General features: G+C 51.4%; 3 protein-coding genes, 7 long non-coding RNA genes, 2 other non-coding genes and 2 pseudogenes across 21 annotated transcripts in view; 9 read left to right on the top strand and 5 right to left on the bottom strand.

Annotated features, from left to right (window-relative positions):
- Positions 1–800, bottom strand: part of LOC118353478 (uncharacterized) — a 2,760-nt gene extending 1,960 nt beyond the window's left edge. The window contains exon 1 of the long non-coding RNA XR_004812528.2: positions 667–800. This is a non-coding gene — a long non-coding RNA (uncharacterized LOC118353478). The remainder of the gene's footprint in view (positions 1–666) is intronic.
- Positions 801–40,695: 39,895 nt separating this feature from the next.
- Positions 40,696–62,896, top strand: LOC112656520 (uncharacterized). 3 transcript variants are annotated; one of them, XR_007408890.1, is made up of 6 exons: positions 40,792–41,212; positions 42,422–42,558; positions 43,374–43,441; positions 60,366–60,432; positions 60,569–60,674; positions 62,642–62,896. It is a non-coding gene; the product is annotated as an uncharacterized LOC112656520 (long non-coding RNA). The 3 variants fall into 3 exon arrangements; XR_003134370.3 differs by lacking the exons at positions 40,792–41,212; positions 60,366–60,432; positions 60,569–60,674; positions 62,642–62,896 and adding exons at positions 40,696–40,785; positions 45,692–45,955; XR_003134369.3 differs by lacking the exons at positions 60,366–60,432; positions 60,569–60,674; positions 62,642–62,896 and adding an exon at positions 45,692–45,955.
- Positions 62,897–98,528: 35,632 nt separating this feature from the next.
- Positions 98,529–98,601, top strand: TRNAF-GAA (transfer RNA phenylalanine (anticodon GAA)). The gene has a single exon. It is a non-coding gene; the product is annotated as a tRNA-Phe (tRNA).
- A 16,792-nt stretch (positions 98,602–115,393) lies between these two features.
- On the bottom strand, positions 115,394–115,540 carry LOC112656840 (U12 minor spliceosomal RNA). The gene has a single exon (XR_003134703.1). It is a non-coding gene; the product is annotated as a U12 minor spliceosomal RNA (small nuclear RNA).
- Positions 115,541–227,211: 111,671 nt separating this feature from the next.
- On the bottom strand, positions 227,212–269,859 carry ERICH1 (glutamate rich 1). Of its 4 annotated transcripts, none has more exons than XM_035710855.2 (6): positions 269,734–269,859; positions 257,536–257,679; positions 244,269–244,421; positions 232,841–233,529; positions 230,509–230,738; positions 227,212–227,725 (listed from the first exon to the last, which is right to left on the bottom strand). In XM_035710855.2, the coding sequence occupies exons 1-6, from the start codon at positions 269,759–269,761 to the stop codon at positions 227,695–227,697; spliced, it is 1,275 nt and encodes a 424-aa protein (XP_035566748.2). In that variant the 5' UTR covers positions 269,762–269,859; the 3' UTR covers positions 227,212–227,694. The 4 variants fall into 4 exon arrangements, 3 of the variants coding, with proteins under 3 accessions (XP_035566748.2, XP_025297390.3, XP_048962654.1); XM_025441605.3 differs by having other exon boundaries at positions 230,509–230,703; positions 232,891–233,529; positions 269,734–269,857; XR_004812527.2 differs by lacking the exon at positions 227,212–227,725 and adding an exon at positions 231,948–232,766 and having other exon boundaries at positions 230,564–230,703; positions 269,734–269,857.
- A 98-nt stretch (positions 269,860–269,957) lies between these two features.
- On the top strand, positions 269,958–271,536 carry LOC112656579 (uncharacterized). Its single transcript, XR_003134472.3, has 2 exons — positions 269,958–270,644; positions 270,930–271,536. It is a non-coding gene; the product is annotated as an uncharacterized LOC112656579 (long non-coding RNA).
- A 3,014-nt stretch (positions 271,537–274,550) lies between these two features.
- On the top strand, positions 274,551–968,227 carry DLGAP2 (DLG associated protein 2). Its single transcript, XM_049106698.1, is given in 17 exon segments — positions 274,551–274,676; positions 363,689–363,796; positions 430,985–431,039; positions 646,675–646,707; positions 804,299–804,364; positions 852,202–853,103; positions 853,105–853,272; positions 860,794–861,005; positions 896,672–896,819; positions 902,560–902,779; positions 934,329–934,678; positions 935,733–935,774; positions 942,420–942,505; positions 944,037–944,446; positions 953,468–953,559; positions 958,061–958,213; positions 961,608–968,227. Coding segments are annotated over 16 exon segments (3,171 nt in total). The 5' UTR covers positions 274,551–274,676; positions 363,689–363,781; the 3' UTR covers positions 961,827–968,227.
- On the bottom strand, positions 645,588–651,538 carry LOC118353526 (uncharacterized). The gene is made up of 3 exons (XR_004812659.2): positions 648,382–651,538; positions 646,152–646,335; positions 645,588–645,949 (listed from the first exon to the last, which is right to left on the bottom strand). It is a non-coding gene; the product is annotated as an uncharacterized LOC118353526 (long non-coding RNA).
- LOC125754512 (uncharacterized) lies at positions 650,541–697,621 on the top strand. The gene is made up of 5 exons (XR_007408930.1): positions 650,541–650,959; positions 651,509–653,730; positions 657,934–658,038; positions 667,260–667,430; positions 695,347–697,621. It is a non-coding gene; the product is annotated as an uncharacterized LOC125754512 (long non-coding RNA).
- LOC112656555 (uncharacterized) lies at positions 855,537–861,142 on the bottom strand. Of its 2 annotated transcripts, XR_003134453.3 has the most exons (5): positions 861,067–861,142; positions 860,470–860,849; positions 857,880–858,594; positions 857,712–857,801; positions 855,537–857,558 (listed from the first exon to the last, which is right to left on the bottom strand). It is a non-coding gene; the product is annotated as an uncharacterized LOC112656555 (long non-coding RNA). The 2 variants fall into 2 exon arrangements; XR_003134454.3 differs by lacking the exon at positions 860,470–860,849 and having other exon boundaries at positions 861,067–861,128.
- On the top strand, positions 862,335–871,370 carry LOC125754513 (uncharacterized). Its single transcript, XR_007408931.1, has 2 exons — positions 862,335–864,704; positions 865,280–871,370. It is a non-coding gene; the product is annotated as an uncharacterized LOC125754513 (long non-coding RNA).
- A 4,653-nt stretch (positions 968,228–972,880) lies between the features above and the next one.
- Positions 972,881–974,366, top strand: LOC125754503 (elongation factor 1-alpha 1-like; annotated as a pseudogene).
- A 3,270-nt stretch (positions 974,367–977,636) lies between these two features.
- LOC112656488 (E3 ubiquitin-protein ligase RING2-like) lies at positions 977,637–979,603 on the top strand (annotated as a pseudogene).
- A 9,723-nt stretch (positions 979,604–989,326) lies between these two features.
- CLN8 (CLN8 transmembrane ER and ERGIC protein) lies at positions 989,327–1,012,241 on the top strand. Of its 4 annotated transcripts, XM_049106553.1 has the most exons (5): positions 994,442–994,580; positions 995,075–995,166; positions 995,919–996,096; positions 1,000,508–1,001,177; positions 1,010,315–1,012,241. In XM_049106553.1, exons 4-5 carry the CDS (start codon positions 1,000,635–1,000,637, stop codon positions 1,010,636–1,010,638), a joined length of 867 nt encoding a protein of 288 aa, XP_048962510.1. In that variant the 5' UTR covers positions 994,442–994,580; positions 995,075–995,166; positions 995,919–996,096; positions 1,000,508–1,000,634; the 3' UTR covers positions 1,010,639–1,012,241. The 4 variants fall into 4 exon arrangements, with proteins under 4 accessions (XP_048962509.1, XP_025297581.1, XP_048962510.1 ...); XM_049106552.1 differs by lacking the exons at positions 994,442–994,580; positions 995,075–995,166; positions 995,919–996,096 and adding an exon at positions 989,327–989,727; XM_025441796.3 differs by lacking the exons at positions 994,442–994,580; positions 995,075–995,166; positions 995,919–996,096 and adding an exon at positions 993,782–993,892.
- The last annotated feature ends 33,203 nt before the right edge of the window (positions 1,012,242–1,045,444 follow it).

The following is a 1,045,444-nucleotide window of genomic DNA, read 5'->3' on the forward strand; positions in this document are numbered from 1 at the left end:
TCCCCACACTTGGTTTAATTCTCTCCTGTCTCCATCTCAAAATTCTTAATAAGTTTTCACACAAGGAGTCCCACATTTTAATTTTGCACTGAGTCCTGCAAATTATGTAGCTGGTCCTCCCCCACATTTTGGAATTAATTCAAGAGTCCAGCCACCCAAGAGGCCACTATCATGCCAACTCATATAGGTAGTTGGCATTGACTTTGGGACATGCTTAATGTCTGAGCTTCTGTAACAGAAATTATAAGCATATTTCTATATATTGAGCTTTGTCCCCATGGTCAGCGTAATGGAGCAGGGGTTCAGCTGTGTTTTATTCCAGTCTCATGCTTCTTCTCAGACCCACAGGTATAACATGGAAATGAAATGTTCACAAGGTTATGGGAAATCTACACTTCTCACACTGTGCTAAAGAGGTAAAATGTTTCAGACACACACTCACTATTATGTAGGACTATTACATACAAGCCATTGCGTTAATTTAAAAAATGCATTAAAGTATTCCTGAATGTATAATAGCTCCTCGTCATTACATAGTTCCTCAATGAATGACTATTAAATGTACTCAAGTGTTATTAGGCAGGAAATTGAGAATTTTTTATGGTCATAGAGGCCTGCATACTTGAAACAATCGGGAAACTCTATATTGGGCTGTCAGTTCCTGACCTGCCAGGTCCATTTCAACTCCCATTTGAGCCTTTTGGTTCTTTGTTCAGAACCGTGCGCATAGCAATTGCACAGTACACGTGTGTCCTGTGAACGGTACGTGTCTGCCAGCTTGATCAGACGTCTGTTTTAAGGTCCTGAACACGGAAAATGCATTCTGTAACCAGAAATGAAAAAGGACAGTGAATTCAGAGGAGATACTGGGAAATGTGAGAGATTAAGAAGGGGACACTACAGAATGTTTCCGTTCCTGGAAACATAAGAAATGATGCATCGAGGTGACGCAAAGGCACAGCTGGAGCCCAGCTCCCCCAGAACGGCGGTCAGTCTGACATGGACGCAGATAGACACCAAGTCCAGGGCTCCGGGATGGCACACGTCGCTCTAGAGTTATATTCCTGTCACTCCCCTGCCCAGAATGTTCCAGTGACTTCCCTGCCTACAAAGTCCTACATAATCTGGCTCCCAATCCGCCTCCAGCCTGCTCCCCACCTTGCTCTGTTCCATTCACATTGTTTTCCAAGCTGCTCCTGGTACATGCCTTACACATCCTTTCCTAGTTGATGTTCCCTTTAATTGGAGCACCTTTCTACCATTTTCTTCATTCCTTGCTTTATTCAGATCTTTGCTCAAAGGTAGTATCCTCTGAGCTAACTCTCCCAGATGCCGTAGGTGAGATATATAGCATTCCGGTCATTCTCAAGCCCTTTATCTTGCTTTATCTTTTTAAAACATCACCTGCATTACCCTTTGTATTTCTGTGGTGTCAGTTGTTATTTCTCCTCTTTCATTTCTGCATTATGTATGTATTTGTCCAACTGCCTATTGGTTTCTTTCCACCCTCCACTAGAATGTAAATGCCATGATAGAACAGACACGTTTTCCTGTTCTGTTCACTACACTTCATCGATCTTAAAGTATTGCCTGGAAGATTCAATGCTCACTCCATATTAGTTGAATGAATAAGTGAATGGGTGAATAAATGATTTAAAAATCCTCTGCAGGGGCACCGGGGTGGCTCAGTTGGTTAAGTGTCTGCCTTCAGTTCAGGTCATGATCCTAGGGTCGTGGGATAGAGCATGCATTGGGCTCCCCGCTCAGCGGCGAGCCTGCTTCTCCCTCTGACTCTGCCCTTTCCCCCTGCTCATGATTTCTCTTGCTATCTCTCCCTCTGCTCTCAAATAAATAAACAAAATCCTTAAAAGAATACCCTCTGCACACCAAGGAAACAGTAATTAGAAGAGGTGCAATGCATGGCCTACAAGTTCTGCCTTGGGAGAAAGTCTGAGGAGGGGCTGGGGTGTTGACAAACAAGGAGATGACAAGAGGCTGAAGTTGGCTTTGAAGTTGTCAAGATTGCCTTGAGCCTGCAAGCATCTCAATATCTAGGTATCTAGAATACCACAAGCCCGCATTTCTTCTCCCTCTTTGGTCGTAGGTAGTGTCACTAAACTGGGACTTTTGGCAAACCCACAGTGACTCCCCTGCTCTCTATGATGCTCATTGCTGTAGGGAAGTAGATCCTGGGTTTCTGCGGGCTTGTTCTCCTGTAGAGTGCCTTTGTGATTTGGTCTGGGTTACTAGAAACTGAAGCAACTTGATCCCATGGGTGCTCTGTCTTCCATGCTGTTACCAAGGAGAGTTGATTCCACTTGAGAAAGTTAGGATAGGTAGGAAGAGGAAGGAGAATAGACCAACTGAAGAAAAAGACTCACTCCCCAAGAAAATATGACCCTAACCAAATCCATAGAGTTCTAAGTATTTGTGATAGACGTAATTGTTCCAAGCTCTTCACTCCCTCCCAGTAACAAATTACATATGCACAGTCTTTGCCATGTGATTTTACAGTGTCTCTGTGTTGGGATGATAGAGTGGAAAGGGAGGAAGAGAGGAAGCAGAAAAAAGATGAATACTAAAATCCCCTTTTACCTTCAGTTTAGACATAAATAATATTTATAAACTATCACCTGATATGTTAATTTTTTTCATTTTGCTGAGTCTTCTAGACACTCACAGTGCAGCACTAACATTTATCAATAAGTGGATATAAGTGTGTGGTTTTTCCAGAGTGTCTCTCAACAGAACAACTATATTTCAGTTCATCTCCCAAATGTGAGGCATGTGTCAATCCAGATACTTGTAAATTCATGACCTACTACCCCTCCAGAACAAAGAAAACAAAAGAATGGCAGAAACATCCACCAAGAGAGCACATTTGGTGTGAAGTTTGCCATCCTGGCCCCGTTTAGTCACACTAATGGTGGGCACTATATTTGTCTCTGCAAGATTCCTGAAGCTGTACTGGCAAAGACTCAGCAAACAGAAGGTAACAGAGCATAGGCTAAATCAACAATTTATCTGAGGCCAGATACCAAGAAATAAAGTGAGATTCATTATGTAAGCCAGCTACAGGTGTATTAGTTCCATTTCACAGACTCCCAACAGGTTCTCATTTATTTCTACATTTAGTGGCACCAGCAACCTTAATATAAGAAACACAGCAGTCTTTTTTTTTTTTTAACAGTACTTGGGAAAGAAAATTCTCAAGAGGAACTCTTCAAAGGATTTTTCAGATCAGTTTGTCTCCTAGGGAAGTTTTACATTTGAAGTAATACAATCTGTTCTCAAAATAGAGTGAAAAGTCTCCGTGTCTGGTCATTGAGGCCAATCCCTTGATTTGTTATAGTCAGGCTTCCCTCATTAGCCAAAGTCCCTGGACTCTGCCATCCCCCATAGCAGCCCTACACAATGCCCACAACTTTTCACCCAACACCTTTCACCCTTCTAAACTATTGTCCCTCAATCTTTTGAGGGTTGGATTGTTCTAGACTTTCTAGAACTTCTACCGCAACATAGAGACCACCAACCCAGGGACCTCAGCACTTTCTTGTATTTTATCTTCTATTCTTAGTGTCTGTGTCCTGATCCATTATTATAATTACTACCTTCCAAACGCTCTTACGTTCCATGCCTCTCTCTCTGATGCACCCTCTGAGGGAAACTCTGAACAACCGGGTTTTACCTAGTTACTAGCTTTTTCTACACTGCTGACTGAATGGGTGAGTAGATCAACTTCACTGAACACTAAACACTGTCCACCATTTCTACTTTTTCTGCTTTCTAAGGTAATTCCAACTCCTCCCATCTCTCTCCAAATCACCTCTCTGCCCCCTTCAAACTCCAGTGATGACTTTGCTTCTTTGCTCATTCAGACAATAGAAACTCCTGGCTGGAAACTCTCATCTTCCCATCATACATCTGCAAACCTACCTCCAGGCATGCTCATCTTCCATTTCTTCTCTCTTAGCATCGAGGAAATTCACTCTCACAACTGCTTTCTACAATGTCTCAAGGACTCTGCTCTTTTGGTCTATCCATCTTTGGTCTTATAAATGAGTATTTATCTCTCTGCAAAATTATTCTCAGCATCCTGTGAACATGCCCTAATATCTTCCATCTTAGAAGAAAAGAAGCTTATAGCCACATCTTCCTTGTGCTACCACCCCCTCTCTCTCTTTGCTTTCCCAGCTCAGCCTCTTGAAGCCTCTGTCTGTACCTTGTTTCTATCTTTTCATCTCCCATTCACTCCTCCACCACTGCAACTCTTACCAAACACTGCATCTCCCTGGTAACTCCTCTGTTGTGGTTATCTAAGATTGCATAACCAAGCACCCCATGCAGAGGCTGAAAACCATAACAGCTCACTAATCTAATAAGGTCTTTGGGTAGACTCAGAGGGGATAGTTGTCTCTGCTCCCCTCTAGGTCAGCTGGGTGGCTTGAAGCTGGAAACTAGAATCATCTGGAGGCTCACTGATTCACAGGTCTGGTGGTAGGTGCTGGGAAGATGGGACATTCTCAAAACATTGTGGCTTCCAAGGGCAAGCATCAAGAGAGAAAGAGAAAGAAAGAGGCTGAGACAGATGCAGGCTAAAGCATTTTATGACTGAGCTTTGGAAGATTGTACATGAAGGCTCTATCTTGGGATTTCTCTCCCACATTAGGCTCCCTTACAGGATAAATCTGTCCATTAATAGAGCTAAAATGTTATATTGATGCTGATGGCTCCGAGACTTATTCCAGTTCCAAAGCATTTTCTAAAGCTTTGACATTTCCACAAAGGTGTCTGATAAGCTTTTCAAATTTAGCAAGTTCAAAAACATGACTTTTGATTTCCCCCATCTTCCTCTAGCCTTCCCCATTTTAGTCAATAATTTCATCAAGCTAAAATCCTAAGTATCATCCTTATATTTTCCATCTTCCTCAGTTCACCTCCCTCAATCCTTTAGCAAGTCCTGTTGGTTCCACCTGCAAGTTACACTTCAAGTTCATCTACTTCTCATCTGTTCATTCACTTTAATCCAAAACTCTAACATCATTTCCCTGAGCCAGGGTGTAGCCACCTAAGTTGTAGACAGCAACAGGAACTATGACTTCTGCGGACATTTGACTGTTTCATACCATTTAACCACTATCCCTGCAAATGTCACCTAAGAAAACTCATGGGACTATGTTGAGGTGAAGCTGCTGGCCGTGTAGGCCCACTGGCTGCTTCTATCTCGCAATGACTCTCTGATGACAGGTGCCCAAAGAAATGGCTCCCTATTACATTTGTCTCAAAGGAATTGTATTGTACTATCAGTAAAGCACATTAACCTTGTCTAGAAAAATGTGATGGGATGGAAGCTGCTTTTTCTCTGTTGAGCTAACAACTGTCTTCAAGATGCTCAGGTCTTCTTAATGAGGTATTAAGAAGATGTGATTTAATAATTTACTAAAAATGTATGTTGAATGTCTATCCTGTGCCAGGCTTTGTTCTAGTTGCTGAGGAAACAGGTAAATAAAATGGAGCTTCTGATGAAGAAAGTTGAACAAGAGAAAGCAAACATAAAATACATCAGGAGATGATACAAGCTGTGGAGGGGGAGGAAGCAGGGTGAGGAATGTGGAAAGGATGGGCAAGTCGCGGGGCCCCTGTGCTGTTTTCTACCTGCTGGCCAAGGAAGGCATCCCTTTGAGCCAATGTTTGAGCAGAGAACTGAAGGATGGAGAGGAGCAGCCACGTCGGTATCTGAGTAAAAGTGTTCTTGGCAAAGGGAATAGCAAAGTTCAAGGGCTTTGGAGCTTTTGTGTGTTTGGCACATTCAAGGATCTGAAAGGAGGCCAGTATAGGGAGGGGGTAGGAGATGAGGCTGGAGAGGTAGCTAGAGCATGTCATCGACGGCTTATCAGGCAGCTCGTGTGATAAGGCTGTGAGAATTTGGATGGAAAGGACAGTCTCGGGAGAAGTCTATGCCAGAAGTAGAGAGGGCGTGTTATCAGAAACACCGAAAGCTCTGGGAGAGTGAGTGTGTGATGTGGTTTCCCTGAAAAAAAAAAAAAAAAAAAAACCCAACATCTATTCAGTATATGCAAAGCACCTCGCACAGTGCCTGCACATAGCAGGTCCCCAATAAATGCACGTTGTCACCACTTCTATCAGATTTGACGTTAATCAAAAAGGTTCAAGTCCTAAGTCTAGCACTTCCTGGGTTGTCTGTGTGGCACTTGAACAATCACCTAACCTCTCTGGGCCTCCCTTATGCTGTGTTCTTGTGCTGATGAATGGATTGATTGAGGAGATGCAGGAGAAATGCTTAGCAGAATGCTTATCGCATATTAAGGGCTTAATAAATGTTGCTTATTATCCTCACAAGGGAATTCCTAAGGCCCTGCATTTCTTGTAACAGCCCGTGAGAGATGCAGTTACTTTTACGTGGTGCATGTCTCTAGCCTCTCTTCCCAGCGGCTGTCCAGGCTCTGCTCCCCCGACCCCCACTGGTCTTCAGCCCGTTTCCCTGCCTCATTCACCCTCCATCACAGTGACCCTGTGACCTGCTCCGTGTTTACTTTATCACCGTCTTTCTCCCCCAGCTGAAACGTAAGCTCCATGAGGGCAGGGGTTTTTTGCTTTAGTTCCTTGATGTCTCTCTATTCCCGAGAACAGCGCCGGGCCCACCGTGAAGTCACAGTTAGCATCCGTTCATTAAAGGAATGAAAAGGCAATTTCCGGGGCGCGCCTCAGCGGTCGGCAAGAATGGGCACGGCCCCAAGGGGCCCGCCTGCCTTGGGACCTAGAGCCCCGGCCCGGGACAGGAGCGGCCCTGCCTTCCCAGCATGAGCCTTCGGAGCGCCCACCTGCGTCCCAAGGCCGCCCCTTCGCGCCCCAGGCCTAGGCCGCTGACCTCCAGGCCGCGAGCGCAGGCCGGCCTCGCCCCCGGGACCGCGCCCCCCGGACCTCGCCCCCGCGCCCCCCGGACCTCGCCCCCCGGGACCTCGCCATGACCCCCCCGGACCTCGCCCCCCGGGACCTCGCCATGACCCCCCCGGACCTTGCCTCCGGGACCCCGCCACCCCCCTGGACCTCGCCCCTCGGGACCTCGCCCCCTGGGACCCCGCCACCCCCCCGGACCTCGCCCCCCGGGACCTCGCCCCCTGGGACCCCGCCACCCCCCCGGACCTCGCCCCCCGGGACCTCGCCCCCTGGGACCCCGCCACCCCCCCGGACCTCGCCCCCCGGGACCTCGCCATGACCCCCCCGGACCTTGCCTCCCGGGACCCCGCCACCCCCCTGGACCTCGCCCCTCGGGACCTCGCCCCCCGGGACCTCGGCCCCCGGGACCTCGCCATGACCCCCCCGGACCTCGCCCCCCGGGACCTCGCTACCCCCCGGACCTCGACCCCCGGGACCTCGCCCCCCGGGACCCGCACCCCCCCGGACCTCGCCCCCCGGGACCTCGCCCCCCGGGACCTCGCCCCCCGGGACCCCGCACCCCCCCGGACCTCGCCCCCCCCCCCCCCGGACCTCGCCCCCCGGACCGCGGCCAGGGACAGCAGGTCGCGGATCAGGAGCCGCCCAGGGGCCTTGCCTGGGCTGCCGCGCTTCTCGCCTGTTCCGACCCGTGACCTCTCCGAAGGGCCCTTGCAGACACTTCACTGCCTGAAATTAGAGCGATTGTGTGCTTTAGGCCGCCTGCAGCCCCGTCTTATCCAGGGGGGTCGGGGGGGTGGAAGACAGGACCCGGGAGGCCCTCGGGCCACAGTGGGTTTCCTCGGGGTGAGCCCCGGAGCCCCTGGCGGACAGGGAGGCCTTCTGCCCAGCAGCCCGGCCCTTCCCGGGAAAGCGTGTCCTGCTTGGATTTGCCCTGCGCTGCAGGTGTGACTTAGAGCCCCACGGGCCCCCGGCGGCGAGGACCTCACGCGGCGCAGCTGAGCAGGGAGCGCGAGCGTCTCTACCACCTGTCGCCGCAAAGACTCTCCCGGGATGGAGATGGCGGGGCTTGGGGTTATCCTGGTTTAAGGGAGCTACGCAGCGCGCCCAGCTGCTCGGCTCTGTTTCCTCTCTCTCAGGCTTAAAAGTCGACCATCGAGAGTCAAATACGAAGTCGTCACTGCTCACAAAACGTCGCCGTGAAAGAAATCTTACCCTTTAATTCCCCCCGAAATTAAAAGAATGACCTCATTTCCACTCGCACCTCGCAGGGGATGAGAACCCCGCGGGGCAGAACGCGCGGCTTCACCGGGTGGGATCAGTTGTGCCAGGGGCCGCCCCAGGAGAGCTGTGTCGGGGGACTCACGCTGGCAGGTGTTGGAGAGCACCAGAAGGTTCTGCTCCCTTCCTCCAGGCAGGCAGGGGCTTGGGGGATGAGATCAGCTTTCTGAATAGGGATCTAATTTAAATAATGGCAGGTTGAAATAATGGTGAATTCATTAGCCCCTCTGGGGTGAGGCTTGCATTTATAAGAAGGCTGGGGGTGGGGAGGGGGTGCTAGGGGTCCTTTCCACTGAAAGAGATGTCACTCATCCTGGGCTAGGCCATGTGGGCATCCCTCCGGATGAGGAAGGAGTGGGACTTGCTGGGCTCTCTCACTGGCTCAGGGAAAGAGGTCATGGGATGGGGTACCGGCCTTGGTCATCCAGGGGCATGGGAGCCCTACCTTGGGGGCAGTGAACGGGTGTGTCCACGTTAACAAGTTATGTCCCTAAAACACTACAGCGCTGGCCCGGCCTGGGCTGGTGGGAAGCCAGCACGAAGCAGCCCAGCGATGGGGGGGAGATGGGGTCGGCGAGGGGACCCCCGAGTGTCAGAGAGGACCGGAGACAGGAGAGAACATCCTGGAGCTACTGCCACCTCCGGGGGTGTTTCCTTCTTGGTTCAGCACAGTGTTCGGGATAAATAGCTCCTGTAGGGGTTGGCCGGCAGGACATAATAAAAGGATTCAATTAGCCATGAAGTCGCGGGCACGCGCGCGTGTGTGTGTGTGTGTGTGTGTGTGTGTGATAGAGAGAAGGTGACCAAGACACAGCCGTGGGGCAGCTGAGATCTCCTGGCTTTCCTGTGGGGCAGCTGAGATCTCCTGGCTTTCCTGACACCAGGAAGGTGCGATCACCTGCGGAGCACCCCAGACGCTGATGAGGCTCCTGCGGGGGTGCAGTGGGCCTGCAGCTGCCCTAGTTCTCGGAGCAGATGCCGCCCCCAAGCTGAGGCCGAGGTTAGTACCCTGCAGCTGATACTGGATCTTTTATGTTCTAAATTAAATTCAGAGCAATTCAGCCCATGCCACAAGCACTATTATGTGGGCTTCCTTGCACTAAATCTGTGTTTATGGGAACATAAAATACATGTTGTTCCTGTCGTCAGATTTTATTATCGACGATGATTTCTAATACGTGCCCATCAGCCACCCTTTTAATCACTGTCAATCTTTCTTTCCTAGTGCAGTCAGATTTAAAACAGCGATGATGGTTTTAAAATAAGGCCCTTCCTCTGCTCAACTGTATTTAGGGCTAATTAAGAGTAAATAACTATTCCCAGCAAGGAAGGCAGAAGCCAAGCAAATCTTTGACAAATGCAGCCTCCCCTTAGAGAAACATATTCTTGTCGGCTGCCAGTAAGTATTTCCATTACAACCATAAGAAAGTCCATTCCTCCCTGCCCACCCCCCAGCGCCTACACCACCCACCCCCACCGCATTGAGAACTTTGAGCTGCTCTGATATAAGATGAGAAAAATAAATACCAGTCACGGCCAGGAAGGAAAACACAAGAAACATTTAATTAAGAAAAAACTATATAATTCCCTGTTTCTTTCAGCGGATCTCCAGCTCCATTTGGTTGCTGTCTTCAGCTGTGTGAAGCAAATGAATGCAATCACTGGCTCAGCTCCCACTCGGGCCTGACATTTCCCCTAAATCCTCCACCCCCCACTCCCACACCCTCTGTGATGCAACACAATTCATTCACTATAATTTGAAGGTTACAGTCAAATTGCTCCAAGACAAGAATGCGGACTGGATCAGGTCATACTTCCTGCCTTCTGAAGGCTCATCTTGGTTTCACATCCAGAGGCCCTCCTGCAGCGTGTTGCCTCAAGGACTTCTCTCTTCCATGTTGCTTTGACTGGGCCTTTTAATTTCCCCTTTCATTTAAAGATGAGAGTTACTATCCCTTGGCAGATTGTAGAGTTTAATATTTCTTATATTTTCACTTCCCACTAGAACCTGACAGTTGTTTTTGCGAGTGTCTTCGAACTGGAGAAAGTTAAAATGAAATGTCTTCCCCACCCAGGGAAGGAGAAAGAAGTGCACTGAAAGGTCCATAAGCAGGGCTGGGTGTGCAAAGCAGACTTTGAGCTATTCATACGGAAATACAAGAAATGGATTTTTTATATTTATCCCAGTCTATTACAAAATGTAGAATTGAAACAAGTTATCATAATGAAGAAACAAAGATATAGTTTTTTTAATATAAACACACTTAAATAAGAAACTCTTATATGCAAAGGTCAGTTGAATATTGGCAACGTCAGTCCTTCTTACTAATTTTCCCTAGCTACTGTTTCTGAACTCCAGTTTTTGTGAATTCTCCAAAGTCCTCAAAATTATTTTTATTTTATTTTATTTAATCCACTTAAGCATTGTAAGCAGACCCCAGCTTACTGATTGCTAGTGCACACCAAAGTACTAAGTTTTGCTCAGTATTGACCATAACAACTGAGTTCATTTATTTCTATTCCCCATAAGTACTTGTTGAGCACCTATGATATGTCAGTATAGTTCTAGGGGTTGAGGGGCTCCTTGTATTCTGTAAAAAAGATGAACACATCCCCTGGGTCTGCAGGAATTACATTCTAATAAGCTAGATATTAAAAAAACAAATGAATACATCGTATTTCAGGAGTGATAGGTGTTGTGACTAAGGGGATGGAAGTTATCGGATGGCGCCAGTTATTTTGGAGCGAGCCATCAGGGAAGGCCTCTCTGAGGAGGTGCTTCTTAAATAGACTATAATGTGCAAGATGGAGGGTTAGGAGGAGGTTGGAAGGCTGAGCAGAGACTGGCCTCGGAGGCCGTGGCAAGGGCTTAGAATTCTAGTTTGGGGTGGACTGGAAGCGTTAGCTCAAAGAAGTAGTATGAGCTGGTTTATATTTTACAAAGGTCTCTCTGGCTAAATGGAGAATTGGCTTTTGGATAAAGTTGCCAGATGAAACACAGGATGCCCAGTTAACTTTTTTTTTTTTTTTTTAAGTAAGCTCCAGCTGAACATGGGGCTCAAACTCACAACCTCGAGATCAAGAATCACATTTCTAATGACTGAACCATCCAGGCACCCCATGCTCAGTTAAATTTAAATCTCAGATAAACAACAAAAAAATTTGGTATAAATCTGTCTCAAATACTGCATGGGGCATACTTATACTAAAACGATTAGTAGGAGACCAGAATCCATGACATAAAATGCTGTCACTAATCTTTCTGAGAGTATTTCTCACCTAGGTCATTTTTTTTCCTTGTCTCTTTGTCTTCCACCTTCCAAGGAAACTCCTCAGACCTGTCGCTCCTGGGTTTCTAGCCTGGCTCAGAAGCCAAGAGCAGTGGGTGAGGAGCAGGGAGGAAAAAGTGATGATGGGCCTCTGGCCAATGGTTTCTTTCCTGTCTGTCTCTGACTAGCCCCGGCCCACCTTTTCTTTCCACAGCTCACCAATGACAGTCCTCCCTGAACCCACTTCAGAACATGCTAAAATCTTAATGCTTTGAGACTATCCTCTTATTCCTAAGGCAATGCCACTGGGAGTTTGTAAGGAGACACACACACACACACACACACACACACACACACAATGGTTAGACAGCCAGTCGTTATTTCCTAAATACCTTGCTAAGTGTGCTAGGGTTTACCTAAGCCTTGACTCTCTCTCCCTATCATTAGGAACTCTGAGAACAAGGTGATCCTCTACCCAAGAGAGGTACACATTGATCAATGAGATGATCACAAACACTTGCCAACAGTGGGTCATCCTGGAGATTACAAAAATAAATGGAGACCTAAGAAAAGGTTTCCAATGAAGAAAAAAGAATACTTTTCTGTTTCTTAACACTCAAGAAAGCCAAAAACTATAGACAGCTGAGGAACTAGAGTTTATTTTCTAGAGTGATATGCTCATTTGCTAGGGCTGCCATAATAAAATACCGCAGACTAAATGGCTTAAACAATAGAAATTCATTTTCTGAATGAATTTCTGAAGGCCAAAAGTCCAAGATCAAGGTGTCTGCAGGGCTGCTTTCTCCTGAGGCCTCTCTCCTGGACTTGTGGATGGCTGCCTTCTTGCCATGTCCTCATGTGGTCTATCCTCAGTGCACACATCCCTGGCACTTCTCTATGTGTCCAAATGTCCTCTTCTTATAAAGACTCCAGTCAGATTGGCTTAGGGACCATCCTATAGGACTCTTTTTAACTTAATCACCTCTTTAAAGATCCCATCTCCAAATAGAGTCACATTCTGAGGTACTGGGGTTTCAATGTACAAGTTTTGGAGAGACACAGCTAAGCCAGTAGCAAGTGAGGGGACATTTGTGATAGCAGTTGAAGTCATCATTGGCTGAAGGACTGAAGGAACAATCTGGGTTTCCAGAACAGTGTAGAATGCTGGTGATGGAGGGAGAGAAACACATGAATGGAATGCAGGTCCAGACCATTAACTGGGTCCAGCCTCCCTCCTTCCTGGAATGTGAAATACCAATCTTCTCATTAGAAAGGCTGTGTTTTCTAACTGGGAGTAGATTTGACCATAAGGAATATAGAAGGATTATGAAAGCATGTCTAATGCTTTATTAAAATTTTAATGCCAGGGGCGCCTGGGTGGCTCAGTTGGTTAAGCATTCAACACTTGATTTCAGTTCAGGTCATGATCTCAGGATCTTGAGATTCAGTTCCACATTGTGCTCCATGCTCAGTGTGGAGTCTAATTGAGATTCTCTCTCCTTCTCCCCCTGCCGTTGCCCTTGCTCATGTTCTCTCTCTCTCTCTCTCTCTCTCAAATAAATAAATTTTTTAAAAATTTAATGCTAAATAACCTCTGGTCTGTAACGTTTGATAATCATCAAACACAGATTATGTTTAAAAGGTTTAAAATGTCTTTTTGACATGACAAAGGCAATAAACCATTGATGATGGCCAAATAATAAACACAGAAGAAAAATTTGGGAACCACTTCCCAGAGTAATGCTCTTCAAACTTTTCAAAAACTATGAATTTTATGTCAAAGGAGAGTGAACCCCTGGCTGGAAGAAGAGAGAGAAATGGATTTGTGTTTTATCACAAAAATATATTGGAAACTTACACTCTGTTCTATGATAGATTTCTTTATTTTTTCTTTCAAGATTCTATTTAAATCAAAGTTGGTTAATATAGTGTAGTGTTAATATCAGGGGTAGAATTTTGTGATTCATCACTTTCATACAACACCCAGTGCTCATCACAACAAGCGTCTTTCTTAATGCTCTCTCCCCACCTAGACAATCTCCCCCCAACCCTTTGATTCTAAAAGTAGATTGTGTTTGTCCCTCAAGTCCTCAAGACAATTCACATTCCATTAAGATACATGATGTGCAGTGGGCAGCTTTGTCTGACCCCTAGCGTCACAGTTCCGTGCTTGGATTATTTGTGCCCCTGTTTGAGGAGCTAGGGCTCCAAGTCTGACTGCCCTCTCACAGAGCAGAGTTGCCCTCTAGACAAAAAGGTTGACATACATCCTCATTAAGCCTCAGCCACAGGACTTACTGCAGGCATTCTAGCAGGAAATGAAGGTCTATCATCTAGTTTAGATTAACCAGAATCTCTCCTTTTCTACCACAAGCAGCAAATCTGCAAATCTTGGCCAGTCCAGGAACTCCCACCATTTCTTTGGAGGTTACTGTATCAGTTTGCTATTGTTACACTTATGCCACTAAAAAGACATGCAAAACTTCAGTGGCATAAAATTATAAACATTCATTTTCACTCATGGCTCTACGAGTTGGCTGAGTAGTTCTGCTGATCATGACTAGGCTTCGCTAAGCAGATCTTGCATTGGCCAGGGGTCACTGATATAACTGGCAGTCAACTGACTGTTCATTAATATAGGATGGTCTTGGCTGAGATGACTGGCTTTGCTCCGTATGGCCTCTCAGTCTCCAGGAAGCTAGCTCATTCTCCCTCTCATGATGTAGGCATGTGAGAGTAGAAGAGTGCAGAACCTCATGAGGCCAGGAGTCAGAGATGAGGCCCCATTCTACTGACCAAAGTATATAAAAGGACAGCTTAGATTCAAGAGACAGGAAAATTAATCATACTTTTGATGGGAAAAGTGGGAAAGTCACATTGCAAAGGGTAGAGATTCAGGGAAGATTGGAGAACTGAGGCATTTTCTTAATTACCACAGGAGATATTCCAAGTCACCTTTATGTAAGCAGCATTCTGGATCCATATTATCCTTTTCCATATTGCTTCCTTGGAGAACTCAAGAAATGTTATGAGAACCCAGATCCAATGTTATTGGAACCCAGATGGAACACTTGGCTGTGACAGATTTTAAGCCCTCCTTGGACGTCAGTTTTGGCTATTTACACATACTCTTTGTCAGAAGAAGAAGGGAGAATGCTAATTTTCCCTAATAATGACTTTCCTGAAGTCCAGCAGTTGACAGGTGATAGGATTGCTCTATTAGATTGAGCCAAGTCCTTGATCAAAGTGAAGTATATTAATGGGGTATTTATTTAGACTTGTGGCAGTCTGGCATCTGCTTGAGCAAAGATTTCAATCATCTGGAGAAAGAAAAGTCTGTCAAAATCTGAAGGAGAAAAATTATGTAAGTCAGTAATGCTTCGATGTATATAGAGGAAAAATAAATTTATATTTTTGAAGCTAGTTCAAAAACTTCAGTAATTACCCGCCAGATGTATATCACATAAAACATAGCTTTTCCATGGAAGCACGTCTCATAATTCAAAGAGAATATACAAAAGAAGCTTAGCTCTTCATTTTTAAAGTGTATCATTATCCTTATATTCACTTCCCTTTTATCCATGACTCAGGATGAATATTAGGGGAAGGAGAAGCAGGACTCATGTAGTTTAGGGAAGCGCCATGCAAAGTGAATTTTAGATTGCAGAATGAGGGGATCTAGAGACCTACACTGATTAGGCCCTCTGACAGGCACATTATCTCATTTGATCTCCACCATGACACTGTTGCATTGGCATTCACAGCCCCTGACTTTATAGGTGAGGAAGCTGAGGCTCAGAGAGATCAAGTAATTTGCCCAAATTCACACAACCAGTGAGAGTGAAAGCCAAAACTGAACCCAAATCTGGTTTCCATTTTTATTCTGGCTGTGATTGTTCCACTACAACAGATCACTGCCAACTTGGGTAACCTCATCTTTGTATTTGAAAATAAAAAAGTACTGACCTGATTTTTGTTCTTCAGGATTTGGCCGTGGTGGCTTTTTTCCCCCTCAAAGGCAGAGCAAGAAAGCCTCCATATTGCTACATGCATGCCTCACTCTTTGTTCATGGTCTTCCTTGGAATGATCTTTGTCAAACTGAAGACAGAGAGACTAGTACCAAGGGGGTAAAAAACAGCTGAAATGGTAAACGGAAAGAATGGATCGACAAAGTTGACAAATTTGAGGAAGAGCTTTGCCCCAGGTCAAGCTTGAGGGAGAGAGGAGACAGCCGTCCATACTACACACATGCTCAGGCACTTTGCCACTGTGGGCACCCGTGCCAGCATCCACAGTGAGGTAATTCTAGAGAACAGCAGGACTCCTTCATTCCCCAGGCCTTCTCAGACAGTTACGGTAAACAACTTTCAGATGCATTTCCTGTTAGCTTAAAAAATTTTTCCATAGTTGTATTAGTCAAATTGTATTTGAAAATTCCCTTTTTGTGTTTCCTCTACAAGTACTTTCTTTTGCAAGAGGCTTGCCGGATATGATATCATCCTAATTATTCCTTGACCAATTTTATCACCAACTATTTCAAATCTAGACAGTTTACCCAGCTTTACAAGGTGGTTAGTGTCACTCTGAGAATGCCCAAAATAGTGATGACGGGAACATTTCAATTCCATGGCCAGATCCATCAGTTGAGGTAACGTGCGACCTGTCTGCCTGATGAACATTTACTATGGAGCTTGGAGACAGAACTAATTGGTTGGGGAGTCATGAGAAACGTTTATAAAATGGCTTCAAAAATCTGCAATATGAAACATGAAAGAAAATAATGAATCGACAGCTAGTTCTTACCCTGAGCTCTTCGGAGCAAACTGTTCGACATTGTTGCAAATGGTGACACCTCCAAAATTATCCCTTGAGTTCCTAAATAGAGTTCAGAGTTCAGTGCTTCCCATTTCCCTGTCCTGGGCTTTTCTTAATGATTTTCAACCAGAGGCAGCAATCCTTCTGGGCTCCCCAGAGGTAGGTTAGACAGAGAAAAAGTTGCATCAAGGTTTACAGAGATCTGCCCTACTGTAAGATCCTTGCCTCGAAGATGAGAGAAAAGAAGAGAGAAATGTTGGCATCTTGTTAATAAGTAAATCACTTGAGATGTTGCTAAGTCATTCTGAGCAAAGGATAAGGAAATAGACCTTTAATATTGAGGTTCAAGGTAGAGACCGTTCTACAACTTAGCTGGAAAATGACATTCTTCATAGATAAAGTCTATTGAGAGAGAGTAGTTTCCTATCATGAGAATTTTCTCATGAAATTTGGCAGCTGCCATCTAAAGAAGTGAGGTAGAGGCCAGCACCCCTGGCTGGAGGGGCTAGTTAACAAGGTTTGAGAATCTCACTTTGTTTAAAGCAAATTCAGGCTGGCTCTGCTCACTCATGGGACTTGAGAGCCCTCAAGGGTCCATAACCCTAAGAGCATGAGGAGGAGCAGGGCATACCACAGTATCTGGAGATAGTTAGAGAATGGCCTGCTGGAGCCTTTGGGACCCCTCAGCCCAGAAACTGGGAATCACCCCCCGCCTGACCTAATTGGGGCAACATGCTAGACAACATGTGGCAAGATTCCAAGGAGCAATGTCATCTCACTGATGCAGGGAAACAAGACGGGAGATCTCGGCCTTCTGGAGGATGAAATCAGGGCCAGCCTCTGACCACCAAATGAATGTGACTGTTTGAAGCAGAAGACTTCCCTTTGGGATATGAGGTTGATGTGGCTCCAACACTCATTTCTTCCGAGATTGTCAGGGTTGATGGGGTTGTGAGGTTGATCATGTGACTCACCTGGCTGGCTAAGAAGAAGCTCTTCCCTTCCCAAGCCAACATCCTCTCTTGCAACTTCAGGGGAGAGGATACCTACAGATACCACTTCTCTACTAAACCTTCCAGCTTATGAGACTCCTCCTCCCCTCCTTCCCACTCTCACTTCTACAGCAAAGGCATCAAGATCAACTAGGGCCTTAGAGCCTCATTTCAACTCTAAACGGCTGCGGTTTGTTTCTTCAATAAGGAGGAGTGAGTGGGCACAAACTCCTTTGGAATTTGAAAATAATTTCCTTGTCTAGAGGGCTGATGACTTGCACTTCACTTCTCCCATTCTTTCTAAATGTGCTTCTTAAGAAATAATCCAGAAAAACCAACCTTAGTCATCAGCAATCAAACATGTGAAAATTGTGAATTCATCTGAATCACCTTTCTAGTAAGGGCAGAACCAACGAGAAGTCAGTTTGAGGCACTTGTTGAAAAATAGTAAGTCTTGCCTTCAGATGATCTCAGAGAACTCGTTTTAATTAGCATCAGAGCAGAAGAGTATAGATCTTCCTTGATTTGCAATGAGTTTACATTCTGATAAACCCATAGCGAGTTGAAAATGCCATTTCGTCAAAAATTCATTTGATACATCTAACATATATCATAGCTCAGCATAGCCTACCTTAAAAGTTCTCAGAATATTTACACTGGGGTCCAGTTGAGCAAAATAATCTAACACAGAAACCACTTTATAATAAAGAATTGAATATTTCATGTAATTTACTGAATACTGTACTGAAAGTGAAAAGCAGGATGGTTGTATGCGGACAGAATGATTGTTAATTGTATCAGTTGTTTGTCCTTGTCATCAGGAGGCTGACTAGGAGCTGCGGGCCACTACCACTGCATAGCCTTACAGGAGTATCATCTGGCATATCACTAGCCTGCAAAAAGATCGAAATCCAAATTTTGAAATATGGTTTCTGCCAAATGCATGTTGCTTCTGCACCATCACAACGTTGAAAAATCCTAAGTCGAACAATCGTAAGTCAGGGACCATCTGTATTAATAATCAAGGTGAACCCTACAGGAAACCAAAGAAAAAAATAACAGTACAGATATAGGAAAAAATCAGAAGACAAGTAAAAAATTAATGAGGCTTTGAAAGCCTGATGTTAGAGCTCAGTTTTGAAAAATTTCTTATTTTTATATGAAATTCTGTTCACCAAAGATTTTCTGGGGGGTTTATTGTGTGCTAGACAATCTGCTAAGTTCAGGAAATAGAAAGATGAGTAAGACCAAATCTCTCTCCTAGAAAAACTATGTTAAGCACACAGTAAACATTCAATAAATGTCAGTTCTCTTTTTTTCTGCTAGTGAGAGAAATTTTGAACTAATGAATATTTATTGTGGATGGCTAAGGGTTTCTAAAAATAATGTGCTGTGGGAAAGAAGGCTAGCTCTTCCCCAAACACATCCTCATCTCCTCTGACCAGGCACATAGATGGACTACATTTCCCAGCCCCGTTTGCAGATAAGTGTGGTCACGTGATTAGGTTCTAGCCAATGGCATGTGATCAGAAATGATAAGCTGTTTCTGGGCTGAGGGTTTTTAGTAAGTGTTGGTACCTTCTCTCTGACCAATTTCTTGACCACCTCAGCATGTACAACGGACTGGATTTATCACGGTGAGTGAAGGTAGACAATGAGACCGATCCCTAAGAAGTCTTCAATAGGGGGCTGGACATGATCAAATTTGTTACAAGTAAAATTCTCCTGATAACAGGCAGGAGATGGTTTGCCCCAGGGCAAGACCACAGGCCAGGAAGACTAGCTATCAGGCTATTGCAAAAATTCAGGCGAGAAATGATGAGGGTCTGAATTAAACAATGCCTCTGGGTGTGAAGCAAAGGAGGCTGATTAAAAATTAGATCTTCAGGCCTCAGTTGCTAGATGTTATCGGAAGCCAGATGGGATCAGGGACCATGCCCCGAACTCAGAGACACATCCAGGAAGAAAGGCTCCTACCACTTTTTCCAATTCTTCTTCTTCCTCTTGCCTCATTCACCCCACGCCTGATTATTCCCCATTTTTCTAACATAAGGATACAGCCCTGAGTGCACAAACAAGGGAGTCAATGTTAGTGAAAATCCCAAATTCTATGATTGTACTCCACATCCAAACTGTAGTCAAATACCACTAAAAAAAAATTATTTATAAAAATGACCGGGGATCCCTGGGTGGCTCAGCAGTTTAGCACCTGCCTTCAGCCTAGGGCGTGATCCTAGAGACCCAGGATCAAGTCCCACCTCAGGCTCCCCTCGGGGAGCCTGCTTCTCCCTCGGCCTGTGTCTCTGCCTCTCTCTCTCTGTGTCTCTCATGAATAAATAAATAAAATCTTTAAAAAAAAATGACTAAAGTCAGCAACTCCTTAACTAGCCCTTGGAAGGAATCTCACTAGAGAAAAATACTAATAAATAGAAAGCACACAAAGGGAACAAGCATAAGGAAGTTTTACTGTAGGATTGGGAAAAGCTGAGTAGAAAAATATAAGGAGGAAAATATTTAAACACAGCACTTATAATATTTTTTTTCAATGAAAGGAAGATGGGTGAAAAACAAATTTCACACTTGCAAACTGAGTGAGGCACCAGGAGACTGCAAAGGGCTTCACGCCCTAAATCACTGCCAGGATACACCCTTGGTCTCAATTAGGCAACTGAAATCTTTGCAATAATCCAATGTGGCAAAGCACACTAGTGTTGCCAGTCCGAACCTCAGAAATTGAAATGGTATCCCTTGACCTTGATTTTACAAATGTGTTTTTCCTAGATGATATTAAGGAGTGTCTTTGCAAAAGTTCAGAAATATCATGTTTCCTGATAAGCAGATTTCGCATCTTTCCTCAGACCTCACATTCAGCTAGTCAACTGTGGTACTGTTTAGGTATCTATTAATAGCATTTACTATATGACTGATCTGTGATTCCTAAATTGGCTATTCAAACTTTTAAGAAAGACTACAGGCCCGATGTATAACTCTTTAACAACATCGATTTAGGAAAAAGACAAATTATTTTGGCAGTCCAAGAGGTTCTAGCTTTGATTATGGGGAAAGGAAAATTTTTTAAAAATGCCTTTTTGTCTCACAGTGTTCTTAGTAGACAGAAAAATAGTCCGTTCTTTGAAGATAAAATGTAGAGTCAGATTCAGAAGGGGAATATCTGCCAATAGAAACAGCAATGAGAATTAGTTACATATCCTGGAAAAATAAGATTTTAGCCCAACTCTGTTGATATTACTTAGTAAGATTGGACACCAGAATTGGCAAAAATATTTCTTATTCAACTATTTTATGGAAATCCTATGAAAATAATTGGAAACAGAAATATTCAATTGCTTCACCAGAGAGAATGTGCATTCCTTCTCTTCTACCCTCAACACTCCGTAAATCTATAGAAAAGTTTTGGAAGGCGAATATGTTTTAAAAATCCTCAATATGTGAAACAGATATGAAAGTTAACTGTGAAGCAAGGTTTTATATAGCAAACTTTTTTCCACTGACTTTCTTCTTAAAATGGAATCAATATATTCTACTGCTCCAAAACACAAATGTCGTCCAAAAGGAAATAAAAATTGAACCCAAGAATGCCACCCATCTCCTCTATAGCATGAATTTAAAGTAAATTAAATTGGCTCTGTTACCCATATTAACACAAAAATAAAAATGCCACAAGTGAAAGTTACAGAAATGTGGAGCCGCTTTGTGAGGAGGGTGTGGCATTTGCAAGCATCCCAGGCTTACCAATATGGTCCCAATTCCCATGGATACGGGTCTGTCCCAATTCAAGTTTCTAGTTCACAGCTTGTTTTAAGGCTTGTTGCCACTTACTAACTTCTATCAGCTGAGTTTGCATGAATTTAATGCTCTGCAATCATTACATTGTTTAGGACCAGTTATTCACCCTACGTGGATGAGCCACTGCACAGTGATGACTGTTTACAGCAGTGCTACTTTAGGGTGTGGTCTCAAACCTTTGGACACCAGTCTTAGTGGAGAAACTAACCATCAAGGAGCATTTTGTTCAACTACAAATAGACCAAAACAATCAAAGATGGATCAGAGGGCAGCCCGGGTGGCTCAGCGGTTTAGCGCCGCCTTCAGCCCAGGGCGTGATCCTGGGGACCCGGGATCTAGTCCCACCTCAGGCTCCCTGCATGGAGCCTGCTTCCCCCTCTGCCTGTGTCTCTGCCTCTCTCTCTCTGTGTGTGTCTCTCATGAATAAATAAATAAAATCTTTAAAAAAATTGCTTTTTAAAAGTCTCTCATCACAAGTAATTGAGAAGCACCGGTTTACATTTAATTAGGAGATATAATCCTAGTCCATATGTCCATGTGTGGGGACAAGAAGATGCCAGATGAACAGGAAAGAAATAGTTTGATCATCTCAAAGGGTATTTTTTTTTAACTTTTAGTTTCCAAAGGGTAAGGGGGAACCTATAAAACCATGATGCAAATCAATCAATCAATCCACGATGTGCCTCCTATATTTGGACCTTGGGGTCTAGTCAGAGGAAAGATAGTCTGTCAGTTTGGCAGCTAATTTTCAAAATTGGTTATGAGTAGGGAGTCGCACATAACACAAAGCCAATAATTCACCCAAAATCGTATCATTGGCAGATAATCAGGCTAATATTTTGGGGAAAGCTTTTCCAAGTTGTTTCCCGTATCACACAGTTTTGCTGAATACATTATGGTTATGTCTCAATGTCAATATATATATTTCTCCATCAACATAGTTAATAACTGCAGAATATTGCATTTTATGAATATCCTATAATTTAACCAATCTGCAACTATCGAGTATTTTAGATTATTTATATATATCATATCTTTCCATCTTTTTACTTTTAATCTCTTTATGTCTTTATAAAGTGTGGGGTTTTTTTGTAGGCATATACATTTGATCTTACTTTTTAACCCAATCTATAATCTCTGCCTTTTAACTGGAGTACTAGACATTCATGTTTAACATTATTATTGACATGGTTGGGGTTTATTTTTTTTAAGATGTTATTTATGTATTCATGAGAGACAGAGAGAGAGAGAGAGAGGCAGAGACACAGGCAGTGGGAGGAGCAGGCTCCTTGCAGGGAGCCTGACGTGGGACTCGATCCCGGGTCTCCAGGATCTCGCCCTGGGCCAAAGGCAGGTGCTAAACTGATGAGCCATCCAGGGATCCCCATGGTTGGGGTTTAAATCTACCATCTTGCCGTTGTTGTCTATTTGTCCCTCTGTGTTTTGTTTTCTCTCTTATTTTTCTCCCCTTTATTGTATTGAATATTTTCATGATTCCATCCAATCTCCTTTGTTGGCTCACTACTTCTGTCTGTTGTGCTATTATAGTAGGTGTTTAATGTTTATAGTTTATGTATTTTACTGCTCAGAGTGAACTTTCGAGTGTTACTATGCCATTTCACATATAGTACAAGAATCTCACATTTCTCTCCTCCTGGCCTTTGTGCCATTTTTGTCTATACTTTTTGCTTCTATGTGTGTCATAAACCCACATAGTCATGATTTTTGCTTTGCACAATTATATTTTAAGGAAACTTCAATGATAAAAAAAAAGTTTTGTATGTTTATCCACATATACATGTTTCAGTGTTATTTTGTTACCCTTTCTATTGTTTTTCGTTTAGATTCCTTTGTTTAAATGAAGATTTCCATCTGGTATCATTTTCCTTCTGCCTAAGGGACCTGCTTCAACATCTCTCATAGTGATTGTCTCATAGTGATTGTCTCACCCCTTTCTGTTTTTGTCCATCTCAAAATGTCTTTGTTTGGTCTTGGTTTTTGAAAGACCATTTCACTGGGTATAGAAAACGAGGTTGAAAGATTTTTTTTCTTTCAGTACATTAAATACACTATGTTTTGGATTGAATTGCTTCTGGTAAGAAATCTTCCATCATCCTCTTCCCTGTTTCTTTGTATGTTACGTGTTTCTTTTCCCCTGACTACTTTTAAGATTTATCTTTATTACTGTTTTTCAATAATATGGTTATGACATAGCTTGTATTTTTCTCTATGTTATTGTGCTGGAGGTTTGTTTGGCTTCTTGAATATATGAGCTACCAGTTTTGTTTTTTTATGATTTTTATTTATTTACTCATGAAAGACACACAGAGAGAGAGGCAGAGACATAGGCAGAGGAGCCTGATGTGGGACTTGATCCCAGGACCCTGGGATCATGACCTGAGCCAAAGGCAGACTCTCAACCTCTGAGCCACCTAGGTGCCCTGAGATTCCAGTTTTCTCAGAGTTTCATCTATTACTTCTCAAATATGTTTCCTGTGTTCCCTCATTCCCTTTTGCAGACTCCAGTTCTATGCAGATATAGTGCCACCTAATCATGTCCCACAGTTCCCTGATGCTCTCTTTTTATTCTTAAGGAATTCTTTTTTTCTCTGTGTGTTTCCAGGAGTTTCCTTGATATGTTTTCAAGTTTACCAGTTGTCTTAGTTCAGGCTGCCATGACAAAATGCCATAGATTGATTGGCTTAAATGACAAACACTTGTCTCTCACAATTTGGCAGTTGAGAAGTTGATTTGATTCCTGCAGAGAGCCCCTCTTCCTGGTATACAGAGGCCACCTTCTCACTGTGTCCTCACTTAGTGGAGAGGAAATGATCCTTCTCTTATCCTTTTCTTAGAAAGCCACAAATCCCATCATGGGGGCTCCTCCCTATGATCTCACTTAACCCTAATTACCTCCCAAAGGACCCATCTCCAAGAACCCTCATATCAGAGCTTAGAGCGTCAGTATACAAGTTGGGTGGTGGTGGGTCATGGTGGGAGGACACAATTCAGTCCATGACACTAATCATATTTTGGGGGGCAATTTCTAATCTGCTATCAATCCCATCTAGTATGTTTTTAATCTCAGACATTATAGTTTTCATTAGAAATTAGAGAAAAGTTTGATTTGCATCTTTTTTTTTTGTATTTTATGTCTTTGTGTCTTTATATCTTCTAAGTGCAAATTTTTCTCTAGCTTCTTGAATACATAGAATAGTCCTAACAGTGCTATCATCTGGTCATTTCTGGCTTGAGGGACTGTTTTTTTTTTTCATCATCAGGGGTTATATTTTCCTGCTTCTTAGCATACCTTCATTAAATGCCAAACATTGTGGTTTTTAACTTGTTGGGTCCTGGATATTTTTCTATTCCTATAAGAATTCCTGAGCTTTGGTCTGGAAAAAAGTTAAGGTACTTGGAGAGTTTTAATCCTTTCAGATCTTACTTTTAAGGTTTGTTGAGCAAGTCCAGAACAGAGTTTAGTGTGGCCCTAACTTTTTTCTACTACCGAGGGCACATGCTACTCCAATAATTTCACTGAGGCAAAGGCCTTCTGAGCACTCTACTGAATTTTCCATGAATTATGAGGTGTCCTACTTTGGCTTGTTGGAACGTGACTGAGAACAGGCCAGCATTTCCTCAGTATCTTGTCAGTAGTTCTTTTCTGGGTCTCAGGTAATTTCTTCATGCACATGCCCTAATCAGAACTCAGTTGAAGACTTATGGTGGAATACTCGACAGAGCTCCCCTTCTCTGTTTCTCTCTCGTCTCTGAGACTTTCCCCAGCAAGCTCTAGCCACTTTGGCCTTCCCAGGCCTTCCCAGGTTCCTATTGCCAGTTCCCAACTCAGGTAGACCTCTGGGCTCTGCCTCATTTCCCCTTCCTGCTTCCTGACACCTCTGTGCATGCAGTAAGCTGGAGTGACTGTAGGCCTCACATCCCTCCTTCCTGTTTCTCAAGGATCTCTCTACTTTGTAGAGTCTTAGAAAGCTTTGTTTCTTATATGGTTTTCCAGTGTTTTGGTTGTTTCAGGCCAGAGGGTAAATCTAGTTGCTGTCACTCCATTTTGACTGGAGGTGCCCTTTTTATTGATTTTTAAATTACTTTATATATTAGGAATCTCAACCTTTCATCTCTCTTGTATATTGTGGACTGGAAGCTGTGTTTGACTGTCTCTGCAGAGTCAGTCCCAGAGTCCAGGTCAAAAGGAAGAAAACCAAGAAAGTTTTTATAAAACTCATATGGGTCCAAATTCTGAGCTAGATATAAGCTACATTGGTTCTCTGATTTAGAAAGTTGTATAACAGTGATATGTCATGTACTCAATTGGATTGCTTTGTTATAGGAGACTTTGATAAATATACACCTAGGAATAAACTCTCCTGGAGATAGGTGATGTCTGTATGTTCAAGCAAATTAAGAACAAAATAAAAGCAGCTAAATATGAAATCATTGAATTTAATTATTTAATTCATTTCTTCATCTAATAAACATATTAAGCATTTACTGTGTGCCTAGGTCTTTTTTTTTCTAAAGATTTTATTTATATGAGAGACACAGAGAAAGGCAGAGAAACCGAGGGCATAGGGAGAAGCAGGCTCCCTGCAGGGAGCCCAATGTGGGACTTGATCTCAGGATCCCGGGATCGTGACCTGAGCCAAAGGCAGATGCTCAACTGCTAAGCCACCCAGATGTCCCTGTGCCTAGGTCTTTTTAAAACACAATTAATATCATTTGATATTAGGTATGAATTACATACACTTCACTTGACATGTCTAGAGGAATGTATATCACTGACACTTCCTAAATTTCTCTAAAAATTTAGGTGGTAAGTAAGCATCAGATCTTTCAACCTTTGAGGCACAGACTTGTTTTCAGTTGCTATTTGCCCTGAAAGGTTGAAGAAAAATAAAAGCAGATTGTTTTCAAATGAGGGCAAATAAGAGTTTACTGCAAATGTGTCACCCAAATATCAAAAGAAGGTGGGAAGGGGGAAGGGTTAACTGGGTGATGGGCATTAAGGAGGGCACTTGGTGGAATGAGCACTGGGTGTTCTATGCAACTGGTAAATTATTGAACTCTACCTCTGAAACTAAAAATACTCTATATGGTAATTAATTGATCTTTAAATAAATAAATATAAAAAGAAATTAGCCTAATAAAAGAAAATATGGAAATATTTGGCCCCTAGTAAACCATGTACAATATTAGTGTATCTGATATCTATATTAAGAAATTCAGCACTTCAAGGATGATTAATTCTGCTGTTTAAATCTCCATAGTACTTTGTTCAGAATGAAAGTTGGGGCAATTCCAAAGCTATAGATGATCCATCCGAGAGTAAAAACAGCCCAAAAATTGTAGGTTTGGATTATTCATTAGAATACACTTAAATTTCAGTATGAAATCCCAAAGTACAGGCAAATTCCTCAAACTTCACCTAATTATTTTCATTGCCAACCCAACACAATCAACACAACACATATCAGCATCCACTAAAATTAAGTCATTTACTATAATTAAAGATCACAAATTGCTTGTTAATAGACTCTCTATTTTGGAATAATTTGAAGTTTACAGAAAAATTGCAGACAATACAGAGAGTTCCCATATACCACTCCCCACCCCAAATAATTTCCCCTAATGTTAACCTTTTACCTAAACTACTATGGCACATGAGCCAAAACTAAGAAACAAACATTGGTACATAACTACTAACTAAATATCAATTGTGTAGAATAACTCAAAAATTATTCAGAGGGGTGTAAACATATGCTTTAAGGAAAAATTACTACCATGTTGGCTAAAAATACTACCTTTGAGTTAAATTCTAGAGATGCACCTCCTCATTGGTTTCTTTTTAGAAATAAACTGATTTAGATAGAATCTATAATGAAATCTTGGATGAGAGTTGTTGTGCCTCCCATGTGGGCTAACCTTTAATTTAAAAGGCACAGCAGAAAGGCGCCTGGGTGGCTCAGTCAATTAAAGCATCCAGTTCTTAGTTTCGGTTCAGGTCATGATCTCAGGGTTGTGGGATTGGGCCCTACATTGAGTTCCACGCCCAGCTTGGAGTCTGCTTGTCCCTCTCTGTCTGCTCCTTCCCCAGCTTTCTCTCTCTCAAATAAATAAAGTCTTTGGGGTGGGAGGGGAGAATGCACAGCAGCTCCATTAGGTGCCAGAGGACTCCAGCAAAGTTGGTTTTCCAGTTTTTCCAACAGGATTTTGAAATGCTTTGGATTTACTTTTTTTTATGGAATAAAAATTTGAGTACATTATAATTTGCTCAAATTGTATTTGTACTTACATTTTCTTAACAAAGAGTTTGTTACTTGGCAAAATATTTTCTTCTGTTTGTGTATTAATGCACACATAAAAGTAATCAAACTACACTTATATTTGCATTTTTGTGAAGGGCCTTTATTGAAAAGAATAAGACTTCATGAAATAGAGACCATCATGGAAAATCTGGGATGTATGGCTTTTGTCTCCATGGCAACCAACTAACTGGTTGCACCTGGTCCTCCAGGGTAATTAATTTCTTGTGTGCTGGGATGGTCTGCTGCTTCTCAAGGCTTGCAAAAAGAGAAACAAGATGACCTTTCTTTAAAACAAAACAAACTTAAATCTCACATAGAGAAATTAGACTTTGGGGTATGCTCTAATTTCACTCTTGCAGTGGGTTTTACACTTGAGTGATAAAATGAGAGGCCAGATTTTGAGTTCTATTGAGCTTGTTTTTAAGAGAGATCTATTATGTCAGCCATATTTGTAGCATCTAAAGGATTTTTTTTCCTGCTTGAATTAGTTCAGCTAAATCAATACCTATTTATGAATATATATCTGCACAATGTGCTTCATCTAAAAAGAGGGAAATGTCAGAGATCTATTCACCAAATATCCAAAAACTGGTCATGTTTAACCATGATGGCATGTTAGGATCACCTCCAACTCTTTTAAAACAAACCTTGTCTGAGCCCCATCTTTCAGAAATTCTGACTTATTTCATTTGGGGTGGAGCCCAGGTGCCAGTAGTTTTCAAAAGCTGATTCAAATGTGTAACCAGGGCAGCCCGGGTGGCTCAGCGGTTTACTGACACCTTCAGCCCAGGGTGTGATCCTGGAGACCCAGGATCGAGTCCCACGTCAGGCTCCCTGCATGGAGCCTGCTTCTCCCTCTGCCTGTCTCTCTCTCTCTCTCTCTCTCTCACATGAATAATTAAATAAAAATCTTAAAAAAAGAATGTGTAACCATAGTTAAGAATGAGGATTAGACAGTATGTATACTAACCTAGTTAGCTTTGACCCAATGAAGTAAATTCCTTGTCAATAAAGACTGGGTAAATATATGATACTTATTAAAGTGAGTTACTGTTTGTTACTTAATATTCCTTCTGTGCTACAAACTATGAAAGCTTCAGGGAATGCTTCAGGTAGTCCATTTAAAAGATTATGTTCTTTCCAGTTTGGGGATTTTTTTTTCAATCCAAGTGTGATACAGTCCAAGTGTGATATAATGTAAGTTTTGGGGATATACCTTCCATCTGAGGAAGTTATATGTTTGAATCTCAGTGAGCCTCATTTTAGAAAGTTTTCTCAGTTGTATGCTGGACCCAGACTATACTGGTTCCAAGATCCGATTACAGAATTTTCCAAAATTTTGCAATCTGGCTGATAAATTGTTAGGAGCTTGAAATTAGCCCTGGTGGGAATATTTACACCATAGTAATTAGCAAATGTTTACTAAGCAGGGCTTTATGTCTCCTGGAGAGTTGTTAAATATCTACCTGCATATTTTTTTTTATGAACACATGATGGTATCCAATTAGGAAGGAGAACTGAAAATTTTCAGGGATTTATTAGCATAGGACAGCCTGAATGGTTCCTGAATCCCTGTCCACATTGGGAGAGATGGGAAGCGGCAATTATACTTGGATAGCCTTTCTCGAAACATCATTTATTTTACCTAGTTCCTCAGCTCCCTGGGCCTCCTTTGCTGGGTCCTGAAGATGAAGAGTGCTATGTGTTCCACTTTGGTGGAGGGATGGTTTTCAGTTATGAGGGTAAGATCAAAGGGGCAAAATTTGATGAGGCTTCAAATATTTGTCAACTCCTTTTTGCAGATATGGAAACTGAGGGTCAGAGAGTTTAAGTGCCTTGTCAAGATAATTGTTGGTAGACCCAAGAATAGAAGCCAGTTCACTAGCCTGTCACATCTGTCTTGATTCCAATCTATATAGCAAATGCCTTGAAACATAAGCTCAGAATTTTACAAATAAACATCTATCCACATGACATTATTTTAGAAGCACGAGGTATTTGTTGTTAAGATGCCAAAATTCTAGAAGAACTATAATACATCTAGGTGATGAAATACTATGCAACCATAAAAAAGAATGAGTCTTCTCTGTACTGCTATCAGATCTCCTGTGTACATTGATAAAAGAAGCAAGCAAGGTATAGAACAGTGTAATAATGTGGTATCTTTTGTTGACAAAGAGAAAAATAAGAATATACATGATTGTATTTGCAAAAAAAAAAAAAAAGAAAGAAAGAAATACTGAGGATAAATAAGAACCCAATAAAAATGGCTCCTTAATAGGATGCTAAGGAAAGAGGACAGCAGAGACAAGATGTTACCGTGTTGAAAACCAAATGAAGGCTTTGATAACTAACAGCTGGTAACAACCCACAGTGTTCCCTGTAAGCATAAACAATTGCACAGAATTTCAACATTAGATGAGGTCACACACCACGATCTTGATAGAACCAAGCCCAAACAAGACCATTCTGTATCATATCTGAACAAGGACACCATGCAACCACAAAAGCAACAAAATATTCATCTCTCCCTGCTACCATGAGTAACTAGTCTTTCTCTACCATGACAACTGTAGCTTCATTTCATACCTTCTGCCTCCTAGCTAAAAATTCTCAATCATTGAATGGTCCCATTGCCTTCTAGCACCTAACTTAGCCAGTGGTTAAGTTTGAACATCCCAAAGCATAATAATTCTAGAATGTACAGAACTTATGAATAGTGATGAATACATAATAAATTCATAGAAGAGAAGGTGGGGTGATACCAACTTGATTTGATTATTACTAATATAATGAGGCATATCTCTGTATTTTCTTTTTTGGAAAAGACTTTACTTATATATTTGACAGAGAGAGAGAGCGTGAGCACAAGCAGGAGGAGCAGCAGGCAGAGGGAGAGGGAGAAGCAGGCTCCCTGCCAAGCAAGGACCCTGATGTGGGACTTGATCCCAGGACCCTGGGATCGTGGCCTGAACCGAGGACAAGACTTAATCGATTGAGCCATCCAGGCACCCATCACTGTGTTTTCAATGAGTACAAAGAAACTAAGTGAACAACATACCAACAACATACCAATCAGAAATGGTGTAAGAGATGATGAAATGGAGATAAAGAGAGAAAGACATATTTCTTATCATAGCTTGAGGGCAGCCCCGGTGGCTCAGTGGTTTAGCGCCGCCTATAGCTCAGGGCGTGATCCTGCAGACCCAGGATCGAGTCTCACATCAGGCTCCCTGCATGGAGCCTGCTTCTCCCTCTGCCTGTGTCTCTGCCTCTCTCTCTCTCTCCTCTCTGTGTATTCTCATGAATAAATAAATAAAAAATCTTTTAAAAAAATTTAGCTTGAAATCTAAGCTTGAAATCTTCTCTAGTTACAAACAAGTGGTATTTTCTTTGGCCAATAGGAATAATCTCAAAATAAGTATTTGACATTCTTGCCAGGCCCGTTTGACTTCTGCAATGAGATGAGTAGTATTTTTCATTCAGCACCCAGTCTCTGAACATCAACCATGTACCAAGCATGAAGGATTCAGAGATGAATAGGATCTGGTCCTGGCCTTTGCTTCCTAAAAGGTGAGCCTTCTTTCTCTTTCCTCCTCCTCCTCAATTCTTTGCAGACATCTACTACCCAGGAAAGCTTCTCTGCAGTTGCTTGATCAGTGTCTCCCTTCTGTCTCCAAGCATGGCTAGTGGCTCCTAGAAGACAGGGACCACATGTGTCTCATTCACTATTACATTCCCAGTGCCCAACAAAGCATCTGATACAAGTTGACTCTTGTACTGGGTTGAATAATGCCAACCCCCCCACCCTCGCCAGGGTTCACGTCCACCCAAAACCTCAGGATATGATCTTATTTGGAAATAGGGTCTTTACAGTTATAGTTAGTTAAGATAAGGTCATACTGAATTAGGTGAGCCTTAAATCCAGCATGACTGATATCCTTAAAAGAAGAGGAGAAGATATACAGAGGCACACACACAGAAGGAAGAAGTTCATGTGATGACAGGGGCAGAAGAGTGGGGTGAAGTTGCTGCAAGACAAAGAAAGCCAAGAATTACCAGAAGCCATCAGAAGTCAGAAAGATGCAAAGAAGAAAAGGGAAGGCAACATTTGTAATGGTCTTCTCAGGTTTTCAAGATCTTTTTGGAAGCATTAAGAACCTAGATCTCTAAGCAACATGGAAGGCATGTGGCACAGTAGTTAAGGAACTGGACCTCCAATCAGACTCCTGGGCTTGAGTCCTGGTCCTACCACTTGCTAACCTTTGGAGCCTTAGACTAGTTACTTAACCTCTGTGTGCTCAGTTTTCGCATCTGTAAAATATGGATAATCGGTAACCTTAACTGTGAAGAGGATTTAATGAGAATAGACATGTAAAGTACAAACCCGCAGTCGTGAGTATACAGCCATGAGCCATTCGTGGCTATGGAACACTGAAATAATGGCTCATCCAAACTGAGATGTGCTTTAAGTAAAATTCACACCAGATTTTGAATGCTTAGTATGAAGAAAAGAGCACAAACATCTTGTTAGTATTCCTTTTATATGAATCACATGTTGAAATGAGAATATTTTTAATGTATTGGAGATCTAAGAAAATATATTATTAAAGTCAACTTCATCTTGTGTGTGAATGAGTGTGTGTGTGTGTGTGTCTACTAGAGAATTTAAAATCACCTATGTGATATAAATGCACAGCTCATATTATACTTTTATTGGACAACCCTGGAATAAATGGTGTTTGAACACAAAATTATTTCCACTTAAAAATATGAAGGATCATTATAAAATTTTGGTGTTGGTTACCGATTCAAGAGCAGGATATAAAAGATTAGCATGGGGGCAGTGAAATAATTCTGTGCATAAGACAGAGTCTGTAGTGTTACTGGCCCACTAGAGGTGCCTCTCTCAAGTTACCTGTCTTCTCCGGCAGTCACCAGTATGTGAGCACTTATATGTCAGGCTCTATACTAAGTATTTTGCACTCATCGTCTTGTTGAATAATATAGTCCTGTGATTTGCAAATCACATATGTAGCATATAATACATAAGTGTAATTTAGAGCTGATGTCAAGTTCCCTATTAAGTGAATATACATCAGTTGCTCTTGAACAATAATGATCCTTCTGGAGTAGGAAAGAAATGGTAGTCATGGCAAGTGTGTCCCCATCGCAGCCCATAGTGAACACCTCTGATCTCGGTACGTCCTTGGGAGTGTGATTCATCTGATCCGTCTTTGTGGGAAAAGGGCAAAAATCCCTTCTGGATAAAGAGCAAAAGAGTAGAAAACCTTCTAAAGTCTGACATTTCCTGGAAGCATCACTGACCCTTAAATCTTAAAGCTCTGTGCCCTCCAGACCTGAAATAGAAATCGACTTGGAGAGTACTTCTCTTTTGAGTTGAGGTGCTGAAAAACAAATGCTCCCCACCCAGTTTCTTTTAAATTCCAATTGAATTAATCCCTGAAGGAATTGTAATCTCCCATCAGTAGGTGATATAAAGCCATGGCATCTACACAGAGGGAAGAACAAAGTGTCAGTCTTGTCTCTGTTGGGGTGACATCTGAGCTGTGTACTCTTTGCTTCTGCAAGATGGGGCATGAGATTTTCTTGGCATTGAATTTGCAGTCTCTGAGCCAAAAGGAGCAAAACCACTGTGAGTTTTGGATTAGGCTTTTTACGTTATTCTCTGAAAGACACCAGAGTGACGGTGCCTCTTCGTCTTCATGGGGCACCAGAACAACCTCCTCTTTCCCATTTCAAGATAGAATGAGAGTGAAAGAATTGGCTGGGGCCGCTGGAATGAGAGCAGATGAGGGATACTGGTTAGATGCCTTTTTGCAGTGTCCCTGGAGAGGGTCCAGTTAAGTCAAGACCTGGGTAGTAGGAATTTGAGAGTGTTTTTCATTTGGGTCGGATGTTTTTAAGAATGAGAATATCTTACCAGGAAACTTTCTCAGACTCTGGTGACCAAGTCTATAGACATGCTGCCTTTTCTTTCATCCTCAACATCTCTTCTGTAGAATAGAGATGTCCCTTCACCTCTGAAGGCCAGTCCTGCATGTTCAGATTGGCTTTGTTTTCTTCCAGTCTTCTCTTTATACTGTGGTTCATCTGGAACCCCACTTCCTTCCCCAGGAGCTGTTCTTCCTTTCGGCAACCCTTCATGGCTGAGTTGTCTCTGCTTGCTATCTCTGCTTCCCCACCTGCTCTGTCTCTGTGTAATATCACTTTTACTGACTCCACCTGAATAGTTCTTAGTGAGAGACACCCAGGTGGCCAAATCCAATGGCTGTTTTGCTACTTTCATATTGCTTGGAATCCCAGTAATATTCCGACTGACTCATACCATCCTGAAATATTTCTTCCCCAGTGACACAACACTCTTTTGGCTTTCCAGTAACCTCCCTGCCCCACCTCAGACTTTTTGACTGAACTTTTAATATTGTAATAACACAGGGTTCACCACTAGGCCGGTGAGTCTTTTCCCTTGATTTTTTTCCAAAGCTATCTTACCTATGCCTGGGGCTCCAACTGTCCAATTATGCACTCTGAATTTTGTCTCCAGCTCAGATCTCTCTTCCAAGACCCAGTAGGTGGTATATCCAACTACCTGCTCAGCTTTTCCACTTGAATATCTCAGAGTCCCCACAAATCCCCAATCTCTCTCAATGCCCTTCTCTCCATCCACTTACTCCTGATCCTTCTGAGATGGCATACACTGGTTCTCCTCCATCACATGTCACCAAAGGGATGGTTCCACCATCCACCCAAAACACAAATAGAAACCCAAGCCTCATATTTTGTATTTCTTTCTTCCTAACCCCTTCTATCCAATCAATCACCAATTTCTAAATATCACTTTATCTCAACAACCCCACTGGGCTCATGCAAAAAGCCTTTCTACTGCTGTCCCACACCCACACTCGTCCAACTAAGATTCCACAGTATAGCCAGAATGAATCTCAACATTCACACACATTAATTCATTCCCTTACTTAAAATGCTAAAATTGCCTCTTATTTCTGTCTGGAAATATCCTCAATCCTTAAAAGGGCCCCAAAGCCCCTACATTATCTGGCCCACTGTCTACTGGCCTCCCTTGTGCCCATCTCGCCCTCCCTCCTCTCTCTCCCACCACACTCATTTGTGGGCTCCTCCACAAAGCCAAGCTCATTTCTGCTCAGAATCGTCACACATTTAACTCTTTCTTCCCACTCCCTTGCCTATGCCTGTGGATCCTTCAGATCGCAGCTGAATTTGTGTGTGTGTGTGTGTGTGTGTGTGTGAAGTGGATTCCTATCCCCCAACAAGATCAGTTCCCTATAAGACACGCTCTCTCATGCTCTCTCTCAGTATGCGAGTCTGCACTCTGATCTTCTAAGCCTTATAAGAATTGTAGTTAAATTACTAATGATACATGTGCTGCCAAAGCAAACACATTAAATTACTAATTATAAAATTACTATCTCAATGCTCATTTCTCCTCTCCGTGAAGACGGAAGACTGTTTGCTTGTTGTACTTCTGACTCTCTGTACGCAGTACATAGAAGTCATCTAATAAATACCTGTTCAGGGAACAACATCTAGATGGCATGGGGAGAAGACAAGAATTTTCATAAATATATGTCTAAAGTATTGCATCCTTTATCTTTTATTTTTAAGCGAATTTTAAATGAAGTGACCGGTATTTAAGTAAAAATTTGAGTGATTAAAGAGACCAAGTTAGTAGAATAGGAAACAAAGGAAGAATTTTAAAAATCAATAACAATGATACTTGCAGTACTTACTACACCATTATTGACAACTTTCCAACTATGTATCTTCCTGAGAAGTACAAATACAGATATCTTTATTTAATGCCTTTGAATGCAACTTTCTTTTTTTTTTCTCATTATTGCTCTATTAGGAGCCACTGTAGATAGCTTTTTTCTACTCATCTCCCCCATCCCAAGACATTTTAATACCACAGATATACTGTTTATCTATGCACTGCATGTATATCTATTTCTTTGTGCATTAAAAGTAAAAGTTTTTCATTCCCTGGGAACAGATTTTGGTTCCCTTAAGGGTGAGATTACCCCTGTTGAGAATGTATGAGGTAGAGTGATTGTTTAAAGATAACAAGGAACATGAACACATTAATAAGCACCCTTAAATTCATTGTCAGAGGGCTGAAAAAATGTAAACTATGTCATTGCTATCTTCCCACCTCTAGGAAGTTGTCTCCAGTTAGCTAGCTTGATATATAGAGCAAATTATCTGCTCCATGTGGGCACCATGGCTCAATCAATGCTGTCTTTCAGGATAGGAGGGTATTTCATCCAGAACTAATTGTCTGATATAGGACTCTATAATTACTGCAAACTTTGACAGCCTAGGATATTACTGAACTGAAAGCAAGCTTGAAAATATAATAATAATAATAATAATAATAATAATAATAATAATAATGAAAATATAATAATAACACAAAGCAAAGAATTTCTGGGTAGAAAGTGTAAGGTTTTTACTCAACTGACTGTTGATTATCATAAAATATAGAATAATGGAGAAAGTATCAAATAGAACATTATTTTGAACAAATATGCTTTTCTGGATAAAACACCCTATTGCTCACCAATGATCATATTACTAAACATCTAGGAGTCAATCATAGTTATCATTTGAATCTCTTTCGGTGATTGATACATTTGCTACATTACCAGTGTCAAAAATGTCTTTCCCTGGACCTTTTTTCATTTTTTAAGAAAGCTTTTTTAAAAATTAAGAGTTGCATGTGTATAAGTCCAACTTTTTATTGAGCAGGTCTTAAGGCTTTTAGGGACTTTGGGCCAGAAACCATGGGAATGGCTTTTGTAAATATCACATTAGCATAATAAGCAGCAGATTTTGATTTTGCAATGGGAATACACATGTTATCCAGTACTAAAAATAGATTATTGAGATTATCTTGAAACGAACTTCAGTAATCCCAGCACACAAAATGGATCATATGGAAAAATCTTGTGTTCCAAGGGAGTTTCTCACTCTGAGAACTATCCAGGTGTGCCATTGGACACATAGTTTACCTAGCTTTCAGAGCTCTCACACAAAATAATTTCTTTTAATTTGTAATAAGATCTACAAAAGAAAAGGACCTCATCTTACTCGATTATCTGAAACTACATAATCTTCTTGAAAGAAAAGCAAGGACAGCAGTAAGCAAATGATTCATTTTTTAATTCATTATTTAATTTATTTTTTAAAAAGATTTTCTTCATTTTAGAGAGAGAAATTGTGAGCAGGGGGAGGGACAGAGTGGGAGGGAAAGAGACAAGTAGACTCCGCATTGAGTGCTGAGTGGGGAGCTGGACATCCCAACCCTGAGATCATGACCTGAGCCAAAGTCAAGAGTCTGACAATGGATTGAGCCACTCAGGCACTCCACAAATGGTTCGTTTTATATGCACTGAGGTGTTAACACTATATCCCCAATAAGCCTACAGAATATAGGGGAGACAAAAACTCTGGTCCATATATCCTGATAATTATGTAGAAGGGATTATCAGCAGTCACTGAGCATCAGAGTCGGGAGAGGGAATCTTAAAACATACAGATTTGCAGACGCTATTTCCAGACAGTCCAGTTCAGTCTCAGGATGACTTCAGGCATCGTTTTCAAAAAAAAAAAAAAATCTCTAGATCATTCTAGGGTACAGCCAAGTTTGAGAACTGCTCTACACAGAAATTGAGATGGGGAGAAGAATTATCTCAGCATGAGTGATGCTTGATTGATGTTGAAAGGTACTAAGTGGGGGGATCTTTCTTTATTCTGCTCTTGGACCCCTGAGCATCTGATATTTCTGCATCTCTTATTAAACTGATTTGATTTTATGGCCAGGGCCTTGACTCATCCACTTTCTCTGCTTGCCTGTCATAGACAGAATGTTTGTGTCTTCCCAGAATTCCTAGGTTGAAGCTCTAATTCCCAATGTGATAGTATTTGGAGCCTATGAGAAGTTATTAGATTTAGATAATGTCCAGAGGGTTGAGCCTCCGTGGTGGGATTAAGGTCCTGAACAGAAGAGCCTGAGAACTCCCCTCTCTCCCTGCCCTGCACTGCAAGAAAGTGTCTGTCTACAAACCAGAAGGCAGGTCCTCACCAGGAGCTGAATCTGCAGGCACCTTGATCTGAGACCTCCTCAACTCCACAACTGTGAGAAATAACTGTCTACTAAGTTACCCAGTCTATGGGATTTGTTACAGCTGCCCAAGCTGGCGAAGATAGCCCCCTTGGGTAAGCCCTTCTCTCGGGGTCTTTGTCTCTCATCGTGGTGTTTGATATGACCTAACAATTTGAGATTGACTAATGGATGTTGGTTCTCTAGATTTCTCAGCCCAAAAGGAAAACTTCAATTTTTTTTATTTTTTTATTTTTTGCCAGGTGCCATTTTACCTGCTCCCAAATTTTGCTGATCCCAGGATTCAGATGGGAATTCCACGGATAGATTGTAACTTATAGAAAGGCAAGACACGTGATCCACTTAGATCTCTATGCTTATAATTGCTGTGAATCTGTAACAAGTGAACCCTGTGTGGTGTTATCCACTCTATAAAGAAGATCGATGTCCACCTCAGACCTCAGCATTGCTTGTGTAAACCCAGACTCCACGTATCCTCTAAAAATATACATTGAATAGCTTTGGGCTGTGAGTTGGATTTAGCTCCAAAATTTTTTTTTAAGATTTATATATTTATTCATGAGAGATATAGAGAGAGAGAGAGAGACAGACAGACAGACAGACAGAGGCAGGGGGAGAAGCAGGCTCCTCACGGGGAGCTCGATGCAGAACTTGATACTGGATCCCAGGATCAAGACCTGAGCCGAAGACAGGCACCCAACAGCTGAGCCACCTAGGAGTCCCCCAAAATTATTTTAAATGCTTAACATGATTGCGTTTATCAAAGTAAGGTGCAGATATTTTTTACTGTCCTGCCTGGAGATCAATGCATGAATACAATTAACTTGCCTGAATGGGTTGAGAGTCTACTAGAAGCAAGGCGTAGCTCTTGTGCATGCACGGAGCTCATAAGAATGCTTGTTTTAGCCAGGACTTTTTGGCATTCAGGTTGGTATTTGGTTTTGAAGGGTTTACAAATAAGAAATCTTTAATTGAGCACTTACTGTATTGCTGGGATAGTGTGAGAGCCTTTGGGAAAAGCAGAACATATGAGCTTGGTCAAAGGATAGACACACACAATATGAAAACAGCAGTGAACCACATGAGGATTTTTTTTTTTTTTAAGAGAGAGAGAGAGGGAGTAGGGACGGGCAGAGGGAAAGAGAATCTTAATTAAGGAGGCTCCATGCCCACCATGCAGAGCGGGACGTGGGGCTCAGTCTCACAACCCCAAGATCATAACCTGAGCTGAAATCAAGAGTCAGATGCTTAGCCAACTGAGCCACCCAGGCGCCCCAAAGCCACCTGGGGGTTCTGAGGAGAGGAAAGTCAGTGAGAGGTAGTCAGGAAAGGTTTCTTGAAGGAGACAGGAGTTGCGGTGAGCACAGAAAGCTGTGTAAGATTTAAATAGAGATAAAAAGAGTATATTTCAGGAAAGAGGAACTACCTGTCTGAAAGACTCGAGGCAAGACGTGCAGTATTCAAGACCATCAGGCAGACCTGGATGTGTGACCTTGAGCCGGTTCCCTAACCATTCTGAGCCTAATGTTGCTCATGTCTTCCCTGGAGGCAATGAGAATCAGCTAATCAGTATAATTCTCAAGGTGGTTGGGAGGATTATGTGAAATCGGCCCTTAAAGGAGCATCTAGAACAAAGGGCATCCATTAAAAGGTAAATTGTCATCATACTTATGATTAATTAGTACCATTATAATTTAATCAAGAAAAGTTTCCAACAAGAAAAAGGTGGGGCTGTCTATTGACCATCGAATGTGTCTTGATTACGGAATACCATAAATTTGAAAAGAAGGAATAATAAGAAATCAGTTCTTGAACAGCTGAATAACTATGAAAAAGAGAGTTAAGGAGGATCTAGGAGGTGGGTTTCAGCTGTATTTATGGGAGTGTGAGAACCACTCTTAGGCTCTCTTGGTAACCCAGGTATTGGCTTAAAGACGTCCTTTCATGAGAGAATAACCGTATGAAATGCCATTGTTCACGTGGAAAGAGATTTGGGCAGAAATGTGTGACTTTTCTCACCTCACTTGTTAAAAGTCATAAAAGCCCCTTCTCAGTTATTATTAGAAAGAAAAATATGTTTTTCCAGCGACATACTATTCAGGGACTGGGAATGTTTGTCCTGAACACCCCTTTTAGCAAGGGCATTATGCTATTATGCCAGGCTGAGATATTTATTTCTGGAGGTCTGGTGGTGTGGGGGGGTTGTTTGGGTTTGGCTGGGGTTGGGTTTTTTGAGGAGGAAAAGAGGAAGTGACTTGAGAGTAAAACATTCCTTCCTCAAAGAGGCAGATCCCATGATTTTAATTAGGAAGCCGTGTAGTGTGTTCAGCTGGGCAGTCTGTCAGCACTTGTGGGTCTGGCAGGCTCCGACAACTGGAGCTCAGCTGCTCCATACTCTGGAGAAGCTGACCACTAAGTCCTCACATTAACTGCAGATGGCACTGCAGGGCATGGCGTGGGTTTCCCACCACCATCCCTTCCACTCCCACCAGCGAATGCAGCCAAGCAGGGCTGGCTCCACCCTGTGGAGGGTCTGGATCGCTTGCAGGCTTAATCATTCTCTGTCCCCTCATCGTTGGACTCATGCAGCAGGAAAGTGCTCAGGTCAACACCTGTTGTCTCCAGGGGGAAGAGTCTCAGAAACTACAAAGCGCCCCAAACCAATCTCCTGTAGTTTCATATAGAAAAAAAAAAAAAAAAGAAGAAGAAGAAGAAGAAACTACCCTGGACAGAGAAATGTAGACTGAGGTCCTGCCCAATTACCCCCAATGCCGTCCGTTCCCACCTGGAGCCACTGAGACAGGATGCGGACCATGCATAAAGATTCCTCAGCTTTTTCTTTCTCAACCCAATTTCTACATTTTACACGTTTGTTGATAGTCAGCATCAGAAGAATAAAGGGCTTTGGTAGGAGTGTTGTGAAAAGGGTGATAAAACACTACTTCAAATTCGCTACTTATTAAAACTGTAGAAGTTTTCGTGCGGATGAAGGTCAAAAGTGTTGGCTGAATTATACTGTTTGCATTATACTTGCTGGCTTGCCTGTGGATTTAGGCATTCTTGTGCCACCTTTCCAGAGAAAATCAGAAGCTGCCTAGATAAAGGGTTGCTAGAGAAACGGAATGCGGTGACAGGAAGTGTAATCGCCCTCTACAAATCTGTGCTCTTGCAGGCCAAACGACTTTCCTTTGGCGGCATTACGGTGAGGGGTAAGGACGGACACGCGTGGGAACTACAGAATATGAGGCCTTAACACTCCTCTGGGCATAAAAATCTCCGGAGGAATGAGAGGCCAAGGAATCTGCATTTTAATGTTCCAGCTGATTGTGATGCAATCGTCCTCCATCCACAGTTTCAGGAATGCTAGCGGAGTCGAACCGCTGGAGCGCTGGTGTTGAAAGACACAACCACTTCCCACCACATGGCCTCTATGCTGATGTTTCAGGGGATCTGATTTCCATTTGGTATCGTGCAAGCCCCATCACTGCAAAGCCTGGGTTAGCAGTGTTGGCTTGAGTGAGGGAAGAAGGCTAAATATCCGGGATTTGCCAAATTCAGGATGTGTCTATGACATGACATTAGGTGTCAGAGAATTAACAAATATTTCTACCAGTGTCTTCAAAGGGCAGGTATTAATTTTCACACTAAATCATGCATTAGTTCAGGAAAAAGAGAGCCACATGAATTTCAAATTTAGGGTGCACAAAAATCCCCCCTTATCTACTTTTTGTCTCCTCTCAGAATAAAAGTTAGATTTTTTACCTAAGAAAATTTCACACTGTACAGATTTTAAATCTGTAGTTACCAACCCACATATTTCTAAGAATGTTATGCAATTTTAGTCATAAAGCAAAAAGGTATAATAAAGCCTCTTACAAATAACAATAATCTTAGGAACTTAAAAATAAGAATAGACCTCAATGAGAAACACCTATCCTTGACCACATTCCCTAACTCCAAAGCACGTCCCAAGAAATTACTGGAGATGATTTATTAAAATCACCAAGCCAATAGGTGCTGAGAAAAAAAAAATCTGGACGGTGAAGAGTATGATTTGGATTTTAGTGACCACATGGGCTCCCTTTAAAGATTCTTCTAGGAAGATACGACTGTGCTGTTTTCTGCAGAAAGAGCTCACGTCTTGGCTCTGCCTCACATCGGCTGTGTAACCCCCGGCAGGTTACTTGGCCTCCCTGAGCATCAGCCTCCGTATCTACAGTCGTGGAGAGAACAATGTCCACCTACAAGTGTGATTATTAGAAGTCAGTGAGATAAACTATATACTTAGTAAATCTGACATTTTCTCCATGGCAATATGAATATCTAATTGAGAAAGCAAGAAAAGCAAGTAAGGATGAAATAAATAATTTAGAGTCTTCTTTCTAAACAGTTAAGAAAATGTAACAGAGGAGATCACAACGGCCAAGACGAGCCTTTAAGAGAAACTCGGGTTTAAATCCCGACTCGGCCATTGAGTAACCTCGCGGCTGAGGGCATCTACTGAAAGCTTCTAAGCTTTAGGCTCCTCGTTCGTGAAAAGGAGCCCAAGGGAGAGAGACCGTGAGAATTTCCAGGAGAGAAAAAAATATGAGCTACTTAGCATAGGGCCTGGAATAAGGTAAGTCCTTGCTCCACGGTGGTCGTTCTCCACGCCGTTATCTCATTATGATCATTATTATTAACAATGCAGAACGGATCAAGATGCTCGAATGTTCCTCTCCAGACAACCTTATTTGGTTCAAGTCCAGTAAGTTTGCAAAAGGTTAAATGATATGATCTTGGCTTTCTGGCAGAACAACTTTATCAGCCTTAAAAGCAACCTCTAAACTGTTTTCCAGATCACTGGAGGTTGGCCACGTGGTCCTCGGCTTCCAAGTCCTGGAGCGACTGTCATCTGTGCAGGCAGCTGCGGCCAGCCGAGTGGAGACCTCGCGCGCCTCGCGGAGAAGCCAGGCCCCAGCCCTTGAATAAAGAGGTGGGCAAGACGTTCAGCAATGTGGTGCACAACACGGGAAGTGTCTGTGCCCCCGGAAATCCATTCCATTCTGGTAAAATGTGGGCCTTGTAGACCCTTAAAGAGATAAAAATGTATATAGAGTCAACTCAGTTGTTCAGGTGGGTAATAAAAGATGAATTTAGACACGAATTTCATATTAGGTAACAGGTACACAAGTCATAAGCCAAGTCTTTGCTTGCTGTAGAAGCAGGTAGGGATGGGCTCCACCGGTGACTTCCAGAGAGGCCGGGGACGAAGGTGTGACTGCCGTTTGAGCCCGTGCAGTAGTGACCCAAGGTGGGGACAGTGGGTACGCAAGACTCTGCTCCTTTGGATCTTTAGAAAGAAGGTGTGGGGAGAGAAGCCTAACCTTGACCCGTGACTCCCGCCACCTGCTGCCAGAGATCAGCGGCAGCTCTCCTCTGAGTGGCTCTGACTTTCCGGGGAATCTGCACTCAGCCCCGGTTTTAGGGGTTTTCACATGACCGCTAACCCAGGAACCTCTCATTCACTGGAAGACAGTGACATCCATAAAATCTATTTTCTCGTTCTCAGAAAGATCATTTTCTACCCATTTTCTTTGATAAGTATTTCCCACGCGCCTGTGTGAGGCACTTGTGACGTGTCCGCACTGAATGCCCCATAACTAGGCCCATCAGCCCCAAGAGACCTGGAGCCCCTGACGTCTGCCCTGGCAGGTGTCCAGCTACAGGTCCTAAAGATGGCAAATCCGAAGCTGGGCGGATGGGGGCGTGAGGATCTGTCTTGACTGTAAATCGGTGTTCCTCTTCCAGATGTGAAGGAAAGACAGTGATGCAGAGCCTGTGTCCTAGAGGCTGAGGACAGACCCAGTGGCAGGAAGGTACCCACAGGACCCCTGGCGGGAGGTGGGGGATGACAGAGCCTGAAGGAAAGGAGAAACTGCACCTGCTGGGAGCAATCGGGAGAGCTTCCTGGAGGAGGCGCATTCCGGAGGGCTGGACTGGCAGGGGTACAAACAGGCGGGGGCGTCCAGAGCGCTCCTCGTGGAATCTGCGGGAGGGGAGGCTGCGGGGAGCCTGCGGGGAGGCTGCGGGGAGCCTGCGGGGGCCCCGAGTCCCGGCCGGTCCAGTCTGTGGGTGAAGGGGTCTCTGAGAACTGCTTTGGCAAGAGCGGCGGCGGCCGAGCTGTGTCTTCGGGACGCGGATCTGGAGCCGGGACAGGAGCGGCGGCCGAGCGCCCCGGGGGCAGGACCCCCTCGGCCGGGAGAGGCGGGTCTGCACGGTCCGGGCCAGCTTCCCCGCTGCTCCTAAATGGGTTCTCGGGTGGGAGGACGGAAGCCGCAAGCCGGAGAGGGGAGGCCAGGGAGAGCCGGGGAAGGAGGAAGGGGGGTGCGTGGGGGTGCTGGGGGTGCGGGGCGGTGCTGGGGGTGCGGGGCGGTGCTGGGGGTCCGTGGGGGTGCGGGGCGGGGTGCGTTGGGGTGCGGGGCGGGGTGCCTGGGGGTGTGGGGGGTTCGGGGCGGGGTGCGTGGCGGTGCTGGGGGTGCGTGGGGGTGCGGGGCGGGGTGCGTGGGGGTGCTGGGGGTGCGTGGGGGTGCGGGGCGGGGTGCGTGTCGGTGCTTGGGGTCCGTGGGGGTGCGGGGCGGGGTGCTCGGGGTGCGTGGGGGTGCGGGGCGGGGTGCGTGGGGGTGCTGGGGGTGCGTGGGGTGCGGGGCGGGGTGCGTGTCGGTGCTTGGGGTCCGTGGGGGTGCGGGGCGGGGTGCGTGTCGGTGCTGGGGGTGCATGGGGGTGCGGGGCGGGGTCCGTGGGGTGCGGGGCGGGGTGCGTGTCGGTGCTTGGGGTCCGTGGGGGTGCGGGGCGGGGTGCGTGGCGGTGCTGGGGGTGCATGGGGGTGCGGGGCGGGGTCCGTGGGGGTGCGGGGCGGGGTGCGTGTCGGTGCTTGGGGTCCGTGGGGGTGCGGGGCGGGGTGCGTGTCGGTGCTGGGGGTGCGTGGGGGTGCGGGGCGGGGTCCGTGGGGGTGCGGGGCGGGGTGCGTGTCGGTGCTGGGGGTCCGTGGGGGTGCGGGGCGGGGTGCGTGGCGGTGCTGGGGGTGCATGGGGGTGTGGGGCGGGGTGCGTGGGGGTGCTGGGGGTGCGTGGGGAGTCCGGGGGGTGCGTGGGGGTGCGGGGCGGGGTGCGTGGGGGGTGGTATTAGATCCACTGCCCATTAGGACTTGGGAACTTGCAGTGAACATCTCCAACTCGCAAACGCCAGCCCCGGGCGCGCGCAGGGAAGGCCTGAGTCTCGCGCCCCGCGTTCTGCCGCGGTCCGTTCCGGGTTTCGACGATGTGCCCCAGCCCGTGGGATGCCAACGTGGGGGCTGCACAAAGGGACGTGGGACTGCGCCGTACACTTTTTGCAAACTTCTTGCAAGCCTATGATTAGTTCAGAATAAAAGGGTTTTGTGGGGTTTTTTTGTTTTTTATTTTGCAGAAGTGAGCACACGTCGTGCGCCGCCCCAAGGCCGCCCCTGGCCTTGCTGCGTCTGCGGCTGCCCAGGCCCGGCAGCCCAGGGCGACCCGGCGGGGCACTGCCCTGGGGACCTGTCCCAGTCTCAGGGACGTGCCCCTTTAATCTTTGACCTTCCTCAAAACCCTGTACTACCCTAATCTCCCAAAAAGAGTTGTTATTTTTTTCTAGATGTATCAAAGTTCACAAGTTTTCCATTTCAAAGCCTTTCTTATTCTGTGACCTGGTGCAACAAAAGAGCAAAGAAAAAAAAGTTTTCTATTCACATTTTCTTTTAAATTTTCTGCATCTCAGATTTGTTCAAATCATTATACATTATTCTCGAAAAGCTCTACAGGTCCTTATTCTTTCTTGATTCTCTTTTATATCACTGCGATAATTTCAGCCCCCTACTTTGCCACACAAAACCCATTTTTCTGCAAAACTCTTAGTATGCTATAAATTCCTACTTGCCATCTCCTCTATTTTTAAGACTCCCTGATTATATGATGAAACAAGCATATTCATTTAAGATGCTTAGAACAGTCTGTGTCACATTAGTATTTAATAAATTAGAAATGTTTTATTTGCTACCTCCCCTTAATGCCTTTTAGAAGCATGATTTTTTTTTTTTTTTTTAATTAAAGGCAGGCTGCAACCGGCAGCGCCTCATTTGGATGTATCTGGAGTCTTGGAAGCTTGACACCCTACCTTCTCATACAAATGGACCGTGAGAGCTTGCGAGGGACACCCACATAACCAGCCAGATGAGCTGGATCAACCCTGCTGATCAATGTGATGACAGATGTCACAGCCGTCTTGCCCTCACATCCTAGAAGTGTGATTTTTAAAAATTCTTTAGCTTCCAATTTTTATTTTTGATGTTAATAAATATTTTGCTTTATTTTAAATCTAAGGAAAATATGCAAAGATAGAAAATATCAAAACCAGAAAATACCAGAGCAATCTCTCATACTTAAAACTAGTTTTCAGATAAGAGGATTTTTTAAAATTCTCTGATTTTTAGTGCCTACTGCCTCTAAACAAGGTCCCAAAAGATTTGATGTACATCCGTTAGTCTCCAGTCTCTTAGTCTATGGCGAATAATTATTCTAACTTAGAGCAAATTAGCTTAAACAGATAAACAAAAATCTAAGTCATCCCCTCTGAAAACCAGGCCTTCCACTTTTTTTTTTTTTTTTTGGCATTCAAGCCTTGCAGCCTAGAGATTATGTTTACTGTAGAGGTAACAGATTCTCATTTTCTTGGACCATTTTGAAGGATGGGCCACTCCTTGGAAGGGTGAGGTCCTTTCCAAAGTTAACTGGGAGGGAGAGAAGTCTCTCATAACCAAAGCAAGAACTTCGAGCCCACGTGAACTTCAGGGAGGGGATCCTTCTTGGATTCGTCATGTAGATATCACCATGTAGGCAGCAGGTCTTAAGTGAGGGGTGTTAAGGTGGCGCCTCCACATGGAGAGAGACTGGGAAATTGTGCCAATTCTTTGGAGCTGAAGAGGATACATCTATAGTAGTCTTCTCGGGCTGCCATAACATGATTCCACATGTCTTGTGGTGCAAACAATGTTTATTTTCTCACAATTCTGGAGACCAGAAATTTAAGATCATGGTGCCAGCAGATTCAGTTCTGGTGAAAGCTCTCTTCCTAGCTTGTAGATAGTCACCTGGAAGTCCTTCTAATGGGCATGCACTTGGGGTGGGGGGGGGGGAGAGACAGAGACAGAGACAGAGAAAAGGAGGGGGGGAGAGAGGGAGAGAGAGAGAGATGGTTCTCTAGTGTCTCTTCCTATAAGGCCACTAGACATATGGAATCAGGGCCTATCCTTATGACCTCATTTAACCTTAATTACTTCATTAGAGACCTTATCTCCAAATGTAGCCACACTGAGTTAGAGCTTTCAACATCTGAGTCTGAAGTAGGACACACAGTCAGTTTCATAACAACATCCTAGGATGGTGTTTGGAGCAAGTCACCTGGAAGCCACCACTAGACATCATGACAGCTTCGTGATCATGCCCAAGTAAGAAATCCTCCTTCTTTGCAGTCCCTCAGGGCTCTAAGTTCTTGTTCTGTTGTGAGAGGCACATAGGGGCAGGATCTGAAAGTTACTCTTTAAAAAACATGCTGCATTTAACCTTTATCTGTAAAGCCTCTGGATTTATTTCTCTTCTGCTCTCCCTTGGCATATGTAACGTCTGCTCTGAGTTCCCCTTGTCTGCATTCAGATAAACCAAGGGAAGGGGACTGTGGCTGCACTTGGGCTAGAGATCCGGGCCATGGAGCACTGACTTCCCAGAGTTACCACATACAGTCATCACTGGGGGTGACAACTAGGAGCCCAAGTGAGCCCCAGCTGGAGCCTCTCTTCTCAGGTCAAATTCTGAAGGTTCAGAGATTATTAATTTAATAAATTAGGAAGTGTTTTCCATAATCCTTCACTTCTTTTTCTACTGTTATTTCTCCATTATTTCCCTTGGTCTTAGAATCTCAAAATGTGAGCTTTTTTGGAGATACAGTCTTTACAGAGGTAGTTAAGTACAACTGAGTTCATGTAAGTGGGCTCCAATCCAATATGACTCTAATCCAATATGACTGGTGTCCTTATAAAAAGGGGAAATTTGGATACAGAGACACACACACACAGGGAAGATGACGTAAAGGTGTGCACCTAGGGTGGCACCATGTGAAGACTGGCTTATGGTACCTGAATCCAAGGAATTACCAGAAGCTGGGCAAAAGCATGAAGCAGATCCCTCCCTAGCACCAGAGAACATAGTCCAAGGCCAACAACGCCTTGACCTCAGACTTCTAGCCTGCAGAACTGTCAGACAATACATTTCTGTTGTCTAAGCCAGCGGCTTGTGGAACTCTGTTACAACAGCTCCAGAAATACTTCGGTGAAACAGGTTGAGGCTGGTTCTCATTGGCATTAGATTATACAGACCTTATTTGTTCGTTGCATTATTAGCCACTGATCATCTGGGACATTTATGGTTGATTGAAGAGTTCATCTTCAAAAGAAGAAAGACTGAACAGGGCCAGATGGGCATTTCAAGAGAACTGCTTTGAAAATATCAATTGCAAGGTAGTGAGGGAGAGTCTAGAGACAAAATTTTAAAGATGACAAAAATGATAGGAATGGAGACTAAGTCAGGGTTGCCAGGATTTAGAGAGGGAGAGAAGGGAGTGACTATAAAGAGGTCTAGGGAGTTCCCTGGTGGTGGCAGAGCAGTCCTGTGTCTTGATGGCTCTGGTGGTTGTACAAATCTGTACGTGGAATCAAATGTAATAGAACCATGCACACACTTGCCCAAAAAATAATAAATGCACTCAAATGCTGGTGAAATCCAACTAACATCTACAATCTAGTGAGTAGCATTGTTCTAACATCAATTTCCTGGAGTTACTTAAGTTGTTGGTTACCATTGGAGGAAGCTGGCTGGTGGATACACAGGTCCTCTCTGTCACATTTTTGCAATTTTTATGTGACTCTGTAATAATTTCAAAATAATACATGTTTTACCAAAAAGAGAACTTGGCTGGGAGACAGGGGAGAGAGATTTTCTTTCTTTCAATTTCTACTACATACGTGGCTTCAGCCTGTGACCTCAGTGGCCCCAGTTTAACCAGCTGTTAAATTATTATCACAGGATGGGAATATTTGTATAATCCCAACCAGTTTTGAAGGACAGACTTCAAGGGCAGAGAGAGCAAAATATTGGGCATGTATCTTGGAACTTGTTAGAATTTCAGATCTTCATACAATATCGATTTAACCCTCTCTAGTAATTTCTGCTGTAGCTTGAACCCTGTGAAATAGTTGAAAATAATATAAAAAATGGAGCTCTCATGGAGCTGACACGGATGCACTCCAAAGTGACATCGTGTTTAATCAGCTGGCAGCTGGCAGTGGCTGCAATTATCAAGTGCAGATTATCTCTGATCCAGTACTGGCATTATTTTTAATTTTTAAAAAATGAAATAATTGATTCTGATAAGTGGTTCCAGACTTAGTCATTAGTATCTTTTAGATTTATCCCTGGTGTTTCTTTAGAGATCTGAGATCTAGTGCCCCTCAGTACAATTTTCAGGCAATATTCATATATTCCGTTTTCAAGATTTATTTTTAAAATGATGGTACTTAGGATACTTGGTAACTGAATAAACAAGGTAGAGAACAGGATTATGGATGGTCACATTTCTGTATGAAATATAAGTGCGTGGGTACATGCACATTGCATTTATTTTAATATATGCATGGAAAGAATCTTAGAGAACAGACTCCATGCTGCTAACTGTGTTTATCTCTGAAGAACCGATATTGCAGGAGACTCATTTTCTGAGGAATATGTTTCTATAGTATTTAATCAATAAGGATTAAATTGTATTTGATGCCCCTTCCCAATCATACTGGCCAACAATATGCATATATTGATCCCATTCCTACATCACTACACGTGCGCATGCACACACACACACACAGAATATATATTAGCACATCACTAACCCTGCAATAATGATGCACAGGGCAGTCTAGATTATAAGGGAAATCATGGGCATTTTACCTCTGACATTTTAATCCAGCCTAACCTAGCCATACAGCTCAAGGCTGCTGGTCCTGTTCCTAATACTTTGACCTCTTTGTCTGCCTCAGTACCTTTGGGATCGTCACACTGACCTCCAGCTCTCCTCTAGTCCTAGGAACTTGGTGTTGACAAGTAGTTTGTTGTGTTCAAACTGTAGCTTGTTTTATTCCTATGGCACAGAGATCCTTTGGGAATTCTTTCCCGGGGCACCATTCTTGCCAATCCCTGAGCCCTTCTGTTCTGCTAGCAATGGCCAGGGCGAAAGATGCCTAGCAGCATGGATAAGTTGTGAGGAAAAAGAGGGAGCTAAGTGTCGCACAGCCTGGCAAACACGCAGAGAGACGGAAGATGCTTGTTTTGGGTAAAGCATAACCGCAGCACCGTGACATCATTTACGTGAAGAAATTAAGGACATTATGAAAGAACAGAAGGTCACTGCCTGATGTGGCTTTTGTGCTTTTGTGTTTTTAAGTCTGAGAATTAAAGGGAGACCTGGAGCTCTCCATGAGGTGAGGAAAGCTAAAGACGACAAACACAATGTGTCACCAAGCTCTCAAAGAGCAGAAATGTGGAAAAGGAGCAGGTGGGAGGGGAGGGACCTCCTGAGAAAGGGCCTCAGAGTAGCAGGCAAGCCTTCAAGGACTGTTGTCATGCTGAGAAGTTGGCCTTTTGGGGTCACCGACCCAGGACAGAGTATGAACTTACTGACAGCCTGAGTTCCCTTCTACTGAACCCCACTCCCCAGCCTGCATATAGAATTGAGTCAAAAGTTAAGACGTAGTCATGAAGAAAAGCCACAGGCCTTACCGTCTCTGGGAGAAGCTGGAGATGACAGCAACTAAGTACCAGCAATATTGTGGTGAGGGGACCCCAGCTCTGAAACGTTCATGAATCATATACTTGAACTCTTGATGAGAACCACTGCCCTGTCCCCCAGGAAACACGTCTATGCAGACTCACACAGATGTTTGCTAGTCTCAGGGATTTCAAGAACCCTGTTTAAGAACATTCAAATCAGTAAATTTCCTGGGAAAAGGTTAAAACTCAGTGGAAAAATAGAAAGTGGAATTTAGAATATGTAAGAAAAATACCGGGGGTGGGGGGAAAGAGAGGAAAATTAATAACAAAATAGAAGCCAAGATTAATAGGCTTAGCATAATAGCAAAAGCTCTTTGGACCAGAATTTGAACAGAAAAGTCATTTAGTAAAGCTGAATTTTTCTTCAAAGGAACAATAGAAAGACCCCATGGGTCAGTGATGGGAATGGGAAGCTATCTTCTATGAAACAAACAGGAATGAGAAGCCTGGTAGCCTATGCGAACACTTACATAATTTAAAATGACAAAAAGAAACTTGGTCAGCTTACCCAAGAGAACACAAGGGAGATTGTGGGTAATTGAGCTAAAATCAGAAAAAATAAAAGCTGGAAATGAGATGCAAATTGTAAGACACAAACAAAGAACTGTGCAAAGTTCTTTAAATACAGAAGGCATGAGAGACTGTTACAAGGATGTAGGCTTTTCAAATTGCTTTTTAATAAATGCCAATTTAAAAAATCTCTTAACAAAACTTAAAACTGTACAGGAATTGGGTTTGCAGAGTTCCTAGCCATCAATAATAACAAAATGGTGAAAAAAAAAAAAAAACAGTAATAGGCATGACACAAACCCTAAGCATAAAACTTTGTTCTCTTAGTTTTGTTGACTGTATCCTTTGCTGTGCAGAAGCTTCTTATCTTGATGAAGTCCCAATAGTTCACTTTTGCTTTTGTTTCTCTTGCCTTCGTGGATGTATCTTGCAAGAAGTTGCTGTGGCCGAGTTCAAAAAGGGTGTTCCTGTGTTCTCCTCTAGGATTTTGATGGAATCTTGTCTCACATTGAGATCTTTCATCCATTTTGAGTTTATCTTTGTGTCTGGTGAAAGAGAGTGGTCTAGTTTCATTCTTCTGCATGTGGATGTCCAATTTTTCCAGCACCATTTATTGAAGAGACTGTCCTTTTTCCAGTAGGTAGTCTTTCCTGCTCTGTCGAATATGAGTTGACCATAGAGTTGAGGGTCCACTTCTGGATTCTCTATTCTGTTCCATTGATCTATGTGTCTGTTTTTGTGCCAGTAACACACTGTCTTGATGACCACAGCTTTGTAGTACAACCTGAAATCTGGCATTGTGGTGCCCCCAGATATGGTTTTCTTTTTCAATATTTCCCTGGCTATTCGGGGTCTTTTCTGATTCCACACAAGTCTTAAGATGATTTGTTCCAACTCTCTGAAGAAAGTCCATGGTATTTTGATAGGGATTGCATTAAACATGTACATTGCCCTGGGTAACATTGACATTTTCATGATATTATTTCTTCCAATCCATGAGCATGGAATATTTTTCCATCTCTTTGTGTCTTCCTCAATTTCTTTCAGAAGCATTCTGTAGTTTTTAGGGTATAGACCCTTTACATTTTTGGTGAGGTTTATTCCTAGGTATCTTATGCTATTGGGTGCAATTGTAAATGGGATTGACTCCTTAATTTCTCTTTCTTCAGTCTCATTGTTCGTGTAGAGAAATGCCACTGACTTCTGGGCATTGATTTTGTATCCTGCCGCACTGCTGAACTGCTGTATGAGTTCTAGCAATTTTGGGGTAGAGTCTTTTGGGTTTTCTATGTACAGTATAATGTCCTCTGTGAAGAGGGAGAGTTTGACTTCTTCTTTGCCAATTTGAATGTCTTTTATTTCTTTTTGCTGCCTGATTGCTGAGGCGAGCACTTCTATACTATGTTGAATAGCACTGGCGAGAGTGGACATCCCTGTATTGTTCCTGATCTTAGGGGAAAGGCCCCCAGTGCTTCCCCATTGAGAATTATATTTGCTGTGGGCTTTTTGTAGACGGCTTTTAAGATGCTGAGGAATGTTCCCTCTATCCCTACACTCTGAAGAGTTTTGATCAGGAATGGATGCTGTATTTTGTCAAATGCTTTCTCTGCATCTATTGAGAGGATCATATGGTTCTTGTTTTTTCTCTTGCTGATATGATCAATCACATTGATTGTGTTACGAGTGTTGAACCAGCTTTGCATCCCGGGGATAAATCCCACTTGGGCATGGTGAAAGACAACCTAGAGAATGGGAGAAGATATTTGCAAATGACCTCTCAGATAAAGGGCTAGTATCCAAGATCTATAAAGAACTTATTAAACTCAACACCCAAGAAACAAACAATCCAATCATGAAATGGGCAAAAGACATGAAGGGAAATCTCACAGAGGAAGACACAGACATGGCCAACATGCACATGAGACAATGCTCCGCATTACTGACCATCAGGGAAATACAAATCAAAACCACAATGAGATCCCGCCTCACACCAGTGAGAATGGGGAAAATTAACAAGACGGAAAACAACAAATGTTGGAGAGGATGTGGAGAAAGGGGAGCCCTCCTGCACTGTTGGTGGGAATGTGAACTGCTGCGGCCACTCTGGAAAACTGTGTGGAGGTTCCTCAAGAAGTTAAAAATCGATCTGCCCTGACCCAGCAATTGCCCTGCTGGGGATTTACCCCAAAGATACAGATGCAGTGAAACGCCGGGACACCTGCACCCCGATGTTTCTAGCAGCAATGTCTACAATAGCCAAACTGTGGAAGGAGCCTTGGTGTCCATCGACAGATGAATGGATAAAGAAGCTGTGGTCTATGTATACAGTGGGATATTCCTCAGTCATTAGAAATGACAAATATCCACCATTCGCTTTGACGTGGAGGCAACTGGAGGGTATTATGCTGAGTGAAGTAAGTCAGTCGGAGAAGGACAAACATATGGTCTCATTCATTTGGGGAATACAAAAATTAGTGAAAGAGAATAAAGAGCAAAGGAGAGAAAATGAGTAAAAATATCAGTGAGGGTGACAAAACATGAGAGACTCCTAACTCTGGGAAACGAACAAGGGGTAGTGGAAAGGGAGGTGGGCGGGGGGTTGGGGTGACTGGGTGATGGACACTGAGGGGGGCACTTGGGATGAACACTGGGTGTTATGCTATATGTTGGCAAATTGAACTCCAATAAAAAATTTAAAAAAAACTTTATTCTCACTCATTGGTTCATTCCATCAACGACCAATTATCAGAGCATTTTAATGGACATCTGAAATTAATAAATCCACATAAAGCACTCATTAGTTATTGGCTATTAGCATTGTTATCGATGTTTCTGCTTGCCAAGCATGCATTTCTCCTGTTGTGGTACATGAGTCCCTTTTCTCCCTTTGGAAATCATTCTCAGTCCATGTGGATGGGATGCGGCTGATCTCTGCTGCTAGTTTCTGGAAGATCCCCTACTAAGAGACTAAGGCACCCAAGGTAGCACATTCCTCAGCCATGATGGTGAACTCACGGATGGACCTATGACCCATGCAGACCAATGAAAATCTTCCTTGAGATATTTGCTGATACATCCTCTAAGGGACAGGGTTCTGAAGGTCAGATAAGCCTGGACCACCCAGGGCCACCACAGTCCCTACAAAGGCAGAACCTGTCTAAGAATAAAAGAAAAAAATCACCCAAAGAACAAAGTTTGAGTCCAGGAACACAGCTAGGATGAAATCACCCACTTCTATCTCCAGCTTTTTCAGTTACATGACCCAGAGATTCCTTTTTCTTGCATGAATTGGTATGAATTGCATTTCCATAGCTCACAAACCAGAGTCCTAGCCTGAAGAGCTTGCTATGTGCATACGTGCTGGGGAAGTATCAAGGTCTAAGGCAGATGAGGACTCTGTCCTATGCAGCCCAGAGTCCACCAAGGCAGTCTGCAATGAATGACTCATTACAGTGTATTAGGAGTCATTAGAGAGGAGCTCAGGAGTTCAGGGCTCAAGTTTACTAACAGGTACATCTCACCTGGTCTTCGAGACGAAGGAAGACTTCCTCAGTGAAGAGACACTAAGTCTGAGACATGAAGGAGCGAAAGGAGTTCCTCTGGTTGAAACAGTCAAGGATACACATTACATGGAAATGAAAGCATCTACAGATTTTTTAAAATGTGAGATATATTAATTTCTGTAACAATAAGAAATTCTATATAAAGGAGACAGTGAAAGAAATATAGACATGTTCATGAACATACAATGTCAAAGATTATTCCTGTAATGAGCCTCTGGGGACCTGACACTGTCCAGGCAGTTTAAATGGCAGATCGGCATTCTACTGAGGAGGTGACACTTTAGGTGTCCTAAGAACTAAAAATTATGTTAGTGGCCTTAGAAAAGTCATGTAAGCTTTTAGGCATTAATTTTTTAAACTCTAAGAGCTCTTGCACTAATTAAATCCCATGATGCGTCTCCAAGTCTAGCTTACCACAGCTTAAATTGGACATACTGAGGTATCATTCAGATACTGACCAAGGGCTCACTTTCTCCAGTCCCTACTTCACGAGGGCCTTTTCACTGCATATCCTTTAACTGTAGGACTGTAACTTATCTAGAGGTCTTGACTTTTAAAGAAAGTTAGAAGCTCAAGTCCAGGTTTCACATTATAGAACGTAGAATGCTGGCTTTTGAAAATCAAACAGCCCTCCCAGAGCTATTCACAGAAATGTGTCTGGATTGAGAAATGATAGGAAATTAAGTACGTGAGGTACAAGTATAAAATAATGTGTCTGGCTTCAAAACAAACATACCAGGTAGGATGGGGTCGTCCAAAGAAGTCCTGTGGGACATGACACCTCATCGCAGACACTCAGCTATACACAAGGTATTTTTGGAAACCACCTTTTTTGAGTTGCCTTTAGAGGCATTGCTTGTTCTTTTAACTACCATGATAGTGATTCAATGTGTCTTTCGGACGACTTTTTTTTTTAAAGATTTTATTTATTTATTCATGAGAGACACAGAGAGAGGCAGAGACAGAGGCAGAGGGAGAAGCAGGCTCCATGCAGGAAGCCTGATGCGGAACTCCATCCCAGAACTCGGGATCACACCCTGGGCTGAAGGCAGATGCTCAACCCCTGATCCACCCAGATGCCCCCTTTGGATGACTTTTGAAAACAATGTAAAGGTACTTGGCTCCAAGTTAGATGAATAAAGTGGATAATCAAGCTGTAGAATTCCACTTTGACGTGAAACATGAAGCAGTGAGTTCGTCCCCCCAAACTGACTCTAGGGTGATTCCCTCTAAGATCTAAAAAGAGCAAAGTTTTGAATGATGGCCTCTTTTGAGAGTGTGTCTCCCACTAGGATGACTCCTCAAGAAACATTCCGTGTCTACTGACACATAGAACATTTCCCAATCCCCTGTTACACAAAGTTGAAGACATGTAAAATTAAGGTTGGGGACGCCTCTGATAATTCTGCGAATTCGTCATTCCAAAATATTTCAGAGCCTGCAACATGAGCCATGCCCTGTACACAACAAGCATCTAAAGAATAAGCACTATTGCTAACTTCAAAACAAGGCAAAAGCAAATGAGACCTAGAGCTCACCCCTAGTTTACATTCCTCTCACGGGACCCCTCACAGAGAGTGTCTGGCAATAGACAGTGACAACAGCCTGAAAATTCAAGACTAGAGTGATGGGACTTTCAAGAAATTAAACTTAATTTCTGAACAACATTGTGAAAAATAAATAGAATCCAACCAACTATATTATATATATAATACTATATTATATTATCAGAGACAAGAAAAGTTTCGTAAATTGTATTTGGAGTAACATCTTTAAGTAAATCCACAACTTCATATTACCTCTAAACGTCAAACCAAAGTACTGTAAGTACTTGAGAAATCTAGACTATGGTCTTTCCTGCATGTTTTCCTCTTTGTCAATGTAAATCATTGTAAAAATTCAAAGAAAATTACTTGTTAATTTTTCTAACTCTAATAAAAAAATCATGTATTTTAGGGGTGCCTGTGTGGCTTGGTCAATCAAGCCTCAGTCTCTTGATTTCAGCTCAGGTCATGATCTCAGGATTGTGAGATTGATCCCCACCTCAGGCTCTGCGCTCAGTGCAGAATTCGCTTGAGATTCTCTCCCTCTTCCCTTCCTCCCACTTGCATGTGCTCCCACATTCTTTCTCTAAATAAATAAATAAATAAATAAATAAATAAATAAATAAAATCTTTTAAATAATGATCTATTTTAGTATTCTAGCTTTCCCACTTTACTGAGAAATACTCAAAAGGGCAGTGGGAACAAAAATTTCCTCAATAATTTTAAATGCTTAAGATGCTTGAGGAAAAAGATGGATAATTTACATTACTCTTTTTTTTCTGAATCTATGTGTATACAGAGGTAAATTTTTTTAAATACTAAAAAATGAGAGAAGACCAAAGAACAGTGGGATGGTCATCTTTTACCAATAGCATACCCAATAAAACATTACACATTTACTCTGGCAACCATCTTTAATTTCCACTTGAGAGAACTTAAATGCCCTCAAATAGAATTTACTTCAGGTCAGAAGCCATCTAGAAGCATTTCTCTAAATTTAACCTTAGTTACTCATATTGAAGCCAACATTACTCTTAAAGCAAATACAGTAAGCACCGATACATGATTTTTCCCCCTAAGACAAAGGAAAGCACACTTTACTTCATCCATTTAATAAAATAACCTGACTCAAAATTGTGACTGCATCAGCAGATCCATCTGCCCAATTCTCTGTTAAAAGATTAGGGATATGTCATTTCAGGGTGTAAATTCTGCAAGAGAGCTTGTACTGCTCTGCTCATATGGAATTGATTTGAGCCAAAAGTGATTTTACAAGACCAACATTTTCATGTTTTCCAGGTCAGCACAATCCCACAGAGTAGAGTGGTCCCAGAGGCATGGACCAACATCTCCAAGAACCTAAATACGGCCCCTGGGAAATGGGTCTCTTTCAGTTGACATGGTCAGCATTTCATCATTCTAGCTCCTTCTCATCCTTAAATTCACATAGAAAAAAATGTATTTCTAGAACACAGATCGAAGCTCTTCTCACCTCACTTGATATTCTTCTACAGTTAAACACTAAAATCATCTTGCACGTTTTCATGATTCACATGTTTTCTCCATCTCTAATCAATTGACAGGTACTAGTTGAGGCTGCTGTGGGGACCTAGGGGACATGGCCTTTGCCTCAGCTGGATTTCAAATTGTTGGGTAGATAGTTGGCATGTGGGAAAGAATAGCAACAGCTGTGGGTGAGTGTTCATTTGTGGGGGTTACACTGTGCGTTTAGGGGGAATTAAGAGACAGGGACCTGCTTGGGAGCTGTACTGTGCCATGAGCAGGGAAAGGGGTATTGGTACAGGGTGACAGATGAATGTCATGCTGGTAACATGGCATGTTCAGGACCCCATGACTGTTGCTTGCTTGCAGAGTGCTGGTTAGGCGAGCTAGCTCACTGCGAAAAGCGTCCATGTCCTTGGCTGTATAAAGAAGATAAGAACATTAGCATCTTCATGGGTAATAATGAGGATTGTTGGAAATGATGCTTAGCTATGACACTACTGAGTAGTCAGGGCTTCAACAAGGCTTTGACTGATGGATAGGATTTTGTTAAATAAAGAGAGAGAAAATTTCACAACAGGGAATGTTATGTGAACAAATTCAGTGGCAGAAATGATGCCGTTTAGGCATAAACACTCCTGAGATTTTCAAGCTTTGTACCAACTTACATGAGGAAGATCTAGGCTCATAAAATGAATATTTCACATATTTAACCAGAGGAAGAATACAGATTCCTGCTCCCATTTCCCTGCAAATTCTGATTCAGTAGGTCTCTGGAGATATCCAGAAATCCGCCTGTTAAAACACATTCATGTATTTTGATCAATTTTGGAGACACACTAAGCCGATGGGTTGATGTCGTGCCCAGTTTTTCTATCACTCTGACACTCTGGCTGTTTCGTGATTCTCTGAAAGTACATTTTAAAAAATTATTATTGAAGTATACTGGATGAAAGTGTATTTTAGCATAATCATTAGATGCTAATTTAAAGAAAGATTAATAACTCATGGCTGTACATTCTAGAGACAGAGTGTGGAGTAGCTAAGAGGGAGCTGGAAAGTACAGAGAGAATCCCGGAATGGTGGGGTGACGGTAGTCGCACACACCCCTGTGTTCTACAGACGAAAAACCTGAGACCCAAAGGAATGAAATGACTTGGAGGAGCTGGACTATCAGAGACCTTGGATGAGAAAAAGCCTGCTCTGTCACTTTGCATAAGCCCTTTAAAGACTCCAGTATTGTGCAGCGTGCAAGTTAGTGGCTGGACAGTAGAAGGCCCGGGACCTGCCGACTTGCTCAAAAGCGGCACTTCAGCAGGTGCAGAGGCAAGGTCCTGAAAGGTACTAAAGAAAACAGTAGTGATTGCCCTTGGATGCCATCAAAGGTGTACGGAAGGTGTCCGTGGACAGACAGGTGGCCGTGTAACGTCGCTGCCAGGCATGGAAATCCGCAACCCCGGTCCGCCGTATGAAAGCAGTGGCATCCCAGCAATCCCTCCCCGCTTCAATTTGGAATCGGACAGACTCTTAGTAAGTGGCGCTAATCACACCTAACTCCAGCCCTCCCAGTGACACAGGACGGGACTTGAGCCATTCTGCACACCTAGATAAAAACAAACTTTCGTAATACTGAGCACTCCATCCCATGCGTCGGGTTTGCCTTGGGCATGTGTAGTTGGTCTGTGATTTTGCCTGGAACATTGACTCACCCAAGTTCAGAATCTGGTGACAGATGTGTGTCTTCACCTCTATCCTAAAATGTAACTTTTCCTCTACTCATTTTTGGTTTATGACTACCCTGAATTGGGATGTTCTATTAACTGCTTAATTCCTAGAATATGTCCAGGCAAGGAGGATACTTACTAGAGTCTCCCAACTGTTGTCATTTTTAAGATAAGGTGACCTCACTAGGCGTGGGTCATGGTCTCACTCATCTTCTAACCTCTGTGGTGCTATGTGTCTTTTTAAATTGCACTCTTCTCTGAAACGTGGACCAGTCGGTGCCAGTCACATCGGCCGGAGACCCCGAGTTATTCCTGATACCTGCCCGTTTCTCACACCGTAGACCCAGCTCATCACCGATTCTCTCCAACATCTACTCCTCTCACCATCTCCGGGGTGGCACTGCTCTAACTGAATTAAACACACTAACACTGAGGGACATTTGTGCACAGCACACCCCTGGGACCTCCTAGATGGCAAAGATCATGCTTAACCAACTGTTAAAGATCAAGATTCTTCCATCTGGGCAGAAATTAATCCTTGGCGAGGAAGTTTTTCTTTGGAAAGCACAAGGACAATGGAATTGCTCTGGAAAGAGGGGACTTTAGGAAAGGGCAGATTTTGAAGGTGAAAGATTTTGGAAGACCTGGAAGAGTGAAAGTGCCCAGGGCCCTGCACACCCCTCCTGTGCCACCTGCGGGGGGCTGGTGACCAACCAGGAGGTCGGGGCTCGCACTGCCTGCAGTCCTCAGCTTCCCATTTGCATTGGCCTCTCCAGCCCTTTCTAGCCCAGTGTCCTCCAACCTGATGTTTATCCCATCCCTTCCTCTCCATCTACAACAAGGAAGAGGAAAGAAAAAAAGGAAAAACAGCAAAGGGAAAAGTATCAAAGAAAAAGATATATCTGTACTGGTTTTTATCAGTGGGGAGAAGAGGTTTAATTCACTCTGTCACCAGCTTTGCTTTCTTCCTTTAGTACCTTTATTGAATACTTAAGCCTCCTTTTCCCACAGACGACAGTCCTCGTGAACCTCTGCTCACTTCAGTGGTTCTCCACCCTGCTGGGCGCTGGATGGGCTGGTAAGCTTTCTGGAAATGCTGATGTCTAATCCAGTGAGTGGGAGGTGGGGAGCGTAAAGCTCTCTCTCTATTTTTTAAAGTATCCTAGAGTCTCACCTCTGTGTAGGGCTGAGAAGCACTGTTTTTGTATGTCAAGGGTCTCTTGTAGCCAAAATGGAGGAAAAGCTGACAAAACAGAAGGAAGTAAATGGAGAAAGCAGCCCTGACATTGGGGGGGAAACAGGAAATGGGAACGAGAAAAGGTAAGAAAGCTTCATTTAGACTCCTTGGGAGATTCGGTCACGTGCAGGGCTCCAGCAGGAGTGAGGCCTGGGGTGGCAAGCCTTGTTTCCACCAGGCAAGGATCCTCTGGGCTGGGGCCTGGCACTGCTGAACCTCAGTCCATTGCTTTTTGACCTAGTGGGTTTTGTAGGGTGAACCAAGTTTGAATCAATGCCAGCTCTGGTGGAGTTGGGGGAAGTAGGTATTGGGAGGCAGGCGGGTCTACATTGGAGCTTGGGTTCATGGACGCCCAGAAAGATCTAGTCCCTCTTGTTCTGCCCTTGGAGCTGGGGTCACAGCCTGACCAGCTGGGTCAGGAAGATCCGAGGACCTGCAGGGTTGTGAGGAGGTGCCTAGGCAGGGAGGCAAATGTGGAAGCAGTCACGCGGAGCGAGGTCCTGTAGGTCTTGGCTCACACCAGCACTGCTGCCTGGACCAGCCTGGACCAGCCTGACCTGGCTGGGTCTCCCCGGCGAGCTCCACTGGGGACGGATGCACTAGAAGAACATCAGCAGGAATATGAAGCAGATGAGCACAAACAGGTAATGTGAAGCAAACCGAAAAGGTCTGCAAAAATGTAACTGCTAATAAGTTAACCAAATATTAGGATATAGTCTGAAGATAAAATGTGATTGATGAGTTCACATTGAAAGATCTTCTTTATAAACAGCATTTAAAATATATAAACATAATAGAAAGCTAAGTGATTTTGATTGAAAGGAAACAAATGTCTTGACTTTCCATTGGCTTCTGTTGAGATGGTTTTCCATTAAAGGTGCTGGCGGCCTCTTCACCCATTCCCATGATCTTCTCCTGGGGCCAACAGGGGACATTTGAGCCCTGATGGCCTGGGGTAAGACCTTCATGGCATAAAATAGAGCAGGTAGGGATGAAAGCTAGGGCTCCCTTCTCATTAGGATAGTACCCAGTCCAGACAGAGCCATGCCCAAGACACCTCAGTTATTTGATGAACTTAGTCTTCTCTTCTCTGCAAAAACGTCAAGCCTGGAGATGACCTTTAGCGTCCAGGAAAGGAAATTTGAGGAGATAGCATCCCCTGCTGGTAGATTTTATTATCACCAGAATTTGAGGTCTGAGCGTCAAAGGAAGGGTGGATGTGAGATGCTCAGCAGATGAAGCGTGGTTAGTGTGAAACCTTCTTGCAAAAGTGTGATTCCTTCCAACAGGTCCCCTGACAGCTCCAGAGCTTCACCTCGCCCTGCTTTCACATTTGGCCTGGTGCCTCGTTCATGTTTAGGCAGTCACCACCTCTTTTCTTTTCTCTAACCCAAGTACCAGGAAGAGTAAAGCCACGGGATGCCTTTGGATGCCAGTCTCCTGCTACCCCTAGCCTTTTGTTCTTTGAAGTAAAGATAAATGCCCTAATTTCTTATCCTTCAGTTGTAGATTATCTTTTTTTCCTCCAAATTCACTTTTCAGAGAATTTCCCTCCTTTCAAAAAAAGAGCTTTTCAACCCACATCGCAGAAATCTGCAGCCTAGCTCTAGAAAAACAAATCCCTTCTTATTCAAGGAGAGGGGAAAAAATCTAAATACAAATACACTGTAGTTCAGTTCTTGACATGCCCCAACACCACATCATGTCTTGGTTGGCCAAATTCTATGGAAAACCTCACCATTGTTTGGTTCATGGCCATGGCCAGCTTCATCCTCAAGACCTCCTCCCCTTTGGTTGACACTCCTTCTCCAGGGTGGGTGTTTCATGATGTCTCTTGGCTGCCTGAGACCCCCAGTGGTGGCTCCCACTCTCTCTTGTTCCTTTTGAGAGCTATCTGTTGTGCTCAGACTTTGTTCCTCCAATATCACTCTCCCTAGACTTAGAAACATTCATCATGGTCCCAATCCCCTTTCTTATGCGATAGAAAAAAACTCACCATAAACAACATCCCAAAGGAAACAACCTGTTCGAAGTCCTCTTTTCTTTCCAGATAAAGTCACCTTCACGTAAGGAAAAGACATTAATAATGTAAATGCAAGTAAAGCAAGACCGTCACGGCACAGATCCTCCCACACGCTCACAGTGCACTTACGGGAGAGCAGCTGGAAGCTTTGGAAAGTTTGCTGGGTAGGTCAGCATCTCCAGAATGGTGTCCAAAGTCTCTTCCAGTATCGGGTATTTGCTGTTGTGAGTGGCCATGGGTCTCTGAACTTGTTCAGTTCTTCTTCTCTAAATAAAATAAAATAATAACAGTAATAATAGGTCCATGCATTTAGTATGGTTTAATTGCATCCATTTATAGAATATAATTCTTTTAAGTTTGTAATTTTCTCTTTTCTAAAAATACAGCAAATCAAAGGAACTGCGAATTACAGCATTTTGCCAGGATGCCAAGAAATCAGTAGCAACAGAGACTTATTGACCACATTCTGTGATTCTTGATCTGTTAATCAACTGAGACATGGCTTTACTCTTTAAAAGAGGCAGGGAGAGAAATACCTCAATTTCTAGCTATGTTCCATCTCTGTGTCATCGGGCCAGATGAGATTATACCAAAGTTACAGAAACAAGACCTGGAACGCTGGCTGATTACTAAGTCACCTGTGAAAAATTCAAATATTCAAGCAAATTTTACCCAGAGCATATCTTTGAGGTTTTTTTTTTGGGGGGGGGTGTTATGTTTTTGTTTGGCAGGAAAATTTAATTGAGTCATTTTAATCCTTTCTTCATTTTAATAGGAACATGTAGGCAGAGGCCAAAATTGCCAATCAAGAGTCTTTATCCACATGGGAAAATACTAAGGACATTACTTATAAATGGTTTAGCAACATGTCAGATATTTGAAAGGCATGGGGTGGGAAATTTTGCTCCTCAAAAAACAAGAGCTTTTTCCTTCACTCCTTCGGAAACACCTAAATCATGGGTTCCTTCACTATCAACTCAGCAGCTGGGACTTACCTTACCGTTGCCCTATTAAGCAGCTATCACTAATCATATATCTGCAAGTACGGATGTCAACTAGGTCAGGATTCTCTCCTGGAAAGTCTCGTGTGGGGGATGGACATGGACCCAACTCCAGGTGGGGTGACCCTGTGTATTACGGTTCCACTTGTCAAGGTCATTCACTCGCTGACAGAAACTTCTTTCCTTACTAAGTGCATACTCACCATAAAAACCAGCTTTCACTTGGAGCGGTGCACTGCCACCCAAGGTTCGTGAAGAGGCTGGGGCATCTTATTGTCAACCGCACTACAGGGGATCCTCGTGAGAACGGGCAAATGCCCCCCACCCGTCATGGGTGAGCTTCCTGCTCTTGCCATTGCCACTCGGATGTTGGTGCTGCTGGCCCAGGTCTGCCTGTGGCTGAGGTAAAGGCTACAAATGCTCAGATTTCTCCAAACAAGACACAACACACTCTTAGGAAAACAAAACAGAGCAATAAGCTGCCTGACAAAGGCTCAACTCCAATATAAAAATGTGCATTTTTGAGGAGCATGTTGATACCAGGCCCCAGGTGAAAGTTTAATTCAGATAATCGGGATGACGGTGAGAGGTAAATGCAGGGACTGGCAATAATCTTTGTCATTTTCCGAAGTCTCATCTTGATCGTCTCTGTCCTCATCACTGCTGTGAAGGAGGTTCAAATGCCTGCCTTGTCCATTTCCTCATACACTGAACGGAACCATGACCACCAAATTATCACCCTGACTCAGAACATAACCCTTTTCTGAAAGGGCTAAGTCCTCAGTGATTTAACTCTTTCCAAGGAGTCAAGAAAACTCACAGGTAATTGTACCTGTGCTCTTCTCCAGTCTTTATGGTTTACATGCTGTCAGACAAAGTCATATTGAAATCTGAGTTTCCTCAGTCAAAAAAAAAAAAACCCTCTAAATAAAAATGTACTATTTAGTTACTTGTCAGTGCTATTCCTTCCAAAAGAAGATTTCCTATAAACCTAGGATTTTCTTTTTTTAAATCCCAATTTTTGAAAGGAAAAAATCTCTCATCCTTGACCTACTCAATTCAAGCCGTATAATGCTATTTATTCTACGAGGAACTGAATACGAATTTAAAAGTAGACAAAGGACTTATGACATTCACAAATAAAGAAATACAAATGACCAGCTAGGATATGAGAAAGTTTCACTCTTTTGATTACCAAAGTAATGCAAATGTAATTGAGATAGTTTTTCTTCTCATCAAGCTGGCAAAGATTCTTACTTCAGATGATCGTACTCAGTGTTGGCGTGGAGGGAACGAGGCAGGCTTTCGCGTGCGCCACTCGTGGAAGCATTGAGTGTAGAACCTATCTGGAGGCAATCTGTCTTCATATAACAAGGGTTTCAAAAGACAAAAAATAGAGCTTGGCTCAGGAATTCCACTGCTGAGAAACCATAGCCGACTTGCAAATTCTCCCCTAATAATCCATTCTCTCCGTCATCCTCAGGTGATTAAATCCCTGAATTTTAGCTGGGTCCGCAGCTGCCCAGAATAAACACTGCAGCTTCAGCCACCCTTACTGCCGGACAGGGACCGGCTGGTGAAGTTCAAGCCAATAGGGAGTACTGGAAATACTGTGTGCAAGCTTCCAAAAAATGTCCTTAAGAGACAACTGAGGTGTAAGTACATTCTCCCTCCTTTTGTGCTCCCTGGAATGTGGATCCTGAACCAGGAGATGAGGTCTTTGTTCTATTAGTATCAGATCAGAAAACTGGAAGTAGCCTGGGTCCTAGACAACTGTGGAGTCACTGTGCCATTCTAGGAACTTAAAGTGCTTTTCCTTTGGTCTTGTCAGCCTCTCTGAAACATCACTGCTTTTCATTTAGATGATGTGTAAGCCCAAGTTCTACCATCCCTTTGAGTTCCTCATGTCTGGGTGCTGCCATGCGTGTGTGCAACATACATGCTAAGAAACTTCTCTTTGTTTTCTTTTTTGCTGACCTATCTGTCGCTGGTCTAATTTTCCAGGGCCCCAGCTGAAGAATCCAGAAGAACAGAAAGAAAAAAGATTTTTTCCCCCTCTCTTACACTGAAACAGTTACCTTACCACCAAAAGTGAAGCCACTTAGAATCCAAAATCACTTTTGTTGAGTCACAGCTAGAAAGAGGCTGGTGGAACCTGTAGTAATTATTGGTCTGTCATAATAAGCAGTCCCAAGAATTATGCCTCATATAATAAATGTATCATTTCACTGACACTAATCACATTCTCAAGGTTGTAAGGAGCAATCTTTACTTCTTATTTAAATGAGAATAAAAGACTTTGACATTACATGGGGGTTTTTTTCATAACCTTCAGAGACACTTTTTAAACTCCATTCTATTTGCTTGACTTCATGCAATGAACAGTTTATAATTATAAGCAAGTAAGCTAAAGATATATCTTTCAACTGACAAAAACAAAATGTAGGAAGCAAGAATAAGCTATTGAGGCAAAAATAGACCTCATATTCTTGCTTCTCGCTCTGCCACTGCAGGCTGAAACTATAAGATACTGGTTACCACTGATGAACTATTTTTTTAAGATTGTATTTATTTATTCATGACACACACACACACATACACAGAGTGAGAGAGAGAGAGAGAGAATGAGAGAGAGACAGGCAGAGACACAGGCAGAGGGAGAAGCAGGCTCCATGCAAGGAGCCCGATGCGGGACTCGATCCCAGGTCTCCAGGATCACGCCACGGGCCAAAGGCAGGCGCTAAACCGCTGAACCACCCAGGGATCCCCCTAATAAACTATTTTAACAAAAGGGTCATCCCTGCTTCCACGGGGAGACTAATTTTCATGTAAGTTCCACTGGAATACAAAAAAATTAACAGGCATATCATTTTGCTCAACTATGTCCAGGAGAATCTAAAATTTCAACATGAAATTATAGTACAAGAAGAGTACAGTTTATTCAAAAGAAACTTCACGTAAATCTTTGTATCAAGCAAGTCACTCCATCTCCATCATCTACCTAGAGTTCCTCTTTTTTATCATTTGCATTTTCAAATATTCAGCTTCTGAAAAAGGAATGCAGTTAGAGTTAAACTGCCTAAAAAAAGGAAGAATAACAGCAGCAACAAGAACAGCTACAAAAAAAGGAACCCTGAGACTGACCCCACTGTTTGGCCATGTCTACAAAATCTGTGTTCCAGAAGTCAGCAGGAGGCTCCCAGTCTCTTGGCATTGGTAACCAGGTAACGGTCGGTAACATGAGTTTCCACTGGCAGCTATCTCCCTTCCAATCACTAGAAACCTGGGCCTCCAGGTTTATAGAAGTCATGATAAATGAAATAGCTCTGTAAGAAGAAAGCATTCTTATAGGTCACTAACTCCCCAAGCCTTGCAGCTTGATAAGTGGTATTTGATAAGTGAATGGCACACAATTTAGTTTGTCAGAAGAAAGATCTGTGTTATGGGTTCTGAGATCCCATCTAAATCAATGATCTTGCACAAGTCTACACATTGGACAAACGTATTTTTTCTTTTTAATTAGAAAATTTTCCAAACTATGCCTCAGTACAGGGAATAAGATAATGAATTACCATGTGCCCATCACCCAGTATAACAAGCTGAATAGTAGCCCCCCAAGATACCTGAGTCCTTAATCTATAGAATCTGGAAAATCTTTAAAATAAGGGCACCTGGCTGGCTCAGTCAGAGGAGCATGTATTTCTTGGTCTCAAGGGTCCTGAGTTCAAGCCCTATGTTGGGTGTTGAGATTACTTAAAAATAAAGCCTTTAAAATGTGTGTGTGTGTGTTTGTAGACACATACACACACACACACACATATATATACACACATAGAGATATACACACATACATATTTATATATGTTTATAGAATCCAGGAATATTTCTTTATATGAAAAAAGGGTCTTTTCAGATGTGTTTAAGTTAAGAATTTTGATATAAAGTGATTGATTATTTTGGATAATCCAGGCAGGTCCTATCACATAATCACAGGTAACCTTATAAGAGGGAGGAGGCAGAGAGAAATTTGACTTCAGACAAAAGAGAAGAAGGCCATATGATGGAAGCAGAGGGAAGTAGATGTTGTGCTGCTGGCTTTGAAGACAGAGGGAGGGGACCTGAGCCAGAGAACATAAGGGGTGTGCTCACAATGCTGTGAAAAGCAAGAAATGGATTCTCACCTTGAGTATCCACAGGGAGTGTGGACCTGCAGACACCTTGATTTCAGCCCAGTTAAAGTGATTTTGGACTTTCTGCCTCAGAACTAACTGTAGAACAATAAACATGTATTATCAATGGAACAGAATAAAGAATCCAGAAATGGACCCTCAACTCTATGGTCAACTCAACAAAGCAGGAAAGAATATCCAATGGAAAAAAGACAGTCTCTTCAACAAATGGTGTTGGGAAAATTGGACAGCCACATGCAGAAGAATGAAACTGGACCATTTCTTCACACTATACACAAAAATAGACCCAAAATGGATGAAAGACCTAAATGTGAGACAGGAATCCATCAAAATCCTAGAGGAGAACACAGGCAACAACCTCTGCGACCTTAGCCACAGAAATTTCTTGCTAGACACGTCTCCGAAGGCAAGGGAAACAAAGGCAAAAATGAACTAGTGATACTTCACCAAAATAAAAAGCTTCTGCACAGCAAAGAAAACAGTTGACAAAACGACCTACAGAATATTTGCAAATGATGCATCAGATAAAGGGCTAGTATCCAAAATCTATAAAGAACTTATCAAACTCAACACCCAAAGAACAAATGATCCAATGAAGAAATGGGCAGAAGAAGACATGAACAGACATTTCTCCAAAGAAGACATACAAACGGCCAACAGACACATGAAAAATGCTTCACATCACTCAGCATCGGGGAAATATAAATCAAAATCACAATGAGATACCACCTCACACCAGTGAGAATGGCTAAAATGAACAATTCAGGAAATGAGAGATGTTGGCAAAGACGTGGAGAAGGGGAAGCCCTCTTGTACTGTTGGTAGGAATGCAGACTGGTGCAGCCACTCTGGAGAACAGAGTGGAGGGTCCTCAAAAGTTGAAAATAGAGCTGCCCCATGATCCAGCAATTGCACTACTGGGTATTTATCTCAAAGATACAAATGTAGTGATCCAAAGGGGCACCTGTACCCCAGTGTTCATAGCAGCAATGTCCACAGTAGACAAAGTATGGAAAAAGCCTAGATGTCCATCAACAGATGAATGGATTAAGAAGATGTGCTCTATATATACAATGGAATATTACTCAGTCATCAGAAAAATGAAATATTGCCATTTGCAATGACCTGGATGGAACTAGAGGGTATTAAGCTAGGTGAATAAGTCACAGAAAGACAATTATCATATAATCTCATTCATATGTGGAATTTTAGAAACAAAACAAGATCATAGGGGAAGAGAGGAAAAAATAAAACAAGACAAAATCAGAGAGGGAGACAAACCATAAAAGATTCTTAAGTATAGGAAACAAACTGAGGGTTGCTGGAGGGGAGAGAGGTGGGAGGATGTCACTGGGTGACAGACATGAAGGAGGGGATGTGATGGCATGAGCACTGACTGGGTGGTATTATGTAAGAATGATAAATTACTGACCTCTATCTCTGAAACCAATAATACATTATATGTTAATTCATTGAATTTAAATTTTAAAAAAAGAAAAAAATGAGGTTAAATCGGCAGTAGCCAAAAAAAAAAAAAAAAAAAAAAAAACGAACCAGAAAAATATGAACTGTAAAGAAAAAAAAATTTCTCTAGAAACAGTTAAGTCTAGATAACTCAGATACACACAAGGAGGAGGACACTCACACACACTGGGAGAGAAGTCTCTAAACGGCTGAGGACAGCATATCCAGATGTTCATAGTAACCAGACCATTTTCTACATCTAAAAAACCCAATCAATTAGTAAAAATAACAACAATAAACATCTTTTGTAAAATGGTATATGGGCAGCTCTATTGTACTAGTGGTAAGTAGTTCTGGAATAAAGTCTAATAAGAGCTGAAAAATATTAATTGCAAAACATAAACCTGATTTCAGAGGCTCAAATACTTATCTTCAGTATCTCTATAGAAGAGTATTTCTTATTCCTCCGTTTTAGGCCTAGGTGAGAAAATATTGATCCAGTTTCCAGAGTAACAAAGAAACTCAACTAAGCTTGGTAGACTTCTAAGATCATGTAGGATTTTAAGTTAAGCTCTAACCTATAGGAGTTTTGTCTAAAATTTATTCTGTAAAATAATAGTATATTTTTACTTATAATCTTCTTTCAAACATTTAATAATAAAGAACTTAACCCCCCCAAAAAAAGAATAAATGTGTGTTGTTTTAATCCAAGCTTGTAGTAACTTATTACAGCCACCATTCGTTGAAATGAATACTACCAGTTTCATTGATCACCAACATAAATCAAATGTTGGCCACATATACTCCCTCTTCCTATATTCACTTGCTCTATCCCAATAATATATACAACATATACATATTGGAATACAAATTTGGTATATTATTAAGATATCATTGAAATGAATAATATGATTATTGGGAACTTCTTTCTGCACAGTTGTGTATGTGTCCTTAGGATTTATCCCATGTAAGCTATAAAGTCAATGTACTGTACTTTCAATTCATTTGAAATAATCCTTTCTGGTCAAGTCACAGACCTAGTAGACAATTAACTGTGTTTGTTTCATTTTATTTTCAATTTTCAATGGTTTTAAAACTATGTAAAAGCATGACATGGTTTCATAGGTAAAAAAAGAAGCACATTTAGAAAAGGCTGATACCATTACTGTTTCCTCAAGTTTACCTCTCTCCCCTTATATAGAACCAGTTGTACTGATTTTATCTCTCATTATTTTTTGTTAAAAACATAAATGTTTCATTTTTCTGTCTTTCCTTAGAAAAGGTGCCATTCTGCACTTTGCAAATTTTCATATAACAATGTTTCCTGGAAATCCCTATGCAGAAATACTTAAAGATGCAATATTGTTCCTCATTCCTTTTTTTACAGATGTCTAGCATTTTCTATTGTCAATTAATCCATTAAACCCATAGTCTAGGGATCCCTGGGTGGCGCAGCGGTTTGGCGCCTGCCTTTGGCCCAGGGCACAATCCTGGAGACCCGGGATCGAATCCCACATCGGGTTCCCAGTGCATGGAGCCTGCTTCTCCCTCTGCCTGTGTCTCTGCGCCTCTCTCTCTCTGTGACTATCATAAATAAATAAAAATTAAAAAAAATAAAATAAAATAAACCCATAGTCTATTGAAGAACATGTGGTTCATTTTTCACCTTTTCTTATTCTAATCGGTGCTTCAATGGGTAATTTGTGCACAGAATCATTTCATGTATTTGTTAGTGTATCCTTAGGGTAGATTCCTAGAAGTGGTTATAATTTTGACAAATATCAATAAATTGTCCTCCAAAAGGGTTGTGCCGTTTTTCATTTCTACCTGCCATGTATAAAAGTGACCATTGGGATCCCTGGGTAGCGCAGTGGTTTGGCGCCTGCCTTTGGCCCAGGGCGCGATCCTGGAGACCCGGGATCGAATCCCACATCGGGCTCCCGGTGCATGGAGCCTGCTTCTCCCTCTGCCTGCGTCTCTGCCTCTCTCTCTCTCCTCTCTGTGCATTCTCATAAATAAATAAAAAAAATCTTTAAAAAAAATAAATAAAAAATAAAAGTGACCGTTGACCAGCAAGGTGTGTTGAACTAGAGCAACAGTACTGGCCAGCACTTGATAACTGCATCCGCAGATTTCCCCCAGGAATTAGAAGAACTTAATGACAAATCATTTCTATAAAAAAATAAATCAGAGCACAGATGAAAATCTTCCAAAAGAAATGAAAAAATGACATATAGAGATGAAAACCACAATGAACATGCTCAGAAGACAAGCAGAACAAAACCCAATTTGCTTATCATAGAAATAAAGGTTATTCACAAAAGTGAAGACTCGAGAAGACAAACCAGAGGAAAATCAGCAAAATCAATGAAAAGGTGCTTAAAAGAAGTCAAATAAGTGAAAGCTATGGGAAATAGACAAAGGACATTCAACACATGCATAATTGATGACTTTGAAGAAGAAAACCTCACACACAGAACAGAAAAAAATATATAATTCAGCAAAGTTTCTGTAAAAGGAAGATTTTAATCTACTGATTGAAAAGACAGACCACATCTCAGGAAAAACTGATTCCAATGCCTCAACACCGAGAATGTGTTCCAGGAAATGTTATTTACTTCAAAGAAAAAGAAAGGATGTGTCAGGCATTAAGACAGGAAGTCCCTATCGGGCAGGACTCCACTTGCTGAGCTCAGTACTGGAAGAAAGTCCAACGGCGCATTTGAGCTCAAGGAAGAGAAACCAACACATCTGAACTTCACCCTAACCAGACAACAGACAAATGTTAAAATTCACGAAATAGACAAATTCTTTTTTAAGAAGGTTAGTGAAACAAATCTCTTTATATATGACAAAGTCCAAAACAATCCTGAGATTCTAGTTATCAAACGAATGTCAACGCCATAAAATCTGAAGATGAGAAACAGAACGATCACAAACAAAAATAGGGAAGCAAAGGCAGGGGGTAAGAGGAAAGCTAATGTGCAAAGAAACAAAGGGCTTCATATTTTATAAAGTCTTTAAAATTGGCACTGCGAAAAATGATAGAACCAGCCAAAATTGGGTTATAAATTGTCTTGCTTTAGAGATTTGACCTATGACCATGAAAATACTCTAGATAATTATAAAACAAAATTAAATCTTATGAAACTAATACTTTGAGAACTGAAGCCGGGAGCTGAGAGCTGATAGATTAAAAGAGACTTAAAATATAGTAATCCATCAAAATCCATGGGTCTTATTTGAATCTTTATTTAAATAAGGTTGTTATATCATTTATGTTATAATTGCAAAAACAGAATAGAGGGAAGGAAGGAAAAAAAGGGAGGGAGGAAAGGAAGAAAGGCAGGAGAATGTGGAAAAATCTAATTTCATCATAATGAGAAGTTGGTCAAAATTAAAGATTTAAAGACTGAAGTGTATTACACAAAATTATAAAGTAATCCCTAGAACTAAAAACTGAGGTATGAACATTGCAAATTACTAGAAGCAAATTACTAGAAGCTCACACACACACAGGATAAAATATTTCACTTAGTGAAATACAAAAAATAAAGGAAAATAAATGTTTTAAAACCAAATAACAACATGACTGAGACAAATGTTGTCATATCAAAGTTACAACAGGATAAACTCATCTATGAAAAGCTCTCGGATGGGATTTGAAGCGGAGCCCAACAGAGTGATGCACATAAGTGAAGACTCAAACTCAGAACTGCTGAAAATCAAAAGCACATACATGCAAATGCAGGAAGAGGAAGCTAGGGTCATGGTCATGGCGGCAGATGGGGTGGGATTCAGGCACTAGATTGTTAAATGAACCAAGAAAAATGCTTTATAAAGCAGATCTTAAAGTGACGCCTATCTGTGTGCCATGTGACATTGGGTCAAAATACACAGAGAAAAATCTACAGGAAACACACAAAGAAATAAAGGAACATCAGCAAAAGGAGAGACCTATATACATCTTTTGGATCATGACACATTGGGCGAGAAAAAAAAAATCCAAGTCACATATTAACAATGTAGATGTGATTTATAGATATCAAACTTTAGACACTAAAAACTAAGAATTCACCTTCTTTTCAAAGCCTGTGAATACTGGGCATTCCATTTATAGGAATTTACCCTGAATGTCACAGGGGAAAAAAAACCACATTCACAAGAGCATTCGTTGTGTTGTTATTGGTAATAACAAAATGATAGAAAGAACCTAAATCCCATATATTGGGGATTGAATAAGTAATTATGGTAATCCACTCAGTGAAAAAGGATGTTGATGTAAAAAAAGAAAAGAAGAGAAAAGAAAAAAATCTGTATAAATTGAAATGGACTAATTTCAGTAATGTATTGTTAAGGCTGAAAAAGAAAAATCCAAGATACAAAAGAAACACCATTTGCATAGGGAGAAAAGGGGAAATAAGAATCTACTACAGGGACGCCCGGGTGGCTCAGGGTGTGATCCTGGAGTCCCGGGATCGAGTCCCACATCGGGCTCTGCATGGAGCCTGCTTCTCCCTCTGCCTGTGTGTGTGACTCTCATGAATAAATAAATAAAATCTTAAAAAAAAAAAGAATCTACTACATATATGTTTATTTTTGCATACAGATAAATCAGAAGCTAATACCACATGTTACCTTCTGCATTTGGGTGAGAAGAGGTAGCCATGAGGCTCCTGAGAATATACCTTTTATTTTTTAATTAATTAAATTTAATTTAATTTTTTAGAATATACCGTTTAAAATAGTTTTCACTGGGGCACCTGGGGGCTCAGTCTGTTAAGTGTCTGCCTTCAGCTGAGGTCATGATCCCAGGGTCATGGGATCGAGCGCCGCATCAGGCTCCCTGCTCAGTGGAGAGCCTGCTTCTCCGTCTGCCTCTGCCTCTGCCTCTGCCTCTGCCTCTGCCTCTGCCTCTGCCTCTGCCTCTTTGTGTGCTCTCTCATTTTCGCTCTCTCTCTCTCTCTCTCTCAAATAAATAAATCTTTTTTAAAAAGTTTTGACTTTTAACCTATGTTAATGTTATGCATCTTCAGAAAGCAAAATTAAATTAATACAAGTGGGGAAAAAATCCTAAAACTTTTTTTTTTTTAAATGAACCTGTCTATGGGATCACCAGGATAATTTTACAGCTAAATTCTATCAAAATATTAAGCAACACTAACTTCAATGCTATTTCAACTACTCCAGGGCATGGCAAGAATAAGAAGTAAGAATCTTCCAAATTGTTTTCATAGAGTGTAACACTAACATCTGACAGAGGGAACACACAAAAAAGAAAGTTAGCTTTTCAATTATGATTCTTAAAGCAAAATTTGTAAATCATTCATATTTGAAAACAGGTTTTAGCAGCTCATTAAAATAACATTACCTGATGAGCAGGTGGGATTCAGAGCAGGAATGCCAGGAAATATCATTATAGGAAATAAAATAATGTATTTCAGCATTTTTATAAATCTAAGTAGAAATAGAAATAAGATGATCATCTCCAAAGATGCCAAAAGGCATTGGATAAAATTCAATATATATTTATTTAACAGGAAAGGAGAGATGGGTAATGCCTTAATATTGGAATAGAATATATACTTTTTTTTTTTTTTAAGAAAAGGAGAGAGAGAGAATCCTAAGCAGGCTCCACACAGACTATGGAGCTCCATCTCATGATCCTGAGATCATGACCTGAGCCAAAACCAAGAGACCCATGCTTAACCCACTGAGCCACCCAGGCACCCCTAGAATATACACATCCTAATGATATAAATGTACTTATTTATTTATGTGTCTCTGCAGAATTGTATCCTCTATAAAAAGGAAGCATCTGATGACATGCCAAAGGGGAGCCTCTTTCAAGACCTGGTCAACCAGAATGTTCCATATTCCTGAGCAGGATGGTCAGAAAAGGTTTAGGACACAGCGCAAGCCAATGAGATCTTGGCCCCAGATTTTTGCTGGGGATCCCGAGAAAAAGGTTTTCCTACCCTGAGGAGTCAGACCTTCCAGTTGTGCTTATAGAGACAGATCAAGCCTTGAAAGTTTCACAGGATCCATTCAGACTTCTCAAAGAGAACTGATGCTCTGGGATTTATATCTAATACATATGTTGACATATCTCAGCATAGACTAATCATGATCTAATTAGCCTGTCTCTCTACTAGGACTAGAAAGGAATTAAGCAAGATTCAGCACTTCTAGATTATGCAAAAAAAAAAAAAAAAATCCTGTAAGTCAGCAAGAAAGAGAGGAAATGCAATCTTAAAAAAAGATAAAGATTAATTCACATAAAAACGAGCCAGGGTGATGTCCCACCCTTCCAGTCAGGGAAGAACAAATGAAAACACTATTGCACTGTCTTGAGCTTATCAACAATTCAATCATTAGAAACTTAGCAAATGCTAAACTCTGGTGAGGCTGTTGGATGATAAGAGTCCTCAGACACAGCTGGTGGGACAGCAGTGAGCTCAGCCTTGGAGAGCAGGACTGGAGCTGCCCTGGGGCCTGACAATCCCAAGTCTGCGTGCAAGGACACCCCACAAAAATTACTTTGCAAATGCAAAGGATAATGTAAACTGGTGAGTGGGCAACTGATTGCTTCCAGTAGCAATGGGCCAGACATCCAGGTGTCAGTCCAAATGAGAGCTGTCGATAAGATGGAACACTGCGCGGTGGTCCAAAGGATTAACTAGCTTCATGGATAGATATTTAAAATACTCTGTTGAATGAAAAAGGAAGAAAGTGTGAATTATGCTATTGAAGTAGGTTTTTCAAGACAAAACACTATGCATTTGAGGCAATGTGCATCCATGTAAATAAAATGATGGAAGAGTAGTTGGATGTGTGTACATGGCAAGAAGAGGAGGAGGAGGAAGAAGGAGAAGAGGAGGAAGGTGAGGAGGGGGAAGAAAGAGAAGGGGAAGAAGAAGAAATGAGGCTCAGTATCATAAATGGAGGGAGAAGTAAAATTTTTAAAAACTTAAAAGCCTCAGACAAGCCAATGTTATGCCATAAATTGAGCGTAGCCAACTAGATTCATATGAGGTCAAACAAAAATAATTTTAGGTTATGATTTTTAGGTCGTAAACCCATTCCTTTTTTAAAATTTTAATTAAAACACATATGAAGTGATGATAGTCATGATTTAGAATTACAAACACACACACACACACACACATAAGAAAAAAAAAGTAATACTAAGAATAAGTCTCCAAAAATAAATGAATCTACAGAGGATGGCATACTGGCTGAATGAAATGTTCTCAGGCCATCAAAACTTACTGTTAAGGTCATAAAGCATAAATAAAATTTGCAAATCAATCTATGGAGAGCTAGTTTTGGAAAGACAGTGCAAAGTATCGTTTTTCAACTAGTAAAGTCAAACAAAAGATAAAAATGCACACAATACAAAATCTACAGAAAAATTCAAAAACTGTGGGCTTTATGGATGTGCATGGGATTATGGATGAACGTACCTTTAGTGACAAAAGTTCTTAAAATTAATAATGCAAATATAAGAACGAATAGGAACAAAACACGGACTAAAAATAAACTGAGAAATGGTTTCCATCGCAAGGTTCTCTGGGTTTCAGCCGGATTGCTCATCTGCTTGTTTTCTTAATTGTGGCAAAACATACACACCATAAAATTTACCATCTTAACCATTATTAAACATATCTTTCATTAGCATTAAGTACATTCATATAGTTGTGCAACCATCACCACCCTCCAGCTCCAGAACTCCTCAGCTTTGTATCTGTTGAACAGTAATTCCCATTGCCCCCACCCCCCAGCCTCTGGCCACCACCATCTACTTTCTGTTCCTGCGAACCTTTGTCCTTTGATGTTTGGCTGATTGCACTCAGCACAATAACCTCAAGCTTCATCCATGTGGTAGCCTGTGCCAGAATTTCCTCTTTTTCTTTTAAAAGATTTTTATTTATGTACTTATTTATTTGAGAGAGACACACACAGCAGTGGTGGTGGGGTCGGGGGGAGGTTTAGCAGGAGAGGGAGAAGCAGACTCCCCGCTGAGTGAGGAGCCCGACCCGGGGCCCTATCCCAGGGCCCAAAGATCATGACCTGAGCTGAAATCAAGGGTCATTTAACCATCTGAGCCACCCAGGCGCCCCAAAAGTTTATATTACTTTCAGGTGAATGAGCTATTATTCCTGTGAATGGCATATGTGCATGTGTGGTTCACTTGCAGTCGATGCGGAATGTTGCTTCCGATGGCCACTGCCTGGGAAGAGCTGGGTTTGGCATAAACCTACCTCACGGAAGAACTGATGTGCTGGGTTCTTGATTTCCTTGCTCATGAGAAAGATGCAAGCTGCAAATGGAATGCTGGTGATTTCCGATGAGGAAATTTGAAAGCTTTGCTTGTAAATGAATTTAAAAGTTGAATCTATTTTAATATCTTGAGGGCTCGGCTGTTTGCCCTGAAGCTATCAAACGAGAGGTGGTGTGCAGAGGTGTAGAGATGGGGGTGAACGGGTGCCGGGCGATCTGTGAGGAGGCCTGGGTGGACAGGAACACCACGAACTCACTATTCTCTAAATATCCGGCCCACACCCAAGGTTTGTCGTCTTATTGTTGGACCCTTTAAGGGAATAAAGTCCTTGAGTTCTTAAGGTAAAGGCTTGCAAATTATTCTAAGACTAAAGCAAGAAAACGAAGAAAAGAAACCTAAGGAGACAGGATAATGTGCATTTTGGCAGGTATTACCCAATGACCTCTCATAATGATTGTGGCTGCTCTCCGTCTCTCTCTCTCTCTCTCTCTCTCTCGGCCGATGAACTCAATTCAAAGGGAATTTGCAAAGGTCAAATACTACAAAAATGAACTGAGAGCGCTTATTATAATAGGAAGAGTTATTATAAATATGTGACGTCTTTTTCTTGTTGAAGCTTATGGTTTTCAATGTAATCAAATAGTGGAATGAATTTTGACTGGAAGGCTGGGGAGACTCAGGGATGTGGTCCTTCCACGCTTCCCCTCAACTCTATCCACACAGGATGGTGGCTTCTAGAACAACGCAGATCTGCAGAAGGCGCCTGGGAGAATTAGCAGCTGAAGCGCTTAGACTCGACACCTGCGGGACCCGGGGACTTCCCTGATGCGCCCGCCCAGGAGTGACTGCTCCTGTATGGCGAGCTACCCCTCCTGCAGGCTGCAGGCTGGCGGGATCTCCAGGGACAAGTCCGGCCTCCCACCCCGCAGGTGCAGAGGCCCGGGCCTCATTCCTCCCGCAGCGCCGTGGCTGCTGAGGGCTGCAAACACGGCCAGGGCCCAGGGCCCCGTGGACCCCCCAGCCGGACTTGGGGGGCTTTGTGGGGGACAGAAGCGTGAAAGGTCTCGGTGTGTCGATTCCCCGTCGGATGACCCTTTTTGAAATACAGTAGGTTAAATTAAATAGATTTCTAAATTTAATGTCACCTGTTTCTCTTTTTTATCTTTTTTAAACGATTTTATTTATTCATTTGAGAGAGAGAGAGCATGAGTGAGGGGGAGACAGGGAGGCGGAGCAGCAGGCTCCCCGCTGGGCAGGGAGGGGCACGCCAGCCCCAGTCCCAGGACCTCAGCTGGAGGCAGACGCTTCGCCGACGGAGCCCTCCGGCGCCCCCCTTTTATATCTTTTATTGCAGATATTAGAGAATTTTAAATTACGGGCGCCTTGGATTCTGTGGCATCGGGCGGCGCTGCCCCAAGGGGCGGGGGCTGCTTTGCGGGTCGCAGCGCGGCCGTTTCCTGGCGGCTCCGCAGACTGGGGGGTGTGCCGCGGCGGCGCTGGCTGCTCCACTCCGGGCCCTGGGGATCTGGGGTGCGCCTGCCTCGCCCCGGGACCTGGGGATCTGGGGTGCACCTGCCCCCCTCCGGGATCTGGGGACCTGGGGTGGGCCTGCCCCTGCTCCGGGATCTGGGGTGCGCCTGCCCCCGCCCCAGGCCCTAGGGATCTGGGGTGCGCCTGCCCCCGCCCCGGGATCTGGGGATCTGCGGTGCATCTGCCCCCCGCCCCGGGCCCTGGGCGCGCCTGCCCCTTCCACCCAGTCCGTCCTTAGAGCCACGGCCGGCGCCCGCACGCCCGCATCTTCCGGTCTCGGATCAGAGTCGGGCCCGGCGGGCTTGGGAAGCTGCCGCGTGGCCGCAGCGGACGCCTGCCCGTCCGCCTGTCGGTCCGCCTGTCGGTCCGCCTGCCCGTCCACCTGCCCGTCTGCCTGTCCGTCTGCCCGTAGGTCCGCCTGTCCATCCGCCCGTCGGTCTGCCTGTCCGTCCGCCCGTCCGTCCGCCCGTCGGTCCGCCCGTCGGTCTGCCCGTCCGTCCGCCTGTCCGTCCGCCCGTCGGTCCGCCCGTCCGTCCGCCCGTCGGTCCGCCCGTCGGTCTGCCCGTCCGTCCGCCTGTCCGTCCGCCCGTCGGTCCGCCCGTCCGTCCGCCCGTAGGTCCGCCCGTCGGTCCGCCCGTCCGTCCGCCCGGCCGTCCGCCTGTCCGTCCGCCCGTCGGTCCGCCCGTCCGTCCGCCCGTAGGTCCGCCCGTCGGTCCGCCCGTCCGTCCGCCCGGCCGTCCGCCTGTCCATCCGCCCAGGGCCGAGCCTCGGACATTGGCGGGCGCCTACGGGGGCCGGCAGCGCGGGCGGGCGGCGGGCCTCCAGGGGGGCAGCCCGAGCTCCCGACTCCCGCAGCGCTCCCCGCTCGGGGACCGAGGCCAGGAAGGAGCCGCAGACGGGAACTAAGGGGGACCCACCCTGCGCCACGGTACCCTCGAGGGCCCTTCGCAAACAGAGCGCTGCCCGAGGACGCACACCCACAAGCCCGAAGCCACGGGGGCTTGGCACCTGCTGTGACTGTCTTTGCTGCTGTAAAAGTCCAAAAGGAAACTACCCCTTTAATATGAATTCTCGGCCAGCATTCTAAATGAGTGAGGCACCAGCACCTTGCAGATTCCTAGCCGTGTGTGAATTATTAATTTTTTTCCCACCTCTTAGATTTCAGGGGGTTAGGGAAAAAAATTTTAGCTTCCCATTTTTCTGTTTAATTAAAATCAGTTTCACAGTTATCTGGAATTTCCTTTTCACACCTCACCTGTTCAGAGTTAAATTAAGAAAATAAAAATAAATTCAGGATGATGCGTGGCCTGAAGGGAGAGCTAAATCAGACCACGGGTTCTCAGCTAATGATCTCGCATCCAACTTTACTGAAAAACAGTTAAGGAATCAAAAGAAAACGTCTCCCACCTGCAGCAGGCCCTGTCTATGCACCTACCCCATCCTTCTTAACAATGAATATCCGACATCAGGTTATAAAAGCCTCTGTGGCTTATATTTAATGTGATTACTGATGTAGTTGAAAGCTACCGTCTTGTCTGTCTTCTATTTGTTCCATCCATGTCCTCGTTTTATTCTTTCACTGTCTGCCTTTGGATCTCTCGCTGGGGTGTTAGCTATAATTCTCTGTACATTGTTATTGAGCGGCTCCTTGTGGCTTTATACCATCCTCTTTAACGTATTTATCATCTACCTTCTAGCAGATTTCCTGGATTGGATAAGAATTTTAAAACCATGTACTTCCATTTCTATCCTGGCTTTCAGGCTCTATACTGTTGCCATAAATTTTACTTCTACTTATGTGTTAAATACCGTACTACATTGTTATTATTCTTGTCTTAAACAAGAAATTTAAAAACAACCAAAAAAATACCTTCACTCACAGAGTTACCATTTCCAGAGCTCCTGTTTTCCTGTGTAGAACTTCAAGCCATCACTTGATGAGATGAGCACTGGGTGTTATACTATATGTTGGCAAATTGAATTTTTTAAAAGTAAAATAAATTAAAAAATAGGGAAAAGAAAAGAACTTCAAGCCATGACTTAGACTATACATGACAGCTAAATTCAAAATGGATCATAGACCTAAATGCAAAACCTAACTGTAAAACTTCTAGAAGAAACATTAAAAGAAAATCTTTATGACCTTGGTTATGGAAAGATTTCTCAGAGATGACCAAAGCCATGAGTCATAAAAGAAAAAATTGGACTTCATCAAAATGAAGAACTTCTGTTCTTTGTTTGAAAGATACTTTTAATAAAATGAGCAAGCCACAATCTGAGAAAAAGTACTATGAGAAAGTATATATTACATATACTTTACATACATTTAATCATATAATATGATATATAATATATAAAACTATTATATAAGTTATGTGTATAATTATACATATGTGTATTATAGTTAACATATTATAAATAGCAATTATAAGTCTATAATTATAAATATTTAATACATAATATGCTATAAATAGAAATTTTATGTAAAACAAATATCAATAGTTATATATAAAATGTATAAATATAAGAAAAATTAAAATGAAATTTGAATGTAGAACATATAAAAACTGTTATAAACTCTACTATGAAAACAAACCTAATAAAACAAATGGGCATAAGATTTTTTTGGGGGGGGCCATAAGATTTGAGCAGACACTTATTAAAGAGGATATACGGATGGCAAATGAGTGCCTTGAGAGATGTTCAGCATCACTAGTCATTAGGGTTGTACAAATTAAAACCACCGCTGCATACAAACTAGAATGTCACCTATGTGGGAAACAAAGGCAGAAAAATAATTATTAAATTTCCTTACTACTTACAGTCCACTGACAAGTCCTTGAAACAGGCAGACTGACCTTCCCCTAGGGACTCGATTGCCTGGCTTTTGACACTTTGCTAAGGCCAAAAGGCCATCTTAGCCCAACCCCCAGGATCCTGTAAGTCTATTTAAACACAAAAAAATTCCTTTGGAGACTTCTTTTATCTCTACCCACCCAGTACAAGATACATGTTGGCGATCATGCCCCACAAGTATGACCCACTGATACACACGTGAAGGGTAAGGGTCGCATTGAGCAAGGGACAGGCGGGGCTAGGTAGGGAGAGAGAGGTAGGGGGCAACATGATCAGTCTCACAGAAATCCCAGAAACACTGAGGCATAAGGAAACCAGATCCCTGCCCTGGTGTCAGAGGTGGGGTCTTTTTACAGCTGTCATATGTGACCAAGAAAGAATAAAGACCCCAAAGAAGAAGCAAGACATTAAAGATGTTATTACCAGTCCTCATTCAAACCAAGACGTCACTGGGATGCCTGGGGGCTCAGTGGTTGAGCATAGGCCTTCGCCTCAGGGCAAGAACCCAGGGCCGGGGATCAAGTCCCACACCAGGGTTCCTGCATGGAGCCTGCTTCTCCCTCTGTCTGTGTCTCTGCCTCTCTCTCTGTGTCTCTCATGGATAAATAAATAAATAAATCTTTAATTTTTTTTTTTTAAATAACCTATCTGTTGATTCACTCCCCTTTGCAAGATTCATTCTTCGGCTCTGTGAGACAAGAATCTTGCTCTCCTGCTTCGTCACGGCTTACAAAACAAACTGGCCCTATCCAGTGTGGGCAAAAATATGGAGCAACTGGAACCCTCACTCACCACTGCTGAGACTGCAGAATGGTTCAACGGTGATGGAAAAAACCAGTTTGGTGATTTCTTAAAAAGTTAACACCTGCCTGCCACATGCTCCAGCCGGTCAATGTCTAGGTGTTTTCCCTGAGACAGACAAAAGCGTATATCACTATGAAGACTTTTCCCTGAATGTTCATAGCAGCTTTATCTGCAACAGGCGAAAACTAGAAGCAATGCCAACACCCATCAATGAGGAGGTGGGTGGACCAACCAGTGTGTCCCAGTAATAGACCACTACTCCACGGTGAAAAACAGTGAGCTGCTGGTTCACGAAAAGACAGGAATGAGTCTCAAAATAATTCCGTTGAGTTAAAAAAGAGAGACTAAAGTGTGCATACTAAGTGAGTCCATTTATATAAAATTTTAGAACCTGTAAGATCTGTAGTGGCAGAAAGCACATTAGTGGCTGCCTGGGGGCAGGAGGGGATCCTAGTTTGGGGACAGACAGGAAGGGGGAAAACAGAAGAGCACGAGAAAACCCTCCAGGGTAATAGCGTGTTTGTTGTCTTGAATATGACGATGGTCTCCTGTGACAGAACTTGTCCAATTATACCTTTTAAATAGATATAGTTTGTGGCACCAATTATACCTCAATACAGTTGTGAAAATAGGCAGAGCTTCTCTGCTTTTCTGCAGCTTATATGTCACTGGGTACCAACAAAGATAAGTGTATTTTATTAAGTTGAACCATATGATGTTGCTGATTTCGTAGGCAAAACCCAAAAACGTTGCCAGTTTCCTGTGATCCGACCTCATGGATGTAAATGCCGCAGAAGAAACTGGTAAGGCCTTCGGGCAAATGAGAAGGAAAGCAGGGTGAAGCAATCAGAATTTCCAGGCAGAGACACAGTTTGCAAATTTTAAAGAAGTTGTAGTGTGCCCAGGGCAGATTTCTTTGAGACAGTGGCGTGCAGCAAATTCAGAGGAGAGACGGAGAGGGGTCACGTGGATCTGAGGGGGATGGGACAGGAACCTTGCATGCAAAGCAAAGAGCGAGTTAGGGAGCCAGCATGCCTCACCTGTTGAAGGAGTAAGAAGTCCAGGGTGGACTTTCAGAAGCTGAAAATGATTTTTTTTAAAGATTTTATTTGTGAGACAGAAAAAGACCCTCCATTGAGCAGAGAGCCTGATGTGGGGCTGGATCCCAGGACCCCCAGATCATGACTTGAGCCAAAGGCAGATGCGTGACTGATTGAGCCCCCTGGGCGCTCCTGAAAATAATTTTTTAAAGAGATATTGAGGAGTTCTCAGAACACAAGGCAGAAAACAAGCCTTTGAAGAGACAGAGAAACAAGCAAAGAAAAACAGCAGGAGCCACAGACAAAGCCGGGCTGGAGAGACCCCCCCACCCCGACCCTAGCTGCACTGGGGTCTTACCTGGGCCCGCTTCCCTCCGTGCCCTGCGCCCTGGCAGGGGTGTCCACACCACTGTGGCCAGCTTCGGGGAGACCTCTGCCGTGATCCGGAGTCTTCCACTGTCAGCTCCACATTCACACTCCGGTGGGTACATCTGTCCCACCAAGGTTGGGAGGTGTCCCCAGTACTCCGTGCCAGGACGGGAGGGACAAGCATCTGAAATCTTCAGCTTTTGCAACAGGAAGGAGGCCCTGCCTTCCTTTCGCGCCTGCTCTTTTGGGGCATCCACCCTCCGCGGTGGAGGCAGGGGAATGAAGTCGTCTTGAGTTTACCCACCAATGCGCCGCCCACAACGCCCACCAGGAGAGCTCTGCGAGAGAGGGCACCATTAGTCTTGAATCCGATGTGCCATTAAGCTCAAGGAGGGGACAGAGGGGACCAGAAAAGGATGGAGGAGCCTCGGTAGCTGCACTAAGGATAGCAGCTGGGGGCCAGCTAGGGGACGGGGGGCTCCATGCCCTGAGCCTGGGGCGTGATGCCCCGCAGTGCCTCCCTTGAAATGCTCGATGACCTTATCTTTGGGTTCATGTGAGGTTGGACAGGAGCATCCACGAGGGTCAGGGCCTCCACTTAGGCACCTCCCGCCTCCCAGGAACAGGTGTTGGGGACCTGTCTCTGCTGCTCTGGCCCTTTGGGGGCCTGAGCTCCAGCTGACCTCGGGGCATCAGAGGGTCAGGGGTGGGCTTGCGCCCCGGGATCCGAGGGGGCCACTCTCACCCCTCAAGTCTCCTGGTACCAAGAGATCACAACAGTCACTAGCAAATAAAAGCCACCACAGCCAGCGGAGGAAGGGAGACCACGGGAGAAAGGGAGAAGCTCTCTTCCCCACTTTCGGAGCAGGACCCCCACGCTTCCACTTTGCACAGGGCCAGGCTGGTTGGGTACCCAGCTGCATTTAGCAGGGGCGGGAAGGCTGGAGCTCCAGCGCCCAGACAGCCGGGAAGTGGTTCGCGGCTTGCCTTTGGCATCCAGGGTGCGGAAGCCTCTTCCTTTTCCCCTCCCTTGGCTGTGCACTAATTACACAAAATGTCAAAAAGCAATTACAGTGTGCCACATGCTGGGTTGGGGACTGCAGCTGCTGTATGGTGTCGAGGGTCAGTGTCCCCAAAAAAGTGATATTTGATCTGAGCGCAGAGTAGCCCCTGACTGGAGGCCAGCCCGAGGGATCTGGGGCGGGGCGGTGGGGGGAGTGGGCACTGCAGACCGAGGAACAAAGCTTCCGGGGAGAAGCCGCCTACAGAACAGCAGTGGAACAGGGACTGTGCACAGAAGTCGTTTCACAAAGCAATGACCACGACTCATGATACTTAACTGAGGAAATGCTTCTTCTCTTTGACCTTTAAGTAGGAGCTGTTTAATCTACTAAGTTACAGGCTTCATCAACTCCTGAAGGGTATTTTCTTTCTTTCCTTCCTTTCTTTCTTCCTTTCTTCCTTCCTTCCTTCTTTTCTTTCTTTCTTTCTTTCTTTCTTTCTTTCTTTCTTTCTTTCTTTCTTTCTTTCTTTCTTTCTTCTTTCTATTTAAGATTTTCTTTATTTATTTGAGAGTGAGAGAGAGCGAGCTAGAGGAAGGGCAGAGGGAGACACAGGCTCCCCGCTGAGCAGGGAGCCCGACTGGGGACTCAGTCCCAGGACCCTGAGATCATGACTTGAACTGAAGGCAGGTGCTTCACGGACGGAGCCCCCCCAGGCGCCCCCCTTGGGTATTTTCATTGACTTTGCCCCCTGGAGAGTGCTGACAGGCTGTTGCACGCTGGCTGTGATCTGTATTAACTACCATGAGCTGAGATCAAGTGCCTTCTGGTGACCTCCAGCTTTCCCTAAAATACCATTTGGGATAAATGTGCTCATTCAGCAAATCTTGCTTAAGCGCCTCTTGTGTTCAAAGTCTGTAGGAGAAACTGAGGAATAAAACCTCCAGGTTCTTTGACATCTACCAGTGGGCAACAAACAAGTACCTCACCCTGAGAATTTGATGAATACCGCAAGAGATACAAACTGTAGCCTTGCAGTCCCTCTTATTTATGGGTTAGTGGTGAGAGGTTCTGTGAGCTGATCAAGAATCCTTGTATATCAAAAACCAGTTATAATCAGGTTAAAAATATATCTTAATAGAAAACTCAGGGGATCCCTGGGTGGCGCAGAGGCTTAGCGCCTGCCTTTGGCCCAGGGCGCGATCCTGGAGACCCGGGATCGAATCCCACATCGGGCTCCCGGTGCATGGAGCCTGCTTCTCCCTCTGCCTGTGTCTCTGCCTCTCTCTCTCTCTCTCTGTGACTATCGTAAATAAATAAATAAAAGTTTAAAAAAAAAAAAAAAAGAAAACTCAGAATTTTGTCTATCCTAAGTTTTCCAAATTCTTCCTTAATTTAGAAGCTTATCTAAGCATGTTTTAAAAATTAGATTCCAGGAGTGCCTGGGTGGCTCAGTCAGTTAAGCATCCGACTCTTGATTTTGGCTCAGGTCATGACCTCAGGGTCCTGGGATCAAGCCCCACGAGAGGCTCCCTGCTCAGCAGAGTTTACCTGAGATTCTCTCCCCCTGCTCCACCCTTCCACTTGCGCACATGCTCTCTCTGTCTCTAAAATAAATCTATAAAAATTAGATTCCGAGTATGCTCCTTTCTTTTACCAAAATTTTCCATGAATCAATTTGCAAAATGGGTAAGATAAAAACAGAAGTCCAAGAGACATTTAGCATTTTCAAGTTGCCAGTTCTCAGGAACAATGCAATGTAAAACTCTCAAGATGACTAACTCACAGTCCTGGTAAATCTTGTTGCTACACCATGTTTGGAGATGCCTAGGATTTAGACCTCAGTGTACTTTATAGAACACCTTATTCCATCCTTACATTCAGAAATAATAAAAATTGAGGTCCGAAGAGTCACCTGGCTTAGGCACAGCTATGCCCTCCTCTTTCATTGTCTATCTAAGAGTTGCTTCTCAGAATCCATGTTTTCATATAACAAATTGCACAGACTTGTAAGTAGTCCTGTTACCCAACCTGGCAATAAAGTGAAAGACTCAGAAATAGACATGAAAATAGCTCATCTCCAGGAGAACCTCTGCGAGCAGGGGCCCACTTTACACTAGGAACCCGTGATAGATGAGCAAAATTATGAGCCTTGAAGATGTCCATACCCTAATTCCCAGAACCCATGAATATATAAGGTCACTTGCAAAAGAGAATTAAGGTTGTTGGAAGAATTAGGGATGCTACAGTACCTGAGTGGTGATGACATTTAGTGAGGTTACTCAGGTGAGGCTTCCCTGAGCAAGACATGTTTGAGCTGAGATCTCACGGTCAGTAGGAGTGAAATGAGGCCACAAAGGCCAGGAGAAACCATCCAGGTGGAATAACAGTGTAGGCAGAAGTCCTGTGGCCCGACTAGCTTGGAGGGTACGAGGGACATACCCACAGTGTGACCAGAAGGGAGAAAGAAAGGGAAACTGGTATAAAGCGAGGGTGGAAAGGCCAGTAGAGACACAAGTGTTCAGATTTCTGTAAACCAGATGAGCAAAGTCCACCCTCGTCCTGGAAACAATAGCAAGCCATGGAATGAGGGCCTCCGCTCAAATGGAGGTCAGAGACCATTTATTTTCAGGATACAAATTAACTTGGATACTACATCTTCAAGGAAAGATGCAAAGTAATCCAATAACGTGTTCAAACATTATGTTTTAGAAGGATGGCTCTTAAGTCTTGAATTCTGAATAAGTGTAACTTAACAATAAGTATTGCTCTTTGTAGAAGACTACGTGTCATGATAACTCAACTTTTTTTACAAATTGAAAAATTCATACCCTTTTGGTTAACTGAGTGTGTTTTCAGAAGAACTGAAAATAAGCTGGTCTGAACGGAATGTTAATCAAGTGTTCCTGCTGGTGTCATTGAGAGTGTGTGACAGACGTGCGTGCCATGCATTCTCCAAGCTCCTAGCGGACTGGGATCCAGTGCTTCTCAGAGATTCTGGTATGCTTTATGCATTATTTTCTGAACAGCTGATGTGATCACAGGACAGGTACGGCAAAAACCCCTGGTGTAAGGAATATAGGAAGGAGCCCCTAGGCCCAAAGTGTAATCCTACCCAGACACACATACACACACACATGCACGCGCGCGTGTAGACAGCTAACGAGTTAATCGAATCACGCGTGTACATTTCATGAATGGACTTTACTAAAAACAATAAAACTACATGAAATTGATACCATCCTAGGAAATCCAAGTCTACATACTGTCGTTTCTATGGCAACCAACCAGTAGGCCATGGCCCTGATTCTCCAGCATAATGAATTTCTTACATGTTGGAATGATCCAATGTTTCTAAACATCCCAAAGAACTTGAGGAAGTCTCTTTAAAGAGACTTAAACACATAAACTGAAAAAAAAAATACATATAAAATACATGCACACACTCTATCTAAATCTAACACAATTGTCCTTCCATTTGTTCTCACTTCATCCTTGCAGTTCTGTGTCTTAGCGGAAAATGAGAGGGCAGATCGCACATGTAGTGGAGCTTTTCTTTCTCAAAAGTCTCCTATGTTTATTAGCGTGAGTTAGTTCAGTCGAATCATTATTTTGGTCTGGATACATTTTTGCACAGTGAATTGCACCTAAAATGTGAAAAGGAAAGATCAGGATACCTATACAATAAGTATTCTTAACCCTGCCTGCATAATAACATATTGTAAAATTATTTATGCCCAGGCTGATTCCTAGAAATTCTCATTTAATTGTCTGATAGTTATTAAAAATACTTATTATTCTTTATTAATTACTAAGTGGTACAAATAAATGTAAAGCTATAGAAAAATACCTAAGCTTGTCAATTTAGAGATTAATGTTTTTAATTAATCTCATTCTTTAACTCAGGATTGTAATATGATTTAAGCCCCCAGGCTATGAGTTTATTCCCTGGAAGTTACAGGCAGAAAGTTATCAGCTACGAGGAATAAGAACAAAAGAATGGTTTATAGTTTTGTAGAATTTTAAAATATTTCTTTTTTTAAAGATTTGTATTTATTTGAGATAGAGTGGGGGAGGTGGAGAGAGTGGAGGGGGTGGAGAGAGCACGAGTATGAGTAGGGAAAGAGGCAGAGGGAGAAGGAGAAGCAGGCTCTCCACTGAGCAAGGAGCCTGACATGGGGCTCGATCCCAGGACCCTGGGATCATGACCTGAGCCAAAGGCAGACACTTAAGTGACTGAGCCACCCAGGTGCCCAAAGATATATCATTTTAATTAAGTAGGGCATATCTAGTCCCTCTATTTTACAGACTTAAAAAAGAAACAAAGGAAACTCGAATAGTTTTCTTGCAGTTACTGATGAATCCTGAACTAGAGCCCAGTTCATCAGGCCCCAATGTCTTATCTGTCTTGACTTGACAGTGAGCTAGAGATATAGGGGCCACACCCCCACCCCCAAATATTGAATACCTGACTCTTCTTTGATTGATCTGCAGGCACTGTAGGTTGGGGAGGGATCTTTGAGCTTGAAATCACCATGACAGCTTTGCAAATACCACATTCACATAACAAGCAACAAAATTTGATTTTGCAAGAGGATATAACTTGAACATCTCATCAAATACTACAATTGGATTATTTGGGTCATTATAAAGCTCACCAGTAATCTCCAACAAGTGAAAGTTAATTTTTGGTCGATGGATCCTTGCATCCCCCATGAATTACTGATCTAAGAACTAAGCAGACATGGTCATCGATCATTGGACACATGGTTTGCCTTTTGCCTAGCATCCAAACTTATTTAAACAAAGCAGCTCATTTTAATAAGTAATAAGATTCCTGAAAGAACGTAACCTCATGTTACTTGATTACTGAAAGGACTTGTAGGAAAACTTTCAAGTCTAATAGTTAACCAGATGGTTCGTCTTGTCACTCTTTGGATATTCATGACTGTGTCCCCTTCAATGTAAAGAGCTAGCAGACCTTCCCTCACATCTTTTATGACTCCCGGGATCAAGGGAATCATAGGGAAGGACAGGCTTGCATCCTGTCTCATTTAGGCCACCACAGAACTCACTTGTGTCAGGAATAATCTGAGCTATTGAAACTCGGAGCCAAAATACCTGAACATTGCTGACATCAAAAACCACAAGGAAAAAAAAAGGTATAGGGGTTGGGGAAAGATTGAATTTTAGATCCCAGGGAGCAGAAATGAGGAAGTATAAAGAGAAAGATTGTAGGGACTGATCTTTTTTTTTTTTTTTTTTTTTTTTGCTTTGTTTTCTTCTGCAAATCTGGATTTCTTGAAATGGCTAAAGCAATCCCTGCTTAACCTCTTAAGAAAGAAATTCCTAAAAACCCAATGACCTCAAGGCACCTGGATGGCACAGTCAGTTAAGCGTCCAACTCTTGGTTGCAGCTCAAGTCATGATCTCAGGGCAGTCTTGGAGAGAACTCCACGGTGGGCTCCTCACGAACACTCTCTCCCTCTCTGTCTGCCCCTCCCCCTGCCTCTCTCTCTCTCTCTCTCTCTCATAAATAAATAAATCTTAAAAAAAAAAAAAAGAAAGAAAAGAAAACCCAGTGACCTCAGTACAGTTATTTCTCATGGAGAAATCTCTTCAATATGCTAACTTATAACTTCTTTGCCACATACCTAAAGATAGCATGATACATTAAAACAGCTTTTCACTTGGCTGGTGCCTATATTTACACAAGAATGTTTATATACATAATATTCTTTCTTTGTCAGCTGAAAGCATGCCCTGAGCCCCTGTTCTCTGGACTTTCAACTGCCTGTGTATATATCAGAGGTTGGATCCAGACTAAGCAGAGAAAATTAAACATTTCTTAACCTAAGAAATCACAGTCAAGCTGAAATAAATTCCTAATATCGAACAAGTCAGCATTTAGGAAATGCTAAACTTCCTAGATGAGGTCGCAATAGTGACGTTGAATAATCAAATGCAGACTCCTCGGTAGGGTGTAAAGGCCTTTAATGGTCTGACCCCACCCACGGGTCCGACCTTATCTCCCGCCACTGGGATATCACCCCCGCTCTGCTCACCTCTCAAGCTGAGCCCCAGGGTGGCACCACAGCCCCGTGCCTCTCCACTTCTGTCCTCATCTACATAGAACAATACGCCTCTCCCCCTCTGATGTGCAAATTTCTGCTCCTCTTGCTGCCTGAACTCAGTGCTTCTTGTGAACTTTTCCTTCAGCTTTCACTATTGTTTCCCATTCCATTTTCAGAGCTACCTTCACACCCCTGCACACTCATTCTGGGCATCCACGATTGTACCTGGCTGGCAACTACACCAAATAATCAGAATTATGAATAACGGTTATAAGTTGGACACATCCAAAGTCTAGCTGCTGTATCAAGAATCTAGGCATCATCATAATAGTTTCCAGCTCTTGGGAGATAGAGACAAAATACAGGAAAAGTGATCTTGAGGGCTGGAATGGAGTGACAGACAGGTGATAATTTCAACGGGGAGGATGGAGTGGGCATCCCTGAGAAGGTCGCCTAGGCAGAGACATGAAGGAGATGAGGAAGTGAGGAAGAGCTCGTCCCCGACTATCTCAGTGTGCCTTTCCCAGAGTGAGGGGGATGAAAATAGTGGGAGTGACGTCCGACAGGAATGGGGGGACCCTGCCTGCCTGCTGTTGTAGGGACAATGGCTTTCCTCTAAGGGAAGAGACAATCATTGCACAGTTTTGAGCAAAGGAGTGGTCCTGAGGGATCGCTCTTGCTGCTGGGGATAGGATAAATGTAGAGGCCAGGGCAGGGACACAGACGCGGGGTGGGAGGCTGTTCTAACAACCCACCTAACAGCAGGTGCAGCCACAGAGGCTGAGCAGAGAAGAGCTGGAGTCTGAGAAATCATGGCTCCAAAAAGATTTAAAAAGTCTTGCAAATAGATTTTATTTTTAAAGATTTTATTTATTTATTCATGAGAGACACACAGAGAGGCAGAGACACAGGCAGAGGGAGAAGCAGGCTCCATGCAGAGAGACTGATGCGGGACTCGATCCCCAGATTGGGATCACACCCTGAGCCAAAGGCAGATGCTCAACTGCTGAGCCACCTAGGAATCCCTTGCAAATAGATTTGAGGTTTTCCAAGCACATACATCCTTGGAACATGGTCTTGAAAAGGTTTCTAGCTCTAACTTAGACAAGATATTTGGAAACTGTGATGTGTGGCAAGTATATTAAGAACACAAAAGCATCTCTGGTTTTCCTGTCAACGTCCTCTACATAGTTATCTTTTTATGTTTACATTTGCACAATTTGACAGGGGTGTGCAGTCAAATATAGTAATGCAGACTTTAAAAAAGACTATTCTCATCCCCACAGGCATACAAGGATTAGTTAATGCACAGCACAGTGACCCAGGCCCACATTTCTCAACTCCCAAACGTAAAAGCCTAGTGTCAACAGGCAACACATTACTCCCTTCCTGCACCCCGGCCTTCCCAAGAAGGATCGATCGGCTGGTGTCTCCATGGATTTCTTGTAACTTGGATCCTGGCACGGATGGCTGGACTAGTTAAACATAATACACACAGCTGTTGCCTACCTCTCATACACCAGGTGAACCAAGGGAGGCGTCGGGCATGGTTGTATACAGGTCATCAGTAGTGATCTCAGATCCCCGCGCTCACTATAAAACCAAGATCCCCCAAATCCATAAAAGAATATGCATGCTTAGCAATAGAAAGGAGTAAACCTTCCATACAAAAAACTACATGGATGAATCTCAAACGCACTATGCTAAGTGAAAGAAGGCAAATTTAAAAGGCTACAAGGCTGCCTGATTCCATTTAGAACATTTTGGAAGAGGCAACACCATGGGGACAGAAAACTGTACACTAAAAGGAGTGAGGTTACCATATGTAAATTGTACCTCCACTTTAAAACATTTTTTAAAAATATGCTTAGGACTCATCTCCTGTCTAAATCAAATTTAAATTTGAAACTTACTTGTGAGTGTCTAAGTGATTTCTCTCATTCAAGGAAGATACAAATGTAAAAAACACAGTCTCTAGGATGGGATTTCCGGTCCCTAGAAGGTGACCAGGTCACTGGCCTGGGAGATGACTGTGCACGACTATTATTTATTTGGTTTTTCCTTTGTGAAAGATGCCCTCCAAAAAGTCTCAACTCATCTAAGTGGGTTGCAAAGGGTCTTAAAAAGCAAGTTGAAAATCCCCTTGTGTGATTCTTGTACAACCGCTAATTTGCTTTGGCAGTGGTTCAGGATCCCTGGGCTTTTTGGCCCGTGAATAAATGATGGATCTGCAAGAGATTCTAAAGTTCCAAGACTTGGACTGTCATTTGCCATGTCCTCAAGACAGCGGCACACAACAGACGTGTAAGGCAGCACGCTCGTCTCAGGGAAAGCCAGTCTAGAGGAAATGACAGGTGTAATATAACGGATAACACACAAAAATTAGCTGCCGATGGAACTTTGCAGACAGGAGATCAATGTGAGGTTGAATAATTATTGGAGGCTTCAAGCAGGGACTGAGCTAAATCTGGGAATTTGTGCAAAGACCAAAAATGAGTGCATTTCTGGCAGCAGAAACGACCAGCGTCTAAAGACGGTCAATAGGAAGGAAGGGAGGAAACAACCTGGCACCAAACTTGCCTTTCATCTCAGCAGTAGGGTCATGTCTTTTCAGCTAAGGGGTGAATCTGTTTTTTCATGGCTCTGGCACACCCTGAAGCCTAAGCTTGGCTTTGCTTACATCCAGGAGGGTTTAGCTGCCAAACCTCATTCCAGCCAAGTTCACACCTACCACAGAGCTTACATATCCAGGGGTCTCCAGAGCTGGTTCACAGACTCTAACCAATGCCCCATTATTACAAGGCACAGGATAAGATAGTTTTGATTAAACAGGGGGAAGAAGTCTCAATAACATGTTTGCTGAGTATACAACATGTAAATGATGCCATATGAGGTGTCCTGGGATGAGTAGAATTTCCTTAGTTCTCTGGGGCTCTCCAAACACACATGTCCATTCTTACAGTAGAAATACACGTTGGGGTCAGGATAAAGAAAACCATAAGATGGGCAAACTACTTTCTATCTATAATGCTAGAGGGACTTTCATATTTAACTTTAGTGCATTCTCAGGTGAAAGATTAATTTTTTTAATGGAAAGCTTGAAATTTGCAGCTACCAACCCACTCATGTTCAAGACAGATTAGAGTTCTAGGACCTAAAGCAGAAGGTAAAGTTCTGAAGAAGAAGGAGAAGAAGAAGGAGGAGGAGGAGAAGGAGAAGGAGAAGGAGAAGAAGTGGGAAGAAGAAGAAGGAGGAGGAGGGGGAGGAGGAGAAGAAGAGGAAGAGAAGTATATTTGGCAAATCAGAAAAAAAAAAATCAAAGAGAAAATTCCAGTCCTTCAAAATGTCGCTTTCAGTTGCTTTCCATAAGACGCCACCCAGAGACTTCAGGTGTAGTTTGTTAAAAGAACCAAGCTAGCATGTGCTGGTTGGTTGGTCAAGGGCAAGGTGTCATGTGAATGAGAACATTGGTTGTCATCAAACGACACTATCAGCTCCAGGAAAACTTTATTCTGGCATCAGCAGGGATGGACTGAATCCTGCCCTGTCCCTAGTTCGCTGTGTGACCACGGATGGATTACCTGTCCGCACACCAACGTCCTTACCCTAGAGTTGAGAATAATACTGCTCGCCTCCAGAGCTGTCATTACAAGTAAAGGAAAGTATGTGGAGCTGTCCAGCTGAGGGCCCCGCACATAATCAGTACCGGTAAATCAATGCTGTCCCCACGACACTGTGAACGTTTAATTTACGAAAAGGAGGTAAGGATGAAAGTATGCGATTAATACAAACCCTTTCATTTAAACCAATGATACGTGGAATTGATCACCAGACCACTCATCCAGGAAGGGACATCGCAGAGCAAGTGAGCCAGGGTTTGGGAGGTCAGACAAGTTTAAGTGCTGACCTGATCCATCGTCAATGAGATGTTGGGCAAGCCACCGACACTCCTTACATCTGGGTTCCTTCTCTGTAAAATGGGGCCAACACGGGGATGTTGTTGGGGATTACATAGGAGAAAGAACGGAAACTACTGAGAATGGGGCTGAGGCCAGCTGAGCCCTGGTTTATGGAAGGCATTATTTGTAAACCACATGGAACATAAATGTTCGTTTCTGGGCAAAGTTACTTTTTTTTACAAGGCCGAAACATTGGCAAGAGATCAAAGTGTGTATTCTTGGTCTTCTGGTTGAACAATTTTATCAGCTCTGTAAAATAACCTCTGAAGGCTTTCCCAGGTCACTGTAGGCTAGTCAGTAGGTCCTGGATTGGTTGTCATCTCTGCAGAGAATTCCTGCCAAGTGAACGGGAGAGGCAATGTCCCAGAAATAAAGTAAGTGATCCCTCCTTCCTTTTCATCAGAAGGCAGGATTGATAGGCATAAAATTAGTGATACGTGGGTAAGAGAAGCTAAGAATCCCCCCCAACGGGGAAAGGCACTGATGGTAGAGATGGATCTTACATGCCTATAAACAGGCATATTCAGTCAACTCAGATCTTTAACCTGATAGGAAAACTCAGACCAAGCATACAAACGAAGTGAAAACATGCAAATTATGTAGCATTTCTCAAATCTACCCTTCGTTATCCTAGCAGAAAGATATCAAGGCTGCTTCTAAAAGAGAAAAGAGGATAATTGTGATCGTCATCAGTTACACAAAATTATCCAGGTGTATTTCATTCAGAATGAAAATAAATAGAGATAATTTCACACATCTTGGAGCTTTCACACTGTATTTTTGGAGTGAGGTTCTTGAGAGGGTTGGGTACATGGCTCTAGTCTCTCTGTGACCATTCTTTTCCACTGGCTGTATAGGATTACTCCTATGAACTTTCTTCTGAAACGAACTGAAAAAAAAAAAAGGGAATTGTTTAAGACAGAATAAGAGGCAACTTATGGAAAGAAAAAAGAGAGAGAGAGAGTTTGTGCTTTCACGTTCAGTCAGGACCATTTTCTAAATTTTTTAAACCAAGATGTGACTGCATTTTGGCCTATAGTAATCACTGTTGTATGTTTCGAAATGGCTTTTACAGTTTTTAAATTTTTAAAAAAGATTTTATTTTTTTAAGTAATCTCTATATCCAACATGGGGCTCAAACTCACAACCTCAAGATCAAGAGATGCATGCTCTACCAACTGAACCAACCAGGCATCCCCCTGGCTTTTACAGCTTTTTAATGTAAAAGATGATTAAAAGGTGGAAATGTAGAATTTTAAAATAATGTCCTGAAAGATGTGCTCGTCCTTGAACATGTGCCAATTCTACACTAAGCCATCAGAGGTTCTCAAGACTGGAGATCCGTGTTCCTCAGTTTCCTTTCTAAGGAGAAGCCCACCCCCTGTGTACCTGGAAAAGTAGACACTGCAGCCTAATTTTTTCTAATCTACTCCTAATTTCTGAGCCCTTTCCTAAGAGGATACCCACATGTTCATGGGATGTCTGGGTGGCTCAGCAGGTTGAGCATCCGACTCTTGGTTGGAGCTCAGGCTGTGTCCTCGGAGTCGTGAGATTGAGCCCCCTTCAGGCTCCCTGCTCAGTGCAGAGTCGGCGTGAAGATTCTTTCCCTTTGCCCCTCCCCTGGCTTGCTCTCTCTCCTTTCTGTCTTTCTGTCTGGAATAAATAAATTCTTTTTATTTTTTATTATTTATTTTAAAAATATTTTTATTTATTTATTCACAAGAGATGAGAGAGAGAGAGAGAGAGAGAGAGAGAGAGGCAGAGGGAGAAGCAGGCTTCATGCAGGGATCCTGTTGTGGGACTCGATCCCAGGACTCTGGGATCGCACCCTGAGCTGAAGGCAGACGCTCAACCACTGAGCCACCCAGGTGTCCCTAAATCTTTAAAAAAATAAAATAAAAGAGGATACTCACTTTTTCTTCCCTGTTCTTTCTCTATCTCAGTCCTTCTCCTCCTCCATTAGTTTACCTGAAAAGCTCTGTTTTCTCTGTGACACTGAACAACCTCCATAAAATTATCCACCAGACTTTTCAGGAAATAGGTTGAATGCATTTTGGAGTTAATTTGGAGAGCATCACAGACCCTGAGGGAAAGAAAAGCGTGAACACAATTTTAATTTCCATTCCGCTGATTACAGATCCCAAATGTAGAAACAAAATGAACTCATGCTGGAAGAAATACTAGGCTTTAAACCATTGATACTGTTTCTAACAGGTTTAGATGGGCCACGTTATCAGTTCTAGCTGACGTTTTACGTTCTCAAAGAGAATGATTTACAAATGTAATTCCAGAGTACTCTGGGTGCCACTGGAGTTTTTAAAGGGATTTCATGCAAATTATAACAATTAATAATAATAAAGATTATAAATGTGTTTTTTTTTATTTATTTATGACAGTCACACAGAGAAAGAGAGAGGCAGAGACACAGGAGGAGGGAGAAGCAGGCTCCACGCACCGGGAGCCCGACGTGGGACTCGATCCCAGGTCTCCAGGATCGCGCCTTGGGCCAAAGGCAGGCGCTAAACCGCTGCACCACCCAGGGTTCCCTATAAATGTGTTTTATATCGTGAATTAAACACCATACTAAGAATGAGAAATTAAAGGAAGAAGTTTAGTATTTTTGTGATCAGTATGAGTTCGATGATAAATATGTAAGCTATCACCACTTATTTAATTTTCTATATATTATTGAATAGATTGTACTCGACCATTTATGATCTCTGGCCTTAAAAAGATAATGGCAGCGTTTTCTCTAGATGCTCTGCACACTGCCAGTGCCCACCTGTTCTTGCTTGGACCCTGTGACATTGGTAACTTCCTACTCCTTTATAGAACCCCATCAAAGGTACACTGCTCCCTCCACCATCACTCAGATGCTTATCAATGCCTATTCGCTGCTTGCTTTTTAGATTTCTTCATCACTAATTCCTATAAATTACTCAAAACAGAGTCTGACACAGAGCAAAAATCCAGAGCAAATTATTCATTCATTATGTTTCATTTACTGTTATAATCATTGCTACTAATGGGATTCATTTGCCCCTCTCACTTTAAGATTTTGTAGAAGTGGGGACGCCCAGGTGGCTCAGTGGTTGAGCGTCTGCCTTCGGCTCAGGGCGGGAGCCTGCTTCTCCCTCTGCCTGTGTCTCTGCCTCTCTTGTGAATAAATAAATAACATCTTTTAAAAAAGAAACAAACAGGAAACTTGCCTCATCATCTCTGTACTGTTTGTTAAATGTCTACCCCCAGCTGAACCTGAATATTGACTTTTTCTTTTTTTTTTTACTGTTGTAAGACAAATATTATTCCATTATAGTTCTACAGGAAAAGCTGCCTGAACAAGCTGAAATAGCTCAGTTGGGAGAGCATTAGACTGAAGATCTAAAGGTCCCTGGTTCAATCCCGGGTTTCAGCAGTGTTTTTGATGTTTATGCTAAATATACCTTCTGACAGTCTTAACCCACATATAAGCTGTAAGGCTTATATGTAAGGCTCCCACACGTATCTCTGGGGCGCATCACTGGCTTTTCAGGGAGGGGGTGGTGTCAGGTGTCTTGGGAGCCCCTTCTATATAAGCCCAGTAGCTCTGTTGTACCTCCTGACTGTAATAATAATAGCAGACTTGTCTAGAATACTTGCTAAGTGTCGAGTTCTCTTCTTGGCTCTATGTATTAACTTATTTTAATTTTTTTTTTTTTTTTAGATTTATTTATTTATTTATTTTTTTTTTTTATTGGTGTTCAATTTACTAACATACAGAATAACACCCAGTGCCCGTCACCCATTCACTCCCACCCCCCGCCCTCCTCCCCTTCTACCACCCCTAGTTCGTTTCCCAGAGTTAGCAGTCTTTATGTTCTGTCTCCCTTTCTGATATTTCCCACACATTTCTTCTCCCTTCCCTTATTTTCCCTTTCACTATTATTTATATTCCCCAAATGAATGAGAACATATAATGTTTGTCCTTCTCCGACTGACTTACTTCACTCAGCATAATACCCTCCAGTTCCATCCACGTTGAAGCAAATGGTGGGTATTTGTCATTTCTAATAGCTGAGTAATATTCCATTGTATACATAAACCACATCTTCTTTATCCATTCATCTTTCGTTGGACACCGAGGCTCCTTCCACAGTTTGGCTATCGTGGCCATTGCTGCTAGAAACATCGGGGTGCAGGTGTCCCGGCGTTTCATTGCATTTGTATCTTTGGGGTAAATCCCCAACAGTGCAATTGCTGGGTCGTAGGGCAGGTATATTTTTAACTGTTTGAGGAACCTCCACACAGTTTTCCACAGTGGCTGCACCAGTTCACATTCCCACCAACAGTGTAAGAGGGTTCCCTTTTCTCCACATCCTCTCCAACATTTGTTGTTTCCTGCCTTGTTAATTTTTCCCATTCTCACTGGTGTGAGGTGGTATCTCATTGTGGTTTTGATTTGTATTTCCCTGATGGCAAGTGATGCAGAGCATTTTCTCATGTGCATGTTGGCCATGTCTATGTCTTCTTCTGTGAGATTTCTGTTCATGTCTTTTGCCCATTTCATGATTGGATTGTTTGTTTCTTTGGTGTTGAGTTTAATAAGTTCTTTATAGATCTTGGAAACTAGCCCTTTATCTGATATGTCATTTGCAAATATCTTCTCCCATTCTGTAGGTTGTCTTTGAGTTTTGTTGACTGTATCCTTTGCTGTGCAAAAGCTTCTTATCTTGATGAAGTCCCAATAGTTCATTTTTGCTTTTGTTTCTTTTGCCTTCGTGGATGTATCTTGCAAGAAGTTACTATGGCCGAGTTCAAAAAGGGTGTTGCCTGTGTTCTTCTCTAGGATTTTGATGGAATCTTGTCTCACATTTAGACCTTTCATCCATTTTGAGTTTATCTTTGTGTATGGTGAAAGAGAGTGGTCTAGTTTCATTCTTCTGCATGTGGATGTCCAATTTTCCCAGCACCATTTATTGAAGAGACTGTCTTTCTTCCAATGGATAGTCTTTCCTCCTTTATCGAATATTAGTTGCCCATAAAGTTCAGGGTCCACTTCTGGATTCTCTATTCTGTTCCACTGATCTATGTGTCTGTTTTTGTGCCAGTACCACACTGTCTTGATGACCACAGCTTTGTAGTACAACCTGAAATCTGGCATTGTGATGCCCCCAGATATGGTTTTCTTTTTTAAAATTCCCCTGGCTATTCGGGGTCTTTTCTGATTCCACACAAATCTTAAAATAATTTGTTCTAACTCTCTGAAGAAAGTCCATGGTATTTTGATAGGGATTGCATTAAACGTGTATATTGCCCTGGGTAACATTGACATTTTCACAATATTAATTCTGCCAATCCATGAGCATGGAATATTTTTCCATCTCTTTGTGTCTTCCTCAATTTCTTTCAGAAGTGTTCTATAGTTTTGAGGGTATAGATCCTTTACATCTTTGGTGAGGTTTATTCCTAGGTATCTTATGCTTTTGGGTGCAATTGTAAATGGGATTGACTCCTTAATTTCTCTTTCTTCAGTCTCATTATTAACTTATTTTAAATGGCCACTAAGGGCCCCTGGGTGGCTCAGTCGGTTGAGGTCGTGATCTCAGGGTTGTGGTCGAGCCCCATGTCAGGCTCTGTTGGGGTGTGAGGCTGCGTAACATTCCTGCTCTTCCCTCTGCCCCTGCCCCTGCTCTCTAAAACTAAATGGCCACTAAAATTCTCAGTAACTACCTGTTAAATAAACGAAGTTTGTGCCTGGGGTCTGGAATGTGGGAGGTATATGGTCAATGGTTTTTACCTTGACCACCATTATTGTTCCTATTGGCTGGAACTTCCCAAGCTGTAACTATGAGATGTGGGTTAGTTCTTCTTATTTGGAGGGTAGGGGTGAGGCTTACCTGTCACTTCCAATTGATGGGAGTCGTTTCTAAGGACCTTTGCCCCGCCATCTGCCACCTGATAAGGTAGACCATCGTTTCCCTCCTGATTATTTTTAAGTTCTGTATTACAATTCCTTGCCTTCATATGGTCAGTGGAAAAGGATATTTTCCCACCGGCCTTTAACTTTGCAGAATAGGATTTACCTTCTTTTTTTTTCCCCCAAAGATTTTATTTATTTATTTACTTATTCATGAGAGACACAGAGAGAGAAAGAAAGAGAGAGAGGCAGAGGGAGAAGCAGGCTCCCTGCAGGGAGCCTGATGCGGGACTCGATCCCAGGACCCCGGGATCACGCCCCGAGCGGAAGACAGACGCTCGACCCCTCAGCCCCCCAGGTGCCCCAAGCTCCCCATTTCTAAACCGGAAGTGATAAATGATTTTACTTTTCTCGGTTGTGCTTGTAACTGTCCTGAAATCTGTGTTTCCCATTTAAAAATATATCATGGGCTCTTCTTGTGTCAAAAAAATGTCTCTAGTTGGCATGGCCCTCCAATAGATGCTGGATTTCTAGAGAAGTGGCAGCACAGCCACTTAATGAAATGGCAGTGTCCACCGAAGCCCAGTTCCGCCGCCCCGCACAGCCGGCCTGGAAGCCAGCGGGGGCCTGTGGCTCCCAGGACACCGCGAAGGGGAAGGCGACACAAAGGCCGCGAGGCCCATGAAGCCAGCTGAAAAGCTGCGGCCTCAGTCACGGCTCCCCGAGTCCCCCGTGTTCTAGGCGACCCCAGAAACAGCCGTGAGGAGCCCGCGAGGGACTCGGAAGGTCACCGGGGCCCGGGGTGGCTCGTCGGCCGGACTGGCACGAGGAGGGGACCCTGGGTGACCCAGGTGGGCTCACGGTGACCGAGCGCAACCTCGAGGCCGGCCACGCAGAAGGCAGCATGAGCGGGCGGCCACCGGGCACTGGTGGCTGCGGGGGGACGGGCCACCGGGAGCGGGACCGCCTGGGTGCTGGCTGGCTGGCTGCTGGGCGCTCCCGGGCCTCTGCCGGCGAAGGCAGCCCCGCTGTCACCATGGCCCCGGCCCCGATGGCACATGGTCCCGGCCCCGAAGACATGGCAGTCCCGGCCCCGATGCCGCGGTGGTCCTGGCCCCGATGACTTGGTGGCCCCAGTCCCCCTAGACTCGGCGGTCCCAGCCCCAGTGACACGGCAGTCCCGGGCCTGATGACACGGCAGTCCTGGCCCCAGTGACTTGGCGGTCCCAGCCCCCCTAGACTCAGAGGTCCCAGTCCCGATGACTCGGTGTCCCAGCCCCGATGGCACGCAGTCCCGAGCCCCCTGACTCAGGGGTCCCAGCCGGCCCCACTGTCACAGTGATAGCGGCCCGTGGACGCTGACCGGGCCCGGTCAGATACCACACTGGCGGGGTGGCCGGTCACAGAGTGTGTGCTACTTTGTTACGGCAGCAGCGAGAAAGTAGTGTAAGCTCACAAAAGGTGTATTTATTTGTGCCAAGGAGCAGAGGTGAGACTCCCATCACCAGCCCGCCGCCGAGGGGACCCGGAACTGTCTGCTCCGGCTGGTGGCACACATGGTCCCGGGGTAGCCACGGACCAGAGCTGGTCTGCATCGGGAGTGGGCGGCTGGCCACTGGGGCGCCCTCCCAGAGCCCGAGAGGAAGCCCCAGTGGCCCTTCTGCAAGCCCCTGGCAGCTGTGCTTGTCCTTTTTTTTTTTTTTTTTCCAAGTTTTTATTTACATTCCAGTCAGTCAACATGCAGCTTTCGATTAATTTCAGGTGTAGAATTTAGTGACTTGGCTCCTCCAGACAGTGCTCGGCGCTCGCCACCAGTGCCCTCTTGACGGCCCGTCAGCCCACCCCCGGCCCCCCCTTCAGTAACCGTCGGCTTGTTCTCTAGAGTTAAGAGTTTGTTTCTCTATTTACCCCAAAGATACAGATGCAGTGAAGCGCCGGGACACCTGCATCCAATGTTTCTAGCAGCAGCATCCACAGTAGCCAAACTGTGGGAGGAGCCTCGGGGTCCATCGACAGATGAGGGATAAGGAAGCTGTGGCCTCTGTGTACAGTGGGATAGTCCTCAGCCATTAGAAACGACAGATCCCACCATTTGCTTCCACGTGGAGGGACCTGGAGGGTATGATGCTGAGTGAAGTCAGTCCGTCGGAGAAGGACAAACATCACATGGTTTCACTCATCTGGAATATAAGAAATAGTGAAAGGGATTAAAGGGGAAAGGAGGGAGAATGAGTGGGAAAAACTAGAGAGGAAGACAAATCCTGAGAGACTCCTAACTCTGGGAAACCAACAAGGGGTTGTGGAAGGGGAGGTGGGCGGGGGGTGGGGGTGACTGGGTGACGGGCACTGAGGGGGGCACTTGGCGGGATGTTATGCTATATGCTGGCAAATTGAACTCCAATAAAAAAAAGTTTGTTTCTCAGCTTGCCTCTCCTTTTTCTCCCTGTGTTTATTCGTTTTGTTTCTTAAATTCCACACACGAGTGAGATCATATGGGATTACCCTCTAGCTCCATCCACGTTGTTGTGAATGGCGAGAGTTAATTCCTATTTTTGCTAATACTCCACCTCTTCTTTATCCAATCATCGGTCAATGGACACTGGGGCTGTTTCCACAATCTGGCTACTGCGGACGATGCTGCTATGAACACTGGGCTGCGTGTGTCCCTTCAAATTAGTATCTTCGTATTGTTTGGGTAAATCCCCAGCAGTGCAGTTGCTGGGTCACAGGGCAGCTCTGTTTCTAACTTCTTGACGACCCTGCACCCTGTTCTCCACCGTGGCTGCACCAGCCTGCGTTCCCACCAACAGTGTAAGAGGCTCCCCTTTCCCCACATCCTTGCCAACACCTGTTGTTTCCTGATTTGTTCATTTTACCCGTTCCGACAGGTGCGAGGGGGTGTCTCATTGTGGTTCCATCTGTGTTTCCCTGATGCGGGGTGATGAGCATCTTCCCATGTGCCTGTTGGCCATGTGGGTGTCTTCTTTGGAGAAACGTCTGTTCATGTCTTCGGCCCATTTTTTACCCGGATTATTTTGTTTTTGCTGTGCTTTTCAATGAAAGAGAAATCGCTTCCTCTGCTAGCAAAGCCTAAAACCGCGCCACTTGGCAAAGGAGATATTGTTCGAGGGGAGCTATGGTATCACCGAGCAGGACGCAGGAGACTGGAAAACAAGGCACTGACCGACACCGGTAGAGTGTACTGATCCTGCTTTCGTAAACAAAACTGGGTACGTGATATATGTGCATAGATATTATAATAATATTTGTTCACACTTATTATGTATTTACTCTGCACACCAGGAGCAACTTTAAGTATTCTGCATGCATTAACTCAGTTGCTTTTTATAATGACCCTGAATTGCAGAAATTGCTGTTCTATGAATGAAGAAGCTGACACACCACAATATTAAATAACTTGCCACAGGTTACATGACTGGTAAGTGGCACAACAAGAGTCGTGATGGCTTCATAAGAATGGAAAAAAGAAACAAGAAAAAATATATATAAATATATTAAAAAACCAACTGAATCTTAGAATGTATGATATTAGAAATTCTGATGCCTTAAATGCTTTATTTTATGCCTCCAAGGAATTCTATAGTTTGAAGGTAAGTTATCTTTGGTGAGTTAAAGTTTCAGATTCTTTTATCCTAAATAATTTAAAGATCTATAAACTCAATAAATAAGGTAGGTAAGATTGTAGCTAAATTCCAGTGTTGGTTTAAAATAGATTCTATGTGATTTGACATAGGAGACTGAATCTAGCATCACTTTATCATGGCCATACAAATTTCCACATTTCTTACATATTTAGGTAGAATCAGTGTGGTAAGAATCTGGTGACGAGCCTCAGTTTCCTCATCTGTAAAATGGAAATGACATCTGTTAGGGCTGAATTTTCCTCGCCCCCAAAATTTCGATATTGAAATCTCGACTCCTAGGACCTCGACATGCTACTGACATGTTACCGTATTTAGAGAGAACATCCGAAGAGGTGATTAAGTTAAAACGAGGCTGTTGGGGTGGAACCCCAATCCACTCTGACTGGTGCCCTTATCAGAGACACCAGGGTGCTCCTGGGGAAGGAGCAGCATGTGAAGACACAGCCACAAGAGCGCAGCCACTGGCAAGCCAAGGAGAGTCTCCCTCGGAGGGAGCCAACCCTGCCGCACCCCGACTAGGACTTGTAGCTTCCAGAACTGTGAGAAAATCCATTTCTGTCACCGAAGGCACAGATCCTGAGCTATTTTGCTGTGGCAGCCCCAGAAAACAAATACAACACCCAATGCACAGAGTGAGGAAGACTGAGCAAGGTCATCGATGGCAAAGGTACTAGATAACTACCCAGCGGTAATGGTATTGGGAGTAATATACAGATGTGAAACCAAAGACAGAATGCCAACTCTATTTTTTTTTTTTTACAGATTTTGCTTTTAATTTCAAGGATTGACTCTCTGTTAATCCCTTTGTTTTGTGCAGTAAATGTTTATAGAATAAAAGCACACTGCTGTCCCAAATGTAAACCTCCTAATAAATATGCCAGGTACTCTGGGGATATAAAACATTTTCCAGTTACACAGTCTTCTGTCCAAAACTGGGGCTCTGATAATCAGATGATCAATGTAGTTATACTTCCTTTCTACAACAATTTGGTAGAAAAATATATATACTTTTTAATAACAGAACATTGCTTCAGCTTCTGGTAAGGCACAGGTTCATTTCTCATGTTTCTTTGGAATATAAAACTAAATCATTCTATGGCAGGGTACTTTCAAGCTGTGGATACCAGACATTAGAGTTTGAGAGGCTTAACCGTTTGAACGAAAAATAAAATGACATTTTTTTTAGCAAACCTCTGAATGTTGTGGAAAAACAGCTTTTACCAAAATGAAACCCAAAAAATGTCAGAACGAAGGACTAAGAGTCTTTAACACCAATCTTCTCCTCAAGTCTATGACATTTCTCTTGACAGTTTTGCTCATATAGGCCTATTTCCCAAAAGTGGTTTCCCTCAGGATAAACCCTGGTGGTGGTAGACTTATAACAGCCATGTCTTGGATTTCTTTTCCAACCGGTTTTTTTTTTTTTTTTTTTTTTTTTTTACGAACGCATCCACAGAGGCTTCCTCCTCCTGTGTGGCTCGTCATTCCATTTATCCCAACACAAGGGAAACATTGGCTCTAGGAGCCAAAAACCTGAGACTCTAAGTTATTAATTATGACACACGCTCAGTTTAGGGAATTAATTCATGGCATGTCAAGTATTAGAAATTCTTTTTAAGATTTTATTTATTCATGAGAGACAGAGAGAGAGAGAGAGAGGCAGAGACACATGCAGAGGGAGAAGCAGGCTCCATGCAGGGAGCCTGATGTGGGACTCGATCCCGGGACTCTAATCATGCCCTGGGCTGAAGGCAGGCCCCCAACCACTGAGCCTCTCAGGCGTCCCCAAGTATTAGAAATTCTGACGTTCACATATTAACAGGTGCTCTTCACAAAGCTGGCTTCCAACTGCTTCCAACTGCTTCATATGAAGCAGTTCCTGTTTATGCTCTTCTAGTGCATCGGTCCACAGTAGGGATCACCTGGGAGACCCGGCTAGGCAGCTCCAGGCCAGTCGAGGCAGCGGTGCTGGTGTGACCTACCTACAGGACAGGGCCTGCCTGCTGCAGTCTTGAGCCTCCCTCCATGTGACTGCTCACACTGGGGACACAGCTGTCATGCTCCATTTGCCTCCCTGCCAAGGCACGGCCTCATAATCCCACGAACTCCCGGATCCTCCTGACCCAGGTGGTCAGGCTGTGACCCCAGCTCCAAGGGCAGAACAGTGGGATGGACCAGGACCATCTGGGCTTCCAAGGCCCAAGCTTCCAAGTTTGAACCACATGACCAGTCCGCAACCTGAGCTGGAATCTGACTCAAGGTCCATATAGCCAGATTTCCCCAGAATATAATTTACTCCTAGAAAGCGGATGAAGTACCTTTTAGGAGCTGTGTTGACTGTTAGGCATGTCTCTATTCATTGTGGCTTCACCATACCGAATGCAGGTTTGGTTGTGGTGAGCATGACCTAGTTGTGGCCTTGATGTCACATCTTTTACACAGTGGAACAAATGGTCCCTTGGCCTCCGATTACATTCTTAACTTCCAACTGGCCATATTGAAATCTTATAGTCAAACATCTCTGGGCCTCAGTTTCCTTAGTTCTGAACTAGGCCATTTAGACCCTGGCCAGGTCCGACTTCTAGGATTCCCGGGTCATTAGCCAGGGGTGGGACAGAAGAGACCAGGGGGCGGAGGCGTGGTTACCACCTTCAGAATACAACCCCCAGGACTCAGGATGATACCCCTGTGCCTGAAAGCCTTGTAGCTTCTACCCTGTATGCCGTGTTCTCCTGGTATGTCTCTCCGCTGCTGCTGACTGACTCACCGTTGACAGGCTGCATATTTTAAGCTAACTTCTCATTAGAGGCGCTAGATTTACACCACCACATTTACAGTTGATGCAGCTAGAAGCTCTTTTGTGGCACAAAACAGAGCATCTCTCACGCTCTGAATCACAGTAGAATGAGCCTCTAATAGGCTCCATAGGACCCTGGTTTCCAGTACATCAAGTCAAATGTTACGGAATTCCAAAGAAAGTAACTAGGAGCTATGGTTTAAATACCAACTTAAGTTGAAAATTGCTTCCACCTAGGGAGTTTTAATTGGTTATGATATTGTTTTAAAGTTTACGAAAATTTTAAAACAAAATAATAAGGAACTTCATCTGATTAAAAGAAAAGGCTGTCCATCATGGTTCTACCATGTTAGGTGCCAGAGTGATTGGTGAGGTGAGAACAACTGTGAAGTGCCTTGAGATGATCTTCTAAACTGGGATTTCCTGCCCTGCCACCTCCCCTCTAGACTTTCTTACCCAAACTTTGTGAATTTTTAAGTCACCCTTAACTTGGATGACACAGTTGGTCACAGCAGCCAGGTTATTTCATAAGCCTCAAAAAAACCCAGCAATTCACTTCCCACTTTTCTGCCAAGATCTAGAACCTTTGGTTTGGTCCTTGGTTAACTGTCAGGTGACCTTTGCCACCTAGAAAGCAATATTTAAGGAAATGATCTCCCCTGACTCTACTTCCTTCCCGTCCACACCAGTGAATTTGATTATGAAAATTAATCCTTGGGAAGCCAAGGGAGGGACAAAACTGTGTGTAATGGTTGATTAAGTCCGAACACAAGGTTTCTGTGTCTCATGAGGGTCCCTCTCTCTAGCAAACTCCCCATTTTCCAAAGTAGATCATCGGACAGTTTTGGATGTGCCCCTTGACCTTTCTTTAGCATTTGAAATAACAAACGGCTTCTTAGGCCCTCCCCTTTATTCTTAACCCTACAACCTATTAACATACACAACTACATGTAGCCTTTGAGGGGCTGACTCCCAAGACAGCTGAGATCACTCTTCAAAAACACATTGAGAATCATTACTTTCTATCCTGTGATTATATCTTATTTTCTTCTTCCACACTCTTCTCTTCAATAGAATTCTCTTATTTTCTGAGGAAAAGTTCTTTTACTCTCATTTAAAGCCACACTCAAGGGGCGCCTGGGTGGCTTAGTGTGTTAAGCATCTGCCTTCGCCTCAGATCTCAGGGTCCTGGGATGGAGCCCCATGTCAGGCTCTCCACTCAGCGGGGAGTCTTCTTCTCTTTCTCTCTCTCTTGCTCTCTCTTTGTCTCAAATAAATAAAATCTTTAAAAAAAATAAAAAAATATGGGATCCCTGGGTGGCGCAGTGGTTTGGCGCCTGCCTTTGGCCCAGGGTGCGATCCTGGAGACCCAGGATCGAATCCCACATCGGGCTCCCGGTGCATGGAGCCTGCTTCTCCCTCTGCCCGTGTCTCTGCCTCTCTCTCTCTCTCTCTCTATGTGTGTGTGTGACTATCATAAATTTAAAAAAATAAAAAAATAAAAATAAATTAAAAAATAAAGCCACACTCAAAGCAGCCCACCATCTACAAGACTTTCATTATGCAAGAGGAAGAACCATCCCCAGTGGAAAAGATACTTGTGCTCAGCCCCCGGTTAATGTAAGAGAAATACTGTGTGGGCTGGTGACCAGTGTTATTCCCTTCCCTCTTGGTGCCTGCTCCTTCTCTAGGGGACTTTCTGGTACCCCTCTGCACCTACTCTCCCCTGTCCTCCTTGAGCTTTTTGCTGCGGAATCCAACATCTTTTTCTCTGATCTTTATTCTCCTCCCCATCCCCACCTCCACACCTGAAAAGTACTATTAAGGTTGGGACCTTACACGATGGTGATAAACTATCAAAATTATTTGGTAGTGCTACAACTAGGTAAGTTTCCTCAAAACAATAAGTCCTAACTAAGGGAAATGTTGGTAATGGTGGAAAATTCAAGTCCCTGTCAAGTTTTCAGGACTGAGACTGTATTATCACATATAAACCTTGACTTATTTGAAAACTTTAACTTGATTAAACTTTAATCAGTTTAATCAGATTCTGGGCTTTCCAGCATCTCCACCATGACCTTGAAGCCAGTCTCACCATTTCTTGCTGGTCCCTATTATGTGAAGGCGGAGAATTTTGAATGGCCTCAAGGTATTCTAAGATGTAGAAAAAAAATTACACAAAGTCATTTAATATGATTTAATTTTGATAATTCAAGCACCAGAACACTAGAATAATGCAATTCTTCTAAGTGCTCTGTGACCTCTTTTTTATATAGAGATATAGAGATTGAAAAATTAAATGGCTTACGTCAGGAGGGAACAAAAAAGTCAATAATAGAGCAGAGAAATGCAGCCATATTCTGCAAGTCTTAATCTATTAATCAACTAGGACACAGCTCTGCTGCCTAAAAGAGGCAGGAGAATAAAGATTAGGTTTGGGGACATTACAGGCCTAGTGTGTAGTAAGATTGCAGAAATTGAAAATACTCTGATATTCAAAACTTGTTCACCATTGAAACATTTCAGTGCTATAGCAAATACTGCCTAAAGTGCAATCTGAGATTATTTGCTTCAGAAGTATTTATCTGATTAGAAGAAGTGTAATGCCTTTCTCAGTTTAATGAGAATGATGGGTGTTTAGTCATGTGCACCCCAAATCCCAAGACAATAATTCTATATAATTTACCATCAAATAGTTAATTCTTGTAAATTATTGAAGAGAGAAGAATTAAAAGGCATCTCTGAAATTAGAAAGTTACACCCATCAAAAATAAAAGCTTTTCTTTCACTTCTTTGCAAATTCCAGGTGATGATTTACTATTCAAATCACAGTTGAGATCACCCATTTTTTTAAATGATTTTATTTATTTATTCATGAGAGATACAGAGAAAGAGATAGGCAGAGACACAGGCGGAGAGAGAAGTAGGCTCCATGCAGGGAGCCTGACATGGGACTCCATCCTGGGTCTCCAGGATGGCACCCTCACCTGAAGGCGGCGCTAAACCGCTGGGCCACCAGGGCTGCCCAAGAGATCACCCATTTTAAAGCCAACTCAGCCAGCTGCCTTTAGAAATGGATAAACAACTATCAACTGTGTGTAGCCCAGGCATCTCTCATGGAGTTGTATCACATGGTGGGTTGGGGTAGACACAGCTTAAATTGGATGACCCTGTGAGTGATCAACCAATGTATCAAGTGATCCACCCCACTTCCAGAAATATTCTTCTATATTAAATGCATATTCCCCAGAAAAGTCAATGTTTGCTTGGATTGGTGCACTATCGCCCACAGCAAACAGAACAGTGTACTTTATTCTCAACCATACTATGAGGGATCCTGCCTGGGAACCACCAAACGAGACCCAGTTATGGTTGGTGAGCCCCATTTTCCTGCCACAAAGCTTGGGAAGTTGGTAGGGCTTGCCTGCTGCTGAGGTAGTAGGGTGCGGGTACTTAGGTCTCTAAAATTAAGACACAACCACACTTCCTTATGACAACCATTAGAACACAGTGACGTGTCACTTAATACATGCTTGACCTTGTGGCCAAAGAGCATATGTTGAAAGCCCACTGAGATTTTTATTCCCTTGGAACATTTGACTACAAAGGGGCAGAAGGACGTCTGGTTAACAGTGATGCAGAAATGCAAGCAGCAGAAGGAGGAAGAGCTTTCATTTCTCAAGTCTCATTTGTGTTTGTCCTTCCCATCCTGGGCACTTGATGGGAGCTCTGGACACCCTCCCATCGCAAAACAGCCTTCCCTTGAGCGCTGGGCCCACTGACCACGCTGGACGATCAGCTGTCAGCCTGACTCCAAGGGTAGCTCTTATTGGAAAGATAAGCTGGCATTGCTCCACTACTTTTCTGAGAATTTAGAGGATCCATGGTTAATCATGTGGAGGGTATGATTTCCAGTCTTTTTGGTTTGCCTGCTGCATCCTGATAAAACCAATATAGGCTTGAGTTTCCCAAGTTATAAAGGAGCCAAATAACACTTTACCATTTTGTTGTTTCTCAGTAAGGTTTTCTACAACCCTAAGGAAGTCTGTTGTTTGTGTTAAAGTCATTTTTAATCCTTAACACACACGTACACAGAATACCCTCTCTCTCCTTGCTAGAGATACTCATTTCAACCAGCATAATGCCCCAAATGACTGAATACAGACATCAAAAACGGGCTAAATACATAAAAGGGCACTTCACAAAGAGGAAATGAAATGCACATGGCCAATGAACACATGAAAAAAATTTAGTCCTACTAATAAGCATGAAAATGCAAATAGTGATGACTTGTTTTTTTCTCCTATCAAACTGTCAAACAAGTCATTTCAATGATAGTACTAAATGTCGGCAAAAGCCAGATGAGCTAGGCGGTCTTGTGCATTAGTGGAGAGAACTAAGTAAGAGGTCATTTCTGAGGAGCACACTGGCCACCTATACTAGGGCCTTCTAGAAGGCAAAGGAGCTTTTGTCTCCGTATTTCACTGCTAGAAGCCTGTGTGACAGAGAATGCTAGCTGGCCCCAAATATCCAGGCTCCCTTTCTTCTCTTAGAAAAAAAAAAATTCAGCTAGGTTCATAGAATTAAAACTAGATTTCCCAGCCTCAACAACATTAGTAGAGAAAAACAAATAGGATATAAAACCTTAAATGCAGTTTGTTTTGAAAAAAAGTTCTACATATTTAGCCATATGAAAAGAATACACAAATGTAAGCCAAGAGTTTAGCAACAAGTACCTCTAATAAGTCAGATTATGAGTAACATTTCTTTCTTTTTTTATATCTTCTATACTTTCCCCCCAAATGCCAATTTTAAAACCAGAAAAAATTATCAAAAAATACCACTGAAAACCAGAGGCTTCTATGATTCAGAAATGTTATACAAGTGTCAGTACAGTAAGAATCCCTATCATATTATATGATAATCATAGACCACAGCAGCATGACAAATAGCAGTCCAGGGCAAAGTAATGCATGCTAAATATTTTGCTCTTTAAGTATTTATTTAAAAAATTGTTGTTTCAAAAGGAAATAGTGGTTTCTTAATCACTGCCATCTTAAAATTTCCATTCTAGATCCATAGAGAGCCACCTTGGATAATGATGACGGGGGTGGGGGTGGGGTTTCACAGTGTTTAGGGTCCACTCTAGGAGGTCAGGTGTTTTTCTTTTTAAGATTTTATTTATTTATTCCAGAGAGACACACAGAGAGAGGCAGAGACACAGGCAGAAGGGCTCCCCATGGGGAGCCCAATGTGGGACTCAATCCCAGGACCCCAGGATGACTACCTAAGTCGAAGGCAGACACTCAACTGCTGAGCCACCCAGGGGTGCCTAGGAGGTCATGTTTAAAGAAGAAGAGGGGGCCTGGGTGGCTCAGTCAGTTAAGCATAGGACTTCAGCTCAGGTCAGGATCTCAGGGCCCTGAGACTGAGCCCTAGGTCGGGCTCTATGCTTCTCCCTCTCCCTCTGCTCCTCCCCTGCTCATTCTTTCTCTCTCTCAAATAAATAAAATCCTTAACATTCATTTTTAAAAAATAAAAAACGAATAAAGAAGCACCATCCAACAACCAACAGCAATGAAAAGGGAAGTCTATTATTAGCTGGTGTATCTCCAAGTACATCAAAAGGACTAAAAGTCATAACTCAGCTGAGTCCCTCCTTCTGCTTCCTAATTCTGCTGAGGAAACTCTCATACACCAAACACTTTCTCTCTTCTTAGCACCAATCCAAGCACCATTTTCTCCCTCTGGTCAGAATCTTTTCTTCATGTGGCTTAATCTAACGTGCTTCCTGGCCTGCGTGGCCTTCTCCTCCTTCGTGATTAGAATGTAGAGAAGGCGATGGGGAGAAAGGGACCTGGCTAATAGAGGATTCTACGTAGCAAGTGGGGAAAGGAGGAGTACATGTAGGGCTAATAATATTTGTCCCAGCAAGTAAGGAGCAATTCTACCCCAAAACAAGTGATTGGATCCCTTTGATGGGTTATAAATTAATTACGTGGAGAGTATTAGTCAATCACTGTTCCTGACTTCATCAATACAAGCTGTGAATTTGGTCAATACAAGTACTTCCATTTCTGAAAAATGTCTCACGACAATGTAGGAAACCTATTCTTGAAACTTTTGGTGGAATGACAAAACTCTGACAACACCCACACACAAATCACAGTGTCTACTGAAGAAAGGTAGAGCTAGTGGAATTACTGGACTGTCACCACATCATGAAATAGTCAGTAACTTAGAATTCCAAAATCACTTTTTTGAAGCTAAGAAGAGACCTATGCTATTAACCTAAAGTTATTAATAGTTTTCCACTGTTAAACAGTACCAAGAATTATGACTCATATAATAAAAATATCATTTCACTGACATTAATGGCATTCTCGGGGTTGTAAAAAGCACTGCATGTTCCTTTGAAAATGAGAGTAAAGTTCTTTGCACCAAATTTCCGATATTCTTAAAACTTTTAGAAGCACCTTGTAATTCATTTTGTCTGATGGCGTATATATTAATTATAAGTAGGTCAAAAAAATCACATTTTTGTATCACACAAAAAAATATAACAATACTAAATGGGAAGAATGAGATCTTGAAAAACAGCTAGGTCTCCTTACTCTGCCCCTGTGTTGCCACTGCAAGCCAAAATTTGACATTTCACTTAACAATGACAAACTGTTTTTAATAAAATGGTCACTACTACCTCCGAGTGGTGGGTCATTCTCAGAGCTTAAATTTCATTAATTTCAAGTCCTCTCAGCCTAATGGGAGAGAATTTTGAGACTGAGGAGGTATATATTGTCTCAAGTTTAAATTCTGAACATGATATTGTAGTTTAAGGGACACAAAGAGTATATTTTAGTTAGAAAAGTGTACGAACAACTCATAAGTCTGTGAGGTTGGCCGGCTTTGCCCATAAAATCTGTGTTCCACAGAGAAGCAAAGGGCTCTCATTTCGTTTTCCAGGTGATGCTCATTGACGTCCATGTTTTGCTGGTGGCACTTCCATCTCCAATCATCAGAAACACTGAGCCACCAGGAATATAGAACTCTTCACTCAGGAAATGCTCTGTGGAGACAAAAGCATTGTTTTAAATCATTAATGCAATAGACTGGGATTGTCTGTTTGCTATTTCTAATAGTTTGTCAAAAATAAAAATTTGGATGATGGTTCTGAGGACTGGTCTGAGCTAGTGATGTGGCAAGTAGCTGATCCCACAAATTGCATAAATTTGTTAAAAATTAGCAGCTAACAATATAGTTGCCCAAATCAAACCCTGTATAATTAGTACATTAGATTTGGGATGACATAGTAGATCAAAGGCGCCTCTTTTCTTCCACTTTGAAGTGAACCGAACACACGAGGGAAAATAAACAATAATGGCAACTCAGTCTTTGAGGAGAATAGAAAACACTAAATAAACAAATCATGGAGAGAGCTGGGAACTTTGGGAAAAGCTGGCAAAGCACAGACTTCTTCAAAGCAATGAAGCATCCATGGGACAAGCCAATGACTTCTAGTATGGAACAAAAAGATCTATGTGCTTGGGCTGGGCTAGGGGATACAGAACCCCCCTGCAGCCCACTGGACTCCACGGAGTGGCAGGGAACAGGTAAGAATGTCATCAGTAAATGAAGCAGCCAACCCAGTTAGACAAACAAACAAAATGAATCCAAAGAAAGCATAAAAGAAATAAAGACTTTTCAGAACTAAATGACAGAACTAAAAGGATGAATTCAATGGTTCTCCGTTCCTTCCTCCTTTCCTTCCTTCTCTCTTTCTTTCTTTTTTCCCCATTCACCCTCGTGTATTACCTTCATACCAGTCTACTCCTCCAGCGTCAGAGGCCTATGGGCAGACGGCGACTCCCAGGCATCCCACGAAGTAGGCAGGGCACCTCAGAGGCAACCTTTACCCCCTCAAAACTGTCTCACGTTAGCAGTGAGGATTCTGGCATCACTCCAAATTGTCGTTTTCCTTACTCGTAGTTTAAGGCATCCAACAGTGGTTTCTTTAAATACAAAATGAGTTCTAGCAATCTTGGGGTGGAGTCCTTTGGGTTTTCTTCGTACAGTATCATGTCATTTGCGAAGAGGGAGAGTTTGACTTCTTTTTTGCCAATTTGAATGCCCTTTGTTTCCTTCTGTTGTCTGATTGCTGAGGCGAGCACTTCTGTACTGCGTTGGACAACAGTGGTGGAGGGGGCATCCTTGTGCTCCTGATCTAGGGGGAAAGCTCTCAGATTTTCCACATTGAGAGTCATATTCACTGTGGGCTTTTTGTAGATCGCTTTTATGATTTTGAGATATGCTCCCTCTATCCCTACACTGTGAAGAGTTTTAATCAGGATTGGATGCTGCATTTTGTCAAATGCTTTCTCTGCATCTATTGAGAGGATGATACAGTTCTTGGCCGACAAGCACATGAAAAATGTCCCACATCACTTGCCATCAGGGAAATACAAATCCAAACCACAATGAAATACCACTTGACACTGGTGTGAGTGGCTAAAATTAACAAGACAGGAAGCAACAAATGTTGGAGAGGATGTGGAGAAAGGGGAACCCTCTTGCACCATTGGTGGGAATGTGAACCGGTGCAGCCGCTCTGGAAAACTGTGTGGAGGTCTTCAAAGAGTTAAAAATAGCACTACCCTATGACCCAGCAATTGCACTGCTGGGGATTTACCCCAAAGATACAGATGCGGTCAAATGGCTGGACACCTGCACCCAATGTTCATAGCAGCAATATTCACAATAGCCCAACTGTGGAAGGAGCTTTGGTGTACATTGAAAGATGACAGATAAAGAAGCTGTGGTTTGGGGATCCCTGGGTGGCTCAGCGGTTTGGCGCCTGCCTTTGGCCCAGGGCACGATCCTGGAGTCCCGGGATCAAGTCCCGCATCAGGCTTCCCACATGGAGCCTGCTTCTCCCTCCTCCTGTGTCTCTGCCTCTCTGTCTGTCTGTCTGTCTCTCTCTCTATATATATATGTATATATGTGTGTGTGCTTATATATATATATGTATATATATATATCATAAGTAAATACATAAATACATACATACATACATACATAAATCATAAAAAAAAAGATGTGGTCTATGTATACAACAGGATATCACTCAGCTAGCAGGAAGGACGAATGTCCACCATTTGCTTTGACATGGATAGAATTGGAGGGCATTATGCTGAGTGAACTAAGTCAATCAGAGAAGGACAATCATCATATGGTTTTACTCATACGTGGAATATAAGAAATAGTGAAAGGGATTATAAGGGAAGGAGGGGAACTGAGTGGGAAAAATTAGAGAAGGAGACAAACCATGAGAGACTCCTAACTGGGAAACAAACAAAGGGTTTCAGAAGGGGAGGTGGGCGGGGGTTTGGGATAACTGGGTGATGGGCACTGAAGGGGGCACTTGATGAGATGAGCACTGGGTGTTATACTACATGTTGGCAAATTGAATTTAAATAAGATTATTAAAAATACAAAATGAAAATTTAAGAATCTAAAAAAATTAATCTGGTCATTCTCTAACATGGGTGATTTTGCCTACCACTTTCCAGATTGTTCCAGTGTAATTTGGATTATTCCAGAGCATATAGCAAGGAGAAAAACTCTCCTTTTTAAAAAAAGATCAGAGTTAACAATACCAAAACCTGACAAAGAAAACTCATGGAAAATAAAACTATAGGGGAATCTCAATTATAATTATCAATATATTAAAATAAAATATTAGCCAAAAGATTCTATTAATATTTTAAAGCAATAACACATGATTCCAGGTCAGATTCATATTAGTGATGACAGTTTGAATATTAGGGGAGCTAATACAATTTACCATTTTTAAATATAATTTACTTTAATAAATCACATAAAAATAATATGATCGTCTTCATGATTTCTGAAAGGCAATTGTTAAAATTCAACATCTGAAAAAAATTCTATGTCTGTCCTTTAAAAAAAGAATATATAGATATTTTCACATCATGATTTTATGTACCATAAAACTTTCTATGAGATGCACATACATACATTTTCATGTTTTTGTTTAGTTGATTATAAATATAGATATTAAGTATTAAACGTATGTTTTCCCCTATGGTGAATATAAGGAAAAGAAAGCCTCTTTCCCAAAATAGGCTATTCCAAATATCTCATAGTCGGATACAGAAATGATTTCAGAAGTGCCCACATGACTCAAACAGAACCAAGTAAGTGCTCACCTAGAACTGTAGGTTATACTTGGAAAGAGGCTTTTTCTGCTGTGGAATGTCATGAGTATGACCAGATTTGTGACTGCAGAGCCTGACCGAACCTTTAGAGGTGTGCAGCATCCAATGGGATGTACTCACAAAGTTGTTAGAGTTTCGGTCCTGCAAAATAAGAAGGATATGAAAGAGGCGGCTGGTGGCTCAGTTGGTAAGTGTTTGACTCCTGATTTCAGCTCAGATCATGATCTCTGGGTTGTGAGATTGAGCCCCACACTGGGTGGAGCCTGCTTAAGATTCTCCCACTCTCTCTTCCCTCTACCCTTCCCCTCTACTTCCTCTCTTAAAGAAAAAAAGAAAGAAAGAAAAGAAGAAAGAAAGAAACACATGAAAAAATTTCAGAATATAATCAAAATTAAGAGTTCACCAAATCCAATCAAAGGTTGAAAGGAGCACTGGGTGTTATACTATATGTTGGCAAATCGAACTCCAATAAAATAAATAAATAAATAAATAAATAAATAAATAAATAAATAAATAAAATTAAAATAAAAAAAAAACCTAATCTGATGTCAGAATTAAATAATGTGTAGTTTGAAAAGGGCTACCAGGCCATCCCATTTGACATGCATGGACTTGAAGTCTCTCTTGGTTTAATGGCCATGAAGGAGGGTTCTGTTTGTCTGTCTGGATGGTGAGAAACCGACCATCTCAGCAGGCTACTCCAGATCTTATGTCCTGGCTGAGACCTCAGGCTGCATGCAACCTCATTAAATATGGAAAGAAAAAGAATCTGTACACAGTGGATATTTTTAGCATTGGTAATGCTTAAGAGCATCTGAATACTTAACAGATTAACAGTCACCCCAAAGTAAAAAGGCTTTGGGGTAATTGATTTAGACTTGCGTTTTTTTTAGGATGAAAGGAACAAGAGAAGTCGACTAATGTTGTAAACAGTAAAGACCATTTCGGAGAATGTATGATTCTCCATATGTTCAGTTTTAATGTACTTGATTTATCAGAATAGTATCTAAGAACCTGGGAAGGTTTGTTAGACAGTTGAAGGACTTCAAAGGAAATTAAATCTATTAAATTTATAAATGGAGTTTAAATATGTAAGGGAATTTTACTAGGTTATACAAGCACTCTTAAGAGCCACTGTTGAAATTTGCTAGGTTTAAAAATAGATGATAAGATGTATAATTTAGTTTGTGAAGCATCAGGAAGAATTAGGCTTCTACATTTGTAACTTATTACGGTCCCTAATGTGACTAGAAAGGAATTTATAAGTTATTAAGGTTACAAATTTCTCTAAAGTCACATTTTAATTTTGTGTGTGCTGATTAGTCTCTGAGTAATCTTGTTTAAGTACAAACTACCCCCTTGATGGCATCAAAACGCTTGCCCTCCTGTGGAGATCACAAGCACCAAAGATCCACCAGCCTGGACGGCCCGGGGCCGTTTGCCACTGGAGAGGAGGCCTGCCCGGGAGCAAGGCCAATCCATGCAAAGGGCATCAGGAGAGGCAAAGATGATCTCTTTAAACCTCAGGGTCCCACCGTGCCTGAAGTCTGACTGCCCTGATTTGTTGTGAGTCAATACAGTCCTCCCTTATGCTTAAATTAATTTGAATTCACTTTTTTCTCACTTGCAAATAAAAGCTCAAGTGTTGGCAGCTCAGAGCATGTCCCCTCTTGTGACCTTCTCTTCTCTCCCAGCTTCGAAATCGACAGGTGACTGGAGGGCAACAAATGTTTGACCTTACGGGTCAGTCATCTGGACAGAAGTAGATTGGGACTAGAATCAGGCATGTTAAGCACTTCCATTATGTCAGTGGAACTCTTAGGATTGAGAGGGGGAAAAAAAGACAGCAAACCCAACAGGAGAGCAGACAAGAAGGAAATGGGCACATGAACAAATGGAAAAATGGAAAATGGACACGAATTCTATGTAATTCACAGAAGAAAGCTGAACTGGCATCAGAGAGGCAAATGTAAACAACCCTGAGATATTATTTCAATCCATCAGATGGTCAGAAATTCACAATGTTGATAAAATCATTAGTTGGTGGGGATGTGGGAAAACAAGAACTCTTTTTTTTATTTTTATTTATTTATGAGTCATAGAGAGAGAGAGAGAGAGAGAGAGAGAGAGAGAGGCAGAGACATAGGCAGAGGGAGAAGCAGGCTCCATGCACTGGGAGCCTGACGTGGGATTCGATCCCGGGTCTCCAGGATCACGCCCTGGGCCAAAGGCAGGCGCTAAACCGCTGCGCCACCCAGGGGTCCCGAAAACAAGAACTCTTGCACACTGCTGGTGGCACCGTAGCTGGCGTGTTCATTTGGAGAGCAATCTGGCAGGATTTTGTGAAATGGAGCACACCTTCATCCTCAGACACGGGTCGTCTACTCCTGAGTCTGTATCTCCTCAAATTCTCTCTCAGATGCCCAAGAGACCATGTACTTGTGGTTTGGCTACAGCGTTGGGGGTTCCAGGGGTTAGAGACCACAAAGATGTCCGTTTAAAAATGTGAGAGTAAAGATAAGTGAAATGTCCACCGTATTACATTAGTCTCTGTGTAGAAGGAAGGAGAGGGGAAGGAAGGAATTGGCTCTGCAGATGGCAACATGGACAGAGCTCAAACCCGGGGGTTAGCTGAAAACGAGTACAAGCAGAAATGATGTGGGGCATGATATCCTTTAAGTACTTTTTCTAAAACAAAAAGCAATACTCTATGTTTCTCATGGACACACATATAAAGAAACTTACCAAAAGTCATTTGGGAAAGCATAAACACACCAGACACACGGAAGGGGAATGAGACTGGGGACCAGGAGGGCAAAGAGAGGAAAATAAAATAAACTAAAATAATAGAAGAGGGACCGCAACAGAGAGTAATGGTGATTATATCCCATGAAATTAGGAGCACGATCGGCTCAATTCTATGCATCTAATAGATCTTCATGATCATAATTTGAAATTGAAAGAGGAACAGACTGAAAGCCAATGGAAGTAATATTTCCCCCAAAGGAAATCTGGGCATATAAGCTCAACGGAATGGCCAGCAAGCACTACAATTTACCGTGGATGTTAACCGTGGAGTAAAATGGAAGTTTATGAAATAATATTTTGTGGCCATGACAGAGAGGAAATAGAACTCAGACTTACATAGAAACTAAGATTGCAACCACATAAAAAGGAGGAAAATGCATGAGAGCATGAGGAAACAGAAACAGTTGTGTAAGGAAGGGGATAAGGAGTAAAATTTCCTAGAATAAAAACTCATTCAAATATTTTTGAAAATAAGACCTAACACAACATATGAACAAAAATCATGAATATTTACCATTTACATTGACATGGATGGAACTGGAGGGTGTTATGCTGAGTGAAGTAAGTCAGTTGAAGAAGGACAATCATCAGATGGTCTCACCTATACAGGGAATGGAAGAAATAGTGGAAGGGATTATAGGGGAAAGGAGGGGACCTGAGTGGGGAAAAGTTAGAGAGGGAGAGAGAACATGAGAGACTCCTAACTCTGGGAAACACACAGTGTTGAGGAAGGGGAGGTGGGCGGGGGGATGGGGTGACTGGGTGACAGGCACTGAGGAGGGCACGTGATGGAATGAGCACTGGGTGTTATACTGTATGTTGGCAAGTTGAATCTAAACAAGATTTTAAAAAATCTTCACACAAAAAAAAAAGAACAAAAATCAGGGGCGCCTGGCTGCCTCAGTCCAGAGGGCATGCAACTCTTGATCTCAGGGTCATGAGTTCAAGCCCCACACTGAGCATAGAGATCACTTAAGCAAATTAAAACTTAAAAAAAAAAAACTACATAAAAAAGAAAACAAGAACCATATCACAATCAGCCTTCTTAGAAGCCAGATATTTGTTTTGGCCTCCTTGTCCTCAAAGTTGTAGTCGCTGGTCTTGTACCACATGCCCCCAGCAACCCCTCCAAGTGCTGAAGGCCCAGGTGCTGAGAGAGACCTCGAGGGATGAGAAGAAATTCGGCCAGGTGCTGACACCTCTTCTAGTCAGGTGCACTTATGTGAGTATCCATGATGTTAATTTTCTGTGCCCTTTTGCATCTTGGAAATATTTCATGATTAAAAGTGAAAATAAGTCAGTGTGGTAAGACAAAACATGCTGAGCTCGGAACCTGGCCTGGAGCAGCCATGCAGAAAACTTTGATTCTTGTTACCATCCATGGTATCACTCCTCCTGGATTCCTGGGGACCTTCCAGGAGGTCTCAGGCATACGTCATCCCTCTTCTGTCAACACTTGTCACTCCTTGCCCTGCTACTCCAGACTTGCCTACTGCCATTGTTACAAAGGTCAAGCTCTTGCCACAATTATTGGTCATTTCTGTTCTCAGTGGATGGTGGAAGAGACCTATCCACCTGGGGCTGAAACTATAGGAGAGAAGCAGCCCCAAGGGCACAACCACCCAGGAGCTTGTTCCCCAGGAACAGCAATGCCCCCATTGCTGCAGCCACCACTGAGGGCCCTGATGCAGGTCCCCCAGGCATCAGCAGTTTGTTCTCAGCCCATGGGGCTTCTTGATGTCAGCAGTCTGAGAAGCCTCTGAGCACCTCCTGTGACTTTGGGATATTCTAGTAAAAAAGGTCAAATGTGGGAGGGAAAATCTGGAACTTTACCCCCAGCAACTGGCTGACAGCCGCCTCTCTCCTAATGCTGCCTGGAGGAGACTCAGTGTGTGCTTCCAGCAGAGCCCGTAGAGTTCTTGGGGGTGTGGGAGTCAGGATGAGAGAGGAAGACAGGGAGAAGCTCCTCTGCTGCCCTCTACTGAACAATCCTTCCCTAGCCTATGAACAATCTGGTCGCACTTTTTGTTGCCCACTGGTGGATACCCCAAGACTCCAAAACAGAAAATGACAGGATACAAATGCAGGCATCATTAGCCCAGGATATAATAGATGCCATGCCCTGCTGGAAGCCACGGCTCTTGAACCTTGGGTCTTTGTGTCACTCTTCAGATTCCTTTAGTTCTATGATATCCTTCTCTCTCTAACTTCTCCTCCTCCACTTGTTCTTCATTATCTATCTGATTGTTGACCACACACACATGCTGAGTTCATAGAAATTTCCAAAGCTTCCCTGAAGATACAGTTAACAGGTTCCCTGCTTCTGAAAGAGCTTCCAATTTAGTTGGGAGAATAAGAAACCCCATGAGACGTTACGAAGCAACCAGTGCCCCTGTGTTGAGCATCAAGTGAAGGTCGCTCAAACTTTACAAACCCTGATGATACCCAGGTCTTAGGGCATTTATGGCCTCCTTGGACAGTGATGAAGAGATTGGTCCATCTCCTGACCAGGTGGAAACTCAGTCCAGGGCTTCAGGAAAGGTGAAAGGTCATTGAGGAGGCTCCAAGGTCAAGGTGGTCATGCAAGCTCCAAATGGCGCTAGAGTTTCTTCCTTTTGACCACTCAATTGCTAGCATTTTTCCAGAACTGAAAACGAGGAGGAATGCTATAATTACACAGAATACGAGGGGGCCTTTCAGAGAGGGCCTCCAACTAACCCAGCACTAACGCAGAAATCATCATCACAGAGTAACTGAAGGATTCCCACCTTCCCAGTCTTGTTCCCACACAGATTCTTACAAGCGATGTTAAAACAAGAGGTCGTCATTTTAACATTAGTCTCAGGATGTACTTTCTGGACAGAGTCCCTAAAGTTTCCCCACAGGAGAGGAGGGTTAGTGCAGAGCTGCTGAGGATGCCCTCCAGACTGACAGTTCAGATGCCCTGAGGGATGATCCTGAGGGTCATCAGGATTTTCCTCCTTTCAAATGCCAGGTAGCTTATATATTTTAGGATCCTGGCTTCTTCCTTACCTATCAAGTTATTGCTGAGACTATCTGAATAAGGCCCAGATTCATCCTTCTAACCAATGAAAACAAAAAGACCTGGATTTGCCCCCCATATACACACTCCTTCCATGCTTGGCAAAGAACGTTTCTGCTCAACGTTAGTTCATAACGTGAGAAGTCATGGGTGTTGGAGCTGAAGGATGGAGGGCAATCAGGGCTCCTAAAGGACCAGGAGGAGCCGTTATAAGGACAGCAGGCTTTCATGGAAGCAGCGTCACGGCCACCCATGGACGGCCTTCAACGAAGCACACAAACTACAGAGGTGACCGATGAGAAAGAAATGAGCAAAAAGTGCACAGGAGGTAGATGGCATCTCAGTCCATGATCTTCCTATTTGGGTGAGAAAGCTAGTTTCTGAAGCATAAAACATGGTTCATGTTCATTTTGAGTCCATGTGAAATTTTTCCTGCTAGTAATATTTTGCTTATTCTAATTTCTGGTGGTTGGGAATGTTCTCTGTGGGTTAGATTTATAAAATATTTAGCCTGATTCTATAACAATCCTCTCCTCCAAAAAATAAAAATGTGCTTAAATCAAACCAGGAGGCGGCTCCAATCATCTCTGACAATTAAACTCAGAGTGATTTTTTAGTATTTCCCTTGAAGGCGTGTCTAGAATAATTTGGAGTCCCTGCAGTTTAATCTAACAGGTGTCCTGATTATTTTTGGTCTCTGGTCCCAAAGCTGCCAGATTCAGTTTATCTAAGAATAGGTGTGGCTAGAGACTCTAGGGACACTGGTCCCTTCCTTGCCTCTAATGGTTTTGGATGGATTTTCCTGCCCATTTTAGGTTATTGCAGATGTTTTTTTTTTTAATTTTAGTACAAGCTTTTGTAAATACATGTAAAGCAGCAAAGGAAAATGAAAGAATTGATCAGAAGCAGATGAGGGAAGCTAATCCATATTTCAATGAGGCGTTACATAATCAGCTCCCAGAATGAAAACGCTTCTGTCTCTGATCACAAGGTGGCAATAGTACCCCACTCATGTAATATAGATGAAGCCGATCCCCAGGAATTTGCCACCACTCACCAGAAAGGTGAGTGTATACAGCAGGTGCATGACACCCTTTCCTTGTTCCGGCCAAGATTTTTTGAATGAAATTGAATTAACTGATGAATATTCACGGCGTGTGACTCTAAAGGAAGCCCAGGGACTCCGGGCATCGATGCAGACCTCTCAGGATTACTCCAACACACAGTCGAGGCTTCCGGAACAAGATGGAATCTTGAGTGTGGCCCTGACACGTCTGGGGTTATGCTGGCTTGGAGAGCTCCAATAAGCCATGGCTCTGGAAGCTTCCCAGATAAGAATAGTCTAAAATGCGCTCTTTTATTCTTTTTTTTTAATATTTTTTTTATTTATTTATGACAGTCACACAGAGAGAGAGAGAGAGAGGCAGAGACACAGGCAGAGGGAGAAGCAGGCTCCATGCACCGGGAACCTGACGTGGGATTCGATCCCGGGTCTCCAGGATCGCGCCCTGGGCCAAAGGCAGGCGCCAAACCGCTGCGCCACCCAGGGATCCCTTTTTTGTTTTTAATATTTTATTTATTTATTCATGAGAGACACAGAGAGAGAGAGAGAGAGGCAGAGACACCGGCAGAGGGAGAAGCAGGCTCCCTGCAGGAGGCCCGATGTGGGACTCGGTCCCAGGACCCCTCCGGCCCTGAGCCGGAGGCAGATGCTCAACCCCTAAGCCCCCTGGGCATCCCTAAAATGGGCTGTTTGTGGCCAGTTAACCACAGTGGCAGGGGTTCCTCAAGCCAGCCTCATTCTCTGCTGTTCTTGAAGACAGTGAAGCAACAGAACTCCCGCTGGCCTGAGTGAACCCTACCTCCCGCCAATCATACTGCCTCCCTGAGGCCCCTACTCTGACCCCTCAGACTCCACATCCTCCCTGACTTGCAAGTGGCTGTCATACTTTGAGAAATAGTTTGGGACTGCGGCCCCATCCTCTCTGGGTGGCAGCTCCTTACCCGTTTCCCTTGAAGTCACTGATGCCCTCTCCCTGGGCTGGGTCTTTCTGCTCCCAGCCTGCTTGTTGGGTCGGGACACTGGCATAGCTCACCCCCGGAAGCCCCCTACCCCCGGACTTACTGAAGCCGTTTTAATTCTTAAATTTTTTAAAAAGTGCATTTCAATGTGAGGCAATTAACTCGAGTTCTTTTCAACAACTGCGGGACTAGAGTATCGTTGCGAGCGCGTGCTTCTTCCTCTCACCTGGCCTAGTGATAACCCAGCATCCGCAATGTCGGTTTAGCTCAGTGAGATTCGGTGCGTAGGTGTTTTTCATTCATTCAAAACATAATCTCTCATTTTTCTCTCCGATGAGAATATATAGACCACTGTGCATCCACCTCCCTTCTCACCAAGCTCCTTCTCTGCAGCATGGCTTTGTTCTTTAACGGCTCGATGCACCACCCCTTGAAGAGGTCGCAGGCCCCTCTGTGGTTCTCAGGACCCAGGCTCGTTCGTCACCCTAATTCAGAAATTTCCCGGCAGAGTGTTCTCAGGCCAGTGGCCCAGCCTAGCTGAAAAGGAGCCGGGCTCATCCGTGCAGAGCCTGTGGCGGGGCCAAGCACAAACAGGCGTTCACTGTTCCGCTCTTACTGTTCCATGACGTCTGGCAGTAGTTTTTCCATGAGTTGAGCATCTGTCTCTATCCCAATGGTTTGAGAGCCATGATGTTGCTGGCCCTGGAAGGCCGCCCCTCTCAGGCCTGGCCGACTCCTAGACAGTGAAAGACTCACCTGAGAGCACGCCGTGCACGTGCAAACCCACCAGTCCAGAGCTCTCATCCCCTACTGCCTTTCCTGGCTCGCACAGGGCTCCCACACGGTGCCCCTATGCCCCCCTCCTGATTACCCCAAGACAGGTGCGGGCAACTGGCTACAGCCCCAACACTCAGAGCTTGCCCAAGTCAGTCAACCTAGCCAACCCTAAATCTGCGCTCCCTGCCTTGCATGTTCCTTCCTACAGAAACCACAATAAGGGCTCTTGCCCCTGTTCTCTCCACCCCCTTGCCCCCCACTCCGCCTCTAGACCAAGTCTGGTGCTTCCCCCTCTGGCCTTGTGTCAAGTGGTGAGTCCCGTCCCCTTGGGGACTGTGAGTAACAAACTCTCTGTTCAACGGCAGTCATCTCCTGGTCTGCTGGCCTCATCACCCCTGAGCAATAATAAAACCTACGTTTCAAAATATTTTAAAGTTCAAGGCAGCCTTGAAATATTGATATTTTCCATGGTGTTAGAATAAAACTCCATATACAGACATGACTGCCGATATAATGTGTGGAACTATTATTTAATATCTGTTGCAAAATAAACACAATTTGGGGAATAACAATAATTTAGGGTGACCTTTCATTTTTCCTGACTTCATCACCTCTCAGAGGAGTCCGATCCACGTGCAACCATAAAAACCAGAAATCACAGGGGGATGGTGATCAGGGCAGTGACAAAGGTGGCAGGAATCACCGGGCCGTACAGGGGGAGGTTGACCCGAGGGTGAGGCTGCCATTGCTGAGGGACTCCAACATTTTTATTTTCTGTGTGGGGTCTGCATGTCTTCACCTCTACGCCCGCGTAGATGGAGAGACTGAAAGATCACTCTTCATGGCCGACTAGCATTTCCTCGCTGAATTCGAGCAGGCCAAGGCCAGCCGGAGGCACACGGTCTGCGGGGCACACAGTCCCTCTGGGTCGCCTGCCGTGCCAGGGCTGTGGGCACCCAAGGTCGCGGTTCTGCGGCCCACGGCGCAGGCTGCGGGACCGCGGGGCACAGCGCCCACCTGGCGATGAAAACCACGAGCCTTTGGAGATCTTTCAAAGGCCCTGCTATCTGGCCGTGCGGGCGCCGGCGCCGCCGAGGGTGGTTTCCAGCCCGCACACTGGGCTGCGCTACCCCCCCCGCCAAGCGCTGCACCTGCGCAGCCCCTGCTCCCCGGGCCCACCCGCTCCCCCGGCCCACGCGCTGCACCTGCGCGGCCCCCGCTCCCCCAGCCCACCCGCTGCACCTGCGCGGCCCCCCTCCCCCAGCCCACCCGCTGCACCTGCGCGGCCCCCGCTCCCCCAGCCCACCCGCTGCACCTGCGCGGCCCCCCTCCCCCAGCCCACCCGCTGCACCTGCGCGGTCCCCGCTCCCCCAGCCCACCCGCTGCACCTGCGCGGCCCCCGCTCCACCAGCCCACCCGCTGCACCTGCGCGGCCCCCCTCCCCCAGCCCACCCGCTGCACCTGCGCGGCCCCCGCTCCCCCAGCCCACCCGCTGCACCTGCGCGGCCCCCCTCCCCCAGCCCACCCGCTGCACCTGCGCGGCCCCCGCTCCCCCAGCCCACCCGCTGCACCTGCGCGGCCCCCGCTCCCCCAGCCCACCCGCTGCACCTGCGCGGCCCCCCTCCCCCAGCCCACCCGCTGCACCTGCGCGGCCCCCGCTCCCCCAGCCCACCTGCTGCCCCACCTGCTGCACCCGCACGGCCCGGGTTCGGGGCACTCGCCCCCACGCGCGGCCACAGCACAGTGCGGGGTCAGGCTCCAGGAGGACGCACGGCGCCCCGCTCACCCCAGAGGGCAATCGCGCCTCCCTGCCGACCGGCCGCGTGGGCGCATGTCCAGGACCGTCCCGCGGGTGCCGCGCCTCCGTGACTGGGTCGCGGGACCCCAGCTTGCGAAGGGTCCACATTCTTTTTATTACGGAAGAGGTTTCAGGTTGTTGCGATCACAGCGTCTCCGTCCCCTACATCCTGAGCAGCTGGAGCAGGAGCAGGAAGGACGCCCCGCGGGGGGTGGGGGGACCCCAGCCGAGCGCAGGCTGAGGTGCGCACCCGCAGGTCGTTGGCTTCTACATCTACTTCCTTATCCTTTGAACCATGGATGTATCTATGAAGAAAGGGACAAGGGAGGGTGAAAAGGCAGGAGTGGGGGCTCCTCCACCTTCTGGCGGGCGCAGGACACCGCCGTGCCCATCCTGCGGGTGCCAGTTAACAATCCCAAACCAAAGGCATGAGGCAGAGGACAGCTGAACCATCACCAGGAACAAATAAGCTCTAGTAGGTTCATTCTTCCGCACTACCACCTGCTCCTGTTCTGCGTGCAGCCGCAGTCCTAAGATTTAAAACCATGTCTCAGATTTATAATATTAACGTTTTAACAATGGATTTTGCGATCGTTTTTACTTTCTGAATCACATGATTATAACGTGTGTGTTATGCCTCGCCTTCACCAAACATGCGCACACACACGCATGGTTCAGGCACTGTTTTAGGCCTTGTGGATACAGATATGAAGATGACAGGCAGGTCCTAACTCTGATGGAGGTCATCAGAGTGTGTGTGTATGTGTGTGTGTGTGTGTGAGAGAGAGAGAGAGAGAGAAAGTAGAGAAGGCTAAGGAGGGGTGACAGACAATACAAATAATAAGTGTGACCTGATGTGGAAAAACAGTCTTGAACATGTAGTTAAGGATCTAGAGGGACCCCCTCCCCCCCACCTGGCAGTTAAGTGTCTTCCTTCAGCTCAGGTCATGACCCTGGGGTCCTTGGATGGAGTCCCACGTTGGGCTCCCTGCATGAAGCCTGCTTCTCTCTCTGCCTGGGTCTCTGCCTCTCTCTGTGTCTCTCATGAGGAAATTAATACAATCATAAAGAAAAAAAGGAAGGAAGGAATGAGGGAAGGAATGAGGGAAGGAAGGAAGGAAGGAAGGAAGGAAGGAAGGAAGGAAGGAAGGAAGGAAGGAGGGAAGGAGGGAGGGAGGGAGGGAGGGAGGAGGAAGGAAGGAAGGAAGGAAGGAAGGAAGGAAGGAAGGAGGAAGGAAGGAAGGAAGAAGGAAGGAAGGAAGGAAGGAAGGAAGGAAGGAAGGAAGGAGGAAGGAAGAAGGAAGGAAGGAAGGAAGGAAGAAGGAAGGAAGAAGGAAGGAAGGAAGGAAGGAAGGAAGGAAGGAAGGAAGGAAGAAGGAAGGAAGGAAGGAAGGAAGGAAGGAAGAAGGAAGGAAGGAAGGAAGGAAGGAAGGAAGGAAGGAAGGAAGGAAGGAAGGAAGGAAGGAAGGAAGGAAGGAAGGAAGGAAGGAAGGAAGGAAGAAGGAAGGAAGGAAGGAAGAAGGAAGGAAGGAAGGAAGAAGGAAGGAAGGAAGGAAGGAAGAAGGAAGAAGGAAGGAAGGAAGGAAGGAAGGAAGGAAGGAAGGAAGGAAGGAAGGAAGGAAGTCCACCCATGTCGTTCAGTGGGCTGGCCCTTCCCCCCACAACCCTGTCCCACAGCAGACGCCCACCCGGCCCCACGGGGCAGCGGCCGCCCTCGGGGTGATGGCTCAGGGTGAGCAGGAGACTCAGGCCCGCGATGGGAGGCCTGCGCGATGCGCCCCCGCCGGAGGCTCCCTGACCGCCTGCTACTGACGTGACCCCACAGCTTTCCTTTTCTCCCCTTTTTGTTTAAATGGGCTCAGCGCGGGCTGGGGCTGACGGCCCGAAGGGAGGCCCTGCCCGCGCCCGCGCCAGGCCTCACGCGGCCCCCGCGCCCCACCCCCCCGCCCCGCCCCTGCTTCCGCGGATCCCATCCCGCGTCCCTCTGGCTGGGAAGGACGTGGCCCGACTGCCTCCGCCGCCAGGGACACGCAACCCAGGAGGGAAAGAGGGGAAACAGTCAAAGCTAAGAAAATGGCGAGGAGACCCCGAACCCCAAGTGAATGCTGTCACCATCCTTGCTTCTGCGTCTGAAGATGCACGTCGCCAGCGCGGTGCCCAGGCCCCCTCGCGCTCCTGACCCCGCCGGTGCCCCGGCGTGTGGACCGAAGACTCCTGCTGCCTTAGGCTGGGACTTCATCAGAAGCCCGGGAACTGGGCGGAAAACACACAGGAAGAGCAGGAAGGTGAGCAGACTGACGACCGAAGTCCCGCCCGCGCCCCTCGGGGAAGGGGCAGGGCCCTGCGCACGGACCCCGCTGCCCGCCCCCCGTCGGGACCCCGCGCACGGAACCCCCTGCCCCCCCGTCGGGACCCCGCGCACCGAACCCCCTGCCCCCCCCATCGGGACCCCGCGCACGGAACCCCCTGCCCCCCCCCCGTCGGGACCCCGCGCACCGAACCCCCTGCCCCCCCGTCGGGACCCCGCGCACCGAACCCCCTGCCCCCCCGTCGGGACCCCGCGCACCGAACCCCCTGCCCCCCCATCGGGACCCCGCGCACGGAACCCCCTGCCCCCCCCGTCGGGACCCCGCGCACCGAACCCCCTGCCCCCCCCGTCGGGACCCCGCGCACGGAACCCCCTGCACCCCCCGTCGGGACCCCGCGCACGGAACCCCCTGCTCCCCCGTCGGGACCCCGCGCACCGAACCCCCTGCCCCCCCATCGGGACCCCGCGCACGGAACCCCCTGCTCCCCCATCGGGACCCCGCGCACCGAACCCCCTGCCCCCCCCGTCGGGACCCCGCGCACCGAACCCCCTGCCCCCCCATCGGGACCCGCGCACGGAACCCCTGCCCCCCCCCGTCGGGACCCCGCGCACGGAACCCCCTGCTCCCCCATCGGGACCCCGCGCACCGAACCCCCTGCCCCCCCCCGTCGGGACCCCGCGCACCGAACCCCCTGCCCCCCCATCGGGACCCCGCGCACCGAACCCCCTGCCCCCCCCGTCGGGACCCCGCGCACCGAACCCCCTGCCCCCCCATCGGGACCCCGCGCACGGAACCCCCTGCCCCCCCCGTCGGGACCCCGCGCACGGAACCCCCTGCCCCCCCGTCGGGACCCCGCGCACCGAACCCCCTGCCCCCCCATCGGGACCCCGCGCACGGAACCCCCTGCCCCCCCCGTCGGGACCCCGCGCACCGAACCCCCTGCCCCCCCCGTCGGGACCCCGCGCACGGAACCCCCTGCCCCCCCCGTCGGGACCCCGCGCACCGAACCCCCTGCCCCCCCATCGGGACCCCGCGCACGGAACCCCCTGCTCCCCCATCGGGACCCCGCGCACCGAACCCCCTGCCCCCCTCGTCGGGACCCCGCGCACCGAACCCCCTGCCCCCCCATCGGGACCCCGCGCACGGAACCCCCTGCCCCCCCCCGTCGGGACCCCGCGCACGGAACCCCCTGCTCCCCCATCGGGACCCCGCGCACCGAACCCCCTGCCCCCCCCGTCGGGACCCCGCGCACCGAACCCCCTGCCCCCCCATCGGGACCCCGCGCACGGAACCCCCTGCCCCCCCGCCGTCGGGACCCCGCGCACGGAACCCCCTGCCCCCCCGCCGTCGGGACCCCGCGCACCGAACCCCCTGCCCCCCCCGTCGGGACCCCGCGCACCGAACCCCCTGCCCCCCCGTCGGGACCCCGCGCACCGAACCCCCTGCCCCCCCGTCGGGACCCCGCGCACCGAACCCCCTGCCCCCCCATCGGGACCCCGCGCACGGAACCCCCTGCCCCCCCCGTCGGGACCCCGCGCACCGAACCCCCTGCCCCCCCATCGGGACCCCGCGCACGGAACCCCCTGCTCCCCCATCGGGACCCCGCGCACCGAACCCCCTGCCCCCCCCGTTGGGACCCCGCGCACCGAACCCCCTGCCCCCCCGTCGGGACCCCGCGCACCGAACCCCCCGCCACCTCCCGCCCCCACCCCCACCCCCACCCCCACCCCCCCAGTCGCCCAGGAGCCCGGAGTGCGGATCCCAGGAGGCCCGGGGGGGCGGCGCCTGTGCTGCGTCTCCGCCCTGGGCCGCGGGAGGGACCTGCTCGGCGAGGCGCCGCCTGCTCTGCACCTGCGGGCTCCCCCGCCGGCTCCGACGGTGACCGCCCGACCACATGCCACCGGCCCCAAGGCGCCCCGGCCGCCCCGTCAGGCTTTGAGCTACCGCCGTGCAGTTCAACGTCTATTTCCTTTAGCAGAAGGAGACGAAAAATGAAAAACAAAACTCCCCGCAACATGGGCCGTGTTCCTGGTGGTTTGGCCTCCTGCCCAGACACCTGTGGGGAAATGTCCAGGACGTAAATTAATATAAAACTATCTGCTTGCCCTCCCTTGGGGTGAAGTAGAGGGAAACAGGAGGTTGGAGCTGGTCCCCACAGCGATCGGACTGTCACGATTGTGGCCTCTGGTGACAGACACGGTGACACGGTAGAACAAGGCCAGTACCCACACACCTCACTAAAAGGGCCTGCTGAAATTCAGTCACACTTCGGTTCTGTGGATCGGACCAGTGTGCAAAGCAAGAGAAAATTCAGAGGCGCACATGCTGTCCTGTGAGAAGACACAGAAAAGGGACCAGAGTGTGGCGCAGGGTGGCCTGAGTCCGCCAGCTGGGCCTGTGGGAACTCCGACCGCCGGCGAGAGCCAGGGCGCCCTCGGTGCTGCAGGCCCAGGGCAGCGGGGCTCAGCTCCTCCACGCAAAGCTGCCCCGGGAGTGGGCGGCGGTGGCTGTCGTGTTTGCGGGGTGAAAGGAGGCCGAGCCTTGGGAGGAGTCCCAGAGGGAGCAGAGCACACAGAGGAGGGGAGCACCCCCTCGACAGGGCCGGGCCCAGGAGCCGCAGCTGCCGCCCGCTACCGACCCGCGCCAACAGGCAAAGAGGAAAATCTCTCCACCTGGGGATGGAGAAAACAGGAAAAGAGGGGCTGTCAGACCGGCATGGGGACACCGCCGGGGTGAGACGTTCATCTCGGAGACGGACTAAAGCTTCGCGTCCCCGACACTCCTACATGAAGCCCTAGGCCCCACTGCGGTGGTGGCTGGAGACTGGTCACTAGGTCTGAGGGCAGAGGCCTCATGGACACCATCAGTGTCCTTGGAAGAGGCACACGGGGCACCTGGTGGCTCAGGGGTTGAGCGGCTGCCTTGGGCCTAGGGCGTGACCCCAGGGTCCCGGGATCAAGTCCCGCATCGGGCTCCCCACAGGGAGCCTGCTTCTCCCTCTGCCTGTGTCTCTGCCTCTCTCTGTGTCTCTCATGAATAAATACATAAAATCTTTATTAAAAAAGAGAGAGAGAGAGAGAAAAGAGGCACCAGAGACCTCCAGCTGGTCCACATGTGAGCTCACAGCAGGAAGGCGGCCTCCCAGACAGGAAGGGGCCTCTCACTGAGTGCAACTCTGTTAGCATCTTGGTCTTGGACTTCAGCCTCCAGAGCTGGGAGACACCGAGTTGTGTGGGTTAGGCTCCCGGCGTGGGGTGTGCTGCCACAGCAGCCCCGGCTCCCTAGGACGATCTCTGTCCTCCTCCCGCGTCTAGAGAGTGGAGGTCTCATCTGTGGTCCCGCCCCTTGCTGCGTATTCATTGAGCAAAATATTTGCAAAAGCACCTGCTCGGCCCTGGCCCTGGGCAGCGGCTGGGCTCCAGAACGGCTTCAACAGACTGCAGGTCGGGTGCCCTGCAGTGGGGATTTCAGCCTGAACCCTAAGTGGTGAGAAGGAGCCCCGCAGGGCAGGTGTGGGCAGACTGCACAAGTGGGGCACGCTTGAGGAGCAGAAAGGAAACTGAGGGACCTGCCACTGGCCAGACGGCGTGGAGGCAGGCTGGGTGCCACAGAAACTGGGGTCTCCCCTTCCTGCACCCCACTGCGAGGGGCGGGCTGCTGCAGTGGTCATGGGCACAGACTCCAGCCAGACAGCCAGTCTTGTGAGCCCAGCCATGCCTCTGAGTCGTTGTGCAGTTCTGGATAAGGCTCCTGACCTCTCTGTGCCTTGGTTTACTCACCGGTAGAAGGAGGATACTTAGAGCATCAATCTCGAGGGTTGGTGTAAAGACTTAGGAGAGCACCTGCAGGCAGCAGGCAGGAAGGGCTGCACAGGCCAGCCATCATCCTCACGCATTAACCCTCTTCAGAAGTATTTACTGATTGTCCTTAAAAGAAACACCTCAGCAACATCTCTGGCAGACATGGGGTTTGTAAAAACAACACATTTCCTTCCACACTAAGCAGAGACCTTGGCCTGTCTTCAGTAGCCCAGCTAGATTCTCTGGGACGACTCAACTTTTATTTTTTTATATATTTTTTTATTTTTTTACGACTCAACTTTTAAATGATATATTTGAAAATGAAGTTTGTGAGGCCTGAGCTCTTGATGACGTAAGCCCTAGTTCCCTGCTCTCTGGACCCATCAGCATCTGCTGTTTTCCTGTCACATGCTCCTGCCAACTTTTCAAACTGCCCATTGTGAGAAGAGCCCCAGAAACATCTCGGCCTCAGAGAAGGATCCAGCAGGTGTCAGAGGAGAGAGTCTTGGGTGGAGAGACCAACTGTCCTCTGAGTGATGTGGGCCTCGGAGTCCCAGAGCAGAGTCTGGAGCGTGGGTTGGAAAGTGGGGAGCGTTTCCTCGGAGCAGGGGTGGCCTCTTCCTCTCTTTCCCAGAGCTGAGCCAACAGGCCCAGGAAGGGCCTCCTCAGGAATCCTGAGCAAAGAATGAGGAGAGGATCTTAGGAGTGCAGGGGGCAGGGGGCAGGGGGCAGGGGCAGAGGCAGGAGAGAGATGAGAAGGGGGGAGGAGGACAGAAAGGAAGGATAGAGAAGGAACAGAAGGGGAGGGGGAGAGGGACGGAAGGAAAAGGAGAGAAGCCCACGCTTGAGGGCGTAGGAAGAGTCCAGAGAGGCACAGTACCAGGTCACCTCAGGAAGTTCTGAACAGCCTTTGTAACACGGAGAGGACCCCCAGGCGTTCCTAACCAACAGAAAACGGGCTCCATTGCTCTTCTCTTTGGCTTCCCCTCCCCTTTCCCTGGCTTTCTCTGGAAGGAAGGACAAGTGGTGAGCAGAGTTTGGGGGCCATGGGGGGACGGCGGCGCCTCCACAAAGTCCCATCAGAGCAGAGGGTGGGTTGGGGAGCAGCCCAGGCTCCTGCCCCGCCTTCCTTTGGGAATCAAGGGGTGCCTGCCCTTCCCCGACCCCACCGCCAAGTCCCCCCAGCTCTACTTTCCCTGGTGGACACACACATTCCAAAATCTCCAAACGCTGCCACTTCTATTCGTGTTTAGCAACGTCCAAATAACACTAGCAAAGAAGCAGGATAGACTGTTCGTAGGGTTAAAATAGCTGAAAAATGGCAGTGCAACTGATTTTTAGAGTACCTGTAAAGAAATATAAAGTAACTTGATTATTGAGAGTCCCTCTGATTTGAAAAGTGATACATTTTGCATTTTAAAAGATGCAGCATAAGTAAGTCAAGAGTCTGGCTAATTGGATAAATTGGGTTAAACTGGTTCGTAGTTTATTCCTGTTACAGACAATCTCTTTTGAACTTTAGGATATATTTGATTCTTTCCCCCCAGATGCGGGAATAAATAAACGGCACAAGTAGCAAAAATTCTTAGAGACCTGAGGGTCTTTTTTTTTTTTTTTTTTTTTTTTTGAATTGAATCATTGATTTTACCGGAACTTTTTTTCAAAAAGAAAAAACTCTTGTTTCCATGACATTAAAAAAAACCCATGGGTCTGAAGGGTCCTTTGTGATAATAATGCCATCGTACATGTTTATACGCGCTTAACAATATCCAAGTGCTTTCACGTGAGTCATCTTGATTCTCTTAACAACCTTCTGTAACAGTAGGAAAGGCAACGAGGATCAAAGAGGCTGACAGTTCAAGGTGCCGTAAATAGTAAATTTAAAAGCCGAGGCTTCAAGCGGGGCCTTGGGCACCCTAGCCACTGGAATGTCGTCCATCCTACCACATTGTAAATTGGATTCCTGTGTTGAAGAACAGAGTCGGTGCCATTTTAAGAGTGTATTATTTTACAAGTCAATTTTGTAAGGTACTCCTTCACATGCTCCAGTGTTCTTCATGATTTCCAAGTACTTATAGTCTCACCCACATATTATGTTAAAGAATTCAGGCAACCTCAAAAAAAGTGCCAAAGAAATTTCGGAACTGCTCCCCTGCTGTGCTTTTCAAGGCAGCTCAATAGTTCAATTTAAATAAGACTTTCACTTTTTAAAACCCTCATTCTAGAAAGTCAGGCCAAAACTAAGTTCTTCATTCCACTTTCTAAAATCTAACTTTAGTCTTGCTTGGGGGTGGGGGAGGCAGGGAGAAAGAAAATGAGAATGGGAATATACTGATGTCGTGAGCCCGGGGAAAATAAAGTCAACATAGAAATCTTGTCTTTGTCTATTTGCAACTCTCCTTCCTTTCTATTCTTGAAGCTCCGCAGAGCTCCCAAACTCAGCGGGTGTCCCTGAGGACTCATCTTTGGGCCCGAACTCATCGTCTCCCCAGATGGGTACGAAGTATCAAGATCACCAGAAGATCCAGCTAAATCAGCATTTATAAACTTCTGTAACGTCCGTCCTGGAGACTAAAGTTCGTGGAGTCAAATACCCTTATAAATTAATCACAACACACAGACCTCAGATTTTCAAAAAATGTGCATATAGACCCAACCCAAAAATACAGCACGTGAGCAACGAGAGTTTGTCCATTACGGTTATAACTACAATTCATAATACACCCAGTCTCCGCCTGCTGACCACAGCCCCGTGCAGCACGTGTGAAAATCATCTGTGGGAAAGGGTCCCGGAGGAATTAAGACTTCAACATATTCTCAAGTGTTGATAGAATGGACTAATACAGGTGAGACCATATGTACCTTTTGGGTTCACAGCCACAGAACATATGTGACCCACACGTCAATGTCTTATTCAAAGGTAGGTGCTCAATAAATACTTGCTGAATGAATGAATGAATGAATGAATGTGTAAATGGATGAATGCATATTGCAAAGAAATTTAGGAATTTGAACATGGCCAGAAGAACACAAGTCCTGCTCCAACAACCCATCCAATCCAATCCTCCTGCTATGTCGAGTGGAGATCCATTCATGCCATGTTACTCTCTGGTTAGAAACAGGGACCACTGGGCCCTTTGGAGCAGTGCAGAAACAGATGAGAAGGGCAGCCCCGGTGGCTCAGAGGTTTAGTGCCGCCTTCAGCCCGGGGGCGATCGTGGAGACCGGGATCGAGTCCCACGTCGGGCTCCTGGCATGGAGCCTGCTTCTCTCTCTGCCTGTGTCTCTGCCTCTCTCTCTCTCTGTCTGTCATGAATAAATAAATAAATCTTTTAAAAATTAAAAAAAAAAAAGAAACAGATGAGAATTGTAGGAGCAAGGAAGTCCTAGAGCCTTGCTTCCATTTTTCACCTAATTTCTTGACTTCCAGTGTTTCTGCTTATTAAGCAGGAGAGAAATTAATTGTAATTTTCAAAACACTTGCATGTTACCTCATTCCAGATGCAGACAACTTTAAAGGCAAAATCACCGAGGATAAGTGGTGTACGGGGGCTTGTGACCGAAGGAGGTCACATAAAAATTAAAAACCACTAAAGAAGAAATAGTCCATGTTTTCCAGGGGGATGATCGATGCAACTGAAGTAAGATCAAATTACACACACTCACCAGCACAGCATAACACACCCGACGCATCTGCAAACGATGCAGTCCTTCCTGACGGGCGCTGAACTCCATGCACCCAGCCCCGTTAGTGTGTCTCCAGGGACCCCGGCCTCCGGCTTTCTCCCTAGGCACTGGCTGTGCTCCCACACGACCTGAAGGCAAACAAACAACCCTTCACAGCACCTTTAGACTACGCACATTTGAAATAAAGACAATATAGATCTGTGCGTGGCTGACATTCAGGGCCCTCACGCAAACAAGAAACCATCTGATCCCAGTCAGTGCTCCATTTCTAGAACAATGTATCTGATCCTGTATTTTAGGAAACCGTGTTTGTTTTATGCTATGTAAAGAACTCTTCTTCTTCACCAGGACTGGCAGGTGAAGGGGATGTTTTGAGATTATCTTCCTTGCCCCAAGATCCTTTTGGCCAGCAAGTGACAAAGAGTAGATCCTTTCCTTAAGGGTTCTATTGTTCGTGGAGGCGGCTGCCCCTACGGAGGAGTCTGGCAAGCAGGATGGTGGCTGGCTGGTCCCGAGATCCCTTGAAATTCTGCTCAGAAAAGACTGCCAGGGTTCAGAATTGACCACAGTGCGCCCTGTGTCAACATTCATTTCTGCCTCTAGCTTCTCAAAGCCATTTTGAGGGCTGAGGATCTTTCCCCTGGCCCCAGGCTGGAGGTGGGGAGAAGGCAGATGCATCGGGGCGCCCATGGCTGAGCTCCTGTCCTGGGATGGGCAGCCAGGGCTTGTCCACAAAGAGCCACTAAAGCTGTGTGACATCGGGCTCCCAGAAGCCACCTGGAGCTTCCTTACAAACCCTACTCAGCAGAACTGCCACCCTAGAGTTACCTGCTCTTTCCTTCCACAGAATAGAATTCACTGGCTCATCTTCCATCCTTGGCCTCTTGGGAGCCTCATCCCCTGCTCCTGACACAACACTCTTGCCCAGAAGATTTCTGGAAAAGACAATGTTCTCTATCTTGTCAGTACCCCTTAGAAAGTGGTGTCCAGGATCCAGCCCTGCCTGGCCCAGTCCTTAATCAAATATCGAAAAGAATGGTACAAAAGAACCTTAAATGCATTTACTAAGTGAAAGAAGCCCATCTGAAAAATCTACATACTGTATGATTCCTACTATCTGACATCTGGAAAAGGCAAAACTATGAAGACCATAAACAGGTTAGTGGTTGCCAGAGACTGAGGGGAGGGATAACAGGCAGCACATCAGTGAAACTACTCTGTATGATACTACAGGGGGGATACCTGTCATTCCACACCTGTCAAAACTGTTAAAATGTGCAACACCAGAGTGAACCCTAATAGGAACTGTCGACTCTGAGTGATAATGACACGTCTATGCAGGTTCATCGACTGAAGCAAAGGAACCACCCTGGTGGGATGTCGACAGTGGGGGAGGCTGTGCCTGTGAGGGGCAGGGGTATATATGGGACTCTCTGTTCCTTCTGCTCCATTTTGCTGTGAACTTAACACCGCTCTAAGAATTTTTTTAATTTATTGCAAGAAAATAAAAAGAATGGTACACATTTATCTCACCAGGCAAGAAGGAAGAAATCAGAATAAGAAAGCAGGTCTAGAAACGAGTAAATCCCCACACGCATGCATATGGTATGTGACACATTTATATGGGCTTCCCTCAATTTTCTCTCTGATAGAAATGATGGAGTGATTATTACCAAACTGCAGAAAGCAAAAAAACTGTTTCCATCAATTCCTTTATAGCATAGAAGTTGACAAATATTTTCTGTAAAGGGCCACACAATCCGTATCTGAGGCCCCGTGGACCTATGACCTTTCTCGCCACGACTCGACTCTGGCCCGGAGCAGCCATGGACAAGGTGGTAAGTGCGTGTGGCTGAGTTTCAGTCTTGTGTAATTTTCATGTGTCATGACATGTTTCCCCCAAGCATTTAAAAATGTTAAAACTATTCTTAGCTCCCAGGGGCCTTTCACCTCTGAGGGACTCAGATTAAACTGAGTGCTCTTTTCTGCTCCAACACTCAGTTCTCTTACTTCAGCTCCTCAACATCAACATCTCCCTCTATGTCAACTGGAGTCCAGAGACTATCACTTCAACCATTTCCTCGCCAATACTTCCGATTCCCCTCTACCACTCCCTCTCTGGCAAAGCCTCCCTCCAGACCTCTCAGCTCCAAGTCCATCTGCATGCCCACGTTCTCTGAACTTGTGTTGTGAACTTCAGGCTGTCCAAGAAGCGCCCTTGGCTGTTCAGAGCGACATCCCTGTGAAGGTGTGGCTTCCAGCTTTGGCCCGCCTCCCTGCCAGTCCTGGTTCCTTAGCTACCCATCCTCCACAGGCTGTTGTTTCAAACCTTAAGAACTGTGAAGGTCCTCAGACCTTCAATGGCACAACCTCCCCACAACCCCCCAGCAGAAGGTCTCCCCATCTAGAGTAGACAGAAAACAAAAGCCACCATCAGCTAGCAACTCTCCGTTGCCTGCCACCCAATACACCTGCAACGTCACCATCCTCTCCACAAGGATGTCTGCACTGTGACTTCCATCACCCGCTGCCTTCCTGGCCACCCCAGCTTATCAAGGATTCATTTTTTTCCCACTTTGTTATCTCACTTTTCCAATCTTTTCTCTTCCTGGTGCTCTGCCCACTCCTTTGCAAGAGCAGTTAAGCCTGCCCAAGTCTACCTTGAATAATGCATTCCTTCCCCGTCTATCCCCTCCAGCTCGCTCTCTCCTCTCCTTCACAGCCAAGCCTCTCTATAAAATTCATCCACACTCATTGATCCTATTAACCACCCCCCCCCATTTCCCCTGCCCACAGCAATACTCTCCCTCCTACCAATCCACTGCCAAGATCATCCACAATCAACTTCTTGTCATTCATTGTTACCGGAGCTTTGGTTGAATTTTGCAAGGCTGACCATTCTCCTTTACATTTGAAGTCTTCTTCTTTTTAAGCTTCTATGTCAACACATTCTTCTAAATTTTCTGCTTCTTTTCCATCTACCCATTCTTGGTTTCCGTTGCAAGAGCCTCTTCCCTTGTCAGTTCATTATATGTTGTGTTTCTTCAGTGCTGACCTGGGGTCCTCTCCTCTTTATACACCCTCCCAGGGCAATCTCATTGGCACCCATGCCTTCAGTTTCATCATCTAAATGATGAAAGCTCCCCAAAGCATAACTACAGTTCATATCTGTCTTTTAAGCTTCCTATTTATCTGTTCTACGGTCTTCCAGGAACCAGCTGCTCAAACACAACATGTCCCAAATTGATCTCCCCTCTTGTGCTAATTCTGTTCTGTTTAGTCTTTTCCATTTCTTCAAACACATTAGCCCCATGTTAGTCAAGCAAGAGCACCATTTTTCCTTCTCCATCCCCATGTTATCCATTCCCATGCACTCTGCCTCCCAGAGAGTTCTTAGATATTTCTGTCTCTCCAAGTACAATGCCATTAACCCTAGGTCAGGCTCTCGCATCTCTCATCTGAATTATTGCAATGGTCATATGAGGCTCCCACGGATGCTCTTACCTCCCTCCAATCCCTTCTTCACTCCACTACAAGAGGAGCTTCAAAAACAGTTTTCATCATGTCACCTTCCTGCTTCAGATGGCTCCTTACTCTTCTTGAAATAAAAATCTAAGCCCTTTAAATGTCCTATCACCCTTGACAGTCTGCCCCTGCTTCCTCCTGCCTGATCATTTACCACGTCCTTCATTTCAGCATCTACTTGCCAAAATTGAACTCCTTGGATATTATTTGCTCTTTCCTAGTGCCGGTGTTTGTGTATATTATTTCCTCTGTCTGGTATATGTCTCCTCTCACCCTTTTTTCCCAAAAACCCATGGCCAATACCAGCTTCTACATAATTTCCTCTTGGAAGCTTTCTTGATATCACTAAATGTGGGGTCAGTCCCCTAAATATTGGCTCTGACACTTATTAGTTGTTGGGACGTTAGACAAGTTACCTAATCTTCCTAGGCCTCAGTTTCTAAGGAGATAATCCTAAGTACCAGTATCATAGAGTGGTTGAAAGGATTAAATGATAACAGTGCCTAGGACATAGCAGTGCAAAATATGAGTTTGGTCATTATCATAGTAATTAGTATTATTACTAGATTTTCTAGCAGGCTGTATTACCCTATCATAGTAGTTACCACACTGTTATGCACCTGCCCACTTACTTCTCTGTATCTTCCTCTAAACTTGCCATCTGGAGGAAGACTGTATGCATCTTCTTCATCGTTGTATCTGCAGTACCTATAAATAAAGCTTAGTACCTAAGAAAATATATACATTTTTACATGTAGAAATGTATATGGAAATGTAGAAGCTATGAATTAGGCCCCTAATTATTTGACACTAGGTAGATATAAAGTCTTATCAAGAAAATTCAAAAAGACTTTCATCATTTGGTTGGCCATTTCTGCAAACTTTTAAAGAGAAGGAAATGTCAACTTTCCTTTCTTATAGAAAGGTCTAAGATCCTTAGACCACATAGCACAACTGAGTGTAACATTAATGTAGAAATGCAGATGTATGCAGTTCAAGTGAATAATTTCTAGGAGAAACATAATGCTGAGTGATTGAGAGACATCCCTTAAGGGAGAAGAAGGCTCCTCTTGCCAAAAAATAAATTGAAACGCACTTGTAGGAATTCTAATCATTTAGAGCTCATCTTTCCAAGAAATATTTTTAAAATGTTATAAATTGAGAGCTAGCTTTTTCAAGTTTCAGGGAATGCTAGCAGTTATCTTGAATAGAAAGGTCATTTGTCACTCATTTGACTCTCAACACTTGAGAAACAAGAGAATATACATTACTGAAAAATGATGAAGCTGTTTAAGAACAGATTCACATCATGAAGGGAAAATAATATTGTCTCTTACTGGAAGTGACTGTAAGAGATAGCAAAAGAGAATTTTTCCTACACTGAGAAAAAATTAAATGAAAACAAATTATACAGATAAGAAACCCAAAAACAATACCAAACTTGGTTACCAAAGAGTTGAAACCAGTGCCTTCCAACTAACTGATCTTAAAGTCACTTAATCTAACTGATTAACCAAAACCACCGGTGTTAACCTGCTTTTCAATGAGAGTGAAAACCTTCTAAGCAATAGCCTCCGGGTGTTCTTTCAGGGAGTATTGAGTGAGAAGAAGAGCAGGGATAGGAGAGAGAGACAGAGAGAGAGAGAGCATGTGTGTGTGTGTGCGCACGCACGTGTTGCTGTCTGGGGTACATTATGGATGTGGATGGAGGATGGAAAAGAAATAAGAGATAAGGAACAAAGAGGGAGGACTAGAGTCTGAGTGTGTACTGCTGAGAGATTTGGAAATGAGAAAGGACCCTCAAGAAATGTTTCAGAAGAAAATGAATTACTTTCTTCATGAGAGGCTATGTTCTTTCATTTTTCACTGGCTAATGAAGAACATAAGGACAACTTAGCTAAATGTCTGTTGATAAAATGAAAAGAATCACATGCTTCCTTCCACCAATCTAGCTTCTGGAATATACACCTTTTTCTGAAGAGACAGACTTATTTCCTGAAAACAAGCAGTCAATCAACCCATGTTTCAGAAACAGCTGTCTACCTACTAGTCTACTGGAAATAGATATTTACAACAAAAATACCAAAAAGATGCAGAGAGTCATAAACTCCCAAATTATATGGTGCAAGAATACAAAAATATGTAACCAGTTGTGTATTACAAAAATTTCCATGTAAAATGTACACCAAATGGGAGTGAATGTGCACTTGAGCTTCATGGCAGATTCCATAGAGAAATTGCTATTTGAGCTGAACCTTAAAGGATGGATAAGTAAAAAAGAAGAGGAAGACACCTCTGGACAAAGGACAGCTTAGGCAATACATAGATGCAGGATATCCATAAAATGAAATATTTTCAACCTAAACAGGACACATGCTACACGGATGAACCTTGAAAATACTATATTCAGTGAGCCAAGCCAGACATAAGGATGAATATTAAATCATTCCACATATGGAAGGTGCCTAGGGTAGGCAAATTCATAGGGACACAAAGAAGAATAATACAGGTTACCAGGGACTGAGGGAGGAGAGAATAGTGGGTTATGGTGTAATAGGTACAGTTTCTATTTGGTGTGATAAAAAAAAAAAAGGTCCTGGAAACAGACTGTGGCAATGGTTGTGCAACGTTGTAAATGTACTTAATGGCACTGAACCAAACACTTAAAAATGGTTCAAGTGATAAATTTTATGCTCTGTGTATTTTATGACAATAAAATAAAAATACCTGGGTGTAGGAGTGAGCCTAGAGTTCTGGAAAGAAAGTTGGGATAGCCATAAACTTAGCAGTCATTTAAAAATATATTCAACTGTGATGTGCTGGATCAAAGAGGATGCCTAGAGCCAGAGTGAAGAGTCAGAATGTTGTAATAATGCACATTTAAAGCTATGTGGGCTAAACGAAGGGAGAAAAGGAATGCCCCTGAAGGAAAACTACAACAGTTGGGTGTGACTGAATGTGGGGCTTCTGGAAAAAGGGGCTTTAATAGTGATGATGTTTCAAAGCCAGAGCAAATGAAGAGAGAGTGACCAGAGCTGGAAAAGATGGAAGAGATGGTGACTTAGGTTTTGCTTGGACTGAATGAAGATGAGGATTAGACATTATGCTCAAATCATCTTACAGGGGGCTGGAAATAGGCTAAATAAACAAATCAATAAGCTAAAGCTCAAGAGCTAGAGATGCAAACACAGGAGTAAGGAGGACAAAGATGATACTAAATCCATAGGATGCTCTGTATTTCTTTTTTTTTTTAATATTTTTTTTTAATTTTTATTTATTTATGATAGTCACAGAGAGAGAGAGAGAGGCAGAGACACAGGCAGAGGGAGAAGCAGGCTCCATGCACCGGGAGCCCGACGTGGGATTCGATCCCGGGTCTCCAGGATCGCGCCCTGGGCCAAAGGCAGGCGCCAAACCGCTGCGCCACCCAGGGATCCCTGTATTTCTTAATCTTAGGGAAATCTTTGGTCAAGGACAGCAGTTCTCAACTTCTCAAACTTCTCAGCAGTTCTCAAACTTCACTCCCCAGAGGCATTTGACAAGGTTTGGAGACACATTGGTTGTCAAAACTGGGGTGGGGGGGAGGGGTTGTTGTTACTGGCATCTAGTGGCAGAGCCAACAATGCTGCTAACATCAGCAATGCACAGGACAATCCTCCACAACAAAGAATCATCTAGTCCAAAATGTCAACACCACCACAGATGAGAAAACCTGATTCAGGGTCAGGAAGAAAAAGGTGAGCGCTTGGGAAGAAATAGCAAAGGGACAGCCAGACAGAGAAGATAAACTGCTGAGTTAAAGAGCTGGGTTATTGGAGCCTACAGAGGAGAGACTTTTGAGGTAGGAGTGGTCAACATTTACTGATGCTGGTGGACTTAGAGCAAAAACTCTTCCAGCATCTGTGTGAGAGGTGAGCATGCAGGGCAAACAGCAGCCCCCATGATAGGAGAGACAGACAGACAAATACAGAGAATCACAGCTTCTCAGAGCAGAGCCTCACAAGTGGAAGCCACAGCAGGAACCAGTACCAGGCGAGAAAAATCTCAACCATCACTGAGGAATGCTAGAAGGCTCAGTGTAGACAACTCTGTGAGTTAAAAACTCCAGGGGGACCCAGTCACAGAGGAGCCCTGCAAGCTTGTGAAAATTTCTTCCAGGAGTTTAACCAGATGCTCACAATAAATATCAGAGAAAATCTCTGTGCTTCTGGAATGGAAGGAGAAAAAGTACCACTCTTAAACACATCAGAAAACTGTGTTTTTAAAAGGTCTGTTCTCAGAGAAAACTAGTTAAGCAGAACCTAACCCTGATAGGTACAACCAGAGCCTAACTGACCTAGGGGAAGGGAAATACTCAATTCCAGCGGATTCTAGCCATCCTCTCCTGCCAAAGGAGGGAGAAAAAAAATAAAAATAAAAATACTGGTGAATTCACAGCCCCAGGCAAAGACTGCATGCAGTGTAATCATAGAAAGCTTCCCCTCCCCCAATTCCTCACCACATTACATAAGGCCTGTTTTCAGCAGTTCTTTTACCTGCTGCAATACGTCTGGATAGTAAAAACAAAATATAAAAGCAAACCAAAAAACCAGGCATAATAAAAGGTAAAAAACACAATTTGGAGAGGGAGAGTAAGCATCAGAACCAGGCATGGCAGAGTTGTGGGGATTATCAGGCCAGGAATTTCAAACAGCAATGATTAATGTACTAAGGGCTCTCATGGATAAAGTAGATAGCGCACAAGAACAGACGGGCAATATTGACAGAGATAGAAACCTGAAGAAAGAACGGAAAGAAACCCTGAAGATAAAAAATGACAACAATAACACTGTAACAGAAATGAAGAATGCCTTTAATGGGCTTACTAGTAGAGTGGACATGGCCGAGGAAAGAATCCTGAGCTTGAGGGAACCTCAGAAGAACTTTCAAAACTAAAAATCAAAGAGAACAAAGACAAAAAGCCAGAACAGAATATCCAAGGACTGTGAGACAGCTACCAAAAGTGTAATAGACGGATAGTAGGAAGACCAGAAGGCGGGAAAGAGAGAAAGGAACAGAAGAAATATTTGAAATAACAATGATTGAAAATGTTCCCCAAATTAATGTCAGAAACCAAACCACAAATCCAGGAAGCTCAGAGAACACCAAGCACAAAAATTCCACAAAAGCTACACCTTGACACATTGTTTTCCAAACTACAAAAATCAAAGATAAAGAAAAAAATCCTAAATGACACCAGTAAAAAAAAAAAAAAAAAAAGACAAGAGTGGGGCACCTGCGTGACTCAGTCAGTTGAGCATCTGACTCTTGTTTCCTGCTCAGGCCATGATCTCTTGGGTCCTGAGACCAAGCCCTGCATCTGGCTCTGTGCTCAGCAGGGAGTCTGCTGGAAGCTACTCCCCCTTTGCCCCTCCTCCCACTCACGTGCTCTCCCTCTGTCAAACAAATTTTTAGAATCTTAAAAGAGAGGTGAATCACATCTCGCTTTTCAACAACTATGCAAGCAAGAAAAGAATGGAGTGAAATCCCAACCTCGAGATTCATATACTATCAATTCTCCTTCAAAAGTGGAGGAGAGGGATCCCTGGGTGGCGCAGCAGTTTGGCGCCTGCCTTTGGCCCGAGGCGCGATCCTGGAGACCCGGGATCGAATCCCACGTCGGGCTCCCGGTGCATGGAGCCTGCTTCTCCCTCTGCCTGTGTCTCTGCCTCTCTCTCTCTCTCTGTGTGACTATCATAAAAAAAATAAAAAATAAATAAAAAATAAAAAAAGTGGAGGAGATTAAAAGGCCTCAAACAAAGAGAAATTGAAGGGATTTGCTTGCTGGTAGGCCTGCCCTGCAAGAAACATCACAGGTCCTTTGGAGAGAAGCAAAATAATAAGGTCAGAAACTTGAAAAGAAGAGCACTGAAGAAGAAATAAGTGAAGGTAAAGGAAAAACTTCTATTTTTCTCATTCTTTGTTAATCTAATGAAAAAGTTTATTTAAAATAGTAGCACCAACAATGCGTTTAACTATGTTGCTTATGTATAGATCATAGATAGCACTGGATGCACATGGAAAAGAAGAGAGACCTCAGGTCAATAATCTGAAGGTACCACCCTAGGAAACTAGAAAAAGAAAAGCATATTAAATCCAAAGTCAGCGGGGACTGGGTGGCACCCAGTCGGCTGAGCATCTGACTCTTGATTTCGGTTCAGGTCATGATCTCAGGGTTGTGAGATCGAGCCCCGTGCCATGCTTCACGCTCAGCACAGAGTCTGCTTGTCCCTCTCTCTCTGCACGCTCTCTCATTCTCTTTCAAATAAATAAAGAAATAAAATCTGCCTCAAAAAGCCTAAAGTAAGCAGAAGAAAGGATAATTAGACCAGAAACCAGTGAGATTTAAAGCAGGAAATAGTAGAGAAAAATCAATGAAATCAAAAGCTGGTCCTTGGAGAGCTGTGTGGATTCTAACTCGGGTACCAGGTGCAGAGGATTCAGAGGTGAGCCCCAGGACTGGAGGAAGGCAAGCCAGGCACGAGTTCCAGCTCATTCAGCAGAATACACTGGGAAGAGCCACCAGGAAGGATGGCTGATGACTGGGGTCTGTGTTGAGACTCAGTATCTTGGGTTGTACTGCGTCGGGTTCATGTACTGGTGTAACTGGGCCCTGCCGCCAGGTCCATGAACAAGACGCCACCACATGGGACAGGCGGTGAGGTGCATGTGAACTTCCCCATGTCATTCATCTTGGGAGGCAGTCAACCCTTGTCAAGAAGGACCTGGAAGGTGGGCCCTCCAGGGGCTAAGAGGGCACCTCCCTTCTCTGGCTGTGCTTGGCCTGACGCAGCTCCTGGTGACGGGTGTGGAGAACACACAGAGGAGACCTGGGAAAGGATCTCAAGGTCACATCTTGGCCAACGAGCTCTGAACGGTGACACCCAGAGGTGCTTGGGATTTACCATCCCTCACAGAATCCTGTGTTGTTTCCCCCTTTTATCCTAAAATTTTCAGAAAGACCTTATGGAAAATTACAGTTGGTTTCAGTAGCGTTGTGGAGACACTGGCAAGGGCCTGCCCACAAGTGCAGAGTGGCCGTGGCAGCAGTTACAGTGGAGGAGAGCCAGCCTGCAGCCTGTGCCAATCATCTAGGACTTATTGGCAACACAACCAGAGACCAACGGTCTGGTGAGGAGAGCAGGGTGAAAGGACTGAGGCTCCTCCAGTGCACCCGAGAACGTGCATCTTAGGGACTATGGCACACCACCAAGTGACACACTGGCTTCTGTGACATCACGATCTTTACCTCCTTTCTGGCTGTTCCTTCTCCCATTCCTTCACTCACTCTTCTTCTTTTCCCACTCCTGGAGTGTGGACATTTTGTAGGTTTGGCCTCCATCTCTTCTTATCCTGCCTCTGTTCCTTGATACTAGCACTTCTTCCCAGGGCTTCTTCAGCCCAGCTTATGTCCCTGGTCCAAGCTCCAGCTCTCAGAGGCCACCTGACTGGATATATGTTCCTGAATGACCTACAAGCATCCTAAACTCAGTGTGTCCAGATTCATCACCACCTCCTTCTTTTCTACCCCTACATCGCATTCATTTCCAAATCTGTTAAGTCTAACCCTGAAATATAGTTCATATTTAACCTCACATTTCAACTGTGGGTCCCCTTACTCAAAACTTTGCTGGCTCCTACTGGATGACTGAAGTCACTGGATGGGTCAGTCTAGTGTTCATCCAATCTACCCTATGTGATGGTACCAGGGTTATCATCCTAAACTGTATACTATTATGTCTGCCCCTTCTTGAAAAACATTAATGAATGCCTCTCTAACGCCTGTCCTATATCCTCCTGTACTCATACTCAGTGGGCCAACAGTCATTCTCCTAAACTCATTTGAACTCTCCAGCCCTACACCCTGCTACCCTCTAGTTCGGTCATCCTCCAAGTCAACTTTTCCAAACTTGGTCAAATTAACCCTTTCAGTCCCTACACTCAAGGTGAGGACAGAGAATTTACCATAGGCCACTTGCCATTCCAGGCACTTATGGGAAATCGGGCATCCCATGAGCAGCGTGATGTCACACAGAACCCCTAACCAAAGGGCAACTGCAGGAAAAGCACAGGGACAAAGGAGAACTGCTAGAGAGGGAAGGGAAGAATCAACCCACCATGCACTTGCAGCCGTGAAGAACAGACTGAAACAGGGCCTAGGACAGGGCCTGGCCCAGGACAGGCACTCAGGAAGAGTGTTTGGTGAATGAAGAAGCATGGACATACTTAATCATATATTGACATATTCATCCATTTACTGAGCATCCACTAGGTCCCCTAACATCACTCTCATCAAAAATGAACATCCTAGACCGTGAGAAGGATCAGACCGACCATCTGTACCGGCAGGAGGTCACGTGCATCTGGCGAAACAGCTAGTGGCCTTCTTACACACGCAGTCATCGCATTGCTTCTGCACAATCTCCTACAGCTCCTACTTTGCAGAGCACCTCCATTTATATTCTCTTTTTTGATACAACAAATTCCTACTGTCAGTGCCACTCACAGCCCCCATCAGTGATTGCTGATTGCAGTAAGGATAAAATAGAAGCTAGTTGGCAAGGCTCTGGTTCATTCACACAAGAATGTAGCTGCCTGCCACGTGCCAGATACTGTTCTGGGTCCTGGGAACACAAAAGTGGGTGAAGAGCCTCCTGCCCTCATGTGCTTACCTTCCGACGGCTGACCGTAGTCCTGACGGTGTGGTCTCCAGCCACCTGCTCATCTGCCCCGAGCTCCTCTTTTCACCCCAGCCACAGAGAACCTCAGGCAGCCTTCTGCACGCGCCCTGCTCAGGAAAGGCCACACCACACACTGCTCTTCGGAAGAGACAGTGGGTGACCCTTCTCCATCTGGCTACTGGGCTGTCCAGCCTCAGCAGGCCCAGGAATCACTCCTCAGGAAGCTTTGCCCATCACCCGCCCTCCGCGGGGCTAGCACGCCCACACGCATCTGTTCTGCCTTCAGGAAAGGTTATTCGTGGAGAGGCTAAGTAGTGGTTCTCCCCTGAATGGTCATTATTTCCTTCCTTCTGGTCAACATCAGTCATCTGGGCCACCCTGCATTTGTTCCCCTACTGATCTTCACTGGGGGCTCCCACCTCCCCTGGGAGTCCCAAGACTGTCTGACTCCACAGCAACCCAGGTGTGGAGAGCAGAGCCTCTGCCTCAGAACTGCACTACCCCCACGGGGTCCCAGGCTCTCGGAGGCAGTAACTGGTTCAAAGGAGAGAATCTGATCCAAGCTGGTCGGATTGATCTGAGAAACAGGAACAGTTAAAAATGTGCCCCCTGCTGTACATACATATGACATGTTTGTTTGTCACTGAGGTTGATTTTATTTTATTATTTTTAAGATTTTATTTATTTATTCATGAGAGACCCAGAGAGAAAGGCAGAGACACAGGCAGAGGGAGAAGCAGGCTCCCTTCGGGGAGCCCCATGTGGGACTCGATCCCAGGACCTGGGGTCATGCCCTGAGCCAGAGGCAGAGGCTCCACCGCTGAGCCACTCAGGCGTCCCAGTGAGGTTGATTTTAAATGCTGGAGATGAGCCAGAGCTGAAGGAGAAAGTTTAGATGCCTTGGAAATTGCTGCGTTAAATCAGAGACAACTAACAGAAACAGTGCCCGTCCACCTTAGGTGAACAGGAAAGCAAACAAGTGAGAAATCTTTTCATATAGAATCAGTGTGATTCAAACTCAAAGCAGATAACAAAATTAATCAAAGGGAAAGACTATTCGTCTTCTATCCCGTTATTACTTGACCCAATGGGCCTTAAAGGGGTTTCTGACCTTTTCTCAAGGACAGAAGCCACAGAACATTTTACTGTGGGTGTCATGTGCACCCACTCACACATGCATGTACACGCACCGAGCACCTGATGATAATGGGTAACTGCCTGGGTTCTGGAGCTAAGTAGACACTTCCCTAGGGTCTTGTGTTTTAGGCAATTAACGGAGTGCCCCAGTTTTCTAATCTGCAAAATGGGAGAAATAGTGCCTCCCTAGGTTTTTATAAGAATTAAAGTAATCCAGGTAATAACACTTAGTCTAGGCCAGGACAGATAACAATAGCTAAAACTGCATCCTGGACACCATCTTAAGCACTTGAAGCATTATGTCATTCGTGTGCCTGAGTGGCCACTCACACTCTGGGAAGATGCTACTACTCCCTCCATCGTGCTAATGAAGGAACCAAGGCTTAGCCAGGCAGCTACTAGGTGCCAGGCCCAGCTGCCACAGAACACCAGGCAAGAGATGACACATGGTAGCGATCATGATTGTGCCTGGCTTAGATGGGATGCTTACACACGAAGGCTTTAATATCACGAATTTCTTTTTAAATTAAGGAGTTCTAACCATCTAATTTGATTAGGAATAAAACTGACTGTGATACAAGCTGCTTAAACATTAAGTCACCGGGGAAAAAAAATGAAGTCGACAGGACTGCAAACTTCACATCCCCAACTGTAATTAACAGCTTCAGCTTCCTTAGGTCAGACAGAAAAGCCTACACTACTCCTGAACCCAAAGCGTGGGCAAAGTATTTGCACACAGATTCAAAGGACAGGCTGAGAAATGGGATGTCCTCTGATTCTCCTGCGAACCACCTGTGTGACCTGCAAACTCACAGAGGGTGAACATTATCTGACAGATGAGGGGGGTTTATTAGATCAGTGACTCTCGGCCCCGACACGACATCTGAGCCATCCTAGGCGTCCCCAGACGTGCTGATCTAACTGGCCTGGGGTGCAGACCCATGGGAATTTTTGCAGTCCCTCCCCAGGGATTCTGGTGGGCGACCGAAGCTGAGAACCACTGCATTAAATCATCACTAGGCCCACCTCAACTGTCAAACCACACAGTCCCATGTGCGTCTATAAAGATCTGAGGCAAACAGGAATGAACACCTGAAGCAGAACCTCGTGCCATCAGAGTCCTGTGTTGCCACCTGGTGCGGCTGATGGGGACACATGGACACAGTAGAAGAGGCACCAGCTGGCCGATCTCTTGAACCTTGAACTGCAGCACCGAAGACTCTTTGGGTCCGCTGACACTCTGGGGGGCAGCTGCTTGAGTGACAACTGCAGAGCAAAGCTCTCGGTGGCACAGAGCACAAAGAAACGGAAGTTGCTCTTCCGCAAGTGGCTTCCTCCTGCAGGATCAGCCCACAGGCTGAGGGCATCCTCGTTGTTACCAAACTGCCGTCGAGGGTGACTCTCAGGATCTCGGTGCCACAGTGCACCTGCCTCGCACCCCAGAGGGGCGTCCGGCCGTCCAGACTGTAGAACTCCCGACCGGCAAGAATGTGGGGACAGGCGGTCCTGGGCGCTCACGGCGGGCAGCAGGGCCACGGCCACGGCCACGGCCAGCGCCACAGGGAGTCAGGGACCCAGAAGAGCCGCTCCCCCCGGAGGTTCTGGTGCAGGAGGAGCAAAACAGAAACCCCGGGAACGGTGACGCTGGGAGCGGCCCTTGTCGCACCTACCGGACCGGCCCACTCTACACGGAAGAGCTGGAGCTCTGGGCCAAGGCCACGCCGGGGCTGCTGCAGGGTGAGCTGTGGAAGTGGGCCTGTGGCCAGCAAGTGGGTGACAGTGGCGGCCAGGGGTCCCGATGCTGTCACTCTGACCCCCTGAGCGCACGGACGGCCAGGGGCTCCCGACGCCCTCACTCTGGACCCCTGAGCCACGGATGGCGTGCCCGTCTAGCTCTGCCTCTAACCAAGGAGCAGGGGGTTCCACGCGAGCCCGGAGCCCCACTGCACCCGCAGCCCCCCGAGAACGCTCCTACCCCACCCTTGCCGGGGCCACACGGCCGGACGAGGCTCAGGGAGGGGGCCGCCAGCCGCGGCCGAGGTCACCCCCCCCCCCGCCCCAGCAGAACTGCGCGTCGGCCGCCCCCCAGCTCTGTTTCACCTAAAAACCTGTAAGCCTGAGAGCCCCCCAAGTGGGTGGTAGGAGGGAGGAAGGAAGTGACCCCGCAGAAGGGAAGAGTCCAGCCGGCTCGCTGCTCGCTGGCCACCAGCACCTGCTGCGTTGAGACGACGCCCAGTCTACGGCCGGCCCGGCTCTGACCGCCTCCTGCATCTCTGCTTGCAGTAGCCTGCCAGCCACCTGAGTATAATGACTGCTTCAAAACAATTCTCGAAACTGGCCCCCTTGCCAGGATTTCCCCCTCTTTGTCTTTTTTTGTTACCGGACAACTGAAGCTACAGCACTGAGAAGAAGACACTCCATCTAAATGATGCGAGGTGTTCCCTGAAAACAATCTGCTGTGACGTGGAGTCTGAGTGCATATAGTGAAATGTTGCAAGAAAAAAGATGTTGCATAAAAAATATCCACCTTCATTCACGCTGATCCTTCAGGAAGAGTGAGAGCTTCCTAATACCGAAGTACAGCATGATTGCTCAGATCTATTGAGGATCTTAGGCACCAGTCACATTGAGGACATGTATTTATCCCAGAGACTTAGTGCGCTGTTGACTCTTAAAATGAATAATCTTCAATAAGAATATTCAGGTTCTAAACACAACACCCATCCTAATGTGTTCTGGAAATCCATTTGAAATAATTTGCTATTCAGATAGCTCCTAAAAAGGTGTGGACACGCACATTTTTCTAAACAGAATTTTTAAGATAAGCTACTTATTAGTACTTATCAATGGAACTTGTTGTGACAATCTTATAATTTAAAAAGCACATATGTGGGCAGCCTGGGTGGCTCAGAGGTTTAGCGTCTGCCTTCAGCCCAGGGCGTGATCCTGGAGTCCTGGGATCGAGTCCCACATCAGCTCTCTGCACAGAGCCTGCTTCTCCCTCTACCTGTATCTCTGCCTTTCTCTGTGCATCTCTCATGAAGAAATAATTAAAATCTTTGAAAAATTAAAAAATTTACTTTTTAAAAGTAAAAATCACTTTGTGATTTTAAATATGACTTAACTTATACTTCATATAGGCCGATTCCTTTAATAGTTTTTTTTTTTAATCTTATGTACTTTTTTTTTTTAAGATTTTATTTATTCACTGATGTGGGACTCGATGAGCCCGATGTGGGACTCGATCCCTGGTCTCCAGGATCATGCCCTGGGCTGAAGACAGTGCCAGACCACTGAGCCACCGGGCCTGCCCTCTTTAATAGTTTAATAACCAAATTTAAAGTCAAATATTGTATCTATGGAAAGGAATCATTTCTATTCAGGTTTCTTTTCTGAATCAAACCTACACTTCCAATCATTTGAGTTTCATAAATCCTATAGTTTTTGCACTGGAAAAATATAGAAATATAGTTGAAAATAAATGAACTGTTCTTTAATTATCACAGTAATTCAATTCATTTTGCTTCAACTTTCCAGAAATCATTAGTTTTTTTTTAAAGCCATTATAGTTCTCAGTCTTTAAAACAACTCCATTCACATCCCACATTAGCATTTGCAGGTGATAACTCCCTCATCTCTCAATAGGACACTCTCCCCTTTTCTCTGTCCTTCCACCCAGAGCTGGCTGTACTTGGGCACTTTCAACTTCAGACATGGTTTTTGAAATATCCTTTGCAACTCTGGAAATAACTCTGAAGATTTAAGGAGAAAAAAATATCCCCCTGAGACAAAGGTATTAACTCACAACATTTTGCACAAAGCAAGTACTGAAGCCCTTATGCAGGAACGGGTTTGCTTCTTTGTGTTGTTTTAATCTTTTATCCAGTGCGGAAACATACTTTTTTCCTCTTGAGGTTGTCACTTCTGTCAGGACTGGGAAGATTTCATCAATCTGATGGCAGCCAAAGTGCCAAGAACCACAGAGGGCAGGGGCTGGGGAGCCACCCATCTCCTCTCTGGCTGGTTGCCTTTGCAACTATTTTTCGGGAACAACCTGAAATGTTGACCCTGAGGGTAACCGCCTCCCTCATCCTCCCTCCCTGCCTGCCACCCACCACAACGGCCAGGTTCTCAGCTGGGGCTCCGTCCCTACTGTGCTCTTTATTTTTGCAAGCTGCTTCCACTGAAGGCACAGATGAATATACGAGGAGAAATCATGAGCTTTGACTCCTAGAACCTGGACAGCTGGCACCCCGCTAACTACCTTATTTTTCTTAAACTTGGCAAAGATCCCGGGTCTGTCAGTCACGGGCTCCTGGATGGCAGCCTAGGGGTCAGCTCCTCCCGGCAAAGTGGAGGGGCCGGTGACAGGTACTACAAGGATAGGCAAGAAATGAGCTAGTTACGAGGACTTGGAACCGTGGACAGTCACCGGGCTCTGTCCCTGGGGCAAATCACATACACAGAGCAGGATACGTTAAAACTCTGACATCCCGCTGCCACTGCAAGACAACTTGGACAAAGTTTCTTTCTCTAACTTATAAAATGTGTTTATGCGTCCCACATACAGAGAGCCAGACACTGTGCCGGGGCAGAGAAGAGATAATCACCACGACCCACTTTGGAGGAGCACCCAGAGAGAGGTCATCAGTGCCGCAGTAAGGTCACCGCGGGGTGCCATGGAAACCCCTAGCAGGAGCCCCGAATCTAGGGGAGAGGGCCAAGGAAGCCTCCAGGGGGAGGAGGAGACGCTACTGGAAGGAAGGGGCCAGGCAGGCGAGGAGACTGGGTTGGGGAGGAGGAGGAGTTCCCAGGGGAGGAAGCTGATGGGGACCAGCTAAACCTGGAGCAGAGGGTGGGGGTCCTGACCCACTGGCCAAACTGCAAGCAGTTCAACATGGCTGGAGGGTGGGGACAGCAGAGGGGGAAGGTGGCAAGAGGCTGGAAAGGCAGCCAGGCCTCACAGGTCACCCCGAAGGCTTTGGGGGTTTTTGGATGGGAACAGAACCATGGACAAGTTGGCTTGGAAAAGGAGGTTGTGCTTTGGCGAAAACGTGGACAGGAGCAACAGATGGAAAGTCAACGGACGGTGGTCGGTGGGACGTGGCCGAGAGCCGCAGGCAGCTCCAGGGGCCTCCCAGGGGGCGTCGGCGGGCTACCGGCCCAGGTAGGGAGCCCCAGGGGAGAGCAGCCGGGTGGGGATGGGCGGGCAGGTGGGACGCAGCGGGGGGCGGGGTGCAGCCCGTGGACCTCAGGTGAGATGTGTGCAGGGCAGCGGCCCACGGTCTCCGGGTCACGGGGCAGGCAGGCAGGCGGTGACCCCGGCTCCCGTGGTGGCATCAGGGAGGCGGGGAGCGAGCACGCTAGGCCCTGCGTGTCTAAGCTTAGGGGCTCGGGGAGCGCGCCAGCCAGCCCTCCGCCAGAACCGCTCCCTTCCCGCCTAAGCAAACGCCCAGGAAGCACCAAGCAGACCTCAGAGCCATTCAAACCCCCGCCCCCGGCTCCCCCAGACGCCCTGAAGTGTGACTCTTTGTGTGATGCTCAGCTGCCGTGAGGCTGGCGGGCAGAGCCGGGCAGCAGCGGAGACAGGAGACAGACGCTGGGAGGGCCGTGCCCTGTTCACCCAGTCCCCATCCCTGTCCCCACAGAGGGCGCCGCACAGATCTGAGTGAAGAGGAATCGGGGCCTCTGAAGGGAGGGGATCCTGGGCAGGTTAGGGGATCGTCCTGCGGCTTAGCCGCAGAGCCCAGACTTCTGGTTCTTAAGCGATGCTCCCCCCACCAAGAGGGGCCACGCATGCAGCATGTGTACCTGCGGCTCCTCGGGTAGGGGCTGCGGGTTCACGATGGAATATCACTCAGCTATAAAAAGGGGATGGAATCTTGTCATTTCCAACAATATGGATGGACCTACAGCATATGATACTAAGTGGAATAAGTCAGAGAAAGACCGTATAATTTTACTTCTATCTGGAATCTAAAGGAAGGAAGGAAGGAAGGAAGGAAGGAAGGAAGGAAGGAAGGAAGGAGAAAGAAAGGAAAAAAGAAAGAAAGAAAAGAAAAGAAAAAAAGAAAAGGAAAGGAAAGGAAAGGAAAGGAAAGGAAAGAAAGAAAAGAAAAGAAAGAAAGAAAAGAAAAGAAAAGAAAAGAAAAGAAAAGAAAAGAAAAGAAAAGAAAGAAAAGAAAAAGAAAAGAAAAGAAAAGAAAAAAGAAAAGAAAAGAAAGAAAAAGAATGAGCAAACAGAAACAAACTCACAGATACAAAGAACAATCTGTCGGTTGCCAGGGGCAGATGGGGAGGGAGGAAGAGGCATAAACTTCGAGTTATAAAGTATTAAGACAAGGGGGTGTGATGTACAGCCCAGCACAGGGCACACAGCCGGTTCCACTGTACGACTTGGTACGGTGACACGTGGTGGCTGGATTTAGAGCGGTGATCACGCCTCAATATACAGAAATGCTGAATCAGTAGGCTGCACACCTGAAGCTAATATAATATTTTATGTCAAGTACACATCAATAAAATAAAAATAAAATAGAGATTAGCAAATAATGGCCTGCAGACTGGCCCCATTGCTTTTGTAAATAGTTTGATTGGAACGCCCGAGCTCATTCATTCACATGTTGTCTATGGCCGTTTGTCGGCGACACCTGCAAAGCTGCAGCGACAGAGACCACGCGGCCCACAGAAAAGCTTCACCTGTTTTCTCTCTGGCCCTTAATGGTCACGTAAGGTCTAGGACGCAGACTAGCTGCTGGCCTCACGTCACAAGCTTGGTGACACGCTGAGGCCCGGGTCTGACAGGGCCTTCGTCAGCACACCGCGCTGCCCACTGCTTTTCCCTGCATCCGGGGGACTTATCGATCGAATTGAGTTCGGAGTGGGGGGCGGTCCCTGCGGATTCCCGATCGTGCTGCAAGCGGTGAGCGTCTCGGCGTGTCCAGCCTCCGTGCGTCCCCACTAGGCACTTCAGCGGGACGTCAGAGGTGTCATCCTACTGCTCCTAAAGCCACGGTCCCCCGACATCTTTGTGGCGGTCCCTCCAGCCACCCACCCCTCAGGCCTCGACCCTCACCTCCGCAGGCACAGACCCCGACCCGCCTGGGCAAGCTCTTCCTGCAGCCTCAGTCCTCGGACTCCCCATCACGGGTGGGCGGCCACGCCAGAATGCGACTCGTTTTACCTGCATTTGCCTCTAGTCCCTCCTCCTTAGACAAGTATTCCTTGCACAAGATCATGAATCTTGAATATTTACATAAAAGGCGAAGCCTGAACTCCCCAAGGGCCTTTCCCAGGTCTCCTCCGCACACACGTCTGCACCAGCTACGCGGCGTTGCTGTGCCTCGCGCTGTGCTTCCTCAAGGGCTGCTCCAAACTCCACGTGCTCCTCCTCAAACAAGTAAGAAGAAAGAGGTGTACACAGACGGGGAGCCGTGTCCCTGCCAGCCCTTCCTCCCCAGGGCCTTGCTTCTCACCGCCAGCTCCCCAGAGGAGCCGCAAACTGCTGTGCAAGGGGCGGGGGCCGGGCCGGTGCCGTCACTGCTTCCTGAAGGCTTGCATCACTGAGACCCCAGAGTGTTTCTTTATGTGAAGTATCGACATTTGGAAAATGAAAAAAAAATGATATTACAAGTTCATGATCCCCAAGTAAGAGACGCAGTGTAGTAAAAACATGCTCAGAGCACCTGGCGGCTCTGTCACAAGAGGCATGAACTCCTGCCCCAGGCTGGGTGTGGGGCCTACTCAGAAGACAGTACATACACGTCTGTGCACGTGCACACAGACACACACACACACACCTACGTATATATAGATACACCCAGAGAAACCTGGGTTCAAATTCCTGTTAGTGGCTACACGACGTGACACGGGTTGTGAACTTCCCTGAACTCCTGAACGTCAAACACCGTCAAGTGTCATTGTCGGAGGTAGCGCTGGGTAACAGTGGCCATGCGCACTCTACCACAATACCGAGTCACTGTTCTCAGGGGACAGACAGGGTCAGGCTTCTGTGAGCCTCTGGCCACGTTTCCATCAATCCACCAACACATAACCTTGCTTGTGTGTGTTCTGTAAACAGCTTGCTTCATGCACACTCATTCGTTAGCACTGGACTCGCACCTGAACAAAGCTTGCTTCACGACTGTCCTCTCCGTAAGGTCCATGCAGCCTTCCCCCTAAGGAACACCAGCCAGCATGGCCACGCTCCGCAAGGGGACCATTTACAACCACAAATTCCCCAACACAAGGTACAAAACGCCCACAAACGGGCGCCAGCGAGGCTGCAGGACAGGGCTTGGCGAGCGGTGGGCGAGCGGGGCTGAGACAGCGGGGCCTCCCAGGGCAGCCTGGGCCGGGAGCAGGTGCACGGGCCACCGTCAAGGCCAGGCGGCTCACGCACGGGTCCCCGGACAGGTGAGGGAGTCCCGAATCGGCGCGGCGTGAGGACCGAGTGTGCCCACGTCGCAGGGCGAGCACAGTCACCTATTTCTAGAGACTTCTCTATCGAGCATTCCACTTCCTGCACATCACAGCAAGCAGCCACAGGAGGATCCAAAACAGCTCCCAGACACGAGGAGCAATGGCTATCAGCCGCTGAGGTTCGGTGGTAAGGAATTCATCCAGAATGCTCTACTCCCACCTACAACACTAGAAGTGAACCCAGTTTTCTTTCCTTACGGAACACCCACTAGCGTCCTGGGACGTGTGTGCTCACCCTGCCTCTGCACCACCACCCCCACCCCCCCACCCCCCGCCCTCGGCATCTGGATAAGCCCAGGTGACAAAACTCTGTCTTCCCTCACAGCAGCTCCCCCTAGACTTTCGGGGCCAAAACTTGGGTTTCTGAGTTTCCCCACACCTCTAAGGCCAAGGAGAGCTCGCTCACGGTGTGATGATGCACCTGCTGCGGACAGACAGGAAATCAGCAAAGTCCACAAAGTTCTGTGGCTGCCCCTGGTCCAAAGCAGGATTCGTTCTTAAGTAACAGGTGAGAGGCCTCCGGAGCTTCAGTCTTGGGTCTTTATTCCTAAAACTGGGGCTGATTAGCCCCTACAGCACACCTTAACCCCAAACCCAGACACAAGGCAAAGGAGGCCGTGCTCCCCACCAGGTGGTTCTCCCTCCGACTCAGCTGTGGGGCCCCCTATCTGAGGAAGAGCTGGGCGTGGGGAGATGCAGCCTGCAGGCACTCTGCTCCGTCACTCCCCGTCCCATCTCACGCCGAAACCCACAAGCCAATGCCAATGGGACACGGAGAGGGGGTTATTCAGGAATATTCTAAGTCATGCTACCTCACACTCTAGTAAAAACGAGTGGGTGTAAAATTTATCCATTAGGACTTTAACCTCTTAGAGGAGTAGCAGTTTTCACCTAAATGCTTAACGGGAGCCTTTCCCGATGAACATCACACACAGCAGCAGGCCAGGGCCTGGGGACCAACGTCAGGCCCGAATTGTTTGTCCTCACAACACTCACCGTGCTAGGGACAGGGCCATGGCCTGGGGACCTGCCCAAGTACTGGAGGCCTCGGAACTCGCAGACCCGTCCACTGGGCTCGTCTGAACGAGGGCGAACTCAGGAGCCATGCTGTCCGCTAGGAACCCCACAGCTGCACAGGCTGGCACAGCTGGGAAGCTGTATTTCTAGTGATCTAAACGTCATTGTAAAAGTGTCCTCAACTCAGCTACTGGAAAACGTTTAAGTGTGTTTCGAACAAACTGGATAAAACAATCCACTTTTTTAACTGCAAATTTCATAAAATCCAAATATTTATCAAGTATTTTTGATGACAAGCTAACATCCAAATTGAGACATGCTGGTCAATGCACCGTATACACCAGATTTCAAAGATTTATTTAGTATGGGAAAAAATGCCTCGTTCACAAACTTTTTAAAAAGATTTATTTATTTGACAGAGCACACGTGTGAGAGAGTGAGCATGTAGGCGAGTGGGGAGGGCAGAGGGGGAGAGAGCCTCAAGCAGACTCCCTGCTGAGCACGGAGTGGGCTCGATCCCATGACCCTGAGGACATGACCTGAGCTGAAATCAAGAGCCGGTCGCTTCACCGACTGAGCACCCAGGCGCCCCACACAAATTTTTCTATTGCTTACATATGGATATAATTAATATTGTGGTTTACAAAATTGCACTGAAATTAATTTCACCTTTTAAAAAAAATGTTAATGTGGCTACTAGAAAATTTTTGCACCCAAGTAAGAGTATCCTCCAACCCTGAGATGAGTTAGCTGAATCTGGGGGGGCCTGCTCCACCTTTCCCTGCTCTGCCTCCTGTTCCCCTCCCCACAGATAACCCTCCCCTACCCACATCCGACAGAAGCAGTGCTGCTGACTAAACCCGACTTGGCTCCTGTCGGTGTCCAACAAGACTAACCCTACGGAGACATACTTGCTTCCCCCAAATGAATCCGCATCCAGACATGAGTCAGATCTCCGGAGGCTGGAGAACTCCTATTCATCCTTCCAGACCCAGTGAAAATGAGTCGTGTTCGAGGACTCCCCAGTGCCTCACTCACCACAACAACGCAGCAGTTACCAGAGCGCAGGTGCTCCCTGAAAACCCTTGTCTCACAGGTGTGGACCGATGCACACCAGCCAGGTGCCCGGCGCTCTTCCTGGGGTAGGGATGGTGGGGACGGCAGTGAACCCGACGTCCTTTCTCTGTGGGGCTGTCTGTGCATCTAGAGCCGAGTGACTCTGAAGAAGACCAATATCGATAGTACGTGTTCTCTGAACACCTATCAAGGGACTAAAATCACAGAGCCAGCTGTCCTGATGTGTAGGGTCCCCCCTTCACTCCTGTCATCTGCACCCCACCAGCTGAACTAACACGGACAACAAGTCCATCCCAGCATGCTAAGGAGGATTCTCAGAACCAGAAAGAGCACCCAGGAGCCTGACTCACATCTGATCACCACCCACCAGCCCTGGGCCCCTTCCAGGTCACCGTCCTGCTTTTGACTGGTTTCCCCATCTGGCAAGTGGTGGCCCTAACCCATGTCAGGGGCTACTAACAGGGCCCTAACACAGCAGGTGAGAAGCATTAGTGTGAGCTTATCCTTAACCCACTTCTGCAGTTCAAAGACAAAACTGAAGCTTCGCTAGGCCTAGGGCTTGCACGGGGTTGCCTGGCTGACAAGTGACAGCGGTACGACTCAGTTGAGGTACATCAGAATCTGAAATACCAGGCTGTATGTCATGGAAATGCAATTATTCTGCATATAGTTTAATGCACCTGATGATGGGGTAGCAGGACTGGCGAGGACGTTCTCAGAAGTCTTCGCTTAGGCTCGTAAACATACGAAAAGCTGTTTCATATTTTCCATGAGAAACATATAAATTAGAACCATGTTAAAATACCACTTTTCACTCAACAGACCTAAAATTTTAGAAACACAGTGCATGATATCATATTGGCAGCCCTGCTGTGAAAGACACCCCATCCACTCACTGCCAAAGTTTGCGCTCACGCAACCTCTCTGGGACGGCAATTGAGAGGATCTATCAAAACTACAAAAGCATATGCCCTTGGACTCAGTAGCTCCACTTCTAGAAATTTATCCTCAGACACATGAAGCGACTTTCACCGCATGTTGTAACAGAAACGGACTAGAAGTAACCTTTAAAGGTCATCAACAAAAAAATAATAAATAAATAAATAAAAATAAATAAAGGTCATCAACAGGGGATTGCTTCCTAAAAAGTCAATCTACCCACACAAGCCAATTCCATATACGACCCCGAAACACACACCAGCAAGCAGCTCTTCAGGGATCAGCGAGACTGCAGGTGTAAAGGCTGGTACAGCCCCCACTGTGTACTAAAAGCCCACCTCTCCCCAATATGCCATCCATGCCCCAGAGAGAACGCGAGGCCTCACAGCTCGTACCTTCTGAACGAGGAGCTCAGATAACCCATAACTACCTAGTTTACCTTCTTCCCAAACAAGTTTCAAAGAGCCTTCATACCATCACAAAAGAGGACTTCAGCGCAACCAAAACTGAGGTTTGCCAGCCCTTGGTTCTTCCTACCTTCAAAACAGTTTAAAAAACACCTAGAATGTTCTCTGATTTAGGGGCAGGGAGAGGGGAATAGTTGCATGTAGAATATGTGTAAGCCTCTTAAAAATTATTTTTAAGATTTTATTTATTTCTATGAGAAAGAGAAGGAGCATGAGCAGTGGGGAGGGGCAGAGGGAGAGGGAGAAGCAGACCCCGCGCGGAGCAGGGAGCCCAATGCGGGCTCCATCCCAGGACCCGGGGACCATGACCTGAGCCCAATGCAGATGCTTTAACAACTGAGCTCCCCAGGTTCCCCCCCTCCTAAAATTATTAATATGAAAATATTGCAAACATTCTCTGAGGTTTGTTTTTATTTTTTTTATTTTTTTTTGAGGTTTGTTTTTAAAGGCATTAATATTAATTTAGGGGCACCTGGGTGGCTCGGTTGGTGGAGCGTGTGACTCTTGATCTCAGGGTTGTGAGTTCAAGACCCACGTTGGATGTAGAGATGACTTAAAAATAAAATACAGGCATCCATTTAAAGCTAGCTATGGCCCTTTGCAGTCCAGCTCAAGGCAGCTGAGGAACCGTACCATCTGCCTTTAGTAGAGCCTCTGAACCTCCCTCTCTGCTATGCGGCAACCTGACAGGTAGACGTTTAAAAAAAGGCTCAGCAACCTCAGCCTCCATCAGAAGAGGCCCCATTAAATTCTGACATTTCATATTATGCAGCCTTAAAACTGAAATTCTTCTCAGCCACACAATTCTCTCCTGTTCCTAAGACAGGAAGTGGTCCACAAACACACATTATTAGGGGACAATTTAGGATGCAGAGAGGCTTGTAGTCAATGTATGATCTTGAACATACGTTTACATATGTGCATAAGTATTTCTCACGGATCGCTACTCAACACAGCAGCAAGACTTCCTATAGGAAAGTGGGAAGGAGTTTAAATTCTTCTTTTTTTTTAATTTTTATTTATTTATGATAGTCACAGAGAGAGAGAGAGAGAGGGGGGCAGAGACATAGGCAGAGGGAGGAGCAGGCTCCATGCACCGGGAGCCCGACGTGGGATTCGATCCCGGGTCTCCAGGATCGCGCCCTGGGCCAAAGGCAGGCGCCAAACCGCTGCGCCACCCAGGGATCCCTGGGAAGGAGTTTAGAGCTAACATTTAATGTCCAAAAATCTACTACCATGTGCATAACATGTCTTTTTCAATAAACATGGGACTCATAAAAACTTGTCTCTTAAATGACTGTCATGAATGACGCGCTTTACAAACCTTACTGTTAGATTTTAATATAAACCAGTGCCCGTTCACGACAACAGGGCCAACAGCAGAGGAGCAGCTGAGGTTGCCTTCTACGGTGTTAAAACCGTGGTGGTCACAGCTCAGTGCTCCCCCATCCCAGCACCGACTTTGTACACCTCACATCTCAAACTTATTAAAACTTAGCATTGGCGCAGCCCAGGTGGCTCGGAGGTTTAGCGCCGCCTGCAGCCTGGGGCGTGATCCTGGAGACCTGGGATCGAGTCCTACGTCGGTCTCCCTTCGAGGAGCCTGCTTCTCCCTCTGCCTGTGTCTCTCATGAATAAATAAAATCTTTAAAAAAAAACAAAAGCAACTTAGCATTAAGCTATTTTTTCTTTTTAAATAAAACACAGATTATAGCCATGTGACCTGATTTCCAGGGAAGCAGACCCATAGCCAGCAGTGCCAACCTAACGGGGTCCCAGAGCAGGGCAGGGCCCCCACCAGCCGCTGACTCTCTGGAGACACAGCTAATGAATGAGACGCTGGCCTGAACAGATCCACCAATCCCTCCCCACTGTTAACTCCTACCTCTTTTAACTTTAAAATAAAATTTTGTAGGTAGAAGTTTTACAGTAGACTTGTCATAAATTTTAAAATTTATCTCTAAGAAGAACAGGCTTTGGGGTAAGGAGGACCTCCAGCAGGATTAGCTCCATGTGGGCTATGACTCGCCCATCCCAGTTGCCAGCGCGAGGCGGTTCCACACCACACCACACACACCCTTAACAAGGTAACACAAAAGGCACGGTCCCATCTCACTCCCAGGAGAGCACACAGGACAAAACCCCAATGGCTCTGGGCTCAGCCACGACTTCGGAGATACTACACAAAAGACAAAATCCATGAGAAAAACAATTGACAGCCCGGACTATATATATATAAAAAAGTTCCAAAATGCAGTGATAAAATAAAATACAACTTTAAAACTTCTGTGTGGAAGACACTGGCAGGAGAAGGCAGACCACGGACTAGGAGAAAGTATCTGCAGAGCCATCTCGGATAAAGGGCGGTTTTCCAAAACACACAAAAGAACTCTTCAAAATCAACAATAAGTAAACAAACAGGGACACCCCGGGGGCTCAGCAGCTGAGCATCTGCCTTCGGCCCAGGGCGCGACCCCGGGGTCCTGGGATCGAGTCCTGCATCGGGCTCCCCGCATGGAGCCTGCTTCTCCCTCTGCCTGTGTCTCTGCCTCTCTCTCTGCGTCTTATGAATAAATAAATAAGATCTTTAAAAAAAATAAAAAGAAAAAAGAAAACAAGCAACCCGGTCAGAAAATGGGGCAGAAGATCTGGAGCGTCCCCGAAGACAGCAAACAGAGCCCCGAGGAGTGCCCACCCCCGCCGCACCAGGGCAAGGCGGGCAGAAGGCCCCGGGCCCCCCAGCCCACCGAGCACCCAGCAGAGGCCGCCGCCCAGGGCGCTGAGCACAGGAGCAAGGAGGTGGCGGGACTCGCGCTCCCTGGGGCCCCACGCAGAGGCTGGCGGTCTGTCCCAGAACCCCACCACCTGTTGCCCCGGGCAGCGGTCACTCCTGACCAGTTAACTGAGTTAGAACCTGACGTCCATGCAAATACCTGCACGGAGGTATTCACAGCAAGCAGCTTCGTTCCTGATGGCCCGACCTGGAAAGGACCACGACAACTCTGCAGGGACTGGGCATGTGGTACAACCAGGCTGAGCGATGTCCATTAGGGCTAAAAAGAAGAGCTGTCAACCACGAAGAGGCAGAGGAGCCGCGAACACGTATCGCTAAGTAAGAGAAGCCAGTCCGGGGATCCCTGGGTGGCGCAGCGGTTTGGCGCCTGCCTTTGGCCCAGGGTGCGATCCTGGAGACCCGGGATCGAATCCCACGTCAGGATCCCTGCATGGAGCCTGCTTCTCCCTCTGCCTGCGTCTCTGCTTCAATCTCTCTCTCTCTCTCTCTCTCTCTCTCTGTGGGACTATCATAAATAAATAAAAATTAAAAAAAAAATAAAAAGAAGCCAGTCCGAGAAGGCCATCCAGCAGGATCCTAAGTCTCTGACCTTCTGGAAAAGACGACACCATGCACACAAGGTGGGGATGAGTCAGGAGAACAAGGAGGTCTCTAGGGCAGGGGAACTATCCTGTAGGTACTCTAATGGGGAGTACATCTCCTATTACATCTGTCAAAATCCACGGGAAGAGCCACAAGGGTAGACGCCTGTGTGTATCAGGGGGACCCTGGGACAATGGCCCGCCCGGGATTACAGCAAACGGGGGGCTGACTGCGGCTGGGGGCTGTGCATGTGGGGGGACAGGGGTGTCGGGGAGCTCTGTCTCATCTGCTCAATTTTGCAGGGTACCTAAACCATAAAGTCTACTAGAATGACAGTCCGCACAGCCCCAGGACTTCCCAAACCTTTAACAACGACAAAAAAGACATTTTATGACGTTATTAAAAAAAAAAAAAAAAGAGTGAACTGGGTTTTGACCTAAGTGTCACAGGGCAAGGGGGACGGCGGGAGGGGCGCTGGGCGGGAGGGGCTGCAGCGGGACCCACCTGCACCAGAGCGTTGGGGCGCCCGGGAGTCCCGCAGACAGAGCCCAGGGGACGCGGAGTGCTCCCGTGCCAGGCCTGCAGGCTGGTCCACGGGCAGGCCCGGCCCCCCGGCGGCAGCGCCCCTGCGGCAGGAAGGCAGGAGGCCCGCCAGCACCGCGGCCGCAGGTGTGCGCGGGAGCGCAGGGATGCAGAGACAGGTGTGCGTGGCTGCACGTGTGCCCGGGGGCACGTTGCGCCGCGGCGGGTGTGCCCGTGTGCGTGGAGACGTGTGCGCGGCTGCAAGTGTTCACGGGGCAGGTGTGCCCCCGGGGGTGGGGGGGCGGGAGCCCGGCCCTGGGGCTGTGGCCTGGCCCACAGAGGGCGGCGGGGTCCAGAGGCTGGGGCAGGCCAGTGCAGCTTTAGGAGGATGCAGGGGGTAGGGGGCCCAGGAAGGCAGCAGGGTGGCCAACCTGAGCCCTGTGTGCCTTGGACCGCGCACCGCCTTGGAGGACCGCTGTGGGCCCCTCCGAAGGGAGAGCCCCTCGGGAGCCCCACAAGGCACAGCTGCGGCTCTGGGGCCAGAACCGGGTAGAGGATCTTCTGGCTCTTTTGACCATGACAGACAAGATGTGTGGGTGTGCACACGTGCGGTAGGGTACAGGCCACTGATCCAAGATCAGATGGGACTGGGCCCCAACCTGGCTGGTCAGGGGACCCCGGGGGGAGAGGAGTCTGCCTCTCACCAATAGTCAGAAGTGGGGGAACCCGTCACACATTCCAGAGACAAAATGACCTGCACTTCCTGACTCTGAGCAGAGCCAGACGGTAAGATACAGGAAGCTCTTGATGAGGGAAGGCCAAACTACGATATCCACCCAGCAGAGGATGCCAAGTGAAATCAGTCCGAGAAAGACAACTACCATATGACCTCACTCACATGTGGAATTCAAGAGAAAAGGAAAAATGGCAACACATAAAACCGTCATGAGCTCTAGAGAACGATTAGATGGTCACCCGAGGGAGGTGGGTGGGGATGAGGGACGCAGGGGAAGGGGATGAGGAGCACAGAATTGCTGAGCACCGTATTGTGCCCTTGAAACTAGCATAATGCTGTGTTAACCATACGGGAATTAACATTTAAAACTTCGTAAAAGATACTCACCTACCAAAGTGAGAAAACAAACACAAAGACATACCTAGTGTTGGGAAGAGTGTAGGGAAGACTTCGTCAGCTACTGGCAGCAGAGTAAACAGTACAGACTTTATTTTATTTTAAAGATTTTATTTATTAATCATGAGAGACACAGAGAGGCAGAGACCCAGGCAGAGGGAGAAGCAGGCTCCACACAGGGAGCCCGATGCCGGGACTCGATCCCGGGACGCCGGGGGGTCATGCCCTGGGCTGAAGGCAGGTACTCAACCCCGAAGCCACCCAGGCGCCCCTGGTACAAACTTTCAGAGGCAAATTTGATCTCTTTGTGAAGAGCTATCAAAAGTCTAATGGGCACTCCCTCCTACCCAGCAAATTAATTTGTATAGGGAAACTTTTTACTGTATGCACTTTAATATTGCCTGTATTTTCACAGCAGATATATATTCATATATTACTTGAGTAGTTTAGAAATATATTTTATAAAAGGGATCCAGAATCCTAGGCTTCTGTAAACACGTTAAGCTTTGTAACTTTAATTCTCTAATAATAATAGTAATCAAGGGTACCTTTGGGGTTTTTCCAGAAGTGATTAGCTGCAGAACATTTAAAATGAAAAGCAGCAGGGATCCCTGGGTGGCTCAGTGGTTTAGCGTCTGCCTTCGGCCCAGGGTGTGATCCTGGAGTCCCGGGATCGAGTCCTGCGTTGGACTTCCTGCGTGGAGCCTGCTTCTCCCTCTGCCTGTGTCTCTGCCTCTCTCTGTGTGTCTCTCATGAATAAATAAAATCTTTTAAAAAAATGAAAAGCAGGTCTGAGTCTGTCTTTGGGAAAGGTCTATAGGAGGCCTGAGAACAGACCCACTGGAGGCAGGCACGGGGCCCTTACAGGGTTAGTGGCTGCGGTCTGGACGAGGCCGACGTGCTGAGCAGGATAAGCCAAATTTTAAATAGCAGCCCACAACCTGGAAAGCAAGACCCTGTGGCAACAAACCCACAGACCCTCATTCTCAGTAGGTCACCAGGATCGTGAGATAAGCAGGCACATCCCTCCTCCACCCACTCCCAAGTATCTGGGGGCTCACCAGGCACAAATATTACAAAATCACATGAAACCGCACAACACTCATTAAAGACTAACCAGTAGGGGTTATATTTAAGAACTCCTTCTTCCTGAGAACCCATAAGAGTGTTAAAAATTTATATGTACACACGCCTTTTTAAACCAGGCCAAACAGGCTCGGCCTTCGAGCTGGAAAGTCTTGAGAAACAGCCGAGCGGAGACAACAAGGCAGTGCCGACGCGTGTACGACGGATCCGCTGCGGGTTTGCGCCCGCGGCCCCACGGGGGCCTGTCAAAATAAACACGGTGCAAACACCACGCCGGGGAAAGTCAAACACCATGAAGCAGAGGTTACAAAACAAAGCCAGGATTCAAACCCCGCGCTTTCAAGGACACGACAAGCACAACATGGAAAACCAACGGGGATCACTTGAGCAAGTAACACGGGTCCGTTTATTCCTGCGCTCAGACCGCCGGCTTCCTTTCAGTCTGCAAGATACCCACGTTTCAGTGCTTTTAAAAATCACTGTGAGTGACACTGTAACCCCCTGCATACCCAGGAAGGTCTCAAGGAGGCCACACTTATGAGCTGAAAAGGCTAAGCGGCACCTGCGTCGTTTCCGGGGGAGCACGCAGGGCAGGCTCTCCAGGGTGGCAGGAGCCGCAAGGCCGGGAGCCCCGAGCAGCAGGCCGGAGGAGCGCCGTCTTCTGCGCGGCTCACTCGCAGGTGGCCACCCTCCGTGGTTGTCGCAGGCGGCCATCGTCCGTGTGGAGCCGCGGGCATCCTGGCACTTGGGGCAGCACGCCCGCCTGCTCTGGCTATCTGACCCCTGGGCCATCGCTCCTTCACGGTGCTTATCCAGTTATGAGCAGTGCACTGGACACGACCCCGGGGCGCGAGGAGCCAGCCTCACGCACAGGAGTTCATTTCTGTATCCAGAGAGACGTGGTTAGGAACCTTCCTCGCGCTGAGCCCCCCTTAGGAGGAAACTGCTGTTGCTGAGAGAGCCGCTGAAAACCCGCCAGCCGTCTGGCCTGCCACCCTTGTCTGAAGGCTCAATTTGGTGAGATGTTATTCTGGCAAAATTAATCTTAAATGACAGCATGGTCTGGGCTACTGCATAGAACTTTCTAGCAACCAAAACTCTTTTGCGACTAAAGTTGCTGCCTCGGGGGGACGGAGTTCCAGGCCAGGCCGGGGCTGGTAGCCGACTGCCAGTCTTCTCGGCCTGGAGACCGTTCTCCAGCCAGGTGGGCCGTGTTTCCCGTCTTGGCCGCAGCCCTCAAAGGCCCGGGAGCCCCGAGGCAGGCGTGCATGGCAGCCGGCGCCCCCAGCTCCCTCACTGCGGGGCTGTCCCCATCACACCGTCTCTAGCTCCCGGGCGTCCGTTCCCAGCACAGGGCTGAGGACCAAGTCCGTGCCAAACAAATACTCCCTGCTTGGCGCACTAATTCTCTGTGCTCACGGCGTGCGTGGGAATAAAGCTGGGAACTGGCGGCCGCACCGAGCCTTCTCGCTGTCACGTTGGGGGGCCGAGCGAGGAGACCCCACTTCCATAGTTAGGGCAGTTATCACAATCACATATGTACACTGTACTGTCGTGTACTGTAGATCTACTGTCAGTTACGTATGCGATACGTTCACAAAGGGTTTGCTGTTTTGAATTTTTAAGAAATCTCTATAAAGAATTTCCACGTAGGCAATTTACAACAAATGCAAATGATTGATTTGTTCTAATGTATTTCTTATCTTTCATGTAAAAAAGCCTCCAGTGACCTCAGCGACTATCTCCAAATATATAGTGATGACAAATATATAAAACCTCATATTCCTGCAATTAAACATGATGAACACCATAAATATCACAGTCACATATGTGTTTATGTGAAATTTGTTTTCTGCTTTGGCACCATTCTATGTTTTTCAGATTAAAAAAAAAAATCCCTTGGCAAATTGAAATAACTTTGCCCTTGACTTACTAAGCCTGTGCCTTGGGCAAGCACGGGAGCATTCGGAGCTATGCCTGCGCCCAGGTTAGGAGCCCAGAAGAGGCCGGAAGGCTTGCGGCGGCACAGACAGGACACGCATGTGCTGTGAGGCTTCGGGACAGTCACTTGCCTGCAGAGTCTTGGGTTTGGTCTGTCACCTGAGCGGGATTCCTGGACGCCTTGCTGGTGAAGCTCCCAGCAGCAGGCGTCCACGCTCCCACGCAGGTGGCTAAGTGCACGTTGCAAAGCACCTGCTCCTGCTGACCCGAGTCAGACCTGCTGCTCGCGTAACAAGCCCCGCGCAGCGAGGCCCCTCCCAGCTCTCACCCTTCGGCGTTGGCCCTGTGGGCTCTCCGGGGGCCCCCACCCTGTGTCCCAGCAGGTGCCTCACCACTCCCAGGTGAGTCTGATCACCCGGCTCGCCCTCAGCGCAACACCGGTGGGGCTGGTCTGGCCAAGCCGTCAGGCCCCGATGCTTCCTCCTCGTGTCCTCCTTTCCCTGCCGCCACTGCTCCTGGGGTGCACACCCCACTTCTCCACTCCCGGCGCGCGGGGAGGCAGCTTCAGCAGCTGCCGGCTCTGTGAGAGGGTCCCTCCTGCTATGGACGGCTGGAGTCCTGGGGTGCTACCCCTCGGGGCCGGGAGACCCCGCAGTCGTGCCGGGTGCACAGGTGGTGCTGGGCCCCTAGTGCCCGCATCCAAGGGCCTGTGGACAGTCACCCTGAGCGGCCACAGCCACGCCCAGATCAGGACAGGCAGGAGACGGAGCTGCGAGGGCCTGCGGGGAGCGGGGTGGTCAGGCCACAGGGTGGGGGTTCCTGCGGGGGGGTCCATCCTCAGGTGGAGGAGGGGTGTCCAGGGTGGCCGCTCAGGGCTTTCTGCACCAAGCCGTCAGCGCCCCAGGCAGCAGGTTGCGGGGTGTGTGTCCTGAGCTCCTTCAAGCTGACAGGGACACAGTTACTTTCTGCGGGGACTCACCAGGGCAGGGCGCACACGTACCGGCCTTCTGCCCACCTTGACTTACACGCACACCACACACACCCCTGAGCGCACACAGGCACACACACCCTGAACGCATGTGCACATACACACACCCCTGAGCACACGCACACACGCACCCCCCGCCCCCGAGCACACACACACACACACACACACACACACACACACACCCTGCAGTGCAGGAAGCGCCCCTCTGCGCTGTGCTCACGACATCCTGTGTTGAAGAACCAGGATGACCTGAGGGTCCACAGCGCAGGCTTCCCGGCCCCGGGACTGAATCCCATCTCACCAGTGAATGTCATTTTTTAAGATGTTAAATGTTTAAAAATTTTTGTTTTAAGGAGAAAGACAGCAGGACAATAATGGGAGCCGCCAACAGGGGCTGCTGAGCCTCCCACTCTGTGCGAATCCCCAATCAGGGAGAAAGCCTGAGCCAGCGAAGCAGGCGCTCAGAGAGCTCAGGCGGAAGCGGGGCTCCAAGGGAAGCCGTCCACGCGGCCCCTCCGCTCCTTCCCGCCGCATTTCCCCGCTCGGCCCAGGGAGGGCAGCCTTCTTCCTTGCTTCCCCGCTTTCTTCCTTCTCTTTTTACAACCGTACTTTTAAGTCTTCTACAATTTCCTGTTCCTTCTCATTCGGCTTACGAGCAACACATTTACTGTATTGCTGTTAAAGTACCCAACATCTTTCTAACAACATTTATTTTTTTCCTGCTTCCCAGAATACCACACATTCACAGTAGGCCGCTGGGTAGATTCCGAAGAGCGCAAAGCAAGTAGACATCATCCAATTTGCAATAACTTAATAACCGAGCCGAAGGCCTTGGCGCTTCGAATGCAAGAGACACAGTGCCCTGGTTCCAGAGGGTTCTGTGGTCTGAAACCGTGGGGCGGCCAAGGCCCCGTGGGGTCCGCTCCTCCCCCTGGAGCCCACCTGCGCCTGTGCCTCCAGCAGGGCCGCAAGCTCACGACCTGGGGCCTCAGGGGCTCCCCCTCCCTCCAGCCTCCCACAGGTAGACCCCCAGCCCACAGCCTGGCCCTGGGGAGCCCAAGGGGCCCCCTCGTTCCCGCGGCAGGTGTTCCCATGACTCATGGTTGCCCAGCACTGTGGGCCGCGCTGGCCCCTCCCAGGGCCTCCTGAGAGGTCTCCCTGCACCTAGGTCGTCGGGGTGCACCTGCCACGCACAGTCTTGCTCACTGCTCGCGGTCCCTGCGGGTCGCTCACCTCAACTTAGCGGCCCCGCTCCCTGTCTCCCCCGTATCTCCACCTCACTCAGTCCTGCACACACTTTCCCAGCATGTTCTGGAGGTAAATCGGTCCCTTAGGTGAAAGTACGAGGGGGTCCGCGTGAGAGGGAAGGACCGGGGCCACACGGGCACCTTCGGGGCACTGATCCTTGGCAGGATTAGCCAGGAATCCCACCCGAGGACTCGGGGACTAACCACAGGAAAACTGCTGCCCACAGGTCTGAAAACAGGCAGGATCGGTGGAGAAGAAGGAAGAGCAGAGGCCACCGTGGTCACACCCGTCTCTGACCACGGTCTGCGGAAGGCCTGTGTCACAGAGCACCACCGGGGCTTTCCAACACCTCCGTGCTGGCGACAGGGCTCGATCCCCAGGAGGACAGGAAGGTAGACACATCCCGCCGTTCGGAGGCAAAATTCACCCACTGAGATAAAGAGACCGGCCGGGGTGTGGCACAGAAGTTTCCGTTTGAAAACAAGCCCCTGGTCCGCTGCGGCGCCGCCTGCGCTGGACTCGTCTTCGCGGTCCTCGGGCCGTCCTTCCCGAGACGAGGTCGCCGGGCCTGGCTTCCCTCCCCGCTGACCAGTCGCCAGACCTTAGAAACAGGCTTGAAGGCCAAGCAGCATTTCGTTACGTGGGAACGAAGTCACGAGTCCCGGAAGCCACGAGTCCCGGAAGCCACTGGACGGCAAAGCCTGAACACACGCACAAACCCGGCGGGTCGGAGACTTCACCGACGCTGCTGTCTCTTTGAAAACACAGCCCACGGCACCAACGGACACACCACGTAGCGGGTCGTGAGGGAGGCTCTCCCGAGCGCCGCGCCGGTGGTGCAAAGGCACCTTGCAAACCCCCGCCTGCCCTTCTCTGAGCGTGGGCTTTCCTGAACGTTATCCCAGGTCCTGGGCGTGGGCACTGGAAGGTCCTGGTCCCCGAGGGCCACGGGACTTGCCGGCGGCTGGGCTACCCGCGTGCGACTTAGTGTCTTACCAGGAGGAGGCGGCCCGCGGGCCGGGCGGTGCTGCCCAGGCTGGCGGGCGTCAGAACCACGTGCGGGCCGGTGAGCTCCCGCCCGGCACGGGGCGGCCGGAGGGCCGGGGTCGCGACTCCCAGGGGCCGCTGCCTCTGCTCTACGGCCCGGGCCATGGTCCAGGAGCCTTATGCGGAAGGATGACGACCGAGGACCTTTCGTGACTGTGATGGGCCCTGAGTTTAATAAGCCATTTATTTATTTATTTATTTATTTTTAATGAGGGAATTGTCTAATCCATTACCTTTGTATAAGGCCTCTGGATTTAAATTTTTTTTTTTTATTTGTGATAGTCATACAGAGAGAGAGAGAGAGAGAGAGAGAGAGAGGCAGAGACACAGGCAGAGGGAGAAGCAGGCTCCATGCACCGGGAGCCCGACGTGGGATTCGATCCCGGGTCTCCAGGATCACGCCCTGGGCCAAAGGCAGGTGCCAAACGGCTGCGCCACCCAGGGATCCCTAATAAGCCAATTAAAAACCTGCAAGCCATTTTGCCAGAAATAGAAGTAGAACATTTTCACTTGCCTTACCGGGTCGCCGAGTAACAGGTGAGCAATGGCAAAGTTTTACTGAGATTTTTTTGAGCTTATGGAAGAGACTGGAATCTTTCTGAAGACCTGCCCTCCTGCACACCGCAGGGCTTTGGAAATGGCCTTTTGCTGAAGCCCTGACAGTGTTTCTAAATCAGTTCAACCTAAAATTAAAAGAAAAAAACTTGCGTGCAAAGCAGCCCCAGACACAGACGTGCTGCCGTGGGTGTGCGTGGGACTCCGGCGCACTCGGAGACAGGCAGGGCGTCTGGCCCTGGGAGGCAGCGAGCTCGGCTTCACGGAGCATCCTCCCACTCAGGTTCCCGGGCTGGCAGGAGAGGCCGAGCCGCACAAACGGAATGACACGTCCCGTGGTCCCTGCGTGGAGCTCAGAAGCGGCCGGTGCGGCCCGGGGCAGCGCACACGCAGGGTGGCCGCGAGGGCTTCTGCAGGACAGAAGGCTCCCCTACGTCCGGGTTCTGCGCCCATTAGCGAGGAGCTGAAAGCCCCGGGGGCCTGTGTCCGCGTGTCTACGGCCTTCCTCTGCGTCCTGCGGAGGCGCTCGGCTCAAGCCGGCCACCAGGGTCTCCCGGGTGCGGGCTGCCGCGGACGCAGCCTTCTGATCGCAGTCCCAATCCTCCTTCTGGTTTGTGTCTGGGGCCTCAAAACACCTGGCAAACACCTTTCTCTAGAATGTGCCTCTTACAGAGTCACCGGCGCGCCGTGCTCTTGCGCGCCGCGGGACACAGGTTGGGATGGAGGCCGGTTCTCCTCTCTGCCCGGCTCCGGCTGGACGAGCTGTCCCCTGGGGACCGTCCCCAGCAGGCCCTGCCCTCGGCCTGCATGCCCCTGCCACCGCCAGTGGCCTCCTTGGGAACAGCTGCCCATCTGTGCCTGTCAGAGCCGGACTCTTCCGGGCCGGCACGGTTGGCGACCCCATGACCCGGCGAGCTCGGAGCTGTCGGGAAACACACTGTGTCCTCAGAGTGAGTATAAGATCCACAGGCGTATTCCTGGGAGCTTCTTAAATTACCATTTGAAATACTAATTTTGTGTGAAAACATGACTTTTTTTCATTCAGAAAGGCCCCGGTTGGCAAGTGAGCAAGACGCCTGTCTAGGAGGAAGACCCAGAATGCTGCGTGTCAGGCCTGTCGGCGGCAGGGGCGAGCTCTGGGACCGGGTTCCCTGGCCTCGGCTCACCTGCCGCTCCCCCTCTGGCTTGGGGAAAGCTCCTGGAATGCTCGGACGGCTGTTTCATGTGTCAGAGGATTTGGGTTACTTTATAAAGGTTTGGGTAAACCCTTACTCACAAATGTGGTGTTGAGGACGCTGGCCGTAAACTCCAAATAGGCCTGATTTTCATGTTGCCTCAAGTGCGGTCACATCTGCGTGTTAGACCCCGGCCATTGTGTCACTGACATCAAAGCCAGGGCCTGACCCTGGGACCCGACCCCACGCTAGCCCTCGCACCTGCCAGGCACAGGGCGCAGGGGGGCACACGGGGGGCCACACCGGACACGCCCCATCACACCGTCGTCGGGGCCGCCCCAGCGTTTCCCTGGAGAACACCCCCCGCCCCGTCATGTGCTGCGGAGTCACCTGGAGCATGTCCCCAAGGTTGGCACCAGGCATGAAATCGCCTCGGGAAGTCCGTGCTACGAAGTTGTGAGGACAACACTGGTCAGTCAGGGCCTCCAGCCTCGCCTCAAAGTGCGGATCGTTGCCGTGCTCGTATCCTGACATCCGAGGACGGTGCCATCGGGGGGACAGCCGTGGCTTTCCCAGGCCGCTGAGCGACGGCCGTGGCCTGGCCTCTCGGCTTTCCCCCCGGGGCTTGGAAATGCAGATGTGCTCACAGCAGCAGTGTCCACCAGCCAGACTGTGGGAGGAGCCGCGACGACCTCGACAGGTGAAGGATGGAGATGCCGTCTAGACACACTGGGGTATCACTCAGCCACCGGAGAGGACAAATCCCCACCACGCACATCGACGTGCACGGAACTGGAGGGTAGGACGCGGAGTGGAGTGAGTCCGTCAGAGAAGGACAATCTCAGGTGGTGTCCCTCACACGGGGAATGCAAGAAGCCGCGCACAGGTCACAGCGGAGGGAGGGGAACTGGGTGGGACGTCATCACAGAGGGGGACAAACCACGAGAGACTCAACTCTAGGAAACAAACAGGCTCAACGGAGGGGAGGTGGGGGGACGGGTCGGGGGGGCGCATGAAGGAGGCACGTGATGGGAGGAGCGCGGGGTGTTAGATTATATGTTGGAGAATTGAAATTAAACACACACACACACACACACAACTGCAGACGTGTGAGCAGAGCGCTGGGGCTCCACAGGCCCATCCCCCCAGTTTGCCTGGAGGCGCTGCCCACGAGCTCGCAGAGGGGGCGGGGATGAAGGACAGGCCAAGGTCACTCAGGCTACGGAGAGCCCCTGCCCCTCAGTCCTGGGGGCCCAGACCCGTCCCCCACGTCCCCTGTGGTAACCATCCCTGGGGAACCAGCCTGCTCCACCCGGGCCTGCCCCCACCTGGGCCTGCTCCACCCGGGCCTGCCCCCACCCGGGCCTGCTCCACCCAGGCCTGCCCCCACCAGGGCCTGCTCCACCCGGGTCTGCCCCCACCTGGGCCTGCTCCACCCGGGCCTGCCCCCACCCGGGTCTGCTCCACCCGGGCCTGCCCCCACCAGGGCCTGCTCCACCCGGGTCTGCCCCCACCTGGGCCTGCTCCACCCGGGCCTGCCCCCACCAGGGCCTGCTCCACCCGGGTCTGCCCCCACCTGGGCCTGCTCCACCCAGGCCTGCCCCCACCAGGGCCTGCTCCACCCGGGTCTGCCCCCACCTGGGCCTGCTCCACCTGGGCCTGCCCCCACCCGGGCCTGCTCCACCCGGGCCTGCCCCCACCCGGGCCTGCTCCACCCGGGTCTGCCCCCACCTGGGCCTGCTCCACCCGGGCCTGCCCCCACCCGGGCCTGCTCCACCCGGGTCTGCCCCCACCAGGGCCTGCCCCCACGGGTTCCTGCCCCGTGTGCCCACTCCACGTGACCTCGCTCCACGCTGTCTCCATCCGAAGGTGGTGCCCTCCGCAGTCCCTGCTGTGGCCCGAGCAGCTGTGCACACGCTCCGTGTGCCTCCTGAGACCCTCTGACCCTGGGACCCTCGGCGCGGGGCGGGGACAGCCCAGAGGTGCAGGTACCCAGTGAACCTGCAGCGCACGTGCCGGGGTGACAGGCCATTAGGGAACCCCAAGGGGCCTCACCGCGACCGTGGCCCGCCTGGAGGTCCAAGCATCAGCCACACCCTGGGCAGGGCCTTGGGAGCCACGGCCTGTTTGCGCGCACGCAGCAGTGGTCCTGCACACACGGGAGCACAGACACACTCATGGGGCACAAGTGCTGTGAATCCAAAGGCCAAACACGTCTCTTCAGAAACCGCTCTCAAAATCTCAGGAGGAAATTATATTTACCATGTGCAGGAAAAATTAACGAACTCTCCGCCTCCTCCACCTGTCCTGCCGGCCTCCCCCGGCACATGGGCACTTGTGCACACAGCAACACACCCACGCACGGACACACACAGATGCAGACACACATGTGCGCACACACTATGACAGACATGCACACGCACAGATGCAGACACGTGCACACAGGCACACACACTCGTGCACAGGCATGCACACACACAGATGCAGAAACGTGTGTGATATGGGCTCACACACTTGTGTGCAGACACACACAGATGCAGACACACATGTGCACATGGGCTCACACACGTGTGCACAAATACACACATGCACAGATGCAGACACACGTGTACACATGGGCTCACACAAGTGTGTGCAGACACATGCACACACGTACACAGAGGCGCACACAGACACACATGCACACACAGTTGTGCACAGACACGCACATGCACACACATGCACACACGCCCTGCATCCCCTGCACGTGTCCCTCTCCCCTTCAAGTCCATATGTCTTGAACCAGCCAGCCGGTCGGAGGTCTCCAGGCTCCCTCACCTTTGTTCCTCGCATGTTGCTGCCGCCAGTGGGACGCGTGCACAAGTGGTCCTAACAAGTTCCGGGTCATGGTCTGCACTAAACACTGCTGGACTCGATTGTCTCTCAAGTGTCTTTTGCTCTGATATCTTTGGGGGAAGGCAAGACTTCCTGCAGGAGGACAGGCTGGAATGACCGGGGTCTGGAGGGCAGGGGTGGACACGTGAAGCAGCACACGCGGAGGGCTTCCTGACAGGCCCAGGAACGGCTCGGAGGCTGCTGTTTCTTCACTCCATGAGCTGGAGAGCGTGGTCCTGGCCCTCCTGTTCTGTCCCTGCAGGGTCCGACCCCTCCACCCTCTTGCTCCGTACCTGCAGGGTCTGACCTCCCCCCCTCCTGTTCCATCCCTGCAGGGTGCGACCCCCCGACCCCCTGACCCCCCTGTTCCGTCCCCGCAGGGTCCAACCCCCCACCCTCCTGCTCCATCCCCACAGGGTCTGACCCCCCCGCCCCGACCCTCCTGTTCCGTCCCTGCAGTGTCTGACCCCCTGACCCTCCTGTTCCATCCCCGAAGGGTCTGTGCCCCTGGCTTGTAGCCCGTTTCTAGAAAGTGCAAGCTGCACTCATGTGGATTATGCCCACAGACTAAACCCACAGGGCAGGTGTTTGTGCCTTCCCTGGGGTGGCGGCAGGGAAGTGGGGGAGAGCGGGGAGAGACAAAGAGGGACAGAGAGACAGAAAGAAAGAGAGGAAGAGAGAGACAGGGAGAGACAAGGAGAGACAGAGAGAAGGAGAGAGATACAGAGACAGAGAGACAGGCCCAGAGACAGGGCTGGGCAGGGGAAGGTGCAGGAAGGTGGGGAGGGAGCCCTCCATGCAGAGGTGAATAATCTGTGACTGTGCAGAGACCCCCAGAGAGAGTTTTTGCTGACAGTGTGACCACATCACCCCACAAGCACTTTGTCCTGGGGGCCCCCCTCCAGGCGCATCACGAGGCACCAGAGCAGGGGTTTCTAGTGAGGGGTGTCCATCAGGAGCCCGGGCGGCCTTTCCATCCCCGTGGACGAGGAAGAGGGCTGTCACCTGGAGCTCTGGAACGAGCATCCCTGGAGACCAGGCCCAGCAGGACGATTGTGAAAATCAAGGGGCTTTGGACATGGGCCTGGTTGAGACCTGGGTGGTGGGGAGCCCTGCGACCTTGACAGCTGTCACAGCTCCGAGGGTCCGGTGGCTGTGCACAGGCCCGGGGATCGGCAGCCAGCTTCCCGACGCTGGGAACGGGCACACAACTGACGTCCCTTTACATACATAGCCTCTTGGAAAAGGAACAGCCTAAAGCAGGGGCCTCAAATTCCTGTGACCACGAGGCGCCGAGAAAACCCTTTATGTAAGACCCAGTAGAACCACAGCAATGCAGTGCTTGTGCTTTTATATGATCTGTTCTATTTTATCATCTACGAGATGCCGGTGCAGACCCATGAGGTCACTTCCCAGCCTCGAGGGGCTCGGTTTGGTGGCCTTCCACTCCAGGTGCTCAGCGAGGCTCCTGCTGAAGCCTGTGGTGGGACCTGAGAGCCCCCTCGGCTGGATGAACTCCACCCTGGATAGAGCAGGCAAAGCACAGTAACCAGAGCCTTCTGGAAACCTGTCCTTGACACGGGACACCCAGCAGCCGTTGTCATTCATATCGCTGCCCTGGCCGAGCTGGGCCCGGCAGCTGCACAGCCCCGCTTCTCTGGCCCTGATCTGTGGGGCCCGGGCCCTAGTCCCCACCTGGACCCGCCAGCCCTTGTGCAGGCGCCCCTCCGAGCACGGCGCAGGGGCTCCAGGGTGGCCTGTGCTTACTCCTGTGCCCGGTCACCCCCAGAGCCCACCGCGGAGGGGGAGGCTGCGGGGTGCTCTCTGCCCACGGACTCCTCCAGGCTGTTGCGCAAAAGCCATGACCTGCATTGGTTTGTTTGACTCCCCCCAACCCTGCAAGGAACGTGGGGCATCATCCCCGGTGACGAGAGCCCGGCATGCGCTCCAAAACACCGCGGCCACACTGCTGAGCCAGATCTGCAGCCGGCTGTGTCCCTGCCGCACCAGCCCAGCACCCCACCGTCCTGACTGCTCCCTGGCCTCCGGGAGCACCACGACAGAGGGGCCTGCGCGCACCCCCAGGCTTGCCGGCTACACGATGCGCACCCCCAGGCGCTGCTGGGCGAGAGCGCCGGGGAAACAGAGAAGGACAAACCCCCCAGACTAGCTGCATGGGCTCCCCTCAGAGCCCAAGGGTGCGGAGGGCTCAGCCATTCGGGCATGCAGAGCTGTGCTCGCCAGGCCGGCCACCTCCAGGTCTGCACAGGACTCTTCAGCCCCGTCCACATGCCTACTGTGCCCAGGACCCCGTGTCAGATGGGGAGGGCTGCAGAGACAGCGACATCACCCCAGTCTTGCTGGCCGTGAGTGACCTCAGTGTCCCTGCTCCTGGCTTCACAAACCTTTCTTATTTGGAGAAGAAAACACCTCCAATTCCTGTTGACTCCCTCTCTGCCCTGTGCAGCAGGGAGAGATGGCTTGGCCTTCTGGCACATTCCAGGTGGAGATGCCATGTGGGCTTTAAGGGTCTTCGATCCTTCGCAGTTCACTGTGACCTCCATGACACTGCACGAGAAATGACATGCCGTATCTTCTAGCTGCTTCCATGCGAGTGGGGGTCGGACTTTCCTGTTTACATGAATTCTGAAGTACCTGGAAGCTCCAAAGTTTATTATGATTATTAATTATTATTTTTAAAATGGTATCTGAGTCAATGTTTCCAGTGGTGACTCCGAAAGCGCGTTAGGGTCTTCAGGGTAAAGAAGTACAACATGCTTGAGAGGAAGCCTATGTGCTCTCTCCATTACATCTAATTGCTTTCAAAATTAGCTGAGAGAAGGTTACATAGAGATTTGGCGATTCGTTGTCTTAATTAACTTTTAATCTTTGAGGCAATTGTAGGTTTGCACACAGTTGGAAGACGTGATGCAGAGAGTCTGGTGTGCCCTGCACGCGGGGTCCTCCAGCCCCAGCAAGGGTGCAAGGCCTGGCCACAGAGCGTCTGCCACGATGGGTCCTCCCTGGGGCCCCCAGGTCCCTGCGTCCTTTTCAACTCTGACGATGACCCTTCTGCAATTTCCCCATTTCAGGAATGTCGTAGGGGTAGAAATCGGGTAGTCTGTAACCTCTGGGGACTTCTCTGGGGTGCCATGTGGATCGTGTCTGATCCCCTCACTGCGAGCAGAATTCCGCGGGGTGCATGTGTCTGTTCCCCCGCTTCCTGCTGCAGGACACCTGCCTGGTTTCCAACACCGGCCCTCTGAACAACACGGCTGGCAACACGCGTGTGCAGGTGTGCGAGGACGCGAGCCCTCGTCTCCTGGGAAGAGTGCCCAGGTGTGTCCGCGCCACACGCAGAGTCCCCCACCTGCGCCCCAGGTGGGCTGCAGCACTCACCTGCCCGCTGGCCACGAAGCACCAGGCCACTTACCCGAGTCCTCCCAGCCTTTGCGGTTGGCGTTGTCTCGTATTTGCGCTGTTCTGAGAGGTAACCTCTCACTGTGACTTTAATTTGTGTTTTGCTCACGACTAACGAGGCAGAACATCTTCTCCTGCGCTTATTTGCCATCTGGAGATCCTCTTTAGTGACCTCTTTGGTTCGTCTGTTCATTTGTCCTGTTGAATTTTGAGCTTCCTGTTGATATTCCGGACACCGGTCTTCTGTTGGATATATGATTTGGGAATGTTTCTCTCCTGCTCTGTAGCTCAGTCTTCCCATCTTCTTGGCAAGACCTTTCACAGAGCAGAAGTTTAAAAATTTTGATGAAGTCCAATTTGGAAATCATTTCCTTTGTGCTTTTGGCGTCAAACACAAAGGCTCTGCTTAACTCTAAATCCCAAAGTTTCTCCTATATTCTTCCCAACCTTTTTATAGTTTTCTGTTTTGCATTTAAGTCGGGATCCATTCTGAGTTCACTTTTGTCGGAGGTGACACACTGAGGCTCATTTATTATTTCACACCGGGTGCTTGAAGTCCACATTTTGTCGATGTGCAACCAGACACTCCACGCAAGTTGGGGCAAAGGCCATCTTTTCCCTACTGAGTTGCTTTGTACCTTCATCAAACATCGATTGGGCCTATTCTTGTGGGTTTACATCTGGGTTCTCTGTTCTGATGCCCTGACTTATGGGCCCACCGCTCAGTGAGTATTACATATTGTTGATTACTACAGTTATAAAATAAGTCTTGAAATTGGATAGGATGATTCCTCCCATTTTATTCTTTCTAAAATCATTTTAGCTATTGTATTTCCTTTGCCTTTCTATATAAATTTTAGAATCTTGTCTATATCTCCAAAAATCTTGTTGTAATTTTGATAGGAATTTTGTTAATCCTGTACATCAGCTGGGGACAACCTCCATGAATAAGGTGTCTCTCTACTTGTTTGGATTCTCTTTGATATTTCTTTGCCATTGTATAGTTTTCAGCACACATGCTTCATAGGTAATGTGTTATGTTTACACATATTTTTTAATGATTATGAATGATATTGTGTTTTCAGTTTTGGTATCCATATGTTCATTGCTAGCATACAGAAATATAATTTATTTTTGCATGCTTACTCTGGAATGAAGGTTACTTGGTCATTGGTGTATAATTATTTCTATATGTCGCTGTCTTCTAGTTGCTAAAATTTTGTGAACCATTTCCTGATAAATGAATTCAGTAAAGTTGTAGGATACAAAATCAATGTGTAGAAATCTGCTGCACTCCTATACACTTATAATGAAGCAGCAGAAACAGAAATTAAGGGAACAATCTCATTTACAATTGCATCAAAAATAATAAGCTACCCAGGAATAAACCTAACCAAAGGGGTAAAAGACTTATAATCTGAAAAGTATAAAATATTGGTGGAAGAAATTAAAAATGACACAAAGAAATGGAAAGGCATTCCATGCTCAGGGGTTGGGAGAACAAATATTATGTAATCTCTGTAATAACCAAAGCAATCTACAGAATTAATGCAGCCCTATCAAAATGCCACCAGCATTTTTCACAGAGCTAGAACAAACAATGCCAAAATTTGTATGGAACCACAAAAGGCCTCAAATAGTCAAAGCAATCCTGAAAAAGGAAACCAAAGCTGGAGACATCACAATTCTGGACTTAAAGCTCTATTATAAAACTGTAGTGATCAAGACAGTATGGCACTGGCACAAAAACAGACACAGAGGTCAATGGAATAGAATAGAAAACCCAGAAATGGACCCTCAACTCTATAGTCAACTAATCTTCAACAAAGAGGAAAGAATATCCAATGGAAAAAAGACAATCTCTAGAACAAATGGTGCTGGGAAAACTGGACAGCCAGTTCATGCAGAAGAATGAAACTGGACCACTTTCTTACATCACACACAAAAATAAACTCAAAATGGGTTAGAGACTTAAATATGAGACAAGAAACCACCCAAATCCTGGAGGAGAACACAGGCAGCAACCTCTGTGACCCCGGCCACATCAACTTCCTACTAGACACGTCTCCACAGGCAAGGGAAACAACAGCAAAAATGAACTATTGGGACTTCATCATGATAAAAAGCTTCTGCACAGCAAAGGAAACAGTCGGCAAAACTAAAAGGCAATGTACAGAATGGGAAAAGATATTTACTATGACACATCAGATAAAGAGCTAGCATCCAAAATATATAAAGAACTTATGATACTAAATCCCCAAAAGTAAATAATCCAATTTAAAAATGGGCAGAAGGGCAGCCCCGGTGGCTCAGCGGTTTAGCGCCGCCTGCAGCCCAGGGCATGATCTGGAGACCCTGGATCGAGTCCCGCTTCAGGCTCTCTGCATGGAGCCTGCTTGTGTCTCTGCCTCTCTCTCTCTCTCTCTCCCTGCATCTCTATGAATAAATAAATAAAATCTTAAAAAAAAATAAAATAAAAATGGGCAGAAAACAGGAATAGACATTTTCCAAACAAGACATACAGTTGGCCAACAAACACATGAAAAGATGACATCAGGAAAATACAAATCAAAACCACAATGAGATACCACCTCAGACCTGTCAAAATGGCTAAAATTAATATGGAAAACGGTCAGTGTTCGCGAGGATGTTGCCAAGAAAAAGGAACCCTCTTGCATCGTTGGGAATATGGAGGTTCCCTAAAAAATTAAAATAGAACTACCCTATGATCTAGTAATCACACTATGTATTTACCCAAAAGATACAAAAACACTAATTGAAAAGGATACATACGTGCCTATGTTGTAGCAGCAATGTCCACAGTGGCCAAACTATGGAAAGAGCCCAAGTGCCCATCGACAGATGATGGATAGAGAGGTGGTATAGCTCTGTACACGCTGGAATATCACTCAGCTATGGAATGAATGACATCTTGCCATTTGCGACAACAGGACGGAGCTGGAGTACAATGCTAAGAGAAATCAGTCAGTCGGAGGAAGGCAACAGATAGTTTCACTTATATGTGGGATTTATGAAACAAAACAAATGAGCAAATAAGAAACAGACTCTTAACTACAGAGAACACATTGGTGGTCACCAGAGGGAGCTGGGTGGGGGGTGGGTGAAGTAGGTGATGGGGAGGAAGGAGGGCACCCGTTGTGACGAGCACCTGCTGCATGCAAGCGTTGAATCACTGTATTGCACACCTGACACAATATGACACTGTGTATTAACTAATTGGAATGTTAATAATCTAAGGTAATAATTAAAGAATTTTTCATCTATATCCGTGAAGAATGTTGGCCTGTACTTTGTTTTTATGCACTATTTGTCTGATTTTTGCAACAGAGTAATACCATCTTCAAAAATGAATTAGGAAGTATTCCCTCTTCTCTTCTCTGAAGTACCGTGTGGGATTGACGTGGGATTGATGTTAAGTCCTCTATAAACATTTGGTAGAATTCTCCAGTGAATCCATCTGAGCCTGGAGACTCCTTCTGGGGGAGCTTTAAAATTATGAATTCAATTTCCTTAATAGTTTGTAGGGCTGCTCAAATTGTTCATATCATACTGCCATGTACTCTGTTTCTTGGACAATTGGTCCATTTCTCTCAGCGCTCACATGTCTATGTCTAGGGTTGCTCAGCATGTTGCCTTGCTGGGCCCCGGTCGTCTGCAGGGTCTCCAGCAGAACCCCCGCTCCATCCTCAGATCCCTCACTGGAGGCTTCTCTGTTTGGCTGAGGCCTGGTCGAGGCTCGTTGACTCTGTCACCTGCAGGAGGTGTCAGGGCACCGAGCTGTGGATTTCGCAGGGTCCCTGCCGTCCTCCGCTGCTGGCGGCGGGGCTGTCGTGTGCGGGGCTTTCTGTCTCAAGTTCTGTCTTTCTGGGCTCCCCCGCCCTGGTCCTCTGGCCAAGAGAGTGGCTTTCTTGGGGCCTCTACCGTGCAGGTGCGTCCAGGCTTCTGGCTTCCTCAGCTCCAAGTCTGAGATCCAGGAGACCACAGCAAAGCCAGTGTCATCGCCCTCTTTGGTCCTTATCTCTCTGTCTTTCGGGGCCTTTGTTTCCTTTATACACGGTATGTGCATCTAACTGTACTTGGTGCCAACAACAGAGAAAAGTATAACAACTGCGTCTTCCCATGAGCAGAAGTCCTAGTCTGTCATTCTGAGGAAAGGAATCAGGGAACTGTTTCCCTCTCAGGGAAGGGAACTTCACAAATACGTCGTAAAGGACATTACCTTTCAGGAAAGGTAAATATTTTATTTTTGGCTTTTGTGCCACAAATAATCTTTATCTCAGATAGAATCCTTTCCAGGAAGCAGCTTTACAAACGTTCTCTTCTGTGCTCAGTAAGGGTTGTGTAAGCCCATGTGATCGAGGTCCTTGAGCGGTGTACAGAGTGTGAAGACAGCAGCTTACATTTACCCCAAAGCTCCGATGGCCATATCAGACCTGAGACCATCCTTCAGTGGTTTCCCCTCTTTCCTGTTGTACCCAGCACGTGATTCGACTCCTAACAGATGCCCCGTAGATGCTGCTGGGCTGAGTTCACACACACGGCCTCCTTGCTCTGTCTTCTATGTGTGTCCCCCCCAGCCACCCCTCCGCCAGGTTAAGAGCTGCGGTGTCATTCTCTCTTCATAGACCGAGAGAGCGCTGAAGTTCTTTGTCCAACAGCAGAGCCATCACTGGCTGGTTGGCCCCAGGCCCCCCTGCTGTGGTCCTAGGCTATCGGTGTCTCTCCAGTTCTCCCTGTGACTCTTAATATCTAGTAAGTATGAAGAGAGCTTAACTCTTTAGAGTTGAGTGTGGCTCGACAGAGGACAGGGCATGTTGCAGCTTAGGAGATGGAGACTTTGCATGACAAGAACATGCTCAAATTTTGTTCTCTGTTTGCCCTTCAGGGGCTGTGGGTGCCGGGAACGCCACTCCTGCCCAAAACACCCCTCTTCTATCTCGTTTCTAGGTTGCTTTTATGTGTGATTAAATTTCACTTAAACATAGGGCCGGATGGCCAAAAAACATCAGAAAATCCCTGGGCTGATCCAAACTCCCTATTTTTCCTTGAGGTGCCAAAAGGAAAAGTAATTAACCCAGTATCCCAGGTCTAGGGTTTTGGTGGAGCCAGGACAACTCAGGGAATTGGGTAATCTTATAATCCAGACGTCGCAACCCTTCTCAGCAGCTGTTTCCTCGTACTGGTGACCTGGGTGACCCAGCCTTCTGAACTGTGCATGGATTCTTCCTGAGTCAGCCATCACCTGCTCCACCTAACACGGTCTATACCTAAAATGGATCAGACTTGACTGCTGTGGAGCCCTGCTAGCTACCCAAAGTCATTCTGAACTCCAGCTATCCTGAAGTCGACGGATGCCCTCCCACGCAGCATGATCATCCAGCAGTGCCAGGACATCATAGAGTGTTGGTAGCGTAGCGCAGCATCCACAGTCTGCCCAATGTTAGGCTTCTGAAGACATGCGACTGACTTGGGAAAATCAAAGAACATAATAAACCCCAAAGCAAAAAAACAAAGACCCTCTGATGTCACTTAAAACAGTTCACAAAAAATCACATAGCTCTTGCAAGACACTGATAGCAAATACACAGAGGACTGCTCTTTGCAGAGAGAGAATCAGTGAAACTGCCAGCGGGTAGGCAGGAGGCAATGATGCAGCATTCATTCCCTAGCCCCTGAAACACACCGCAACGGTCCCCAGAGGCTAAGGGAGTCAAAGTGTGTCCTTGTCACTGATTTCAGTGGGAGCTGATTCTAAGAGTGGAGTTTAAACACCTGCAGAGCTCTTGCTCAGATCCTTTTCTTAATGCTACGCCATTACCTATATGCCGTCTACTGCCTAGGACTAGCTAAAGGTACACATGAATTTGTTCAACATTTGTTCTCTTTTTGTGTCAGTTCCTTAAGGGATGAGTCTTGGTGTTCTGTGTAATAACAGAAAACATGGTCCCTGGATTTTCTGGGACAGTAACAGTTTCAAACATTCCTCTCCACTATCCCCAAAGAATAGTTATACTTGGGAGACTCTGTATCCTATTGAAACGAAACAAAATGAACTACTTTAATTGTTTTTTAATGATTAAAAAATCATATTCTCATTGCATAAAATAAGAAAATTTGTAAAGTATAAAGAAGAAAATCAAAGCAATCCAACATTCAGAGGCAACCATAATTACATTTTAGTGTATCTTTTTCAATGTTTAAACATATAATTTGGATCAGCCTCTATGTTTGCAGTAGTTTTGTATATTGCATTTAGAAACTTTATTTTCAAGGCAGCTTCAGGGTTTCAGAAAAATTTGTCCAGAAGTTCCCACATGCTTCCTTTTTTCCCTTAACAGTTTTCTATTATTTACATATTTATTCGTGTGGAGATTTGTTACAGTGGATGAACCGACATTAATACATATTATTGACTCAAGTCCAGGGTTCCCTCCTGGTGTGCATTCTAAGGGTTCGGGCAAATGCATAATGACATGTATCGAGCATTATAGTATCATGTAGAGCAGTTTCACTGCCTTAAACTCCTCTGTGCTTCACCTACTCATCTCCCCAACCCCCTGACAAACCACGGATTCCATAATTTTGCCTTTTCCAGAATGTCATATAGTTGACATTGGACAGCGTATGGCCTTTTCATTTTTTTTTTTTTTTTTTTTTTTTTTTTTAATTTTATTTATTTATGATAGTCACAGAGAGAGAGAGAGAGAGAGAGAGAGAGAGAGGCAGAGACACAGGCAGAGGGAGAAGCAGGCTCCATACCGGGAGCCTGACGTGGGATTCGATCCCGGGTCTCCAGGATCGCGCCCTGGGCCAAAGGCAGGCGCCAGACCGCTGCGCCACCCAGGGATGCGTATGGCCTTTTCAGACCGGCTTCTTTCCCTTAGTGATATGCAGGTAAGCTTTCTCCACGTCCTTTTGTGACTTAATAGCACATTTCTTTTTAGAGCTAAATAATATTCCATTGCCTGGATAGACCACAGTTTATCTACTCACCTACTAAAGGACAATTTGGTGGCTTCCAGGTTTTGGCAGTTTTGAATAATGCTGCTATTAACATTCATGTGCAGATTTTGTGGGGACACAAGGTTTCTTTTTTTATAATAAAATAATTTTTATTGGTGTTCAATTTACCAACATACAGAATAACACCCAGTGCTCATCCTGTCAAGTGTCCCCCTCAGTGCCAGTCACCAGTCACCCCCACCCCCCGCCCTCCTCCCCTTCCACCACCCCCAGTTCGTTTCCCAGAGTTAGGAGTCTTCATGTTCTGTCTCCCTTTCTGATATTTCCCACTCCTTTTTTCTCCTTTCCCCTTTATTCCCTTTCACTATTATTTATATTCCCCAAATGAATGAGAACATACACTGTTTGTCCTTCTCCGATTGACTTACTTCACTCAGCATAATACCCTCCAGTTCCATCCACGTTGAAGCAAATGGTGGGTATTTGTCGTTTCTAATGGCTGAGGAATATTCCAGTGTATACATAGACCACAGCTTCTTTATCCATCACCTTTCGATGGACACCGAGGCTCCTTCCACAGTGTGGCTATTGTGGACATTGCTGCTAGAAACATCGGGGTGCAGGGGACACAAGGTTTCAGTTCTCTTCAGTAAACACCAAGAAACAGAATGCTTGTCATAAGGTTAAGAGAGTGTTTAGTTTTGTTAGAAATAGCTAAACTTTCTTCCAAAGTGTCTGCACCATTTTGCATTCCCACCAGCAACAAGTGAGAGTTTCTGCTGCTCCACATCCTCACCAACATTCAGTATTTTCAATGTTTTGCATTTTAGCCATTTTAATAGGTACACAGTGGTGGCTCACTTTTTCAATTTGCAATTTCCTAGTGACATATGACGTGGATATGTTTATTTCCTACCTGTCTAGCTTCTTTGGTGAGGTTTCTGTTCAAATCTTTTGTCTGTTTTTAATTGGTTGTTTGATTTCCTTATGGTTGAGTTTTAAAAGGGTTGGTATCCAAGATCTATAAAGAACTTATCAAACTCAACAGCAAAGAAACAAACAATCCAATCATGAAATGGGCAAAAGACATGAAGAGAAATCTCACAGAGGAAGACATAGACATGGCCAACACACACATGAGAAAATGCTCTGCATCACTTGCCATCAGGGAAACACAAATCAAAACCACAGTGAGATACCACCTCACACCAGTGAGAATGGGGAAAATTAACAAGGCAGGAAACCACAAATGTTGGAGAGGATGTGGAGAAAGGGGAACCCTCCTGCACTGTTGGTGGGAATGTGAACTGGTGCAGCCACTCTGGAAAACTGTGTGGAGGTTCCTCAAAGAGTTAAAAATAGACCTGCCCTACGACCCAGCAATTGCACTGCTGGGGATTTACCCCAAAGATACAGATGCAGTGAAACGCCGGGATACCTGCACCCCGATGTTTATAGCAGCAATGTCCACAATAGCCAAACTGTGGAAGGAGCCTCGGTGTCCATCGAAAGATGATGGATAAAGAAGCTGTGGTCTATGTATACACTGGAATATTCCTCAGCCATTAGAAACGACAAATACCCACCATTTGCTTCGATGTGGATGGAACTGGAGGGTATTATGCTGAGTGAAGTAAGTCAATCGGAGAAGGACATTTTATGGTCTCATTCATTTGGGGAATATAAAAAATAGTGAAAGGGAATAAAGGGGAAAGGAGAAAAAATAAGTGGGAAATATCAGAAAGGGAGACAGAACATGAGAGACTCCTAACTCTGGGAAATGAACTAGGGGTGGTGGAAGGGGAGGTGGGCAGGGGGTGGGGGTGACTGGGTGATGGGTACAAGGGGGGCACTTGACGGGATGAGCACTGGGTGTTATTCTATATGTTGGCAAATTGAACACCAATAAAAAAAATAAATTCAAAAAAATAAAAAAATAAAAGTTCTTTGTATGTGTGTTTTGCAAAGATGTTCTCCCAGTCTGGAGCTTTTCTTTTCAATCTTTTAATACTATCTTTCAAAGAGTGAAGTTCTTAATTTCAATGAACTTGTTGATTTTCGTTTCATGAATTATGCTTTGTTTTGTATTTTAAAAATGACTGCCAAACCCAAGGTCAGTTAAGTGTCTCCTACGTTCTCTTCTGGGAGTTTTATAGTTTTACATTTTACATTTAGGTCTCTGATCCATTTTGAGTTAATTTTTGTAAAGGGTGTAAGGTCTGTGTCCAGATTACTTTGCACATGGATGTCCACTTCTCCCGGCACCATTTGTTGTTGACCATCCTTTCTCCGTTGGATTGTGTTTGCTTCTTTGTCAAAGATCAGTGGGCTATATTTGCATAGGTCTGTTCCAGGACTCTTACTGTGTCCCATTAGTATATTTATCTACTCTTTTGTCAGTACCACGCAGTCTTGATTACTCTGGTGTTCTGGTTGGTCTTAAAGTCAGGCAGTGTCATTGTTTAATTATGTCTTTCTCCTTCGATATTGCGTTGGGTATTCTGGATCCTTTGCTTACTTATATAAACTTTAAAATTAGTTCACTGATATCCAAATAACAGGATTTTGACTGGGAATGCATTGACTCTATAGATCAAGTTGTGAGGAACTGACGTTGTGGCTATAGTGAGTCTTTCCCACCATGTGATGAATTCTCTCTCCACTTACTTTTCTTTGATTTATTACATCAGAATTTTGTCATTTTCCTCACATAGATCTTGCATATATTTCATTAATGTATACCTAAGTATTAAATTTAAGGGGTAAATGTAAGTGAATGGTACTGTGTTTTTACTTTCAGTTTCTACTTGTTCATTGCTGGCACAGAAGAAAGCAATTGACTTTTGTATATTAACTTTGCATCGTTCAGTCTTACTATCATCATTTCACAGTTCCAGGATTCTTTTTTTAATTGAGTCTTCGGGATTTCCTATACAGACAATCCCCCATCCTCCTTCCTGCATCTGGGCAGTTCCACACCAGGAGTCCAGGGGAGGGAGCTGTGCCCCTCAGACAGGTGCCAACCCTGAGCAAGGTCTGTGCCATGACGTCCATGTGCCCTAGCCCTGCAGGGGTGGCACAGGACACAGCAGCCCCCTCTGGGGACTGTGTCCAGGGGGCACAGGAGGTCATGGGGTACTCCCCAATGCCCCCATTGGCTTTGCTGGGCTGTGGTTGTGGTTCAAGCCCCCATGAGCCACCTCTCAGTGTCATTTCACTAAGTCCCTTTTGCCTTTGTATCGGCCAGAAATGCTTCTGTTGTTTGTTTAGTCAGAATCCACTAGGAAAGCAGATTCTCTTTAAAATCAGTAAAATATTAACTTCATTCAACTTGCTGGGGGAAATACTGCGGCATTAAGGCACACGTGGAAGGTGTCTGAAGAGCTGGTATGGAGGTTGGCCTTGATCCTCCCCTAAGGACATGGAAGCTCTCTGGAAAAGCTCAGGGGAAGGACGTGGCGGGTGCAGGGGGTGAGAGGCCAGCACAGATCAGAAGGCCAGACTCGGCCCTGGCCTCCACGGCTCACCTGCACCTCGTCTTCGGTGTCGCTCAAACCACCTGCCAGTGGGGACAACAGTGCTGTCTTCACAGGCTCTTGCAAAGATTCGCTGTGGCCCCTTGAGTAAAGAACCCAGCACAGTGCCTGTGTCTCACGTGACACCCATCGGGGCGGCAGCGGCCGCGGGCGTGAGCAGAAGGGGTGTCTTCTGAGTGACGTTCTGTGAGCCCTTCGGCCGTAGAGCTGCACGGTCTCGAGGGCACGTAAAGCACCAGCAGGTGAACGAGGGTCTACCAAGGAGACAATCTTATTGAAACTCATTTGTGCTTGTTTAGTTTAACTGATGATTTGATAGCTAAGGGAATGTAATAAATATTTAGCATCACCTTTGTCTACAGATGGCAAATTAATAGGCCAGTTCTTTGTCAACAAAACAGAAAGTGATTGTCTAATTTATTGAACTTTCTAGTTGATTTGCATTTTTGTAGAACTAGCATCTGTTTGAAAAATGCTTTAAAAATAATATAAACCCTTACTCCAGAAATTATCCACTTAGCAAACTACCACAGCATCTCTTTTATCCCCAGCAGACAAAGTGCTAAGTAAGCCTGGCTTTCACCTCCTGAATAAAAGGCCTTGCGGTTCCGTACACGTTGGGCTGCTGTGGCCCTTTTCCTGACCATCAGGACGCACAGGCTGCAGGTCACTGACTGTTGTGAAAACAATGGCATTTATCTTATCTTCCAACAAATTTTTAAAAGGAAGTTGATGGGCTACTTCAGCTCGGAACAATCAGCATCATTGTGCCCACACTTCAGGTTCTGTCCCTGAGTGTTCCCAACCTTTTGGGTGCTCTAATCTGAAGAGCTGTCTCCCTCCTGATTCAGAGACGTTTCTGCTTGACTCTCTAATTTTGTGACGGTTGAGTGTTATCTAAATACAAAATTTCTAGACATTGCCGATTATTGTTCCAAAAGACATTTGGGTTTAGTTCAAAAAGATATGAGAAAATTAACCTCAAGATGGAGACAGAAAGGAGGTGTCCCAAGGTGATTCTTGAGAAAACGGAGGTCTGACAGGGTGACGTTTGTAGACCTACGTTGACTCAGGAGACAAATTATTTCTTTGCTTGTTTTCTGTGGACCAAGCTAAACTGTGTGTTTTGTTTTGTTTTTAAGATTTTATTTATTCACAAGAGACACACAGAGAGAGGCAGAGATCCAGGCAGAGGGAGAAGCAGGCTCCTGCGGGGAGCCCGACATGGGACTCGATCCGGGGACTCCGGGGTCACGCCCTGAGCCGAAGGCAGACACTCAACCACTGAGCCCCCCGGGCATCCCTAAACTGTGCTTTAACTGCTATTTATTTTCTGTGAATTTGTTTTCCTCCAACTCCGACCTGAGATGCCTCGAGAGTAGCCCAGGAGCTCCCACGAACACGCGATTCCCGGGCGCCGCTTTCTCAGCTGGAGTGCCGGGAACGTGACCTCGAGTGAGGCCCCCCTCGGCCAGGCCGGGGCGCAGCACGGGGGTCGCCACTCAGTCACCGACGCCGTGTCACACAGTCCTGGGCCGTGAAGGCGTCTACGGACGGCTGGTTTTATTAACCTCATTAAGGTGTAACCGTGTGTTACCGTGTGGACAGCTCACGGGCTCAACTTCTAGAAGCCGTGGGGGCCGGGACTCCTGGCTTCCGCCGCTCTTGGGGACACTAAGTAAGAAGGGCAGGAAGGAGAGACCAGCACCCTCCCACACACCCTCCAGTCCGGTGTCCTCCTGCCAGTTGTGGGAAGTCAGGTGGGCAACCCGCGGGGGCTGCTGGCGCCTGAGAACCACCCCCCTCCCCCCCACCCCCCCGCCCCGTGTGCTGCGCGGCAGGGCGCCTCAGGGGCCATGAGGTCGGGAGGGTGGGCCGGCGGCGGGATGAGCGTTTATCAGGGCCCCCAGGGAGCCCCGGCCCCTCCACGCGGGGACACAGGGCCGGTCCTCAGCAGCACCGCAGCTGCCGGCGCCTGACCCCAGTGCTCGGGCCTCCAGACGGCGAGGCCCAGCTCCTGCTGTGCTTGGCCCCCAGGCCGCGGTTCGCTGTCCAGCAGCCCCGTCGGAGACCTGGAAGCCAGGCCGGGAGCGGAGGCCGGGTGCAGAGGCTGGGTGCGGAGGCCGGGTGCGCATCCCTCCTGGGCTAGACACGTGCCATCCAGGGCGCGAAGGATTCCAGCCGCAGCCGCAGTCGCAGCCACAGCCAGGTGTCAGGCCCGTCTACACCCACGAACTTCCACAGAATGAAGGAAAGGCACAGGAGTGGAACTTTCGGATTCACCTCCATCGTTAATCCAACCGGATGCGCAAAATGGATAATTTCCCCACAGCACAAAGACATTCACTCTTAAAAATAGGGAAGAGAAGCTGTGTTTCATCATTACTTTTCCTCTTTCAGCTCAATTTCTTATGCTCAGTAGAGGAAAGAACTAAAGCATGAAGTTCAGTGGAGATCAGTTAGCAAAGCCAGACTGGGTCTTTCCAGTCAATGTCAAGTATGAGCTTTTTGGTTTAAGCAGAAAGGCTCAAAGGCAATTGAGAATAGAATTATTAATACAAAAGTTGCACAATTTAATGCTTCCTTTGAAGATGTAGGATGAGTGCTGAAAGGACATCATGCTTGCACGTGAATGAATGGTTTCCTGAGAGTGGAGCAGTTAAACCTGAGTAAGCAATGGAAGGAAATCTGGAAAATTCACAAATGTGGACACTAAACAATACATCCTAAGTAACCAATGGGTCAAACAATAAACCCAGGGAAATTAGAATCTGCTCTCGTTCCTTTGCTGGATTTGGCCCTGGTCTTCTTTTTTTAGTATCTTAAGGTAAAAAGTAATTGATATAAGGTCTTTCTTTAGAATTAGGCATTTATAGCTACAGTTTTCCCTTTGAGTGCTACTTTAACCACATTCTGTAAATGCTAGCATGCTCGATCAGCTCAAGAGATTTCTAATTTCCTTTGGGAAAAGAGGATTAGAATTGAGTCCTATCCATAATCACCTGCCAGCGAAGTTAAAGGAAATGGATAAATCCCTAGAGAAACAAAAAATACCAAAACTGATTCAGGAGGAAAGAGAAAATCTGAATAGATATAAAACAATAGGGACACCCCGGGGGGCTCAGCGGTTGAGCATCTGCCTTTGGCTCAGAGCATGACCCTGGGGTCCTGGGATCGAGTCCTGCATCAGGTTCCCCGCAGGAGCCTGCCTCTCCCTCTGCCTGTATCTCTGCCTCTCTCTCTGTGTCTCTCATGAATAAATAAAATCCTTTAAAAAAGATATAAAACAAGTAGAAATATTAAAACATAGAGACTTTCTATGAGCACCTGGGCCAGAGAGCTGCACCAGTGACATACCGCAGACAGTTGAAGTATTGACGCCAACTCTTCACAAACCAGAGCAAAGAGACGAAGAGGAGTGAACACTCCCCAGCTCGTCGCCAGCCTGACGCCCAAGCCAGGCACAGATGCTGTGAGAACACAACCGAGGACCAGGGCCGTTATGAACACGGCTGCAGAAATCCCCCTTGCACACGGTGTTGGGCGTCTTCCTCATGCTGCGCACAAAACTAACTAAACATGGGCCCCAGACCTAAGGGTGAGGACCGAAGTACAGAAGTTTCTCTTAGGAGACAACAGGTGTACATCTCCATGAGCTCTGGTCGGATCATGGCTTCTTAGATTTGACACCCAAAGCACAGTGACAGGAGGGAAAACTGGATGTTAAAATTAAAACTTTGTTGCAAATGAGATCAACAACGTAAGATAATCCAAGAACAATGGGAGAAAATATTTGCAAATCATGAACCTAATGTGGGATTCGTATCCAAAATACATAAAGCATTCTTTATTAGGTAAGAATGCAAAGACCCAAAAGGCCCCTATTATAAATTAGAAAAGGATTTGAATGAACATGTCCCCAAGAAGACATACAAATGGCCAATAAGCCACAAAAAGACGCTGGGCTTCGTCAGCCAGGCAGACAGCCCTCCTCCGCGCCAGGACGGCTTTGACCAAGGAGCTGACAACCACGTGGAGAGACGTGAGCTGAAAAACCAACGAAGCCACTCATGTCGCTGACCAGGTCGTGACACGGTGCCGCCACGTGGGGGGACATCCGGCAGTTCCCCAAGGGCAACGCAGAGTGGCCGCGGGACCCATGGGCCCCCCCCACTTGTGCGCCGGAGAAACGCACGTGTGCGCATACTGGCCCGTGGGCAAAGCTCCCGGCGCCCTGTCCCTCCCAGCCCCGGGGACACGAGGAAGCGGCCGGCGGGCCACAAGATGAGGAGGCCGTGCCCGGGGCCCTGCGGCGTCACCGGCCCGGGAACGAGCTGGACACAGGCCCGGCGGGCGGTGGGGGCGCCCGCGCGTCCCTGACCCACGAGCCCGCAGCCGCCGCTGCCCTGGGGCCGCCGCCGCGGTTCGGGGCTCTGTGGGCAACCTGGGCCCTTGGATGACTTTCCGTGAGCAAACAGGTGGGACCACACAGGATCAAAGTCTCCCACACAGAGGAGACCATCAGCGCCACGGAAGGCCAACCTGCTCTGTCTGGTGAAGGGTTAATTTCCAAAATGTATAAGGAGCTAATACAACTCAATAGCAAAACTAAAATTTTTTAAAATTAAAAAATAGGCAGAGGCTCTACAGTAAGTCAGCCCTGGGACGTGATGTCCAGCATGCTGGCCCAGCCTACAATGCCTTGCGCTCCATGTGAAAGCTCGTAAGAGAGCAAGTCCTAAGGTTCTCACCACAAGGAAAAACGTGGTCTGTAACCATATGAGGTGACGGATGTTAACTCTGTGCGGTGATTTTGTGGCGCACATGCGGGTCGGGTCCTGATGCTGCAGGTCTTAAGCTTATACAGGGTTGAACGTCAATCATACCTCAATTAAATGGGGGAGAAACAATAAAAAACAAGAACAAAACAAAAAACAAAAATGAAATAGGCAGAGGACCTGAATAGACTCCCCCTCCCCCCAGATTCCATACAAATAACCAATATGTAGATTCTTAACATCATTGATCACGAGGGAAACGCAAATCTAAACCACAAGACGCTGCCTCACACCTGGCAGCATGTCAGGAAACAACAGGTGTTGGGGAGGACGCGGAGGAAGGGGAGCCTCTTACACCGTTGGCGGGGACACAGCCGGTGCAGCCGCTCCGGAGAACAGGGGGACGGTCCTCAGGAAGTTGAAAGCAGAGCTGCCCCACGACCCAGCGGCCCCACTCCTGGGACTATGTACGGAAGAAATGAATTCTGGACCTCTAAGGAATACCGGTACCACCGTGCCCAGCGCAGCGTCATTCACAACAGTCAAGACTCGACAGCGACCACTGCACCGCCCGCCGCGGGATGAGAGACTGAGAAGTCGCAGCCTGCGTGCATACGGTGCAACGTGGTTCTGCTACAGAAAGAAGGAAATGCTGCCGTTTGTAGCAACAGGGATGGCCCCGAGGTAGAGATCAACCAGGTAAAGACAGACGCCCGGGTTCTCACTGGCACGTGAAATCTAGAAAAGCCGAAGGCACAGAAGGAGAGCGCGGGCGGGGCTGCAGGGGGAGGCGACGGGGAGGAGCTGGTCAGGGGTGCGGATCACAGTTCAAGTGCAGGCACGTCCTGGGGATCCGTGTGCAGCACGGCCCCTGCAGACTTGGTGCTCCCCCCACACAGGCACAGTCGTCACCTGACGACACAGGTGCTGGCTGACCCCATCCCACACCTGAGGTTCATGCGGGCTTCGTCTCAATGAAGCTGAAAGGAACAAGTAACCCCCCAGCAGGCCGGGCGAAGCAGGGCTACTTCGTGGGCGTCTTCTGGCAGACGAGGAAGGCGCAGGTGGGAGACGGCGGCGGGGCGGGAGGTGTCCCACGGAAGGCCCTGGTCTCTGCGGTGGCCTCGAGGACCCCCGGATGTGGAGGAGCCTGAGGAGCAGCCCATCCGTCCCAAGGAAGGAGCCAGAAAGCCGAGTCCCCAGCAGCTGGGTGGATGATGCTCCCCACACTGAGCCCGGGAGCCACAAAGCAGAGTCGGCCTCTGGCCCATCTGGGCGCTGGATGACCAGGTGCCGGTGTGGCCGGGGCAGACCCGGGCAGTGACAGGGGCCCAGGGCAGCTGGCTCGCGGGGGCCCTCCAGGGACACAGAAGCGCCTCCCTCCCGGCGCATCAGCCCCCGCGCCCACCTGCTCACACCGGCGCCCGGTCTGGCTTCCGTGTGCACGGCGGGTGGGCAGGCGGGCAGGTGGTTACCAGGGTGCCCGCACGGCCCAGGGCTCCCCGCAGAAAGAACCCCGTCTGTGCCCACCACGTGCCCCCACCACCTGCGAGGCCTCCTGGGGCCCCAGGGAAGCACACTGAGCAGGACACACCGAGCTGACCTGGGCGGCCCTGCAGATGTCACTGCGCGGCCCCGACCACACGGTGCTGTCACCCGGCCTTCCAGGGCCTCCCTCGGTGTCCCCACCTGCCCTCACGGCACACGGGGGTGAGCTGGACCCTCCGCTGCTCGCCCTGCTTCCCGGAGCTAACCGGTCACTCGATGGCACTTCCACCGCAGCCGTGGCCGCAGAGCACGTGCTCCCTGTGCAGTCCGTGGGTTCCTGTCCCGGGACAGCCTGGTCCTCAGAGGGTCCCACCTGGGCCCGTGTCCTCAGCTCCGCTTGTCACGGCAGGGCTCCTGTTTTACACGGGCGCTACGGGGACGGCCAGCACTCGGCTCTGCGGCGCTTCCAGCAGGGCCCGGGAGGTGGGAGCAGCGGCTCCCTGGGAGCAAACCTCCAGCTCCTCAGGGCAAGTGCTGGGAGGGGTCACATCACAATCACACCAAGTGTGTTCAGGCTGGTGTGTGTGTGTGTCCAGTGCTCTGCACAGTGTGCCTGTGTCTGTGTATGTCATGTGTCAGTGGAAGGGGGTGACTGTGGCCTGATGACAAGGCCAGGGGTTCCCTTGGCCACAAGGATGTCAGGATCTGTGGGAGAAGCAGCCCCCAGGAAAAAACGGCCCCCAAGGGGCCTCCCGGGAGCCACGGGGTGAAGTGATGGCGTGGAGCAGCCCCGTGTGGAGACCTGTGAGGCCCCCACCAGCCTCCATGCGAGGCCCAGTCCCCATGGACTGTGCAAACTCGGGGCCCGTCTGCTCACCCAGGACACTCCGTGGGCTTCCACACACCCACCGGTCCCTGCAGCAGCAGGCGTGCAGCCCAGGGTCATCCACCTGGGGTCCCTGCAGCCCTGGGCCGAGGGCTCCGTGCCTCAGGCAGCCCCCCACGCCAGCTGCCCCCCCCCGTGCTGCTGACCTGGCGGCCCCGTGTTGGGGTCAGGAACTTGCTGTAGCTCATGGAGCTCAGGGAACCCTCACATGTGCCAGCAATGCCCGGTCACCCGATTCCACAAGCGTGCTCCCTCCACCCCGGGGATTTCCAGGGATTTCCGGGCTCTGGCCAGGATCAGGGGCCAAGACTAGAACGTGATTTTCCATACGTGACAGGTCAGGTGGGTCAGAAGGCCCAGCGGCTGGGGGGAGCCTGGTGCAGCAGAGCCCGGGGGTGTGCCGCGAGCTCCTTCTGCAACGGCTCTTCCCTGCCGGGACACGGCAACGCCCTACCTCACGCCCACCCCAAACCTACCGCCAAGCACCCCCACTCGGGCTCACCCACCACCTTGTGTAACTAAAGCTTCCGCAGGACGAGCGGTGGCTTTGTACGTCATTCTGCTGAAACATCTCCTTTTGCATTAGTGGATTTTAGCCATGGAGGTTGGCACATAGGCAAGAGAAGGGCACTGACCGAGCCTGACTCAAAGGTACAAAAACAAGACACTGTCGTCGCAGAGTCACTTTCCACAAGCATCACAAAATAATAAAATAGGCTGTGTTTACACTTTGAAAACCCATCGTGGGGCAGCCCGGGTGGCCCAGCAGTTAGCACCGGCCACAGCCCGGGGCGTGATCCTGGAGACCCGGCATCGAGTCCCGTGTCAGGCTCCCTGTCTGGAGCCTGCTTCTCCCTCCTCCTGTGTCTCTGCCTCTCTGTCTCTCTCTCTCTGTCTCTCATAAATAAATAAATAAAATCTTAAAAAAAAATAAATTAAAAAGAAGAAAAAAAAAGAAAACCCAGTGTGTGCAGACTCGTTAGCCGCTCGCACAGATGAGAGCAAAGCACATGCCCAAATGGACCGGAAGCTTCTATAAGAATAATTCCCGAACATCGACCATGTGGACTCAGCCTGAAGGCGTTGGCGCTGGGCTCCCCTGTGCCGTCAGACGGGCCGCAGCTGGCCCGCCTGTGTCCCCAAGACGCGCCCGCAGGTGCACCTGGTCCCGACGCAGCCGGAGGGAGGACAGGGCAAGAAGACCCCGCCTCAGCCCCCGGCGGGGGGCAAACCCAGGGGCACCCTGGCGCTGACGCCGGCCTCCAGAACTGCAAGATGGTGACCTTCTGTCGCGGACGCCACCTGGTGACGGCAGCCCAGGCAAAGCAATGCTCAGGGACGCAGGTGTGCGCGGGCGCCGCGTGGGCGGCAATGGGGTCCGGAGCCAGGCCACGCAGCACCGCCGCCCTGGCCACCCTGCTCCTTACTGACGGTCGCCGAGCACACTCTCGATTTCTCCTCCGTGGAAACACACCTCACCTGTCCCCAGAAGGGACAGCTCCTTGCTGTCTGCACCCAGGTGGACATTGGTGACACCTGCCCGGGGAGCTGCCCCGTCGCTGCCTCGTCGCTGCCCCGTCACAGCCCCGGCAGGCACCCGCTCACCCAGGGACCCCGACAACCTCTGAGGAACGCGGGGCAACACCCTCCTGGGGGCCACCTGCGGCCGTCAGGCTGCCCCCAGCGCTGCCCGGCTGGCCTCCCCCGCGGCTTCCGCACACCCAGCGCCTCCCTGCAAGGGGCTCGCAGCGCTCCCTGCCCCGGTCACTCCCGAGGGCAAGGCCCATGGGCGACCTTGGCCAGGGCTGTGTCCCCCGGGGCAGCAAGGGCCCGGCGGGCGGGGGCGTCGGGGCTGCTCGGGCCGCGGTTCCCTGCCGCCTGCCACCGGCCGCCTGTCGCCTCGAGTACGGCTGTTCCTGAAGTTCTGGAGAGGCTCAGGGAGCACCGGTGCGCAGCTGCTGTCTGCCGGCGGCCGGTGTTCCGGGTCCGGGGGTGGGGGCAGGCGGTGCGGTGTTCCGGGGACAGGGGGACGCTCCAGGTAGCCGGGGCGGGCTGGTCTGGGTCTGGGGGTCACCCCCGAGCCCGCCCTATGGTGAGGACTGACCCGCTCCACAAAGGAGCCAAACCACCGATTCTTGCACAAAATGTCCCTCCCACAGAGAGCCTGTGGGGGGGGAAGCTCGAGAAACTGCAGCACCTGCTGCGGTTTTGGTTTTTACACCAAAATTAGGAATTCTTTATTTTGGCAAACTTTTCACCTTCCAGTCCCCCGGCCTCCCCCAGCAACTGACACATGAGCCCAGCCGGCAGGGCTCCCCCAGGCCCGGCAACTCGCACCCCCACACACCGACACACCACATGCACCCCGTCCACACCTGCACCCCCAGCCCTACACCTCCCGCACCTCCTGCACCCCCACACCCTGCACACCCTGTGCACCCTGACCCGAGCACCTCACACTCGTGCACCCTGCACCCCTCACACCCTGTGCACCCTAACCCGCACACCCAACACCCTAGTACCCCCCATACCTGCACACACCCTACAGAAGCACACCAGGGGCCAGCACCCCCTTCTGGCCCTCACGGCCTGTCTCTGTTGCCGCTCACCTCCTCTGAAAGAATGTGTGCAAACGCCCTGGATGCGTGAGTGGGGGTCCCCCACTTCTATGCCCCTCCAGCATATGCTTCAGGTACTTCCTGCCCACTTTGTTCAGGGTGGAGATGAAATGCCATAAAGCTGATGGAGAAGGAGGAAGGTCAGCAGAGGACTTGGCTCTGCAGCCCCTTCCAGGGCAGCACCCCCTGAGCTCTGTGCCTGGTGGGTGGCCCCTGGCTCAGAAACCCTTCACCGACCGCCATGCTCCGCCTACTGGTGCCGCTGGAGTATAACTGGATTTTTTTTCCAGTCCGGGTGCAGGGGCGATTGAAGTTGTTCCAATCTGATTTTACAGAAGCCACTAAAAGCTTATAAAACAGTTCACATCTTAAAGTATCAACAATTACGTTATTTTTCTTAAAAATCCTGGCTTCGTTTCAACCAAGACTTCAAAACAAGTGCTTCCAGGGTCCGTGAATTTGGAGTGAAGATGTGAAATCCAACAAGGCACTCCAGGATGGCTCGGTTTGCTCTCCCCACCTGGCTGGAGAGCCCCTCCCAGCCCCTCACCCCAGGACAGGGGGTGTTCCCTCATGTCCCCTGGACCAGCAGGTGCACAGAACCAACAGTCACTGAGGTCCACATGTTACGTGTATGTAGATAGACCTGCGGGAAATGATGGGGCAGTTTGTCGCAATCTGACCAAGAGCTTATTTTTCAAATTTCCCTGAATTAATTCTTGTGCAGAAAAAGTCTTCAAGATGGTATCAGCCTATAATTAATAATCTTGAAAGAAACAGTCTTTATTAAAATAATCACCCTGTTTAGGATGTCCCTTCGCGGCTACATGTAAATAGTGTTGGCAAGGCATCGTTTTCAAAATGAAAAATTAAAGAAGAAAAGAAATCCCCAAGACCCCCTAAAACCATCAGGGAGGAAGCTGATGCAACAGTTCATTTACATACAATTACAACTCTGGGTGGCTTTAATTGGCTTGGTAAAGGTTAATAGCTTATGCCCCCAGGCGGCTCTTGAAAGGTCCCTCTCCTACATCTGCAAGACCTTTTTTTCAAAGATCATTCAAATTATAGTTCAGTAATGTTGTCAGACTAATTGTACGGGGAGCAGGGTGCGGTGTCTGAGCTTGTAATTCCCTGACCAGGGAAGTGCCTTCTGCGGCAGAGCCTGCGGACGATCTCACGCTTGGAGGGTGCCCACGGGGAAGGGGTGTGTGAACGTGTGCGTGTGCGCGGGGGTGCAGAAATCGCCTCTTTACCACGCATCTTGATTATTTGCAGGCAGCCTGTCCTGGGAGGGGACAGAACGCCGGTGATGCCTTTCTGAAGCCCGGAGCACCTTGAGTCTCAACTCTGGTCCATGTTGATGTGTGTTTCCCTAATTCACCTCCATGTTACTAAGAATGTGTCAGGTTTAGTCACAAGTACCCCCAGGGAGCCATTGAGCCTGGAGCTGAGAAGAGAGAGGCTCCCCACCAGCGTGGGGCCTCGATCTCCTCCCGGGTTTCTGCACCAAGTGTCAGGTTTAATCCGATCCCCTGCGGGCCAGAGAAGTCGCGCCCGGGCGAAACTGCAAACTGCAAACTCTATAAAGAGTTTTTGGTGGGAAGATGGGGGCAGGGTGGCATTCCAGTTAGGGCAAGGGTAGGTGGCAAAGCGGCATTACTGGGAGGTTGCTGGCCTGGGGTCGGCCGTTTTGAGGTCCCCAGTCTCGTCAGCCCAACATTCCTCTTGCCCGATTCTCAGACGGCTCAGCTCTAAGTAATCAGGACTCCCCAGTCGGGTGCTGTGGGGGCGGGGCTCTGCACCCCGTCAGCAGGTAGTAACAGCCGGGCGTGGCCGCCCCCTCCGAAGGCCAGGGGCCAGGGAACGGGGCACAGGTCCGTGCCTGGCCCCCGCAGGTCCAGACGGATCATCCGGGGCATGTTGGGAACGAGACAGGGTGTCAGGACAGCTGGGAGGCTCTGGGCACTCAGGCCGGGTCCTGGGGCCACTGCGCCGGCCTGGTCCCAGCAGCCAGGACCGCTGCCGCCCTCTCACGCAGCGCCAGCTGACTGCCCGGGATGCTCTGCTGCCGCGGCCCCGGGAGACGGGGGGCGCACCGATGGGCAGGCGCTCGGGGCTGGGCACCCACCGCCAGCTCTGAGCTCCCGCCGCCCGCCGCCCTCCTGCCCCCGCTCACTGCAGTTCAGGCATCACCTTAGGGCTTTGGGCAGGTCGCTCACAGCGGCCGTGACTCGGGGCGGCGGCGGACCCAGCGGGCAGCCCTTGGCTCCGGGCCAGCCGACCCGTCACAGGGCCCCGCCTGCCCTGCGTCCGTCCATCCATCCGGAGCCTGTCCTGCGGTCGCCGTCGCATCCAGTGCGCATGGACCTGGCGCGGCCGGCGGGGGACCCGGCGCGGCTAATGGTCCACAGGGCCCAGGACCTCGTGGCGCTCGGAGCTCCTGCAGGCGCCGCTCAAGGGCACGTGTGCCTGCGGCCCCAAGTGGGAGTGGCCCGGGTGGGGGCAGCGCGGCGGTCAGCCCCCCAGGTTCCCGCGGGCACCGGGCATCGCCACCACCGGCATTTCCACACTGCGTTTGAGGGGCTCTTCTCACGGACGGACGGTAGGACGGGGCGCACGGGCCCGGCCGCTTCTGCTGTGGGCGGGACACAGACGCGGCGTCCACACCTGCCCCGAGACACAGGCGCGGCGTCCACACCTACCAACACAGATGCGGCGTCCACACCTGTCCCGAGACACAGGTGCGGCATCCACACCTGCCCTGAGACACAGGTGCGGTGTCCACACCTGTCCCAAGACACAGATGCGGCGTCCACACCTGCCCCGAGCCCCGCGAGACATCACGCAGGCCGGAGGCGGGGCCAGGCCACAGCCCCGAGGGGAGGGAACTAGGGGCGCAGAGACCCAGAGGCGGGGGACTCAGGTCCCTGACTCCTCTGTGGGAGGCCTGGGCCTGGGCTCCCCCACACGCCCGTGGGCGAGGCTGCCTCAGTACCCCCACCGCTCCCAGGACGGCTCCTGGGCAGACGGCGGGACAGCTCAGGGCCGAGCCCTGTCATTTCCAGCCTGGCCTGCTGCTGCATGCGCAGGGTCACCTCCAGGCACCCCAGTTCCCACCTGCCCGAGGACCCTCTGGAAGGGAATTCAAACCATGCGTCTGTGCGGAGCTGGTACTGCAGATCACCCCTAGGGCCCTGGAGGGCACGGCCCTCGGTTCAGGAGCACGACCACGGGGACACAGGCTCCGGCCTGGGTCCCTGGGAGAGCAGGATCTGTGCTGGGTGAGGGGGGCCACTGGGCACCGAGGGCTGGGAGCTGGGAGCAGGCTGGGCCAAGGTGCCTGGCGGCGTCTGTGCGGGAGGTATCTCCGCCCCCCACCCCCACGGCCCCAGACACAGGTCAGGGGCCAGGCGCTCCTCCTCGGGGACCGAGCTCCCGGCTGATGTGGGGGGGCAGGCGCACATGCTGGGCTGGGAGACCGTCAAGGCGTCAATCCTTGGCCTTGCTGCTGCGGACACAGACCAGGGTGCCCGGGGCCGGACAGGTGGGGCGGCTCACTCAGCGCCGCTGCAGCCGGGGAGGCGGGGGAGGCGACTGGCAGGGCAGAGGCCTGGGGGTCCGGGGGGGAAAGGGCAGGGCGGGGGATGCGGGGCGCCCTGACGGGGGCCGCGAGTACCAGAAAGCCATTCCCCGGGCCAGCAAGGACAGGCGTCCTCACAACTGGTTCCAGCGGCACCTGTGGCTTCCAATGGTGGGGCCTAAGGTGGCAGTGGGGACAAACTAGAGATGCTGCCAGTTATTGATCAGTGAGGCCAACAGTTACAGGGTTTGTGTGGGGCTTCTTGGGTGGATCCCTAGGGACATAGGTCTGACTTCCAGCCTGCTGGGTCCTAGGGACTGTGACCGAGGGGGATGGGAACAGGTCCCCAGGGATGGTGACCGTGGGGGACAGGGACGGGTCCCAGGGATGGCAACCAAGGGGGACAGGTCCGAGTCCCAGGGCTGGTGACCGTGGAGATGGCTCTGGGTCCCCAGGGACGGTGACTGTAGGGGACAAGTGCTGGGTCCCAAGGGACAGTGACTGTAGGGGACAGGGACGGGTCTCGGGGACAGTGACTATGGGGATTGGGGCTGGGTCCCAGGGACAGTGACCGTGGGGGATGGGTGCTGGGTCCCCAGGCACGGTGACCATGGGGGACAGGAACGGGTCCCAGGGACAGTGACCATGGGGAACGGGGCTGGGTCCCAGGGATGGTGACCGTAGGGGGCGCCGGGTCCCCAGGGACGGTGACCAAGGGGGATGGGGCTGGGTCCCCAGGGATGGTGCCGGGGGGGAATGGTGACTGTGAGGGACAGGGCTGGGTCCCCAGGGATGGTGACCGTGAGGGAGGTGGCCGGGGCCCCAGGGACGGTGACCATGGGGGACGGGGATGGGTCCCCAGGGACTGTGACCGTAAGGGAGGTGGCTGGAGCCCCAGGGATGGTGACCATGGGGGATAGGTTGGTTTCCAGCTGGTGGCTGCAGGGTTGAGTGTGAGTTGTGTTCTGCTACACACATCACCAACATCACATTTTTGTCCTCTGTGTGTGTGTGTGTGTGTGCGTGTGTATTAATTTTGGCAAGGCTGCTCTCAGCTAAAAATGGTTTGTTACACATTCACGTTACAGGTTTTGGACTCAGTCCTGCGCCCACTTCCAGCCTACTGAACAAGAGCCACACGCTTGCCTGAGGCTGGGATGCCACACGTGGCTCCTGTCACGGCAAGGCCCTACGTCTCCCCTTCCTGTTGCCTGGCTCTCCGCCACACCTTCCCCGCCTGGGGCCTGCGCTGGGCACAGAGATTGGGAGGCAGACAGCAGCTGGGGGCCCCCCACTTGCTTGTGGAGAGGTGGGCGCTGGCCTCAGACGAGGCGTCCATGTCCACACCTCTGTGGGACCTGCGTGCACGCTTCACTGTGACCAGGACATGTCCCCTGCCACCTGGGGCACCCACCTGCTCTCGCCGGCGCCTCCAGGGAGGGTCTCCGGGACCTTGGGGCATTTTCTTGTCCGTGATGTCCTGTGTCGTCTGCCCCAGGGACCTGGTGGCACATGGACATAGGAATGGGTGGGAAATCCAAATATTTTGAATATTCACTCATGGTGTGTCCTACTGCAGCTCTGTCCCTAATTCTGGTCCAAGTGAAGGTTGGCTTACCCTGGCTTTTTGTTTTTAGTGAAATGCAGCACTGTGCTTGTTTGAATTACAGCATGGCCTGGGTGGACGGCACGTGCCAGGCCACATGCTGGTGACTTGGCACAGGGCTGCCGTCAGGTGTAAATATCCCCACTGCCTCCAACGGGCGATGACTTCCGTACAAAGTCTAATGGAGAAATGTTTATCATTTAATTAAAGCAGGAGCTATTATAACTCTTTCTCCAAATGTTTGGCATTAGTTATTCCAAAGTGATAGGCATTACCAAAATTATCATAACTCATTTACTTTTTAGCAGATGCTTAATTAAGGCTTTCATGAACCATTATGAGACTTAACTGGGAGAAGTCTGTGTTCACTTGAATAGGTTTTACTAAATTACAAGCTAGAAGGACTGAGCAAAATCGATATGGCACTTAAAGCTCTAATTAAAAGGAGAAAAATTAGAATTTTTTTCCCTACCTGCAGCAGCCTTATATATTCAGAGTAATCCTTCACAGACTAAAAAAAATCATCAGGAGTGATAAGGAAAGTGCCAGAAAGATCTTCAGATCTCATAAAGACTAAAATTGGGACATTTATGTAAACTGACATTTAATGAAATACAGAATCAGCTTGGTTTTGCAGAGTGCTTTCTATTCCGAGGTAAGAAACAGCATCAGAGGGACTCCTGTCTGATGCAGTGGAGCAGGTGCACCACCCGCCGGCTCGCTCTGCCCCTGAGCCCCAGCCACCCGCGAGCCGAGAGGCGAGACACCGCCGCGCCCACCGGCTCCTGCTCGGGCCGCTCCAGCAGCCTCCCATCACCGCGTCCTCGCCGCCTGCCGCAGGAGAAGCGCCAGGGAGAGCCTGGGCCGCGCTACTCGCGGCTCGACTTGGGCCCCGTGGAGCTTGTCTCCTTCCTCCTGACCACACACCTGTCAGTGCAGCTGTCACCCCATCCCAGAGGAGGAAGCAGAGGCCTTGTGCCCAGGCAGCCATGCACACACACCGCCACCCACACCAGGTATCCACGTGTGCAGGGACAGCTGCACCCCTCTGGGTCACGCGTGTTCCAGGTGAGAAGGGCCTACCTGTAAGGGCGCTGCCGTGTCTGCCCAGACAACCCCTAATGGCCATGGCACAGGCCACCACTGTGATGGGCAGGTACCACTGAGGGCTGCACTGTGGTCTTCACGAAGCCTGGAGTCCCGCGGGCACCCAGGGCTCTGGCTTACCTGCCCTGACCTTGACCCTAGCCAGCTCACACATTTGGACGCAGCGCACCTACAGGAGGACTGGAAAGCCGTCCAGACGGATCCCTGCGGGAGATGAATTGGAAAACCCAGGACTTACGGAGGACTCCTCGGGGACGATGAGGTCACGACCTACACGTTTCCCAGCGGCAGGAAATACCCCCTGCTGGCAGCCGACACCAGCACAAAAGCCAGGAACCCACTCAAAGAAACCTTTAACTTGCCTGCTGAAATAGGACCATAAACAGGATTTATTCCAACATATTTAACGTGAAAACTTGGTTTCATCTTTTATCAAACACTGAACACTTTAACATTTTACCCAAGACGTTGACTACCTTTAACAATTAGCTGAAAGTGAACTCTTCCTACATCCTAGTGCATCCCTAACCCCAGTGTAGGTGTCCTTGCACACCGGCCACCAGAGGGGATTCTACAAACTCACGAGTATGCCTCTATCAGTCTCTTCTTTTTCTTTTTTTTAGATTTTATTTATCCATGACAGACATAGAAAGAGAGTCAGAGACACAGGCAGAGGGAGAAGCAAGCTCCCTGCAGGGAGCCCGATGTGGGACTTGATCCTGGATCCGGGGTCACGACCTCAGCCAAAGGCAGACAGACGCTCAACCGCTGAGCCCCCCAGGCATCCCAGGCAACAACCTTTTTGAACTTGGCCATAGTAAATTCTTGCAAAACATGTCTCAAAGGCAGGGCAAACAAAAGCAAAAATGAACTGTTGGGACTTCATCAAGATAAAAAACTTCTGCACAGCAAAGGAAACAGTTGACAAAACCAAAAGTCAACCAACAGAACGGGAGAAGATATTTGCTAATGACAATTCAGATAAAGGGCTAGTATCCAGGATCTATAAAGAACTTATCCAACACAACACCCCAAAAAATCCAGTCAAGAAATGAGCAGAATCCTCATATCAGATAAATTAAAGTTTATCCCAACGCCTGTAGTAAGAGATGAAGAGGGACACTATATCATACTTAAAGGATCTATCCGACAAGAGGACCTAACAATCATGAATATTTATGCCCCTTATGTGGGAGCTGCCAAGTATATCAATGAGTTAATAACTAAAGTTAAGACATACTTAGATAATAATACACTTATACTTGGTGACTTGAATGTAGCGTTTTCTACAATTGACAGGTCTTCTAAGCACAACATCTCCGAAGAAACAAAAGCTTTAAATGATACACTGGACCAGATGGATTTCACAGATATTTACAGAACTTTACATCCAAACGCAACTGAATACACATTCTTCTCAAGGGCACATGGAACTTTCTCCAGAATAGACCACATACTGGGTCACAAATCAGGTCTTAACCGATACCAAAAGATTGGGATTGTGCCCTGCGTATTTTCAGACCATAATGCTTTGAAACTAGAACTAAATCACAAGAGAAGTTTGGAAAGATTTCAAACACATGGAGGTTAAGGACCATCCTGCTAAAAGATGAAAGGGTCAACCAGGAAATTAGGGAAGAATTAAAAAGATTCATGGAAACTAATGAGAATGAAGATACAACCGTTCAAAATCTTTGGGATGCAGCAAAAGCAGTCCTCAGGGGGAAATACATCGCAATACAAGCATCCATTCAAAATCTGGAAAGAACTCAAATACAAAGGCTAACCTTACACATAAAGGAGCTAGAGAAAAAACAGCAAATAGATCCTACACCCAGGAGAAGAAGAGAGTTAGTAAAGATTCGAGCAGAACTCAACGAAATCGAGACCAGAAGAACTGTGGAACAGATCAACAGAACCAGGAGTTGGTTCTTTGAAGGAATTAATAAGATAGATAAACCATTAGCCAGCCTTATTAAAAAGAAGAGAGAAAAGACTCAAATTAATAATCAAAATCCTAGAGGAGAACACAGGCAACACCCTTTTTGAACTCGGCCACAGCAACTTCTTGCAAGATACATCCATGAAGGCAAGAGAAACAAAAGCAAAAATGAACTATTGGGACTTCATCAAGATAAAAAGCTTCTGCACAGAAAAGAAACAGTCAACAAAACTAAAAGACAACCTGCAGAATGGGAGAAGGTATTTGCAAATGAAATATCAGATAAAGGGCTAGTATCCAAGATCTAGAAAGAACTTATTAGACTCAACAGCAAAGAAACAAACAATCCAATCATGAAATGGGCAAAAGACATGAAGGGAAATCTCACAGAGGAAGACATAGACATGGCCAACATGCACATGAGAACATGCTCTGCATCACTGGCCATCAGGGAAATACAAATCAAAACCACAATGAGATCCCGCCTCACACCAGTGAGAATGGGGGAACATTAACAAGGCAGGAAACCACAAATGTTGGAGAGGATGTGGAGAAAAGGGAACCCTCCTGCACTGTGGGTGGGAATGTGAACTGGTGCAGCCACTCTGGAGAACTGTGTGGAGGTTCCTCAAAGAGTTAAAAATAGACCTGCCCTACGACCCAGCAATTGCACTGCTGGGGATTTACCCCAAAGATGCAGATGCAGTGAAACGCCAGGACACCTGCACCCCGATGTTTATAGCAGCGATGGCCACAATAGCCACACTGTGGAAGGAGCCTCGGTGTCCATCGAAAGGTGATGGATAAAGAAGCTGTGGTCTATGTATACACTGGAATATTCCTCAGCCATTAGAAACGACAAATACCCACCATTTGCTTCAGCGTGGATGGACCTAGAGGGTATGATGCTGAGTGAAGTCAGTCCATTGGAGAAAGGACAATCATCACATGGTTTCACTCATCTGGAATATAAGAAATAGTGAAAGGGATTAAAGGGGAAAGGAAGGAGAATGAGTGGGAAAAATTAGAGAGGGAGACAAATCCTGAGAGACTCCTAACTCTGGGAAACCAACAAGGGGTCGTAGAAGGAGAGGTGGGCGGGGGCGGGGGGTGACTGGGTGATGGGCACTGAGGGGGGCACTTGATGGGATGAGCACTGGGTGTTATACCATATGTTGGCAAGTTGAATTTAAAGAAAATATTTTAAATATTTTAAAAATTAAAAGTGTCATAAAAAAGAATAAACTACAAGCGCTAGAAAATACCTTTAAATTCTATACCATTATGTACTAAGGTACCATCCACATATAGCTGTAGAATATGCCTTCTATTCCATATATTCCTAGGGAATCTTACTCCCAATAGGGCTGGGCCTGGCTTGTTTTCTTCACCACGGCCCTGAGTGCTATGGCCTGCCCGGGAAAGTACTCAGTGAGTATGGTTTTTTTTTTTTTTTTTTTAGAGATTTATTTGTTCATGAGAAACACAGAGGCAGAGACACAGGCAGAGGGAGAAGCAGGCTCCCTGTAGGGAGCCTAATGGGGACTAGATCTTGGGACCCTGGGGTCACGACCTGAGCTGAAGACAGAGGTTCAACTGCTGAGCCACCCAGGCTCTCAGTGAGTACGTATTAAAGGGATGACTGTCTAATGGATGAATAACCAAGAATCGACCTAACAGAGAATGCACCGGACTTTTATGGAGTCTGTTAAACTCTACTGAACGACAACAGAGAGGAGGACAAATGGGGAGATACATATTTTTGGATGTGATGTAACACCGTAAACACGTCAGCAGTAGTCAAGTGTGTTCTTTGCAATCCAGATAAAATCCCCAGCTAGAATTTTAGGTACTCAAAAATACCATGTGAAATTTATATGAAAAATGAACATTTATGAATAGGAAAATCAGTTTTAAAATGCAAAGCAAAAGAGGGAATCTCCTTACCTCACAGTGGAATGTTGTACAAAGCCGGACCGACCAGGGCTGTGAGGATGAGTGCAGAACACATCAGCACAAGGCAGGCGCACCGAGACTCCATCCTCCTAAGACGACCTGCCACAATCTCCCCAAAGGGCAGATTTTTTTTTTTTAAAAGGTCGAGATTGAGAAACTCGCTCATTATATGGAGAAAACTCTGAAGCCAGATCCTCAGTCTCATCAGCAGACCTGGGTTTTCACGAGACTGAACACTCCATGTGCAGGTGAAACCGAAAAGTAAGAGAAGAGCGTGCAAGCTCTGAGCTCCGGGAATGGACGCGCGCTAACTGGCCGTGACCCGGGCACAAGGGCGAGCGCGTGCCCCCGTGGGCCCCCGGGGCAGGGCTCCAGGCCGGCGCAGATGCACCCAGATGTCTCCGGACCGGCTTCCCTGGGCCTGCGGGCACAAGCCACACCGCCTGCCGCCCAGCCCGGAGCCGGAGGCCGCGTCCCCTGGAGCCTCCCCCAGCAGCTCTGCCCACAGGGGCCAGGCCGCCTAGTCCGCCTGCGAAGGCCCCTGCACCCGCGGGCCCCTGGGGCTGGGAGCACCTGCAGGATCCCCAGCCCTGGGGAGACGCCGAGGCCCGAGGCTCTGACGCCCGAGCTCAGGTGGCCCCTCGTGGCCACCGGGACCCAGCTCCCAGGTCCCCAGAGTCCTTCGGAGGCGCGCACGCAGCCCTGCAGACCTTGCCCTGGGAGACAGGCTGGGCACCACCGCCCCCCAGTCACTTGCGTGGAGCGGGTGCCCGGGGACCCGGCAGCTCCAGGCTGCAGCCACCAAGAGGCCCCCGTCGGGTGGGGGGTGAGGAATGGGGGCGAGAGGGGGCGGGGGTGGGGTGGGGGAGGGGGAGGCCTGGTGCCCCGTCTGCGGTGCCCCGTCTGCGGTGTCCGGTCCGCGGTACCCGGTGCGCGGTGCCCGGTGCGTGGTGCCCCGTCTGCGGTGTCCGGTCCGTGGTGCCCGGTGCACGGTGCCCCGTCTGCGGTGCCCAGTGCGTGGTGCCCGGTCTGCGGTGTCCGGTCTGCGGTGCCCGGTCTGCGGTGCCCGGTGCGCGGTGCCCCGTCTGCGGTGCCCAGTGCGTGGTGCCCGGTCTGCGGTGTCCGGTCTGCGGTGCCCGGTCTGCGGTGCCCGGTGCGCGGTGCCCCGTCTGCGGTGCCCAGTGCGTGGTGCCCGGTCTGCGGTGTCCGGTCTGCGGTGTCCGGTGTGCGGTGCCCCGTCTGCAGCGCCCTGGTCCGCGGTGCCCTGGGACGCCGCCCGCCTCCTGCGCCCCGAGGCCGGTGCCCGCGTGGCCGCTCCGTCCCCCCAGCTCAGCCGTGGCGGGCGCGGCCCGAGCAGACTCCGAGCGGACCCGGCGCGGCCGCGGAGCTGGGGCAGGAGCGGGGCGACCGCGGGCCGCGGCCCGGTGCTGTCGGGCGGACCCAGGGCGCCGCGGGCTCGGGATGCGGCTGCGGAGGGCGCGGGGTCCCTGGCCTCCTGTGTCCGCCCGTCCATGGCCGCAGGTGCTGCGACGCCCTAAGGGCGGGTTATGGCCGCGCTGACCGCCCTCGCGGGGGGGGGGGGTCGCCCCCAGGGCCCCGGGGCATGGCCTGGGCGGCAGGACGAGGCTGCGCTGGGCCCCGGGGCTGCGCTCGCGGGAGGATACGGCCCCGCTGGAGGACGCAGCTGCCTGCGGAGGGAGGGATGCGCTGCCCGCGGCGCCCACGCTGGGCCCGGCACCGGGGACTGTGGCCTCGCGACCCGCAGACGCGCTGTGGCGGTGCGGACCCCGCGGGCCGGGCGGGACCGTGAGCCCGAGAACCGAGAACCGCGGCAGTGGGCCGCGGGGGCGGCTGCCGCCTGGCCTGGTGGAGCCAGAGGCGGTGGCTGGAGTTGCAGAGACTTAAAACATGCTTATTCGTGATGAGAAGATCCCGAATTAAAACACTGGGGTGCATTGTGCAAGCTGACAGTGGACTCTCCCTCGGTGTGATTTAGAAATAGGTCTGGGGGGATCCCTGGGTGGCACAGCGGTTTGGCGCCTGCCTTTGGCCCGGGGCGCGATCCTGGAGACCCGGGATCGAATCCCATGTTGGGCTCCCGGTGCATGGAGCCCGCTTCTCCCTCTGCCAGTCTCTCTCTCTCTCTCTCTCTCTCTGTGACTATCATAAATAAAAATTAAAAGAAAAAAAAAGAATTAGGTCTGGGGTTCCATCTTTGGGGTGGTTTGGAAAAGGCAGAAAAATGCAGTGAAGTAATGTTAGCCAAATGAAACATCTGCGAGTTCGAGACCCTGGGTGCTCTGGCCCCACGGCGCTCAGCGGTCTTCAAGAAGTGCGCGGCTGGGTCATCGCCCCCTGGCTCGGACCAGACAGGCCTCCTTCCGATGGGTAGAGTCAACACAAAAGTGGTGTTTCAATTGCGTTGAATTGGATGCTGCAAGTCAGCGTGGGCTATTTGGGGCGGAAATCCACACTCTGGTCCAGTTCGGGTGTCCATCTAGGGCAGGAAGAAACCTGACATTCTGGTTTTGTATTCAGCACCTTATGTGCGGGCAGATCAGCGCAGGTTTGGTGGGGTGAAGGCCCCCCACACCTGCCCAATGCTACGAACCACATTGTGTCCCCACAATTTTTTTTTTCCCTGTGGCAAAGAGGGATTCTCAAAGATGCTGATTCTGCTTCTGAGATGTACATTTTAAGAAATCACCCGTGCGCTCCTTGGAGAAATGGCCGATCCCAGCTCTGGGGCATAGAAAGGATGAGATTCACTTGCATGTGGAGCTTGCAGAGAGCGAGGAGGCACCAAAGACGCTGCCGAGGGACCCAGGGGCCAGCTGGAAGGGGTGCCTGTTGGCCCAAGGAAAGTGCACGAGTCCATAAGGAGGCAAGAGAGATGGGAGGGAGAGACAGAGAGCACTTGCCTACCCCCGTGGAGGTGACCATCAAACCCAGTCCCTCCTGGAAAGCTGGTGACTACCAGGAATGTTGGAAGCATCACCTCCTTCTTAGGAGGAGCTGTGGTCGCCCTCAGGTGACGGGGACAGGAAGGCCTGGCAGGTACTGTGGGAGGGGGGTGGAGGAGGAAAAGGAGCGAGTGTGGCACCCACCCCTGGTGTCCACGCACCCCAGTTCCGGAGAGCATCACCAACGGTGGGAGCAATCCGCAGAGTGCTCTAGGGACAGAATGCCTGCAGGCGCCAAGCGTCACCAGAGTCACATGCTGACCCCAGAGACGGGGCCTTCCTCTGGCCCCAGGAAGGCGGGCTCAAAAGAGAGCAAACAGCGGCCTCCCAGGGAACGCAGGCCACTCCCGGGACAACTGACCCATTTCTCCAGAGTGGATGCGGAAGAGACACGGCCTAATGCAGGTGTAACCGCCAATGGGATGCTGGTTGGAAGGGCGTCTCTGGGGCAGCTGGGGGGCGCGCCTGTGGGTGGGGCAGCAGGTGGACAGCTGCTCCTCATGGCCACTCCTGCCCACGCCCACATCCCTCGGGTCATGGCGTGGGAGACAGTCTGTGTGGTCACTCCAGGTCAAGGAATTCCTCCCGGTACGGGGCTGAGGAAGACAGTGACTTTATCCCCCGAGGATGCCCAGGTTTGGAGAACTCAAGTGGCCTAAACAGACCCGGGTCACAAGGCTCGTGTGACATTGAAGTGATTCATAAAAATGTGTGCTAAACACACGCACAAACAAAACCAGCTGAGATAGCAGATGGGCAAAGGACTCGCGTAGCTGTTTGTCCAAAGGAGGCACAGAGATCGGGCTCCACTCCAGCAGGGGCCTGACCTGCCGCCCCCTGGGCTGCAGCTCTCCCGCAGCGGGAAGAACACGGGCGCTTCTGTTCTCCATCAGCTGGAACCGAGGAAAGGACTCCTTGGTGCACAAGGACCCCTCTCTTCCAGGACGCAGCCCTGGGCTCTGAGGAGACAGAATGTTTCTGTCTGTGGCCCAGAGTCTGCTGGGCTTCTCCAGACATTTGCAGAGACTTCCAGGAGTACCACTGCTAACCACACGCGGGGTGTCCCCCACCTGCTCCAGTGGTTCCTCCCTCGAGCCCTGGCCTGCTCCTTCCTGACCGCTCCTGGCAGGCCCCTGGCACTCTGCACCCCAGCTGGATGGCCCTATGAGGAGCCAGAGGGCCCCTCACAGGGGCCACAGCACCAACCCCCCAACACAAGCCACTCTGCATATCAGTGATTTTGAGCTGAAGACAAATGAGAAGGAGCAGCTCTCTACACCAGCCCCTCCCATTTGCCTAAAACCAGGGCATCAATCCCATCTGTAAAGGCATCCCCCTCCGTCCCCGACCAGCAAGAGGAGGGCAGGTGCTAGACCCTCACTCACATGAGCAGACACACTGGTCCTGAATAACCATACCCTCACTAGTTCCCCAATGTCTACCATCCCTGGTTTGCTGCCCCTAAAAGCCTAACCCCCTTCCTCTGGGTTGTGACCTCACTACAAGATATTTGTTCTTTGTTCAGATGTGTGTGAGCCCAGATTCCAACACCCCTAGCTGCACCTGGGAGCCTCTCCTGTCAGGGTTGCCATCTACCTGCTAATGGTCTCTGCTGTTTTTGGGTGTCACTCTGTTTTCCTTGGGTGAACCTCCAGGTCCCCACCCAGAACCCAGGGGGCCAAGGAGAAGCTTCCCAACCTCCCCTACATCCTCAGCAAGCACCTTATAAATGCCTGGGATCCCCCTGTGCAGTGTTGGGGAAGTATGAGCATGCAAGACCAAGTCTGTCCCACAGGGTCCTCAACCTGGTCTAGGCTCAACCTGTGCACGGCTAGCCCCATATGGCATATTTGGCATAGTTCCATCCTCCACCGTTGGGCTGTGGTCTCTCTGAGGTCTCACAGGAGGTCTCTGAGACCTCCTTCCCAGACTCCCATGTATCACCAGACCGACAGAGTGGGAATGGGAGAGCTGATGAACACAAAGGCAACTCTCAGCAAGCTGAGAGAGGGAAAACATACGGCAAATGCAGGACTGAATCCCACCTGCTCCAGCCATGCTCCCAAGGATCTCCAACATGTTGGGAGCTCCAACATGGCTCAGCTGCAGATGGTCTGCCTTGTGTGGGATCCTTGGGAGCATCTCATGGCTTCCCTCTCGTTCTGTCACTGAAACAGAACTGCCTCCCTGAACTCCTTTTCAATGTTGATTAGTAATTTTGTTACTAAATGCACAATTTGCCCTAATTGAAAATGGTATGTGCATAGGTAAAATCTCTCTATCCACAAGAAAAGAGAGAATACATACTAAAAACATGAATATCTGAAAGAGTTTTTTTTTGTTTTTGTTTTTTTGGAAGTAAACGATTTTCCAGTTTGGCAACTTGGGCACTTTATTTGCCGTTAGAAATTCCGTTTAGCCACACTCACAACAGAAGGCTGCTGAGAGCTTTGTAGACTAGAAAACCAGAAGCCGTCCTCTTGCTGAGTCCTCAGAAGTGTCTCTTCAGAGCCTGGGTCCACAGCTAGACCCAGCGTCAGCCCAAGTCCTTGAGAAGAGCAGCAGTGTTTGGATCTGCTCTTCATCTTGGCTGAGCATCTTCCAAAAGTCAAGGCCTCTGTCATCTCTAGACTGGAGGCTGTAGCTGTGACTTACCTTTTCCTAAATTCTACTTTACCCTTGTACTCAGACACCCTAGAGCTACAGTTGGCTGTAAGTGAATCAAACACAGCAAATAATAATTAAACCTGCAGAGAATTTTGTGTGTGCCTATTAGCATATCCAGGACTCCCTTGGAATCTTTTGACATTTAAAAAATCTAAAATGAATTTCATTAGTTTCTTTTGCCCTTCTCTCAGAGACTTCCAATTTTTACAGAAGAACAGGTTTTCATGTTTCAAATTATAAGTGCTCTGGTAAACCACACACCCGTCATGTTGGATAGATTGCTCTGTTGTGGTTTGGTTTTGTGCTTGTTTATTTGGTATGTTAGTTGTATAGTTGATTAGTTAAGGGGCAGGTTGGTTGGTTGGTTGTATGGTTGTTCATGTGTTTGGTTATTTGTGTGAATGGTTGGTTGGTTGTGGATCCTTGTGTGGTTGATTGGTTGGCTCTGTGATTGGTTGGTTGGTTTGTGGTTGCTTGGTTGGTTGGTTGGCTGGTTAGTGTGTGGTCATTTGGTTGGTGTGTTGTTCGTTTGGTTGTATAGTTGTTTGGTTGTATGTTTGTGTGGTTGGTTGTGTGGTTGGATGGCTGTTCCTCTGTGTCTTGGACCCCAGTTTCCGAGTTAATCAGCGGCTCATTTTATCCCTCGTGATCACTCTTGATCCACACACAGCCTTTTCTCTCACTCTCTTTTGTGCCAATGGATGAGGACTTGATTTTCTAGATCTGCTAAGGCCATTGGCTTCCAAAGGTGTGAAGCCTTAGCTTCCTCTCCCTTCTCCTCATCATCATGAATTGTGAGCTTATGCCTTTAAAAAAGCCCCCTTACAGGGCGGTCACTCAGCCTGAGGGCCGCGGTGGCGGCTCCCAAGCAGCAGGTTCAGGGAGAGCTGTGAAGGTGGGAAACTCCTCCTACTGTATAGCACTAAGGGCTGCTGACCTACGGCAGGTGGTGGGAGCCACTGGCAGACTGGAGCAGGCTCCAGCGGCCCCCCACCCAGGGCTTCGCCCAGGGACCTGGAGTGCCAGGGAGCATCTCTCTGGTCCAGGACATAGGGGGCCGCCACCCGCTGCCCTGAGTCAAGGCAGGAGTGACCCAGGCAGTGGCTTCTCTGCACTGGGTGGAAGGCAGGCCCTGAACGTTTCAGCCCAAATACCCACACTCTTGAGCGCCAGGCAAGGGAGAGGCCTGCGGGCGACCCTCCCAGTGGGCGGCAGTCTCTGCACCTACCCTTCCTAGCGAGGCTTGTTCAAGCCCATCGTGACAAGCCCTGACGCCCGTAAAGCCAACCAGAGCAGTTTCCGTGTGCCCCTGGGTGAGCTAACCCTTTACCCCCAGCTTCCTGCCTGAACATGTCCTATCCCACGGCGAAGCAGAAATAACAGCCCACCTTGACAACCCCCCTCACTGGGCACCCTTGCCTGTGTTTGCTTTCTTTCTGTCCTGAGAAGACACATGCTTTCTCTCTTCCCAGATTATATGGAAAACCACAGACACCACGGGGGCATCAGGCTGAAACCCTGAGAGGGCAGACACCCTCCTCCAACACTCGGGAAAGTTTCAGGGACTTGGCAAGGGGACCTCAGTGGGGTCTGCTCCATCCCCTCAATGTTGACTGTCGTGGGAGCGCCTCGTGATGGCTGCTGTCCTCTCCTGATGAGGGTCAAGTCTGTGGGGGCGGGGGCCGCCTGTTTCCTTCCCCATTTCAGCTCCAGGGTGATGCAGAGATATTCTGACCACTGGGCACCTCCAGCCCACCCAGGGCCCTGCACCCCTTACTCCCTGGGGAGGGGAGCGGCCTTTGTCATCTCACGGGTTCTCCCAATGGATTAGCTGCCATTTCTCTGCAAGCAGAAGGCTTCTCCTTACTCCGCACATTTTTTACTGTCACTGCTTATTAGGACTCTTCATCCACTAGCATCCTTGCTGCCTCGGATGCCTCTGCCACCCCCAGTTGGGCCAGCAGGAGGCTGCTGGCTCCGCTGTCATTCCAGTGAGTCCCCTTTAACCTTGGAGCACTCGGTGCTTCCTGCAAAAGCAAGACCTTCCCGCTCGCCTTGTGCCTCCCGGCGCCGCCTGGAACGGGCCCATCTCCGTCTCGGACCGGCGGGGCCCACGCTGCGGCGGGGACCACAGGGGCCCTCAACGTGGGCCCGAGCCAGCAACTGCGGCCGCGTGGAAAGCCTGTTCTGGGTCATTTGAAAGAATAACAAGCCCCTCCTATGAGAGCACGAATAACTCACTTAGGAAAAGTGACCCATTCCAGCAAATTCACGATAGAATGGGAAGAGAGGAGTGTGTTCCGAGTGTTCCCGATCGTTCTGCATCGTCTCGGACAACAGCAGAACTCGGCGAGCTGCAGGTTCTTAAAGATTGGCCAAATCCAGAAAACGAAGCCATGTCAATAATGGCGACGGACCCAAGTTCTCCAAATGTCAAGCTTTCCGGCTAAAATTTGGATGTGATCACTGGCAACAAGTACTGCGGGCGAGCGTGAGCTCACGCCCTCCTACGTGTCTGCGAAGCGCACCGCGTGCAAGGGCCGGGGCTCTTACCCGCCGCTGGGTGGGGGTCGAGCAGGGCCCGAGGGTGGCCGGGAGGCCTCGCTGCACGCGCTCCGGTCCGCGCGGGTGGGTCGGGCCCCGCCTCGGAGCAGCCTCGTCCGGAAGCGGTGTCTGTCCCGAAGCTTTCGACTCGTCCTGCTCTGACCCGCCCTGACCCCAGAGACAGCATCCTGCTCTCGGCTCCCCCCGCCCCGCCCCTCCTCCTGCACCCGCCCCGCTCAGCAGGGCTCGCCCGGCCTCCCTGGACTGCCCCCTCGCGCCACGCGCCCAGGCCTCCTGGGGGCTGCCGCTGTCGGTGCTCCCGGGAGCAGGGGGAGGCGCCGGGCCAGGACGGTCCCGGGCGGGGAGAGCGGGCGGGAGGCCCCGCCGTCCTGGGGCTTTGCAAGCGCGCTTGAGCCGCTCGACGAGGCCCGCGGAAGCCTGTGGCGCCACGAGAGCCCGCGCGGGGGCCCGCCCCGTGGACGCCGAGCACCGACCGCCCCGCAGCATCCCGTCCCCGGAGCGCGGCCCGCCCGTGGGGGCACCTGCTCGCCCTGCCGGCGTGACACGGGCGCCCCGCGGGTGGCTGCGGCCCAGGGAGCTGCTCCTGGGCGGCCTCCTTCCGGGGACGCACCGCGGGGGGTTCCCGCAGGGGCCTCAGACGCCCCCCTCCCTCCCTCCCTGCGGCGCGGTCCCAGATGTCCTCCCGGCCCGGTGTTCGCTCTCCCCCAGGGCCCCAGCGGTTTCTCGGCGCCGATGCCAGGTGCCCGCAGCGCCTTCCCGTCCCACCACCGGCGTCGTACCTTGATGTGCCCCAGGGTTGTACATCCGGAAACATAGCCAAAGGGAGAAAAAGAAGGGGGTCTACCACTTGGAGTGCACCTTAATAGCCTAAAAGGAAGATAAAATCAAGAGGTGAGACATGGGCTCATGGTGGGGGTGGGGAGACCTTTAGAAATCTGGGCTGAAGGAATTGCTGAATCTATTGTACTTTCCCCAAATAAAAGGCATGATCTGCAGGGGCCAAGTTACTCAGTGCCCATTTTCTGCAACCAGGTTCCCACCTCCCCTCTGCACCAGGCCCCATGACTGGGGCACTTCTTTGAGGTAATCATTTATTTACAACAATCCCAGACACCAGCGTGTGCTGACACATGGGTATGTGTGTGTGTGTGTGTATGGGACACCTGCGTGTGCCAACTCCGCATGTGTGCACGGGACCCCCGCGTGTGCCGACTCTGCATGTGTGCACGGGACATCTGCGTGTGCCGACTCGTGTGCATGCACCAGGCATCCCCCCTGTGGCGGACAGTGAAGTGGCAGCATGCCCTGTGAGCAGTGTGAACACAATGACAGCTTGTCCTGAAGGTCACCAATCATCAGTTTTAAACTAACCAAAGGGGAAACCACCGTGGGTGGGCCCCCTCCGGGAGGGACAGCCCTTGAGAAGGCTCAGCTTTTCCCAGCTGCTTCCACTGGCCTTGAAGGGATTACTGCCAGTTTAGTAATCCTCAGAAGGTCCTGCAGCTGGGACATGGGGGTCCTAGGGAGCTGAGACATGTCCTGGCCATGCAAGAACACCAGGACCTCAGTCCTAAACCATCAGAACAGGGCTGTGCCCAAGATCGCGAATCCGAGAAACCACCGAGGAGCCGACACCGATGCAAACACAGGAGGGTTTATTACAAGCTCGAGCTTGGGTCCAAGTGTACAGGACACAGCGGAGCAGGGACTAAGAGGCGGAGCAGCTTTATAGGGGCCAGTGGCCAATGGGATACGCAGAAAGTTGCACAGTCCTGCTGGTCTGGACACTCGCAGGTGGCTGATTGAGTTACATTTTACCCTAAAGTATCCATTTGAACTGGCCTATCACTGAGCTGATTTCCGATTAGGGTGTGCCCGGGCTTGGCTAGGGTGGGGCAGTGCCCTAAGCAGGTCGGCACAAGGCGGGGGCAGCACGAAGCGGAGTCAGTCCTGCTCTGCTTGTCCAGGGGTAGGGGATTTTTGTTAAATTTCCTGGGTCCCACACTGAGCACACGATCCAGGTGCATGGCCTGCGCCCCTGACCCCCACACACCGGGAGGGAATAAACAGGTGCTGTTTCAAACCACTGGTGTGTGGTAATCTGTTGTGCAGAAGTAGAATATTAACACACTGGTGACTGGGTTTTGGGGAATATGCAACCTCTTCAAAGTTGTGCACAATATTTGTTGTACGGGGTGGCGTGGACATGTGCATCTGTTCTTCATTTTGGAGAGGGTCCAATGTTTTCATCCAATTCTCTGAAGAGTATACTCCCCAAATGAGAAGACAAGCCCCAAGCAGAAAACTCTGGGGCTCAAGCAAGTGCTGGACACAGAAGAAAAATCCAGAATCGGCCACGTGGTGCAGGTGAACTCAGGACAGCTGTTCTCTAGAAACACTACAGCAGTGGTGTGTGGGCCAGAAATGCGTGAGCGTGCATGCGGCCTCCTCTGGGGCCTCAGGGTCTCAGGGTGGCAGGAAGGTGTGGACAGGCCTGTCCCTGAGGCACCACTGCCTCACTCAGCAAGCTGATAAACATTCCTCATGTTTCCCGAGAGCTTCCCTCTCTGTCGTGACTGGTGCGGTTCACAGAAAACAAGTCACGTGGACTCCACGAAGACTCTGCACTATTATAAACGATAAATTGATCTCGTTATTACCCGACTTCAACCCCCGTGGTGGTAAACAGATTACCACATTTATGCCGACACATTAGAGACAGGATTATTTGCTTTTGTTCTCTACAAGAGGCCTTCTTTTCTTCTTGGAATTAGAATGGCACACAAAACCCACTGACCCTGGCAGCCTGCCTGTGGGATTACATCCTGCTCCTATGTATTTGCAGAGTCTGGTCTGGGAAACAAAGAAGGTCAGACCCAAGTAGGTGGGGCGGGGGCGGGGGTGGAGGTTGACAGGGATTCCATGCTGAGAGGAGAGACTGAATGCAGGGCCCATCTGTCTGCCAACGGGAGGGTTTTCCTCTCTATCAATAGTGTATTAACTTGTTCTGCACAGAAAAAATGTTAATTGTTCATAATTAAAAGACACACATTGAACACTGAGAATTAATAGGAAAAACAGGAATTTGTTAACACTTATTTTCATACTGGCAGACACGGCTTATTAATTCACAGGCCCTGTGGGGAGGGTTATAACCAGGAAGTCCGGTTTCCGGAGGCCAACCAGGGGGTCCCTGAGGGCAAGCAGTGGCTGACATGGTCTCAGCGGGAAGAGGCATGACCCCTCTTACCCACATTCTATGCTGACTTACCATGAGGGGAGAGGAAGAGGCAGTGGGTGAGGAGGCTGCTCATGTAGGCGTGGGGAGGAAGATGTTGTCAAAAGAGTGAACGGTGATGAACCATGATGCTGTCCCCTCTCCCACAGCAAGGTCTGGCTTCCCCGAAACACCCCCTTTAGGACGTGTGCCCACTCTGTGCACGGGCACTCGTTCTCACAGTCACAGCCCAGGTCTGGCTGGTGGCTCCACTTACGGACTTTTATGAAGCTCAAGGTGCCTCACAGCACCTAGCTGCAACGCTGATGGATCCTCAGAACCTGGCTGTCCCCATCTGCCTCCAGAAGGTTCTACTTAGTGGAATAGGCATCTCTTCAGGACATGGACGGATGATGAGGTGAGAGGACCTCTTGAGAATGGGGCTTCCAAATTGGAAGGAAGGAGACAGAATGAGGTCTTTCACAGATGATATGATCTTATACACAGAAAACTAAGGGATACACACACACTCCCCACTTTACAGCTAACATACAAAGTCAGCAAAGTTGCAGGACACAAAACCAATATACAAAAATCAGTTGCATTTCTGTACTAGTGACGAACAATCTGAAAAGGAAGAAAACACTTTCATTCATGATCACATCAGAAAGAACAAACTGCTTAGGAATAAACTTAACGATGGAGAGAAAGACTAGTACACACAATACTACAAAACACTGTAGTATTTTGTAGGGAATTCGGAAGGAGACATATGTACATGGAAAGACATCCCATGTTCATGGAGTGAAAGACTTAATGATAGTGTTAAGATGCGCACCCCACCCAAAGTGATGGCCAGGTCCAATGCAGTCCCTATAAAAATACCGAACGTATTTTTTCCAGAGATAGAAATCTCTAGCCTAAAATTCACATGGACTCTCAAAGGGTCCCAAATAGCCAAAACAATCTTAAAAAAGAACAAAGTTGGGGGACACACACTTCCCCATCTCATACCTTCTATGAAGCTATAGTAATGAAAACAGTGTTGTTCTGGCATAAGGACAGACATACAGACCAATGGAATATAACAGACAGCCTTGAATAAACCCTCATGTATTTGGTCAAATGAATGTCAACAAGGGTGCCAAGACTGGTCGATGGGGAAAGCACAGTCTTCTCAGCATACGATCCTGGGAAACTGAATATCCATGCACAAAAGAATGAAATCAGATTCTGATCTTACACCATATACAAAAATTAACTCAAAATGGGTCAAAGACCTAAATGGAAGAGTTATAAAGAACTATGAAACTCTTGGGAGAAAGCATTAGGGAAAAATCTTATGATCCTGGTTTGGCAGTTATTTTCTGGATAGGATACCAGAAACACCAGTGACAAAGAAAAACATAAATAAGTTGGACTCCATCAAGAGGTAAACAATTTGTGCATCAAACAACAGTAGTGAGAGAGAGAGAAAAAGATAGGCCACAGAATGGGAGAAAACACGATAAAATCATTTCTCTCATAAAGTGTTAATATCCAGAATTTATTACTTTTTTAATATATAGAATTTATGTATTACTCTTATAATCCAATGACAAAAACCAAATAATCCAATTCACTAAAGGACAAAGACTTTTTTTTTTAAAGATTTTATTTATTTGAGAGATACAGAGATACCAACAGAGATAGAGAACAAGAGCAGGGAGGAGAAGGGGAAGCAGTCTCCCCGTGGAGCAGGGAGCCCGAAATGGGGCTTGATCCCATGACCCTGAGATTACAACACCGATGCTTAACCGACTGAGCCACCCAGGTGCCCCAGGACAAAGACTTAAACAGGCATTTCCCTGAAAGAAAGGATAGCTAACAAGTAGATGAAAAGATGCTCAAAAACATTCAACATCAGGGGGACGTAAACAGAAACCATGAGACACCACTTGGTGGCCGTCAGGACAGTAATCAAGGCCATAGGAGATGATGGTGTCGGTGTGGACGTGGGGCCGCGGCACCTCTGTGCGGGGCTGGCGGGATGTGGGACGGGGTGGCCGCTGACAGCAGACCAGCATTTCCTCGAGAAGTCACACACAGAGTTACCGTGGGACCTGGCGATTCTACCCCAGAGAGGTGGGAAAACACGTGTGCACGCAGAATGCCGTGCGTGATGCCCAGGGAGGCACGGTTCACAACAGGAACAGAGGAAACAGCCCCGTGTGCGCCGACAGGAAGTGGCGTATCCATACAACGGATGTTGTTCAGCCTTAACAGTGTGGTCGCCTGATACGGTGAGCTACTCAGCGCCACTGAATTGTATGCTTAAAAACGGCTAACATGGTGAATTTTATGTAGGTTTCACCACAAGAAAAAATATTTTTTTTCATGGACAGAGCCAATGGCCTCCTAAAATGTACACCAGCTGACAGGTGTTTCTAAACCGCAGTAATCCTGAGAGCAGGTGACTGTTGCCATGACAAATGGAAAGAACGGGAAAATGTTGTTATCAGTATCATCAAAGCAGAGAAGAGAAAATAAGGAAGAAAATAATAACTTCAACCAGAATCAAACAACTTAAACCATAACATTTAATGTCTATAACGCATTCTTAAAACAGAGACTTTCAAATACAGGGTTATTTAACTTTATAAAAATATATAACAGCTTCAAACTATACAGTTTGTTAAATTTAACAGGATGTCCACTTTCAACTTTTACAAGAATGAAAGAAACAGGATCATGGTGAGTAATATGGGACATAAGCACTTTCTGATATTTGAAGACTTTCTATTTTACCCCGATTTCTCATTCCATGTCTCCAATTGTGTCTTGCCCACTGTGTACAACACACGGTAAATACGGCGGCAGAGATGTTTTCAAAGTTCCTGGGGTTTAGGCCACAAAGAAGATTTAGGGAATTCCATCTTCTTTATATGTAGGAATCCTGTCTCTGCTAATTTCACATTTGCCTTTTATATTCTTGCTGAATGTTAGCTCTTCTTAGATGCCCGGATTTAGTCAGTGTGGTTCTCAGGAAGGATGTGGGTGATCCAGTAATTAAAGAAAGCTGAGAGCACTGAGGCATGGTCTGGAAAGCAAACAGAACACCAAACAAAAATAAAATAGAACAAGAGAGCCCCAAAACAAAAATTATAAACTATCGTTTTATAGACAGTAGCCTGGAGATTCAAAGTAGAACCTACAAAAACCCTAATAAAGCACAACTCTAGTGTGAAGTGATGTCGATGGCAGTGCGCGGCGCCCATGGGTCCTCCAGCACAGATTCTGGAAGTCTGCATGTCATTTGGGGGAGAGCCCTGCAGTCTACACGTGTGGTCAGATCTTTAGGACACGGGCCACGGCACCGCATGTACCGCCCGAGCACACGGACACCACATGCAGGCAGATGTGTGGTCATGGGTGACCTAACGCCAGACTCAGGAGTCCCTAAGCAGGGGCGCCTGGGTGCAGGCAGCCGGGTCATGGGGAGGTCCCGAGCCACTGCCGGCTCTGAATGGACCCACACAGCTAAGGCCGTTCCGAGGTGCCCCCTGCCCGGGCCAGCGGCCTGGCCACCGAGGCCTCATTCCCTTGCGAGGGGTAAAGGAGGCTCGCGTGACAGGGACCCTGGATGGCAGCATTACTTGTGCTAACGCAGGCGCCAGGGTGCGGGGAATGTAAGGCGTCTGTGAGCCGGGCCCTGGTTCTTGCCACCAGCTTCTGTCCTAACTCCAGAAACAGGGGGCTTGTCTACGGCCTGGCCAGGGAGCCCACATGCGTCAGGAGTCTTGGTGACAGAGCTGTGCGAGGACCCTCTGCGGCTCACAAAATGTAGCCAATAGCGCCCACCCACCTGCACCCAGCCCATGCCCAGCCTGCACCCACCCTGCACCCAGCCACCTGCACCTGGCACCCGTACCCAGCCACCTGCACCTGGCACCGGCACCCAGCCACCTGTGCCTGGCACCTACACCCGGCACCTGTACCCAGCCACCTGCACCCAGCCCACGCCCAGCACCTGTGCCCACCTTGCACCCAGCCACCCGTACCCAGCCAGCGCCCAGCCACCTGTGCCCACCTTGTGCCCAGCCCCTCGCACCTATCACCTGTGCCCAGCCAGCCGCACTCAGCCTCCTGAACCCAGCCAGTGCCCAGCACCTGTCCTGCAGGCTTCCTGCACCACTGCCAGGAGCAGCTCTGTGTCACACGTGCTGGTCTCTGAAGACAAGGCTTCGCCGTTCATTGCACGTTTTGTTTGCAAAATTGCTTTAAATAGAAAAACTCCGACTGTGTATCCTACATGTGCTGACAGATAATCCACTTTTACGAAAAGTGCTTCAATTAAGTTTTAGTTCTACCAACTGCTTAAGTGTGCCCGTAGACGAGCTTGTCCTGTGATTTTCACATAAGAAACAGAGGGAAACATTTCTGCTAAGTCCCCAACTGCTGCTGAAAACCCTGCTGACACATTTCAGAACAACGTGTGACAAAGGCTGCAGCCTGAGGAACACAACAAAAACTTTAAAAATTCTAAATGACTTTGTTTTTATCTCAAATACCTTTGTATGTGTTTAACTTAATAAAACTGGCTTTCTGCAATTTGAGCTAGAACTTTATTATGGAAATTTGAGTTTGTTAAATGTTCCACGTAGGACAGCCAAGGTTGACACTGGGTTAGCTGGGCTTCCCACAGAAGGCCCCCGGGGTCGGTCAGTGGCTCTTCCGCTGCAGCTTATCCACGCTCCCCTCCACCCTCCCGTCGCCTCCTTGCAGTGGCTCCCAGATGGGGTCTCTGGGCTCCTGCACCCTCTCTGCTCTGTAACGTGGCCCCTGGTGACCTTCCCCATCCTAGGTCCCCACCCGGGGTGCCCAGGCAGCATCCAGACTGGCCCCATCCGACCTGGCTCCTGATCCTCCAGCCCTTCCGAGCTCACAGCTCATGACTGGCTGCCAGGCTCCTCAGGCACAACTGCACTCAGGCCGACACCACTCTCAGGTCACCCTCCATCCTGCGTGTCCGCACCCATGACCCCCTCCCCACCATGGGACACCCGTCATACTCCAGCCCAGTGCTGCATGAATATCCCCTCCCTGTGGGATTTCCTTCCCTGTGGTGTCCAGTCTAGCATGTACATGGAATGTCACCTCCTGGTCTCCTTAACTCTGACCCTGACCTGATATGATGCCGTGTTAGTCTTGACTGTTGAGCCGGACCGTGAGATTTCCGGGTGGAAACAGTCATCATGGTCACATTCCCTTGCAGCAGTCAGCAGAGCCCATCCCACTCAGCTGGACAGGTGTCCTGTGCCCGGTGTGGGTCGGCATGGGGCTCTGCATGGTGCTTCTCTAGAAAAAGGCCAATTTTCTGGCACTCCACGTCTGCACATTCCCATGGCCTGGTATCTCCCCCACAGCCCACTGCAAGTTGCGGCCGTGAGTCCCCCTGGCCGAATGGACCTGAGCACAGCTGGCCCCAGGTCCTACCATCTCTGGGGAGCGGGCAGCCGGGCAAGGCCGACGCACAAGCGAAAGGTCATCTTGTGACTCACCTTTGTCCCGGACACTCAGAGGGCGGGGTTCCCTCCCACCCGTGCAGCAGAGTGGGAAAGGGGGACAGGGTGCTTTCACTGCCGTTTAAACACAGGGAACTTGGCCCCAACAGTTGGTAGCTCCCAGTCTGGGAGACGAGAGGCCCGGCTTCTGCGTCTCTCCCCAGGATCACTTACCGCCAGCAGAGACGCTGGAAGCCACCCCTGCACGCCTGTGTGTTCTGACACCTGACCTCCGACCCCTGACCACTCCGGTGCAGTGTGAGGTTTTCCCAGGCAAACCCCGAAGAAGCAGCACAGCGCCCACTGGCGCGGTACGTACCGGGCGGCAGGGTGCAGAGCGCCGGCAGCCTGTCCAGGGCAAGCTGCAGGCTCTCGGTGTCTCGCAGGAGCAACAGTGTCTTCATGTGATGCATCAGGAGCACATCTGCGCGGGACACGCTGTGGTCGCCAAGACGTCGGAACAGCTCCTGCGCGGCTTCCACGAAGACGGCGGAGGCCGCAGCCTGGGACATGCCTAAGCGAAGCGAGGCCACTTAGAAACGCACGTTCCTGCCCAGAAGGAACCATTTAGGATACGAGAGGCCACCCTTGGAGCAGAAGGTTGAACCTCAGCCTCATATGCCCCACCTGCGGGAGGCTGCGGGACACCTGCCTTCCAAATAGGCCATGGCGGGGGCGAGTGGCCCAGCCCTGCAGACCAGCCTCAGGCCCCTCCCACTGAGCCACAAGTCCCCGCAAGTCCCCGCGCTCCCTGCTCCCGGAGGCGCCTGTCTCTATCCTTCATCCTCGCTCCTCGACAGAACGTGCTTCGGCTGTGCTGGTGTCGCCTTCGTGCTGCTGGGCTGCACACGGCCCTACCTTGTGACCTGATGGCCGTTCCCAACTGCTGCCTCTGCACACGGGCCCTATGCCTCGGCCCCATGCCCCTGTCTGGCCCCCACGTGCAGGTCAATCTTGTCCCCCATCCCCGTACCCCCTCCCAGTCCCCACAGGCATGTCAGACCCGTTCCCCACCCTGGCGTGCACCTGTGTCAGACCTGTCTCCCTCCCCTGGTGCGTGTCAGTCCCACCCCCATCTACCCCAAGCCCCCTTGGCCCCAAGGTGTGTATGTTAGACCTGTCCGCCCATGTGCCCTTGTCTGCAGGTTCTATCCCACCTGCTTTCCAGCCACTGATTCTCATGCTGACCCTGACCTGCTGCTTAGACTCTGCGTTGAGTTATATTTCTCAGAATTTCCATTGGACTATCTAAATAGACTAAAGCTATCTGGTGAATATGGGAGAAAAATGTTGCACCATTTTCTCCGTTTTTTGAGCACTTAATCACCTCTTAAACGCCCCTTGATGACCCCAGTGCCTCCACAGCACGTCTCCTTGTGGTTTTGCTGCCCAGTGTGAGTGTATAAGCATGGAGGCTGTGGTGCCTGAGCGCCCTGCCTGCCCCTGCTCTGAGCGCGTGGCCCTCTGTGCTGCCCGACGGGCCCAGCATGTTGTTGAAGGTCCTGGGTGTCCGACCCTCGCACCCGGGGCTGGGCACCTGGCCATTCCCAGCAGTGTGCCTGCTTTACCCCGCAGCCCCGAGGCCTGCCTTTCCCTGCATGGCCTGCTCTGCTGCTGACGCTGTGCTGCCAGCCTGTGTGCTCCCAGGGGCTGGCTGGCCCTTCCATCACCCTCCTGCATGGCCCACGGCCAGCCGACAGCCTCCCCGGGGCACAAGGGTGGCCGTGCGGTCCCCACTCGGCCCTGGCGTGCTGTCACCTCCTCCGAGGTCTGCCCTCTCAGGCAGTTCCTGCACAACCTCCTGGATCCAGCGAGTGGAGCCCGTCCCGAAGCAGTTCTGAGGCTCCTCGGCTCTGCCGTGCACCAGCTGTCTTCCTCCTTTGTTTGCACGTGTATTACGCTTGTTTTCACTCTGTCAGTACAAAGTGCTGACACATGTGCTGAAGGTTAAAAGTGCTATTTTCTCTGCCTTGCTCAGATCAGTCTTATCTCCTAAATGACTACACAGCCAACATTCCTCAACCCTGTCCATAGGGTCATGTTCTCACTTGCATCGGGATCCGCTAAGCCCAGCCCGGCCTGCATCCACTGGGGGTGTGGTGGGAATGGGAACATCCATGTTGGGCGCCTCCATCCGTGCTGCTTGAGGACCTGCTGCTTCCTGATCCTGAGGTCAGCTGTCAGTAAGCTCAAGGCAAACCTGAGGAACCACCACCCAAGAGGACCAATCTGCTCTCCTCTTCCACCTCCTGCATCCACAGACAGCTGCCCAGGACGCTCACTGGAAACCTGAAGCCCGCAGGTTACATGTGGGAAGCAGAGTATGTCCCAGAGGAGACAGTCATGCTTGCACTTTTCCTTCCCTGTGAGCTGAGGACAAGGCACGTGAGTCCACCACACCTGCCACCTGGACTTACCTTTCCTGAGGCAACAGAGCCGAGAACACCGCCAGCCTCTGAGGCAGGTTCACGGGAGTCAGGTGCAGTGGCCGGCTACGTGAGGAGTGCAACGCCTCCAGCACAGGGACACTCTCCAACCCGGGTGAAGAGTCCACATATTCTGGTCTTTGCCTCAAAACTAAAGACTTATGTTCACCACTGAGTATTTTCACATTTCATATTTTAAATATTTACGTATTTTACTATACTTACTTTTCCAAATAAGTGGATGCCATTATTTGAAAGAACAGTGAGGAACGTACCATCATAAAAATAAATTTCTTGTGTTGACTTCAAAAAGTTTAGGATATCGTCTGCCTTCTCGTTGGTGTTTTTAACATCTTCCCCACTGGTGTCTTCATCGTCCTCCCCGTGATCCTCCCTGTGGTCCTCCTCGTGGGTGTCAGTGCGGTCCTCCCAGAGGACACAGGTGCCATCCTCCCCATAATCCTCCCCAAGGACATGGCCACCGTCCTCCCTGTCGTCTTCCCTGAAGACACGGGCACCGTCCTCCTCGTAACCCTCCCCGAGGACACGGATGCCGTCTTCCGTGTGGTCCTCCGTGTGGTCCTCCGTGTGATCCTCCCCATCACTCTCCAACCCGGCCGCCCACTCGCTGTCGCCCTCCTCTGGCTGGTATGTGAAGTTGCCGCCAGAGGCTGCTGTCAGGAGGCCAGCCGCTTTCTTCCTCTTCATCTGCTGCTGCTTCTTCAGCTTCCTCCTTTTATTTTTGCTGATTGTGGGGCCATCTGCGTGCCGTGGCTGCAGGTTTTCTGGTAAAAGACTCTGCTGTTTCTCTACTTCTGCTCGTTCTGCACCATCGTTGTTGGGATTTTTAAGGCTTTTCCTTGATTTATGCTTTCTTGCTCTTCTTCTCTTTGACCGAGCATGAAGATCCTCATCTACAAAAACAAAAATTCATATTTTCTGTACATGGAAACAGAGCAAACATATTGGGCTTCATTTTCCATTAGAATCTTGCAAATTCAGTGGACAAGGAATTTCAAATATTTACTGAACTGTCAACTTTAACTCAGGTCCCGGGACTTACCCTGAAATACACGAGCAGCAATGTGTCCTTGCACGAGGCCACAGGGAGACGTACACCCTCACGGCTGCTACAATCCTGACAAGCGGTGAGAGGTCAGGGACATAAGAGCTGCTGCAATTTTTGGGGGTAGTAAAATTTCAGTCCTGTGGCCTTGGGATGAAAACATTAATTCCTATTTTTAAAAACATTACTTTGGTGCCTTCTAGGAGTTACTTGGATGTGAGAATAAGTCATAAATAGCGGCGCCTTGCCCCTGTGAATCAGCATGAAGTTGCATTTTGAAATGAAGATTGAGTGTGCGCTCCCAGTGGGGGGCAGTGGTTGGCGGTGTGTATGCCCTGACCGCCTGGGCGAGAGGGCCGCACCAGGCAGGCCTCGCCGACGGTGGTGGGCGCAGCACAGAGCAGAAAATTCTACCTGTGACACAGGACAGCTGCAGCAGACCCACAGAGAACACGGCCTGCGGGGGGGATGGCCTGGGAGCCTCTCCTGAGGTCAGAGAAGGCGCAGGACGCCCACCTGCTGGAGGTCCTGGCGGCCGGGCAGGCGAGACATGGTGCCGGGGCGGGGACAGAAGGCCTAGTTGGACAGGCAGGGGCCAGCGACAGCTGTGCAAACACAGCACCCGCGGGATCGTGCACAGGGGAAGCATAGCGCTCCGCAGCTGGGGAGCCCCGGGCCCACGCAGCACAACACGGAGGGTGGGTGGTGGAATAACAGCAGCGAGTGACCAAACACCGGCCACGGTCTGGGGACACGACGGAGCTGGAGGGTCCCCCGATGCCACACGGCTCCGCTCCCTGAGCAAAGACGCGGAGCAGGGGCACCCGCTCGGGGTGCAGGGGGCCACGGCCAGGCAGTGCTCCAGACATCCCCAGGTGGCAGAGAGCTCCTGACGCCTCGGGAGATGAGTGCGTCGTGTATGCAGACCCTACGGACGGAGAGGCCTGTGGCAAACCTGCCAGGCGCGAAGCTGGTGGAGCTGCCCCGCCAGGCGCACGCACGAGACCACTGAAAAGAAAAGATGCTGCTGAATAACTTTCACAGCAGACAAAGAAGGAAGGATCCTTGGGGTTGGGGGTAAAACCAACAAACCCCCGCGGGGACAGCAGCCGTCAGAGGCTGGGCACGGCAGTCTCGGGCGGCGGCCCCAGGCGAGCCACTCCTGCCCCCGAGCCGCCAGGCGCACGAGCCTCAGACAAACCCTGTCGCCGCGGCGGATGCTGGCCCAGCACGCACCTCGCCACCGGCTGGTTCCGCCAAGGCTCCCGGAGGCACTGCGCTCCCGTCCTCACGGTCACGGTCAGCAAGCGATTACTTGGCAAGAGGACACGGAGCCGGTGGTGCAGCTGAACTCTCCGTCAGCGTGCAGGGGCTGCTGTCCCCTCGGCTACGAGCGTCCTCAAGAAAGAATCGACAAAGTGCGTACGGAATCCTAACAGCATCTAGCTTGGGATTTATATTTTTGATGCAAAAATCCAAGTAGAAAAGTATTTCTTTGTGGGAAAAGAAACTGATTAACCACAATGCATTGATCTGGTTCTTTCTTCTTATCTTTTGGTCAGAAGAGAATTAATTTTTTTTTTAACTCATGATCTTTAGATATTTTTTCCTCATTTTGACTGCTGTCCATGTTTCACTATAACCTCGGCTGGTCCATTTCTGTCAGCCCCGGAGGTTGGCCCAGCCCGTGGGAAAGCAGCTGCTCCACGGCTGGTGTGCAGAGGCAGGTCCCGGGCCCTCGGGGCAGCAGCAGCCCTCGGGGCAGCAGCAGGGGACACAGGGGGGGACAGGCCACGGCTGAGGACACCAGGTCCCGGGAGACGGCAGGCCAGTGTGCTCACGGCGACGGACGACATCCCCTGTGCTGGGCTGTGTCTGCAGCTGAGTGCCCCGTGGCCCTGCACTGGCCTTGGTGACCAGGCCTTTCTGCGGCAGCCTCCCTGACTCCTGGGACCAGGCCGGGCCCTTGTCTGCCCTCTCGATGTCACGGGACCCCTGGACTCTGGCAAGGGGAATGTCCACGGCGGTGGCTGCGGAGCACTAGTGTATGGCCAGCATCACAGCATCATTTATTTTGCTTCGTGAGCTCCCATCTCCAGCAGAAGCCACTCTGGGCACCTCAGATGTGCTCACCCTGAAGCCCTGGGTCCAACGCTGGGCAGAAGTGAAGGCTCTGAGGCAGCTGCTGTCCCAATTTGGGTGAGCGGCTGCCTCTATGTCTCTCCATCTGTCTGAGTCTCTCTTTGTCTCTCCGTCTCAGGACACCCCCGCAGCACCCAACTCCTGAGGGCTGTGTGTCTGGTGGTATAAACCTGTGAGCAGCATCCTGTCCGCAGGCACCTGCTGGGAGGGCTGGAAGGACAGAGGGATGGAGGGACAGGGGGATGGAGGGATGGAGGGATGGGGTAGACCAATGGCCAGGGGCAAACAGGGGGTGCAGAGAGAACACAGGTCCGATGACCCCCAGTTTCCTGTTTTTTCCTGGCCTCTCTCCTGGCTTCCTGTAGCATCACGGACAAGTGAACTGTGTAATTTTGGGTGTGTGCAGACCCGGCACACGGGCAGCACACCTGCATGGATCAGCACAGCCATCCTGGCACAGGGAGTGCTGAGTGCCAGCCGCCCACTGCCCACCCCCACCCAGGCCTCTCTCCTGGTCCACAGCCCTGTGTCTACCCCACTCCACCCCACCCCATCCCGAGGCCTCCCTCCTGGTCTACAGCCCACTGCCCCCCCACAGGCCTCCCTCCTGGTCCGCAGCCCCTTGCCCACCCCACCCCCTCCCGAGGCCTCCCTCCTGGTCTGCAGCCCACTGCCTGACCCCCCCTCGCAGGTCTCCCTCCTGGTCTGCAGCCCACTGCCCCCCATGGCCTCCCTCCTGGTCTGCAGCCCCCTGCCCACCCCATCCCCTCCCGAGGCCTCCCTCCTGGTCTGCAGCCCACTGCCCGCCCCCCCCCAGGCCTCCCTCCTGGTCCGCAGCCCCCTGCCCACCCCACCCCCTCCCGAGGCCTCCCTCCTGGTCTGCAGCCCACTGCCTCCCCCAAGGCCTCCCTCCTGGTCTGCAGCCCCCTGCCCACCCCACCCCCTCCCGAGGCCTCCCTCCTGGTCTGCAGCCCACTGCCCCCCCCCAAGGCCTCCCTCCTGGTCTGCAGCCCACTGCCTCCCCCAAGGCCTCCCTCCTGGTCTGCAGCCCCCTGCCCACCCCACCCCCTCCCGAGGCCTCCCTCCTGGTCTGCAGCCCACTGCCCCCCCCCAAGGCCTCCCTCCTGGTCCGCAGCCCCCTGCCCACCCCACCCCCTCCCGAGGCCTCCCTCCATCTGGAGGTCCTGGCGGGACCTGGGAGCCTGTGCGCCTCCCTCCTGGTTCACGGCCCCTACCCCCGCACCCCGACAGAGGCCTCGTGCCTTGTCTGCAGCCCACTCTGGGTGGGGCCACACCACCGCCTAGCCCATGAGGGCTGCCCCCACCCTCCCACTCGCTCAGTGCCATCATGGGGGTGGGAACAGTCCGGCAGGGACAGAGGCCACATCTGGGAGAGCTGTGCGGAGCCCTCCCTGCCCCCCAGGGTCGGAGGGCATCTGGGGGCAGCCTTGCCCACAAGGGTGTAGCTCCCGCTCACTCAGGCGGGCTCAGCCCAGGGAGCCCAAGGGACCAGCCCACACACTGTGGAATCTGAGGCCGTGACCCTTCCATTCTGCAAGCTCCCTGCCCTTGGGAAGCCCCACATGTCAGGGTTCTGTGGCTTCCACTCTCCTGACCTCACGCCTCATAAAAGTCTGAGCTGCAGCTCTGCCAGGGGCTCCTGTCCAGACACAAGGTCCTCCATCGACTCTAGAACGTTCCGTCCTCACGGCCCCTACACACCTACAATCTTGCCTCCTTCGAACCCTCATGCACAAGAGAAGCTGGAGGAACATTTATATTAGGGAACCAGAGGCCTGACTATTTATAATCTGAGAGGCACACTGGTTCTGAAAACCTGCCATCCCCAAAACACACCTTTCAGGCATGCTAATTTTAAAAATGATCACAATTTGTCAAAGTTTTCTCCACGACTATTTGGCACCTACATTTTGATGAACTGCGGTAGTAGAAATAGTTAGACGCCAAAAATAGCCAGTCTCCAGCTTATTCCAATTCTCACAGCTGAACAGTGTTGCATTAAAAAAAAAAAAAAAAAAAGGATAAGTATTTTAAAGGAAATTGGAGTTTTATTCAAGACTCAAAGCCCAGGCTACTAATGCATGTGATAATCACTGTCCGGCTCCACTGTCCTCTGGATGCTCAGAGCAGAGTAGTAAGTTCCCAGTTGGTGCGGGTCTACACCACACCCGTGACAGTCCTTGCTGAAACATGAAGACAGCCTGCTGGGACGCCTGGGTGGCTCACCGGTTGGGCACCTGCCTTCGGCTCAGGTTGTGATCCCAGGATCCGGATCGAGTCCTGCATCGGGTTCCCTGTGGGGAGCCTGCTTCTCCCTCTGCCTGTGTCTCTGCCTCTCCCTCAGTCGGTGTCTCTCATGAATAAGTAAATAAATCTTAAAAGAAATAAAGTTCTTTAAAGACAGCCCGCTGCCAAAATAAGGAGGCCGTGCAGAGAGCAGAGCTCCAGGTGCTCTGGGAGTCAGCGGCAGAAGTTGCTTATTTTTCTTCTCCACAAATGGGCATCTACCGTCTTTCGGAGCTGGAGGTACAGCAACGTGTGGTCCACTGGGATCTCGGGACCCAGAGTTGCTCCTGGGTCGGCACTCCCCTATGCAGGGTTTCTTGCTCTCTATCAGATTGCCTGGGGTGAATCTAGGGAGATTTGGGTCTCCCTGACTGCTTCCTCACGGGGGCTTCTTGGGCCCCCAGCAGGTTCGTCTAGGGGTCCCAGGAGCAGGGACCCTGGTGGCCATGGGAAGCTCTCAGAGAAGCCATCAGAGGTGAGGGTGGCCTGGAGGCCGCAGGGCACAAGGCTGCCCTTGCAAGGTCTGCCGGCTGGAAGTAGAGACCCACCACTGGCACATTCAGGGCCACCTGTGACTTCACAATGACTGGGGTTGGGCAAACTTGTGTTTTCTCAGAGGCTCTGACAACACTGAGGTGGAGAATGGGGCTGAGCATGGGGATGCAGTAGGGTTTATGTGCAGAATTCACGGGGTTCTAGTTCTCATTATTCCAGTGTATGGCGCAGGCCTAGTAAAACCCTTAACTCCACGTTACCATTTTTATACTGAGTCTGTAGCCGACAGCAGGGACCACACATACCTGTCCCGCGTTTATAGTGTCTTTCATTCCCTATTTCACGGATAATTTACAGGAAGGTGTAAACTGCCCTTGAGAAGATGTGTGAAATCCTACGTGAAACCAGGGGTCACCAGTAACCAAGTCTGTGTCCGTGTGACGATGGGAGACTGGGTAGCCTGGAGTCAGCGTGCCTTTTGGGAGCGAGCGGCTCGCGGGGGCTCCTGGAAGGTCCGGCCAGCCACACTCGGGAGAACGTGTCTGTGCGCCTCTCACATCCCTGAGGCTTCAGAAAACCCTCAACAGTGCTTGGCACCGCAAGATGCTCCTGGTTGGCCACCGTCCTGGGTGCACGGTAGGGGCAGGCCACGAGGATGCGATGGAAAAAGCGGGCTCGGCCATGGCGGGTCACCTGCTGCCTGTCTGCAGTGACCGGTGCCAAGGGAAGGGCAGCCCTCAGAGAGCTCAGGCTGGGTCCCGCCACCTCCCCGCTCTCCTCTCCTGGGGACTCGACTGCTATGCAGGCCTGTGTGCCTGATTGCGGGACAGAGGGCAGGTCACAGATAGTGCTTCAGAAGGACAACTCTTCCCATCGACCCTCAGTCTTCATCACGTTCCAGGACAACTAGTTCAGGGACATCTGAAGGCACGAGCCCTGAACGCTGGAAGAGGATCCAGAGAACCGTCTGTTTACACCCCTGACGATGCAGATGGGAGGAACAGGGCCTCGCACGGGTCGGGAGCCTGGCGGCCACGAGGAGAACACGGAACGGAATAAGCACCCAGGCTCAGACTCCCCAGTCCTCATCCGCCTCACCTTGTACCGCCCCCGCTCGCCACCAAGCCATCTCCCTTCTTGCCTGGAGACGCAGGTGGAGCCCCCCACTGAACTCTAAGCACCCACGGGCCCAGGGTCACAGAGTCAGGTGAGACTGCGCAGAGTCCGTGAGGACCCACACCTGTGACCTTGTGTGACGAGAGCCTGCTCAGCCTGCTCAGCCCCGCGTGCCTGCCCCCGGTGGAGTCGTCACCGTCCTCCTCTGGACGCTGCGGCGTGGACGCCGGAGCTGCTACCGTGTGCTCCCTGGGAATACCGTCCACCCCCACACCTGACCCCTCGTGGAGCTGAAGAACCGGGCCCTCCACCCGCCTCCCCCTGGTTCTCCCAGCCACTAGCAACCACCTTCTTGTGCTCTGCTTCTAGGGCTTGGCCTTTTGCTTTAGGTTCCACGTGTAAGGGATACCATGTGGGATTATTTCCTGTAGGATACTCTCCAAGCCCACCCACGTTGTTGCAAATGGCAGGACTTCTCTTCCTTGTGGCTGGACAATGTTCTGTTGTACATATACTCGGTATGGCCTTTATCCGTTCATCCTGTGACACACTTGGGGTTGCTGCCACATTTTGGCTACTGTCAACAACACCGCGACGAGCACGGGAGGCAGGCATCTGATTTCCCTTCCCTGAGGGTCTATGCCCAGAAGTGGAAGAGCTGGGTCGTAGGTAGTGGTTTTTGATTGAGGACCCTCTCCCCTGTTCTCCACAGTGGCTGCACCAGCCTGCGTTCCCTCCAACAGAATAAGAGGCTCCCCTTTCCCCACAGCCTCACCAACACCTGTTGTTTCCTGTGTTTATTAATTTTAGCCACTCTGACAGGTGTGAGGGGGTGTCTCATTGTGGTTCCATCTGTGTTTCCCTGATGCGGGGTGATGTGGAGCATCTTTCCATGTGCCTGTTGGCCATGTGGGTGTCTTCTTTGGAGAAATGCCTGTTCATGTCTTCTGCCCATTTTTTGATCAGACTCTTTTTGGCTATTGTCATATGAATTATTTTTATATTTGGGGCATTAACCCCTTATTGGATATATAATTTCCATTCAGTAGGTTGCCCTTTTGTTCTGTTGTTTCCTTTGCTGTGTAAAACCTTTTAGTTTGATACAGTCCCAATAGGTTATTTTATTCTTTGCTTTTATGGACTCTGCTTTTGGTATCAAATCCAAAAAAATCACTAATAAGAAGTACGTCACCTCCTTGGTTAAGTTTTCCCAGATATCTTATTCTTTTTGATGCAGCTGTAAACGGGGTTGTTTTCCTGACTTTTCCTTCTAATACTTTGTCATCAGTGTACAGAATTGGAACTGATTTTGGCATACTGATTACGTGTCGTACATCCTTCCTGAACTTATCAGTTGCTGCAGTCTTTTGGTAGAGTCTTAAGGGTTTTACTTTATGCACTATCATGTCATCTGCAATAGTGAACTTTGCTTTTTCCATGCCAATTTGTACGACTTCCTTCCTTCCTTCCTTCCTCCTCCTGACTGATCTGGCCAGGACGCCAGTGCTGTGTTGCATACATGTGGTGAGAGTGGAGGTCCTCTCCTTCTGGAACGTGTATTAGTTGAATAATTATTAATCAATATCCACAAAAAATATCTACAGTACCATCTATTATTGTAAGGTATTCATGCAAAGCTGAAGTAGTGTAAGTTTACCAAAATCCAAATATTTCTCGAATCCAAGTTTCTCATGAACATATACCAGTGATGGTTTGAAAAGTATGTAACTGGATTTTAAGAAAATACAGGCGATCAGCACAAATGGGGCTCCTTTCCTTTTTTAAAGGCAGGCTGAAGTGTTGTGCTGATTGCACTGGCACAGTACTTCAAAATTAATAATCTGACAATCTCGAGCCACATCGTCCTCCATCAAACATTGATCAAAGTTGGCAGCTAGCTCACTTCACCGAGATGGGGAAGGGCCCAGAGTGTCAGGTGTGTGTGTCAGTAAGATGCCAAAAAACAAAATGTGAGCATGTGCATAAGCTCAAGCCTCTGAGAACACCACCAGGCTACTGGGAGGCCCCAGAATGTGCGGAACCCCTCCTGGGGTACCTGCTCCCTTCACCTCCAAGGCCCCTCATGGTTTCTCCTGTGAGGAACTCAGGAGAAAGCCAATGTGCTCCCATAACTCTGTGAATCTCACTGCAGTAAATCAGCAGAACAAGGATGGAAGCTGCTGAGCCCTGGGCAAGTGTGACACGTATGGGACGTGGCCCCTGGTCAGCAGATTTTGGCCAAGCACCCTCCTCGGTCTCCACCTAGACTCCAGGTGTTAACCATGGCACCGTGTCGGTCAAACACGCAAAGGCACGGAGCTACATGCTCCAGTGAGGACCTGAGAGGCCAGGGGCCCCAGCTCCTCAGCACAGACGTGGACAGCAAGGTTTGAGGCCTCCGGCCTTCGACATGGGGCCTGGCCAGTCCCAACACACCTGATGGATGGCCGTCTGGCTCCCAGGGAGTCTGCAGGGAGCCACACCATCAGCTCGGGCTCCCAAAAGCCACCACGTCAATAAGTGCTTCATTAGTGCCTGATATCAGAATGTAATCTTAAGGTGTGATTTTAATGACTTTGCAGATCATCTGCTCAAAGCCAGTAGACACGGTCGAAGCCAACAGTGATTATGAATTCGGACAGCAAACTGGCTCTCTCCTCACGGGCTCCTGTGTGAGTAATGGGTCTAGTCACTTCCCAGCCTTGGCTGAAGACCCGACCCCACTGCACTGGTGCTTCAGGAATGGAGAAGGGCCATGCTCACATGGGTACAAGGCTTGCAATAAACCTAACTGAACCGGCCCAAGTCCGGGCCCTGACCCCTACTAGGAGGACTAGGAAAGTGAGCCTGGAGGAGAGAGATGTCACACATAGACCACGGCCTGCAGATGCTGGTGGGCAGAAGGCAGAGGTGAGGATGGAAGCCCGGGAGCACGTCCCAGGAGATACTGTGGGCTGTCAAGGTCACCGTGAGGAAGTCAAAGGGATGCCCAGCAAGCCTTCGCCGCCAGGTTGGAAGCAGGGCTAGCGAGAGGACCTCTCAGGTGCACAGTTGCAGATGGTGGGGGTGCGGAGCCCTCAGGAGGGATGTGTGAGAGCGGGACAGGGAGGGAGGAGCCAGGGACCTGCAGGGGTGCAGTGGAAGGCGTGTGGGTGGCGGGAGCCCCTGGGAATGGCAGGGCAGAGGCCGGTGGGCACAGTTGTGTCAGGCGGGGATCACAACAGAAGCCACCCTGCCCCACGTCCTGAGCTGGATCCACCTGCTGAAAGCCAGGCTGATGGGGGTCCTGCTCTCGTGCTTCACCTGCCTGGGCGCAGGAAGGGCAAAGTTACCAGGCAGATGGGCCAGGCCCCTCGAGGGCGAGGAGCCTCTGTCATGCAACGGGAAACGTGTGCGGGATCTGGAGATGGACGTGGACCAAGCCGGGAGCTGGCCTTCCCAGGAAGTGTAAGAAGGAAGGGCTTGCGCAGGGGGCCTCTCACACCAACATTCTTGCGAGCTCCCTAGAAGCCAGCAGTGCAACAGGTCGCAGGGAACACAGCGGGACACGCCTGAGAACCCCGGGGGCCTTTTCAATTGCCCAAGCGAGAGACCGGAAAACCTAAAGTGCAGTACGCTGGCACGGGGCAGACTGTAACTGCTCTAATGACCTCTGTTAGCTCGGGTGTTGTATCAATGTCGTCATAACCTAAAACGGGCCGGCACCACTGACGCACAGACCTGTTCTGGGAGACTTGGAGAGACATCCGCACTTACGGGTGTACGCCTTCTCCACGTAGGTGTTGGGCCGACTTTACCGGCGTAAGGACGATGCATGAGCTGGGGTGGCAGCAGGGATGGAGCCCAGGGCAGAGGGAGGGCAACGGTGCGTACACGGGCAGCAGGGGTGCTGCCCATGGTGGAGTGCTTGAGCCATGTGGCCTGGGGTGTCCCGGTCCCACCCTGGGCACGGCTTATGCTCAACAGCCTGAGCGGGCGCGGCCACAGCCAGCGCTCAGAAGCCGGGCCAGCGCCCGCAGCCCTCCAGGGACAGGCTGTCTGTCTGGGCAGCACTGCATGGCACGCAGCCCTCCACGCAGGGCCAAGCTAGGGAAGCCGGGGGCAGGCCGCGGACGAGCAGCAGGTCCACGCGGGGAGGAGAAGCATTCATACCGGCCATTCGGGGAAGACAGGCCTGCGTGCAAGGCTCTGCCCAACGGCCACCATTCAGGGGGCGGGCGCCAGCGTGGGACACATGTCAAGAGACAAGGCCGCAGGGACGACTTCACTGCAGGGCTTTGTGTGCTCGTTACCGTAATTACAGGGAGGGCCTACCAGCGATTACGGCCACGGCTCCGTGCCAGCTGAATGTCTGCCCACCCTGAGTCTGTTCGCCCGTTGTTACCAGTTCCCTACGGTCCTTTCCAGTGACTGCGAGACACATAGCAGTGCACCGTGTGGCCGCACAGTGGCGTGCTCCCCTGACCCTCTCCCTGTGGGGGCTCCAGTGCGTCAGAACAAGTAGGACACCGTGCAATCACGCCTCACCTGAGACCTGGCACGCTCCTCCCACGTCATCACTGCCGGAGGTGTCCTCGGAGGCCGGGCTGCCCTGCGGCTCTGGCGGAGCTGGGATGTACCCCTCGGGAGGCAGGCTCGCCGTGTAGAACCGCCTTCGAGGTGAGACCTTGGTGTCCCCATCTGCAGGAGACAAGGGGACTGTGAGCATGGCATACTGTGGCCAGAGGTGCAGTCACCAGTCCGTCCCCACGCGACAGGATGGCACATCCCCGACTCTGCTCCCCAGGCTGCACCTCCAGGGCCATACACAGGAATAAAGTCTAAGCGGATTAAAGACTCAGTGTGACACCTGAGGCCATAAAACTAGAAAGAGCACAAGCATGTGCTCATGCTTGTGACACTGGTCTCAGCAATCAATGTCTTTCTGGATCTATCTTCTCAGGAAAACAAAGAAAACAGAATCATATTTCCATTGAAAATATGGCAGGTGGACAAGGGAACCGTCCAGACAATGATGAGACAGTCTAAGGAAGGGGAGATAATCCCCGATGACCTACCCATCTTCTTAATCATATTTCCATTGAAACTACGGCAAAGCAATCTTGTGACAAACGCAAGTGGATATCCCCATTCATCTTTCGCAGAAAAATTGACATTTTAAAAACAACAAAACAAGGTTTGAAAGAAATCACTAATACATATGACAGAATGTGGCTTTCAGACATTTCAATGTAAAAACCCAAAACACTCTCAAAATCTTCCACCATCAATGTATTCCACTTTCTTGAAGCTACAATGAAGAATTCAGCTCCTAGGCTACTTTACTTCACAGTCCATGATTCCCATCAATCTGGTGGGATCAGGGGCAGCTTCCAAGCAGACCACCCTGGCCACATATCAACTTCGATCCTTTCCACACATTATTTCTGGAAGCTTCTAGATGGTTCAAGTGAGCCAGTTCCAGTGGAGGTCACAGTACGTGCTTGGCTGTCCACTGCACCACACAGGGCACCAGACACCGTGACAGCAGGCAGCTCATCTCCCGCCAGGCAGGGAGCCGGCCCATGCGGGGCCCGCGGCCACACAGCAGGCTGGGAAGGCGGGGAGCGCAGGACACGGGAGCAGCTGGCGGGAGGAGAGGTCCAGGCCCCGGCCCACGGGAGCTCACCGGGACTGTGTCCAGGGCCCAAGGGGCAGTGCAGACGCTCGCAGCCAGAGGAGGACAACCTGGCTGGGAGCGGAGCGCGGATGCCCGGGCATCCTTCTGCGCCTTGCCTGTCCCCTCGGCCTGTCCCCCACGGAGAGGTCCTCCACAGAGCCCACCGCTTGTCATCCCTGCTCCCGATGATGCTCACAGCAGCCGCGCAAGCCGACTTTAACAAAACCACCATAAGCACATGGGCCCTCCCGATGTTCAGGCAGATGCTGTCACTGATGGGGGAGGGGGAGAGGCTGCTCGTGGCGCCACCATTCACAGCTCCTTCCTTCCGCGACAGACGCCGCGTGTTCACCGAACCTACTTCCACGGCTAGCTGACCGACGTTGGACTTTCAGCTCTGACCTTGTCACGGTCCTGGCCTCTGCTCCGGAGGCAGCTCTGCCTTCCTGCCTTTTGGAGAACGAATGAAACTCGGCACAGACGCCCAGACACCTGGAGCCCTGCCACCCGCCCTGCCAGTCCCGGAGGTGACCCCCATGTCCCTGCTCTGGGGAAGGCCGGTGCTGAGTCGGGGCTCCTCCTCTGCCCTTTGTCTTTCCAGATGCAACATTCAGCACCTTCTTTTTCTACAAATTGTCCACTCACCCCAAGCACCTCAAAAGCTCAGTAATTTTTAAAAAAATGTAAAGTCTTTTTTCTTAAAAAAGATTTTACATTTTTAGAGCAGTTTTAGGTTCAGAGCAAACTAAGGAAAAGGTACAGAGATTTTCCTCACCCCCTGCCCCAGCCTCCCGAGATGGGTGCTTCCGTCAGAGGGTACGTGTGTTACGCTGAAAGGTCCCCCACCGACACATCCTCATCACCAGAGCCCACGGCCTTCATTGGATCACAGGGTGTCACACGCTCTGTGGTCTGCACACATGTGTGATGACCTGTACCCACCAGGACAGGGCCACTAAGAGCTGTCCCACTGCCCTAAGTACCCTCTGTGCTCACCTGCTCGTCCCCTGTCCTCAGCCCTTGGCAGCCCCTCACCTCATTACTGTGCCCGTGTCTGCCTTTTCCAGAAGGTCATGATTCCAGAGTGGGAATTGTGCAGTGCGTAGACTTCTCGGAGAGGCTTCTCTCACTTACTGGTCTACACTTGTGCCTCTTCCACATTTTCTTGGGGCTTCCTGACTCCTGTCTTTTTTACACTGAACACCACCCCCTGCCTGGATGGACCAGAGGTCACGGATCCATCGCCCACCCCAGGGCATCTTGGTGGCTTCCAGGGTTGGCAGTCGGGAATAAAGCTGCTGGATGCACCTGCTGTGGGTTTCATGCAGACAACAGCTGCGTCATTCTTGGGGGTTGGAAGGTGAAGGGGGTCAGGCCACTCCATGCACAATCTCTGCCATCTTGGCCCCCTGGCCCCCACTCTTGTACCTCACACAAGAGTTCTCTCATCGCTGTGGAAGTCTCGGGGCCACCATGATTCCATACAACTCAGCACACTTTCCCGTTAAGAGGGAAGGAGAACACATCAGCCAGGTGAATGGAACTTCCTCTGAGAGGGGTCCGACCCAGGATGTGCTGGTGGTCGGTCCGTGTACGGAGAGGACACGGGGGACAAGCTGCAGGCTTCCACGTTTACTGAGATGGGGGAGAGGGCACCTGGCAGGCAGCTGCGTAGACAGGGCTGTGTGAGCCGCAGAGGCTGAGCCTGGAGTCTGGGAAGTGGCCCAGACGGAGAAGTCAGCCTGGGAGCCTGACCTGCCCACACACAGAAGCTGTGGGACTGGGGGAAATCATCTGGGCTGCGGACAAGAGCGAAGTCAGAGTGACTGCGGGGCCCTCCAGTATCCAGAGGTGGTGCAGTCCCTTTGACGTGCAGAGTGGAGTCGCGACATGGGAGGGAGGAGGAGCTTAATCCGCATCCTGAAGGGCTGTGCTATGTGACATTCGTCCCAGGGTGTATGGGCACCCGGTCTGCTGAATCCTCAACGACCACGTGGCATGTGTACTTTGAAAATGCTGTCAAGAGCGGCACCTCCTGCTCATGTGATCGCAGGCCCTCACCAGGGTCCCGTGCCTGGGGCTCAAGCTCCCAACACGACAGACAGACTGCCTCCTGTAGTCCTAAATGTCAGCTCAGAAGCTCCGGGCAATAGACACAGTTACCAGGAAGGAGGCCACTCTCAGGAAAAACACAAAGTATCTCCTGCCTGCCTGGGGTAAGTGGCAAAACGCTGTGAGGACGCAGGGCTGGTTGGACAGGGGACACCAGGCACCCATTCCCGTCCTGCCAGCGAATCTTCTCGAACCTCGACATTTCAAGAGGTTGGATCTACGTTGTAGAGGAAAACATGCCCCCCACATGCACTCACCAGGCACCGACACTACACACACGCAGCCACACTGCACAGGCTGGCACATGCCCCACATTGTGAGCTCACCCACACACCCACAGCGTGCACACCCATGCAACCCACTCCGAGTGCATGCACACGCCCCACACACCCACTGCCAAGTGAACCCATGCATCCCACACACCCCCACACTGCAGCGCACCCACGTGCCCCGCACCCCCATGCACTGCGAGCACACCCATGTGCCCCACACCCCCACACTGCAAGCACACCCACGCACCCCATACTGAGAGTGCACCCACATGCCCTGCACACCCACACACCCGGCACACCTACACACTGCATGTGTACCCATGAACCCTGCACACCCACGCACCCTGTATACCCACACCCCCACACTGCAAGCACACCCATGCACCCCACACACCCATGCACCCCATAGAGAGCGCACCCACATGCCCCGCACCCCCATGTACCCCCATACTGCAAGCATCCCCACGGACCCTGCAGACTCACAGCAAGTGAACCCATGCATCCCACACACCCCCACACAGCAGCGCACCCATGCGCCCGCACACCCACACACCCCACACTGAGCACGCATCCATGCGTCTGGTGCACCCCCACACTGTGTGCACCCATGCATCCGGTGCACCCCCACACTGCGTGCACACCCATGCACCCTGCACACCCACACGCCGTGCACACTCATGCACTCCACACTGAAAGCACACCCATGCGTCCGGCGCACCCCCACTTGTGTGCGCACAAACCACATCCTACGACCCCCACCATCAGTCTTGTTACCCAGCGTCCAAGCTGCAATGTCACGGCAGCTACTTCATGTGCAATGAAAAGTCTCACTGCCTCGTCACTGGATGGTGCTTAGCTCTGGATAACACCTGCCAGTGGGGTGGGTCTGTGGGCTACTCTTTGTTCTGATGGTGAGCAGTTAGCCCGTCTGCCACATCCTGTCCCAAAAGCCGTCCCGCACCCTGTGCTTCCAGCTCCGGGTCCCGGCTTGGCCGCATCACCTTGGACATGCATCAGCAGGGCAGTTAGCTTTCAGAGGCACTTCCTTTTTCATGACGGTATTAACGTAAAAGCACAAATATCTGAGTGCTGAACGTGGTGGGTTTTTAAGACCAACAGTGAACTCTTGCCACTCCCCTGAGCATGATGTACATGCACCTTCCACCCTGGGCCCATCCTCGCCATCACGGGCCTGGTGAAATGTCCTGTCAGAGACTTCTGCAAAGCAGCACTTTTTCAATGATATTTTTTGTGCACTCCTTGACAATCTGATCAAAATAAACATGGAGGAGCAAGGGGCCGAGAAAAGCTGAGAAAACTCTGAAGAAGAACAGCTGAATGGATTTTCCCCCCTGGGTATTAATGTGCATCATAAGCCAGAGTAATTAAGTCAGCTTGGGCCAAGGGTACTGCAGGAGCCAGAAACCCACTGGGGACGCTCTCTCCTGCGAACAAGGCTGAGGCAAACCTGCCGGAGGTGAGGTGAGACCACCTCCCCAGCACCTGACACTGCACGGGGTACTTACCCCGGAGAGCTCTCTCTTAGGAGACAGAGAGTACCTACTATTAAGGTAGGAAAGACTTCTTTATTTGTCAACATACAGAATAACACCCAGTGCTCATCCCGTCAAGCGCCCACCCCAGTGCCCGCCACCTACTCACCTCCACCCCCCGCCCACCTCCCCTTCCACCACCCCTAGTTGGTTTCCCAGAGTTAGGAAAAGACTTCTTGAGCCACAAACAAACACCATGAAACACAAGCTTAAAGATAGTAACTTCTAGGGATCCCTGGGTGGCGCAGCGGTTTGGCGCCTGCCTTTGGCCCAGGGCGCGATCCTGGAGACCCGGGATCGAATCCCACGTCGGGCTCCCGGTGCATGGAGCCTGCTTCTCCCTCTGCCTGTCTCTGCCTCTCTCTCTCTCACTGTGTGCCTATCATAAATAAATTTAAAAAAATTAAAAAAAATAAATAAAACATTATTAAAAAAAATAGTAACTTCTACACAGTAGAACACATTGTTGTTTTTAAAACTGCAGACAATCCATGGAGAGAAGGTACTTGCAACATATATAGTTGGTCATGAGTTTAGATTTGGAATACAAAAAGAACTGAAATCTGAAGATACATAACCAAAAACCCAAGAGAAAAATACCCTCCAATATGGTCTACAGAGGAGTGTATACTGTGTAGCGTCTGTCACTAGTAATCAATAGTGCATATTAAATTGAGATGCAGGTTCCCTGCATTTGATTAGCTGGCCCTTGAACAACATGGGTTTGAATGGCTGCGGTCCATGGATATACAGATTTTGATAAATACAGTATATATCGTAAATATATTTTCTCTTCCTCATGATTTTTAAAAAAATTTTTTTTTTAATTTGAGAAAGCAAGCGAGTGAGCGAGAGAGGACACAAGTGGGGGGAAGGCAGAGGGAGAAAGAGACTCCCTCACGGAGCAGGGAGCCCCACACAGGGCTCGACCCCAGGACAAAGGCCTGAGCTGAAGGCAGGCCTTTCACAGACTGAGCCCTCCAGGCGCCCCTTGCTTATAATTCTCTCCTCTCTAGCTGACTTTGCAGTGGGAGTGCCGTGTACAGCACAGACAGCGTACGAACTGTTTGTGTGGTTGCTGAGGCTTCTGTCAACAGTGACCAGCAGCGGGTACGTTCTGGGGAGTCACAGGTTACAGATGGATTTCTGACTGCCCAGAGGTCAGCACCCCAAGTCCTGGCTCAGTCAGGGGTCACGGTGCTACTGACTCAGTAGGACCTGGAGAAACAGGAACTGGCATGTGGGTCACCGGAGTGCATGTACAGCTACCTCTCTGGGACGTGCCTTGTGCAAAGGAGAGGTCACTGCTAACCCCACACACCTCCACTCATAGAAAGAACCAGGAGGAAAAGCCAGAAGAACATACAATGTACTTCCAGCCAAGACGGAATCACAGGCAGCGTGCGCCATCCATCCTGGGGGCGCCGCAGACAGGCCAACCCAGTGAAACGGGGCAGGGCAAGCTTGAGGGCCATGGAGCGGCACCTGACAGGTGGGGTTCTCCCGAGGTGAGGAGGGGACAGAGGTCCAGGGAGGCAGGCTGTGAGGCCAGGGATCTGAGGGCACCCCTGAGGGTTCTGCTGAGCCTGGTATGGGCACCCCAGTGAGGGGCTCCCGGGAGGGAGAGGGCTTCATATCTCCACACCAGGCAAGGCGCTCAGTGGAGGGTGCCTGGAGGCCAGCGACCTCAGGGAAGGGTCAGGCCACTTCCGGGCAGCATCCCTGCATCCAGAGAGAGCTGGGAGGGTGAGCAGGAGCATGGGGGAGGCGGCCCCTCCCGTGAGCACCGCTGGGTGAGGGACAGCAGCTTCCGGGGCCAGGTGGACTTCTCCTGGCCACTCGTACCTGCTGGCTGGGATGTAAGAACACGCAAGCGGCCCCATGGAGGTCAAACAAGCCCACAGGAGAGGAGACGGCCTGGCACCAACATGTCCTCTGGGCTGAGGCACAAAGTCAGATGGTCTCATACGTGAACTTGAAGCCCTCCAAGGAGTAGTTCCTGAACATTCTCCATGTGATGAAAATCACAATTGCAGAGATCCAGGGAGCTGCACAAACCTGAAGCCCTGACAGGCAAAGTCAGACTGCTGGAGACCACCAGCAGGGGGTGCATTCTGAAACAGCCCCCCACAGTGCACCATGGCAGCTAACATGGACAGCAGTGAGATCAGTAACAGTCTCACAAACCTCCAAGCACAACACCTGTATAGGGTAGAGCATACACTCTACAGAACCAAGTGGGAAGGGAATGGAAGCGGGGTTTCTGAATTCTAGGGAGGCGGCAGGGAAACAGCCTGGAGGCGTTTGAGGGCTTCGCTTCCACTGGTGTCATCTTGCTCCTCCATCCCTCCTGAGATACAACAGAAATACTGTGCAACTTCAATGTATACAGCGTATGGATCTGACACACATGTCGCCAAACCATCGCCACGGGGCTTCCTGACGGCTCCCTCCCCGCAGGTAATGACCACTCCGCCGCAGTGAGGACGTTTTGGATCTGGTCTCAGGAATGGTCTGAACGGTAGAGCCCGCAGCTCGCCTCCCTGAGAACCGGCGGTCGTGTCTGTGACCGGCGTGCCCCACATCACCCGGGGCACCCTCCGTCCATCCCCTGTGAATGCCGTGTCTTCAGCATCCACCCAGAAGTGGGATCACGCCGTGCGGGGACTTCTCTGCCTGACCCACCTCGCTCAGCATAATGCCCTGGGGTCCGCGTGCTGTATTCCTCAGGCAACAGGAGGTTTCCCAGCGGTGGCAGAAGGTTAAGAGTTGAAAGACCTGGGATCCCTGGGTGGCGCAGCGGTTTAGCGCCTGCCTTTGGCCCAGGGCGCGATCCTGGAGACCCGGGATCGAATCCCACGTCGGGCTCCCGGTGCATGGAGCCTGCTTCTCCCTCTGCCTATGTCTCTGCCTCTCTCTCTCTCTATGTGACTATCATAAATAAATAAAAATTAAAAAAAAAAAAAAAAAGAGTTGAAAGACCTGAGTGCAGTGAGATTGTATTAGAAAATACTCACATCTGAATGGGAAACTGCACTTTTTACCAAAAAGAGCTTTGCAACTCTTTGCCCATTTTCATGGGCAACTCCAGGCCTTCATAGATGTTTCTGCACAGACCGCTCTTCACAGACCCCTGCAAGTCCAGATGAATGGCACAAACCTACCTGACCGCTATCCACCCACCTGCCCAGGGTGTGCACTTGCTCCCGCACACGTATTCCCTAAAATGATGCATTTAAACTGCCTGCCTCATATACACACATTTTAGAGCTGCTGTATCAAGGACCTGCTTGTGCTGTGCGTGGAACATCCCTCTTTATGTGGAGCACACAATGAGGGGCACCTGCATCTGCTGAACTAGCACTGACTCATTATCCTTTTCTCCTCTAGGGGTCCAACTCCCCTACAACTCTGTCCTGAAATAATAATTACACCATATCACACTTCTCAAACTGTATTCTTTAAAAAATTTCAATGATGCTAAATGTAAATATTTTTCTAAGTTATTACAACTGATGGAAGGCAATGGATCAAAGTAACAGTTACTGCTTTTCATGATTTCCCAACACAGAGGCAAGTCCTTTTGGCAACGATTTTCCTGCTGAGAGGGAAGGAGTGTGGAAGGACGCATGTCCCTGCTAAAACCAGACAGGGCTTTGTTGGAATGCTATTACTATTTTGCATTTTTACAGAGGTAGCTGGTCAGAAAGTTTGAACACAAAAATAGGTAGATGACAGTGGTTTTTTAAAAATAGCAGTATTACCTGATTCACTAAATTTTTTCTAAATCATGTGCCAAAAGTCACAGAGAAATCCATTATCAAACAAATTTACTTTTAATGATCTTTTGGCTGACAACTCAATTATTTCCCTCAGTTTTGCTAAAAGCAAAGGAATGTCAAATATCTGACTTGCAAAGAGATGTGTTACCCGTCCTTAGAATAATTCACTCTCTTTCCAGGAGACCAGTATTCCCAGTCACCCTTGGTGGGTACACCGAAGTGGTGTCTACCCCCACTGGGCCCTCCTTTACAAACAGGAGAAGAGCGGCTGAGTCAAGACGTCCCACAGGGCACCTGGGCAGTTCCTCAGAGCAGCGATCACGGAGCTCAGACCCTGAGCACAGGGGCAGATCCCACTCACGCAGCCCACGACCTGCTCATCTGCATCAGAGGCCTGAAACGCAGGACTCCACAGAGGCCTCCGTGGCCCCTGCCCTCCCTGAACCTCACCTGGAGGAGGGTGGACAGAGCAGTGCCATTCTGGAAGCTAGGAGCAGACCCGAGGGTGTCCAGGAGGCTGAGCCTGAAATCACAGCAAGGCCCATCACACAGAGTGTAGCTCCAGAGCTGGAGCCCCTGGCAAGCGGCTGCTGGCTGAGCACGCAGGCAGGAGGGCTAGCCCTGGGTGTGTGGGGAGACCGAGTCAGAGAGGGCCCACCTGCCAATGAGTGGAGTCCTCTGACTCCCCCAAAGGCTGAGACAGCAGAACAGAATGAGAAGTAAGCACAGAATGTGACAATAAAGTTGAGAAACTTCCCAGAAAGCAGACCAAAATGATAAAGACAGAAAAATAAGAGGAGAGGAAATGAGGTAATCTCTCAGGAGCCCCAAAGCCCAGCAACAGGGATTCCAGGGCAGCATGAGCAGGGACACGGTGCTGCACCGTGTTTCCAGCCTATCTGCCATGGGCCACCCAGTGCAGTGGACAGAAACAGATCCTTACTGTAAAACGTCTGTGCTCTGTCTCTTTTTCTGGGGTCAGAAGGGAAAAGCCAGAGTGGTCCAGGGGGTGGGGGGTGTGTGACAATGGGCTATCTCCAAAGGGATGGAGGATCAGAGTGGCATCGACACCAGAGCTCTTTCATAATCAAAAAAAAAAAAAAAAAAAACAAAAAAACAAAACACTGAACACCCTAGATTAGGAGGGAGTGTCATCTTGTCAAACAGCATGTGTGCAAAGCCCCCTGAGGACACCTGTGCAGAGGGAGAGCTTGGGTCCTCCCCCAAGACCACAAGGACACCAGCATTTCCACCCTTGCTACCTCCCCTCAATGGTACACTGACCTTCTAGGAAGTAAAAAAGGAAAAAAGAAAGAAAGAAAAGGCATTCAGATTGAATGGGAAGAAGCAAACCATCTGCAGCCACAGGCGACATGATCTTGTGTAACGGCACATGCGTGCGCACACAGAACTGTCACAGCAGCGCATTCGGCAACACTGTAGGATACAAGACTAGGACAGAGAAATCTGAATTCCTGTATTTAGGAAATAATTGCTGAATCCAAGGTCAGAGGACTCATGTGCCTGTCCACACACCAGTGATGAGCATTCCAAAAAGAAACCAAAGAAAGAGAGTAATTCCATTTAACGACAGTATTAAAAAGAATAAAATACTTCAAAATAAACCTTTTTTTAAGTGTAAAATTTATAGTAAAATCTACAAAATATTGTTGAAAGAAACTAAAGATGGAATTGCAAGGTACCTTGACAACTAAAATGGTCTTAAAAAAGAACAACGTAACACTCTTGCCTCCTCACTTCCACGCTTACTATCAAGGTGTAATTAATACCGTGTGATCCTGGCACAGGACAGACAAACAGACCAACAGACTAGAACTGAAAGCCCGGAAATAAACCAGAAGTGTACAGTCAACTGATGTCTAACAGGGGTGACAGGGTGATTCAGCGGGAAATGCAATCTCCTCCGTGAACACTGCAGGGCCGAGGCTGGAGCTGAACCCCTGCCTCACACCACACACTGTTTAGCCTATTGGCGTCTATGACTTAAATGTCAGAGGTAAAACTGTAAAATTCCCAGAAAACCTGGATGTAAAATCTGGGACCTTAGATTTGACGATGGTTTGTTTGTTTCTTTGTTTTTTTCTTTTTTTTTTTTTTTAAGATTTTAATTATTTATTCATGAGACACACCGAGAGAGAGGCAGAGACACAGGCAGAGGGAGAAGCAGGCTCCATGCAGGGAGCCCAACACAGGACTCGATCCCGGGACCCCAGGGTCACGTCCTGGGCCAAAGGCAGGCGCCCAACTGCTGAGCCACCCAGGCTTTCCTTGACGATGGTTTCTTAATGATGACACCCAAACCACAGGCAACAGAAGAAAAACTAGATATACTGGACGCGATCAATCTTGAAAGCTTTTGTGCTTCCAGACGCATCAAGGAAGTAGAGAGACAACCCATGATGGAAGAAAGTATCTGCAGATCACATATGTATGTGATCGGGTCTAACCTCCAGAGATGCTCGCACACATTTCTCTGCACACACACAGGAGAAGATGCTCCACATGCTCAGTCTCAGGAAAATGAAAACCAGGGCTACAATGAGGTACAGCCGCACACCCTCCAGGACCACTGCCAACAAGAAAACAGAGTAGCACATGAGGGAAGGTATGGGGGGCTGGAGCCCCGGAACCACTGCAGGAGTGTCATGGGGGGTGGTCCCTCAGAACTACCATGGGGCCCAGGAGGCGCACTCCCCGAAGTGAGAACACATGTCCACACACTTGCACGTGCATTCTCTCGGGTTACAGCCGAAAAGGAGAAACCCGCCAAACGTCCATCCATTGAGCAATGAATACACAAACAAGCTCCATGCATCCAATGGAGTGGTATTGGGCGGTAAGGAGGAAGGGGGTCCAGATACGATGTGCAGGACCCACGTGAGGGCAGCCACTCACAAAGGCCACGTAGCGTAGGTGTCCACATGTGGGCTGTGCAGAAGACGCAAACCCCCAGGACAGCAGGTAGGGACGGGGATGGGAGTGGCTGCCCACGAGCACCAGGTTGTTTCTGGAATGATAACTATATTCTGGAATTAGTGGTGCTGTTTGCACAGTGTTGTGAATATACTAAAAATCACTGCTTTGAAAGGGCTAAAACCGTAAATTTGAGGGTAAGCGAATTTTATCGAAAAAAAAAATTAGGGGCGTCTGGGTAGCTTAGTTGGTGAAGCATCCGACTCCTGATTTCAGCTCAGGTCATGATCTCAGGGTCGTGGGATTGAGCCCCGTGTGGGGTTACGTGCTCGTTCGGGAGTCTGCTTGGGATTCTCTTTCCCCCTCTGCCCCGCAAGCTCGCTGTTCTCTCTCAGAAAACAAGTTGCTGTACATTATATGGATTTTTCACACAAAAGCACAGAAGTTAGGTTCGTTCACCAGCATCTGTGAAATAACCAAACGGACAGAGAAAGCCATCCTCTGTTCCCTGCCTCATGGGACACAGCCCCTGGTCCCACTGGTCCTCGCCACTCCACCACGCCATGCCTACCCTTGTAACTCCTCACAGGTACTAAGAATTCCCTGCTCCAAGCCAGGGCCAAGCAGGGACTCAGAACCAGCGTCTACACGGCCTGGCATTCAGGGACGTGCCTGCTGTGACAACCTGGGCCGCAGGCATTCGAGGGCCAGTGTGGGTCTGAGAACTGTACATGTGGGACAAAGCCCCCAAAGAAAGCGAGCGGTGGCTGCCCGGTGTGCCCCAGCTCTGGTGAGGGGTGGTCGCTGTGTCCTGACCCTGCACTGGGAGGACGGCAGGGGAAAGGCCAGCGCCTGGGAATAGTGGCGTGGGAACAAAGTCCAGAGCAGACTCATGCCAGAAGAGCCAGAAACAAGCCCAAGGACGGGACTCAGGCATTGCCCATACGTGTCCTACGCTCACTGGTGCCCCAACCCTGCAGAGTGGTCCCTTGCCAGCGGGAGACCCCATGCTGCCGGGGAGCCAGCTGATGAGGCTTCCACAGCCACCACCCTCCTGTCTGAGGAGCTTGGGAAGACCTCTGCCATACACCAGTGCATTAGGGACCAAAGTAGGACAGTTGTCAGGAGCCTGTGCTGTGTGGACAGAGCCAAGGCAGGGCCAGCGGCTGGGCCAGGGTGGCCACGGCATGGGAAGCCGAGGCCGGCAGGGTCAGCGGTGGTCTCCGGGGCCAGAGAGCGGCGTGCTGGTGAACCCAAGCACCCAGCAGAGTCCTGAGCTGGTCTGGGACAGAGGCTGCACTGCTGCCTTCTCTGCCCCCTGCGCACCCTGGGCTGGAGCACAGGTCAAGGACCCCTGTCCTGCCGGTTGCGAGAGCCAGGGAGCTTGGCACCCGCCGCGGCCAGGCCAGAGCCGCCTGCTCCAGGGCAATGTGACGGTCGCCAGGAATCTGTCGCTGCCCCCCACATCTGCAAGCCCCTCACCTGGCACCGTGGGGACACTGCTGCCCGTGACCTCCGCAGCGGCCGCTCGCTCAGCTGGTTGCTCCGAAGCTGCAGTCACGGGCCCACTCTTCTCTTGGCCACAGGGACTAGGGAAAAGCCTCTTCAGCACTTTTTCCACAAACACTACAACCAAGTGACAAAGAAAGAGGAATTCTTCTTAGTAGTTCATTTAAATCACAAATGGATTTTATATAAAATAAAGATATAGCCTGATATTTACCATCAGAGAGAAAAGGGAATGTATGTGACAACAACCTAGCATTGTCCCCCCAAGAGCCCCCAGGACCGTCCCTTGGAGGACCCCAAGCACCACCTTTCACGGGTCCCTGTACTTTCTATCAGGGGCCCCCCAGCTTGGTCCATGAGAGGACCCCCTCCCTACAGGAGCAGCAGCCTGGGATGCCCACAGGTGTGGACACAGGGGACAGGAGCCAGGCTGGGTTGAGCGGGCGGCAGGCCTGGGTTGTGGTGAATATGAACTCGGTGTGTACTCAAGGGGGCTGCTGCATCCACCGCAACTGCACGTGCTCACGGCTGTAGCTAGGAAGCGACCCGCCTCTTCACGCTCATGCACATTTTTCACTGGGTTTAGGTTTAGTGGGCATTCTGCTCTAACTGGAAGGAAAGCTATCATAATGGATAAATATTTCTGTCCTGAAGTGTGGATAAGGAACAGGCATAAACCTCAAAGCAGCGTCCTGGAAAAGGTGAGGGGAAAGGTTAATAAAATGAATTTGTTTTAACCTTGGTAAATATAGACACAACAAAACAGGAGAGAGCTGCCCTGGGGTCAGGACGCTGGGCGCCAGCGCACGGGGACGCTGCCAGGCAGCCGCCTACAGGAGGGACTCCCACTGACCTGCTCCAGTTGGAAAAACACAGCTTGGGTTTAAAGATTCGAAAAGGCTCCCTCCTCCGTGAAGACCCCTGAGAGAATCCGTGACAACCCACCGGCCCAGGGCCGGCTCCTCCGGGCAGGGCGCTCCCCTGCTCCAAGCAAGCTGTCCCTGCTAATGACGTTGGCGTCGAAGACTGCCCGTCCTAGCACTGAGAGATTCCCCACGCGCTTTGACTTTGCTGAATGTTCTACAAAATCTGCGGGAGCACGGGCCCGACACAAAGTGTGCTTCCGATACGATCTGCTGAGGCGCAATGTTCCCAAAGCCTTCTGCACAGCGGGTTCACAGGCACGTGCCTTGGAGTGTCACCCAAACAGGACTGTGGGGACAAACAGCCTGTTCTGCACGATGTTCACAAGAAACGTTCCGTGGTCGTCAGCAGTGTACAGAAGGGAAGGCGGCAGGCTTTCGGCTACGGGTGTCAGCTGGGTGACTCCTTCCGTGGCGGAGAGCGGTGTTCCACCCCCCCCCGCTAGGGAGGCCCCTGGGTGAAGGGGCGCTGACCCCGGCATCTCCCACCGCCACACGGACGGAAATGCCCCGGCCACAGCGGCACCGACACAGACGTGACTATGCCCACCGCGCCTGGCCGTCCACGCGCTCCCGCCCCACCTGCGAGCACGCTTTCTGCGGCACCTCTCTTCCTTACACACTGCCGAACACAGACACACCCGTCCTGGTACCTGACACACACTGCACCTGGTATCTTAATTAAGCATGCAGCACGGAGCTCCCCTTTCCTACCCTGCACCTGTGCCCCCGCGGCCACTTCCCAACACCACGAGCTGCTCCAGGAGCCGGGGTCACAGGCAGGGCCTGGGGTGCAGGGAGCTCACGGGTACAACAGTCCTCCCACAGACGCGTTTGGTCGCACGTGCACGGTACTGCATCCGTCCAGGATGCACACCTGGCATGCACAGCAACCACAGAGTTACTGCAAACAACCTCCCAACAACGTAAGAATGCAGGAAAGCAGGCTGTATGTTCAGGATTTGAAAACAAAAGCAAATACAAACCTAAAAGTTCTATAAGTTTACATCTTATGCTATTCTGTGAGGGGAAGAGTGGGAGAGGGCAGGTTCAAAGAGGTCAAGAGGATCTGTTCAGGTTACTTTTTAATAAATGGCAAAGGTGATTCTAATTTTAAAATTTAAAACTGAACACTGTAGTCCAAAAACTGAGAAAGAAACTTCTAGCATCCTAAGCTGAGCTGGGTTAAGAATCTTATAACTCCAGGGGCCACCGTGATTTTTGTCCTACAGCAACAGATGTTAAAACCTCACAAGCAAAAACCCACCCTTTCCTGTGGAACCACAGGACCTCCAGGACAACCCTGGTATCCAGCTACTTGGTGGCAGCATGCTTGTGCTCTGGCAGCGGTAAGGTTGGAGAGATTTGTTCCCACCCCGACTCCTGGTCATGACATCATCACGGGGAACAAGTGCCTGATGTACAATTCCTGACACTTGTTCAGACTGCCTTGGATACCAGACACTGGCAAATACTGGTTTTACCTTCTATTATCCGTGATCCACAGCTGACTCACAAACTGCACCATCTCCAGGCACGAGAAGAGGTGATCTAAGACGTGTCACAATGTGTATCTCAGTATCAAGGGGGAGTTTTTTCTCTTCAAGGAGAATTTAACTTTTATTTATTTATTTACTCGTTTTTATTTATTTATTTATTTACTTATAACAAGGAGAATTTTAACTAATAAATCTTAACCCAATCCGAACATCCAGGTATCTCAGAATGAAATCATTTGCTAAGCATGATGACGGAATGCTTTCAATTGCCACAACTTAAGACATAACGTCTTCTTAAAAATATTATGTTTAAAAAAAAAAAAAAGCACTTTAAAGAGCAGTGTGTAACAAACAAAGTAACTTTCTGGCAACTACTATTGCTGGAAGACATGGTGACAGTGACACACTTCGCTCTACCCCAGGCTTTGAGACTCAGTGGTGGATGTTAATGTCAGGAGTCAGATGCTGTGGGGGACCGGAAGGAACAGCTGTGCCCCAAGACCAGCAGACATCCCGAGCATCTGTTCCTGCCCACTGCACGACGGCACACGGCAGTGCCTGGTTTCCAGGGACACCGTGGCGCATGGAGCAGTCATCTGGAGTTTCCTATTACTAAAAGAGCTCAGTTTATTTAAACAGAAATAGTCGGCTAGCTTAGGCCTGAAAACACGTCTCAGAGCCACTTAAGCTCTCACTGCTACTTGGAGCCTCCAGCTATGAATAAAACACGTACCCTCTGAACTGCTGGATGATTTCCCACAGATAGGGACTTAATTCTGTAAACAAAGCATGTCTTCCTACTGGCCAGATCTCTATAGTGATTCATGTTAAAAAAAAAAAAGCAGAACATAGAAGAAGGTACCAGTATTTTTTTCAGGATACTGGTACATAGTAAATCATCATTTTTATTTATTTTTTAATTTTTAAAAAAGATTTTATTTATTTATTCATGAGAGACGCGGGGGGGGGGGGTGGCGGGCAGAGACACAGGCAGAGGGAGAAGCAGGCTCCATGCAGGGAGCCCGACGTGGGACTTGATCCAGGGTCTCCAGGATCAGGCCCTGGGCTGAAGGCGGCACTAAACCGCTGAGCCACCCGGGCTGCCCGTAAAGCATTATTTTTTAAAAGCATCTGTCACTTCTGGTTTGTTGAAATTGTGTGTTCACTCACTACAAACATTAACTCTTTTTCAGCGTAATTACTGGTTTTAAAATCTAACATCCAAAAAAAAAAAAAAAATCTAACATCTGAGTATACAAAAGGGAAGACCGTGTTCCATTTTTAACAAAGGTGTAAATGGCTGCATTTCAAGGAAATCGCTCTCCTGTGTGCTGTGCCTCAAGAGCAGAGCCTGAGGACACCTGCGGCAGGTGAGCTGGCTCCCGCTAGGGAATGGGTTGCACGTCAGCTGTGCTTCCTGGCCCGCAGGCTCCCAAAGGGAGCAAACAAGCAGTGTGTTCCATTCGAAAAGACTCGTATGAGAAAAGAAATGGAAATAGGAACTTTTTCTTGTGTAATACCCCATCCTGAGAAAAGCAAAAGAAGATTACATATATGTGGTACAAAAGACGCACCCCATAATATCAAGGAGTGAGCTTTCAAAAAGCTCACTCTGGTCGCAAAGTAGCACATATTCTCTCAATATTTGCGTACACGGCACACGTCACTTCAAATGGGGGTAAAGCTACGTTCTACTAGACACACATTGTACATCGGGAGAGCCTGGGATGGTTGAGAGCAGAAATGATGTTTCCTCATTTGTGATTCTCCAGACAAGTATATCAAAACCTCCGTTAGCATCCCTACAGGCCAGTGTGTCTGGAAAAGCCCGACTCGGAGAGGACAAACAAAATATGTGTAGAGCTCATCTGAGGACACGAGGAAGGAAGTCAGCTCCAAAGCCAGAGTTTCAAGGCTGGATGTTATGGGGAAGGGATGGACCACATACTCCTGGGAATCACACAAAAGTAGAAGGGACCCCAAACAGTGACGCTAACCTTTAAAAGTTTTGAGAGGAAAACATAGAACGAATAGGTTTACAGCGCACCTTTATAGAATTTCCAGTGGACAGACTGACAAGTGGGAAGTGATGACACAGAATCGAGAGTCACCAAGCTTTTTGAAACCATATTTAAATGAAAAACTGCTGTCGGAAACCAGACTAGAAAAGGACACTGATAGAAGCTTAGTGGCTTAGCGATTGTGCCCCCTCCTCACCAAAGCCTGGTGCAAGGGGCACACCCTCCAGGGCACACCAGCCACAGACATGCACGTACACTCACGGTGTTAGCAACAACAAATCCTGGGTCGCGTCACCCCCGCTTCCATCCTGGCTCAGTGTACCAGGGTGCAACAGACACTCTAAGTTGAAATTTGACAGGGTTACTGTATTTCTTGGAACTAGATAGTTTGAGTTTTATCTTTTCAAGAAAGACTATATTTAAATGCCTGTTGAGTACCTGCCAGCCTATCCACAGCTTTCTCAACAATATTCAATGTTTTATTTTTTCCATTTTATCCCAATAATGAGGCAAGGTATTTAACCATTGTCTATAATCTAGGAATAAATTCATAATAGCACTATGTCACTTCACATGAAAGTTCAGGATAATATGCTAATTTAATGAATGAGTTTCTTAATGAGCTTCATAATAGAATCATAAATGAAAGAATAATTAGCTAAGATTTAAGCAAGAGTTGGCAAGCTTTCTGAAGTACTAATTAAAAGGGAAACAGTGCTCAAAATAAAACCACAAATGGCACTCAAAGGGGAGATAATCAGAACATACACCGTGACCAATCTGATGCGCTCATCCCATCTAAGGATTAGATTTACTGAATATTCTTTTTTCTCCCCAAACTTTCACTTAAAAAAAAAAAATTCCCAACTTTGTCCTAAATTTTTCCTTGTAGAGTGTCTAACATGACTTACTGCACCAGCCGTCAGCAGGTCTGTCCCAGCGGGGACACGGCAGGGATGCAGGGCCGGGTGGCTCCCGGCCTCACCGAGCATGCTAAGGGAGCAGCACGGTCCCACGAGGCTCACGTGCCCCTCGGACACTGGCTTTCATGTCCTGGGCACACACAGGATGCTTTCCTGACTACGCCAAAAGTTTCATTTTTCCCAATTTCATGAATTTTGGCTTTTTCATCTACTAGATCTTGAATTCCACCCAAAGCACACATGGCGAGGCTGGCAGCCGGTCACTAGCACCAGTAGTTAGGTTAACCACCTGCTTTGGGAGGGCTGCAGGGGTGGGGAGAGCAACACAGACTGGGAGGGGCCCACGACTCAGGGTCCTTAAACCCACCTCCACTTAGGGATGGGGCCTGCTGCTGTGTCTTCAGGGTGGGCACCTGGTGTCCGGGTGATAGAACTCACTCTGTCCACGTGCCCCACCCGACTTACATCTGATCCACAAGACAGCAGTCTGCAACCGCCCACATGTCACTGGACTTACAAGGTCAGTCCCCATGCCCTCTTTTTTCAGGAAACTTCTGTTCCCCAGGGCTGCTGCCTTACTCCTGGCTGTCCCCACCTACCGGTGAAACCCCAACCACAGGCTGGCTGGCCCTCCTGCTGCTGGCCCTGCCCCTTCCCATAATTACCCTGTCCACTCTCAGATCTGTCCCTTACGGAAGCAAACACCAGCCCCGCTATGCTCGAAACCTCTGGTAGCTCACAATTCCTACCCCAACGCAGCTGCTTCTGGGTAGCCAGGGCCCAGGATTCGTGGTCTGTACAGTGCCATCTGTTTGTCTCTTACCCAAGTCATTCATTTCAGGAAATGCTTGCTGAGCACAGGAAGCCTGCCTGGTAGCAGAATTCAGACAGGAATCTGATCTGATGCCCCAGAGGGCAGCCGTGTGTGAGAGGGCACATACCTTCATGGGGGCTGACAGGCTGGGGTAGGGGTGCTGATCCAGCCCTGCTGGCTCTGCCCTGAGGACTCACATGAGTAAGTAAAGCCGGGCTATTTCTACCGAGGAAGCTTCACAGGCCCAAGGATGAAGCTGCACCCCCACAGCCACGAGGCACACAGCTCAGCAGACGAACAGAGGTCTCTTTCCATTACAGGTGCATCCCAACCAGAGCCTGTGGTTCTGAGGCTCCAGAGGGGGCGGATGGCAGAGTGTGTAAGTCTGAGGGTGTGATGGGAGACAATGCATGCACAGACATGCAAACACACATGTGCATGCACACACAGAGATACACACAGACATGCATGTGCACACATGAACAGACACACATGCATATGCACATACTTGTGCACACATGAACAGAGATGCACATGCATGCAGACACACGTGAACGTAGGAACAGACACATATGCATGCACATATGTATGTGCATGCACATACACACATAGATACACACCTGCACGCACAGACACACAGACACCCTATCCCAGCCCCACTGCTCCAGGGTCGCTGTCATTAGCACCTGAACCACACATAGCCCCACAGTGAGGGGTGGGTTATGCTGAACACAGAGGCAAGGACACAGGGAAGGGGATGAGGCCAGCTGGAACTAAGACCACTCACAGTGCAGGTTGCACCCAGCCAGGGTCCCTGGAGGACAAGGACCTTGTAGCTCCAGTGGTTCAGCTGGCCACACACTCCCGGCTCCCAGGAGAGGCTCATCCCCTGAAGGTCAGGCAGGGCAGGAGCAAGGTCTCATTAAGAAGCAATGGGACTATGTGCACTACACACATTCCCCCACCTGGCCATCTGCCTCATGGGCCTGGCAGGCAGGTGTAGGTGGAGATAGGTCAGGGCTGGATGTGGTATCCTGGGGAACATGCAAGTGTGCAGAGGTGGGAGGCCAGAGCCACAGACACTCACTCACTTAATCCTGATCATGCGAGAGGAGGAGATGACCGTTTCATCGTGATGAGAGATCTTAGGGTCAACAAGTGGCTGGCCCGCGGTGGGGGTGCCAGATGAGAAAGAGGTGCACTGCTGGGGCACGGGCACTCTGCCATGCTCTTGACTTGAACCCGTTCATTCTACGCTTTCCACCCAGTGCTCATCTCATCGGCACAGGAGCAGGGAGGGAGGGCCAGTGGCGTCTACAGTGCAGACGGCGGACCAGAGGCGAGCGTGTCCCTCCTGGCTAGGGATGGAGCCCACGTTCTCAGCAGGCTGGCCTGCCTGCAGTTAGGTATCCTCTGTTTTGGAAGCCAGCTGGAGCATGCCTCCCAGGAGAGGCATTCCAGAGCGTGCAGAGCATCCCGTAGCAGGGGCTGGGAAGCAGGGAGGACGAGGTACTGAGGTACTGCCTCTGAGGAGGCAGAGGAGACATTGTTGGACAAGCTACAAGACTCCCCTTACGTGCTCCAGCAAAACCACACCCAAGGAGAAGTAGGGCGGGCAGCATTCCTCAAAATGGATGGGTTACTTCAAGAAGTACTATGCTCCCACTACAGGAGGATAGGCCTGGGCAGGTGGCCTGGGGAGGCGCCTGGGAGGAAGGTGGCTGGACACTATACCTGGGCACTCGTTTGAAGACTTAACTGTGCAGCTACTGAGGCCAGCAGCCTGTGAGATGGGGACCAGACCCTCCTGCAGCCTGACTCTTCCCTGGGAGTGCCCCTCCCCAAAGAGCTGGTCCTGGGGCCGACCCAGGCCACCTGGCCATCCTTCTCCTTCCGGATGCTGTCCTGCTGCTGCAGGCTGTCCCCACCTCTGCTCCCGTGAGCATGAGCACAGCCAGTCCCCACCTGAGTCAGCACTCCAGTAAGTGCTGGATATTCGCCCACCTCCCCACCACTTAGGACATGGGGGCCTTCCTGTGAGTCGCTTCAGTCCTGGAGGGCTGTTCACTTCATTGCCTGCCTGCTAACTCACAGGCTTGTCCAGGAGACATCTGCTAGTACCGTTCATACATTTCTCCACGTAAAATACAGCACATTAAAAAAAAAATTTTTGCTTCTTACTCAAGTAGTATTGCTGCAAAGGCAAAACATCCTCCCCATGAATCCTACAAATTGTCTCAGAGGAGATGGATGCATCAGAAAGATACACGACCTAGGGGGAGCACTCTGCTCCCAGGGAAGCCGGCTGCTGTCACAGCTTCAGATGGAATGCCAGCCTGCCCTTGTCATGCTTACTCGGTCTGTGCCAGAGCGGAGTATCTTTTTCCTGGGATGTGTCTCAGCCACAGCAGTGACTCTAGCCTGAAGGAATAGCCTGGAACCTGCCTAGCTAGAGCCAAAGCGTCCAAGTCCCTGCTCTGTTCCCAGGGCATGAAGATGTCACACACGCTCAGCAGACTCCGTGACCGTTTGCTGTGGGAGCGAGTGTTAAGTGCGAGTTCTGCATGCGACCCGGTGTCTTTGAAGAGGCACTGGGCGGCAAGAGGGCAGAGCTGTGAGGGCAAGTCTGCACCAGCCACGGCCCTCTCAGCCACACGGTTCCCAAACCATGGGCTTCAATAAGTTACGAATGCTCAGACTTTTCCAACTGCAATCTCCCAGTGTTTCTGGAAGCAGAATGTTGTCCCAGAGACATGCTCTTCAGTGATCTTGTTAAAAAGACTCACAAAACTAGTATTTTGCTTCCCACTTAAATTTTACACTTCCAAGGCTTTCTAATCCATCCTTCTGACTGCAGTGTCTTAAAACCTCACTCTGACAATTTTATCACCTATCCCCCAGGGGAAGGAGGACTTTTTTAGAGAAGGCTCCTAAATGAGTAAAACAATGCAGGGTTTCATCCATCTTAATTTGGTGAGCAGAGAAAGCTTTTTACAAGTTCACTAGGTGCACTAAGATGACCCCGACATCTTGCAGGGGGAAGAGCCCTCAGTGTGAGGCTTAGAAGGGTCATGACAACGTGTGGGATGTGCACTACAGGAAGGGCCCCGGTGTGACGGAGAAGAAACACTGGGGGCTCGACAGCCATCCCACAGAGTCTTCACTCCTTCTGGCGTGTGTGCGTGTACGTAAAAACAGTGGTGTGAGCACTCATTAAGATGTTTTAATGTTCATTTTGGAGACTAACATCTGACTGGTTAGAAATTAAGCCATTTTAACCTATGATGATCTGTGTTTAAAGCTCACTAAGTGAAGTCAAGACTCAGTGGGATGAGAGCAAGAGGGAGGCACCCACAGTGCTTTCCTATAAAGGAAGCCACAGAGATGGGGACTCTATTTACTGATTCCATATTCTGCCTGGTTGAGAAATTACTTTTTCATATTTTATGCAAGTGCTTATTAACTAAAATGGATATTTGACTTCTCATTTCAAAGGGCAAAACCACAATCATCCATTTTAAAAGAAAGAAAAAAGAAAACCACAGCCTGAACCAATCCAAATAACATAAGAAATGTATCAAAACCTTCACTTTTACCCGAAACCATAAAACTCCTAGAAGACAACACAGGGAAAGAGCTTCTCGATATGGGTCCTGGTGATGATTTTTGGACAGGACACCTAAAGCATAAGGAAGAAAAGTGGAAATCCACAATTGGGACACATCAAGCCACAGGCTTCCACACAGCAGACAAACCCATCAACAGGACGAGGAAGCCTGGGGACCGGGAGTAGACATCTGCCAGTCACACACCTAGAAGGCATTCACACCCAATATAGATGAAAAATGTACACAACTCAACAACAAAATACCAAGCTAATTAAAAAACGGGCAGAGGATCTGAATAGAAATTCTTTTAGAGAAGACATCCAGATGGCCAATAGACACATAAAAAGATGTTCAACACCACTAGTCACCAGGGAAATGCAAATCCAAACCACAGTGAGAAATAACCTCACACCTGTTAGAATGGCAATAATCAAAAAGGCAAAAAATGACAAATGTTGGCAAGGACGTGCAGAAAGGAGAGCCCTTTTACACTGTAGGTGGGAATGCAAGCTGGTGCAGCCACTCTGGAGAACAGTGTGGAGGGTGCTCAAGAAGTTGAACATAGAGCTTCTCTACAACCCAGCAACTGCACTTTTGAATATTTATTCAGAGGAAATGAAATCTGGAGCTCAAAGAGGTATCTGCACCCTCATGTTCACTGGTGCACTATTACAATAGCTAAGGCATGGAACAGCCTAGGGGTCCATCCAGGATGGATGAATAAAGATGTTGCAGTGTATATACACAATGGTATATTGAACCATTAAGAAGGGTGATCTTGCCATTTGCAACCACATAGGTGGACCTTGAGAGCCTCATGCTAGATGAAATACGTCAAACAAAGACAAATACCATATGACCCCACTTATATGTGGCATCTAAAAACCCCTGGATGCGTGGATACGGAAAATAGATTCATGGTTTACAGAAGTGAGAGGGCTCTATAGGGCTCTATAGGGACTTCCTATAGTCTGTACCTATAGGAAGGTGGCCTATAGGTACAGACTCCCAGCTACAGGATTAATGAGTCCTGGGACGTGCTGACCCAGTCTACAATGCCTTGCGCTCCATGTGAAAGTTCGTAAGAGAGCAAGTCCTAAGGTTCTCACCACAAGGAAAAACGTAACCATATGAGGTGATGGATGTTAACTCTGTGTGGTGATTTTGTGGCGCACATGCGTGTCAGGTCCTGATGCTGCAGGTCTTAAGCTTATACAGGGTTGAACGTCAATCATACCTCAATTAAACAGCAAACATAAAACCTTCTCACTTTTCACTTGAGTGCCGATGATTGAGTGGGAACAAGATTTAGTTGCACCTTATGTGAGATGGGAGTCCCCTGCATCTTCTGACGTTCGATTCTAAGGCACCAAAATGTTAACCAATGAAATGCATTCCACCCCTCTGGTGCTGGTTAAAAAGCAGACTATCATATCCATTGTACAGATGAAGACAATGAGGCTCAGAGAGGCCTCCGACCTGTTCCAAGGGGGAACACCAGTCACAAAGTGTACTGCTCCAGTACAAGCTGCAGGTCCCTGCACTGGTTTGGGGGACCGTCCTGGCCCCACAAATCCCATATTCACTCATGGAAAGGGGTTCCTGCTCCTTCAGGGTCTCGCAGGCCTTGTCACCTCCGCCTAGGGCCCCTGGACACCCAGGGCTGGGATGCAGGTCCCAGAGATACCCGGGGCCCTGGAGGTCCTCCTGCCCTAAGTGCCAACACCTGCCTGGGTCTGGGGTCCAGGTGGAAGGTGGGCTGGAGTCCTAGTGGGAGATGGGACAGAGTTCTGGGGTCCTGGTAGGAGGTGAGTTGGGGTCCAGGGTCCTGGTGGAGATGGGCAGGGCTCTGGGGTCCTGGGGGGAGGGAGTAAACAGGGTCCTGGGGTCCTGGCAGGGGGAGGACAGGGCCCTGGGTCCCGGCAGGGGCGCAGGGAGAGGACAGGGCCCTGAGTGGGAGTGGGGGCAGGGGGAGGACATTGCCCTGGGTCCAGGGGGGAGGGGGGCAGGACAGCGCCCTGGGTCCCGGGGGTGGGGGTGGGGATGGGGGAGGACATTGCCCTGGGTCGGGGGGTGGGGGGAGCAGGACAGCGCCCTGGGTCCCGGGGGTGGGGGTGGGGATGGGGGAGGACATTGCCCTGGGTCCCGGCGGGGGGTGGGGGGGAGGACAGCGCCCTGGGTCCCGGGGGTGGGGGTGGGGGTGGGGGTGGGGATGGGGGAGGACATTGCCCTGGGTCCCGGCGGGGGGTTGGGGGGAGGACGGTGGCCCAGGGGTCCCGGGTGCGGGCCGGGTCCGAGAGCAGGGCCCGGGGGCTCCGCTGCCCCTGCCCCCGCCGCCCCCGCCGCCCCCGCCGCCCCGCCCGCAGGCCGCCTCCCAGCGTACCGTGCCGCCGCAGCGCCGCCATGGCCATCCCGGGGCCCCGCTCTCTCCCGCAGGACCCGCTCCAGGGCCGGAGCAGCGCGGCCACGCTTCCGGATTCCGGCCCTGTGGGCCCGCCCACAACGGGGCGTGTCCAATCGGGATCCGGGGTCTTTCCCGCTGACTGCCAATCAACCGCTCCTCGGCTGCGGATTGGCTCGTACGGGGCTGTGGGCGTGGCCGGTGGAGCTCCGCGCGTGCTCAGAGGGAAGAGGAGGAGTCCCGAGCGAGGCTTCCTTAGGAGACCGGGGCGCGGGACCTGCAGCCTCGCGTTCTCGGGCGCCTGTTAAACCCTCGCCTCCGCGTTGCCGTTTAATCATGGATATTCAAATGAAAAAAGGGAAGGCCTTATTTTTTCCCAGTTTCGAGATATAATTGAAGTTGGACACTCAAAAAGTGTGGGGGTCAAGGCACGGGGTCAGCGGAGGGGTCGCGGGGGAGGGTCCCGGGCCTGGAGGCCCGCGGGAGGGGCGGCCTGGCGGGCGGGCTGGGGACCACCGTGGCATCGCGAGGGCCGCAGGGCCACAGCGGCTGCAGCGCCCGCCCTGCACGCGGAGCCCCAGGGGACCCCAGAACCAGGGGCGTGGGGGCCAAGGGAGGAAGAGAGCCTGCCGGCGGCCACCGCGAGGACCACCGCCCTCCCCTGTCCCCCTTCCTTCCCCGGGGTGCGATTCTTCCCTGCGCACCCCAGCCAACCCCACCGCACCTCTGGGGCCTTGACTGATCCCTCACTCCCTTTCTTGAATTGCCTTCTCAGGAACTCCATTTGCCCAGAGCCCCGTCTGTCCGTGTCAGCGTCCAGGACGCTGCGGATGTGTCTGAAGTCTGATGATGGGAGACGGGCAGGGACTGCAGCGAGACACAGGGCATGTCAGGTGTGCAGGAGCCGGGGACGGGGGTGGTCCGGGAGGTGCCGCAGGAAGGTCACATGGGCCAAACTGGCAGCAGAGGGAGCAAGGCTCGGTGGCAGCCAGGCAAAGGGCACTCAGCAGAGGGGAGGCGATGCCCCGTGAGGGTCCTGGGTGGACAGTGTCTGCAGCAGGACCAAGGAGGCCCGAGGGACCGATGCCATCAGGCACGAAACAGGCCTCATTGTTGGGACAAGGGCCCCCAGGGGATTATGGCAACCCAGCGAGCCCCGGAAAATCATCTGCCTGCAGGAGCGGAGGGCTGAACTTCTGTGAACTACCTCTTGAAGAAGTCCCTTGAGGAAGCCGGGAGACCAGTGTGCGTCCGGCACCCACAGAGACCTGGGTGGCCAGCATCAGAGTGAGAGCATCTGAGGTTGTAGGACACAGTTCTCGGATTTCTGATATATTGGTCGACAAGGCAAGGGATTCTCATGTTGACTCGTATGGGCTCTGAAGCAGAGAAGTGCGGCACGTGTCCACAGTGTTTTTCCGGAAACTGGAAGGATGGAGTCGCAGAGAGGAGACGGGAAGCCTCCGAGAGGCTCATCCTTGGGCCCGCCATGTGAAGTTTGAGAGGCTCGCTAGACACATCATCATAGGCATCCCTTAAACAGCTGACTAGGACTTTAGAGTTCAGGGACTGGTGAGTCCAGGCAACCATTCACTTGTCCAAACCCACAGAACATCCGACACCAAGAGTGAACCCTAACGGGGTTGCCTGTAGACTCCAGATGACGATGGGTCAGTGTGGGCTACTGTTGTAACAAAGGTACCGAATGGCAAGGATGTGGGAGATGGGGGCATTGTGGGGGGAGGCAGTATTTGTTAAATACTGAATAAATAAGGTTATTTAGAACACGTTGGTACAGGAGAAGGAGGGGATACTTGCTGGAATAATGTCCTCGATGAGGCCTTGTTGTGAACTTTCCTTCTCTTCTGCAACATCCCACCAGAGTTCAAGCCCACTCTGGACCTGGTGGCTTTATCACAAAATCTTCCCAGAAACCACAGGTTTTCCCGCCGCCCTAAATCCTTAATCTCCTTCACACCCAAATTTGAAAGAACCTGAGAACTGAGGACAAAGTCAGCCTCCACTTTGTCATCTGCAGCGTGTGTCCTACATCCACACTCTCTGTACCTGCTCCTAAGTCACAGGACATCATGTCCTGGGGTCCGGGACAGGCTTATCTGTGTGCACCTGCCCCTCGGTGACCTCCCAGAGGTTCCATCAGCCCAGGCGCAGAGCCTGACATGGGACCGCTGTGCTTCCTCTCCTGCTTCTCTCTCCCCTCATAACCTGCCTAGAAAACCCGCAACAAGGGTGTTTTCCCGGCAGCGTTCCTTTTGTCCATGGCCTTTGTCATCCCCCTAGAATTCCTCCAGGCATTTTAAGGTGAGATCCCCACCTCCACTCTCATTTCCTCACTCCTACTCCACTCTATTCTTCTCCTCATTGCAGCCAAAATGTCCTAAAAATCTCACTGCCATTCAGAATTAGCAAAGGTAATCCATCACTGTTACAAGCTAAGTACAGAATTGCATGAGCATATCAATAGTTGCAGAAGAGGCATTTGACAGAACCCAACCTGTGTTCATGATAAAAACTTCCATCGGACTAGGAACAGAGGGGGAATTCATCAGCTTGATAAAGAGCACCCACAAAATCCCTACAGCTAACATCACATTAACCCTGTGTTAATGGTGTCCCCCCCCCCCCCACCGCTCCTTCCCACAATGCACCAGAAGTCCTGGCCCAAGTAATAAGACAAGGAAATGAAAAGTATGGAGCTTGGGAAGGGAGAAGAAAACAGTCTTTGTCCACAAATGTCATGATTGTCTATGTAGGACATCTGACTTCTGTGCTCAAAGCCTACATCGAATTGTATTGAATTCAAGATACACCTTGGGGTCCTTAAAATGTCATGTAAGCCCCAGGCTTGTTCTGCAGGCACGTTTGTGCTGTGCTGTCCCTTGCTCGCTATGTTCCACTTACTCTGACCATCTAGAGCACTGAGGGTGGGTCTTCCACCCGCCCTTCCTTCCATCTCCCTGGAGCTTCATGACTGCTCTTCCTTCTTCCTAGATCCCCTTCCCCAAACCCCAGTGCATCTCCAGGGCTCTGACGGAAGTGCCCTGTGCTGCACTCACTGGCTGGCACCCCAAACGCTGCTGGTCAGCCTCTCTAGGAGGTACCGGCATTGCTCAGCCAGAGGAACCTGCTGTGGGCATGTGGGAAAACACCTGTGGGGTTGGGAGATGAAGTCAGATGAACAGATTGTCCTGCCTTCCAAACCTCAAACAATGCTGAGGTGCAGTCCACAGGGTTCCTTCAGGGACTCCAGCCAGGTGGAGCCCCCGTGTCTATAGGGGTGGCCAGCTTGGTAATGCGTCTGATAAACTTTCCCTGTCTCCCTGGTGGACTCCTCCTCCACTTGGACTCACCTCCCAATAAACCACTGAGCTCCCTGTCTCGTGTGATATTTTTAAAATGACCCCCCTCTGTGGACTGAAAATCCCCTGGTCCTGTGGTTCTTTCTGTTTTGCTCATATGTTGAGGGAAAGAGCACGTTTTTGTCATTTTTTTGTGGTTGCTGTTGTGTGAATGAACAAATGAGTCTCAAAAGGATGAACATGAGGACAAATATGAAGAGGAGGGAAGTACATTTTTAAGTGAACTTGATCTAGAATCTGGATTTCTGGTTGAGGGTTGGCACATAGGATTTGTCATTTTTTGACCACGGAGACAAATTGGAAGATGCTAGAAACGCTGCAGAAAAATCCAGTTGTGGACAGGTTTCTTTGATTCAGTTTGTATCCACTCCCCCTCAGCATTTAGAATTGGGCGGAAAAATAAAGAGCAATGGACGCACGAGCCTGACCCATTCTACGAAGCAGAAGTATCGTTGAGGCAGCGGTGTCGTTTAAAGGTTTTGGAATTTCTGGGGAAGCCCGGCTTGTCCACCTCGAGTATTTTTGGTCACCTGATTCCTATCCTGATCCCTATCATTTCCCTAGAAGCATCCTGCGGGCTTCAGGTTTCCTAGCAGCTGTTTAGGCTTTTCTGCCCTTAGGCTTCCCAGCAGCCGGGGTGAGCCTCGCAGCCGGTTCCGGGGACGCCGGCCCGCCCCAGGCCCAGGCGCGCAGGCGAGCGCAGCGGGAGCGCCCAGCGCAGCAGGTGGCCCCGGGGGGGATCCTGCTCTCGTGCGGTCTCGGAAGGCCGTTCCCCGGGTTGCCAGACGGGCCGTGGGAGCTTGGCCCGTGGGTCTGGGCTGCGCAGGTCGCTGGGACGGCGCGGCGCTTCCAGTCCTTCCCCGCGCTGGGGTCCTGTGCGCGGCGGAGAGCGGACCCGGCGGCGGCGGAGGCGGAGGCGGCGGAGGCGGGGCGGGGGGGGCGCCCTGTCTCCGGCCGGGCACCTGGAGGAGGCTGGTCCGCGGCTCCAGCGCGCTCCTTCCTTCTTCCCCGCGGCCCGCGTGCGCTGCAGGAGGCGCGCCCGGAGGGAGCGGGCGGCCCGGGTCTAGGGCAGCGGCAGGGCGCGCGGCGCCGGCGCTGGGGGCCTCGGGCCGGCGTCCTCGGGTGCGGGCGGCCCCGGCGCTGGGGCACGAGCGGGGCCGCGCGCTAACTTCGGGGCTGGGCCCGCCGCCGCCGAGCGACGTGCGCCCCGGTGCCTGCGCCTCGGGCGCCCCGCGGGCCGCGCCACAGGTGGCGTCGGGGCGGGGCCCGGGCGGCGGGGGGCGGGGCGGGGGCGCGGCCTGGGCTCCCCGCCGGGCCTGGCCCCTCCCCAGATGCCGCCGCGCCGCGCCCCCCGCCGCGCCGGGCCTCCCGGGCGCCCAGTGCGCAGGCGCCGGCGGGGAGCTCGGACCGTGCGCGGGGCTGGAGCGCGGTCGGGGCGCGGGCGGCCCCGCGGGCTGACGGCCGGGGACGGACGGACGGACGGACCGCGCCACGCCGCCCTGCGCCCGCCGAACTCCGAGGCCGAGGATGTCCGCGCTGAGGAAGGTGCGGGCGGGGCTCGGGACCCTGCGCTCCGGGCGCGGGCGTGGGCGCGGGCGTGGGCGCGGCGGGCGGGCGGGGAGGGGGCGGCGTCGGGCTCCCGCGGGGGGCCGGGGCCGGGGCCGGCGGGGCCGCTCGTGCGGGGTCGCGGCGGCCGCAGCGCGGGAGGGGGCGGCCTCCGCCCGCTCTTCAAGTGGGAGCGCGAGCGCCGGGCTTTTTCGGGCGGTTGCTAAGCGCGGAGCTCCCGGCGCAGGGTTTTGTAACCAAGCCTCCCCCGGCAGCGGCTGTTGCTGTTCTCGGCTCGCTCGCTAACGATCGCAGAGAAATAATGAGGATGTAATTACTGCAGCCTGCGCTGCCAGGGCTGGGGGCGGCAGGCACGGGCTCTGCGTGCGCAGGCAGGTGAGGGTGAGGCCGGGCTGGAGGGAGCCCCAGCCCACCTGGCCGCCCGCCCCGCGCGCACGGCGCCCTGAGGTCGCCGCCAGCCGGACGGGAGACCCGGGGGGAAGGTGAGGGGGAAGAGTTAGGAGAGGTCGGGAGGGGGCGACAGGGCGGAGTGCCTCAGAGGTCACGGAGGTCTGCAGGTGGACGGGGGAGAGGGCCCACGTGCCAACGGGGGAGGGTGCAGGTGGAGACGGGGTAGGGCCCAGGTGGAGGCAGGAGAGGTCTACGGGTGGAGAGAGCGGAGTCCGTTGAGGGGAGAGGGCGCAGGTGCAGGCGGAGAGGGCGCAGGTGCAGGCGGAGAGGGCGCAGGTGCAGGTGGGAGGGGGCGCAGGTGGCTAGAGGACGGAGGCCGCCGGGGGTTGGAGATTTGCACGGGAAACTCAAGGCAGCCTCTTCTCTGACTCTTCCACACTTCTCAGCTGCTGCGATTCCAGCCGCCTGCCTTCTCTTCTGCCAAACGCATGGCGATTCCGGCCGGGGCTTGGAATTGGGAATTCGTGACTTCTCAGCCTCCGCTGCCTTGTATCGATTACAAATTAAGCGATGGGTAGCGGATTCTTCCTCGGGGGTGTAGATGCTGCCGGCAAGGGCTGGCGTGGTTTCCGAAGCTGGGAATGTTAAGCGCACAGCTTTGTCTGCCACCTCGGAGGCAGGAGAGCTCAGAGGAGGACTTCAGACAAGGGCTTTCCTGGGGGCTTCATCTCCTCCCCGGGGGCCTGGGCCCATGCTGGCTGTGTGTCCGTGGGGTGCTCGGATGGGATAGGAACTGGCCGCCCTGGCACTTCTTGCAGATGGTGAATTAGCTCTGGTGACTAGTGAATCCCCAGGCTCTCAGCACAGGCTTGGGGAGGCCATGTAGCACCTCCAGGGGGACGCTCCTTCTCCTGTCTCAAGGCTGACGTCACCCCCACCCTCTCCCCCACAACTTGCAAGAAGCAACATTTACATTTGAGCTTCATGTGCCTACAACACCATTCTCATTTTTCTTCTTTCACAGTCTCTGGGTAAGGTAGTGGGTAACCAAGGCAAAAAAAAAAAAAAAAATGGCGAATGGATGAAAAAAAAATTGTGATTTTTTTTGGCAGGTCAGGTTGTTACTCTGGTGTTCAAAAAAAAGTCATTAATCAGGATTTTCCAGTAGCCAAATTGTCTTGTGCAGGCACTGAGTGACTCACAGATTGGCTCCAACTGTAATTGTGGAGCATGTGTACCATTTCCTTTTAGATGATATGACTTTTTCATTGCTTGGAAGGGAACAGATTGGAATATTTTATGCCTCACATCTGGCAACACGACTAGCAGACTCGTCTCTGCTGAGGCACATCTGGGCAAAGTAGGGACCTGATGGACAAAAGCACAGGAGCACGTCCTGTTCTACAGCACACTGCCTTTTGCTGCATCGATGCAGATGTCCTGTCCGGCATGGGGGGTCCATACATCTGGGGGAACTCCCACTGATTTCCCCTACAAGTGCATCCTACTGTGTGTCTGAGAACCACTGTGCCTCATCATGAACTCTCCCCCAGAAATCCTCTGTTCTGGGTGAGGACATCGGTAAGCCTTGGGTGACTTACTGCGGTGACCTGTCTGGTCCCGTCTGCAGGATCATTGTGGGCTACAGGGCAAGCTTAGTGAATGAAGGGAATACCACCTCAAATATTCCAAAGGGATGAAGTGCTTAAAATGAGAGTTTTCTCACCACAGAGATGTTTTCTCAGTTGAGCGTTCTAAGCCAACTTTTCATTCCGTTAATCCGTTCCCTTTCCTTCCAAGAAACTTTGCATTTGCAGTAGAGTTGCCCAAAGTGGTCCTGCTTGAGACAGAAATAAACATCTATTCTTTTACCACTATTTTTGTATGGCTTAGGTTACTGGTGATTTAGATGAATTAATAAGGATTTATTTTTTATGGAACTCAGGTTCCTTTTGCATTTTCTTCAGGGTGACGCAAATACATCCCCCTATGGAAACCTATTGCTTCTCTTATAGTTGTGTACTTTGTTTTTGAAATTGGGAGAAATCCCAAATTAAATATTAAAAGCAAAACTATGCTCTGCTACATTTGGGTCACATTGGATTCCAGATGCCAGAATCCAAGCACTTGTGAAACTAAAGGGTTCAAATGGTTTAGTATTGTTCGAGGATTCCTTATGTCTCTCTTAAGCAGAGTATCTTTCATCTTGTGCCTACATGATGAAATCGAAGAAATGCTGTCATTCTTTTGTGACTGCATTTTGGGAAAACTTCATGATTACCCAAGGAGTTGAAGGATGTATACTTTGAGTATAGATTTTAAAGGGAAATTAATTAAATGTATCATTTATTGACCCCCTGGAAAGGATATTCTACGGTCATTCATTGGATACAATAAAAATAACTATGATTCATCCTGTGGGACAGATGGGAGTCCTCTTTAGAGCATCGCCAGCATGTTGGTTCTAAAAGAATCATAGGCTACCATACAGGAAGTTAGTAGGCAAGACATCTTGTGAAGTTAAAAAATCATTCTTCATCCACTCTGGTTCTGAGTCCAGGGTCCCAGCCGAACACCAGCTTTTCAGCTGTGTTTTGTCACTTTGCCTGGTACTTGTGAACACAGAAATTAAGCTCGGTGCTCCGTGCTTATTTATGACAAACACACTTGTTTGTAGGGAGCGGGGACTGTGGGCTTTGGGTCAGCAGGGTGGGGCTGTAGGGGGTGCAGATTCCAGTTTACATCCTGCATCTGCTTGTGGGAGGGCATGCACCCTTCCAGCCCCTCTCCCTCCCAGGGACTGATCCAGTTGTCATCAGCATCCGGCTCTTTGCACGGGTACCTGGGCACCGTATGTGGGCACCATATGCAGACCCCGATTCTTTGTTACGGCCCTCATTCTGTGCTCTGGCTTCGCCTGCTTCTGAAAGAGCTGCCCCACTGAGCCTCTCATGGAGCACCCCCCCGCCCCCGTATGCCCTGACACTGCCTGGAGGGGTGCCTGCCCATGTCTCCGGCTGTTCTCACAACTCCCACCAGGCACATCAGAGAAGATGCCTCCCCCCGGCTGGTTGCCAGCGGTCTTCCTCTCTGGGTGTCCAATGCTCTCCGTGTTTCTGGGCAGGTCTTTGAGATGAACTCTCTAGATCAGCTTGATAGGCTTCTGTTGGACTTCCCATGCAGTGTGAATTCACTTTCCCAGGTGACTGCTTGTTTCCCGTGGAGGGTCCCCTGTGCCCCCTCTAGACTCTGCCCTGTGCATAGAGACGGGCTTCTTTCGGGGTGAAGGAAGTCACAGTGCCATCCCTGTCCCAGGAGGAGGAGCTTTCCTGTGGACCTTGACATTTCCTAAGGTTGGGAACTGCATATGTATTGTCAGAAAGTCCAGCTAAAGACATGCAGGGCCTGGAGTCCTTGCCCTCAACTCAGGAGGGGATGGCCTCTGTGAAAAGGAAGCCACATCGTGGGGACCACCTGTCTGTGGGAGACCGAGGGGCTCTGGCTGTGCCCGAAGACACCTTGGTCCTGAGACCTAGTTGCGCTTGGAGCATCATTACTGCTTGACTTTTCAGTTTTGTGAACCAGAAAATCTCCTCAAATTTGATTTGGGTTTTCTATCCCTGAGGACCAGGTGGTATGTAGGGGGTTTAGTTTCTCCACATTAAAGCTCTCATCATGGTGTTAGGTTATGTATCTTCAGGTGATACTTTTGTCTGATAAATCTTTTTATGTGTGTATCCACAGGAAAAAAAATTATTCCAAAGAGGAATAAGCATTGTGAGCCTATTCATAAGAACGCAGTAAATATTTAAAGTAACTTTGTAGATGTAATTGGTCATTGTCTTTAAAATGATGTACCATACTCTGCATAAAAGTAAAAATATTGAAATGATTCCCTTAGGGCCCATGGAGTCTATATTATAAGCCGGGCAAAATAAAATTATCCTCTTGTACTAAATGAAAATCTGTCCTACTGGTTTCACACAGCCTTGAGCAGCAGGATCCGTGTTGGCAGCGTAGGTGGTGATGAAGAGTGCAGGCTCTGGAGTCAGACCTGCTGGGCAGCCCAGGGGCCTTGGACAGTTTATTTGACCTTCATTTGCTTCAGTCCCTTGTCACTGAGAGAGGGACACATACAAATTAGCTTTATAGGATAGCTTTAAGGAACGGGGTTTAAAGGAACTGATGACTGTGAAGCACTTAGAATGGTGTGTGCAGTAAATACTCAGGAAGTGTTGACTGTTTTGGATCATGAAGTGAGATGCACCCAGTTTGAGCCATCGTGCGTTGGGCATAATGAGGTGATGCTCTGAGTTCCCATAACACCTGGGTATTCATTATTTCTGCTCTTAGTTGTCTATTTTGCTGTTTCCCAGAAGTTTTGACCCAGCCTCATCACAGAGGACAAGGTTAAAATGTTCATCAAATAGACATAAACGATCAGAACAAACAAATATGACAACCAGGGGGGTTAACATAATTCTTTTTTTTTTTTTGGTTAACATAATTCTTGATTGAGTTTCCTTTTCACCCGGTTCCCCGCAAAACTCTGAAAATACATGTCCTCCCTTGATCACCTCTTGGGATGGACTGTGCATACTTGTTTTTCAGTGATGAAGAGATTTTCCTCGGTGCTAAATCAGAAATGACGTTCTCATGGCAGACTTTGCATAAAGGGTTTGAGGCTATGTGGGACACACCAGAGTGTTTTCATGGTTGTGTCTTGCCACGGACTTCAAAATACGTGATAAACAAAACATGCAGACCCAATTGGCACAAGGGCACGATGATTTTTCCCAAGTATTCCCCGTATTGTCTCTGGGACCAGAGTGGAGCTCTGGGGTCAGGAGCCGGGTCCTTCTCTGCGTCCTGCCTTAATCTGCTACCATTTAGTGCTTGGGGGTTGCATAGCCTGTGGACAGCTCAGGTTTCTTAGCTCTGATGTACCTTCCTATTTCCACATGCTTCCGTGGACGTGCCCAGTATACCTGTCTTAGCCAAAGACGCATAGCTGTGTGGTCTGAATGTGACCCCAGGTGAGGGGGTCATCGTGGCCGCGGTCTCCGTCTCCCATCTCACTCCGGGGAGTGGTGCTCAGTCTCCAAGTTAGAGCTTAGGAGCCGCGACAGTAACGTCCCTCAGCCCACAAGATCAGCGAGGCAAGGCTCCCCGTGCTAGTAAACCTCAGCTTACCCTGTGGTGCACCTTTGACTTCTCTTCCCCTTGCAGAGTGACAGCTTTTGAGGGAAGGTCGTTGCCTGATGCATCCTGAGATCCCTGTCAGTCTTGCTATCTGTGAACAAGAGCACTGAGCCGACGGCCTGGCTCCCTGCGTGGTGGCCTAGGCTCTGCTCTCAGGTCCCGTCATGACTCGGCCACAGGCAGAATGACGCCCTTCCCCTGCCCACACTTCCCCGTCGCAACTCCTCTGTGCGGTCCTCAGGGGACCCCCTCAGACCTCGTGTAACTGCGATGTTCCCACTGACAGGTTCTCCAGTCCTTCCCCGTGGTGGTTCGTGCCTTGGGGAATGGTCCACGGGAGCTCCCTGTGCCAGCTCCCGAGTTGGGTCCTGGGCGTTGAGGAGAAGCCGTGGGGGGCAGACCTGGCGATCCCCCAGGCCTCCTGCACGTGCTACGTCCTGTTTCCCAGGAGGTATTTGAGTAAGTGACTCCCCAGCCAGTTCCCTCGCTGGTGCCCTGAGGGAGAGGCTCCACACGCCCCTGTTTTACCCATCGTCTCTCTCGATTCTGTGTGAGGATGTTGGAGATACAGGACACGAGGGGCATGCCGGTGCGTTTGTTCACTGTTTTTATGTTGCTAGGATATGAAACTTTTGGCTCTTTAAAAGTGACATCCATTATTCTGATGTTCTTTGGAATTTGACAGCTTCTGAACAAATTTCTGAGCATCTTTTACTCTTAGAAACAGTATAGGATATATTTTTAACGTAGAAATAATCTTAAACAGTTGAATGTTATTTTTTCAAACTTCCATTGTGGCCATTTTGGGATATAACATCCTGGGTCTACACTAAAATGTTCTAGATGGTATCTCTAATTAGATGAAAAATTTTATTTTTGTTGTGAAGGATGGGTTACATAGCTCACTAAAGCCACCAAACAGTATTAAGTGGTTCTCAATTTATCCACTTGCTTGTTTCTCTGATGATATTTTCTTAAAAGTCACAGCACTTATTTGAAATAAAACTTCTGTGTATAACTAGTCCCATCAATTTCACTTCTGGGAACTTAGCCTAAGAAGATAATCACGAATTTATAGGGAATTATCTAAGTACTATCCAGTCCAGCTTTGTTTTACAGTAAAATATTGGAAAATACGAAAAATGAGAGGTTAGATAAATTCACTGTTACAGCCACGTTACAAAAAGTGCACATTCATTAAGAAGATGAAAGTTGGGTACTTAATACCACAAAAAGGGGTTCATGTCACATTAGGGGACAAGAGGAGATTACAGACAGCGCCTTCTCACCCCGTGTCTCGGAAGCTTCTCTGTGTGGAGCCCCCGGGAGAGACGGAAAAGATAGGCCAGAGTGGGGGCACCCGGCTCGGGTGCTTGGAGTGAGGGGTGGCTTCTCACAGCGGCCTCCACGCAACCCCACCCGGCCACTCCCAGCCCACGCTGCCCACACTGGGCTCCCTCCAGGCTGCCCCCGGAGCTGGGGCCTGTCGGGGCACCGGGGCCCTCACGGCCCTTGGCCCCGCCTCTGAACGCCGGGCCACCGCAGTCACCCCTCCTGCGTGGAGCCTCCGCGTGGGCCTGTTGTGAGGGGTCCAGCCATCCCTCCTGCCCCCGCGAGCTCCGGTCTGACCCGTCGGGGGATTTACTTCATCGTTGGATATTTGTCTCCTGTCTATGATCGCCAGCATGCGCTGAGCACTTACGGGGGGGGGGGGGGGGGGCAGGCCCTCCGCTGAGCGTGTCACACACCCCTTTGTGTTCCTCCCTTGCACCAGCCCCGGGAGCTCGGGACTGGAGGCTTCTGCACGTCACAGATTCGGACGTCAAGGGACAGAGGTTAGGGAATGTGTCCGGGGTCACATGTATGGCCTGCCAGAGCCGGCCAGTGCCTTGGGGGGCTCGTAGGCTCTGGGAGGAGGGAGGGTTGTATGCGTTTTGGTCACTGCTGTGTCCCAAGCCCCTAAAATACTGCTGGGCCCGTGGTGCTCAGTCAATGGTTGCTGAGTGGGTGAGTACTGATCCGAGTACTGATGGTGTTCACCCGTGGGTGCTGCGATGGAGACACGGTGTCTGCCTCTCTGTTTTCTGTTTCTTTTGGCCTTGGGGTGTGGACTGTCCACAGAATGTCTGAAACACGGCATGTTACTGTCGTCATAAAGGGTGGCACGTGGAATGTCATCAGGGGTCCTGGTTTGTTCCCATTCTGTGCTGGGTCTTCCTCTGATGGCCCGACCCCCCAGGGTGCGGGTGATGGCCTGACCCTTCAGGGCCCTTCACCCCGAGGTGTGGCCACAGCAGGTAGGGGCAGAGGACTGGCCCTCTGTTGGGACCTGCTTGGTGCTGTGACCAAGTCCCTGTGCCGTGTTCCTTATGCGACATGGCCGAGCTTGGCTTCTAGCCCCGTCAAGAACAGGTTTTCTGGGACTGTGAGTGCTTTCCCAAGAGGGGTGGTTCTGTACCCAGGTTCCTGCCATCTGTGGCTCTGCCGTCCTCGCACGAGCCTTCCAGGGTCCTCGCCCTCCTCACCTGACCATGAGAGGGAGGAGCTGGGAGGACCACGTGGGGTGGAGCCTGGGACAGGACAGACCACTCACTGCTCCTTCCCCACGGCCTCTGTCACCTGCCAGGTCACCTGAAGGCTGGCAGTGGCGGCTCACTAGTAGGACTTGTGGGACCCTCTCCAGGGGCATCTGTTTTCCATCCCGGCCTTGCTTTGCTCGGGATTGGTCGTCATGCAGCTGGCGTAGCACGGTCATGTGCTGTTTTATGCAGAGATGTGCGGGGTACCTGGATCAGGTGTGGTAGGGGCCATGCGGACTGTCAGCCAGGCCACACGTCCTGCTCTTACCTTTGCTGCATAAGGCTCAGTCAGGGTCCACACGTCAGGGCTGGAGACAGACGTAGGTCTTGTATCCTCCCACGGCGTATCTTAGCGTCTCTCAACGGAGGCCTCTCCGTAGGGGGTTGGGTAGAATGAGGGTCCGCGGTGTTACAGGTAACAGCATCTCTGGGGATGACTCGTGTTGTGGGTGGTCAGCAGCGCACCACCTCCTCTTTTGGCTTTGCCTGTGAGCTTTCGTTCCAGCCCTTTAGAATTTCCCTCTTTGTTAGATTTAGAATATTCTTTGAAAAGTTTTCAGTGTTTTCCCAGGAACCAGAACAGACAGGACCTGGAGGCCAAAGTCTTATTGTCAAACTCAGTAGCGCATTTGCTTGGCTGCTGGAACCTTTCTTGCCAACACCTCTTGTTGTATATATTCCACCTTAAAAACTTTCCTCCTGGGGCAATGGCTGTCATCTCCCTTAGCTGGGGGAGAAATGGGAGGCTAGCTGGGGACTTTAAGATGTTTTCTTTTCTTTTCCGGTCATCGGCTCTGCTAAATATTTAGAAATCATACAGATGTGCAAATTAATGGCTTCAAAGTCACCAATAATTCCATGACCTAGAAACTCATTGTTTTTGTCTTGTTTGCTTCTTTCCCATCTTATATTTTAAACCAGAACTGGGAAAGATAGTGTTTTTTTTTTTCTTTTCCCCCTTTATATTCTTTTCTGAGAACTTGTCCATATTTTCAAAATATTCTCTGATGACCTGATTTTATCTGAAGTGCAGTATTCCAGGATGTGGTATTATTTAAGCGTTTCCCTATTGCTCCATGTTCACTTGCTTACCCAAATGTTCGGCCACCATCTGGGGCCTGACTGGGGCCTTGGTGGCTTGTGGCCCCATCACTCAGTCTCTGCTTCCGTCTTCACATGGCTTCTTTCTCTCTCTCTCTCTCTCTCTTTCTCTCTTTTCACGTGGCTTCTTGCCTGTGTCTGGGCCACCTGTCCATCTCCAGTCTCTCTCTCTCTGGGGGCACTCTTGTCCACGGATCAGGGACCCACCCGGATGACCCGGGGGTGGTGGCTCCTCTCCAGGTTCCTAATTGAATCACACCCTCAAAGACCTCTTTTCCAAATAAGGTCAGGGTGCTAGATTCCAGGCACTGGAACGGCCATCCCCTGGGGGCCGTGTTGGCTTACAGCAGTGGGCATGAATGTTCCCAGAACACGAGACTGCTGCGAGCTCCTTGTGGAGCAGAACATCCCCACTGGCATGGTGTGAGTGCTCATTTTGTGGCACCCTCCCCACCCTGGGAAGAAGGGGGCAGGTGCATTGGTCATGGGTCAGGTTGGGGCTGTGTAAGAGCCACAAGAGCAAAGGAAAGGAACGTTGGGCAACTTTTCTGTGCCCACTCGGAGAAAACTGAAGGCATGCATGGTGCGCCTAGAGGCACGTTTGTTCTTTTCTTTAAAGATGGGTTAATACTCTTTATGTATGAAGATTATTTCCACGAGTGCATAAAAATGAACAAGGAATGAACAGCAAATTCATAAAGGAGTCAGTAGCTTGGTCAATAAGCATTAAGGGAATGGCAGAGTCACTAATAAAAGTAACACAAAGGCAAACTAAAAATCACTATTTTAAACTTATACAATAGGTTATTAATTTTAAAAATAATCAATGGCCATACATTTTCAATATTTGATTATCAGACATCCGAGCAGGAGTCCATTACTTTGTGTGCCTTCAAACGTCCTGAAATCCACCCGCGAGGCATTTTCATCTGCCAAGTGCACCGTCCCTAACGCTCACTTCCCCTGCGCTTCACAGCTCATCAGAGAACACTGTGTTCTGACTTTATAATGAAATGTAGATTTCCTGTTTCAAAAGGTTTAATGGGATAGCGTTTTTTAAGAAGAATTCAAGCTGGCTAAATTTAGTGCTTGAAAAATGGCCAGTCCTAAAATAGACCTATTCTGAACTGTCGGACCCGGGCTGCAGGATTTTGATGGAGAAGGTGAGCTGACCGGGCTGCTGGCCCCTGGGAGCTGGGCCTCCCGGAACGACGGCGGCCGCTAGCGGAGCGATGCCGCAGCCACCCTCCCTGGAGACTGGTTTCCTGTGCTGTCTTGCAGCTTCCAATGCTTCGTGACACTACTGTCTAGTGGGATACGAGCTCCGGACTCGTTTCTGATCATGTTCGGGGTGTCTCTCCCCATCCCGGTCTTTCACTGGCCGGTTCAGGGTCCTCTCTCCTGGTCCTCGTGGCTCTCTCTTGTGCAGACATTTAATAAATGAATCTTACAGTTTAAAACACATGAGCACTTTTCTGGGTTTCCCGCCTCTTTCCTAATCCTTATGGTAAGTTTAAAATTCCACTTCACCTGACGTTCTCAAGCGTATTGTTTTTTCTTGACGCACCTGCTCCTCTGGTTCTCCTTTGTGGAAGGGTTGTCTGCGTCAGGTCCTGCGTTGTGGTCAGAAAGGAGGGCGAGATGTGGTCCTTGCCCTCCGGAGGTTCCTCATCTGGTGGGAGCCACAGAAATGGTATGACCAAACAGTTGGCCATTGCACAGCACTTACTGGTGGGGTCTGATGCGCAGACCGGTGGAGCAGAGACCCCGGGGATCAGGTGTGCACGGGGTCTGGTTCGCATTGTCTGGGATGCGTCTGGCATTGGTTGTCCAGGAATGGGGGCTGAGGCTGCAGGTGGGTCTTCAGAGCACTGTGTCCTGCCAGTTTGCCTGCTTTCACACTCTGGGCCTGTTCCTTCGGCCCTAAGTGTGGTGGATGCCACCACATGGGGGTCTGGATCCCCTTTGAAATAAGTGGGGGGCTGCAGAAGGTGACCAGGAGGCATGAAGACCCACCCAGCCTCTGGCAGTGGATCCAGTGGGATTGTGCAGATGTGGAGTTTGGCTGCTGGGCCGCTCATGATGAAGCCCCTGGGGAGTGGGGTGCAGTCTGGCCGGGTCCCCTTGCCAGAGTGACCCCACCGCTGGCCCCCCTGCAGACAGCCTGCCTCTGGGGTTGTTCAGCACAGTCTTCCTGTCAAGTATTATATTCCTTTGTCCATCCAATAGACTCCTGCTTGTCTTGTTTTCAATATTTTTAGAAACATGGCAAAAGCCATGGTCACTCTAGCATGGTTGTTTTATCCTAAACCTCCACCTTAGAAGAACACAGATTACAAGCTAAGGGAGTGTGTTTAACTTGATTTATTTGGGTCACATATTATCATTTCTCTCTTGCAAACATGCAAACAGTGGCCTTGAAAGGTTTGGAAGGCTTCACAGTGTGGGACACAAGCCAGGAAACTTAGGCCGGGAGTAACCATGCACTGTCCACCTGTGATTCCAGGGGAGGGAGGACGGACAGCATCCCCCTGGGCTGCGTCGCTCCCGTGTCTCAGAGCAGAGACTTTACCAATGCCTCTTTGGAGCAGAAGTCGCATCAGGGCATGTTAGGAAGGCTCAGTGGTTTTTTTTTTTTTTTTTTTTCTCTTTTTTTCCTTAGGATAGTTGACACACTGTTACATTAGCTCCAGGTGTGGGACATAGAACTGGTCAGCTCTACAGGTTATGCCATGTCTGTGTCCACCGTGCGTAGCTGAGTCTGCCAAGCGTGCCGTCTGCCCTGTGCGGTGCCTTTCATCCCCGACACGTATCCTGTCTGGAATCTTTATCTCCTGTGCATCTTCACCCGTGGTGCCCACGCCCCCAACCACCTGCCCTCCCGCAACCAGCAGTTTCTTTTCTGGATTTATACGGTGATTCTCCTTTTCCTTTGTTTGATTCTTTGTTGTTGTAGATTCTACATCTGTGTAAAATTGAATGGTACTTGTCTTTCTCTGACTTATTTCACTCAGCATACTGCCCTCTAGGTCCGTCCATGTTGCAAATGGCAAGATGTCATCCTTTTCATTGGCTGATTAATGTTCTGTTGTGTGTGTGTGTGTGTGTGTGTGTATAACACCTTGATCCATTCATCTATTGATGGATATTTGGGCTGCTTCCACATCTTGGCTGTTGTAAATGATGCTGCTATAAACAAAGTTTATACATCTTTTAAATTATTGTTTTGTTTTCTTTGAGTTAAATACCAAGTAATGGAATTACTGAATCATAGAGTAGTTATATTTTTAACTTTAAGGACCCTCCAAGTGGCCGCACCAGCTCGAATTCCCACCAACAGTTGTAAGAGGGCTTCCCTTTCTCCACCTCATTGCCAACACCTGTTGTTTCTTGTATTTTTTTAATTCTAGCTATTACAACAGGTGTGAAGTTATATCTCATTGTTTTGATTTGCTTGTCCCTGATGATTAGTGATATTGAGTGCCTTTTCATCTGTCTGTTGGCCACCTGTGTGTCAGTTTTGGAAAAAATATCTCTTTAGGTTCTCTGCCCATTTTAATCGGATTATTATAATTATTTTTGTGTGTTGTGTATTTTATATACTTTAAATATGAATCCCTTATTGGATATATCATTTGCAAATATCTTCTCCTATTTGGTAGGTTACTTTTTCATTACTGGTTTCCTTTGCTGTGCAAACAGTTTTTATTTTGGTGTAGTCACAATAGTTGAATTTTGGTTTTGTTTTCCTTGCTAAAGGAGACCTATCTAGAAAAATGTTTCTACAGTTGATGTCAAAGAAACTACTGCCGGTGCTCTCTGCCAGGAGGGTTATGGTTTCAGGTCTCACATTTAGGTCTTTAATCCATTTTGAGTTTGTGCTTGGTGCCGGAAAGTAGTCCAGTTTCATTCCTAGTCATGTAAGTTGCATGACTTACAAGTGTCCAGTTTTCCCAACACCACGTTGAAGAGACTGTCTTTTCCCCATTGTGTATTCTTGCCACCTTTGTTGTAAATTACGTGGCCATGTAAGCTGTAAGCATGGGTCCATTTCTGAGTTTTCTATTCTGTTCCACTGATCTAAGTGACTGTTTCTGTGCCAGGACCATACTATCTTGATGACTATAGTTTTGTAGTATTTCTTGAAATTTGGGGTTGGTGTTCTTTTTGTTTTTCTAGGTTTCTCCCCGCCCCCCCCCTCCCCAGCCTTGTTCTGGGTTTTATAGCCTTTTGTGGTTCTGTGAAATTTTAGTATTATTTTTTCTAGTTCTGTGAAAAATGCTTTTGGTATTTTGATAGGGATTGCATTGATTCTATAGATTACTTGGGGTAGCATAGACATTTTAACAATATTGGTTCTTCCAGTCTGTGAGCACAGGATGTCTTTCCACATGTGTAGTCTTCTGTTTCTTTCATCAGTATTTTATAGTTTTTGAAGTATAGGTTTTCACCTCCTTGGTTAAGTTTGTTACTGGGTATTTTATTTTTTTGGTGCAGTTGTAAATGAGATTGCTTTATTACTTTCTTTTTCTGCTACTTCATTGTTAGTGTAGAGGTACTCAACAGATTTCTGTATGTTAATTTTGTATCCTGCAACTTTACTGAATTCACGTATTTCTTTTTTTTGCTTTCTTTTCTTCTATATTTAAATTCAATTTGCCAACATGTAGTACAACACCCAGTGTTCATTACATCAAATGCCCTCCTTAATGCCCATCACCCAATTCCCCATCCCTCTACCCACCTCCTCTCTAGCAACCTTCAGTTGGTTTCCTAGAGTTTAGTATCTCTTATGGTTTGTCACCCTCTCTAATGACTTTCCATTCAGTTCCCCTCCTTTCCCTTATGGTCCTCTGCATTATTTCTTATATCCCACTTATGAGTGAAACCGTACATTAATTGGCTTTCTTTGAGTTATTTTACTCAGCATAATACCCTCCACTTCCATCCATGTTGATGTAAATGTGGGTATTTATCCTTTCTGGTGGCTGAGTAATATTCCATTTTATGTAGACCACATCTTCTTCATTCATCTGTCCATGGACATCGTGGCTCCTCCCACAGTTTGGCTAACGGGGACACTGCTGCCATAAACACTGAGGTGTAGGTGTCCCGGCGTTTCACTACATCTATGTCTTTGGGGTAAATAACCAGTAGTGCAATTACTGGGTCATAGGATAGCTCTATTTTTAACTTCTTGAAGAACTTCTTTACTGTTTTCCAGAGTGGCTGCACCAGCCTGCATTCCCACCAACAGTGCCAGAAGATTCCCCTTTCTCTACATCCTTGCCAACATCTGTTGTTTCCTGTCTTGTTCATTTTACCCATTCTCAGTGGTGTGAGGTGGTATCTCACTGTGGTTTTGATTTGTATTTCTCTGATGGCCAGTGATGTAGCAGGTGAATAACCATTTATCATGCAGATGGACCTCAAAAGAAAGCAAGGTAGCAATCCTCATATCAGATAAATTAGATTTTAAACCAAAGACTATAGTAAGAGATGAAGAGAGACACTATATCACACTTAGAGTCTATCCATTACGAAGATCTAACAATTATAAATATACTTCTAATTTGAGAGCAGCCAATTATATCATTTATTATTTCTAACAGTTGTAATCTTTAGGACTTTCTAAATATAGTATAATGTCATCTGCAAATAGTAACTTTTCCTTACCAATTTGGATGCCTTTTATGTCTTTTTTCTTGTCTGATTGCTATGGCTGAAACTTCCAGTACAGTGTTGAATAAAAGTGATGAGAATAGGAATCCTTTTCCTGTTCCTGATCTCAGAGGAAAAGCTTTCGGTGTTTCACCACTGAGATGTTGTTGGCTCTGGGTTTGTCATACATGGGCCTTTATTACGTTCTGGTATGTTTCCTCTAAACCAACTTCAAGAGTTGTTTTTTTTTTTGTTTTGTTTTGTTTTTTTTTTTTTTTTTAGATCATGTTGAATTTTGACAATTTTTTCTGCATCTATTGAGATGATCATGTGATTTTTATTCTTTATTAATGTGTTCTATCATACTGATTGATTCGAGGATATTGAACCATTCTTGCAGCCCCAGAATAACCTCACTGGATTGTGGTGAATGATCCTTTTAATGTATTGTTGGATTTGAGTCTCAGGGTTTTTTAGTGTTTTTCTGGGTGAGTATGGCCACAATTTATTTATATTGAAGCTTTGTATGGGGGGGCACTCAAATCAGTAGGAAGAATCAAGTCTATTTAAATCATAAGTTTACTCAGTAAACATTTCCTTCTAGGAATAAAGAACTGAAAGAATTTCTGTGAGATAGGAGGCATCACTGAAGGTCTTTAGAAATTATGGGCAGTTCTGTGAGGAGTTGAGGCCACCCCAGAGGGATTGGGAGGGAGGGGGGTGACTGTGAGGTTGCAGAGAGTTACAGAGAGAGAGAGAACAGAAGAAATAACCAGGAGATGCAAGTCAGTATTCAAGCCCTGAAGCTTCTTTGAATTCTTTATTCATCTGTTCAAATCTCATAGGCACAAAGAATTTATCAATGCACCAGATGGAGATTTACCAATTTTTAAACAAAATGCATGTCCTCTAAGATGATCCAACATAATAAAATGAGATAAATAATCATTATTTTCCTTGAGGTATTTAAAAATAAATGTACAGAGAAAGCACGGTTAAGTTTTACAGTCTGCCACAACTTAGGGCTAATGGCCCTCTCTGTCTCTGTAATTGCAACAGGATGGGCATTTCAAGGCCCCTGAGAGTCGGAGCTGTGGAAACGTACAGTATAGTTTTCGGTTCCCTCTAAAGCGATGCCTTGGTAACACCGTCATTGCTTCCAGCCCCTTTTCTGAGGGGAGGGCTTCTTGCGCCTATGAGCTGCTCATTAGTTTCTCCTGCCAAGTGGAAATGGTCCAGAAGGTGGGCTGGTCCCACAGGAATTCCTGAGCCAGCTCTTGGCCCCTGCAGCTGTGTCTGCACGACACATCCAACCTTCCCTGGGCGGCCAGGTCCCTGATGGGTGTCTGGCACATCCAGTTGCCAGCTTCATCCACGAACACTTCTAGGGTTTACCAAGTTGCAGCTCCACTGGACTTTGACAACTTCCACTGTATCTTAAACAAAGGGACAGATCTCTCCTTAAATAGCAGGAAATCACAGGTTCAGTAGGATGGTGCTTGCACACCAGGAAACCTTTAAGTGTGGATTTCTGTGTGTCTCATCTCTTTTTCTGTGTGTGAAGCCTTTCATGGAAGGCTGAGTGAACACAGGTTAGAAACAAGGGCTGCAGGATTAGCATCCTCTGTTCCCATAGAAAGGAACACTCAACAGTTAGATGTCTGTGGCCACGAGTGGAAATCAGAGAGGGGTAGATGCCTTTGTAACCAGGATATGTATTTTTAATCCATCTGGTAAATCTTCCTAGCAATTTGTTCTTAAAATTTTTTACTTATGAGAGACAGAGAGAGAGAGTGCAGAGGGAGGAGCGAAGGGAGAGGGACAAGCAGACTCTATGTGGACTGTGTAGCCAATGCAGGGCTCGATCCCACGACCCTGAGATCATGACTTGAGCCAAAACCAAGAGTCAGACACTTCTCCGACTGAGCCGCCCACGTGCCCCCTTCCTAGCATTTGTAATAATCTGGATAACTTTGGCTGAATTTCTAGATATGTGGTGATTATATGATTCTTTAGAAGGTACTTTTCTGTGCATGTCTGGTGGATACAAAGGAGAACATTCCTGTGTTTTCACTCATTTGATGTTTCCCAATGGACCAAGCATTGTGCTCAGCGTTACATGTATTTTGTAAACAAGAAGGCCCTTGCTGGAGTCTGTGGAGGGAGATAAATATTAAATAACTACATAACAATTTCTAGAAGTGTCTTCACGATTATAATTACAAGACTGCTGTGGGGGCCACTCTGAAGGAGGGGCATTAGTTGTACAATGACAGGCAGCCTGGAGCGTGGGGGCAGGTGTGGCATTTCAGGTGAGTTCTGAAGGCTTCCATCAGGAGTCGGGAGCAATGTGTAGGGTGGTGAAGGGAATCGTCTTCCAGGCCCAAGGAAAGGGTGTGCAGAGGAGCATCAGGGACTCTCCAGGGCTCCTGCCTGGGCCAGTGGAGGATGGTACCATCCTGGGCAGTGTCAAGGGTCTGGTAAGGTTGGAACCACTAACCCACTCCTTGGGGATATTCTCTAATCTGCTTCTAGGTGGTATGGACACAATTGCATATTTAGGAGGATTTTAAGAGAATACTAAGTGCTGGTACTATAGTTTGCAAAGCCCGGTCTCATTGTTTAGGTGTGGTTTGGGATTTGCTTTTCCTCCTCCAGCTCTCCAATCTCTATTTGTATCCAGCCCACCTGGAGATCTTATCCATCGTTTTTTGGATCATCTGGAATCTGTTAGATCCCAAAGTTCTCAAGGCAAAGTTTCTGGTCAAGCCTCAGATTTCACAGATGGGGAAACTGAGGATGGCTTGCAGCTGCTCCTTTCCGTAGGAGTGCTCTTTCCCTCCACCAGGCTGTGTGCCCCGACCACACCCTCCCCCCACTGTGCTTGAATTAGTAGAACATTCTCTTAGCAGGTCTCCGCCTCCAGTCTCCCTCGGCTTGAAACCATCCTACACACAGCTGCTGGGATAATCTTTCTAAGGCCATTTTTATCATGTCACTTCTCTGCATGCTGTTTTCTGTTGCCTTTTGTCAAATCCAGATTTCTCCCTTCTGGCTTTCAAAGCTTGCTGCAAAATATCCTCTTTTCTGGGGTACTCCACATGAAGCTTTGTGGAGCAAACACTGCTCCTGTGGGACTCCTGCTCATGGTTTCCTGTTGCCTGCCACTGGGCCTTTGCACAAGCCACATCACCCACCTGGGAAATTCTCTATTAACCTGTTTCTTTGTTCCGTTTCTCCCTCAATCTGTGTCCATTTCTCTTTCCTATCTAACTCTGAAGCCCTTTTTATCCTGGACAGTCTATTCTTCCTCCAACTCTGGCCATTGCTTTACTCTGTGGTTCCTTTTAGTAGTTGTTTGTTCAGTGTAGATGATTCAGAAGATGTCCTATGCAAGCGATCTTAAACTGCAAACGAGTCATCCTAGAGTGGCTACAGAGAGACTTACAAATAGATACTGGAAATACCCCACGCTGAGCTTTCTTGAAAAGAAGGGTTCCCATTATGTGTTGACAGTGATGCAGTTACATGAGATTGGCGTATTTCACACTAGGTTTTAAGCGATGTGACCCCCATGCCTGACTGGCAGACAGGATGCCACAGCATGCTTCTAAGAATGAGGCCGTGGCTCCCACGGGCCCAGGAGGTTCTTCAGTGACCTGTGCCTGCCCGTGAGCAGAGGGTGCTGGCTGCCGGGCTGTGTGCTCCCTGGGCCTAGGTGTGGAGTTCAGAATCTGACTCTGAATCTAGGATCAGATGTCTTTGATTTAGAGACTGTGTATCTTTGATTTTCCCATTTTAGAGTCCTGTTTTAGCAGAACCCAGATCCTGTAGAAAGTGGTGGAAGCTGAATGCTCTTCCATAGAAAACTCGGTGTCAGATTCGCTGTGTAATCAGAGCCTGAGCCTGTTCTCCTTGTGGATTGAAAAGTCAGCGGAGCGCTTATACTGGGTGTATGCCCCTCAGCTGTGGGATGCGCGGTCTTGGGATGAATGGGGCACGATAGCGAATGAGTGGGTGAGGGCTGGGTGGCTCTGCCCCTCCTGACCTCCAGGCTGTGTGCACTTGGCTGTGACAGCATTGGTGAGCATCAGTCCTCTTCTCTGTGGAATGGGGGTGGTGATGGTGCCATCCCCTCTGCACCTGTGCAAGGAGGCTGTGTGAAACCGAGGATCCCAAGATCTAGGGAGCCCGCGGGACCAGTCAGAGGTGAGGCCTGGACTGATGTTTGGGTTCCCTTCCTAGGGCCGTGCGCTTGCCTGAACTCTGCTGTGTCGCTAAGCAGATGGCATCCTGGCGAGAGCTCCGTGTGCACACAAGTAGTGAATGTGGTTTGACCATAGAAATGACTATACTCAGAAGGTAACATTGCATCTCCCATATTAATGGGAAAGCACTTTTAAATTACTTCTCAGCTGTTTGTTACAATCCAGCAATCGTTAGGAGAGACTGTGTCTTTTATTTTTACTGATTAAAACTTTGAATATTTTTATGGAATTAGAAGTGGCCCAACAACTCGTCATGGGACACATTCGAAATATGACTACACAGGTTTTCCTGGAAACTCCCAAAGTACGTGCTTCCATGGTCCATTTCAGGTTTCTGATCTCAATGGCTTGGCCTCAAATTGGTCACCCCCAGTGCTGTGTGTCTGGTATAACTTCGTCATCCACATGCCGGGAGCCCTTGGACAGAGTGGGGCTGGCTTAGCTTTTCCACACTAACCTCCCATCGTGTCTGCTGCTTTCTGCAGACCTGTTGTTGTGGGGTCTTCTTTTCCAGATGCATCCCCAGCCATACCTCATCACAGGTCTGCATCTTTCTACCATGTCCATTGCACAGACCATCCACACTCTTCCCCCAGAATCTCTCTGAGTCATAGTGGGGTCCTGCGGGGTGTCCTCTGAGACCCAAGTCACTCAGTGTTTCTCCCTGATGGTCATGGCTCTTCTCCACTGATAGGTTATCTTACTATAATGCATCCATTGGTTCATCCATTGGCTGAGAGCTGACTTTGGCAGCAGATCGCCGTTTCCTTTGCTGTTGCCCCTTCCCCCAAACAGCTGTGATTATGTGCACATCACCCTTAGCTCTGGGGCCCCATCTCTAAGTGCATGGAACCAGATTAGATAATTTCTACAGTTATTCTCAGTTCTAAACACTAGTTTCTCTACTTTTGTACTTTTTTTTTTTTTGGTTACCTGTTCAGCAATATCTAATTTGCATATTTACCCTTGCACAATATAGGTTCAAATTGTGTTTTATTTTTTTTTACAAAACTAAATATATTTTCTCTTACGGTTTTCATAATACTTGCTTTTCTCCAGCCTACTTTGCTGTAAGAAGAATACAGTATATAATACATATAACCTGCACATTATATGCATTAATATATATAAAGTTAATATATGTTAATGGAATATTCATGTTATTGGTAAGGCTTCCTTGTAGTCAAAAGTAGGTTATTAATAGTTACATTTTTATGTTTTTTTGTTTATTTTATTTTTTAAAGACTTTATTTATTCATGAGAGAGAGAGAGAGAGAGAGAGAGAGGCAGAGACACAGGCAGAGGGAGAAGCAGGCTCCATGCAGGGAGCCCGATGCAGGACCTGATCCGGGGACTCGAGGATCACGCCCTGGGCCAAAGGCAGGTGCTAAATGGCTGAGCCACCCAGGGATCCCCTTGTTTTCTTTAATAGTTACATTTTTGGGGAGTCAGAAATTATATGTAGATTTTAGTCCTCATGGGGGTCTGGTGCACCTAACCACTGTGTTTTTAAAGGATCAACTCTACTCTGACCATTAAAGACAATAGAGGTTCGGCTACCATATCCTCAGGTAGCACCCCAGGCATGGTGCTAGATGCTGTGTTGACGGGATCTCACTGAGCTCCATGAGACCACTGTGAGAGTGGTTCTGCTGTTGACAGACCTGAGCTAGACCAACAGAAAGAGAGAGAAGACTCAGATAAAGAAAATCACAGATGAAAGAGGAGACATTATCACCAGTGCTCAGCAATAAGAGGATCATGTGGACTATCATAAATAAATTACATGCCAGCACATTGGATATTCTAGAGGAAATGCGTAAATTCCTAGACACAGAGCCTGTCAAGACTGAGTCAAGAGGTGGGGAGCCACAACAGATCAGGCACATATAAGGAGAGTGAAACAGTCATCAAAACCTCCCAACAAAGATAAGCCCAGGACCAGACAGCTTCACCTCTGAGTTCTTCCACACATTTTAAGAAGAATTCATACCAATCCTTCTTCCACTTCAAGAAGGGAGAAGTAGAGAGAACACTTCCAAACTCATTTAATGAGGCCAGCATCACCCTTACATCAAAGCTAGTTGAGATCCCACAAGAAAAGAGAGCCAAAGGCTGTATGTCTGTGATCAATCTGCTTTAGCCTGAGGGGACCAAAGCCACAGATGGTAACTGCCTGAGGGTTCCAAACTGGTCAGGTGCATGGGTTCCGCCCTGCTCTGAGGCCATAGGTGCTGGGCGGGGTGAGGAGGCAGGATGCTGTGATAGGGTTGGCTGTATTGAAAGCCTTCCTAGTATTTTCTTCATAAGAATGTGTTGTGTATTTGTATTTTCTGTATAAACTTTGAAATGGTGATACAGACCTTTCTTTAGTGGAGAAAGCCCTTGACACCATTTCCTTTGTTGAATATGAAAACTTGAAATGTATTTCATCTTAATATAATGTCTTACATACATATTAAGGTGAAATATCTATGTGTCAATATATGTTGATGGTACAGAAGGAATTCCAGTGAAAAGCAATACCTTCTTGTTCTACTTCTCCCTATAAGGGGAGGAGAATCGTGTGTAACTAAGAGTTTTTGAACAGACTTTATTTTTAGTGCAGTTTTAGGCTCACAGCAGAATAGAGAGGAACATGCAGAGATTTCCCTTGGACCCCCTGTCAGTTGTCAGCGTTGATTGTTACTGACAGGAGTTACGGCAGGTGACGCTGCACACCTCATCACCCAGGTAACATGTCCTCATCACCCAGAGTGCCCGGTGTGCCTTGGCTTCCCTCCTGGTGGGGCGCATTCTCTGGTTGCATGCACGGGGCAGACACGTATCCACCATCATGGTGTCACCCCAGGTGGGTTCACTGTGTAGCTCGCTTGTGAGTGTTGTGGTGTGTTCAGGTCTTCTGGACTGGTTTCCTGTCTCCTGACTAATCCCCTTTAATGTTCCTAACTACTCACACTTGCCCCTTGTCTCAGCAGAAGGAAGTTATTGCCTTTCGATCCTTCTCTTTGCTAACTCACTAACTTAACGAACGGTTTCCTCCTCTACTGCTCAGTCCGTCAGCTCCAGGTTGTTTCACCCAACAACCCGTTCTGTAAGGTGGGGACACAAACACCTGTCATCTCCCTTCCTTCTGCCGGGAGACACTTGTCCATCCTGGATACAGTTACATTGTGCTTAGCGATCGTACTATATTTGGTGCTTTTCGGTAGGTTGAAAGTTGAAAATAAGTGTGTGTTGTTATCAGAATGGTGAGACCCAGGGCAGGGCTGCCTGGCGCATGTTGATGGTTTTCTTTCTCAATCAACTGCTTGTTCCCCTCCTGAAGTTTCTGATGGCTTCTTCTTTTCTTGCATTTTCTTTCTTTCCTGCCTTTGAGCTACGTTCCCAATGCTCAAGGGATAAACTGAGCTAAAACCACCTCATTTTCCTCATCGACTCACTCATGGAGGGAGCCACTCCTGAAGCCCTGTGTGCTTGAATCCTCTTCCTTGTGGGCATGAAGGGCAGCCTGGTTCTTTTTGTCTGTTTCATTTCTCTCCTGGCTACACCTGTTGTTCCTTACATTTCTTGTCTTTTTATGTGTTGATTTTCGGCCCCATTTTGTTAATATATATCTTCACATGATTTACTAAGAAAATAAGAGTAGAAGGTAAGTTTTCCTATCCTGCCTGTCTGCCTTCAGATATGTGAACTTTAGGCTGGGTATAGAATTCTAGAGTCTAAATGATTTTGCCAAAGACTTTGGAAGGTGTTTTTTTTTCCTTTGTTTTAATTCAATGTTGTTACTTGAAAGTGCCATTCTTGTTTGTTGATCTGATTCTCCTCTCTCTCAAGAGACTCCTCTTTATCTGTATGTTCAAAAAAGTTACGAGGATGTACATGTTGTAGGTTTTTTCCCCCTCCTTGTCAAGATGCTTGGCTATGTGAACTCCACTGGTTGGTAGTTATGTACCTTTGGCTTTGGTAAACTTTCACGTGATGTTCCTTTGATAATCTCTTCCCCTCTATTTTTTTCCTGCTTTTTGTTTGTTTTTTTCCCTTCTGAAATTTTTGTTATTTGGATGTGGAACTCATCCTGGATTGATTTTTGGTGTTTTGTGTGTTTTCTGTTATATACTTAAAAATTTTTTTTAAAAGATTTTATTTATTCATGAGAGAGAGAGAGAGAGAGGCAGAGACACAGGCAGAGGGAGAAGCAGGCTCCATGCAGGGAGCCCGACGTGGAACTTGATCCCGGGTCTCCAGGATCACGACCTGGGCCGAAGGTGGCGCTAAATCACCGAGCCACCTGGGCTGCCCTCTGTTATATACTTTTGAGGCTCTCTTATATTTTTGTTTTACTTTCTGGCAATTTTCTCAACGTTGTCTTCTAACATTTCTATTAAAATTTAAATTTCAACAATTTTATTTTTATTTTCCAAAACATCTTTGTTCTATTTCTATTTGAAAGCAACATTTTCTTAAATGACTCAATATCTTCTCAGATTTCCTTATGGAGAGTAATTTGCCTTTTTTGGGGGGGAGGGTTCATTAATCTGCTTATTCTCTGCAGTTTATCCTTTGTTCTGGGCTGCTTGTTTTGTTAATTTTGACTATAGCTCTTAGTTTACAAGCAGAACTTGTCACCAGGTGAGCTTCTCCTGAGGGAGTTGGGAAGACAGCTGGCTGTATTGCTGGAGAACTCCTAAATCCCTGAATTCAGGTCTTCATTTAGAGCAAATCAGTTTTATTTTTGAAAAGAAGATTGGTCCAATTTTGTGAGAAGGAAGTGGTTGCCAGGCTGATAGGCATTTGTGTGAGGAATATGAGGATTCCCTAAGTGGTGCTTTAAGCTTCACCTGACACTCCATGCTCTCTGTGTTCCAGGCATGTTGTGAACCATTTGCATAGGTATTTTTAACACTGGCCTCTTCCTTGATTGCCCTGTATCGTCTCTGTCTCTGCCCCACTGACCTAGTCTGGGCATTTTGGAGCTCCTGTGGGCTAGCTGAGCTTCTTTACTTCTGTGTATTTTGCTCTCTGTTCCTCTGCTCTTGACCAGCCACCTGCTCACCTTCCAGTTCCTGGAGATTGTTCCAACTTATGGGTCCCCACCTACTTTTCCATCTTTGTAGATTTCTTTATCTTTAGATTCCTTTACTGTCACTTGATGGGGTCTCTGAAGGAATAGAGGTTTAGATAAAAGTAAATGCTCAATCCCTCCAAGTCAGGCTATTTTATTGTATTTGGGCTTTTTCAGTTTGGGATGTATTTTAACTCATTATTTAAATGACATTGACCAAAATTCTGTAAGATTATCATCTTTTCAACTTCTCCATGGCATTTTTTAAAGAACATCTGTGGATTTCAGTATTTCACAAGTAGGCATGGACATACTGAAAAATCAGTGTTGATAGCTTTGAGCTGGGGAAGCAGGAAATCCTTTATTTGAGCATGTGCCTTAGTGAGCATTTCATTTTAATACTTGCAGGCATTTTAGCAGGATGGGGACAGAGACTCCATCCTATGTGTATGAACATGTGCTATACGTATGCACAAATCCTGCATTATAGAAGACAGAACACAGCAAAACATTGAACTTATCCACATTCCCCCCATCCCTTAGAAATGATGCCTTAAATGGAAGAGTTCCTCTTCCCAGTTTTCTTGTCATACTTCTCTCCTATACCTGCTGCCGAGCCCCAGCTGGTGAGGAGCTGGGGAGGAGAGGGCACACACTCTGGGAAGCTCAGAATGCTGGTGTGGGGCATTGACAAAGTGAATGGCTCTTGGGGTGTTCCAAGTTCTTTGCAGCAACACTGAAGGAGAACCTAATCATATTATCATCTTATGGGTCATTGGCAATAGAGGACAGGTCACTGTGAGCTTTGGTGTCAGACGTTACAGGAGTCAAGGGCTGGAGTGACAAAACGCTCTCTGTGAAAATGGTTTCTTATGCTTATAAAAAAAAAACCTGCCAAAATATAGCATAGAAGTGATGCTGTATCCACTTTCAGTCTAGCAAGAGGTAATATTTATTCAAAGACACATTTTAAAAAAGCTCTGTCCCCAGCCAGAAGTGGTGACAGTTTACCTCTTATTTTTAAAATTATTTATACAAATTTGCATTATCTGTGTAAACACTTGAACCTCATGGTCACAGGATGTCTTAAAATATACATTTTAATTCACTCACATATATGTCTTTGTTGTAGGGACATGAAACAGAGGTCGATAAAAACTTTCATGCATAAAGGATATTACTTCAGGATGAAATTCTTTGGGGTAAATGGAGTGGAATTAAGAGTCGAGGAATAAAAGCAGCGTTGTCTGATTTCTGCTTCTTTAAGTGGCTCCCTTGACTTCTGCTGGCGCACCATCCACTTTGTGGTCTGATCTTGGCCCTGGAGATGGGGGCCTTTCATGGTTATGGTCAGCTCTTGTCCTTGGGATACATTTAAAAGAATGAGGTAACAGTTTTATGCAAAATGGCAGTCATTACAATATTCCAAGAATTAAATCATTTGCAATGATTTAGTGTGTATTCAAAATTCTTCAAAGGGCCACTTGAGGGAAAAGAGTATGAAAGAACCACTAGTTTAGGGAATTAGGAATTAGGAATCTGGCGGTTTCAGGAGTCTGAGGCTTCAGGGTAGAAGGGAATACTGGGTCATGCCTGGGGATGAGACGATGCTGTAAAAGTGCACGAAGTCATCGGTGTGACTGGAATGATGGCCTTACCACCCTGGGTCTAAGGTTAATAGCACACTTCTCTTGCATCCTATTATTATACTTATTTGAGGAGTTGTGTCTTATTTAAACAAAGTACAGTATTACCATCTGAAGTAATACTTTTGTCATCAAGATAAGGGTTCTTTGCTCAGGTATTGTGGTGAGAAATTGCTTGAATCGAAGGGCTATAATTGACCATCTTGACTGTCTACCATCCTCTTAGAGATTGTTCAAGGAGAGAGCATTGGAAAGGAATGACATGTAAATGGCATCTTGAGAGGGACTTATGTGGTGTGATTCACACCTTATAGACCGCGCCTGATAGAATTTGCCTAAAAGGATCTCTGAAGGATAAGAGATAAGGAGTGACAATGTATCATTACAGAAACCCATGGTGAATGTCAGAGACTGATTTAGGCGTATGAACCTGTGGTGGCTGGTCAGTAGGAATCCAAAGGTATGATGCTGGTTTAGAACAGGTGCTTACTTAGCAGAGTGCCTGGTATATTCTTTCCAAAGAGGGATAAACATGCTCACGTATGGAAAGATACATGTTGACCATAATGGCTAGTTGCCCGTAAGACAACAAACTCGAGACTCATTAGCTGGATTTAAGGAGAACTAGAAGAATCAGGGAAACTGAAATGAATCTTTCTAATGCAGTCTTGAACCTTAGCTGATAATTTCCTTATTTAAAAACAATGTTGAGGAGCACACAGAAATGACAGTCTCATAAAGGAAATGAAGTGGTTTTTGGAATGCTAGGATTTATACTGTATTTGGCCGTGCTTCCAGCTTTTAAGTGGAAAGTTTCACTTTTGAGAGCCTGAGAGTTCATTCTGATAGGATATTTGTGTCTTACAGCTTCCTAATCTATAGCCAGATTTAGTTTTTATGGTTTAAATATATTGGTGAGATACTGAGTCATGATTCCTTCTTCCAGAAATCATGACATTCTGTCTAAATAGAGTTCCAAGGTTCATTGTTCTGAGCCAGTAGTTGCCATTCATTTGCTTCATTTTGACAAAGACTAGTCAGGGGTGTGGATTAAGGTTACGGGATTGAAAGGCTTCTCTTTGCAGAAAAATGAGCAAGTATGTGGTGCAGGATCTTTATTTTAGCTCCTGACTAGAGAACTACTTCTAATCACAATGCTTTTTAAATCCTTACTCAGTAATTTCCTTACTTCCTATGAATTAGTCCATCTGGGGAAAGAAATGACATCAAAATGTACATAAATGTGTATTATATGCTTTTGCCATTTTGGTGTTTAAAAAAGAAATGTCAGGTTTCTTGTTTTTTGTTTTTTTTCCTAAGAGCATTAACATGTCTTCTGACAGGTAAATGACTAGGAAATAGCTGGTGAAGTCTTCAGAACTCCTCGTGCTGCTGTGGGCTGGTGTAGCTACCTGAGTTCAGGTGTTCTGTTTTAGCCTTAGATGGTAAAGCCATGTGTTACTGGCCAGTTACTTTTCTAATTCTGCACAATGGTAACCGTGGAATAGAGCCCTGACACATACCTTTTAGGTCAGGGACCAGTGGTGTCTCTTAAGCAGGCGAGTACAGCGATTATAACTTACAGATTCCTTCAGAGACATGAGCATGACCTGGACAATAACAGTTCCTCTGTCACCAACACAGACTACAGACCTTGTAAAAAATTATTACTAAAATCCACCCGTAGATCCAGACAGTTGGTGATTTAACCTATTCAAGGCAAAATGAATGTTTAGAAAGAAAAACTATTTCTCAGTGATGAGAATAGATGGAATTAAAGCTCATGGCTGTTACTAATATGATACAGTAGTGACTAGTGGTAGTGACCACATTTTATGGGAAAGTTTGAATTGTTATTTAGAAAATATTTAGTCAAATTGAGCATTGCACAAGGGACTTGAGAGTTGAGGGGAGCCACAGTTGGGTGCAGCTCCAGTCTCCCCATCTAGAGTCCACTATGAACTTCTCTGTTTTTATCTGCATTTTAAGAGGGTATTTGTGTGCAAGTTTATTTGAAATAGAATTCAATGGCCAAAAAAAGTGGTAATGAAGTATATGATTTTCAAGGGCCCTTCTAGGACTAAGATGATTTGATAATCGATAAATTTCAAGTAGCATTTTGGTAAAGACCTTGTTTTCCTTTTGTTTGTGCGCAGATTACTGAGAATATACTTAGGTCTGTTACACAGTGCATGGAAAAAAGAAAGAATCCCTCACCAAGTGACTCTAGCTGTGTGGAGCCCACAGTCGGTAGTGGTAGTTTCTGCTGACTTCTGTGCTAGGATCAAAATAATCGTTTGCCAAATGCATGATGTTTGGCTTAATTGCCATGCCATTGACATTGAAATAAACCAGCTTTTAGGAGCAGATGAATATCAGTCTGGATTAGGTTCTAACACAACATCCAAAAATGATCATGGAATAACACTGACTTAAAGAGAATGGTGAATTTTTCCATAATGTAAACAAGGGCCACATTTAGGATATTCTGGGTCTATAGGAATTCCTTTATCATCAAGGGTGTGGGCTTCTTCTGTCTTGTTGCTCTGCCATCCTGAACTTGTGTCTTAATTCATTGGCCAGGTTGGATGCTGGAGATCCAGCCATTTATCTGCTTTCTAACCAGCAGTAAGAAGAAACAAAGATGTGCACACTCCCATTGTTAAGCACGTGTCTTAGGAGTCCTACACAACATTTCTGCTGACATCTTACCATTCAGAACTTAGTCAAATAGCCATTCCTCTCTTCACAGTAAGCTGGGAGAGGTAGTTTTTATTCTAGAGCAGGAGTATTCCCACTTTTTCTGTACATGGTCAGATGATAAATATTTTATGCTTTGCAGGCCATATGGCCTCTTTTGCACTACTCATGTCTGCCATTATCATGTGAAAGCAGTCCTAGACAACACATAAATGAATAACATTGCCACATTTCAGTAAAACATAGACACTGAAATTTGAATTCCATATAATTTCCACATGTCATGTAGTATTTTTAATTTTTTCAGTCATTTAAAATTGTAAACATTTTCAGCTTGGGAATCATTTTATATGATTTATATGTTTTTATATACTTATATATTTATATGTTTTTATAACAGACTAACAGCTGGCATGTTGGTCAGTGTTTACCAACCCCTGTTCTAGAGTGTCATGAGTCCACTTAAAACTCAGGCATTCTAGAGACAAAGAAGGATTACATACTGCTAAGAGGTTCAGTCCATCAAAATAGCATAACAATTATAAACACATAGGCAACTAACAACAGAGCCCCAAAGTATATGAAGGATAATTGACAGAATTAAAGGTATATTCTGTTGTGGAGAAATAAGCAGTTTTGGAATAATACTTGGAGATGTCAGGAACCTGTTTTCGATACAACCACAATGCAAAGAGTAGTATGAGTGACACTGAAAAAGCAGCAGGCCTAATGGACATATGCAAAATCGCCACCTAAAGGTGAACACACACTCTTCAGGTGCATATATGACATTTTCCAGATACACCATATGCAGGGCCATAAAACAAGTCTCAGTAAATATCAAAATATTGAAATAACACAGGTATCTTATGACCACAGAGGAATGAAACTGGGAAATCAGTAATGGAAAGAAACCATAGGAAAGACCATGGTATGAAAATTAAGAAGCATACTCCTAAATAACCAATGAGTTGAGGAAAAATTACAAGGGAACTAAAACAAGAGACGGGGTGCCTTGGTGGCTCAATGGTTGAGCACCTGCCTTCAGCTCAGATCGTGATCCCGGGGTCCTGGAATCAAGTCTCGCATCAGGCTATCTGCGGGGAGCCTGCTTCTCCCTCTGCCTATGTCTCTGCCTCTCTCTGTGTCTCACATAAATGAATAAATAAAATCTTTAAAAAAAGAAAACAAGAGTCAAATGAATATAAAAGCACCATATATCAAAACTCATTGGATGCAGTGCAAGTACCACTCAGAGAGGAACTTAGAGCTTCAGATGTCTACAGAAAAACAAAAATCTCAAATCAGCAACCTTATTGTACATCTTAAATTTTTTTTGAGTATAGTTGTCCACACAATATCAGGTGTACAGCAGTGATTCAACAAGTCTGTATGTTATGGTATGTTCACCACAAGTGTAGCTGCCATCTGTCACTATACAATGCTATTATAATACCAGTGACTCTCTTTGCTGTGCTATGCAAATGAAAATCCCTGTGACTTCATTTCATAACTGGAAACCTGTACATCCTACTCCCCTTAACTCATTTTGCCCATCCCCCTAACCCCTCCCCTCTGGCAATATCAATTCTTTGTATTTATATGTCTAATTCTGCTTTTCATTTTTTTATTCATTTGTTTATTAGAATCCACATATGAGTGAAATCATTTGATGTTTTTCTTTCTTAGACTAATTTCACTTAGCATGATATGCTCTAGGCCCATCCATGTTATCTGAAATGGCAAGATCTCATTCTTTTTTATGGCTGAATAGTATTCCATCATGTCTGTCTGTCTGTCTACCTACTATCTATGTATCCATCCTTCCATCCATCCACCCATCTATCTCACTTCTTCTTTGTCCATTCATCTACTGATGGACACTTGGGCTTCTCCAGTAAATATAGGGGAACTTATATCTTTCAAAGTAGTGTTTTTGTTTTCTTTGGGTAAATGCCCAGTAGTGGAATTACTGGATCATGTGGTAATTGTATTTTTAATAATTTGAGGAACCTCCACACTGTTTTCTATGTGGCTGGCTGCATTAGCTTACATTCCCACCAGCAGCACAGGAGGGTTCCTTTTTCTCTACCTTGTTGCCAACACCTGTTGTTTCTTGTCCTTTTTAGTCTAGCCGTTCTTGCGGGTATCAGGTGAATCTCATTGTAGTTCTGATTTGCATTTCCCTGGTGATTCTCACTGTGCATGTTAAGAAACTAGAAATAGAATGACAAACTAAACCTGGAGTTATCAGAGGGAAGAAGATGATGATGATTAGAGTGCAGATAAACACATAGAGAATAGAAAATCAGTAGAGGACATCAATGAAATAAAAAGCTGGTTCTTTGAAAATACAAATAAAATGGACAAACTTTTAGCTAGATTGACTAAGAGAAACAGAGTAGACTTAGAGTACTGGAATCAGAAATGGAATATTGCTGACTTAACAGAAATAAGGATTATAAGATAATATACTATGAACAACTGTGCAGATCTTCCTTGACTTACAGTTGGAGTTACATCCCAACAAACCCATTGTAAGTTGGAAATGTCATAAGTGGATGTGCATTTAACACATGTACTGAGCATCCTATAGCCTAGACTACCTGAAACATGCTCAGAACACTTATGTTAGTCTGTAGTTGGGCAAAGTCATCCAATGTGATGCATATTTTATAATAAAGTGTTGATAATCTTATGTAACTTATTGATTACATAGTGACAGACAAATGGTTGTATGGGTACAGATGATAGTAAATTTATTAGTTGTTCATGCTTCTGGTGGTTTGGCCGATTGGGAGCTGCAATTTGTTGCTGCTGCCCAGCATCATGAGAGCATCTTGTAACATGCATCACTAGCCTGGGAAAAGACCAAAAATTCAAGTTGTTAAGTATGATTTCTACTGAATGCATATTGCTTACCCACTATTTTTTCACAAAGTCAAATAATTATAAGTTGAACCACTATAAGTCAGGAACTGTATACCAAAAAATTGGCTAGCCTGGATGTATTAATTTCTAGAAGCACATGACCTCTCAAGCCTGAATATTAAGAGGTAGAAATCTAACAGACCTGTAAATAGTAAGGAGATCAAATCAGTAAAACCTTCTAACAAAAAAAGCGCAGGAGCAAGCAGATGGCTTCACTGGTGAGTTCTACCAAATATTTAAAGAATAATTAACATCAAACTTAAAAAAAAAAAGTTAAGGGGAGAGGATACTTCTAACTCATTCTATTGGCCACATTACTCTGATACTAAAGTCAAACAAAAACATTACGGGAAAACTATATACAGCTATTCACATTGAACACCTGTGGAAATATCCTGCACACAAGCCAGAATTCATCAGTACAGTAAAAGAAGTTTACACCATGGCCAAATGTGGTTTATCCCAGGAATTCAATTATGGTTCAAGATGTAATACTATGTAATACTCCACGTTAAGAGAATGAAGGAAAAGACACATCATCTTGATGCAGAAAGAGCACTTGACATAATCCAACACCATTTCATGAAAAAAAAAAACTCATTAAGAGTAGAACAGAGCTTCTGCAACATGATAGAAGTCACATATGGAAAGCTATAGCTAACAACAAGTCAGGGTCAGAAGAATGAAAATCTCCCCTATGAGCAGGGACAAATCCAGGATGCCCGCTTCCATCACTTCTTTTCAATGTAGTTTTGAAATGTTCTAGGGAGAGCTGTTAGGCAAGAGAAAGGAATACAAAGAATCCAGATCAGAAAGGAACAAATAAATCTGTTTCTAGAAGATGTGATGCTATATGTAGAACCCTATAGAACCTACACACAAAACTCTGCTAGAGCTGATGAACTCAGCAAAATAAACTTGGCAGAGCTTTAGGATATAAAATCAACATAAAAAAATCTATTGTATTTCTGCACACTAACAGTGAAGACTCTGAAAAGTAAATTAAAATGATTGCATTTACAGTAGCATCAAAGGTCATAAAATACTTTGGAATTAAGTTAACCAAGGAAGTAAAAGACTCTTATACTCAAAACTACAGAACATGCCTGAAACAAATAAAGTCACAAGTAGATGGAAAGCTATCCTTGTTCATGAATTGGAAGACTTGATAAAATGATAACACTATACAAAGCAATCTACAGATTCAGTAAAATACCTACTAAAAGGCCTTTTTGCAGAAAGAAAAATCTGTCTTAAAAATTCATATGGAAAAAAAACAAAAAAACAAAAACAAAACAAAAAAATTCATATGGGGGGGCACCTGGGTGGCTCAGTGGTTGAGCATCTGCCTTTGGCTCAGGGCATGATCCCGGGGTTCTGGGATCGAGTCCCACATCAGGGTCCCTGCAGGGAGCCTGCTTCCCGCTCTGCCTGTATCTCTGCCTCTCTCTGTGTGTCTCTCATGAACAAATAAATAAAATCTTTTTAAAAAAATTGATACGGAATTTCAATGGTGCATATCTAAGATGTGTATCTTAGAACAAATTTGGAGGACTATATTTCAAACCTTGCTCTAAAACTACTGTTGTAAAAACAACATGGTAATGGTATATGGTAGACATGTACATCAATGAGATAGAATTGCAAATTCAGAAATAAACCCTAACACTTACTGCCAGTTAATTTTTTGACCAGGATGCCGAGTTTATTCCATGGAAAGAATAGCGCCTTCATCTTAACCGATACCAAAAGATTGGGATAGTCCCCTGTGTATTTTCAGACCATAATGCTTTGAAATTAGAACTAAATCACAAGAAGTTTGGAAGGATTTCAAACACGTGGAGGTTAAGGACCATCCTGCTAAAAGATGAAAGGGTCAACCAGGAAATTAGAGAAGAATTAAAAAGATTCATAGAAACTAATGAGAATGAAGATACAACCGTTCAAAATCTTTGGGACACAGCAAAAGCAGTCCTGAGGGGGAAATACATTGCAATACAAGCATCCATTCAAAATCTGGAAAGAACTCAAATACAAAACCTAACCTTGCACCTCAAGGAGCTGGAGAAAAAACAGCAAATAGATCCTACACTCAGCAGAAGAAGAGAGTTAATAAAGATTCGAGCAGAACTCAATGAAATAATAATAATAAAAATAATTTTTTTAAAAAACTCAATGAAATAGAAACTGGAAGAACTGTGGAACACATCAACAAAACCAGGAGTTGGTTCTTTGAAAGAATTAATAAGATAGATAAACCATTAGCCAGCCTTATTAAAAAGAAGAGAGAAAAGACTCAAATTAATAAAATCATGAATGAGAAAGGAGAGATCACTACCAACACCAAGGAAATAAAATGATTTTAAAAACATATTATTAAAAAAATAAAAATAAAAACATATTATTAGCTATATTCCAGTAAATTAGGCAATCTAGAAGAAATGGATGCATTTCTGGAAAACCACAAACTACCAAAACTGGAACAGGGAGAAATAGAAAACCTGAACAGGCCGATAACCAGGGAGGAAATTGAAGCAGTCATCAAAAACCTCCCAAGACACAAAAGTCCAGGGCCAGATGGCTTCCCTGGGGAATTCTTTTTTTTTAAAAGATTTTATTTATTCATCAGAGATACAGAGGGAGAGAGAGGCAGGCTCCACGCAGGGAGCCTGACATGGGACTCGATCCTGGATCTCCAGGATCACGCCCAGAACGTGTAAATCCTACAACCAACCATAAAAGGCAAACAAAATTAAAAATGGGCAAAGGACATTTAATCGATGTTTCTCCAAAAGCGATATACAAATGCTGAGCACACACATGAAGAGATGGTCAATGTCATTAGTCCATAGGGAAATGCAAATCAAGGCCACAGTGAGCACTTCACACCTACGAAGATGTCAAAAATAAGCAAACAAAACCCCCAAAACAACAGCAACAAATGGTTGCTGGGAAAATAACAAATTTTGGTTAGAAGTTAGAACTCTCATACACTGGGAATCTTAAAATAGTTTACCTTGTAGGACAAGATATGGCAATACTCGTAAAAGTTAGTGGGATTGCCACGTGACCCTGCAGTTCTACTCCTCAACATATACCCGAAAGATTTAAAAATAGTAACTCAGATCTATGTATGCACATGTTAATAGCAGCTTATTCACAGTAGCCAAATGGTGGAAACACTCCAGTGTCCGTCCATGGAAGAATGGATAAGTGTGTTCTGTCCACACAGTGGAATATTACTCGGCGTTAAGAAAGAATGAAGTTCTGGCACATTTCACACAACATGTTGAAATTTGAAAGCATTATGCTAAGTGAAGTTAGTCTGTGAAGTTCAATACAATTCCAGTTACATGAAATACCTAGAACAAATACGTCAAGACTGGTATAATAGAGGCTGTCAGGAGCTGGGGCAGGAGGTCACTTCCTAATAGATACAGAGTTCCTGTGGGGTATCGAAAAATGTTGCCTATCGTGTTCGTGGCTATATAATGTGAACATAATGAATGCCACTGAGTTATATACCTAAAAATGGAGATGGAAAATCTCATTTTATTTATATTTTGCCATCATCACGACAAAAAATTTAAATCCGAGTTGTGTTACTAAGGACTAAAAGAGAGTGGGCGTTCGTGTCCATGCTTTTCCTAATTCTTGTCCCCCCACAGTCAGTCAGCAGTCTTCTCATAATGTCCACATTACAAATACTTATTTAGACAAAAACAGGTTGTGTTGACTCTTTCTAAATAGAGCTTATAATGCCAACATTAGGAAGCTTAGAGCAACAGCTCTGCCTTTAATATTCATTCTTTAAAACCCCAAATATCTTATTAATTTGGTAATACTTTTAAATGTGTGCATTTTTTTGCATATTTGCATCATATACATTTTTTAAAGAAAAAAAGATCTAAGGTGTGTGTCTCAAGGAAATGAAATCACCATCCCAAAGACATATTTAGCCTCCTCTTCACCGTGGCTTCTTCCCAGTCGCCAAGACAGGGAAACAACCTACGTGTCTGTTGGTGGAGGGACGGTGAGGGAGCTTGGTGGGTGCGCAGTGCAATATTGTGCAGCCACGAGAGACTAGGAGCTCCTGGCACTTTTGTCGATGGACCTGGGAGGACGGACCTTGAGGGCGTTCTGTGAAGTGAGATACGTCAGACGGGGGGAGAGGGGTCCTGTCTGGCATCCCTCGTCTGTGGGGTCTGCAAGCCATGACCTCAGAGGGTGAGGCCAGGCCGGGGCGCAGCGGGCCTGCAGGAGCCACCTGGGGAGTCCCGGGGTGTGAGCTGCGCTCCTGTGGCTACGTGCTTGCGAGTTCCGAGGTCAGAGCCTGCGTGTCCTCACCGGAGCCTGAGCAGCAGGTGGTGTGTGTGCGAGGGCAAGCTGTGCCCACCCACCTGATGGTGCACCCTAACCCGGCACCGTGTGAGCTGTCAGGTCTCCGTCAGTAAGGCTGGAGGAGAAGGTGTGCGTAAAACACGACTGGAGCCCACGCTCTGGGGCCCCAGGCCCATGGATGGCGGACTGTCCCATGCTCTGTGCTGTCCCAGGGCTTCTGGGCGCTCAGGTGGGGACCACCAGCCAGCGCATCTCCTTGTCATCGTCAGTGCACTCATGCTTGTCATGTGTGTGCAGCGGATGATGGGATTAAAACGTGCATGAGGCGTGAGACCACGGTGGTGCTCCATGTCTTGGACAGACGAGGAGACCTGTGAAATTTGGGGGGTGAGGTGGGGACTCGGCCGCGGAGCTTCCAGGAGAGGAGAACCACAGCCCGGAACCCTGGGACAGCCCGTGCTCATGGGAGTGGGGTGGGGGCCCCGAAGCTGGCCTGAGAGCCATGGCGCTGTAGGGAGGGACTGGGCATTTTAAGGAAGCTCAGCATTCCTGCTCTTGGTTCCCGTCGAGCCGCCCCGAGGGCCAGCTTGTGTCCAGGCACTGGCCACAGTGCCCGTGGCATGTCGGCTGGTGCACGTGGGCGAGGCAGGAGCAGGGGCTGTGGGTGGGGTCCAGCGGGGCTTGCTGAGCCCGTGGTGGGAGCCGTCTCTGAGATCTCGAAGCAAGTGGAGATGCTGAGGATAGGACCTGAGGTGGTGCCCTTCTGTCTGTGTCTGCTGAACTGCTTTGCTGTTGGTGTTTTTAAAAAGTGTAGAAGTAGTGGAGATGGTTGCCCAGCCTTGTGAAGGTACTTAGCGCCCCTGAGTTCTATTAGAAAGCTCAGGATTGGGGACGCCTGGCCAGCTTGGTCAGTAGAGCACACAACTCTTCCTCTCAGGATCATGAGTTTAAGCCCCACACTGGGTGTGGAGTTTATTTTTTTTTAAAAGTAAAAATAAAATTATACATTAAAAAAGGTTAAGATGGTGATTTTTATGTTATGTGTATTTTACAGCAAAAAAAAAAAAAATGCAGGGAGATGCTGAGTGCATGATTTCCTGAATGATGTACCTTTGTTTAGCCTGATGCCTGAAGAGCCAACATATTACTGATCTCTCTTTCCTGGAGATACTCCCTTGCACCTGCCATTTATAAGAACTGTAGATATTTTTTTGATGACAGGTGTAGATTTTTAGAGAAGCTGAACATTTCATGTTTCCTATTATGTTTTAGGTTTTAAAGGATTAAAATGCAAAATTGTTGAGATACATTGGAACTCCTCAAATCAGTTTTATTAATGTTATCTTGCAGTTTGGTGGCATATATCCCATTTCAGGAACCTTCAGCAATTCTCATAATTAAAAAAAATGTACACTTTGTGATCTGAGTACTTTTGCACATAAAATACATCATATGCCCTCACACATAAAATGTGTATTGCTACAAATGGGTTTGTAGGTCCTCCTCCTTGCCTGCGATTACAGAAATAGTGCAGACTTATTACAATTAAGATGATATGTGATGCAGTCGGACAGGAATAACAATCCCACCTCTGAAACCAGAAGCACAGGATGTACAGTAAGCGGTGCCTCGAGAGAGTGAGCAACTCTTGCCACATAGACGTTTTCTGATATATTGAAAGTTGAAATTGATCTTGTAGAGGATCTGTGCCCTACAAGGGAGACTGATCTGCTTCTCACATCTCTAGATACTTCCCAGGCCCTCTGTCTGCTTATGCTATTTCTACAGAGGCTTCCTGACTTCACCCCATCCGGCCGCTCAGAGCCTTCAGTTTTGTCTGTAGGCCCTCTTTGGTTGGTGACACACATGTGTACATATGTGTGACATGCTCTTTGGGAATAGTTGTGGCGAACGTGAGTGTGAAGCCATGTAAATGTGAGTTCAAATTCTGACCTCACCATGACTGCCCAAAGAGCCTGGGGCAAGTCACTTAATTTAAACCGTGGTTTCCCTCCTTGCAAAGGGACTCTTATCCTGCTCATCTCGCAGTCGTAGTGAGCTTAAGAACTGCATGGTCGGTACTCGGCACGGTGCTCGAGCAGGATCCGGGCTCAGCACGGGCTCCTCGTCTTTCCCGGCCTTGTCTCGTATCGCTGGCTAGCCGCATCGCTGGGCTGGTGGTGCTGTGTTCCTCTGGGTTTGCAAAGAGAGAAGCTAGAAATTAGTTTTCTGTCTTTGGATTACATATGAGACAGCACAGTTTTCATCACTGACCACTTGTTTACATTCTCTGTACCCCCTGTGGGGCCAGTACAAGTCCCTGCGGGGCCAGAAGTGGTCCACGCACCGCCACCCGAACAGTGTGTGCTGTGGTGTGAGGGGAAGATGAGGTGGCACGAGAGCAGGCCACAAACACGATGTGGTCTTTCGCCTTCAAGACCATGACGGTGTCAGGTTGGTGAGTAGCGTACTTGCATATATGCTGACCAGGGGTTTGACTTTGTTTTCTCCTGACTGAAGCTTCCTAGGTTTAAATCACATTAGAAATGTTATGTAACAGGCGCCTGGCTGGCTCAGTAGGTGCAGCGTGTGACTCTTGTTCTCAGGGTCGTGAGTTTGAGCCCCATGTGGGGCATAGAGAGGAGTCAAAAATAAAATCCTAAAAAAAATGTTATGTCATATATAACACAGATGCATAAATGTGATATGCAAATTATTTTCTCTAGACATAGGGTATTAAGAACATTATGAAACACTATTTATTCCACATAAGAACTGACTTTCTAAACTCTAAATTTACTGGCATCTATCGGGTCAGGTCAGGAGGTAAGCTAATGGGATGATACACAAGCGAGTGAGTCTCTACTCTCTGCCCAGTCTCCAGGCGACATCGAGGGCCCCCTGCCCTCCAGCTGCCGTGACCAAGAGCCACCTTGTGTCCTGAGCATTTCTCCTCTCTGGCACGAGCCAAATGTCTGTGAGCTACTCTGATTATCATAATGAGGGACTGGCTGGTGGAAAGTATTCCTTAATTTGGGTTAAACCACCCTTCAGAAATACTGATCTCACCTTCTCATTTTTAGCATGTACTGATTATTTACAAATGATCTCTTTTCTGGTGCGAAACTGTATAGTAACACTTTGTGATAACTTGGGAAGTACTGATGAGTGAGAGCACTTAGCCTGCAGGGCTGCTCGGTCATCCTGTAGGACGGGTCGCTGGAGTGTGACCACCTGAGCTTTGGGTGACGGTGCTGTGCACTTGGGATGAGGCATCAGAGCTCCAACAGGTGACTGGTAGGGGGTTGAGACACTCTCTAGGGTCTAAAAGCAAGTTCTAGGTCCCACCAGGCTGCCAAAAAGCCTCAGTGCTAGGGTTAGCACATAGCAATGGTCTTTATCGTTTTTTATCAGAATGTAAAAAATATTGTTGTCCTTACTGGAAAACTGAATTAATTGGCCTAAGGACACAGGTTTCTTTTCAGATGATCTATGTATTTGCTTTATGGCGATTTGGGCACAGAATTTGAGAAAAAACTAGTAATTCAGAAAATCAGGATAAGGTTTATAATTTTTTTTTTTTATTCATGATAGAGAGAGAGAGGGACACAGGCAGAGGGAGAAGCAGGCTCCATGCCGGGAGCCTGATGCGGGACTCGATCCCAGGACTCCAGGACCGCGCCCTGGGCCAAAGGCAGGTGCCAAACCACTGAGCCACCCAAGGATCCCCTATAATTTTTTTTTAATTACAACTTCAGATTATTTTTCTGAATTTCACTTGTTCTTGGGACGTAATTGGTAGAAAGCAGGGTATTTCACAGATATCCCCTGCAGAGGGAGGCCACATAAGTGGCTATATATTCAGGTATTTCTTTATCCGGGTGTCTTAGCTTGGGGTGCTGTAATAAGATATGGGATGGGGGGCTTCTACAGCACCCATTCTGTTCCCACAGTTCTGGAGGCTGCAAGTCAAGGGGCCATGATTGGGGCAGGGGTTGGTGAGGCCCTCCTGGATCCCAGGAGGCTGGCTTCTCCCTGAGTTCTTACACAGCCTTGTCCTCTGTGTACTCTTATTCCTGGTGTCTTCCTCTTCTTGTGGGGACACCTGTCCCATCGGATTACAGTCTCACCCTTATGATCTCCTTTAACGTTAATTACCTTCTTAAAGACCTCACCTCCAAATACAATCACATTGGGGTTAGGACTTCCCTATATGGACTGAGGGGGTGGGACACACAATTCAGGCCACACCACTACTTACAACATCCATGTCAATCTTTCTGCAACTTAAATCATTATTCATTTCAATGTGGAAAAACAAATGCAGGAATCATGGTCATCTTTGCTGATTCTTGGTTTCAGTAGAATTATTTATAAAATAACAGCATCTGCAACCACACTAGAGTTCCAAATAGGTAATAGCTCTGTTTTTAAATTTTCAAACTGCATGGATGTTGTCTAGATGGATTAGTTGAGTTGTCCTAAGCATCATGCACATGAGTGGAGAGGTGGAGAGGTGGAGATGCCAGGAAGGCTAGCTCATTTCTCTGAAAAATGTTTCAAAACCACAGACTTGCGTCTCCAAGCTTGGATGTTCCTTAGCATTTGCAAGGACAACCAAGTAGAGGGCTACCATCTTCAGAGTGTTCACTCACGTGGCTGAGTAGGTATCTTCGATGTCCATCTATTTCCATCCCCCACCCCTCCATGTGGAAGAGGAAGTAGTACTCGGAAAGGTTGCTTCTTGTCCAAGACCACATGGTGGTAGGACTATGATGTGTTGATAGACGACCCAAATATAGGACCTTAAAATTGGCAAATCAGGTGGATTATTTTCAACTGTGATGCATCTGTCTTTCACAGTACAGTACCCCTAGCCCTGTTTTGCACGTATCATCCCATTGGCATCTCTGTACGGGGTATCAAGGAGAGGTGTGCTGCAGACTTTATGACACAAAAGAGAAACTTCTACCAGCCATTGGTTTCCATGGAGACCAGGTAGAATGGTGCAGATGGCACGAGGGAGTTTGCAGCATTCCTAGAACACAGCTCTAGGCAGATACCACTGAGGTTAGAGACATCAGTCTTGTACAAAACAACAGTGCATCCCTGTTATAAGGTATCAATCTGGGAATGTTTATTTTTTCAAAGCATGATAAAAATAGACTCATGAATTCAAAGTGATATCTCAGTGCCACCCAAATCTCAGTAGTCTTACATTAAAAATTGATCTGAAATAAAATCTAAAAGTTCTGCACATTCACTAATGAGTGTGCCTGCAGCTGTAGGACACTTGATGGATCAGTGGGGGACGGCTGTGTGTGCACCCCTGTTCTCCTTTTCTGGGCTGCTCTTCTCTCAGGCACTAGCCTGTCCTCATGTCCCCTGGCGGGGTGCACGGCCACACCTCCTCTTCTGCACTGGATTTTTCCCTCCTCCTTTTCCAACCATCTGACAGAGTCACCGAACTCAGTTTCAGAGGGGTCTAGTATAGTAGGTAAAGTGGGGGTGCCACATTTCAACAGCTGACAGGAGTTAAAGTTTCTGTTTTGTTGGGCACTTGGGTCTACTTCTGGATTTCCATCGTCCTAATGTTTGATTTATTCAAATGTGAATCCATGTTCTCCTTCAGATCCGATGATTCAGGAGGCTGAAGGATAAAGGGCTGCCCCTCACCTGAGTTTCAGTACAGATAATACTGGGCAGAGTGTGAATAGTCTAACTTGAAAATCAAGGTTGACTGAGGGGGTGTCTAGACACCGGGAGGGAGCAGGACAGTGGGAACAGGGGACCATAACTTTGTATTATGGTGGGGAGGACAGCCACTGACTTGCAGAAGGGGAAGTGGGTTCTTCTAACTCCCTTCAGAGTCTCTGGGGACATAGATTTGAGGCCCATTGAAGTCAAAAGCTGACTCTTGAGAAGGAAGACTCTGACAGAAGCTCTTCCTGTCTATTTAGAGTTGGTTCCAGGGGAAAACATCCAGAATGTGTCCTGATCAGGAAAGGGATCATGTAGGCATCCAGACCTCGAGCCTCAGGACTGTGGAAGGTGTCTGGGGACTGGGGTTCCCCTGAGAAATCAGGCACCAAGCTGATGCATGTATTTGGATGTGGAGAAGTTTCAGGAAAACCAGGGCAGCAATTTTTTGGAGCCCAGTCAAGAGAGGCATATTCAAATGAAGGCCTTGTCTCTAGGGGAATTCAGAATTTACCATGTTCATCAGCGAGACAGACAGCTGAGGACCCAAGAAAGGAAGCATCTGGGGTAGCCCAAGGCCTGTGCCACATGGAATATAGGGAGCAAGCCTCAGACGTATCAGAGGAGACAGAGCTTCAGGGTCCTCCGAGGACAGTTTGGACCTAAGTCTCAAAAACTGAGCTTCAGAGTTTCCACTTGCTTAGAGTGGGTCTGGGATTCGCTGGGCAGCTGGCGGAGTAGCCATGAGCCCGGGCTCTAGACGTGATGGGGATCGTCTGTGGCTTCAGCCTCCGTCCTTGGGGAGAAGCCAGCTGGACAGGTACTTCTGTGTTCTGGGGGGTCTTGAAGCCATATCGAGGGCACACAGTTAGATCCCAGCATCCAGAGCATATTTCTTATTTTGAAATAAAGAATTCAACTCATTCATTCGGTTTTTCAATAAATACTGATATTACATGTTACCCACCAGAGATAGGTTTTGGAAATGAGGGTAGTTGTCCCCTGGGAACGTGGCCTAGTCTTTCCAGGCTGCTGTAACAGACACCACAGAGTGGGTGGTTCATCAACAATGGGCGTTTATTTCTCCTGGTTCTGAAGGCTGGACATCCAGTATCAGGGCACCCGCAGATTTGGTGTATGATGAAGACCTCTTTCTGCTTCATGGGTGTTGTCTTCCGTCTGTGTGCTCACATAGTGGAGGGGGCGAGGGAACTCTCTGAGGTCTCTTCTTACAAGGGCTTGAATGCCATGCTGGTGGCTTGACCCCACAGCCTCCTGAAGGGATGCCCTTCCTAGTATCATGACCCTGGAGGCGATAGTTTCGGCGTAAGACTCTACCGGGTGTACAGTGGGAGGCTAGGGACCTAGCAGTGGGGGGAGAGCAGTATGAGGGTAGAGTGGCTGAGTGTGATGGGAACACAGGAGAACTTGCTCAATATGCACAGGAAAGAATTTAAAATAAAGATGACATTTCTAGGTTTCAGGAGGCTGTGCCTTCAAGTCAGGTGTGCATATAGCTGGCTTGTTTTTAGTAGGAGCAAGCCTCTGGTTAGGTCTAAGAGTTTAGTGTTGTAGACCTGGTGGTCTTCTGTTGTTTTTCAAATCCTGTTCATTTACTTAAAAATCGCTGTTACCTATTTCTTGGACTCCAGTGAAATAGTTTGGGAAGATCTTACAGATCCCCCCAAGGCTTATTCCTGCCTAAGACCATGCACGTGGCTCTGGTAGGTTTCACGAGGTATTGCAGGCACCTTACTTTAGGTCTCCTTCTAAACCTATAACTGATGGCAGACCAAGTGTTGATTAGGCACTGTTTTCCCCATTATATTTTAACATCAAGGGAAACAGAAATATATAGATACCAACTTTACAAGGAATGTATGACTAACTCCATATCTTACCTTAATACCAGCTGTTATTAATTATGATAGGATTCTGTGCTCTTCAGTTGGCACGCAAAACCATGCACTCAGTGGTGTCCTGGGTGTGTGCAAACACTCGGGATAGATTTGGCATATCTTTTCCTTTTTGAGGAAATAACAGCTTTCTTGAGATGTAGATCACATTCCATACAACTTACCCATTTAACGCGTACAACTCCATGCTTGCGAGTGTGTTCGCAGGATTATGCAAACACCACCACTGTTGATTTTGGAATGTTTTCATCGCCCCCAGAAGGAACTCTTTATCCATTAGCTATCAGTCACTCCATCCCCAGTGTCCACTGGAAAGCACAGATGTACTTTTGGTCTCTCTGGATTTATCCACTCTGGACATTTCACAGAAATAGAATCCTACACTATGTAGTCTTTTGTGACAGGTTCCTTTCACTTGCCATACAGTTCTCCTACTTTGCACGCAGTAGAGGATGGGTTAGCACCTTATTCCTTTTTCAAAACTTGTGGTAAAATATACATCACATAATATTTACCATTTTTGCCATTTCTAAGTGTACCATTCAATGGTATTATGTATTTTCATGATGGTATGCAGCCTTCACCACTACACATGATCAGAGCTTTTGAAAAATAATTTTAAACAGGGACACCTGGGTGGTTCAGTGGGTAAGCACATTTGCCTTCAGCTCAGGATGTGATCCTGGAGTACCGGGATCGAGTCCCACATCAGGTTCCCTGAGTGGAGCCTGCTTCTCCCTCTGCCTGTGTCTCTGCCTCTCTGTGTCTCTCATGAATAAATAAATAAAATCTTTAAAAAATATATTCAAACACACACTGTATCCCATTAAACACTAACTCCCACTGCCCCCTGCCTCACCATGATAACCATTACTCTATATTCTGACTCTTGGAATCAACCTGTTCCAGGTACATCATACAAATGGAGTCATGTCACACTTGTTCTTTCTTGTCTACCTCATCTCACTGAGCATATCTCCAGGGCACATCCATGTTGCTGCAGGCATCAGCACTGCCCTCCTTTTTAACACTGGATAATATTCCATTTTGTTTACCTACTGTTTTTCTTAATCCAGTCATCTGTTGATGGGCACTATTGGCTATTGAGAATAATGTTGCTGTGAATATGGGTGTATAAGCATCTCTGAGTCCCTAATTTCCATCTTGTGGGTATGTACTCAGGGTTGCTGATGCCGCGTGTGTAACCAGGAGTGGTAACAGCCATCCTCATAGGTGTGAGGTGGTATCTCATTGTATTTTGCTTTGTATTTCTCTAATGACTAGAGATGTTAAGTATCTTTTCACAGTCTTTTTGGCCATTTATAGATCATCTTTGGAGAAATAGGTATTTAAGTCCTTAGACTATTTTTTGATTTTTTGGTCTTTTTGTTTAATAGTTCTTTATATACTCTGGATATTAATCCCGTATTAGACATATGATATACAAATATTTTCTCTTCTGTGGAGTTTTTTCCCCCACTCTTTAGATATTGTATATTGGTACTCACAGAAAAGTTTTATATTTTGACCCTATGTTTTCTTCTAAGAGTCTCAAATTTTTAATGCTAGTATTTGATCCATTTCAGCAGTTTTTGGATGTGGTATAATATGAGGGTGCAGTTTCATTTTTTTTGCATAAGGATATTCAGTTTTTTCAGGATTTTATATTGAAAAGACTGTTCTTTCCCCACTGAATGGTTGTGTTACCCTTGTTGAAAATCAACTGATGGTTTACGTGAGGGTTGATTTTTGGACTTCCTATTATATTTTCTTGGTCTAAATATCTTCTGCCAGTACTACACTGTTTCATTACTGTAGCTCTGTAATAAGTTTTGAAATCAGGAATTGTGTGTCCTCTAGCTTTGCCCTTCATTTTCAATATTGTTTTGGCTACTCAGGATCTTTGAGATTCCATATAAATTGTAGGCTGGGGTTAACTATTTCTGCAAGAAAATCCTACCTTTGGAATTTTGGTAGGAATTGCATTGAATCTATAGATCACTTTGGATATGGATATGGTCAATAGTTGTCCACTCCATGAACATGGGATGTCTTACCATTTATTTATATCTCTTAATTTCTTTCGTTTTTTTCTTTGTTGGGGTTATGACCATATTTTATGTTTTTCACATTATGTCAGTTTCCATTAGTGAGGCTATTGATATTTAGCTTTGTTGTAAAATGGTCCAACTCTAGTCAGAACAAGTATCTGTATGGTTCAAGTTAAAAAATAAATGAAAGAACCATTTTACCATTTTTACCCCTACTACCCTCCCCCAACACACACACACACACATATATCCACACAAACATTTCATTCAATAGGGGAAACAGATTTTTAGAAGTCTTGGAAGCTATAGCAATACCACTGCAAAGGGCCATGAACATTTTTCTCTAAAGTCTTCCCTTTTCCCTATTTCATTTATTACTCCAAAAAAAAAAAAAAAAAAAAAACTTCAATCAATAGCTTATTTGTAAGCAACACTTTTTTCCCCCACAACTACTTGATTCATTTAACAAAGAAGGTGTGCCCCAAAATTAAGAGTTTAAAGGTGTTTTTGAAGGCAGAGGCATTTTTTTTTTCAAGTGCACAAATCTTGAGTGTAACTTTATTTGTAAATGAACTTTACATTTTTTTGTTTTTTTTTCGTTTTTTTTTGTATATTTTTTTAAATTGGAATTCAATTTGCCAGCATATAGCATAACACCCAGTGCTCATCCCACCAAGTGCCCCCCTCAGTGCCTGTCAACCAGTCACCCCAAACCCCTGCCCACCCCCCTTTCCACCACCCCTTGTTCATTTCGCAGAGTTAGGAGTCTCTCATGTTCTGTCACCCTCACTGATATTTCCCAGTCATTTTCTCTCCTTTCTCTCCTATTCCCTGTCACTATTTTTTATAATCCCCATATAATGTTTGTCCTCCAATTGACTTACTTCACTCAGCATAATACCCTCCAGTTCCATCCACATCGAAGCAAATGGTGGGTATTTGTCATTTCTAATGGCTGAGTAATATTCCATTGTATACATAAACCACATCTTCTTTATCCATCATTTGCTGATAGACACTGAGGCTCCTTTCACAGTGTGGCTTTTGTGGATGCTGCTGCTATAAACACTGGGGTGCAGGTGTCCTGGCGTTTCCCTGCATCTGCATCTTTGGGGTAAATCCCCAGCAGTGCAATTGCTGGGTCGTAGGGCAGGTCTATTTTTAACTCCTTGAGGAACCTCCACACAGTTTTCCAGAGTGGCTGCACCAGTTCACATTCCCACCAACAGTGCAGGAGGGTTCCACTTTCTCCGCGTCCTCTCCAACATTTGTTGTTTCCTGTCTTGTTAATGTTCCCCATTCTCACTGGGGTGAGGCGGGATCTCATTGTGGTTTTGATTTGTATTTCCCTGATGGTCAGTGATGCGAGGCATTTTCTCATGTGTGTGTTGGCCATGTCTGTGTCTTCCTATGTGAGATTTCTAGTCATGTCTTTTGCCCATTTCATGATTGGATTGTTTGTTTCTTGGGTGTTGAGTTTAAAAAGTTCTTTATAGATCTTGGATACTAGCCCTTTATCTGAGAGGTCGTTTGCAAATATCTTCTCCCATTCTGTAGGTTGTCTTTTAGTTTTGTTGACTGTTTCTTTTGCTGTACAGAAGCTTTTTATCTTGATGAAATCCCAATAATTCATTTTTGCTTTTGTTTCTTTTGCCTTCGTGGATGTATCTTGCAAGAAGTTACTCTGGCTGAGTTCAAAAAGGGTGTTGCCTGTGTTCTCCTCTAGGATTTTGATGGATTCTTGTCTCACATTTAGATCTTTCATCCATTTTGAGCTTATCTTTGTGTCTGGTGTAAGAGAATGGTCTAGTTTCCTTCTTCTGCACGTGGATATCCAATTTTCCCAGCACCATTTATTGAAGAGATTGTCCTTTTTCCATTGGATAGTCTTTCCTGCTTTGCCAAATATTAGTTGGCCATAGAGTTGAGGGCCCATTTTTGGGTTCTCTATTCTGTTCCATTGATCTATGTGTCTGTTTTTATGCCAGTATCATACCATCTTGATTCTTAATTTCTTTCAGCAGTGTTTTCCAGTTTTCTGAGTATTAATCTTTTGCCTATTTCATGAAATTTCTTTTTTTTCATGAAATTTATTTCTAACTATTCTTTTTTGATGCTATTATAAATGGAATTGTTTTCTTAATTACCCTTTCCAGTTGTTCCTTACCAGTATAGACATGCAACTGAGTTTTGCACTTTGACTTTGTATTCTGCAACTTTATTGAATTCATTTATTAGCTCCAACAATTGATTTTATTTTTTTATATTTTTATTTTTTTCTTTAACATTAGCCTTTACGATTTTCAAAAGTATGTACTTCTAGGAATCTATATCCTAGAAATATGAGCACACGTACACATGTGAGCACATATATAGGACTGTCCATTGTTACATTGTGGTAATAATGAAATTTTAGGCACAATATAAACTTTCATCAGTAGAAGTGTTAAATAAATTATTATATGTACATAAAGAAGAACTATAGGCAATTCTTTAAAAATTTAACAATTTTAAAAAAATCAAAATAGTTTATTTTTGGGCAGCCCCGGTGGCTCAGAGGTTTAGCGCTGCCTTCAGCCCAGGGCCTGATCCTGGAGACCCGGGATTGAGTCCCATGTCAGGCTCCCTGTGTGAAACCTGCTTCTCCCTCTGCCTGTGTCTCTGCCTCTCTCTCTCCCTCTCTCTCTCTGCCTTTCATGAATAAATAAATAAAATATTAAAACCAAAATAGTTTATTTTTATTTATTTTTATTTTTGTATATTTTTTTATTGGAGTTCAATTTGCCAACATATAACACCCAGTGCTCATCTCAAGTGCCCCCCTCAGTGCCTGTCACCCAGGCACCCCAGCCCCCTGCTCACCTCCCTTCCACTACCACTTGTTCGTTTCTCAGAGTTAGGATTCTCTCATGTTTTGTCACCCTTTCTGATTTTTCCCACTCCTTTTCTCTCCTTTCCCCTATAATACCTTTCACTATTTTTTATATTCTCTATATGAGTGAAATCATAGAATGATTGTCTTTGTCCGATTGACTTACTTCACTCTGCATAATACCTTCCAGTTCCATCCACGTGGAAGCAATTGGTGGGTATTCATCGTTTCTAATGGCTAAGTAATATTCCATTGTATATATAGACCATATCTTCTTTATCAATTCATCTTTTGATGGACACTGATTATTGTTTTTTCAATTAAGAAAATTTTCTAAGACCAATTTAAAATTCACAGTGAAATTAAGGGGAAGGTACAGAGATTTCCCATATATCCATTCCCCCACACATGCACAGCCTCCCCCATCATCAACACCTTACCATAGTGTTACAATTAATGAATTTATGTTGACATAATTTTATGGCAATAATTTTATTACCCAAAGTCATTGTATACACCATTATAGTATTGGACAGGGTATTTTTATTGTCTTAAAAACTCTCTATGCTCTGCCATTTCATTCCTCCCCATCATCAATCTCAGGCAACCACTGATAATTTTACTCTATTCATAGATTTTCCTTTTCTAGAATATTGTGTAGTTGGGATTACACAATATGAGCTCTTTTCAGATTGGCCTTCTCTTAGTAATAGGCATTTAAGTTTTCTCAGTGCCTTTTTATGGCTTCATAGCTCATTTCTTTTATCAGTGAATAATAATCCATTGTCCGAGTGGACATTTATTTATTCATTGCTTACTGAATGACATCTTGGTTGCTTCCAAGTTTCACATACTCTCATTTGTATATATTTGCTTTTGTTTTCTGTGCTTTTGGTATCATACCCAAGAAATCTTATCAAATCCAATGTCATGAAGCTTTTCACCTATTTTTTTATTCAAAGAGTCTTGCAGGTTTTTTTTTTTTTTTAATTATTCATGAGAGACATAGAGAGAGGCAGAAACCCAGGCAGAGGGAGAACCAGGCTCCATCCATACAGGGAGCCCAACGTGGTACTCGATCCCGGGTCTCCAGGATCAGGCCCTGGGCTGAAGGTGGCACTAACCGCCGAGCCACCCGGGCTGCCCCATACAGGTTTTTAATCACTGTGAGTTAATTTTTATATGTAGTGTAAGGTAAGTCAAACTTCATTCTTTTGCATGAAAGTTGCTGATTTTACTGACATTTTTTTATTGAAGAAACTTTCAAGTTGCATAGTCTCAGCATCCTTGTTAAAAATCATTGGAGCATATATGCAAGGGTTTCTGTCTGGGCCCTCTTTTGTTGCATTGGTCTGTTTGTCTTTATGCCAAAATGCCAAGGGTTTTTTGACAAGTGTGAAAGATAGCTAAATGAAGAAAGAATAGTCTTTTAACACATAATGCTGGGACCACTAGATATGCAGCACATGTAAATGAATAATGTTGGATTCTTCTCCCACAGCACATATATAAAAATTAATTCAAAATATATCAAAGACCTAAATATAAGAGCTAAAATTATAAAACTGTTGGAATAAAACTTAATCATAAATCTTTGTTTGTAACTCTTGATTACTCCATGATTTCTTACATATGACACCAAAAACACAAATAAGAAAAAGCAGATAAATTGTATGTGTATACAGTTGTATGTGTAGATAATTATTTATACATATGTTTTAGGCAGTTTGTTTTAAAATTAATTAAGGAAAGGGGAAGAAATATGTATTTATACTATATTTTATAATTACATATTAGTTTTGTAAGTTTTTTTTAGGTTTTAATTACTGTTGTAGTAGATTACCACAAATTTAGTGGCCAAAAGAAATACAAATCCATTATCTTACATTTCTGGGTCAGAAGGTTGAAAGGGGTCTCACTGGGCTAAAATCAAGATCAGCAGTACTGAGTTCCTTCTGGACATGCACAGTAGAATTCCATTTCTTCACTTATTTCACCTTTCAGAGGCCTCATGGCTCATGGCCACAGTCTTCATCTGCAGAGACAGCGAGTTGGGCCATGTCCCTCTCATAGTACCATCTCTCACCTGAGAAGGACCCTTGTGATTCCACTGGGCTCACTCAGAAAATCCAGGATAATCTTTCTATCTGAAGGTCACCTGACCAACCTTAATTCCATCTGCAACCTGAATTCCCCTTGGCTCTTTGATCTAATATATTCATAGGTTCTGGATGTTATGATGTGGAGATTTTGGAGGGGGGGGGGTCTGTTATTTTGTCTACCATACTGGTGGTTTTTGTGTCGTTTTTCATATATTTGGATTACTGGCTTGGGTCACTTGCTTTCAGATGAATGAACTTAGTATTTCTTCTAAGGCAGTTCTAGCAATAAATTCTCTGTTTTTATGTATTTACACTAATTTTTGAAAAGTAGTTTTGCTGAATGGAAGACTCTTGGTTGACAGTTTTTTCTTTCTGCACTTGGAATATGTCATTTTACTTCCTTCTGAACCATTGTTCTGATGAGATATCAGCTGCCCATCTTTTTGGTGTTCCTTGTATCTGAAGTTATTTTTTTCTTAGTGCTTTCAATATTTTCTCTTGGTGGTTGTCTTTTAGCATTATGATGTGTCTGGATGTGGATCTCTGCATTTTCCCTACTTGAATTTTCTTGAGCTTTTTGGATATGTATATCATATTTTTCATCAAAGTTTGTGTTCAACCATTATTTCTTCTGATACCTTCTCTCCTCTCTTGGTACTCCCATAACACATGTTGATATACTTATTGATGTCCCATATTTCTTTAAGGCTCTCTTCATTTTACTTCATTCCCTTTTTTTGTCTGCTCATCAGATTGTGTAATCTCCATTGATTTGCCTTAAAGTTGCTTATTCTTCTGCAGTTCAAGTCTGTTGAGCCGCTGAAGTGAATTTTTCATTTCAGTTACTGTACTTTTCAAGTCAGGAATTTCTGCTTAGTTCTTTTCCCTCCCTCCCTCCCTTCATTCCTTCCTTTATAATTTATTTGCCTTTATTGATACTGTATTTGATCAGACATTGTCAGTTAATTCTCTGTGTGATTTCCTTTAGTTCCTTGAACTTATTTGTAATGCATGCCTTGGTGTCTTTGTTAAATATAACATCTAGGTCTCTTATAGGCAATTTCTGTTGATTGTTTTTTTCTTTGTGAATGCATCCCCCCTTTTATTTTCTTTGTATGTCTCATAGTTTTATATTAGAATCTGGATAATGTGGCAACCCTGAATATTCATCTTCCCTCTGGGACTTGCTGCTGTTTCTCTTTGCTTGTTTTTGTAAAACTTGGCTAGACTATTTTCATGAAGCCTACCCCTGTAGTGTGAAGCGTTTTAAGTTGTTCTTGAGAGTGGACAGCCTTGTACACAGCCGACTTGGATGAGAGTGGTTTCAGTGCCTGAAACCCTTTTTCTTTGCCTCTTTTTCTCTGTTGTAACATTTCTGCCTCATTTGGTATCACAGCTGTTGAGCTCCACTAATTATCAGCTGATTGCACTCTTGTTTTCTGTAGCCCCCAGAGATATAAATTATGCAATAGTTTGATCCAGTTTTATTTGGGCCCCATTTTAGGGATGGCTTTGAGGTCAGTCTTTGGGATTTTGTTTGACCCCAGGAGGACTCTTCTTAGCTGTATATTTCCCCGTTTCTTTCTGGTAAGTTTGCTTGCCATGAGTGTAAATTATTGCTTTCATAGAGTTACCATTCTCATCTTAGCTTCCTCCTAAATATCCATTGTGTTGAGAGTCTTCTTGGACTTTAACTTAGCATAATGTTTCAAATAAAGCTACTCCCTTTGGGGCGAGCATTGGGGTTTTCTGTTCTTATGCCTGCCTCTCCTTTGGGACAAAAATCTGTGAATTCTGAGCTAGGAGTGGGGTGGCCTGATCATCTCTACACGATATCCCTGCTTTATGGGCCAGGTGCTAGGCAGCTGCAATTGCATCTGATCTTTTTGGCTTGCCTCGTCTTAGTTTGTGCTGCATTAACAAATTATCATTGGCTGGGTGGCTTAAATTACACATATTTAACAAATATTGAAACTAAGCACCCGAGGCTTCAAAAAACTGATGTTTCTCTCCAACTATATCACAGAAGTGACCAGAGTAATATTTCTGTAGTGCCTTAAGGCTTAGAATGTTGTTTCCTATCTGTGTGATATGAAGTACTATCTCTGTTTCACATCTGAAAAACCCCACTATAGACCACGTTATTCATGTGACATTTCCATGTACTCACAGGTGAAGTTGGTAGAACTAGGACACAGGAGAAGTTTTTCTCATTCAAAATCCTACTTATACACGGGAAAAATCTATTCCTGTGTTCTGTATTCTTTAGATAGTACACACTGTAAGCCAATTTCAATATTGTGTAATTTTAAATCTCTGGATTAAGTAAACTATAGTCAATAGATATTTATGAAGTTGCAGTGTTTGCCAGACATTAAATTCTGGGAATACAGCCTGAACCAAACATCGTTCCTGTTCTCATGGAGCTTGTATTCTGTACACAGTAAGTAAGTAAATAAATAAAACAATGTAGTAGAAATACTATGAACAAATGGAATCAGGAATGCAGTATCACGAGAGTGTGGGGGCTGCTACTTTAAGAAGAATGGTCAAGATACCCTTAAATTACTCCCTCAGAGATGACTTACATTTCTACTGTTATGTTGTCCCCATGGGGCCTAGGGCAGTATTCTATTTTCCCACATGTTAATATTTTTGCAGTGAATGTGTGGTATTCATACTAAGCAGGGTAAAGAAAGATTAATTACTTCACGTTAGTGCACACTGGTTGTTGCCTTTCTGGAATGGGCGGAAAAGCGAGGCTTTGTTGCCAGATGAGATGCCAACACACTTGTGATTTTCAGAACCTTTTGAATTTTGGACTTTTGCATTCAGGGATGGTGAACTTGTACTATATTTATGAAGGCGAGGAGGCTGAGAAAGTAGGAAGGGTAACTTGTACGGGAGAGAATACATGCAAAGTGTAGTTCCTTCTGTTCTGCCTCGTTTTTACACATGCATGCATGCTCACAGATGCAGGAACACAAGTGCACATGCACACTGGCACATGCCTGCCAGCTTGCACACATACCTGTAGACAGCCCCCTCCACCACCACCCCCACACACACGTGGGGTATATACCACAGTCCTCCAGATCCTTCCCTAATTATCGAATTGGAAGGGCTGGACTCCCATTGTAAACACTCGTGCGTATTACAGTACCAGTTACGTGTTGGAGACCCTTTTCTATATGAGTCATAGCACTCATTGGTGTCCAATCTGTCCACTGATCTCCAGGGTTGAACTGTGGTGTAACCTGGATTAGTGCAGCTGATGTATTTTGATAGTGGATTAATGACCACCTGGTATCTCAGTCTCTCATCTGCATATGCCACGGGTATGGGCTTTTAGGGTAGGAGGCAAAGGTTTCCATCTGGGTGAGGAGAACCATGAATGATATTTCGGAGCAGCCATTTCAGCTGATGGTGGGGACTGTGCAGGTCTCCAGAGGATGGAGTTTATTAATTCATTAACCAAATTCTTGCCTTTCAAGGAACTGTGTTGTCCTGAAAATCACTGCTAGCTTTCTGACAGCAACCAGATGAAATGTACCCCTTCCTCCTGTAGGCTCACTCAGGGCATTGAAGAGCTTATTTAAGTGCTGTTCTCTCAGTAAATTAAATGGCCTAGGATGTAAAGCATGAGCAGTGGGGTGAGGGAACATCTGAGGCCAGTGATGGAGGAGAGGTAGCCCTCCTCCCGGGAGGAGGTATGTTGGTGTGTCGGGGGCTAATAAGAAACAGAATCTGGGCTGTTACATTGTGGATAAGAAAGTTCTTGAGCACTTTAACTTCTACAAAAGAGAAATTAAGTTCAAGAAGCTTGGTCAGGTCCCTTCTGTTGGCTGCATTTCTTCTTTTTCACATGAATGTTCCTGTTTGTGCATTGTAGTTCCAAAAGGACGCATGTCCCTGCCAGGACCTCATCTACCACTCTGCTCCTGGTACTGACTCTGCGTGTTCTCCCATACAGACCTTTATTCGTTTCCAGCAAGGAAATGAGAAGGACATAACAGCATGTTCGAGCCTTGTCCTTGGAGTAAGGCCAGGTGTCGGGGAGGCTGAAATGCACATATACGATTGGTTAGTCAGCCAATTCTTGTGCATATAAGGAGGTTGCTCACCATTTCTAAGTGTAAAATGAGACATTGGAAAGCATTTTAAAACTATACGTTGAGAATACAAGAAACACAGGACATTTTCTGTGATGGCAACAGAACTTTGGGGTGAGAGCTCTTGATGAATGGTTTTCATATTAGTGACGGATGATAAGGTTTTTATCCAACTCAGTGAAAGCGATCATCTGGAAGACATTTCTGGTAGTGGAACATTTCATTTGTGCCCTATGGTAACAAACAGTCTCTTTATCTGGATATTTAAACTGTTCTTTCTAATTTATGAGACAATCCAAGACTAATGCCTTTGGAAGAACGATGCTCATGTGATCTGTAATTTCACGGGTGCCTCCTCCTGGACCCAGGTGGACAGGAAGGAAGGATGTTCATCCTCTGCTCTCTAGTCTCCTTCCTGCTCTGCGAGTGGGATCACAAGGACTGAAGAGACAGCCCCCTGTCACTGATGGACGTGTTTGAATACCCTTGAGATCCTTTTATGGTCCCTTGATTTAGGGAAGGTGGAGAGGACATTTGTTTCATAAAAGTCCTGTGTGCAGCTGTGGAGGGACGTCTGCCACACACACTTCTCAGAAGGGAATCACGGTGCCTGACTGCTGCTTGAGCTGCTTGCAGACCTATGTCTTCTGTGGCTTCACTTCTGAACCATGTCGTTGTGGTAGTATCTTCAGTGTGTACTCAGGCAAGTCACTGCTCTCTGGGCTACTTAATTTACTTTCTACTGTTCTTTGTAGGTTTACAGTGACTTAGTCATGAAGCCGGAAGTGACAGGCGTTGATCATTTTGGTCTAACCTCTTAGGAAGCCAACACAACCTTGTAAACCTAGACCACTAACTGCTTAAAAGTCACGCGGATCTGAAAACTTTAGATTTAAAATTAGGATGCTTTTAAAATATAAAATTCTTGGACCATCTTATATTGTTATTTATATACTGGGTTGTGTCTGGGGTGAGAGGAAGGCAGTCTGTGGGCCTGCAGAGAACACTGGCTTCAAGTGAGGTGGACTCAGCTCTGAACCCCAACATCCTCTCGTACTGGTAACGAGGTCTGTCACTTCATTCCCAGCCCCCTGTGAGGCCTCCCCATTTGTAAGTTGAGGGTGACATCAAAGGATTGTTGAATGTTAATGGAGATGACCCATGGATGACTAGACGTGGCCCCTGGCATATAGAAAGCAGTCAGTGTTAGTGATGGCAAGTGTTATCGTCTAGACCCTCCAGAGAAAGAAAATCAGCATAAAAATCTTTTAAGGTTAATGAATAATGATAAACAGCAAAATCCCAAAGAGTAATTTGCAATAATTTGAAGCCAAGATTGTACAAAAATGAAGATTTATGGAGTACTTGGTGGCATTAGATCTCAGTAGGAAGAAGTATTGGCTTCTGGAACGTCCATGCAGATACCCAGAAGACAGTGATGAAAGGAACCTGTTCACAGGCAATTGGAGGTGTAGTCAGTCATATAGGAGGATGCCCCACAGTGGGAAAGGTAGCTGGTGCAGGAAGTTACACCCATTAACCTCAAAGGCAAGAAAACCATGACCTGATTTGTTTAGTGAAATGAGACAGTAGATGATCTCTTTCAGCCTCCATGTTTTGATGTTGATCTTTTTAAACTTTATGAGTAAATCTTCATGAGGTTTGGGAAAGATGAGAGGCATAAATCTCAGCTATTATTCAGAATTATTGATGAATTTCAGACGTCTAGAGGGAAACTATTAGAGTTTGAACGATTTTGATGGAGTTGAACTTCTGTTTCTGCAGCTCGCGCTTGTGTGTGGCCACCATGAACTAGAGGATCATTCAGATTAGGGACAAAAGATTTGTTCCTTCCTTTTACATATCCTTGTAAGGACAAGAGCCTGTTGTATTTAGTGGAATTCTTCCCACCAGATATGTGGGAGCAGAAGCCAGGCTCTCTACGTCTAGGGTTCCGCTGGTAGCCTCAGGGATGTGTCACAGAAAATGCGCTGGATGAGGCGAAGCCTCACCACTGGAGTGTGGCTGGAGCCCATGGGATTGTGCAGCAGCAGGTGTACCTGCCTCACTGAGACATTAGTGTAGCTCTGTATGGGGAGAGCATTCTCTGTATCTAAACTAGCAAACCATTGAGAAGAACCTATTTGTAGGTGTGAATAATGATGCCTTCTATTGATGTGTCATTTTTCTACAAGTGCCTTGAAGATCTTCCAGGTTATTCTGTTGTATTTTGTATGATCCTGCAAACATACATTATTCCCATTTATTCAAATTAATTTCCCCAGCACAAGGTGGCTGTCTAGAGTCATGGAGTTAATGATGAGCTATCTAGCACGTGTCTGGAGTTGGTGAGTCACAGCGTGTGTGCCATGCCCTCAGAACTGTGGCATACAGAAGAAACAGTCGGCTGCCAAGTAATGCTCCTGCTCCATGTCCTTTGCCTTCTTACCCAGAGAAGTAGGTCGCACTTCTGATTTATTTCATTACAGCCTGCATGATGTCACTTTGTCGACAATTTAGGATTTTCTGACTGATGACCTAAAGGCTTGTCTCCTTATAGAAACTGAATTTTGGGACTGCAGAAGTCAGAGAGCTGCCCCCACGTGAGCGCTGTGCCCTCCTCGGTTGATTTTGTAAGGCGCTGGGTGCTTCCCTAGCAATTTCTGCGGACTCTGGAAATGTTCTGGAGCTGTACCTCTGTCTCCGTTTGACTCTGAAGACTTTGTCCACATGGATGTCCTCCGTTGGCTAAGTTGGCTCTGGTGACCATGGACACACATGACAAGTGTGGTGAATTGTGCGTCCTTAGTGATCATGTCCAGGGTCAAAACTGTGAACGGGCTGGGCAGCTTGTGCTCTCTGGGTTCAGGCATCATACGATCAGATAAGGATTAATTTCTCTTGTCCCCCAGAGGACATATCTTTGGACTTATGAGCCTCATTTGGTTTAGAAGTGATTCGTGGTAAAAAGCATGATAATTTTTATAAATGGTTTACTCCACGAGGACTGTCATGCCCAGATGGAAACTTGCATCAGTTTTTTTGTATGGCATTCCTCGGCGGAGGCTGTTAAATATTCCCTGTAGATGGTCTGTTTATTTTGGGAGTTTGAACAAAGTCAACCACATATCCTCAGGGGAAGCGCTGGGAGGTGACCCACCAGCCTGGGAGATTCTGCAAGTGTAGAAGTCCGGTCCTCCGTCGTCCTCCATCTGCGCCGACTCTCATCCTGCTCCAGTGTCTTTATTCGTTTCATGGTGGTGAGGCTGGTGGCTCCCTCCTCCTGCACAGGTGCCAGCATTGAGCAGTAATTGCAAAAATCCTCAATTTATATCTGCGATTGCTTAAACTTTCAAAAAAAAATTCTAAAGACTTTATCCAGGGTATTTCTGCTTTTCTGGCCAGATTTCCTTGACCATGCCCCCAAAGAATATTATGCAAATACTGAAAACTCAGAGGTGTACATTTTTTACTGCCTGTGTTCAGCAAATGCTTTTCATCAAAGGAACAGAGTCTCTGCTACTACTTGGATCAGAATCTGTTTCGTGGGAAAAGCATGCCGGTCTCCTTTTGCAGTAGAGAACATCACTTCCAGAAATGCTCACAGTCTGTCTCGAGTCCTGGTGCCACAGTAGCCGAGCTTGAAATAGATTTGCTGGTTGTCACTGTTGGCTCTTTAACTGCTTCATGTCCAAATATATGGATTATCCAGATGACTCCTGGTCCTGACCTGTTTTTGTTTTTTTAAAGATTTATTTATTTATTCATGAGACACACACAGAGAGGCAGGAAAACACAGGCAGAGGGAGAAGCAGGCTTCCTGTGGGGAGCCCCATGATTCCAGGGACCCAGGGTCACGCCCTGAGCTGAAGGCAGATGTGCCACCACTGAGCCCCCAGGTGTCCCCTGATGACCTGTTCAGTGCTGCTCCTCTCTGCGTGGTTTTGGTGGTGGTGGTGGTGGTGGTTGTAGTAACACCAGCACTAACTACCTCTCCTGCCCATCTCGAGATGTCTTTGATAGCCTCTGTGCCTCTGTCTTAGCGTGAGGTGAAACAAGCTTATCCCCAGAAGCTTATTTTTTTAAATAATTAAAAAAAAATAATTTTCTTTAAAAGGTAAGTAAAAGGTAAAATTACTGTGTAATTTTCTTTACACAGTATGTAAAGAGTGAGAATTTGCCCCTCTGCCATCCAGTCCAAGGTGAGGAGTCCTTCATCCAGCAGTGTGTGTGTGTGTGTGTGTGTGAGAGAGAGAGAGAGAGAGAGAGAGAGAGAGAGAGGATGGGAGGCACTCACTTGGCTTTAGATTCACTAGTACTCACATTCAAACAAGTAAAAAGAAGTTAGGTGAAATTAACTTTAATAGCACATTTTCTCTAAGACAGTATATTTAACATATAATTCTTATAAAATTATTATTAAAGTATCTTCCACGTGTTTTTGTACCAAGTCTTTATGCTGTAGCCCGTCTTGTTTGGACTAACGTGCCCCAGTGCTCAGGAAGCAGGGGTTGCTGTGGACTATTCTAGGCATGAATTCTAGACCTGCTTTACCCACAGATGGCTCTTTGTAACCCTGCAAATATTGCAGGGTTTCCTGTGCGAGTGCATACGGATCTTCTTTCTCTGTTTGGCGGCTGCGTGTGTTAGAGTCCAGACCGTGCAACAGAATGCTTGGGCCATTAATGCGCTGTCTATTCCGGGGTTTCCAGATGTTCCCTGTAGAGCAGCACACTCGTGGGTACGTTTGGATATAATGGGTAAAAGTGAATGCACCCTATGTATTTTCATCCATGAAGTTACTGTAAGAAGCTGGTAGTGACTGTAGTCCGTGTTTTCCAGATCCTTCTTTCTGCCGTCCTGTGCCATGAAGCCCTGTGCACACCTCCAGCTCCTTCAGGGCCAGCAGCAGGAGATGCTCCCACCAGGGTCACTTTCTTTCTCTGTATTCTCAGCAGGGTCCATTGCACAGCCTTCTGGTCCTTTTGGCTTTCAGTTGACACAGCGATCCATTTTTTGCCCCTGACACAGAATATGTGGGGTTCTCCCATGCCGGCCAGCTCTCCAACTTTCTGGGCACATGGTGGGTGTCCCCCAATCCAGTCCAGTTCTGACTGCGGCAGCTGGGGTTAATGCACACCCACAGGTGGAGGGCTTAGCCCCCAAGCCCTCCCCCCGCCTCCCCTTGCTTCAGATGGCAGCAGGCCCCAGCTCGGCCCTTGCACTCCTGGGCGACACACAGTGGGGGGCCCCAGGGTCCTCCACAGGTTGCTGCAATGGCTTTTACTGTGTTCACCACTTTATTGTGAAGGATACGAGGCAGGAGGCCCAGGTGGAAGGGATGCTCAGGGCAGGCGGGGTGGGGTGCAGAGCTTCTGCCCTCCCTGGGCACAGCTTCACCCAGCACTGTGTCTGCACCAGCCCCAAAGTGCCCTGGACCCCTAGCGTACAGTTTTCCTGGAGCTCCTGATAGAGTTTTATGGAGGTCTTACATAGGCACGATTCAGTCAGTAGCTGTTGGCTGTTGGCTCCATCGCCACCCGCTCCCCTGCTTGGAGGTGGGTGGGGGTGAGGCTGAACCATCCAAGCCTCTAGTCCCGGGGCTCCTGTGCTCATCCCCTTAGCATAAACTCAGGTATGCACGCAAGGCGTTTGTTAGCCATAAGGACAGGCACCCCTCTCACCCCACCACTCAGAAGTTCCAAGGGATTTAGAAACTCTGCCGGGAACTGGGATGAAGACCAAAATAACATGTTTCTTTCTTTTTTTTTTAAGATTTATTTATTTGTTTATGATAGAGAGAGAGAGAGAGAGAGAGAGATTGGCAGAGACACAGGAGGAGGGAGAAGCAGGCTTCATGCCGGGAGCCCGATGTGGGACTCGATCCCGGGACTCCAGGACTGCGCCCTCGGCCAAAGGCAGGCGCTAAGCCGCTGAGCCACCCAGGGATACCCAAATAACATGTTTCTTATTCTGTCAATATCCCGCACCCTGGTTCTGAGCATCAGAAGGCAGCTCTCCTGGACCAGAAGAAACCCGTGGCAACTTCACTTGTATCACGATTCTGTGTAAGGGAAACGAGCCGTTGGGGAGAGAGTAATCTCTATGCAGTTGTGCACTGACTTGTGATTTTTTTTTGCTGACATGCATCGTATTAGTTTTAGGTGTATGACATGGTGACTTGGTGTTTGTATGTAGTGGGAAATGTTCACCGTTGGCCTGGGTGATGTCCCTTGCAACACACAACTACACATTCTTTTCTTATGAGATCATCTAAGATCTACTCTCTTAGGAACTTTCAGATACACTGTGTAGTCTTGTTAATCATAGTCCCCATGCTGTGCAGTACAGCTTCAGGACTTTATTTTACACCTGGTATTTGGTACCTTTTGACTCCCTTCACCTGTTTCATATGTCTATGATTTGTGATTTTTTAAAAGACATTTAACATTGGTTCAGCCCCTATGAATACATGTGTGTATACACATACACACATATATACATATAACTTTTTAAAACTTTTATTGTGCAGTGTTTATTTACATAAGTCATGTGTCTGTTAAGGATTTCGAGACTTTTTTTGTAGCCACACTTCATATTTATTTATTTATTTATTTATTTATTTATTTATTTATTTATTTTTTCACACTTCATATTTAACATGTACTATATTGCCTGGCACAGTACACTTAATAGTGTCAAAGTTAAAAATGCAGTTAATTAATTAGACGTTAGAATTATGTGTTCCAAATTTTTGCTTATATTTTCTCCATTGTCCAAATGCTGTTAACATATTTTTCTTATGATTTCCTTAATCTTGTTAATAAAGAGGTTTGATTCCTAACAATGCTCGTGGGAGAAACCAGCTGATATTTCCCAAAGATGCATGTGTGAAACAGCTTAAGAGCACAGAGACGGACAGTGTGAAAGCACATGAGACTCCCTACAACTGGTTAAGCTCTGTAATTAGTGTTTAGTGCTTATGGTGCTGCCCAGGTACCATGTTAATACTATGAATGATGGGACATGAGGGTGGGAATGGGGCTGTAGGATCAGGAACGGAAAAGGGAATTCACCGGGACCTAGAGTTTTGTTTTGGCTTTTTTTTTTTTAATTTTTTTTAAGATTTTACTTATTTATTCATGAGAGACCCAGAGAGAGGCAGAGACACAGGCAGAGGGAGAAGGAGGCTCCATGCAGGGAGCCGGATGCAGGACTTGATCCCAGGGCCCTGGGGTCACGACCTGAGTTGAAGGCCGACACTCCACCGCTGAGTCCCAGGCATCCCGGGGCCCAGAGTTTTGGTGGGAATGTTGATGAGCCCTCAAGGAGGTTGTTCCTTGAGTTGCAGAATCACACACAGAATCGGTCCAGGGGCCTGTGTGGCTGTCGCCATGGGAACGGCACCTCTCTTCTTGGTGTGTTCTTAGGGTTCTCTGTGGCATCATTTCACCCACTTTTTGTGCTCTAATTTTTGTTTCTTTTGTTAAAAAGTTGAATGCATTTTAAGAGACAATGCCACTCTCATTCAAAGGCTTGGGGGATGCGCTGGCGTCTTGCTCGTTGCTGCAGAATGCCACACGTACCTCGCAGTGACTGGTGATCATCCGCATCGTCTTCCTAGATTCTCCTTGGAAACCACAGCAGCCCCAGGCTCTGCAGGACTGATGACAAATAATAAATATTCCGTCTCATCAGACTTTGAGTTATGTGTGTTACACCTGAATGCCAAAATTTAAGATACCTTATTTCACGTGTTAACATTTAATTAATTAAGATTTTATTTATTTATTCGCGAGAGACATAGAGGCAGAGGCACCGGCAGAGGGAGAAGCAGGTTCCCTGCGGGGGACTCGATCCCGGGACCCGGGGTCACGCCCTGGGCCGAAGGCGGCGCTAAACCGCTGCGCCCCCCGGGGCTAAGCATCCTGCATGCTTGCTCTCCATGCGCCACTTAATTTTAATGCTCAGTAAAACATTTTAATTCTTGATAGAGTTGGGGGATTTGCGTCCCACTATTATGGCGAATCCACACCATGAGGCCGTGGCTAGTCCGCTTCTACGCAAGGCGGTGGAGGCCGCGCGGCTCCCCGCGGCCCCCCGGGGCTGGCTCCTGGCTCACAGCGCCGCCCCCCCCGCCCCGCTTCCCCGCTCCCCCGCTCCCCCGCTCCCCCCGCCGCCTGCTGCCACGTGCCCACCTGACCCTTCCAGGTGCGGAGGCGGGTCCAGCGGGTCGCGGCCACGTGGTCCAGAGGGGCCTGCGCATGCGCGCTCAGCTGGCCCGAGGCGGCCCGCCGCGCACGAGCACACGCGGCTTCCGGGAGGAGGGAGGGAGGAGGGAGGAGGGCGGGCGCGCGAGCTGCGGGAGGAGCTAGGGGTGGAGGGCGGAGCACGCCCCTCTCCCGCTGGGCGCCGCCGCCGTCCCTGGGGACCCGCGGTGCAGCCCGGCGCTTCCGGGAGCCCGGAGCCACGTGGACGCGGCTGGCGGACGCCGGTTCCCGCGAGATCGCCGTCGGGATGCGGACGCACGCGGAGCCCGCGAGCCTGTGCTCGCGCACGCTGGGAGTGACGTCACGGCCGCGTGCGCACTGCGGCGTCGGCCGCGCGGCGGGAGGACGGCTCGGGCGAGGCCTCCGTGCGGGCGGGGGGGAGCCCGGACCAGAGACGGCGCGGCCCTCACGCGGCCTGTGGACGCCTCCGCTCGCGAGGCCGCTCCCGGAGGCCGGCGGCCGGGTGGCTGCCCGGGCCTCTGCGCCCACCGAGGGCGCTCGGCAGCCTCCGTGACGGTCACCCCGCCGCCGGGCTCCGGGAAGCGCTCGTCGCCACTGCACGCGTCGACCCGCCCGGCGGGAAACGGGTTCCTTCCCGGTTCGTCCGCGTCCTCCGCGCCTCCCCGACACAGGCCGTCCGCCCGCGCGGCCGCGCTCTTCCCGCCGGATGCGTCTCTGCCGCGGAGCGTGACCTCCTCGCGCGGCGTCCCCACGTCTGAGGTAACGGGAGGCCGTGGACGAGGTCTGGGGGCGCGAGGGGCAGGTCGTGGACCCCAGGGGGCGCGGCGGCCCGCTCCGACCCCGTCTGCCGGGCTCTCTGCCTCTCTGTGTCTCTCGTGCGTGAGCAGACGCGACGGAAAAGGGCCGGAGTCCTGAGGGATGGTCGTGCCGCCGCCCGCGCCGAGCGCAGTTGGTCGTCTTGGCTGAGTCGTGGGCCGGCGGGTCCGCGCGGAGGCCGGAGCCCCAAGGTCGAGGCCTTTCCCCCGAGGTCTGTCTCTCCGCGCTCGCTCCCTGCCGCCAGCGCCCAGTGAAAGCAGTTTAAACAAGAGAACCGCTTTCAAGACATTGAGAACATTCTAGATCATTCACAGTTGCCTGCAGACCTTGACCCCCCGGCTCTTCTCCTTCCGGGTGGAAGTGTGCGAGGCCTAGTGTCCCCGTGCGCACGCGCCGCGAACGTCCACGCGGGCCTCCCTCGTGGGTTTCCAGCATGACTAGACCAGGCTGCAGAGCTCCGTGGCCATGGCCCTCACCCGACGTACCAGACAGGTCTGTTTTTTTTTTTTTTTTTATAAGATCTTTATTTATTTATTCATGAGAGAGACACAGGCAGAGGGAGAAGCAGGCTCCACGCACCGGGAGCCCGACGTGGGACTCGATCCCGGGTCTCCAGGATCGCGCCCTGGGCCAAAGGCAGGCGCCAAACCGCTGCGCCACCCAGGGATCCCCAGTCTGTTTGGTTTAATACACATGCGTAAAAATCTACTTTATCATTTTTACGACAACATTTTTTTCTGGAAATAATCTAAAATCTCAGGCGCATTTCAAGAAAAGAGGAATGGAATGAGTGTGCCTTATGTGGTGTCCACCTTTACCCCATTTGCTTCATGACCTGAGCTCACACTCACTTGTGCTCCTTGCCCTGTGACACACGCACACACGGGAGGTTCTTGTGAGGGCGCGGGGCCCTTCCCCTCCGTGTTCCCACGGTGTGGGCACCCAAGGCTCTGTCGCCTGTAAACCAACCGTGCACAGCATGTGTCCCGTCTGCCACCCGTGGCCAGTTTGTCAGTTGTGATCGAGTGTCTTGTGCTCTGTCCCTTTTGGTGCAGACTCCAGGTTGGGGTCACGTTTGGCACTGGGTCGCCATGTTGCCTGGTTCCTAAGTTCGTCGTTTCATGTGTGTCCTGTGTTTCTGCGCGGACACAGTGTCGTCTGGGCCACTGTTCCCCCAATAACATGTGCTTGGTTTGGTGGGTTGTTTCTCCTGGAATGAGCAGTGCGGTCATAACCTCTGCTGCACACTCCTCTATGTGCGCTTGCTGAGTCCATGAATATTCACATGTGGTGTTGACAGATGATGTATTCACCAACTCAGATTTTAGTGACTTTCCACATTTTCCACTGTGATGATGACTTGGCGCCATTGGTTTCACTCAAATTCCAAGATTATCTGTGAGTTGCACACACGTAGTTTTGTTTGGTGTTAGTATCTATAGGATGGGTAGGTATTATTTACCAAGTGATGTTTTCATCTTTCCCCGTTTTCAGATTGTGCTGTTGCATCTCTTTCTTTATTGAACGGCTGCTAATTGGTTGTCTGCTTGGACTTTTTTTTTTTTATAAATTTATTCAAATGTTCTACTAATTTTTCTAATGAGTTGCCTTCCTTAGATTTTTTAGAAAAGTTATGTAGTAATAGTTTATATTAAGAACACCTTTGATTCCAATTATTTTTTCCACTGTGATTTTCACTTTCTAATATGTTTTTGTTATTTTCAGTTTAATATAATCATCTTTTTTGTATGCTAGCATTATTTTTTTAATAAATTTATCTTTTATTGGTGTTCAATTTGCCAACATATAGAATAACATCCAGTGCTCATCCCGTCAAGTGCCCCCCTCAGTGCCCACCACCCAGTCACCCCCACCCCCCGCCCACCTCCCCTTCCACCACTCCTAGTTCGTTTCCTAGAGTTAGGGGTCTCTCATGTTCTGTCTCCCTCTCTGATATTTCCCACTCCTTTTTTCTCCTTTCCCCTTTATTCCCTTTCACTATTTTTTATATTCCCCAAATGAATGAGAACATACACTGTTTGTCCTTCTCCGATTGACTTACTTCACTCAGCATAATACCCTCCAGTTCCATCCACGTTAAAGCAAATGGTGGGTATTTGTTGTTTCTTTTTTTTTTTTAATTTTTTTTTAAATTTTTATTTATTTATGATAGTCACAGAGAGAGAGAGAGAGAGGCAGAGACACAGGCAGAGGGAGAAGCAGGCTCCATGCACCAGGAGCCCGATGTGGGATTCGATCCCGGGTCTCCAGGATCGCGCCCTAGGCCAAAGGCAGGCGCCAAACCGCTGCGCCACCCAGGGATCCCGTATTTGTTGTTTCTAATGGCTGAGGAATATTCCATTGTATACATAAACCACATCTTCTTTGTCCATTAATCTTTCGATGGACACCGAGGCTCCTTCCACAGTTTGGCTATTGTGCACTTTCTAAGCAGATAAATTGTAATTGCTAATTTTATTTTTCCCTTCCATACTTTTATTCTTTTTTTTTGTCTTATTACGTGGTTTAGGGCAAGTAGTGTGGTGTTAATACTAAAATAATCACAGACGGACTTAAGGTAAACAAGCTTTTACAAAAGAAACAAATATCTCTTTAATCTCAATATACAGATTACGTAAAAAATTAGGTATGGTGTTGAAGGTAATCCGGTATGAGTAGACTCTGCCATCATCCTTGGCTACCTTTTGAGTGAAATAGTAAATATTCTGGTATCAAGCCTTTCCTTCATCTCCCAGTTAGGTGTGTTATTTTGATACACAGCAGGATTCAGTTGGCTGATATCTTGCGATGTTTGTGTTTTCGTGCATGGGGAGGATTGGTTTTAGGTTGAACACACTTGGTTCACACGTTTCTATCTGCGTCTCAGTCTAGGAAGGGGACGTTGTCGTTCCTCCCTGGCTGTCCTGCCCTGGCGCCCTCCACATGCAGGCGCCGTGAGCTCTGTTTGCACACGCATCCTGCATGTGCACGTGGGTCCATGGAGACATGACCCAGCTGCGTCTCACCACCATCCCTCCCCGGTGGGATGTTCCTCCCTCCCGCGGTCGCTCACCACCGGCTGTGCCGTTTCCCCTCCTTGACTTTTATTCCTTCTCCCGTTGCCATCGCCTTCGGAAGCACGTGTGCTCACATCTGTGGGAATGTTATTAGAGGCCTTGCTGACTCCATTGGCTTGTTCCCATGTAAAATGTGATTTTCCTGAGCATTGGCCTCAGAATTCATGAGCTCTCTCCCTAGACACACTGCCCTCTCTGCCTGGTCGGTGGCAGGGAGTCCCCTTCACCTCCCGAGGTCAGGCATCCCTGCCCTACCACCGGCCACTTTGTGATTTCTCGAGGACATGTCCCCGTGTCTCCGTGGGGCGCTGTCATCCTTGTTGCTGGTCTGCTCTGCTGTCCTGCTTGTGCCGCTTGGTGCTCTGTGGGCTCCCCCACCCTCAAGCTGTGGCTTTTCCTTTATTTGGGGGCATTTTTTCTTTTTCCTCTACACTCTCTGGTTTTTATTCCGAGGTCCTGTCGGGAACATGTTGGGACCCCAGGACGTGTTCGTCGTGTCTCTCAACTATCGTCAAAGCCTCGCATTCTGTGCAGGTTTGTGCACATTCCCAGGAGCGTCCTCGCCCTGTCTTCAGGGCTGCCTCACTGCTCCGCATCCACCTGTGCGCCCGGCCCATTCCACTGCATCCTGTCCCCGCGGCACCTGCACACCACGCTCCCCAGGGCTGTGCTCGTGTATATGGGCTGCTTCTCTGCAACTTGTCCTGTGGGTTGAGTGGGTACCCTCCTCCACAGCGGAGTGATCGTCGATCATCTGTTTTTGTTCCTGAAATCCAGTCAGCCCGACGGCGGGTGTGTTTATGGCTGTGAGAGTTCATGCCTGGGGATTGGGGGAGGGTAGAGCCTGCCACCCTATGTAGTGTGCTGGTCACTGGTCGTGTCCCCGCCTTGGGGGACAGGAGCTAAGGGGCACTGTACTGTGCGTCCTGTGTGGGGTCCCCTGGCGCCCCCCATGACTTAGTGCGGCACCGCTGTCAGGGGAATGGGCCCGTGTGTTGGAAACCCGTGGAAATGAGAAACGAGAAGTTTTCTCGTTTCAACATCTGGCTGCGCTGGTCCTCGCTCCCAGCGATCCCATTTGTGAGGCCTGGGACGGCGGCGGGCACTGAACCACCCCTCCTAGGGGTATGGGGCTGGGCCTGTGAGCCGTTGGCCACAGCGTCGTCATCCCCAGTCAGTATACCAGCTGCTTCTCTGTATGCTGGTTAAAGTCGTCTCCTCTACCGCATGTCATTGACCCATGTCTACGGAGCTCAGGCCTGGATGGCTTCCCAAGCACTCACACATTCCCTGCAAGGCACTCTGTGGCCTTCTTGTGCTCAGTGCATCCTGACCGTGAAACCACCAGTAAACAGGAAGTGCAGAGCATGCTGTGAATGGACCGAGGCTGGAGCTGGGGCCCAACGGGGCCTGTGCAGGGACCGCGTGTGATACAGGCCCCACGCCCTCCTCTCGCTCTGCACACACACCCTTGCCGGCCTGTTGACCTCAGGGCTTGAAGGAGTCAGGGAGAGTGAATGCGCTCATGGATCCCAAGATTGTGGGGGGGGGGGGGGCTGTGGTCACCCAGGACCCTATTGCTCTGGGACACAGTGTCCCCGGCTCATGCCAGGGCCTGCATGGCCTCCTTCCCACTCCTGGAGCGATGCTTTGGCAGGCCCATCCGTCCCACATCACCCCTTTTCTTCAGGAAATGCTCCAGGCTTCTGCAGAACCACTTGGTCTCCGTCATGGCTCCAGCACTGTCCTTCAAGATCCATTAAGATGTGTTTAACACGACATAGGTCGGGGGAGGAGATGGGGGAGCAGTGGCCTTGTCCACGGCGGATCAATGCCCGGAGCTGCTACTGTGCTCAGACCCCCGCGGGTTTGGGTGCTGCTCTGTCCTCCCCTGACCAGCTGCATTTCCCCAGAGCACAGGCCCCATTGTGCTGCCTCCTGGAGGCTCCAGCTTCCACTGGGGCAGCACAGACTCTTTGTCCTCACAGGTGACCTGACCATGCGGGTTTGCAGCCCCTGCCTGTGATTGGCCCCCTTCCTGTCCCTCCCTGTCCTTTCCCCGCCCTCCCAGCAGACTCCTCATTCTGGCCACCTTTCCCCAGGAGCCTCCAGGTGTGAACTGCTTCCCTCCCAACCTCACTGATTTTGTTGGCAAACACCTCTTCCTTTGCACAGCCAGGGACCTTTGCCTGTGAAGCCTTCCCTAAGTGCCCCTGATCCTGGAGATGGGTCGTGGGCACACACTGGTTCCCTCAGATCCCCCAGGTCACTTCCCCTCTTGTGCACTTGTGTCGAGGAGTAAGGGACATGCGGCAAACCAGGAGGATGGTGAGCATTCAGGTCGGCAAGCATCCACGGTGCTCATCACACCGCCAGCACCCCCCGTCGTGGGCAGGGCGCTCCCGTCCCAGCCCCGAGGCCATGCCACCCTGCTGTCAGTGGAGAGGCTGGGCCTGTCTTGCACAGACCAGACATGTGCCTGTGTGGGTGTGTGCTTGTGGCCTTTCCCAGCTCCAAGCGCTGCGAGGTCTGTTCCCGTTGACCCCGCACAGCCCTTTGTTCCCTCGTGCGAACACGCACGTCCCCCAGTTCTCCAGGGACAGGCTCCCAGGTGCTGACCGCTGTTAAGACCTGTGTGTGTGTGTGTGTGTGTGTGTGTGTGTTTGTGTGTGAGCGCGCGTGCGACGTGTATTTTTGGGTGCCCGCCCAGCAGTGGTTCCCAGGCCACGGGTGCACATGTGTCTCTTTGAGAAGCTTGCCAACTGCTGTCCCTGGTGGTCGCAAGTCAGTGTCCCCTGCCAGCAGCATGCAGGGTGCAGGGTCTGGACCCCACCCATACCTGTGCTGCCAGCCGTGGAGGCTTCTCCACCCCCGGGGGCCCTGCTGGGTTTCCCTGCTGCAGGTTCTATCAGCATCTCATGTCTTCTGAAACTCTGGACTGCCCCCCAGCGCTGTCCTCGGGGTCCCGGGGGTGTGTGCCCAGCCCTGAGCACACGGCATGTTCCCACGGACACTGAGGCTGCATGTTCCTGGTCGGCCTCCCCTGATGCTTTCCTGAGAGGCTCAGGGTTGCTGCTGTGATATCACCTTGGGTTTCGGGGGATGGCAGGAAGCTTGATGTGTGGGGGCTTTGAGGTTCCTGGGGGTGCCCTATGTGGCGTGGCCCCCGTGCACCTGTGCTGCCTGTCGCCTTCTGCTGGGGAGCTGGTCTTGCCTGTGGAGCAGGGGTTCTCGGGGACTGACACTGAAGCCTCCGCTCGGCATCCACGTCACCGGGACTCGGCTCTCGGTCCTTCTCTAGTGGTACCTTCAGTGTTGCTTGTGTGGATGCACAGGTGCTGGTGCTGCAGGTCCGGAGAGCACTGTGTGCCGGGGGCAGAGGAAGGGTTTGGGTACGTGCTGAGCAGCAGGACGGTCCTGGGCCTGTGGGGTTAGAGGCACCAGAATAGAGGACGGCGGCAGAGGCGGTGGAAAGTGGTCAGATGGAGCTTCGGGTGGCGTCAGGGGCGGGCTCCGTGGGCCTGACCCCATTGTGTGACCAGGCACAGTTGGTAAAGACGCATTTTGCTCAGGATGCAAATCAAATAGTTGATATTAACTGTGAACTCACTTTGGATTATTAAAAGCACTTAAATGTTGTGAATTAATGTGACTATAGTAACGGGGTGAACATGTCTGCTTGCCTTGATGGAAGCCATGATCACACGGAGGCACATGTGGGGGGGGGTCGCCCTTCAGGGTGATAGCTCGTAAGCATTTAGAGCAGGTCCACGTTTTGGGGATGCCGCCTGACCCTGCTCTCCGTGGCTGCTGGCACTAGTCTCCTATCCCAACACCACCATGTTTGACCTTCCGGACCTCGTGTTATTCTCAGGTGTGCGATGCTGCCGAGGCCCCAACACCTGTGAGGGGTGTTGCGTGGTGGGGTTTAAAACATTCCTGAGTTGTTGCTGCTTTAGAGACGAGAAGGTGGCTTGTTGGAGAGGCTATGAAGAAGTCCCATGATGCCAGTTTCCTACTGACACTCGCAGGGGAATCACCTGGACCTGGGAACTGTTTGCACACTGTGGGCACAATTGTATACAGCCATGCAGCCGCCATGAAGACCTACATGGCTACTCACACACACATCTGCATCCACCTGCTGGGAACAGAGACCCTCCCAGCATCCTCCCACCATCTGTCAACATTGAGATGACGTGACGTGATGCTTTGTGTCCGCATAGAGAAACCTGTGTGTGCCCGTGTGTGTGTGTACACATGACTGCAGATGTGCACAGATGTGCATGCACATGTCCATGGGTGTTTGTGGGCACCAGCACAGGTTTATCTATGCACATGTGTGCATGTATCTGAGCACGTAGATGTGCATATGTATATTCACACAGTACACATGTGCATATGTATATTCACACATGCACGTGGGTACATGTACACTGATATGTACCTGCTTTGTGTGCACATATGTTGGTAATATCTATGTAGGCACGCACATTTACACATGTGGGTGTGTACATATGTAGGTGTATATGTGTGTGGGTGTGTGCACACACAGATGTGCACATGCCTTGTGCGCATGTATGTTGGTACACATCCACACGGGCACGCACATGCATGCACACATGTGGGTGTGTACACATGTAGGTGCGCACCTATGGACGTCTGTGCACGGCTGTGTGCACCCATCTTGGTATGCATGAACGCACACCTGTTTTCTCACAGTGGGTCATGCCTTGGTGATCTTTGTTGGGAAGTGTGATGTGAATGGTCCTGCGTCTCCTAATGGGATGCTTTCTTGCTCCTGCTATGTGGCCCACATCCTTGCCCCCACCCTGCCTTCTGTCCCCCCTGCTTTGCCCTACCACATGCTCCTCCTGGGTGACCTTCTGTCATCATGTCACCCCTATGAACGCTAATGTCCCTCAGGGCGAGGTGACAACTGTGACTTTCCTGAACCCTTTCCTGTCAGCTCTTCCCCACACAAACCCTTTCCTTCTTGCCTGCCCACAGACCACCCCAGTAAATTGTGACCTTGTCACTGTCTCTTCTGGGCATTTCCTTCTCCTTTCCCAGAGCTCTGGGCACATGTTTGGTTGCAAATATGCATAGTTCTGACCCATAGTAGGCAGCCATTAAACAGTAATTATGATTTATGTATCCTTATTGAATTAATGAGGCCGTTGGGGGAAATAGTATAACAAAAGCATCTCCAAGAGGAAACAATTTGAGGAATTTAAGAGTGGCTCTTACAATCTCGATTTCTAGATGTTTATTATCTCCTTTGTTAGGAGGAACTGAGGCAGGTCGGGGTCTCAATTAGCCCTACAGGTGCGGCCTCTGCAGGCACATCTGTCACCCGAATAGGGAGGAGTGTAAATACTGGAGAACTGTACACGTTAAATTAAGGAGGTGACCTGAAACAGTTGTGAAATGCGGGAAGGACACGCTGACCTTGCGTGTCAGATCAGTGACGGATTGTTTCAGAGGAGCGGCCACGGACACGTGGCCTGCCAAGCACAGTGCAGTGTAAGTAGGTGTTGGGGAAGGCATCTATCGTGAATCAGGATCCTCTTGGTGGACAGCTGTGGGTCCCCAGTGAGCCGATCGTGACAGCAGTGTCTGTGGTCCTTCTGTTCTGGGATGGCGGCAGGGGGTGCCCATGCTGGGGCTCTGTTTTGCTCATCTTCTCCACCTTGGTTGCGTGATGGTGACTGGCACGTGGGACTTGACCCATGCCCGTGTCTTCTCTGCCCTCACCACATGTCCCGCTCCACGTGCGGCTCCAGGTGGCTGCAGGGACGGTGTCCCTTGCTGTCCCGGCTCGTAGCTGGTGAAAACCTGCCCCCCTTCTGAGCCTTTAACCATGTGTTGGCTCCTGGGCCACAGGCTCTGGAGGGTTCCAGATCCGGGAAGTGTCCCAGTGGGCTCCACCCTCTGGCCCAGTTCTCACCCTTTGGGCTGGTGCTGTTCCCGTGAGGTAAGTGAGTGGACTGCTGTTGTGACTTTCAACACATACGTTCAGAGAAGAGAGAGATGCACAGGGTCAAAGGAGGTGTAGAAGAGGGAGTTGGGATTTGCCAGGGCCTCGAATGCTCTGCAGGTGCAAGGATGTGAGAGGGGCACAGAGGGCTGGGAGAGCCCCAGGGATGAGGATGGCTCATGAGGGCATGGCAGCAGCAGTGTTGTGTCCCTGCTCTCACAGTCCTTGGTTTTCTGACAGTCAGACACTTGCTGTGTGGTGCTTTCCAGCTCCGTGCTGGGCTTGTGTCGCTTCCCGGGGCTCAGGGACAGTGCTGGAGGGCATGGCCGTGGCCGTGGACCTGGAAGAACCAGCGCCGCTGTTGCAGAGTCGTTAGCCAGCCTGGCTCTGTGCGTGGCCCATCCTGGACACCTGCTCACCGTCTGGGCCCAGGAAGGGATGTAGTGAGTGCTCAGGCCGTCTGCCTAGTACTGCACCTTCCATGCTGGCCACAGCCACGGCCAGTGCTTCCCCTCCTGCCTCCTAAAATCCACCTCTTAACCCCGTGCCTGATGCTGGCCCCCGCACTGCCCCCAGCCTTGGGGCTGACTCTCAGGCTGACCCTGAATCCCATGCTGGCACTGACCGTGACCCCCATGCTGACCCTCAGGCTGACCCTGACCCCTGTGCTGGCCCCAACCCTTGTGCTGACCCTGACCCTTGTGCTGTCCCCGTGCTGACCCCCCACCCCTGTGCTGGCCCCAGCCCTCTCATATTTGCTCTCCGCCATCACTGGGTCCTCTCTGGCCTCAGAGGAGTCCAGCTTTGCTGGTGCTGCTCAGGTGTCCTCACGATCACACACAGATCGACTTTCCTCTTGGGTTTACTGTTTGTCTCATGCACCATCTGCTGAGCCAGACGCAGCGCTGGCTGTTCCCCATGCCCTCACCCCACTCGGGCTGTGCCTGGGCTGCTGTCCCCAGACGCTGCCTAATCGGGTCCCAGCAGGGGACCATGTTTTTCCAGAGCACAATAATTTCTCCCAATCTAGGATTCACTTTCCGCGTGATGTCTTCCTCTCAGAGTGTATTCCTGGTATGGTGGCTGTTTTTTGCTCATGGTTTATTCTTTGCTGCACAGACGGTAAACCCTGTAAGAACAACATGCCTCTGATCTGTTTCTGTAACTAATGCACGTATGTCTCTCATCCCACGTTTACTGACCGCAGGTGAATGGGCCATGGGAGGTGTCGGTCATGAGGTCAGCAGGGTCGTGAGGGGACGATCACAGGTCCAGGAAGGCCCAGCAGCAGCCCCAGAGCCCGAGCCGACTAGGTTCCACCAGGTAGAAGACTGGTGGATGGGGTCATGGAATGTGTGCGTTCAGAACTCTGCTGTTTGCTGCCAGTTCTGACTTTATAAAACTCCAAGCCCACCATATGGTTAGTGTAAGAGGCTGTTGAAATAGTTCACTCTTTCCCGGAAAATAGAAATATTGGGGCCAGAGGGACTCTTCCTGTTTGAGCTCGAGATGTGCACTTCCCCTAGGGCGGGCATGCTATGTTTGTACTGGACTGATGATCCGAAAGGATGTTTTTGTAATGCGGGGAACAAAATACGAGTCAAGGGCTTCCAAGAGAAATTTGAAGTTCAATTATGGGTAAAAAGATGTATCTGTTCAATACACTCAGCTTGTAGCTCTCACATGAGCTTCCAGCTGCCTTCTGAGCAGGTCAGGAGGAGTGCCTACTGTGAACTGAAGAGGCCGCAGGAGGGCAGCTGGTTCAGGAAACAGACATGTCAACGCTGTAGGTGATCGGACGCTGGAGTCCACAACACACAGTGTATGTACCCAGTTCTCACCGTAGAAACCTTTAGGAAGGGGGCAGCCACGTGCTGAGGTTGTTGGACTTCCTGAAGGCAGAGCTGCTCTCGATGATTCCCTGAAGTCTGTTACTAGGTTCTAGGTTTTTTTCAGGAAACCACTTTCCTCTTCGTCTGAGACATGTCTGCAGCTCTCAGACTTGCGCACACTCCAAGGAAGGTGAGCGGCGTGGACTGTGTTGTGCTAGATTTCTGCAGACACGGTGGACCTGGGGCTTGTTCGGTGCTGAGGTCATGCTCTCTGGAGCCATACACGTCTTTCTGCTTCCGAGAGAATCCTGGGAGAGTGGCGACAAAGCCATGGGTGCACCTCTCATGGTTGGTTCTGTCTTGTACGCTTCACGGGGTTGGTTGAGGAGATTAACACAGGCTCTGCAGCCTTGAGGTTTTTTTTTTTTTTTTTTTTAAAGATTGATTCATGAGAGACAGAGACAGAGACAGAGGGAGAAGCAGGCTCCACGCAGGGAGCCTGATGCGGGAATTGATCCCAGGACTCCAGGATCACGTCCTGGGCCAAAGGCAGGCACTAAACTGCTGAGCCACCCAGGGATCTCCACAGCCTTGAATTTTATCAGGAAAATTCTAACATGGGTATGTGCCTGCCTTCTCGCTCAGTATACTTCAGACTTTCTTATGCTGTTTTCACCCTAACGCAGCATTAAGTTACCCAGAAAGGGCACTGCTTGTCCTACACTAATTTACACCAACTCATCTTCCTTTTTCCACAGCGTCAGACACTTGAGGAATTTGTGGCGGGTAGGATTTGCTCCCTAAGTGACCTGCAATAGTCAAAGCTACCTTTGCCCCTTTTATACTGCCAGGTTGATGGACTTTTTTTTATATAAATTTATTTTTTATTGGTGTTCAATTTGCCAACATATAGAATAACACCCAGTGCTCATCCCGTCAAGTGCCCCCCTCAGTGCCCGTCACCAGTCACCCCCACCCCCCGCCCACATCCCCTTCCACCACCCCTAGTTCGTTTCCCAGAGTTAGGAGTCTCTCATGGTCTGTCTCCCTTTCTGATACTTGTACCAGGAGTGGGGCTTCAGAAATGGCAGCTCTTTCCCCCTGCCCCCCAGTCGTCTCTCATGTCGTCAGGGTCCTTTCCCAGATCCGGGGAAGCCATTTCCAGGATCACCGACAAAGCTGTGTCTCAGAAGGGCCTTAGGAGCTGGGATGCTCTTCAACACCTGCTGGCATCGCGTGTTCCCACCTCACTGAACTCGCACCATCTCTAAAGCTCTTCCCGGGAATGCCAACCCATCCCCAAATTCTCGTGCTTCCCAGCATCAGGAGGGCTGGTTTCAGAACGTCCTTCATGTTATTTGTCTTAAACTCCCAAACCACCTGCCTTTCTAGGTTCCAGAAGGATCTGGACTATGATTTTTTGAGCTACAGTTTTCATGTCCTATATACTACTGTGAGTTAATCTTCTCTCATTTGTTTGGACACGAACAAAGCTGGGAACCTAACCAACACTTAAAATTACATTTCTGTGGGAAACTACATTGAAATTTCAACCTGGACTGTTAGTTCTTGCTGGGTTTTCCCGCCTAGCCCTTCCATTTTGAAGACAAAATAGACAGGATGCTATATTTTTCTGATTTCCTCTGCCAAGGCCATTTGGAAACCCTTTGGAAAATTGGGCATAAGGTAAGATCTTAGAACCAGAAGATGTAAGGCAACATTCTACTATGGTAGAATTGTAGCTTACTCAATTAGGTAGGGTTTGTTTGGTTATAAGTGACAGATACTCAGCACATTGTGGTTGACAAACACACAGGATGTGTATAGGACCGCTATAGAGGATCATGGACATGGAAGCCAGATCTTAGGGCTCAGATGATGTCTTTAGGTGTGGATTCTCTGAGCCCTGCCTGGGGCCTTCTCTGGGTGACCTCCTCCACCTGGCAGCCTGCGGCAGCTGCAGCCTCACCTTACCATAACACTCATTCCCGACCATTCCAGTGAAAACCACAGCAGCAACAGTCCTTTGGTCCATTAGTAGTGTGCATGCCTCCGGGCTAGTTGCCACGTGTGGGGGTGAGATGGTGGGCCAGCCCTGACTGGGGCACATGCCCATGTGGACGGAGAGGGAGGTGGTCCCGAAGGAGGGTAAGGGCAGGGCCAGGGTGAGGGACAGATACCCCCAGGCAGACAGAGACGTATCACTGCAGTTTTACTAAAACTTTAGGTGCTTGAGTTGGCAGCCAGAGCTCCATTTTCTTTCGCTGAGCTGTTTCTTATGCAGCTCGGAGAAATCACAGGTGATAAAACAGCTTTGTGTCTGGAGCCCCTGGTCAGTGAGGCAGCTCACGGTTGTAAATGTTACGTCCCTCTTCTTAATAAAGAGGTTTTCTAAATGAATGAGTGCTGTGTAAAAGGACAAATTCCAGATTATTCTCAGTATGAAGTGGCTAGGACACAGAGGAGCCAGACCGAAGGAGTGGTCAGCAGAAATACTGACCCCAGCTGTAGGATCTGGGGTGTGCCCACCTGGTGTTCCTGAGCACAATGGTCTGATTATAACACCTGCACCTCCTCCACCCTGCATCTCCTGGCTTGGGCAGAGGATTTTGGCACCTTCTTCAGATGGCCAAGTCTTCACAAACATCCTGATTTTGGACTTTTCCTTCCTCTGTGATAGTCTTTGGCTGCCTTGGATTTTTCCGTTGGGCTGGCCGCAGAGTTCGTGTTCTCTCCCTAACACTAAGCTCTCATGCTCTTGTTTTATGGTCATTAAGAGCCCAAAGAATGAGATTGTGTGAAGATATATCTGTTTTCTGTACAATCTGATCCCTTTCCCCCATTCCAAAAGGCAGTTTCTTAGCTATGTCTGGTCTCCTGTTAACCTTGTTTCTCTTTGACCATAAAGCTACCTTTGAAATGAGGAAGACTATGGCTAACAGGACACTAAGGAAGAGAAAAGGAAGGTGAGTGAGCAGCAGAGGACCCGAGAGAGATAGAGACAGCTGGAGGAGAAGGTTGGGAGGGAAGCGAGAAACTGGATTTTCCTGTGAGATTAAACACAGAGCAGCGGGGTGACGTGTTAGGTAATTTGGAATATTAATGATCGACCTTGAAGTGACACCTCAGATGGAGTCCCAGCTGTGGCTCCTGTAAATTGTACTGTTCTCTGCTGATCCATCACCAGGTTGCCTGTTGTGTGGTGGATGTAGTACCGGTCTCATGACTAGCATGAAGTTTAAGGAAGATAACGTGTTCTGTGTTATAATGTGACATGGACATGGAGGCCCTCTGTGTATGTGTCACCAGGCTTGATGGAGTGGATTTCTGCTGGTTGGGTATTATCTATTGGTGATGTGCTTCGTCTGCAGGTATTGGGTGGGAGAAGGTATGAATTGTGCACATGGATATTAAAGGAACGATATGTGTGGTGGCCAAATCAGTGAGAAAGGAGGGACCTAGAGTTTGACGGACATGGGTTTTATTCATCTCTCTTGATTTTCAGTGTATGTTCCTGGGTCTGCTGAGACCTGGGGAAAACCCCCGCACTCAGGTGGGAGGGAGTGGGCCCCTGGAAGGGAATTCTAGCACCAGGGAGGACTGGGAGTGGCATCTCCCCTTCCCTGAGGATAACAGTAGGGAGCTGCTGACTGGGACCTGGGCCTTCAGGGGTGACCCCGATGTGTCCCTGAATGCCATGGCAGAGCCACCTTCTGTCCACACTGGTGAATGATTGGGTAAGAGGCCGTATATTTGCCAAGTAGAGGTACACAGGCCACCTCTAGGGCAGCCTACAAGCTGATGACCCACCATAAATTCACACTGGCTATTACTCTATCCTAGATAAATGGATACCTAATTTATCCATCATAACGTTTGTACTTAACACTCAGTACCTTTCAAAATGGTACCTTTCTTTCCTTTTTTTTAAATTTTTATTTATTTATGATAGTCACACACAGAGAGAGAGAGAGAGAGAGAGAGAGAGAGGCAGAGACATAGGCAGAGGGAGAAGCAGGCTCCATGCACCGGGAGCCCGACGTGGGATTCAATCCTGGGTTTCCAGGATCGCGCCCTGGGCCAAAGGCAGGTGCCAAACCGCTGCGCCACTCAGGGATCCCTCTTTCTTTTTTATTTTAGTTTACTTATTTATTTTTTATAAATTTATTTTTTATTGGTGTTCAATTTGTCAGCATATAGAATAACACCCAGTGCTCATCCCGTCAAGTGCCCACCTCAGTGCCCGTCACCCAGTCACCTTTCAAAGTAGAACAACTTCTTCATTTGGTATGTGTGCTTGCTGTGTCCTCATGTGGGCCGGCGTCCACTGGTTTGCCACTGAGACGCCCCTAATCCAGATGTGCCTAGAAAGGGCTATAAACACCTGCTTACGGGTTCTCTCGCCATTTGAGAGTTTGAAATTCCAGGGATCTTCTCACTTTTTCTTAGACCCTTGATCTGACCTAAGCTTTTACTGTTCAGGAAATGCCGAGCATGGATATGCATGTGCTCTATTAGCGTGTGTGCTGCTTAGGTCACGCACCCCAGGTGTCTCGACCACTTCCAGCTTCTCTCTCAGCCAGCATGGCCCTGCCTGGTTTAAGTGGCTGTTTTGTGGCAGAGCATTGGGGAAAAACAGGACTATGGGTAAAAGTTCTTCCTGTTGTTCTAAGTTAGGACGTGTCTACTTCTGTAGGTTAACTTGAATTCAGCAACAGGTGGAGTTACTTTCCATGTGAGTATATCTGTTAATATGAAAGAAGTGGCTTGGCTGATGGTTTCTCACCCCTAGTCTCATTGAGGGCACGGCCAGAGGATGGAAATCCCATCCTTCTTCAAGCATGAATAGTGGTTGTCAAGGACTTCTTCCACTATCATATCTTGTTCTCTAATAGACTTTCTCATGGGAAGTACTGGTTTGCTGTCCTTCTTACTTGCCAAAAAGAATAGTGATCCTTGTACCATTTGGTCTTTGGTTTGTGATGCTCTAGAGGAGACCTGGACCTCAGGGAGGAGACCTCCATGTGAGTCTTGATCTGCAGTTGATTTGTGCTAAAACTCTCTTTCTTGGTGGGGATGGGACCTTCAGTAAAATTGGGGTTTACTGTGATGTACTCCCCGACTCTTTTAACTCATCTGTTGATGATCTGAAAGAGAAGACCTCTGTGAGTATCAGGTCTGCCTTCTCTTTGCAGACTGTGTGGACTTTACCGTGAACCTGACGCATCTTGCTGCCTCCATTTCTGACCTCTGCCTTTTCATTCCTCCAATTCTACTGGTTCTTGCAACATGTGATAATTCAAATAGTTCAAAAACGCATTTTATAATGAAATTCTGCTTATTATCTCTTTAGTCATTAGTTAAAATATCAAGCAAAACACAGAGTTCTCTGGCACACACCATTACGCATCTTATGCTAATGGCAATACAACGATTATAAAAACAATTGCAAATATGAAGATGGAAGCATCTAATGCTCTGATAATTGGATTTCAGACACAGCTCTTTGCCACCTATGGTTTTTGAAGCACGCTCTATAAATGAACCTCATTACACTGAATCGTTTTTCTGCCATCTTGTTTGTGACATATGCCACATCACAATTTCCCATAACCTTGTTTACTAAACAAGTTTAGTACTATTTCAACATGAGAATCTAAAGAGGATGAGTTTTCTTATCTAATTTATTAGTGATTTTTTTAAACTGAAGGCAGAAGAATAAAAGTAGTTCATAGTGATTTGTGAATTGATATCTTAATATTGGCATGTGTTGGTTTTCTCACTGTGCCAACCTGTGTATCACTCAGTCCTTGTCTGAAACATTTCTGTCATTTCAGAAATGCACTAATTTACTTAGGGACATATGTTTAAACGTAATAGCTGGATTTGATTAAATGGCCTTTCGTGAAAAATGACATCCATAGGTAGCTGCAGCGTTGGGTCTCCTGCTTTAATACTTGTGGAAAAGTGAGACCTTATGAGGAGGCTGTAAGCTTGGACAGTGACGAGATCCTGCCTAAACCATTACTCTGCTCTCTCAGTGTATGCATCAGGATCCTGATCTCTGTTGGAATGTCACAGCATGACCACTGCCCCATCCCCACATCCCACTGCAGCCTAGGAGCTTTGGAGGAAGCTAACTCCATCACGTGGCCATGGGTTTGCATCCCAATGGACTTAACCTGACTCAAGCCTTTGCAATTGGCAAAGGGATTTCTGAGCAAAAGGTTTCCTCTCTTCTAAGGCAGCTTCTGGAACTCACTCTCCCTGGAAGTGAGCAAGAAAATCCCTGGGAGTCCTGAGCAGCCGTCCTGCCACCATGAGGTGTAATCAGCTTTAGGTTGAAGCTGTGATCATAAGATATAAGGGGAAGACACAAGTTCCAAGTGCTTGGCATCATGGAGCCAAGGAATCAAACCAACTCTGAGGCTCTGGACTTTGCATCCATGTGAGCCAATAAATTGCCTTTATTGTTGAACGAGTTTGAGTTCATTTTTCTATTACCTGCCACCAAACACAATGTAATTGCTACTGAGATGTGTATTGTCAAGGATCTCCAAAGACCCAGAACTGATAGGATGTGTATCTGTACCCATATCTGTCTAGAGAGACTGAATGTAGGGAGTTGGCTACCGTGACTGCAGAGGCTGCAAGTCTGAAATCTGTAGGTAGGCTGCCAGGCTGGAGACCCAGGACTGGGTTGCTGCTACATGAGTCTGAAGGGCCATCACTGAAGTCTCAGTCCCTGGATGTGACTTTGTTCCAAGTGCTGGCATGCATCCCTGTCCCGTGGTGTTCTGCGCTCCTTCTGCCTCACTTTCTGCCTGCCCTGCTGGCCTCACAGTGACTGCTCTGCTCTCCTCTCCTCCTGCAGAGCAATCAGAGTGGAAGATGGGGCAGCAGAAGCGATAGGAAGAATCAGGTACTTGAAAGAAGGAAGAACCTGTTTGTGGCTGAGAAGATGAATAGAGAATGTAATTGAGAGTTGAGTTCCTTTGCTAATAATGAGATATCCATGACATTTCAATGAGATCTGTAATCATAGAATACTGTGTTAATAGGGATCAGATAGAAACAGATGGTATTAAATCAACAACATGTCCTTGCTTTAGGGGCTAGGAGACAGCATCAGGCATTGATCAAGATAGGGATAACAGGTTATCAATTAGAAGACATCCATGGCTGGCCAGTTGGTGGAACACGTGACTCTTGATCTCAGGGTTGTGAGTTGAAGCCCTACATTAGGTGTGGAGATAGTAAAAAAAAAAAAAAAAAAAATTAAAAAATATTTTGAAGATGTACATGAATATACGAACTAAATTTCTAAACTAGATGGAGAAATCAGATTGAAATTAAGACATGCAGCTTTGGAGCACAGGAAAAACTGAGTTTAAGTAATAATAGTGATTATGCTAACATGCTTATACTAAAGTTCCTATTTGTAACATTGAATTTAATAGTGCTTTTGAATACATATTTTTGTATATAAAATTTTTATTAGACATTCACATTCTGTAAACACAGAAGCTTGGTATTAAGTGGGCACCTCTAATTTAATGCCTAGAGGAAAAATAATCTATCGTAGTGCTTATCTGGACTGATAGTGTTGAAGGAATTATTTTCATATTTTTTATGTTTCTTTTTGTACATTCTAACCTTAGCCTAATATGTGATACTTAGAAGAATTACATCAGGGTCAAGGTCTGTACACATATGTGAACATGTTTCACTTTTTCTCCACATGTGTGGAAATACGGAAAGTGGTTAATTTACATTAGGGGTGGTGATTGCTTTGGCTAGCAGGGTCCAGCGGCTCATCTCTGTGCATCATGTAAGTGGCAAAAAGATAAGTAGAATGCATGTGGAATTTTTTTTTTTGCATTGCTCACTTATGCTTTGCCATGATCTCTTCTTAACTATAATAGAAGATATTTTTGTTACTGAGTTGATTGCCTTTCAACCAACTAAATAGAATTTGACATTTCTATATTTTCTCATATCAAAGGAGCAGTAGAGCAAACATGTTCTTCAGTTCCTATTGTCACATAGATCTCATAAAGGTTCACGTTCCTTTTTATTTTTTTAATTTTTATTTACTTATTTTGTCAGAGAGGAAGGTGGGGAGGGGCAGAGGGAGAGGGAAAATCTCAAGCAGACTCCCCTCTCAGCACAGAGCCTGACATGGGCTCCATCTCCTGACCCTGAGATCATGACCTGACCTGAAACCAAGAGGCGGACGCTCAACTGACTGAGCCGCCCAGGTGCCCTCGTATGCCTTTTTAAAAGGTAAAAAGTACCTGAGATATTTTGGGAAGGTCAGTTAAAATATTTGTAGATATTAAAAATTAGGTATTTCGTGTAATATTTATATATTCATGTGCATAGGTTGTAATTGGGAAAATATTTTGTGATTTGGAAAGTAGGTTTTTATAAATTCACTTTATTTCTTTTTATTAGGGAAAGTACTCTGTGTAAAATACAAATATGGACTATGCTCTGCTTTGCATTCTTGAAGCCTGTGAGTGGTGATTTTTAAAAACCTATTCTTTTCAGCACTGAAGAATAAAAATAGAAAGTTAAATTTATGTTACAATTATACAGTGCAATTCTAAAGGAGGTTGAGGATCTGAACAGCTCAGAGGTGCTGATGATTGGATGCTCACTGAGGGGCCTGCTCTCCTGACCCAGATGTTCTCCCTCAAGCGCTGGGGGAGTACCCCTCTCTCCCTCCCCTTCTCCCCTGAGTCTGAGGTCCTCCTTTCTTCACTGATGGAGAGTCCGCATTTTTCCACCTAATCAGGAAGGAGATGCTTGTTATCTTGACCCTCAACTTTCTGGAGTCCCAGAAGGAACTCATGGCTGCCTTGAGTGTGAGAGATGAGGGGATGGAGAGTCGAGGAATGATAGGCCATAGAAGTGTAGTTGTCACTTGAAAGACAAAACGCTGAATTAGGGCAGTCTCCTGTTCAAGTACATTTAAAGGATAGACTGGGAGAAAACTTAGAAAAAGACCCAAATTCTCCTCTCTAAAATAGTGGGATGTCATGAAGAGGGGAGAGATTTACAGTGATTTACAATGATTTAGTTTTCTTTCTCCTGAAATTTAGAACAGACTTTGCCAACACCTGGGTTAGGATAATGGAATTAATAGGCACACAAGTGCACTGGGCATAGTCTGAGGACAGGTGTTTTCCTCCTGGAGACCGTGTTTGCAACATGTGCTGAGGATGTTACATGAATAACCCACTTAATCCTTCCTGTTTCCTTCTGAGGTGGGTCCTGTTGTTACCTCCACTTTATTCGTTAGGGAACAGCACACAGTGGTTATGTAACCTACGTCCGGAGGCTGGGTCACTAATGAAGCCTGGATCGTGGAGTTGGTACCCTGCTTGCCTCTCTGTTTTTAGCCCATGTGCTGTGTGGGACAACTGTGCAGCAGGAGTAGGAGGCGATGTGAAGGCACTGGTTAGAAATACACAAATTACAGCCCTTGAAGTTAAAACTCAGTAGACATTCACAGATCAGACATAGCTGAAAAAAATTAGTGAACTAGAAGATGAAGCTGAAGAAGTATCTTAGTATTAAACACAGAGGGAACGTGAGAAGCCATAGAGATGAGTGCATAGATCTGAAAGGCGAAGAATGCATCTGATATAGGCTAAGGAAAGGGATAAGGGTGAATCAATATTTGTGATAAAACAGCTGATAATTTTCCCAGATTGATGAACACTGTTCAGATTGAAAAATTGTACCAATACCATATGACTTCACTTGTAGAATTTAAGAAACAAAAACGAAAGGAAAAAAGAGAGAAAGGCAAACCAAAAAACAGACTCTTAACCATAGAGAACACACTGATGGTCGCGAGAGAGAGGTGGGGGGATGGGTGAAATGGATGATGGGGATTGAAGAGGGCACCTGTCATGATGAACACTGGGTGATGTATGGAAGTGTCGAATCACTATATTGTATACCTGAAGCTAATATTATACTGTATGTGAACTAGCTGGAATTTAAATAAAAAGTCAAGTAAAAAAAATGGTACAGAAAAACTGTGCCACCTGCTAGTCCAGAGTAAAGACAGACGAGATGCACATCTTGACCCATCCCTGCAAAACGCTGTAGTATCCAGGGTAAAGACAGAATCCTGAAAAACTTGATGAAGAGAACAGAAATTGCTTATAGATTAATGAGAAATTTCTCAAAGGTAACAACAGGTCCCTGAAGCTATCCGTTAGATTTCTAGAATTCCATACCTTGTCTGTCATTCAGTATTGAAGGCAAAATATATTTTCAGACATACAAGGACCTGGACAGTTTACCACACAGATGCCATGCTGAAAGAACAAAAGAAAATATTTTTGAGCGTGAGGAGAAATGAACTCAGAAGGATGCTAGCCAAGAGATCAAGGACACATTTATTAATAAGTATTGATTTTAGAATAAGTCATAGGTTTTCCTTTGTTTAGTGAGCGCCATACTTGGTATCTACACAGTAGTACTGTCAGAGCAGCTGTGGTGTGGGGAAGGCATCATGAACTTGGAGGAAAGAGTAAGCATCCTGAGTTCTTTTATTCAAGAGGATGTTGGAGTTGCTGATTAATGGCTTTGCTAGAAAAATAAATATGGCTTGCATATGTTAAAACGGTTGAGGGAGAAATAAAATATATAGGCACTGATAAAGTAGAGTAGTGGAAATCCTGTATAGAGCAGTAAAGAATAAATACAAAGAAAAAGGTGAAGTTGCAGGACAATGTAAGTCTCAGTTTATCAATAATCACAATAAACTAATGTGGGTGAAACTCAGACATGAACACAAATAGTCTCAGATTGGATTAAATACAACCTGGAATTTTTGATGTTTAAAAGAACATATGTTAATTATAGTCCCATAAAGTTACTAATTTAGTATTCACCAATAAAAAATAACATTAAAAAATGTTCTTGCAGATAGACAAACCTATGCAAGATTCATAAAATCAAGAGAAACTTTAAGAATATGAAGAATTAGGGGATCCCTGGGTGGCGCAGCGGTTTAGTGCCTGCCTTTGGCCCAGGGAGCGATCCTGGAGACCCAGGATCGAATCCCACGTCGGGCTCCCTGCATGGAGCCTGCTTCTCCCTCTGCCTGTGTCTCTGCCTCTCTCTCTCTCTCTCACTGTGTGCCTATCATAAATAAATAAAATAAAATAAAAAATTAAAAATAAACAAAGGAGATAAACATGAACCAGAGAAGCATAAAATTATAAAAAAAAAAAAAAAGAATATGAAGAATTAGGGACGAAGAATGTGATAGAATCACAAGTACTTAAAAGGAAGGATCTTATAATGTGCAGAAATTTTTGCTGAGTAATTTGAAAATCAAGATGAAATGATTGATTTTCTTGGTGAATACAAGTGACATAAATGGACCCAACCAAAGCTAGCAAATGTGAATGGATCAGTTGCCATGGGAAAATTAAAGTTTTTCTTCTTAGATATGCTTTTATGAAAGACATTGGATCAGTTTTATAGGTAAATTCTATATGAACTTTTATGAATTGATAATTCTGTGTTATCTAAACTAGTTTAGAGTTAAAACTATCATTCTCTTTAATGAGTAATTCCCAAACTTGATAATAAAGCAGAAAAAGGCTAATTTCACTTAAGAATGTAAATTTCATAAACAAAATATTAGCAAATTGTGTTTAGGTATATATTTAATAGTCTTTGTTCCAAAAATGCAAGGTTATTTCGATAATAGCATCTTTATTGTAGTAATGTATAAAATGAGCATGTTGAAAAAACAAAACATATGGTTGTACCAGTAGACCCTGAAGGACCTTGAAACAACACAGCAGCTGCTTAGGATAAAATTCTAAGAGAGAATAATGGCAGGGCGCTTCCTAAACAGGGTGAGAATATGATCAGAAACCCCGTAGCAAGCCGAGGGTGATTGGGGAATACTAAACTGTGGATCAAAGCAGCAGTACCAGAATTATCACTCTAGGCCCCATATAAATTATATGGGAAAGTAAAAGACATACAATATTGGAAATGTCCAGTGGAAAAAGGAAGAGATCACACAAAGTCAATTAGGTAAGCAGGAACACAGATTATGTAGAGCAAATGCAAGATCAGTAAATAAAATCATTAACTGCAGTAGAGGTGATAAAGTAATGGCAAAATGGGTCCGTTCTCAGAAACCGCAAACCCTACAGCATAGCTTTGGAGAACAGGAATGCATTAAAGTCTATAGGGAAGAAACCCCCGAACTGTGAAATACTTGGAAAGGACATAACATATTACCAAGTGCTTGGTAGGGGGAGGCACTTTAATGGCAAACTTGGTATTAAGTCCTCTCACTTCACTTCAGGTGCATAAGTGGGTGTGATATAATTTCGATAAAATCCATTTTGGGGGGCCAGCGAGGTGGCGGGGGGAGTGGTTATTTGATGATGGGATAATAAGGTCAAGGTAGGAGGATACATTTTAAGATTGTCCACTTAAAAGTTTAAAGACAATCTGAATGGTGGGAGTTCTGGTCTGCTCGAAACACATGTCCTAATGCTGTAGGAGATCAATTGATCTGCAGGACAGTCGTTTGTGTATGTGTGACATTTTCGAGTTGGTGGAAAAAATATGGCTTATTCAGCAGATACACTGGGGTAACTCATTAGCCTTTGGAGAGAAAGTAACATTTCTACTTCACAACTCAACGTTTCAAACACATTAATGATCTAATCATTAGAAATAGTTGTAGAAATGCTCACACAAAATTGGGTTGAATGTGATTTTTAAATTGTGGAATCGGGAAGATCTTTCTGGTGTCAGAAGCCCTTAAAGAAGGGACTGATAGGTTTGGACAGAAGTCCTAGGAAGCCCATCCAAATGGTTGAAAAACACTGTTGAGGAAGTAAGTGCACAAGGTGGCAGGAGAAGCCTCACGGCCGTAGAGTATATAAACACCGACTGTTTATTAGAAATTTCCCCCAAAGGAAGTAGAAAGATCTATGGAACAGGCAGTTTGAGTGGAAATATATTTGATCAGTCATTATAACCAGAGTTCTTCCAAATCCATGGAAACCATGCAAAACTTTCCTCCTGGCAGAGGCACACAGGAACCTGGTGACATGATGTTTGCCCTGGCACACATGTGGCTGCATCTTGGACTCCTAGCACGCATGTCCTGTGATCCGCTTCCTGGAACGTCTGTTCTGCACACACACTGGGAAACGTCCGGAAATGTGCAGAATTTTTAGCAGTTGGGAAAACCTGGAAACAACCGAAATGCCCCAAGGGAGGGGTTTGCAGGGTCGGGGGTGAGTCTTCAGGAAGAAAGCAAGGAGAGATGCTGGCTCGGTCAGGGATAAGTGCAAGGGAGAAGCAGAGCGTCGTTCTGTAAAGGCAGAACCGCAGGAGGCAATGCCCGCAGGTGCACACACAGCATAGATGGTGGTCACAGTGGTCGGTCGCAGGGGACAGACTCACTGGTGACGGGGAACCAGGGATTGCTTCCCAGGATCCGCAGTATGCTCGCCGGCCCGCAACACGGGCTGATCGTCAGACCCTACGAGGTTTGCACGTTTGGAGGGAAGCACGTGGCGTTTTGTCCTGTGCTTGGTCAGAGATTCCAGTGCCCAAACAAGTTTCAGGAGGTGCCACATGCGGGACTCCCAGCTTCCACGCAAAGTTACGGAACCTGGCCATGGTTTCGGGGGCGCGGGAAGTGTGCTGGCACGTGTTTTGTGATCGTCCCCGCTCAGTCAGAAGAGGAGTGCTGCGTGTTGTTTCCAGCGTGATGTGATGGTCAGGGCTCCTGAAGGAGGCTCCGTTCCCATTTCCTCTGACCCACTCGGCGCGGCGGTGGCCTGGCACTGGCATGCAACGAGAAGGGGAGCAGAGAATTTTAGGATTTATTAAAATATACTTTCTAGCCCCTTTTTGTGTGTGGTTTTTTTTCCCTTTAATACTACCATCAGTTTTACGAGGGTCTGGTGATATTTTCTTTCCCCCCAGGAGAGAGAACGAGTAATTTTTAATGTTCCTGGTACTGCTTTTGTTTCTTGGAATTTGCGTGGCTCCTCACTGAGCAGGTGCTCTGCCACCGAGCTGTTTGAGAAATGACAGTCCTGGCTCAAAGTACGGCTGCCTTCTTCCTGTCGGGTCACACACGTGGGGCTGGAAGACGGCGGCTGGTACCCCCAGCCCCGCCGGAGAGGCGCCCGCCTGGCGCACCGCTTCAGGCCCTTATTTCAACCTGCTGGGCTTTACTTTTCATAGACCGTGTCTCTGCCAAATTGCTGTATTTTTAATTTTTGCCGAGTGTCATGTTTTCCGTGTACATTCCATGTGTTTTCTTTTCCGTGGGGGGAAGTTGCTTATCTTTTTTTTTTTTTTTTTATCATTTTCCCCATTTCTATCCATTCCTCATCGTAGGCTTCCCCAGCACCGGAGGCGCGGCCTTAAGCACGGCGCGGTTCCCGAGCAGCTGCCGCCGGACGCCCTTGGCCTGCACCCAGCCCAGCCGCCATGGGGACCGCTCAGGTAACGTCCCTTCTGAGCTGCCTTGCTCTGCGCGTCCGCAGGGGCGGGAGGCTGCGGGTGGCGGTGGGGCCGGGAGGGACGAGGACATGACCCGGCCCTCTGCGGGTGAGGTGTTTGCTGCTGTTTGCGGTGGAGGATGCGCAAGGGGCCCTGAGAAGGTCAGTGGGGCCTCACGCGGCAGGTGGTGATAGATTTATTGCTAATTTTTTTTTTTTTTTTACCTACTCGATATTCTCCGAAATCGATGTTGCCCCGGGGTGTCCGCGGCCACAGCCAGGCACGTGGTCGCCCCTCGGTAGGACTTCAGTTTTGTGTAAGAGCCTTCGGGGACAGAGAAGACGAGCTTTTCCTTTTATTTAATTTTTATTTTTCTTAATATTTAGCATTTTTTAAAGAGCTTATCTATAGATTCAAGTCCTCTCTACATGCAGCATGGGGCTCGGACTCCCAGTCCTGAGGCCAGGAGTCCCACGCTCCTCTGACTGAGCGGGCCGGGCACCCCGAGCTCTCCTTTTTGCATGCTCTTCGCCCTCTGCTCAGCCGGCACCATCCTCTGACCTCCTCAGGCAAACTCCCTGAAGCTCGGATCGGACAGGTGACCGTTCCTTCCAGGTGGGGTGGGATTCTGGGTTACGAAGAACACAACTCACAACGGCTCATTCGAGCAGCACAGGCGTCTGTTATGAAGGATGTGCGGCTGAGCAGAGAGCTTTCAGCAGGGCCGGGTAGAGAGGTCCCGCCAGAGGCTGCCAGCCCTGCCGCCTGGGCCCCCGCGTGATGCCGCCGCCCCCAGGATGCTCACTCCCCGAGCAGGGAAGCGCTGCGTGCGCAGAGCATGGGTGCTCCAAGGACATTGGGTTGCAGATGTTTGTTTGGGTGTTACCTCGGGGAGGAGCCTGTGATGCGGGGGGTGGGGGGAGGGTGCTGGAGGTGTGGGCAGGTCCTCCGAAGTGGCAGCGGTCCCCCCCTCCCCCCCAACCAAGGCTGCCCACCATGCCCACATTCCTCCATCCTTACCTGTTGGCTGGTGACAGCAGGTGTCCCCATCCCCGGGGTTGGGGGGGGAGGGTGGATCGCAGCGGGGAGGGAGCTGCCTTGGCTCTAAGCCCCCCGGGTCCCCCGGATGGCTGCCCAGAGCCCTCTGCTGCTGCTGCTCCTGTCATTGGATGCGCCCAGGCTGGCCAGGCAGTCTGCTGCCCTCAGTGGTGCTCCGGTGGCTGTACATGGTCCTCCCCTCGAGATCTGCACTAGGAGGACAGAACTCTCCTCCAGGCCCCTGTGCAGCGATGCCACCATATGAAAGGTGCTCCTGGCCTTCTGGATTGGATTGCCTCGTGCTGGGCCCATCTGGGTGTGAGGTGCTCGCAGCTTCCCAGACCGCGGAGCTCCCTGTGCTGGTGGTGCCCTCCCTCTAGCGGCGGATGCCAGGCCTGTCCCCAGACATCGCGGTGCGTCCCTTGAGGGCAGGTGGTCCCCACGCACTCCACTGAGAAACACCGGAGGTCTTCAGATCCATGGACGTTCATGATCTTCCCTTAGCATCTGAGAATCTGTAATGATGCCGTTTCTCTCCTCGTGGATGCTGTGAATTAGAATTTTCTTTGCTTTTTTTCCTCATCAGGCAGGTTTGTCAATTTTAATGATCTCTGTGAACCAGATTTTGGTATCATTGATTATCAGTGTTGTTTTTATATTCTCTGGTTCTGATTTCTGTTCTGGTCTTATTTCCTTTCTTCTACTTGCTTTGGTTTTAATTTGCTTTTATTCATGGTTTTCAAAGATTGAAGTGGCAGTCAGTGATTTGAGATGCCTCCCTTCCTAACAGGCGTTTGTTCACTGTTATAAACTTCCCGTGAATTTTACCTTGTCAAGCCCTGGAGATTTCTGTATTTCTGTAAACATTTCTGAGAGGCGTTTCGTTCACGGAAGGAATACGGTCCATCAGGCTTCGTGGAGCAGGAGCTGTGGGAGGCCCTCCTTGCCCTGTCCACTCTGAGGGGTTGCCCAGCCCTGGCCTGGACGGGCTGCCCTGCCGGCCGTGGTCTGGTGGTGCTCGGCTGCTGGGGTTCCATCTGTTGTCTTCTCTTAGACTCTCCTTGATGATTTTGCTGTGTAGGTGGGATGTTCTTGTTTCCTAGCTGTATTTGGGATATATTTCCTTCTCTCCACCACTGGCCCTTATATGGGTTTGGGAAAGGAGAAGGGGGCACGTGGAGGCTTCTTCTCCCCACCTGGACCTCGTCTTTCTCAGCTTATCTGTTCTGTCCATGGAGAGATGTGTCACCTCCCTGAGAGGCCACTCCACAGTCCCCGGGGAGGGGAAGAAGGGAGAGAATTGCTCATTCTCCAGTGCGGCAGTGGACATGGGAGTGTCCGGAGAGATTTTTGGTTTTCACAATGGCAGGGGAGGCCACTACCAGCATCCGGTGGGTTGAAGCCACGATGCTACTAATTATCCGCCACCACAAAGAGTGATCTGGTCCAAATGTCAAAAGAGAGAACGTTGAAGACCCGTGCTTAACTTTTATGATCTAACCTCTCATGTTTATTAGGCATTAGTCTGAATGAAAAGGGTAAGATGATAATATAATTTTGATAAAGAACCATTTCTCTTGAGTATGAGTATTTTTTGCATGGGAGCTCTAAGGACATTGAGTGCTCTGCATGCAAATTCATTTAGATAGATTAAATTTAAAATGAACATCTGGATTTTTGGAGGTAACAATAAAATGTTTTTGAAACAACCTACTGGAATTATTCAGATGCTTATCTTTTCATTGATAAAACAGCTCCGTGTATATAACCCCAACATAACCCAGACTTGGCAATCCTACAATCCTCATGCGGAATTTAGAGCAGTGTTTACATTTCTGTTGTGCTCAGACAAGGCTAGGAACAGTCTCTATTTTGATATTGGTCTCATTTAAAATATGAGAAATTATAGAAAGTGTTCTCAGCATTGCTGCTGGGTCAAGCCACGGTAATTCTGAATGTAGAAATCTAGTTTTTTGTTTTTGTTTTGTTTTTTTTACAAAAGAGAATTCACTCTTCTCAAGGTAGGTATGAACAGGTCTGTGTTGCTCTGAGACAGAGATTATATAGGAAGAGCAACAAAATAGTACCACGTGTGGTCCTGACTGTCTACAGGCAATTGAATCCTATTTTAGGACATAGCCATCTCCTAACATTACAAAGCATTACAGGTTTTCCTTTGGCAGCATCCTTGGTTTTTATGTTTTATTTATCTTATTTTTAAATTTATTTATTTTTTAAAGATTTTATTATTCATGAGAGACAGAGAGAGAGAGGCAGAGACACAGGCAGAGAGGGAAGGCGGCTCCATGGAGGGAGCCCGATGTAGGACTGGATTCCGGGATCCCAGGATTACGCCCTGAGCCAAAGGCAGACGCTCAACACCTGAGCCACCCAGGCGTCCCTTGAGCGCCCTTGTGAGTAAATATTTTAAGTTTTAGTTCAGCAAGTACATATATATTAAAAATTATATAAATTCTTTGTGGGAGTACTTTCTAGTTAATTCAGAGATTTACTTGTGGCAATTATGAACGCTGTAATTGTAAATTCTTTTACATTGTTTGTCTCTTCCTTTTTAGAAATGACGCAAGCAAAAAAATTACCATGAAAAAATTAGCATAAATAAAAGATTCAGAGATGATCATTGTTGACATTTTGGTTTACTTTTCATATTTTCCTATGTCCTTATATGTATATATCCACAATTTGCATTAATAAAATGATTGTACCAATTATACCAATTATTTGAATGACAGGTGTTTTAACAAATTAATGTAGTATATTATGGTAACTTTCCTTGTCAATGAAAATATTAAAAAATACTTTAATAGCCATGAAAAACACCTTGATGTGGGCATCACTCAGTGGAAGTGATGTTCAGTTCTCTGGTAATGTAAATAACACCTGGACGAATTACCTCTCTTCAGCTAATTATTCTCTTAGAATAAATTTGTGTGCTTAAAATATTTTAAAAGATAAGAAAGTTTAAAATTTTTTTCAGCATATATTTAAATATGGTTTTTACAAAAATGCTCCTGTTTGTCTCCCACTCAGATGGCACAGTTAATAATGTTTGCTTTTTAAATATTCTGTATAATTTTGGGCTCGACTGATGATCTGCACTTGGCATTTTCATTTACTTGGGTTGGTGGTTCTGTTGGATGTATTTTTTCCTCCTTTTCCCCTTTTGCTTGGTGCATCAGTGGTGTGGTGTAGGAGCTTTTACTCACATCAGTGTTATTAGGATGTTTATTTTACTCTTTTGGAATCCAGACCATAAGGGATTAACTCTTGTCATGTATTTATGATCCAGATATTTTTTTGCTTACTCAGATTGCCATTCCAGCTTCAACTTTATGATTTTCTTTATACGTAAGGAGTAAATTGTCACACAGTCATGTCTATGAATGTATTCCTTTGTGATATCTGACTTTGGGGAAAATGCTAAAAGGCCTTTCTTTGCCAAAATTTGCATAAATGTCCAGTCATATTTTACAGTAACATTTTATTTCAGTGTTTACATGGCTCACTGTAATTCTGATTTATTTTGGTTACGTATCAAGTGAAGGCTATCATTCTGTGGCCACTTGGCTAACTAGCTGCTGGAATACCGTTTCCTGAGAACAATACGCATGTTCTCACCCTGGTTTAACCTCCTATTTTGGGATAATGCTAATGGAAGTAGTCTCTTGTACCACTCTTCCTTTCCTTTGATGTGTGTTGGCAAACATTTACATTAGAGGGTTTTTTTGTTTGTTTGTTTGTTTCCTTTTGGGTGCATATGCTGTAGCACAAAGTCTTGGATGATCCTGAAAGGTGCTGCTTTGCTGCTTGGCATGGCTTTTGGGAAAAACGTAACCATGAAAACAGCATGTGGTCATTTCTGGCAGAGTGAGTGGCACAGGTCAGGCTCCAGGAGATGGGCTTTTCCCCCTGAGGTGGTTGGTTGTAATGAATGACCTCCATTTGGCACCTGCTTGCTCTAGGTTTGACCATGCATGAGCTTGTTAATCTGACTTTCAGGTTTGTGTGCACAGAGTTACAGAGCCACTAAGCCTCTCTGATGGGCACACTGTCACTGCAGCAGACAGGCCTGGGGTTCGACGTGTGCTGCATTTATTGTGTCTGTGTTCCCTGGGACACATGTGTAGTCAGAGCAGATCTCCGGCAGCATCAGGCAGGGACGGGGCTAAGTCACTCAGAGAGTTTTTGGGTGGGCACAGTGCTCAAATAGGCATTTTAGTGCTCTATCCTGAGAGAATTCAAATTTTTTTGCCTTCACGGTACCGTGTGGGCAGGTTCTGGGATGAGGATGTAGGGACGTCTGAGGCCATCACTGTGTCACCACAAGGTTTATGTGTCATGTAAACTTGTGCTTGGCTCTCATTGTTGGACAGTTTAACTTTTTTTACCACAAACATGAACAAAATTTCTATGTTTCCTGGAAAAATAGTGGCAGAGTGAAAATTTTGCCTCGTTTATATATTTTATCTATATTTTTCTATTTTCAGAATGTAACAGGATTAGCTCCTTTGGCATTCCTAAAGTAGTGGAAGAATTGTTTATTGAGGCCGATGCTTCCTCAGTAGGACTGGACTTGTAATTTTATCATCAGTGCACTGGGCTTGCCCCCGTGTGTGATATGCAGACACATGACTCTAAGAGGTTGCCCTGATTAAGAATGAGGTGACCAAAGGGTAGGACTCACTCCTGGGAAGGAAGACTCCTGCGCAAATTACATGCCTTCCATCAGGCAGGGTTGGTGAGTTCACGAGGCCCATCTCAGGATGCAGTTACGTTCAGTCATTGTAAAACTGTGCCCCTGAAAGCAGACAGGAGCACAGGGTGGGGGTCAGCCGGGGTAGTGCTGCAGAACGCGGTGTCGGGTCTGCAGGGCCTACCTCAGGGACCTGCCACCAGACCTGTGGACGCGTCTGCTCCAGTCTGCAAACAGATGAGCGGTGGAAAAGACAAACTGGAAGAAATACACGGGTCTCCTCTTAGGAAGCGCGTGAGAGAGTCTGGGCAGGTACAGGCTGGGAGCTCTTTTCTTGTTTCCTGGCACCACGGACACGTTTTTCAGGACGTTGTTGGAGCGCACTATTTTTAGTTTAAAAAAAAAAAAAAACAGTTGCGACTTCCCTTGCTGTGTGCAGCTTATCTGCATTTAAACTTGTGTTTCTTTAGGGAAGTTGGATCCTTTTGCCTTAAAAGAGGATTTGTCCTCTTCTACCAAATCACTGAGAAGAAAGGGAAGCTTTCAGGAATACGCCTTTGAGGTTGTGCCCTTGTCGTTGGCTGTGTTCTCCCACCTGCACGAATTAGAGCGCCATCATCCTGCTTTTATTTACAGTTTCTTCCCAAATGTGCTCTATTTCATTTCTTAAAAAAAGACTTAAAGAACTTCAAGATTGAGACTTCATTAACTCAGGCATGGCCATCATATCATGTTCAGTGTTACGCATGTGAGTGTGTGTCTCATTCTGAGTATGTTTGGGTGTGTGTGAGCCTGAGTGTTTGTGTGTTTGGGTGTGAGTCTGAGTGTGAGCCTGTGAGCATGTGTGAGAGAATGTGTGTCCACCTGAGGGTGTGTGCGCCTGAGTGTGTGTGTGAGCGTGTGTGTGACTGTGAGCATGTGTGAGCATGTGTTTGGGTGTGTGTGAGCTGAGTGTGAGTCTGTGTGTGGGTGGTGTGCCTGAGTGTGAGCGTGTGTGAACATGTGTCTGGGTGTGTGTGAGCATGAGTCTGTGTGTGGGGGTGAGTTTGTGCCTGAGTGTGAGCCTGTGTGGGCATGTGTCTGGGTGTGCACATGCACTGTGAGGAGAAGCGGCGCTCAGACGGCAGAGAACATTTGCCGAATGTAGTTCACACCACAACCTGGGAGCTAGGTGACCTAAGGAACATATTCACGATGTGAGCTACTGTTTTAAATATTTCAATTTTTCTTTAGATCCTTAAAATATTTTCTTCTGTTGAAATATTCTCAGATCTGGGAAGCCAGCGTCTGGGGCTTGGACTGTGGTTCTGCGGCTTGTCCCGGATAACCAGGGCCTTGCTGTGGGTGTGCGGCCCGTGCGCGGCCCCCCGCCCGGTCCCGTGGAGCTGTGGCTGGAGTGTGTCGTTGTGGCGCTGCGTGCTCACACTGGCTTCCCGAGCTCCTGCACTGGGCGGCCGACGCTGGGAGAGCAGCAGCTCCTCCTTGGAGTCATGTTGTGTGACATCCGGGTGCGCCTGGAGCCTGTCCTTCCCGCGAACCTCAGGTTTGCTGCATGTGAGCTTGGAGTTGCGATTCCTTTTCAGTGTTGGTTGAGTCAATAAATTCCCGAAACGCGGAGACAGTAACCAGGGTCTTTGTGGTGGTGGCTGTTGTGTCTGTGTCCACCCACACACCTGCCCCCTTCTGCCTGCGTTGGCCCGGCCCTCTCGTGGGCCACGGCCACGGAGGATGCCCAGGCCTTGCCGCACCACCACTGTTCTGGGATGGTCATAAATTCACGCACTTCCTTTGGTTGTGATGGAGACGTGTTTCCTTCCTCTGATGACCTCCTTCCAGCAGGACGCTGGGATCCGTACTTACATAACAGAATAAACACCTAGATTTGAAGAACCATCTGTAACAACAGAACATAACAGTAACACAACAGCTGTGTTGTTCTTGAAAACTTTTTTCTCTGGTCTTAAATTTAGACACATCTACCCCACAGACACTCACTGGGAAGAAAACGAGAGCACCCGGCCCGGCGGCTGTTTGAGTCAGCGTGGTTCCACAGCTAAATGTCATGGTTTCCTCATGCGTCTGGTCCCCTCGGTTCTCGAAGCAGACAGACCGCCTCTGCTTTCCTGTAGAGTCGCCAGGCCCCATACACCTGTCCTTCTGTCCCGCTGCTGGTGGCCAACCCAGCAGGGCCCCGGGATGTGCCTTCCGTCCCCTGCAGTCACTCGGGATCAGAATGACTGTAGGTTTCCACTCGAGATGCCTGGGTTCAGGTGGTCACCATAAATTCATGTTTCAGTTGGTAAATATGTTTGCTGCACTGTAGATGGTTGGCTAGAGTTTTTTTAAAGGGTTTGTTCATTTGAGAGAGAGAGCATGAGTGCACACATGCACACAAGCCATGGGCAGAGGAGAGAACCTCCAGCAGACTCTGTGCTGAGTGAGGAGCCTGATGCGGGGCTCAGTCCCAAAACCCTGAGACCATCACCAGAGCCGAAACCAATAGTGAGATGTTTAACCAACTGTGCCCCCAGGCGCCCGGGTGGGTTAGACCTTTTTAAAGAGTGTGGATGGGAACATTGTCCTGGACCTGTTTAATGGTGTCCTGCATGAGCTCAGTGCAGATGGCAGGCATGCGGACTGACTCAGGCCTCTTCTAGGAGGTTTGTCCACAGTGTGGGAGGAGACCCTGCCAGAGACCCTGCAGGACGACCCACAGGAGACCTGGCAGGAGACCAGGCAAGAGACCCCACAGGATGACCCGCAGGATACCCGGCCGGAGACCCCACAAGATGACCCAGCCAGAGACCCTGCACGAGACCCTGCAGGATGACCTGCAGGACAACCAGTGGGACGCCCAGTAGGACGACCCATGGGAGACCCCGTAGGAGACCCTGCAGGATGACCCAGCAGGAGACCCGCAGGACGACCCACAGGAGACCCGCAGTCTGACCTAGCAGGAGACCTGGCAGGAGACCCCGCGGGACACCTGGCAGGAGACCCCACAAGAGACCCCAGGAGGAGAGACCCCTGCCCTGCCAGGCTCTTGTCCTTCCATGGGCAGCAGGTGGTGGGAGCTGGTCTTAGTGAAGCTTGAGGGACTCAGGTGGGAAGACCTGGCGTGCATGAGGCTCAGGTGACCGAGGAACATACGTGTGAGCTCCCCCCCGACACACACATGCTCTGGTGTCTGGTTTTCACCTTGGGCCGCCATGACAAGTGACCATAGGCTTGAAGCACTGGGATGTGCGGTCTTGTGACCTGGAGGCCAACGTCGGGGATCCGGGTGTGGGTGGGGTCTCTCTGGGGGCTGTGTCCTTGGCTGGCCCACCATGTCCCTGGAGATCACGGGCATTTGTGGATGAAGGGCCATCAGGGTCGAATGGAGTTTGCTGGGAGGGAAGGTATCAGTGGAGACTGAAGTGGACTCACGGGAGGAGTCTAGGTCGACGTGTTCTGACCCTGGAGACTCAGGGGTGGTCACTGCTGTTGAGAGACTTGCGCAGATGCACAGGAGGCTTTCCTATCGATGAGGATGTTGTAAATCTTCCAGGCTGCCCGGAGAAGTTCACACCTTGTCTGTGTCTCAGTCATGGTGATGAGGGATGTTTGGAACTAGGACAGACCACCCAGACTCTTGTGGACACGTCCTGTGGCCACCGTGGGCGAGGCTGTGGGTGTCTGCTCCTCTCTGGCGGCTGAGCAACTTTCTCAGTTGCAGAAAATCACTCTCTGGAGACCACTTGAGAACTACCGTGTGGTTGCCCCGACTGGAAATTCTGGGGAATGGGGCAGAGAGAAAACGGGGCCTGGATGGTGACTGCAGCGAGCACGTCATTTCATCGTGGGTCCCAGATGCCAGCCATAGGAAGAGTACCATCCCCACACCAGGTGGGGATACCCAGGCTCGCCCTCAGGCTTGGGAAGGGGGCTCTCCCTAGAGTCTCAAGGGGCATGGGGGAGGTGGGGCCTGAGTGCTGGGTCTCAGGGGTGCCCCATGTGGAGGCCGCCCTGCGAGGGTGCAGCACCCCTTGGTACGCCCCCACAGAGCCTGCCTCATGTCAGGGCTCAGCCAGCGGGAGGCGGATGTCAGATGAGCGAGCAGCTGGTAGGCTTTGCATCTACACGGCCCACCGCGGGGCCAGCAGCAGGACAGTCTGTGGACAGAGTGCACGGGCACCATGTGGTGGCGCCAGGCCCCCCAACATGGCACATGGTGTGACCCAGACAGACTCCAGAGACCAGGTGCACTCCCATGGGGACAGCGGCTCCCAACACGAGGGCCTGCTCCCAGACTCCCAATGGGGGAGGCACCCGGGGGCCGCGTCAGCACGTCTGCTCGCCCTCCACACATCTTCTCTTCCTGCTGCCCAGTTCTCTACCTGTCCTCCTTGTCCCTTGCACCTGCCTGCGTGTGGGGGTGTCCCGTGCCAGCTCCGCCAGAGAGGACAGCTGACCGTGTTCTCTCCCCTGGAAGGACCAGGTGGGGTTTCGCAGACCCCCCCGGCACCTGCAGCCCTTGGTGCTTCAGATGAGAGGTGTGCTGTGTTGCGGGGGTGCTAAAGGTGCTGACAGCATGTGAGGACAGTGGCAGCTCCTCCAGTTATGACCACATCCTTTGAAGGGCCCGGCAGCATGCCCTGAGGGTCACTTGTGGCTCCCACAGGACTGGGGGGGGTGCTCCCTAAAGGCAGCAAGTGGATCTGACTGCGTATATTCTCGGCCCCTCCCCGTGGGGCTGACAGGTCTTCAGTCTGGCTCGTGGAATCAAGTGAACACCAGCCTCCACCAAGACTAGAGAGGCAGAGAACATGAGGTGCAGCGGGTCTGCTGGGGCGTACAGGGTGTGCCTCACCACACGGTGTGAGGGAGCTGTGTTTGCTTCGCAGGCTTGAGGCGGGGCCGTATCTCCCTACTGTGTCCTGTGTCCCTGCCGGGAGGGAGCCCCACATGTGGTGGAAGTTCTGTGTGTGCGGAGCATGTGTTAGGTCGGAGAGACTGCAGGGGATTGGGGGGCAGACGTGGAACCCGCTTCATGCAGCCCCTGCCTGCGCCCCGACCATGTTAAGCCTACCTTCTGCCCGCAAGCTCGGCTCCTGGTCCTCCCACAGCCCTGCCCTGTGTGCCTCCCTAACTCGGGGTTAGAGCCCCAAGGTCTACCAGCCAGTGCTGGCTATTCAGGATGGTTATTTATGTTAAATTGTCAATTTTTTTTCTTTAATGCAGAGCCTTAAAGTCCTTTCCCCTCCAGTGTGGGTGATGCTCAGGCCTCATGGCCCTCAGAGCTCCTGGGGCGAGAGCAGGGACCACTCACAGGTTGTGCTTCACTTGTCCCGCCACGGCGCCCAGGCACCTGTGTGTTCAGTGCTGCTCTAGGATCCCAGGGTGCAGCCGGGGCTGCCGACTAGCCTGCACACGTGTAGGATAGAGATCTCCAGGACTTTACTTTATTTTTATTTTTTTTTTCAGGACTTTACTTTAATCGGTAATATATAATGTTTGATAAGCTTAAACTACAAAGAAGTCTATGGATCAGCCCATTGTGTTTGGGTTTTGAACTTGGATGAGCACCGAGGTCGGAGGAAGGGAGAGTGGCGCTCAGTGGCCTGTGTCCTTGCTTCCCCTGGGACCGTCCTGCCTCTGCGGTTGAAGTCCTCCCAGTGTGCAGGGACCCCTGGGAGAGCAGCCGTGGAACCCCTCCGAGAGGGTGCTGTGTGCGTGGGCGTCGGGGAGCAGCACACAGCACCCTCTCGGTTCCCGGGTGTGCGGGTGCTGCCCAGGGCGGCCGCTAGTCCGGCCGCGCACGGAGGCTTGTCCTGGCGCTGGCTGCTTGGCAGTGCTCCGCCGACACCGTGCGCCTTCTCCTCGCCGGCCTCTGGCAGACCTGTTGGTCCTGGGTTGTGTGCTTCTCACAAAGCGGGTGATGGACACACTGGTGGCCCGAAGGCTGCGGAGCCGTCAGAAGCTGTATTCTGTGCGGGATGCCACAAGGTGAGCCTCCGAGCCGCAGCGTGATGTATTTCAAATACTTTGTCATTTGGCGGTACAGCATGACTGCTGATGCACCTTCAGCTTTTCCGTGGAGATCACTGAATTGGAAGGGAGGTGTGTCTGTAGGTCTGGAAGAGGAACCAAATAGAAACAACAGAGCAGGCTCCTGTGTAAGCTTACTTTTCTATTAAAAAAAATTTAATTGAAATATAGTATGCCTTCAGAAAATTACGCACTATTTAAAAAATTTTTTAAATATATTTTTAGAATTTTTGAGAATATTTTATTTGAGAGAGAGAAGTGAGACAGAGAATGGGTGAAGCACAGGCAGAGGGAGAGGGAGAAGCAGACTCCCCACTGAGCAGGGAGCTCAGTGAGAATTCGATCCCATGCAGATGCTTAACTAAGCCACTCAGGTGCCCCCAAAATTGTGCATTCTTAAGTTTATAGCTCTTAAATTTTGTAAAGGGTCTTTACAAGCCCTTCACATCTGCCACTGGATCAGTGAGCAAGACATTCCCGGGCCGCACGAGCCCCTCCTGCCCGTTCCCTGGAGCTGATTCTACATCGTCCGTCTCCCATGAGGGCCACCACTGTGCTGACTTCCAACAACACTCATGGGTTTTGCTTATATTTGACCTTCCTGTAAACGGAGTTATATGTTTATCATTTTTCATTAGCAACTTTGTTCAGATATTCTTTGCATAGCATGTAACGAACCTCTTGAAGTTCACAGTTCACTGGCTTTTGGTATATTCTTGGAGATGTGCCTCACATTCAGTCTTGGAACACGTTTTACCAAGAGAAGAAGCTGTGAATCCCTCAGCCATCCCCCCGGGCCCTCTGCCCCACCGCCCTGCTCCAGCGCCACGCCACCACTGACGCGCTGTCTCTGCAGGTTCCACTGTTTTGGACCCCTACTGTGCAGGTGGTTGCATGAGGTATGTCTGTGTCTGTCTGCTTATACTTGGTGCTTTCAAGGTGTGTCCCTGCGGAGGCACGCATGTCCTTTCTTTTCCTTCTGAACGCTGTTCAGTCATACGACTGTATACATCTTACTCATCCAGTCATCAGTTGGCAACCTTTTGGGTTGTATCCACGTTTTGGCTATTCTGAATAATTCTACCATCAACGTTCTGTAGAGAATTTTTGTGTTGATGTACATTTTTACTCTTTGCCATGCACCTAACCATGGATTGCTGGATCGTATGGTAACTCCAACATCTGCGGGTCTTCTGGCCGTTTTCCAGAGCAGCAGCACCATTTTACATTCCTGCCATCAGGGCGTGGGGGTTCTGATTGCTCCATGTCCTTGCCAGCATTTACCTCCTTGTCCTGCTCTGCAGTTTTCTGGTGCTTGACGATGTTCAGCATCTTCCCGTGTGCTCAGAAGCTATCTGTATATCTTCTTTGGTGAAAAATCTATGTTCTTTGCCCATATTTAAACTAGGTTATCTCTCTGTTTTTGAGGTGAAAGAGCTCTTTACATGTTTTGGAAACAAGTTCCTTATCAGATGTATGATTTGCAGATTTTGATCTCATTCTGTGGGTTATCTTTTTCACTTTCCTTTTTTTTTTTTTTAATAAATTTATTTTTTATTGGTGTTCAATTTACCAACATACAGAATAACACCCAGTGCTCATCCCGTCAAGTGCCTCCCTCAGTGCCCGTCACCCATTCACCCCCAACCCCTGCCCTCCTCCCCTCTTTTTCACTTTCTTGATGTGTCCTTTGAAACCTAAAAGTTCTTAGTTTGATGATACCCAGTTTATGTATTTTTTCTTTCGTTACTTGTGCCTTTGGTGTCATATTTTAAGAAAACATTGTCTAGTCAAGGCTGTGAAGATTCATACTGCGTTTTCTTTTAAGAGTTATATATATATATTTTTGCTTTTGCCTTTAGATCTTAGATCCCATTTTGAGTTATTTCTGTATGTTGTATAGGGTCCAGCCTTATTATTTTTCATGTAGAGATCCATTGTCCCCATTTATTGAAAATACTTTTTTTCCTCCCTGAATTATCTTAGAACCTTCATGGAAAATCAGTTGGCCATAAACATGTGGGTTTGTTTCTGGACTCTTAATTTTATCCTATTGGTCTATAAATCTCTTCTGCCAGCTTCATACTGTTTTGGGTACTTCATAGGACTTTGTACTAAGTTGCAAAATTGGATATGTGAAGGGCACCTGAGTGGCTCAGTCATTGGAGTGTCCCACTCTTGACTTCGGTTCCAGTCATGATCTCAGGTTTGAGAGATTAAGCCCTGCGTTGGGCTCTACGCTCAGTGTGGATTCTACTTGAGTTTCTTTCCCTTTGTCCCTCCCCCTGCTTGTTCTCTCTCTCTCTCTCTAAAATACATAAATCTTTAGGAAATATAATTGGATATGTGAGTGTTTCAACTTTGTTCAATTTCATGATTGTTTTGGCTACTCGGAGTCACATGGAGTTCCATATGAATTTTAAGATCACTTAATCAGTTTTTGCAAAGAAGTCATCTGAGGTTTTGACAGCAATGCTGTTTAAAATGTAGATCAACTTCTATCTTATAATTATTAGGTCTTCTGGTCTGTGAACATGAGATGCCTTTCTATTGATTGAGATTTTTGCTTTCCTTCAACAATGTCGTATAGTTCTCAGAGTATAAGTTTTACCCTTTTGTTAAATTTATTCCTGTTTTTTATTCTATTAGATGCTATTGTAAGTGAAATTTTCTTAATTTCATTTCCTTTGTTTGTTATAGATGTATAGAAATACAATGGGCTTTTGTAGATTTATCTTGTCTCCTGCAACTTTACTGAACTCATTTATTCTAACTTTTTTTAAAATGGATTTTTTAGAATTTTCTTTATATAGATATCATATTACCACTTACAGAGATAGTTTTGCCCCTTCCTTTCCAATGTGTGTATCTGTTATTTCTTTTTCTTGTTTGATTGTCCTGGCTAGAACCTCCAGTGTAATGTTGAATAGAAGTGGTGAGAAAAGACATACTTGTCTTGTTCTTGATTTTAGGGGGAAAGCACTGTTTTTTAAGTATGAATTAACTGTGTGTTTTTCATAACTGCCCTTTATTAAGTTGAGGGAATTTACTGCTTTGTCTAGTTTGTTGAGTGTTTTTAACGTGAGCATGTTGAATCTTGTAAAATGTCAATTGAGATGATCCTATCGGGTTTTTTTTTTTTTTTTTTTTTTTGGTCCTTTTTTCTAGTGATATGGTATGTTATGTCAGTTAATTTTGAATGTTAAACCAAGCTTGCATTCCTAGGATAAATCTAGAATGTTTTCTTTTTTATTTTTTTTCCACTTAATGTTTATGTTGTATTAATTATAAACTATTTGTTGTTATCATTGCTTTTTAGTATTCCCTTGTGTGGTTTTTATCACAATTTATTCATTCTCTTGTTGGTGGATGTTTAGTTTACGGGTTTTGCCTATTATGGGCATTGCTTCTTTCAACATCGTTTTGCTTGTCCAGTGGTGAAACATATGTTTGTATTTCTTTGGGTACATACCTGGAATGGATCAGTTCCTAGGTTTGCTTTTGTTCAGGTTGAATAGAAATTTCTGGTTTTCCAAAGTAGTTTTACCAGTGTACACTTCTGTCAGCAATGTTTGGTAATTCCTGCTGCTCCATATATTAGCCAACATAGTAGCTTCTGGGCTTTTATTTCAGGCATCCTGAGGAGTTTGTAGTGGTATTTTATTATAGTTTTAATTTGCGTTTGCATTCTTTGATGACTAATGAAGCTTATCACCTCTATATATGTCTTTTGGCTGTTTGACTCATTTTCAAGGTGCTTTTATTCAAATGTTCTACTAATTTTTCTAATGAGTTGTCTTAGATTTTTTAGAAAAGTTATGTAGTAATAGTTTATATTAAGAACACCTTTGATTCCAATTATTTTTTCCACTGTGATTTTCACTTTCTAATATGTTTTTGTTATTTTCAGTTTTAATATAATCATCTTTTTTTGTATGCTAGCATTATTTTTTTAATAAATTTATCTTTTATTGGTGTTCAATTTGCCAACATATAGAGTAACACCCAGTGCTCATCCCGTCAAGTGCCCCCCTCAGTGCCCACCACCCAGTCACCCCCACCCCCCGCCCACCTCCCCTTCCACCACCCCTAGTTCGTTTCCTAGAGTTAGGAGTCTCTCATGTTCTGTCTCCCTCTCTGATATTTCCCACTCCTTTTTTCTCCTTTCCCCTTTATTCCCTTTCACTATTTTTTATATTCCCCAAATGAATGAGACCATATAATATTTGTTCTTCTCCGATTGACTTATTTCACTCAGCATAATACCCTCCAGTTCCATCCACGTGGAAGCAAATGGTGGGTATTTGTCGTTTCTAATGGCTGAGGAATATTCCATTGTATACATAAACCACATCTTCTTTATCCATTTATCTTTCAGTGGACACCGTGGCTCCTTCCACAGTTTGGCTATTGTGGACATTGCTGCTAGCATTATTTTTTATGTTATTTAACAAGTGTTTTCTTACTTAAAGGTTCTAAGATGACCTTCTAGGTTTTCTTCTTTTTTACTTTTTTTATCTATATTTGCTCATTCTGGAGTTGATTTGATAAATGATGTGTCAATTTACTCTGAGAAGTCATGCTTTCAAATTAGAAGCATTATTTTAACCAGCACAGGAACTCCTTGGTAATTGTGCCTGCACATTCTCTGTCGCGACACTGTGGTAGACACAATTTATGATTTATGCAACTTTTTTTCAGTTTTATATAACAGGAAATTAACCATAAAGATTAAGCAGATTGCCTTGAATCTCATCATTGGATCTGGCAGTTGCTTTTACTTTCTTACAAACTAATAAAGTAGTCTGTTAGTGTGTCAAAGATGCTAGCAGAAGACATGATGCCACTGTATCAGAGGACAGTGACTCCGTTACTTACATATGAAGTAACAAGTGATTGCTGCATATGCAGTGGGTTTGAATTTCACCTGAGGAACACTTGGGGAATTCCCATTTTTATCTCAGGCAGCGAGGAATCTGTTCTTACTCCTGGACCAAGTGTTTACCTTACCACTCAAGCTGGTCTGCTGCAGTCCCGCTGCCGAGGGAAACAGGGTGGTGAGTGCTCTGCATCCTGGGGTCACGCAGTACCTGTAGTGGATTACCTCCCTCCATACAGGTTTCCCTGATGCTGTAATTTTTGTTTCTACTACACCAGGTGGGGTAATGAATATTTTTCACATATTTAACCTACACTTCTGTTAATGTATTAAAAACGTGTTTGTGAACATGCTCTTGACATAGTTAACAGTCCAGGTTATATCTTGGCAAATCTGGCTGTTAGGAGAGAGAAACAAACTGGCCAGATTAGTTGGAGTATAGTCTCAAACGGTGACAAAATTCAACCCTTTTCCTTTTTTTGCTAATTATATATTTTGCTGCATTCTTTTAGTATGCTGGAAAGAAATTTGTAGCCAATATAACTTTCCTATACATATGATTAAATGCCAATGTAATGCCTACTTTTAATATAAATATGAAATAAAAGGAAAATATTTTATAATAATATAATACATATTTAAGTAAGAATATGCTTAGGTAGGCCTCAGTCCATGACTTAAGTCAATGAAAGAAGCAGGTACTTGTGTATGCTTACAATTAAAGTGTTTCTTTTATATTCAAGTAAATGTTAATGACACATTTTATTCATAGCTAACATTTAAAGGGAAGGGCTACAGAGATGTACCTCTTAAGTTTAGAGAATCACTGTAAATGCAGGTGTTTTGGCAGCACTAATACTATGTTAATCTTTTGTCCTCCGTGATATAATTATCCAAAATAGGAAAAACAAAACAACACAAAACTCTTTGTAAAGCTTCAAACAAAACATAGTCCTTCTTATATGTATCTGAGCCTGCATCAGAACATATTAAGCATTTTTTCCCTTCCTTAGGACAGAGCTAAGTTCTAGCTCAGATAATCATCCACTGGATGAGCTTTCTTGAATGTCAGGCAGAACAATTCTAAGTTAGATGTGAGGCAGGACCTTTCTGTGTTCTGTAGGACTGTCCTGGGCATTTCTAGAAACCTGGCGTCTCTGATCCTGCTCTTTAAGTGCCTGTAATAAACAGATTTGCTGACTCCCTGTGGTCCGTTTCCCACTGAGGACCCTGGTCCTGGGGTGCTGATATTGCGCGTGTGTTTTTTTTTTTTTTTTTTGATCTTGCATGTGTTAAATGCCAGCCTCCCAGGGGGACAGTCCCCAGATGGGGCAGAAAGTAGCCCTTAGCCATTGATGTCCTTCAGAATCATGTGCACACTGGCTTTCCATTCCTGTTTGTTCCCAGCTTGAGTTCACTTTGTGGGCTCAGCCTTCTTTCAGAGTGGCTGCTCAGGAAGTTAGTTAGAATTCTGCTTTGAAAAGATGCAGATCTCACAGCATCACCCATTCTGATGTTAATAATGTTTCCTGCTAGTGATAAATAATAAAAGGAACTGGAATGGTAGGAACCTGTTCTGCCCTCTAATTGGTCTAAGGCTCTCTTTGGGGCCTGACACAGGGGTGTTTGGTTCTTAGACATTTTTGCAGTCACCATAGGATTCAGTTTCATTTAAAAATTTTTTTTTAATTTGGTGCAAATATAAAAACATTCCTAGGGCAGCCCCGTTGGCACAGCGGTTTAGCGCCGCCTGCAGCCCAGGGCGTGATCATGGAGACCCTGTATCCAGTCCCATGTCAGGGTCCCTTTATATTTCTATAAACAAATAAATAAAATCTTAAAAAAAATTCCTAAAGGATGTGTAACATATGAAAAATAACAATATGATAAAAACCCAGTGTAACACAAAATCAGGGCTTCGTGATTTCATTTGAAGTTCCTTCTGGACTGTGGTCCTTTGTGTCCTATGGAGGTCATCTTTTGCCTTTATAAAAAAAAAAAAAAAACAACTTAATAGTTTCCCTAAAAATATTCTTATTCCTCAAGTAAAATATTGCTTACTTTATTTGAACTTTATATTCACAGAACTGTGCTGTGTATTTTCCTTGCTCCCTTTCTCAAGTAGCCCACTGAGCTGTTGGTGAGGAATTTCAGGTGTATGAGGAGAGCCCAGGGAATCTCTCTGTCCTCCCCACCTGCACGTTTGCACTGTTCCCAGTATTGTTATCCCACAGTGGTTGTGCACATGCTGTCCAGGTGCCTGAGTGAGGACTTCCTGGAGCCCCCACGTGCGGAGGACCTGCTCTCAGGATCACGAGGCGATGCTCATTTGTTCTCAGGACACCAGCGTGGTCCCACTGGCCCCTGTAAAAGGGGCCGGGTTTCTCCCCACCCTTGGTAACACTTGATGGTGTCAGATTTAAATATTTTTTGCCAACCTTTTGACTCTGAGGCATTATGTCTTTTTATTTTTATTTTTCTGATTTCTAATGAGATTAGATATCTTCTATGCTTATTGGTTTGTTGGCTGTCCATTTTTTCTATTGGGGTAAGTGCTGGTCCAAAACATTTGTCAGTATCACTACTTGATTATCTTTGTATTGCTGATTTTTAGGGATTCTTAATATCTTGAATGCAAACCTTCTATCATTTACGTGTGATACAAGTTTATTTTCCCAATTTCTGCTCACTGGTCTGCGTTTCTCATAGTTTGTTTTAATAAGCAGGCGCTTGATCTGGGTCAGCTGGGTGGGTCTGTTGGTGGGAGAGAGGAAGGCGCTGTGCAGGTGGATCCCTCAGAGCAGAGTTCAGCTTTGGGGCCGGTGGCACAGCTGGGCTACGTGTGCTTCACACACACACTGTCCTATTACCCTCTGAAGCTTTACAGTTTTGCTTTTAACCTTTAGATTTTTAACTTTCTGGAATCTAATTCTTAACCTTTTTGTTCATTTTTCTTATTTTAGTGGAAAGAAGTTATGCTGATGGCCACATTTGTAGGTCTCTCATCACCATAAAATATTGTCTTGAAAATTGCTTTCTGGCCCTGATTGGCTAAGTAGTTTAAAAAATCATGATTGGATGTTAAAGTTTTACAAATGCTTTTTATTCATCTGTTGGAATTACAGTTGGGCGCTGAGGCGCCGGCCCTCCACACATTACTACTTGTTCAGTCAGAAATCCTCACAGAACTTCTGACCCCTCCCAAAGCTTACCTGCTAACCAGAAGCCCAACTGATCACGTAAATAGCTCATTAACACGTATTTTGTATATTATGTGTAGCATGTACTGCATTCTAAGAACTCTGCCTGCCTCAAGGCCACAACGATGGCATCCTGTAATTTCCTCAGCAAGTTGTATAATTTAAAATTTTTCATTTAAATCTTAACTATTTTTGACTATTTTTGATTATTTTTTTGTGTAAATGGTGAGATTTGTTGAAGTTTTTAAAATTTATTGCATATCAATCACTTGCTTTTTTATCTTTTAGGAGTATTTTTCAGCTTATCAGTGTATTTCAAAATACTTTTACGCTTATTTTATCCTAAATGTTTGCAGTGTGGATGTTATTACAGCGTCTAGTCAGTCAGACTCTGACAAAGAGAAACTTCACAAATTCATGGATTCTTTCACATTGCAGGGAGCTTTGAGAGAGGACTACTGACTCAGTTTTTATTTTGTTTAGTGCTCAGCTAATTTTGTGCATTTACTAAATAATTAATTTTTCTTTTAGCATCGCATATGCCACCTTGCCTTACATGTTTGGAGACTGCATGCATGGCTAATTAACTGCGTCACAGATTTTACTAGGAACTTTGTGAACATTGAAATACCAATTTAAGTAGTGCCTGGGCACTTACAAACATTTACGTTCATTCTTCTCCTAAACTTAACCTACTGATGAACACAGGCAAAATACCACAGTGATCATAAAACTGGTAAAAACCTTTATATTTTAAGATACTGTAAAGCATCCTTTCAATTAAACACTAAGAAAACTCTTCCTGTAAGTGTTCTAGGTTTATAACTTGTCATAATCTTGTGATGTACGCCCCTACTACCTTTACAACGTTCACCAGCTTCCCAGACCCTGCAGGAAGGCATCTTGTCTCCTGTGAGCCGCCATGGAGGGTGTTGGGATGCTGGTGTTGGGTACCTGGGGGCCACTTCCACTGATCAGACCAATTCAGGAACAACCCTTGCTATAGCTGGGTGAGTCCTTTTTATAAAAATAAGTGATACTCTTCTGTATCGTTGGACCCCAGTGCCCGTATTTTTTAGGTGGCTTTAGATTTTTTGGAGACTTGGTTTTATTTCCAGGAATATATATATATATTTAAAGGTTTGGAATCCTGTATTTCTTACCACACACTGCCCCAGTCTGTTGTTATTATTAAACATGTATATTTCTTTAAAAACTTCCATTACAGGTCACCTGGGTGGCTTAGTTAATTAAGCAAGCGTCCGACTGTTGGTTTTGTCTCAGGTCATGGTCTCGGGGTTCTCTCCTTCCCTCTCCCTCTGCTCCTATGCACACTTCTTTTTTTCTCTCTGAAATAAATAAATCAATCTTAAAAAAAACCCTTTCATTACAAGTAGGATGGTTTGCAGGTTTCATCTCCTAGGAGATGGGGACTGGGTCTGTGCGCTTAGCTCTTAGAAGCTTTGGCTAATTTGTCATTTTGGAATAAACCTTTCGTGACAACTGGTTCCCATTAAATCATCAGACCCTTTCTGGTGAATTGTATGTGATCCCTACTGGCTAATGCTTTCTGTTATTATACCGGCCTGGCTTTTGCAGGATCTGCTTGTCTTAAACTTTTATTCATGTTCTGCTTTCAAAGGTAGAACGAAGAACACGTAGTAATTGTACCTTAGGAACAAACTGATGCTGACCAGAAGAAACACAGTATCATCACACGCCTATTCGTTTCTTGTGTTAAAACCAACAAGTGGATGTTTAGGTACATTTACTTGCCTTGGTATTTCAGTTGTGTTCTTCTTAAAACACTATTAATTCTTCCTGCCTGAATTTCATGATCAAGTTAAGCTTTTATATAGATTTACCTTGTTCTACTTACATCATCCTCATCCTCATCATGAATCTTTAATCTCCTTGGGGCCGCAGCCTGCCCACTGAAACCCCTTCCCTGCTCGCGTTGGCTCTTTGTCATTTTACTTCAGTGCCTGGCATCTTTGAGGTTGCTCCATTCTGTGGACAGCAGGATGTTTCCTGTGTATTCTGATGTTTTCCTGTCTCAGGACCTGGGATCTCCATCCTCCAGGGAGTTCCAGTAGAGGATAGAGTCTGGGTGCCAGAGGGCAGGATGCTCCAGGTCGGAGTGAGCGGAGTGGGAAATGGTCAGAATACTCCTTCTCACTAACCTCCCATGGCCTGTGGCTGGCTTCTCCTGCGGGGTTTCTAACACTGTAAACCCTCCTTCTCTGGTTAGCAGGACAGTGGTTCTGCCCGTGACCTCTGACCAGAGCCCGTAAAAACTCCATGTGAGCAGGTGGGATTTCATAGCAGGAATGTGGGGCAGTCCCTCTGTCTGTTGCTCTCTGCGGGGTTTGCTATCACCTGTCACTGTAATGTTGCCTGGTGTCAAACTGTCTTCTACAGTTTGGGTTGGTTTCATGGAAGGAAGTGATAGACAATTTGAGTCAGAAGTTTCTTTAAACTCTTCATTTTTAAAAACTTTTCATGTGTTGCCAGGTAGAAGAACTGTTCTTTCTGCCATCCTGAAAGAATCATTTCATGTTTAAATAGTTTATGTAATTTTAAGTTACATAGTTTTTTAGAAAAAAAATCACACTGAACTTTTTTTTTTTTTTTAACCATTTTCACTGTTTCACAGAAGGCTTAAGTATTTAAGAATGTTTTAAGATAGGGCAGCTAATATTTGAACATTTTCACATCAGCATCCATACATATGTGATTGGGTTTACGTGCATATGGAGTATGTTTGTTGTTTTATAACCCAGGTCAATGTTGGCTTATTAACCATAAGTAATGACGTTAGATGCCAACAGCACTATGAGCTTTAGGTATTGTAGACGTGTGGCCGCTGTTACGAGAACACTGAAATACTCCCACAGTGTTGGAGGAAGGTATGATTTAGTGAACAAAACCTGTCTTGGTGATACTAACCTAATAGTTAACAATCATTTTTCTTCACTTTAAATTTGGAGATAAGTCAACAAAATTTGTTAACAGTTTTTTTTTCTTTTCTCATGAGTCTTTTACTCTCTTTTCATTCTTAAGATACTCATAATTTATACCATTAAAACAATTTTTCTGAAGAGGACATTTACAGAGTCCTGTTACTAAATTTTGGGAGGTAAGAGCAGATGATGAAAGATACGTTTCCTAGATTCTGGAAGGAGTTTCTCTATCAAAACAACACTTTTTTAAAAATACTGATTTCTTTGTATCTCTGGCAGCAATGTTTGCATTTGAAGGAAGCCTAATGAAAAGCTTTTAAAATTGTGTTTGAGCCGAAAGGGTTTTTGTTTTTCTTCAGGTATAGTTTATAACTTTATCCCCTACTTGGTTCTCAGGACACATTTCTGGGACTTTTATTATGTTTTACTAACCTTTCTCTTTGCCTTAATAATAAAAAAAAATCAATAGGTTGGAAATTGTCGCATGGCAGTGACTTTCCACTGCAGGCAAGTGTAAATGCATATATTAAAACTAATCTTGGTGACCAGCCAAGGTTTTAATTTCAGAGCTGGAAGGAGTCAATCATGGACAGTATTCCAGTGACCTTTCTTCCACTCCTTTAAGTGATTAGTTGAGTTGATGCATTTATTTATTGTATTTTGCAGCAGCACGGGACAATTGGTGCTGCCTTGGTGATGAAGAGTCCTCCTGCTTTGGGTGGGCTCGTGATTACTCTTAGGAAATGGAGTTAGCAGCCCTCCTTTGGTAAAGGTCGTATGTCTGAGCATATAACCATTGTTCTGTGTAATCTTTGCATGTTTGCTTTCCTCAGTGCCTTTACCCAATTTGCAAATACTTTATAAAGTCCTTTTCAGAGCTTGTAAGATTTGTTTATAACAACACTCCAGCTACTGTCTTGTTTTTGTTTACAGAGGAGGAGCAGCTGGCTTTGCTAAGTGCAAATGCATTAGAAACCATCAGGACACTTGGTAGGATAGGCAGTAAGAAAGGGGTATATGTTCCTAAATTTAAAGTAAATTTCAAGGGATTGGCTGCGTATGGGTTTTTTTTTTTTTTTAAGATTTTATTTATTTATTCATAGAGACACACACAGTTAGAGAGAGGCAGACACAGACGGAGGGAGAAGCAGGCCCCATGCAGGGAGCCCCACATGGGACTTGATCCCCGGTCCCCAGGATCACACCCCCGGTTGCAGGCGGCGCTAAACTGCTGTGCCCCTGGGGCTGCCCGCGTATGGATTTTTAAAACATTTTTAAAGGATTTATTTATTCAAGAGACCAGCACGAGTGGGGTGGTGGAGGGAGAGGAAGAAGCAGACTCCCCTTTGAGCAGGGAGCCTGACACGGGGCTAGATCCCAGGACCCTGAGACCATGACCTGAGGGGAAGGCAGACACTTCACTGACTGAGCCACCCAGGCGCCCCCGTGTATAGATTTTTATGAAATGCTATTTCATTTAGTGAGAACGACTAGTTTATTGAGCGTTGTGACTGGTACTACCTTTAGTATAGAGCAGCTTCTGGAAGTCTGGATCTCTAGCTTCCTCCATTTGTGGCATAGCCTATCATCGAGGTTTTGCAAGGTTATTGGAACCGTATCTTGACATCCTGTGTATTTGATGTTTTTGCATATCACCCAGATAGTCCAGCCTATCTGCTAAACTGTGGGGTGAGGCCTGATGGGTCACTGGGGCTATTGTCATATTGTCAGAGACATCCTCTGGGGAACACCGCATGGTGCCCGCTATGTACGCTCCATCTCATTTAATCTCTCCTTTTGCAGATAAGGAATCTGAGTGAATAGCTGTCTGCTGCTATGGCCCCGGCACAACCCTGTCTCTGCCTCTTTCTTCTTCCTGCCCACACCTTTCCTGCCCACCCCAGTAGGAGGTAGTTCTGTTGGGTTGGTGCTGCTGCCTTAGCCATGAAGGAGTAAGTTTATCCATCCTTTGAAATTACTGTCAACATCATACCTGCTGCGGATCATTTGATGTGCTAATAAACCTCCTGTATTATTACATCACAATTAGACATGGTTATTTCAGCGTAACTGTTTTGTCACCTTGCATTTTTTAAAGATTTTATTTATTTATTCGTAAGAGACACACAGAGAGAGGCAGAGACACAGGCAGAGAGAGAAGCAGGCTCCCTGCAGGGAGCCCAATGTAGGACTTGATCCCAGGACCCTGGGGTCATGCCCTGAGCCAAAGACAGGTGCTTAACCCCTAGCCATCCAGGCGTCCCTGTCAGCTGCATTTGTAAACATTCTTCTGAAGGGGTCCATGGGCTTTGCAGGGCCGATCAGCCCAGCACCCTGTTGTAGGAGCATGTCACGTTTACTCACCTATCTGCCTAAATACTTGCACGCACTACCAAGAAGGTTTGCAAGTGCTTGTGTATGATCCGTGGCAGTGAGTCCATTGAGCACAGCTTATTTAGCGCATGCTGCTCGTCACACAGCACCGGACACTGGGCTCAGCCGGGAGCCGCCCGGGCATGCTGTTTGCCGGTGACATTGTGGGCACGCCCTGCGGTGTCTTTTCTGCACCCCCCTGTTGTTACCAAGGATGTGGAGCCTTTGGAATGTCCCGTGACATTTTTCAGACTGCTCCATTCGTGTGTGGGGAGCTGTGACTTGGGGCAGGTGATTCCAGAGCACGGGCGCCGTGATCCCTTCAAACCACAGCGTCCTGCGCGGGGACATGGGACTCGCCTCTGGCTGTGTGTGTGGGGAGCCGGTCTGTGGATAGCCAGGCTCAGCACCTGGTGGTTGCAGGATTTGACTTGATGACGACATCGCCTCTCTCTCCTGCCCGGCTCTGTGCCCTTGAACCCGCTCCTCTGTGTTCTGTGCGCCTGGTCTCAGGCTTTGAGCAGAAGGCACAGTTGATGGGCCCTGAGCTTGTCCTCTGTTTCCTTTGTCCCCATCTTTTTTGTAATGAAGTCACCATGACCTCCTACCGAGTCTGGGATCGGCTTTTTCCCATTCACTCATTAGCTTTCTCACAAGAAGATAAGACTAATGACAAATCCAATCAAACTCTCTTGGTACTTTCCCTGTCTTCTGCTTATTGGCTGCAAACTCTAACGAATTATCAGCTTCATTCTACTTAAGGTCCTGGGGGTCGTTTTCATCTTTCTCCTGTCAGCGTAATTGATCGTCTGCCTACAGTGAATAAGCAAATCAAACTTCTTCAGCTTCTCCAGCTTTAATAGAAATTGCAGACAGAATTATGTGCTCAGCAAACAGGGTTTGTGCTGATTATGTTACCTACTGTCATGTTAGCATCTTTGCCACTTCAACAGTTTTGTAAAGGATAAACTACTCCCAGAATCCCTGTGGCTTTGTGTGCTTGCTGCTGATCCTTTCTTAGGAAACCCAAACGCTGTGAGTTTACCTCGAGGGACACCAATTCCTTCACATAGACCTCCTGTTGCTTTCACAGAAGGCTTCATTTCCCTGCATGCTGTCTGCATTTGTGAACCCCTTGATCGATTCAAGTATTTTCACTGCAGACATTGGTGAAACTTGTCACGTGTTTGCTGTGTGCGGACATGGTCCTGAACCCCAGGTCTCCAGATGTAGATGAAGTGTGGTTTAAAAATCTGGGGGGAGATGGGGTAGTGATGACGTGTTAACTATTATAGGTAAGTGGTATAAAGAGGAAATTCAGTGCTTAGAGCTTTCATGACAGCTGAGTGACCCCGGTGAAAACTGTGGACTTCAGTCAAGAATAACATATCACTGTTGGTTTAGCAGCTGTAACCCATGTTCCGCAGGGATACAAGATGCCTGGGGGCTCAGCAGATGAGCATCTGTCTTTGGCTCAGGGTGTGATCCTGGGGTCCTGGGATCAAGTCCCACATCGGGCTCCCCACGGGGAGCCTGCTTCTCCCTCTGCCTGTGTCTCTGCCACTCTTCCTGTCTCTCATGAATAGATAAATAACATCTTTTAAAAAAAGGGAACCCGAAGCCGGGGGGGTGAGGTAGGGCTGTGTGTGAACTCTGTACTTTTCTCCTTAATTTTTTATAACCCTAAATCTACCTATAAGTGGTCTGTCTTAAAAAAAAATGGCTTACGCACTTATTGTCATTATATAAAAGACGAGCTGGTTAATTACAGATTTGAGCTATGAACAAAGGGTGTCCGACCTCAGGCCTCAGCATGTTTTCTGCAGCATGGAAGGTCCTTGAGATGGTGGCTGCACGTGTGAGCCTTCTCACCTGACCCCAAGGTACTGTCTCGGGTATGAGAATCTGGTGATAGGGTCTTGGTGTCAGGGCACCATGACTGCCCTTGGTAACAGCAGTGTTCACAAGACTGAAGTGTTAGGATCTCAGAGTTACTGTGTTTGCTCCCAGCTGTGACTTTATTCAAGGTCCAGGGTTTTCAACAGCAAAGGTGACCGGGTTCATTCTCCGCCCCGACTGTAGACGGACAGAAATGGTGGGCACAGAGCTAAGATGCTGGACTTGGTTATGTCACACACATGAACCTGAGGAAGGCGGGCCTTCAGATATGTTTCTCTGAGTATTTTTTTTTAAGTTTTTAGAGATTTATTTATTTATTTTTTAAATATTTTTAATTTTTATTTATTTATGATAGTCACAGAGAGACAGAGAGAGAGGCAGAGACACAGGCAGAGGGAGAAGCAGGCTCCATGCACCGGGAGCCTGATGTGGGATTCGATCCCGGGTCTCCAGGATCGCGCCCTGGGCCAAAGGCAGGCGCCAAACCGCTGCGCCACCCAGGGATCCCGAGATTTATTTATTTGAGAGAGACAGAGCAGGGGAGGGGCAGAGAGGGAGAGAGAGAATCTCCAGTAGACTCCGTGCTGAATGCGGAGACCTATGTGAGGCTCAGCCTCACGACCCTGAGACGGAGACTTGAGCTGAAATCAAGAGTTGGACACCTGACTGAACTGCCCACCCAGGCGCCCCTCACAGTATTTCTAATATTGCAGTTTTACCTTTTTATTTTTTTTCAGTTTTTAACATAAATGTGATAAAAATAAAGTTATTGTAGCCAAGATGATTTTTTTCCCTACTACATTTGATTTTTGTTTTAGATTATTGTTTCCCAATTAAAGAAAGAAACCAGGAAGGATAAATATTTCTTGATTTTTTCCCCCTTTAGATGTGGATACTCTAATGGCTTGCAGAAGTTTTCCATTGTTCCTGAAGTAGCCCTAACCACAACATTTCAAGTATGACCTTTGTTGGGTAAATTTTCAAATCTTCCAGTTAGAAATTGGAACAGGGTTCTGGGATGACTTCCCAGGTTTTGCAGGAAAATCACTTTAATTACCAACAACTCCTTGCTGCTGTGAACCCCACTGATACCATCAAACGGCAAGTCTTCTTGACTGATTTGCAGTGGTTTAAAAATAAAGACCGTCCTGAACTTCCAAGACTCTTCCAAGATTCTCCCTCTATTTATCACCTTGGCTTTTCCATCGTAATGGAGTAAATATTCTTTGTCATGGACTAAATAGCTTTGTTAGGCTTGTAGTGAACCTGTTGGGATCTGTATTTCTCCCTGAAGCCTTTTGCAGAGTGTTTGCTCAGTGGTTTAGCTAAGGTAAATGCATACTCTTCCCTCTTCATTCAATCCATAACTCATCACCCTGTGTTAATAAAGTCATTTTTTTCTTCTATTCCTTTGCAAAAATGGAAACATGATGAATGTTCATTCACTCATTTATTCCACAAATATTTCTTCATCTCATACGTGTCCCAGCCATACTTCCTGGTGATGGAGACCCTGTAGGTAAATCTCTGTTTAAAGCCTAGTTGTTGAGACAAAGAACAAGTAAACAAATGATGAGATAATATACAAAACAGAAATTATTCTATAAATAAAGGTTAACATAGGAGAAGGGGTAAAGAGAGCAATGAGAATATTGTAGATAGAAAGGCCTCTTTCACTGAACTCAGGTGATATTGAGTAGAGACCTGGGTGAGGGCCTACAGATCTTTCATGGTGGATGAATATTCCAGACAGAGGAAGCCACAGGTGCAAAGGCCCTGAGATGGCCTTGTGTGATTTGGCCAGAAAACCATTGGAGCAAAGGGAGTGACAGGGGAGGTGGCCCAGGCAAGATGGCACAGGGCTTTCCAGGACACAGGAAAGATGCTGAATCTTGTCTTCATTCTGATAAACAGCTGTTGGCTCGCTTTGGGCAGGGAGCGTGGTCTGATTCACATTTGGCAGCGTTCCTCAGCCGTTTTCTGCAGAGTAGAGACTGTAGCAGAGTGAGCCCAGGGACCAAATGGCCGATCTGCCAATCAGGAGGGGAGGTTGGTGGTTTGTTTATATATAGCAGGCGTGGGTGAGGAGGTGGGAAATGGGGCCCCCTTCTGGCAGCGTCTTGATAGGAGAGTCAGCCGACTTGCATGATGGGTTCACTGGGTGTGAGTATGATAGAGAGTGGGAGACCACGGGCGACTTGGTGGCCTGAGAGCTGGGCCGGTTGGGTGCCCTCCTGGTCGTCTCTGCTTGTCAGGTTGCTGTGTCCTCCACTGTTTCCTTTCCGGGCTGCCAGCAGATCAGAACCTGGGTTCTAACTCACCCTCTCTGACCACCTCCCAAGGTATTTCTCCTCTACCAGCAGTGGTTTTACCCCTGTGACCTGGCCGATCTCCCCTCTTTTGTGAGGTTCAGCTGAAAGCTCATCTTTACAAGTCTGCTGTGGCTCTGACCCGTCTCCTGCCAGGACATCCAGTGCACCTGGCTCTGGGCACACCTGAGTTCCTGTGGGGCCATGTGCCCATGGAGCCTGGCAGATGACAGATGTCAAGCTCCTGACCAAGTGATGGAGCCACCAGTGGGGAAACTCGTCGTTCGCTGCAAAGTGCAAGGGCTGGTGTTCTGACATAGGTTTTATCCAAATACAGTGCTTTTTATAAAGCATTCATATACTTATGTGCAGTTAATTCTCAAACGGTTAATATTGATGTGCTATTTTCTTCCTTCTATTATAAACTATTTCAAGGGCACTCCTATGGATAGAGAATAATATAATGGTTGCCACTGTGCTACTTCCTACATTTATTAAATCTTTTTTTTTTTTAAAGATTTTATTTATTAATTCATGAGAGACAGAGAGAGGTAGAGACAGGCAGAGGAAAAAGCAGGCTCTGTGAAGGGAGCCCGATGGGGGACTCGATACCAGGACCCCAGGGTCATGACCTGAGCCCAAGGCAGACTGAGCCACCCAGACATCCCACTACATTTATTAAATCTTAATGTCATGCCAAGTGTGTTTCATACTTTACTTCTTCTAAGAGAGTCCTAAGCATGTAGATCTTTGGGGATCCATTTTACTTTGTTTAATCCCATTACTGTGTTCCCACCCCAGAGCTAATCTCTGTCACTGCATCTGGTTTGTGTATTCCCGGGCATGTTGTTTTGTAGGTGCCATGTTTGTGCATCCACAGATAATATGCAGAGTTGTTCTGCAGGTGTCTGCAGGTGGAGGTCTATTTGGGTTGTGGTGTTTAGCCTTGAATGTTAGACTGCTGCGTAGCTATTGCGTTCTTGAGAGTGACTCTATTTATTCTTCCTCAGCTTGATTTAGGGCCTGTGGGTTGTTTCCAGAGTTCTCAGTATTGCAGAGCTGAGCGGCAGTGAATAGCTCCCGTGTCCCCTGAACAGTTGTGGTTCTCAGAGTGTGGTCCCAGGTCCAGCACCACTGGCTTCAGTCACCTGAAGACTTATTAGAAACGCAGATTCTTGAGCCCTGCCCTAGACTTCCTGAATCAGAAACTTTGCTTTTGAGGTCCTGAAATCTGGGTGTTAACAAGCACCCCAAGTGATTCTGATCCAAGCTACGGTCTGAGAAGCTGCTCTAGGATATATCTTGAAGTAAGATCTCTCAGTTTTAGGGTAAGAGACTCTTCAACTTGCTTTTAGTTTCAGTTTGATATAGAATGTGGTATTCCCTCATTGTTATTGTAGGAAAATTCCTTCTGTTTCACATTCTTTTCTAAAACCCGCTGTTTTAAGACTTTAATATTTTGGATTTCCAAAGCTGTGGGATAGAGTCTCATTGTATTTTTGTTTGTTTCTAAATTCTTGATTACTATTGAGATTGCACATATTTTTCTGAGGTTTGTTGACTTTTCTTATTTCCTTTTATGTTAATTACCTGTTCATATCCTTGGCTCATTTTTCTTTGGTTTATCAGTGGTTTTCTGATTAATTTATAATTATTTATATCAGTGTTTTTCTGATTAATTTACTGTTCTTTATATATTTGAGATACTAATCCTTGTCAACTATGACTTCTTTTGTAACCTATTTTATAGTGTCTATTGTCACCCATCTGTTTAAAAATGTTAATTTTAGTTAAAATTTAAAACCTACTTCATTTTGTTTTACAGTATTTTTAGTTTCGCTTTAGAACAACTTCTGTATCTTGATATGATAAAAGGTGCTGATTATTTTCTTCTAGAGGTTTTAAAGTTTGCATTTCATTGTTACGTACTTAATTATCTGGATTTATGTTCTGGGGTGTGGGATAAGATAGAGATCTACTTTTATTTTTCAGTATAGGTGATCTGTTTTCCTGGGTAAATCAATTTCTCATCAATCTGAAATATATCACCATATGTGTCTATTTTTCATACGGGTATGGGTCTGTTCCAGGGTTTTCTATTTTATTTCCTTGGCCTATTTATTAAAACTTTTGGTTATGATTCATAATCTTAATTATTGCATCTTCAAAACAGAATACTTGGTAGAGTATATCTCTCCATTGTTCTATCAGAAATTATTTTAATTATTCTAAGCCATTTACTTGTCCACATGAAAACTTTTTATTAAGTTTTCCAAAATGTGATTTGAGATTTTGATTCAAATCGTTTTGAATTTTTAGATTAATTAGTGGAAAACTTGTAGCTTTGTCACATTTACAAATATAGTATGTGTCCATATATTCAGGATTTCTTTTATGTTCTAGATAATGTTTATTGTTTTCTCCACTTGAATTTTGGGCATCTTTGATTAGATTTATACTTAGGAAAGCATCTTACAGTTTTATCTCCTAAAGAGGATTTACAAAACATCTTTTGCCTATTCTATCTGGTTACTACTCTGTATTATATACACTACCAAGTTTTTATTATTGATTTAGTGCCCAGCAATATTGGCAACTATATTAGTTTGTTAGTAGATTCTCTTGGATCTTCTATATGGGTCATTATTTTATCTGTGAAATAAATTTTATATCTTTGTTTTTATATTTTTATATTAATTTTGAAGTCTGTTAATTTTTTGTTGTACAGAAGGCGTTCTTTTTCATTTTCAGTTAGTACATTGACAACTGGGAGGAAGAAATTGGCCATCTGGTCTTTTGTGCTTATGTGAACAGGATTTCCCTGGTACTAGCGTTACCTCACTCTTCTGGAGGCAACATTATGTCCAAAATGATCTTAATGCCCAGAGATGATTTGTAAAGGAACTGAAAATGAAAGAAAAATTGGATATGGGTCTTTTTTTTTATTTTACTCATACTCTAATAATTACAGCTTGGACTTAAGTGCTTCTCTTTTCACACTTGCAGTGGAGTTTCTGGATACTCCTGTAAGAAGTTTGAAGCCTTAACCCCAAATCTGCTTTGGATATTTCTTTTAATAGCAAATATTTCTTGTATCTCTAGTTCCTAGCATTGTTATTGCTATATAGTAGGTAGTTTTGAGGGGATGAATGACATGTAAATTCTATGGCAGCTCATACCTTTTATTGTAAATAAGAATTTTGCAAACCTCTGGCACCATTTAATATGAAGTTGAATATAAGATTCCAAACAACCTGGAGAATTATTCAGAAAATTATGAGAAATGTATTTCACAGGCTTAACTATAGCAACCATTTATTAAAAGTACTGATGTAACAAGCCTATTAAGTGTTCCATGGATGTTGGCTCCTGACAGAATGGCATCTGCTCCGTATCTGTGTCATTGGAACAGTAGGGTGTATCTAACCTCCAGTGGAGATGTGTTTCCTGGTAGATGCTTTGCTGTTTTACTGAGAGATTATCCTCTGCTGATAATTCACATGCTATTTTATTCCTCAGATAATACAGTCTGGCTCAGTGTAAATAAAAGCAAATTGTCTTCTTTGAAATCATTAGGAAATTATTTCAAAAGGCAGTTATGTATAAATTTCCATGCCACCTACTGTTTAAATTAAGAGACTTTTGAAAGAAATTTCAGCCTCCTGCATCAATGTTTTCAACACAGTTTTCTATAATTATGAAATATATGTAGAAACAATAATTTCACAGCTTCACGAACCTATCATGATTGTGGTTCTTCTAGTAGATCCAAATATAATTGAATTTGAAATAAATGAAAACCTATCCTTTGAGTACTGCTTGAACTGTGGAAATGTATGATACCCAGGCACCGAGGGGGAGACATGGTGAGAAATTAACTAGCTCACCTCCATCTGCCACCAGCTGTGTGTTCTGCCACCAGAACACACAGCTGAGGACAAAGCACTGTGTTGTGGGCAGAAGACTCTGCATCCAACCTGGAGTATGAAAGATGCCCAAGATGAGGCCATCACCGCTTCTAGCATTCTGACCAGGGCAGGAAGTGCTGTGTCCTGTGGCAGATGGCTCTTTGCTTAGGCATCCTGGAGGGAACACGGGACATCAGGAGTGTTGGACTCCAGTCTTACTCCTGGAAGTTGCTGTCTTGCCCTAGGAAATTCGCTCACTTCTATGTCACCCTCAGATCCTTAATCTGTAAAGTGGCTTAGAATAGGGCCATATTCAGGGTCGTTTCTGAATCCACATTTAATTCAAAGCCTCAGCTTTGAATTTGACATGTTCATTTTTGCAAGTGTCTCGAAGTCTGGTATTGGCACTCGCTGGTCTAAGTCTGTGAGTGGTCACGGTCTTGGCATTATTTTATTTTATTTTTAAAAAATTTTTTTTTATTTATGATAGTCACAGAGAGAGAGAGAGAGAGAGGCAGAGACACAGGCAGAGGGAGAAGCAGGCTCCATGCACTGGGAGCCTGATGTGGGATTCGATCCCGGGTCTCCAGGATCGTGCCCTGGGCCAAAGGCAGGCGCCAAACCGCTGCGCCACCCAGGGATCCCCTTGGCATTATTTTATATTTTATTTGTTAGCATATATGATTGTTAAATCAGGGAAACCATCAAAGTACTTTTCCATTGTCACTGAGAATATTGGTCATCTGAATATCTGAACCAGATGTGAGAAAGGCAGCAACTGATTTCAGGAGTATGCTCCTTGTAATTTATGTTTATGTGTGTGCTGTGATACTTGAATGTGTGATGCCTATGAGGTTTATTGGTGTGGATTATTCCTCTTGCTCCCAGAACAGTTAAGTGACCGATATAATTCACTGGTCAGGGTTGTGCTGAGATTGGAGTGAAGGCCGGGGTGAAGTGTCACCCCCCTTTCCTTCGATGGAGGCTGGGGTGACCCAGGGATGAATTAATGCCAGTGGCATAGTTTTCTCTCCAGCTTGAGTGGCTCCATCCTGTACCAGTCCCTGAGTCACTGGTTGCTTGATTGACATACACAGCAAATAATGAGTAAGTCCCCAATAGGTAAGATTTGATGACTTTATGTGCATGATGAAGAGTATCTTTTGTGGATGATGCAGCACTCAGGCAGTGTCCATATCTCTGAGAAATAAAGTCTCATGGTTCCCGAATATCTCTTGGTTAGAAGAATAGATAAGTGTTGATCTAGTGGTTGCAAGAGAAACTATGATCATTTGTCAAGATGCTTTGATGCACATTTCTCACTCACTTCTGATTAAATTAATGTATTCCTTCCCACCAGGAGTTAGGAACAATAAAACGTAGCATTCAGGGATGGCAGTTAAACAATAGTCCTTTCAGTAAACATTTTACAATCATAAAATGATCAGTGTTATCTGTGTTTTGGGAGTTCATGGCACTTAATGACAAATGGTCAAGTCCTGCACTAACATCGATAGTTTGTCTAAATAAAGGCATCCTTTAAAATAAAGTACCTTGGATATGTTGTGGTTTGGTTCCAGACTACCATGATGAAGCAACTATTGCAATAAAGTGAGTCAAATGAATTTTTGGTTTCCCCGTGTATATAAAAGCTATGTTTGCACAATACTGTGGCCTATAAAGTGTGCATTAGCATTATGTCTCAAAAATGTCTTCATTAAAAAATACTTTATTGCTCAAAAATGCTAACCATCATCTGAGCTTCCAGTAAGTCGTAGTCCCTTTGCTGGTGGAGGGTCTTCCCTCCATGCTGATGGGGCAGGGTGTAGGTGCCTAAGTGGGGGTGGCTGTACCAGTTTCTTAAAACAAGACAACAAAGATGTGCGCCACATCTATCGAGTCTTCCTTTCCTGAGCAGCTTCTGTGCATCATGCAGTGCAGTTTGATAATGCTTTACCCACAGTAAACTTCTTTCAGAGTAGAGTCAATCCTCCCAAACCCTGCTGCGGTTTTATCAACTGATTTTATGTAATGTTCTAAATCCTTTGTTGTCATTTTAACAATCATCAAGGCATCCTCCCCAGGAGTAGATCCCATCTCAAGAAGACACTTTTTCTGCTCATCCCTAAGGAGCAACTCCTTGTTGGTTGGAGTTTGGTCAAGAGAACACAGCCATGCAATCTCATCCTCAGGCTCCACTTTCGGTTTTTGTTCTCTGGCTCCTTCCACCCTATCAGCAGTACTTGCCCCATCAAGCCTCGAATCCTCAGAGTCATCCATGAGGGCTGGAATCTACTTCTTCCAGACTCCTATTGGTGTTGATATTTTGACTCTTTTATGAATCATATATGATGCCATATTCCTAGAGGCATCTAGAGTGGTGAATCCTTTCTGGAAGGTTTTGCTTTCAATTTACTTTGCCCTGATCCATCAGGGGAATCATAACCTTGGTAGCTAGAGGCTTATTAACTGTATTTCTTAAATAGTAAGCTTGAAAGTTGAAATTATTCCTTTGTCAATGAATTGCAGAGTGGATGCCATGTTAGCAGGCATGAAAACAACATTCATCTCGTTGTCCATCTCCATCAGAGAGCTCTTGGGTGACCAGACACATTGTCAATGAGTAGTAATATTTTGAAAGGAATCTATTTTTTTTAAACAAAAGTTCTCAACACTGTGCTTAAAATATTCAGTAAACCATGTCATAAGCAGATGTACTGTCATCCAGGCTGTATTGTTCCATTTATAGTGTGCAGACAGAGTAGATTTAGCATCATCCTGAAGGCTCCTCGGATGCTCAGAATGGTAGGTGGGCATTGGCTTCCACTTAAGATTCACTAGCTGCATTAGCCTCTAACAGGAGAGTCAGCCTGTCCTTTGAGGCTTTGGAGCTGGGTATTGACATCTCTTTGGCTATGAAACTCCTAGATGGCATCTTCTTTGGGCTACACTAAAAATCTGTTGTTGAGTGTAGCCACTTTCCTGAATTCTCTGAGCTAGAGCTTCTGGAGCACCTGCTGCAGCATCTCCATCAGCACCTGCTGCTTCACCTTGTGCTTTTATGTGATGGAGGTGGCTTCTTCCCTCAGTCCTCAACAACCACCCTCTGCTGCCTTCAGACTTTCTTTCTGCAGCCTCCTCCCCTCTGTCAGCCTTCACAGAAGACAGTGAGAGCCTTGCTCTGGGTGAGGTTTTGCCTTAAGTTATGTTGAATTCCATCCAGACTATTCAGGCTTTCTCCATATTGGCAATAAATCTGTTTCCCTTTCTTATCCACCTGTTCACCAGACTAGCGCTTTTAATTTCCTTCAAGAACTCTTCCTATGCATTCACAGCCTGGCCAGCTGTTTGGCACAAGAGCTTCGCTTTCAGCCTGTCTCTGCTTTCAACATACCTTCCCCACTAAGCTAATTGTTTCCAGCTCTTGATTTAAAGTGAGAGACGTGAGACTCTTCTTTCCCCTGAACACCTAGAGGCTGGTGTAGGGTTATTAATTGGCTTGATTTCTACATTTTTGTGTCTACAGGGGATAGGGAACCTGAGGGTGGAGAAGTCCGAACACAGACATGTATTGATTAAATTGGCTGCCATATGGATGCTGTTTGTGGTGCCCCAAACCAATTAATGACAGAACAGCAAAGATCACTGATCATCACAGCAAATATATCATAATGATAAAGTTTGAAATATTGTACCTGTTACTAAAAATGCGGTGTAGGGACATGAAGTGAACAAATGTTGTTGGGAATATGGTACTGAGAGACTCACTCAACACAGGGTTGCCACAAATCTTCAACTCACTAAAAAAGCAACATCTAGAAAGCGTGGTATATCAAACAATCAAGTAAGGGCCTGTAGTAAGGCATTTTAAAATAAAAGTTAGTATTTCCATTAGCCAGTAGTCTTGTCACTTATGATGAGACAGATGATATACTGTGTGTCTTAACACTTCTTTCCTTTTTTAAAATTTTAAATTGTATTCCCGGATATAGGAAAATCGGAAAGTGGATTTGGGAACCTCAAATATAAACTTGCTGAAAATCTGCATCTTTTGCAGATAGAGATGCCTGGCATCCATTCTCACATCCAGAATTTGGCAGCTTTCAATCCTCCCCTGGGGGGCGAGGCCCGGCTCCCTCTGAGGTCCCCGTAACCAGAGGAGCCACTTCAAGGCACCATGTTAGCTTTTGCCCTCAATTCGCGTGCTGCTTTAATCTCTGCCTCCGCTCGCTCGGTATATGGAAATTTCCCTCTGTGGATCTTCCTGCCGTCCCTGTTGGAGGCCGGGTAATGCAGAAGGGCGCCCGGGAGTTATTACTGCTCCTAAATGCTGAGCTCATGCTCCTAGCCTAATGCTTTTATATTAGATTCTGGCTATTCAGATTGATTTTAAGATTGTGCACTGAAGTTAGACTTTGGGAGACTTGTCTTGATTTGCACTGTCTGTTCTCCGTCCAGACTCCTTTTAAGCTTCACACTTCTCTGCATTGATCTGATGCTGCGATATGCCTCAGGCCAGGTCCAGGTTGGGTGCACTGCGTGAGTGCTGCAGTCCACAACCGTGCACCTGAGTCTGTGGCCCTGGCTGGCCACACTGGCTCAGCCCCTCCGGCACACGCTCTTGTGTGTTTACTCGTGGGGAATGATGCGGTCCGTGGTTAAGTGGGGCTTTGTGATCGTGGTAACAGCATGCCCACCTTGACCTCGTCCTCTGTCTGCAAAGCCTGCTGCCCGTGTGCTTCCTGTGTCTTTGGTCTATGCCCCCGGGGAGTGGCTTTCACTGCTCCTTCCACCAACTCCATGTGTGTGCCCGTGTCCTCTCGGGGAGAGGTGCATCTCTGTGCACACGGTGCGAGTGGCTGTCTAATTTGACCCCTTAAAATAATGGGCTAAACATTCCTGGTCATGCTTGTTCCACCTGCAATTACAGCTGGTGAAGGGAAGTTTACAGGGGCGGAACCCTCCAGACCACTTATCCTCATGGGTCTCTTCTTAATTTTTATATAGAATCAAACCATAGGACCTTAGGATAGTATTTGGGCATATGTAATATTTATTTGATTCCTTTGTTTTGGGCCCAGGGCAGAATCCACTCCGTCGGCAGCACTGTTCGTCCCCTTGGTGGAAAGTGCTCCGTCTCTATTGTTTCCAGCTGGAAGGGGTCCTTAAACGTCGCCCCAGAGCCTCGCCGCACCTGCCCTAACCTGTGGTGCCGATGCTGAGCCCCGGCCTTGTCTTGCCCACCAGCTCTGATTCCCTGTCCTGCCATCTGTTCACCAGAGGTGGCCCCGGGTGCTCCAGGCTGTGTCACAGCTGTGAGGACGGACGCCTTAGAGAGGGTGTCTGCCTTAGGGAGGGGGTCTTCCTCCTCGGGGAGGGGGAGGTCCTTGGCCTTAGGGAGATGGGGATGTCCTCTGCCTCAGGGAGGGTCCGCCACAAGCTGGAGGCATTTAACTTCTCAGTCCTTGTCTCCTGGTTCAGTACTTTAGTTTTTAGTCCTCGGCCAAGTAAGGTGGTCGCCCGCCCACTCATCTTCTGATAAGCCCTGTTCTCTGAAAGCAGCTTTGTCTGGGGGTTCCAATGGGGCTTGTGTGCACAAGATTGCGGCACTCACAGTGGCTCCTCTTATTTATGTATGAGGAAATGGAGTTTTACTAGTACAGCCCGTCTGCCCGGGTGCAGGTAACCAGCTGTGACGTTCTTGGGGAGCCCCTTGTAGGTTCTGTTGATCAGGACCATGGACTCGAAGTACTTTTTCCAGCCATCGTTAACTGTGGAAATCAAATTAATAAATCCTGCTCATTTCCAGCATGTGCTGCTTCCTTCTATGAATTCACCTCGCATTTGCTAGTCGTCAGTGTCCTGGATCTGAACCTTGTCCTACGAGGCTTTGGGAGGAACCTGTGCAGGATGAATTTCCCCTGTTGCTTCGTTGTGCTGAGGTGCAGGTCCCCAGTCTGGAAGTCTCTGCTGTTGTGATTGCTTCTCCACACGTTGTCTCATCTCCCTCTGCCACGTTCCTGGATCAGACTGAGCAAAAGCAGGAGTGAAGCATTTCTGCCGTTGTGTCCTCCTTTCATCTGTGGATTGTTAACTCTGTGACTCCAATTTCTATACTGTTTACCTGCTGTCAACATTGATAAAGTGACAATTGAGTTCTGGGTTCAAAGGCAGAATTGCAAATTAGATTTTATCTTATCTACCAGGGCTGGGTTTGTTTCCTGGGAGAGAAACACCGTATTTTCTCTGTATGTTTCCCATGTGCAAAACCTTGTTTTGTTCTGTTGTTTTTGGAGTTTTATGTTGGACTGTGTGGAATTCCAGTATGTATAATGATAAAACAGCATGCTTCTAATAGTTTTCATTAGCAAACATGAGCTCCTAAGCTCCGATTTTCCTCATTTGGTGGGAAGGAGGAGGAACAGCTGGAGGAGGGAAGTCTGAGGTCAGCCTCTAAGGAGTAAACAGATGCTGAGTCTCATAACGTTACTTCATTTTGATATCCAAACTGTGTGACAGCAAAAGGATGGTATTTTTATTTATGTCACATGGATTTTTCTGTTGTAAATTCAGACTGAACCTGGTGACAGTGATCTTTAGTGCTATACACAAATCTGCAGAGTTTTAGATGTGGGCTGTGATGATGATGAATAAATCATGCTGATACGGGCTGTATTTTAGTATTATTTATGTGAGATGCTATCTTGCCTTATCATCCATGCTTTATGTTGGGGTGGCTGTCTCAGACTTTTCAGCCTGGAATCTGTCCACGCTGGTTTCTCCTGGGGGAAAATGAAGCTTTGATTATTTCTGTTTTTGAATGAATTTCTAAGATGTGAGCCCAGCATTATTTAAGTAAATGGTACATTTTGCTGTTTAGTTATTTATTTAGAACATATTTACTCCCTTGTGACACTTGTATTGATTTCATACTCATGTCAAAAAGGCAGTTAGCATCTGGCAAGATAGTTTTGACATTTTATTTTTAAAATTTCTTATGAATTTTATCCATGATGCATCAGTTGCTTCAAATGTGAATACGTATAAATTATTTAAAGGCGTTAGTTTTCAAGATGGTTATGTGCTTTATTTCCAGCTAGTTTAAAAAGATTTTCATATTTTTTTCCTTTTATTATTTATTTTTAGGGAGTACAACTAACCGTAAGGATACCACAAGAAACAGGCATTTAGGAGAAAGAAAATGGTTTTTGCTGTCCTGGAAGCCATTATTTTGTGTGTCTTAAGGCCTGACACACATGATTGCATGTTCATGGGACTTACCCCTTAAGATGTAGGTGACACTGCCCACTGAGGGCTGCCAGTGGGTGTGCCTGCGGGACCCTTGCTCTTGGAAGGCCACGTATTTCTGTTCTGATGTTCGATTCAGAAAGTCTAGTAACCGTGACTCTGTAAGACGTTTACCTACAGAAAGATGAACCATCTCACTCATTTTATGATCTCCATGAAGCATTGTGGCTTGGAGCAGGTGCCCATCTTCACGGCCCTATGACCCATGGTGCTCTGAGTTAGCTTCAGGGCACAGGAGCAGGAGACAGTCAAGATTGGGCACCATGGTGGGTAATCTGAAAAATGTGCTGTGGTTTCTAAGGATGATTTTTTTTTTTTTTTTTTGCATCTAAGGATGATTTTAAAGAAAGGCTCCAGAAATAGGGCAACTGTTAGCCTCCTTGGATATCCACTGCTCCCTGAGGGCGCTGTGTTTCTGCACATCAGGTACACGGTCAGCTTACCGTCTTGTAATCGTCTGTCTGTGAGTGGCTGTCCCTGTTCTGGGTGGAACGCATGCTTATCTGATGCCATCCGAGTCGGGAAGCCCTAGAGAGCAGATCCTTGCAGACTAGATGTGTCGGGCCTGGAAAAAATGCTCAGATGGGGGTTTCACATAGCTTTCTGCCATTATGCCTCCTGGTGCTTCAGGTCCTCTGTGGTCAAGGTGACATAGGAGAACTTGAAGAAATGGAATTTCCCCCTTGGGGAGGTTTTGATTACCATTTGTTCTGACTTTGGTCAACAGGAAAGGTTGCCTGGTCTCTCTGCAGACATCCTTGTCAACCGACCGAGCACACACTCAAAGCCAGTGACGGCCCCACCCACACCTGCCGTCCCAGGTCCCACTGGTGGCTGGCATCCCCTTCTCTACTGCAAGGGCCCATTGATACCTCCTCTTCTTGCTGTATGTGTGTGCAGCTTTGCACAGTCCTAGGCCCTTTTATTATTTTTGCCTTTTGTTTGTAATAAGCCACCCCAACTAGTGCCTTTGAGCTTGGGGGTCCGTGAACCTCTCTGTTATTGTTGACTGCTGTTTCCCTGAAGCCCTCAGAGTGGCCGCAGCGCCGGGCAGGACTGCTGTGCCCCTCCCAGCTACGCACTGCTTACCATCAGGGAAGTGACACCTCCCTGTGCCCTGCCCCAGCACATTTGTTCCTCGGGTCTTTCTTGCTCATGGAGGTAGTGCTACAGGTTTGCTTCTTTAGCAAAAGAACATGCCCTCTCTATCTGCACTCTGAGAGCTTGAAAGTACAGTAATTAAAATAGATGCTCAATTTTGCTCTGTGGAAAGGCATAGCCAGTCACCATGCATCACAACAAAGAAAACCACATCTCCAGTGCGGGGTTTTTAATTATGCCAAGACCTCCCATCTCTTCCCAGGCTGGTGGCAGGATAAAGCTGAACTTAATAAACTGTAATAAGAAAACTAAAAGCCTCCTTTGTCTTCATAACGAATACGCACACGTCGTTTTGAATCGAAGCTGGAATGTGAAGGGCCGACAGCTGGCCAGGAGGCTGCGGTGTACGCAAGGTCGGTCAGGAATCTGGGTCAGCCTGTCTGGATGCCGGCGCCGGGGGTGGGGTGGGGGTGGCCATGTCCCTGACGCCAGGCTGCTCCCGCGCAGGGGGCTGATAACACAGTATGGAGTGGGCTTCTGGCAGTTTCCTCTGTGGCGCCAGCCCAGGGGATGTCATCGCTGATTTACAGAAGGGCGACCTGGCGTGGAAGGCGCACTTCTGGTCCCGCTTTGATTCCTCCCTGTGTGCATGACCAGCTTGTGTCCTCACAACTGTTGCTTCCCTAGGACGCTGTCTCTGGCTTCCTTCGCCCGACATCACCCTGGTTTTCCTTCTTGTGTGGCTGTGTCTTTGTTGGTTTTCCCCAAACGCACATCTTCGTTTCAGGGTTTCCCGGCCTCTGGCTGCCTCGGGTGGGCTCCCGGAGCTGCCGTGACCTTTACCACTTGGGTTGTTACTGCCATGGGTGGAGCCCCAGAGCCGTGGGCCCCTCCCACTGTCCTCAGACCCAGGCCCCAAACCTGCTGTGCATTGTCTGTCCCTCTGCCCTGAAGATGCAGCTGCCCCCTGCCCCGCCCCCGTGTGATGCCCAGGCCCAGGCCGTGCCCTGGGAGGGAGACCAGCGTGTCCTCCCCGTTCCCTGCCCCGCACTCCTGCTGGGTGTCGTCTTCGCTATACGGACATTCCTTATCTCTGCTGTTGTTCCACCCCATGCGGTGGATTGTTCATGTCCTTCCCCGTGGAAGCAGGATCCTCCGGTCTCCCTGGACTCGGGCCACAGAGCAGCTCCGGAGCCGCCATGTCCCCCACCTGGACTAACCCGTCTGCCTCCTGCACGCCTTCTCATCTCGGTACACACCCCGGCTTCTTCCTGGGTTTCTCTCCCTCGCTGCCGCAACATCCTGCTGTTTCAGGGTTGTTCTGTGGTATCTGACAGGGTGATCCCCTCTTCCTGATGTGCTGCTTCATCCGGACAAGTTTTATTTTTATTTTATTTTATTTTATTTTATTTTCTTTAATTTTATTTATTTAATTTTATTTATTTTATTTATTTAATTTTATTTATCTTATTAATTTAATTTTACTTTAATTTTATTTATTTTATTTTATTTTATTTTATTTATTTTCTTTAATTTTATTTCTTTAATTTTATTAATTTTATTAATTTAATTTATTTTATTTTATTTTATTTTATTTTTATTTTATTTTTTTTATTTATGATAGTCACAGAGAGAGAGAGAGAGAGGCGCAGAGACATAGGCAGAGGGAGAAGCAGGCTCCATGCACCGGGAGCCTGATGTGGGATTCGATCCCGGGTCTCCAGGATCGCGCCCTGGGCCAAAGGCAGGCGCCAAACCGCTGCGCCATCCAGGGATCCCTATTTATTTTATTTTAATTTAATTTTACTTTAATTTAATTTAATTTATTTTATTTTTTTATTTTATTTTATTTTACTTAATTTAATTTAACTTAATTTTATTATTTTCGGGTAAGTTTTAAAATCATGTTTCCAGTTTCTTTTTTTAAATTTTTTTTTAATTTTTTTATTTATTTATGATAGAGAGAGAGAGAGAGAGGGGCAGAGACACAGGCAGAGGGAGAAGCAGGCTCCATGCACTGGGAGCCCGACGTGGGATTTGATCCCGGGTCTCCAGGATCGTGCCCTGGGCCAAAGGCAGGTGCTAAACCGCTGCGCCACCCAGGGATCCCTCCAGTTTCTGCAGTGTCACATTTGGAATATGATGGCACTGTGTTGGGTTTGCAGACCCCCAGTGTCGGGTCTGTCCCCTCGTGGGCGACACGTCTGCTTTCACTCGAACATGCGTCGGATAGGTCATCTCCCTTAGTACTGCATTCACTGTCCTCGCAGCCCAGCTTGTGCTGTTCTGGGGAACCACTGCAGGTGGGAAGTGTGTGTGGCTTCCACGCGGTTTCTTCCTGCTCTGGCCGGTTCAGTACACGTGGCTTCGTGACACATGGTCACCTTTACTGTTTCCACATCACAGAATCTCCTTCCTGTTTTCTGCAGTTTCGCCCCCAATGTCACATGTTCTGTGTTCCTATCTCGACTCTCTGTTTATTTTGGGGGCCCTCACATTGGTTTTTATTTTTTAATGCAATCTGAGTCGTCCCCTTTCTTGGTGATTTTTTCCTATTTAATGTAGCCTGTGTTTTGTGTTATTCTTGTTTAAACTTATTTTATTGCTTAAAAACTCAAAAAATTTTTGCATACCTTGTGAGTTTTATGTGCTTTCTTCTCGTTCTTCCCCAGAAATGTAAAGGAATTCATTCTGCTGCTTAAAATTCTATTTTAAATAATATGTTGATATCCTTACTTCTTGATCATTCAATTTCAAATCAACCATTAGGAATTATTATCCTCACACTTGTAACTATGACTCAACTATCCTTCTACCCCAGGACTGTTTCTCTCTTTAAAATAAAAACAAGGCTTTATTGAGATATTATTCACACAATTCACCCACTGAAGTTTTTAACCCAGTGACTTTTACCATATGCAATGATCACCATGGCAAATTTTAGAACATCCTGTCCTCTGAAGGGAGACTCTGCATGAGCCGTCACCCTTGTGCTCCCGCCCCTGCCCCCTCCCCCCATTCCTGGGCATTTCCCATAGGTGCCGTCCTAGGACACATGGGCTTTCGTGACTGGACTTTGTCACTTAGCAAAATCTTCCCAAGGTTGAGTTTGTCATGTTGTAACAGGTGCCAGAACTCTGTCCCTTTCAAAATTTTGTATTTCTCTTAATTTTGGAAAACTTAAAACCTATTCTTATTGTGGCAGAATGTATGTGATGTGCCCTCTACCATCTTTACCATTATACCCATCTCTAAGTGTGCACCTCCAGGGCATTAAGTATGTTCACGTTACTCTACAGCCATCCCCACCAGCCATCTCTAAATCTTTTCTGTCATCTGTTCACGCCAAACCCAGAGTCAGGAAGTTTACTGCTACGTGTCCTCCTAAGGGGTGTGTGGACTGAGCCCTCATCCATCCTGAGCCTGGTGTGAGATCAGGGCTGCCCTTTGTTCACTGGCACGTGGATGGTCTTGGCTCTCTTGTTGGAAATGAGCTGCCCATAAAACATGTGGGGTGACTTCTGGATTCCCAGTGGTGTCACGCTGCTGCCTCTGTGCCCCTGTCCCAGGCTGGTTCTTACTGCTTGGCAGCGCATCTACAATTCCGCACATGAGTCCTTCCACCTTTGGGATTGTTTTGACTGCCCTGGGTCCCTTGCAATCCCATGTAAATCTTAGAACCACCTTTGCTCATTTCCACAAAAAAGTTAGGTTCCTGAGAGGTGTTGAATTTGTAGCTTGGTTTGGGGACTCCTGCCTCCCTAGCAGTGTGACATCTTCTGCCTCATGAGCGTGGAATGTCTTCTCATTTTTAGGTTTTTAATTTTCACAATATTTTATAGTTTTCAGAGTATACATTTTTTCACTTTTTATGTTAAGTTTATTCCAAAGTATCTTATTCTATTTGATATAGTTGTGAACGGAATTTTTTTTTATAAATTTATTTTTTATTGGTGTTCAATTTGCCAACATATAGAATAACACCCAGTGCTCATCCCATCAAGTGCCCACCTCAGTGGCGGGGGGTGGGGGTGACTAGTGATGGGCACTGAGGAATTGTTTCTTTAGTTTTATTTACATATTGTTCAAGTGTATAGAATTATAATTTTTTTAGATTGATCTTGTGTCCTTCGACTTTGCTGAACTCATTTAGTCTCATTGTTTGCAGTGGATTCCTAAGACTATTTTATACATGGATCATGTGTTAGAGGGCAGAGGAGGGACAGTAAAGTCTCCCCATAAACTGGGAAGCAGTTTGAGACTGGGACAGTGAAGCCAGCCACTCCGTTCAGTTCTCACAGAGTTTTTTCAGAGTAACAGCCAACGGGGGATGGGGTAGAGGATGACCTGTGGCAGCTGCGTAGATACTCTCTATACAATCTAGAGCTTAGTCCAAATATTTTGTAGTGAAAGGACACACAGAAGGGCATTGTCGTGAGATCAGAGGGTTTCAGAAGCACCTTCAAGGGCTTGCATCACCCGAGTGTCAGCTAACCTTCCGTTGGATCTCGTGGCCCACCTGTGCGTCGGCAGGGGGAGGAGTACTGTGTTACCTCTAACAGATCCGTGGGAGGCCAGCCACGCCTCCCCCATCCTGGCCTGGGCAGGCACTTCTGAGGCGTGTGGAACTGGAACACGTAGCCCCAGGAGAGGCCGTAGAGCAAACGGGAACGAGATGGCGGGCCAAGGATGGAGTCGGTATTGGCAGCATTCCCGCAGTCATGTCATCAGCACGTAGGGCTGGCTTTACCTCTTCTTCCTTTCCAGTCTAGGTGCCTTTGTTTTCATTGCCTAAGTGTCCCGGGTAGGACCCCCAGTACAGTGTGAATGGAGGGCGTGAGAGCCCACAGCTTTGTCTTGCTCTGATCTCAGGGAGAAGGCCGTATTTCACAGTAAGTATGAAGTTAGCTGAGAGTTTTGGGTTTTTTTTTTTTTTTTTCAGATACCTCTTAACACTTTGAGAAAGGCTGCATCTATTCCTGGTTTCTTGAATGTTTTTATCAAGTTATTAATAAAAAACTGAGTTCATTTTTCCACTATCATATCAAGGATATTTGTACATATATTCGTCAGAGCTATTACTTCTTTGCCTTGTTTTCTTGTAATGTGTTTGGTTTCAGTACCGGGGTTACAGTGGCCTTGTAAGATGAGTTGGGCAGCATTCCCTTCTGTGTGTGTGTATGTGTGTTTGGAATGATGTGTGAAGAATTGGTATTAATTCTTAATGTTCTGGCAGAATTCAGAGAAGCCATCTGAGCCTGGGCATTTCTTTGTGGATACCTTTGATTACTAATTCACTGTCTTCACTGCTTTCTTTTGGAGGCAGATTTGATAGTTTGTCTTTCTAGTAATTTGTCCAATTTTTTTCTAAGTTATGTAATTTGTTGGCCTACACATGTTCATTGTATTCCTTCATTATAATTCTCTTTATTTCCATAGGTCTGTAGGGTCTGTAGCACTCCCCCAAGCTTCATTTCTGATTCTGGTCATTTGACCCTTCTCTTTTTCTTTTGATCATCAGGACTAAGGATTTGTTGATTTTGTTGATCTTGTCCAAGAACTAGCTTTTGGTTTTATTTTCCACTTTTGTTTCTATATTCTCTGTTTCATAAATTTTTGCTTCAGTCTCTATTATTTTCCTCTCTTCTTGTTTTAGGTGTGATTAGCTCTTTTTTCAGTGTTTTATGTTGGAAGGTTACCTTACTTATTTGAGTTCTTTCTTTTTTCTGAGTCTAGGCATTAACTGCTATACATTTCCCTCTAAACACTGTAGTAGCTGCACCCTGTAAATTTTAGTATATATGTCTTCATTTTCATTAATCTCAAAGTATTTTATGATTTCCTTTTGGATTTGTTCATTGTTCCATTGGCTTATTGGGAGCACATTGTTTAATTGCCACATATTTGTGTTTCCCAGTTTTTTTTATTGGCTTTTAATTTCATTCCATTGCAGTTAAATAACATAATTTACACGATTTCTCTCCTTTTACATTCGTCGAACTTGGTTTTATGACTTAGCCTATGGTCTCTCCTGGGGAGTGTTGCATGTGCGCTTGAGCAGATGGTATGTTCTGTTGACGTCCTTGGGTGGAAAGTTGTGCAGATGTCAGCTGGGTTAGCTGCCTTGGAGTGTCCATTGTTGATCGTCTGTCCATTTGTTCTGCCCATTGCTGAGAGTGAGGTGTTGAAGGCTCCAACTGTTGTCGTCAAATGTCTCCCTTCATTTTCCTTCATTCTTGTGTCTTGGATTTTGGTGTTCTGTTCTTAAAGTACATATATATTTATAGCTGTTACATGTTTCTGATGGATTGATCCTTCTGTGGTTATCAGATGTCCCTTTTTATCTCTGATAACACTGGCTTCTCAGTCTGTTTTCTCTAATATCCGCATAGGCATGCTTAACTTTCTTGCGGTTGCCATTTGCTTGGTATTGTTTCCATCCTTTCACTTCCAGTCTGTTGTATCTTTGAGTCTCCAGAGTGTCTCCTCTACTACCATTAAGTAGGATCATGGTTTGTTGTTTTTAATCCCCTCTGACAAACTCTGCCTTTGTTTTGGTGGTTTGGTCCATTCACATTTAATATTATTGACATAGTTGGTATTTCATCTGCCATTCCACTTTTTGTTTCCATCTGTCTCAAGTCTTTTATGTTCCTCTCCTTCTCATTGCTTTTCCTTCGAATTATGTGAATAGTTTCTAACGTGTTTTAATTTCTTAAGTATTTTTTTCCACTATGTATTTATTAGTTTTTTTTTTTTTTTGGTTGCTCTAGGATCTACCATGTACACACTACTCTGTTAGAATCAGCTTTAGATCTATGCAATAACTTAGTTTGGTTTCTGTTTTTCCGGGAAAGTTATTATTTGCCTTCACTGTTGAGGACTAATGGCTGCATATTGGATTATTGATTTTTTTTTTTTTTGAGTACTTTCAATATGTTGTCCCTCTGACTTCTGGCCTCTGTCATTTCTGCTGAGAAACCAGATGTTAATCTTACTGGGTTTCTCTTATAAGTAAGGCGTTTCTCTCTTTTGGCTTTCATGATTTTCTCCTTGTCTTTGACCTTCTGCATCTTAACACTCGTGTGTCTGTTTGTGGATCTCTTTGAATTTACCCTGCTGAGTTTGTTGAGTTCTTCCCAGAAACGTAGGTTGTTGTTTCTCAAGAAGTTTGGGAAGTGATTATTTCTTTGAATGTCTTTTCTCTTCCTCTCATTTCTTTCTGGTTGTCCTGTTACGCATATGTTTGTAGGCTTGGTGGTATCTCAGCTTTCCGAGGCTGTCACTCTGTGTTCTTCAGCTCTATCGCTTATCTTTGAGTTTGTTTATTCTTTCCTCCATCAGTTCAGAGCTACTGTTGTGCTCTTAAAGTTAGTTTATATTTTCATTATTTTACTTTTTAGCACTAGAATTTCTATTTAAAAAGATAATTTCTCTTTATTCCTGTTCTGTATTTGTCCCATTGTATATGTCCCATTGTATATGTCCCATCATATCTTCCTTTACTTCTTTAATCATGGTTTTCCATTAGTTCCACTATGTTTATAGTGGGTATGTTACTGAGAGATCTTAAACATTCATGCACATAGGTGAGTTAACAAGGCACAGAGTATTTAATGTGTTTATTAACTGGATTGTGGTAATCATCTCACAAGTATATGTGTATATCAAATCATCATGTTGAATACCTTAAATATATACAGTTTTAGTTGTCATTTATTGCTCAGTAAAGCTTAAAAAAATAGAGTAAGGGGCTTCCGGTGTCCTTACTGACCAAATCTATCAAAGTTATGTGTTAAAAAAAAAACTTGAGTGTTTAATAATTTAACTTAATATATTTTACCTGACATAAATAACATCTGAATACATTGTATGTAGGATCCCAGAGGAAATCTAGGTGTGTTTCTGTTTGGGCTTGGCCAATGGATTCACCGAGGGGATTCTCTGTTCTCATCCAGAGAACATAAATCGTGTCCCCCTTGGCTGCTGGGTGGAGAACTCTCTGCTCTCCCAGGAGTCATTTGCAAAGTCTGCTTACAGGATGGTCAGCCCCTGAGGTGGTGGCTGTTCTGTTGTTTGAATGGAGTGCTCAGGGATGGAGATCCAGGCACCTGGTGCTGCCCATCAGTATACTTCCTTGCTTTTCCCTGTCAGCACTCACCTGCACTGTCAGGGGCTTTATCCCCAGTTTGGGTTTGTCCTGTGAGGACCTCTTCCTGCCCCTAAGAACAGCTGTGCTATTTGTTGACACAGAACCTGGTCCTTGGGCCCCTGTGGTTACTTACTCCTTTCATCTCTCCCATCTTGTCTTTGAGGTCATTCCTTGGGGGTCAGACCTTTGCCAATCGGTTTAGTTACATTAGACACGACCTCCTCCCCAACTGTCCCCTTCCTAATCTTTCATTTTCCTCCTTGACAAAATTCCAAACCTGAGCTGATTCCATAATGAATCTTCTCCTTACCTGAAAGATGATTTCTGCCAATGAGAACCTTATATCCTTGCAGAGAACTTTGAGGAAAACCCAGCCTCCCACCCAGGGGTCTCCACTTAGCGCCCACGTTCCCAGCACCCTGTCTCTCCCTGTGCTGGGATTCTGCATCTCTGCTCCTTCCTCAGCTTCCCCTGCCTGCTTCCTTATGCATTTACTCTCTGCAAGCAGCACGCTTTCGTGTTTTGCACATAGGTCGTCGGGTGTCGGAGGAAAGCCATCTGTGTCTTTGTCCTCTCTGCATTTACCTCCTTGGCTCTCTGGGAGGCTGAGGCTTCGAAGCATCCTGCCTGCCAGGGGTTCTTCTGCTCACTGTGTTCTTGACTTCTTCCCCTTCTATTCCCTTTGACCTCATTCCATCAGCTTTGTTCTCTGTCTTCACCCCTCTCAATGGGAATATGACCATGTCCACTTAGCCAGGTTCCATGCTTCTGTTCTTCCCTCCCAAGCTCCTGGTGCTCCACATTTGCTGCCAGATCCATGCCCCTCAGGTGTGTATCTGCCTGGGTTCTGTGTGCAGCCCTGTCACGGGTGCTCTGGATCGTGTCCAGACTTGGGAAGGACTCTGTCCCTGGTGACTGTCGTGTGTAATCACTCCACAGACTTGGTGACATCAGTCATGCTGGTGACTTCATGTAGGGGCCCCTGCTGACAGACCTTTCCTCCCCTCTTGTGGAACAGCTCCTCCCTCATTGGCTCAGCACAGGTGTGATTTCCTCTGAGAAATTCCTGCCTCCTACCAGCGCCTCTTCAGGCATAGCTGTGATGCTCTGAATGCTACTCTGGAACAGCATGCATGCTGTTAATTTGTAGGATTTGTAGCTGGTCACACCATGTCCTCTCTAATTGGACAGCCAGCTTTTTATGCAGGACCTTCACCGTGGCACGGGCTCGGGGGTGCTCAGTAAGTGGTTTAATAAATGAGTAAGAGCCATCCACCTCCATTTTGCAGAGCTAAAGCGATAAAGCTAAAGAACTTGCAAAAATTACATGCAGTGTGACTTACGGTAATAAATATAATCTTACATATTTTAAAGTAGAATATTCCTTTTTAAAACAATTCAGCAAAGTTGTACAATCGAGAATGAGGATTTTTACTTTTCAGAAAATTAATAGACAATCTTTATTTCAGCTATAAAACTCTCTCCAGTGATAATAGGTCTACATGGGCTTTACGTGACCATGAATCTCATTTGCCCTTAGTTTTATATAAGACACTTGTCCCCTATAAGTTGGCTGATAGAATACTTCACCAGGTATCTAATTTCTCTTCTTTTCCCCGTTTCTCAGATTATTATATTTTGAAAGCACAACTGCATCTTCCTACTTCTCTTCCCTGAGTTTATTCAGCAGCAATGTTTGAATTATTCTCATACGAAAGCTCACCATGGTGTGTGTAATACGTAGTATTTAAGATCATTACCTGTTTTTTGCCCATTCTGGGCAGTAAGATCTTGATGTCATAGTCAAGTAACATCCTCCAGTCCAGAAAGTTTCCTGTAATGGTTAAGATGGTTCCTTCCTGGAGAAATCAGTGAAGGCAGTCAGAGACATTTAGCATGAGAAACACCTACCTGCGTGTGTGTGTGTGTGTGTGTGTGCACGCAGACATATATGTGCTTATGTGTACAGCTCTGACCTGACCCTGCCTGTGGCAGACGGGGTATGAGACTCAGGAGATTTAGTTAATTCACTTAGCTTGTTACCAAAAGCAGTGGACACCCCTATTGAATGATTCCTGTCCCTGGCTTTGTTCTCTCCGCCCCTTGCAGCTGATACTTCTGGGATGTTGTTTTGCCCTGTCAACGTCTCTTTCTCAGTCTGTTTAAGAATAATTGCTCAGAAGTGATGCTATGAGTTGAGTTTTGTAGACAGCAGTGCTGAGGTTTGCTCCTTCCATATTCTTAGCAGTGGCATGGTTGTGTTACATGTCCTCTTCAGTCTCCATCTCTGTCTGTTGCTGTGTTACGAGCTGACTGTGAGTAGTGTAGACCATGCTGATAGGGTGGATCCATTCTGCTCATTTCTGTAGGAAGAAGAGCTTTCCAGCTGGGGTCTAGGCAGAATCCTGTTTCCACCATCAGGCAAGCCCTAATGGCGTTGCCCTCGCCTGCCCTGAGGGCTCTCTTGTAGCAGCTTGGGGCTGCTCCCTCACCTCCCACAGACTCGCTGTTGGGCGTCGTGCCGGGTGTGTAATGAGCCAGAGCCAGGCAGAGCTGGCTTAGGACACTGCAGAGGTCACCACATTTCCATCACTCGGCTGCACAGAAGTTTAGAGTAACGATCCAGAGATGTTTAGTTTCTGATAGAAACATTTAAGGAAAGTTACCTGACTTTAAGCAGTAACAGAGTTCATCCCATATCAGAGTAGAAGTCTTTTGTGCAGGACTTTAAAAAGTCCTCAATATGCTAATTATCACGAGTCACCAAGGTGAGCATGTGATTGGTATTTAGTATTCCTTCATCTTCTTTGATCCTGAAACTCTCTCTTCCCTCAAGGAAATAGAATTTGGAAAACACAGTTCTAGACTAATGGAAGATCACAAATAGGAGTCCCCTCAAATTCTTTCTTCTTATTGCAGTGTAGTTGACGTACAGTATAGTGTTAGTATCTGGTGTAGGACAGAGTGATTCATCATGTCTGTACGTCTCCTGGTGCTCGTCACAACAGGTGTGCTCCTTCATCCCCATCACCTGATTCCCATTCCCCCACCTACCTCCCCTCTAGAGTTAAAAGTCTCTTTATCTCTCTATTTTTAAGAAATTTTACTTGAGAGAGAGAGAAGGCATGCATGCATGTGTGCATGTGAGCAGTGGGTAAGAGTGAAGGGAGAGTGAGAAGCAGACTACCCCTCCCTGAGCAGGGAGCCCAACATAGGACTTTGATCCCAGGACCCTGAGATGACCTGAGCTGAAGGCACTTAAATGACTGAGCCACCCAGGTGCCCCTGTTTATATCCCCTTTTTGATTTTATTTCTTAAATTCTACATAGGAGTGAAATCATATGGTATTTGTCTTTCTCTGACTTATTTTACTTAACATAATACCCTCTAGGTCCATCGATGTCATTGAAAATGGCAAAATGTCATTCTTTGTGATGACTGAGTCATGTTCCATTGTGTATAGACCACATCTTTATCCATTCATCAGTCCATGGGCACTTGGGACGCTTCTGTGTCTTGGCTCTTGTGAATAACACTGCAGTAAACCTCGAGGTGCAAGTATCTTTTAAGTTAGTGTCTTGTTTTCTTTGGATAAATCCCTTTCCTGCCTTACTTCTCTACTCAGCCCCATTTTTTTTTTCTCAGCCCCATTTAAGGTCATGTTTCTTCCCGGGGTCTGGTGAAGGGGTCTTCCCTACTCTATCCATGTGTCGCCCAGCCCACTGTCCATATCCCACGTGGAGGAACTCGAGCCTGGGGACTAGTCAGGACAGACCCAGGACTTACATCCTGCCCACACACTCCCTGAGTCCTTGTTGCAAGATGCACACTTGGTTGTCAGGTCTCAGGGTTTTCAAAGCCTCTCTGTCTCTGTGGGATGGAACCTAAACTCTGAGATCCTGGAACTCTGCTCTGCACAAGCCTCTGGGCCCACGCCTTCCCTCCTGTGAGCACACTGTGTCCACCCTTGACCAACCTGCTGCACCCCTGTCTGTTTTGTCCTTGCCCTGGACTCGGAGCCCCAGGGCTCCTTCTGCCTGGCCTCTCCCCTCGGACTTTCTCCAAGGAGGCCTCTGAGTCGCCTTCCTGTCCCTGTGCTTCTCTGTGCATTTCTTCCCTCTTCTGTTCTGCTGCTGTCATGCCTGCAGGTCTGCTCCCCTCCCTCCCCACGACGCACTACTTCTGGGGAGAGGCTTGGGGTGTCTGCCGTCACTCCCTCCAGCCCAGAGCTGCCCTTCAAATGCTCAAGGAAGAATTTGTGTTTTTTTGCAGGTATGAGAAAGGCAGGACACAGCCCGCCGGGGGCTGCATCTGGTTACGGGCATGAGGCCTTTGTGATGAAGGAGTCAAGGAGGGTGTTCCATCCTGGCTTAATTTGGAAAAAAAAATTCCATAGAAAAGTGAAGAAAGGTTACTGGTGGGGTTGAGAATCTGAGTGTCCAAAAGGTCAGGTAGTGCAGGGAATTTAAATGGTGCCGCTGTTAATCCAGTGTGTGTAGGACAGAGAAACCCCAGGAACCTCCCTGGTCGCCCATGACTGTTTCCTCTGGGGGCATCCGTTCTCCCCAGGGGTCAGGACTGCAGGCAGGCTGGCAGGTGGACACTCCTGCCAAATGCAGGCATCTGCTGGGGCCACAAAGGAGAGGGAAGTCCCCGGCCTTGGGGACCCACAGCAGGGTGCACATCGGACTCCTCTACACACGTGTCTCCATCCCCAAGCGGGCGTGGGATGGGTGGTGCTAAGCATGTGGCGGTTCTGGGGGACACAGCAGGCTGCGGTGGCCTGGGAGTGTCTAACATACACGACAAAGTGCTCCGAAGACAAGAGTCTCACCACAAAGGGAATTTGAAATAAAAGGCAGCATGGTCCAGGCCGCCTGGGAGCCAGGGAGGGGAATGTGCTGGGGGCTCCACCGTGGGGCCGCAGGTGCACAAGGTTGTGTGGTGTGCGTGGGGGGCAGCACACGGGACGGTGCGTGAGTGCTCACAGGTGCTGCCACAGGATGGCTGCTGTCGAAACCCAGCAAGAAGCAGGTGTAGGCGAGGCCGTGGGGGAAGGAGCCCTCACACCTGTGGCTGGTGCACGTCCCTCAGGAGGTAAACATTGGACTAGCATATGACCTAGAATTTCATTTCCAACCCCAAATGCTGGAGGCAGGGATGCAGGCCGTCGTTATCACCGTGCTCACTGCTGCCAGGAGGTGGTGTGTTGTGAGGTGTTCACGCGGATCTGGGGGCCAAGAAGCCACTGTGTACACACATGCACAACATACGTTCATGTATCTGTCTTGTTGCCCAGCCGGTTGTGTTCCTCCATAGAGCCCCAACTAATACGACATTTCTCTGTTGAATAGAATGGAAGAAAAATGGTCTGGAATCACCTTGAAGGATTGTTTCATGTGTTTTAACTGTGCCAAGATGATCGATTAAAAGAACATGCACTTGTGATTTATCTCAGTTACGTATGCTCTGTGCACTCAAATTTTCTTACACTGCAAATAAATTTAATTAAATTTAATTAAATGGATGGAACCAATATGCACCCTTGTCTACAGTAGAGAAGTAATGTGAGGGCAGAGGGTGTTGGTAATAGCTGGTCCCACGGTCCTGGGCGAGGACCTGCTGTCCAGGTGCTGCCCCGGTGCCAGCCCCCAGCCCCGGGAAGCGGTGGCAGGAGCCTTCTAGCAGGAGTCAGCCCTCCAGGCGGGACGCTGTGGCTCAGGACCGAGTCCACCTGCCCTCTCATCTGTCTGTGCATTCATGAGCTCTCCGCTCTTCGTGAAAATGTGTACAGAGCCAGCTCCGTGCTCGGTGCTCTAGCTCTGCGAGGCTGCTGGGTGACACAGGGCCATCTCCCCCGGGGCCTCCCCCTGGCGGTCTGCCAGGCCCGCAGCACGCCTTTTCATGGTCCCAGCACTCATTCTGAGACGTCAGAGCTCCCCTCAGCAGGTACTAAGAGGAGGATTCCTCTGTCCCCGCGGAGTGCTAGCGCTGCTGTGTTGGGAGACGTGGCCTCAGGTGAGGGCCTGGTCGTGGTAGTAAAGCTTCTTGCTTCTCCATGCAGGGGCGGAGGCTGTGCTTCTCCCCACAGGTACGGTCATAGGACTTCAGCTTTGCATCAAAACAGTGACAGCAGAAACCCCTCGTTTCTTGTGGGAGAAGCCTGGGCACCAGTCAGTGTGAGTGCTGGCTCCTTGCCCCCAGGGATCGCAGCGGGTGCTCCATATGGTGGGTGCCCCGGATGGCAAGTGCCCCAGACAGCAGGTGCCCTGGATGGTGGGTGCCCCAGATGGCAGGTGTTCCAGAAGGCAGGTGCCCTGGATGGCGGGTGCCCCGGATAGTAGGTGCTCCAGACCGTGGGCGCTTTGTGTGTCCTGCCTGAGACGGACTGTCACAAGGTGGGGCCACAGTGAGAGCAGGTGTGTGGTGTGGACATGCCAGGCCCGGGCCAGCCCTGCCATTGTGCCCTGTCCCAGCTGTGGGTCTGCCCACAGCCACAGAGTTCCTGCTGGTCAGACATCCTGCTGCAGAGGGTGTCCTTGGGAGGCCCCCATGCTGCTTGGGGGCAGCAGGGAAGAGCCCATGCCAGACACAGCCGACCCTGCTGCCCTCAGTGCGTGATGGGCCATGGCATGGACTGGGCTAACAGGGTAGGACCTGGGAAGTTCACTGTTACTCCTGTTTGCGTGAGTCTGCGGACCCCTCCCCCCACATGCCAAGCACAGCTGTGGGCACAGTGGTCACCATAGGACCCCACCGACAGTCCAGCCTCCACGGAGCTCCTGCTCCTGCCGCGTAGCCAGAGAGCACAGAGCCGTCAGACTGACTGCGAGGGAATGTGGTGAAGGACCAGGTGCAGAGCCAGAGCAGAGCGTTGCTGGGAAGTGGGGGAGGCTCTCGGAAGAGGAAGCTTCTGTGGGAACCTGAAGTGAGCCACTGAGAGGAGAGCGTGCCAGCAGAGGGCAGCCCGTGCAAGGGCCCTGTGGTGTGCTCGGCAGCTGGAAGAACAATAAAGGGCTGGGGTGGCCAGGGCCCTCGAGTGGGGCTGAGGTCAGGAGCTCCTGCCACACAGCTTGGGGACTTTGGGGAGTTTAGGGACTGGGTTACACAGGGCCATCTGCCCCGGGCCTCCCTCCGAGGAATCGTCAGAGTGTTCCAGGCCGAGACCATGATGAAGATCACCTGTGTTTGTGCTGCCCCATTATGGGTCCATGAGGGTGAAGCCAGCAGGCCTGTCAGGAGGATGTGAGGGTACTTGGGGGGCCGGGGCAGCGGTGGGCCGCAGGGGCCTGCCAGGGTCAGCTGCAGTGGGCGCAGGCTAGCAGCGGAGGCCTGGGGCCCGCTGGACGAGGCTGAGGCCCAAGCAGGGGATGGTGCAGTCACAAGCGAGCAGGGGGCCTAGGGGGTGGGAGGTCATTTGTGTGGGGGGCACATGAATGTCACAATCATGTGAGATGTGCACATGGTTATGTGTCAGCAGTGGTGGGTGTGACCTGGGGTCCCGGGAAGGGGGTGCACAGGGTCGGGGGTTTAGGACTGGGGTTGGGCAGTGACAGGGAGGATCCGGTGCTGTGTCCTCTGTGCTCGGACCTGAGGCCCCAGGAGACACCAGGATTCATGGTGGAGGCTCGTGAAATGGGGCAGCACCTCCTGCATGGGCACAGGGTCTGTGGGTCGGGCCAGGGCGTGGCGGGCAGGTGCCGGGGACAGTGCTTCCCGGGAAGCACATCAGCGCGCGGATGTTCCTGGACTTCCAGGGAACACAGTCACCGGTTGTCAGGACCGCGTCAGAACACCTTGACACTCCCCGGGCTTCTGACCGGCCGTGGCTCCGTGCACCCGAGTCCCTGGGACACTCGTGCCCTACAGTCAGAGGCCAGCCCAGCAGCGGGGCCACATGACCCATAACTTCAGTGACTCCTTGCTGTCCCGGCAATTCAGTAAAAAAAAAAAAAAAACTGAGAAATGATGTCTCTTCTCATAGTTTGAGTTGTGAGGCCTTTTCAGAGCTGTTGACAGGAGTCTAAGCTCTTAATTAGGGGCTACGTCCTTAATTTCGTCAATTGACAGTTACTGGGATTTAGGAATAGGAAAACGAGTGTGGAGGGCAGGGTTGATGAAGCAGCCGGTCCAAACTCGCTATGTGCTAATTTCTGCTATTTTTAAGCTCAGATAAATGTTCTGTAAAATTAAGTGAAATGGCCTCTCTTAGGAGAATGGAAACGCCTGCAACTTTTCTCGGTCACTTTTCCTTCAAAATGGGTGTTGTCATTTTGTCCCAAGCATGCGTGGGTTGGGTTTCCTGGCCGGAGGCCCACGCCCAGTGCGGCCCCAGGATGTTCAGAAATGGGGTGTTTGACCCTTCCAGAGGCTGGAAGGCAGGGTGACGTGTGGGGTTTCGTTTTCTAGATCCCAAAGACCCCATCAGCACCCCATGAGCCTGGAGCCACTTTTCCAGATCAGGTGTCTTCTGAGCCGACCTTCTGTGGGAGGGCCCGGCATGAGCACCTGAGATGCTGGCTGCCAGATGGGGACAGATGCAGGGCACAGTGTTGAGGAGGCATCTGCCAGGCTTGGCCTCTGTTGGCGGCAGGAGCATGAAGGAAGTTTCTGGGAGTTTGAGCAGAGAGAGTGATGGTGCCCGAGGCCCTGCTGCTCCAGCTGGGCCAGCCCTGCAGCCCCTCCTCTCACCTGTCCTTGTCAGGGGACGGCACCGCTGGTTTCTGTGGTTTGACACCTGGGTTCTGAGCCTCCAGTGTCCTGGCAGCTGCTGGCTGGCTGTCCCACCAAATGGCCATCTCCTGCACCCTGGTCCTCCTAGGGGGTGCCCATGGGAAGCGGGATTCGGGACTGGAAAGGGTCATCCGGCAAGAATTAGGGAACAATCCAGGGGCCAGGTGAGTGCATGTGGATGGGCCCCTCCCCGTCCCTGGTCGTGCTCAGGGACAGTGGCTCCAGCCTACCTGTGTCCCTGTCCCTCACAGTGTGAGCCTGGGCTGAGCCGTCCATGCGGTAGTTCGGGGCCGCGTGCACTCAGCCCCATGGGGCACAGTGAGCTGGGCAGGTGCAGCAGGGGGGTGAGCAGGAGGTGCTTTGGCTGGGACAAGTCCCTGGGGCCGTTCTTAACCCCTGCGCCCATGGGGGTCACCTGCTGGGTTTGGACAGCACCCAGGTGTCATTGGGGGCTGCTCAGCACACAGGTCACCAGGAGGCACTGCTGAGGATGTTTGCTCTGGGCATCCCACCACTGTGGGTGTGGGTTTGTCAGTGGCTACTTGCGGAGGTCCTGAGCAGCAGGTTCACCTGTGCGTGCACCCATCACAGCCACCTACCCCCTCCTTCCCTGACCTGGGATCCAGCGCTAGAAAGTGGCTCATGCACTTACTGACGCTGAGAGGCCAGACGGTCTGCGTCCGTAGGCTGGGGCCTCGGGGGTGTCCAGGAGCTAGGGAGCTGCTGGTTCATCTCCTGTCTGAGGGTGACAAGGATGCTGAGGTGGCCTGGCTCCTGCCGTGGGGTGGAGCCCTCCTTCCTCCACCTTTGGGGGTGTGTGGGCGCTCAGGGGACTGCATGGTGCCCTCACACTGCAGGGGTCATCGCTTCTGGAAGCAGCTCGGATGCACCGCCCGTCGGGGCAGCCTGTGGCCAGTCAAGGACACAGCTGGACATATCACCTCGCTGGCGTGATATCATACGGGGGGGCGGGCGTTTCCAGCTGGAGGGCGCACAGGGCTGTGGCGGCTGTGGTCACCCTGAGAATGCCTCTGAGGGTGTCGAGGAGAAACGGTGTCATCCTGTGAGTCTGCCGTTCACGGGCATTTCCACACGAGGACGGCTCCCTGAGATGCGTCACGAGCCAGCTCTGCTGAGTGTGTGGACGTGGCCACCTGGGCCCCTGGCCCTCGCTTCAGAGAACAGTCCCCTCAGGGTGGAACGCGGCCTGCGCCCGGCGCCTCAGAAGTGGGGTGGGCTACCCCGCAGCTCCCACGGTGCCTGGCCCTCCACTGGAAATGTTGCTCCTTGGTTTGGGGATGCGCGGAGTGCGCCCAGGCTTCCGGAGTGGGCGGCCCTGGGGCCTCCGCGGCTCCAGGTGTGTGGTGGCCTCCTCGCCCAAGTCCGCTGTGCAGCTTTGCTTGGAGTTGTGGCCTCTGCTGGGTGGCAGGTGCCGCTGCTGTGATGTCAGCAGAGTATCGACGAGCACGGCCTGGGGATCCTGACCTCTACGTGGCTTGGCCGCGTGGCACCTGCACCTCCGTGCTGCCTGTGAGAGCTCTGCCACTGACTTTGGGGTTTCCCTTGTTCCCCTAAAATCTCAGGCACAACCTCGTACTCTGTGGGACGTTTGCTCTATGGTGTGGGGAACAGCTTTTTTTTTTTTTTTTTTAAAGACTTTTATTTATTCATGAGAAACACATAGAGAGAGAGACAGGCGCAGACAGAGGCAGGGGGAGAAGCAGGCTCCACGCAGGGAGCCCGATGTGGGACTCGATCCCAGATCTCCAGGATCACACCCTGGGCTGAAGGCGGCGCTAAACCGCTGAGCCCCCCAGGCTGCCCTGGGGAACAGCTTTGTTTGCTGATGTTTGGATCGAGCAGTCGCGTACAGGGGTGTGAAAGTTTGTGCAGATGTGGTCCTTCGCCTGTTCCCATCATGGCCACGGTGGGATCACAGCGTGGGGAAGAGCTGCGGGGTTCCTGTCCCATGCAGGCAGCCCCCCACACGCGTGTGTTTCCCCGTGTCCTGTCACCCTGGCCGCCGGCCTGCAGCTCGCTCTGCTCACGCACCCTGAGCTGCGTCTGCCGCCACCACAGTGAAGCCTTTGCTTCGAAAGGAGCACGCGGTGCACCGTGGTGGTTTTAATGCCATGGCTGTGAAGGGGACCTGTTCATTCTGTCCGGGAAGTTGATTTTTAATTTTTTATTGACATCTATCTTTTTGTTACACAGAATAGAGTGTAGAATCAGAAACCCTTCAAATGGTGAGTCTCCAGGAGTTCTTGTGTGTTTGCAGAGCACCTCATAGGTCATGCTTCAACCCAAAGGGACGCGCATCTGGCGTGCGGGAGATTTGGACCGTGAAGCCGTCCCGAGTCTGTGCACATCATGCACTTCCTGCCCGCTGCGTGGAGCCTCATCAGGCCGTGTCGGGAGGACGGACGGGTCCAGGGGAGCCTGGGGGTGGGCACCGACTCAGCCAGCCACCCCGCACCCTGAGCTGGCAGGCGGGGCCTCGGCACCAGGGCGTCTTCACTCTATGCCGAAGCCTTTTCTGTCCCGCTGGAAATGCCAGCGTTTCATGTGAAGTGGGTGTGGGAGGCGCTACCTCTCCGTCCCTCCCCTCCTGCTGCACACCATGTGCTCATTCCCCCATGTTTGGGTAAATCAGTGCTTAGTACTTTTTTCTTTTCTTTCTAACAAAAAATCTTTTTTTTTTTTTGTTTTACATTTAAAAATTTTAAATTCCATTTGCCAACATATAGTAGAACATCCGGTGCTCATCCCATCACAGCGCTCACTACTTACATCACACTCAGTTTGTAGCCTCCTTTGCCTTTTTATTTGGTGACTTATTTTATTTATTGTTAATTGCCATTAAAAAATAATAAGCAGGATTAGTCTTTCCTGACTTCACCCTATTTATCTCTCTCCTCTGTGCTTCTCCCCCCACCCCCACCCCAGAGGCCATGGCAGGGCACCATCTCAGGACCTGTCCACCTGAGTGCTACCACCCACCCACCCCCCCCGCCGCCCCCTAGGCCCTTTGAGTCTGCGGCAGCCGAGAGCTCCAGCAGCTCTCCTCCCAGGACCGGGGTCATGCTGTGTCTTGCTCGGCTGATATGATGGCATCTTCTCTTTCTGTCCCAGAATTTCTGAAACACTGTTCCTGCATTTTCCAGCATCCAGAATTTAGTGTTGTGATTGAGTCTGGGACCGCCCTTGTGTTCTACGTGTTCAGGATGACGTAGGCTGGTCGCTGTGTGTGGACTGTGCCAGGTGCTCAGCAGGCCCACTGGGGCTGGAATTGGGTCCTTCTGAATGTTTGCGTGACCCTGTTCCTGTCTCAGGCCCTTGTCTCTGGGGCGCTCCCACTGGCTAGGTGGCATGCCCCCCACGACGAACAGGTGATTCTTCTCTCCTTTTTTTAAAAAATGTTTTTTTTTTCCCCCTAACTCTTTATGTATTTTTTCTGTATATTCTGGGATACTTCTTGAATTTCTTTTTCAACTGTTTTTAAAGAGTTTTATTTCCCTTTTGTTTTAATTTCCAAAAACTGTGTTTCTTATTATATAAATTTCCCTTTTATAAGCAGAGTGTCCTATTTTGGGGTCACAGGCAAAACCTCTCCTGTCTTTCTGTGATATTATCACTTTGAAAATGTTGTTTCTGATAATGTTTCCGTTCCCTCTCATCTTGTTGGTCCCTCTCAAAGTGTGGGGGTCTCTTCAAGCGAATGAGCACCCTCAGCTGTGAGTCTTCACAAAGGGTCAGACATTAAGCATTAATATTATTAAAAATAAATAATGACATTATTAATTATTTAATTTTTACAAATTTATTTTTTATTGCTGTTCAATTTGCCACATATTAGAATAATACCCAGTGCTCATCCCATCAAGTGCCCCCCTCAGTGCCCATCACCCAGCCACCCCATCCCCCTGCCCACCTCCCCTTCCACTACCCTTAGCTCGTTACCCAGAGTTAGGAGTCTCTCATGTTCTGTCTCCCTCTCTGATATTTCCCACTCGTTTTTTCCTTCTTTCCCCTTTATTCCCTTTCACTATTTTTTATATTCCCCAAATGAATGAGACCATAATTTAAATGCAATTTACCAACATTTAGTCTGACACCCAGCTAAGCATTCATGCGGAGTGTATGTTTGATGGGTAGACAGGGCTTGTTGGCTGGTGGAGTTTCTGCAGCGAGACCGCGTGGCAAGCCAGTTCTAACTGGAAGGCCTGTGTCAACAGGAGGCGTGTCCTCTTGGCCTGTTTTGTTTCTCAGAGGAGGGTGTCTGGGTGCCCTGCTTGGGGAGGGCGAGGGCAGGGGCAGCTGACTGCCCAGCTGTCCAGGTGCGAGCTTTGTGACGAGCTTCCCTGTGTCCAGCCTCGGTGCACTGTCCCCCTGGCTTGGTCCCAGGCTGTGGGGAAGGGGCCTGGCACAGCCCGCCCACAGCCGCCCCACACCTGCCCTGGACCCGCCAGACCTCTGACCTGTGCCGAGGCCCCACAGCAGCTGTCTTTGGAGATGGTCGGATCCTAAATTTGTGTCTGGGCCAAGGAAGGCCCGTTTCTGCTCCTCCTCTGTCAAACGTACGTTGAAGACTTTTTCATAGGCGCTCCTCACACGTTCTGTCCTTTTGGGTGAGTCTACGTCGCCGCTCTGCCAACAGAAACCCACGACTCACCGTGTGCATCGCAGGGATGGATCTGTGGCCTGCATGGCCGTGTCTGCTTGAGGCTTTGGGGCCGCAGGTTTGCCAGCACGTTTTCCAGCCAGGGAGTGTCGAGGTCACACGGCAGCCTTGTGGGAGGGTGGGTTCTGTACGTCCGTGTGCCTCCTTGTTTAAAGGCACAAGGGACATTCATGGAAAATTTGGAACAGAAATCTTGTTGAGATATGATTGATACACAAGGACCTGCACCACTTGACACGTACGGTTTGAGGAGTTCAGCGGTACATGCCTGTCACCCTCATGGTCAAGGTCAGGGATGCATGCGTCACCTCCCCAAGCGTCCTTGTCCCTTCTCTCTGAGGCACGGGATTGCCGGCCGCGGGTGCTGTGTGCACAGGCTCTGGGGCTCCCCGGCCTGCGGCCAGCCGCTGTGTTCCCGGCCCCAGGTGGTGCTGAGGCACGCGAGGTGTGTGCGCCTCTCTGAGCTAGACGATGCTGCTTTGCCACTTTGTGACGCAGAGAGTCCCCCTTTGGGCCCGTGGGAATCTCTGACGTGCCACACCGAGTACGCTGAGGGTTGTGTGACTCGCTGCAGAGCAGAGATCCTGACTCTAGAGTCTCGGGCTCTGTCCTGTGCTACAACACCCGGGCTGTTGTGCGCACCAAAGACAGTGTGTTGTGCAGCCTGCGTCACCAGTGAGGGGGCATCCCAGTCTGTGAACACTTGGTCTTCAGGATGTGGGACCGTGTGCAAGGCTCACTGTAGCCTCAAACCCACCCAGACCCGCCCCTGTGCCCTTGACCCGACGTTGAGGTGAGGTGCAGCCGGCCTGGGTGGGTGCCTGCCGTGGGCCTGGGGCAAGGTAGGATGACCCTGAGCTGGGTGCTGTGGGAGGACCTGTGAGCTGGCAGCTGTGGGCTAAGGCCAGGAGGAGGGTGTGCGGCAGCCGCGTCCTAGCGCACGTGCTGTGGGCGTCGTGGCCGCGGCCCCTTGGGCCGGGCTCCTGGGAGGCTCGGGAGTCGGCTACTGTGTTTGGTGGGTCCCCCCGCCCCCCCCGCCCCCCTGCTGTGTGCGTGGTGCACTGCCCCCGGTGCCGGCCTGTGGGTACGGCCCCAGAACAGGCAGTCCTGTGGAGCCTGTGAGTCCGCAGGGCCGGAAGGCCAATTGTGTCCCTTCTGCTCCTTTGTGTGGACCCGTGGGGAGGACGGTGCCCTGTCAGTCCCGCTCCTCCACCCTCAGCTCGAAGTGGCCCAGCCTGCCCTGTGTGGTCCCTGTGGCCGCAGCAGGAGGACCCGGGAGGACTGGGAGTGGCTGCCGTGCTGAGCACTAATTGCCCGCCATTGACGTCTACAAGTCCTCATGTCCCCTGCTTGAGGGCATGTGACGGGCCACATGACTGGTTCTCAGGGACGCGGTGGCAGAGGGCAGGGGCGCTGCCTCGGTGGGACCTGTCCTGACAGGTGCTATGGGGGTGCTATGGGGGGTGGAGCCAGGGTGGCATCTGGGGCGGAGCTGGGTGCAGGGATCACCAGGCAGGGGCGGGCCACCTGCGTGGGAGTTGCTGCGGTTTTATAGAGCCACATGTGCTGACCTGTGCATTTGTCTACATCGTGGCTCCCAAGCTCTTTCTTCCCCATGACACAGACACCCCTGCTGCCCCGGTGGGGTGCTGTGATTGCCAGGGCATGACCGGGCCTCGGGAGAGGGTCTTCTTCTCCAGAAGGTGCCCGTGGAGCATGTGTCCCTGCCCAGCTGGGAACCCTCACGTTGGGCAGCACCCCCAGGCACCGCAGGCCTGTCCTGTGGTTCTGTACACTACCCGCAGTCCTGGGCACCAAGGGAGAGCTGCCCTGTCCAGAGAGTGCAGAGCCAGCCCGGGCCCCAGGCTCCGTGCCCGCCTCCCGCCCTTCCTGCTGCTGTGTTTACACATCACCTCATGTGCACCTCTAACCTGCGGGGCCCTCACTCTCCTGTTGAGTTCATGTCATCCGGATGACACCAGCAGCCAGAGCTGGGGGCCGGGTGGCACCGCATGTGGCAGATCCAGACTCCACGTGTGCTTCTTCTTGAAGACATGCATGAGGAATGGAGTCAGCTGTGGAGTTTGGAGCTCAGCTTGGCCCTGGGGAAGCCACTTACCTCCGTTCTGCACATTTCCGCACTAATTCCTCAGGACACTTAACCCAGAAGCAGTGTGTTTGATGATCTCACTCAGGAGACTGCGGTCCAGAGAGCAGTGCAGGGCCCCCCGGCTTCCCCTGGGGGTGGCCCAGGTGGTGGAGGCCCGGGAGGCTGTACGGTCAGGGGTGCACTGCAGGACGTGGTCTGATCTCACTGTGGTGACTCACACCCGCTGGCTCCACGTGGATCTCGTGATGTGCACGTGTTTACAACTTACGGGACCATTCCTTTCCTTTGAGGGACATGGTTTCTCAGGCCTGGTGTTAACTTGTAAGACTTTTTTGGAAATTGCTGTATTGGAAATATAAGTGTATCGGCCATGTAATGAGGAGGAATGAAGATCCATGAGCCCAGGTGTGTGTGTGCACATGTGTGTAACATGCATGTGTGCGTGACTGTGTATTTATTTCCTTTCTGGACCTTGAAAGCCAGGGGCTGGTGAGGGAGAGAATCGTGCCAGGATGATGCCGGGTTCAGACCTGGCTAATGATTAACCTTGATGCTGGGTGCAGGGTGGTGGAGTTAGGTGTTGACACTGTCCTGTGTCCTGTACAGGTTTCTTGCTTCGTTGGTCCCTGATTGTCCCACAGCTGTTGTTCTGTGTCCCAGCTAACTCATTGCACACGTAAGAGACATAGTTTTGAACTTTTAATTCCACATTTTGTATTTACTGCATTTGTATTTGATTATTGCTTTATTCTGCGTCTTTTATATTTGTTTAGAGTAGGAAATTGGTAATACTATTTTGTGTGCAATGGATTATACTTGGCCTGGGTAGGAATTATTCTTTCCTGGGTGTGGAGGGAGGGAAGATGGGGCAGGGGGCACGGAGGAGAGGCATGGAGGGACCGCTGGCCCCATCTGTCAGAATGGGCTGCATGCATGGCTGGACCACGAGTTGGTGGAGGGTGGCCGTGGGCTTGTGGCCCCATGCACTGCCCTCCTTCCTGAGGCAGGACCTCCTTGCCCCAGGGTACGGAATGCCTGCTCCCAGGCTGCGAGTTTTGGAGGAATGGTTGCAGTCACTTCGGTGCAGAATTCATGAAGGAAGCTCAGCTTTTAGTCTGATTGAGTTTAGGACACATAATCCCGAATCCCCACGGAGATCCCTTCATTGCAGATGCTTTCCATCTTTGCCGCTCCCTTGCGGCCCTGGATTTTCTGGGGAAAGCCATTCCCTGTTATTTTCACCTTCCCTTCACTTATCAAATAAGATACTTCCTTCATAATTTCTCCCAAACTGCTAATGTAAACACAGCTCTTTCTTCCCCGTGGCTCTCTGTGACTCATCCTCCATGAAAGCATCTCTCTCAGACCCTCTGAAGCAGACCCCCCCGCTCTACTGCCTCTGCGGTCCTCCACTTTCAGGCTCTAATTGCGTCTAATATTTTAAAAGCCATCACAAAAATTGGTGGGTCCATTTGCCTTATTGTAGGAGTCCCTTGAGTGCAGCTTTCAAGATGCTCCCAGGACCCATTAGGGGCGTACATAAAATAGAACTGCATTAGCATCCTGGAGCAGCATTAACAATGAGCACACCTACCTGATTAACCTTTCTGATGAAAAAATGTATGTCATCAAAAATTTTTCTGTATTGTTTAATTTGTGAGATCATTCTGGGCGTGATGACTCTGTGCCACACTAAATGGGCTTATTAGAAAAATACTTGCTGCAGTTAATGAAACACCTTCCTCAACCTGCACAATAACCAAATGTGTTTTATTTATATGTTTTGAAACAGGTTTTGCCTGGCATTCTGCAGAAGCATTGCTGTATCTTACCAGACAGGAATACAGGTAAATAGATTTTGTTCTCCTCTTTAGAGATGATAGGTTTTATGTTGGTGGGAAATTTGAGAAATACGATTGCATAGTTTAGACATCTTGTTTTTTTTAGCTGCTGTCTTAGAGAAAGATCGTATATTGACTGGAACAAGCATAGACCGGATTGTTGAGTTGCGCGGTGAGTTATAACGTGAGCTCAGAGATCTGTTTTCATTTGACAGAGTAAATAGATTTAGGTGATTGTTGTCTTCGATTATTTAAGGGAAACTGGTTGTCCTCTGCAGTTGAATATATGTGTATCAAGGTAGAATGATTTGTTGATTGTACTTCCTCCTGAGGAAGAGTGCCATTATTGGCTAGCAGGGAATGTGTTTGCAGTCTGTTTGCACTCGGGCTGTCCTTACAGTCAGCGTAGGAACAGGCCAGATGTGTGTCCTTAGAGTCTTGAGGGTCTCAATGGAAATACAGGAGATGGGCGTCTCACCGTGAGAGATGGTACATCGTGTGATTTCTCACAGATGTGAGTGGCTGGAGGTTGTATGAGGTGGCTTGCAGTACTTTTAAGGAAGCACGATGGAGGGGAAACCATCCTGAAAAGAAAGCTTTGGAGCTTTGTTGTGTTAAGGTTCAGAAACAAACAAATGTGAAGATCGTGTGGAACCTGTCCTGTGGGTCTTGGTTACTCTCCCCTAGGGGGTTTCTCGCTTAGGGCATTTTTTTCAAAGGAATAGCAGGTCCTGGGAAGGGGATACGGGGTGCTCTGTCTTTTCTGCCAGGGGCTAGTTCTGAGAATTGCTCCTTTCTGGGATCACGTGGTCTGTCTGCCTCCCAGGATACTTGTGTTGGGTATGAAACAGAGGTGTACAGACATTTCCTTATGTTTTCCAGCTTTAACAAAATGAACTATAATGGACATTGTCAGAGTCTGAAGAGTTGAACATGTTGGGATTTACTCTGCTTTTAATATAAATAGCATAGTAACTACCTAGTATGGTTACTGAATCTCATTCTTAAATGGTCAGTAAGTTATTATTTTATATTATGCATTCCAGTGTAAAACACCAAGTATTTTGGAGAAAAATGGGATCTTTATATTTTTACTTATGATCATGGACAGATTACATCACCAGCCCCATTGTTTTACCAAAAATAGTCTGTAGGATGTTCTCTGTTATCACCCATTCAAACTCTATTGGCTTTGAGCACACTTACAGGGAATTTTGTGGAGAGCATGATTACATATTTTTTGGGCCTCTTTGTATATTCTGGAAGTCTTGGTTAATATTGAAAATATATGAACAGGTCACATATGAAGAAACAAAGATTTCTGTAAACTGTGTCCATCAACAATAGTGATTATAACACAATTTAAAGAAGGAATGATGCGTTTATGTCTTCCAGGCAAGTCTCTGGTTCTGAGAAGCATCAAAATTAATAATAAAATTAATTAAAAATTAAATACCATTCTGTGGGAATCTAACTGGATTTTAAATGTTGAAATGAGTTTTCCGCATTTTAGACAGTTTCAAGTTAATATATTAAATACTGCCAAATTGAGAGGTTTTATTTACTTTCTGTAAGAATCCAAGTAATCAACCTTTAGAACCAAGATAGCCTCCTCCCAGTAGGACTTGAATATTGAGGACATTTGCTAGGCAATTTTCTTTAGAAGGTTTTTATATTATAGAAGTTGTTCTAGAAGACCCAAGGCTATGACAGTAGGCACGAGATGGAAAAGAATCATGTCAAATGAGAGGAAAGAAGAGTCTGTTGAAATGATAATTCAGGCAAAGTGTGAGTTCATTCAGAACTGAAGGATGTGCCAGTTCTGGTTTTTATCATGCCATGTGACCTAGTATGTCTGAAGTTGCTTAATTATTTAGAAAATGTTTGGAAATTTCTTTAGACTCAAATATAATGGTTATTGTTTTTACATTTTAATGACATAAACATTCCTTATGAACTTGAATGAACATTTTTTTTACTTAATGGTTATATTAGAAGCATTTTCACATTTTTTATCATAGACGGTGTTGGAATGGGTAAAGAGTTTCACTGTTGAGAGATGAAAAGTGTTCTGGCGATGGATGGTGGAGATGCTTGCGCAACACGTGTGTGGTGTCATTGAACTGTATGCTGAAAAATGGTTAAGATGGTAAATTTACATTGTGTTTTTTTACCACAATTAAAGACTGGGACAGCTTCGGGATGAGCTGTGGCTATCGTATTGTTTGCTTTTTCTTTTTAGTTATTTTTGAAGTGCTGTTTACTCCATTAGCCTGTGTTTGCCATAGCCGAGTGCCTGGGAGAAGATACACTCTTTTCAGGTGTTGTCACTGATACGGAACTAATGTACTTAGCAGAACTGGTGACCACCTATGATGAGTGACATCAGACCGTGCATCAGAAGTAGTCCTTCTCTGGGTCGGACATGATAAACATCATTTTCTCTTGGTATTTTGATTTCTTGTGATAGTTTTCGTTGAGGACACACAGAGCTGGAGTGATTTTTGTGTCCACCTCTGCAAACTGCCTTATTTTTCATGTTTTCGGGAACAGAGTATTGGGGAGGCAGTGCATGTTTGTCATGAAGGAGAAACATGTGTGCAACCACAAATTTCCACAAAGTTTTTACATTTTAAAGCCATTGACATCAGGCTTTGCTTCCAACCATTCTTCTCTTGTTTCGGGGACGCTGTTTGACCCTTCATCTTGCCTTCAGCTTGCCCCACCCTGGAGAGCCTGGCTGTTGAGTCTGCACACAGGATGAGCACCTGCTGCAAGGATGTGCTCAGGGAAGAATGGCTGATGTGTGGTGGGCCACACAAGTGGACAGTTGGCCTGTTAGCAGCTGTATTGGACTCAAATCCCATACCGGCCTTTATGAGAATTGCTGCTGAGGTGTCTCTGGGCCCCTCCCTCTCTCACCCCCGTTTTGGGGGCACTGCCTCTGGCCCACGTGTGGATGAAGGCAGGTTTTTCACTCAGTCTGCCTCCCTTCGTGGACACTGGCTCCCTGTGTCTAAACTCTGGTCTCTGGTGGGACCCCAGGACACCATGCAGTTACAATAGTCCAAAATGGTGCTCGTTCCTGTATGGTTTAGAAACTTTTTAAAGCAGTGACTTTTTCACGAACATTATTGTATTATGGTTGTCTATTTTCTGCACTAAAGTTAGCCCATGTTTGAGTTTTTTTTAAAAAAGATTTTATTTGTTTATTCATGAGAGACACAGAGAGAGAGGCAGAGACACAGGGGAGAAGCAGGCCCCATGCAGGGAGCCCGATGTGGGACTCGATCTCGGGTCTCCAGGATCACGCCTTGGGCTGAGGGCAGCACTAAACTGCTGAGCCACCCGGGCTGCCCCGTGTTTGAGATTTTATAGGCAGTTTCCACTGTGATGTTGGTGGGAGTAGGAAAGTTGGTTCTTGGCTGCATGTGACTCATGGCGTAAGCAGCTCATCATCTCTCTGTTGCTGTTCCGTGTCTGGTAACATTGGTGTAGTTTCTCTATGACCAAGGTGAGGTAACACATCGGTGGCAACCTCCCGTAAAAGATATAGACCATGGATGTATGTTTCCTGAGCAGTGAGAATTTGAGCAGTGGGGAGGTTGGGAAATACTTCATTCTTGGCTGCTCAGGCTTCCTGAACTTGATTATCAGCGGAGGTGCTTTATCACCATGCTGTTTGGGAAAGTTGTGGGCTTACCAGACTCTCCTGTATTCAGGCTACACCGTGGGCCAGGGGTCTGATCCCACACTTGCGGCCGCACAGCCTTTATCCCATGTCGGTCAGGAGACCGCCTGTTCCACTGCTAAGAATAATGAGTTTCAAGAATGGATTGATTTTGCAGTCAAGCAGCGGTACCACCTGTGCAAAGTTTGATATTAGCAACTGAACCAGGACGGAACACATGGTGGACTTTGATTGTTTGAGATGCGTTGCACCCCTACTTGATGGAATGAAAAATGTGAAATAATTTGTATATAAAATTTGGGGCAGCAAGATATTAAGTATTTTCCATACATTTTTGTGGAGCTGATTTCTCTGTGTTTGCAGACGTGTGCTGTGATTTCTACCGAGGGCAGAGGCATCATTGATTGTTGTTGCTGGGTCCCTGCCCGCAAGAGGCTGGTCAGTGATTGGCAGCACGAGCAAGGCCAGGAAGCCTTGGTGTCTGTGCTTCTAGTGCTCCCACCACTCGTTGCTGAGGGTCTAAGAGGAGTTCTCGGACCCCTGCCCCCTCGAGCTGGTGAGAGCTGGCTCTCCTGCACGGCTGTCACCGACTCCTGCCTTTGCGTCCTTCCCTGGGGTGTTCACCTGCGGAGTACAGTCATCGTGGGCTCTCCCTGTGGTGGCACATTGCTCAGTTTTGGGTCTCGGCTAAATAAAGTCTTGAAGTTTAATGTTTGTATTTAGTATCAAAAATCTGTAGAGGTCGAACAAATTTCATATCATTTCTATTTGGTTATAGAGTCTAAATGCCTGATTCTGTAAGGCTTTAGAAGCCCGTGGGGTGGTAGACTTAATTACACGTTATTGAATCCTCAGTGAGTACAGCTATTGAAATATGGACCCGACTGGGGCCGTTTGCAGTTGGAGTTCAAAGTGGCAGAGGGAGCATAGCTGTTGAAACAGCAGCAGAGATTATGTTTGGTCCGTCCCAGTCCCCTGTGTCTTCAGAGCTGAGGTTTTAACAAAGCTTTTGATCTCCTGATGGGCACATACAGGAAAATCAGTGAATGAGCTTGTGCTTTTCTGCAGCCCTGCCTCAGAGGACACGGTTCCACACCTGGGGGCGTAGGGAGGCTGGCAGTGCACGCGTGGGTAGGACTCCAGCTCATTAGTTTCACACCCAGTGGGCGTGATTCCTGAAGCTCTGCACATGGTCGCCGTGTCTCCCAGCGTTGGGTCTGAGCTCTGCAGTGACAGAGAACATGGCACCCTGTGTGTCTCTGGTGCTTGGGCCTTAAAAGGCTCTTCTGTGTTGCTTTTGGCCAGTCTTTCAACATCCCTGTGAGATGGGGAATGTCACCTCATCTTGCAGAAGAGGAAGTAGATCCAAAAGTATGTGTGACTTTCCATGTGGTCACAGGCTGGTAAATACTTGGCTGGGATGTGACTAGGTATGTTCACTCTAAGTCACTACATGACTCCACAGCGACCCTGAAGAGGTCCTTACTGGCTCAGGTGTGACTTTCCTACCAAATATGGTGCCAAAGAAGCCATATGGGCCAGGGGTGCCAGGGACAGGCCACCAGGGCGGCTCCTGGAGCTTCCGGACAAGGTGGGTCAGCACTCTGGATGGGCCCGTTGCCACAAAGCTATCCAGTTATGTGGGACGTTTACCCCCATGGGATGCTGAATGTGCTCAGCATGTCAGGTGAACAGCACTGGAACAGACGAGGTGAAGGCTGAGGTGCACTTCAGTCACAGAGCAGATGGCAGGTAAGTTTCTGTTACGCAGACACTGAAGTTAGTTATCAATCAAACCCTCCGAGGTGCGCGGGGGGCAGGGGGGATGCCTTGCACTGTGGCTTGGGGTGGGAACGACAGCGGCCGCCTCGGGGGGACGAGCAGGGCGGACAGGAGCCAGAAGGCGCCCTCCGCGCTCAGCCCGTGTCTCTGTGGCCTGGTGACAGGTGCTTCCCTCCCCGTCCATCAGCCAGGGACAGAAATAAATCCTCATGTGCTGGAAAGGCCTTTATTACATAAACTGAGTTTCTGACTTTATTAGAAACCCGAGTTGTGCAGTTTAATTACTGCCGGAATGAAAGGTTACAGATCAATAGTTTTGAGGCCAAAACTTTTTTTTTTTCCCCAGATGGCTTATTTGTAACCCCGAGGGCCTGCTTCTTGCCTAGCTGGCATCTCTGTGCCGAGTAGCAGAGTGTCACGCCTTTGGGAAGGTGACACGAGGCAGAGTTCCAGCTCCACTCACCCCAGAGCGAGTGCTTCTGTGCAGTGAGTGGATCTATTTAACGACTGTGGTCTCTGGTTTAGGGGCAGCTTAATGTGGAGACATAGGGCTCTGGGACTCCAGGCTGCACGTGGTTTGGACACGTCTCCACCAAGTGTTTCATGGCTGATCCTGCCACCTGAGCCCACCTGTTTTCATGATTCCCCCCCCCAAATTCCTGGCACTGTCACATGTTGCTGCTCTGGGGGAACCGTGGGGTCTTCCCCCGATTGCCGGGAGGGCCTGAAGTCGCTTCTCACCCGGAATGCTGTGCTCCGGGGAGGTGCTCAGGTCCCTGGGTGCCAGCCCCAGGCTAGCATCCTGCTGGAGCACTGGGGGCCTCTCGGCACCGAGTGAGGCCACCACGTCCATGGCCCTTGGTGTGTTTTGGGACAGACACAGGATCGTGGAGGAGAGCCTCCTGAAGTCGAGACAGTCTTCTGTTTGGGTTCCCTGAGGCTGTGTGGCTCCAGCTGTCGCCCCGAGTACAGCCCACCCCACGTCCCCCGTGTCCACCACGTGGGGTCCCGGTGCTGCCGTCTGCCTCTGAGGAGGCTTGTCTGGATGGGGAGCATGGCAGGGGTTCCGGGGCCGCCTGCTGCCCTCCTGCTCCCAGGGCCCGAGTAGCCTCATTGTGTCTCTGAGGGCACATTTGCAGAAGGGTCTGGATCCACCTACTGTGTGTCTGTCGTCTGTCTGCCATCTCCCCACCACTCCGTCCGGGCATCTGTCTGTCCGCGGCCTGCCCCCTCCCCACATGTCCCACCCACCTGCCTGCACCACTACTCCCCGGGGGTTCTTCTGGCTCATTTTGTCACTCGTTAGTTTGTGTGTTGCTGTCACGCAACAAGAAATAATTGTAGGGCCTGTAAGTTAAAGCAACCTTAAATTCCTTCCAATGTGAGACAGAAAACCGACGGACTGTCCTACCTTAGGGCCGATCATGAAATCCAGCCTGGGCCTTGTTAGTCGCCAGCACTGGAGAAGGAAGGGTTTCAGGGTACCTTGTGGTATTTATTGCTCCTGTGCCGAGGGCCGGGCTCCAGAAACCAGGAAGGGAGCCCCTGGAGAACTGGGTCACGACTGGGGGGAGCTGGATGCCCGGAGGACAGACACCTTCCTGGGCTTGTGTCCCTGAGAACAGAGTGATGCCCTGCGCCTTCCCTTGGACAGGAAAGGCCATTCCCCTGGGCCTGCCTCGGTGGGCACAGGGGCATATGGGGCCGCCGGTCTTTATTCCTCCTCACTGATCTTCCTGGGCTGTGTGTGACATTTGCAGGAGGGAAGGCCTGGAAGCAGCTTCCTTGGTTTCCCCTCGAGGAAGACTCAGCCAGGGTTGGACCTGCCTGTTGTGTCCTGGACACTGCTGTGCACACATGGCACCAGGAGGGCAGCGGGAGGCAGAGGGAGGGCCGTGCCAGTGCCCTTAGAGCCTGCTGAGTTCATGGCATGGGTCTACTGGGGAGCTCTGGCAGTGCTGGTCTTCGTGGTTCTGGGCCTGGATGGGGGCTTCTGGGACTTCCGGAGGCTGCATGTCCATGGGCATGGCCCTGCAGGATTTGGGGCCGGTGAGGCCTGTCGTGGCTGGCGGCCTCGCCGTGTCCTCACCTACACAGAGCAGGGAGGGGGCCTCTCTTTCCTAAGGGCCCCCCCCATGACTGAGTCACCTCCCAGAGACCCCTGTCCTGACACCACTGCCTTGAGCTTTCGGGGGACGCAGCACGGTGTCTCTCAGCTACTGCACGCTCAGCCACATAGGCTCTTCTCCCTTGAAAATGTTCATTTTGGTGCTTACACAGCTGAGTCTGGTTGGGTCATTGGGGTCATCATATTTCCCATTGGGGGAAGCTCCGTTCTGGGTGAGAGAAGCCATCTTGGGGGTGAGTAGGGCCAACCCTGCAGAGTTCTCTGCCTCTTCCGTGATGAGGAGGACATAATGCTAGTGGTTTTGGCATCCTCGTGAGGACCATAATTTCTTTTTTAAAAAATTATTTTTAAAGATTTTATTTACTTGATAAAGCACATGAGCAAGGGGAGGACAGGCAGAGGGCAAGGGAGAAGCAGATTCCCGCTGACCAGGGAGCCCAACGTGGGGCTCCATCCCCAGATCCCAGGATTGTGACCTGAGCTGAAGGCAGATGCCTCATCGACTGAGCCATCCAGGCGTGCCCCCAGGACCTGAACTTCTGAGCCAATTCACATGTTAGGAAAATGTGTTTCCCCAGGAAACCTTATTCCTTGACCCCGATTCTTTGTCTTTATCACTTTCACGACAACATCTGAAGGTATGTGTGTTCTCTGGTGAAGGAAGATCAAGAATGAGTAAATACAGATTGGATGGCTGTGTGACTGTCTCGACTTTGAGACCCCTCATTGTTGGTTTGTCGTGTGTAGAGACAAGTCCTTGGGTCATGTTGAGATCTATAGCCGTGGTCCCATGTTGATGCTGCTGCAGTTTGGGGGTTGGGTGCTTGAAATCCAAATGAATTTTCTCAAATTTCCTGGTCTTTCCAGAGTTTAGATCTCCATCTCTGAACCATGCAGGTTGTTGTGTGTGCATGCACCTGTGTTACAGAAATCCAAAAGGTTTGATTTAAGGTTCCTATTTCATTTTAAAGATTTTTGTTTATTTAAGAGAGCGCATGTGATGAGCCGGCGCAGAAGGAGGAGCTGCCTCTAGGCCGAGTGTGGAGCCTGACGCAGGGCTTGGTCTCACAACCCTGAGATCGTGACCTGAGCCGAATGTTTTCAAATATGCCTCTGCCATCCGGGTGCAGTTAGTTACTGTCTTTTAAAATTTGGAGGGTTGGTACTTTTTCCTCAGGCTTTGGTGGGAGGTGGGGCTTATGGAGTTGTTCTCTCGTCATCCCAGGCAGCAGCCGTGCCAGCTCTCGCTGCCTCCATGTGCTGCCGGGGGGCGGGAGGGGGGGCAGATGCAGCCCTGAGGGAGGACAGTGTGTTAGGCTTTGTGGCCTCTCCACGTCCACTTCTGCTCGGGGGGGGGGGGGCTCTTGAGCAGGGGTCCACTATTTTAGAGAAGAAGAACTGATAGATCTTTGTGCAGTCTATTCTCTGGACAAAGAACTACGTAATACCTTGTGGATAACCTGGCAGTGGCTATAGGGGCTTTTTTTTTTTTTTTTTCTCCCAGGAAGATAATTATGTTAACCCACATGGTTGTTTGGTTTATGTTCTTAACTAAAGAAGCATTACTACGTCCCATTCATTGATAGCTCTTTAGATACACAGGTATTTGGATTATCACAAAGCAGCTTGGATCAAAGATGAGATGATGTATAATTTTACAAGCTAATGAAAGCACCGAAGCATACTATTTTACAGAATATCCTCATATCTGTGTGTAGACAGCGCTTTAGAGCCATATCTTGAGAGTCAAAAATCTTCACTGTGTAAAAACGCACTATTGGTCCTAAATTGATACAATCTGATAATGTAGTTAAAGTTGGCTTTGCCTCCCTCACAGCAAGTTGTCCAACGATCCTGCCTAAGTGGTGGAGTGCTGGGGAGCCTTGGATGCGGCCTGTGACATGGCCCCAAGGGGAGGCCTGTGTGTGTTCACAGCCTGCCACCTTCCTGGAAGAGTTGGGGGGCTGGCTGGGGTTGGGCAGGGCAGAGAGGGGAGTCCACTGAGCCACCCTGCCTGCAAGCAGCTGGGGAAGCACAAGTCACCTGCTCCCATGTGGCCCTGGGCTCCCCCGAGGACAGAGGCATTGTGACCCTGGAGGATGTGAGGCCTGGAGAGGGGTGGCATGGAGCAGGTGTGTGGGGTGAGAGCACACGGGGCCGGCCCTTCCTGCCGGATGGACACCGGCCTCGGGCTGTCCTGTCTGTGGTTTGTCCAGAACTCTTCCCTTTGCTCTGAAGAGTCTTAAACTCAGAATGTCTTGGAGCTTGGGTAGTCGCTTCAATAGCCTCCTCCATCCCATGTCTGTAACTGGCCTGGGGTGGGGGCCCAGGCCCACCCCCAGCTCAGTGACTCTCAGGAGGACTCCCAGGACTCAGCATGCACTTGTGCTGCTCACGGAGACTTATCACAGTGACAGTAGGCAAAGGGAGAGGGCAGGGGACATGCCCAGGGGAACCAGGCCAGCTTCCGGGTTGGTCCTGTCGGTCACACAGGACATGCCATGTTCCCCAGCAGTTGACTGTAGGACACCTGTGGAGCATCATCCCCAGGAGGCTGTAGGGACCAGCACTCGGGGTTGTTATGGGGACTGGCCATGCATCACTCCCCGCCTGGCATGTCCAGACACCCAGACCTCAGAGGAAAGCAGGCGCTCGGCACAAATGTTGTCACTGGCACTAACAGTTCAGGCATGAACAGCCCCTTATCAGTTAGGCAACTGCCCCCAGGCAGGTCTCCTCCTACCCTGTCCTGTTAGTGACTCTGAGCCGGTGCACTGCCACCAGGCACCCCAGCCCTGCCAGAGGGAGCTGAGATGTGGATGCTGCATCCTGGAAGTAAGTACATGCTCGCCTCCCCGGCTCCTCCCCAACTCCCCCTCCCCAGGTCCTCCTCTCTGGCTCCTCCTCCCTGGCTCTCCCCCTGCAGCTCTCCTGCCCGGCTCCCCTACCCTGGCTCTGCGGGCTCTGAGTGAGCAGTGAGAAGTCTGTGGGGTGAGAGCTGAGCAGAGAGAGGTGGGCCTATCCTTGGATCATGTCGCCCGCCTGTTCTAGTACAGTCTGCTGTGGGCCCCAGGATGAGTGGTCGACATACGGTGATTCTTCAAGCAGGTGATTGTGGATGATCAGTATGTGCCCAGTTTCCGGTGTTACCTAAGTGTTTTGGTGACAGTGGGAGAGGCTGTATCAGAGTTGCCAGCAGATGCCACTGTAAACCAGAAGCCTGCTCTGCTCCTGACCTGCTGGCAGCACCTGCCGTGACCCCAGAGGGGCTTTTTCAGTAAAGCACAGGTGTGTCCTCAACTCCTGATGTGAGGCGATCCTTAAATTTCTTCACATCACTGAATTTCTGCTTCTGAGATAGAAGGCGGTTTTAATATTTGCCTGCAAAACATATTTTATTAGTTTTTATGGAAGTGTAATGGACATACGGTGTCATCAGTTTTAGGTGTATAGCATCAGACTTGACAATTGTGTTGTTACGGCATGCTCACCACCATCAGTGCATTACCATCCGTCACAAACAATATTATCAGTGTTGCTAACTCTCTTCCCTATGTGGTACCTTTCTACCCTGTGACTTTTTTATTTTGTAACTGGTAATGGGCAAAATGGGTGATGGGGATTCAAGGGACCAACTTCCAGGCATTTTATTGTAAAAATACTCTGGATTAAAAGTAAAAGTTTTTTTTTTTTTTTAATAAGGGTTTATTCACCTTTGATGGAACTTGTTACAGAGTTGTAAAAATGAAGTTTTAAGCACTGTCCAACTAGAAGGCTCAGGGTGATTTTTTGGTGTGCTTTGTGTCTGAGCATCTTTTAGTATTTGCAGCCACAAACTATATATAATAGAAGTGATTTTAGTATGTAATTTAATATCTGTGCTTTAAAGTTCAATGAAAGCATCAGATAAGGACAGTGATGGATTTTTCCAACAAGGGCTTGCTTATTTAGCAGTGCAATTTCACTGCTAAACAGGTATTCAGGTGGCACATAAATCATGCCTCACACACTTGATTTATAGTAGCCATCCTCTCAGGTGTGAGTTGGGTAATGTGCAGGAATATTAAGAACTGACACACAGATAATGAAAGAAAGTTAAAGAAAGTGCTTCTTTGGGGGAAATGAAGCCAGGGACTGTGTGCAGTGCCCAGAGCTGGCTTCAGGGCAGGCTCTGCTCTGCATCGAGCCACGGTGTCCTTGGTGTGTCAGATGGCCTGGTCCATAAGGGAGAAGCGGGGCCTCCATCACACAGGCAGGCAGGTTTTATTCTTGGCGCCTGGTCCACTGGCAGCATCTCTGGAGTGACATGCAGAGCCTCTGCTGGGAAAGTGCCATGGTGGCTCTGACACCCGCTGGGGGGCGGAGGGCACTGATGTCCATTCGGATCCCCCAGGGTCAGGATGGAAGCTGACCGGTGACGGTGACCCCCTCATACAGAACACCCAGCGCATAGTCTGAAAAGCATTTTTTAAATTGAACTGAATATGTGCTTTTCTCAGATGACTGGTGCCCTGTGACTGTGGAAGCAATGTAGGAGGAAAGCATAACTAATTAAGGGAGAGTGTCTTGGAGAGTAGTGTTTAAAATAATTAAACAATCAAAGACTGCCAAAGGTCTGAAGTTTATTAGCCGCCTGCCCAAGTAGCGTAGCAGCGGCACAGCAGGCGAAACGGCTGGGAAGTGATTTCAGGGTCAGTTCAAGCCAACAATATCCTCTAACGACATCGACCCTTGAAGCTGCTGCGAGCTGGTTCTTGGCCGTGTGTGCGACATGATCACACAGGTCAGGTCAGGTCAGGAGGGCGTGAGTGGGGGTGTGTGTGGGGAGAGCACTTCTCTACTGTGCAGTGTTCACCAGGGCCAGTGTTAGCATCTGTGTCGAGCCATCTGATGCTCATCTCTGTCCTGAAGCAGGAGGACATGAAGTCAGTCCCGTCCACGTGCAGCACTTCACCAGCGGAGAGTGGAGCAAGATGAGGACCCCGTCCTCAGGGGGTGCCTGTTTTCATAGGCACAACGTCAGTGCCAGCAAATGGGGCTGCTGTACAGGGGCCAGGGTTGGAGCACGTTGGGGGAGGCCGTCCAGGCGGTTTGTGGAGCGGCAGGCTGTGGTCCCTGTGGAAGATGCGCCAGCCCGGACGGGGGTTGGATGCGCGACCCTGCAGGTGCATTTCAGAGGCCTCCAGACGTGGTCACTGCCTGGTCCTTCTAAGGTGTCCTTGGTTTGTGAAATTCAGGCATCTCAGAGCTGTGGACGGGTGGATTTATACGGGTCTGGATGGGGCCTGTCACCGAGGACCATGGCGCAGATGGCACATGGGGTGCTGTGGATGCACTTGGATTTCATGTGCAGAATGAGCTTCCCTCCTGTCTCTGGATGGAGGTGGGTCAGACAGAGGGGAGGACCCCGCGCTGTGTGTGCTGGTGGAAGGGCTGGCTTCGCGCTGGGCCCGGGACTCCGTTACGGCCGCCTGTGGACGTGTGTGCAGAGAGCTCGGTTACCATTCCTAGGTTGTCCGCGTGGTTCAGAGAGCAAATCTCATGGGAAGGATAGATGAATGACGAAGAGGAACATGCTTCCTTCCCCGCTGACTGCCCTGTGTGTACCTGTGCCCTGTGACACACAGGTCGTCCTGTGCTTTGGGGAAGAGCTGGGATCCTGGGAGCTCATACTGGCCCTCACGCATGGCGCATAAGCAAGGAGGATGGCGTTTGAGGCCAGGCCTCTTCAGGTCTGGTGTTTGGGCTCCTTCCGCCGGAATGAACGGACGTGCTGCAGATCCGAGCCCCGAGTGCTGGGAGTTGTGTTCCTGGGCCCTGAAGTGCCCCCTGCCCCGGGAACGTGCCTTGCACGGGGCGGCACCAGGGAGGGACGTGCAGAGCACAGGAGGTCTAGCTCAGCGGCTCCTGCTCTGTGTGCAAAAGCAACGTACCCTGAGGTTAATTTTTTACAAACATAGACTCTAGGTTATTGTTTGCTCCCCTAGAAGGTGAGGAATGGCTCCCATGGTGGGTGAGGTCCCCAGGGCCTGGTAGAGGCCATGGTGGGAGCAGGGGGTGCTCACCTACCATGGACTCCCTATTTCTGCCCACAGCTTCCTAGGGGGAGACATGGGCTCCAGGGGGCAGGAGGGGGTCAGCCACACCGGGGGTGGCCAGCGCCCACCCTGCGGAGGGGTTAGAGGTCAGAGAAGCAGGATGTGCCAAAGGGAGCCGTCTACTTCCCTTGTGAGTACAGCTTGGCCTTGGGGAGCCTCTCAGCTCGGCTGGGGCTATCGTGCATTCATGCTGTCTTCTGCTGTGACAGTAGGGACCGGGTGCGCCCTGCAGGGGCTGTGCCTCAGGGGAGCCAGTTCTTAGGCTGCGGATACAGAGCCCACACCCGAGCACGGCCTTCACGGGCTCTGGCACGTGAGCCACGTCCACTTGTCGCACTCAGCCTAGGGCCAGGTGCCAGGCGGCTAGGGGTGGCCCCAAGGCCAGAGCCATGGACTGGTCTCCCTCCTGGACGTTTGCAGCTGGTCCCTTGGCCCCCCGCACCCCAGTCTCACCCCCTCCCCCTGAGGAAAGCACAGTGATGGCTCTTGAGTGCTTCCGTTTCTCCGTGCATCCTGCGTGGCCCCGCGTGGCCCCTCTGCCAGGGAATTTGTGAGCTTTTCCCTCGGGACAGGCATCTCTGTGTCTGTGTGCTGGCCGCACCCAGCGAAAACAAATTCCCGGCAGAATCTCGCCCAGGAACCTGGTGCGGGACGGCAGGGGCTGCAGGGGCGGACGTCAGCCATGGGGACGGCATCGGGTGAGGGGCTGCTGAGGCTGCGGCGGCCCCAGGACGGGAGTCACGTGGCCCCAGCATCTGGTGGGGGCATCACAGACCTGCCGGCTCCCCAGGGGGGTGGGGAATGCACTTCCTGGGCCTTGTGAACAGGACAAAGGGGCTGATTTGGAGGGAAGTCAGGAGCAGAGCCCCCCCCCCCCACCCCGTGCCCGTAGCCCCCCAAGCAGGCGCTGGACCCCGGCCCTGACCTCCTTGTCATAAGTTGAACAAGGGTGTCCGTTCCGTGCTCGTCTCGAGGGTTTGTGGACTCCACTGCGAGGAGGCAGGGCAGGGTGAGGCTGGCGGGGTCGGGGGCACCGAGCACGGGAATTACTGCCATTCTCGGCAGCTCTTAGAACCCCCAGGAGTGGATGCCGGATTGGGGAAGTAAGAGCCTGCCGGCTCCTGGGGCAGGTAAGCGGCGGGAGGGCTGGGCAGGCGCCTCTGATGCGTTTGAATGCCGCGGGCCCCGGAAGGCTGGAGGTGAGGGACGCCGTTCACCCTGTGCAGCCGTGAATCCCCGTATGGCCCCGACTCCCCCAGACCTCAGCTGCTCCCAGCCTGCTGTTGACCAGAAACCTTGCCGATCACGTGACAGTGCGTGACGCACATTTTGTACGTTACCTACTGTATTCCTGCGACCCGTAAGCCAGAGAAGAGGGTGTCGTTAAGGGGGTGGTGGGGGACAGAGACACTGCTGTATTGATGGGGAAGCATCCCTGGATAAGTGGCCTGCACAGTTCTGACTGCGTTGTTCTGGCTCCCGCGGGAGTCTGCCCGGGGATGCTAAGCAAGGTGACGGTGGGCGTGGGGCCCTCTGTGTCAGTGCCACCGGGTCCTACAGCCCACCAGTGGGGACAGCAGGGTGGCCCTGAGCTCCCTGGTCCTGCTGCTGGACCGTGGCCAGCAGGGCCGTGTGCTGGTGTGTGCACTGGTCTGCTTGCCGTTTGCTGTTGTATATTTAGTGGGTTCCCTGCGCAGCCTCCGAGGTGTGGCCCTGCTGGTCATTAGGGAAGCAAGCGTCCTATCTCTGTGAGGGACGTTCCTCATGGCCCAGTGTTGGAACTGGTGTTGGGATATGTCAGAGAGTCCTGGACGCCACCAGGACAGCACCATGTCCACGGTCCAGTGCACGGTCCAGCCCACGGCCCTCGAACCAGAGTTCGGGTCCACCTGGCACGTTACAGCTCCAGGTGAGACGTTTGCTGTGCTGGGGTGCCGGGGGTTGTGGACGGGCCTGCTGTCGTCCCCATGGTGGCGTGTGGGCAGGCAGGGTGTGGGAGGAGCAGTGGGCCACCCTGCTGCAGGCATGTAGATGCTCAGCGGCCACTCACAGGACTGAGTCGGTGACACTGGGAGGTGCTGTACAGCTGAGGAGTGGGCACTGGGGTGGTGTGCGTGGGACACTCCTGGAACACCGTGCGACCCTTGTCACCTGGAGTCACTGTAAACAGTGGGAACACACAGGAGGAGGAGTTGCTTGGTGATGAGTCACCCAGCAGGAGGGTCTCCATGTGTGTTCCTGGGAGAAGACGTGTTGCCTCGGTGCTAGTAGGACCTGAAGCCGCAGCGCACCGGGGGTGGGAAGGCCTTGAAGACCATAGGTGTCAAGGCCTGACTTCAGGGACGCCCGGGGGGCTCAGCAGTGGAGCATCTGCCTTCAGCCCAGGGTGTGACCCCGGGGTCCCGGGATCGCGTCCCTCATCGGGCTCCCTGCAGAGAGCCTGCTTCTCCCTCTGCCTGGGTCTCTGCCTCTCTCTTTGTGTCTCATGAACAAATATATAAAATCTTTTTTTTTTTTTTTAAAGCCTGGTTTCATAGATAGTTTCCCGTGGGTCCATGGGGCAGCAGCAGTCGGGGGCTAAGACAGGAAGACTCCTGTGAGTGTCCCTTGGACACTGGCCTTGATTCCCCTCGGCCATCCGGTGACAGCATGGCCCATGTCTCCTTACACCTGCGAGGAGGCATTGGGCTGGGCTGTCGTGGTTCATACAGTGAGTTATTTCCACTCAAGTGGACTGCTGAGAAAGGACACCCCCAAAGCCAACGTATATGAAACACACTGAAGAAATTGCTTTTGTCCACGTGGCTTTGCTTCCTTCCTCATCTCAGAAATTAATTTTTCCTTCTATTGCAATTCAATTTTCTATGCTTTTCAAAGGAGGAATGAATGGTCTTGCTGCTGCATCATGAGTTTCCTGCACGTTTCAACTTGAGATGGGCCACCTGATGCATGTGCAGGGTCGAAGGCGAAGAATCCTGGTGCCTTCTTTCTTTTTTTTTTTTTTAATTTTATTTATTTATTCATGACAGAGAGAGAGAGAAAGAGAGAGAGAGGGAGGCAGAGGGAGAAGCAGGCTCCATGCAGGGAGCCCGACACAGGACTCGATTCCAGGTCCCCAGGACCACATCCTGGGCTGTAGGTGGTGCCAAACCACTGGGCCACCAGGGCTTGGTGCCTTCTTTCTACAGCATTTACAGAAGTAACTGCACAAACCAAAGCCATGCGGCGCCTCACTTTCCTAAAGAAATGAAGACCACAGAACTCAACCTGACCTATCGATCATCACGCGGTCACTGCATTTGTGGGGGTGCTCCGTGAACTCTGCTGGTTGTGGTACCCATGACGAGAAACGTGATGTTTTATCTGCTGTGGGAGGCGGCTAGTGAGCGTGCAGTGGCCGTGCTTGCTGTGGAACCACGCAGCCAGGCCTGCAGGGAAGTGTGCTAGAGTGACGAGGGGAGCTGGGCAGGAGGCTCTGTGAGGACTCAGCAGCTGCCCTTCATGTGAGGAGCCCGGGCCAGGCAGGCTGGGTTGTCTGGGTCCTGGAGGATCCTAGACGGGCTTGGGGGCCCAGAACCATAGTGCATTCGGGGCTCGGTTGTCCCTGCGATGCCAGGAGGAGGCAGGAGGCACCAAGTGGGGAGGAGACACCCAGAGCAGATGTCACTGCCCCTTGAGTGGACAGAAGGCAGGCCTCGTGGGGTCTGGAGCCGCAGAGCCAGTTCACCTGGGGCTGTGGCCCAGAGCCACTCTGTGCCGGAGCATGGGCGAGGGTCCTGGCCTTGCAAACGCCAGGGGGGTCAGAGGGACATGGGTTTGAGAGTGGAGGGGTGAGGCCGTAGTGTGCAGATTCCTGTGGGATTGCACGGGGAGGGGGTATTCTGTGGGCTTTGGAAGAGCGTGTGGCAGTGTCGGGGGGGGGGGGATCTCCCTCAGGCCTGGAGGGAGCGGGGGGCAGGGGTGCTGCAGAGTCCTGAACTCTGTGCAGAAGGACACCGCGGGGCGGGGGGGGACGGGCCATGCAGCAGCGCCGCGTCGTCGTGTGTGGAGGATCCGCATAGACCCGTGTGCATGGGAACTGGGGGCACCTGTGTCACCGGGCCGCCCCCCGCTCTCCAGGGCTGCACGTGCCGCAGATCCCGCCACATCAGCCTGGGAAGGGGTCCCCTCTGCCGCCTCCCAGCTCAGGGGAGCCAGGAACACAGGCAGGAAGATACCAGGTCCTGCTGCTGCTTTGGGTCCCAGGCCCTGGAGACCCTGGGGCTCCTGCCGCTTCTGCGGCTCCTGGAAAGGTCCTTCCTGCACCTGGAACTCAGACGCAGCCCCGCTGGCTGCCCCCATGCAGGCTCCCTCCGGCCACGCGGCGTCCTTCCCGCTCCGGCACTCTCCACCTGCTGCTCATCCGACCGTCTGAGGTCCGCCGGGCCTTGGCCCGCGCTGTGGCCCCCAGGTGCCCGCGCACCGTGCTGTTCACGCAGCGGAGGGGGGGGTGGAGGCGGCTTGGCATTTGTGTCCAAAGAACCTTTATAATCCCCTTATACCTGTGCCCTCCGTTTTTGGGGAATCCAGACTGGGATGGACGTGAAAGTCTGCCTGTTGCTTCTCCCTCCAGCTGCCGGTGGCATTTAGGACCGTGGTGGGATCCACTGGGATCCCCGGGGGCTGTCTGGTCAGAGACATCCTGAGGGAGGACCCTGTGGTCCCCATGGTGGAAGGACCTGCCAGGATGATGTACCTTGCGCGGGGTTTGTAGTCTTTGTCATTGAGGAACGTTTTCTAATCAGAGACACCTTCTAGGAGTCATTTCAGCGAGAACATTTGTACGGAGGCCTCCCTGTGAGGTGAGCAGGTTTTCCTGGTGGTGCTTCCTCAGCAGCCCCGCCCATGGCCAAGCGCTACCCCGACCTGACACTGCAGGCTGGCTGGGCCCCAGCCGATGGCGGTCCCCTGAGTGTGCAGGCGTGGGGTCCGACACGCTCAGAGTGCTTCACCCAGGGGCTTGCACACAGATGGCCCTCCTCTTAGGATTTTTTATGGAGGACGTTTCTTAGGATATGGATGGAAAACTTGAGAAATGGTTCCACGTTAAAGAAAACCAGAGACGGGGGTGAGGAGGTGTGTGTGTGGTCTTGGCCCACACGTGGGGGGCGGCAAGATGGGGGGGGGGCGGAGACAGGCAGGTTCCTTAGCTGAATGTGGCTGCTGTCCTGGGCTGACCAGAAAGGCCCCCGGTTTCGGGACACACGGCGAGTCCCCATGGGCTGTTCTGTCTGCAGTATCCTCCTAAGTGGTTCAGAAAAGACCAATGCGTGGAACACTCTGGGCGAGGAGGACGGTCCCTGTCGTCACCCAGTGAACATGGGCTTATTTCCCGAGGACCACTGCTGACAAGGAAGGCACGCCCACCTGTCTGTCCACAGACCCAGCCTGGCCGGGGGTGAAGTGGGTGGTCATCAGAGAACCCTTGAGGAGGTCACGCCAGCCACCCCGGGAGCCGCGTGGTGCATGGAGAGCTGGTGCTTCATGAGGCGTCTGCGGACTCCCGGGGATAGGGGAGGAGAGCACGGTCAGCGTTCCCACAGATGTCCCCTCAGAATGAAGCCCTGCCAGGAGGAGGCCCCATGGTGCTGGGAGGAGTCTCCTCAGTCATCCCCCAGCGCAGGTTATCTAACGTTTCACGTGGTGCGCCATCAATTCTGCCCTTTCTAAATGCCTGCACTTATTTTAAATTTCCTGCAGGCCCTGGAGCTGGTGGTCGGGCGTCGGTGTGCTGACCTTCCCTGTGAGTGCCCCTAAATAACAGGCGCTCACGGGCCCCGGTGCCACGGCTGCCCATTGTGCTCTTCTCAGGCCTCTTCGGATGGTGCTTCTAGGCTCCGCCAGCTGGTGGGACGACACCACTGTCCTGAGCGCGTTACCAACAGGGCTTCCCTGGTGCATTGGGGTGGCTGCTCCCACGCAGGCAAGGAGCGCTTGAAGCTGCTTTTCCCACCGCCACTTTGTCGGTAGACACACGGCGTGCCCGTCCCGGCCAGCGGACTGTCCCCGCGCCTCTAGGGAGGCCTCCGGGCACCTGCTCTGTCCTTGTGGCGGGCTCCAAAACGCTGTGCTTCTGTAACCAGAGCCAGGTTGGGATCAAAACAGAAGTGACGTTTGAAGTCTTTCATTATTTAAAAATCTTGTCTAGGGGTTAATTCATTTTCTCCAAAATGACTTTTCTCCATGATTGCATAAGGGAAGCTACTCTGAAGGTTTTCTGGAATGTGACAAATGTCAGGAGCCGAGAGGGCCAGGTGGGGGGGGGGGCGGCCGTTCCCCCCTCAAGGGACCGGGTGTGTGTGTTTTCTGCAGAGCCCTGGGCCGGGCTGGGGTGCGAGCCTGGGAGACAGGAGCATCTCTTCTTACAGATACTGCGATACCCGGGTAACGTGGCTCGGTTTATTCTATTGTGTAAGAAAGTGCAAAGTGTATTGTCACTAGGAGCACGGACTTGTGTGTTTGTGCAGGGAGCTCACATTGTGTTCCTGTGTGTACATGGGGTCCTCATGACAGGTCTTGTCACAGGGGCATGCAGGGCAGCTTCTGAGAGTGCAGGGCCTGTCAGGACACGTAAGCAGCTCATGCAAACACAGGGGACCTCGCTTTAGCCTCTGACTGAATCAGTCACGGCTGTTTTTCCCAGAGGGGCCTAGCGGGTTTGAAGGGTGGGCAGACACCCCCCGGGGACAGCAGAACTGGGCCAGGGCCTGAAGTCGGGAGTGAGGTGTGGTGGAATGGGAGTTGGTTTGTGGGGGCTGCGCTCCATCGGGGTCTGTGGCTGGACCGGGGTCCAGGACGGCCGCTGGGGCCGTGGCGGAAGCCCTCACCTGTCAGTGCGGGCAGGAAGGGTGCCCGTGTGGCCGGTGTGCCCAGGCTGGCCAGGAGCTGCAAGCCGGTGTGGACACCACCTCAGGGCCGTGCCCGGGCGTTCGGCCTCAGGCCCCTGGGGCTCCTGGATGAGGGAGGTCCCGACGGGACGTGAAGCGGACGAGCAGGAGAGGCAGCAGAGGCCAGAAAAATCTTCATTCTGGGGAGGCCACGGAGAGGATTTCAAAGAGGTGAAAGGAAATGTGGTGGAAACTTGCTAAGGATCGAGGTTTAGAGGCAGGTGAGCTCTGTCCTGCAAAAATAAAATATTTATGCTCAGAGAGCTCTGAAGCGTGTCCCTGAAGAAGGGACAAAGCCCAGGTGTCAGGGCTGCAGAGGCCAGTCACAGACCCGGCTGATGAGCGCCGCGGGGGACGTGGACCGTGCTCCCCGGGGGTGGCCACCTCAGGGACTGTCCTGGGCTGCCGACCTGGGCACCGCGTCGTGGGTCGCACACCCTGGCCAGGCCCCGTAACTACAGCAAAGGAAACCCAGGGACATAAGGGATCGCGGTCCATCCTGAAAATTGAAAGTGCCTTCGGCTGGTGTTAAAGCAACAAGAACGCTTGGAATTTCAATGAAGCCACAAGAGCCTTGGAAAGACCGCAGGGCTTGGAGCCTGAAAACCTGGCTTAATGTTTGAGTTTCGCTACTTACTTTATGACTCTTTTGACATTTACTTAAATTCTCTGATTTTCCGTTTCACCTTTAAAATTGGTGTAATAATAATGGCAGCCCTGAAAGTGGTTGAGTGAGGTGCCCGGGGGAGCGCAGATGAAACACTTCGTCCTGTGAGGTGTGCCTTGCGCTGGCTTACGTGAGTGTGGGGAGCGCAGGAACAGGAGGGAACAGGATGGAACGCAGTGGTTCAGACCCATGACCCAGGCGGGTTTGCTGTGTGTGGGGATCCCTCGCTGAACCTAAAGCTGACCCACTGGTCCGGGGTGCCCTGCAGGCTGTGTCATTCTGTCATCTATGCAGTGTAGCACGAATGTGAACCCCGCAGCATCAGCATATGCATGCACTGTGTGTGTGTCCTGTGCATTAAAGCATGTATATACACTCCACACGTGTACACAGCAAGTGCAAGCCTGCACATGTGCCATGCTCATGTATACACAGCGCAGTACAAGCACACATGTACGGTGCACATGCATACACTATGCAGTATGCAGCATGTACGTCACATACATGAGCTCACAAATGCAGTGTGCACATGTACGCATTATGTAGTACAAGTAGACATGAATCACGTGTGTACACAGTGTAGAACACACATGCACCGGGCACATACATACCGTGTGCAGTCCACAGTGCACCTGTGCTCTAGACACGGACATACACCACGCGGCACATGGTGTGTCTGTACTGGGCACGTGGGTGCATACCTGTGGCATATAGTATTTGTCAGGAGGCACCTGGTAGTGGTGAAGTGTGTTTTCAGTGCATCAGATACTACCGGCCTCGGTTCTGGAGAACTCTTCTTCGGGAGAGAACCCTGAGCTTTGGAAGAAATAGGGATGCGTGCCTGTTGTAAAAATAATTTTCAGAAGATCACCACTGAGTGTGGGACGGGGTTTCAGGCTGCGTGGCTCCCTTGCTCTCCGGGAGTTAGTTATGCTTTCATGGGGGAAAACATGCTGATGAAAAACATTTAATCTCTATTTTTTGCTTTTTATAAAAAACCTGACTTTGGAACGAAGCCTGGATTCTGATCCTGCTTGTGTCCATGAGAGGTGGTTTGAGTTCTGGCTCTTGTTTTTCCAACTAAACAAACAGGAATACGGAGAACATGGCTATGATGTGTCGGGTGCTGCTCACACAGCTCCACCTGCACAAGCTCATGTGCGCCCCGCAGTGATCTCTCTATCCCACCTCTGCGCCAGGAGATGTGTGGGGCACAGAGACGAGGTGGAAGCTTCACACACCCTCCCCGGTGGTGGGTGCGAGGGCTGGACGCCAGTGCGCGGAGCCAGGCAGCCGAGTGAGCTGCCTGTGATTTTCAGCTAACGAGTGGTCCCAAGGCAGGGGGCAGTAAAATCTGATAATACAGTTCATTTCTCTTCATAAACTCAAAAGATCGTTGAAAAATGTGTGTTGGAGTCCCCAAGATTACCCCAGGTTTGACTGTGCCAGGAGTCCCCAGCTCTGCACATGGTCGTGCTCATGGCAGTGATTTGTCGCGGCAGAGGACACAGGGCAGCATCAGCAAGGGAAGCAACGTGAGTAGCCGTGTCCGAGGAGGCCGCGTGTCCCCTTCGTGGGGACACACAGGATGCACACGGCTCCAGCCAGAGCCCATTACAGCACAGATGAGTGTCCACCAGGGAGGCTGAGCCTGGGAAGCAGCGTTTCATGCCCTCTGCTCACACCTGAGCCATCCCGGGGTCCCAGCAGGAAGGCCCCCACTCCACATGCCGTTGACATCGGGTGTCGGGGTGCATGGTCTCCCCCAGACTCCCACGCTGTCCAGTGCTTCACCTCCTCCAGTCCTTGTGTTTGAGCTTGGTGCTTGGATTCAGGGGCTGCCTGCGGCTGGCACCTGTGTGTTCCTTGCACAAGTGTGGGCAGCATCACAGGGAGTGTTTGTAGCTGGGCTGGGTGTGTGTGCCGTCCACGGGCAGCACAGTCTTGAATGTCCTGCCGCCTCCCCGATGTCTACAGGGGCGGCTGCCTGTTATCTTAACTACGTGTTTGCCATCATTGCCCTTGCCACGTGCGACTCCTGTCAGGAAGGGTTGGGGGCAGGAGGGTACAAGTGCGTGTGGACGTGTGTTCTTCTGCAACGTGACCAGAAAGCACCTCCCATCTGGGAGTTGCTCAGGGCAGCATCCTGAATTTTTACACAAGTTTAAAATAGCTTTGCACACCCTGAGCCCTCCTGTTACACTGATTTACTAAGCATCCTAGGAGAGATCATTGTCTTTTTCTAATTAAAGTTTTTAATTTAAATTCAATTTGGTTAACACATAGTATATTATTAGTGTCGGGGCAGAGGTCAGTGATCCATCAGTTCACGTAACACGCGTGCTTCTCCCATCATGTGCCTCCCTCATGCCTGTCACCCAGTGACCCCATCCCCCCAACCCCTCCAGCGACCCTCAGTTTGTTTCCTATGATTAAGAGTCTTTCCTGGTTGGTCTCCCTCTGATTTCTTCCTGTTTTATTTTCCTCTCCCTTCCCCTATGAACCCCTATTTGGTTTCTTTAATTCCACATCTGAGACCATACGACGTTTTTCTCTGACTTATCTCAGCCGACACTCTCCAGCTCCGTCCACATTGTCGTAAACGGTAAGGCTTCATCCCTCCGACGGCCAAGTGATGCTCCAGGATATGTACAGACCACGTCGTCTTCACCGCCGCCTCCAGTCCTCAGGCCGCCAGGGTGGGGTGGGCACCAGTGGGGAGCGAGGGAAGGACAGTCGGACCAAGCACAGGTCCTGAGCACCTGGGGGCAGAAGGCTGCGGTCCTAGTGACGGCCCCCCGCCCCCCAGCATTGTGGGTTTGTAGGAATCAGCCTTCAGGGATGGAGCTGGTCCCTGTATGATAAACAGGGAGCTGACCAGACGGCACCACAGAGAGCAAGTCCATTTCTGTGGGTCCCAGAGGGGGTGCTGGCTGTCCAGCCTCACCTGGGTTTTGGGTGCACGGACCCCCCTCTGGTTAGGTTTTACCTCTGACTGTTCTGAGTCTGAGTCGTGTCTATGACCAATGATCTTCTGGATTCGAGCCCAGGACCTCAAGCTTTGAGAACAGACCGGCTCGCAGCAGACGCTCAGCTTTTCCCTTGGCGCGAGGTCTCCTGGCCAGAAGCTGTGACTCCAGGGTTTACGAAAAGGCTCTTCTTGGTACGCTGCCAAGCTGCGGGGGCTGGACCGTCACCGCCCCGCCCAGGGAACAGGCAGACCTCCCCTAAGCCCTTTGGTTTCATCCGTCGGGGTGTCTGAGTGACCACTGGTGAGCGCGCACGTCGGGCTGGAAAAGCGCTGGGCCCTGGGGGCAGACCTGCGGTCGGCGGGAGCTCATCAGCAAACCACGTGCCTCTTGTCTGAGGTCCGGACATCAGTGCCCACCTGCTGCTGTCTCCCTCTGAAGAGGCTCCATGGGGACAGACGATGGGGACGTCGGTGACGCGGTCTGGGTCTGCTGCTGCTGTTCAGCACGGTCTGGGGACGTCTCCTCACATCTTGGTGGCAGATGCAGCGTGGCGGGGGGCGGCTGGAAGGCAGGGGCCGCCGCCGCGGGCGTGTCTTCTCTCCTGTTCTCTCGGCTTCTCTCAAACTAGCTCCGCTGCCGGGAGTGGATTTCGCCTTCATGTCCCCCGCGTAAAGGAGAGTAAGGCAAACGTGGTGGTGTGCGGCACGTCCAGGTCCGCCGTGGTGCCGCACGAGGTCTTCCTGCCCTGCATGGAGGGTGGAGGGGTCGCCAGGGCGGTGCCTTCTCCTGCTGTGTAGCCAGAGCAGCTAAGAACAGCGAGGCTCCGGTGGGGGGGCAGTGTTGTCATCGCATCACGTGGGAAATGCTGCCTCTCAGACGACGCGTCGGCGGTTGTGTCATGTGGGTGGTGACCTAGGAGCCTCCCACCCCTCTGTCCCTTGAAAACAAGCCTGTGCCGTGTTTCAGGGAGCAAGTGGGGGGGGGGGGCAGCAAAGCCCACTCCCAACACCAGCTCTGCTGGCAAACCCAGGACCCCCCGGAAACTGTCCGCATAGGGACATCCCTGCAGGGGAGGAGCTGCTGGCAGCACGTGTGCCCCAAGCGGCTGCTGTGGCCTCCCCGTGTTGATCACAGGAGCCTGAGAGTCCCTTGTCATCCAGCAGCCGAAGTGTCCTGACCTTGGGCCACGTGAGGTTTAGGCTGCGCCCGCGTGCGCTCCCGTGTCCACCCCAGGTGTCCGCACCCCGAGGGGCACATGGGGCCTGTAAAGTGCGTTCACTTCTGTGAAGAATTGTTTCCTTCGGAGAAGCCTGTGGTCGCAGCACCTTCGGTCTCGCGCTGACGGGAGCAGCATCATGGGTTGTAGATGGGAACCCCGGGGGTGCCTGCCTCGTCTGCCGGGCGCTGCTGTGTAGACGTCCACACCCGGATGGCATGTCTATTTCGGTGGAGGATGCAGGAGGCCTACAGGAAGGGCGGGGTTAGCTGGTCTCTGGGAATCGGGTGACAAGCCTGCCCTGTGGGCCGTAGGCCTGTTGTATCACCTGGGGTCCAGGTGGCTGATGTGGCCGAATGGTGTGGCAGCGTGGGTGCCACCCACAGGCGGCTGCCATGGTTTGGGTTCTGCGCGGGTGTACTGGGGTCAGGGCCTGAGGCGAGCCTGCAGAGGAGGCTGCACAACATTGTTCTCCACCCGACAGTGTCTGCTCCCGGAAATCTGGCCTTTGTCTGGATCATGTAATGCGTCTCTGAGAAAAATGCTACTTGTTTTTAGTGCTCACAGCATTGAAGATGAGGAAGGACTAGGTAGGATGGCTGTCTTGTTTTCATTTCTAGTTTCCATGAAATTTTAGAATGGTAAGATTAGGAAGACTGGTGGTTGATGTGATTTCAGCTTCCTACTCTGTGAGCGTCCTGAGCGACTGTACATTTATGCTCCTTCGTGGTCTCTGAGGACGGGGTGTTCAACTCCCTAACCCAGTGCCAGCTCCACTGATGATCTGATGGCCTCATGAGACACAGGCAAGGGGACATACATTTTATTTTGTTTTATCTTATTTTATTTTTTCAAAGATTATTTGTTTATCCATGAGACACACAGAGAGGCAGAGGGAGAAGTAGGCTCTGTGCAGGGAGCCTGATGTGGGACTTGATCCCAGGACCCCAGGGTCACGCCCTGAGCTGAAGGCAGATGCCCCACCGCTGGGCCACCCAGGGGCCCTGGACACACATTTTAGATACTGTACCACCACTGGTAACTCTGATGTTTTGATAATTTGCTGCACTGCACACAATTTCCTGAATGGTTTGCACATGTTATGTAATTTAACCCTCCGGAAAATGAGGACAAGTGGAGGGTTGGAGATTCTGAAGCAAGATTCATCAGCCGCGGCCTCATCGGCATTTTGGGATGATGCTGGCTGTGGCCGTTCTGTGCGTGGTTGAGCGCTGGGCAGAGGTCATGCAGCCAGGATGCCCCGCATGTCCCTGCATGGGGAGCAGGTGTCAGCCCTGCCCAAGAAGCACTAACCAGAGCGCAGGGTGTTGGGAAGGAGCCGGGACGCAGACACAGGAGACTCGACAGCTGAATGTTGGATCTGCAAGTTCCCCAATGGGCCCTTCTCCCATCTGGCTGCTTCGTGCCTTCACTAACGTTTGGGAGCCTCCTACCCCGAGAGGAAATACAAGCAAGACAGAGCACATGTTGCTGGCGTCTCCCTGCAGGATGAACAATTGCCTTTGTCTGGACCACGTTTTATCTGGTTTGAGAAATCATGGCCTCGCAGGCAGAAGGGAGGCTCCCAGCAAGGGGCTCTGGGCGTGCGTGTTCTATGAGGGACCTCCCTCGCTGGGCAGCAGTACACATGTCACCCTGAAGCTCCGTCCAGCTCCCTGAAAAGCAGAGAAGAGGCGGGAGCCCCAGGGGGCCGGGAGGTCTGGCTGCACACCTGCTCCCAGGTTGGGCTGGATGGTTTGCACAGCAGCGCCGCCTGGTGGGCGAGGGCGGCCGGGCGGTGCCTGGGGGGTCCTGGGAGCAGTTGCCTGGCTTGGAGGCCTTCGGCTCCCAGTGCCCTCTCCCAGGGAGACCCCCCAGCCCCAGGGTGCCAGTCTTGCCCGGGGTGAGCTCCTCATCTGCTTGGAAGGCCTCTGTCCTGAGGCCCGGTGGCCGGCGGGCAGCCCACTTTCTGCAAAGAAGAAAACCACGCTGGCCAAGGTGCCTGGAGGTGCTGGGCCCCGCCCGAGAGCAGGGCTGCCTGGGCCTTTTCCACAGCGAGCCAGACGCTAGTCCTTCAGCCTTTGTCACACAGGTTGTAGGCTGGAGGCTCCGCTGTCGCCGTCTTGAGAGTCTTGATTTTTGGAGAAGGGGCCCTGTGTCCTCATCTCACCCTGGGCCCTGCCAGGGATGCCCCCGGGCCTGCCTGCCCCCGTACTTGGTTCTGTCCTTGTAGCACAAAAGAGGCCAAGGGCAACATGTAAATGCGAGCACCAGTGCATTCCAATAAGACTTTATAAAAGGAGGTGACGCTGCAGTTTGCCGATCCACCCGCAGGTTAAAGGTCAGACCTCTTGGCATAGCTTCGGAGGCTCCCAGAGCCCCACCAGTGCCGACACTGTCCGTCATGTGATGGACGCCCGGGCCTCACCGGGGCAGCCATGGTCCTTGCCGTCCTGTGTGTGCTATGGATCCAGGAAAACAGGCTCTACGCGGAGGAGGAGAGAAAGTGCACATGCGGGCTCGGTGTGCGCGGTACGGGAGGGGAAACAAGCACGCCCTGTGATGGGGGCCTGCCTCAGTCCACGGTCACCTTAGAGATGCCTGTTGTTCGTTTATCCCACACTTAGCACTGCCATGTGCCGAGCTGGGCATGGGGACGACAGTCATCCAGGAGGGTCTTCTGCCCCGGGGGAGCCCGTGTCCAAGGGCCCTAGATGTCAGCACACCCAGGGCAGCAGCAGCTGTGCTGGAGGGTGAGGCTGGTTCTAGGATGAACAGGGCAAGTCCCAGGGGCAGGAGCAGCTGAGAGAGCGCAAGGGCCTCCACGACACTGCATGGCCCCCAAAGGTCCAGCTGCTGTCAGACATCTCCGCACACCCAGGCCTCTGCAGCAGCCAACAGTGAGGAACACCACCTGGTCACTGGGCCCCAGAGAGGCTGTGTCCACGCAGACAGGATCTCGCTTCCTGGAGGGCCAGCTGCTGGTCACAGGGCCCTGGAGAGGCTGGCGCCCATGTTAACAGGTGTCCACACTGACAGGAGGTCAGTATCCTACCATGGGGACGTCAAGGGACAGCTGATTGCTCGTGCAGAGTTGGCTGGTGGGTAGTCATTGGAGGGCATGACGTAGGGCTGAGGCCTGTTCCCATCAGCTTTTGCGGCAGGCGGGCTGCCAAACCTCCCGCTGTGACTGTGCTGCTTTAGGCTCCTGGTTCTCACTGGGTAAGAGCCAGGGGCTTTCGTGTCCTTTAGTACCTGGGAGGGTGTTCTACCAACTGTGAAGAGGTGTGCACGTGTGTCACAGTGCACGAGTCAGAAGGAACAGGCTGCTGTTGGAGCAGAGGATCCCTGCCCGGCTCATGGACGGCTCTGCTGGGCATGTACGTGTGAGCATGGGTAAGAGTCTAAGGGAATTAGGGGTCCACACCGGGACAGGCAGTTTTCTGCCTGGAGGAGGAAGCCTCGCACAGCTCCATCAGGGCCAGTAGGGAGGTGTCCTTGATCTCTCAAGTCCCTTGTAATGAGTAACTGACAATGGAGGGTCTGGGAGCAAGGGCAGGATGGTCTCTGGGGTGGGGAGCCTGGGGCTGCGGGCCTGTGTAGGGGAGCATCTGTGTGCAAGGGCAGGACGGTATCCGGGGTGCAGGGCTGAGGCTGCGTGGTTGGGTAGCATCAAATTAAAGTAAGACGTACACATAACATGGGTGTACCTAATGCATCTCCTGTGAGCAGTGTGTAGGAACCTCCAGCGGAGGTAGAGGTGGAAGTAGAAGCAGAGAAGGGGACTGGCCGGGAGCTCGTGGGTGGGACATCACCCTGCACCCGGGGGGGCTGTCCTGTTGACAGGTGTGTGCTGAGATCACCATGTTCCCTGTGCCCTTGTTGAGAGGGGACAGGCAAGTGACTGTGGCAGGTCACATCTGGCTGCTGCAGAGAGCTGGCTGAGGGCCGGTGGACAGTGCCTGCGGCCCAGGACGTGGCAATAGAGGGAAGCTGGTGCCCTGGGCCTGCCCAGAGGCTGCTGACAGCCAGGTGCAGCCACCAGTGGGGTCCTGCTCACAACAGGGATGTGACAGGTCTTTATGGGCAAAGTCACAACATCCACAGAGGAGCCTGTGAGCTGGAAATGAGACGACACTTTCCAGAGGCCGTAGCCTGGGGCCTGTGCGAGTGGCCACAGGTCTCAGGCAGGAGGGGCCCACGGAGGACTCACTCCTGCTGGGCCCATCAGTTGGAACCAAGGGACCGAGAAGAGTGGAGCTTGTTGGATGCTGCATAACAGAGGGCACGTTCTCCACGAAATCTACTGTCACCTTCGTTTAGCACCTGACACTTATTTGCTTTGTGAGTTATTTGTCTGTGTGTCCCACTTGCCTGGTCCTCGTCTTATTTGAATTGTGTCTCCTGGAACTACTTCCCTGAAAGTCATGGAGCGTCTGTATGCAAGGGCTTGTTGGGGGTGCTGGGGGGAGGCCCTCAGCTGGCACGTCCCTCCTCTCCTGGAGCTCACTCCTGGTGGAATCAGCAAAAAACCCAGCCAGCTTTGAATATGAAGTGTGTCACCCCATCAGTGATAAGGAGGGAAATGCTTCAGGCTAGGAGCTCAGAGCAGAGTCAGTGGGAGCAGGAAGGTGTCCTGAGGCCCCTCTCGGGGGGTGACATCAGCAGGGATTCAATGAGACGTTGGAGGCCGTGTATGCAGGAAGGTACACGGCCAGCAGGCCTGGCGCCAGTGGCTGGGATGGTTGCAGAATCACACCAACATGGCACAGGCTTTAGGTTTGGGGTGAATGCCCTAGGGGAGCCCCTGGATGTTGGGAGCCAACAGCATCTTGACCTAAGATACATGGGAAACCACTGGGGAGCTGGAGGCCTGTGGGTGGTGAGGGAAGTCATCTGGGTGAGAGATGGGGGTGGTTTGGGGTCACGGTGCTGCAGGGGGTTGGGAGTGCCTGACTGGCCACACCTTGGACCAGCTCTGGTAGGATATGCTGATGGGAGTGTGGTCCATGGATGCGGCAGGCCCAGGGGCATGTCGGGGTTCAGATCCCGGCCATCATAGACGTGGACTGGCTGTTCACTGAGAGGAAACGGAGGAACAGGTTTTGGGTGGGAATCGAGAATTCAGTGTTGGACCTCGCTGCATTCAAGTGACCTGCTAGAGGTTCAGGGGCGAGTCCTGGACAGGCCGCTGGGTGTGAGCCTGCAGGTGGACAAGGGGAATTATCGGCATGGTGGTATCTGCAGCCAGGGGTAGGGTGACCCCAGTGAGCGAGTGTGGGTATAGGAGCACAGAGCTGGGCCTGAGCAATGAGGATGGAGAAAACCCAACCAGGGAGCCTGAGGGCTGAGGCAGCAATGCCAGGGGCAGCACCAGCCCAGGGCAGGGGAAGAGCATGTGAGTGTGTGTACATCATAGGCACACGTACAGCCCCCCAGATGGAGTCTGGTGTTGCATCTCCCCATCCCGGAGCCATGCCTGCTTTAGCTGTGCTCTCTCTGTTCCACTGCCCTCTGGGACTTCTTCCCCTTTCCCCAAGGAGCAGCCTCACATGTCCAGAACTGTCCTCAGGTCACCTCGGGGGCATGGGCAGATGATCTGTGGGACACCACAGTGCAGAGTGGTCTGCAGGGAGGAAGGGCCTCCAGGTCAGGAGGGGCTCTCTCTCAGGCATCAGGCACAGGAGAGTGCCAGCTGTCACTGTGCAGGTAGGTGTAGACTCCCTGCCCAGCCACACAGTGCGGAGTACTGAAAACTGGCTTTCCTGCTAATGGAAAACAGAGTTGTGGAAGGTATTTCTCTGGGTGCAACCATGTTTTAATTTAGCATTTTTTATTGTTTTTATTTTTATTTATTTTTTAAATTAATTTAAAAAAATTTTTTTATTTATTTATGATAGTCACAGAGAGAGAGAGAGAGAGAGAGAGAGAGGGGCAGAGACACAGGCAGAGGGAGAAGCAGGCTCCCTGCACCAGGAGCCCAACGTGGGATTCAATCCCGGGTCTCCAGGATCGTGCCCTGGGCCAAAGGCAGGCGCCAAACCGCTGTGCCACCCAGGGATCCCCATAATTTAGCATTTTTTAAACAAGGCAGATGGATGTGCCAGTGTGGTGTCCTCCCTCCCGGCTTCCGCAGAGGGCCACAGGTTTCTGTGAGGGTCTGCGCGTCCCACGGCGTCCGTGGAACAGCACGGAAGATCATCCTGGCAGCAGGCTGGCCCGGGGGTCCTCATCCCAGGGTGGGGGTTCTGTCTCATGCCCAGCTGAAGTGATCTGTGTGATCTGAAGGTGCAGCTCCTTGATTCTATGTTACCAAAAAGGAAGAAATACAACATGACCGATTTTGCCTTGTCTGATGTGATAGAATTTGACAGGGATGCAGATGTACAGTGGAGCAGGTTCCAGGGGGAAAACACTCAGTATCATTTTTTTTCTCAACTTTCAAATCATACAAAACATGAAACGACACTACTGAACACTTTATTCAGATCATCTCCTGTAATATTCGTGGCACAATTTTACGATAGCATTTCCTGTGTTCAATAGTTGAGAAGACATGTTTGAGGGAACATAGAATACGGTTGAGAACTTGCAGAGCGAGAACTAAAATGCAAGCTGGATCTGCGTGTGTGACCAAAGCTCTGCATGTACCTTGTGGAAAAAATGAAGAGATTAAGTTAAGCCAGAGGAAAAGCTCATCTACATTTTCTTTTCCCCAGACAGAATCACTGTTATTATTTGGATTCTTATTTTATTCATGTTTTCTGTAATAGGTAATGTAAATAGAAGAATGTGTTTACTGTTTTACAATTTGTTTCTCCCCAACATTGTACTGTAAATATTTTTCCACAGCTCTTTTGTCTCATGTGTTATTTATAATATCCCATTTTGTGCCTAAAGAATCATCCAACTGATTTGTGGGTTTTCTTTCTTTTTTCTTTTTTTTTAAACAGAATTCTTTTTTAATTTTTTTTTAATTTATGATAGTCACAGAGAGAGAGGCAGAGACATAGGCAGAGGGAGAGGCAGGCTCCATGCACCGGGAGCCCGATGTGGGATTCAATCCTGGGTCTCCAGGATCGCGCCCTGGGCCAAAGGCAGGCACTAAACTGCTGCGCCACCCAGAGATCCCGATTTGTGGGTTTTCTACCTTGTTTCTGATACTTTGCTCCTTAAGGCAAAGTCCCAGAAGGACTGTGTCTGCCTGTTAGTATCCCTGGGGTACTCGGGAAGGCTGCGGGGAGGCGGTGCGATTCTGTTTGGGAGGTGAGCGCGCCTGCACTGCCCTCGAACCTTGCTGCATCCGTGAGGCGTGTCCACATCTACAAGCGCAGGATCCTGATGCAGCACCGCTGGGGGCGGACAGCGCTGGGAGCTGTCCTGGACCAGGGTCTGTCCCGGGACCGGGAGCTCTCCCTGGTGCTGGGAGGGTGTCCTGGGGCCAGGAGGCGGCTGCCGAGCCGGAGCTGTCCCTGGGGCCAGGTTCTTTTTTTTTATATAGTAAATTTATTTTTTATTGGTGTTCAATTTGCCAACATACAGAATAACACCCAGTGCTCATCCCGTCAAGTGCCCCCCTCAGTGCCCGTCACCCAGTCACCCCCACCCCCAGCCTCCTCCCCTTCCATCACCCCTAGTTCGTTTCCCAGAGTTAGGAGTCTTTATGTTCTGTCTCCCTTTCTGATATTTCCCTCACATTTCTTCTCCTTTCCCCTTTATTCCCTTTCACTATTATTTATATTCCCCAAATGAATGAGAACATACAATGTTTGTCCTTCTCCAATTGACTGACTTCACTCAGCATCATACCCTCCAGTTGCATCCACGTCGAAGCAAATGGTGGGTATTTGTCGTTTCTAATGGCTGAGGAATATTCCATTGTATACATAGACAACAGCTTCTTTATCCATCATCTGCCGATGGACACCGAGGCTCCTTCCACAGTTTGGCTATTGTGGACATTGCTGCTAGAAACATCGGGGTGCAGGTGTCCCGGCGTTTCATTGCATCTGAATCCCTGGGCAGGGAGCCGTCCTCTGTGACGGGAGCTGTCCATGGTGCTGGGAGGGTGTCCACGGTGCTGCCCACAGAGTGTGCACATCCCGTTCTCCTGTTCTTTCACATTTCCATTTTAAACTGCCCCCAAAGTGGTGGGGGAATTTGAGAGAAGAAATTTATCTTTAGATACTGGCATTGTTTTTTTTTTAAACATTTTATTTATTTATTCACAAGAAGCAGAGACCTAGGGAGAGGGAGAAGCAGGCTCCGTATGGGGTGCTTGATGCAGGGTTCAATCCCAGGACCCTGGGATCACACCCTGAGCCAAAAGCAGATGCTCAATTACTGAGCCACCCAGGTGCCCCCAGATTCTGGCATTGTTAACGTTGCAAATGTTTATCTACACACTCCTGTTTATCCTGGAAGGGAGAAGGACTGATTCTTACTGAAACCATAAAAGTAGCTGAATTTTCACAAAACCAGAAGAGACTTAGTAATGAAACTGTGCTGTTTGATCCGTGTGATGGGTGGGGGTGCAGACAAGGGCAGGCACTGTGCGACAGCCTCCCTGGATGCTCACACAGGCCACCAGGGCTGCTGTCCCTAGAGACCATGTTGTTTACAGATGCAGGTAGACAGAACGAGGAGATCTAAATGTGCATGCTAATGGGATTCCTGAGGTTAATGTTTGTGAGAGCATTCCTTTCACTTCTAATTATCCTGGCTCTCACCAGACTTCATTTCCCCTGATGGCTCATTATTTTACAATTTGTATTAAGATTTTCTCATAAGATATTTGTTACTGAATTCTGAGGGATTCATTGAACAAGATATCAGTGAAAGGGTGTTTCGTGTTGGTTAGTAAAGTGATGGCTAGACAGAGGATGGGGACAGGTGGAGCAGGGCAGACGGAGAGAGACAAACATGCACAGTCCTGCTCGCATCAGGAATCCCAAATGGTCCAGTGCAAGTGGACAGAAGACCAGTGTTGCCAGGTGGAGGAGGATGCAGAGGGCATGGTCACAGAGCACGAAGTCCAGGTCACACAAGATGAGCAAGTTCTGAGGATCTGCCACGGCACTTGGCAGTTGTAGTTAAGGAAAGCGCCATGCTGTGTGCTTGGTACCCACTGAGAAGCTGGATCTGCAGAGGGTGTTCTTACCACACATGCACAACTCATCGTCGTAACGGGGGCTGGCAGGAAGCCTTGGTAGCCAATCGTGGCCTCAGTAGTGGTGCTGGTTTCATGTGTACGTTTCCCCAAACTCACTGATTTGTGTATGTTGAACATGCACCGCTTTTCAAATGTCAGCTACATCCTGATAAAGTGATTTTAAAGGAAAAAGAAGGGAGAATGTTAACTGAAGTCAAACTGTCCTCATGGGTTCATCCTCGCCTCCTAGTTTCAGTTCAGCCTGGCCTTGGGTCAGCAGTCGGCTTCAGGAGCTCGTCCGCTCAAGCTGTAGAGCATCCGGGTGACTGTGAGCCTGGCTGTGGGTGCAGAGGCCTTGCCAGCTGGCACTGGGAATCCATGCCCACAGGTCCGTCCTTGGCTCCCTGCTGCAGACATTGCTGGGAATAGTTTCCCACCTTCTGCTCAGGGTAGAGGCCTTCACACTTGGTGTGAACACCCGTTCAGGTGCTACAGTCAGTGGCAATGTCAGGTGGATGAGAGTCGTGAGCTCTCTGGACACACACCACTTCGTGATGTCATGGACTGGGGCCATGGTTGTCCCGAGCTGTGTGGTTTGGACAAGGCACACCCCCACACTGTCCAGTGTAGGGCGTTTACCCACTGTTAACCATGAGTCCTGTGAACCTGGAAACAGTTTCAGGAATCTGCATATCAACAGTCTTCATATTTATTAGTCTTTGTGAACCTGTTTCTGTCTATCCTAAAAAGTGTGCAGGGCTGCAGTGTGCTTGGTTAAAACACCCACCCATCCTCCTGGCCTCACGGAGGTTGGTTTCCTTTTCTTTGATGGCTCTTGAGCTTGATGAAGAGGGCGGCTGTCAAAATAGGCCACACTGAATTTCTAACACCCCTCAACACCTTTTACAGGATGATACTAGGCCGTTGGTGCCAGTAGCCATTTAGGACTCATGGCAGAGGCATCGGTAGACACACAGAAAAGCAGCAAATGCACGTGAACTTTCGTTTCTGGACACACGGTTGACCCCAGTGTCCTGGTCCATCGGGCAGCTGTGACAGGGCACCACAGATAGATGGGGGCTTATAAGCAGATGTTTATTTCTTATGGTTCTGGAGGCTGGATATCCGCGACCCGGGGTCTGGAGAAGCCTCTTCCTGCTTCGTAGGTGGCATCTTGTCCCTGTGTCCTGGCATGGAGGAAGGGCTAGGAGCTTCCTGAGGTCTCGATGAGAGCACTGATCCCATCATGGGGGCTCCACCCTCACGACCTTGTCTCCTCCCCAAGATTCCCCTCCCAACCCATCCATCACCCTGGGGTTAGGGTTGAACATACTTATTTTGGGGGGACACACATATTCAGCCCACAGTGGAGGAAAGGAATGATTACAGGATGGTCTCACTGATTAAAGTATGAAAGCCGGTGTCAGAGGATGAGGAATGTCACGTGGTTCCCTCATAGTCTGCTTTAACAGTATGTGAAAATGCAGGTCTCGTAAGGCAATACAAAGCAAGTCAGCTTTCAGAAGTGAGAAGTACATGTTTTGTGATGGACCATAATGCGTGTTATCATGGGCACTTAGATTGTTGCCCTCTTCAGTGATGCCGAGGTGAACTCCCCTTGGTCCATCTTTCTCCATCCTGCAGGTGCCTTCACGGGCTCGGGGGGCTTTGCTAGATCACAGTTCACACCTTGTTTTTCCTGCCCGTGTGTGGCGTCCCAAAGCACCTGCCCTGGCGGTATCTTGTCCTTCCCCACATTTGCGTTCCTTGAACTGCAACTTACCCGTGAGCAGATGGGGGTGTTCCTGGCTCAAGTTTCTTTCACTTTTAAAATGAAGGGTTACATAATGCATGGGCTTGAGGAATTTGTGCCAACTGTGTTCTGAGTCCTTGTGAATTTGAGAATAAGTGGGTTATTCTTACTCGTTTGACCTAAGTCACTAGTTGCTGAAGCTCAGAAAATGTCTGGCTGTTTGGAGACCTTCATGAATTTCAGACTTATGTGTGCTCAACAGTTGTATGGAAAGATCATGATAGGATAACCTATGACTCAGTTTGAAACAAGGAAAGATTAAAAAATTTGGCAAGGGTGTTGTAACATTTAAATGCATGGTTGTCTCAAATTGTGGATTTTTTTTCTTGGACGGGTTATGTATTTTTGAGGAAATGTATAAATATCTGTGTGGATCTGCTTCACAGATATCACTGAAAGAAGTTTGTTTTATTTGTTTATAAGATCTCAAGGAAGCCAGAGAGGTACCTCGGAGGAGGTTTTTCACGATGATGATGATGGTGTATTTCCTTTCTGTAAATGAGCTTCATTCTTCCCATTTCGTCTGTTAGGCTCTTTGCAGACACACATATGTGGGCACATTCACCTTTGCACTCACACACCTGTGCACACCTGCAGCACACCTATGCTCACCTGCATATGTACCTGTGCACACCTGCATGTGCACACACAGACACACACACTGAAATGCATTTGTTTTACTCACTTCCTTTTCTTTTCATAATCCCCGAGTGTCTTATCTTAATTTGGTGACTTCATTTGAATTGCATCTCTCACTTATGTTGTAACTCAGAAAAATCAGGCTTTTTATTGAGTACAACCCCCATAAAAGCACTAAAAGCAACAGAATAATGATGCCATGGCACTTGTTGCAAGCTTACTACTTGCCAGGCACCCTACCAGTGGCTGTGATGCGTGGACTCAGTTCCACAGGAAACTGGCAGCTGGTGGAACATATATTCCTCTGGGATGGAACTCTGGGCCCACCTCTGCCCCATGCACACCCCCGCGTATTCCCCTGGAGCTCCTACAGGAGGGCCTTCCCTGGTAAGTGCCTGAATGCCAGAGTGTGCACCCCAGAGCCAGGCAGCAGGCGAGTGGCTGAACCTTCCCCCCTTCCTTTTCTACTCTGTTGGTGTTTGTATAAAGTAGTAGAAAGTACAGCCCTTCGAGTGCCACTCACCACGTGGGAAATGCTCATGTTAACTAGCAGTAGGATTTCGGTGGCGCCACAGGCCGGTCTGTACTGGAGCAGAGCCACCTGTGCATGGGCGTGGAGTCCTACCACATGTGGGAGCAGGTGCCACAGCTTCAGGCATCTGTGCGTCAGTTTAAAGCTCAAATAATACAGTGGTGGTGGTGGTAGGGGATGAACCAGGTGGGGCAGAGAGGATTTGGGGGCAGTGAGACCACTCTGTGTGATGTTACAGCAGTGGATTCAGGCCGTCGCACACATGTCCGCCCACAGAGTGAGCACTGCTGAGAGTCGCTGCAACGCAGACTGGGCTATGGGTGATGGTGACGTGTCCACGCTGGTTCCAGGGGTGACAAACGTCCCTGTGGTGGCAACATGGATGGTGGGGATTTGTGCATGTGGGCGGGGGACAACAGGACACAGGCACTCTGGGTGCCTTTTGCTCAGCTTTGCTGTGAACCTGACACTGCTCTACAATAGAGTCTATTGGAAGATGTAGGTGATATAATCTCAGAACTACGGATGATATCATAGAATAATAGATACTCAGAACACATCATATCCTAACTGAGGTCAGTGGTTTTGACTGTCACCTGCGCTCTGGAAGCTCTGTGTCTGCTGCCCCTGTGGGGAGCTCTGCACACAGGCTTCCCCTGTTCAGTGATGCCCTCTGGGTGGTTTGGGCTCAGCCGAGCAGGGGGTCCCAGCAGCAGGGACTGGTGTGCTTCCTATCAGGGCCCGATGGATGGTTCCATCGGCTGTGTGAGCCGACGCAGGGAAGGGGATGTTATCCACGAGGATTGAGTGTGGAAACTGGGGGGGGGTCTGTGCCATCATGTCACGAATGGCGCAGAGATGGAGGAAATGTTCCGTTAATGTTCAAGCACGATTATTTGCTTCAGCAAAGAAACTGCTTGCATCATTGACAGACGGGTGAGATTCTGACGAGTCTTCATTGTTTTTTGCTTTTGTCTTGCTCACGAACCTGAACAAAAATGCCCACCGACATTCGTGTTAGAATTACTGTCATTTGTCAGTGACTCCAGAGGCTCTTGGCTTAAGCAGGCAGTAATCAAGCATTTCTTTGTGGTCTTAATTTGGTGAAGGTTGTTGATGGTAGATTTATAAATATTTGCAGAGGTGGGTTTGAAGGAACAGAAGTTGCACCAAAGTTGTAGGTTATTGAGTTTACAGTGAGAAACACTACTTAATTTTTAAAAATGGTGTGCTATTCGTTTTTTTTTTTTTTTTTTTTTTTAAGATTTATTTATTTGAGAGAGAGAGAGCGTGTCCATGCTTGAGCCCGGGGGAAGTTGGGGGACAAGGGGGGAGAGAAATCTCCAGCAGATGCCCTGCTGTGAGTGTAGAGCCTGATGCAGGGCTCAATCCCAGGACCCTGAGTTCATGACCTGACCCGAAACCAAGAGTCACATGCTCCACTGACAGAGCCTCCCGGGCACCCAGTACTATTTATTTATTCTTTATGTAGGAAATCACACACATTTTCCCCCATGGAAGAGTCATTAAACATTGACCAGCACCCACTGCCGAAGGACACGAAACACACTCCTACTGTGTCACCATCTCCTTGACCTTAGACTCATTTTGTGGCAGGAAGGGAAGAGGACTACAGTAAATGTGCTTGATTGGATTCGATTTTACAAGGATATTTATCAGCAAAGCTTTGCAAGGAAAAGTATGCTATTGTTTGTTTTCTCAAACCAAGAAGAGCTTTCTCCTTGTAACCATCCAAGAAATGGGAATACATGATATTTATGTCCTCAAAAAGATGCAATTACTTTAAATAAAATGCTCTTAAATTTTAGTATACGAAAGTGCTTTAATTATTCAGTTAGAGCAGTGATGTTATAGACTTGAGCTGTGCTGAGTTCCTGGCATGTTCTGTGGCCTCGATTTCAGGCTAACACACCTGAGATTATCAGTGCATTTACTATGACGTGTATCAGACCCCAGCGCATCCTCACCGTAACGTAATTAAGACCTTTTAAGCAAATATAAAATTTCAACACAATATTCTTTTAAGCTATAAGCAAGTTAATTTTTCTCTTTATGCTTACATTAGCATGTTCGACCATGGACTTCAAAGCATACCTGTTTGTCGTGTGTCTTTCCTTTTATGTCAGGATCTTACCATGGTCTCTAGTGATGATTTCAGAACTTGGCAGCGTCAGTCAAGACTCACGACTTCCATAGATAATTGGATTTTATCAAGATTGAAAAATACGGGCTTCTAAGGATTCCATCATGAAACTGAAAAGATACGTGAAGAGTAGGGGAAAGTATTTGCAAATCCTGTATTTGATGAGGGACAAGGACCAACGGTTCCTAGTCCAATGTACAAGGAGCTTAGAAGTCCTAACTCTGTCCTTTCAACAAGAACGACACTGAACAAATTGAAAACCAGCAAATTTTCTTAGTTCCCACTGGAGAATTGTGGCCAGAGGGCAAATACCCACTCCTGGAACTGGACAGATGGTCAGACAGGTGCGTCCAGGGGCCTGCGGCTTGCCAGGAGCAGAGGCCCCACTAGCAGCACAGCTGATGAAGACACCTGACCTTGACATGTGGCTGGACCCTGAGAGTGGACCGAACTCTTGGCGACCCTCTCTGCCCTTGTGGGTTTTATCTACAGGAGCCCCTCCAGGATCTCAGGGTGAAGATCGAAGAAAAACCTCAAGCATCTGCCGGGGGAAGAGGGGAAAGTCACCATTCTGAAGCACATCCAGAACTTTCTGTTTCTCTTAGTAAGACCTGGCCTCAGTGGAAGACTGTTTTACCAAGCCTGACAGCCTGAGAGATGTGGTTGAGGGCAATACCCAGCTCTGATGAGCCTGCTGGCCTATGTCACATTCGGGGAACACGGCGATGTTCACAGCCCAGGATCGCAGGCTCAGCATTAGGCTGTGACAGAAGCACAGCACCAGGGACCCTTCCCCTGCCCCACGCCTTCGCAGCACAGCAGTGGGGCTCCCACACAACAGGATTACCTCCGAGGGGCTCCTGCCAGCCTTAGGCCGCACTTGAGCAGGAGTCCTAGGGGAAACCCAGACATGACAGGAGACACGAGAGGAGAACACCAAGGACGCTTTTGCTCCTGACCTACAATTCAGCAAACACAGAACAGCCCAGCTCCGTGCAGGGAGTCTGAGCCCTCCTGCTGTAGGCGCTTACCTGGTGCCCCACGTCTGGTGTTCTGGGGCTTTTGTTGAGAAGCAGAGAGCTTATGTGAGGAGACACACATCAGACATGGACACAGCAGAGGGTTTGGAAGTATCTCCCTGGGAAGGCTGAGGCTCCAATGGAAAACACGAGCAGCCATGGCTGGTGTCGACAGAGGGACGGGAGAAAACACGGAGGTGCTGGGAGTGAAAACACCAAGGCAGGAGTCTGTGGTCTGGGGGAGACGTCCATGGGAACCCCAACTGGAAGGCAAGGGACAGAGAAGGAGGAGTACAGGCCACCTGACACCCATGGGGTGATGCATAAGGTCAGCGCGTGTGATGGTGGACACGTGATGTTATGCGTGTATCAGGGCTAGAGCTGTACAATTGAGTGAGCGAGAGTAAGGCATGCCCTCGGGTTAGTAATAATAGCGTGCTGTGGTGGTTCACTGGTTTTCTCAAATGCACCCCCGTAGGTGAAGTATTGATCCTGGGGAAGCTGGGTGGGGCGTAGGGGGCATCAGCAGACACAGGGGTTCTCTGTATTTTCTGCTCAGTTTTTCTGTGAGCCTAAAAATGCTCTCAAATGGACAAAGATTCTGAATAAACACACCTCCGAAGAGGATACTCGGATGTCAGATAAGCTCGTGGAAAGATGCTACCCGTCCTCGGCCACTCGAGAAAGGCATGTCTGGAGCACAGTGAGATCCCTGCAGCTGCTAGGACACCGTGATGTGCATGCAGCGTGCAGAGCAGGTGCAGCCCTTGGGTGTGGCTTGTGAGAACGTAAGGTGGCTCAGTCATGGTGGACGACCACGGGTTGTCCGTCAGGATGTGACACTTGGAACTGCCTGTGACCTCGCGGCTCCCTCACAGGTGTGTGCCCGACAGAAGTGACAGCGAGGCTTGCATGTCAATGTCCGGAGAAGTGTTATCTTAATGGCCCGAGGGCGCGAATGGTCCTGACATGCCCTGGAGGGAAATGGCTGAATGGGGTGTATCAGCGGGGTAGGAATAAGAACTGATGTACCGCACACCACAACGTGGACGGACCTGGGAAGCATGATGCTTGGGGGAAGAAGCTGGAACATCCAGAGCCGTCAGGCCCACTGAGGCAGAGAGCCAGGTGCTGGTTTCTGGGGTGGCAGAGAATGGGAAGGCCCCCTGGATAGGGGGCTCCCTCTGCGGGGAGGTCAGTATTGGAGAACTGATTGTGGTGATGCTTGCTCGTGTCTAATGATGTGCCTAAAACCCAGTATGTACATTATTTATTTTTAAAAAATTTTTATTTAAATTTAATGCAGTTAACACATAGTATATTATTAGTGTCAGAGGCAAAATTTAGTGATCCATCAGTTGCATATAACACCCCGTGGTCCTCCCATCACGTGCCTCCTTCGTGCCCATCACCCAGTGACCCCGTCCCTCTTGATCCCCTCCCCACCAGCAACCTTCAGTTTGTTTCCCAGGGTTAAGAATCTTAGAGGTTTCTCTCCCTCTGATTTCGTCTTATTTTCTCTCCCTTCCCCTACATTCATGTGTTTTGATTCTTAAATTCCATAGGAGTAAGATCATATGATAATTTTCCTTCTCCGACTTTACTTTGCTCAGCATAACATCCTCTGATTCCATCCACATCGTTGTAAATGGCAAGATGTCATCCCTCTGATGGCTGAGTGGTATCCCATGAAACACATAGGCCGTATCGTCTTTGTCCGGTCATCTGTCGGTGGACATCTGGGCTCTTTCCACAGTTTGGCTATTGTGCACTTTAAATGAGTGTCTTTATAGCCCGTGAATTATTTCTTACTGAACCTACTAAATATTCATGACTTATGACTTGGGCAGGGAGTCACAATCTATGACTTGTTTGCCAAAAAAACAGACCCTCTCCCTGACGGAAGGGCAGCTTTGCGTGTTCCTCTTTCCCTCCTCTTCTGCCGGTGATTTGTAGATATTCTCCGTGGACCGGAGGGGACACAGGCTTCCTAGCTTGCCTCCCTCTGTCTGTTGCATCTCCAAGCCCTGATAATATGCAATCGTCCTTCCCCCGAGACCTGTCCTACAGAATACCGTGGCCCCTCCGTGTTTCTGAGGACACCTGATGTCTACACCTGCTTCTTGAGTGACAGGAAACCGAGTCTGTGTGCAGATGGGCGGGCGGGTGGTCTCCCCAGGTGGCAGATGGCAGCGTAACATGGTCCAGACTCCAGGTTTCTGGCACCTGTGATGTGACATGTTCTGATAGCGCGGAACCCCTTTCCCCGTGGAGACACCCCCGATGCTGCCGCTTCAGATCATGGCCACTTGACTTCATGTATTTACTATGGAGTTCATGCCTCTGTCGGGTTATCTTGAGTTGTGGGGAGGGAGGGCGTGTTTTCATTCGTACCTGGCATAATCCGTTAAACTGTCTTTATTCCTTAGACACTCTAGAGGACATCTCCTCCTGTCTGTAGACTGTGGAGAGGGCCTGGGTGCCATGGGGAGGGTGTTCGGGGACAGGGGTTCGCCGGGTACTTGGCTTTCTGTCTGCTAGGGCATTTCCAAGGGATATTTATGTTTCCTAAGCTCTAAAAGCCTTTGCAGGGGGGATCCCCTGGTGGCTCAGCAGTTTGGCGCCTGCCTTCGGCCCAGGGTGTGATCCTGGAGACCCGGGATCAAGTCCCACCTCGGGCCTCCTGCAGGGAGCCTGCTTCTCCCTCTGCCTGTGTCTCTGCCTCTCTCTCTCTCTGTGTGTCTCTTATGAATAAATAATAAAATCTTTAAAAGAAATAAAAATAAAAGCCTTTGCAGAGCAGCTTAGCTTCTGATATGTTTTATTGAACCAGGTTTCCTTTAGGAATCCAGGGTGAGAACAGTGCTGCTCTGAAATGTGGACGGGAGGACCAGACGTCTTATGACAAAAATTAGTTGGTGGCCTCTCCTTGCCAGCGGGCTTGCTGTTCTCCTGGAATCGGGCTCCTCACAGAGCCTGAAAGACCTGTTCCTGCTCACCCCCTGGGCCCTGAAGGGGTGTCAGTGGGTGTGCCGACCCGACTCAACAGGCAAGTGGAAGAAATGTGACTCTGGGTGTGGTGAGGGCCATGCGGAGTCTTGGAGGCTCGGCATTATTAGTCCTTCAAATGCAGTCCCGTCCCCACAACCCCACAAAGGATCCTAACAGCCGCGAGAATCTCCTCTGATGGGATGATAATGACAAAATAATAAAAGCATTAAGCAAATGGAGATGAACGCATTAAACATCCTGATCTCCAGATGGAGGGGAGCAGCTGCTGAGCGCAGTGAGAGCCCCGCCAGGCGCCGTCCTGCATGGGGTGAGATGGAGAAGGTGGGTGGCCTGTGTCTGCGTTCCCTCCCTCAGATGTGCCATCGCGGGGGGATGGCGCCACGTGTTTTTAGTGGCACACCCCTGACCCGTGACAGAGAGGTTGAGGTGCTGGGAGGCGTTGACTTTCCGGCAGGAAGTGCGGCTGGGTTGCATCGCGGCGGGTCCTCCTCGCGTGGTCATGGCGATGTTCCCTGTGTCGGGTCATGTGTGTTGTCCTTGGAATGCCAGGCCTCGCCCTCGGCATCAGGAAGGACCAGGGTCCACGGACACTTGGTCTGATGTGTGGCTGCAGTGGGTCCGCCCAGAGGATCCAAAGGAGCGCTTCTCTTGAGGACGGCCCCCCTGGCTCTGCTGCCCCAGACGCTGCACAGTCACACACAGTCACATGTGTTTCCAACAGCCCTCGCTTTGCGTCCCCGTGTCACCCCTGGTGATTCCCCAGAACAAGGTGATCTGCGCTCAGTAGTTACGATGCGCTGGAGCTGGCGTAGGGTGGTTAGCATTTTTTAGCAATGAAGTATTTTAAGGTAAAGTATTTTAGGCATGATGCTGTTGCATACTTAGGGGATGGTGGTGTGGTATAGACATACCTGTCATGTCCACTGGGAAACCAAAAGCTCACTTGACTCACTTTGTCATGGTCTGAAGCAGAATCAGCAGTGACTCCTGATGAGAGGGCGATGGTGTCACGAGACATGAGAGCTCCGGTGCAGGGTCCCCCGGAGAAGGAAAGCACAGGCAGGGTCGGCACCCCAAACCCTGGGTCCTTTTCTGAGCTGAGTTAATCATTAATCGTTAAACCTGCAGACCTTTTTTCACATTAACCAGATTCCAAGAAGTAATTTCCAGAGATTTACGAGTCCCGTGAAAATGATGAAAAAAATCAAATACGGCCAGTGACGCTTCCTTCTGTTGTGCACTTTGCTGCTCACCTGCTGCTGGAGGTTTGCGTCCCCTCTGCCGGGGCACGTGGCATGCAGGCCCCTGTGGGCTCCCTGGGGCCCCAGCTCCACAGCCAGGGCGGGGCCACTGCATCCGAGGGCGAACCTGTGTCCGGCCTGCCACGGGACGGTGAGGTTGTCCGGGCGGCCGCGCCGTCTCCCCTTCCCACCCACGAGCGCAGGGCTCCAGTCCTCATGACCGCCCGCATGTTCGTCCTGCAGCCATCCCGGTGGGCGTGAGGCACCCTGTTGCCCACGTGGCGGGACGCGAGCTCCTTCCTGCCCACCGACCCACCATCTCTGTGTCCTCTTGAGAGATGTGTCCCTTCAGGTCCTTTGCTGATTTTGGAATTGCTTTGTTTTTGTTGATTTGTAGGAGTTCTTTGTACGTCATGGATGTTAGTCTCTTCTCAGCCATGTGATCTGAGAGTATTCAGATCTGTGTGTTGTCTTAGGACGAGTTTGATTTTAGTCTTGGATACAAGTATTGTGACTCCTGATACCTCGCATTCCCTGTGTGTTTCCTGCCGTACTCAGGCACTTGGACGCCAGCACCCTGAGAGCCCTCCCTAGGCCGGCCAGCTGCAGGCTGCTGCCAACCCAGGTCAGTCTGGCCTCTCCCACTCAGCACGGAGGGCACACGGGGCATTTCAGAGCGGCCCCTGGCCCCCCAGGCCAGGCCCCTCCCAGCCTAGCCCCGCTGTGCCTCCCCTTGTCGGCTGCACAGTGGGTGCGTAGGGTGCTGGGGGCACGGGGTGCATGGTAGATGCAGGGGGTGTGGTGGGCGTACTGGGCTTGGGGCCCGGGGGTGTGCGGTGGGGATACTGAGGTGGCAAGCGTATGCTGGGTGCTGTGGGCCCTGCAGGGGCATGGGGCGAGCTGTAGGCATGCAGTAGGCACTCAGTACTTGCTGCTATTGTTACCTGTGTATTTTCTATCCAGTTGGTGTGGGAGGAGCATGGATGGTTTGCATTGGTGGTTCGTTGGCCTCAGGGAGGAGCGGGCTCAGCACCTGGCCAAGGACTGGAATCCTGGCTGTGGGCCCTGTGCTACCTGGGCTTTCCTCAGGGTAGTGGTTTTTTTTGTTTTGTTTTTAAGATTTTATTTATTTATTCATGAGAGACACACAGAGAGAGAGAGAGGCAGAGACACAGGCAGAGGGAGAAGCAGGCTCCACGCAGGGAGCCCGATGTGGGACTCGATCCCGGGACTCCAGGATCGTGCCCTGGGCCGAAGGCAGGCGCTAAACCGCTGAGCCACCTGGGGATCCCTAGGGGTAGCGTTCTTAAAGGGACTTTGTGAGGTGATACGGATTGTTTCTTTGTAGGGAAAAAACACAGCTTGCTGTGGGAAGCCAGGGGTCTGTGGGTGCACGCAGGGGTGAGGGGCTACAGGAACAAGGGTGCTGTGCTATCATGTTGCCTGATCTCAGGACCGAAGTACCCAGGGGTGTCTGCAAACTGGAGGATCTCTGCGTCTGCAGACCCACCCCTGTGGGTGCTGACCGCTCCTGTAGGTGTTGACCACCCCCCCCCCCGCCCCGTGTGCGGGTCCTGACCTGCCCCCCTCCCATGTGGGTGCTGACGTGACGTGCCGGCATTTCTAGCGCAGAGGACCTGCCGTGCCCCGGGGCCACTGGGCATTTGTCCGTGTGGGGTCTGGGGCTCACGTCCACACTGGCCCCTGCGGCCTGCGGCTCCTGTAGAGCTGGGGAGCCTCTCCGGGTGTGCCATGTGTCCTTTGTGGCCCCGATGGTCACAGGGGCTGCACACAGGCTTGTCATCTGGACGCATTTGCTGTGAGCCCCCCTTTCCACCCACACCCCCCTTCCTGTCCACACTCTCCTTTTAAGGCAGTAAGGTATTTGGAAGCAGGAGTCGTGGTCCCCTGGTTGTGGCTGGGGGTGGGGCAGGGGGACCTCGGTGTGTGGTGGGTGTGGGCACACGTAGCCTGAGAGCAATGCTCAGAGGGTGTGCGGGGTCCCCTCACCCGGACACGGATGGACGGAGTCCCTGGCTCCGGCTCCAGCGCAGCAACCTGCCTTGACGCATGTCCGCCACTGTGAGCATCAGTTTCCTGCTTTGGTCACAGGCTCCAGGGTGCCCGCGGTGACACCTGGACCACCCCGATGCCTGTATTGGGGGGGGTGCATTCTGCCCGTGGAGGCCTGTGTTGGACGCACAGATGCAGCTGCAGTCCTTCTGGTCCCCAGCGCAGTGACCACAGAGTGTCCCGCCGTGCTCCGAGTACCCGTTCCCACCTGACCGCAGCACATCACCTCCCAGCCTTCCTGGGAGCACGTACCCTGGAGCCACAGCAGGGACACCCCCACGTCCTGGCCCCAGGCTCCAGCACGGCAGCGCGGGCAGACCACAGAGGCGGGCAGGGGGACAGGCTGGTGCCTGCCGATGCCAACGTCCGCTGCCCCGGTGAGGACCTCGGTGACACAGGGATGCCAGCTTGCGGCTTGAGCCATAGCCTGAGCCTGTCCTGGGGCTGCTTGTTGTGGGAGCGTCATTTCTGAGGGCGTGGGTTCTGTGCAGCTCACACACCGTCCGCAGGCAGGCCCGAGGAGGCTCGCGGGGAGGGCGCTGAGCACGTGTGTCGGCACCCAGGCGGCGCTCATGGGAGGCGCACGGGGCTTACCCACAGCGCGCATCACTGCGTAGGGTTCCTGCGTGCTGTGTAACTGATCCATATGAAAAGTACACGACAGCGGTGTGGACAGGTGTCCGTGGGGCTTTGCTGTCATTGCATGGCTGTGACTCGGGGCGTGATGTGTCTGCCCCTGTCGCTTCTGCTCATGAGCAGGCTGCGGCCGTGCCCCATGCCAATGGCGCCTGCGTGTGTCTGTGGAAGCACGCAGCTCACGCGGGACGGCCGCCAAGTGTCCCACAGCTTCTTCCCAACCAGCTGTAGGAGGGAAGTAAACGCAGGGCTGACGCAGAGCTTGTGTGCAAGCCGTGTTCCCACAGGTCTCCACCACGGCAGCTGGCTGGAGCTGGCCTTCGTCCCCGCAAAGCTTGGCCTCACACGGGGCTCGTTTGGGTCCAGGGGGGGCCTTCTGGAAACGCTCAGGAGACAAGCTCCGAAGGCCTGGCCGCCATCCCCCATACCCGCGACAGTGCCCTCGGGGGCTGCTGGGTGCTGAGTGCTGGTCGTGGCGGGGCGGCTGCAGCACGTCAGAGTCCCACTGGGGTCTGTCCTCAGCTCTGATGCTGTGTAGACAAGTCACTTACTTCTTCGGAACCTTGACTCGTGCAGAGGAGGAACGAGAGCCTCGGAGCGTCGGCAGGAGCAAACAAAGTGCCGCGGTGAGTGCACAGAGGGCTGCAGAACCGTCCTGACCCCGTCCCATCTCCGGGCGAGGTGTGAGTCACGGGAGGTCGACGCACAGAAGAGTTTGCAGAGAGAAATCGTGTTTTGAGGGAGAATAGACCAAATTTATGTAGGGTTTTTTATGAGGTTTCATAAAATGAAACCCAGATAAAGCCCAAGGCGTATCTGAGACCCAAGCATCCTGAGTGGCACAAATGAGTTCATTTCCCTGAGAATTGGTGCTCTGTCTGGGGACGGACTGGAGGTGGCCCCGTCCTGCCTTCGGCTCCGGCCCCCCCGCCCTGGACGCAGGAGTGAGGGAGGCGCGGTCACTGCAGCAGGGGCCCCATGGTTCAGGCTGTGAGCTGGTTCTCAGTCCGTGGACACCCTGACACGAGTCCTGCATGTTTGAGCCCCTTGAGCATAGCCGGTGCTCTCGTGCTTCCCTCCCAGGTGCTGCTCCTGCTGGGGGAGGAGTCAGCCCCGGAGACCGAGGTCGAGGTCGGGCGTGGGGCTGGGCGGGGAATCTCTGCAGGAAGCGACTGTGCCCTTGGCGGGCGGCACACGAAGCACAGCGCCTTCCATCCTACACTTCCCAGGGCAGGGCAGACCTTCCAGGCCAGCACCCGTGGGGGCTGCACCTCACATCCTGTGTTTGAGCAGTGCGCGTGTCCGTTGTCCGTGCCGCGTCAGTGGGGATTTCCTGCCCCAAGGACGAACTGCGGCTCGCGTTCCCCCACAGATCAGCAGACAGCCACTCAGCCGACCCAACTAGAAGGAGGGCAGGAGGGGGTCCAGGGTCCGTCGGGCACCGTGGTTGAATGTCTTTGATGCCCCGAAGGACAGAGTGAGAATCTGCGTAGTTCCTGGTGGAATCAGGTTCAACTTTGATGCCGTCTTCCTGCCTCGGCTGTCTGCGTCTTGACTACACTTTGTTGGACACCTCCTGTCGTTCCGTGTCTTCCCGGCCGCTCTTCCTGCTGGATGGCTGCCGCAGGGGGGGTGGGGTGGCCTGGCACTTGGCTTCCACTGTGTCCCAAGGGGCTCAGGCCCACGAGGCCGTCCGTGTGTTCGGTGTTTTCCGAGGGAGGAGGCCTGCCCTGTGCACCCGTGCGATCTTCCTGGGCAAGCGTCTCCACCTCCAAGCACATCTGCAGCGACTGCGCAGGTGAGAAGCAAAGCCCACTGCTTAGAAACCCACCACACCCTGCATATCCCCTGCCACCTGTCCTGCAGCGTCTCTTGTCCATCCGTTGGTCTCATGGTCGCCCCAGGGACTTGGGCAGCAGACAACTCGGACAAGCCCCCGTTGATCCAGGTGCTCCGCTCCCTGGTCTTGCGGCAGCTCAGGGGAGTCGCGGGGTCCTGCTCGGGAGGCTGCCTTCGCCTCTGCTGGGGCTGACGTCAGTCCAGGTACAGACGCCAGCAACAGGCCTTCATTCGTAGCTGCTAATCCCCAGGCTGCTTGTTCTGCTGGGCCTGTGACCACGTCCTGAGCACGTGTCCCCACCAGCAGCGGGGCTGTGTGGGGTGCAGCGAGGTCCCTCAGCAGAGCTTTGGGCCCCCTGTCCAGCGTCTAGGGCCGTAGGGCTTCTGAACGTGGGCTGGTGCACTGCTGCCATGTGAGGAGGAGCCCCTCCGACAGGACCGTGCTCTGCGGCCTCTCCGTCTCCTGCGTCGAGATGTCCTGTGGAGCATTTTCTGTCCCTGAGTATCCTGACTGGCTGGGTGCCTCTGTAGTCACACCAAACAGTGGGCCCCAGATCACCTGCAAATGCATGGGAGGATTTTACTAATGTGTGTGTTTGCTGAGAATATAGACTTCAGCATCAGGGTCACCGTGAAACCCAGACACGTCAGTGTCCACCGTCGGCCCTATAAGTCTCTTGGCAAAGTGACATGGGCTCTTGTCTGCGAAGCTGCGGTTAACGCTCAGCATGGACATATTTTGTTAGTTGCCTGACTCCTGTGCCACACGGAGGACCAGGCATGTGATTTCTGCCTCCTAATTTAGAGTCTTTGGCAGCTAACTGGGATGACAAGAACCATCAACAGACTCCTGGGACGACTGTTTTTTGCAGCCCTGACTTGTTCTCTGGGGTATTTGACCTCGTTGCCCTAGAAGCTGGTGTCCCCAGGGCCACGTGCGTCCCCTACCCCTTCCCTCCTGGACGCCGCCTGCCGACCCCCTCTTGATCTTCAGGTACCACTGTGCCTGGGCTCTGACCCGCTGGCTTGGTGTGCCCTGGGGTCAGGGGTAAGGGGTTCCCTTGGAGCGTGGCCTGGGCCTGAGTTCTGCTCTTCTGCTAGGTCCCTGCACGTGTGCTGTGAGTCCACCCTCTGAGCTCACGGCTGCACCAGCATGGCCTTCACCTCCCATAGGGTTGTGTTGTCTCCCCACGGCTGCCCTGCCACCTGGCCTCAGAGACTGGGGGGGTCCCGAGTTGGCCTTCATGCTTCTGGTTCCTCCTCCCTGGTGATGACCCTGTGGCAGCCGCCCCAGGGATGACGCAGAGCCTGTCTTTCACTCTGCACATTAAACCCTTGGGTGCCTCAACACGGAGAGAGCCCTGCAGGGTCCACCCACCCCAGCAGCTTGGCATCCGCAGCCCTGCTGCCCGTCCAGCATGTGCAGAGCCTGGGCTGAGTCCCCCGGGGCCGTTCATGCCTGTCCTCGCTCACTGCCAGGCTCGCAGAGCTGGGCCGGCCTGACCCCGTGCCTGACCCCGTGCCTGACCCAGAGCTTCTACAGGGATCTGACGGGCCCGCTGGCTCTCGTGGAGGGTCCGTCTGTCCTTCCCTCCCCTCTCCCCCTTTGCTCCCCTTCCCCCCTCATTTTCCTCCCCTCTATTCCATCTGCTGCCTGGGGTTCGCTCTCAGAGGGGGGTTCTGTTACTTGTCTTTATATAGAGGCAGGTACCTGGTATTTGTGCAGCTGACCTGGCCATCCTGCCCTCCTCCCCCATCCTCTGGTGGTTCCCTCTGTCCTCTCCTTCAGGGTTTGCACCTGCACTGGACAAGCTTCAAATGTGTGATGCTGACTTTCCTCAGCTCCCGGGTGGCCGACATGGTGGGCTCTCGCCGCATGGAGCTGGGCCCAGGGCTGCGTCCACACGTACCCGGTCCTGGGGGGGCACTGCCCATCCCTAACTCCCTGCTACCCAGGGCATCAGAAGGATTTCACGACTGGACAACTGCTCATGTTTTAAACTGCTCTTAAAGTCTCAGAATCAGCATCATCCTACGAACAGTGCAGTTGAGCCACAGGAAGTGTGTCAGTCGGTCCCCGCGAGTTGGGGTTCAGAAAGCCTGCGTGTCATGGCAGGGCGCCTCTGGGGGAAATCCCTCGTGATACCAATGGCTCTTGTCCTTTCAAGGAGAAACTTTTACCAAATATTTTTTCCTGATGCTTTTAAAAGAAACTGAATTATCGGGGATCCCTGGGTGGCGCAGCGGTTTGGCACCTGCCTTTGGCCCAGGGCGCGATCCTGGAGACCTGGGATCGAATCCCACGTCGGGCTCCCGGTGCATGGAGCCTGCTTCTCCCTCTGCCTGTGTCTCTACCTCTCTCTCCCTCTCTCTCTCTCTCTCTCTCTCTCACTGTGACTATCATAAATAAATAAATAAATAAATAAATAAATAAATAAATAAATAAATTAAAAAAAAGAAACTGAATTGTGATTTCCACATTGCAAAATAGAGCTGTCTGCGCACAGTTGATGAGTTTTGAGGAAAATGTTGACCCCTTCATTAGGAAGTTCCTCATGCCCCCTGTGAGCACCCCATCCCACATGCTGGGGGTCCCCGTTCCCTGCTGTCCCCCCGCCCCCACGCTTCCCCAAGATTTAGGTCTCTCCCAGTCCCATCTGGGTCACAGCTTCTCTCATCGCCAACTCCTGATTCCTGTCAGTTCTTGTTGGTTTTGTGTCTCCCTGCTTTATGGGGCCATAGCTGACCTACGACAAGTGTGAGGTTTCTGGGGCATATGTAATATTCTCCCGACGTGTCTATTTGGTAGCGTTAGTCAATGCGTCCTTCATGTCACAGAGTAAACCTGGTCATGTGCATGGTGACAACATGCACAATGTTCAGGTGGCACCACTGTGTCACACACCGGAGTCGCCGTGCTGCGTGCTGGGTCCCCGTGAAGTCCGTGCTCTCTGGCCAGCATCGCCTGTCTCCCCTCCCAGCCCCTTGTGCCCTCTGCCCATCACCAACTGAGCACCTCCTTCGGGAACATTTCTGAAACCCTCGAGGTGTCCTCCAAAGCCTCCCTGGAAGAGAGGTTTTAGTGTGACCGTCACCAAAGGAACAGTTCTCCATGAATGGAATTGGAGACAGCAGGTCACAAGGCTGGTTGGCTGTTTTCTTTGTTGGCTTTGACACCTCAGGGGACGGGACACACCAGTGTGCTGTCTGCCAGCTGGAGACGCCCCCCTCCCCCCCCCCCCCCCACGGGATCTTGGAGAAGACTCAGCAGAGAGCACGATGCACTGTTCATTGGCGCCCTCAGTACCCAGTCTGGATCCCAGCCAGGGAGTCAAAGGGCTAAGTTTTAGGGCAAAACAATGTGTTTGCGTTGGATGTCACATCAAGCTTCAGTGTTGGTAGCAATTACTACCAGAGGCCTTGGGGGATCCGTAGAAACTATTTTTAGCTAAATATCCCTATCATGATTTTTAATAAAAATAAAGAGATTTTCTAAAAGACGGAGTTCCTCAGGGACACATCCTACGTACCTTGTCCAATTCTGATGCCTGTGCCACTAGCCCTGGACAGGTGCACATGCATTTACACCTTGGGCTGTCTCTGTCTCCAGCGGCGTTCAGGGACAGTTGGGGCACTAGCGAGCCCAGGATAGTCGCTGTGCAGATGGTACCCCTCTGTGCAGAGGAGGCGAGTCTAGAGATGTGTTCAAGTGACAGGTTACAGCCAAAAAAAAAAAAAAAAACCCATCCTGTTTCACTTCATAGACTACCCATCTTTCTGTTCGAGTGCATTTTTCCTTGGCGACTTAGGAAATAGAATGTCTACAGCGAGTCGGTTGATGGGAGAGCTGGTCTCATGTGAGCTGTGCCATGTATTTATACCTGAGGCAGGCACCTGTTAACTTACCTGCCACGGACTGGAGGTCGATTCTCATGCTGCCGCTTCGTTCAGTGCCATCATCTCCAGAGTCCATGAACATGTCTGTAAAGGATTGGATCAACAAGAGGATTGCACGCAATTAATATTTTTACTGCCTTCGACGTATTTGTATTTGGTTAAGGCAGAAAATCAGATTTAACTGTGTAAGACAACTGTTTGGTGGGAGTTGGGGTGGAATTGGGGAGTATGAGGTGTTGGTATTTCTGTAACACGTCAGGGTTTTGTTTTTGTTTTTTTATTTTAAGAAGCTAAAATCCGTCTCTCGTCGTTGGAAACATTTCTTGGCCAGTATCAAACACATTGCATAGTAATTTTGTAACTAAACTTTTACCTCTGAAAAGACTTTTTAAAAATATTTTATTTATTTTCTCATGAGAGACCCAGAGAAAGGCAGAGACTCAGGCCGAGGGAGAAGCAGGTTCCCTGCTTGGAGACCGAGGGGGGACTTGATCCCGGGACCCCGGGGTCACGCCCTGAGCCGGAGGCAGACGCTTAACCACTGAGTGACTCAGGGGTCCCTGAAAAGAAGTTTAATGATAATTCATACACCCTGCAATGAAAAATCAAGTCTTCTTATGGTTTAGCGATTTGTCTTTTATAACTCGCACTGGGCGATTTAGTATTTCTACTACGTATATGTGTAGCTCTTTTCACTAGCATTTGTCACAGCAATGCCGGCTGTGTACCACTTGAGTGTGGAAGCAATGCCCCTGCGCCCCCCAAGGGAAACGTCTTACATCTACTTCTGTTGAAGAGCTGGATGGCAGGTAGAGCAGAAACCAATACTGTGGTTCAGGATTAGCTATTTGCCAACAGTAACTGTTTTCAGAAAAATACTACAATAACTTGCACTTTTCTGAAAAAAGCCTGAGTGGTTTGTTGTGGACGAGGCTCACGGTTTGGTGACACAGAGTCGGGACTCTTCAAGTCCTTCTGTTCCCGGGGTGCTGGCAGTAGACGAGGAATACTGTGAGAAACGACAAGCAGTAGTGTGTCACCTGGAGCAGCAGAGCTGGGATTCCCGCATGGCCCCCGGGACACCGGAGGAGGCACTGGCGAGGATGGAATCTGTAGGCTCCTGCTGTCGTCCCGGGAGGCACAGGCAGGCTTTCTGCCCCCACAGTCCCTCCTTCCTCTGCCTTTAGCTCGGGGGGCCAGAGGCTTCATCACAGGAGAGTGACCACATGCACAGCCGTTGGTGGACGTTCCCTGGCCAGTACCCTGGGAACCATGGCATCCTGCTCCTCTCCCCAAAGCTGGCCAGGCTCGCCCCGTCATGCCCAGCCACCTCGGGGGATCGTTCCCACTGCCCAGAGAACACAGAGCTCCGGCTGGGTGGTCCAGTCTCACCATGGGAACAGAGAAGCGGCTCCAGCTGAGCTTTGGAATCCTGTCTCCTCCGGGTGTGTCCTTGAGCAGCTGCAGCAAAGGCCGGGCTTGGGGGTGTGCCAGGGCCAGAGCACCGGGATGCTCTGCAGGGACCGCAGCGCCCAGAGGAACCCTTTGCACCATCATCGGCCGGGTCCACGTCAAGGAAATGCCATCTGTGCACGCAGCTGCGTGTTCTCGGAGTGACGGAAAGGTGAGCTTAGTCATCGGCTAAGCAGAGGTGGAGCTTTGCAGCAGGAGCACTGCGTCCAGCAGTGTGCTGTAAAACCCCCGAAACTGGCCTCTAGGAGCTGGCTGTACCCGCAGGGCACCGCCAACCCTGACATCGGGTCCTATCTCATGAATTTTGCTGCTGCTTCTGCTGTTTCTGAGGAAGGCTTACTCTGGCCTCATGCTGTAGGAGCTTTACTTTTCATATCGAAGGATCAGTCGCCATCAGTTCACATGGAAAGTAAACTGAAATACAGAAATTAGTTCATGAAGATTACAAAACAATTCTGGGATACACAGATATTTTTCCTTTTTCCTTTTGGTTTATCTTGTTCAAAAAAAAAATGCAAAGTGTGTAATGCCTGTTATGAGACATTGAGCCACTTTGGAGAAGTGGAAGCTGTTCATCAGAACTCCTCCCCTTGGAATGACCTCCACCAAACACCAAATCCAAACGCTGCAGGCTTCAGAAATCCCATTCAGTAAATGGGATTTATATTCTCTGTGGCCTATTCCTGTAAAAATACAAAGTGGTCAGGATTCAGTCTTCACAGAAGTAATAAGTTGATGTGAAGCTAAGTCATTGCTGTTCTTGTTGTAAATGTCTCTTCATCCCTACAGATTTGATCACGTAAAAGGTCTTCTAAGAATAAAAAAAAGAAAAAAATGGAAGTAATATGGGGAAGCTTATCTTTTTTTCTCATCCAGGAATTGGAATTGGACCGTGTGCGTGAATGCATGTCCCGCCCCACGGCTGCCACCGCCATGTGAGATGTAGACTGTGTGCATGTGTGTGTGTGTGTGTGTGTGCGTGCACGTCTTGTGGCTGAGGTCTGCAGCGTCCACACCACAGAACCAGCCCTGCGGAGACTCCTTCACTGTCTGGCCTGGGTCCTGTGCTTGCCACCCCCCCTTTCCTGTGGCCTCCCCGTCTTCCCTGAACTGTTTTGACCTCTTTAGTTGATTTTATAACTCAGGGGTTCTTTTTAACATGGGCCACGGGGCTTTGTGATTTTCTTCCTGGGTGAGAATGCCTCTCTTTTGCTCTTACTCTCCAAGGAGAACCGGGCTGACCTTAGATTCCTGGGTCGCACACTCAGTCCTTGTCAGGACACTATCCTTTCCATGCTGACCTCCCCACCACGGAGGGGCTGGGGGGCCGTGTTTCCTGAGCTACCTACGCGCCTGTGAAGGGTAATGGGACTGCTGTGCCATCCCCGGAGCATCTTGACCAGCAGAACTGCTGGAAATAAACGTGGCTCCCCCGTGTTCTCAGCAAATCCGTGCACAGTCACTGACGCCAGGAAATACCCTCACGGTAGGTTTGAGTGCCTGCTTCACGCCTGTGACGCCTTGGTCCTCATCCTTGGGCTTATTTTGGCCCCTGTTTGTTTTCCTGCAAGGATGTCTATCGTGTTTCCTCCTCACCCTGCCACTTACCCTGGTCACGGATGCTCTTTCATCCTATTTATTATCGTTTCTCTGGCTCTTCTGATCTCATTTCCTCCATTTGATTTCATTGTCCTTATCTTGAATCTTTGTGTCAAGAATGTGGCTTCAGCGTGTAGCTCTCTTGATAGTTGCTCATCCCGACTGACTCCTGGGTTCTGGGTGCTGCTGTTTGAAGTCCTACCTTTGTTTTCTACATCTCTGATTTTTTTTTAATTAATTAATTAATTAATTAATTAATTATTATTATTATTATTATTTATTATTTATTTATTTTTGCCAGGGAGCAAGCGATTTCACTATTCTCTTCTCATTTTATCATGATCACAAGAGGGATAATGCCAGATGCAGCTTTTCCCCACTCTGTTTCCAGAAGCCTGATCACTTGACATTATTCCAACCAGAAGCCTGATGAGCAATTTTTGAACAAAAACGTAATTTCATGTTATTTCCATGGCTTTCCTTTTAATGTTGATCATTTTTCGCCCAGTCTCTGGCAATGAAATATTTAAATAATAATTATAGTTTTTCAAAGATTTTGTGGATAAAAATGCTTTTTTATGACACACCATTATTTGTCAAAGTGCTTTTGTTTATAAAGCATTCTGACAGAGTATTAAACATATGGAAATCTCTAAGTTCTAGAGACGGAAAAAAAAAAGGGGAAAGAAGCTGAACTTTCCTTCAGGGTAAAACGGAAGTCATGTCTTAGAAAGGATTTAAGCATCACTGTTTTGTTTTAGCTCTCAGAACACTGTTGAAGCTCTAAAAGTGCCTAGGGCTCCTGAGCTTGGCAGGAAGCAAGCCATCTTCTGTGTTCTGCTAGAGTACATGCAAATGTGAATCTCCCCCCAAAATTTCCGTCCCTGTTTCAAGACCAAGAAGCAAGGAAGGAATCTGTGGTTCCAAATTTCTCAGGAGCAGATTTGAAGGCTGGAAGGTCACTGCTGAAGCTCTTAGGCTCAACGCCAGTCTTGCTGGGAAAGGGAGCGACGGAAGACCGCATGTCAGCCTAAATCGTGACAGAACCCCATGAATTGGCTCCACCCTGAAAGGTGCTCCTTTCCCTGCATGGTCACCAGTGTTTGTGTCCTTCATTCTGGGGACCGTGCAGAGCCCATGCATGGATTTTCTTGGCTTCTGTGCATCTGTGTTAGCTGCTGCCATCGCCCCATTTCGCAGATGAAGAGTCAGCCGTGTGGAGCGCAGCCAGGTGTGAGGACAGGCTTTGCTCCTTGCCATCAGACCCCAGAGCTCTTTGTCGCCACATTTTAAAAACCTTGCTACACAAATACGGTTTTCCTAGCTGATTTTCAAAGGGCATTCTCAGTACTTCCTTGTGGTCCTATGACCTCACGCTATAATTAAGGGGAGAGAGGTCTTAGTGAGAAGTCACAGTGAGCATATTTAACTAAACCCTTGCTGAGAAAATTGTCTGCAAGAAATGAATGGTTTGCATTAAAAAGAGCCAAGCTTTAGGGGAAGGCCAGATTTAATGGGGCCGCATTCAGCAGGTCCTTAGGAATCAACGTGGTACGTGCAAGGTCAGCAAGGTCAGAACAGGGGAACCTGTCTGCTTACCCCTCCTGGGCTTGGGAGGCATGGGGTCAGCCAGGTCAGCAGGTGCCCCAGGCTGGGGGTGGGTCAGGTACCCTGTGAGGGAGGGGCTCATGTGCCTTGTAGAGGGGGGTGTCTGTGTACCCTCTGCATGGTGAGGGGGCTGGGTGCCCCATGGGGGGTGTGTGTCCCGTGGGAGAGGACTGTGTGTCCGTGGGTGGGGGGGGGTGTGTCCTGTGGGAGGAGGCCATTGGTCCCGTAGCAGGGGCTGTGATGTAGGATTTAAAGCCTGAGTCCAATAGCACCCGGTAACGTCCCCTGATTCCCAAGTCCATCACCACTTTTTGAAGGGTCCACAAAAGGGGACAAATCAAACCAAAATGAGGGTGGGGAGTGACACCGGGAGGTGAGGAGAGGGAGGAGGAGAAGGTGCTCCTGAGGGTGCCGGGGTGGATTTGCCGCAGCTCCCGTGAGGGGCCCACCACACTCGTGCCATGTGTCCGCACGGCCAGAACCCGTAAATTGAGCTGATGCGGTTCAGAGCAGCGTGCTCTGTGCTCATGCCACGCGGTCCTTCCAGCACCTGGACTCCAGCTTGACATGAGCATGTCTTCTGCTCTAGCGGCGGGGGCCGGCCAGGAGCTGCGTGCGAGTGGGCAGACCCCATCCTGAGCCGGTCCTCCCGGCCCTGCTCCGTCCCCCAGGGCATGGGCTCCTGCCCGCCAGGCTGGGGTGGGTGCTCACCCTGCGCATGGTCACAGCTCTGGGAGCCGTGCGCCCCCACGCCCTCGTGTGTGCTCCTCGTCCGTAGTCCTGCTGCGGCCTCCTGTTGGGTGGCTCTGCTGGCCACTGGTTTGATAGGTGCCTGGAAGAGACTGTGTAGGCACGTCCTCTGTCACGTGTCCACATGCCCAAGGCTTCACAAGCCCTATTAGAGACGGGACAGTCGGCGGGCTGCTAGCGTGGCCATGCTCACGTGTCTGCAGGTGGATGGGATGGTCCTTCGGCCATGTCACCTCTTAACAGACTCCTCTATGTGCTGATGGATGACTGTTCTGCAGCTGCGTGGTGCCTGAAGCCGCAGCCTCTGTGTGTCATTCCAAGGGCTGAGGGAGAAGTGGGCTCTGTGGGGTGGTCCCCCTGCTGTGTGGTGGGGCCGCGGCCATGAGGCTTTGTTGGGGGGATGGCCCAGGTGCTCACCCATGAGGTCAACAACCCATCCTCACCCAGGACCATTGACCCCAAGCCTCCGGGGAGCGGGCGACTGGGTTCCACATGGGATCCACTGAGTCAGGGAGGTCACAGTGGTCTGTTGGGGAGATGCACAGCTGCTGACGGTTTCCCCAGTTGTGTTTTCTCATCATGTTTTACTGAAATTACCTTTCTATTTGGTGTCTCCCCTCCCCCCAATTATAAATTTTTCCAATACCAGGAATATATTTTCCATCTTCTATACCCGTGTTTTATCCCTGTGGTGGCACCTGGCATGAAGTAAGCGCCTGATGCATGTGAGAACAGAAGTGACATTTAGGTTGTTTTTAATTTCTTGGCTTCTGTAATATTAAAACCATCATTTCTGATTTTCCTATACTAATGAAGGCTTCCCTAGGACCATCCTTAGACATGGAAACACTGGCTGGAAGTATCCGCATGGTCGTGTGTTCCCAAATTGCCTTCCTGCTGCGGAGGTGTGAGGTCATGTCCATACTGGCAAACATGAGTGTGCTCTTCATAGCAGCTTCTCCGGCATTTGCCCGTTTTAATGTTGTCTCCTATCTCCATAAACTGGGAAAGCTAAAGCAACGTCCTGTTATTGCTTCGAGTTAGATTTTGAGATTATTGTTACCTGCAACCTAAAGCGTGTGGGCTCTGGCTTTGCGAGCACCCCTACAGTTCTGGCACTGCTTTGGGATGTTGTGTGCAGTCTAGGACTAGCTGACATCAGACTGGAGACATTTAAGCCGTATTCTGGGAGCTGGATGCATGCTTTCACCCTTTGCCATGAGACAACTGTGAATTTGAGGTGGCACACGTTGAAGGAATCAGGCATCCTGCTGACTCTCGGCGTCAGTCACTGAGCAGAACTAATTATCAGCCTAACTTCACTATCAAATGGGCTTATGACCGTGTTCCAGTAAATGCAGAAGTTTCCTTTGGTTCCAGGTAGGCATTATACCAGCAAATGGAACCCTGTTCAACCTTGTTCTCTACCCTACTTTGTCAGATCCACTTGGCATGATATTGTATAGGAATTGTCACACTGTCAAAACGCTGTCATGCTGTGTGTCCCCCAACTGCGTGGAAACATAAGTACCACGTAGTGACGAGAACCTGCATAGAGGGGTAACACCACAGGGAGTGCCTGCGCACCTGACTGCAGTGCTGGCTACATCAACACGCATGCGAAGACATGGCGCTAGAACCATCCATGCACAGTGTGCCCCCGCCGGTCTCCTGGGTGTGGGGAGCAAGGTGTCCCCCCTGGGGGAGGCCTACACAGGGCTGAAATAACTCTGTATGCATCATTCATATGCATTATTTCCAAATAACTCTCTAAGCACCTTGCTGGCAGATGTGTGGAGAGCTCCTAGCACATTGGTTGAACACTGCTGACATCGTGTGCTGGTCAGGATCCTTTCTGCCAATTCCCTCATGGGGGGTGTTGGCTTGAGCTCATGAGGGGAAAGTTGTTGACCCTCACTTTGTTGGAACAGAGCTATGTCCCTGTGACCCCCATTCAGAAGGTTGTGTCTTCAACGAATGCCACAGGGAAGTCAGCCTCCTCCTTTGTAAGGCAACCCTTCAAACATTTGACGCTTACATCACTTCCTGAGCAGGGCATGTGTGCCAATCCTCTACATGGTGCCTGTGCCCCGAGACTGCCAGACCCCAGCGCCAGTGACCTCTCCTGTCATGTCCCACCAAGGGCCCCTCTTGGAGCTCAGTCCCACTTGATCTTTCCTGGAACAGTGCTCCAGGTTGTCCCACGACTGACACAGTTAGGACTCGGGTTGTAGAGGAGGTCACAGGGCAGTAGGTGACCTTGCTGAGACGGGATGGGCATTGCTGGAGACAGCATGTGTCACATGTCTGCGTGGCCCAGGACCAGGCAAGCCAGGCATGCACGACTCTCACTTCACTGTCTCCAGGGCTGGCTGGTTTCTGGAGCTGCCTTACAGGGGGATGCTCTAGGTCACGGTCTCAAGTACCTCCTCCTGCTCACCTGCTTTGTGCTGCAAGATAACTGAGGCTTGGTGAAGAAAAAGAAGTGGTATTTTTATGCTGTGCTGCCTTTTTAAATTGTATGGGTCCGTCCCTCCTTCCTCCCTCCTCTCTTCCTCCCTCCCTCCTTCCCTTCCTTCCAATGATACGTTTGCTTCAGATGTACAACATAGTGATTCGACAAATTTATGTTGTGCTTTCATACTGGTAGCTCACCATCAGTTTTACTAGACATCTCAGTCACAGGCGGAGTAAGGAGACTTATTTACCTGCTACAGGGATGATATCTCCCTAGTTAGATACTACACCTTGGGATGCTGAGCTGGCCCATCTCCCTTGCATCCATGTGGTCAGTGTGGCTGCTTCATGTCTTGGGTGTTCCCTCTAAAGATGAAGGCACTAGGAGTGGTTGTTCTCCGTGGGTATTTTTTGGGGGGGGCATAAAATACAGGTGGGCTGGCTAGCTGGCTCTGGCATCCTGTTTGGGTGTCAGCAGTAGAAATATCTGGCAGCCTTATAACTCCCCCTACCCCCAAGTAGGAAGGCAGGATTTGGTCATGGCATGAAATGTATTTTGTGTCTTTTTTTAAAAATCATTTTTTAAGAAGATTTTATTTATTTATTTATTCATGAGACACACAGAGAGAGAAACAGAGACATATAGGCAGAGGGAGAAGTAGGCTCCATGCGGGAGCGCGATGGGGGACTCAATCCCAGGACCTCATGCCCTGAGCCAAAGGCAGATGCTCAACCACTGAGCCACCTAGGAGTCCCTATATTTTGTGTCTTAACTAAAGTTGTTAATGATTTCAGGAACACGGTTTTGGGCTTATTTTGAGCTCCAAAATTAAGAGAATTTGTGTTTCTCAGATTTTATAGCAAAGGCATTTTAAAAGAGAAAATGTGCTATAATGGAGAGTAGAATATGCATTTTCTGGTGCTTGGTTTTTGAAGAAGCATTATTTCTCTGGTAATAAAGTGCCCTGTATATGGGAGCTAATGTGTTTCCTGTCATTTGATGGGTTAGAGTAGCCAAGAGTGTATGCTTTCACGTAATTAGTTGAAGATGACATATACTCTGCAAGCTAGAATAAGCTTTTAAGTATTTCCTATTTTTCATCCAAATTGGTTAGTGAAGCCAGATCTTCATCTATCTTGCCATCAGACTTATTTACTTCTGAAATTAGGAAATATCTTTAAAATTCTGGGTCAAGATTTTAATCAAGAAATAAATGCCAGTTACCACTTAGAACTATTGGAAAAATTCAAAAAGGCCATTTGCAAATTGGATTGCCATTAGTTTCTGTGAGGAAGTTGAAATATTTTAGTTTTTTTTTTGCACAGTTATATTTCATTTAGTATGTACAGAGCCACAAGATAGTGAGAATTGATGCTAATTGTGTTGTGTGATTTTACCATAATTATGATCATATTAATTTGTAACAACTTTTAAAAAGAATCAAATTCTTGAAATGGGAGCAATGTGACTATATGTATATAAAATCAGATTTTCGTATTGATCCCTTGTAATTTAGTTGGCTGGCCATTCCCACGTGAGGTCAAGTACAACATGTGAAAGCGTGACTTGAAATCCTACCAGATGCGGAAGAAGTGATGTGTCGGTGCATGGGAGCAGCTTACTTCCCCCTTTCCTGTGCTTACTCATCTTGAGTTGAGTGACCAGCTGCACTTAGAGAAAAACCATGTGCTCATGAGGACGAGCCTGCCCAGGGCCACAGGTGCCCACCCCTCAGCGCTGTGTCAGCGCGATGGGTCTGCTCCCTGCCTGCTGCCTGGGGAGACCTGTCCATACAAGCCTTCCATGTGGGAACACTGGTCACCAAACAGGCGAGAGTCCTAGCCACACAACCACCTCCAGCAGGGACCCGGCAAGCAGTGGAGGGAGGGAGGCCAGGAGCCCCCAGTGCACGAGGGCCACTCACATGCTGTCCCTAGACCCTCTTCGTGGCCCCCCAGGGACCTCAGGGAGATGTGTCTTAATCTTTTAGGGATTATGCATTGTGGGCGTGCTTGGGAGACCTGCCGCAGGCACAGGGCTTGCCCAGCTGAGCATCAGGGGATCTTCATCTTGGTCAAAGGACCATTCTCACGTGGATGGAGCTGGAGGGTATGATGCTGAGTGAAATAAGTCAATCGGAGAAGGACAAACATTATATGTTCTCATTCATTTGGGGAATATAAATAATAGTGAAAGGGAATAGAGGGGAAGGGAGAATAAATGGGTAGGAAATATCAGAAAGGGAGACAGAACATAAAGACTCCTGACTCTGGGAAATGAACTAGGGGTGGTGGAAGGGGCGGTGGGCGGGGGGTGGGGGTGACTGGGTGACGGGCACTGAGGGGGGCACTTGACGGGATGAGCACTGGGTGTTATTCTGTATGTTGGCAAATTGAACACCAATAAAAAATAAATTTATTATTAAAAAAAAAACACAAAAAACAAAGAACCATCCTCACCGTAAGATGTGCTGTGTCTTCAGGAGGCCTTGGCTCCCGGATTCATTGCCTGCCCAGCCCCATTTTCCCTAATGCTCATTTCTCCTAGTCTCCATGAACATGAAGGCCCAGTCTAGATGCATATCAAGAATATACCTGGTTTCTTTTTCATTTAGGAATTTCACAGACCCTCATGTGAGCAAACTGTGTAATGAGCAGGACGGGCTGTTTTTATAATGGCTTATTTGACCCAAGAGGCACAGAGTGGATTCCCTGAAGGAGGATCTAACACTGAGAATTTGGTTGTCATCCAGAGTTAATACCTGGAGCAGACCTTTAGGGAAAGGTGCTGATGTTTTTCCCTAAGGGTGAATGATGAAGTGAAATATCTGAATTCAAGAGAGGCTATGAGCTTGGATCCACCCCCACTTGAATACCCTGCAATGGGAAGTGGATAGCATGGGACAGTCATGCCCTGTGTCAGCAGGAAGCTGAGTCCATGACCCCGATTTGACTTAAAGTTTTGATTCTGCTAGGAATTTGCATATGAACAGCCAGACATCCCCCCACCCCATTCAGCCTTCTCCGTGTGCAAAATGGGCCATGTCTCCCGTGTAGTGAGGTGTGCAGTCCTTGCTTACATAACCCTGGCACTTTGCAAGGGAAAGTGGGACTCATTGTAGAGATGATGATCTAAACTAGAGAATAATCAATAGCAAAGGCCCATCTATTTTCTCAAAATAGCTTTACAGGAGACTCTCCTGGACATTGGTTTGTCACTAACAAGCCCCTGGGGTGCTTGCGTTTTTGCACATTTGATTTCATGCAACTGAAGGATGACAGTGTAGTTTGTCTTTCAGAACAAGTTTCCAGGTACTGCTTTAAATGAAAAAAAAAAAAAAAAAGAGTATTGTGGCTTCATTGCAGTTGTTCTTATGGTTGGGATCAATGAGCTAAAGAACTATTTGTATTCAACAGACTGTTATTTGAGGAATATTTGTAATTGGTTAGTCACTGCCTATTTGGGTATAAACACACATGTGCACATGCACACACATGCACGTGCACATGCCTATGCGCTGTGTGGAGAGCCAGCAGCGCGGCTGATTTTGGGGTACTCGACAGCTCCAGTTCTGTTAAGGTGTCCAGTGGAGCTTAATGAGATCTTTTTAAAAACTCTGAGTAAGTGGGAGGGCCATAGATGTGACTTGAGGGACCTCAGAAAAATCCTTTCCCAATTTCCTGCTGTACTTACTGTTCTTTCTTCCTTGGAAATTAATTCCTGAGGGTCTTGAAGACTTTTTGTTCTAACAACCCCCAGTTACACTTGAATAAAACCTCAGGAATCTCCAATGTAAAGCAGTTCGGTCTCAATACAGGCAGGACCCAAAGGAACGGGACTCCAACAGGTCCCTGCCCAGATTGGAGTCCCTGACCCAGGAGTTAGGAGCAAGGACAGACCACCTCGCTTAGGGGTTTTTGGATTTGTTGGGTGGGGGGGAGGGCTCTCTAGTTTTGTTCCTCGTGTGTAGACAGATCTGTAAACACAGTCTAGTTGGAGCTCAGTTCCTGGAGTGGCCCTGGGCAGGAAGCACGGCTTTCATAGGAGAAATGGCCTTGGGGCCACGTCACGGGCTCTGTGAGCGAGGGCCAGGCCTCTCCAGCCTGTCCGCCTCCTGCCCATTGCCGGTTTCCCAGATCAGCTCCCAGCTGGGCTTGGGGGCATCCTCCTGTAGTTGAATCTTTAACTGCTGTCCCCTGACCTGCTCTTCTGATGACTGATTATCGTCCTTCCCTGATGAGCTTAAACACCAGCCCACTTCATTTGTACAGTTCTGTTTCTGGAATTAAAAAGGAGAACTTAAAAACGGATATAATCTTTGGAATAAAAAGTGGCCCAGGGATCCCTGGGTGGCGCAGCGGTTTGGCGCCTGCCTTTGGCCCAGGGCGCGATCCTGGAGACCCGGGATCGAATCCCACGTCGGGCTCCCGGTGCATGGAGCCTGCTTCTCCCTCTGCCTGTGTCTCTGCCTCTCTCTCTCTCTCACTGTGTGCCTATCATAAAAAAAAAAAATAAATAAATAAATAAATAATAAAAATAAAAAAAGGCCCAAACACGTGCCTTCTGGCCCTGGAGGCTGGTGCTCCTGGGACTCCTGTCTGCAGTGGGTGGCCGTCACTGCAGCCTCCCTGTGCCGTCACTGCGCAGGTCAGGGCGACAACCGGGGGCTTGCTAAATGCCCGGTGGTTTAAGATGTGTACCTCATGTAACTTCCTGACGCTGTGGGGAGGCCCCTGCCAGTGCTAGTCCAACTTCACGCAGGAAGAGGCCTGGGAAGGGAAGTGTCTTCCATCCTGGGGCAGCTAATAAGCACCGAGTCACATGTCCCTGGGTCCTGCTGGCCCCCAGGTACCGGTTCTCTTGGGACACTGCGATTTACTACCAGGTTGTTGAAAGACCCATGGTGGTAATTCTCATCGTGTGAGTGGTCAGGAGCTGTGTGTTGAACTAATTGGTGTGAATAGTTAACAAACATCGTTCCCTGCCTACTGGGCACCTTCCTGCATGCAGAACACCACACAGCCTTTCCGCCTCCCGCCAACGGATAAGGAGGAGCGTACACACACATGAAAGAACCAGAGAGGACCGTAGAGGCTCGGGCACTGGCTCCTGTGGCTGAGACGGCAATCCTGTGGAGTTCTAGGTAGAGGGCACCCGCTGTGGGCTCCTGGGGGCTGCTGTTGGACATGAGGGGATGAACAGGGCCTTCCAAGAGGCCGAAGCATCAGAGGGGTGGGAGCAGGTGGGTGTGTGACGTGCCTGTCATGGTGCCCCCATGCCCCCATGCCCTCTCCACAGTTTACGCCTGGCCCCGACATAGGAATGGATGGTGGTGCGGTCCCTGTACACCATGATCAGGCCCAGTGGTGACTCGTCTTCCTTTGTTACGTGGGGCTTCCAGTCACCAGGTCCTTGAAGGGCGCCCCTGATTATCCATCGAATGATGGAAATAATCTATATCTGCGTTCCCGGAAGCAGCCGGGCCTGACCCGCCTCTGCTGGTGACCTGGCCTCGCAGGCTCCGCACACCCCAGGCCCCTCCTGTCCTGGCCATCCGATGGCTTGAGTTCAGGGCCAGAGGTTTTACTGGAGCACGGCCACGCACTTTGCTCTGTGTTGCCCATGTCTGTTTCCCTGCCGCGGTGATGGCTGGGCAGAGACCTGTTGTCCTCAAGGGCAAAGTTATCCACCCCCTGGCCCTTGGTAGGAAATGCCCGGCCCAGCCCTCACGGCCTGTTGGTCCTCCCTCGCATTGCTCTGGGCAGGCAGACGTGAGGTTCTGGCGCTTACAACAGCCTGGAGTGCTCTTCTCTCACTGATTTAGGTTGATGCGTAGTGCGTAGGTGACCTGGACACAAGGGAGGGAATGAGGGCAGCAGATGTGACCACGGGGCATCTTCCTGTGATGCTATTTTGCGTTAAGTCAGGAGGTTCTCCCGAACAGACGGCACAGTTAATGTCTTGCTGGTTAGCTGCCCGGCTCTCGGTTGCCCTGTGGGCGCGGGTGCAGGCTCGCCCTGGAGACCGCGATCCTCGTCCCGCCTTCTCGGCACGTGTGGGGCCGTAGGCAGACGTTCCTTGGCAGAAATTAAACTTAATTCACCGTCACAAACAAGTTGAGGACTCTTCCGTCAAATAACCCGTGATACCTAACCAAAGTTCGTGATTTTTACGTTAACTGGCTGCTTTATTCTAAACCTTATTCATGGAAATATTTTGTTACTTCAGAGGAGACACATTTCAACTGTCACTTCAACTAAAACATCACTATTTGAGATTTCGTCTTCTTGTCCATTAAAGAACTGTTTGGTGCCCTGTTATGTGTGATTCGCTTTCCAAACCTTGAGATCCCACGGCATACGACGCCAAGCAGATGCAGCTGGGACAGCTGGCACCAAGCCCATTGGAAGGCAGTCCTGCTCTCCTGGAGCAGAGACGGACACCTCGGCAGCGGGCTTGGGCAACTGCTGTGCACCATGTGATAAGCTCGAAGCCCGGGAGGAAGCACCTGAGCAGGTCAGTCCCGTTGCACGTGCTCTTGGCCTGTCGTGTCTGGAAGACTCATTTGATTGTGTGCAGCGTGCCCTCACCCTTGTTGCGACTGCTCATCACCATGCAGGCATTCTTCTTTTACAGTGAACATGAATCGCTCTTCCTGCCTGAGAAACGTGCCGTGGCATGTTGCCCCTTCACGTGCACGTCCGGGTGGCTGGTATGCAGCTTCTCACATCCCCCTGTTGGAGCTCAGGAGCCTTTCTCCCTTGTGTGCCAAGATGCCTGAGGCGATGGTACTGAGCTGAGAAGTACCGGGGCCAGTGTGTCCCCACCGCAACGTTTCACCACCCAGGACAACTCCACAAAGTAAGATTTTCACCTAGAGTCTTATGTAAAAGAGAATTCTCTCTGCGTGTTGCGTGTAACGTTTCCCATCTGTGGACAGGGTTCAAGACCAGCTTGCCATCCTCCTCCGCTGGTGGAGGCCACTGCGGAGTTTGAAGGTGAGTTAGTCGTCTCTGTGGCTCATTTTACTTCGGATTCTGACTGTTACAGATTGCTTCGACGTGATTATATTTAGAGGAATGAGTGGAATTTATGGTTTGGCCACATTCTCTCACCTGCTGCTTCTGCCTCACTCACTGGGGACAGATCCAGGATTGGCCATCCAGCCGGGGGCTCAGGATGAGATAAACCGAGGGCCGCCCCCAGCCTCGGGGCATGAGCACTGATGCCTCACAGGGAGCGAGTCTGCTGTTGGTCCCCTGCCCGGCCAGCCTGTGTGTGTGGATGGAGCAGGAGGGAGGCACAGGAGCCGCCTCTCCATGGGTCCAGAGAATCATTTCTCGGACTTTGGTTCGGTATTTCAAAGGTCAACACATGAGACATCCACCAGGACTCAGGCACAAATGGTAATATGTGATGGCTGTGAAGCTATTTCCAAAAAGTCAGTGCATCGTTTGCAAGTAAAAGGTAAATTATACAATTAAGCATTTGTATGGGGGCGACAGCCTCTGTGGATGGTCTTGTGAGTAGGTGAACTGTTTATTTGTTGGCTTTTGAAATACAAGGAGGCCATCTGCTTACTAAAAGGGTTTTGGGCTCAGAGCAGCCAATTTTGATGTGAGATTGGAGGCCTGTTAGAGTGTGACCGTTGCTTGTGGACAGCCCAAAGGAACATGTGTTGTGGGGTCCTCAGGCTACCCCAGGGCCCTTGCTGGCCTGAGGACGGGCTAAGTCCGTAGGTGTTTGTTTGCTGATTCACTCCTCTGAGCAAAGCGCTCCGGTCTGGCCTCTAAGGAGCAAGAGCTTCAGCGTGACCAGGCACAGTTGGAAATCTTCACACACACGATCTCCCTCCATTCTGCACTCAGTCGGGGAACAGGTTGGGGTCTTAGGAGTCATGATCACATGATGCCTTAGCTAAATCAGCATGTGTTCGAGAGCGAGGAGTGCAGGCACCCGTGTTCCCAGCACCGCGGGCATTAACCGGGATTGTACTGGTGATACTGCGATGCTCGACCACCCCCACCCTGGGAGTCCTCACGTTTACAGGAACCAAAACCCGATCAGATGGCCTTGGGCAAAAGTGAGGTTGATGGCTGTCGGGAGAGTTATTCCAGAAACCAAGGCACGGAGTGTGGCCCTGGTATCCTGAGGGCCTGTATTCAAAACATGGAGCATAGTCTGCCTGCAGACTTGGGATTTCTGGAAGAGTGAGCCCGTCTGGCTCTGCAGGGCCACCATCCTCCCGCCTCCTCCCTCAGTCATGTGGTTGCTGGTCAGGGTCCCCGAGAGCCGGTGGAGTGAGAACCAGAATCCTGCTGCAGGAGGCCACACGGTTAGTCTACACCTTTCACGGATGGAAGGGCTGCTGGGCCTGGGCAGGGGCTGGGGCGGGGGAGGATTTACTGAAAGTAAGCTGATGAGGAAGTGCCGGATTGAGAGCAGAAATCCGTACTGCTTCTCCCGGATTCCTCCCTGCGCTGGCCACACGTTTACAGACCCCTCTGTGGGACCAGCCAGGCTGCAGCACCCTGAGAGCTGAGGAGAGGTGGCTGCCCTTGGGGCAGAGGCTTCACATGAAGGATCCTGGTGGCTGGAACTGCTGATTTTTCTTGGGCATGCAGATGGTTAGGCGACCAGGCATAAATACGGATACTTTGCGTCTTGCATTGTTCAGGGAAGAACAGTTGAAGTGACTGCTTTGATTCCCGGTGACGGGCAAGGTCTCGGGTGCACGGCACGGTTGGGACGCCTGTGACAGCAGGGCTGTTGCTGTCGGTGGGTTCGCCGTGCTGAGTGCCGCTCGCGGCTCCGGACTGGTCAGCAGACTGATTTTCTCCTCGTTACGGGCCTGCGGGCGGTGGGCGGGCGGGAGCCTGTCTTGGCCCTCTTGGTCTCCGGCAGCGGGAAGCCTCAGAAGAGTGTCTGTGGATGTGAGAAGAAGAGATGAGGACACAGAGTAATTCCGTAACTCAGCTGCAGACTCCCCAAGACTTAAGTTCAAATAATTTTCCCAAGTCTACTTCCCTGGGGAGTCTTTGCCTGTGTGCCTACGCTCACCTGGCCGTCATGGGGCCAGGGCACATGTGGCTTCCTGTCCTCATGACGGGCAGTGTGGTCCCGTTGCTCTCCCGCGTCCTGTCATGTGGCTCCTCCTCACCCCCACCCTGTCCTGGGTCCTGCCAGGCAGCACATGTGGGGAGGGAGCCGTCCGGAGGCCCCGGGAGGACACTGGCTGCCCCCGAACTAGACGTGTGGGGATGGATCCAGAACAAGGCACAAGGCAGCTGGGCACTGTCCTCCGCTGCCCCTCACCCTCCAGGGTTGGCCAGTCTGATGAAGGAGTAGACGCTTCTTCCACATTAGCAGTAAACTCTTCAAGGACCGTGGCCCATTCCCGCCGAAGTCAGCAAACCCAAGGAACAGATTTAACCGGCCTCGGAGGGGGTGGCAGGCTTGCCGTGACTGTGTGCCGCCGCTGGACGTGCCTGGGCTTCCATGCAAGAGAAGGGACCCCGCACAGCAGCACCATGGCCGAGGCACCAGGTGCTCCTTCCCAGGCGTCAGAGTGACACTGCCTTTCAGGTTTCCCAGGGACACAGAGCACCTGATAGAGGGGCCGTTTCCTGTGGATGCCAAGGGACGAGGGTCAGAGACACCGTTCGGGCTGGTGCATGTCTAGTGTGCACTGGGCACGTCTAGATGTTAGCTTTTATAGATGAAGAGTTCCTTCTTTGAAATTCTGGAGGATTCTTCCCAGTGTGTCCCAATTCACTTCCAGAAAGATCAATATATTTTACAATTCAGAGCAGACTCTCGTTTGTTAGGGTTTGGTGAACAGTGTTCCTCGGCACCTGCCAAAGCGCCGGGGCCGTCCCTGGCCAGTGGGGGGTGGGAGGGGGCTCCAGGCCGGGCATGCTTCCCTCACAGTTGTGATGGATCGAAGACTCAGACCCAACACGTGATCCACTGCAAACGACGGACCCGATTCCCAGTGAAGCGTCTCTGTGGTGTGACTGAAAGTGTGCACTCGGCAGGTTCTGGTTCTTACATGAGGGGCCTGGTCAGGACCACTCAGCGTGGGCTGTGGTTCTGTTGCCAGGTGAGCGCGTGTCTGCACCATCTGTCCTGTACGGGGCCGCTTGTCTACTGCCGTGCGTGTCCCCAGGTGCGTCCTCACATGCCCACATGGGATGGTGCGCTCCCGTGGCAGCGGCGCATGCATTTCTGTTCTCAGATAGTGCTCAGGCCTTCCGTCTGCAAGTCTCAAACTTTGCAGTTTCTGCAGACTCTGCCGTCCACATGCTCTGCACACTCCTGCTCCTTGCTCTTGATCATGAGTGAGGAGGGCCTCGGGCGGTCGTGTCTCTTTCTCTGGCCCCGTTGTCCTTTGTGTTCCCCAGGTGCCTGTGGCATAGCGGGGACAGCACATGTCCAGCCTGGTGGGGTGTTGTCCTGTGGCTTGAGTTCTCTGTGGAAGGTGACTGCCCCATGGGAGATGCTTGAGCTTCTCTCCCACGTTACTAGGTCCCCCGGTGACAACAGCTATGGGTGCGGGGCATCTCCCTTCACGGTGCTGCCACATGGGTGCCTCACTGGTCCCGTTGCCTTGGGACAGAATCACTTTCTCTTGTTGTGGCAGCGGGGTTTGAGGCAAAACCGAAGTAACAAGATGACAAGGAGATGACCCGGGCTCTTGTACCCTGACGGGGAGGGGCATGGCGGGTGGGTCTGCTCTTGTCACCATGCAGGAGGAGCGAAGCACCACGCAGTTTCAAGAGGCAGAACTCGCCTGTGCAAGAAGATGAGCTCTGTACAGTAGCCCCGTCTCGGGATTAGACCAGATGACCCCGAAAGCCCCATCGTTAGGGTTGAAGAGTGAGCATGCCCACCCCCCACCCGCCTGACGTGTGGGTCCTTGTGCTCAGTGCAAAGCCACAGCGCAGTGCCAGGATGTGGTCAGGGATGGAGGCAGCGTGTGAATTCACGGTGTGTGCAATATAAGTGTCCATGTGTTATGGGGTTCTGCCCTCTAGATACGCAGTGGTTCCCTCTCGCTGTCCACGCATGCATGCACACACACGCACCTACACGCATGCACCCACACATGCAACACACACACAGTGCACACTTGCACCCGCACCCACACAGTGCACACAGGCACACATGCACCCACGCAAACACACACATGCACCCACATAGTGCACACCTGCACACACACACACCTGCACACATGCATCCACACATGCAACACATGCACCTTCACGCATACACCCACACATACACAATGCACACACGCACCTACACACGTTTCCACACATGCAATACACACACACACACAGTGCACACAGGCACACAGGCACCAGCACACATGCACCCACACATGCACTCACACACACAACACACACACACACTGCACACAAGCACACACACCAGCACGCATGCACCCACACATGCAGCACATGCACCTTCACACATACACCCACACATACACAATGCACACCTGCACACCCACACATGCACCCACCATGCACACACACCCACACATGCACCCAATGCACATACGCATGCACACACATGCACATACATGCCCATATCTGCACACATATGCACACACACATACAGAGAGAGAAACATAGTCACTGTATGTGTATGTGCACTTGCACGTACATCTGTGCATGTATTCCCATGCCTGCATGTGGGTGCACACGTGCAGCCGTAATTACAATCACCTGATCCTAGAAAAGTGCCTGAGACGGCGTCTTGGTTTTGTGGGCTCTGTCTCCGTTGGCGGCCCCGTCAGCATGTCTGCCCTAATTGGGTTCTCCCAGAACATTCTCAAACCATGACATAAGCGGCCCCTGTTCCGTGTCCTCCCCTGCTCCACGGCCCTGCCTCATGGCCCATCTCTGCAGCGTCCTGTGTGGGCCTGCGGTGGAAGACCCAGTCTGCAGGCTGTGATGCTTTTCTCTTGGGTTCCAGTCTGTTTAGCAAATCTTCGCTGTAAACCTGCTGCCCGCCAGGCCCTGGGATGGCAGAGATCCTAATATATGGTCCTTTCCAAAGGAGCTCATTTTCTAGTTGGAAGAGGAGGACACCTCGGCCGTAACGTGCGCTCACATGGCACAAACGAGGACAGAGCAGAGCTGTCCTGACAGTTCAGTGAGCGACTGCTTGGCTGAGGCGGCCGGTGGACAGACGAGGCTGCGCGTGTGCAGTTGTAGCTACAGGGCACTTGGATTGTGAGTGTGGAGAGTTCCCCCCAACATTTGGGGTCCCGCCTGGTGCACAGCCGCCTCTCCTGCCACTAGAGCTGGAGCCAGGCCTCTCGGGTTCTGGTTGCTGTTTTATTTTAGACCATTAGGGAGAGAGAGATACAGGGGACACCGGGTGCAGCTCCCGAGAGTGGGCGCCTTTTGCATTAACAGGGAGTGGCTGTGGCCATGGCCGGTGCAGGAGTGTCCCTGAACGTGCGGCCCGGGAAGGACGGGTGCAGTGTGGACCCTGCTTGGAAGAGGTGGCAAGGCCTTGTGGGGCCACGGGGAGGCTACTGTGCATGTGCCCAAGCGAGCGCGAGCATGAGCCCACCATCTGCCTCCTGTCCGGCAGCTGTGCCGTCCACCTTCCTCCCCTGCCACCTGACGAATGAGGCACCATGACACGGAAGCACCACTGCTCCGCTAACGTTTCCGTGTTTGGGTTTGCAGATTATGGGGCTACTTCCCCAACGTGCCCTCGGGGTGAGGTCACCCTGGACCCTGCGGTAAGCGCGCTCTTGTCCCTCTGCCTGTAACCTGAATGGCCGGCTGTGCCCCAGACCTTTCTCATGGTTTTCTTCTCTTTGCAGGTCACCTGCATGAAGACAGTTTTCTTCATTTGTTACTGACTGACCCCCCATATCTGAAAACTGAGAGACATTCACATCAGTGAAAGAACACAAGAAGTTCTGTTACTGTTCAGATATTTTGTCATTTTGTATCAAAATATTAAAAACGGAAATTAAACATGTATAAAATATTTGGTGTGACTCAGGTTTCTTTTTTTTTTAAAAAAAAAAACTCTAGCTTGATTAAGGTCTAGTTGACATAGAATTACGAGAAACACGTGTGCACATCGTGGTGACCTCGTACACATACACATGGTGAAAAGGTCCCTGCCATCCACTGGGTCAACATCCGGCGCCTCACAGAGATGACTTCCCGTGTTGGTGGTGAGGACGGTGAAGGTCTCCCCCTGAGCACGTTCCCTCACCCATCGGTGTTCCCAACCAGGGTCAGTGAGATCCATGGAAGCCCACGTACCTTCCACCTGCCTGCGCTCGCTTCCCCCACCTCTGCAACCGCTCCTCGACTCTCTCCCGAGGATGTCGACCCGTGCTGTTATGCTTTATAGGTTCTTTTGTAGGTCTTGAGGTTTGTGTTTCAGGTTTGGTGTTTAGGTGGTAAGTGCAGCATTTGTGTTTTCCTGTCTGGCTTATCTCACTGAGCAGAAGGCATCTGAGGGTCCATCTGTCATGGTGGGATTTCCTTCCTTCTCATGGCCAAGTAATATTCCAGCGTGTGCGTGTCTGCGTGTGTGCGTGTGTAAGTGTATATACAAATATGTATACACGTGCATATTTGTATATGTATCTGCACCTGTGCCCCTTCTTCTTTATTCATATATCAATGGGCACTCAGGGGGTTTTTAATAATTGCTAAAATTCTTTAGGTATTTTGTGTATTTATGAAAATGCCCACAAGAGTCATGACAAGTGTTAAAGTTACATTGTGACTATTTGCTCCCCCCAGTGAGCATATTCTCATTTCTCCCTATGTTTGAAATTCTAAAAATTCTCACTGAACATTGGAAATGTTTTCTCTCTCTTATGTATGTTCATTTTATGAGTTATTTTCATCCATGTTTTGTGCTTAAATGTCACTCACGTCAGGGTCATACTTGGAAAGCTGGAAATGATGATTATACACACTGTTTTGTGGCAGTTGCCATGTGCATGTGTGACAGGACAGGCCTCTTGATTTCCAGAATCTAGTTATGGCTTGTTGGGAGTGAACAGCTTCTCAGAAGGGGTAGGGGGGCTGTAGGACACGAGACTCCACCTGTATGTCACCGTCACGTGATGCGTTGTACCGCAGGATGGCCACGAGCAGCATGTTGTGAGCCATGCATCAGCTCAGTGCTGGCGGAGTGCTGGTTAGGGGCCAGGCACAGTGCTTGGTGCAGCAGTTTTAGGCAAGGGGGTGTGGTGTGGGGCTGTGGATTGTGCTCCCATACCTACAGGAGGTGGGAGAGGCAAGGAGCAGTGCCGGGGTTGGGGTGGGCCAGGTCACCTTGTCAGCCACCGAGGGGAGGTCGGGCTACGGAAGGCCACAGGAGGTCCCTGGTGGGTCATTCCCTGGAAGCTTCTGTGATGATCTGTGTAAGGCCACAGTGCAGAGGTTAGGTGAGAGGTGTGAGCAGAGGACCAGGGCTGGGAGGTCTGAGGACCCCCCCGATCCTGGTGGTGGCCAGCATGGGGGACCACAGAGTGGGACACAGAAGGTCACAGAAGTATGGGCGGCCAGCAGTGGAATCCATCCACAGGGCTTCACGATGAAGTGGATGTGGGCTGGAAGGAGGAAGGATCCAGGAGGGTTCCTGGGTCCTGCCTGAGCCCCCTGGGGACTGTTGCATTGCCTCAGGCATCGACAGGACACACACCGTGGGCCGGAGCATATGCACATGTGACCTCCTGGTGCTGGTACTGGTGTCGTGTGTATGGGTCATCAACGTCTGGGCTGGCGCTGCTCAGGACAGGTGCATCTGGATGAATCCAGACTCCCACCTGGGTGTTAATTGAAGTTGAAGGGTGGCTGGGATTGTCTTGGAGGGTGCTCTGGTGAGAAAGGGGGGCCCAGAACCAAACTGTGAGGACCAATGTGTAGGGATGGGGGAAGGAGGGATGCTGCGGTGGAGTCAGGGTCTAGAGGAACTGGCGGGGGGGGGGGGGGCGTCAAGGAAGCCCCTGGAGAGAATAAGGGTGCTGCGGTCAGCATGTCCCACTGTCTGGGGTCCGTTCCTGCTTTGTGGTGGAGGCTCTTGCTGGACTGGGGGAGGTGGTAGGAGACCCCACTGCCAGCAGCTTCCCTGATGCCACTGGGAACACACTCGAGGGAGGGAGGGCTGGCGCTCAGGGGTCCCTCTGCAACACACAGCATCGTCTCTGGGGTGAGGGAGCTCTTAGGGCAGGTGCCCGGGCAGGTGGGGTCCGTGTGCAAGAGGTGAGGTCAGTGGACCCTGAGCAGATGCTGGGGGACGCTTGAGGGTGCACTGCCAGCAGGATGGGGTTACTCTTCATTTTAAGCCAAATTCAGAAATTTTTAAAAATCCAGTATTTTTTTTTTCCTAAAAGGGTTACTTTGACCACATGGAATAATTGTTTGCATTATGGTTCATTGACCTTCGTGTAATCTGTTGAGGCACTCAAGCCACACAGGCACTGAGGATGAGGGGTGCCGGCTTTCCTGCCCTGGACCCCTTCATGGGCTGTGCCCCAAAGTGCCTGGGCTCGTTTGAGTCCCTCCCAGAAGCAGCAGGAGACGGATGTTTTCCACACGTCGGTCCCCCAAACGCCGTGGTTCTGTGGCATCTGCTTCCTGAGGTGTTACGAGGGGTTTGTATGTACGGTTCTAGTGTGATTCCACTCATGATTCAGTACGTGGATCAAACTTACCACATCCCTTGAAATTTGGGTGGTGGCTGCAGGAAGCAGGATCCTAACAGGCAGGCGGCCGACGGTGGCATTGGCGCGCTGGGTCTGTGGGACTCGCCGTCGTCTTCACGGTGACATGCTCCGTACCTCCTCGCCCTTACGCTCTTCACCAGAAGCACCCATTTTAAAGCTCTGAGCCTGAAATGCTCTTCCAAAACTGTTCCTGGTTTCTCATCAGTAGACCATGTCCCTTCGGCGAATGAGTTCACCTGCCAGCACATCGGTCCCTGGAATAATTCAGAGCATGTTTTCTGTATTTTGTTTTGGTGGCTTTTGCTGTTTTAGTTCATGGCAGGTGCTGCTGTGCTGACGTCATCCAAGTGGCAGAAGGCAACACACGGGGTAGACAGGTTGTGTTGTCAAGGTTTTCTTCATTGACTCAACATTAATCAGAGTCGCTGACAGCAGCAGGGCCTCCCGATGAGGCATCTCCGGGGAAAAGAGTCAAAATAGAACAAAGTTCAGCCCTTGGGCATGAGAGGCTCTGAAGACGAGAGAGAGGAGGGCCAGCGGTCCCAGCACAGCCTGCCGCCCAAGCTCCACAGCTCCCGGAAAGTGTAAGTTGTCTCTGTTGTTTAAAAAAACCGATAATAATAATAATAATAATAATAATAATAATTAATAAATAAAATAAAAACCAATAATATTTATAAAGTGATTCCCCCTGTGGCCACGGTCCTGACTGTTGAGGGTCCTCCAGGCAGGTGCCAGGTGCAGAACAGAACTTGTGCTGTTACCTGAGCAGGCATGTCTGCGTCGTACCGGTTACCGCAGTCCTCACCATGCAGCAAATCCAGCTGCCTGTGGGCAAGTCCGAGGACATCAAAACAGTGGTCGCTCCCGGTTGGCCTCCCGTCCCACCTGCCTCCGCGGCCAGCTGGGCACCCGAGTCAGGCACCCGAGTCAGGACTTTCTGCACGTAGTCAGGTGCTCAATTAGAAATGCTTCAGTTAGTATGTTATTATCAAGAGTGATTTTTTTTACCAAAAATGAAAATCATTACGACTCCGATTTCTCCACTACATTTAAAACCGATGCTTTTATAAAACAGTCCACCACAATTAGGAAGGAACCACGAACTGACGGCCTCAGTTGGTCCGACCGTGTGGCTGTTTCCCAAACCTGAATCTCTAACCTGACCCATTGTGCACCTGTGAGCAGGTGGATGCAGTGCGAACGTGCAGCACGATTTTATTTTGATTTAAATGTGTTCTGATCGATTTCTCTTTTAGGTCTGTGTCCACCAAAGAAGTTCACTGTCCCGAGAAGGGAAGTGCCGGAGGCGGGCGGCCCACGCGTGTGTGCACTGGGTACGGTCTGCAGCAAGCCACACTGGCTTCGTTTGTGCTCTCACGTCTGCACCGTGGTGGACCACGCCCTGTCTTTGCGGAGGGTGGTACCTCTGTGTGTTTGTCTCGGATGTGCCCCCCTGTTGCTGAAGCACCGGGGTTTCCTGGAGTCAGGCCGCGAGACCTACCGCGTGGACATCAGAGCCCGGACAGGCTTGTTCACGGTGTTGCAGTGGAAGCTGCCGATGTTTCACACGATTAAAACATGGCCATGCCTCTGTCTACTGTCTTGTGTTGTGTTCAGATGGCTGCGGGCAGGTGCGCCCACGGCGGGTGGCTGCGTCTGGGGCATCACACTGATGGTGAGGGGAGGGAGGTGCTCTGTGCCATTGACTGCGGCAGCCTGTTGCTCATGTGCTGCAGGAGCCAGGAGTGGACACAGAGGTCGTCCTCCTGGGGTGGCCCTGGCAGCGAGTGCCCTGCGCACACACACGGCAGAGAAGGCTGGACGCCCCAGGAGTCCAGGCCGCGTGTCCGCCTTCCCAGGGCCTGGTTCTCACGGCGGCCTGCTTCCGTGGGAGACATGGGGTTGGCTGTGTCCCTTGGGCCTGGGGGGAGGCAGGCCTGGCTGAGGCCATGAACTCCGAGCCCTGACGTGGGGGAGCCACACCAAGCCCGCAGCTCAGACTCTGTGGGTCTTGCGTCATCCTGCATGGTCACACCTGTGTCACAGGGGTCATGGGATGCTGTGATCGGAGTTGGGATGACGCTGCCACCCTCTGTCCCGGGTCGGCCACAGCGGGGAAGACGTGGGGGGGGCGTGCCCAGCACCCCGGGTCCCTGCACCTGCTGGGGCTCCATGGCAAACCCAGTGCTGAGGGCTGGTGATGTCTGCGTGACCTTCCCCTGCTGTGGAGGACATGCTATTCCGTGTGCGTGGGGAGTGTGAGGGTCCTGTGCTCAGGTCCGTCTGCTGTGGCTCTTACTGGGGCCCCTGAGGAAGCGCTTGAGCCTGGCAGGCCCCTGGAGGCCGTGGTGCTGTGAGGAGCCTTCAAAGGCTCGTTCTACGCAGGAGGGCAGGGCGGTTGGATCATCCTGGCCCAGAGGGGACTGGGGCTGGAGCGGCAGGTGCTGGAGGCCGCGGGGCTCGCCAGGAGGCCGCTGGGGCCGTGTGAACACAGGGAAGCCCTGAAACAGAGTCACATGCTCGTCTGCTGAGATCTTCGGTGCATTAGCTCTTAGCCACGTGTTGAAACACTGTCTCCTTGTCGCTGGACGGGTGCACGTGTGCTCACACTCTGCTGGTGCCACAGGCGGGTAGCACCCACGTTCTCGTGTCCCTGTGTGCTGGTCCTGCAGGCCGGGGAGCGCTGTACTTGCTACACTTTGCACAAAAGTGCTGCTGTTCTTGGGTGCTGCATGCCCCTCTCTGCGAGGGGAGAGCCGTCGTGCTGGGGTTGGGCCAGAGGGGAAGGTGCGCACCCGGCCCCTTGCAGCCACCTGAGGCCATTAAAATAAGCGAGTGGAACCTGTGTGCTGGTCTGCTGAATGCCGCCGTGCTCCAGCATCACCCCAGGTGCTCCCCTGCTCTGATCACTGCCCCCAGCCCTGCGGCCTTCGTTCCTGGGTCCCTGGTCGGGGCCCGTGGGGCAGGCGGCCGGTTCTGTTTCTGCTGAGTTCCCAGGTGACCACAGCTGAGCGCCTCGGGTCTGTGTGGAGGCTTTGCTGATGGGATGGAGGCCTGTTCCCAGCATGGGTGACGACCCAGCAGGTGGCTTCAGAAGCAGGGACAACCCCAGGTGGGGCTGGAACAGGCCGCGGGGCTCTGATCCTCACGAGTTGTCAGCGTGTTGTGGGAGCGTATGGCGTGGATGTCGCAGGTGCCCCAGGGCCACTGCTCCTGGCCCTGGGGACACAGAGCGAGCCCCTGCACAGGGGGACACCAACTCGTGGTACTCCAGTGGGGATGGCCTTGTCACAGGATGTCGTCCTCCGAGGATGTTGGGCTCCGTGCTGGGGATCTCCGGGTGGGATTTGCCGTTCCAGTCATGGCACTCCGGCGAGGACCCATCCCTCAAGTGGGGCCAGCACCCTGCCCGTCCATGACCTCTTGGAGCCCCTGTTGGACAGCAGGCCGGGAATGAGGTGGCCGAAAGGTGATTCTTCAGCGGCATTTTATGGGCAATAAATAAATGCTAAGTTGGCTGTAATTCTCACAAAAGTAACCTCGTTTTGAGTTTGCTAATTTGGAGAAATTAAACGTCATCTCGGCGAGAGGTTTGATTTCACCTCGGCCTGTCCTCTGGCCCCGCTCCGAGGAGTGCATGAAATCCGGGCCTTAGAAGGAAGCCTGAAGGGGGTGGGGGTCAGCATCCATGGGAGCATTGCATGTTCCCACGGCCCCACACGAGGCCCTTCTCTCGTCAGCGGCGTCTCGGCCACAGCGTCCTGTGGTTGTGGGGAAGTCACGGGGTCCATGTCCCGTTCCTGCCCTGCTGGTGTTGTGCACACCTGCTTTGAAAGGGATGTGCTGTGTCCCGCGGGCTGTAGGACCCGGCCTGGTGGGGACGGCTCAGGGGGAGGAACTGCAGTCCTGCGGGAGCCTGTTTCAGGCTGCGTGCTGCTCTCGCTGTGGCCCCGCCCCGCAGGGAGCCACGGGGACCATCTCAGAGGGGCTGTGTCTGGGGGCCGTGGGCCTCGGGGAGTGCTGCTCCTGCCCCTACTCCAGGACCCACCTTTCCTTCTAGGGTGAATAGCCTTCCGCCGCCGCCCCCTCAGGGCTGGTGTGCGCTCCTCCGCACGGGCAGAGGGTCCCTCAGTAGGCAGGGCATGCCCACGCCTCCACCGCCCCGACTATGCTCAGGACACAGTGAGAGGTGGTCGGACTGCCCCCTGAATCTGGGGAATGGCACAGAGCTAATCTCCTTTAGGGAGAAACCTATCCTCGACCGTTGAAAACAGTTCATTTAAAATGAAACGTAAATTGGGACACCCCGGGGGCTCCGTGGTTGAGCATCTGCCTTCGGCTCAGGTCATGACCCTGGGGTCCTGGGATCGAGTCCTGCATCAGGGTCCCCACAGGGAGCCTGCTTCTCCCTCTGCCTGTGTCTCTGTCTCTCTCTGTGTCTCTCATGAACAAATACGTAAAATCTTTAAGTAAAATAAAGTAAAATGTACCTATAAAACGTGACTGAGACCTTGGGATCATGTGGGTTTTGAGAGAGTAACAGTCATTGTCTGTATCTCGTTGACTTGATTTTATTTATTTGAGAGAAAGAGCAACACATGGGTCGGGGGCGGGGCCGAGAGTGTCTCCAGCACATTCGCCGCAGGGCGTGGAGCCTGACACAGGGCTGGATCCCAGGACCCTGGGCTCAGGACCTGAGCTGACACCAAGGGTGGGACGCTCAGCCCCTCAGGCGCCCCTGGTTCACCTGATGTTTCAAGGCTGCTCCCCTCGTGAGTCCAGCTCCTCTGCGAGAACTACCTTAAGAGTGTGGGTCCACAGCCTGTGGCTGGGCAGGGGGGCTGGCCCTCCATCCCTGCCTGGAGGGTGGGGGTGGGGGGAGTCCAGGCTGAGCTGCCCCACGCGGTGCTGTCCTGCAGGCCCCCAGCCTCAGCCAGGGCCCGCCCCCGTCCCCACATGGGCTGTTGCAAAGTGTGCAAAGTGCGTGCCCATGGTTGCCGGCGTCTGCTCACCCTTCAGATCCCCTCTTGTTGCCATAAATGTGCTCAGAGGTCCCCCCCCCCCCTTAAACCACATGCCATGGCTTGTGGCTGCAGGTGCGACGGCCGGACAGTGATGCTGATTCCAGCCTCACATCTGGATCCCTGAGACCCCAGATAAACAGATGAGCCTGCCCCTGGCCCTGGCCTTTCCCTAGGAGCTGGGAACCTTGCCCAGGGGCAGGGTGGGGGGCGGGGAGGCAGGTGCTTGTCTGGGGAGCATTGTTGGGAAGTGCTGGCCTCCCTGGGAGGGACCTCTTGGGCGGGCCCTTGTGCTCCCTTGCTGGAGGGCTGGGTGTATTTGCAGTTGTCGCTCAGGTCCTCCCAAGGGTCAAGGTCCTCTGAGGCCTCGCTGTGGGTCCGCTGGACCCCCACCCATTAGGGAGGGCCTCAGTGACTTCCGCACCTGTCCTGAGAATGAACACAGTCTGTGGGAATTTAAGGACAGAAAACAGATCCTGGGAGAGTCGGCTGTTGCCACGTCTGTGTGTCCCCTAGATGGAGCCGTCCCCCTGGCTTGTGAAGCTGGGGGACCCCGCCATGCCAGGCAGGGCCTCTGTGGCCGCAGGCGGGGACCCTGGGCGGGCGGAGCGGGTGCACTGACCAGCCCAAGTCCGTGGTTTCCCAGACGGGCTCCACCCCACACAGGTGGTTTGTCCGCTGCACGCCAGGGGCCTGACCGCTCACCCGACGGGGAAATGCAGGGCCCACAGCGTGCCCGCCGCCGCCCCCGGGCACAGCAGTGTCGTGGCTCCTGCGAAACCCGATCCCCGCTGGATTCCTTGGAGGTCTCAGGCTCTTCTCGGCCGCGTAGGGTTTAATTTCTGACCCCGAATCCCTGTCTGATGACTCACCATCTTGTGAAACTGAGGCCTCACAGGACAGCAGCGCCCAGACGGGTGCTTTGCGGGGGATGGAGGGCGCGTGGGACGTGGAGGAGGGGAGCAGGGTGCCCCTTGGTGAGAGCAGTGGGCCCGGGTGCAGCCCCAGGAGACACGGCCGCTGACGGCAGGACAGGGCGACAGAGCCCGCTGCTGCGGGAGAGACGCAAGAGGCTCCGCCCGCCGTGTCAGGGAAGGCCCAAAGTTGGGCTCTTTCCTGGCATTTTGAGAGACGCATGAGAGATTCCTGCCTGACGGGAGGGGAAAGCATCACAGACGCGTGACAGGGCGTTGCTGGACCCCAGTGCGAGGGTGTCCTCAGGACGGTGACCGCCCAGGGAGACCTGGCAGCTGGCGGCGAGGATGACCTTGGCTGGCGGGGAAGAGCCGCAGTGGAGGCGGGGGTCCGTCGGGGGCGGCAGGGCCAGGCGGGCTGGGGTGGGTGTGCCGGGACAGAGTGGGCGTGGGCGCCGGCCCGGTCAGTCCCGCTCCCAGTGAGGAGGTGGCCCGGCCCCCTCTGCGTCCCGCGCACCTGCCCCTAGAGGAGGCCCCCCCGCGAGGGCTGGGAGCCGTGGGGAGGAGGGCACGCATCCCGCATCCCACAGTCCCGGGGGCTCTCCCGGCCTCATCCCTGTCCTCCAGGAGCTGGAGGCCGAGGGCCCCCCCAGCCGAGGCGACCCGTGGGCAGCTGCGCCCTCCACCTAGGGTCTCAGGAGGGGTGTGCTCCGTCCTGTCCGTTTGGCCCTTTCCAGCCGGCGCTCTGTGCAGAATGGAGGCTCAGCCCGACTTTTTTGGGGAACTGCTGACCCCGGAGCCTGAAACACAGCAAGGTCAGGTCCCCGTTTTTTTTTTTTTTTTTAAGATTTTATTTATTTATTCATAGACACAGAGAGAGAGAGAGAGAGGCAGAGACACAGGCAGAGAGAGAAGCAGGCTCCATGCAGGGAACCCGATGCGGGACTCGATCCCGGGTCCCCAGGATCACTCCCCAGGCTGCAGGCGGCGCCAAACCGCTGCACCACTGGGGCTGCCCAGGTCCGTGTTCTGTGCCCCCAACGCACAACCACGAGCCACGGGCCCTCACCTCTCACCGCCCGGCCTGAGGGGTCCCCGTGGTCTCCCCGCTGCCAACCCCAGCGTGGTCCCTAGTGTGCCGGCCATGTGTTCCCGCGGCCTCCTGCCCGGCCCTCCTTCGCTGGCCTCGCTGGGGCCCCTCTCTGCGCTCAGCCTGGGTACCCGCCCCCCCCACTCCCCGGTGAGGGCGCCTGGCAGTGCGGCTTTCACGCGGACGCCCTGCTGTGTTCACCCCCAGCACACCCCATCCTCGCGCAGACGTCCCGCGTGAACCCCGGCTCCGGGCTCCCCGACCGCCTCTCGGCTGTGCTGCCTCCGTGACTGTCGCCAACTCGTGGTAAATCTCAGAGCTGCCGTTAGCTAGCGTTAGTCACGTCCACGAACCTTGGCCAGCCGAGGTTAAGTGTATCAACCGGGGTTAACTACCCACAGCGAAGCTATTAACTAAGGTTAGGAAAAGTTATCTGAGGCGAAGTGACCAGGTCAGCCGAGGTCGACCAGCTAAGGTTAACGAGGTGCAGACACCCTGCCCATGGGGGATCCGGCTGGATCTAATTCCACCCTCCCTCCGCGTGCCCACCCTCTGTGGATCGCGTCCTCGCCGCCGCTGTCCCTCCCCTGGCTTCTTGGCCCAGCGGCCCCAGGGCCCTTCGGCAACACGGCAGGATCCACAGCCTTTGAACAAACCCCAGGGGCCTCTCATCTCACGATGGGGGAGCCAACGTGCCCGGGGCCTCGGGGCCTGTAGGTGGTCCTGCCCCACGCCAGCCTTGGCGCCTCCTTTGCTTCTCCTGGGCTCCAGGCACCCGGCCTCCCTGTCATTGCCTCATCATGCTGGGCGTGGCTGCCCCTCACCCAGGTGTCCCTGCAGGTGTCAGCCCGGCTCAGCCCTGCAGGTGTCCCTGGTCTACACCTGGCCCAGCCCAGCCCTGTGTGCTGCTCACTGCTGCCGCCACTGTCCCTCCCCTGAGGCTGCTGCCACCGTCTGAGGCATCCGATGCGTGTCCAGCCCAGCACCGCCTTGTCTGTCCTATTACCTGCCCTCTGAGAAGTGAACATCCTGGTTCTGTCCCTGGTTCCCCTCAGAGGTCAGCTCCTGGGACAGAGCTTTCTGCTTGGCTCCCTCTTCCCTCCTGCCCCCAGGAGAGAGGGGCAGGGTCAGTGCTCAATGGCACTTGTCAGGACAAGGGGTGCGGGGACTCTGGGCCCCTTGGAGGAGCTCGCGGCCCAGGATCCACCGGGCGTCATGATGCTGGCTCTACCTTGTCGAGTGGAGGGTTAAGGAGGTGGACCCTTCTTGGTTTTCATTGGCAAAAGAGGGAGCGGAGGAGAGTCTGCAAGAAACATGCTATCCAATTTTATGGAAGATTTTTCTATTAAAAATAATGAAAAGCAACCCAGCAGTATAAAAGTGTCCAGTCACTAGTAAATTAGTGGCAAATAGGATAAAGCCAGGCATTTATTAACAGAAACATTATTTTTGAAGTGTAACGTGAGTTTAATTACTCGTATTTCCCCACTGCTTTCATTTTTTTCTACCTTTAATGCAGTCTCTAATTTGGGTGGAATGGAATCTGTGCGTCATAAAGACACTTGCTTTGCTGTTTTCCATAAAAATGTCAAAATGTGTGTCTTACCACAGTGCACTCTCTACTTCGTGTCTAGGCCGGAAGCAGTTTCTTTTTTTTGGTTTGAATTTGTGACCTAAGTCCCCAGCCGGTTTCCCAGCTGCCGTGTGCGTGTGCGTGGGGCTCTGGGTGAGCGCAGACAGGGTGCCGGCGTGGCGCAGCAGCCTCTGCTGGAGAAGGTCGAACGTTGCAGAGCGGCCCCAGGGACCCGCGGGCTCACTGGCTGTGACGCTCCGTCTCCATCGTCCCCATCGCAGTGACCCGAGGCCCGGGCTGGCACCAACGGGTAGGCGGGCCGCCCGCGCTCCACCTCACGTTCAAGTCCTGCCTGAGGCAGGTTTACGGATGGGAAGGCCACGTAACCTCCATTCGGTTCCTGATGATCAGACATGCTCGTGGGATGTGGGACGTCTAGTTTGCTGAGCTTCCTGCTGGCTCTGGGGTCCCCACTGAAATTGCCTTTGGTTTCCGCCCAACCGTTCCTGTCGGTTCGTCATCCACACGGCAGGTGTACAGCACGGTGTGCGAGATTGGAAAGGCCTGTGTGCGTCTGCTCTTCTGCTGAGTGAAGAGCAATCCATGCAATCCACGCATTCCAAACCCACAGTTCTCTAGATTTTAGCCTATCCACGGGGTTGGCAACCGTCACCGCGCTAATTCCAGAACGTTTTCACCTCCCGCAAAAGAAGTCATGGATTCCGTAGTCGTTGCCCACTCTCTCCCCTCCCAGCCCCCCAGCAACCACCAGCCTACATATTGTCTCCATAATTTAGCCTACTTGGGGCATTTGGTAGAGAAGGAGTCATATTATACAGGATCCTTGAAATGGCTTCTTTGACCTACTGAGGCTTCAAGGCTCATATGTGTTTTAGGACCATGTCAGTAGTTCTTTAGTACCAAGTAAAATGACATTGTATAAGGTATAGCATGTTTTATTTATCCATTTATCAACTAAGAGACATTGTATTTCCAGGTTTTTTTTTCTATGTTAAAATACACTCCTATGAACAGCATGTATGTGGACACACAATTTCAGTTCTCTTGGGTGTGAGTGGGGAGACTGATGGCTGCGTCACAGAGTAACTCTGGTATCGTGGAATGCCCCCAAACGCTCTCAGCCGTTTTAGGTTCCCACCAGCCGTGTAAGAGCATTCTGATTCCTCCACACTTTTGCTAATGCTTGTTATTATCTGTCTTTCTATCCTGTGAGTGCAGAGAGGTATCTTTTCTTTTCTTTTTTTTTAATAATTTTTTTTTTATCGGTGTTCAATTTACCAACATACAAAATAACACCCAGTGCTCATCCCTTCAAGTGCCCCCCCCCCCCGCCAGTGCATGTACAAATAGTGTATGTTCTCATTCATTTGGGGAATATAAATAATAGTGAAAGGGAGTATAAGGGAAAGGAGAAGAAATGTGTGGGAAATATCAGAAAGGGTGACGTGCACTGAGAGGTATCTTTTCGTAGTTTCGGTTTGCATTTCATGTTGAGCATCTTTTCTTGTGCTTAGCAGACATTTATATGCCTTCTTTGGAGAAATGTCTATTCAGATTCTTTGCCCATTTAAAATTTTGGGTTATTTATCTTGTTGCTATTGAGTAGTAGGAATGATTGATATTTTTTGGATGCAGGTTTCTTACTGGTTTATCATTGGTGAATATACTTTTTAAATATTTTACTTATTTAGGAGAGACACACAGAGAGGCAGAGACACAGGCAAAGGGAGAAGCAGGCTCCATGCAGGAAGTCTAATGCGGGACTCAATCCCGGGACCCTGGGATCACGCCCTGAGCCGAAGGCAGACACTCAACCACTGAGCCCCCCAGGTGTCCCTCATTGGTGAAACTTTGCTCCCGTTTTGTGGATAGATGTCAACTCTCTTGACAGTATGTTTGCAGCACAGGAATTGTGAATTTTGACAAAGCCCAGCTGACCTATTTCGCTCTTTTATCACTTGTGCTTTTTGTTTCATATATAAGAAAACGTTGCTGAATCTGTGGTCACAGAGACTACTCTGTGACTTTGCTCTATTCTGAGTTTCATGCTAGGCCTGTGATCCATCTTGAATGGGTTTTCCATAGGGTGTGAGGTAAGAACCTAGATGCATTTTCTGCATGTCAGTTTCTAGTTGTTTGAGCACCATGTGTTGAGAAGTCTGCGTTGCCCAGAGAATTGTCTTGGCATCTCTGTTGAAAATCACTTATAATGTTTTTTTTTTTTTTTTTTGGCTCTCCGTTTTATTCCATCTATCTACATATCTATCCTGTATTAGGAGATAGAATTTACACTTTCCCTTGTGCTTGAAAATCGAACACCCTTAAGACCCTTAAGACCTTTAAGACCCTTGGGGTGGGCTCTACATAGTTACAGGTACTGTGTGCAGGTCAGGGGCAGGGACCTACCCTGCCGAGTTATGTTTGGGGCCTGGGGAAGTTGTCCTGCTCCCTAAGGCTCACGTTCTTAACCTACAAAGTAAAATGCACTTAGGAGCATTGGCTTGACACCTGAGTGAGAAAGCATCTGTAGCTTGTGCCGGTTGCTCAGAATATGCCTAGTGTGTGTTCTCATGTAGTCCTTGGTCTTCTGAGGTCATCATCTGTGTTTTACAAAGCAGACCACAAAGGCTGACATGACATCATTGAAATCATTGTCCTGGATCTTGCAGGAAGTAAGTAAAGGGGGTAGAATCTGAACCTACTTCCGCCTTAATCTTTCTGCTTTGCCCTGGGCCTCTTTTTGTTGGTGTAACCAGTGATTCTGAAATCTCCAGTCCATAAGCCCTGTCCACTTAGCTCCTCCCTGACATGAGGGAGGAGCCATAACTCCCCATGAGGCCCTTGCCCCTGCATGACCAACCTGCCTTCTCTGTGGGAAATGACTTTTACCAGCCGAGTACAGCAGTGGGCATGTTGTGTGCTTTCCTGGGCCGTGCACCCAGGTGCCACCATAGCAGCAGGGATGTGGTGGCCCAGCGCAGGGCTGCACGTGGGTCCTCGGGCTCTGCCCTGGAGCTGACAGTCCTGGGGCACATGCTCCTTCCCCTCTTGGTCTCTCCTTTTCTCTGTAAAGTGAGGAGCTCGAATTATATATTCTCCTAGGGACTCTCTGACTTTAAAATTCAACGTGCCCATAAATATGAGTAAGTGATTTTCACGACTGTATTAAACTGACACGAACAGAGCGAAGGTAGAAAAATCGCAGTGATGTTACTATTTGAGTCACAACCAGAACTCAGTTTTTCAAGAAATGCAATAAATTATTGAATATCCCCAATGAGGTTGATGAGACATTGACAAGGCTCTCCATCTGTCATTGTGAAGTCATCCCCGTTTTAGGGTGAGTTCCCACAAATGTATCTTAGGGGAACGATTCTGAGGAGGATGTCATCAGTAATTTGTTAAAAGACTATTGAATGTCTCTCTGAGTTTTTATAGTGTAAGGATTTTATATTCATTATCTCTTAAATTACTGGGAAAAAATTTGTAGTGACACTGTGAGTACCGTTAAAAATTTAGATGTTGGGTGCGAAGGCCTCTTCTGCCTCTGACTTCAGTGCACACGGAGAGGCGGGTGCTTCCCCCCAGCCCTCGATCGCCACGCAGGGTACCCCAGGCAGGGGCCTGTCAGCGGAGATGAGGGGTCCTCTCTTTCTCGTCACCTCATCTAACGCCATAAGAGGATGGAACTTACCTTTTTATTTTATTAGTCAAAGTTAGGTTAATTATGTTTGTCTCTCTGGTTAGGTAAATAGTGTTTCCTGTGGGAAATACAGGATATTTAGAAAGAGGAATGAGGCTAGCATTCTGTCTGGATGCTTGGAAACTAGCACTGTTGGTACTTTGCCACGTTTGCTTCCACTGTACACACAGCCACAGACACGGGTAGACATAGACACGTGGGCACAGATAGGTGTGGACACACGTGTAGACAGATGTGCATGTACACAGACCCCCCCACAGACTTGTGTGGACACAGATGTGCATGCACAGACCCACATGCACACAGACCCACATGGACACAGACCCAAGTACACACAGACCTGTGTGGACACGGACCCATGCACGTGACCTTGTCTGTATACTTTGAGGATGCAGACTTGAGTTTCTGGGATGTGTGCCATTTTAACCAACTTTTAAATATGAATCATACGTTGTAAATGTGTCTGTGCAAATATTTTCAGTGTTCTTAGTAGCTGCATAATATTTCACATACCGGCAATTATTTTTTTCAATTTTTTTCAATTATTTTTTTTCAAGTCCCTGTTCTTGATAGTTAAATTCCTTTGAATTTTTCACTGTTCCATGTAATAACATCTAAGAACATGTTTGTGCTGAAATCCTCACTGTGTTCTCAGAAACTCCTTTCAAGCGCAGAGTTTTACGGACTTCTCAGTAATTCTGTGGAGGGGATGGAAAGAAGCTGCATTCTTCATGTGCTTCTGACAGTTTCTACTATAGGCTGAGAGGACCTTGATGTTTGTGCTTTGTAGGAGGATGGGCTGGTATGAAAGTGCCCGGGGATGGTCCTGGGCAGTGAGGGGGCCGCAGGGTCAGGGCATCCCCCCGGGCACAGTCCTGGGTGGCATGGGCGTGGCGGGGTCGGGGCGTCAGGGCTGCAGACCCAGCACGCAGGGTGCCTTCATTCCTACCACTGTCCCTCCCGGGAGGCAGGCTGCTCTGGGATGTGGAGATGGCTCCTCTGAGTGGTACTCAGCCAAAAGGAGCACTTGCCCGTGTTTGATGCGGCCTCATCCTCTCAGGGTAGAGGATTCTTCTGTGCTTGATTGAAGGTGGTCAAGGGCCTCGGGTGTATGCGGAGAAACCCGCGGGTTGTCAAAGTGCCGGCACAGGCTTTATTGATGTTGATGCCCGTCTGTGTGGGATGGTGTAGTGGGGGAGTCAGTAGAGGGGCCAAGTAGGGGATGTAGACTGCGGTGGGGTTGGTGAGGGGCCTGGGCCCACCCTGCTCACGCACCAGCCACACCCTGCGCAAGCGGCCCTTCCCTGGGCCTGGACCCGCTCTCCTCTGGGCTGGGATGCTCAGTGACCTTGTGCTCTAACCCTGACACGCTGGGTGCTCCTGAGAGCAAGTGAGTTAAAGGGCAGTGCACACATGTATGTCTGTGGTCCATGCACCACAGGGTGCAGGCTCATGTCCTGCCTGCCTGCCCGGCGTGCCCTCCAAGGAAGCACAGGGGTAGACCAGGCCGGTGCCCACCCTTACCACACACTTCCCACAAATGAGGGCAGGCCTTCCCAGGCCTGCTGACTCAGCCCTGGGGTACTTGTGCAGGGCGCCGTGCTCCAGGGAGTGCTGGCCCCCTTGACCCCGGGCCCCAGCTGCACCCCCACGTTCGTAGGAGAGACTCTCAGAGCTGTGTGTCCCAGGGGCCCCTCCTGCCAAGGGATCGCTCACCTTTTCTTCCCTCCCCTTTCTTCTCTCCTCTCTCTCCTTCTTGCTGCAAACACGAGGACTCACATTACATTAGAGCCACGTCCAGGGCGGTGGGATGGTCACACTCTAGTGACCTGCGCCCCTGACCTCAAGGATAATAGGAGAGGGAAATCCTTCCGGCGACCACAGGGTGAGGTGGTACAGGCCATGCTGTTAATGGAGAGTCTGCACAAGGGTCTAGAGGATGGAGCGCAGAGGAGGGCAGTGTTGGCGGCGGTGGCTCCATCCCAGGCCTCATGCGGAGGATGGACTGGCTCGGCCAGGGCATCTCCTGGGGGAGGCGGCCTCTGGGTTGACCCTGGAAGGAGGGTGAGGGCTGAGAGGCAGAACCAGAGGGTGGCAAAGATCATGCTTACCTGGGAACCACCACTCGGTGATTTACTGGCCTAACTGGGGAGGTTCACCTGTTCTGGGAACCCGGTACTTCACCTGGTAGTTGGAGGAAGGTACTTCCTTCCGGGTACTTCACCTGGTAGTTGGAAGCATAGATGGGCTTGGTCCTGATGCTGTTCCTGGGAGGCTGTGAGCATCCCTGGGAGACATCCTGTAAAACCCCAGGTGGGGCAGGTCCAGCAGGAGACGGGAAGTGCTGTCATTCATCCAGTGTCGGTATTGGGACCCCTTGCCTCCCCCCAGATGCCTGTCTCTACAGCAAACTGAGGAATGCCTGGGTTAAGCAAATATGTGAGCCTATTAAGAGAAATGTAAATTGACATAATCGGTGAATCTGCTTACATCCTGTTGTAGAGTTCTTGTTTGGTCAGACCTCAGCTTCGTACGCGTGTGTATTTACCAACAAGGAAACGCACACAAGGTGCGTCGTTGTTTGCATTTCTGTGATGGTGACACGACACTTCATGTTGTGTTTTGTCATTTTGGGTTGTTCAAAAATACAAAAACAGAGATGCAGGTGACGTGGATTCCCAGCACATCTGAGGCGGGCTCTTGTCTCTCCCTGCTGACCGGCTAATGGCTTTGGGCAACGTTACTTCGTATTCTCTGACCTGAGGTTCCTGGTCACCACATGCCTCCCTCCGACGTGTCTGCGAGGTCGGGCTGTCGCGCGTGCCTCCGTCACCTCCCTGCGTGCGGGTGCATTAGTATGGGGATGATGAACTGTGTGGGTCTGGCCTGCAGGGAGGGAGTCGGGGGGAGCCCCTGGGGGGTGATGGGGAGGTGCCCTAACACTAGTGAGTGGAGCCCCGATGACCAAGGAACCGCTCGAGCCCTGGGACCCAGGGCAGCTCCTAGATTGGATTGTGAAGGGCGCACAGTCTTTCTGGAAACGTATCGGGAATGAACAGAATGTCGCTATGGCAACCAGCGAATCGTGGTAGCAGGCTGGCAGGCGGCAAAAAATCATTATAATATTTAAGAAACAAAACTTTAATAATTTATTTCCATTACCGTTGCTGTGGTTTCCTCTTCTCCGCAGAATGGGTTCTGGTTCTATTCATAGAGACTTGTTCTCGGGGGCTTTGGGGGCGGGTGCGGTGGGGGGGGCTGTGTTTTCTGAAAGATGAAAAGAGTCCTTCTGAGGAATTTAACTTTTATTTGGGGGTGTTCTGTGTAAAGAAATCTGTGGTTAGCGCTACAACAAATTCGGTGTTAGGCTTGCTCGTTTCCCCGGTTTGGGGTTTAACATCTGACTACGGGGAGCTGTTCATCATCAAAAGTGCCAAAATCGGAAGCTGATAGTTTCCTGCAAAGTGTTTCTCAGAAGGTTCCTCTATTTACCGATTTTTTTCCTACTCCTGGTTTGGGCACAACCACAAGCGGAGACACGTTCGGAAGCCCCTGCTCAGCTCGCAGCCTCTGCATGCGCGTATTCGGGGCATGTGCACGGGTCCTGCTCCCGTCCCGTGGGCTCAATGACTGAGTTTCGTTCTTAGACAAGAAGCTTAGACATGTAGTTTGCTGTCGCTGTGAGGCTTCTGGGGCTTGTTTTCCCATCAGACCTGAAAGTTTGGATCCGTGATGTCATTAGCTAACCTAACTCACTCGAGCTACATAGAGTTCTGCAGATATTTGTGTTTTTCCATGGAATTCCTTAACGAAATAAATAAAACACACACAGTGATTTACTCCTTCCCTCTTGGACTGTGTGCCCAAGAATGACCTGAGGGGGACGGCATTATTTACATAAAATGGCAGAAGTTGGCTGATTTCTCCACAGGCATGAGAATTATTTAGAGCATTTGGGACCCGCTTCCTGGAGCGTTTTGCCGAGACTCCGATCTGCAGAAAGCGTAACGGGGCCGTGACGGAGCGAGGGTTGGGGCGCGTGTCCGTGGCCCACGGGCTGGGAACGCACGGTGGTTTCCCAGGCAGCCTGGGTCCCCGGCAGGGCCTGTTTCGGGGGGCAGAGGAGGGTGAGCTCGCTGAGGACCTCAGCTTCGGCTTCCTCAACTGCCAAACTGTAAGGACGGTGACGTGGAACCACCCAAACCCTGAGCCCCTCCTTCGCCCCGCGTGCGAAGGCGACAGGATCGGGTCCAATGTTGGAGCGAGATGCCGTGTGTGCCCGTTGAGCCCTGGCCGCGTCACTGAGGGCGCGTCGCGCATCACACGCTCTCCTGTTGGCCGCCGTACCCGCCAGAGCCCCGAGGCCGAGGGCCTTGCCCTCTCAAGCCACGCGGCCTCCCAGCACCCGCAGGAGCCGCCGCTCCGGGTCGTATCTGGGGCCGGCCCCACGCAGTGGCCTCGAGAGTCCGACACCAGCCTGTTTGAGAGGAAGGACGGCCAGTCCCACCGGGCGGTCGCCACGCAGGGAAGGGCCCCAGAGTCCAGCAGAGCTGCACTTGAGCCCGGGTCTGGCCTCGTGGGTCTGCGTGGGATGCTTCATCTCCGGGCCTGAGCCCCTCGTCCGTCGCGTGCGGGCAAGCGTGCCTGCAGGCGGGCGGAAGAGGCCGCGCGTGGTGCCCCCGGGAGGCGCACCCGCCAGGAGGGACCTCGCACGGCCCTGCCAGGCCTCCGTTGCATCGCCTCCTGCGCATCACGGCAATTGAGGTTTTAAAAGCTCTGATTCATGTTCTGTGGAAACCTGCCTCTGTTTCACGTCACAGCTTTGGGTGAAGTGGCCCCGTGGCGTGTACCACGTGGGGTCGTTGAACCAGGACCTCATGGCTCCTGGGAGGTGACGTGCGAGCCTGGCCTAGTTCTTGGCGCCTCTGCTGTCTGCTGGCAGTCGCCGGGGTCACGAGGAGAAGCCCCCCGAGAAAGGGGATCTGCACGTGACACCCCAGGACGCGTGAGCGGGGCGGACGGCCCCTGAGGTCTAGGGGCCAAGGCTGCACGCGCCCGCGGGGACGGCCTCCCGTCCTGACGTTGGGTCTCTGGCTTCCCCCCCCAGCCTTGCTCTCAGGCCTCATCCTGAGGGCGATTTCTACCCCAGGGTCCAGGGGCCCCGGCGGGAAGACGGACGAGGACGGCGGGCAGCCTGAAGCCAGGTTACGGGGCCCCAGGAGGACGTGGCGTTCTCATCCTCACAGGTGGGTCTGGGTGGCAGCTCGTGCGGATCTGGATGCTCAGGTGCCCCCTGAGTTCTCAGTTTCGCTGAACTTCCGTCGTTCAGCAATAGAGCAGACCACGACGGCGAGAGGTTCTTCCTTCTGTAGATACGGGTGACGCTGCCCCAGGGCTCCCCCCCACCGGTTTATGCGTTGTCCCCACTACTAGCCGCCCGGCCCGTGTCTTGGTTTCTGCTCTGTCCTCTGAGAGCGGATCAGGGATGTTCGCTCTGAGGCCCCGCAGACTCCCAGGGCTGTGACGGGGCCACGCACACAGGAGAGCCTCGGGCACCCGGGCGTCGTCCTCTCAGGCTTGTCTGCCGATGGCTCGTGGCCTTTCCTCTGTAAGGGTTGCGACCGTGCCTTTGATGCCGACACCAGGGGTTCAACATGCTCCGTGGGAAACGGAAGGAAGGAGAAGCTGCCGTTTGATGAAGTGAAACACAGTCCTTGTGACGCCGGCGGTGGGAGAGGGCCTGGCGGAGAGACCCAGGCCCGCGGACCTCCCGCCTCCGGCCTCCCTGGCTCTGCGTGGGGACCAGAGGTAGAGCCGTGGGGCTCCCAGCACTCCCGTCTTCCTTGGAGTTCCACGGGACCATGGGAGCATGCGGGGAGCCCCCAGGGGCGTGCTTCGGGTGCACGCGGCAGCTGGGGGTCGGACACCGCACGCTGCTGCCCCGGGATCCCGGCTCAGGGTCTCAAGGAGTCTGGAATATTGGGCAGCCGCTGTTGTGTTATATCCCAGCTTTGGGAGCTGAGACTGCGCTTCCCAGGGGGTCATTTCCCACCCTGTGCGGGGGGTCTCGGCCTGACTCCCCACGCAGCCCCGTGAAAGTGAATTCATGTGTTACAGGGACCAGGAGGCCCGGGGGCTGCGAGGTCCTGCAGACAACCCCAGTGCCGGGGCCTGCCGGTGTCTCGTCTCTGCGGGGTTGTGCACCCATCCCCTCCCACCTTGCTGCACCGGGCTCCAGGGTCTTTGGGCTCAGGCTGAAGCGCGCCCCGGCTCTCCTGGGCTCCTGTGGCCACATGCCGAGGTTAGATGTCCGGCCTCCGGGAGCCGCGGGCTCTCCCTGGGATGACTCTGCCTCTGTCTGCCCCCATCGGCCACGTGTCAACAAGACGGACCGCGTGTGGGTGGAGGTGAGGTCAGATCAAGGGGCGGGCGGTCCATGAGTTGACATCCGGGTCCACAGGCCTCACGCATCCTCGACAGAGTCCTCAGCCAGAGTTCTCACTTCTAACGAGGGAGCAGAGGTGCAGGACCAGGCAGTGTAGATGTGGCTGTTAGGGCCCTGCCCTCGGCGCTGGCTTGGGAAGCCAGGGCACTGTGTGCGTGACCCATGCAGGTGACCTGACAGCTTCGGAGGACAGTGTCCCAGGATAAGTGCCCGCTGTCTGCCTGGAGGGATCTGATGGTGTCAGAGGACAAATACACGCCAGCGACCCCTTCCTGGACACCTGGGGGCCGCCCTCAGGGCCACTCCCTCCTCAGGACTTGCACACCCCATCTCGGAGGGACTGCATGGCCATCAGTGAGGCTCCCCGCGCTGCCTGAGATCCCTGGGCCCCACCCTCTGTGCCTCACGTGCCTGCCTCTGTGTCCGGAGACGACCTGTCTCACTACGTGTCCCTTGCACATACCGACCTCTGGTCCCCACGTCTGCCCTGTGCCCTCCTGCCTCTGCCTAGGGGAGGCCCACTGGCCCTTCTACTGGGGCCGTGTCCCCCACACATTGTAGGGCTCACTGCACAGCAGCTCCAAGTCTCCGCAGCTTCACCTGTGATGTGGAAACACCAGGAACACCAAGCTCATGGTGCTGGGGGTCAGAGCAACCTGCAGGACACAGGCACCGATTCTATGCACGTGTGTCCCTGTGTCCATCTGCAGGCCTCATGACAGGGCTACCTGTGCAGCTGACTCTTGAGCAGTGTGCGGCTGGAGGCACCAGCCTGTGCAGTCAGACATCTACGGACAGCTCTGACTCCCCTGAAACCTGACTCCTGACCATCCAGTGTGGACCAGAAGCCTTGAGAGCTGCCCGTTGACGCGGCTGCAGATGTGCTCTTTCCCATGAGACCAGAAGCTACAGAAAGGAAACCGTCATTAAGCACATCATGTGGAGGAGAAGGCGCACTCGCAGAGTGGCCTGTGGAACGTCTGAGGGTAGGTGGCCTGGCCACTCACGCTGGTCCTGTGCTTGGATCTGTAGTGTTTGTGGGCTCGCCCCGTTTCCCTGGTAGGAGAGGGGAGGCATTGAGGTGCTGACAGACTCTGAGTCTGGGTGCCAGGGGATGCTGGGACGGCCGGTGACCCAGGGCGCAGGCTCTCTGGACCCGGGTCTGGGCCCGAGGAGCACTCCAGGACATCAGGATCAACAGTACCCGACTCTCTGGGCTGGGCACGTGGCCCCAGGACGAGCACCGTTGTTTTAGGACCCGCGATCGCACCAGTTTCTCAGGCTAACCAGCAGAGCACCGAGACTTGGATGTAAAACAAGGAACATTTCCGTGTTGGCAGGACTCATGGGGTGGGCGGGTCTGCTTCCTGCTGGGCCCACGGAAGGTCTGCGCCAGGTTCCCCAGCTCCTGCACAGACAGCACTCCATGGCCTCCTGTGGCCTCCTGTGACCTCCGTGGCCTCCTGTGGCTCCTATGGCCTCCCGTGGTCCCCTGTGCCCCACCCCATGGCCTCCTGTGACCTCCCGTGGCCTCCTGTGGCCTCTGGTGGCTCCCGTGGCCTCCCGTGGTCCCCTGTGCCCCCCCATGGCCTCCTGTGACCTTTGTGGCCTCCTGTGGCTCCCATGGCCTCCCGTGATCCCCTGTGCCCCCCCCCCCCCAGCCTCCTGTGTCTTCCTATGGCCTCTTGTGGCTCCCATGGCCTCCCATGGTCCCCTGTGGCCCCCCTGCTGCGGCCTCTTGTGACCTCCTGTGGCCTCCTATGGCTCCCATGGCCTCCTGTGACCTCCATGGCCTCCTGTGGCTCCCATGGCCTCCCATGGTCCCCTGTGGGCCCCCCCCCCCCGGCCTCCTGTGTCTTCCTGTAGCCTCCTGTAGCCCCCATGGCCTCCTGTGGTCCCCTGTGCCCCCCCTCGCCCATCCTCCTATGTCTTCCTGTGGCTGGTCCGGCCTGTGCTACCTCCTCTGGGTGTCTCTCCCTCGCGAGGGATGTCTGCTGCTGGACGTGGAGCGGCTCATGGGAGATTTGCACGCACAGTGGTTGCACGTCTACATGCTCATTGTGAGAGCCCAGCTGACGTGGTCTGGAGGGCACTCTTAGCCCCACTGGGGCTAATGGACACATCCCCCAGATGGAGACACCCGTCGCATCCAGAAGCTGAGGCAGGCGTTGTCTGTGATGTTTGAGAAGGGTGTGCAAGCTGCAGAGCCGGGTCTGTGCAAAGCCCCGATGGCCAGGCCCAGGCTGCTCCTTGAGGAACCTCACATGTTGCCGACGTGGACTCGGGTTCACTCCCCCTGGGCCTGCGTAGGGAAGGAGAGTCACAGTTTGGCCTGGGGGGAAGGAGAGTTCTGCTTGGCCTGGGTGTGGATTCCAGCCCATGGCCGCCCCTGTGCTCTGGGATCCCCAGCAGCGCCTCCAGGGGATGCAGCAAACCCACAGCCCACTCGCCCCGCGTCTGTCGCTGCAGACCTCGGCTGGGAACTGGGAGGAACCCCTGACACCCTGATGCCCGTGCTGCTGACCCACAGCACACATCTCGCAGTAGCTGCTGGTATGATAGGGTGACCTGAAGTCTCTGTTCACTTATCGCTTACCACCTATTAGCGGTAAATGGCGCGGTGGAAACCTAGCCTCCTCCAGGTGACCTGCTCAGGGCCCTGTAGGAGCACAGGGGAAGTTTTGGAAGGTTTTATTACGGAATCTGCCTGGATGGCTGCCTTACTATCTCCACGTGGAGACTCCGCTTCGGGCATCTTCCTTTGCACTGGATTCCTGCCATCCTCTTTCTTCGTGGGCACACATGATGATGGAGCCAAAGGTGTTTATAAATAGTCTCAGCTCAGGGGCGACTCCGCACGTTCCCTTAAAGGCAGTTGCTCAGCTGGATGGCACCCCGGCTTTAGTGGTGTTGTCGCCGTGTGTGTGTGTGTGTGTGGGGGGTCCTACAGGGATCTCCGCCTCCCTGGACACCACCTCTCCAGGCTTTGATCCCGCCTCCTCCTGGAGTTTCAGGGGGTGAGGTGTGTCCAGGCAGGAACGGTCCCGGTGCCTTAAAGAGCACCAGCCACGAGGCCCAGAGCTTCACTGCAGCAGAAGATGCTGGGTTCCTCTCTGCCAGGAGCTGTCACTGAGGTGGTGGTGGGGTTGCATGACAGGTGTGGGCATATCCCCTCACATGCCGACCCCTCCCTGCCCTGGTGTTGGCACAGTCCCCTGGGAGAGGAGGCGTCTGGAGGCCACATGAGCCATTTGAGGGAAAGGCTTCCCTCTCCTGCTATAACTTCTGAGATGCCGGGGAGCGCCGTGCCTCCGGAGTAGAAGCTGCCTGGCGGACGGGCCTCCAAACGCCACGCACACTCACGTTTATAAAGACCCGTGTCGCCAGAGCAGTGACGCTCCCTAGGAAGTTGTCCATTTATGGCTACTAGAGCAAATGATATCATCACAATAGGTGGCTCCTGTCTAAATAGGGATCATTTGTGAAATGAGATTATAGACATTTATCTGAAAAAACAGGAGGTAGATGCACCTGCTTTCTATAATTGACGTCCTGGGGGACGGTGCTGCACGGAATTCAGGCATCCGTCTCCATGGCTAATTCCATTACGGGGAGAGAGGCTCCCTTGCCTGCGCCGAGCCAGGCGGCCCCCACGTCCACATGGAGCGCACTCCAGATCCATGTTTTCCGTTATGCTTGAATATATGGGACATGCATCGCAATCCTCTGCCACCGTGCTGCAGTGCACTTGTCTGGCAGAGCCCCGTGGCCGGCCAGCCCCGGCTCACACCGGCCGGGCCCTCGGGCACACGCTCCGTCGCCTCCGGCCTTCTCCTGTGCCCAGGATTTCAGACCTTCCTCTGAGCGCACGTCTCCGCGTTTGCCGAGAAGCTGCCGGCTCTTCGCGTTTGGATGCTGCCAGCCGAGCAGCGGGAGTCCTGCCTCGGTAAGTCCAGGATGACTCATTTCTTACTTTTCTGCCTCGGTGTGTGCTTGCACGGATGTGGTGGCCTCGGGTAGACAGCAGCGGCGATTAGCCCCCGGCTGGCTTGCCTCCGGGAGCAGCTTGCCTCTCCGTACTTTGCACCGCGGGCTTCGCTGCCCTCCCTCCCGGCCCGGGTGGCTCTGCCCCCCCAAGTAAAGCACTCCACTCTCGAGAGGCGCTGTGGCCGCAGCTGGGGACAGGCGCTGCCATCCAGGGAGCATCTTCATTGCCACGGAGGGCTGGGGGCACAGGTCCGCCTGGCGGTCCTCAACTACAGCGCCGTCATTCTGAGAGCACGAGGTCGGTCCCCAGTCACCGTTACTGCGACCATGACCGAATACCAGAGCAGTTTGCAATGCAGGAACTATTCTGGGCGCTCCCATTTATTACAGCAGAGACGCAGTGGCCAGGCTGCTGGTTCCAGCATCCCTGTGGGATTGAGTAAATCCAGGGACCTGCAGTTAAAACCTGTGTTTTCACATGCAAGCCAGGGAGACAGAGGAGCCTGTGGAGGAAGCTTCCTTTGTAATGCCTAGTGGGGGGGGGGAGGTTCAGTGCCGCTTATCAGCTGCATTAAAGGGGCTGAAAGAAAGGAGAAAGCTCTTGGCGAGGTGCTCGGCCCCTGCCCTGTGTGCCTTGAAAACCGAAACCTCTTCAAAGGCAAGAGACTCTAGCCTTTAGTACCTGGCAAGTGGCTGTCCTCTGTTCCCTGGGAGGTGACAGCGGAGGAGAGGAATGGGAATTGCTGAGGTTTCCTGTGAGGCCATAGAGCACACGTTCTGGGAGGGGGCTCGGACCCCAGGGCCTCCAGCCCTGACCCCCATGGAGGCTTTACCGGAGGCAACTTTGTCCCCCGGGGATGAGGTGCATTGAGCGACGAGCACGAGCTGTTCCCTGAGGATGCTGCTTTTCATGCTTCTTGTCTTGCTTTGCTGGCATTTTTTAAAAATTTGCTTTCCCTTGTGCAAAATTGTTCACGCCTCTAAATAGTAGTGGTTTGCCCCTTTCTAATGAAAAAGAATGTCAAGAAAGGGATTCTATTATCAACTCAGGCATGTAGGCAGTAGCTGGTTTTAAAAGTTGCTGTTATAAATGACCAAGACGCCCTATATGTGGATATTATGCTCCTGCAGACTGAGCATGTCCACTAGGATGTTATTGGTTTGCCCATATGTAGGTGAATATTGACTATTTCATTCATAATTCTGTCCCCAAAGCTTGGCTGCGTCTCCGCAGGCAGGCTCCGTGTTACAGTGGAATATTTTGTGGCCTTCAATTTGTTCAGAAAATAGAACAAGTCAGTGGGACTTTCCTGGCTTTTCGTGACTCATGCTGTACTTAGCAACAGGTGCTCGCCCAGGACCACTCATCACTAATGCGGTTCCCCATGCGGGGGCTTCGTCCGCAGAGGGGCACGCTCCCCCAGACACGGCCAGCGGTGGGGGCCCGTGTGGGGTCTCCCTGGGGGAGGCCACACGTGTAAGAAGGTCTCCGTGAGGGGAAAGCAGACGCCCACCCGGGTGGCAGGCTCATGTCCAGCCAGCCTGGTTCTCCGCCATCCGCAGCGCCTCATCCAGGAAGTGTTCGCAGGCGACGAATACTGCATCTTAAGCGACTTACTTCAATTTATTTACGGCTAAAGCAAAAGTGAATAACCTGAAAATAAGTGGAATAGCAGTGTTCAGATTGGAAACATGTCAGTGCAAGATGAACACCCAGTCCTCCAGGGTGACAGCGTCATATCTTTCCCAGTCAGGCCAGAATGCCTTTTGAGGATATTGTGCATTTGGCAGATAAGCTTCAGTTGTCCGCTCTAATTTTATTAAACCGGCATTAATAACTTCAAGCACTTTTTGTTTTCTCGAGCAACATCCGTTTCATTTAAACATTTATTTGGGAGCTTGCTTTTTTTTTTTTTTCCTAAATGAGGGCATCTTTGCGGTAGTGGATTTCACAGACATTCTCCACCCACCCCCCCAAAATACAGTGTCCATGCAGACGGGGTGGAAGCCCTCAGGATGCTGCACACATGGAAATTGAGCTCCGCCAATTATACGGACAGTTCTGAGAGAGCATGTCCTCTCTCCTGGTAGCCTCCGTGTGGTGCAGTGGCTCGGTGCTCATTAGGGGGAGTACAGTGACCACGCACGTGCGTGCGCGTGCACACATGCTCACACGCTTGATTCAGAGAGCCCACCTGAGGGGCAGGGCGGGGGGAGTGCCCAGGAGAGCGTTGCATGTAGCACAAGACCTGCAGAAACAAAATTCTAATGGGTGCTGTGCATTTACAGTTTCCTCCATGTGTGGGTCTTGAGATAAAACCAGACACCTCCACACAATGTGCATTATGACCCCGTGTACAACATGTACAGGGTATTTCTGAATAAATACACCTCCACACACTAATTGGGGCTTCCTTTATTCACCCTCTGCATTTAAAATACAAAGTTACTCATCTCCCAGCATCTGTGCACATACCCAGCATCCACCAAGGCTTGTGTCTGAAACTCTGACTCAGTAAGTTATTTTCAAAGATACAGCCGTTGCCAGAAATTTGATCATGGGGTCGTTATCTTATTCATGATTATCTCGAGATAATAACTGGTAGTAAAATTAGCATTCTTCATCTGACTAGCATCAGGGAAAAAAGTCGACATTTCTATTTAGAAGCAAGTTATTGTGGAACTGCCTTCTTGTCCACATGGATTTGATAAAAAGGCTCTGCATCCGACGGGGATCAGAAGCGACGTATTTTGGCAGGAATCTTCTGTGTCTGTCATTTATCGAATGGCACGATGCGTTTTGCTTCTCAGTGAGGGGAAGGGGAGCAGAGCTTCTGCTATTTGCACACTTCTGGGCCTCGAGGACGCTCATGTTACGGATGGTTGCCTGTAGCAGGTGCACACGGTCTCGCACACTCATGGGAACAGTTGCTGTCTGACTTCTCTTCGTCTGATGGCCTCACAGATGCTCACGGACACTTTGCAGGTTCCTCACATCCCGAGACCTCCATTCTGGCTCTCCACTGAAGGATGTGGTTGTTAAAGAGACAGAGCCACCTCATTTGAGTCCCCAATTGCTTTTACGGGTTGCGCGTCTAGAGCGCGGGCTCCGGGCATCCCCGGGAACCCCTCCAGGTTCTGTGCCTTTGCCTCCAGGTTCTGTGCCTTTGCAGGTTGTCGGCCATCCTCCGGGCCAGTCATATAAAGGGTGGCACCTTGCGGGGTTCATTCCTGAGAACCGCAGAGGGAGGGGCAGGGATCTCACAGCTGCCTCGAGGGCTCCCACGGGGTGTTGTGTCAGGGGTGTAGGCAACACCCTGGTTGCTCAGGGCCCAGGTCTATGGATGGCTCCCATTGAGCATCAGGTGCAGAAGCACCTCCTTGTCTTCAGGCTGCGTGTGGTGTGCGGGGCCCAGCAGTTCTGCTGGTTTGGGGTGGCTGCCCTGTGCAGCAGCGGGGGGCTGACGAAGGAGACTGTCCCCAACGGGTGCTGATGGGGCCGTGGAGACTCTCATGCCACATCTGCTTCACTTTCCTTATGTAACCTGTAAAACGTGCAAACCTCCTTCTCCTCGACCACATTCGCTTCTAGGCAGTGAGCTCTGTGGTGCTGTCCCTTTTGCATCATGCCCCCCGCTGGCACCCGTGTGCTCACTATGATGCCCCTTACCATATGTCCCTTCCACACGGTGGGTGGCTCCAACAGGGCCCGTCTGTCCAGTTTCTGGGCATCCTGCATGCAGGTTTTGGACCAGGCTGCCCAGACACTGCCCCTCAGGGTTTGCACGATAGACATGTGAGGGCCTCCAGCTGAGCACTAGGTTGCCCAGTCAGGTCCTTCAGTTTAGGATTTCTGGTAAGTTGGCGTCCCTCAGTTGTCACCAGCTAGAGCCTTTGGCAGGGGAGGTGCCAGCTGCACGGGGTCCCTCCTTGGGGCTGCTGCCTCTGTGGATGTGTCCCGAATGACCGTGTAGTAATGTGCTCCCCCCAGCCACTAACACATAGGCCCTGCACACACCCGTGTGTGTTCTGCAGATGAGAACGCGGTGGCTCTGTCTCTGGTCCCCATGCTGGTTTGTCCATGCTCTGCGAGGAGGCGCTGGCTGTGTGGGACGGAGGAAGGCGAGCGTGGGTCACAGGTGAGCTAGGGCACAGAAGGTGTGTGGGGATCCTGTGGGGGCCAGGACTGCCCCAGCATGCTGACCCCACACGTGCGCACCCTCCTCCCACCCTGAGCTTGTCTCCACGAAGGAGGGTCCTAGAGAGGAACACGGCCCATCTGCTCAGCCTCTGCCACTGCCCGTAAGTGCCGGGGACTGGGAGTTTTTTATTTGGACTCCCCAGTTTCTGGAGGAAGCAATGGGCTGGACACATTGGCGAGACAGCGAGCACTGTTCTGTCTCCCTATGCGTTTGTTTTCCTACCATGGGCCTGTCTTTTGTTAAAAACAGCAGCACTCATGCATAGTGATGGGTCATCTTTGGAGCATTATGTTTAATAGGCTTCTACGTGCCGTAAATATGCTAAATAAAGGCCCTCCAAACGTTGGTGCTTGACGAGTGCCCTGGGGCACGGCATGTGGCTTCATCTCCGGGTTTTCCATTGGATTGAGTGGGAGCCAGGACGTGGCCTCGGGCGGGCGGCCTCTCAGCAGATGGACCTCGGCACACTCACACTCACAGACACAGACACGCAGGCATGCGGGCAGCCACACAGACACAGTTGCAGCCACAGGATGGAAGCAAGGGTTTCGGGTCAAAGTACAATAAACATGCATTTGCTTTTGCACGTGTTTTTGTCGTACTTGCAAACACATCTTTCTGAAGTTGTGCGTGTTCCACTCGTCTCCGCAGATCTTGAAGCTGCTTCCTGAGGTCACTGCAGGAGCGTCTGACTGGTTCTGAGACGTCTTGTTCGTTTCTTGGCTGTGCTGTTTGTACTAACCTGACTCATAGACCGGCACAGGCCTCCCCGGGCCTTCCTGGTGGAGGAGGAGGCAGTTTCATGGAGGTGTCGGGGCTCCTCCTCGACTGGCGGCAGGTTACGGGGAAGGGAGACAGTGCGGCCGGCAGCTGTGAGCTGCGACCCAGGAGCCCCAGTGGTAGAGGACGTAGCCCAGCCCAGGAGCCCCAGGAGCTCTGTGGTGCACGGGAGGCACGTGCATTTCCCACAGCACCGCAGGAGCCACCCTCTTCCGCTGTCCATGGCTCGCAGGCTGCCCAGAATGAGTGGCAAGGACCTGGTGTTATGGCACATGTCCCCGGTGAGTGGCGGTGGCGAGAGGGCAGGCGGATGCGGTGGTCCATCCTGTGGACTCACACTCCGAACACACAGCTGGGGGAAAAGGCTCACGTTTCTTCTTATTCTAATTTCCCTTCATGCGCAGAAGGAGAGGTGGGGGTGGATTGAACCTGCCTCCCTCCCCCCCCCCCCCCAGCCAGTTATGGTGAGGGAACAAGCTTGTCCATCCGAGGAAGGATGGAGGGACTTGGTCTCCAGCTCCTGATGGCCGGGACGGGGCCCACGTGCCTTCACGCCCAAGAGCGGGACCCACTGGCCACCCTGAGCTGCCCCTTGGGGCTGCAGCTGATGTTCGGAGTCTGCCTCCACAGTAGGGGACACTCAAGGTCCGGACGTGGTTCCTGCAGTGGGCTTTGCCTCCTCCCGGCGCCGGGGACTGGCCGTGCGTGGCCTTGGTCCCCTGCCCGTGGCCCAGCTGTGGAGCAGGGGTGGAGAGGGTGGTGGCGGGGCCTGCAGTCCAACTCCTGGGTGTGAAGCTGGATCCACCCGTCACCTTTTCCTAGCGGGTAAGAGAAGTAACCACTACTTGGCTCGAAGCCTCAGGAAATCTTAACACAAATAACCACTTGTGCTCTCTCCATTACTCTTGACTATCATGGGTGGCTTCTCCAGTGCTGCCCCTTCCTCTTCCGTGGGGCACCTCCGTCATGGCTGCTCTGATCCCCTTGCAGCTGCTCTTGGAGGCAGCGGGGCGGCGCTTGGGCTGAGTGCATGTTGCCCAGGATCCGATTCAGCAAAACCATTTGCTCTTAGACGTTGGAGGGGCTAAAGCTCTGCGAGACTCTGCTCCGTGTTGGGTGCCTCAGGTGCTCTCCCCACTTGCCGTGTTTCCTGCTTACTCTCCTCCACCTGTTTGATTCTGGGTTTCATCTGTCTTGAATGCATGTGTGGATGCTGTCCTCTTACAGGGACGGCATGGGGCACCGAGGCTCTGGGTGTGCGCACGTGTGTACCTCGCACGGAGGTGCTTTCCCTACTCGTTTTCCGTGCACGTGTATATAGCAGTGACACAAATATCCTCACTCACCCCCTTATTTGACCAAGGAAGGGATTCCTCAGAGAAGCTGGGTGCTCTTCTGATGTGGTTGCAGGAGCCAAATGGGGTGACAGGGACCTGAGCATGGACCCGGTGGGGCGGGGGTGGCATGCATCATCGCTGGCATGTGGACACCCCTCCGACCGTGCTGCATGGTGCTGGCAGGGGCCACACGGGCCGGGACCCATGGGCCGCCGCGTCTGCCCCGGGCCACGCATCTGTGTGCCTCCTCCCCTCCGTCCCCTGTATGACCCTGGCAGGGGGGCTGTCTCTCCAGGCTCCACCATAGGATTGCTAAGGCTTTGTGGCCGTGAGCATCCTGCCCAAGTGGCCAAGTGTCTGCCTGACATGCTGAAATTGCTGTCCCTGCCTCAAATGTACGAATGTTCTTCAACGCCGAAGTCCTGAGTCCTCCTGACAGCGCTCATGGGGATGGGACGTTTGCTCTGCTTCGCTGCGGAGCTTCCCGAGGATGGTGCTGGAAGGGCCTGGCCGCATTCCTGCCTTCACGAGCCGAGGCCCTGGGTGTGCCGAGCAGACGCGTGGTGTGACCTCACCTTGCCTTCCTTCTAACGACAGATCAGATTCAATGGATGTCCTGACCCCAGGCCATCTTGAAAAAGCGGAGTCTCACCAAGGCTGCATCGGAACACATACTGCCCAGGGCTCCTGGTGTCCCACAGGGCGACGGGCAGGTGTTGGGCTGGTGCTCGAAGGAAGGAACACCCGCGTGCTCGCCAGGGCCGCAGGACGTTGGGCAAGCTGTGTGCGTGCCTGCGGACGTGTGCTGCCTGGCGGGTCCTCTGCTGACCGGGCTGTGCTGATTTCTCAGGGAATGGCTATTGCTGTGTTAATTTAATTAGGGAGTTTCTGGGTGACACGTTGTGATTTTTAATCCTCTTCCACTACTTACCGCTCTCCGCTGGTAGCTCTGAGCTTGCACCATCAGGATCATCATGCCAGAGACGCACATCACCTGAGAAAGGAGAGAGTCCGCTGCTGAAGCCGATTGCAAAGCCATTATTTTGAATCCAGGCAATATTTGGTTTCGAGGTGTTTTCAAAAACAGTTCCTGGATAGAAACCCAGGAAAATTATTTGCAATCATTTTTCTCTCCTGCCTTAGGGGTATATCAATTCCCATTCCCATTGTAAAGTCACCATAAATATTGAGATTTTTAAAAGCCATAATGGATATTAAAAAAAAAAATAGCCGAATCACTTGCCGTATTGAATTGTGTGGAACTGTACAATTTTGTAGCTAGCGCAATTAAGAAAGCATAGTGTTAAAGTGTGTTCATCTGTGATGACCACATGGGGCATGACATCTTCGTTTCTAGAAATTTCTACAATAAATGTATTTTCATACCAGCATTAAAATATATAGGTAGGGATGTGTGACTGAGGAAAGAGCAAAGACATGTTCCTGTGCTCAGAATTTAAGAGAAGAACACACTGACCTCCAGGAAGTAGCACATTTGGAAGATCTTTTTGTGGCCGTTCCCCCCCTCCCCGCCCCCTACCCCCAAGCAGCATTAGCATCTTCTTTCTGTGAAAGGAATATTGGGACCTGGACTGGTATGTGGAGGACACGCTGGCACGTGGCGTGAGAGGGCGAGGCCTGCATGCAGCGGGAACTGCGCTCGGACGAGAGGCTCCCACGGACAGCTCGCAGAGCACGCCCACATGCAGCGTTCCCAGCCCTGACAGCACCACTGTTCAGTGAGACCCTTTACCTTGTCTACACAGGGGCTGTTTTTTCTTTCTGCACACCCAGTTCCACTTGTTTTTTGTGCATTTACCCTTCAGAGGGAAAGCAAATGCACCCACGTGTGTGTTTAGGATTTACCATCACAAAAGGCGTGTGGCACAGCATCATTCTGGTTGCAGTGCAACACTGTTTGCCGACCTGCCTGCTGAGCTTCAGACGTGTGTGCAGAGGTGGTGAGGTGGGCGGGACCCCTGGTCAGGGCCGCCTGCCTGGGCCCTCTCACCACAAGGAAGCCCAGATGGCCGTCAGCTCCTGAGATGCCCTGTGCTGGGATGAGCTGTGCATGGCCGTGGTTCGGGGTCTGCTGCTGACTCCAGTGGGAAATGGCTGCAGGCATCCTGCTTTTGGGAAAGGAAGAGAGGGTCCCAGCATCCGGCTTTCTGGCAATCAGATGATCAGGTGTGGTGTGAGTTTTGCGATGTCATCTAGTTTATCCTTTGGGATTATGTTACTTCGGTGCAATTCTACACTGTTTTGTGGAGGGACCACAGTCCCCAGAGGACGGTTGGGCCATTGCTGGGACCCTGTGTGGATGCACAGTGGCGAGCCTAAGCTCCTGGATGTCCCACCAGGCACGCATGTGATGCCCCCAGCAGCCCTGCCCCTGCAGCTGGGTGTAGGGGACCGCAGATGCCAAGCACGTCCTCGCTGTGTCAGCAAGCACCTGTCACTCCTCTTCCCCCTTCCGATGATGCCCCCCAGACCTGAACCACGTTACTCCTTTAGGAAAAGACCTGGGGTTTAGTAAGGGCTGCTTGCTGCAAAGACCACGCATCTTGGTGGGCATGGCAAAGACAGAAGACTCTTCCTCAAGTGAGTGGGTGGTGCAAAGCTATGGGGGGATTTCCAGCCTTTTTGTCAGTCCGTTTGCTTTTTTTTTTTTTTTTTAAGATTTTTATTCATTTATTCATGAGAGACAGACAGAGAGAGAGGGAGGGAGAGGGGCAGAGACACAGGTAGAGGGAGAAGCAGGCTCCGTGCAGGGAGCCCAATGTGGGACTCGATCCCGGACCTCCAGGATCACACCCCGGGCTGAAGGCGGCGCTAAACCGCCGAGCCACCTGGGCTGCCCAGTCAGGTTGCTTTTTAAAGTAGATATGGGCCATTGTGCCTAGGTATTTGAGGGATGGGAGACTCAAGCTGGATGCTGGGATGGCCCATGTGTGTGGCTCCCCGGTTGGCCCAGGAGGAGCTGCCTGGGGTGTTTTGGAGGCCGTGGGAGCATCTCCTAGGGGCTCTTCCTGCAGGGGGGGGGGGTCTCCTCTGCCCATCCCCCCACTATTCCTGCTCATGTCTTGTGGGGGAAGGGGACAGGAGGCTGTTTATCTCCCAGCAGCTCTGCCCACAGACAGGATCAGGGCAGCAGTAGACATTGCCATGCCTTGGAGCTCCCATCCATGGTCTTTATCCACAGTCAGTTACTGAATGCTTCAGTTTCCTGCCAGTGTTACCTTGTGGGTGCTTCTTGGAGGAAGAGCCTGAGCACCCGTGGAAGACAAAGCTGGTCCCTGACCCCACGGCACTCTGTCTGGCGCCCATGGGGGGGAAGAGCTGTCGTCCTTCCTTTGGAAAGAACCCAGGATGAGGGTGCAGGGCCAAGTTCTCAATCATGGTTGTGTGTGGGTCATCTGAAGACAGCGTGGTTTGATGACTGACCTAGCATGCCTTCCTACAAACAGCAAAAGGGAGTAGGAGAGCTTAACAGCAGGGTTCTCTCGGAAATCCGCAAATGGACTGAGAAGCCTGCTGGCCCCTGTGGGGAGAGTGGCCAGCCAGGCATCTGGGAAGGGGAGCCTGATGCCCACGCTGCCCCCTGGCCTGCCAGCCCTCCCCATCAGGGATGGACTGAAGAACTGTGTGTGCGTGCTCCTGACCAGTAGGCAGTTTTCATTCCTGATGCACAGTAGAGATTTGTTGTCTCTTTCCTAGTAGTTTGTAGATTTGGGGAAATAAATGATAGCTCCTCCTCACCCTGAGGCCACTAATCTCCCAGGGCAGCTGTGACAGCCCCCCAGACCTGGGCTTGAATGACAGAAATCTGTTCTCTTGGATTCCAGAGGCTAGAAGGCCAGGATCAGGGTGTTGGCAGGGTGAGCTCCCCGTGAAGGCTGGCTGGCATCCTTGGTGTGTGGGCACATCACCCCACCTCTGCCTATGTCTTTACTCGATGTGGGGATCCATGACCCAATGCCCCCCTTTTATAAGGACCACAGTGATTGGATGGGGCTCACCTGACTCCGCTGTGACCTTGTATTATCCAGTTACATCTGTAAAGACCTATTTCCACATTCTGAAGTGCGGAGGGCAGTGGTTAGGGATTCAGCACTTGAATTTGGGGGGCACAGGTCTGCCCGTCACACTCAGTAAGAACTTGTCTTAGGGTGCAGTTGTGTTGTTGCCACCGTGGCTTTGGGAGCTGGGTGATGGTAGTGGTGTTGAGCCTCTGCTGGGACAGTGAGTCACATTCTGGGTTCGGAGAGTCACTGCAGGGCGACACTTCTAGCAGAAGGTCATCAGGTCTAAGTTCAGCATCCGATAAACTCGGCTCCACTGTCTCCCAGGCTTGCAGCATCCAAGAAGCACTTCCTCCCTCTTGGGCCTCCTTCCATCCATTCATCAGTAATGTCATCATGACGATGACATTGACTTGCATGCTCATGTGAGGCTTGGGATGATGTACACTCAGTTTTTAGATTGACCATTGCTGTGCAACATTTATTGGGAAATCTGCCAGAATTCCACATCCAAGCTTTGTACTAAAAAACGGTCTCATGGAACGCTTTAAGGTATTTGCCCAACTGTTCCTGTGGAGATGCTGGCCTCACACCGAGGGTACTCAGCTGTCTCCATATGATTTAATTGATCAGAACTGCCTCTTCCACTAAAGGCAAGCATTATGTGCATTCTCTTGGATGGTTCTTCCCAGATAATCAAAGTGGGCCTGTGGCTGTTTCCGAAGCTCCCCCACGCAGTGGACTCATTCACAGGTCCAGAGGGTATTGTCGCGTAGCCTTCTTGGCTGCTTCCCACTCCAGGGCATGATTTTGCACTTGAAGGTCATGCCACTGGGTCCTTGGGCAGGTGATCCTCTCTGTACCTCCTCCTGAAATTTGAATTGGGGATGCTCATAGGTTCCCACCTTGCCAGCCACCTCCACACACTGGCACACCAGGGATTTTCTCCTGCTTCAGCACATCTGTTCCTCTAGCATAATGCTAATAATGATAGCAGCTAGCATTTGCTTTTTTAGAATTAATAAATTATTTTCAAGAGCAGTTTTAGGTTTCTAGAAAGAGCAGAAAGAGCAGAGTTTCCACCTGTCCCGCCTGCCCTGCCACCAAGTTGTCCCTATTTTATCATCTTGCATTGGTGTGGTATATTTTGTTACAACTGATGAACCAACACTAGTATGTTATTGTTGACTAAAGTCCAGAGGTTTTCATTAAGGTCATTCTTGTTGTGCACTCCATGGGTTTGGACAAACGTATGAAGACACACGTCCACCATTATAGTGTCACGCAGTCATCTCACTGCCGGAAAAACCCTCTATGCCCTGCCTGTTCATCCCTCCCTTCCTCAACCCTGACAACTACTGATAGACCTTTTTACTGCCTCCATAGTTTGCCATTTCCAGAATGTCACAGAGCTGGGGTCAGACAGTGTGTAGCCTTTATAGATTGGCTTCTTGCACTTCGTGATGTGCATTTACATTTCTTCCATGTCTTTTCTCACCTTGAGAGCTCATTTCCTTTTAGTGTTGAGTAACATCCATTGTCTGCATGGACCACAGTGTATGTATCCGTCACCTACCGAAGGACATCTTCATTGTTTGGAAGTTTTGGCAATTATAAATAAAACTGCTATAAACATTTGTGTGCAGGTTTTTGTGTGGACATAAGTTTTTAGCTCACTTGGGTAAATACCAAGGAGTGTAATTGCTGGATCCTATGGTAAGAGTATGCTTAGCTTTGCAAGAAACCACCAGGCTATCTTCCAGAGTAGCTGTATGTATGATGTTGGCATCTTTTCATATGCTTATTTGCCATCTGTATGCATTCTTTGGTGAGGTGTCTGTTCAGGTCTCTTGTACATTTCTGAATTAGGCTGTTTGTTTCTTGTTGAGTTTCAAGAATTCTTTGGATACTGGCCCTTCATGAGATACCTGTTTTGCAAATATTTTTTTCTGAGTTTGTGGCTCATTTTTTTTTTTCATTTTCTCAAGTACTATATACATATATATGTACATACATATACATATACGTACACACATACATATACACATATATATAAAGTAGTAGTGATACTTTAGTTTCTTCTAGATTATTGACACTGTTTCAAAAGACCTAAAATCAGGGTAGCAGAAGTTATCAGTCACCTACTGAGTAACAGATGGTGTGTTAAACACTCATTTGGCCTTTATAAGCAACTGTATTCTGTTATTTGTGATTTTATTCCTCTAGCTAGGATCCTCAACAAGGGTGTAAGTTCTAATAGTCATGAATTTATTTTTCGAACATTTTCTATGAGCCATGAATTTGGAATTCTCCTAGGTGATGGAGATACAGAGACAATTAAAATATGATTCATATGTTGAATGAGGTTATAATCCAGTGTGGAAGATAGTCATCGACATAAATAGCAAGACACAGCAAGCAGGAAAGTGTTTGTAACAAAGGTATGAACACAGTGCAACAGGGACATGGGACATGAAGTCAGTTTAATTTGGGTCTGAAGGATCAGTGACAGTTTCACACAGGGAGTAGCTTTCGAGTGGACTTTGAAGTTCAGCTGGCCTTTTTATACCAGAATTGACAGAAGTCACTAGAAGCTGGAAGACAATGGGGAAGGCGTTCAGTGCTGCCTGGTGCTGTGAGGGACTGGGAGGTGGCTAAGGGACAGTTTAGCAAACAGGTGGATATGCATCATCTCTCACCTCATGTTAGTATGGGGTGGCATTATTGTCATTATTGTTAATACTGTGACATTGTTATTATTCCAATTTTGTAGATGGATAAATTGGGGCCTGAGGGAGAGAGAGACTGGCTAAGAACATGGGTTTGGGACTTGAAGGCATGACCACAGCCAGGGCAGGATTGAGCTTCTGCACCTTACCGCCATGTGGCCTGGAGCAGTCTCTTATGGCAGGGCAGGCCGGCACTTGGATGTCCTAGGTACGCACGACCATGTTAGAGCTTTGTGCAGCCTTGTTTTCCACAAAATGCTGAGCTTGCTGTTCGGCACACAGTGAACACTTCATAAAGTCTCTCAGCCATGTGAGGCAAATGCCTGATTTGAGGGAAACAGAGCTGTACTTCCTGGGGCTGATCTCCTTCCTCAAGAGCCCTAGAAAGCTCGTATGGCCACTTTCCATGTAGGGCTCTCATGAAGGATGTGTTTAGGAAGGTGAACTAGTCGTGCTTAGGAAATTGCCGTCAGCTGTGGAGCCTCACGCTCACAGAGAGATAAATACTAGGGAGGGAATAACTCCTTGTTTCCTGTAAAATCCTAGGACCCCAAAGGCCATGCCCACCGAGCTCTGTCCTTGGTGCTGAACGTGTTCGGGTTGCTTCAAAAAGGCTCCTGGCAGTGGGTACGTGCTCTGCTCACTATGCATTTGGGATCCAGAGTTCCCTCAGCTCCAGTTACGGATCACAGATGCTAATATTATCAAGTTTTAAAAACTATAACTTCAAAAAAATAAAAAATAAAAAAATAAAAACTATAACTTCTAAGTGACACATTTATATTAGGTCACATCCATTTACACAGCACTCTGAGAGGTTGTCCAGTTTGCTTTGTAGCACTGGACATATCTTGTGTTAACTATTGCTTTAAGGAACTAATATATTGACTGGAATTCTAAATACCTAGACCTAGAATGTTTTTGAAAATGGGAAATCATGGATATCTTGATAGTTTAGCAATATAAAATTATATCTAACTTGCTTCAATTTGTATATATAGGTATTATGTTTGGTATATTAAAATTTAAACCAAAGCTTTGTTTGGGAGATGATTACAAAATCTAATTAAATTTGCATTAATACGTTGTTGCGCTTTTTTTCACAATTGGAATAATAAAGTTTGAACCTGCTACATTTTTAAATGTTTGCTAGTTCTTGAAATAGTTATAATGACCGCATTAATAATAGCAGCAGCATACACCTTGTATGGATATAGATAATGTTAATCCATGGGTACTTCTTACAGGTCCCCTCACAGCTCAGTGATCATATTAGCCATTGTTGTTTGTCATGGAATTTCTGATTCATGATAGGATAAATAAAAAGTATTTCAAAAGAAAATCCCTAATAGTATGTTTCTTTTCTTACTGTTTCCATTCTGTTCATTCATGCTTTGTTGAATATTTCGTGTGTGCAGGCTGCCCACTGCATTAGGAACTTTGTAAAACTGAAAACACTGCCACATGTTCTGAAGTGGATGCCATCCACAGTGTCAAAGAGAAAAAGAATAGTGAGCAAAGATGTTCCCAGTCTGCAAGAGTGAACACATTTCAAGGCTATTGCTGGGCCTTCCAACCCTAATCAGGATGACAGGAAAATGCTCACTAACCTCTAGATTGTGTCAGAAGACACACTTCGAGGAGTAGAAGACAATGGGACTTTCTTCCCCTCTTGTGAGAGGGGCATGATGCCTGGCACGTAGAGACGCCCCTACATTGAGAGTCTTCTACATTCTACATTCTACATCTTCTACATATGCTGTTTGCGTAAACACGTTCCTATTACTTTTTATTTTAATCCTTTGGAGATAGAGCTCAAGTAGCAGATTGAAAACCATACTTGAAGTATGTTGTCAATAATTCAAAAACAATTTCATGGATATTTTTCCAAAATAGGAAAAAATATTTTTAACTTATTTTTTCTTTCCATTCTTTGATTATTTTTGGTCTTTACACTTCTATATTCCCTTTATTTTAAGAAAGTATTTTTTTGCAGGGGTTGATGATAGTATATTCTAGATCTGGTTAAGAGTGGGAGCAGCTGTCTGGGATCTAGTAGAGAAAATATTCTGTCTACATTGAGGGACACTGTGGCTCTCAGGGGCAAGCTAATAACATACTCATGGACAATTACACTCAGAAGGAGAAGCGCATGTCTCTGGAACACACTTGCCAAAGAATCAACATTTGGCACATGTGAGGCTCGGCACAATGGTGGCTCCAAGCTGTGTCAATCTGTCTCCATCCATGGGTTGTCTCCTAGAAAAAGATTAAAATGGCTTATTTAAGGACTGCTGGGTAACCAGAGGCATTCATAATGCAAGAGGACTGTAATACTTTTTTCCTCTTTGTAAGATTTTACCTAGATTAAAAAAAAAACTGGCAAGAACAAAATGCCACTTTGGGGAGATGATCAATGGTGACTAACTTGATTTAGGGGAAAAGCGGAATTGAAACTAGCAACTCCTGAAGCCATTTAAAATGAGGGTAGGGTGGAATTAGGTGCTCTTTGCTAGTCTTCTTCATTTAGACTTTTTATTTTATTTTATTTTTTTATTTATTTATGATAGGCACACAGTGAGAGAGAGAGAGAGAGGCAGAGACACACACAGGCAGAGGGAGAAGCAGGCTCCATGCACCGGGAGCCCGACGTGGGACTCGATCCCGGGTCTCCAGGATCGCGCCCTGGGCCAAAGGCAGGCGCCAAACCGCTGCGCCACCCAGGGATCCCCCATTTAGACTTTTTTTTAAAAATTAAACTTATTTTTCAAAGGGTCTGTTATAACTTATGATACACTATATTAAAATGTTACAACATATATATCAAAATTTATTGAAAAAGAAGATCCATCTCAACCACAGTTGATTACTTAGTTATGAGATTTGACTGCAGGTTTACTAGTAGAAATACAGTTTGTTGTAGAATTCTCTCTACCTCAAGGGAAGTCACTTTTGGAGGGGCGTATGCTAAATTTTAAAAGAAATGTTCCACATGGGTGTTGTATCAGGGACTTTGGGGGACACAGACGAGGGCTGAGGCTGTGTTCTCGCTTCCGTGCCCTCTACAGCCCTCGGTGAAGGCCAGTGGTGGGCACGTGGCTCCTCCTTCAGAGATGTTCGTCAGCGGGATGCTCAAGCCCAGCCCCTGTGGAGAGCCTGTGGCAGTGAGCGCAGCGTCTTCTATTCCTGATTCTGCTGTGCTCCGTTGTAGGATACACCGGGTGTGATAGGGACTGTGAGGTCATTTTAGCTCTTGTATAAAGTTTGTCTTGACTTCATTACCCAAATTTATACTCTGAATATTTGGAATTGAGCTCATTTCTTCCAAAAAGTACACATCTATTAATGCCTTATGAATATCATAAGTAAGAATTTAGAAATGGCCATTTCCCTTGTAATTACAGTGACATCACGAATCATTGAGAATCAGATTTTCACAGTTGACTGAGCGGGGACAATTTGTGTGGTGTTTATTAGCCTTTTGTTGGGGCGCACATTCCTAAAATAGATCATTAAAGGGACAGTTTAGGAACATTAATCTCATTCAAGCATCAGTGCACGACTTAGTAATCACCCCGAGTTCTCAAAGTTAGAAACCAGAACTCTGAATGTACCTTAACGAAAAAAAAAAAAAAGTCTTATTTTGTACCTCAATGGCTTTTTCCCTAAAATAGAAAGTGACTCATGTGTCTCAGTGGCTAATAAAGGAGCATGCTCCAGGCAAAATGCAAAATCCTAGGGCTCTGCGGTCTCTCTCCTCAACCTCACAAGGTCTGATTCTAGTGGCTGGTGAAAGTATTGTATTTAGTTGTAAACTAAAGCAACATTTGTACTCTCTGGAGGTCTCCCTGGAACTAGTAAGAACTCCGCTGTCTGGCCGACCAGGTGTGATTGCCAGCATGTTCCGCTCAGGCCTTCTTGATGGCGTCTCAAGCACGAGTGGCAGGAGGCGACGCCTCCCCCCAGGGCATCCTCCTTCCTGTGTCATCTAGGCTCGGGACCTTAAATCCCACCTGTGTGTGCGTCCGACCTTTCCCACCGCTGAGGAGTGCTCTGCTCTCACACACGGGCTCCAGAGTCTTTCCTCTGGTCACTGTCTTCGGCTCCGACCCGGGCCTTCCTTGCCTTCCCTCCAGGCCTGCTGGCTCGACTCCTGCCCAGGCCCAGGTCTGCTCCGGGTGGAGGCACTTCTCAGTGTTCTCTCCAGCTCCTCTTCATCTTCCTTCTTCCCCACGTTGGCTCTTCATCTCATCTGTCATCCCAGTAAGCTGGACCCCGGAACTGAATGCTAGCCTTGATGCGGCTTTGGATGGCCAGAGCTTGGCTCCCAGAGCTGGACATGGTCATTGCACTGACCAGAGAATGCGCGGGCGCGGTGTTTGCTGTGTGCACGTTCACATCCCATCTTCTAGTCTCCTCCTCGAGGCCCCAGCATCTTCAGACACTGGAGCCCTGTGCTCAGACACCCCTGCCCTGTGCTTCAGACACCCCTGCCCTGTGCTCTGTGCTCTGTGCCCTGTGGTCTGTCTTGTGTGTGTGCTCCTTGAACCTTTCTCTTTGCTGCCTGTGACCTTGTCACCTGGCCTGGACAGAGCCACTGGTCTGCTGTCGCCTCCCAGTCCCGTTATCCCCACGCTGCTCCAGAGCTGGGGGTGCTACCCCGTCAGTCCTGCCACGAGGCCTCCCTGGTTCCGCGGCGGTAGTAGCAGGCGTGGGGATGATGAGGTGGCCACGGTCCCAGCCCTCTGGGACCAGCCCGCTGCTGCGGGCTGGCCCCAATGTTCTGTGTCCACCTGTCTGTCTGCCTGCTGGGGGAGGTCGAGAGAGCACACGGGGCAGGGTGTGGAGGGGCACCCTGGGCAGAACCCTCCAGCCAGCTGTAAAAGCTGGCCTCTCCTCCGTGTGACATTGGCTTATTTCCACTTCATGGTAGTTGGCCAGTGATGCTGCTGGGAAGTCCGATGTAGCGGGGTGTTAAGGAAGTACATGTCTGTCTCTGGGCCTGAGAAACGGGGGAGGGGGCGGCGAGCGCTTGGGTGTTAGTGCCTCCTGGCAGCCTGGGACATTAGCCCAGCCTCCTCTGGCATCTCTCCGGCCAGCCTAGCTCCACCGGGCTCGCCCTCCTCCTCGGTCTGTGGCTCCGCCCAGTGGGCCAGGCAGCAGAGCATCTCCTGATGGAAGCAAAGGTCCCTTTTTCCCTGGTGACCCCAGCGAGCATGCTGTTGCCTGAGGGATGATGCCCCCCGTGATGACCATGGGCCCAGGCAGAGCGGCGACATGTGCCCTCCAGCGCCGGGCCGAGTGGGCCTGAGGTGGCCCACCTGCCTCCGCAGGCACCTCACCCCGACCCCCGTGGCCGGCTCCACGGATCTGCCACCCGCCGCCAGGCAGGAGGGTACAGGTCCTTCGCAGCCTGGGTGGGCTCAGAGATGCGCTGACAGTAGGGATGTGTGCCGAGTGCAGGCCTGCAGGTGCCGTTCCTATTAACTGTGTGTTAGTGGGACGAGGAAGGGGGGAGGGCCCAGGGGAAGGGGCCTGGCTGAGCAGGACGCTGTTTATTGGGGCCGAGTAGGACTCCATACGCACGTAGGCAGACGCGTCCAGACTCTGCTTCTCTGTCACCCTAAAGAAGCCGAGTGTCTCTCTGCGGCAGCGTGGAGGCCATCCCCGAGAGCCAGCCTGCTCACCGACTCGGGTCCCACGATTACTGCCTTGTGTTGAGCCATGACTCCACCGGGCACGGGAGCTGAAGACAGTTGTGGCGAAGGTTCTCCTCAGCAGCGGAGGCTCCGCTGACCCTCTGTCCCGTCCCAGCGGCTTTGGGGTGCTTCTTGGGGTCATTGGGGGGTAGAAGGAGGGAGTCTGGGCTGCCTCACTGCCTTCAGGCCTCTCCGTCCCAGCAGGGTCTACACTGTGGCTTCCTCCACACCAGCAGGTTGCAGGGGTGGCTCCCAGATGGGCTGACAGGGGTGTGAGGGTCTGCAGGCCAAGTGCAGGGGGCTCTGCATGGAAGCACTCGTGGGCTTGGGGGGCGGCTACGGAGACTAGAGCTTTGGCAAGATGTGTGTTGACCCCAGGGCATCCTGGACGCTGGCTTTTTTGTATTTGTTGTTTCGACTTGTGTTTCTAGTTTTGTACAAGAGCAAATGTAGGGAAAATCACTGTGTATGTATCGGGGGCTCCCGTCGGTGGGCTTCTGTGGGTAAGCCCATGCAGACTCCCTCCCCCCCGAACGTGGTTTGAAACTAGTCGTCCAACGACCAGGGTACTGATCTAAGCCATCTGTCTTGGAAAGATCTTTCCCTCCTTGGGAACTCCGAGCTCTCTTTGCCAAAACAATAATTGCTGCAGCTTCAAGGGCTGGCTGTGGACCCGGCTCCCTGCAGGGTCTCCAGCTTGGCCTGTGGCTTGCAGACCTGGGGCTTGGGGGACAGCGGCGGAGCTGGAGCATCCCCACCGACGGGAAGCGGAGCGCCACGGCTTGTGAACATCACACTGGGAAAGCCCAGGGCCGTGGGATCGCCAGGACCCCAGAGACAAGGCCCCAAAGGCGGAACTGGGGCTCCCGCCTGTGGACATAGTTTGTGATACACACACGACGATCCTCCAGGGTGGCGCAGAATCTGGAACTGGTAGGGGGCACAGCCGAGGGTCCTTGGTGGCAGAGCTTTATTTCCTTTCCTGATGATCACAGCTCATTGTCGCAACCTGCAACCAGTAGAGTTGTCAGGAAACAGGGAGAATCTGTAATTCTGCTGCGTGGACCACCAGCTCTTGGACATCCGGTCTCTGTGTGCGTGCCCATCCCTGCCCATGTTGGTTCGTTGACAGAAATTTTGAAAGTTTGCCAAACCATGTCAGAGGGTTTCCTTTCCTCGTCCGTGTCATCACTTCTAGTATTCCGTGCCATCTGCATGGACACGGGGAAATCTTGGTGGTTGACCTGCTTTCCCCCTGTGACTGAGGTCACAGCTCTGTGTGCACCTTTTCTGGAGGAGCTGCTGATGACTCCTGCATCTCCTGCCCGGGTCCAGGCCCTCCCAGCTCCCGCTTCCCATCCTCCCCCGGCCCCTCCTCTTCCCCCTCCTCTTCCTGTCCTCCTCCCTCCTCCCTCCCTCCTCCTGCCCTCCTCCCCCCACTTCCTCCCCCCTCGATTCCCTCCTCCTCCTCTTCCTCTTCTTCCTCCTTCCCCTCCTCACCCCTCTTCTCTCTCCTCCCCCTCCTCTCCCTCTCTTTTCCCTCCTCCTCCTTCCTCCTCCCCCTCCTCCTTACCCCTCTTTCCTCTCCTCCTCCCATCCTCTTCTGTCCTCCCCCTCTTCTTCCCCCCCCCCCCCACCTCTCTCTCCAAAGCCTGAGACCTGAGGCCTCACACTGTATGCCCCGGACAGTTCTTTGCACCAACTGCTCCCCTGCTGAGGTTTATTTTCCAGTCGTTCGTCTGTGATGACTGAGCGCACGTGGCCTCGGAGAGTGGAGTGTGGACCCCATACCAGCAGCCCAGCCCTCTGTGTGTCCTCCCTCCTTGGAGACACACACAGCCAGCTTCATCAGGCCATGTAGAGGGCCCTGGTCGGCCTGCAGGCACTTATCCCCTTGTGCCAACTGCCCGACCCATGTCACCTGGGCTGGGCTTGGGGTTCTGCGGCCTCCGTCTTGGAATTCCTGGCAATTTTCCCATGAGGAGCTCCTACATTACCATTTTTCCCAGTCTCACCCATCCTGTTCCTATCCACACATGCTGTAGTGTGTCCCTGTGTGGGGTGTGGACTGGCCTGCGCAGGAGATGACCCGGCTTCACCTCTCTCTTAAGCTGTGCTCTTATACAGATGCAGGGGGTAGAAGTACTGGGAGTCCCAGGCTGTGGCTGTGGCCAGGGCAGTTCCTTGTAGAAGGAAGGGTCTTTGGCTGGCCACCTGTGCCAGCTCTGCCCCACACACAGGGGGACACATCTTCGGAGGAGGTCAGGACTCTTCCAGGGACCCTGTTGCAGAGGCCAGGCCACCTGAGCTGTTGCTTGCACCTTACCGCTGGTGTCACCCAGCCCACACTGGGGACCAGGTCTCAGGGCTGCAGAAGGCTGGAGAGAGAGCTGGAGCCAGAGGGGTGGGAGGCCCAGCTGGGAGAGCTCAAGTCACCCCTGTGGCAGTGGACTCAGGGCAGGCTGCAGTCACAGTGGACAGAAAGGCAGCTCGGCTCTGGGCATGTCCTCACATAGGTCTCAGCCCAGCCCTGCTCTTCCCTGTGCAGCTCAGGGCACGGAACAGACCCTACAGAGGTTTGCTTTAGGGACTTGTGGTGCTGGCAGGTGTGCAGTCTGCAGGGCAGGAGGGGAGGCCTTCCAGGGAAGAGCTGGTGCTGCCGCTGGAGCCCGATGTCCATGGAGGCAGGATCCTCTCTTTCTGGGGAACCTCAGCCTTTCCCCGAGCCTTCAACTGATTGGATGAGGCCCTCCTGCATTGGGGAGGGGGATTTGCCTTAGCCGAGTCTACTGATGTAAACCAAGTCTACCGACGTAAATGTGAACCCCTCTAACCAATAACATCCATGGCAACATGGAGACTGGTGCTCAGGGGGGTCTCCAGCGTGGGGCCCAGCCATGTAGGCACAGAAAGTGACCCATTACAGGCACCTGCTCTGGGGCTGGGCATGTTCATGCTTAAAACACAGCTCGGGGCCTAGCGGTGTCTGAGGCCCTGTGGACACGAGGGAGGACAGACTGGTTTCAGCCCCGTAGTAGACAGATCTGAGCGTCGTGGAGGTCGGGTGAGGGGAGGGCAGCCTGATCTCTCCACCCCGTGGGGCAGGGGTCCTGGGGGACAGGTCTCAGCCATGTCCGGGAGCTCCAGACATCAGGGAGGGTGAGCGTTTTCTACATGATTCAAGCTCTGCCATCGAAGGCTGAATCATTTCAGCCATTTCCCCTTGAATAATGCAGAGAGCTGACTTCTTCCCAGCCCACTAACTGCACTTGGAAGTAGTGAGGTGGGTCCAATGTGAATCGGTGATGGCGAAACCAAACACTTCTCGTACAGAAAATGAGTAATTAATCTTTTTTTTTCTAGGTTAAAAAACAAAATCTTTCAAGTGCTTTTCTGTTTTCTGCTGAGGCTTAAATTTTTCAGTCCTTTGATGATCCCGTCTTCCAATAAGGCTTGTTTCTATGGAGATACCCGTGAACTGCGGACTGGTTCTGTGGCTCATCACAGTGGCTCCTTGAGGGGTCTCTTTGATGCCAGCAAGGTGTGCCCCGCGGGTGTGGCTGCCAAGCGCTGGGGGAGCCTGTGGGTGATGGGCCCATGTCCTCTCCCCCTCCCAGAGCAGAGCGGCCATGGCCCCCCTCCACGTGGCATGCTGGCATGATGATGGTAGAATGGGATAAACAGCATATAACACGTGATCAGACGGTGTTCTCCGATCCTTCAATGAGTGTTTCCGTTGTGGTTGTTGTTGCAGTTGTTGCTCTAAGTGTTGTTTTTGTTTTGAGTAGGAAGAGCTGAGCCAGGAGGGTGCAGGAGGATGGAATCGCTGTTCCTGGATGACACCCCAGGGATGCCATGGGCCTGTCAGCCCTGATCTGGTGCCACTGCGTGCAGATGTCTGTAGATTATTGTCCTAGTCCGTTGGGGCGACTGTGATGGGACCCCACAGGCCAGGCGCTCCTCTCGCTGTGCTGGAGGCTGGAGGCCAGGTGCGGGGCTGGTGGGCTCTGGAGACCTCCTCTTCCGTGTGGCACTTTCCTCATGTCGGGACCGAGCTGGGAGCTTGGCGGGGTCCCGTCTATAAGGACACGAACACCATTCACAGGGGCTCGCCCCTCATGACCTCATCACCTCCCAGAGGCCCCACCTCCTGACACATCACACTGGGGCTTGTACCGTTGTCAGCTTCAGCAGGCGTGCAGCCGTATCACCCTGTGCAAAGGAAGAATGCTCAAGGCTGCATTCCTTTTTTTTTTAAGATTGTATTTATTTATTCATGAGAAACAGAGAGAGTCAGAGACACAGGCAGAGGGAGAAGCAGGCTCTTCGCAGGGAGCCCAACATGGGACTTGATCCCAGGACCCTGGGGTCACGCCCTGGGCCGAAGGCAGATGCTCAACCGCTGAGCCATCCAGGCATCCCATCAAGACTGCATTCTTAAATATTCTTTCCTCTTCCAATATTTAAAAACCTTATAATTCTAGAATCCAGAGTAAAAGGATGTCACAGAGCCAGTGCATATGTTAATAATAAGAGTTAATTCCTTTTTCTACATGGATCTTAAGCATGTGGTGTCTCAGCAATGTCTGCGGTGCAGATGCTCGCCTGCCTTTCCCAGAGGGCATGCTCCGGCTGGACGTGACACCAAGAATGCCTAACGGCGTTAGAAAACTTTGCATATTTTAAAAAGAAAAGTTTATTTTTCAAGTTTGTTTTTCAATACAGTAAGATCTGTGCATTAAAGGAACCAAGTGCTTCATGAAGCACTTTTTAAAAACAGGTTTGTTTGGAAATGATGTTGCCTCAAGTCTTTTCCCTCATATGCTGAAAGTACGGTAGGCACTTGGGTTTGGGGTTTGGGGGGTTACTGGGCCTGTGTCTGCAGTCTGCGCTCCAGCTGGCTTTCCTCGGCACTTCCAAACCAGTAGATTGATTATTTCCCGATTCACATCATAAGAAACAGCTGAGACGCTTCTTATAAGATTAAAAGATCGTCAACTCAGACTCCTTCCCTGGACGCGTGGGTTATGGCTCGGCAGCGCCGCTGTTACAGCACGGGGTCATGTGCATCATCAGGAGCTTAGGAGATCACCGTGTGACAGAGCACAAGAGGTGAAGCAGAAGCAGAAGCACCTACTTGCTGGGTCTTGGGAAACATCCTGGCGCAGCAAAGCCTGCATTATGTACAGATGGAGGCTGGGACCTGAGTGAGCATTTGCTGGTGTGGTGTTGCTACACTCAGCTGATGGCTAAGCTCCTCATACTCACTGGGCCACCCGGCCCTCGGCAGCCCTGCCTCTTCTCTTGCCCCTCGCACAGGGTTTTCATCTGAAGACCCCCTCTGTGCATCACCTTTGCTGGAAACACAGGTCTGGCCCTCTTTCAAGCCAACAGGCACCTGTGGGACATCGTAGGTGCACCTCCCTCCCTGGGAGACTCGGGCCCTGGGGCTCAGCCCAGCACCAGGGCTCTTCTGTGCTTGCACTAGGAAAACCTACTTGCACTGGTGTGTCTGCAACAATGTGTTTTTTTTTTTAAGATTTTATTTATTCATCAGAGAGAGAGAGAGAGAGAGAGGGGCAGAGGCACAGGCAGAGGGAGAAGCAGGCTCCATGCAGGGAGCCCGACGCGGGACTTGATCCCGGGTCTCCAGGATCATGCCCTGGGCTGGAGGCGGCGCTAAACCACTGAGCCACCGGGGCTGCCCTGCAACAATGTTTTTAAGACTAAAGAACTAAAGTGGGAGTAAGTCACTTCTAGTATGAGATGGTAAATAAGGGGCCAGCATGGTGTTGTGCAAGATGGACTTGGAGAACGCAGGGATGCATCTGGGGTGCGTGCCGGCTTACCCCTCCTTCTCGAGAGGGCCTCTCACGAGGGGATGTGCTTTCACAACCTTGTGGACAGATTAGAGAGTATTTGCCAAGACAGAGAAACAGCATGGCGTGCCGCCAAGGTGTGGGCCAGCTGTGGTGGAGAACGAGCTCGGCACGTGGGGACGGTCACCTGCACCTGCTGTGACTGCCGCTGGGCTCTGCAGTAGGGGCGCTTTCTCTCTTGCTCTGGACACTTAAGGTGTCACAAATGGGATTTTAGCGGATTGCCGTTTACTAAATGGGCTGAGTGGTGCCTCAGAGGTAGGCGAGGCGTACGCATCTTAACAGCTTGTTCGTTGGCGATAGGGGAACACGTTATGACTGTTTTCTCTGGGGTTTATGCACCGTTGTAGAGAGTACTATTATTATGACATTTTTAAGAGATTCTTTGGAGGAAAAAAGTTTAAAAAAAAGTAAGTTCTCAGCACTGTTAACATTCCTGGTATCTGGCTTTCTAAAGCTCTTATGTGCCTTGAAATTTTCATCAGATTTATTCTCTCTTTCCAGACCTTGTAGTAGATGCTGTGAATTCTCCCAGAGTGCTTCTGGGAATTCACATCTTCTGGTGGTAGCTCGGGGAACTTCACAACAATAAGAGTGATTTGTGTGTCGTGCGGAGATCCCAGTGTGCAGAGCCGGGTATTTGGTCACTTCTGAAACCGTATGTACTTTTGAGTGCCTGCTGTGTACCGGGTCGTGCTGGAGATGGCACCTGTAAGCAGCTCATGACCAGCACTGCCGTGGGGTCACGGTGGTGTGTCCTCCTTACAGGAGGGACCAAAAGGATGTGAAGGCTGTGAACGAGCAGGGTGCTGATGTGCGTCCATGTGAGGTTTTGCAGCAAGCTCCAGAGGTGCAGAGCACTCCCCGCCAGCCTGCCACTGGGCTTTCTGTAGAAACTGAGCACGGAGCAGGTCTGAAATCAGTTGGCTCGCTTGCTAGACACGGCCTGATGTTTAGATACTGATGACGGGTGAGCACAGTATTTAGAAACAGAACAGGTCTCGTGTCATTACCCAGTCTTTGGCATTCTGAGGATAATCCACTTAAACTTAGATATTGTCTTTTCGGTATGCATGGATTTGCACCCAAGGCCCTTACCTCAATAAAAATATATTGTTTATGTCATAAGGCAGATATGAGGGAACACATGGTCAGTCCGAGGGCGGCTCCTGGATGGGCACGGGTGGTAAACCCTGTGGCTGTGCACTCGGTGTTCGTTCCCCGCAATGCTGTCCTCTGCCCGTCTGTGGTCAGGAAGCATGAGAGAGTGAGGACCCCACAACATGCATTTCAGAAATTACATGCTCTGTCAGAGACGGTCTAAATTTGGAAATGGATTTAAATTTCTTACAGGCAATCGCATTTGAAAATCAATTTCTTAAAGCAGCCCAGGTTAACCACAATGCTTCAGTTGCTTTGTAGCCATCCGTGGAAACTTTGCTCTAAAACTGAATAGCATGCTCTACGTTTCCTCTCCCCAGCTCGGGCTCCGCTGACCGTGGCGTGGGGGTGGTTGTCTGTGCTGCTCTCACATGGCATCTCCAGCCCCCTGGGGGACAGCCAGCACACCCACCTCTGGAGGGCTGGGAGCACCAGATGTGTAGCAACCTGTGACCTGGCGACTGGGGTTGCCTGAGTCAGCTGCCACGCGTGTGAGGGGCTGGCCTTGGGGTCGTGAGGTAGCAGCGGGGAAGGTCCCAGGCCAGGGACCGCGTGCACTCTGTTGCCCCGGGGCAGACTGCACTTCTGTGCTTGCAGAAGGGAGGGGGCAAGTCTTAGTTATCAGGAAGCCACCGAGGCCGAATGCTTTAGACTTTGCCTCCTCTTAAAGCTTCTGTGAAGTGTGTTTACTAAACATTTAATGTTAGTGATTCTCCAAAAATGGTTTTTCCTCTACTGGGAAAGAAATGGCACATCCATGTCTTCAGGATGGTTATTGAAAGCCTGTCTCGGGGCACCTGGGTGGCTCAGGGGTTGAGCATCTGCCTGCAGCTCAGGGTGTGATCCTTGGGTCCTGGGATCAAGTCCCACATCGGGCTCCCTGTGGGGAGCCTGCTTCTCCCTCTGCCTGTGTCTCTGCATCTCTCTGTGTGTCTCAAATATTAAAATAAAAAGAAAGCCAGTCTTGACCAATGGAACATTACTCAGCCTCAAATAGGAAAGGGATTCTATTCTAACACCTGCTGTACAGGGACGAACCCCAAAGACATGATGCTCTGTGAGATGTGCCAGGAAGGACAGGTGCTGACGGAGGTCCCTGGAGCAGGTGCAAGAGGTAGACAGCGGGCATGGGCCTGGGGAGGGACAGGGTGAGAGTCTAATGGGGCCAGAGCTTCGGTGTGGGAAGATGGAAGGTCCTGGAGGTGGCTGCCCTGCCACGTGAATGTACTCAGTGCCACTGAGGTGTATGCTAAAAAAAATGGTTAAAATAGTGAATTTTATGTATATTTTAGCAGACATAGAAAATATGTTTAGTATAAAATTTTTGGTAACAAAACCAAATTAAAATAGCACATATCGTATGACGGGAAAACATTTAATTCTCAAATAAATTAGGAAAATAATAAGAGAATATATGTAAATCGTATTGTAAAATTATATAGGATCATTTCTGTTATAAAATGACATATATGGTAAACCCTTCTACTCATACATCTATTTAGAGAGACTGATAAAGAGGTTTTTTGTGTTGTTTTTTTTTTTGTTGTTGTTTTTTGTTTTTGTTTTTTTTTGATAAAGAGGGTCTTAAGTCAGGGAGGTTGCCCTGTCATCTCTGAAATCAGGGAAGGGAAACTAAGTCCCTTGAGTGACACATGTGAGCTGTAAATATCATTTCAGGGAAGGTGAATCATTTCTTTTAATGCTGTGATATTGTTTGAAAGTCTTACAGATCTTGAAAGCTTGCAGACGCATGTTCTCCCACTGGGAAGCACAGGACCCTGTTCTCTCTGTGAGATCCTGATAAAATTCGGCACCAGCTACTCCAAGTGATGCTGTTTTATGTTATAATCTGTCTGCAGAATCTGAGACCTTTGGAGCTTAGCGCTCCTGTTCAGAGATCCTCAGAGCCAGGTACAGGGGCGTCCCTGGAGCCTGTCATCCCCTCGTCCACAGACAGGACTGTTAGGGGTGTAGATGGGTGCACGGTCTGTGCACGGGGAGAAGCACACCATGAATCCCAGAACCACAATAGCAAGAGCCAAAGGCTGTTACACCGTCAGGCCTATCTGGGGACAAAGGGGAAGGTTTGTGCTCTGAACGTGGAGCACAGAGCAGCCAGTGGAAGGCCCCGTCCAGAACCGGGGTGAACTGAGTCATAGTCCCTGCAGCTGTGGAGGCTGGTGGGGTGCATGGAGCAGGTATTTGAGGGGCCTGAGCCATCCTTCAGCTGACCCTGAGCCGACGGGAGTCTGGGTGCCGAGCTCCGGCCTGGCCATGCCTTAGCAAGCTCAGGCCCCTCATCCCTTCCCTCTGGGAGGATGTGACCCGCAGCCCCCTGGACGAGGGGGATGCGCTGGTTCAGGCCCAGGCGCTGGGAGCTCCGAGAGCTCGGGTCCAGGTGACACTGATCCCAAAGCCCGTGGTGCGTGTCTCCTTCTGCAAACAGTGCTCCCGTGCAGCCTGGGCTTGTCAGCGGGGCGGCCTCAGGGACCAGAGCGTCTGCCGCTGGGTTAATTACTCTTAATTATGTCGCATCCCTTGCTGGCGAGGGAGCGAGTTGTGTAGTACCTGGTCTCTGAAGAGCACCGAGGGCTCCCCCTGCACGGAGGGAGAACCCTGCTGCCAGCGCACCTGGGGCACAGAAGGGGAGGCACCGGCGCGCAGGGGGGCCACGCAGGGGCCCCGGAGCCCCCACCACATCTCCCGCGGAGCCCGGGTCCCCTGCACCGTCCTCCCTGGAGCCCCCACCGCATCCCCCGCGGAGCTGGGGCACCTGAGCTGTCCTCGCCCACCGGGCCGTGGCGCGGGCGGCCTGATTCCCGGCCCTCGGGTCTGGACCCCGCGGCTCGGTGCCCGGCGGTGACCTCAGGAGGCCCCAGCTCCTGCCCCGAGGGGGGCACAGGCCTGCGGGCCGCCTCGCTCGGCTCCAGAAGCGTCAGCTCCCTCAGCATGTCACGGGTTGAGAGAACTTTGTTTTCCCGGCCAGACAAGAAGGTTTAAGTAGAAATAACTTAGGACATCAAATCCTTCTCGGAGGTCGAAACAGTGGATATGAAAATGCTCGAAGCATCTGTCGTTTTTCTCTGAACCTGCGGTCACTGGTAGAGCGGCCCCATGGACTTCCTCCTGATGACGGCCGGCCACGGACACTCGTGTCTGTGGTGCGTCCCCTGCAGCCCTGGGGCCCCCAGGGACTTGGTGTGTGGCCGCTGTGGCGTCCAGGGACAGGCTGGGCACTCCCTGAAGGGCGTCCCCATCGCCACCGGGCTGTCATTACCTGGGAGCAGCCGAGGGCAAGGGGAGCCTCCCGCCCAACAGCGCAGCCCCGGACTCCACGGTGAGGAGGACTCTGAGGATCCTAGAAGCAGGACTTCGGGGTCTCAGGCGTGTTTCCCTCTGGGAGGACTCGAGGCCCCTGAGCCCAGTGAGGGCAGAGCACCTGGCACGCGGGATGTCTCGCTGCGTTAGGGAAGCAGCTAGGTGCACCCAATAAGGGTCCTCCTTCTGCGGACAGCATCCCTTCGGGCTTAGGAACCGTCACATGTGCACCAGCAATAAAGGCCCGCAGGTGTTTTTGGCACAGTGATGGAGAGGAGCAGAGCCTCACAGCTTGTTCGTCCTGTGGCTTTGGTCCCGTTTCCTCACCTGTACAGTGGAGACATCCGCTGGCCGCCAGCACACGCATCCTCTGGGAAGGGGAGCCCCTGGGACGGGGCTCGGGCCCTGCCCACAGCTTCCTGACCTCAAAGGTCTAGCACCAGCAAAAGGCGGGTCCTCGGGATGCAGGGGTGACTAAATCATGGAGGAGTATCGAAGCATAAAGAAAATGTGGAAGCATTTGTCTCCATGTTGGCCCGGGTGCGTGTGCATCCCTAGAATGACAGTGCAGAGCCCGCCCCCTGTCCCCTGGAGACAAAGGACCCTGCGGCTGGGCTTCCTGCATCCACACCCGGCTGTGATGGCCTTGCCGTGCAACCTCGAACAAGTGTCCTCACGTCTGGGTGACTCTGAGGACCCGGTGACAACAGAAACAACCCAGGGTGGACGGGGTTCCCCCCAAATTCATGGTGAACCTCAAACCCCCCGAGTGATGGAGTTGGGAGGGGTCGTGAGGATGAGATGAGCTGACAGGGGTGCAGCCCCATGATGGGATCCGTGCCCTTAGAGGGCAGACCTCATGGAGCCCCGGCCCCTCCTCCATGCGAGGACACAGCCAAGTCCACCACCTGGACAAGGGTGACCCCACAGCTGCAGGGGCCCCCGAGAAGCACAGTTCCTTAGGTTGTCAGCCACCTGGGTCTGGAGCTCTGTACCAGGCACCCGACAGTCAGAGATCTTGCCTCACGGGGGTGTTGTGGGGAGATGGTAAGCACGTGGACAGCACTCGACACTGCCGAGGCTCTGAGCGGTCTTGTCAAGGGGTACAGATGCAGGGGATTCTTGGGAGTCCTTCCATGCAGTGATAAAACCAAACAGTAAGAAAACGGAGTTGCCAGGACGAGGGGTACGTGCTGCCCCGAGACTCCCCTACAGACACACCTGGCTGTGTGTCACTGGGACCCACGCCATTTGTGTAGGAGTTCAAGCCAGTGGTCAACCTGGGGCTCCACCAATTTAATGAAAAATTAAAAACACATGCCCTTCCCATTCTGTTGGGAAGGATGTGCTCTCGGCTCCCTTGTGGTCACCCCCGTAGCCCCATCGTCTGTGCAGGCCGTGCTGCATGTGCTCAGAGTGGGCGCAACGTCCCCAGGATGCCCTAGGGAGTGTCGCTCGGGGCATGGTGCCAGGCAGCATTGGGGGGTCACTCTGCTCCACTGCTGGGATCCCCAGACAGGCCGGTGGCCGCGCCCTGTGGAGCACTCGGACGGGCTGGGGCCTGAGTCCTGGTCTGGTTCGGTGGTGTCAGGGAGTACAGCCTCGAGTGTGGTGGACGCAGGGCACATCCATGAAGGGACACTGGCCTTGGCCTTTACTCAGATGTGAGGAAGACATTCAGGCCTGCATCTGTTGGTGCACAGCTCTGTTGGCCCGGGTCCCCGACCCGGCGTGGCAGGGCAGCGGGTGGAAGCTGTTTGTTGGGGTGCTGGCCCCTCATTCACCCCGCAGCTTCACACACATGACCCACTGACCCTCCTGGCTCTGTGCGTGGGTGATGGTCCTCACAGGCCGCAGCCAGGTGGGCACGAGGCTAACTTGGGGTTAAGGCCTGGGTTTGAGTTATGTCCTCCCCTCTGGGCTGCTGAACAGGAGGCTCCGAACATTTCCATATTTCTTCTGTGTCCTTATCTACAGTGTGAAGAGGGCAGATAAGCATTTGAAAATATCCAGTAAATATCTGGGATGTGGTAGGAATGGAATAAAAATTAGTTGAATCTAAACACGACGGCTGGGAAGACACAGGAACCAAAGCAAACCCCACCAGCAGCCAATAGCTTTTGGCTTAATACGTGAAAGAGAAACGCCAGGATTTCTTTTGCCAAAGGAAAGCTGAGAGATAAACCTGGTATGCCGTCCTCAAATAAACCCAGAGCTTCTCTGCAGAATCTACAAGGTTTTATGGGGTTTTGAAAATTCCACACAGCCATTTTACTTCCTTGATGCCCACCATCAAGAAGAGATTTTGGAAAGGGTGATATCATCTCTTTGACCTGTTTGCTTGAAGTAGGCTGGTGAGCAGAGTGCGGTGGTGCCTCAGAGCCCCAGTGCCCCAGGGACGGGCCCACGTCTCCAGCGGACGTATCTCCATGCCCATCAGCTCTCCACCACCACCACTCCCCAGGTGCCCCTGTGGGCAGCGTGGGTCATGGTCAATTCCTGAGGTGTCCTCTGTGGGAGCAGAAGTGACTCTCTTAGTGCAGGCGAGAGGACGACCGTCAAGAAGCGAGGCTGATGAGCACACCCCCTTCTCCAGATGGAATGGGCCTGGTGAGAAGATAATGCAACCTCCTTCCTAGACTTGATGTTGAAAAGGTTTGCAGTTCATTGGAGCTTCAGCGGCTCTGACCTCGTGTTGTCTCTCTGCCCTCAACGGACCAGGTGGGGGCTTGGCATGACGTCCCCAGGCACCGTCTGGTGGACCCTGCCCTTTGTCCTAGGTTGTGCTCCCCACACACGTGGAGGACGGGGGCTTGTGAGAGCGGCTGCCGTGCAGGTGGAACATGCGTGCTGGAGGCCTGGCGCTGCGTGGGGTGCAGGCCTTGGGGAGCTGCCTTCTCTCTTCCTCTGTCCGGGCTCCTGCGCGGCCATCTGGGTGCCCTGAGGGGGACCCCGCTGACCCATGGTGCTCATCCAGCTGCCCAAGAAAGCAAAATTCATTTTGGGGCAAAATTCCTGCCTGGGATAAACAGCTTCATCAGAATCCGAAAGCAGTGTCAGGGAAACACTGCGCTGTGCAGATGGAAGTGGATGGTGCCAGGACGTCCTCCCTCATGCTTGGGAGGGAGGGTGGGACTCGGAGCCCCGAACACAGTCCATGGTGACCTCAAGGGGGTGGCTTCACCGGCCAGAGGTCACGCATCCTTGGGCGTCTTTCGGAGCAGCTGCACCTGCTCTGGGGCTGTGGGAACTGGAGGCGATGTGCCCGGCCCGGGGACCGGGGCCCTTTCTGATCCGCAGCTGGGCAGAATGGTGGCAGCCCGTCCTGGGGCAAATTCCCCACGGCACTGCTTCCCCCAGTGGCCAGAGCTCCCAGAATCGCTCCTTTCCTTGAAATGACCCTGAAATGGAATCCTCCAGGGAGGTCTGTTTCATGGGGAGCAGACTTACATGTACACGGACTAATTGTTGGAGTGTTGAATGATCATCTGTGTAAACGCCTAAGTACGGAGAGCCACGGTGACCCTGCAAGTGCCAGTCACAGTCACGCTCCTGTGACTACTGGACAAACCAGTGTCAGACCCGAGTGTCCGGTCAGCTGCTCCCCTGAGGCTTTGGGATCGATCCCATTAAAGAACATGTGGGGTTCCTTCCACGTAAGTACCAGCTGGCAAATTAAAAATAGGTTCGGGGAAGGACACCTGGGTGGCTCAGTGGTTGAGCGTCTGTCTTCGGCTCAGGGTGTGACCCTGGGTCGTGGGATCGAGTCCCGCATCAGGCTCCTTGCAGGGAGCCTGCTTCTCCCTCTGCCTGTGTCTCTGCCCCTCTCTCTCTGTCTCTTGTGAATAAATAAATAATATCTTTAAAAAAAAAACAGGTTCAGTGTACTTTATTTTGTACCTCGGTGGTGTAAATGGCGCATCCTTCCTGCAGGGAGACATTCCATTTGCAGGAATAGACATAGCCTCTGGGTTTCTAATCTGTTGTAGAAGTGGTCTTATATCGGGCCACAGCTGTTGAAATCAGGCTCTTCATTCATGGGCCAGCTGTTCTGATGATGCAGGCGTTCACCTGGGGAGACTCTCCGCTCATCCCCCCTGCATCCCCAGGGTCCGGCGGTGCTCCGTGTTGTGCCTGGTCTCGTTCACAATGTGAAGGATGTTTCGGAGCTTCTGCATGCCTCATGCTTCCATCAGTGTGACCCTTTGCCCCTCAAGGCTCTACTGCCTCCTCCATCTTGCAGCATGTCGGGTGGGAAAGGGCAGGGGCGGTGTCCCTGGGCCGCGGTCATGGGCTCGCTGGGCATGCGGCACAGCCGACTCCGTGATCTTTGGGCTCCCCTGAGGATGGCTCTCCCGACTCCACTCTGAACCCCATCTCCCCAGGCCCAGCCGCTTCTCCACCTCCTCCGGGGGCTTCGGGCCTGGCGTGAGGTTGGAAGGCAGTGTCCCCTGTGTTGGCGCAGCCCGCCGGGGCCCACGCAGGACCTGTTTGCTCTTCCGACGCTGCATGGCCACGAGGTTTCCCAGAACACGCTAGAAGGAGGCCTCCCTGCCCGGGGAGGTCGTGCACCCCCAGCTCCTCAGGAGAGCCCTGCACTCCGCTCCCGGGGCTCAGGAACACCCACTCTGGAAGGGCTCCATGTGAAACCGTGAAGGTGAAAGGGGGGGTCGATATCCTCCGCGCCATGCCGTGCCGCGAGCCTGCCTCCAGAGCCCCATGTCAAGTTCAGATCTAACAGGCACGGAACCCTCCGGCCGAATCTCAGCAAGGCTGGAAGCTCAGAATGTCCTTCAAGTCAGAGACCTCATTGCCGGAGCTGCTGCGGCTGGCGCTGGACAAAGGGCAGTTGGGTGCGGGGGGATGGGGTTGCGCGGCCCTTGCCAGGGGGCGAGCTTAGCCTCCCATGCCGGGCGAGGGGCTATCTGCAGTGACAGCTGTCGGGCCTCCCTGCTCACCATAGAGACGTGGGAAATACTGACTCCACACTGTTGGCCGATGTCCCTTGTTGGCAGCCACCTGCCTCTGGCCAAGGACACACGATAAGCCTCCCTTCGAGACCTATTGTCGACCATCCTGCGTTGGTGGGTTGCCCAGATTCCTGGTACAAACAGGCACGACCTCCCTGGGGCGGAATGCTCCTGTTTCCACATGACACCAACCCTGGGGCCAGAGGCCGACTCCCCTGTCAGCCCTGAGCGGGACACGGCGTGGCCGGGGTGCACGGTGCGGCAGGATCGCGGCCGTCTACTCAAGACTCCCAGCTCCCGGAGGGAAGAATGCGGCGAGACAGTGGAGGAGCCCATGTCCCACAAGCACATTAAGTGCTAATGAAATGCGCAGTGTTTCTCCTACAAAGCAGGCCAGTGTGACTGTGCTTGGGGTAGAGGATTATCCACGCAGCAGCGGAGCCAGGCTCCTGCACGTTCGGAAACCCACCTCTGAGCCCTTTTCAGGCATGTGTGTGAGGAAAACAAATACGTGCCATCACCTCTCCAGAAAGAGAGGGAACTCGACGTGTCCTCAGGAATCTGGGTAACAAATAGGACACCCTGTGGTCTCTCCTCCCAGCCTGGGAACCTGGGGTCAGGGCTGCAGAAACGCTGGGCTGTTTGGATGGGGATGTGTTCAGTTCAGGGCTGTTTCCCCGAGGGGGCTGGTCCTCTCCCGTGGGTTGTTGGAGAGATATCAAGACGGGGCGATGGGAGGTCGCCTGACGTCGCGGATCCTGCCTGCATCCGACCCTGGAGTGTGTCTCTGGGTTGCAATCAGGAAAAATCATTTTTCGTCTTATCCTAAACAGCTTCGTCACAGCAGACATCTCCTACCGGTGCCCGTGTTCGTGCGTTTCCCTGATGTGTGTGCGTCCCTCCCACAGCAGGCGGTTTCTACAGCTTGCCGATCTGCTCACCCTCCGCGGCGACGTGTTTGGGGGTAAAACATGATGGGAGCCCCCCCTCCACCCCTTTTCTTGAGAAGTTTTCCTATAAAGTTTCATTCATGAAACTAGAACTTCCCTATTTCCGCCTGGCCAGCCGTCTCCTCACATTTCATTGCCAAGACCTGTGAGGCTTGACGTCGAATCGGAGGAGCCGGGGCCGTGAGGCAGCAGGCCTGGAGGACGTGGTTCACGGGGAGCTGGCACGGTTCAGGACGGGCGTCCCCAGGAGGGACGCGTGACCCGACGTAGTTGTGCCCAGGTTCGTCATGCGGACCAGGCAAGTCCCCTCGCTCCCGCGGGATTTCAGTCTTTTCTGCCCAAATGGCTCAACAGGAGAGAGCTGGCTGGAACGCCTGTGGGTGCTGTGGATGGTCGTGTCCACGACACCGAAAGGCACCCCTGCAGCCTCCTCTGAGAGCGGTTCTGCACGGCGGGAGGCGCGCCTGCTCTCCCCTGCGCCGGTGGCGGGCCAGAGGCTGGGGTCGGCCTGGGGCGCAGCCGAAGGGCCCGGGCGGGGCGGCGGCCGTGGCGGACAGAGCGTGGGCACCGTGCGGTGTGGGGCGCTGCTTCCTGGAGGCGGTCCCTGGGGACCCCGAGGCAGCCTGAGAGCGTTGCGTGTTTGGTCTCAGACCTGGACCGTTGGTCCTTGTAAACAGGAGTTTTCAGGTGATTCGTGAATCCCCCTTCACGTGTTCCCTGGAGAAACGAGATAGCAGGAGCTGTGCTGCGTTCACTCCTTTCCATCCTGCACCCCCGTCTCGTCTCTTGTGTCTCTGTCTCTCTCGGTGCCTCGGTCTCTGCCCTCTGGGAACACAAACTGGAATGTGCTTTGCTGTGATACTCTCTGAAGTGCTGACGTCCCATTAACAGAATCAACGTTAACGTCGCCTTTTCCTCTCCATACGCTGCCGTTCTCACTTGTGTAAAGTTATTGTTTATGAGACACTGTTTTCTTCCAAAACAAAGAACATACAAGGTGCAACCACATGTTCCTGAGGGAGAGCGAGGGAAGGTGCCATTTCTCTTGGGCTGTTTCTCCAGTTTGTGTTGGAGCGAGGGGCCGTGACGTCTAACAGAACGGGCGCTGGTTTCTCTGGCTGCTCAGTGACCAGGATCAGGTCCCCGGCCACACGTCGGGGCCTGACTGTAGGACTTGCAGGCACTCATGTTCGTGACTGTTCTTGGGGCCCAGGCTGCTGCTCACCTGTGCCCACAACATGCGAGGACGCAGGGCTCAAGGCGGCCACCCAGGGACACCCCGGGCATCCGTCCGTCCACCTGCCCCTGTGCACTTCGCGGCGGCCCCTCAACATCGTCGGCTCCCGGGGGTCCCCGCAGCGCGGGACACAGGACGTCTCCCGCAGGTCTTGAAACAGAGGCCCGTAAAGTAAGCCACACTGGCTCAGCCGTTATCAATACATTTTCCCAGTTTCCATCGATCATCGGGCATAACTGCGAACTGGATCCTCTGACCGCTGTGTCAGAGGCTGTGTCGCCGCCGGGAGCGGGGCCTGCAGGGACCCGGCATCTCAGCCCCACCGTGCTGCTTGGGGCCGGCGCGCATCTCGTGCTTCCATCCGTGTCATGTGACACCCCTGCCGGCCGCCCCCCGACGACCTTGTCTGGTCGCGTTGTGTCATTTGGGACGCAGAGGTGGCCCCATGGGAAGGGTGCACGGGAGCCTGGTTTCCGGGCCCAATTGCACTGATGGCTGCCACGTGCCTGAGCTCTGGCAGGCCTGCCGGGGCCACATGCCACCCCTGTGGCCTGTCAGCACCCCCCCGCCTCACACACCGCACGGTGCCTGGCTTCCTACCCCTCTGCCTGCGGCACGGGGGTTACCCCCTCCGACAGCCGGGGTGTTTCCTGCTACTACATCAGGCCGGGGCCGCGACCCCAGCGTGCGACCCCAGCAAGCTGCTTTATCAGTTCCTGGAGCATCATCCACAAGCACCACTGCACTTCACTAGGTCCCCTGAAAGATCATGCAAATGCACCCCTCTGCTCAGGGCCGCAGCACAGGAGGTGAGAGGCCGGGGCCCCGGGATGGAGGGTGAGAGGCTGGGCAGCAGGGCTCGTGTGGGCAAGGCAGGATGGTGGGCACTGACCACGTGGGCGCTGGGCTTCCCGCCTCCCCCTCCCAGCACTCCCTTCTCCAGACACTGTGCTCACCCCACGGGCCCCTCCCGCTCCCCAGGTCAGGAGTTTTATCTTACACATTTAGGATAAACTAGAAAGCTGACTATTGTGCTGATGTTTGCTCAATGGTGAACACTTGGCCCACGTGGTGCATGGATTCCATGTGTCAGGTGGGCGGACAGCCAGCTTGCATGTGTGCAGTGTGGGAGGGCCAAGAGATTTCCATCCTGTGGTTCCCTCATCGTCAAAAATACACTGATTTTTTATTTTTTTATTTTTATTTTTTTTTATTTTTTTTAATCTTATTTTACTTATTAATGATAGGCACACAGTGAGAGAGAGAGAGGCAGAGACACAGGCAGAGGGAGAAGCAGGCTCCATGTCCCGGGAGCCCGATGTGGGATTCGATCCCGGGTCTCCAGGATCGCGCCTTGGGCCAAAGGCAGGCGCCAAACCGCTGCGCCACCCAGGGATCCCTTTAAATATGGAGGTCTTTGGAAATCGGTGCATGTGTAGCGTGTATTTACGTGTGGCCTCCTGAGAAGCCCACGCCTCAGGAAGAGATGATGGCGGCTCTCACAGGCCCTGTCCCCGGGGGTCGGGGGTACGGCGTGTGCGGTTCTATTTACCGCTCCGCCCCCTACTCATGTTGGACGCGTCTATGCAGTCGTCACCGGATCGCTAGGGCTCTGCTGTCACATCTGGCGCCGGTTACAAAGCACAACCAAACGCAGCCCATCCAGTCCCGACATGTACGTGTTCAGGTGCGTCCTGATGACTCAGGACCCGGCGCTTTCTGCCCAGGTCCCCGTCCACCTCCTCGTTCACTCATCCATTCCCTTGACAGGGGCGCGAAGGTTATCACATGCTGCCGAACCGCGTCCGCCCCGCCGCAGGTAGAACTGCCCGGTGGCCATCGGGCCTGAGTACCTGGTGAGTTCGTCTCCGGTTTGGCCCCAGACATTCTCAAGCTCCTCTGTGTTGTAAGCACGGGGCCGGGACCGCGGGCTTTCGCAGCGCCCCGGGTGCTGAAGGCCGTCGTCAGGCATCCTCCCACCGGGGGTGTGCGTGCAGGCAGGATGGTGTCCTCAGGGAGAGGTGAGAGCCTGCGTGTCACAGAAGCAAAGCCTTGCCCGCACAGGGAGGACTAGACCTCGGCTGAGACCTTCTGGAAGCCCGGTGGGGGGGGCGGGGGGTCCTGCCACTGGAGGACAGAGCAGACACGAGATGGGAGGCAGGGCCAGCTGGGCGGACGGTACCCATCCTGACGCAGGGGGACTCCCCAGAGGAGGGGGAGGCTGGGGTGAGGTGGACAAGGCAACGTGTGTGGGGTGGACAGAAGGACAGGCGGACTGTGGACAGGGCAGGGCTCTCCTTGTGTTTGGGTGTCGAGGGGGAGGGGCCAGAGGAGGAGGAGGACAGAACAGGCTGCAGCCAGGGGGGTTCCAGGGGTGGGGGACCCCTGACCTCGCCCTGCAGGCAGCTAGGGTCTCAGGGGGCTTGATGCCACAGCACCTGCGGAAAGAGGCTCCATGTCCTCGGGTGGGGTCCTGGGGGGCCTGAGAGGTCAGGAGGTGAGCACACAGCCCAGGCTGCGGACAGGTCACACGTCCCTGGACCCGAGTCCCGACGACCCAGCTCTCAGCCGCCCTGTCAGCTGCTGGGTGACATCCCATAGCCTGGGAGCTGGCATGGACCCGGGTAGCAGTTGGTGGGAGGCTGTGGGGGTAGGGTTGCCATGGGGGCTGGGGTCACCATCGGGGCGGGATCGTGGTGTGGGGGGGGATCTACTGTGGGGCTGGGGTTCCCGTGGGGGGTCAGCTGTGGGGCTGGGGTCACCATGGGGCTGGGGTCCCCATGTGGGGGTCAGCCGTGCGGCTGGGGTCGCCGTGGGGGAGTCCACCATGGGGCTGGGTTTGCCGTGGGGGGGGGTCACCCGTGGGGCTGGGGTCCCCATGGGGGGGTCCACCATGGGGCTGGGGTCACTATGCATGTGGGGTGAGGCTCACTGAGGGTGTCAAAGCCACAGAAGAGCCCTGGTCTCAGTGGTCCCTGGGTGTGACTGTCTCTGTCACACACAAGCATCTGTGGGTGTTGAGGACACAGCTCCCAGTGACGGGTGAGCCTGTCCCCAGGGGTTGGGTCCTGGCCTCTCCGCCCCCAGCGGCTACCCCGTCTCCTTACACCTACTTGCACCTGAGGCCGTCCCCCTCCCCGTCCCCTCCCCGCCCCATCCCGGCCCCGGCCCCGGCCCATCCAGGAGGAGCTCCAGCGGCAGGGTGGTAGGTCATGAGGACCCGAGGCCAGAATCAAGCTGGTTTACGGTGAAACCCTGAGAACGCTGCGTCCAGGAGGATGGCAGCCCACGGCGACCCGCTCCCAGGGGCCAGCTCAGGAGCCGTGTGGACAGAGGCCTGGGCGCGGGGTGGATCATTCCTATGGGGTCTGAGAGTCAGAAGGTGCAAATTCTTTCTTTGACTCTTTCAGTGACGAATAAACCCTATGACATATGTTAACATATCTTTATCCTTACGTTGAAACCACCAGTTTCTTTGCTTTGAGATGTTTTGCCCTTTTTAAAAGGAGTGGCCTGGATCAGCTGCTGGCTGTTCTGGACACTCGGGAGCACGAGTGGATCTTGGAGCACTAGGATTCAGTGATTTTTGCTGGATCCCACGTGCTCCGCACACCAGCAGTGTCGCAGGACAGAGGCTGTGTCGTCCGATTGTCTGAGAGGGTCGGGGGCGCGGCGTCAGTGGCTCTTGGTCAGTGTTGGGGTCTGGCCGCGGAAGGCAGGCCGCGCCGGGGCAGAACCACCCAAATACCGCGGGGCCGGGCGGACGCCCCCGGATGAAGCCGAGGTGCTGGGGCAGACGGCACACGCGTGTCCCCAGGGTCACCGGGTCTGGACACACGTAGGCGTCCATCTCCTGACCCGTCCCGTCCTTGCATGTGGCCATGAAAACTGGAGCCAGGGCCTCGGGTAATGTGAGAAAGTAAAAGTGATTAAAAATTAAAGGCGGTTTTCCGCTCTCTTAGAACTCAGGAAGCATCACTAACACCCGTGCCCGATCCTGGCACGCTTCCTGGCATTCCGCAGGGAGACGGCCCGTGACTGTCATCGCCGCGGGGGTCCCTCCCTTCGCGGCCCTGGTGTGCGGTGCCATCGGAGCGCCCGGGGGGGTGGGGGTCAGGGGCTGCGGGTTTCCTATCACTTCTTCCCGCATTGGCTCAACTGCTGTGTGTGTAACGGGGAGCGCCGCCGGGTTTGGGGTGCGCGTGGCTGCCCGTCTTCTAACAGGAAGCACCCTGGTGATGGACAGGCGTGCCGTCAGAGCAGTCTGCATTCGGGGTTTCAGTTGCCGAGCTTGAGGTCGGCAGGGCAGGCACCCCCAGGCCCTGAGAGCCCACACTCGGGGTAGGAGTGCCCGCCCCACACGTTGGTGTTTACAACTGTAGCTGACCCGCCTCCTGCGTGCGGAGCCCGGCGTGGGAACTCTGGGAGGCTGCCGGCGCCGTCCTGGCACACGGAGAAGCCAGCGGACTCCCCACGATGGACGTTCGTGAATATTCAAGGGTATCCGGCTCGCCCTCGGTGTAAAAAAACTTACTTGCGGACATAGGTTTTTAAGAATGTGCACGTTCTGCTCTGTTCCTATGTGGCTATGGCTGTGCCATGTTCAATTTTTTTTTTTTTAATCATTCCTTGTTCAAGAAATAATACGGGAGGACAACCTGGAGGCAGGCGTTCACACTCAGAGGGAGACAGTTGAAGAGAAGTGGGGTCACAGGACAAACACTGCTGGCCGGAGATGAGCGAACTGTCCAGGCCTCCATGTGAGCTGCCGGGATGACAGGGGAGGGACACTCGGTGCCCCGATTCCCTGTGTCCCCCCCCCCACCCCCAACATGGAGGCAGAGCCACATTCCTGGAGAGCAGCCACTTGGCCTTGAGACCACAGGGGACTGTGCCCACGAGCTTTCAGGGGAGCCATGAGGCACTGCAGGGCCACACCCACGTCCACGCCGCCTTCCCCTTGGTGACCTCAGCCCGGGACTCTCTGAGCTGGGGCCCAGGGCAGGCTGGGGACATCCCTGCAGGTGCCCCAGGGACCAGGCATGGAGGGCAGCACAGCCACAACCCATGGAGCCTGGAGATGGAACCCCCCCGGCCACGATGGGTCCATGCACACCCCTCAGACGTGCTCCTGGTGGACGACGGGCCCTGCTGAGCCCGGGGCTGCCCTGGGACACGGCTTGCCCGGAGCTCCTGAAGATGACCTCACAACGTGTGTATGTGGGCACTCGATTGCCCCGAAAAGGATGTAAGCCGATTTCCTTCATCTTGAGACAGTTTATGTATGTTTGATCGTACAAGAAATATAAAATACATTCATGTTGTAAAAGAATAGAAGCAACAGTTCAACCTTTGAAGGAGAAATTAGAATCTTCCAACTGCTTCCCGTGGATCACAGAGGGCCCCTCAGCAGCCGCTGCTCTGAGTTAAGGGGTATTGTGTGCATGTGCACACATGTGTCGTTGTGTACACATGTGTTTCCAGGAAAGTGAGTTGCTTTCCCAGAAACACTGCTTGCTGGGGGCTCTGGTGAGACATCCTTGTGTTAAAGATGTTTCTTCTGATTTCTAGTTAGTGAAGTTTTTTCTTTTTTATCAAGAATATGTTTGTGGGGCACCTAGGGGCCCAGCGGTTGAGCATCTGCCTCCAGCCCAGGGTGTGATCCTGGGGTCCTGGGATCGAGTCCCGTGTTGGGCTCCCTGCTTGAAGCCTGCTTCTCCCTCTGCCTGTGTCTCTGCCTCACTCTCTCTGTCTCTCATGAATGAATGAATGAATGAATGAATACATAAATAAATAGAATTTGTTTGAATTTTATGCTTCTTGGGGAAGCATCTATTATAAGCATCTATTGTTTATCCCTTTGATTCGTCACTTATGCTGTTTGCTTTTTAATGCTGTGCCATTCCTCTACTTGCGGGCTATACCCTACTCTATCATGATGTCCTTTTAATGGCCTCCTGGTTTTGACTGACAAATACTTTCTGTAGAGATGTTTGCATGTTTGTTCAGAAGCCAGACTGTAGTGGCTTTGCGAGTGTCGGTTGTATCTAAGCTTGGCCAGCAATTAAAGAATATTGGTTGCATGTAGCCGTCAACATAGACAAAAACGAGAATCGGATGGCCCTTCCCAGATGAGGGGCAGGGGAGTGCAGCCATCCCGTATATGGAAGGACAGCTTTTGATGATACGTGTTTATTGCAATAAGCAGTTTTCCTTGGAGGAGTGAGCTACCTGAGTATCGACAAGAGATAGGTCGTAGAGAGAGAAAGAGATGCTTTCGACAGTTGACTTTTAAATTTCACATGTCCTCATATCGTCTTGGGTTGTATTGCAAAATCTCTTCTATCATCAGGAGACTTTGTCATCCATGCCCGATACTGGCCCCCCAGTGCTGGAGCCCGTGCTGAATAGACAAGATGAGCTGTGCTGCCAGGCTCCGGTGTTCTAATAAGTTATTTGACATTCCTGAGGGTTAAAAAAATGAGTGAAAGCAGGTTAATTGCCATCCGAAGAATGAGACATCTCCAGGTTTCAAAAATCAGTTCTGAATTGGGCTTGCTTGCTTTATCTTTTTTTTTTGAGAGGGGGTGAACATGTTTGTTTACAGTGACTTGTATGTGGGCATAGCTCTCCATATAATACTGTGCTTAGGAGATTATTAAAAAATTCATCTTTCTGTAAAACCAGGAAGCTGAGCTAGGATGATCATAACATTTTGTGTGTTATTGGTAGGAGATATCATCCTGAGAAATATGTGTTCATATCTAAACAAAAAAATTGTTTTATTTCTTCTTATAAAAGGGATTTAGGATGACACCTAACAGATATTCATTTTTTGGAAAAATGAATTTCCAACTTTATAAAAAAATAATAGATGTATATGTGGGGTTGTAACTGTCCTTTCCAAATTATAAAGTTGATTTGGAATTAAGAAAGGCATGGGCCAGTCACTCTGACGACCAAGTCATGTGGTTTATATGTCATTTTATTTAATTAATTTCTTTCTTTCTTTCTTTCTTTCTTTCTTTCTTTCTTTCTTTCTTTCTTTCTTTCTTTCTTTCTTTCTTTCTAAGATTTTATTTATTTATTCATAGAGATGCAGAGAGAGAGAGAGAGGCAGAGACACAGGCAGAGGGAGAAGCAGGCTCCATGCAGGGAGCCCGACGTGGGACTCGATCCCAGGTCTCCAGGATCACACCCCAGGCTGCAGGCAGCACTAAACCGCTGCGCCACCGGGGCTGCCCTATATGTCATTTTGTTTGAGCATCACAGATGTCAGAAATGCATCTCAATATTAACCACATCACAGCGAACAAAATACTCTAGACTCATCTAAGATAGGATTTCACATTGAATGAAGGGACAGAACTCTATTAAACTTGGCCTATGACTTTTAGGACCAAAGAACCTTCTGATAAAATTATCCTATAAGTCTCCATTTTAATTGATAGAGGGAGCCCATTGGTTTTTCCTAACGCCGCCTCAGGAAGAGTTCCTTCCCCAGGGAGTTTAGCGCCAGCACACAGGCTGCTTGGATTTCTTTTACCATTTTGTTCCTGCTGTTGGTCTCGTGGGCACATGGAGTGACATACAGTAGAGTATTTCTCAGCTGTGGGAAAGAGGATTCTAGCACTGGAGATGGCAGATGGACCGGGAGGGTCAGGTTGCGTGGCACACACCAGCCAGAGAAAGCAGAGTATGTTTGCTCTCACTTCCATGTGGAATCTGAAGGCCAGAGCCGGGGGAGTGGGGCATGGGCTGGAGTTGGGGGGACAGCGGGGATCATCGGCCAGTGGCTGTGGATGGGGGTGGGACGAGAGTGGGACCTGGGGCACAGTGCAGTGTGGCAGCTCTAGTGAACCGCGTCCTGCTGCTCAGTGGCGTGTTGCCGAGCCGGGAGATGTCCCATGCAGCCTCCGCGAAGACAGGAAGGGGACCCTGGAGGGCGTGGGACCTCATGGCCATCGCCTCATGGTATATCTGTGCACTGACTCATCTTATACACTTTGAACACGTGCGATTTTATTTTTCAAAGATACCTCAACGAGGCTAGAAGGAAACCTGAGTGTAGGCACTTTTTGGCACAAAGGGGCAGGGTCTCGTTTTTTGTTTTTTTGTTTTTTAAAGATTACATTTTTTATTTATTCATGACAGACACAAAGAGAGAGAGAGGTGGAGACACAGGCAGAGGGAGAGGCAGGCCCCATGCAGGGAGCCCAACGCGGGACTCGATCCCGGGTCTCCAGGATCACACCCTGGGCTGGAGGCAGCGCTAACCCGCTGAGCCACCCGGGCTGCCCTGGGTCTCGTTTTGTTTCGTGTTTGAATGGATAGATGTAAGTCGTGATTTTCTGGAGGCACCGAAGCAAAACCGTTGGCTTGGAAGGCAGGGCGGGAATGAAGCAGCAGATCTCCACCCAGTTCCGTGAGGAGAGAAAGAGCCTGGAACCATCTAAACAGCAGTGAGCGTCTAGCTGTCCCCAGTGACGCGCCTTTCCGTGAGTTGACAGAGTCTGAAGAGGTTTCTCTGAGCTTCGTAGGGATAATCGCATGCAAGGCCCTCACCGTGGATGACGACAGGGGCCTTCGTTTCCTGCGGCCCATTTCCTAAGAGGTGGGGGCGCTCACGGAGCACGTCGTCACTTCAGACGTGAGCCTTTCCCAATGCCGCCGTGAGTGACAGTCTGACGGCGTTCCTATCGCCGTGGGGCGCAGAGGAGGTTGGGGGGCCTGGGCTCTGTCGTGCTCATGGACGGCTTGTAGACACTAAGCTTCCGTGGGAGAAAGCCACACCTCGCCGAGGACACGGGGGCTTCTGCACACGGGCGGGCCACGGGCACTTGCAGGCTTAATTGGTCATGTTTTTGGGAGAAGAACAGGGGAGGGGGCGTTTGTGATGCTGAGACAGGCAGGGCCCACGGGGCTGACACACGGACGGCTCGGGCCTTCTATCACAGCCTGGTTTTCTAAGTTACGACATCGAACTAACATTTGACGCAGGCCTGTCGGACCGATGACCTGTTCCCTACGAGACTCAAATCTGATTTGAGAGCCTCATGCCCTCCTTGGACTTGACACCAGCCTCCCCCACCTGTTCACAAGGCACACTGGAGCCGTGTGAGGACCCCCCTGACCTCCCTCGTCCAGGGGTTTGTTGATGCGCAGTAAGATGGCATGTGCTGGACAGGAAGGGCCTGCCCCCGCGGGCGGAGCTCGACCTCACAGCCTGACCCCCTCGGGTGATGCTGGCCCTTGCGAGCCTGGCCCCGTGTCTGCTGGTCCCACTCCCTAGTGACCAGCCAGACTCCAAGGCCCTACTCGCCCGTCCTCAGCGGTGAGGGGAGGTTTCGCGCGTTGCGGGCTCATGGCGAGGTGGGGGCAGCAGCTCTGCGCACGAACAGCACAGGTGTCTCCTGGCTCGCAGAAGTGAAGCACCCTGTCTGCTGGGGGGCATCGTGCACAGCACCCAGCCCTGCATCTGGCACAGAGCAAGTCTATGACCCTGGACAAAACCCGACTAGCCATGGACAAGAGCCACATCCTCCGGGTTCTGCACTCGGGGTGGGGATTTCCGCAGCTCTGGGCAGAGGGACTTGAGAAATCTCTGAGGCTGGCACTTGACACGCATGAACTCTGAGGCCAGAGGGACAAGTATAGTCCTGCCCCGAGTGGGACCAAATGTACTGGTGACGGCGCGGCACCCTGAGTGCACAGGCCTGGCCTGCCCTGCACCAGTGACACAGGGATCACGTGGGTAACCACGTGAGAGGTTGTGGGTCTTGAGGTGGACGTGGCCGCGTCGTTGGGCTGGTGCTGACACAACCTCGCACCTCTGTCCCGCCCTGGAGGCCGTGCATCCAGGATCATGGCGTCACGGGCCTGCTCGCTCCTGGGGCCTCCGTCCTCATCCAGCAGTGGTGGCCCTCCTGCCGTGCCGTCCCACGTCCCTCCTCCGCCTGTGTCCCTTCCTGTGGGGACACTAGGCCTGTCACCTTGGGGCCTTACCCTAAATAACTGGTTTAACTCTCATTAGCTCTCTCAAAATCTCATCTTCAAACAGGTTCACGCTGGGGCTGGGGCCTGGACATGGAGATGTTGGGGGACATGCTTCAGTCCATGGCACTCCCCCACCCACAGACCTGACCAAGACCCCAAGGAGCCAGTCACTGTCCGTCACAGTGTGGATCCTGTGATCTCCAGGCGTCATCCAAAGCTAGCCAGCCCACGGCGTTTATATTGATTACGTGTTGAAACAATAACATTTTGGATAGATTGGGTTAAGTAAAGTCTATTATTAAAATTTAATTTAGAGGTTTTCGCTGTAGTACACGGTACCTGCACTAGAGCAAAAACCTCTAAATTATCACAGTGGGTGGTTTTTAAAGTTCTATTTAGTTTATTAAAAACACTTTCCTAACGTCCCGTTGTTTGAGTACTTAGAGTGCCTGATACCACGTCTCCGCAACGCAAAATCCCTGAAATGAAAGCACCGGCGCCAGCTTTTCACCAGGGGCTCTTCCTGCCACACGAATTGCCCCCCTGCAAGGGTTTTCCATTAGAAAATGAAAAATACCAATGATGTGTTTTCGGAGTGAAGTTTATAATCCGACCCCTGTGAGGGCATCACCTCCTTGCGTCGGACGTTAGAGGGGACACTTCCCAGCGCCTTAGACGTCAGGGATGTGCACAAAGACAGGTTTAGGATTTGATGTCGTGTGTGTCACTCTCAGCGGCACCGACCAGCTCGGCCCTAGGAAGTTGGGCATGTGCGGCTCCTTGTGGGCCCGTCACCTGGGATGTGGCAGGCGCTGCGGTGGTGCCCTGTGTCTGCTGAGGGATCCCAGTGTCCTTGGGACCAGGTTCCAGAGCAGCCCGGCGTGGGAAGGAGATTTCTTGGTGAGGTTTGACCCCAGATGCGTCCCCCCGCCTGCCCCTGACCACAGCACATCCCCACTTCACACTGTGGCTGAGGGAGGGAGACCCCAGGGCCAGACTTCCAGGAGAGTCCTCCCAGATGACTGGACATGCAGGCTGGGCAGGATGGGAAGGCGGTCTGCAGGGCTGGGGGCTGGGACACGCGCCCCGGAGGTGCCGAGTCCCCGGGCAGCCAGCGGCTTCGCCCCCCTGCCCCACCCCCGTAAGCTCGGTGGCTGCTTCTGCGGGTCTGGACCTGGAGGCAAAGAAGCCAGCAAGTCCTGGCAACGTGTGGAAGCCGGTTAGAAATGGGACAGGAGACACCGGGGGGCTGAGCGCCAGGCAAGAGCCGAGAGGCTTTCTCAAGTTATCCGGGGCTGGGGTGTCGGCCCCGTCCTCGCCCTGTGGTCTGGGGAACTCTCTGCTTCCAAAGCCGCCGTTAGGTCTGCAGACTGCACTGTTTTTATTTTATTTATTCGTCCTTTTCCAACATACTCCTGACCTGAACCCCTTGTTAATTACACTGTTTTCTTTCTTTTTATTTTTTTTTTACTTCCATCACTATTTTTAATAGATACAGGAAATAACGTAGGTGTTTATTTTATTTTTATTTAAATTTGATTAACCGACATCAAGTGTCCAGTTAGTTTCAGAGGCAACGCTCACGATTGATGGGCTGCGTAGAGCACCCCGGGCTCACGTCTTCACGACTGGTATTGGGAACACAGACAGCCGCGTGTACAAGAATGAGGCTGGACCGGTTTTTTACACCATCCACACAGATGCGTTATTTGCTTTTAATGAACTTTTTGACATTTCAGGCTGCAGCCTTTGGTCTCAGAGGATGAGCAAATTGAGATCTCTTTCCGAGGCTTCGTCATGTGCCTCAGACCCACAGCCCACACCAGCCTTGGGGCTTTCCTGGCTGTGGGCAGGTGGGCGACAGACCCTGGAGCCCCCCAGGGCCGCCCCACAACCCCACCCCACTGCCATGGTCAGGGCCTTCTAGCTCTGCCTCCCATCCAGGCGTGGGCGCTAGCCTGCAGGGGCATCTGTGGGACCCCTGAGTGTCTGCCCCCCAACCCATACCTGCTTGCTCTCTGACTCCATGTGTCATCGGTAATCAGGAGCCTACCTTCTTTGTAGCTTCTCTGTCTTCACCAGTAGGAATGGCGGACGTGTTCCCGGATGCCACCTGACCCCCCTTACTGACCAGCGATGACCCTGCCGCAGGCTCAGGATGGAGGTGGAGGGGATGCATGGCTGCGTCCAAACGGGGGTCCCCACAGGGTGCCATGGGGAGCTTAAACTGTGTGTGCTGGGACAGCCGCTGCGCAGGGCACAGGGGTGACAAGGCCGGGCGGTTGGCCGTGGTGACGGTCAGGATGGCCCCTTGTACCTGGGACCTGCAGGTAGAGTGTTTCTAAACTAAGTCATCTAAAATCCCACAGCTGGGGATTGGGGAGCAAGGAATCCAATCACACCTGGTTGTTCTTAGAATTTGTAAAAATCACCACTTGGCTCATGGGTCAGTGCTTGGGGATGCAGGGTGTGCTGGTATTTAAAGGAAAAAGAAATGTCAATAGAAAAAACTAAAGTCCCTGTAAATGACTGGTGATAAGGTCTGACGCGGTCTTTCTTACAGGATTAGCAGGGATCCCATTCGCTGGAACCTTTGTAAAGGAAACGAACCAACCCCAGGATATTTTTTTCTGTGATTATCGTCAAAGACTGGGCCAAGGTTTATCAATATCAGCAAAAATTTGGAAGTGACTTTAACGTTTTAAGAGGAATGGTAAGATAGATGAATTACATGCCAGAGCTTAACAACTAAGATCTTGTTTTTGAGTAATATTTAATAATATGAGTAGAATGCTCAGGGCGTCAGGCTAACTGAAAACACAAGTTCCAGGATGAATATATGGAATAATAGAAAAGACTGATACTTAATTTGCATTTTAAATAGTTTCTTTGTACTTTAAAAAATATTCTTTCAAGTTCTTAAAATGAACGGACACTAACCTCGTAGCAAGCATCCTATACAAATTTTACACGGAAGAATATATAATTAGCTAATTTTCATCTGTTTTAAAAAAAAGATTAAAAAAATATACCTGCGCGCCATTTGCCATTGCCTCGGGGATGAGCCCACTTCCACCCTCTGCCTCCACGTAAGCTTCGTTGCTGTGTCTCGCGATTGAGACAATCCTCCACGAGGAAGCTTTTCAAAGACTCACAATAATAGCTGCAGCCTTTTTTTTTTTTTTTTTTAATTTAAGGATCCAAAGATCTCTGAAGTTCAGGGCGGTTGCTATGGAGATTTTTATAATACCTGGATAATAAAATTAATAATTATAAGGAGGCTCACCATTGAGTTGAAAGATCATACAAATTTTTCTTTCTTTTATGAAAAAAATAATAACAATGAATAAGTCACGAGATATGAGTTGCATACGCCTGATAATTTAGAATCTAATAAAAACCGTGTCGGCGGGCTTGCTCGGCATCCCCGCCTGTGGAAGGACTGGACCAGGAACCCGGGTGTGCGAGCCATCAGGAAGGAAGCTGGTCGTCTGTGCTGACCTTGGTGGAGGGGTCTCTGCGTCGTTCTGGGCGAGGCGGGAGAGCACCTCTTGGGAAGGTTCTGTAGGGAGCTGCCGCGTGGGGTCCGTGGGGTCCGCGCCTCCGAGCTGATGGGCAGATGAGAACGCGCCTTCTCCTCGGGGCCCAGCACAGACGGGCAGTCGGTGCCTGGCAGCCACGCGGGTGTCAGTGGGTCACGGCCGCTGGAATTGCTTAGGCAGAGAGATGGGTCCTAGGAACCTGCATCTGTCTGTCCGGTGGGGGCCCGGGCAGCTTCTAGGCGTGGGGCAGGTGCCCAGACCGTCGTCAGGGAGGATGCTGGGGGTGTGCACGCCAGGGTCCCCGCACGCGTCTCCTCCCTTCCCACCAGAGGTCCTTGCAGCACCTGCAGACCCACAAGGAGGAAGGGCCGCTTTCCTGAGCCCGAGGGGATGGGGCCGGAGTGCGGGGCAGCCAGCTCCTGACCGCGTCGCCCTCGAGACATGAGCTCTCGGCACCCTCTGGGCCACTGTTGTTCCTCCTTAGTAAATCAGGGAAATGATCTCTCCTGTTCTCTGCACAACGTGTTCTAGGAATAAAATGAAAACTTCGGTGAAGGTGTCGGGGGACAGGAAGGCCATCTCCACGGGCCGGCAGTGAGGACGCTGTTCCCCAAGACCCTGGAGTTCTCGTTTTTGGTTTATGGTTTCACCACTGGAGCTCCTCCCGTGGTAGCATTACCCAGCTACCATGTTCTTGCTCCCTGCGCCGCAGGGGGGACGGTCCGCTGGCCGCGGGAACAGACGGGCTGTGTGGTCACAGGACACGTACACTCATCTGTTGCGGTGCCAGGGTCTGGGCGTCCAGGGTCACGGCGCTGGCAGGTCTGGGCTCTGCTGAGGGCCTCTTCCTGGATCGTAGGTGGCATCTCCTCGCTGTGTCCTCACGGGGACCAGGGACCGCGGGCTCCTGGGGTCTGCTCTATAGGGACCCTGGTCCCATTGTAGGGGCTCCACCCTCATGACCTTGTCACCCTGAAGCCTCCCCTCCCAGCTCCGTCACCTGGGGAGGTTTAGGGCTTAACATAGGAATTCAGGAGAGCGTGGACGCTGAGGCGATAGCGTCTATGATTGAGGAACTGGAAGGAGTAAGTTCACGGTTGATTTTGAGAAAATTGCCCAGATGCCGGGCCAGGGCTTGGTGTGTTCCCCGCGGCGCCTGCGTCAGGATGGTCATTGCTGGTGTGGTGCCCACGCTGCTTCGGGCTGTGGCCGCCCTCCCTCGGCCCTGGGTGCCCGTGTGTCCTTCTGCGCACTGCCTGCGTGTGCCCTGTGAAGGGCTGGCCTCTCTGGGCCGTACCCGGGAGCGACGCCGCAGAGCCACACGCACGTCGGCTTCCAGCTCAGGGACTGGGGTCCCTGAAGGGCAGGAAGCGCCTGCTTCTCCTCCCGTGTCTGGGGCACAGAGTAGGTGAACGAGAGACCAGTGAGAGGAACGCACTCAGGTCTATTAACATGCACTGTACACACGCGAGGGTGGATGTGAGGATGCAGAGGAGGGCGGGGCAGCCCACGCACATCTGCATGAGCAGCGGTGCCCATTCGGAGGGGACAGGACAAACGCCCAGACGTGGGGTGCACGGGGCGGGCCGCAGGGTTCTGATGGGGATGCCTGTGCTGCACCCTTGTGTGGCGGGCGAAGCTCCATGTCCCTGGGGCTCTCCTGCGTCCTGCCCGGCGCCGGGGACGGGCCCTCTGGCAACGCCGGCTGCTTCTCGCGTCCCTTCGGCCCCCGATCGTCCCGCTGCCCAAGCGTCCTCCCTGGAGCATGTGTCCCGTCCCATCACGTGCTTGTCCATGAATACCCCCGCGGATGCGGCAGGACAAGGTGACCGGGCAGGATCTCAGGGTCCTGGCATCGGGGCCGCCTCCACCGCCAGCATATTTTGGAACGATGATTACCGTCGCCGGCGTCTGTGCTCGTCCCCAGAACAGGAGCCCCGATGCTGACAAACGGGCGAGGGAGGCCACGGCTGAGGCGCGGGGAAGGCGGGGATCCTCCCAGTGGGCGCAGAACCGCGGCCGGCGCTGCGAAGGCCTGCACGAAACTGAGGAGTATGAACTTCTGCTCAATGGAAACATAGAAAATGCGGCGGAGCACTCAAGCGGATGATCGAAGAGAAAAACAAATCGGGAGATGGGATGAGGGTTCACGGGGCCACGGAGGCTCTGCGGCGAGGTTTGGTGGAACTGTCTGGAGGCGCAGACACTGTGGCCGCTGGAAGGATCAAGAAGGGTCCCAGGGAGCCTCCCCAGGTGCCCTCCTCCCAGCGTCCACACGCTGCTCCTCGCCCGGGTGTCACCCCGACCCCACGTCGTGGTCGTACCGCGTCCCAGTGAAGGCTTCCAGCGTCTCTGTTGACCCCGCGGCCAGCTCCACGTGGTAGCCTTTGCACAGCGGGGGTCGGGGGCCGCTCTCCACACACGCGTGTGGACGTTTGGCCCAGTTTGTTTCCACCGCGCCCGTGTTTCCTTCGTTTCTGTTGTAACTACTGGCGTCCCCCAAGGGCTTCTGCTGTCGACGTGTGATTAGAAATTCCGCGTGGGGTCTCTCCTGGACACGCCGCTGCCTGCAGAGGGGGTTGCCTGCGCGCCGTCCGCACAGCCTGGTGGGAGCACACGCCCTCCGACGGCTCAGGGCGTCTGTTGGGACGAGATGCAGCGTTTTCCGTCGGACGTTTTTATTTGTCTCTCGTCTCAAGGAGATGCTCCAGTAAAAGGCGCCCGCGGAAGAGCGCGCACAACCAGACTGTGAACGTGGCAGGTCTGACGAGGCACACGCAGCTGTGGGAGCGCCCCGCGATCCACGAGCCAGAGCTCTGTCGGCACCCCCAGGCCCCACCCGAGAGTGGCCACTATGGTAGCTTATCTCATACGCGCTCAGCGTTCGCACTCATTCCTAGGGGCAGTCAGTCCTTTGTTGGTGTCGAGGTGCTGGTAGCCCATGTGCGTCCCCTTGCACGCAGCATGGCTAGGCCGGCCCCCCGCCATGTCCATGGAGTCTGGGGACGCGTTCCGTGGTGAGTGCTGTGCCGGCGGCTGGCAGCTCCCAGAGACATGGCCTCGGTCCACTGTGCACGGAGGGTCACAGCCCGTCGCCTTTCCATCCACCCCACAAGGCCTCTACCGGCACCATGCGGTGCCTTCCAGGTCAACCTCCCCACTGTCACTCATCGTCCGGTGCCTCCTCCTGTTGTTTCCAGCCCCGAGAAACTGCCTGCACGCCTCCCGCTGTTGCTGTACGTGTTCTCTGATGTTGCTCTTAACACAGTGTAGATATGAGACCCTTAAGGCACAGGTTCTGGGATTATCGTCTCCTGCTCTCTGGGTTGCCCTTTTATTCCCGCGGCACCTTTGCTGGCCAGAGGGTCCTTAGCAGCTGTCAGACCCAGGGCTCTCGTGTTGTCTTTCAGAGTTAGAACTTAGGTCGTGTTCTAGACACTCGCATTTAGATCCAGCACATCCCTGAAGTGCATGCGCACATGGAGTGAGGTCTGGGTCCAGATCTATCCCCTTTCCAAGTGGACCCCCATGATCTCCAGCAGGAGGGAAAAGGTGTTGTCCTTGCCTGTCATAGGTTCTCCAGCGGATGGCCTGCAAAACTAGGTGGACAGACACGTCTAGGAAGAGAAAGATGGACACGTGTCAGAGCCCGAGCGTCATGTGCACAGACTTGAGCTCACCGAGGGAACTCCCGGGAGGGGCTGGAACCCACTCCTCCTCCCTGGGGACCCTTGGCAGGGACATTGTACAGAAGCAACCAGGCACAAGGAGGGGATGCTCAGTGTGTAGGGTGGCAGACTGTGGGAAGGGTGGACACACCGGGAACCGGTGGTAGATGAGGCCTAGGTGCAACCATGTGTGAAGGAGCTTCCCCTGGGGTGCTCTGCTTCAGCTGGGATGGGTCTGCACTGTCCCCAGTAAGGTGCTGGGCCCCTTCCTCCCCGGTATAGGTGCTGGGCCCCATCCTCCCCGGTTCAGGGGCTGGGGCCCGTCCTCCCTGGGCCAGGGTCTGGGCCCCATCTTCCCCGGTCCAGGGTCTGGGCCCCATCTTCCCCGGTCCAGGGGCTGGGCCCCCTCCTCCCCGGTCCAGGGGCTGGGCCCCCTCCTCCCCAGTCCAGGGGCTGGACCCCCTCACCCCAGTCCAGGTGCTGGACCCCCTCCTCCCCGGTCCAGGGGCTGGGGCCCGCCCTCACAGGTCCAGGTGCTAGACCCCCTCCTCCCCAGTCCAGGGGCTGGGGCCCGCCCTCCCTAGTCCAGGTGCTAGAACCCTCCTCCCCGGTCCAGGGGCCAGACCCCCTCACCCCAGTCCAGGTGGTAAACTGCCTTCTTCATGGTCGAGGGTGGGGGACACCTTTGCAAATTCATGTTCAGTTTTAAGGCAAATGGCCGGGCCGGCACGTTCCTGACATCTATTATGTGTCCCTCGCCTCAGCTGCAGGTAGTCTTCATTGCAACGTGGCCGCTGTGGGGGCATGCCCTGTTCCCGTCACCTGGTGGCACATACTAAGGGGACATTGCGGTCCCCAGAGCCCTGCCACGTTGGCAGCAGGCCCGGTGGCTTCGAGCCCACGCTGCTTCTGGACTGCCCGTCATTGGCCACACCTGTACCAGGGCCTCACGGCCTCCACGACCTGTGGCCACATCTCGTTTGGGGCTTCTCCTCCCCTGGACCTTCCTGGGGTGGCCTTTACCTTCCTGCTGTTTCCTTTGGAGATTTAGAATCCATGTCCCCGTGTTTACAAAGCATAGTTCACTGGGATTTCATCGGCAATTTATTGAAGATAGAGATTAAATAATTTTCCAACCGTTTATTGCTGTGATAGAGCAACACAATTGTCACTAACCTTGTTTCCAGTCACGTTGCTGTATTTGCTTATTAATTTATTCTGATTTATTTTTCTCTGTATATTTTAGAATCTGTACATCCAAAGTAAGTTGGCTACAGATAACCAGTTTTATTTTATTTTTTTCTAGTAGTTTCATTCTTTTTTTTTTTTTTTTAAGCTGTATTGTACTGGTGGGATCCAGGATCATGGTGAACAGGAGGCTGACCTTGGGCATCCATGTTGCATTCGTAGCTTCAGGTAGCTCTGGGGGACTTCCAGTATTTCTTTTTCTTTTTTTTTAATATTTATTTATTTATTTATTTATTTATTTATTTATTTATTTATCTACGATAGTCACACAGAGAGAGAGAGAGAGAGGCAGAGACATAGGCAGAGGGAGAAGCAGGCTCCATGCACCGAGAGCCCGACGTGGGATTTGATCCCGGGTCTCCAGGATCGCGCCCTGGGCCAAAGGCAGGCGCCAAACTGCTGCTCCACCCAGAGATCCCCAGTATTTCTTTTTAAAAAGAATATTTCATTTATTTGTTTGAGACAAAGAGACAGAGAATAAGCAGGGAGCGGTACAGAGGCAGAGGGAGAGGCGGCCTCCTCACTGAGCGGGGATCCATCCCAGGACCCCAGGGTCATGACCTGAGCCAAAGGAAGATGCTTCCCCGACTGAGCCACCCAGGGGCCCCCCTCTTTACCAAATTTTGATGCAAAATCTGTGAGTTATTATTTGCTTTTCTGTTCCCTTTAGAAATTCTTAAGTTCCTGCTGTGTGGATTTTGGCAAGATCAAAAGCCAACCGTTCACACTGTTTCAATTTCTTTTCTTTTCTCTTTTCTTTTCTTTTCTTTCTTTTCTTTTTTCGTTTCTTCTTTCTTTTCTTTCTTTCTTTTCTTCCTTCTTTCTTTCTTTCTTCTTTCTTTCTTTCTTTCTTTCTTTCTTTCTTTCTTTCTTTCTTTCTTTCTTTTCTTCTTTCCTTCCTTCCTTCCTTCCTTCCTTCCTTCCTTCCTTCCTTCCTTCCTTCCTTCCTTCCTTCCTTCCTTCCTTCACTTCCTCCTTCCTTCCTTCCTTCTTTCGACTTATTTATTTATTTGAGAGCATGCACTTGTGCAGGGGTGGTGGCCAGAGGGCAGAGGGAAGAGGAGGACTCGAGCTCCCCGCTGAGCACTGAGCCCCACTGCATCTCACCACCCTGAGGTCATGACCCGGGCTGACACCAAGAGTCGGATGCTCTCCGATGAAGCTGCCCAGGTACCCCGAGTATTCCCTCATTAAACACAATGTATACTAGGGAACACATACGAACCCTTTATCGGATGAAGGAAACGTTCCACTTCTGATGTCCTTCCAGTTTGTATCATGAATCATATTTTATCTATTACTCTTTCTTATCAGGATGGTTACATAATTTTTCTTTATTCATCAATACAGTATTCAGTGGATTGATTTTTGAATGATAAACCGAATTTGCATTCCTGAAATCAACAAATATTTTTGTGATTTTTTTTAAATATCTGATGAAATACTGCATAATAATTGGTAATAATCTGGTAAGTGCTTTTGCATGTGGAAGCTTACAACACATTTGTCTGTTTATGACAGATTGCCTGATTTCATTTTTTAAGCCCCGTTCTTCGGAATGAATATTAATCCGACCTCCAAACGAACTCCCAGGAATATTTATTCTCTAAAATATTGGAAATATTTCTGGAGAAGCCATCTGCTTCCACAGATCCTTTTATGTGAAAGATTATAATTCCAGATTTAATGTCTTACCGGACATGGGGTTGTTGAGATTCCTTATTGCTCCTTACAGCAATTACTATAAATTGTGGTTTTCAAGGAATTTTTCCAATCAGTTAATTTACGAATTTGCGACATAAGGTTGCTTGCACATCCTCATAGAATCCTGTTATGCCCGCGGGGTCTCCTTTCTAGTGTCTTCAGCCAACACCCTCTGCTTTCACTTCCCTGATTAAACCTAATAGGGGTTTATGAACATTATTGGCCTTTAAAGAATAATGATTCTTTTGGCTTTCTCAGAATTTCCCAACACTATTTTCTTCTGTGTAATTAATTTCCGCCTTTATGTTATTACTTTTCATCTGGTTTCCATCTGCTGTTCTATGTTCCCGCCATGCCCAGAGAAACCGTTGACAACTAGCCTTCTGTCCCTTGCCCCGAGCACGCAGACCTCTATTGACGCTCAGGCTCACTGTGTCCCATCGGTTTGGATGCTCGTACTTTCACGACCACCGGCTAATTTCCACCGGACTTCTTCTTGGATGAGGAATATTTGGAAGTGTCCTACTTGGTCCTGCGTAACTCGCATTTACTAGTTACCTCTTTTCCAACGGAGTTGAAGTTCCGTTGCCGTGTTGGTGGAAAGCGTCCTCTGATGCCTGGTCCCAGAGCTTCGCCAGGTCCACGTGCGAGGACGGTTCCACCAGACGTTCTCTGTGCACTTACAACGTAGGCTTATTTCATTCTTGGGCTCAGGGCTCTGTACAAATCAGTGGCTCAAGATGATTAATCTCCTTGTTCACATCTTTCAAATCCTGGTATTTCTTGTTTAACCTGTCAGGTTGACCTGTGGACATCATCCACATTTATTTTTCTCTTCTATTTGTCAGTTTGCACTTCCCGTGTTTTGAAGTCCTATAAGGAGACATACACGCTCTGATGGTTGATCTTACTGCGGGTTCACCCTTTTATCGAACGAAACTCTGTCCTTATCCCTGCCAGTAACTTTGGTGTCAAAGACACCAAAAAGCTCTGTCCAATGTTCATGGGTATCCGCTTCCTTGGGGGTCAACATGTGCGTCACGCGTCTTTTTGCATATTCTTACTCCCGAGCCATCTCTGCTCCTGTATCTGCCTCCTCCTGCCTACACAGGGTTGGGTTTCCTCGTCACATCTTTTCCCCTCTCGACGTCCCCTGCTGCTCCTTTGGCAGCCTCCCCGAGAGTTGCCATCATCGTCATAGTCTCTACGTTATTGGAAACAGACGAATGCAGTGTTCTTACTCCTTTGCAGCCGTGCTGAGACCTTACACACTTTCGCTCCTTTGGTTCCCTCCTGGTTTGCGTTATTTTCCTCATAAATTTTAAATCCTACACAATGTTTAAGCTCAGCAAGATGTTACTCGTACTCTTTTACATAGTTGATGTTAATTTATATTTACTTACCTTCACATTGACCTTTCTTAGATTTTCTTTTTTTATATAAATTTATTTTTTATTGGTGTTCAATTTGCCAACGTACAGAATAACCCCAAGTGCTCATGCCGTCAAGTGCCCACCTCAGTACCCGCCACCCAGTCACCCCCACCCCCCGCCCTCCTCCCCTTCTACCACCCCTAGTTCGTTTCCCAGGGTTCGGAGTCTTCCATGTTCTGTCTCCCTTTCTGATATTTCCCACTTATTTTTTCTCCTTTCCCCTTTATTCCCTTTCGCTATTTTTTATATTCCCCAAATGAATGAGACCATATAATGTTTGTCCTTCTCCGATTGACTTACTTCACTCAGCATCATACCCTCCAGTTCCATCCACGTCAAAGCAAATGGTGGGGATTTGTCATTTCTACTGGCTGAGTCATTCCTTTCCTCGTTTTTGTTCAGGACCATTTTCCTTCTCCCCAAAGACTGGCTTTCGTGTGAATCTGTTGGCGACAAATTCTCTCACACTCAGTTCACCTGGAAATATCTTCATTTTGCTTTTTCTTATAAGGATGTTTTCCCACACCACAGACTTGCCGATTGGCTGTCATTTTCCTTCAGGTTTTTAGAGCCGTCTCTTGCCTCCTGCAGTGGTGCGGGGTGGGCGGTGTTGCCCTGGGAGTGGTCACATGCCCTGGCTCTTAGCGTCAGCCCGTGGGTGCTGCAAACTCATTGTGCCCCCCGGCCCATCGGCAGGTACCTGCGCACTCTGTGCGGGGTTGGGGTCTGCACTGGGACAGCGCCTACTGTGTGGCATGTGTCACCTCAGTGACAGTTGTCCTGGGGCCAGACCTGAGGGCTGGTGGCAGGTCGGTTCTCCAGTTTATACCATGGCTCCCTGGAAAGGGGAGGGCAGCAGAGCAGCCCCAGGCTGTCCCTGCGGTGTCCCTGCCTGTCTCCACGGCATCCTCACCTGTCCCCGCGGTGTCTCCAGCCTGTCCCCGCAGCATCCCCAGCCTGTCCCCACGGCGTCCCTGACTGTCTCCTGGGTGTCCCCAGCCTGTCCCCACGGCGTTCTCACCTGTCCCTGCAGCATCCCCCACCTGTTCCCAGCCTGTCCCCATGGTGTCCCCTCCCTGTCCCCAGCCTGTCCCCACGGCGTCCCCACCTGTCCCCAGCCTGTCCCCGTGGCGTCCCCAGCACCGGGTGCTGCTCCAAGGTCCAGGAAGAGCCTTAAGATTAAGGAACATGGCAGTCTCTGAGAAGTGGAAGTGAGGTCATGAGCGTCAAGTGTGAGATGGGCGCTGAGTGAGCACAGACCACAGTGTCATCCTCTGTGGGTCGTCCTGCCACCGCTGCTTCTCAGGTGTTTTTTCTGACTTTACAAGTAATATAAACCTGAACACCATGTGACATCACTTTCTCAGAGCATCTTTACTGAGCTGGTGCCATTCGTTCTGTCTTGTTCAGTGTCTCTGGCGTGAACACACCCCCGTGCCCGCCCCTGTCATCCGTTGGATGTGGTTGGCCCTTGCTCCTCATCAACACTATGTACTTCACGTTTCCACGTTGCAAGGATTCACGTTCAGGTCCTCACAGTGGGGACTGGCTTGAGTGCCCCGTGAAGGCGCTTTGACTTACTCAGCTATGTCGCTACTTAATAAACGGGGTTGTTCTAATTTTTCAAAACTATTTTTTTAAAGATTTATTTATTTATTCCTGAGAGACACAGAAAGAGGCAGAGACACAGGCAGAGGGAGGAGCAGGCTCCATGCAGGGAGCCCGACGTGGGACTCGATCCCGGGACCCCCGGGTCACAACCTGAGCTGAAGGCCAACACTCAACCACTGAGCCCCCCAGGAGCCCCCAGGAAACTACTATTGGTATTGTTTCTAGAAGTCTCTTTGCCATCACATCTGGCGATTTCATCAGGATTCATTATCAGAAGTAAAAATGTTGCAAACATTCTTAAGCCCCATGATACTTAAAGACAGATCACTCTCCCGATGGTTTGAACACATACGTGGGCTCCTGAGCCACTTGTGAGCGCTGCTTTCACTGCAACATCACTAGCTCTAACTTCTAGATCATTTTTGACCTTTCCCAAATTAAAGGTGCTAATTGTGTCTTATTTTACCTCGCGTCCCTTTATTTTTTAGAGAGGCACATGCATGTGCAAATATTTCCTCGCTATTTATATTTCGTTTGTAAATTTTATTTGCAAACTTTTAACTTCTTTGCTATGAAAGTGTTAGTGGATTTTCTAAGAATTCTTTGTAAAATGATGAAATGAGCATTTTCTATTATTGTCCCAAATATGTGTCCAGTTGCCTTTCTCTTTTTATTATGCAAATACTAGTGTTAGCAAACACAAATAGTGATCTGTGGCTCACCTTTTCCCTGAACCGCACCGTTTATTTGCCAAACACTTAGAATGCGGAGGTAAGCGAATTGTCTCACCTCAGAGAAACATTAAATGTTTGAATGGGATAAATAGAGCCTCGGAAGCTGAATAACAATGATTTCTATTGTATTCTATTATCTGGCTCTGGTGAAACAGGAAAATATGTCTTTGGGTTTTTTTTTCCCTGTGGGGGAGGAAAGATAATTTTCTCTCTCCCCTTCTGAGTTCTTGGCTGAGACCCCTGTAATAAAAGACAGACCTAGGAGAGAAAAACAAACAGACATGGATTAACATACCCATTTCCTGTGCACACAGGAGGCCCAGGAAGAAGGAGTAGCCCCCGGGTCCTACAGGATTCAGGGTTAAATGCCATTTCTGCAGGAGAGTGGGGTCTAATGAGGTCAGGAGCCGCGGGGCCCTGGGGAGAGTGCTGGGGAGAAGTGGCATCTGTGCCCAGGCCTGGGGCGGGTCAGACTCGGGGTGTGTGTGTGGGGGGGTCTGTCCTCGGGTGGAGCAGGGGCATCCAGAGCATCCACTCAGGGCCTTCCGCGCCAAACCATCAGCACCCTAGGCAGCAGGTTGTGGGGGGGGTGTCCTGAGCTCCGGCAGCCCTGGTTTGGGGGTGGCATCTCCACTTCTGTTCGCCCTTGACACTACTCTCCCAGGGGTTTGTGAAAGAGCAGTGAGCGAGGCCATGGTTGACCGGAAGCCTTTGCTGGATGTGGGGCGGCTCCCACCCCAGGAGGTGTGCATGGGGACTTGGCCGGGAGGCCAGGCAGACCCGGAGCAGGGCGGCTTGGGGACCCATCCCCATCCCTGTGCACCTTTGCTAACGGGATGCTGGCACAGCAGCAGCCCCCTCCCAGATGTGAGGTGAGCGGCCGCACCTACCAGCAGGCAGCTGGCCTCAGTCGCTGCCTGTCTCCCAGCCCGAGATCTTGCACAGAGACGCTGTGTATCTTGCTGTGTGTTTGCTTCTGAAATGACAATGCACATGAATCGGCATGTCTTTGGAGGACGGATGCGTGCCCACTCGCACATTTCTCCTTGATAATATCCTCGGCGCCCACTGGAAGCTCAAGCCATTCTAAAAGACATTAAAAATGACATTCCCCTCTCTACTCATTCTCAAGCTTCCTTTAGAAGGAAAGATTCAATTTCAAGAGTGTTGTGTTTGACAAAATGCTTCCTTTTCCTGCTCCAAAGCTGTCCCCGTGCAGTACCCCCTGCGCCTGAGGGAAGGGGTCCGGCCCGCGCTGGCTTTGGCGTCACGTGATGTCAGCGACAGCTGGTGGCTGTCGGTCTACGCAGACAGGCGCAGGTCCTGGCTGAGAGCGCGTCTGGTAACTGGCCCGGTCTGCAGAAAGAGGAGTCCAGCTCTGGCATTGGCTGTGTCTGACTCTTGAGTTCCTCAACTCCAGAGACAAAAATGATAAAAACGGTCAAGCCAGGCTTCTAGGTAACGTGCCGCCTGCCTCTTTATATAAGGTCGTTGATATATTTAATTAGCAGAGGCTGCATTAGAGTTCCCCTCTGTTCGTGCATGGAGCAGAAAGCCTCTCAGTGGTGTGATTATTACTCAAATCTTCTTTCACTAGCACCTGAACCCGCAGAGTCATTCCAGAAGAGTTGATGTGTACGGTTCTTGTCAAATTAACTCACCCTGTGTTTTATTTTCTTTCTTTATTTTTGCTCATGACTGAAAGTTAACAAAGTTTGATTTTAACTTTTTGCAGGCCTTGAAGAATGTGACTCTAATGGGAACCAATCTGTCAAAATTAGGCTTTTCTTGTTTGCCAGACCCTTACCATCGCTTTAAAGTCATTAGCTCCACTGAGTCGCATCCATTTATGGCCATAATTATTAAGAAACACTATAATGTTCTCCAGATCCATTTCAATGATAAAACTCCACGGACAGAAATCTTGATAAACACATTGAGGATTTTCCTTGGGTAAAGTGTTGATGGTATGAAGATATATTCAGCTGGGGGAGAGACTCTCCTCGCTGTACATGGCCAGTTCCATCCCATCTTTTAGGACTTTTCTGAAAAAAACAAACAAACCAAAAAAACCTTTGAAAAAGGAAGAACACAGAAGCAGATAAGAGATGCATGAAAATTTAAATGTGCTTAGTTGAGTATTTAAGATCTCCTCTGATTGGTTTTCTTTGCCTTGTCTTGGAATAAAAGCAGTTCTTTATTTGCAGACAATTCACCTAAAGGGGGAATCATACTTGCTGTTTTCATCACAACAGAGGAGCATACACGAAAATAATGTCTTGATAGATTCATTTTGCGGCAAAAATCCCTTAAATCTTAGGCAGGCATTGGTCACTCTATGACCAAGAAAACGTCCAGGAGTCGGTAGGCCAGGTCCCCATGGAAGGATCCTGTCCTTGAATCTGGGACGATTTTCATTTGCTCTGCTGTGCATTTTATATCTTGCTCAACTGACTTGATGACTGTCCCATATGTCACTGTGGTACGTGCTGTCCTTCTAGTGTCAGATGCCGTCATCTGGTTTGGGACTGCTAGAGAGTCGCAGTGCTCCTCACTCCAGGTTCCCCTGAACTTCACACAAGTACAGAGCTGCTGGGTCCTCACAGATGGCGAATCTGTCTCTGTCTTCCAGGAGTGTGAGCTGCTTTCCTTTCTAAATGCATAATATCACATCATCCTTAAGAGTTGGGGGGATGCGGAGTAATTCAGGCTCATCCATTGTTGCTTTGGTTGGGAGATTCCCAGCGTAAAGCAGAGCGTTGTTGTCAGTCCTGATGCTGTTTCTCTGGTGCGTAAGCTTTGAGCACATGCTGTCCTGTGCAAGAAGGTCAGCCCCGTTCAGACCAGCTCGGGCCGGGGGCCAGGGACCAGGGCTGTGGATCCCGGCCCATGCGGCGGAAGGCACCGCACACATTCCTGGCTTCCCCATTCCTGGGGCACCCTCAGCCCCGGGTCCTCTGCCCTCTGGGGCTCGGGGCCAGGCCCACTGCCTGGCACTGCGCTCGAGGAGACGCTGGTGGCCAGTCCTTGTCCTGGCTCTTGAGAGGCGGTTGTGGTAAAGCGCGTGCTTAGGCCTTTGTATTACACGCCTGTGGTTGCAATGCCAGCTGCCATTCTGCTTTGCTTTTGTACTGACTTTGTTCTGGTGCTGCTGCGTCCTCGGCGAACGGGAGCAGGGCCTGCTCACTTGCCGGGTCTGACGGCAGCCTGCCTTCGTGACGTGTGCACGCGGTGCACTTCAGCTATAGCCTTTCTCTGCTCCACGTTCACGTTCTCGCACTTTTGCCTTATTTCATGATGCTTCTTTTTAAATACTTTATTTATTTGGTGGGGGGGGAAGAGAGGGAGAGAGTGTATGACGAGTCGGGGAGGGGCAGAGGGAGAAGGAGAATCCCAAGCAGACTGCCCACCGAGTGTGGAGCCCAACACAGGGCTTGATCTCATGACCCTGAGATGGTGACCTGAGCTGAATCGGGAGTCAGACGCTTCACAGACTGGGCCGCCCAGGCTCCCTCAGGATGCTTCCTAGGGGTGGGTGCCTCGAATGCCATGTGTTCCCCCTCAGGAAGGCTGGGAACGTCAGCCTCTGAAATGCTCCCCAACCAGCTTGTGCCTTGTTTCCTCCGACGGGATGTGGTGGGGAAATGCCAGCGACCCGGCCCCGGGTGCGGGTAGAAGCCAGGAGCCCAGTGTCCGTGACACAGGGTGGGGAGGCAAGTGAGACCAGGCGAATGTCTTAAAAAAAAATTGACGAAAGCAAGTGGAAGCTCAGAATTTCTGCCCCCCTTGGTATGCACAACTGAACACTGTCAGGTACGAAGGCCAATATGTGGAACTAAAAATGGTCTCGTCTCACATGAGGAAGCATCTAGGATCCAAAGCCTTGAGAATATTTAGTTCTTGCTGGAGACCAGCTAAGTAAATAGACTTCCGTCCAAACAGAAGCTGTTTGCTTGCTCTCTGCCTCCAACGCGTGAACAGATCATCGGAGCTGTGCCCGGCCCGCCCCACCTCTAAATAGACTTAATTACTCTGTGCCTATGACAATTGAGACTGTAGCAGTCCTTTCCTGTCTCCCGTGGATTCATTCAAAGGGTGCCCTTGTGCCAGCGGGTTCTGGAGAGCCCCTAACGTTTCTGCTTCCATCGGGGGCAGGATTAGTCCACGTTTTACCGGGACGTGAGCCACCTCCACAGACACACCCCCACCCTGGGGTAACGCCATTCCCCATGTCCATAAAGGGACGGTTCCGTGACTATCTCTAGTACGTCCAGCCAGCTTGCCAGGATTTAGAAGTCCAAGGCCGTGGGAGGTGGCTGGGGGCCTGGGCATATGTTGCCACAGAGAGTCGCAGTCTTTGGTCTTTTCTGTGACAACGGTTGAGTGGGCACCTGTGGGTCTGTGCCCATGAGGAGTGTCCTGTGTGGGCTGGTTGTGCCCCCCAATGGCTGGCCGTTGTCACTTGGTTTCCATTGTAGCTGGTTTCCAGGGGTCTCCCGAGGGCCTTGGGGTCTCCAGACTATGCCGACCTTCATGTTCCAGCTGAATCTAGTTTGGGAGGAATGAATGTCACCTCTCCAAGATTCCTGGGCAGTAGCTCATGGTGATTGCCACCATTCCTCAGACCTGCCTCCTCCCACTCCCAGGGCAGCTGTCGGGAATTGGGCCCCTCTCGTCATGCACACACCCCCACTCACACTCTCACAGGTGCACACCCAGACACACATTTGCACACACACCCGCACACACTTGTGCACACAAAGATGCATACTCACATGTGCATGCATATGCACACTCCACAATGCACATTCACATGCGCACCAGCTCCCCTGTCCATACTTCTGCACACGAGTGTGTGCCCACACAGTGCATGCTCACATGTGCATGCTTGTGCACACTCTCACACTCATACACTAGCACAGACAGTGCACATTTATGTGCAGTGCACACACCTGCATGCTCACATGCATACTCACGCACATTCTTAGGCATCCACATGCACGTTCACACACACATGCACACATGCACACACAGATGCATACATATATCTTGGACTTTAATTTGTATCTTCACCCTACACGAACCTTCCAGGAAACCGTTCCCTGAGGTTCAGAGGCCCAGAGTTGCCCAGTGGATGCCTAGATCCTGGCATTTATTCCCCGACTGGAGGACATTTTCCGACTGTATGTGGTGGTATTTAGCAGGTTTGAGGTCCATTCTGTGTTTGTCCGCCGTAGAAAGAGTCATCATTTCTGTAACTCATTCTTCTTTATCCAGTGGATGCCATGATGTCAGGACTACTAAGCCAACACGCTTCCATTTGTACATTTAGAATCTAGATATACACACTGAACCCACTGCAATTTTTAGCCAGCTTTGATAAAAAAGTCAATGGTAGCTGAAGGCATCAGGTTTCACACTCACACACACACCCCAAGCGTGGGTGCCCAGGCTGGGTGTGTTTGTTGTTAGTTGGTGCTGAGCAGGCTGCTACAAATTCTGTGCTGCTGTCCGAGGGAATGGCCCTTGTCCATGTGGCTCCAAGGGCTGGGATGTGACCGAGCAGTGGTCACCGCATCCAGGCTCCTCAAGGCACACCCCTGCCTCTAATCGCTTCTGGAACATTCCATGCACTGCTTCTTTTACAGCCTGGTGCCTAGGACTTGGTTGCACAAGCACGCCCTGTGGCTGGGGTCTCTGGAAATGTCATTTACTCTGGCAAGAGAAGAGCTTATGTCCACATTGGGGCTGTGTGGCCAAGCAGGAGGGCACGGTCAGGTTCTTGCAGTGCCACCCTGATGCTGCCCCAGACCTCAGGTTGATAATAGCCAGGCTTCTTTGTCCTTGGGCGTCACTGAGGGACATGGGCAAGTACCACCATTGCACAAACAGAGACCCCTGTGAGCCCCAAAACAGCTTTCCCTTCTCTCAAGGACCTAGAATGAGGGCTGATTAGCTCTTTATGTGGACGAGGGGACGGGGAGACCTGCTAACCCACCAGGTGACTCGAGCGGCTTGTTCGGAACTGGAGGAGAAAGCTGGACCCCCGAGTCTTGTGAGGACAGGTCAGTGGATGGGCAGCCTTGACGTCCTGTTCCTTCCTCTGTGGCATGGCTGTCCTACCCAGCCCCCGACTCTGTCCCCACACCCTATGCCCTCTCTGACACCCCCACTCTGCCCAGAGCCCACCCCAGGGAGCCCCCTGGGCCTCACACTTGGGACACGCTGGCCGCTCAGGTGCCCTGAGCATCTTACCTGCCAGCCCTGTGTCACACAGCCTGGGCTCCCACCACACAACCAGGAGCGAGTGACTGCGCACCCATCGTGGGGTCCTCCGGCCGTCCCACCCCTCTGCCTGACCCCACTCCAGCCTCCCAGAGGGCATGGTGTCCCCAGAAGATCACTGGGCTTTCACTCAATGAGACGGACAAGGACAGGTGACCGGGTGGCCCCTCAGCTTTCTCAGGGTGGGGAGCAGAGTGGGTGCTGCTACCTGCACTTCCTACAGCTGCTTGGCACCCGTGATGTCATTCAGAAACCTTTGGAAATTCATTCTAAAAATGTCCAGCGGAACTTTCCAAAAAAGCATGTATTGCAGTTTATTTAAGGCAGCTGATTTGCAATGCGGTGTAGGCAGGTTGCTAGGCAACCCCCCCCCCAGCCCCCAGCGTGGCTGAGATAAGCAGGGAAGGAAGGGAAGCAGCCCTGGCGCCGTGGGCTCAGAGGGGTGCGGGCTCCTTCTGGCACCGGAACCCGTGCGGCCTGTGTGGCGGGCAGCAGAAACCCCACCAGACTTGGTTTCCAGGTTGTAAAACTCCGGTGTTTCAAGCTATATTTAAACTCTAGTCTCCTAGCATCCTCTGAGCTCACAGCCTGCGGAGAGTGGCGCAGACTCCTGGTCCAGGTGGAAGCATGCAGAGTGCCCGGCACAGCTGGCCCCATGGAGGACAGAGCCCTGACTCGGCCCGTTTCTGCACTGATTGCTCCCACCTACTGATTTGGAGCCAACAGTACGACACCCCTGAGCACCGGCTTGGCCAGAGCCCTGCAGGTGGTAGGGCCTCCCTGGTGCACGGACATGCTGGACACAGCACAGGGCAGTGGTGGTGGACAGTGTGGTGCAGCATCCAGGGGCCAGCGAGCTGGAGGATTTATTAGCTTTGCTTTAATGAGATTTATTTGATTATAAGTTCATAGTGTTCAATTGTTAAGGATGGTGGTATTTAACTCGTGTGGGAACATCTGCCCACAGCCAGGGCCCCGTGGCTCCACTGCAGGAGCGTGGGGCCCTGGAAGCTGGGGTGTCTGGGCAGAGAGATGGCTGGACCTGCACCTGCACAGACACAGCTGGGGCCCAGGTGACTGCCTCACCTTCCCCACCCTTGCATGCCTCCCATTGGACCCTGACCTGGCTCTTCCGCTGGCTCCTTGTCGCCTGGGATGCTCTGGCCCATCCAGGGGCTTTGCTGGGCTCCACGCTTGCGTCTCACCAACTGTCCCTTCTTGTTTGGATGTAGAGTCTGTGGCCCAGCATGGCCGCTGCTCTGCATTCCTGTCCGTCTCCGTCCCAGGGGACCAGATCTCAGCCCCCTACCATGCCAGGACTCCGGGACGAGCCCACCTACTCCCCCAGCTCTTACTGGCTCCTCGAGGGCATGTTGCAGTGAGCATCCCGCCGCAGCACCTGCTGGCTTCCCCAGGCCCACCGTGGCTCCCGTTGCAGTCCGAGGACAGAGCCAGCGCTTCCACTAGGGACGGGGGATGCTCCTGCTTCAGCCCCACAAGTCCAGAATCTGTGCCACTCCACGTGCACCCGCTTCCCTTGACACACGTGTGAATGTCCCTCAGCACATGTGCCACCAGCATCTCCGTCTCTGTGACTCGGTCCTTGAGCCCCGTAGATGGGTTCTGACTCTGTAAGAAAACCTTTGGGGCTCCCGGGTGGCTCAGTGGTTGAGTGTCTGCCTTCGGCTCAGGTCATGACCCCAGGGTCCTGGGATCGAGTCCCACATCGGGCTCCCTGCAGGGAGCCTGCTTCTCCCTCTGCCTGGGTCTCTGCCTCTCATGAATAAATAAAAACATCTTAAAAAAAAAAAAGAAAAGGAAAACCCTTGATGCCCCTGTGGTTTCACCGCTCTCCCTCCTACTTACCATCTTGAAGGCACGGCCCATCCTGGGGTCCCAGTGCTATCTCCCCTCTGACAGCTCCCCTTGCCGGTCACCAATCCCTTCTGCTCCCTTCCCCCTTCCCCTCCTCAGGACCAGTGTGAGGGAGGCGGCCACAGGGAGTTGGGGGCGGATGGATGTGGCTGGGGGGGTGCTGCGGGGTCTGGGGTCTGCAGGCTCCTCGCTGTCGTGCGTCCTGATGGAGAAAGTGGTGCCTGAGTTCAGCACTGTGTTGGCTCAGCACCGTATCTGCGCACGACACTGCAGCCAGAACTTGATTCTGACCCCAGGCCCCCTCTGCAGAGCCGATCGTGAGTGGATCTGTTTGGGGCGTCAGTGGCAGGCACCACAGACGGGATCACAAATGGCAGACAGGGGTCGCCCCTGGGTTTGGAGCCTGGACGTCAGGCTTTGGGTGCTGGAGGATCTGGGCCTGGACAGGATGCCTTCCTGGTCCATGGACACGGTCTTCTCCCCCGAGTCCTGACCCAGATGTGGGGTCCTGTGTCCTGCTGCAGGGGCACTGACCCCTCAGGAAGGCCTCCCGCAGATGTCCCCTCCCGACCCCGTCTTGTTGGGGGTCAGGATCCTGTGTGGATCTGGGTTACAGACCTTCCCCTGCACACAGTAGTTTTGCGTGTGGGGAGCAGGGACCGCGTGGCCCCTGGGTGTGCGGGAGGGGGCTGCCCAGGGTCCAATTCCCACCTCCCCCTGCTGGAGCCCCCCCCAGGCCTGGGGCTATTTCTACAGTGGCAGCTTCCTCCCCAGCCCGCCCCTGTCCCCGGTGCCCCTGACGCTGGGTCTCCGGTTCAGTGAGTCCTGCTCCTAAAATAGCCCAGCACTGTTTGCAGGGATTGGGTTTGGGTGTGTGGAGGGCTGTGCCCTGAGGCCTACATGGGGGAGAAGGGGTGGAGGCGAGAGGGGGGTGGGGAGGATGGTGGTAGTGGAGGGGGGAAGCATCCAGGAGGACACCTGGGCCCCACTCCACAGGTGCCTCTGTGACCCAGCCTTCCCAGGTTCTTCTTGCAAGGGGCAGCTCGGCGTGTGGCCCTGCCCCCCGCGAGCCTGGTGGCCGCGCAGGTGCCCTGGGTCGGTGACTTGGGGGAGGTGGGGAGAGGCATCCAGTTTGGATGCTGCCTCTGGGCAGGTGGTTCGCCGGAGTCTGGTGAGTCCAAGCCAAAGCCCCGGCTACACGTTTGCATCCTAACCTCCCTCCACCCTGAGTTGGCCCCGTGGCTTGCGTGGCCTCGTGTTTATTCTTTCACCGGTGAAAAGCAGCACGTGGTCGAGCTGCAGCCAGCGGCAGGGCCAGGGGCACAGCTAGGGCCGCCGGCGGCCCAGGGCGCTGCTTCCTTGCCGAGGCCGCGGGCTCAGGTGCCGGGTCGCTGAGGTCGGCCTTGGCCTGCTGAAGGCCCTGACGCCGCGTCTCCATCCTCCGCGCAGAGAGGCGGCCTCGGGAGGCTGCGGGCTCACGCGAAGGCCTCAGCGGGTCAGGGCTCCTGGTCCTCCTCACCCGCCTTCCTAGTTAAGCTTTTCACGGATTCTCGCCGCCCGCCCGTCCCTGCCGCACCGCCCGCGGGAGAGATTCCCCAGAAGCTTGGCGGCCTCCAGCTGGGCAGGTGAACGCTCACCCTCTGCTCCTTCCTCTGGTCTCTCCCGGGCCTCGGGGTCCCTGATGGAAGCCAGACTGCGGGCTCCCTGGGTGTGAATGGCCGCGGCCAATCACGGGTGGGACAGCCCCACGGCGCCACGCCCGGCGCGCTCCCCCCACCCTGCGCGCTCCCACCCACCCTGCGCGCTCCCACCACCCTGCGCGCTCCCCCCACCCGGCGCTCCCACCCACCCTGCGCGCTCCCCCCACCCTGCGCGCTCCCCCCACCCTGGGCTCCCACCCACCCTGCGCGCTCCCCCCACCCTGCGCGCTCCCACCCACCCTGCGCGCTCCCACCACCCTGCGCGCTCCCACCACCCTGCGCGCTCCCACCCACCCTGCGCGCTCCCACCACCCTGCGCGCTCCCCCCACCCGGCGCTCCCCCCACCCTGCGCGCTCCCCCCACCCTGCGCACTCCCCCCACCCTGGGCTCCCACCCACCCTGCGCGCTCCCCCCACCCTGCGCGCTCCGACCCACCCTGCGCGCTCCCCCCACCCTGCGCGCTCCCCCCACCCTGGGCTCCCACCCACCCTGCGCGCTCCCCCCACCCTGCGCGCTCCCCCCACCCTGGGCTCCCACCCACCCTGCGCGCTCCCCCCACCCTGGGCTCCCACCCACCCTGCGCGCTCCCCCCACCCTGCGCGCTCCCCCCACCCTGCGCGCTCCCCCCACCCTGGGCTCCCACCCACCCTGCGCGCTCCCCCCACCCTGCGCGCTCCCCCCACCCTGCGCGCTCCCCCCACCCTGGGCTCCCACCCACCCTGCGCGCTCCCCCCACCCTGCGTGCTCCCACCCACCCTGCGCGTTCCCCCCACCCTGCGCGCTCCCACCCACCCTGCGCGCTCCCCCCACCCTGGGCTCCCACCCACCCTGCGCGCTCCCCCCACCCTGCGCGCTCCCCCCACCCTGGGCTCCCACCCGCCCTGCGCGCTCCCACCCACCCTGCGCGCTCCCCCCACCCTGCGCGCTCCCCCCACCCGGCGCTCCCCCCACCCTGCGCGCTCCCCCCCCACCCTGCGCGCTCCGCCCACCCTGCGCGCTGCCACCCACCCTGTGCGCTCCCCCCACCCTGCGCGCTCCCCCCACCCGGCGCTCCCCCCACCCTGCGCGCTCCCCCCACCCGGCGCTCCCCCCACCCTGCGCGCTCCCACCCACCCTGCGCGCTCCCACCCACCAGGCGCACAAGGCTCCAGCATGTGACTCCGTGGCAGGGGCGGGTCGCTGAGCGCTGTGGCCACCGCAGTGCGCTTGGGGGTGGCGGGGGCCCGGTCCAGGAGCCGGGTACCCTAGAGAGGTGATTCCTGATCAGGAACATCCCGACTTCTGTTCTCAGGGCTCTGAAGTCGGCCTCTGCCTGCTCAGAAACCGCGCTGACCGTCTTGGCGCCAGAGGAAGTGTCCTGGGCCTGGGCAGAGCCGCGGGGGGTGCGCCCACGCCCTCGGGGCAGGGCTGAGGCGCCTGTCCCGGCTGCTCCCCCCCCACCCCCCGCCACCCGGGTCCTCTTTGGCAAAGCTGCTGGGCATAAGGTGCGCCCCCCGGAACGCGCTGCTGCGGGCTTGTGGCCTGCCCTAGACGAAGCGCGTCCCTCACGCCGCCTGGCGTCTGTGTCCAGGGAGACCGGGGCCTCCCGAGGCAGCTGCGCTCGGGCTGACCGGGTTCCTGGGTGCCGGGGGAGGTGGGCGGTGCCCGCCCCGCTTGTCTTCGGAGCGTCTGCAGAGCTCAGGGCAGTGGTCCAGGCTTGCAGGGGAGGACCCTGCGCCCCAAGGAAATCAGCATCCACGCGGGGCTGGGGCTGCGGAGTGTGGCGCACACCCACAGCCCCTCCTGCTGATGGGCCGCGCTGCTGCCTCCGTGGGCACTGTGCCCCTCGGCCACCTGTGGGCCGTCTAAGGTTGCCAGTTAACTTATCTCAGTTTTATTTCACTGATTAAAATAAAATAAAATAAAATAAAATAAAATAAAATAAAATAAAATAAAATAAAATAAAATAATGCTGTGGCTACCCCATATGTGTTTGAAATCCAAGAACCGAGACCGTGTCCAACTCGGGCACCCCCACGCTGCATGACACCCCGCCAAGGGCAGGCACCGTGACAGTGTGTGCACACGCTTGTATACGCATCTGCGTGTGCATGATGAGCATGTCTGTGATGTGTCGTTTCCCCTGCCCTGTGTGTGCTGACGTGCCCCACGTGTCTGTGCTTGAGAATGCCACGGCTTACGTCCTGCGTGATTGACCACTGATGCCACTAGCCCCCAACAACTCTGGGCTCCTAATTGATTTCCTATATAATTATGCCTTTCGGGGCGTGTGTGTGAATTACTTTATAAACCTGTTTTCATAGGTAGAAATTGCTCTTGTGATGACTTTGCACGACAGTGGAGACATTGGCTCTCTGTAGTCATCACTCCATTCCGTGCCCAGCTGCCCAGAGCCGCCGACTGCTGCGGGTGCCTGATTCACCGACACGGCGCGGCAGGCGGCGGCAGGTGTGAGGCGCATCCACGGGGCATCCACGTGGCTCGTCTCTCACAAGCCCCTGGGGGTGGGTCGTCACTCTGTGCAGGCCGACAACTGTACACTTTGCTTTCTTGTGTATTGATCACTTTAGGGGACTCTTTCCTCCCCAATTGACAGAGGACATGAGCGGAAGGTCGGGTCTGCCCCATGGAACTGAAGCTGACTAAAATCAAAGGCAATCTGCGCGGACTGACTCTGTTCAAAGGTACGCGACCCCCCACGTGCTCCTGCCATCGTGTGCCCCTGGGTGCAGCCCCGGGGGGCAGTCGGATCGGGGACAGGTGGGGTGCCATCTCCGACACTGTAGGAGGGGAAGCACCCCTATCCATTCAGATCTTCCAGGGGTTTTTACGACTTTAAAAATACCATCCAGTATAAAAAATACTAGAAGTGCTGTGGTTCTGCAAATTCACTTGTGAAACTTATAAATTTTGATAGAATTTTTTTGGGGGGAGGGGCGTTCATGCTCCGTCTGTGAAGTCTGATGATCTCTCTGCATTTCTCAAAAGTGTCTTCTTTTTTTGCTCTTTAAAGAAAACATTGTAGCTAAGCTTTGTGAGAATAAAATATCAGGAAGAATGAAAGTGGTTGTCTTTTATAAGGAAATGGTGTATTTCCAGCGTGGGTATGTCCCATCCTGTGAGACAGAAACGGGTTCTGGTTGCTGGGACGTGTCACGGCAAATCCATCGACAGCTGTCAGGACCTGCCTATTTCAGAGCGTTGTGCTGGCTTTGGGGCTGGTGGTTCTGGTGCCGGGTCTTCAGTGAGTTCTGTGTGGAGTTGGACCTCCGTGCATAGCCCCCCACCCATGCGTGTCTGCAGTACCCGCGATGGGATCTGAAGGCGCTTTGTCCTTCTTAGGGTGTTCTCATCCTGCACTCGTCATGGATGCGAATTCTAGTGCAGCGTAGAGGGAACGGGTGAGGGCTTCCCCTGGGTCCCCGTTACCGTGGACAGGGATCAGCACCGTCCCAGCTTCAGGCGTCACCTGTAGGCCATCTCAGGTCACCTGACCCCAGGGCCACCCCACTCCCTTGTGAAAGTGTCAGGTGCGATTCACCCCACGCAGAACCTTGGTGCTCGGAGCATTGTCAGGTCTGCCGTGTGTGTACAAGTGTCTACACCCGAGGGCACAGCCGCCTCATGTTGTTTTCAGCAACAGTAAAGGCAGCCTCTCACGGGGTCCACACAGCCTGTACCTGGGGGTCCTGGCCTGGACGGGCTGGGCATTCCTTGCCTTCTAGTTTCACGGGTGCGTGTGCGAGACCCTCTCTGGCCTTGGGGATTTCTGCGAGGTGAATCTTCTGTGATGATGTGTTTTTAATGTAAACGGAGAAGGATCTAGTACGTGTGTGTTTGGGCTTTAGCTCTCGTGTTCACCAGCTCACCGGTTTTCAGGCAACAACTTACTTCATACGTGGAGAGATTCCAGAAGCCATGGTGGCTCTTCATGGGCATCCTGGGTCTTTACCTGCATCTGTGTGCGAAGGAGGATCACAGAAGGGCTGGGGACATGGGGCCGGGGTGGGGTGCAAGGCCGTGGTGGGGGGCATGGTGCTGGGGTTGGGGGCATGAGGCCAGGGGCTTGAGGCCGCGATGGGCACAAGGCTGGGGAGTTGGGCACAAGGCCAGGGAGGGGGGCACGAGGCTATGGGGCATGAGGCTGGTGTCTGGGACATGAGGCCAGGGTGGTGGGGGGCATGAGGCTGGGGTGGTGGGGGGCACAAGGCCGGGGTGGGGGGCATGAGGCCAGGGTTAGGGGCATGAGGCCAGGGTGGTAGGGGCACGAGGCCGGGGTGGTAGGGGCACAAGGCCGGGGTCAGGGGCACGAGGCCAGGGTGGTGGGAGCATGAGGCCAGAGTCGGGGGCATGAGGCTGGGGTGGTGGGGGGCACAAGGCCAGGGTGGTGGGGGTCATGAGGCTGGGGTCCAGGGCACGAGGCCGGGGTGGTGGGGGGCCAAGGCTGGGGTTGGGGGCATGAGGCCAGGGTGGTGGGGGGCACGAGGCCAGGGTGGTGGGGGCATGAGGCCAGGGTGGTGGGGGGCATGAGGCCGGGGTGGTGGGGGGCACGAGGCCGGGGTCGGGGGCACGAGGCCAGGGTGGTGGGGGGCACGAGGCTGGGGAGGGGGGCACGACTTTAAAAGCACAAAGCCACACACATCCCAGGCTGTTCTCGTGACGAATCCTCTCCAGGAAGCGCGGTGGCCTGACTGTTCCCACCATGTTGAAGCCGGAGTGCGTCTCCATTTCAGTCACATTTGTTTCTGAGACCTGAGTCTCGCAGCCAAGTGAGTGGGCGTGGATGACACTCCAGGTGTTTCACTTCACAAATTATTTTTCCCCGGCGTTTCAGCGAAAATAGACAACAGTGTCAAGGTTCTTGCTGGGAGCGTGCTGAGGTGGTCCCTGGGGGTCTGTCTGTGTCCAGGGAGTCCCGGGCACCGATCACCCAGGACGGGCCGTCGCCCGCAGCCCGGGGGACATGGTGAGCTTCAGGGCAGCTGTTGTAAATGGCCAGGACCGACGCGCAGGTCTCCTGTCAACAGACCGGCTGCAGGGCGGCTGTGGTCAGCACATGCGTGGCTCCTGTGGGCAGAGCTGAGCTCCTGGGGCCCAGCACCCGGGTCACAGGTGCACGGACCGGGCGCGCTCGCTGGGCACCTGCGGTAGGCAGAGGCGGGGCCCTCTGTTGCGGGCAGTAGGAGGGCTTCCCGAGCCTCTAGGCTTAGTGGTTAGAAGTATCCTGAACCGGGATCAGGAAGCTGAAACCCAGCAAAACCAGTAGAGATGGTGCCTGGGCCTGAGCTCTGGAGGGGCGGGGCCTGGGTCGGGAGGGGCGGGGCCTGATGTCAGAGAGACCGGCTCAGCTCCGCATCAGCTCCCCGCGCAGGTGCGACTGGATTCTTACTTAGGCTGTGGTTCCTGATGAGGGCAGCACCTGTGACAGGTGCTCGGTGCAGACCACGTGAGGCTGCTGCTCGTCCATCTAAGGAAAGAGCAGATGTGCGGGGCGTGCCACGTGCTGGCGTCCGTGGGGGAGACACCTGTTTCCCGCGGTGGCGAGCGAGCCGTGGCTGAGGTCCCCGCGGCCCCGTCGGAGACGCCGGCACCTCAGGGCTGGGAGCTTTGTTTTCATCACTGAAAACACACCCAGCTCCAGGAATCTGTTTTCTCTTACTCGAGAAAAACATGCAACTCACCTGTGGCAGTAGGAATAGAAACCCTAAATGCACAAAACATCAACTGGGTTTGGAAACTTTCGGGATATAAACATGCAATGACCTTGTGACCACGTGTGCCGTTTGCTGTAGATAATCTGCCGTGTGCCCGCACACACACTTCAATCCTGCATGAAGGCTCTGAGTTTACAATGATTTTTTTTGGTGTATTTTTCTTTTATATTTGGTGACCTTCAAGCCACAATGCAGCTTCAGAATCGATTGTCCGTGTAGAAAACCCCGATTCAGAGATAACAGCCTGAGTGTGGTTTCCGTGCAGCACTGTGGCTGCTCTTTGCCAAGCCGGGGCCCTAGCTCTGTGTCTCCACTGCAAGTGCCTGCCGGCCTCTGCAAAGAAAGGACAGATTTCGTGGTGTCAGTGGCCTCATCTCCTGGGATCAAAGTGTCAGCTATTAAACTGTAAAATGGGATCATGTCTTGTCCCGTTGCTGCTGTATGTTCCGCAGGCTTGTACCCTGCGGAGCCAGGCCATGGTACCACATGGCACCCACCGATGCGGGTCAGCCACGGTGTGTGTGGCGGGGGAGGCTTGGGGCCGAGGGCTCTGTGCAGAAGTGTTGGTGCATAAGGGACACAGGTGTGCCTGGCGGAGGCACAGGGTAGATGCCCTCAGGGTGGGGAGGGCATGGTTCCTTAGGCGCAGGGCTCTCCCATGTTGTGCCCTTCAGCAGTGGGGCATGGGGTCGTGGCCCTCCTGACATAGGACAGGGCGGACGGGGAGGCCGTGATCCGTCTCAGGCCGCATGCACGGGTTCAGCTCCCTCCTGCCCTGGGCTTGGTCAGCTGGTGTTCTCAACTGTCCCTTCAGGAGATGTTTCAGAAGGACTCCCTCGCCATGAGGCCTAGGGCCGCCTCTGTGGGAACAGAGCTCCCACGGCTTCTCCTTCTGGGGGCCAGACTGGGTCAGCCACGTGCTTCCAGGGACAGAGCCAACCCAGGCGATGGGGTGCTGTGTACCAGTGAGGGTCTGTGGGGCATCTCCTAGGGCTCAAGCGACGGAGAGCTTGGGAGTTAAGGTGAAGCAGTGAAGGCCACCAGTGGCACCTGTGTCCCTGCAACACGACTGAGCGCATAGGCTGGTCCCGCACACACCGCGAGCATAGGTTTTCATTCTGTGTCCTCGGGGCCCCAACCCTGTGATCGCAAGTGGCGGTGAGGGCAGGAGGGGAGGCCGGCCCCATGCCCTGGCTGCTGCGCTCGCCAGAGGACCGAGCCGCAGATCCTCAGCCTGACAAAGCCTGGCCATCGCAGGTGTTGTGGCGAAGGGGGCAGTGTGGCACCAAAGGAGCAGGCTCCTGGGGAACGCGTCTCTGTTGCTCCTCCCCACCCGCCCGGGCCTCGGCCTGGGTGTGCCCGGGGCTCCGCAGCAGGAATGCAGGCACCGTGGACTCACGGGGAGTCTGTGCACTCACTACTGAAGTGAACTGCACGTGCTAATGAAATCAACACTAATTCATTTGTCAGGTGCTTACTGGACTGTGTCCTCAGCGCCAGGCCCTGTCCTGGCTGCCAAAATGTCGCCATGAAAGGAGCAGGACCTGAGCCCTGCGCGGGTGGAGTCACCTGGCGGCTGAACACTGGTGCTAATACCACTTTTGTCAAAATCAGGTTTCTAGATCCATTATTTCCTATGCAAATTTCACAATGTGTTAAAGATTGGCTTTTCCATTAAAAAAAAAAATTTTTTTCGTGACTTGTAGCTCCTGTGACATTAATTTTCCTCGTGTGGTTTTCATCCCTAAAATGCCTCTGTCAAATTTCAAAAAGTGACATTGTTTTCAGGAAGCTTTAATACTTCTCTTTCTGTTCAGATGGCACCCTACTTTGTCAGGGCTTCATCCAAGCAGGCCGCTCCCCCGGAGTTGTGGGTCAGGCCTGCCGGGTGCCCTGTCCCCCTGCCCCCGACCTCTGTGGGCTAAACCACTTCTGGCATCACACTCTTATCCGCACGGACAGCTGGGCCTGGCGGCGAGGTCGCCCCAGCACCCATCGTGACACACCTGCCAGCACGTGGCTCTTGCGCCCACAGTGAGGCCTGGGCCTGGCCTGTCTGATTCAGGAGCTTAGCACCTGGTGTGGCCTCTGACAGCTGGGTTTTGGCGTCTGCGAGAGGGTCCTGTCCGACAGACAAGGGCAGTCTTCCTCTGTGCTCACCCTGGCATCCTCACTGACGGGGAGACCCTCGTGACACGTCTGCAGGTTGCTGGTATTAGGATTTTCAATGACTTTATCCTTTGTGGTGACGTGAGGTTCATGTTGCCGTCCTAAGATGGTGAAATCTCTCGGCTCTGAAACTGAAGGTGCTCAGTGACGGTCAGGACCGTTCCCAAATTCCCAGGAATGGACGGTGGTGTTTAAGTGGCTTCTGAGTTTTCAGAGAAAATAAACACCAGTATTTATGAAAACCTGACACCTGTGTCCAAAACCCCCTAAAAACCAAACCAAAGCAAGCCAAACTGGAGTAGATGCATCGATTTCACAGGAAGGGATCACTGCAAGGCCCTGGTTCCATGAGGTTGATGATGAAGCCCTGGGCGGGGGAGCCACATGCTGGCTGGGTGCTGCGAAGCGATGGTCACGGCCGGGTTCCTGCACTCATCCTGGTCATGGTGCTGTTCACCGTGGACGGTGTGCACACACGCTGTGGCTGTGCTATCACAGGCAGTCGCCAGCATGACGAGGCCTGGGGTGGGCCCTGCTGGGCGGCTGGGCATCATGAGCGGTGAAGCTCGGCGTTTGTCCAGGTGGGACCAGAGTTCGAGCGCACGGCAGCCCAAGGCCTATGCTCCACGTGCATTGCAGTTTCCAGAGGACGATTCTAAGTGACCCATGCGGGGGGGGGGGGGGGGGGCTGCCTAAAACTGTACCGAATGCAACTTAGGTTTATTTTATGTATGTTTATTTATTTTAAGTATGGAAGCAGCCTTGTTGGGGGGCCTGCCTGGGAAAGCTGCAGAATCTTTGGACCTGCGGGCTCCCAGCTTCTGTGGTGTGGTCATGTCCATCCACCTGCCAGGCCTGCCGCCTGCCATGCAGGACCCAGGGCACTCGGTCGGCTGTGAAGGATGCAGTCTGGGCCCCAGCGAGCATCCGGCCTGAGCCAGGCACTGGCTGCCACCTGTAGGGAAGCGCTGGTGGATGACACATTCCTGGGGGCTATGGGTTGAGTCGGAGTCTGAACACAAGGAGCCTATGGACCATGAGCGAGCACCAGATGCTGCTTGGGAGCTGGGCTTTGCAGGAATGTAGGAGAAGGGACAGCAGGAGGAAGGAGCTATTGCCCGGGGCTCAGGGTCTCCACAGTCCTCGTCCAGGCTGGTGCCTGTCCCCTTGGCCTCCACCGGTGCATGGTCTGCGGGGAGCCCGCCTGGGTCATGGGCAGGGCACGGGGCCACCTTCAGAGGCTGCTGCTGCTTGTTACCGTCTTGTTAGGGTGATGGATGCATAAGTCAATTCCTGTCTCTTCCCTGGGAATGAAAATCCCATTGTTTCCTCCACAGAGTCATCAGATAATCATAGTTCAGATTTAAGCATAAAAATAAGCTCCCGTTTCCCATCAGATCAGTGTAGCCCCGTCCCAAACCTCCATCGCCGCCTCCTGCCTCCAGGTCTGGAGTATCCCTTTTGTTAACTATGGAAATGTTTGTGGTGACCCTCATGCCATGGGCCTTAGTGACCAGCATCCAGGGTGAGCACAGAAAGGTCATTGCATCCCTGATGTTCTTAAACGGCGGAAGCAGCAAGACCCGTAGCTTCTCCCAGAAGATCCAGGCGTGCTGTGCATGGGTGCAGCTCAGTGTCTACGAGTCTCCAGGGCGCATCTCCCCAGGGACCATGCATGAGCACCAACAGCTGCAAAAATTGCATTACCATGTATCTGTGGGCCGATATAGCCTTTGTTTATTTAAAAAAAGAGAGAGAGAGAGAGAGAGAGAAAGAAAGAAAACTATATTCTAAAGCTTAATTTGGGCCCCAGACAGACTTCTGGCAGTAAAACTTGCCCATCTCATGTCAGTTAGGTGCTCATTCTAAGTGGGGACGTGATGTCTTGGTTCTGTGTGCGAGTTGTGCGGCGTGGGGGCTACGGTGACAGTCTGAGACCCAGGGGATGTTTGGAGGAAATCCAGCCCCTGTGTTTCGCTGTGACTTGGTTTCCCCAAGCCCTTGAAGGCTGCGTGTGGCCAAGGATGAGCATGTCTGAGAAGCCGGCTCTGGGCCCACCTAGAGGGAGTGTTGAGTGGTGTGTGCCGGGCACCCAGAAGCTTGCATGGAGGGAGCTGGGTGTACGGTTATCCTGCATGTGATGCCCTGCAGAGCTCACAGAGCCTCACACCGTGGGGCCAGAATTGATGGGCAGGAAGGGCACATGGCCCAGGGGTGTCTGTGGTGCCTCCCTACAGAGCAGGACACAGAGTGGGGAGCGTGTGACCATCACTGCAGTCCTGGGGGGGCCCCCAAGTCAGGGTGGATGGGGCGGACACACGCCTTCTGCATCCTCGTGAGAAATGGGGGGAGGCCGGGCCAGCCCGGAACCTGACGGGGCCACACACCTGCAGAGCCCGGCAGCGGGCAGCCCCTGGAGGGATCTTGGACCCACTTACAGGTCATGTTCAAGTGCACAGAGGCCAGGGGGGCCTCTCAGCCCCAGGGGCTCCACCACTCTCAGAGTCACGGCTTTATAACGGTACTTTCTTGGGGTAACATATCAACACAGTCTGATTGCCTGTTCATATGCAAGTAGATACATGATTATAGGGACCCTTGTATCACACATGACGTCCTGTGTGATGTTTCTCTGACTGCATCATGTGTGGTTACACACACGTAATTATACACATGATGCAACAGGGACAGACTGTTTAGAATTTCTAAAAGGTAGGAAGAGTTTTTTCCTGAGCTGGCGCCAGGATAGCGCCTGGGAATATGCAGTCTGCACGAATACAGGATGCTCCACTAAGGGGTTGTTTGCTGCACAGCTGGTGATCTACATTTTTTTTTTTTTCCACGAAAGGTTAAAACTAATTAGACAAAGGCCATCTCAGAAAGTTGCAGACCTTATAGTTCCAGCAAATGTGAGGCCATGTGGCTTTGATCTTGTGGGAACCTGGAAGATTTCTTCCTTTTTTTTCCTTATCTTTTGTGCTCAGGATGCTCCTTTTTGGTTATTTTCTTTAATGAAGCAGATGGACAGTGTCTGCTTGGGGCAGAAACACAGCCCCTGCTTTCATGTTTCACTCTGTCACTCTGACCTTGCTAAGTGTGTGAGTGCAGCTTCCCTGGGGGCCCAGGACCAGAGCCCATGTGCATGAGATGCTTAAAATTTCCTTCATCATAAGGTGATGATTACATAACCCTGTGTGAGCTGCTGTGTCTCCGTGTCCAGGCCCTGTGCTCGGGGAGCTGGGATTTTGAACGGGTGCATTCAGATCCTTTCCTTAGCTCAGCTATTTGGATGCCTTTGCCTTGTGTCCCGCGACTGCATTTCAGATTCTTTGCCAAAACAACATATTTATTTATCTTTTCTCCGTATGTTACTGGAGTATTTTTTATTCAGGGGAGGAATTACAGCAGCCAACCTCACTATATTATCAGCTCCTCCAGATAGATGAGTCTTCCGTGCCCTGGCCGAGCTGCACCCTCTGCTGCCCAGAGGCACCCCCACCCCTCCCCCAAATTTGTGCGGGCCGGGGTCTGTGCTCGGGTCCACATTCCCACACACACGATGCCAGCACGCGGTCCTGGTCTCCTACGCCGCGGCTTGCTTGCTTGTGCCGTTGTTCTTGGCCAGCGTTTGTTTCCATTATGTCTCAGTCTGAAACAGAAAATCGACGGAGCCGTTGGAGGTGGGCGTGGGTGCTTCGGGGGTCACGGGACACATGGGCTGACGGCAGAGCAGCGGCAGGGTCAGGGTGCGCTCCCTGCACTGGGGATCTGGGGCCTCCCGGGCGGGGCCGTGAGCCCTGGGCACCGCCTGCGGGTGACAAACGGTGAATTTTGGGGAGACCGTGGTTTGCCTGCATGCGCAAGCTCAGGTGGCTTCTCGGAGACAAGACGTTTTAGCGACTTCAGTTTGTGGGGTTTTCCCGGTGTGGCCAGGAATCCTATGGTGACTCCTCCCTGCTAATCCTGGGTGAGACCCTGAGGCCCAGTGCCCTTCCAGCATCCTGAGCACTGGGTTCCCAGCCGCAAGAGAGGTGGAAAGTGCCCTGCTTGCCCCACGCTCTGACTTTTCTGCCCCCGCGTGTCCTGCCACTAAGTTGGGAATGTTCCAGGCACTTTCTTACTCCCTTAAATGCCCAGAGGATGTAAAATCCAGTGGGCTCCCTTCCCGTCTTTCCCATGATGATATAATACCTCAGAGGAGTTGGGTGCAGCATCAGGACGGGAGCTCGGCATCCCTGAGTGCCATCTCCCTGGGGCCACGTGGGGTGCCCGGCCACGGAAAATATGCCTGTGCCTCTCACGAGGAGAAAGGACATGGCCTGTGTTGACATCAGCGGGGCGATGTGCTCAGGTTTCCAAGAAGGCTCCCCACCTGGCTTTCCACACCTTGGGTGGTTCCAGACCAGGGCTCTGGACGTGTCCGTGCAGATGGGACCGCAGCCCGGAGGGATGGGCTCTGCACATTCACCATCGTTTATTCAGAGTCGTTAATGCTAGAAGGCGAAATAAATATGGTCCCACTTAATTATGTCAACTTTCCAAGCTGCGTCTGTGGTACAGTCTTAAATCAGTGTTTTTCTGCATTGGCTGCGACCATAGCTTGTTTCACTGCCATGTGTTCGGTGATCCTGGAACACCGATGACTGCACCAGTGCACACACACACACACACACACACACACACCATTCTGATAGTTTTACATGATGTCAATGTGCGTGTGAATTTTTTTTCACCTGAATAGCACAAGTCTGTTGGGTTCGTAGCGTCCTCTTGGCTGTACACCAGCGATCACCACGACCAGGCTGGAAATCACGGTGTATCTGCACACACATCATCACCGGAAAACAGAACCACCAGGAGATGGAAAATCAAGACCTTCCTTTAGAAATAAAGATTAGATTCTTGTTTGGGGAAATGCAATGAAAATATTGGGTGTTGCATACGAGCCAGTTGAAGTGGGAACATAATCTCCCCTGTTTTTGTTTGAATGGAGAAATAGTGACCACGGGTTATGGAATATCCAACTTCCGTTTCTGTCGGTTCATAAGGTCGAATAAATAACTTCAAGCAGGACGCTGTCCTGGGGACATAGACATCCTTCTCTGTTTCCAGACTGATGAGGATAGAAATCATCATTTATTTCTCTCATGAAGTCAGATTGTGTGTAGTTTATGTACAGCAGAGCGCCCGGTGCCGGGTGCGCACCTGCCGACAAAACGCACACGTGGTCGGGACACAGAGCTCGTCCACACTTGGGAAACCCCTCCTGGCCCCTCCTGGGCCCCGCAGACCAGCTGGCTGCAGCCCGACGGAGCCCGCACTGACCACGGGGACCGCGTGAGGCTCTTACGGTCGGCGGGAATGGAGGTGCGGACGCGCTCCCGGGTCCTGAAGAACGGGTTGTGGATGGACACACGCTGGACAGAGAAAGCCCGTTGGTCCTGCACGGACGGGCTGCAGTGGTGGGACGCACATCCTCGGGGCGCCGCGGACAGGTTTGGGCCTCCGGGGGGGGAGGCGCTGAGCCTCTGGGTTCTGCCTCCTGCTGCGCCGTGTGGCCCATGACCCCGGCACCTGCTGAGCAAACCTGCTCTTTGCATGGGATTAGTGCAGAGATGTACACATCTTAGGTGTGTGTAAATACCGTGGAATAATCGGGCAGAAGGGGAGGGGAGCGCTCATGGCTGCACTTTCACAGAACCCATCCTGGGAGGGGCGAGTCCTGCCCGCCTGCGTGGCCTGGGTCTGGGCTTCGGGTCAACAGCATTTGTCTTCAGTTCTCTCTGCGTGAAATGCTGGGTTTCATGTCGCGAGTGCCCTGATCACGTGGGCAAGCCCTTGGCCCGTAGGCACGGCTGCTGACCGCATGGTAATCGGGACACAGTGTGGGTCCCTGCTTCGTTCCCACTGCGGCCCCGACCCACTGAGATGGGCTCAGGCCCCGGGCAGAGGACACGGCACGGTTCTCCAGGGCCGGGGTCGGTGTGGACGGGAGCTATTCTCAGCATCCGCGTCAGGATGCAGCTGCGGCATCAGCCGCCCCCCGCCCCCTGAGGACGACACTGCATCCCTGGAATAGCACAGGCCACGTATCAAGTGCACGTATCAACAGTAATAATAGCAGCCGGGGCCTCGTGAGACTTCAGAGCAGCTCCCGAGGGCGCAGTGACTCATCCTCCCGACAGCCCTGAGGGAGTTAAGTATACGCTGTCCCCTTCGGCAGCGGTTGGGCCGTAACTCATTGGCTCCGTGTCTGAGCTGTCAGCGTGGGGAGCAGCGGTTCCCCGTGGGGCCCAAGGAGAGGCGGAGGGGGGCATCGTCAGGAGGATGCTCCCGGGACCACCTGTCACCCTGAGGCCAGCAGGAGGGCACTCCCGCACGCACAGGTGGCGCCGGTCACACAGATCGTCTAGCTTAGGTCACGTGTCAGGACATTTTCATCAGTTTGCGTTACTATCACATGGAATTCAGCCCCAGGTGGGCGTCCAGCCCATGTCCAGAGCATGGATCCCGTGTAGGACACTTTTGGAACCCAGAGGCCCGCGGTGGCATGCAGGCCCCCAGGCAAGGAGGAGCATGATAGCCACGGGCGAGGATTCACACCACGGGGCCTGGCCGGTGAGTCGGCACATCAGTGGCCTCAGGACGAGGACGGTTTATCCCGACTCCGCTGGGGCTCGGCGCCTGGCCTCGGTGCACAGGGATGCACCTGCTGGGGTCACACGGTTGTGAACCTGCCATTGGACAACGGCCAGGGAAGCTTCGCGTCCTTGGTGAAGCAACGATGGTTTTATGGTTCAGATACATTTGGTGACCGGTGTGTGACCTGCACCCAGAGGTCTGGGTGTGCCAGTGACACGACCAGGCCTTCCCGCCAGAGGCACATGGCTGTGGGCGATGGTGGCCAGGACAGGTTTGCCCTCGGGGGACGTATTCAGTAGGCGCTAGCTGCCATGACTGCCAGGACCCTCCCCGAGTGCCTCCCGTCACGCCGGCGGGAGTGGCCCCGGGCAGGCGCCGCGGCACAGGGAGGGTTGTCGTCTGCCCCCTCCTGCCAACTGCTTTTCTCAAGGTCCGAGGACCGTGGTCCTGAGACGTTGGGGGACCTTGTGTGTCCTCGTCCCAGAACCACATTGAGCAGGTTGGGATTTACATTTTTAAAAACCTAGAGTCAGCCTGAGGATCCCCACAAGCTGTCTTCGGTCTGACTTGATAAGGGGGGGGAGCCCCGTGACCAAGACAAGGGGCCCCTTGGTGCCAACCATGTCCGGCAAGGAGACAGACGGATGGATGCACGAGGACAGGAGGTGGGGCAGGGGCAGATGGAGGCTGCACGTCCCGGTCCCGAGCAGAAACGGTGGGGACAGTGGAGGTCAGGACACGGTGAGGGGCGGGCGGGGCACAGCCTGGGCGGAGGCCCGGCGAGGGCACGCGCCTCTTCGGGTCCTGGGCCTGCTGCTGCGGGAGCACAGGTGTCCGGCTCCGTGTGAGTCGCCGCTGTGCGGTGCTGGCTGCCGGGGCGTGGGGGGACGCAGCTGGGGCGGGGGCCGGCCGAGTGGGTGCTTCTGTATCCTGACGGAAGCCCGACAGCTGTATCCTGACCCAATGAGGGGTGGCGTGCGGCCGCGGGCCCGCCTCCTCATCCCTGCTGTGCCTGGGCTGGCCCTCGGGCGTGCGTGGGAGGGTGTGCGCGGCTGCGGGTCCTCGGGCCGCGCTCCACGAGCTCACCTCCCTGTGCCCTCACTCAGGGGAGCCAAGAGGTCTTGTGGGATCCCAGACCTCTCTCCGTCCTCCCCATCGCACCCCGGGGCCCGCGAGCCATGCCGCGGAGAGGCCTGCGCAGGCTTTCCCTGGCTCCCTGGGCGTCCGCGGGGGTGCGGCCGGTGCTCCCGTGTCGCTGCCGCCGGGGAGGAGGCCCCGTCCCCGCTGAGCTCAGGCGCCTGCCGGTGCCGTGGAGCAGCGCAGATTCAGATTCTGCTCACGAAAAGCTTCATGAAGTTTTTTTTTTAAAGGGGAACTTTAATCAGTCCTGAGGCCGCAGCCTGTATAAGGCCGAACGCTTTTTTTCACGGAAAAGAAAAAACATCTCTTCTATTTGAAGAGATGTTTTCTGCAGGCGGTGCCTGCGTGGCTGCTCCGTGGGACGGAATTCTCTTCCTCACGTGGATGTAACTCACCCACCACGTCCCGCGGGAGTCGGGTGTGCGGCACACGGGTGGGACGTGGTACGTCGGGGGTGCCCCCAGGCCATGCTTCACTGCATCCCACGCACAGGTTACGGCCTCTTTCCCGCGATGAGCGCCGTCAGGGCCGCGTCTCCTGGGCACACTCAGCCTGCGACGCGGCCCCATTAGCAGGAGTCCCCGCGCTGTACCTGCGTCCCCTGGGCTAACTTTATAACTGAAAGAAATGGCCCTTATTAAGGCATTTCTAAAAAATGGTTTTTAAAACATTTTCCAAAGGATTCTTTTCCACTTTTCTGTAGAGTCGGACAGGAGAGGCGTGTGTGTCTCGCTTATGCTTTGGTGTTGGCGACGCGTGTGTCCACCGCCTGCCCGCGTTCCCGGAGTCGGGAATGGTCCGGGTGGAAGGGAAGCGTCTCATTCAGAGGACTGGCGCCGGACGAGGCCCGCGGGGAGCCCTGGTGGTCCTGGTTCCCCAAAAAGTACCAGAAAGCTTCACTGCGCGAGGAAACCCACGTGTGCCCCAGGGTTTTCCGCGGGGCGTCTGTAGGGGCGTCGGCGCCCCAGGTCAGGAAGCTCGCCCCGTGGGGGAGGCGTGAAGGTGCAGCCAGGCCGTCCACGTGGCGGTCACGGAGCCGGCCCTGCTGGCGGCCGCGTGGGGCCTGTTCGCCCTCGTGTTCGGGTCGGCTTGACATGGGGCGGTCCCTCCCACGACCTGCGCCTGTCAGCGGGTGGCCACCACCACCCCCACCGCCCCCCCACCCCCCCCACCCCCCCGCCTGGCCCCGGCCCAGCCCTCTCTTGTCGGGGGGGGGGGGGTAGAAGCTGGAGCTCCGGGCGCGGCCCCCCGCCCCTCCCTGCCCTGAGGACGCGGTCTCTCCAGTCGTCAGCCCCGTGTGCTTAGTGCCACCCACACCCTGACGCCCTGGGAAGGCCACGTCTGCAGCTGGTCGCCCGGGAGGCACTGGGCTCGGGCTCCTGCTTTGGGGTGTGAGGGGCGCAGTCCTGCTGCCTGCCCCCCCCAGATCAGAGCCAGCGCCCCGGGCTCCTGGGCCGTGTGGTCCTCGACACCGGGCGTGAGCAGGGCGCGTCCACAGCTCCATCCTGGGTACCGGTGCCCGGGTGGGGGCCGACACGTCCAGCGAGTGTGCACCAGGGTTGGGGGTGTCTGTGGCAGCGGCCCTCGGGGGACATCAGAGGAGAGGACAGGGGGAGGCCGCGACTGCAGACACCAGGGGCAAATGGCTGCCCGGGCCAGTGACCTGCAGGCGTGGGGCCTAGGACCCGCGGGTGGACGCCAAGGAAGATGCGTGCATGTGGGGCACGGGCAGCCGGCCCGGGGATGGGCGCGTGTGCGGCAGGGCTGGGGACGCGGGGGTGCAGCCCTGGGAGCGGCACCTCGTCCCGAGCAGGGGTCCCTCACCAGCCGCTGCCCGGCGTGTGGTGCGCAGGGACGTGGGGAGAAGCGCCCTTCGGTGCCGTTCACGATCCCTTCCGACGTGGACGCGGCCGGGCCTCTGAGCCTCGTCGTGCTCGGCTCTGCAACACTCGGTTCGACTCCTGGGCCGACTGCTCACCCTCAGTCTCCCTGAGCGGCGGGTGCGCAGAGTGGATTTGCCATTGATGGCGGGCACCTCCTTGACCAGCCCTCGTCCCTCAGGCCCCACGGGGAGGCAGCTACACAGGGACGATGGAAGCTTCTAGAATGCACATGCGGGTGGGGCCCTTCTGGCCTCGTCCGTCCCCTCACAGAGACAGGAGCCAGGCCTCTGGGAGAGGGTGCCGAGTGCCCCGCGCTTTGTCCCTCATGTTCGCTGAAGCCGGAAGCAGCGTCGGAGCTACACTGGGCTCCCCGTCCGTCCGTCCTTCCCTGGATCTGGTTCGTGCAAGCAGATGGACGCAGGCCACGCTCCCTGAGCCAAGACACAGCGGCCCCTTCCCTGTGCTTCTCTGTTTCCGTGACAGGGCTGCCCCGGACTTGCTGTCACCATGCGACCTGGGAAGGCCCTGTGCCTCCATCCCCTGCGCCGTGCCGGCTCACTCCAGGCGCCATGCACACCCCACACATGCCTCCCCACCACCCACACAGCACCTCCTGCCCCGGCACCCCATGGGGTTCAGTGTCAGGGGGGCCCAGAGGGATGAAGGTTGGGAGCGGGCAGGGCCAGCAGGGGCTGCAGACGTCCAGCACTGGAGAGACCCCGGGGCCAGGGGGCAGCCAGGGTGTCCCTGCAGACGGGCTGCCCCAGGTGCAGGAGGGGCTGGGAGTTCTGGGGGCTGTCCACGGGACCCTGACTGCATCACCCCAAGGTCCACCCCCCCCGGGGTCATGACACTGGGGTGAGGAGTCCACACATGGGCCCTGGGGACACAGGCCAGGCCCACGGCAGAGGTGCGCAGAGGAGGGGACATGCCGTAGGAGGAAGCTCGCCCTGTTCCTGTGACCAAAACCCGGAGGCCACGGCCCGGCCAGAGCTCAGGGAGGAGGACGTGAGACTGAGGTGCGGGGCATGTCCTCTGAACCCAGGCCCTGGTACCTGGGGGTGACCGGGAGGGGGAGGCCCTCCTGGCTGCCCTCGCATGCCCCCCGCATCCCCCCCAGGGCCCTGCAGACCTGCCGTGCAGTTCCCATGCCATGCTCGCTCCCAGTGACGCCGCAGACTGCTGAGGAGCCTGCTAGGCCCACGGCGGGCGCTGGATCCCGGGGACGTTGGGTGGGCCCTTCGCAGGCTGTGTCAGCCCTGATGAGGCAGTGACGTGGACGTGGGGCATGATGAGGGCCAGTTGCCTGCATGTCCGTTTACGTGGACGAGGCTGCGGGGATTCTGCAGCTCTGGTGTCACCAACAGGGGCGACCTCACTTGGTGCTTGCTCTGATGTCACTGATGGGGGAGACTGTGCCAGGTGCTTGCTCTGTCACCAGCGATGGGGGCGGCCTCACCAGGTGCTCCCTCTAATGTCTTGGACGACATGAGTGACTTCCCAGGTGCTCGCTCTGATGTCACCAACAGGGGCGACCTTGCCAGGTGTTTACTCTGATGTCACCGACGGGGGTGACCTCCCAGGCGCTGGCATATCCGAGCCGGGGTGACCGCGTCTGTGACCCCAGCACACAGCAGTCCTGTTGTCTCCTTCCCTGGGAGGTGCCAAGCGCGCTGGCTCCTTGTAGGAGCAGGTTACTAGAACCCAGTGCTTTCTCTGCGGGTCGCGCCCCTGCGAAGAGCCTGTGCCTGACGGGCTGACTGTTGGTGTGGTCTCAGGTTTGCTCCCGAACCTTCATCTGCAGGTCAGGTGGCGGAATAAAGATGATGCTTTGGCTTCACGGAACGTTCTAGTAATAAGAGTCACAGGCCATCTGAAATCGTAAGACACTCGTCTGAGACGATGACAGAAAATTAAAATACACGATAGTCGGAATTACTGAAGAACATTCTGGAGCACTGAGTAACGTTATAGGAACAAGACGTGAACATCCTCACTCTGAGTGGGAATCATCAAGAGCGGGCCAGGTAGATGCCATGTAGGAACCTCCTAGAACGAATAAACAAGCAAAGTGCAGCGTTTAAGCAGGTTGTGCTTTTCCCTTGTGATATTCTTGGGCTGGTAATTTGTGCAGCAGGGTCTTTCTCCTACTCGGAAGAAAAGTGAGAGTCAGCGCACATCACAGTGAGTAGACCTCCTTTTCTTTTTAAGTTTATTTATTCAGAGAGAGAGAGAGAGAGGCAGAGACACAGGCAGAGGGAGGAGCGGGCTCCATGCACCGGGAGCCCGACGTGGGATTCGATCCCGGGTCTCCAGGATCGCGCCCTGGGCCAAAGGCAGGCGCTAAACCGCTGCGCCACCCAGGGATCCCCCGTTTCTCGTTTTGTAATCCGTGTGCAATCGCCCATCATTCCTGACACACACCGAGCTATTTTCACACGTTGGTGCTTTGGCCAAATTTGTTTCTCATGCCTGGAAAACCGCTTCTTCTTTTTTTTTAATAAATTTATTTTTTATTGGTGTTCAATTTGCCAACATATAGAATAACCCCCCAGTGCTCATCCCGTCAAGTGCCCCCCCTCAGTGCCCGTCACCCAGTCACCCCCACCCCCGCCCTCCTCCCCTTCCACCACCCCTAGTTCGCTTCCCAGAGTTAGGAGTCTTCCATGTTCTGTCTCCCTTTCTGATATGGAAAACCGCTTCTATTCTTCCAGTAGCAAATGGCCTGTCCTCTGTCAACGTCCTGTGGGTAGAATCTCCCTGGCAGGTGCCAGGTCACATTGCGATGCTCCGCCCACGTGGCTGGCCGCTGGACCACCAAGCAACACCCTCCAGGGGCAGGCGGCAGATCCTATCCAGGGTCTGGGTCCACGCCTGGATCCCCACAGGATCCCGGGACCCCTCAGTGATGGGAGGGACCCCCAGTGCTGCCCCTTCCCAGAGACTCACTCCACCGGCAGCCGTCCCAGGGAGCAGAGTGGGGCATCCTATTGTTATGGGAAAAACAGAAGATGAAGCAGCCTTTTCCCCCAGACTGAGGGTCCCGCCTTGAGATTGAGAAAGACAGAGAAGGATGGTTTGGGAGGGAGGGAGTCAGGGCCACATGCAGTGTGTGGGGTGCTCGCCCCTCCTGGACTCTGCAGGCCTGGGGTCGGGGGCCGTTCTGTCCCCGTCTGGGGCATGTGCACAGGCTGAGCTGGGCAGCAGAGGACGCACACACCCTGCGTGGCCAGCATAGGGTACAATTACGATGAAGAGAGAAGTGCTTTCAGAGTCGCACAGGAAGGTGAAGACCCTTGGCTCAGGAATTAGCTGTTTTGCATGACTTTGCGACCCCTCTCGCTCGCTTGCTTTCTCTGTTGCTCGCTCTCCTGTGCATCGTGAGTTTTCACATTTCCGTGAGACATCAGGACTCTTTGTAGAGGAAGTAACTTTATCCTACCTGCAGGTGCTTGGAAACACTCCCCGGAGCCCGACATCTCCTCACCCAGTGTGTCCTCAGGGTGCTGAGTACGCTGCCCCCCAGCGTCCTCCTCTTCCTTAGGAGCCTGCGGGGCTCTAACTTCTTGGCCTCGCCTGTGCCAGGTCCTGTTGGTCTTTAGGTCTGGCAGCTGCCAGGGGGCGGCTGGCATTGTGGTTTGTGCTCCTCTGGCTCCCGGCTGGCTCCAGGAGCCAGAGCAGCGGGTCCTGCCTGACGCCGTGACCAGGGTTGAGTCCAGCCTGGGCTCAGGGGCGGCATTTCTGAAGGAGCAGGGTCGCTGCATGCAGCCTGACGGGGCCCGTGCGCTCACCCACAGGGTCAGGGTTGGGGGATTGTCGGGGTGCAGAGACAGGCGTTACAGCCCAGGTACCAACCGGCTCAGTGTGTCAGAGCCCGCAGCGGCTGCGGCATAGGTGAAGCGTGACGATAGAAGGTCCACGCCGTCCGGGGGCACTGGGAGCGGGGGCGGAGCATGCGGGTGCTGAGCAGGGGGCGGGCAGCGTGGCCCAGGGAGCTCAGAGCAGTGGCATCCCTGTGGCGTGCCCACAAGGAGCCCTCCGGTGGTCGAGCGGTGGCGCAGAGCCACCTTTCCCCTGTGAACACCGTCCTTGGTGAGTCTGGCCTGCAGAATACTCTACACAGGGTGGAGTGGCGCTAGGCCAAGGAGGGATGCTCGCACACCCCCTGGCCACGAGCCCCGCTGTGTGGCCGGGCCCCCGGCCCTGGGTCCTGACCCCGCCAGCCTGGACCCACCAGTGAACCCCGCCCCCACTCAAGCGGCTGCACCATTCAGGAGACTGTTCCCCAAGGTGCTCTCCACCCAGACCCTCTGCTCTTTGGACGGCAGTGTCGGCACGGCCTTTGCACCTGGCAATCGGCGTCTTTTCCTGGGGTATCGAGGGCAGAGGTCTCCTTGCAACATGCCAGCACTGGGGGGCCTGTGCAGGGATGTCGCCGAGTGAGGACCTCCGGGCCTTCTTGTGCGCTGCAGGGAGCGAGGGATGGTGACCTGCAGCCATAGGGCCTCCGGCTTACCACACAGACTTCCTGTGGACTCACCATGCGGTTTTGCAGGAGCCAGCTGCTAGAACCGCACCTCAGGGCACCTGCAGCTGCTCCACAGCCACTGCCCCTCCTTCAGGGCACCGCCGGCTGCCAGTGTGGTCAACTATCTAAAAAGTGAAACACAGGGGCACCTGGGTGCCTCAGCGGTTGAGCATCTGCCTTTGGCCCAGGGCGTGACCCCGGGGTCCTGGGATCGAGTCCCACGTCGGGGTCCCTGCACCTGCTTCTCCCTCTGCCGGAGTCTCTGCCTCTCTCTATGTCTCTCATGAATAAGTAAATAAAAGCTCTAAAATAAACATTTAGAAAATAATTTCATCCGAGTGATGATATTGTGCCCTTTCTGTCTTTGAATGATAATAACCATGTAGCTGGCGTAAGGTTACTAGTTTATTATTTGAATGGATTCGCATCTACGTGTCAACATCAGGCTTAACACTTCACGGCTTTGTAATAGATCTTTAAACTAATTTAGAAAGCTCCACCTCTGTTTTCCATAAATGTCTCAATCCATTTTTTGAGTTAAGCTTTGCCCAATATCTTTTGACTGTACATTGAGATGATGATCGGCCATCAAGTGCTGTTAGCTGGTGAGAGTCATTACGTTAGTCATCTTCCTGACATCGCATCCTGAATTCCCCAGAGTAGATCTTCCTTATATTGGTGGCATTATTAATTGTATAAATTGCTGTGTTTCTATGGCCTTTACTCAGGAATTTCTGCCTGTAGCCACAAGTAAGGTCGTTACACAGGTTTTCGTATCGTGTTTCTCGGGCTGTGTAGCGGTGCTAAGCCAGCTTCAGCCGTTGATCTCTGCGCTGTACACGTTGAATGTCGCCCGTCATCGATGACCGCCAGCCTCTGTGGGGTGGTCCTGGATGCTGCCGGTCACTCCTGCGGCCCCAGGTTGGGTGAGCTCCCTGCCTCCCCCCCACCCCGCGTCTGCCCTGGTGAGTCTTGCTCACCCAGAGCGGGGGTACCTTGAAAAGGCTTCATCTCTGGACCGTGTCGGCGCTTCTCATGCCAGCCTGTCCGTGGTCCCAGCACCGCCTCCTCCGAGGTCCCTTGGGTCTTGCGTGTGCCCCTCGGCCGAGAGCAGAGACGTGCCATGCCTTCCTCTGGCCGCTGCCCGCCCCACACTGTGGTGGCAGAGCTCCCTCTGCTCTAGGCACCCAGCTTCCACGGGGACCCCTCGGTCCTCCCTGCCCTGCCTGCTGGCCTCCCACCACCGCCGGCCTCCACATCGCCCAGCTGCCTCCTTTTTATCTTAAGTTTCCAGAGGCCTTTGCTGAGCAACCTGAACGAGAGTAGTGGTGATGCGGTATGAGGCAGCCTGCGGGTGGCGGTGGCGGCCTCTGGGGCCCAGGCCAGGGTGCCCCTGATGCAGACAGCACTACAGAGGCACGTGTAGGCCGGGGCGCTGCCGGCAGGCTGGATGAGGTGGCCGTGTCCAGTGTGACTTGGACCATTCGTCCCTGTGCCGGATTCTGTGTCCCTGGAGGAGCCGAGGCCGAGGGTGGGCAGGAGGGGAGTGCAGACCCGGGAACCTGATCCAGGAGCCCGAGTTGTCTCCTGCACAGCTTCCCGTTCGCTCCCCGAGGCCCTTGTGGCTCCCGGCCAACGGTGGGTCGGTCGGTGGCTTCCCTCTCTGTGCAGCGTAGCCCCACATGAGCAGGGCGGTGAGTGTCCCCCAGCACCGTGGCCGGGTCCTCGCCTCACGCGCTGCGGGTGTGGGACGTCTCTGCAGAGCCATTGGGTCCCTAAGTACTTGCCGTCCTTGCTATTCCCAAGGCTTCTTAATTAGCCTTGAGTCATACATAATATCCTTTCATGAACTAGGAGCCATCCGCTGCTGTTGCTGTTTTCATGCACGTGGTCGTGTCTGACCTGGGCACACGCACACCTCCTGCCACCCAAACGCACGAGAACCTGCATTTAAACGAGCAGTACAGTTCCAAGAGCGCAGTCCGCACGCTTGTCCTCTGCTGCCCACCGCGCTCTCAAAGTGGAAATGGTGAAAAACAAGAAAGGGCAAAACCCTGCACCCATGTAGGAAATGATGGATGTCGTCAAAAGGAGGCGCTTTGGGACATTAATAAAAACCGTGGGGCGAAGGCACAGAGTGGAAGGAAGTCCAAACGGAAGGAAGCAAGGGGATCACACCACCTAGTTGGGAACTGAAGAGTCCATGGTGGGAGAGCAGAAGTGCAAATCAACGTGCTTGACTGTTAACTGTCCTCCCAAAGGCTTGTGATCCCCTAGTGGGACCAGGGGGGATTCACACGTGGGTCGATCTGCGTGGGTCGTGTGCTCAGAGGGCGGTGCCCCGGGAGGAGCCTGTTCTGTGTCTGTGGTTCTGCTACCTTCCAAAGGCGGGTTCCTTCTCATTTGTGAAGGGAGTTTACTTCCTCTTTCCTCTGGTTGTAAAGGGCGTGAGTGCATGCAAGTGTGCATCACAGAGGATCCCATACACCTACAGGATCGAGAAAGCACGCCTCGTGTTGTCAGATCTGAGTTTTCAGGGACTGCGTGAAAAAAGTCTCAATTACCCCAAAGGATGATTTATGATTATAAGCAGATACGTTTTCACTTCAAACTGGAAGTGTTGGCGTTCCAGAAAGGTCCATCACTCCCTGGGTGAATTAGGCTTCTGGCCTAATTGTTTTGGAACCACTCATACATTTTTTCAAGTTTATTCTCCCCTTAAACCATGCCATATAATCCCACATCACCAGCTACCACATTCCCGTGCGTCATCATGCATACATCATCCTCTCTTCCCCACCAAAAGCTCATATTTTCCCTGAACTGGATATAAAGTAAACAGGGTGATGTAAACAGTAGTAAGATAATTAGGGGGTAAGTTCAGCTCTGTCTTGGTTGATGGAAAGTAATGAAAAATCAAGGTAAAGAGGAAACGGTTTTTCAACCAAAGGTGCTGTTTGTCACTTTGCAGTGAGACATAACAAGATGATAGCTTTGCATTTTCGGAGCAGTGACTATACGGTGGGAAGGAAAAGGGTGAGTTTGAACCAATTAGTGGGCAGATGACATTTCTCTTTCCTCCACTAGACGACTAATAGGAGTTTAAAATATTAAAGAAAAAAAAAAAAGTCATTGCCTAATAAGCACTGCCTCAGAAAGAGAGTGTGACCAGAACTGCTGATCCCGGCATCCTCTTTGTGAGCAGGAGAGAAATCCAAGCTTAAACAATGTGTTTATTACCTGTCTTCTTGACAGGCTGATACCATTATAAAACACAATTTATTAAAAACACTGTGCGGCTCACATGCCAGAAATCTTACAGAGAGTCAGCGGCACTGATTTATCCAGTTCCCACGATAAGATTCCTCAGAGGGGTGGACACTGTTTGGAAGGGGGAACCCGATGGTTAAATCATCCCCCACAGTCATCATGGAGGGTTTTGTGAGAGCGATTTAGGTTTCCCCGAGCGAGGTAGGGCATTTTCCTGCTGGAACTCTGAGAATGAAATCAGTTGAACAATAGGCAGGCATTTACTGATCACCAACTGTATGCTCATCTCTAGCAAGCGGCACGTGAGATGGGAAAGAAACCGCATTGTCTTTGTCCTTCAAAACACTCAGGATATTTTCTTAACCTTAACTGGATGACTTCATCAGCTTTGTTTTATTTTAGTTTAGTTTATTAGTTTAGTTTAGTTTATGATTTTATTTATTTATTCATGAGAGACAAAGAGAGACACAGGCAGAGGGCTTTTTGCACGTGGACGGGCAGCCCGATGAGGGACTCGATGCCGGGACCCCGAGATCATGACCTGAGCCAAAGGCAGATGCTCAACTGCAGGTGTCCCAATTTGGTTTCTTTTCTTTAATATTAATTAATATCAAGGCAGATTCGGGTTAATCAGTTCATCAGATTGGTCGTGGAGTCATGGCAGGCAGCATTACATTACAGGGATGATTAAAATGCGGGTCTCTGCTCTCCACAGCTTATCTTACTTTTCCTTTGGCATTTACCTGGCATTTGTGGAGCATCTCCTAGGGCCCAGGAGGAAGGCGTGTAAAGACAAGCAAGGCAGCGTTCTTTCATGTGAGAAATAGTTGAGTAAGAGCATTTGTAATGACCACAGTCTGGTGAACTTTCACTGCCGAACCCTGAACAGAGGCTAAACACCTAAAACAGGGGCTGCTTGGAAAGTACAAAGTATCCAATAAAATGTCACTGAATTAATAAATATTTATACAGATGTTCATTTTTGTTTTACTTATTTTTATTTTTTAAAATATTTTGTTTATTTATTTGACAGAGAGAGAGAGAGAGAGAGAAAGAGAGAGAGACACCATGAGTGGGGTGGGGGTGGGGGAATGGAGAGAGAAGCAGGGAGCCTGACATGGGACTCGATCCCAGGACCTCAGGTCATGACCTGAGCCAAACTCACTCAACCAGCCGAGCCACCCAGGCAGCCCTACAAGTTCATTTTTTTTAAATTTATTTATTCATAGAGACACACACAGAGAGAGAGAGAGAAAGAGAGGCAGAGACACAGGCAGAGGGAGAAGCAGGCTCCATGCAGGGAGCCCAATGTGGGACTCTATCCCGGGTCTCCAGGATCACGCCCCAGGCTGCAGGCGGCACTAAACTGCTGCGCCACTGGGGCTGCCCTACAAGTTCATTTTTAAAGGCCCCTTTTCATCCGAGGTTTCATTTTACCCTCCTGACTACCGTGTGTATGAATAGAGCAGAAACTAATGGAATACAGAATAGGAAAACAATAGAGGAATTCAATGAAATCAAAACTTTATTCTTTGGGAAAATATTTTAAAAATTGCTAAGCTTTTAGTTAACTGGCGAAGAAAATAAGAATCACAATTCATATTGCTAAAATCCAGACTGAATAGAGAGACATTACAACCAAACTCCAGAAAAAAAAAGAAGTATAAAGTAGGATCCAGAATGTGTGAAGAATTCTGATAAATGTGGTAAAATGTTTGGAACCAGTCAGGTGGTGGTTACATAGCATTGTCAATGGCTGAATGCCATCGGATGGTTTTGGTCAACTATATGTTACATGAATTTCATGTCAATTTAAAAAAAAACTTAAATAATTTTAAGACAATACTATCAACAATTGTAAGCCAATAAATGTATAACTTAGGAGAAATAGATGAATTCCCAGACACACACTATCAAAAGTAACTCAACAAGAAATAGAAAATCTGAATAGACCCATGGAAAAGAGAGAGACTGTGTCAGTAATCCACTAACAAAAAAATGAGAAATAATGACTGAGTTCAGCAGGAAATAAAATCAATATACAAAAATTAATTACATTTACATGGACTTCTCATGAGAAACCCAACAATGAGCAAAATGTAACAAAAGTAGTACCGAATTTATACTGTGACAGCTATGAAAATATTGTGGAAGGAAATTTTAAAAAGATTAAATTAATGGAAAGGCATCCTATGTTCACAGACCAGATCAATAGACTTCATATTGTCAATTGGCAGGACTTCCCAAATTGGCCTACGGGTTTATCAAATCCCTATTAAGATCCTACCTGATTTTTTTTCCCCAGAAATTGGCAGGCTGATCCTAAAATGCATTTGGAAATTCAAGGGACTCCGAACAGCCAAAATGGCCTTGAAAAAAATAATTTATAAGGTCTCATACCTTCTGATTTCAAGACTTAACTGCAAAGCTGCAGCAATCAAGATAGTATCGTTTGGCACAAGGATTGCCATTATCAATCATTGGAATAGAATTGACAGCCCAGAAATGAACCTTCACAATTGTGGTAAGTTGCTTTTCAACAGGAGTGTTGGGACAATTCAATGGAGGAAGGGTAGTGTTTTCCACAGATGGCGCTGGGACAACTGGGTATCCACGTGCAAAATATTGAAGTTGGCTCTCTACTTCCACTGTCGACACAAACTAGTGACTCAGAATGAATCAGTGTTAAATATAATAACTAAAATCATTTGAATAAAACAGAGGGAAGTCTTCATAATCTTGGAGTCAGCAGTGGTTTCTTTGATGTTACGTCAAGAGCACAATTGACCACAGGAAAAGTAGATAAATTGGAATTTGTCAAAAAAATTTTAAAAAGTTGTACCTCAAAAGGCAGCATCAAGAAAGTGAGAAGACAACCCACAGAGTGGGAGGAAATATTTGCACATTATTTATCTGGTAGGGCTTTGTACCTAGGATATGCAAAGACCCCCCCCACCCCAACTCAGTTTTTTAAAAGTACAAATAAACCAATTTAAAAAAAAAATGGGCAAAAGATCTAGGTTATCCTAAGGAGACATACAGTAGCCGAGAAGCACATGAAAAGGTGCCCACAACCACTCGTCACCAGGGAGAGGTGGACCAGGACAGTGTGAGACGCCCCTTCACACCCGCGAGGACATCTGACATAAAGGAGACTGACAATCTCCTGATTGTCACCAAGTGTTGGCAAGGGCGTGGGAAGTCAGACCTTGTGCAGCACTCGGGGAAAGTGGGGTGGGGCAGCCGCCACAGAAGACAGTCGGCACTTCCTCAGATAAGTAAAGGTAGAGCTGGTGATATGGCCCGTGATCCCACTTGTAGGGGTGTCCCCAAGACTAATGAAGAAAACACCTGCCCACACAACACGCACACGTTCAAGGTGGTGTTGTGAACAGCAGCCGAAGTGCGGAAACAACCCAGAGGGCCGCTGGCTGGTGAGTGGAGTGATGCATCACGGCATATCCTACCACAGGACGTCTTCCTGAGGTAACAGGCAGCGGGGTTCTGACTCGCACTATACCACGGAAGAACCTCGAAAACGTATGTTCAGTGAACAAAGCTAGACACAGAAACCACGTACGAGAGGATTCCATTCCTACGAAATCTCCAGATCTTCACAGAACGTAGGTTAGTGGTTGCCTGGGTTTGAGGGATGAGGAAGGGGGTGGGGTTTCATTTCTTTGTGATGTGATGATTATGTTCTAAAACTGATGGTGCTCATCACGGTTGCATAGATGCACGAATATGCTCAGGACCGTTGCATCTCATACTTTCAGTGGGTCAGGAGTGTGGTACGTGACCGTATCTCAGTAAGGCTGCCCCCCACACCCCACGGGGCTGGCTCTGTGACATGGAATCTTAAAGACAAGGGCTCCGAGACCCAGGCATAGCTGTGTAGCCCTTGGGGTAGCTGCAGAGGGACCTTAAGTCCAGTCTTTGATGCCTCATTCTGTCCTGTCCTGTATGGCAGGTACAACGGAGCTGCTGCAGGAACTTGCAAGTGTCTACACAAGCTGTGAATTGGAATTCTGAATTCCTTTTTCTTCAGTCCGCAGGAGAGCCTGAGATGCTTATTTAGGGGGTTTATAATCTAGTGTTGTCACTTCTCTGACTGGGGGGTGGCCGCCAAAGCAGTCAACCAGATAAGGCATCGCATTCTGCTGTCAGGTCGTAGGGTCTGGTCCGCAGAAGCAAGGAGCTGGCTTTGGGCGATGAATATGGACCCTAAGGAGCCAAGCCCCTGGGGCCTGGTGTTCTTGGCCAGCTGTGAACACTCCCCTGCCGCTTTCCCTCAGGGTCTCCAGGTCTGGGCCTCTGTCCAGCCCCCTTATTGTGGGGACCGCCACACTGACCTGTTGCTGGCGAAGAGGAAGGTGTGGTCACATCCGAGTCACCTCACCTTGTACCAAGTGGTCTTGTCCCTTGAGTAGCATGTGGTGGGCTGGACCATGACGGGCCAGCAGGAGGCAGAGTGCGGCGGGCACTAGGGTGTACAGGACCTGATCTCATCCTTTACAATCAGTCATCAATGCTCGCGTCTGTTGGGTGTCCGTCTACATGGTGCTGGACACACGACCTTTCAGTTCCCCTCATGGCCCTCCTGTAGAGGACAAGTTATAACCCGGTGAGAAAGGATTTAGGCAGAATGTTCAGGAACTCCCTTGTTCATCGGCTCATCCTTTTTTCCCACCAACTTTTCTAAACGGCTTTATTGAGATGTAAGTAGCAGACCATGGCGTTAACCCTTTTACAGCATACAACTTGATGCGTTGCTGTGTATTTGTAAAGCTGTTAAAGCCCCACGATTTAATCTTGGAGCGTTTTGTCCCCCACAAAAGAAGTCGTGTGGTCGAGAACCTTTCCTACCCGGCATGGGCCCACCCACCCAAGCGGCCACTGGTGAGGTGTCTCCATGGATCTGTCTGCCCTGGGCCGTTCACATGAAGCAAATCGCATGGTCCTGTGGTCTCCCGTGCTCACGTTGCCCGGTGTGGTGCTTCCCATATCCAGATCTGTCCATGTTCTCACACGTGTCAGGATGTCATTGCTTACGGGGCAGTGCACGTCCACCACGTGGGTGACCCCCCTTGTCCTTCTATGAGGCCTGAACTGTGCGATGAGCCATGCTGCCATGTATACTCATGCACCTCTTTTGTGGGGATTCTACTAACTTCCGTCGGACGTTTGCCTGACCCTGTGCCACGTGGTGTAATCGGGTCCTGCCTCTGCTCCAAGGAGCCCTTAATAGCAGGGTGGGCTGTAGTCATGCGAGAGCAGGTGCTGGGACTGCTTGTTAACTGCGGGGAAGTCCTGCACACCATCATGCCGCGCGTTCCGGGGTTCCTGGTAACAGACCCATGTGGTGGAGCCCAGAGTGTTCGACAGGGCGGGGCAGGGAGCGATGGGGTCACAGGCTGTCCTGGGTCGGGTTCAAGAGAACCTGACATGGGGCAGGGGTCAAGGCAGGAACTCGTGAACTTCACATCTAAAGGCTACTCCCTAATTTTTGCCCCTGTTTACTGACAGGTGATCCTGGGCAACAAGCGTTTACCGAGTACCTGTCAGTTGGCTTTCTGAGCAACCAGAGCACAAACACGTATGTGGATTAGAGGGTTCCCTCGGGGATGTCACTTCCGACTTGACAAAAGCTGCCAGGTGTTGGCAGCGTGAACAGTGCTCTTATCACCCACGGACTCCCGTGTAAGCGGCGCCCTGCGTTCTGGACGTGACGGCGTCCTGCAGGTGTTTGTGAGCTCGAGAGATCATGACTGTCACGGAGGGGTCTGGGTGGGTAGCTGGACGCCTTGGTTACTCATTGGTTGGGGTGGTCACAGCCCTGTTCAAACTCCCAAGTGAGCACCTCGATGTTTGTAAAGACAGAATGTCTCAGAGAAATTCTTTGTTACCAGGCAGCCTGAAACTGTAGAGAAATACTGAGTCTTAAAAAGGCTCCCACCCTCCTTCCCGCCCTCCTTCCCCTCCTTCCTGTGTGGCCATGGGCTGCGCACCCACGGGCTCTCGCTTTCTGAGCTGCAGAGTCTAAGCCAGGGGTAGTGGTCCACAGCACGGGCTCCTGCCAAGTCCAGGAGGAGGTCCGTGGCAGGCCAGCACGGAGCCCTGTGTACACGCGGCGTTCACCCATGCGTTCCCCTCTGTGGGGCAGGGACACACACAGGGCCTCATCGTACATTCATTCACAGATCCCATCTGTGACAGCCCTGTTTCCAAATAAAGTCACAATCTGAGGCCTGGGGGTGGAGGGTGGTTAGGACTTCAACATGTGACTTGGGGTGGAGGGGTCATGGCCCCAAGATCCCATGTCAGGGAGTGGTTTGAAAATGATGCTTAGCATTGGATTCAACGCTTGGAATTTGACCTTGGAACTGCCAGTGGGTTTGGTCTTGCTACTTCTCTTTGGCGTTAGGTGTGAGATGGTGAGAGTTTTTTTTTTCTTTTTTTAAAGATTTTAGTTACTTATTCACGAGAGACACAGAGAGAGAGGCAGAGACACAGGCAGAGGGAGAAGCAGGCTCCATGTAGGGAGCCTGACGTGGGACTCGATCCCAGGACTCCAGGATCACGCCCTGGGCTGAAGGCAGACGCTCAACCATTGAGCCAGCCGGGCGTCCCAGATGGTGAATGTTGATCTGGAATTAAGAGACAGCGTGGCTGGGGCCGTGTGTGTGCTGTAGAGTGGGTGAGTGCACAAGGCCATCGCAGGTGGGGCACCTACAGCTGTGGTGCTTTCCCAGGATAGATGTGCACTCGTGTCTCAAAGCATCCTTCCTTCCCTCCTTGGGGCCGCCGTGGCGTGTCCGGCCCACCCCTGTGAGTGCTGTGGGACTGCAGCATGGTGCACCGGGGCCCCGGGAGGACACAGCTCCCAGAGCCTCCCTCCGCGTAGGACTTAGTCACCTGCCATGGGCTACGTTGTAACTAACGGGAACGACTTGTACTAACTGCACAATGTTAACATCTCAGAACGCAGGCGTGATTCAGAATTTAAGTCGGCGAAAAACATGTAAGTGTTTTTTTTTAAAAAAAAAAGGTAATCAATCCTGGAAACTACATTCAGATCATCTTTATTTTGTTTTATAGCTCGGTGCTACCTCCACTCTTAAACCTGGAGATTTAATTTTCACGATTTAGACACGCAGAGGAAAACACAGCTGCCACACGCCGTTCAAGTGACTTTGCTGATAAATCTTTTTGAAGTTTCATTGACAATGTACATCAATTATGAGCGTTACCTCTGCTTTAAATGTTTCTTTATGATATGAGATTATCTCTGAGGGTTCTGTGGGGAAGATGTGCATTTAAGACTTGCTTTGATGATTGGCATTCCAGGGTAATTTGGTGTAATGGGATTTAATTTGTTTGTAGATAAACTTACCTAAAGGGACCAACACAAGAACAGAAATCTCATAGCTTATATAAACAACGGAAATTAATTAACATGGACGCACTAATTAGTTTATCCAATTTGCTGGCGGAGCTCTGGGCTCTGAGGGACTGAGGAGAGAGACTGGGAGGGGTGAGGTGGGCCGAGGAGGAGGGGCCCTGGGGCAGGACACCCCCGGCAGGATGGGTCGAGGGCTGCAGGGGGCTCTGAGCCCCAGAGGAAATACCCAGGAGGTGACCACAGCCCTGACCTTGCAGCCAGCACCTCGGCTGCTGTCTACACGGGCCCGGCCTGCGGGGCCACATCACCTGCAGCTGGAGAATATTCCTGTCTCTGGAGTGCCTCCCCCATCTTGTGTCCCCTTCCCTGTTGCTCAAGGTCATTTCCTCAGAGACACTGCCCCCCCCGCCAGGGTCCTGTCCTAGAGATGTCCTACACCTTTCCTGGGGAGTGCTGGCCACAGGGGGCACGTTGTACTTACTCTCATGACCCCCTGGGGATATGTGCCTCCCTCACTTGAAGGTGAGCCCTGGGACAGAGAAGCCTGCATGAGTGAATGGATGAATGACTGGGGGCCTCCCCTGCTGGGTTGACATCATCTGGAGTGTTTGCTCTGCAAACATGCTCCTGACTCCCCCCCACTGACCGCCCCCCATTGGCCCCCTCGCTGACCCTCCTATCTGTGGAGATGCCCCCTAGAGCTCAGGGCCTCCCGTGGGGCTGCAGGGCAAGTGCCTCAGGGCCTTGGTGCTGAGTGGGGACAGGCCCAGAGCCCCACACAAACACCTGCCCTCTGCCGGGCGTCTCCAGGCAGGAGCCTGCCCCCCAGCAGGGCCCCGTGGGGTCAGGCTGTGGCATCAGTTCATCGTCCTGGGGCTGCACTGTGGAGGCCGGAGCCCGCTGCAAGCGCTTGGTGGGGGGCACCACAGGCTGCAGATCCAGCTCCGGCCGGCCCGCTAGGTGATGCTGAAGAAGCTCACCAGAGCTGCCCCGGCCCCTCCTGCTTTCACCTGCACCCATTCCCCCCGCACAGCGCCTTCCTTGGGTCTTCCCTGTGTGGCCTTGCTGTGTTCCTCAGTGAGACTTTATTTTTTTTATTTTTATTTTTTCTCAGTGAGACTTTAAAAAAATAACAATTCAGGCATTATTTCCTCATATTGTTTCCTCAAAATGCTAAATGTAGAGTTCCCATATGACCGGAAGTTTATTCCTTGGTATATATCCAAGAGAAATGAAACCTCTGTCCCCTCACACACATACGTGAGTGTCATCAGGGGCATTATTCGTGGTCGTGCAGAAGTGCAAACAGCCCAGCCATCCGACAACCGAGGAATGGGTGAGTACATGACGATACGTCCACACATGGAATATTATTTAATGATCAAAACAAAGGAAGGAACGACACATGCTACAGCGGAACGAACCTTGGAAGCACTTTGCCAGGTGAAGCCTGTCGTGTGTTATGGCCACGTGGGATTCCATTCGCGTGAACTGTCCAGAAGGGGCAAATGCGGACAGCAGTCAGATGAGTGGTTTCCAGGGCCGGGAGGATGAGGACCGCAGCTTAGCCGGTGAAGGGTATGGGGTGGAAATGTTCTAAAGCTGGCAAAGATGGCACAACTCCACAAATATGCTGAACACCACTGACTTGGACTCTGTACGTGGGCGAGTTGTACGGCCTGTAAGTGATACTTGGATAGAGCTGCGCTTTCCGGAAATCACCAAGCAAAGAGGAGGAGGAGGAGGAGTCACTTGCCAGGCAGAGAAGGGCGGAGAGACACACCCACAAACAACACACGGAACGTGCAAACATCCAGGGCGACCTAATCACCCGGCTTGCTGATCTGAGAGCGCAGAGCGGTCTGAGTGCGTCCGGGGTCAGCAGCAGAGGGAGGGATGTGCTCTGTGACCCTTGTGGAGAAGGGAAGGCTGTAGCATGTAGGAAGTGGACCCACGGGGTAGGACCGGAGCAAGGGAGTGATTGGGCTTTTAACTTCCATATTAAAATTTTGTGTTGGCTCTTGTTCCTTTGTGTGTTGTATGATCCGTGGCCGCCTCCCCGCTCAGATGAACACATTTGGCCCCATAAATACATTAAACGTGTCATGGTAGGGTCCTCGTAGGTATATCCTAAATGCTTTGCGATCACTCTGTTAAATGTTCAGGCCATGCATAATTGCCCCAAACACAATTAATTAATTAATTAAACATGATTAATTAATGAGTGACATCATCCTAGAGCTGGAAGAGTCCTAGACACTTTCAGTCAGATTCAGAAATCCTAAATGAGTTTCCCACCCATCCCTGTCCTACTTGGGATTGTACAATGTTGAGTTGATGACACTTTCAGCTGGGTTACTGCTTTGCAGGATTTTGCCCTCATCCTTCTCTCTGTGCCTTTTCACCGCTACGACTTGTCCACGGCAGCCAACATCTCGATGGACCTGCTAAGTGACATTTCAGTTCAGCTGCCCCCCTGAATTTAGGGGTCACCGGTGCTCTCCTACACAGGGATGCAGCATAAATAGGATCTTAGGAGCCCGTAGTTTAAATCCTTCTCGGGCCCAGGGACAAGGTTCCCAGGGTAGCTGTGATCAGCTCCAACCCAAGGTAATATTTCATGTAGTTTAAACTATCACGAGGACCTATTTTCTTTTTTTTTTTTTTTTTTTTTTTTTTTTTTTTTTTTTTTTTTTTTTTTTGAGGACCTATTTTCTTTGAACAATAAACTCAAGGTAAATTCAAAAACATTTGTAAAGACCCCGCCCTGTCAGGTTTAACTGCCTTCCCACTTCGTCCACTGCCCGCAGGTGACAGGCATGCAGAAGACATAGGTTATGATGGGCCGAAAAATAGAAAGTACAAATCCGGGTGCAATTACAGCGTGACAGCCACCACCTGGCGAGTATTGTTTTAGATTTTACGGTGGAGTTCGTTCTGTACAGCAGCCCGAGTAATGATCCCGGACTTGACAAGTAATAACAGCCTGTGTCCCTGGCACTAAATAACGCCTCGCTTACCAGCTCTCACAAATCCTGCCATGATCCGTGGACCGCGCCACCAACAAAGAGAGGCTTAAAAATAAGTGATATTTTGCTGACACTTCTTTGAACGAACCAAGGACACACTGATGCCAGGAAAGGGATATTTGATACCAAAGGTGCCAGTGGAAATATTTATGGCTCATGGGAGCCCAAGCAGCCCTGGGGCGATCTCAGACCTGCTGCTGGCTGTGGGGCCGGTGGGGAGACAGCCGTCCAAGCCTGCCTGCATCACCCTGCTGTTGCACACTGCGTGGTGCTTTGTCATCCCGTATGGGTTTACATGACGGTGACGGTAGTTAGACCAAGTCCTCTGAGGTTGGTACATACTGTGGTTATTGGATGGATACGAACGTGACCAAACACTTGTGTTTAAGAACGTGCTGGAAGGGTGCACCCAGCGTAGCCTAACATCCTTCCACGTACGAGTCGTCTCTGTACCTGTGCAGATTTGCAGGTGTGAGGCATACAAATAGAAGCCTGCATGGGATCCTACGTGTTTGATGGATTTATGTTTGCATTTGAAGATGTTACATGTTTGTATATGATCCACATATCCATACGTGACTCATATTAATGGCTGCACCTTCATGGAGGTAACAGGTGACCACTACCTAGTGATGCGAATGTCATTGGTATGGCACAAACTACATGAGGAACATCGACATCGTGATGTGGGATTGACAAATAGGATTTAATGACAGCTCTGCATAAACCCTGGAGAGAGGGGAGTGGCGTCTTTGCTTTCAGTGATTACTCTGATCCTAAACCCTGTCTGGGCGCAAGCTCTGAGGACATGCAGCCCTGGCCCCCAGACACCCCCAAGCTAGAGGGGAAGACACTACCCCAGCCACTGACTCACGTGCAAAGGACTTCGTGACCCAAAACAAAAAAAGCAGCGGCTGGTTCTTCCAGGGGCACTGGTGGGAGCTGCAGCCGGGGCTGTGTTACAGCAGTGGGGCTGTGGGGCTGTGGGGCCAGTCCTCGGGGAGGGGCGAGGCCCAGACGTGAGGCAGAGCAGCGCCCCCGCAGAGGTGCCGAGAGGCCAGCGTGGTGCACCTGTGTGCAGGTGCGTAGGCCCTTGGACCTAGGCACCTCTCAGATGAGAGCAGAACATCAACTCCTTAACCAAATGCACAAATAAATCAGTAGTGACTTTGAGGCTGAACAAGCGATAGGTAAGGGGTTGAGGATGACAGCAGAGGGGTCTGTTCAGGATGTGTGTCCCCCAGCACAGGACGCAGCCCCGTGTTAAAGTCTGGAGGAAGAATGTCCTGGAGGGGGAGCAGCAGATGCCGATCCTCTCCCTCAGTGCGGTGAGGACGGAGCCTCGCAGTCAGCGCCAGCACCACCGTGAGAAGGACCAGGGGCCAGAGCCTCGCAGGCACCGTGGGGAGGTCAGCTGCTTCCCACCAGAGGGCTCCCAGGAGGTCGATTCAAGCTGCAGAGTTGCCACATTGGGCACCATGTGGGACCCGGGAGGCGGGAGGTTCACTGCCGTCGTGTCTGGTACGAGGCGTCGGCAGTAGGGGCGGAGGCAGGAGTGGGTTCACGATGGATGTTGCAGCTGCAGCTTGAGGAGACCAGGGATTAATTGGATGAGGCGGGAGAGGAAATCGTCAAACCTACACCTGTGTCTGAGCCTCAGTGAACTCTGAGTCACGATGAGATACCACCAGGGGCCCAGACGTACGCCCAGGCTGAGTGAAAACCAGGTCATCTAGAAGACTCATAGGGCAGTGCAACAACTGCCCTGTAACGGTGGAAACGAGTCAGTGTGATACGAGATGTCGAACATTTGTGCAGACCCACGGACTGTGCAGCACCAGGACTGACCCCGATGGTGACAGTGAGTCCATGTGGGTTCATCAGTTGTGGCAGATGTACCATCTGGTGGGGACGCTGACGTGGGGGACACGGGGATTTAAAGGAAGCGCCCACACCTTCCACTCAGCTTGGTTGTGAAGCTGACGCACCCCCTAAAAAGTACGATCCCTACAAACTAAAACAAGAGGAAACCAAACGAGCAGTCCATCTGTCTCCACATCTTGCAGACCGAGTTGGTGGGATTTAGGCGGCGCTTACAGTTTGGGCTCTTGCCGCAGGCAGGATCCATGTGGCATTAGCAGGCAGAGGAGCCACTCGTGTCGTGATACCTGCAGTAGAACCACACATGCGTTCTCGATGGCTCGCTTTAGGGGCTGCACAGAGGACTGGCCTGGTCGGCTTGGATCCTATAACAAAGTACCGTGGGCTGGGGAGCTTATCAAGACACATGTATTTTCTCACTGTTCCAGAGCCTGGGAGTCTGCGAGCAGGTGCCAGCATGGTCGGTTCCTGGTGAGGACCTCTTCTGGGGTGTCCTCATGTGGTAGAAAGAGGGACGGGAGCTCCCTGGGGTCTCTGATGAAGGCACCCATCGCCTTTGGGGGCTCTGGCCTCACGATCTCATCACCTTCCAAAGGTCCCATGTCAGAGGTAAGACTTGAGCATGTGAACGTTCAGTCCCTAGCACATACGAGCCAGTGACCTCACTTTTGAGGCGATGTCCGTGCAAGGGGAAAGCACGGATTCAGATACTTGTATGCTGTGTTCACAGCAGCGTTGCTCACAGTCGCCAAGAAGGGAAGCCATCCATGTGTCCGTGGACGGGCGAACAGAGGGTGGCCTATCCATGCAGCAGAGCGTTACTCAGCCTTAAACAGGAAAGAAATGGATACACAGGCCACGTGCGGATGAATCTTGAAGGCATTAGGCTCAGGGAGCCACGTGTGGGTGTCAGGGTCCCCACCTGTGGAGTCGGGGAGCACAGGGTGGACCCCTGGTGACCCACGGGGACGGCCCATCAGGAGGCTGTGGTGTGCCAGGCCGGAGTGACCTCTCGGACGCCGGGAACACGGCGCTGAGTGTGAGGGAGAGCGGCTGAGTGTGGGTGGCAGGGGCTGAATATGGGGAAAGGCTGACGACACCAGGCTTCTCGGGCCCAGGCTGGGAGTGTCAGGGCTCCACTGGGGCTGCACATCGCCGCGTGGACGGGCCTAGGGGCCTGGGGAGGGGGACGTCTGTGTGGGCCGTGAGCAGGACCCAGGGGACTTACTGTCCAGGAGAGAGTTCTGTGGTGTGCTCTGAGCCGGGACAGGTCCTGGGAACCATGAGTTAGGCTTAGCACAGGCTGCCTTCCTGCCGTGCCTGGGACAAAGGCCCAGTGAACAGGGCCGCGGCGAGGATGGAGACTCCAAGGGCGCCTCACAGCTAGAATTCAGGGGTGCCACGGGTGCACTCCAGGAACAGCTTCATGCAGACAAATGGACGTCAGTGGCCGGCCCTGGCCATCAGCTGGCTGTGTGACAGCGGCCTCATCTCTGCAGGCTCGCCTCATCCTGGCTGCTTGAAAGGACTAATAATGCCACTTATTTACGTGGGTTGTCATGGGAGTTAGTAAGATTGGAATCAGGAACTTCATAGACCGTGCGGCTAGAATGGAGTGACCCATCGATCCATTCGCAGAGGAGCCCGTTTGCTTTAAGGCCGACTCCCAGTCCCAGCATCCCTCTGCCCGGCAGCGAGCTCACTTCTCAGTGAATAATACCAGGACCCCACTTTTCCTCAGAGACTCCGATCAATTATTTAACTTTCTTCCACTCACTCTGAAGCTAATAGGCTTCTCAGAGACCCTCCAGAGTCCAGCGTGACACCCAGGCATTCGACAGCCGGGAAGGGGGCGCGCCGAGAGGTGGATACACAGGCCACGCAGCTCCGGGGCAGCTGGAGGGCTTCTTGTCTGTGCATCTGCTGCTCCCACGGACATGGGCCGCCTGACGTTCCGCAGCGGCGTTTCCCCACTCTGGCCACAGCAGCAGTACCACTAGGAGCACGGGAGATGCTCAGGGAGCATGGCGGGAGAGAGCGCGGTGTCCCCGGAGACGGTTGAGCGCCGCACGTGGGCACGGATCGTGAAGCTGTGATTCTGCATGTCACCGTGGAACCTGCGTACATGCCCATGGCCAGCAAACCGTGGCTCTCATTCGTCCTTGGCCTTTGTTTCTGGTTCCCTGTGGCCCATTGCTTTATTAAAGCTGCTCATTTCTGGGCTTGCCTTCACATTTTCAAATCATATGTTAAATTCATGGGGATCCTGTTTACGTGCAGTTGTCTGACTGAGCGACTGGGGCTACACTCCCTCCATGACCTCCAGTGGGGCATGCATGTGTAGCCTGGTGCCTGACCACGCGTGGTGTGTCTTACGTCACTTCTCATGTTTCTCAAGTATTGAAGAAGCTACCCCCCCCAAAAAAAGAAGCTCCCCCAGCCATTTTTCTACCATGTTGCATAGCTTCTTCCCCAGACATTGGCGCTGACTCCTTTCCCGAAAGGGCTGTGCTCACGGACACAACTCCTGCTGGTCCTTCAGAGCCCGTCACTCCCGCTGCCCCTGCAGATCCCCAGCTCCCAGGCCGCACAGGCGTCTGGAATACGTGTCTCTTCCCTCCAGCACAGCTCGTACTGTACTGTAACCGGTTCCTCTCATTGGTGTCTGATTCTCATATCTATAGATTGATAAGCGGTGAGAATACCTATTAAATTGCTGACATCTGGTGATCGATCAGCATGGGCTAGGTTTGGGTAATAGGCATTTATAGGATTGTCCCGTTGAGTCCTGGAGCATCCCTAGGGGTGGAATCTGTCCTTCCCTCCTGTCCTGTTTCTTTTCAAACTGGAACGAAGGCAAACTCGGAAGATAGTAACAACAACAGCTAATATTTAGGGAGTTACTTTGTGCCAGAAATATTTTTTTTTCCTTTATACTTTAACTGCCTGAATTTTTAAAATTGTTTTTTTTCCATTTTTCAGGTGACTATTTTTTAATATGTATATTTTTATTGGAGTTCGATTTAAAATTTCATTTCCCAATTAAATGTCAGCCTCTGTTCACTGAGAGCTTCATTTCATTGCCCGTGACCCATATGCTCACTCCTGTTGCCACATCTCCCTAGAACGAAACTGATAGAAATCCACTGTTGGTCTTTCCAGGCTTTGCTCTGCATTTATAAGTGCACGGGGCCCATATACGACCAACGCACATCACGGAGGGTGATGCTAGGACACGACGGGCTCTCTGCAGAGTTACGGATTGAATAAGTATGAAAGGAGACGCTCTCAACATGGAACTGAGATCCAAGCAGTCTGCATTTTCCTCTTTCTCTGTTTCTGGATGTGTGAGACTTTTCCATCTTAGCATGTAAGCGTCCATAGCATCAAGGAATTGTGACTCTGTGAAGTCACTGGTCGGTCGAGAAGGCATCGGGTCACCTGAGCTGGTTAGTCTCGCATCAGCGCGTCATCCTGCACCTGTGAAATCCTAGCGTCTCGCTTCCCATCCTGTTCTGCGTGTGGGCGGCTGAGTGCTGGTGCCGGGATCATTGGAGAAGGTGACAGTTTTGCTCCTTGCTTGTTCGGGAAGTGCTGGTGGTGACAGTGGCACCCTGGTTCCACGGGGGCTGCAGGTCTGAACTGCTCCCTTCCTGCCATTCAGAGGGGGGCTTCCTAGGAGGGCAGATGCGGGCCGAGTGGTGTCCGCCGGGTGGTCCCGGCCCAGCTGGAGCGGCACAGAGGACTATGGGAGGAGCGGTAGATGTGCAGGGAGCCCAGCGGCCCTGCCGCTGCCCCCCGGGGCTCCCCTCCGCAAACCAGGGCCTGGGTCCCCACGCTGGCCGCACTGCCTCCTTCAGCAGCAGCCGCGGTGGCACCAGGCCCCCAGTGGGCGCCTCCCGGGATGGGAGAGAGCCGCTGCCCGTGCCCGCCGCGCCCGCGGGGCTGACAGCCGCCACCCTAGAAACACCTGCAGGTACGACACCTACAGACACACCGGGCGCGCCGCGGCTCCCCATTTCTTGGAAGAGTGACCGAGGGCACACTCCTCCTGCCCAGGGAAGAGCGGGAGGCGCTCAAGGTCGGTGCTTCGGCGCTGGGGAGTAAGCCCACGCGGGGGCTGCGTCCGGCTCAGGCATAGACCCTGTGCCCTTCAAATCGTCACAAGGATTTCTCCGTCTCGTGTCAATTAGCATAAATCAGTGTAGTATTCTCCTAATTGAAATGAGACTCGGCGCTAATGATGGTGGATCCGCCGGTATCAGCTTTGACTCCCTTGCACAGTGTGACTGTTGCTCTCGTGGCTGTTCCTCAGGGCGGACGGGCTGGCGTGGCTCGGAGGCCCCCTCTAACGCGGCGGCGGCGCAGCTCCGAGGGCTCGGCGGCCCCTGGTCGGTGCCCGGCCCGGTGCCTGCAGCCAGAGCCCAGCGGGAGGCCCCCACCCTGGGCAGCGGGGGACGGCGCGGCCTGGGGCTCAGCCCACGCTCGAGGGACGCCCTGTCCTCGCCCTGTCCTCCCGCCGCTCGGCCGAGGGTCAAGGCCGGGGGAGGGGCCCGGGGTGGGCAGAGTGTCGCCCGCCAGGCTGACCTGCTGCTGGGTGAACGCTGGCGTCTTCACTCGAGGTCACCCTTGCCCCCGACAGGCTGCTCCTCCTCCGGCCTCGGCTCTGGTGCCCGCAGGCTGCCATGCGGTCACCGTGCTCTGGAGTGTGGGCCCAGGGGCTGGGGTGTCTCGCTCTGATGCCAGTGAGGCCCCAGGGAAGGGAGCAGCCCTGCACCCACACCCCTGCACCCGGACTCTCACACCTGGGACCCCCACCCCCAGACCCCACACCCCCGGACCCCTGCACCCAAACCCTCACACCTGGACCCCTTACCCAGGACCCCCACACCTGGAACCCACCCCCGCAACCTCCACACCTGCGACCCCCGCACCCAGGACCCCTGTACCTGTGACCCCCAGGCCCAGACTCCCCTGCACCCGGACCCCCACACCTGGGACCCCTACACTGGGGCCCCCGCACCCAGGACCCCTACACCAAGACCCCCTGCGCCTGGGACCCCTGCACTGGGACCCTCTGCACCCAGACCTCCACAGCTGGTATCCCCGCACCCAGGACGTCGCCGCCAGAGCCTGCCCAGCCCTCCCAAAGTTTCCTCGACAGGGAACGATGCCTGGCACAGCTCTCTATGCACGTGAGTGAGGACAGCATGTCAGCAGGGCCCCAAGTACCGTTAGCAGGTCCAAGGGGACATGAAGGGGCTCGTGAGCATGGTGACACTGGGTCCTGACAGTCACCACACACGGGGCATGCTGGCAGTTCAACTAAGGGTCCACCGTCCACCGTGACACAGGATTGATTGAGGATCTTGCAGGAAATACTTTAAGGATGAGGCCTGGGTGGCATTTGTGAAAGACTTGGGCCCTGAAAGACGTCTCTGTGCCGTCGCCTGTCCCTGGGTCTCTGATCCACAGAAACTGAGTTCACTGAATGTGTCAGCTCCCGTGCCATCTGCGCTGTTGTGCAACCCCTGTGTTGACCTGGGTGATTCTGAGCACATCCACCCGTGATAAAGGTGCAGAGATGATGCAGATGTGCAGAGAGAGTCCTACATTTGTGGGTTGATTTTTGTGCAGATCCAGGTCAGTGCTTGCAATGAGTAGCTTCATCTGCTCCAGCAGCCCGGCGCTGGGTTCAGGTCCCCAGGAGGGGTGGGAGGGGTGGGCCGCGGCCTTGGCGGGGGGTGGGCTGACAGGTGAACCTGGTTCTCCTCAGTGTGTGGCTCTGAGGTTCCGCTGCTCGGACCCCAGGCTGCCCCCCACTCTAGGCCCCTTCCCTGGCTCCATGGTCTGCTGGGGGGGGGCCTGAACTGTCACCTCTCTCTGCCCCGTGGACACACATGCCTCCTGGGGGTCCCAGGGGGACTCCCGGTCTTGCTCTATCGTGTCACCATGAGGAGAGCTGGGGCTGGAGGACTTAGGGCTCTGTGCTGTTGTGTGTCCTCTGAGGTCCCTTAGTGCGGATGGCCTGGGGCCTCACGCACAATGGGGGCAGCAAGGGGTTTGCACTATTAGCTGCAGCGGGCGCGGCACCGTGTCCATAGTATGTCATAGAGAAGGTGGACGGAGCTGCACCTGCTGGATCCTGGAGCAGCATGAGGGGCCTGGCCTTGGGAATGGGAGTGAGGCTCCTGGACGTCACACTGCACCCAGGCGAGTGATGCTCATTTCCTGTGTCCTGTAGATCCCAGTGCCTATGTCCGGGCTGCTGTGTGTTCACTGCTCACCTCTGCACCAATCGCTGGCACGAGCTACGGTGGTGCAGGGTTGCAGCCTTGGTGCCTTGGTGCTGTGCCGGCGTGGCCCTGTCACCCACCCAAGCCTCCCTCCTGGACCACGGGGGTGAGCTGAGCTTCCTCGGCTGTCTGGGCGGGCGGGACAGGGAACAAGCCCCTGTGCACCTGCTCATGGTCCCTCCTTTGAAGACTCTGGCTCCCCACCTTCTGGACGCACCCCCTTTGCAATGTGGAGTAGTTCAGGCCTGCGCTCCGCTCTGTCGGGCGGAAGGTGGGTGTCCAGAGCAGACACGGCACCGTGACCCGGGTGACCTGGCCGTGGGGGGGGTACCTCCCCTGACTCAGACGGCTGTGCTTTCAGGACGTCAGAGCTCCCCATCCGGTGTGCATTAAAGGATGGTTGTGCCTTCCCTGAGGCGTCCATTGGCGCCCTGTCTCCCTCATCCCCTCCACCCCCCACCACACGTGCGCTTGCCGGGTGGGGACGAGCCTGGGCCCGCAGGCTCCCTCGCCTGTCCCCACCCAGCCCCTCCCGCTCCCGTGGTCGTCCCACGAACAGAAGACTAACTCATTCCCATTGTTCACCTCAGAGATCATCCTTGGGTCTTAATTTTATTTTTTTTAAATATTTTATTTATTTATTCATGAGAGACACAGACCGAGGCAGAGACACAGGCAGAGGGAGAAGCAGGCTCCTCCTCGCAGGGGGCCCGATGTGGGACTCGATCCCAGGACCTGGGGTCACGCCCTGGGCCGAAGGCAGGCGCTCAACCGCTGCGCCACCCAAGTGCCCCAAGGGTCTGAATTTTATATTAAAAAATGTCCCAGCTCCTGCTATGATCTTGAGTTCCTTCTCCGAACTGTCCATCTCGTGTCCTCCCAGCTCCCGGGGGCTGAGGCCACCAGCCCCTTCCTCCGGCCACGCCCGTCTGCCTGCGCCATGCTTGTCCCGAAATCCTCCTTGTCCTTGAGACCCCGTGCAGACACTGTGCCCTCTGCAAGTCCTTTGCTGCCTCCTGGGGTTGGAATAGAAGGAGGCTGGCATCCTCAGGGCTGGGGCTGGCGCCCAAGGGCTGCTTGAATGCATTTGCCACCCCGCCCTCCCGTGCTCACGTGGAGGGTGCCTGCATCCCTGCTTTAGGGCCACGGCGGGGGGTGGGTCACCTGCCTAGAGGACCCAGGGCCTCACTTCTTGCCCATAGTTGCACTTGTACTTACCGTATCGTACTCGCTGTCATAGTTTCCCGAGGAGACTGTGAGTGTCGTGACCCCCACACATCCTGGTCCGTTCATAGGGTCTGACGCTGATGGGCGGACCTGCACCCTGAGGACCATCGGTAGCTGGAGCTTAATGTGCGTCCTGTGGTTTTAATTCCGCCCTTTTGCTCGTGATTGTCGGTGCCTGAAAGCAAACATAAGAGTTGTGGTTAAAGCAAAGGCTTAGGTGTTAGGGGATGAAATCCATCATCTGTTTGTGCCGAGCGCATCCTGTGGGGCCCCACGTGGTCATGAGAATATGTTCATATGCGTGTGCCTGTGACGAAGAGGTGGGTGGTCTGCTAGTGAGGAAGGTGTGAAGGGGCGGCTACACTCGTGCCGTGCAGGGATGTTTGCCCAGGTGTGGGGTGGGCGTGGGCCACGTGCCGAGAGGGCCCCTCCCATGACTGGCGTGAGACCTGCAGCCGCGCACCCTGAGACCCCGAGACCCCTTAGTAACGGCCTCTCTCTCTTCTGTTTGCAGAATCGCAGTGCACCCTCTGCGGGGAGCCGGAAGGTGAGTGTGCTCGACCCCGTCCCCGCCTCCGCTGGCCATGGCGGGGGCACTGTGGTCGCGGACGGCCGTCGGCATGTCCGGCCCGCGTTCTCCACAGTGTTTGGTGGAAAGTGGGTAAAACCGGCGTGGGGTGCAGGGTGGCAGGGGGCGGTCATCCCTGAGCGGAAAGTGAATCACAGCCAAATTACACTTGCCTTTGGGGTTGCGGATTCACAGATTTTAATCAGGTTTCTCCACGTAATAAATGCTGGTGTTAGAAATACGTATTTCATGGCTTTAAATACATTAGCCCCAAGTGCTGATGAGCCTCACGTTAAACAAGACCTGGGAAAACCATTCCGTATTATTAATGAGCGAACCCGAGAGGCACAGCAGGAACTTGGTGGTAATCAGTGCCATTAAACAGTGCGTGATCTGTGTTACCGAAGATACTTTTATTTTTTATTTTTATTTTTTTCGAAGATACTTTTAAAACTAGAGCTCCTGACTCTGATTTACCTATGTTCGAAAGTAGTGAAGGCTGAAACCTTCCCAGTGTCACAAGAGGAAAGAATAAAAGAAATGCGGTTCGCACGCAGCCTCCGTTGGTGGGGGCCCTGGATGCATCAGAGCTGTGATGGTCGGGCTCAGCGCGGTGGCGTGTGGCCTCGCCACGGGGCGGGGGTGGCCGCCGGAGCCCTGGACCCCGGGGTGCCTGAATGTGCATGACTCGAGCACGTGCTCCGTGTCACACAAACATCGTCATATTCACTGCCGAGATTTCCCCCCACGAGATGAAAGAACAAAAGTGACCATCGGGTTCATGTAGAAATTCCATCAAACACCCTGTTTCTCCAGTCTTGTGGTTGAGACGTGCCTGAGTCCTCAAACGTCTTGCTCTGTGGGTGAAGGGTATCCGGTGCACTGCTGTGGCTGTGGCAAAGTGCACGGACTCAAATGGTCACTGTTGCATAAAACCCGAGACTCTGGACACCCGGTGTTTCCGGGGTCAAAGAAAAGCAGAGTTTTGGGGTGGGATGCTGCATGGAGGCCACCGAGAGCAGGTTTTGTGCGGTGGGCGGTGGCCTCTGAGCGGGAGGGGCCGAGGGTGCCCACAAGGGCCTCCAGCTTGAGTGGGTCCTGCAGGTACTTGGGAACTTCATTCGTTCTTGTCGTTATAACGTCAGTGTCTGTCCCGGGTGGGGAACGTGCGCATCAGGCCTTGGCTTCCTGTGTTGTCCTTGTGCGACACGCGCCTCCTGCTGAGGGTCCTCAGTGTGCTCCGAAGCCTGGACCCTCCCACCTCGAGGCCCACCCAGACCTCTCCAGGCCCCCCACCCCGCACGTTCCTGTCATGGGCCTCTGCTGTCTGCAGTCTGTGTGCCCTGCGTGGAGTCCGGTTCCCGCTCTCGGCTGCTTCCCGCTGTCCTACGGGGGCACATGCAGCTGGTGTGGTTGCAGGAGGGCGTGGGTTGAGTCAAGGGGGTGTTAGCTGGGGGGGTCCTCGCTCAGAGACAGGGGTTCATGCATTCCTGTGGGCACCCCGGGTCGCGGGACCCCTGCGGCTTGCCCCCACGCAAGGGCAGGGCTGCATCCTCCCCCCCGGGAGTGCCCCTGCCCCCACCCTGTCAGAGGTCAGAACCCTGGTCACGCACAGGACCCCTGTCTGCCCGTCCTGGTCCCCCAGTAGCCCACCTGGGTCTGCATCCAATCAGATCACCGATCACCGTGCACCAAAGGTGTAAAGTTGCCAGGGGCAGAGGGAGGAGATGTGCCCCTTCTCGCTCCGGGAGCCGCTCAAGATGTAGATATTTCAGACAGCCCCCCAACGCCCCCCCAGGAGGCCGTGAGGATCGGGGAGACGGCAGAGGTTGCATTTGTAGGGCTGCTGGACACACTGCCGCTCGTGCCTCGTCCACCTGGACCTCAGGCTCTGCGGCCGCTCCAGCGTTCCAGATACGCCAGTGCAGTTGCTCCAAATCAGAGAAAGGGAGAAAAGCTTGATGTCATGGTCTCAGCTGGGCTTTATTTTTCTGTAAAGCACCACCATGCATATTCATACATTTTTAAATCATTTAAGTGATTAGTCTACGTGAGAGCTGCCTGGGCACAGTGAGTGGAATCCGAAATCAGCTTTGTTGTTGGGTAATGTCTCTAGCAGCTTCTATCAGCTAATTCGTAAAGGCCGCCGCACAGAAAGGATCCGCACTGGAGGCTGGCGCACAGTGCGGAGTTGGATCCGGAGCCTTGTGCTCCTTCCATCCACAGGGTTAAGGCATCAACTCATTAAGCTTCTCTCTTTCTTGTCAGAAAGCTGTTAACAGTCTTTCTCCGCTAAACCAGTGAAGTGGGAAACACCTATTTGCATTTTAATGATTAGTTCTCTTGGAGGGAGCTGGTTCTTTGGATACAGATGGAATAATTAGCATTGTCTCAGATGATAATATCTGTCAAGCAGCGAGACTGGGAACAAAGTTTATGGGGTGCTGCAGACCTCAGGATGCCAGGCGTGAGCATCCCTGCGAAGGCGGGGCCTGTTTCACAGAGAACATTAGCTCGTAATTGTACATAAAACATAGATCGAGACCTCAGTACACAAATTCGCTTATCCTTTCTACCTTCCCTGGTTTCTTAACCTTGGGCGACTGTATTTTTGAGAGGAGAATGTTTTATGGAATGTTTTATGTGACTTACTGGTATCCCTCTTCCTACCGAGGCTGTACAGGCGGGTGACTCTGAGTTTGGGAGTAGGAGGGGCAGCAAGAGGGTAGAGCTGGTTACCCAACCAGACTCACCTACCTTTTGCAGGGATACACTCGCCAGAGTGTGTTGCGGAACTAGAGACCGATTATAAACAACAACAACAAAAAACAGTTTGGAGTCTACAGAGAGCAACCTCGTTATTGTGGTTTGCTACAGGCCAGAGAGGCAGACGACGGTCTCAGCTGCTTCGTGGAGTTCCTGGTCGCCGTGGCCGCGATCTGGCGAGATCACTTTGTCAGTTTACCTTGACACAGCTAGCATCTCCGAAGGTTCATATGCTGAACCCCATCAATCTAATATAGGAAAATAATTCAAGAGTATATGATCCTTTTCAAGCTTTATTGACAGATACGTGACAGCACTTACTTTTAACTAGACCACAGGGAATGTTATGGTAGAACCACAGACGTCGGTTCATGGATGTGCCTATTTGTGTACATTTTTAGGGTTCAATTTGCCCTCCTAGTAAATAGATTTCCTAATGTGGGAAGGCAGATGCCTAGAAGGGTTTAGGAAAACTTATCTGCGATCCCCTACAATGTAATAATGGTGTCTTAACATCTATGTTATTTAACCCAGTTAAAACTAAGGAATAAAATAAGCTATTATAATTTAAATTTGGAACAAATAAGTAATGCTACAAAAATATTAGGATGGAGTTTAGCACAGAGGATGTTTAGTAAGAGATGCCTTGAGATGTATGAGTTCAAAAGAAGTCGGCCACGTATGGAGGCATCAACGTATATTTAGAAGATGTATAGAAATTCTGGTTGCAAAGCAAAATTCAGGTTCAAAAAAAATCACAAAAAGTTTAAGATAAGAGACTTTCATTTTAAATCTGTTTTATTTTTGTTTTTTACTTTGATCATTTGAGGACACAAATTGCATACTGCTCTTAGAATTTTGGACAGAATCTTCTGTATCCCTACAAATAGAAGGAACCCAAGCTACCTTGTCTCTTCCTCACTCATGAGTAAGAAAAAGTGGGACATGTTTTTAAATACATACTGCGTTTAGTAGCATCATGTTCTCGATTTTTAAGTCAGGTATTTGAGATTTTCCCCCACAAATGACTCTAATCAATGTAAAACTTCGGTACTGTTTTTGCTCCTTCATTGGGTAGGTGTCATCCTGAAATGCTAAGATCTCTCACCACGCGGGAAGGACAAGAAGGCTGCTCCTTAGAGCCTGGGCATCATGGGTTGGGAAGAAGCATTTCGGCCCCACCTCTGCTCTTGCGGGAACGAGGGTGTCCACGCTTCACCTGCAGCTGCTGCCCCATCTCGTTTGGAGATCAGACCTCGTTAATTGTATGCTTTGGGTAAAAATGGTCTTTTCTGTTTGCTATTCTCGGAGGTTTGTGGTAGATAACCAGCATTTATTAAGTTCTCAACATGTGCCAGGCTCTCTAGAAAAAATTAGCGTTGCTTAGGAACTGAAGAATTCAACTGGCTTTTGAGAGAAAACAGAATTCTATTCCAGCCGATCTTCCTTCGGGGACCTCAGAATGGTTAGTGTTTTAGTACAAGTCAGAGAATATGACTTGCTGACGATACAGGAAGGAAACCCGTTGGTCTTAAAAGGTTAGGGTGGAGGGCCTCAGAAGGGTCCTTGCTGTGAGCTTGAGACACTGCCGGGTGACATGTCACGGTGGCCTTTGGTACCTACCTGAGCTTGAATGAAGGAGGTTCATTCTAGGCTCCCAGAGTTCAGGAGGACGTCTAACCCAGAGGATGGGCAAGACTCAAGGCCTCAATAGCCTCTGAGAAGTAAAACCCAGAAGGGGGCACAGGATGGGGTGGACGTGGGACACTCAGGCAGGTGTGGGATGCGGGGGCACCTGACATGGGAAGCGATGGGACCCCGCCCCTGGAGTGAAACCCAGAATCTCAACGTGTTTTCACCTGTATGAGAAAAAGACTAGAAGACACTGACCAAGGAAGTATAAAGGAAGCCTGTCACATATCCGGGGTCACGGGTAGAATATAAAGTGACCAGCAAGAAACACACACCCGGGTGTGGATGCCAGGTCTGATTTCCCTGCACCTGTGCATTGCAGGAGGACCAGGTGGTAAAATGAATGTGAAACTCGTTCCCAGATCCGCGAGGATGCTGTTGGAACCTGAGGGCCGAGGCACAGTCAACATCACAAATCATCTACAGAATCTTTGACCACATAGGACTCCGCCTTGCCTAAAAATAGACGATAAAAGATTATAACCCCTATAAAGACATTTTGAGGGAATGAAGACATGTGACAGGTGGATAAGCAACCCAGTGCTAGAACTGGTGGCTTGCACAGGGTGTTTAAAAGGACTAACTTGGTTTTTAAAAGGAAAAGAAGCCGTGATGAAATAGCGATCTAGTGCGACAGAAGGACAGATTGAAAACAAACAGCACGTCTGAGAACAAAAAAACGTCATTTAAATTCGTGACTGTGCCTGTTACGTAACAGATTAGATGTTACCAGACGGAGAATGAGCAAAGCAGAAAACAGATTTGAGGATATTTCCCAGAGTTTTGCGTAGAAGGCTACAGGGTGACCGGACATGAGAATGACGACATGTGGGAGACGGCCTGAGAAACCAAGCCCATGTCGGCGACAAACCAGGCCCCAAGGAGAACAGGACGGGCATTGCTTGGAAGGAGGGGCTGAGGGGCTTTTACGTGTGTTCCATCCATGTAAAGTGGAGTAAAAGACAGAGATGGGGGAAGGAAGAAAGCCTCAGATGACACGGCATGCAGGAGTTTTAGAGAAAGTCACTATTTAATGATAAAAGGAAGCTGAAGCAATCACCTACTGTAGAATAGGCTCCAAATGTGGAAAACTAAAGAATAAACAGAGGATTGCAAGGAGCTTCAGAGGGATCCCAAGTCCCAGGGGAGACCTGTGTGCATGGGGTCCCAGGGGAGCCAGTCACACCCAGTGAGAGCGGAGGAGCCTCGAGGAGCTGCTGGGGCCCAGGCATCCTGGGCGGGAGCACTGCTGACTGTCTGCCTAGGGGCTCGTGCCTCGTTCACGGGGTCGACTTGCTCTGACTTGCTCGCTCGGACCCGGTTCTCTCATGATGTGGGGCCTCCATGGCTCTTCAGCAGGTGCTCGCACAGACAGCCTGTGCTCTTGTTGGAAATGTTTGCAGAAACCTAGGACCCTTTTGGTTCCAGGATTGCACAGGTTCACTTGGACCATGTTCTCCTGGCGAGGAGGGCGTGAAGCGTGAAGCAGCTTCTGTGCTATCCCCATCCTGGGGTCCCCTGATGCTCAGAGAGCACCGGCTCCTCCCTCACATGCTGGCAGAGTTCCTACCACCCACCATGTGGATGCCGTGTCTGCGGTCTCCCATGCACGCAGCTTCCCTTCCCACCCCCATGTAGCTGCAGGTAACACGCTGCTGTGTCTGGGGCCCCATCTGAGAAGCAGGGCTCTGTGAGTGTGCTCTGGATGTGCAAGGAACTTCTGCAGTGTGATGGACAGAGGAAGGGGTAGTACATGCGGACCATGTGCACATGTGTGTTTGCACATGCATGTATATGTGTACATGACTGCATATGTGTGCATGTATCTCGTGTACACTCCTACACATGCATATGTGTGCATGTGTGTACATGTATGTGCACTCACGTGTCAGTACATGTGTGCATGCTTGTGTGTCTGTGTATCTGTGTGTCTATGCATGTGTGCATGCACGTGCATGTGTCTGTGACTGTGTACAATGGGTGTGCATGTGTATGCCTGTGTCTGTACATGTATGCATATGTTTGTGTGTGTGTCACATATTTATGTATGTATGTGTGTGTGTGTGTGTGTGTATGGGGAGGTTATACAGAGAAGGGCCCAGGGAGTGGCTTACATTTGCTATCTCGGCAGACATTAGGGTTCGCATGATGCGGGGAGAGGGGACGTACTATTTTTTATTAAAAGCAGAGAAGCCTAGGGACAGACTTGCAGGGTCAGCCCTAGCTCTGCCTGTGGGTGGGCCTGTGTCCCTCCCATCAGAGACCCTTGGTTGTGCCTTGACTTACACTCCTTCCATTTTCCTCCTCTGTGGATGCTGCTGGCAGGACGTGCCTCGGGCCTGCAGCAGAGCACCACGAACGGAGAGGCCGTGTCCTTCCTATCCTCGCATCTGGGGGCCCGACGAGCCCTGTACACCTCACAGGTGTGTGTTTTTGAGCCAAATGCATGAAACTGACCACTCGGATATCTGGTCTTTTCACTGACAAAGGCAGTTTTGTCAGCTACGCTTAGAATCAGAGGTGAAGCCCCATCCACTAAATATGGTAAGACAGACTGAGACTGGGGATGAGTTGTATGGACCATCTGGTGTCTGAGACTCGGTCACAATCATGCATTTATGTAGAATGATATAAAATGCACAAATGAACCCTAATTTGCACATTTCATTTTTTGGATTATTCAATATCTGAGATTGAGGCATTCAGCTGACACTGAAGCAATTTTACCTCATTAATGTGCTCAAGGAATAAATAAATGCTCTATTTTTCTGGTTGCTGAGCAATTTAAGTATCAGTTTTCAGATTTAGTAGGTTTAGGTAGAGTACCATCTATTCTCTTGTTGCTAAACCGATGCCTATTTGCTGTGTCTTGAAGCGTATTCGGGAGATGAAGGCACGTAGGGAATGTATGCGATTGAATGTAGAGGAAGAGTGAACTAGAGTTCCTGCTAGAATTCAAAACAAGCTCCTTTTCAGTGCTGAAGAAAGGGCTAAAGGGAGATTCTGCACGAAGACAGGGTCTGACATTCATCTTGCAGGAGCATGTTTCTGCTTTGAAAGCAAGAGTTTTGTTGTGAAATTTGAGTATCACCCATGCCATCTCGTGACACGGGCATGAAATCCCCAAGTGTGGTGTCCTTGGGTCGGCGCTGAGGGCCACGCATCCTAGAGGGAATCCTCCCTGCCTCCGGGAGCACCAGAAGATGGAGACGCTCGTGCTTCTATCTCTTGATGATAGAAGTGAAATTATCTCAGTGTATCGCTTCCATGCCTCGAAGTCTAGTCCCATCCTTTAGGCTAGCCTCTGGCCAGCGTGGTGGAGGTGCTTCGGGGAGGATCATTCTGCGCTGGTGGGTACCATGTCATTCCAGCCATGAGGAAGCATCTGGGCTCTGCGGCCTCCAGGCGGAGTGAGCGACGTGGCACAGTGAGTGCCCGGTGCCACCGCCTACGTAGACCTGCCCCTCCTGGGGTGACTCCGCAGAGCGCGGCCCTGCCATCAGCCTGAGTGTAGTCCTGTGAGGACTGTGAGGACCCTAGAGGAGGGAGCCAGGCCCCGGGGCAGCTGGCACCCCAAGCTTCAGGAGTCAGGGCTTGTGAGCAGTGTCCGCCTGTCCCTCCAGCTCTGCCCACTCCGGATTTCCTTCCTCCCAAAGGGCTGCTCTGGGGTGGGCATCCATCTGTCCACAGCACCTCCCAGAGGCAGGGACACGAGCCCCGGGTCAAGCCAGCAACCCCTCTCAGACACTGTCCAGTGTTCCCGTCCATATGTCTGATGGGGTGTGTGGTATTCTAGGTTTTTTTAAGTGGCTCACAGAAAGGAGACCACTTTCACCGAGACCCCTTGCAATGATTAGCGATATGTATTCATAATTTAGCTTTGCTCTCTGTTGCATCTCATTAGCAACGTAATGAATCACAAATGCTCAGGGTTTTGCAGCATCGACCTTTGTGGGACGGCTCTGAGGGGCATGTCCGACGTAGAGGTAGCATGCGGCCCCCTAGCCGGTCTTGTGATCAGAGGCCCGGTGCTGGCTGTGGGTCTTCAAGGGCCTGCAGGGATGGGGCACAGTGCTCTCGCAGGAGGACGGTCCTCTTGGAGGCGTGGGCAGGGGACTTACCATAAAAGCAGATTGGATCTAGGTCCCCTTTTTCTTTTTTCTTTTTCTGTTTTCTTTTTTAAGATTTTATTTATCCATCAGAGAACGAGAGCACGAGCAGGGGGAGGAGTAGGGAGCCTGATGCAGGACTCGATCCCAGGACCCTGAGATCCTGACCTGAGTCAGAGGTAGGCACTTCACCAACTGAGCCACCCAGGCACCCTAGGACCTGTTTTTCTTAAAAAAAAAAAAAAAAAAAAATTGAACAGATAGTTCTCTCTTCACAGGGTCGTAGATTCTACATATAGAAGATTCTTTCTGGGGCTAGGGAGAGTTTGCAACAAAGGTGCCAGCTGTGAATGTGCCGCATCTCCCTGTACATGCCCGTGGGTTCCTGTGACACAGGCCCCTCTGTGCCCCCCCAGACATGCCATCTTCCCCTCTGAGCTTGGCTCACAGCTGACCCTTAGACAAAGCTTTCCCCTGTGGAGCAGAGGTGGTTTTACTGTCTAAAATCACGTGGGCCTTGTTTCAGCAAGACGGGAGACGGGGCTGCCACATGGCGCAGGGCAGGGACCAGGCCCCTCATGTGCTCACCTCAGTGACTCCAGGCCGGAGAAGCCAGACATGTTGGAACATTACCCCTCAGAGGCTGGAAACGGACAGGGCGGTGGACACACGTGCAGCCACTTCACCGCACACACGTGATTATCAAGCGTCACAACCTCAGTGACTAATAGGATACAGAACCACTGGTTTTGCTTTAGAAAATAGTTTTGAAATACATGTTGACTCCTGCCTTATATACCAGCTCACTGAGTTTCTGGGGAAAAATCAAAGCTCTGGGTCTGGCAGGAAGGAACTGGGGCCAGGAGTTAGGAGCCCGTATCCCAGCGTTTATGATTAGAAGTGTGGGCTTTCGCGGGAACCGAACCCTGTGCGCTGTCGTTCTCATCCTCAAACTTCCTCCGCCTTAGAACTGTGTGTACGCCGGCACAGTGGCGGCTTTGCTTTAAGAGGCTGGGTTTGGTTTTCTGGATGTTCTGCATATGCGTACATGGTTTCCGTGTCATTGTGCATCACTGCCCTGCTATTTAGTGAAACTCCATGTTATATTATTAGACGTGTGGTGAAGAAGGCAGATGGGAACTAATTTTTCAAGATTGTAATGAGGCATGACCCAATTCCCATTGCTCAGATTCACATTCCTCCCTCACATCTTCATGGGTCCATGGTAGTTAATTTTGGCAGGTTAACTATTAATGGAGTAAGTAGCAGTAAGTTATCAATTAAATGAACTGGTGATAAATGTACAAATGAAAATGGGTGCAAAGGTTAAAAAAGACCATAAATAAACAATACAAAATCAGAACTCAAGGGCTCTCTCTCTTTAGGACCTGTAGGCCTTGAACAAATCAGTGTAACCTCAGTAAATCTAAAGTTCTCATCTATGAAATGGGTAAAATAGTGCCCTCATTTTGAGGCAATTTTGAAAATTGTGATGTTTCACATAGTGCCTAGTGCATAGTAGGGACTCAGGCATGTGTTTTATCTGGCCGCTCCTCTGTCGGTTGTTAATCACCTATCTCTGTTTTCTTCAGCATCTGTCAGGCGTTATTCTAGATGTCAGGGACGTGCAGGACTGCGCATCTAAAGAGAACCCGAGAATTAACAGTTGTGAGAAATACCTATAAAGCAAACCAGTAGTTGTATTTAGCAAAGATGACGATCACTGTTGTTTTATAAAGTATGGTTTCATGTGCAATAGAACCTGGCATGTGAAAGATCACTAGATGGGGCTTCTTTGACTCATAAGGGGAAGAGACCCCCTGGGGTAAGACAGAGTCATAGGGAATTGTATTGAGTAGAAACTTCCCAGATTTGTCATCCCAGTTCCATTAAAGATTAGAGAGAAAAGCAGAGATTAGAGGTCCACTCTACACGTAGGTGGACCTCATATCAGCCCTTGCAACGTGGCCATCACGAGTGTTTGAGATGGGGGAGGTCGAAGGTGGGAGACAGTGGACGAAGAATGACAGGGTCATGGTTTGCTTAGAAAAAGTGCTCAGTGACCCCGAGTAACATATCCTTGTGGGACTGATTCTCTGGAATTCTCGGGAATATAATTAAGAGCCACACTAGGAGTAACACACGAAGCCCACGTGGAGGGCTGTGCCAGAGCTCTGCTCCAGATTCCACACTCCACTGGGAAGTCCTGTTGGCTGATGTACAGAAAGCTGACCTAGCACAGCTCTTCTAATGGGCATGCCACTGATCGCTCTTGAGTAATAAAATTAGAATCTTGTTTCTAGTTTCTGTTTTCTCGAATTCTAAGATAGTTACTTAAGTATTGTGAAGTGGACCTAGGACAGTTAACGTGACGACAGACATTATGGGAAGACCCTATTCGAGGTAAAATGTAAGACAGCTTGAATTCGAGTTGATATCTCTGCAGTCAGCGTTGGTTTTCAGGTTTTGGCCGTTGAAGCACTAAGTCACATAGGTCAACACGGAGAGCGTCTGACGTGTGAGGGTAGAGAGCAAGGTGTGGAGAGTTTTCAGACCAGTGACGTCTCATGGAGAAAGTAGGCATACACATCATATAAATCCCATAACATTTTTTAACTTTGTTTTTTGGAAATGTCAGGAAGAAGCAAATAATTTCACCTGTGGGAGGGAATAATCGAATGTCAAGCATTGCATATGGGAAAAGCATCCAGAACTGAGGAGAGGACAAGGCTCAGGAACCATGGTATGGAGGTTTGGGTGGGTCTCTAGAACTCGGGTCAGGGGTAACTTTTCATGTCATCCTGCAGATTTTTTCCTACCTCTCTGTAAGACAGACGAGGAGCCATTGGTCTGTGATAAGCCCACAACTACGTGTAGAACTTGGAAGTGTCTGTATATGCTTTACAGGCAAAAGGATACATCATTTTCATCAATTTCTCATGGACATTTAGGGACACAAAAAGGTACAAAGATCAGCTCTCATGCTGTTCCCAGGGGAACCTGGAAGCAAACAGTCATAGTTTATTAATATTTCAACACTGTGGGTCCATCTCTGCCTTAGATCTCTGACAAAATCCACCTGGTCACTGGGACATGATCTTGGTTCCCGTCCTGAATTCTTACTTAGGGCCAATGCGTATGACAGGAATCAGTAGATACAAGCTCTGAACAGCTGCCCAGGGCCACATGTGGAAGGGACTTTCTGTTGATCTGGATGGTACGGTTGGGTGAGTTTAGAGACAGGCCTTCACCCCACCAGCAACTACTGACCCCCGGCATGGGCTAACAGGGCGCCAACGAGAGGCTCCTTGGAGTGTGCTGCCAGGAGGCTTCACGGGCACCATCCTGCCAGGTGCTCGCTGGGGCGCCTGAGGCACAGATCAGGGCTCCCCCACCACACACGGTGCCACATCTTGTCCAGGGTGCTCGCCCATGTTGCTTTTCTCTAGCCTTATGACTCTAAGTGTAACTGTACCACGAGGGAGGTTTATACCCGAGATGGATGCTCGGCAGCTTCCAGCCATGGCCGGTCGTGGATGGCGGTGGGGCAGGAATGGGTGATGTCCTCGTCTAGGGGGTGTGCCGCAGCTCTGTCATCCTTTCTGGAAGGCGTGCTAGCTCTATACAGTTCCCAAGTTTGCTGCATAAACACATTGGTCTGAATTTAAATTTAATCCCAATTCTGCAGCCAGGGTGAAGGCTTCCACTTAGAAGCTGCTTTTAATGAACAGGGACAGATACCGTGTGTGAAATTAAGATAAACTTGAGGAATCCCCCATGAGCGAGATGGGATTCTGTTCAAAGGCTGGAGTGACATTGATATAATCCCAAGTGGGATGCTGTAGGTGAATTGTCCTGAGTTAATGTGTTTGCGTGAGGCCAAGAGGCTGCTCGGACTCTGCATGGCTGGGTCTGTACTTATCAATACGTCTGACATTGAAATCCGCTCTGAACCAGGCCATTCAGTAACTGCTTTTCACACATGCGAGTGCCATCAATCCAAGTAATAGCTTCGTGATCGAATCATCCATGATGCTGTGGCGTCTCGACACAGTAGCCCTGTTTATCACATCTCAATCCGCGTTACTCAGATTTTTTTTACGTGTATGGAGAATGCCTTTTTAATTTATATTTTAATTTATGTAGCAGACGAGATTAAAAGTGAACTGTTCTTTCCCCACACGTGAGTGTCCTCGAGTGAATAGACTCACAAACACAAGCACACATGCACAGTCGTGAACATGAAACATAAGAAGTCATAAGAGCATCAATTTCATAAGAATGGAATTATATCTCCTTGTCAGATATTTATGGAGTCACGAAGCCAAAAAGATGACGCAAAACCTGGGCTGATAATAAGTTCATAAGGATAGGGCCAAAGTACATGCCTGACGTTCTGGGGCTCCTGGGACTTTGTCCTCAATCCAAAAAAGGGAAGAACTTAGGAAATTCCACGTAAAACAAGGATTTTTGGAGAACTCTAAAGGACTAAAATAAGACACACTTTTCATTAAAAAAAAAAATCAACATTACTCTTTAGAAACATTTATCATTTTAGATTTGTCCTATATAGATGCCATTTTTAAAATTTTTCTGATCATTTTATTTTGGCCTTATTACAAAAGAGAACAATAAAATGTTGCCAAGGGGAAATGAGCACAGAAATCCTCCATCACCTGACCATCCCCAGGACGCAGGGTGGAGCCCTGGCTCTAGAGGCCAGCCTGTGCACAGACTTCTTACTTCGAAACCCTGATCAACACCTGTCCACCATAGTGGCTCTTGAAGTGTTACAATCGCTTTCTGACAGCTTCTCAAAAAGAATCATGCAACTACTTTTCATCCCCAAAACACTAAGAGGAGTGATACTATGGCATTGGGGTTTGGGGCTGACACATCAGCTCACCTGGAGCAGGGACGGGCCCCTTGGTGGCTCGCAGAACAAATCTGACCCACATACCGCATCTCCACGAGCCCAAGGAGTTTGCTTTGGGGCGTCCCGAGAAGGGGGCTCCTGAGGTCCCATCACCATGAGTTTTCACTTTGCCGTGTACGTTGTTGACACGTGTGTTTCTGAGACTCTGCCCTGCACCTGTTTCTCTGGCTGTGATGCAAGTGAAGGGAAGGAGCCCAAAGGTTGTGTTTCCGCTGCTTGGCCCTCCGCCTGTGTGCCAGCTGCTGAGGAGGTGTGCCCTCACCTCACAGCCTCCAACAAACACCACCACTTATATTTTATGCCACAATTTTGTTGCTTTAACTGTAGTATTTATGACAAACATAAACTTGTTTGGATTCTTTAACTGATACATTTTTCTATCAGCAAAAATTATTTGTGTACCTTGGAAGGAGACATTATAATTTATCTCATTAAAATGAATAAAATTAAGCTTTCATTTTATGGCTTTCCACTTTATAGCAGGGTTTTCAGGAATGTCCTCGGCAAAGAATAGAGGTGTCTGTTTATTGAATCATACCACACATCCTTCATTATTATCTGCATTTTTGCTTGGCTATGAATTGTGTACTCTATTCCAAAACATTAAATATGCTTCTAAATATCATTTTTAGTGGTTATGTATTATTCCATTGTGTTTGTCCATTGTGATTTATTGGATTAATCCCCTTTTAATGGAAATTTAAGCTGTTTCTAATCTTTTTACTAATATAAATTATACCTTTATGAATATTTTCATAGCTTTATCTATATGCTCATTCATGGTTATTTCCTTAGGGCAAATTCTAGAAATCATAGAAATACAATTGTTAATTCAAAATGTGGTTGCTTTCTTAATGAATTTTTGGGACCCAGGAGTGATTTATAGCATATGCTCCCTTTCCATCCTGAAGGGGAAGACACATCTGGGCATATACAGCCACTCTGCCAAATGTTTAGCAGCTCTATTTATTATTATTATTATTATTATTAATATTTCACAGATACCTAGACAACCTGTTTTCACTAGATTTTATACAAAGTACTAGGGATACAGAAAGTAATAGAGCAGGGAAATTTTGTAGGGAGAAATCCATATATCAAGACACATAAAATAAGTATATACTGTCATAGAATTTTAGTGTTCAAAGGGAATGGCTAGTTTTATCAGGAAGTAGTAGGTAGATTATAAAATATGATTATGAGAGAGATGAATCTTGAACTTAGTGGTAAAGTGTATCCAAGTGTTGTCCGGGCAGATAAATAGTGTGGGGGCCTTCCAGGCAGGGAGCAGCTGTGACAAAACCCAGGAGCAGGAACCAGCAGAGTTAACTCATGGGGGTTACATCAGATCAGTGGCGAGGGTCAGTTTGCTCCCAACCCCTGTTCCCTGCCTCAAATTCACTTAAGGTGAGCATCTCCCCAACCTGTCAGGGAAAAGAATATAGAAGCAAAGTCAAACAGAGATGTCTTGTGGATTGTAAAACCTTGTGCTGGAAAAATTCTCTTGAGTCTCAGTTAATTTAATGTGGTTCTGGACTGGATGTTAGGAGGTTGGCACAACTGGGAACTCATCGAACTACTTGCAGAACAAACCAATGACAGTTCGTAATTGGTCTTCATCAAGAGTCATTTTTAATGGCCTCTTCCATTTCCAGAATCCAGGAGACATGGTCTTTCTGAAAAACATCCACACCAGGCCAGACATAGGAGCCACACTTGGGCAGAGCAGGTGCACGGAAGAGAGAAGAAGGGCTGTGTTCTTAGTTCTTTCTCTGCCACCAGGAGCAGGATAACCTTGGACGAGACACTTAATCCTTGGGGCTCTCAATTTATTTGCCTACAGAAGTAAAAAAGAAACATGATCTCTTTGAGCCTGCGGCTCATGCTCTCTCAATCCTTGACTGCAGTGAGCTAACTCTTGAGACTCTGCTCTCCAAGTCATCTGCATAATCCTAAACATGGTCAATACTCAATTACTTTTCTTGTTGTTGGCTGAAGGAATAAATGCCAGGAAAAATAAATGAATTCCAATACAATTAAATCCTTATGCTAACTTGAATAAAGCAAGAAAAAAAAAAAAACGGATCCTCATACCATTTTATTTGCTTACTAGTGCTGTCAGTAACTTGATGAATCTTTAAAATTCAGACTAATAAAAATGATATATTTCTTTACTCAAACCATGAGTTTATTAAAGAAAAGAGATCCCTGTGTAGCTGATTGTATTTAGGGGAAAAAAGCTCCATCTTACTCTCTCCCCAGTCACTGGTACAGTCATCCTATGTTTATATTTTATGCACATGCAGTTATAACGGTGGATAAATGAATCTTGTGTTGAAGATCCCTTTGACAGCAAGAGGCCTAAAGCCATAAAAATGCCTCAGCCTTTCATTTGATTAAAACATGAGCACTTCCCATCTTTTCAGAGGAGATATATTAATGCAGAAAAGTCCTTCACATCGATAAACTCATGACCACTATGCAGAATTGATTTCTTCCTGTTCCCACCACGAGAAAGAACATGCAGAAAATTAACAGTTGTGAAGAAGTAAACTTTTCTTACCACAGGGAGTCAATTTTAGCTACAGAAATTTGCAAAACAAGCAACAAAAGCAAAAATAAACAAGTAGGGCTGCATCACACTAGAAAGTTTCTGTACAGCAGAGGAAACCATCCACACATGATGAGGCAACCTACAGGATGGGAGAACATATGCACAAATCATCTATCTGATAAGGGGTTAATATCCAAGATCTATGAAGAACTTCTACAACCCAACAGCAAACAAAACAAAACAAAAGAAAAAAAAAAAAAAACAATGCAATTTGAAAAATGAGCAAGGACCTAAATAGAAATTTTTTCCAAAGATGTGCAGATGGCCAACAGACACATGAGAAAATGCTCAACATCCCTCATCATCAAGGAAATACAAATCAGAACCACAGGGAGATATCACCTCACACCCCTCAGAATGGCTGAAATCAACAATCAAAAAACAGCAGATGTTGGTGAGGATGTGAAAAAAAAGGGCGCCCTCATGCAGTGTTGGTGGCATTGCAGGCGGGTGCAGCCACCATGGAAAACAATGTGGAGGGTCTTCAAAAAATTAAAAAGAGAGCTAACCCTGTGATTCAGCAGTTTTACTTCAGGGTGTTTATCCAAGGAAATGAAAACACTAACTTTTGGAAAGATGTCCGCACCTCATGTTCACTGCAGCATTATTTACCATAGGCAAGACACAAAAACAACCGAAGTGTCCACCGCTGGAGGAATGGATAAAGATGATTTATATACATGTATAATATATATTTATATATACATATATATAAAATATATATGAAATATTACTCATCCGTAATATAAAAGGAAGTCATGACAACATGGATAGACCTTGAAGGCATCATGCTGAGTAAAGTCAGAGAGCCGCTAGCACTGTATGATCTCACTGATACACGGACTCGAAAAAAGTCAAACCCAGAAACAAGAGTAGGTGGTGGTTGCCAGGGGCTGGGGGAGGAAACTGGGGAGATGTTGGTCAGAGGGGTCAAGCTTTCAGTTCTAGGATGAACAGGTCCTGGAGATCTAGCATATGGGGTGGCAGTTGTGGCTTATAATACAGCTTTACACACTTGGAAGTTGCTAAGAAAGTAGATCTTACATGTTCTCATCATAAAACGAAAACAAGACAGCTGTGAGGGGATGAGTGTTAACTAATGTCATGGTAGTAATTTTGCAGTCTATCCACGTATCTCATCACTGTGCTGCACAGCTGAAACTTACACAAAGTTGTATGTCAATTATATCCCAATAAGTCTGGAAAATAGGTTCTTTTCTAAGTGGGACTTGCATGCAGTTGCCGACAGGAGATCTGTGACATCTCTCTGGTTTGACAGTCAGACTATAGTAATCTTAAATTAGAAGTTCTCAGTCTTGAAAGCCCTTTATGAAAACAACTTCAAAGCTCTTTGATTATTTTGATACTAGCATTTGTCAACTCGTTGATTCCATGCTCTAGAATGTTCTTCAACTCAACTTTGATTCATATGATGTTATACCTGCTATGGGTGAAGATCTGTGCTTTTGTCTATGTGAACACTTAGACATGCAAACACGAGGCCCATCCTAATTCACCAAGAAGTGAGAAAAGTGAGATGTGTTGAAAACCCTCAAGCAAAGAGAGAAGCAGGGTCATACTTGGTATATAAAGAGCATGCTTGGAGGGAAGTTGGAATTCTAGGGATATTAGTCTTTTTATTGCTGCGTAGAAAGTTACCTCGCACTAAACGACATTGGTATGTCACAGTTTCTGAGTTCAGGGTTCTGGGCACAATATAGCTGGGTCTCCTCGAGACCACAGTGAAGGTGCCAGCCAGGGAGGGCTGTGCTCTTACTGGTCAGCCGGTCCAAGCGAGCACCTGCTCCCAGGTTCCCTCAGCGTGCTGGTAGGATTCTTGTGGCTGTAGGGTCCCTCAAAGCCCACACTAGAGCCAGAGAACCTGGAGCATCTGCCAGTGGGGTGGCAGCTTTCTTCCTAATGGGACCCAGTCCCAGGAGGGACAGCATCGCCTTGCTTAGAGCCAAGTCACAGGTCCTGCCCACATGCAAGAGAGGGGATCCCATGAGGCATGAACACCAGAAGGCGGGGGCCCTTGGGGTCTTCTAGATTCTGTCCACCGCACCTTGACCACAGGGTCAAGAAACAGCATGAACAGAACTTCTCTACTTGGAGAAGGGTAGGGTTAGGTGCCATCGATGGGCACTCAGGACCCGGTGGTTCCCAACACCTGTGGATGTGAATCTTCTTCCTGATTCCACTGCCTGCGTGATTCCTCTTGTTCACTAGCTGCTTTAGACGCCTCTGGAGTTTCCTCTCCATTGGCCAGTTTTGTGGATCACTTCTCTGCTATTAGTGATTTGAGCCAGCAGTGCACTCAGGCTGCAATCCGTCCACACTCCTGCCCCCTCTCATCTCTTTTGTTGCGATGAACAGTGGCCCATGAATATTTAACTGGGGATAATCAAAACACCTGCTGATGTCACAGTATGTATGTATTTATTTATATCTCTTTAGTTAATAGTGATTGACTTTCCCTGCATCAAAAAACAAAAAACAATGAGGACCTGCTCTACATGTGTAGAAAGGGAGGGACTTAATAGGAATTAAGAGCAGGTGGTACTTAGGGCGGAAGGAAGGTTGATTGTAGCTCACAGATGAAAGAAAAAACTTCACGGGAGAAGTGACACTTGTGTGTGTTGAGGGATGAAGATTTCGTTCCGTGGAGAAGCCTGGGAACCATGGAGCTCATTCATGAGTCGTGGACACTGCGGGGAGACAAGGACCCGGATGCCATCCTTCCCTGGACGTAGAGGCATATGAGTGGCAGGGATGGTGGCAAGGGAGCTTGGCATCAGGTGGGAGATACCTTCATGTCTGCAGATGTCACCTGCGGCGTGAACATCGTGCACTGGAACCCTGGAGGACGTTTTCAGGGTGGAGTGTCTTCAAGTCTCCCCCGACAGTTACACGCAGGACCTGTGCAGTGGTCTGGGGAAGGAGTCTGTTGCCTTCATTTCAGAAGCCAGCAGGGGAGTTTGGGTCTGGAGCCAGGGGACCCTGAAGATAGCTCTGTGACAGGGGGCAAGACGTGGCCCTGCCAAGCTTTATGTCGAGTTGGGATAATAGCAGTACTCAGCTCGGGGTGTTGTTGGGGTTAAATGCAATTATGCGTGTAAAGATCTTCTCGTAATGTCTGGCACATAGTAATAGTTCAAATATATATAAAGATAAAATATTTTTCCAATTAGCCCACACGCTATAAATGGCTAAGCAGTGCTGACTTAGCAACCTCAGAAAGCACACACTTGCCAGGTTCCCAGTTTGGGTTTTGAGCCAAGTGCCTCTGTCCCCTAGTTTATGGCAAAGGCAGTGTATAGATTGGCTTTTCCCGTCATCGTGACCTTGACGTGGTTCCTTGTCCTTGAGACTCCCCGGATGGCTGCTGCACCTGCCCAGCCCTCCCTCCAGCCCCGGGTACGGCACTCGCACGCCAACCCCCAGCAGCCCACGGGCCCAGGTGGACTGCAGGGCTGATGCAGCCTCCGAGAACAGAAGTACATCCCAAGGGGACAGGTTCTGAGCTCTCCCTATTGTCACACACAGATGAGACCACAGCATCCTGAAACCCAGGTCCCAACCTGGCAGAGGCAGGAACCCCTCACCAAGCTGTGCTGGGAGTCTGGCTGTGAGAAGCGGTCACAGAGGCACAGGAGAGCTTCTGTTTCTGTCACTCTTTTCTTTGGTTGGCTCTGGGAGAAACCTGAGAAAGACAACAAGAGGGTCCTGGGAGGCTTCAGACAGGTGCAGGGTCTGCGCCTGTTGCCCTGGACCTATATTATCCTTCCACTTTTTTTTTTTTAACTCAAATTCGATTAATTAACATATAGTGTAGTATTAGTTTCAGAGGCAGAGGTTGGTGATCCATCAGTTGCATGTACACCCCGTGCTCATCCCATCTCGTGCCTCCTTAATGCGTGTCACCTAGCGACCCCGCCCCCTCCATCCTTCCATTTCCTTCTCCAGAGTCCCAGAGACCTTGCATTTTACAAAACGAAGAACATGATTCTTTGGGTATAATATATTTGTTTTAATCTATATAATACAAGTTAGTTTAAAATAAAATATAAATGTGTCTTCCTTTGCTTTACTGAGAACACAAATTACTTCAGTGGCTGCAAAAGGCAGTTTATTTCACCCTTGATGCTATTTTGCTTTGTTTTGGTTTCTACTTTTTTCTGTTTGGCATGTTTTTAATTCCGTGAAGTGACAGTGATGATGCTGACAAAATTATTTTTGACTATCCAACTATTTTTTTTAAGTAACAAATCCTCTTTTTACCTAATAATCATCTTGAAAATGCCCATACACTGTAGTCTTATCATTCTAATTCTGTGACTCTATTTATGGAAATAAGTAAAAAATTCAGCAAAAGCTTCCATACCAGCTTATTTTTGCAACTTTACTTCTACAGGCAAACACTTGGAAACACCCTTAATCCCAGTAAGGAGATGCTATTAAAGCATGTGTCTCCCATGTGATGAAATCATACACAGCCTTTCAGTGTGATGCATCATAACCTTTCCACCAAGGTCGGGAATGATACCGTGTACCCTATTTGCAAGCCCCACAACAACATCCGTAGGTAAGGTACATAGATGTAAAGTGTGATCATCTATAAAATAGAACTTCAGGAGGCTTCTTCCTCATTTTTCATATATTACACACTGTTCTGTAAGTGGTTTGTGGCTTTTTTGGTAACAGGAAATATTATTTAAAGTCTGCTGTTGCCTCGTCCTCAGATCAGCAGAAGATACTACATGCATTCTGAATTCCATGGCTTTTTAATTTAAGTAGTTAAGGGCACTGTCCCCAGGACAAATGGTTTCATAGGTAGTGGTCATTTTCTAAATTGCTTCAAAGAAACCCATTAAAATGAGCCTGTCAGTATAATGAGGCTCAGCATAAGAAGGCAGTGCCCATCCTGTATTGTTCTCTGCACCAGAACAGGGAAGGCATTTGCTCCAAGACGATGGTCCTGATACAAGTGAAGGACTCTCAAGTTACGTCTTTTTTTTTTTTTTTGTATCTGTTCATTTCTCTCCTTTTATGCAAAAAAGCTTTCTCTGTCCCTGTTTGTTCTTGACCTTCCATGTTTCCATTAATCTCCGTTTGCCTGCGCATCTCTCTACACCAAATTCCCAGGACTCAATGACCTGCAAATTGCTGTATTCATCTTGTTTTTGGTGCTTTGCCAAAACGTTGCTACGGTTATATATGGCACAGAGTCTACGAGACAAGGCAGTTTCCACCTGAAATTCAATCACGAGAGCTCATATTTTTTTTAATTTTTTTTCTTTCTTTATTTATGATAGTCACAGAGAGAGAGAGAGAGAGGCAGAGACACAGGCAGAGGGAGAAGCAGGCTCCATGCACCGGGAGCCCGACGTGGGATTCGATCCCGGGTCTCCAGGATCGCGCCCTGGGCCAAAAGCAGGCGCCAAACCACTGCACCACCCAGGGATCCCGAGAGCTCATATTTTTGAAGTCGATGTTTGTGTTCTTTTGCGTCGATCACATTCTCAATAGTTTCCACAGTGGAATAAGAATAGAAATAGAGAGACGCCTGGGTGGCTCAGTGGTTAAGCATCTGCCTTGGGCTCAGGGCATGATCCTAGCATCCCAGGATCGAGTCCCACATCGGGCTCCCTGCATGGAGCCTGCTTCTCCTTCTGCCTGTGTCTCTGCCTCTCTCTCTCTATGTCTCTCAGGAAACAATAAATAAAATCCTTTAAAAAAAAAAAGAATAGAAATAGATGAGAAAAGTATTGTTAGTTGAAACCTCTTAGCTACTGTCTGAATGTTTCGTCTCAGTGTTCAGAGTTGGAAAACAGTTTATACATTTGTTTTTAACCAGAGTTTCATGAATCCTTTTTCTCAGCAAGTTCAATCCTATTTCAAAAAGACACTAACGAATGTAACATTCTGCATTTGGAGTAGCTTTAAGAAGATCCTGGGAAACAACGTGCTTTTAAGTAGAAATCGTCCTGGAGATGACAAAAGACACCCTTTGGCTTTGCTGCATTAATATCCGGTGCCTTGATATTGCAGGCGGATAATAGCTGACGGTCCAGTTACACGGACAATGAGACATGGCTGTCTGAGGACATAGTTCTGCTGATTTATACAAAAAGCATTACTTTTTAAGACAGAAAAATAACTTGTACACAGGGACTTTTTTAAAGAAGTGAAATGCTATGAATACTCCTCAGTTATTCCCATTTTTGACTTAGCTACTCATGTTTTTCTTTTCTCACGTGTCAACAAGCACTACATGTAGAAGTCAAAATCAGAAAGGTTTAGTGGGAGGCTCGAGGCTCTACAGGGGCTCCAGCAGCATCAGCTGTGTGAGCGGGGCTCTTAGCCTGCTTCCTCTTTTACAGCAGGAGACAAGCACCCACATGGGAGGCGGGGCCTGTGGTTGCAAGAGCTCAGCAACCAACGCCAGTCTTTATTTCCGTCCCCGCACCGATAAAGGTCCAGGGCACTAGGGCTGCATTCACGCAGGAGGGGCCGCGCGCAGTCCTGCTCAGCCCTTTGCCAACAGGACCGCGTTTCGGAGGCGCGGAGACTGGAGCCCCGGGCCATGCACACAGGGTGTGTCCTCTGTGCTCCGTGCCACCGCTCCCTTCTCTGGGCTCCGTCACCTCTATGGTGGACCTGGGATGCTCTAGACAATGTGGGGAGCGTGCCCTGATTTACACAAATGCATTTTGGAGGGAAATCCTTCATCCTCCAGGACGGCAAGAATGTTGAGTGCTGGTAGGTTGGGGGCTTCTGTTTAACCCATAGCAACTTATTTCCACAGTTATAAAGCCCAGTTAAATGACTTTTCTGGAAACAAAGGTAGCTATATAATGTGGGCTGGTAGCCTGACGCATTATTTGTTTGCTGTGTTTGGGTTCAGGGTGCGCGTGCGGGCCTGTGCGCACAGCTCTGTTAGTTTAGGAAGGAATATTGCGGAACGTCCACTGTTCCTTAACATGCAAATGAATTTGGTTGCCTGCTGGCTTCTTTTGCAGAAAATCATGTAAGATTTCCAACACACACACACACAAAAAAAAAATAAAAATAAAAAAATAAATAAAAAAAAGATTTCCAACACAAAGATAAGCCATAGGAAAGTCTAGCCATTCATGCATTAGAATTGCTGAATTAAAAAAAAAAAAAAACACCCCAAGGAAATTCTTGGAATCTGCTTCCTCTTTGACACTGATCTAGAGCTGCTCTTGCTTTGCTGTGGTTTAAGTAATGCAAATCCTGAAGTGAGTTCTTGCACCATTCCTGGCCCAAAGGAAGCTCATTTCTGGACTTGAGTGTGTTGATGTCTTAGTAACTGGTATCAAGAGCAAAAGATTTGTTGGGAAGCACTTAAAGATTGGAGGAGGTAAACAGAACCGTCCGTCTGTCATAGAACTGCTAAAAATGGGAGTATCTACTTTCCTTAATGAATGAGAGGAAATAAAAACCATACATACGCCATGTAGAGGTTATATTTTTAACCAATGATTTTGGTTTGAGACTTAGACTTGCCACGGGACAAGTCTTTATTATTTTTTAAAGATTTTATTTATTTATTCATGAGACACAGAGAGAGAGAGAGGCGGAGACACGGGCAGAGGGAGAAGCAGGCTCCCTGCGGGGAGCCCAATGCAGGGAGGACCAGGACCTCAGGATCACGCTCTGAGCTGAAGGCAGATGCTCAACCGCTGAGCCACCCAGGCGTCCCAGACTTGCCACTTCACTTCCACTGCTCCTGACCCTGTCTCTTCTGCAAGGTTACTCTCTCTATACTCCTGCACACTAGGCAGCATTAAATATACATTCTTCTCTTTTCTTGTACAGCTGTAAGTTCATACCTCACTGCTTTTATTCCTGAGGACTTAAAGTCAGAGCATGTGTTCACTATCAGCTGTCATTGTCATGTCATCCGGCTCCCAGGGCAACCCTGGGAACACCTGCTCATGCGGAGTTTGCCCAGACACGTGTTCATATCCTTTCTCCTGCTGCCTTGGAGACAGACATCCGAGTGTCCCTCAGGCCGCGTTCCTACGAAAGTATCCACCTGAGCTAAAATTTCATGAGATCATGAAACCCCAGCAAAGCTCATCCCCCGGTGAATTCAGGACATCATGGCAGCCTTGCAGGAGTACCTCTGTTGTGCTAAGAAAGGATAATGAGGGGATATCTCCAAATCTATATTCCAATTTCAGGAACAAATGTGATTTGGGAGACTCTCTCCTAAGATACATAGGATGGGTTTTAAAGTGGTTGTATCTGATTGAATATTTCTTGACCATCTGTGATACCCCAGAAAGATAAAATGGTAGATTTGGGGGAAGAGAAGATGTGACATCACACATGGATGGAGCCAGAAGAGGGCAGGGGGGCAGTTTGGAAAGGGTTCTGTGAACCAAGTGTAAAACTAACAAGTTTTAGGGTCCAAATCCTAATATTTCAAGAACACAGAGTTAGGAATCCATTCCTACCTGAGATACAAGTATTGGACAAAATCAGGAGAGTGGGATCCCGTGATTGAACCTGGGAAGCTGCCTGTCTCCCTCGAGCAGATTTGGTTAGCCAAAGTCAGGTGAAAAGAGGCCATGAAGACAACAAAGCTGCAGAAAGTAGTGGAGGGAAGATCGTGTGTGGGGCTCTCGTACGAGCCAGTGCCATCGGTTTCTCATTTAAATCATTTGGGATGTGGCTAACGGCCCACGGTGTGGCTTATCGTGGTCAGTGTTCCACGTGATCTAGAGCAGATGTGGTGTTCTGCTGTCGTTGGATGAAGTAGCCTGGACATGTCAGTCATATCCCATCGATTGGTGGTGGTGTTGGGTTCGGCTGGGTCCTTACTGATTTTCTGCCTGTGGTTCTGTTTCTGAAGGTGGGGTCTCGAAGTCTCCAGCCGTAATGGTAGCTCCATCTATTTTTTTCTTTGAAATTCTATGTGGTTTTGCCTCATAAAGTTTGACAAAGCTCTGGTGTTAGATACATGCATGTTGGAATCATACGTCCTCTTGGAGAATTATGGAATACAGTTCTTTTCCTTTTTTTTTTTTTTTCCAGTTCTTTTTCCCTCGTGATGTTCCTTGCTTTGAAGTCACTCTGTCTGGCATCAATGTAGCCAGCCTTGCTTTCTGCAGGTGCTGTTAACATGCTGCGTATTCCCCTCCATTTACTTTGAGTCTGTATGTGTCTTTATATTTAAAGTGGGTTTCTTTTTGGGTTTTTTTCTAAGCATTATTTATTTATTAGAGAAAGAGAGCATGCATGAGGGGGTAAAGGATGGCAGAGAGAGAGGGAGAATCTCAAGCAGACTCCCCCGCTGAGTACAGAGTCCACGTGGGGCTCTGTCCCAGGACCCTGAGCTGAAATCAGCAGTCAGACGCTTCACCGACTGAGGACCCAGGTGCACCTAAAGTGGGTTTCTCGTGGCCGACATATAGTCAGGCTTTGTTTTTAGATCCTTGCGTACAATCTGTTTTACCTGGGACACGTAGGCCATCGGCCTTCAGGGTTACTACTGATACAGCGGGCTTAACGTCTACCACCCTTGTTACTATTTTCAATGTGTCGCTCTCGTTCTTGGCTTTGCTTTTTGTCTTCCTTAATTACCATTTAAAAACACACCGCTAGTTAAATGTTATTATCCCCATTTTATAGATGAAGAAGGCGAGACTCAGAAGCACTTAATATTTTACCAGGCACATGTATTTAGTTGCTAGTGATAACAGGGATTGAATTAGGACCATCTGACCAGCAAATCTCTGCTCCTTCCATCCCTTGAAACTACTTCCAAGATTTACCTTTTATTTAAAAATTCTATTAAAATTTTTCAGTCCCTATCCAAATATAATAACCATATGAGACTCTAAACCATGTATAATGGTCACAGTTTAGCTGTTGGGGGGCAGGGGGAGGTGTCACATGCAGCTGGCATTTACAGGCAGGTGCTGCTGCAGGCAAGTGGGGGGCACAGGTGGGAGACAGGAAGGTGGAGACCTCTGAAATCGGGCGGTGCCCACCTCTCATTTTCTCCCATCTGCGGCCCTGTGTCTGCATGGGTTCTGTTTAGACCAAGTATAAATTTTATATTCAAGAGCATACATAGTGTAAGCGCTCAAGCTTTTGAGCTCAGGCTCAGACCTGGATGCTTAGAGTCGTCGACACATCAAAGGTTGTTTGAGGTGAGAGATGACATTCATTCTCTTTTATTGTGGTAAAATATATAGAACATGATGTTTGCCATCTTAACCATTTATCAGTGTGCAATTCAGTGGTATCAGGCGTATTCACGGTGCTGTGCGCCTGTCGCTGTAGAGAGAACCACCAGTCCTCTGGCCCAGGCCACCGGGAGGGACCGCGTGGCACGGCAGCAAGGCTGTCCCCAGCCTCGTAGTGACCCATGGGGTGAGCTCGGCTGCCCCACACTGCCCAGCGTGACCGAGGCACGAGCACCGCCACACATGCTTCAGGGACGTGTGCAGAGTGGAAATGAGCCCTCTAGTGAAGAGCAGCTCCATTCTGTCCTTTCTCTGGGTAGCTTCTGGCCATTCTTTTCATGTTTAACAACTTTTATACACATGTAGTGTATTTATATTCAAATATCCCCCTATTTTGAAAGTACATCTAGCGAAAAAGGTGACAACCTGTTATCCAGTAAGATGGTGCCCATCGTTTGGACACGTAATAGCCTAAGAAATGCCACTTGGCTCTGAGCTACTGGCCTGTTTGGGGTTTGTCCAGACATGTCTCTGGCCACTCATGTTGTCCCTGCCCTCGGGTTCTCTCTCTCCACCCCATACATTTTCAGGTCCCTCAGTGACGGTGCCGCTCACCATTGTGGAACACCCTCCTGGGAGCCTTCGTCAGCCTGCTCCCTGCAGGCCCCACTCCCCACGGACTGATAGACAAGCCGGGCCCATCCTGGTCAACACCTGGTGCCCGCCCGAGCTTCCCTCCGTCCCGGCACACAGGCCTCGCTCCGTCCCTCCATCCCTCTGTCCCAGCACACGGGCCGCCCTCTGTCCCTCCATCTCTCCGTCCCTCTGTCCCTCCATCCCGACACGCAGGCCACCCTCCGTCCCTCTGTCCCTCTGTCCCGGCACACAGGCCTCACTCCATCCCTCTGTCCCTCCATCCCAGAACACAGGCCTCGCTCCATCCCTCCATCCCTTTGTCCCAGCACATGGGCTGCCCTCCATCCCTCTATCCCTCCGTCCCTCCATCCCTCTGTCCCTCCATCCCAGCACACAGGCCACCCTCCATCCCTCTGTCCCTCCATCCCTCCGTCCCGGCACACGGGCCTTGCTCTGTCCCTCCGTCCCTCTGTCCCGGCACACGGGCCGCCCTCCGTCCCTCCATCCCTCTGTCCCTCCGTCCCAGCACACAGGCCACCTTCCGTCCCTCTGTCCCTCCGTCCCTCCGTCCCAGCACACGGGCCTCGCTCTGTCCCTCCGTCCCTCTGTCCCTCTGTCCCAGCACACACGCCGCCCTCCGTCCCTCCATCCCTCTGTCCCTCCGTCCCTCTGTCCCGGCACACGGGCCGCCCTCCGTCCCTCCATCCCTCTGTCCCTCCATCCCAGCACACAGGCCACCCTCCATCCCTCTGTCCCTCTGTCCCAGCACACACGCCGCCCTCTGTCCCTCCATCCCTCTGTCCCTCCGTCGCAGCACATGAGCCACCCTCTGTCCCTCCATCCCTCCATCCCTCCGTCCCAGCACACGGGCTACCCTCCTTCCCTCTGTCCCTCCGTCCCTCTGTCCCGGCACACGGGCCTTGCTCTGTCCCTCTGCCCCGGCACACGGGCCGCCCTCTGTCCCTTGGTCCCAGCACAGAGTGAGTGAGTCTTGTCTTCTTGTGGCAGAAATCATGGTCTCTGCTTCAGGACGGCACGGACGCCGGGTTGTGAGTCATTGTCCCCTAAGGGTGGTGGTGGCCTTACGGTGTCTCCTTTCTAGGACTCTTTCTCCTCCTTTTTCTGATGAGTAAGCGGGACCATGTGTTAAAGACATTCGCACCTTACCTTACCTTACCTTAGTGTGCATTCCCCACCAACGAGGGTCGTCACACCGCAGCCCACTGTCCCCAGAGCCGGGACGGTGCCCAGGACACAGGAGCCACTGGTCAGGGTTGATGTGAATTTTTAAAGTCAAGAGGCTAAGTGGGCTATTTACTATTCCTGACCAAAATTTTAATATACGAAGCCACCCCACTAAGTAATTGTGTGTGTGCATGTGTAGGGTGATAAACGTTTAATTTTGTTTTCACTTACCGAGTTTTGGAGTGGTTTGTGCCGCAGCAGTATATAATGTGTACATTGAATAGGATATATGTTAGGGTTTTGCCCTAAGATCGTTAACTTAATCCACATGAGAGTTAAAGAAGCTGAATACTCAAAGCTCCTTGGAGGGAGGTGTTAGTAAGCGGAGGTGAAGAAAATCTTCAGAAAAGGCAAACATCAACCAGGAGACTGTCACTGGGTCATTGTGGCAGGGAATGGCTGGCTGGCCCCCAAACCTGTCTCCTGTCTCCTGTGGACTTGCCGGGCGCCCCTGCAGCTGGTGGGGGGGACACAGAGCACCAAGCCAGCCACTGGCCGAGCTCGTGAAAACCCTCTCTCCCTTTGGATTCCGTCTGCTGGCGGGTTGGAGGGACCCATGCAGGACGACTCCGGGAGTCACGCATGGAAGATGACAGATCCCGGTGAGCCTCGGGGCAGATGGCCCCCACAGGCACATGGGGGGCCTGCCATCCACAGGGCGGCCTCACAGGTCATCCTGGGCAGCTTCCTGGGCATGTGGCTGCACACTGGGTTCCGGCCATGTCAGGAAGGAAGGGACATGCATCGCTGTGCCCCATACATTGGTGCATGTTAGCCATTTGGCCCCAGGGGAGTGAAATCCACTTCTTCAGAAGGTCCATGAGCCTCCAAGGCACCTTCCTGGACCAGCTAATTTTGCAGAAGATATCTTACTATGTGGAATCATTGGCAAACTTTTATATTGGAGAGCTGTGGAATACCTACTTTCCCTCCTGTTCCTACAAACTGTGGAGGAAATTGTTGCATTTCGTCGAACACTCGGGACACCGAGTGCATTCCCCTGAGCGTATCCTGGTGCTCACCCAGGGTGATGGTCTGGAGTTTTTTTCAGGATCATACTTGTTTTGCTTTGACTGTTTGTCTTTAAAGTGGCTTCTGTGTGTGTGTGTAGCATAGGTGGATATGTGTGTGCATGTGTACGACATATACAGGTCTCCTAAGGAGTGAAATGTTTTTATAAAAGGCAATTAAGTCCTTTGAAAATAACAGCAGAAAAACCAACCCTCATGGCGCAGCACCTTTATGCTGGCACAGGCATTGATCTGATGGCAGGTGACTCTGCAGAAGAGCTGTCCTGGCACATCTGTGTGGCGATCCCTTTATTCCAAGGACAAGAAGAGAGATATGCCATTTTGCTTAAAGCAAAATCCATCATTTACACACCTTCTCTACATCCCCACCTGGGAATTTAAAATCATGTTAGGAGCTTTAATTAAGGAAGCATCACAATAGGCCTGTGGGTGAGATGAGAAATATTATCCCAATTTGGCTGGTAGGCAGAGCGATACAGAGGAGTGTGAGCGAGCTTTTGAAGGTCACCCAGTGAGTTAATGAAATCCTTGGAAATATGTCTGTCAGTGGCTTTTTTTTTTTTTCTGTTGGTACAAGGGTTTTAAACCTTTCCAATGAGTACTGGTTTTCCAACGGATGATTCTGGGGCGTGGGGCCATGGTAGACACAAACTGGCCATGGAGCCGTGGCTTCCATCCTGGGTTGCTGGGGAGCTGTCATCTTCAATGAGCCTGAGAGTAAATGTCCATTAAATCCACCACCCTTCGTGAATGCAGATCATCCTTGAAGTCTTGGGCTACCTTGAGTTCCCCCCAGAACCTCAGCGATAGCCACAAGTAAATGCCAATGTGTGCTCTGAAGAGATTTTTCAGGGCGCCTCCAATCCCCCACAGAATTCTGGTTGCACATGTAACTTCCAGGAACATTTTTTGTGATGGCAGTCCAGGTCAGAGGAAGGTGTCACCACCTGACATTTCCCAGCCTCCATCTATATGCGCGTGTTCTGGAAGGAAAGCATCTGAACCTGTGCTAAGCTTTGTCGTGGCCCGTCTTGCCAAGCATGTGTTTTATTAAATTCTTTCTGAGACTCTACATGAATAAACATATGCCTGGAGCTGCACGCAGGCTGCTTTTGTAATCTATGTGAAGTCTTATCGAATTCTTAATTCTGACAAATCCTATGAATACAGAACAGCCTTTTCACTCCTACTTTAAAAAGTTAGTGCTTGAAGAATCAAGACCCTTTGGAGTGTCCAGTGAATCCCTTGAGCTGTGTGGGGCAGCTGGTATGGTGGGTGCAGAGGACGGCAGGAGAGGGTCTGTGCATGGCGGACAGCGTGGGGTGTGAGGGGCCCAGGGGTGCAGGGCTTGGAGAGGCTCAGCCTGGTCCTGACCCTGCTGGTGGCCCCGTGACAGTGGGCGCCCCATTCAGTCCCTGAGCTCGAATGCAGTTCTCTGTATGGAGAGGGCTGGGGCTTTCTATCTGTGGGTGTGGGGCCGGCACAGAGTAAGTGCCTGGCCAGTGTTGTTCCTTTCTCTCTGTCGGCTACATTTCCATGAAAATCAAGGGGAGGAGACTGGCTTCCTAGGAATGTAGTAAGAAAGAGTCCATGGCAATGATAGTGACAGAAATCAAGTAATAAGGAGCTCATTGTGGGTATCCCGTGAAAGACAAGTTTATGTGTCTATAAATAAATTTCAATGTATTTTATACATGTGTATGTATATAAATGTAGGTTAGAAAAATGCACATGTCCCCTACTGCTTAGAATGGGGTTGCTCTAAGGTTATCAGCTATCTCCTCTAGGAACCAGAACTTTAGTTAGGAACTTTAAATTGCACGTCTCACCGCAGAGAGATTTAGTGTGTGCAACTGGATACTAGGGACAGGTAATGAGCAAGGAGGATCCTCAGGAGTAGTTTTATTTCAGCATCTTTATAAATATTCAAGTAAAAGGAACAGAACCTAAATTCTCTACATCTGTGTTTAAATGTATTATACATTCCCTCATCCGTCTGTTCATGCATCCATCCATCTGTCCATCCTTCTATCCATCCATCCATCCATCCATCCATCCATATGCTAAACCCTGTCCCAGATATAGCACAATCCAGCAATGGCGGCACATAGGAAGCCAAATCCATATTGTGGTGAATTCTTTTTTTTTTTTTTTTATAAATTTATTCTTTATCGGTGTTCAATTTGTATTGTGGTGAATTCTGCAAGTGAGGTGTAAACAAAGCTTCCCGGGGGTACGGAGGAGGGCACTAGTGAAGTGTGATCCCGTGGCTCCAAAGACAAGAGGCAGCACAGCTGCTCAGCCTACGGTTGGAAGGGAGCATAAGGAAGGAATCTTAGAGAACATCCTTGGCAACAGCCCTGCTGCTTCTCACCTGCATAATTATGGTGGATGTGTGACATCAGGGCAGGTATCCCTCATGCCACAGAGGAGTCATTAAAATCATTAAAAGGGAAAAGCTTTCTTTCTAAGAATTTTTTTTTAAACTTTTCATTGGCAAAGATAATCGTGGAAACGATGTAATCCCACTTGTGGCTAGCTCATGAGAAAGGGATGATCACAGAATGTGCTGACTCTGCCTTGTGGGATGCGGACTGGCAGCCTGAACGGGGCAAGGAGGCCCACTTCCCCGGGGCCAGGGGTTGAGCTACGGAGCCCAGGTCGCCCACTGGGGCACGGGCGGAAAATCCCAAAGGAGGGAGGAGCCCTTAGTGGCCTTAGTGATGTCTGGCCAGACCTGCACTGTTGGTGAAGACAGAAGGGGAGCCGCCTGGTAGTTTACATTGTTCTTGCCTTTAAAACAGGAATAAGCAAAAATCAAGACAAGGCAAAACAGAAACAAAAGGAATAAGCAAGTTTAGTTCAGTCTAGACAGTCACGCTCCAAGCCACTTGGAGGGCTGGTGGCCGCCATCCTGGACGCCCAGCTCCTTGCCCTTGCAAAGCACAGTGGGAGCACAGCGCTCTCCCCAGACAAGTTCAGGGGCCACTGCCCCAGGCGGCTCACGGGGCTTCGGGGTCACCCCTCCAGCCTTTGCTTTTCACTGAAACACCTAATAAATAATTAAATAGGCACGAAATCTGGAAACAGATCGTCATTATACTCTTCCATGCTCAGGTCTCATTTTAATTTTTTCTGACATTATCATGATTAATAATTTCCCTATGCTGATCTTGGGAACGCAAAATTGTACAAGTTTAACATTTAAAAAAGAACATGAAGAAAGGATTGCATAACAAAATCCCTGTCCTAAGAATTAGATTTTACCTTTCCCTCAATAACTAGCAGCTTACTTCCTAGGAGGATATTCACTTAAAAGCGTGTCTTCTGATGCTGGTTGCAAATTAGGAGCCATAACACTGTTCCCTACCTGATATTTTTTTAAATTGCTTTTTTAAAAAAAAAATGATGCAAGCTCCTTGGAAGAAAAATGCTTATAAAGCCAAAATGATATCATAATTACTATCATCTGCAGTGCCCACCAGGCTGCACCGTTAAAGTAGGTCGAGAGTTGTTCGAGGGAGGCTTTCCTGTACGTAAACATGCCCGGCCACGCGGATGACTGTAGTCTTGCTCGACTGCCTGACGGAGGAACGCCCCCAACCCCGGCAGCGGCAGGGCCTTCACAACAGACCCTTACTGCTCGTGGCCCCACAGGCTGGACATCGGAGATCCCAGAGCTGGCTGCTTCAGTTCCGGGTTTGCAGACAGCACCTTCTCCATGTCCTCACTTGGGGGAGGAAAGAGGAGAGATGGTTTGTGCCTCTTCCTCTGGGGCACCAGTCCCTTCTGACCAGACCCCCACCCTTCTGGTCTCACTTAACCCCAGTTCCCTTCCACAGGCCCCATGTGCAAATACAATCACACTGGGGCTCGTCATCAGCACACAAAGGGGCCCTCACAGCCGTCAATGCCAATATACCATAACACACATGTGGGCTGGCCCCGGTGTGGGCAGCATCTGGGCCCTGGAGGTGGCTGGGACAACAGGTATGGAGAGGGACCCTGCTTTGGGCTTCTGCTACCGAGCACTTTCCTCCCTCCTCTGGCATTTGCTGACGCAGGCCCTGCTGCTGCTGCATGCCCACCAGGGTCTTAACCATGTCTGACCCCCACCAAATGTCTGGAAAACACCGCAACGCTGTTCCCACCACCACAGTACTGACCACATAGGCAGAGGTGCATCTGTCTTGTCCAGTCTGACACACCGTCAGCACCCAGCAGGTGTTTGTCCACCAAATGGGAGACTGGGACATTGGGGAAACTCCTCTGTAGGGAAATCAGGTCCATCTCTGGGTGGCTTTGCCTGGTGTCCAGAACCACAACCCCCGGCCCTGGCCCAGGGTGCAAGAAAGGTAACCATCACTTATCTATAAGACAGATATTTCCTGAGTTCTGACCAGGGAGGTGCCAGGTGAGTCCACTCTGTCCTGGGGCCACACTGTGGACAGCACAGAGCCTCAAATTTGGGGAGACAGAAAGTGGGTAAGAGGAATGGGCCCCTCCTTCTCCATAGGTGATCTGAGCTCTGGTCATCTTCGTTTCCCACATGATTTCACCCCCGCTGATGGGTTCCAGGGAAATGGGACAGGTGTACCTGCTGCATGTGCCCAGCTCAGTCAGTGGCTTTGCTGTGGCTCAGTCTCGAGACCACGCCCCAGGTGTGCTCCGGTCCCACCCTCAGGCCATGGGAGGTGGCCCCAGTGGCCCCTGGCCTGCGGCCTCTCCCATGGAGGCTCCACCTCCTCACTGCTCTCAGGCTGGAAAGCCTCTGCATTTCCTCCCAGTAGAACCTGCTCTCTTCTCCAGGCTTTGCTCGATGCGGGTGAACAAGCTTTGGAATCTTTCTTACTTACTGGAGCCTTCAGGGAAGGTGACAGTTTGGCGGTCGGGAGAGCCACCTGGGGTGTTGGAAGCTTGACACCAGCACTTGCTTTCTGTTCGCCCTTCTGTCCCCATGATCCACTGTCCTCCGGGTACCTCTGCCTGATGCCAGGGAGCACGTGGATGTCAGTGAGGATCTGGAACAGGTCCCCATATCACAAACAAACAGATAATCACAGACTGCCAAGGAGGAGGGACAAAGGGCCGCCCAACTGGGTTGTTGCCCTGGTCTTGCTGTACATGTTCCCTTCCTGGTTCAGGCGGAGAGCCAGGGCTGTCCTTCCCAGACGGAGGGGATGGGCCCCGGAGACAGGGGTGGGAGGCCCTCTCGCTCAGACCAGAGACCCCTGCTGAAAGGTGATGGCGCCACCGCGGGGAGGGCTGGGTGGGAGCAGGAACAGCGCTTCAGAAGAGCCTCCCCCTGTGGTCTGAATGTGTTAGGTCAGTAGGAAACCATAGTCCTGGATGAATTAGTGACAGCAGGGTGGCTGCTAGGGGCTGGCGGAGGTGAAGGGGCTGCCCATGGTGCAAGGTCCCGTTGGCCAGGTGAGTGAGTTGCAGATACCCGGTGGCACCTGCTGCTAGAGAGACCGGCACCCATGAAAATACAAAAACACCATAGGTCTCCTGTTAAGAGGTGTTCTCACCAAAACAAGGGAAAACCTACAAAAACACGAGGATGTTTTTGGAGGTGACAGTGTCATGGGTGTAGACAGACCGCTCTCCCCAGGATGTTCCTGGCTCACGTGTGTGCTGTTACCTGTGTCAGTCGTGCCTCCCTGAAGCCAAACGACCCTTTTTTAAGGAACAGCTAGGTATTCTTTTCTTAGAAACCATCTCCCAGGGTTTACAGGATGCATGTCTGTGCATGAGGGAAGCGTGTGGTGTACAGAGGAGGCAGGAGGGGCACCTGCTTGGCACCGGATTAAACACTTCTCATGTGCTCATCACAGTCCTATAACAACATGCAGTAGTGCGGGCCCCTTTCCCACGGGGAGGAACTAAGCTACCACCCCGACCAGGGGCTGTGGGTCGGGGCCTGGGCAGGTCTCCCAGCAGGTCTGTGCTCCTCCCATCCGTGCCCAGGGCTGCGTTCCCCAGGAAGCCCCACTGGCAACAACCTGCCTTCACAGATGAGTCCTTACACTTGTCCCCAGATCTTCTGACTTGTCGGCTCATTTCTGCTCTGCCTTTAGTAAGCTCAGCATGAGGCATGCATTTCCTTTGAATTCTGTCGTTTCAGGGACATTTCCTTGCTGTCTTTAGGCTAGAGAATGTTCTGTAACTGAACAGATGGCCAGTTGACCCCACCTGTAGTGAGGAAGAGGGGAAAGCCAGTGGAATAACAAGGAGGAAGGTCAGGCATTTTCACTTCAAGATTTCATATGGAAGGAGAAGGACCAGTGACCTTGAACAACAAAATGCAGAAGGCTCATTGTCTAGATTTTGACCAACAGTGTCCATCTCTGGTATGATTCATTAGCTTTGGTGACTTATTTCTCCTTTTATTTTTTTTAATTAACATCTTCTAAATTTTTTAAAAAATTTTACTTGAATTCAATTTATTTAGCATATACTGTATTACTAGTGTCAGAGGCAGAGGTTAGTGAACCATCATTTGCATTCAACACCCTATGCTCATCCCATCTCATGCCCCCTGCATGCCCGTCACCCAGTGACCCCATCCCCGCCACCTCCCCTTCAGTGATCTTCAGTTTGTGTCTTAGTGTTCAGTGTCTCTCATGGTTGTATCTCTCTCTCTGTTTTCCTCTTATTTTATTTTTCCTTCCCTTCCCCTAGGATCCTGTCTTTTGTTTCCAAAATTCCACATGGGAATGAGATCATATGATAATTGTCTTTCTCTGATTTATTTCACTTAGCATAATACCTTCTACTTCCATCCACGTCATCACAAATCACAAGATTTCATTCTTTCTGATACCTGAGTAAAATTCCATTGTTTAGATAGACCACATCTTCTTTATCTATTCATCTGTTGATGGACATCGTGGCTCCTCTCACAGTTTGGTCATTGTGGACACTGCTGCTGTGAACATTGGGGTGCAGGTGCCCCTTCAGATAACAACATCTATATCTAGTAATGCAATTGCTGGGTCATAGGGTAGCTCAATTTTTCAATTCCTAAGGACCCTCCATCCTGTTTTCCAGAGTGGCTGCCCCAGCCTGCATTCCCACTAACATTCTCGCCAACATTTGTTGTTTCCCGTCTTGTTAATTTCCCCCATTCTCACTGGTGTGAGGTGGGATCTCATTGTGGTTTTGATTTGTATTTCCCTGATGGCCAGTGATGTTCAGCATTTTTTGTCAGTGGCATTTCTATACACTAACAATGAGGCAGAAGAAAGAGAAATCAAGGAATCAATCCCATTTACAATTGCGCCAAAGACCGTAAGATACCTAGGAATGAACCTAACTGAAGGTTAGGCAAAAGATCTGTACTCAGAAAACTATAGAACACTCATGAAAGAAATCGAGGAAGACACAAAGAGATGGAAAAACATTCCCTGCTCATGGATTGGAAGAATAAAGATTGTGAAAATGTCTGGGCTACTCAGGGCAATTTACACACTCATTGCAATCCCTATCAAAATACCATCAATGTTTTTCACAGAGCTGGAACAAACAGCTCTGTGAACAATTTAGAATCAGAAAAGACTCCAGATAGCCAAAGTAATGTTGCCAAAGAAAACTAATCACAATTCCTGACTTCAAGCTGCATTACAAAGCTGTAATCATCAAATAGTATGGCACTGACACAAAAACAGATGCATAGATCAATGGAACAGAATAGAAAACCCAGAAATGTACCCCCAGTTCTTGGTCAATTAATCTATGACAAAGCAAGACAAAATGTCCAATGGAAAAAAGAAAGTCGCAAACTTCAGCAAATGTTGTTAGGAAAACTGGACAGCCACATGCGGAAGAAAGAAACTCGACCAATTCCTTACACCACACACAAAGATACACTCAAAATGGATGAAAGACCTAAATGTGAGACAGGAAACCACCAAAATCCTGGAGGAGAACACAGGCAGAAACCTCTCTGACCTTGGCCACAGCAACTCTTGATAGACACGTCTCCAAAGGGAAGGGAAACAAAAGCAAAAATGGACTATTGGGACTTCAGGATAAAAAGCTTCTGCACAGCAAAGGAAACAATCAACAAAACCGAAACACAACCTACAGATGGGAGAGGATATTTGCAGATGTCCTATCAGATCTTTATCATTTGGCTAGTATCCAAAATCTATAAAGAACTTACCAAACTCAACACCCCAAAACCAAAAATCCCATCAAGAAATGGGCAGAAGACAGGAACAGACATTTCTCCAAAGAAGGTGTTTTTCCCTTTATATAGTCCAAATTTTTCTTAATGGGAATCAGTAAAGTTCTTCTGTCTATGCTTCAAGCTCAAACAACCCAATGTGGCATGTGGTGATTGCTCCCAGCACAGACAGGTGCTCAAGCTCCAAGGGAACCCAGGAAAAGGGAGACTCTCAGGGACAGGCCAGTCTGCTCCCCTCCCCAGTCTCTGGGGTTTGAGATGATTGCTTACAAAGGCTCCCTAATCCTTATATCCGGCACTTGTGCACCCCTCCCTCATGGGCTGCTCTGACTGTCCTGTGAGGCACCTCTGCTGACACACCCAGAGGCCTCTTTCCCTTACTAGAACCACGTATGAGATTGAGAGAGATCGGGTTTCAAGGCATGTCTGTCTCCCCAGCAAATGGAGACAGTAGCTAATGGACTCTTAAGAAAAGTGGCCATTTATTCCTTTGAGAGGGAAGAGAGGCCTCCCAGAAGATGCCTTCACCACTCAGACTTTGCAACAACTTACCAAAGGTCAGCTGGTGGAATCAAGAGGAGAGATTTGTGTGCGTGTGTTTTCTGATGCAGAGGCCACGTTAGTGCTCATGAGATGGTGGCTGAAGCCCCAAGAAAGCCTGCCCTCTGGGCGGCCAGTGTGTCTGGGCCAGGGAGGAGGGTGCCTCTGCCTGAGGGAGCAGCGGGGCTGCTGACTTGCAGATCCCTCAGCGCTGCTTCCCCTGGGGACCCAGGCACTGTAGCAGGCAGCCGGCAGGCCTGAGTGGAACAGCGGCCAGGGGTGGGGGTGGGGGGTGAGGATGGAGACCTTTGTGCATGATTCAATGGCTTCTGCTTCTGAAGAAAGTAGTGAATGAGATTCTTACAATAATGACAATATACCTGCACCAAAACCAAACAAGAAAAAGCTTGTGGCTATTACCCTGGCAAGTTCTGTTGGGACTTAGCTCCCAAGGCCTGTTTCCTCTTCTGGAAATGGGTACCAGACAAGATTTGCATGATGGAACGTCCCGTAGTGTCTGATACGTAAGCAAACCTGAGTAACTGGCCGTGTGCACCATTAACACATGCAGTTTTCTGTGAGTATGTGTCTAATACTATTTTCATTCTTCTAAAGAAAGTGTATTATTTTCTTTACTGTACTTCACAGATCCTAGCAAAAACAATGCTCAAATAATTGGTGTTCAAAACTTTTATTTAATAGAGTTTTTAAATTCTAAATTCAGTTTTCTGGATTATAACCAGGAAGTTATTAGCAAATTATCCCAGAATTTGGGTCTTCTTTCCTGGCTCAAAAATCATTTTCTGTGTTTTTTGTTGTTGCTGCCGTTGCCACAGCCAATAGCTGCTGTTTCACTGGGGGACAGTCATTAGATCAAAATGTTTGTTTGGGACCATACAAAGTGAATCATTTCACCAGGGTTTACGATTTTCCTCCAAGGATAATTGCAGTTTTAAAGGACTCATTTAGTAATTGGCTTGGATCCCTTCATGAGGGCAGCAAAATGCAAACATGATCAACACTCTTGGCTGCAGCAAAGGAGCCTAAAGAATCCATTCACGTTGGTGTTTGAAGACTGGAAGTTCAGTTTGCCAGAAAACATAATGGACTGTGTCCTGCGTCTGAGCTCACCTATCTCAAAAGACACAGATCTTCCTTCCTCATCTCTGAGAAGAGATGAAATAACAACACTTTTCCTCACCTCGTTTTATGAATGATGTCTGCTCTTTTCCACCCTGATTCTTAGCTGGACTGGGAGACGCTTGCACAACTGGCCACACAGAGAGTTGGATCCACCTTTAGTTATCTTGTAAAATCTCTAGTGAAAGAAGTCAGTAAGTCAGACAAAATAGAGCAGAGAGAACTTGCAGGAAAGCCGTGAGTCTGAATTAATCAGCTCTTGGCTTGCTGACACACGCCCATCTTGGCGCCCCTGCCTCCACGAGACTTCCCCTGCTCTGTGTGGTTGTGCCTGCTGCCCTCACGAGCCCCTTCCTCCTCCCGGGTCTCCTACACAGATACCCCCTGCCTGGGTTAGAGTCACAGGTTCTATCAGGCACCGTGATCACTGCATTTGGCTAGATTGTGGGGTGGTGTATATTGCACTTATTAATATATAATAATGATTTCTAAACATATGAAAAGATACTCAGCCTTTTTAATGATGAAAGAAAAATTTTATAAAATGTTATATTTCCAAAACATTTCTTAATGCGCCAGGCTGAAGGCCTTGGAAACTCCCTCCTGTGACTGATAGAGTTTCTTTGAAGGGAAGTTTCAGATGCATAGGAGTGACATCAGCAAAATGCTGGAGCAGCAGCGCCAGGTGCCAGCTCTCCCATGGAAAAATCAATATGTGGAAACCATCAGAATGACTTTGTCAGAACACTGGAAAAATAGGTAAAGCTAATAGCAAGCTTAAAGCTTATCAAGTAAGCTTAAGCAAAGGGCAACTTAAAAATGATAAAAAAATTTATAGAAGTTTTTTTTTGCCCTCAGCCCACCCGTTCACCAGATTTTATACTATATATATTTTACCACCATACACTCACACACACACACACACACACACACACAAACACACCCAACTTCAATGAGGAATTTAGGAAGCCACATATATACCCAGATCAATATATGTGTTTAGAAAAAAAAACCTGAGAAGACTATGTAACTTTTCACTTCAGGCTCATTGCAAGCCTAGTCCAAGTGATGGAGGATGCCCCAGTGCAGAGAAAATCTGAAAAGACTGTGAAGTGTCTTTGTTTGTTTGCTTTTTGGGGTTTTGTTTATTAGCTCCTGTCATTCTAAGAAATCTCTGTCAAAACACTTTCTTGGGGCACCTAGGTGACTCAGTGGTTGAGCGTCTGCCTTTGGCTCTGGCGTGATCCTGGGGTCCTGGGATCAAGTCTTTTATCAGGCTCCCCATGGGGAGCCTGCTTCTCCCTCTGCCTGTGTCTCTGCCTCTCAGTATGTGTGTCTCATGAATAAATAAAATATTTTTAACAAATAAATAAATAAAACACTATCTGGACACAATGCTAATGAAGAGGTTCTAGTAACTACATACCACGAAAAATACTTTATGAAAGTTAGTAAAGGTACTGAATAGATTACTGTAGCCTTCAAAAAATAAAAATAAAAAACAAAGAAACCAGACAGCCCTGGAGAAAGATTTCCAGAGTTACCACATTATAAACTTTAAATGTCTAGTTTTCTATAAAAAAATAAAAAAGCATACAAAGAAGCAGGAGCATGTGACCCATTCAGAGCACTAAAATAAACTGAAAGAAAAGATCCTTAGAAAGTCCAGCCAGATATTAGACTTATTAACAAAGATTTTTAAAGCAATTGTCTTAAATATACTCAAAGAACTAAAGGAGATTGGGAAAACAATGTATGAATATAAGGAGAATATAAAGACAGAAATTATAAAAACCAAACATATTCTGGAGGAAATAAAGATCTACAAATCTAATATCATTAATCTTATTAGATTAATTATCCAAAAAATAAAAATAAAAAAAAAATAAAAAAATAAAAATAAAAATAAAAATAAAAAGATTAATTAATTAATTATCCAAGTAGGCTAAACACAAAGAGACCCACACAAACACACTATAATTAAACCATTGAAAGACAAAAACAAAAAACAACCCCCACAAAATCTTGAAAGTGGTAAGAAGAGCTACTCATCACATGCAAAGGACTCTTAAAAGCTTATTGCTTGGTTTCTAACCAGAAACCATGGTGGCCAGAAGAGCAGGGGATGTTATATAAACTTATAAACTATTGGAAGAAAAATGTTACATAAAAAATCTTTTATCTACTAAACCTGACCTTCAAAATGAAGGCAAAATTAAGACAGTTCCATATAAACAAAAAATGAGAGAGAGTTTGATACCACGAGACCAGTTCTGCAAGAAATGCTAGAGGAAGTCTTTGGAAATGAGGGTGGTAGACAGTAACTCAAAGCCACACAAAGGAAACGATCTTCAGTGAATGTAAATACATGAGCAAATATGAAAGCTGACATTATTGTACTGAAGTTTGTAACTCAATTTTTAAATTTCCTACAGTAATTAATAGACAATTATATAAAAGATAATTATAAATCTGTGTTATTGGGCACACAATGTATAACGGTATAATTTGTGAAAACCAAGACGAATGGATCTATACAGGAGGAGAGCTTTTATATGCCATCGAAGTCAATTTAGTGTCAATTTGAACTGCACTGCTATAAATTTGAGATGATAAATGTAATCCTAATATCCCAAGCTTATCCACAAAGAAAATATCTAAATATATATAAATACAAAGGGAAAGTAAAGGGAAATCAAAATGGTTCACTACCAAAAAACCCACTAACCACAAAGGCAGTAATTGAAGGAAATGAGGGACAAAGGACATTTATATACTCATAAAAGTGTCAGTTGACCAAGAAATTGTAACAATTTTAAAAATATATGCTCTGTTTGGTAACAGAGTCCTAACATATATAAAGCTAAAAATTGATATAATTGAAGAAAGGAAAAGATAGCTTAACAATAATAGAGACTTAAATACACTTTGGATAATAGATAAGATGTCTCAATAGAAGATCAATAAAAAAATAGAGAACTTGAACATTTTTAAACAACTAGATATAAAAGACACAGAACACTCTACCCAATAAGATCATTGTTCTCAAGTGGGCAGGGAACATTCTCTGTGACTGGTATTATGTTCAGCCACAAAACAGGTCTCAATACATTTTAAAAGATTGAAACCATTCTAAGTATCTTCTTGAGAATAGAATAAGGCTAGAAATAGGAGGATTCTAGAAAATTTACAAGTTTGGAGAAATTAAACAAGACATTCTTAAAAAACAAAAAACAATGGTCCAAAGAAGAAATCACAAGGGAAATTGGAAAACACTTAGGGATGAGTAAAAATGAAAATACAAAGTTAGGAAATGTTAGGAAAAGTTACAAAGCCTGTGCTCAGAGGTAAATTAATAACTATAAATGCCTACATTGAAAAGATCTCAAGTCAATACCTAACTTTACACCTTGAGAAACTAGAGAAAGCCAAAGCTAGCAGAAGGAAAGAAATAATCAGTAGTATAGCAGAGAAAATTAAAATCAGAAATAGAAATACAACACTGTCAACTAAACTAAGAGTTGATTCTTTGGGAAAAAAAATTTTTTAAGATTTTATTTATTTATTCATGAGAGACTCAGAGAGAGAGAGAGAGGCAGAGACACAGGCAGAGAGAAAAGCAAGCTCCCTGTGGGGAGCCCGATGTGGGACTTGATCCGGGGACTCCAGGATCACACCCTGGGCCAAAGGCAGGCACTCAACTACTGAGCCACCCGAGCGTCCCTGAAAAAAAAAATTTAAATTAATAAACTCTTAAACTAATGAGGAAAAAGAATAAGTAAAATCAGAAATTAAAGTGGAGACATTACTACAGACCATACAGAAGTAAGGAGTATAAAAGAATACTGTGAATAATTGTATACCAACAAGTAAGATTACCCCTATAAAATGCACAGATTCCTACAAAAATGAGAAGTTACCTAAACTGACTGAGGAAAAACTGGAAAATCTCAACACATGTAAAACAAATTAAGAGGTCAAATCAGTAATAATAATAAAAAAAAACTCTCAAGAAACAAATGTCCAGGAGTAGGAGGGAACTTCCTCCACAAGTTCATGGGCATTTATGAAGAACCTACAGCTGAGACTCCCAGCACAGCATTACCTAACAAAAAGGTTCATTCTACAAGAAGACATAACTATTTTCAATGGCCACAGACTACATTCAGAATGTAGTCAAACTGCACGACGCAAAAGCTGATAGAAGTATGAGGAGAAATAGATAAATCCACTATTATAGTCAGAGACTTCCAAACCCCATTATCAGAAATAGGGAGATCCACAGGCAGGAAGCCAGTGAAGACACAGCAGAACTCATCGACATTAGTCAACTGATTGACCTCTGTAGACGACTTCATCTAGCACCAGCAGAATACACCTTCTCAAGTTCGCATAGGACATTCACCAAGGAGATGGTATTCCGGACCAAAAATCTAAACTTGGACCTTATACCAGTCACAAATTTAACTCAAAACAGATCATAGAAATAAATGTAAAATGCAAAGCTATAAAGCTTGTAGAAATAACCATAGAAGAAAACGTAGGTGACCTTGGGTCTGGTGATGACATTTCAGATTCAGCACTGGGGAACGGTCCATGAGAGGAAAAAGGGGTTAACTAGACTTCATTAAAATTAAACACTGCTCTGCCAAAGACATGAGTATGAGGAAGAAACAGGAAACCACATGCTTGACAAAATCTTTGCAACACACGTGTCCAGTAAAGGACTGGCATCCAAAACCTATAACAACAATGGGAAAACACACATAGAGACAGAAAGTGCCTGGGAGTCATCAAGAGTTTGGGGAAGAGGTTAGGGTGATTACCAAATGGCCAGAGTTTCTGCTGGGGGATGAGAAGGTTCTTAACAGTGGTGCTGCTGTGGAGCATCGTGAATAGAAGTAAGGCCACTGAATAGGATGCTTACGTCTGCTTTGAAAACGGCACATTTTCTGTTATCTGTATTTTACCACAAGGAAAAATATTCACTTAAGATACAACATGCACTCCTTTTGTCTGTACTAATTAAATTACAATTTATTCCGTAGAAGTGCTCTTCTGATCACATGTGGAGAGGCAGGGCTCTTCACTACAGCAGGGTTTATAGAAACAGAAGACTGGGAAAGACTGCAATTGTCCATCTAAAAGCTAATGCTTCCTTTACAGTGCATCTAGATCATGAAGGCTGAGAAGCCAGCCAAGTGAGTCAAGTTCCCATGTGCAATTGGGACTAATTTCAAAGGTCTTGTATTTCATTACTACTACTACTACTACTACTACTACTACTACTACTACTGCTACTACTACTACTGCTACTACTAATAATAATAAATAATTTTATTATACAAGGGGTGCCTGGGTGGCTCAGTTGTTTAAGCATCCCACTCTTGGGTTTGGCTCAGGTCATGATCCCAGAGTCATGAGATGGAGCCCGATGATGGGTTCTGTGCTCAGTGGGGAGTCTGCTTGAGATTTTCTCTCCCTTTGTCCTTTCCCCTCCAAATAAATCTTTTTTAAAAAAAAGTAAGATTCAGAACCACTTATGTCTTGTGCCTCATCAAGTGAAAACAGGGTCAACCAAGACCAGTACTGAAAGCAGATAGTGCCCAGCATTTGTTCCGATTGGTGGGTCCCCAGGCCGTAGCAGGTGTGGAACACTTGAGCCTTGTCTCTGGGTGTATTTATGCATGTGTGCTCATACAGACATGACTGCCTCTGGAAAAAGTGCCCATAAACCTGGAGGTGGAAGTCGTCTGTGAAGTGAATAGCAGATTCCCACCTGGCGCCATTTGGCATGGTGATCTTCCCCACATGCATGCACTACATATGCACGGTGTGGATTTAATAGGAAAATTAAGAAATCATCACTTTAGAATAAAAAAGGATTGATCTTTACTCCTTGGAATCTTCAGGTCTACGTGAATATTGAAAAATGAGCTATCCCTCCCTGGTCTGCAGAGGGTGGTGCCAATTCCCCTGGACACCGGGCCCCAAGGCGGGGAATCAGAAATCCCACAGTTTGGAAAGAATCTTTTTAAAAGAGTTAAGAACAAAGAGTCATGAGGATAGATTACCCAAAAGGTTTGTCTTCTCCTATCCCAGGAGGCATGAGGCGACTAAAGCCATGGAGTTAGGACAGAGAAAACACAGGTACACACGGACAGGAGGATGGGCTGGGAGTGCATTGCACCTGCATCATCCTGCAGAGCTGCGACCCAGCCCCAGCTGGCCCACCATGCAACAGATGAAGTGTTTTCCATTCAGAGGATAAGAAAAGGTTCGAATTAAGAAAATATATATCAGAAGAAAAAGGCTTAATCACGTGTGATGGGAACATGTGGGGAGGGGAGGGTAGCCCCCAGGTCACTTGCAGCTGAAATTTGAGCCAAAATAAGTTTTTGTTCCCTCAGATTCATCAGTTAGCATCAAAGACAGGCTCTTACATCACCTCACTTCCTGAAATTGCCCAAACATAGCTTCCCCATGTAAGATGATAAAATTTAACTATTCATACACTTTAAATATTAAACAATATCCCATGAAAATGTATCCTAAGAAACATGCACATTTATTTTACCTTAGGATTTGCAGCAACACAACTTTTTGGCTACCCATTGTAATCTAGTTAACTATTACATTACTCAGTCACATGGAATACTTTTGGTACATAACCCTCAGGAAATAACAATTTTCTCCTCACACTAAAGGCCGGGTTCATTTTTCAGCCCAGTTGAAGTGAGCTTATCATGGAGCTTTTTGCCTTAAAAGTGCATTATGTTTTGTAGCGATAAGAAAATCAAGAGTCACACATTTTTTTTAACCTATCAGCATCATTAATCTATAGATCTGTCTGTCTGGTGAGGTATGTGGGGGATTCTCCATCAAAAGCTAGTATTTTGGAATCTGCCTTTAGCTCAGGTTGTGGTCTTGGGGTCCTGGATGGAGGCCTGCGTCAGGCTCCATGCTCAGCCTGGAGCCTGCTCCTCCCTTGCCCTCTGCCCTTCCTCTCCCACTTGTGTGTGCTCTCTCCGTCTCACTCTCAAATAAAAACAGCTTTACAAAATAAACTGTTCCCGACTGCAGCCGGCAGATGCCCTTCAGCAACCTGGCAGCCTTCTGTGTCCCTGACCCTGGCACAGGCCGTTCCTGATGGAAGGTCAAGTCCCCACGTGTCTGCCTCCTAGTGTGGGGGACGGGTTAGCACCTGCTGCAAGAAGCTGCTCTCTCCTGTCACCAGAATGCAACCTGACGCTATCAAGTACACACTATCAAGCAATTGAGTAATATCAGAATTCACTACTTTTTAGAGGAGAATCAAGTGGCTCGTATTACCTGTTACCCTATTTTAATTGTCTGTAGCAACACAGGGGCTGGTGGCCCAGGTGACTGGAAACTGGCAGCATAGGATCCTTCACTTCTGTGTGCTCACAGGAGGCCGGCTCACCTTCCCAAGCGTCCTCCTCTGCACCTAAACACACAGTGAATGTCCCCGACAGGTACCGACAGCCACAGCCTCCTGGGAGGGGAAGGCGTGGGGTAACAACCTGTTGTTTCTGAACCAAAACTACCATCTGCCGGCTGGGAGTTATGACCCTGAGTGGCCAGGCCCTCCACCCCATGGACGGGACGATGGGGTGTCATCCTGGGATGTTGGGGTGCCTTATGTGGTACCCCTGACCCCACAGTCCTGTCCTGCGTGCTGGGCCTGGGCATTCCTTCACTCCCACGGCCAACGTTATTAGATGCCCCCCTCCCCCTCCCCCTCCCGTGGGGGAGGATTTCAGAAATGTAGCAGGAAGAAAAACATTGTTTTAAAGCGTCTAATTTGAAGAAGCTTATGGTTGAGAAAAGAAGGAGAGGAAGTTTGGAAGATGAGGGGTTGGGAGGGACGTGGTGTTTCTGTGGGATGGAACACGAGTTAGGCCTGAGAAGGAAGCTTAGGTACAGGCTGCAGTGTGGATGGATCTGAAGACTCCACCAAGGGAAGTGGGTCGCAGACGTTACACCCTGTGTGACTCTTTTTTATGAGGATGGCAGGGTGGGCATCACTGAGAGCAGAGGGCTGGTGGGGGGGGGGGGTGACCACTGACAGGTGCGGGTTTCCTTTCAGGGAACTGGGAGGTGGCGATATTGCACGACATGACTAAACTACAAACCACTGGACCGTAGGCCTCACAATGGTGAACTCTGTCCTGGGGGTTTCTTAGTGGGTAGCGGCCACCAGAGAATTTGCTGGGTTTCCACGATCCCTAACTGGTAACTGAAAAAATCCAAGTTTCCTTATTTTAAAAAAATGAAGAGGCAAACGAGACGAGCTATCCTCTCCTTCTGCCAGGTGCTTGGATTCCCTGGAGGCCCTGGAGCTCTGGTCAAAGACACCAGTGTGGGGGCGCTGGGGATGAAGCACTGAGGAGCCCGATGCTGGCCTCAAGAGTGGGAGGAGCAGCCCTGTGTCTGGCATCTTGGAGCGTGAGGCAGCACAGTGTCCTATCATTGGAGCAGAAAAAGACAGGAGGGAAGGGAGGAGGGAGAGAGGGAGGAAGGAGAGAGAAAAGGAGGAGGGAGGAGAGGGGAGAGGGAAGGATGTCATCCCCTGTCATCAGATCAGCCTCAACAGCTACTAGGATCATCATGAACCCAAGTGTTTGGAGATGCCCAGATGTGTTCTGGGTGCAGGGTCACCGGGGAGGACACTCTGCCTTGGGTGAGCACTGATGCGGGTGGATCTGAGTCCCTTCAAAGTTGGAATGTTGGAGTCCCAGCACCCAGGGCCCAGACCATGACCCGATTTGCAGGTGTCGCTGGTTGGGACAGGGTCTCACTGGTGTCAGGGGGTCCTTATTCACGTGTGGCCAGTGTCCTTGTACAAGGGGGACACACACGTGGGGAAAAAGCTGGGGCAGGGCTGGGGTGACGCCTGTGGACGTGGGGGTGTGCACAGCTGCCTGAATGGGGAGGGGCCTCAGAGGCACCAGCCCCACTCTGACCTCTGGATCTGGGGCTGGCAGCCTGCAGGGCTTTGAGCAGTGAAGCCCCAGGTGGGTCCTGTTTCTAGGAGAGTCACACCAACACTTTGACACAAGTGATTTTAAAATACATTTTTTACAATTACTTTAAGCTTCTTAAATTTGTAATCAATGCTTTGTTTTAACTGATAGATTTTTCTGGCCTGTGAAAAAGGATGAGGTTTTCCTAATCATTCAATTCAAGCCAGGACAATTAGCTTGCTTTATTAATTGATTGGTTGAATGAATGAGTTTATGGATGAGTTAAATGAATTGATCATGTAGGCAAACCACTGACCCACCAACCAGAAAAGCCACCAAGGTGAGCCTAGCCAGGAGCGCTGTCTGGAGACATTTGTTGAATGTAAGGTTCCTAAAAAACAACAAACACACACGCACAAGCTTGTTCCCTCCATGCTAAACAGAATAGGTACTTATGCGATGTAGTTTGTGTTAAACTAAAAACCATTTATTCTTTTTAATGCAGCTTCATACCCACAGGGCACCTGCTGGGTATCCTTGAGCATCTGTGTGGAGCACGTCAGCAGGTGCGCTGAGCAGGTGGCTCCTGGGGCCCAGATGCAGATGGAGGTGGGCCACTGAGTGGCCCTGACCCCCAGCAACCAGCTGTGCTGCCAAGATCGGGCTGCAGCCGGAAGCCCGGGACAGCTTAGGGAGCACCTCGGAGGGAAAAAGTATCTTCACGTGCTGGTTCGTTTCCTGATCCTGCCCATCTTGAGCTGACGGTTTTCCATCATGATTGTCATTATCTTCATAAGTATTTTATTGTTTATGCCCTGCCTCTTTCCAAGAAGCACAGTCATGGGATTTTATAGGATAAACACATGTGGGTGGTTTCAGCAGAATAAGGACTCGCTGTATCTTTATGTTGGATGGACTCAGTTTGATTTGTCAAGTAAGATATGCATTTGCCATAATACCCAACCACAGAGATTTGAAATGATGTCTAACCTTTGGGGTCCCTGGGTGTAGTCAGATGAGAAGCGTTAATTGAGGCAGTCACGATGCTACTGTGGTCTCTGTAGTTTGCGTATGCATTTGTCCTGAAGCTGCTTTTGAGCATTATTTATCCTTGTCTAAATCAGGACAAACCACTGTCCGGGCTCAGTAAGCAGATCAGCGTCTGTAAGTAACAGCAGAGCCCCGGTGCAGCCACAGACGGCTCGTCCCCAAGAGCGCATGTGAGCTCTGTCCCGCCTCTGCACCGACCGTAAACCCTGCCCAGCTTTGACCTGACTTCAGAAGCAACGTGGATGGCTGGTACAGTAGTGCTCTCCACGCTGAGCGTGATTTTATGTCTGCCTCACCGTCCGTGATTATTCTGTAATGCTCACTCTGCATGTTTCGGTTTAACAGGGCGGGCAGGCTCTCCTGGGCAGACCATGGGGCATTGACATATTGCTCCAAACCTAAAGTTGTCTAAGGTACGATATTATATACATTTTCCATAAGATCTCTCTCCCCACATTGTGTGATAAGGGGAACAAAAAGCATTATCCTATCCAAGGTCACCTCTGGTCAGGCTAATTCCTGCTTCCTTGCACTGTGTCCAGTTCAGCCAGTTGTGGGTTCTTTGCTCCCTGAGAGCGAACAAGGGCAGGTACGCTGCTCTTTCTCCATCTTTCTCCCTAAAATACCGATGAAGAGAGAAGCCAGAACTTTATTGCCGGAAACAAAAGCTTTCCCGACAGCCCAGTGAAGAAAAGAGCGGACCCCCTTTGCAGTGCCCAGACACCTTGCAGACAGAGCCACCCTGTGCAGCCTTAGTCTGATGCTGGACCTCCCCCGCCTCGGCCAGCACTGGTCCTCGGGGCCGCCCACCACCCCACAGACAGGGGTGCTCTGGGGCCATTATTTCTGTGAGCTTGCAGTATCTCCTGCGGTTTTGAGATTTGGGATGCTTGAGGAATCTCTTTGTTTTTATAGACTTCCTATGTACAAATTGCTAGCTCAGCCCAAATTAAATCTTACCACTGTTTCTTTTAAAGTTGGTATACAACAGGGCCTCCACCCTAAGTGGGCTAAGAAGACATGAAGAGAACCGACACAGAGGCGCCCAGGCAGGGGTTTGCACTTGCTGCTCCTTATGCTTGTGGGCAGATGGTGCGGTCTTGGTTGGCTCCCCTCACCAACCAAAAATGGCCAAACTCAAATCTGTTTCCTTGAGAAAGGTAAAATGTAAAATTACCGTGTTGAGGTTGTCCCGGGCTCCCTCCATCGGTTTTCCCACGGATCCCCTGACATATTCCCAGACGTATTCCACCACAAAAGCCCAATCCTGCCATTTTGTAATACTTACCAGTAGAAACCACAGGCCAATCACCGTCTTCCCCGGGGGCTGTAAGGCTGGTGAGCACGTCAGCTGCTCCTCGGCCAGCTACCTACCCTGCAGCGCCCAGTGCAAGACGGGAAAATACAGAGCCTCTTGTGCAATAAGCAGGAACAAAGTGCCGTTAAAAGTACTAGAATATCAAGCCTCTACTTTCCTCGCCATCTCCTGAGTCACTGTTTGATTTGCTCTTTAGTGTCATCCTAAGTAAAGAAAAATTTAAGTTTTAATTATCAGCATTTTACCAATCCTCTTTACAGTGTGGAATCCTTGTTTTAAGTTGAAAAAGGAGCATTTACCTTCAAGGCAGAACCGTGAAATTTTACGGTTCGTATTTGGTTCCCCAAATACCGTGTGTGCTTTCTTCTTGCCAGAACAGTGGAAATATTGCCCCAAACTGCCTCGGTGTCTTTACTGCCACATGGTGTAACACTGCACCCAGTGTGAAATCCCTATTAATGCGAAAGTCATCGTTGACTCTCTCGTCTTACCGGCTGAGTAACACCAGCTCACCTGGTTATCACCCACTTCTGGTTTGTGATTTATATTTATATTTATATATTTATATATATTTATATATTGGGGGATAAATAAATGTAGCAGAGGAAATGCAAGGAGAGCAACATGTCACAGGCCCCTAGAAGGCCGTTTAGGTCCACATGATGCTCAGAGACTTCTGCCGCTGAGGCCATCAGCACCCAGGTGTCCTGTTTCCATGGTGATCACAGAGCATGCAAGTGCCGGCCGAAGCCTCTGTGCCGCATCAGACACATCCAGTTTGGGAGGGCATCATTTCCATCATAAACACTGGAAATGGTTCTCAAGACATATCATGGGTATGTCAGGCTTTCCTCATGTACATGTTGTATAAGGTAGTTGGGAGCTCAGTAGGACTGCCTCGACTTAACGGCAATAATTATGTATTGATGCAGAGAAAACAAAAATCCCCAGACACTGGTTTCAATCCATTTGAGCTGCCACAACCACAGACTGGGTGGCTTGTCAGCAGCAGACGTTTACTTCTCATGATTCCAGAGGCTGGACGTCCAGGCACGAGGCCCTGGTGGATCCCAGGTCTGGGGAGGACCTCCTCCTGGGTCACGGATAGCGTCTTCTTGCTGTGTCCTCTGGGAGGGGCTGCGAGGGTCTCTGATGACACTAATCCCATCATGGGGGCTCTACCCTCATGACCTCACCTCCCCGAAGTGCCCCATCACCTTGGGGGTTAGGTTCCAGCATATGAATTTGCAGGGAGGGCACAAACACTCCCAGTGTCTAGCAGCTGGGAAATATTTGGCCACAAACACAAGAAATATAATAGTAAATGATGCCCTATAGCATTATAGCAATCCTAGGAAAGCAAAATCTGAAAGTGTTTTTCAGTAAATTCTGGTAACTAAAAAGCAAGCCAAATATATCATGAAATTGAATGATTCATATAGGATAGCTTCAGGCAAAGCAAATTTATCAATTAAAAAAAAAAAAAACCACCCAGAAAAGAAGAAGAAAAATACAATGAGTTTAAATGAATATGTTTACAAGGTAGCTATAATACATGATTATAGAAAATGAGATATTTCAGTATAAACTGCTCAGATGCATACAGAAAAATAATAATTTGGATACTGAGGAATGGCTCTGCTCCTGTTTGAAGTAAAAGCAAACATTCCCCTTACTCTGGGGCCATGACTAGCAATAGAAAAATCACTGAATTCCCCTAGAAAATAGATTGAACTTCATTTGAAGGCCATATATCCATTGTTTCTGAGCATAGGTTAAAATAATAGTAATTAGTAATAGTAATTAGTAATAATAGTAATTAGTAATAAACTCCTATAATTTTAATCAATAGAAAGATAAAAAAATTCGCCTCTGACCAGCCTCACGGCTTCTGGCTTGATCATTTCGAGTAAGACTGCCCATAGGAGGCGAGGTCTACATCTTTGCTGGGGTGTCCTGTGCCGCTGTGCTCCTGGGGGCACAGGCATCTTCCCTGAGGACACCTCTGGATCCCCCAGGACACCGTCCCCCACCCCCCAGGATACCATTCGGATCCCCCAGGGTACTGGCCTGAAGGGATCTGCATTTCATTAGTGCGAAGGGCCTCACACTCAGAAGGGCTCTGTGCTTGGTTTCGTCCCCCTGGTGCTGTTTGAACAAGGGGACTGTGTTCATCTGCATTCTGCACTTAGCCCTGCAAATTCTATATTTTGGTAATAGTGGTCCATTCTATACAAGGTACTTTTTGTGTTTTTTTGTTTGTTTGGGAGGGGGATAGGTCTTACCTTCATGCCTGTTTGCATGAATGCAAGATTTTTCAGAATGCTGTTTGGTTGTTAAAATTGCAAATGAATCTTCCTATAGATTATACAGGAATACAGGGATTGTTGGCTAAGGAAGGGTGGCTGAGGTCTGCAAAAAATAGACTTCATGGGTGAACAGAAGACTCTTTGTTATGATGATCTTTACTTCCTTTGTAAATTCAATGATAATTATTACTCAGCCTTCTTAAGAACTATTAGAAAAGACAGACCAGCAACAACAAAATAAATGTCCCATGATAACAGGAGACACATGGAGACGTCGGAACACTCTTGGAATGTTCGGATTTTCATCTCCCAGAGCGGTTTCTGGGAAACGTGGAAAACAGATACTTGCCACAGACACTTCAGTGATTTGGTAGAGAAACTGCTGGAGGCTTTCAGGAAATTGGATGCAATGAGGATGAGGTGTCTGATGATCTAAGACATCGAAACTTGGAGCACGCTTGTTGCAGATTTTGCATGAAAGATGGCCTCTCAGCCTTAGAGAGAGGCGGCACCACAGGTTTCCTAAGAGACAGTCACAAGAACCCCGTTGTGGTGACGTGGCCACGAATGTCAGCAAGAAGGGCGGAGCAGAGGAGAAGTCCCCAGAAGGGTGAGGAAATGGGTCCCCGGTGGAGAGATGAAGCTGGGTTCCCAGCCTGCAGCCCCATGCCCAAGTCAGCCATGAGGGCTTAGGAACAGAGAAGCCTTTGCAGATGATGGAGAAGAGACAAAAGAAGGAGAAGAAGGTTCTAGTCAGTCTTTCGAGATCCTTTTAATTTCCAGAATATCCTTGTGAAAGAACCTTAGCTCTCAGCTCATCACAGAAGCATCCCAGAATGCCCTCGTCTCTGAAAACTCATGCCGATTGAGATGAAATGGTATTTCATTTTAGGATCAATACCCTCTTTTTCATGTCTTTCTAATCGGTTGGATTAAGTCGGATCTATTTTTGAAAGTTAATTTCAAACTTCCCTATAATCATGTAATGATTCTGAAATTTTACATTTCCATCCTTTCTTCCTAAAGGTGCGTGTGTGTGCGTGCGTGTGCATGTGTGTGTGTGTGTGAAAGGGTTAGTAGCATCCCCTTTGGGATTTCAGGGAAGGTCAGCTGAGCACGTATTCACTGAATGTCTCCTCTGTGCTAGTTGCTTGCTGGATTGTGGGGATGCCAGGGAAGTGGGGACATGGGGTCACATTGGAGCAACACAGTCTCGGAGAGCTGCAGGCAGACTGTGGTCCCTGCGCCAGCTGAGTGGCTGCTTGCCCCTCCTGGAGCCTGACTTGGCATCCCCATGAGGCCTGTTTTTCTCCTGTGTCTCTCATACCAAGTACACCTGAAAGATTGCAGAGCCTCTGGGAATGTGGCACCCCTGCTTGAAGGGGACAAACAACACCAGCACCAAGCCCCTGCCTCTGTGAGGCCAGGCCCCGCCTCAGTGGCCACTGTGTGTCGCTGACCTCGCAGGCATGCTGTCACCTTGCAGGGGTTAGCACCCGGCTCACTGCCTTTCCCTCTGTCCCTGTGACAGCCAGAGCCCTAGGTCCTCCTGCTGCACTGCTAACCTATCCCTCCCCTATTCCCAGTCGGTTGCTCCGGGGTCACGACCAGACCATAGCATCAGCATCACCATGTCGAATGCTCCATCCTCTCTTACTTCACAGGCTGCCCGCTTGCAGTTGCCTTCCCCACGTCCTCCTTGTCCCTCCAGCTTCTAAACTGTTGACACCCCAAGCTCCATCCTCAGACCTTTTGTCTTCTGAGTTTGTATTTATTTTCCAGGCCATGCCATCTTTCTCATAGTCGTGAATGCAGTCTACTTATTGAGGATTCCTTAATTTATATTCCTGACTCACGTGTCCTCTCAGAGCTCCGAGGACACATATCCTGCCGTCTGCCCCAAATCTGTACTCGATGTCAGCAGGCATCTCAGAGCTAACATGCTTACAGGGAAGCCTAATCCGAACCCCATGACGTGTTGGAGAGGATGTGGAGCAACAGGGACTCTCACCCACTGCTGGAGGGAATGCAAAATGGTGCAGCCACTCGGAAAGACACTTCGGTGGTTTCTTAAAAAAAAAAAAAAAAACCCGAAACAGTCTTACCCTGTGATTCAGTAATCATGTGCCTGGGTGTTACCCCAAGGGAGCCAAAAGTCCGTGTCCACACAAAACCCTCAGCTTTATTCATAATTGCTGAAACTTGGAAGCAACCAAAATGCCCTTCATCATTGGATGGATAAACTGGTTTATCCAGATAATAGAATATCATTTGGAGCTAAAAAGAAATGAGCCATCAAGTCACGAGAAGACACGGAAGAGACTTCAATGCCTACAGGAAGTGAAAGAAGCCGGCCTGAAAAGGCCACAGGCTGTATGATTCTGACGCGAGGACATCCCGGAAAAAATAAAACTGTGGAGACAGTAAAACCATGAATGATTGCCGGGAGGATGCGGGGGGAGAAGCAGGCAGAGTGCTGGGGATTTCAGGGCAGGTCAACTTCTCCGCTTTATTTGTCTGTGTAGCGAGGATCCCGTCCTGCAGATTTTTTTTTTTTAAAGATTTTATTCATTCATGAGAGAAACAGAGAGAGAGGCAGAGACATAGGCAGAGGGAGAAGCAGGCTCCCTGCAGGGAGCCCAACGCGGGACTCGATCCTGGGACTCCAGGATCACGCCCTGGGCCGAAGGTGGTGCTAAACCACTGAGCCACCTGGGCTGCCCCCATCCTGCAGATTTCAGCTGAGCTTGAACAACACGGGTGTGAACTCCGCGGGTCCAGTCATGCCCAGATTTTTTTTTTTTTGATGAGTGCAGTCCAGTGCTATAAGTGTATTTTCTCTTCTTTATGATTTTCTTAATGACATTTTCCTTTGTCTGGCTTGCCGTTTTGTAAGAACATGGTGTATGATACACGTAGCCTGCAGCGTCTGTGCTCATCCACTATATGTCATCGGCGAGGCTTCCAGTCACCAGGAGATGGGTAGCGGGTGGGTTTGGGAGGTCTGGCTGCGCGGGGGCTTTGGTGCTCCTCCCACCCACCCGCTCGTTTTTCCTGGGTCGCCTGTGCACACACGTGTGCACACACACAAATAAAAGCAGAGACACTGCGTACTTTGTGTATTTCTTCCTGGGGCGTCAGCTCCACCAGAGAACGGGTGTTGCTATCTCTGCTGCCACGTTCTCAAGATCCCCCCGCCCCACCCAGCGTCTGGAACTGAGTCGGCACCCAACAAACAGGCACAGAGAGTATATATTTGTTTGCCTTATTCATCGTTATTTTCTCTTAGATCATAAGCTTCTGTTGAGTAACATGAATCTTCCCCGAGGACCACTGTGTTGTGCGGTGTGAGAAGAGGGTGAGTCTTGCTCTGGAACGTGGCCACCTCCCTGCCTTGTCGAATCCACTTGATGTCTGGCTGCAGCTGAGCACAGGTGAGCTGTGGCTCTCCCAGGACACGGCAGGCTCCACCGAAGTGCTTTGCTCATGCCACATCTGGTCATTTGTGGCCACGGCCACGCGGAGCTGCATCGCGTACTCGCTAGGGACGGGGTTGTCCCTGGGCAGCCACTGGGCACCACTGCACCACCCCAGCCCCTGGGGACTTGGACTCAGGACGTGCACCTGTCGTCGAAGAGCTCGTCTAGAATCGCGGGTCTTTGCCGTGGCTGGCTTACCACGGGGCGAATGATCACAGTTTCGTGTGCTCATTGACAACCAGTGACCATCATGGAACGTGGCAGGGAATGACAGTCGATGCACCACGGTTCTGTTCGTGTCCCATCAGCCGTGACCATGAGCTCCGAGCACAGGGTCTTGAAGGTCACAGAATTCAGTTTCCTGAAGTACAGCCTGGCATCAGGCGGGGAGAGCTGCCTTGGGCCTCACGTGCTCCACTGCCCGGCTGTGCTCTCTAAGCTTACAGCCGACGGCATATCTGTCCCTCCTCTGCCCCTGTGCAAGTCTGCCCTCCTCCCCAGAGCCTGTGCTTGGACGTGATAAGGAAACTCTAAAGTCCTCTGTCCCCCTGGCACCTTTGCTAGGGACAGGGAGTGTCCGCAGACCTCCATGTTCACGAACCCTCCCTGCATGTATAGTTTTGCTGTCACTCTTCCAGGTGCCTGCTAATACGGCTCAGAGAGCCCAGGCCGTCCTCCCAAACCCGCCGGGACCTGTGTGTTCTGGGGGAGCCGGGAGGGGGTGGCCTGACCGATCCGGAGGAGGTTGCAGGACGGTGCCCTGCGACTGTACTGTGGCTGGGTGGGGAGGGCAGGCAGGTGTCCCACACTGCGGGGCAGAGACAGTGGTGCACGGGCATGTGTGGGGGCCGCCGGCTCTGCAGGCCTACCCAGAGCTTTGGAGGAAGACGCGTACCCGCAGAGTCTGAAAGCCAAACTGTACGCGGACCGAGCCATGAACACCTCCTCCCCCAGCCTGCCTCCCCCACAAACCAGGAACCCCTGAAACAGCAGCCTGCAGGGGCTTTGGGCACAGACCAGTGTGAGGTGGCCTGGGTCACAGGATCCTGTTTGTTTGGAACAGCAGCTGGAGCCCACAGGATGAAGGTGTATGGAAAATGAAGACCGTGCAGATGCATGCCAGTGGACCCCCAGAATCGCGGGGACCTCGGCCTCCCAAGTCCCAGCAGACTTGGGGCCTGGGGGACCATGTGCTCAGAGCCAGATGAGGTCATGGGAGAAACCTTCGGTTCATCCGCAGGCACCTCCCTGCTCAGTGCCTCCAGAACCACTGATCCAGCGAGAAAGACCCTGGGGATTTGGAGGGTCCTTTTGTTATTGGAGGACTTTCACCGGGTAGGAAGGTGCTGGAAGCTCCCTCCCCCTGCCCAGGACCCTGGGGCCACCCAACAAAGGAAACCTTTTTTTTTTTTTTTAAAGATTTTATTTATTTATTCATGAGAGACACACACAGAGAGGCAGAGACACAGGCAGAGGGAGAAGCGGGCTCCACGCAGAGAGCCCAATGCAGGACTCGATCCCGGGTCTCCAGGATCAGGCCCTGGGCTGAAGGCGGCGCTAAACCGCCGGGCCCCCCGGGCTGCCCAAGGAAACCTTTTTTATTTATTCTTCCTGGTTGTCCCCCAAAGGGGAGAGGCTTTGTGTCAGGGAGACCGGGATGGGGTCAGGAGAGCATGCCTTCCGAGGTCTGGCCGTGTCCCGCTGTCCTAGTGGAAGACGAGCTATAAAAGCAACAGGTGCCTTTCAGGAAACAGTCTCCGGAGAGAACCTTCCGTGCCCGTGTTGGCGGGGCACGGAGCTCCATGGATGCAGGCGTGGATCTGGTCACGTGTCACACATGCACACGCGTGTTCAGAGGCTTTTGGGGACATAGAGCAGGCTGACCTCCCGCCACCTGGTGCCCGCTGCCTGGCCCGGCCGTCAGGAGGGTCCTGGAGGCCGCAGTGCCCGAGGCTGGCCCTGCCGGGTGGGCCTGGCGCCTCCCGCCTGCCTGGCCCTCCAGGCCCCCCACTCTGTGCCCCGCCCCCCACCCAGGGCGCGACCTGGGGTCAGGCCAGGCGGGAGGCCGGGCTGCGGAGCTGCGGGCAGGTATGGGCCCGAGGCCGTGAGGCTTGGTGGAAATCAGCCTCGGGGCCCCCTGCAGCCCCGCGACGGGCCTGGACTTCCTGAGCGCGGCCGCAGCAGCCTGAGTCGCCGCGTGCAGGTGCCAGCTCGCGGGCCCTCCTCCCTCGTCCGACGCGGCCCCCGGGCTGCTGGGCGCCAGGGCTGGCGTGCCCTGCTCCTGCCACGAGGGCGGCCCGCTGTTCAGGCTGCCCCCCGAGGTCCCCGCGCGCAGCCCGAGCCCGCTCAGGCCTGCCCCGCGGGTGCCAGTGTGCTGTGCGCTAGGCCGGTCGGGAGAGCCCCGCAGGCGGCCCGGGGAGGGACGGGAGGGGAGACGCGCCCGCCTCACGCCGAGCGCCTGCGGCTCAGACCCGCCGTGGGCCTCTGCCGAGAGCGCCGTCCCGCAGGGGCTCCGGGGGGTGAGGGCGAAGGGCGGTGGCTTCCTGGGAACCGACTCCCCGCTTCTGCGCCGCGTCCTGCTGGATTCTCTGTCCCTCATCAGGTGGGGACAGGACCCGGCCTGCGCCAAGTGACCCTCGGAGCACGTGAGTCAGTTGAGGCGAGTGCTGAGGCGTCGGGGCAAGTCCTTGGGCCCGGGTGCCCCGGCTGTGGCCCCCCCCCCCCCCGGCCTCCTGGACTCCCGGCTGCGGAGAAGCGTCTTACTACGGCGCCTGGGGCCCGAGCGGGCTGGGACGTTGCGCCGCCCCCACGGAGACGGGCGGTTGGCCACTGCCGTGACGCCCCAGAGCTGCGCCCCGAGACTCCCGAGGCCACGGCGCCCCGGGCGGGCGCTGGGCTGCGTGCGCGGGGCCTGGTAGGTGGGAAGGCCTCGCCGGGCACGGGGGGCTCACGTGCGCTCGTGCCCTCCCCGGTTCTGGCCTGTGAGCTGAGGTAACACAAGCTTTAAACCAGAAGCCTCAGGCCAAGCGGAGTAAAGGGAGGGCGGAGGGGAGAGCCAGGGCCGCGGGGTCACGTGAAGGAGGAAGAGGGGGCGATGGCGGCGGCACCGGCCGAGGACGCAGGGAAGACGCCTGGGGCGCAGGCCACGCGGTGCCCCCCACGCACACTTTCCTCTCACGTCTGCAAGGTAGACTTTCGTCCCGTGTCCCGCACAGACATAAAGCGGGTGTGTCAGCAGCCACAGCACTGCCGGCGACCGGAGCGACGCGCCCGAGGTGACCGCGCCGGCCCGTGACCCCGTGACCCCGCGCCCCTCAGCCCCGTCGTGCAGGAGCAAACCTCCGGGCAGGTCGTTTACACACGTCTTTGGCTCCGTGAAGCAGCCTGGCAGCAAACAAGCGGACGGGCCGGGGGAAGCGCGAGGTGGGCGGCCCCGAGCCGGAGGGCGGGACGCTCATTGGCAGGGGACCTAGTGTCCCGGGAGGACTGGGGCTCCACGGCCGGGCGTCCCGCTGGCCCCGGGGTGCACCTGCACTGAGGCCCTGCGCGGAGCCGCAGCCTAGGGCTCCCGCGCATCCGGGCCGAGGTTCCCCGGATCACGTATCACGAGCCCGGCCTGCCCTTCCCTCTGGGGTTCACTTTGTCGTCTCTACCCTCCTGGCCTTTGAGAATCTGGGGGAAATGGGGAAACAGCACTGCCTCTCCTGACTGGGGATGTCCACTTGCTCTCCCTTTCTTTTAAAAAATTATTTGCATTTAAATGTTTAAAAGCTCTCCGAGAGAATAACGTTTTTCAGAAACTACCACACGTATTTCCATTGTATGCCTGACCTAAGGGAGGGCTGTTTAGGGCAAAGGCCAGGCCTCCCGGAACCCTGGAGCCCTGCCCTTAGGTCCCGGCGGCAGGAAGTGGGGGTCCCTTGTCTGCCGCCGACAGGACACTGACTCTGGAAGAATCCTGTGTTAATTTGATCCCCATCTGTTCGCCCTCATTCATTCATTAAAACAAAGAAATTAGTTGGGGACCCTGTTGGGGTCGGGCCCTGGGAATACAGCTGGGCGGGATCCCCGGTACCAGGATGGAGACCCCGGAGCCCCGATGGCCGTCAGCAGGTGTGCGGCGTCATTTCCTGGGTGAGGCCCAGGAGCCCTGGCATTTCTCGGGGTGTCACTGGGCGTGCGGGGAGGCTGCTGCTCTGTCCCCACTCAGGTGAGCTCACTCCTCGGTGAGTCACACTTAGAAACTGCACCAGGGAACCGTCGCACAAAGGAAATGACTTGCAGCAAGTCGGTAGATTCCAAAGACACGACCCACCCCCCGAAGGGTGGATGGAGGGGCAAGGGGCGACAGGGGGTCCTCGTCACCGTGGGAGAGGCAGGCGTCACTCTGGAGGCCACCACCCCGTGGTCCCCCTGCACGGGCACGGCCCGGGGTCACGCTCGAATGGCCTGAGGGCCTGGGCCGCTGCGGGTCTTGTCAGGCCAATCGCGCTTCAGGGGTGGTTTTGGTTTCACTTTGCCTGAGTGAAGGGAGAAGCTGGGGGGATGCGGGAGGGCGGGCGAGGACGACAGGGGCAGTGCGGGTCGGCGTGGGGTCGGCGCCGGGCGCTGGCGGCCTCCCTCACCCCGGCCCCGGCGCTCCTCCCCGGCCGCGCGCTCTCGGGCCAAATCTCGGGCCACTCTCTGTTCACAAACTGAAAGCCGCCTTCGGCCGGTGCGTCAGGCCCGGGAGCGGGGCGGAGGGGAGGCAGCCGGGCCGCGGCCGGAGCGTAAGCAGGGGCCCAGGCGTTCCTTCAGGATCCTGCACGACGCCCCTTCCGGTGCAGATGCCGCCTGGCGCGCCGTGTCCGCCCGGACCCTCGCCGGCAGGAGCGCCTGGGGCGGCCGGGGCGGCAGCGGGCTGCGTGTGAGACGGTGTGAGACGGTGTGAGACGGCGGCCGCCGGGCACCTCCGGGGGCTGCACACGGGCGTCCTGGGGGCGGCGCCGCGGGAGGGGAGCACCTGCCTGCCCGGCCCCGCGCCCTCCGAGCGCCGCCGCCCCGGACTCCGTGACCTGGGCCGTCTGCGCTGCGGGCGGTGCAGGCCTTGGAATCGCGACGGTGACGAGGAGCCCTGGCCCCGGGCTGCCAGCGTCAGCCTCAGCCGCAGGAGGCGGCGGGGCGGCCGACCCGGGGACTCTCTCCTGCCTGCCCGCCTTCCCCCGGAGGCCGGGGTTGTGCGCCAACCTCAGGTTTAGGGAAAACAGTCCAACTTGCTATCACTTCCCCTCAGAAGAGGGAATGGCCTCACCCCCGAGGGTGCCCACGGGGCTGAAGGACACGGCAGCGCCTCCTTCGCCAGGACCCTGCCAGCGGGCAGCGTCGGCTGGGTCCTGTGCACGGGCTTGCGGGAGGGGACGTGCTTCTGTATCAACAGCAAGTCTCCTGTCCTTCTGTCCTAGACTCTCAAGAACCTAAATTAGTGAAGCTATTTAAAATACATCACAAATCTCATAAAAGTGGACTCTGTCCTTCTTTATGTATTCACGCACACTTTATTTATTCAACAGATAAGAATCAGAAACACTGCTCTGCTAGCCAGGTATGAAATACTGCCTCACACTAAATGCAGAAATTAACTCAAAATGGACCAAAGACCTAAATCTAAGACAGAAAAACCATAAAACTCCTGTAAGGAAATGTAGATGTAAATCTCTGTGACCTTGGATTAGGCAATGCTTTCTTTAATATGACACCAAAAAAAAAAAAAAAAAAAAACAAAACCACCCCACAAAACTGATTCAAAATTAAAACCTTCTGTGCTTCAAAGGACACCATCAATCAGGAGTGAAATAGTCACTCATGAAATGTAGGAAATATTTGTAAAAGATGTATCTTGCAAGACTCTCCTATCCAGAATATAAAAAGACCACTCAGTTTAACCGTGATGGGGAATTGAAATAAATTTTTTTTCCAAAAGAAGATGCACAAAATGCGGGTCAGCACATGCAAACGAGCTCAGCATGATTAGTCCGCAGAAAAATCCAAACCCAAACCATAGCGAGGTCCAGCTTCACAGTCACCCAGTACGACCGTAATCACAGCACAGATGGTGGCCCAGAGGTGAGCGTGTGAAGGAACCAGAGCCCTCATCCAGCACACAGGTTGGCAGTTCCTCAAGACGTAAGACATGGGTTACCATGACCGGGCCACTGCGAATCTAGGTGCATGCGCAAGAGAATCAAAAATGTGTCTGCACAAACGTGAACACAGACACTCACAGCAGCTTATTTGTGGCAGCCCCGAAGTGGGAGACACTCAACTATCCATCGACAGGTAAACAGAGGGATGCAATGAGGTGTATCCTATAACGAAATATTATTTAGCCAAAGAGGTAGTGGAGTACTGATTCGAGCTACGCCATGGGTGAACCTTGAAAATCTTACGCTAAGAAAAGGAAGTGGACTCAACAGTCCACTGTGGGATTCCCTTTAGATGCAACAGGCAGATGCACTGATGGAGGAAGTAGATGAGTGGTTGTCAGGGTCTGGGGGAGAGTGGGATGAGGGGTCACGGATAACAGTACAGAGTTTACTGATGTGGCGATGCAGACGTGCTGGACTTCGTAGCCTCGTGTTGGGGATACACCAGAACCACGGAAGCATGCATCTCAATTTGCAAAGTCTAAACAAATCAAAGACCAAGCAAACAGGGTAACTCTGAAGTCCCTGCAGCATCAAGAGCATCTAGCCCAGTGGGGGCCTGGGGATGCCTCGGTAAACTGCAGGACAGCATGTAGCACATGGGAACCTTACGGGGGAAGAGCCAAGATACCGAGATGGGTGGGCACTGCACCTACTTTGGACACGTAAGGAGGAGGTGCTGCTGAAGATGGGCCTCCAGGCACCTGGGGGCTCTGTGAGAGTGGACAGCGGGGCTCTGTGTCGGGTGATCATTCGGGAACGTCAGCACTGTCTGTGAGGCATGTCTCACGAGGACGTGCATGGTCTTCAGAACAGCTCAGCACGCACAGTCTTGTCTGCTTTACTGATGTAGAAACCATTAGAGGAGATTCACACTCTCACCCTCCCTTAGTGTTGCGGATCCTGAGTCCCTGAGGGTCAAGTGATGGGGAAGCTCTGAATACAGTGGATGTGAGCTCAGAGTCATCCCCACTACCATCCTCCTCTTGGGATTTTCCAAATACTTAGGAAAATATGGAACTTCATCTCTCATCCCTGTCAGAAAGAATTCTGTAGAAGTTCTGATAATAGATAAAAAGTAGAAACTATTTTTTTTAGATTACTGGGATCCCCGTGGTTCCATAACAGAGTCTGTATTTCCAGGAGGCTGTAGAGGCAACGTCACAGTTGCTCATTTAAAATAAAGATGGAGGGACACCTGAGTGTCTCAGGGCATGACTCCAGGGTCCCAGGATCGAGTCCCGCATCGGGCTCCCCGCACGGAGCCTGCTTCTCCCTCTGCCTGTGTCTCTGCCTCTCTCTCTCTCTCTTTCTGTGTCTCTCATGAATAAATAAATAAAACCTTAAATAAAACGAAATAAAATAAAGATGGAGAAGCACCCAGATCCCTTGGGTGTGGACACCATGACATCTTGAGCTATGCACAAAATAAGTTTTAGTATCCTACTTTTTGTTTAAAAAAAATTAAATGCCTTTTGCATCCACCAGCATTTTCCAGGAGAGCTATGCTTAATTCTTCTGGCACATTTTCATTTTCCAGTACATTTAATTTTGCTAGGTTATTCTTACACAGAGATACTTTATAGCCAAATTGTTATTGAACATTGTCTCCATAAATCACTCTTCTCCATCATGTGCATAGGTGTATTTAACAGAATACCTCTGTCAGCAGCTCCGCATCTGGTGTAGGCTTGATGTGTGAGTTAAAGTTGTGTCTCAGAAAAATCGGACAGGGAGGGGATGAGTGCTGCTGACCTGGTTCAAGAATCGGTGCTGTGTGCTCGTTCTCAGACGTCTTGCAGGGGAGTCTGGACTTGCAGGCCATCTGTTAGCCCAGGCTCGAGCCGGGGCTCCTAGAGAAGCAAAGGTGAGGCATGGTGGCCCCCGGTGGTCCATGGTGCTGCCCATTCTGGGGACACATTAATCAGGTGGGCTGACCAGGGACCGTTTGCCAACCGTGCAGTGAATACCATCCCTGGGGTTGGTTGTTCATCTAGGCGGTCCTGGGATATTGTGCAGGTTGTGGGCATCTGGTAGAGTCCATGCCTTTCTATTTCAGGGCAGCCAGGATCAGTGGGCATAGCACAGGATTCCAGCCTGTAGGGGAAGTAGCCGCCACGGTCATGAGCTTTGAGGAAGGAATGTGCTCCAGGTAAACCCCAGACTGGGGTGCCATCTTGGACATGCTTTCCTCCAACTCGGTGAATTGCTGGGCACCGCAATGGTGGATTTAATATGTGACCTTACAGAGGGTCTCCCGATTTTGTTTTGTTTGAGTTAAAGAAGTTTGCGGAAGCAACCTTTCTGCAAATGGCTGGATGGTTGCTATGTTAGGATTTTGCAGGCCGTGTGGTCCCTGTCATAACTACTCAACTCTGCTGATACAGAGCAAAAACAGCTGTAGCCGGTGCATGAATGAGTGACGTGTTCCAATAAAACTTTATTGGAGAAAGACAGTCGGCCAGATTTGGCCCCTAGGAGGCCACGGTTAGCAGCCTCTGGTGTACTTAACGGTATAGAGCTTGTATGTGGTCTTTATGTGTTCTTCACATTTTCCTTACTGGTACATTATAAATATATTTGGGGTGACCTGTGTTGTGTGGTAAAGGCTAAACATGTAACAGTTCTTGAGATAGTTCCTATCTAACAAAATCATCAATAGAAGGGAAAGTATCCTTTGATAGGCAATCTCCTGTCTTAGTCTCAATACAGTTAGTAGGAGAATTTTAATTTAAGCTCAAATGTGCCTTTTATGGATGAACTAGTAATAATCTAGTTATTAGCAATAATCACAGTAATGAGACCTTCACACTTCCTCCCACCTCATCCAGGTATTTTAACTCTCCTTTATTATGACTAAGCACCGCTTGGCCATCAGATACTCTCTGAAACCATGTTACTGTCCACTCGTGAATTTAGCACACAACGGTTGAGTCTTCAGCAGGAGAAAGAGCAAGAAACCCAGATCCTTGGTCCTCACAAGGGGCAGAAATGGGAGCACTTGCAGCTACGGACGAGGGTGCAGTGGTGCCAGCCCCAGCCCTGGGTGCTCCTGAGCAGCTGTGCGTGCAGGCAGGACTCTGGCCAAGGGTCCAGTGGTGGCCAGCTGAAAGGCCCGCCGCCGCATGGAACTTAGGTTTGAGGAAAAGACAGGTGACAGATGTAAATGCCAGGAGCTGTCCTGAACAGCTATGGATGGGACATGATCACCAAGGAAGCAGGTGGCAGGATGGGGGCAGCACAGGAAGGGGTGGATCTCAGGAAGTCCTCCTGAGGATGCAGATTGAGGTGGGACCCAACAGGCGAGGAGGTTTGCCCTGCAGAAGAGCGTGCCATGCCCGGAGGTGAGACACACATTGTGAAAAAGGAGTGTGGTGACCTCTGGTTGGGGGTGAGCAGGGATAGCCCCTGTGGCCTAGGTCCCACCCGTGGCAGTGCCATGGGGACCGTAGGCAGGGGGAGGGGGGTCCCCTGGGAAATAGCTTATTTGTGGTGTGGCGTCTACCTGCAGGTGGAGTGGCAAGGGAGGGCCCCTCCACAGAGCAGATCTGTTCACACTGCCACCTCTGGGACCCTGTGAATGAGAGGCAAGGCCAGGGTGACTTAGGAAAGCCTCAGACGCGCTGAGGAGTGAGTGGCTGGAAATGTGTAGCCGTGTGCAAGGAGGGGGCTCAGGGCAGCAATACTGAGTAGTAAGTCATGCAGCCTTGTGAGCACTTTCCCAAACCAAACTGATCCTCAAACTGAAGTTTGCAAATTAATTAACTTTCATTTCGAAGTTCCATTTGCTTGTAGGCCGTCAGTTCACTGACCATGAAAGGGAGGGGAAGCCACAAGAGGGAATGCATACAAGAATATGCAGGTATGCCAGTGGGACAAGAACACGGGAGAGGGGCACGCGCAGGCGCACGCACACACGCATGCACACATACCTCTCTGCCCGAGGAGTGAGGAGACGCTGTGTGACACTCGCTGTTGGGTCACAGCATGCTGAGACCCTTGCAGGAGGGGAGCCCCCCTCGTCCGCAGGGATTGGCACACCTGGCCGCCAGCCCCTAGTCAGCCATCAGAGCCGAGGAGAGCGCGTCGTTGAGGATCTTTTCCAGCGATTAGTATGTAGACAAGGCATCTGCAAAAACATGTTGTTAATATTAAGTATCTTTTCCCCAAAAGTCCAAAGTCTTGAAAATAATGGGTTTTGACCATTTAGCCAAAAAGCCAGCCCAGGCACTCTGGAGAGAGGCTGGATGGAATTACGTTAACTGGGGTGATTGAAAGGCAGGTGGAGTCTGGGGCCAGGAATAAAGAACAAACAGAACCAGTGAGCACAGGGAGAGGGAGGGTCGCATCGGTGAAGGCAGACTGGAGGCCGAGACCAGCGCCTGGGAGAGCAGGGGACGGTGCCCGAGCACCTGAGGCAAGCAGGCACGTGAGGCTCACGCGCATGGTTGATCTCAGGCCAGGGCAGAGATGGCTCAGCTGCGCCCACCTGGCTCTCTGGCCCTCCACCAGCCTCCCAGTCTCCTCCCACGTGGGCAGGATCCGAGCTTGCGGAGGGCGTGGGGAGAGCAGGGGTGTTCTCGGGCCCCCTAAAGCCCAGAACTGCAGCCGCAGGTGGTTGGTGCCAGTAGGTGGTAGGTGATCCTGTGACCCTGTGCTGCAGCTGCTGAGCTCCTCTGTGGACTCAGGATGTCAACCCGTGGCTGTGGGTCGGGGGTCGGAACCCTCCTCTCACTGCTCGCTGTGGCGGAGCCCGTGTGTCACAGACGAGGCATCGACAGGAGAGCACATTCCTGCCATCGCCTATCTCGTCTGTAGTGCGTTTCACCCGCACTCTGTGGTTACCACTGCTCTGCCCCCCGCAGCCCCCAGCACTCCCTGAGTTGCCAAAATCCAGGACAGGGTCTTCCCCTTAAGTGTTTCCGCAAGCTCCTTTTCAGCAAATGAGCGTGGTCTTCATAAAATGCAAACATGCCCCTCCCTAGGTACTTACCAAGTATGGGGAGAACCTGAGCTGCCGGGCAGGACCCTCGTCATCAGGCGTTCCTGTTTCCAGCATCACTGCCTGTCACCCATGTGGGCATTTCCCGAACCCATAGGGCCGGGCAGATCTCTGTGCCTGGGCTCCACTCATGCCCTCATGCCTCCCACAGGTACTGGTGCTAGGACCGGGGCAGGCTGCAGGAAGGGGGCTGTCTCTGCACCCCTGCCTAGCATGGGGGCTGCCCCTCTGGTCCTGTCCCTCTGGGGACTGAGATGGGTCAAGGGAGACCCCACCCTCTGCGCATCCATGCTGCCCGATGTCGGTGCTTCAGTAACAACACAACGCACTCAGTAGTTGCTCAATAAATATCTGTTAGGGGAGTAGAGACAAGGATACGTATGTGTCCTCGTGATTTAAGAATAGTCCTGCTGGAGCATCAGTCACAACAGATGATAGATGAATGGATGAGGACACTGGTGAAACAAAAAAGGAATCGTGTATATACGACAAAATAGTATCCATCCACACAGAAGGAGGAAACCCTGACGTTTGCAACAACGTGGATGAACCAGGAGGACATTATACTCAGTCCTGAGATGAGTCAGGGAAAGACAAAGCCGCACGATGTCACTTACCTGTGAGACCTAAGCACATCGAGGACACAGAGGCAGAGCTGGGACTGTGGTGCTCAGGAGCAGGTGGTGCTGGGCCAAGGGAACAAAGCTGCAGCCATGTGGGGCAAGCCCGTCCCCAGAGCTCCCGCAGCGCATGGCAACTGTGGTGCGTGTGACACGGCAATGGATCCTGGGATCTGGGAGGAGAGCTGGACTGGGGGCGACCGCGCGAGGACATGAGATGTGCGTTGGCTGGGCTGTAGTCACCCTTCCCCTCTGTATCTACATCACATCATGTCGTGCACCGTGAACATACACAGCTCTTGTTTTAAAAACATAAAAGGAGGGGCTCCCGAGGGCTCAGTGGTTGAGCGCTGCCTTCAGCCCAGATCGTGACCCCGGGGTCCCAGAATTGTGTCCCACGTCGGGCTCCCTGCGAGGAACCTGCTTCTCCCTCTGCCTGTGTCTCTGCCTCTCTCTGTGTCTCTCTCATCAATCAATAGAGAAAGAAAGGCCAGTTGGAAGCTGGGACGGTGACTGATGATCACACTACTCATATGTGATTTTCTGGACACAGATGAGTGACACCTGCGGGCTCCTAAGAAGGGGAGTTTACAGAGTCTTTTTGCTGTTTTTTCTCCTTGTTGTGTTATGTCTTCAGCTGGGCTTGCGTGGCTGGAGCTTCAGCATGAAGGCCGAGTCCTGGTCCAAGTGCAGAAAGTCGGGCCCCAGACGGTGCTGGCACCCCGGGAGGCACCGTGTAGGCCAGGAACGCTGAGCCTTCTGACGAGGCCTGCGGCCTGCGACTCCAGCTCCGCTGCTACCAGGAGCTGACATGACTAAACGCAACCTCAAAGTGGAGATGAACGGGCCTGTGAAATGCAGGGTCTTTGCCGAAACGCCATACAGCGTCCCCGCCCCAGGGGTGACGTTTCTTTTCCGTGGCCTTCGTCACAGCAACGGTTAAACCCCCTTCCAACTCTTTCCTTTCCGCCAACTCTTTCCTTTCCGCCTTCATCCTAAACCGCATGCCAAGTGCTGCCTTCGCTCTGCCCTTGAGGTGCTGAAACAGGTGCGGGGGGCCCAGCTGTTTCTTCCTTTTCTTTAAATGTTAGCACTGGGCACGTGTTCACACGGAGGAGCTTGCAAGTGATTGAGAAAGCTGTTCTTGCCACGTTCATTTTTCTACTTTTCCTTCATGTTCCTTGACCATTCTCGGTACATGATGGTTTATTATTCAACCAGACGCATCCCCAGGACCACTCTCGGGCTCAGGGGTTCTCTGGGTGGACCCAGGAAATCTGTCATGCGCTTGGTTATGTTTATCAGAAAGAAGGGGAACCATTGAATCAGCAAAGGCACAGAGTCTAGTGCAGCCAGGGTGCTTCGGGCCCCCGGAGCCTCTGGGGACTGCCCACGGGGGCCTCACCCAGCTCGTGTGCACAGCTTTGCTGGGAGCCACTCACGAAGGAGTGACGCACCCAGATCCCTGTCTCCAGCCCCCTGCCCCCGCGGTCACACTGACTGTCCACGTGGCCCAGGGCCCCAGGCAAACAAAGATAGGCATTCCCCATAAGTCAGGGTCAGCATCACGGACCTGGCGCAGCCCCGTCCCAGATAAACAGAGAAAGACACTCCTACCAGGCAAGATGTCTCAAGGGCTCCGGCTGACCCAGGTCCTTTCCCTGGAGCCCTTGGGGTTTGAACACCAGACCTGCCAAGTGAACCCGTTGCTGAATGGCAGCCACATGCCTGGCTTGTTTATCCTTGATGAAAACACGGCAGGGATTTCTGCACAGAGTCTACTTTTATGAGCAGTTGGTACAGGAAGAGGGATGTTGGGGAAGCTGATGGCTGAGATCTCTCCGAGCACTAGGCACAAAGTGATGTGGTGCGTGCTCAGAACGAGCTCACGGCACAGGGATGCTGATGCAGGTCCACAGGAGAGAGGCCGCGTGCTCACAGGCCTCACCCTGCTTGTCACAGGCACCGCTCCCAGCAGATGGACGTCTGGAGCTCCCTGCGGGCAGCGGCAGGGCTCAGGGCAAACGACATAGGGGCAGAGGACCCTTGTGTCTAGGAATATTTCCCAGATGTTTTGGCACATGCCCTAATGAAACAGGAGCCCATTTTTATCCTAATAGGTGATTCCTACAAAAGTCATGTGAATGAGGAAACTGCTAGTCAGGGGACATTTGAGATGCTCGTGGCCTGTGTCTGGTGGGTCAGTGACAGTCGGAGGGAGGAACGAGAGAATCAGCCGAGAAGATGTTTGCTCTCGCCCGGGCAGGGTTGCACATTTACTTGCGGTATGACCACATACGTTTGCTGTGGCTGCCATAGCAGAGCGCCACTGTGCCACGACCCCAGTGTGTCACCTGCACCGGCCCGAATTCCTGCCTTGAAATCCTGACCCCAGCGTCACAGTCGAAGGGGGTGGGGCCTTTTGGACATGATGAGGTCATGAGACGATGCAGTCCCTTCATGATGGGACGAGGGCTCCCATCAGGGACCCCCTTCACGTAAGAATGCGGAGCAGATGCCATCCATGAACTGGGAAGCAGCTCTCACCAGACAAGTAACTTGCTGGTACGTCGTCGTTCTCAGGTCCCCAGCCTCCAGGACTGAGAGGTAAATGCCATGTTGATAACCCTTTCAGGCTGGGGTGTGGGCAAAGCCATCCGGGGGACTAAGGCGTGTTGACGGGGCGGTTCACTTCACAGAAATGTATTACTGGAGCAGGAAGTGTGAGATCCAGGTGCGAGCAGCTTGGGTCCTCCCGAGGCCTGTCTGCTAGGCGTGTGGCTGTGGTCTCTCCCCATGTCCTCACATGCTCTTCCTTGGCCCTCGTGCATCCTTGGTGTCTCTCTGTGGACCAAATCTCCTCTTCTTGTAGGGACATCAGTCCCAGGGGATGGAGGCCATACTAACAGCCACGTCCTACCTTAATCCCCTCCATACAGGCCCTGTGTGCAAGTACAGTCCTGTCCTGAAGTCCTGGGGTTAGAGCTTCCTCACATGAATTGGGGGGGGGGGGTGGCCATCAGCCCATGACAGTGACCAGCACCCCACAGAGCACATAGTTTTTACTGCTGAGGGCTCCAAACTCCAGCTCAGGGACTGGGGCCAGCCTGTGATGAACCTGTCGTGACCTGTAGCAAATGGAAAGTCCAGGACACCGCAGTGGGATGGATTGATGTTTGTGGGAGCAGGGCTGACATACGATACCTCATTAGTTTGAAACATACATCACCGTGAGTCGGTCCTTGATACATTTTGGAATGATCCCCACGGTGAGTCCCGTTACTGTCTGTCACCTCCAGGGCCATTATGGTGCCACTGGCTATGTCTGCGATGCTGTCCGTTCCCTCCCTGAGACTTAGTTATTACAAAGTAACCATGCCTCCTCATCCCCATTTCCCCCGCCCCTCTAGAATCCACCAGTTTGTTCTCTGTACTTCCATTTCTTTTTATGTCTGTGTTGTTTATTCCTTTGTGTTGTAGGTCCCACATATAAATGAAATCCCATGGCCATTTGTCAATGGTTCCCTCCACAGTGCAGGTGCTTTTGTTTTGCTGTGTCCATTGTTTATTTTAGATTTTGTTGCCTTTCCCTGAGGAGCCTGGTCCAGAAAATTATTGCTAAAACTAATGTCAAGGAGCTTTCTGCCTATGTCCTCCTTTAGGACTTCTAGGGTTTCCGGTCTCGCGTTTAGGTCTTCCATCCATTTTGGGTGTATCTTTGTGCATCTTGTAGGAAAGTGGTCCAGTTTCCTTCTTCTGTGTGTGGTTGCCCAGTTTTCCCAGCACCATTTGTTGATGAGACTGTCTTTTTTTCCCCTGTTACATATCCTCAACTCCTTTGTCAGATTAATTGACCATATAGATGTGAATTTATTTCTGGGTTCTCTGTTCTGGCCCATTGGTCTGTGTCTGTTTTTGCACCAGGACTATCACAACTTGTAATACAGCTTGACGTCTGGAACCATGATGCCTCCAGCTCTGTTGTTCTTCCTCAAGACTGATTTGGCCGATTGGGGTCTTCTGTGGTTCTACTATACAAGGTTTAGGATTCTTTGTTCTAATTCAATGAAAAATAGTTGGTATATTCAAAGGGATTACGTTGAATCTGTAGATTGCCTTGGGTGGATTGGACATCTGGATAGTATTAATTTTTCTAAACCATGAGGCTGGAATATCTTTCTATTTGTTGGTGTCTCTTCTTCAATTTCTTTCAACATCTTAGAGTTTTCAGAGTACAAGCCTTCCACATCCTTGATTGAATTTATTCCTAGGTATTTCAGTCTTTCTGATGCCATGGTCTGGTGAGATTTAAAAAAAAACAAAAAACTAAATGCATTCAAGTTAAAGGATCGTTCTTTATTTTGAGATCATTCCTTTTCTATATTTTTGTATTCTTTTATAATATCATTGCAAAAAATGGTGGTTCTGTTTTAATTATTTCACAAAATCAGGGGTTGGCAACTCTTCCTTGGCTCCTATTATCTAGGGGATTTTGATGGGATCCTGATGCTCACAAATCTGGCCTCATCTACTGCCCAGCTGTCTCCCCGTCTCAGTGGGGGCTCCTGACACCTTTAGCCCTTTGTGCCACATGCTTCTTCCTTCACAGTATCTGCCCTTCCCATTTGCCAGCCCCATCCCCCTTGTGTTTTGTGAATTCCTGGTGCACAGCTTCTCATTCTTCAGAGAGGGCTGGCATCACCTCCTGGGTTAGCTCCTCCCAGCACCCCTGTCATGGGGCTCAGCCTGCCCTCTGCACTGGGCCTCAATACAGCTGAGAGTCTGCGTTCTGGACTCACACTCTCAGGGTCCACTCATGGCTGGACCTTGAGCGAGTCACTGATCCACTTTATAGGATGGGAACATTTGCGCTTTCTTCGTAAGGTTGCCTTGAGGACACAGTGGGACAACACACGTCAGAGACAAGTGTCCACATCCGGCTCTGTGCCAGTTAGTGACTCTGCTTCCCTCTACACAGCGACTTTGGCTGGGCTTTGGCACAGCACCCACCCTTGAGGGCTCCTGGGATCTCGTGCATCTCTGCAGGTCCTGCCTGCCGATTCAGAGTGGGTCCGGTGCAAACGATGGTTGAATGAATAAAGAGGAGACTACAATGTGAAGGCTGCACTCTGTGGTGGGATGCATGTTGCCACGCACAGTGGAGGACGTGTTCTTGGTTAAAGTGACTCAGTGGATCAGACGTCTTATCAGAGAGCACCTCATGTTTAGCTGCTTCCAGATTTGATGCGGAGTTCTATCTCAGAGAACAGTTTAGAGGCACATGTTACCGGGTTCTGTGCTGAGATCCTCTTGTGGGGGGATTAGCTTAGCTGCCCATAAAATGAGCAACTGAATTCTAATGTCCTGCGGAGACCAAGGGAACTCACTGGGGCTCAGTGTGTTTTATATGAAATAGAGCTGTTCTTTTTTTTAAAAAAAGCTTTTATTTATGTATTTATTTTAGAGAGCATGAGAGAGTAAGAGGAAGAGAAGGTGCATGAGCAGGGTGGAGGGGCAGAGAGAGAGGGAGAAGCTGGCTCCACACCCAGAGCAGAGCCCAGCACCGGGCTCTATCCCACGACCCTGAGATCATGACCTGGGCCGAAGCCAGGAGTCAGATGCTTACTCGACTGACCCCCAGACACCCCGGAACAGAGTTTTGAAGAGTGCTTGGCACCCCTTTGTGGTGGATTCAGGTGCAGTTCTTCCCAGGGGAGATTGTCAGTTTGTTCTGTTTTTCTCATTAGACTTCTTTCGTCAGCTGCAGATAGCTGTATTATAGTTTAGACCTGGCTGCTAAAATCTAATGAGGTTACATGTAGTTCAGAAATATAAAAAAGAATTTTACCGTACATATAAGTATCTCTCTCTTCCTTGAAAATAGTTTGTTATTACTTCCATTTTTTTTACATGAGGTCTCCTATTTTATGCATTTTATTGTGATAAACTATCTCAATTATTTTAAGATAATAGGTTTTATACTGAAAAATAATCAGGTTAAAAAATGCATATATTCCTTTAGCAATAGCTTGTAGATAGAACATAACACTTTGTACTTATATAATCTGTGGTTTTTGTAGCTCTTCACATGCATTAACTCATTTGATCTGTTCATAATAATCCAGGACAACAGACTGGACAGGTAGTAATTTCCATTTCATAAAGAGGCAAATAGCATGGTGGTTAGGGGCATAAGCCTCCGGCCCAGACAGATGCTTCAGATGAAAATTATTAGACTTTTCTGAGCTTTTTTGGTTGTCGTTGGTGTGATGATGCCTCAGTCCTACCTCAGCTGCTGTGACAGTGAGTGTGGCCGTAGTGCATTCGCCGGCATCGTGGCCGTGATAGCCTTACAGAGAGGAGGCCCAGGGCGGGGGGAGGGCAGGTGGCACAAGGGGTTCAGGGGAGAGGCACCGGGGCTTGAGCATGCACACACACGTGAGTGTGCTGCTCACGGGGGCGGCTTCAGCCTGGGCCGTCAGGCCTCACCGCTCTGCCCCACAGATGGGCCGGGCCAGGGTCCTGAGCGGCAGTGCCCTCGCGGTGCCGCGCAGGAGGACCTGTCCCCTCCAGACGTGGCCAGGGTGTTCTGCTGCATCCCCCGGGCACCTGCCCCCTGGGCACCTGCCAGCAACACCGTGCTCGTCTCTGCACTGGCGCCTCCCGGCCCCCAGTCCCACGTGTGCGTGGGGGCCCATGGAGCCGCCTCTGCGTGAGCTTCTGGGGGGATCTTGGAGAACGTGGGAAACGACACCTAGGCCCGTCACCTTGCTTGGACAAAGGCGGACATAGGCAATATCATAGATGTTCGTTTGCTCTTTCTGGAACTCACAGTGAGATGTAAGGACAGTGACGCTGCGGTGCTCCGCCCCCATGAGGCCACCCAGGGTGCTCCACCCAGAGCCGGCTGCTGTTGTTGGGGTTGGCGGGCATCCTAACTTCCTGCCAGCTCACAGACGTGGCCTTGCAGAGGGTGATGGCGCTGTGCGCTGCACCATTAAATAGTAAACCTTAATCCTAAAATAGCTGTGATCTGTGAACTAGATGTTAAAGAAATAGGGCCGCTGTGGGCGCCGTGCAATCAGCTCCTGGCCCACACCTGTGGCCACGTGAGCTGCGACTCCCGTGCGTGGCGTTATAGGTGCCTCCCAGAGAAACATCGACTCAGGACACCCTGACTCGTTTGAGAACTTGGTATTGCTCTATTACAAATTCCGTAGGCCAGGTCAATGGGGATATTCTTTACATATTTGCCTCTATCTCCAGGAGCATCCTTAGGAATGGATTCTATGTATAGATATTCTATTTTTTCCCCAAGCATCCAAAAGAAATATAATCTTAAAATGAATGTAAATGGGAAAAAAATATGGCTTTCATATTGAAAAGGGCTCCTTGCTAAGGTGGTAATAACTTCTTTGTATGTGTGACATCGGCTGGTTATTAAAACACAGGAAGACATCGTGGCATCCCCAGCTGCTTGATGATTTTGTGATGCTGAAATGCCAGGAAGGAGGGTGGCTGGGTCCCAGGGCCAGACTTTGTGCTGCCTTGGCTTATGTCTGTAATCTCCATGGAGTGTCCTGCGTCTGCCCCTTCCTGTCTCATCCCTGGCCCCTGCCTAGCCCGTGCCGGGCCACACAACCTGATTCAGGCTCTCACTGAGCTGTAAGTGCTCTGTGGCCCACCTGTCGGTCCAAAGAGGAGGCCCTGTGATGATGGAGGGGAAGGGGCGGTGGTTCTTGCCCCATCTCGCCACCCCCAGCCCCAGCCTTCCGTGCCCCACCGTCATCTACAAGACCAGGGTTGGCTGGACACGCCTCTGCCATCCGGGCCGCTGGCCTGACACCCCAGGGATGTGGCTTCCCTCTGGCCACAGGCTTCCCAGCAGAGCAGGGAGTGGGATGGACAGGAAGCTCTCAGTCAGTGCAAACGGCCCAGAAACCCCAAGCTCCTGTGCTGCCCTGTGTCAGGCGCCAGCGGCTCCCCGGCCCAGGACGGTCTCGCCCTCAGGAGACCTCACGCAGGATGGTTGTCCTCCCTGAGCCTGCTGCTCTTCCTCCCTGGCTGTCCTCCTCACCCGGTAGAGCCCTGTAAATCCACCGTGACGTTCATGTTCATGTTCTTAAGGTGTTTGTAGAGCATTGTGCAGACTCACACTTTGGGACAACCAACTAGCAACTGTGTGGCTCCCTGATCATCAGAGCTCCGGCTCTTGCCACTCGGCTGCTGGGGTGAGGCCCGAACCCTGACCCGGCCCAGTGGCCACTGCATTCCCTCTCCCTGCACAACCTCAGACTTTTCTGCGAGTCTGTGGTCCCCTCACCAGGCCTGGACATGTGCTTGCCCTGCGCGCCCAGTCCCACTGCAGCTGAGACCCCATTCCTGGCAGCCCTACACTGTGTCCTCTTTTCCCCAAGACCTGTCTGCTCTCCATGGACTTGGTTTCTCAGGGCAGAGCTCTGACCCGGAGCAGCGTGTGGGGATCACCAGGGAGCACATGGCCACCGTGTGGAAGGAGAGCGCCCTGGCCCCCTTGCTGTCCTGCTCCGGGGCGACCTGCCCTGCGGCCCCCCAGCAGAGACGGCAGGGGAAGCGCATCCTGGGGGTGCCTCTGCTTCCTGCGTTCACCTGGCTCTTGGTAGTCACATCCTCTCCCTGATGCACTGGAGGACTTCATCAGGCTCTTGCGCAGGGAAGCAGTCCAATGACTGCGAGGCAAGTCTCAGGGTCAGCTTTAGAAGCCTGAAATTGAATACTGGAGTTTCAATAAAAACAAATAATTGAGTTAACATAAGCATCAAATTCTATCACAAAAGATTAAAAGCCGAAACACAACAGGAAAAATATCTGCCACAAATTAACATAAAAACTTTAATATAGGAAACAATATCTCAGTTCTATTGGAAGTAGAAGTTAATATTCCTGGGCGGGGGGAGGCGGAAATCCACAAAGGAATGAACAGTTATTTCACAAAGTCCAAATTTAATAGGCTCATGAAAAAATTTCAATATTATTAGCAATGAAATAAGTAGACCATTTAAAAAAAAAAACTAGAAAAAAATCCTAGTTACCACACTTACCATGTTTTTAAGTTTTAAAATGACAATGGCCATCAGCGTTTATGGGGGGAAAACACTGGTGCTGCCTTCTGGAGGAAAATCCTATATGAGAAGCCTTAAAAGTGTTCATTTGACCTGACCCCAAAATTGTAGCTGTAGGAATCCCCCGTAAAGGATGTCCTCTCGGCGCGAAGAGTCACAAACTCCCTAGATGTTCAAAAGCGGGAGATTATTCAAGTTAAAGAAAATATTCATATAATGAAATACTGTGCAGCTGCTCAGACAAAGTTGTCGACGAATATGGAACAGCCTGGAAACACGCACGTTACTGTTCGAGGTGGAGAGAATCATGACCCCGCGGTCACAGTTGTCCGGACCTGCAGAGAGCCCAGCGCGCTAGCCTGGCAGCAGCCCTCCTGGCGCCCCGAGGGGGATGGGTGCTCTGTCCAAGCTGCGGTGGTTCTGCAGGTGAAGAAATATCATTTTAGGCTCGTGCTGGTGGGGGGGGAGCTGCGCAGCTTGCAACCCCCGGCCCGGCCGTCTCCCGGGTGTGAGCACGCGGTGTCTGGCCGTGCCCCGGCCCCAGCCCCCGCCGACCTCCTCTGCACGCATCGGCCCTGGAGGCTTGTGGGTGAACTGGTGCCCCGCGCCCGGCTGGCCTCCCCGCTGGCCTGCCAGACGCTCCGGCAGGGACGAGGCCTGCAGACTCTCCGCCACAAACTCCCCTGTTGCCGTTTGTTCTGACTCCATAGGTGACACAGGCTTATGCATCCAGTTGCCTCCAGAGACTGGATGTTCACAGGCAGTGAAACAAAGTCCCTTTTTTTTCTAGATTTTGAAGCCTTATTAAGTTCAGAATATCAGGGGATCCCTGGGTGGCGCAGCGGTTTAGCGCCTGCCTTTGGCCCAGGGCGCGATCCTGGAGACCCGGGATCGAATCCCACGTCGGGCTCCCGGTGCATGGAGCCTGCTTCTCCCTCTGCCTGTGTCTCTGCCTCTCTCTCTCTCTGTGACTATCATAAATAAATAAAAATTTTTTTTAAAAAAGTTCAGAATATCAATAGAAAAAGAAAAAGAAAAAAAAACCCTGTCTGAAAGTGTGAGGGAAGGTTTCAGGGAACAGCTGCTCTGTGATAACCTGGGACAGGTGTCCCCAGGGCTCTGGATTCAGCCGCACCTGCGCCTTGGGCAGTGGGGCTGGCCTCCCGCGGGCTCCATCCCCGCACGCCCACCCAGAGCGCGGCGTCGATGGGGCTGGGGGGCCACGGAGGGGGAACACAGACGGCCCCAGGGCCCCTCGTCAGCAGCCAGGATCCTCCACACACGATTGTCCCAGAACCTAAGATGCGGAATAGGACAGAACAGGACAGAGCGGCAAATAAGACCCGACAGCGAACGGCATCCAGGGGACACAGGCTCCTGCCCCGTCCCCGCACCGCCATTCAGCAAACGCGCCGAGCACGCATGTGTGCGGGTGCTGGTGACCCGGGACGCGTGGCCCGATCAGACACTGAGCACAGGCCCGACGGCAGGTGCGATTCTTCCCACGGTTACCTCACGGTGAGAAGTTCGTTCTGCGTACCCTGAGTCTGACTCGGGACATCCGCGGAAATGGGCGATCCGAAGAAGCACTCGGCTCTGTCCCCAGGATGCGATGTGTCCCCGTTGGGCCTGTGGCCGGGTGGCCCTGCCGTGGGTCCGCAGGTCCCGGAGCGCGCGGGCCGGGCCATCCCGTGGAGGAATGAGCGTCTGGAGGTGTTCCCCGGGGCGGTGGCATCCGGCTCCTGGACGGTGTCAGCGCCCGCCTTGCCCTGCCGAGTCACACGCTCCTGATGCACCTGCCGGCGTCAGACATGTTCTCCCCGCTTGTGGTCACGCTGGTCACGTGCTCGTTCTTCGTCGGTCGCTGCACCTGTCACCTTCGCTGACCCGGTTACCGACCGCGTGAGGGCCAGCGCGGGTGCGGTGACCGGTGACGCTCCCACCCCTTGGGGGCCTTGCCCTCGTTCCCCTCAAAACCACACCTGATGAACCCTGATGCCTCCCTGAGGAGCTAGAGGACGGGCTCTGGCCTGTGACCGCGGTCACACTCACAGCACGAGCCGTGCAGCGTTCTGATTCTGGGGACCTCAGCGCCCGGCCCTGTTCCTGGAGGGAGGCCGCGTGCCTGGTGCTCCCGGCTCACACCTCGAGCCCCCCTTCGAGTGCGCCCTGAGCGCCGCTGGGCCCCCGTGCCGCACACGCCGCAACCCCTGCTGCCTGTCTGCCCGGGTCCCCTCCCCGCACCCGCAGCCCGCCCCGACCGAGCCGGCGTCTCCCCATGGGAGAGCGCAGCTGGCCCTCGGGGGCGAGTTCCCAGCCGCGGGCGGCCCAGCGGAGAGACCTGGATCGACCTCTGCTGCTCCGTCGACCTGTTTCCTCATCTTCCAGGAGCCGAAGCCTGGCCTGGAGCAAGCAGCACGAGGTCCTCTCGGTAACACTCGCTTCGGGCTCAGAGACGTGACTCACGACGCAGTGAGCCTCTCCTGCTTAGTGGGAGATTTTAAAGTACGTTAGAGTCTCTGTTTTCTTCTCGTTTCTGAGATCTTTCCTCCTGGTGCGTTTTGGGGGCGGTAGCCCGACGGCTGCGGGGACGGAGACGGGGATGGCGGGCGGACCAGCACCTGGACGGGCAGCCCGAGCCGCGGCCGACCACCCGCCCGGAGGGAGGCCCCTGAGCTCTAGAGAAGCCCCAAATCTGGTTTGTCTGAAATCTTCTCATTTTTAGATGTTGGCAAGATTTTTGTTAATAAAAACAAACAGACAAGCAAAGCCCCGCGGAACGCCCTGGGTGTGCAGGTGGGGCTGGCTGCTGGCGCGAGCTCCCGGCCCCCCAGGGAGGAGTCAGGTGGGGTGCAGAGGCCTGAGCTCCCTGCCCCCCCAGCGGCCTCGGGGTGCAGGGGCTGCGTGCTCGCTGCGGGAACGGGGGCGCTTCCCCACCAGGCACGCAGGCCTCTCTGCCCCTCGCAGGAGAACCCCAGCAGGAGGCCCGAGCGGGTGTTGAGCCGCGGGACCCTAGCACTGGGCGCACTTCCTGCAGGACCTGAGCGTGTCCCCCGGGAAGCTCCAGAGGTCTGAGGGGTGGCAGGGCCGGGGCTGCAGGTTCCCAGAATCACGTGAGCCTCTGGCTGCACTGCCCCCTGGAGGTGTTCGCGGGGTCACATGCCTGCACGTTACACATGCGCGGCCGGCGGGGCAGGGGCAGGGCAGGCCCTGCGGGAACCCGGTGCGGCTGCAGCACAGCCCGGACGAGCGCAGAGCCCCAGGCCCCTGCCGCGGGTGTTGGCCAGGCGACCTGGGCTCCTACCTGCCTCCGGGCAGCAGGGGCCTGCGGGGGCTGGGCCGTGGTCTGCTCCCCGCATCCCTGCCTTTCCAGGGGTGGCTCCGCAGTCCCATACAGCAGGTGATGCGTAGCCGGTGACAGGTTCCCAGAGTGAGGGGTCCGGGCGCAGGCGGTCAGCTGTCAGGAGGAGGCCAGCCTGGGGCTCAGGCTGCAGGGAGGCCGGCCGCCCTGCTCACAGCCCGGGCAGCGTGGTCCCCGTTCCAGGCAAGCACGGGCAGGTGGCCGTGCAAGGGACGCCCTCCTAGCTCCCAGGGACCCGCCAGCGGCCGTGCAGAGCTCTGCATACCGGGGGGGGGGGGGGTGACCTGCCGCTGAGCCCCGGGGAGGGTGACTGGTGCTCACCCTGAGTCCGTGTGCTTCTCCAGTCGTGTGGGAGGCTGCGGCCACGCCTGGCACACGCCTCGAGTGTTCCGAGCGGCCCCTCGGGAGGCCAGCTGTCCCGGCACAGGAAGAGCTGCTGCACCCACACGCCTTCCTGCCCCCCCAGTCCCGCCTCCACCAACTGTGAAGTAACGAGTGGCTTCCATCCATGGGCTCAAGGCCGCTGCTCCAGGGACCAAATACCACACACGGTCCCCTCGCGGCCTGGAAGCTGGGAGTCTGGGGTCCGGGTGCGCCCAGGGCCAGGCTCCCAGGGGCCGCCCTCCCTGCCGTGTGGATGCTGTCGCTCGCTGTGTCCTCCCGTGACCGACCCTTTATTAAAGTCTGTGTCCTGACCCTCTCTTGTCACGACAGCACCAGTCATGGCACCTTAGGCCTCCCCACCGGGGTCGTCCTCTTACGTTGATCACCTCTTAAATTTTATTTTATTATTTATTTTTATTTTATTCATAAGAGAGACAGAGAGAGAGGCAGAGACACAGGCAGAGGGAGAAGCAGGCTCCATGCAGGGAGCCCGACGTGGGACTCGATCCCAGGACCCCGGGTTCATGACCTGAGCTGAGGGCAGACACTCCCCCTCTGAGCCCCCCAGGTGCCCCGAGGAAGACTTTTCTTGTAAACAGGGAGCAGGGTTGACGGGGCAGCCTCTTTGACTCTGCAGAAGGGGCGTGTGGCCCCTGGGGAGCAAGGGACCTGCCAGGGAACACCCCAGGGCAGCGGGGAGCTCTAGGACCTGCGCCCCAGCCACCTGCAGCCTTCACCTTCCCTCCTTCCCGCACGGCCTCCCTCCCGCAGCCTAGATGCCACGCACCATCACTTCTGCAGTTAAGAAACACCACAGTCAGTCGGAGAAGGACAATCATTATATGGTTTCACTCATACAGAGAATTTAAGAAATAGTAGAAGGGGTTATAGGGGAAAGGAGGGGACCTTAGTGGGAAAAATCCGAGAGGGAGACGAACTATGAGAGACTCCTAACTCCAGGAAATGAACTAGGGGTGGTGGAGGGGGAGGTGGGCGGGGGGTGGGGGTGACTGGGTGACGGGCACTGAGGGGGGCACTTGGCGGGATGAGCGCTGGGGGTTATGCTGTATGTTGGCAAATCGAACTCCTATAAAAGAGAAAAAAGAAACACCACAGTCACCATCTCTGGGGCTCGCTTGCCGTGGGTTTCCCAAACACTCGAGGTAAGTGGTAGTTTTTAACAGTTTTGTACAAGATAGATCATGAAGAGACGTCGCTGCTAAGTAGGAAAACCAACTTGATCAGGTCTGCTATCTGTTGGCACCTCCATCCCACGCCCTTCCTGTATCCGTCCCTCCCGGGGCTGGAGACCCAGGGGCACTGAGTCCGTGTTTGCATCTGCCGTGTCCGTGTGCCCACATCCATGTGCGTCTGTCCTCTCTCCACCTGCCTGTGTTGGGTACGACGTGTCAGGTTCCACAACAGAGGACTTATCACGGGACTAATTTCGACCCGGTGGGATTCTTTACGCCTTCACGAGTGCGTGAGACCAAGGCGGGACACAGGCAGTCAGGGGAAAGAGCAGTAGATGCTGGGGGGCGACCATGTAAAAACATGGGGCTCCCTGGGGAGCAAAGAACAGGATTATCCCTGCGTGAACGGCACACACAGGGCTCAGGGGGGACAGGTGTGCGATTTGGGCCCTCAGCCCTCAGACCACGTGGCTTGAATGGGAAGGTGTCCCAGGGGGCACCAGTGTCAGGGTTGCTCGGGACACCTGGCATGCGCCTCCGGGTCAGGGCGCCCCAGACTTCTGTGAGCCTCGGGGTCCCCGGAGGGGCTCGCTGCAGCTCCCACGCTGGCCCAGCTGGGGGTCCCCACCCCGGGCACCTGGGCGGCAGCCTCAGCGTCCAGCAGGTTCTGGACCACACAGGGCAGCGAGGAGCCAATGCATAGCCAGCGGGACGTCGCAGAGCCACGGGGTAGTTTTGCACTTGAGTGAGCGCCGTCTCCCTGCGGAGGAGCCCAGGGCAGGGGGGCCAGCTGGGAAGTGTGCAGAGGGCATGCCGAGCAGCACGCGGGGGGCGCAGGGGGGGCGCAGGGCGGCGGACCCTCTGCCGCGGGTCTGTCCTGCGCCCGCAGTGCGTCCAGGAGGCTCCCTGGCTTCTGCTCGTCACATCCCAGGAACACAGTGTGAAACCCGTAGAGAAGCCACACGGCGCTCACGTCCCCGCGCTGCGAGTGGGGAGCTGGGGATGAGCCAGAGGCTGTTACCCTGCAGGTGTCTGGACACGTCCCGGAAGCCGGATGGGGCGGGGGAGTGGGGAGCAGAGGGGGAGACTTCCGTGTTCCCCTTTGTCATGATGAGTGTCTTACTTATGACACTGTACTGTCCCAGCTGGACATAGACGCGGTGTAGCCGAATCAGTTTTCCCGACACAGGAATTCCTTGACGCATCCTTCCTCCCCTGTCAGGGAACCGCGACAGCTGGCGGGGCACACTTCACCCGGGGTGCGCTGAGCAGGCTGCTAGACGTCCCCGTGCGAGAAGCACCCAGTCACCTGTTACTCTACATGGTAACGTGTGCAAGACGGTCGTCCAGTGCGCATTTTAATTGTACTTTAGGACCAGGTCTGTGTTTGTCCTTCCCATTTTCCTGGGGTTTTCCCCTGCCTGGGCTACGGGAGGGGTTCCTGTGACCTGTCAGGGGAGGCGGTCAGCACGCAGGGCGTAGGACACACCTTTTTAAGGATAAAATTTGCTTTGTGCATCTGAACATTTGCATTTACTTCTGTTTGGCTGAGAATCGAGGAGTCTGAGTATATCCCACAGAGCGGGTGTGGGGTCACCAAGGCAGTGCGATGGGGCGTGAGGGGGCTCGTGGGCTCTGCAGGTGTCCGTGCACCTGCAGCTCTCCCATCCCAGCCTGAAGCCTCATGGAAGAGCATCCACCGTGCCAGGGCCAGGCAGGGCCTTGTGTGGAGACCCGGTCAGGGCTTGGGTGCAGCCTGGGCATCTAAGGCGACACCTCTGCACAGAAGACAGCAGTGGGGGATGCTACACCTCACCAAGGGGTGATTTTTGTCCATATTTAGTGATTTTATTTGTCATATACGGAATGTCTGTGCCCCTCAGGATGCCTGTGACCCCCTGCGGGGTGGGGTCTGCAGGAGCCCTGGGGAGGTGCCTGGGGTCACGTGGGGAAAGGGATGGAGACCTCATGGAGGGAGCTGCGTATGAGCCACCAGAGGCTTACCGCCTGCCTCCGCCCACTGTGTGAAGACCCAGGGTGACGGTCATCTGGGGCCCTGAGAAGCACTCAGCAGAACCGGGCCGTGCTGGTCCCAGCCTAGACTCCCAGCCCCGGCGAGGGTGCAGCACACAAGCTCCCTCCCCCCTCATCTGGGGAAGGAGCTCCCCTCTGGAGGTCCCTGAGCACAGCTGCAGCCCCAGGTGTGGGGGCTCCTCTCACCCTGACACCCCTGGCCTTGCCAAGCTCTGGAGTCATAGCGTGAGCTCAGTGAGCACCTTGGGATAAATGTGTGCAAAGGTCTGTATGCGGGTCCTGGGATCTGCGAGGGGTGCCTCCTGGCGTTTCCAACAGCAGCATGTTTGCAGGTGGCCAGGGGCCTCCAGACCTGCTGCCACTGCTCTGCAAGGCAGCCACACACAGGCCGCGTGGCAACCACCCCTTTAGAGACTGTATGTTACCCCAGAAGCATCTGAATTGCCACTGATGTCGCAGTCGTCTGGGGAAAGCACAGCTCTGTGCGGGAGGCCCGTCCAAACAGTTGCAAATAATGATTCTGCACAAAAGATGCGTCCCAAACGAGGCTTTCCGCAGATAGCAGCCGGGCCTCTTCCATGTCACGTTGTCACAAAGTGCTGTGCACGCAGGTGCCGCACGCCGGAGAGATGTGAATACACGCCCACCCGCTGCTCTGATTCACTGCTGGAGTCAGGAGGTCGCTGGGGCGGCCGCGTCCCGTGCCTGCTTGGTGAAGCGCTTCCAGCCCTTGCAACCTGGAGCAACCGTGAACGTTCTTTGCTTTCCATCCCACTAACGTGCTCACCGTGGCCTCATGGGGTGGAGGGGCAGCTATTTGGGAAGAAAGCAATTGGATTCCTCCCTAACGTCTGATCTTCGCTGAAATCCCAGGGGTTCCAAAAGTTTAGACGTAAGAAGATAAAACCCTAAGAGCTACAGCAGGTAGGTTTGGTGACGTTTGGAAGAGGGTCGGGTGTTTGAGGAGGGATTCCAGGAGAGAATGACAGCTGGGGGGACAAAGGCAATTGTGTCTTATTTTATGAAACTATCCTCAGGAAATCCTTTTTTTTTTTTTTTTAAATCAACATTTGACTTAAAAACAATTTAAAATAGGGGATCACTAGCAGCTATTGAGAAAGAGCCAATATTCTTGACCTAATAAAAAGCTTTGTCAGATACTGTATAGTAATGGATGTCTATGTACAAGTGGCTCATGAGGACACCCAGGAAGCAGGTGCATGCAGCCAAATGCAGGGAGTCTCCCCACTAGTTTCCTACGCCTCATGCACATCCATACGGGAGCCCATCGTTTGCCTGTCGCAGCAGCAAAGATTCACAGTAGCCCATGTTCACAAAGATACGGGGAAATGGGCTTTCATCTGTGCTGCATGTACGTGTAGTATATATAGTTTAATAGCTCTCTGTGTATTTTATGCCTCTATTTTCATATATATTACATATTTATCATACACATACTACGGATGTGAAACATTTCAATGGATCATTTTGGCAACTCAAAACGAGCACAGTCCTTGAGATAGGAAGGCCCCTTCTTTTGTGGTGGAGAAATGCAAAATGTGCATTTTTTGCTCACCTCTGAATTCCAACACTTAAGAATAATAAAAAGCACAGGAACCTTCAAGTGTATAATTATAGAATCTTGAAGGAAGACAAGTACACAGAGATGCATGCACAGAATATGTACAGTTTACTTTTACAACAGTAAGAAGTTGGAAGGCATTGTGTTATCTCATCACAGAAGACTAATTAAGTGAACTTTGGTGTATTCCAAGAAGTGGCACTCTGTGGGCAACTGGAGTTATGGGGGTGTGTGTACATGGGGCACGGGTATGCGTGTGTGGAGATGGGGGCCTCTGATCGTTAAGGAATTACAGCTGTGATATTAGGTTAATTAATCTGATAAAACAGCATATGTGGTGTCATGCTTATAAAACATCAATCCAAACGTCTCTCTTTCTATGTATATGCACACAAAACATACTTAGAAGTCAATTAATTAACTTAATTAATCAAAGCAAACTCTCAAATATGGAAAAAAAGCCTTCAAACAATAGTGTTGCTTTGGAAAATAAGCTGGGCCTCAGATCCCCCACCACTGAATCGTGTGTGTCTGGGTCTGGATCTGCACCCCCTCTGGCTGGGGGTCTTTCCTGCTCCTGATGGTGGGGGGGTTGGTGAGTGGAGGGCCCAGGAGCACCCTGGGCAAGGCTCTGGGCCCCCTGGAGTCCTGTGTGTGGTCGCAACTCTCCCCCCAGGTCCCCAAGCTCCTGTAGCCTTTGTCAGGTGTGCTGTCTGGGAGGCTTGCTTATCCAGAGGAAATTAAATAATTTTTTTTGTTTATTTTCTTATTGGAGTTTGGTTTGCCAACATAGAGTATATCCCCCAGTGCTCATCCCATCAAGTGCCCCCCTCAGTGCCCGTCACCCAGTCACCAACACCCCCCGCCCTCCTCCCCTTCCATCACCCCTAGTTTGTTTCCCAGAGTTAGGAGTCTCTCATGTGCTGTCACCCTCACTGATATTTCCCACTCATTTTCTCTCCTTTCCTTTTTATTCCCTTTCACTATTTTTTACATTCCCCAAATGAATGAGACCATAGAATGTCCTTCTCCGATTGACTTACTTCACTCAGCATCATACCCTCCAGGTCCATCCACGTTGAAGCAAATAGTGGGTATTTGTCGTTTGTAATGGCTGAGGAATATCCCATTGTATACAGAAACCACATCTTCTTTATCCATCATCTTTCGATGGACACCGAGGCTCCTTCCACAGTGTGGCTATTGTGGACATTGCTGCTAGAAACATCGGGGTGCAGGTGTCCCGGCGTTTCACTGCATCTGTATCTTTGGGGTAAATCCCCAGCAGTGCAATTGCTGGGTCGTAGGGCAGGTCTATTTTTAACTCTTTGAGGAACCTCCACACAGTTCTCCAGAGTGGCTGCACCAGTTCACATTCCCACCAACCGTGCAGGAGGGTTCCCTTTTCTCTGCATCCTCTCCAACATTTGTGGTTTCCTGCCTTGTTAATTTGCCCCATTCTCACTGGTGTGAGGTGGGATCTCATTGTGGTTTTGATTTGTATTTCCCTGATGGCAAGTGATGCGGAGCATTTTCTCATGTGCGTGTTGGCCATGTCTATGTCCTCCTCTGTGAGATTTCTCTTCATGCTTTTGCCCATTTCATGATTGGATTGTTTGTTTCTTGGGTGTTGAGTTGAATAAGTTCTTTATAGATCTTGGAAACTAGCCCTTTATCTGATACGTCATTTGCAAATATCTTCTCCCATTCTGTAGGTTGTCTTTTAGTTTTGTTGACTGTATCCTTTGCTGTGCAGAAGCTTCTTATCTTGATGAAGTCCCAATAGTTCACTTTTGCTTTTGTTTCTTTTGCCTTCGTGGATGTATCTTGCAAGAAGTTACTGTGGCTGAGTTCAAAAAGGGTGTTGGCGTGTGTTCTCCTCTAGGATTTTGATGGAATCTTGTCTCACATTTAGATCTTCCATCCGTTTTGAGTTTATCTTTGTATATGGTGCAAGAGAGTGGTCTAGTTCCTTCTTCTGCACAGAAGGACGGCCCTGCCGTCCTCAGCCTGGTGGCTTCAGGGCTCCAACTTCAGGACATGGAAAGCCTCCGGGACCTGAGAGGCCACATCGCCTCCCACTCTGGCTTGAGGGCGGCAGGATGTCAGAGTTCCACCCCCGGTCAGCCGGCCCCAGCCAGCCGGGTGTGCATTCTCCCGCTGGGGACGCAGATAGATCCATTTATTCTTCACAGTTGACTGAGCCCGTTAGCAGCAGGTGCCTGTGGCTGCAGACTGTGCCGGACAGGAGGACGTGGATCTGCGTTAACTCCCTTCCCCTAGACGTCATGTGTTCACATACAGCATGTGCACAGCCCGTCTGTGGAGGGCGAGAGCCGTGGACAGAGTACAGACGGGTTTTCGTTCCTCACCAGCTCCTTCAGATGTTGGGAAATAAAATACTCTGATTCGAGTACTAATTAATGGAAGTATTAGGTTGGATTCAATAAGTTAGTGTTTGGGTCCATATTTGTGAAAAGGGCCCCATGACATGGCTGCCCCAACCTAAGGGCATGTGAACGTCCGGAGACCAAGTGACCTTTCCTGAGTTGTGGTGTCTCAGGGAGAAGTAGGATTCCTGGCTATGAGCCTGGCTGCGTGCGGAGGGCGGTGCTGGGTCTGGGGTCCTCATGTGCCTCCCCTGCCTCCGCCGCCCACGAGGACTGTATGCAGGGATGCTGTGCCATCCCTGGAGCCCATGAGAACCAGGACCATAGCCCTGTCCTTGGGAAGGTTTGAAAAGGTGTTTTTGTTTTGCTGTTTTATCTTCAAGGTTGGAGGCATCAGACCCTAGCAGGAGTCCCTGGCAAGCATCAGCCCAAGGTGAGACCCTGCCCCTTACAGAGGCTGGGGTCCCTTCAGCCTCAGCTTTGGAGGCCCCTGGTTGGAGGTCTGCCTCAGCCCCACACTGGATGGTCGGGCTGGACGTGGCTGCCAGCTGTCTACACTAGCTGTGCTGTCACCCCACTTTCCCAGGTGACTTCTGTTCAGCCCCCGGCTTTTCAGATGACCTTTCCCTTGTGTTCACCTGCCCTGGCCAGCTCAGGCGGCCGTAACAGGACACCAGAGACCAGAGTAAGCAGAGGACACTTATTTCTCACTGTCTGCAGGTTGGGAGTCCAAAACCAAGGTGTCAGCAGATCCGGGGGCCGGTGAAGGCTCTTCCTGGCGCATGGGCGGTGTCTCCTCATGTGTCCTCACGTGGATGGGAGAGAGCCCTAACTGCATCCCAGGGCCCACCCTCACCACCTCCTCTGACCCTCCTCACATCCCAGAGGCCCCTCCCAGTGCCATCGCCTGGGGTAAGGGCCGTAGTGCATGGGTTCCGAGGACACATAGTATTTTTATATACCTCCCATTTGCCTCATTACACCAACCACTTGAGGTAGCTCATAGGAAAAATGGAAATCACATACTTCAGTAGAAAAAATGGGAATACACGCTACAAAGGATAGAGTTGAGAGTAAGACAGGGAGGTAGTGGGTGCTTGGGTAGGGCAAGGAAGTTTTATTTATTTATTTATTTTTGGGCAAGGAAGTTTTAATCAGCAGTGATGGCTGGCCAGTCAATCTGCTTCTGGGCTTCCAGGACATGGGGTGTGGAAAAGGAGTATACACATTGTTTATGGTCTATTATCATAAAGAGCATGCCAGTTCTTCTCTGGAAACAAAGATTTTCTTGACTCTTAGGCTTACGGAAATTTCTTACGTAGAATTCATGTGAGAGACACAACATCATGTTATCAGAAACAGCCTTCACCTATTTTTAGAACAAACACAGCAGCTGGTTTCGTGGGAAGGTCCCTGCAGCCCCTCCCCTCAATCTCTGCAAGAGTGGAGTGTCCAAATGAAACTCCTCAGAAGCAGGTTTTGGAGGAGGTCATGTCAGTGGGGTTAAACCAGAAGCAAGCCAACAGTACCTAAAAAAAAAAAAAAATCCATCTGTTCATTCAAAACAACCTAGTGAGGCTTAGTGTGCATTCACCACATTGGTGCATTCACCACCATGGCAGGGCAGCCCGGGTGGCTCGGCGGTTTAGTGCCACCTTCAGTTCAGGGTGTGATCCTGGAGACCTGGAATCCAGGCCAATGTTGAGCTCCCTGCATGGAGTCTGCTTCTTCCTCTGCCTGTGTCTCTGTCTTTCTCTGTGTCTCTCATGAATAGATAAATAAAAATCTTTCAAAAAAAGAAAGTGCTGGGCGATAAATGCCCTCCCTGCCTGCTTGTCCAAGAGCTCTGGTCTCTTGAAGGCCATAGAGAAATGGGAGGAAAATGTGTATCTGGTGTGGGACACAGACAACAATTTCCAAGCTGGACCGGGGGTTCAGGGAAGGTTTTCCAGGAGGAGACACTGGAGCTGCTTGTAGAGGGCAAGCAGGAGACAGTGGCCCACAAAGGGCAGGCTGGGATGTGATGAGGTGGCTGACTGCGGAGCTCAGAGGTCAGGGTGCTGTCCCTGTTCATGTGTGTGGAGCAGGGCATCCAGCCTGGTGAGAGGGAGGGTCCAGTGTAACCTGAGTTTTTAGAGGATTTACATTTTAAATAGACTGGTGAGAAAATCAGTCTGCCTGGGAGTGATGTAGAGGTGGGCAAGGAGGACATGATGCCAGGGCCTTTCCTGCCAGACATGTGCCTTTTTTGACATACGTGAACCCCTGTTCTGTCCATGGAGATGACAGCAGTTTGGAAGAAGGGAAGCAGATCAGTGGGAAATAGCAGATGTGGGTGATGGGAGCAGTGCTAAGCCAGCAGAGGGAAATGGAGAAGAAGCAGCAATGCACACCAGGAATGCACATTCTCCCTGGGAAGGCTCCAGAGTGGAAAATAGCTGTGAGGATGAGGGCATCTGCAAGTTGCAGCTGGACACCACATGCCTGCCCATCTGGGAACCAAGGGAGGCAGTGCTCAACCTGCAGCAGCTGGACAACCTGCCTGAGAGCCTGGTTCTGCAGACCTAGAGGTGGTGACCAAGTGTTCCTGTCAGCAAGAATGAGGACAAAGGCTGTGCTGTGGGGCAGGACCTCCCTCAGCCTCCTTCTCCTGGTGCACAAGCAGCCGATACCTTCTCATCCCCAGCTGCGGCTCGAAGGTTTCTTTAAGTGACTGGCCACAGAGCCATGGGCAAGCAAGCATCCTCAGTGAAAATTCTGAGTGTTCAGTGCCCTGTAGCTCTCAGCATTTACTGCAGTCAGCTTGTTGCATCACCACACATTTGAGAGAAGCCTCTAACAAACTGAAAGCGATTGAAACAGAAATTGAAATAATCAAGAGGAAATAAATATTATAATTATGTTAAGCATTTTGAACTATCTTAATAGGAACCTAAAAATTAGATGCATTAAAAGGTAAAGCAAAAAAAAAAAAAAAGGTAAAGCAATTAATAACTCCAGGGAAAGAGAAAAGTTGCATGACCAAAGGAAATATAATGTTACCTTATTATACAAGTTTTCTGTGAACCGTATTTACCTAGAAATAATGTTTATACTAAATATTGATTTTAACAAACGTGACAATGTTATAAAGATGGAGAAGAGAGAACTTAGTATTATAGCTATAGCTCAAAATCTACAATTTACTATCACAGAGTGATCTACTCATAGTTACTACAAATAAGGAGAATAATATTAAGAAAAACAGCTGGGAGAGTTGAAAGTGGCTACCTTTGGGAGAGGTTCAAAATGGAGAGGGGGCAAGACTGAGGGTGGCAGATTTTATAACAAGCCTTTTGAGATTTGATTTCTGTAAAAGTTTATACATGCAAATTATAAAGAAGAAATCTTTAATTAGAAAAAAATGAAATAAATTTGAAGAGAGTGTAGGAACACGTGGACCCTAGCAATGGCACTGAGAATGGGGCAAAGGGGTGAGCTTAAAATGTCTGGAAGATATGCGTTAGAAAATCAGCACCAGATGTCTGTATAGTGGGTGCAGGATTTCAGTCTGGGGAGAGGAGAAAGTCCTGGAATCAGTGGTGATAGTTGCACAACATTGTGAATGAATTTAATAACACTGAATGCACGTAACAATAAAATGCTATCTTTTATTAGAATTTTTTTTTAAGATCGGCTATCTAGGTAAATGTTGGCAGAGCAGAAGTAAGGGGAGAAAGTCAAGTACTAGGTTTTGGCCTGAGTTACTTGGTGGTGGGCTGGAAGTGGTGCAGGAGTGGGGTGGGGGTGGTGCCAGGTTTTAGTTGGGCACCTGGATGGAGGGTCTGAACCTATCACTGTGGTAAGAACCCAGGGAAGGGGGAAGGTTGTCAAGGAGCCACTGATGTCAGTTTAGGGCCTGTTGAATCTCAGGGTACATTCGAGCAGTTCAGACTCATGCAAGCAGGGATGTGCTGCAAACTGCTTTGTGCATGGGGTCCGGGGCTTGGCAAAGACAGGAGTCGGGCCACGCAGAACTATAGAGTGGAGGCTATCAGCTTGGAGGTGACCACGGAGCACCTGGGGCCAGGCAGGTAGTCTCAGGAGGGGGCCAGGTGGCTGTGGTTTTGGGGGTGGTGGGCCATGGGAAGGTGAGGTGCACGGTGGGTGAGAGCTCTCACTGGAACTCGAGGTAAGGAGCATGGAGGGAGGCGTCTCCCTCATGGTGGGAGAGGAATGTGAACGTCTTTATCGGAAAGGGAAAGAAATGGGACCAGGACCTGGGTGAAGCACAATGGTGTGGAGGGTTGGCTTCCTCCCAGACAGGATTCAGCAGCAGAGGGGCCATGGGTAGCTCATGAGTGGGAAGGGAGGTTCCCCAAACCCCAGTGAGGTCAGGAAGATCCACAGAACAAAGGCTGTAGGATGAAGACGTAACTACAATGGCCAGGCGGGACCCCCGTGGGCAGGGAGACCGTGAGGAGGACAGTGAGGCCTCAGAGCTCAGATTGCTGGTGATTCCAGGCCGCGGGGTTCACTGGTCTTAGTCTAAGCCATGCTCATCTGCTGGGATAGGAAACGTCAAGTGGCTGCATTTCTCTGGACCTAAGATGTGCAGAGTGGGTGCAACAGAAAGACGAGACGGCTTGTCTACTGGAACGTTCTCTGTGGACACCAGCCTTCTGAGCCTGCCTTTACTTAACAGTAGGGGGGCGGTCCTGTAGTTACAAAGCAGGTACTACCCCCCAGGGATTAAAAGCAGACCTACCCTCAGGGTGGCATCGTTTTCTGGGGGTCAGGAACCCAGACCGTAATCACCAAAAGCAGCTGCCCCGCTCTGTGCACGGGTGGGGAGCGAGGGAGCACCTGGCCCCGGGCACTGAATCCTGGGAGGTTGGGGCAGCGCGCTCGGGCATCTGCGCCAAGGCCACGGCGCTTTAGGCTCGTGGCGCAGAGCAGTCCAGGCCGGCTCGGCCTCAACGTGCCCGGAAGCAGGATGAGCGTGCAGCCACTTCTATCTGCGGATGGCTCAGGGCGCCCTTTGTGGATACGCCGCTTCAAGGAAAACCTGTTCCAGAATCAATAAGTGAGCTATTGAGCTGTAAACCAGTTGAATCTGGAACGGTCTCGGCTGTTGGCGAAAACCAGATGCAAGCGTTTCACCCAGGCTTCCGTGGTAGATGCAGGGACCCTCTACCACCTGCGGGCCATGACGCTGTCTCGTCTCCTTTACCGTCTCTTATGCATAATCTCTTTTTATTTATTTAATAGAATGATTGTGTTTTTCCTCGTTCTTAATCCTTTTTGCTGGACAAAATAAGTCTATTGGTGCAGAGGCTTATGCAGAAGCAGCTAGCTGGGCATGAACTTTGAGCGTCAGGGTTATTTGAGGGCCCACCTCCAGCCCCGCTGCCTGTGCTGGGATCTCTGCATCCTGCACAGCAATTACAAAACTATTATCTGTCTGAACTGCTTGCCCCATCTTCTGTGTGGGCAGCAGGAGTCACTCCACCCCGTGCCAGCCGTGAGAACTGGGGCTGTGCCCTTAATTGCATCCCTGCCCACCTTTCACCTCCTCTCAGCTACCAGCCCCTGCGTGCAAGGGCTTTTGCCTGGATGCAGTGATGGGGGACGCTGGCCCTTGGCCCGAAAGGCTGACTTAGAAACCAAGAGGCAGGGTTGAGCCCTAACCCCTTCCATAAACCTGCTACCCAAAGCTGTCAGCAGCAGACTGAGCCCATAGTAACTGCCAACATGCTGTTCACGCAGGAGAGACAGGAATCCAGGACAGCATCCCTGCCCTCGTAGTGGCCAAAGCAGCCAGGACCTCGGGGACAGATTTCAACACAACTAGGAAGGCAATGGCAGGATCCAGGGTGGGTGGACTGCAGGGAGGGCCTGGGAGAGGACCAAGGGCACCAGTTCCTGCAAACGGGGATTGCATAGAGCAGCACCCGGAGATCCGCATAAACTAGAGCTTGAAGAGTGCGTTGTAGTAAACACAACCGGGTTAAAAGGGAAGGCATTCCAAGACTGGGAAGATCCTTTAGGGCAGGAACATCTGAGCACACTGAGAATTTCCAGTGACCGGGACGGAGAGTTCAGGTCGGCAGACTAGGAGAGATGACCTCAGACATGCGGCCTGCTTGCTGGACTGAATCGGGGGTGTTAGGGGACCCGCTGTCCGGGACTGAACCCGGAGGTACCAGGGGACCTGCCGTCCAGCACTGTGAGCCCAGGGCTCTGAGTTTCAAAGCAGGGCAGTGGGACCACCTTAAAGGTCTGGAGCCCAGAGGGAAGAAGTGGCCTGCGAAGAAGCCGAGGCGTGGCATCAACTCAGAATGAGTCGCAGGTCGTGTGAGTCTAGAGGAAGGTGTCCAGTTTCTCCATGAGCAGAGACGCGTGTCTGTGGGGATTCCAGGGTGGATACACGGGAAGGCGCCCCGAGGAGCAGGCCACAGGCAGGGACAAGGAAGGGCGCCGGGACAGCCGTGGCCGAGCGGCCCGCGTGCCAGGCGAGAAGCTGCGTGGGAGGAAGGGAGACGAATTCAGCAGTGGACGGGGGACCGGGTTCTGCTGGGCGTCTCTGGCCTTCCCTTTACTCCACTGATTCAGGAGCTCACGTTAGGTTGAGAATTTCTTTCTCTGGATTTAAACGCAGCCCCTTTCGAGCCAGTTGATCATGTCTGGAAGGAACCTTTTACTCCGCGGATATAGTAGCTCCGTTGCCAGCGTCCTGTCTGCCCGCCCGCCCCCAGCCGTGAGTCCCCCTAGAAGGCGGTCCCTGAGCTCAGGTCCCTGAGCAGGCGACCTGACAGGCGAGGAGCCGGGTCCCGCTGTCGCAGGCCGGGCACCAGTCTCCAGGGCCTGCCCGTCGCCGTGTCTCCAGGACGGGGGTTTCGCGCCCCCCCCAAGCCCTCAGCAATCAGAGCCCCTGCTGGCTCGGGCGGGAGTCCTGCCGGCCATCGTCCCCCTGGGGCTTCCTCGCCACGTGTGAGCGGACAGCAGAGTGAGCGGACGGTCCTTGTCTGGAACGTCCTGGAACCTAGTGGTGAGTGTCACGTCAGGTTTTCATTTTAATTGTGGTGCCGTGTGCGGAGGCCCCCCAGGAGTCCCCGGCCAGCAAACCCACCGTCACTTCCCGGGCGGCCCTGGGGCTCAGCAGCGACTCGGTCAGCGCTTCCCACGTGCGCGGGTGTGCAGGGCCCGGGCTCGGTGACGACACAGCAGCCGGCCGGGGGCACGTGGGAGCCCCTGGGCATCCCTGGAGGGACTCGGCCAACGTGGGCACGTAGACGCATCTGAGGGGGCCTCGTGGATTTGTTACGCGAGGCTCTTTCCCCGCGACTATTTCCCAACGTGCAGGCCGTGGTTTTGTCACAGATGAGGAACAATGGAGCCAAAGGCGTTTGGGCATCCTCAGGGCGTCAGGGTAGCCTCGCCGCGGAACAGGATTGGCGAGCGCCTGCTGCGGGCTCAGGGCCACTGACATGTTGGGCCCGAGAGTTCTGTGTTGGGGGGAAGGTGTGCTGCCCATGCGGGATGTTCAGCACCTGCCTGGCCCCCCCAGGGCCACTTGACGACCCCAGCTGTCCCCTGGGGGTCATCCCCGTACCATGGCCGCTCTTCACTGTGATGTGGCCAGTTCTCCAGCTCATCCTCCCTTCCAGGCCTGGCAGGTGAAGAAGTATCCCCCCAGGAATCCTTGTGCTCTCACAGACCCTGTGTCACCCACGGAACACGGTCTCGGTTTCCCCCCTGGCGATCAGGATGTGTTCCTTACCCCTTAGGGGCCCCCGAGGGTGTCCACTTGCCCTTGGGAACGCAGCCATGGCCCCTTGTGGTGGGGAACCAGGCCCCCTCGCGGCTTCCCTCCGCGTTCCAGGAGTGTGATTTCCACATCCCTTCTCCCTGCTGGTCTGGGGGACCTGGCACGGGAGGGAGGGTATTGGTGGGTTCTCATCGGGTCCTAGGGGCCCAGTGGGATGGGGACACTTGGGTGAGCTCACGGGTAACAAGGATGCTACTCTCCGCTGCGATACCAGTGTCGTCACACACAGATATACACGATTTTGCCCACTCAGGCAGTTTGAAGTCTTGAACCGTTGTCTGGAGGAGCCGACACTTGCCATTTATGAGTTTGAAAGTGCACCTCGGACACATGAAGACCCTCCAGCCCTGGGGTCGTAAACTTCCGTGTGATTTCAGGTGCCAGTGAGCTCCTCGTGGCAGCCCTAACGCTGAGGCCGCTCGCCGGTCACTGTGTCCCTTTCCCCGCTCTCATTAGGAGACCAGGTTTGCCATCTTAGTGTGACGATCTTGAAGGCACAGATTGTGCCATGAACAGCGGCCGTTGTTCTCAGTGACGACTGACGACCTCTGGGTCTCGTGGGGCCCATTGTCATGCCAAAGCAGGTGGCCCTTGTACTGTGTCTGCTGGTGGAGTGTCACCTGATTCTCTGAAAGCTGAATCCACGTATGGAAACCGGGGCCTGTGGTCTCCTTGCAGATCTCAGTCTGCCCCTGGGACGCTGCCCAGCCCCCTTCCTGCTGTATCCACTCCGTGTCCTGTCGAAAGAGTCATTATCACGAGCACCTGTCTGTCTGGGACAGCTTGCGACCCGGAGTCAAGACCCACTTCAGAAACCCCCAGGGGCCAGTTCAGGAAGGGGAGGCACGAGCGAGGTGTGCAGGGGTCTTCTCTCGCCACGTGCCCACCACCCACGTGCAGACTGTGGCTGGCTAGGGCGTCTGTCTTCTGTGTGGGCCACACAGGGCACATCCCCGGGGGCTCAGACTGTGGCACGGCCGGTGAGCCCCTCCCAGGGCGCCTCCCCGGGGCCTTGCATCAGGGCTGCACAGAATCCCTGGACATGGGGGTCCCGGCAGTATCCCCAGGACGCAGTGCAGCATGTTTCGAATGTTGACCCCTTTAAAATACATGCATAAGTGCATTTTGTCCACCTTCAGCCCCTACGCCTACCGCTTCTGTCCAAGTGACTTACTTTGCTGTCCTGGGGTGGGTGGTGGGGTAGGCGGAGGACATCTTCCCACGGTGCTTCTCCACAGCTCGCCGTGTTCCTTGACCAGCGCAGCGACAAGAGCGCAGCGACTCGGGTGTCAGGGCAACTCTCCGTGGAGTGAGTTGAGCCAAGCCGTCTGCGTAAACGCCCTGCACGGCTCACAGCGAAGAGGTCCCCGCACGCACGCTGCTTCACACCCGGCACCAGGGCTGACCGTCGCCGCCGGTGACCTGTGCCAAAGCCCACCTCCAAGAACGCAGACGGAGCCCACCTTTATTTTATTCAGGGGTCCCCAAGGTGCCATCGCTCCCCGTGAGCCTCCTTGCGCACCTTTTACAGCCAGTTCCTTTAGGTCTTGTCCTAAGTCGTGTTTTCCTGGAAGGAACAGTTCGTGCTGACGGAGACGAAGAAAGAACTATTTTAGGGTGTTTCAGTAGTTACTTTGCTACAATGTGACGGTGTCCTGCAGTAATCTGATTGAGCAGCTGAAGTAAGCTGTCACCTGCCAGCGTCAGTGTGGCAAAGGCCCGCTGGGCTTGACCCAAGCCGTAGAAGCAGCACCTGCGTCTGCCCAGGGCTGCGCCCAGCGCCTCTGGGGGGGGGGGGGGGGGCGTGGCCAACGGCTCCGCGCTCGTCCCTCCTCTCCACCGTTTGATTGGAAACCCAGTGGTGGGTGCACACAGGTGTCGCCCTCCGCCCCGGCCCTGGAGCCGCTGGCTCTGTTCCTGCACACGCCCTCCCCTGGGGCGCCCAGCCTGGGGCCCGCCACCTCCCTGGCTCCTGCGCCGGAGCCGCCCCTCCCCGCTCTGCTGCCTGGATGCTGCTCCCAATTCCCCTTCGGGCGCATCCGCCGCCTCCCTCCTCACCCTCCCTCTTGATTGGCTCCTCGTCTTCCGTCCTTGGCAGCCGTGGAGGCTCCAGAGGGTTCTAGGGACCACCCCCCGTCCGTCTCCGGCGCTCCGTCCGTTGCCGCTGGCGTGTCCATGGGATCCTGTGAACCCAGTGCTGGAAGCTCCAGTGCTGCTCCTTGGCCCACAGAGCGGAAGGTCTAGGCTGGCACCGCGCATCCTGGACAGTCCCCGCTCTGCTGGGAGCTTCCAGGTCCCCTCCGCTGCCTCTCTGCCTTCACGTCCCAGGCTGGGAAAGGCCAGTGACAAGTGACCCTCCTCAGGGCTCTTGGTGAAGCCCCAGTAGGGTCACACATGTAACTGCTGGGTCCTTGGGACCATCCTTGGACACACGGGAGGAAGCCCTAGTGGAAGGCTCTGGTCCTCCCTCCCGGTGTCACCACCCCGTCTGCACGGTGGCTGTGGCTCAAGAGCACAGGACGTGGTGCTGTGTCGTCTCCTGAATCCCCTCTCCCCAGCCGGGGACAAAGCCCCCCCCCCCCCCCCCCCCGCTGGGAATGTCCCCATCTTTCCTGTGCTCTTGTTCTTGTAGATCTCAATTGACGCATCCCTGACGTTGTGTTCCATTAGCCCATCTGTCTTCTTCGCTGTGGCTTCCTCAGGGTCCTGGTGCGTCGTCTTCATCTCTGGTATCCTTTGCCTCGTGCGGACTCTACTGTTACCTCCTCGTTAGCAGCATCTTTCAATAAGAAAGCAAATAAAAGAAGAACCCTAACGACAGAAGACTGGATAAATGTAGGAAAGGGTGCCTATGGCTTGTGGGGGGAGTTTAACCTGTTGGAGGAGGAGAAATGGAGTTTCTGTGCTGAAACACCGTGGAGCCAGATTTTTCCAAGAAGACTCAAATAAATTTAGGGCCCAGCAAAAATCACCATGCATATTTTATTTAGATTATCAAAAGAGCTGTTGACTATTTCCCCCTAAATCTGTCAGGGACAGTTATAGCAGAAATGAAAAAAAAATGTGTATCACAGAAAAATATTGTCTTGAAGTCAGGGCATATGAGATGTCTCAAGGCCCTTCTCTGGATGGAGAAATGATATAACAGGGAATCAAATCCATGGTAATCGGTGACTGGATTCACCATCTCATATAAATCATCCTGAGTCAGGGAGGCACCACGGAGTCTGCAGCCCTGGAGCTCTTGTCTGGTGCATGGCAAGAGAGCTCTCGTGAGGCCGCGTGGGTGCGTCTGTCCGGGTGACCGAGCCGCCGATGTGCAACGGCAACTGTATACACGCTTATGGTGAGTTCTTGTCACTTTCCCAAAGAGACCCTAATGTCCCGGCAAACCGTTCCCTGGAGACACCAACCGGCAGGATGATGCGATCAAAGTAGATACATCAAAAGGCCCAACTAAGCATGGGCCCAATGGAAAGGAAAGTTGGTGACAGACACGCTTGAAAAGATTGTCCTGTCCTCTTCCCTCTTCTTGGGAAAAAGATGTGCTGGCAAAGGTCCTGTGAAGTCAGTGCCAGTTGGAGAAAGAAAGACTAGGAAACCGTGTGGGCGCCGTGTGACCCCTCGGTGGGCCTGAGGGGCTGCCCTGCAAGGGGGGGAGGGCTCAAAGTGAAAACGACTTCCCGAGAGTTGAGATGTTGCTTTCGGTGGTGGGAACCTAATGGGCCTGGACAACGGAGGCCGGGGCACCGTCAGTTCTTTCCCAGTTATTTCCAGCGCCCCCTTTGAACACTGTCCACAGGGTCCCCAGGCCACGTGTCCCGACACGGAGGTCACTCAACCAGGCACGACCTTCCTGGGCTCTCTTTTTTTTTTTTAAATATTTTATTTACTTATTCGTGAGAGACACAGGGGCAGAGACACAGGCAGACGGAGAAGCAGGCTTCCTGCGGGGAGCTCGATGTGAGTCCCAGGACCTGGGGATCACGCCCTGAGCCGAAGGCCGACGCTCAACCGCTGAGCCCCCGGGTGCCCCCATTTCCTGGGTTCCTATCACGACCTCCGTGGAAACTGGTCTCCAGCGACGTGTGGGGCGTTTGAAGCCTATGCTCCATGTGTGCTGTTGTGTCCGGGGCGGGGGCATCTGTGGGGCGGGGATGGCCGTGTGGTGCGGAGCGCTCTCCCATGGCAGCGTCCTCCCGTGAGGCTGCGGAGTCTGATTCCGCGGCTGGTGTTCAGTGGTTGAGGAGCTGGAGTGGCAGGAAATACTGAACGGTCCTTGTCTCGGAAACGGGCGGCGGCGGGCCGGCTGCCTGCTGATGCTGTGTCTCCTCGGGTTCGTGGAGAAGCGCGGAGGGAGCTGCGTCCCTGCGTGAAGCCTGTTGGGACAGACGCTTGTCGAGTCAGACGCGTCACCTGGTTGGGGGCCCCTGTCTGTGATCCGCAGGCCCCAGGCCCGCAGGTGTCGGGCTTCCGCCGAGGAGGCCGTGTGCTCCACGCCGCAGGCCTTGCCCACGCCCACTCTCGTGCCGCGTGCCCCGCTGAGGGAGCCCGGGGAGCGCGGGGCAGCGGCGTGTGCACGCCACGGCTGTTGTGTGCTCGGGGCTGATGCTCGGAAGACCGTGCGTCCCTGCATCCCACAGCCCTGAAGCCAGCGTTATCCTCGCCTTTGTGCCGGTGCAGGGGTCTGCGGCCCGGGCACGGGAAGCAGGCCTGGAGTCTGACCTCACGTCTGTGGGTCCCGCCGTGGAGGCCGCGCGCGCGGTCCACGTGCAGGTCCGTGCAGCGGATGAGGCACAGATGTCCCTGGGCAGAGACGGGGAGGGGAGGAAGGGCGTGCAGAGCGCAGACGGCCTTGGCGGGCTCGTCTCCCCTCGCTCGGCGGCCGCCTCCCGCCGCATCCACCCACCATGGGCCCAGGGAGGCCGTTAGACCCCTGAGGCTCCACAGGCCTCCAAGGAGGCAACCGGCCGACCCGGACGAGCTCAGTCACCGCCGTGGCCCCCCTGGGAAGGGCTCGCCCCTCGGTGGGAACCCGGAATGGTCTGTTCTCGGACCATGGCCGGGTGCGCCGAATCCCACCTGAGCGTCACTTGCAGGAACCTTGACCTCAGTTGTCCAGAGATAAACTGTGTTACGGGCCCCACGGCTGAATGTGGACGAAACGGTCCCCAGTGCGCGGGACTCAGTCATTTGTTCCATCCTGCAGTTCATACCCTGTAAAGGTCCCTCCCCTCACATGGCCCGAAACCCGAGAACTGCTAAGTTCTAGAACATTTCCAGGTCATTGAAAACAATCCAGCAAATGGATTAATTACAGGCTGTTTGAGGAAAGTAGTTACTTCTCCAGTCACGCAGCCTGAGGGTCGGTCGAGCCTCCTTCTCCCTGTCAGGGCCCAAGTCCAACGAGCTAAATCTTCTTTCACAGTGTTCTGGTAAATGACTTTGAAAAGTCAAAAACCTACTTCTGTTTGCCTTTTTAAGATCACCTTCTCCTTGGGCACCTGGGTCGCTCAGTGGTTGAGCATCTGCCTTCAGCTCAGAGTGTGACCCCGGGGTCCTGGGTTCGAGTCCCACATCGGGCTCCCCGCGGGGATCCTGCTTCTCCCTCTGCCCGTGTCTCTGCCTCTCTCCATGGGTCTCTCAGGAATAAATAAAATCTTTAAAAAAAAATCACCTTCTCCCCCTGCCCCTGGCCAGCTCCCTGATCCATCTCCCCACTTCCAGTTTCTTCCCGTTCTGGGTCTTTCCATGTGAAAGCTCCTGAGTCACAGCCTCATGCACGTCCCTCCCCAGCTCAGAACCGTGTGAGACACGCGGTGTATCCCACCTGAGAACAGGCCAGGCGTTCCGTGCTGGGCCGGGTGCCTCGTCTCAAGCCCCAGGTCCACGCCTTCTGGCTCGGTCTGCCATTCCCGGTGCGTGCTTCTCGCCCAGTCGCACACACCCTGACCCCGTCTGCCTTGCTGGAGGCCCCGAGGAGGAGAGCCGCCCCTCATGCCCCTGCTCAGAACACCATGTTGCAGAGACGCTGACCCTCTGAACGCTGACAGACAGTGGTGGGATCACCGTGCATGTGCATGTGGACGTTTGAGCATCGTGGCTCTCAGGCGAGGGCCGGTTCACTGTCCCTGGGCGGGAGCTCTGGCATGGAGCTCATCTAAGCCGCGTCATAAGGTCTGTGATCATCTGAGCGTGCTTCCTGCCATTCCTGGTCTTTGAGGTTTTTTTATCCAGTGCTTTTTACACAGAAAAACACGTGTCTGTGTTGCATGTGTTAGCATCTGCCAGCTGTGCTTCGAGCCAAGTTCTGACTACAGTTTGTCCGTCAGCATCGAATTCTAAGGCCCCTGGGGTCAGAGCACCTGAACAGCCCGCACCGCGTTCGTTCGCAGCCCAGGGGGGCCGCAGAGGGAGGATCCGTTCATGCCGTATCCCCTGTGTCACTGTGATGCCACCAGAGGAGAGCAACCCTCCACTTATGAGAGCTGCACAACTGTGAAGACCATATTTCCATAGACCGAGGAGGCTAAAGTTGCAAAAAGCCAGACTAGAGACGCATGGTGACCAAGAAGCAGCATCCATGTCTGGTATATATACGAGTGGCCCATGAAACATTCCCGGTCATCACAGCAGCCCCCTGAACACCCGCTGTGCACCAGGACCGGGGCTGAGGCTGCACCCAGGGCCCCGAAGGGTGAGGCAGAGCCGACTCCCCTCTCACAGATAGCACAGCTGAGGTTTGACAGGGCTTCCTGGTGTCTCAAGGCCACCTCAGAGGACAGACGTGCCGTGTCTGGGAAGCGGGCTTCCTGTGGGCCCAACAGCCCAGTCCCGGGCCTCGCCCAGTAGGGACAGGGAAGTGGTCTTGGTCAGGAGCACAACGTGGCTCCGGTGCGTGGCCCCGATGCCTACCCCGGGGCAGAGCAGCGGCCTCCCCACTGCAGACGCCGGGGCCACATTCTAGGTGTGATGGAACACGGCCCATTATGTTTCCCCCGTGTCCCTGCTTTTGCAGGACTCTGGGTCAGAGTCGTGGTGGACACAGCCTTGGGGGATTAGCACCGACCCCCACATGATCCTCGTTCAGCTCCCTGCCCACCCTGGCACGTCTCAGTCTTCCTTGGGAGTGAGCTCCGCAGACCCTGCTGTGCCCCGATCCTGAGACCGGAGGGGCTGGGCCCACAGTGGTAACGACGATGCAGCTCCGGCCCCAACCCCCCGCTGACCTGCTGGACGCTGATGCAGGAGGACCTATGGGGTCTGCGGCTCTTCTGCAGCAAAGAGAAAGCACATCTCTTCACATCTCTCCGAACCCACACCCTCTATCAGGAAGAGCGATCTTCCGACAAAAAAGGGCAGGATTTGTGGAGAGAAATGAAATCTGAGATGGGTGAGAACATAATTGCACTAAATTAGATTAAACTTGCAGCCCCAGATGCGCTCCAGCCCAGGAGGTGAAGGCGCTTATGTGTGTGATCGCTTAGGCACTGGTGGTAGTTCTCGGGAAGTTCTCAAAAGTAGGAAAGAAGCCAGAGGGCCTAAGGTAGGAGATACTGTTCTGGTTTTCAAAATGGGAAAAGCGAGGGTTCCAGCAACCTGGTGCACCTGCTGCACGCGGATCTCCGCATCTGACGTCAAAGATGCACAGCGTGCGAGTGTTTAGAAGGAAGAGCAGTGACGTCTTCGAGTCAGTGTGGGTCGTGTAATCCTAGAGAAACCCCGGATCTGTCTTTACTGACTCAGTTCTGTGTCTTGATTCTAGAAAAGTCTTTGAAAAAGTCTCTCTTTGGGAAGAAGGGGTGGGTGGTGGAGTGGACCATGCAGGTGGTAGGGAAGCCCCACGGCCTGACTCACCTGAGGCTGGAAAGGCGGCAGGTGCCGGCTGCAGCACGCTCACTGCCACAGGCTGCGGGGTATACAGTAAGTGGTCATTATGTGGCCAGGAACTCAGGAGGGCTGCAAATGACCAGAACAGGGGCAGAGGGGCACAAGTTCTATTATCAGTTGGGAAAGGGCCAGTTAAGAGTTTAGCCCCCAAATGTGTTCAAATATTGGAAATGCAAGGGGATTAAATGCACCCCGGATTGTCTGGAGTCGGGTGTGCAGTCACCGGGCGTTGGGCAGCGCGGGCTGAGCTGCCGGGATGCAGGTGAGGTGGTTGGTGTGGGTTTGGGGCAGGCCGTGTGGGGGCCTTGCCGCCCAATGACAGCATGGCCCTGCACGCACTGGCCGGTGACCCTCCAGGTGCCAGGCAGGGTCCATGCTGCGGAGGAACAGCCCCGGAGGAAACCCGCTGACATGCAGTGCATGGTGCCCTCTGGGGACCCCACAGACTCGGGCCTGTGGAGGGGGCCGTGTACCCAGAGCTTGTGAAGGTGGGGGCTCCTGCAGGACGTCACCTGCGGAGGATCGGGGGCATGGCCCACGGCTGCAGAGCACATGGCAGTCTGTGGGGTCGCAGTGGGGAAGGAGACGCAGGCCGGCAGGGACCAGAAAGGGCCCTGGAGCAGAGAGCACACCTGCAACGCGGCCAGGCCCATGGGGAGGGCGGGGAGGACCGCCAGTGGGGTGGACACGGGGCAGCACTACCCCGCCACCCAGCCCGAGCCAGTGCACGGGGTCAAGCCGCAGCCTTTGAGGGATTTGTAGGAAAACAGTTGAGATGATCATCCTGGGAAGTGAAGGTCGATGGGATGGAAGTGGAGCTGTGAGGCCGGTGAGAAGAGACCGCGAGCAGAGGAGACTCGCCTCAGACCGCTTGGCAAGAACAGGTCAGGCCTTGGGGGCACCGTGTCATTCTCATCACTGGGCTCCATGAGGCGCGTGGCGGAGGGCGGTCCCACCGTGACTGACGGGTTCCCTCCAAGTGCTGGGTGCCTGAGCTCTGCACGGTCAACGTGGATTTCCCCGTTTTCAGCTGGTAAATCCTGTGCGGGGTGATGTTCAGCCCTGCGTGCCCCGAAGTATGCGCTCAGGGCGTGGCCTGGTTCAGGTATTACAGCGGTTTTGGAAAATGGTGACTTTCTAGTTGAATCACTTCTTCCAGATTTACTAGGTACTTAATGACTGTGAAGAATAATTTCCCTTTATTTTCTCTTTCTCTTTTTTTGTTTGTTGTAGACTCAGAGATTCTGAATTTGGAATTTTTTTGATTCCTTGATCTAAAGTATTTGCTTTATTCATATTTTCAGGTCTCCTTTGAGGAATATCTCATTTCTCGGTAATACTGGCTAAATGTACTATTCCGTATTTTATTAAGACAAGACACTTAGAGCGCTTGTTCTGTATGGGGAAGCTGAGTGAATACGTGGTCCTTGAACCAATTTGATGACCACTTTTACATGGGTGCGTATTGGAGGATGTGAACGTCTGGGTCATGGCACCTCTCGGTAGAGGATGAGCAAATCCCTGCCTCTGGGAACAGCCTGGGATTGTCTTATTCCCGTGAGGTCATGGCGGGCACAGGGGGTGGTGGTGGGGAGGGTCCGCAGGCCTCACAGTGTGGACAACGATGGCAACACTGCAGCTCATCCCAACAAACCATGATCTTAGCAATAGGTCAAGACGCAAGAAAAGGTGAAATGTTTGGATGCCCCTCACGACGTCGATTCTTCGTATCTCTCAGGGAGGAGGGAGATCCGCTCTAAGAACAGTGACTGAGGGGTCCCGGGGGACTCTGGGGTTGAGCATCTGCCTTCTGCTCAGGTTGTGATCCCAGGGTCCTGGATGGAAGCCCCGCATCAGGCTCTCTGCTCGCGAAGAGTCTGCTTCTCCCTCGGCCCCTCCTGGTACTTGTGCTTGCTTGTTCGCGCTTGCTCTCTTTCTCTCATAAATAAAATAAAATAAAATAAATAAATAAATAAATAAATAAATAAATAAATAAATAAATAAATACTTAAAAAAATAAGAAAATAATAAAAAAATAAAAAAAAATAAGCTTTACCCATTTCTCCCTTGATGGGCGCTTGGGTAGTTTGCACATCCCGACTACTGTGAACAGTGGTACAGTGAGCAGAGGGCGCGGATACCTCTCAGGGACAGTGTTTTCATTTCCTTTGAATACATACCCAGAGTGGAGTTACTGAATCACATGGCGGTTCTATTTCTAATTTTTTGAGGAATATCCACATGGATTCCCATAGTAAACCTATATAGCTTTTGAAAAATACTTATTTTTCTCATTGTATTCTGGCTCTGTGCAATGTACTAGAAATTACACCTAACTACATAGCTTCAGACATGGTAACACTGTGAATTCAGCCTTTGAAATGCCTTCAGGAAAAGCTTATCCATGCATATGTAGGGGAGAATGTAGACAGCTTGGCCGTGCCCCCTATGCGAGGGGATGTCTCCTGATGGGTGAGAATGTGGCCTGGTGTTAACTAGCTGTCACCCCCTGGAAACCTGAGCAGGGCAGGAAGGTGAACTGGGTCTCTAGGCCCTGTTGTAACCGCTGACCCTGGCTGGTGAACTGAGTTTAGAACTGAGGGGAGGATAAGCATCCACAGGGGACACCACTTGTGGCTCTTTCCCGAGTGTGGTCACTCTGGTCAGCGGGCATGTCCCTGCTGGGACCCCAGAAGCTGTCGACATGCAGCTGTACCATGAGGTGCCAGCAGCCTCTGCAGGTCCCCAATGAGGATGTCTCTTTACACCTAAAGCATCTCCCCCGACGGCAAGCTGGGGTTCCTGCCCTGTGTCAGGATGTGTGGACTGCGGCATCGGGTAAGCATCTCCAGGAACCATCGCAAAATAAACTCCCAACATGCTGTGAGGGATAAGGCCCAGGGACTCCAGGAACACAGACCCAAAGCCATAGGATTCAGCCAGAGCTAAGGGCCTGAGAGGGAACATGGATGTGACCCAAGGGGCTAACCCAGACCCCATGCCCGAAACCCAGAGAGACAGACTCAGAAACAAGACAGAGCAGATGTCCTGAGGAGCAGAGCAGCAAATTCTGTTCCCCAAGCTGACCCCCAGGAGTCCACAGCCAGCAGCTCCCAGCCGCCATGGTGAGGAGAGGGCCTGCTGGACGAGGGTCCCAGGAGGACGCAGCCTGGGGCCACAGCACAGGGACGCGGAAGAGGAATTTGCTGCAAATGCCGTGCAACAAAACAATCACAGGATGGTTTTAAAATATATCCAGGAAAAACCACACCGAAATAACAGAAAGGAGTAAAATCCATCCACCCAAGGGATGAGGGAAAAGAAGATTGGAATCAGGAACAGATGTTTGCAAAACATGAGGAAACCAAATACTTTAAAAATACAGTCATTGGAACTTAAAAATAATGCACAAGGCAGGATAAACTCTAGGCTGGATGTGCATCCTCTGTCTGGCAAGGGAATTCTGAGCTATTGACCAGAACGTAGCCAAGAAACACAAAGAAATGGAAAGTGCAGAACAGGGATTAAGAAGTAGAAGGAAACTTTTTTAGAGACTCCCTCGTATGTGGAGCAGGAATTCCTGCAGACAAGATTCCCAGAAGTGACAGGGAGGCAGTAGCCGGAGGCTGGTGGCTGGGAACCAGCCAGAAGCAAACCCACAGCCCGGCCCTGCAGGGACTTTCAGAACCTGAGAAACCCCTGCAGTCGTCTCCCAGGCACAAGGCACAGAACACCGCAGGTTCCTGCAGGAAGACAGCCAGATTAGAGCTCCCAAGGATTGAGGAGAAATCGCTACCCGTCTATGTGGAAGATCACTTGTTGAAAAATAATAATCATGCCAGATACATAGAAACTCAGCCTTTCGTTATACTTGAAATATTGTGAAAATTTATATATAAGCAAGAGAAAAGAGATTGAGAAGTCTATATTCATAGTAGATTTTAATATATTTCCTAGAAACAGGTAATTTCAGCTGACCAAAATAATAATAATAATAATAATAATAATGATGATGATGATGATGAAGTTATAAGTTACTTGAAACAGCAACAAATGTAACTATATATCAACAGATATAGAATAAATATTTTCAGGCACACATGAAATATTTACAAAACTCAACCACAAAAATGCTAAAGAATAAATATGATGAAAGTACTTGCCTTAAACATTATGGGCTTAAATTAGAAACCATAACATGAGCAAACACATGTATGCATGTAGAAACAATCCTATGCCAAAAGGGAATAGCCTCTGAAATTCATGAATTAATGATACCACAATGAAAACTATGAAATATTTGGAGTAAATAACATCAAATGAAGTAATGTCAGTATTTGTGGGAATAGAACTAAAAATGATACTTAGATTGCAATTTTGAAAATCCATAGATGCATTTATTGAAAAATGACAGAGATAATGGAAAATAAATGAGTTAAATATAGAGCAAAATGAGCTAGAAAAAGGAACACAGTGCACTAAATAGAAAAAAAAATCAAGATAAAAGAAAAATTAAATCAAAATGGGAAGCAGAAAAAAAAAAAAGGGAAGCAGTTGGGGAATCCCTGGGGGGCTCAACAGTTAAGTGCCTGCCTTCAGCCCGGGGCATGATTCTGGAGTCCTGGGATCGGGGACTGTTTCGGGCTCCCTGCATGGAGCCTGCTTCTCCCTCTGCCTGTGTCTCTCATGAATAAATAAATAAAATCTTTAAAAAAAAATGGGAAGCAGAAATGACTGGTTCCTTGAAAGTAGAAAAATCTCAATCCAAATTGATGAAGAAAAATAAAAGTTTTAAAAGTCAGTAGAAATTTTTTTTAAGATTTTATTTATTTATTAATGAGAGACAGAGAGAGAGAAAGAGAGAGAGAGAGGCAGAGACACAGGCAGAGGGAGAAGCAGGCTCCATGCAGGGAGCCCGAAGTGGGACTCGATCCCAGGACCCCGGGGTCACGACCTGAGCCAAAGGCAGACGCTCAACTGCTGGGCTCCCCAGGTCCCCAAAAGTCAGTAGAATTTAGAAAGATCATAATATAACATAGTGGGAAATTTCATGATAATAAATTTTAAAATCTAGACAAAAAGGACAATTAAAAGATTTAAATTAGCTAAAGAATAAACTGAGAAACCAATTATCAGTAAGTAAAGCCATAATAAAAAGCTATTGAACCTTCAGTTTTCTTAGGGAGAGTAAGGCAGAGAAAGGGGAGAATGGAGGTGACAAACATAATAAATAGAAAAGGACGGAAAGCTTAAAGCAAATGCTTCAGAGAATACAAAAAAAGGAATAGCCAGCCAGTATTATGAATAGGATTATTCTGGTACCAAAACAGGCCAAGGACAGTACAGGGAAGGAAAATTATGAGTTCGTTTTATTTGTGATCACAGATGGAAAAGAGCCCGAAGTGAGAAAACTATAGGTCTGTAAAAAAAGTGAGTGTGTATATACAGCAGCTAGGAATTGTCTCAACTTGAATACGGCGACCACTCTTGACCAAGTCAGGTTTATCTCAGGAATGAAAAGGTGCTGGGAATCCCTGAGTTCTGCCTCGGAAACCAATGATACAGTATCTGTTAATTAAATTGAATTCAAATAAAAATTTTTTTAAAGAAAGAACAGATGGTTGGACATAGGGAACGCACCCACCCAGAGCTTGTGGGCAGCGGGAGGCACGTGGGTGCTGGTGCAGCGCCAGGCGCCTCCTCCCCCACCTCCCGAGGTCCCCGCTCCCCGCCGGGGCACCCAGTGCGCTCGGGGCCCCCGCGGGGTTTGGCCCGGCCCTGCAGGTGCGCGGCGCTGGCCGGCCTGAGCCCGGGCGACGGAGCGACGGGCCGGGTGGACGTGCCCTCCTCACCGGAGCCGCCCCGAGCGGGGCTGAGCGCGGCCCCATCCGCCGACGCGAGGTCCCTCCACGGGGAGCAGGGCCGCGCCCGCCCGCCCGCCCTCTATGGCAGCAAAGCCGTGTTTTTATGTCCATTACACACACACACACACACACACACACACACACACATACACGCACACCCCTCAAGCAAATGCTCATACAGCGCAGCCCGGGGGCCTGAGCCATACCCTCAGGGCCACAGGTGTAGGCTCAGACTAGGCCCCTTTATCTGTTTCCTCACTTTTACTGAACCAGGTTGGACCTAGGACATTGGGCCGATGTAAGGTCTGCAGTGTTAATTTGACGTATTTAGGAATCGCAGTGATGGCCACCATGGCAACAACAAGCACCTCTACCCCATGACGTATGTGTCCTTTTTTTTTAGTGGTTGGAATGAGGTGCGGGTCCGTGAGCACGCGTGACCTGGATGTTATCGCCCGATCAGGGCAGTGCGCTCCGTCTCTGGGGCCCGTTTCCTGCTCACTGCCTCACAATACATCATATGTGTGTCCTGCGTGCCCTTCTAGAGGATTCCCGGCTGTCCGCCAGACCACAGTGAAGGTGGATGGACGGCGTCCGAGTGACACAGTCTCCGTGCTTGATGAGCATGGTCACGTTACCGTGCAGTAGAGTGAACGGCGGCAGAGTTTGCCTTGTGGGATCGTTTTCTGACTCATTAGCAGGTTTGTGTGTACGCTTTGAAGAGGACATCCTCTGCAAAAACATTCAATCCCTCTGTGTCATCCGGGAGCTGTAAGTCCTTTGGTTAGATTTTAATTTGGGTTTTATTTTATTATTTTTTTATTTTTTTAAATTTTTTTAATTTTTTTTTAATTTGGATTTTAAATAAACACTAGAAATTGTTCTTGCTGCCAGTAATAAAATTGTAATAAAGGTTGCATATTTAGAAGCTTCCTGACATTTGACAGAGGAGTGTAGCATGTCTATGCCGGGTACGTGACCGTGTGTGTACTTTCTCAAATACGAGGCGGTTGTGCAGATGCTTCCTGCGAGGCCAGTGGGGATTGGATAATATAAGACGGGGGACCCTGAACTTGGGAAGGGTTCTGGTGGAAGGAGCGGGGGCTGCTGGTGTCCGGAGCAGCCGGGCCTGCGCGCTTCGTGGTGGAGCCTCCTCCCACAAAACCAGCAAACCTCTCGGCCTCGGGACCTTGCTGCCTAGCGTGAGCATCGGACCAGGGGTCTCTGTCCATGATCATTCTGTAAGATCCAGAAAAGTGGATGGCCTGCCTCCCGTTCTTGGTTGAAGAAAAAACGGAAGTTAATCATTGGGAGAGTTTTTAATCACAGCTTTTTGTTTGTTTCCACTCAGAAACAGCTTTAAACTGTGGCATAAAAAGAAAGAAAGAAAAAAGAAAGAAAGAAAGAAAAATGGTTATTAAAAAGCCATTGATTAGTCTTTAAAAGACCGCCATCATCCAAGAACATGACAGCAACTTCTTCAATAGGAAGCCTGAGGAATGATGACTGGGAGTGACAAGTGTGAATCTTTCATCCCGGGCGGCTGTGCCTCCCACCACGCAGAGCAAAGGAAATACTTGCCCATAAATTTGGAAGCGAACCTGTAAACCATAGAACTGAGCAGAGGCAGCTATTACTATAGCTCCTGGCAGATGCGTGCTATTGGCGTGTAAATCACTGGAGACAAGTGTCTTTCGTAGGTGTTCCAGGACGTTAGCACAAAGTCCACCTGGTGTCATGCTGACACGGGTTCAGATCATTGTGTTTAAGCCCCGATTCAGTTTTGGGAGGATTTTTTTTTTTTTTAAAGGCTGACAATCACTCAATTTAACTTTTTAGCAATTAATAGAGGGAGACTTTTATCATTTATTTACTCATTGATCTTATGCCCAATAGGCGTGACCGCCCACTGGGTGCATGGTTCTGGCTCAGAGCACAGAGGAGGAAGAGTAGGGCCGGGACGAGCAGGAACAGAGCAGAGAGGGGGACGCGCTGTGATTGCGGAGCTCCTCGCACACAGGCTCTGGCTCTAGGCCCCGCTGGTGACGTTCCCCACCTGAGATGCAAAGTGGCCTCTGGGTGATGGTGCTGCTCCTGTGACGGTGCTGGGCGCGGTGGTCGCCTCCAGCCCGGGGGCAGTGGGGGCTTCCAGTCCCTGCTCCCCCTCTTGCAGAGACCAGCCACTCGCCTCCTCCTTCTTCCTTGGAGCTGGTGAGAGTCGAGATGACCATGTCTGCTGTTTGGCTGCGTCGTCAGGCCTCGAGTCGGTGGCTGGCACCAGCACCCCGCGCTGGCTGGTCACCGTGACAGTCCTCGTGGGGGCTGGAACATGGCATCCGCTTCATCTGCTGCTGTTTCCACCATAGCCTCGTTACGGAAACAGGTGTTTCTCTTTCTGCGTTTTTCCCCCCTCCACGTTTTGCTGGAGTAGACGATTTGTGAAGGCCGGTCGCCAAGATCAAGATTACAGCATTTAAAAATTCTTCATTGATTTCCGTCCCTTTCTCTACAAAAGCAGCTGCCAAATTTAATCTGAGAAACTGCTTTTGCATTCAAGAAATGCTGCGTGCCTTAAAAAAGAGGTGGAGAGAGGATGAAACACCAACTTAATTTAAAGGAGTTGGATTCAGGAGATCAGTCCCATCAAGGAAACTGTAGTTTTGTCTAAGTGTTTATTTAGGATTGTCCCATAAAGATTCATGGTGCATATTCTCTTCAAACTACCACCAAATTGTGGGCCAGGGTAGGGGGTGGGGGGTAAGATGGATACATGCAAAGTGCACTGGGTATGGAATTTGTGAAAGCATCTCTTTATTTTGGTGTCTAGGAGGTCAGAGGGTTTTTTCCCTTTATTTTTTTTTGTTTGTTTTTTCCCTTTATTACTGGTATTACATTTGAAATTTCCACATTGAAAGCACTTACACAAAGCTGTTCATGCCTACATCTGTTGTATTTGGCATGCTCTGAATTTTTGGAAATAAATGCCTGGCCTGTGAGCCCTGGTAGCACATTAATTTCCCTCAAAGTGCATTTTGGTTAAGCTGGGTTCTGAGGGAGTGGATTGTGCTGGGGCCTGGGTCACAGGGTCCCCAGGCTGAGGCCGGGTGGGTAGGGGCCGACGGGGGAAGGCGGAGGCCTTCCAGTGGGAGGGATGATGAGCAGGCGTGCAGGAGTTCGTGGAAGATGCCAAGGGCCGCAGGTCAGTCCTGGCCTTCCTCCCGCCACTCGTGGCCCCACCGGAGACGGCGCCACGCCGGACCCTGCCTGGATCTCCCCACCCGTGACCCGGATGGCCCCTTCTCTCCCGGACTCAGTTGAGGGTTAGTGGGAAGACGTGTGACTGCACACGTCGGAACTTCCTCGGCTGACCGTGTGCCCCACCGCTGACACGTGGGAGCCCCGCCCATCAAGGAGAACCGGGACGGCAAGCTCTCCTCTCCTCTGGAGGACCGGCTGGGCTTGTGTTCCATGAGCTCCCAAGGAAGTTTGCCTTGAAAATAAAGCGCTTAAGAGCCCTCCTGGGTTTGGTGACTGAGCCCGTCTGGGAGCCTAAGTCTGCTGCTCTTGTACTCGCCCAGCCACCACGCTGCGGGGAGCCCTGCTGGTCACACAGTGCACGTGATCCGTGGTCGTGCACGCACAGCTGATGACCTCCTTAGGCACAGACTGCTGAGCGTGAGAACAACACGCTCTGGAAGCAAACCTTTGCAAAAGGACTCGTTGCCAAGCGTGTGTGGTGGCCGTGGCTAGCACCGGCTTGCCGGCTGGAGTGAATGCATCGCACCGCTGTCTGGCGAGCCCACCCAGGAGCCTCAGTGAGATGGAACGTTCGAAACTCAATCACCATCCGCGTGGCAACGTGACTGCTCACTGGGCAACAAAACCAGCAGACCGCCTGGTTTGGAAATTTCTCCCCAGGGCCACAGACCTGCATTCAGTCACCCACCGTCCCCCATCAGGGGGACCTAGAAGCTAAAGGTGGAGAAAGCAGCATCATCCCGGCTCCTTGGACCGGAGAATCCCGATACTGGAAAGGCAGCGGTCCTCCGCAGTGGGTCGGGGTGGTGAGAATCCAGATTTCACCAAACTACGCAAACATCAGTTCATATGTTGCAGCTTCTCCACGACGCCTGCGTGATCTGGTTTCTCTGGGACTTCAGCCCTCAGAACTGACAGGATAATACCTCGCTGAGAGAGCCTTCGTGTTAATATTATTTGAGAAAAGAAAGGAAATGGGGCCGATCCATTTCCCCCAAGTAAACATTTTTTGCAGGTGGTTGGAGAGCCAGCCCCGTGGGGAGCCCGCTCCGTGGGGAGGGGAGCACGAGGCCCTGCTGGAGGAGGAGTCGTAACCCAGCAGCGCACGCACACCCACTCTGCGCAGGTTTTCTCTTGGTCATCGTGGAACATTCTGGAGTGATCCTGATGACACGGCACGGTGCTCCCCTAGCCAATTATCAGTCTCCAGAGAGTTGCCAGAATGAGTGGTCAGAGAAAGGAGGCTGGATACAGGAGGAGCCTCCCAAGGGGCTGGCAGGAGTGCAGCAACCCCCCAAAGGTCCAAGGGCCCGCATCTGTGCATCTGCCCAAGGGTCCAGAGGTCCGGGTCTGCGGGTCCGAGGGCCCGGGGTCCACGTCTGCGCATCCGCCCCCGCAGTCCCAGCGCTGCAGGAAGTCGCAGGGAAGGCGCGTGAGAAACCAACAGCAGCAGGTAAACGCCAGCGGTGTGGATCGCCGTCACTGTCATCCTCATCGCCAAGCGGCTCTAACGAGGGACGAGTCCACCTGCAAACAGTCCTGGCGGCCTAGCGGCTCACACAAGCATCTCTTGTTTTCTAAAACCTTAGTTTGGCCAACATTTTAAGAGCCACATAAACCCCGGTCGTTCTGCATGTGATGAGATGTTCTGGGTATTTCTGATGTAGAGACCCGGTGCTCGCCGAGTCTCTTATTTAGTAAACAGGACTAATTTGGGGTCAGGGTGTTTGACATCAGGCCCCAGATTTTGCACATTAGCGGTGTGACCTCATCGAGCTCTCACACTTGGGGCTGGAGCTGTGGGCCGGTGCTCCCCACTTCTAGGACCATCTTTGGACAAAGGGAGAGCTGCCTGCCAAGTCTGGAAGGAACGTTTTCCCCCCACCCACCCGCACAACGTTCCTGGTAAATACACACCCGGGTCAGACCTTAGAAAGGAGCATCTTTGCCAGAAGTAGGATGGACGCTCATGTTAAAGTACTTATTTTGTGCAAGAGGATTTGCCAAAGCATGAGCTAAGTGTTTCTCCTCCAAAAATACTTGTCCTCAGAGGCCACTGCGGGTCACCCAGCTGGCACCGTGTGGACCTGCAGGGACAGCACCACTGAGCCCCGGGCAGGGCAGCGGGATGCTCTGGCTGGCGGATTCACAGACTGTGGCGTACACCTCTCTCTGGCCTTCCCCGCCCGGCGGCTCCGCGGCCCGAACGAGAGGAGGAGTCTTGGTCTTCCAGTCCCTGAGAGCCGAAGCCAGAAGACCAGTCACACATGGGCTCCTGGCGTCATACCAGGCGCCCCTGCCTAAGTCAGGAGGCCGTTCCAGGGCCTGCCAGCGGAGCGTCCCTGTGAACGTGGACTGTCGTCCTGCCCCGACCACGTCCAGACCCAGACGGCTCCGACTGCTGAGCGAGCCCCCGGTGCATGTACACAAGGGTGACTCACCACTCACCTTGCGCTGAACAATTTTTCTTTTTAAAAAGACTGAATTATGTAGAAAATATCTTAGTGAAACTCACAGCGAAGGAGGAAATGGGGAAATGTTTTGTAAAGATGAGCTGAGGCAGGGCAGTACCATCCAGAGTGTCTTTTCGGGGGCGATACCAGGTCTCTCACAATACGAGCTTCTCCAGAAAATCACTTTTGCGTGTGTAGACCGCAAAGACAATGAGGTGGGAGAGTAGGAAGGAGCCGCATTCGCTAAAAATATGTGGCCGTTGCTATGGGAACTGTGATTCACAAATGTTCCATGAGCCAAATCTAGCTGGGATGTGAATGGGGTCTGATACGGATACCCTAATATTAATTCTTTTCAGAAACAACATCATTTCGCGACAGTTTAAATGCAGACATGAGAATAGTGGCATTTTGTTCAAATACAGCTATAGCCACTTAAAAATAGTCCTCGGTTATAGAGGAACAGTGGGCTTGGTTCAGGTTTCCATGGCCAGAGGGTGGGGAGCGGGAAATGATTATCTGCACCAGTCTGGAAACTTCGCTGCTTCATCTTCGATGATGGTCTGTGGAGCTGTCGATCAGCTTTAGGTACCACAACAATTTTTCCACATACATGAAGCCTGAGCTGCAGACTCCGGAAGCTCTTCTCGTGTGGGGTGAGCGGGGTCGCGACAGCACAACCGGGGGCGAGACTCGGGTGGTCGGCGGAGCCGGGGTGAGAACGTGGGGTCAACCCCCAGCTGGTTCTCAGCCGCACAGAACTGCCCATCACGTTCCAGGCCGTGGGGATGGTGGAGCTCGTGTCCCTTCATTTGAGGGGCTCGAGGGGAAGAAACCCTAGTACAGCCCCACCAGACACGCAGATGGCGCACATCGCCCCAAAGCGTGGTCTACACACACAAGTGGGTACCGGTTATGTGTTCTGTTTCCCTGTGAGCGTGCTTTACGTGCCGTGCGGGGGCCTCCCGGTGAGGGGGGCTCGCGTGGGGATACAGGGCCCACCCTGGGCTTGCCTGCAACTTTTCAGAAACACGTGCAGAGACCAGCTTGGCGGCACAAGGGCCTGCTCCCTGGGTGGGCCTGCCCACACGCAGAAAGTACTAGAAGCTCCTCAGCAGGCAGAGAGAACTGGTTGAAAGAAACTTGTCCGCTCTACTGACGGGACACCGTGTGCGTTTCCTACCAGAATAACTGAAGACCTGGGCTCGGGGGCAGAAACAGGGTTCACGGGCCGTTCTGGGCCCATCGGCCCGGGCTGGACGAAGGGCCGCTTCCCTCGTGGTCCTGAGGCTGCACACGTCCCGCGGGGGTGAGCGCCCCAGGGGTCTCCGAGGACACAGGACGCCCCGTTCATGACATAAAGGCAGCATCGCCCAGGAACCTGAGTCTGTGGGTTTGGTGTCACAAAGCTATCGATTCATAGTGACGGGTGGCTCTTCATAGGTTCATAACTGAAGAGTCCAGTGAAGTGCTCGGCACCGTGTTGTAACTCAGGCTTTTGATGACCCCTCGTGTCATGACACGTCTGAATGGCTACTGCTGTGCCCGGGGCGGGGGCGGGGGGAGCAGGGCCTTCCGAAGCGTCTTTCATCAAAGGGGCAATGCAAACGCACTAAGTCTCCATCATGAGCCTCCGGGCACTGCGATGTCGTGGCCGCACGGTCGGGGCTCGTGCGGAAAATGAAACCTTCCGTGAGTAGCGTTTACACAGAAGCTGCTGAAAGGAAGAGTCTGTATTAGAATGTGACCCGGGACTAAGAGTCCAGCTCCAAGAGTCAGAGCTTTGAGCCAGGAACTCTCAGACGCGGAGACGTCTTGGTATAACCGATGCGTGGTATTTATCTGGCGCTCCTCTCTTCGTTAACATGCACCCCAAGTGTCCGTAAATTCTAGACATGTAACCATGGGGGTGCTGTTCACCATTGCATCGTAAAATTGCATTAAATGACCACCTTTCTTCATATCTGTGCTGATGAGATAATGCAAACGTCTTCTGGCCTTGGTCTTGTCGAGAGTCTGCTCCTTTGGAGAGTGATTTCCTTGAGGCCTCGTGTCAGGGGAAACTCCCGCCTGGAGTCACCGTTTGAGCTGAGCTTCGGCCCAAGTTTTGTAACGCACGGCGGAAGTGCGCTCACTCACGGGCTGGTTTCCGTTGGGATCTACCCTGCGTGGAAACTTCTGGAAGCTGAGGGGCCGCGGCTGGACGCACCACTCTTTCTCTTCCTTCCTACACAGATGCTCTGTCGACACCTGGGTCTTGTGTGCTATTGATGGGTCGGTGGTTATAATTAAGCCAGTAACCCCGACTATCCTGCATGTGGCAAGTTTTTTGGATCACATGGATATGCTTAAGGCTTTTTCCATTAAAACAAAAAGAGCCTTGAAAATAAGCACCTCCACGGGTAGAAGTCACTTCTCTATGATCTCAGGTAACCTCATCGATCACTTACGTAATACTCGCCTTTCCATCTGTAGACACGCGCTAACGGTATCACCATTCAACACTGCACACATGTGTCGCTCTCGTGTACGCTTTAAAAAAATAACTTAAAATTCTTTCCACGTTGCCGCGGTGACTCCGTCCCCATAGGAAGCACACTGAGGCGGTCCCGTCCGTCCCCCGGAGACGAAGGCACTGAGCCCCGGGAGTCCTCGTCCTTGGCCCCCGCCCACGAGGAGTCCTTAGGGCATCACAGGGCATCCCTTGTTTCTCCCGCGACCACGAGTATCGACCGCAGTCACGACGTCCTGTTCTGCAGCACAGAGGGAGCGTGGTCGGCCTGTCGGGGTCAGATGAGTGACAAGTGGTACTAAAATACAAAAGCCTTTCTTGATGGTTTTACGTCAAATGCAGGTGTGGGCCAGCTCCGTGCCTGACACGCTTCTGAAGGATCTGTGACTCCCCCACGCCTGGGATCGGTCCCTGCGGGGAGCGTGGGGCGGGGGGCAGCGCAGCGCCCTGTGGCCTCAGGACCCGGCTCCCGGGCAGCGGACGGGGCCGGGCCTCCCCGGCGCTCAGGCCGGGTTCCTGCTCCACCACGGCCCGCACCGCCGAGTCCGCGGCTTATTTAACGGGACGTCGTGGCGCTTGCTGTGTCTGGAGATCAGTGGCGACTCCGCCGTCTCCATACTGGATGCCGTTTCCCTGGGGCTCACCTCCCGGGCCAGGTCACCAGGGGCACGCCCCTCCTCCCGTCCCCACCGTCACCCTTCCTGCGGCTTTCCTTCTCGTTTTTTGAGCTTTGTACCTGTGGGACCCAGGGAATATATCAAAAATCCCCCACCCCTGGACAAGCAGAGCAGGACTGACTCCACTTGGTGCTGCCCCCGCCTTGTGCCGACCTGCTTAGGGCACTGCCCCACCCTAGCCAAGCCCGGGCACACCCTAATCGGAAATCAGCTCAGTGATAGGCCAGTTCAAATGGATACTTTAGGGTAAAATGTAACTCAATCAGCCACCTGCGAGTGTCCAGACCAGCAGGACTGTGCAACTTTCTGCGTATCCCATTGGCCACTGGCCCCTATAAAGCTGCTACGCCTCTTGGTCCCTGCTCCGCTGCGTCGGGTACACTTGGACCCAGGCTCGAGCTTGTAATAAACCCTCGTGTGTTTGCATCGGGGTCGGCTCCTCGGTGGTTTCTCGGATTCGCGCTCTTGGGCACAACAGTGCCCTTTGCTCTAATGACGGTCGCTTCTTTGCCGCAGGCTCGTCCCCGTCCCGGTGGACTCCCGAGCACACTGCAGACCACTAGGCTCACAAACTCAGACGCCATCGCCCAGAGGAAATAACTAATAAGCGCCTGAGCAACTGTCTGGAAAACCTGGATATTTCTCTGCTGTTCTTTTTAAATCTGTTTTTACAGGTGTGACCTCGTCCGTGAGTGTTTCTGCTCCCGTCACTAGCCTTGCGCCGACCACTCTGACCTAGTAAGGGGCAGACAGCGAGGGGAGGCGGCCCTGTCTGCACCCCACTCTGGCCACGGTGTCTCCTTATGTGTCCCGTTCACGAGTATCTGGGGCGTCCACTGACGTCAGCCGTCGTGGAGGGTGCGGGTGTGCAGGGTGGTTGGCACGGAGGCCGTGCCCTCAGGAAGCTTAGACGGTGGAACCTGCTCTTCCGGTCCCAGCACAGGCACCCGTGGTCGTGGGGCTCAGCCTTGTCCTGGGGCGGGGATCTCTCCTGCTGCCGCCCCCTCCCCACCGCCCCCCACAGAAAGTAAACAGCAGGCGCCCTTGCTCTGCAGCAGTGCTCTCAGCCCAGGGGAGCCTGAGAATCACCTGGGGGGTTGTCCATGGCTGGGGGTCCTGCCCTCATCCCAGATGCCAGCAGACAGCCCAGCGAGGAGGTCGGAGCACAGGGCGTTCAGGGCCTCCAGGTGCTGTGAGCCAGGGCAGGTGCTCGGGCAGGTGCTCAGGCAGGTGTGTGCCCTCAGCTTCAGCTGCCAACGGGGGCGTCACGAGGCAGGTGTAGACAGCAGCCTCCCAGGGTGACCGCAGAGGGACGAGCCCCTGTGGAATCAGCGTCTCAGGAACCCGTGGCGCAGGAGGCAGTCGGGTGCGACCTGGGCGGGGCCGTGTTTGAGCAGAACTGCCTGTGATTTGCTCTCGCGGTGACAGTCTGTCTCTGACTCCTGGACCAGCCGGGGACTGTACGTCTCACCCTGGGGGCCCTGTGGGCGGGGTCCTGGGGCCACTTGCTGAAAGGCACAGATGTTGCACCTCAGGTGGAGGGAGGAACCCGCATGTGGGCCAGCGGATCCCAGGCTCCACCTCCTGTGGGGACCCAATGGGGGACGCCCCCACCCAGGGTCCTGTGGGGGCTACTCAAGGACATGGACCCAGGAAGTGCTTGAGAGGTGGCGACGGCTCCAGAGGGAGCTGGGGGTGGGGGAGCAACACCACAGGGTACAGGCGAGGGTCCTGGGACAGACCTCTGGGTTGGGGAGGTCAGGGAGCACGTCCTCCCCACTCCATCGGGGAGCACGTCCTCACCCCCCTCCATCAGGGAGCATGTCCTACCCACTCCATTGGGGAGCACGTCCTCACCCCCCTCCATCAGGGAGCACGTCCTACCCCCTCCATCGGGGAGCACGTCCTCACCCCCCTCCATCAGGGAGCACGTCCTCACCCCCCTCCATCAGGGAGCACGTCCTACCCACTCCATTGGGGAGCACGTCCTCACCCCCCTCCATCAGGGAGCACGTCCTACCCCCTCCATCGGGGAGCACGTCCTCACCCCCCTCCATCAGGGAGCACGTCCTCACCCCCCTCCATCAGGGAGCACGTCCTACCCACTCCATTGGGGAGCACGTCCTCACCCCCCTCCATCGGGGAGCACGTCCTACCCCCTCCATCGGGGAGCACGTCCTCACCCCCTCCATCAGGGAGCACGTCCTACCCACTCCATTGGGGAGCACGTCCTCACCCCCCTCCATCAGGGAGCACGTCCTACCCCCTCCATCGGGGAGCACGTCCTCACCCCCTCCATCGGGGAGCACGTCCTCACCCCCTCCATTGGGGAGCACGTCCTCACCCCCTCCATCGGGGAGCACGTCCTCACCCCCTCCATCAGGGAGCACGTCCTACCCCCTCCATTGGGGAGCACGTCCTCACCCCCCTCCATCAGGGAGCACGTCCTACCCCCTCCATTGGGGAGCACGTCCTCACCCCCTCCATCGGGGAGCACGTCCTACCCCCTCCATTGGGGAGCACGTCCTCACCCCCTCCATCGGGGAGCACGTCCTCACCCCCCTCCATCGGGGAGCACGTCCTCACCCCCCTCCATCGGGGAGCACATCCTCACCCCCTCCATCGGGGAGCACGTCCTCACCCCCCTCCATCGGGGAGCACGTCCTCACCCCCCTCCATCGGGGAGCACGTCCTACCCCCTCCATTGGGGAGCACGTCCTCACCCCCTCCATCGGGGAGCATGTCCTCACCCCCCTCCATCGGGGAGCACGTCCTACCCCCTCCATTGGGGAGCACGTCCTCACCCCCCTCCATCAGGGAGCACGTCCTACCCCCTCCATTGGGGAGCACGTCCTCACCCCCTCCATCGGGGAGCACGTCCTCACCCCCCTCCATCAGGGAGCACGTCCTACCCCCTCCATCGGGGAGCACGTCCTCACCCCCCTCCATCAGGGAGCACGTCCTCACCCCCCTCCATCGGGGAGCACATCCTCACCCCCTCCATCCAGCAGCACATCCTCATGCCCTCCTTGTCTTGGTGCTAATTTTCTCTTCCAATCATCTTCCTTCCTCCTGATAGTTCTCTTTCACTATAATTATTTGACATTGCAGTTCTAAATAATAGATGTGCCAAGCGTCTGGGATGAGGAAAGTGGTAGAGAATGAAGTTGTATGAGGTGCCAGCTGTCACTGCAGCTGAAGAGCAAAGAGAAAGTTCTCCTCGTCTGATGTTTGTGTCTTTTTTGCTCACATGTTCAAGAGCCTGAGAGACAGAAGAATGCTATTTAAGAAAATAGACAAGAGAGTGTTAGAACTAGTTAAATACAAAAAAATAGTTTTTATTTTAGAAGAAATTCTATAATAATCAGTCCTTTAAAAAAAATTCTTAGGAAAACATGTTCTCATGACTTCTAAGGTAAAGCACTGATTTTTTTTATGTTTTTCTTCTCTAGGTGAGACCTTATCATACCTTCACATTATAAACTTGAAATGAGAGATCTAGTCTCTTTGAATCCCGACTATTTATTTCTCATTGTTGCCATGGAATTTTTAAAAATTCAGTGTAGGGGAAAAAAAGGAAAAAGCTTGCGCAGACTCCCATATCCCAAAATAACCACCATTTATATTTTTCTCAATCTCCATCCCAACCTTTGTATTGTCGCACGTGAAGTACCTTGTACTATTCGTCATTTACATCGGTAAATGGACATTGGTTGCAAGATAACCTTTCTGGATCCCTGCTGGTCTTGATGCCCAGCACTCACTGAATGTTTCATAAAGAGTACTTTATGTGCATGATTCCATTTAATTTTCTTGATCACCCAGCAAAGTAAGTCTAGTGATGGTCAGTATTTTATGTGCAAAGAAAGTAGAACTCAGAGAGGTAGTTGGGTGGAGTGACGTGGGTGATGAATGGATGGGCTCTCCTTCCAAGTCCTGACCCAAAGCCAAGCCCTTCGTCCCTTAGCCGTCCAGGCCGTCTCTACTCCACCTGCTGTTTTGACCCTGGACACCGTCCTCGTGTGTGCTGAGAGGTGTCTGACACCAAGTAGGCCTGCTTGTTGACACGTCAAGGAGCTGGTGTTGCTGAGCTCCTGTCCGAGGAGCTGAGTCTGTCGGCCATTCCTCCTGTGGTACGTAGAGGTAGCCTCATGTTGCTTCTTTCCATTTCTCACTTCTAAGGTCACCCAGGAAGAACGGCCCATGGACACTGGTTCCCCTCGTGTTGTACATTTTCTCTGTGGCTGGTGGGTGTTCTAGTCAAGGGCCCGCTGTGTGTACGAGTACAAATGCCAAATGGCCACCGCCTCCCAGCCCCCATGCAGGATTCATTTGGACGCCAATAGGCGTCTTGTTAAAAAAGATTTCTCCAGAAATGAAATGCCCTTCTGCTTTTCTCCCGTTGATGACCAGATGTAACTGGAGAGAACAGAATTACAGTCAGGAATCCAGCAAACTCAGCCTGTTTCTGGAATCCAGAGTTTGTGCTGGGTCGGAGCTGGTTGCTGTGAGTCTGGCGTCGGGTCTTGCTTTCAGCTGGATGGTGTCTTAGTTCAGGCTGTGTGACAAAATACCATGGAGTGGGTGGTTCATAAACATCAGACATTCGTTTCTAACATCTCTGGGTGCAGGACGTCTGAGATTAGGGTGCCAGCAGAGTCGGGTTCTGGAGAGAGCCCTCTCCTGGGCTGTAGATGGACCTCTTGTCACTGCATCCCTCTGGGTGGAGGGGGCCGGGGGCTCTTTTATAAAGTGCTGATCCCATGATGAGGGCTCCCCTCTCATGACCTAATGTCTTTCCCAAGCCCTTCCAGTACCATCACCTTGGGGGTCAGGATAGGCCCTGAATTACAGAGGACGTAGACATTCACTCCATGGCAGCCTGCCTCTCTCCAGGGGTTCTGTGAACACCTCGCTGTCAGCCTGCTGGAGTTCCACAGGTGGGCTCAAGAACACGGGTCTCCTGGAGGGCCAGGGAGCACTCTGCCGAGTGAGCAGTCCGGAGTCCTGGGTTTCAGGTCTCATTCTCTTTGAGGAACTATCCATATCACTGTGAAGCATTGCTAAGGATTAAGTTTAAAACAGAAAAGAAAGGAGAAAAAGAAAGAGGGAGGGGGAGAGAGAAAGACAGGAGCAGTGCATTGCGAGATTATACACAATCGGTCTAGGTAGCAAAACTCAAGAAATGCCAGAGGAGGACAAGGATAAACGCAGAGAAGGAAATACGGAGCAAAGTTGCGTGAAGAGCAGTGGGCTCTTTCCTTATGCCGCTCCCCGACTCCCCCCGCCACCCTGTCCACCCGCCACGCGGAGGCTGGGGTGGAGGCCATGCCCCAGTGGGCACACAGGGAGGGCCCGGCGCCCGGTACCAGCAGCCGCTGCGTTGGTCCTGCAGCCCCGGGCGCTCTGGTCACTGAGCTGGACCGATCCCGGCCCCGCAGCCATGTTCTGTCCTCACCTGCCACCCGGGCCTTCAGTGTGGGCACCCGTCCTGCGTGCCGTTCGCTGCAGGCGGCCTCTTCTGTCCCATGCGGACAGGACGGTTAAAGCACAAGGAATCAGCGAAGTCAGCGTCTCCAGGTTGCTCTGGACACTAGCATGCGCCCCGGCCTCACCGAGCCCCCGTGTCCCACATCAGGGGCGGCAGAGGACCTGGGCCTCTTGGTCGTACGGTCTGAAGGCCGAATCACCCCACGGCGGCACAGCACGTCCTCCCCACAGAGGGCTCCAGGCCTGGGCTCGATGCGCGGCTCAGCACTCTAGGAGTGTTGTTTACTCAGATTTGGATACGCAAAGCCGGGCGATGTCCCGTTATTCTTAGAGTACGTGTTCTTACTCTTTGCTTAATGCTTCCTGTAAATAAGAAGGATTTAACTTCAGAATCGAAATTACTCACTTGAAAGGCTCAAGAACGAATACATCATTTTTTTTTTTAAGCCGACATCAGAAGTCACGAGCAGAGTGAGTCCTGCCTGGACACAGCAGGTGCGGGGGCCTGTCTGCATCCCCGGGCCCCAGACCCCACCCACGAGGGCTTGTTGCACCCCAGCGTGGGGGTCCTGCCCCCTGGGAGTCCTCATGTGTTTGGGGCAGACCACCCCAGGGGAACTGATGCACATGGCATGATCCTTTCCATCCTAAATTCAACAAAACCCGAATAAGAACAGGCACTAACTCAAGTGATTACTTTGAGGATTAAACGGGATAAGATGTGTGTACTTAGCACAGCGTCCGCCAAATAATAAATGTGTCATTTTATCCGCGGTTCCTTTGTCATTCTGAGGCCTAGGTCGTTATCATCTGAGGTGAAGATGGTGAATCATGATTTTGTATTAAGTTGGAGGCCTCTCACGATTACATGTTTCTGGGTTAGGAATACTGAGGCGTCCTTAATCCCAGTTACGGAGAATATCCAGATTTAGGCACTAGCTCTGAGACTGCTGCTCCTGCTTCAAGTTGCTGTGACCGACCTCCAGGGACACCTGGCCTGAGGGACTCATCCCCTGCCCCGGGCCCCTTGGTGACAGCCAAGGCCTCCCCCCGCCCCCGTGCACCCACCCTGAGGCCCGGTGTCGGCAGGCACGCTGCACACGCGAGGGGCACAAGGACTCCTAGGTCACTCACTCTGTCATCCACTCTTACTTATTTCTTGGTATAAACACGGACGACAGAGAGCCGAAACCCACCGCAACCCTCCCCTAACCGTGGTGAAGGGTCCGCGTCACACCCCCAACCCCGTTCTTCATGCAAACATTCTGGCCTCCCAACATTGGAAGGAAGGGGCGCGCGTGCCCGTGGGCCATGCTGGTGAGCTGCCCGTGGGTCTCGGAGTCTTACTCCGCAACCAAACCCATGTCGTCCTCTGCCGCACCAGGGAACACACAGCCTCCACCTCAGTTTCCTTATCTGTCACCCAGCTCTGCCACAAAGGCCAAGCTGACAGGAAGACGGTCCTGACACGGCCCATGACTCCCAACGAGCCCCCCGTGGGGATAGGCCCAATTTATACCATCTCTGTTGTGACCCACCGCGGCCGCCGCCGCAGCATCTGGAGCGGATTCCACCTCTGTGGACCGTGCATCCAGTGTGTCGAGACAAACCCGAGGGCAGGAGAGGAGGGGAGGCACGTCTGCGGGTTCTGAGCCGGGAAGCAGAGCAGCTGTCACGACAGCCGGTTCAAGGCCTGGCTCAGATCAGAGGTTCTCAAAGTGAGGCCCGTGGACCAGCAACTCTGGTATGGGTGGGTGGACGGGTGGACGGGTGGGTGGGTGGATAGGTAAATGGGTGGGTGGATGGATGTGCTCCAGCATATGAAGTGAGGATGCTCCAGGATGCAGACAGGCGACAGCCTGCTGACTCGGGAAGGAGGAAGGTGACCCCTGAGTCATGTGGGGATGGGCGTAACTGTGGGATGGGGTGGGGCAGCTCCAGGTCAGCAAGACCACAGAGATGGGTGTGAACTCGTGGGGGGTTGTGTGAGTATCAGCCTGTGTCTCCTGGACATAGTTACCTTCCAGCACCAAGCACGTCTTTCTTGTGTGCTCCCTACAGAAAGCTCCGAGAGAGCACAGGCCGTAACGAGATTCACTTTTCCAACTGGATTATTGTCAGGGTCAATCTGATTCCCTGTGACACGAGTGACAAAATTGAGTGTATGCCAGCCTGCGTGTGCGATTGCTTTGAAAATGGCCATGTATTCTGAACAACCCCAAAATCAAGTGGATTGTTCCAGAGTGCCATCATTTGCAAGCTGAACTTGGTGACGTCTTACAGCACATCTCCTGTGCCGAAGGAGCAAGCATCGTTTCATCCGTCTGTGGCGCCCGCCAACGTGGCTCAGCACCGCGTCCAGGCCTTGGAAGGGAGAGAGAAGGCTTTCCCAGAGTGCAGAAGTTTGAAGCCACCACCGGACTGTGCGATTGGAGTGTTTGTGAGGGTCACGAGGGCACAGCGGTGGAAATTAGCTGTCACTGACGGTTCTCATTGGAACACGCGATTCCAGGTCGGCAGCGTGCGTTTGCAACCATAACCAGCCTGCAGACTTCCCAGCCTGCTCCGGAGCCCTAAAGCACCAGGCTCAAATTATTAAAACAAAAAACAAATTAAAAAAAAAAAAAACCCTCTCATTAGATAGTTCACTTTGAATCCAGTCTCCATAGAAACTGGATATTCAGATGCATTAAGATATTTCTGTCTGGAGTATTTGTGTGTGTCTTGGAACGTGGACGCATGTGGGGACAAAAAGCCAGATGCCACGCCCAGTATGTGAGACGGGGTCTAGCGGTGTGTCACGCCGGGCAGTGGGTCGCGTCTGGAAAACAGAGCACGGGGTTGCCACCGTCAAGAGGCAGTTTCGAAAGTCGCAACTGAGGAGTGACAAAACCACGGAAACTTCCTAAGAACGGTCAGCTCTGACCTTTCCTGGGTGGGGGGAGGACTGGGGTCTCCTTCCCAGGTGTCAGCACGTGTGTTCACATGTACGTGTGAGAAATGTGTCCGCCCGTCAGGATAGCCCTTGCAGGGTCGTCGGCAGGGTCAGTGGCACGAGGACCCGGTCCCTCGGCCCCGTGTCCCGCTCCCTGAACAACATAATCCGCGGCAGGCTGCTCCGCCAGGAGCTTCTGGTGCCTTTGATTTCTTTCTAGAAATGATGATGATGCCTCCTTCTCTTAACTGTAGACAGGGGTTGTCTTTCCCTTTAGACAGCTGATCTTTCCAGCTCCCAGACCTGGCCCGTGGCCGGGGGAGGTGGTGCTGGATCCATGGCACTCGGTACTCGTGGGGGAGGCGGTGCTGGATCCGCAGTACTCAGTACTGGAGGTGAAGTGAACCGAGCGGCGGCGGTGGGGCAGAGCGCACCCTGCTTTGCTTTGTGGTGGGTGCTGGAGGGCTGCCGAGGTGGGTGCTGGTCTCAGGGGAGGCAGATTGTTCTCAAATGAGGTGCCCACATGTTCTTGAGCTCTGGGGGTGAAGGAGAGGCCATGAAGCCTGTCCGAGCACGTGACGAGCGACGTGCACTTCGACTGTCCCCTGGGTGTGCAGCGGGCGGCTCGGCCCTCTCGGGGGAGGCACGGTAGGGAACAGCCTCCACCGGCAGGAACAGGGAAGGCAGGGGTGAGGAGGATGGGGAGGAGAGCCCGCCAGGTGCCAGCTGCCCTCACCAAGCCCAGCGCGGACCCTTTCCTGCCCCGGCCTGGTCCCAGGGGGATGGGACGGGGAGCCGGTGGGGGTGGGGAGCCCCTGCAGGGCTGCCTGGCGGGAGGCTCAGCGTGCGTGCAGCCTGGGTGTCCAACCCCACAGGGGACGGAGGGGCTGCAGGCCCACAGCCAGAGGCAGCCTGACACCCAGGCCCCTCGTTTGTCTGTTGAGACAGACAGTTTGGGAGACAGTCTGGGGGAGAGAGCTGAAGACAAGATGCCCGTGTATGGCCAGTCGTATGGGTGCCTGACCAGGTGTGAACGGAGGACTGAGGTGCTGGAATAAAACCGCTCCCATCCTCCTCCAGAGACAGAGCTGCTCCTGCAGCCTCTCCTCCGTCCCACGGGCTCCCTTGAGGAGGAGGGGTCCCCGTGTCCTGCTCCTCCTCCCCCACAGGAGCGTGCGGGCCGCCCCCCGCCTCTGCCGCAGGCACAGAAACCCATTTCTTCTCTCGTTAGATGTCCCGTCCCCAGGGAAGCATTCCTGGGGCTGCAGCTTGAGCGGAGTCCCCTAGAGAGTCGCCAAGGAAGTGAGCACAGTGCCCTCCCAGTGAGACTCCCCGCACTCGCTCTTTCGTGTCGGGTGTCGGTGTCCCGGGTGGACATACTGGCCGGGAAGGCAGGCGGCGGGTCCGTCTCATTCGCCGTCCTCGCCCGGACGTGGCCTGACAGCAGCGCGTGACCGAGAGGCTCCGCTGGAGGCTCCAGACGTGTTCAGACCTGTCACAGATCACCCCCTGAAGAAGAAACACTGTGCTGTGCTGAACATCAACCCTTCGGCCTTATTCTGAGGAACCTGCTGCCGAGTGACTGGTAGCATTTTCTAGCAATTTTCCACGAATGATGTTCCTGCTACCATCTTGCATCTCATTTGGAAACAAGCTAATGGCTTTTGGAACAAGCCCTTCCCAGGAAAGCTGTAGCTTCCACAGTGTTTTGCAAATAGGAAGCTTTCTCGTCGCTGTAGACACACCATGTGCCAGGCTTACCCTAAAGGGTGTGTCTTTTCATCAGAGACAGTGTTTCAGGTTATGGAGAAACATTTCCATATGCGAGCTTCCTCCAAGCTGCCAACGCTGCTAACGTTCATTCTGCCCTTTTAAATATGACTGAAATCCCGTCAGTCTTACTAAATGAAGAGCGTCATGTGGGTGTTACGGCGAAGTGTTTTCTAGGCAATCCCATAGCGGTTCTGATTGACTTCGGCGTCTGTTTTGTTGCTCAGAGATAAGAGACTGTTGGGATTGTTACAGTATAGTCTTGGAGATGGCCAACGTGATGGTAAAACTGCTCTAAAAATTACCGTCAGAAGCATCCCTTTTTGCAACAAACCAGCTTTTTAATTAAAAACACTGGTGTCGGGGATCCCTGGGTGGCGCAGCCTTTGGCCCAGGGCGCGATCCTGGAGACCCGGGATCGAATCCCACGTCAGGCTCCCGGTGCGTGGAGCCTGCTTCTCCCTCTGCCTGTGTCTCTGCCTCTTTCTCTCTCTCTGTGACTATCATAAATAAATAAAAATTAAAAAAAAAAAAACACTGGTGCCACCAAACATATAAACCGTATTCTTTAGAAAATAAAAACGAGACAGATCATCGATTGGTCTAGATTACGTAGGGGCCTGATTGTGGCCAAATGGGGGATGCTGTGTGCTCGGGCCGCGGGAGGCCATGGACCGGTTCTCCGAGGGGTCCCGGCGACACGATGCCGAGCAGGCATGGACATGGGGTCTGCGCTTCACTCCCACCCCGTCCTGCTGGGAGCCTGCCCATCTCCGGCTTTATGGAAACTGCGCTCTTCGTTTCTTCCGAGCCTCCCGGGGGACCCTGAGAAAGACTCCCACGGTACTGAGGTTGCAAGATCCCTAAGGGGCTCCTGTGTACCAGCAGATTAAATACCTCAGCTCGGGCACTTCCGTGTGTCCTTTCCCATCCTGTTTTATTCATTTTGCTTATTTACATCTTTCAAAAAGACGTAAATCCGCAAGGTTGTTCTCAATTTATAGTCGTAACCCATGATCTCACTGTTCCGGTTCCAACGTGGCTCTCCCAGTCTCGGGTAGGCTGTGTGTGCCGCGAGAAGGGAGAAAAATCTAAGAGGAATGCATCCCAGCCCGTGATTCTGTGTACCCTGTCTCCTAGAAACATAGGTTTGGATCCTTAATTAGTAGCTTAAAGAACCGTTTTGAATACTAATAGGGAAAGCTGATGGCACCAAATCAAAGCTCCAGCTCTGACAAGACAGATGGTTCCTTGCAAACAGAGCTTCGCCCAGCCTCACTTTGCAGTACGCTGGTGTCTGATGTCTACTAAAAGTGGCGTCTCTCTCCCAGGTGCTCTCCCTTGTAGGTCACTTGCCGCTGTCGCCTTCTGCACCGGCGCCGGGTCCAGGTGGCCTGTGAGCAGCCCCTGTCCTCAGCCCTCCCTTCCTCCTGCGGACCTGGTCTTCTCCGCTCGCCGGCCCGTGACGGCGATCGGCGGCCAATGCCTGCCAAGTGGGCGGGCTTCACTCTCTCTCACTGGCCTCGTCGGTCCGACTCCCAGGCGCACACATCTCCGTAGCTCACGCAGTCACTGTGAACTAAGATGCAGACGGTGACACCGCTGGCCGCTCCTGGGAATGTTGTCTGTTCTCAGGCCTCACTGAGCCCTGAGTTCTCCTCCAACAGGGGGTTTGGGAGCGTACCGAATGTTTGCATTTTTAGTGACTTAGCCATTTAGGGTTAGGCCGCTGTTCTGAATAACAGCCGCACCCTCCCGCAGCAGGGACAGCACATGTCATGATTTGAGAAGAAAGTCGCTCCCATGTGTGTTATGCTTTTCCTTCCGTTGTGTTGAGCTGGACACGGTGAGCAATGTTTCACCGTGTCTAACCTTCCTCAACAGCAGGGTCCTGCGGCTCAACCTCTCTGTCCCGTGAGGGCTGTTAGTTGTTGCTGGGCACAGGGGTTGGGCTCCTGGGAGCTCATGAAGCCTCCTGGGTTTCTGCAAAACTATGTGTGTCTGTGACTTTTCATCAGCCCACAAGCCAGCTCTGACTCTCCACAGGATGTACCTGGACAAGCCTAGAGGCCCCACATCAGGGCTCGAGGCCCCAGGTGCGTTCCGCGGGAAAGGAGAGTGGCCACCGGGCTCTAGGGACATGGTGATGGGGCGGCAGGGCAGGCTTAGCAAGAGGACATGCGTGGTGCATTCAGCCCCTGGCACAGGAGGGGTGCAAGAGGGGAGCTGGGAAGGGAGCTCCGGACAAAGGGGAGAATGAGAGCCTCCTTCAGATTTGGAGGGCGATTGGGCTCCGTCTCTGGCCTCCTTCTGTGCCCTGGAGAGATTCCCCCGCTGGACCAGGCACGTGCACACCAGGGGCCCTGTGCTCTTACAGGCTGTGGTGCTACAAGTGTTGGGGGGTTGTCGCTTGTTACGTCTATCTTGTTCCTCCTTTGAAGGCATGACGTTCATCTCCGGTAACTGATACGGCGGCCGAGGTGCCCTCGAAAGATGTCTTGTTCTGAGTGTGCTTGTTGATCGCCGTCAGGAAAACTTTCTGTGGACTTGGACTCATTCTTCCTCCGATTAGCTGCAATACCAAGCATGTACTTTTTGTGAAATTGATGAATTGCACGTGCACGTGACGTGTGAACGGGCCATCACCCTGCCACCTCTGCCACTTGCCCTTAGTGCCTCTCTGCTGACATTTTAAAATCTATTGTTTCCTTAGTGGGGAGCGAAAAGTGCTGGGAAGGGCTTAGTACCGCGACACCTGCTCGCGTGGGACGGAGTACAGCTAAGAAGCACTTCCTCCGGCTCTGAGGGGAGGAGGCCGGCCCGGCCCCCGGTGGCTCCCAGCCCCTGGGGCTCTGTCCCGTCCCTGCTCTCTTGAAGCGGGCTCCGGCTGTTGCAGAACGAGCGCGTGCACCTAAAGCCGTTCTCTGTGAGGCCACCTGCCCTGAGACATCGTAGCCTCTGCCCTGTACCCGAGCGGCTCGACTGAACGTCTGTCTGACGACTGCTTGTCCTGCTTGGCTGCAAAGAAACCAAACCTGTAGCTCTGATTTTATTGAACGAATATTAATAGGTTTCTTAATTTCTCAATCAAAAAAAAATTCAAACAAAGATTGATCCGGACACTCGCTAGGACTCTGTTCGTCTTACTTTACATTCTCACAATAGCCGCTGAGGGTTGAGGTGATACAGTCCCGCTGATGAAGCAAAACGAGGCCCCTCAACACGAGGCACCGCGGCCTGCGCTGCGCACTGTGCAGGTGGACCCAGTGACAGGTTGTTGGTGTGTGGGGATGGCCGCCCTCGCTCCCTTCCACGGATCCGTCCAAGTCTGTGGATGACTTCTGTCCATTTTCCAATTCGAGGGTTGAGGGCAACATTTTCTCAACTTTAACCAGATGAGACCTCTGTTATGTGGTACGGTCTCCTTGGAGAATTTGAGGCGCGATCGAGAGGAAAGCAGGATTTTTTGTTTTTAAATCGGAGAATACACATAATGCACGAAGGCTGCATCACCCCACCGGAGCTGGCCCTGGGCATCCGCAGAGCGGTGCGCTTTCTCGTTCAGTGTCCTTTGCACACGATCCATTGAGTTCACAGGGACACAGCAGTCGGTCTCCAAGAACATAAAAGCCGAGGTAAAGCTGGGGAAGAACTGACACTGGAAAACCCGCTGGAGCTTCCCGGCTCCGCGAACGCCAACAGTGACCCGCCGGTGACCTTGGGGAGGAGGGGACAGGAAGTCGAGCTGAGTCCAGGACACTGTTTCCACCCGCCCCTGTTGTCCCAGGCAGATATAAATTAATCCAGTCCCTCCTCTGCCGAGGCCCAGCCTCTAGGACCCGGTTGCAGAGCGTGGGTTGCCTGGCAACAGGTGCCTGGGGAGCTGGAGGCAGGCGCGGGCGAGCGGTGGGGACCGGGCACCTTCCGGAGGAGCCTCATCTCCGTGACACGCGCCAGACCCCACGCCCCCCACGCTCGGCGGCCGCGCAGGATTTATTGGGTCCGTTTTATTGTCAGAGGGCTGATCCAAGGAGAACATGGTACTTCCCAGCCAACGCCTCCGACAAATGTCGCTCCTTGTCCCCTCACAGGAGACGTTCTGAGCCGCAGTCACAGGCAGAGCGCGGAGTAATGAGAGGCCCCACGCGTGGGTTTGCTCGTGAACCGTTACACACAGTGGGAACCGCTCTGTCACGTGCTCTGCACGGTGACACGCACACACAACCGGATGAGTGAGTGCCGACACACGTACGAGAAGTGCCGACGTCATTCGACACGCAGGTGCGTGGCCACCGTCCCGGGGGTGCTAGGGGGGCCCGCCATGCCCTTCTCCATCACTGGTGGTCAGACGGGTCCCGGCCAGCCCCCCGAGCGGTCGGGCCTCGCCTAGACGGTGCGGTCGTCGTGGCCCCAGGCCGGGAGCTGGGCCTGCCGGGAGGCGTCATGCCACGTCGCATGCCCACGTCAGGCAGTGCCAGCATCCCACGGCTCGTTGTGAGCGCCCAGCCCACGGGGCGCTCGGTGGAGAGAGGCAGGTCCACGATGCCCAGGCCAAGACGGAAGGGCGGCATCCTCAGGGATGGGTGTGACGCCGCCCCGGGGGCTGCGGCCCTAAGCCCTCCTGGTCTTCCTTCTCTCTGTGCTGCGACCTGGGCACTCCAGGGAGCTGCCGTCAGGGCTGGGCCGCAGGAGCCCTTCTCGCAGCTGTCGGGAAGTAGTAAAAAAATCACTTAAGGCGCATAACAGTTGGAAAGAGTCAAAATAAGAAGAACCGCACGTGTCACGGAGGGGTACCGTGTCAGGTACAGATGCCCCTGAGCGTCTCTGGAAGTTTCCTTGTCAGAACAGCGTCTGAGCTGTCTCCTGAGCCTTGCGGCATCTGTGCCCGCCCTGTCCCCGGACGCCGAGGAGCGGGGTCGCGAAGGGCTGCTGGGCTGCCTGAGGGAGCACTGGCCACAGCCCCTTCCTTCGCCCCAAGTGCCTTCCCAGCACGGCTTGCGCTCCGGAACCTAAGGACGGAGCTCGCTGCCGTGAGCCGCCCTCTTGGGGCCTTCGGGGGACTCACCAAAGCCGTCACCACACAGAGCCCCCAGCCCCCGATGCCGACAGCGCGTGCGTCCCCCGCGGCGCTCCCGCGTCTCCCGGGGGAGCTGGATGTGGCTCTCTGGCCTGAGATGCCCCAGCAGGTCGGGGTGGGGGCCCCCCGGTGGCCAGTGCTCTGGCGGCGCCGCGGACGGGGGAGGCCTGCTGCCAGCCGGGGAGCTCGAGGCCCCGGGCCAGGGTGGCAGGCTGCGGCCTCTGGAGGCTCCGGGCTGCCCGGGCTCCTTGGCGCCGCTCGGCCCAGACACACCTCCCCGGGCCTGACTCCTGGCCACCACCGCCGCCGGTCAGGACACCGGGGCTTGCCTGGGGCCCACCCTCACCCCCACTCCACCACATCCGCAAGACCAACGTCAGGCCCAAAGCTGCCAGGGCTGCCGCTCAGCCGCTGCGCCGTCGTCCCTTCCAGGGAGGGATCGCTAGCAGGCTCCAGGCTCGGGGCAGCCCGTGCGCAGGGCAGGACAGCTGGCCGGCGTGGTCGGCGGTCCCCGTGCTCCCCGCTCCGTGCCGCGCTGCGGGAGACCGCGTCCACGAATGAAGGGTCTTTGTCGTGCTTCCCACCAGCAGGGCTGCAGCACCTGCCGCCCCGGCCCAGGACACTCGGGAGCGAGGGCCGCCCGTGGCAGCACGGGGTGGGGGGCTGTTAGGAGGCTACGGGGACCGCCTGCTCTTGGGGTTTGGGCTGATCCTTTATCGGCAAGATTCACCTTCCCCAGAAGGTCTCTGACGTGCACAGGGAGCTCCCCAGCAGGAGAGAGCTGCTGCGGATCCGAAGCTTACGGCTCTGCTGCTCAGGGGCTGTGCTCGTGTCAGGAGCACCCCTCGGCCTCCACCCAGGGCTCCTTGGTGGTCCTTAGGATTTGTTGCCCTAAATAAAAACCCACAACAGGCCTCAATGAGGTGTGTCCACTGTGAGAGAGAAGCCAACCAAGGCATCCGTGTGTGACCCCGGCCGTGAGGGGCCCAGCACTGTTGCCCTTGGGGTCGCCCCAGCGGGCAGCCCTGTACGACTCCGTGGAGGCTCATCCCGGCCAGGCAGGGGTCATGGCTGTGGGCTGGCTGCTCAGCTCCTGCCGTGGGACGGGCTCCCCGCGGCGGTGCTGTGACAGGTCCCTGTGGCTGGTCCGTCGGCCAGCGTCCCCGCCAGCCCTGGTTCCTCAGCCAGGCTGCGCGGAGACGACCTCGCTGGCTCCTACAGCCCGCGTCCACCCTGGGGCAGCCGGGATTCATTCCAAGCAGTGGATGCTGTGACATAACACTTGATAAATATTTTTAACGTCACGTGTGCCGAAACACGCCACCTCGGCCTGCATCCCTCCTTCCTCCCCTGCGGAGGAGCTCAGCGTGGCAGAGCCATGTGCATCGGGAGCAAGCAGGGCACGTATATGTGGGTATCTTATTCTACTCTCTCTAAATATTGGATTCTTGACTAAATCCTGCAGGAATCGAACAGAGTTTAGCAGCATCAAAGCGGAAGTGCCTAACCTTCCGGCACCGCCTGCCACGTCAGGTGCTTTGGCTCCAGCGTGGTGTCCTGTGACCACCATGTCCTCCCTTGCGTGGATGCCTCAGCGGCTTCTGACCCACGTCCCTGGCGCCTGTCCCCAGAGGGCGTGTGGCCTCCTGCTCAGGGGCAGCCTCAGAGCCCAAGGACCTTGCTCGCAGCTGTGTCCCCTCCTCGGGCAGCATCAGTGCTGGGCCGCTCCCGCCCACTCCCTGCCTCCGCGTCACTGAAGGGAGCCTGAGGCGCTGCCCCGCCCCCTGCCAGCCCGGCTTCATCCCCGTCCATTCCAAGAGGACCTACCACCCTCCAAGACAAGCATCTCTTCTCCCAGACGGGAAGAAATTCGCACGGAGCGGCAAGACATGACAAGTGACACGCTCTCGGGGAAGGCCGGCAGCTGCAGGTCACCTCTGGTCCTTCCATGTGCCCCTCGTCTCTGGGTCCGAATTCCAGCTTTATGGTTGGGCTCGTGAACGTGGGCGCACCAGGTGCGCCAGCCCCGGCTGGAGCCTCCCGGCTTGAAGTGGGGGAAGGCGGTTCTGTTAGAGATCTGCCTTCTGAACCAGCTTTGTGTCCAGCTCAGCATCGTGAACACACCCCTCGATGCTTCACTTAACACACACGGAGTTAGCGACCTAGTCCATGCCAGCAACTATCTGAATGGTGAAACAGCAAATAAAAGATTGTAAACACACCCTGCTCTCACAGCAAGTCACGGTTTAGGATGCGAGTCACACAAGGGCCAGGAGGAGGAAATCCACACCAGTCTGTGCCCTGGGCCTGGGCACGGAGGCCTGCGAAGGCAGGTGGCTGGACCCAGGGGCAGGGGGCTGAGGGAAGACCCAACGAGCAGGTGCATGAGGACCGGGGGCAAGCTGTGCCTGGAGAGGGTGCCAGCCTAGGGGTGGGGGAGGGATGAGATGGGAGGTGGCAGGCGCCGATAGCAGAGGTCGGCTCTGCGGTCCATGGACGTCGTTTGGCATTTCTGGTGCTGTTTGTTTTCAGCAGGGGACGTGGCTGTCTGACGTATGCTGTATGAGAGCCTCTCCATCGGTAGTTTCTAGAGCAAACACAGCAAGGATCAGGTGAGGCACGGCCACTGAGGCAAAAAGGACGGCATCCTGGGCCTGGCGTCCTGGAACAAGGGCTGAGAAGTCATCCTGTGAAGCAAAATGGCAGAAGGCATAATTTAACCAATTACTGCATTTTATATGGTTTTGGAATTGTGATTTTCAGCAAGGTCTTTGTCTGAATGAGCAGAGAGGAGCAGTCAGGAGCCCGCTGCAGGCTCTGCAGACGGCCCCATGCAGGCGTGGAGCTTCTCCGGGACACGGGCCGGGCTGCGGAGGGCAGGAGGCAGAGTGGACCTGGAGGCCACAGTCAGGGAGCCACCCCTGTGCTCACCTTGTGCCCCCGGCCATGACCCAGGTCAGCAGCAGGCCGGAGACTCTGTTCCCTCTGTGTTCCATCCTTGAGACCCAGAGCAGCTACTGACACATGCACCGGGCACACACACCTGACACATACACACCTGACACAGTGCAAATCTGACATGAGAAGGACTGTCATGCTTTGCTGCTGCCCTGAGCAGCTCCCCCCAGAGCTGTCAGTTCTGGGCGATCCCGTGGTTGGAGTCAGGCCAGCTCCCATGGTGTCACCTTCCTCTGTGAATGTCCAATTCTGTGTCTATGACAAAGTCCCAGGAACAAGCCACAGGCTCTCAGCATCAGGAAGAGGGGACGCTAGTGACCATATCTTGAAAGCCATCTGAAAGGTGTCTGACATGTTTAGACTCTCCTTTAAAATGGAATGATTGTCTGAACCTGTGAGGATGGCTGCATTATGGGCATGAGGCCCTCAAGTGCTGGCAAGGATGGGGCAGGTCAACAAGGGATGGAGGCAGGTTGACGAGGATGGGGCAGATTGGTGAGGGATGGGGCTGGTGGAGGAGGATGAGGGCAGATGGAGGAGAGAAGGGGCAGGTGGAGGAGAGCAGGGACAGGTGGAGAAGGATGAGGGCAGGTAGAGGAAAATGAGGGCAGGTGGAGGAGGATGGGGCAGGTGGAGGAGGATGAGGGCAGGTGGAGGAGAGAAGGGGCAGGTGGAGGAGGATGAGGGCAGGTAGAGGAAAATGAGGGCAGGTGGAGGAGGATGGGGCAGGTGGAGGAGGATGAGGGCAGGTGGAGGAGAGAAGGGGCAGGTGGAGGAGGATGGGGCAGGTGGAGGAAGATGAGGGCAGGTGGAGGAAGATGAGGGCAGGTGGAGGAAGATGAGGGCAGGTGGAGGAGGATGAGGGCAGGTGGAGGAGAGAAGGGGCAGGTTGTACATTCATGAAACCCGATGTGCAGCAGCCGTGTCTGGGGAGGGTCTGGTACCGCCAAGCGTGCACCTCGCGTGGAGCAGCATTCCCTTTCCAGGAGCAGGTGCCTTCCTCACATAAACGAAACTGGGTCCACATACGATCCTTTATACGAAGGTACATGACAGGGTTACTTGCAAGGGCCCCGAACTAGAAACGCTCGTTTGGCAGCGCAGGACGGGGTCTGTGCAGCTGGCAGGACCTCATGACACAGGAGGCAGCGCGGGACCCGCACAGCAGCAGGGTGAGCCTCACACACGCACGTGGCTTCTCCACATGCTGTGCAGTCCTATTTGTGTTTTGATCTTTAGAGGCAAAGCTAAGGGAGCAGCAGTCGGGTCCGTGCTTGCCGTGGCTGTGATGGAGGCGGGGACCCCAGGGACTTGGAGGGGGGCTGGCGTGCTCTGTATCCTGCTCATGGTGCTGGTCATGCCGCCCTGAGCATTTAATCCCGGCGCTGCTCCGTAGGCAGGTTACACCTTGACCATCTGACGCGCGGGAAATCGTGTCAGTCCCGCAGATGGGTTCCTTGCAGGGAGGGGAATGCCAGAGCGCGCTGCACCCTTGGGCAGGAAAGCAGAGGAGTGACTCCGCAGCCGGGGTGCAGGAGAGACGCCATCCGGGGCCAGGCCGCCCCCGGCTCCCCATGCACAGTTGCCCGAGGCGCTGCAGGTCTCGTCCTGCTTGGGGCGGGGGGGGGGTCACAGCCACGCCTGAGAGTTTTATACAAGGTCTTGAGTGCAAGGGACTTGGCTCACACACGTCTTTGAAGAAGTGTCTGCATTCCAGGAGCCGGGGTCACATCTCCAGGAGCACCCCGGGGAGCGCCCGGCTGGGCTGAGGCCGTGGGGGGGGCCCAGGCCCAGGCCTGCTGCCGGGACACCTGCCCGCGTCCCCGAGCTGCCCCAGCAGCCAGCGCTGTCTGACGAGACCCGCAGCTCTTAAGCATGTTTGTCAGCAGCGCTGGGGAGGAGCACACGGCACCGGAGCATCCGGGACGTAGACCGGCGCGAACGTGCCTCAAGCAGGAGGAGGTGCCACCGAGGCCAGCGGCCTTCCCTGCGCGAGGTGCCTTCTGTCCTTTTCTGTCCCGTCCTCCTCTGTGTCATCATTTCAAACGTCTGGCCACGAGCCTCGGAACTGAGCGGTGTCCCGTAGGTCACCCGCTGCAGGCCCAGAGCCTCCCCTGGGCGCCCTGCGGCCGCGTTCCCACCAGACACACGCGAGAGCTGGGCCCACAGCCACTCGGAGCCGAGTCGTCTTTCGTGTGAGCCTCAGAAGCGCCCTCAGCGGCACGAGGGCCGTGGAGCACGGTGCCTACCGCCCTGGCCCGACGCCTGGGCCGAAGCCCCAGCTCCCCGTGGGCACGATCGCCCCGTCCATCCACCACACCCCCAAGTGTGTTCTTTCGGCTTTCACCAATCGGCGGCCTCCGGCGGGTGCACACGGTTAACTGAGGAGGTGGGTTCAGCCATAACTTGGTGGCGTCTACCTAGGAGTCGTGGGGCAGCCCGGTGCCCCCTCCTGCTGCGCCAGTGTCCTGTCTGTGCGAAGTGGAGTGTCCCGTGGGTGGGTCACAGCGAGGGGAACACTCGCTGCCCCGGCGTCTTGCTCCGACGTAGCTCCACCGATGCCCGGCTGCGCGTGTCAGGCAGGTCGACCCAGGGTGGGGATTCATCGCTGTGCACCCGGCTGGCAGGCCGCACCCCGGAGGCTGAGCAACCCTGACTGTCCCCAGACTGCAGAGCGCTCCTGGCCATCTCCAGGCCACCGCTGGAAGCCAGGGCATGGGCGCGTCCCCAGCACCCCCTCGTCAGATGGACGAACACATGCAGCAGTCTGCTAGCATTGATTGGGAAGTCGAGAAAACATTTGCCAAAATGAATTACTTCCAGCCCCTACTCGATGGTCTTTCCAGAGTGTGATTTATAGAACTTTTACTCTTGCTAACCAAGTGGAAAGATTCAATTTTTGGGTTCCTTTTATTTTTCTCTACAAAATCTCAGGAGTACCTTTTCTTCACTAAAAAGAAAAATATTTTCTGTAGTCACTTTTCCAAAGTTTGCTTTCGCAGCTGACAGAGCTGGTCTAAAGGTTCCTTTAGAGTCATGGAAGGACAAGGGGCCCCAGGCATTCTTCACAAGGGGGCGTCACTGCTTGGCCAGGCCGCCGGGAGCAGATTCCGGAGCACACAGCACACGACACTGTCCGTCATGTGCCCAACGATTCTCACGTCTGTCAGGATGAGAGCCGTACCCATGAGCATGTGGGGGGGGGGGGTCTTGGTATCTCTGGATAAAGTGCTTTTGTTTCATGTTAGTGAGTTCCTGAAGAAATTTCCTGCCATCTTATTTACGCACACAACTACGTGAGGAACACAGTGAAATCCCACTGATAGTCCCTGCTCACTGACACTCATGGTGAGAAGCAGATCTCCTTTAGGATGCGAATAATTGTCTGTCTCTCCTCTGTGCTCCTGGGATGTGGCTTCATCTGCTCTCCTACAACCTTCTCAATTTTTTATAGTCTAGCTGAGCCAGCAGGTGTATTTTGGACTGAGTCAGGCTAATTCCCATGGGGACCAGTGCTGAGATTTTAATCACATGCTTCCTCTCAGCCCCCCACCCCGATGCAGATCCGAGCACTGTTATCCTCAGAGTGACTCCTGAGAAGTCCGCCAGCCTCCCGCTGACCTGCCTTGGAGGAGGCCCCCATTCAAAATGCTAAGTAACACCACGTAGGCATTGTCAGCTGCTTACTTGAGGAGATGCTTGGGAATCCAGGTCTGCAGAAAGACTGGCCATTTCTCGGGTAATTCATGCAGAACAGAGCACCTCACGTGTACAGATTTTACCCTGAGCTCCCGCAGGTGCTAGGCAGATTGCCTTTTGCTGTAAGAGGATTTGGCTCATGCTCCTGGGCAAGTTCCATGGTGGAGGCATGGGGTAGACCAGGGTTCCTGGAGCTTCGTGCCCAAGGGACAGGATGGATGCGTGCCTCAGGAGCCATGAGCAGGGACCTACCCTGGTTGCTCAGATCCAATCTTCAGATAAGGGCCGACGGGTACAAACCACAGCATAAAATACCAAGACCATTCTGCTGACCTGCCTGTGGTAAATGCAGGCTGGCTGCCTCCTACGTCTCTGCTCTGTGTGTACCCGCACACCGTTCTTCCCTCCTATGCCCATAAATCTCCACTTGCCTACCATCCCCTGTGGCCCAATTCAAGTGAGCTCCCCCATTTGCTCTTGAACTGGAAGGAATCATGCTTTTGTATTGAATCTGTCTGGGACGCGTGGCTTGAAAGCTCGAGCACCATGGGCCATGTCAGCCTGTCTGGAGCGCCTGTCTGACCTGGTGTCAGATTCCTCACACATTACGTGTCCACAGCATTGGTCAGAAGCATCCTTCTACGCATCTGCTCAGGAGAATGTGGACCCCAAACAGCCAACTTATTTATGACCCTGACATTTGCTTTCTCTTGTTTAAACGTGTGGATTACTGTGGTTTTGCAGACTTAGCACCCACCAGTGACATCCCTTGAGCAGTTTCTGGGTCTCCTTACACTGAGGATTTACACCCAGGAGGACACAAGTGGGTGTCAGCAAGCTATGAGAACCTCAACTCATGTTAGAAGTGTCATGTGTGGACATAGCTAATTTTCTTGATGAGTCCGTCTGTGGCTTCTGTGGGATTTTTGGGTTCTTCAAAACACTGAGACCATGGCTTTGAATCCTAGCTCTCCTCAGTGAGCCCTCAGATGTGCACCATCAAGACCATGGCCTCAAGACCATGTTCCTCTTGTTGATCTCTCTGTGTATGTGTGTCTCCTGCTAAGTTTCATGGCTGTCCAGTGTCAGAGCACAGGGTCTGTTTGCTTTCTGATCCAGGAAGGAATCACTATTGGATTTTCACAAAGATGAGTCACCAGCCAGGTGCTGATGAAGGAGGGCAGCTTTGGGCATGTTGTGAAATGGAGGGGCGATCTAGGGTCACACATACAGTAGCCAAATAAGACTCATGGAGCAGAACCTCCAGGAAATACTAGCATTCCAGAAATGATGCTGGAATGATGCATTTAGTGGCCTCCTCAGGACTCATAATACCAAGTGACATCCCCTCACCAAGAACCTGAGGGATGGCCAGACTAGTGATGCTCCCACTGAGGCAGGCACGGGTAAGCCAGAGAATTATTCCCACTGACCTGGGTGGTCACAGGTCTCAGGGTCAAGGAGTCTAAAATGAGTTTCCATTCCATAAACTGAAGGGACTTCCTGAGCTTTGTTCAGTCACCAGGAAATGCAAACAGGAGTCGTAAGGGGCACATGTAATAAAAAGCCAGTCTGAGTGATAATTAGCCCTTGCCCAGAGCGCTTATGCCTGGGTTGTTTGCAGGACAAAAATGTATTTTTGCAGGAGGAAGCTTTGCCTGAGTAGTTGGTAGGATTTGCTGCCCACATTTGAGAACTCTGCAGACATTAATGTGCTGTACTTGGGCATCTGAAAATCAGACCTGTCGTTAAAGGGGTGGGAACAGAGTTGGTTCTCTGAATGTGGCTCATGAAGCAAAAGTAACGGCTGTATGTTCTACTTCCCCTTGCGTTGATTCTTGAAAGCAATGAACGGTATCATTTTCTATTTTGTTTTGGTAAGTCATTGATTCCTGTCATCCTTATGGTCCCTGTTATGCAAGGGTTAGGCAACCCTAAGGTGGAGAAAGTCATTGATTCTGCAGGAGTTTCCCGTCCTCATGCACAGCTCCTAAGGCCTGAGCTGGCCGGTGTCTGTGCTCCACGGTGCTTGGCAGTCAAGTGGTGCAAACAGCAAACAACCTTTGATTGAATGGAAGACTTGAAAGCTGTAATTATTTACCTGGTGGGATTTATTGTGCAAGTACCTCGGTGGCATATCTAAACTGGGTGGTGCTGTGCGGGGACACTTCCCAAGGACGCTGTGCAGTGGGCAGACATTTACCCAGCACATTTAGTAAAACCAGACCAAGCCCACGTCTCTTCTCACCTGCAGTTCGATGGTGGAGGAGCCGTGTGTGGTGGGGGAGGGCTTCAGCATCCCCAACAGCAGGGCTGTGCTTTCTGGCTCTCAGAGCTGGGTCGTGACTTAAGGGAGTTTTCCTCTGTGCTTTCTTGAAAGAGAACAGGTGAGGGGATGTCTCTGGGCGGATTCACAACCTTTCTTCTGTTGTGTTTAGCACCACGTTGCAGAGCAGTATGTCTGTCCAAAGAAGGACGGGCACATGCATTCATACGTCTTGCTTTAAACAACTTAAACCAAGAAAGAATACATTTGTTAAGCAAAGACACAGGGAAGCTAGTCCTCTGCCTGGACACTGTTTTGCATATCAATTGCCAAATGAGAGACTTCATATTAACAAAATAAAATTAAAACTGAACAGTGGTTTAAAACCTGCCCCAATCTAGTGTCCATGTGTTTCCCACACAGCCTGTGCACAATGACACAAGCACCCAAAGCAGTTGGGTAACTAAGCAGTGAGGCCCTTCCCACTCCAGGCTAGATGGGAAATACACTGGCAAAGACTTCCGGCAGACAAGTCTTAGGAATAAAATTCAAAGCTAGATGACATTTTATAGCATTTTATTTTGTAAGGCATTAAACTCTTAGAAAATGAATGTTGAAAGCTCTGACTCTTCAGCTGGCCCAGAAAACTTTGGCATCTCCATGTGCTGAGCGTCAGCGGGACTCGGGCTTCCCCTGCCCTCAGACTGCTCCCTCCCGGTCACTGGCCTGCATGGCATCACCAGCAGGGTGCAGAATGGTCGGCCCTGGGGGAGGTTCCAGCAGTGGGACCCACCACACAGCCTGGGCACGCCCTCTGGGATTGGGTCTGCATCTCGAGGGGAAGCCGTGGATGTCTTCATGATGGGGCCCAGAACACAGACACCTGCCAGTGTCTGCCACCTGCTGTCAGGCCTACACGGTGGTCTGGGGGTGCTGCTTCTATCACATGCAAGGTGCTTGAGAACATGTGGGTTTTACACGTCTCAGTTCAGAGCACTGGGCTCTCCAGGTCATAGCTTTCCTCCTAAAAGGACCACGAGAAGTCACCTGACTGACACACGGGTACCTGGACAGCCCAAAACTGAGGTGTACGACCGTCACTCACACCTGCAGTGACCCTCCAGCGGCTTGCTCTGTGTGGCCTCTGTGGTTCTCCACTCTCTGTTTTCTGCTCTTCGCTTTAGAAGTTTTGTATCCAAAACAGAGTTTGGCATGTGTTGAAACTCACTGCGTGACTTTTCAAAGAATTTACAGATAGAATAATAGAGCGTATTGAACGTCTTCTGTTAAGTAATTATATCCTTTCTCATGATTCTCACAGTAGCTTGCAGCAGCTCCATGAAATACCTTGTGCTTAGTAAGGAAGGGCCCACAGGATTAGCACTTGGGTACGGACAAGCGCCCGGGGCCTGCCTGCCTTGCCCACACCTCCCTCAGCCCGCTGCCCCTGGAAGGCCCAGCCACGCACCCTCCTGCCTAAGTGAGGCAGTGGGAGACCATCACCTAGCAGAGGAGCGGGGCAGTAGAGGGGGCTCTGCATTCCCTGGCAGCGCGGGACTGCCGGCCTGGGCCTGCCCAGGCTCCAGTGGGTCCTCGGCACCTCAAGCCAGGGCTTGGTGGGCACGCTGCTGCCCATGAGCTGCAGAGCCTGGGCCGTTCCTGAGGCAGCAGAGAAGGCACGCTTCCTGCGTGATATGAGGGTCCCTGAACCACCTGCCGTGTGCGCTGTTGGGGGACTCTCAGAGGGTTCTTCAGGAGCAAATGGCCCAGCTGGAACTTTAAGGAGCATCACGACCACACCCGCTCCGCCTGCAGGGGGTGGGGCGGGCATTGGGGGAGATCCCCAGCCACACGCATGTGATGCCTGTGTGGTGTCGAGGTTTCACACAGCCTCGGGGAGACGGTGCACCTCCGGGTGCCCAGAGCCTGTGCAGAGAGGCGGGAGGGACACGTGTGGGGCTTCTCTGGAGGAGGGAGAGGCCACCGTCAGGACACACTGTGGTTGGCCCTCCAGGTCCACAGAGAGGCCGGTCCATGCCCCTAGGAGCTGTCCCGGACCGGGGTGTGTCTGGGAGTCTAGAAAACATCATTTGCTCAAGATTGGTGACCAGGGCCTGTTGGAGCCCAAACTGGCAATCCTTATGGTGACCAGAATGAAAATCCTTCTGGTAAAGAAAGGCAAGCGTGTACTGTGCTGGCATGTAGGTGGCCCGGCTGTGCCTGGGAGGAGGAGAGGAAGGGGAAGTGTGACCCCAGAGCAGCCGGGCTGAGGACCCCGGGGCCGCACACCCAGGAGGACCTGGTGAGCCCCATGGGCCTCGGAACCAACCACTCATTGGCTGCTACTCCCAGTGGTTCCCCTTTGGGGCGCGCCGCTATGTTGAATGAAGCCCACGGGCTTGCTGACTCTCCCTGGTCTGGCCGGCAGTGCTCGGGAGTCCGGAGGTCACTGGGTTTGAAGAGGAAAGTTCGGTGATGATGAGTCAAGGACGCTGAAATCACTTCAGAGCCTCACCGCCCTGAGATGCGTGGAAAGAAAGAAAACTTCGAAGTGGTGCTTGAGCCCTACATGTGGCAGGTCCATCCCTGAGAACACCCAGGTGGCCGCAGGCACAGTTCGTGGCGCCATGACTTGCATGGTGAGGGCCCAGCCCCTCGGTGACAGTGCGGAGCCCCAGTCTGCAGACTCAGGGGTGTTTCTGGGTAATTTGGGGTCCCTGGGCTCGTCATGCGCTCCAGCTGGTAAGAGGCTACAGGCCCGAGTGGGAGCTGAGGGGGAAGTCCGTGTGACTGTGGCGTGGGGCGCGGTCATGCTGTCAGCTGACGAGCTCTCCCGGGCCGTGTCCGGGCGATCGGCCCAGCCCTCCTCCCTGGCCATCGTGTTTGAGCAGAGGGGGCAGTGACAGATGGCCGTGAGGTCTCGGGGCGCTGCGCCTGCCCTCGGGCCGAGCCATCACGCTGCACCCAGAGGCCCGCCTTGCCCACTCACGGTTGGTCGCGTCTCCCTTCCCCTCTCCGCTGACTTCCTCTCCTACGTCCGCCCTGTTGGAGCTGTGTGGCCACCGAGGCTGCCACGGCCAGAGGGACACGCTCTCCTAAGTGTTGGTGAGGCTGCGGGAGCTGAAGGTGGGGAGCAGACACCGGCAGCAGGTGAGCCCACGGCTCGCGCCAGAGCTGGCGTGGGTTCTGCGGCGGAGGAGTCCGCCTTGGTAGGAGGCTCCAGAGAGCAGCTTGCGAGCTGCGGTGATTTTAATGCAGCTGCCCTGTTATTTTTCTGTGAAAACTTATTTTTGTCTTCCTCTTCTCTCCTCTTGCTACTTAGTTATAAGCCTTTTTAGTATAGTTGAGATGAGCTGATTGCCCAGACCTGCTCTACACCAGAACACAGTTAACAAATTGTAGCTTTTTCTTGAAGCTTTTCCACCTTAAAGCACAGGCAGGACTTACCTATTTCCCCCAATGCAGAAAATGTGTGTTGTTTTATTTTAAGACTGTATTTGCTGATTTGAGAGAGAGAGAAAGTGAGCGAGCAGAGGGAGGAGCGGAGGGAGAGGGAATCCCGAGCAGATGCCACGCTGAACGTGGAGCCCAGCGTGGGCTCGACCTCACGACCCTGAGACCGTGCCCTGAGCTGCGGTTGAGAGCCGAATGCTCAACCCACTGAGCCGCCAGGCGCCTCCCAATGCAGAAGATGTTTTTTTTTTTTTAAAGATTTTATTTATTTATTCATGATAGTCACACAGAGAGAGAGAGAGGCAGAGACATAGGCAGAGGGAGAAGCAGGCTCCATGCAGGGAGCCCGATGTGGGATTCGATCCTGGGTCTCCAGGATCGCGCCCTGGGCCAAAGGCAGGCGCCAAACCGCTGCGCCACCCAGGGATCCCAGAAGATGTTTTTAAGAGCAGGCATGCATCTTCAAAGGCCACGGAACGCCAGCTGAGGGATACCAGGGCCGTGACACTTCGTCTGACAAGTAGGAGAAGCACGGATTTGGTGGATCGCACGATGGATGGAGACAGTGGACGGAGCTGCCGAGGCCGTGTCCCAGGGTGGGTGTGAGCCGAGACAGCTCGGTGGGGCTGCAGCTTCCTGGTCCACCTCCAAAGCCCCACGTTCAACTGCTGACGGATGGGTGGGGTGTGACATGCGGGTCCACCTTGCAGAGGGAGGATGGTGCTAGCCTATAAGCTCTCCGGAGGGTCACAGGACATCAACAGTCTTTACCTTCAGGATGCCTGCTGCGTGTGCGTATACTGGATTCCCTCCTGGCCGACGTCACCCAGGCCTTCACTGCAGGCCCAGCTGTCACTCGCCTTGGGAGGGAAGGGACATTGCACACCCCCTCCTGAGAGCTGCTTGGGTTTTCGTGGGGGCGTCAGGATGGGAGGACGGGGTGAACGCTGAGGGTGTGTAAGGGCCACGTGCTCTGCTCAGGGATGGCCCGTCGCCTTGAAAACCACCCTTTGACATTCACAGTATCCCCATTTTACAATGCGGGACAAGGCTGGTGTGCCTCACCCCAGACATAGAGGCCAGAGTGTGCCTCCTCTGGGATGTGGCCACCCAGGTTCCCCTTCCAGCGGCCGGGAAGCCATGTAGTCCTCGTGCTCCCCGGAGTCGTAGAGGCGCCAGATGCAGAGCACAAAGTCCATGAGGAGGAGCCCAGAAATCTCGGCACCGGGGCCTGCTCCCAGCCATGAGCTTGCAGGGTCCCTGTGACCTAGGAGGGAGCCTGTCGGGTTCCAGAAATTCTAAAAGAGCTCCACCTCCGGGAGGGGAAGGTCCCTTTGGGAGGCTGGTGCTGTGTGTCCTCAGGGACCCGGCTCCAGAGCTGGGGAGGGGCTGCCCTCCCCCAGGCCCCATCTCTCTGCTCCTCCGGCTCTGACCCTGAGAGCACCCGAGAGCCCTGCGACAGGTGGGATCTTCATTAGGGAACATAATCACTGGAGACGAACCTGCTGCCTGTGAGCCTGGCGATGTGAGCACTGTGCGTCTGTGTCCCGGGGTCAGAGCGCACAGTGGTGGCTCTGATCCCGGGACATGGCTCCGGCGCAGCGGGCTGGCCGCTTTCCAGGCCGGTCCCACACCCCCGGCCACTGGGTCACCGCAGGACCAGCCGTCCGGGTGACCGGACAGGGCTCCATGGCCTGGCACCGTCATGCTGTGCTTAGTCTCGGGTCGGGACTGCATAATGTATTAAACTAAAATCGATCTGGAAACTCAGGGCTTTCAGAATGGATTGCAATCTAGGAGCTGCTGTAAGACCTTGTACCTATTAGCTTTCCCGCCAGTTGATGTGATGGGTGATGTATTTAAATAAGAGGAATGATGCCTTTGGCACAACTTGTCAATGAATAATAGGCGACCAGTTTCATCTGTCATTTTTTAACAAATGTTATTTCACTTTTATTAATATCCAAAGGAATAGTGAGCAACAGCTGGGCCCGGGGCCGTAGATCAAAATTCAGTTTTGTGGCTAAGTAGTCCTGAAAGTGGGTATTTACAAAGATTCGAGGTCTGAAACAGCCACCCACAAATCAGGCATCTGAAGTTACTTTCTTTCAGAAAGGAAGAATGAGCATAACATTTTGGCTATGAAATATTTCAGCGTGTGGATTCGTACGATACCTTTTATATTTAATTACGAGTTCATTCAAGTCTGTGCAACAACTGAATGTAGTAAATCATAAACAGAGTTCCTGGAGTCAAAAATGCATCTGTTAAGATCTCTGGCCCCCTGATGCCCCGACCTAGCCCGCGACCACGTGGAGGCCACCTGCGGAGCCCCGGCCGGTCTGAGCTCCCGTCGCTGAACGGACGTCGTGTGTCTCTGTGTGCGTTTCCTGCAGGCCATGCTCTGCACCTGCCGACAGGTGTCTGCTGCGTGGGAGTTCCGGCGGAGGGTCCGCAGGTGTTCAGTGTTTGAACAAGAGCCGGAGGCAGCTGTGCCGACAGCCCAAGACCATCCCCCTCAACCCCGTGTCCCGGGAATGCCCAGTCCAGTGTAATAGTACGCGTGAACATACCATGTTATCAGTGATGCTTCAAAGTATTTAATAAGGCAGGAGTGGCTCACAATGGGTGCAGAGGTGTGTGGCCCTCACGCAGGGTCAGGACTTCCCGACAGCCCAGGTGTTCCAGGGCCGCCATGAGGTGCCTGGTGGTGCAGGCCTGAAACTCCGGCTCCTGTTGAGACCTTCCCCTGAGAAGCAGGGGCTGCCCCGTGGCTCCGAGTGGGGACACAGTCCCTGGCACTGGCCACTGTCAGGCCGCCCTGGATGCAGAGTGAGCACTCAGGGAAGGCTAACTGGCATCCATTTACATTTTAGTAGAAACGGGTTGGCCAGAGCTCTTTTCTGAGCCCAGAAAAAAAAAAAAAAAAAAAAAAACCGCTTCAGGGAGGAAATTGGGGATAGTGGGCATGTGCACACCTAAAAGAGGCATGGAAAGCCAGCTAGAAGCGGTGCCAGGCATGCATTTGTCCCCATGTCATTTTCCCGAGTGTTTGCTGACCCTGGTGTGCGGCGCGGGGTGTGGTGGGCGTGGGAGCCAGGAGCAGGGTGGGGCCCGGGCCCGATGTCGGCTCCGAGGGACACCCAGGGACGCTGCACGGTGTCTGTAGGGGATCAGAGCATGTTGCTAAGGGAGCACGCCACACGCGTTCTCCACCCGGGGACAGCAGTCCTTGGCCATGTGCGGCAGGGGCCGCCATCCAGCCTCCCAGGAGTGATGGTTTTCAGAGCCTGCCAACATCGAATCACGATGCTGTACGTCTGAAGCTAATGTGATATAAAACATCCGACGTACCTCATTTTAGGTTAGTTCCTGATGTCCCTGGAGCTCAATCTCATGTACGAAACGGGTATAAGGGCAGCTCACCTCCAGGGTTCGGGTGCTGAGCGGCCTCCTGCACTCGGGGTGAGTGTCCACAGGCCACGGGCTGTGGCCCGGAGGAAAGAGGCGTCCGGGGCCGGGGCCTGGCCGTACGGTTTGGGGCCAGTGGGTCTCCGTGGCCAGGGCCTCTGTGTATGCTGCTCCATACCTTCCTTCCACCCTTCCGGAGGTGTCTCCCGGGCCCCCGTGGGCTGGGCTGATGCACAGCGTGATGCTCCCTGCTTATCCCCTCGCCGTGGTCGGGAGCTGAAGGAGCCCAGGGGCAGCCATCCTCAGATGCTCAAGCCGCCTTTTGAGACGCCCCCGGAGCCCCGTGCACGTCCCAGGCAGACGGGAGGAAGCCACAGAACTACTTCCCCTTCGTGGTGCCTACGAACTGTGAGCGTAACAGGGAGCTGCTGGCGCCCTCCGCTCACGTGCACCTGGCTCACCCCGCCTGGGTCCCCAGGAGCCGTGGGGGCAGGAACCGCAGCAGCTCCCGGCATGCTGCCTGCCGCCCTCCTCCTTCCAGACCGTCTCACTCCGATAAGGAAGGAAGTTCACAGGCAGGCTGAGCCGAAGACTCCTCAACAGCGAGCACATTTACCGTTTCCGTGGTGCAGCGGAGTGTCACTGAGCCCCGGCCGTCACCCCTGCAAGTCAGGGCGTGACCAGGACCGGAGCCCTCGTCCCCCCTGCGCGTCAGAGCCCGTTACCTGTGGCGTGGAAGTCGACTGTGGGGGGGAATGAAGAGGCAAAGCCAGACGCCAGACTTGCAGTCTAGAAATTTGAGACAACACATCAAATGCCGAATTTCAGAGTATTTAAAAGTCAACATCGTGGCTTCTTTGGACATTAAAATGCCTGAAAACCTCCTGTCCAGACAGCAGGTGGTGTAGCAACTGAGAGGAGAGGTGGCAGCAGAGGGGCCCGTTCCCTGTCTTCACGGGAAGCCAGCCATTCTGGGGGCACTTGCCCATGCCGGGGCCATGGGGGCGTCCCTGCGGCCCACGATGCCGGCCACGCTGGCCCGTGCGGCCAGGATGTCAGCTCCGTTGTCTTTGTTTGGAGGAGAAGCTGCATTCACGGCTGAGCTGATGGTTCTCCATCCTGGCCTGGACTGCACCTGCCAGGCCACCCGACAGTGGCTGAGCTGGGGTCTCCAGGACTGAGGCCTGGCGTCTCCGTGGGGTTTCACGCCAGGATTGAGCAAATGGAAGCACTGAGCACCTTGGCAAAATTGAATTTCAGACCAACAACAGATACTGCGTGGGCTACAATAAAAAAAACAATCATTCTTTGGTTCTCCGGACTTCCAGTGTCACTGGGCGTCCCGTGTGTCATGTGGCAGCATCTTGGGAGCGAGCGCTGGAATGACCCATCGCAGGCACAGAGCACGACTTGGGTTCGGCACTGGCCGAGCTGACCTCGGAGACGCTCGTGTAGGCATAGGCTCGGCGGCCAGGTTTTCCGAAGCTTCGTAAGATGCCCCGTTTCTCAGCCTTTACGTCGTCGTGTTTCCTGTTCAAACATGACGCGCAGACCTCCTAGCGCTTTGGCGCGAAAGGCTGTCGAGTATAGGAGGTGGCGCAGAGGATTTAATAGCACATTCATTTGGGATTTAGATTCGAAACGTGTGAAATACGGTTCATGTCCCTCTTGGAGGGAGAGTGTTTGGCTTTAACAGGTACGGTCTCACCTGGAGGTGCCCGGGAATGTCAGCGGGGATCAGTCTGTGCTTCCCCCGAGCGTTCCTCCATCCTGCCGCAGGGTGCGAGCAAAGCGGGGGTGGCCGTGGCTGTACGTCGTGTGAGGCCCCCGGGAGGTGGCTCTGTCACAAGGGTGTGGGCTGCGTGGAAGGAGCCCGGGGCCTGGGGGCGGGGCGGTGGGGCACGTCGCAGGCGCTGTCCGTGCGGGTGGCACCCCGACGCAGCCCCGGTTTGCACGCACGGCCCTTTGGTGTCATTCTGAGGTGGAGGGGGGTGGCCTCGTTAGTGGCCTCGAGCTGCTGTTAGCCTGACTTCGGTGCCGTGTAACTCGTAGCGAGAATTCTGCGTTAGGCGTTCGGGCGGCTTCTGCCGAGACTTGATCCTTGCTCCAAAATTAAAACCGTGAGCGTTTCTGTGGCTTTCAGAGAAAAGCCGTCGGCAATCACGGTGGCGGCGGCTGAAAGGCACAGCTGCGCCGGAACGGAGGGGAGGCAGGCGTCACGGCTAATCAGCGTCTTTGTCCTAACGGAGCAGAAATGAATTCTTGATTTAAGCAGCCTTCACAATCCCGTCATTAGGGAAACGGCTGAAACATAGGCTGGAGCGCGCCTTCTTTTTTTTCTTAAAGTAGAGTTTTAAAAATGAGAAGAATCTAGAAACTGGGCAGACCGTCGGAGTGCCAGACGGGGGGGCGGGGGGGCCTTAAAGTCTCCGGCGAGTTGGCGGCGTCCTGGGAGCAGCTGCCGCCTGCAGGGCCTGAGGCCCGGGACGGCCTGGCGCGTGGCGGCGTGGCTGTGCCCGTGCCAGGGACACGAGTGACCCCAGGGGGCCCCGCTCTACCCGCAGGAGGCGTCCACTGAGCTCGGCACATGGTCAGCAAGCTCCTACTCACAGGTGGACTCGCACGCTTGACCACCGGCCTCCCGCCACCCGGCCCAGCCGTGAATGAGCTCCTGGGCGGCCTTCCCGGGGGAGGTGGCGGCGGCCGGTCCACGCAAGTCTGCAGGCGCCTCACGGACAGAGACGGCAAGACCTGGGGGCAGGAGGCTCGTGACCTGGCCGAGGCTTCCATGAGCCACGAGGGGCCCCAGGGCTGGAGAAGGGCCAGAGCAGAGCCGGAGTGGGGCTGAGCCGGGGAGGACCCCGGGCCGCTGGGCACCGCGTGGGGCAGCTGCATGTTGGCACCGGCGCTTAATAGCAAATCCCGCAGATGCGCCGCTGCCCCCGCCCGGAGCGAGGCCTGCTGTCCCCACCGTCTGAGGAAGCCTCTGTCCTCTTCACACAGACGTGAGGTGGGCTTCCACCGTCCTGCGGGCCGGCCACCGCGGGTGCCCCTCGGCCCTGGGGGTGTGCAGAGGCCTGAGCCCTCCTCACGCCTCCCCGTCCACGCGCTGCCCAGAGTTTGGGCATCTCTGTAGGTCGCATTTGGGAATGAGATTGTCCCCATAAAGGTCTGGGCCCCGATGTGCAGCGGGAACCCCGTGGGTCTGCAGGGGACGCCGCACTGCCCACCGGGAAGGACACGTCCACCCTCCTGCTGCCACGGAGGTGACTGACATGAATATGAACACTCGTGGAAACGCTGCTGGGAGCAGGACCCCTCGGCGTCCAAGCACGACGGATGAAAGCTGGCATTTTGTTTCCTTGGTGTTCACGAGGCAGTAACGGTGTCACTTGATGCCAAGAAATCCGATATTTTCTTAGGAGCAATTTCCCTTTTATGTACAAACACCGTTTTTCCTTTGACCTACTGTTTTGAAGCTGTTCGTTTTCTTATTCCAGGATTAAGGATTTCTTATTCCATGATTCCAGGTCAGCATGATTGGACACAAGGAACCTTCACCCAGAAGGTGTGATTTGTACCCGAACTTGAGAGGGTTTAAAACCCCGAGGGACTCCCTGGCCAGGTCCTTAGGACAAGCAGTCACCCAGTGCGGATGCCTCCAAACAGACCCTGTGTCCCCAGGGCCGTGCCCGGGAAGGGCCGGGACGTGCGGGGTCGGGGGTGCGGCCCCACGGGAGGCTGCCGCCCGGTGACCTCAGACGCTCTCCCCGGGTCCCGGTGTCTGCATCCATCGGGGTCGAGCCCATGGCTCCTGCCTACCCGCAGGGCGACTGGGGCAACAGGGGAGCCGGGAGCCGTGACTCCGCGGACGTGCGCGCCGTCCTGCCCGGCAGCTCTCCCCACCAAGGAGAAATAACGCGTCCCGGAGGCTGGCAGGAAACGCGCCACTCGGGGCCATCGGCGGCCTTGTGGCCACTGCCTCCGCGAGGCGCATGAGGAGCCGTGTCGGCCGTCGAGTCTGCACCACGTATCCCGGGGAGAAAGAGCAGCTCCAGATGGCTGTGACAACACGGGACCCAGCGTGGCGGCTCGCCCCAGGGCATCGGGCGCTCGGCCTCTGGACGGGGCAGTGGTGTCCCCCCAGAGTGGCCCCTCACGCTCCACGGCAGTCGTGGGGGACTGAGCTCTGTCCCTCGGGTCCCCTGAGCGGCCTCAGGATCAGGGCCTGGACACGTGTTCGTCACCTCGGGCCTGGGAGCAGCTGCGACCGGGAGCGAGGGGCCGTCCCAGGAGGAGGGGTAGTTGCCCCGTGAGGTCAGCAGAGCCGGCCTCGTCCAGGAGCTGTGCTGCGGCGCACACGTGGAGGACCCTGGGTGAGTCCAGCGGGTGCCCCTGCTTCTGCACCCAGCAGGCCAGGCCTCTCCCGTCTCCCGGGACCAGCATCTCCTGCTTCCGCCCAGGGTGCCACCCTCGGGCATGTTGAGCGTGTGCAGTGTCCACACGTGGACGTTGTGATTCACTGTCCAAATCCAACCGGGTTAACCGAGCAGGTCTCAGATGTCGTGCAGCCCCGTGGCATGTTGGGGAGGCACGTGCTGGGCCCCGGGGCCCCCGGGCAGCCTGGGGACCCTGTGCCTCCTCTGGGAGTGAAGGGTCGGTGTGCTGTGCTGGCAGAGGAGGAGCGGGGGCTGCCGAAGACCCTCGACTGGCGACCGGGCCTGCGCTGCAGCCAACGGTGGGTCCTGAGACCCGAGCGGGGGTCCAGGGGCGGCTGGCTGGGCAGCAGGTCCGTGGAGCATCCGCAGCTTGGATCTGGCTCAGGTTGTGATCTCAGGGGTGCAGGAGGGAGCCCCAGTCCCCGCACCTGGCCCCCTGCCCCCCCCCCCCACTCACACGCAGGGGCGCTCTCTTTCTTTTTCCCTGTCTCTCAAATAAATAAAGTTTCAAAAAATAAAATAAATAGAAGCCAAATGTCCATCAACTTCCATGAGTGCGTGAGTGCATCTCCCCGGGGTCCTCGGCGTCCCGTGTCCCACCCGCCCGAAGACGCTTCTCTCATCTCCCCGGCCCCTTCGCTGGGGGGTCTTGTCCTCCCAGCCACCCCAGGCGGCGCACTTGCTCTTGCTCCGAGGAAGGCGAGTGCAGGATCCCCTCTGGGTGGGACACTGGCCGGGCAGAGCTGAGAGGTGGCAGGGGAGCAGGGGCGCCCGGCTGCCTGGCTGTGCCTCCTGGGGGCACGACTCCTCCTCTCCAGCCTCCTTTCCCCACTGAGAACGTGGAGGCTACCACGGCCTGAGCATGCCGGGGGGCGGGGGGGGGGCTGCAGGGAGACGCTGCGGCCTGTGTCCCTCCCTGAGGACCCGAGTGTCGAGCGCTCCTGCGACAAGGGAGGTGGACCTGTGGCGTTGAAGGGAGGCCACCACGGCTGACCCGAGGCCCTTCCTAGATGCCTGGGGGGCACGGCACACCTGCCTGGGTCGCGCTGCCTCTGGGGCCTGTCCGGGCCCTTGGGTGGCTCCCGAGTGTGTCGGCCACTCACCTCAGATGCACACCCTGCACGCGTGGGACCGGGTGTCGGCTCTGAAGGAGCGGGACGGCACCAAGCCACCAAAATTCTGGTCCGGCTTCGTGCCGGCCCATGCCAGAGGTCACGGAGGTCATCAGGTTTCGGCACAAAAGACAAATGACGCCTGGGGAGGGTTCAGTCCGAGAGGCAGTGAGTGCCCGGCCTGCCCGGAGCCGGGGGTCGCTACCTCCGGGCATGACAGTGAAGACCAGATTCATCCAGTACATTTGGAGGTGTCGCGGAGGGTCTTCCCGTCCGTGGTGCGCTTCTGCTTGTGCAAGGGGAACGCACGAGTGTTCATGCGAGGCCGGGCGAAGCCCTGACGGGTCGCGCGGGGTCCGTACCGTCCCGGCGCCGCCCGGCGAGGCAGCTTGGCATGGACGGGGACACGGGCGCTGCGGCGAGGCGGCCCACAGCCGGCCGGGTTCAGAAGGTCTGGGTGTGGAGCCAGCGGAGCGGCCCCCAGGCAGCGCGGCCGGAGCCCCGGTGATGCCAGCGCCGTCCGGTCGGGACGCCGGACCCGCTGCGAGGAGAGCAAACACGGGCTGCTTGCGTTTCCCCTCGGCTCGTATCCTGGTTTTTATTTTAACTGTGAGGGTTTCGCCTGGTTGAGTTGCTTCCCGCCCGTGTCCCATCGGGGCCTGTCTGGTAAAGGGCAGGAGCGCAGAACACGCAGTTAATCCTTCCCACCCTTGAGACGCAGGACTGATCTGGAACCAACGCACCATCACGCGGGGACCACGTCCTCCAAAGGGTGATGTGGGCCCCTGTGCCCAGCGCGGTGACTATGCGGCGGAGCCCACGGCTGGGTGCTGGCGGCTGGGCGGGCTCCGTGGGGCTGTGGCGTCCGTGCCACCCCGTGCCCGGCCTGCGTGTGAGCTGAGCTCTCATGCATGTGATGTCCACCATCCGTCGTCCACGTTCGTGGTGTCAGAGCACGCTCCGCGTGTGCCTTGTGTGCCGTGTGCACGTGTGCGCAGCTCGGGGGGACCGGATCAGAGGTGGAAGGTCAGCGGTCTGGGTTGTGCGTCACATTGCATGTGGTTCCAAACAACTGGATGTGTAGCTGCCTCCACTTTCACGTCCCACAAGATTGGCTCATCTGACTGGCCAGGGCTGAACTGGGTCACCCACGGGCGGGAAACACACGGCTGGCGAGGGCGCAGAGCTGTTGTTAGCCGCGCGAAGGGGGCGTGGTCAGGCCGCGCTGAGCGCTTCCCGTAGGCTCTCTCTTGAGACACTTGACCAGTTCAGGCCTTTATGTTCCTACATGAAAGTTCGATACATACGACTTTCAAAGGCAATGGCTAGGAGGTCCCCCAAGATGAGATTCTGCAGACGGGCGGGCGGGCGGTGCGCCCCTCCCGATGCCGACCTCTCCTGACGTCCTGTGAAGTCACGGACGATGCCCACTGGTTGGATTGGAGACGGCGAGGGCCTGTGTGGGGATCGCTGTGCCCTGGAGTGAACCCTTGTGCAGAGCACAGCACGGCCCCCCGCACGGAGTGTCCCGAGCAGGGGCAACTGTGGGATATCTGCCCCAAGACTCCCTCAGCAATATTGAAAGCCTGCATAAACGCACCTGAAAGTTACATGTACAGAAAACGTGCCCAAGCGACGACACGTGCGTTACAGACACCATGTGTTTCCTAGAGGGTCCTTACCCGGAGCTGGCGCCTCCCGTGGAGACGGGTGTCCACGCCTCTCACCTCTGACGGGGTGTGGCATGCAGCACCCGGGGCCGCGCGGGGGACCAGGGCCGCGGTCCGAGATGGGGCCACCGGGGTAGAGACCGCAGGCTCTCCGCAGGTGTGTGGCCTCTGGGGCCGGGTGACCCCCGAGACCTCCCACCCTCACACGACGACGTCCCTGCAGCAGCGGCAGGTCTGCGGCGTCTGTGGTGTGTGCGAGGAAGCAGCTGAAAATCTATGCTAGGGACCTAACCCGCAGCCTCCTCCCAACAGAGAGAAACAAAATTCACGCTTGGGAGCAAACTGACCTAAAATTAATCAGTATGAAGCATTAACCCGGTAGCTGCGGGCTTTGAATGTCGGTGAAGGAGGCCTCAGGGTAGAACTGTGTGGACGGTGGGGGAAGCGCCACCCCCGGCGGCCCGGGCGGCTCATGGGTGATGCGGGAAGCTGGCAGTGGCCTTGGGGAGCCGCGTGTGACCAAGCTGCAGACAGAGGCTGCAGACTCCTGACTGGTTCAGCCCGAGGTGGCGCTGGGCCCCACGGTGGCGCTGCCTGAGCTGGCGCTGTGTTCGGGGAGGGTGCCCACGGCGGGGGCGGCGCCCGGGTGAAGCTGGAGATGCGTCTGCCCCTCAGCGTACTAACGACGACTCTGTCTCTCTCTTGCAGAGGAAGAGGGCGGGGACCTGGTGCAGCCAGGCATCAGCTTTCCGGGGCCGGCGGAGGACGATCTAGGTACAGTACCCACCTGTGCCCTGGTGAGGCGCAGCCCGGGCGGGGGACCCTCCCCTGTGAGCATGTGCGTGGCTTCGGCATGGCCCCCAGAAAACACTGAGCGAGACGCGGCGAACATCCTGAACGAGTGGTTGGTGGACGTCACAGGCGCTGTGGGTGAGGACGCGCTTGCCTCGGATCATCACGGATTAGTCACTAAGCTGATTACGACGAGGCATGAATTATCATGAATTACCGTGAATTATTGTGAATTATGAATTATTACGAACGAGCACAGTTAGTGTCACCAACACACGTGCATGACGGCTCGTCTCTCCCTTGTCCTTTATGACCGCGACTTACCCTGAGTGTATTTGAGGAAGGGAACAGGTCCTGACTTGGGGCCTTTTTGTGGCTCTTGTACCTACCGGAGACCCTGAGCGCCGAGTGTGGGCGCTGGCTCAGCCCCGTGAGGTCCTGCTGGGGCCACTGTTCCTCGGTGCTGGCCTGAGTCGCGTGGGAATGTCATTTTTATGCCACCACAGATGCGGTAACGGGAGGGCCGCCCTTGTCCGTGACCGCTTGGCGTGGCTCCCCTGATGTGCCGGGGGCCAGCGCGTCCGTGAGACACGTGCACTATTGAGTAAATTCAACGCCCAGCCGTAGGTGAGGAGATGCCCCCACCGGTGGCTCCGGGCTCCCGTCCCCCAACCTACGAGGCCGTCACTGGGCCCAAGAGTTCCCAGGTCGCTGCCAATGGCCCTGGGCTGTCTCGGCACTCGGGCCTGGATTATGGATCTCAGGATGATTCCTATTTGAATTTTCCCTGATGTATTTTAGATCTCAAGCCGGTGAATCTGTTGTGTGTCTGATTGGCTTAAAGAATCATGCCATAAATTGAAGGAGCCCGTGTGTATGAAGCTGTGATTTCTCTTAAAGAAAATCAGTGGCAAAAAAAAGAGGTTTTGATTAAATTCTGAATGCAGGTGTAGTTCCAAAGGAATGACGGCACACTTCCCGGTGATCGAGTTCAGATCGTGTTTCTGACTTGTCCTCCTCAGCCGCCGTTCTTCCCTCGGGAATGTGCAGACCACATGTGCTCGTTACTAGGAAGCCGTCCCGACTTTCTCGCTTGAATTGTCTGGTGGCGCCCGCTCAGGCGGGGAGGCGTCCGGCGAGCACACCCGGCTCCTGCGTCGCTGAGCTGCACATCGCTCACCTGCACCTCGCAGTGTCCGAGCAGTCCCGACGCACGGACGTGTCCCCAGTGCGCGACCTTCCCTGGGAGAATCTCTCAGAATGGGGCCGATGCACCAAAATAGGCTCTGTGGTCACGGAGCTGCGAGGCTGGACACGCGGCATCGGGGGCGCCCGTGGGAGAGCCAGGGCCAGGCGGCCTCAGCGGGTGCTCGACCACCTCGGTGGCGGCGCCTTCCTCAGCCGGCACAGCGCTCTCCTGGCTCTGATCAACATGGGATGGCCCTGTGGGAGGCACAGGGCACCCAGCAGGGGCACAAAACCACTCACGGTCCTGGGAATTGTCTGGAAACATGGGTCCCGCGCATGTTCTTCCTGCCGGGCCCCAGACCCCTGCAGTCATGGGAGCCGAGCGTGGACGGATGCACTCGGGGGTTGACAAGTCCGTGCGTCCTGCGGTGGCCTCTCGGGCGCCTGCCGGGCTGCCTCTGTGTGCGGCGTTCGCAGGGAGGCACCCATGCGGAGGACAGGCTGGGGTGTACGGGGAAAAATGGTAGGATGTGCACAACATAAAACCATTGTGACCATTTCCAAGTGTCTATTTGGGGGCACGGCCGACGCTCACTGCGGGATGACCATCAGCAGCCCCCCCAGGACACTCTGTTTCTCTGGGTTTGGCCGTCGAGCCCTGCAGGATGGGCTTGTCACCCGGACAGTGTCCTCAGGCTCAGCCGTGTGGCAGCGAACGACAAGGTCTCCTCCATCTCCGGGCTGTGCCTGGTCCAGCACGAGGGCCGGCCACGCTCCCTTTACCTGTCGTCCTGTCGTGGACCTCAGCTGGCTTGGTCCCTCGCACGATGGTGAATGACGCCACCGGGTGTGCAGGGCGCCTCGGAACCTCGCGCTTACCCCGGGAGGGGAACAGCCGGATTGCATGGGACCTCGACTTCCAGTCCTGTTTTGAGAGCCTCCATACTGCTTGGAGACAGAAAGAGCGGGGTGAGCTGTTCCCCAGGTCGGGCCTGAGGGCACGGTGGTCACAGAACACCCAGGAACCGCAAGGTTGGGGAGACGTTGGTCAGGAAGGGAAACGGGGATGGGGACTGTTGGCCGGGGGCGTCCCCAGACAGCTGGGCTTCCCACGGGAGGAGGCGAACGCACAGGGGCAGTGGGGACGGTCACAGGAGGTCTCCCGGATCCGGATGTGCACCTGCATCAGCAATGGCTTCCAGCCCACTGACGGGGACCCTGGGCCTCAGCCGTGGTGGTGACCAGCCGCTGCCTCGATGAGGAGTCAGAAGTAGGGGGGCCTGGTCCCCGTGCCCACAGGCGCTGGTGTTCCCGAGCGGGGCCGTGCATGGGCCCCGGGGAGGACGCAGCCGCCAGAGGCCGGCGAGGATGCTTGACGGGGTGGACAGCAGGCCGGATGGAGGGGAGGGCGGGCGCCGTCGGCACAGGCTCCCGGTGCGGCTGCGGTAACCAGTCAGGAGCAAACACCACCTCCTGCCCTGCTGTTTCTGGCACGGAGGCTGCCGTGGGCCCCCGTCCACGGGGCGCTGGACCATGGGGTTTTACAAGCCCTTTCGGCTTGGCCGCGTGGCTCTCACATTCTGCAGCACCAGGTCCGGGTGGGGAGCCCCTGCGAGGCCCTGCAAGCTGTGGTCGTGGGCGGAGCGAGCGCCATGCCCTACACGCTGAGGCCTGTGCTGCGACCCGGCGCGGCTGCGTCCACGGGGCCATGAGGCCGCCTTTGCTCTGGTCCCTTCAAAACTGCAGTGTTTCTGTCCGCCGACCAGCCTCCATCGGGACAGGCAAGCAGTTCCGGCTGGAAGACCCCAAACTGCCTCTAGTGGCAGAGAATTTAGAAGGAAACAGAAGGATCGCCACCCCCAGCCCCCGTCCCGCCCTGTGCTGTGACGCCTACGGGCGCGTGCTCCGAAGCCCACATGTTATCGGGTCTGGAAATGATTGTACGAGGCGGCAAGTGCATGAAAATAGGAAGATAAAGGAGGTTTCTTTGAAATCAATCTCAAGTCAGTGATAAAGTGAATCGATTGAGCACATTGACCAGGGCGACGACAGACGAGGAAAACCCACTTCTCCAGGGGAAGCGTCTGAGGGAAGCTTCAGACACAGGGAAATCCAATTGCTCGGCCAGGACTTCTGCGAGCCTGGCCCGTTGCAGGCGCACTTCTGTGTGCAGTGCCCCGTCTCCGTTCTCCCGAACGTTCCCTTTAAATCGGTTGCGGAGAGCCGGCCCTCGGCCAGCATTTCCAAGGACTGTAGTCGACCCGGACGGCGCTGAGAAGTCTACCTCAGCGGCAAAGTGAGACTTTTTTTTTTTTTTTTTTTTTTTTTGCAAAGTGAGACTTTTAAACAGGAGATCAAGTGACCAAAGGGCAGCAGGGACACAGCACGGAGCAGCACGGGGGCGTCTGCAGCGTAAACGGTGCTGGAGCCCCACGTGCTGAGTGCCAGCGCCCAGAGCCCGCCGTGCACAGCCCCGGGGGGGCGGCCTTCCCGTCCCCGCGCGGCGCCGGCCTCCCGCAGGCCTGCACGGCACCTACTGCCAGCCTGGCTCGCACTGTCGGACGCCAGGACCTGCTTTCCGAGAGCCCCCTCTGCACAGGTTCATGGTTTATGGGGACGTGTGTCTTTGAGACTGAGTGGGCGTCCACGACTACTTCCTTCGGGGAAATTCCTAGAAACTGTGGCAACAGTGCCAGGTTTCTGAAGAGGCAGCGGTGTGTTCCCTGCACGCTGCGTGTCCGGCGCCCGGTCTCCATCCTTCCCACCTGCCCGCTGCCCACGGGGACCCAGAGGCCACAGGCGACTGCACCGCTGCTCCGTGCGGGACGTGCTGTCCCGTGTGCAGGAGAGGCGGGAAGGGCTGAATGCCAGTGACGGGAGCATCCTGAAAGAGGAATTTTACGGGACTGTTTCACATAAAAACATCATTGCCATACAAATAAATCAGAATTAGTTTTAAAGTGAGTGATATTTATTACTTGTGGAAATTAGGATATTAGGAATTTGATTCTAAATTTCTGGGATGCATTACCTAGCTTTCCCCCTCAATTTCTGCTTTTAATTTGCACGATTACTTTTTTTTAAGATTTTATTTATTTATTCATGAGAGACACAGAGAGAGGCAGAGACCCAGGCAGAGGGAGAAGCAGGCTCCATGCAGGGAGCCCGATGCAGGACTCGATCCCGGGACCCCGGGGTCACGCCCTGGGCTGAAGGCAGACGCTCACCCACTGAGCCGCCTGGGCATCCCCACCATGCACAATTTCTAAGCGTAGGACTGTCCCTCTTCCCCGGTTGTTCCCTTCTTCAAACAGTGAGTCGTCACGGCCTCACGTGTGCCTCCGTGCGTGCACACCTTTGTCCTGGTCTCGGGCAGGGGTCAGTGGTGCTCATGATGCCAGGTGCCTCCTCAGGACACCCCTGCCTGCTCCAGGACCAGCACAGTCGCCTGATTTCCCCATGACTTTGATTCCTTAAATATTTGTTTGCTTTATTTCTTTTAAAAAAGAGTTAACAAAATACTTCCCACCTCCTAGATGGGGTTATGAAGATTAGACCAGATCTGATGATATAAGGCCCTTGGCAAGATTTGTCACGGTGAGTGTTCAGCGAGCGTTCGCTTGCACCGCGGTGATCACTACTGGGAGCCCAGCGCTGTCGAGCTAACCCAGGTATAAGGGGCTGAGTTTCGGAAGCGCACGGGGATGCGCGTGTACAGACCGAGTGCAGGGAGACACACGCGATGCTCTCCCGACATCCCCGATGCTCCAGGCTCTGGACATCCCCGACAGGCTCTGGAATTCCTTCCGGAACAGGATTTCCATGACAATGAAATTTATTTGCAAATTTTGCTCACCGGAAACCTGGACTTCCAGGGTCGTTTTCAGATTCTGCGGGTCTTCTGTGTGTACGGCTCTGTCTCTCCACACGCTCACGACTCATCGGCACGCTCATGTGCAAGTTGCCTGGACACTGGGTCAAAGGAACCCCCCGTGGCACCCATCATCTGGTCGGAGAGGACATGGAGGCAGGGCGGGCCGGGCCGGAGGACGTGGCAGCTTGCTGGTTTATGGAGACGTTGGCCTGTGGCTGTGAGCGGGGCTTCTGGAACGTGGGAAATGAAAGGTCAGCGTTGGGCGGGGGGGAGCCGGACCATCTGACCAAATGTCAAGCAGCTGGGGAACATTGTGGTTTGTGAAGAGTAAGAAGCAGCAGATGCACCGAGGTCGGGGCTGCTTTGCACCAATTCTCGATGGTCGTCCCGCTGCGACTTCGTTGGCGACATCAGGAATGAGGCGCTGCCCGCTGCTTGTCAGGACACGTGGCGGAGCCAGTGCAGGAGGCGTCCGTCCGTGGCCAACCTGCCAGCCTGTCGGGCCCCGTGCGGGGGTCAGGGCTGAGCTCAGATCATCAGAACCAGGGCCACTCTGACCAGCCACCCCTGGCGGGACCCTCCCACAGCTCAGATACCCCGCCCCATGCGGGACGGCACGTGTCACACACCACACGCGGCGTCCCATGCAGCTGGTTCACAAACAGGAGGCAGGCTGTGCGCTGGACACCTGGGGTGGGATGGAGGGTCATGTGGCTGGTAACGGGTTGCAGGTAGGAAGTCCTGCGCCCCCGACCGCAGCCGGGAAGGGAGCCGAGACTCATCCGGGGCTCCCTGGCACTGGCCCCGCAGGCCTGCGTGGCGTCAGCGCACACACCCCGTGGCCCCAGGCTCCGCAGGAAAAGCCCAGGGTCCAGAGACGGCAGGGGAGCCCGTTACACACACACACGGCTTGGTGCTCTCAGGTACCTCAGAGGAGACAAATGTGGATTTATGCTCCCAGGAAAATGTGTTTAGGATTTTATCTAGAGAGAAAGGGAGCATGCAAGCCGGGGAGAGGCAGAGGGAGGGGAGAGCAGAGTCCACAGAGCTTGGAGCCTCACTCAGGGCTCGATCCCAGGTCCTGAGCCGAAACCGAGGGCCAGATACTTAATCCAGGTGCCCCCTACACTAAAATGTCAAATAAAATAACACCCTGCCAACGTGAAACTAGCCCAGGAATTGTATTACACTCACCCTGAAAATAAAACCAAAGTTGTTTATTTTATGTGATTTCCTCGGCAGAACATCATCAATTACATTAAATGTCACCGTTCCTACACGTTGTGGCGAATCACGAAAGGTATTAGGGATGGAGGTCAAAGCTGGAGTGTATCTGATTCCCCTCTTAAACCGTAGCACCTTGGTACTTCAGTCTGGTTGTGAGAACTCGAGCCCCGCAGCCGGGTTGCACACGTGCCCCGGGCACGCTCTCGAGGGAAGCCAGCAGCTCAGAGCAAACGCGGAAACAACAGCCCCGCCGCAGGTCAGTGATCACGAACAAGTCCCAGGGCTGCCAGTCCAGCCGAGCAAGGCTCCTCCTAGGAGTTCTGGAAACCAGCTGGTGACAGACGTCCCCGGCCTCCAGCCGCGGTGTCCCCGGCCCTCACAGCTTCTGCGTGCCAAACCGAGAATGACTTGGACGCGTGGCCTGAACGTCACACGTTTCCTAAGAAAAGAGGCGATCCGAGTGTGTCGATGCCTACAGCAGTGGGGACCCCGGCCGGGACGCGGCACACGCGCCACGCTGTCCTCTCGAAGGCGTGAGGCATCCGGGGTCTACGCGGCCCAGCCCGGCCGGTCGGGAGTCCTCGTGGATGTGCCATCTCTGCACAGGCCGCCGCCGCCACCGCAGCGCTTATCCCTGGGTGTTTGCTGTCCCCAGAGCCGCCCCTGTGTGCACAGCAGCCCTCGTGCCGCGGCACGTGCCGGGAGCCGTGGGAGCCCCGGGTGCAGCCGCCTCCCTCCCTCGGGGCTGTACCCAGTCCTCCCGGCCAAGAGGACCGCGTGGTATAAGCCGCCCTAGAGCCACGCGGCATCGCGGAGACAACCCCGCTCCTGAGATCGCGTGGAAATAAGCGTGGCCAGACGCCCGCACACCTGACCACACGTGACCCCAGGCTGCAGGAGCCGCTGACCAACCAGCCGTCCGTCCGTCCAAGCATTTGCTCATTAAGTACGTACTGAAGCCCAGCTACGCACGAAATACTAGACGTTGAACCAAAGGATGTGAATAGCCCCACGTGTCGTCTCTAAATCCTTTCAAAACGGCTCCTTTAGGCTGCAGAGCTCTTAGGTCTAATCCAACACGCACCCGAGCCCGTCCGCGCGAGCAGCACCTAAGGAGACAGCGGGGTGGGGGGGGGGGGGCTGCCGGCGACGGGCCGCAGAGCGTCCGCCGGGCCTCACGCCCAGCGCGGGGCCGCCTCCCTGCCGACCTGCCGCTCCAGCCTGGCAGCCTGCTGAGCGGCCCGGGGGCTCTTAAATGTCACCGAGGAGCTTCTACCTTGTCATTCCTCATGCGCAGTCTGCAGGTGCAGTTTAAACTCCAGGTTTAAAGCTCAGTGAGATTTTGTAGAGCAGACTGAGGCTGCAGGCGGACCAAGAGAGCCGTGTGTGTGGCGCATGCTCCGCGGGGGACCGTGACCGGACGGCGTGCACAGCGCGAGCACGAGGGTCCGCGCCAGGGTGCAGCCGGGCGGGCGGCAGGTGCCCAGCGTCTGTGCCCGCCATCCCGGGCGCCTCGGGGGCTCCAGGCCCAGTTCTCGGCACTTCGCCTGCCCCGAGCGGCTTGACCTGTCCTCCCCGTAGCCCCGCAGTGAGTGGTGTGTTCGGGGGCGGCGGTGAAGCCCCGCGTGAGCCTGCACACAGGCCGGGGGGGCACGCGTGTGTGTGGGGGACCCCAACGCGCTGTGAGCTCTGCCGTCCACGGTGCACGGCGCCTCTCTCCAGGTATGTGACAGGGACCTGACGGGAGCACCCGGCCTGGGAACCTCCTGGGGGGCACGGGGGGAGCCCACGTCTCTCTGTGCAGGTGGATGGGGCGCCGTGGTCAGCACACGTGTGCCCAGGCCCTGGGGGGGGCAGCCGTGGCTGCGTGCGAGCGCAAAGCGCCGTGTGGCGAGACACCGGGATGCGGCTTGTGCGGAGCAGCTGAGCATCCCGACCGCGGCCAGGGAGGAGCCCCCGGGAGCCGAGACTCACCTGGCTGTGTGCGAGGCAGCCACCAGAGGACGGCCCGAAGGAGCGCGTGTCCCGCCCACGACGCCCAGGACCAGTGTCTCAGACGTGGCAGCAGCCCCTGTGAGTCCCCCGGGGGCCTCTGTGTTGTTTAAGGAGGAGGAGAGGCCACGGGTGTCCCCACACATCACCCCGGAGCAGGAGCAGCGAGAAGCCGCTGGTTGGGGGCTGACCGCCCGGGACGGGCCTCGCGCTTGCCTGTCTTGCCGCTCCGGCCACGGATCCGTGGGTGCATCTGCTTCGTTCTCGGTGCTTGAAGGTGACGTCTCCTGGGCTCACCCAACAGGCCTCCCGGTCCCCACGGCTGGGCACCCAGACGAGCTTCACGGCACGGCCCAGCCATTCTGCAGGGCTGACATGCCTTAGAAGGAACTTTTGAGGCTGCCCACGTCCTTGTTTGCAGACTGAGGAGGTGAGCGCCCGCCTGGGAAGCCTGCAGAGGCTGGAGCGGGCACCCTGGTGACCCAGCTGTGAGCCCGGCTTCTGCTGGAACACGTGCACCCCAGGGTCAGCCACCCACAGCACCCGTCCCCCAGCCTGCAGACCCCATGGCGGAGGCTGGGACGGTGCCATCAGCCCCATGGGCCCTGGTGTGACCGACCAAGCAACTGTCTGTCGATGGCAGGTTGGGCTAGAGCTGCCCCACGTGGACGGAGCCGTGGTGAGCGCACACGGAGCTGGCGGGGCAGTGGCCTCCCCGCAGAGGATGGAGGGGCCCCCAGGGGGCCGAGCCTAAACACGGGAGGATGAGCCAGCAGAGCTGATTGCCTGGGCCCCCAGGGCAGACACCCTGACCCTGACCCACGGGAGGAGGGCCGGGTGGGGTGAGCAGAGGGCCGCCCGCGGGAAGAGGACCTCTGTCACCAGCTGGTGAGGGCTCCAGGCACACTGGGGGCAGGGGGGGAGGCAGTGACAGGGCAGAGGGGCGCATGGGGCACCCGCAGGATTGCTCCCCGGGGGAGCAGGCCACCTTGGTCAGCGCGTCGTGACCCGGGGCACCTGGGGGGCCGGCCGGAGCAGCCGAGGTCTGTCCTTGGCCAGAGCGGGGCCTCTGTGTGTCCCCAAGAGTGCGTCTTGCCCTCGGGCCACCGGCTGCTGCCCCTGGTTCACTCAGAACAGGGGATGGGACTTGGTGCCCCGTCCTGCATCTCACGTCCCCCCTCATGTTCTTCAGACCGGTCAGCCCACAGCACCAGGTGAGGGTGGGCTTCCTCTGTGGCCCAGGACTCTCGCTTCACCACAAGGAAGGGCAGGCATTCCCGCGGAGAAGCGCCGCCCTGATCGTGCGGCCACATGCAGACTGCCATCCGCGGTGCCCCGGGGACCCCCGAGGTCACGAGGCCACCTGGGCAGGTGCAGACGCAGGAGACGTCCGAGCTGCTGTTTGGGAACCCCGGGAGAGGCGGGGCAGCGGGTGCGGGCATGCTGGCCTCCGGGCGGCTGTGACACAGGAGCTGCCCCCTCCCGCCCCTGCGCACACAGCCCGCCCCCGATGGTCGGAGTCCCTCGTCCCCACGGGTTCCATCTGGGACGTTGCGGCGAGAACGCTCGTGGTCGGTAAGGACACGCCAACCGGACCCGCTCCGGGCGGATTTGCAGACTGTTCTGTGGAGGCGACATCTGTAGCAAGAGGTGGAAGTGATTAAAACCGAAGGGCTGTGCTGGACTGCAGAGGCTGGCGCATCTCAGACGGCGCCGGTTTGGGGTGGGCCCACGGAAACGTCTGGAGTGCTGAGTGTCGTGTTCCCGTGTGACGGGCCGTGTCCCTGGCACCTGCTCGTCGACCGCGCACAAGATCACGTGTGCTGACACTCAGCCTGAACCGGGGCAGCTGTCCCCAGGGTGCGTCCTCGGGAGCGAGGTCGGCCCGCGTGTGCTCGTTGGCAGCGGCATCACTCCGTGGGGTGATGGAGCCTCCGTCGGCTTCTGCCTTCGGGCTGTGTGTTCCTTGGCTGTGGCAGATGACGGTGCTTGAGGAGTGAACTCGTCAGTGCATGTTACAGATGGAAAAGGCGAGCGACGTGATCCATGATTTGGTGCCAGACGTGCAAGGGCCTGGGACGGTGCACACCGACACGGGCACTGCCCCGCAGACGTGCCGCACGCCCGCCCTGGGCACGGCCCTGTTTTCCAATACGGAGATGGAGCCTCGGAGGGTTGATGGCTCGCAGCCCAGGTCAGCAGCCAGTGCCCGAGCTGAGGCCTGGACTCGGGTGTCCTGGAAGCTCCAGGGATCCACGCGCCTGGGGGCAGGTAAGGGGCACTTGACGTCTCCCTGCCGTTGCCGGGGACTCGAGTCAGTGGCTGAGCCGCTGAGAGCTCCTCCTTGGCGCCCGCATGCTGTCAGCATCACGCGTCCATTCTGCGGCTGTTCTGAGGATCCAGCATCCCGTCTGGGGACCGACACGTGTGTAAGTGCCGAGAGCCGCCCGCCAGCATCGGGGCTCAAGGACACGTCAACTGTGATGTGTGCACAACACACAGGATTTCGGACAACATCAAGGACAGGAGTTGACTTATCCTGACACTGCACTTGCTCCATCCTACGTGCAAAGACCAGCGTGTCATGAATACCCCGTGTCTACACAGAAACCTCTGTTTAAATCTCCAGGCATCTGCCCCTCCAGCGCCACAGCGGCTCCGGGAGGACCTGCTGTCTGCGGCCTGGTACTTGGCATGATGAAGCTTTTTGACCCAGTTTCCGGATCCAGGGACTTAGGGGGAGGAGGGCTCTTGTCTGGCTCCATGTTTTGTTTCCTCTTCAGTAGGATTCTTGGCTCCAGGGGCCCACCCTGTACCTCTGTGCCGGGGACGCCCCAGGCTCCGCCCTGTGCTCCCCTTTGCCTCAGGACCCGGAGGTGGAGACGCCATCAGGCCGCAGGAGCCGGTCCTGGGGGCAGCCAGCAGCACAAGGCACTGGAAGTCCTTCTCAAGGCTGGGGGGGTGAGCTGGGTGGGCACCCGGGTCCCAGAGAGTCCCATGCTCCAGTTTGCACAGCAGAACCCGCCTAGGATCGCCTTGCTCTAGGCCTGGCTTCCGGTGTGCAGAGGCGGAGGATGCAGTCAGCGGCCTCGTACGGCACCAGCCCTGCAGGCCACCGCCCACCATCAGCCGTGCCAGAAGGAACGGGCAGTGAGCGTCGTCCCGTTGCAAGAGACCCCCACGTGTCTGCTCCCTGCCTGTGTAATCGCGGCTCCTTACCGAGCACCAGGCAGGTACACAGGAGACCATCTGCTGTCTTCTGGCCCAGACTTGCTGCGACGTGCAGCAGGACTGGCCGGAATAGCTCAGGGAACCCTTTGGCCAAGTCAAGTGCGCCAGTAATTCATCACGTGCTGATTAGTCCTGGGCTGCGGCCAAGCCCAGTGAACAAGAGCCAGAACCTGACCTTGAGGCTCAGAGGGCAGCGAAGGACATAAGCACAGACTCGTAGCCCAAGGGGGACACGCAGGGAAAGTGCTTGGGATGAGAAGTGCAGGTGATGGTGAGGCATGGCACGGCCGGCACGTCACAGCCCGGGACGCAGCCCTGTGCTGACCCCGAACCCGCAAACACGGCAGGTGACCTGGAGAGGGGGATGGGGTGCAAGTTCATGGACCTTAATATTAGGCGGTCGTCTTGGACCACAAGGTGGGTGCGGTGAGGCTGCGGCTCCCTCGGGGACCAGAGGATCCCCACTAGACACACGTGACGTGTGCAGGCACCAGCCGCGGCCGGCCGTGAGGATGGACGCCTGGCGCCAGGCGGGAAGGCCGGAAGGGGCAGGAAGACGGTTCTCGCCAAGTCTCTGCCCTGACGCCCTGTTCACCCAGCGAAATCCGTCTCCTACTCTGGAGCCCCACACACCGAGATGAACACGTGCGTTGCAGTTGGGGGAGTGCGTGGTCTGTTTTCACTCAATAGGCTTCATCATTTTGGGCCACTGTAGGTGCACTTAAAGGTTGGACAGAAAGTCTAGAGCCCCCGCCCGCCGCGTTCCCTAGTATCCGGTCTTGCACCAGCGCCGTACATTGGACATAGTCCGTGCACCACTGTGGCCCATTGTCACCGACCGACACGTGTGGTTTACACGTGTGTGCTCTCGGTGCTGTGCGTTGGGTGTGTCTGCAGATACCGGTGTCACGGTCACCATCACAGGGCCCCACAGGGCAGGCTCATGGTCCCAGAAGCCCCCCCACGCTCCACCCTCCCCCCCAACCCCGGCAGCCCCCGGTCCTCTGTGTCCTAGAACTGGAACCAGGTCACATGTGGCTTCTTCAGCTCATGAGACACATTTGGTGTTGCTCCATCTCACTTTGTGGCTTCATAGCTCGAGTGTTGTCCCTCGGTGACCATAGTCTGCGCTCTGGACCACGGCTGGCTATCTGCCACCCACCGAGGGACACCTGGGTGGCCTCCAAGTTTCGGGGACTGATGAACAAGTTTGTGATTGTGATTAAATCTGCCCGGTGTTTTCCTTCGGGGGTCATGGTTGCTGGTTGGTGCTTCTAGTCAAGCGCAGGCCCACCCACGTAATCTTCTGTTCTCTTCTAAGAGCTGTGTTGTTCGACACTGTACATATAGGTCTCTGATCCAGGTTTAGCCAATTTGCTGAATGATGTAAAGTCTGCATCCAGACTTGCCTTTTTTTTTTTTTTTACATGTGGACGTCAAATTATTCTGATATTTAAAAAACAAGACAGCTACCCTTTCTCTGTTGAATTGGCCGTTCTCCTCTGTCAAGATTAAATGACTGTATGTATCCAGGGCATTTCTGGGCCCTCTGCTCTGTTCCATTGACCTGTTTCTCTCTCTTTTTTTTCACCAGTACCATCAGGAACCCAAGCTCGGCAGCCCCTCATGCAAAAAGCAATTACTCCAGAGAGAAGTTTTTGATTGGAAAGGAATCGGAGAAAAAAAAAAAAAAAAAAAAGGAAAGAAATCTGAACTTTATTCAGGAGGCCAGCCACCTGGGCAGACTCTTGTCCCACAGTGACTCTGAGGTTGCTCCTGGCCCAGGGGTGTTTAAACGAGTGGAGGGCAATTAATCAGGAAAGGGAGCCCTCCACCTGCACTCCCTTCCATTTCTTGATTGGGTGCGACTCCAGGGTGCTGACACAGACCTCATCTTGGAGCAAGAGGCTTGCATGAGGGGGTCCAATTCCTGTCTCATGATGTGCGGGAGGACTCTGTCCTTTCTGCAAATCAGGGCAAGGTCTCTAGATGCACAAAGGGAGGTCAGTAAAATCATTTGTGTGACCTTAAAAAAAAAAGAAAAAGAAAAACATTTTGCTAAAAGAAATTGCTGAGTTAAGCAGAAAGCCAAGGCAGCTTCAGACAAGCTTGCTGGCCCCCCTCCTCAGGGCCGGGGTTCTGCAAATCTTAAGACCTTAAGGCCGGCTGGAGTGCTGTCATGATGCCTCACCGTCCTGATGACTATGGCCTTTGGCTAGGACCTGATGTCAGGGAATGTCACTCTCCGGCGACCTCCTGCAGTATTTCACTGGCTACTCCCATCTCCGCACACAAACTTTAGAATCAGTTCATCCGTATTCATCAATTAGGATCGCGTTGAATCTATAGATCACGCTGAGAGGGACAGATACCCCGACAATACCGAGTGTTCAATCCATACACATCAGAATAAAACCATGATTTTTTTTCCAGACTGTCTTTGATTTCCTCCACCAGAATTTCAGTTCTCCTCACATAGAACTTGCACATATTTTATTAGATGTGAACCTATTTCGAGTGCTGGCACCAATGTAAATGGCTTTGTTTTCTAATTTCAAAATCCAACTGCTCCTTGCTAGTTAGTAAGAAAACAATGAATTTTGTGTGTTGACCTTGCACTCTGCAATGGTCGGTTATTAGTTCCAGGTTGTTGTGATCAGCTACTAGTTCTAGGAATCTTCTATTGATTCTTCCAGATTTTCGATATGAAAAAAATCATGTCAGCTGTGAACAGCAATAGTTTCATTTCTTTCTTCCTAGATTGTATGCCTTTTGCTTCCTCCTCTTGTCCTGCTGTCTTAGCTGGGATGCTCGGTGCTGTGCGGAGCAGGAGCGTCGAGAGGGGACGCCCTCGCCTCGTTTCCGATCTTAGCTGGAAAACATCTAGTTCGTCACCATTAAGGACGATGCCAGCAGTAGGTTTCCCATCACTGCTTTCTACCAAGATGTGGCAGCCCCTTTCCCCAGGAATGGGTGCTGGATCTGTCGGATGGTTGGTTTTTTTTGTGTGTTTTGTGTTTTGTGGTATTTTTGCATCTGTTAATGTGATCACATGACTTTTCTTTGTTAGCCTTTGCTGTGATGGAGGGAACATCGATTGATTTTCAAAGTTTGAATCAGTTTTACGTACTTGGAATCAAGGCTACTTGGTCATGGTTGTATAAATCTTACAAAACATTGGGTTCAAGTTGCTAGTATTTTGTTGATCTGGGTTCACGATGGATATTGGTCTGTGGTTTGTGTATTTTGTAATGTCTTTGGTTTGGGATTCGGGTAGTGCCGACCTCATAGGAACTGTAAGGGAGTAACACACTGATTCCATTTTTTTTTAATTTTTTTTTAAAATTTATTTATGATAGGCACACAGTGAGAGAGAGAGAGGCAGAGACACAGGCAGAGGGAGAAGCAGGCTCCATGCACCGGGAGCCCGATGTGGGATTCGATCCTGGGTCTCCAGGATCGCGCCCTGGGCCAAAGGCAGGCGCCAAACCACTGCGCCACCCAGGGATCCCTCCTTTTTTTTTTTAATGATACTGTAGACACTTCCTTAAATGTTTGGTAGAATTCTCCAGTGAGACCATCTGAACTTGGTACGTTCTGTTTAAAAGGTCATTCATAGTTGATTCAATTTCTTTAATGCACACAGATCTGTTCAGATTATCTATTTTTGTTTCTGTGATTGTTGGGAGATTACGTCTTTCACGAGATTAGTACATTTTATTCAGGTTTTCAAATTGTGGGTTTAAAATTGTTTATAATATTCTTCTCTCATTTTAACGTCTACGAGATCAACAGTGATGGCCCCATTTTCGCTTCATTTCTGATGGTATCAAGTTGTGTACTCTCTTTTTTCCTTAGTGAACCAGACTAGAAGTTGATTTATTTTATTGATCTTTCAAAGACCAAAGAGTCACTTTTTGGTTTCAATGATTTTTGTCTTTTCATTTCCCATTTTCACTTTCATTTATCTCTGCTCTAATTTTTATTATTTCTTTTCCTTATTTTACGTTATATTTAACTTGCCTTTCTATGTCCAGTTTCCAAAAGTGGAAGCTTACATTGTTAACTTTAGATCTTATTTCTTTTCTAATATATGCAATGCTATGAGAGTTCCTCTAAGTACTGCTTTTGCTGCAGCCCATGAATTTGAGGTTGTATTTTATTTATTTTGAAATATTTATAAACTTATTTTGAGACTCCTTTTTTGATGTGTTATTTAGAAGTGTGTTATATAATTTTCAAGTATTTTCCATCTGTCTTTCTGTTACTGTTTTCTAGTTTAATTCCATTGTTGTCTGAGATCGTATTTTGTATAATTTCTATTCCTTTAAATTTATTTCATGGCTCAGAATATGGTCTATCTTGGTGAGTATTCTCTTTGAACTGTAGAAAACTATGTATTCTGCTGTTGCTAACTGAATTAGTCTACAGATGTCCATTAAATCCAAAAGATGGAGAGTGCTGTTCAATCCAACTGTGTCCTTACGATTTTTTGCCCTTTGGATCCATCCATTTCTGACAGGTGATGAAGTCTCCAACTGTAGTAGTAAGCTTTTTTTTTATTTCTCCTTTAATTTTTAAGCAGACACACATTAAGGATTGTTACGTCTTCTTGGAGGACTGACCCTTTCTCATGGCCTTCATTATCTCTGACAGACGACTCTGTCTGAAGTTAATACAGCTCTAACCCAGCTTTCTTTTCATTAGGGTTAGCATGGTGTGCCTTCCCCCATCCCTTTACCTCTAATCTATTTGTCTTTATGTTTAGTATAAGGTGGGTTTCTTGTAGATAATATACCAGTTAAGTTTTGTTTTTTATCCATTCTGACAATCTTTTATTTTTCTATTTATAATCTAACCTCTAGTTAGTTAACACACAGTGTAATATTGGTTTTAGGAGTAGAATTCAGGGATTCATCACTGACATACGACACCCAGTGCTCTTTAGGACAAATGCCCTCCTTAATGCCGATCAGCCATCTAGCCCATCCTCCCGCCTACCTCCTTCCATCAACCTCAGTTTGTTCTCTATCATTAAGAGTCTCTTGGGCAGCCCAGGTGGCTCGGGGTCTAGCGCTGCCATCAGCCCAGGGCATGATCCTGGAGACCCAGGATCCAGTCCCGCCTCGGGGTCCCCGCCGGGAGCCTGCTTCTCCCTCTACTACCTGTGTCTCTGCCTCTCTCTCCCTCTGTGTCTCTCATGAATAAATAAATGAAATCTTAAAAAAAAAGAGTCTCTTATGGTTTCTTCTTTCTTTTTATTTTCTCTTCAAATATATTCATCTCTTTTGTTTCTTAAATTCCACATAAGTGAGATCATACGGTATTTGTCTTTCTCTGACTGACTTATTTCACTTAGCATTATATTCTCCAACTATTGTCCATAGCATGACAGATAGCAACATTTCATTCTTTTTCATGGCTGAGTAATATTCCTCATTCTGTGTGTGTGTATGTGTGAGTGCACGCACGCGTGCACGCACCCACGCCCACTCATGCATGCACACCACATCTTCTTTATCCATTCATCAGTTGATGGACATTTGAGCTTTGTCCATAATTTGGCTCTTGTTGATAATGCTGCAACAAACATTAGGGAGCATGTGCCCCTTCTGATCACTGCATCTGTATCTTTGGGGTAAAAACCCAGCAGTGCAGTTTCTGGGTTGTAGGGTAGCTCTATTTTTAACTTCTTGAGGACCCTCCTCATTGTTTTCCACAGTGGCTGCACCAGCCTGCATTCCCACCTACAGTGTAAGAGGGCTCCCCTTTCTCCACATCCCCCCCAACATCTGCCGTTTCCTGACTTATTCATTTTAGCCATTTTGACAGGTATAAGGCGGTAGCTCATCGTGGTTTTGATTTGCGTTTCCCTGATGATGGGTGATGTTGAGTGTCTTAACATGGCTGTTAATTAGCATATTTACACCATTGATATTTAACATGATCCCGGGTATAGTTAGATCAGTATCTACCATATTGGTTACCGTTGTCTATATTGCCCTTGTTCTTTGTTTCTTTTTATGTCTTCCAGTGTTTTTATGCCTCCTTTGGTTTTAATTTAACATTTTATGATTCCATTTTCTCTCCCTCCTTAGCATATAGATTATGCTTCTTTTCTTATTTTTTAAAGAGTTTGTGGGATGCATTTGTAAAGAACCCAAGTGCCCTCACAGGCTTCACATGCAATATACGTTCCTCAGATCAGAGTATTCCCAATGCCTCCGTCTCACTCCCTAAGGCCCTCATCTCACTTACTCATAAGCTGTGATCACTGAGTATTTGTTGCTGGTTTTTGAGCAAACCATTGTCTGTTGGATCAATTAGGAATTCAAAAATTGTTTTATTTTACTTTTCTTTGCTCATTTTCTAATAATTTTTTCTTGTTAGCTAGACTGAATTTCTTACCTGAATCATTTTCCTTCTTTCTGAAAGATTTCTTTTAAAACTTCATGCAAGGCAGGCCTACTGGCAACACATCCCCTCAATTTTTATTTGTCTGAGAAAGCCATTACTTTATTTCTCCTTTTACTGGTCAGAGAATTGTACATTACTGGGATTCTTTGCTTTTCTTTGAACACTGTAAACATCTCACTGCACTCTCTAGGTGCCTTTGATTCCTGAAGCGCTGCAATTCTTACTCTTGCTCATCTTTGGGTAAAGTGTTTTTTCCTATGGCTTCTTTAAAATTATTGTTGTTGTCTTTGAGTTTCAGTGTTTGGATATGATGTAGATTTTTGGTGTTTATCCTCCTCATTGTCCTCTGAGCTTCCTGGATCTGAGGTTGGGTGTGCATCACTAATTTGGGGAAATTCTCAGCCATTATTGCTTCAAAAATCTCCTCAGTTCCTTTCTCCCTTTCTCCTTCTCTAGTATTCCCATTATGAGTATTTTCTACTTTTTGGAGTTGTCTTACAGTTCTTGGGTATTCTGTTTTGGCTTTTAAATTACTTTTCTTTTTTCTTTTTGCATTTCAGTTTTGTAAGGTTCTATTGACGTTTCTTCAAGAAATGAAGAAATTCTGTCTTCAGCTGTGTCTACTTTATGGATGAGCCAACCAAAGAGATTCCTAATGTCTATGACAGCATTTTTTATTTCTGGCATTTCTTCTAGATTCTGAGAGTCTCCATTCCCTTCCTGGCATTGCCCATCTGTTCTCACATGTTGTCCACTTCATCCGTTAGAGCTCTTAGCATAATAATCTAGTTGTTTAAATTCCCAGTATGATCATTCCAACATTCCTGCTGTGTCTGATCCTGGTTCTGATGCTCTGAGTCTCTTCAAACTGTGATTCTTGTCTCTGAGGATGCCTTATACCTTTTTGGTGGAAGCTGGACATGACGTACTTGATAAACGTCTTTGGTGTGAGTTTTCATGGGTCTTTCTTTGCCTGCATTTGGGGTGTGTTTACTGTTTGCTGTAGCTGCAGGTATCAGGCTGAAGCGTCCTCTGGTGACTGGTTTTGCCCCTGATACAGAAGCCTGCTGGTGTGGGGAGGGAGGCATTTGGTGGTCCTGTGATTTGGTCTCAGTGTTCCAGCTGTACCCCAGGCTGTGACCTCACACAGCTTCCATGTCACTGATTTGAATTGTTTTGAATGTTCCCCCCACATGGTGGGACAGGAACGCTGGGTGGGCTGGAGTTGGTGTTCCCCTTCCCGTAGGTCAGTTAGGCTCTGATAGAACCCCCCAGTAAGTTAGCTCCGGTTGACTAGCTCCCCACCGAGAGAGGCCTTGCTAAGAGGAGCAGAGGGCTCTGGAGTATTTCTGAAGGGCCACACTCCCTGTCCCCAGCCGCCAGCACACGGCTCTCTCCGTCTCCACTGTGAGAGCCTGGCGGGGCTCCTGGAGATGTAACTCAGTGAAGTGTGGGGGCCCCTGAGAGTGGCCGCCCTGGAGCTCTTGATTCTTAGGCTTGTGACCACTGAGCCTCCAGTGTAGGATTTTTCTACAGGGCACTGGTTTCCGCCTGGGCGGGCTGTGATTCTCCATGTCGGCCTGTAAGCATCTCTAGTTTGGGAGCAGTGCTTGCCCTGCGACCTTGCTTCTCTGCTGTATCTAAATACTTGTGGACGTTGTTGCATGTTGTGAGGGTAGAGTGGGGACCTGCAGGCTCCTCCCCAGCTGGGCCAGAAGCCAGAAGTCCCATCAGTCTTGCTTTAGGCACCTGTGGCCGCAGTAATTTGCCATAGCATCCACAGGAAACTACAGACGGAAGGACTCAGACATTCAGAAATGGGGGGAGGAGGGGACAGGGAACAGAAGCTCTGCAGCAGAAGGAAGAATGCAGGTGCCACCAGCCATCAGACCCTAGGGCCCTGCCCAGGGAGGTGGGACTTCATGCTGAAGCAATTCAGAGACCTTGGAGTTGTTTGCTTTTCTTTTAAAGGAGTGGCGACATTGCAGCCGCTCTAGGGGGAGGAGGCTGATCATGGTGGCCACCTTGTCTGGCGCACAGGGGCTGCCGGCAGCAGGGACAGCACAAGGGGCAGTCAGAGGCCTGTGGCAGAGGAGTGAGTCCCGGCGGGGTGGAGGCAGAATGGTGGGGAAGTGCAGGCATCTTGCAGGGACATCATAAGACTGCTGGAGCCGTCAATGTGCTTTGCATTTCATAGTACAGCTCAGGTGGCATCTACCAAGTGCAGTGGACAAAGAGCATCTACTGGGATGGACGCTGCTCGTAGCCCCAGGGCTCCGACTCCGGCCGCCGCGAGCCCCTGCAGCGCACCTGCCAAGCTTCCCCTTGATCAGGGCTCCTGCTGCCCTACAGGCTCCTGCATGAGAAGCCTGCCCACGCTGTCCACGGGCTCAGAGGCAGGCGGGGAGCCGCTCGGCTATCACGGCCGTTACGGACCCGCCGCTGGTTCAGTTAGTGAACACCGTGGGCCTCGGGCCGGCTGCCAAGAACTCATGCCAGAGCCTTACCCGCAGATCTTCAGTTAAGATTTGTGCCTGTGATTTTCTGGCCGCGTGGCCATCAGCAAACCTCTAACCTACCCTGTCTCTGTTTTTCATCAGTGCAATGAGGACACAAATGCTTTCTTAGCAGGACTCTCATAAGGATTATGGGTTGTGTTTGTGGTATAGCCAGTGAAACCCAGGGGCATAATGCAGAAGCTTCTATTTTAGCAAAAAGAGAAAAGTCAGCAAGCAGAATTAGGATTTGGAAATTACTTTTTTGGATGATAATTCAAAATACTTTCAAATTACGTGGCACTGAGTGTTTCCTGAGCAGATAAATCAGGCTGGCCAGCAGACAATGCCCATGTATTCTTCTGAGTTGTCTTGTGTGAGAAAACATGATGTCACAAACCTTAAGCCAAAAATTAGGGGATAATTGTGCATCCTGAAAAGGGCCCAGCTTCACATTCCTTCATCTCATCTTCACCATGACCACCAGGCTAACGACAGGTGGGGCGAGGAGTGGCCAGCATTGGTGTCCAGTCTGCACAGGCCAGAAGCCAGCAGGATGACCATGGGGACCCCCTTACCAGACCTTAGAACTTCCTCATGTAAAAGAAGTTGGGAGTGGGGCCGTGGATGCAAGGCCAGCTGTCCCCATCTTGGTGCTCAGAGTCTGTGGTCCTGCCAGGGCACCATGACACTGAGCAGACTCCTCCAGCGGAACACGTGAAGGAGTGCTGGCTTCTCCTCTGTCTACGGGTGGGGAGAGCCAGGGCTAGGACACTCCGGGGGCCCCCACCGTGGCCACCACGGGCCTGCAGTGTTTCCACCCTCCACCTGCCTCAGAGTCCTGGCCTGGCCTCACGGCACAGGTGGGCATGTTGCACTGTGGACGTTGGGCAGGTTGTGGAGCCGTTGCTCTGTCCCAGCGCAGCGGGGCACCATCCCAAGGCACAATCCTAGTCTTGCTCCGACAGGGACTGCTCCAAACTCTGGAGGCATGTGGGGCTGCAGGGCAGCACAAGGGAGGCCGAGAGTTCCGGTGGAGCTGCTGGTCTTCTGCTCTGCCCCCGCCGACATCTGCTGGAGGATGAGCCCCCCGGGGCGCCCGTCTCACACCTCTCAGGTCTTGCACGTAATAGGGACTGAAGACAAATCCGTGGAGCGCACTGACAGAGCGGATCCATTCAGCGCAGGGAATGCGGAAACGGGGCTGAATTTCACTTGTGAAGCAGGACACTGGCATCCTCGACCGGGGCTCCGGGGACGCGGAACCATCACGCTATGGAGACACGAGAACGGGAGGGGCAAGAGCCAGGCTGCGTGCGGGGACCATCCTGGGGCTTCTCGGCGGCTGGTGTCGGTGTTCGGGGTCACACACTTGGTGACAGGTCAGACGAGCTTTGGAGGGGAACCCCTGCAGGGCGGGCCCAGCCGCGGATCCCGGAGCCCTGGTGCCGGCAGCCGCACGGCCGCCCCTGCTGATGGCCCCCACGGTCGCTGGTGGCAGGAAGGCGCCGCCTGGTTCACGCCACAGGCACGGTGGGGAGGGCGAGGAGGCGGTTCCCAGCGTCGTCGGACACGTGTGATGGTTGGAACTGAATAGCTCCTGCCTTGGCCAAGTAAGCGGACCGCAGACTGCGCAGCTTAAATTCATTTCCTCGGAGCCTTGGAGGTGGGAAGCCTGAGGTCTGGGTGCCCGCAGCACAGGTTCCCCGTGTGACCTCTCTCCTCCCACGGTCCCCTCTGTGCGTGTCTGTGTCCTGATCTTACGAAGACACCGGTCCTGTGGGTCTTTGTGTTGCTCCGATGGCCTCACATTAACACAGTCACGTGTGTGGAGGTGCCGTCTACAGATACGGCCCCATGGGAAGGTGCTGGGTGTCGGGGCTCCGATACAGGGATTTGGGGACACATCTGCATCCCTGCTGAGGGCTTGGGAGAGCACCCTGTATTCCTGCATACCCCACCCCATGAGGCTGCTCCCTCTCCCACCCTTACAACCAGATCTTGGCAGGACCGCTCCTCCCTCCCTTCCTGGACCCCCTCCCTGCTTTGTTCCTTCCCTGGTACCTCCCCAGGGGACCATTAACCTGCTTGAGCCCAGCCCCTGCCCTGACACCACTCCCTCCCTCTCCCGTTCTCTGTGATGGCTCCCTTCTCTGCCGCACCTCTACCACACTTTACTTCTCAACTCAATAGCCAGTTTTTTAAGTGAAAACTCCTTTTATCAGCAAAGAGCCAGCAGGGAGATGATGAAGCACCATTGCCTTCCTGCAGTCATTCAGGAGGAGGCAGGTGGGAATGCATACATGGGCAGGGGAGGGGCAGGTGCTGGGAGGGCTGGTGCAGGAAGGCAGGTGCTAGAAGGATAGGTGCTGGGGGGCAGCTGTAGGGGGGTGGCGGTGCAGGGAGGGCAGGTGTAGGTGGGCAGGTGCTGGGAGGGCAGGTGCTGGGGTGCATGTGTAAGGAGGGCAGGTGCTGGGAGGGCAGGTGTGAGGGGGTGGAGGTGCTGGGAGGGCAGGTGCTAGAAGGACAGGTGCAGGAGGGCAGCTGCAGGGAGGGCAGGTGCTGGGAGGGCAGGTGCAGAGCGGCAGGTGCAGTCAGCCCAAAGCATCAGGTAAATGTGGGTCAGGGCAAATGAGACCCTGGTGGCTCATCACTGCTACCAACACACTGAGCACCTGAGGGTCACTTGCCCAGAAGCAGGTGTCCGCGGGCGGGCACTGGACCAGCGAGCAGCACAGACTCTGATCAGGGACAGAGCTCCTGGGACCGGAGAGGTGCTGGTGTGAACTGGACCCTGGGATTAGAGGGGATGGTTTAACGGGAGCAGGCGAAGGAAGGGAGGTGGGGGCCGGCCGGGCTCAGGCGGGTCCAGAGGGAAACCTGCAAACCCCGGAAGGGGGTGGATCCTGTGCCCCCTCCCATGTTTGCCAACCGGGCTCCTGGCCTTTAGGCTCCTTCCACCGAGGCGTCCCCAGGTGCTGCTGGACACGCGGGCCATTCTCCGTAGCTGGACTTTCTCGGGCAGGCACTGGGGCTGGGGTCCCCTAGTGACATGACTGGAGGGTGAGAACCCCTGCTCCCGCTCGTTCTCCTCGTGGGCAGAGGGGCGGAGGGGCTGGCGGGGCCTGGACAGGAGAGAGTGTGTCTCGGGTCCCCTCATCCTGGTGGGACTTGGAGCCTAGCAGGAGTGACCGGCGTTAATCAAGTCACGATGGAAATCAGAGCCGAATGGCAGTGGCCGCGGGGTGCTGGTCGTGGTGTTTGGGGTACAGCATCCTTGTTTTCCTTCTTTCAAAAGTCCGTGTGAAAGAGACACAGGAGCTGCTGGTCTAGGGCATCCTTTTCTTCCGGGCTTCGGAAGAAACCAGCAGGTTAGAGACCAGAATGTGCATCGAATGCCAAGATAAATTTGCATTTCCAAGAAGCAGGAACTTCAACCCTTGTTGCCCCGAGTGCGCCATGCCAGTCCCCGGTGTTCCCCCAAGTGGGGCGGGGGCCCAGGCTGCTGCCCTCCCCAGACCAGAGCGCTGGGCCCAACATTTGGATGCAGCAAGCCTGGGCTTGTTCTATGTGGAAAAGTCAGCAGCTCCCCGTGCGGGGCACACGGCCAGCACGTCCTGTCACTGCCCGCCCGTGCGCAAACGGCCACGACCGTTGCGGATGTGGTTTCTGCAGCCACGAGCGTCCGGGGCAGGAGGCCCTCCCTCACGCACTCAGCAGCGGGGCCTGTGACCGGCCGGCAGCAGACGCCCTGAAGGCTGTCTCTGGGTTCCAAGTATACTTGGTTAGGGACGAAAATTCCATTTGTTTCCCAACATATATTCCACCTTGAAAGTTTATTCTCATTTTTTTGTGTTTGGTAAATGTTGGGAAACCATACATTCCCCAAACATACTCCACGATCTCAATTTATCCTCAGCCTGCTGAGATGGTTTTTTTTTTTTCAAGTTTTTTAAAGCTTATTTTTGGAAGGAACTTAATTCCTTCCTCCAAAAATGTGAGCATTTGGTTAAAATTGGAGAAGTTTGAGGTGTCTGTTACACACGGAGATTATTAGAGAATGTGTGTGTATGATGTATGGGGTGTGCGGGGTGTGGGGTGCGTGTGGAGGGTGGGGCGTGTGCACATGTCTGCTGCGTGTGTTCTCATGCCCTTGACCTGGGGTGAATCTCACAAGAGGTCATGATGAGGTGGGACATCCTCCTTTCTTGGTTTTATGTTTTTCTTGGACAAATCTCTGGATGAAATAGCCCAGTAAACGGATCTGTACTTTTTTTAATTAAGTTTTTTATTCAGATTCCAGTTAGTTAGCATAGTGTCCCGCCAGTATCAAGTGTACGATGTCGTGATTCAACGCCCAGTGCTCATCACCGCAGGTGCAGTCCTTCGTCCCCGCCACCTGCTTCCCCATCCGCTGCCCACGCCCCTCGCTGACCTGTTGTGTTCTCTAGTGTTGAGCCTGTCTCTCGGTTGACCTCTCTTGTCTTGTTTTTCCTTTGCTTTTGGTTTTGTTTCTGCATCTATGCTTCATTTTTTAAAATTTTATTTATTCATGAGAGACAGAGGAGGCAGAGACCCAGGCAGAGGGAGAAGCAGGCTCCCTGCGGGGAGCCCGATGCAGGACTCGATCCCGGGACCCCTGGGCCGGAGGCCGGATGCTCTGCCGCTGAGCCCCCCGGGCGCCCTGCATCTATGCCCAGAAAGATTGTATTCATGTAGTTTGCTGGTTATAGTTGTTCATGAGGTTAACGTTTTTGTTAGGAAAACCTGCTGGCTTTTCCAAGGAAATACTTTTCTTACGTTCAGGATTTACTGAAACGTTAAGGATGTTAGTATTTGGGGTGTTTGTCTGCTTTCTGGGTTTGAACACTGTGGAGCCGGGGACCTGGGGGTTCTGGGGAATCCGCGTGGGAGCGAGGTGCGGGGCGGCAGGGACGGCGACCAGGGCACCAGGAGGGCAGGCCGCTGAGGACGGAGGGGTGGGACATCCTCCCCTAACAGGGACCCGCAGTGGCGCGGGCGAGACGGGGCGCCACCTGCTCGCGTGGACACCCTGGCCTGACCGCGGGCGCCAGGCCGGACATATCTCGGGAAAGCTCGAAAGCTAGATTCTCTGAGGACACGGAGGGGAGCGTTCCTTTCTGACTTTGAGATTGCACCCCCGTGGCCGCTGCTTGTGTCGTGAGCATGTGGAGACGTCACGTTCCCCCCACACGCATGGGAATCACGCCGTAGCTGCCCTCGGGTCGTCCGGGAGCCTGGGGCAGCCTCGGGGCCCCCTCGGGGCTCCCCGTGACCCTTCTCTCGCCCCGGTAAGGTGCAGGGTCCCGGGGACTCCACTGGATGTGAGACACACGAGCGGGCGAGGGTCACTTGTGCGCCTCTCCCTGCACCGTGTGCTCTCCAGGTGGTGCGTGCAATACGCCGGCCTGACCCACCCATTCCTGAATGAGAGATTCTCCCCGAAAAATTTCCCTGCTAGAAGATCCCCAGTTGTTGGTCACCAATGGTGGGAAAATCCCTGCTGGTGTTGCCTGGCCAGCAAGTGATTTGGTGAGAGAATATGTTGTCCCCAAATGTCCACACTGTTGGCCACTGTACATACTGGCTCACTACTGCCCGCTGGATAGCATGGGGTTTTTAAAATGTTTTATTTAAATTCGATTTAGTTGACATATACTGTATTATTAGTGTCAGGGGCAGAGGTCAGTGATCCAACACCCAGTGCTCATCCCATCATGTGCCCTCCTCCGTGGCCCCCCAGTGACCCGTCCCCCCACCTCTCCCCTCCAGCGACCCTCAGTTTGTTTCCTAGAGTTCAGCATCTCTCCTGGTTTGTCTCCCTCTCTGTTTTCCTCTTAATTTAGTTCTCCTTCCCTTTCCCCTAGGATCCTCTGTTTTGTTTCTTAAATTGCACATATACGTGAAACCATACGATGTTTGTCCTTCTCCGACGGACTGACTTCACTCAGCATCATACCCTCCAGGTCCCTCCACGTTGAAGCAAATGGTGGGTATTTGTCATGTCTAATGGCTGAGGAATATTCCAGTGTATACATAGACCACAGCTTCTCTATCCATCATCTGTCAATGGACACCGAGGCTCCTTCCACAGTTTGGCTACTGTGGCCATTGCTGCTAGAAACATCGGGGTGCAGGTGTCCCGGCGTTTCACTGCATCTGCATCTTTGGGGTAAATCCCCAGCAGTGCAATTGCTGGGTCGTAGGGCAGGTCTATTCTTACCTCTTTGAGGAACCTCCACACAGTTCTCCAGAGTGGCTGCACCAGTTCACATTCCCACCAACAGTGTAAGAGGGTTCCCTTTTCTCCGCATCCTCTCCAACATTTGTTGTTTCCTGCCTTGTTAATTTTCCCAATTCTCACTGGTGTGAGGTGGGATCTCATTGTGGTTTTGATTTGTATTTCCCTGATGGCAAGTGATGCAGAGCATTTTCTCATATGCATGTTGGCCATGTCTATGTCTTCCTCTGTGAGATTTCTGTTCATGTCTTTTGCCCATTTCATGATTGGATTGTTTGTTTCTTGGGTGTTGAGTTGAATAAGTTCTTTATAGATCTTGGAAACTAGCCCTTTATCTGATACGTCATTTGCAAATCTCTTCTCCCATTCTGTAGGTTGTCTTTTACTTTTGTTAATTGTATCCTTTGCTGTGCAAAAGCTTCTTATCTTGATGAAGTCCCAATAGTTCAATTTTGCTTTAGTTTCTCTTGCCTTCGTGGATGTATCTTGCAAGAAGTTACTATGGCCGAGTTCAAAAAGGGTGTTGCCTGTGTTCTCCTCTAGGATTTTGATGGAATCTTGTCTCACATTTAGATCTTTCATCCATTTTGAGATTATCTTTGTGTATGGTGCAAGAGAGTGGTCTAGTTTCATTCTTCTGCATGTGGATGTCCAATTTTCCCAGCACCATTTATTGAAGAGACTGTCTTTCTTCCAATGGATAGTCTTTCCTCCTTTATCGAATATTAGTTGCCCATAAAGTTCAGGGTCCACTTCTGGATTCTCTATTCTGTTCCATTGATCTGTGTGTCTGTTTTTGTGCCAGTAACACACTGTCTTGATGACCACAGCTTTGTAGTACAACCTGAAATCTGGCATTGTGATGCCCCCAGCTATGGTTTTCTTTTTTAAAATTCCCCTGGCTATTCGGGGTCTTTTCTGATTCCACACAAATCTTAAATAATTTGTTCTAACTCTCTGAAGAAAGTCCATGGTATTTTGATAGGGATTGAATTAAACGTGTACATTGCCCTGGGTAACATTGACATTTTCACAATATTAATTCTGCCAATCCATAAGCATTGAATATTTTTCCATCTCTTTGTGGCTTCCTCCATTTCTTTCAGAAGTGTTCTATAGTTTTTAGGGTATAGATCCTTTACCTCTTTGGTTAGGTTTATTCCTAGGTATCTTATGCTTTTGGGTGCAATTGTAAATGGGATTGACTCCTTAATTTCTCTTTCTTCAGTCTCATTGTTAGTGTATAGAAATGCCACTGACTTCTGGGCATTGATTTTGTATCCTGCCACGCTACCGAATTGCTGTATGAGTTCTAGCAATCTTGGGGTGGAGGCTTTTGGGTTTTCTAGGTAGAGTATCATGTCATCGGTGAAGAGGGAGAGTTTGACTTCTTCTTTGCCAATTCGAATGCCTTTAATGTCTTTTTGTTGTCTGATTGCTGAGGCTAGGACTTCCAGTACTATGTTGAACAGCAGTGGTGAGAGTGGACATCCCTGTCTTGTTCCTGGTCTTAGGGGAAAGGCTCCCAGTGCTTCCCCATCGAGAATGATATTTGCTGTGGGCTTTTTGTAGATGGCTTTTAAGACACTGAGGAATGTTCCCTCTATCCCTACACTCTGAAGAGTTTTGATCAGGAATGGATGCTGTATTTTGTCAAATGCTTTCTCTGAATCTAATGAGAGGATCATATGGTTCTTGGTTTTTCTCTTGCTGATATGATGAATCACATTGTTTTACGGGTGTTGAACCAGCCTTGTGTCCCAGGGATAAATCCCACTTGGTCATGGTGAATAATCTTCTTAATGTGCTGTTGGATCCTATTGGCTAGTATCTTGTTGAGAATTTTTGCATCCATGTTCATCAGGGATATTGGTCTGTAATTCTCCTTTTTGGTGGGGTCTTTGTCTGGTTTTGTAATTAAGGTGATGCTGGACTCATAGAACGAATTTGGAAGTACTCCATCTCTTTCTATCTTTCCAAACAGCTTTAGTAGAATAGGTATGGTTTCTTCTTTAAACTTTTGATAGAATTCCCCTGGGAAGCCATCTGGCCCTGGACTCTTGTGTCTTGGGAGGTTTTTGATGACTGCTTCAATTTCCTCCCTGGTTATTGGCCTGTTCAAGTTTTCTATTTCTTCCTGTTCCAGTTTTGGTAGTTTGTGGTTTTCCAGGAATGCGTCCATTTCTTCTAGATTGCCTAATTTATTGGCATATAGCTGCTCATAATGTTTTTAAAATCGTTTGTATTTCCTTGGTGTTGGTAGTGATCTCTCCTTTCTCATTCATGATTTTATTAATTTGAGTCTTTCTCTCTTCTTTTTAATAAGGCTGGCTAATGGTTTATCTATCTTATTAATTCTTTCAAAGAACCAACTCCTGGTTCTGTTGATCTGTTCCACAGTTCTTCTGGTCTCGATTTCGTTGAGTTCTGCTCAAATTTTAATTAAGTCTCTTCTTCTGCTGGGCGTGGGGTCCATCTGCTGTTTTTTCTCTAGCTCCTTTATGTGTAAGGTTAGATTTTGTATTTGAGTTCTTTCCAGTTTTTGAATGGATGCTTGTATTGCGATGTATTTCCCCCTTAGGACTGCTTTTGCTGCATCCCAAAGATTTTGGATGGTTGTATCTTCATTCTCATTAGTTTCCATGAATCTTTTTAATTCTTCCTTAATTTCCTGGTTGATCCTTTCATCTTTTAGCAGGATGGTCCTTAACCTCCACGTGTTTGAGGTCATTCCAAACTTCTTGTTGTGATTTAGTTCTAATTTCAAGGCATTATGGTCTGAGAATATGCAGGGGACGATCCCAATCTTTTGGTATCGGTTCAGACCCGATTTGTGACCCAGTATGTGGTCTATTCTGGAGAAAGTTCCATGTGCACTTGAGAAGAATGGGTATTCAGTTGAGTTTGGATGTAAAGTTCTGTAGATATCTGTGAAATCCATCTGGTCCAGTGTATCATTTAAAGCTCTCGTTTCTTTGGAGATGTTGTGCTTAGAAGACCCATCAAGTATAGAAAGAGCTAGATTGAAGTCACCAAGTATAAGTGTAGTATTATCTAAGTATTTCTTCACTTTGGTTATTAATTGGTTTATATATTTGGCAGCTCCTACATTTGGGGCATACATATTGAGGATTGTTAAGTCCTCTTGTTGGATAGATCCTTTAAGTATGATATAGTGTCCCTCTTCATCTCTCACTACAGTCTTCGGGATAAATTTTAGTTTATCTGATATAAGGATGGCTACCCCTGCTTTCTTTTGAGGGCCATTCGAATGGTAAATGGTTCTCCAACCTTTTATTTTCAGGCTGTGGGTGTCCTTCTGTCTAAAATGAGTCTCTTGTAGACAGCAAATAGATGGGTCCTGCTTTTTTATCCAGTCTGAAACCCTGCGCCTTTTGATGGGGTCATTAAGCCCGTTCACGTTCAGAGTTACTATTGACAGATATGAGTTTAGTTTCATCATGATATCTATTCAGTCCTTGTTTTTGTGGATTGTTCCACTGAACTTCTTCTTAAAGGGTAATTTTAAGAGTCCCCCTTAAAATTTCTTGCAGAGCTGGTTTGGAGGTCACATATTCTTTCAGTTCCTGCCTGTCTTGGAAACTCTTCATCTCTCCTTCCATTGTGAATGAGAGCCTTGCTGGATAAAGTATTCTTGGCTGCATGTTCTTCTCATTTAGGACCCTGAATATATCCTGCCAGCCCTTTCTGGCCTGCCAGGTCTCTGTGGAGAGGTCTGCTGTTACCCTAATGCTCCTCTCCATAAAGGTCAGGGATTTCTTGTCTCTTGCTGCTTTAAGGATCTTCTCTTTATCTTTGGAATTTGCAAGCTTCACTATTAGATGTCGAGGTGTTGAACGGTTTTTATTGATTTTAGGTGGGGATCTCTCTATTTCCTGGATCTGAATGCCTGTTTCCCTTCCCAGATTAGGAAAGTTTTCAGCTATGATTTGTTCAAATACATATTCTGGCCCTCTGTCCCTTTCGGCACCCTTGGGAACCCCAATTAAACGTAGGTTTTTCTTCCTCAGGCTGTCATTTATTTCCCTTAATCTAACCTCATGGTCTTTTGTCTGTCTCTTTTTTTCCTCAGTTTCCCTCATTGCCATCAACTTGTCTTCTATGTCACTCACTCGTTCTTCCACCTCGTTAACCCTCGTCGTTAGGACTTCTAGTTTGGATTGCATCTCATTCAATTTATTTTTAATTTCTGCCTGTTTGGATCTAAATTCTGGAGTCATGAAGTCTCTTGAGTCCTTTATGCTTTTTTCTAGAGCCCCCAGTAGCTGTATAATAGTGCTTCTGAATTGGCTTTCTGACATTGAATTGTAATCCAGATTTTGTAACTGTATGGGAGAGAGGACTGTTTCTGATTCTTTCTTTTGAGGTGAGGTTTTCCTTCTAGTCATTTTGCTCAGTGCAGAATGGCAAAAAACAAATTGTATTGGGAAAAGGAGAAAAAGAGAAAGAAGGAAAGAAAAGAGAAAAAGAAAAAAGGAAGAAAAAAAGAAAAAAAGAAGAAAAAGAGAAAGAGAAAGAAAAAAGAATGAAAGGGAAAAAAGGGTGGGGGAAGCAAACAGAAATCAAAAAGAAAAAAAAAAACACGGGGGAGTATCTTCTGACTCTGTATACTTTAAGTCCCTTGACTTCCCCTGGAACTTGTCCGTCCACCTGGTCTTCTGGGGGAGGGGCCTGTTGTGCTGATTTTCAGGTGTTAGCACTTGAGGGAGCTGCTCTGCCCCCGGCCTGATGCAGGGCTCATGGGGGTTGTTCACCCCATGAGGCCGCAGGAGAAACAGCCCCAGTGGCGGGGCCAGCTCTGCAGCCCTGGAGTCAGCTCCCGCAGTAACCACAGAGCTCTCCATATGCAGGGCCTGGAGGCTCTGGGCGGGGCCGCTGATCTGCTCAGCTGGGGCAGGAGCGTCCTTGCTGTCCTGGGCCCTCCCGGCCTCTGCCTGTGCCGGGGGAGGCCGGATCCTGGGCTGTGTCCCGGCGCCCTGTGCTCCGGGTCTGCGCTGTTGGATTCGCGCTCCCCCCCGCAGCCCCTCCGCAGAGCTGCCCCGAGCCCCCCGAGCTGCTCCGGGTCCCGCCGTGCGCGCTGCAGCCCTTAGGGAGCTCGGCGCACTCCCCCGGGGCGCAGGTGTCTGTTAGTGTCCCCGGGAGCCCGAGGGCATCCCCGCCCTCCTGGGTCCTGCTCCAACTCCCTGCGAGCCCCTTTCCGCCCGGGAAGGTTGGTGCAGCTCCTGCTCTCCGGGACGGGGCTCTCCTGTCCTGGGAACGCTCGCCCAGGCCTCAGCCCGGCTCCTCGTGGGGCCCCTCCCCCTGGAGGCCTTTTGTGTCTTTATTTCTTTTTCCCCCGTTGTCCTACCTTGATAGAAGCTGAACTCTTCTCACTGTAGCCTTCCAGCTGTTCTCTTTTTAAATCTCAGGCCGAATTCGTAGATTTTCAGGATGAGTTGAAAGTTTTCTAGGTAATTTGGTGGGGACAGGTGACTTGGGGACCCTACTCCTCCGTCATCTTGCCCCTCCCTCTCCCTGTGAGTTTCTATTTTAAAACTATGTTTGCTTATGAAATAATTCTCAAAAAATAAAATATTTTAAAATCAACATTCTTTTACCAAATTCTGATACATGTATTTGGGAATTGGCAACAGATGTTTCTGACAGGTTATAATTTGTTGTCAAAGGGAACTAGAGATAATCATCTAAACCTATAGAAAGGACAAGAGAAAGATGAACTGATTTAAATCATGGAGCCTCTCTGATTTGCATCAAAGGAAATTTAGGAAAAAAGAGATTTGGGAAAGAAATCGTAACTGCTTTTGAGAAGCTAACAATGTATTTCACAAGGCAAATGTCAGAGGACAGAAAGTGCCAGAACTGCCTTTGGTTTCATGAGTAATGGGATTAGGTTTCCAACTAATAGTGATTTTCTTTTGTGCTGCCGAAGCCATTGTGTGTGAATGATAGACTCAAGATCCGTTTAGAAGCTGTTTATTTGGCCCATAAATAAGAAGTCATTTGGTAATTAAGTGCAATTAAGTTGCAAATGTGCTCACAGTAAATGCTTCACCGAAAATATAATGAAAATTCTGGAAAAGCACTAAAGACTGGGACACCTGAGCCTGGATCTCAGAACTGCTTCGTTCACTTTCACCATCAAAGGCGTCTACATGCAGCTTTCCTTTTAAATTAGAACTTTGATATTCCGTGTAGAGTCCCTGGGAGTAAAAAAAAAAAAGCTACTTGTGTGTCTTACAAATTATGGATCAACCTATTGGAGCTGCTGGTCTAAGAGCCAAGTTAAATCCCAGGTGTTCTGTTCTGGGCTGTGTCGTGTGCGATCAACGGTGTGCGTGCTACACCGCGGGACAAAATAGAAGGTTCACAAGATCCCAAATATTCCTGGAGATTGGTATCTGAGTGGATTCAGTCTTCCTTTCAGGCAGTTCAGTTTCCACATTGGCCACCGGGTTCCATGCTTCTGTGCCCACGTGGTCTTGTTCTCACGCCCTCTCCCCTGGGCGGGAACGATGCTGCGAGCATCTTCAGTGGCGGCTTAGTGGATGGTGCATGAGGAGGGCCGGGGCACAGGAGCGGAAAACCCTCCCAGGGACGGCAGTAGCCTCCGTAGCGAACTGCCGGGCAGGTCCCCCTGGGACCTGGTCACCCCGCTTGCTGGCCAAGGGGTCCCCCCTCTGCTGCACCCACACCCACTGCCTCTGAATGTCTGGATTTCAGATTCTCCAAGAAAGAGGATGTCGTTTACTCCGTCCGTGACCAGTGCGCATGGAGTGCGTTCACTTGGCCTCGGCCCGGGGTGGACCAGAAGCCGTCCTACATGCCCCCCGAAGGACAGCCGGGATACAGGGTTCGTGGGGCGGGTAGTGGCACCTGCCCGGGTCACCAGTGGCTGGGTAGGTGTGCCTGGTGGGCACGCACAGCGTCCGGAGCTCTTGTCCAAGTATGTGTGGTTGGAAGAACATGCCGTGGATTTGGTTTTACTTTAGCGAATTTGGGTTTGTTTTTGTTCTTTTTTTTTTTTAATTTTTTATTTATTCATGATAATCACAGAGAGAGAGACAGAGGCAGAGACACAGGCAGAGGGAGAAGCAGGCTCCATGCACCGGGAGCCCGACGTGGGATTCGATCCCGGGTCTCCAGGATCGTGCCCTGGGCCAAAGGCAGGCAGGCGCCAAACCGCTGTGCCACCCAGGGAATCCCCTGTTTTTGTTCTTTTTTAAAGTATGCGTCATACGCTATTCCTTGATGTGATCGTACAAAGAGGTGTCTTTATCGCCGGAACATGACAGGGACAGTGTTGGAGAGGACTCAGTTCCAAGAACGCTCGCCCGCCCACGCCAGGCCCAGAGGTGGCGGGCAGCCCAGCCAGTCCGTGTGCCCGCGCTGCTCGGCGTCCACTGCCGTTGGCGTGTGGCTGGCAGGTGGCGCATCCCCCGGGAGGCAGGTGGACAGGCGCAACGGGCACCACGAGGGCGGCCAGCGAGGATGGCCGTGCTCCCGCTCCCTGCAGCCCAGACATGTGCCCTCCGTGTGTCTGAGCCTAGGGAGACGGTTGTCCTGCCCTGGTTGCAGCAGCTGCGACGCGGTCACCTCAGCACGTTTATCTTTCGAAGGAATTCATCCTTTTGTGAGTGTCGGCTCTGGGACGAGGAGAGGGCCTGCGGGGCCCCAGCAGCCCGGGCAGCCGAGGGCCTGCGGGAAGCCAGCTGTCGGGGCTGGAACCCCCAGGAGCCGTTGAACCGGGGAGCGTCACCTCTCTAGATCAGTGATGCCGCTGTCCGCACGGGGCGGGCCTTCCCTCAGTCACCCCCGCCCACCCCAGCCCCTTCACCCCAGACACACCCGCTGCGCAGAAGGCACTCAGGGACCCTGATCCGCTCACAGGCACGTTTCTCCTCGAGGACCGTGTGTCTCAGGCCGCGCTTCCTCAGAGCGAGGACCGCCCACGCTTGCTGTCCCCGGCACCCGCCACCTGCCACTGAGCACGGGCGCCGTCCGTGCTGAGTGCGTGGCTCTCGGGCGCAGGGATGGAGGGCGGGCGGAGGGAGGAAGTGTCATCGGAAAGGCACGGCTAAGAGGTTCTCTTCTGCCTGTAGACGGTGGACAGTCTCCGTGGGAGAGTTCAGGAACCTACGGCAGGAGGGGCGAGGGGAGCGCCATTGCCGGGGGCTTCGGGAATAGCGGGCTCTCGGGGGGCCGGGCCGCGGCCTGGAGAGACCAGCGCAGTGGGGGCCGCGCAGCGAGGGAGGAGGGTTCGCCCCTGTTGGGACTCAGGCAGCGCGGCTTCAACCGCTGCAGCTCATGGGGCGGCGCCCACCACGGGGGGAGGTAGGGGGCCCAGCACCCCAGGCCTGGCACCACTCCTGGAGTGGCCGAGCTCCCTCGCTGTCCGTCGGATGCACCGCCCGCTCCCCGCTCCCCGTCTTTCCTGCCAGTCGGCCTCCCCGCCCTTGAGCTCCGTTCTCTCTTCCTTTCATCCCCTGCGACTCCATCCCAAGACTCCATCCCAAGTATGCTGCTCGGTAGCCGGGGCGCACGTGCAGCCCCCGCGTGGCAGCCAGGCGTGGCTCGCGTCCCTCTGCGCTCATACCAAGTCCCGCAAACCCGACCAGAGCGGGGTGGAGACGAACCAGAAGGTATTCAGTTGCCTTTGGACCCGTGGGCTGACTGCTGCCCCGCTGGGCGCCGGCTCGGCTCTCCGAGGACGCAAGGCCCGGCAGGTGCGCGCCCTGAGCGGGGAGGGGCGTGACCCTGAACTCCTCCCGCGGGGCGAGGGGGTGCACGCCTCGGCGTCCCTTGGGTCCCCTGAGCCCTCGGAGGCGGTTTCGTCTCCTCCTCTGAGGGCAGCCCGGGCTGGCTGTGTTCCGCTCGGATCGGGAAGCCGACCACCTGGAAGCTCAGCCCACGCCGCAGCAGGGGTGCTGGAGCGCGGTCCCTGGCTCATCCCTCCTGCGCAGGACGGCTGGCTCTCCGACCTGCCCCAGGGCGGGATCGCACTGCATTTCCTGTGCATTTTAGCAACAAGCAGCATATGTGTCCGGAGGGACCCTCCGGAAGTTAAAACAGTAGACATTCCGACGGGCCCTTGGCCGTTGAGGAATAACGGGCGTGGGCTGCTGGGTGTCGGGCTGGGCTTCTGCCCCCCACCCCCGCCCCGTGGACACGCGTTCAAGCCACGGGGCAAGAGCTCCAGAGAGAAGCAGACCCTACAACGCGGTGGCAGGAGGGCCTGAGGGGCAGATTTGTGGACTTGGACACGGAGTAGTCGAGCCAGGAGCCCCAGGGAGCCTCGGTCCGGCTCTGGGCCGCTTGGCCTTGGCCATCCCGTGTGCCCTCTCCGGGCCTCGTCCTCCTTTCCTGGAAGACACTGATAATGAGAGCCACACACGGACTGACCATGTGTAAAGGATCGTGGACGCGGGACCCGGTCTTGCGGGTACTGACCGCTTGCTCACTCCCCCAGTGCCGGGGCCAGTGTGGACGCCGCGGGCAGCGCATCCCTCTGCATGCGTCCTCCCGTGGGGCCTCCTCCTCCTCCCATGAGCACAGACCCCGGGACCTCACGCAGCCTCGTCCTGCTGCCCAGCCTGTGTCCCCCAGTGCCCTGGAGGCGAGGGCTCCCCTGCGAGGCCGGGTCAGCAGGGCACAGCTTCTCACCATCCCCTCAGCAACACGTGGTGGAAGCCACCACCCCGCGAATCCCTGCAAAGCCTCCTCCTGATTTCCCCGCCGTCCGACTCCTAGTGAGGGATCCCCAAACCTGCAGCTCTCCTGCCACTTCTCTGCCCGAGGCCTCGTTCGCCCAGAGGTGGAAGCCCCTCCCCCACAGTGGCTCGGCTGCACCTCCCACGAGGCTGGCTTCCCCGTGGCTGCGGACCCCAGCGTGTGCCCAGGACTGCCCCGGCCCAGCCCTCCCCTGCGACCTGCATCGTGGGCCCCCCTCCCCCAGCACCACCTGCCTGACTCCTCGGCACCTGTCACTGCACCTGTCACTGCCGGCTGGCTGTGGCCCGTCCGCTGGTCCTCGTGGTCTCACTGCCTGCACTCCCGGGGCCTCCCAGCAGGTGCATCGTGTGGTGTGTGGAGTGGGGAGCGGCAGGGCTTGGGGTTTAGTGGCAGCTCCAGGCGGGCTGGGAACGCAGACCCGTCACCCGGGAGTGCGCTTCGGGGAGGAAGCAGGACAGGGCTGTGCTGACCCTGTGGTGTCCCACAGGCCGCTGCCGCTGGGGAAGAGCAGCCTCCCACCCCCTCCGCGGACCCAGGAGCCTCTGCAGCCACGGAACCAGGTCAGTGTCCACGCCTCCATCCCCCACTGTGTCTTCAGGAGTGAGAACTACGAGGACTTGGAACTGTTTGTGGATCACACAGTCCTGCCTTTCAAAGTGGCGTGAACCACACGAATGTGGTGGGTTTCAACTGCTGGGGCCATAATTTCATAGCAGTAGAGGTTTTTGAAAGAACTTCTAAAGAAGAAAAGCACAGAGACACAGCAGGAAGCCCGACGGCAGAGTGGATTGAAGCAAACGAGGCTCAGTGCTTCACAGGTTGGAAGTGGCGAGGACTTTCCACGGAGCTTCCCTTCAGAGGGCGGCCAGGTGCGGGGACACCTGAGCCATCCCGCCCGGACTTGCCGGACGACATGAGCAGCGCCCAACGCCCGGCGGGACCCACGAGCAGCTCCCCCACCCCTTTGTCCCGTTGAACCCACTGATGCCTTCACTGGGCTGCCAGACACTAGGTAGGATGTCAGGGGAGTGGAGGGGCCTCTCCTGGCAGCAGAGGCCCTCGGAGGCAGGGGAGGGCCGAGAGGGCAGTGCGGTGCCCCCAGGACGAATGGACAACCGAGGCCCCCGAGGTGCTCATGGACCTCGAGCCACAACTGACACAGCGTCTGGACGGCGCCCAGGAGTTGGCCCGTGCGGTGCCTCCCAGGGACTCTGGTGTGGAGCCCACCTGTTGAGACCTTTGCCTCTGGGGTAGACAAAGGCAGGGCCTCCGTGTGTGGGGAGTGCTGAGCTCCCGGGCGGTGTGGGGTCATGTCAGTGGGCGCCTGCCCGCCTGCCCCGCAGCCCCCTCGCTGTCACCGTCAGCTGCACGACATGAACTGGCGTTATCAGGCGGCTGGACGTTAATTCGTGGACTGACGTAGCTCATTTTGTAAGAATGTACAGCCAGCGAGTCACAGAACCCATAAGACAGACCCACGGAAGAGAAATCTGATTACACCGTCACATCCAGGAACCTCGAACAACAATGGAGGATGAGGGACGAGGGATGACACATGCCAGTGTCCCCAGGACCTCTGCCTTCAGCCCCACGTCCGCTCTGAGCCTGACAGTGTCGACCACATACGTCGAGCCAGAGGCAGGAGACGTTGAGAAGCAAACCAGCAAGCTCCCCGCTCCCCTAAGTTGTACTACATAGGCCTTTGGCTTTGTACAACACACGAGGGACATTTCTTTAAATAACATTTGAACATGTTCAAGTCTGTGTTTCTGTTCCCATCTCCTTCCGGCATCGGTGCCGAGGCATTTGTATGAACTTTATGGGGGTGTGATGCCCAAACCATACAAGTCACCGGTCAGCACGTACAGTTCAGGGGTTTTCAGCGTATTGACAGGTGCATGCACCCATCGCAGCACTACACCCACCTTGGCAGGGACCCTGGTGACCCCTAGCCCCTGACCGTCGACACCTGCTGTCTAACCCCAAGGCTTTGCCTACACTGGCCCCTCCACATAAATGGGGTCATAGAACGTGGGGTCCTGGGTGACTGGCTCCTCTCGCTCCCCAGTGTTTGGAAGGTCCAGCCGAGTGCGCCGTGTTCAGGTCCTTGGTTTTTGCTCTCCAGTAACATTGCACTGAATGCACGTGACGCCCTCCTGTGTGTCCACTCCTTTGTTGTAGACATTGGCTTGCTTGTGCGTTGGGGCTCTTGTGAATAACGCTGCTAAGAACACGCGTGTCCCAGTTTCCGGGTGGACGTATGCTTCAGTGTCTCTTGGGTGTGTACCTCGGGGTGGCATCCCTGGGTCGGAGGTAGCTGTTTAATCTTGGGAGGATCTCCCAGACTGTTTTCCAAAGCAGCTGCACCGTTTCACGTCAGGCCCAGTAGTGCATGAGGCTCGCCTTCCCGTACGCGCATCCACAGTTACACCTGCCTTGGGTACAGACGTCCTGGTGTGTAGGAAGCCGTGTCTCACTGTGGGTCCAGCTGCATTTCCCCGATGGCTGGAGATGTGGAGCATCTTTTCACAAACTTATTGGCCATTTGTGTGTCTTCTTTGGGGAAATGCCTGTTCACCTCCTTGGCCCATATTTATTCTGATTATTTTCTTCTCTTTAACAAGTGGGTTGTAAGTGTTCTTCATATATTCCAGATATAATTTCCTCATCAGATACATATTTACAAGAAACTTTCCCCATTCTGTGGGTTGCTTTTTCACTTTCTTGGTGGTATGCCTAAATGCACGGTTTTTAACTGTAGGTAATCCATTTACCTCTTTTTCCCCGTACTTCTGATGGCGTACCTAAAAGCCACTTCTAATTCACATTAACAAAGGAATATGCACATGTTCTCTTCAAATGCTTTTATACTGGTATCTCTTACTTTTTAGCTCTTTGCATCCTTTGAGTTCATCTTTGCATATAGCAAAGGTAGGGGTACAACTTCCTTTTTTTGCACGTGGATATCTGGTTATCCCAGTACCATTTATAAAAGACACTGTTCTTTCGTGGTATTGGCCCTCTTGTCGGAAGTGAACTGGCCATTGATGTATGAGTTTACGTCAGACCCCCAACTCCATTCCACCAGCCTGTAGGCATATCTCGGTGATAGTGCCACACTGTTGTCATTACTAAAGCTTTATATGAAGATTTGAAACAGGACTTTAGCATCTTCCAGCTTTGTTCTTCTTTCGCAAATTGTTTTCGCTATTGGGAACTCATTGCACTGCCATACAAATTTGAGGACTGGTTTTTTTCCACTTTTGCAGAAAAGGCAGAAGGAGTTTTGATAGGCACTCGCTGAGTCTAGAGGTAACTTTGGGTAATATTGAAACCTTAAAAATAATAAGTCATCTGTCCATGAGCATAGGATCTCTTTCCATTTATCTACATCTTTAATTTCTTTCACAGTGTTTTCTAGTTTTCAGGGGTAAAAATCTTTCACTTTCTCTGTTAAAAATAATCCTGCTCATGTTTTCCTTTAGATATTATTGTAAATAGAATTGCTTTTCCTAGTTCATTTTTTGGTTGTGCTTTGCTGAGATATAGAGACACAATTGATGAGTTGTAACCTGCAACTTTCCTGAATTTGTTTGTTAGCTCAAATAGTCTTGTGCATTCCCTTGGATTTTCTCTATATAGGAATGTGCCATTTGAAAATAGAGATAGGGCAGCCCCAGTGGCTCAGCAGTTTAGTGCCGCCTTTGGCCCAGGGTCTGATCCTGGAGACCCGGGATCGAGTCCCACGTCGGACTCCCTGCATGGAGCCTGCTTCTCCCTCTGCCTGTGTCTCTGCCTCTCTCTCTGTCATGAATGAATAAATAAAATCTTTTTAAAAATGAAAATAGAGTTAGATACTTCTTTTCTAATTTGAATGTACTTTATTTCTTTTTCTTATCGAATTGCTCTGGTTAGAACTTGCGGGTAAGTGTTAAAGAGCCCCAGCAAAAGTAGGCAACCTTGTCTTGTGCTGTGCTCAGAGGGAAGGCTTTCAGTCTTTCACCACTGAGTGTGATGGTAGCTGGGTTTTGTGTGTGTGTGTGTGTGTGTGTGTGTGAGTGTGTGTGTGAGTGTTTTATAAATGCTTTTATTATGCTGAAGAAATTCCCTTGTATTCCCAGTTTTCTGACTGTTCTTATCATGAAAGGCTATTTGAGTTTTTTTTAAAGATTTTATTTATTTATTCATGAGAGAGAGAGGCAGAGACACAGGCAGAGGGAGAAGCAGGCTCCATGCAGGGAGCCCGACGTGGGACTCGACACCAGGTCTCCAGGATCACGCCCTGCGCCAAAGGCAGCGCTAAACTGCCGAGCCACCAAGGATCCCCTCTATTTGATTTGTCAAATGCCTTTTCTGCATCCTCTGAGTTGGTCATATGTTTTTGCCCTTTGTCCTTTTAGTCTGTTGAGATATATTAATTTTTATATGTTGAACCATCTTTGCATTCCCAGGATTAATCCCACTTGGCCATGGTGTATAATTCTTGTAATATACTACTGGATTAGGTTCGCTGGTATTTTGTTGAGGATTTTTGCACCCATATTTATAAAGGGTATCGGTCTATAATTTTCTTTTCTCATAATGTCTTTATCTGGCTTCTGTATCAGGTTATGCTGGCGTCATAGTAATGAGCAAGGAAGTGTTCGCACATCTTCAACTTTTGGAGGAGTTTGAGAAGGATTGGCATTCATTTTTCTTTAAATGTCTGTCAGAACTCACCTGTGAAGCCATCTGGTCCTGGGCTTTTCTATGTTGGGAAGTTTTTGATTCCTGATTCAGCCTCCTTATTGTTATTGGTCTGATCAGATTTTCTGTTTCTTCTGGAAATAATTTTTTGTTTCCATGAATTCCTCCATTTTATCTTGTCTACAGTTGTCATAGTATCATAATTCTTTTTATGGTATGTCCTCAGTGGTGATTCCCCCACTTTTATTTCTGATTGTAGTCATTTGAATGTTCTTTTTTTTTCTTTTTGGTCCAGTCAGAGGTTTGCCAATTTTATTGATCTTTTCTTTTTTTTTTTTTTTCAAGATTTTATTTATTTATTCATGAGAGACACACAGAGAGAGGCAGAGACACAGGCAGAGGGAGAAGCAGGCTCCCTGCAGGGAACCTGATGCAGAACTCGACCCCAGGTCTCCAGGATCACGCCCTGAGCCGAAGGCAGACGCCCAACCTCTGAGCCACCCAGGCATCCCTACTGATCTTTTCAAAGAACCAACTTTTGCTTCCATTGATTCCCTTCATCATTGTCATTTATGTCTGCTCTAAGCTTCACCGTCTCCTTCCACCTCTAGCTACACACTTCGTTTTATTTTTTTATCTGTATACATGTTATGATCAGCTTTTAATTTCTACAAAGCAGCCAGCGTGACTTGATAGGGGTTGTGTGGAGTCTGCAGAGCAATTTAGGGAGTGTTTCTCCCCTAACCACACTAAGTCCTCAGTCCATGAATAAGGGGCACCCGTCTCTTTGTCCAGAGCATCACCGACTCCTCCCATCATGTTTCGTGGTGGTCAGCATACATATCTTGTAGCCTTTTGTTAAATTTTTGAGGAAACTTTTTGTGGATGGGGCATCAGATGGGGTGACCCATGATGGGGCACACCTGTCACAGCTTCACCAGTAAATACAGGAAGAGGTTCACATGGCTACTTCTCATCACATTCACTGGACTATGCATGTGTTGTGAGGTCTCAACAGGATGCAGATGGGACGATGCACATGAGGGCTTAGAAGAGCCAGAGGCTGAACAGGTGCCCCTCAGGGGTAGCAGGAAGGGCAGGTCGGGGTCTGGGTGGGTGTGCGATGGATAAAGGCAGCAGAGAAAGGAACCACGGCAACTCCAGGGACAGAGCAGGGGCTCCCCTGATGCCCCATGGGGCAGAAGAACCCTTGGGGTTTGACCAGGGTGGGGAAGGCACAGCATAGCAGAATGCATCTTTTCCAGGAGGCAGCTCCACAGCCCACTTGTGAATTCTGTGCTGTTAGGTGTTGCCTTGTCTAGTTTGCTTTTTACTTTTAGCTTCTACCTTTAGTGAGGATTTTCTTTTTAAGGTGGACCACAGGGCAATGACAAGGACGTGAAGGATCTGCCCCACTGGGCAGATACTCAGATGAAAGTGCAGAATAAGATAAGATGAAGTAAGAGAGGGAGACCAACCATGAAAGATGCTGAGCTCTAGGAAACAAACTGAGGGTCGCTGGAGGGGAGGGGTGGGGAGAGGGGGTCACTGGGGGACGGGCATGAAGGAGGGGTCGTGACGGGATTAGCATGGGGTGTTACATGCAACTGATGGATCATTGACCTCTGCCCCTGACACTAATAATACATTGTATGGTTTTTTTTTTGGAGGGTTTTTTTTTTAAGATTTTATTTATTTATTCATGAGAGACAGAGAGAGAGAGAGAGAGAGAGAGAGAGAGGGAGGCAGAGACACAAGCAGAGGGAGAAGCAGGCTCCATGCAGGGACCCTGACGTGGGACTCGATCCCGGGTCTCCAGGATCACACCCTGGGCTGAAGGCAGCGCTAAACCGCTGAGCCACCCAGGCTGCCCAATACATTGTATGTTAAATAATTGATTTTAAATAAATTTATTCTTTTAAAGATTTTATTTATTTATTTATTTGAGAGAATGAAAGAGAGAACATGAGCAGGATGAGATGCAGAGGGAGAAGCAGACTTCCCCTGAGCAGGAAGCCTGACCTGGAGCTCGATCCCAGGACCCTGAGATCATGACCTGAGCCGAAGGCAGATGCTTAACCAGCTGAGCCACTCAGGTGCCCCTATTTTAAACATGTTTTTAGAAAAAGTAAAACAAGGATGTTCAAAAACTAAAATAAATTTTAAAAATTTAAAATTTAAAAAAGAAAGTGCAGACGGGGTGAACCTAGGGTAGATGAGCTTCTGGCTGAGGGAGACACCGCTAGTGTCCTCATTGGGGCAGGACCTCAGGGTGCCTGCTGCAGGGGTGAGGACATGGCACCTGTGCCTACACCATCTCTCCCTCCTGTGCCAGGGTGCAGGTGCAATTCCACACCTTCCCAAGAACTGGGGCCTAAGCCGTTGCCACAGCGTGTGCCCACCTGGTTGGCTCAGGCGAGGGCTTGGTGTGCAAGCACCAGTGACGTTTAATGAGAAAGAGCCCATGGGGCCCCACACCCCCTCGTCCCCCAGGGGCAGCAGCTGGTGTCGGCAGCAGATGGTCGGACCTGTGTACTTGGGTCTGCAGCTCTGAGGCTGCGTGCGTGCATGTGCGGGTCTGTGCGCGTGTACGACCTCGGTGACCTTCCCCATGCCCTTCCAGCCTGGGCGTCCCCGGCAGCGTGCGGACCAGCACCACCTCCCCGCGCACAGCACCTGCACACACAGGCTGCTCCAGACATGTTAGCATAGTTCTGAAGTTTTCATGCCTACCCTCAAAACATACTTGTAAGACTGAGGCTGCCAACAGTCTCCTGAAATCCAAGAGTGAAACATACCTTTGCATTCTAGTTTGAATTTGGGGAGACAGTTAGTGGATAATGAGGATTAGTGCTATTTCCCTTGAAAACAAAAACGGTGTAGTGAGTAGTGGAAATTAGGGCGCTAAGATGCTTTCCATGGAAACTGCAAGCCCCTGAGTATTTGTTCTCTTTTCTGTAGACTTAAAAAAATGACCCTGCAGTCCAAGTCCCTATTACACATTTTAGAATTGCCATTATTTACAGTCCCTTATTTTCTTGTTTGTTGTTATTCATGATATTATTTTTCAGAGACCGTGGATCAGTTTCCATGCAGGGCACTCAGTCCCGTGGGGTAGAAATGAGACCGTGCTCCTGACACGTTGCATAATCAAATTTAATTCATTTCAGCTAGACTTTTATCTTTTGTACTGTTCTTTTATGTAGCCACATTCATAATGTAGCTTCTAGGCTAAACATTAGGCAGAAATAGGATACATGAGTAGAGCAATAATGGCCTCGCTTTTTAATATGGAGGAAGATTAGAATTGTATTAAATTACATGTTAATGGAAAAATAAAGCAAAAGATAATAGGATGACAACTTTATGCTGCTGTAAAGTCTAGATTACTGCACATAGTTTTGCTATTTATCAGCTGAATATTGAATTTCCTTTGAAAACTTGCTTTTAATTATATTAAAATATAATATAATCTAAAATATCCCCTCCTAATACATTAAAGTGCTCCAGTCATAATTCGCTGAGGAGAAAGGAAGGCACCGCGGAGCTCTCATGGGGTAGCCACTCCCGCGAGACAGTGGAGCCGCTCGCACTGGCCAAGTCAGGCTCGCTTTGGAGACGAGGGGCCCCCGCAGTGGAGGCGGTTCATCGTGAGGACATGCAGGAGGTGTCTCTTGAGGCCCTTCGTAGGAGACGCTGCCACCCGCGCTCGGCGTGCCTTGGTCCCGGGGGGGTGGGTAAGCCTTGCTCCTAACACCTGAGGGATCCGTGAGATTGTAGGACACATCCACACGTGCGATGGCCTAGACAGGTGGCCGCCCGGAGCCTGCAATGGGGGCCTTTTGAACCCATGTCATGGGCTGGTCATTTGGCAGACGTTTGGCAGGAGATGATGTTTCCTCAAGTGGATCAGCAAGGGGGTTGGTCAGAAATAATCTGGGATCTCTTAGGTTTCCTTCCTGCTTCCCACAATAGCCCAGGTGTGCATTTGGAGTCCGGTGTGGGCGGCCAAGGTGGGTGGCTCTCTGAGGTCGGGCTGTCCCTGACCCCACCCCCCAGGTGGCACCCCTCAGGTGCGGAGATGTTAGTGAAGAGCAAGAAGCGCTCCTGGCGATGGAAGGCAGGTGGGTGGCGCTGGTGAACAGGCCTGAACGGGGGGAGGGAGCCAGTAGTCGGGGGGGGGAGGTGCGGGCCAGCACAGGAGCAGGTGCCACACACAGGCCTCGTGGAAGTCTCCCCTGCAGCCTGCCTGGAACCCCAGCCAGGGGGCCCATGCACAGTGGGGTCTTGCTGAGCAAATGTCGCCTGGGAAGGAGCCACAGAGCAATTATTGGAAAGAGGGGTGGTTCCACTTGGTTAAAGCAGCATGCTTCAGGGGATGTGTGAAACAGGGGCTGGAGGCAGGGCCTGGCCGGCCCACCGTCAGCACGTGGTTTCCCACGTGTGCTCCAGGCTGGCATGCAGTCATCACCGAGCTAGCCTTCCCGGGGACAGCCGTGGACACAGGCTGAGGGATGGGGGCTCAGCAGTAAGCTGGCGGGCCTCGGAGCAGGGAGGACCTGGCTGCGGTGTGTGTGCAGGAAGCGGGAAGGTGGGGAGGAATGTGGCTGCTGTGGCTATGACAGCTGACGTAGGCGCAGACACAGGGTCTGAGCCAGGGCAGGGGTCTGGAATGCAGGGGCGTGGGCAGAGTAGGTGGGAGCAAGTGCAGGGCCTAGGAGGGCATAGCCAGGTGCAGCGCCAGCAGGTCTGCCTCAGTGCTCCCCAGCACCTGCCAGCCCTTCCAGGACAGTGAGGAGAGGGTGCTTGGCCACCCAGGGTCCAGTGTCCTGACTCAGCAGACTCAGGGGTCCTTGTGGGAAGGTGGTGTGGACTCTGGAGAGGGACGCAGCCCCGGTGCAGCGGGGAGCGAGCTGGCCTCCATTCTCCAAGAACAGAGTATGGTCTGTGCACTTCCAGCCAGACGAGGGTGCCGGGGCCCTGAGACCTCTCTGGGCTCTTTCCGGGGTGCTCATTGTCATGGTCCTACCTGTTTCCTATGGGAGTCAGCTTCCACGCCTGTGTTCTGCGTATATTATAAGCATATTATCAGTGTATGTGCACATCACAGGGACCTATGCATTATCTATACGTGCTCCAGAGGCACCTCACCACTGCGGGAGAGGCTGTGCTTCCTGCAGGTGTTACCTGCACATCACACACCTCCCCAACGACAGACACGTCGTCTATATCAGCGTCTACATTTCCTGCCTAGATAATGTGCACATTATATGCTATCAGTGTATATCACATGTGGGCATGTGCATCTCACACGCATGCTACACGGGCGTATTAAATACTGTAGCAGAGTCTGTATCTCTTGCATACATCACGTAGCGTGTACACTGTACACACGTTTTATAGGGCAGATTCATTGTTTATGCATATTATCAACAGCAGGGCTTGTATTTCCCGTGCAGGTCGTATGCATATCATCCACGTACCACACACGTTATACACGTACTGCACTCGTCATACATATATATGCGTGTTACTATATAGAGTCTCAGAATCTCTATCTCCCATCTGTGTGACACATACGTTACATACCAGATACGCACACGCGTGTGTCGTACTGGAATGGAGTCTCTGTCCCCCGCATCTGTTTGGCGACCTTGAGAAGCAAGCTCTGAACTGGGTCTGAACTAGAAACATGAGGTCAGCAGGACGTAGGTGTGAAGCCGGAGGCTTCTGTAAGGAATCCTGGAGTCCAATCACTTGGGTTTAATAAACCGAGAACTTGGCAAATGCTGACCCAAGACCGTGTAAAGGGATGACAGGTGCCTAATAGCAGCACAGACAGTGAGGAAGACCTGCAGGTGTGACCCCCTGGAGCCCTGCGGGTGGCTTTGCCGGGGTCTGGTCTCCCCCTGGCACATGCGGAGCAAACAGGAGCTCGAGGAGTGTGGCTGGCCTGTCCGACCGCTCCTGGAGTCACATGGCACGTGCGGGCAGGACTGGGGCCCACGCCGTTGTGAGCCCGTGTCTGGGTGTCACACTCAGCCGCCTCCCTAACAGGATCCCCGGCGCCCGGGCGAGAGCGACACGGTCGTGCACCTCATGTAATCGAACCCGTGTTTCTTAGAGTTCAAAACCAAGTATTGGTAACGAAAGGTCAGGACACCCTGGTTTTGTCCTGGTTTTGACACAGAGGGTGGCCTCGGGAAACCACATCTTCTCACCCCTGCGTGGCGGGCACGGGGGTGGCGGCAGACCCCTGTGTTAATGCCCTAATGCCTCCCTTGTAGCCCGTCAGCTTACGGAGGGACCTTGCTCCGTGCACCGGAGATGTTCCTCTGTAAGCTCCTTACGCCGAACCGCGATACTCTAACCCGACTGAATTGTAAGTCGTTCCCCCCAAATTCCGTGTCAGTCCTATACCACGGAGCCTTGCCGTCCAGCGGTGATGAATCTGCTGGACATCAGGTATTTATAGTCGAAGAGCAACGTGTGCGAGTGTCACCGTCCACGCTTCCTAACGGCCTCATACTGTGAGCCGTCGTGTGGGGCGTATTTGTAGGTATGATGATTACTGGGTCCCTGTGCCCGGAAACGACCCTGACTGCTGATTAAATATTCCCGCGTGGGGCGTCCGCAGAAATGGGGTCTGCTTGGCATCCGCACGCAGCTCACGTGGCGTTCTGTGCTCTCTCAACAGACCAGCAGTACTCATGGTCCCCGACGCAGCACATCAGCGAAGGCAGATACTCCCCCGCTCCTAGGAACATGAAGGGGTTGCCCGGGGGCCGGGCGCAGGCACAGCTGTGTTCGGGTCACACCTGCGGCTTGGCGGCCCCGGAAGACTGCGAGCACGCACACGAGCACCTGCATCATGGGCAGGAGGCGAGGCAGCCCTACCTGCTCAGCCCTGTGGAGAGCTGCCCCATGGACCACCACCGCTGCTCCCCCGGGAGCTCCGTCCACTCCGAGTGCATGATGATGCCCGTGGTGCTGGGTGACCACATGTCCAGTAGCACCTTCCCCAGGATGCACTACAGCTCCCACTACGACACGAGAGACGACTGCGCCGTGTCTCATGCCAGCACCCGGGTCAACCGCATCCCAGCCAACCTCCTGGACCAGTTTGAGAAGCAGCTACCCCTGCACCGGGACGGGTTCCACACGCTGCAGTACCAGAGGACCTCCACGGCCGCCGAGCAGCGCAGCGAGAGCCCAGGCAGGATACGGCACCTCGTCCACTCCGTCCAAAAACTCTTCACCAAGTCCCACTCCCTGGAGGGCTCTTCCAAGAGCAACGTCAATGGGACCAAGGGCGACGGTCGGGTGGAGGACCACCACCACGGCCACCACTCTAAACACGGCAAACGGAGTAAAAGCAAGGAGCGGAAGCCAGAGAGCAAGCACAGAGCGGGCACGAGCAGCTGGTGGAGCTCCGACGACAACCTGGACAGTGACAGCACCTGCCGCACGTCCAGCGTGGCCAACAGGCACCACGTGGACCACGTCTCCCACTGCTACCCTGAGGTGCTCCCGGGCCCCTTCGGGGATCTGTCCCTGAAGACGTCCAAGAGCAATAGTGACGTCAAGTGCTCGGCCTGCTGAGGGCTTGACCATGACGCCTGACACCAAGTACATGAAGCGGAGCTCCTGGTCCACGCTCACCGTGAGCCAGGCAAAGGAGGCCTACCGCAAGAGCTCCCTCAACTTAGACAAGCCGCTGGTCCGCCAGGAGATCAAGCCGTCCTTGAGGCCGTGCCACTACCTGCAGGTAAGCGGTCTCAGGCTGGGCTGCCACTTCCCCACGGGGCTGGCCACACGCTGTCTGGCCCCCCGAGGGCCTCTGAGCACCCCCTGCTCCCGCTGTCACCCACGGCCCTGCCACGGCCGTTCTCGAGGGGCTGGGGGCTGGGGCCGCAGCCACGGGGCCGGGGGCGGCCGCAGCCCGGGGGACCACTCGGACATACCGGGGAGGGGAGGCTCTAAGCCCAGATCTGAGGTCGCGTGAACGGTGCGTGTGGCTATGGAGAGCGCGCCTGCCCTCTGGGCGGGGGGCTCCGCGACTCCGCCAGGGCAGAAGGCAGGAAGCAGCGTGGATGGTGGGCGTGGGCGCTGTGCGATGCCCTCCCGTCGCCCGCAGCCTGCTGCCCACCACACGCCCCAAGCTCCCCTGGGGAGACGCCGCCTCCCGTGAGGACCTCTTGCTATTCTGTGAGCCCACTGGGCTGTCGGCCAAGTGCACACGCGTCCAGGTTTTCTTCCCCACGTGTGCAGTTTGCTCCACTTCCCATCCCTCGTATGTGTGGAAGCCTTGAAGGACGCTTCCGCCAGCCGCCCAGTCCTGGGGATCCATGCAGGGCTCGCCCGACAGCTGTGATCCTCTCCAGCAGGCGGGGGTCGCTGAGCCCCAGGGGCCATCCCGGCGCACCAGTCCAGAGGGGAAATGCTAACCAAATGGCCTTCACAGGCACATTTATCACAGGGACGCCTTGGTCGCTGGGGGGAGTATTATTTTACAGCAGTGGGAGAGACGACTTTGCTGGCCGTTGGCAAGTCCTAATCCTGCAGGAACCGGGCATGCGGCTCGGGGTCACTCAGGTCCTCCTGGAGAGCAGCCCATCCTGCTGCTCTGTTCATGCTGGGGCGCTGCTCCACGCGGCTCCCATGCAGCCCCGGCCCGGGGACCTGCCTGCAGAACCCACACCCCTCCCAGGACGGTCCCTGCCCCACACCCTCACACACCCTGCGCCCTGGAGCATCTCCTGCGCTTCTCCCCTGGACCACACCTGCCCTTCTCTGTCCTCCAACCACTGCTCTTGGTTCGTTGTAATCGTGAAGATACTGACCCCTCCAAGGGCAAGAGTGTGCCAGGGACCCCCCGACACTCATCACCCAGGTCAGGAACACTCAGCTCCTGGGGGGTCTTGTCCCCTCCGAACTGCGCACCTGCCACGCGTCTCACTTGGGGGGAAATCCAGCGTCCCAGGTACGCACGTCCGTGTTTATGTCTGGGGACCCACCCTGGACGCCAGGGCTTTGAAATGTCCCTGCAGCAGCTTCGGCAGATGTTGAGAAGTAATCCTAATCCTGGAGTGGTTTCACGGATTCCGTCAATGTTCGACTTTCTCATGATTTTTTTTTTTAACAGTTTGCTTGGACCTGGACCCAGAAAAGGCGCCTACGTGGAAACGGGTGCCTCTGCCTCTTAAAAGCCCCTGGGCTCCTCCTCTTTTCTCTCTTTCCTTGGATTTTGTGCATGTGTGATGTTTGCTCGCGGAGGAACCAGTTTCGCGAGAGTCATGTCCCGCAGTCTGGTTGTGTCTGCACTGGTTTCACGGTGCAGGCGAGGCGGCCCCCCGTCCCCCGTGCTGTGTGTCCGTCCATCCCACTCGGCTCCCTGGACAAACATCAGCCCCCGCCCCAGAGTCTCCCCGGCACAGTCGACGCCGCACACAGCAAAGGGCAGCATGTGAGTCCCAGAGCGGGCCTGCCGTCCTGACGCAGAGGCAAAGGGTGGCGAGCAGGGGCTGGTCAGCGGGCAGCGCACACGGGGAAGGCGGAGGTGAGCAGGGAGGTGGCCCTGCACCTGCCTTCCTGTCCCGACGTCCTCTGCTCTCACCGTGGTCGCCCAGGGGAGCGTCCCTGGCTGTGACCTCACAAGCCACGCTCCCGTCTCCCGAGGCGGGTGGTCCTGTGGCCCTGGGACGTCCTGTCCAGCCTGTGCGCCGTCGTCCTGTGCTGACTGCACCAAGTGTCCTGAAACATGACGCTTTCATAAACCCGGATTTGATGTCACAGCCACAAGATGGGGATGAGCTGCAGATCCCAAAGAATAAGGTTTAAAAGACAAGAAGGGAGGGATAAATGAGTCCAAGCTCTCCTCACTCCCCTGCTCACCAAAAACTAGACAGACATGGATCCGAGCTGCTTGTCCCCTCACCCTCGGCGGGCACGGGGCTTCGGCGGGCCCGTATCATCGCTCGCGTCTGAGGGACACATCGGAGTGTTTAGGTCAGAGCAGACTGCACACGGCACTGCAAGGAAATAGGGTGTATTTTATTCCCCGAAATGGCTCCTGCTTTCCTATTTTCTCCCTCCATGGGCAAAGCACCCAAGGTCACACTTTTAATGAGCATCTCGCTGGTTGAAGGCTGAGGGGTCGGTCCTGTGCTCGGGGAGCAGGGGCTTCAGGAAGGGCTCATGATGGGGGGGCAGACGCGGCAGGTGCACCCGCCTCGCTGGCGGGAGCGTGGCTCCGTGACCCTGAGCGCCCTATCCCCGCCGTCCCGCGGGTCCCAGCACCCCCTCCCCCGCCTTCCTGGTCTTCTGCTTGCCCCCAGTGTGTGGTCTCCACCCGCAGGACCGTCCTGGAGAACCAGCAGCCTCGCAGCGGGAGGCTCTGCGGTTTTATCGCAGCTTCGTGTCTGCCGCTGTCTCCAAGGCAGCATCTCCTTTGGGGGCTGATGTAGGAAGCTCTTCCGTGCTGATGGGTGGGGAGACGGGAGTGGGTTGTGGGGCCCAGCCGGGCGCCGCCTCTCACTGGGAAGCACCCTAAAGCCCTTCTGCACGCGGTGGAGTCTGGCCTCTGTCTTTCACCAAAGAGAGCGTGTCTATCACTTCTGTACGGAGCATCTAAGGGGCCCCAGCAGGCAGGGCCCTGCCGTGTGCTCCCCGCGACTGAGGTGGGAGCCCCGTGGCACGGGGGGCACGTGTACAGGGGCGACCCCATCCACGGGGCAGCCCACAGTGTCCACACCCCATCTTCCCTCTTGTTTTGCCCACACTCGCCAGTCTGCACCCCGGGCTGCATTTTTTGTGGAAGGATATTGGGATTTCAAGTATTTCCCAGCCTGGGCTGAGCTTGTGGATGTGAGTTTGCAGTTCCATTCGAGAAACCGTAATAAAGGCACCGTGAAAATCGTAAATCACCATATAAACTCCTGATTTTGGGTGAGTGAATATCTGTTTCACCCAAGTGTACAGTTCAGGACGACTCCGTGACACACGGTCACCGTGAGTGTTCACGGTAGGAAATCCAGGGCCACTGCGACCGTGAGCAGGCCCCGGCATCAGGTTCCTCGGATGCAAAGGAGAGACCGTCTCCCCGCATGTGGGGACCGTTTCCCGAGGATTGCTGGTCTGCAGGTGGCGCCGGGGTGCTCGCCGAGCACCGAGGGGGTGCGACCCCAGCCGGCCGCGGGCCCCCGACTCCCAGCCCAGCCACGCTTCTGCTCCATCGTGTGTCCACCTGCCGTCGGGCGGGAAGCGAGAGCCGCTCCGGTCTGAGCTTGGCACCTGAATGGCTCACAGGGGCGAAACCAACACAGAAACAAGCAGGCGCGTCGCACCTCCGCAGAGGAGCCTGGGTCCCAGGGCCGACGTGGTGGCTTCTCAGGCACCGTGCCCGGGAGGACGCACAGCCCGCAGGAGGCACCGGGCACCGGGGTCCGCCCGTCTGGGGTTGCACTGGGCGGTCCTCTCCCGCGTGGGGGGGGGCGCATACTTGGGGGTGCCCAGCGGCATCCCCGGCCTCTACCCGGGCGCCGCCGGCAGCAGCACCCTGGTTCTGAGGACTCAGAGCTGCCTCTGGGTGTTGCCAGATGTCTGGGAGCAGAACCCCAGCGCCCAGCAGGAACCACAGGCACAGCCGCAGAGCGCCAAGCTTGGACCCAGAGGGATCAGGAGCCTCAGAAGCCCGCGCCCTCCCAGGCTGGGGAGCAAGCCCCGCAGGCCCTCACACCCCCTCCCTGCACCATGTCCTGCCCCTGTCACCCTCCCTGTCTCCAGGCTCGGCGGGCGCCTTCCCACGAGCATCTGCTCACATCCTCGGAGGTGGGCACGGCAGCCTGACCACACCCGCTCTGGGCTCCTCGTATTTGCGACACACACGTGGGATCGCCTCGACTCATGTCCTTGACAGCGGCTCCCGGACTCCTCGGAACGAGCGTCTCACTGATAACGGACAGTGCGTCACGCCCCCGGACTTTTCTACGGTGAACCTATGCGGTCCACCTGCACCCAGGGCTTGGAGCATCTAGGTATCTACGTATCCAGACTCTAATATAACAGAAGTAGAAAGAACATGACGTTTAACAGAGCACGTGAGTTCGATCATGACCACGTGTGCAGCCTGAAGGGCTGGGAAGGTGGTTTCTGGCCAAAGACTCGGCGCAGTTTGGGCTACGGATTGAGACTACTGCGTTCACACACCTGCTGGATTCTTGGAGATGGTACTAAAGTCTTGGTAGAATGTCAGACCAAAATTCTCCCTTCCCTTGATTTACGTGGTTACTCACATTCCTGAAAAATTCATCGTGCGTTAAATCTGTGCAAACCACAGACACACCCACCCACACCCACGCCCTTTGATTTACATACAAAACACAGAGTCAAGGCCTGTGTTGGACGGGGAAACCCGTGCACGATCACGGAAGTGGCCGAGGCTTCGCTGGGTGGACTGTGCCCCACTGTCCTGAGCAAAACAGGCCCCTCGGGCCCTGGGATGCCGGGAACGCCCCCGGGTGTGGGATGGCCGCAGCTGCGCCCCGTGTCTGTGACGCCCCAGAGCCGTGTCCTCCCCTGGGCCTCAGAGGCCCAGCTGCCTTGCTGCCGTCCATACCCCAGGAGGCACCAGGACGGGCGTCAGAGTAGAAACCGCAGACGTCACGGCTCACGACGTGCAAGTAGGCGATCGGGGTAGCCGGTGACCACTGTGTGCAGCCAACGCCTCACCGGATCCGCAGAGGCCGGTAGCTGCTGTTCAGAGAACGTCGCCTGGGTGCTTGCTCCCTGCAGACACGGAGCCACGGACTGAGCGGGTTGGACGTCCCCATCGGCCGGCCTCGCACACCTGCTGCAGGTTTTCGACACCATGATGCACCAGGGAGGTGTATGGACGGGGCACGGCGGCGCCTCCGCGTGGCTCTCCCGTCCTGGGGTCGTCCGGAGGCACACGCTGTGGAACCGGTAACCTCACCCGGCTCTTCACTCTGGTTTACGCTCAATTGAAATTTTTTCTGTCAAAGGCTATGGACTGGCTTAAGTCAGAAACAGGGAAGTACAAGCTGGTCTCGCTGGTTACTTGATTCACCAGCTGCTGGAAAACAAAAAACAAATTTTACATTTTTTTTTTTTTTAAGGGAAGTGCTTCTGATTCACAGAAATTTTATGGAGCCGCCAACAGGAATGTGTCCTTGTGGCACGTCTGTGCCGCCAGCCTCCTGGCTCCCTCCCCAGAGCCCCTCCTCCAAAGGCCTGCGGCAAACCCAAGTGGGTCAGAACCCCAGGCCTGCCTCCAGGGGCCTCCCCCACGCCCCTCTCTGTCCACAGCTTCTGCTGACCTCTTGCTTCCCCCCGCCGCCTGGGCGTCTTTCGCCCTAATTAAGTCACAATTCATTTTGCGGCTCTTCCGCTGCAAAGTCTCATCACTGAGACCTTATTTTTCTCAAAGTAAAGATAAGTATTTTCTTTCTCTGAGATAGGCCCCAGGTGGAAAATTCAGGAAATGCAAGCACGAAGAGAGCTGACCGAGGAGCCCATGATCAGCTCCCGTGATGACCCCGTCCACCCGCTGGTTTCCATGCCTCCTGCGGGCGTCTGTTTAAAGTACAAAACCGCGCAGCGCAGGTGGTGCTTCCACGTTGCTTCCTCCCCCGTGAACCCGTCTCCGTGTCCACACACGCACTCTTCGGCATGACTGTTGTGTGGGACCGAGCCGCCTGCGTGGCATGACCTGCTCGGAGGTTCCTCCCTCACCAGTCCCTGGCACCGAATCTGACAGTGTGAGGACGGCCTCCCGGGAGCCTCGCCACGGGGCCCGAGGCCGTCACAGGCCGTGGTCTTCGCATACTGTGCCCCGTGGACATGTCCTCAATCCTGTCTCCACCCGCGTGGAGACTCGCACAGGGCGCCCAGCTGCGAGGAGAGGCTGCAGGGTAGGGTGCTCTGCCCGCGAGGGTGCCTGGGTGCCCCTGACCCCATGTGGCCACCTGGACGCTTCCGTTCGGCGAGACCAACCCCTCATCACAGGCTCTGGGTCAGCCGCGCCGCGCGTTCCCGCCGCGTCCAGCCGCTCCCTGTGGACCCGCACCCACTCAGGGGCACGCGGACTGGATCCACTGGAGTCACGCCCCCGGGGCCGCAGGGGCTGCAGACCGTCTAGACCCCGTACCTCGCCACACGCCATGGCTGCGCTGGAACCTCAGCGGATCGCGCTCCCACGGCCTCCCATCCTGGCCGCCACGGGAAACTGTCTGTCTGCCGGAGCGACGCTACGGCCACGGGTTTTAAGGGGCTTTCCGTGGACAGCATCACTTCTCCAAGCGGGCATGAGCAAGGAGGAGGATGGAGGGTTCCGGGGGAGGCGGGTGTAACCCTTTGCAACAGAGAAGAGCTGACTCTGAGCACCTCCTCAGGTGGGACTCTCTCCCTTCCTTCCCCACAGCCGTGGGTGCAGACCGGGGGCCGGGGGCGGGGGGCCGGGGCCGTGCCCCTGCGCTGGCCGTGCCGTGGGCCTTCTCCACGCCAGCTGCGGCCTGTGTGTTTTGCTCTTGTAAATGTGACCTCACCTGCAGGGGTCAAGGTGGTCCAGAGCCCCCCTGGGACCCACAGAGCTAAGGAGTGCCGGCCCTGGGTCTGGGGGTCACCTGCAGACTGGGCAGGTGACCAGGGGCGGCCGGACCTCTGCTGCTTGTGGAGGAGGGAACTCAGCTTCCGTGGTGGGGGCCAAACACCAAGGTGCCGACCGGCCACCCTCGGGCTGACTGAGCACAGGGACCCCACGCAGCCAGCATCACGGACCTCCAGCCTCACCGGCTCCGTTCCTGCCCCAGGGCTGAAGCCCAGTGACCCAGTCCTGTCCCCCCACCTGGCCCCTGCTCTCGCCTTCTTCATATCCTCCATCCTGGAGAACTCTCCCCGCCACCCCGCTCTCCGTCTTCTCAAGGACAATTTTAATTTCCTTTTGTACCAGCAGGGAATCCATCTAAGATGCAGGCGGCTTGGTTTCCCCTGTGCCGAGGTTACAGGTGTGTTTACCCTCCAGCCGTCTTCGCATGTTGTCACGTTTCCATGTTTATGCATCAGTTTAGTAGCGGGAGAAAACCACGATGACACGTGAATGTCCTTTTAGGATGTGAACGACAGCTCCAGGAAGCATCCCCGGGATGCACACGCTGGGAATGGCACCTGGCCGCCGGGAGCGTGTCTTCTGGGAAGCTCAGGGCGCCCGTCCCCCCAGGACCCCAGGCATCTTGGGGACGCCTGACGCATGCATGTGTCTGTTCTCCCCCAGGTGCCTCAAGACGAGTGGGCAGGGTATCCCACGGGCGCCAAGGACGAAGAGATCCCCTGCAGGAGGATGCGGAGTGGGAGCTACATCAAAGCCATGGGCGATGAGGAGAGCGCGGAGTCCGACTCCAGCCCCAAGACGTCCCCCACGGCGGCCATGCGGCCGGAGCCCCTGCTCAAGCCCATTGGACCCCGGCCCCTGGCCGACCTCCAAACGTAAGGCCTCTCCCCCCCATCCTCCCCGCTGAGGCACAGGTCCTGCTTGGGCGGTTCCCACCTCATGTCACCCAGAGCCGCTCTCCTGGCCAGTGTCCCCGTCCTGTCTGCGGGTCCTCAGACCCGGCCGCTTGCCCACATTGGGGGGTGGGTGTGACGTCAGCACAGCTTTGTGAGGACGCTGGTGGGCAGGAGCTTTGTCTGCAGGGCAGAGGGGGGTATGGTTCCTGAGGACGGTGGCGTGTGCTCTGCAGTGTCGTCCACAGAGAGTTCGTGGGTGTCCAAAGTATAAGCAGGGAAACGTTGGGAAATAGAATATTAGCACGACGGGAACACACGACTCTCCACACGCGTGCTGCTGCGAGTATCTGGTCCCTCCAGGTGTTTGGACACCGCCAGGTTTAGGGCTGCCTACTGCTTGCAAAATGCACAGAACCTCTCCCCCCAGGTCACCTGCTCCTCGTGGACTGTGGGCTGGAAGCCTCACCAGCCGTGGGGGTGGTGATGAGCCGATCCGCGCACGCTGTCGTCCTACCAGGGCGGCCCGGGGGGGGAACTGTTACCTGAAAACCCTGAGGCAGGGAGAGTCCGTCCACAGCACTGCCCCACGTGGGTTGGAAAGAACCCCCTGGAGGCGAGCCCACGCCGGGCACACCTGAGCCGCCCGGGTCGCCCGCCTGCGGGAGCCCTATGGCTCGCCCCACACCCCGCCCGTTGCCACCCCATGTGACCACCGGGCTCAGATCCTCCTCTTGGCACGTGGCCACAGTGGCTCAGTTGTTCACTGTGACCTGTGGCGGGAGGATGGAGCCCCCGGCCGAGCACTGATCTCGGAGTCACCCCCCACCTCCTGCCCCCGGCCTGGCACGCACGGGAACAGCAAAACCCTGTGATCTCCCCCCAGAGCCCACTGAGCCAGTTCCATTAGCCCGCGGGACTGCAGATACTGGGTGTCATTGGTCACAGGATCTTACTGGGCGCCGCGGGGCACCGTGTCTTTGCGGCTTGGTCTAGGTTACCGGCACCGGTCAGGCTGGGCGTGGACGAGGGGTGCAGCGGCCGCCAGTCCAGTGTCCCTCCCCGTGTCTCCGATGTGCCCCACGTGGCGGGGGGGGTCGGGTCTGCTGTGCCCCACGCGGATGGGCAGTCGGGTCCCCTGTGCCCCACGTGGAGGGGTGGTCGCCTTCCTCAGGCACCAACCAGAAGGGAGCCGCCCTGATGGCAGCAGGACGCGCTGCGGGGAGAGCGGGGCCCCGACAGTGCAGTGGCAAGGAAGCGGGTGGAGCCGTGTGGCTGGAAGGCTGTCCCCAGGGCGACGCCAGCCCGACCCGCCGCCCCCGTGGGCAGACAGCCGACCCCGCCGTGCGCCCACCCCTTCCCTGGGGTGTGGGAGGTCACAGGTGAGGAGGAGCGGTGGGCGAGCCGTAAACCGCCCTGGATGGAGAACAGCCTGCCCCGGAGCCTGGGCTCGAGCTGCCGCCTGCGCACCTGGTCCCGGCTCCCTGGGCTGCGCGTGGCCGCGGACCCGAACTGACGCTTTGAAGGTTGGTGCTTCCTGTACGACTGTGTGCGTTTAGGGCAAACCGGAGGGAAGGGAAAGAAAAATGGGCTGTTTTCACGGTGAGTGAGGATCGGGCAGTTTCAGAATCGGGAACTTGATGTCTGTGCCCATGGGATCCCCGCCCGTCCCTGCGCCCCAGCGACAAGCTCGCCTGCCGCCCCGTGTGCCCGTCCTCGAGCTGCCCTCGGGGCACTGAGCTCACGTGGCCCGTGGGGGGCACAGGCGGTGCCCACCCCGACGCCTCCTCACCCAGACCCCCGGGTCTTGGACCGGGTGCCCGGGCGGCCGTGCTCATCAAGGCGCCACCCAGTACACTCAGAATTCCCCCCAAAACCCCAGGGTGATGGAGAAGCCCAGGCCGCCTGACCTGGTCATGCAGACACTGACCGTCCACACAGGGCCGAGCTGGACCTGCACACGCAGGCCAGGAGGGTTGGGGATGGGTAACTCGGGCGCCCAGTGCTGCTCCTCATGCACATCCACCCCGTGCCCGCCCGCGGCCCCCACACCCTGTGCGCCCTCACAGAGAGCCCTGCAGGTGGGCCTGCGTGGACGTCATCCCACGGCCTCATCTTCCAGCAAGTATCAGCGCATGGTCCTTTCCCCACACCTAACAAAAAGGGAACGGGGAGGGCAGGGCCCCAGGAGGTGTCCACGGGCTGGCTGTGGGGCACCTGCGGTGTGCGTGGAGCTCCGCGCCGTGGGTTGATGTCCTGACATAGGAGCTCTGAGGTGGCAGGCGGCCATCACGGTCACTGACCCTGCCGGTCAGCGTCATGCACGTCACCTTGAGATCCTGTACATTTCAACGTGATTCATTCATTCTCATTTTATGTGACATCAGCCACGCTCAACTATTGACTCAGGGCAGCTGTGACTGAGCCCATTGTAGGGGACAGACCCCCCCACACCCAGAGACCAGGAACAGCATGTCACAGGTGTGACCACAGGTGTAGAATCAAAAGTAGTGTCTCCCTCGCCCAGAGTGCGAGTTCACCTAAGGACAGTAGGACGTGCCCTTGGAGACCAGCAGGCATCATGGGAAGGCAGAGGGGACCTGGTGACAATGTGACCAGGTGGCCAGAGGAGCCCCCAGGACCTCAGGGGGGTGGATGGGGATCCCAGGTTAGCACCAGATCCTATAGGACACCCAGCCCACCACACACCTGTCGGTCACCACACCTCCTGTCCTTGTGATCCCCCCACACCTGCTCCCCTCACCCAAGCCCCCCCTCCTGTGGTCCCATAGCACCAGGGATGCTCATAGCTGCTGTCAGGCAGGTTTGTGGATCGTTGGAATCCTCTGGATCTGACACCTGCAGTGATTTCGTCCCTAGACCATCTCTGTTAAGTTTATCCTGTACCTGAGGACGGCGAAACCCACCTGATAGTCCTCAAGGTTTGTTTGTCATAAGACTGAGGTCTCCATGTGCCCGAGCGGGTCCCTCCAGCCCGCCGCACATCCTCAGCAGGGCTGACTCACGTTCCCTGGCGGCTGGCGGATTCCGGTGACCGAGGATTCAGGTGTGCTCAGCCCCCTGGGATTTGTGCTCCGGTGGGAAGGGACGGGCTCTGGCCGCGGAGCCTGGTGATTGTGGCTTAGGAGCAGCCTGGGAGCCTCAGGAGCACGTGCCTCCCATCGCAGGAAATCCCTCAGGAAACCAGTTGTGCCCACACCCCCTTTTCCACCTGCCAGAAAACCAGGTCTTTGATTGGCCGTTATCAGTCCTTCACCACCATCGAACGTGAAATCCCTCCTGTAGAGAGTGGATTTTCTCCTGCACGTTGCTGACCTCTTGCCACCGTGATTCTGTGCAATGCACCCTTGCCTTCCTGCTGTTGACCAAGGAGAAAACCGTCCTGTCAATAATGGGACACACGTCCTGCTTGTACACAAGGACGTGTACCGTCCCCTCCCTGCCTTCTCCAGAACAGCACATGAGGGAGAGGCTGCACCTCAAAGGAAGAACGAGGCACCAACCACCAAAATCCTGCACACCTGTCCTGGGGCCTTTGCGCACAGAGCCCTCCCTGTTGTGCCAACCCTTCGGGGCCTCAGACCCCATGCCTGGGACCGACCCATCTGTAGGTCAGACCTGTCTGCGTGCAGACTCCTGCGGAATGATCACAAATGGAAGGTAGGGTTCAAGCTGCTACTGAATCCAACTTACTGGGTTCTTAAATCAGCTTGTATATTTATTCCTGTCGGAGATCACGGATTCACAGAATTTGGTTTTGATTATTAGGTAGACCAACTAATTTCATGTTGGGGCCTTTGGCATTTTGTTTCTCTTTTCTTTTTCTTTTTTTTTTTTTCCTGGTTACTTGAATTGCAAAGTCAAAGCTGTAACCACTCTGAGCATCTCTGAGTCACGTCTTATGAAGACAGCATTTTATATTTATGGAGGAAGGAGGCCTTTCTTCCAGGACGACTTCATAGGTAGAGATTTGCTCTGGTGGGTGTGAGTGTGAGGATCACATTGGTGGAGCACCTGGGTGGCCCCGTCCACTAAGTGTCTGAGTCTTGATCTCAGCCCTGGTTGTGATCTCAGGATCTGAGCTCAGCTGTGCATTGGGCTCTCTGCTCCATGTGAAGCCAACTTCCTAAAAATCCTATTGGTAGGTGTGTGTACATGATATGTATGTGTCCACGTACACGCACGCGTGTGTGTGTGTGTGTATCTATATATGTTGTGTGTTCGCTAACTTTCAGATGGAGAAGACATATCCAAATGTTACTCCACGGCGAGAAGCCACAACACAATAACGGATTTGAATTCATAGAATTAACAACGTCTTTGTAGGAAAAAGCAAACCAACCAACAAAGTGAAAGTGCTGTCACCAAGATAAAATGGTCATTAAAACCTGGGGAGATGTGTGGTCATTTAAATAACACACGTTTATATTCTTAATATGTAGACACACCTTACAAATCCATAAGAAAAAAAGCAAACACTGTAACATAAACACGGATAACGGCCAGGGGGAGGTTGCTCACGTACCTTAAAAATCCACAGAATGCTCTGGAGGGTACTTCGCGTGTATTGAAAACCAGAGATGTGATCACTTATTCTGAAGAAATCCCTGGAAGACACAGAACCACAGACACACGTACAGTGATGCTCACTGTTTTGTTGTGAATCCTCATAAGGGATCGTCGGTGACCTCAAGGCCCCGGGGTGTGTGTGTGGGAGGGGGTCCCAACTTGGGGAACCTGTGAGGACTAACGTGTGCGAATGTATCCATCACAACAGCGTGAGGAACAGCCAGAGCCTGCCCCACGGTCCTCGGCTGCAGGACAGAGTGAATAACAGACATGCAAGCACTGGGATGCCATCGATGGAATATTCCGAAACACTGCAGGTTTGGCATGAGGCCAACTGGTACGTGTGGGTGTGGTGACATCAGATTATATTCATTTTAAAAAGGAACATGTAGAACATGACAAACCTCATAAAGCGGACCGCGGCTTGTGTAACACGGACAGGGATACAGGCGGTCGTGGCGCGCTCGTGACGAAACGGGAAGGCTGCAGGAAACAAGCGGGGTGTGTCTAGGCCGTGAGGGGACGTGGGCAGGGCAGCCTGTGTCCCTCTGCAACGTGGCGTCAACACCACCACTGAGCCGACTGGCACAGCGTGACAGGGTAACTCTTCAAGGCGGAGCATGTGCCACACGGGTCGCTTCACCATGTGGCCGGATGCTGGGTGGTCAGTACACAGAGTCACATCCAGTGGTGTCCACTTAGGGCTTGTCTAGGAAGGCGGCATGGATGGAGTCGGTGAGCAGAATTCCAGGTCAGCCCGCCATGTAGACAGCGGAAGGCCCGTCGGTGCCACCCTGCCATCGGGAGGCCCGGGGCCGGGAGGAGCAGGCCCCCAGGACCGACAGGCTCCGTGCCGGGCGCTGGGTCCCGCCGGGAGTTAAGCTGCTTGGGAGGCGCCTGTAGCTTCCGGAGCCCCCAACCCCAGGCGTGCACACCGCCTGGCTCTGCCCGACGCCCAGGCCTGCGGATGGGGCTGGAGGAGAGGCCGCGCCCCACACCGGGACGCGGGCAGACGGCAAACCCACCCCGCGGGCGAGGGGCCCAGCCCGTGACCCCTGCATGCGCCGCACCCCCTAGGGGCAAGGTGGTCAGTGCAGCGGGCACGGGGGTCGGGCCTGCGGAGGGCACACGGGGCGCCGGTGCCCCCACATCCCTGCCTCCCCCACAGCGAGCACACGGTGGCGGCGGACAGAGCGCCACATCCCGAGCTCTGTGTGTGCGCCGTGGCCGCCGTCTGCACGTGGGGACCCCGCACAATCCAGACGCGGGAGGAGGAAAGCAAAGGGACGGAGTGGCCAGAGACGGGAGAGGATGGGACAGCGGCGCCCAGGCCGGGCGGACCTCTGCGGGCCGCGCAAAGGCCTCCTGGCGGCAGGGTTGTGGGGGTTCCCGGGGGGTCGCGGGGGGAGCCGGCCAGGAAGGAGGCTGCGGGAACCTGCACACAGATCGCGGCAAGGGGCGTCTCGCTGATAAGCTCCCCCGCAGGCTCTCGGGACTCAGGCCGCATCCGCCAACTTGCAGGTAGGTCCCCAAACGTCACCAAATGGAAATGCGAGGACAGAAAGGGTGGGAACCAACGTGGGAGAGAGCTGGCGGCCGGGCGCAGGCCTGCGGAGCCTTCCTGGCGCCCACGCCCGACAGCCGGCCCGGAGCGCCCGAGGCTCAGAGGCCCTCACGGGTCGGGGTCAAACTCCCAGAAACCCTGGGAATAAGAGAAAAGGGAGGAGCCTGGGAGGATGGAAGAGGATCGGAAACTTGGGGCAGACCCTCGCCGTGGTGCTGTGGGAGCCAGGACCCAGGAGGGGCCCTCCTGCTGAGCCGCGGGGAGTCAGGGCCTCGGGAAGCCGAGCCGGACCGTCGCCAGCCAGCGCAGAAATACCAGAGGCACCGGGGCCGGCGCCAGCAGATCCCCCGCTGACCCCGAGCCGCAAAGCCGCGTCCTGCAGAACCAGAGGCCGCTCACCAGCACGGACGCGGCGCTCCGAGGCCAGCTCTGCCCCGGGAGGCCCAGGGGCGCAGGCGGCCGCACGTCCCCGTTTCACTGTGTTCCTATCCAGGCAGCAAGACACTTCCCGCACCTGCTCCCCCATCACTGCAGGTGGGAGGTGATGGGAGGAGGAGCAGAGGGGAGCCCTGCCTGCAGGTGAGCTCCGGTGTCCCTCCTGTCGGCACCTGCCCTGAAGAACAGAGCCCCCTCGCTGTCCAGACACACACTGGGTGAACTGGATGATTGATCGGCAACTGTCCCAGAACCCGCAGCCCATGACACGTGGTCACAAGGTGTCGGTCTACTCAGGACCCATCAGGAACGAGCGACCGAGGGTCCCTCAAAGCCGCTTTCCTCATTTCCTGCGCCGTCAATCTTGGCTTTTTGCTGTTTCCTGATCCTGGGACCGCATTTCGGGTTTGGGCTTGAAGTCTCCTTCGGACCACTGAGCTCCCGGCACCTCTCATGTAGCCGACCCCACGCCGACCTCCCCGTCAGCCTCCTCATTCTGACCCTGGGTGCCCGGTGATCTTGGCCGGGTCCCACGGCAGCCCCCTCCCAACCCGTCTCCGACCGCCTGGGGGACGCAGTTCTCACAGCTCCAGGGCACGGGGTCTGCATCCCCGCCCCCGAGCAGCAGCCAAGCCCCAACACACCGCAGCCCCCGGCACTCCCGGGCTGGGCTCATCCTGCAGAGCCCTGCTCGGGGTCGCGTCCCCCTGGGCGTGTCCCTGGGTCAGGTGCCCCTGCACGGTGCCCCCTACTACCCCCAGGCTTACCTACCACTACCACACACCTGTTGGCTTCCCCCGTGACCCGTGTTGCCTGTGAGGGGACAAACGTGTTGTGTGTCATTTGCCCTCACTGTGCAGCACATACATGGAATGGGTGAGCAGGGCTGGCGTCTTGTGACCGGCTTCCCAGGAATCCTGCTAATCAGCTCGACCCAGGAACTGCTCTGGAGAGCGCTCTCGAATGAATCATTTGTAAAGATCCTGAAAATGGGGGATCATCAATTTTAAAAACATGTGTGCAGCCGATTCGTAGCCACCCGATCCCGTACGCTCCTCCCTGCGCGTCCAGAACAGGACCAGATGCAGGGATGGTCCGGGGGCTCTTCCTGTCCCAGGGTCCGGTGACCGCCAGCCTCGATCTCACCTGCACCTGGTTTCGTTTGCATAGCACCTGCCACACGCAAGAGCCCAGGCTGGAGACCAGAGTCCACGTCCTTTTTACACAGCGTCACATACGCTGTGGCACCGTGTAGACCTAGGGCCTCCTCGGAGGTCAGAGAGTAGATGTGCTATGTTCACCCGTTACCCTCTCGTTGGGGGACTGTCCCCGAGGTCTCACTGCTTGTACTGCTGCCAAGAAAACATCCCTGTGGCGGTGCCACTTCTGTGTGTCGCCAGGAGAGCATCACAGGGACTCTTTCGGGCAGCGTCTGCCTCTGGGTCCTTGTCCTCGTCAGCATGGCTAAGGAGCCTCTGGCCTGGTGGTAACTCCAAATGAGTTTGATTCATGGGTTCTCTTGTCCCCTTAATCCATGAGCAGTTTCATTCTCCACCTCTACACAGGCCTGAGGGGTGAGCATTCTGTGGAGATGCCCCTATTGCCCAATTCCCTAAAAATACAGCAGGACAGGATCTTGGTAGGATCGTCCTTCTGAGGCACAGCTTGAGAAGCTCCTAATTCAGGCGGTAGCCTCAGCCCAGGTACTGGCCCCTTGGCAGACATCACTGCTGGTCCGGGCGTCCCTGGGAACCGTTGGACTTCAAGACACCAGGGTCTTGGAACATCCTGATGGACAGTCCCGTGGGGCACAGGATGTAGGCCACAGTGCGCCGCAGCATCAGGGTCATCCCGAGAAAGGGAGGAGGCCTCTAGGGGGAGGCCCAAGAGTGTCGCCAGAGCCAGACTGTGTCCTCAGTCCCTGTGTTGGTTTATTAACTTTCTATTGTTTTCTTGATTTCTAATACACTAATTTATGCTTCTGTTAATTTTTTCCTATTTCCTTATAATCCCATTTTGTTGTTTCCCTCATTCATCCGCTGATTGCCTGTTTAGAAATGAGAGCTCAGAATATGAGTATTCCTAAGAGTGTGTCTTTTGCTGCATCTCATACATCTTGATGCGTGGTGCTTCGGTCCTTACTGCGTTGTGGATATTCCTCAGCATTCCTGATCTGCACTTTGCTCAGCACTGAAAGAATGAAGGAAGGAAAGGTGCACTCACCAGGATACATAAGCCACTATGAATTATTTTTCTTCCTTTCAATGACTTTTTCAGACTTTTACAATGTATGATGTCTTTAAATATAGGTTGCATTTCCTCTTTAGGCCTTTTGGCGGGGAGCTAGGCTGAGAGATGTGCAGCAAATATTACCGTTTTTCCTCCCCCTCCCATTTTTCCCATTTCTGATTAAATGAGCTCTCAGTTTTCTCAGAAACCAAGTCATTCCCACTAACTCTCAAAGCTGCAAGATGCACGTGTTCACTCTTCGGTCGAGGCATGAGCTGTTTTGGGGCACCTTGCCGCTACTCGCCTAACCCTGACACGTGCCTGCCCGCTCGGAAACTGAGGCGTCTCCCCGTTCTTCCGGCCCGTGACGGAGGTCGGACAGCCTAGCGGATGAGGATTGCTCACCCTCGGACAGTGACGGGTGTTGAAAGCATCTTTCTCTGAACACAAGTCACTCTCTTCGCTGTTGTAGACTCCAAAGTGTCTGACCGCACGTGAGTGCCCCAGTAACAAGCCAGGGAAGGCGCCTGACAATGACTCAGGATCCACCGGCCATTGAAAGGCTGTCTCCAGAGAACATGCTGAATAAGGAGGGAGCAGAGGCAAATCTGTAAGGTTCCGGGGCAAAATTAAATAACACGAAACCCAACATCCCAAATGGAGTAAAGAGAATTAATTCTGTTGAATCCATTGTCTTCTTTAATGTGTCATACAGAATGTATGAATCCATTCATTTATTCATCCAATAAGTAAGTGTGTGCTAAAGACTAAGTATATAAATAGTTGTCAAATAAGTACATGAATAAATAAATGCAAATATTGCCAGGACATTAACTAGGCACCTAAAAATAAATAATCAACGATTATGGATATAATTTTCACAGAGTTAAAAAAAAAAGTAAGGTTTTGATGAGCTAAATTATTTTTGAAATAAGTATTCTTATTTTTGAAGTAAGTGTAAAAATGTGGGTTTTTAAAGACCTTATTTATTTATCTGAGAGAAAGAGAGAGCAGGAGCCAGGGAGAGGGGCAGAGGGAAGGAGAAGCAGAGTCCCCGCTGAGCAGGGAGCCCCGCGTGAGACTCGATCCCAGGACCCTGGGTTCAGGACCTGAGCTGATGGCAGACAAGCCACCCAGGTGCCCCGGGATAAAAATGTCTCTAAAATCTGTTTCACTGAGAAATTTGGAAATGTAAATCAGACTCCTTTATATTAATTCCACTTACACAATTCTAAGGAAACAGACAAATTTCAATAAAAGATTTAGTGACAAATGAGGTCCTAGAAGAAATTCCAGTTCTTTGCTATTATTGGTGCTAAAGAATCAATTAAAACTAAGTATCCATCAACATGCAAGGTGATCTAGTCACTGATGTGTCACCAGTGAAAACATTGCCAGAGAGGTTCTCGCTGTGTAGCCAACTGGCCACAGTATCTGCAGGGTCTTTGCACCTGAAACCCCAACGCTGGAATTTTCACAGCACAGCTGCCAGGACCCCGGTGGACGAAGCCTCCGGTAACCGTGTTCTGTGTGCTGCCCTGTGAGTGTGGCTGGGACCAGGCCCCTCGAAGAAGTGGCCCAGGTGGCAGGTGGACATGACCCTGGCAGCCGGCCCTCATCCCAGAGCCTGCGAGGGCAGGAAGGGAAGGCAGAGGTTTGCGGCCGAGAAGGAGTGGACAGGCCGTTCATGGCCCAGAGATGGAGGGTCCATCTGATTTGGACTCCAGGAGTCAGTCCCTTAGGGGCTGAGGGACACCGCCACCTGTCAGCAGGGACAGGGACCCGTGCCCTACCTCTTGGGGCGGAGGGACGCCACCAGCCGCCAGCAGGGACAGGGACCCACATCCTACCTCGATGGGCAGAGGGATGCCACCAGCAGGGATGGGGACCCGCGTCCTAACTCCTGGGGCCAAGGGACACTGCCAGCAGGGACAGGGACCTGCTCCCTACCTCCTGGGGCCAAGGGATGCCACCAGCCGCCAGCAGGGACGGGGACCCACGTCCTACCTCCTAGGGCCGAGGGACCAGAGCCTGGGTCCGGCGCCACGACGCCCACCTGATCCCGGGGTGGTGGGCCTGCAGCTCCCCGGGACCCTCCAGGTTGGTCATGACTTTATACAGCGGATTAGCCAGATTCTCTAGGGAAACAGCGCCAGTAGGGCACATGCACCCATGTGCGTGTGTGTGTGCATATCCGTGTGCATGCCCGTGTGCATGCATCTGCATGCATGTGTGTCCATCTGCGTGTGTGTGCGTGTGTCTGTGTGCATGTCCGTGTGTGTGCGTGTCCATGTGTGCGTGTGTTGCGTGCGAGTGTCTATGTGCATGTGCATGTGTGTCCATGTGTATCTGCATGTGTGTGCATGTCCGTGTGCAAACGTCTGCGTGGGTGTGCATGCGTGTCCGTGTGCAAGTATCTGCGTGTGTGTGCATGTCCGTGTGTGCGTGTCCGTCTGCGTGCGTGTGCATGACCACAGAGTGCGAGGGGCGGCTTGAAGGAGCGGGCTGACATTGGGCGCCCCGGGGCAGTGAGGTCCCTCCACTGAGAACCCCAGGGCTGCCCAGGCCCCGCACAGGCCACGGGCTGCATCCCTCGGGCTCCAGAGGCGTGTGCTGCACGGGGGCGGCAGTCACGGGGACACCGCCCGGAGAGCGAGCCCCTGGAGCGCGTTCCTGCCCTGTGTTCTCGCTCAGGCATTTTCTAGACGTTCTGCAGCGGCGCAGGTGAGTGTTGGCGCGGGCGCGGAGCCCACGTGGCGGCCAACGGCTGCTGTTGAGGCGATCCTGAGCGTGGTTCCAAGGGCCCCGCGGCCGCGAGAGGGGCCGACGCACAGGGGGCCGTGCCCGCCCAGCCCGCTCCCTGGCCGAGCGCCGCCGAGCACCGAGCACCCCGCGGCCTGCTCCCTGGCCGAGCACTGCCAAGCGGGCCCAAGGGTGGGGTGTGTGTCGCTTCCCCGCGGGGCACAGACGAGCCCCAGGTGGCAGGGCCAGGCACACAGGTGATGGCAGCTTGGCCTGCAGGGGCGGGGGGTGCTCCTCCCTGTCCGTCCCCCATCCTGTCTGTCGCCCAGTCCTATGCAGAGGGTCCTGGGGGGGACACTCCTCCCTGTCCATCTCCCGTCCTGCCCATCCCCCTGTCCTGTGCTGACGGCCCCGGGGGTGGACGCTCCTCCGTGTCTGTCCCCCAGGGAGACTCGTTCTGCCCCCGGGTACCCTGCACCCCACCTGCACACACGCCCGTCGTGGGCCCCATCCCTTCTAGCCTTTGTTCAAGGCGCCCAAGCAGCCATCTCACCTGACATGGACGATGGAGCAGGAGACACACGACTGTTAAAGGACCCTGCAGCCCTGCGATGTGCACGTGCTAACGTTTCATGTATCCTCCCTGCCCCGCTTGGGAGCCTTCCGTGTCCCCTTGGGGCAGCGGGCAGGTGATGGCCGTCCAGTTGGCCCCTAGAGGTTCAGGGCTGAGCAGCACCCAGGCGTCTTGGCTCTGTAGCCTCCCCTTCCAGGGCTCGGGGCTGTGTCCTTCCACCCCCCCCCCCCCCCCCGTGAAGCTGCCCTCGCACGCGGCCACCCATGTCGCTGTTCCCGACGCCACCCGTTGGCCCCGGGGGAAGGAAGGGGGGGGGAGGACAGCGAGGTTGGCCGCTTCCCCCGCAGCTGGGCTGTGGGCCGGGTCTGGGTCCCTGGAGGCCCCCATCTTCCCTCCCTTCCCTGCCTCACGAGAGACCCGCTCTGTGTCCCCTCTTCCTGCCCACGGCCTCTCTCCCAGCACCACCCCACAGCCCACGCCCGCCGCGTCTTCAGATCCTCAACTATGGGGCTTCTTCCTCTGGGAACAGGAGGCATAAATGGGTCAAAACCAGACGCCCTGAGTATCTGCTTGACCTGTGGGCTGTTGGCAACGATCGCTTCGCCAGACGTGCAGGTGCAGGTTCCTGCCGCCCCCGTCTGCCCCTGCCCTGCGCCAGGGGACCCAGGGCTCCTCAGGGAGGGGAGAGACACCCCTGCCCCCAACAGAGAAGACACGCTTGTTCGACCATGTGAGTGTTTGTATGGATCCTGGAGCTCGGGCATCTTGCTGCCATGTAACGAATTCTAACGCAAACTGCAGGGTTGCCTACGAGGTGAATATGTCCGAAAAGGACACGATGAAAGTGACAGAGTGTTCTGGAGAGTCCGCCCACCTGGCCAGGCAGAGGGAGGGTGCCCGGGGGTGGCCGTGAATGGGCCCGGAGTCCCGCATCTCTCCTCCTGGACGGTCCAGCTTTCTCCCCCTGGGGGCCTGGCCCCACTGCGAACACCGCACACCGCATATCCCTCGCAGCAACACTCAGCCCCACTCTCGCCGGCCCCCAGACCCTCCCGGCTCCAGCCATGGTGGCCACCCAGAATCTCCCCGCCGCGGCTTCCCCATGGTTGGAGCCGTGTTGTTCCCACAGGACTCTCCTCGTCCGCTGCTTCTCGCTGCCCTGAGGTCCACCGCATCCCATAAAAACCTCTGCGTGAGTCACGAGGACCGTGACTATCTCCACAGGCAATGTCTCCACCACCTTCTCAGGTCTCCCAGGTCAGGGGCCGGGCTGACGTGCAGGCCCTCCCCACGTCATGTGGTTTCCGCAGATGCCCCCCGCCCCCGTCTGCCTCCTCAGGAAGGCCTCCCTGGCACAGCGAGGTTGGATCCCGAGCATTGATCATAAGGACCCGTCCAGGGTCTCAGATCCCCCTGAGGTGTCAGCCAGGGCGGCTTTGACTTCCTTCTCCACCACACGTGTCATCACAGGCTGACACTCATGGCTGGGCAGGTCACACAGTGAGCTCTGCATGTGCCATCTTCCCGCGTGTCTGATGCTGTGACTCTGACCTCCGTCCCCTGTGCTTCCTGCCGGAATCACGACCTTCTCAAGTGGAGGCGGGCGTACGTGCTGCTGCGTAGCATCCCCTCATCGACCGCAAGGATGCCTGTGACCCCCACAGGGCACACTCACGCTTGGACGGAATTGCCTTTCGTGACGAAGGAGCCTGCGCCTCTTGCTTTATAGAGCGGCAGGTCGTTGAGTATTTAGTATATGAAACCAACAGTCAAAAAATAGGGAAGGTTGAAAATACGGGAACAGAGTTTCTCTACTGAAGTGGGTGTGAATCTCAAGTGGTCCCTGGTGATACCCGCGAGGCGGGCGGCTGTCACCCGATAGGATGGGACGTGTTCTGCGGTGCAGACGGCGGCGTCTCGGGAAACGCCCGGGTCCTCCCTTTGCCAGACTTCACCCTCGAGGGCAGAGCACACGTCTGCTCAGCCTGACCTGCAGTGGGCACCTAACCTGATACCTGATGGGCTGCTCGGAAGGAAACTGTCCCCGGGGTCAGCGGTGAGGGGCTGCGGCCGCGAATGTGGGAGCTCTTGGCGACGTGCCGTCTGTGCTATAATTTGGCATCCCAGGAATCTTGCTTGTTAGACTAATAATTTTCTTAAAATTTTTTTGCCTGAAAGTCCTCCAGAGCCGTTGAAAAACTTCAAGTAGACAAACAGATTTCTATTTTGGAAAGATCTCTTTGACTGCGTGGGTACGATCCAGTGTCTGTCAAGGAAGGGGAGCCATCAGGGTGGCGGTGGGGGGGGTGACAGCAAGGGTCAGGTGCTGCAGGTGTCGAGGGGTAGAGCCCAGCAGGACGTGGCACGTCACATGGTTTTCCGAAGGAGCCGGCCGAGGAGCCCCTGGGACTGGGATGGGGATGGGATTGGAGGTGCTTGAGGTGCAATGGGGCAGAGGGAGGCAGCCTGCCGGGTCCTGCTTCAGGCACGTGGGGTTTGGAACGGCAGAGACAAGCTGCGTGCCCGGGTCTGGGGACCGGGCAGGAGGGAGGCCGTGGGATGGCCAACCCCGCCGACTGAGCACCTGCACACCTCTGCCTCCCGGGCTGGGGAGAATCGCCGTCGTGTGCCCTTGGGCTCCAGGGGCCGCGTGATGGGCTTCCAGCCAGTGAGTGTCAGTGGAGGGGACGTACGTTGCATCTTGATGAACCTGAGGCCCTCCAGAACTTTCTTTCCCTCTGCCATGGCGACTGGCCGTTTCTGGGTCGCAGTGGTTCCATCCGCCTGAGTTCCAGGGAGAGGACAGCATAGACCGGAGTCCCCAGATGGCTTACGGTGGGCATGTGGCAATGAGTGAAAATAAACCTGTTTTATTTGGAGCCAGTATTTTGGAGGCTCTGTTGCTGCAACATTACGTAGCCTGTCCTGGTGGACGCGGCGGAGATGTGTATTGGGAAATTATCACAAAAAGAGCTATGTGATGAATTCATGTGGGTGGGTGTGCAGGCCCAGCAAGAACATGCGGAGCAGAGGCGGGAAGCAGAGAGAAAGCTGCCTGCCAAGCAGTGTCCAGAAAGATGGAAGGGGAGACGGAGGGGCGGGGAGCGGCGCTGAGGCGTGCGGCCGGGGCCGGGGGCCCGGGAGCCATGGAGGCGCGGCGGCCGGGGGCGGAGCAGGTACACCAGAGCAGCCTGGCGGGAGGGCCCGAGGTGGCCAGGAGATGAAGTAAGTGCCTGGGGCCGCGCGGGTTTCGGGGAAGGAGGACCGAGGCTGGGGGAGCAGAGGCAGCCGGCGGGGCCGTGGGTGCGGCGCTGGGAGAGGCTGGGTGCGGTCAGCCTGTCGGACCCCCGCGGGAAGGGTGAGGTTCAGGGCGGCAGGTGCAGGGCGCGGGGACGGGACACGGGGTGACGTGCTCGCGCTCCTGCTCGCGTGAGGGGTACCTGCACCGGCTGCCGTCTGACTCGGGTGCGAGACGCTGTGCGTGGCAGGCCGTGTGGGGGCCCCTCCACTGGGCTCCTGCTCTGGGTGCCCGACCACAGCCCCCACGGCCTCCCTGGGAGTCTGCTCTGCTCTCCCCACCTGATCCGGAAGGTTCCTGCCGTGTCTGCTGGTTGCATAACCAACCCCCTTCCACGTCGTGAGGCCTCTGCCCCGGATGACGCTGACCTGCACTCTGTCCCTAGCCTGTTTCTCACCCCTTTATGTTGCTCCACCTGTAAGTACCGAGCGCCCCGGGCTCTGACTCTGCCTCTCGCTCTGACCTCTCCTAACCGTCCTGCATGACCGTCTCCATGTGCACGGCCACAAATACCATCTTTACGCTGATTCCCCCAGATTTGCATATTGACCTCTTGCCCCTGTCTGGATTCCACCTCAGTATGAAATGTCCCAGGGAGGGTTCTGCAGAGATATCCGATAAGCATCCCAACTCACTTGGCCCCAAAATAACTCTGGGCTCCCTCCCGTATCCCCAGTCTGCATGCTCATGGCCCCCTCTCAGGCACGGGACAGGGACTCCACCCCAGACCTCACACCACAGTCCAGGACCTGGGGGACCCCCAGGAGGCGGTGGGAAGGAAGAGGAAGAGAAACGGGCAGTGAGCACCACAGGGGGACCCACGCCCTCTGGGGACACATTGTTAGGTGTTTCCAATTTGCAGAGCTGTAATCATGATTCACAAGCAGTGAACAATTAGCTAAAATCAATAAGGACCCCAAATGGACTACAGACGCCAACGAGGTTCTTAGGCTCGAAGGACGTCACGGTGCTGCAGGTGGGGGCGGGCTGGGGAGGGAAGCAGCTGGGGACTCTCTGCAACATCTGACTCCACGCTCTGAGGCTAAAGACCAAGGGGTCCTAGAAAGGGGGACCCCGCTTCGGACACGTGTGTCTCACGGGCACTTGGGTGAGCAGTTCGAACCACAGCTAATGACTAAGTACATGGTGGCTGACGAGACCCACGTGTCCCCTTGCTGGAGGAGGACCATGCAAATGGGGGAAGGTGAAAACTTGAAATGAACCCCGTGGTGTTTTGTGGGAGTCAGAGAGAGAGGTAGGAACAACTCGGTGTGCACAGACACGGGTGGGTCGATACCGACGTCAGCCGGACACGTACACACCTGTGGCAGAGTGTGCATGCGCGGCTCTCTGGGCGCTGTCTGCAGAGGGCGCGGAGGCAATGGGCCCCGGGGAGAAGGGCACCCAGCGCCCAGCACCGGGGTGTAGCACCCACGTCATGGTCCCTAAACACCAGTCTCCTGTGAAAGGAGGTGTCTGTGCTCTTTGGAGAAAGGTCTGGTCCCGTGTGAGGCAGGGAACGTGCCGGGTCAGATGCAGTATCAGGCGGTCCCAGGAAGTAAGGAAGTGTTAACATGGGAGGGGAGCAGGTCAGAAGGATGCAGACACCCCCGAGCAGGAGCTCCGGGGGCCGTGCCTAGGACTCCCAGCCGGCAAAATAAGACAGGTTGGGATCCGTAGCTCATGCGTCCGTGCTGACCTGGATACGTTATTGACGCAGCAGGCAGCTGGGGGGGTGGGGGTGGCAGGACAGCTGTACCGACGGCAGAGCAACCGGGCAGACGGCCCCGGCGTATTCACTGGGCCGGCAGCGAGGGAAGGCGGGTATCCAAGGGGAGCGCTCGGCTCGCTGCTGGGGAGACACCCAGCACCCCCGCTGGTCCTCGTTGGGTGAGCCCTCACCCCTAGGACCCGGGGCACCACAGACCCTCGGGGAGCAAGCTCAACGGGGCTCCTGTGGAGTTCTTGCCAAGAATGCGTCCCCCCCAGCCAGTCACAGGGACGTCACGCAGCCCGACAAAGGGACATTTCTCTAAGCAAGGGACAGGTGAATTCCAAAGCGTCGGGGTCACGAAAGGCAAAGGGGGTGGGAGAGGCCACAGGTGGGCAAGAAGGGGCCCGGGACAACCAAATGCAACATGGGATCCTGGACCCCGGGGAAGGTCGTCCGTGGGGAGACATGAACTGCTGACCAGGCCTGTGTTTAGCGAAGAGTGTTGTGCCACGTGTGACATCCTGTGTTTCTAGTCGTACCACGATTATGTAAAGGTGCACGGGGGCGGGGGGGGGGTATTGTAACTCCGCAGTACTTTTAGGCCTAAGACAGGAAGTCCAAAACGACTGCAAGATAAAAGGTTAGGAGACCTAAATGTTGATTTTTGAGCTTAAGGATTTCCAAAATGTAGAAACATACAGATCCCATTCTCTGACTAGGCCGAAGCGAGAGAGAGGAATAAGCGCCCAGAAACACAGCAGCAAACACAACTGTACAAACAATAAGAAAACAGGGATGCTTGGGGGGCTCAGCGGTTGAGTGTCTGCCTTTGGCCCAGGGCGTGACCCCAGGGTCCTGGGATCGAGTCCCGCATCGGGCTCCCCGCATGGAGCCTGCTTCTCCCTCTGCCTGTGTCTTTGCCTCTCTTTGTGTCTCTCAGGAATAAATAAATCTTTAAAAAAAAAAAAAAAAAAGCAATAAGCAAACATCTTGGGATGACCCCAGAATGGCCCCTGCCTCCTGAGCATGCCCCGCGTCCGTCCACCCCCCGGCCCCTCCTTGGAGCCAGATGGCCTTCCTGCTCTTGCCCATGGGCCAGCCCGTGTCTGTGCCCTGCTGCAAGCCCTGGCATGGGTGCTCCCCACCTCTGGGTGACCTGGCACCATCGTGGAGATGGATGTGTGTATTCTCAGGCCCTGCCTGTCGGCCGCTCTGGTCTTCATGTCCGCAGATGTGCCGGCCTTGGGCCCGCTCCCAAGGGGACCTGCTCTTGCCTTTGCTCAGATGGCTCCTCTTTGTATAACTGATTTCTCCTGAGCTTTCTGCTTACGTGGCACCTGCTCGGTGGGACTGCTCCTGATCCCCCATCTAGAGCAGCGACCTTGTCACTTTGTTTTGGCTCATTGTCACCGTGTGCGACTTTCTGGCTTGACGGTGCTCTGTCTCTCCCTTGCAAGCCCTTTCTGGTCACACTCGCTGCCACCTTCCTCGCTCCTGGGACAGTGCGTGCCACGCAGAGGCATTCAGTAAATACTTGTCAAACAAGCAAATCAGTGGCCCAATGAATGAAGATCGTTTCAATGCCCAGCGTAGTTCCTGGCATGTATTAGATGCTCGATGCTTGTCGAGTGACCTCGGGCGCTGTAAGGAGCAAGACACCGTTCTGTGAGAAAGAATCGGATACTGTTGGTATTTGTGAGTCAGGACGTACCGTGGCTGCCACACATCATGAGATCGGGCCTGGCAGCCTTGGGCGTCCGCTCAGGAGCACTGGAGAGGCTCTAAGGCACCGAGCATCTTGGTTTCGAACATGAGATGTTCAAGCACAGGCGGGAAGGTCCTGGCTGATACACCCGACGTCCAGGCGGATGTGGCACAAAGCACGGGTCTGCGGCGGCTCGGACCTCGTCACTGCCACTCGGGGTGTCTGTTCGGCTCGTGTCTGCTTCACGCAGACTGTCCCCAAGCCGGCAGCACGGCGCCCGGCCGCTCAGCTCTGCAGCACCGCAGGGGGACACTGATGGCACGGTTCGTGTGTTCACGTGTTCGGTGCCCAGACAGCTGCTGTGCCCCCGTCTCTAGCTCTCCAGAAGCGTGATGAACCCAAGGGGGGAGACCCCAGCCCCGGAGCCTGCTCGCCTCCCGGGAGACAGGCAATAACCGGACAACTCCTCAGCGATCCCTGGGCGGCACGTATGGCGTGGTGGACGGTGATCGGTGCCACGGGGATGGGAGCAGGGCTGGGATCTGCAGGCTGGGGGGCTACCGCGGGACCCCGGAGCACGGGGAGCTCAGTGTGTGGGTCTCGGACAGGGGCCCCCGCAGGAGCCGAGGCAAGAGCACGTTGAGGGAAGAGGCAGTGTCCGCTATGAGCAGAGCCAGGACAGCGGGAGACCGAGGCAGGGCTCAGCCCCGAGCTCCCGCTGTTACCCCGCTGGGCTGCTTCCTTGGACAGACACACGAAGCCAGTGGTTTGAGCAGGTGAGGGAAAGGATCCAGCCCAGGGCCGGGCATTCCGGATTCCGGACAGAAGGTACACGGTAAAGGCAGATCCCACTCAGGACGGTCACCAAGAGGTGTGAGCAGCAGACCGGGCCCCGCGTGGGGGACGTCAGGCTCGCTTCAACACAGAGGTGGCCTTTACAGCCGCGATGGGAGATCAGAGAGGAGCCGAGGGCCCGGGGGGACGCAGCTAAAACCCCCTAGCAGGATGCGAGCTGCAGGCAGGCCAGGTGCCCAAGCTCCCCGGGGCCTGGGGATCAGGAGGCAGGGGGCCCCTGAGCGCAGGGCCAGGGGCTCCGGCCACTCACGCGCAGCAGGGGTCTCACACGCCCCAGGGCGCCCTCGAGCCTGACCTCAGGGAAGGAGGGTCAGGGACGGAGTCTCCTTGACAGAATGCTGGCTCCTGGGGTGCAGTTGGGCTGAACCTGGGAGACCAGCTTGCCCACAGCACCCGCCTTCCTAGAGGGCACCTGCAGGCCTCAGGCCCAGCAGCAGGGGCAGCAGGGACAGGGAGGTGTCAGAGGCTAGGCAGGTTTTGAAAAAAGAGACAGCAGGGTGTTCTCAGGGCTTGGATGGGGCATGATAAGGACAAAGGATTCCCGAGGAGGACAGAGAGGAGAGATCCTCAGGTTCTGAGCTGGGGGACAGGGAGTGGGAGGGGAACCTTGATGGAGAGACTGGGGAGGGAGCTGGGACCTTGATGGAGAGACTGGGAGTGGGGGGGGAACCTGATGGGGAGACTGGGAGTGGGAGGGGGGATCTTGATGGAGAGATGGGATTGGGAGGGGGACCTTGATGGGGAGACTGGGGTGGGAGGTGGGACCTTGATGAACAGACTGGCAGTGGGAGGTGAGACCTGGTGCAGGGGCCTCCGTACTGAGGCTAGAGGGTGCTGGTTGTTTGGGGGGGAGACCCCGTGGGGTGTCCTTGCTGAACTTCTGGTCAGAAATGCTCTGGAGGGAGAGGCAGCAGGAGGAGGGCACAGGGTTTGCTGTGTGACCCAAGGTTTTCAGGGTGCGGGGTGCTCGCAAGAGAAGGGTGGGGTCGAGAGCCGGGCAGCTCCCGTGGAGAGGTGGGCACCTAGCACAGGCCTGAGTGGTGTCTGGAAGTGGCTCGGAGGGGGTGGCTGGCGTGCTGGTCGCTGTCCCGATGAGCATCTGGCAGGAGTGGGATGGGCCTAGGAGCCCCCAGGGTGTCTGTGGAGCTGTGGGGGCAGGACATGGCCGACCCCACACGTGGGCAAGTAGTGTGATGTCCCCAGGAGCCTCATCCAGTGCGGGCCCCAGTCCGGGAGGGAGAGAGCTGAGGGGGCCGGGGTGGGGGCAGAGCAGGACCCAGGGTGGTGATTATGGACCGAGGGTCCCACTGGAGGGATGGCAGGGTGCTCCGGGGCACTCCAGGGTTTGTGCTCGTGAGCCAGGGGTGAGCGGAGTCCAGGAGGGGTGGGCGTGGGCAGCCTCCGTGGGGCTGGCAGCCGGGCCTGGATAACCCACAGGGACGCGCAGGGTCGTGCATGGCAGGGACCTCGCATCCCAGGAGACGCGTCTGTGTTCCGTGGTCCTGGGAGGTGCCTCCTCTCCCTCCCGTCCACCACCCACGTCGGGGAGGAGTGACTCTGGCTCTTTGTCACCACGACCGGAAGCTGGTTAGTTTCGTGCCCTGTCACCGGTCTTCCCCTCCGGGGAAGGTGAGGCCGTGCACACAGGGGCGTGTCCTGTGTCTCTGCGCCTGACACCATGGTGCGCATGTGGTGAGTCGTACTTGGTCGTAGTTAGGTGAACAGTTAAATGATGGGAGGCACCCAGTCGATGTATTAGTTGACGTGTCAGTGTGGTTGACACGCGGATGTCCCCGCTGTCACCTGTGTTACAGTGTGTAAGCTGCTGGCCTGGCCGGCGATATTCCTCCTGTCCTGCTTGTCAGGCCTCTTCTGAACGTCTGAGTTGTTCGTCGGCCCTGGAAATCCGGTCACTGGAGCGCACAGCCCAGTGTGGGGGGCCCCCCTGACTCGCTCTCCCCGACGTCCCGGGCGCGACGTCACCGTGACGAGCCGCGTCTGTGGCCCTGCTGTCCCCAGCTCAGAGCTCAGGGCGGCTCCTGTCTTCGTGACGTGTGGGGATCCAGCCAGCAGGGTGACCGGGTGCTTCAGAGCCGCCTGCTGTGGCCCCAGCCTTCTCGGGGCAGGAAACTGCGGGCCAATGTGTGATGAGATCCAGGGCAGTCTACCAGGCCAGCTCTCCTGGGTGGCCGGTGTTCCTGGTGCTGCCTCTCCACCCCACCGTGGGGTTCCAGGGCACCCCCATTCCACGTCCCCGTCGTCACCACCAGTGTCAACACTTCAGAGCCAGGTGGTTCTGTTCCCACTGCCTGAGACGAGGGGCTCAGAACAGGTGCCTAAGGACATTTGAACAAATGACTCCCCCGATGAGTCACTGAAGTTCACTTCGTGGATCTGCAGACACGTAGACCCTACTCACACGGGCCAGGATCTATATGGCCGGGGGCTTGGTTTGCAGGACACGTGGCTCGATACCCTGCTCTGAATGCGTTACAGCTCGTGGATGACGTAGAGACAGGCCCTGTCTCCTCCCACCGGAAGGATGCTTCATTCGTGTGCTGATATTTGCGGGTGAAATGGATACAGATCCAGATTCTTTAAAAGGCTTTCAGTGGGGTTCCTTATCCCTGTATCCAAGTAGATCTGCGTTTCCCAAATGTGGCCTGGTCCATAGACCACCTGCAACAGACTCGCCTAGAATGTTTATTAAACATCCCAGACCAGTCTCTGGGAGTCTGATCTGGGGATCTGCACTATTCACAAGCACCCAGGGGATCTGGGTACAGGTTAGCATTCGGAAAACCACCGAGCGGATGAATGTTTCCCCGTTGCCTTGACACTAGCCTTTAAATATAAACCAGTAACTGGCAGAAATTTTTATAAAGAGAAAACCAATGTACTTGGTTTAAAAAGAAAACAACTCTCCAACATAGAAGAGGCTTAGCTGTGAATAATCATGAAAGGCACGAGAATAGCTCTCTGGGGCAGGCTGCGAGCCCAGCCTGTGCCCAGTGCTGCTGTGGGCTCCCGGGGGGGGGGGGGGGCGGTCAACACGAGCATCCCCTGTTGCCAGGAGCCCCAGCGGCAGGAGTGGGCGGACCACGTACACAGCAGGAGCTTCCCGCCCTCCCCCTCTGAGGCCTGAGTTTCCGGGACCCTCCCAACAAACCCAGAAGAAGCAGGAAAGGATCAGCATTGACAAAGGCCTTCGTCGTCATCATCATCATCATCATCATCATGGCGGGGGGACTTGCCACCTTCACTGGGTGAGGGTGCGCCCAGCGGAGAGTCAGAGTCCAGACCCAGGTCTTCTGGCTTCGGGTCTGCTCTTCTCACATTTATCCCTTCCCTCTTCGGGAAGCTGCATCATTTAAGGGGAAGGTGGTGGAAACACTGAATTTGCATTTCTGTCCCCACTCCTGCCTATGCTGAGCTGCGCTCCTTTCAGAGGAGATTTATAACATCCTTGAGAAGCAGGGCGGTTTCCACCTTCCTCTGAGTTTTTGTTCTCGACTTAAAGCAGAGGACAGCGAGAATTTCTCCTGCGTGCCCACATCTGGCATCTGAGCCCGACCCGTACTTTTTACATTAGCTTTAGAGACTTCCTCCATCCTTGTTTGGCTAAAATGCCCCTTCAGTGCAGGACTTTTTTATTTAGCAACTTAAAGCTTTTAGTCCCGGCTCATTCCCCTGGCCACCCCCGCAGCCTGCAAAGCCCGCACCCCGCTGACTGTGCTCTGTCTCCTGGGGCAGTGGAGCCTCAGGTCCTTTGGTGGGTGACTCAGGCCCAGTGGTGGCCACGGAGAGGAAACAAACCCTGCACAGCGTCGTGCTCCTCTCAGCTGTTCACTCGTCGCGCAGTGGGGACCAGCCGTTGCTGATGTTCAGAGTGCTTACCCAGGACACCCAGTCCCATAGGCAGGCTCTGGAGCGTTGAGAGCTTTGTGCTGGGGTCTCACCTGCATCACCGCTCCGGGACCCATGGGCACTCTCTCCCCTCCGTCAGGATTTCTTGCCTTAATGAAACAAGCTGGGTGTCCAGCCCTTCCTTGGAGAGTCATAACCAGCATCCTAGACGACCAAAGGATTCTTGGCAGATCTGCCGTCACCATGACCCTACCGCGTCTTCTCTGGGTGCTGCTGGGAGCCAGTGACCTGAAGGCAGCAGTGGGGTCTCACTTAATGTTTGGAAATTCCTTCCCCATCTATGTTGTGAACGTACATTCCACTTCGATTTACCAGTGACGTAAAACTGAATACAGCCTCTTTGGTATCTGATTTCTAACAGCTTTATGAAGATATGATTTATACACCATGCGATCCATCCGTTGCACACACTTCAACAATTTTAGTCTATTTGGAGCTGCGCGGTCTGTACTGTGATCACTTTTAGAACATTTCTTCACACCAGAAAGGAACCCGGAACCCACGGCAGTCACACCCCCAGCCCCTAGCAACCACTGATCTGCTTTCTGCCTCCTGGGCTTGCCTGTTCCAGGAGCTTCCTCTAAATGTGGTCATTTGATACGTGCCTTTGGTGTCCGGTGAGGTGACACCCATTGTATGGATATGGCCCGAGTGTATACACATGCCTCAGGGATGGATGTCAAGCTTGCTTACATGTTGGGGCTATTATGAGTAATTCTGCTGCGAATTCTTGCACAGATTTTTGTGTGGAAATGTTTTCATTTCTCTTAGACACATACTTAGGAGTGGAATTGCCGGATCACGTGGGGATTACAGTGAACGCTTCAGGGAACTTGCAGATCATGATTAAAGTGTCGGTGCCTCATTTAGAATTTAATAATATGCATTTGTAATGTATTTTGTGCTATATTGTACTACAGTCATAAACATACAATATTTAGGATCTATCCCTTATTTAAAAATTTTCTTTTCTTGTTTCCATGTATTACTTTTATCTCTGAAAGCTTACAGACTTATAATTTTCTAATAAGAGCAGATTTTATCATCTATCTTGAAACGTTTTCATCTGTTGATACTGATATATCGACACCCAAACATGGGACATAAGTGATGGGAGCTTTTCCTTACTATTGTCCATTCTCTGATTTTCTTACCTCTCTGCTTTCCCTAAAGTGCGATCTAATTCATATTCCTCTGCACAATATTGTCACCTTTCTTTTAAAACACAATTCAGAAGTTGAACTATAACATAGTTTAAGCAGGATGAAGACAGGATTTTGAGGAAGACATTGGCTCCCTTTAAACACATACTTCAGAAAATTGAATTCCATTAAAATTTATGGATGGCACAGCCAGTTCCCTAAGGACAAGGGGCAATGATTCAATCATCTTGTTCTGTTAGCCACCCAATAAATGTTTGTTAGATGAATGACTCATTTTGCTGGATAAACCTATTTGGAGAGAACATTTTAACGCTGAAGAAGAAAACCTTTTTAGAGGGTCTGTTCTGCTCCAGTCTTGTGTGATGTTGGTCTCCACACCTCTGAGTTCCTCTCTGTTGACGTTGACTCTTTATAGAAGTTCATAAATACCAGCCTCTGTTTTCTGTCTCTTTGGAAAAATAAATTATATGGAAAGACGTTAGCACATTGAATTTAAAAAATAAACCTCAGGAATATTAAATGTCAAAGAATTAAATTGATACCTTCTATTCTGGTTATGCTCAACAATACCTCGTGGAGATATTGGTAGGAAGGCCAATTTAAAGACTTTCGCTTAAAAAGAACCCAAGGGAGGCTTTGAGCAGAGCTAAATGGACCTACAGACACTGTTCCCTAGGAATTCAGGTGTGGCCTCAGCAGTCCCTCTGAGCACCTGCAGCCCCAGGTCCAGAGTTCCATCATCGCATGGAGCGCTTGTCAGCAGGACTGTATGCAAACTCCCTCAGGACTCATAAATGAGCTCAAAAGGGAGTTTATGAAAAGAATAGAGGCATCTCTGAGAATCCCCAGAAGGGAAAGAGAAGCAAGTTTGAAAGCTCTGCAACCAGGAGCATAAACCGCACCTCAGCAGTACTGTCATGAAGATTGTCATTTCCAACCCTACTGGGCACAGACCTCATGGCATGGACACCCCTGGGCAGGACAAGGATGGTGACATCTGAACTACTGCCACCACAACCTTGTAACTAGACCCAGCAGCTACCACGGTGGCCATCAAAGCATGGGTTCGACTTAGCTGTCACCTCAAGTCTTGGGAAAATGCATTTCATTGAAGGAACATAGGTCATGTGCCCATACTGTAGCTCTAAGAGAGTCTGCAAGAAGAAATGCCCAGCCTGTGTGACCCTGTAACAGAGTCAGACTGCCTCTCACAGTGGTGGATTCCCTAAACCACAACAAAATGATTGGGATGTCAGTGAGCCAAACAAGTGACAAATGCCACCATGACAACATAATATTAAGGAATAAAACCTAATGGGTAAGAGTTCTGGAGCGCTAACTCTTCTATGGAAAAGCAATGATAAACTCTGGAATATATTATATATGCCTGCTACAAATGTATACAGTGACCCTTGAACAACATGGGTTTGAATCACGTTGGTCCACTTATACATAGATTTTTTTTAATAAATACTGTACTATAAATGTATTTTCTCTTCCTTATGATTTTCTTAATATTTTATTTTTCTAACATCCTATTATAAGGATATAGCACATAATACATAAAACATACAGAATATGTGTTAATCGACTATTTATGTGATTGGTAAGCCTTCTGGTCAACATTAAGCTATTAGTAGAGTTTGAGATAAGTAAAAACCTGGATTATCAATTAGGTTCCAGTGACCACTGTGTTGTTCAAGGATCAACTGTATACATCTGTTTTATAGGTATAAATATATAATATACAAACATTTTAATATAACAGTACAGGATGGCAAACAACAGCAGGCAGGAAGTAGATGATATTCAAACACTGAAAAAGGAAACACACTCAGTGAAATCCATATTTATATGAATCTTTTCTGAGTGTTTTCCCTATTCCTTATGGTTTAGGACAGTAAGAATTTCAGCAAAGTCATGAATTTGGATATTAAGGAACAGGATTTGGGGTTTCCAGAGTGGCAGGAGATTTTGGGGGCAAGGACAACACAGAAACCAAGGAGCCATTGTGAGGGAACCCCAATACCTGAGTAAAAACTAGGGACCCCTGAACCAAGTCTAGTTTTCAGCTGCTACCCACTGAAGAAGATTAAAAGTTTAAGGATGAAAGCCCAGTGAGTCATGGTGTCTCAAAAATAGCAAGATACCTAGAACATGAATATTAAATCCGTGAACAGTTGGAGCTTTCCTTAGATCCATCCCGTGAGTGTGTAAAACCATGCATCCATAAGCTCAAGATGATCCACCAGCACAGAAAGTCAATACTCTTCAGAGGAAGATAACGGGATCCAGAGTCTCTAGCAACAATGTCCATCGTACTTAAGAAAGAAGAAAAAACCATGCAAAGTCGTAGTGAAGTGAAACTCACCAGTGAGAAACACATGAAGATGAACCCTGAAATGGCCCAGATGTTTGGATGAGCCAAAAAGAGCTTTAAAGCAGCTATTATAAGGTTCTATGTCTTAAAGGAAAAGATGTTCTTGATGAGTGAACAGATAGTGGAAAGAACCAACTGACATTGCAGGATGAAGGAGTCCACAATCTGAATCAGAAATTCACTGCTTAAGAGCAGACTGAGAAAGTGGGAGGAAAAAAAGTGGAAGGAAAAAATCTTTGGTAATTTGAAAATGAAGCAATGGTTCTAAAAGCTGAAGAAACGGAAGATTAAATAGGAAAAAACAGACTCAGTAATAAACAGAATAATAAAAAGTAAACTAATATACATGGAATTTGAGTATCAGAGGACACCATGTGATACCTAGAAAAGTCCATATCACACTTGTAAAGAAGTCATGGATCCAAGATAAAAGTCACAGGGCACCTGGGGGACTCAGTCGGTGAAGCGTCTGCCTTCAGCTCAGGTCATGATCTCAGGGTCCTGGGATCGAGTTTTGCTTTGGGCTCCATTCTCAGTGGGGAGTCTGCTTCTCCCTCTCCCTCTGCCACTCCCCCTGCTTGTGCGCTCACTCTCTCTCTCTCTCTCTCTTTCTCTCATTCTCTGTCAAATAAATGAATAAAATCTTTAAAAAAAAAAACAAAGAAAAAATCACAGGGGAAATTGTAATTTAGGGCTGAATGACAGTGAAAGTCCATCATGTGAAGGTTTGTGTGATAGTCCCAAAGCAGCATTCGCAGCATTACATGCTTATGTGAAAAAAACAGAAAGGCTTAGAAACAGCAATCTGAGCTACCACCTTAACAAGCAAGGAAAGGAAGGGTAAATTAAATCCAAATTTAGGGAAGGAAAGAAATAATAAAGAGTAGAATCAGTAAAGTATAAAATGAACAATAGGGATCCCTGGGTGGCGCAGTGGTTTGGCGCCCGCCTTTGGCCCAGGGCGCGATCCTGGAGACCCGGGATCGAATCCCACGTCGGGCTCCTGGTGCATGGAGCCTGCTTCTCCCTCTGCCTGTGTCTCTGCCTCTCTCTCTCTCTGTGTGTGACTATCATAAATAAATAAAAAAATTTAAAAAAATATAAAAAAAATAAATAAATAAAATAAAATGAACAATAGAGAAAAAATTTCAAAGCCAAATATTGGTTATCTGAAAAGATTTACAAAGTTGATAAAACCTTAGCAAGACTGATCACCTAAAAAAAGAGAGAGGGGGGGAAAACACATATTATAAATATTAGGAATAAAAAAGGGAGTTATTGTAGCTCCAACAGAGATTAAAAGGAAAATAAGGGGAAATTGTAAATAAAATCACGTCAATGAATTCTACAGCTAATATGAATTGGACCAATTTTTGAAAAACATACCTATACAGAATAACCAGAAAATCCACACAGCCTTATTATGTGTTAAAAAGATTTGATCCACTGTTAACACATTCTCACAAAGAGAACTTCTGGCCACAATTGTTTCACTGGTAAATCCCACTAAACCCTGAGGAAAGCTCTCACAGAAATCATACACAAACTCATTAACCTCAGGTGAAACAATAGGATACCTCTCACCTTACTTTATTTTTTTTGTATGAATAAACTTTATTTGTTTATTTATTTATTTATTTATAAGATTTTTTTATAATAAATTTATTTTTTTATTGGTGCCTGCATAACTCTGATACCAAAAATGTTACTCAAATAAGGCAATTACTGACCAATACGTTGTTTTAAATTAACAAAATATTAGCAATCCAAATCCAATACTATATAGTTTCTTTGTGACTTATTCCAGAAATGCACGGTTGATTTAATGCCTATGAGTCCGTGATGGAGGGGCACCTGGGTGGGGCGCGGGGTGAGCATCTGACTTGTTTCGGCTCTGGTAACGGTGTTGGGGTCGCAGGTCGGCTCTGTGCGGTGCTCAGGCTGGAGTCCTCTTGGGGTGCTTTCCCTCCCCCTCTGTGCCTCCCCCTGCTTGTGCTGTAGCTCTCTCCAAAATGAATAAATAAATAAAATACTTTTTAAATGAAAATCAATGAAGGAACCCACCATGTTAGCAAATACAGAAGAAACATGTTATAATCATATCAAGACTTGAGGAGAAAAGAAAACTGTCAGTAACCTGTCAGTAAACCTGGAATAAAAATTCTTCAGTTGGAGGAAGGACATTTGCACAAAATGCAGACAATAGAAATGTCAAGATCATCCAAGATTAGGCAAGAGGTGGGACATCGACGCCCACCATTCCTAGTCACATCAGAGCAGAGGATAGCCAGGAATGAGGCGAGAAGACAGAGAACTTCGAGATGAAAAAGGAAGAACTTTATTCTGTTTATTCTCAGATGATGAGATTGTTCACACAGAAAACCCAAGGCAGGTACAAGACAAATACTGGAACCAATAATGACAGTCACCCAGACCAGAGTGCGAGCAAAACCTGTAAAAACCCAGCTATTTGTCTTTAGACCATCAATGAACAATCAGGAAACATAAAATCTGCACTTTTAAGGTTTGTACCTCTTATCCCTGTAACCTTCTCCCCCCCACCCCCCCGTCCTGGCAACAACCAGATTGTTCTTTATACTTAAGAGCCTGCTTCTGGGTTTTGTGTGTTCGTTTGTTCTGTGTTTTGGATTCCACACATGCGTGAAGTCCTATCCTATTTGTCTTTCTCTCAGCGACGTATTCCACTAACCCTAATACCCTCTAGGTCCAACCACGTTGTTGCCAATGGCAAGATGTCATGCTTTTTGATGCCTGAGTACTATTCCAGAGTGTGTACACACGTATGTCATGTCCTCTGTACCCACTCGTCTACGGATGGACCCTGGGGCCTCCTCCATGTCTCTGCTGTTGTGAATAATCCCGCAGGGAACACGGGGAGCGGGTGTCTTGTCACAATAGTGTTTTCATTCCTTTGGGAGAAAATATCCAGTGATGGGATTACTGGGTCCTAGGGCAGCTCTAGTTTTGAGTTTTTGAGGAAGCTCCACACTGTTTCGCCGAGCGTCTGCACCAGGTCACACTCCACCCACAGTGCGTGAGGATATCCCTGTCTCTACATCCTCACCCACACTTGTTATTAGTAAATTGGTTTTAAGCATCTCAACAGAATTGTTGAGTTTCTACCCTAAGAACCACAAGTATTGCTCCAAAGAATTAAAGAAAAGTGACGAGACTAAATGATGGAAACGTCGATATTGAGATGTCAGCTCTCCCCAGACAGAGGTTCAGTTCCAAAGTGACCTCACTCGAAACCAATACTATTCAAAGCAGCCTCAGTCTTCAGACAAAGTGATGACAGGAAGATTCTGAAACACGCGTGAACGTGCAGAGAACCTTGGAGGAGCCAGACCATCTTGCGGAAGGACGAAGGTGGACTGCCGGTTCTCCGAGGTCTCCTCCAAGGCCTGGCCCCAGCACCCTCCGAACCTCCAAGGATGCCTGGCTCCTTTCAGGGGGCGGTGTGTGGAACCCCACACCCAAGCCCGGTGGCCCGATGCGGGCCCCCGTCGCGGCAGCGCAGCACACACACAATCTGAGCAAACTCCGCGTGGCCACTAGGCTGAGCGTGAATTCCGGCCGCTGTGCAGGACCGTGACCCCGCTCCATACAGCACGAGCGGCCGGCCTCCTTCCTGTGGCCACTGGCACAAGGGACCTTAATCTCCACCCAGACTCGTCCTCTTGGAACTGAGGGTTGTTTGGAAGAGTGTGGTGTGGCCTGCCCGCGGCGACCGTCCAGCCCCATTGTGCTGCTGGCTCGAGCGGGAGGACGCTGAGGCCCAGCCCCACAGGCGTGGGCTCCGGCCTTTCGGCACCTGCTGACATGTGCCTCGTGGCCGGAGTCTGGCCCGCGTCCTGCCGCTGTTGGCCGGGGACCGCCTGCTGCTGGCCTCCCGGGCCACGCCCCTCCCCAGGCTGTGACCACCCAGACCGTCCCCACGTCGCCGTGACCGGGTCAGGAGCCCTCGGAGAGGATACCCAGCGCGGGTCGTGGCGAGGGGCCCTGCGCACCCAGAGCCACGGGTGAGGCCGAGGAGGCGAGCGGGGCGAAGGAGAGCGCCGGGCTCCACTGCCACGGGGCCCGCAGGTGCCCAGTAACCCAGCCTTTCAAGCAAGGCTTGAAAGTCATGTCCCTGAAAAGGCATGCAAGTGGCCGGGCCCCTGGGGCGTGAAAGGTGGAGGGAGGTGCCGCCCCTGCCCGACCGCGGCTTGGGTTCCAGAGCAGATGTGGGACCACGACACGGAGGCTCCCAGGCCGCTGGCCGCGCAGCAGGGCATGTGCTGCTCAGCCACTTGGCTTCCCGTCCGACACACACAGGGCGCACTTTTCTGTTCTAGGGTGTCTATTTTAGGGGGAAAAATCTCTTTGTTTTTCTTTAAAAAAATTTTTGAACAGGTGAAATGTGTTGTTGAGACAGAGTCTCACGTGGAAACACGGGGCCCATGTGGACGGCCCCTCCCCGTCAGCCCCGGAGCTGAGACTCCCTGACCACATCCCGGAGGACGTCCAGAGCCTCGGCTCCAGGACCCCCGTGTCCAGGGATCCCCGGGTGGCGCAGCAGTTTAGCGCCTGCCTTTGGCCCAGGGCGTGATCCTGGAGACCCGGGATCGAATCCCACGTCGGGCTCCCGGTGCATGGAGCCTGCTTCTCCCTCTGCCTGTGTCTCTGCCTCTCTCTCTCTCTCTGTGTGACTATCATAAATAAATTTTAAAAATTAAAAAAAAGGACCCCTGTGTCCAGACCGACGACGAATGCAGTGTGACGCGTGTTCCCCTTACCCGAGGGCTGCGTGTGCCAGGCGAGGGGGGACATTCCGGAGAGGCCTGTTGCCGTGAGCCACACTGCACACGCTCAAGAGACTGCACACTTGTGTGCAAGGGCCACGGGGCAGGGCAGGAACAGAGGGCTTCCCTCATGGGCGGGACTCCATCACCTGCACGGTGTTCACGGGGGTGTTCCCACCCCAGGGCCCGGCACACAGTGGGGGGGGGGCTGTTCTCACAGGGTCTCACTTCCTAAAAATACATTAACTTCTCCCCCCAAACTCAGGACTTTTCCCAAATTACCCCATACTCTCCTCTTCATGGACAAATTCGACAAATCATTCAAAATGGTCACTCATATGACCATTCTGTTGCCTTAACTGCCACCTGGCTTCTGTCCCAAATCCACCAAAGCCATTTCCCTGGTGCTGTCTGTGATCCCTGATGGCTCCGTGTGGGGTCCTCCCCTGGGCTCGGGGACGCGGCAGGTGGCCCTCGACCCCCCTCCCCCTCCGGGGCCCTGTGACCTTCTCCGGGTCCCCCTGCGCCCCCTGCACATGTGTGCCTCGCGAACCACCGTGAGGACAGGGAGTAATGGGGCGGGCACTGCGGGCTGGCCCGGGTGCTCCAAGTCTCTGGAGACCCCACAGCAGACCCAGCACCCACACCAGGTGAGCAGGAGGGATGCCTCCAGATTTGAGGGGACGCGTTGGGGCAGACTACGGGGTCCCACCTGTGCCCGGCCCGGCACAGAGGGACCCGGCTGCTCCCCTGGGCAGCACCTGCTTGCAGGCTCACCTGGCTGCGCGCAGGGCCCACGCATCTAGTCCACGGGTCTGCCGCGCCGAGGACCCCGGGGTGCGGGGAGAGCCCCCCAGCGTGGTCGCGCCTCCTCCGCCTCCCACGGGGGTCTCGGCGCCCACGGGCCTGGAAGGACAGAAACGGGCCGAGTATCCTTGGCTATTCTGGAAGACTTCCCATGCTCTCTGAGCTGTGTGAATCTGTACGGGAGCACTTGGACCCCAGAAGCTGAGGATGCCGATGCGGGAACTGCCACCCTGGGGACCCACTAAGGTGCTTGGAGGAGATGTGCACGTGAGAAGGGTCCCCAGGGGCGCTGCGGGGAGGGCCCCGGGCTCGGGCTGGGCGTTCTGTGCCGATAGGGCCTGCCTGGCTGCCACCCTGCCCGCGCCTGCAGTCCTGCACCCTGACTTTCAGCCTCAGGGGGTGACATGTATGCGGGCAACTGCCTTCCTGGGACACGGCGATGCCGTAAAATGCTAAACCGTTGCGGTAAAAAAGAAATTTCTATTTTTTTAAGTTTTTTTTTTTTTACGATTTTATTTATTCATGAGAGAAAGAGAGATAGAGACACGGGCAGAAGGAGGAGCAGGCTCCGAGCAGGGAGCTGATGCGGGACTCGATCCCGGGACCTCAGGATCACGCCCTGGGCCAAAGGCAGGCACTAAACCGCTGAGCCACTATTAAGCCTACTGAGGCTGAACTTTTTTTTTAACTATTTAGAATATATGGTAATGAAGGACCACCCTGCTCCCATGACTCAGTGGCTGCGTTCTGGGAGCGGGAAGCGTGCGCCCTGGGGCCGGCAGCTGGCACAGGGTCCAGCTCACTGGGCTCCGTGTGAGTCTCCTGTGACTCAGTGTCCCGGACGTGCGATGTGAAGTGCGTACAGGTTTCCAGCACGATGGTGTGCAGCCAGCATTCATGGTCATGAGTCGGTGTTTAAGAGGAATAGATGTGTTCAGGGGCCGCTGCTCCTGGGTGGCGAGCCCGGTGTGCTGAGATCTCGAGTTCGGGGACGCTTTTCGACACAGAATCACTCAGGCGTGAGTGCCGCCCCAGGGCCGCCGAGGGGGTCACTTGTGTTCATTGTGAGGACATCTTGCACTCCCGGCACCTGTGCTGAGCTCACCTGTGGGTCCAGGGATGGACACAGGTCCTTGTTCAGGGGCGCGGACCCTTCATGGGAGGGTGGTCAGACGGTGAGGTGGTGCTGTAGTCGGGATGGAGCTTTTGCACTTCAATAAGAAATCGGTACAAACCAGCAGAAATGCAAGGGTGTGAAATGAGCCATTTTAAGGAAGCAGAGGAGGGGGAAATGCAGAAAGTTTGCATTTCTGCAAGGTCAGGAGTGCAGCCAACAGCCTGTGTGAGGGGTTTGCCGGAGGCTGCGGAGCTCAGGTCCCACATAGCATCGGACTCAACACACAGGAGCGGAGGCATGGGGAGGCCAGCATGGGGCGGCCAGCGCCACTCGTCCAGCCACGCTGGGCCCCAGAGTCGTGGGCACGCCCCACTGGCATGTTGCTGCCCACACATGGACCCAAGCCACCCCGCCACTTCCACAGCAGGTGGCTGCGCGCACCTGTGGGTTTGCTCACGGGTCTCCCCCGGCAGTTGGGCCTGGTGCCCGCCGTGCTGCGCTTACCACACCCAGCCCGAGCAGGGGGCGGTGGGGAGGCTGGGGGGCCAGCATGCCCACCCCGTGCCACACAGAGCCCCAGCTGCCTGCATGGCGGCCCGTGTCTTTCTCTTTTCATTCTGTTTCATTTTGAGTGGAGGGACCTGGAATGTGTTAGACACCCAAGCTTAAAACAGAAATTGCCATAACAATAATTTATAATATCAGTTACACATAATTCTGTTAATAGATGAGAATACGTAGTATTAGTTTTAGCAGAAATGCTGACCTTAAATCTGTGGTAAATGACCTCTCCTCCTTCGGGACGTATAGTTGAGCCCAAGTTTTTCTCTGCTGTCTGTCCCATTTTTCCAGAAGCAGGTAAATCGCAGAGAAAGCCAATTACATCAAGAATTTACTTTGCAAAGCAGGGCCCAAGCTGGAACTGGCTGCGGAGCCGGGCTTGGCCACCTGGTGCTTCTGTAGGTGTTCAGAGGCGCCCATGCCTGGTCCTGCCTCGCGCTCCCACTGTCATCCAGACCAGGACAGAAGCTTACCCACATCCGCTCTTATGACTCCGTTTCTGATCAAATAAAATGAATTTTTACTCTTTTCAAAAGATTGCCCTCAGGACTTGAAACAGAGAATTAATTCATTAGGGCCAGACGTGCAAGCCACGCGGGCCTTTCCGCCTGCCCCTCCGCCTCACGGCTTTCCCGCCTGACGGCGTCGGGGAGGCTGCCCCCGGCGGGAGTTTACAGGAGGGTGACCGGCGAGACAGTGGCAGGGGGCGGGCCTCCCTGCCGGCCACACGGCCTGCCCCACGCTGCACAGCCCAAGACAAGCCTTTTATTTCCTGTTATTTTCCTGAGTGTGTGAAAGCTGCCAAAAGCTAAGGCGATTTTTGTGAGATTCTCAGGCTTTGGGCTTAAATTCAGGAGCACGTGTGCTCTCGTGCCGTGTGAATTACGGGGTTCTCGGTTCCTCTTTGTTAACCGAAGGTGGTCCTGCCTTCACTCCCCAGCCACAAGCAGTCAGCTGTCAAACAGCTTTGCCAACAGCATCCTCCAGGGCTTCTGACAACTTTGCGTGTGTACCTGACCCTGCAGAAGGTGGGCCTGAGGCCATCATGTCCAGCAAGACACACACGCTCCACTGAAAATCTTCCAGCGGCCCCTGGGGCTGGTTGGAACGACCCTCACCTGCCCGTCCCCTTCCATGCGTGTTCACAGAACGCCTTTTCTCTTCGTGTCTCTTCTCTTTTAGCCAGAGCTACCTGCAAGCTACCAGCGACGTGCCTGCCGGCCACAGCCTGGACCCCTCGACCAGCTACAACTCCCCGAAATTCCGCTCCCGGAACCAGAGCTACATGAGAGCCGTCAGCACCCTGAGTCAGGCCAGCTGTGTGAGCCAGGTCGGGAACCGCCTTCCCCTCTCCCTGGGGTCCCGTCTCTAAGGCCGAGTCCTCAGAGCAGTAACAGAAGCAGTAACAGAGCTCCGAAGCCTGCGGCCGCCCCCCAGAGCCCAGCTCAGCGGGGGTGACCTCCCAGCCTGCCGTGGGGTCCCAGCTCAGACCGCCTGCCTTCCCCCGAGGCTGCCCAGGGAGCCGGGCCGGGGGGGTGCATGGCCACCGGGCTCTGTCCCCCGAGGTCTCTCGGGCCGCCCCACCGGGAACCCCGAAGGCCCAAGGAGAGCTGGAATAGCCCGCGCGGCTTGCTGTTCCCCGCAGAGGAGCGTGTGCCGGGCGTGCTTCTGGCTCCTGTGCAGCCCCAGTGGCCCCGGGGCAGACGTGGTGTTCGAACCCGGGGCAGGGGCGTGGCTGCCACGGGGACAGGGAGCCCAGCGGCCTTTCCCACCCTGTTTTGAACGGTTCAAAGAAAACGCCAGAGCAACATGAGCAGTCCCTGGCGCTTCTAATCGCCATGTGCTGTAGGGTCGATAAGAATGGAGTTTCTCAGTCGTTAATTAAGCAGGTCACTCGCTGATCTCAGATGCCTTTAAAAACAGCTGTGGGCGTACACCGAAGGCCGTGGGTGCCTCCCGCAGAGGAGGGGCCGGGAGTGGCACTCGCGGAGGCAGTCGGTGTCCTGGCCTCTGCTGCCCTGGCCCGAGGCCTCCCTTAACCTCCCTGAGCTTCCCCCTCATCCGTGGGCAGAGGAGGGCTGCCGCGTGGTGTCGGAGGAGCAGGGGATGTAGCCCTACACCCAGGGGCCGGTGCTCCGGCCGTGCCAGCGGGTGCTCCTGTGCTGGTGTCAGCAGCAGTGGGAGCGCTTGGTTCGAGGGCCTCCTGGTTACAGGCGAGCTGCCAGGGGTTCCCATACGCCCAAGGGTTCCCCTCGCCTCGGGCGTTAAATGCCCTGCCAGGCAGGAGCCTGCACTTGCAGCCTTTTCTCACCAGAAGCTAACACTCTGGACTTTACACTGAACAGTCTGGGTTTTTCTTGTGCCACAATGTCTTTCATCGATGCAGATGCTATTTTTCTTTAAAAATGGGACTAGGTCTGCATCTAGGACAGAATTCCAGGGACCCTTCCTCCCCCGAGGCGAGGAGAGGATGATCCGTGACTCTGCCCACGGGGCTTAGCCCTGAACCTCGGCCCGGGCACACGGACTGGGGCCCCCGCTCCACGACCGCCAGTGCCCCTGCAACTAATACTAAAAACAGCAAAGGCAACATCGGTCGGCCAGCGGGTGCATCACTGTGGTCACGGAGTAGTCGGGGAGATGTCGGGTTTCAGCACGGGGACGTCCAGGGTGACGCAGCCGGAGCGCGGGGGCGCCCCCAGCACACTGGCCACCTCCAAGGGACCTTCAGGGCCGGCTTCTCTGGACCCGCTCCCCTCTGCCTCCGTCTGCCTGCGCCGCCTCCCATCCCAAACACGACTGTAGCATCAGGTGTGACCCCATCAGGGCTCGCAGCGGGACACAGCGATTCCACTGCAGATGCGGTGACTCCTCCAAGATTTGCTTTTCTTTCTCTGTCTTTATATTTTTTGAGCAGCTGACACCGATGTCGCGTTAGATTCGGGTGCGCCACTAGTGGCTGGAGACCTGCTACGCGGCCTCCGGGCACCTCCCACCCCCTTCACCTGCTCCACAACCTGCACTTTGTTCTCTGTGTTTGTGAGTCTGGTTATGCTTTTCTTTTTTGTTCTGATTTGCTCTCAAAAAGAAAAGGTTCCCACCGAATGCACGGCACACCCTCCAGGTGCTCTTGTGAGACCCACCAGCCTCCCCAGTTGCAGAAGCATCACTGCCCTCAACGCCGTGTTTTTAGGGAACCCAAGCTGGCTTCCAAAGTATGTCGGTGAAAGCACCATGTCCTCGCACCTTCTTGTATCTGAGAAGATTCGTCATCGTAAATGGGAGCCCTGGTAGGCAAGCCGGGCTTTCGGGGGTTCTACGTGTTTGAGGACTTTTGACGTCTGGAATCCTAAGTGATTCCGACTGCTGGGTGCTATGATGTGACTTTAAACAGAGCTTAATTCTGAAAAAGACCCATATTGTTACTCACAGTGACCCTGGCACCTGGCGGTGGGGCCATTTCCCGGCTGGAGACAGGTTTGCAGTGACTCCGTGTCAGACCCCGGCCGGCGGGAGGAGGGGAGGGCAGGCAGTTCCCAGGAGTGGAGCAGGACGCGAATCGGGTGATGCCGCTGGGAACCGCTCAGCATCCCTGGGCCCGAGTGGGTGGCTGACGCGAGGAGAAGCTCCCTCCTCGATACCCGCATTCCCTCAAATGCAGAGATGAGCTTGAACATCTAACTGAGCTCCCGTGAGGCTTGCTCGTCTCTAAGCCGGGCTGGGATTCGATCTTGAGTCTCCGGACTCCGGCCTGTCTTCCCTGGGCACACGCACTGGGGAGAGACCCGTAGGTGTCTGGTGTGCGGGCTGATGCCCTGGGGCCCCAGCGGTGACGTCCAGGAGTCGGGGCAGCGGTGACAGCTGCCCACCGACCGGCTGGAGGGGTGGGGTCCGTCCTCAAGCAAACGGTTTCTTCCCTGGAGGAATCTCCTGGAAGACACTAGAGACGCACACTGAACCTGTTGCTTTCCCGGAACCTCAGGCACAGCACGGAGGCCGTGTCAGCATGGGCGGTGCAGGGTCAGGGCATCCCCCGTGTCGTGGACCTGTCCTGAACTCTCTGGGACTCTCCCGCACGCTCGACCCTCAGACGGGACCCCACCGGGGGAGGGGAGGCACTTCCCCCTCTGTGGGCTGTTCCCTGCAGTGTCAGTGGGCACGGGTGGCCTGTGCCTAGAGGCACCACGTCCGTGCCTGGCGACACCTCACAAGGAAGCATGTCTGCATGTGTCACGTCCCAGAGGTGACGCAGAGCCAGATGTCAGGACGTCTGGTCTCCCGTCACCTGGTGAACCAGAGCCTGGCAGGGGTGCAGCCCGTCAGCACACTGGGCTCTGAAACGGCGAGCCCCACCCCACCCCCGAGCATTAGTGGGATCTGTGTCCCTCCAGGTAGCGTCTGCGGATGCCCCAGACGCTGCCCCCGCCGCCGTGATGCTGGCGGCTGTCCTTCTGCCCTCGCCCCGGGCCAGCCGCCCCGCAGCCCAGCCTCCTGAGGTCACGGGCAGAGCCTCTGCGCTCACCTGCTTGCCCTTCATCCACCAGCGTGCCTGATGGGCAGAGCCGTCCCTGCGGCCGTGGGTGCCAGGTGGGAGGGTGGGCGCCTGCACACCCCCCGGGGACAGATGCAAGCCTTCCCCCAGCTGCAACACCGGGCCCCGACCCCTGTCCCTGCCCCTTGCCTCTGACCCCTGCGCCTGCCCCCTTGCCCCTGCCCCTTGCCCTGATCCCTGCCCCTGCCCCTTGCCCCTAACCCCTTGCCCCTGCCCCTTACCCCTGCGAGCCCCTGACCCCTTTCCCTTGCCCCTGACCCCTGCCACTGCCACCTGCCCCTGACCCCTGTGTCTGCCTCTTACCCCTGATCCCTGCCCCTGCCCCTTGCCCCGATCCCTGCCCCTGCCTCCTTGCCCCTGCCCCTTGCCCCTTGCCCCTGATCCCTGCCCTTACCCCTTGCCCCTGACCCCTTGCCCCTGATCCCTGCCCCTGACCCATTGCCCCTGCGAGCCCCTGACCCCTTTCCCTTGCCCCTGACCCCTGCCACTGCCGCCTGCCCCTGCCCCCTGTGTCTGCCTCTTACCCCTGATCCCTGCCCCTGCCCCTTGCCCCGATCCCTGCCCCTGCCTCCTTGCCCCTGCCCCTTGCCCCTTGCCCCTGATCCCTGCCCTTACCCCTTGCCCCTGACCCCTTGCCCCTGCCCCTTGCCCCTGATCCCTGCCCCTGACCCATTACCCCTGCGAGCCCCTGACCCCTTTCCCTTGCCCCTGACCCCTGCCACTGCCGCCTGCCCCTGCCCCCTGTGTCTGCCTCTTACCCCTGATCCCTGCCCCTGCCCCCTTGCCCCTGCCCCCTGCCCCTTGCCCCTGATCCCTGCCCCTGCCCCCTTGCCCCTGATCCCTGCCCCTGGCCCCTTGCCCCTGCCCCTTGCCCCTGATCCCTGACACTGACCCCTTGCCCCTGATCCCTGCTCCTGTCCCTGACCCCTGCCCCTACCCCTGTCCCAGCCCCCTGCCCCCTGCCTCCTTCCCCTGGCCCTGTGTCCCTGTGGATGTGACCCTAACAGGGACTCGGGTGGAATCACACAGCATTCCCCTGCTGTCTGATGGGCTTCTCCCTCTCGACCTCGTGCCCTAGGGTCTCTCCCACTGGAGCAGGTGTCAGCCACCGCCCCCCCCCCCCGCCCTGTCCTATCTGCAGGCCTGAGTCCAGCTTGTGAACATGGGTTTGCAAACATCTGTTCCAGTCCCTGCTTCCAGTCCTTACGGGTCAGCACCTGGCAGTGGCAGCGCTGGACTCTGTGGTCATTCCATTTTTAGCTTTTGGAGGCCCTGCCATCCTGTGTTGCACAGCGGCCACTCGCCTGCCCGGCCCCAGTAGGACACGGGCCCTGTGCCCTCCCCTCTCCCGACTTGGCCTCCGTGGTGCCTGAGTGCCCGCAGTCCCCGGGAGCAGGTCCAGCTCTGAGTTCACAGTTGACAAAGGAAGACAGGAAGCTTCGGAGGATGCTGTTTCCACAACTTGGACCCCGTTGGCTCAGCATCCTCCTGGGATTTCCCGGGCCTGAGCTGTGGCTTCAGTCCCCACATGGTGTCACCTGCACTTCCCCATCTCCTTTGGGCTCTGTGAACACATCAGCTCCAGAGAGCAGGTCTTTCCATGCCTCTCTGGACCAAAATCTGAGATTCTTCTCAACTACTTTTTGTTTCGGGGGAATGAGTGCCCTTCATTTCTGGACTCTCACTGCTGTGTTTCTGTAGCTGTAGGTACTACCACCGGTCCTCACAGAAATTCTGGTCCTTTGTTTGTAAGATGCACAAAGAGGTTACTGGCTTTCTCCTTCAAGGAAGGAGTGTGGGGCACACGGTGGGTTAGAGCAGGGTTTCCACTACATCCTGCAGCCACACGCAAGCTGCCTCCCTCGGGTCGGGGCCTTTTCAGGCCAATGCGGATCTCTGACATAAATGACATAAAACCATCTGCGGTTTTTTGATATAATTCCCCATAAGGCAAAACTTGAAAGAAAGTTGTGGCCGAGCATGTCATGTGTCAAACCAGTATGTGTGTCTCTGATCTGCTTTCCTCGCCGGCTTACTGAGGATGTGCTGATGGTAGGGTCAGGGTCTGTCTCGACCCCGATTTGTCTGCCCGTCTCCAACTTCAGACTCCCTTGAGCCGCTCATGGCGCACCCACTGGCAGTTTCCATTGGGTCTTCCCTGTGGCCGTGGGGACAGCCAGAGGGCCGGCGTCTGAGCGCTGACCTTGTACCCAGTGCTGCGCTAACCTTGACGCACGTGGGGTCTCCTCAGCCTGGTCACAGTGGCCACTGTCAGGCTTTGCGTTGGCTCCACACGATTCCAATACAGCTTGGAATTGACCATGTTTCTTGTGTTTGGAAAGAAATCACCCAAGAAGCCTCACTCGAAGCCCAACAAGTGCCCAAGGCTGGCGTCTAGGGACTTGTACTAAGCAGACAGGTCGTGAGGTCAGGGTGCACTGGGTCTTCTCCGTCCTCTGGTGACCGGGCCACGATCGCCTGGCCGGGGCTTGCCACCAACTGTGCCTTGTTGTTCCAGATGAGCGAGGCAGAGATGAATGGGCAGTTTGAATCGGTGTGTGAATCCGTCTTCAGTGAGATCGAATCCCAGGCCATGGACGCACTGGACCTCCCTGGATGCTTCCGAACGAGGAGCCACAGCTACCTTCGGGCCATCCAAGCTGGCTACTCGCAGGACGATGAATGTATTCCCGCCATGACGCCCTCCAACACCACCTCCACCATCAGATCCACAGCAGGTAAGGACACCCTTTCTGACCTCCAGTCAGTCATGTTGCTGAATCACACTTGCCACGTCATATTTGCAAGGGTGTCTTGAAGCAGTTGTTTCATAGCTGACCTTTCTTTTTCTATAATGCGATCCCTTCTTTATCAAGATTCTTTAAACTAATCAGTGTAACTTCTGTAGAGTTTCCTCTAGGAAACAAGTTTAAGTACCGCTGACATTTGGACAGTGATTGTGCTTCAATACCGAGGTTTTATAGATGGCCACAAGCCCTGAGTGACATGCAGTGACTCCTAGACAACCTCCCCGCCACGCCTGGCCACATCCTGTCTGAACGTGTGTTCCTGGGCCGATCCCTAAACATGATTCAGGCCCAGAGCAAATCCGTCATTCCTGTAGATCCCGAATCACCCTGTGGATCTGTGGATCCAGTGTTGCCATGTGTTTGCATTCCTGTGGAAAACCATACCCACCCCTTTGAGAATTTACCACAGAAACTAGGTATCAGGGCTCGATAGCTCACTGCTCCATTACTGTTGATGTAGCACAATGAACCTGCATGGCCTGGAGAAACCATAAAACAGCAAAGGAATAATCATTTGCTGGGCTCCACGCAAAGGCCAAGTAGGGAAAATCGGAAACCAGCCATGTTGGGGAGCCAGGGCACCCGACTGCTGGCCGACGGAGAAGCTGCGCACATGTTGCAGCAGGAAGGGACCAGTCTGAGAAATCGCAAGGATGTTATGGGACTAACTAGCCCCAGGTGGGAGTGGAGAAGAGACGGGAAGGGCGGGAACAGGGTCTCACCACCCCATCAGCAGCAGAAAGCCTGCTGCCGGGAGGACGGCTAGAGATGGGAGGATGAACTGCATCTAAACCTGGTTCCCTGACACCAGCCCTCGAGATCTTAGGCTCCTTAACCCTCAGGAGAAGCAGCAACTATGCATAATTTATCAATAAGCCTAGCAATTAGTTTTCAAAGGGCGTGCGGGTACTTGGTGATCTGTTTATGCGGCTCCGTGGCTCCCACTGGGGGCTCGGTGACACCTCTTGACCCTGAAGCCTTGAGGTGTTCAGAAGAAGCACACTGGCTGGGGCTGCTGTGTTCCCAAGGCACGGCTGGTAACGTGCCCCCTGTGAGCCCGGCGCTGAATGTCCCCCTCCCAGGAGGTCGGGCACCTCCCTTTCTCTGCCCCCTGTGCAAAGTGACCAAACTGGAAACTTTGGGAATAAGTGAGCTTTACGATTGTTGCATTTTGTGAGCACACGTTCAGAGACCTTTGCTGTGTCTTCGCCAACATTTGCTGAATATCTCTTACGAACAAGTGATAAGTAAGCGCTTTCATCATCTTTGGAAACACTCTGAAACAATAACGACCTAGTAGAAAATGACTCTATTGTGTGTAGAGCTGTCATTATGGGGAGAATAAAAGCGAAACTTTCCCTAGAGAAAATGTAAGAACCGGTGCAGAACTCAAACTGAAGATCTAATTCAGGTACGTGTCATTTCCCCAAGCACATCGCCATGTCCCCAAAACGTGCACACCAAGTAAGCCACAGAACATGCTTCTCTGCAGTGTTTCTCCTGCATCTTGGCCCGGTTACGGAGTCCAGGCTCCCCCCAGGCTGAGGGCACGGGGGTCGTGCCATGGTCGGGGAAGGGTCTGGGAATCGGGTTAAGGGGAGAGACAGAAACATCCATGACTTCTAGCACGGAACGCTATTCTGAAGAGATGGGAGTGCAGAGAAGTCACTCACTCTTCCGTTTTCCTGTGTGACCCTAAGCGTCGCCCATATTTTACAATCTTTCTCTCCGTGGTAGTGCCGAGAGGGCAAGCAACAGTTGTGTAGCTCATAAGATCGAGAAAAATACTTAGGAAATGAAAAATCCCCGTCTGGAAAAACAAAATCGGAGGAGAAAACAGTCCAACCGCACTAGATGTGAACGCCCACTGACCTTCCAGTTTGATTCAGAACTTCCCGTCAGGAGGCAAATGGGATGTCAATCACTTTGTACCAGAATATTTAGAAGATCGTTTACCAACATTAGCTTCTAATAGCTGCTCTCCAGGGGTAGGTGTGGACGTGTGTGTGAAGACAGAGAGTTTATTTTGACAAATTGATTTTCTTCTTTGATTCTAAAACAATGTCTTGAAGATTATTCCAAGGAAGCTATTTTCAAATTGAATCACAGCGATTATTTGGAAGTGTAAGATTTACTTAAATATGTCTCTTTTTGCATGCTTGCAGAGGAGAAACTGGTGTCACGAGCTTGTCTTCCCTTGAACAAATGCAAACGTAATTTTAATCTGCATCTAGTAATAATGGAATATCCCATATAGGCATGATTCACTTATTAATGATGCTAAGTATGCATCAGGCATTCTCCTTTCAACACAGACAGTGCGATGCTGCCAGCGTGTCTGCTGGTTTGGGGGTCAGCCCTTCAGGACACGTGGACGCGGCTGGAGCAGCATCTCCACTCTCCCGCGGACACACGTGCACCCCCGCAGGCACGGACGTCTTTCATTATGAAAAACACTACATGTTGATTAGCGTCCTCTCCTTAGATGAAGTTTTGAAAACATCTAACTTTCATTTCACACATGGGTTCTTTCTCGTCTGTGAAATCATTTATCAGAGAGATTTATTCCTCTAAATATGCATCTCACCCGATCTTTCCAGGCAGAGAATGTTACTGATATCGTGGAGGAAAATGCTATAAAATTAGATTATAGTGATTTTTCTCTGGGTCAGAAGTTTTTATCAACAAATGTCACAGCTGATTCCAAAAGTCATTAAAACAAAGGGAAAATCCATACAAAGCGAGACAGAGGAAACAGCCATAAATTTACTTTTATTTTATCGTTTAGATTTCAAAAGTAACTTGTCCTTCAGGAGCACATCAGAATTCCAGCTTCCAGGACGGCCTCAGGACCCAGCCCCACGTGACTCAGGTGTTTCCACACACACACACACACACACACACACCCGCCGCTGCCCCCGCTACCCCCAGGCCGCCTTCCCCGACTCCGACCCTTGGCCTCCCTCGTCTAAGGGCCTCCAGCCACATGCGGCCCCCACGCAACCCCGACTCGGCTCCCGGCTCCAGATCCTGAGCCTGATCACACTGCGGGTGCCCTTTACCAGGCAGGTGCCACAGTTATGGACTTGGACGTGAGGCTGCCGTAACAGCATCGTCATACGGTAGCAGTGAAGCCTGTGAACATCGCAGTTAATGCTGGCGGACTGCCTGACGGAAGGGTGCTGGGTGAGGACTGCCCGGCCCCAGGCCTGGAGCAGGGGTTGACGTCCTCTCGGCACCAGGAGCGTGGGGGCCCATTGCCCTGCTGGGCCTGTTGAGCTAATCCTTGTGATGAAACCAAATTCCCTCTGCTGACGGGCAACTAAATCCGTGGGAGGCCGCAGGTCACATGACTCATGAGACCCCTGAGCTGTGGCCGGTGATGTGCACAGCTTTCCTCCCACTCTCCCGGGATCAGACTCAGGCACGTCTCTGACTGTGCGGCCACGTCATCCATGGCATCTGAAGTTAGGACAGGTGCCAAGGACGAGGGCGTTGGCCTCCTTCTCAAGTCTGACCGCCGCACTGAGACCTCTGCGAGTCTGACGTGGGCCTCCTGCTTGGCACGTGGACAAGCACTCAGGAGACAGCAAGACATGAGCTGGATATGCAAACGGTGGGGTGGAGTCTGTGTGCGCTTCCATCGGCATGTCCTTGGACCACCATCAAAGAAACGTCCATCAGTGACAGCCAGGTGGCTTGGAGGTTGAATGTCTGCCTTCAGCCCAAGGCATGACCCCAGGGTCCTGGGATCGAGTCCCACGTCAGGCTCCCTGCATGGAGCCTGCTCCTCCCTCTGCCTGTGTCTCTGCTCTCTCTGTGTCTCTCGTGAATAAATAAAATCTTAAAAAAAAAGAAAGAAAGAAAAAGGAAAAAACCACCCATCACTTTATCCACATGTGCTCTCAACCTTCAGGATGAACAGCAAAGACTCAGCCCTCAGGACAGAGCAAAACTATGCGGAAAGTTACCTGAACACAGAGCAGGGGCCCAAACTTTACCTGGTGGCGGTGGACAAGCCCCAAGAACGCAACATGCTCTGTCCTCCAAAAGCACCCCCGTTCAGGTGGCCCTCGCTCCTCTCACAAACATGTGCCCCCCACGTAGCTGGGTGGAGAGCCGTGTCAGTGAGCCCAGTCGTGGGGCTCCATGTCTGTCCCATCCCCGGACTTGTCAAGGTCACGGGTCCAGTGGACCCAGACACAGCACAGAGGCCCCAAGGCCCCACCCAGGATCCCTACAGTCTGACGACCATCAGGGGCCTGCCCCAGGTGCTCTCCTCCCTGAGGTGGGGCACGATGGAGGTCACAGGTGCATAGTGGGGCCCGGGATCCGTGCAGGGGTTCCAGCCATCAGCACGAGAGCGGCTAACAAGCCGGTGCCCCAGGCAGCAGCCATCAGACTTACTTTTTTTTTATTATTATTGGTGTTCAATTTGCCAACATATAGCAGAACACCCAGTGCTCATCCCATCAAAGGCCCCCCTCAGTGCCTGTCACCCAGCCACCCTGTCCCCCCGCCCTCCTCCCCTTCCATGACCCCTTGTTCATTTCCCAGAGTTAGGGGTCTCTCTGTCTCTTCTGTCTCCCTCACTGATATTTCCCACTCATTTTCTCTCCTTTCTCCTTTATTCCCTTTCACTATTTTTTATATTCCCCAAATGAATGAGACCATAGAATGTTTGTCCTTCTCCGATTGATTTACTTCACTCAGCATAATACCCTCCAGGTCCCTCCACGTCGTTTTTTTTGGGTATTTGTCGTTTCTAATGGCTGAGGAATATTCCAGTGTATACGTAGACCACAGCTTCTTTATCCATCATCTGCCGATGGACACCGAGGCTCCTTCCACAGTTTGGCTATTGTGGACGTTGCTGCTAGAAACATCGGGGTGCAGGTGTCCCGGCGTTTCACTGCATCTGTATCTTTGGGGTAAATCCCCAGCAGTGCAATTGCTGGGTCGTAGGGCAGGTCTATTTTTAACTCTTTGAGGAACCTCCTCACAGTTTTCCAGAGTGGCTGCACCAGTTCACATTCCCAGCAACAGTGCAAGAGGGTTCCCTTTTCTCCACATCCTCTCCAACATTTGTGGTTTCCTGCCTTGTTAATGTTCCCCATTCTCACTGGTGTGAGGTGGGATCTCATTGTGGTTTTGATTTGTATTTCCTGATGGCAAGTGATGCGGAGCATTTTCTCATGTGCTTGTTGGCCATGTCTATGTCTTGGTCTGTGAGATTTCTGTTCATGTCTTTTGCCCATTTCATGATTGGATTGTTTGTTTCTTGGTGTTGAGTTTAATAAGTTCTTTATAGATCTTGGAAACTAGCCCTTTATCTGATAGGTCATTTGCACATATCTTCTCCCATTCTGTAGGTTGTCTTTTAGTTTTGTTGACTGTATTCTTTGCTCTGCAGAAGCTTCTTATCTTGATGAAGTCCCAATAGGTCATTTTTGCTTTTGTTTCTTTTGCCTTCCTGGATGTATCTTGCAAGAAGTTACTGTGGCCGAGTTCAAAAAGGGTGTGGCCTGTGTTCCCCTCTAGGATTTTGATGGACTCTTGTCTCGCATTTAGATCTTCCATCCATTTTGAGTTTATCTTTGTTTATGGTGAAAGAGAGTGGTCTAGTTTCATTCTTCTGCATGTGGATGTCCAATTTTCCCAGCACCATTTATTTAAGAGACTGTCTTTCTTCCAATGGATAGTCTTTCCTCCTTTATCGAATATTAGTTGGCCATAAGTTCAGGGTCCACTTCTGGATTCTCTATTCTGTTCCACTGATCTATGTGTCTGTTTTTGTGCCAGGACCACACTGTCTTGATGACCACAGCTTTGTAGTACAACCTGAAATCTGGCATTGTGAGGCCCCCAGATATGGTTTTCTTTTTTAAAATTCCCCTGGCTATTCGGGGTCTTTTCTGCTTCCACACAAATCTTAAAATAATTGTTCCAACTCTCTGAAGAAAATCCATGGTATTTTGATAGGGATTGCATTAAATGTGTAAATGCCCTGGGTAACATTGACATTTTCACAATATTAATTCTGCCAATCCATGAGCATGGAATATTTTTCCATCTCTTTGTGGCTTCCTCAATTTCTTTCAGAAGTGTTCTGTAGTTTTTTAGGGTATAAATCCTTTACTTCTTTGGATAGGTCTATTCCTAGGTATTTTACACTTTTGGATACAATTGTAAATGGGATTGACTCCTTAATTTCTCTTTCTTCAGTCTCATTGTTAGTGTATAGAAATGCCACTGATTTCTGGGCATTGATTTTGTATCCTGCCACGCTACCAAATTGCTGTATGAGTTCTAGCAATCTTGGGGTGGAGGCTTTGGGTTTTCTAGGTAGAGTATCATGTCATCGGCGAAGAGGGAGAGTTTGACTTCTTCTTTGCCAATTTGAATGACTTTAATGTCTTTTTGTTGTCTGATTGCTGAGGCTAGGACTTCCAGTACTATGGTGAATAGCAGGGGTGAGAGTGGACATCCCTGTCTTGTTCCTGATCTTAGGGGAAAGGCTCCCAGTGCTTCCCCATTGAGAATGATATTTGCTGTGGGCTTTTCATAGATGGCTTTTAAGATGCTGAGGAATATTCCCTCTATCCTTACACTCTGAAGAGTTTTGATCAGGAATGGATGCTGTATTTTGTCAAATGCTTTCTCTGCATCTATTGAGAGGATCATATGGTTCTTGGTTTTTCTCTTAATGATATGATCAATCACATTGATTGCTTTACGAGTGTTGAACCAGCCTTGCATCCTGGGGATAAATCCCACTTGGTCATGGTGAATAATCTTCTTAATATACTGTTGTATCCTATTGGCTAGTATCTTGTTGAGAATTTTAGCATCCATGTTCATCAGGGATATTGGTCTATAATTCTCCTTTTTGGTGGGGTCTTCGTCTGGTTTTGGAATTGAGGTGACACTGGCCTCATAGAACGAGTTTGGAAGTACTCCATCTCTTTCTATTTTTCCGAACACCTTTAGTAGAATAGGTATGGTTTCTTCTTTAAAGGTTTGATAGAATTCCCCTGGGAAGCCACCTGGCCCTGGACTTTTGTGCCTTGGGAGGTTTTTGATGACTGCTTCAATTTCCTCCCTGGTTATCGGCCTCTTCAGGTTTTCTATTTCTTCCTGTTCCAGTTTTGGTAGTTTGTGGCTTTCCAGGAATGCGTCCATTTCTTCTAGATTGCCTAATTTATTGGCATAGAGGTGTTCATAATATGTTTTTAAAATCGTTTGTATTTCCTTGGTGTTGGTAGTGATCTCTCCTTTCTCATTCATGATTTTATTAATTTGAGTCTTTTCTCTCTTCTTTTTAATAAGGCTGGCTAATGGTTTATGTATCTTATTAATTCTTTCCAAGAACCAACTCCTGGTTTTGTTGATCTGTTCCACCATTCTTCTGGTCTCGATTTCATTGAGTTCTGCTCGAATCCTTATTAACTCTCTTCTTCTCCTGGGTGTAGGATCTATTTGCTGTTTTTTCTCCAGATTCTTTATGTGCAAGGTTAGCTTTGATATTTGAGTTCTTTCCAGTCTTTGGATGGATGCTTGTATTGCGATGTATTTCCCCCTCAGGACTGCTTTTGCTGCATCCCAAAGATTTTGAACGGTTGTATCTTCATTCTCATTAGTTTCCACGAATCTTTTTAATTCTTCCCTAATTTCCTGTTTGACCCTTTCATCTTTTAGCAGGATGGTCCTTAACCTCCACGTGTTTGAAATCCTTCCAAACTTCTTGTTGTGATTTAGTTCTAATTTCAAAGTATTATGGTCTGAAAATATGCAGGGGACGATCCAATCTTTTGGTATCGGTTCAGACCCGATTTGTGACCCAGTATGTGGTCTATTCTGGAGAAAGTTCCATGTGCCCTTGAGAAGAATGTGTATTCAGTTGTGTTTGGATGTAAAGTTCTGTAAATATCTGTGAAATCCATCTGGTCCAGTGTATCATTTAAAGCTCTTGTTTCTTGAGATGTTGTGCCTCGAAGACCTGTCGATTGTAGAAAGTGCTACATTCAAGTCACCAAGTATACATGTATTATTATCAAAGTATGTCTTAACTTTCATTATTAATTTATTGATATACTTGGCAGCTCCCACATTCGGGGCATAAATATTGATGATTGTTAGGTCCTCTTGTTGGATAGATCCTCTAAGTATGATATAGTGTCCCTCTTCATCTCTCACTACAGTCTTCGGGGTAAATTTTAGTTTATCTGATATAAGGATGGCTACCCTTACATTCTTTTGTGGACCATTTCAATGGTAAATGGTTCTCCAACCTTTTATTTTCAGGCTGTAGGTGTCCTTCGGTCTAAAATGAGTCTCTTATAGACAGCAAATTGATGGGTCCTGCTTTTTTATCCAGTCCGAAACCCTGTGCCTTTTGATGGGGTCATTAAGCCCATTCACGTTCAGAGTTAGTATTGACAGATATGAGTTTAATGTCATCATGATACCTATTCAGTCCCTGTTTTTGTGGATTGTTCCCTTGGACTTCCTCTATTACAAGAATCCCCCTTAATATTTCTTGCAGAGCTGGTTTGGAGGTCACATATTCTTTCAGTTCCTGCCTGTCTTGGAAGCTCTTTCTCTCTCCTTCTATTCTGAATGAGAGCCTTGCTGGATAAAGTATTCTTGGCTGCATGTTCTTCTCATTTAGGACCCTGAATATATCCTGCCAGCCCTTTCTGGCCTGCCAGGTCCCTGTGGAGAGGTCTGCTGTTACCCTAATACTCCTCCCCATAAAAGTTAGAGATTTCTTGTCTCTTGCCACTTTAAGGATCTTTTCTTTATCTTTGGAATTTGCAAGCTTCACTATTAAATGTTGAGGTGTTGAACGGTTTTTATTGATTTTAGGTGGGGATCTCTCTATTTCCTGGACCTGAATGCCTGTTTCCCTTCCCAGATTAGGAAAGTTTTCAGCTATGACTTGTTCAAATACATATTCTGGCCCTCTGGCCCTTTTAGCGGCCTCAGGAACCCCAATTAAATGTAGATTTTTCTTTCTGAGGCTGTCACTTATTTCCCTTAATCTATCTTCATGGTCTTTTCATTGTTTGTCTCTTTTTTCCTCAGTTTCCCTCTTTGCCATCAACTTGTCTTTTATGTCACTCACTCGTTCTTCTACCTTGTTAACCCTTGTCGTTAGGACCTCTAGTTTGGATTGCACCTGATTTAATTGACTTTTAATTTCTGCCTGATTAGATCTAAATTCTGGAGTCATGAAGTCTCTTGAGTCCTTTATGCTTTTTTCTAGAGACACCAGTAGCTTTATAATAGTGCTTCTGAAATGGCTTTCTGACATGGAATTGTAATCCAAATTTTGTAGCTCTGTGGGAGAGAGGACTGTTTCTGATTCTTTCTTTTGAGGTGAGGTTTCCTTCTAGTCATTTTGCTCAGTGCAGAGTGGCCTAAAACAAGTTGTACTGGAAAAAGGAGAAAAAGAGAGAAGAGAAAAAGGAAAAGAAAAGAAAAAGAAAAAAGGAAGAATAAATAAAAGAGAAGAGAAGAAAAAAACAGGGGGGGGGAAGCAAACAAAAAAAAAAAAACAAGGGGGAGTATCCTCTGATTCTGTATACTGTAAATCCAGTGACTTCCCCTGGAACTTTCCAGTGCTGCTTGGTCAATAACATGTATTTCCCCTGTGGGTCTAGCTGGTCTTCTGGGGGAGGGGCCCACTGTGCTGATTCTCAGGTGTGAGCACTTTGGGTAGCTGCTCAGCCCCCTGTCTGGTGCAGGGCTCAGTGGAAGCTGTTTAACCTGTTTATCCTGTGAGGCCACTGTGAGGCTCAGTGGGGGTTGTTTATCCTGCGAGGCCCCAGGAGGAACAACAACAGTGGCGGTGGCCAGCTCCCCAGCCCTGGAGTCAGCTCCAGCAGTAGCTACCGCAGCTCTCAGTCTACAGGGCCTGGATGCTCCGGGGGCGGGGCCGCTGACCTGCTCAGCTCAGGGCCGCCTGGAGGCTGGAGCATCCTCACTGTCCTGGGCCCTCCTGGCTTCTGCCTGTCCCCGGGGGAGCACCGGATCCTGGGCCCCGGCGCCCTCGTCTCTGGGGCCTGCACTGTTGGAATCGCGCTCCCCGGGCCTTGCACCCCCCTCCCCACGGAGCCTCCGCCCGAGCCCCTCCGAGCTGCTCCTGGGTCCAGTCGCACACACTGCAGCCCTTTAGGGAGCTCGGCCGTGGGGTGTGGAGCATTCTCCCCGGGCGCAGGTGCTCTGTTAGTGTCCCAGGGAGCCTGAGGGCATCCTCACCCTCCTGGGGTCCTACCCTAACTCCCTGTGAGCGCCTTTCCATCTGGGAAGGTTGATGCAGCTCCTGTGTCTCCAGGCAGCTCTCCTGTCCTGGGGACACTCACCCCGGCCTTAGCCTGGCTCCTCGTGCCCCTACCCCTTGGAGTCCTTTTGTTTCTTTATTTTTCCCCATCTTCCTACCTTGATAGAAGCGCGAACTCTTCTCACTGTAGCATTCCAGCTGCTCTCTCTTTAAATCTCAGGCCGAATTCGTAGGTTTTCAGGATGATTTGAAAGTTATCCAGGTAAGTTGGCGGGGACAGGTGACCTGGGGACCCTACTCCTCCACCATCCAGCGCCCTCCCCCTGGACTTCCCCCAAGCGGGCCGGTCAGTGGGCCACTCAGCACCTGAGCTCTCAGTGCCCAGCGAGTAAACGAAGAAACCACCGCCTGAACAAGTGGCTGGGTCGTGACCTATCCGAGCAGATGCCCGAGCCCCCTCGCCTCCCCGCCGCGCCCTGGCCCCAGGACCTCTGCTCCGCCTGTCTGCCCCCCGGCCGCCCTTCTCATCCGCTCCCACCCCAACCTCCGCACTCCTCCTGCTAGACACGCAGCCCCTCAAATACGTAGACTGGGCTGAAATAGAATGTAAAATATAGCCCGACCCAGCGAGCCCACCTGGCCCCTGTCTGGGTTTCCTGTTACCAGTGAGCACAGGCTCCAACCCCTGTGGACTGATGACCTGAGGTGACCTGACCCAGCCTCACCCCCAGCTGCCCCGTGAGCCCCGACTGGTGCCCCTCTAGTGAGACCCCCTTATGGCTGTGCTTTTGCAATTACTCTGCCCAGCCCGGAATTTGCTTCCCTGGTCTTCTTCATGTAATTCCCAGCTGTGCCTGAATATGCAGCTCAGAAATCATTTCTTCCAGGAAGGCTTCCATGATTCCTCCTTCTTCTGATCACTTCAGGTGCCAACATAAACTCATTAGTCCTGGGGCGCCTGGGGGCTCAGTCGATCAAGCATCTGCCTTCGGCCCAGGTCTTGGTCCCAGGGTCCTGGGAAGAGCCCTGTGTGGGGCTCCTGCTCAGGGAGGAGTCTGCTTTTCCTTCACCCCTCCCCACCCGAATGTGCTCTCTCTCACTCTCTCTCTAATAAATAAGTAAAATCTTTGAAAAAAATAATTCATTAGTCCCTACTCCCTGATCACACAAGTCTAATAAAAAACTATTAAACAAACAAATCCTGATTTTCCTTTGTTTTTAAAATATGTACTTCCATTTTAAAGATGTAGAGAAATACCCAAAACAGAGGCTACAGTTACATTTACTACTTTACATATTTACAGTGTCTCATATATATGTTTTTTATTAAGATTTTATTTATTTATTCATGAGACACACACACACACACACAGAGAGAGAGAGAGAGAGAGAGAGAGTCAGAGGGAGAATCAGGCCCCATGCAGGGAGTCCAATGTGGGACTCACTCCCGGGTCTCCAGGATCCCACCCTGAGCCGAAGGCAGGCACCAGACTGCTGAGCCACCCAGGGATCCCATCTCATATTTATGTTTTAAAAGCATTGATACTATGGCTTTTATTCCTTACAACATGTTAGTTCTAAAAACATTACATTAACACACGTTATTTAAATTCTTAAAATCGTAAAACATCCCAAGAACTTTGAAAAGAAAATACTTTTGCTCTCTCAGGAAAAAAAAATCCTGTAACAATGCTTTTAAATCAAATCACCCGAAGTCAGTTTGTAGTTTTCTTTCCTTATGATGATGGAGAAAGTAAAGTCTTGTTGGAAATGAGAGGACCGTGACCATAAAGTCCTGCGTGTATGTTCAGGCTCGTGATTATCCAGACTCCCTCATGTCATGCACTCTGCCTTCAAAGTGATGACCCATTTTTTACTTCTGCAACTTCAAATTTTCTTTCTTTGCTTATGGATTCCAAGAAACACTTAAAACTATTTAGTACAACAATCGTGGACTTATACAAAAGTGTTTTCTAGTTGAGAATTTCTCAATTCTGGAGAATTAGCCTTTTAAAAAGATGCCCTGAGCAGCATGGCAGGTGAGCAGGAGAGGATCAGACTCCTTGCCACCTGCCCGTCCTCCCAGTCGTCCCACCTCCCCGTCATGCAGCGAGTGGCTGGTACACTTCTGCTCCGTGCTGGCAGTGGAGAGCTGACGCGTTGTCATTCTGAGGAGAGTTCAAAAATCTCACGTCTGACACGCGTGATGGTGACTTTGTGTGCCCACCTGCCTGGGCAAGATATTTAGTCAAACATCATCTGGGGTGTTTCTGTGAGAGTTTGGGTTTTTCCTGCCAAGTGAGCCTTTGAGTCTGTAGGACTAAGAAAGCAGACTGCCCTCCCTCATCTGGGGGGCCATGTCCAATCAGTTGAAGGCCTGGGTAGAACAAGAAGCCGACCTTCCCATGGGTAGGAGAGGATTCCTCCAACCTCACTCTTCAAACTGGGAAGTCAGCATTTTGCTGCTGGGAACTTGAGCCGGAACACGGACTCTTCCTGGGCTCTGGCCCGCCAGCCTCCAGATGGGGGCTGCACCTGGGCTCCCACCTGCTGGTTCTCCCTGCAGACCCAGGTCTTGTCGCTCTCCAGGCGCGCACGAGCCAGGTCCTTGCAGCAGCTCTCCGAGTGCATCAGCACGCCTTCCTTCGGCTCTTGCTCTCTGAAGCCCTGACTCCTACAATATGTTCAAACAGAACTTACTTCTTGAGGCTGTCGATGTAAAATGGTCAGACTCCGCTCAGAGACCCTTTACCAGCAGCCCGTCCCCCTGGCTAACTGGACGCTGTTGCCCTGTGGCTGCGGGGAGGGCAGGGCTCGCTAACATGAAATAGGGTGTCGCCGGTGTCGCTAGGCTGCACTTGGGAAAGGCAGGTATCCAAAAGCCTAGAAAACACTATTGATTTCAGGAAGCCTGTGGCTCCCGAGTACCCGGGTGATGGATTTCCTGCACCTCCAGGACCGCGGAGACCCTGTGGGGAAGCGTGGGCGCCTGCTAGACCAAGGGAGCAGACTCTCCCGTCTCGATGCCGTGGGCATCGGCGAGGGAAGTCCAGCCTGACCGCTCCACCAGCGCCCGAGACCGGGGCCTAGCCCCCAGCACCAGGGGCCCGGGACGGCGCTGGTCCACCAGGAGGCAAGCGCAGCTCCGGAAGCTCTGTGTTAGGAAGGAGAACCACGGGGGAGCGCAGGGAAGGCCACCACAGCGGCAGTGAGAGGTCAAGCTTCAGAAGCAACCCAGCGGTGACCGACCTGACCAGCAGCAGCAGGGGACGCGGGACTTCGCGGCCACACTGCCCGTGGGGTGGGGCTCCTCCCGGCGCTGACCGTCGGGGCCGCGGGGTCTGCGGGGTCACAGCCTGAGGCTCGGGACCAGGCATCCGGTTCACGCTGTGCGGGGAACTAGGGAGAGAGCCGACGATCTCCAGAGTTGAGGTCCCCACCTGGAGGCCGGGGTCCCTCAGACACTCCAGACTCGGGGCTGCTGAATGCGGAAGGGTTAAAAGCGAGTCCTTACTTTTACTGACTTCTCCCTGTAAGATCTCCAGTCGTGATGCCGGCGTGGGGCGCGCTTATGTCGGCAGCATCTGAGTTTGTCAGCGTGGACCCCCAGGGGCCGGTTCTCGACGCTGTTCCATGATGTGCATCAGACTTTGGAATCACAGGGGCCATGAGTCCTGCGCCCGATCTCGTTGTTTGCTGCACGGATACACACGTACGTGTCACAGAAATGTTCTGTGTTTTGATAACTATTTCAATGTAAGTTTTTTGATCCTCTGCATTTCATTTTTCATGGTTAAAACATGATTTGGAGGAGGAAGTTGCAGGCTTTGCCAAACTGCTGCGGGGTCATAGGGTGCGGACGGGGCTAGGAGCACGCGCTCCCCGCCGCAGGCCTCACGGTGAAATTCCCCTGCCCATCACGCCGAGGTCACATGTGCTCACTGCTCCATGTTTGTAGTATTGGGTTTTCTCATAGAGAATCCGTATCAGAAACTATTTCAATTTTCACTTGTGCGTGGTCTTCCTCTGCTGGAACGCAAGGGCCGTGAGAGCAGGCACCTGTCGGGAGTGGTCAAGCCTGTGGTCAGAAACGTGCAGCACTGTGTCCACACTCAGTGGGAATCACCTATGTGTCCTGTGGTGTGAGGACTCGTGGGATGCACACAGGTTGTCCCCTGGACCAGCCTCAGCCGTGGCTGGGGACACATGCACAGCAGGGTAACAGGACGTGCCTGGAGGTCTCGGTGGGCATCTCCTCCCCGACACCCGACACAGCTGGTCCCACAGAGCGTGCCTTGTCCCCAGGTCCCAAACCAGCACTGTGTGGCAGCAAGGGCGTGGTCGCGGAGCCCACAGCGTGCTTGTGCTGGGGTCCCTCCCGGTGAGCTGGTCACAGAGGCATCTCCAGCTACATGACCAGCTTAACCCAGTAGCTCCAGGGGACCCGGCTGGAAACCACCAATCCCATTATTATGACCACACGGCCCCGTTACTGATGGGCGGGGACATCCTGCCACAGCAGCCCCAACGCCACGGGTACAAGACATCACATATCTTTAGTTAACAGACTTCACAAGACTGGCTGCAGGTCACAACTGTGCTGGAGGTGCTCGGGGATACACCCCAGAGGAGGCGAGGTTCCCTGATCGCCTCTTCCACTCCCATGTGGCTGGGGACTCCATATATATTAGCTGAATGCATGAATAACAGACTTCAAAATCTACAGTTTATAAAATATGTAAATCCATTTACATGAACAGTTTGCACTGACTTAATATTTTAAATTTAATATTTAAACTCCACTGTGGTTGGCCATCACCCAGTTGGGCTTCCTTCTTCACTATCCCCCTGTGGGTGGCCCCAGGTCACCAGCACCCACTGCATTCTCACGACGTTCCTGGGGCACGTGTCCCACCACCCACAGCTCAGACCTGCCACAAATGACAGTTCTGAGATCCTCACCCTGTTGCCTGACAGGCCAGGAGACTCCGCCCCCATCACATGGGTTGAGCCCCGGGGTTGCGACGCCAGCACCCCCATGGCGGAGACCTGACGCCAGCGGCCCTACTGCAGGCTCCTCGAGCTCCCGGTGTCACCTCGCCAGAGGCCCGCAGGCCCCGTCCCTGGCTCCCACTGCGTCCTCTGCAGGCTCGGCTCCCGCCCCTCCCCACACGGACCCCCGGGAGGTCTGTGGAGTTCAGGCTGTCGCAGAGGTCAAGCCGAGGCTCCTGGAGTTGGTGTCCCCCGTGAAACCTCTATGAGGAGGAACCGCAGAGCCGGCTTACAATGGGAAGGGAACGACACGCAAGCAATACCCCAAGGACTGAGCCCGCAGAGTGGACCTCATGCAGAGGTTTCCCCGGGTGCCGGGGCCGCGCCGTGACCCACTCCTCGGACGACGTCTGCATACACTCCTGAGAGCAGATACTTTGTGGCCCTCAGTGAGGCATCATGGGCCGTGGCCCTGCACAGGTGAGTCTGGCTCCCTGCACAGGTGAGGCCTTACTCAGGCAGAGAAACTGCATTTGAAGAACTGCCTTTGTCTAAGGTTCAGGACGGCCAAGTGAAGCCACATCTCAAAATCTTTAAGTGAAGAAACGATTCCACCCTAACTTCCCTTGGCTTTCACAGAGGCACCAGAGCCGTTCAGACCCTGGCTTCTGACGAGTGCTGGCTGTCGACCGTCTCTTCTCGGTAGCAGGATTAGGCCACACGGAGTGAGCGTGGCCATGTAGTGGTCCTGGTTGGGAGGAAAAAGTTGAATGAGTTTGATTCCTCGGAGCTTCATCTTTCAACTACTGTCCGGACACCAAAAATGTAGCATGCTGCACACTCGCACACTCTGCACACACACACACTCACGGCGAGCTTGGCTTGTGGTTCGGAGACCTGCATCTCTGCTGAAACTTCCACATGACAGGTGGCAGCCACATGGTAAGGAATTCGTGCAGAATATAGAAAACATATCTTATCCGTTGGTGTGAGGCCTTCTGCTTTAACTCACGGGATGGGCTTTATTTCACCCTAATGTGATCATTAAGACGTAGGCCCGTGCTGCACTTTCTACACGTAAGACACGGGTGGAAAGTCTCAGCGCATTGGGTCTGCTTCTTATTTTCTGGATGCCAAGGAGGAAAGAGATGAGGAAGAGTGAAAGGACCGATCGCATCAGGTGCTATCGTGAGTATAAGTAGGACCCACAGGAAGGAAAAGAGTCACTAGCTGAGGGAACAGGACCTCATGGTTGGTGCAGGCCCCAGAGCCCCTGGGAGGCCAGCCTGCAGGTGCACGCCAGGGAAGGTCTCGCCTCTGCTGCTCTGACTTGCTCCTTCTGTGATGGAAGCTTGGCATTTTCCCAGTTCATAGGAGATCATTGATTTGCTTCCATTTGGGTCCATCACATGCCATCAACTGGATCGAATCCACAAATACCTCTTTTGTGCCTAACATCTGTGAAACATCAGAGGGAACAGAATGTGAAATAGATTCAGGAGCCCCAGACTCGCAGGCAGACCGACAAGCAATAATCATGTGCAAAACTTCCCCAGCGGTACTTGCTAGTTAAAATCTGACCCCTTCTTGTCATCAATATTATGTCGTCACAAAATGTTGTGTGACTTGTAACATAGTCAAAGTTCTTTTCTGAATGTTGGCGTCACGAGCTGAGATCTTAGATGTCACCCGTGAGGACGCAGGAGCCGACACGCATGTCTTCCTGTAGCCTGGGATTTAGTGGTCTCTGTGAGTCCACTTCCAGAAGACGTGCCTCCCAGCAAGTGGTACTAAAAAAAAGATGAATTTCTGTGGCCTGTGGGGCTGCCCGGGGAGCAGGTGCTGAGCACTGTTCGGGGTTACCCAGGGAGCCCACACCAGCGTTTCTTGGCTTTGGAGGACAGAGCCTCCTGAGCAGAGACGTGGGGCGTCGTGCCGCTGTTGGAACCCACCCTGTTGTTTCCAGTGCGCATCTCCAACATAAAAAGCAAGACTGTCCACCCTCAGCATAATTTTGGGATCACATGGTGAATATTTTGGGGGAGCCGTGCTGAGAACGGCGTCCCATTTCTCCAGCGTGCAGGCCAAGGCCATGTTCTGGGATATGTTCGGCAGACCCTGCAAACACGCTGATCCCCCCTCATCTTGCTCCCTGACCCCTGCTCTTTACAGACGGGCCAGGAGTGCACGGAGGAGCTCAGGACACGAGCCTGAGGCTGAGACCCTTGGGGCCTGTCACACTCTTCACGGGCAGCTCTCAACCCAGCCCAAGCCCTGGATGGGGCTCCCAGCGCCTCCCCAGAGAGGGGAAGCCCCGGCGTCGGTGTAGACTGGGAGGTCCCATGGGACCCCAGCATGTGGCAGGCAGGACACCCCTCCTGGAAATGGTCTGTGAGGCCGTCCATCCCCCCCATGGACCCTGGCATCCAGGGGCCGCCGCACGTCACTCTGTGGTCTCTGTGCACCGTGAACGTGGGCACAGCCCGCAGGGAGACTGTCACCTTCCACGAAGAGGTGCACGGTACGGGGAGATGGCTGCGGGCCGGGGCCTGGCAGGCTGTGGGACAGCTTGGGGTTCTCGCTCGATTAGCTGCCCAGTGTGGGCAGCATGTCTGGGGGCTGCTGTGGAGCCCCAGCCCCGTCCAAGGACACCCGCCCTCTGGGCCTCGAGCGCCAGCGGGGCTCAGTGGTGCTCCCCACTCACCTGCTAATGCTCCTCTCCTCCTCTGAGGGTGAACATGGTCCTGTTTCTAGCCTCACATTCACTAGCAGGCTGGTGTGGCATTTAGAGACTTAGGTGCTGCTCTTTTGTTTTGTTCTTCATAAATGCGCTGACCTGGTCCTAATGGAATATTAAACCTACTGGAATATTAAATGTAGAATATTAAATGCTACATTTAGGCAGAAACATGGGGTGAGTTTTATGCACATTGTGGTGCTGTTCAAACATCGTGAAGAAGCTGTGCTGGGAGTCTGTCTTCAGCCTGTCATGTCTGTCCCCTTTGAACATGATGTGGATTCTGCTAACTGACTGGTTTGACATGCAGCCCCTGCCCTTGGCGCCGGGACGCAGGGACAGAACACAGGTTTCCTGTAGCGTACGGGGCACCTCTCATGGCCCAGGTGATGTGCACACGTCAGGGATGCACCTGTTCCTGAGCCGGCCCTGCCTGGGGTCCCCCTGCAGGATGTTGGTGGGCTCACCTGGACTTGGCATCGGTGCCCTCCCACTCCAGAGGTCGGGCTCAGATTATTTTCCTTAATGGTGGGTGACCCAGGGGGTGGAACACCGCATTGGGAGCTGGCCGGGCCATCTGGGATGTCGTGAGCAGTTTCCCAAGCGCTGGGTGCTCCCCGATGACTCCTGCCAGCCTGTCTCTGCGCTGCCTTCGCCTGGAGCCCGTTGTGGACGCGCTGTCCTGTGCGGGACCAAGGGCTGCGCGGAGCCAGAGCGCTGGCACCAAGGGGCCTTGGAGCAGACGCATCGGTGCCTGGGATAGAAGAGCTTACAGCCTCGTGTTTGCACTGTGCGTGCCCCTCCCGTGGGTGTGTGCGTCTGACGGGCTCAGAGGCCCCCAGCCTGGTGCTGCTGCGGAGCACAGCCCAGCCCGGAGCCAGCGGCACCCACCTCCTCCCCGCTCGGCTCCCTGAGCGCCGCCAGCCCACAGCACTGCCGCATATGGATTCCAGCCGGCTCTGCGAGTTCCCCCAGCCGTCCTGGCCCGGGAGCTCTGGATTTGTGGGCACAAATGATGCCCGCCATCTGACCATCCGCCATCAATGAGACACGCACAGCACGCGCTTGTCGACGCTTGGCCAGTGTTCCAGGAGGGATCACCTTGAGGTCAGGTGTGAATGACTGTGTCATTCCTGCCCGGGGGTGGGGGCCCTCCAACGGCCGTGTGGAAGGGTGTGGGGGAAGCAGGCACTGTCCCAGGGCTTGTGCGCTTGACTGAGCATCAGTAAGTGGAGGTAAGTCAGGAGTCAGGCATGATTTTGCAAGCAGCATTCACCTTATTGACTGACTTTTTCATGGAGGATCATTTTCTTTTCTGTGAACAAAAGGACAGTGGCCACTCGAGATTTATTACCTTACACAGGTCGTCAGCCGCACATTCCTTCTTTGCCACGTATGAAAATTTATGCGAAAGCCCATGATTTCACCAACAAACAAAACACCATCTGAGAGTTTCTCACCCTCCCCACATTTTAATAGTAAAAATGCAATTCTGGTGCAACTTGAATACAGATTCCATTCACAATTAAATGTCCCAGATGAAGCTAAATACGCACACGTTTTCTATGAAAAAATCCAAGTTCTTATTATGTAATGTGAGTTCTAGATATTTAAAATGAAAACAGGAAGTGTCTTGAACAGTGAAACAGCTGTCATCACTTTATTTTACCACCTACAAGATGCTAAACGCTGGTCAGACTATAACTTCTTGCTAATTAGCACATTTGAAATAGACATCTTTGCTGCCAGCCTGCCAGCGCTGCCCCAGAACTTGGATGGCCCACCTCATTTTTGGAAACTTCAGGGAAAGCGCCATGTGCGTGGCTGTGGGATATGGCTTCTGTGTCCTGTTTGATTTACACGACGTTTTGAGACTAACATTAATTAAAGTGTCAAACTGGCTTTCATCTTTTACGTTGAATCTGTCACCTCCAAAGTTTGGTTTCCCCAACATCCAGCCTCTCGTTTAGACATCCAGGGACTTGATTACTGTAATTCTTTCTATGCTGTTATCTTTGACACTCTAATTAACAGAGGGCAGTGAGTCTAAGTGTGGCTCTTACATTCAAATAGAATGGTGATGCTTGCTTTTTGAAACCTACCTCATCTTGATTAGGTATTTGTGTTCCGTACAATGGAATGCTAATCCTCAAATTTCCCTTCTAGCTTGCAAGGATGGGATTCAGAGAGGGTGTCCAGCGCTCCACGTGTGGATGGGCCAGTAGGCAGGTGTTTACAGTGTCCCTGTCTTCATTTTTTGAGATGACTTCCCCTCACGCAACAGTGTCGATTGGCCAACACTTGGCTTCATCTCATTCAAGTTAGCAGATCTCAAATAAAGTACGTTCCTCCAGATTCTCCCTCCGTCGGTTTGTAGACCTCAAGGCAGGTTTTTATGTCACCTGTTGAGCAGGTGGGTGCCTATGTACTCACGTGACTTTGAGGTGAGAGTGTTGTAGCCGAGGGCTGCCGTGCAGCCGATGCTCTGTAGCTGTGCTGTGGGCACAGGGCCCAGGATGTGCGGGACTGTCTGGCACTTGAAGCAACACTGCTCTTACACAGGAGCTGATGTTTAATTGGTGTTTAGATATTGAGACATTTTAGAAGTCAGGTCCTTTAAATGTGTCTAGTGGCAGTGCTGTTGGCCGTGGCCACCTTTCTCATGTGGTCAAGGAGGCCGGGCTGTGCCTGGTGTCAGCACCGTGGCTGCCATTCTTTCCGGGCTGACTGCCCTTTAGACCCAGGCTCTGGGCAGTTCCTTCAGAAAGGGTTTCTGAATGAGGCTGACTCAAGCTCAAATATACCTGGGAAAGTACTGGTTTTACACACCTCTTCCCAGCCCCGTTGATTCCTCTCTGGGCAGGAAGAACTAATCCACCTGAGATAATTTCCTTTAGGCTTCACTACTTTGATTTAATGCAGTTTTTACAGAAATCTTTCAAAACTGTATTCCGTGCATGGCTCCTTCCACCTTAAATGGTGTAATTAACCTTTTATTGATGCACAGCAGCATATGTCGTTACCCATGTATTCAAGAAGGAAGGCACTTTGCAGAGCCACCTCTCCCTCGACCCCAGGGTTCTCAGGATGACCCTCACCAACTTCCCTGATCTCCATGACATAAGCAAAACCTAAGCTTACTTGATAATTAGATTAGACACAGATGTATATTACTCCCTCTCCCTATAATCAGGAAGCCACTCGTACAGCCACCAAGGATTTTCATCACATTTTACACACAGTAAAAGAAATCCATGATGGGCTTTTAAAACCAAAAAGATGCTCATGCCAGACCTCAGTCTTTATAAAAATAGAGTAATCAGGTCTTCAGATACCTTAAGTTATGAAGTTAATGATCATTTCATTTTTACTTCAAAATTCTTATTTGATCAGCTATATTTAAATAAACCTCATGATTGTTCAGAAAGCTTTCTCTGTTGGCAGAGAATCGAGTAGCATTATGTTGCTAAATTAAATTTTAGCAATTGTGTTTAAGGTTTGCCTGATATGCATATAGAGAATGATAGATAACAATGCCTGTAATTAATAATTATTAGCTCTGGTGAGTATATTCTAATTATGTATTCACATACACAGAATTAAGACAATTATTGTCCTCAAACTATCCAGCTGAATAATTGAATGTTTTTCTTGAATGTGTAAAATTATTTCTTTAATTGTTTATTTTAATCCTCGACAGCCAATTAACATGATCAAATGCTCACTTTAAATTCTCTCTTTACTGTAGTTCCAAGCTTCTAACTGTAATGAGCCATTTAGGGACACACAATTCTACCCCCACAAGATTGTAGGACCAACAAATATCTGTCCAAGAGCACTGATGAACGAATGAGAACACTGACATCAGTTTTTCAAAAATCCTGTTTCACTATTATTTTATTTATCTAAAACATTTTATGTATTGCAGTTTTGATTTACTGAAGGCTAGCAGCTGACACTTAATTCTTAAATCATAAAATTCAGGTCAGTCCCAGTGGCTCAGTGGTTTAGCACCGCCTTCGGCCCAGGGCCTGATCCTGGGGACCTGGGATAGAGTCCCATCGGGCTCCCTGCATGGAGCCTGCTTCTCCCTCTGCCTGTGTCTCTGCCTCTCTCTCTCTGTCTCTCATAAGTAAATGAATAAAATCTTTAAAAAAAATCATAAAATCCAAAAGCATTCCATTAAATAGGAACACAAGTGCAATGTATTGTTATGCTAAAACGTCCCATTCACAATCCCATGGGGGTGGGTTTGAACCTGTCCTATGGATATGGGGCCACTGGAGAGACAGTGGGCACATTCAAGGTGTGTATTAAATGCCTATCTTATACCTTAAAATACAAATCCCATTTTGACTCCCATACTAACATGTGAGAATCAGCCTGGTGTCTGGGTGTCTGGGAAATTTTTACATGTATTTCTACCTGCTTAATTGACTTATATGGTATTTATTATTCTCTAAACAGTAAGTATCATTTATTTCTATTAAATCTATGTGTTGGATTTATCATGGGGCCATTACAAAGGAATCACATGGACAAGTGTTAAGTACTTTCAGGGGCTTAAAAATGTCCCTCCAAATCGGGTACCTCCCTCTGTGGGGATGTGGGCTGCTCAGATCCCAAGGGTGGGAAATCCTCAAATGTTCAACCAGAACTCCCTCTGGGCCCTTAGCAAGTCTTCCAGCTGTCACAAGGGAACCTAATGCTCTGGATGGCAATGCAGTGGGCACTCTCCCCAGTGGATGCTTCCCCCCATGGATGGCCCTCACAGTGGGTGCTCCCCTCCCAGTGGACACCCCCCCACCATGGGCGCTCCCGTCAAGCAGGCCCCAGAGCATGGCAGACGCCCCGGTGACACTGGCTGATCACACAAAGGCCCCAGGAGCAGCAAGGCTGCAAGGATCCCAGATCTTCCGCGGACGGTCTGTGGGACTGAGGACACTGCCTACCTGCTTCTACTTTCTAGAATCTAGGATTTCAGGAAGATCGGCTGCAATGATCCATATCCAAAATAATACAGTGTTTGGACTTAGCAAGTATTCATCAAATATTAGCTATTTCCAAGAAAACTTTGTATAAATAGTCGTCTCTATCACATTTGTTCAAGGATGTATTTCCCTTCCTGTGCAAGCACGAAGAGCGCACTTTGGGTGGGAGCTGCTGTGCTGGGTCTCTAAGCCGGCAGCGGCACCTGCTGTCCCTGCGTGGGACCGCAAATCCCGTGCTCCCAGGGTGTCAGCGTCCTCTCCTTCTCTCCAATGGCTGGTCAGTGCTGAGAGGGGCGGGCGTTAAACATCACTGTTATTCCACTAAAACAGAGAAGAAACGTTTTCCATGCAAAATTTCACTACTTAGGATGCAAATGTTGGGAGCTCTGCTGGAAGGAAGAGGTGTGCTTCCACAGCATTGGAAGGTAGAGACGGGGGCGCTCTGAAATTCCCTGGGTCCCCGCTGAATATCCTGCAAACCAAGGCAATATCTCACTAGATGATTAAGCAAATACCAGAAGGCCTTTTTCCCAAAAACAGTTTCACTGTTTCCCATCAGTTAAGGAACGAAGAGAGAATTACAATTATTTTCCTCTCACTCAGCCTCAGTCCCCTCAGCTAGCAGCCACTTCACATGATTTGTGTCCTGGAGTAGGAGTACGATCTAAAATGTCTCCTGCTGCCAGATGTATTTCATGTGTTATTTTTTTTTTATTTTTTAGAGAACTTGGAACTGATCATATTAAGAGGAAATTCTTGCAGAAACAATAAATGATTCTCTCACCTTTGCATCGGGCAAGGATGCCCATGTGCTGCTGCGAAGTGTGAAGGAATAGAATCAGATCAAGGCGTGAGAAATAAGACTGAGCTGTGTACAGGGTCAGGAGGAGAGGGAAAGGATCACCGTAGCCAACAACGGGAGAGGTGCCCATGTCCCAGGGTGGCCACCTAGGCCTGGCTGACCTTAAGAGTGCATCTAAACACATTTGAACCTAGTTTCTCATCTGGGAACGGCAAATACAAATGCCATCCGTCTACTTGGCAAGGTTGTCTGCAGCTTAGTTAAGAAATAGAGTATAAGGAGCCCTGCACAGGGACATGCAGACCCCGTGCCGCCCAGGCCAGCAGTCTGCACGGCTAGGTCACGGGAGGGAGGGGGCCGAGTCCACGGTGGGCGTCAGTGTCTGTTACCTCAGTGCGCGGAGGATGGCGCGGGATGCTTCTCCATGGCCGGCTCTGTAGCGGTCACCCCTGCCAGGCACCTGCGTCTGCCTGCCCCTTTCTGGGTTTGTCTCTCATCCCCACAGCAACAGATAAAGAGACATCCCCAGCACGTCCCTTGAACAGATGAGCAGACCAAGGCAGAGGGAATTTCACTTGTCCAAGATCCCAGTTTAGGTGGGAACAAGGAGGAGTTAGCTCAGCGCTAGCAGAACCAGAACGGAGATGCATCCAATTCCCTTTCCTAGAAATTTCAGCCACAGTGGGTTTAAGATATCCAACCACGAGCATCACTGTGCTGGAAGGTGCCCTGTAATAATACGTCAACATGTTAAACTACTAAAAGGCGTTGAAGCAAGTGCATAAACATTAAAGCACATTTTTTTTCTACTTGGTGAAGAAAGAGCAGTATTTCCCTCAGAAAGTAAATAGTTTGAAGAAAACTCTATGACACTTGAAAAGAAACAAGATGGTATCTCTAGAAACTATTACAATCAGTCACTTTGTCACCTGAACAAGAACCCCCAGGCCACCAGAGGAGAGTCACAGCAAACCTTAGAGCATCTTTTTTTTTTTAAGATTTTATTTATTTATTAATGAGAGACAGAGAGAGAAAGAGAGGCAGAGACAGAGGCAGAGGGAGAAGCAGGCTCCATGCAGGGAGCCCGACGTGGAACTCGATCCTGGGTCCCCAGGATCATGCCCTGGGCTGAAGGCGGCGCTAAACCACTAAGCCACCTGGGCTGCCCTAGAGCATCTTTTAATGAGCCGAGTTTTCTCGATAATTCCTGACCTCCCGATTCCGCGCCCCCATCCCCCTGGGCGCTGCGTCCAGCATCCAGCAGGGGGAGTCCACGCAGAGTAGGTGCGCGCTCGGCCTGGCCCGGCTGCCTCCTCTCCCTCACAGCGCTGGGCCCTTCTGGAAGGCCTGCCCTCAGGCCCGGGCCATTCTGTTCCCGGGCTTCGGCGAGGCTCTGAGGCACACGATGCTCCCTCTGCCTTTCTATTCAATTTGATCGTGAGCACACTGGATGGAGCCGGTAGTCTCGGGCTCAAGATAAATGTTTACTGGAACCGATGAGTTAGTATGAAGGCAACACGGGTGGGGAGGCCAGTGAGCCGGGCACCACGCGGAAGAAATGCAAGGGCTCTGCAGCCTCTTCAGCAGCAGCTTTTGGGGTGACCCACGGCAAGCATAGCAGCACCTCCAGCTGACTCCGCATCGTTGTGCAATCTCCTCAGTGGTTTGACAGGGGAAATTAATGGTTCTATTATAGGCAGTTGATTTCTTTAAGCAACAGGAAACGCAGCTCTCTGGTCGTACTTCCTACAGTGTTTGCTCGGTAGGGGAACGGAGAACCCGGACGGACACCTCCGCATTCGGGCTCTGCTGACAAGCTCTGACTGTGGATTCCACTGAGGCTGATCGGGAGCCTCTGTGCCGCCCGGAGCCCAGCTCCACAATTTGCTGCTCTGGACAAACCAGGCCGATGGCATCAAAGCACACTTCCGCTTTAGTGGCTGTGGAGCAGTCGGTTGGCACGCTGACCCAGCCTGGAGACCGCATCCAGTCCCTCGCCGCTCGGGAAAATGTCCCTCTGCCTCACCCTCTCCGGCTTGAGTGAAGTCAGTTGTCCTTCATGTGTGCTGAGAATTGCCCAGTTTTAATCAGTTTCTCGAGAAAGTTTGCTGTTCATCAAAAGGTTCACTGCATTTTTACAAAGAAATCAATCCAAGAACTCATATCATCGCCCCGCAGCAAATGTGTTGTAAGGCGAGATGTGATACTAGGCCCCTGTGATCATGGAGATAAATCATAACACTCTGTAATTTTGTTTTTATTTATAAGATACCCATTCTGGAGGTTTACTTGTAGTTAATAATGCATTTGAGAGATTTATTGTTTTGTAGGGAGTGAAGGGAAGTGTGTGAGGACAACTGTGAAGTAGTGACCCGGGTCTGGGAGTGGCCGTGCCCTGGGGTCCTGGGCAAACCTGCTTGCTCTGCCTGCCGTCCGGGTGCCACAGTCCTGTGACCATGCACACCGTCGTGCACTGGCGATGTGGGCGCAGCGGGAAGATGCAGCCAGACAGATAGTTTCCGCTCCTCTTCACATGGCAAACATCAGTGTAGCCTTGTTAAGCGAAGTAGCTTCTCCATCTACATTCCTGTACTTCTCTGCTGCCCTCCATCATCACCCTTGCTGCCTCCAAGATAGGACATTCTTCCAGAAGCACTTGATTCCCCCGGGAGAGCCCCGCAGAGCTACCCATGCGGTGGGAGTGCCACGTGGCACGGCGTGGGAGTGCCTACTTCCCTCTGGCTCCGTAGAGTCCGGGGACGGGTTGCCAGAGGTAAAGACTCTCCTTACAGTAAATGAACGACGCTGAACAGGTCAGCATCACAATCACCACCACCCAGCTGCTGTGTGGCCGGTCGTAGGAGATACTCCATCGCTTTGACCCATGCAGTTCTCTTACTCATGTGTTTATGTCTCACTTAACCCCCTGACACAGCAACATTATGAAGTAGTATTAAGAAAAGCTTAGTGAGAAGCAAATTTTTACGTGGACCCCCACTGGCAAGGAGACATGGATGCACTCTGGATGGTGACCCTCATCCAGATAAGGAAGAAGAGGGAAGAGCCAAAGCTGATAACCACGCAGACGTCATTACGGGATGATCTCACAGAGGAGCGCATGAGTCCCCCCAGGAGGATGAAACACTTTGCCTCGCCTGCATTTCCAGCCTCAGCACAGTGACATTGTGAGCTGGCTAGTCCTTCATGGTTGGGGCTGCCCTGTGCCCTGGACACTGCTTGGCGGCTGCTCTGGCCTCTTCCTACTAGAGCACCCTCCTCCCCGAGTGGTGACACCACCCAGAATGACCTCCAGACCTTACGAGGGCCCCCAGGAGAGAGAGGAGGCGAGATCCCCCAGCCCAGCACCACTGGCTGACACACAGGAGTTATCGAATGTGAGGATCCGAGTGCCCCCAAATCAGAACCCCCAGGGCAGGGCTCCTTGCTCGTTGCGCACCTATGGTCCGTGCGGAACACTGCCAGGGAGCTGTCGCTGAGCACACGGATGATGGATGGAATGGAGAACGGGGCCAGATCCCACCTCCTGCATGCTCCTGCTGCACCTAGTTCCGCACCAACCAACACAGAGCACAGCGGGTCAGCCTGGCCCCTCCAGCCCTGCCTGGCTCCGTTACCACTGGAGTCAGATCTGAGCCCTGGGTCCGCCAAGGCATCACTTAGAAAATGACTTAGGCCAGTGGGGGCAGCTGATGGAAGTGCTGGTCTAGCTGCTCCTGACTCTGTTTCCTCTGGAGCAGGGTCCTGCCCTGAATGCCAGTGTGCCGACTCGTGTCTGATTTTGCTGCTCCTTGGGCAGGAGGAGTCATGCCTGCTCTCCTCCTCCCTCATGTCTGCCAGGGTGGACCAACATCAGCTTCCTCCTCTGGCCTCTGCGGTCTGTGCGATGCGCCACCCTCATCCCCAGTGCACCAGGTTCAGGCCAGACTTCTCTCCTGAAGCTCCTGACATCTGGGTACCCTCATTTCTCCTCCCGAGTCAGTCGGGGAGTAGGAACAGCCCAAGCACCATGTTGACTCTGCGTCAGCAGGATGTTTCCAACCCCTGGAAAAGTTCTAGAGATCCTGCATCTCTCACAGCTTAGCTCTTTCCAGATGTTCAAAATGATTTCCAACCAAAACTCACTGTACCCTGGGGTCTTATTCATGTCAGAACCCAGCAGTGTTTCCCCTTCGTGCACCTGTACAGCAGGTGTAAGCTTAAATTAAGCTTACAGGTGGCATGTTATTTTACTTCAGGTTATTATTTGAGAAGCACAGACATATTTGTAGATATTTTTCCATGGCTACAAATAAGCTTCCTGAAGAATGTGGATTTTCTGTGGTTTGCATTTTAGCTTTGTTACAGCGGTTCACCTACTCTGAACTTGCAGAGCCCCTGGTGACGGAGGTGGAGCCCCGCAATTCCTGGAACTTTGGCCATGTCCTAAAGCTGTGGGGGTTTTCCATAAGCTCACCCAGTGATATGTGCCAAGTACTGCACTGGGCATTGAGGGAACACAGGTCTCCCCAGAATGAAAAAGGTCAGAGTCTGGCAAATACCACTCCCCCAAAGAAATGCTTCCATGGATGTAGGCATGAGGCCGGGATGCAGGAGGGGACATTTCCTGGGCCTGAGAGTCAGAAGGGATATAAGGAAGACCTCCCATATCAGACACAAAATGGAAATAAAGGGAAGGAGGCCAGGGCATGAGAGAGATAAGCCCCCCACCTGGGGGCCCGCAGTGATGTCTGTGGGGACATCCGTATGGCAGCTGTGTGTGAATGGTCCAGAGGAGTGACGGGCTCGAGAGGATGGGGACAAACGAGGCCAGCAACAGCCTAGAAGAGGAACCACCAGGCACTCGGGACTCAAGATTGCATGAGTGGAGCAGGGGGGAGCAGACCGGACACCATTCATGGACGTCATCGACTGAGCTTGGACTGGACAGGTTTGGGGTCTGGGAGGATGGTTGTTCTATCTGGAAATGAAGCCCAAGGGATGATCCAGGGGAGGAGGGTGGGGACAGGCCAGGTGAGGGAGACGGGGTTGGTCCAGGTGAGGGAGGTGGGGACGGTCCAGGTGAGGGAGACAGGGTTGGTCCAGGTGAAGGGGTGGGGATGGTTCAGGTGAGAGAGGTGGGGATGGTCCAGGTGAGGGAGATGGGGATGGTACAAAGAATGGAGGTGGGGATGATACCTGTACCCCGAGGTCTGCCCCTGACCACCTGTTGCAGAAGCTTCTCCTTTAAAGAGATGACTAGAAAGTGGGGGGATGACCAGCCAAGTCAGGCAAGCACCTGGGGAAGCAGGTTCAGCTGAGACCTCTGTCCCTACCTGAACGTAGAGCAGATGTCAGTCATATGGGACAGTAACTGTGGGGTGGCAGGGCTCTGAACACAAAGGCAAAGTGGGAGCCCCTGCTGTAGGGCCAGGCCAGAGCCAGTGGGGGTGGGGGCTTCCTGGACACAGCAGACTTCTGTGGGTTTCTCTGGCAGCAGCCCCACAGCGGCCCATGGTGCATGCAGTAGACACCCCACCTGATGCGCACGGAGTCCCATAAAGACCCTCCTGCGGATCCCTACAGATCTAGGGGACTTGGCAGGGTCCATGAAGGTGGGCTTAAGAGGCAGGTGCTTAGTAGGGAAGGAGGTAAAGTCCAGCGGAGCAAGGGGTCTGATGGCTTTTGAAGTCTAGTGAGAAGGAAGGTGGGAGCCAAGAGCGGGAGAAGGGGCAGTTGAGTGCAAGAGAGAGCAGGTGGCAGGAGTGAGTGTCTCAGCAGCAATGAGAAGCAAGCACCGAGCAAGGCAAGGTGCACAGGGTGAGCGAATCACAGGGCGATTCGCTGAAATCAGCAGAGACAAAGTCTTCTTAAGCCAACCTGATTAGTTCAGGCGCTTTAACAGCAAAGGCAGGATGGCTCAGGAGTGAGGGTGTTCCAGCCACCCTGGCAAAGGCAGAGGCTCAGGCAGAGGTGCTGGGGGTTGGAAGACGGTGCACAGGACACAAGATGAGGGGGAGGCCCTGGGGAATGAAGGGTGCCCGGCACGGCGTGTTGGCCAGTGAGCGCCACTGCTGCAGGCGCAAGCAGCCTCTGCCCAGGAGGCCCGCACACGTGGATTTAAAATGTTTGTGTCTGAGCTTGGGAACTGTACATACCTCTGACTCTCCTAGAATAATGCCTTGAATATGGTCCATGTGCACCAACTTTCCTTGAGAGGTTGAGGTCAACGTTAGGGGGAAAAATCTTTAAAGTAAAAAAGGTGACATCATCTGTTCCTGTCACGCAGACAGAGTTCAAAGCCTACGCTTCCGATAACTGCCCTCACCCCTCTGTTTTCCACTTTCTGGAATCTCTTTCGATGCATTTAAAAAAAAAACGTGTCCATGGCATAACTTTCCAGGTGAAACTTTTATGCTTTCAAACTCAGGTCATCCTGACACACGACCACCTCATTTGATCACTTGCTGATTTTTATTTGGAATGACATGAGGTTTCATTTATTAGGAAAACCCATTCACACAGATGACACAGTAACTGGGGGGAGATTGCAGGACGTGGGAAAGCGCACTGACCTCCTCACGAGCAGAAGACCGGAGATGACGCGTTCCCACGTGCAGCAGCCCACGCGGATTCTGCACAGCTTCTGAAACCCACAGGGGAGGCTCGCTCCTCCCGTCCTCCCAGACGATGCGAGCCGTCCCAGGAGATGTGCACAGATACGTGTAGCCGTGCACACAGCAGCCCTTGCACACCTGTGGACTGCATGGGTGCCTTTGCACTGGGTCGTGTGGTGGAGTCCGTTTCAGAAGCACTTGTGTGAGTTCTTCCGTTCCAGATAAAGAGAAATCATTAACTGTAACGGAAAACACGTTTCTGTCAAACCGGAGTCGTTCATCCTCGCTGGAAAAATAACACCCTGAGACCGGCAATTATGTCTCACGGATTTGGGGGCGTGGCTTTTAAAGAGACATTTAATAGGACCTCAAGTCCAGGTGCGTTGGTTTTCCCCTGGTGGGTTGCCTGCGGCCGGGAGCGAGTGCAGGGCGGGAGGCGGCAGGGCACTGGCCCGGGGCGCAAGGTGAGGGAGGGCTGCGTGGTGTGGGTGGGAGACCCAGTGTCCCTTCTCGACCGCCGTCTATACCTCAGACCCCGTAAGCGTCCTCGGAGGGAGCACCTTTCTACGCTTTTCCATTAGAAAAATACCTACTCATCATAAGCACGTCTGGAACACACAGATAACGGCCACCCTGTTGTCCCTCGATGATGACCTGGGAACAGTTTTCTATGCGTCTGACCTTTTCTTCATACACAGGTTTTCTGTATAAACACATCCCACGGTCACCTGGATGTAGCTTAGGTTGTCCCGCACTTTTCCGCGACGCTGCTCCCGTGGGGGAAGTGGTGTCCTGGCTCCTGTGTCTCTGCTGAGCCACAGGCCGCTCCGACCGCTCGCTGTTGCTGCGTGTGGGGGGAGGAGGCCTTAGCAATCCCCCTGCTGCCCGCGGATCGGTGTGGACCACCATCTGGGCACAGAGCCCCCCACAGTGCGCATCACTTCCTAGGCCTCTGGTTCTGACAAGGCTCGCAGGGCAGTGGGAGGGAAGGGCGGGCCAGGTCCCCGGGGGTGGGGAGGAGGATGCTCCTGCTGACCGGCGGTGACTTTCTTACAGCTGTCTCCTATGCCAACTACAAGAAAACGCCGCCGCCCGTGCCCCCGCGCACCACCTCCAAACCCCTGATCTCAGTGACCGCACAGAGCAGCACTGAGTCCACACAGGACGCCTACCAGGACAGCCGCGCCCAGCGGGCATCCCCGTGGCCTCAGGACAGCCGCGGCCTCTACAACTCCACGGACAGTCTGGACAGCAACAAGGCCATGAGCCTTGCCCTGGAGACGGCCGCGGCCCAGCGCCTCACCTCCGACGGCCAGAGCACCTCGGCGCGGACCAGCGACAAGGCCGTCCTGGCTTCCAAGGCCGAGGATTTCCTCAAGAGCCGGCGCTCCTCCATCGGGATCCAGGTAGCCTCTCTGCCCCGCGCCGCCCGCTGCGCGGCTCCACTGGTAGCACAGACAAGACCCGTGGGCCTCGGCCCTGGGCCCTGAGCAGGGAGTGCGGCCTCCGAGGCCCGGGCCCCCGAGGTGCAGGGGCGGGGCTCCGCTGCCTTGTCAGCCCGCAGGTCCGCAGCCGGGGGATCCCAGGGATCTCGGGTCCCTCTCACTCACCCCTGCCCCTGCCACCCACGCCCCCACCCCTGGGGCACGTTCTAGGGGTCACCTGCTGCTTACACAGTGTGGAGACAGCCTGTTTTGACCCTTTGGAGAGATGGGCTTTTTTTCTAAAACCTAGTTTTTGGAAACCCTCTCAGCATGGCACCCAACAGCTGAGTGGGGGAAAGGGCATTGGGAATGCAGCAGTAAAAGTTAAAAAGGCCTCTTTGGTGCAAAACTGAGGCATGCTCACAGCTGGCCCGGGGCGGCCGGAAGGCACTTCGCCGGCCACAGAGCGCTCTGGGTGTTCAGTGGTGGAGGCAGGGCCGGGTCCATGGCTTCAGACCACCGAGGGCTGACCACCGCCCCTCCCCGCCCCGGCTCCGCCCCAGACTGCTCTCTGAGGTGCCTGGGCGGGGGTCAGCTCCTCCCCGCACCCGGCACAGCCGACCCCAGGGCTCAGGAGCTGGGAGGTGCTGCAGAGGACACAGGGGCCTGGCCTGCATCCCAGCCCCAGGACCGCACGTGGGCGCCTCACGGTAGCTTGCCTTGGAGACACTCCCCGAGAGATCCTCCTGGCACAGGGAGGCAGCGTCCTCCGGCATCCTGTGTGAGCTGGCCCTCCTGCTTCCCGTCACCCCTCCACTCAGCCTGTGTCCGGCCGCGAGCTCTAAAATCACAAGGCTTCGTGGCCAGGGAGGCGGGTGAGCGGAGCTCTGCCCGAGAGCCTCGCGCTTGGCCCTGGCGTGAGGGGCATGACGGCTGGGGCACCCTGGGGACCCGGGAGCGCAGGCGGGGGCGAATGCCCGCTTGCCTAGGTCCTCTGAACCAGGTCTCCACACTGTGGCTTCGTTGTTTTGTTTAGGATTCTGAATTCCCAGAGCATCAGCCATACCCAAGGTCAGATGTAAGTACCACCATATACTCCAAAGCCAAGTACGCATGAATTTTTATTTTATCTCCCTTTTTTGGATTATTCATACAACTGCTCTGTCCCTCTCTCTGTCCTGATTCTATATGCCAGGCACTGTGCTAGGTGCTCCCACAGTACTGCAGGGAACCCTCGCATCCCCGGGATGCGTAATCAGCCCTGTTTCGACGAGGACGAGGACGGGGCTCAAAATAGGCAAGCCACTTGCTGCAGCCCCCAGACTTGCAGGGGCCTTAGAACTGGTCCCTGTACGTGGGACGCCGGGGCTCCCAGCGGTTCATTCTGGCTCCAGAGTCACGTCTCCAGAGAAGACGTGCGAGATATGCAAGTTAATTCGCGGTGCTCACGCACCCTCTGGCCTTCTCACCTGCCACCTGCCACCTTCACAGGCTTCCTCCTGGCTGCCCAGCCAGCCAGGGCTGAGGCCGGGAGTGTCTGCTTCCAGTGTATCTGAAGAGCAGGCCCGTAGCACTAGGTCATCTGGCTGGTAGGGGGTGTCACCCCTCCTGCCTCCACTTCACCCTCCAAAGCCCCCACGGCCCTTTCTGCTTCTAGCAGCCACGCTTCTCCCCTGCAAGGATGTCCTTCCCCCCCTGCCCGCCACTCCCTGCAGTTCACACCATGACCCCCCAAGAAGCCGTTCCTGGCTCTGCTCCCCAACCGTGTGTCCCTGAAGACCTGGCTGCCTGTCCGCCTCTTCACAACCCAGCGCCTAGCAGAGTGCCTGGCACATAGCGAGTGCTCGGTACATGTTGGATAAGTGGGTGCACGGGAGACAATGGCTGAGTGGTCGTGAAAACCCATGTGCGTGCACGTGTGTGAAGGGTCCAGCTGTCTTTGTGGCAGTGAGGAAAATGCACCATCTCACATGAGCTTGTAACGTTGTCAGAGACACTCAGGATTAGGATGAACACAAGTCAAACAAGTGAAATATGGTGGAGTTTAGGGGGCCAAGCCAAAGGAACAGAGCGAGGGGGCCAGTGCAGCCGCAGGAGCGACACACACCCCCCGCCGGGCCCCCCAAGGGCACCGTGATACAGCTGGCCGCAGCCCTGGCTCACCAGCACGTGCTCGTTCTAGCCTCATCATAACCCTAGGGGTCAGTGGTTATCCAAGTTCTCGATGGAGGAACTGAGGCTCAGGGTTAGTGACTTGCCTACAAGGTCACAGCCATGTGTCGCCACCAGAACAGAAGCAGGGGGGAGGGAGGGAGGGTCAGCGCGGCGCCCACCCCAGGACCCGGCGGTGAGAAGCAACACGCCCCCAGTCTGTGTGTCCTGTCGCTTATAGGGACGGGCGGCTCGCATCCTACACACTCAGCCCCTCACTGGGGGGCGACCCTGCCCGGCCTGCTCTCCCAAGCCGCCACCACCAGGGACACGGGAGCCCACGCGGCGTGCAGGCAGCAGAGGGGCGAGGCGGCGTGTCCCGCCCGTTTCTGTGGGTCTGGGGGTGCACCTGCAGGACCTCCTCACGGGCAGCCGCATTGCTTGTCCTTGTTCGTGGGGACACCAGCCTCTTTCTGCTCCTCTTCCGTGCACACCTGTGGCCCGTGTTCCCCGCACGGTCTCTGCTGTCCTGTGTGTGTCTGTGTGTGTCAGGTCCCTTGGAAGTGTCTCCCAATCCCAGACACGGCAGTTTGGCGTGGCACGCAGGCATTGCTCAGGCCTCCTGCCTCTGCTGCCCGCCTTTGCAGTGGGAGCCTTCGCTGCTCTCAAGTCGCCGGGTTGTGGGCATGACCGCAGCGCCCGACGCGGCCCCTCCCCGCCCGGCTCACGTGTCGGGCCGAGCCGGCATGGGTTTGCCTTCTGGCGCAGATCCCGCTCCTCCGGCAGAGCTCTCGGCGTGGGCGAGCCTCCACCACCTGCTCCCGAAGGGCCGGTGCCCTGCAGCATCGCTGTCTCCACAGCGCGGCTGGCACATCACGTCCCACTCTTGGACTTCCAGCGGGTCCCCGAGGGAGACCTGGCCCACGGGCAGCTGAGCATGCATCTGCCCCGCTGCCGGCGAGCTCTGGAGGCAAAGCAGAAGCGACATGGACTCAGCGAAGCCCGGCCACCAGCGTCGCAGCCCGTCCGTGGTTGTGGCTCCTGGGCCGGGTGCCGCTCTCGGTCCCGGGGCAGCAGAGCCCAGGCCACAGCTGATCAGCTTTTCCTCCTGAGTCCTACCAGGCAGGGGACAGAGAACAGGGCACACAGGGGCTGCCTCCTATCCAGTTCCATCACGTGTGCCTGCACGCTTACACTCATGCACACACTCCTGTGCACTCATGCTTACAGGTCTGCACACACATGCATGCACACTTGGCACCCACATACGTGCACACCTGTGTGCTCACGCCTGCGCACATGTACACATGTACTCATGTACACATGAGTGTACACTGTGTGCACGCTCATACAGATGCATGCAAGCCACTCACATGTGCACACATGTGTACACAATCATACATGCACACGTGCACATTCACATGTTCTCATACCCACACACATGGCCAACCGTGCTCACATGGGTACACGTGTGTGTACAACTGACAAGGGTGCCATTGCTCACACAAGTACATGCTCACACATGTGCTCACACACATGCACTTGTGTGCACACTCACATGTGTGCATGCATACACTCACCTATGTGTCTGCTCATGCACACTCAGTCATGCACATGCATACATCTGCATGCTCACACGTGAATACACATACAGACACATGTGCACACATTAATGTGTACACATGCATATACACACTGCCCTGGTGCATGCAGTCACAGGCGTGCACTCGCATGTTTACTCATATGTGCACACACATGCAAGTCACATGTGCATGCATGGATGTGCGCCTCTGTGTGCCTGCTCATGCACATCCAGTCATCCACACACGTCACAGTCACACATGTGAACACACATGCAGTCACACACGTGTGCACACTCACACATTTACTCATACATGTGCTCATGCGCACAGTCACACACAGCAGCCACACCAAGCTCCATGTTTCTTAAACAGACCATGTTTAGAAAAGTCCCCCTTCCCGCCGGTGGTCACGGCGAGTGGCTCAGCCTGCGGTCCTCCGACAGCCTCACAGGGGAGCTGGTGCGGGGCTCCCGGCTCCGCAGCCCCCGGAATCCCTTCTGCGGCACTGCCCTCCGCTCACGGCAGTGACTGCGCAGCCATCTGTGCCCTTCCTCAGGGGGCCCCGCAGATGCAGCACTTGCTTCATAAAGAGCCCACTTAGCATAAGTGATTCTCTTAGTACGTCTTCCTTCTCAATGCCTAGAACGTGGCGGGTCTTGTAAAAATGAATATATGCCTGCATTTCTCAGAACCTTTAAGATCCCTTGACTTTTCATCCAGAATTTCCTCTTGGGAAGAGATTCCTGTCCGCTGTGCAAAGCAGAAATTCCTTGTCTTTGTCCTGAGTTTGCTTTTTCTTCTATTTTTTTAATAAATTATTTTTTTATTGGTGTTCAATTTACCAACATACAGAATAACACCCAGTGCTCATCCCGTCAAGTGCCCCCCTCAGTGCCCGTCACCCACTCACCCCCACCCCCCGCCCACCACCCCTTCCACCACCCCTAGTTCGTTTCCCAGAGTTAGGAGTCTTTATGTTCTGTCTCCCTTTCTGATATTTCCCACACATTTTAATAGGGTCTCTACTCCCGGAATTTTTGGAATTATTAAGTATTTAGCTCATTCAGGCCATATATGATTTTATCATCCTGCGCAGCCTTTACCTCCTGAAAACAGAGATAATGTCATTTTTTTTCTTAGAGAATTTTCATATGGCAACCCCGATAACTCTGAAACCCCTCACATTCGGTATCCATGTCATTATGCACCTGACAGTGTGAACAGTTGAGGCGACAGGACAGAGCATTCGACCTTGCTGTGGACAAGCTTATGTGAGTCCAGCTTCCTGCAGAGTTTAACATCAAATGAAGTGTCCGACATCCCTTCATTTTTGAGATTAGGAAGAAAAGACTCAACAAAATTTAAGAGACTCCCTGAGAGTTGTGTGGCCAGCTTGTAGCAGAATCTGGTTCCAAAGCTATGCCCTCCTCCTTCCCTGGGAACAAAAGAGAATTCTAGAATTCTAGGCTGGGCAAAAGGAGCAAACGTCCTGTTTCTGATTGTGTGTTTTATTCACTTGTGTACTGTGTGTAGATGGCTGTGAATCCATGCGTGTTTCATGTGTGCATACGTGGCACCTGCCAGTGTACATTGGACCATCTGCATCTTCCGTGTCAAGCCCTTATAATCATCATCTTTGTAACCATGTGGTGTCCTGTGTCATGAGCAAACCCTAATTCACCCTATGCTTGTGCTGTCCTGCTTCACTCCCTGCCATGTTTCACGTTATAAACACACTATGACGAACACCTCACACATTTGTCAGGATCTGAGGTCATTTCCTTAGACTAGAATCCTGAACGTGGAATATGACAAATATTCTGAACATTTCAATGATAAAAACCAGTGCTCTTTCCATTACAAAAATCTTTCTAACAGTATACGTATGCACTGATCTCCCCTATTACACATATCTGTCAAATTCGACAACATATACCAAAATTGTAAAGCATAATAATACCTCTGACCCAGAAATCACATACACTCTGAGTATGTTCCCAACTGTGCATGCACACAGGCACAGACGTGTATCTGTAGCAGCAGCATTAATTGTGGCAGAAAAGTAGAAATAACCAAATTATCCCTCCATTGAAGACTGTTTTTTTTTTTAAGATGTTATGTATTTATTCATGAGAGACACAGAGAGAGGCAGAGACACAGGCAGAGGGAGAAGCAGACTCCATGCAGGGAGCCTGATGGGGTACTTGATCCCGGGGCCCCAGGGTCACACCCTGAGCCAAAGGCAGATGTTCAAACCCTGAGCCACCCAGGCATCCCGAAAACTGGCTAAACCAGTTTATGTTCACAAAATGGAATAGCAAGCAGTTCAAACACAAGGCAGCTCTGCTCACTCTGACATGGCACATTTTAAATGTGTTAATTTTTATTGTAATCCTTTTGTGTAAAATAGTAATAATCTTCGTGTCTAGGAGGGTGAAGCCTGTCAAAGCCATGACCCCCTATAGAGACAGCAGCAAGGTTAGGATCTTGAAGCAAAAATGTCCCTCTTCCTGTGGTCACCCCGTGTCCTCTCCCAGATGTCAAACCACGAACACCAAGGAGGTGTGATCTCTGCACGTGTGCAGGATTAATCCAGTCGGAAAGGGGGTGTGCCCGGCCACGCTCCCAGGCTCAATAAGTCACCAGCATCTTCACGCAGCTCTACTTATCCTGGCCAAATGGCTTCAGTACAGAGCACGGTGCATCAGATTCAGGTGTAAATCCTCGTTCTGTCCCCAGTGGGCTGTGCACCCCTGGACAAGTTACTCACCTTCTCGGATTCCTCAGCTGTTTTGTGTGGCAGGAGATAACAGCAGGGGTATCGTGGACACTACATGCAGTAATGCTTATTAGGCTCTCAGCACAGTGCCTGGTGCATTATTTCTCTTTGCTGCAAATTGAGTCCGGCCTCAGTGGCATGAGCTTGGCCACAGGGCAACCGCAAATTACAATCTCAGTCTCTCGTAAGTCACAGAAGAGAGTATCCTATAATTATTTGTTGAATGCTTTGAATCATACCCTTGTGGCAATCATTAACATTTTTAAGAGAAGATGTGTTTTACAACTTAGTTATGACATTTCAGATTGGAGTCAAAGGCCCACTGATACAGTAGGTAATATTTTCCGGGGAAAAAAAGAAAGGGACATTGGAGTAGCCAGGACAATATTCATGATTAATTAACCTTTGGTTTCACAGATTTTTGTGTGTGTGCTGAGAGTTTGTTTTTTTGTTTTGTTTTGTTTTGTTTTGTTTTGTTTTGTTGGGTTTGTTTTTTGTTTTTTGTTTTTTTTAGAAAATGACCTGTACCAGTGTTCCCTCATGTGGGCTCCACCCTCCTAAGGGTCCTAAAGCACTTGGTGGGTTTGGGAGACATTTTGGCAAATAGACCCATGAGATGGATTCCAATACACAGTTTCTGTTCTGTTCGGGCAGGGCCTTGCTGGGCAGTCCCGTTTGCAGGTGTAAGACGCCTGTGTGTAGTACGGAGGAGAGATTGCCTCAGTGTTCCCAGTAAACGCTGGACTCCCTTTCTGTGTGTTTCTGTACGTGGGCTGCAGCCATCAGTATAATTCTACTAAATTGCTTATTTGTTGTGTTAGCTCTATCTGGCTCGTGCTATATTTACTTCCTTCACTGTAGGGTGTGATAAGAGCTTTTAAGTCCTATAATAATGCAATCCAACAAAGACTATTTTTTGCATTAGCTGAACTAAGCAGTTTTATTTGCATACATTTAAGAGATCAGAGTGCAATGCCGAGTTCAAGTAGTTATGTAAATTTTGATGGAACACAGTAGCAATGTAATTACACCAATATGAATGCATTTCCCTCTTTTTGTGATTTTACTGGGTCAAGTGCATCTCTGGATTAATTAAATGCATAATGAATTACAGCTAATGAACACACACACACACACACACACACACAAATAGCCCCTTGCCCAGATCCCGTGTCTCAGTTCTAAAATAAGATGTTCTGTGTTGCATTAGGTGGAAACAGCCACAGATTCTGACACAGAGAGCCGAGGCTTGCGGGAATACCACTCTGTTGGCATCCAAGTGGAAGACGAGAAGCGGTAACTCAGCCCCTTCAAAATAGACAATGTTCCCAAGCAGGAGCGATCCGTTAGAACCTGATTGCAAATATCTAGATCATGCTGACCATCAATAATTCATGTCTTGTGGAAACAGGGTCATATATTTATACTTTTCAACTTATCGTACAATTATGAATTAACATCCACCTGCGTCTTGTTTTTGCAAGAAGCAGGGGAATAATTATTTCCAACATAATTTACCACTTATGAAAGCAGAGTTGCTGACAGCCCTGAAAGCCAAAGTTCTTCATCCAAAGGAGGAACAGATGGGCTTGAGGGTGAATCAGATGAGTCTCCTTACCTGATGATGTTAAAAGTGAATGAAAGAGAAGAAAGAAAGTGAAAACCTTAGCTACAGCATGATTTCAAACCAAAACATACAGGGGTGCCTATTACAGTAATGTTACCTTTGTCACAAGGACAGGGTGATTATTTTATATTTAAAAGATATATCTTGTAAATTTCATAAATAACTAATTTTAATGAGAGCACCGTTACATCTGCAACTTCAGTTAGTGTCTAGTTGGCAAAGCCCCGGGTGACATAGCTCATCGTGGAGGGTTTTAGGACCCAGCCAATAAAGATTTTGATTGCAGAGAAATTCAGACCAGAAACTAATGGCTTCCCAGGTTCCCTGTAGACCACTTAGGATGCAGACGGCTTCTGCATGGGGACCTGGGCTTGCTGGCCTCCGTCACCATCACCAGCTTCTTCTCCCTTTCCTTGCCTCCAGCAAAGACACTAAGTGGCAGACTCATTAACCAGCTGCACACACAGCTGTTGCCAGATGAGGGTTCAGTTGGTGAGAAGCCAAAATGTATACTTCAGGTTCATTTGGATGCCCCCGCCCCCACCCCACACATACAGTTCTCACCCAGTGATATCCGGACTCCAATTATAAGCCTTTTCCTGCCCATCACTTCAGTAACTGTGTGGGAACGGGTGGCCTTCCAATACACGGGATGGAAATGTTTTTAAAACACCTGCTAAAGCTGGAATTTGGATTCCTTATTTTGCACAAGAGACTTAATGGGGATGATATGAAGTTATTCCAATAGGAGAAGAGACTCATGCCCTGAAATGTGTCACTGAAACTCAGTAGGGTACGGAAGCCATTTACATAAAAGGAGCAACACAGCCTTCCTGTTACCTGGATGCAACACAGGGAAGTTTTGTGAACTTGCAGTGTATTTGTAAAGGGCAGTAACTGTGCGAGGCAGGGGTTTCCTGGAGTACGTCACCCCTACGGCCTCCTGCGATGCGCTTGAGGTTAAGTGGGCATTTTTTAGGCCTTGAGACTTAGGTAGATGTCAGAGGTTAATCATTTGCAAAACCCAATGTTCTTTCATGGCTGAAACACCAAAATTGTAGTAAAAAGATGAAAAGTTTCCTCTTTCCCTTGAGTTATTTGTTTGGGGCAGCGCAGGAGTATCGCGTGTGAGCTCGGGGAGGGTTTGCTGCACAAAGTCAGCTCAGAAAGTTCCATTCCTTTTCCGTCTCTCCTCCGCAGACACGGACGTTTCAAGCGTTCAAACAGCGTGACAGCCGCCGTGCAAGCAGACCTGGAGCTGGAGGGCTTCCCCGTGAGCACCGAGGACAAAGGGCTGCAGTTTGGTCCCTCCTTCCAGCGGCACTCGGAGCCCAGCACGCCCACCCAGTACGGGGCAGTAAGAACTGTTCGGACCCAGGGGCTCTTCAGTTACAGAGAAGACTACAGGACCCCCGTGGACACTGCCACCCTGCCCCCTGCAGACCCCTGGCTGGAGCCGTCCATGGAGACAGCGGAAACCGGCAGGATGTCCCCGTGCCGGAGGGATGGCTCGTGGTTTGTGAAGCTGCTGCACACAGAGACGAAGAGGATGGAAGGCTGGTGTAAGGACATGGAGCGAGAGGCAGAGGAGAATGACCTCTCAGAGGAAAGTAAGAGCACAGCCTCCCCTCGGCGTATGACACGGGTCCTGGGTCAGTAGAGCAAACGGGCAAATGGCAGTGTGAGTGGGAGAAGCCACCTCTGATTCTTGGGTTGATTAAAACAAACGTGCTTCCCACCGCATCCCACTCAACTCCCAGAAAACAGATAAGTAAGTGAACAGAAAAGCAACTGCCAAAGCGTCCACAGGGATCCTTTGGGGGTTTATTAGCTCATGAGCCTGACAGGCGCTGACTGTGGCTCGGTGGGTCCTGTACCTCTCCCCACGTACCCATTCTCCTGAATTCTGGCAGTGACTTGACGTGGAGTGTTTCCACGGGTTTCTAGAACCTTTACTGTCCCATGTGTACAAGGAATTGAGTTGGTTTTATTTTTTTAAAGATTGATTGATTTATTGATTCGAGAGAGGGCCTATGTGAGCTGGGGAGGAGCAGAGGGAGAGGGAGAAGCAGACTCCACACTGAGCAGGGAGCCCACTAGGGGGCTCAATCCCAGGACCCTGGGATCACAACCTGAGCCCAAACCAAGAGTTGGACTTACCTGACGGACCCACCCAGGTGCCCCTGAGTTGGCTTTATGCCAGGGAGAGGTTGGAGATGAGCAGAGATTGCTCCGGCCCTCCCGGCCCCGTGCTGAGCGGGAATCCCTGTGATGCCCCAACCTGGGGCCCACAGGGCAGATCTGCTACAGCGCGTCTGGCTCTGGGGGTCCCTGCCTCTCTGTGCAGAAAGGGACGACATCCCTCCCTCTCCACCTGCCTCCGTTGACCTGAGGAATCCTGTCTTGAGGATTGTCAGACTCCTTGGTGAATCGCTGTGTGTGATTTCTAAATAGATACCACCTGTCTTTGTATATCAACCAGGAATACAAGAGTAATTGCAACGTACTTAGAACTAACATTTTTTTTTTTACCAAAATGTGATTTCACAGAGGCATTTCTGAATGTCTTGACCTGACAGATCTTGCTCCCTTTAAAGTATTTTTTCTTTTTTTCTGTGAATTCCTTTGTATATTTGCTAGGTTGCTATGAATTCTCCATTTCTTTTTTTTTTTTTTTTAAGATTTCATCTATTTATTCATGAGAGACCCAGAGAGAGGCAGAGACACAGGTAGAGGGAGAAGCAGGCTCCATGCAGGGAGCCCGATGCGGGACTCGATCCTGGGACCCCGGGGTCACGCCCTGAGCCAAAGGCAGACGCTCAACCGCTGAGCCCCCAAGATGCCCCTAAATTATCCATTTCAAGAGGATAGGTGACATCCTTGGGAATTGTGCCCTGACATTATGTGTCGAGATGGCTGCTGTGATAGAACAACGTGTCAGTCATCCTACAAATGGAAACACAGAGATGAGTTTACATGGGCTTTACATAGCTTACGGAGTAAAAGGCTGCAGGATCCATAAATTAGGAAACTAATTGGTGTGTTGCTCTCTAGCTGTTAGGACTTACGGTGCTAACCTATGAAGAGAGAGATTGCCTTTAAATTACTAATTATCTTTCCCCACATTTCTCTCTTAATCATCAAATTCCACACGTTGTTTACCTGGGTAGATATTAGACCCTGAGTGGTTTGGAGGGGCCATTGCCGTGGTGAAGAATTTGAACCTGCTCCCCAGCGGGCTGTGGCCGATGGGTGTCTCAGACTGTCCACATGCATTTGTCCAAATTTATTATCTGTTTAGGGTACATTTAGTGGGGTGGTGACTCACCGTTCTGATATTTAAAAATCACCCGTTTCCTGCAGCGTTTTCTCACTTGTCAGTATGCTTTTCAGACTGGCAAAATCGTTTTAATGGTCACAGGGATTATAACTTTTATCACAAAGACAAAACACAGAAAAACTAAATTGCCTAAGGTGATGCGAAATCAGGGTTAGGCGGTCAGCCCCGGCTGTGTCCCAGGGTCGGCAGGTGCAGACCTGCGGGGGGTGGGCTGGGGGGCACTCGGGGTGTGCTCCCCTTTCCTGTGGCTTCACAGAGAACACGGTCGAGGAGGAGGTAGGAGGAAGGCTCGGAGATGTCAGGTCTTGGCTCCATAAGGCATCGATCAATTTGATCCTGTCATCATTTGAGTTCACACCATTGAGGACACATCCGAGAAGTGCTGGTCTCCCTTTGTGTGCGCAACAGCTGGAGACGCCAGCCGCTGCTGTGTTTGGAAGGTGACACAGAGCAGGATCACAGTTTTCCGTATGTAGGATGTCCTTCATATTTTCCAAGGATATTGTTTTAGAAGAAGAGATCTCTAAGCCGGCGCGTACTGAGCTCAAATCCCGTGCCAAATTTTATGAGTTCTTTGCTCTCGTTCAGTGCTCACCGTGGTGTGGTACGCAGAGAGCACGTCGCCATCCTAAAGATAAGGAGACCCAGGCCTAAGGAGGTGAATATCTTGCCCCAGATCCCACAGTGCGGGATGGAGTCGAGAGGCCAGGTCAGGGCCAACTCCTGTCAAAAGCAGTGCTGCCCGAAGTTACTAAATTACTGGAAACCCGCTCCCTGCCTGGCTTCCTTCCCACCTGTGGTCTTGTGGACTACCTTCTTCTGCTGTTTTAGGAATGTTGAGTCCCAGGCTCGGCCGTGTGCTCCACTGACCCCCATAGCTGGGGGGACACCCGTTTAGTTTCCAGAGAGGATCCCGGAGCTGATAAAATGTAGACGTAGGTCATCGTCACTTAGCCACTGGACACTAAGAGGGAGAAGGGGGCAAACTGCTTTTCAGACTAAACACCAAAGATCTTCAGGCTTTGGCGCTGAAGCCTCATCATGCTAGGTGGTGACTGCCTTGTCCCAGGGGCACTCAGAAATGCTCTGGGGATGGTGCGTAAAGGTACCGTGTATGGAACTCACTCTGGTGGCCTGCAGTGACCCAGATCAGCCCCAAGATTCCATCCCCTCAGGAAATACAGTATTTAGATTTCAGTTGCCCTGACGTGAGACGTCTGGAGAGCACGTTCTTCTTCAGCCAGCTATAGCAGAAAGTGACCTCCTGCTGCCTGTCAGTAGCAATTCCCTAAACACCTTTTTTTAAAACTTTGGGGTCTTCTTGGATTCTCGCATTAATGTAAACATTCAACGGATATTTACTGATACGGGCCGTCAGCCTGCCACCGCCGCATAGACCATAGGCTGGCGGGGAGTGACCAGCAGTGCAGACATGGATTGCAGTGACCGAGAGCAGTGGGACCAGGACAGGACTATTCATAGCAAGCAGAACACATCACGTATGGTGGGAGACATGCAGAATGGAGCTCTGGAAACTCACAGGTGTGAGACGCTTTCCACGGGGAAGGTAGTAAGAAGGTGGCATGTGCTGGGCCTCCTGGGGAGCTGGACTCAGCTGAGCAGCAGAAGAGTCGAGAGCGGAGGGTGTTGGAAAGAAGCCCACCGACAGGAGCCCCCGTCTCGAGACTTCACTTGGCACAGACGGCGCGTCTACCTGCCTGTGGGAAGGAGCCCCTTTGCTGCGGCACCTCCATGCCTGGGGACGTGCGCTCCTCGGAGGACGGGACAGCCGCGGTGTCTCTCCAAAGCTCTGCCCCTCGCCGTCATCGGAGACCTTCAGCTCCTTGAATGCAGTGATAGTATCAGGTGCATTTATTATCCCCCGATGGTGTCTGGCCTGAAGTGCTCTGCAGTGGAGACATGGGAGGGAAGGGAGGGTGGAAGCATGGACAGTCCTCGTAAGCAAGGATGCTCATGCTCCTGCTCACACCCTCATACAAGCACAGCACCTGAAATCTTCCCAGGCCTCTGGTTGCCCTCACTTAGGGGCTGGGAGTATCCTGTGTCCTCCCGGTTGTGCAGATACCAGCTAATGATATTGTTTGGTGGGTGGCTTTCCCAGTACTATTTAGTAACTAATATGATCACATTGCTGGAGGACTTGGCTGCAGAAAACAGAATGGATCCAATTGATACTTTTTCTGATTTTATTGATTTCTTTCCTGAGGTTGCCTGGATGTCTTGATCTTTTTGTGGTCAGAAATGACATAACATTTATTATATCCTTCTGCATGCTTTGCATTAAAACTAACACGATATTAATCAAGTTTCAATGTTTTCTTAATAATTTTTAAAAAGTAACATAACCTCTGATTCTTGCACTAACTGTAAGAACAGATATAGGTTTATTGGTGGTGGCACCTTTAAAGACTAAAGATTAAGTTAAATGGCTTGTTAAACTAGAACTCCGAGGTCCGAATATTAAAATTTCCATCACATAAAATAATTTCTTCCCAAAATTATAATTTTAAAATCACAGCTTACTGAACCGATTGAATGAAGTTAGACCCATTCAACCTTCTACGGTTAATAAAAACTCTCATGAGCCCCAATAAATACTGGTTTAAGTTAAGTCCTGTTCATGCAGGCTTCCTATTGTTGGGTTATTGAAAGATCCATTCTGGAAGGATTATAAACCATTGCTATACTGACACTTGGGGATTTTTCTATTAGTCATGTTAAACCCGATGGGTAAATGGCATAAAGTGAAACAAAACAAATAGGGCGTTTTTCTGAGATAAAAGCAATGGTCCCAAAGCCACGAAGTTTTCCTTCAGTAGGTCCACAGAGACATGAACCATGTAAGGTACTCGGCAGTGAGGTCTTTGGACAGGTGTTGGCAGATTCTCGTGCCCAAAGGACCTAATAACCTGACCCCACCTGGTCGGATGTGTAGAACCACAGACCCCGAGGCTGCGGGGACCGGGGTCTCTAGTGCTTCCTTCACCTGAGGGCCCCTCTTTACCACTCCCAGCCGTGACTTCTGGAGGGAGCGACACCCAGGTCATAGACTGTGCAGCGGGTGCAGGGAAGAGGCACAGATGGCTCAGGGCAACCTGAACTCAGGGGGACGGGGAGGCAATGGGCTGGAGAGAAGCTGCCCTGTATTTGCAGTTTGCCTGGATGTCCCGCATCAGCAGAGAAGATGACAAACTGTGAAGAAGCAAATATAACGGAGACCGCCCTGAGCAGAGCGGATGCCACGTGCACATGGGGGACCTGCCAAGCGTAGGGCACGGGGGACAGCCGCCATCCCCCACCTTCTGATGGGCAGGTGCCTATGGGCGTGGCCCACCCCTGCCACGCAACAAACGGCCACGTGAAACGGGAGCAGACACAGAAACACGTGCTCGATAAACATGAGAATGGTAACGCCTGAGACCGTGAAGGGGGTCGTCGGTGGAGCAGCGATCTTCCCACGCTTGCTGCACAGAGTCAGCCGCAGAGGAACCAACAGATCAGACAGGAAGTAAATATTCAATGATCATTTCAGACTCTGTGAATTCCACAAAAATCAACTTCGGATTCTGAAAGAATGGTGTAAACGTCCATGGTGTAAATGCATTTCATAGAGAATTTAGAAAGAATTGGGAATTGTAGAAGGTGCGTGAAAAATAAAAAAGCAAGTGAGTTAATCAAATTTCTTTGTTCGTCAAAGGCAAGCATTGTATCAGGTTCTTTGTAAATTTGCATTCTGGTGAGCATTAGCCCTTATCTGCAGCTCTTGAAAGAAAGTGTCTAAACTATGACATTAGGGAAGTATAGTGGAAAAGAATAAATTGAACTTTCCACTTCAAAATCTTGGCAATTACGGGACGGTGCTTGCATTGGAGCTGCGGACCCCCCTTAGCAAGCTGCTCTTCGACGTTCATTGTCTCTCCCGAGCAATAATCAATTTACACCCTTTATAACGACTCTTCACTATATTAAATCAACACCAGGGTATTGCCCATGATGTGTCAAAGATTAAATCGAAGTACTTTATAAGAATACGGCTGTTGAACTACATTTTAAGAAGAATATGAAAATTAGGGGGCGAAACTTCAAATTGCATAAAACTGATTGAATTCTAATTCCCATTTAGGGAAACATTGTCAGTGCAGAGGAGAACATTTATCCGTCCCTTCTGTGTATTCCTGCAGCGATGGCCCGACCGGACCAACTCCCTTTAAGTCTTCCATTGGTCTCCCAGGTTACAGTGGAAATTCAGCATTTCGAAACAAAGATAATTCCTCCACTGGGCAGCAGTGAGACCAGAGCTAGAGAAACATGTTCCATTTGGGGGATCAACATGTGAGTGGAGGATAAAGTGCCTTCCCCGCTCTGAGGAGATGCTCTGGCTGTGCTCCACCGCCATCCTCCCTGCACCTGCCCACCCCATCCCTGCGCCTGCCCCCCCATCCCTGCACCTGCCCCCTCTATCCCTGCACCTTTCCCACCTCCATCCCTGCACCTGCCTCCACTCCATCCATACACCTTTCCCCTCTCTATCTCTGCACCTGCACCCTCCATCCCTGCACCTACCCCCTCCATCCCTGCACCTGCCTGCCCCCTCCATCCCTGCACCTGCCCCCTCCATCCCTGCACCTACCCCCCATCCCTGCACCTACCCCCATCCCTGCACCTGTCCCCCCATCCCTGCACCTGTCCCCCTCCATCCCTGCACCGTTCCCCCCCCCCATCCCTGCACCTGCCCTCTCTCTGTTCCAGCACCTGCCCCCTCTCTGTCCTCAGGGCACACTCAGTCCTGAGCCCCAGGCCCTCCCCTCCCCCTGCACAGCCTTCTCCTGGGGTCCTGGCCACCACTCCCTTCTGGGAAATCAGATCCAAGAGGTGGGTTTCAGCGGGGAAAGCCCTTCTTGAAATGGATTTGCAGAACACACCCAGGCCCGGGTATCAAGATGCATGAAGATATTTTTTCAAGCCTGAAAGGATGCCACAATGTCATCCAATGTATATTCACTTTTATTAAAAGTCACATGTGCTAAAGTCCTTTTTAATATTCTAGAGCCGTGCAGAATTAGATACATGAGAGAATTATTTGCTCCTTAGGAATGACAAGGACTGGATGGCTGCACGGGATAATGGCAGGTGACGGACTGGCTACAGCTTATTTTCAAATGGTTCAGGCAACTAAACAAGCACACGTGGCAAACTGTTAATTGCTGATTCTAAGTGATGTGGACACTTTTCTTTCAGATCTTCTGTATGTGTGAAAATGTTAATAATAAAACCCCAGGGAATAGCAATCTGAGTTCCTGATAGACAAGAAAATAAAAGAAATTAAATTAAGAAGCATTTAAGTCCAATGTCCTGTCCTGCAGACAGTCATTTTGCGAACATGTTGCACATGATGCCAGATGCTCCCCTTTCAGGGAACAGATGCTGTGCTCGCCCCACTGCCCTGTGGAGGCCCCGGTAGGTCACCACGTGGCTTGGGCGTGCCCACGGGTTATTTCAGGGCCTCCGGTCCTGCAGCTTCCTAGCATCTCGTCCCTCGGATCCTGAGGCCGTGGGCCCTGTGGCCTCTGAGGCTCCTCCAGAGCAAGGCCGAGGCAAAGGCTCAGCAGCCTGGGCACAGCGAGTGAGCCTCACGGGTCCTGGGCTTGGAGGCCGCCTGGTAACATCACTCGGGTCTGGGGATCATGCCGGTCGAGGGGGGGCAGAGCCCAGGCTTCGGCCGAGTGCGCCCCGTGGGCCAGCACGGGAACCCCGGGCACTCCTGAGGGACCAGGACAGGACAGGACGGACCTCCAGACGAGCCACCAGGACACGAGCTCTGGTCCGCCCTCCTCAGATGAACCCGGAGTCCAGACGTGTCCGACACGGGTGGCCCCGTGAGCACAGGAGCGCGGTGCTTCTTGCCTCCGCTCTGACGGCGACCGGCGGCCAAGGGCCTCGGTGACCTGCTGGCCCGGCTGCTGTGGCTCTGGGCGGCGGGGGGCATGCCCGGCCGCAGGCGGGGTGAACGGGCTCAGGGCGCAGCGCAGGAGGGGTCCCTGCGGCGCCTGAGAGTCACACGAGCCGGGACCTTCCAAAGCTTCTATTTCCCAAGTCACGATGGCGCCACGGGCAGCCGGGCAGGCACGAGAGCGGGGACAGGTGGCAGGCGTGGAGGCGCCTGGACAGCAGCAGCCCCTGGGCCCCACGCACACGGCTTGGCTTGCAGAGATGCTCATCCCTACGCTTCTGCAGTCCTGTCCGCTGACAAAACCGTATTACTGATTTGTATTGCAAAGTGCTGTTGGGGATCCCTGGGTGGCGCAGCGGTTTGGCGCCTGCCTTTGGCCCAGGGCGTGATCCTGGAGACCCGGAATCGAATCCCACGTCGGGCTCCCGGTGCATGGAGCCTGCTTCTCCCTCTGCCTATGTCTCTGCCTCTCCCTCTCTCTGTGACTATCATAAATAAATAAAAATTTTTTTTTAAAAAGTGCTGTTGGATTAAAGTCCTACAACTTAGAAGTCACGTGGAGACTTGTCGCCCATGGCAGCGGGCTCCCAGGCATGGGAGGACATCGTCCCCGTGGACGTCCGTGCTGGATGGGCTGGCGAGTGGGCCCATGGCGGTGACTGGTGACCGCCACCGCCGCAGGAGCCGCGGGTGGGAGCGGATGGGTCCCACGCACCTGCGGCCTGTCCCTGCGCAGCCCCTGCCCTCCCAGGAGAGGCGTGCTCACCCTAGCAGGTTACTCACTAGCGTCCAGGGAGGTAGCCAAGATCAATGTGGTTTTCTAGAAATTAGGAGTTAACTTCTTCATTCATGGAGCCCATAAGAAGCAAGCAGTACTTAATGTCTTTTTTATTCCTGCCTGTGCCATATCGTCTGGCTCATCTGAGCAGCATCTCCTGTTTGGGGCACTCACCTCAGTGAGTTCCCCACCTCAGTGCCCCAAAAAGGAGAAGCCTCCTGCGGTATAGACCATCTTCCAGACTCCACTCGTCTTAACACTGACGAGCAGTAGCCCAACAGCTGCTACTACGTGGACAGCTTTGGATTTCCCTCAAGAATCAGACATGAAAAAAAAAAAAAAAAAGAATCAAACATGAGACAGACGGGAACAGACTTCAGTCAGGGGACGTGCCCAGCACAGTAGATTCAAGGTTTTCATCTTCAGGAAAGGGGGAGAGTAACTCATGCTTTTTGCACTTTACTCCTTTCGTGTGACGCTCTTGCTTTTCGTTTTCCATGGACCCAGTTTTAAACCTGTTTTTTGTTTTGTTTTGTCTGCAGTTCTTGGTAAAATCAGGAGTGCTGTGGGGAGCGCGCAGCTTCTGATGTCCCAGAAGTTCCAGCAGTTTTACTGGCTGTGCCAACAGAACATGGTGAGCAAATCCTCGGGGGGACCTCGGTTCCCTTGTGTCCACTCTCTCCGCTCGGGTCTGAGAACATTACCTGGGATTTTGCGGACCAGGGACGAGGGCAAGGTGCTGCCCGGGTTGGGCTTCAGGGTGGTGAAGAGGCCACGGCGAGGCAGTGCTGGGGGAGAGGGAGCAGGTGGCACGGGAGATGGCCCCCCCAAGCCCTGGGGCACCTCCGGCTGCGTGTCCACCTGCCTGGGAGCCTCCGGAGGGAGGCAGGACAGGAAGAGCCGTGGGGCAGATGTCACCGACGGAGACCGCGACATGACATGGCCCAAAGCAGCACATTCACAGTGGCAAAGAGAGTCAGAAGGGATCGTGGAATGATTAGGGCTTCATATTTCATTGCCAGGAGTGAAATGCATATACCAGGAATAGGTAACACAGTTGGCGTTAAACTTGGCTCTGATCGTCCTGAACGTCAAAAGAAAAAGAAAAACCACGTGTATGTTTAGATACACTTACGTAAAAAAAAAAAAAAAAAAAAAAAAGATACGCTTACGAATATGTACTTGCTGCGTCTTCATGAAAGAGACCCCCCCACACACACACACGTACACACATGTTTCTTTAAAGAAAATATCAATTTAATGTCATTTGTAGAAATAACTGAGCAGTATTCACATTCCTATATAGGCTATTTCGTAGGTAGATTGATTTCTTTCAGAGCAAACATTTCATTAAAATACAAGTAGGTCTGTGCATCGTGGTAGTGATGGCGCTTGGTGATTTCACTTTGTCTTGTTTTGCTGTTTTAATTTGCAAGGAGACGTGAATTTACAGAATGTTCTTACACATCAAAGGGAGCAAAGCCCATGAGAGCTGCCAATTCATCCCTTTTAATTAGGATTGTTAAAAAGTACGTTTTCTCTAATATTTTCCAGTTAACCCCATTGAATTTCATCACAAAGTGTATAAAGTGACCCCTGTGTCTGCTGTGACATGAAGTCATAAGCAACATTTAGGAAAGGGGAACAGGAAGGTTTGGCGTCCCTTGGAAGGAACATGCGGCTGCGGAGCACCCGCTCGCCGTGTTCAGCGAGCACGTCCCTGCCGCCTCCTCTGTGTCTGTTCGATCACTGTCTTTGAGGGAATGGATTTAGGCCTTTACGTACCTCTGTACCGAGCTACACTGAGTCGGGTAAGCACAGGTAGTTACTGTCTTCAGGAACTCATTACCTAAAGCACCCGACATGCAGTAAAGACATGTAAAACATTCTGCAAGCTTATAAAATGTCCCTGTCCCCTGTGCCAGAAGCAGCTAATAGTAGATTTTAAATCACCCCTCCTAATATTTTTGATGCTTCTTACACATGTCAGATTGCATTTTATGCTAATCTTTAAAAAATCCTTTTTGAGTTTTGAAATACGTGTTGTGGCTGCTTCATTTTCTCTTGGCTTCTACCGAGGATTTGACCAAAAAACAAATAAACAAGCAAAAAAAAAAAAAAAAAACCAAGTCTGCAGCATTTGTTGCTAGAGAGGGTGGGTGTCTGAGGTAGGCCAGGCCGACAGAGGTGCTGGAGCATAGGCGGGTGGCTTTGTCCAAGGTCCCAAGCAGCATTACTAGCTGCCAGAGGAGATTTAGGGGACCAGCTAGTTTTCAATCAAAGGAAGGACCCCAGAAAATAAGCCAGAGCCCCTCCCCGATGTTTAGAATGGATTGAACGAAGCAGAGATTCTTCAAGGCAAGGATGTAGGGGTGATTCATCGCATTATGAGGATGCAGACAAGGCCAAGAAGACCTGCCCTCGAGCCGTAGGCATCCAGGGGCTCCCTGACCAGCCTTGCAGCATCCCCCCCAGAGTCCCCTTCAGACCTCCGTGACCCTGTGCGTGCCCCGGGCCAGGCTTCCCAACCCTTCTGAGGACGATGGCCCAGAACATGGGAGCCCCAGAATCCGTGTCACGGGGACCTCTGATGGCGGGAAGCGAGCCGCGTGAACTCTCGGTGACGTGACTCTCATGGGGAAAGAGCACCGTGTTGCTTTGCTGGAGGAGGAGGAAGGCGAGCACACTGCTGACATCTAGAAACAGGCTGATGAACATTTCATGACCCCCGAATGTCCAGTGGACACAGAGGCAAGCAGCTCCCCCAGAAGAGAGTAGAGGGCGTGCACGGAGGCAGATCCTGGCTGTGCCCAGCCACCCCAGGCAGGTGAAGGCTCCTGTCCGTGGAGGCTGCAGCTCACCAGGAAAGCTTCTTTAGCTCTTCTCTTTGAAGACATGACCAGAGCCCGGCACCCTGACCCCGGAGATCGCAGGGCGCCCCCCGCTGCTTCCTTCAGCCACATTCAGGCATCTCCCCACCAAACCCACGGCAAGAAAGAAGGTTCGTTGTGTCTGGGACGTCTTCCAGGAGACAGGAACACAACAAGCCCTTAGAGACTCCATGGGAGAAGCCTCCTGGAGCCCACCGCCTCCCCGAAGGCCGCGGGGTGCGTCCTGGGTCTTGCTCTGTCCCGGCCAGACCGTGGCCCTGCGGCAACAGGTTTGTCCTGGTTTTCTTCACAAGCCGGGGCTGAGCTCAGGCTCACAGGAGGGGAAGAGCCCGCGCCCGGTGGACCGTGCTGCCTGCAGGGTAGGGCGGCCTGGCCCAGCGAGCACCTGTTCCCGGAAGCCCAGCTGGACCCGCAAGCCCACTGCCAGTCACCCTGTGGATGCCGATGCCCCCCCGGGCTTCCACGGACGAGCCAGCTGGACGCGGCAGCGGGGGCAGCAGCTCTCCTCCCTCCCGCCCTCACCTGCACAGGCTGCCTGCCGGTCCACACAGCAAGATTGGGACAAATGCCATCAGTCTGATGTGCTATGGACTGAACGTGCCCCCCAAATTCACGTGTGAGACACTGCCCCCCAGTGCGATGGCATTAGGAGGTGCTGACTTTGGGTGGTGATGAGGCCTTGGGGTGCAGCCACCACAAATGGGGTCAGTGTCTTTATGAAAGAGACTCCACAGCACCCACAGCCCCTCCCTCCATGTGAGGACACAGCCAGAAATCGGCCACCTGGACAAGGATCTCCGCAGATCAAATCCACACTGGGACCTGATCCGGGGCGCCCAGCCTCCAGCAGAGTAGCACACATTTGTCCGCAAGCCGCCCTCTGTGGGGTCCCCTCCAGCCGCCCCGAGGGACCAAGACCCAGGTAGAGGACATTGTGCCTACTGTGAATAACCTACCAGTAAGCTGAAAATTGCACATTTTACACTTAACCCAGGGGTCTCAGCGCCATGTGCCTCCAGGTGGGTAGAGGGTGACTCCTGCCTAGGGCACGGAGGCGCCGCTGGGCCGCGGTTGCTTGCCAGCCTCAGGTGGTGTGGGAAAGGGCTGGACAGGTGCCTCCAATCTTGGAAAGCTACCCAACTTTAAATGCAGACCATGCACAGAAATTATGAACACACCCAGCTGCCGGCTTGTGGCCCAGCAGTGTCCCCTGTGCGTGCAGGGACTTGTCCATGAATTCCTTGTGTACCTTTGACTCTGCGTGGGAGCAAAGTAAACACACGGTGCATTTGTAGAGTGTCCCTGGCCATTGGAATTAGCGCCAAGATCTGTCAGAGAGCAAACAGAAACAGAACCTCGCCACCGCCACCAGACACGTGTGCCTGTCCGGCCACCGGTCTGCAGAACGATCGCCCAGGGAGGCAGAGAGCACAGCTGCCCCACTGCTTCAGGAACTGCCCAGCGCTGGGAAACTGATATTCACACCGTCCTCAAGGCTATGAAAGCATTTTCAAAACGAAATGAGTGAATATACTACATGGATCTTCTTTAATAGGTTTTATTGTTTTAGAGCAGTTTAGTTCCCAGCGCAACCGAGATGATAGCGAGATTTCCCGTTGCCTCTGCCCCCCGCCCCCAGAGCACTATGAGCATCCCCAGCAGAAGGTGCTTTACTTAGAATCAACGAACCTTTGTGGACGCGTCGTGGTCACCAGGAGTCCATGCTTTACACCAGGGTCACTCTTGGTGTCGTGCATTCTGTGGGCTTGGGGGAATGTCCGGTGACGTGTGGCCACTATTAGAGTTTTATGTAGAGTAGTCTCGCTGTGTGAGTTGGGCTCACGCAGCATGTTGGCTTTTCATATTTATGGGTGTGAAGTATGTCAGCAAATGCTTGTATAAACTGGTACTGGGGGATCCCTGGGTGGCGCAGCGGTTTGGCGCCTGCCTTTGGCCCAGGGCGCGATCCTGGAGACCCGGGATCGAATCCCACGTCGGGCTCCCGGTGCATGGAGCCTGCTTCTCCCTCTGCCTGTGTCTCTGCCTCTCTGTCTCTCTCTGTGTGACTATCATGAATAAATAAATAAAATCTTTAAAAAAAAAAAAAACTGGTACTGGATCTGTGTGGGTCCCCCCCGAATATTGGCATCAGAGCTCATATTAGCCAGGCTTCTCCCTAATCCGACTCCTTGAAAGGCACGTGCAGGAAAGAGCAGGCTCTGAGTCGTGCTTCTGTGTTTGCAGGACCCCAGCGCCATGCCGAGACCCACGTCCCAGGACCTGGCAGGCTACTGGGACATGCTACAGCTTTCCATCGAGGACGTCAGCATGAAGTTCGATGAGCTGCAGCAGCTGAAGCTCAATGCCTGGAAGATCATGGAGTCTCCGGAAAAACAGGTAAGGCTGCCCCCGCGGGAGCTCCTCGCCACAGCCTGGTCCCTGCTCCCTCCCAGCAGGGAAGTGCTGCTCCACTGGGATGTGCGTCCTGGCCTTAGGTTAGTGGCAGGATTGAACTGTCATCCATGCACATGTGTACAGTGGTGGAAGGGCCGTCACCGCAGGTGTAGCAAATAGCACTTGTTTCCTTGCTGTATCTCTCGGACACAAGCGAAACATCACATGCAGATCTGCAGCCTCATTTCCCGTAGGGGAACCCTCTGAATTATCATCATACCTTTAGTTGGATTAAACTAAGATGATTTCCACAGGGAAAGGTTGAGATCTGGTCCCAAGACTGCTTCTGATGTAGATAAACTTTTTAGTTGCTTATCTCCAGTTGCAGACAAGGCGTTTTGAGCTTTACTGAACGGCTTGATAATGTAAACTTCCTATAGATCTCTTGGCTTTGTCTCTTAAATAGGCTAAAAGTTTCCACTAATCAGGATCCTGCGATATCCCGCAGATGTCATCTTTAGTAGGGCTAATAGGCAGATCTGATTCAGCAATAAACACATTGATTTCCTAACACATTTTAAAGACAATCTAAGTAATCATAATCTGATTTTCTAGGTAGACGTTATCAAAATAAAATGATGAAATTAACCCAACATGCTTTGGGGCAGTGGGGTTAGTCTGTGGTGGAGAACTGTTATGTGGCTAATTGGAACAGAAGCCATCATTGTCATCATCACTGTTCCCCACAAGGTGCCGCCAACCATCCTGGTGGACGTCTGGGCTCGATGCCGTAGACGCCACTGCAGACGACTGATCCCCTCTTACACAGCGGGGCAAAGGGGACTAGGGAGCCATAGGCTGTCAGCAAGCCATCGGTGGTACATAAGCAAGTCCTATTTATGGTTTGGATTTGAAGTGAAGGGGATCAAAAGTAAAGACTGCCAATGAAAGTGTTATTCTAATAAAATACTAAAAATAGAACTCACTAAACTAGTCTAAAGATTTGCAATAATCACTTCTAGTTTTCTGACAACTAATACAAGCCCTTCTACCTAAGCCATGGTCCTTTATCTGAAGACAGCCTCCTGCTGAGGGTGCACACGATGCAGTGTGCAGACCATGAGCGGCTCTTTCACATGGAGGCCTCGTGCCCTGTGTTTCCCGACCCCTGCTCGCTGTAGATCTGCAGGGCCACCTGGTCGACCCTCTCCAACCACGGGATGGACGCCTGGAGGCTGAGAGCCCCTTGAAATAGAAGACTCATGGGGATCCCTGGGTGGCTCAGCGGTTTAACACCACCTTCAGCCCAGGGCATGATCCCGGAGACCCGGGATCGAGTCCCACATCGGGCTCCCTGCATGGGGCCTGCTTCTCCCTCTGCATGTTCTTTGCCTCTCTCTCTCTCTCTCTCTGTCTGTCTCTCTCTCTCTCTCATCATGAATAAATAAAATCTTTAAAAAATAAAAAAGAAAGAAATAGGAGATTCCCACAAGAATTACTCATGTGTGTCTCCTGCAGCCCCATACTTCAGAGGCTACCAAGTGAAAAGAAGTAGGTAGATACAGTCATATGCTTAACACAAGAACTGAAAGAGCTGAAAGTTTTAACAAACCAATTACTCCATCGTCATAGATGCCTGCCCAAGAGTCAGGAAGGAGTCATTCCTGCTGGTCCACGTCATTTTAATTTTTTTAATTTGTTTTTTTAAGAGGGAGAGGGAGGGAAGGAGTGGGGAGAGGGGCGAATAGAGAGAAAAAGACTGAATCCCAAGCGGACTCCACAGTCTATGAGGGAGGAGCCCAAACAGGGCTGGATCCCATAACCCTGAGATCATAACCTGAGGCCAAATCTAAAGTCAGACACTCAACTGACTGAGCCATCCAGATGACCCCCTGACCCTTTTTTTTTTTTTTTTTTTTTTTTTGTGGTCCAAGTCATTTTAAAATAAGCCATGGGAATAAAGTGTCAAACACCAGAACCATCTTCCTACCAAATCCAACATTGCAGCACAGGGAGTTCCTGCCATCCATGTCCACCCTGCATGGCAAGCTGCACCATCTCCACAACGTCCCAGCACGTCTGGCCCATTTGGATTTTTGCAGAGGCTGAAGGGAGAAAGACACGGGGTGGGGGTTCCCCCCAAAACTAAATATCTGCTTAGAAAAGGAAGGGGTTCTGGGCCTTATGCTGGGCACCCTTTCCTGGGAGAGGGTGATCAGCTGTGTACGGCTCGGTCACCCTCTGCTGGGAAGGACACACGTAAATAATGCAGTGCGGTTTGGGACACAGACTTTCCTCCAGAACAATAACAAGCACCGCATATTGCATCTGCTGCAGAACTATGGAATGGAGCTTTCTAGAAAAGGCACATACCTGTTTTCTCAACTTATTTAAGAACGTCATCCAAGGGGCACCTGAGTGGCTCAGTCAGCCTTCGGCTCAGGTCGTGACTCTGGGGTCCTGGGACCCGAGGCCCCGGTTGTGCTCCCTGCTCAGAGGGTTGTCTGCTTCCCCCTCTACCTCCCCCTGCTCATGCTGTCTCTCAAATAAAATAAATAAAATCTTTAAAAAAAAAGAACATGAGCTAAAGATCAGAAGTAATTATTTGCATCTATTTACCAAGCTGAGAACTCTATCATCTATCATCTGTCTATCATGTATCTATCTATCTATCTAGTTAATGTCAAGGGGGTTTAGGGCCATAATAGGGAATTTGGCCAATGGTTCCCTCACATAAGATGGTTTTCATGAAGGTCCTTAGAATCCTGAGTCTGTTAAAAAAGACTGTAGCATGTGACAGGGATGTCAACTGGCATCTTCCAAAGTACCTGGGACACTGGAGGCCTTGAAATAGTGAGCATTTGCCAATATGCTCAGATGGCAGAGACAGTTATCTGGCCACATAAAATAAATCAGGAATGAGGAAAAAGTGTTCTGGTGCTGGATTTAGCTCCTTACGTGTAAAGCCCGGGTGGCTCAGCGGTTTAGCGGAAAGTCCCACGTCAGGATCCCTGCCTGCTTCTCCCTCTGCCTGTGTCTCTGCCTCTCTCTCTCTTTCTGTGTCTCTCATGAGTAAAGAAATGAAATCTTTAAAAAAAAAAAAAAATAAAAGGCAGTGCTTTATGCAGACAACTCCTCAATTTGGACATATGAGATTCTTTGATCCCCCCTTTAAAAAAAAAGACCAGACCCATGTCCCCGCCGCTGAAGGAGGTGAAGGGGTCATGGGCAGCATGCCCCTGGCAGGCGGCAAGGTCACGGGCAAGGACGCAGGGTGGGCAGGCGCGGGCACCTGGGTGGCACCTGGCCGCGTGCAGTCACCCCATGCGGTACCAGGCTCCCGGGCTGGTGCTGACCTCCCCTGATCTCCCCGACTTTGACTTGTGATGCTTTCCAGGAAGAAAGAAAGGTCCCCCCTCCGATACCAAAGAAGCCTCCCAAAGGGAAATTTCCCATCACGAGAGAAAAGTCTCTGGACCTGCCGGACAGACAGCGGCAAGAAGCCCGGAGGCGGCTCCTGGCTGCCAAGAGGGCGGCCTCGTTCCGCCAGAATTCGGCCTCGGAGCACGCAGACAGCATCGAGATCTACATCCCCGAGGCCCAGACGCGTCTCTAGGGTCGGGGCGGCCCTCCCTCTTCCCCCTTTTGCTTTGTAAGGAAACACTTGTACAGTTTCTCCCCAACATGGTCATTTTCGTCTCGTGTCTCCGCCGAACGCGCCCCGTGGTGTCCCCTGTACCACGAACGCTCTGGAAGGCTTTGGTTTCCGCCTGCCACGCTCGCAGCCCGAACACCCGCTGCTTCCTCCTCATCGCGGGGTCGTCTGACTGCCAGTCCGCTGCGACCACGACGGTGAGGCGCAGGGCCACCCACCCGATCCACTCTGTCCTCGGGGGGTCACGAGAACCCCCTCTCGAGATGGAACCCGGCTTACAGTTTGTTATTTATATTTTTATAAATCGTGTGATAACCAGAGGCAAGAATAACAAATAGCAACCCGTGGGCGCATCTCAGACTCCCCGCACACACCGTGGAGGAAGATGCTGAGGCCGGAAGGGCGGGAAGACAGACCCGCCCCACCCCGGGGGGCGCTTCTCTCCAAATCCAGTGGACCCCAAGCCGGGGTCCTTGTGCCAAGTTTATGCGGATGAGAAGCCATCTCTCCAGCCACCCAGCTCCCTGCCACCCGGTTCTCCAGAAACCCCGGGGGAGCCACGTCTGAACCCATTGAAACTACCCAGCACAGCATCTACACAATCAAAAACATAAGCCGAATGTTCATTTACACGAGGGAGTGACATCTGCAAAGAGATCCAAGCCTCACGAAAGGCTGGGTGTCCTGTAGCAGGAGTCTGAAAAGAAAAAGCATGGCCCTCATTCTGATGCAAGCGTCATTGTTTGTCTTATTCCTTTGTAACTTCTATCACGCAAGTCTCGTCTTTAGTGTCCCCATTTATGGACATGTGATTTTTTTTATAGATGTATATATATATTCTCAAACTGCTCTATCAGTTGACTTTCCAGGGTACCCTTAAAAAAATGTTTGCTTGTTTCAAATGACAGTTGTGATGTTGTAAAAAAAAGTTTAAGAAATACGAATGTGAGTGGTAAGTATATCTCAGTTTAAATGGTAAAGAAGAAATGTAGTTTACATTTGTATTTTTCCAGAATTCTTTTGTCCTATGCAGTATTGCTAAAGTCAAGAATATACTTCTTGCCTGTTTTAGACATGACAAAAAAAAAAAAAAAAGTCATATACGGTGATTTCCAGCTGTGGACTTTAAGAAATTAGTCTTCGGGATTCTGACTGGCACCGCAGAAAAGCAGAAAGGATTTGAACACAAAGGCTTTCCATTGGTTACAATTAGATTCAGACGCCGTGACTATATCATTCCAATGCTCCATGTGTCCCCATTCAGACACGTCCTTGGAGGAAGAGCCTGTCACATTTCTCCTTCCAGTCCCAAACTCGGAGTCCTCACTGTAACGTAAGGTGAGAGCAGGACTGCTCCTGAAGACGGGTGTGTCCCCCTGACACAGGCCCGGCTGGCCCGCGGGGCGCCAGGTGTGCGGCACGGCGGGGCAGCCCCGACTCACCTACCGTAGCACTTTCTCCCCTCAGCTTGACCCGCACTTTATGTCCCCCGCTCCGCTGCAGCCTGGCGACCACGTCTTGGAGAGCCCGCGGTGGGGTCCTCGCCCGTCGGGGTTCAGCTCAGCCTGCAGTCCTCCTTTTCCTCATACTCACATTCCACAAAGCATGGGGTTCATTGGAGCACGGTGGATAGTAAAGCATGTTTAGCTTCAAAGTTTTACTTTTTTAAAGCTGAGTAGTTAAGGATTCCCTAAGAACAAAACCCTGTAAATTGAGCCTCATATCTGGTATCTCCTACCAAACAGCCTTAAAATATATTTGGAAGCAAAAATCAGTACGAATGTATATCCTTGAAAAATGCAAAAAAATAAAATCCCTGAAATATTCTTCTATAAATGAACCCTATTTCCCCAGAGTATTCAAAGCATTTTTTTCTACCTAAATAAATACCTAAATCCTGAGTAGTGTACAATGATGATGCTTCTTCTTATAGTCACTCTACTATGTCAAGAACAAGTGTATTTGCAAGTACTGGCATTTTAGACTTTAAAAATGATGTATTATTTAAGATGAAATGCTCTTTAGAAATAACCACAGAAAAGTCAAGTCAATGTAGACTCCTAGTAAGAGGAAATGTAAAATGCATACACGTTCGCCAGCCTGCTGACACCCCTGTATCTACCGGCAGCTGATGCATTTTATCCCATTTCCTTGAGCTTGTACAAAACATAGAACAAAAAATTATCAAATTAGACAAGAATTATTCTAGATCTCAGATTCTCTGATCCTCACTTGAATGAAAATACTCACTGAATTTGGCTTTTTTTTTTTTTATGTTTTGTATACTCATTTTTTATCTTAAGATCCCCAAAAGTCTTAGCCTAAACCCTCCCTAGATGAGCAAATTAACGTACAACTAAATTTGACAGCAGCCATTGATTCGCACGGGGGGGACAAACCCCTGTTTGGTCCACCGAGTCCCAAAGAAGGTCATGTGACGGACGCGCAGCCAGGGCCTGCTGCAGTGTTACCTGTCATGCTACATGACTAAGTGCAATATTCAGTTCTCATGCAGGTGACATTCCACCACGAAATGCAGACGATAAGCCATGTTTACATATTGTACGTGTAAAGAGAAATAAAACTGTTTATAATACTTGTGTTAATCGGTGAAGCTAATGTATTTCGGGCACTTCCAGCCGATGCCGGCTACAGAGCTTCAGTGTGACCATTTCACCGTGGTTCGGATAGAATTCTGATAGAAGGAGGCTGTGGGCAGTGAAAACGCCCCTTGCTGCACGACGTCACCGTGAACAAAGCTCACGTTGCTGCCTCCCTGGCAGATTCAGCGAAACCGCAAATTTCCAAAAATAAGAAATTATTTTGCTCAGAGCAGCCGGTTGACAACCCCATGCTGAAGGCTTTCATTAACCTTCAGACCCAAAACACAGGTATGATAAACAGCATCCTGAAGTTTCACAGAACCCAGAAAAGGTGAATGTCACTTGTTAACAAGAGCACTTTCAGTCGATCTCATCTCACGCGTCCTCATCGGTCATCGCTGTGTGTAACGTAAGCCTTGTGACTGGTAACTGCTGTTACCATGTTTTCTCAGCAAATTCATAGAACCATCTTAGAATGGTGTATGAAGAGTGGAACTGTTGTATGATACCAAAAATTCACATTTTTGTTTAAAAGGAAATGCTGGCGTGTTCACCTCCGGATCAACACTAAAGACGTCTCACGTTAAATAGCAAAGTGTATCATTAGAGGAAAACATCACATATGGGGTCCCTCTTTAAAACAACAACCACCACACATACACGTAGCCAGAAAATCAGTGACCCGCAAAGTAGAGGGACTTGCCCTGCTGGCTCCCGTGGAGGTGGCCAGACCTGCAGCGGGCAGGCGGGCGGACCAGCGCAGAGCACACAACGCACGGGCTGCCGTCGCCGCCTTATGTCAGCCTCCCTGCTTGCCTCACCTCGAGTTTCACCTTTCTGAGCAGTCTCCTTCACTCTGGTCAAAACCCCCCACGCTGTGTGCTTGCCCACCTGCACGGCCACCCTCACCCGCGGGATGGGCTTTCTGGAAAGTCGTTGCACTGCAGCCATTGGTCAAGATGCCCACGGGGACTGCACAGCGGGCGCCCGTCAGAGCAGCTCCCTGGCTGGGACCAGACCTCCCGGTGGCCAGCAGGGATCCCCGTCTGCGCCAGAAAGTCAGTCAAGCCGGACCTCGTGTGGCCCAGAGATTCGGACCCCGCAGAGCATCCTAGGCGAGACGCGGCTCCTGCTGAGCCACCCTATGCTGGGCAGGGCAGCAGCCTGGCTCCCAGGAGCCCTCGTGGACATCGGTCCAGTGCCTGGGGTGAGCTGAGGAGCATGTGCGTCCCCAGGCTGCACAGAGGGGCCAGGCTGCTGTGCATGAGCGTGGGGCCTTGGCTTCTCGGCGGCGGCGGCAGCAAGAAACGTAGCAACAAGGCCCGTCCAGCCTGCACGACCACGAGGGAGGGCACCTAGGTATGGCGTTTGACCCCCGCTTCTGAAAAGAAACGCTGCTGCCGACAAGTGTCGAGTCCAGTCCCCCAGAATCAGGCCTAAATGGTTAAATCCTGCCTGTCCCCGTGTGCTGCTTTCTTCTCAAGGCTTGAGCACTGATTTTTTTTTCTTTTTATTGCAAATTTAATGTACTCATCAGTAGTTGTAGACCGTGGTTTCCGATCTGTAGCCCCTTGGTACTTCCTGAGGGTTCTCTCTTGTTTTTATCTGCACATTTGTTTACACTTGTTTGAAAGTTTGGGTTGAGTACGGGATTCCAGAACCTGAAACCAGATCAGAAAACCACAAGTGGAAGAGATCAAGAATGTGGTGGGCTGCTGAGTGCTAACCCTGTCCACCACGCGGCTGGAGCACTCCGAGGCCTTCACCGTGCAGTCGGGCAGGTCCGGTGCCTTCGCCGCAGGGCCCGCCTTGGTCGCCGTGCTGTGCGGATGGTCGCCGTCCGGTGTGGGCAGCCAAGGATGTTGGAGGAGAGGTGCCTTGCACATGCCCTGCCACGTGCCCCGCGCACAGAGTGGCTGCACAGCGTTTCGGGAGTGAATGGTGAGCTCAGAATCTCTAGCCGCTGGTCAGACCAGCTGGCCCCTGGTGGTGCATCAGCCAGACCAGGCTTCCCGTCTGTTTCTCCTGTCCCTTGTCTCCCTCCTAGATAGATTAGGAGTTCTGCTGTCGTGTGGGCTCTAAGGGCCTCCAGGCAGGCCGGCCCTCCTCCAGCGGTACCCCCTCCACCGGGCGTGGGAAGTTCGTGGAAGGAAGTCAGGTCCCTTCGTGCGTATCTCAGAGATCCAGCACCAACCAGAATTAGGCCGTGTTCTCACCGTCGCGTAAGATCGGCTGCGTCTTGGATGCGTGGAGAGAGAGCCAGCGAGACATTCCAGGGATGAAGGAAAACGTCGTTTGGGAGCACGCCAAGAGCGGAATCAGATGGATTCACCAAAGTTGCCGAACGTGTGCAAAGCTACCCTCCTAAGTCCAGCTTCTTGTCATGATTCTCTTTCACGCTTCGGAGAATGCAGAAGTGGTCCGTGGGAACGCTCCAAGAAAATGACATCTTTTCATCCCACAACATTGAAAAGTATAAGTCTATGAATCGCTCCCCCTAACCCTGGCATTTTTATCCAGCAGTAAAAGAAATTATTTCAAGTGTCAATCTAAACACAAGACAGACGACTTCTTTGCAGAGGAAATGTTAGTTACCTACTATAACACTACTTTTTAAAAGATTTTGTATAGACACAAACTAAGGTAACACAGGTTTACCGCCCTACTTTCTTAGATTTTATGTGACTCTTCATCATGGGTGCTTATTCCGAACCTGGGAGCTTGGGGGTCCGAGCTTTCATGTACTGAGTGGGGGAGAGGTGATGATGAAAGACGTGTGCCAGGTTCTTGTGCCAATTTAAGTACAAATTTCTCTCTTTCCAGTAGACGGTAGTCTCCATAGGCAGTGTGCTCTACCCTTCTGCTAACATCCTCGACGGAAGCGCTGAGGCCGTGTGTGGTTCCCTGTGGATGCCACCCACCCATCCTTTGGTTTTGCCCAATCTCACGACCACCACCCAGCCCTTGCCATTCCAACGTTAGGATCATATCACGTTCAAAGGGCTCAGCATGTGTGTCTCTCACTCCACCTATAACTGGTTTGCTGAATTCAAAGGTTTCCCCCACAGGTAGTAAATCCTAGGCTACTTTTGAACTCTGATTTCCAAACGCTTAAGCCACTTTCCTCTCGGACGGGTCCTTCCTGTCTAGAGACCAATTCACACCCCCGCCTCCATGTTACATGCCAAAATACCCAGGTGTGGCCTAAGGACTAAATTCAATGCCTCCTATAGAAATTCAAGGAATGTTAGAACCAGGAAACTAGCTGTTTAGTTAAAGGTTTAAAAAAAGTATATAAATATATATATATATATATATAAATATATATACATATGAAATCATATCGACAATGAGGATGAACAGAGTGCCAAATATTCAACATCTGTACAAAGTTACCCTTCACTGGAATTAAACTATTTTATGTAATTCTCTTTCTCATGCTTTTATGGTTCTTTTGATAAATTCTATTTAGTAGCATGCAGGATACCTAACCTGAATGTACAGTATGCGATCCATCACCGCCACCTCTTGCTTCTTGTTGATAACTTCTGATCAGAATGTTGGTCGTTTCTTCAAGGTACTACCAGGTTCTGTTGAGTTCTCCGTGTTCATGACTTTTTTTTTTTCTTCACTCTCAGCTGATTATAAGAAAAACGTGCCATAACTCTTCTATGATGATGCCTCTCTCATTTGATCTCTGTATTGCTGGTGTTCACCTCTTGTAAATAGTTCTGCAATTAAATTTTTTGAGAAAAGTAATGTTTACTTTTTATTGGAGTGAATTCTCGTGTTATTTTAAACTCAGAAAACTTATATAGACCAAAGAATTTTATCGCAGAATGATAGCACCCTTCCCCCGTTCTATATTTCGTTGTCAAAATATCCTCAATTTCTCTATCTACAAAGAAGAAATGGACATTTATTAAGGCTACAGATTTCATATGTATGCAAAAATGGCACAGATTAAAATGAGTTTAAAATTAATAAATACTATGGCATTTAGTTAATGGTTGTTTTAGACTCTATTGAGTTTCAACGGGAAGAGACCCGTTGTTAGGTCATGACGCTGAGTCTCAGGTCCAGGCTGCAGTGTGAGACAGGTGGAGGGCTGCTGTGGCTGCCGCACCCCCGCCCTGCCCGGGCCGGAGTCCCTGCCACCAGCCAGCCCTGCGGCGCACTGCATCTCCTGGGGCGGGGAGCAGGCTCTTCCCCATGCAGGCTACTCACTGGTTCCCCTGCTGCCTGTGTGGTCAGAAGGCAGCCTGGGCTTCCTCCTCCTGCCTGTTGACCATGTCAGTGTAGGGCTCCCCTCCTGAGTCTGACCCTGCAGCCCCCGAGGAGCAAGAACAATGGGGGGTCCTGAGGAGAAGGAGCCCGTGCTCAAGGGCACCTGACGCCCCGCGTTCATCCAGGACCATGCTTCGTACTGTTTCCTCCCATCCACGTGCTCTGGACGTGGCAAAAGACAGACAAGAAGAGTCTCTGGTGAATGTCGGGACCACTGGGTCTCACTTCTGATCCTCCTCATGAGAGCCACCCAGTGGGCAAGGCATCCCTGCGGAAGCTGAATCCATACAGGGGCCCTGATCACGGAACCCCCTTGGCAACAATCGTGATTTATAGAAGTTTTCACCCAAGAGAAACCATTTCTAAAAGAAATTCAGAACGCATACCTCGTATTTGAGTTCTCCACTTACCCCATTTCTTTCTATAACACACTTGTAACTAGCAAAAAGAAGGCTTTTATATATATGCATTTTAATCCCATAATCCCTTAAAGAGAGTTTTAACTTACTTGGCATTACATGCTTATCCACATATGGTTTAGCACTGTTTTCCCAGAAGTCAGCAAAAGTGCAAAGTTCTCTAATACTCATTTTAAATGAGTTACTACTGGTTCTTCAGTTGTAACCAATGTACGGCGCCAGTGTGAGGTGCTCTGTGCCGGGGAGTGGGGCGGGGGCCGGGATACACGGGAATGCACTTCCCACGCGGTTTTCCCACGAGCTACAAGGTTCCCTCAAAACGGCCTATTGATTAAAAGTGATAATAGCGGCAAAACAGGAAGCAATGATTAGAGAAAGTCAGCTGCAACAATTTAGATGTTTTCAGCTTGCTGTACGCTATTTGAGATCTTAACTGAGTTGCCTTTTGAAAATGGGGACACTGGAAAGATTTCTGCTCTTTATTTTTGTTGATTTTTATTTTGTGAGCTGTGAAGTTAGCAACACTTAACATGTCCAGAGAGTTGTTACTTGATTCTTAATCATGTGAAGTTGTATCAGGAAGGAAACAAGGGTCTCAGAGGATACTACTTCAAGCCCTGGCATCCCGCTGGGTTATGCCACCTGGCATCCTTGGGCACGCTCCATGCCACCGTTGTTGTGGTTTAAAATTGACCAGCTGGATTTTCTCCAAACAATTAGAGTACTGTGGCAATGAAAGTCCATTTCCAGATGACCTCATTACACCGCTATGGTCAAAATTCAATTTTCTACCAACAACATGCTGCGAAGCGGAGTTTCAGTGGCCGGGCAGGCCACATTCGAAATGCACGCACCTTGGAGAGTGTCCCCACGTGCAGGTCCTCCCTTCAAAGCCTCTGTGACACCACCCCACTGGGCTGCCAAGCCCGGGGTGGCCTCTCAGAGGCCCCTGCAGTCTCCTAGCCCCTTCCTCCTGCCTCCCCAACCTGCCTCCCCTCATCTCAGCCACACGGTCCTCCAGGACCCTCTCTCCTGCGCCCAGGTATTGGTTCCCGCTGAGCTGGTCCCCAGCATCCAGGGTCCCAGCTCTGCCCTGGCACCTGGCCCAACCCCGTGAGGACCTCACCTTCACGGACACGTCGAACTCCTGCCAAGCTTGCACATTACCTCAGCTGTGACCTTGCAGGGTCACCCTTAGGTGGACCCAGCGAAATGATCACGTGGGGGTAGTAGGGGTGTTATTGCACTCACACTATGCAAGATGCACTTGTTAACTGGCCTGGGATCAGACTGTGAGCTCTCTGAGCACAAGATGAATCTTGAGTCCTGCTTTCTATCCGTGGCTCCCAGGAAGGCGTGTAGCAGTGAATACACACTCACGGTATTCCTACACACACTCTGGGTGACCACGATGATGAATGAATGGATCTCACCCTCTGTGCCTGCATCGGTCATTCGCTGATTCATTAAATATCTACTGAGCAACATTTAGGGACTGGGCACTGTGCTGGAGATACAGTAATTAGAGAGAGGAGAGAGAGTCATGATTTTGCACTTGCGAGCGACTACCCAGAGTGTCCTTGATCTCGAAGGGTCACAGATTTTCCTATTTAGCTTTAGGCTAAGAGGCCAGCCTGTTACTGTTGCATGGACGGGCCCACAGTGAGGGCCTTGGAGATCAGGGAACCTCCTTACCCAACGGCCCAGGGCCCGTGTGCGGGCTGGGTTAGTCGTAGCTGGGGGTGACTGCCTTTGGGGCCCGCCGGTACAGGAGCGGGACGGCAGCCCGGCCCGGCCCCGGAGCGAGACGTGACCCCGCTGCTCGTGGTCCCCCGGCGGGTGCGGCCTGGAAAATGGCCCGGGAAGCAGCAGGCGTGGCATTGCCCTCTTGGTGTAGGAAGGACCCCAGGGGACATCCTTCCACGGCAGCTGGAAATCTGCCGAGATCTGAGGTGCCGAGAGATCACCAGGGTGGCAGGATTTTCTTTTTTTTTTTTTTTTTTTTTTTTTTTTTTTTTTTTTAAATTTTATTTATTTATTTATGATAGGCACACAGTGAGAGAGAGAGAGGCAGGGACATAGGCAGAGGGAGAAGCAGGCTCCATGCACCAGGAGCCCGACATGGGATTCGATCCCGGGTCTCCAGGATCGTGCCCTGGGCCAAAGGCAGGAGCTAAACCGCTGCGCCACCCAGGGATCCCCGGTGGCAGGATTTTCTTGACCTCTCTGTCCATGTTGCTCCTCCCGGCCTCGGGGTCATTTCCATGCTTTCCTTCCTGCAATCACGGCCAGCACAGGACCTGCTAGCGCCACTGCGATCTGAGCCACAGGGAGGGAGGGTCGGCTGTCCCGGCGCCCGCAAGGCCCCGCAGCCCTCGAAGGGGACTTGCCTTTGAGAACAGTGGAATCCAATCCGAATACATCTTGGACCTCCCAAGGCACCCGCTAGGTCCGCCCCGTCTACCCTTTCTCTGCCATCTCGTACTCACTAAGGAAATTTGGCCTGTCATTCGGTAAAAACTTCTAAAGTATTTCAAATGGTTAATTCTCACTAAGAGCTGGTTTTGATTGTATTTGAAGGAAAAAGTGGTTTCATAAGATTCTCCTAACAAACCAAAACGCTAGTGGCTTCTGCATCCCTAATGTCAAGGGAGCAACTTCCCTTAGAAATGTCCTCGTTCCCCATTTGAATCGTGACTGACAGAAGCTTCCAGAGGTGAGAGACCTGGGCCTGTGAGGCCGGCGGTGCTCTGGACACTCCGACTCTAACGCGCTGGCCTGCTCTCACCGTGACAACCACCAAGAATTGGAACTAAGCAGCTGACCCTCAGCAAATGCATTCTGCAGACTCAGGAGTGACGAGGGGCCACCGGTGGCCAACAGGCTTCTGGAAGAACTTCGTTCCCAAAGTAAAACATCCTTTATTACAGTTGCCTGGGGACGTTTTGACTTCGGGCAAATGAAATTAGAGTCTGCATTGGACATGGGTTGGGACTCTGCCGCACGGGCGTCTGGAGGCAGGTTTCCTTCTGGCCTCCTCGCTTCCAGCCTCAGCACCCGCGGCCTCTGACCACCACCAATACCATCTCTAAGCCCTGATTTTTTTAAAAGACTTTATGTATTTATTCATGAGAGACACACAGAGAGGCAGAGACACAGGCAGAGGGAGAAGCAGGCTCCCTGCGGGGAGCCCGATGTGGGACTCGATCCCGGGACTCCAGGGTCATGCCCTGGGCCCAAGGCAGACGCTCAACTGCTGAGCCACCCGGTTGCCCAAGCCCTGGTGTTTGAGTTAAAAAACAGTTGATGTTGTTTCTACATACCGATTTTTGTTCAAGGAATTTACATCCCCAGGGACTGGGGAACCAGCAGTGCTCTTCAAACTATGAGCAGTTTGCTACGAGCTTTCATGAAATGCAATGCTCTGGGGACCCGGGACCGTCATACCAGCCTGTCACCAGCAATTCTTCTCTGAACCAACCAATAGAGTGTGACTCAGAAGGTAAGCTCTACTAAGAAGGCTGACATCACACTCGGAGTAGCAAGTGACACATCTTTTATCTTAATCCCTAGATAAGATCAACCAACAATTGTTGTCTCTAGGGAGCTATTTTTTTGTGCGAAAAATACCAAGAGCTTTTTTTCCACAACCGGTTTGCACCAGAACACAGGTGTCATGAAAACCACAGCTAAACCTAAACTAAAAATGGGAAAGGAAAAGACTCGCATCAACATCGTCGTCATTGGACACATAGTCCGGGCAAGTCTAGCACTACGGGCCATCTCATCTACCAATGTGGCAGGATCGACAAAAGAACCATCGAAAAATTTGAGAAGGAGGCTGCTGAGATGGGAAGGGGCTCCTTCAAGTATGCCTGTGTCTCGGATAAACTGAAAGCTGAACGTGAACGTGGTATCACCATTGATATCTCCTTTTGGAAATTCGAGACCAGCAAGTATTATGTGGCCATCACTGATGCCCAGGACACAGAGACTTCATCAAACACATGGCTCCAGGCACGTCTCAGGCTGACTGTGCCGTCCTGATTGTGGCTGCTGGTGTTGGTGAATTTGAAGCAGGTATCTCCGAGAATGGGCAGACCCATGAACGTGCCCTTCTGGCTTACACACTGGGTGTAAAACAACTAACTGTTGGTGTTAACAAAATGGATTCCACGGAGCCACCCTGCAGCCAAGAGAGATATGAGGAAATCATTAAGGAAGTCAGCACCTACATTAAGAAAACTGGCTACAACCCCGACACAGTAGGTTGTGCCAATCCCTGGTTGGAATGGTGACAACATGCTGGAGCCAAGTGCTAACACGCCTTGGTTCAAGGGCTGAAAAGTCCCCCGTGACGATGGGAGTGCCTGTGGAGCTGCCACTGCTTGGAGCTCGGGGTTGCATCCTGCTGCCAACTCTCCAACTGATGAGCCCTTGCGTCTGCCTCTCCCAGGACGTCTACACGATTGGTGGTATTGCTACTGTCCCAGTGGGCCGAGGGGAGACTGGTGTTCGTAAGCCTGGCATGGTGGTCGCCTTTGCTCCAGTCAATGTTACAACTGAAGTAAAGTCCGTTGAAATGCACCATGAAGCTCTGAGTGAGGCTCTTCCTGGGGACAATGTGGGCTTCAGTGTCAAGAACGTATCTGTCAAAGGTGTTCTCGCGGCAACGTGGCTGGTGACAGCAAAAATGACCCACCCATGGAAGCAGCTGGCTTCACGGCTCAGGTAAGATTATCCTGACCCATCCAGGCCAAATCAGTGCTGGATATGCACCTGGGCTGGATTGTCACACAGCTCACAGAGTTCGCAGGTTTGCTGAGCTGAAGGAGAAGACAGATCGTCGTTCTGGAAAAAAGCTGGAAGATGGTCCCAAGTTCTTGAAATTTGGTGATGCTGCCATTGTTGATATGGTTCCTGGCAAGCCTACGTGTGTTGAGAGCCTCTCTGACCATCCTCCTCTGGGCTGTTTTGCTGTTCGTGACATGAGACAGACGGTGGCTGTGGGTGTCATCAAAGCAGTGGACAAGAGGCAGCTGGAGCTGGCAAAGTCCCCGAGGCTGCCCGGGAGGCTGCCCGGGAAGCTCAGAGGCTAAATGCATATTATCCCCGACACCTGCCACCCCAGGCTTAATCAGGGTGGGAGCAGGTCTCAGAAGGGTTTGTGTCAATTGGCCATTTAAGTTTAAAAGACTGGTTAATGATAACAATGCACCGTAAAGCCTTCAGAAGGAGAATGTTTTGTGGACCATTGGGTTTTTTTGTGCATGTGTGGCAGTTTTAAGTTATTAGCTTTTAAAATCAGTACTTTTTAATGGAAACAGCTTGACCAAAAATCTGTCACAGAATTTTGAGACCCATTAAAACAAAAGTTTAATGAGAAAAAAAAATACCAAGAGATACGAGAAAGAGGACAAGAGGGTGTCATCACCCCACATGCTGCAGGGACGCTGGCCCCAGCAAGAAGAGGCGAGCCTCCCTGCCAGGGAGCTGTGGGTCGGCCAGTGTAGAGCGAGGATCAGTCCATCGGGCATGGATGGGGTCCAGTGTAGTCGGGGAGCTAGCCACACTAGCCATGGGTTAGATAGCTACGGATTTAATTCTTGCTTTAATGCATGAACAGTTTAGTCATTTCATGTCTCACACATTTTAAACATTCTGTGCACGAGAGGAAGAGAGGAACGAAAGAGGGAGCAAGGGCCCCATTAGCTGGGCACCAGGCAAAAAATGGCAAAGGTGAACCCCATCCAGTCCGTATTTGCCCCAGCCCCTGCTTGGTCTCACGGCAGGAGAGTAACAACATCTCAGGTTTAATTCAGACGCCGTGTTTTTATAAAAGGAGAAAACTAAAACAAGGAATTGTGCTGGGCCTTGAAATGAAACGCTTGCCAAAGCTGAGTGAGCCTGGACCTCAGCCCTACTCTACACCCCAGGGGCTCAGTCCTACTCCCCCCAACCCTCAGGGGGTCCTGTACCCCCCCTTGGGGCTCAGCTCTGCTCCCACAGGGCTCAGCTCCGCCCCTCCTATGGGCTCAGCTCCCCCCACCAGGGACTTGGCTCCCCACCAGGGCTCACCTCTGTCCCCTTGCAGCCCTGCCTGCCGCTGAGTCCCTCCCCTCACCAGCCCTTCCCTGGGAAGCCACAGGGCTCTCCTGCAGGACCAGCCATTTGAACAGGAGGTTTATTTTGTCCCGACCCTTGGCTGCCACCATTTGAGGACATTATGCTTTGAACTCACATGTCTCTCTGGTCAGGTTGAGCCAAGTGGTGCAAAGTAACTTCTTAGTCATGATTTTTAACACAAAACAAATTCACTGTGTGTTTTAGCAGCAATTTCTCCAAACAAAACGAAAAAAAAAAAATCCAGCTCCCAATCTGCTCAATTCCCGACAGGATTAAAATAATTGGCTCTACCCACAAACCTGCCAAGAGTGAAAGAAAATGCTTCCTACAGATAGTACATCTACACCTTCAAAGTATCTGCATCTTTTCATCCACGGTAATCAACATTCAATCAAGGATCATCTGGCAGAGATAACACACACACACACACACACACACACACACACACACAAATTACAGAAAACTAAGAGTTAAAAACAGCCCAGCAGAAGAATCCATGGGAATTCCTGAGGTTGGAGTCATGAGGTGTGTTTTCTAACCATGTATGTGACTCTAGGTTCAAGTATTTAAATGAGCAGCTAGCAGGTTTCACTAAAGATGTGGGAATTATATATACATAAAGTCAAGTCGAAATTCTAGAAGGAAAGTTCTAGAAGGAAAGTCCTAGAAAGGAAAAGTGAAGAACCGAAGATGACAAGTGGAAAGCAGACACGCTCAGTGAACAAGGGGATGATGACGCGGGATGCAGATCTGGCCTGAGACACACAGAGGCAACCGCACACGGGACACGGTGAGAACCTAGAGGCCCGCGGGCCCATGGCTGGCCGGCGGGTCTGACAGGGGTCCTCTGTCCGTGGATCCTGCGGATCTGGATCTCGAGGTTGTGCATTTGAGCCCCATGTGGGGTGTGGAGGTGACTTAAAAAATAAAGATTTTCAATGATTTGAGGAAGAGAGGAAGAGAAAGAGAAAGTGGAGCAAAAGAAATGTTGGAAGAGAGGATGACCGATGCCTGTCATTAGGGACTGATGGAGGCTGTGCAGCCAACACGGAGAAGAGCCCGCCAGCCGCGGAGGGTGATCGGACCGCACCTGGCCTCGGTGCAGCTGGGAGCCTGCCTGTCCTGCAGCAGGGGGTGACGTGGGGGAAGAGCTGACCCCAGCAGTCCTCCCGGCACTTCTTCCCTGCCTTCCTCACTCCCCATGGGGTGGAGCGGGGAGGCTGCTGTGGGCTGCCAGGGGCCGAGGGCTCACCTGCAGAGCACTGTCGGATGGAGTACCTGCCTCCCCCTCCCTTCCCTGTCCTCTCCCTCCAGGGGCAGGGATCCTGAGCACCTTGTCCTGGTGCTCCTGCTGAGGGGGTGGGGGCAGAGGGCAGGTCCTACAGGCTGCTTTCCTTTAGGGGACTGCGCAAGGGTACTCTAATTTCACTTGGTTACCAGGGGCTGGGGCGGGGACAGGGAGTTAGCGTTTAATGGGGACAGAGTTCCGGTTTGGTGAGGTGGGCGGGTTCAGATGGGTGGTGGAGATTGTTGCGCAACACTGAATGTGCTTAATGCCATGGAACCCGGCACTTAAAAATGGCTCCAGTGGTAAATTATATGTTATGTGTGTTTTACCACAATGAAAAAATATACCAGGCTTCATGTGAGTGAGTCTCGTCACTGTTGAAGAGGGAGCTACAGATGTGGGGAGGCTAGAGTAACGCCTGTAGTGCTGGACTGAAGTAGAAGCTACAACACGAACTCGTGCAGACTGGGTACATGCTGCTGAAGATGGATTGACAGATAATGGGTAATATGGGGAGATGAGGATGATGATAGATCAGATGCGTAGACACATGGATGATAGGTGGGTGGGTGGGTAGATGCTGGATGGATGGGTGGGTGGATGGATGATAGATCTGCAGCTAGACAGAGGATTCACAGGTAGATAGACAGACATGAACAGGTGGGTGGACTGGTCTACATGCGCCCCTGCCACCAAAAAGAGCCCACAGACCTGTGGATCTGCAACAGTGCACACCATCAATCCCAGGTCCCAATGGCCACTCCCACTTACACAGCAAGGGAGACAACTGCCCTTGACCAGGCAAATAATCCCACGGTGGGAGGAAGATCTCAGCGAGCAAGAGATGGCTTTGTGAAACCCTGGCCTCTGCCGAGGCCCCAGCTCTTTGCTCTATTTCTCACTAGTTCATATCATAGCGTCTTTCTCTGCTCTGAACCCGGAGGCACCCTAAACGTGGAGCCTGTGAGCGTCTTCCGTATGGGCTCCTGAAGCCATGGTGCGCTCCAGGAGGGCGGTGTGCGAGATGGGGATGCATGGGCCTTGTGTTTTTCAGGAAGTATTACAAAAACAGTGTCCCAAGGGCTGTGGCCGCTCTGGGTTCCGCCTTCCAGATGGTGTGTGATGCAGCGCATGAGGACTTGAGGAGTTAGGAGGTCACCCCTTCTTTCCACGATGGAAAAGTGTTTTCCCCATAAAGACCCGTGTCCTGACATGGGCAACAGGTGCTGGAAGCAAGTGCAGGCAGCGATGCTGATTCCTTACTCTGAGGCCAGAGTGTAAACGAGTCTGGCTCAGAAAGAAAACTGAACATATCCACGATTCTGCCTTAAAAAGGAGGTAAACTGAGTCTAGTTCAAAGCTGTTAAAAAGATGAGTTTACTCAGTAGTAGCCAAGGAATTGTGATTCAGGAGCAGCCTATGGGCACAGTGCGGCCGCCGGGGGCTTGGGCCTGGGCTTCAGTCAGACCAGACCAGACCAGACTGGAAAACTGGCCATATTGTGCGGAGGTGCCAGCGGCCGCCGCGGCTTCTACCTGAGTCTCGGTCTGGCCACGGCCGGCAGAGTCCCGGGCTGGGGAGGGAGCCGCAATGTCTCAGGCTGTGCAGACAAACAGAACTCAACCATTAGGCAAAACATGGGAACTCAGTTTATATGAATTACAACGAACACCTCAGGAGGCAATAACAGATGGCTTGGAAATTGTGGTTTCACCTCGAAGTCTACACAGTGAATTAATGTGCCCAATTTGTTTGGATATGTTGAAAAACGTCACGACTACAAAGGAGTGTTTGCATCGTTTTTGTGCAGACTGCATTATGACAGCCCTCAGAAGTGGCAATAAAGAATGTCCTACCTGTCGAAAAAAGCTAGTTTCTAAAAGATCACTAAGGCCAGACCCAAACTTTGATGCACTCATCAGCAAAATTTATCCAAGTCGTGATGAGTATGAAGTCCATCAGGAGAGAGTATTGGCTAGGATCAACAAGCACAATAACCAGCAAGCGCTCCGTCACAGCATTGAGGAAGGACTGAAGATACAGGCCACGAGCAGATTATTACCACGAAAATGGTAGTGGAGCAGAAGATAATGGTGACCGTTCTCACCGTAGCAATGCTTCCACGCACAGTATTCAGGAAGCAGGACCTGATAACAAATGGACCAAAACATCTGATGATTCCGGGCTTGAGCTTGATAATAACAATGCAACAGTGGCAATTGATCTAGTAATGGATGGTGCTAGTGAATTGAATTAGTATTCAGGCCTCATCCTACACTAATGGAAAAAGATGATAGTGCACAGACAAGATACATAAAGACTTCAGGTAATGCCACTGTTGACCACTGATCCAAGTATCTGGCTGTGAGGTTAGCTTCGGAAGAACTTCGAAGGAGAATCAAACCAGATGAACCTTGATACAGCCGGTGAGAAGCAGTGTACCACTTACATAGCAACAGCCAGTGGGCAGTTCACTGTATTAAATGGCTCTTTTTCTTTGGAATTGGTCAATGAGAAATACTGGAAAGTGAACAAACCCATGGAACTTTATTATGCATCCACAAAGGGGCACAAATGAGCTTTTACTAAAGCCAAGTCTGAGAATGAACTTTTTTTATAGCCTATTTCTTTAATATTAAAGATGTAATGTCTTTACTTTTATGGACATAATCGTGGATATGTTGTTCAGTTTTCTTTCTGAGCCAGACTCGTTTACACTATTAGAATCTTTTCCCCTTAATTGAAGATTTCCTTTTCGAAAGGGACTGCAATTATTCAGGATTTTTCTTTCCTTTTAAAAATATATCTATGAATGGATAAAGAAGCTGTGGTTTATGTATACAATGGAATATTCCTCAGCCATTAGAAACGACAAATACCCACCATTTGCTTCAAAGTGGATGGAACTGGAGGGTATTATGCTGAGTGAAGTAAGTCAATCGGAGAAGGACAAACATTGTTTAGTCTCATTCATTTGGGGAATATAAATAATAATGAAAGGGAATATAAGGGAAGGGAGAAGAAATGTGTGGGAAATATCAGAAAGGGAGACAGAACATGGAAGACTCCTAACTCTGGGAAACGAACTAGGGGTGGTGGAAGGAGAGGAGGGTGGGGGGTGGGGGTGACTGGGTGACGGGCACTGAGGGGGGCACTTGACGGAGTGAGCACTGAGTGTTATTCTGTATGTTGGTAAATTGAACACCAATAAAAAATAAATTTATTATTAAAAAATAAAAAATAAAAATATATCTAAGTTGTATGTTTTCACTAAGTATGGTTCCATTTGGAGCACCCTTTTGACCGAGGAATTTTTCATAGTTCTGTATTCTTAAGTGAAGATTCAGTTGGCTATCTTTTCCCTCCCCTCAAAAGTTTTTTAGGCCTACAGAATGTTAATATGTATTTTGACATTTTTTCCTGGATTCTTGTATATTTATAGTTTTCTATATAAGCTGTAGTATCTTCATGAAGACCAAGGCTCAAATTTACTGTGCTTAAAAAACAATTCTCGTAGGATTATTATTTCCATAGTATTTTCTTCCATAATATCTCATTTTTTAAAAAAGGTTCTTTATGAACTTAGTGTCCATTGTCATGCAATGTTTTTTTTCCATTTTTTCCCTCTAATTTTGGAATTTCTGATCCTGGGAAAGAGAAACAAAATGTCAAGTTCTTTGATAACTTGGTTCATTTACAGATTTCACTGAAGAAATGAAAATTAAATTGGTCTTATGTAGTCTTCAAGTGTGTATTTAAAGAGGTCTTTTTTGTATTAGCTTTACTGCCACTTCAGTTCCTTTTTTATGTGTATTTGATGTTTTTTTCTATTAAAGTACCAGAGATATGGAGATATTTTGCACTTTAGCCTGGATGAAAGTACAAGATATGTTCAAAGCTTCCCTAATTCTTTTCTTATTGATAGCCAAGTAAGTTTCAAGAATAGCATGGCACATACACTGGCACATAAAATTGGAAGAAAAAAACAGTTTGTTTCTGTTAGGAGAAGTGTGTTCAGCATTTTGGGTGGCCCTGTCAGTTTATAAATTTGGTGCTCTGCTAATCACACTCTAGAGAAGCAAGTTAATGGAGCTTCAGCCCTGCCCAAGTGGCAGATTATTCTGTAGAAGAATGTTAGCAAATAGGGTAAAGTCATTCTACTCTTCTTAATTTAATTTTATAATGAGGAACAGTGTTGGGCTTTTGGAGCCAAGGTTTTTTGAAAACAGATTAGAAATAAGATTGACTTGTGTGTTACTTTTCATCATTGTCCTGATTTCCAAGTATGTTCCAAGTTTATAATTATTAGAGTATTTACAGGGATCCCTGGGTGGCACAGCGGTTTGGCACCTGCCTTTGGCCCAGGGCGCGATCCTGGAGACCCGGGATCGAATCCCACGTCGGGCTCCCGGTGCATGGAGCCTGCTTCTCCCTCTGCCTGTGTCTCTGCTTCTCTCTCTCTCTGTGACTATCATAAATAAATAAAAATTAAAAAAAAAAAAAGAGTATTTACAAAGACTTGATTGCATTGAGAAATTAACTCCAAAGGGTTTTTTTGCTAGGGGTGAGTAGTCCTCCAGTACCATTTTAACTAAATAACCTGTGTAGTAGTCATTGTAAATATTTCTGTCATTTTTGACAGATTGGGGCCAGCTTGATGTTTGAAATCTTCAGCCCAATATGAAAACTTAAAGGCTCATTAAATTTTTTACCATTTTATTGAAAATATTTAAAATCTGTTTTTACAGTTTTATCAGTCATCTGTGTCATGAAATTTGAAGACCACCAAAAATCAAGGGAAATTTTGTATTCAATTCCTTTTCTGGTGTAATGTTAAGTTGCATAGATTATTAATGCATGTCCACTAAATATAACCCTGGTTTTGTGATATAACTGCTTAGATTTTATTGGTGATATTAGATTAGTGATTGCAGACTGGAAAACTCCCCAAGTGGACAAGACCCATCCAGTCACACAAAGGAGTATTCAGCTTTTTTGGTGAGAGCAACCTGACAGGGTCATTTGAGTAAATTCCAGCTTTTTTTTTTTTAAGATTTTATTTATTTATTCATGAGAAACAGAGAGAGGCAGAGACACAGGCAGAGGGAGAAGCAGGCTCCATACAGGGAGCCTGATGTGGGACTCGATCCCGGGAACCAGGGTCACGCCCTGAGCCGAAGGCAGATGCTCAACCGCTGAGCCGCCCGGGGGCCCCAGGTGTTGTTTTCTTGCGGGCACACACGTGAGGTTTTCCGCTCGTGAAAGGAGTCCTCCCACGGGCATGCTGAAGGCCACGGCCCAGGCTGACTCCCTGAGGAGCCCGGGTCTTCCTGCCGCTGTGCGCTCGCTCCCGCGCAGGGTGCTCTGCAGCAGGCCTTGCAGGGGCCCAGCCGGCATCGCTGCAGCTGCCGGCTCTGGTTTTGCCGAGGACATTGGACAGTGGCCACGTCTAGATCTCGAGGCTCTGAGACTTCACACTCAGCAGGGTCAGGACGTCACCAGGTCCCTTCTGCGGAGCAGCGACGACCCAGCCAGGCCTGAAAGCCAGACTGCAAACATTCTGCAAGGCTGCTGACAAGCGCAGTCACTGCGGAACGTGTCATGGTGGGAGCTGCGGGGTCCCCGAGCAAGCCTGGGCCCCCACCCTGCACCCTAGGAGTGGCGCCCCAGGACGCGGTTGTCTGCCCAGGCCACTGGAGCCGGTGGTGAAGGAGGCCCACCCGGCCCGAGAGCCCAGCCCAGGAGGAAGGCCTGCCCACGCGAGCTCCGTGCACCCTCCAGCCCTGTCACGCCCCAGGGAAGGACCTCCTGAGACAAGGCCTCCGGACGCAGGGGTTCTCCACTTCTGTTCCCGCATGCTCTCTGGTGGCTTTTGCTTCCACGCACCCCGAATGAAGAGAAATGTGAAGAACACAGGGCCGCCGGCGCGAGTGGGGCGGGCAGAAGGAAGGACAGGACGTCCCGGCGCGCCCCTGTCGGGGGGTGGCCCGCGCCCTGCACGGTGAACGTGGGCGCTATGAAGGCAGTGCGGCCCCCGCAGCCTCGTGACCTGCGAGCCGTGGGCCCTGTGGCCTCCTCGCAGCCGCTGCTGGGTTGGGGAAGCGAACGCTGAGGCCGCGTCTGCAGGACCGTGGGCTGCATCCCTCAGGCCCCGTGCATGTCAACAGCCACATCAGCGCGTCGGTTCATAGACTGTGTTTTACGTCCAGTATGCAGTCCAAGCATATTTGAAACTTATCCAAATTTCCACGAACGCTGTAGGCCCCAAGGGCAGCGTGTATGAGCTCGATGTCTTCAAGGTGAAACCATAAAACTGAGACCCACTAATGATGCTCCCAAGATTTGCACTTTCCCCGGCTACGACCAGGAAGGCCAGCGGGGAAGAGCCCTGTGCAGCAGCGTCATCAGGGATGAGTTAGTGGGACCCGCTGCCGAGCCATGGGACGTGGGTTGGGAAGGGTCGCTGGATTTTCTGAAGACCCGTGAGGGCTGGATTGTGCCCTCGCCCCCCAAAAACCAGATATGCTGGAGTCCAACACCCAGGGCCTTGAAGCACAACTTCACTTGGAAAAAGGGTGTTTACAGAGGTAAGCAAGTCAAAGTGAGGCCATCAGAGCAGGTCCAGGGGAAGATGGCAGTGGTCCCCCCAAAGGGGGACCTGGACGCGGAGAGGGCAGCCAGCGAAGGGAGCTTCTGGGAGCTGAGACACCGGTGGGGACATGTCCTGCCCGCACCTGCAGAGGGGCCTGGCCCTGCCGACAGCCCATCTCGGACCACAGCCACCAGCACGAGAGGGCGCGCGCTCTGCATCCCAGGCCGTGCGGCTCTGGTGCTGGTCCAGGCCGCTGTGGGCCCGCTGCAGGCCACCGGGACAGAGCGGGCAGCGGCAGCTCGGGCTCGGCCAGCGGGCCGCCTCCACCTCCCAGCGTCCTTGCGTAAGTGTGCAAGCTCTACGCACAGCCGCTTACACGTCATTGTGGACACAGATACGGACGGATGATGGCTGCGCCTGTGTCTTCCTCTGATCGGGCGGCACCAACAGCGCGCATCTCTGCCTCACAGCTCCGGAGGCTCGAGTCTGCGCCCGGCGTCGCCAGAGCCCACGTCCTGCAGCTTGACAGGCGGCCGCCTTCTGGGGTGCCCTGCATGCACACGGCCGGGGAGGGCACAGGGTCCCATCGTCGGGCTGCACCTCAGGCCCCACGTCGGGGGTTGGCGTCAGTTCACCCACGCGGGTCGCGCAGCCACTCAGCCCGAGGAAACCTGCCTGGGATGACTTGCCCTCCTCACCGGGAGCCCAGGCAGGGCAGCGAGGACGATGCTGCATCCTCGTGTTCTCCCCCCTGGGGGACGTGTGGCAATTGCGACCTGGACACGTGTGTCCCCAGGCGCCAGGGCCACAGGGCGCCTCGGGGACGCCCCCATCACCCCAGGGCTGACTCTCAGGCCCTCGAGGGGTTTTATATACAGAATTCACAAGCTACAGCTTACACTGCTTGACGCTCACCTGCGTGACCGAGTTCTAATAGATGGGGCTGAACCGGATGGCTTGCCGGGGTCCCCGTGGCCCCCACGCCCTCCCGCCCAGGCCCTGGGCTGCGCGGATCAGCCACGTGCTCTCGGCCGCTAGACCCCAAGTCCCCGTCACCCCCAGTTGCCCCGATTTGAGATGACGGTGACAGCCACACCTGCCAGGCCGGACCGTGGCTTCGCCTCGCAGGACTGGGGCAGCCCAGGGCCTGCGAGGAAGGCGACAGCGCTGCGCGGACCGAGTCCCGCGGCCTCATCTGTTCTCCTTCTGTCACGCAAGGGGTGGCCTAACTACTCCCACGGCCACGCGGCCTCAACACGGGACAGGGCAGCGGCCTCCGTACCAGGACGGGACCGGCCCCAGCCGCGGATGCTTCCGCCGCTCATGGGGGGTGCATCAGCCGCAGGTAGGACGTCAGCTCCCAGCGGCCCGGGGCGCAGCAGCGGGCGCACAGACCACGTGGGGAGCGGCCCCTCGGCTGCCAGAGCTGCGTGTCACCCCCACACCGGCTCGGCTTTCAGGACCTGCGGGAGGGCCGGGCGGGCCGGGCAGGCGGCCTTGCCCCAGTGACCAAGCACACCTTCCCACGGACTCAAAGCTGCCCAGTGCACACACAAGGTGGCTTATTTTTATTTTTATTTTATTTTCTCAAGTATTCCTCATACCTGGCAAGGAGCCCGACACAGGTCTCGAGCTCATGACCCTGAGATCAAGCCCCGAGCTGAGATCAAGAGTCTGACGCTCGACCAAGTGAGCCACCCCAGCACCCCCACAGAAAAGAGTCTCTCTTTTTTTTTTTTTTTTTAATTTTTATTTATTTATGATAGTCACAGAGAGAGAGAGAGAGAGAGAGGCAGAGACACAGGCAGAGGGAGAAGCAGGCTCCATGCACCGGGAGCCCGACGTGGGATTCGATCCAGGGTCTCCAGGATCATGCCCCGGGCCAAAGGCAGGCGCCAAACCACTGCGCCACCCAGGGATCCCCGAAAAGAGTCTCTCGATAATAAGACGAACGCTCCCCGATGGGGCAGCGGCTTCAGGGATTCCTCGCACACTCCCCCCACGCACACGCCCTCCCCCCACGCGCTACCCGCCTCGCTTCACCCACTCACACTCACACTGGCTGCACTTGCTGAGCATTTTCAAAGTGAAGCACAGATGCCAGTGGTCCGGACTCTGAGCCCAGCCCTGCAGTGCGCGTCTGCCACAAGTGAGCACATCCGACGGCAGCCCCATGACACCTTTGACCCTACTGAGGCGGCGCCACACCAACTCCCTAGAGACGCTCAGCTCAGCTCACGCTGAGACTTTCCCTTTGGCCCCAGGGATGCGTTCTGGCACCACTGGTGTGAGACAGCCTCCAACCAGGGTTCACGCAGCAGGGGGAGCGATTGGAGCCTCTCTGTCACCCGCAGGCACGCCATCCCGCACACTGCAGGGACCGCCGGCGCCCCGCTCGGGTCCCACCTTCTGCATTGGGCCAGCTGCTTCTTGGTGGCTCCATGCAGGGTGTTCTAGGACTGTCCGCCTGAGGCCTGCACATCTGGCCCCTGAGGTCTACACTTCTGTCCCCCTGAGGCCTGCACATCTGTCTCCCTGAGGCCTGCACATCAGTGACCGAGGCCTGCACTTATGACCCCTGAGGCCTGCACATCTGGCCCCTGAGGTCTGCACATCTGTCCCCTGAGGTCTGCATATCTGTCCCTCGAGGCCTACATATCTGTTTCCCTGAGGCTGAACTTTTGACCCCTGAGGCTGGTATTTCTGACCCTAGAAGCCTGCACATCTGGCCACCCCGGAGGCTTGCACATCTGTCCCCCTGAGGTCTGCACTTCTGACCCATGAGGCCTGCACATCTGTCCCCCTGAGCCTGAACTTCTGACCCCTGAAGCCTGCACATCTGACCCCTGAAGCCTGCAAATCTGGCCCCCTGAGGCCTACACAACTGTCTCCCTGAGGCTTGCACATCTGTCCCCCTGAGGCCTGCATATCTGTCCCCATGAGGCCTCCACATCTGACCCCCTGAGGTCTGCATATCTGTTCCCTGAGGCCTACATATCTGTTTCCCTGAGGCTGAACTTCTGACCCCTGAGGCTGGCACTTCTGACCCTAGAAGCCTGCACATCTGTCCCCTTGAGGCCTACACATCTGGCCACCACGGAGGCCTGCACATCTGTCCCCCTGAGGCTACACATCTGTCAACACAGGATGTTGATCTAAGGCCTCAGCTGGCCAGAACACCTCATAGATGACAGCGTAACAGGCAGCCTCACGCAGGAGAGACCCCACCAGCCACCACATACAACTATAATGACAGTACAATGGGTAGTGAGAGACAATTAAATTAGAAAGTGAGGGATGGGGGGCCTCGGTGTCTCAATGAGGTAAGCATCCGACCCTTGGCCTCAGTCATGTCTCAATCTCAGGGTTGTAAGTTCAAGCCCCAGGTTGGGGTTCCACTTGGTGTGGAGCCTATGCAGTAGTAACAAGAAAGAACGTCCAGTGTTAGCACCCCTGCTGAGAGCGGAGTCCAGGGTTTACTAGGTCCACAGGGATGGTGCTGACAGCAGAGTTGTGTAAGCAGAGAAACAAACTTCAATCCCCTTAAAGCACTAGTTCTGGGCACAAAGCATTGCCCATCTCCCAATGGAGGAGCCTGCCCTGGGGTTTGGGCCTCCCGTGGGGGCTCGTTGTTCTTCCTAGGGGTCCAGAACAGCACTGGAGAGCAGTCCGCCTGGTCAGAGGAGGGTGCCTGTCCCTCCCCCTGAACACTGTGCAGAATGTAACCAAGTGGACTTGTACCACCTGTCCAGGTGAACCGCACCAGGTCCCATCCCACTCTGCAGGCCCTGGCCACTGCTGGGGTTGCCCACTCTGAAGACTCTGAGTGCAGGCAAGGCCCCCAACCTCCAAGACCTCTCCAGTGCAGTCCATGCTAGTGGAGACACGGTTGGCCTGGGGTTTCACATCAGGGTCACCCAGGAGGGCACAGGGCAGTGGAGGGATGAGGTGGGTGCTCCTTCCTGTCAGCAGGGCTGCTGTTGCCCTTACTGAGCAAATCCTTTGGGAAGATGTCTGACTTCACATGTTATTATCCACCTTAGAGTAACACAAGGGGCTTGTGTAAAACATCCTGCCTTCGGCTTTGAACCTGAGATACCACCTTGATAAGCAGCAACTGTCTTTCCAACATCTTCTAATGCACATAAGATTCCAACACAGGCAGACAGACACCTTGTACATTCAAAGTGTTTTTGCTGTGGTTAGCTTCATTTTGTTTTTAGGTGATTTTTTGGTCTTTTTTTTTTTTTAACTTGTTAGCTTTTATTCATTCTTCTGAAAATGTAGGGATAAAGTTGACCAAATTGTTTAAAAATATACCTGGGGGGGGGGGGGGGGCACCTGGGAGGCCCAGTGGGTGAAGCATCTGCCGTCAGATCAGGTCATGATCTCAGGGTCCTGGGGTTGAGCCCCACATCGGGCTCCCTGCTCAGTGGGGAGCCTGCTGCTCACTCTGCTTATGGCTATCCCTGCTTACAGTCTCTCTCTGTCTCTCTCAAATAAAATCTTTTTTAAAAATTAAATTGAAAAAAAATAAACCTGGGATTTGCTCTAAGCAGGTATGGTGGGACACACGGGCACAGAAATGAGTGTCATAAAAGAAGAGACTTATAGTGGCAGATTTCTTGACCCAGAGGAGGGCAGGCCCCACGGGCCCCATGGGGCCTCACAGAAACACCAGGGTGGGGGTGGGGGCAGAAGTCATGAGGGGAAAGTGGAAGGGAGAAGTTGTGACTGTGGTTTTCAGGGGGAAGAATGAGCAGGCAAGTGGAACAGGCCTGGCTCACAAGGGACTGGCGAGTGTGAGTAAAGTGCAGGGCCTTCCCTAGTTGACTGAGGCCTGGCCCTGGAGCAGCTAGCCTGGGGGTAGAGACCCGCAGCTGAGAACTCCCTAGCTGCCTGAGGCCTGGCCCTGGAGCAGCTAACCTGGGGGTAGAGACCCACAGCTGAGAGCTCCCTAGCTGCCTGAAGCCTGGCTCTGGAGCAGCTAACCTGGGGGTAGAGACCTGCAGCTGAGAGCCACGCAGGTGGGTGTGTTTTTTTTTTTTTTTTTCTTTTTATGTCCTGAAGCTTGGAAGTATTCACAAGTAGAAAAATCTAGAGTCTGCTGATTTTGAAAGATTTGGAAGACAGGAAGCTGGTTAGAGACCTCTTCCTTCCCCTGGCAATGGCAGGCTAAGGAGAGGATGGAGTGGGAATGGTGTGCACTTCCACCATTTGGCTCACTGGGGGATGATGCACTTATGTCTTGCTGCTGGTACCCACACCCAAGCATCTAGAATGAACCCACTGGAGAAAACTGCCTGCTGGGAGTGGGGGACTTCATTAATAAGAGGCTAGGAGACTACACGGGAGCAGGACCTGAGGCTGGGGAGGTAGGGAGAGCTTGTTGCAAGAGGTTAACCAGAAATTACATGCTTTTGTCAAAGAACTCAAAGTGCACCTCCATAAGAAATATCTCCAGCCAGTGTTAGCTGAAAGAGGCATGACAATGCCTCCTCAGGAGGGGCAGTCCCACTGTCAGGCCCCCACCTACCGACACATCCTGAAACATAGAAAGTAAGACACGGGCTTGAGGCACGAACATAATGGACATAATGATTCAACGAAGATTAATCTTTTCGCTTGAGAACACATTCTACTTCAGAGCCATCTCTGTCCCTCTTGGAATGTGTCAAGGTTAACAGAAACGTGTTCACTTATTCATTTTAATTAATATTATTTGAGCACATACTCGAGTAAATAATGTTTATGAAACACACTTTATGAACACAAGCCGTGCATGCTCAGCAGCATTGCTTCTGACAGTATGGCAACCAGCTGAAGATTAATCCCTCTGGTCTTGGTATTTGTGATCACAAGCACAGGCCACTCTATTTTCTTTACATACATCGCGTACTAATGAGAATTTCATTAGTGAACTGACTTTCATGGTTAAGATTTATGGGTAGAAATGGGCAAAAGGTCTTCTTGCCAGAGCGCCCACATAAAGCAAGCCCTTTGCACTTGCTTGCATTCAAGAGGCGTGGTGGCCTCCGCCTACAGACCAGCGTGGCCCTGGCGTGCTGCACCCGGGAAGACGGGTCACTGGAGTCTGAACTCACCCGGGCTGTGTGACCAGCGCTGTCTGCAGGAACCGGTTTGCTGCTGCCAGGGCCAGGCGTCAGCCCAAGGCCACCTCACCAGCCTCCTGTGGGGCGACAATGGGCATCCCGAGCCAATGGGAGTGCCACCCTCTTCGTGTTCAGTGACTCAGTCCTGCTCCCGTGCCTGCCAGGTCATGATGACAGTCGGAGGAGGCAGTGCCCAGGTCCAGGGGGATGTCATGTGGTTCCTGGGGCCCCACACTCCCTGGTGAGCAGGGGAGCACTGGGAGGCTCCCTCACCAGGGCCTCCATTTAGTTCAAGGACAAGAAACTGGGAGTTGGAGGTGTGTTTCCTGATTGATGCTGGCAGTGTCTGGCCCGCTGATCTCACTTACCCCTCCTGCCTCTACATCTACACTCAGTACAGCTGCCAGGTGGTCGATGGTAGAGAAAGCTCTCAGGTAAGGTCTATTTCTCAGGCAACTTCACAACCAGCCTCCTTGGTGTGCCACTTTTGGGATTTGCCTGCTTCCTAACATCTTATCCACCTTTTTAAACACACTGAATTTCATTTTCTTTTATATACATATATATTTTATTTTTTAAGGTTTATTTATTTATTTATTTATTTGAGGGGGTGGGTACGAGGAGGGGGACAGGGGGAGGAGCAGAAGGGGAGGGAGAGAGAATCTCAAGCAGGCTCCTCGCTGATCTCAGGATCCTGAGATCATGACTTGAACTGAAATCCAGAGACACTCAACCGACTGCACCACCTGAGTGCCCCACTGTGATCTCCAAAGTGCATTAGACTTCGTGTAGTGGGGAGAGAGGGCAAGTTTTAAGCCTGTACATTTGTTGCTAAACTAGTACTCAAGGTAAAAAAAAAAAAAAAAAAAAAAAAAAATTCCCAGGGATTGCATCCATCTGCTGATAGGAGTTAAACATTTCTCAAAGTCGCACTGTATCCTTCAGGTCACCCAGAACCTTCTGATGCCATTTCAGGAGGGGAACTGGCTAGACCGGCTTGGGGGTGGGGAGGGCAGCCTCTCTGCTCCTGATTGAGTTTGAAACTGGAGGCGGATCCTTGGGCTGCATCTGGTTTCTGACCTCTGCACTATTGCGTTCCTGGGTTGTGGGTGCTGGTCTGTGCGCAGGGAGCCACGGCAACGCCTCCAGCCCCAGCACCAGCTGGAAGCACCGCACCCCCACCCCCCAGCTATGTCCACCTCGCCAGATGTCCCCTCGGGAGGGGTGGGCAGGCCCCTGGAGAACAGCCTGGCTTCCCAGCCCTTGAGCAAACATCATCTTTATCAAGGCTTATCTATCTATCTATCTATCTATCTATCTATCTATCTATCTATCTATCTATATTTTATTTACTTACTCATGAGAGACATAGAGAGAGAGGCAGAGCCACAGGTAGAGAGAGAAGCAGGCTCCCCGTGGGGAACCTGATGCGGGACTCGATCCCAGGACCCCGGGGTCATGACCTGAGCCAAAGGGAGACGCTTCACCGCTGAGCCACCCAGGCATCCCAAGGCATTATTTTTTAATGCTGGTTTTATGATCCTGTGTTTAGCCAACTGAGACTTAAAGATTCTTTGCCAAGATAATTAAAGCCATTAGCTTGAAGCTCTTGGTGTTACAGAGAGCCCTGCCCTGGTGTAGCCGGCACTCAAGTGGCAGAGGCCCTGGTGCTCCAAGAGACTTCCACCAACCTTGTCTTTATGTTTGTGGCTCAGAGACATTACTCAAACTTTCCAAGGTCACAACACCAGTGGAAGTAAAGGTTCCAAGTTCAAAGCCCTCTGAAAATTTTGGACGAGAGCCGTAGGCACCACGGGTTGTGGTTCTGAAATATGCTTCTCAGAAGAAAGAGGTAGAGACATTGAAGACTCATTTGAACAGGAATGATTCCAAGAAAATGCACTTTTCTTTGACACGTGTTTTTGTCTTTCTAAAAAATTTTCATTTTGCCATACTTCTGGAAGAAAATGTTATCCATGACACTTGTTAAAGAATGTTGATGTGGATTTTATTCAGGAAACTGTCACCTGCTGTGGGCTTTGCACTGGGAGGAGGGCTGAGCTATGAGCACCCCAGGAAGAGTGGGGGCGCATGACCGGTGCTGGTAGATGGGAGCACCAAGGCTGGGCCATTCCTACTGGACCAGCCTAACAGCATTCTTGCTGAAGCCAGCCAGGGTGCCAGGATCTAGGTGGAGGGACACACAGCTGGACAGCCCCAGGTCGGGCCTCTGGGGTTAGAGGAACCCACCGGGGAGTGTCTCCATGGCAGCTGGGCCGAGCATCTCATCATCAGAGGTGCAGAGGTCCCCAGAATGCTGTTTGTTTCCCATCTGTGGTCTGCAGATCATGACCCAGGGCCCGAGACTTTACAGTGTTGTTTGGAATATCTCTGCTGCAGAGCTAACTACGTTCTCTGTTGAGAACCATGTGGATCTAAAGTCTCCCCACTCTCCCTGTGTGTACTTGGTCATCCCACCTGGTTTTTACAAGTAGGCAGAAAGGGCAAGATCACACCAGCCACCTGCTAATGTCTTTTAAAAATCTGTTTTTTTCCGTAACCAAGCAAACAATGAGCATGTATTGTTAACCTGGTCAGAAAGGAGAAGGGAGGGCAGCCCTGGTGGCCCAGCAGTTTAGCACCTGCCTTCAGCCCAGGGCGTGATCCTGGAGACTGGGGATCAAGTCCCACATCGGGCTCCCTGCATGGAGCCTGCTTCTCCCTCTGCCTGTGTCTCTCACGAATAAATAAATAAAATCTTTAAAAAAAACAAGAAAGGAGAAGGGATATTAAAACTGTCCCTCCCGCCTCCTCTAAAAAAACTCATTTTGATCACCTCCACATACCTCATTGCATAGTATTTCAAAACTCAGCTTCATTGTTTAGCTGCTGAGGGTAGTTAGACAAGTTATTTGGCCTTACACACGCCAAACCTTGGTTTCCTTATCCAGGAAATATGCAGGTCCGCCCACGAGTATCTGAGGCTGTGCCAGACCCATGTGAAGTCTGAATGTACCATTTCCAGAAAGCACCTGCCAGGGCACCTTACGCCCAGTATGTCTTGTTGTTGGGACTGTAGGAGGGAGGGGGCAGGTGCTTGCCCGACACGCAGGGCCCCACTGGGGAGGAGAGTCCAGTGGGTCCTGCATCTCCCCCAGACGTCTCAGTTCCACCTGGTTACTTATTGCCAGTTATACCTGTAAGGACTGACTCCATCGCTGAACACAAAGGTGCAATCCTTGAATATCTCAGCTCTAGCTGAGGAATTTTTGGCCTGTGTGAATGAGCACGCTGTCGCTGGGTATTTCTGAGCCTCAGCATCTTACTTCTAAGGCGGCACAGGGGCAGGACAGAGGAGGTGACCTGCGAGGCCCACAGGCTCAGCAGCAGGCTGTGCTTCCTGCAGATTCCGCTTGGAGCCAGCGGGCACCCATCAGAGGGGAGCTGAGCTCCGAGGCGGGAATGCACTCGTGAACCTTCTTCCTCGCATGCTGAGGATACATGAGGAGTTCATGGTACTTTATTTTGAAAGGGCTTTTAGAACTTACTTGTCTTATTTTATCCCCAAATCGACCCGAGAGCCAGGTGAGTCTGTGGTTCCCGTCAACAGCCACAGGGGAAGGAAAATCAAGACACAAGCCTGTGTCTCCGGGGTCTGTCTCAGTTTTAATTCGGTTCAATAAAGGTTTTGAGGGCCCGTGGGCAGGAGGCGGGGGGGGGGGGGGGTGCAGCGCGTGGCCCACGCACCCCTCCGGCTGGAAGCCCCCGAGCCCCCCGCGCCCCCCTGCCCCCCCGCCTCCCTGCGCCCCCGCGGCCCCCCCGCGCCCCCCCCCGGCGCCCCCTGCGCCCCCCGCGCCCCCGCAGACACTCGCTGGTCGCGGAGCTACACCCGCACGGCCTGGGCGCGGGGGAGGAGGGGCCAACGGGACCCCCTGCCCCCTCGTGCAGGTCACGTCTTGGCCTGAAGACACAGGAAGTAACCAGGAAAGGAAGTTCATAAAGATACAAAGTGTCCAGCAGGAAAGAAAGAAGCGGCTCCGGGGGGTGCTCGGGGGCGAGGCCCTGCGGCTGGCGGCGCCCCCGGCCTCGGAGCACCTGCGGCCGCTGGGGGGCCGGTCCCGCGGGGCAGGGGGAACCCCGGAGGCTGCGTCCCCGCCGCGAGTCGGGCCGCGGGAGCAGCAGAGCCCGGGGAGACCGCGCCCCCCGCGCCCCCGCCCCCCCGCGGGCCTAGCGCCGACCTTCGCGGCGGCTGCGCCCGGCCCGGCCCGGCCCTCGGTCCTCCCGTGTCCGCGGGGCCGCTCCAGACCCGCCCTAGACCCGCCGGGAGCCCCCCGGCTGCCCGAGCCTGCGGCGGGGCCCCGGGCACGCGGACCGCGGGGCCGGGCGCTGAGTCACCGCGGCCGCCGGCGCATCCAGGGCCCGTGGGGTCCCCGCCCGCAGCCTCAGGCCCGGGACCCGCGCTCCGGCCCCCCCCGCCCGTGGTTCCGCCCGCGCCCCCCCGCGGCCCCCGCCCGTGGTTCCGCCCGACCGCGCTAGGCCCCGCCCCTCGGAACTGCGCATGTGCGGCCGCCTCTGCGGCCCGGTCGGACGGCGCCGGCGGTGAGTGCAGGGGGCGGGGCGCGGGGGGCGCGGGGCGCGGGGCGGGGCAGCGGCGGGGGCACCGGGGGCAGCAGCGTCCCCCTCGCCCGGGCCTGCGCTCCCCTCCCTGGCGGCGCTGGGTGACCGCGCGGCCGGAGCCGGGCCCTGGACCGCACCGGGAGGCGGGAGGCGGGAGGCGGGGGCGGGGGCCGTGCAGGGCGGGGGGGCCGTGCGGGGAGCGCCCACCCCCTCCACCCCGGGACCCCCGCCTCCACCCCGGACCTCAGCCTCGACCCGGGCCCCCCCTTGCCCCCCCTCCACCCGGACCCCCCCAACACCCTGAGCCCCCCTCCACCCGGACCCCCCTTGCTCCCCCTCCACCCTGAGCCCCCCTCCGCCCCCCCTCCACCCGGACCCCCTTGCTCCCCCTCCACCCTGAGACCCCCCCAGCGGTGAGCCCTCCCGCAGCACCTCCAGGCCCTGCTTGCCACGCAGTTTCCGCAGAGCACCTCCTCACCCTGGAAGCTGGCGCTGAGCAGGACTGGGGGCTCTGGGGCCTGTGGGGAGCTCTCTGTGACAAAAGCGGGGAAACCAAGTGCGGCTGGAGGCTGCCGAATTGAATGGGGTCCCTGGGAGGGACAGGCCCCGCCTCTGTGCGGAAGGATGGATGCACCTGGGACGCGGAGGCCTGTATTGCAGAGAGAAGCAGGTGTGCGGCAGCTCGTGTACACCTGATCCCACATTATGGGAAAAAATAAGAGTTTATATTTGATGAAATGATTGAACCCAAACTAGTAATGCTTCCTAGAGCTGCCTCGGGGGACTGGGGAATTGGGGGTTTTGTTTTTATACTATTGTGCCTGTTCACATTTCCTAAACTTTGTTCCTTGAATCTGTATTTCTTTTTGACTTTGGAACAAGTGTTTCTGCACACTGCCAAAGTGGAATTCTCAAAATGCTACAAACCTTGTTCTCACACAAATGGGGAACACACGTCAGGTTACTTTGATCCTCAGGAGGGTCACCCTCGCAGGATGACAAAGTCCACAGAACGCGAGCGAACGCAAGGAACAGGAGATGAGCTTTGGGGGGTCCTGTGGGGCGCTGGTGAACACGGTGCCTCCAAACCACAGCCTTCCCAGCTCCTTACCAGGGTCGTAGCCAAGACTCGAGGTTCAGTAAGTGACAGCCTCTCTCCCACAGGTGACCGTCGGGCGGCTCTTAAACAGTAATCCAGCATGACAAGAAAAGTGTGCAACCTTTCTTCATCTTGTTGACTCTTTTCCAAATTTTAGGTCAGTTACGGTAGTCAAATACAGAAATACTGCTATCTGTAGTAATTTAGCACTCCAGGAATTCAGTGGGTGTCAAATGGAGCTCAAAGGGTGGCCACAGAGTCCCGTCCCTGGAGACAGGGCCACCAGGTCACACTGCAGCCCTGAAACTGACACTCATTAAATTTGTAGTGCATCAGCCTACACCACCAAATGTTAGAAAAGGAAGAAAGATGAAGTTTGTAGATAGATTTTTCTCAAGGAAATTAAGGTCTGCGCCGTCAGGGTTGGGGCTCTGGGCACCCCCAGGAGCCAGTCCCTCCTGGCCACAGCTCCCCCCCGCCCCACTGAGATGCAGTGCTGGAGGGCCTGGGCTTGGAAGCCATCCATCTGGCCAGAGGGGCTGAGTGCAAGCACCCCCCCCCCCGCCCCCAGGGAGCAGTGATTTCCCACTGTGACCGCCGTGGACTTGAGGCCATATGAAGAGGCCCTCTGGTCTGAGAGGTGGGCATGCAGTGGAATAGCCATGACCCTGGTGTCCCCTCCGCCGTGTATGGTGGAAGGGATGTGGTCAGGCTGACGGGCCAGTGGAAGTCTGTCCTGCCCTGTCTGCCTTTCCACAGTAGGGCCTGGCTGAGTTTATGGGTGCGGGCGGGACTGCAGCTATACTGCCATCGTGTGGGTTCAGGTAGCACTGTGACTCCGTGGAAGGGGCAGGACCTCTGCAGGGCTCCAGGGAAGGCTGACTTGCTGCCCCGCCCGGGTCCCTGCAGGTTCCTGCCACCCGAGGCCTGGCCTGCTTCCCTAGGCGGGCTATCTCGCTGAAGCATCCCCGACTGGGAGGTGCTGAGTGATCTCCCCAGACCCCGACACACCCACGGTGATGGGAGAGGCCAGGCCAGCACAGGCTTGCTGCCCCACACGGTGCGGGCAGCTGTTTGGGAGGAGCAGGTGAGGAGGGGTTTGAACAAGCGTCGGGATCCGAAGGGGTGGGCAGAGGGGGCTGTGAGGGAGTGGTTTCTGTTTCTTTCCCTGGCACCCTCTTTCTCAGCTTCGGCTCTCCTGTTGGTTTCAGCGTCTGACCCTAACCTGTCTGTAGTTTCTTTCTTAGATCTGAAAGTACCTTCAAAAAGGTTGTAGAAGATTCCCAGAACTTTGCTGTGGTGTACTTTAAAGGACCGAGGATTTTCCTGCATATCCAGGCTCTTGGGAAGGGCTCAGGGTGCCGCCCAGGCCTGCCTCACCTGCCGTAACGGGGGCCTCCCCACTGAGCCCTTGCCGCAGGGTGCCTCACTGTTAGGGACTCCGGCGTGTGGTTCAGAAACGGGGCTGTGCTCCAGAGTCTCCCCAGGTGCTCAGGGGCCCACATGGTGGGCGAGCAGCTTCCTTCCCCCAGGACGGTGCTCTCTCAGTGCTCCAGGTCCTTGGTGCTCCTTTCAACTCTGGAGGCACATTCTATCTGGGAGCGTCAGGACCACACTTGTCCCTGTGCTCTTGGTGGGGAGCAGGGACGTCAGAGGAGGGGCAGTAGGAAAGAGGGACTCGCGGGGGCCTGCTTTCAGGGTTTCTGTCCAGCAGGATAATCCGGTTGTTTTAAATGGATCTGGCTCTCCTGTAAAACCGCTAAGGCCTGCGGGAAGATCCACATGTTCTTTCAGTCATGCTAGCTTGGCTTGGAGGAAGGAAGACACCAAACCATTGCACTTCAGAGTCACTGGTTTTTATAATCAAATGGGGACCAGAGATCATGCCAGCTGGGTGGCTCTGCACCTGCCTTTGGGCTCCTGGCTGTCGCTCCAGGGTCAGGAAGGCAGAGCCTGCAGGTTGCCCCTGTCCTGGAATTTTCTAGAGGTAGGGAGGAAGCACCAAGGACCTGAGGTCCGATGTCCTGCCGAGGTGCCAGTCCCTTCCGAAGCAAGCAGACTGCATCGAAACATGATACAGAATGACCCAGCTGAACGTGCCTGGCACATGACAAGGTGTTTGGATTAGTAACCACTATCCTACTGTCCTGCATTTGTGTGTACTTTTTATTCTTCTCAGGAACTGGAGAAACCCAGGATGGTTAAGTAACTTGTTTTCTTAGCTCCTCAGTAGTAGAACCAGGATCAGAACCCAGTGCTCTTGCTCCTTGGGCCCTGGCACCCTGGAGCCCCTCCGTCCTGACCTGGACCTCCCTAAACAGCACCTGTCCTGGCTGTCTCCAGTGGGGGAGCCTGAGTCCTGCAGTCCTGGGGACCCTCCCATTTCAAGACAAAGGCACCACAGAAGTTGGGTGACTTGGCTAAGAGCATATTGATGTAATTGTGGTGAGATGAGAACCAGATCTCATGACTGACTTGTGTAAAAGTACAGAAGAAGTTTTAGGAGGAGTCTGCATTTTCACAGAGTTTACAGTTTTGTGCAGTGTGACCGTTTCCACGGTTAGCATTACCTGCTTGGTGGTGAGGCTTCCTTTCTCCTGAACCCTGGAACTCTTTGCCGGAAGCCAGTCTGCACCTGTAGACCTCATAGTCCCCACCCTCTGGGGTTAGAAGGTGATTTGCAGCAGAACCAGATTGTTGTGAGTGGTTTTATGAGTTGGGTATGGACACAGGAGCACACACATCAGAGGCTCAGGAAAACAAGGCCATTATACTCCTAGGTCCCAGAGGTGCCAGGCACACCATACCACCCCCCCGCTGGGCCACCCAGGGGAAGCCCCAGATCAGGAGGCAAAAGACAGGAGGCAGGGGAGGAATTAGGCTGCTACCTTTGTTGGGGTTTCTATAGGAAAAGCAGGACAGAGTGAACAATTCAGGACAGGCTACATGAATAATTTGGCTTTGAGTAATAAGGATGGCCCTTAGTTGCCAAGGACCAGGTGCCCTGGGATGATCAAGGCAAAGGAACAGTGCTCCTGGGTGCAGGGACGGTGGGGCAGGCAGGGTGGAGGGTGTTGCTCCGGGTGCAGGGGCAGATGGGGCAGGCAGGGTGGAGGGGTGTTGCTCCAGTTGCAGGGCGGGGAGAGGAGGGAGGACTTTGCTAGGTCAGCTCCTGGCTCTGCTGTCCCCTAAGAGCAGCTGGCCCTGGGCGGCAGTCTCTGGAGCCAGAAGGGTTCTGGGAAGTCAGAATGTCCTGGGAGAATCACCACGCTTGTGCCCAGGTGCCGAGCTCCCAGGTGTCCCGGTGCCCAGCGCTCTTGCTGGTCCCCTGCCCCCAAGAAGCCTCATCTGTGTGCACGCAGCCTTGGCAGCATTTCCCTGGGCCCATCAGAGCAGCCCGCTGCCACCGCCGTCCCATCCCGTGCACAGCACACACTCGGTCCGGGTGGACGTGTGCAAGGAGTGTGCCCTCGTCCTGTGCCCTGGATCGGATTCCTACAGGAGCCTGCCTACTTCAGAGGCTGTGCTCAGAGAAGTAGGAAGACACGCTCCTCCGTGACCTGCCTTTGGTCACCCGACCCTCGAATGCACGTGCTCGGCGGTTGGGAGCGCTGGTTTGGGTTTGGGGGAGATGAGCCGTACTGTGTGTGCCCTGGCCGGGCGCGGGACTTCGGGTGGCGTGGCGGTCTTGCTGGTCGCTGCAGGCCGCACGCAGGTGCACAGCTCCTGTGCTGGTGGCCCGGGCCTCCCCTCCGGAGCTGGATGCAGCGCTCGCCCCGAGCAGGCGCTCCCGCTCTGGCCTGGTCGTCCCTCCGCAGACGTGGGGCGAGTCCCCGCTCCCTGAGGATGCGCGGCGGGCCTTGCAGCCGTGGGGCGTGCAGGTGGAAGTCAGGCCTGCAGAGCCCTGTTGCACCTGGTCCTGGGCTCCCCTCCTCGTGCCGGGTTTCCGCCCCGAAGTCTGACACGGGGAGGTCGGGGGTCCCCGCCTGACGAAGGCCGCAGACTGGCGGTCGCCGTTTGACAAACACGTCCAGACTTCTGTAGATGTGACCATTTGAGCCCCATTGGAGGTGCACGCGGACGTCAGCTCGTGTCTTGAGCGTGTGCTGCGCGTGGCCCGGCCCCGGGGTTCGGGGTGGCGGGGCTCCCGGAGCCGCCGTCTGCAGTCTGAGAGTTTCGAGACACAAAACTGATGGAGTGTTAGAGCCGGAGCCAAGGTCCTTGGCCTCGTCCGCTTCCTCTGGTGGAGCGGGCGTCGGGGAGAGGCAGGGACCAGGGACACCGGCTGGGGGGAGCACAGGGGAGGACCCTGGGGCACAGGGGTGGGGGCGAGGGGTTTCCCGGGAAGGGAAGACTCGGTAGGGCTGGAGCGTGGCGGGGGCGGGGGGGCAGCATGGGCCCGGGGGACCTTGTTCCCATCCTGTCCCGCTGACTAGCATAAGCTGCCCGACCTCCACCTCCCAACGTGGAGGGGGATCGTCTTCAACGTGCTGGCAGTCGGACCTGAAGTTCATGGGTCCCCAAGCATTGTCACCCCTAAGGGGGTAGGAAACGGGTTGTTGTGAAAGGAAATATTTTGTGTTTCTGGGCAATGATAGAATGGGACTTCTGTTTCCACACTGTATGGGTAGAAGTCAATCGAACTTACGTTTTGAGTGTGTCCGTGATGCCTTCCGTGCCCGCAGGCAGCCCCTGGCACTGGGGGACTGGAGTGCGGAGACGACGCTGATGAGCTCTGCCCACGGCCCGAGGGTTCAGTACATCATTCTGTCTTTACGTACGCAGCGTAGGGGATGGTTTTCGTGGTTGGAAGTACAATCGCTGGAAGAGGGTGCAGCCCAGGGCTGGGGGCTCAGCAGGGAGCTGTGGGCAGGGCCCTGCAGGAAGCGGTAAGCCCTGGCGTCTGGGGATGGGCACGCACGGTGGCCTTGCCGTCCTCCAAGCCCATCCCTGAGGACAGACTTCACGCCGTGCGGCAGGTTAACAGATGGGAACCGGGACCGAGGCTTTCCTGGGGTGTCAGGCCCTGATGGTGACAAGTGACTGTCCTCATGCCTAGCTGTGAACACCTGCCGTGTGCCAGGCTTTGTGGCAGCCCCACCGCCGCCGCAGGCAAGCTGTGGGACGAGGGGGTGTGGGGGGCCTGTGACGCGCGGATGGGCCACAGCACGGCCCCGTGCACGGAGCTTGGCCCTGCACACCACGGACGACCTGGGCAGTGTTCTCGTCTCGCGATCCAGGGGCTTCGAGAAGCACTTAGAGAGCAGCCCCCGAGCGACATCCGAGTGTGTGCGGCGCCGTGGGGCGTGTGCACAGTGCGAGTCCCAGGTGGCCCCAGGACGGGGCCTCGTCCTCTCTTGTCCTCCGGGGGCCGGCGGGTGTTTCCTTGCTGTGTCTGTGGGTCTTCAAGCGTGGTGAAGAAGCTTTAAAAACCCTGTTTACAGGGTTGTGTGCTCGCTTCTGCTTCGTCAACGCAGAGTGACCTGTTCTTTCCCCAGATTGCAGACGGATACATGAAGGTCCGAGGGGCACCTGCACCGCCTCCGCTTCCTTGGACCGGCTGCCGCGTGGGCCCAAAGCCCGGTGTTGGCCCTGGGACGCCGTTAACGTAATAAATTGAGGACAATGACTCCTATGAGCGATGGGGGGACATCAGAAAGCATCTTTGACCTCGACTACACGTCCTGGAAGATCCGCTCCACGCTGGCGGTGGCTGGCTTCGTCTTCTACCTGGGAGTCTTTGTGGTCTGCCACCAGCTCTCGTCCTCCCTGAACGCCACCTACCGCTCTCTGGTGGCCAGAGAGAAGGTCTTCTGGAACCTGGCGGCCACGCGCGCCGTCTTCGGCGTTCAGAGCACTGCTGCGGGCCTGTGGGCCTTGCTGGTGGACCCCGTGCTGCACGCTGACAAGGCGCGCGGCCAGCAGAACTGGTGCTGGTTTCACATCGCAACGGCAACCGGATTCTTTTTTTTTGAGAACGTAGCAGTTCACCTGTCCAATGTGCTCTTCCGGACATTTGACTTGTTTTTGGCCATCCACCATCTCTTCGCCTTTCTGGGATTTCTTGGCTCCGTGGTCAACCTCGGAGCCGGCCACTATCTGGCTATGAGCACGCTGCTTCTGGAGGCGAGCACTCCCTTCACCTGCATTTCCTGGATGCTCCTAAAGGTGAGTGTTTCTCACAGGGCGTGGGGGGTCATTTGCAGCGTCTGCACAGGTCAGCCCAAGCCGGGGAGCTGTGGAGCCATCCTGTCTTATGCCTGTACAGCCGCTTTGTTCTACACGCGCTGTATACTCACCACCAGGTAAACCAGAGCACGCAGACTACTTCGGTTCCATGTTCCGAATTTTAAATCTTATTGGCTTCTAGCTCCACAGCAAAACAAGACTCAGTGGACCTTAGGATTCTGTCAATAGAATTTTATAAGGCCCAGAAAACGTGATTCTGTTTTTCTTTTTTTTTTTTTTAAGATTTTAGTTATTTGTTCATGAGACACACAGAGAGAGGCAGAGACACAGGGAGAGGGAGAAGCAGGCTCCATGCAGGGAGCCTGAGGTGGGACTAGATCCCGGGTCTCCAGGATCATGCCCTGGGCTGAAGGCGGCGCTAAACCGCTGGGCCACTGGGGCTGCCCGTGATCTACCCTCTTAACCAGTTTTTAAGCATACGTGACGTCACTGTGGACAGCGGGCCCAGTGTTGTCCAGCAGAGCCCTCGAGTGTGTCCCCCGTGCTTGGTGGGAACTCCATGCCTGGTGATGAGCACCTCCCGCTGCCCCTGCCTCCAGCCCTGAGCAGGTGCCACTCCACACCGTTCTGTGAATTTAATTTAGATCCAGAAGCAGAAGCATGCCGTGTTTGCTTTCTTTTTTTTTTTTTTTTTTTTTTTTTTTGTTTTGTTTTTTTTTTTTTCCGTGTTTGCTTTCTGCAGCTGGCTCGCCCCTCCGAGCTCCGTACCTAGGCTCCTGCACATTGCGTGCCGCAGAATCTTCTGGGGCTGAGTAGTTTTGCATGCTGTGCGCACCACGCTGTGTCTGCTCGTCCGCCGTGGGCACCCAGGTTGCGTGCACATCTTAGCCGCTGTGAAGAGCAAGCATTGCAGTGAACGTGGGAGGTGCTGACAACTCTTCGAGATCCTGATTTCAGTTATTTTGGAAGAGTGTTCAGAAGTGGGATTACCGGATGATGTGGTAGTTCTGTTTTAGAAAAGAAAACCTCCGTGCTGTTGCGCACAGTGGCTGCCCCATGTCCTCTTCCCACTGGGATTGTGCGAGGGGCTCGCGCACACGGGTCCCTTGGTTGTTGGTTGTAGCCATCGTGACAGCCTTGCGGTGGTCTCATGGTGGTTTGGGTTCGCATCTGCCGGGCGATCAGGGACCTCAGACACAGTGGTGAGCCGTCTCCCTGTCTTCTCTGGAAAACTGCTCACGTCCTTGCGCCATGTTTGAATCCATTTTCTTTCCACTTTCGAGTTGTTCTTTATGTGTGTTGGAGAGGCGTCTGTTGCTGGTCACGTGGTCTGCAGGTGCCTTGGCCCCACTGGAGCTTTGCTGTGAAGAAGCTTCTTAGCTTTGCACGGCCCCAATTGTTTATTTTTATCTCTGTTGCCTGTGCTCTTGCTGTCGGAGCAATCATTGCCAAGACGGGAGTTGTGAAGTTTTTTCCCTGTGTTTTCTTCCCAAAGTGTTAGTTTTGGATCTTCTGTGTCAGCCTTCACATTCTGACTTGTCTTTTGTGTCTGGTGTTGGAACATGGTCTGTTTTCGGACCTTTGCACATGGCTGTGTGGTTTCCCAGCACCACCTGTGGGAGGGACTATCTTTTCCTTGTTGTGGGTTCTTGGCCCCTTGGGCAGGCCAGTTGGGTGTACCTGGTGGATTTATTTCTGGACTCTGTGTTCCGTTCCATCGGACTCCACGTCAGTCTTCCCCCACGCCATACGGTTTTGAGAAGCTTTGTAATACAGTCTGAAATCAGGAAGTGTGACGCCTGCATGGATTCTTCTTTCTCAAGGTTAAGATGACTGTTTGTGGTCTTTTGTGGCTTCCTTGGGACTTCTTTTAAAAACATCTTCTATCTCTGTTGAAATTCTCACTTTGCTCATGCACTGTCCTCGTGATCTCCGTGGCTGGCATCTTTGTGACTGTTGCGGGTGCATGTCTGTCGGATAAATCATTTGACTCCATTTCCTTAGGATCTGCCTTTGGAGACTTGCCTTGTTCCTTTGCCTGGACCACCTATGCCTGAGTCTGCTCTGGCCTGAGTCCCTTGCTGTCCGTGCATCACACAGAGTGGGCACTTCCCGCAGGCCCCCCACACAGTCCTCATGCAGGAGCTGACCCCCTGGCCGGTGTGGCCAGGGGTTCTAGGGTCTCTGCCGGACCTCCCACGGGGAAGAGCAGGCCGTGTGCAGTCTGCTCCCTGGTGTGGAGCTGGCGTGGGGGGGCGGAAGCTACGGGGCCTACCAGCCCAGCCATCACCTCTTCTCCCCACGCAGCCGGACTCTGCAGGACCCATCAGAAGTCCAGGACTGGCAAGACCGAGGCCAGCCCTCTGCAAGGGCAGAATCAGGGTGCTTGTGGGGAGAGAGGGTCCAGCCTCCTGCCCGCCGTCTTCTGACCTCGTGTTGTTTTCTTAGGTTCATGTTTCTGAATAGGGTTGTCTTACTACTGATTAGAGGCATCAGGGCCTACCCTCATTATCTGTGTAGTATTTGTATCCTTTTTGTTTTTGAAAGACGTATGTCTTCTAAATACAATCTTGATTCTCATTTTGATATGAAAATGTTTAAGTTAGGCTCCTGAAAATTATATTTTTATATATACATTTTTAAGATTTTATTTATTTGGGCAGCCCGGGTGGCTCAGCGGTTTAGCGCCACTGTCAGCCCAGGACCTGATCCTGGAGACCCAGGATCGAGTCCGCATCGGGCTCCCTGCATGGAGCCTGCTTCTTCCTCTGCCTGTGTCTCTGTCTCTCTCTATCTCTCCTGAATAAATAAAAGAAAATCTTTTAAAAAAAAGATTTTACTTACTTATTCATGAGAGATACAGAGAGGGAGAGGCGGGCTCCATGCAGGGAGCCCAAAGTGGGACTCGATCCTAGGACCCCGGGGTCATGCCCTGAGCCACCCAGGTACCCCAAGAATTTTTAGCAGAGAGGTTTTTTTTTTTTAAATAATAAATTTTTTATTGGTGTTCAATTTGCCAACATACAGAATAACACCCAGTAGCAGAGAATTCTTGCCATCTTTTCTGGCATACTGTTCACAGGATATTTTATGTGAAACATGAAATACTGCTTTTTGTTTCATAAATGTCTGATGGAGTCACCACAAAGGGGTCAGGTGACGGGCACTCCTGTAATGCTGTGGGAAGCTTCGGGAGAAAATCATGAAGTGGGAAGAATCATCAGTGCCTTTGGGTCAACAGGGTAAACAGTGTGAGAACGTGGGAAGTGGATTACCAGTGTCCATGGGGCTGACTGTCCACCCATAGCAAACATCTGTGGAGCACCTAGAAGGCGGCAGGCAGTGGTACCGTCCCCCAGGGCCACCCCTTCCTGGTGCTGCAGGAGGCCTTGTGAGTGTGGGGACAGGTACAGGCTACCCTGGGCAGCTCGGGGAGTGCTGTGGCTGGCAGAAGAACCAGGGCCAGTGTGCTGGGGAGCTGCCGGCTGCTGCTCAGTTAAGCACCTGGAGAAATCGTGGGGAGTGCAGGGTTTGGAGATGGTGTCAGGTCCTCAGGCAGGAATGATTTGGCGGAAGGTTGGAAATCATTAATGGAGTAGAAGGTCAACCCAGGCAATGTCTAAACGATCATCTCGGCTGCTGGTCCAGGTGTGGGTCATTTTTGATAAGATGCAGAGACTTGGGAGTCGCCTGCATCCTGTGCACCTGCGGGTCCTCCTCATGCCCTTGGCTTTTCAGTACTCTCCTTGTGGGGGCATTGTCTCCACGAGACGGGCTTCCCGAGGATGGAGAGCAGGGGCTGAGACCTCCCTGTGTTCTCAGGCCATAAGCACAGCTCCAGCGTTGTGTTCGGGTGTGGATGGAGGGCCAACAGAAGGCTGTGTCCACATCCACATGCAGAAGAATGAAACTAGACCACTCTCTTGCACCAGACACAAAGATAAACTCAAAATTGATGAAAGATCTAAATGTGAGACAAGATTCCATCAAAATCCTAGAGGAGAACACAGGCAATACCCTTTTTGAACTCGGCCACAGTAGCTTCTTGCAAGATACATCCACGAAGGCAAAAGAAACAAAAGCAAAAATGACCTATTGGGACTTCATCAAGATAAGAAGCTTTTGCACAGCAAAGGATACAGTCAACAAAAGTAAAAGACAACCTACAGAATGGGAGAAGATATTTGCAAATGACCTATCAGATAAACGGCTAGTTTCCAAGATCTATAAAGAACTTACTAAACTCAACACCCAAGAAACAAACAATCCAATCATGAAATGGGCAAAAGACATGAAGAGAAATCTCACAGAGGAAGACATAGACATGGCCAACACGCACATGAGAAAATGCCTCGCATCACTGACCATCAGGGAAATACAAATCAAAACCACAATGAGATCCCACCTCACACCAGTGGGAATGGGGAAAATTAACAAGGCAGGAAACCACAAATGTTGGAGGGGATGCGGAGAAAAGGGAACCCTCTTACACTGTTGGTGGGAATGTGAACTGGTGCAGCCACTCTGGAGAACTGTGTGGAGGTTCCTCAAAGAGGTAAGAATAGACCTGCCCTACGACCCAGCAATTGCACTGCTGGGGATTTACCCCAAAGATGCAGATGCAGTGAAACGCCGGGACACCTGCACCCCGATGTTTCTAGCAGCAATGTCCACAATAGCCAAACTGTGGAAGGAGCCTCGGTGTCCATCGAAAGATGAATGGATAAAGAAGATGTGGTCTATGTATACGTGAAATATTACTCAGCCATTAGAAATGACAAATACCCACCATTTGCTTCAACATGGATGGAACTGGAGGGTATGATGCTGAGTGAAATAAGTCAATCGGAGAAGGACAAACATATGTTCTCATTCATTTGGGGAATATAAATAATAGTGAAAAGGAACAGAAGGGAAGGCAGAAGAAATGGGTGGAAATATCAGAAAGGGAGACAGAACATAAAGACTCCTAACTCTGGGAAACGAACTAGGGGTGGTGGAAGGGGAGGAGGGCGGGGGGTGGGGGTGACTGGGTGACCGGCACTGAGGGGGGCACTTGATGGGATGAGCACTGGGTGTTATTCTGTATGTTGGTAAATTGAACACCAATAAAAAATAAATTTATTATTAAAAAAAAAAAAGAAGGCTGTGTCCAGCATTCCTGTCCCGACCATCCTTCTTACAGAGGAGCCCGCTCACGCCATGGTCAACGGGGACCTACAGCAAACTTGCCAGACAGAAGCTGGGGCTGTAATTCACACGTTTGAGAAAATAGATGATTAGTGATCCGGAATTGTTTTTGTTTTGTAGGAATTTCTTTAAAAGAAGAAATGAAAATCTTCCCTTTTTCCAGTCCGTAGTGGTGATCAGTGTTGTTTTTGTTTTTGTTTAAGATTTTATTCATTTAGGGCAGCTGGGGTGGCTCAGCGGTTTAGCGCCGCCTTCAGCCCAGGGCGTGACCCGGGGGTCCCAGGATAGAGTTCCATGTCGGGCTCCCTGCATGGAGCCTGCTTCTCCCTCTGCTTGTGTCTCTGCCTCTCTGTGTGTCTCTCATGAATGAATGAATGAATGAATAAATATCTTTAAAAAAAAAGATTTTATTTAGTCATGAGAGAGACACAGACAGAGGGAGAAGCAGGCTCCAGGCAGGGAGCCCGACGTGTGACTCGATCCCAGGACCTGGGATCATGCCCTGGGCTGAAGGCAGATGCTCAACCGCTGAGCCTTCAGGCACCCCTGGTGATCAGTGTTCCATGGTTTCATGTGTATTTCTCCAGACTTGTCTGTACCGTCTGAAGCCAGGCATGGCCACCAGCCTCTTGCAGGACGCTCTGCTCTGCGTGGGAGGAGCAGGGCTGGTGGGAGGCCCAGCCTCTGGTCTTCAGCATCCTCAGAAGGAAGGGAGGCTCCAGTGGTGGGTGGGTGCAGGAAAGCGATTGGTTTTGGACTTTCCTGTGTCCCTACAGCTTGCTGGGTGCTGTTTGTGCAGGATCGGGGGGAGGGATGTCCACATGTTCACTTCTTAGTACCGTCAGGACAGTGACTGCACCAAGCCAGTGGACCCTAGCAGCACAACTGGACCCCATGTTAAGGTAGCTTAGGTCAGTTATTCTAGGTGTTTCATTCCTCATTGTAGTTGACATACTACTAAACGTAAGTAACCATCCTCTATAACATTAAAACCTTTTAAGCTTTTACTAAAGCTTCCAGAGTCCTGCATAGTTGGGCGTCTGGATTCAAGAATCTGCCTGGCCATCCAGGGCTGACTTGTTGAGATAGTAAAGGATGTAGATCAAGACAGCAGACGTCACCATAACTAAGATGGTTTTTCTATGCAAACAGTGGCTCGTTCTTAGCATTCCCTTCATGAATGATTCTGAAATGCTGGTTAGAGTTAATAAATGCGTTGCACAGGACTCAAACCTCTAGATAAAATTCACCCATGAACGCCTAGCCCGTAGTGTGAATGAGGTCATGAAGATTTTTGTACACATGTGCTGTGCAGTGCTAGCAGCCGGGAGCCAGAGCTGCACAAAGCAGCATTGTCACAGACTTTGTTCCTGTCCCTGCTTAGGGCACTCATGATGACGGTGCCCGGATTATGCCAAAGAACGCTCAGTTCTCCAGCTTTGAGCTTTCAGAACTCAACATCTTTACTATATGAGTTCACATTCATGATAGGAACATTAATATTTTAGCAGTGAGGGAATGATGGAAAAGAGCCCTTTGTTCTGTGAATTTTGGAGAATGGCAACGTGGGACGCAGTCCGTGCCGCTAAACATGAAGGAGAGGTGATGGAGAGGTGGCCTCCAGGTGTCCTTGGCTACCATGGAGGACACACTTTGTTCCCCAGGAGCAATCTGACATTGGAAATGTCAGACTTCCACGTTTCTGTGCTTGAGAAATGTGTGCTTGTGGCCCTACTCGTACAATCCCACGGAAGATACCCGCTGTCATGAGTAGTAATCAAGCACTCTGCCAGCTGTAGGCGGAGACTTGGGAGGAAACACGGATGATGGACCAAGCTCTGGAGGTGGAGTCTGTACTGGCATATGTATGTGTTGTTCCCTTGGGAAACAGAGTGTGGCCGAGTCCAGAGGAGCTTGCACAGGGGAGCATAGCCCATGCAGCTGGGACCGGGTGTCCCCACCTGTGTGTGTCCAGGCTCCACCTGGTGCTGCCAGTGTGTGTCCAGGGAGGGCACACAGCATGCATGGCCAAAGCCAAATGTTGCCCATTCCCACCTCTGGACCTGGTGATGGGGCCACTTGGCAGGGACCACCCTGTTTCTCAGCAGATTGGGGCAGGCTACAGTGCTGGGACACTTGGTCCCTACTGATAAAGGACTGACTGCAGTTGTAGCTTCTCCTCCAGACAGCCAGGAGCCTATGAGAACTGGAGCCTCACCCTCTGGTTTTACAGACAAGTTAGCAGACGCATTTGGTTTTATCTTCCTGTCACTTTGCCATCAGGATGATGAACACACATTCTCCTGGTCTTAACTTCTCCCCTGTGCATGTCTCAGGCCCCTGTAGTGTGGAGGTGCTACACTTGTTTCAGATTTGTGCCTCCTTGGCTCCCACTCCTGCATTGTCGAGGTCCCCGGGAAGCATGTGGCTATGATCCACCTTGAGTGGCACCAGACACAGGCCTGTTGTTCTGTTTGCTCCAGGGTTGGAGCAAACTAAGTGCTTGGTGAGTTTGTGAAAGGCTGCTTGTGTGGTTTGAAGATGGCACATGCTGCACGAGCAGAGCAGCGTCCAGCCCTGGAGACTCCGGTAGGGAGGCTGCCGGCAGAAGGCCTGAGGCCCAGCAGCCGGGAGCGCCGGGTGCCCAGAGGAGGAGAGCCCTGCTGGAGCCTCCACGGGGCTTTCCATCTGCCCTTCTGTCTCCTGGCCTCACGTCCATGCCTTCCACGCTCGTTAATCAGCTGCAGCATTTCATGTTTAAACTCTGCCAGAAGAAATAGATGCTGCTTTGGGGTGTTATTGACGCCTACCTGAATCATCAACAGACTAGAAAAAGGCACGCACGGGTGTGTCTGCGCTAAAAGAAGTAGACCATTGGATGTTTGGTGAGGTTATTTTTGAGCAAGTTCACAGTATTTCAGACAACAAGGAAGTTCCTTATTTTTCTTAGTTTATTTTTCCGAAGTCATCAATTCATAGATTCTCGTTTTCCTTTGTCAGAGCTGTGTGGACACATTTCATGACATGTGAGATTAGGATTCCTTTCCTGTTTTTAACAACACCCTCTCGGGAGTTGGTTTGCTGTGGCCCCTTCAGGGTTCAGCATATGGGACTCAAGCAGAGCTGGTTCCCTTTCCTGAGATCATACTCTGTTGCCTGCTTGCAAAGTTTTCTTTCTGTAAAAGCAAGACCCTGTCCCACCCTGGGAGGGGGCCACCTGCAGCTCGGAGCTCCCGAGGAAGCTTGGGTTCAGCAGAGACCAGGTTGCAGAGGCTGGTGTGGGAGGTCTGAGGGGGGCTGGGATGTGGTGGTGCTGGAGGTCCTGGTGCTGGAGTGACCCGGAGCCTGACCGTCCTGGGCCCGACCATCTTGGTGCCAGACGTCCTGGTGCTGGTGAGGTCCCACCTTGGTGTCTAGGATCTGATGAACCACCTTCAAGTTCTCTGTTCAGTGTTAGCTACAACTACTGGAAAGTAGTTTTAGTGTAAATTTAGTCATTTGAAGGAAAGTCCATTTTTGCCTGGTGTCCATGGGCTCCTGGGGAAAAAGTATCACACATCAAAGTAGGAAACGTTAGTCATGGTCAGCATCTGTCCTCTCAGCAATTCCTGTCCCCGAGCTGCCGGACGGGAGCCTGATGTGACAGTCAGTACGTGGGGGTCAGGGGGACATAGAGAGACTGGAGTGAAGTTGGAGGGGAGACGGGACTTTGCTCTTGGGAGAAACAGGAGGAGCCAGTGGGACTGGTGAGGACACCCCCCACTCTAGGCGCCAGTGCTGCCTCAGCGGGTGGTCTCCTGCCCCCATGAAGCCTCAGGGAGAAGAGAGCTGGGCTGTGTTCGGTTGGATAGATGAAGGCAGTAAGTCTTCCTCAAAGTGAAGAGTGTTGATGGTCGTGCGTTGAGCCTCGTGTGTTCTGTTTGCAGGCTGGCTGGTCCGAGTCTCTGTTTTGGAAGCTGAACCAGTGGCTGATGATCCACATGTTCCACTGCCGCATGGTGCTGACCTACCACATGTGGTGGGTGTGCTTCTGGCACTGGGACGGTCTGGTCAGCAGCCTGTACCTGCCACACCTGGCACTGTTCCTTGTCGGGCTGGGCCTCCTCACGCTCGTCATCAATCCCTACTGGACCCATAAGAAGACGCAGCAGCTTCTCAATCCGGTGGATTGGAACTTCGCGCAGCCGGCACCCAGAAGCAGCCGGCCGGCTGGGGCCAACGGTCAGGTGCCACAGAAGAAGGGCCAGTAGCCACCGGGAGCCTGGGACCGCAGAGCGCGGCGGCCTGTGTGCGTGGGCTCCTGCAGGCGAGGCCCTGAGTGCTCTGTCCAGGATGGTCTCTAAGTCGGACCAACCGTGTCCTTCATGTGAATTTCTAAGTAGCCGCCAAGTGTTTCTCAAGCCTTGGTTTGCCTCCGGGGGTTGGGGGGCGGGTCTTTGCCATCACAAGTCTGCTGTCCACTGTGCTTTGTTCCTGCACGCCTTAGCGTGTGGGGCCCTGAGGAGCACCACAGAGGGGATCCAGGGCAGACGCCAGGCCACCTGCCGGGGAGGAGGGGAGCGCCCTGTCTGGGATGCTGTGGTGGCCGCCAGCCTGCTCTTTCCCGTCACATGGTCAGCGTATGGGGGAGCTTGTCCAGTCATGCTGTCCTTCCTCGTGGGGCAGAACTGCCCCAAGCTACAAGGCGGTCCCATCCGTGCCCCCCTCGGAGTGTCCCGTGTGACGTGTGCAGCGCCGTGTGCAGCAGTGCATCTGGTGGGGGCACATGCAGACAGCTAGGGGGACGCACGGCCCCGGACCGGACCCAGCCCGACCAGAGTGTTCGTGACGGCGAGGCCCGTGGGCTTCATGGGTCAGGGGACCTGTGGGAAAACAAGAGGTGTGTGTTCATACGCTATGGCTCACTTGGCAAAATAAGGTAGAAAAGTTTTGGTGATTGGATTTTTCTGGACCAAAGGACCATTTTTAAAAGACTGAGTCGCTGGTGGGCTTCCCAAGCAGACCCTTGTTCCGTGGCTGGTGTTTCTGTGGGCTTCACGCCCAGGCAGTGGCCGCTTCCCGCGGTGCTCCAAGGGGCTCGGCGGCAGGGCTTGCGGTCCTGGCTTGCTCTGCAGCAGCCCTTGCTGGGTGCCTAATAGGGGTGGGGGGGTGGGGGTGCATCCCGAGGCAGTTGCCTTCGCCACGCCGCGCCTCATGGAAGTCACAGCCACCTGGCATGTATGCTGGGTGACACAGGCACCCCCTTCCGAAGCCTCGCTGAGGCCTTTCTGCCTTTCCCAGAGACCTGTGTGCGTACAGTCACGTGTTCCAGGGAAGGGAGCACCCTCCATGGGTTTCCATCATGCAGTGAGAACAGGCACAGAGTAGGTCTGCAAAGTGCTGCAGTGAGAACCTTAGGGGAGCAGGGGTCATTTCGGCTCACGACCTGTGGGCTGCAGGGGGCGGGTGGGAGACCCGCACAGTTTTATTCTAGCCATGATCATGCAATTAAAACTAAAAGTTTATTTTTTATTTAAATCCCCTTTCATGTGTTTGGAAAAACACGTGTTTATCGGTCACAGAGATGCCTGACTTGTGCTTGTCACAGAACACGGAGCTCTCACAGTGATGTGTCTTCCGTGCTGCTGCTTCGACTTTATTGATCATGCTTAGTTACAGATGTGCAATACCTATTTATCTCCCCGTAAGAAGTCATTTAGATCTCAGCCATACCCAGCGTGCCGCATCCCTGCCAGGACTGCTAACAGGAGACCCCGCGGCCTGTAGACCTCCTTGATCTCGTGGAACAGAGATGGCTGGCATTTCTGATGGGATGGAAATGTAATAAAATAGTTTATATTTATGGACCCAGAAGGATGTCTGTTGTCATCTCTCTGTACTGTTCGTGTCTGCGAGTCTTCTGTATGTTGGAGATACAGACTGATTATCAGTCTCTGCGTTCAAAATTCAGTTGAAGGTCGGTCCTATTTAGCTTGAGTTTTATCTGAACTACACCAGGACCATGACCCTTCCAGGGCTCACCCTTGACGCCCTGTGTCTCTGTGGAGATGTGGCTTTTGTGCAGGGAGAGGGAAGGGCCAGAGAACACATGAGCTTGCCCACCTGCTCCCTAGGGCTCCCCGTGACCCGGGGCTTCCCATGACGAGCAGGAGAGCAAGCACCTTTCTGCAGAAAAGGCTTTTTGAACCCTTCTGATCCAGGGCCCTGTGCCTGTCTTCCTGGACACTGGTATCGCCCAGATTGGATGGTGCCTCCCGGGCTCTGCTCCCAGCCCTGTCCATCCGCATTCCTGTGGCCCCGCAGGCTGGGAGGCTGTGCCGCTCCTCCGTCTCTGCCTGCAGGCCCCAGGGTCCCCTCAGAACACCCCCCGTAGCTAAGGACCGTGGCGCTGTGCCGGGGAACCCGCAGTATGTCGTTGGCTGCATGACTGACGGCAGCACGGCTGCTTCCACTCACGTGGGGAGCCCAGGGCTCAGAGGTGGTGACCGGGCTGGGATGGGATGCAGTCCCGCACATACGTGGGCTTGTTCCTCTGGCGTCCGAGCTGAGGCTCCTCCAAGTGCAGTCAGCTCAGAACGTAGGAGAAGCCCTGCTGACCCTCGCTGGCTGATCTCGCGACGTCCATACACACAGACGATCGAGTCGGTGAGGGCGAGGTTGGTGTCCATCCGTCCATGTGTCTGCAGTGCCTGGCGTGGACCAGCTTTCCAGCCGCAGTGAGGGAGGGATGGAGCAGACGGACCCTGTGTGGCCATGGGCAGGGTCCCGCTGGAGAGCTGGCGCGCACCTGCTGACGGAGCATCCAGGACGAGGCAGGGCTGAGAGCTGGCCAGGTGCCTGGCAAGGCCGGGGGCCGCGGGCGACGTCCTTGGTGGGGAACGGGAGTCACTGCTCAGCTGCAGGAGGGTCCCGTGACAGGGCTGGGGGCATCCGTCAGGGTCCGCGAGCCTTGTCTGCCCGGGAGGCGTGGACATGGATGTGTCAGGCCGCGTGGTGGTTTGCTGAAACCTTGTAATGTGTCGAAGTGCTGCAAGGCAGCCCAGCTTCCCTGCACTCGTACAGACGGGGGGTTGGGGCTCACTCTCCTCCACACAGTGCGACCTGGGGGCCGCGTGTACCTCGGCTCCGTGCAGACCCAGTGGTCGTGTGTAGCCCTTGCTCAGGCTGGCACGGACTCTGCACCAAGAGCAAGTCGTCACAGATGCAGGGGGGACCCCTCCCTGGCCCCGAGCTTCAGCAGGAAGGACGCACAACCCCTCACCGAGGAGGCGGTGCAGGGGCTAGGGGGGCCGGGCCTTGAGTTAGAGGGCTGCCCCTGGGGCCGGGGATCAGAACACCTCAGTCCTCAGGGCTCTCGAACCATGCCTATGTCCTGCCCGCACCCCGCTGCCCGTTCTGAGCCGACTTCCCTTGAGCTGCCTTGACAGGTAGGGGCAGGCACAGGTTCTGGAAGTTACTGTGCAGCAGCCGTGGCTGCAGGCGCTCGGAGCCCATGCACACCGGCCAGGGCCCACCACTGCCGCCAGACTGATGCCAGGAGTGAGGGTCTCGACCCTCCGGGAGGTAAGGAAACACAAACAATGCCCAAACTGTCTCATGTCATGTCACCTCATGTTTACTAAATTTGCTTTGCTTTAACAGGAGAGCTTACGGATTCAGGGAGACAGAACGTAAAGACTGCTAACTCTGGGAAACGAACTAGGGGTGGTAGAAGGGGAGGAGGGCGGGGGGTGGGAGTGAATGGGTGACGGGCACTGGGTGTTATTCTGTATGTTAGTAAATTGAACACCAATAAAAAAAAAAAAATCAGGAGAGCTTACGGATTCAGTAATTCTCTTTTTAAACAACTCTTCCTTTTTGTCAGGAAGTAGAATATCCATGGTGCATGTCGCCTTGCATCATCTTGTCTGGAATACAGCGAGGGGAATCTGGGAATCTGGTCTTTCCTCTAATGACTTGGAACACAGAATGTTTGGAGTCGACTCCAGGCTATGCAGAGCCTGCCCGTCTCCTTTTAGGATGGCTGAGCACCCGCGTGTGCAGGAGGGAACGTCCACACTCCTCCTTCTGGAGATGCCTGGAGCCCAGAGCACGTCCGGGTCACGGTGACAGCGCCCCACGCGACAGGACTCCCCTGGCCTGTGCCCTGGGAGCCCCGCGAGGGCACCCCAGGCCTCGATCACCGCGGCCCCCTGCCCTTCTGGGTCGTGCGCCTGTCTGTGTGGCAGTGCCACACCTTCCCCGACACCGGCCTCCCTCCCCATCCCAGGGCCCACCACACACGGGCTGTGCCAGCGCCGCCGCAGCCTGTGAGGGCAGCCAGGGCTTGATGGAGGCACGTGGCCTTCCACTACCCCATGTTCGTGCTGCAGCCCCAGAGCAGCCTAAGGAGTCCAAAAATTAGCCCAGAATTAGAATCCTCAGGTTTTAAGTGCCAGCGCCTTCAATCTCCAAATTCCCTGATGACATTTCACACACAAAACGTTAACAGTACCTGGGAGCTTTCTCAGTGGCAGAGATCTATAAAAGGCAAAACCACCGTAGTTAGATGGCCCATTGCAGCCACAGTTTCTTTGGTTTAGATGAGGATAACCCTTAGTTCTTCCCTCGGGAATTCCTGAACCTGTTTGGTCCACCCCAGAGATTTTATTTCTCCACGATGCAAATGCAGAGTGCAGGATGCGGGGGCACAGAAGCCATCAGTGTAGATAGCCAAGTTCAGGGAGTTGAAGGGGCATCACGCCAGGGCTCCCCCCCGTAAACGTCAGGGAGTTGCAGGAGTATCTCAAATCACTTAGTAAAGCTTGGAAAAATAGCTCCCTCAGCAAAAGTGATTTTCTGCGCTTTAATATGGAGGCAGTTACAGGGACTGGTTGGCCATGTCCTCAATCAGGGCATCTCCTTCCCAGAGGAAGACCGGCCTCAGAGCAGATGCCCTTTGCCCCTTTTCTGCCTTCTGTTGACTGGAGCCACGGTCCTGGCTCTACAGGTGCACCTGCCCTCGTTGCAAAGGGGACAGACGAGGACCACAGTCGGCGGGGCACATGGATCGCGTGCCAGGTGCGACAGACCACGTGAGCCCCAGAGCCACCATCGCAACAGCAGGTTCCCTCGAGAGACCCTGTGTTCAGCCCACATGTGTTTCTGGTCCTCTGTCAGGGGCTCAGGGGGAAGAGGTGTAATTAGCTCCCAGGGGAACACGTTTCCAATGTGAGACTAGACCTTCTCAGAATCATACGTGCTGATGAGAGGGGACCCCCCCGGGGCCGTGGACCACACCCTCATCCCAAAGCCACGGCCCCAGAGGCTTCAGCGTTAAGCATGTGTTACTAGTTTGCTTTTGTCTGTTTATAACTTTTTAGTTTGCACTAATTTCAGACTTAGGAACAGCTGGGAAAAGTGTCTCTCTCATCCCTACTTCCTACTTTACTGCACATCGCTTTACCCCTGACGCTGTGGGTATACGTCCTCCTCCAAATTGGGTCTCTGAAGGGCTCACAGTAGAGACCAACCCAAGAAACATAACACAGTCAATGCTTTTCACAGGATGTACCATTTCCCCCTGGCTTTGACACCTGCCCCCACACACCCTCACCTGCCACACCTCCTGGCCAAGATGCAGCCCAGAGCCACAGCTCTGCTTTGAGGACAGCCAATTATGCTATAGAACATCCCTCAGTGTGGGTTGGTCTGATGAGTTGTCAGGATTGGATTCAGGTTACACAATTTTGGCTGGAAAACAAGTTAATGTTGCTATCTTTCTTGGGGTATCAGGTCCGGAGGCACTAGGCTGCCTCTTACTGGTAGCATTAATTTTGGTCACCAGATTGGAGCGTAGTCTGGTTTCTCCACTGCACGGTTAGCATATTCTCTCTCTCTCTCTCTCTTTTTAAAAATATTTTATTTATTTATTCATGAGAGACACAGAGAGAGGTAGAGACACAGGCAGAGGGAGGAGCAGGCTCCCTCTGGGGAGCCCAGTGCGGCACTCGATCCCAGGACCCCAGGGTCACACCCTGAGCCGAAGGCAGATGCTCAACTGCTGATCACCCAGGTGCTCCAGCATTTTCTCTTTGTCATAAGAGGTCGTGTGTGGAAATGGATTGGGACCCTGTAAGCCCTGTGCCTCCACAGCACTGCCTCTTGCTCTGGATTTGCCACCTGCTGATGCTCAGTACTGGCTGTCCCTGAATCTGCTCTTACTGTGATGGTTGCCAACTGTTACTCTTCGGACACTATCATCCCTTCTGTGTTCATTAGCTGGAAATCTGTTGTAAAAAAGAGCCTTACCTCTCCCCGTGCTGTTTGTTGTCCATGCGGGTTCATGGATTCTTAATGCTATGACTTTGTTTACAAGAGCTTCCAACTCACTGAACGTTCCTTGTACGTTCTGAGACTCAGATTGCCCCAGATTTGTGAGGTGGCACCTGCTCAGGCTGGCCCCAGTGTCCTTTCGTTTGCCCTATGATTGCTTTTCATCACTTCCTTATTTTCTGTTGCAACAGTATGTCCCTTCTCTCTAGGGTCCCTGTATTGGATTCAGCTATCTCTCCAAGGAGCCTGGCTCTTTGTAGTGAGGGCTGGTACTTAGAAATCAAGAGATGAGATATGCTCATTGCGTGTAGGCCATCGTGACTTCTAGACCCTTCTGCCTTCAGCATCAGCCCCGTCCCCTGTCATGTGCAATGGGAGCTGCCTCACGGCATCATCAGTGAATTATACGTTGCTCAAACTTTCCATTTATGCAAAACAGGTTCAGAGTCTCTTCGCCTGTACAACTGCCAACACTAAACCTCCCCCAGAAGGATGTGCAGTTTGCAGGATGCTTCTCTTGAGCCTGAGGGCATCTCTGGATGCTGGCTGAATGCAGCCCACCTCCCTGTGAGATAATTAGGTTAGTTATTTGAAGGACAGTTGGGTCCATTGGTTTGTGTGTGCATTAGTTTTTGAATTTTCTCAAATCCTTGTTAGTTTGATTTTGGCTTTTGGGTACATAGAACATTATCATGATTCTTATTCAAACATTGTTGAGAAATGTCATCCTCTTCCCTTCTTCCTCCACCCTGATCCCTCCAGTCCTCATAAGTAACCTAGTTCATTTGTGTTTACAGCCTTTTTGAGCCATAATTTACATTCTATTCAATTTACCCATTTAAAATGTACACTCTAGTAGGTTTTAATATTCATAGGACTGTGCGGCCATCACCATAGTCCCCTTTATTTTTTTATTTTATTTTTCATTTTTTTTGTTTTGTTTTCAAGAATGTTTTTTTTAATAATACATTTATTTTTTATTGGTGTTCAATTTGCCAACATACAGAATAACAGCCAGTGCTCATCCCGTCAAGTGCCCCCCTCAGTGCCGGTCACCCAGTCACCCCCACCCCCCGCCCTCCTCCCCTTCCACCACCCCTACTTCGTTTCCCAGATTTAGGAGTCTTTATGTTCTGTCTCCCTTTCTGATATTTCCCACACATTTCTTCTCCCTTCCCTTATATTCCGTTTCACTATTATTTATATTCCCCAAATGAATGAGAACATATAATGTTTGTCCATGTGTATTTTTTAACGATTGTAGTCTCTATTGGGTACGGAGTTCTATGTAACTGTAAGAGCTTAAGCTGGGCAGCCCGGGTGGCCCAGCGGTTTAGCACCACCTTCGGCCCAGGGCCTGATCCTGGAGACCCGGGATCAAGTCCCACATCGGGCTCCCTGCATGGAGCCTGCTTCTCCCTCTGCCTGTGTCTCTGCCTCTCTGTCTCTCTCTTTGTCTCTCATGAATAAATAAAGTAAAATCTTTTTTTAAAAAGAGCTTAAGCTTACACATCTATATTTATATTCCATATCTCTGCAATTCTTTCTTTTTACAATAAGAAGATAAGAAACCTCCAACCACAATTGTCAACTTAGGTTTTTCTCTGTACAGGTCAGTTTCTGCTCTATGCATTTTTCAAGGTGCTACTTGGCAGGTGCGTGTTCCCGACGGGCCCTCCTGGCCCAGCTCTTTGCTGCCTGATGTTCACCCGCTGGGAGAGTCTTCCTCTTCTCCCACGAACCCTGGCAGAGCCTTGGGCGGCTCTTCACTGTCTTGATTCCCTGCCTCCTTCTTTCTCAGCCTCCTTGGTTAAAGGCTGAGGCTCCACTCTGCATCAGGGAACCCGGGGTCCTTCCAGCATTCCTGTGGCTGTAAGTTGTATTTTGGGTCTGGGTGCAGTGAGTGTTCTGTTGTGCCCCCAAATTCCCAAGGACCTGGGGAGACGGGTCCCCTGTCCTGTGCCTCCCAGGCCTCCCCACAAGGGCGGAGCCCGCTGGCAGCATGCAGGATAACACGTGCGAGGTTTTGGGAACACCCTGCCCGTGCTTTCCTGCCCACACTCATCCTCTGGCACCAGCATTATCTCCTTTTTCCCTCATGCTCCAAACCCCAATCTGGGGACAGTTCTGGCGCCCTGCAGCAGACCTGTTAGTCCAGCAGCTACCAACCCACCCTTAGTGTCTCCAGCTTCCCCACCGGCCTGCAGCCCTGGGTCGGGCACCGGGCTCCAACTGGCTCTGCTTCTCGGAAGGATGGTGTCTCAGGACAGCTGCCGGGGCCTAGGCCCCACCTCAAGATCATCCATTTAATCACATCTGCAAAGTCCCTTTCATCACATAGAGTAACATACACAGGGATTAGCGCACGGACATTTTTAGGGGGCTGTTAATCTGCCTACAACAGCTTCTCTTGACGGCTGTTGGCTTTCAAGCAGGAGATTAATGATTCAGGTGCCCCGGACACTCATTGTGCGGGAGATCAATGACATAAGTGTGTCAGCCTCTGGGTTCGGTGTAAAGAACACAGTCTTTGAGGAGATGACAGACATTAACCAGTACCAAGGGGGACACCACCTCACCCCCATTGGCATGGCCACTATCGGGCCGAATTGAAAACAGCAAGTGTTGGCGAGAAGGCTGCAGAGAAGGGGAGCCCTCGTGCCTGACCGGTGGGAACGCGGCTGGAGTAGCCGCTCCGGGGACAGCGGAGGGGCCTCCGGAAGGGCGAGCCAGAGCTTCCCCGTGTCCTGCAGTCACGCTGCTGGCCACTTACCCAACGGACCCGAAACAAGGAGCTCGAGGGGACCGCTGCACCCCTGCTCACCGCACGTTTGTCACAACAGCCAAGACGTGCAAGCGGCCCGAGTGTCCACTGGTGGGAGAACGCATAAAGCCACATGGCCAAGCGACATGCAGTAGCATCTGGCTCCGCCAAAAACGAAAAGGAAATAAATTGTGGCACCCGCGACAACATGGCTGGCCCCGGGGGACGTGTGAGACATGGTGACCGCGTCAGGGGCCAGGGCCAGGCGGGCAGTGGGCGACCGGCAGGCACAGACGTCCAGCGTCGCAAGAGGAGCTGTTGGTGGCGGCCTCGGGCCGGGCCTGCAGGCTGGGGCGGCCGGGCCTGGCCTCGCCGCTCGCCGCGGCCCTGGTCTGGCGTTCGCCTGGATTCTGCTCCTGCAGAGGACGCTGAAAAGAACAGGCACGGAACCAAGTGGCCCACGTGTACGGTCCCGCGAGCACAGTCTGTGGCTGGTAGGATCGGCGACGGGTGGCAGGTGGCAGGCCGGGGCGTGACCCCGCGGACCTCGGCTTCTCTGCGGTCGGGAGGCCACATGCCGCCGGGCCGCAGGGGGGGCCCTGCCAGATCCTGGGAGCTCTGTGCGGCTGGCCCGGGGCGACCTGCCGCCCTCACCACCCTGCGCTTCCGGGTGGCCCGGCCCCTGCCTCAGTGTCCCCGGCCCGGCCGGGAACATCCCAGACACCCAGCGCCGTTGGTAGCACGTGAGCACTGGGAGATTGTTAGATTATGCCCATTCTTTTTTTTTTTGTTTTTAAGATTTTATTTCCTTATTCATGAGAGACAGAGAGAGAGAGAGGCAGAGACACAGGCCGAGGGAGAAGCAGGCTCCATGCAGGGAGCCCGACATGGGACTCGATCCCGGGTCTCCAGGATCAGGCCCTGGGCTGAAGACCGTGCCAAACCGCTGAGCCACCGGGGCTGTCCGATTGTGTCCATTCTAATCCCCGTGGGGACACACAGTGTGTGATGTCACCTGGTGTCTCCACAGGATGGAAAAGGAATGTGACCCACAATTTAAAGTACATGGGTCTGTTTAGACTTCACTCTAACAGCACGGATGTTGCCCTCTGTTACGTAGCCAACAAGCATGAGATTTAGGTGCTGGGAACTTGGCAGCTTTGGGGGAGGACAGGGTTGGCCGACCTGGGTGGCCCTGAAAGAGGAGAGCGCGCAGAGAGCTAGGGGCTGAGTGCACAGAGGGTCCTCGTGCTCTGGCAGTCACAGCCTCCCAGCCTGGCGCCCAGCGATCCAGGCCCTTTCCTGGGGCCGTGGGGCCTCTGTAGTTTCAGGAAAACAACCGAAGGCATCCACAGGGAACATCCATCTCCTCTTGCCGTCAGAGGTGCCTCTCCCACGGGCCTCAGCCTGTTCCTGCCTGCACCGGGTCCAGCCCACCTGTCCGCCCTCCCCACCAGAGGGCCGTGGTCAGGAGCCACCCTGCAGTGCCCACTCCTGTCTTCTAAACATCCTTTGATGGCCTGTCCCCATGGCAGCTGACACTTCCTTTTGGCAGGGAAACCTCAACTCCTGGAAGGAGTTTCCTCTGTGTGCTGGCAGGCTTCCTCCTCTCCTGTTCTCTCAGACCCCTGCCAGCCATCCGTTGCCCCCCTGCCTTCCAGCAACCTCACTCTGGTGCTCCCTCCTCCTCCCCTGCCTAGGGCCCAGTCAGCAAGTCCTGGGGCACCTCCTGCAGGGGGGCCTCCTGGCTTTTCTCTGCGGGCTTCTCTTTATCCTCACAACCTCTTCTCTGTCCCATTCTGTCCATGGACAAACTCACCCTGTCCCTTAAATCTGTGCCCTGAACCTCCCCAGACTTCACCCACAGCACAGACCCAAATTGCTAACAGCCCCTGATGTCTCATCCAGGATCTGAAACACATACCAGCTTCGTGGGTCCCCAGCTATGTTCTTAAAGACCCGGGCTTGGTGTGCTGTCTGCACACAGTCCCTCACCAGTCTGGTTTTCCGGGGGTTGCCAATACAGGACAGAGCAGCAGGGACAACACAACCCTTAGGTGTCATTATTCTCAACCAATGGGGCCTGGTGGGGTGGGGGGTGTCCTCATTCAATAATGAGCTGCGTGTCTGTGAGGTCTTTACGTCCTTTCCCATCACCAGGCATCACAGATAACTCAAATTATGTCAATATTAGGGCTGCCCCATATCCTCAGATCTCAGAAAACAAATAGAAACCACAGACATACATATTTCAGTATTAACAGCTTTCTTTAAAATTGTATTACTGCACCAGTGAGAATGGGGAACATTAACAAGGCAGGAAACCACAAATGTTAGAGAGGATGTGGAGAAAGGGAAACCCTCCTGCACTGTTGGTGGAATGTGAACTGGTGCAGCCACTCTGGAGAACTGTGTGGAGGTTCCTCAAAGAGTTAAAAATAGACCTGCCCTATGACCCAGCAATTGCACTGCTGGGGATTTACCCCAAAGATACAGATGCAGTGAAACGCCGGGACACCTGCACCCCGATGTTTATAGCAGCAACGTCCACAGTAGCCAACCTGTGGAAGGAGCCTCGCCATCCATGGACAGATGATGGATAAAGAAGATGTGGTCTATGTATACACTGGAATATTACTCAGCCATTAAAAAGGATGAAATCTAAAAAAGAAAGAAGAAAGGAAGAAAGAGAGAAAGAAAGAAAGAAAGAAAGAAAGAAAGAAAGAAAGAAAGAAAGAAAGAAAGAAAGAAAGAAAGAGGGAGAAAAAGAAAGAAAGAAAAAAGAAAAAGAAAGAAAGAAAGAGTAAGAAAGAAAAAGAAAGAAGAAAGAAAAAGAAAAAGAAAAAAAGAAAAAGAAAAAGAAAAAGAAAAAGAAAGAAGAAAGAAAGAAATCTTGCCATTTGCAATGACGTAGATGGAACTGGAGGGTATTATGCTCTAAGTGAAAAAAGAGAAAGATACTATATGATCTCACTCATATGTACAATTTAAGAAACAAAACAAAGGATCATAGGGGAAGGGAGGAAAAACTAAATCAAGAGGAAAACAGAGAGGGAGACCAACCACGTGATATGTTGAACTCTAGGAAATGAACAGGGTCGCTGAGAGGAGAGGTGGCGGGGGGCGGGGGCATGGAGGAGAGCACATGATGGGATGAGCACTGGGTGTTGTAAGTAACTGATGGATCACTGATCCCTACCCCTGAAACCAATATTACAGTCTATGTTAGATAATTGATTTTAAATGAAATTTTTTTAAAAATCGTACTATCAGTGGAAGGAAATCATGTATCACAGATGCTAATAATGGCCCCATGAACATTTTCTTTAACATGGGAAGCCCAGGGACAAAAGTGGCTCTGGCCCCTACGTTATGAACCTGTGAGCTGGCAGGTGGCGGGGCGGGCACAGACACCGGAGGCCGCCCGGCATGAGCCTGAGACCCACACTGGCTGAGCGGCACCGGGCAGTCCACGCACTCACTCTGGGCCTCTTTCCTTCCTAGGTTAACTGTGGGTGATTCTAATAGTGCTGTAATTTTTGTTTCCTCTGGCAAATAATTTAACCTCCCCAAGCCCCGGTATTCTTTCCCATTACGTAGGGACAATAATCTTGACCTGATCCTGAGTTGTTAGGAAGCGAACAGTCCCCTGTAACCAACACCCAGATCAGGAGAGGAGCTGCTCCCATGGTTTTTGAAACTGCACAGCCTACACCCTCGGCCGCGTCAGAGAGCACGGGTGGGAGCACCCGTACTGCCCAGTACAGACGGACTGGCGAGGAGGGAGACTCGGTCGCCTCAGACTGCCGGCTGTCCCGGAGAAGCCCCCGGTGATCTCAGCTGTGGGTCGACCCCGGGGGGACTCTGCTCCTCAGGACTTGGTTCCCTGCATGGCAGCCCTGCGTGCTGTGGGCTCCGCCCCGGAGAGAAAGCAGAACAGTCCAGAGATCTGGTTGCTAGTCCTCCATCTGCACAAACGGGAGGTTTGCTTCTGCACAGCCTAGCCCAGGTCTCTCTTTCCTCCCTGTCCAAGGAGAGGACTGGATCCCTGTGGGAGGCGCTAACACGTGCCAGCAGACATGCCAGTGGGGAGTCCCGGTGCCCTGGGCGCCCCAGCTGTCCTCCCCGCTCGGGAAGGAAGGAGGATGGCCAACCCAAGCTGCCTCTCCGTTCTGAGTCCGAGACAACTGAACAGCAGCATTTGGGGCAAGGACTGGCTGGTGCCCTGAGGCCACCTGGGAAGCCCGTGCATCAGGACGCTGGGGCACTGCAGCTGGCCTGGGCTTCCCGCCAGGTCACAGGAAGAGCTCTTGGCACCTTAGAATCCAAGGAGGAACATGCTGTGCGATGCTCCGATTGCCCAGTGTCAACGTCTGAGGTCGCAATGTGGTCCTGTCCCTCCAGCCCGTGTGAGGACAGCAACTTGTATCCACTGGCTGCCCCAAGCTCGGCGCGCTGCCTCTGCCACACGCAGGACCTGATCTAGGTATCGAACGCTTGCACCCCGCTCCTGCTCTCAGGTGGCAGCCAGCGCTTCAGAGAAGCGGAATCTCAGGAATGAAGTGGCCTAAAGAGTCATACAAGTTAAAAATGAATTTTCAGGGCGGCCCGGGTGGCTCAGTGGTTTAGCACCACCTTCCTGGGGTCCCGGGATCGAGTCCCACATCGAGCTCCCTGCATAGAGCCTGCCTCTCCCTCTGCCTGGGTCTCTGCCTCTCTCTCTCTCTCTCTGTCTCTCATGAATAAATAAATTTAAAAAAAAAATCTAAAAGAGCCCGAATTTTCAGAGGACTGAACGAAGTTCTGTTATTTTTCAGAGAGTTGGGAGGCTAATTTTACGTGAGGGAGTCCTCCAGGACATAAAGCAATACATGTCCCTCAGTCTGACTTTCTGGATTTTCTGTTTGTATTTACTTTTAAAAATTGAGATTTTCTTTCTACTTTGCTAAGATTAGAAACCATTCTTACTCTTGTCTAAAGGTGCTGTCGGACTAATCTTTTATCACCTCTTGTGGAGGTCCATATGGAGCAAAAGAAAATGCATTTAAATACGAATTTGTGTATTATTTATTCATTATATTAAATATATATTGTATAAAACAGGCATACCTGTCTGTGGGTTGGCCTTGGCAAGGCAACTCTGAATCCACTGGGAAACTTTTCTGAAATACTGTGAATTCACCTTTACTCTTGCCAGTTTACTTTTTTTCTTCTTCTTTAGTGTTGGCCATTCTAACTGCTCTTTTTACTTAATTTTACATTTTTTTCCAAGCACCACATGAATGAGCCTTAAAAGTCACCTCCTTGCAGGGCTCAGCAGCAGACGTCCTGCCCTGTGGGCACCGGCTCCCATCAGCAGTGACAGGAACCCCTCCTGTGGCCACGTGCCACCTAACCTTGAGCCCAGATCTTGGTCCTCTGCTGCAGGTGGCTCTGGTCCTATGCCCTGGCGTCACCACCCCCCCATAGCTGCCTCCCTGGTGTGGCTGTGAGCAGGCGAGTGATGGGGTTACATCATACCGTGGCCCCTGAGGTTGGCAGTGATGAGCTGTGCTCTCTCCTTTCCCTCCGGACTTGGTGAGTTCCCTGTGACCCACATGGGTGGAGAGATCTCCCTTGCACACGTTTGAATCCCAGAGCGTGACATCCATACCTGACTCCCTCCCGACCAGCCTCCTTAGCATCCAGGGTGGTGTCCAGCTCTGCTGGCTGGTGGCCGGGGTCTGGAGCCTGAGGGGTGCTTGTAGGTCTGAGCCTCTCCGACCCACCCCTGCAGGCTCCTCTCAGTTAGCATCCCTCCTTGGACTCACCACTGTCCCCTGACCTGTCCGTCCTCATGCTGCCAGGCTCCCAGACTTCCTGTTGTCACCTGTGCTCATGTTCCCTGTTCTGGAGGCCTTGTCCTCTCTCCCCACCATAAAACAGTGTCAGCTGACCCCGGGAGGAAGTGGAAGTAAACCAGCATTCAGTCCACCGTATTTAGCCAGAGCTCCTTGAATCTGTTTGTTGTGTTTCTCCTATATTTCATTTTATCAATAAAATTGACATCTCCACTCCAACGTTTGACACTTTTCACAGAAAATTATGTTGGGTTCACTAATTAGTTACCTAAGTGTTCAGGCGGGACCCCAATTTATAGCCTTGATCTTTCAAGAAAAGAGGATTCTTAGGAGGTGGGCTGTTGGGCTAATGAGGACACTTCTGCTGTATGAGGTCAAGGAAAGAACTAGCAGATCGCTCACAGGCATCCAGAAATGGAGGCATTTTGGATTTGAGCAGTAAAGAATCTCCTATAGAAATAGTTGAGCAGATCTGTCTTCTCCGGCTTTGGGACTTTCTCAGAGTATGAGGTAAGGTGAGCTTGCAAATAAAACTAATTTCCCAGTAGGGGAGGAAGGGTTGGGATCAAATGGGACCCGATGGGCTTCTGCAGTGCGGCCAATGTTCTAATTGTAGATCTGGTTACATAGGTATTTATGATTTACAACTTTTCTATGTATTTTATTTCACAGTGTCAATTTTTAAAGTAAGCAAAGGCAAGAACAGTACAGTATAATTTCCCTGGGAATGTTTTCAAGAGGTCTTCAGGCAGTAGACAATTTTTTTATTGTTACTGTTTCTGAATATCATAAACATACCACGTGCACGTGTTTAGGCGAGGGCTTCCATGTATTTTCGTCTGAGAAGATAGATCTTCTCCCATCCCCACAAAGCTACCTGGCATACCTCACGACCAGTGTCTCCCTGGCTAAAAACCACAGGTTTAAAAGAAAAATTTAACTTCAGGTCTGAAAGATAATTCAGTGTTGAATCTGTTCCTTGTTCACTGAGCTGTTTTGCACATGCAGACCCCGGGCACAGCCCATGGGAGAACCACCCGTGTGGGAAATCCCTCACCTGTAACACTCTGCTGTGTCCTGTTTTAACAGATTAGTCCTTTTACCCCTCAGAGGGAGAAGGAGAGAAAGCATCCCCAGCAGGCTCCACACCCAGCGTGTAAGCCTGTCACAGGGTTCAAACTCACAGCCTTGAGACCATGACCTGAGCTCAAATCAAGAGTCGGACACTTCACCAACCAAGCCCCCCGGGCCACCCCCAGGTCAGTGCTTTTAGCGTCACGTAGGAGACTCCACGGGTCTGAGATGTCGCCAGCAAGTCCTTGGGAAATTCCCAAGCGCGTGAGACCCCAAGGCAGGTGGCCTGAGCTGAGAGCTCCGCACACCGCCCGTGGCTCCCAGGCGCATCTGTGGAGCGGCAGGACATCCGTCTCCTGCCTTCCCTGCGAGTGGCCCATCCCAGGGAGTCCAGAACATTCCTGCCTGTGCCACTCCGGGTCCAAGAGCCCACGTCGTAGCAATAGGTTTTCTTTTTTCTGAAAAAACAAAAACCAAAAACCAAAGAAAGACGGCCACAAATATTTAATGCTTACTGCACCTGCTCTTGCCAGACATCACACCAGCTCTTTGTGGAGTTCTCCCTTTTATAAACTTCTGTGCTATAGATATTATTAGTCACATTTTCCATATGGTTAGACTGCAGCTTACACTATATAAGTCACACAGCGGTGTTTGTTTTGGTTTTGAGGGGGGGTGGGGAAGGGGCAAGGAAGAGGGACAGCCCAACCCAAGGCTTGATCTCAGGACCCTGAGATCGTGACCTGAGCCATAACCGAGTCAGACGCTTAAGTGACTGAGCCACCCAGGCACCCTATTCACACAGGATTTTAAAGTATCAGAAACCAAAGTAGGATCCCCAGGTGGACCCCCCATCCCTCTTTACATGGTTCTATTCCCTTCTGATCTCTGGTCTACTTGATCTGGAAAAATAACAAGTATCAGGATTTTCTTGTTATGTGGCAAACTAGAAGTAACTCAGCTGGCCTTTTTGCTTCTGCACAGCATGACTGTTTAGATAATTATCTGGGTAGAAGATAAGTAACGTACTTGGAGCCCTAGGAATAGAGACATTATAATATTTTTTTCTGATATTAGGGTCACGGAAAGGAAATATGTTTTGTCATTGATTCAGGCTCCAGTATCTTCACAGCCAGCAGCAACACAGGTCTGATACAGTATCTAAAAATAGCTCAGCCTGTTCCACAAAATGAGCCAATGCTAATAATAAAAATTGCTAACATATTTCCTTCCCTGCTATTACTTACTTCCCAACCTTCTTAGTGTTTATGTGTTATGACTGATTTAAATCAGTCACAACTGGCAGGGAAAGAACTGAAACAGAGCATCGGAGCTTCAGGGACACTTCATGTTTAATAACTGTGACAATCAGCTACTTGGGTTTATTCTAGAAGCCAAGTGAGTGGGACCAGAGATCTCTAAGATGTCTGGCAGCTAGGGTCTCGGGAGGGCGCTCGGTGCAGGGCGGTCCTGGGGGGCGAGGTCAGCGTAGGCCGGGCTGGGGGTGACTGCGGGCAGGGTCCCAGGGAGACGGGTGGTGCTGCTGCGGACACAGGCGCAGAGGTGGCGTGGTGAGCGCGGGTGCGGGGTGGGAGGCCTAGGCCTGCTCCTTGATGGACAGGTCCCAAGAAATAGCAGGAACTTAAACTCCGGGCTGCCTGCCCACCCGAGGGTTTGCAGGACGGGGTTTGCAGAGCTCCTAGGTGTCGCCTGTTTCCCAGGTAAGAGTGCAGGTAAGGGCCCGCGTGCAGGCCCCCAACTTCAGAAGGGTGTCCCTGCACCCTCGGGAGCAGGCAGTGCAGGTAACAAGCCTGTGAGCAGCCACCCAGCTCTACTGGGGTGTCCCTCTGTCTCCTCTGAGCACAGACAGTGCAGGTAATGGGCCCTGCAGCCCCCCAACTTCAGAAGGGTGTCCCCTGTCCGCTGGGCGCAGACAGTGCAGGTAACCCCTGAGCGGCACCCCAACTGGGGCACTGTGCCCTGTGTCGCCTGGGGGTAAGGTGATGGGCTGTCAGGATTGTGCCGGAAGGTCCCCCAGGTGCGGCCTGGAGGCTGCAGTAAACCAGCCCCGCTGCAGTCACATGACCAATCATGAGCTGAGCTGTTGATATGGAAGCGTAATTTCTCTTTTCCTGTGAAGACCAAGCCATTGGTCTACTTTAGGGGGAAGACAGTTACCACTTAAAAATCCTCCCAGGGGATCACTGCTCCAGAAACTGAGACAGGTGTGCAGGCCACAGGTCAGGAGGTGACTACTCATTCCCACCTGAGGGCACTTCTCCGTGGACCCTAAATTCTGAACATAAACATTACATGAGTAAATGATTCCACTCGCCACAGGGAATCAACAATCAGAAAAAACAGCAGATGTGTTTGGCACAATGTGCTATTCATGTCTGTGACTCACTTTTGCTGGAGATAAAACTTCTCATTAATCCAAAACCTCATGGGCTTTTGTCTTTTCTGTAGTTGAGCCACAAAAAAAGTAGCTGCCAGCATTCTGGATTTGGTGCAAGGGTTACATAGTTTCCCTGCAGGTGCAACATGACAGGAGATAACTTCACTGTTCATTTATTGCTTACAAAATACATTTTGGACATCTGTTTCATAGGAAATAAGTATCAGAAGGAAAGATGAGATTTCCTGTTTGTGTTTTAAAATCTAATTTGCAGCATTTCTTTGGCCCTTGGATAGGATTTGGTGGCCAACATCTGGGGTTAGGTGTACAGTAACTTACTGTCATCAGATACAGACTTTGGTGATATCTTGTCATTTGTCTGAGATGCTTTGTCCTAATTGGTCTTTCTGTCAAAAAAGTTAAATTAGGGAAGAGTGAAAATTCAAAATTATTCAAGATGGCCTTTGCCCTTTTAAAAAAAAAAAAAAAAGAAGATTTTTTTTATTTATGAGAGGCACAGAGAGTAACAGAGACACAGGCAGAGGGAGAAGCAGGCTCTATGCAGGGAGCCTGATGTGAGACTCGATCCTGAGTCTCCAGGGTCCCACCCTGAGCTGAAGGCAGCCTAACCCGCTGGGCCACCAAAGCTGCCTGGCCTTTGCCTTTTAAAAATTGAGCTTGACTTTCTAGTTGTACTAGATGTAGCCTATTGATATTTTGAGGTGCCCTGTTTTCTCTGTAGTTTCTTTAGTGGTGAAGTCAGGAGGAGAGTCTTTGGAAATTCTGGATAGAGGCGTGCTGGTGGATCAAGGGGTTTTGGGGTCAGGAGCCCTGGGTTGAGTTCAGGAACTGCTTGCCTGACCCTGGGTGAGTCAGGGTATCCTACAGAGCTTCTGTTTAGTCTTTATGAAATTATTGGAAAGGAATATCTGTGGAAAAGCTTTTTACAGGGTTAGGTGTATGGATTAGGGGTTAGGGTTAGGGTTAGGGTTAGGGTTAGGGTATGGGTTAGGGTACGGGTTAGGGTATGGGTTAGGGTTAGGGTACGGGTTAGGGTTAGGGTACGGGTTAGGGTACGGGTTAGGGTACGGTTAGGGTTAGGGTACGGGTTAGGGTACGGGTACGGGTTAGGGTACGGGTTAGGGTACGGGTACGGGTTAGGGTACGGGTTAGGGTACGGGTTAGGGTTAGGGTTAGGGTTAGGGTTTAGGGGTTAGGGTTTAGGGGTTAGGGTACGGGTTAGGGTTAGGGTACGGGTTAGGGTTAGGGTTAGGGTACGGGTTAGGGTTAGGGTACGGGTTAGGGTACGGGTTAGGGTACGGGTTAGGGTTAGGGTACGGGTTAGGGTACGGGTTAGGGTTAGGGTTAGGGTACGGGTTAGGGTTAGGGTACGGGTTAGGGTTAGGGTACGGGTTAGGGTTAGGGTTAGGGTACGGGTTAGGGTTAGGGTACGGGTTAGGGTTAGGGTTAGGGTACGGGTTAGGGTTAGGGTACGGGTTAGGGTTAGGGTACGGGTTAGGGTTAGGGTTAGGGTACGGGTTAGGGTTAGGGTACGGGTTAGGGATAGGGTTAGGGGTTAGGGTTAGGGTACGGGTTAGGGTTAGGGTTAGGGTACGGGTTAGGGTTAGGGTTAGGGTTAGGGTTAGGGTTAGGGTACGGGTACGGGTTAGGGTACGGGTACGGGTTAGGGTTAGGGTTAGGGTTAGGGTTAGGGTTAGGGGTTAGGGTTAGGGTACGGGTTAGGGTTAGGGTTAGGGTTAGGGTACGGGTTAGGGTTAGGGTACGGGTTAGGGTACGGGTTAGGGTACGGGTTAGGGTACGGGTTAGGGTACGGGTTAGGGTTAGGGTACGGGTTAGGGTACGGGTTAGGGTACGGGTTAGGGTACGGGTTAGGGTTAGGGTACGGGTTAGGGTTAGGGTACGGGTTAGGGTACGGGTTAGGGTACGGGTTAGGGTACGGGTTAGGGTTAGGGTTAGGGTACGGGTTAGGGTTAGGGTTAGGGTACGGGTTAGGGTACGGGTTAGGGTTAGGGTTAGGGTTAGGGGTTAGGGTTAGGGTTAGGGTTAGGGTACGGGTTAGGGTACGGGTTAGGGTTAGGGTACGTGTTAGGGTTAGGGTACGGGTTAGGGTACGGGTTAGGGTTAGGGTACGGGTTAGGGTTAGGGTACGGGTTAGGGTTAGGGTTAGGGTACGGGTTAGGGTTAGGGTACGGGTTAGGGTTAGGGTACGGGTTAGGGTTAGGGTTAGGGTACGGGTTAGGGTTAGGGTACGGGTTAGGGTTAGGGTACGGGTTAGGGGTTAGGGTACGGGTTAGGGTTAGGGTACGGGTTAGGGTTAGGGTACGGGTTAGGGTACGGGTTAGGGTTAGGGTACGGGTTAGGGTTAGGGTACGGGTTAGGGTACGGGTTAGGGGTTAGGGTTAGGGTTAGGGTACGGGTTAGGGTTAGGGTACGGGTTAGGGTACGGGTTAGGGTTAGGGTACGGGTTAGGGTTAGGGTACGGGTTAGGGTACGGGTTAGGGTACGGGTTAGGGTACGGGTTAGGGTACGGGTTAGGGTACGGGTTAGGGTTAGGGTACGGGTTAGGGTTAGGGTACGGGTTAGGGTACGGGTTAGGGTTAGGGTACGGGTTAGGGTACGGGTTAGGGTTAGGGTACGGGTTAGGGTTAGGGTACGGGTTAGGGTTATGGTACGGGTTAGGGTACGGGTTAGGGTTAGGGTACGGGTTAGGGTTAGGGTACGGGTTAGGGTACGGGTTAGGGTTAGGGTACGGGTTAGGGTTAGGGTACGGGTTAGGGTTAGGGTACGGGTTAGGGTACGGGTTAGGGTTAGGGTACGGGTTAGGGTTAGGGTACGGGTTAGGGTTAGGGTTAGGGTTAGGGTTAGGGTTAGGGTTAGGGTACGGGTTAGGGTTAGGGTACGGGTTAGGGTACGGGTTAGGGTTAGGGTTAGGGTTAGGGTTAGGGTTAGGGTTAGGGGTTAGGGTTAGGGTTAGGGTTAGGGTTAGGGTTAGGGTTAGGGTTAGGGTATGGGTTAGGGTACGGGTTAGGGTATGGGTTAGGGTTAGGGTACGGGTTAGGGTTAGGGTACGGGTCAGGGTACGGGTTAGGGTACGGTTAGGGTTAGGGTACGGGTTAGGGTACGGGTACGGGTTAGGGTACGGGTTAGGGTACGGGTACGGGTTAGGGTACGGGTTAGGGTACGGGTTAGGGTTAGGGTTAGGGTTAGGGGTTAGGGTTAGGGTTAGGGTTAGGGTTAGGGTTAGGGTTAGGGTTAGGGTTAGGGTACGGGTTAGGGTACGGGTTAGGGTATGGGTTAGGGTTAGGGTACGGGTTAGGGTTAGGGTACGGGTTAGGGTACGGGTTAGGGTACGGTTAGGGTTAGGGTACGGGTTAGGGTACGGGTACGGGTTAGGGTACGGGTTAGGGTACGGGTACGGGTTAGGGTACGGGTTAGGTACGGGTTAGGGTTAGGGTTAGGGTTAGGGTTTAGGGGTTAGGGTTTAGGGGTTAGGGTACGGGTTAGGGTTAGGGTACGGGTTAGGGTTAGGGTTAGGGTACGGGTTAGGGTTAGGGTACGGGTTAGGGTACGGGTTAGGGTACGGGTTAGGGTTAGGGTACGGGTTAGGGTACGGGTTAGGGTTAGGGTTAGGTACGGGTTAGGGTTAGGGTACGGGTTAGGGTTAGGGTACGGGTTAGGGTTAGGGTTAGGGTACGGGTTAGGGTTAGGGTACGGGTTAGGGTTAGGGTACGGGTTAGGGTTAGGGTTAGGGTACGGGTTAGGGTTAGGGTACGGGTTAGGGTACGGGTTAGGGTTAGGGTACGGGTTAGGGTTAGGGTACGGGTTAGGGTACGGGTTAGGGTTAGGGTACGGGTTAGGGTTAGGGTACGGGTTAGGGTTAGGGTACGGGTTAGGGTACGGGTTAGGGTTAGGGTACGGGTTAGGGTTAGGGTACGGGTTAGGGTTAGGGTTAGGGTTAGGGTTAGGGTTAGGGTTAGGGTACGGGTTAGGGTTAGGGTACGGGTTAGGGTACGGGTTAGGGTTAGGGTTAGGGTTAGGGTTAGGGTTAGGGTTAGGGGTTAGGGTTAGGGTTAGGGTTAGGGTTAGGGTTAGGGTTAGGGTTAGGGTATGGGTTAGGGTACGGGTTAGGGTATGGGTTAGGGTTAGGGTACGGGTTAGGGTTAGGGTACGGGTCAGGGTACGGGTTAGGGTACGGTTAGGGTTAGGGTACGGGTTAGGGTACGGGTACGGGTTAGGGTACGGGTTAGGGTACGGGTACGGGTTAGGGTACGGGTTAGGGTACGGGTTAGGGTTAGGGTTAGGGTTAGGGGTTAGGGTTAGGGTTAGGGTTAGGGTTAGGGTTAGGGTTAGGGTTAGGGTTAGGGTACGGGTTAGGGTACGGGTTAGGGTATGGGTTAGGGTTAGGGTACGGGTTAGGGTTAGGGTACGGGTTAGGGTACGGGTTAGGGTACGGTTAGGGTTAGGGTACGGGTTAGGGTACGGGTACGGGTTAGGGTACGGGTTAGGGTACGGGTACGGGTTAGGGTACGGGTTAGGGTACGGGTTAGGGTACGGGTTAGGGTTAGGGTTTAGGGGTTAGGGTTTAGGGGTTAGGGTACGGGTTAGGGTTAGGGTACGGGTTAGGGTTAGGGTTAGGGTACGGGTTAGGGTTAGGGTACGGGTTAGGGTACGGGTTAGGGTACGGGTTAGGGTTAGGGTACGGGTTAGGGTACGGGTTAGGGTTAGGGTTAGGTACGGGTTAGGGTTAGGGTACGGGTTAGGGTTAGGGTACGGGTTAGGGTTAGGGTTAGGGTACGGGTTAGGGTTAGGGTACGGGTTAGGGTTAGGGTACGGGTTAGGGTTAGGGTTAGGGTACGGGTTAGGGTTAGGGTACGGGTTAGGGTACGGGTTAGGGTACGGGTTAGGGTACGGGTTAGGGTACGGGTTAGGGTACGGGTTAGGGGTTAGGGTTAGGGTTAGGGTACGGGTTAGGGTACGGGTTAGGGTACGGGTTAGGGTACGGGTTAGGGTACGGGTTAGGGTTACGGGTTAGGGTAGGGTTAGGGTACGGGTTAGGGTACGGGTTAGGGTTAGGGTTAGGGTAGGGTTAGGGTTAGGGTTAGGGTTAGGGTTAGGGTTAGGGTTAGGGTTAGGGTTAGGGTTAGGGTTAGGGTTAGGGTTAGGGTTAGGGTTAGGGTTAGGGTTAGGGTTAGGGTTAGGGTTAGGGTTAGGGTTAGGGTTAGGGTTAGGGTTAGGGTTAGGGTTAGGGTTAGGGTTAGGGTTAGGGTTAGGGTTAGGGTTAGGGTTAGGGTTAGGGTTAGGGTTAGGGTTAGGGTTAGGGTTAGGGTTAGGGTTAGGGTTAGGGTTAGGGTTAGGGTTAGGGTTAGGGTTAGGGTTAGGGTTAGGGTTAGGGTTAGGGTTAGGGTTAGGGTTAGGGTTAGGGTTAGGGTTAGGGTTAGGGTTAGGGTTAGGGTTAGGGTTAGGGTTAGGGTTAGGGTTAGGGTTAGGGTTAGGGTTAGGGTTAGGGTTAGGGTTAGGGTTAGGGTTAGGGTTAGGGTTAGGGTTAGGGTTAGGGTTAGGGTTAGGGTTAGGGTTAGGGTTAGGGTTAGGGTTAGGGTTAGGGTTAGGGTTAGGGTTAGGGTTAGGGTTAGGGTTAGGGTTAGGGTTAGGGTTAGGGTTAGGGTTAGGGTTAGGGTTAGGGTTAGGGTTAGGGTTAGGGTTAGGGTTAGGGTTAGGGTTAGGGTTAGGGTTAGGGTTAGGGTTAGGGTTAGGGTTAGGGTTAGGGTTAGGGTTAGGGTTAGGGTTAGGGTTAGGGTTAGGGTTAGGGTTAGGGTTAGGGTTAGGGTTAGGGTTAGGGTTAGGGTTAGGGTTAGGGTTAGGGTTAGGGTTAGGGTTAGGGTTAGGGTTAGGGTTAGGGTTAGGGTTAGGGTTAGGGTTAGGGTTAGGGTTAGGGTTAGGGTTAGGGTTAGGGTTAGGGTTAGGGTTAGGGTTAGGGTTAGGGTTAGGGTTAGGGTTAGGGTTAGGGTTAGGGTTAGGGTTAGGGTTAGGGTTAGGGTTAGGGTTAGGGTTAGGGTTAGGGTTAGGGTTAGGGTTAGGGTTAGGGTTAGGGTTAGGGTTAGGGTTAGGGTTAGGGTTAGGGTTAGGGTTAGGGTTAGGTTAGGGTTAGGGTTAGGGTTAGGGTTAGGGTTAGGGTTAGGGTTAGGGTTAGGGTTAGGGTTAGGGTTAGGGTTAGGGTTAGGGTTAGGGTTAGGGTTAGGGTTAGGGTTAGGGTTAGGGTTAGGGTTAGGGTTAGGGTTAGGGTTAGGGTTAGGGTTAGGGTTAGGGTTAGGGTTAGGGTTAGGGTTAGGGTTAGGGTTAGGGTTAGGGTTAGGGTTAGGGTTAGGGTTAGGGTTAGGGTTAGGGTTAGGGTTAGGGTTAGGGTTAGGGTTAGGGTTAGGGTTAGGGTTAGGGTTAGGGTTAGGGTTAGGGTTAGGGTTAGGGTTAGGGTTAGGTTAGGGTTAGGGTTAGGGTTAGGGTTAGGGTTAGGGTTAGGGTTAGGGTTAGGGTTAGGGTTAGGGTTAGGGTTAGGGTTAGGGTTAGGGTTAGGGTTAGGGTTAGGTTAGGGTTAGGGTTAGGGTTAGGGTTAGGGTTAGGGTTAGGGTTAGGGTTAGGGTTAGGGTTAGGGTTAGGGTTAGGGTTAGGGTTAGGGTTAGGGTTAGGGTTAGGGTTAGGGTTAGGGTTAGGGTTAGGGTTAGGGTTAGGGTTAGGGTTAGGGTTAGGGTTAGGGTTAGGGTTAGGGTTAGGGTTAGGGTTAGGGTTAGGGTTAGGGTTAGGGTTAGGGTTAGGGTTAGGGTTAGGGTTAGGGTTAGGGTTAGGGTTAGGGTTAGGGTTAGGGTTAGGGTTAGGGTTAGGGTTAGGGTTAGGGTTAGGGTTAGGGTTAGGGTTAGGGTTAGGGTTAGGGTTAGGGTTAGGGTTAGGGTTAGGGTTAGGGTTAGGGTTAGGGTTAGGGTTAGGGTTAGGGTTAGGGTTAGGGTTAGGGTTAGGGTTAGGGTTAGGGTTAGGGTTAGGGTTAGGGTTAGGGTTAGGGTTAGGGTTAGGGTTAGGGTTAGGGTTAGGGTTAGGGTTAGGGTTAGGGTTAGGGTTAGGGTTAGGGTTAGGGTTAGGGTTAGGGTTAGGGTTAGGGTTAGGGTTAGGGTTAGGGTTAGGGTTAGGGTTAGGGTTAGGGTTAGGGTTAGGGTTAGGGTTAGGGTTAGGGTTAGGGTTAGGGTTAGGGTTAGGGTTAGGGTTAGGGTTAGGGTTAGGGTTAGGGTTAGGGTTAGGGTTAGGGTTAGGGTTAGGGTTAGGGTTAGGGTTAGGGTTAGGGTTAGGGTTAGGGTTAGGGTTAGGGTTAGGGTTAGGGTTAGGGTTAGGGTTAGGGTTAGGGTTAGGGTTAGGGTTAGGGTTAGGGTTAGGGTTAGGGTTAGGGTTAGGGTTAGGGTTAGGGTTAGGGTTAGGGTTAGGGTTAGGGTTAGGGTTAGGGTTAGGGTTAGGGTTAGGGTTAGGGTTAGGGTTAGGGTTAGGGTTAGGGTTAGGGTTAGGGTTAGGGTTAGGGTTAGGGTTAGGGTTAGGTTAGGGTTAGGGTTAGGGTTAGGGTTAGGGTTAGGGTTAGGGTTAGGGTTAGGGTTAGGGTTAGGGTTAGGGTTAGGGTTAGGGTTAGGGTTAGGGTTAGGGTTAGGGTAGGGTTAGGGTTAGGGTTAGGGTTAGGGTTAGGGTTAGGGTTAGGGTTAGGGTTAGGGTTAGGGTTAGGGTTAGGGTTAGGGTTAGGGTTAGGGTTAGGGTTAGGGTTAGGGTTAGGGTTAGGGTTAGGGTTAGGGTTAGGGTTAGGGTTAGGGTTAGGGTTAGGGTTAGGGTTAGGGTTAGGGTTAGGGTTAGGGTTAGGGTTAGGGTTAGGGTTAGGGTTAGGGTTAGGGTTAGGGTTAGGGTTAGGGTTAGGGTTAGGGTTAGGGTTAGGGTTAGGGTTAGGGTTAGGGTTAGGGTTAGGGTTAGGGTTAGGGTTAGGGTTAGGGTTAGGGTTAGGGTTAGGGTTAGGGTTAGGGTTAGGGTTAGGGTTAGGGTTAGGGTTAGGGTTAGGGTTAGGGTTAGGGTTAGGGTTAGGGTTAGGGTTAGGGTTAGGGTTAGGGTTAGGGTTAGGGTTAGGGTTAGGGTTAGGGTTAGGGTTAGGGTTAGGGTTAGGGTTAGGGTTAGGGTTAGGGTTAGGGTTAGGGTTAGGGTTAGGGTTAGGGTTAGGGTTAGGGTTAGGGTTAGGGTTAGGGTTAGGGTTAGGGTTAGGGTTAGGGTTAGGGTTAGGGTTAGGGTTAGGGTTAGGGTTAGGGTTAGGGTTAGGGTTAGGGTTAGGGTTAGGGTTAGGGTTAGGGTTAGGGTTAGGGTTAGGGTTAGGGTTAGGGTTAGGGTTAGGGTTAGGGTTAGGGTTAGGGTTAGGGTTAGGGTTAGGGTTAGGGTTAGGGTTAGGGTTAGGGTTAGGGTTAGGGTTAGGGTTAGGGTTAGGGTTAGGGTTAGGGTTAGGGTTAGGGTTAGGGTTAGGGTTAGGGTTAGGGTTAGGGTTAGGGTTAGGGTTAGGGTTAGGGTTAGGGTTAGGGTTAGGGTTAGGGTTAGGGTTAGGGTTAGGGTTAGGGTTAGGGTTAGGGTTAGGGTTAGGGTTAGGGTTAGGGTTAGGGTTAGGGTTAGGGTTAGGGTTAGGGTTAGGGTTAGGGTTAGGGTTAGGGTTAGGGTTAGGGTTAGGGTTAGGGTTAGGGTTAGGGTTAGGGTTAGGGTTAGGGTTAGGGTTAGGGTTAGGGTTAGGGTTAGGGTTAGGTTAGGGTTAGGGTTAGGGTTAGGGTTAGGGTTAGGGTTAGGGTTAGGGTTAGGGTTAGGGTTAGGGTTAGGGTTAGGGTTAGGGTTAGGGTTAGGGTTAGGGTTAGGGTTAGGGTTAGGGTTAGGGTTAGGGTTAGGGTTAGGGTTAGGGTTAGGGTTAGGGTTAGGGTTAGGGTTAGGGTTAGGGTTAGGGTTAGGGTTAGGGTTAGGGTTAGGGTTAGGGTTAGGGTTAGGGTTAGGGTTAGGGTTAGGGTTAGGGTTAGGGTTAGGGTTAGGGTTAGGGTTAGGGTTAGGGTTAGGGTTAGGGTTAGGGTTAGGGTTAGGGTTAGGGTTAGGGTTAGGGTTAGGGTTAGGGTTAGGGTTAGGGTTAGGGTTAGGGTTAGGGTTAGGGTTAGGGTTAGGGTTAGGGTTAGGGTTAGGGTTAGGGTTAGGGTTAGGGTTAGGGTTAGGGTTAGGGTTAGGGTTAGGGTTAGGGTTAGGGTTAGGGTTAGGGTTAGGGTTAGGGTTAGGGTTAGGTTAGGGTTAGGGTTAGGGTTAGGGTTAGGGTTAGGGTTAGGGTTAGGGTTAGGGTTAGGGTTAGGGTTAGGGTTAGGGTTAGGGTTAGGGTTAGGGTTAGGGTTAGGGTTAGGGTTAGGGTTAGGGTTAGGGTTAGGGTTAGGGTTAGGGTAGGGTTAGGGTAGGGTTAGGGTTAGGGTTAGGGTAGGGTTAGGGTAGGGTTAGGGTTAGGGTTAGGGTTAGGGTTAGGGTTAGGGTTCGGGTTAGGGTTTAGGGTTAGGGTTAGGGTTAGGGTTAGGTTAGGGTTAGGGTAGGGTTAGGGTTAGGGTTAGGGTTAGGGTTAGGGTTATGGTTAGGGTTAGGGTTAGGGTTAGGGTTAGGGTTAGGGTTAGGGTTAGGGTTAGGGTAGGTTAGGGTTTAGTGTTAGGGTTAGGGTTAGGGTTAGGGTTCAGGGTTAGGGTTAGGGTAGGGTTAGGGTGGTTAGGGTAGGTTAGGGTTAGGGTTAGGTTAGGGTTAGGGTTAGGGTTAGGGTTAGGGTTAGGGTTAGGGTTAGGGTTAGGGTTAGGGTTAGGGTTAGGGTTAGGGTTAGGGTTAGGGTTAGGGTTAGGGTTTAGGGTTAGGGTTAGGGTTAGGGTTAGGGTTAGGGTTAGGGTTAGGGTTAGGGTTAGGGTTAGGGTTAGGGTTAGGGTTAGGGTTAGGGTTAGGGTTAGGGTTAGGTTAGGGTTAGGGTTAGGGTTAGGGTTAGGGTTAGGGTTAGGGTTAGGGTTAGGGTTAGGGTTAGGGTTAGGGTTAGGGTTAGGGTTAGGGTTAGGGTTAGGGTTAGGGTTAGGGTTAGGGTTAGGGTTAGGGTTAGGGTTAGGGTTTAGGTTAGGGTTAGGGTTAGGGTTAGGGTAGGGTTAGGGTTAGGGTTAGGGTTAGGGTTAGGGTTAGGGTTAGGGTTAGGGTTAGGGTTAGGGTTAGGGTTAGGGTTAGGGTTAGGGTTAGGGTTAGGGTTAGGGTTAGGGTTAGGGTTAGGGTTAGGGTTAGGGTTAGGGTTAGGGTTAGGGTTAGGGTTAGGGTTAGGGTTAGGGTTAGGGTTAGGGTTAGGGTTAGGGTTAGGGTTAGGGTTAGGGTTAGGGTTAGGGTTAGGGTTAGGGTTAGGGTAGGGTTAGGGTTAGGGTTAGGGTTAGGGTTAGGGTTAGGGTTAGGGTTAGGGTTAGGGTTAGGTTAGGGTTAGGGTTAGGGTTAGGGTTAGGGTTAGGGTTAGGGTTAGGGTTAGGGTTAGGGTTAGGGTTAGGGTTAGGGTTAGGGTTAGGGTTAGGGTTAGGGTTAGGGTTAGGGTTAGGGTTAGGGTTAGGGTTAGGGTTAGGGTTAGGGTTAGGGTTAGGGTTAGGGTTAGGGTTAGGGTTAGGGTTAGGGTTAGGGTTAGGGTTAGGGTTAGGGTTAGGGTTAGGGTTAGGGTTAGGGTTAGGGTTAGGGTTAGGGTTAGGGTTAGGGTTAGGGTTAGGGTTAGGGTTAGGGTTAGGGTTAGGGTTAGGGTTAGGGTTAGGGTTAGGGTTAGGGTTAGGGTTAGGGTTAGGGTTAGGGTTAGGGTTAGGGTTAGGGTTAGGGTTAGGGTTAGGGTTAGGGTTAGGGTTAGGGTTAGGGTTAGGGTTAGGGTTAGGGTTAGGGTTAGGGTTAGGGTTAGGGTTAGGGTTAGGGTTAGGGTTAGGGTTAGGGTTAGGGTTAGGGTTAGGGTTAGGGTTAGGGTTAGGGTTAGGGTTAGGGTTAGGGTTAGGGTTAGGGTTAGGGTTAGGGTTAGGGTTAGGGTTAGGGTTAGGGTTAGGGTTAGGGTTAGGGTTAGGGTTAGGGTTAGGGTTAGGGTTAGGGTTAGGGTTAGGGTTAGGGTTAGGGTTAGGGTTAGGGTTAGGGTTAGGGTTAGGGTTAGGGTTAGGGTTTAGGGTTAGGGTTAGGGTTAGGGTTAGGGTTAGGGTTAGGGTTAGGGTTAGGGTTAGGGTTAGGGTTAGGGTTAGGGTTAGGGTTAGGGTTAGGGTTAGGGTTAGGGTTAGGGTTAGGGTTAGGGTTAGGGTTAGGGTTAGGGTTAGGGTTAGGGTTAGGGTTAGGGTTAGGGTTAGGGTTAGGGTTAGGGTTAGGGTTAGGGTTAGGGTTAGGGTTAGGGTTAGGGTTAGGGTTAGGGTTAGGGTTAGGGTTAGGGTTAGGGTTAGGGTTAGGGTTAGGGTTAGGGTTAGGGTTAGGGTTAGGGTTAGGGTTAGGGTTAGGGTTAGGGTTAGGGTTAGGGTTAGGGTTAGGGTTAGGGTTAGGGTTAGGGTTAGGGTTAGGGTTAGGGTTAGGGTTAGGGTTAGGGTTAGGGTTAGGGTTAGGGTTAGGGTTAGGGTTAGGGTTAGGGTTAGGGTTAGGGTTAGGGTTAGGGTTAGGGTTAGGGTTAGGGTTAGGGTTAGGGTTAGGGTTAGGGTTAGGGTTAGGGTTAGGGTTAGGGTTAGGGTTAGGGTTAGGGTTAGGGTTAGGGTTAGGGTTAGGGTTAGGGTTAGGGTTAGGGTTAGGGTTAGGGTTAGGGTTAGGGTTAGGGTTAGGGTTAGGGTTAGGGTTAGGGTTAGGGTTAGGGTTAGGGTTAGGGTTAGGGTTAGGGTTAGGGTTAGGGTTAGGGTTAGGGTTAGGGTTAGGGTTAGGGTTAGGGTTAGGGTTAGGGTAGGGTTAGGGTTAGGGTTAGGGTTAGGGTTAGGGTTAGGGTTAGGGTTAGGGTTAGGGTTAGGGTTAGGGTTAGGGTTAGGGTTAGGGTTAGGGTTAGGGTTAGGGTTAGGGTTAGGGTTAGGGTTAGGGTTAGGGTTAGGGTTAGGGTTAGGGTTAGGGTTAGGGTTAGGGTTAGGGTTAGGGTTAGGGTTAGGGTTAGGGTTAGGGTTAGGGTTAGGGTTAGGGTTAGGGTTAGGGTTAGGGTTAGGGTTAGGGTTAGGGTTAGGGTTAGGGTTAGGGTTAGGGTTAGGGTTAGGGTTAGGGTTAGGGTTAGGGTTAGGGTTAGGGTTAGGGTTAGGGTTAGGGTTAGGGTTAGGGTTAGGGTTAGGGTTAGGGTTAGGGTTAGGGTTCGGGTTAGGGTTAGGGTTAGGGTTAGGGTTAGGGTTAGGGTTAGGGTTAGGGTTAGGGTTAGGGTTAGGGTTAGGGTTAGGGTTAGGGTTAGGGTTAGGGTTAGGGTTAGGGTTAGGGTTAGGGTTAGGGTTAGGGTTAGGGTTAGGGTTAGGGTTAGGGTTAGGGTTAGGGTTAGGGTTAGGGTTAGGGTTAGGGTTAGGGTTAGGGTTAGGGTTAGGGTTAGGGTTAGGGTTAGGGTTAGGGTTAGGGTTAGGGTTAGGGTTAGGGTTAGGGTTAGGGTTAGGGTTAGGGTTAGGGTTAGGGTTAGGGTTAGGTTAGGGTTAGGGTTAGGGTTAGGGTTAGGGTTAGGGTTAGGGTTAGGGTTAGGGTTAGGGTTAGGGTTAGGGTTAGGGTTAGGGTTAGGGTTAGGGTTAGGGTTAGGGTTAGGGTTAGGGTTAGGGTTAGGGTTAGGGTTAGGGTTAGGGTAGGGTTAGGGTTAGGGTTAGGGTTAGGGTTAGGGTTAGGGTTAGGGTTAGGGTTAGGGTTAGGGTTAGGGTTAGGGTTAGGGTTAGGGTTAGGGTTAGGGTTAGGGTTAGGGTTAGGGTTAGGGTTAGGGTTAGGGTTAGGGTTAGGGTTAGGGTTAGGGTTAGGGTTAGGGTTAGGGTTAGGGTAGGGTTAGGGTTAGGGTTAGGGTTAGGGTTAGGGTTAGGGTTAGGGTTAGGGTTAGGGTTAGGGTTAGGGTTAGGGTTAGGGTTAGGGTTAGGGTTAGGGTTAGGGTTAGGGTTAGGGTTAGGGTTAGGGTTAGGGTTAGGGTTAGGGTTAGGGTTAGGGTTAGGGTTAGGGTTAGGGTTAGGGTTAGGGTTAGGGTTAGGGTTAGGGTTAGGGTTAGGGTTAGGGTTAGGGTTAGGGTTAGGGTTAGGGTTAGGGTTAGGGTTAGGGTTAGGGTTAGGGTTAGGGTTAGGGTTAGGGTTAGGGTTAGGGTTAGGGTTAGGGTTAGGGTTAGGGTTAGGGTTAGGGTTAGGGTTAGGGTTAGGGTTAGGGTTAGGGTTAGGGTTAGGGTTAGGGTTAGGGTTAGGGTTAGGGTTAGGGTTAGGGTTAGGGTTAGGGTTAGGGTTAGGGTTAGGGTTAGGGTTAGGGTTAGGGTTAGGGTTAGGGTTAGGGTTAGGGTTAGGGTTAGGGTTAGGGTTAGGGTTAGGGTTAGGGTTAGGGTTAGGGTTAGGGTTAGGGTTAGGGTTAGGGTTAGGGTTAGGGTTAGGGTTAGGGTTAGGGTTAGGGTTAGGGTTAGGGTTTAGGGTTAGGGTTAGGGTTAGGGTTAGGGTTAGGGTTAGGGTTAGGGTTAGGGTTAGGGTTAGGGTTAGGGTTAGGGTTAGGGTTAGGGTTAGGGTTAGGGTTAGGGTTAGGGTTAGGGTTAGGGTTAGGGTTAGGGTTAGGGTTAGGGTTAGGGTTAGGGTTAGGGTTAGGGTTAGGGTTAGGGTTAGGGTTAGGGTTAGGGTTAGGGTTAGGGTTAGGGTTAGGGTTAGGGTTAGGGTTAGGGTTAGGGTTAGGGTTAGGGTTAGGGTTAGGGTTAGGGTTAGGGTTAGGGTTAGGGTTAGGTTAGGGTTAGGGTTAGGGTTAGGGTTAGGGTTAGGGTTAGGGTTAGGGTTAGGGTTAGGGTTAGGGTTAGGGTTAGGGTTAGGGTTAGGGTTAGGGTTAGGGTTAGGGTTAGGGTTAGGGTTAGGGTTAGGGTTAGGGTTAGGGTTAGGGTTAGGGTTAGGGTTAGGGTTAGGGTTAGGGTTAGGGTTAGGGTTAGGGTTAGGGTTAGGGTTAGGGTTAGGGTTAGGGTTAGGGTTAGGGTTAGGGTTAGGGTTAGGGTTAGGGTTAGGGTTAGGGTTAGGGTTAGGGTTAGGGTTAGGGTTTAGGGTTAGGGTTAGGGTTAGGGTTAGGGTTAGGGTTAGGGTTAGGGTTAGGGTTAGGGTTAGGGTTTAGGGTTAGGGTTAGGGTTAGGGTTAGGGTTAGGGTTAGGGTTAGGGTTAGGGTTAGGGTTAGGGTTAGGGTTAGGGTTAGGGTTAGGGTTAGGGTTAGGGTTAGGGTTAGGGTTAGGGTTAGGGTTAGGGTTAGGGTTAGGGTTAGGGTTAGGGTTAGGGTTAGGGTTAGGGTTAGGGTTAGGGTTAGGGTTAGGGTTAGGGTTAGGGTTAGGGTTAGGGTTAGGGTTAGGGTTAGGGTTAGGGTTAGGGTTAGGGTTAGGGTTAGGGTTAGGGTTAGGGTTAGGGTTAGGGTTAGGGTTAGGGTTAGGGTTAGGGTTAGGGTTAGGGTTAGGGTTAGGGTTAGGGTTAGGGTTAGGGTTAGGGTTAGGGTTAGGGTTAGGGTTTAGGGTTAGGGTTAGGGTTAGGGTTAGGGTTAGGGTTAGGGTTAGGGTTAGGGTTAGGGTTAGGGTTAGGGTTAGGGTTAGGGTTAGGGTTAGGGTTAGGGTTAGGGTTAGGGTTAGGGTTAGGGTTAGGGTTAGGGTTAGGGTTAGGGTTAGGGTTAGGGTTAGGGTTAGGGTTAGGGTTAGGGTTAGGGTTAGGGTTAGGGTTAGGGTTAGGGTTAGGGTTAGGGTTAGGGTTAGGGTTAGGGTTAGGGTTTAGGGTTAGGGTTAGGGTTAGGGTTAGGGTTAGGGTTAGGGTTAGGGTTAGGGTTAGGGTTAGGGTTAGGGTTAGGGTTAGGGTTAGGGTTAGGGTTAGGGTTAGGGTTAGGGTTAGGGTTAGGGTTAGGGTTAGGGTTAGGGTTAGGGTTAGGGTTAGGGTTAGGGTTAGGGTTAGGGTTAGGGTTAGGGTTAGGGTTAGGGTTAGGGTTAGGGTTAGGGTTAGGGTTAGGGTTAGGGTTAGGGTTAGGGTTAGGGTTAGGGTTAGGGTTAGGGTTAGGGTTAGGGTTAGGGTTAGGGTTAGGGTTAGGGTTAGGGTTAGGGTTAGGGTTAGGGTTAGGGTTAGGGTTAGGGTTAGGGTTAGGGTTAGGGTTAGGTTAGGGTTAGGGTTAGGGTTAGGGTTAGGGTTAGGGTTAGGGTTAGGGTTAGGGTTAGGGTTAGGGTTAGGGTTAGGGTTAGGGTTAGGGTTAGGGTTAGGGTTAGGGTTAGGGTTAGGGTTAGGGTTAGGGTTAGGGTTAGGGTTAGGGTTAGGGTTAGGGTTAGGGTTAGGGTTAGGGTTAGGGTTAGGGTTAGGGTTAGGGTTAGGGTTAGGGTTAGGGTTAGGGTTAGGGTTAGGGTTAGGGTTAGGGTTAGGGTTAGGGTTAGGGTTAGGGTTAGGGTTAGGTTAGGTTAGGGTTAGGGTTAGGGTTAGGGTTAGGGTTAGGGTTAGGGTTAGGGTTAGGGTTAGGGTTAGGGTTAGGGTTAGGGTTAGGGTTAGGGTTAGGGTTAGGGTTAGGGTTAGGGTTAGGGTTTAGGGTTAGGGTTAGGGTTAGGGTTAGGGTTAGGGTTAGGGTTAGGGTTAGGGTTAGGGTTAGGGTTAGGGTTAGGGTTAGGGTTAGGGTTAGGGTTAGGGTTAGGGTTAGGGTTAGGGTTAGGTTAGGGTTAGGGTTAGGGTTAGGGTTAGGGTTAGGGTTAGGGTTAGGGTTAGGGTTAGGGTTAGGGTTAGGGTTAGGGTTAGGGTTAGGGTTAGGGTTAGGGTTAGGGTTAGGTTAGGGTTAGGGTTAGGGTTAGGGTTAGGGTTAGGGTTAGGGTTAGGGTTAGGGTTAGGGTTAGGGTTAGGGTTAGGGTTAGGGTTAGGGTTAGGGTTAGGGTTAGGGTTAGGGTTAGGGTTAGGGTTAGGGTTAGGGTTAGGGTTAGGGTTAGGGTTAGGGTTAGGGTTAGGGTTAGGGTTAGGGTTAGGGTTAGGGTTAGGGTTAGGGTTAGGGTTAGGGTTAGGGTTAGGGTTAGGGTTAGGGTTAGGGTTAGGGTTAGGGTTAGGGTTAGGGTTAGGGTTAGGGTTAGGGTTAGGGTTAGGGTTAGGGTTAGGGTTAGGTTAGGGTTAGGGTTAGGGTTAGGGTTAGGGTTAGGGTTAGGGTTAGGGTTAGGGTTAGGGTTAGGGTTAGGGTTAGGGTTAGGGTTAGGGTTAGGGTTAGGGTTAGGGTTAGGGTTAGGGTTAGGGTTAGGGTTAGGGTTAGGGTTAGGGTTAGGGTTAGGTTAGGGTTAGGGTTAGGGTTAGGGTTAGGGTTAGGGTTAGGGTTAGGGTTAGGGTTAGGGTTAGGGTTAGGGTTAGGGTTAGGGTTAGGGTTAGGGTTAGGGTTAGGGTTAGGGTTAGGGTTAGGGTTAGGGTTAGGGTTAGGGTTAGGGTTAGGGTTAGGGTTAGGGTTAGGGTTAGGGTTAGGGTTTTAGGGTTAGGTTAGGGTTAGGGTTAGG

This window comes from Canis lupus, chromosome 37 (genome assembly GCF_003254725.2).
Source record: "Canis lupus dingo isolate Sandy chromosome 37, ASM325472v2, whole genome shotgun sequence".
NCBI lineage: Eukaryota > Metazoa > Chordata > Mammalia > Carnivora > Canidae > Canis > Canis lupus.

What these genes read in the sequence shown, in the direction of transcription:
- ERICH1 (XM_035710855.2), bottom strand. Translation starts at nt 269,761, where the DNA reads ATGGCCATGGCGGCGCTGCGGCGGCACG. An exon ending in GGCGGCGCTGCGGCGGCACG is followed by an intron (nt 257,680 to 269,733) that starts GTACGCTGGGAG and finishes ACTTGGTTGTAG; the next exon opens with TGTTTGTGGAAAAAGTGCTG. An exon ending in AGGAGCGTGCCAGGTCTCAG is followed by an intron (nt 233,530 to 244,268) that starts GTGAGGCGTGAT and finishes TTGTTTTTGTAG; the next exon opens with ATGAGGATCTTCATGCTCGG.
- CLN8 (XM_049106552.1), top strand. Translation starts at nt 1,000,635, where the DNA reads ATGACTCCTATGAGCGATGGGGGGACATCAGAAAGCATCTTTGACCTC. An exon ending in TTTCCTGGATGCTCCTAAAG is followed by an intron (nt 1,001,178 to 1,010,314) that starts GTGAGTGTTTCT and finishes TTCTGTTTGCAG; the next exon opens with GCTGGCTGGTCCGAGTCTCT.